At 41.4% G+C, this 1,153,433-nt stretch overlaps 1 protein-coding gene across 3 annotated transcripts; it reads right to left on the reverse strand.

Annotated features, from left to right (window-relative positions):
- Nucleotides 1-122,458: 122,458 nt before the first annotated feature.
- Nucleotides 122,459-889,404, reverse strand: LINGO2 (leucine rich repeat and Ig domain containing 2). Of its 3 annotated transcripts, XM_073345578.2 has the most exons (6): nt 888,940-889,404; nt 595,920-595,998; nt 473,307-473,381; nt 465,209-465,278; nt 361,887-362,046; nt 122,459-132,075 (listed from the first exon to the last, which is right to left on the reverse strand). In XM_073345578.2, the coding sequence occupies exon 6, from the start codon at nt 132,037-132,039 to the stop codon at nt 130,219-130,221; it is 1,821 nt and encodes a 606-aa protein (XP_073201679.1). In that variant the 5' UTR covers nt 132,040-132,075; nt 361,887-362,046; nt 465,209-465,278; nt 473,307-473,381; nt 595,920-595,998; nt 888,940-889,404; the 3' UTR covers nt 122,459-130,218. The 3 variants fall into 3 exon arrangements, with proteins under 3 accessions (XP_073201679.1, XP_073201678.1, XP_073201677.1); XM_073345577.2 differs by lacking the exon at nt 465,209-465,278; XM_073345576.2 differs by lacking the exons at nt 361,887-362,046; nt 465,209-465,278; nt 473,307-473,381; nt 595,920-595,998; nt 888,940-889,404 and adding exons at nt 139,855-139,928; nt 141,470-141,551.
- Between the last annotated feature and the right edge of the window lie 264,029 nt (nt 889,405-1,153,433).

Consider the following 1,153,433-nt stretch of genomic DNA (forward strand, 5'->3'; position numbering starts at 1 on the left):
AGAATGCTTGATAGAGATCTTGTAGGTGTTTGTCTCTGTCTGAGGGGTTGGAGCAAATAAAGTTGTATCGCAGAGCTTGGCTGTAGACAATGGATCGCGTGGTGTGATCAGGGTGAAAGCTGGAGGCATGTAGGTAGGAATAGCGGTCAGTAGGTTTCCGGTATAGGGTGGTGTTTATGTGACCATCGTTTATTAGCACTGTAGTGTCCAGGAAGTGGATCTCTTGTGTGCACTGGACCAGGCTGAGGTTGATGGTGGGATGGAAATTGTTGAAATCATGATGGAATTCCTCAAGGGCTTCTTTTCCATGGGTCCAGATGATGAAGATGTCATCAATATAGTGCAAGTAGAGTAGGGGGCGTTAGGGGACGAGAGCTGAGGAAGCGTTGTTCTAAGTCACCCATAAAAATGTTGGCATACTGTGGGGCCATGCGGGTACCCATAGCAGTGCCGCTGATTTGAAGGTATACATTGTCCCCAAATGTAAAATAGTTATGGGTAAGGACAAAGTCACAAAGTTCAGCCACCAGGTTAGCCGTGACATTATCGGGGATAGTGTTCTTGACGGCTTGTAGTCCATCTTTGTGTGGAATGTTGATTATCATACACATTGTAAGGAGAGTGATCACTTTAGATAAGCTATTACCAGCAGGAGAGTGGGGTGGGGGGAGAGAAAACCTTTTGTAGTGGTAAACACCCATTTTTTCATGGTTTGTATGTATAAGAACATCTTCTGTATTTTCCACAGTATGCATCTGATGAAGTGAGCTGTAGCTCACGAAAGCTTATGCTCAGATAAATTGGTTAGTCTCTAAGGTGCCACAAGTACTCCTTTTCACGGCTGTTACTCTGAAACTTATCTATATGTGTGATAATTTTGTTCTTTACTATAGTTTTTACCAATTTGCCTGATACTGAAATTAGGTTTACTGGCCTATATTTGCAAGGACTGACTCTGGAGTCTTTAAAATTTTGTGTTACGTTAGCTATCTCCCAGTAATCTGATACAGAGGCTGATTTAAGCAATATGCTACATACCACAGTTAGTAGTTCTGCATTTTCTGAAGGAACTCAAATATGAAGTCTTGGATGAATACCATCTGGTACTGTTTAAATTATTAGTTTGTTCTAAAATCTCTTCTATTGACCTCTCAGTCTAGGAGAGTTCTCAGATTTGTCAACTAAAAAGAATGGCCCAGGTATGGAAATCTCCCTCACATTCTCCACAGGGAAGACCAAAGCAAAGAATTCATTTAACTTAGCCATAACAACCTTGTCTTCCCTGAGCACTCCTTTAGCGAGTCACTCATCCAGTGGCCCTCACCGATAGTTTGGCAGGCTTCCTGCTTCTGATGTACTTAAAGAAAATTTGCTGTTATCTTGTGTCATTTGCTAGTTGCTCTTCAGAGTAATTTTTGGTCTACTTAATTATACTTTTACACTTGACTTGAATTTCTGTTCCTTTATTTTCTTTAGTAGGATTTGACTTCCAGTTTTTAAAAGGATGACTTTTTGCTTCAAACTGCCTCTTTTTCTCTGTTTAGCCATGGTGGCTTTTTTTTTGTCATTTTTTTTATTTGGGCTATATATTTAGTTTGGGCCTTTATTATGGTATTTTAAAATAGTTTGCATGCACTTGTGGTTATTTCACTTGTGACTGTTTCTTTTAATTCCCTTTAAGTGGCTTCTCATTTTTGTGCAGTTCCCCTTTTTGAAGCTAAATGCAACTGTGGTGGATTTGTTTGGCATTTCTTTCCATCTTCCAGTGTAAAAAACAAAACAACGTGTGTACGGGGGAAGGGGGGAAATGTGAACTCTAGACACAAAATCAAAAACATAATCCGTGTGTGTGTGGTTTTTTTTTAAGTAGTAGGATAGACAGGGTTTCCATGTGGGGGGAGGGGAATATCTATTTTCTATTGTGAGCATACAGTGAGGGGCATTTACGTCAGCTGGAAGACTCTGCAGTACACAGAATGCTTGCAGAAAAGGCAGAGATAAGACATGCTTTGATCATACCTTTTTCGTTCAGATTTTTATCTTGTTTTAGTTCCCGGACCAACTTCAATGTATTAGGCTAGTGGGTTTTGTTTTAGTTATTTGTTTTTAAACAATATCAGTTTTTACTTAGCCTAGATAGGTTTTATTTGCACTCTTCTTTTCGGAATTGTAGCAATAGGAATATGCCCCATGTTCACTTCTTCTTGGGCCCACACCCTTGGCAATACAATTAGAATGAAAGAAATTAGGGCAACACCCCTCTTTGTCCTCCTCATCAACTAATTTCTCCTTTCTAAAGTTTTGGAAATGTAACTGGGATGGATTTGTTAAGAGTTGAATTTTTTTTTACTCCCATACCTCTTAAATGTTGTGTAGTGCTGAAGATTCCAAAGCAGTCGGTGCTTAGAAATACCAATAACTGTCATTACTTCAACTCTCCCATGACAACTAATTCAGTCTTACATCAATACCTCTTCCCTGCTATCCATAATTCTCTGGTCTAGAGCAAAAAGGCAGGAAAAGTCTTCTACAAGTTCTGCAAGCACAATCTAATACATAGTTTATCTAAGAGGCTGTAGTCCTCTCTAATCGCACCATGACAACATAGACTCCTCTGGAGAAGCTCTGTTGTCTCAACCAGACACCTTTCCTTCACTACCTTTTCTCAGACGTTGTTTCATCTCTCTTGGACAGTCTACATAAGATTCCAAAACGACAGCGTAAGGAGTCCTTTTATTCATTATAAAAAAACATTATATTACTCAACCAACATGTTGCTGTAGCAGAAAATGTATGCAGCTCTGACACATGCTAATGTGCCCTGGAACTAAATTAATTTTGAGCTCTTTAGCGCTAATTAAACAGCATGTTATCACTTCTGTATATACCCAGCAAGGTGATACTATTTCAGAACACAACAAGGCAGGCATAGTTTGGGTTGGATGGTCAGGTACAACTTGGTTGGGGTTCTGGGAAATAAGGGATTCAACCGTGTCGTATTTCTTCATATGCCTATTTCCAAAGGGGCTTATGCTTGTGAGACTTTTTAAATAGGTAGAAAGAATAATTCTATTGAAATTATAATCCAATTTCAGCATTTTAGGGAAATTCCCTTGATATCTACTTTAATCTTGTAGAAACCTTTAGTGTTTGAAGTCCAACAAGAAATGAAAAATTACAATTTCAAAGCAAAATTAAAATGTTTCATTTAGAAACTTTTTCCACCACAAATTTTGAAAACAATCGGAGGTTGACATGATATATTTATATATATATATACATACACACACACACACACACACACACATATATATAGATGAGACTGCATTTTTGCCAAAAAAACTTCAGTCGAAAACATTTCAGTCAGCTTTATTACTAATTAAGTATCTGGTTTACTAAAGCTGGGCTTTTTAAATTAGCCTAAGGGGAAGTGTCTGGTCTCCAGTTTTTAATTAATTAATCACAGCTAAAAGGCACATGATAGACTTTTCTTTGGAACAGAAATCAAGAGTTGGGTGTTGGCTGAAGAGCGAAGATTGAAATGGGACCTTACATGAGCATTTCCAAACCTTCCGATAGTTGGGTTCTTTAAACTAATGATACAACATTCTAACTTCCCAGGTCCCAAATATTTTCAGTTTTCTCACCCTTACTCAGAATTTTGCCTTCAAACTTTTGCTGTGTTTTTATAAAGGGATGTTTCAAAGGAAGAGGAGATCTATTTACAATCCTAGCTCCCTTAATGACAAAGGGATCCTGTACGCTGCTGAGAGCATCCCATGAGGAGCTGAGAGTCCTCAGCTTTCACCTTCTGCGAAGGATTGACGACACCCAGCACTTTGCAGAATCCAGCCTTTGTTCCGTCTTCCTATGCTCCAAGACCAGAGTGGAAGCACAAGAAATATGCAGGCTGAACCGCAAACACTATTCCATTCTTAAGCTAAGCTAGCATTTTAAGTCTGTCCTGAGTCCCCTGTAGCAGTCATGCTTGCAACTTTGACTCCAGTAGCTTTCCGAGATCAACAGCATCTGCCTTACCTAGCTGTCAGCTATAATAGGAGCAGACAGTCTTGATTCTTAGTTGCTCCCGGTGTAATTGTCATATTGCTAAGTGTCGTCCCAGGTAGAATCTCATGGAAGGCTTAAGTGAATGAAATTCACTAACTTTAAATAGAGGACACGCACTCACTGGAGCTTTTTGTAAAGCAGATATTTTCTTTGTTGAGAAACATGTATGGACAGGCTAGCAGAGCATTCTGACGGAACAGAAAATGAGGATTCATGTCCATTATCCGTCAGAATTATTATACCCAAGGAGTGGTTTATGACACAACTGGCACCTATGTTCACAAGCATATGCAGCATGGTAACACGCTGAGCGTATCACCCCAGACTGGCCCTAGGTTGAATTATAGTAATGCCTCCAAGAACTGCTCGTTACAGTAAGCTTGTGTCAGCATTTCGGTTTTTCCATAAAACCATTTGTTTTGGGGATTATGACAACTCAACCATAAACCTTATTTTCAGCTTGAATTAGTATTATTACGACTGCTAATAATAACTTACATTTATATTGTGCCTTTCCTCCAGAAAGATCCCAAGGCACTTCACCGACCGCATAAATAGCGGAATAACTTCAGGTCCCAAATGCAGGTACTCGAAGGTGGAACAAAGCAACGGTTCTGTACCAGTAGCAATACTGGGTTTTTTTGTAAGGGTGCGGGAGGAAAAATGAACACTCTTATGGACAAGAAGCTGTGTGTAGGTATGGACTTTTTAAAATAGGCATTAACTTGAGATCCAGACTGCGCACATTAAATTCCCACCCCCCCACACACCTTAATTTCAACCTTTGACATTAATATTTTGAATTATAAACCAGAAAGTACCGCGGCTCATATTCTCAGCAAGACCAATATTACAAACAATTAGCACCCTAGTAAGAGAAATAAAAATCCACTTCTCTGAACAAGAACAAACAGAAGCAGAAATATTCCATGTCCATACAAGTCGATGTTCAGGGGAAAAACCGATAGATATACAGCAGACTAGCAATGATGGGAGGATAGGCTGGATTAACCTGAGAGAATAGAAGAACTCTTTAGGCCAAGTGGGGCCCTTAGATGTCTGCTTATAGCTCCCCATCAGACTCAGAGGCAGAATTTGGCCCTTAATGTATAATACAACTTCTGAACAGGTTACAAGAAATTACATACAATTCTATATACTTAAAGCCACTGCTTGAAAGAGCCTGAGGATAGAAAGTTTCAGACCAAAAGGTAACTGTTTTGGAAAGCTGTGAACATTTGAATATGGAGGGTTATAAAGGAAACTGTTTAACTACCTTAAATGCATCATTCACTGCCAATGAACCTGAGGGCCCAGCTGAGGGCTGGATTTTTGAGGATTTTCTCATGGAGATTCCCCCAAAGTATACTGTGGCAGGTCAGGGTCCAATTTTCGGAAAAGACATCTCCAAATATGGCGGCACCACTGGAATAAGCAGGAGGCCAGAGCCATCTTGACAGAGGTCCTGAATCACAGCAGCTCTGGCCCCTCAATAGCGCCTTACCACATTACCAGAGACACCTCACTGGCCACAGCAGTTCCTAGGACAATACAATTCTGTCCCAGCCTGACTCCAGCCTCTCCCCACACACAGACTCCACAAGGTCTGGGGAGGGGAGTGGAAGGGTAGGGCTGTGCCACAGAGGTGTGAGAGCCCTTCTTCTCCCTGGAGAAGGGAAGATCCAGTAATGGAGGACCCTCTTCACACCCCAGGTTTTTTTGGGGGGGGGGTGGGGGATATAATTTGGACCTAGTAGAATATTTTGCACTTTCTGGAGCACCTTTCAGTAAGGGATTAACACACTTTGCGAACATTGATTTATTAATCTTCTCAACAGCCAGTCAAATGAAGTAGTATTTTTGTTTCCGCTGTATAGGGGAGGAAACACAGAGGTTAAAGACACCATTTTCAGACTTGTTAGCTTAAAATTAGTCCCTAAATCTTTATTTAGGTGCTGAAATAAAAGTGATTCTCAGAAGTGCTGAGCATGGTTCTGTGACTGCACAGCACCTTTGGGGGCGTGGAAGGAGCTGGGGAGTGACAGCACCTTATTCACATGCCTAAATATGGATTCAAGTGCTGAACTTTGAGCATCCATATTTGAAAGTGACATCCTAAATGACTTTCCTAGAACCTCAGAATGAGTCAACAAGTCAGAATGAGTCAACCTCAGAAATTCCCAGCTCCCATGCCTATGCACCATCAATTATTCTATACTACCGCCTAATTTTCTGTCAGAGTCAAAACCTGACATATGGCAAGCACTTCATGTAAAGTGCTGTTCTTGTGATCCACACAGGTCCAAGACATGCATCCCATCTGGATATGGACCCACATCCAAACACACCCAAACTTGGGGCATAAACAGATCCAGAGCTGAACTTTTCATCTTGGGTCCATATCTAATTTAATCTTCCTAAAGGGGGGCATTTATTATTATTACTACTACCACCACAAAATCATCAACATCAGTCTTAAAATATACACTAAACAAAGACAGCTGGGATAACATACTTCGTTTGCACTGACAGTTACTTTTACAAATTGTCATCAGGGAAGTCCCTGAAACAGTATTTATCATAAACATAAATCATGTCGCTAAAAGAAAGAATGGTTTTTATCTACCACTTGTTCTGCAGCCATTGCAGTGTGGGACAGCGTTTGTGCTTTAACTCACATTTCTTTGCCCTGAAACTTTGTCATAATCTTACAGTTACTTCAGTATAGCTTGTGTATATTAGTTCTAATAATGAGTATCTCAGTGGTGTGGAGAATAAGTAGCATTTTATTGTAAAGAACACTCTGTTCCTGCTACTAGCAGGTAGTCTTTGCATGTAGCCTACTATTCTATACCTTTAGGAAACCCTAAATAGCTAGCCAACATAATTTTGCACAGCATCTACAATGAACAATCGTTTCTTTCAGTTACCTGCTCAGTTTTTTTCATTCCTCTCACTTTGATGGCTGAAATTTAACAAAATGGGTAACATTAAAAAACCTAATTTATACTCCATATTTACACTGGTAAGCCTCCCATTTGCAGGTCATGGAAAAAGAACACTAGACCACATGAATAACGTATACACTCACTTGCAAACAGCCAATATTTATATCTTAAGGCATTAAACTATTTAAGGATGTAAACTGTAACAAACTCACACATTGATTTCATATTTTTATTCTCTTCATGTGTAATTTGTCAAGCATTGACAATGCATTCAGAGCATTCAATGCAGAAGACACCATCCCTGCTCTAAGAAGCACCCATTGAAACTAATGTCAGAACTCCTCATGAGCTCAATACAGCTGAATAGGAGCTTAAAAATAGATCATTAAGGGCCAAATTTACAAAATATATAAAGATGCAGATGGGTGCCTGTCAAGGTTCCTTCCCCAGTCTGAACTCCAGGGTACAGATGTGGGGACCTGCATGAAAGACCCCCTAAACTTATTCTTACCAGCTTAGGTTAAACGCTGCCACCACCAAAGCGTTACACAAAGAACAGGGGAAGTGCCCACTTGGAAATGTCTCCCACCCAAAAAAATATTCCCCCAAGCACTACACCCCCTTTCCTGGGGAAGGCTTGATAAAAATCCTCACCAATTTGCATAGGTGAACACAGACCCAAACCCTTGGATCTTAAGAACAATGAAAAAGCAATCAGGTTCTTAAAAGAAGAGTTTTAATTAAAGAAAAAGTAAAAGACTCACCTCTGTAAAATCAGGACGGTAAATACCTTACAGGGTAATCAGATTCAAAGCATAGAGAATCCCTCTAGGCAAAACCTTAAGTTACAAAAAGACACAAAAACAGGAATATACATTCCATTCAGCACAACTTATTTTATCAGCCATTTAAACAAAACAGAATCTAACGCATATCTAAGTAGATTGCTTATTAACTCTTTACAGGAGTTCTGACCTGCATTCCTGCTCTGGTTCCGGCAAAAGCATCACACAGACAGAGAGACCCTTTGTTTCTCCCCTCCCTCCAGGTTTGAAAGTATCTTGTCTCCTCATTGGTCATTTTGGTTAGGTGCCAGTGAGGTTATCTTAGCTTCTTAACCCTTTACAGGTGAAAGGGTTTTTCCTCTGGCCAGGGGGGATTTAAAGGTGGTTAGCCTTCCCTTTATATTTATGACAGTGCCAAACTCCCGTTGAAAATCCATGGTTCATTTTAAACTCCCATGAGGTGCCTATCTGCATCTATAGGTGCTCAAATACCTTTGTAATTGTAAATCTGCCCCAGGTGACTAGAGGGGGGAAACCATGAAGTTTTGTTAACCCCCCTGCAACATTCTTAACACATTCAACAGTAATCAATCAATTACTAAGAAAAAGGTGAATTACTATGAAAGCCAGCCTTACAAAATTCCATTTACTCACCCCAGGCAGTGAAACTTTTGTTGGGTAAATAAAATTTATTTTTATCTATTATTAATCAGTTGTCGTGATAAAGAGCAAGTGAGACAAGTGCATTTGTGCCTGTGCTGCCAAGCTTTCATGACAGTTTTGCAAGGCTGTCTCCTAGAGAATTAGGCTCATTGAAGTCAGTAGGATACTAGTTACCATGGGTCAGATTCTACCACCCTTTTTCCTAACGAGTAATACCTCACTTTGCAGGAAGTCCCATTAAAATCAACAATGGCAGAATCCGGTCCATAGCAATTAGCATCAGATTCAGGTACTATTAAAGATCAATATTTTGACATCTCTCTCTTATGCATTTGTTTTAGAACAAAAACATGCCCCAGGCATTCATGTCTGTCATACCTCTCTCAGGGCATATTAAACAGGAAGCTGTCACCTCTTTGATCCCAAGCATTAGCCAGTCTAAATGGAGCCCTGAGGACTTTTCATACATTTGAATTTTAGTCCCCCTGTCAGCTCTGTTATAAGTTCCCTGGTCTTATGGCAATCATTATGAGTGCTGCACTGCATTCATAGCTGGGAGTACCCCTTTCCTAGCACAGAATATGTAGATGAAGCTTATTTAAAGGCAATATGAGTAAAAGCTGAAAAATTCATACCAGGATTTAAAAAACAAACAAACAGACCCCCAAATCAGCATGAAGTTTAGGGGATTTTGGATGTGTGATTTTAGTGTAGGCTCCATCTACAATTTGAAGCGACCATGCAGGAAAGCAAAGTAATATCATTCACCTAGTTGAAGTGTTATAGAGGAAACAAAATTGTACTGGAATCTACACAAGGACCATTTAAAGTTGGTGCTTAGGACAGTCTTAGGTGCCTATTTGGAAGTGGTTCTTAGAGTTTTAATTAATTATCTTCCAACCAATAGAGGGTGAAAAAGCATAACAGCTGCCCTCTCCTAGACTGAGAGCATCACCATTCCTTGAAGCCTACATTAGAGTTCCAAGGTCACAACCATACCTGTCTTGCCATACATTGCTCTATCCACTCATCCCCTAGAACAAGTCGGTCTTGCTAAGTGTTACAATGCTGTTTCTATCTGATCGCCAGCATATGGTTGGTGGTGAATCACGCTGCTATTATTTGCACATCTGTTGAGTAATATTAACTTAAAGCATTACATGCACAATTATGTTCAATTATATTAAATGAATCTATTTTACCTAATGCCAATTCTCCAGGGCTTGTGCATCTTTAGTTACAGGAAGTTTAGTGCAGGGTAGCAGATGGTACAACAAAAATTTTGTCAGCTAATAAATTTAAATATCAAGTACACACCAATAATTTCATAGCAGATATGTGCTTTAGTCAAGTGATTTCAGGTTGGTGCTTATAAGTGTCAGGGAAATTGCACCAAGTTTGGCACATTGGCTTCTAACCATTGGGTAGTGTGTGCTATGAGGCACTCTGCAGACAAGCAAGCAACATGAGGCAGGAACTTTCATTCCCTTATGTTTTCACCTGTCAGTCATTTCCAAGGTCAAGAATAAACAGAACAGATACATGCCCCCTTGCCCCTCTCTTTTGTTTAAAGCTTTCCCTTGTCTCACAATTATCACTCAACCATTTTCTCTTTGCCAGGATCTGTGTTTAGGGGGCTCTGGGACCACAGCATTCCCATTAGAACCAATTTGGAGAAGGCTTTAGTAATGCATTTTCTTTGTAAAGCCGGAGCTAGGTTGCAGTCATTCCTTTTAAGTCTTTCCCTCTTTCGGAAGCCTCCTGACTGAGCATTTGTTTAGCCTTCAGCCCATCCACAAGAATACAGAAGAGCAAATGTTTTCTATTCGACATTCAGGTCAAAGGAAAGTCTCTCACTTCCATCCCATCCTCAGTGAGAGCGGAGGCTTGGCTGGTGGTAGCATGGGAGGGGTTGCTGCTCATAACTTACTTGCACACTGATTCATTCTTTCTTTAGGACCCAATCCTGCCAGGTGCTGAGCACTCTTCTGTCAGCTCCCATTAGTGGGAGTTCAAGACACTCACCCCACCGCATAGGATCAAGCCCTTGTTTTAACATTTACTTGAAGGCTCTATCACTACTGCACCCCAGGGGATACAGTCCTCATTTTTCCTCTTAATTCAGAGGGACACTGTATTGAATACCCACTACAATGCTGATCCATTCTCTGTTTTCCTTTAAATCCATGTTCCCACACATAATACTATCAACATAAGACCAGCCAGACTGGGTCTGACCAATGGTCCATCTAGCTCAGCATCCTGTCTTCCGTCACTGGTCAATGCCCAAAGATTCAGAGGGAATGAACAGAACATCTGAAGAACGGTATCATTGAGTGATACACTCCCAGCTTCCGGCAGTCAGAATCTAGGGACAACCAGAGCACAGGGTTGCATCCCTGACCATATTGGCTGATAGCCATTGATGGACGTATCCTCCTCGAACTTACCTAATTCTTTTTTGAACCCTATTATCATTTTGGCCTTTGCAGCATCCCCTGGCAGAGTTCCACAGGTTAACTGTACATTGTGTGAAGAAATACTTCCTTTTGTTTACTTTAAATGTGCTGCCTATTAATTTCATTGGGTGATCCCTGGTTCTTATGCTAGGTGAAAGAGTAAATAACATTTCCTTATTCATTTTCTCCACACCATTCATAATTTTATAGACCTCAATAATATCCCCCCTTAGTCATCTCTTTTCCAAGCTGAAAAATTCCATTCTTTTTAATCTCTCCTCATAGGGAAGCTGTTCTATACCCCTAATCATTTTCATTGCCTTTTGTTTTACTTTTTCCAATTCTAAGAGACCTGTTTTGAGATGGGACAACCAGAACTGCATGCAGTATTCAAGGTGTGGGCGTACCAAGGATTTATATATAGGCATATTGATATTTTCTGTCTTATCTATCCCTTTCCTTATAGTTTCTAACAAACATTCTCATAACTTTGCTGCTACATATTATCTATAGGCAGGGCTGTCCCTACCCATATGCAAAGTACACAGATGCATAGGGCACCAGGAAATTTGGGGATGAAGTGGGTTCTAGCCCACGAAAGCTTATGCCCAAATAAATTTTTTAGTCTCTAAAGTGCCACAAGGACTCCTGGTTGTTTTTGCTGACACAGACTAACAGGGCTATCCCTCTGAAACCTTTCACTATGTGTGTGTGTGTGTGTGTGTGTGTGTTTCCTTTTTTACATGTCAGCTACAATACAATATGCAGTGATCCTGGGTTAGCCTTTTATAGTGCCTGCTTTCCTTCCTGGGTTCTAAGTGAGCAGGATGCTGGCTCCCGTAGAGCCCAAAGGGAAGCTATTAACAGCACTCCATCACAGGCCATGAGATAAATGCTTTACCAGCTCATCTTAGGACAAGTTAGCCCTTAATCAGGATCTGAGGAACACAAGGCTGGAGAAGAGCCACCTTCGTCCCTAGTCTGGATTTGCACCTGTTACATCTTAACTGGTCCAGAAGGTCTGGGCCACAAGTTATAGTGGGAGGGAATAGGAAAATACACCTTTTCCTAAAGTCCTGGTGGTCTCACCTCTGGAAACCTGCGATATGGGCACAGGGGAAATTGGCTCGTACGATAGCCCCCAAAAGCTTTTGGTCAAGGATCTGTCCATAGTGCTAGGAGCTCCCCAAGTAGGTCCTATTGAAGTGCCTGCCTTGGCTCAATACAGATTCTGATGGCCAGTACCAATGTCCACTAAATCTCTGTCCTCCCAACAATTTTCCTTCTCCTACTTCTATGCCCAGTCTTCCTCCTTCCAAGCTTCAGCTGTAGAAACAAACAGTACATATTTCCCAAATATCATGTTTCCCTTTCTCCTATATTGAACATAAGGCAGTTTTCTTAAAACAGAATTTCAAGTCAAGAAGCCAATAGTTTACAGCAGGTGACCAAACCTATCTCTACTGCAGATAAATCACACTTCATCTCTTCACAAAAGCATGAGTAGAAATATATATTCTTAAAGGGAAGCTGGGTTGCTGTGTGCTTCAGGAACTATAGCTAGGGACAGGGAAGCCAAATATAGTTTCAGAATAACGAGCTAGAGAGACCATTGACGCAGATTAATAACAAGTGATAAATGGCAGTGTCTTCTTCCGTCCAAAACTTCACAATCACAACTGCAGCTCACAACAGTGTGGCTAACCTGTTAAGTAATGGCAAACCCCAGGTATCTGCAGATGCCTTTTATTGCACAGTTAGAGCAATCTGATTAGGAGGAACTGTTCCCATCAGCAATAAATTGTCAGACGGTGAAACACGGCCTGGCTCTCTCAGGCCTTCATGAATGTAAACAAGTATTTGGAATCTTGTGCTGCGAGATGAATAATTAGCCACAGGAGTCATTTAAGGTCAGCTATATGTTTCTCACTAGTCGTGTTTTTGGACTATGGGACTAAGTTTCATTCCAGGTCTGGCTTCCTGACCCTAAAGGTAGGTCCCTGTGGTTCTGCTGCTGAACACACCGATTGGCACATTCTTCCCTCTGCCATGATCTCAGAGCCATCCCTTCCCAGCAGCCGTAAACTGGAAGATGGATAGTGCTAAACAGCAATTGTGGGATCCATATGGAATTTCAGAAAGGACATAGTTAGACAAAAGCGGAGAGGCTTGGTGGGAAGGGATAGAGAGGTGCTAACCAAGGTAAAGCTCAGCTCTTTGTCCAGGAGATGGAAGCACTATTTGAACTGGTGTACACACATAGGGGCATCCTTGAACCTGGTTTTCAAATTGGTATGAATCCAGTATTAGGAACGGGTGAACTCGTTTTGCCTAATTTGGAACCCACTGAAACACTGTAGGTTCAGAAGTTTAACTTGAACTCAAACTTGACTGTGTTTTTATTCCAATGAGCAGACTGGCTGAAGGAATGGAAAAGAGAAAATTGCTTATGACAGAATAGATATGATTTTATCTCCCTCTCTCACACATATTATATATATATATACATACATATATATACACACACACACACTATAGCAAGTATTTATGCCAGTGGTTCTCAAAACTTTTGTACTGGTGACCCCTTTCACATAGCAAGCCCCTAAGTGCGACCCTCCCTTATAAATTAAGAACACTTTTATAATTACTGGAGGCAAAGCGGGGTTTGGGGTGGAGGCTGACAGCTCATGACCCCCCCGTAATAGCCTCATGACTCCCTGAGGGATCCCAACCCCCAGTTTGAGAACCCCTGATTTATACCATACTATTGTAAGAGTGAGTATCTTAAATACGCAGTACAGGTTTCTGTATGGGTAGAAAACTTTGTTTTTAAATGAATCTCTGTTGGAAAAAAAAACAAAAAAGGACGTCTACAAATCAAATCCAACTTTGCAAATGCAAAAACCAGCTCAGGAGATTGTAAAAGCTGCACGGTTCCAGCAGCCCCATACAAAAAGAGACTTTGTACACCATCTTATTGCTCAATATCTCTTTGGTAACAGGTAATCATACTTAATCAGGAACTTGAATAGATTTATGCCTTGTAGCAGAATGCAGAAGAAACCCTATTGCTCCTCTGCAGCACAATGCAAATGCTGTGGGAGCAAACACACCACCTCCAATACAAAAAGCATACAGTAGAGGCTACCCAAACCAGGCTTAATTGCTTTCCTCTGTGATTCTCATTAATAAAAATTGGTTGGTCAGTCAGCTGCAGCCCAAGTAGTTGTTTCTGTTTTGTGGTATCTTTACGGATGAGCACATGTCCATTAGCTGGGTTTGCTCTGGTGCTTTGCCGTTCTCAGCTTGCAGTGAACGCTCACCACTTGTCAGATGACCATTTTTTTGTACACAAGCAGAACCCAGCCATACATTCCGGTGCCATGGATGATTCCCTGGTTTGCAAATAGGCCCTATTCCAGTCAAGACGGTACACTAGGCCTGTGAAAATAATGAAGGAACAGACAAGAAATCCAAAGCAGCTTTCCTTTCTGGTGGAAGCTTTCCTTTGACCTCCTTGGTTGTGTATCAAGAAGCCAGGGGGCTACATAACCTTGAATGTAGGTAGCAAAGAACAGGGCTACTGCCACATGTTACTGTGGGCCTGGCCCAGACGGGAGTCCAGGGCCATAAATGCCTCTGCGAGTAGGTCGGTTTAGACCATGTCAGCTGTAGTACACAGGTAGAAGCAGGATCCCTCTCGTTGCCTCTTGCATTAAGGAGAGCCAGCAAGGGGTGAGTGCAATTTTGGATATATGCGGTGCTGCTTGAGTACAAATGGGTCAGCGCAAGAGCAGAGGGGAGCACAATAGGGAATCATGGAGCTTTAGTGTTAGCAAGATTGTAGGGAACTGGCTGGTTGTGTCACTTGGATGTGTCATTTGGATCTCTTAGTAAGAATGGAAGGGGAAGACGTGGCTGAAGGAAAGGGGCATGTGAAAAAAAGAAAGAAAATAGAAAATAAAAATAAAGAGGAGGCATATGGGGAGTAAGCATCAAGGAAAAGGGTGGGAGAGAGGAAAAGAAGCTGGAAAGAGTGGGAGAAAGGGCAAGGAAATAAACTGGGGACAAATTGGAAAAATAGGTCTGAGTGGAAGGAGAAGAAAAAAATCAAGCTGGAAAGATTGCTGGTTGAAGGGAAAGAGAAAGAAGACGAAGAGACCAAGGCAGTGGGGCCTGCTTCTGTGTCTGTCTGAGGTCCTGCAAATCCCACAAGGGACACAAATTTAGATGATTTCATCTTCCCTAAGGGCCTAATTCTGTCCTGAGATGCTTGGTTGGACGCAGCTCTTCCTGAAGTCAGGAGAAGCTGTGTAGACACAGCTGAGGGTAGAACTTGGCCTTAAGTCAGAAACAAGTCACGCAGATATGCTATGGTGAAATGATCACCTTATCCTGCACAGAAGCAAACAGAATACATTGCAAACAGCAGCGAAACCAGTGATCACCTGGGTATTGCTGCAAAGGTGAACCATGCTGGAATAATCCAGCAGATGGTGCTGCTGCTCCACAACCAGCCGTTTTTGCTGTGCAGAGATAAGAAAGTTGCATTTCAAATGAATAATAAAGAGAATTATGGATGCCTGCATGAGGATCTACCAGAAAGGAGAGTGCGGCATTGTGTCAGTCAAAAACCAGCTCTCTGTGGGAAGAGCTTAGCTTGGGTGACCTTGGGATCCAAGAGATACATGACAAGAACAAAAATTAGAAGTCAAAAGAACTACATTTCCACCTACCTGTGTCAGGAAACAACTGCTTTATATGTGCATTTAAAGAAAGAACTGAGAACAGTACCTCTGGAATGCTTAGCACATGAAAGCACTTGTTTTAATTTGCTCTAAACACTCCATGAAATCACCTCTGATATTAATTTGGTTTATTATCCTCTTTTTACACCCGTAAGAGAACACTTTCCCCACCCTCCCTCCTATGGAGATTTAAAATTCCCCAGGGCAACAGCGGTTATTGTACCAGGAGATTAACTAGCAAAGAAAATTATAGCAGCACATTTCTGCTGTTAGAGTTAAGGTAGTGTCAGCATTTCCATTATAAACTTCTATTGTCAGGCAGTTTACGAGTTTGACCCAGCCATAAAAATTCACTGAAACTTGACCCACAGGGCCTCAACCTGCATTATTCCCCCTCCCAATTAAAGTTATATACATATATTCTTTAAAATGGGCCAATTATTTTATATACATACACATTATAAATAAAAAAAATGTGGCCCATTTAAAGAATTCAAAGTCAAGTTCCCACATTTCAAAGAAAAAAAGATTGAGATGTTAACATTTTAAAAGACTCATTCCTGGAGCACATGTTCAGTAAGACTTTCAAAATTAAAAAAAAAAAAGGAGTACTTGTGGCACCTTAGAGACTAACCAATTTATTTGAGCATGAGCTTTCGTGAGCTACAGCTCACTTCATCGGAACAAAATTAAAAGGTGCTAAAGCTTTGCAGTGCATTGGTTTAAGGCTCCTGCATGGCTGCTGGTTAGACAGAATGTACTCTAATAGCTTTTACAGATTTCTTGGGCATATGATCCATGCGCTAAGATAGAGCAACAGGATAGAATGCAATGGTGGTGAAGGGTTTCTTCCATCTGGCCTTCATACCTAGAGCTGTCTCCCTCTTTTTGCGTTCCAATAGACCACATGCATCATTTGACTCCTCTCTTAGAAACCACATCTTATGCAAAAGCTTTTGGGCAGAGCCTCATTTGCTGTAAGCTGATGTAGCTTCATTGACTTCCATGTATATGCCAGCTGAGGATCTGGTTTTATAGTCCTAATATACCACTGAAAGGTGATTCTACACCTCCTATATACATAAATTACATTTTAAAAATGTATCAAACAAGAAATCCATGAAGCAAAACCACTTTTCCATTCTGTTTTCCCCACAGAGCATTAGTCCCCTGGTTTTGATTTTTTGTTTTGTTCTGTTCTAATTTTAGGCTTCAATCCTGCAAACACTTAAAGTTCAGAGCGTGTGTAGCATCCCTCCACTGACTTGTGCTTAATGTTAAGTACATGTTTGGTTGTAGGATCATGACTTTAGGTTGCAAATCCCGCAATGCAGGAACCTAGGGCCATGTCTTGCAATCAGTTACATGGCCATAAATCTGGAATGACTGCAATATACATTTTCAAAATTAGTTGGCGTAATTAAACACATATCAGTCTGTAGGAACATTTACAGTTCACTGGGTAAAATCCAAACACCCAGACTCCTAATCCTGAATATAAATTTACTTATGTGGTATGCTGTAAGAGGTGTTTTCATACATATCAATATATTTGCACTTAAAATGTTGACCCTTTCTTGTTAACGGGAGTGAGAGAAAAAGGAAAAGATATTCCCAGGCAAACAAATACACACTATAAAAATATCTGAGCCTGTATCCTTAGTGAACCAAGATTGCCCGCTGAAGTCAAAGGGGCTTTTGGGTATGCAAAGAATAAGGAATTAAGGTTGTGGTACAAATTATCCAAAGCAAAGACAAAGTTCCAAGGCTGAACTCTGGTCTTCACTGCCCCCCAGTTCAGCTGGCCATTTAGCAAATATGGCACAAGACATCTCTGTGCACTGATCTTTGACTCTTTATAATAACTAACCAACAAAGCCAGCTAGGAATATGAAGGGATAGCAGATATGTGGACCAACAGACTGACACTGAACAGTGAAAGGTTATTACCACCTGAGATGACAGAAAACACAGGGTGGTATCCTGGCCCCACTGAAATCAATGACAAAACTCCCATTTATTTCAGTGGCCCTAGGAATTTACCCAGAAGGATTCCAGATACACAGCCTGATTCTCCATTCTCCCATGCTGGTTTTACACTGTGTAACTCCATCAATTTCAGTGGAGTGGCATCAGTGCCAGGCTATTGTGACAGAATGGAAAGGTCCACAGAAAGCAAAACCTCTCTTTCTGAGGTTGACTGTATGGATAGACAGCCTACTCTCACCTGTCAGGATTGGTAGGTGGGATTCTACCCCTATGTACTGCATGCACTTCTGTATATACAAATGCAGGATATTCATAACAGCATGTCTATGCAAGAGCTGGTGTGAGAGCATGACTCATTTACTGAGTCAGGTTAGAGTATACGGTTCCTGTGTTACTTGCTTCAAGCTGTGGAAGCAATCTAGCCTTGAGGGCTTGTGTGACTGGGTCTATCTGGCCTTCTCTGCCTCCTGCTGCAGGCACCAGTGCCCAGACACCCCCGGCTTAAAGGAAACCTGCTCAGGCCGGGCTAGCCATGAGCCTTAGTCCTCCAGAGGCCCAGAAGGCAATGCTGACCAACAGGAAGCTGGCAGACCAGTTCAGAAGAAGTGAACAAACTTACTTAAGGGCAGTGCTGAGTGAGCTTGGGACAGGAAAAAGCGTTCCTCAGTCATAGCCCAGGACTCCTGGCCAGATCAGAACTTTGCTTAAACTCTGTGCTTAAGCAGTTACTCTTTTTGTGTTTGGTTATTAGTTTAAAGGCACAGACAGCTAAACTTTGAGTGTGGTTATCGTTCACCATTTAAAACCGACACTGAACTCACAGCAAGGGCTATTCTGCTCCAGCCCAGCTGCCACAGCCTCTTTACAGAATCATTTAGAAAAAACAACAACAACAAAAAACAAAAACAAAGGGGTGGTGGGGGGGATTGGTTTTAAACTTTTAAAGTGATTATGCCCTGCCATAATGTTTTGATGTTTGGTAACACGCAAGAACATTTTGCAGTTTGACAAACTCAAACATAATCCCTTCTCTCCACAAAGAAGCACATGGATCATCAAAACATCAAGTATTTTCACTCCTAGAATTAGAGTGACTCTAGGACAACACAGCTGTATCAAAAGGAAACGCTATTGCAGCACTAGAGAGGTTTCTACATGCAAAGGAACCATGTCATAACATTGGTCTTAATGATGGTAAACAGGCTGGATCTTAATGGCATCAGCATCTTCAGTAACAGCCAGAGGAGCAGTGTTTGTGGGTGTCCATTCCTACAGCTCCAAAGGCACTTCAGTTCATTTTGAGCTGAAAATTTTTTTTCCAAGCAAGATATTTTTTCAACTAAATCAAAACCTTTCAAAAAAAAATGCCCATTTTGACAATTTCATTTTGGAAAAAGCCAAAATGAAGCTGTTTTGACATTTTCTGACTGGAATGTTTTGAGATTGTTTCAAAATGAATTTTCAAAACAAGATTTGTTTAAAAAAAATAACAAACATTAAAAAGGTTGAGATTGGGACAAAGTGTTTCTCTTTGATCAAATGAAAAATGTTTTGTTTGACCCAAAAGATTTTCACAAATTTGTTTGGGGGGAAATTTTTTGGTTTTGTTCCATTTTGCATTATATTTTTTTTGGGTGGAAACGGCAAAATTTCCTGTGAAATGGAAATCTAGTTCCCACCCGATTCTATTCATCTGCTCAATGCCATTTACCTAGGGTTCTCTCTCTCTTGTGATTGCCTCCTGTAAAGGAAGCCTTCATGTTTAGTCCGTTTTTTTTTTTTTTTTTGCAGAAAGATTTCAAATAAGAATGAAATTATATTAACATACAGTCATTGTGTGTTTAAATTAATGCCCTCCCATTTCTACTACTTGAGGCTCAGGATTTCATTTGTTGCTGCACATAATTAGCCTGGAAAGCAAAATGCAGCCCTTCACACTTGAGCGTCAATAGACTATTTGAAGAAAGAATAACCAGTTACAATTATGAAGTTTCAGATTTACAGATCTGTGTGTCTTCTACTTTGGAACAGATCAGTTTTGTCGAGGTATAATCAATTTCCTTAGGGTGAAGATAAGCCTTTCACTGGTGCACAAGTGCACAGTTTCAACTTCAGTCTGAGCTTTCGGAAAAGGATTAGCGCTTAATTCCCATAAAACAAATCAATCCACCACAGCAGCCCTGAGGTTCCAGTTACCAAGTTCCTCAGAGTTTCTTCTGTTTCCTCTACAGCTTTGACATCCTTGGCTTGCCTGTGTCTAGAATCCTCCAGGTGCAGGTTGCTCCCTCAGCCTCAGTCTGTGCTTTATAGACCTGGCAAGATGAGGAAAAGGATTGGTGGTTTAAAACATGTCAGCTAAAACATGTTAATTAATACATATTTAAACACCATTTAGGATCCAGAGTAGACAAAGGCAGTGATGTTTACATACGTGTTAGATAGTCATGGTCAAACATAGGACCCTCAGCAGAAATGTCCCAAGATTTTCCAAGTACCATAGAAGCAGCAACACCTGAGTGGGTCTCAAATAGAATATCTCCCAGCTTGCACTTCTCAGCTCAGACATGGACCAAGCTCTGATGGCACTGGAAGTTACCATCATGCAGGGACCTTGAATACATACAGAAAAGGTGTCCTAGAACTTTCAGTATATTTCACTGCCCAGGAGGGAACACATCCCCTGGGACCTGCACATCCATGCTCAGATAAAGCAGAACACAGTCTAACTGGACAGAAGTGGGCACACATTGGGATTTTTCTTCTTCTGGGGTTTGCTGCTGCCTGTACCTGGTAGAACCCGCAGGTAGATACAACCTACTTAGAGCTTTCCAGACTGAGGCAGCTTTACTTTGTTTAGAGAGGCTAGCACTACATACAGGAAGTTGCACTAGTTTAACTATATCAGTGCAACATCACACCTTGTGATATACTTGTACAGCTTCTACATATAGACAAGCTCTTCCAGGGACGTTTGGTAGGTTCCCCTCTTACTCTCGGGTAGATAAACAAACACCACAATCTAGGTTTGGAGGCATCTGACTCCAGATTCTCTGGAACAGGCAGGTCTCTAAAGCAGAGAGATTCTAATAGCATTGGGTTTCCCTCCATTCTATGGGCCATAACCTATACAAGGAAATGCATGTCACTTTCCTAATGTTTACCTCTCTTCTTTCATCCCATAAGCATTTCTGGACTTTGCTGTAAAACTGGCCCGCCAAATGGACAACAAGGTACTGGGCTATCGACAACTGTTATAAACACCTCTGGGTGATCAAAGGAACAGAATGACTTTTTTTTAAATGGCTCCCCTTTTGGGCCAGTGAACATTCAGGCATCCAGTGCGAATCCCAGCAAGCCTGAGCTGGAAGGAAGGTTTAATAGTTTTCTATATTTAATAGAATCCTTAGGGCCCTTAACAGATGGACTGTAGCAAAGACAGGCAGTTTTAGACACTCTTGTGACTGCAGCAATCAAGATATCATGCAAGTAAATAAGCACTTTCACTCCCAGACATCTTAGGACATGAATAACTCATTCCATAACTGTGGTAAGTATTCTTGGGGCAATGCACAAGCCAAAGCCCATTACATTGCAATGATATAGTGTTCCTTTTCAGGAGGATCTCAGGAGTTTCTTTAGGTGGTTGGATGCAGGGGGGATGTTGAGGAAGGCTTTGCTTAGATTTTGTTTATGTCAGAAAAATCTCCTCTGTGGACAATGACTTTATATCATTGAAACTGTCCATGTAGTACCATTGGACAGTCATAAAGAAGTTCAAAAGGAGCATGGTTTGGATTTTAAATGGGACCATATACCCTGGTACACTCAGAGTCTATGGAGATATAGCTGGGCTTATACAGCACCTTTCAGTGTTTTCATTTGGCACGACCTCTAAAACCTGAGATCTAAGTGTAAGATGAGATCTCGGCTGGTTTTCATCTTTGGAGGGTTGCGAAGGAACTCATGCACTGGGGACTGTAGTGCTATTTTATTGTAGGACATAGGATTTAGTCTGAACCACATCTGAAAACAGAATATAGCCTTCCAGGCACTGGTAGTGGCACTCTGGACTCCAAGGATGGGTTTACAAAAATAGGTTTAAATTTTCTTGTTTTACAATTGCAGCATGCACAGAAATAGCCAGTTAACCCTCCAAAGAGCAAGATTGAGCCATGAAGATAAACTATCTGCAATCTTTTCTGGCATAGTTTACGTTAAATATAAACATTGAACTATTTTTGCAACTAAAACTTCATGTACAATTATACAATTTGCCAGTTAAACTGGTGCATGCAACCAACTCTGCATTTGACTAAACTCGCATCTGACTTTGCAAGGTATCCCTCTAACTTACGGTTGCACATTAACAAACTGACATAATAATACTTTTACCCTTAAGGTTACAAATATACTTACTTAGGTTAGTCGATTATTAAATGAGCCCTAAAGGGCCAGATATTCACCTGATGTAAATCAGCATAGCGCCACTGAAGTCAATGGAGATATGCTGATATGCACCAGCAGTGAATCTGGCCTATATACTTTGAACTAGTGAGAGCTGCAGGAGCTTAGCTGCTATACAAATAAGGCTATTACGGAGAAGACTAAATGTGGCCTTAGAAGTTTAACTTTAGGCAGCCAGATTTGAGAGTTTTATAGCCTTTGGGCTATAAAAGCAGAAACTTGATAGTTCCTGCTTAGAAAGTTAAAAGCATATGGTTGCTGCCTCACTTAACATTTCACTGTTAAGTTCAGCTTCTCACCCCCCTTCCTCCCCCAAAAAACAGCCTCCCTCCCCCCCACGCAAAGACCCTAAGGAACATGTACATAAAATGGAGTATTATAAACACCACTCAATCTCATTTCTATATTAAGCTAACAGGATCCAACAAAGAGGTTCAAAGTCTGGGCCACGCACTTGCAACACAGCAAGATTCACATGAGATGCAAACTGCCCTAGGGGCTTCCTTTGAGACCAGAAGTTCCATCAGTCACATGACACTTTTTCATTATAAAACTGAAACAAACTGCAAACTACTTAAGAGAAGGATACCTTTCCTCAGAACTGAAGGTTTCTAAAATTAAGCCTTTCATCATACCAGTTGAATCATCTTTATGAAGGAGCCTGGACTGGCAGAGGAAGGAAAAGAATATCTGCGTAGGGCTCCATTGGGTTGAACAGAAGAGGATGGGAAAGATCTTGCAAAGAGTTGCAGGCAGGTGGTGCCCTACCAACAGGATAGGGTCCTGAGCTTGCAAGTAAGTAAATAAGCTGAACTTGGTGGGATTCCATGAGGGAACAAGGGTCTGTTCTTAAAGGAATGAGGTCTTAGGGCCTGATTTTCAGAGATGTTAGCACCTGCAGCTCCCATAAATGTCAAATGAGTGCTCAGCATCTCTGAGGATTAGGCTCTTAGGACTGCATTTTCAAAAGAATTCAGCATGTTGACCACCGAGTTCTTTTGAAAATCTGGCCCCAATATTAAGACCTTAACTTAAGATACATTCCACAAAACATAAAAGATATGCAGTGCGGCCTTGTGGACATTGCTGTTGAGACCTGAACCTTGGCATTTCTTGATATTTTTGTGATATAAACTGCGCAATCTTTCCACTGCAGTAACATCAATTTTCTCCAGGTAACATGTAATTAAAGATGCAGATGACGGTTTTCAGGACACACAGTAGTGCAGCCTTTTAGCTATTAAAATTTCATTGGCAGCTATTTTATGCTTTAAGTTAGTTAATGAGAGGTTGTGTGCAGTTACTTTCCCCCCGCCCCTGTCACGGTTCCTCCCCCACTCTGAACTCTAGGGTACAGATGTGGGGACCTGCATGAAAAACCTCCTAAGCTTATCTTTACCAGCTTAGGTCAAAACTTCCCCAAGGTACAAAATATTACCCCCGTTATCCTTGGACTGGCCGCTACCACCACCAAACTAATACTGGTTACTGGGGAAGAGCTGTTTGGACGCGTCCTTCCCCCCAAAATACTTCCCAAAACCTTGCACCCCACTTCCTGGACAAGGTTTGGTAAAAAGCCTCACCAATTTGCCTAGGTGACTACAGACCCAGACCCTTGGATCTTAAGAACAATGAACAATCCTCCCAACACTTGCACCCCCCCTTTCCTGGGAAATGTTGGATAAAAAGCCTCACCAATTTGCATAGGTGACCACAGACCCAAACCCTTGGATCTGAGAACAATGAAAAAGCATTCAGTGTTTTACAAGAAGACTTTTAATAAAAAATAGAAGTAAATAGAAATAAAGAAATCCCCCCTGTAAAATCAGGATGGTAGATATCTTACAGGGTAATTAGATTCAAAAACATAGAGAACCCCTCTAGGCAAAACCTTAAGTTACAAAAAAGATACACAGACAGAAATAGTTATTCTATTCAGCACAATTCTTTTCTCAGCCATTTAAAGAAATCATAATCTAACACATACCTAGCTAGATTACTTACTAAAAGTTCTAAGACTCCATTCCTGTTCTGTCCCTGGCCAAGACGACTACAGACAGACACAGACCCTTTGTTTCTCTCCCTCCTCCCAGCTTTTGAAAGTATCTTGTCTCCTCATTGGTCATTTTGGTCAGGTGCCAGCGAGGTTACCTTTAGCTTCTTAACCCTTTACAGGTGAGAGGAGCTTTCCCCTGGCCAGGAGGGATTTCAAAGGGGTTTACCCTTCCCTTTATATTTATGACAGCCCCCATCAGGAATAATCGAGAGCCAATGTGTGTATATTTTTTCTTCAACGGCCACTCATCTTGTTACACTCCAAAAACAAAAAACAAAACAAAAAAAAAAGGGACAGTTATTGTTTGTGGTAAAGGAAATGGAATTAATAGACAAAGTAGATTTAAAAAAAAATTCTACTTTATGAAGTTAATGTAGAGCTGTTGAAAAAATTGCCAGATTCCTTAGGGTTAGTCTTAATAAAAGATATATTCTTCTTCTGTTGGGGTTTATATTAATAATTCGGACAAATGCAGCAGCAGCAAATCCCATTTCAGCACACACACTTCAGCAATAGTTAATATTAATCTATTCAGAAGCTTTCAGCTGAAAGCAATTAACCAAGAATGGAGGACCTTCAGCTGATGCTTCTGAGATTCATCAAAACCCATAATAATAAATATTTGTATCAGTGTTGTGTTTAAACCAAGTCCATCTCTGAAATAAAGGAAAAAAAAACACACCTCTCCACACATGGAAAAGCGAGAGTTTTTACATCGATGCTCCTGGTCCTATACTACCATTCATTGCATGTAATTGGCTTCTCAATTGCATCTCTTTAAAACCCAATATATAGAGGGCTAGGCACTGAGGACAGTGTAGTGCATTCTCCAGCCAAATGTGTTTGCTTATACCCAAGTGTTATCAAGACTCCAATAATGAACTCCCTGAGATGCTTTATTAGTCCTTGATGGAAAGTAATGCACGGGATGGCTCATTTCCTGGAGCACGTCTCACTCTTAAAAGATCACTTTGTTATTTGCATTACAGGCAAGTTTAGTCAATTCAGGCCAATGGATGAAAGTAGGAATTGTGGCTGTTACCTGATTTCAGCCACAGGGATGAGGAAGAGCGTCCAGTGGTTAGGAGACTCAGATTCAATTCCTTGCTCGGTTGTGGAGTTCCTGTCTGACCTGGACCAAGTCATTTAGGCCCAGGTGCTCAAAAAAGTATTTAGTTGCCTAACTTCCATTGAAATCAATGGGAGCTACGTACTTAAATACCTTTGAGGATCTGGCCCTTTGTGAACAATGGAAATAGCAGCACTTCCCTACCTCACGAGGGTATTAGGAGGAGGACTATAGGGGGAGCTGCTCAGGTACTGTGGGCCCTATAAGTACCTTAGCATTTTAATTCAATTCACTTTGAATTCAAAAAGCAGCGCTGGTACTTGTTTCCTTGCTGTTATAAGTGGTTGTAGTTTTGCAAACCACACCACAGATCTAACAACAGTTGATAGGGCAACTCAGTTCGCCAGCTGGCTACTTAGCCCCTTAAAATGGCAGGTGGACACCAAGGAAGGAACTGGAAGAGGACAAGAAAAAGGTGTGATTTTTCATGGGGCCAGGCCTCACAGAGGAAGATGGGCGCAGGGTAAAAAAGAAACTCATGCAGCATCCTGGCAGCAAAGCAAATTAAGCAGCCACTTCCCAAGTGGCATAATGCAGACATGAGGGCCCTTTCCCAGTATGTACCTTGTTTTTGTGTAAGTTAGCTGCGGCTTCGTTTGCATCTGCATCTTTAGGCAGCTGAGTACCTTGGTGATCAGAGAGAGGGCACTGAGTTACCATCAGGGACTACACTTGCAGGGCAAGGGGAAGGGGAGCAGTGCAGATGAAACCTCCACTATCCAGGAATCAGACACCACTGGGGAAGGGTGAGGGAAAAAGGGGCAGGGTCAGTGCTTTGAGAGCCAAAAGCTGCAATAGCAGAAGCCAGAGCTGCTGCACAAGCAGGATGGGGAAAAGAATGGCCCAAAGAGGCTTGTAGCCTCTCCATCCCTGTGATGTCAGTGGAACCTGACATGGTGTCCCTTTGATCCTGGACATCATCAGTGATGTTTTCACCCCTTAGAAGGCACAAGCAGACCTCTCTTCCCCACCAGCATTCTCCTGCCACCTGAGGGATACTGCCAGCTGTCTGTTCATGCACTCAGCTTGATTGTCTGGGTATGTGAGAGAGTCAGAAAGGAGAAGGGTGGGAATTGGGAGTTTCTTTCACAGCCCTGGAAGCCCCTGGTTTCAGGCTTGCGGGGGGGAGGGAAGGAGACTTGTGCTGAGGGTGGCTGTCTGAGACAGAAGGCCTTTTGTCCTGGGAGAGGATTTTAGTTAGTTTTGTACCTGTTGTTGACTCTATCCTGTAACAAGCTTTGCATATACAACCCCATCTTCTTAATTTCCCACCCCACTCGTGTAGTTCTCACTTTTTGTGCCACATCTTCTATCAGACTATATACTCTTTAGGGCACAGCCTATGCCTTCCTATGTGTATACAGCACTGTTGTCAGCTCATCCCTTCTACCAAGGTACAATGCTCAGGCTACCCTGTCTTAGTTTCTCTAAAAGCATTTCCAGCCAACAGTGGTAGATAGCTCAGCCCACTAGCCAGGATAGTGTGAAAGTTCAATTCCCACCCCCTTCAGGGTAGTGGGCTCCCCATCCCAAAACAAACCATTTTTAGTCCCTCTGATATTATGCATCTGCTCACTCTGTGGGCTCAGACCCTATCCTTCCCTTTAGGTAGGGGACCTTGCCATAGCCTACCTTAAAACCACAAAGCAGGTTCCCTGATCCAAACAGGCCAGTGTTTAGCCTACCTTCTTTCCAGATTTCAGAGTAGCAGCCGTGTTAGTCTGTATTCGCAAAAAAGAAAAGGAGTACTTGTGGTATCTTAGAGACTAACAAATTTATTTGAGCATAAGTTTCTAACTGGTCTGCTCTCCTTCCTAACCAGCTACCTCCTTTTCATCCCCTTCCTACAGGCCTGAAACCCACTCCAGGTGTGGCAGGCAGGGCTGATTATGCTCACCACAGTTTGTTAACCCTTTCCAGTCTCTTTGAGTTTTGTACCTATCACAAGCCCCTAGCACATTTTTAGTGAGACTGTAAAATGCATAACAAAAATAACCAAACTACTCCATCTTTTCCCCTTTATTTCTACAGAGAGCAAATTGGATCGAGACACTTGTTTTACTGCTCCCTTTATACTCAGCCTGTGTAATGGGATAAAGTGTACAAATTTAGATTATTATCGTCAAAGGATGATTCCAACCCTCTTTCTGTCAGTCCTTCCCTAGTGAGCATAAAATCTCTTTGCTCTGGATCTTTCACAATGTCAGAGCAAGTTGCCATATTTGAAAACACAGTGTGTTACATGGCAGAATTGTCAAACTGTGGTTTGATTGCACATTGAAGACTTGATTCTTACTAATTGGTCGTTTGCATGCACTGTTCACCAATGTATATGCACAACTGTCATAATTGCATGCACACACAAACTAGACCTGCATTTTTGCAGCCTAACTGCATATCCGTGGTTTCAAAAACAAAAGCCATAATATTTTAGCAAAATTTTAGACTAGATCACAAGAATCTGCTAACATGATGCAGTGAATGAGATGTGTTCTTCCAAAGGAGCAGCATAATGGAATATAAAGGAGTGATAAAAGAATGTTAACCAGAAAATATTTATTCCTTAATAATTCCCAATGAACCACAAGGGTTTTCTCTATTCAAGTGAATGGATTAGGTGGAAATCCTCATTCATCATCTGAGCGAAAAGGGGTCTTCACATGGTTGATGACACACCAGGTGTACACTTCTTAACACTACTGATTCTCTTTTAGCAAGTAAATCTAGTATCAAGTATCAGTCAATCTGCTTTTTTACTCCAAGGCACTCTAGGCTGCATAACACTGTTTCTCAGTAAGATTTCTTTCACCTGTTGTGCTGATTGCCCAGCTTTGCTACATATATAATAAATATCAAGGCCCTGTTTCTCCCCTACCCTGCACCTTCACAGTCACTTGCACCTGTGTAAAATGCTGCCACATCAAACAGGTTGTGTTTTACACCAACTGTGCACACATGTGAGCAGCCACATGGTGCAGCTGGAAATGAGGCCCTAAATTTACTGCAGCAGGAGGCCAATCAGAGAGATGCAATATGGATGCAGGGGTAGCCCTCCTAGATCAGTTGATAATGTCCACATGGGCGCAAGGTGCTTACACGTAGATGAAGTTGTGCCAGGGTTCAGCCTTCAGACAGACATCAGGCGGGGGTTGCAAAAGCATATGCCAGCTAATTCTGCCCCCATTGAAATCAAGGGTAAAATTTCCATTGACTTTAACGCAAGCAGTTAGGTCAAAGTTGAGCAGTTTTGAAAATCCCACCTATACATTATAACTGATACCAGGGAATGGTGTGATGACTAAATAAGGAGACTTGGTGTAATATAAGCTAGGAGGCCCTTGCCACCAACCCATCTTTGTCCGAGCCCTGTCCGTTCCCTCAGGCAGAGCAGAATTTCAAGCACCTGTACCCTGCATTGAGTCTTTCTGAAAATGAAAGGTAGAGCAGCATGACAAGGTTCAGATCTGTGCTGCCCCCTTATGGCCCAAGATGGCATTACTCACTGTGCCACAGGGTCTCCATTGATCAGTTATGACCTCTCATGAGGTCTGATGCAGTGATGCTTTAGCCCTTCAGCCCCATCCATTAAAGACCAAAACTAAGAGAAAACCAAGAACTCAAAAGAGGGTCAACCAATAAGTCTTCCCCTGGACTCTACACTTTTACTCAAGGCCTTTCTTAAAGCAACCAGTCCTTTGATCGGTCTCTCTGGACCCACTTATCCCATCCACTGAGGGAGAGGCATAGGCACCAAGCTGTCTCATGCTACTGGCTGAAAACAAGGCTTCCCTCATTAAGGGAGAAACCGAACTCTGATTTCCTTTCAGATCAGCTGCCAACTGCTAGATTGTCTCCTCTTAACGCCCCTCTCCACACTTGATCTCTATTGCAGGTGTAACAGGGCAGGGCTAGCTGGGTCCACAGGCCTTCATTAACCCCATCCTTGCCAGTGTGGGGCCTGCCTACCCCATCACTAAGGCTAAGATTTAGTCACAGGTATTTTTAGTAAAAGTCATGGACAAGTCACGGACAATAAGCAAAAATTCACAGCCCCTGACCTGTCCATGACTTTTACTATAAATACCCCTGATTAAATATTAGCTGCTCCGAGGGTGCTTCTGCTCTGGAGGGCCCTGGGGGCCAACTGCTGGCCCCTGCTCTGTTGGCGTGGGCTGCCCCTGGGGCTGCTGCTCAGGCTGTCTCTGGGGCAGCCCCCGGGACTGCTGCTGCTTCGGTGTTCCACGGGGCCGCCTCAAGGACCGCTGCTAGGGCAGTCGTCAGAGCCACCCACACCTGCTACTACATGGGCTGTCCCTAGGGTCAGCTGCCAAGGGCCGCTCCAGCAATGGCCAGTGTGCCTGGCCCTGGGGTCAGCCGCACTGGCTGCTGCAGCTGCGGAAATCACAGAGGTTGCGGAAAGTCACGGAATCCGTGACTTCTGCGACCTCCATGACAGACTCGCAGCCTGCTCCATCACAATGAGATAAAAATGTCCTTCTGGAGTATAATGTGTAAAGAAATTAACTAGCTCCATCAATTGTGGCAAATGCTGTTGCCAACCCCAAAGGTTAAAAAACCATGAGATTTGTGAAAAGTAACTGTGGGGTTTTTTTCCTTTGTCTTCAAGTATTTGAGCCTTTGGGGTGTGCTTGCTCATGTTTTCAAGCTTTTCTCATCAGCCATGAGGGCTAGATTTAAACAATAAAATAAAATCAAAACTTCTCTTGACTCCAGCAGCTGGGGCTTTCCAAAAAACACCAAATATCATGAGACTCATGATAAAGTCAGAGTTGGCAACACTGTCATCAAAGACCCTGGATAATATTGCATAAGGGTCATGGAGTGAGATTTTTCAATTTATTAAAAATAAACATTTAATAGCCCTTCGTTGGAAGCTCTCTTGACCATCTTGCCATTCTTCTAGCATCTCACATGTGTGTGCAGCGAAGACCTGGATCTCTGTGTGCTTCCTCGGAAGGTGCAGAGTCAGCTGGGCATCACAAATTGGCATGCAGTGTCTGCTGCCTTTTTTTTTTTTTTATTAAAGGGAATGGCAGTAGGGAATACTCATGAGTCTTGCAGGGCCAAATAGGTGAGCTTTTCAAGAGGAGTTTTACTGGTATTGATTCAACTGAAACATCAGATCTCCAATTAGAATTTGTCTTGCTTCACCTAGAACAGGGGTTCTTAAATTGGGGGTCAGGACCCCTCAGGGGGTCAAGCGGTTATTACATGGGAGGGGGTCGTGACCTGTCAGCCTCCACCCCAAACCCCGCTTTGCCTCCAGCATTTATAATGGTCTTAAATATATACAAATGTGTTTTTAATTTATAAGGGAGGACGCACTCAGAGGCTTGCTATGTGAAAGGGGTCACCAGTACAAAAGTTTGAGAACCACTGACCTAGAAGCTACACCTATTTTGCATGGAAGGACTTGAGACCTGCTTGAGTTTGTATGCATTTTTGTTTCGTACATAAGCTGACGCAGCAGGCTTCACCCTGGTCTGAATTTCAAGGCTCAGCATCGTGGTCTTTGGGGCCCACATGTTATGGACTCTGTCCTGGTCCCCAGTAGGGCAGTGAGAGGTTGGGAACACTCCTACTTTGAGGCATCAGCTCAGATCACACTGTGCTGGGGAATGATGGAAGAACATGGGTAAATAGCAAAATTTGCACCCCATGATCATTAGCAAAGCCTTTACATGAAGGGGTATAGGAATATACAGCACTTCTCATCCCCGGTGTATGGTTATTATGGTACACCATTGAGCATCTTAATCACCATACTAAAGGGAATGGGATGACAATCCTGCCTACTCAGCAATGGGCAACAGGGGGTTTTCTGTACTTTATTCATGGACATATCTTTGCCCTTTAGAGAGACTGACTTTGTAACATAGTGGGCAGCAATAAAATACAAAATGCACTTTTTAGACTATGCTTCATAAGAACATCTCACAATCCTTTTCAAGATCAAAGCTATTAACGAGTGTTTGTTTTCCACAGCAGCAAATGTGATGTCACAGAGGATTATGACTTCAGCTGAGGGAAACGAGCTGCAGGAGCAGATGGACTTTTAAGAAGAAAAGACCTGAGTTTCATAAAAGTGTTCGCAGCGGGGAGTTGATAAAAATGATAACATGGGTGGCTGATGCCTTGTGTGAGTGAGTGAGAGAGAGATATAAACAGCAACACCCCTTGGAAGTAGTAGTTTTAATAGGAAACAGATAAGTATATACATGCTCCAGTTACTAGTCTTTATATGTATACATACACACACACACAAGCACAATTATTGCTCTTCCCGCTCTAGTTTCACCCCATTCCCCACCCACCTGCACATATAATTTTGGCTCAACTGGGTGCTTCCGATTTTCTGTGTTCAACCTCAGACACCTTAAAGAGGGCATGTCACTTACCCTCTGAAAATCATTCCCCTTTAAAGATGCCTCTAATTGAGTATCCAAAACTCCAGGCATCCCACATCACTTCTGACAATCCTGGCCTAAGTGTCTTCATTGTCCAAAGCCTTGGTCCAAAGCGAACTGAGAAAATGAACAAAATATTGAAATAAAATAATTTAATATTTCCATACTATTATCACTACTTCTCAGTTTTCATAGTAGAAGTCCATATAAAAATCATATTTCATAACACTTTTATGTCATCATTTCACAGTATGTCTTAGCATGTGCATAGCCACTATCATTTCATAAAAGGCAGTTAATGCCTAAGAATTTGGGTGGACACTATGCTATGAACTGATTGATTTGGATTTCATACAGATGACATGGTACTGAACAATTAAAGTGGGAAGTTTAAAATGTGGCTTCCACGAGTACTGAAGTATGTGACTTTGAAATGATCATGTGAGCCTTCATGACAGTCACATTTGATCACAATGTTCATGGAAAATTAGCACAAAATGGAGGGGCTGAAATTAATTCATTTAAAAGTTTTACCAGGTGTTTAGAATAAAGTTGGGAAACGGCTGCCAAAATCGTGCAGTTTCCTTCTGGCCCTTAATTTTCTTGTGCTACAGGTTATCAAAGCATTGAAGTCAATGGGAGGAAGCTAAGGCACCAGCAGTATAATGAGTTGACCTTTCATCACACACATGTGGTTGACTAAATTCATCTCTGCTGTGAACAGGTACAGCTTCCACTGAAGTAAATGAGAGTAGCCTGGGGCTGAATTAATCCTGCCACCATCTCACAGAGATCCCTCTAAAGCAGATCCACACATTAATCAGGATTCCCAGCTGACTGTTCAGGCATCCAACCAAGGCCACAAAGTTTCAACTTTATTATTAAAAAGGTCAGAGGAGTTTTCACAAAGAGCTTTTAATGGAATCAGAGTTACAAGCTGTGCTTTTTGGTTTAAGCAACTCATTAATGATGTGAAATGGAGCAGTGGCTCGCTGCTTTTCTTTTCCTTTCGCTGTTCTACTTTGAGGAAATTATATGGCAACAAATAAGATGACTAAGCCTTCACGAGGACAGTCCATTTTTCAGAACAGATAATTTCCATGCCTTTTAAAGAGTACCATGAAAACCCCTTGAAGATTGGAGGCACACTGCCACATAGAAAAGAGATTTCTGCTCCTGCATTAGTCAGGCATCCCAGACCCTCACCCTAGGAGCACCACTGTGCACTCTTTGTATAGCCCACCTGAGCCCTTGATCACGTAGAAAGCGTGCTCTCTCTCACACACCCCTGCTGTTGTGTGAACTGAAATCTCAGGACGCTGAAACCCAAACTGCTAAAGCTATTTTACTTAATAGTGCAGTAGCAAGCATTACAATAATGCTTCATGTTTTTATAGTGCCTTTCATTCTAAAGGTTTTTCATTAATAGATACCAGAATCACTTCACCCACTAGTGAAATGCAGCTACTTCTGGGCTGGAAAAATAGCAGCTACTGAAATACTAAACAGGAATAGAGGTAAGGAGGCTTAGAAAATTATTATATGCAATCGAAGCTGCAGCAGAAAGTTTAGAGTGGCTGAAGACAATCACCCCAAATGGAATTTTCTGGAGAACTAAGGTCAACACTCCTATTATGATGAAAAGTGGAAATATTTAAATAGTGAAAGTAAGGAACTATCTTTGCTCTCTGTTTGTACAGTACCTAGCACACTTGGTCTGGATGCTATGATAATACAAATAATAAGAGACTAAGTTATAATTATAACTTACAAAAAGAAATGCTGTTTATTCTATAGGTGGGCAAGTCTTCTGCTGTTTTTAATCACTTCTGTGATGGAATAATATTTGGCTTGCTAGCTATCTAAAAGAAAAATATGAGAAATGCATTAAGGTAGTGTGAATGCTATTGATGCATAGTAGCTAATAGCTTTGAGTTGTCTGTCACAGATGGCAGATCATAGACTATTTCATCTTCACAGCTCTCTTGAAAGTACCTCTGATGAGTAGATTCCCCATCCCTGCATAAACATAACAATTAACAAAGGCAGGTGAAATGGTGCTGTTGGAAGATAAGATATTTCTCTGCTTATAAATTATGTGTGTGAGTGTATGTGCACACGTGCATATGCCAGTATCTGAAAGTCTTTGCTTGGCTCTCCTCCAGTTTACTCCAGGAAGAAAGCATTTTACATGCAGTATACTACTTCAACGAAGCTATGGTTAAGCCATCGGAGCTGCTTCTGTTCCAAGCGGGGGTGGTTTGTGCAGGTGCAGTTTTTGGGAGTCTGTACAGTTGTAGAGTTTACATCTCTCTTTTTAAACCTAAGATTCATCAGTCTATTTGGGAAGACTCTATGTAAAAGAATAAATGGACACAAATCAGATGTCAAGAATTATAACATTCAAAAACCAGTCGGAGAACACTTCAATCTCTCTGGTCACTCGATTTCTTATCTCAAAGTGAACTATCCTTCAACAAAAAAACTTCGAAAACAGACTCCAACAAGAGACTGCTGAATTGGAATTCATTTGCAAATTGGATGCAATTAACTTAGGCTTGAATAGAGACTGGGAATGGTTGAGTCATTATAAAAAGTAACCTATTTCCCCTTGTTTATTCCTCCCCCCCCCACTGTTCCTCAGACGTTCTTGTTAAACCCTGGATTTGTGCTGGAAATGGCCCACCTTGATTATCATACACATTGTAAGGAGCGTGATCACTATAGATAAGCTATTACCAGCAGGAGAGTGGGGTGGGGGGAGAGAAAACCTTTTGTAGTGGTAAACACCCATTTTTTCATGGTTTGTATGTATAATATCTTCTGTACTTTCCACAGTACGCATCCGATGAAGTGAGCTGTAGCTCATGAAAGCTTATGCTCAGATAAATTGGTTAGTCTCTAAGGTGCCACAAGTACTCCTTTTCTTTTTGCGAATACAGACTAACACGGCTGTTACTCTGAAACCTTTGGGAAGACTGATGCACAGTTGGAGGTTTGAGTGGCAAGAAGTGAGCAGTAGTTTTGGGGATCTCCTTGCACAGATTTTCTAAGTATAGCTACTTCCCGATTTTTAAGTGCTGGATTTTTAAATGAAGGAGGCACACATTTGTGCCTCTACATTTGCACAAACAATTGTTTCAGGTGCATGGACAAATTGGGCAAATGCACAGGCAAGAAGGTCGATCACAGAATCATAGAGTGATGTCTAAATATCCAGCTGCTTGTGCAAATATCTGATTTGTGCATGCCATTACAGCAACTGCACACATAAATATAGGTATGTGCACTTTTGCACACTGAATTTGGTCTTGTTTTTAAGAATCTGACATTAACCGTAAGCCAGACTTTACCATATAATGTTAATGTCTCAGGGTTCAGACAACAGCTTTCGATTGATGGAGCACCTGTCCTTCACTAACTCGAATGTTCAATCTTCATTTTGGAGACATGACCAGCCACAAGAACTTTCAAAAGCAAAAATATAGTGATGTGCTAAGATGTTTTCACACTTCGTACGACAAACATGCTTCATGATTTCACACTGGAGGAAGTTTCTTGTGAGTTCTCACCCTATCCCATACCCTCTCAAAAGGGAACTCCAGCAACAAAAGTTTTCAGCAGGCTATTTGCCACAGCATGTACAGAACCCCAGAGTGTTTTGTTCTGTCAGTAAAAATGGTTGGAAAATAGAACAATCAATATTCATTTTGAAGACAGAGACTGCAAGAATGAGAAGTGGATGAAACTTAACTATTCTCGCCACAGCCTTACTTATCTGATGGGATGCTTTTTGGATATTGTAAGTATGTTCCAGTGCTGCAGAACAGGAAGAGTTATAGGCGTGGCATTTTGGTGGCAACGCACGGATGCTTATTCCATGCTGTCAAGTGGCTCATGAGCATGAATCCCAACCTCAGGGCAGACTGTGAAGAAGCAAGTTACAAACTCAAAACAAGTTGCAAGTTCTATACTTAGATTTCACCAACCAAGTATCAAGTGGGAACTCCTTAAAGTCTACATCAGCCTTAACATGGAGTCACAGACAGTCCCCTTGGGTACTCTGGTTTATCTTGCCACCCAGGCAAGCTTGCCTTTGTAATAGATGGTCCTTTACACCAGAAATCACAACGTTCAGGTTACGTCCAGTCCCAAAGGACCAGTCACTTACCCCAGGTCAATTGCCCCTCAGATCTTATCCCCAAAACGGTGCTTGTAGCTGATCCTATAATTAACTAAGGATTGATTGATTAAGAAAAAGAAAGGAGTTATTTACAGTGTTGAAGCAGGTAAACATACACATACACATGAGTTACAGTCTTAGGTTCCAAAAGGTTAATAGAGGCTGCTGTAATTGTCTTCTTTCATATGGTGATAATGGAAACAATGAAAGCAATGGCATGTTGAATCTGAAGGTCTCTTATCCAGTTCAGAGCAGAGGGGGTAGCGATGTGAATGGCTGTGACACCTCCAGGATGAGCATAGATTCGGCAATCGTCCATGACGTGTCTGATAGTTTGCTCCATGCCACAGTCACAGTACGGCGATTTCCTCACTTTCCATCTATGGAGTAAATATGTGCATCTTCCACAATTTAGACACAATTTAGAGCTGTCCATGTCTGCTGTGAGGCGGAGAAGCCCAGCACCTCCACAGTTGAGTCATCAATGAGATTTTTGTTTAGTATGTCGGCAGCTGCCCAGACTTCAGAGCATCTGCTGAGAATGCCCTTATCCTTCCACAAGGAGGGCTGTGGCATGAAATCAGATTTTATTGGTTTCTTGATTTTATTGGTGAGGAGGAAGGGTGTTAGGTAAAGGTGGAGCAGTAGTGTGGTATTTGCCATGATTTTTATGTATTCCCTAACTGTTGCAGTGTCTCATCAATATTTGTTGGCATAATGTTAGCCAGTACTGATTGCCACGGAAGTGGCGTTGATGTGAGGGTGCTGCTGATTATGCAAAGAGTGGCATTATTTTTGGTGTCCGCTAAAATGGCGTGTGGGCTTCTGATCCAGATTGGGGCACAGTATTTCACTGTGGAATAGAGAAGGGCCAGTGTCAATATTCAGAGTATATGGGTGTTGCTTCCCAAAGATGTTCCTGTAAGCTTCAGTATAATGTTGACCCTCCCCTTCCTTTTGGTTTGTTTGGGGTGGTGACGGAAGTGGAGTGTGTGTTCCAGGGTTATTCCCATGTACGTGGATTATGATTGTGCATCAACACTGACCCAGAGAAATTGATGTTTAAGGTCTTCTTGGCCCGGGTATTATTCAAATGGAAAGCTGAGGCCACTGTTTGAGGCATTTGACTTTAACTGCCATGCCTTGAAATAGGTTTCAGAGTTTTCAGTTCCGTTCTAGTCTCTAGAACCTCTTCTGAGGTTTCAAATGAGGAAGCCTGAGTAGCCAGCATGATGTCATCCATGTACATGTGGGAGGATGTTGATGGAATATCGCTGATGTAGAGAATGAAAAGTGCTGGAGCTAGAATGGACCCGTGTGGGAGTCCATTGTGCAGTTTTCGCGGGCTGCTGACAGCATCACCAGGATACACCATGAATCTTCAGTTGCTCAGTATTTCCGTGATGAGCCTAATGGTAGGGCAACAGGGCATGGCTACTGCAAGTTCCAGTAGAAGGCCTTTCTGCCATACTGTATCACATGTGGAATGAAGATCAATAGATGCTGTTGCAAGTTGGTGTTGGTAGATGGCTTCTATATGGTCAATGCAAGGACTTGCTCACAACAGTTTCTGCCTATTCTGAAGCTGGCTTGTTCTTTCAGGACCAGTTCCTCCAGCAATGGCTTAATTCTCCAACATACTCCCTTTAAAAGGTGTCTGAAAAGACAGCAAGAGGCTTTCTCAAGTGTGATCTGTGAGTCTGCTGCTGAGACTCCCTCAGCGAGAGGGAGTTAGATGAGAACTAGTAATTATAGAGTTATGATTGTTATAGATGACCTCCTGAGGTCCCTTCCAACCCTGATATTCTACGATTGAGGAAAACACTTCAGCAATCATAGAATATCAGGGTTGGAAGGGACCTCAGGAGCTCATCTAATCCAACCCCTTGCTCAAAGCAGGACCAATCCCCAATTTTTGCCTCAGATCCCTAAATGGCCCCCTCAAGGATTGAACTCACAACCCTAGGTTTAGCAGGCCAACGCTCAAACCGCTGAACTATCCCTAAAAGGAAAGGGAGAATCAGTGTCATCCCATAATTCAATCTGAAAAAGTCCCTCATTTCTGGCATATTTCTCTATGAATCGCATGCGGTCAAAGAATTTACAGTTTGCCACAGAACCCAGCAAAGCTGAGAGACAGCAATCAGAGGCATTGGTGAAAAATATGGCTTTGGGATCTGCTGATGAAAAGCATTATATAAGAGCTAGGCATTAGCAGTATTACCGTTAAGTTCTATTGGAGTACCTGAGTGCAAGATTGAGCCATGAAGACTCTGCATTCTGAAAGAAGCATATGTCCCCATTTACATTCTTTGTATTGCATGTGCATACAGCATATATATGGTGGTGTGGTTTAAACAAATATAAAGTAGTTCATTTTCATCTTGTTTTTCTAAACTCCTGTGAGGTTTTTTTCTACAAAATTACTCTCAGTGGTTTATATGAGACCAATTTGTAATTCTCTCTTGCTTCATGTCTGTTTTGTAACTGTAAGGAACAGTAATTAAGAAGAGAAACAGTCTAATGTTACCATAACGCACTATTATGCTGTCAGAGAGATCATAGAAACAACCATCAACCTTTAGTATTATCTACAAAGGAAATACAGTGGTGCAATATCGTTCCATTACATTTTCCCCTCTAAAACTAAAACATACAAAAATTCATTTTTTACACTAAACTTACAGGCTTTGTAGCAGCTTGCTGTGACATAGATGCTGTCATGGAGACAATTTTGCAGACAAAAAAAGGAATAGGCACCCATCAGTTTATCACTCTAAAGCGCAGAGTGGGATTTTCAAAAGCACCTACCAACTTTAAATGGGACTTGTACTCCTCAATCGCTTAAGCCCTTTTGAAAATTCTACTCTTATGCATTTTTAAAATTCCCTGAGTCTTAGAACTTTTCCCAAATAGGGATGCTTTCATGAACGGTCACTTACAGAGTAATATCTCTAAGGACCTAGGTGATGAACTCACTGAGACCCCTGTTTTGTCTGTTTGTCTGTCTCCTCCTTTCACTCCCCACACCCCCCGCCCTTCCTGCCTCAAACCGTTACTGCTCCAAATAAAATGACGGTCTAAGTAAAAAAAAAGAGATAAAGAAGACAATGCAAAGCTGCTAGAGAAGAATCAAGCTTGAAAGATGGGTCCTCAGTTTTGCTAACTGATGGATATCTGCATACTTATAAGAAATATAAGAACTCTCTTCTGGGTTATCCAACAACGGAAGAACTGGATTGGGGAAGGGAGAGATGTTGTGAGCCATTGCTGCACAGAACACCAGTAAAAAGGAAACAAGGCAGTTAAATGACATTCTCTGCATCATATGAAATACATTTTGTTTCCAAAGTGCTCTATCAATCTGGACTGGTCTATTCCCCAGCCCGTAATTATTGACTTTACACAGGAGAGCAGTGTGGAATAATTACTTTCTATCAATTGCTGCAGGAATGTTCAAAAAGGCACCAATAACAATAAAAAGAGAAGCATAAAAAGCAAACCCAGAAAAGCAGCCCTTTCAATTTATGTATTAGGTGTGGGGGTATTACTAGAGGGGTCTCTGAGTAGGTGCATGTTGATGTGTCTTTCCAATTACTTTTTGCAATAACTTTTGTTCAGGGAGATTCACAGACAGAACGAAAAACGAAACAAAATCTGTTCGAGAACCTTACTGAACCAGAAGTTCAGCTCTTCCCAAGAATTTGTTGAAGAGGCACTTCTGTAATTTCAAGGACTTCACTGGAAACATGAATACAATGGAACAAACAAAATTCAGCAGCTGAAGTGCCAGGTTACAGAATTATGGGCCTGTCTGGTACCTGCCTCATCATTTACATTTGTGCAAAGTGAAAATGCTGTCAGTTCAAAATGGCCTGGGTCAGTCCTCTAAGGGGTCAGACCCGTAAGGTGCTGAGCAATTTGACTGATCCAACAAAGCACATTCTTTATTATGGTCTAGGGCAGAGATGTGCAAACTACGGCCCGCGGGCCACATCCGGCATGCGGGACCGTCCTGCTGGGCCCCTGAGCTCCCAGCCGGGGAGGCTAGCCCCCAGCCCCTTCCTTGCTGTTGCCACACCCCTGCAGCCTCACCTCGCTGCACCACCAGCGCTCTGGCCCGCCGCTCCTGTCAGGCAGTGCAGCGGTGTGGCTGGCTCCGGCCTGGGAAGGGGGTGGGGAGTGGGGAGTGAGTTGCTTGAGCAAGTCCCTTCGTGTCTGTGCCTCAGTTTCCCCACGTATAAAATGGGGATAACAATCCTGACGTCCTTTGTAAGTGCTTTGGGATGTGCTAATGAAAAGCATTATATAAGAGCTAGGCATTAGCAGTATAACCGTTAAGTTCTATTGGAGCACCTGAGTGCAAGATTGAGCTATAAAGATGCATATGTTACATTAAAGGCAACACAGTCTAGATTTTTTCCCTTTTCTCAAGAAAACAGTAACTGGTAGAGTTCAGGGTTGCCTATTAAGAACAGGCAAAGACTGCAGCTTGCTAAGTTAAATTTTGTACATTAGATAGCTTGTTATTTTTGTTTTGTTTCTAACCATACCTGTCTTTTTCTCTTTCTTAGTGTCACTTAAATCTATGTTATTTACTGATACACTTATGCTTAGTTTCACTGTAAGCCATCTCAGTGCTGTTATATTAAAGCCTGGGTCCTCAGCTAAACTAACAGGCTGGTATTTGCACTGTCTGCTTGGAGGCAGCAGGCTTGGTAACTGCTGTGAGTGTCCAGTGATAAGGACTTGATATAACAGACACACGTCTCTGGGAATGGGGGTTGCACTGAAAGTGCAAGGTTTAGACTGCCAGAGTCTCAAAGAATTTGTTGGTGAAGCAGACAGACTGGCACGGCAAGGAGCTAACACACAATCTTTCTTGCTGAGGCAGAGAGGTAACAGTGGCTTAATCTGGGTTCCCTGAGGAGAGCATCACAAGCTATACATGTTTTCCAGAACAATGCCTTGTAGGAATTTCTGTTGCTTATACTGCATTCATGTACAAACCCTGAAATTATAGCATAGAAACATAGTGGATCAGGCCAGCACCATATACCACAGTGGCCAGCACCATATGCTTCAGAGGACAAAAAAAGAAACCCCGGTGAAGGCAGATGTGGGATAATTGGCATCATCATAACAATAGTTAGAGCCTAGCTTAAACCCTGAAACCTGAGGTTTATATGCCTTCAAAATGTTTTTTTAAAAGCATTAACTATTGGATATTCTTGCTACCCATATAAATGTCCAGTTCAAATCTTGCCCTGTCTCACCAGCACTCATTTCCCACTCTATAACATCTCAACCACTCACTCCAGGAAAATGGAAAAACTCATATAAAGACTGATTGAAAAGATTGATTCATCTCCTAAGGTAAACAATCCCAGAGGGACATGATAAGAGTACATAACCATAAATGGTGTATGGAAGGAAGATCGGGAGCTTCTGTTCTCCCTATCTCATATCACACGGACAAGAAAACATTCTATGAAATGAAAAGGTGGCAAATTCAAACTTTATCAAAGGAAACCCTTTTTCACATCATGTGCAATTAGACTGTGGAACTCGTTGTCATATGAAGATGAGAAGGCCAAGAATTTAGCAAGGTGCAAAAATGGATTGGATGTATATACGGATAACAACAACATACACTTTGGAAGGGATATTAAACATTATGCTTTGGAGTTTAAACCAATCTCCATTAGAGAACAGTATGAGATGTATGTGTGAAGCAGATAATTCCACAACTGCCTACTGAAGGGTTCTTGCAAGTTCCTCTGAAGTATCTGGTACCGGCCATTGTCAGAGCCAGGATACTGAACTAGACGGGACTGATCTTGTATGGCAATTCCTATATTCCTGTGCTGCACAATACACACATGACTCACTCCCTGTTTTCCACTGGAGCTAAACTGGCAAACAGCATAAGACAGGACCAGGGGAACCCTGGAGATAGTAACATTTCTGCTGCGGCACTCCCTCCACTCCCAAGATCTATATGAATGATAAGAGTGGTGGCAATGGAACTTCCTGTTTGTTCCACATGAGGGTGGAAATGCACCCCTACATTCCATGGAAGAATTTGTGGGAAACTTATAGGTTTTCTGAGGGTGGACCCTAGGTTATTGACTGTATTGCTGCTTTCTGTTATTTCTCATGTACACTTTATATGCCGTACGTGTTGTGAAAAGATCTATATACTGTGAGATAGAGCTTTAAAATAATTCTGTATTTTGAATTCATTGGCAAAACATACCTTCTTCTGTTGTCAGTTTAAAATAAAAATTGTGTGAGGTATGGATTAAAAAGCTTTTTAATTTTCTGAGAGCCAACACTCTGGTTTGAATGAGTATGTGCAGAGAGGCAGTAACCTAGTGATGGAATCTTAAATTCATCTCAGAATTTTTCTTCATGCCCATAGAGAGTCTTGAAAATAGGGGCAACAGGGAGAGAAAGACAGAAAACCTGAGAGAATTCCCTTCTTTGCTAAACTGGAGTTAAGGGAAAGAAATCCTAGAAGAAAATTACATTTTGGAGGTGGTTTTCTCCATCAAATATTGGAAAACCATGAAATTGAAAAGTTAATAAAGACAAAACAAAAAGAAATAAATCCCACAAGCACAGGAAAGAATATGGAAATGCTGAATTAAGGTACTCTAAATTACCATATCTCCATTTCATTACTATTTCCCCTGCAACTAATAGATGAGATAAGTTAATGCCTGCATACTTCAGGACTGAAAAAGAGCTATATACAATATGTAATCCATAGGTGTCTACGCAACCACAGGCTGGTCTCAAATTCACCCACCTTTGACAAGACAGCAGCACTGTCATCTTGCTATATATGCACCAGAACAGCATCCTCAACATTATTCAACAATTTGCCGGTTAGCATTGTCCTGGTAAAATATATGTAGCAACATTGTATGTGAAGTTATAAGATTCCCCTATATGAGGTTATTAACACATGTTCCAAACCCCTGCAGCCCTGCCCAGACACAAGCTGGCAAACAGGTTTGTCCTAAACAAAGGAATGTGTGCTTGCCTTAATTTGCATTTAAGTAGTAAATAGTAATTATGCAGCAAGGGAGAAAAAAGGAAGTTCAAACAGGTGAAAAAACCAGCCACCAATATCCTCCCACATAGCTTACTCTGAAACCTTCCACATAGACTCTTTCTCTCCTGGGTCGCAGCTGGAAATGTTCTTCAAGAGGGGGACAAACATGCCAAGGCACTGCTCCCCTCCTCCCCCGCCCATTGCATTCACTGCACCTCAAGAGACTAGGGGCTTGTCTACACTGGCAAGTTTCTGCGCAGCAAAGCAGCTTTTTGCACTCAAACTGCAGACGTGTACACACTGCCAAGCCACTTTGTGCGCAGAAACTCCTCAGTTGAAGCGCTGCAAAAAATCCACCTTGACGAGAGTCGTCAGGCTATTTGCGCAGAGGCTCCAGCGCGCTATCAACAGTGTAGACACTTGATTGCTTTCTGGGCTGTAATTGGCCTCCCAGAGCTGTCCCATAATGCTTCAAGTGACCGCTCTGCTCATTGTTTTGAACTTGGCTTGGCTGCTCTGGAGACATGCGCCTCTTCCCTTTCAAAGCACCATTTCTGACAGCCCTTGTGTGCTGATCTGCTCCAGGACACAAAGCAAACCATTAATGTGGAATGCTGGTGCTGTTGAACACAGAGGCAGGTGTGTGTGTGAGAGATTGCTGTGCAGAGAGCCCAGAGAGGGAGGTTTGAGCTGATGTTGGGATTTCCCCCTCCCCCTGCCTCAGGACTGCAAGGCCCACGAGGCATTGCAAATCCTTCCCAAAGCACCCTGTGGCCAGTTGCACAGTGGGATAGCTACCTCAATGCACTGCTCACCTTGCCCTTTCAAGAGCTGCTAATGTCGATGCGCTCCAGCCTCACAAGGAGCACCGTGTGGACACGCAACAGTGGCTTAATTCCAGTGTTTTAATAAAAGCGGTATAACTTGTGGTCCAGGAAAGGGCTGAGCAGCACAGGGCATACATTTCTGGGGGAAAGTCTGGGACTGGGAGTGTGATCATTTTTAAGGCTGATAAGAGCCAAAGTGTGGCTGGCTGGAGCACACTCAGACACAGCTGGGAGTCATTCACATGCTGGAGGCTGTTTGTGAGTAGTCTAGATTGGGGGCCCCCAGCAGCAAGGCATTTTAAAGGACACCCCAAGTTATAGGGAAAGGGTGACACAACTACTTATTAATTTGGATTGTACCATGGTTATCTCTCAGGAAGTTATAACGCATGGTGAAAATACAGGCAAATGAAGCTAAGAACAGAGATCCTTCTCCTATGGTAGATAAGTTCAATACTGAATACTTAACATCATTTTATGCAGGAGTCTCACACTCAATTTACCTGAGGGCCAGTGCCTGTCCTCAAATCCTCCCAATGGGCCAATAATGTCACTCATGCCGCCCAGAACCCGCACCCCAAAACTCCGCTCCCCACCTGCCTAAGGCTTTGGGAGGCAGTTTGGGTGCAGAAGGTGTGAGAGGTTGGGCTCTGGGAGGGAGTTTGGTGGGGGAGGGGGTCTGGGGTGCAGGCTCTGGGATGGAGTTTGGGTGCTGGGTGCAGGCTCTGGGCTGGGGTGGGGGTGCAGGCTCTGGGATGGAATTTGGGTGCTGGGGGTGTATGGGAAGAGGGTGCAGGTTCTGGGAGAGAGTTTGGGGGCTGGGGAGTGTGGGGGAGGGGGTGCAGGTCTGGGAGGGGGGTCAGGGGTGCGACGCTTATCTGGGGCTCCAAAGTCTTAATATATTCCTACAGTCCAGGAAAGGGCTGGGCAGCACAGGACATACATTTCCTGAGGCCCCAAGGCGGGGCGGGCCGGGGGGCCTCCGCGCACTGCTGCCCCCAGGCACCGCCCCCGCAGCTTCTTATTGGCTGCAGGGGCGCTTGGGGCGAGGGCTGCGCTGGTGGGGCATGGGGGGGGGGGGGGGGCTGAGGAAAGACCCGGCCCCAAAACTGCTGGAGCCCTGCGGGCCACATTGGGGAGGTTCATGGGCCGCAGATGGCCTGCGGGCCAGGAGTTTGAGACCCTTGATTTTATGCTTGAAAAGGATAAATAAGAGAAGCTGGTCAGCCACTTGGATAGCTATGAAATATCTTCTCCTTTTGGAACTTGGAATTATGAGAAGTCAGTACAACCCCAAATTTATTGCATTCATCCCATACTCATTAATCAGCCACACCCAACGTGAAACACAGCGTAATCAATTAATTTTCAGTTTCAGTGGTTTTGATGTTGATATTTAAACCAAAGCTTTAAAGAGGAACATCTAAAGTTAATGCTATGAGAGCATTTGTGTTTTGTCTGTTTTATTCTCATACTGAATTGCTTCTAAAGAGAGTTTCAATCAACTGTACCTGCCTTAAAAGGAGGAAAGACATGCACCTAGGATAAGACTGCTTGTGTTCTGTAATATGTACATTTATGCAAATACTGAATTACATGATGTACATTTTATTGCAATTTTTCATGTTTCTTATTTCTTTCCCCTTAGATTTTGCCATTTGAAATATTGGAAAGAAAAAAGTATAGAACCACTCAAGATTCCCAATTTTTAACAAATTAAAACTCAAATAAGAATTTCATTATAAATTTGAGACACACAGAGACCCATTGGAAAGCCAGAGTAAAAACCGCAATAATAGATCCCAAGCGTGTGCTTTTTCAAACAGATGCAAAATGACAATCTAAAGCTTAGTACTTAAAGCAAGCAGCACTTTGTATCCTCAGAGCCCTTCACAAACATTAATTAATGAATTAATTGTTACAACTCCTATGAGGTAAATATTGCTATCCCTAGTTTGCATGTTAGGCAGGCAGGAGAATTAAAATCAAATACTGTCTGGCAAGTTACTAAGGAACAATTGGTATTTTCATAGTCAGTTGACCTGCTCACTGTATAACTAGGGCTGGTCAAAAGTTTTCTATCAAAACTGTTCTTTAATGGCAAATAGGATTTATGACTAAATGCAATTTTTCCATAAAAAGCATCTGTTTACTATGGGGAATTTTACTTTTTCATTGAAAAACCCAAAGCCCCAAACCTGAAATATTTTAGCCAAAATAAAATATTCCAATCTGGAAATGTGCCACTATGGCTAGCAATTCTTCTGATACACCACCGCCTTTCTCCAAGAGGGCAATCCATGGTGCATCATGGGAGATACAGGCCAGGCACCCAGCCCAGACTACCAAAGAAAATAGAGCACCCGAACCAAAACTCCCAGGAGGCATTGCAGCAGCATTTGGAAATTAAAATATTTTGGGTGCTGGCTGATTTTTGGTAATTACATTTTTTCTGGAAAGAAAAAAAAATCAGTTTTCCATGAAAGATTTAGATTAAAACAATTTTTTAAAAATTGTTTCTTCAAAGTTTTCCTGTGGATCACCCTTCCCCCCACTTCCCATCATTTTTTATCCAGTTCTAGTAGCAATTGATTAAGGGACAAAAATAAAATTATTGTTGCTTTTTATTCCTGTTAGAACTGAGTGAACACAGCTATGGGAGAGTGAGCTGGAGTCTATCCTTTCTTGTGTGTCATCAGTAGAATTACTTTACAAGTTAGTTGTATTTGATATAGTAAGAATCACATAAACTTGGTGGAATGATGACAATCAGTGGGAAATGGTAATACCAGGGAACAAAATATATAGTAGTAAGGGTAGATAGTGCCACTCCCCCGACCAGCACTATGTATGAAAGAAAGGGCATAGAGTCAAATATAGTAAATCTTAAATTCATCAAACTGTTACATAGAATCTTTATGGATAGAAATTCCAAACTTGAATAATAAAAACACAGCAATAGGAATATACTACCATGCACCTGACCAGGATGGTGACTGTGAAATGCTCAGGAAGATTAGAGAGGCTACAAAAACAGAAACCCCCCAAATAATGGGGCATTTCCACTATCCCCATATTGACTAGCAACATATCACCTTAGTTCGGGATGCAGAGATAAAGTTTATAGACTCCATTAATGACTACCTTTTAGAGCAGCTAGTCCTGGAACCCATAAAGGGAGATGCTGTTTTTGATTTAGTCCTAAGTAAAGCACAGGATCTGATCCAAGAGGTGAATACAGCTGAACTGCTCAGTAATAGTGACCATAATGTAATTAAATTTAACATCCTTGTAGGAGGGAAAATACCAAAGAAATCCATGATAGTAGTTTTTAACTTCAAAAAAGGAACACCACAAGATTGCCCACCACTGGTCTAGATAATGCTTAGTCCTGCCATGAGTGCAGGGGACTGGACTAGATGACCTCTTAAGGTCCCTTCAAGTCCTATAATTCTATGATTTATTTATTTTTATTTATTTATTTTTAAGAGCCACTTTTCAGAGAGGAAATGCACTTGAAAGATTTTGCCAAATGCCACAGAGTTCAGATTGTATGAGTCAAGTGTCCCAGTTGGGATTAGAACAAGAGTTCCTGGCTCCCAAATCCTGATCTTAAACCAGTGTCTCTCTTTGCCTCAAAAGCATGTCTTTCTCACCAACAGGAGTTGATCTAATAAAAGATATTACCTCTCCCACTTGTGTCTCTAATATCCTGGGGCCGACACAGCTACAGCTACACAGCATACAAGAAAGGAGTGTCAGGTGGGGCTTACCCCACTGCCAACTTGGCAGGGTGCAGCAACTCAGGACATTCGTGATAAAGGAAGTCACTTACAAAGCACCACATTGAAAGGGCAAGAGGAGAGTGAAATCTGTCAGCACACATGTTGAGCACAGAAAATTCAGAAACACCTCCAAGCGCTTAGTTTCAGAGTAACAGCCGTGTCACAGGGCCTAATAACATCAGCCACACTATCAGAGGCTCGTTCACCTGCACATTCACCAATGTGATATATGCCATCATGTGCCAGCAATGCCCCTCTGCCATTTACATTGGTCAAACTGGACAGTCTCTACGTAAAAGAATAAATGGACACAAATCAGATGTCAAGAATTATAACATTCATAAACCAGTCGGAGAACACTTCAATCTCTCTGGTCACGCAATCACAGACATGAAGGTCGCTATCTTAAAACAAAAAAACTTCAAATCCAGACTCCAGCGAGAAACTGCTGAATTGGAATTCATTTGCAAATTGGATACTATTAATTTAGGCTTAAATAGAGACTGGGAGTGGCTAAGTCATTATGCAAGGTAGCCTATTTCCCCTTGTTTTTTCCTACACCCCCCCCCCCCCAGATGTTCTGGTTTAACTTGGATTTAAACTTGGAGAGTGGTCAGTTTGAATGAGCTATTACCAGCAGGAGAGTGAGTTTGTGTGTGTATGGGGGGGGGGGGGGTGTGAGAAAACCTGGATTTGTGCTGGAAATGGCCCACCTTGATTATCATGCACATTGTAGGGAGAGTGGTCACTTTGGATGAGCTATTACCAGCAGGATAGTGAGTTTGTGTGTGTGGTTTTTGGGAGGGGGGTGAGGGGATGAGAGAACCTGGATTTGTGCAGGAAATGGCCCAACTTGATTATCATGCACATTGTGTAGAGAGTTGTCACTTTGGATGGGCTATCACCAGCAGGAGAGTGAATTTGTGTGGGAAGTGGAGGGGGAGAAAACCTGGATTTGTGCTGGAAATGGCCCAACTTGATGATCACTTTAGATAAGCTATTACCAGCAGGACAGTGGGGTGGGAGGAGGTATTGTTTCATATTCTCTGTGTGTATATAAAGTCTGCTGCAGTTTCCACGGTATGCATCCGATGAAGTGAGCTGTAGCTCACGAAAGCTCATGCTCAAAAAAATTGGTTAGTCTCTAAGGTGCCACAAGTACTCCTTTTCTTTTTGCGAATACAGACTAACACAGCTGTTACTCTGAAGCTGTGGAGAGTACAGAAGATCTTTTTATACATACAAACCATGAAAAAATGGGTGTTTACCACTATAAAAGGTTTTCTCTCCCCCCACCCCACTCTCCTGCTGGTAATAGCTTATCTAAAGTGATCACTCTCCTTACAATGTGTATGATAATCAAGTTGGGCCATTTCCAGCACAAATCTGGGTTTTCTCCCCACCCCACAAACCCACTCTCCTGTTGGTAATAGTTTATCTAAAGTGATCACTCTCCTTACAATGTGTATGCTAATCAAGGTGGGCCATTTCCAGCACAAATCCAGGGTTTAACAAGAATGTCTGAGGGGGAGGGGGGAAGGAAAAAAACAGGGGAAATAGGTTACCTTGCATAATGACTTAACCACTCCCAGTCTCTATTCAAGCCTAAGTTAATTGTATCCAATTTGCAAATGAATTCCAATTCAACAGTCTCTCGCTGGAGTCTGGATTTAAAGTTTTTCTGTTGTAATATCGCAACTTTCATGTCTGTAATCGCGTGACCAGAGAGATTGAAGTGTTCTCCGACTAGTTTATAAATGTTATAATTCTTGACATCTGATTTGTGTCCATTTATTCTTTTACGTAGAGACTGTCCAGTTTGACCAATGTACATGGCAGAGGGGCATTGCTGGCACATGATGGCATATATCACATTGGTGGATGTGCAGGTGAACGAGCCTCTGATAGTGTGGCTGATGTGATTAGGCCCTGTGATGGTGTCCCCTGAATAGATATGTGGGCAGAGTTGACAACGGGCTTTGTTGCAAGGACAGGTTCCTGGGTTAGTGGTTCTGTTGTGTGGTATGTGGTTGCTGGTGAGTATTTGCTTCAGGTTGGGGGGGCTGTCTGTAGGCAAGGACTGGCCTGTCTCCCAAGATTTGTGAGAGTGTTGGGTCATCCTTCAGGATAGCTTGTAGATCCTTAATAATGCGTTGGAGGGGTTTTAGTTGGGGGCTGAAGGTGACGGCTAGTGGCGTTCTGTTATTTTCTTTGCTAGGCCTGTCCTGTAGTAGGTGACTTCTGGGAACTCTTAGGGCTCTATCAGTCTGTTTCTTCACTTCCGCAGGTGGATATTGTAGTTGTAAGAATGCTTGATAGAGATCCTGTAGGTGTTTGTCTCTGTCTGAGAAGTTGGAGCAAATGCGGTTGTATCGCAGAGGTTGGCTGTAGACAGTGGATCGTGTGGTGTGGTCAGGGTGAAAGCTGGAGGCATGTAGGTAGGAATAGCGGTCAGTAGGTTTCTGGTATAGGGTGGTGTTTATGTGACCATTGTTTATTAGCACTGTAGTGTCCAGGAAGTGGATCTCTTGTGTGGACTGGACCAGGCTGAGGTTGATGGTGGGATGGAAATTGTTGAAATCATGGTGGAATTCCTCAAGGGCTTCTTTTCCATGGGTCCAGATAATGAAGATGTCATCAATATAGCGCAAGTAGAGTAGGGGCGTTAGGGGACGAGAGCTGAGGAAGCGTTGTTCTAAGTCAGCCATAAAAATGCTTTCTCAGCTCTCGTCCCCCCCTCCTCAGACGTTCTTGTTAAACCCTGGATTTGTGCTGGAAATGGCCCACCTTGATTATCATACACATTGTAAGGAGACTGATCACTTTAGATAAGCTATTACTAGCAGGAGAGTGGGGTGGGGGGAGAGAAAACTTTTGTAGTGGTAAACACCCATTTTTTCATGGTTTGTGTGTATAAAAAGATCTTCTGTACTTTCCACAGTATGCATCCGATGAAGTGAGCTGTAGCTCACAAAAGCTTATGCTCAGATAAATTGGTTAGTCTCTAAGGTGCCACAAGTACTCCTTTTCTTTCTCCAAGAGCTTAGTATACTTCCTGGAAGCTCCTCTGTGCAATTAAGAGAAGGCAGCTGTGAGGCAAAGAAGGTTGATTACTTTAATAAATCTTATATTCTGCTTATTATGGTAGCAGTTAGGGGACTAACCAAGATTGCAGCTCCATTGTGCTAGACACTGTACAGAGTAATAGATCGTCTTTGCACAAAAAGCTTACAGAGATGTTACTGAATGGCGTGAATGCCTGACTGATAACAGAATATAACTGTTCATATACTCCCTTGGTTTGTGTGTGATGTCCATCACCATAGCATCTGAGCACCTCATATAATGAATTTATCCTCTGGAAGATAGGGAAATATCAGTATCCAAATTTTTCAGGTAATGTGCTGAGCTCAGAAAAAATAAATAATTTACCAGCCCCCCTCACCCTTCCTCCCCATATCAGTGTTCATGCACCAATCCAAAATAGACACAACACTTAACAAATCCACACTGAGGACGGCGCCACCTGGAGCACCCTCCTATGACCGGCCACAGCATAACAGGCATGTCTGCCTCAGTTTCCCCTCTCAGGTGACCCTATAACTTCACTTCAGGCTGTCTTGTCTCAATACCACCACTCCTCCAGGCAGGTTTATTACAACAAAGTAGTCCAAATAGTCCATGACCTGAGTCCCAAACATATCACCCATTTCTCACTCCAGTGCAAACAGTAATTAAAACTCAAGACATCTCATCCCTCAATGCCCCACATACTGGCACCTTCAACCATGCTGGAACTCTCCTCAGTCCCCTCCTTTCTTTGTATCAGGACAACCATCCTAGCTATTCCAAATGGAGTGCAAACCTGCTGTTGCCAGCAGGAACCCCACAGCTTTTTGGCTGGGAGCATTCCCTCACTTCCCCAGGCTCTCTTGTGGTTCCTCTGGGTCCAACTCTCCAGCCCCAGACATATATGGGCTTACCCACTGCCAGTGTTCCCTTGCCCTCTTCAGTCCTCAGGTCTGGTTCTCTGGCTTAGAAGCAGCAGGCAACTTCCCTCTGCTGCTTCTGCTCTCTTCTTGCCTTCAGCTTTTCCCCAGGAACCACCTTCTACTTCTTTCTGGGGCTCCTCCAGTTCCCTGGACTCAAGCAGCTCCTACCTGCTCTTGACTGAACTAGTCTGGGCTGATTCAATGGAACTTCCCCTCTATGGGTCTCTCCCTGATTCTCCACACTCTCTTAATGGCCAAATGAGAGCATCCGCTCTGTCACAGGGGAACTGGATCTACTTCATTCAGAGGGGCCAGCTACCCTGTGATACACTACATGGAGGGTATGGAAATATACACAAAGAGTTATTTTTCCTCCCCATAGTGGTGGAACAGTATTTCAGGTAAGCTATTACTCCAAAGTGGAATACCATTTGGGGATAAATTCTGTGAGAAGCAACCTTTTCAGTCCTTGGTTCAACATCCAATATGTTGTTAATTGATATTTCTCTGAATAAAATGGGTGTGTTTGAAAGGCAGCTTGTTCTTTTGCATCTACTTAATTTTCAAGTCAAACTCTAGCCTTGCCACAGAGTTTAGTTGCCCCCCCCAGTCTAACTTTTACCAGTGCTGGCAACCAGCGATTTACTGACACTCTTATCATTCAAATAGGCACAGCTCCATGATAAATGGCTAGACATCCATAAGCATGAAATATCAACACTATAATATCTAACCTAGTCTACTTCTTTGCAAAACCACTGGTGATCGATTATTTACTTTAATATGGGGTTTCCCCTCTATCCATATAATATAATATATTATAAATAATTAATAAAAAAGCAAATAATATAATTTGCTTTGCGCTACAGATAGCTAGCAAATGTACATTTTGAATTTCCTTGATGGTCAGCAATGACTTATCCGGTGAAATCTGACTTACAGTTTATCACACTGCTGAGGATTGAAAAGAAAGAAAAGATCTGTCAAGGTGATTTGATATTCTTTCACATAAGGGACTGAATCAGCCGTTTGAGAGCTCATGAGAGCTAAACTCTAGGTAATAGAGCAGCCATGGGGTTTAACTTTAAATGATCTCCAGTAACACTGCACACATACCAGTCACTTTTGTTGTGTTGTAATGGCGGAAGGAGTAAGGACCATGGTTTATGGTTACAGCAAAGGGAAGTGCTGTATTAGTAATTATCCAGAACAGCACACAGTCAGCACTACTTCTGCATGCCGCAAGACTGATAGTATTATCTCTTCAACTGTTTTCCAATACCTTTATTCCCATGGGCCATCGCTTAGGAAATTAATTATTTCAGTGGCTCTTGCAAAGCTGAAACACTGGCCTGTCTAATTAAGGTGGTAATTTGAATGTTAGCTGCATAGGTGCAGGCCTTGACCTGAGCTCCATGTGGGTGGATCCCAGAGTCCACACTCAAACTGTGTGAATAAGAGATTTTTTTGGTTCCCAGGCAATGGAAGAAATCATTTCAACCATTTTAAACCATTTTTTTATTTTAAAATAAATTTAAGTTAAAGGACATTTTGAAACAAAACGTTGTTTCTAACTGAAAGTTGAAACAATCTCATTTCAAGATTGTCAAAATGAAACATTTCGATTAAAAAAAAAAAGGGTTTTTTTGAGCTGAAACTGACACAAATCTGCAAAACTTTTGGGTGTCTCCTGTGATGCTGGTTGGCCAGGTCATGCTAGAGTGTATTCAGGTCAATTCACTTTTGTAGATCAAAATAATGGTTAGCTGTATAAGTGTGTATTGAGGTGTTTAAACTTCATGAAAACTAGTGGAATGTTACTTGTATTGTTTTCACTTATCTGTTCCTGTCATAATATAAATCCCAAATGCTTACATGGTAAATATCCTTGTAACTAAATTACCCATCAAAGAAATCTTATGAAATGCTAATGAAGGACATAATTTCAAACCAAGGGCCATTATGTATATGGACGGGGTCAAAAGTTTAAGTGCATTCCTCACTCACCATCAAAGGAAAAGCCCATGTGGCTGTCAGCTTGCTTTCTGTGTGAAGATACTATAAATATGGATTCAAAGAAAGATCCTTTATCGCTTGACTGTTTGGATTCTAACAGAACAGAATAACTGAATGAGAAGATGGAGATCCTCAGAGTTATTCTGGGTAGCCCTGAGAGACTTTTGGGAAACTGACAGGTTACCACGTCTCTGCTAACATTTGGAATTATAGACTGTGATTCACCTGTACATATCTTTTCCCTACTTTAACCTCTTAGTAACTCATTCTTTTTTCTTAGTTAATAAACCTATAGTTAGTTTACTATAGAATTGGCTGCCAGCATTATCTTTTGTTTTCTGACAGTCTGGCCTGAAATAGGTGCCCTCAGTTGTGAGCCACTCCAGACAGCGTGACATTGCCGAATCTGCATTTTTCATGGAAAAAAAAAAGTTTCTGCTAATTTTTTTGCTCAGAACAAGTCCACATGGAGTCCTGTTGTCTTCAGGGCCATCACGGGAATTTGCAACAATGATCTGTGAGTCAATCATATGACCATAAATGGAAAGTTCTCTTTGCCTTTGTATATCTGTGCTTTCATCTGCAGGGATGCTGAGAACAGCAGAGCCTTGCACTTTTCATCAATTTGCTTTGAGGAGAATGTAGCCAATTTCCCATGAGGTAATTTATCAATATTAGGGCACTTTCATTCAGAAAAAAACTGCATTAAACTCTCATTTGTGCATGGGAAGGATTTCTGTTATTAGTTAAGCAATTTTAAGACCTGCAGTGATAGCTCTTTGTCTGCAATGGCTTTAATGCAGGAATCATTGTTCATCCTCTCAGAAACGGCAGCTGCTTTGTGATCTCTAGAGCGTTCATGGCCAAATTCATCAGCCAGACTCCCTTTGACCTACTTACACCCACTCTGCTCATAAGCAAGGGAGTCCAAGTTGGCATAAAATTTACATGCTAGGGCACCCAAAAAAGATCTAACTTAAAGCAACCTTCACAATACTTTAGACCCCAATTCATCAGTTCGTCTCTGTTCAGCAAGGCACATATGCACATACTTAACTTCATACATGTACTTAAGCCATATTGACTTCAATGGAATGTCAGCACATTGGTTTGCTGAACTGGAGTCTTAAAGTACATCTTCTTCCAGATCCTTGCCATACAAGTTATACCAAGAGACTCCTGTGCTCATCAGTAGAGTAGTTGCAAGAAAGTCTAAAAAATAATGAGGAGTCTGGTGGCACTTTAGAGACTAACACATTTATTTGGGCATAAACTTTTGTGGGTAAAAAATCCACTTCTTCAAATCTGTTAGTCTTTAAGGTGCCACCAGACTCCTCGTTGTTTTTGTGGAGACAGACTAACACGGCAACCCCTCTGATACTAAGTAAGTCTAAGAGAGTCTAATTTTACAGGTGTCTTATTTACCCCATCTTAACACATCAGTTTTGAATCTGGTCTTGCATGTCTTTGCAGAGTACTATTCTAAAGACTGACATCAATAAAGGTATTTTTATTCTTATAAGTTTTGCATATAATACATCATTTTATTTTTACCTGCACTGAAATACAGCCCCAAGAAAAATCACAAAGCCATCAAGGTTGGAAAAATTATCTTTGTGGCTGATTTGATCATAGTGGAACCTGACTTAGGACCCAGTTCAGTAAGGTACCAGCACACGTGCTTTTTTGTCAGTATAACGATATCTACACTAGGAGTTTTGCTGCTGTAGAAATGATGTAAAATAATCACAAGCATAAACAGCATTGCTATACTGGCAAAAGTTTCTAATGTAGACCAGGCCACAGCTGGGACTGGCTCCTGGTTGACAAGTATACGTAGACTCTACAGCAATGCAGACTGCATTAGCGAAAGGTTGCAGTATACTTTTCCAGACGGTTTTCACAGATTGTAAAGGATACAAACAACTCCCCTTTCCTGCTGTGGCTGAATTGTATAAAACACCCCTTTCTCTATTACTACTTTTCTGAGGGGTTTTTAGCAACTGTTTTTCATGAGCAAATTAAGCTCCTTTTAATGTTTCAGGCTTTCAGCGTTATTGCATTGCTGAAAGCCTGAGGAATTAATTTTTTTAACATATTCTTTGTCCAGCCTCAGATAGTCTAACAATGTGTTAGTCACTCTTCCCAACCTTTGGGCTTTTCAGTGACATTCATTTTGTCAACATTGTGCCTAGCCCCTGTGTGGGTGTAAGTGTACAAGTGGGGGAGGTTTCAAAGATACTGTCTCTCACAGACTCTGTCCTGGGGTGCTCTATTCACTGCTGAAGCATCTCCTTCTGGCTGCATCTTCTGGGGATTAGCTGTGCTTGGCTAATGCCCCTTCCTATGGCAGCACTCCGTCATTCGCTCAGTCTCGTTATCTTGGGATTCAACTGCTCTCGCTTTGTGGCTTGGCCCTCTGGCCAGGTCACTGTAGTTTCCCCTTCCAGGGGAACGTGTGCATTAAAGTCTCTCTGGACCCACAGGCCCCTTGATGGTGCCACTTTTCCAGTGGCTGGCAGGGGGTATCCAGGCCCACCCTATGTACTGAGGTCCAGCCCAAGGACCTTGCAACAAACAGCCAAGGTCTGCACTGTCCTATCCCTTAGTGCTGTATCCCTGGGCTATTTCCTATCTTGTCTTCTCTCACCAGGACAGTGACTGCAGTTTCTCTCTCTGCAGCCCCCTTCTACTCTCAGCTACTGGGCTTTATACAGGCTTCTCCTGTTCTGGTCTAGCTGAGCATCCTCTTTAATTACACCTCATTATTCCCCAGCTCCTCCTCCAGGTGCAGCCTAGGCAACTAATTGGCCCACCTAGCCACCTTAACCCCTTCAGGCCTTGTGTGGGGTCAGGGGCACAATGCCCCCTGAAATCTCCATGTGTCCCTGCAGCCTGGGAAGGAAAGAAGCAGCAGGGCGTCTGGCTGCTGGCTAAGCTCCTCCTCCCCACACTCCTGCAGCAGCAGACTGCTGCTTCTGCTTCCCTGCTGCTGGAGTCCCACGCGTTGCCTCTGCCTTCACCCCTTGACTCACCTCAGCGGGCAGAGGTCTGCCAAGCCGGCAGCAGTGCTGGGACACCAGCAGCAGGGAAGGAGAAGCAGCAGCTGTCGGGGTGGGGGGGAGAAGGCACTCATCTGGCAGCCAGCCGCCCTGCCGCTTCCTCCCTACCCTGGCGGCAGGGACATGGAGAGTGCTCCTACCACGGGGAGCCGCTGCCTCCTCACTGCTGGGTGTCCCTGCCAGAGGCACCCTAAGAAATCGGGAGGGGGGAGGGGAAAGCGTCACGCGAACCTTTCCTCTGTGTGTATTTAACGTGCCCCTCCAAAAGTGTTCAAATTTAAATTCCTGCGCATGCCCCTGTGACGCACCCCATCACACCCCCCCTCACTCTGAGGCCAGGAATAATGACACTCAGAATCAGGGGATGCCAATCTAATGCTGCAATGACCACGAGCCTCCCCAAAGGATTCGATGGCCTTAAATTTGGGTATGTCTTCACCGCAGTCAACCCACGCTCTTAACTAGGCGTTGGTCATAAACCCTCTCCCATTCAGATACAAAACTCTCTTCCCTGAGTTAAGTGGGGCCTTCAGCCTAGGCTAGCTGATATGGCTCGGGGGTGGGGTGGGGGGAGTTAGAGCCTGGGTTCCATGTTTACTCAGGTCATGTCTACACAAGCTGCAGAAATGAGCCTCCCAGCCCGGATTGATAGACTCACCTTAGCAGGCTCACACGGGCACTCTGAAAATAGCTGTACGGATAGTGCTTTGACATCTGGTTGGAGCACAGGCTCTGAAGCCTAGGGAGGGGAGTCTGTTGACCCAGGCTGGGAGGTTCGCTTGCCTGGGCTGCACAGAGGTACCCACAGGCTGGGTAATCCATCTGCTTTGCAATAAGGCTAAATCACACTAGGCTGGTAGTCCTCCATTGCACTGCAAAGGATATGCCTCCAGAACTCCTAGCAAATGCACTGGTGAGTGCAGTGCTAGCGAGTATGAACCAACAGGGGCAGGGCTTTGCTGTGTGGCTGCTTACACCTAGGCTCCCTCGGGGGGGAGGGATAGCTCAGTAGTTTGAAGCATTGGCCTGATAAACCCAGGGTTGTGAGTTCAATCCTCGAGGGGGCCATTTAGGGATCTGGGGCAAAAATTGGGGATTGGCCCTGCTTTGAGCAGGGGGTTGGACTAGATGACCTCCTGAGGTCCCTTCCAACCCTGATATTCTATGATTCTATGAACTCGGGTGCAGATCACATGGGTTAAGTGGGCAATGAAGGCGTACCCAAACTCTTGGCACTGGCAAGCTCTGGAATGAATGCAGCACTGGGTAAGAAGGTGATACAGCAGCCACATTCCCACTACACTCCCAGAGCTCCAGGAAGCATTGTACCTGCTTTAGGGAGCTCCATACAACCCCTACATTTGGGATGAAACTTAAAGGTACATTATAGCCCTAAATATCTGCCCCCAGCCCAAGGTACTTTTGTTTTAACAAACTGGATGGAATGTATATGGCCAAACTTGGGCTGTTTTGTGACTGTTTTAACCAAAGTCAATTCGTTTTTTGCCCTCCTACCCCTCATGTGCTGATAAAAGAGAACAAATAAATTTGTTCCAGGTCTCCTCTGTCCTCAGCCAGGATAGAGAATTACAAGATATAACAGAATCCAGCGTATCTGTCAGGAAAAAAACAGGTCGAGGCAGAAATAAAGATTCCAGCAAGCACTACAAATGAATGTGAAAACTCATCAGATGCATCGTCCAAGTGCAAATTAAAAATCAGCCATCACTATTCCGAAAATCTCCCCTTCTCCCACCCACCCACCCACGCTTGAAGACTCCAAGGCAACCAGCTGCCTGTTTTGGAAAGGGATGGATGATAATGGCAGTGTGCAGAAGTGAAAAAATTTGCAGTGCTAAATTGTTGAGATATGCAACACATGCATCACCACAGGTTACCGATGGAATCAGAGGCCAGCTCTGGCGCCACTACTGAATATCAAGATTACGAATAGCCTTGGAAGTCTAGATTTCATACGAGACAAAGCCTCAGTTGCCACCACCTACACCTGGTGTAGTCCTCAGAGTATCTCTCTGCCTCATTTAGCAACTGCAGCATTGATTGGGAAGGTCAAGGGTTTTCTCTTCTTATTTGTTGATTTTGGCTCAGGTCTAGCCAAACATTTAAGCACGTTTCAGACATGTGAGTAGTCTCATTGAAGTCAATGGGAACGACTCATGTGCTGAAACTTATCCACGTGCTTAAGTACTTTACAATCAAGGTCATGTGCCCATAGAGAAAATCTCACTTAACACAAAAATACAAGAATCCAATAAAAATTTAGAAACTCAATGTGATCAAATTTCTTGCTGTTTTTTTTTTTTTTAACGGTCTGTCTCAACCTGTCAAAAATTTCCACCCTGGTTCCTTTTAGAATATTCATAGATTTGTAGATTTTTTTTTTTAAGGCCAGACAGCACCACTATGATCCTCTAGTCTGGTCTCCTCCACGGAACAGTCCATAGAACTTCACACAGGAATTCCTGCATCAATTCCAATAATTTGTGCTTGAGCAGCAGTGTATCTTGGAGAACAACATCTAACCTACATTTAAAGATTTCAAGTAATTGAGAATCCACCACGTCCCTTGGTAAGTTGTTTCAATTGTTAAATATCCTCACTGTTAAAAATTGGAAAAAAAAAAGTAGAAACTTGAGAAGTTGGTCCTCGATCAAGCCTTCTAGTGAAGACATCAATAGCCCCTGAAGGCCAAATCTAGCAATGAAAGTGCTGTTGTGTGCAAAGCAGCTCTTTCTGCCTTATCACACAAGGGAAAGGAAGTAGACTGTAAGGGAGAAAAATGCATGGTTTCAGAACCACCAACTTCCCCTGTTAAATAATTAAAGGAACAATGGTAGATATAGCTCATAGACTCAGATAAGTAACCAAAGTGTAATTGGCATAAATAGGAAGAGTATGTTATTAGCACTCGATCTCAGATAATCTATGCCCAGACAGCCTCACAATATTATCAATCAGCCCAACTATGCAAAAGGAAGACCTTCATCTCTGTCACACAACCTTCCTTGGACAGATTGTAAGTGCCTTGCAGTTAACAGGCAATCACTCAGTCTATCTCTGATCGTTATCTTGAATGCTTGATGAATAACAGAATGATTTAAGTGGTGAAAAATCCCATAGCTCATGTATCAGCTTCCACCTCTGACTCCTACAGCCATCTCTGAACTCTCAGCCTGGGTATTGAATGCTGTTCTCTTCTATATTTCTATACTCATTCTCTCCTGTAACTGTATCTCCTGCTGGTTTCTCCTAGGGCTTTGCTATTGGAGAGAGCAACAACACATCAGTTCATCATCCCACTTCAACTGATGTTGCTCTTTCTCCAGCTGCTGAAAAAGGGGGTCCAGGCTTTCCCTCTCCAAAGCCATGGACAGGTTAAGTCTTCACATCCCTTATTATGTTGCCATGTTTCTTGGAGTCACACAACCTTGCTCCTACTTGCTGAGTAATCAGCAGCATGGCTACTTTCTGATAATTAAACTAATGACTATAGAAACCCAAATACTAAAAGCTGTTTAACCTTGCAATATAGTAATAAAACAGTAAAACCTGTAGCTGCAAGCAGCTAAAATTAACCTAGAATTATAAGACAGTCTATAAAGCTTCGTGTAACTCAATTATTCTGTGACCAGAGGCAGGTAATCCATTGCTACATTTGACCTTGAATGTCCAGTTTCTCTCCCACTTGTTAGAGTAGACAACAGGGAAATTAGCTTTAAAAGAACTGGTGTGTCATATAGATAACCTTATCATTCCACAGAATTTTCTTTCCACTGCTTCTTTTGTGGAAGAAAGATACTCTGTTTTTTTCAGGAAACATGGTAATAATCAGTTGCTTTGACATAAATGCTTTATGGTAAACACTTCCCCAAAATCACTACTCTCCTGTTTTTCTGGAATATAGGACAGATGTAGCATAAGTGAAAATTTTCAAAAGTGCCCAAGTGGACTAACTTTAAAGGGGACTTCAGTGTTTTTGAAAATTTTATCCTCAGAGTTTAGCTGTGCTGATGAAATGCTTTACACAGTACTTTTTGTATGTGGTATTTAACTCTACTCGAAGTTGTCTGCATTGTAAATGCTGACAGATTGAATCACGTTAGGCCTAATTTGTTTACTTGTAATTTTCATTGGAAGCTGCCAGAGCTTTAGCACCAAAGATGATAGCATGGATGAATCCTGTATGAAGGTCTCTGTGCTGGGTTTGTATTAAGAGCTGATTCTGTGAGGTGCTGAGGATTTTTTTTAAAATTAAAATGGTTTACAGAAATGTATTTCACTCTTCAACAATACATGTAGTTTGGATTGTTATTCTTCCCATTTGTTACTACAAATGGGAGGGCAAGTTCTCTTGGGGGCAGGAAGCTGGTTGTAGCATGGTTAACCGATTCATGCAGAGTAACTTCTTGCATATCCCTGATCTTTACCCATAATGTCCTATTCTCTCAATGGAATCCAGGGCCATTATCTGGGCCCACAAGTGTCATATTTTGTCTTAGTGAATCCTGAAGGGAATTGCCTTCAACTGAATAGCCCTCTAGAACATGGACTCTTTGCATTGTACAGCATTCAGCACACTTTTGTGTTAGCACAATACAGTCATCTTTATCCAAAGAGGCTCCATCTTTATCCTTAGGAGACAAAGAAACCAACTGGTTACGTGTCCTGGCCAGTAAAATCTGAAAAGGAGACTGTGCATGAGAAAAAACCATCCTGAAGAAACACTGTATCTTGCTAGATCAAGTTTTAGACTTTTAGATGCGCGTTTTCACTTTTATTTGCTTGCACTCCCTCCACCATAATTTCTTTTATTTGGCATCACTTAATCCAGGGTATTTTGTTAATAAAAATTGTTTCACAGCAATTCAGTGCTGTGTTTGAAGGGAAGGGTATATTTACCCCAGTTAAATTAATAAACTGTAATTTACTGACTTTTTAACAGAGCAACGAACTTAATATCTTCTATGAATGTACAGTGGTAGGTGCTGCACATTGCAGAGAAAGATCTCTGAGGAGCTTGGGGGCTAGAGTTCACTCTTTGTTACCTGCTAAGCTCAGTTCGGGCTGTGAGAGCCCTAAGAAGTTTCCTGTTGAGAAAGACAGACAGGTGCAGAAGGAAGCTGACACAACAGTCTAATATCTAGCAAAACTCACGCGAGCTGAGGCAGAGAGGTAACACAATGGCTCACAGCTCTGGGTATCCCAGCAATGTGTTACAGGTATATACCTAGGTACTTCTGCAAATTCCATTATTGACCAGATTCTCAAAAGTATTTAGGCACCTAAATCAATGTAGGTTAAGCACCTAACAATGAGGATCTGGCCCTGGGTGCCCTGTACCTTTAGGCATCTAAACATCTTTACAAAAGTGGCCCATGGGGTTGTTTTGTGCCTACTGTATGGAAGCAGCTTGGATTTTGATTTTTTTTTGTTTCATAGATTTTAAGGCCAGAAGGGAACATTATGGTTATATAGAGGGTCAGACTAGATGACACAGGCTATAGAACCCCATTCAGTAGATCCAGCTTCATCGGGAGGTCACTAAGCTTTTTGTATGCACTTGCTGTTATTATGTTGTACTCCGCTCCAGTATCTGTTTTGAAATGTATGGTTTGTTCATATTTTTCCATTGTCACAAATAATTCTGCCGGAGAACCTCGCTTTGTACTTTAGTTCAGAGACCCAGCCATGAAAACCCTGTTTCTGGATTGTTATCACCACAGCTTTGTCCATCAGCTACAGTCAGGAGCATGTTTTGCTTTTGTATGTCTTCGCAGTTCGTGCTGAGCATGTCACCATTTTCCAAAATGGTGGCTTTTTTCAGTGTGCATACTGCTGCTACTCTTGTGCTGAGCACACCTTTTTATCACTTTATGATTGTCTCCATATTTATTGTAGCCAGCTCCCTTCCTACCCTCAAGCAGCAGCCACCATAACTGTCTGCACCATTAAGTCCCTCTCTAAGTCCCCTCTCCTGACCCCCAGTCTAGAGCATCAGTATAAAACTCCATCATATATCCCTCCCCAGGATGCAAGCCCACACAAATCAGAACTGACATGTTTAGCAGGACATTAGTCATGTTTTCCCCAGCACTGAATCTTAATAGCATCTGCTGCAGCTTAAGCCTATTGTTTCTTGTTCTGCTTTCATTAAGTAATGAAAACAATTGACAGAATAACTGCATTCAGGACCAACTCCTCAACTGGTATAAATCGGAAGCGCTCCCTTGACTTCAATGAAGCAAATGCCAGTTTACACGAGTGGAGGATCTGGACCAAAGTGCATGATATATTAAGAAAATACAAAGGAAAAGGAACTAGCTAGGTTCTGAAGCACAAGCCGAGTAAACCTCAGTTATCAAGTTGCTTGTTCGCTAGACCTGCATTGTGAAAAAGTCATGAAAGAGACTGTGATGCCACACATTGTTTATCCAAATGCTCTGATTAGGAGAATCATCCACTCCACACCATCCGCAAGCTATAAAGAGAAATACAACAGTGTGTCATTATAAGTAATTACATTTACTATTTTAACAATGTAATTCTTTAATGGATATGGTGTGTTAAATATTACCAACATTTAAATTTTACACAACCATATATTGGCTAACTTAATTACCTTTACAGAAGAGAAAGTATTACAGTACATGTAATAATAGACTCTTTATTTTATATTTTAAATATTCCAATGTAAAGTATAAAGTGGACCAAGTATTCAGCTTCTATTAATCTCCTTCTTTGCAGGCCCAACTTGGGTTATTTAAATATCCAATTTAACCTATTAAATATTAAGGCCTCCATCCTGCAAAGACATATACCTGTTTAACATGAGGCATGGAAGTAGTTTAATTGAATTGAAATAATCAATACACTTGAAGTTAAGCACATGCTTAAGTCTTTACAGGATTGAGGCTTAAATTGAGTACTTATGTCTAAATTACCAAAATTGTATCTGCAAATAATTGTAGGTGCAAACAATGGAGTGCAATGTTTCAAACTATAGTCTAATATGTTTAGCAAGAAGACTCTGTGAAAACAGCCATTTCACCCCCTAAACTGTCACAATAAAATAATTGAGAATTTTCTTGAGGGGCCATTTCACAGCCTCATCACTTCACTTCATACAAAACTGGCAGTTTTGGCATTGAACCACTGAATAATAGTGTCTCTTTCAAGACACAATCTGATCACTGTGAAAATGAAATTCTGTATTTGAGGATCAAAAACTGTGGTTTTTACATTGAAAATAAACCCACTTTTGAAGTAAAAATTCTATGTGAAATTGGGGTTGTTTCAGAACTCGTATTTTCAAATATTGTTGCAAATATTTTTCACGGCCCCAATTACCCATATAGCAATCAACCCAGAAAACCCACATCAATATGTGCTTAATTTTAAGCATATCTGTTCCACTCAAGTAAGTGAGGCTACTCATGGGATCACACATGGGAGGGTCTATGCGGTTGTTACAACGAGGGGGCATGGCAATATGACTTCACTTTATGAAAAAGATCCGATAACCCCAGGTTTAAAGCACATGTGTTGTTAAAACTGTAAGTGAACTGTTTCATAAACATTATTTCTTAGTTTAAAACATGTATCTTGGTGTTAATGCAAATAGAATTCAGTACATCTGTGGTGTTCTCAGGTCATTCAAAGACAAAACTGTTAATATCACAGTTTTAAGTTCATACTTTAAAGAGAATCCTATCATCGGTCACTAGAGAGGGGGGAAAACCTTTTAGGTGATTTTATCCATCCCCCTGTCATCACAGCAGGATCATTCCCGACAGTACTATTCTTGAGTGCTTTGTCTAGTTTTAAATGACTCCATCTTTCACAACTTCCCTTGAAAGACTGTTCCACAGTCTAACAGACTTCACTGTTAGATTTCCAGATTTAACCTATAATTTGTTCAGTTTCACCACACAATTACATGTAGTGCCCTCTTGGACCACCCTAAACAGGTGCTTGGTCTTTACATCCTGCTCAGCTACTTACAGTCCCCCTTTTCAAGGCCCAACATTACATTTTATGTACATCCAAACTTTTATACATCTAGACTCAATACTAGATTCTTTAATGGGAATTTGAGGGATGCTAAAACGCAGGGTGCACGGATCCTATGTTAGGAATAAATCTTTTTTTTGTTTAGCTAAGCTATAAATTAAAGATGGTTCTACCCCAGAACAGAGGATCTGACCACCTAAACTTTGGGAAAGTCCAGATTTAGCCATGATCTTCACAGCTTCAGTCTGTATCTGAAATGGGCTGAAGCAGAATATTGAATTTGAACTTCCCTGAACTCAGAGAAAATTTAGAGTCAGGATCATATACCTACACAAGGATAGCAAATCTCAGATTTAAGAGTGGTGTTTTCCATACCTCTTATCAGGATTCTGACACTTTGACCTGACTGTGCTTTTAGGGCCAATCCAGTGGTCACTGTAAATCAATGGGAGTCTTTACACTGATTTCAAAATGTTTTGGCTCCGATTCCTCAGAAATCAGTCCTTAATCCATTGTGTTGCTCTCCTTTGAACAGCTTCATTTAGGTCTCTTTTGACCAATAACACAGTCCATCTTCTACTATCGAAATAAACTTTTCTATATGACATCTGAACAGATTTTCTTCAGAAGAATAAAGAAAATCACTATTTCTGGTGTCAGAGTAACTCTAAGAAGGTAGAAAAATGCAGACCCACCCTCCACCCCTTAGAGTAATAAGATGCAGAGCTCTATTCTTTCTAAAACAGATACCCTTCCCCCCATACTCTTATAGAATTAGGGATAGTAATTTTCTCCATTTGACTAACATTTTAATTATATGCGATAAATATTCAAGACATGTACAGTTCTTTTTATTATAACCTTCTTTTCTAATGCCTACTAAACCTGGTTTTATTTAAGAGCTTTGGATCTAAGATAGTTTCTCAGTTAATTCCCTGCAGTTCATTCACAAGAAGTAATGTGAATAAGATTATACTTTTCTACCAAATAATCAAGCATGATAGATCAGAACTGAACTTTTAGCTGATTCCTTACTTAGTAATGTTCCTGATGGGAAGATAGCTGAAGTAGGCAGGTCTCTTATGAGAGAAATAGAACATTTCTTTCGTCCACAGAGGTTTGCTCTAAAAAATCTACCCTCTGGTATGCTTTAGGATATGTGCACATATGTCACTCGTGCACATAAAAGAATATGTGGAGGTATTCTGTCAAATATTAAAACTGTACAAATCTGACTCACTCTGTATACCTGAAATCTTACTGTTGGGGGATCTACCAGCTCTTATCCAGAATGACTAACTTTGCTGTTAAATTTAATAGAAAAAATATCCCCTAGCACCTCACTATTATTCATTAGTTAAAGCTCTTAAAATAATTTCCATATGAACATCAGCTGGTGATTGCCTGCCAAAACCAGTGAATAGCCTTCAAAATACCACTGTTTATCTTGATCGCTTTGTACCAGACAAATGTCTATATAGAATCAAGCATTATTCACTTAAGTTATGCAAATCAAGGCTGTAACAATGTAATAGAAAGAAATAACTTAGGCCATGCTAAATTAAACTGTTCTTCAAGAATAATTTAAGCTTGTTTTAAATGCTTTAAGCAGCCATGCATGTACTTCACCCACATGTAAATGAAGTTCAATAACGAATTGATTAGAGCGCAAAAAGTTGTGCTGTTTATTTGATTTTTTAAACTTTCTCTGGGCTTGTTAAATGTTGAAGGTTATTGCTGATGGAATTTAAGTTCTTTACTGGAAATGAGTAAATGCTGTTCTGTCTACTGAGACTGTGGACTCATGCAAGTTTACACAGCTCCATTGAAGTCAGGTAAATTATGGTATTTTGCACCAGAAAAGGATCTGGTTCTCATTCTGTATCACCTATTATTCAATCTTTGTTTCTTGGTGTAGCATAATTCCCTTTCCCATCCTGTGCAATGGTTAAATGATTTATCTGCTGAATTCTCATGGTAGCTTCCACCTTAAGAGGGGAAAAAATTCACAGGGTAGAAAGATACATGCAAACAGATACTACTTTGTTTAATGTAAATTGACCTTATTGTTTTCTTCCTTTCCACTTGAACTGTGCTGTGCAGGGGTATGTGTAAATTGTTGTGGGTATAGTTAATAGGGACACTTTTCCAAAATAAGGAAGCCATAAAGAGACTTGAAGTGCAATAAAGTCAATGCAGCTTCTTTACAGTAGGATCCTGGGGCAACAAGTTGCCAACATTAGCATGGAGCTTGTGTTGCTGCTCGAGGATTCCCTTACCGGTAACAGGGTGCAAGGTGCAACAGGGAGCATCAGCACAGCCTGAGCATGCAAATACTCCAAGTGCAACTTCAGCTTCCTCATGGTGTTTTCACCAAGTGGGAGCCAGTAAAACGAGCAAAGAGTAGACTAAATTATTTTTAAGAAAGAAGGTGGAATCAGTTGATATTTTTGTTAAAAATTCAAATCTTTTGTTTATCTCAACTGTTTCACCCTCACGTCACATTTAGGTTCTTGTTCTCTAAATAAATATCTCGCTGTTACGGTTAGCCGCTGTCCTACTTCGCATGATGGAATATTTTATTTGATTAGCCTAGGAGGGAACAGAAGCACTGCCTAGTGATGAGAACACGGTCCTATGTGTCAAGACTTCTGGGTTTTATTTCTAGTACTACCTCCCACTTGTTGTATGACCTCAGGCAAATCATGTAACCTCCATGCCTCAGTTTCTCCATGTGTAAAACTATGGTAATATTTACCTCCCTTGCCAGGGGGCTCTGAGACATAAGACTCTTCAGAGGAAGCTGACTGAAGTCAATGTGACTCATAAGAGGCTAGGGACAACATCCCTGCCCATCCTGGCTAATTGCCATTGATGGACCTATCCTCCATGAATGTATCTAGTTCTTTTTTTAACCCCGTTACAGTCTTGGCCTTCACAACATCCTCTGGCAAAGAGTTCCAAGGATTCCACAGTTCCACAACTGTGCCTTGTGTGAAGAAATACTTCCTTTTGTTTGTTTTAAATCTGCCGCCTATTAATTTCATTGGGTGACCCCTAGTTCTTGTGTTATGAGAAGGAGTAAATAACACTTCTGTATTTACTTTCTCCATACCGGTCATGATTTTATAGACCTCAATCATATCCCCCCTTAGTCATCTCTTTTCCAAGCAGAAAAGTCCCAGTCTTATTAATCTCGCCCCATATGGAAGACGTTCTATATCCCTAATAATTTTTTGTTGCCCTTTTCTGAACCTTTTCCAATTCCAATATATCTTTTTTGAGATGGGGCGACCACATCTGCACGCAGTATTCAAGATGTGGGCGTACCATGGATTTACATAGAGGCAATATGATATTTTCTGTCTTATTATCTATCCCTTTCTTAATGATTCCCAACATTCTGTTAGCTTTTTTGACTGCCGCTGCACATTGAGTGGATGTTTTCAGAGAACTATCCACAATGACTCCAATATCTCTTTCTTGAGTGGTAACAGATTAATTAGACCCCAGCATTTTGTATGTATAGTTGGGATTATGTTTTCCAATGTGCATTACTTTACATTTATCAACACTGAATTTCATCTGCCATTTTGTTGCCCAATCATCCAGTTTTGTGAGATCCTTTTGTACAGTGCTGGGCAATTTGCGGCCTGTCGGGGTAATCTGCTGTCGGGCCGCCAGATAGTTTGTTTATATTTGCATGGCTGCCCACAGCTGCCAGTGGCCGCACTTGGCTATTTCCGGGCAATGGGAGCTGTGGGAAGCGGCGGCCAGCAATTCCCTGTGGTCTGCACCGCTTCCCGCAGCTCCCATTGGCTGGGAACAGCCTACCATGGCCAGCGAGCACTGCGGGCAGCCTTGCAAAAGTAAACAAACTGTCTGGCTAAAGTAAACAAACTACTGCTTCTGTAGCTCTTTGCAGTCTGCTTGGACTTAGCTATCTTGAGTAGTTTTGTATCATCTGCAAATTTTTCCACCTCACTGTTTACCCTTTTTTTCCAAATCATTTATGAATATGTTGAATAGGAGTGGTTCCAGTACAGACCCCTGGTGGACACCCCTATTTACTTCCCTCCATTCTGAAAACTGACCATTTAGTCCTACCCTTTGTTTCCTATCTTTTAACCAGCTACCAATCGATGAGAGGACCTTCCTTCTTATCCCATGACAGCTTACTGTGCTTAAAAGCCTTTGGTGAGGGACCTTGTCAAAGGGTTTCTGAAAATCTAAATACACTATGTCCACTGGATGCCCGTTGTCCACATGCTTGTTGATCCCCTCAAAGAATGCTAGTAGATTGATGAGGCATGATTTCACTTTACAAAAACCATGTTGACTTTTCCCCAACAAATTATGTTCATCTAGGTGTCTGACAATTTTGTTCTTTACTATAGTTTCAGTCAGTTTGCCCAGTACTGAAGTTAGGCTTACCAGCCTTAATTAATAGACTTAATTGATGTTTCAAGTACTTTGAAAGCCTCCTATGAAAAGTAATACAGAAGTACAAATTTAAAGGATCAGGCTACAACAAGGATTTAACAGTATGTTATTCTGTCTTAATTTAAGAAATATTCCTGAAACATATGGTGATTGTCAAGCCTTCAGCAGCTATATGAACAAGGCTAGTAAACAACTTCTGAAGTGCTCATGAAAGAGAGATACAGTCCTGTAAACAATTGTAAGTGTGTACTATATAATTCCTAAAAGTATCACGTCAGAGTTTTGCCCTTTTATTAGGCTAGTACTAGAAATGTTTGACAAATATACTTAGCATCTTTCAAGGAGAGTTGTAAGACATCTTTGGAAATACATTCTCTATCATATAACTCATATAAACTGTTTATACATGGACAGTAGCTCTTTGCCTTTATTGCAGAGTGCCATTATTTTTATCCCATGCATTGAGCCAGTTTCAATAGCTTGTAGCTTTCTAGCAGATAGGGCTGCTCCATCTTCTTTAAATCTTGTATGCCTTGACATTGGGCCTGCTGGGAGCTTGTCCATTGAGGTTTGCAGAGCAGCCTACTGCATGTAGCCCTAAGAGTCTGAACTTTGTCAGCTGCTCTGCAAACAAATGGACAAGACTCCAACTGGAAAAAAGGGCATCACACACGCCTAGCGTTCCAAAATCACCAATCATTTGAGGCCTGTGAAGAGACTGTGGGAGGAACATCTTTATTTATTTACTTTCTTTTCAGCTTTTGGGGGCGCGTTTAATTACTTTGGTAAGGGTGGTTGGCTACTCATTTGACATCCTTAATTCCCTTACCAGTTCACCATCCTTTCTTTTAATCTAACCCTATCTTTCCCTAGAATAAAATGTTGCTTGTCCATAAACTGTTGATCCTTGATTCCCTTTAACGATAAATTAATAGCCCCTGTGACATAATTTATGCATTCTGCCACTAGGTAGAGGCACTGAGAGCACATATGGTCCCAAAGTGGGTCAGCTAGCCCCTGAGGAGGAAGAAATAAAGGTGTCTCCACCACACTTGAGGATCAGGGTTGTCCCAGGAGGGGGCTACGTTTTTCCTTTTAATCAAACTGAATAAAGTGTGCCCAGATATTTCAGAGATGGGAACCTTCTAAAGGCTTGTAATAATAGTAATGCCTCCCTCAAACCAATACTTTAGCACCTTTTGGAACAGTGGTGGGTAACCTGCGGACCACCAGGGTGAGCCGCTGGCGGGCTGCCAGACAGTTTGTTTACATTTGCACGGCCTCCCGCAGCTCCCAGTGGCCGTGGTTCACTGTTCCCGGCCAATGGGAGCTGCGGGAAGTGGCGGCCAGCAAGTCCCTGTGGCCTCGCACTGCTTCCCGCAGCTCCCAATGGCCGGGAACAGTGAACCATGGCCACGGGGAGCTACGGGAGGCCATACAAATGTAAACAAACTGTCTGGGGGCCCACCAGCAGATTACCCCGATGGGCTGTGTGCGGCCAGGTTGCCCATCACTGTTTTAGAACATTATGGGTTTAGCCTTCAGAACTTTGAGGCTGATGTTGTATTTAAGGCTTATAGAGAGGTGTAATTAAGCACAATCCCCTAGCACTGCAACAAACAAGTATGCCTCCAATCAAATTGTCATGGACTAAGGTATACGGGCCAAGTCAAAGGCTAGGGTGCCTGATGACAGTCAAGGTCCATCATGTGCAGTCAACAACCCTGAAGAGAAGGGGACTATATTAAACACACTTCATTTTGCAAATAGAGTAAATAAACCTATACTAATAAAAATAATTGAAATGGAAATATCATCCTCCATGCAGTTGTATCCCACAGGAATCCATTCAAAAATGTGCATAAAACTCCTCTGATTATACTGTAATTGTTATCTCAGTAACAGCTGCTAAGAGTTTCTAGCCAGCCTGAGTTTCCCCCTCCACCCGCCACCACGTAACTCACTCTGAACTCAGGTAAGAGAGAGAAATAATCTTCCTGCTTTCCTTCCACTCATATATTTTATATTGGACTAACCTCCACATGCTGAAGCTTGCACTATTTTCCCAAGGACTTATCTCCAGCAGCAGCATACTACCTTCATTACTAGGGAATAGAATTTAATGCAATGCTTTAAAAAAATCTAACCTTTTATGAGTAGTTTAAAGTGCCAGAAGAAACATCATTCAAAAGATATAATTTTGCAGAGAGTTAAACACTACCCACTATGATACCTTTGGAAAGAGTTTATGATTAATATTTCATATTATTTACAGTATCTTCCAAATCCTCCTTCAGAACTGAACACTTTGATATGTTGCCAACTCATCATTTTGCCTACAGTAGTTCAAAAACAATAGGCCTAATGTGCCTCAATTTTGCTGGTGTAAATCAGGAGTAACTCTACCAAAGTCAATAGAGTTAAACTCCTATAAGTATTGTTATGGCAGTGTCACCAGGTGGCACTATTACATCATCGTCCAAGTTCTTTTTCTTAGTGTGCAAGCAAGTTTTGACTCTTGGGAAGATATGCTATGTTAGTTCTGGGTTGCGTGAGATTTTTTTGTAGCGATGGAGCTTTGGGAGACATGGAGTTGTACGATTAGCAAGGAGAGTTTATTCTCTGCTTTAGGCCCTGTTTAGAGTAAATTCTTGAGGTGGGCATTCAGGGAAATGGGATTGCCCTGCAAACTACTTGACCATCTCATTTCAGGACTGGTGTAAAACAGTATACACACACTCCACGTCATTGATTTCTCCTCCACTGGGAAGCAAGCCTACAGGCCTTGGCCATCTGCTACTGCCTCTAGAGGGGTGATCCTGGTGTCAGCATAGGTGACAGTTTTAAAAAGGAGAGCCCTGGACCAGGAGCCTGATTCTTCACTTACTCTGGTGTAAGTTAATCTGTTGTAAATCAGAGTAATTGGGAGGAGAATTGCACCCAGGGATTTTCAGGTTTTAATTTATTTGCCTGTCCACTATACTTCTCTCTGGACCTTCACACAAATAAAGGAAATACTCAGTTTAATAGGGACAGTCTCCTCTGTGTGCACTGTGATGCAGAGACGCTGAAGACATCCGTGTGCACCTGCAGTTCTACCGTATTTCCAAACTAACGTTAGAACTGAATTATCTACAGGGCAATATGATATATAGTTTACTGAAAGACAGAGATACTGCATGCAAAAGTAAGGTATTTACAGTTGGGTCAATGAGGAGGATGTAGTATGGCAAATCTACTTAAATCCAAAAGTAAGTACTCATAATGAGGTCAGATGCATGTTTCATAAAGTCAAGAAAAGCATTTTTTTTGTTAGCAATTGGTGTCACCATTAGATCTCGGGGAATCCTGCCCAAGTACTTAATATAAACTACTAGTAGCTGAAACACAGTGTGTGACTGTAGAGCCAAGGAATCCACGAGCTGTACAGTCTTGCTCATACAACCAATGAAATTGATTCATGAAAATTAGCTGTAGAGTAAAGGTGGTGATTGGCTGAGTTGCCTCTGATATCATAATGGTTTAGAACTCTCAGCAAGGCAGAGATAGAGGACTTTCTGTGGCTGTACACCACATAGGTGTAATTCGTAAAGCCAAAATGGCTGAGAACTTAAAAACTGGATGGTAACAAATCCCTGTGATGATTAACCTGGTGATATTCTGAACAAAACAAAACAAACAAAAAAAGAGCTGTCAGCCAGGCTTCTAGCTGTTTCCATCACTTCACACTGACTCAGACATTCTAGGCTTCAGAGTGACAATCCTGGAATCGAAATATACAGATTTTTGGTTTTAAATATATCCATATTAAGCACATTATATGCCCATCTACTGAACTGTTTTTGCTCTCTGTTACAATAATTACTGGATAAAATTCTATGGTCAGTGTTACATAGGACATGAGACTAGATGATCCTATCGGTCCCTTCTGGTCTTAAAAATCTACAGGCCAATCATTCTAACAGTTCTGCATGCAGAGAAAGCTCATTCTTTCCCCCAAATGAGCTGCTCTCCCTTCGGCTCTCATTCTGTCAGACCTGGCTCCTACTGTACCTTTGCTGGTCAGAGATTTGCTAATATATTGGCTCAAGAGCACAGATTTCATGTTATATTTGCCTTCTCATTTGTCTTGCCCTCAAGTTGCATCTCCTCTGAGGAAAAAAATTCATGGTTCTGCTAATTACTCTGTTTGTAATATTGGACTCAGAATGGTGGTAGAATAGACTGAGTGTGTCAAGGACTATAAGACAAGATCCTGTTTGGCTTGGTTAAGTGCTACATCTATAATCATTTGCTGTTTAGAGGACAGCTACTTAGCTTAGCAAGGTTCATAAATACCATGAGCTAAAACAAGACAGTCTCCCTCTCTCCTTTAAAAAGTGTTTTCTTTATTTGCTGTTTCTAATATAGAGCAAATTCTGTGCACTTGGCCCTTGTGTTCAGGAGGAAGCCATTAATTTTAAAGATGCTTTAGAAGGGAGTGGGAAAGGGGAAGCTTCTGTATTTCCAAAGTATGTAATCTGAAGGCTCATGCCCATTTTCAGAAAACCGTGCTGCCTGTTCTCAGGAGGACCACTGGGGAGAATTGTGTTTCATTCAGACAAACTCTCCTGGGGCTACTTCATGGACACAGGTTGAATGTGCAATCCATAGGTAGAGGACAGGGATCCATGGCCCTCCTTACAACTCATCCCCTTTCATGCTGCAAGAGGGACAGAAGCAAGCAGTGCAGAGACCTGTACCATTTTTCTAAACCTGTAGCAAGAAGTCAGGCAGAAGCAACAACAGCTTTGGGGAGGATGCTCTTCTCTTTACTCCAAAATAGCGTTCCTTCTTCAGTGTTAGAAGAAAGCAGTTCTTTCTCCCTCTCTCTCTCTCACTCTCTTTTTAAAAAACAAAACAAACAAAAACATTGTTCCATGGCATTAAGGTCCATCTCTAGTTAGCAAAACCTAATTGTTTAAATAGCTCATGGGATTGACAATATGTTTTTGTTATTTCATGAATATGTTTTTCCTTGCACAAAGGCCATCATGCACTGAATGACTTTGTTTCAGGGAAAAGAGCAAAGCAAGAAAGAACAAAATGGAGACTATCCATGAGCAAATACAATGAATCTGAGTCAGTCTGTAATGGCTACTGTATAGAAACCTCTCTCCAAATTGGAGGGCCTCTCCGCCGACAGATTGAGCTTTCTTACATTTAAAGCTCCAGTATACAGGAAACTAGACCAGGACAACTTCTAATATATAGGCACATACACCACAACTGTTAGTTGAAGGCCACCTCTGCTAGGCAATTCATTTTTGTTGGCGGTTTTGGTAATTGATTGACAGGTTTAATTGTATTTTTTGTTTTTTAAATCCAAGATAGGTTTTCCACTCCTCACGTGCCCACTAGTTCACTGAACATTGTTATTGTTGTAATGGCAGCAATACACCAACTTTAATCCTTCAGAAGTGTGAAAGATTTTTTTTGCCATCATTTAGAAGGATTTAGTCAGAGCCTCAGTGCATTGAGTAGTGAGGGCAGGGTAGAGCATTTGTCCAGTGATCAAATCTGTTTCCACACTGACCGAAAGTGCATTTGAATCTTTCACATGGAGGATGGTGCAGTTTTACAAATTCACACTTACACTGAAACTATGCATCAATTTGCAATGTGGATTTTTTTCAGTCCTAAAAATGCCTGCTACATGTTTTCCAATTAGAAAGACTTTGTACACTGAAAAATCCAAGAATAAACAGTTTACTCAAACAGTTTTCTTGCTGCCAAACAAAGAAGTCTTGACTGTGTTGCTCAGAGCAAACAGAACTTACCTCATCACGACTTATCATGGAATCTGCTTGATAATTCTAACCAAAGCCAGGAGATGTCTGCTGCGAATAAACTTCTAGCTGACTAGTAATCATAAAGCATCAGTCCCAAAAGTCAATACCTAACTCACACAACCATATCCTTTTACCTCACATGTGAACAGACAGGATGACTCAGCAGAGTGGAAAAAATACAGCTGCAAAGTCAGCAGTCTGGTCTTGGGTTTGCATTTATAACAAGGAAATGAAATAGAATAGTCAGAAAATAAACTGCCCAGATTAGGGGCTCTACGACATTGGGTATAGAACTGCTTTTGCCAAAGGCTTGTACACAACTTTGACCTTGTATGACAAACAGACATTTTAGAAAACTTCTCCTGAGCATCTCTGGAAGGCAAGGGGAAAACTGAGCTGGAGTTAACTCCTTCATTGAGGTTCACTGAGTCTCCCTCTATTCTATTGTACCTCACCACTGTGGGTTGTGAAATCCTATGAACCTGGCATGACTTTTTAGCCAATTATTGTGCATCTACTGCATCCTGAATCTGATGGATGTGGTCTCATCATCATTAAATTGGACTATTAGCAAGTTAGAAAAAAACCCCCAAACCCTAGCATCTCAGAGGACCATTTTTCCACAGAACCAGGAGGCAGTCACTGTTCAGAAACCTTACAGCACAAAAGTTGTGTTTAGACAGTTACTGGATGACGAGTCAAAGTCCCCAATTGTTTGCATCTAAGGACATTTTTTTTCCTTGATGAAACCACTCTGGCATTTATCTTAGCTAAAATACAATTTTGCATCAGTAAATTCCTTTTATTGGCCTCTAATTAGGGTATCTCACAGGTTGAACTGAGGTGCTTATCATATTATGCAATCATTTCAGACTGAATTTCAGGAGTCCTCGTCTTCACATGGGAATGATTCAGGACTTGTAAGCTAGATGCAATAAATAATAAATCAAGTTCAGTTAAATGAATTATTCTTGCAGCAGATGCTGTGAAAAGCCATGCATTTGTGTGTCACTGAAGAGAAGTCAACCAGTTGGCCCTGGGGAGAATGAAGAGGTGGAAAGTGTAAGGCAGGTCCCAATGATCATTCCGGCCAAAGATTGGATCTGATCAAAGCTACAGTAAGCAGGCAATACAAATATAATATCTTACAACCAGAAGGAATATTTTTCTTTAAAATATATATTTTAGAGTAGGAGCAGTAATTTAGCAATGTAAAAATGTCATGCTTGTAAAAAAAAAGTTTGTATTGTTAGGTTTGTGAATCCTCAGGTAGCTGTCAGTTCACTACCCATAATGTATGTTTCTGAGGAGGAAAAAGGGAACTTAAGGCCAATGGAAGGTACTGGAATAATAGCCCTGAAACTGAAGGTATTTTTTAAAAAAATCCAATAAACCTATCAGGAGTGAGGAGGGTGAAGATCCATGCAGCCCCTTCTTGCCAGCTCTGTTGGTGGGTGGGTACCCCACTGGCACAGCCCACAAACTGGGGAGTAACAGCCCAGAAAAAAGTGGGCCCAAGCTAGCTAGAAGCTGCATTGATTCATCACTTGTCCTGGGGATAGAGGTAAAAGTAAGCCGGTATGGCATACCGGCAAGAGCCAGTACATCGTGCCAGACCGGACCGGCTTCCCCAGGCTGGCGATTTAAAGGGCCCAGGGATCCCTGTAGCGGCCGGAGCCCAGGGTCCTTTAAATCACCTCCGGAGCACCGCTGCCAGAGCACTGGGGTAGAGGCGGCAGGGCTCCGGTGGTGATTTAAAGGGCCCGGGGCTCCGGCTGCTGCGGGGAGCCCCGGGTCCGTTAAAGTGCCACCCAAGCCCCGCTGCCAAAGCAGTGGTGGCAGGGCTCCGTCCACGATTTAAAAGGCCCCAGCTCTGCCGCGGTAGTGGTGGCTGCAGCCCTGGGCCCTTTAAATCGCCCCGGGGCTCCCAGCCGCTTCTGCAGCTGGTAGCTCTGGGGGTGATTTAAAGGGCCTGGGTATTTAAAGGCCCCGCCTCTTCTGGTTGAGGCCACACCCCCTGCTCAGGACTCCAGCGTACCAGTAACTCCTTTAAGTTACTTTCATCCCTGCCTGGAGAGCCTCTGCCAGCAGGATTCCCACAGAACCCCAGCTGTAAACTAGAGCTGTCCTTCCCCAAGAGAAGAATGGATTTTATATCATTTTGCTATGGAGATGCTGCTTTACCACACACTGTTATATGTAGATTTGCTCCAGGAAAACTGGGCTTTACAAGTGAAATAGTTTTTTAAAATGCAGTTGTAGAAGCATGTTGCCAGCTTTTGCTATGTTAATGGAGGGAGTATGGTCCAGTCAGTAGTCAGGGCAGCAGTGTAGGAGCCAGATCCATAGTGGTTCATGTTCCTCCTCTGACACAGCCTTCCTGTGTGACCTTGGGCATGTCACCAAGGCCCAGATTCACAAAGGGACTTAGGTGTTGTGATGCTGAGCATCACGGTGCCTAACTTTTAGGTGCTTAAAAGAAACACAGGATCACCACTGTGACCCAGAAAGACTGAGTTAGGCACCAAAGTTCCCTATACAATGAATAGGGAGAGAGAGGCACCTTGGAATGTGATCCACAAAAGCCGGCATGCTAGGTAGGGAGCCACCTAGTTTAGCCAATGGGAGATGCCAACAAGAAGGGTCTGTGCTAAGCCCTGCCCCTCTCTCTAAAATAGGTGCCTATATCTGCTAGTGATCCATGAACCGGGGGATGATAGGTACTCCTCTGCCCAGCGCACATGTGGGGCACAAGCTGGGAAGCATGCTCAGTGGCCACCTAGGTCTACACAAAGCAACCAAGAGGCCTTCTCTTATAACCTTTAGCCCAGGGGTTAGAACATTCACCCAGACATGCAAGACTACTGGTTCAAGTCCCACCTCTGCCTGATGAGGGAAAAGGAGCTGAGCTGGGATTTGCTATCTAGCAGTGAGTGCCCTAACTACTGGGCTACAGAGTCATTCTAACTCTGGCCCCATAAATATTTAAATTGGAACAGTTTCAGTAGGGGAGATTGAGGGAGCCCCACATCAGAATATCCCATAGCCCAGTCAGTGGTTAGGGCATTCACTTGAGAAATGGCAAATCCCTGTTCAAATCCCTTGGGCAGAGCGGTGGACTTAAATGGAGGGTCTCCCACATCCTGCATGAATGCCCTACCCACTGAGCTACAGCTTATAAGGGAGGTCCTCCCTGCCCCAGCTACTTTGTGTGGTGTTTGGCGGCTTCTGAGCACACCTACTGGCTGAGGCCCTGCATGTGAATTAGGTGGGTGAGTGCCGGTCTTCCCCCAGCTCATGGTTCGCTCGAAGGCTCAAGGGGGAGATTATGCACCCAGATGCCTAGAGAGAGCTAGCAGGGAACACACCCAGAGTCAGGAACACAGACATCTAGGAAACTGACTGTAAAATCTTAGGTGCTGACCAAGGTGGCAGCTGGGCAGGAGTTTGGTGGATCGCTGTGGTGCCTAAAAATGGGATTTAGGCACTTACACCTGCCATTTAGGCACCTATGTACCTTTGTGGATCTTGGGCTTAGTTTCTCTTTGTCTCAATTCATCTGTTTAAAAATAATAAAAAAATAAAATAAAATAAAAAAGAGGATAAATAATACTTCCCTGCCTCACAGGGGTTTTGAGAAGACAAAAACGTTAAAGATATTGTAGGTGCTCAAATACAAGTACCTAAAATAGACACTGCAAGTCTCACAATAAATGCTGTTTTTCTTAAGGCCCCAGTTGCTGGAATTTTCTGAATATTGGAGAATCTCAGCTTTCATTAAAAAACATGGTAAGTTTCTAGCCCTTACAGTTGGAGAACAAAAAATGAAAAATAGTATTCAAGTGCCCTCTGAAGGCTTAAAAACCGCAAGACAAATAAATTTTGGATTCTTTCTACGATTTAAAAAAAACAAAAATCTCATGACTCTTAAGCCACACTGACAGTTTGAAATCTTGACTCATGATTTAAAAACAAAAAACAAAACAAAAAAGCAACCCAAAAAAGCCATTTGGGGTTCATTATTCTGGAACAAGGAGGAGAGTAGGATTTCAGTGTGGAGCCAGAGCTGAGCAGGGGACCAGAACAGATTCCCGCGGATCTAAAATCACCCCATCTCTAGCTCTAATGCAGCTGAGCATCAGATGCACTTGGCTGCCCATTTCTGGGTAGAGGTCCATTTTGTTATGGCATGTGGCCATGGCCCTATTATGCCTCTTGGTTCCATTGTTTTATACTTTTATATGGTGTCAGAAGGAGGCTTGCTTTGCTCACTGAAATGTCTGTGCTTCCCCATTGGGGAGAAGGTTGGATAGTCTGCTGTTGCGCCTGTCTGGCAGTTTTGGTAAAGGAAAAGTGCAGGGGAATAAGACCTGCCTGAATGAATATACCACTTCTTAAAATGGTTCTTCTCCATTAAAAATGGTGACTATCTAAAAATTAAACAAGAAGCCACCATACTGCCACCTGCAGGCTGTCTGTCAGGACAGGCCCGTACTCTTTGGAGCCACCAGCTGTGAACAGTAGGCTACACTGCTGAACGCTCAGAGAGCAGCTGGCTCCTCCTTTTCTGTCCTGATAGACATTATCAAGCTGCATTTCTTGTTGCTAATACAGAGGTTTTCAAACTGTGTTTCCTGTTGCAGTTATTATTAAAATGGCAGCCCCTCCCCTCTGGGATTACACAGGTGCCCCTTTCAGATCAGTGATGAGTCGGAAGAATTTTCAGGAGTTTTTAAATACTGCTTTGAAATGCCCTCTTATTTTTCATTTTATGACTAGGTCAGCATTTCTAGCCACATAAGGCAGGGCTAAGACAACTGCAGTTTTCTTTTGCTCATCTACAGTCTCTCCGTATAACCTTTGCAGGTCATGCTCAGAAGAAGAATTATATATATTGCAATAACACATAGGGGCCCCACAATCATGGAGCAGGACCCCTTTGTGCCAGGCACTGTACAAAAACATAAGAAAAAAACCCCACAGTCCTCTCCCCATGAAGAGCTTACATTCTAAACCCTGGTCTACACTACAAACATATGTTGGTATAACTACATCGCTCCAGGATGAGGAAAATCCACACCCCTGAGTGATGCAGTTATATCACTGAACTCTTGGAATAGAGAGTGCTATATTGATGGGAGGACTTCTCCCGTCGACACAGCTCCCGCTTTTCATGGGGGTGGAGTACCTACGCTGATGGGAGAAGCTTTCCCGTCAGGATACATACTGTTGCAGTACTCTAAATGTAGACAAGCCTTTAGTAATGCTTTGGTTACCTGTGAAAGGGTCCATAACCAAACATTTTGCACTAAGGGCCACATTTTTAAAGGTATTTAGGCACCCATCGGGATTATCAAAAAACCCACTCAACAACACATAGGTCCCTAATTGAAATCACTAAGAATTAGTGGAATTTCAGAAGTGCATAGATACCTAACTCCCATTGATTTCAATGAAAATTATTACCTATGCATTTTTGATTGGCACCTAATGGAATTATCTTTTGGAACTTCTTTCCTGTGGAATGTTTGAACATATCAAAATTACATTTGTTCTGAATCGGAATCAAAAGTTGAAATTTAGAGATTTTCCATGAAGCCAAAAAAAAAAAAATTCTAGAAAATTTTTGATTTGCGACCATCTACATATTTCAGTAAGGTCAAAATGTTGCGTTTTGATAGTATATTAAAATTTTAATATGTTATATTTAAAGTCAAATCAAAATGAAACACTATAGAAATAAAAATGAAATTACACTGACAAAATTAAAAGGTTTTGACTCCCCCATCAAAAAAATTAGTTGAAATTGACAAGTTCACCCAAAATGTTCTGATGTTGACAAAATAGCACTTTTCAGTGGAAAACTTTTCAACTGAAAGTTCTTGGATCAATGCTACTAAATACCTTTGAAAGTCTGCCCTCAAAGCCCTGATTTAGCAAAGAATTTAAGCATGTGATGAATTTTATACACATCTTAAATCCTGGAGCCACTTTCTTAAAACCTTTTCTGAACAGGAATACTCTTAACTTTAAGCACATGTTTATGTGCTTTATTAAATGAGGGCGCAAGATGGGACATCTAACTGCCCCTGTGCTTTAAATGCATGCCCCTGAGTCAAACACCTGCTGGCTCTACTGTAAGTGGAGCATGGGGTTAGTTGTGTGGTCAGGTTCAGGATTGAGTACACATCTGTCTGTGGGTGCTCTTGTGGTGTATCCACATTGCTATAGTCTAACCGGCTGCATGCTATCCTATACCCTACATCCGGTGCATTAACTATTATGGGGACATTGTCTGAAGGCACACATTTCGGTCAGGTGCTTAACTCACATTGACTTTTAAAGGGTTAAGTCTGTCATTTATGTCTGAAAATCTTCACCTACTTTGCAAGCCCCACTCACTCCTCATTCAAGATGAGGTATCCTCTAACTTTGGACTTTCTGTCCTTGAGTCCTCCACCATCAGTTGCAGCCGCACCTTCCTTTTCCTACACCCCTCCTTCTCCTCCTCTCTCTTCCACCACAATAAATGTGTGTGTGAGCATCTCTCTATAAGTTATGAGTATTTCCACTCTTATCTCCACCACCTTCTCTCATCCCAACCAAAGAAAATTTTCAAAGATTGTTGCTACCCCAGCAAATTGTTGAGACTGCACAAAAATGGTGATTTGTGCTACCCCTCCCCCTGAGTCACCACAGAAAATATACATTACACTGAAATCTACAGAAAGCAACATTTCACGCGTAGAAATTCACCAAAACCTCTTAATCTGAGATGTAATGGCCATCTACATGATTTTTGCGCTTCTCCATGGGATTTTTCTCAGGGGATGTTTTGTACTTCGCAGAAACTCATTGTTTACCTCTCCTGATGTGATTTTTGAAATACTGCAGCCTCTCTTGGATCTGTGTCTTCATAAGTGTCTGTGCCATTAGCAGGATATGTGGTTTTGGTGGCAAGCTGATTCTGGAAAAGTGGAGATTTTCATAATTAAAATTCATAAGTGAATAGAAACTGGCATTGAAAGGGGTTTCCCCTGCCTTCCTTCTCTTTTATATGCTGTATAATTCCAAGCCACTGATTCACATATAAACACACACCCAATGACTTCAGAACTAAGTTGGGCCTGAATCAGAGGACCAGCTCTGAGCACTCTCAAACACGCAGCTGGCTCTTACGGGCCGAATCTTGTTTTCACTGAAGTCTGTGGCAGAACCTACATTTACTTCATGAAGAGCAAGGCTCGAGTCTAGGCCTATAAAGTGGGGAAGCCAAACACGGGACCCAAGCACCCTCTCCCAAACTTCAGGAGATAGAAACTGATCTGAACTTTTATGGCTTGGTTTTATTTGAGCTCTGCTTCACTGGGAGTTCTGTATGTGGAATTACATGACGCTGGCTTTACTGCATGTATGGTCAATGTTCTCCATTAGCGACTGGCCCAGCCATGATAAAGCCTGTCATCTAGCAACCAATGGAGCTACTCTTTTAGCTCAAATGGTAGGTAGGTGCTTGTGCTTTTGGACTGGAAGGTCTCAGGTTTGTTCTCTTTGACAATCATGAAATCTGTAGGTACTACATGCAGCTGAAGTTCACTGTTGAACAATGGCAGGATGGGACTTATGGGATATGCTAAGCATGTAAATTATGATGGAAAAGCTGCAGCATTTAGAGAAAAGAAACCTGAAAACATAGCGTGACAGTGTTCACTCACCAGAGCAGCGCCTCCTGCCGGTAGTCTCGAGGATTAGCTCTCTTAGCTGGCACGCCCTCTTTCTGACCCTCGTCTCTGCTTGCAGACTTGCCTCAGTCCACGAACCGCAGCGTCCTTCATGACTCAGCCCTCTGGCCGTGCCATCATCTGTATTTTTCCCCATCTAGGGGAGAAGTATCTCCCAGTTCTATAGTCCGGCCACTTCCCCTGCGGTGAGTAAGGGGGACCCAGGCCTACCCACTACTCTGGGTCTCGGCCTAGGGGTCCTGTAGGTAGAAGGCTCTGGCTGCCTCTCCTTAACTTCTCCACCAGTGCTCGTTCAATTCCCTGGGCCATTTCCCCATGGTCCCAGCACTTTCTTTGCCCTCTTCTCAGGACCTTCAGCCAGTACGTCCCAGCAGCCAGCCAGGTGCTCCCTCTTGTGTCCCACTGTTCCTGCCAGCAACTGCTCTGTCCAAGGTGCTACCTTCCTGTAGCCCGCTAGGAACACAGTCCTCTCTCCTTGGGCTTCCTGCAGCAACTGACCCTGCTTTTCCCTGCAGCTTCCTTTTATGTGAGCCCGCTGGGCCTGGATTGGCTGCTTCATGCAGCCTCTCTCTGATTGGTTGCTCCCTGCACAGCCTCCCTAAGCTGCTTTTAACCCCTGTGAACAGATACTAACGACATTTTTTTTTCCATCTTTAGGAAAAATAATTTTTACTGAATTGCTGCCAGTTACAGTTAAACACAAGTTAATATTTTAATCAGTGTTGCTCTATTCATTCCTCCAGCACATCCAGCTCATCACTTACTGAGATTATTCTGAAGTTTTAGCACCTAGTAGACACTGTTAATTTATGGAAAGATTTCTTCCCCCCTCAACTGTAATCCTCCTTTTCTCTTATCGGTGATGGTTATTATAATGCATTTTGCATTGTCTTATTTTTAATAAGAAGTGAACACACAATCACTTATAAATGTCTTGAATCAAAACTTTTACCAAACTGCACTCCAGCAATTATGCAAATAAGTGGACTGAATGATTTTAGCATCCCCAAATTATCATACTGTATTTAAGAATAAAAAGTTATAATGAATTTTAAATATTTATGATAAGTTTTTTATCATGCAAATCAGCACAGTATCTATTTGGTGGCATTGTGTTCCCTAATCATTTTTCTTGGTATAAAGTATGCAGTTCTGACTAAGACTCTGGGCCAGATCCTCAGCAGGAGTAAATCAGTGTAGCCCACTGACTTCAATGGAGCTCTGTGGATTTATATCAGTGGAGAATCTGGCCATCTGTTTTGTATAGCTGCCTTTTCCATAAAAGCTACCACATATGAAAGCTTATGCTCAAATAAATTTGTTAGTCTCTAAGGTGCCACAAGTACTCCTTTTCTTTTTGCGGATACAGACTAACACGGCTGTTACTCTGAAACCTGTCACATACCGTGAGTAATCCTCACAGAGATCTGGACTTCACCGAATGTCTTTTCATTGAGATTCATTGTGTTTTCACTTGCATTTTGTCTGGCTTTATTCAGTGATGATTTAGAGTTCTGCAGCTCTCTAACCTATGATTTATGGACCAAATGTAGGCCTTTGCTCAGTCAGTCCCTAGAATCTGATAGCTTCTCTTCAGCCACCATGGCTCCTTACCTTAGCCTCCTCTTCCTGCACCCAGATATGGAAAATGAGTCACATGACAGGCCTCAGAAGGACTCAACTTCTTACATGCAACCACTGCACAGCAGGGACCATATCTTTAATGGTTGTGTAAAGGAATTATATGTATGGGGATACATGCAAACGTTAACTCACAATGATCAGGGACATCCATCCACTGGCTTCAATGGCATTTTGTCCAGACCCTCAGAGCCTGGCTTAACACCAAACAGCTGATCAGCCTTAAGGGAAACAGGATTGGAGCAAATACTGGAGAAGGCATTCCTTCCATGTCAGAAGCTTTCAGGTTCTGAATCCTGATAGTTGCCATATGCTATTTTGCTGGCACCTTTAATTGTTAGACATGTTCATGGCCCAATGGTGTGAACAGAGTGTGTTCCATCAAGAGTGAATGGAGCTAAAGGCTTCTATGACCAGTTTCAAAAGTTCACGTTCAGGGGTCGGTTAATAATACCTACCAATCTGAAGTGGTCTCAAGTTGCACACTCTAAATTAGTGGCCATTTTTGAAATTTCTGGCCAAACTGATTTGCCCAAGGCCACAGAGAACGTCATTGATTCATCCAGAAATAAAAGTCAGGTCTGATGATAGCACATTTGAGACTTAACCACAAGATAAACCCTTCTTCCATCCAATGAGCTCAGGCAACACAACGAGAGGGTATTTATGTTGCCTTTCCTACCCATGAGAGGCCTTCTATTTACCCAGTAAAGAAGGAGCTGGATTCCCCCCCCCCCCACACACACTTTTGGCAATTTTCCGGCCTCTCAAGATCTGTTCATAGCATGTGTTTTGGGCTCTGTCACCTTGATGCATGCGTACCAGTTCCCTGGGGCCTTCTCCTGGCATGGGCACGCCGAGTGCATGAAGGCAACGCTTCCTCTTATTCTACAAATGCATCCCGTGCATTCAAAGCAGATTTAGCTGGCAGTGGCTCTTAGTGTAACATAATAAGCAGCCTCATATGTCTACTTTCAAGTTGTTCCAGTGCCCAGAGAGCTGATAATTGCTTTTTCTCTAAGGGCCTGATTCAAAGTCTCTTGAACCCATGGAAAGTCTCTCATTGACTTGAATGGTCTTTGGATCAGGCCATAATTCTTCAGTGTTTTTCTAGGGAACACCAAGACATAAATACCCACCTGTCTTTCTCTTACCTCTGGTGTTGTGTCCATATCTAATTTACAGTGGACATTTTCTCGCCTTATCTTCATTCTCCAAGTTGATTAACAGTTCCTCCCTCTGGGAACAAAACAAGCATTGGCAGAATCATTAACAAAATGTCCCTGAAGCAGAAACTGCAAAAATCAATTAATTAGCATGAGCAAAACCCTGACCCCTGTTGATACAGCCGCAAAGGGTTCCTAAGCCCCTGACTGTTGTATAATTTGGCTCAGATGGTTGGGCCCTGCTGTTTTCTAATGCTGATGGGACCCATTCCTACACTGTGATGCAGAGCTCCTCAGAAGTGGGGCATTGAGGAGATCATGCAATGAAATCCTTATGCCTCCCTAAGTAGCCCTACTGGCAACCTGACCCCCTCTCAACCCTCACTTATTTGGCCTGTAGAGGTTCCTAGAGCTCTGTAGTGAAGCCTGGGCTAGGTGGGGAGAGGAATTTATAGACAGGGTCAGAGCAGTCATATTATGGGCCAGGGGGATTGGGCAGGGTGTTTGGGGAGCTCTCTGCTACCCCTTACCCTGAGAAGCATGGAGCTGGGGTATGGTTTCCAGCACTTGTCCAACAGCTCTGCTCTGTTGGTTGTATTCATTTTTAAAGACTAGGAATACTATATGCCCATGTATTTCATTCAGGAATTATTTTTTGGGGTGGGTGGGGCGGGGGTTGGGATTAGTGTTCCCCATTAAATTGTAGTAAATACAGTATTTTTAATGACTTTATTTGGCTTTTAATGATTTTATTTTGAGATGTTTAAAGTCACATTTTGTTTTAAATAATTTTTTAGCACTATGACTGCCATAGTGGTGTGGGGCATAGTTTATGAAGAAAATTATTGGGCCAAATCCTAAAGTCCTGATGCTGGCAAAACTCTCACTGGGTTTTTGCCTGAGTAAGGGCCTGGTGTAAACTCCACTGAAGTCAATGGAATGACTCCCATGAGCTTCGAATCTGGTCCTAACTTTGGTGTGAGTTTTTCACTCCTCTCCTGCTTGGTAATGTCTCATTTGACTGAACATGTGGACAAGATAAAGAAGACATGAAGTAAGACATTATCAGACTGTCCAGAAGAAGAAAGAGCTACACACCATTTAAGACAAGGAAATAATCTCAGTAATGTGAAAATGCTTCAACAGACTGTGCATCCCTCTCTCTAACTGAAGAAGAGCTCTGTGTAAGCTCGAAAGTTCACCAATAGAAGTTAGTCCAATAAAAGGTATTACCTCACTCACCTTGCATCTTTCTCTACACATTTTAGCATCCCTGTGCTGTAAATATGCTATAGCTAAGCATAAGGTTTCTGATCTCACGCCAATACCCACTTTTAAAGTTACACCTAACTTTCTCAGGTAAAAAGTGTGGGGCTTACATCTTAGATATTGATCTCATCCAAAAGGTGATCTTTTTTTTTTAAGTTTGAGCAAAATTGGTTCAGCCATTTCTGAGTTATGCAAGTAGAAGGAAAATAATTTTATGTAATTGGCATTTATGGGAAAGATGTATTCTTGTCTAACTCAGAAATGGCTGAACTTAGAAACTTGCATTATAGGTCTCACTGAGGACACAATGCAAGTAGTCTTTTTAAAGTTGTAACATTTACAATCATTTACAATTTACATGTACAAATGTACAATTTACATTTTGGCTTCTTGTGGGAGCTTAAAATGCATTTTGTTTTAGTTTAGTGGCATACTTATCCTAGAAGGGTAAAGATCATAGGGTCTGACCAAGATTATCTTGAGATAGGAATTCTATATTAAGGACACCTCAGTTAAGAACGCATCCTTAATGAGGGCTTAGACTTTTGTAAAGGACTCCTGTATTAAGGATGGCTCCATTTAGATGTATTTGTCAGGAATGCTTCAGTGAAGGCCTTAATTAAGAACTTCCATATTAGAATGATTCAGTTAAGGGTTCTCACATCAAGGATAGCTTGGGCCCAATTCTCAGCTGTGCCAAGGGTAAGCTTGTTGCAGCTGAGTGGAGGCAGAGAGAAAGGTGGTTCTAAACTACATTCCTCCTCCCCTAATCTTTGGCCCTCTAGAGTGAAATTTAGGTGTGTTGTAAAGGACGCTGGCTTCAGGCAGCAGTGGATGAGGCAAAATGCTATGTACTCAGCCCTGCCCCTGGAACACTCCATTCCTGCTACAGACATGCTCCCTAGATCAATCAGTGTGCTGGAGACAAATGGCTTAGAGACAGCTTAGAGACAACTACATCAGCTTTGCAAAACCCAGGGTGTTTGCACCAAACAAGGATTCTCCTGTTTCATGGCAAGACTTCGGCTGTCCTCCTAGGACAGCTTCTATCTTCTTTTTCATTATTTAAAGTAAAAACCATGTGCCACGGAATTATACATGTGAAAGCTAACATTACTGCAACATTAAGATTGAGAAATCCACAGCATAAAAGACAAGAAATTCAAAATGTCAGGCTTAATTCAGCAAAATTGCACAAATAGACTACATTCTATTGTTTTTCCCCATTTGTGAAATGTAAACTTTAATGCATTAATATTTATGCCTCTATTTTCAAGACACTATCTGTGATTTGGCACCTGCAATAAATTGTGGGCCCAAATAGGAGACGAGAAGAAAAAAAATCCAGGTAGTTAGCTGCCTAACTGCTAATGTTTTCAGTTACACCTCATATGCAGGCAGACTTTTATGGACACACATTGCACCTTTGGAAAGAGTATAGCCAAGGCCCATCTCAAAACATTGTGCCTATCTTAAACTATTGATAACTAGAGTGAGACTTGGACTACAGACCTCCTCGTAAACTACTCAGAAGGTGGGTCCAGGTGTAAAGGTGTAAGCAATTTTCCTCACCTCAGAGCAGATGGGCAGGGAAGATCCAGAAGTGAGGAAAGGTGCGGGAGGGAGAAGGGGTCACTCCACTCCCCAATGCACCTTCCAGCACAGCTAAATTGGTGCAGGAGGATGTTGTAATTTGTTGCTGCTATAGGCCAGCAGTAAATTGCTAACCCCTGCCCATGGAGAAATGAGCAATTGTGACTCACAAGTATGTTTCTGCAGTGTTGCTGTGGCCATATGGTCCTAGGATATTAGAGAGACAAAAGATGGGTGAGGTAATATCTGCTTTTGGACCAGCTTCTGTCTCTCTCACGAACAGCAAGCTACCTACTCTCTAGGGGCTTCAGGCCACAGGGCTTACAGTATAAAATTCACATTTGCTCTAGATTTACACCATGGTAATTTCAAATAGAATTTGGCCAAAAATAAGACACAGTCTCTCAGGACCCTGTCTCATTCACTGCATATCTTTGGCCATTCAATAGTGAATAAGGCAATCTGCATATTGAAATAGGCAGAGGTCCCATGGGAAAAATAGTTTATGATTATTTAGATATTGTACCATAATCTACGTATAAGGGGGCACCTAACCCTGTAGTGTAGGCCAGGCCCTAGACGCCTAAGTCCCATTTTCAGCAGTGACTTAGGCACTTAAGTCCATTAATTTTAATGAGATTTAGGTTGCTCTGTGCCTTAGTCACTTCCAAAACCAAATCTTTTAGGCCTCGCAATGGTGACTAAAAATCTAGGCCTGAATGACTTGCACAAGATCAAATAGAAAGCTTATGGCAGAGCAGGGAGTTGGGTTTTCCAAGGTCCCAGGCTAGCACCCTTCCCACTGGACCATTCTTCCCCTCTCACTCCAACTCCAGTTACTGCCACGTAACTCCATTATTTCATCTGAAAACCTTCATGGTGAGTCACTGTTAAAAGTAATTTAATTCAGTGAACCCAGTACAGGAAGTGCCAGGTCTTTTGTGCCTCCCTGATTATAGGTAGCTATGGGGAGAGGTAGAAACACATAACCATTTGGCAAAAAATACCTGCAACAAACGCAAAAGCTTCTGGCCTGGGGCTCAGATCTTTACCCATCAGTCTCTGAACATTAAGTCTAGTAGCAGATGGCACTCTATCCCTCTCAAAGACTAAGTGGCTCATTGTGCTAGCCCCAGCCAATTTTGAAAATGAAATGAATCACCTTAGCTGGGAAAGGACACTGTAAATACCAGATAATCATCATAATGTAGCTATCATGAAAATCACCTATAGCAAAAGAAAGTCACCTATAGCAAAAGAAATTGCCTTGATAGATGTTAAAACATTTGGGACTCTTTTCTATGGACAAAGCAATTAGGAATCTGCCTGAACAAATGAAATTATTGATAGGTATTTTACAGCTAAAGACAGATAGCTAGATGATTAGATTTAAGTCATGAAGTAAATTCAAGGGACTTCTCAAAATTCGTTCCTACTTTTTTGCAGCTAATGTACTTGCTCTGGGTACTCTGATAAATAAATAACATACTGCCTTGCTCTGTGATTTTTTTTTCCTGGGGCACTGGGGGAGAAAGACACATCTTTTTGATTGTTTTGTTGTTACTTTATACATCATTTTATATTTCTTTGCTTGCTCTTTGGCAAAATCTGACCATGTATTTTGTGAACTGTTAAATGCTAATGCTGTATTGCTGCTCTCTGTTGTATTCACCCCTTCAATTCATGCAGGTACTTATAGGGAAAAAAATAGATTAGAAATAAGCGATCAGAGGAAAAACACACTGCAGACACAGTTTCCCTGGGGACGAATTCTATATAACCCTTATATCAATGTACAATTTGGGAGAGGGGATATGTAGCCTTCTTCGCTCTTGTGTGGGCCATACGAAGGCCAGGCAGAATCACTGCCTTTGCATAGAGGCAGCTCTGCTTCTACTCTGCAGAGCACATACAGCACACCGAAGGGGACAGGGAAGAGGCAGGGCTTTTCCTCCTCCCTTCCCTTCTCCATAGTCCAGTAGGGCTGTGCAGCTGCATGGCGGGGAGCAAGCTATCCTGGCCAAAGTGGTGTAACAGCTGGTATGCAGTCTCTGCTCACCTGGGTGCCCTGGGAGGCATTATGCATCTCCTGGCAGACCAGACAGCAGCCACCTCCCAGTGGCCCTGCTGGATTAGTGCAGCTCTACATCACCCCTAGGCAGGACTGTGCCTGGAAATACATCTACACCAGTGGTTTTCAAACTTCTTTTCTGGAGACCCAGTTGAAGAAAATTGTTGATGCCCGCGACCAACAGAGCTGGGGATGAGGGGTTTGGGGCTTGGGAGGGGCTCAGGGCTAGGGCAGAGGGTTGGAGGGGGGTTTGGAATGAGGGGTTCAGATTGTGGGAGGGGCCTTCGGGCTGGGGCAGGGGGTTGGGGTATGGGAGGAGGTCAGGGCTCTGGGCTGGGGGTGCAGGCTTGGGGTGGGGCCAGGGATGAATGGTTTGGGGTGCAGGAAGGGGCTCTGGGTTGGGGGGGGGCCTCAGGGCTGGGGCAGGGGATTGGGGCATGGGCTTTCCTTGGGTGTCTCCTGGTCAGCTGCACAGTGGAGGTGCTGAGGCAGGCTTCCTGCCTGTCCTGGCACTGTGGACTGCGTTGCGCCCCAGAAGCGGCCAGCAGCAGGTCCAGCTCCTAGGTGGAGGGGCGCACACAGCTCTCGCCTGTGGGCACCACCCTCCAGCTCCCATTGCCAGAAACCAGCCAATGGGAGTGCAGAGCCGGTGCTCAGGGCAGTGCATGGAGCCCTGTGGCCCCCTCGCCTAGGAGCCGGACCTGCTGCTGGTCGCTTCCGGGGCGCAGCGCGGTGTCTGGACAAATAGGAACTAGCCTGCCTTAACCGGGCAGCACTGCCGATGGGACTTTTAACGGCCCGGTTGGCGGTTCTGATCAGAGCAGCTGCGACCCAGTGCCTTATGTTCCACGACCCAGTACTGGGTCGCAACCCACAGTCTGAAAACCACTGGTCTACACTACATGCTTCTTTCAGCAGCATGCAGAGTCCATACATGGGTGGGCCCCAGCACAGGAGTCACTACGATGAGTCACTGCTTAGGCGAGTAGAGGAAAGACATGCCCGAAGCCTGTTGCTACGTACCTGGGTATATGCCCTACACAGCTCTCTACACACCCAAGCAGCGGCTTCCCAGCTACGCTGCTATTTTTAGCAGTGTCGTTTCCTGCTGCCTCCCTCTGCCAGAGACTTTCCCTGACGTGTAGCTATGTACTGCAGCGAGGGGACAGCTTCCTTTTTACTGCAGCGTGTAGCTACGCCTCCCCTACATGTCACCAACACTGGTGTGTGGTGCGGACATAGCTGGAGCCCTCAATGAGCGTACTAACTCCACTCCTGCTCTCATCCTATCCAACTTTATTTGAACAAAATGTGGTTACATTAAATCAACACTTGTTTTATTTAATTGGCGTAACCTGAAATGGCCAGCTTCCCTGATGTTTCTGTATTGCCTCACCTATCGCTAACCGGCGTCACACCCAGACACTAAAGGAGACATGGCCAAAGAGCAGTTGCGTCTGTCATCAATGTAACTTTACCAAGCCCATCCCTTGAATACAGACAGGTTTCCAAAGCAAGAGTTCTGATGCGGTTATAATATTCCTTGTATTACCATAGCACGTAGGAGCCCTAGGAATGGACCAAGAGCCCATTCTACCAGGCACTATACAAACACAGAATGAAAAGACGGTCCCCGCCTCAAAGAGCTTACAATCATAGTATAGGCCAAGAAACAACAGATGGATACATGGGGAAGAACAAGAAAAGAGTGAGACGATATTTGTCAGCCTGCTAGCCTGTGGTCTCTGCATGCCAGGAGCCTAATCCTTTTTAAGATTTATTTGTAGGCAACATGGCAAAGGAGAGTTTTAAAGAGGGAATTGAAGGAGGATAAGGACGTAGTGGATATTTCAAGGCAGCTCCTCTCATGTGTGAGGGGCAGCACGGGAGAAAGCATCAAGGTGCTTTTTTGACAATTTAACAAGCAGGTGAGGGAGGCGGGAGTTGACATTTCAGCAGTGAGTGAGAGAGGATGGGTAGTTTAGGGATAGATCATGAAGGGCCCTGAAAGTGAAGACAAGGAGTTTATGTTTGATGTGACTGGGAAAAAGGAGGCGAGAGCTGTAGGAGGAGAAGGGAAGGCAAGCCAAGGGAAGGGGGGAAGTCACATTGTATTTGGTCAATTTTCTGTTGGAAGAAATTTATGAGATCTCGTGCAGAAAGAAAAGTGGAGGCAGGAGAAGGAGGGGAAAGTTTGTGGAACAAGTCAAAAGTGCAAAAAGGCAGCTGGAAAGGTGAGTGTGGAATTCAAGTAAGTTGGTGAAGTAGAGTTGTTAAGTTAAGAAGATGGCAGAAGTGAAAAAGAAGAGCATGCATTTGTAGTTGAGGAAGTCAGCATGGTCACAGGATTTCCAGTAAAGACACTCTCCAGCATGACAGCAGATGTTGGAGGTTTGCCAGAGCTGCGGGTTGGCAGAGAGCACCTTGAGACAGGAGAAAGAGGAAAAAGGGATAAGGATGGAGGAGAGTGAAGCATGGAGGGAAACAACCACCAACTCAATGGAAGAAAGGAGGAGATGGCAGGGAGAAGAGGGCTCAGAGCAGATGAGGAGTCATCAAAGCTGATGGACTAGATGTCTCCGAAAGGCTGACAGGCTGTGAAAGGCAGCTGATGAGTGATGCTGAAGCAAACCAGGGATGGTCAGAGAGGGGAAACTCAGTAACAGCGAGATTAGAGAGAGAGAAAAAAAAACAGTGCTTGGTGGAGACCAAATCAAGTAAATGGCTCTTTTGGTGAGTGAGAGAGTTGAATGAGGTCTGCAGGTCAAATGAAGATGTGAGGGCAAGTAATCATACAACTAAGAGGTCAGGCGGGTCATCAATATAGAAGTTGAAGTCACTGTGGATGAGTGTGGCAGATTGTGAGGAGAGGAGAAACAGTCAGGAGTCAAAGAAAGAAGAGTCAGATGCAGTGTTGTTCAAAAGATGAGAGAGTGGGAAGTGGGAAGAGAGAGGGGTTGGAATGGGAGAGAAGAAGCCCAACACACCTACTTCGGTCTGATCCAGGTCAGGGAATCAGAGAAGGAAAGGCTCCCTTAAGAAAGTGCTGGGTGACCAATATGCCACTGCTCTGCTCTTCCCTGTGGTCAGGCAAAGTATTCACGTGCCTGTACATGTCAAAAGATTTCCAGGCCCTCCTTCCTCATGAGCCGAAAAGACAATGAGAATAGAGGGGTGGTGCAACATAGAGACATCCAAGATCATAACAAACCCATTATCCTTGTTTCCCTTGAAGTTCTCAGCATTGCTGCAAAACCTTGTTTTGAAGGTGGCTGATAGATTGCTTTAAAAACTGCTTTGAAACTGCTGCTTTACAGGCCAGACACATCAGGAAAAATTCTCCTGCCAGCCCTGCCTGAGGTACTAGTGATACCATGATGTTCTGCTGTGCTTCCTGTGGAACATCAATAGACCCTTGCTGTTGCTGAAGTCATGCCAGTGATAAAGCGTTTTTCAAAAAGAATTTTTTAAAATTTAATTTAAGGTTATCTATCCAGCCATGACAGGGCCCCTTTAAGTGATTATGCATGAGATGAGGCAGCTTTCCAACTCAATGATCTATCAGAAATACCTGCAGTGAACCTTAAGATACACACTCACAACCTCAAAAGACCAAGATATTGTCCTAAACTGATCAAGATGCAAAACACCATTTGTATAGACTGCTCTGTAAATTGAAATCGGATATTGCTGCGCATTCATGAGTGGAGAAGCTAGACATGAGCGTATCTCATGAGGATTCAATTCCAGATAAACACAGAAAAACTTCTGATCCTTCACCATACTCCTCTCAGCCTCTCTGGTCTAGAAAACAGACTGCATAGTGGGAATTTTGGTCAGGGTAAGCTGTTTTTCATGGTATTCCTTTCCTGGAGAATTTTGGTGATTGTTTTCTGGTTCAAACGTGGAAGTGAGATGAACTGTTTAGGTTTTGCTCTTAAAATAAATGAATAAATAATGTAATCCTAGCAGAAACCCAGCATTTAATCCAAATATTCAAGATGTACAGTTCATGGTCTCGAGAGGAAACACACACAATTATAATGATACTAGCGATGGGCTCAAGCTGGTGAATTCTAGTCTGGATGTTGCAGATCCCAACATTGGAGGGAATTCAGACCTGAGATGTTACTTCAGCCCATTCTATAGTCAGGGGTCATTTTCTAAATTTGGATACTGACCCAGGTGTGGATTTTCAACACCCTCAGCGCGCATGAACATTTGCATTTCAACTGCACTATACATATATTAGGTAAATTAAGTTGATATATGAACACTAAGTATTCTTATTGCAAATACACTCAAGCCCTGTATACTATACTATATTCAGCACTCATAGTATTGGGTTTCTTGCTGACCTGAGACCTTTTATATATATATATATATATATATGAGAGAACTTTTTATAGTCAGTGGTGTCATAAGGCTCCAAAGTAAGGCTTTTACTGGAGTTACTGAACTATGTTTTCTACCCTAATCATGCATTCATGGCACACCATGTCGGGGCTTGAAAGGAGTACACTGTGAATGTGTAATAACAATTTTATTAAATTTACTAATGCTTGCCATGACCAGCTCTAACTAATGCAAGACATCATGTGGGAGATGTGCATGCAGTGTGCTCATTATTTAATAAGGAGGTTGTACAGTACACAGGGGCTGAATATGAATGAGTTTTCTAAATATAAGGAGCACACATTTTGAAATAAACCACCACCAATAATAAAAATGCAAATGACTGCAGCGAAGGATCAGGCCAGTTGATAGGGTCGGGGGAAGGATTTTGAAAGGGCAATTTGGGGATTGGGGGAGCTAGGTCCAGACTGTCAATGAGAAAGGGAGTATGACAAGAGGAAAATGAGTTTTATGGAGAGGGGAGTTTGGAATAAAAGAAGGCTCGTGGTGGAGGAAGTGACAAGGAAAGAAACATTACGGATGAAATTCACCCATGTGTAGAGAGCTAACACACAGCCTATCTGCTGCTTAAAGCCCTGTATTGAGTGCTCAGGTGGAAGCACGGCCCTCTACATGGGGTGATTTTCACTTTGTGGGAATGAGGGTAGAGATGCAGCAAAGTACACTGGACTAAGTTCTGGGATGGTATAAAATAAGCCCTCTGCAGAAGTGTCTCATGTGCAAGGGGTTGCCCATTTGAGTTGGGATTTAGTAGCGTTCAAGGGGAAAAACAAAACAGGTGTGGCACATGGCTAGTAACTGCCAGTCTCACTTAGCCACACCATTGAGGTCCTTGCCTTAGTTATAAAATATATGCCGTAGTCTTTCTACTGTCAAAGTCCAAAGCACCTGATTCTCCTCTCATTTACATGGATATAAATTGGAGCAACTCCACCGAAACCAATGGAGCTGGACGACTGTAAAAGAAATGTGAGTCAATCAGGATCAGGCAGAGTACCTTGTAACAGCAAAAAAAAAAAAAACAGCAGCAAACTGCAGTGTGTTGGGTGATTACTGTAGAATACTGCACACGGAGGAGTGCCCATTAACCTGAATCAAAGGGAGAAAAAGAGACACATGTAGGAAATGTGACAATGTTGGAAAGAAATCCATGGGATTATTTAGGTAATGAACAAGAACGTTGACCGATCACTTCTTTGCTGTGTTTATACTGGAGGAGGTTGGTGGTGTGGTGCATGGTGAGATTTAGGACACGAAAGGTCTAATGGCATACTCAGCTAGCGCTAAAGGTAGGGTATATTCTCAGGCAAAGCGAGAGACAGGGGCTCAAACAAGCTGCTTATTCTGCATGGGCATACTTCCTCCATTTCCACTACTTTACCTCCTCAAAACCCCTTCCTCTCTTAAAGAGCCAAATCTATTTAATTGTTTGACTAGGCTGCTGAACAAGGAGGAAGGAAATTGCACAAGTAGAGCTAGGCAGGAACTGGACTGTCATTTCACAGGGAATTGTGTACTTTTCTGTGAAGTGAAATTCTAAAGAAAAATAGTGTTCTATTGTCACTGCAAACCCAAAACAAAATGTTTTGCTCTCATTCTTAACGTTTTCCTTTTTATCTCCTAGAACAACATTTTTAAAATTTGAAACAAAGAGTTGTTTGAAAACTGACAGCAGAAATATTCCATTCACAAGAGGCCAAAATGGAATATTTTGTCCTTATTAAAATGCTTTTTAAAATTTTTATTTCCTAAATAAATTGGTCAAAAGTAACTTGTTTCCACAAAATGTTTCACTTTTGACAAAGATCTCCGATTTACTGCACTTTCTATGCTACCAGTCAGAGGTGGAGGAGGGGTGTCATGTTAGATATTCTAAACGATAAGGTGAAGTTCACTTTACAGCCAGGTACCACAGGGCTGGCATCTGATCTTATATATGGGTTTTACACCAGTGTAATCGATTGCTGAGGGTCACTCCCAATTTACATCTGTGAGAGATGAGGATCAGGCCGAGTATGTTGAAAGGTGTTCAGAGAGAGAGATGGCAAGAAAAACCTTGAATTTTACTGCTGCGTAGGCAGGCCATTCACCAGTTTGAAGCTAGACAGTCATCTTTTTTTGAGATTTGTCTGGTACTGAGACACAATAAGGATGTGGTTTTGTCTGATATCAGAGTGGGGACTCCATTTTGAAGAGCATGCTGTCCCGCCTCTGAATGGCGCATGAGGTCATCATGGTGGGGGTAGGGTGCTGTTCCTCAAAATGGTGTCCTGTATGCAGTGTGACCAGATACATGGTACATGTGAGGTCACACCAATGGGAGGGCCCACACCATTCCTGGAAGTAGCGGAATGTCCACTATTCTCAGGATGTGGCAGTGGCCAACCCCCCCTGCTGCTTCGTCACCGTTGCAGAATCACAGACTAGGACTGTATTTTGAGAGGGTGAGAAATGTCAGTTTACTGTGAACCTAAGAGTGTTTGCAGCAAAAAGCATTACTTTCCTATTTTAAAGTGTTCATTTAAATAGACTGTGCAGTCTATAAATGTGAGAAGTTTTTCATATGAGTACTTTCACTGAGCTTCATTGAACAAAAGGTGCAGGTTTCTTTTAACACACTTCAGTGGTTTGGACATAATTAGGGCGAAGCTATTGTATCTGGTAAGGAATGAGGTGATGACTTAGAAATAGCTTCCTGGACTGGGGGGTTTATGTAGTTGGATTTTTCACATTTTCAAAGCTCTCTTGATACCTCAGTTTCAGAATAAAAGATTTCTAAGACTAATAGAAATGTCTCCAAGCAGACATGTGACATCCATAGAAATGCATTTGTGGATGAAGAGTCCTAAAAGAGAAAACAAATACAGAAAAGCTGGTTTAACTTGGTTTAGATTGGGCACAAACTGAAATCTCTATCAGTTGGCAGCCTGTTTAAGATGATGTCTCTCATAATAAAATCTTCTGGCAGCTTCTCTCCAGTATAGATTAGAGGGCATCTACTGGGCTTAAATGGTTAATCTGGCCCTGCAAAAAAAGCCACCCAAAACAAAAACAGCTCATTAGGCAAGGAGAATAATAAATTTCTCCTATTGTTAGAACTCATGGAAAAAATTTTGAAGGAGAAAGTAGTTAAGGACATTGAGGTCAAGGGTAGATGGGACAAAATACAACATGGTTTTACAAAAGGTAGATCATGCCAAACCAACTGATCTCCTTCTTTGAGAGAGTAACATATTTTTTAGACAAAGGAAATGCAGTGGATCTAATTTACCTAGATTTCAGTAAGACGTTTGATACAGTGCCACATGGGGAATTATTAGTTCAATTGGAAAAGATGGGGATGAATATAAAAATTGAAAGATGGATAAGGAATTGGTTAAAAGGGAGACTACAGCAGTTCATACTGAAAGGTGACCTGTCAGGCTGGAGGGAGGTTAGCAGTGGAGTTCCTCAGGGATCGGTTTTGGGACCAATCTTATTTAATCTTTTTATTACTGACCTCGGCACAAAAAGTGGGAGTGTGCTAATAAAGTTTGCGGATGATACAAAGCTGGGAGGTATTGCCAATTTAGAGAAGGACCAGGATATCATACAGGAGGATCTGGATGACCTTGTAAACTGGAGTAATAGTAATAGGATGAAATTTAATAGTGAGAAGTGTAAGGTCATGCATTTAGGGATTAATAACAAGAATTTTAGTTATAAGCTGGGGACACATCAATTGGAGGAGGAGAAGGACCTTGGAGTATTGGTTGATCACAGGATGACTATGAGCCGCCAATGTGATATGGCCGTGAAAAAAGCTAATGCGGTCTTGGGATGCATCAGGCGAGGTATTTCCACTAGAGATAAGGAGGTGTTAGTACCGTTACACAAGGCACTGGTGAGACCTCACCTAGAATACTGTGTGCAGTTCTGGTCTCCCATGTTTAAGAAGGATGAATTCAAACTGGAACAGGTACAGAGAATGGCTACTAGGATGATTCGAGGAATGGAAAACCTGTATTATGAAAGGAGACTCAAGGAGCTTGGCTTGTTTAGCCTAACCAAAAGAAGGTTGAGGGGAGATATGATTGCTCTCTATAAATATGTCAGAGGGATAAATACTGGAGAGGGAGAGGAATTATTTAAGCTCAGTACCAGTGTGGACACAAGAACAAATGGATATAAACTGGCCATCGGGAAGTTTAGACTTGAAATTAGATGAAGGTTTCAAACCATCAGAGGAGTGAAGTTCTGGAATAGCCTTCCAAGGGAAGCAGTGGGGGCAAAAGACCTATCTGGCTTCAAGATTAAACTTGATAAGTTTATGGAGGAGATGGCATGATGGGATAACATGATTTTGGCAATTAATTGATCTTTAACTATTCATGGTAAATAGGCCCAATGGCTTGTGATGGGATGTTAGATGGGGTGGGATCTGAGTTACTTCAGAGAATTCTTTCCTGGGTATCTGGCTGGTGAATCTTGCCCATATGCTCAGGGTTCAGCTGATCGCCATATTTGGGGTCGGGAAGGAATTTTCCTCAAGGGCAGATTGGAAGAGGCCCTGGGGGTTTTTTCGCCTTCCTCTGTAGCATGGGGCACGGGTCACTTGCTGGAGGATTCTCTGTACCTTGAAGTCTTTAAACTATGATTTGAGGACTTCAATAGCTCAGACATAGGTGAGAGGTTTATCACAGGAGTGGGTGGGTGAGATTCTGTGACCTGCATTGTGTAGGAGGTCAGACTAGATGATCATAATGATCCCTTCTGACCTTAATATCTATGAATCTCATTTGAACATTTTTCGAGGATAATTCCTGATCCAAACTCTAAGTCCTGTCCATTGCTACTCCCACCACTAATAATAAGTACTCTTTATTTAGGCACTTACTGAAATAACACCCAACAGAATTTTCCCTTTTGTTTCCTTGACTAGTTCAAATCCCCATCCCCACCCCCATTTTTTACTTGTGTGGAAAAGAAATGCATTTAGTCATTTAAGTCCTACAGAATAAGTTACTGTAGTATGTAGAAGTGGCTCAATATTGTTGACACTTGGCGCAAGCTGTTAGCCAATATTCAGGGCCTACCTGACTTGTTTCTGTTAGGAGGAGAAATTGATGGAATAAGTAATTTCTGTGGTGTAATCCTGTTTATTTACAAAGAATGTACACAATGTCCTGTTTCCCTGAACACAGTAGGAACAAACAGGGGGAAGTTTCCTTGTTCTTAAATCGATGCCTGCTTTCCATCCAGTCCTCTTCCCCAAGGAGTTCTCATTCTGCTCACTCTCAGGGTCACACTTCCCCCATCTGTTTTTCTCACTTTCTACTTCTGACAGAGACATAGACAGCTCCACCCATCAATGCTCTAGCTCCAGCTTTTGCTACCAGTCCCAGGGAAGAACCCTCTTATTCTCCCCAACTTCTTGCTCAGGCCTTCCCACATGGTCCAATGTCTTGGGCGGTGGTTTCTATCGTTTTAGTTATCTCTAAATTAAGGGACATTTAATTGCTCCCTCATTTAACCTGAATGAAAGGACCACCAGCTTCAGATAGGTCAGTGATTGCCTATAGATCACCAATACCCTCCAGCAGCCACCAGTACTCTCCAGCAGCATAACAAATTGTTCTTTAAGGGCCTGATCCCACATCAATTTAAAGCAGTGGAAAGACTTCCATTGATTTTAGTGGGCTTTGGCTCAGCCTATACGATCTTGAAAAATGGGGCCTGTTTTCTACAACACATTTTCCCCCTCAAATAGTGGGATGATGTTGATTCACAAGATGAACTGGTGAATTCAGCAGGCAATTGTTGTCTATTGTGAATGGTCAGGCTGGTATGGCTTCATTCCAATTTCAGGCATCTTTTCTTTGTCTTTGTCCTGTGTCTATGTTGCTGTTTGCTGACATAGTCAGATGTTTGTCTTCTCCTGGATACCTGGCATTGTGGTGAACTGCAAAATGAGTGAATTATTCTAGTAAGGATTATAATTCAACATTTTGGCAAACAATTAGACACTTGTCTTCTCAACAGCTGGATCACCTGCATCTCCTTTTTACATTGTAGGCTCACTGTGCTTCAGTTAAGATAAAACTTGGCTAGGGCTCTTTGCAGCTGTTTAGATTTACACGTACACTTTAGAAAATATTGGGACAGTGAGCCACAAACACCTGATCCTCTATTCCTGTTGCCCTGCCTCACCCAAATGGTATTTTCTGATCTCCCTTTAAAACACATTCTTCAGGTGTTAAGGATCAATATTAGGGGTACATATTACCATCAACCCACAATGCAACACCCATTCTTGTCTCCAGCAGTTTATTCTCTATATCACAGAAGGTCCAAAGCACAGATGTTTGCCACTTGTCAAAACCTTAATGGTTCTGATTACATCTTTGACATAAAAGAAATGAACTAAAGGGCCAAATCTTTAGTTAGTGTAAATCTGAGTAACTTCATAGATCTGAATGGAGCTATGTTGATTTCCACCACTGGTCCAGAACATCTAAAGTGGGGGGAATTCAGGCATAGTATAAATCCAACACATGAATAGACAAATTCTTCCTCTAGGCACATATACATTATTCCACTTGAGTTCCATGAAGGTTGTAGAGATGTGTCTGAGAACAGAATTAGGCCAGTCTTATCATTCAGTACTTATACTGGCTTACTTCCAGAGAGGGAGTATGTAATGAAGCACATTTCTGTGCTTTGGCTTCTCTGAATCTCCAGTTTGGCCTCTGTTGTTTATTTATTTGTCCCCTTTACTAGTGTTTCTTTTTAAAAATTCTTTACTCTCCACCTTTCCTGGGATCCTCTGTTTCTGTACCAGCCTTCTCTCTTCCCTGGGTTCTTTTTTCCATCCTATTCTCCTCTTCCAAATTGCCAAGGTTTTCCATTACCCAACTTCCTGAATTCACTCTTCCACTGTGCCTTTTCCCTTTCCTGTTTGTCATTTGTTTCTTTTATCCAGCTTGCCTAATGATACTTCTAGCAGATGTTCAATGGTAATGCACACGTTTGCCCTACCAGTGCAGATGTTATTCAATAGCTATGTTCTGTCTTTTCTCTACAAGGACTAGGTGCTCTGAGTGTTACATTGCTGATTTTTTGTAATAGTACTGCACAGGCAAAATGTTAATCAATTAGAGCAGCAGGACTAATTAAAAGGCATGCATTATACATCTTCTCGACACATTCTTCATTATCTTAGTACTGTCTCATTACAAATTCATGTCACTAAGAATCAAAACAGGCAAACTTAAAAAAAGAACAACAACAAAAAAGAAAAAGCTATTTGCTTCTGCCATGCAGTTGGCTCTGGACCAGCGATAGAGTGGCATGTGATCTTTGTAACTGAATGAAGTACTGCTAAGAACAAGAGTTATATTAAAGGAGAGAAAATGAGCAATGTGTTTCATGGAGCTCAGCCCCACATTTGCTCAACACTTGCTTCCGTCAGGCAGCCTGAAACCTTTAGTGTGACAGTTTCAGAAGTGCTTAGCATTGGCCTTACTCTGCTCGCATTGTAGATTGAGGCTAACGTTAAGTGCATGCCCTAGGTTTCGCTACTGCAGAACAATTTCTTTGTTTTTTCCTCAGCTAAACACAAAAGTTCCTGATAATTGCTGGGGCTGTTATTCAAACAGTCTCCTATTTGTCCTGGATAATGAGAACAAACAGACCCACCCATGCAGATTTGATTTTGTCATGCACATCCGCAAAGCGAACTCACATACAATATTGTGTGGATAAAGTGATTTTTAGATTATGGGTCAAGATTTACCACCAGTTTCTACACAAGGATATCGGAGATACTAAAGTTTCTCCTGTTACTCCCACTATGGGGTAATAACCACAGTGTTTCAGACATCACCATGTGGTAAATGATAAACACTGGCTCCCATCTCACCTACATTCCAGGATGCTTTGTGTTGGTGCAAAACTGCTGTAAACCAGCAGGCCTGATGATAGTATTCCACCATTCCCACCTCCATTGTCAGTGTCTATGGACGAGTAAAAGAGGGAGAGTCTTGAACATATCGGCAGACTTTCAGATCTGACCCCAGGGGCTTGGGCAACCAGGTGTAAAATAGAGCAGTCTCCTCACAGCTGCCTGTTTTATGCCAAGGACAGCCTGGCACCCAGCAACCTTGGGACTGGGAAAGTACAAAGGTGATTTAAAGCCCCTTTTCCCCTTAGTCTCGGCTCTGCAGTAAGCACAGCTTGGCTAGAGCAGTGAACGTGGGCCACTGGTATTTTTCTTTTTAATGAAAATCAATGTACATGCATTTCTAAAGTGCCCATCATCATACCTACAAGGACAGAACCCAAAAAGTAGCAGCATAAAAATAAAAATGGATCACTGGAACCTAGCTATAAATCCTGACATCACAGGCTGGAAATATAGTTACAAAGGAAAGCAAGAAATAAACTTATTAAGACTTGCAAACACCAACTGGTAGAACTCATGAGCTGTCTTTTGTCCAAGTGATGGGAGCAAACACACAGCTATAAGGTCAGTTGCCTCCTGAGCGTCCCCTCATGGTCAGGCGTGGCTCTGCGGTACCCTACCTCAATTTCCCATTGGTCCAGCCATAAAAGAAACAGAGTTTCTCAATGTTTGGTTAAAAGGCCCACTTCTGGATGTAATTTATTCATATACACATACCATAATCTACAGAACCCTTATGATAAAACTGTTATTGCCAAAGTTACAACACAGAAGCTCTTCAAACCCATTCAAAGATCACTATTCCTGGGTTGCCCAGCTAAGAGTCATCAGCCATTCTGTCCCAGTTCCTTTTGACTCCTGTTCCAGGACCCCACTCTCCAGGCTGTCTACATGAGAGTTTCAAGACCTGCTTCTCTCCTCCGAGTCTTCTGTAGCCCCAAATCAGGTCTCCTTCAAGAGGGCTCCCCACAATATTTTACTCCCCCAGGCCTCCTCGCCTGTACATCAGATCCCTACTAAGGGGAACCTCCCTTCAGGACCAACCTTTTGTTCCTCATCTCCTCTCACAGCCCTCCACTTTGGGTCTTCTGCCAGCAGGCTCCCTGCCATGTTACACTCCTCTGGTCTGCTTGCCTATGAGTCCTAATCCTGCTCCTGGGGACTTCCCTTCAGAGATAGCACCTTGTTTCTGGGCCCACCTTACACTGACCTGGATCTCCCCTCATTACTACTGGCCTCTCCACAAGACTTCCTGAGACTTGGCAGGCTTCCACACCTCTAACCAGGCCTTCAGCAGCTTTCCTCAGCACTCACCACCAGCAGCTCACAGTTACTGCACTTCTGGGCATTTTCCCTTGGAGACTGCTCCCTTGTGTCTCTCCTCCGTTCTCAGGGAGCTCTCTCCTGCTTTTAACCTCAAGGCCCAGGAGCCTTCTCCTAAGCTCAGCTGGGAGGCAACTGAACACTCACAGGTGCACTGGCCCCTTCTCCCTCTTAAAGGTGCCAGTCACCCAGTAACAGCTCCATACCTGTCTACGTAGGTTTTTATGTAATTCATCGCTTTAGAGTCTGAGTGCTTCTACAACATTTGTACATAGGTGCTGGAACTAGGGGTGCTGGGCTGCTGCTGCACCCCCAGGCTTGAAGTGGTTTTCATTGTAAACAGAGTTTACAGTTTGGTTCAATGGCTCTCAGCACCCCCACTAAAAAAATGGTTCTCGCACCCCTGTATTCCTGTGATAGCTTAGGAGACAGACCTGTACAGCTTGGTTATATTCCCCTTCCCTCTGAATTCATATGGCTTTGCAACCTGTCACACCTGAAAGGTTTGTTTAAAATATAATTTACCTTGTAAGGCCCCCTTTGTAGAGGGAATGTTGTCACTGCAAAGCCTGTGTCAAGGTTCCTTTCCCACTCTGAACTCTAGGGTACAGATGTGGGGACCTGCATGAAAACCTCCTAAGCTTACTTTTACCAGCTTAGGTTAAAACTTCCCCAAGGTACAAACTATTTTACCCTTTGCCCTTGGGCTTCTACTGCCACCACCAAACTTTATCTGGGTTCCTGAGAAAAGGTTGTTTGGAAACATCTTTCCCCCCAAAATCCTCCCAACCCTTGCACCCCACTTCCTGGGGAAGGTTTGGTAAAAATCCTCACCAATTTGCATAGGTGACCACAGACCCAAACCCTTGGATCTTAGAACAATGAAAAAGCATTCAGTTTCCTTACAAGAAGACTTTTAATGGAAGTGAAAAAGAATACCTCTGTAAAATCAGGATGGTAAATACCTTACAGAGTAATTAGATTCAAAACATAGAGAATCCCTCTAGGCAAAACCTTAAGTTACAAAAAAGACACACAGACAGGAATATTCATTCTATTCAGCACAGCTATTTTCTCAGCCATTTAGAGAAATCATAATCTAACACAAACCTAGCTAGATTACTTACTAAGTTCTAAAACTCCATTCCTGTTCTGTCCCCAGCAAAAGCATCACACAGACAGACACAGACCCTTTGTTTCTCCCCCCCTCCAACTTTGAAAGTATCTTGTCTCCTCATTGGTCATTTTGGTCAGGTGCCAGCGAGGTTACCTTTAGCTCCTTAACCCTTTACAGGTGAGAGGATTTTTCCTCTGGCCAGGAGGGATTTTAAAGGGGTTTACCCTTCCCTTTGTATTTATGAGAGCCTGCCTGAAAGGATCCAGATACTGCCATTTGTATTTGTGGTTTTGTGAGTCACACACACATATACTTAAACAAACACATCTCACATAGGTTACTTGTCACAAAGGGGCTGCCCCAGCATGCTGCCTCGTGGCTGGAAGTGGTATTGTGGCAGCTCTGTCTCAGTTTCTCCAATGTCTTCTCTGGTTCACTCTGGCTCTGCAGCCAGTCCACATAAGAGACTCCAACCCCTTTCAGGCCCTCAGAATCTTTCACTAAAACTCCAACAGAAAATAGCAAAATAACCTACTCTTCAGTTCAGCTGGGCTCAGCTGTTAGACTCCTCCTTTGCAGGCTAGCCCCTACTCTAATAAACCAACACCAACTCCAGGGCTTCAGCCTTACCACACACAGGCTGGTACTCTCTCCTCTTACCCAGGGTTTTCAAGCAGGCTGTAGTGCCTCCATCCTGCCTCCATCTAGGTTCCTACAGGCCAGTCAGCCTCACCTCAGTCCCTGGAAAAATCATGGAGCAGGTCCTCAAGGAATCCATTTTGAAGCACTGGGAGGAGAGGAATGTGATCAGGAACAGTCAACATGGATTCACCAAGGGCGAGTCCTCCCTGGTCTACCTGATTGATGAGATAACTGGCTCTGTGGATATGTGGAAAGTGGTGGACATGATATACCTTGACTTTAGTGAAGATTTTGATACAGTCTCCCACAATATTCTTGCCAGCAAGTTAAAAAGGTATGGATTGGATGAGTGGACTATAAGGCGGCTAGAAAGCCAGCTAGATCGTCGGGCTCAACAGGTAGTGATCAACGGCTCGATGTCTAGTTGGCAGCTGGTATCAAGCAGAGTGCCCCAGGGGTGGGTCCTGGGGCTGGTTTTGTTCAACATCTTCATTAACGATCTGGATGATGGGATGGATTGCACCCTCAGCAAGTTCACGGATGACACTAAACTGTGGGGAGAGGTAGATATGCTGGAGGGTATGGATAAGGTCCAGAGTGACCTAGACAAATTGGAGGATTGGGCCAAAAGAAATCTGATGAGGTTCAACAAGGACAAATGCAGAGTCCTGCACTTAGGAAAGAAGAATCCCATGGACTGCTACAGGCTGGGGACCGACTGGCTAAGTGGCAGTTCTGCAGAAAAGGACCCAGGTATTACAGTGGACGAGAAGCTGGATATGAGTCAACAGTGTGCCTTTGTTGCCAAGGAGACTAATGACATATTGGGCTGCATTAGTAGGAGCATTGCCAGCAGATCGAGGGAAGTGATTATTCCCCTCTATTCAGCAGTGGTGAGGCCACATCTAGAGTACTGCGTCCAGTTTTGGGCCCCAAAGGATGTGGACAAATTGGAGAGAGTCCAGCAGAGGGCAACGAAAATGATAAGGTGGCTGGGGCACATGACTTATGAGGAGAGGCTGAGGGAACTGGGCTTATTTAGTCTGCAGAAAAGACAGTTACCTTTTCCGTAAATGGTGTTCTTCGAGATGCGTTGCTCATGTCTATTCCACAGTAGGTATGCATGCTCACCACGTGCACCGGTGCTGGAAATTTTTCCCCTAGCAGTACCTGTAGGGGGGAGCACCCCCGCAACCCCTGGAGTGGCGCCTGCCTGGTGCGGTATAAGGGGAGCTGCGCGCTCCCCCCACCCTCAGTTCCTTCTTGCCAGACAACTCTGACAGAGGGGAAGGAGCGTGGGATGTGGAATAGACATGAGCAACACATCTCGAAGAATACCAGTTACGGAAAAGGTAACTGTCTTTTCTTCTTCGGGTGATTGCTCATGCGTATTCCACAATAGGTGATTCCAAGCTATATCTGTTGGAGCTGGGTAGGAGTTCACAAATTCCCAGGAAGGAGGACAGCCCTGCTGAACCCGGCATCATCCCTGGTTTGGGGGACAATCGCATAGTGCGAGGTGAATGTGTGAACCGAAGTCCTCGTGGTGGCCCTACAAATGTCCTGAATGGGGAAGTGAGCCACGAAGGCAGGCGTCGAGGCCTGTGCCTGAGTCGAGAATGCCCTCACAATGGGTGGTGGGGGGACATCCGCCAGCTCATAACAGGAACGGATGCATGAAGTGATCCGACTGGAAAGCTGCCGAGTGGAAATTGGCTGGCCCCTCGCATGCTCAGCTGAGGCGACAAACAGTTGCAAGGACTTTCTAAATGGCTTGGTCCGCTTGAGGTAGAAAGCCAGAGCCCGCCGCACATCGAGGGTGGAGATGGCGCTCCTCACTGGATGCATAAGGCTTGGGGCAGAGGACCGATAGAAAAATGTCCTGACCCATGTGGTAAACGGAGACCACCTTTGGGAGGAATGTGGGGTATGGGCAGAGCTGGACCTTGTCCTTATGGAAGACAGTGTACAGCGGCTCGGAGGTCAGGGCCCTGAGCTCTGAGACTCGCCTGGCCGACGTGATTGCAACCAGGAAGGCCACCTTCCCCGAGAGGTGAGACCAGGAGCACAGGGCCAGTGGCTCAAATGGGGGCCCTGTGAGACGAGCCAACAGGTCCATTGCGGGACCAGAGGTCTAGAATACGGAAAAAGATGGTCCAAACCCTGAAGGAACCGGCCAGTCATAGCATAGGAAAATACTGTGTGCCCTTGCACCGGCAGATGGAAGGCCGATATGGCTGCCAGGTGCACCTTGACTGACAAGGGTGTCAGGCCCTGGGCCCTCAGGTGGAGGAGGTAATCAAGGATAAGTTGAATGGGGCAGTCACCGGGGAGACACCCTGGTCCGAGTGGAGGGCCATCTACTTTCGAGGAGGACACACTGAACCTGCTCTGAGAACGTCCTTTCCTCTCCACCTAACCACTGAGCAGCTATGCCGCGAGGTGAAGAGCTGCCAGGTTGGGGTGGAGGAGGCGGCCCTGGTCCTGAGAGAGCAGGTCAGGGCAGACCGGCAATGGTCACAGCAGAGCTACCGCCAGGCCTATGAGGGTCCTGTACCAATGCTGCCTGGGCCATGCCGGGGCAATCAGGAGGACCTGGGCCTTGTCTGTCTTTATCTTCTCCAGGACCCTGCTGATTAGAGGGAACGGGGGAAAGGCGCAGAGAAGCCGGCCTGACCAGGATAGGAGAAAGGCATTGGAGATAGCGCCCCTCCCCAGGCCCCCCCAGAGCAGAACCGGGGGCATCGCCAGTTCTGCTGAGTCATGAACAGGTCCACCTGGGGAGTTCCTCACCTTCAGAAGAGCCGGTGGGCCAGTTCCAGGTGGAAGGACCACTCGTGATGCGAGGAAAAGTCCCTGCTCAAGTGATCTGCCCTCTCGTTCCAGGTGCCCGGTAGGTGGAAAGCCTTCAGGTGGATGTTGTGGGCTATACAGAAGTCCCACAGCCTGAGGGCTTCGTGGCAGAGGGCAGAGGATCGGGCCCCACCCTGCCTGTTGATATAGAACTTCGAGGCCATTTTGTCTGTGAGGACCCTGACTACCTTGCCCTCCAGGTGCGAGCGGAAGGCCATACACGCCAGGTGCACTGCCCCGAGCTCTTTGATGTTTATATGTAAGGTCAGGTCTCGAGCCGACCACAGGCCTTGGGTCTGAAAGTTCCCCACATGGGCCACCCAACGCAGGTCCGACGCATCGGACACCAGCTCCAACGATGGGGCCCTGTCCCTAAATGGGACCCCTTGGAGCATGTTGTTTGGGGAGGACCACCACCATAGGGAGGTGATCACAGAGTCTGGCACGGTGAGGACCTTGTCCATCCTATCCGTGGCCTGGGAGAACTTTGAGGCCAACCAGAGCTGGAGGCAAACCCTGGCTGTTGTCACCGGGAACCTCGTGACCGAGTTGATGAGACCTTTCATCCTCCTGCATCCAGGAGTGCCCTGATAAACTCTATCCATTGGACCGGGACTAATGTGGCCTTGGTGTTGTTTACCAACAGACCCAAGGCAGTGCACATGGACAGGAGGAGCGCCACGTGATCCCTCACCTGCGACCTGGAGGTGCCCTTGACAAGCCAATCATCCAGATAGAGAAATATCTGGACCCCCGCTGTCCGAGGCAGGCCCCTACCACCGACATGCATTTTGTAAACACCCTGGGGGCAGTGGACAGACCAAATGGGAGGGCCGTGAATTGGTAATGATTCTGTCCCACAACGAAATGGAGGAAGTGCCTGTGCCCCTGAAACATGCGGATGTGGAAGTACGTGTCCTGTAGATCGAGGGCAGCGTACCAGTCCCCGGGATCCACGGAGGGGATGATGGAGGCCAGACGGAACTTGAGCTTCACCATGTACTGGTTCAGATCTCGGAGGTCCAGGATGGGCCTGAGCCCCCACTTTGGTCTTTGGGATAAGAAAATAACGGGAGTAATACCCCTTGCCCATGAACCCCTCGGGCACCGCCTCTATTGCTTCAAGACCTAGGAGCCGCCCCACCTCCTGCACAAGCAGAGCTTCGTGCAAGGGGTCCCCCAAGGGGGACAGGGGTGGGGAATGGTTGGGCGGGGAGGAAGTAAACTGGAGGGTGTAACCCCGGGAAATGGTGTTGAGGACCCATCAATCCGAGGTTAGCTGCAACCATTCCAGGAGGAAAGCATCCAACTGGTTGGAGAAGGGAAGCTTTATTGGGAATGGATCCCTGATGAGGACTGGTGGGGTGCCCCCGAGCGTCCCGTCAAAAATGCCTTTTCCTTGCCTGCTTGCCCTTGGAGGACCCAGGCTGGGGGGCAGGAAAAGACTGCTTCTGAGGGCATCTCTTATAGTGGCCTCACACTTCAGGAGGGTGGCCTGGGCAGGAGTCTGCTGCAGATTGACCTTAGGTTTTGCCGGAGCCTGGACATAGAGGCCCAGAGTCTGGAGGGTTGTGCGGGAGTCTTTCATGCCGTGCAGCCTTGTATCTGTATCCTCTGCAAACGGAGCTTTCCCGTCAAACAGGAGATCCTGCATGGAAGACTGCGCCTCGCTAGACAGCCCAGAGAGCAGGAGCCATGACGCCCATCTCATGGACACCGCGGAGGGAACTGATCGTGCGGCCATGTCCACAGCATCTGAGGCTGCCTGCAGGGACGCCTTAGCGACTGCGGCCCCTTCCTCCACTAGCACTCTGAACTCCTTCCTATCTCGCTCCTGGAGGGAGTCCTCAAACTTGGGCAGGAAGCCCTGCAGATTGAATTCGTGCCGGCCCAGGAGAGCCTGATGGTTTGCCACTTGTAACTAGAAGCTCAAAGATGAATAAACTTTCCTTCCGAAATAGTCCAGTCTCCGAGAGTCTTTGTTCTTTGGGGTCGGGAATGGCTGACCCTGCCGTTCCCTGTGGTTGACCGACTCGACCACCAGGGATTTGGGCGCCGGGTGGGTATACAAGTATTCATGCCCCTTAGTGGGTACAAAGTACTTGCGATCTGCCTTTTTAGAGATGGGGTCCAATGAGGCCAGAGTTTGCCACAGGGCATTTGAAATCTTAGCCACCCCTTCATGGAGAGGCAAGGCCACCCTACCTGGTGCCGATGGGGACAACACGTTAAACAGGGAGCCTGAGGGCTCCTCCATCTCCTCTGCCTGGAGGTAGAGGCTTGCTGCCACCCTCTTTATTGCCGTCTTGGTGGCCCTGAAATCCTCCTGCGGGACGGAGAGGGGGACGGGGCTGCAATCACCTCCTCCGGGCGGGGCGAGGAGGCCGGTGCAGTGCTCTGGGTATCGGCTAGCACCAGAGGGTCCACTACTTGGTCGGACTCTGGGCATGGTGCCAAGGACGCACGTCCCACTGCCTCCTTTCTCAGGGGTCTGGAGAGGGAGGCCGACGGTGCCGCTGAAACTCCGGCCACTGAGCGAGCTCCCACTGGGGGCTGCGCCAGAGGCCATGGTGCCCACTGGTACCATTGGGCTGGCCACGACGCTCGGTGCCACTGCACACTTGCTGTGGCCCCGGCAGGGCCGGCTGTTCGGGTTGTCTGGCCTGGCCCATTGAAGGATGGCTATGAATGGAGACCGGGCTGGCATAAGATCTGCTGCTGTCTCTGGACCGGGAGGAGTAGCGATGCCGGGATCTACGACAGCCACGGGACTGCGATCTCAACATGGAGGACTGGTTCAGGCGGAAACAGCTGCTCTGCGAATGGCCTCGACAGGCAGACCCGCGACGGCGAAATGCCAGTGATCGATGGCTGGGGCTGCGATGTCTTGGCGGAGACTTGGAGCAGGAGTCCAAGTGGGAATGGCATCGACGACCGTGCTGTGATCGACTGTGGTACCCTCTCCAAGATGAGGACCATTGGCGACACCCGCCGCAGTCCCACCAACATTCGCTCCTTGAGGACAAGCAGTGCCACGAGTCCCCGCGGAACGGAACCCAGCCAGCCAGTTTGGTCGGCATCGAGGACGATCCACCTGGACTCTGCTCCGAGCGATCGCTGGGCAGTGATTGGCGTCAGGAACGTTCCCTCGACTGAGACCGGTACCAGGCCGGAGGCGACTGCGGAGATCCCAGCGGCGGCTTGCCTCTGGAGCGCGGGGCCTACATCGGAGGCGCTCCAGGCACCGCCATGGACATAACGTCCCGGGCTGCCTGGAGGGCTTCAGGCGTGGAGGGCGTCCGGAATCCGGAGAGGCCTGTTCTGAAGGGGCCGGCCTACTCAGCTCAACGTGAGTCGGAGGCCTGGGGCCTGGTGGTGATCGAGGACTGCCCGACATGGGTCTAGCCTCTGTCCCAGACTTCCCCTGGTGCCGTTGCAAAGAGGGAGTCTTCCTGGCCCTCTTGACGTGCCCCATGGACAGGGAGCGGTGCCAACCGGTCGATGGCACTGGCGGGTCGCCGTGTACTGATGCTGCGGTGCTGGGTACCGGTTCAGAGTGGTGTGCTGAGGTTGGGGTCAGTGCTGACTCCATTAGGATGGCCCAGAGCCTAATGTCCCTTTCTCTTTTGCTCCGAGGCTTAAACGACTTGCAAATCTTGCATCTTTTGCTGATATGGGTTTCTCCCAAGCAGCGCAAACAGTCTGCTTGCGGATCACTTATTGGCATAGAACGCCTACAAGAGCCACACGACTTAAACCCCGGGGCATGGGGCATGCCCCGGCCCGGGCTCACTGACTAACTAAGCACCTAACTAACTACAGGTACCAACGCTGAACGAACGAAAAGTTCTGGGGACGAGCTACAGGAAAACTGGAGCAGAGCAGTTCTGACAAACCTTCACCGGTGGCAAGAAGGAACTGAGGGTAAAGCGAACGCACAGCGCCCCATATACCACACCATAGCAGCACCACTCCAGGAGTTGCTAGAGATGATCCCCTACGGGGTCTGCTAGGGGAAAAACTTCTGGCACTGGTGCACGTGGCGAGCATGCACACCTATTGTGGAATACACATGAGCAAGCACTCGAAGAAGAAGGGAAAACTGAGGGGGGATTTGATAACAGCCTTCAATTACCTGAAGGGAAGTTCCAAAGAGGATGGAGCTCAGCTGTTCTCAGTGGTGGCAGATGGCACAACAAGGAGCAATGGTCTCAAGTTGCAGTGGGGGAGGTCTGGGTTGGATATAAGGAAAAACTATTTCACTAGGAGGGTGGTGAAGCACTGGAATGGGTTAACTAGGGAGGTGGTGGAATTTCCAGCCTTAGAGGTTTTTAAGGCCCGGCTTGACAAAGCCCTGGCTGGGATGATTTAGTTGGTATTGGTCATGCTTTGAGCAGGGGGTTGGACTAGATGACCTCCCGAGGTCTCTTCCAACCCTGATCTTCTATGATTCTCCGAATTTACCTACTCTTCTTCCCAGCCAACCCTCGGTGCTGGCCTTTCCTCCTTTTAAGTCCAACCCTGCACAGGTTTAGCCAGGCAAGGCTGATTGGCCCCAAGCTTCCTTGCCTTTATAGGATGGGCCACCCTGTTACACCACTGAATATCCTTTGGATGGTAATAGCTGTCAGATATTTCTGGCCTAAATTGGATTAGAACTGGTGAGCTAGAGAAGAAAGACTCCATATTCCATTAAAAACCTGCTGTGCCATCCATTCCCTCTTGGTATCAGTCTCCCTAGTGAGCGCTTATTTAGGTGGGTAGACCCATAGACTTCAGTGGGATCATGCAGAGTGGGCAAGGGCTACACAATCTGGCCCTACATTTATATATGTTGCTAATTATATCATTGCCTTGCTCTACCACCAAAAACCCTTCTTAAAAGCTTTGGGCCATATCCTGAGTGGGGCTGGGCATCTACAACTCCAACTGAATTCAGTGGATTTGTAGGTTCTCATTTCCTCTCAGGATTTTGCCCTTTTTAGTTACTTTTAAAAAAATAAATACAGGCAGGACTACCAATATTAGATCTGTAAAACAAGGCAGAATTGCATTGCTGCAGATTGGAGCAGTTAAACGGAGGGCTTGCATAAACAATATGTGCTATATTGTAAAGCTTACAAAAGCACAGTGGGATGGCCAGCTTTGTCACTATTTACCATGCAGATGTTTAATTGGAAATGTAAATAATATATTAAGCTCTCAGCTTCAGAATCAGTTTCCGCCATTCACCGTATCTGTTTCTGGATCAGTGAAGGGTGAGATGAATTTCTCGAGATGAACTCCAGGACTGGTTTGCTAAACACTAGGCAAACAACCCTCTTTGCTTGTTTGAGAGTAAATACAGGGCTTCGGGAGCCCCTCCTGGGCACTGCATCTGCACATGGTCTCGATGTTCAACCAAAACCAAGGATAGAACACAGCATCCATCCAGCTCCTACTCTGGCATAGCCTACAATGGCTACCTGACGTGCTCCCAACCAGCCAGCCTGCCTTGTAATTGCTCAGTGACCCAATCTGGACCTGGACACCACAGTATTGTTCCTGATAATATATGCTGATCGCTGACTTCCATGGGACCAGGACATAGGCCATGGACCCAAAATATAATTATGTAGAATTCCTGATTCAATAGGTTAATTTAGCTACAAATAAGTAGCCTTTCAAAGTAGAAGGTGAAATACTGATTCCCACTGTCACCTTTTCCTTTGTAGTGTGGCTGGATGAATCCAGACATTAGATTGCCAAATGGCACATGTCCCTTATGTTCCATGTCAGAGCTGTTATTCCAGCCACCAGCACTCTGAAGTCACTAACTTTACCTTTTACAACTGGTCTCATGGTACATGTACATGGTGCAGCTGTGTGCAGTTCCATGTACCCATTCTTCAGGGGCAATTTTAGTACAAGCAACACTGCTTCCATAGCTGGGTGTGGATCATATAAAGCATCCTAACCCTGCCCATGCACCTGGAACTGAGTCATACACTATTGTGCAAGAGCTTTGTGCTATATGTGTGTAAACCATGGAAGTTTTAGACTAAAAAATTATCTGGCAGGCTGCTGCGTTAGCATTACAGTTACAAACGATTTAGAAGGCAATGATGTTTTCATCTTGGTATTTAACTGTGGCATAGCCTGTAGGTATGTTTGCAATCACACAGCGCCAACTCCATCCCCGGTGTAATATCAATGACCCCACTGGCATTACAACAGTGAATTACTCACATTCGGTAAAATATATATACACACACATATACCATAAGGTAAATACAGTGATGCCCTGCACTTTGAGTAGGCATTTATACCTTTGCAAAGCACTACATTACAGGTTTGGTAGTATTTTACATCCACTTCCTACAGAAGTAAATGGATACACAGTTTGAAGGGCAAAGGAGAATCAGCCCTAAGTGACTAGCACAAAGTCACAGAGAGCTTTAGTGTGCAATGAATACAGGATCAGAAGCTTGGGGAAAAACAGACACACTTAGTTTGATTACTGACAATTCCCCCTCCCCATCCACTACACTTGTCCTGATTCTGGCTAATTACAGGTAGTGCTGCTTATAGTTAAGGTTTTCACAATAAATTTCCCATGCTGGGTGTCTGCCTCAGGCCCAATGTGTGAGGAAAATTTCAGCTAAAATGGTTCAGCCATTTCTCAGAATGAGATTAGGGAACAATACATTGTTCTGCCCATATTATAAAAATTCTTACCGCTGTTTCATTGAGGAGCTGTGGTATCTCCATGCTTTGGAATATGGACTTGAAATTTGACAGAGAGGGTCACGGTGGTGTCAAGCTTGCCTTTTGTCACCTCAGGCAAATCTGTTCAAGTTACAAGGCTCTGAAAAGCTCAGATCACATATGCTTAGTAGACACTTTTAAGGGTCTGGCAGCATGTTCCAGCCCCTCACAGCTCGTACATGCAGCCCTGATTGCACATGCCTTATCCCCAGAGGGTGACTGAATATACTCCAGCCCAGAGCTCATGGCTCTGAGTAGACATTCCCTTCCATTTCTCCTCTCAGCTGCCAGGGGCTGCTGTGACACCAGGCACTGCAAATGCGAGCAGGCAGACTGTCTCTTCTGTGCTTCCAGTGCGCCCGCAGCTAGCACCCAGGCAGTGAGGGGAGTAGAAGGAATATGCCGCTTGACTGGAAATGCGAGGGAGTGGCAATAATAGCATGTGATCATGCACTAAAGACTGCAGCACAATGTACATATACTAGGGGGCTGAATTAAGGTTGCGCTGGACAACTTAATTCTGGCATTTTCTAGCTTGTGAGTGCTTGACTTTGCAACTTTTAAGTTTCTTTTCTAAAGTAGTTTTGGATGCAACCATTATAGACAGTGAGCACTACATATGTGGCTAATACTGTATTAGCCAATCACCACCACCACACTTATTACTCAAGCACCTCAAACAAAACACAGGAGAAGCTTTATTTTCATTTATTTTTTATGAAAGTATTTTATTTTTGCGTCTCAACAGATGAAATTCATAACCTTGTTTTCTGATAAGACAATTTAAACATACAAAGCAATTACAACAATGTGCCTTTCAGCTTTTTTAATTTTATTTAATCAACTGACAGTTTGGAAGGACACAGACAATAGGGCTTTAGCAGAACAATGTTACAATTAAAAATTGATTCCTATGAAAAACAATTACAATTGTTGTTGAAAAGATGGAGTAGAGGTTTGTTCTTTTGATTAGCACACACTGAATTAAAAACCATTAGTAATGAAATGAGGTGGTCTGTAGCTTTCCTTCCTGCGGAAGGAGAGAGGGAACTCATCATATTAAAACACGGTCACAGAGGAGTGTCACTTTTAGCAGATTAAAAAAAAATCTCCCAGTCAAACACATCTGTCAAGTTCAGTTGTGACTTTTCATTCATACTACAACAAAGACCACCTGCGACAGGGAGTGCTTCCCCCCGTATTCTCTCTCTCTCTCTTTTTTTTTTTTTTGCAGTAGTCTGAGTCCCCTGGGTAAATAAAATGCTTAGGTTTTTGAAGATATTGTTAAAAATAGAGATGGACCAATAGCCAAATTAATTCTGGGCAGATACCTATTTTCTGTCCAGACCTGAGAAGTGCAGTATATCCTCAACACCCATTCACTTCAGTTCTCACTGACTTGAGCTGAAGGTGTTCTTGAGTGGCAGAAGTGTACACACACACACACACAGTTGTTTTGTTCCCTTGTAGACAGCTGAAGAGGCAATTAAGGACCAGATTCTGATACTTCTACTCTTGTCAAGTAACATATTACTTCATGAATATTCCCATTGACTGTAATGAGACCACCTGAGGAGCAAGGTGCTACTCAATATGAAAAAGGATATTGGAATTTGGCCCTTGGTTTGTGTCATTCTAGCTGATTACTCCATTGCAGAATAGGATCCAAAAGACAGAAGCTGGGGAAAAGGCAGTTGCAAATGTTTGGCTCATGGCTAATTAAAACAATCTTCATGAAAAGATCAAGGCCATCTTGGCCATGGTTCACCATGGCGGCAAATACAGCAAAGAAATTGTTAGGTTAAATTTTGTAGGATAAACATTGAGATCAGGGGCCATGGCTTATTTGGAAACAGGGTACCTGTAGCTATTACAGCTTCAGATGTATTTGTGGGTCTTTTTACTTTCAAAAAACCCCGCAAAATTTGACTACATGATCAAAAACCTGTACAGCACCTCGTTTTTCAGCATTCTTGTAGAAGGAGATCAGCCAAAAGGAAAGCTTTCCAAATATATTTTCTAAGTAGTGTTCTAAATAATATTTCTAAGTAATATTCAGTTCTGAGCGCTTTCTCTCTCCCTCCCTCCCTCCCTCCCTCCTCTTTTTGTGTGCAGGTGACCATGTGTGGCTTGCATTCATTTTGGCATCTGTTCTTTACAGTCAAATGTACACATAGAATTTGTGGTGAAATCTATAGAGGGTTTAATCAAGCCCTGCAAAATAAATATATATTTTTTTAAACCAAGCATTTAACATATCTGTATAAGTGATAAAGCATTGAATTGGGGAAAAGGGAAAGGCTGGTTAATGTGTTTCTTTGACACAAAATGTCAGGTCATACTTTGCAATTCCTCTGCAAACATCATTATTCTAATTCTAAATATGGAGGAACCACTGAGTATAGAGTAGACCACTGCTACCACCCCAAGCATAATTTCTGGGAAAATTTTGTAGAGCTTGTTTTGGATTTCTGAGCATTTATCAAAGTATCTATCTAAATGTCTTTTCTTTAATGGTACCATGTGTAAAGAATTTTCACTCCTTAGTGTGCAATTAATAGAACACCCTCAGCTCCCTAGGTTTTTAACCCTTGAGCTCAGCAGAAGACTATTCCCGATTAAAGGTAGATATTGTTATCCCAATTTACATAGGAAAACTGAGGCAAAGGCACAGACTTAGTGTTAGTGCTTTGCTTAAAACTTGGAAATATCTGGTTCCCAGACCTGGGCTTATACTATTAGGCCTCAGCTCTTTCTGACAGCTAGACCATCCCAGAGAAACACAGTGCTGATCAGATTTCTTTTAGCAAAATGTGACAGCCTGCCAAATCCACTATAGCAAAGACAATCAGACTCCATGAACCCCATTAAAATTAAAGCTCTTATATAAATCAAAGGAGTGTTTTGTGTCTGTAAACTCTTTGCAGTGCAAGCCTGTTCTCTGCTCAAGAAATGAATTACCAACAGGACATTAGAACTGATGCATTGTGCAGACTTCAATCTAGTGTGGTAGCTTTGTAAGCGGAAATGTTGTTTGGTTTTAGTAAATAGCGACACTTTATATAATGGATGTAACCTATTAGTCTTTGTACATACAGCTAATAGCTCCTAGCAAAAGTAAGAGATTAAATTTACTAGCATTGTCTTCCTATAATAAATAAGTGTGCTCTATCACTGGTGCTTTTGAAAAATATAAACTGCAAAGTTATTGGAAAATAGCTCACAAAAATATAACTTCCACTTTACAAAGTGATGAAGTAAATAAGATCATCCAGCTGGTGATTACAGCCCTAACTAGCTAAATGACTCCCTTAGGTGTTAATTGCTGATCCAGGTCTTGCAACCCTGAACAGGATCCCAGTACTGAGGCAAGGTGTTAAACACCAGTGTCACATCATCTTCTATCAGAGCTTCAATTTCATTTGCTCTCTATCATCAGACTTTGTGTTTCACTAACTCATTACTGTACCATGTTTTCTCCTTAATTACTAAGGGTGAAACTGGGCCCTCCCAACACAGAGACTAAAGACTCTGGCTTTGTGTGTGGAGCTCCATGGAGCTTAAGGGAGAAGGAATTGACACCTCAATCTAGAGGCACGACAGAGGGGAGCTTGTTGCCCTCTGTGGCCAATGCATGTGGTTTCTGAATCCAGGAGAATGACCCTTGGTCAACACCCAGTGGATCCTGGAATAAGTGAGCACACATTCCGTCAGTCCAGAGAATGCAAGGGATACACAGGCCCCCCCTTGTACAGCCACTCCAATCGTGTCCCCAATATGGAAGGCTAAATACAAGGGTTATATGGTTCAAAGGATAGTGTGAGCTCTCCACACACAGGAGTATATAATCTTATGGGACCAGGGGTTATTAACAAATGTGCCGCATTCTACTCTCCCTTCCTCCCTCTCCTCTTCAAAGACTGCATTCACTTGAGATCTGACAAACCTTTTGGATGCATTTTGCCATTTAAACATGAAAGGCTTTCAACTCTCCCATACCTGTCTTCCCAGCTCACATGAAAACATGTTGAATCAAGTATCTGATAAGAGAAATAGTAGTTGATGTGGATGCAGGGGGAAAATATCACCAAGTATTTCACCCTCCCCCTTCTTTTTAAAAGTTTATTTATTTAAAGGCAATTTCAATGATTTGATAGTCATGGAGACTGAAGTCTTCTATGCATCTTGAAAGAGATTTTTAAAATCCCTAGGGCCTCCAGGCACATAGAGACCACTGATTTTCAATAAAAATTGTGCTCCTAGATATATTGGGTGCTTTTGAAAAATCTCTTGCAAAACTCCTACAGCCCAGACGGAGATAGCAGAAATCTACTTATTATGACTTGCCAATGTGTCTCATACCTCTTCTGAAGGGGTCAGCTTTATGGGAGAGAGGAGTTCATTCTCCATGCCCATTCAGTCCCTGTGCTGAAATTTTCAAGGAGGTTGCCAGTGACTTAGTGCCCGGGGTGGTGGTGATGGTGTTCTCTGTCTGGTCTGCTGCAAGATCTGGATACATCAGACAAGACCAGATGATAACTTGTGATATTGGAACAGGTTATATTTCTGGAGACAACATCAGGTAGCCCAGAAAAGGAACCATAATGGCATAAAAGAATCATAAAATTAGAGGTGGAAGAGCTCTTTCAGGACATCTTGTGCATCTTTCCAAACTGCAGCATTCTCAGCTCTTTGGGAGGAGGTGGGATGGTTCTTCTGCCATGTCATGTTGAAGCTGAATGCATCTTTGCAGACTGGCAATGGTATTCTCAGATTGAAAGGAAAAGAAAGGAAAAACAAAAATAAGCCAAATTCACCTCAGGTCTAATACCAGCTTTGGCCAATGTAGACACTGGTGGAGGTCCCTGGCATCGACACTGCCAAGGGAGGAGACTGCAGTAGCAGAAAGCAGCCAAAACCTTCCTTCTGCTGAGGAGAAGAAAGTAGCATTGCGGGGGTGGGGTCTCAAAGATGTGTGGAGATGTTGTCAGGATGACTGAGGAGAGCACTAATTCAGCACCTCCATATCACTGCTCCCATCAATGAGATTCCAATGGGTGTCCAACCTGCTGTGATGATAACACCATGCCTATCCTTCCTCAAGCTAAATCCCTCTGGGTGCAAAGAGCCCTGCTTGAGCCAGTAATGTTTTTACAGCAACAAAGCAGTTAAATCTTAGTTCAGTGACCCTGCAAATAAAAGCTCCAAAGTGAGCAAAGGGCTGTTCTGTATCTGACAGCACAGCCTGATAAAACTCTTGGCATGTAGTTCTCCTTTTCTCTAGCTCCTTCTCACTGTGCCAAGGGAAGATGAGACTTCTGACAGTCGGGATAGGCCAGGACACTACCTATGGCTCTTTCCAAGTGCTGATCATGAGAAAGACCTAAGGAGAAATCCTGGCACTATTGAAATACATGGCAAAACTTCCTCTGGCTTTACCCCTGCTGAGTAGATAAATGCTGAGCACAGCTCTTTCTGCTCTAACTTGTTTCTCCCCAGCAGACAATTTGATCCCACACAAGGGACTGTATTTTGGAAAACCTCTGTGAAGATAAGATTAAGTCTCTGGGCTGGACTGCCTCCTCCCTCCATAAAACTCCTGAGATGGGACTAAGATGGAAGAAAACTCCACAAGATTCACATCCTGGAGAGCATGGGGGTGGCAGAGCTTGCCAACCTCAGAAGGAATAGAATTTGGGATCGCTTTCAAATCCCAGTAGAGTCACCCTACCTCCTGGCAATGTGTTTCCATTGGAGTCATGGTTCTAGGGCTTCTCCTAGGACCCACCTTTAAGGAGGAGATTCCTCAGCACAGAAGGCTCCATAGAAAAGGCAATAACAGTCTGTGGCTGTCTTACCTTCCCGCTGTAATCTCTATGGGGCTGGTGTGCAGGATTCCTGCCTGCCTCTTCCCATCATGGGCTTAATTGCTGCTTGCCCTTGACGCTGCAGAGGGCACTATGTGAGGTAGGGATGGAGGGTTGAACTTTGTACATGGAAATCCCCCCTCTCCATACCTATCCTGGGGATGTGACTTGTCCATCTTGTTTTTCCCATGCCTGGGAGCTTTAAGATGTGGCTAGCTGGGAAACAGAACTCAAAAGCAATGAAGTCCTGTGCTGATGGCTGAATTATGCCATCAGCAACATAAGAATTCAGATATTTATCCTGCAGGCAGATAAATATCCTTCACTTTGTTGTCTAACATTATGTGAACCCCGACCAGTTAGCTTACTTTAGTGATTTGTGGCAGAATGCTTTTTTAAAAAAATATAGAATAATAGAAACAAATGAGAGATGGAAAAATCCTGCTAGATCATACAATCCATCTCCCTGCTCTTTCATGTTCTTGAGTGCTTTATCTGGTGAAGTTCTAAATGACACAAGAAAAAGAGTTTCCCCTACTCCCCCGGGATGACTATCCCACAGCCAGAGAACTCATAATGAGGACATCTTCCTGATATTGGGGCTGTATTGTGAAGTTCTTTATATCCCATATGCCACATCGTGGGACTTGGTCTCCCACTAGTGACTGGTGCACATTAGAGGTTAAAGGGTCTATTACACTTACCAGCTTGGGAGTTTTAGTCCTTTACCTCAAGCAGGACAGGCTCATACTTTTAGTTCAAAAGGTCATAGGTTCAAGCCCCCCAATAACCTATAGCAGATGATAGTGATAGGATCATAGTGATCCAGATAGTCCCTTCCCATTCTAAGTCCAGTCCCCTGCTATCGGAGACAACCTCGTCAAATAATCCCATTCGTAAACTTATCAAGATCCACTTTAAATGCATTATGTTGTTCGTCACACTTTTCTTAGCCTTCATTTAGAGTTTTGACTAAGGACTTCAGGACTCAATGTGAGTAGACTACAATTTTTCTTTGCTTGGTTACATTTCATTACCCCCTGGAAGAAAGCAAACAGTTATGATGGAAGTGTAAACTTTCTTCAGTTTTCTCAGTAAGTTTTACAAGTCCATGGAATTATTTATTTAGGATTGGTTATTTTGGCTATGTATGATACACACTGTGACATAAGCCCTAAGAACAAAACAAAATGAAACAAAAAATGACATTCAGGACAGTTCTCATGAGAAACAAAGCTCTTTGTCATTAGCATTAGCAATATTTTGAAACAAGCTTTCAGACAAACCCAAGTTGCCATCTGCTTCATAGATCATAACAACAGGGCTGTTTCATTTTCCATCCGTAATTATGACCATATAAATTTAAAATAAAATACAACACAACTGTTTTTCTGCTTTACCTCATCACCTTTTAAAAATCACATTTAAAAAGTTAAATCACATTTTAAAAAAATCACAAGTTTAAAAAACTAAATCAAATATAACTTATTTTTGCACACACAAACATATACATATGAACTACAGATGTTTGCAGATGGATTTCAGTATGTGTGACAATATTATAATATTTATATGCTATGGCAACCCCACCCTAAACAATGAAAGACTTGTTATCATATACTTGCATATAAGACAGTTTTAGATTGTAAATTCTTTTGGAGCAGGGGCAGTCATTTACTACATTTGTATAGTGCCTAGCACAGTGGGTGCCCCATCTTGCTGGCCGCTATTAACTACCACAATATAAATGTATTTGTTATTAAATAATAATTTGCTTTCCGAAATAATGCTGCATTATCCCATGTATAAACTTACCCCTCCCCAACAGTTAACTTGAAATTTTAGCTTAAAATTCTGGGTTTATACATGAGTTTATGTGGCAGCTGATTTGCTATTACTGCACATAGCAATGTACAGCTTGTTAGTTTGGGTCTGTTGTGTTTATTTATTTATTGCAAATCTGAATATTCATCTCCTGCTCAGCCAGCAATGGTAACTATTAAAGCAATCTGAACAGAAGGTATGCCAATGAAGTGAAAAATAAATAAAACATACATTCTGCATGTTTTTCATGCTAGCTCTCTTAGTATAGAAAACAAAGGGCCAGATTCCAATATCAGCTTTACCAATGTAAACCAGGAAGGCCACCATTATAATGATTGGAGTTACTCGTGATTTACACCAGCCTAATTGAGATAAGTCTGGCTTCAGTTCTTTTGCTCTAACACCTTTGCTCATTGGATACAGACATTTTGCCACCAGTTAGAATAAAATGTCAATTAGCAAGTTACAAGATGAAAATCTGCTCATCTGTTGTCTTCTATTTTGCAGATTAGGGACAAAGTTTTCCTTAAAAATAAAATAAAATGGAACATTTTCTTGACTATTCCAGTGCTTTTCTCATTCTGTTCATGCTATAAATAAAGATTTCTATTTCAGGCTGACATTCTATCAAAGCACCTGCTTCTAGTAAAAGGGGAAAAAATCAGAATCATTCAACCTATGGATTGCTGTCGGCATGTGATTATCTCAGTAGCAAGAAGAACTGTGCAAAACTTGGCTGGTTTCATTGGCAGGGAAAGTTAATTCAAACCTAGTTCTTGGGCGAGGTTCACACATCATAAGATTCTACTTGGAGCTCTAGGTCCCAAATACTCAATGAAACTCCTCCAAATCTGTAGTTGGGGTCAAAGTCATGTGAAGGGTGCATGTGTGAAGAGCTAGAAGAAAGACAAATGGTTGCAACCGACTGAGATTTTTATAACTGCTTAAAGGATTTGGATGCACAAGTCCTATTACATTTAATGGGAGCTGGGCATCCAAATTGCTTATATGGCTTTGAAAAATCTCACCCATTCTCCTCAGTGACTCTCCAGCAACCAGCCCAATGATCGGTTGATCTATCACATAGTTTGTTATTCCCCATGGCGGTTATTTAACTTTTAACCCAGCACCAGCAACAATTCATCTTCTCTTAACTATTGGATGAAATAAATGGCTTTTCAGTTATTTCTTTCTTAAGTCTATCTCACCACAGGCTCTCGCAGAGCAGGGGAGGACTATCCTTGAATCTTGGGGATACAGGCCATGGGATCCAGTGTTTGGCCAGATGCTGCATTACAGCAAAACAGCTGTGTGTAGTGCACTAAACTTCTTGCTACTGCCCAGGTGCTGGTTTTAGGAGATAAAGAATTAAGACCCAGAGGGAAGGATTGGAGCTGGTGACCTTTACCCACCTCACTCACTCCTCAGCTGAGCTGGTAAGAAGAGAGAGGAGGCAGCAGGAAGAGGAAGTGGAGAAGAGCCACAATTGCCACCCCATAGGCTGGAAAGACATCACAAAAGAAAGGGAGTGATACCATGGAAGGATTGGAGTAAAGAAAGAGGAAATAATTACCATTAGCAGAAAGATGGAACAAGTGGATTCACCACAGTGAGGGTTACGGGAGGAAGAGGCATGCCTTGAAGATTCCAGAGTGGAGTGCAGGACTACTGGCCTCCTCCCAATCACAATGGAAGGGGTGCTGGCAAACATGAATTCCTCAAGATGACAACAACAGATGGGGAAGCCAAGGGTAGCTGGAGGTACCCTTTTGTGAGACCTGGTGGTTGGGTTTGGAGGAGCATCCACATGTTAGACTGCTTCACTGAAACAAGCCCAAAATCTGCAGCAAATGATGGCTAAGCTCACTATGGGGGAACATATATTTGTACATAAATTGTGTGTGTTGGCATTTTCCCCAGTTAATAAGTGTTATCTGTCTTTTCAGAATATGAGCTCTTCAGGACAGAGAACACGTATATATCAGTGTATAGAGTGCCTAGCACAGCTGGTGGCTATCCTTACTAGGGCTTCTGGGTGCTCCTGTTTTATCAATAATGTGCAATAATAATGATGAGTGTTTAGAGTGTCTCCCATAACTGGATTTCTATGTAATTTCACAATGTTGAGGGTGTGATTTCATATCTTTCTGCATGGTGATGTTATCACTTGCAGATCCATGTCATGATGCAATATATGGGAAAGAAAATGTATATTTTGGGTCATGTAATAGAGGGAAATCTTTAGAGACAGCCTCAAATGCCCCCACACCTAACACACCATATTGCACCACCACCCCTCTAACAGCTCCTAATTGCCTGCCTTATTTCAATAATGGTTTCTGAAAAGATTGCCAGCTATTGACATCTGCAAGCAGAATATAGAACAAGGATAGTCTGTTCAGGAAGGCTGAGCTATCTGGATGGGAGGAAACTCGGTGAGTCCAGCTGAGTTGATGGGTGGGAGAATGTTGGCAGTGGATGTTGCCTGGCCGAAGAGTAAGGCCAGAACAAAAAATGTATTGTAGGGTGTCATAGAGCTCTCAGGGGACCAGGTAGTCTAGCGGGTAGCACACCCATATAGCCTCTCAGCAGGAAGGCCTTTCAGTCCAGTTCCTCACCAAAGGATAGGTTTAGCTTCACCTTCAGTTTGTAGCATCCTTGACCTCTTTGTATCAGAGGGGGAGTGAGACTGGAATGTGCTTATGCTCCCAGGCAGCAGGGGCAGTTGGCAGGGGAGCCTGGGCCCTCTCACCCCACTGGGCTGCGACCCAGGGCCCTGTGACAGTCAGCAGTCTCCAGCACCCTGGAGTGCCCTCAGAGTTGTCCTCCCTGGGGCACTTCCTACCATCTCTCTCTCCTCACAGCTCCAAGTCCCATATCGATAACAAAAGAACAGTCAACTAAACCTTCAGCCCTAACCGAGCTCAGCATACAGCCCTCTTCCACACAGGGATACTTCTGAGGCACCCTTGTCCAGAAGACCTCAAAGTAAGTCTGTCTTCTTCCCCTTCTGAGCTGAGTTGCTCCCTTTTAAGCTTTCGCTCCAGCTGGAGTATGCTCTGCAGGTCTGCAGAGGTGAGGCTACCTGTCCTTTAACTGCTTCGGGCCCAATGTGGGGTTTGTACACCGTATCACACAGGGTAGCTGAAAGTCTAGACATGTCAGTGTACTTGGGTGCTGGTTGCTCTTCATCCTGACCCTAGTGTCATGCTGTTCTAATATCACCTGGTGACTATTTCCTTTTGATATTGCTCCACATTCCTTTTTAATGCAGTTCTGGGGAGTCACAGTATTCATGCACACTGTAGATTACAAGGCAGGAGCACAATGTGACCTTCGCTTGTCAAAGCAGGGGGATTAGTTCGTTTGGGAGATGCAGTCTGGGTCTTACAGATTTTAGAAGTGGGGTGAGTGATGAGCCTCCTTTCTTCAGTCCCTCTGATGCATTCGCCCCCTGGGACTTCTGCTGCTCTCAACTCTTCCAACTTCTTCCTTTCAAAACCCATGGACTGCATGGCTGCAGCTCACAGTTCTGGTGCTTTAATCACCATGGGATGCCACTTGCATTTGTACGTCTGTAAGTCCTTACAACCAACTCTTTCGAGGTAGACAAAAGACAAGTAAAAGCTAGGGCTAAGGGTTCAATTTGTGCTCACTTTCATTCACTGGCAGGCCCCAGTCATGCATGGGGATACACTAGGGTAGACCCTGAGCAGCAGCAGCAGTCCCAATAAACTCAGTTTAATTCCTCTGAAACTAAACTGGCCTGCAGTCAAGGAAGCTGCTTTCACTCTCTGCTTTCAAAGGAAGGTGAGCAACTGGTCCAAATTTACATAGATTGGACGTGCATAAGGGGCAGAATAAATACTCCTCTGGTCACTGCTCCCATATGTTTGCAAACAGAGCAGCGAAGTGCTTACCTAGAGTCAGAACCTGCATTCTTTGCTCACTCAGTGAAGTCAAGGGCAGATGCCCAAGAAGTATAGGATCAGGTTTATGGGAAGCCAAAAAACAAAACGGGGATAAAATGATTGGTGCCCTATTCTGCCATCTTTACTCATGTTAAGTGGTATCTTACTCTTTGCAAAGTCCCAGTGAAATAAATGGGGCTGTCTAAAGGAGTAGTGTACTACCGAATGCACAGGAAATAGAATCAGGCCATGAGCAAACAGCGGTGTTCAGACAACAAAGCCCAGAACGTACTACCATCCTCTATCTCTTGCTGTGTGTAGTCCTATGGACTAAGTCTCGGCAAGGCCTGCATAGTTATGGATTTTACTACCCACATCATTTTTCATTTAAGTTGCCAGTTCCAGTACCAATCAGATATCCTAACAGCACAATAACTATTTCATTACTTCTGAGATACTGTTTCCAGGTGGGGTGGGGAAGAAGAGGGAAAGGGAAGGGTTCAGCAATGGGGTAGTAGTTAAACTTGAAAATACAATACATTCTAGATTAGTTTCTATGAATACAGCTCTTCCTGATTTTCCCATCACTTTCTTTTTCCTTTTTTTGTGTAATTTAAAATAAACAAACAAACAAAAAAGCCATCCACTTGGATATGTACCAACCACCTAAACCAGAATTCAGCAGCACTTTTGCTCAAAACTTTGATTTTATTGTCAGAGTTAAATCAGGTCATCATCACTACAGGGGAAATGGATTGCTAATGGATAAATGATAATTACAAGGGAAAGGCAAATGGAAATGTCTCCAATTGATAATTCAGCCATTTTTTCCCCCTCATTTATTTATTTATTTTACTATCCATATAAACGTACAATAGCGTTTCAGTGGCTCTGCTGTTTGATCAGCAAAAACAATCTCTCTGTTGTCACGTGTTTATTCAGGAATCACTTCATTTCATTAAAATTCCATAGAATTTCAAAGGACAAAAGGATTATTCCCCACCATATAAATCCCCAGTAATCTAATGTGGTGCATAAAAAAAGGGAACACCCCCTTTGTCCTCAACTACATGAAATGTAGCAATGATTTAAATGGAGATCAACCACTCAAAACAACAGGTTGAGATTTTCAATGCAGTCTAGGTCCTGATCCTGCATTCTGAATCAGGGATCTGCCTGGACAGACTGTAGCCTAGGGGAGTTAAACACCCCTCCTTATTTATAGCAACAGAAGAACTGTGTCTAAATCCCATAGCTCTGCTGTGAAAATCTCAGCAAAGAACATGGGTAACTTTTTCAAAAGTGGCTAAGTCCCAATCAGAGTCAGTCAATCTGATTCATGCTCTGAAGTGTCCATGTCAAATTTTCAAAATGAGACTTAGGCTCCCAAGTCACATAGGCACTTTTGAACAGTTTACCCTAGGTTGATTTTATGCTCATTCTAGTTAAACACATTGATTATTATTCTTACTCAAAGTTGTTCCAAATAATTTATAAATCATACATAATTGCCAACCAAACATTTAAATAAATTAATCTATGGCTCATATTTATCAGGACATTACAAGGTGGTTAAACACTACCCCCTCCCACCAAGAGTTGGAAAATACTAGTACTCTGAAATATCTTTTTGATACCAACAGTACAATGAGTTGACATTACAGTTCCAAGCCCTTTTTGCATGATCTTTAGAGGAATAAAACAAACACATATATAAAGATAACCAGTGTTCCTCTTGCCTTTTCCCCTCCACATAAACAAACAAATGAAAAAAACCCAACAGATTGCCACCTCATGCTCTGGGCCATTGTCCCTAAAAAAACCAAGACAATACAATTATTAAAATGGCAGATTGAAGTAATCTGTTAATGGAAATTAGCTTTTGTGTTTATATGTTATTTATTAATAGATGGGATGAGATTGACAGTGGCTAGAAGTTCATTATAATTGGCAGTACTTTGGCCTTTTGGAGGCTATCATGTTTTAAACATTTCTTTAGGAGCATGATCCTCTTATTATGCATGGATACCTCTGGTTTATTGGCATTGGAGAAGAGTTCATTCCTATCAACAGAGCTTTTATACATTTTAATTCACTCCCGCAAATATTAAGGTGACCATATGTTCCTAGGAGTACACAGAATGCATTACCTTCTTTCCTTTCCCCCCAGTACACATTAACATTTTAAGAATGGCTTGGAAATTAAAACCAAGGGGTGACAAAAACAGATCTCTTTTTTCAAAGTATAATTTATCTCATTTATAGGTCTGTTACGCCTAGTAGGTGGTGCTCTCCTGGGTGAGAACCAGGGCTTTGTTACAGTAAACTGGTCCAGTGTGATATCACAGATATAAAAAATATTCCATTCTGTATCAAAACTAGGCACATGCCTTTTATTTATATGAAGAGAAGATCAACAGAGCAGGACATTTGTGCCCTAAGCTATGTCTCTCTGGTCTTCTACATGAGAACAAAAGTATCTTGTGTTGTCTCATCAGTAACTACAGAGGTCTAATTTTAGGTTTGACTGTAGTTAAGGGGAGGAGTGACATCACACTTGGGTCAGTCTCGGTGGATATCTCAAAGCACAGCCTCTCATTCATATTGCTTTAAAATGTACACAGTATATATGTATATTAAAAAAAGATAAGATCAATTTCTTTGTGGTGTTGAACCAACTATAAGGTATGATGCAAGGCTTTAACAAATGAGATCTATAGATACAAATTTCACTGTAGAGTATGTTTTAGACAAATGTGTCTTTTTTAATATGTAAATCCTACACTGTAGGGTTTTTTCCCTTTCTTTTTCTTTTTTGTAGTGCTAGAAAATGTTGAACAACTGTCCATGAACATGAGCCAACCGTTCATTACTGAGATCCCCAGAATGCCAATATTTGCAATGCAAACAATTAGTACCATTTACCAACTATTTGAAAGGCCCTGACACACATGCCTCAAGGTTAGGAGGCTCTACTTTACAACTCCAAATAGTCTTTCCATTTCCACATAACCATTTGACACAGTGACAGCTGCATTAAGCTGCCTCCGCCTAGCAATTCCACATGCCAGGCTTGTTTAACTGGTTATAATGCCACAGAAAAACCACTGCTAGCAGTATACCATCAAATCATTTTCATATTGAACCTCCGTGGTCCAGCAACCTCCCCTTCAACTACAGCACCGTTGTTTTTGCGGGGGACATACTCAAGGTCAATGCTGGTTTTGTGCTTGCCTTTCCCTCGGCTCCACACAAAAAGAAGTAGGAAACAAAATAAAACAACTCCAAGGAATGTGAAACAGCCCATGGCTGTGGACACCAGTATTGTCTTAAGGTCCAGAGAGAAGGTGTTCACACTGGTTCCATTGGAACTGGTGTCATTGGAGTCTGTCATATACATAGGGGTCCTATTGGCGTAAAGGAAACGGTCCGAAGTGAATCCTTTTACCGTAAGGGAGGCTGAGTATGTGTCATTCCCAGCTGCGTTACTTGCAATACAAATGTAGAGTCCAGTGTCTTGATCTTGAGCAAATCGGATCTCCAGCATGCCATCTCCCAGCACCGTGGCTCTTCCATTTGATTTAGTTGTGATCAGCCTCCGTCGTGGCGTCACCCAGGAGATGGTGGGTTGAGGGTCCCCATCGGCATTGCACATCAGCTGCACTGTCTGTCCTTCCTCCACTACCAGGTACTGCAGTTTCTTGTCTCGTATCTTGGGCTTCTTGCAGGTGAAATAAAAGGAAAGGGCGGTGCTGTGAAAGTCTTGGAACAGCTTCTCTCTGACGCTGTCTGGGCCGGCACACATAGGCTGCTGACTACCAAACTGTAAGATAGGCTGCCTTTGTAATAGCCAAAGGAGGCGGCAATCACAAGCCAGGGGGTTATTGTTAATGCAGAGGATCTCAAGAGTTTGGGGGGAATGGAATACATTCTCTTCTAGCGTTTCTAACAGGTTTTGGGACACATTAAGTACACGCAAGAACCGGAGCCCTTGGAAAGCATGTGGTTCAATGGTACGTAACTGGGCCCCCACCATGTGCAATTCCTGCAGACGCACTAAGTCTGCAAACATGCCTGCCTCAATGGTGCTTATGGGGTTGAAGGAGAGGTTTAGGTGTGTCAGGTAAACCAGGTGTTTAAGAGCAGAATAAGGTATTGCAGACAGGTTGGTGTTGGTGACTGAGAGAGAAGTGAGGTTGAGACCATACAGGCTATTGGCAGGCATCATGTCCAGTAAAGGCCAATAGTTGATCTCCAGGTCTTTTAGGCGAAACAATCTCTTAAAGGCATACACAGGCAAAAGGTTAATGTTGAGATGTCTCAGATGCAGACTGATGAGGTTGTGAAGGTGGGAAAGGGCTTCTGTTGGTACAGCTGTTAGGTTGCATTTCTCCAGGGTGAGCTGCTCCAGGCTAAGCAGTCCACTGAAGGCCCTGTGGGATATATAAACCAAATCATTGTCCCCAACCTCAAGGGACTTTAGGTTATGCAGATCCTGAAACATGTAGTCCAGCAAAATGACAATCTTGTTTTCACTTATATCAAGCTTGGTTAAGTTTGACAACCCTGTGAATACCCCTAGCGGGACTAGCTTTAGACGGTTTCCTTTCAGTCTCAGAGAGCGCAAGTTGAAAAGATTGTTAAAGGCTCCAGGCTCTACATTGGCAACAATATTGTCACTGAGGTCTATCTCCTCGAGCAGCGGGTAGGATGTGAATTCCTCAGGGTTGACGCTCTTCAGCCGGTTCTTGCTTAGATCCAGGATTTTGGTCTCGATGGGGATACCCTCAGGGATGGAGATCAGGCGCCTCCTGTGACAGCTGACAGACTTGTTCTGCGCTGAGCACTCACAGCGGGCTGGGCAGCCTATGGTGGACCCCATGAAAACGAGCAGCACAGCCAGACCTAGGAATGGCTGCCAGCATGATATGGCCGTGTGAAGCATGACTCCACCGATGTTGTTTACTCCTCGGTCACGAGCCTGGCAGAAGAGTGAAGAAAAGGGGGAGAAGTTAAGTTAGTAGCTAAATACTGTTTTAACCAGATTTCTGGCATCCATTTCAGAGCAGTCTCATAGATTTCCATTCAAAACCACAACAAAAGCCATAGCAAATGGAGACAAAAGGAAAACATATTTCCATTACAAGTCAAGGGACATGTCTAAGAATCCGTTCATTTGGCATTCTGCCCCCAGATTTCAGATACATCATGCAGCAGTTTTTCCTACTGGATGCAGTGACGGGGATATTTTTTTCCCATTTGAGTCTCTGCATGACGGTGCTGCTGCTAAATCAGACACTCTATGCTAACAGGTCTAGCAATAAAGTGAATCACGCTTACAAAATGTATGCAGCACTGGGACTCAATGATGTGATATTAAAACTTTTGTCTTTCCTGTTTCAATATTTTAACTGTGAACCTTAAGTTGCATTCACTTCATTTGTATAGAAAAGAGAGTTTCCTAGCAAGAGAAGAATTCCTATTAGCATTTATTGTACACATTATAGTGATATACAGATTGATACACACTCTCTATATATATGGATGATGGAACTGGTGCATATATATATATATATATACACACACACACACACACCTATATGGAACTGGTGCACGATAGACAAATAATAGAACTGGTGAATCTCTGATTAGCACTTCAATTAAGAACAAATCAATTCTTGCTGAAACGTTGCTTTAGCTTCACAAAGAGGTTTTATTAATTTCTCGGCCCCATTGAGATGACAGCTATTGCAAAGGGCATTGTTTACAAAGTACCTTTTTCATTCTTAAATATGTAAGTTAATTGTGATGGGGAGAGAGGAGCAGCAGCAAAAAAAAAAATAAAAAAAGAAAGAATTGTTTTGTTTTTAATAAAACACATTCAAGATAGGGACAATAGATTGCTTGGCAGCCATAGTGTCTATTAGATTTATTTACTCCCACCTGCAGATTAAAATTGAGGGTAGCTTAACAAAGGATGCCTTCTATTACATTTAATTACTATCCCGTGAAGCTGTATTTTAAAGGGGCAGCTACCAAAAAGGTGGGTCCTTCTATCAGGTGGCTACTCAACAGAGCATCTCTATGACTTGATTCCATACAAAAAATAAGAAAACAGGTGTTCTTAATTCTCATGACAGTGAATGACTAATAACAGTTTCCAGAGCTAGGCACACTGCAAGCAGGGACAGTGCAAGCTTCCTCTCATAACTCTGTGAGTGCACCTTAGTTTTGACCTACATGGCCTCCCTATTCCACTCCAGTGCTTCTCCTAGTCAGAGAGTGATAATGTACAGCAAATTGTGTGGTGGTTTTGTGATGTTGCCTGGGGACTAGGATGAAGACCATACTTTGTTACACTACCTATAAAAGTACATTTCAACCTTGTCCTGGAAGGACAAACTGCTGAGATTCATTTAGTTTCCCCCTTCAGTAGAAGTCTTGTGAGTAAAGATTACTGGTTATGTCCAACTGTGACAAAGGTTTTCCAAGATAAACTTCACTTCATTATGAACTAAGTTAAGACTGAAAATCTATTGGCCTCTGTGATTTGGGTCTTTCCACAGAATTCTGATCAAAGGAGCTTTCAGTCACTCTGATCATTACATTTTTAACTCCGTCTGTGTGGTTAGCACTTTCGTACAGACACTTCTGGTGTGCAGGGAATTCATTTTCCATCTTATTCACCTATGTAGGAAGCATAAAGTAAATAGGTTCAGTGGAAGACAAGAACCCCCGGAGTGCTTATGTCAGTTGGCAAAAGTATGAAATGTTTCTCTGCAGACATCCATGCTACCTGGTAACTAAAACTTCTAAGAAGCATAGAAGCTGCTGTTGAGGAGAATAAAAAGTGATAAAAGGATTTCTCCACCATGTCTGAATCAAGAAAGGGAAGTGGTGTTTGTAATCACTTTTGTGTATGTGCATGCATGTGCATTGGAAAATTTGTGTGCATTAATTCATGTGTGTTTGAGATTCAGAGCTGAGGTTTAAGATGGTGTAAATTATATGTTAGGAAGTAGTAGGGGAGTCTAAAGGAGTAAAATTGATTTGATTCACATGCCAACAGCCCAGAAGAAAATGTGAATAAAAGCTGAAAGGATAGAATAGAGGGGACACTTTAAAATTCTATCTGCCCAGGCTGTTCAACCCCATTCATCACACCTTTTCCCTCCTGTTAGTTATTTTTGTGGAGACTCCCTTCCCTTCCAGCTCCTGTGTGTGCGCAAATGACACCATTTTAGGCCTAGCCTTCATTAGGAAAAAAAAGTGTGCTCTGACCTCACGTAATCTAACACATGGATAACTAGCAGGAGGAAAATCCTCAGGAAGATGAGGCAGTTTGTAGTTTTCACATGTGTTAGTGGGTTCCACTAGGCTCCCCCTTAGTGTTTACCTCAACCTGTTAACATGTGAAGGCACTACAGTTTCTCGTCTTCACTAAGATTTTATCTCGCATTGGGTACTATGTGTTAGTCAAGAGGAGGTAAGAACACACTCTTTTCCTTAGCATAAATGCACACTTAAAGTTTGACTTGATTAGGATTTAAAGGCGTGTTTTCAGAATATGCTAGCTAACATCCCTAGCAGGTTTGTCCCTAGGGTTCCATTTGAGCAGCTAGCACGTTAGAAGTGTACACTGCCTTGCCTACATTAGACAGTGTGTTAAATAATAATAATTTGTGGTCAGTCTATCTGTTAACACCAACAGTTCTTTCTCTCTTCTCTTTGGGCTCTGATATTATGTCCATTGCTGTAGGGTCTGGGTTTCTGCTCACCATTCTAGTGAAACATGAAAAGGTTATAGAATCATAGAAATGAAGGCCTTGTATGGATCTAGAGAAGTAATCAGGCCCAGCCTCGTACACTGAGGCAGAACCAAATAAACTTAGACCATAATCTGGTTGTTATAATCTAATAAAGAGAAACACGAAACAAACAAACAGTGTGAACCACAGGAAAGAGAAACAGAAGGTTGTTTTTTGTAATTACTAGTAGGCATTGCATGAATGAATCATACGGGCAGCCTTGAATGCATTAAAGCAATGGTTACAGAAATTTCAGTTTCTCATCCAATCACCCCACATCCACTGAAGTTTTCTTTGACTGTATGAATTAATATTATGCATTCAATAAGTTCTCTTCCACAAAATGACTCTTCTGCAGGTGACTATACATTTAATGGTGGCTCATTTCTCTTTACACTTCTGTGATGTTTGTTTTATTAGCTGACAAAGGACTCAGCTTTCAGATATAGTTACCTAACAGGGCATCAACATCCCAGAGCGGAATACTGAAATTGGCACTTATTTGTCTGCCTGAGTGCCAATTTAAGCATCCAAATGCCAGATCTGGATCAGCCATATTTGAATTTTGGTCTCCCATGTTTTTAGTGTTTTTTTGTTTTTATTACAGAATGACACATTTCAGGATATTATTCCTTACTGAAGAGTAAAAATTAACAAACTTCCCCTTCTTTCATTTCTCGCTCTCTGACTGTGCCTTTTAAATCCATTGTTAAGAATCAGGTTACCTTTGGCCCATATCCTGTTTCAACATATGACCTTACCCAGGGTTCAGATGACTGATTAACAATTAACAAAGCTTGTTTTAAGTCATTAGTTAATAGTTCTGTTTGATCTCACCCAAAACACTTGAGACCTCTTTTAGTTGGTATTTATTCCAGACCTTTGAAATGCAAATCACTTGTTCAAAATCCTGCAGCTTTGACTCTCAGTTCTGACTACATGTAAGTGTTTGACCAGAGTGAGTATACCTGTATTTCTTAAGTCTTTAGCGTGAAAATCAACCCAGTGCAGAAATCTTGCACAAAATCCTATGTACCACTTAACAAACTGTGTAAGATTGTTTGGGATTTGCACAGACCCTCTATACTGCAGTGAATTTCACCTTTAAATAGGAATAATTTATCTAGCCTTGATGCCTAATAGCTATTGTGCTGCTGCTCGTACTCCTCTTTGATCTGGCTATTCCTTGTCCAGTCTGACTCTACATCATTACACAGTGTCAGCATGTACCCAGAGCCAGTAAAAGACTAAAGACCAAATTCAGCCAGTGGCTAAGCATGCTTGTATTCAAAGCCATAAGTACTTGGTAGTGTTGAACCCACAGCCAAACAGGAAAATCAGGGATAACCGTGTTATAGGCAGAGCTGGCAGTGTGGCCTATAGGTAAGGTCACTAACGCTTGCTGTTGTAAGTCCCTGTTTTCAGTTGTTTCTATGTTTGATAAACTAACCATCTGGGATGACATTTTCTGTGCTGGGTGTCTGTCTCAGGCGGAATATTTTTGGATTGTTTCAACTAAAATAGATCAGCCATTTCTGAGAAGAAGATCAGGGGGAAATACATTGTTTTGCCCCGTTAAAAAGATTCTATTTTGCAGGGAAGCAGTAGCACCTCGATTCCTTGGAGAGGGGACTTGAAATTAGGCAGGGGTGTGTGTTACTGTAATGTCAAGGTCTGCCTTTTGCCATCCCCATAAGGACCTGCCCAAATTATAAGCTTCCAAAACATCTTAGTTAGCACATTCGCAGTAGAAAATTGTTGGAGTTTGACAGCTAAATTCTCTGAAGAGTCTAGCTGAACTGAGCATGCTCCATCTCTGGACTGCAGGTGTGAAGCCAGATTTTCCCTGCAATTTGTCCTCCCAGCTGTGGGACAACTGAGCACTGATGCTGACAGCAAGGGGACTGAGAGGGGAGTAGAGGTGTAGGGATTGGGGTGGAGGAGAAGGTAAGAGCGGATTGCAGGAGCCAGAGTGGGGATAATAGAGGGAGAGTGCGGACAGGAGCAGGTGGCAGGAGTGGACAAGAGCAGAGGTGGTGGGGGGTAGGAGCAGATGGGTAATTATGTAATTAAAGACTGTATCATAATGCATACATCTAAGAGGGTTGACATAAGATTGCACAGTTCTAATTCTGGCATTTCCTAACTTTGGAATGCTTGACTTTACAACCTCAACATTCTTTTAATGTAGGGTTTTTTGAATGTAATGTCTTACATAGTGCACTGGGAAAGGAAGACCTATCTTTGCTTCCTGCTCTCTCAGGCCCTGAATCAGGAAAACACTTAAGCAAGTGCTTAATTTTGGCATGTACTGAAATCTCATTATCTGGATGACTTCAGCATGTGCTTGAATACTGTCCTGAACAGGGATGCTTTCTTGAATCAGAGTTTCACTGAAGTAAGAGCAGTGGCACATGGGTACCTTTGGGTCATCATTTTTATTTCCCTCTCCCCCATCTTCCTCCATTACTCTTCTTCATTTCTGTAGGGAGTTTATCATCTTCTCCTTTCCTGGCTTCACGTACATCAGAGCTTTATAATCAATGATGCTTAAACTAAGGAAGTGGACTGTTATTTCCCATTAGAGCACTTGCTGTCTATGTAGTAATCAATATACAATCCAATAATTAATACACAAGAAGTAGCCATATGTGCTTCTATAGCATCTTTCGTCCAAGATATCAGGACATTTTACAAACAACGTATTAAGCCTTACAACATCCTACTGAAGTAGGTGAGTAGCTGTAAGAATACTGCACAAAACATTTCTCTAGCAATTCATTCAAATTTGGAAGAAAGCTTTGATTCAATTATGTTCACAATCCGATGTTCATTCTCCACAAACATTTCAGCACAAAAAGTCTGTTAGGCTGAATACCCACAAAAAGCCCAATTTCTAATGTTAAAATGATTAGTGCTGTAGTAGCAACATAATTTGAAGATTTGAATAAGGTAGTCACTTTATGGATTATTTAGGGAGGGTAGTTCATGCACAAGGGAAGCAAAGAAGAAAATGCAGAGAGAGTTTGTCGGAGAAGTGGACAAATGGGCTTTTAAGCTTGGCGTGCTTGGTAAATTGGAGGGGGACAGGAAGCAACAGAATAAGAGACAGGATTAGAAGTAGAGAGGGGGGCAGAGTCATAAAAGGGCCTCAAAAGTGAAGTAAGATTCAAAGTTTGCTCTGTGCTGATTAATTCTCTGAGTCATCCAATAAAGGGACAGAGACAATACCAAGCAATCTACCTATTTAACAGACAATGCAAGTTGCAACTATTCCCAGAAATTGTTTGCAGGCAAAGAATTATGGGCTGAAGAAATACTGAATATCCAGTGTATGTGAGAATTTCACAATCTGTTCACAGACAATTCAGAAACAGATAAAAAAAGTGAAATTCATCCAAATTATTCACTTGGCTATGTGCCAGTTCAGGGCAACTCCACCTGTATTCTCCCTCTGTGGTTCATCAAGGATACCCACTCTAGACTCCCAGCTCCTCACTGTCACCTCTCTTGGAGAGAGACCCACGTCTCTCTTTCTCCTGACCAGGGTTTATCCAGATTGCACAGTTTCCCTGCCTACTCTGTGCTATTCACAGCAAGCTAGACTGCCTAAACAGGCCAGCGTCTGTGCATTGCTTTCTCTTCAGAGGCTATAAACAGCATACTGGCCTGCAGTTATATGTTACGACACAGCTCTTTATAGGCAAGGTGAAAGCATTGCAGAGAAAACATTAAAAACAATAAAAGAATCTATGCACATGTTAAAAAGCTTACCAGAGGTCACCCCAGCTCCAGTCTCAGGCTCTGGTAGGTGTCAGACCTTCTAAACCCACAACTGGGTTTTCCCCGTGGCTACAAGTTCATAACTGTCTCAGAATAAGAACCAGAACCACCATGACTAGTTCAGTCTTTCCTTTTATACAGCATGGGGTTTTGATCGTAGGCTCATGTAACAGGTGATCAGCAAACAATGGCCCACTCTTCAGGGCATAGCTTCAAAAGACTGGGTTTTTGCATAACCAGAGATGGGGTTCCCGGCCAATGGGAGCTGGCACTTGTGGCGGGAGCAGCGGAGCTCCTGCCCTGGCCCCTGCCTCCGCTGCCTAGAAGCTGCAGAGATATGGAGCTGGGTAGAAATACCCTGCCAGCCCCGCCAACCTCCCCTCCCAATACGAGGGGGGGGTCCCAGGCCACATCCCCAGCACCCGCGGTGCCCCTGGACTGCCCCTCCCCCAGAGCCCCCCGCCCAAGTTTTAGTCAGGGCAGGTATTTTTAGTAAAAGTCATGGACAGGTCATGGGCCCGTGAATTTTTGTTTACGGCCCAAAAAGAAAAGGAATACTTGTGGCACCTTAGAGACTAACCAATTTATTTGAGCATAAGCTTTCGTGAGCTACAGCTCACTTCATCGATGAAGTGAGCTGTAGCTCACGAAAGCTTATGCTCACATAAATTGGTTAGTCTCTAAGGTGCCACAAGTACTCCTTTTCTTTTTGCGAATACAGACTAACACGGCTATTACTCTGAAACCTGTTTACGGCCCGTGACCTGTCCATGACTGTGACTAAAACGTAGCCTTACTTATAACAGGAGACTAAGCATTGTGCAAAAGTAAAGTCTACCAAAGACTGGAACATTGATAACGATGCTTATAAGTTTTTAACATTATTTATTTCAGATTATTTATTTTGTTGAAAAACTTTATTGAAGAGGTGTCCTCATCTTGACTTGAACACCACCAGGCTTGATCATAAGACCATTTGCAGCTGTCCCATGTTTCAATTAAAATTAAAATTACACACAACAGCTAAGAGTCCTTTCATTTTTCTTTCAGTATATATGTATCAGTTATTACTACTTTAGGAAGCACAGCTGGAATCACCAGGATTGTGTGAGAGTTATATATTATGTTCTCTCATAGCTGCACTAATTAACCCCATTTGAAGAAATTACCTCAAAAACCAGACCAGTAGGAGGGCTGAGCACTCTGCTTAAAATAAGGGAAGGTTGGCTTTCTGTCATCAGATCTATGTAGAAAATAAAAATAAAAAGTGAAAAATTATTCTCTTCCTCCATGAAAGAGGTGGTCCCTCTTCCCGGACATATTAGGTACAGGAAAACTTGCATTAACGCATACAATAAACAGAGGATTATATTCTCCAGAGAATTTGAATTTTGATATTTGGCATCATCTTAGGGAAGTTGGGTGGAACTCTAGGCAAGGTACTCTTGGTACCTGAGTTGTTGAAGAGGGCTGCTGCAATCTGCATCAGCTGCAGATTTTTCAGAGCTACTGCTTTTGAGGTTAATTGAATCACACTGTAATATTCCAGTTGGGCAGTGACAAATGTGTGTATGATAGAGTCTAGGTCATCAGCAGAAAGCAAGGGATGCAGATTCCTTTGTGAATGACGGAATATGTTTCTTCCATGTGAAGCTGTACGAGGGACCTGGATCTGTGAGGAGTCAAGAAACCTTGTGGACATATGGTTTTGACTGGTAGAGACAGCACTGTTTTGACAACCTTGTCAAAGTGTTTTCCTCTGCCAACCACCATAACCTCCATCTTGCTGGTGTTTAACACCAATCAGCTCTTCCTTATCTAGACACTGGGATAACTGGGTGACAGTAATGTAGCTGTCAGTTGTGAACAACACAGTGATATGCCATTGGCATACCATTGGCAACCGAGAACACTTTTCTCAGCAGCTGTGTGTAAATATTGAATAGGCCAGGGAAAACACTATGATACTCCACAGGGGATAGGTCTGGTGGTAGACATCTAAGTGTTCATCACTACCCTGTGGGCCCTCGAGGAAAGATTCTATTTCCATGCCCTGGATCCCTGTCATCTTCTTCTTCAGGTAGGATAGCTGTATCCTATGACCAATCATCAAATGCAGAGAGGTCTAAATGTATAAGTATGGATGTTTGCCCTTTAACTTGGGAAAACAAGAGACTGACCATTTGCATCCCTAATGCTGTTTCTATTCCAAATGCCAGCTGGAGGGTCTGGTCTAAGGAGAATCTAGGCAATTGGCTGTCAACAGATGTGTTTGCATGAGTGAGTTAATGTTTTCAGAAACTTTTAACCCAAATATGCCTGTAGGAAAATACATGCACATTAGGAGGGTTTCACTACTCTACCGGGGTGCATGTGTGGATTGGGACCATGTGTACTATAAGGTTTATAACCATCGCAGCTTGCAAACTGCTAAAAAACAAAATCTAAATCCTAGTATGGAGGGCAATTTTAATTCAGGGCACTGGAAGTTTTGGCAAATTAAAAATTACCTATAGTGCTAAGGAAAGAATTTTAACAGTAATGAAAGCATCTCAGTATTGAACATTGAAATGGGAGTGAGAAGGTGAATACACCTAGTGAAACTGGTAACACATGCATATGGACAATTGAATTACATGGAGAATAAAAGAAAAAAACAACAAACAATCCCATCAGTTGTGTGGGCCTTTCCCCCTCTCCCCCCACCTGGATAAGTATGTTAGCAGCTGTTCTGTTTGTAACTTGTGTTGAAATCCTGTCAGTCAAGGCAAAGAATAAACTCACCAGGGGCTCTCTGTCTTTGAACTGTCACATGCAGAGCCTACTGAGTGTGGCAAAGGAGAAAGCTGTCGAGTGTCTGTTGGGTGCTGTTTCCATACTGCTGGAGGAATTAGAGGGTATGGGAAATACGACATTAGATCTGTTTGCTGTTCAAAATACTAAGGACTAGGGTGACCAGATGTCCCGTTTTTAAAGGGACAGTCCTGTTTTTTGGAGACTTTTTCTTATATAGGCGCCTATTACCCCTCACCCACGGTCCCATTTTTGCACAGTTGCTATCTGGTAACCCTACTAAGGACCAGTACAATATAGTACATTTCTTAGTCCTTTTCAGAGTTCCCAAAAGTTCTCTGGCCCAAGAATTCTGGGCCACATTCTCTGTTAGCATAACTCCATTAAACCCAACAGTGTTAGGACAGCAGAGAATTGTGGCCTATATGATGGGGATGGCAGAGTGGGGGGAAAGAATACTTTAGCTCATCAGTCACCACCTAATAGGTTTTGCAGAAAGAGATCAGGTAATCCAAACACAATTAAAGCCACTTAATGGCTCAGATGGGAAACAAAGCCATCACTGAGGTGGCTGCGGAAAACTGGTACCCCTTGCATCTTAAAGAAAAAAAAAGAGCTCACCATAGTATATACACACAGCAGACTGAAAATGTTGGCTGCCTTGCAGATTCCTTATTAGCTAAAGGGGTTCCTAAAATATATTTAGATTCAAAACCAGCCTGCAGAAGGGCCAAGGCAGAAATACATAAATTACAACTGACATTTTGTCTGGTGCCCTAGACAAATTCTGTTAAATTTTACATTGATGTAACTCCAGGGACTTCAACAGTTATTCAAGTACTGGTATAAATAACGGAATTTGGCCCATGCTGTACAGTTTTTATATACATCTTTCATAGTGGCGGGTACAGATATATGCCCACCAGTAAGGAGGATTTTTGGAGAACATGCACTTTTTTTGTTCAGTGACATCAGACCTAGCACACCAAGGTACTCTTTGCAGAAGGCAGTCAGTCTGCTCTTTGAATTAATGTATGTTTTCTAAATGACATTTAATCATTAACAAAGGATAAAGGATACATTCACTGTGTCCTAGGCATGCTCATTATTCTAGTTATTGACATCAAAGCGGTGATTAAAGAGCCATTCCTTGATTGTGTTTGTCTGTCTTACTGTGCTAGCCTTCACTATGTATGGATTTTTGGTGTAGTTTTAAAAGGTCAAGTGAGAACTTCATTTTTTAAAATTTTTTATTTTATTGGATGAGGGTATTCTGGGTCTCTGGATATTGCAGCCGCTTGTTAGATAAATATGTACAGGAGTCCTTTTGCAGCGGGTTCTCTGTTCCAAGATCACTTATGCGCACCTGCATGCTGTCACTAAAGTCAATAGATCCTATGGGTGTTCAACTCCTGATAATGAGGATGCTCTTGTAGCATACTGTAGATGCTGTAACTACTGCACATCCTAACTCCACTAACATCCATTTTGATCTCATCCCTATAACCCACTGACTCCTTGGAAGCCTAGAACAGACCTCTAACAAAATGGAGGATATCATTTTAAGCCTTGACAAGTCAACCCATTTCATCTCAACCAAAGCGCTACATTTGAGTCCCTGGAACAGATTCTCAGCTAGTGTAAACGGGCATAGCTTCATTGACTGTGTGTTTGGGGAGAAGGGGTGGAATAGAGCTGGCTGGAAAATAGAAGGGGTTCTCGCTGTGGAAAATTTCAATGTTTTGCTGAAAAGCTGAAAAAGTCAAAGTTTTCCACAGAAAGGAGGAACTTTCTGTGAATATTATTATAGTTGAAAACCCCATTTTCTGTCAAAAAAGAGTTATAAGGGAAAATTTTCAATCAGCACTCTCTCTTTCTCCCTCTCTCTCTCACACACACACACAGAACTCTTGAAAAGAAAAGGCAAACTTTGTTTATATGATTTGTGTTAACCCTATCCCAGAATCACCACATGCATCCACGCCCTAAATAAAATTAAAGCTAATATGTGCTTCTGTATTGGTGGATTGCATTCATATGGCCTAGTTAAAAAAACCCCAAAAGGACAATATTTGATTCTGCATGGTTATTTCCATCCATAATGATGTCTCAATTATATTCCCAATTAAAAACTCATTAATATCAAAGACAGTTGTGAAAAACACTACAAACTCAGATGACAATATCTCATTCGGGATCCTACAAGTTAAGGTGGCACCAGCACTAGTAACTGGAACTCACTTGTCATTCAGAAACTGGGAGCAAGCAGCTGCATGACAATAAATATTATAATGCTCTATTGACATAACTATAGCTGGAGAATCTCTGTCATAATTCAGCCTTTCCATTAGCTCCTGAATCTGAAATCCCATGTAGGACAAACAATTACCATGTGACAAATTGGAGATATGCACTACTAGTAAAGACCCAAACTTTACTCTGAGGGAAGAAGGAGAATCGGAGCAAAGCAACAACTGGCAGTGAGTAAGGACTGAATTCATCGATGCCAGGGCCAGAAGGGACCAGTGTGATCATCTAATCTGACCTCCTGTGGAACATAGGCCATAGGACTTCCCCAAAAATAATTCCTAATTTCTTTTAGGAAAACATCCAATATTGATTTAAAAGTTGGCAGGGATAGAGAATCCATCATGACCCTTGGTAAATTGCTCCAATGGTTAATTAATCTCACTGTTAAAAAATTACACCTTTTCTCCAGTCTGAATTTGTCTAGCTTTATAGTCTTCAGATCATGCTACAACTTTTTCCATGGGATTCAAACGTTGCTGAGCTCCCCAACAACCATAGATTTCACTGGAAATGGGAAGTCTTTTTACACCAAAGAGGAGGATTTAAAAAAATAGGAAAAAAATTCTGTTGAAGCTGCACTCCAGGGCTCCGCCGGTAACAACGCCCCATGATGCACCCTACTTCCTAAGAACTGCAGACCCGGGCCATTCCTGAGCAGATAACAAATTGTGTGGTGACTAAGGCAAACTAGGAGCATGATGAGAGCATCCCACCCATTTCACCTGTGTCTTAAGGGAGAATTTAAGTCCATGTGTGAGAAGGTGAAGGGCGTCTTCTTGAAGCTAGAGGACCTCCTAGTTGCTGACAGCATTTCCTCCCCACAACTTTTGAATTCTGAAATATGCAATGTGATTTTCTCCAAAGCCATTTTTAGTAAAATATAATTCATCTAGCTTGGAAAATTCACCAAGATCTTAGGTCTTATTATCTATCCCCAATGACCAATATAGTGATCACAGGAACCAATTGTTGTTTATTTCTGTATATGAGGATGATGATAATTACTTGGTAATTGAAATTTCCTTTTCAGGCAGTGTCCCAACTTGGTCTAATTATGATTTTGCTCTCAGTCATTGAAGGGTAGTAAGGCCTACTACAGTAAATCTGGCATGGGGATTCCAAATGAAAACTCATTTTTCAAAGATATACTTCACATGTCTTTTGAGGAATGATAAACTAGGAAAAGAATTAACTGGCTAGCTGTAATTTCATTCAATGTGTACAATATATGGTACATGGGACCGGTCTTTGCAATACATTTGATAACAAGCAAAATTCCAGCATTCAAACATTGTATCAGAGTAGCAGCTGCCTTAGTCTGTATCCGCAAAAAGAACAGGAGTACTTGTGGCACCTTAGAGACCAACAAATTTATATGAGCATAAACTTTCATGGGCTTCTGTGTTTCTATGCATCTGATGAAGTGGGCTGTAGCCCACAAAAGCTTATGCTCAAATAAATTTTTTAGTCTCTAAGGTGTCACAAGTATTCCTCTTCTTTTTGAAAACATTGTATGTTACATTCGACACTAGTCGACAGGAACTTCACTAAGCAGAAGCATTAACTTTATTGGAATTATTATTCCTTAGCTTCCTGTAGGATGTGAAATTGCTAGACTGGCACCTGCTCATGGCTCAAGGGCAGGTAAATGAAGTGATGATTTAAGAGAGACATAAAAAACACCAAAGAGGAGAAATTTACTCTTCCCTTTAATGCAAAAGCAGAATTGGTACCAATGCCCCTTTTTACACAATATAATGAAGCAGTCAATCAGGATTGTGTATCTGAAAAATTCATTCTATTTTTCCAAATAGACAGTATAGTATTCATCACCTCTGACCTAAACTCATGTTCTATGTTAATGGGAAACCATAAACCTCTGGGCAACATTTCAAAAATCCCCCATGCCCAAGGTGCTCACAAAAGCCCCTGTACAGAGTCATGAATCATGGTTGATGTATTGTAGCTTACAAAACAAGATCATTCAAAACCATTATACTTGGTCTGTTTCTCACACTTGCAGCTCAGCTTCTTTGTGTGTATAAAGAATTTAAAAGAATGTATATTCAAAAAGAACAACTGTGCTGTTCCTCCCCACATCTGTTCTTTCTTAGGGGGCCAGATTTTCATTTGGCACCTTTTAGACAACTTATAGCCCCCCAGCAAATCCTCCACAAAACAATAATCCCTAGTATTTTGTGTGACAGATATAGAATACCAGTCCTTCCTCTTCCAGCACCAGGTTTTCACCCCCGAGGAAAGCCTTCTGGTGTTTCTCTTTTTGATATCACTTTGGTGCAAGCATATGAAAAATGTGCAGTAAAGCAGCTCCGAGGAAATTTTGCCAGCATTTGAAATGAAAGCCGAGTAGAAAAAAAATGAAGAGTTTTCTGCTCATTACTGAAGCAGCTGGTATGGGAATAAGGAGAGTCAGAAACAGACACCTGAAGGGCTATCAAAATACCCAATCTTACTAATTATTCTACTTTAGTAAGGAAAGAGTCCAGGTGCTGTGCAATAGTTAGCAGACTTGCACATTTTTTTGGAAAGGAAAAGGAACAAAGAGCTTCTCTTTCTGTCATTCAACCCTGCCCCCTTCCCCTCTAAAGGTGGGGAGGGGGAGTAATCTGCTGCTCAAAGGAAATCTTGCCAAAGTCAAACCAGGCTGCTGGAATATTACTTACACTCTTCCAATTGACTAGTTCACTTCTCCAGGAGATCCAGAACTGTGAGGAGAGCTGCATTTTTCTACAGTACTGTCTTTATCTCTCTCTACTCTGCAGAAAATGATTTGTTGCTTTCCTACTTTCCTGGGGTTACCATGACTCCCTGGCTAAAAGCGTCAATAGGTAAAGGAGCATAAGTTACAAAGAATAATTTTGTAGGGAGACCCATGAACTCTACTCTCTGAATAAAAGTTCCATACCAAAAAAAAAAAAAAAAGAGGCAGGCTGGGGTGGAGAGAGTTTAAAGAGTAGTTTGACTGCAGGCGGCTAATATTTTCATACTTTGTTGGTGAAATATCAAAAGCCATCATCCCTACTGTTCCTGTGTCACACTGAAGTTTGAGTTTATTGCTATCCAATATATAATTGTCAGACATTTTCAACCCAGTACAATACCTTATGGAAAACAATTGGCGCCAGAATGTGGGAAGAATGTTTGCGAGTTTCTTCCTCGCCAGCCCCCATGAATATAACTGATCAAAATATAAATAAGCACTATGAAAGCAGGCCACATTGCCACCCTGCCTCTAAGAAAGCAGACATCAAAGCAGGTCCAACCCCTTCCACATGCTTGGCTTTACTGCCAACTCACAAAACAACAAAACCACATGCCTCAGCCCAAGGCATTGCTAGGGCTTTCCCCTGCCGGAATGGTCTCTACCACCAGTTCCCTTTGCCTCTGAGATAACCCACTCTTTCTTATGCTCTTATTGGACATGCCTGAGCAAACCTACTAATTCAGCAGAAGCACCTCTCTCCATGCAGGGTTCAAGAACCTGTCAGAGGAGGTGGACTTAACAGAAAATCTTTGCATCGAAATGCCTGGAATCTATCGCCTTGTTACACAGTATGATTGTATGTTAGCGATGCAGCACACTGCATGTCCCAGATTTCAGGCTTCTGTGGGAAAGGTGAACATATTCTACTGTCATGGGGTCCACTCACTGCTAGGGCATCTCCTCCTGGTTGCTCTGGATATTAGCTCTTTCCAGGTCCTTCTGCCACTTTGCAAGTACCTCTCTCTCTGAGACTTCATGGCTTAGCCCTCCAACCAGGTCATTATAGTCCTCCCCTTCCAGGGTAACAAAGTCTTCCTGTACAAATGGTCTCAAGCAGTCTTCTCATTCACTGCTCAGATGGTGCCCCTTCTCCAGTGGCTGGTATGGCAAACAGGGCTGCCCTCTACTCTAGCTTCCAGCTCAGGGACCCTTTAATCAGCAGCCAAGGTCTGCACTTGCTGTCCTTTTTCCTAAGCCTTTTCCTACACTCTCTTCCCTAAATTTCCTTCCTTCCCTCTCTCACCTCCAGAGAATGGCAGCAGGCTCCTTCACTGCAATCCCTTCCTGCCTTATACTAGCCCCGCCAGCCTGTTTCTTCTCAGCTGAGCTCCATCATCCTTCAGGCTGCCTAATTCTGCTCAGCTGGGGCCTATCTGGTTGACTTGCCCCTTCTCAGCCTCACTAACCCCTTCTAGGCTAGTGTGGGGGTGAACACCCCACCACACTACTCCTCTGCTAGCATGTCAGTCTTTTACTTCCCTGGCTTTTACATTGCTGTTCTCTGAAAACAAGCCTGAAGACGAGGTGGCAATGAGTCCGCTCAGTTGCAGGTCCCATTCACATGGAGCCCCAAGAACCAGCCTCTGCCCCAAACACATGCATGTTGGACCCTCTGTTTCAAAGAATAGGCTTGGAGACTAGGATGCTTTGACTGAAAAACAGGGATGTGCAGTTCACTTCTGTTCTCAGAAGGAATTCATTGCCAACAATAAGGACTCTTAAGTTCTCATCCCTTTCAGGATGAATCTCCTGAAGCTTTGATGTTGCTTTGATGCAATAGCCTGAATGAGAGCCACTTGATACTGTGCTCGAGTCTATGTGGGCCTATTTTCAGGTGAAAAGTCTTGCTCCTAAATGTAATTTTTGAGGTCTGCAGTAAGCACTGAGGCCCACTGCTGTGTTTTGTTTTTCAGTATAAAATGTCTGCTCTTCTTCCCAAACAGTGAGAGTATCTTCCAGAATTTTTTCTCCCCTTTCCAGTCTACAAACAAACAAAAAGCCTTTTCCATTTCCATGGTGTGAGGATGGCAACACAGCCTGACTTGGCAAGGCATTTAATACAGGTGACTAATCCCTCTGAACTCAATGAGAAGACTCACATACTTAAAGTTAGGCATGTGCTTTAAGTAGCTTGCTGAATAGGTGACTTGGTCCCTTTTGAGGGTTTATCTATCTTTGGTGCTACTTAGAGCATTTTTGACAAAATATTTTTTCATGGGAAAATGTCGATTTGTCCAAATGGAAATATTTGATGAGAAAAAGTTGGTTCTGCTCATTGTTTTGACTTCAAAAAGTTTTAGGAAAAAAGTTTTCAAATTGTCAGAATGTTTTGATTCGACATTTTTGAAATGCTGGTTTGAAAGGACTTTTCACTTAGAAATTTAAGCTAACTGTAGTAAATAAAATAAGAAAAAAAGTTTGAAATCAAAATGAAATATTTCAATTTCCCTGATACGAAAACTTTTTGGGGGGGATTTTTGGTTTTCAAAAATCTTCAAGATATCAACTTTTCATTCCAATTTGGGTCAGGAAAATTTTTTGATATCAAAAAGTTTTGTGGGATAGGAAAAATTATTCCTATCCAAGGTCTGGAATTTAAGTGGCCTCCATCACTGAAGCATTTGGTTAACTTGTAATCATTAATGTACTTATCATCACAATACCCCTGTGTGGTAGGGTAGGGCTGTTATACCATTTTTACAGATGGGGAACCTGAGGCACAGAGTGGCTAAGTGACTTGTCCAAGGTCACACAGAAAGTCATTGTGACAGCAGAGGTTGAATGCAAGTATCCCGTGATCCCAGCTAGGGCACCAGCCATTGGATCAAAGGGAAAATGGCTACAACAGGCAAGCAGAGAATTCTGCTGTCAGAGGGGATCTTCTTGCTGGTGAAAGTGTGTGCTGGCTCAGGACTCCAATAATGCCATCCCCTTCCAGAAGCCTTGTCAGGATGAGCAGAGGCTGTACCACAGATAGGTAGGGGGCAACTCTCAGCTGAGCTCTGGCATAGAAGAGAATTGAGCCCTCTAAGTACAGAGATGCTCTTAACAGTGTTGACATCACTGGTGATTTTATCATGAGTCTCCAGATACTGGGTATTTTTCTTAAAACCCTTGCTCCTGGAGTCATGTGATTTTGGGAGAATCTCTACTTTCATAAAAAAAATAAACCCTCCATACAAACAAAAAAACACAACCATGTTTCCAGACCTCAAGTTTTCAGAGGAAAGTTTGAAAATGTGCACCCCTAATGGTTCAAACCCAGGAGGCAATTAAAAATTAACCCAACCTTTATTACTTTCCTTTTTACACCAATCCCATGATTTTTGATTCCTCAGGCATGCCGATGCACCTGAAGTATTGCAGCTATCACATTGTGGGAATGGATGGGAAATGACGATGTATTACACTGTGATTACCTGCATAAGGCTGTAGCACTATTGTGGCCTTAATGACTACTGTCAAGGCTGATTCCTGACTCTGGCACTTCGAGTGCAGAAGGGGGGGGCCTGCAAGGATTCGAAAAATTAATAGTGGCCACTCCAGGCTTGTACTAAACTCCCAAGGTCACAGCTTCTCTCTGACCTTGGATTGGTAAACGCTGCCACCACCCAAGTGCAGAACCCCTTTGAGAGCCCAGGAAGGCACACTTGGGAATTCCTTCCTGTGGGATACCCTCAAGCCCTTTCACCCCCTGCCCCATTCCAGGGAAGAGCTGAGAAAGAAAAAAAAAATAAATCAGCTGCTGCCACCAGCTAATTAAACAACATGTGCCCAGACCGCTTCAGACACAAAAATCCAATTCTGTTCTTAAAAAAACATAAATTTTATTAATAAAAACAAAGAAAGAAAATACATTTGGGAATTTAGGCATTTGCTAGATTAAAAAAAAAACAACTACAAGGATTAAGCATCAAGAATAGCTTTCTTGAGGTCCAGCTTAAAGGTTACAAGCCAAACAAAGAGCACAGAGGAATCCACAAGCCATAATGAAATAAAAGGAATAAACCTAATCGCGTCTTCCTAGACATTTCCTGATCTACTTACATATCTGGGGTTTTTAAATGAGTAGTTTCTAGGTATGATACTGATGGGTTTTCATACCTGGCCCAAGCTTCTTACAGCCTAGCTCTGCTCTGCCCTGTCCACCTCTTCCCGGAGAACAACAGCAGACAGACAAAAGGGGAGTCTTGTTTCAATTTTAAAAAGTTCTAGCCTTCTCATTGGCTCTTTTGGTCAGGTGCCCACTCCCTTCCTTTTGCCTAAGCATAGCAGTGAGACTTTTTAACCCTTTATAGGTAGAGCAATTAGAGAACAGCTAATAACAGGGATTTTACAGCTACTGGCTGGCTGGGTGTCCATAAAAAGGAACTACCCCACCTCCCCTTCATTAATCACAACTACTATGGTAGATAGCTACCTCGTAGGCAGAGAATTATCATACTTCATCATTATAAAAAGCAGGGTGCTTATCTAATATAAAAGCTTCCTATGCCTGCAAGTGATAGAAAAGAGTGGTATAGATAGTATCTCATTGTTGTGGTTCAATAACTTCCCCCACAGTTGCATTTTGTATGTTTGACACCTTTGGCAACCATTTGGATAAGGAAGACTGCATACTTCAATTACCCTGGTCTGTCCATAGAAGTGCACAAACTTGATAATGGGCATTATTTCTATTTCTGGTATCAGCGTTTCAGAGTGCCTTATCCTGCATTTTACATTCTGACAGCAGGTTTTGCCTTGATCGTGGGAACTGAATGATCCCCGAAAGGATGCTTGTGACAAGTATTCTAAACAAGAGAAAAATCAGACTTTGCAGCAGAAGACAGAGTGAGGCACAACGTAGGCTGTTTAATTAAAGGTGAAGGGAAATAAAAATAAATGAAATAATGTTCTGTAAAAAAGTTTCCAATCCAGAGTGCAGGCTACCAGGCATTTGTGGAGTTAAGTCACACACAAATATAATTTTAAGGCAAATGAAAAGGCGTTTGCTAGTTAGGACCAGTGACAGGCCCAAGTCGGTATCCCCTGTATGAATTCTTTGGGGAAAGCTCAGATGTGAAGCCCAACTTCATAACTTAGGCCTCATTCTCATGGTCCAAGTCAGAACCATGGATTTGAACAGCCCCAAACTTGGAAAGTTTGGATTCAGATCCACACCTACCTAAACCTTCCCAGATCAGGCGCAGCTGTATTACTACATGGCCTGAATTTTGGGACTCAGGTGCTGTGTTTGACTTGCGGCAGTTTTTAAAGTGCTTCATGGTAGAGAAAAGGGGCCAGATATCAATAAGAGCTCAGGGCCAGAGTTTCAAACACTCTGTACCCACAACTAGGGCCAGATTCTCCAAAAGTTCTCATCGCCCAGCAGCTCTCATTGTGATGCTCTATGCTGAGCACTTCTGAAAATCTGGTCATTGATTTTGGGGCCTGAATGGGAACTGAGCCCTTGAAAATTCAGACAATAAGGGAGATTATACATTGAGGCTGCTGGACCTGTAGTTCTCTCTAGCCCCCAGAGTAACTAACACACTCTGTGTCACTCAGGAACCTACCTGGCACTTGACACCATGTTGTAGGCAGATGCCTGCTGCCTGTGTGGTGACTCACTGACTCGACCTGGGATGGGTCAATGGCTGGGTAGCGGCATTACTGTCATCATGCAGGGTCTCCCTGAGTTTTTGCCTGAGCTAGAAGGGAATGCTATCTACACTGCACAGCTGTCAACCTCCCAAGCACCTAAAACGGTGTAGGGAATTGCCTTACCGTGCTATAGGGGTTTGCAAGGTCAACAGATGGGGAACGGAGGAACAAAGAGGCTACATGACATGCCCAAGGTCACATAGGAAGCCTGTTGTGAAGCAGAGAACTGAACTGGGTCTCCCTAGTCCCAGGTTAGCACTTCAACCCCTAGATGATCCTTCCTATCATCTATATTGGGAGGCTGAATATTTAAAATCGTGCTTTAAAAAAAAAAGTGCTTTCTCTTTGCTTCTGGGTTTTAAGCCTCTATGACAGAGGTGGGCAAACTATGGCCCTTTGGCCACATCCGGCCGGTGGGACCGTCCTGCCCAGTCCCTGAGCTCCCAGCCGGGGAGGCTAGTCCCCAGCCCCTCACCCGCTGTTCCCCCTTCCCCGCAGCCACGCGGGCAGTGCAGCTTGCACCCGCCCACCTCCCAGGCTTTTCAATAAGCCTGTCCTGCCGCTCTGTGTGGCATGGTAAGGGGGCGGGGGAAGGGGGAGGGTTGGATAAGGGGCAGGAGGTTCCAGGGGGCAGTCAGGGGACAGGGAGTGGTTGGATGGGGCAGGGGTTTTGGGGGGGGGCAGTCAGGAGACAGGGAGAAGGGGGGGTTGGATATGGGGTGGAGTCCTGGGGGGTTGGGGTCCTGGGGGGGCAGTTAGGGACAGGAGTACCGGGAGGGGGCGGTCAGGGGACAAGGAGGGGGAGGTGGATAGGTCGGGGGTCCTGTCAGGGAGTGGGGGAGTGGATAGGGGTCGGGAAGTCAGGGGACGGGGCAGTTGGATAGGGGGCGGTTAGGGGTGGGGGATCCCGGGAGGGGGTGGTCAGGGGACAAGGAGCAGGGGGTGTTGGATGGGTCGGGAGTTCTGAGGGGGGCAGATAGGGGGCGGGGCCAGACTGTTTACGGAGGCACAGCCTTCCCTACCTGGCCCTCCATACCGTTTTGCAACCCCGATGTGGCCCTCGGGCCAAAAGGCTTGCCCACCCCTGTTCTAAAGTTTGCCCTTCACTACTTAAAACCCAGATGGAATATTATTAGACCTTGCAAGCAGAAGGCAACCTTGTCGTGCTGACTGGTGCTACTTAGCTGTTCAGACCAAGTTTTTGCAATGTGTTCAGAGACAATTTATAGACATCTAAGCGTATGCATTGCATTTGATAGTTTGAGGTTTAATCAATAAAACTGACAAAGAGTCTGTAACGGAGAACTCAGAAGCTATTCTTGCATGCTACTAGCTTAATACCCTGAGGTAATATACTGCTCTTTTTTTTTTTTTTTTTTGCATGATCTGCAGCTGTTTCAGTGAAAGCTGTAACTTTTCCCTATTGTCTAAAATTCTAAATTACAGTTGCATGATATGAAATGTACAGCCAGATTTCCCTGGCAATCAACTTCTAGAAGCACAGGGATTTTAATTGAGAAACCTGTTAATTAAGATTGCATTAGAGGTCAAAATTTCACATTTCTGCTTCATGGGCTTGTTCAGGACGTCACAAACCCTGCTGAATTATAGGGTATACAATTCAACTACCTTTTCCATCAAATCTATCCTACTCAAATATGCTGCTCCAATGCCGCCAGAAACATCTCCTTCCCGATAGGGAAATAAAGATTATGAATTTAACAGGCCATGTAAGAAATTTCAATTACACTTGGGAAATCAACTATTTGATGAATTCCCCAGAAACACCCAGATGTATCTTTAGAGTCCACTCCAATAAATACATACATACTCATGCCCTCTAAACAAGAGGTGAACACATATTTCTCAGCTCCCACTCAGAACCAATTCCTGAATAGCATCTCAGTACTGCTTAAAATTAGAGCTATGCGAATAACTGACTCTTTTGTTTTACTAACAGTTCTGAAAAAATTGGAAAAAAACTTCATTTTGAGCCAACCTGAAACCAACAATTTTCAGAATTTTCTATGAATCAAAAAGTCAGAAATAGTTTTCTTTCTGGTCAAACTAAACTTTTATTTGACCCAAAACTAAACATTTTGTTTTGATTTTGGGCATTTTAAACTGTTTTGTAAAATAAAAACAAAAGGACATTTGTAAATGAAGGGCTACATCCACAAAATGGAGGAGGAGGTGCCCCCTTTATACCCAATAGCCAAGTGGTTAGGGCATTTTGGATGTGCACAGGTTCAAATCCTTACTCTGGAGCAAAGATATGAATGGAGGTCTCACTGGGCTCCCTTATGAATGCCCTAAGCCAGTCGTTCCCAGACTCGTTCTGCCACTTGTGCAGGGAAAGCCCCTGGCGGGCCGGGCCGGTTTGTTTACCTGCCGCGTCTGCAAGTTCGGCCGATCACGGCTCCCAGTGGCTGCGGTTCGCTGCTCCAGGCCAATGGGAGCTGCTGGAAGCGGCGACCAGTATGTCTCTCGGCCTGTGCTGCTTCCAGCAGCTCCCATTGGCCTGGAGCAGTGAATCGTGGCCACTGGGAGCCGCGATTGGCTGAACCTGTGGATGCAGCAGGTAAACAAACCGGCCCGGCCCACCAGGGGCTTTCCCTGCACGAGCAGCGGAACAAGTTTGGGAACCACTGCCCTAAGCAGTAGGCAATTCTAGAATAGATCGCTTTCAATCATCTCTCCCGTTGAAGCTGTTCCACTTCGTATCGATAATGAAATATTCAGTGGAGCTGTGACTAGAACCCAGGTGTTCCCCCCCCCCCGAAGTGACCTAACTACCAGGCTATAGAGCCCTTTTCTCTCTCTGGTCCAATTAATATTTAATTATATAAAGTGGAACAGCTTCAACTGGAGAGAGGTAGAGAGCATTCAAGCCTCTGCTCCAGAGTGGGGATTTGAGCCTGGGTTTCCCTCTTCCTAGGTGACTGCCATGATCACTAGGCTACTGGAGTGGGGCGAGGGGGTCATATTACTAACACAAAGAGTTTCAGTTTTTCTGAATTTTTGCTTTTTCTTTCGACTGAAACAATTCACTGACATCTACACAAATTCAGGACATGTTTTGGTCAACCTGAATCAGCATTTTCTGTGAATAAAACATTTGGCTGAAACATTTAATCCAGCTCTACTTGAAATAGCTTAACCAGGATTTTGGAAGATGTTGATGAATGAGTATTTCAATAGATAACATTGGGCCTGATTCTTGTTTGCACTATGCTCCCTCTACGCTGCTCTGGCAGAGTAAAGGGCCCTTAAAGTGGGTGTAAATGTAATTTACTGCCAGAGCAGTGTAAAGGCACTTAGCGTAAATGAGAATCAGACCCTTTTGTTCTTTAGTTCAAGTCATGGTAATTAATTTTTGTGATGCAAAATTTTTGTGATGTTATCAGACTATGCTAACTATAACCAGTTCAGGGTCTCACACAGCACTGTAAAGCCAGAAGCAAACTAAACAAGCAGAACTTGCCAATTGTAGCAATAATAGCCTCAGCGAAAGATGACAAGTAGTATATGTGTATATTGACTGTGATTACTGCGGAGAAGAATTTAACACATCTTTTAAAGCTTGACAACTAACTTTTTATTATCTTAATAAACATATAATATCCTAAAGCTAAATTCAGACACACCAAGTCCTAAAAGTTTTATAATAAACCATAATTTACTGCACAGAAATTGTGCTGTTGTGTACTGAATCCTGTACTTATTTAGGGGTGAAAAGTAGGGGAAGAACAAAATGGCATGCAATGAAAGCAAATCCCCAACAATTTGAGAAATACTGTTTTTTAAAACTGTCCTTAGGTCATTGTTAAGCAGAGCAAAACAAGCGGATACAAAGACATGTAACAGACAAGTTCACAGGTTGTAAAGTTGCAGAATACTAGACGTAGCACTACTGAGAACTGTGAGAGCTGGGAGAATTGTGGGCTTGCCAGCACCAACAAGCATGTAGGTTTGATATACAGTGGGAGATATTTGTGTATGCAGCTGAGCTGCTTTATGCTGCTAATCATTTATGTTGAGAATAATATACCTGTACATTAAGGCCGATCTATGTTATGTCACTGATTTTATGAGTGAGGGAGGAGTAATAATAAACCAGTCTCTTCTCACTTGTGAAGATGAATGTCATAACACAGACCAGCCATCATGTATTGTCTACACACAATTTTTTTTCTCTCAGTTCTTCAGAAATAAAAACTACTGGAGGGTAACATTTGTAGATCTTTTTTTAAATTGTAAACAAGTGCTTTGAATGTATAGGAATGGTAATTAATGCCATTAAACTTGTGAGTTGTCCCATATCTTCAGTGAAGTAAGACACAGTTTTACATTAAAACCAGAACAAAAACAGTCCATGGAAAGATAGTTAAGTCCAAAGCAGACTATGAAGAGTTACAAAGTGATCTCACAAAACTGGGTGACTGGGCAACAAGATGGTAGATGAAATTCAATGTTGATAAATGCAAAGTAATGCACATTGGAAAACACAATCCCACCTATATAATAAAATGATGGGGTCTAAATTAGCTGTTACCACTCAAGAAAGAGATCTTGGAGTCATTGTGGATGGTTCTCTGAAAACATCCACTCAGCGAGCATTGTTAGTCAAAAGAGCTAATCGAATGTTGGGAATCATTAGGAAAGGGATAGATAATAAGACAGAAAATATCATATTGCTTCTATACAAGTCCACCGTATGCCCACTTCTTGAACACTGTGTGCAGATCTGGTTGCCCCATCTCAAAAAAGAGCAACAAAAATGATTAGGGGTATGGAACAGCTTACATACGAGGAGAGATTAGTAAGACTGGGACTTTTCAGCTTGGAAAATATATGACTAACGGGGGATATGATAGAGGTCTATAAAATCATGACTGGTATAGAGAAAGTAAATAAGTAAGTGTTTTTTACTCTCTCTCATAATACAAGAGCTAGGGGTCACCAAATGAAATTATTAATAGGCAGGAGGTTTAAAACAAACAGATGGAACTATTTCTTCACACAACACACAGTCAAGCTGTGGAACTCCTTGCCAGAAGATTTGTGAAGGCCAAGCCTATACAGGGTTAAAAAAAGAACGAGATAAGTTCATGGAGAATAGGTCCATCAATAGCTATTAGCCAGGATGGGCAGAGATGCAAAGCCATGTTCTGAAGGATCCCTAGTCTCTGTTTGCCACAATATGGCAATGGGTGACAGGGGATGGATCACTGGATGACCACCTGTTCTGTTCATTCCCTCTGAAGCACCTGGGCTAGATGGACCATTGATCTCACCCAGTATGGCAATTCTTATGTTCTTACAAAATCTGCATACATTAGCTCAGTGGTTCTCAACCTGCGGCCCAATCAGCACACAGTTGCGGCCCATGTGACATCCTCTGGGCCATATAGGTAGTATATATATTGTGTGGATGAGGCCCACATAACAAATAGAGAGTTGCATATGTGGCCCACAATGGTAAATAGGCTGAGAACCACTACATTAGATATACAGCAGAACACTCCTATGCAGAGTGAATTTCACAAGGACTATGCATCATGCATGTCTTATGGAAGTTCTGTTTTGAGGATTTAAGTGGGAGGTAAGCAGTGCATGTGTTAATGATGGCCCTGCACTTAGGTGTACATTTCACCTACATTGAAACTGTTCTTTTTAAAAGAAAAGCTTTTTTTTATAACCAAAGATTAATTATATATAAAGATTCACTATAATTAAGTTCTACTGTGGAGAAACTTTGCTTGTCTTACTCTCATGAGTAGCCCTTTTGATTTCAATGGGACTACTCACCTCAAGAAGGTAAATGGAATTTGACCTTATATTGTAGATATGTGAGAAAACGAAATCAATCATTAGGTTTATATAGGAGAGGGAAAATTTAACACACACACAAAATTTAATGGCTTATCCATTTAATATAGACCAAAATAATAAAGCTAGTGCATGGAATTCATGTTTAAAGTGGCCTCCTACCTGCTTTTCTCTTCTCTGCAAAATAGCAGCACCAGCAGTTCGCAAACACTGAAAGGAAACCCTCAAAGTTTATAGCATGGAAATGCAGAATCCAGGAAGGAACAGGAGTGCTGTACAAAAAACCTGAAAGACAGCCTTGAAACAAAGGCACAGAGAATCTCCCTTCAAACCTAAAAAGAAAAGGAGTACTTGTGGCACCTTAGAGACTAACAAATGTATTTCAGCATAAGCTTTCGTGAGCTACAGATCACTTCATCGGATGCATTCAGTGGAAAATACAGTGGGGAGATTTATATACACAGAGAACATGAAACAATGGGTGTTACCACACACTGTAACAAGAGTGATCAGGTAAGGTGAGCTATTAACAGCAGGAGAGTGGAGGTGCGGGGGAGGAACCTTTTGCAGTGATAATCAAGGTGGGCCATTTCCAGCAGTTGACAAGAAAGTCTGAGGAACAGTGGGGGGGAAAGGGCGCAGAGGAATAAACATGGGGAAATAGTTTTAGTTTGTGTAATGACCCATCCACTCCCAATCTTTATTCAAGCCTAAGTTAATTGTATCCAGTTTGCAAATTAATTCCAATTCAGCAGTCTCTCCTTGGAGTCTGTTTTTGAAGTTTTTTTTGTTGAAGAATTGCCACTTTTAGGCAGATCTACCTATCACTACAAAAGGTTTTTTCCTCCCCGCTCTCCTGCTGGTATCACCTTACCTAATCACTCTCGTTACAGTGTGTATGGTAACACCCATTGTTTCATGTTCTCTGTGTATATAAATCTCCCCACTGTATTTTCCACTGAATGCATCTGATGAAGTGAGCTGTAGCTCACGAAAGCTTATGCTCAAAAAAATTTGTTAGTCTCTAAGGTGCCACAAGTACTCCTTTTCTTTTTAAGGATACAGACTAACACGGCTGCTACTTTGAAACCTCCAAACCTAAAAAGAAAAGGAGTACTTGTGCCACCTTAGAGACTAACAAATTTATTTGAGCATAAGTTTTCGTGAGCTACAGCTCACTTCACGAAAGCTTATGCTCAAATAAATTTGTTAGTCTCTAAGGTGCCACAAGTACTCCTTTTCTTTTTGCAGATACAGACTAACACGGCTGCTACTCTCAAACCTAAGAAGTGCATCAGGCGCATGGCATGAACAATACCCCTTACGAAGCCACTAGGTGTCTCTATTAGCCTTTTACACCTTACCTAGTGCCAAAGGCTTGCTGAGGATACAAATACACTTCATAAAACTGTCCTAAGAAAATACAGAATCAGATAACTGGGCTCCACAGCATCATTGGTCCAGTTGCGCATAACTCGCCCATATTGTCCATCATCTTTCCTCTTGCAGCCTTTCAGGGATATAGTACCTACAGGCAAGGTCAATGCTAGTCAACTGCATCATCTCCTTTTGATTAAATAAACTTCTTATGTCCCTAGCAGATGTTTAGCTTTTGGAGGCCACGTACAGAGTATGCTCAGGAAGTTAGAACACTTTCTGTGGTGTCCACCACAGCATGCATATCATGAGAATTGTAGTTTGGGTAACAGTTCCCATTCTCTTCTAAAAGTTGGCTCTCTGTCTGGACTTCATCTCCCATGATGCACTATTTTCTCCCCAGTTGGTAAGGGAAAAGGAGGCTTCATCAGAGGTGTAATCTGGGCAGAGAGCTCAGTCGATCAAGGAGAATGGAGATGAAAGGCAACCAAACTACAGCTCCCATGAGGCAAATCAAAGTATGCCAAGGTTTTGCCAAAATCTTTATGGATTTTAGCCATTCATTTGTTCAATGAAACATTGAAAATTTCTATGGAAAACAGATATTTTTTGCAAAAAGGTGTGTGTTATCAAAAACCAAATTTTCCATTTCAATGGAAAATTTTTGACCAGTCCTAGTACAGAGGCTTGGTTTTAGAATAAGAAGCCCACCAGACAGCTGAGAGACCCCATGCTGCTTTCACTTTTGCTACATGTAATGCTGCGGGTTTATTTATTTATATGAGACCTGTGTGCCTGCCTATATGCTACTTATCTTCATGTCTTTGATCTTGCGATGCGGAGAAAGCTGCAGCATGGCTGGAAGGGTTATTTAAAAAAAATTCAGTCTAATTTTTAGTTTTGGTTGAATACGTTACTTATTGTTTCTCCCTATGTCTTGGGGGCATCAGAGGTAGAGAGAGGGATGGGATTCAAAAGAGAGGAAAATACATCTGTGGAAGGGCCTTATCTTTAGACACAAGAGTCAACTGCGCACCATATTCTACCATCATCCAAGTTCTACTGAAACCATTAAAAATTGATTCATTGGACCGAGCGCCTTGTCTGTCTTCGATGGGGGTAGTAAACGTTGGTGGCATCAGAGCCATATGAAACAGTCTGCATGTGTTGATAAGCAATTATCACTGGGGTAAAGGGAGATGAGAAAGATCTGGGCCTATCAGAGGTCAAAGACAGTGAGATTTACTTCCAGTGTGGCAGTTCCTTCTGAGGAACAAGCACATGGGAGCTTAGAATTTGCTTGAAAGTATTTATCTAACAAAACAAGGAGTCTGAATGCAAACTGAAACACATTCACAAAGAAGGGACCCCTTATACTGCTCCTATTAAAGTTAATAGCAAAACTTCACTGGACTTTATTGAGGGCAGAATCAGGGCGTGGGTTTTAAAAGGTGGGATGGGGAGCGGGGGGAAGGACCCACAGAACACACGGAATAGAGGATTGTAAAAAATAGCACAATAGAGGAAAAATGGATAAGGGAAAAGCCATGAATGTGAAACAGAGTGCTTTTACAGACACTTTCAGATTGGAGTACTTTATACAGCCATTATTCAGCTAACAGCAGCAAGCTGGGGAATTTACAGAATTGTATAAAGTGATTTGGATTATAGAAAAACCATGTCAAACAGCACAAAAGCTCAACTTGGGAAACTCAGCACGATTTTTATTAGGAAGGCTAAGTCCAGTAGTAAAATGTATCTTTATTATAGGAGAGGATGATGTTAGCACATATTAATTCTATTGCTGTTTTTCATATAGCATCTTTTTCTAAAAGTATCTCAAAGATCTTTTTAGTGAGAGGTGCCATCACTCAAAATATGCCATCAATTCACTGCAAACAACATATTCTCTCTGAAATGAAAATGATCAAGGGGGAAAGCCTGCTTATGAGCTCCTGGGCTTTTCAGCAACAGTAAGAAAACGTCAGAGTCACCTTTCACATGCAAGCTTCAGAGACCTGCAGTTCTAGAAATTTGATCTGCTAAAACCTCACACCTCTGCCAGCTGAAAACATTAAACACAAACACAACTGAGGCAATGAGTGCCAGTACTAGCTAACATCTACTGTGCTAGATTGATCTAGTATTCTGCTGACAGGAGTATTGAAGATAAAAAGAATCCAGCATTTTGCAATTTGTCTTTCCAGCTTCAGTACCTAGACATGATATTGGACAAGTCCTCTTATTCTGGTTGCCTTCTCACTGATAATTACTTACAGATTATTATGCCTGGTTAACAGAATTGACTAGACTGAGATTGTAGCTAATGATTTGATATAATCCAGCTAAAATCTTTTCTTGTGCATTTTGCTTTCTGAATGTCTCTCTTGCCAGTGCAAGCAACTGCAGCTTATAAGTAAGGACAATAGAATTGAGCTTCTAGATTCAAATCTGCAAGAGCATTCGGAGCAGGTATCCCAATTGTCCATCATAATGGATGTCCTATATGCTGGGTTCAGATTTACTATAGTGCCATCTTCGACAAACTATTTTTTTTTGGTCTCATTTTTATTATTTCAGTTTATTTAGAATCATTACTTTCATGAATCATGAAAATTAGTTTGTAGAAAATGTTACTTATAAAGGAACAGCTTATGTTTCCTTCCATCTGTTTCAATGGTCCTACAAACATTCTTTTTGAGTTTTGCAGAACTCATCAGTTTTAATTTGGTCGGATCCCTTGAGTGTCATGCTAAATCAAACGTCCTTTTCAGTACAGGAAGCAACAGGATTTCCCATCTGGCCGCTGTAATTTGAGAGAATTACTAAAGCCTGGACTACACCTAAAAATTAGATAGACCTAGCTACATCGCCCAGAACTGTGAAAAGTACATTGCCCTGTGTGATGTACTTAGGTGGACTCCAGTGTAGATGCAGTTAGGTCAATGGAAGATTTCTTCCATTGACCTTCCTCTTTGAAAGGTGGATTAACTACATCAATGGAAAACCGCTTCTGTTGCTGTAGGAAGTGTCTACACTACAGTGTTCAGCTGTACAATATTTAGCTATTTTAGTAGCTACTGGAAATATTACTCCAATGCCTTTTTTTTTAAACCTTTACCTGCCTTGTTGATTTAAGTGTCCAAAAAGTACACGATCCAAAACATGAAGAACAGGAATGTGTCATTCTGCTATGACTGAAATCACAGATGTGGAGGTGTAACCTAGGCTATGTCTACACTGGCACTTCCATTGCTAAAATTTTTGTCACTCGGGGTGTGAACAAACACTCCCTGAATGACAAAAGTTTCAGCGACAAAAAGCAACGGTGTGGAGAGCGCTTCAGCGGTGGGAGCTGCGCTCCTGTTGACAAAGCTACCGCCCCCCGTTGGAGGTGGTATGATTTTCTCACTGGGAGAGCTCTCTCCCGGTGATAAAGAGCAGCCACACAGCGCACCTTACAATGGCGTGGCTGCAGCGGCACAGCCAGGCCGTTGTAAGGTGTGCTGTGTAGACATAGCCCTAGTTTTCCTCATCCCAACCATGCCAGGAGTCAAACAGAGCCAAGATATTAGCCTAGATCTTCTGAGTCCTCCAGTAAAGGAAAGAGATATCAACCACATTTATGGTATTTGACAAATACCTAACACATATTCCTCATTTAGTGAAGGGACTGTACGGTGCAGCCTGTTCAAACCTTCCCTAATCTTATCTACTGTATGTTGCCTGTTACTGGCTTCATTTTATTGTAGTAAGAGCATGCAAGAGGATACATTTCCTCCCCGTCTCAAATTTCTGTCTGATACAAGCAGCATATTCCTCCTCCTCTTATTTCCCAGTCACACATAGAGCCAGCACGGAAAAACTATTTTAACCCAGTACCCAGCAGGTTCCAATCTCATGGAGACTGTATGCATGTATCTGTGCGCGCGTCTTCTGGGGAGTGTTTTGGTATTTGTTTTGCATGTGTCCTAATCAGAGCCTTGTCCTTAGGTGCTAGGTTGGAATTCATTTTCATTTATGTACTTTTGGATCCGACAGGCCAGATCCTCAACTGGTGTGAACTGGCATATTTCTGTTGAAGTCAATGGAGGTACATGGATTTGCACAAGCTGAGGATCTGGCCCAACGCCTTTAAAGCACAACAGAACACTGAGAAACACCATGTCGTATTTGCTAAAAGAAATAATTTTACCTTGCAGGAATTCATAAGTCCAAAGGAAATACCTTCCTATCAGCATGCTTTATATTCACACAGTACATCTCATTCAATTTACAGATGGTAGCTCAGTGTCTCTGTAACCAATGTATTCATGTCAGCAATCAGATCCATGAATATTTTTGTGTTTAATAGACATAATTTCCATGAATTGCTAACAGGTGCAGTAGGAGTACATAGTATGTATGCAAAACGAAGATGAGGTGATGCCCTTCGGAATCCTGGAGGGATTTCATCAGCGCAAAACCAGTCTATTTCTTTACTTTGAGCATCCAGTGGTTCTCTACCAATTAGAAATTTCATGGCAATCTTTAACATAGCTCCAGGAGGCCACACTGGATTTTGTTTCCTGTTTCATGCTTCCTGCACGCTTTTAAAACTTTGACTATTTCAGTAGGATGGCCTGGTCAAATGGTGATTTGAAAACAAAACTGTATTTTGGCCTGATAAGCTTTTGTGAATTTGGTCATCTGCTTATAAAAGCCAGTTTTACCCAAATTAATGCAAAAGCATGCATGAGAATGCTAAGTTTGAAAGGTCAGTTCAACTTGCTTGCAATCAGTTACTGCAATTACTGGCTGATAGAGTAATTGAAAACACAATAATTTAATTGAGGCACCTGAATTTTAACTATGAAATTAAAGAACTAGTAATAAGTAATTTGGGTTAGTTTAGCTAATAGCAATGCAATTCAAGACAAAGAAGGGAACAGTCTTACAGAATAGAAGGACATCATCAATAGGTGGACAAATTACTGCTCTGATCTATACAACCACCAGACAAATGGAGATCCTAGTATCCTACACAGCCCAGATTCAACAGAGGACGATGACTTTCCAATACTGTGTGAAGAAGTGGAGACAGAAATCGCTCACGAATGGTAAGGCTAGAGGTATTGACAATATCCCAGCTGAACTGATGAAATTCAGAGGAGAAATAGTAATAGATGTACTCACCAAGATCTGCAACAAGATCTGGCAGACCGGTGATTGGACCTTCACATGGACACAGTCACTAATCATCACTCTGCCAAAGAAAGGAAACCTGCAATTCTGTCAAAATTACCAGACCATAAGCTTAATTAGCCATCCCAGCAAAGTGAGTTGAAAGTCATATTGAAGAGATTGAAGCCACAAGTGGAGAATATCATCACTGAAGAACAGGCTGGCTTTTTGTGCTGGAAGAAGTACCACAGAACAGATTTTCAATCTTTGTGTTCTTTGTGAGAAGTACTTACAACACCAGCAGGACATCTACCATGTCTTTGTTGACTTCAAGAAGACGTTTGACAGAGTATGGCACAAAGCTCCCTGGGCAACCATGAAGAAGTATAATGTTGGTCGTCAGCTTATTCTTACCATTAAACAACTGTATGCCAAGGCCAGCAATGCAGTTCTCGTCAATGGCACAATAGGAGAGTGGTTTCACACCACTGTTGGAGTCCGGCAAGGCTGCCTTCTTTCACCCACACTGTTCAACATCTACTTGGAGCACATAATGAATGATGCCCTAGAAGATCACATATGCACAGTCAGCAATGGGGGGAAACAATCCCAAATCTTCGGTTAGCTGATGACGTTGGTGGCCTGGCAGGCTGCGAAGGTGAACTTGCCAAGCTTGTGAAACAATTGGATGAAACCTCCGCAAAATACGGAATGGAAATCAGTGCAGAGAAAACCAAACTGATGACAAACAACCATGATGGGATCAGCTCACATATCACTGTCAGTGGACAAGAGCTGGAGACAGTGAAACAGTTCAAGTATTTGGTGGCAATCGTCACTGATGAAGGATCCAAGGCAGAAATTCTGGCAAGAATTACACAAACAGCAGCAGTGGCAAAGTTAAAGCCAATTTGGAGGGAAAAGAACATCTCCCTGGAATCCAAACTGAAACTGCTGCACATACCGGTCATCTCCATATTTCTGTATGTTTGTGAGACATGGACCCTTATGGCAAAACTTGAATGGAAAATACAGGTAGTAGAGATGAGATACCTCCGTAAAATCCTGGGCATCTCCTACGTCGACCACGTCACTAATGAAGAGGTCCGCAACATCATCACCCAACGCGCTAGGTCATATGAAGACCTCCTGATAAGCGTGAAGAAGCGCAAGCTGAAGTGGTACAACCATGTAACAAGACAATCTGGCCTATCCAAGATCATTCTCCAAGGGACAGTACAGGGGAAGAGAAGAAGAGGTAGACAGAGGAAGGGATGGATTGACAACATAAAAGAATGGACAGGAATGGACTTTGTGGAGACTCAAGCACTGACACAATCGTCAGGGGCGGAGACAATTGGTTGATTGCTCATCAGTGATGGTGCCCCAATGACCAATGTGGTAATGGGAGTGATGATGATAATGAATAAGTAATTCAGTCATGCAGTAAAGCTTCTGGTTCCATTAATTAGTGGTAGTTATTAGAAAGCATAACTACTATTTAATTTTTATCTCTGTATCATAAAGTGTAACCAAGATTCCTGTTTGTGGACCTGATTAATGCCCACATTAGCTATAGTGGGCTTTGGATGAGGGTTTATACAAAGCTTTTGGAGATTTTTTGAGAAGAAAGGGGCTATATGAACACAAGCTATTATTTTGCCTGTTGAACTGAGCACCCAGCTGGGAGTTCAGAGTTGTGTATTGTACATTATGCTCTCTCACATATGTATAGACTTGTGCACCCCTCTCAAAATATTTTACAAACTCGGATACAAACTTCACTGTACATAGGAATTTCTTCTCCTACCATTTAAATACAATTATCTCTTTGGTCAAATACAGCAGCTGTTTAACAGTGCACAGCAACATTATGGAATAGTTTGGGACATGATTTTAAATTGAAAAAGCAAGGAGAGATTCAAGTAGGCAGAATGTGAATAGCAAAGCTAGAATGTAGCCAGACATTAGCACTGGCATTTAGTGTTGGCATTAGCATTCCCCATTATGACAAAATATGCCATGGGATCTTTAATAGCTACAAGTTCAACATCTCATTTGAATGACAGCACCTCCTTCAACACAGTGGTCCAATATAATAGTGGGGCATGAGTTAAGTACTAACTGAGGAGAGCCATTTAATGAGTGTTCCAGTACTACTCCCTGCATCTACAGTAATTGTCAGCATTTCCCACAGATATTTGAAATTACTACCATTTCCTACTATGCTTAGGAAAAATAATAATAGTATATTAATGGCTGATACAGTTGACCTCTGACTTTTTTTTTTAAACTATGCAGTAGGTGTTTTCTGAAGGTTTCCCATCCTAGAACTGACCAAACCCAGCCATCCCTGAAGGGATGAGATATATTCTTCAAGAGTTCACTGTACAAGTCGGTGACAGGTAAGTGTCTGGTGAACTCAGCTGAATGTTTCATGTAGAACAAATGGGTTTTATTCTCCTCAAAAATGAATGAAAAAACCCTTCCAAATTTCAATAAAACTGTCAAACCATTTTCTCCGTTGACATTTTCTACGGTGTGAAAATGACCTCAGGAGACCGAGCTGAACACTGGAATCTCTTCCTCTGCCTCTGTAATCTAACCTGACAATTGCTAGATTGCAAACAGTTTGGCAGCTTTTCCCACACCCTACCACTGTATATTAGTCAGTGGAAAACTTCTAACAGCTTTTGGGAACTATTTGAGGCAAATGAAGGAGTACAAACAATGAGTTAGACCAATAATTGTACTGTGGACTAACGGTTAGAGCAGGGGAAATTGGAGTCAGGATGTTTGAGTTCTATTATTGACTTTCCTACTGATGCGCTCTTCCTTCATTTCCACAGCCGTAAAATTGGTATAATGATAATATCTACCTCACACAGATTATGTGAGGTTTAATGTATTGTTCTGTAAAAGTGCTTTGTGATCCTTGAAAGGTGTGGAAAGGGGAAGTATTGGACAGTCTTTTTTGTTCTGCGTTTATACAGTGCCAAGCACAATGGGGGTCTGGTCCCTGACTGGAGCTCCTTGGCACTTTGATAGTACAAATTAATAACAAGAAGTATAATAGATTAAATATACAATACTGTGTAAGATCACCACCAAGTGCAATGCAGCATGTACTGTAAATCAGTGACTCCATCATGAGCTGCATTCACATCACATAACTGCTCTGTATGTTTCCAGTGGGTGTCTGGGCCTCATCTGGCACTCATTGGAATCTCACTGTTTTTCACACTGTGCGTTTTGCACACAAACTTAGCAAAATAATGGGGGAAACCAATTTAAAGGCAGCTTTTCTATTTGGTGGGATAAACTTTAACACTGCTTTTGAGGCAGTGCTCCTGCCATGTAACAGAGAGCTCTATGTATATCTCTGTTTCTTCACATGGCACAGCTAATGGTTGGTTTCCCCTATTTCATCGCTATCTTGATACAATGGCTGGGCTCACATGCCTGCTGTGGCAACCTACCCTCTATGGATTTTGTGTCTCCTTTTTGTGTTTCCTTACTTTAAATAGGCAGTTAATCATGAGTTCAATTAGAGAGTCAAGGTGTCTGAGGTAATATCTCTTATTGGACCTATTTCTGCTGGAGAGGGAGAGGCAAGCTTCTGAGCCGCACAGAGCTTTTCTTCAGGTCTGGAAAAGTTACTCCCAGGGTCACCACAAAATGCAAGATGGAACAAATTGTTTAGCATAAGAAGTTAGCACATACTGTAAGGGACCATCCAAGGTAGCATGGCCAGTTAAAATATATTACCTCACCCACCTTGTCTGTCTCATATTCTGGTACCCACATGGCTACCACTACACTGCATATAATCAGCTCAGTGACGTTTATCGCTTTTATTTCCTTATCAGTGCTACAAATGGCGGATTGTAGTAATTATTTTTCAGCTGGTTAAATGGAAAGAAAAGATTTCAGGGTGCCCTGCTCGTTGCCTTTCATTATTTATGCAATTTTACTTTTTTGTCTCTTTATGCAAGCGTCATTGAGTTATGTGCGTCTTAGCTACTGCAACAAATAAAACAATTCTGAATGCCATCATCTAGGCTGGTGCTAAACAGAAGCCATTTTCACATGACCTGACCTGCTTGTTACAATGTGTTCTGGGTAGCATCCATTGATAACATGGAATATAATCTGAGCATGGTATTGATTTGTTTGTAGGAACACAAACACATAATGGAGTTATTGGAGTATTTGAAGAGTTAAATTATTCCAAAGAATGATCATTTGGAGCTGATGGAATAAATACACAAAACATAACTGATCCATTTTGATAAGAAAGAAGCTCCTTTCTACCACTAAATATATTTAAATTATAATTGTCACAATAGTCTCTGACGTAAGTACAACTCTTTGACAATGACAGGTTTCAGAGTAACAGCCGTGTTAGTCTGTATTCGCAAAAAGAAAAGGAGTACTTGTGGCACCTTAGAGACTAACCAATTTATTTGAGCATGAGCTTTCGTGAGCTACAGCTCACTTCATCGGATGCATACTGTGGAAACTGCAGAAGAGATTATATACACAGAGACCATGAAACAATACCTCCTCCCACCCCACTGTCCTGCTGGTAATAGCTTATCTAAAGTGATCATCAAGTTGGGCCATTTCCAGCACAAGTCCACGTTTCTCACTCTCCGCCCCCCCCCCAACACAAACTCACTCTCCTGCTGGTAATAGCCCATCCAAAGTGACCACTCTCTTCACAATGACAGGTTTCAGAGTAACAGCCGTGTTAGTCTGTATTCGCAAAAAGAAAAGGAGTACTTGTGGCACCTTAATGGCCCACCTGATGATCACTTTAGATAAGCTATTACCAGCAGGACAGTGGGGTGGGAGGAGGTATTGGTTCATATTCTCTGTGTATATATAAAGTCTGCTGCAGTTTCCACGATATGCATCTGATGAAGTGAGCTGTAGCTCACGAAAGCTTATGCTCTAATAAATTGGTTAGTCTCTAAGGTGCCACAAGTACTCCTTTTCTCTTCACAATGTGTATGATAATCAAGGTGGGCCATTTCCTGCACAAATCCAGGTTCGCTCACCCCCTCACCCCTGTGAGTGAGTTTGTGTGTGTATGGGGGTGGGGGGGTGAGAAAACCTGGATTTGTGCTGGAAATGGCCCACCTTGATTATCATGCACATTGTAGGGAGAGTGGTCACTTTGGATAAGCTATTAGCAGCCGGAGAGTGAGTTTGTGTGTATGGTTTTTGGAGGGGGGTGAGGGAGTGAGAGAACCTGGATTTGTGCTGGAAATGGCCCACCTTGATTATCATACACATTGTGAAGAGAGTGGTCACTTTGGATGGGCTATTACCAGCAGGAGAGTGAGTTTGTGTTGGGGGGGGGGCGGAGGGTGAGAAAACCTGGACTTTTGCTGGAAATGGCCCAACTTGATGATCACTTTAGATAAGCTATTACCAGCAGGACAGTGGGGTGGGAGGAGGTATTGTTTCATGGTCTCTGTGTGTATATAATGTCTTCTGCAGTTTCCACGGTATGCATCCGATGAAGTGAGCTGTAGCTCATGAAAGCTCATGCTCAAATAAATTGGTTAGTCTCTAGGGTGCCACAAGTACTCCTTTTCTTTGATAATGGTTGCCCCAAATCCATTAGTTGCCCCATCTCAGACTTCTATGCCAGTGCCCACAGAATGTTGGAGGGTTCCATAATTGCATGATATGTGCACAGCATTGGATCTCCTAGAGAGAGTTCGGTGGCATGCTTCGCTAACTAGCCCATTAGAAATATGTCTGCACGGAGTGAAGGGACAGTAATTAGCCAGAGTTTTCCATTGATATCGCAGTTAGTCTCCCATAGTTCTTCTTTTGTGAGACCAATACAAAAGATAGACAGGATGCAAAGTAATTGCAATTACAGTATCTTGTCAGGGCTCATTTCATTGCAGCTTTATTAAGATGGTCTTCCATTCTTTAAGAGAGATTGTAGCTACAAAACTAAGGGGATTCACGCAAACACACTGCACCAAATTCACCCCTGAAGAAACTCCAGTGGAGCAGTTGAGTTACACCAGGGGATGAATCTGGCCCATTGAATCCAGTCATAAATGTAAGATCTATGGAGTGTTAAAAATAAGGTGTGTGTAAGTGTTATTTTCACAAGGAAACAATTTACAAGAATCCCATGATACAGTGTCAGATCAAGAGGCTGCCTAACAAGGTCACACAAATATGTATTGACTGCTGTGTAGGCATCTCTCAAGAAAACTCATTAAATTAGAGATTCAGTTCAGTAACAGGCAGCAGAGAGCATTAATGAATGAGCTGGAGGAAAAAGGGGACAAACTGGGGCACCAGGAAGATGGCAGTTCTGACCAAACGGAATTGCAATATCTGACAGGCTGACTGTGAGAAGGAGGGATTGGTTTCATGCAGTTCACATTAAAAACTTGTTAACCTTGCAAGAGGGAAAGGAAATCTACATATGATGAAACACAGATTTTATTTTGCTGTGTTCATTATAAACAAAAAGAGAAGAGCCTTACTGAGAGCCATTTCAAACTACTGGCCACAATTCTTGTGAGTCTCACGTCCCCGCCCATAGCAACTTCACTTAGCAATGAAAGCTTGAAAGTGATGAAAAAAGAACAATACAATAAAGACTATGACCGCAAACTACTGGGGGGACTGAATTTTGTGTAAGTATGAAAACCAACAGACACAAAAACTCAGATCCTCAGTCAGTCCACAGAGTTGGGCTGATTTGTACCAGCTGAGGAGCTAGCCCCAAAGGCTTTTTTGTAGAATAAGCATCGCTGCTTCCTAAATATCTTGTTTTGAACATGACTTTTTTAGTGTGTTGTATATATGCTGAATTAGGACTTGGGGAAAAAAACTGAAAGAGAAAGGGAGAAAGAATGGAAGAGAAAGTAGCACACTGAAGAAGGGATGTGGCGGCGGAGATATTTGGAGAAAATAAGAAATGTCCAGAATTTTTCATCCAGATTTGGTGCCAGACCTGAACCTTAAAATAAAATAGCCCAGACTCTATTGTATATTTAGGTAACACAGTGCATCCCAAAGGAGCAGAAAAAGCATTGTGAACTTCATATGCACAGCATCACTGAGATGGCACCACCTGTGGGATGCAATAAAGGTGCAACAAATTGTACACTGCAGGCAGGGTTGGGGTGGGGGGAATTTGGGCCATGGACACTGGGAGACAATCCTTACCCTTATTTTTTAAAAAATAAAAGCTACTGGATCTGTAGGACCAGATCCTCAGGTGCATCAGAGCAGTGCATGGCACCTCTGAGGGGGAATGGAGCTAAGGAGACTTTCTTCCACTCCAACACCCAATCTTGGAGGTTGGTTCACCCTGCAGCGTAATTCAGAGCAGTCTCAGGACTACTCTACGTTGAACTGTCATGTAGCAAGCCCCAAGGAGCCATCATGCTGGTTAGGATCTTGGGAGTGCTGTGGACTCCCAGCCAAATCCCTCCTGCCTCAGGCACAACCCCTAATGTCAGAGATGGGAGTGGGGAAGATTACTGGCTAGCAAAAATGCCAGGGGACATTCCACAGAGCTCATAAAAGAGAGGATACAGTAATACTATCTCAGTCTGGGACCACCCCAGAGAAGGTTTTGTTACATGTAACTTTTTCAGATCTGGGCCTCCGATAGTTTTTCCAGCAGCTGTGGGGATTATGGGATACAAAATATAGTCAACCTTTTATTATGAAAAATATAGGCAGCAGCAGGAAATTTTGTATATTTCTCATTAAGACACTTTGCTAGAGTCACATGGGAGATCATCCAGACTCAAATCCATACAATGCCTGCTGGGATTTTAATGTTTCCTTTTATAAATGTAGGAATAAAAAAAACCTCAATAAACAAAACAGCACAGGCAGGGTAAGAAAAATTCTGCATTTTACTACTAAGGTCTGGACACGTGTTCCTGATACTGGATGATCAACCCCCTTGAGAGGAAGTTTGAGATGGATGTCTACTGAGTACTGCACATTTTCCCAAATTAGCAGAAACCACTACAGTACCCAGCCCCTGTCTAACAAGTAGAGTTGTGTTGGTGAACTGTGTTTAGTTACCTTTGGGTTTGCTTTCTCTTCACTTGATTGTGGGGGATCTAGTGGTTGTCTATTGAACAACCATTTTAAAGTACATTGGAACCTCTTAATAACAAAACCTAGCTCTTTCAGTGTGGTTTCATCCATGAATCTCAAAGCACTTTGCCAAAGGAAGTCAGTATCATACCCATTTTACAGGAAACTGAGGCACATACTGAAGTGACTTACCCTAGGTCACTCAGCGGGCCAGTGGTAGCACCGGATATTGAACCCAGGTCTCCTAAGTCCCCCTCCTATCAAAGGACAGGATGTTATTTACACTGCGTGCAAGATACCTGACACACTTGCTCTTCTTTACTTGCAACATACGCTTGCTTTTGAAAAAGCTGCATTAAGAGCAGTTTCCATTATTGCACCTGGTCTTGTCTCTTCCCTGTGGTTTTACAATCACATTTTCCTACTTTTTTAAAAATGTGTCTCCCCTGCTGAAATGTGAAACTGATTAAATGAGTAGACAGGGGGAAACAGTTAAACTGACTCTACACAAAAGGCCAGATTCAGAGTAGCCGAACAGCCCCGTTGTGCTAGCTAGACCAGCATGAAGGGGCAGGTGAAAGCCCTCCCTCCCCAGGAACCAGCTCTGCACTCTCTCAGCAAGAATCCCTAGCACAGAGGGTGTTCTGGGGTGGGAACATGCTGCAGAAGGGAGGGGTCATGTGAGCCTGCACCCCAGCTATGAGCCTCAGGGGTGACTGAAACACGGGCACGAGTTAGGGCCGCCCTGGATCCCTGGTTACTTGTGAAGTGGGAAAGTCCAAGCTGCCTTTTTGTATATTTCTGTGCTGATACCAGGGCGGGCAGAGGGTTGACTGTGCCCAAAGTGCTGTCAAATGTACAATGCACAGAGCATGAAAAAACAGACATGAAGAGCTCTATTTCTCTCATTTCTTCCTGCTACTTTGATCTTAAGCCTCATTTGTAACACAGTAGGTAAAAAAAAATTCAGATGACAGTGTCCCCCATTTCAGGTGATTAAAATATAAGCATTAGCCCAGAGCCATAAGGTAACAAAGAAGAGTGGGGAGACATATTCACTGAGTGACAGCAGGATGGGACTGATAAAGCTAGCCTGCATGCATATCAACTAAAAACACCACGGTTTCATTTTCAAGACATGGAGATATCTACCTCCTTTCTCCTGTCTCTCCATATGGTTAGCTAGCATTACATCAAGCACGTCTCATCAACATTCTGCATCATCATGATGGTATTTAGGAGAAACCACTTCCAGAGAAGCACAAGCGGTAGGATAGAGAGAAGGAGAAAGTCATGGGTGACATGAAGCCTGCAACTCTTAATTCATGGAAACACCTTTCCAATGCAGTTTGTTTCTTTGCTCTCTTTGGTGCGAAGCTTCTCCAGAGTTACTATGGATAAGCAGCACACACCAATCCACTGGAGGTGTGTGGTAGGTGATATTTTGTGATGCTACGCAGAGCCGCACAAAAACATTTGAAATTGTTTCATCCCTTTGTACAACATGAACAAGTACCAGCCCAGATTGTCTTCTCCACAAAGCCCAAAATTGTGAAGGAGAGTATCAGAGGCAGACATTGTTGTCTAGTGGCTTGAGTGAGGTATACGAGCCAGGAGCTCTTGAGTTTGAATGCCAGATTTGGGTTTAACAAATTACTTAATGTCTACTGTTCTCATCTTCCCCCATCTTGAAATAGGGATGGATAGTAATACTAGCATACCATGCAAGGGGGATTGATTCATTAATGTTTGCAAAGTGTTTGAAAACGTATAGCCCTATTGTAATGGAACGCACCCCTGTATTCATACCCTACACACTATTGTAATAATCTTTGTACTAAATATGCCTTGTGAGGTCTCATTTGAAAACTAATAATTCCCTGGTCAATACTTTCATGGTGAAATGTGTGCAGTAACATATGTAAAGTTATAAACATAACCCGAAATCATGACTGAAGTGTGTTTACCAGACAAGTCTGTGGAGTGGGTAAACCTGTTTCTCAAAGACAAAGGACAAGTTGATGCCTATAGCCAGGTGTCATCAAAACTGATGGGCCATCACCTACCAAGTCACTATTCTGTGGCAAATAAGAGGGGCAAAAACACCTCAAGTTATCACTTTCTATCCATCTCGCTCTCTGTTTCACCTAAGACGACAAAAGAAACAGCTGGTCGACTTTGGGAGCAGATCGTAGCATGAGAGTTTGGTCAGCAATATTACTGGAAACATGTGGTAAGGGACTTCACCTTGAACCAAGTCTAATTTGTTAAGTTTAGTACTAGGAAGTATCTGATCTTAGTTTTTCTTGCAGCCATTTCTGACTTTAATGCCTTATACTCACTTAAAACCTCTCTCTTTGTCGTTAAATAAACGTGTTTTATTCTTTAATTAAAACTAATCCAGTGTTGTGAATTACTTGGGGAATTTCGTTTAAGGTAGCGGACCGTTATATATCTAATATATATCTAATATATCTGGACTGTCAAGAAAAGGGCTGGATTGTGCAGAATATTTTTGGGGAAAATCCAGGACTGCAAGTATGTTGGGGGTCACCCTGTGAATGGTAACCAAGGCTTGTGGAAGGCAGAGTGTGGCTGGTGTTTGCTGACAGGCTGCTGCGGTCAGAGCTCCCGGACCATAGCTGTGGCTATACACAAACTGTATACAATACAACTGTGTGTGTGACCTGCACTCTGTTTGTGAGTGGCTCAAGTGGAAGCTACAGCAGCAAAGCATTGTGATGGATCCCAGGTGCAGGGCAAGCATGATACAGACCCTCACTGGTATGGATTGCACCCCAGAATGCCAGACCTATACAAGTGTGAGGCATATGATGATGAAGATTAAGAGTGAAGTACAGATTCTGAGCAGTGATTTAGTCTTGGACAGAGGATGGAGGAAAAAGGAGATTAATGACAGTAGAAGCTGTGACTCAATCACTGAACTGCTCACCTGCAGCCATGAGACCCCTTTATCACACCCAAAGAAAATTACAGCAAGTACAAAGTCAAACGCCTGTATGCTAGATAGACACAGCTGTGCATGCTCCATGATCACGTCATAAGAACAATAGGCCACATGCTTTGCTGAGGGCTGATTATTACTTATATTGGGATAATACTCAAAATGTGCTAAGAACTTGCCATACAAAAATGAAAATGCAGCCCCTGCTCTGAAGCCCTTGCAATCTTTAAAAAAAATAAAGGAATTGGTGGAGAAAGTCTGCAATACAACTAAGAAGGGGTCTTTTCTTTGTGCTTGCTGTCTTACAGTAAGTATGTATGCAGTGGGCATGGGGTAACATTTCCAAAAGCGCCTACATGACTTAGGAATCTACATCTCATTTTCAAATGTGACGAAAGCACTTAGGGACAAAAGTCCCATCGACTTGCAGGGGAAAACTGTGAAACAGATGGACTCATCTGACTTTCAATGAGCCTAAGGCTCCCAAGTGCCTAAATCACTTGAAAATGGGAAGTAGGCTCCTAAGCCACTTAGATAATTTTGAAAACTTTACCCCGATCTTCACCAATATAAGTCAGCATAGCTGTGTGTGACTTTATAGAGTTACTCTCTGGGGTTTGTTAATTGTGCTGGGCCCATGGTACTTGAAAGAGATCCGCTTTATGCAGTGACGCAGATCCCCAACTGCCTCTGCGTAACAGAACATGGAGTGCTGTGGATCCTTTCCCTCAGACTTCCAGTCTGGGAAACGAAACCACTTAATGGTGCAGTTCCCAATACCCATGCTCCAGCTGCAGTTCTGACCCAGCATATATACATACTTATGACTTAATAAGGCAGTGTGCTAATTGGGAGAATCTGGGATGATTTCTGATGATTCCTCTGGATTATTCTTCCTTTCCATAAAAAAGTTTGTATCTCAAGCAAATAGTAAGATACACTGAAGGAGACAGTAATGTCACCATTAAATCTATCACACCACTGAATTTTGGATGAGCACCTCCTATATCATTTAAAGACTGCAGTAGCAGCGAATAAACATTTCATAGTGGTGCTGAAGAGTGCCGTTCCCTTAAAAGCACAGCCCCCCTTGTGGAGCATTAATGAATTTCATTCAGCAGGACTGTCAGCAGCCATTGGAACATGAGTTGGCTATTGAACTCCATGAATACTCATTACATTTTAACAACTATCCTGACCATCCCGCAGAGTACCAAAGTTGAACATGAACCAAAGCCAAGGGAGGAGAATGCACTGGGCAGAGATGTCTGTGTCACTCAGGGTAAAAAAAATGGGATTTAGTGAGTTCTCAACATGCTTTTAGTTTCCTTTAACAATGGACCATGCAGATACCCCAGTAATTAAATCATTTACTTATTTGGGGTTACAGTGACTTGTAATGATCCAGACCGTGCACAATCAGCAGGCTGCACTCATTTGTTCTACTGCTTAACATCACCACTGTGAGATCATCATTGTTTATTATGGCTTAAAGGCAGTAATCACTTTACATAATGTGAGGATTTTTTTCACTCAATTACTACATGCTTTAGGCTGATGAGAACACTAATTATGCAATAATTACTTATACCTCTACAGATGATGCTCAACAATTCAGGTGACCACTTTTTAAATATATGTACTTTTTGTTGTCTGTGGTATGTTTTCATTTTATCCTTCTAAAAGGATACGAATAAAGATCTGAATTATTATCCTGTTCTTTCCCCCATGCAGAGCCTTAACTGAAATCAAAAGGAGTTTCCAGTATCAAGTTCAGAAACCCCAGAAACATTCAGAAACCATAGGAAGGAGCTCAGATAGTAAGGTGATGGAGGACAAGGTACATAGAAAGAGAGAGAGAGACAGACAGATAGACTACTGTGGGCAACCGACGTGGACACAAAAGAAATAGCGGAAACCAAAGGACACTGACTTATTTTCAAGATATACTTAAAAATAATTCCCATTCTATACACTTGAGTTACTGGCTATCAACTATACTATCTCTGGCAGCCCTTTCAGAAATTTAGTATAATAAACATTTCATACTTCAGTGCACACACTTTTCGCTTGGCTAATAGTGACTATGCGTAAATGCAGGCCTCATCATGACAGAAATATATCTGATGGCCCATTCAGCATCATTTTATTTCTTAAGCACTAAATTAGCTCATTATCAGTATCAATAACAGGTTTTGCTTCAAAGAAGCAGGCAAAGCATGAATGGGCATGAAAAGTATTTAACTGAAACTGTGATGGTCTGATTGGAAGAGGTCCAGGTTGAGGACATGAGCATAATTACCTTTCCCCAGATCTGAGAGAGGTTGGGAACACTGTGGCGACAGCTTGGTCCTAGGGGAAGGAAGACATTAGGCCAAATTCTCTGCTGGCATAAATCCAATCAAGTTATGTCATCAGGGAACATGGACTTACATCGTTATAATGCATTGTTTTTCCAGTGTCCGAATATGTGTTGGACACCTCACAAGAAACCAGTATAAAACACAGTTCTGTCGTGAAGAGCGTAACATCTAAATTCAGCACGACAAAGCAAGTGAGGATCATGAGCAGACAGGAGAAAGGAAGGATGGGGGAGGGAGGAAATACCACCACATGGTTACTCGGTGGCATGCTCACCGTTTAAAAGTTCCAATAAAATTTTTGGTGTCATTTCTTTTCTTCTTGTGTCTCTTCCTGTAGACGAATGGCAGAAGTGAGTTTTTAGGAGGGATTTGAATCCGGCAAGGAAGATGGTTGGGCAAAGAGATTTGGGAATGAGGGGGTTCTAGCATGAAGGACACCATGAAAGACCACAGATAAGACTGTGATAAGAGGAGATGAAAGAGGGTACCAAGACTGGCTTCATTGCCAGAGTGGAGCAGATAGAAGGAACATGAAAGGAGGCCAAATCACAGATGTAGGCAACATATGGTCTTGAAGGCAAGATGCACTGAGCAAAGGGGAGCCAATCGAGTAAATTTAACTAGGAATGGGGCAATGGGTTCACGTGATGGAGAGGCAGTACTTTAGATGGACTGGAGGGTGGTGAGATTAGTATCAAGGTGTCTCGTCAGGAGGAGACAGTACTAATGGAGACTTCACTTCACACTCTAGTTACTTCTCTAGCTAACTTTGGAGCAACACTGATGGGCTTTGCAGAACACTGTATTCATTCCTCTTTGGCCAGAAGCAATGTCACTTTGATACAGTGGAGCAACTGGAGAGAGAAAGAGAGAATGTACTATTTGATAGTTCAGATAAGAAGAAAGGATGACCAAATGAGTCACTTTTGGAAATATTAATATTTGGCCAGAACTGCAAGACTGAACCCTCCTTCTAGATAAGAAAATAGTGGACAAGTACCCCATTTCCTCTCCCTGGTGCCCAGGCAATGCATACCCATCTAGGGTTTTGGCCAATCTGTGATTAAAGCACTGGACTGGGTCTCAGGAGATCTGAGGTCTACTCCCAGCTCTGCCACAGTTGCACTGTGATACCGTGGGCTACCACAATCTCTCTGTGCCTCAGTTCCCAATCCGTACAATGCGAATGAAATACTACACTATCTCAGCCCTAGTGTATGGCTCTTAGATGCTACAAGAATGGGTGCCATGTAAAAACTTTCAGAGATAGTATTGGGTTAGATTAGAATTTCTGCTTTGATGCAGCTTGACTCAAATGCTGTGAATCCTGCTGCTGCTGCTGGAAGGAATTCATTTCAGGGTGCTTCTGGCCTGCAGAAGCTAAAGGGTGCAAAAAGTTTGAACAGATCAGTCAGTAATCATAGCTCAGCAAGCCCAGACATATTTGAGACTGCCCACGAAGATGGAATACCAAACCAGGGCCTCCTGGGAACTGGGGAGAAAGAGAGAAGGGGTCAGAGAGATTTGGTCCTCTGGGGAAAAGAATGGGATTTGGGGAAGGGAGGAACTAGGATCCAGATGGTCTGAGAGGTTGGAGAGAAGAGAATTGTCCATGGAGAAGCTGGGGAGAGAACGGACAAGACGACAGATGTCAGATTAGCAAGCCACAGTGTGTGTGTGGGGGGTTTCTTGGTGATCACTCTTTTATGCAACGATAATATGAAGAGAGTAATAGTTAAGTGGACTGGTTGACAGAGGGAAATTGTAGAGAGGAATGATGGAGAGACTGGAAAGGAAGCAAATGAAATACAGTTGGAATTGTTGGAGCACACTGCAGCACTGACATCAAAACCTCGGAGGCAGGTTTTCAGATACTGGAGACAGGTTTGTGTATGGACATGTGACCCAGCACTCCCATTATTGCACATGGAGAATGGGTAACTGCATGCACAAATGGGTATTTGTAAAGGCAAGGGCATTTGGATGTGCTAATGTAGGTCCATGCACTCTTTTTTTATCCTCAAGTTGGTCTCTGTAACTATTTAAACGTTGGGCATTTTTGGTAGTAAGCTAGCCCTTCACAGTTCCTGTTTCCAAAGATCCCATTAGCCAGAGACAAGGGGGGCTGGGTCTCCTCTTTGATGTTTCTGGTGCCATACTTAATAAAGACGCACAACACTCAGGGAGAGGGGTAGGGAGTTGCAAACCTAACTGGTGATAACTGCTTCAGATCTGGATCCCAGTTTGGCCAAAGCACTGAAGTCAGCTAGATCCAGATAAATACTTCAGATCTGATTAATCTTTAAAGAAGGGAAATATTTTATCCTGTTCATTCCACAACAGGACCCTGGAACCAGCTGAATATTGTTCGGGTACGAGAGGCAGTGCACTCAGAAGAAAGGGGAGCAGCGCATAGGCCAGAGGTAAACTACAAACAGAAAGCAGATGAGCTAAGAGCTCTAGATCCATGGCACACTGGCATTTAGTTACAATCCTCTCAGCCTAAAATTGACTGTGTTTGAGTCCCTTGTTAATTGATGGCATTGATTCACATTTCAGTTCCCTCAGATATTGTATGGAGCCAGTCGATTCTCATACCCCCCCGCGTCTCACCATGCCCTGCTTAGGCTCGTTGAGTGAGAGAAACAAGGCAGCTCTTCTGCAGTCCTATGCTATTTCAGGCACCGTAGAAAAGGCAATCGCCCATCATAAAAAAACCGATAGGAAGATGATATGAGGGGTTCCATTGTGAAACCATTTGGTGAAGCCATGCTTCAATGTAATCCCCTCCCCCTCCAGCCACCCCCAAATAAAATACAAGCAATCCACCCACCGTTATTGCACTAGCCAATCACAGAGAGGGAAAGGATAAATTATTCAATGTCGATTGGAGATTGAGGCTCAGGGCATAGCTGGGTACCTTTGTTATGGGCAGTGCTGACTCAGGGCTAGTCTACATTACACGGCTTTGAAGATATAGCGACACCAGCAGAGCCCCCGCAGTAGAGATGCAGCTTATGCTGGCAGAAGGAGTTTTTCTGCCAGTATAGTAACATCACCTTCCCAAATGACATTAGCTATGTTGACAGAAGCACTCTTCCGTTAGCATAGCTGCATCTACACTCAGGGTTTTGCTGGCATACCTATGTTGAGTCAGGGTATGATTTTTTTTACACCCTTGTCCGATGCAGCCATGTCAACAGTACTTTGTAATACAGAACTGGCCTCCAATGGATAGATATTATCTTTGGGAGGCAAAGCAGAGAGATGCTGCAAAGATGGTAAATGATTTAAACCGAAGACAAAGGGTTTGGCTAATATGCCCTGGTATAAACGTTCACATATTCAGCATTTGCCTCAAATCTAAACCAGTGTTAAATTCCCTAGAAAATATCATACTGTACAATGTATCCAACTGGAGTTTCTTTTGAGGATACATCATTTTTACCCCTTGCTTCATTAAAGTGCGTACAATGTTCTCTCTCTGTTCTCTAAGTACTATAGAGTGTTGAAGAGTAAAAAGCCAAGTGCCCCCATACCAGGAGTTCTTGAAAAAAATGAGAGTGATGTAAACAATACAATATGGTTTACACCTCATACAGTGTCACGTTATGCAGCCATGACCTCAGGACTATGGATCTAGGAACGTATTGACTTTTCTTCAGTTTTATGAACCATAAAGCAGGGCACATGACTATGTGTAACATGTATAACATGACTATACAGCCACTTAAACAGCTATATAATTCCCCATTTTAAAAATCCCCCAAATTGTGTATCAGAGTTTAAATGTCATTAAAAAAAATCTAGCTCTTCTAGTTGTGAAGTTAACCTTAAAAACGCGAGCGAAGTGTAACCAGCATAGGGCAGTCTGCCTGAATCTGCAGAAAGCCTGAAACAACAGCTGAGGAAGTGAATTGATTCTATTCATCCCCATAGAGTATTAACTCTGAAACTTCTGAAGAGAAAAAGCAGATGAACGCCCTCTCCCAGATGCCAAAAGCCTCAACTGCCTCTTGACTGTCAAAATTACAAGACCACATCTAATGCATTCTTAGCTGACAAAAGCCCCAGAACTCCTCCCTTTTCTGACGATTGAGACAATGCAGTTACATGTTACAATACAAGAATTTGCATATGGAAAGTTTGTGGGCAGAGTATACGAAAATGAATTCAAACCCAAATCAAATCTATAACAGCATAAGAGATTCTGCATTGATTGGATTGGACTGAGGGGACAGTGAACAGGAGAGGGTTTTGGGACAGTAAAAAAAAATAAAAATAATTCCAGGATCTCTGCTCCTGGATCAAATTGGGTCTAATGGGCCAGAGAGGATGTGCGGCCTTGATCATCATGAAAAGGATGTATGTAAAAAAAAAAAATAATCAAACCTCAGAATAAAAAAAGTTAATTTTGTCATTCTAGGCCATGTATTTGGATAGGAACGAGGGCCAAATTCTGATCTCTGTTACCAGTGTATAGTTAGAGAAGATCCACTGAGTTATATAGATTTATTCCAGATTTTAAAACAGATAACCAAGAGACTATCTTAGACTGGAATATGGAAAGGACATTTTAAGTTGGTTTAAACAAAATTAATAGACTTTAGATTCACAAATTATAATGCCAGAAGGGACCATTTTGATAATCTCTTCTGTCCTCTATCTCCATCTTCCAAATTCCAGCAAAACTGGTTAACAGATTCCATAATAGGTTCCTTATGCCAGTGTGGAATTAAGGCCTTGTCTATATACAAAGTTGCACCAGTTTAAATTGAAATTGGTTTAAAAAGCCAAGCTGTTAACCAAGGTTACGATTATTACCAGACCTGAGCAAACAATCCACAGCAGATAATTAGATCAATTGAACCTCTTTTCATCTTCAATTTTTTCCAATCAGATATACAAAAAAAAAGTGTAACTTTTTCAGCCCATTAAATTAAATGTTACAGGCAGCTAATGGTTTTGGGTTATAGCTTGATGCTTAATGAACAAATATTGGATGGTTCTTGTGACTTTGGGCCTGACCCTAAGAGGTTCTGAGCACACAGGTTTTCCACTGAAATTAATGTCACCCTGTGGTCTCCAAGGAATCCATTCACAACAATAATTCAGCAACATTTGCAATCTTCACAATTGTTATTTGCTGTGGGTATCAGTGTAGCCCCTACTAAGACTGAGCTCCCATTGCACACTGTACAAACAATATAGTAAGACACAGCCCTTTCCCCAAAGAACTTCCCCAGAAGAAATAGACAAGACAGGCAAAGGGTGGGAGAAATGAAATATTATTCCGATTTTACAAATGGGGAACTGAGGCAAAGGGAGGTTAAGTGACTAGCCCAAGATCCCACAGGGAGTCTGTGGCAGAGCCAAGAAACATGCCCAGATCTTCAAGTCCCAGTCCTGTGCTTAGCCACAAGACCATCCTTTCATTTAATCAAGTACAGTTTTGCTCTGCATACTTAATACACCCTCTGCTAAGGATTCTTGTTGGAAAATAAATGAAAAGAAATAACACAAACCTTTAATAAGTGACATGATCTATGCTCAGGACCTTTGTTTTGGCCGTAGCCAAATTCTACTTCTTTAGAAAATGGTCAGTGAATGCAACTTTTCTGCCACACTTTACTTTTCTCTCCCAGTTTGCTCTTTGGAGAGATTTGGGTAGCCCAGGTTGGAGAAGCATTAAGGGGGCTTACAGGACTTATTTAAGATGTGGCCTTTGAACCTGTGTTTTCTACCATAAAAATCAATGTGTTTCTTAAAATTCAATCAGAGGAATAATCCAAAGGGGCCTAACTCAATTAAATGGAAGGCAAGTGGGTTTTTGCTCCCGAGCTGACCATGTGGGAAAACAAACAGTGCTCTTTGTTTTATTTATTTATTTCTTTAGCCAGTACTTCCAAAGCTTTTAAGCCACTGCAGAGTAAGTCTTGAAACTCTGGCTAGAACATTAATTAATAAACAGATTTCAACAGGGGAGGAGACAGACTTGCCATTACAGACTCACTAAATCCAAATATTTATTTTATGTTGAGCAAATAAAAAGCTGTAGCCCTATACTCCGTATTATTCTGTTGATTCAGCAGTGCTGAACCACATCCTGTAATGGCAGCTTAGGAAAATGAGGCCACATTTTGTGAAGTGATCTAGCCCACCTGGGAAAAGATTCTAAATTCAATCTGTTCTTGCACTGTGTCCTCACTTTGAGCCATTCATACTGCAAAGAAAGAAAGTTCACTCACTTTCAGCTTCATGGCTGTAGACAGTAACTCCCCTGACATACTGAATACATTGGAATTTCATTGCTGAACAGCAGTGTGGGTTAAATTGTGGTCCTTAAAGTGTTCTTTAGCAGAAGAGATGCCTGTTATCTGGACAGTGTGATAGCTGCCTTTTTTTCAGTATTGTTTATCTCTACTCACTTTGTCTGTGCAATCCCATCCTACCATATTCTAAAGGTGAGATTTTCAAACGCTGTCATAAATATAAAGGGAAGGGTAAACCCCTTTGAAATCCCTCCTGGCCAGGGGAAAGCTCCTCTCACCTGTAAAGGGTTAAGAAGCTAAAGGTAACCTCGCTGGCACCTGACCAAAATGACCAATGAGGAGACAAGATACTTTCAAAAGCTGGGAGGAGGGAGAGAAACAAAGGGTCTGGGTCTGTCTGTAGTCGTCTTGGCCAGGGATAGACCAGGAATGGAGTCTTAGAACTTTTAGTAAGTAATCTAGCTAGGTATGTGTTAGATTATGATTTCTTTAAATGGCTGAGAAAAGAATTGTGCTGAATAGAATAACTATTTCTGTCTGTGTATCTTTTTTGTAACTTAAGGTTTTGCCTAGAGGAGTTCTCTATGTTTTTGAATCTAATTACCCTGTAAGATATCTACCATCCTGATTTTACAGGGGGGATTTCTTTATTTCTATTTACTTCTATTTTTTATTAAAAGTCTTCTTGTAAAAAACTGAATGCTTTTTCATTGTTCTCAGATCCAAGGGTTTGGGTCTGTGGTCACCTATGCAAATTGGTGAGGCTTTTTACCAAACCTTGTCCAGGAAGTGGGGTGCAAGGTTTTGGGAAGTATTTTGGGGGGAAGGACGCGTCCAAACAGCTCTTCCCCAGTAACCAGTATTAGTTTGGTGGTGGTAGCGGCCAGTCCAAGGATAACGGGTGTAATATTTTGTACCTTGGGGAAGTTTTGACCTAAGCTGGTAAAGATAAGCTTAGGAAGTTTTTCATGCAGGTCCCCACATCTGTACCCTAGAGTTCAGAGTGGGGGAGGAACCTTGACATGGTGGCACAGTGGTGGGATTAACCTGAAATCATTTGAGATCCAGTTGAGATTTTTTGAACTAGAAATACAGATTTTAAAAAGGAATTTTTTTTTTCTTTGGAAAGAAAGTCCAGAAAGCAGCTTTGAAACTGAAAGCAGCTTGGTTTCTCTCTGCTTTGTGGCCAAGCAGAGACAAAAGGGGATTATCTTGTGAATTGCAGGTTTTCTTTGCCTGGAGGCAGGGTACTTAACTCCTGCAGGGAAATTCACAGTCTTCCAACCCAGAGGTTTTTTTTTCTTTTCTTCCTAAAAGTAAATAGGGGGGGTGTGCTCTACCCATTTGCCTGGAGACAAAAGTGGCAGGGTTTTTTTTAGAATTTTGATTTTTTTTGTTTTGTTTTACAAGGAGCACAGGTTTGAAAAGAAATTTTTTTTTTCTTTGGGCTGGGTAAGCAGGTTTCCAAGTAGTTGGAGGTTTTTTGCTTTAATTTGGGCCCAGAGCAGAGACAAGGGAATTGTCTTTTTCTGTAGGCTGACAATCACTATCAGAGAATAGGTATTCTATTCCAGCACAGCAAAATTTTACAGCCAAGTTTTGTTTGTTTATTTCAATATTGTTTATAACCTCGGGTGTAAAGTTAGTTAAAAACAGAGAGGTTAGAATGGCCAAATCCTCAGCTCGACTACAGCTGGAATTAGCCAAATTTCAGGCTGAGGAAAAACAAAGGGAACATGAAAGACAGATAGAACTCATGCAGCTGAAGAAGGAACAAGAAAGGGAGGCAGAACAACACCAAGAGGCTGCCCACAAGAGGGAAATGGAGGCAAGGAAGCATATGGAGGAGGAGAGGGAAAAAGAGAGGAAGCATGTAGAGGAGGAGAAGGAAAAAGAGAGGAAGCATGTGGAGGAGATGGAGAGGATAAAGGCCCAGCAGAATATACCAACAAACCCTAGCAATCCTTCTCCAGGTACCACTTCCCATCCCAGAAAGTTCCCCACCTACAAGGCAGGTGATGATACTGAGGCCTTCTTAGAAAACTTCGAAAGGGCCTGCCTTGGGTACAACATCTCTACTGACCAATACATGGTAGAGCTGAGGCCGCAGCTCAGTGGACCCTTAGCTGAGGTGGCAGCTGAAATGCCTAAAGAACATATGAACAAGTATGAACTGTTTAAATCCAAGGCGAGAGTCAGAATGGGGATAACACCTGAGCAGTCTCGTCGGAGGTTCCGAGCCCTAAGGTGGAAACCAGACATGTCATTTACCCGACATGCCTACCACATTGTAAAACATTGGGATGCCTGGATATCAGGAGCAAGTGTTGAATCTCCAGTAAATTTGCCCTTCCTAATGCAAATGGAACAATTCTTAGAGGGTGTTCCTGAGGAAATAGAAAGATACATCCTAGATGGGAAACCCAAAACTGTAATTGAGGCAGGAGAGATTGGAGCCAGATGGGTGGAGGTGGCAGAGAAGAAGAAAACTGGTCGCAGTTGGAGCGGAGACCAGAAGGGACCACCCCAGACCACACCCTATTACCGGGGGCCGCCCAAAGCCCCACCTACCTCCCAAAGAACCCTCCAGACCCCTTATCGTCCCACCACCCCGTTCTCCAGCAACCCTCCTCGCCCCAGTGACCCGTCAGCTGGACGATGTTTTAAGTGTAACGAGCTGGGGCATGTAAAGGCCAACTGCCCCAAGAACCACAACAGATTACAGTTCATTGCACCGGAATCACACCAGAGGTCCACAGGCCCAGATACCTCCCAGATACCCTTGGAGCGGAGGGAAACTGTGAGTGTGGGCGGGAAGAAGGTCACCGCGTGGAGGGACACCGGAGCACAAGTGTCAGCTATCCATGCTTCCTTAGTGGACCCCAATTTAATCAACCCAGAGATCCAAGTGACGATTCAACCCTTCAAGTCCAACTCTTTCAATTTGCCTACAGCCAAGTTGCCTGTCCAGTACAAGGGCTGGTCAGGAATGTGGACTTTTGCAGTCTATGATGATTATCCCATCCCCATGCTATTGGGGGAAGACTTGGCCAATCATGTGAAGCAGGCCAAGAGGGTGGGAATGGTCACCCGCAGCCAGGCTAAACAAGCCGTGAGGCCTAGCTCTGTTCCGGAAACTTCTATCAGGACCCAGTCAGAGGTGATGGACCTGGACCCCAGGCCAATGTCTGCAACAGCAGTAGTGGATCCAGTCCCAGAGACCCAGACGGAACCAGTCCCAGGACCGGAACCAGCCGAACAACCAACACCAGACCCCGTGTCAGCACTGAATCCAGTACTTGCAACCTCAACACCAGAGGGCCCCACCGAACCTGAACTGGCAGCAGCCGATAACCCTACACAAGAGGCTCAGCCGGAGCCTGAATCCCAACATAATGCACCAGCGGAGAGCGGTTCACAGTCAACAGAAACAGCTCCATCCCCTATATCGCTTCCAGAGGGACCAAGCTTAGGTCCACAATCCCATGAGGAACTGATGTCTCCAGCATCAAGGGAACAGTTCCAGACCGAACAGGAAGCAGATGAAAGCCTCCAGAGAGCGTGGACGGCGGCACGGAGCAACCCACCGCCTCTCAGCTCTTCTAATCGATCCAGGTTTGTTGTAGAAAGAGGACTTTTATACAAGGAAACTCTTTCTGGTGGACACCAGGAAGACTGGCATCCTCAGAGACAGTTGGTAGTTCCAACTAAATACCGGGCCAAGCTCTTGAGCTTAGCCCATGATCACCCTAGTGGCCATGCTGGGGTGAACAGGACCAAAGACCGTTTGGGGGGATCATTCCACTGGGAGGGAATGGGCAAGGATGTTTCTACCTATGTCCAGTCTTGTGAGGTGTGCCAAAGAGTGGGAAAACCCCAAGACCAGGTCAAAGCCCCTCTCCAGCCACTCCCCATCATTGAAGTTCCATTTCAGCGAGTAGCTGTGGATATTCTGGGTCCTTTTCCGAAAAAGACACCCAGAGGAAAGCAGTACATACTGACTTTCATGGATTTTGCCACCCGATGGCCGGAAGCAGTAGCTCTAAGCAACACCAGGGCTAAAAGTGTGTGTCAGGCACTAGCAGACATTTTTGCCAGGGTAGGTTGGCCCTCCGACATCCTCACAGATGCAGGGACTAATTTCCTGGCAGGAACTATGAAAAACCTTTGGGAAGCTCATGGGGTAAATCACTTGGTTGCCACTCCTTACCACCATCAAACAAATGGCATGGTGGAGAAGTTTAATGGAACTTTGGGGGCCATGATACGTAAATTCGTAAATGAGCACTCCAATGATTGGGACCTAGTATTGCAGCAGTTGCTCTTTGCCTACAGAGCTGTACCACATCCCAGTTTAGGGTTTTCCCCATTTGAACTTGTATATGGCCGTGAGATTAAGGGGCCATTGCAGTTGGTGAAGCAGCAATGGGAGGGATTTACACCTTCTCCAGGAACTAACATTCTGGACTTTGTAACCAACCTACAAAACACCCTCCGAACCTCTTTAGCCCTTGCTAGAGAAAACTTACAGGATGCTCAAAAAGAGCAAAAAGCCTGGTATGATAAACATGCCAGAGAGCGTTCCTTCAAAGTAGGAGACCAGGTCATGGTCTTAAAGGCGCTCCAGGCCCATAAAATGGAAGCATCGTGGGAAGGGCCATTCACGGTCCAGGAGCGCCTGGGAGCTGTTAATTATCTCATAGCATTCCCCACCTCCAACCGAAAGCCTAAGGTGTACCATATTAATTCTCTAAAGCCCTTTTATTCCAGAGAATTAAAGGTTTGTCAGTTTACAGCCCAGGGAGGAGACGACGCTGAGTGGCCTGAAGGTGTTTACTACGAAGGGAAATGTGCTGGTGGTGTGGAAGAGGTGAACCTCTCCATGACCCTTGGGCGTATGCAGCGACAGCAGATCCAGGAGCTGTGCACTAGCTACGCGCCAACGTTCTCAGCCACCCCAGGACTGACTGAACGGGCATACCACTCCATTGACACAGGTAATGCTCACCCAATTAGGGTCCAACCTTACCGGGTGTCTCCTCAAGCTAAAACTGCTATAGAACGGGAGATCCAGGATATGTTACAGATGGGTGTAATCCGCCCCTCTGAAAGTGCATGGGCATCTCCAGTGGTTCTAGTTCCCAAACCAGATGGGGAAATACGTTTTTGCGTGGACTACCGTAAGCTAAATGCTGTAACTCGCCCAGACAACTATCCCATGCCACGCACAGATGAACTATTAGAGAAACTGGGCCGGGCCCAGTTCATCTCTACCTTGGACTTAACCAAGTACATCTCTACCTTGGACTTAACCAAGGGGTACTGGCAGGTACCGCTAGATGAATCTGCCAAGGAAAGGTCCGCCTTCATCACACATCTCGGGCTGTATGAATTTAATGTACTCCCTTTCAGGCTGCGAAATGCACCCGCCACTTTCCAAAGACTTGTAGATGGTCTCCTAGCGGGATTAGGAGAATATGCAGTCGCCTACCTTGACGATGTGGCCATATTTTCGGATTCCTGGGCAGACCACCTGGAACATCTACAAAAAGTCCTTGAGCGCATAAGGGAGGCAGGACTAACTGTTAAGGCTAAGAAGTGTCAAATAGGCCTAAACAGAGTGACTTACCTTGGACACCAGGTGGGTCAAGGAACTATCAGCCCCCTACAGGCCAAAGTGGATGCTATCCAAAAGTGGCCTGTCCCAAAGTCAAAGAAACAGGTTCAATCCTTCTTAGGCTTGGCCGGTTATTACAGACGATTTGTACCGCACTACAGCCAAATCGCTGCCCCACTGACAGACCTAACCAAAAAGAAACAGCCAAATGCTGTTCAGTGGACCGGAAAGTGTCAGAAGGCCTTTAACAAGCTTAAAGCGACACTCATGTCTGACCCTGTACTAAGGGCCCCAGACTTTGACAAACCGTTCCTAGTAACCACAGATGCATCCGAGCGTGGTGTGGGAGCAGTTTTAATGCAGAAAGGACCTGATCAAGAATTCCACCCTGTAGTGTTTCTCAGCAAAAAACTGTCTGAGAGGGAAAGCAACTGGTCAGTCACTGAAAAAGAATGTTATGCCATTGTCTACGCTCTGGAAAAGCTACGCCCATATGTTTGGGGACGGCGTTTCCACCTGCAAACCGACCATGCTGTACTAAAGTGGCTTCACACCGTCAAAGAAACTAACAAAAAACTTCTTCGGTGGAGTTTAGCTCTCCAAGATTTTGATTTCGACATCCAACACGTCTCAGGAGCTTCTAACAAAGTGGCTGATGCACTCTCCCGTGAAAGTTTCCCAGAATCAACTGGTTAAAATCGTCCTTGAGATGTGGAAAATATTGTTAGTCTTTATGTACTTGGTAGTATATTTAGAGATGCATGTGTCTTATTAACTCTGTTTTCCTAGAGCTCCAGGAAGAAATCCCAGCCAGTGTTTCACCCTAGCTGAGATTTGGGGGGCGTGTCATAAATATAAAGGGAAGGGTAAACCCCTTTGAAATCCCTCCTGGCCAGGGGAAAGCTCCTCTCACCTGTAAAGGGTTAAGAAGCTAAAGGTAACCTCGCTGGCACCTGACCAAAATGACCAATGAGGAGACAAGATACTTTCAAAAGCTGGGAGGAGGGAGAGAAACAAAGGGTCTGGGTCTGTCTGTAGTCGTCTTGGCCGGGGATAGACCAGGAATGGAGTCTTAGAACTTTTAGTAAGTAATCTAGCTAGGTATGTGTTAGATTATGATTTCTTTAAATGGCTGAGAAAAGAATTGTGCTGAATAGAATAACTATTTCTGTCTGTGTATCTTTTTTGTAACTTAAGGTTTTGCCTAGAGGAGTTCTCTATGTTTTTGAATCTAATTACCCTGTAAGATATCTACCATCCTGATTTTACAGGGGGGATTTCTTTATTTCTATTTACTTCTATTTTTTATTAAAAGTCTTCTTGTAAAAAACTGAATGCTTTTTCATTGTTCTCAGATCCAAGGGTTTGGGTCTGTGGTCACCTATGCAAATTGGTGAGGCTTTTTACCAAACCTTGTCCAGGAAGTGGGGTGCAAGGTTTTGGGAAGTATTTTGCGGGGAAGGACGCGTCCAAACAGCTCTTCCCCAGTAACCAGTATTAGTTTGGTGGTGGTAGCGGCCAGTCCAAGGATAACGGGTGTAATATTTTGTACCTTGGGGAAGTTTTGACCTAAGCTGGTAAAGATAAGCTTAGGAGGTTTTTCATGCAGGTCCCCACATCTGTACCCTAGAGTTCAGAGTGGGGGAGGAACCTTGACAAACGCATTGGCCTAACTCTGCTCCAAATGAAGACAAGGAGTTTTATTATTTACTTCAGTGACAGAACAGTCAGGTCAATGCTCAGCATTTTTGAAAATCCCACTGTCATGGGATTCGGGGTGCCATCCAGACCAGTGAGGAGTTACGTTACCACTTGCCCTGCAACCCTGAGTACTTTACCATCCCTTGCTGCTGTAGCTCCCAGTCTGGCATGATCAGAGCCAGCCTAAAAGCAAGCAGGTCACACCCTGAGAGTCTGTGTGATAGAGAGCCTTGGTTCAGCAGCTCTGACCCCAGCAGCCCCACAGGCCCACTAGGGCTTCTACCAGCCCTGGTTACAACCGTCAAGGTGACCCCAATACACTCCCAGTCCCAAATTTTCTCAAAACTGTACATCCTGAGGTGTCCAGCCCTCTTCTGGACAGTTCAGGAAAATAATAAGGTTTGTTTGCTTTTTTAAAGAGACAAAAGCACATCACAGCTTACTAACTTAACTTAAATATACCCTCCCTTGCAAACACAGCACTGAGTTGGTTTATAGCAAAAATAAAACAAATTTATTAACAATAGGACATAGGTTAAGTGACGCCAAGTAAAAGGGAACAAATTTAGAAATGGTTACAAGCAAATAAAAGTGAAAACATATCTAAAAGTGTACAACTTAATCTAAGCAGTTTTCTCACCTATATTCAGTTTCCAGAGACATAACCTCTCCTTGGGTCCATCATTCTCGCTTGCAAGAGTTCTGGCCTCTTGAGTCTGTGTAATGATGGAGGCCAAAGATGGCTTCTGTTCTTGCTTATATCTTTCAAAGTTCAAATACCATGTTTCAAGAGGTCAGATGGCCTCATGCTGTTACTCCTGTCCTGTGGGCTTCTCATCCCCCAGTATGTAAATGGGGTGTCGTTTGCTTTGATTCTACCATACTTAATTTACATAGGAGACTGCTGCTTTCTCTCCTGTCTCGGAGGGAACCTGTTTCTTCATTTGGTCACAGGCTTAAAAGCATGGTATCATTAAGTATCCATATTTCCTCATATAGTGTTAAAATTTATATATCACAATGACATAAATCACCAGTGTCATCAGCTTTTAGAAAAAAATGCACTCTGTACACTATTATAATATAGTAATATTATACACAACCAGTTGATTCAATTGCTTATCACTTGAGGTTCAGCTCCCTTGTCTTTATAGACTAGTAAAACTTTAAAATGGATTCTTCTGAAGATTACCTCTCAAAGTGAAGTTTATTCAAACTGTCAGGAAGGCCACATGGAGTCTGGTGGTGAAGGACCCTCCATGTTCTTTCTTCCCTACTGGTGTTTGCTAAAATGCAACTTGTTCTGTTTCCTGCAATCTCTCCACCTTGTTAGTTTATTTACTGCTTATATGTAAATTGATCTACACCCACATTCCTTTGTCTAAGGCATACTGTGCTTATGCATTGCTTGCCAAACACATTTTAAGAATATAATTCTAGTACATATTCAAAACTTTCTATACACACTCTGTGCATACATCACACAAGAATATTAATGATCAGTGAATTATTAGTTTACCAATTATATCTTACATGAACAGTGTGTTAGGTGTAGTGAGTAGGTGAGGACTGACAAGTTCTGCTGACAGAGTAGGGTAACCCAAAAGGGCCGCTGTCTTTTAATAAAAGTGAGAAAAGATTATAAATGGAAGAGCTATGTGTCGAGGATGTATATTCTGCCGATACAAAGACGTAATCCTAAAATCTGCACATCTTGCATGTACAAAGTTTGTAGGATAAATTGTTGTGTAAGCTGAGTCTTGAGAAAAGTGTTTTACCAGTGGCTCTTCTAAAAAGGTGTCTTAAAGATGTAACACCTGTTTGCCAAATATCATTTTTTTTTCGGATTGTGATGAAGCTCTTTGATTTCTAGTCTGAAACTGTAAAGATCTTATCTCAATCTGAATTCCCCCAAAGCTCAGGGGTGCTCACATGATGAGTTGGGTTCATCTGAAAAGTTTGGATACAGATTCCAAACTTCCTTTACGTTTGAATGTGATTGGAGCAGTTAAGCCATCTCTAGTCACACTCCCTATCCCTCTGGAAACATTTAAAACTAGCCTGGAGAAAGAACTGGAGAACAAGAAACCAGCTCTACTGGGATGGGCTGAAATGGTGGGACGGGATGAGCTGATTAAGTCTTTTTCATTTTTAGTATTTATGGTTTGTTTTTCTTTTCAGCAAAAATCTGGGAACACAGAAGCACATCAGAATGGAACATAAAAGGGGGAAATATTGAACCAAACTTTTCCAACCTCATTACAAGTTCAGCTGAGGTTTGGTTAAAAATTTGAAAGGGGGGGAGCTTTCATTCTACCAAATCCAAGCCATCCCTTCCTAATAACCAGTAAAGTGGATTTTGATTCAAGTAAAACTATTTTTACTGCAATGAGCCGATAATGGAATTACCACGTAGTAGGTGCGCCTTTCCTTTTGGGGAGTTACTACCTAACCGAGCAATGCTTAAGTTTCCACAAGCTGACATTGTAGTGTATTTGGGTAATACTGTGAAAACAAAGGCATTCAATTCAATGTGTTTTTTCATATAAGAAGTTGCAAAATGCAGTTTACAGTATTTCATTCAACTTGATATGTGCTTCATTCTCCTAACTTAGAGAGAAAGGGCACTTTGATAAGTGATAAGAAAAAAACAAACCTTCAGATACTGCCAAAGTAAAGTGCAATAGGACAGATCAGAAAATACGAAATGTCGAGTACCATGTATGGGAACTATACCTGCACTTTTTTTTTTTTGAATGACAACCAGTTGCCTCTATCAAAGTGTGATTTCAATACCATCGAGTAGAGAACTGCTTTCATGCTTCTGGATTTTGTTAGTAATGGATTCACAAATTTTGTGTATCCTAACCAGTAAGCATGACTTTGCATGCTCTGAAGTTCAAGGCTAGTTCAAATAAACCATGGTCAAATATTTGTGCAACGCTATTGGCAAGGTCTGGGTTTTATAGGTTCCTACACACTCGTTCATGTTCGCACAGATTTGCCAGATACGACAGTGGAATTTATGACTGTTTTAGAAAATACCACATGTCTTGCTGTAGGTGACCTTCCCCATGAACACTTGATTGGACTCAAAATGCACTGGCAAGTGGCAGCTGGAAAATTTCTCTGAAAAACTAGATAGAACAAAAGAGTTTGCACAAAGTTTCCATTCAACAATTGTAACAAATCATTGTTGGGTCATAAAATACCATCAGACTCTACCTGCTTTTGAGTACTTTACAGATTGAGTGAAAACTGTAACTCAGTTATAGCTGGCTGACAGTGATAAACAAAACACATTTCAGCAGGCATTTTTAACAAGTATAAAAGGATAACTTGCGCACATACAAATTCAGCCCTAGCCTCATGAACACATACCAGTATATTTCCAGTTATTGACTGTCAAGGCAGAATCCCCACTCTGCCACTTCAAGTGCAGAAGTTAGGGGCCTGCAAGGATTCTAAAAATTAATACAGGCTACTCCAGGCTTGTATTAAACTCCCAAGGTTACAGCTTTCCTCCTCTGACCTTGGCTTGGTAAATGCTGCCACCACCCAAATGCAACAAAACCCCCTTTGAACCCAGGAAGGAGCACTTGGGAATTCCTCCCTTTGGGGGTGCCCTGAAGCCCTTTCACCCTCCCCCCTCCCCGGGGAAGAGCTGAAAAGGGGAACAAAGGAAATTAGGTGTGGCTACCAGCTAATCAAAGAACATGCACAAATCTTTTAGGACACCAAAAATCCAATCCTGTTCTTAAAAAAGGTAAATTTTATTAAAAACAAAAAGAAAGAAAATACATCTGGAACTTAAGCTTTTGCTAGATTTTAAAAGAGCAATTCCGAAAATCAAGCACCCAAAATAGCTTTCTTGAGGGTTCAGCTTAAAGGTTACAAGCAAACAAAAGCATCTGGGGTTAGCACAGAGGAGTCCACAAGCCAATGAGAAATAAAAGAAATAATCCTAATCGCGTCTAGTTAACATTCTGATCTTCTTACACACTGGAGTTCAGATAAGTTCTAGGCATGGTCTGAGGACTTATAATCATACCTGGCTTAACTGCTTATAGCATGGCTGCTCTGACCCTTCAGCCCAGAGAGGACAGACAGAGGGAAAGTTTCTTTCCCAATTTTAAAAAGCTCTACCTTCCCATTGGCTCTTTTGGTCAGGTGCTCACTTTTTTTTTTTAACCCTGGGGGACTTTTTAACCCTTTACAGGTAAAGCAAGTAAAGAACAGCTACTAAGAGGGATTTTACAGCTAGCTGGCTGGCTGGGTGTCCATCAAAGAGAGCTATCCTCCCTCCCCCCTTTATTTATTACATTGACAGATCAAGTTATTTGCTAAAGTTCAAATGCTTTATGTTAAATGTCAGGGAATAGTTTTGTAAACAGACAAAGCATAAATTCCCATAATGGATTTGTGATAGGTTGGATCACAGAAACCCCCTTGGGTCTGCCAACTGATGTGCCAAGACTACTTCTGCCCCTGCTTTCCCTGCCAGCTTGGGACTTCAGAGCCCTGCCTGGCTGTGCCAGACATGCTTGCTAGCCACAAACTGCAAGCTTAATTGAAAGCAGCTTAAGAAGTGTTCCTGTCTTTAACACTCATATGCCCAAATCCCAATGGGGCCCAAACCCCAAATAAATCCATTTTACCCTGTATAAAGTTTATACAGGGTAAACTCATAAATTGTTCGCCCTCTATAACACTGATAGAGAGATGCACAGCTGTTTTCCCCCTCCAGGTATTAATGCATATTCTGGGTTAAATAATAAGTAAAAAGTGATTTTATTAAATACAGAAAGTAGGATTTAAGTGGCTCCAAATTGTAACAGACAGAGCAAAGTGAATTTTCAAGCAAAACAAAATAGAACACACAAGTCTATGCCTAATATAGTAAGAAAACTGAATATGGATAAAACCTCACCCTCAGAGGTGTTCCAGCAAGCTTCCTTTTAGAGACTAGTTTCCTTCTAGTCTGGGTCCAATCACTCACTCACACCCCCTGTGGTTACTGTCCTTTGTTCCAGTTTCTTTCAGGTATCCTTGGGGGTGGAGAGGCTCTCTCTTGAGCCATCTGAAGACCCAATGGAGGGGTCTCCCATGGACTTAGATAGACCTTCTCTTGTGGGTGGAGACCCCCTCCTCTCTCCTATGCAAAGTCCCGCTCCAAGATGGAGTTTTGGAGTCACATGGGCAAGTCACATGTCCATGTTTGACTCAGTTTTTACAGGCAGCAGCTATTGCCCACATGCTATCTTTGAATGTCTCCAGGAAGACTTCTTATGTGGATTGGAGCCTTCCAAAAGCCATTGTTCATTAAGTGTTTCTTGACTGGGCACTTAATTTGCACATTCCTTTCTCAAGAATGACCAAATGCTTTACTAAAGCTACTTAAAAATCAAGCAAGTACACAGCCAATATTCATAACTTTAAATAAAAAAATGATACATGCATACAAATAGGATGAATAGATTCAGTAGATCATAACCTTTACAGAGATATGATACATGGCATATGTAGCATAAAACATATTCCAGTTATGTCATATATACATTCATAAGCATATTTCCATAAAGCCTTATGGGGTGCACCCTCACAGGATTTACATAAAAAAACCTATCTTTGCTATTGCTAACAATACCTGTGGCTCCCATTCATTTATAAGTCTTACATTATTCATCACAACACCGTCATTCTTAGCTTCTGCATCTATCACTTAATGCAAATAAGATGTATTTTGTAATCTTCCTGGGGTTCTTTAAAAACCAGGGAAGGAATGATAAATATAACAATTTGTTTACTGTTCAACAAGAATTAGACGGCATGAATAAATCGGAACAACATCTTACCAAACAACTTCTAAAGACCATCTCCAGATTCCCAGATCATCTATAAATATACTAATGTTCAATATAGTGCGTACAATTATTACATCGACCCTATATAGTTCTTAAAACTTTTTCCCTGGACATACTTACATTCCCTTTTTTTCTTACTGTCCTTACTGCATGGGGGCACTGCTGTAAATAAGTGATAATAGACTGTTTGGGGGAGGAAGTGTCCTCCTCTTAGGCCTGGTCTACACTACGAGTTTAGGTCGAGTTTAGCAGCGTTATCTCGATTTAACCCTGCATCCGTCCACATGACAAAGCCCTTTTTTTCGACTTAAAGGGCTCTTAAAATTAATTTCTTTACTCAACCCCCGACGAGGGGATTAGTGCTGAAATCGGCCTTGCCAGGTACTGTGGACGCAATTTGACGGTATTGGCCTCCGGGAGCTATACCAGAGTGCTCAGTTGTGACTGCTCTGGACAGCGCTCTCAACTCAGATGCACTGGCCAGGTATACAGGAAAAGGCCCACAAACTTCTGAATCTCATTTCCTGTTTGGCCAGCGTTGCGAGCTCACCTGCACAGGTCACCATGCAGAGCCCATCAGCACAGGAGACCATGCAGTCCCAGAATCACCGAAGAGCTCCAGCATGGACCGAGTGGGAGGTACGGGATTTGATCGCTGCATGGGGAGACGAATCCGTGCTGGCAGAACTCTGGTCGAAAAGAAAAATGCCAAAATATTTGAAAAAATCTCCAATGGCATGAAGGACAGAGGCTATAACAGGGATGCGCAGCAATGCCGCGTGAAAATTAAGGAGCTCAGGCAAGCCTACCAAAACACCAGAGAGGCAAACGGCTGCTCCAGTTCAGAACCCCAGACATGCCACTTCAGTGATGAGCTGCATGCCATTCTAGGGGGTGCAGCCACCATTACCCCAACCCTGTGCTTTGACTCCGTCCAAGGAGCGGGAGGCAACATGGAAGCGGGTTTTGGGGGCGAGGAAGATGAGGAGGAGGAGGAGGCTGTAGATAGCTCACAGCAAGGAAGCAGAGAAACCAGTTTCCCTAACAGCCAGGATCTGTTTATCACCCTGGACCTGGACCCAGTACGCCCAAACCCACCCAAGGCAGGCTCCCGGACCCTAAAGGCAGAGAAGGGACTGCTGGTGAGCGTACCTTTGTAAATATTATACACGATTTAAAAGCAAGCGTGTTTAATGATTAATTTGTCCTCGCATTCGCGGCCAGTACAGCTACTGGAAAAGTCTGTTAATGTGTCTGGGGATGGAGTGAAAATCCTCCAGGGACATCTCCATAAAGCTCTCCTGGATATACTCCCAAAGCCTTTGCAAAAGGTTTCTGGGGAGGGCAGCCTTATTCCGTCCTCCATGGTAGAACACTTTACCACGCCAGGCCAGTAGCATGTAGTCGGGAATCATTGCAGAAAAAAGAATTGCAGCATATGGTCCTGGTGTTTGCTGGCATTCAAACAACATCTGTTCTTTATCTCTCTGTGTTACCCTCAGGACAGTGATATCATTCATGGTCACCTGGTTGAAATAGGGTGGTTTTAGTAAGCAGACATTCAGAGGTTCCCGTTCCTGCTGGGCTGTTTGCCTGTGGCTGAACAGAAATCTTCCCCGCCGTTAGCCACGCGGTGGGGGGAGGGGTGAAGCCATCATCTCAGAGAATTTTGTGTGTGTGTGTGGTGGTGGGGGTTAGTTGGGTTTCTGCTGCACGTGAACCTGGGAACCACACCCCGGCCTCTTAAATTGCCAACCCATTTTTAATGGCCAACCCAATGGCTACTTCATATGGGAAAAGAGGGCGCTGCTGTTTGAAACCATTCCCACATGTTATGAAGGTTAAAGAAGCCAAAAGACTGTGGTTTACCATGGCTGCCTGCAAGCTGAATTCTGTTGCCCAGCCCTGCATGAGTGATCTTTCACACCAAACCGGCATACCCTCAATAAGAGGCAAAATGCGACCTTGTAATGAAAGCACATGTGCAATGTAATGTTAACATCAAGGTTTACTGTGAAAGAGTGTACCCGTTGTTCTATAAATTGTGTCTTTTTAACTACCACTCTCCCTTTTTTCCCTCCACCAGCTGCATATGTTTCTCCGTTCCAGAGGCTAGCAAAGATTAGAAGGAGAAAAAAACGCACTTGCAATGAAATGTTCTCTGACCTCATGCTGTCCTCCCACACTGACAGAGCACAGCAAAATACGTGGAGGCAGACAATCTCAGAGTGCAGGAAAACACAATATGATCGTGAGGAGAGGTGGCGGGCTGAAGATGGTAGGTGGCGTCAGCTTCCTGAAAGAAGGCAGGAGTCAATGCTCAGGCTGCTGGAGGATCAAACTCATATGCTCCAGCATATGGTTGAGCTGCAGGAAAGGCAGCAGGAGCACAGACCGCCGCTACAGCCCCTGTGTAACCAACCGCCCTCCTCCTCAAGTTCCATAGCCTCCTCACCCAGATGCCCAAGAATGCGGTGGGGGGGCCTCTGGCCACCCAGCCACTCCACTCCAGAGGATTGCCCAAGTAATAGAAGGCTGGCATTCAATAAGTTTTAAAGTGCTGTGTGGCTTTGTCCTTCCCTCCTCCACCACCCCACCTGGTGCTTCCCTCCTCCACCACCCCTCCTGAGCTACCTTGGCAGTTATCCCCCTATTTGCGTGATGAATAAATAAAGAATGCATGAATGTGAAGCAACAATTGCCTCTGAAAGTGGTGATCAAAGTGGGAAGAGGAGGGTGCTTAGCTTACAGGAAAGTTGAGTGAACCTTGGGGGGGTTTCCATCAAGGAGAAACAAACAGAACTTTCACACCATAGCCTGGCCATTCCTGAAACTGTTTTTCAAAGCTTCTCTGATGTGCACTGCGCCCTTCAGTGCTCTTCTAACCGCATTGGTGTCTGGCTGCGCGTAATCAGCAGCCAGGCGATTTGCCTCAACCTCCCACCTCACCATAAACGTCTCCCCCTTACTCTCACGGATATTGTGGAGCGCACAGCAAGTAATAATAACAATGGGAATATTGGTTTCACTGAGGTCGAAACGACTCAGTAAACTGCGCCAGTGTGCTTTTAAACACCCAAATGCACATTCTACCACCATTCTGCACTTGCTCAGCCTATAGTTGAACAGCTCCTGACTACTGTCCAGGCTGCCTATGTATGGCTTCATGAGCCATGGCATTAAGGGGTAGGCTGGGTTCCCAAGGATAACTATAGGCATTTCAGCATCCCCAACGGTTATTTTCTGATCTGGAAAGTAAGTCCCTTGCTGCAGCTGTTGAAACAGACTAGAGTTCCTGAAGATGCAAGCGTCAAGTACCTTTCCCGGCCATCCCACGCTGATGTTGGTGAAACGTCCCTTGTGATCCACCAGTGCTTGAAGCACCATTGAAAAGTACCCCTTTCGGTTTATGTACTCGCTGCCTTGGTGCTCTGGTGCCAAGATAGGGATATGGGTTCCATCTATCACCCCACCACAGTTAGGAAATCCCATTGCAGCAAAGCCATCCACTATAACCTGCATATTTCCCAGAGTCACTACCCTTGATAGCAGCAGCTCAGTGATTGCGTTGGCTACTTGTATCACAGCAGCCCCCACAGTAGATTTGCCTACTCCAAATTGATTCCCGACTGACTGGTAGCTGTCTGGCGTTGCAAGCTTCCACAGGGCTATCACCACTCGCTTCTCAACTGTGAGGGCTGCTTTCATCTTGGTATTCTTGTGCTTCAGGGCAGAGCAAAGCAAGTCACAAAGTTCCATGAAAGTGCCCTTACGCATGCGAAAGTTTCACAGCCACTGGGAATCGTCCCAGACCTGCAACACTATGCGGTCCCACCAGTCTGTGCTTGTTTCACGGGCCCAGAATCAGCGTTCCATGCCATGAACCTGCCCAACTGACACCGTGATGTGCACACTGCAGGGGCTCGTACTTTGTGAAAAGTCTATGTCCACGTCCTCATCACTCTCGTCACCACGCTGCAGTCGCCTCCTCCTCGCCTGGTTTCGCTTTTCTTGCAGGTTGTGGTTCATAGAATCATAGAATATCAGGGTTGGAAGGGACCTCAGGAGGTCATCTAGTCCAACCCCTCCTCAAAGCAGGACCAATCCCCAGTTTTTGCCCCAGATCCCTAAATGACCCCCTCAAGGATTGAACTCATAACCCTGGGTTTAGCAGGCCAATGCTCAAACCACTGAGCTATCCCTCCCCCGAATGGGAGAACCATATAGGTTCTGCATATCCTGCTGGATAATGTGTGTGGTGTTTATCGTGCTCATAATTGCCACGGTGATCTGAGTGGGCACCATGTTCCCAGTGCTATGGCGTCTGCGCTGAAAAAAAGACACGAAACAATTGTCTGCCGTTGCTCTGATGGAGGGAGGGGCGACTGACAACATGGCTTACAGGGTTGGCTTACAGGGAATTAAAATCAACCAAGGGGGAGGCTTTACATCAAGGAGAAACAGAATGGCACCCTCAAGAATAGAACTCAAAACCCTGGGTTTAGCAGGTGTTGATTTCACAGAGGGAGGGAGGGAGGGTGGGGGGAGAAAATGAATACAAATGAATACAAAACAAATCTGGTCTATTTCTTGTTTTGATCCACTTCATCTATCTTTATACATCTTGCTGGCAGCAGATGGTGCAGTACGACTGCTAGCCATCGTCATTTCCTGGGTGCTCGGCAGAAGATGGTGCAGTGTGACTGCTGGCCATCATCATCTCCTGGCTGCTCATTAGAAGACGGTGCAGTACGACTGCCAGCAGGACTGAATCGCCATGAGATGAAACTCCCATGTCTTCCCAGGCGGCCCTGACTGACCTCACCGAGGTCAGCTAAAAGAGCACCCTGGAGTACGGCGACGATGGCTACCAGTCATACTGCACTGTCTGCTGACAAAAGGCAATGAGCTGCTGCTGTGTAGCAATGCAGTACCACGTCTGCCAGCACCCAGGAGACATACAGTGACGGTGAGCTGAGCGGGCTCCATGCTTGCCGTGGTATGGCGCCTGCACGGGTAACCCAGGAAAAAAGGCGCAAAACGATTCCCTGCTGTTGCTTTCATGGAGGGAGGGAGGGAGGGAAGGGAAGGGAGGGCCTGACGATATGTACCCAGAACCACCCGTGACAATGTTTTTGCCCCATCAGGCATTGGGATCTCAACCCAGAATTCAAATGGGTGACGGAGACTGCGGGAACTGTGGAATAGCTACCCACAGTGCAACGCTCTGGAAGTCGATGGTTGCCTCAGTATTGTGGATGCACTCCACCGACTAAATGCACTTAGAGCATTTGTGTGGGGATACACACAATCGATTGGATAAAAACGCTTTCTACAAAATCGACTTCTATAAATTTGACCTAATTTCATAGTGTAGACATACCCTTAGTAACAGTTTTTTTTAAAAAAAATTAATTGGGGTTTGATTAAAAAAGCATGACGTGCTTGTGTGTTAGTCAGCATAAGATAAGATGAATTATTTTGTGTCTTGGAACATTTTTAAAATCCATTTTGCTGCCTTCCTTTATAGCATTTCTCAAATATTGAAAGATAACTGTTACCCTTTTTGGAACTTCACTTCAGCTCTAATTTCCAATTTCTTTATTATCATAAAAGCAGACTGATTCATTAAAAGTTAGCAGAATTTACTCCAGCTCCCTAGCTGGATTTACATGTTGTGCAATCAACTGCCGTAGAGTTGCTTTTCCATCATGAATATAATTAATTATTTTATATGGGAGATGGAAGGGATTGGTTTGTACTGTAGCCCTGGAATAGAAAAGATAGCCTAGACTTCCAAGAGAAAAAAATCTATTTTTCCTGTTATTTACTTTATAAACATTTCTTTTTGTGACAAGATTAGTAGTCATTAATAGCAATGATCTTTTGTCAGGCTACTTCCTGCACTGAATAAAACTGTCCATTACTTCTATCTTTAACAGTACCATGCGGTGAACATTTGTTAGACTACATAGGAAGGTTTTAGGCTACTACTTCAATAAAATTCAGAGTACTCACAGTAGGATTAATGAAGTGACACAATCAATGCCCCCAGAATAATGAAAAGGAGTACTTGTGGCACCTTAGAGACTAACCAATTTATTTGAGCATGAGCTTTCGTGAGCTACAGCTCACTTCATCGGATGCATACCGTGGAAACTGCAGCAGACTTTATATATACACAGAGAATATGAAACAATACCTCCTCCCACCCCACTGTCCTGCTGGTAATAGCTTATCTAAAGTGATCATCAGGTGGGCCATTTCCAGCACAAATCCAGGTTTTCTCACCCTCCACCCCCCCACACAAATTCACTCTCCTGCTGGTGATAGCCCATCCAAAGTGACAACTCTTTACACAATGTGCATGATAATCAAGTTGGGCTATTTCCTGCACAAATCCAGTGTCCTGCTGGTAATAGCTTATCTAATCCAGAATAATGAGTTAGAGAAAAATGAAAGCCCAGTACATCTATGGGTGCATGCTTTCCCAGCTCTCCCCTCATGCCATCACCTTCTGGGAAAAATAAAGCCGAAGGAAGCATTTAAGTATGTACAAGGAGGCATTTAACCAAATTATGTTTATCTTTCAGGGGATGGCAATACTTGATATAATAATGGTCACTCCTATGGCTTGATTTTCCACCAGGGGGGCTAATGGATCAAGAACAGTTGCAAGAACACTCTTGCAAAATGCCAGCTACAATATTTAGCAGCACCCTACAGAGTAATATTACTCAGGTGTGTGTTTCTTAGTTTAAGTAAGGATCTTTAAAAACATATCCTTTTTTCGCTATACTCTGCAAGGCATGGATGAATCTCCACTGAATTCTAACATCAAATTCTGATCACATGCTTAGACAATATTATTCTTACAAAACATGTAACTGGAGCATTACACAGAGGTACACGTGAGGTCTGAGTATTGTACTGTAGGAGTATTCTAGCTGAATTCTGCAGAACCGAAAGTCCGAAGTCCAAGCAGCTTCTCTGAGGCAACCCAAGAATGCACATTTCCATGCATCTTTTAGTTAGAGTCTAATTACTTCCAAGTTTCATACTGAGCTGGAAGCTATAACAATAAGGCGTTCAATTGCTCCAAAACCTGGGTAGGGAAGGGTGTGAATACTTAATAGTCTGAGAGAGGTTGGAGTCTCAGTCTAAATGTCTTTTTGAAACTGCATGAAAGATTAAAGTGTCTATGCTGGAAATTCTCTAATGGTTATGAAAGGACATACAGGACATCTCCAGGGCAAGACACTCAGAAGCTCTTGTGAGAAGCAATGGGTAAGACTTCATATTGACATAAGAGATAATAAGGAGCCATGGTCATTTTTTGGGTAATGAAGATGTTCTTGAATTATTTTCCCTTCCTATACAAAGCGTTTTTCCTTCTGTTATAATGTGTTATAATTTAAATCTTGCTTTTATCAACCCCTTTCTTTTCGCAAAGTCTGTACACATGTATCTCACAGTGGCTCTACTAGTTTTGTAGTTATTCCTGCCTTTGTATCTACTCTTTAGTTAATAATACTGAACATCACTGAGCTTCAAGCTCCTTTTGTGTGGAGCACAGGCCTCTCAGGATCAGGTACAGCACAAAAGCTCTTTTGGGGAACATTAGGTTCCAGAAACCATTTTGAAATAATTTGTTGACTCAACTGTACAAAAGACGTTTTAGGCCCTACAAAATTACTGTAGCACATATTCCAGCATTTTAGATATATCATTCTTAAGATGTATTATTTAAGAAGATTAAAATTTAAAACAGGAAACACTGGGAAAACTTTTTGAAAGGACACATGATCCCTTTACTGGCTTTCCAGCATCCGTGGTAACCAGAAATGGGGCAGTTTAATCTCTGGCAAATTAAAGGAGATTATTGATGCTATTGTTTGGACCAGTCCATTTAAATTTAGAAGGGTGAGGTCTCAACAGTGAATGGAGAGTGTGGAAGTGTTGCTGCCACACCAGGTGTAATAAAGACACACTAACTCAATGGCCAAAGACTCCAAAAATGTCTTCTCGATAAATAAGCAAGTTCCTTCTTGTTAGGGCAAGGAATAGCTATGCAGGAAGCTAATGAAGCTTGTATGCGAAAAAATAGGATAACTTCTCTCATTAAATGTACTCCCTTCATTGCCCAGCAAAGCAGACATTTGTGGGGGAGATATACCTGCTGTTGAGATTCTCAGACTCCTTTCCTCCCATCCTGGCTATTCACTTTACACTATTTTTTTCCCTAGAGAGAAAGCAAAGGGCTTAATTCTAATTTCAGATGTATGTGGAGGGTTCTCTGACTAAAATGGAGCAGCTACACAAGCATCTGAGAGATAAATATTTAGCGTATTCCGTAAACATAAGAAACAGGCCTATTATTTTATTCTCCTGGATGCTTTAAAGGATACATTTTTTTAAAATATGTATATGATATACATGCTTAAAAAGTTGCTAGCAAGTGTCCTGCACTTACTTGCTGAATGAAGTACTTTTAATCCCCATATTAATTTGTAAAAGGAGCTTGATTTTCTTTATTTTTTTACATGTAAACAAACATTAAAAACTTCCCTTTCCTCACAGTAAATATAATTAATAATATATGGCTTTGCACTTCTAACACACCTTCTATGCAAGGATCTCAGTGTGTAGAAACTTGAATGAACTAACACCACTGTCAGGACAGAAACAGTTGAGGCACAATCAGATAAATGACTTGCTCAAATACATGCAAGAAGCCTGTGCACAGGTGGAAAGAGAAAACAGATCTCCTGAGGGCCCCCCTACCCCTAATCCTTAATACAAATAAGGTAGTGACTAAAGGTCCCAGATGAGATTGGGGCCCTATTATACAAATATCTAGCATGAAACAAATAACTAGCTTTCTAAATAGGCAAGTCACACAAATGGTGGAAGGGGAAAAATTGCCGAAGATCAGTGGTGGAGCCAGAATTAGAACTTAGGCTCTAGAGTTCCAGTCTTGTGCCCTACCCATGCTGTCCGCTTGAGCCAGAAGACCTTCCTTCCCCTCTTGGACAACTCTTAAGGCTTTCATATATTTGTTTTTGTTTGGTGCAAATGACACTGCAAAAAATAATCAATGTGGTGTGACCAAACCTAAGGGATGCTGACATTGCTTTGGCTATAAACTATAGATGATCACTCATTGGAATTTCTACCCTGTGGCAAATTCCAATGTGTAGACATGGATTTTCATCATGAATAGACACAAAAAAGTCAAAATGTCACAAGTTTTAATGGAACAAAAATGTCTGAAAAATTTTAGTTTGGAGATATTAATATTTTGTTATCGTTTGTTGAATTGAATCAAAACATTTCACTTCAGGTCAATTTGCTATTTAAGTGCATGTCCCTAAAATGTCCCTGTACCTCATGGAGTTATAGTTTAGATGCTTCATGCCCCCATTCTTCCCAATAGACTGGAGTCCTGGATGGACTACATTTCCCATGATGCACCTCAAATCATACGTTCCCGCAAGAAGCATCATGCAGCTCAGTCAGACGGACAACCATAGCAAGTCTTGTAATTCAGTCAAGAAGCCCTGAGTGTAGGGGAGAACAGAGTCATGAGACACACAAACTACGACTCTGAAGAGTCATTGTGGCACCTTAAGCAGATGATGTTTAATGTGAAACTTACTCAAAATTAAATGTTTCATTCAGCTCAACAAATGTTTCCATTAAGGTACAACCGCCTCAAAATGAAATCTTTCGTTTCAATTTTCCTGATGGAAAACAGAAAAATTACTTCAAAATTGAAATTTCATGTGGAAAAATTTTGATTTTGTGGTAACTGCATTTTCTGTTGAAAAATTATTTTATTCGAAACCAGCTCTAATATAAACCTTCTCTGAGGGGATGGGTGGCATTAGAAAAACTGGAAGGAAGTCTTTTGCAATCAGCATGCGGCATGGCATTAGGGATATTTAAAATAGAAACCGCTGTAGCCTTTACTATTCTCGGATACATGCTTGAAAAGTTCAGCCCCAGACTTCCATATGCAACAAAAGTTTTTGAACTCAAGACCTTTGGGACTAGGAAGGGAAAAATCTATTTAGATACTATGGGTATGGATGTCAATGGAAGAATCAGGATAGATGGATAATTTAATCAAATACAAACTGGTTGAAAAAATGTAGTCGGGCTTTCTGGTTTCCATGCCTCATAACACTTCCTCTTTTGCTAATTTTCTATATTAATTTTATTCCTTTTAAAAAGCCACACTTAAAGATTTCTAGGCTACATAAAGATTGTGTATTTTTTATTAAAAAAACAACAACAGCGATCTGCCCCCAACTTTGCGATCCAGCATACAACAGTTAATCGAATTGCATCAGGAGTAAATTCTGAAAGTCAAAAAGAGAAAGCCACACTTATATCTTGTCTGATCAAGTAGACATGTGATCCCTTTACTCCTGTGAAACTCACAGGATTGCTCATTATATCTACCTAATCAGAAAGCCTGATAAAAATCAGCTGATATTGCCAGGAGAATGTTGATCTGCATGAATATTCTTCTTAGGTAAGGCACCCCACTGCATAAAATTCCAACATTTTCTTGCAAATAGTAAGATAATTGAATGTGCAACAAAATTAGAGTGCACATCTTTCTTCCTTTCTTTCTGTCAATCCAGTAGGAAGCAATCTGCAGACCAGTGAAATCCCATCTTGGAAGAAATTGGCAAGTTGCCACCAGAGTGTTTAGTAAACAGAACATATGAAAAAGTCACAGACACACAATGAGAATCTGATGTGATATGTCACAGAGAGATCATCATGTGAATAGGTTTTAATGAAATGGGGGCCCGGTTCATTCACCTTTTCATTAGGAAAGGCATAGAGAGAATGTCCTGAAAAAGCTTTGGAGAACAGACATACCTTTGTTACCACTTTATGACACCTTGCTGCCTGGCACCAGTTTGTTGTAGTTCTCATGAAACATTCCATATTATATCTATCTTAATTCTGTCCCAGGTCTTCTAGAAACCTCACATCTTTAATCTATTTGATGCAGTCTCCATTTCAGACTCCCTTTAGAATCGTGAGACTATAATATCCTCTCTGCATTCACACCCTACTGCAGTAAATAATGTTTCTCATTCTTTTCCCCTCTCTGTCTTAACAAGTATCAGTAATTACATGGAGGACTATTTTGAATAAAATTGTGAAGATGGCAGTAATTAAAGAAATATTGCTGCCTGTCATTTCAATAAAGCTGTGTTAGCTAATTAAATGGTTCAGTAGCACAGAGGAAAAAAGGAGAAAAAAAAAAGGGGGGGGAGAGAAATCTAGCGTGGAAGTTTCTACAGAAACAAGCACTTTTTCTATTCTGATGAGATTTTAGCATATTCAAGGAGAGTAATGGGAATACTGTACCTGTGCACGTGCTTGAGTCTGCAACTCACAGAGGTTTGGCTAATGACGGAGCACACACCATCTCCTCCACTGCGCAAACATTACACATAGAGGACATTAGTGTATATCTTAAAGGACATTAGTGTATATATTTAAAGCTGATGTTTACCATGAGGAATCAATCGCGGAATACTCAACTTGCCTAATAAGGGAGTCACTTCCTCATACGTATGAAACCAGTTATTGGTCTGCAAGGATGTAAAATGTGCTAGCATGTGTGGACATAGATGCTTTTGTGCTAAGCCCACTGGATACATTTACTTAATGACTTGACCAGACAGACACAATAGGAAAATTGCAGACTGCTTCATATCTGGTAGGAATCACAGCATTACAAGCATAGTCTAAATGGAGTTCCTGAAATTCATCAGAGAACATACAAGAGAATTTTTGGGAAAAAGCTCAGCTTTTTGCTTGCTTAATAGCATCAGTAGAAAAAAAACCCATCTGTGCTAGTAAAATGCACAAGGGAATAAGTGTTGGTTATTACTTCACTTCCTTTTGAAATCATCTTCGCATGCTAAGCTTCAGAGATCTGCACCACTATCGTAAAGTCTGCCTTTAACAAATCTCACTATAATTTATCAAAATATACAAATTTTAATTTCTAATCAGGCACAACTTTTTGGGTTGCAATTGCTTCTTGTGGATTTTCATAGTAGGAAGGAGCATACATGGTGATCATTTGATTTCCTTATTTCATTCATTTCCCCTACTTTTATTTTAATTTAATGGAAAGAGAAGGCAAACGGTGGATACAACCTGGCTCAGATAATCACCAAAGGAACCAGCAAAAATCAGCTGCTTAGTGGAAGGACTTTCTTCAAAAAGTCAGTCGAAACTACATTGGAAATCGTCGTGGCTACTTGAGAGTGGTTGCTTAGGACAGATGGTAGCCTATTTGCAGTGCATGTCCTGAGTGTTGGTTTCAATGTCTGCAGATGTTTATATTTATAAAGCTGGGCTCTGATTCCACATGCTTTACTCAGGTAACCCTCAGCAGTCAGTAGCCATGTTGCCTGAGTAAGGCAACCACCTGTGTTCCCTCTAAGTTGCGCAGTTGGGCGGGCGCCCAGGAGAGATTAAAGTGCTCTGCACTTGATCAGCAGAGCCACGCGCATCCAGCCAGCAGTGTGTGTTCAGGTGCCCCTCCCTCCTGCTGCTTTGCCGCCGTGCAACCAGGTTAGTCCTGCAGCTGCTGCCAGTACCCTCCTACTGGCTGTGCAGAACCAGGGGGAGAAAGGAGGAGGCTGATGTCAGGGTGTCCCCTTCCCCCAACCCCTGCACCAGCAGGGGAGAGGGGACAGGGCTCAAGCCAAGCCTTCTGGTGAGTTAGTGCCTTAAAGAGACAGCACACAGTCTCTCAGAGACTTCCTCAGTAGCCAGCACATATAATCTCTCTCTCTCTCACATGCACGCACGCACACACACACAGAGTCTCTCCCCCTCCCCCCTGCCCTTGTATCCCATCTCCACTTGGAGGGGGACATGGTTCAGGAAGAGGAGGAGAGCTTTCAGTGAGTGCCTTAAAGAGACAGACAGGGGACGTCTTCTCTCAGAAATTTCCTCAGCAGCCAGCACACACACAGTCTGTGTGTGTCACACACCGCCCAACACATACTTGTATTGTTGTTGTTACTTCTTGGTACTTCCTGCAATGCACATATAGTCTCTCTAACTTTATTCTTTCAAAGTGTCAGGTTAGTCTGTATCAGCAAAAACAACGAGGAGTCCTCGTGGCATCTTAGAGACTAACAGATTTATTCGGGCATAAGCTTTCGTGGGTTAGAACCCATTTCATCAGATGCATGGAGTGGAAAATACAGAGGCAGGTATAAAAACACAGCACATGAAAAGATGGGGGTTGCCTTACCAAGTGGGGGACTCAGTGCTAATGAGCCAAATCAATTAAGGTGGAAGTGGGATATTCTCAACAGTTGACAAGAAGGGGTGAATACCAAGTGAGGAAAAATCACTTTTGTAGTGCTAATGAGGCCAAGGTAATCAAGGTGGGCCATTTCAAACACTTGACAAGAAGGTGTGAGTATCAGCAGGGGGAAATTAGTTTTTGTAGTCACCCATCCATTCCCAGTCTTTATTCAGGCCTAATTTGATGGTGTCCAGTTTGCAAATTAATTCCAGTTCTGTAGTTTCCCGTTGGAGTCTGTTCTTGAAGTTTTTTTGTTGAAGAATTGCCACTTTTAAGTCTGTTACTGAGTGTCCAGGGAGACTGAAGTGTTCTCCTACTGGTTTTTGAATGTTATAATTCTTGATGTCTGATTTGTGTCCATTTATTCTTTTGTGTAGAAACTGTCTGATTTGTCCAATCTGAGTTTTTTGACTGGTCTATGCATTTCGTAATTTTTATTTCTCTCTTAATTTAAATTTAATTCTTTGAGTAGTGAGTTCTAAAATGCCTAACCTATCCTGACTGGAGTAATTATCCCTAATGGTAACTTTTAAAAATATATCTTATATCTAGGTTTTTTTGTTTCTACTAGTGGCGCACATCCACACATTACCTTGGTGCACAGAATGAAATGTATTCCGCACATGGGTGGAAAAAATTAGAGGGAATATTGGCAACCACTGCAAGCAACAGTGGTGTGTTTCAGATATTATTATAGAAATCAGATGGCTCTAGAAACTAGGAGTCAATCTCAAAATCTGCAAAATCGTCCAGAAAGGCTACAGCTGCCACTTTGCCAAGGGACTATTTCTGGTGACCATGATCAGCTTCAGATGCGACCTTTAATCTTAATTTACCATCTTAAAAAGACAGGAGCTCAGAATCTGACACCTTTTTAACAACTGGACAAACACTACTTGACCCTCTAGTAAAGGCTCAATGCATTCCTATAAAGATTTTTTTTTTTTTTGGCTAATATTGCTGCATTCACTGTCATTACTCTAAACTGGTTTCCTGAGAGACAATGGTGGTATATATTTTCCATCACAATTAGTGAAATTTGCTACATACTAACTGTAATACATAACTGTGGTCCTTTAGGTTCGAAATGGATAACAGTTGCATAAAATGCAGAAAGCCAAACAAAACAAAACAGAAAATGCAGCATGAGGACTGTTACAATCATAATCAACTCCTGATCAGGGCTGAGGAAGGGTCCTAAGGTCACAATGCATTTTTGATTAATAAGGGCCCAGAAATGAGCTGAAGAATGAAGAAATATCCCTACAGAAGAACATGAGTGGTACAAAGGAGAACTGTGATAAATGGATGTGACTATCAGTTATTGGGACCCCATAAGTGCAATGTAATTCATATCCCTCTTTTCCCCCTTTCTGCCTCAGAACACAACATTCTCTCCTATGTAATACAACAGAAATTATTTTGTTTTAGTAAAAGGGTAAAGGTAAACTTCTTTCAGTTAACCCCTCACTCTTCCGGTCTCTGCTGTACCAGGGGCCAAATTCTCTACCCTAAGGGGTACTACTCGACAGAATTAAGGGTAGCAGAATCAGACCTTAAGCAAAGCACTCAGTACATCACATATAGCAGCTCTGTTTTACTTCTGCTTCCTCTGGACTCCCTCCTCCACCACACTCCCTCTCTCCTGTTCTCACATGGGTATTACATAAGGTTCCCCGTGTGATTTTATCACAAGTCTCACAATATTTGATATTTGATTTTAGCCTCAGTTCCTGGAGTCATGTGATTATACCAGAATCTCAGTTTTCATTTAATAATTTAAATGATGATTGTGGACAAAAGCTGGAAAATAGGAATCCTAAAGGCTCAAAACTCAGAAGGCAAATACCAGCCCTGCCCTGCCCCCACCCCACATTTACTATTTTTTAAATTGTATGATTTTTAAGCCAGTCTCATGATTTGAGAATCTGACTCAAGATTGACTATTCATGTTCTCCTGCCATATTCATTTAGCTTTAGCAGCAACAGTCTTCTTTTGTAAAAGAAAATGAATCATAGTTTCATTATTTTCTCCAAGGCGTGGGCCACTGGGTATTGGATGCACAGAAACTGTCACCCCTCAAACTCAGGTCTCTGTTTTAGTACCACAAGAATATTCCTCTCAGACTGACATACCTCCCTCATGGTTCTATGCATCATCAATTCTCCCATTAGGTCTTTGCAAATATCTTTCACTCTCTATCTTATAACAGCGGGGCAACTGCAAGATATCTGTGACTGATGTAATATTCCAACAACCTGGGATACAGTGTGCAAGGACACTGTGCACAGGATTGGGACCCACGAACTCCTGAGCTCCAGTCCTAACTCTGACCTAGTCTCTGTTTTCAGCAAGTCACTGAATGTCTCTGTTTTTAAATAGCTTCCATGCAGTTTGCAGGCATTTCACTCTTGTGACTGTTCCTGTTAATTTTCATGTAACTAGCATCCCCATTTTTGTGTAGTTCCCCTTTTTGAAGTTAAATGCTGCTGTGGTGAGTTTCTGTGGTATTTTCTCCACTACAAGGATGTGCAGAATCCCGTACTATAGTCATATAAAGAGCTGGGTCTGAACCACAGTTTGTATCCAAATGCCATTAAACCAGGACCCATATCCATATTTTGCAACCATTCTCCATCCAACTGAGCCCAAATCTTGCATCCAACCTCCTACCGGAACAGGGACTGAGAATCTCCACCCAGATTCTCGGTCCCAGTCATCCTCCTCCCCTCCCCCACAATTCCAGGCTCCTCATCTGATCTCATTCGTCTCTCATACCAGACTCCTCTTCACACAGTCAGTCCAAGTCGCCAAAAAAGTTCAGCATGAGGCAGACACCTGACACAGAGACTGGTTAAAGTTTGGCAAAATTATTGGCAATTGAAAACAAGGTTACTTGACAGTTCCCATTATAAAACCCTAACTATGGACAGCACTAGGAGCTCTGTTTCTGATTAAGAATTCCCATTTGAATTCCCTGAAACCTTGGTGGATCTTACTTCTGAAATAAATTTCAGCTCCAATTTACTCATAATTCTTCTAAAAATACAAGGATTTTTTTTTCTATATTTGTTATAAAATATGCAGTACTGCAGATTTTATTCTACTGGGCCATCCTAATTGTGACAGGTATATATTAAACAATGAAAAAGGTAAATAAAATAAGTAAACTACTTTCAGTGGTTGACACGGAGCACTTTGAATGGCAAATACACTCTGTAACTGGAGGGCGAGAATGCAGGGGAATAGCTACACCAAGTTTTGGTTCCCGTTGTGATGAGGTTATAAACAAGGTGATTTAAGAAACCAATGTATGCAGATGTAAAAGGAACGGCTGTAAATTCATTGCAAAAGATCACTCAAGTATACCGGGCCACATTATAAATAAAATGAAGAGTTCTGAAATCCATGTGAAACTGTACAGGAAGGAAGTGTACAACATGATTGTAAAATAGAAGTGATATGCTGAGACAACCATATACCGGAATGAATGCAAGATGCTGCATTCTGAATAATCTGCATTCTTGAGATCATACTCTAGAAAATAAAGAATTATAGTGATCCAGCTTTGAAAAAACAAGGGCATCCAGTAGCTGTTCTAAATCTGTCTTGCTGAACAATAGTCTCAGTCTGCCAATATTGCGTAAATGATAAAGCTACGTTTAAATCACAGATTGAAGGTGTGTAGCCGTTCATATACCTGAGGACAATGCAACAGCCAGGCTTTTCATGCTGGAGGGTGGAGTCAATCGAACACTGTCATGCAAAATTAGCAGAGAGGGAGTGCTGCTCATCTGCAGTGCTTTGAGACTATATCTCAGGGGTGGGGAATCGTTAATTCATTTCATCTGGCCCGCGGGGCTGGAGCCATGTGCGCCAGCTCACCTTGCTGTGGGGGGAACCGCATTGGCATGGGAAGTAGGGCTGCAGGGGGCCCTGACTGCCAGCCCTAGCCTCGGCCCCTTTACCCCATCCAGGTCCCCTGCTGCTGACTATAGGGTCCCTGGGCCGCGACCCGGAGTAGGGAGTGGGCCTTGTCCCCCTTTTTCCCCCCCCGCTTGCCACCGAGGGGAGTGGCAAGTGCATGGACTGCAGTTTGCCACTGATGCAAGTGGGTGGACTGAGGACCCTCAGGGCCCCTGGAAGGCGGGAGAGAACTGAGTGGGGAAAAGCCGGAGGGCTGTGTCCAGAAGAGGATGTCACGGTCCGGGGAGCGACGTGCATCCTAGGGGTGGAGGCGAGAGTGATGATGGGTGAGACACCACTAGATGAGGGCACTCTGGCAAAATGAGAGCTAATTCCCAGGATGGCCAGCAGGAGGCGCTGGAGGGGTGATTAGAACCCTGCCACATAATTATTCACTTCATATTTAAATATCTGAGACATCTCATCCAAGGCTACTCATTTTATACACATGGGCTCAGGGACTATAATTTCTGGTATATTCCGAGCAGTGCTGAGCACACGATGGCCAGCAAATAATACAAATCATGAGAATAATCATTGACTTTATGGACTCTGTGGATGTAATTTCTGTTCTTTGTTCTGGAATTGGCCTCGATACAGCTGAAACCCTAAGAATTTGAGGCATAAACACATCTGATACTTTCCAATCCCTTCCTTTTCCCTGACTCAGAACAAAAAATGACAAAACGAAATGGTTTTCAGTTAAAAGGTAAAAATGCACAGCAGCCATTGTTCTACAACCCAGGCTGGGCAGAACCTGCCACCTTTTGGGGAGTTGTGATCTCCTCTCATCTGATTCTCATTCTCCATCTTTCCTGACCACTGTGCTGATTTTCATGCTGGCAACCATGAATCCATCCAAACCTCCTCGGACCGTTTGCTGGAATCTCAGAGAACTGGCTGCCTTGGTTTTGTTCCCATCTATCAGAGTCTATTTTTTTCCAGCATGCAGCAGAGAGAGAGGATGGCCTGCTGGATAGGGAGCTAGCGCCGAGAGACCTGGGTTCTCCTCCCAACATGGACTTCCTCTATGACCCCAGGGCAGTGCCTTAAGGACAGTGTTTCAAAACCTTTTAGGCAGCTAGGCATCTAGTGGGGCTGACAAAGCACCTAACCTTCTAGGTGCTTTTGAAAATCCCACTAGGTACCTGAATACCTTTGAAAATCTGGCTGTTAGTCTGTGTGCCTCAGGGCCTCATCTGTACAAAATGGATAACAGCACTGCTGTACCTCACAGAGGGGTTGTGAGGAGGAATAGGTTAGTCCTTGTGAGGCGCTCAGATACTATGGTGATACCTATACCCACGTAAGTACCACAGGTAGAGTAGAACCTCTCTATACCACTGCTATCCCTTGCCCTGGTTTTGACCACTTCTTTTCACCTGTGCCTCCAAACCGCTCCCTTTTCTGGACTAACTTTGGCTCAGAGGGCTTGGCTGTATTTTTTTCTGAGTCCCCTGCGTTCCTTCTAAAACAACCCCTGTACCCCCATAGAGGGATTCCAATTTTGCAGGGTCATCTAAAAGAACTTCCAGATCCTTAATTTAATCACTAGCCCTTTCTTATCTTAATCACCCTGCTTCTGTTTGTAAGTGAAATACTGACTCCCTGCCCCAGAGGTAACTCCTCTGTAGAATTTACAATTCACAGTAATGCTGTTCTGTCATTAAGAGCTCCACCTGGGAGCTCTCTCACCTCCTGTATGAAACTTGGGGAGAAGGTCTCCCTGACTCCCTAAATGATGCCCCTGAAAACTGAGTCTGCAACACACAGTGGTTAACTATTCGGAATGGAGCAAGGGGAGGAAGGATGCTCTTGTGGTTAAATCCTCAACACAGAGTAAAGAGCTCTGGGTACACTTTCTGGCCCTGCACTTTTTGTGTAATTTTGAGTAAATCCCAATGTCTTTGTGCCTCAATTCACCATCTGTAAAATGGGGATACTGCTTACTGTCTACGCAAAAAGAAAAGGAGTACTTGTGGCACCTTAGAGACTAACCAATTTATTTGAGCATGAGCTTTCGTGAGCTACAGCTCACTTCATCGGATGCATGCCGTGGAAACTGCACTCTATCTACTTAGTGTATTTAGACTGTAAACTCTTTGGAGCAGAGACTGTCTCTTATTAAAAGTATGGACAACACCTATCAAAATGGGGCCTTAGATTCCACAGCTGAAATGATCTGTTAATGCATTACAAGTTAATAATTTCAGGGTAAAATTAATATGCACCAGTAATAGGTTGATAGGGTCTACCATGTAGTCCCTATGGTAAACTTATTGCAGGATAGTTACGCTTTCTAACTCTTGCTGTAGCAGGCCAGAATCTGTGTAAGATTAAAAATGAGAGATGGGCATCTCTCTCAAACCATTTTTTCCCTGTAATTTGACCCCATTTTCCCCCAAAGATGAGGCCACCTTTTTGAGGAACACTCCAAGTATTTTTCTAGTTCAAGAGAGTTAGCTAGTGGACCCAGAACACCCTGTTATCCCCTGCCAGCTTCATTCCTAAAATAATGGTACAAGTTGGTTGCACTCTATATACAGTAAAGAGAGAAACTTATTTTTCACGAGAATTTCCTTCCTCTCACCACCTCTCCCTATTTTTATTCCATTGGCCATTTTTCTCTCTGCCCCAGAACTATTTCTCCTTTCACAGTATCCCACAAGCAGAAAGGGACTCCCCATTACATTGGAAGTTACGTTCTAATTTGTGAAACCGACAATCCTGAGTAAGCGAACCCTTAATGAACATCCAGACTTCATTTCTCCCTGGGCCAGATTTTGGTGCCCTTAAATGCAAAGAATAGCAATTTACTCCTGCAGTAGAGCCACTGAAGTAAACAATGAGTACATTATTATTCAGTGTAAGGGCATTGGAATCTGGCTCTTTATAAATGGAGCCAAGTATAAGCATTAAGGATTACAAAAACTTGTAAAATCAGTTCTCCAGGGAACGTCACTGTGCTGGGATTTTGCAGTGCTCCCTGTCTTTTTTTTTTTTTTGTACCCGTCTTTTAGACTTTTCGGCCAAAGACTGTCTTTATTTGTGCCTCTTACACAGCGTTGAGCACACACAACATTTAACAAATCAATAAATCATAACTGTAACACCAGCACAGCAAACAGAAGCAGAATTGAGGCTACAGTAATCTAATGAAATCAAGAGCGAATAATGCAAGTACTGTAGTACTATTTAAACTATGCCACTGCTGTACCCCCAAATAAGCCCAGTAATAGGCCCTAAGAATGTTAAAAGGATGCTTCGATCAATAAGGTTAAATGCGATTAAGAGCTCCAAGGACACCAAGAGTGACAAAGAATGTGAATCAGGATGCAGGAGTGTTACTCAGGATGCACAACTGCACAAATATCTCATGACATCAACATTTATTCCGTGAAAGAAAATGGGCCACTGAAAGAGATCATCAGATCTGCCATTAAGACTCTGGATATATCTTGGTCATTCTGCAATTACTGTTTGTCAGCATGGAATTAGTTACTCTGATTCCACTGCTGGGCTGCACCTTATATGAATTCAGCTCAGACTTTTTTCCCGGGGTTATATACAGTACATGCTGAAGAAAATGCAGCGTCTCTCTTCATGGAATTTTTGAGCCTGAATTCCCTCCCCACCCTGGGAATTCTCCCTGAGAGCCTCCCCACCCCCAATTTGTTCTTTAATGTACTCCCTCCTTTCATAAAGGTCACATCAAGGGCCTTTTCCTGCAAAGAAGTTTGACTTTTCATTTTTGGATTTCAGCCAAAAATTGAAAACTTTTTGGTTATTTGTTTTTTCAGAGGACAGCAGACACTTTGCTTAAAAAATACTATTGTAGTCAAGATCTGACAGAAAATTTTCAACCATCTAATGACTGGAAGGGATTATTGCATAGCACTTCAAGGTGCCTCTGCAGAGCTCCTCATTTGGATGAAGGAGTCTCTCACATGGTAGCGTAAAGACTAATTAGCCAGTTATTAGGCTGGCTCCCTGCTCTCAGCTTTATAACCTAACTCAACAATGCAAACCTAAAACAAAACATTTCCTACATTATTTTCTTGACATATATATATATTTTTAAACCCCATAAATGCTCTTAGCAACATCAATGAACCTATACAACAGAATCCCAAATGTATTTATTCCTTAATACGTTAATAGTAAATACAGACTTATGGTGGTAAGTATCAGCAAAATCTGAGCAAAGAGTTTGCAGAGAATCCCAAAACCAGGCAGTCAAATCTACTCCAGAGGTTTGCTAAGGTCATGAATCTTTCCAGAGGACCTGGACCCACCTATGACACCCCACTGCAGCTATCTGAAATTTGCAGTTTTGCTGTACAATCAGGTGAAGCTAGGTGGTGTAAAACTGAGTTTTGCTTTGAGTTTTTGGATACTCAAAGCAAAACGGGGGTGGAGAGAGAACAGAATGCACAAGTGATTTCAAAGAAGTTATTTCCTGATGATGGAATTTCACTAATTCATAACTAAGCACAGGGGGGTGGGGAGAGGAGGTGGAGCCTCAGGCCCCAGTTCAGCAAAGCACTTATGCACATATTTTGCCTGGAGAGGTGCTAAATTCCATCTGTATTCAGCAAAGCACAGAGGCACACGCTTAATTCTCACTACCTTCAAACACTTGGTTAAGTATGCTGCTGAATACAGAATAAGCATGTGTTTCAATGCTTTGCTGAACTGGAGTCTCAGATACTTCTCTTTTTTCTTACTCATGTTGCCTCCTCACTAAAGACAGGCCTGCCTGCAACCCACCTCAAAAGTATAACTAATTGTTTTGGCCAGTGCAACCCAATCCCATTTAAGGATTGGCAGAGCCCACACAGAGCAGAATATTTTCACAAACATCTGTAAACTGCAGTGTCTGTGCTTAGCGCAGCTGGTGTGCCTATGTTTGAATTAAACAGCTACTGCAAGAACAATGGTTTCCTGGCATAAAAATACATATTGCTGTTATTCCTTATCTGCGTTCGTCACACAAATATTAAAAACCACACGAGCACCTATTCCGTTATTAATTATTTCTCTGAGCCTGCTCTCCTCTTCCACTCATGCGCTCCTTGATGCCTAATTTCACATACCCCCTCCCCCTTTCGCATGGATTCACTGCAATTAAACAACACAATTACACTGAGGACTGTATAGCCACAGCCCTTGAAAGTCATGTCATATCAGGTTAGACCACAGTGACAGCAATAAAGAGAAATCATAAAAAGATGTAATCATCTTACCATTCCTTTTGGCCTCCCGCCATGCTTAATATGTTGTGAAGTGAACAGCAGTTAAGTGACAGCTCTCCTGTCTTTTAAATGCCTTTCTGCTGAAGGCACAGTCATTTTCACAAGTGCTGCACCTTTAACCTTGTCAGGAAACAACCTTTATGGGAAATAAGCCTGGCTGAAAGCAGTTTAAGCTTCCGGAGCCTCATGAGGTCCTCTGTGTGCAGCTGCAAGGCCAAGTCACGAAGGGGAATATTGATGGATTGCTCTGCATTGTCTTAGTGTAGTAACCTAATAAACTTGAGAGGTAAAAGACACCACTGGTACAGAGCAACTCTATTGCTTGTAGTAACAATAGTTTCTCCTGTATGGATGGTGGAAAATTCGGGTGGTCTTGTCTACTACCAAGATCTGGGCACTACCTCATCCATTTAATTAACCACTGGGGAATCAGCTACAGAGCTGCTCTGATGACAAAGTAATGGGTCCATCAGGCACAATTAGTGCCCAAGTGAAACACTGTAGTTTGCATGAAAACTATTGAAGTAAACAGTTCCTGGTCCTGAAGGCGGCTCCCTTCCTAATTAACCCTTAGAGAACTGAACTATTAGCCGTTCTTCACCCAGACATTTCCTAATGTGCCATACTGGTTTTGCCTGCACATTAAGTCTGCCAGTAATTACAGGTGGATTTTCACATAGGTATCCATTACCTGACTGTGCTCCCGGGAACTACCTATAAACTACTGCACCTGTGAGCATGCCAAACTGCGAATACATTATTCCCAGCAGTACCACAAAGCATGATGTAATAGCATCAGGGGAGAAAAAAAGTGATCATGGTAACAGTGTTCCAGAAAATATTGCTTTGATGGGGAAGCAGCATTTCCAGGAAAGAAAAGCACAGCTGCTTTATCAGCGGAGAGGACTGGGGGAGGATAGAAAGTGACTCTGCCCATGGGTTAGGCAGTGGCAAGGAAGACAGGGCCACTGAAACATTTGGAAGTACTGGATTCGTCAGGTTTCATCAGCATCACCAGTATATGCATATACATTGCAGAAGTAGATATCTGTCCTGTCCCAACACAAGGGCACTGAAAACCTGATTGAAAAGTGCACTGAAGTCAATGGGAGCATCTCCACTCACTTCAGTGGGCTTTAGATCAGGCCACAGGAGTCTAAGAAGGGCTGTTACTTCCAGCAGCAGCATCAACTGGCTGGAGTGGATGAAGCCATAGCCCAGAATGTGAGACAGCTCCTATAGGGCTGCACTAGGGCAAACACCTGCTATGTATGAACATGCTACCCCTAACAAAGCTATTAACATTATAATGTGACTATTATTGCAATATGCAGATAATATCTTCTCTTACACAGCACTTTTCACCTGTAGCTCTCAAAATGCTTTACAAAGGAAGGTAAGTATCATTATCCCTATTTTATAGATCTGAAAAGGGAAGCAAAGAGAGGAATGACTTGCCTGAGGTCATGCAGAAGGCCACTGAAAGAGAAAAGAGAACCCAGGCCTCCTGATTCCCAGTGTCCAGTTTCCTATTCATTGCATGATGCTGATTCCCACATCCTCCTGCCCGAGGCGGGCAAAATGCCTCCAGCCACCACAGTTTGGGCAGAAATGCACCTCTTCCCCAGGAGTGCAGTTCAAGCTCTACAAGCCATAATGAAAAATAAATTGTAAGCCTAGCTACCAGCCATGTTATTTTTATTTATGAATGGGATTTGTATTACTACTACAGGAAATGATAAAATTAAGGCCAAGTTAAAAATTATAGACAGGCCCTGACTTCATTCCGCAAAATCAGAACAACTCTACCTTATTGACTCTCTTAAATAATCCGGTTCACCGTTCTCCTCTAGTGTATCCTCTAGTTGTATCTAAGATGATACCACATGAAGAACGACAGCCTTAAAGTATGACAACCTACGGCATGAAATTTGAAAGCACAGGTTGGGTTTAAAAGAGCAGAGATCTCTGCTGGTTTTCAACAATTCTGACAGGGTTTGAGATATTGGCACTTTTCCCAGACTGGTTTGACTGATTTCCAACTGTGCTGAACTTAGTGTTGAGCTACAGCAGACCAATCTGACACAACAGGTTACGTTTTCACTGATCTCCATTTTTCCCTTATATATTCTGTACATAAATTCTGTATGTTTCATCTTAATCAGAGAAAGAACTAAGTATGGGACAGAAAAATGGACTAAATGGCTCAGGGGATTGGCAACCTTTAACTCCCAGGTCACCAGGTTGGTAGTGACAAAGTTGGCCCCATCATGGCTGTTAGATGGCTGCTGTGAAATGAGTTGGTGCTCTCAGTCCAGTTTCCAGTGGAATAATATCCACACATACTGTTGGCTGTTTCAGAGGAGATTCCAGTGACTGAAAGGACACGTTTCAGAGGAACAGCCGTGTTAGTCTGTATTCGCAAAAAGAAAAGGAGTACTTGTGGCACCTTAGAGACTAACCAATTTATTTGAGCATGAGCTTTCGTGAGCTACAGCTCACTTCATCAGATGTTTACCGTGGAAACTGCAGCAGACTTTATATACACACAGAAATCATGAAACAATACCTCCTCCCACCCCACTGTCCTGCTGGTAATAGCTTATCTAAAGTGATCTCCACCCATCCATTTCCAGCACAAATCCAGGTTTTCTCACCCTCCACCCCCCCACACAAATTCACTCTCCTGCTGGTGAAAAAGGACACGGACAATTAACTACCCATCCATCCGGAGCAGTCCCTGCCTGGTCAGGGGTGAAGCACACCAGTAGAGAAGTGGGGAAATCTGTACTGCTTGTTCTTTGGACAGAGAACGCTTGTTCTTAGGTGTGTTAATTCAGTACATTTCACTACATTCAAATGAAATTAAAAAATTGTGCATTCTGAATGATGATAAAATAACAAAGGTGGTTTGAATTATGTGTGACAGAGAACATGTTTATTTACTGTTTATATCCAGACACTGTGCCATGGAAAGAGTTATTTTGTACCATAATGTCATGCAGTAAGATCAACAAGGGAATAGATTTCAACAGGGCTCCACCCTCCTCTGAAACTGTATCATGTCCTCATGCTCTCCTGGGTGTCAAGCCAGAAGCCTGGGTTGGAGGAGCAGTAAATCCTGCAATACAATCAGTCAAGTACCATAAATTAATACAAAGTTCTGTGTGTGTGTGTGTGTGCATGTGTGCCCCCTGTTTTTATATGTAGTTTAATAACATTTGTAGAGATGAAAAACCTTGCTTTCTTCTTGGAGAGACTTCTCATCCCCCTGGGCTGAGCCTCTCTTCCCCAGAGCCATTGAAAGTGATCTTTCAGATCTCATGGTGAGACCTCCATCTCCAGATCTGCCATTGAGAAAACCATTCTGGGGCTCCCTAGCATCCTTGAAATGTATGTCCAGGCCAGTCATCATGCTGTTGATACATCTTGAGCAGTAATCTGTTATTCATATTTCTTTGAATTCACCAGTCTCAGCTTGTTATTTCACTGTTCCCTAGAATTAATAGAATTTAGTGTGGTAACTTACCCTCAACTTCTGCAGTGTATGTACTAAGTAACACTCTCTTCAAAATATCTTAGGGAACAAAACAGCAACTACATCTAACCACCAGCCTTCCTCCACAGATTTAGAACAGACTACAGTTCTCTTTAGCTGTTCTAACTTACCTGCTTTATAAATAATGCTGCCCTGTGCATAATTGCTCAACAGCCCCACCCAAAAACAGAACTTGCCTCACCTCATCTTAATTTTGCTTCAGGTTGCACAATAAAAGACTAGGGGTGTGAGTTTCTTCTCACACCATGAAAATCAGGAGTACCTTCACTGAAGTCAAGGGAATCACCTTACCTGATCACTCTTGGTACAGTGTGTATGGTAAAACCCATTGTTTCATGTTCTCTGTGTATATAAAATCTCCCCACTGTATTTTCCACTGAATGCATCCGATGAAGTGAGTTGTAGCTCATGAAAGCTTATGCTTAAATGAATTTGTTAGTCTCTAAGGTGCCACAAGTACTCCTTTTCTTTTTGCAGATACAGACTAACACGGCTGCTACTCTGACACCAGTTTACGTAAGAGGAGAATCAGGCCCTAGGTTGTTAAGCACCATGTAAGGAAATTTTTGTCTATACTTAAAACTGTATCATAGTGGTGCCTGTTAATGCGGCTTTGAACTGGCCTTGACACAGAGACACACGGAAATCTCTATTGTGTTGAAAAGTGAAATTTTATCATGTAGATTACACAGAGAGCCAGGCTGGGAACAATAAAACATTATAATGAAGTTTCTCTAGAAGAGGCTCCCACAGAACAACCCAATTTTTTTTTTCCCCTGCAATCTTTCACACACACAAAAAAGGACCATGTAACATGAAGCACAAACCAAGCAACAATCAGGTATTGTAAGATCCTAGTATTGATCTTTTGCCAAGTGACAGTTCACATATGCTTCTTCCACAACAGAGATTCATGAAAAGATTATATATAGACACATTATGGCCTTACAATTTTTTGGGATGGGGAGTAGATGAAAGTTAAAAGCAGCATAACGCACAGGTCATCAGCCTTTCTCCATTATAATGATACATAGACCTTCTATAATTCCAAACCAAACGGGTTAATTTAAAAGGGGGGAAAAAGAATTTTCACTAAGTTTGGAACTTAAAAACCAAAGGTTGTTTAGGAAAAAAAAACCTAATCAAATGAATATCTCTAATCCAAGAATTTGAGAACATATTTAATGGGCTACAAGATAAAATAATGAAACACCCACTTTGTCACATAGTTAGACAATCTCCCTCTATATAAACTTTCTGGGTATAGAGAATGGAATGAATGTATGGAGTAGTTTTCCTCAGATCAACACATGCAATGCACAGCATGGCTGCAGAATGGAAGCAATTTAACAGCACAATACACAGTATGAGCTTTACCTCTGGGACCTGGACTTTCCTGCTACTGCTGTTTGATGTGACAGAGAATCCAAGTAAGAAGAAGGGATTGTCAATGGCTCCTCATTTGCCAACCTGCTGCCATCCTCTAAACGATTACAGTCAATGATGGGGTAAAGGCAAGTCTGAGACTCCTGCTCTCTGTTCACCATCATACATCCTTTAAGGGTACTGTGCCACAACTCCAATATCTAGAAAGCCTAATAGGACACATCCCTGTTATATAGTGGTATGGCTGCTATGCTCCTGTACATGCTAGTGCCTAATAATCATATGAATTGCATACCTGTGAGATCATCTCCACTGAGATACTCAGTCATTTAATATCAGAGGGTATATTTATATATTTTAAATGACTTTTCAGTTGATATCTATGTATCTTTCCACACATGGGCATATAAGGTACCTGAAAACTTAACGAATAAGCCTGGCTGAAATAATTTGTCTGGAGTACCTATTGCTGCAGCTGCTGCACTAAATTAGGCCAACAAAGTCTCTTCAGTTTGATACCTGCAAGACAGTCCGCATTAACATTGAAATGAATGCTGCAAAGGCTAACCTTAATCCCCCATTAAAAATATATGTATGAAATGGATTTAGTGCTGCTGAGGTCCAGCCTTAATATTCGGAAGCAAAGCAACGAAGGAAAAAACGTCTGCTCCTAAATTCTTTCCCTCTGGCTTTACCCAAATGTTTGCCTTGAGATTTCTGAGGACACAGTCATCCATGACCTCTTGGCTATCAGCACTTTGGTACAGCATAAAAACCGCTCAGAAAGAGGAGACATCTTTGACAGTTTGTTTATTGCTGGAGTCCTGAGGAAAGATGCATCGGTGCAGCAGAGCCTGCCAGCTATGCAAGTTAAAGGTTTGTCCATGTTTCCATTATACACTCTTATTTCAGGGGTTTATAACTCAGCCATAAAAATCACTCCAGTCAAACTCAGCACACGAGGTATAAACTATGCATTAGAATGGATTTATACCTTAGATAGCAAGGGCTGAAAATAAACAATTCGGGTCTACCAGGCCATTTCTCACTCACAACCAGGGGATTTTTTTTTCCTTTGGTCTTTTCTAACTTGTCCATATATAAAGGATGCTAATGGCTCCTTCCTTCAGAAGCATTATGGATGTGAGTATAAATAATCACCTTTGAAAATGCCCAAATACACATTTTACCTGATGGGCCATTTAATAGCCTGTTAGTGAATACAGGGAATAAACCACAAGGACTTTTTCTCCCACAAATGCTAATATAAACTGCAATCTCAAATCCTAACAAAATTTGCAATGCACAAGAATTAATATATTGATATGTATATACATTCTTAGCAATTCAGCACCTCCAGCAGTCCTCAGCACCTTGCAGGATCGAGCCCAATTTAGGTTAACACCCATACTTGCATGTTCATTATTTATTCTATGCAGCCTGGTGCTTTACAGAAGTAGGCACAGACACCATCGCTACACTAGACACCATAAAATCCAGTTTAAACATCATCGTACAGTGAAAGATCACTAGAACTGGAGAGAGAATATTGAGAATTTTGAAATCATTTCACCTATCTGTGCCTTGCTGTGTCTGTCTTATCTGGAAGAGAGACCCTCACCTTCTCAAGGCAACTAAAATCCTCTGGGAAGCTCTTTCCATTGGTCAGAGTATGTCTACATGGTCATTAGATACAAGCAGCTGGCCCGTGCCAGCTGAATTGAGCTTGTGGACTGTTTAATTGTGGTGTGGATATTCTGACCCAGGCTGCAGCCCGAGCTCTGGGATCCTCCCACTTTGCATGGTGCTGCAGCCCAAGCCTGGACATCTACATTGCAATTCAACAGCCCCGCAGCCCAAGCCAGCTGGCACAGGCTAGCCACAGGTTTTCAGTTGCAGTGCAGACATCACGACCGGCTCTGGGCACCAGCAAAGCAAGCACGTGCTTGGGGCGCCATATTTCCAGGGGCGGCCTTCCGGCCATCCTTTTCTTTCGGGGCCGTTGCGCTCTCGGAGCTGCGCCACTTAGACAGGGCGAGGGCGCAGCGCCGCCGGCCGCAGCGGGAAGGGGAAGCCCCAGCCCCGGGATGCTGAGCTGCCAGGGCCCAGCCACTCCCTGGGGAGGAGAGGGCGAGTCCTGCTGGGGAGCCAGGGCCGCGCTGCCTCATCTGCGCACTGGCTGCTGCGCTGCCTTGTGCCACCCCTTATGTCGGGGCTTCTCTGTGCGGCCGGGCGGGGGAGGCAGGAGAAGGTGACATCACTTCCTCCGCTTCCAGCGCCGCCTGCGAGCCCCAGCCCCACCTGAGCTTGGGGGGGCAAAAAACCTAGAGCCGGCCCTGGTAGACTTACTCACAGATGTAGGAGCAGGGTTCTCTCCCTTATGTAATTGGCTTCCCCTGATGGTCTGCAAGCTTCCCATCATGATGCAAGACGTTGGTTTTTTTTTAAACTGGGTTTTCTTGGGTCTAATTTTTTTTAAAAAATCATTTTCTCTTTGTCTTTATTTCTGACAAAAGGAAAGTTGTTTTGCTGTTGACGTTTCTTTTTAATATTATGCATTGTGCGTGATTTCGTGTATTAATATTTTAAAAAAATAAATAAGGCTTTTTTTTATCATAGATGGATTAAAAAAATTCAGCCGGGAGATCATACAAACTCTTTTGCATTCTGGCGTTTTACAGCTGATGAGGTAATCATTGTTTCTGGTAATTTAAATTTCTCTTTAGGATGAATAATGGTGGTTCAGAAAGGTTGTATTAACTATCTTTAGTCACGTCACAAAATGAGAATGACTTGAGTTTAACATAATTGACAGGTATCCTAAGCAACGCAAAAAAGAGATGAGATTTGTTCTCTGGTAACCTGAATTGTTTAGATTGAGTTGGATTGTGAACATAATGCCGTTCAAATTTTTATACAGCAACCTATTTCCTGATAAACTTACTCCGGCTTTACAGCTCAATTTTGATGGAGCAAAGGGCAGAATTTTGTTTAGGATAAAATGTGTCATGAAATGTGACAATTTTTTATTTCTTCCTTTTATTCAGATTCCACCTCCTGAATGTAGGACCCATCAGCGTCTCAAATAGGACCAAATGCTGTGGCTCAGATTATGCAATCTCTTCCGTGCGGGCGGATCCCTGTGCCTATGCAGAGCTCCGCTGGTTTTAATGGAGCGCCACACAGATACAGATAGCTGCTGAAGTAGAGCAGTTGGCAGGAGTGAGGCCTGAACAGACACAACTAAGGCCTGATCCTGCACTGTGGTCTTCACAGGTGGACTTCTGTGCCTGAGCAGAGCTTCACTGAAATCATTCCTTCCAAAATGTTGTTCTTTATTAGCCAGCATTAAATTCTTTTCTCTACATGTTACGAAGGCTGAGGATGGATTAGTGGAATGAATGGTGCATTGCTACACCTTGGCACACGATTGCCTTATTAGGCACCATCTACTTAAAATTAGCATGTTCAGAAACTTCAGTCAGCGCAGGGAAGGTATTCAGCTAAACGTCTCTCCCCATCCTTCATCCTGACTGAACTGTACTTGCCACATGATTCCTTACAGTATACACAGTGTTATTCTCCCGAATAAACTTGAACAGATGATTATAACAATAATTTCAGAGAAAGAGTGACATTTCTCATCTAAACACAACCAACCTTCAGAAATCATCCTAAGGATACAGTATATTGGCCATTTTTGGCTAGCTTTCCCACACAGATTGCATTCAATTTGTCATACAGGTACTGCGCTGCAGGCTGAGCATCATGAATGATTGCTACTGTTTTAAAGTTCATAAGCATTCTATGAATGATCACTAGAAACTTTTAGAATGTCCTAATGTGAGATATTAAAAATACAGAGGCTTTCATAAATAAAATCCTGTTCCCTACCACCACCCACCTCTAGCAGAGATATTAAAAGATCCTGTTCTATTTTATTCTGCAGTGTACTGCAAAACATTGCACAACCTTCTTACAGCACTGAAGGCATTTTCTGTATTACACAACCTATAGCCGTTAGTATACAGGATGCTTTTAAAAATGCATGTTGTGGACTGTGAATGATTTGAGTAAAATCCTGTGACCTGAATCTAGAGGAGTTGAACACCATCACAGCCTAGCAGCTCCCATGGTATTTAGTGGGAGCTTAGAACCTCAGGGGGGAAGGAGAAGAGAATCAGGCCACTAATTTGCATCTTCTGTAGAAGAGACTGAGAATTAGCTGAAAGGCAATATTTCTGTTTAACCTATCGGGAGAGGGTTTGTTCAGGATAGCAAATTAAAGGATTGCAGAGCTGCAAATCGATTATGAACATTATTTTAACTAGTTCTCTAAAAGGCTATTGGCAGGGAAAAGCGGAATTGCGTCCTCTTATGTAAATTAAGGCACATGTTAATATTTTACTCTATATGAAAAGCATAGAAACATAGAACTGGAAGGGGCCTTGAGAGGTCATCTAGTCGAGTCCCCTGGACTCAAGGCAGGACTAAGTATTATCTAGACCAGAGGTCTCAAACTCAATTTACGTTAGGGCCAGTGCCAGTCCTCAAATCCCCCCAGCGGGCCAATAATATCACTCATGCCATCCAGAACCCACCCCCCAAAACTCCACCCCCCCGCCTAAGGCTTTGGGAGGGAGTTTGGGTCTGTGAGGGGGTCTGGGGGTGCAGGCTCTGGGATGAGGGTGTAGGAGGAGAGGGTGGGGTTGAAGGCTCTGGGAGGGAGGAGGGGTGCAGGCTCTTGGAGGGCGTTTGCGGGTGGGAGGGGGTGCATGGGGAGGGGTGCAGGCTCTGGGAGGGAGTTTGGGGGCAGGAGGAGGTGTGTGGGAAGGGGGTGGGGGTGCAGGCTCTGGGAGGGAGTTTGGGGGCAGTAGAGGGGTGTGGGAAAGGGATGGGGGTGCAGGAAAGGGATGGGGGTGCAGAGTCTGGGAGGACAGGGGAGTTTGGGGGCTGGGATGTTTGGGGAGGGGGTGCAGGCTCAGAGAGGGAGTTTAGAAATAAAGAAGCCATTAAGCATCTCTGCCATTTCCACATTTTCTGTTATTGTCTTTCCCACCTCATTGAGTAATGGGTCTACTCAGTCCTTGGTCTTCCTCTTGCTTCTAATGTATTTGTATATGTATTTGCATCTGACAGTAGATAGATGCTTTAGTTCTAAACACACTTTTGTCCTCTTTGCAATATTTCTGTCTCCCCCCCCCCTCACTGTATGTTCCCATCTTGAAGTTATTAGGTCCCATGGAGCTAAGTAGATTTACGTCAGCCTGATGTATATTGTGGCTGTGGTGGGGGGGCTGACCCACACAGGCAGAAGAAGGTTACAGCAGCTTTGGGGAGGCTGTGCAGAACCCAGCCAATTAGAAGAGGGCTTATGGAGCCAGCCAATAGGCAGAAGTCTTAGTGGAGCAGCAAATCAGGGCCAGGCTGGCCCATTTAAGAAGGGCTGTTGAGCCGAACAAAGGCAGTCTCTCCCTGGAGGCCAGGGGAGAGAGGACTGGCTTCCCTGTCGGAGGGTAGAGAGAAACAGCACCATGGACAGAGCAGTGCTGGGCAGGGTCAGAGGAGCAAGAGGGAGCTCCAGCTGGTCCATTGCCAGACTGAGGTCCTGATAGAAGGGTGGAGAAGGTGCTAAGGCTGTGGGGAAGTGGCCCAAGGAAACAGACAGCAGAGTAGTAGGAGGGGCACTATGTGGCTGCCAGCTATAGGGTCCCTGGGCCGGGACCCGGAGTAGCGGGTGGGCCCGGGTCCCCCCATCCATTTCCCCCACACACACACACTTGCCACTGAGGGGAGGTGCCAGTTCATGGACTTCAGTTTGCCACTGAGGCGAATGGCTAGACCAGATACTGCAGTTTGCCACCGAGGCAAGTGTGTGGACTGGGGACGGTTGGGTCGCCCCGGAAGGCGGGGAGAGAACCAAGTGGGGCATACCAGAGAGCTGCGCCTGGAAGAGGATGCCACAGGCGAGAGTGACAATGGGCGAGACAACACTAGACAAGGGTGCTCTGGTGAAATGAGAGCTAATTCCCAGGACAGCGAATTGGAGGCGCCGCGGTAGCGAGTCCCGCCTCGTTATAGTGGCTCTTCTCGCATTGAGAATCTGTGGCAATTTTGCAGTTGACTTTAATGGGAAAAAGATCAGCTCCTCTATGTTGGAAAAACTTTGCTTTTAAGGAGGGCTTAAAAAAAAAAACCCAACCAGAAAGGCATGTGAACTGTTGAGTGCTGCTCTAAAGGGGTGAGGCGGGGGCACCGTTTCAGAAGTTGTTTGCTAAAAGGCATGAACTCAAGAACAGTCAGCCCCGCTAATACATTATGTTTGCTATTGAATAAAATATTTTGACATTTTTGTGGCTTAAGTGAGAGCTATACACAGGCAATTCAAACTCTAATGTATAAGCCCCTTAGGCTGGCATGAAACATACCAGCATGTCCCCCTCCAGTTACCTGTCAGGCCTGCCTGCAGCTCACCTTGCAGCAGGGTAGATCTAAGGGGCAGCAAGGTCAGCCAATGCTGACCGTCTCCCCCTCCCCAAATCTATGAGCTCGGGGTAAACAAATGGGCTGCTGGCTGGATTCAAACCCAGGTCCTGCTCCTACCCTTCCTTGTCTAAGGAACTGACTTGAGCACCCAGCAGCTGGTTTGCCAGTTGGAAGCACACTAGGACTGGGCCTAGGATACTAGACTGTCTTGAAGCCTGCACACTGGCCTGTGCCACTTCCCTGGCTTTGCCTCCAGCACTCTGCTCTGAGCTAGCAAAACACTGCATGGGGCAGATGGCCTCTGCCCAGCCCGGCTGACCCTCCCTTCCTGGGATGCACATGTCAGTGGGTGTAAAGCAGGAGAGGCTCCTCCTGGTGCTGCAACCATGGCTCAGCAGCACCTTTCCTTTTAATAAGTTGAAGTGGGGGCCCAAAGAGACAGGAGAGAGCCTGGTGGCTGGGGGAGAGAGATAACAGGGTAAAGAGAAACAGACCTGGAGAGGACTGAGAGAACTGGGACAAGGGCTCAGAGAAAGGGGTGGGAGAAAACTGGGGGAGGAAGCCATAGGGCACTAGTTCCCAAACGGTGGGTCACGACCCCAAATGGGGGTGTGCCACCAGCAGATGGGATCAGGGCGATCCCTACTGTGCAGAGGATGCCATTTAGCTCTTCAAAATTGTGTCTTCCATGCTGTTTGGGGCCCAGAAAGGAAATACTTCACTGAAATGGGCTTGTGCCGGTAAAAAGCTTGGGAACCCCTGCGTGGGAAGAGGGCGCAGGGACAAGAGGAAATATGGTGGGGAGGGACTGAGTATGGCGTCCCAAAAGACAATAGTGTGTGCAGAGGGAAGTGCAATGTGGGGAGAGGAGTGGGTGAATGGAGCGGAACAGCAAAGAGAGTGGCAGGTTTGCAAGAATGGAGGTGCCAGCATCAACTTCACCCATTGTCCCACTCTCAGGGCTGGGGAGAGGGAACAGAGATCAGGGTCAGATTTCCAATTAGGCACAGTAGGCACACGCCTAGGGATGCCTAACATTTTAAAGTGGGTTAAAAGTTTCATTTTTTATGGAAAAAACACAAAGGTTAGCTGTAGGTAGAGGGGCGCTGAAGATGCTCTGCCTAAGGGTGCCTAAGATGTAAATCCGGCACTGATTGAGATGGGGGATTTATGGAAGAAACAGAGCTCAGAGAAGCCTTATGAAAATGAGAAGGGAATAGAAGTGGAGGAGCCTGGAGTAAGAAAGATGGAAAGAAGACAGAAGATGTTTGGGGACCCTAAGGAAAGTGAAAGACAATGAATCTAAAGGAAAAGGCAAGAAAACTTAAGGGACTCAGGAAGAAAGAAAAAGATCAGGGAAGGTTTCAGAGTAGAGAGAGAAAAGGAGATGGGATGGCCAGGCAACAGGGGGAAGAAAGGAAAGAATACAGGGAGAAAATGGAGACCAAGAGAAAAGGCAGAACAGGAAACAACGGAGAGAAAACTGAAAGGAAGTTTGGGAAAGAAGGCAACAGGTGCAAAAGGAGTGAGGACGAGAAGAGAAAGAAAGGAGTTGGTGAAAAAATGAAAATGAAATGAAAGAGGAGCAAGAACTAACAACTTTGAGTGGTGAGTGAACTTCATTATATTTATTCAGGCTCCTGATTTTATTGTCTTATTGATTACAATTTATAGAAAGCCACTGGGTAAATACTACCATAAAGAACTGTAACAAGGCAGGACTTTGCCCTGAAGAGCTCACAACCTAAACAGACAAAATACAGAAAGTGAGGGTGGAAGGAATGCAGCCTGGAAACAGAGTGATTGAAGCAGTTAGATCAGACAAGGTCAGCTTTAAAGGTTGGGGATTTTTTAAAGATGGAAATATATTATTATCTGTACTGTGAGGTAAATTAAAGGATTATGAGGTGAAGCAAATGAATAGGCCAGTTGTTGCTGCCAGAACGCTAGCTTGAAAAAAAGAGGTTTTAGGATGGATTTGAAAGAGCAGAGGGAGGCTGTTTGGCATAATGGAAGGAGGAGGTTGTTCCAGACGGAGGAAGAGGTGTGAAACAAAAGTGTAGTGGGAAAAAATTTCCCGGGAGGGGGCAGTGTTATGGCCGGATGCATTTCAATCAAATGAAAAATCAACAAACAAGTCACCAAAAGGCACAGTCATAGTAAAGAGCCAGTGTGCAGAGCCTTGAAAAGTGAGGCTGGTATTTGAAATTGCGGTGGAATGGGATCAGAAGCCAGTGAGGGACTTGAGTTTGTAGAACTGTATATGACACGATCAGCTTAGAGGGCAAGGAAGATAAGGTTAGCTGTAGTGTGTTGAATGGACTAAAAAGGGAGAAGGTCAGAGATCTGATGGTTGGAAAAGATGATGTTTCATTTCTATGGCCGATGTCTCATAACCCACAATGGGTCTTGCTATTTGAGCCTCAGAGTTCATTTGCTCACAGGGCTTTTATTCTTAAATCAACCCGGCCTTTTTCATTTGCATTGAACCTACTTAGTGCTTCACCTGGGACAGCAGAAGCCTTTTAATCATCTTGAGCAACGTTCATCCCCCTAACACAACTCTGCAGTGGATGACTGCAATGGAATTATAAGAGAGAGGTGAATTTGGACTACTGCATGTTAGTATCATGGCTGAAAAGGTGTTGGATAGAAACCTGTAGCCCAGAGGAGGAAGGTAGAAATGAAGATGTCTTTTAATTTTGTCATGAAATGGGGATGAGAGATGGCGATCTGTGGAAGGGAAGAGGGTAAAATATTATTAATTTCAATATGTATTTATTAACTCTTGCCTTAAAACATAAAATGGCAGGTGAGAAGAGAGGGCAAAAATGCTCTGTCTTTTTAGTTAATATATGCATTGAATCAGGCTGAAAACAGGAATTAGAAATAAGACCCTGAAGCTGGAAGGCGAAAGTGTAAGAGTATTTTTTAAACTGTGCTGTTTCACATCATGCTCATTTCACCTTTGATGCAGTGTCAGAGCAGAAACCTCTCAAAAGCAGGAGTGAGTGTATTTTAAGGTAACGATACTTTAATCTCTTCTGAAGCTGAGGAGGTTAGCAGAGTTGCTCACCAAAGCTTGTTTAAATTCTACCAACTGTGGCTTTCTAACAAGTTTTGGAAACTGTCAAGCAACCTTCAGGAAGTGCTACAAGGCCCAGATATTCACCCAGACCTTTGCCTGAGTCAGGGTTTGCATGGAAGGCAAAGTACCATTTAGGTGCTGATCACTGTAACCCCCACTGGAGTCAATGACTGTGCGGAGCACTTAGCACTCTACTGAACCTTTCAGGTTTGGGTTCTGTGGGTCCAATTTTCCACAGCACCTAAGCAGATGCCCTTGTAATGCTAGGGCCATGATTTTTTAAATAGTAACCCGTGATTTTGGATGTCCAACTTGAAACACCTTAAAAAGCCCTGATTTTTAGAGATGGGGTGCTTATCATTTTCTGAAAATCATGACCCTTGAGGTGTCTCAAGGTGGGCATCTAGAAACTAAGGTTCAGTCACAATCACTGGTCCCTTCTGAAAATCTTGGTCTAGAGCTAGTAGGAACTACTGGATGCTGAGTTCTTTTGAAAATCAAGCCCCAAATGGCTGGTTGAAATCAGTGGGAGTTGGGCACCTAAATACCTTTTAGGAACTGGGGCTAAGTCACTTTTGAAAATTGGACTTAGGTTGTTTTTGAAATTTCTGCCCTTAAACACTAATGATGGACACTATAGGAAACCATAAAATAGATAGGTAGAATAAACATGCAAACAAAAAGTTAAAATCCTCTTTCACTTGCACCATGCTGATACAAATTAGTCCTGAAGATTGGTTGGTCATGATTAGAAGTGACATTCTTTATGCCTCTCAATTATTTATATATGTAATATATAAAGAATCCTCATATAAAGAAGGCTGCTTTGTTAGACTCAAGATAGAGTATTTTTTTTTTTGTAAATTGGGTTATAAAAATGTAAATTCTGTGTGTGTGTGTGTGTGTGTGAGTGTGAGAGTGAGAGAGAGAAACAAAGGTCAGCATCAGAGGCAGTCATACATTTTTATTATTAAAGATATGCCAGACTGATTATCATACTGTATACAATATTGCTGCTATAATTCCACAGTTTAGGCAGCTGGAGTTTGATTAAAAATGTAAATGAGTGCATTTCTTACTCAGCTAGAAGGGCACACTGCACAAATTCTAAATAGAAACGTTATACAAAAGGAGAATTTCTTAACTGTGCCCTGGTTCTGAAAATACAGGAGGAATGAGAAGCTCCTCCTCTTTTGGCAGACTGGCAAATAGGCCACAGTCAATATTTCTATCATGATGCTACCCTCCTCAATCTTCAGATTAAGGTTAGAGAGGTTGGCCTTTAATGGAATGGATGAAGATATCCGTCCTGATCCAGTAAACCACAAAAGCACTTGTGCCACTTTAAGTACGTGAGTATTCACAGTGATGTCAATAAAAGGCATGAATATGATTAAGTGCTTCTCTGAATTGGGGCCTTCATGCATAGTGTCATAGAAGGGTCCACCCAAGAAACCGTTAAACAAGTATTCAAACATTTTTCCAGCTAACTGTACTTATTCATAGATGTGCATAGGGTCAGTCACATCTTTTGTCTTCCAGCAAGCATGAGCTATCTCGTCTACCTAAGAGAAACAAGAAATATTTTCAGGTTTCAGAATAGCCGCAGTGTTAGTCTGTCTCCACAAAAAGAACAGGAGTACTTGTGGTACCTTAGAGACTAAAATTTATTTGAGCACAAGCTTTCATGGGCTACAGCCCACTTTATCGGATGCATATATACAGAGAAGGTGGAAGTTGCCATACAAACTGTAAGAGGCTAATTAATTAAGATGAGCTATTATCAGCAGGAGAAAAAAAACTTTTGTAGTGATAGTTTAGATAGTTGACAAGAAGGTGTGAGGATACTTAACATGTTAAGTATCCTCACACCTTCTTGTCAACTGTCTAAATGGGCCATCTTGATTATCACTACAGAAGTTTTTTTCTCCTGCTGATAATAGCTCATCTTAATTAATTAGCCTCTTACAGTTTGTATGGCAACTTCCACCTTCTCTGTATGTGTATATATCTTCTTACTATATGTTCCATTCTATGCGTCCAATGAAGTGGGCTGTAGCCCACGAAAGCTTATGCTCAAATAAATTTGTTAGTGTCTAAGGTGCCACAAGTACTCCTGTTCTTTTTGCAGAAATATTTCTTCCCACTTCTTATATTCCTTCGAAAACAGCAGATAACTAGTATTCTCCTTTTCTACCACAAGCTGCATTTCAAACATCTTAGCCTCATTCTTAATAAGGAAGATCTGCTCCAGAGAATTCTGGGAAGGTCTGAATATGACTTGGATGATTACAGAAGATTCTTTCCAGGACAAAATATTTATCTGACCTAAGGTCACTAGATGGAAAAGGGTCCAATGTTATGTCCCAGTCCTCAGCTGTTGACAGAGCTCAGATCCAGAGGGCTTCTTAGGGAAAATTCATGGTGAAATTATCCATGTGAAATCATGAAAATCAAAGTTTTGTAAATAAAAAAATGTGTAGTTTGCACAATAATATTTTGAGACCTCTGGGATCATGATAAAAGTAATTTTGAAAGTTTTGTATACGTCTGAAGGAAAGTCTAGCAGATCATTTTCATAGTTCAAAACACAAGCTGTTAGTTTATCTTTCTATCAGAAAGTTCAGCAAATGGCAAGCTCAGATATGGGATATTCACGTGTCTTTAGGGGCCAGTTCTATAAGGTGCTGAGTTCTCTTTGTATGGCGCTGGGCATCCTCAAATTCCATAGACTTAAATGAGATTTGAAGGTGCCCAGCACCATGCAGGTGGTGTGCTCTGCACAGCTCAGAACCAAGCATTACATCTCCAGTGAAGTAGTCTGTGGTATTCTAGTTACAGCTCCCAGTCAGGTAGGGTATCAGGACCGGAGATAGTGGCATGATCCCTGCAAATCAAAAGGGTACAAAATGATTGTCCCTTAGTAAAATAAATCAGTATCACCAGTCATCTGTCCTGCTAAATTTCTGACCTCATCTCATCTCCCCATTTCAATTTCTTTCATGGCATCTTAGCCTTCTGTTCATATATTTCATTCTGGGACAGAGACTCTCTCATTGTAAACCTTAAAACAAATTAAAGTAAAGCTATTCCAGACAATATATTTCAGGAGAAAAGCAGTCTGAATCATAATGCGTATCATCATTCTAACCAGGGGCAATTCACAAATACAACTCAACTACTCCCCTTTGGAATGCTATTATCCAAGTTTCACAGCAAATGGCTGCTGTTATGGGGATTTTTCTAACACTGACTGTGCCGATTCATCCACAGAGCAACTCGATGTACACAAAGCAATTTGGCCCCCAATCTGTATATGTTTTCCCAAAAAAGACTATTTGCTTTGTATTCTTACCACTGGAGAGAAAGAAAATAATTGTAGCCACCCATGTCCTATTTCAGACAACCAAGGGCAAATAAGGGGGCTGTCTGAAGGACCATCCTTCAGGTTTCACTATGGGGAAAACAGATCTGAGATTAATAGAAGCAAGACTTCATTGTGTGTACACAAACACAAATTTACTTTCGATGCACTGAATCTAAAGAACAATGTTCCCGTTGATGTAATACACGGAACCATAAAGCTGCCATGAGGGTGAAAACAGCTTCAGCAACTTAAACAAAAATCTAGCAATGTTTAAATAATGTTTTTCTCATGAGATTGTGGGAGCAAGGGATATAAGGTAAGAAGACTCCAAAGAGCCTTGAGACAGCTTACCTAACATGGCTGTAGTTTTGCTGTAGCTATAATAGCATGGGACATCTGATGCAATAGGCTAATGCTACGCTAGCCATCCATAAGGAAGTGCAGTGGAAAATGTACATTTTCAGTCTGGCTGCTGATTTTTCACATTCAAATTTTCAAGGCGTGTATATCAAATATAATCGGGGTGAGGATTTTCAACTCTCCTGTCAGTCACCCATGCATGCTTCCAAGTCCTTCCTGTCCTACCTTCTCAATAACGAGCACATTTCCATGAGGTGAATTATGTAAAGAAAACCCTTCTGCACTCCTGGTTACACCCCTCTCAAGACTTTATTATAAAGACTTCAAAAAGAGAGTAGTCTTGCAACCCTCAGTCTGCAGAGGAGGCTGACTGAAGTCAATCCGACTCATAAGAAGGGCCATACTGGGTCAGACCAAAGGCCCATCTAGCCCAGTATTCTGTCTTCTGACAGTGGCCAGTGCCAGATATCCCAGAGAGAATGAACTTAACAGGTAATTATCGAGTGATCCATTCCCTGTCGCCTATTCCCAGCTTCTGGCAAACAGAGGCTAGGGACCCCATCCCTGCCCATCCTGGATAATAGCAATTGATGGACTATCCTCCAAGAATTTATCTAGTTCTTTTTTGAACCCTGTTATAGTCTTGGCTTTCACAACATACTCTGGCAAAGAGTTCCACATGTTGACTGCTTGTTGTGTGAAAAAATACTTCCTTTTCTTTGTTTTAATCCTGCTGCCTATTAATTTCATTTGGTGACCTCTAATTCTTGTGTTATGAGAAGGAGTAAATAACACTTCCTTATTTACTTTTGCCACAACAGTGATGATTTTATACACCTCAATCATATGGCCCCCTAGTCATCTCTTTTCCAAGCTGAAAAGTGCCAGTCAACATAAAAATGGCCCTACTGGGTCAGACCCAAGGTCCACCTAAGCCCACTATCCTCTCTTCTGACAGTGCCAGTACCAGGTGCCCCAGAGGGAATGAACAGAACAGGTAACCATCAAGTGATTCATTCCCAGCTTCTGGCATTATTAATCTCTCCTCATACGGAAGCCGTTCCATACCCCTAATCATTTTTGTTGCCCTTTTCTGAGCCTTTTCCAATTCCAAGATAGCTTTTCTGAGATGGGGTGACCACATCTGCACACAGTATTCAAGATGTGGGAGTACCATGGATTTATATAGAGGCAATAGGATATTTTCTGTCTTATTATCTATCCCTTTCTTAATGATTCCCAACATTCTGTTCACTTTTTTGACTGCCAATGCACTGAGAGTGGATGTTTTCAGAGAACTATCCACAATGACTCCAACATCTGTTTCTTGAGTGGTAACAGCTAATTTAGACCCCATCATTTTATAAGTATAGTTGGGATTATGTTTTCCAATGTGCATTACTTTGCATTTATCAACATTGAATTTCATCTGCCATTTTGTTCCCCAGCCACATACCTTTGGGATATCATTTTGTAGCTCTTCGCAGCCTGCTTGGGATTTAATTATCTTGAGTAGTTTTGTATCATCTGCAAATTTTGCCACCTCACTATTTACCCTTTTTTCCAGATCATTTATGAATATGTTGAATAGGACTAGGCCCAGTACTGACCCCGGGGGACAACACCATTTACCTCTCACCATTCTGAAAACTAACCATTTATTCCTATCCTTTTTTCCCTGTCTTTTAATCATTAACCAATCCATGAGAGGACCTTCTCTCTTATCCCATGACAGCTAACATTGATTAAGAGCTTTAGTGAGGGACCTTGTCAAAGCTTTCTGAAAATCTAAGTACACTCTATCCATGGGATCCCCCTTGTCCACGTGTGTGTTGACCCCCTCATAGAATTCTAGTAGATTGGTGAGGCATGATTTCCCTTTACAAAAACCACGTTGACTCTTCCAAAAATTACGTTAATCTATATGTCTGACAATTTTGTTCTTTACTACAGTTTCAACCAGTTTGCCCAGTACTGAAGTCAGGCTTACTAGCCTGTAATTGCCAGGATCACCTCCAGAGACCTTTTTAAAAATTGGTGTCGCATTAGCTGTCCTCTAGTCATTTGGTAGTACAGAAGCTGATTTAAATGATAGGTTACAGACTCCTCAGGTGAATAATAAATTATAAAACCACCTAGTTCTTATATAGTGCTTTTTATCAGTAAAGCACAAATCAAGCATCATTAGCCCCATTTTACAGATAGGAAGATTGAGGCACCAACAGAAGTGACTTGCCCAGTGACAGAGTCCCTTGAGTTCCAGGCCTGTGCTCTATTCACTAGGCTAAACTGCTTAAAGGCTGTCAGAGGAAAATTAAAGTTGGAAAATTCAGTAGTGTCAACCCCAAATGTCCAAAAAATATGATTATTCAAAAAGTATCATGATGAGATTAAAATTAATAATAATGCTAGCTTTGTATTCTTTCCATTTGCCTAATGAGTCTTGAGCTACTTTAGGTTTCATGACAGGTTTCAGAGTAGCAGCCGTGTTAGTCTGTATTCGCAAAAAGAAAAGGAGTACTTGTGGCATGTAGCTCACGAAAGCTTATGCTCAAATAAATGTGTTAGTCTCTAAGGTGCCACAAGTCCTCCTTTCCTTTCTTTTTAGGTTTCATGTTTTCAAGCTTTTGTCAGCAACCATGTGGGCTACAAACTTAAAAAAAAAACCCTAAAAACCTCTGTTGATTATCATATAATCACCTGACTCCAGGAACTAAACACCAAATATTGTGAGACTCACAATGAAATCATGAGAGTGGGCAACAATGAATATCTCCCTTGTTAATATGCTGCACTGAGTTTGTTTCCTCAAAAAACCCAAAAAGGAAAATAAAGGAAAAATAAGATTAGTAGAAAGTTTTGCTTTTGAAACGCACTTGTTTAGAGAAAATATATATTTCTTATGGTTGATATGACTGTAGTGAACAGAGTGTCTCTGCACGAGTTATAAAGGTTTATAGGCTCAGCTGATGGGCCTACTAATTCTCCACAGAAAACTCCTATTAGGAATGCAGGATCAAAAGATGACTATTTAAGTAAAAACAAATTGCATCCAAATTGGATATAAGAGCGTCATAATTTTAAAATAATTAATTAATACAGGAGGTTTATTATTACTGACAGTAGTAACACCTTAAATTCCAGGGAGGCATAAGGAGCAGGGAGAAGCAATCTAACAGTCTCTAGTTTTCTAAAAGACAGCTGGAGAGTCCTGGAGCCAGGGTTGCCAGTCTTCCTGTTTTCACTGGAACGCCCACTTGAAAAGGGACCCTGGTGGCTCTGGTCGACAGTGCAGCGCATCTTCCTGTCGGTCCTAGTGCTGTGCGACTCCCGGAAGTGGCCACCAGGTCCCTGCAGCCCCAGACGCATGGGTGGCCAGGGAGGCTACATGCACTGCCCTCACTCCTAGTGTTGGATCATATTAAAGAAGTTCTGTATTAAAATCACAAATGAGTTTGATTCCCCATAGTTTAAATTCCAGGGTATTACTGATTAAGAGGTCTCTTGGTTTTTGGTACTGTTTCTCTCCCTCTATGTGTGAAACTTGCAAGCTGCTAATTGTGTTAGTACATTCTAAGACAGAGTCTTTTCTCAAAGCAATTTACACAGAGAGAGACTCAAAGCAATACTCTGTAACAACAGAAACAGCACTCAGAGACTCCCCGCCCTTTTGTTGTATTAACAATTGTGATTAAAATAGAGATAGAGGATGTATGTGGATGGATGCTTGGTGTGGATAATAACTGAATGATCAGGGAAGTGCCAGCCTAAGAATCCAGTGTCCATCGGCTGAAGAAGGCGTCAAGAGGACCCACAGAGGGCAGACTGGAATCCACCCAACAGCCTCAAGAATGGGAGAACCAAAGAACAAGATAACATCTATCAGCACGGAGCCATCAGGAATGTGCCATTTGCTGATTGATTCAGCAACAGCATGATGAAGTAATTCCTATAAAAATGGACTCTAGAAAGTGAGAACTTCGGGGTCTGATTCTGCAAACCAACTTCCAGGAGCATCAGATGAGCACCTGACAAGGTCCTGCTCCCTCCTCATGTCCAGGCCACCTGGCCAGTGGCTTGGCATGAGCAACTCTAAGGCTGGTAACTATGATAACAACCTTGCAGAACCTGTGTGTGTCTGTGTGTGTATGAATGAATGTGTGAATAAATATGAGATTGAATGGAATGTTATAGCTATAACTAACTGCTTACTATGATAACAACCTTGCAGAACCTGGGTGTGTGTTTGTAGGAATGAATGTGTGAATAAATATGAGATTGAATGGAATGTTATAGCTATAACTAGCTGCTTACTATGATTCTTTCTGTATTCACAATAAATGTGGTATTTTGCCTTTTCCCCTTTAATAAACCCTGCTGGTTTTTATTTTATTGGTATAACACTAGGGCCTGGTCCGCAGTTCCCATTGGCTGGGACCCGCACCCCGAACCCTCTGCCGCACCCCAACCACCTGCCCTAGCCCGGAGTTTCCTCCCACACCCAAACTCCCTCCTGTAGCCCGCACCCCCCTCAACCCATTGCCCCAGACCCATCCTGTACCCCAAACCCCTCAAACCCCTCATCCCTGGCCGCACCCAAGAGCCCACACTGCGAGCTGGAGCCTTCTACCCCCCCGCACTCCAACCTTCTACCCCAGCCTGGAGCCTCTTCCTTCACCCCAAACCACTCGTCCCCGGCCCCACCCCAGAGCCTGCATCCCCAGCCAGAGCCCTCCTGCCCCTCCCACCTTCCAATTCCTTGCCCCAGCCCAGTGAAAGTGAGTGAGGGTGGGGAAGAGTGAGCGGGGATGGAGCAAGCGGGGCTGGAGTAGGGGTGGGACCTTGGAGAAGGGGCAGAACAGGGGTGTTCGGTTTTGTGCGATTAGAAAATTGGCAACCCTACCTGGAGAGCCACGGTCCAGTGGAATTCCAGGCAGAATGTTCTCTAACAGCGGCTAAAGAACAGAAAAATCTAAGCCTTCTAAAACTGCATACCTCTTTGCAATAAGAAGAGATACAAAAGTAATAGATTATGCTGTTCAACTGAATCAAAAGATAGAGCGGTATAGTGAACAGAAAGTCCCACTAGTTGAAAGTGATTCACATAGCCTGTGTGTTAGTGATTATCTGCCAGCCTCTATGTACTGGGGGCACATTAATGCCTGCCACAATAATATGGGGATAACAATTTATTAATTTATTTTCTGCCTTTAGTTAGCAGTTTAGAAAGAATAGAAGGGAGTCACTTGAGTAGAAGAGGGACTTCTGAGAGCTTTCATATGGTTATCGTAGCCAGGGAAACCACTTCTTCATTTGCGCATCATGGTCGACTGCTGTAGAAATCAGGCAATAAAGAAACAGAAAGAAATCTAATTTTGTACACCAATTTCAGTGAGGAAAACCCACCTGCCCCACTGTGATTTGGAACAGTCTAGCAGCATTGCTACATTTGTTGGGGATTTCAGAAGGTGTGAAATGCAAGTACGATGCATAGGAGGAAACTTAACATTATACAAAATACTACCTTTTTCGGGGGGCAGGAGGAGGGGGAAGAGAGAACAAAGAGGCATTCTCTATGTATATGTTTATTTCTTGCCTCTCCCTGAGAAACATCTAACAGGTAGGCCAGTCAGCTGTGATTGTAAATTAGACAAATATTAATTCTATAACGCCTCCTCTGAGAAAAGCCTGCAGCTCAGCAGCACTGTCATCAGCCCGGAGTCAAATGTCCGGAGAGTTCCTGCAGCCACGACCACCTCTTCCAGCCGTACAAGGCGAGCCAGCCCCAGCCTACCCCTATTACTTTTCCAAAACTTGCCAGTTCTGCTTCAGATCAAGTTAACGCAGTATCTGCCCCACTGTGACGCTTACCCATACTCACTGTAGGAATACTGAGGTGATGATATTTACTCGTACATGACAATTGACAAATGTTTTTTCCTGAACAATTGAGCATATTTGGTACCTCAAGGACCCAAGCAGAGATCAACTAGCAAATGTACATACCCATACACTGCTGGATCTGTCAGACTGTAGCCTAAGCAGTGTGCACTGTATTTCTGGCCATACACAGTGTTAGCCCAGCTCGATAGACACTCATAAAAATTATATAAAACAAAAATACAGCTCTTCCTCTTCCCCACCCTCCAAAATCTCCTGACTCGTTTGCATGCAGCTATGCAAGTGGCTATACTTCCCTTATAAATGGTTAGAATGTGGACTGCCAGGACACTTGTTATAGCTAGGGATGGCAAGACACCACAGGAGTTACAGCAGTGGAGGAGAAGAGAAATTTACAAGAAGGTTGATGATGATTCGGCATAAATTGTCTGGGAATTCTGGTTTCTAGTTTATATCCTGCTGAAATAAACTGCATCCCACTAAGTAGACAACACATAGATCTCTAATGGAAGGTAAAACAAAAGTTCTCCTTTGCAAAACAAAGCCTATGTGAGAGTTTCTATATTTGCTCATCATCATTACTTGATTCAGACTGCGAAGAAAAATGGAAGCCTTTATTCCACAAGTTTTTGTAGCAAATGCATGAAGACATTACTTTCTTTCAGTGTTTCCACATCCTCCTTCTCCAGCGAGCAGGCTAATTGTATCATATTCAAATTCAAACACAAAGTAATTTCCAGCAATAAACTCCCCTAATCTGACTGCAAAAGGAATAAAGGAGACAGCAAAAGCCACAGTGACAGGAACAGTGATGTCCTCTTCTATTAAATAGTACAAAGAGGAAATATTTGGGAATAGTTGGGGTTTGGAAAACCTTCAGAAACTGACTTAATGTTCTGAGCAGAGGTTAATTCTACTTTTCAGTTTGGTTAATCTCACTCTTTTGCAGATGTTAAAAAGAGCTAAAGAATCAAAGGAATTGATTGCTCTTTTATGGAGAAAAAGGCAGTGAATTTGTAACCTGGATATACATGCAGTACATAACTTTCAATTAATCACAAACATATGTAAATGGCATTAACACCAGCATGTTTGTCCAAGACTGGATCAGAGCTCCTTGTGTTAAAAGCACATAGCCTATTCAGTAACTGTTCTGTCTGGGCAGTTTAAAAATCAATTTTACCTAAAACAGTGTGACTCTCTCAGACTGGCAATGCCACAATCTTAAAAATCTTCAACTCTTTTTTTTTTCCTTTTTCTGTTGGGAATATACTCCACCTCACTTCTTATTTTGTGGCAAAAATTTGTTCTCAGATCAACATGGCAGACCATGACCTGGATATTCAGAGCCTCCTACCTGTGGGGAACACCCATTTACTCTCCCTTATGTGTCAGGAAAGTAAGGCACCAAATCAGGATTCACCATGTGGAAATGAAAGCAGGATTTTGCCCTTGATGGTGAATCATCCACTCTAGTGCACTCTCCAATCCTGGTCTCATCCTCCAGCCCTGTGAATGGGAACAGTCACTCCCAGTGCCTCCTAATGGTTGGGTAGGGGGGTAGGTGGCAGGTTGCCTTCCTCCTGGGTGTTCCCCTTTCTTTACTGCAGTTCCACCCTGCAGTGGTCGGTCCTTTCAGCGACTCAGCCCTCCAGCCAGGTCACGCTTTCAAGTCCACCTCTTTCAGGGTACATACAAAAGAGTCCAATACTTTTCAGAATTCAGCGAGAGATTCAGGGTCAGGGTCTTGTGGTGAGGACCATTGTACCTTCAGGGTCTTTCTCCAACTAGATTCCCAGCCAAAGGAGAGAGGTCTGTAGATGTCCCTTTTTAGGGGTTGGCAGGAGAGCCTGGGCCCATGCTCCTTCCTGGATCACATTCTATCAGTCCACTATTTTTCCAAAGGGCAGAATAAATAACTAAAAACCCTTCTGGTCCCGTCTTTGAAGGCTTGGTCAGGTCACTATTGATAGGCAGCAAGAGCCCCTGTGGAGCTCAGAGGGCAGGCCAGGTCAGCTCACCTCCCCCTCTTCTGGTGAGCTGCTCTACTTTTGAGCTCCTCCTCTGAGCGATGCATGCTTTCCAGCTGTGGTGCAGTGGGGCTGCCTGAGCCCAGAGCAGCTGCTTAACCCTCTTCTTTACAGATGTGGTGTTTGTATCACAACCCCACTACCAGGTCATTTTTAAATTCGATAACTCCAAAACCAGCTAACTTTTCTAACATTTCTAAGATATTATAATAGATTATCAGGCTTTAGGACCCTGGATGGAGATGCAGTCCTATTCTGCTGACTCACCCAAACAACTTGACCAGGTACAGAATGTCTTATTAACTTCAACTCAGAGAGAAGAAAGGCTGAGTGTCTCTGTAAGAAGAAGGAATTCAAAGTCCTGCAGAGAAAAGCCATGGGAGCAGCCGGGGGACTCAGGAGCTAATGGTTATGTTGAACTATTTGTAAGTACAGTCCTGAGTCAGAATTTTGTGTTGGCTCTTTGAATGAGGTCACTGAAGCAGCTAAATACAAGTCAACCCAGGGATAGGGACTTGAGAAGAAATTACCTTGTTCATGTGCATTTGTCTGTATGTGATGCTTTATTTCTTATAAGTCATGTGACGGGGCAAGGGCAGATGGCTATAGAAAAGTAGTGGGAGATAGATATATTAGCTCCAGGCTAAAAAAATCCCTGGTACCAGGTTAAGTGAAATGGAAGCTTCTCCAGGTCAATTAAGACACCTGGGGCCAAGTAAGAACTTTCCAGAAGGCAGGGAGAATGCTAGGTTGATTGGGACACCTGAAGCCAATCAGGGGCTGGCTGAAACTAGTTAAAAGCCCCCCAGTCAGTCAGGTGGGGGTGCATGTCAGGAGCTGTGGGAGGAAGTTGTGCTGTTGGAGAGGCTGAGTAGTACACACCATATCAGGCACGAGGAAGGAAGCCCTGAGGTAAGGGTGAAGTGGAGCTTGAGGAAGTGAGGGCTGCTGTGGGGGAAGTAGCCCAGGGAGTTGTACATGTCATGTTTCTAAAAGGTCAGCTACCATAGCTGATACTATTAGGGTCCCTGGGCTGGAGCCCGGAGTAGAGGGTGGACCCGGGCTCCCCCCCCAACTTTGCCCCCTAATTAATCACTGAGACTGGGAGACATCAGAGACTGTGCAAGGAAGGATAACTTCTCCTCACCTCCCTTGCTGGCTTATGATGAAAATGGCTCAGTAGACTGTGACCCTTGTTTATAGAGAAAGAAGGTTTATGTGGAGGGTCACAGTGAGCCTCTGAGGCTAGCGAAATCCACCAGGAAACACGGGACCCACAGAGCCAAGGACAGAGCTTTGTCACAGTCATTAGACTTGCACATTTATAATACACTGTATTTACACAGATTGCATACTTCACCATGTGCACATTCATTATATGGAGTGATAAAATACTGCTCTAAAACTCTGTGGATAGAGCAGATACATTAATTAAACCGGCTGGCCTGAAGATGTGATGGCAGACACCTGAGTTTTGATTTGATTTTCCAGCCCCTTTGACTGGCAGAGCTCAAGCTTGCCACCAAGGTGAAAATCTCTACCTCTGGATGGAAAGAAGCCGCTTCGAGCAAGAGTGTCCCAATAGCTATCCAAGGGACTGGATAGCTAGAGAGGCAGTTATTAGCTTTCATTAGGAGCTGTAGCAAAAGTGCTGGGCAAGGGGCCAACTGCTGGAGATGGGTGGGCTAGAGGGAAACCATGGACACAATGGCAAGACATATCACTCTTCCCCTGGCTGCCCCTTCTAGCGCACACTGCATGCCCTCCTCTTTGATTCAGTGTCTCTTGACCAAGCATCCTGCGTGGCTTAAATAAACGGTACTGTACTTAACAGCAATACGATGGGGACAGAATCCTTAAAAGACGATTGTATGTTGTGTCAGAGAAGATAGCACTATGCATTATTCACACTTCAAATGCTATAGACAAGATAAAGATGAAAAAGGAATGTGTGGCATGCCAAAGACAGCTCAAATCCCATTTTCTTTATGGATTTTAACTGGTTGACTGACCAGTTTCCTACAGATCAAACCGTCTCAAATGACTTTGCGTCAGAAAGACTCGTGCTTTCCCACAGAACTTCCTCAAACTTTAGATGTGAAGAAAACAAGTCAGGTACATATTAAAAAACAAACAACCCTCCCCCACTCCCCAAACACCAAAAAAAACCAAACCCCAAAACAGAGATACTGTGATTTTAGCTTCTATAAGAGCTGAGGGAAGCTGTGGCAATGAATTTTGAAAAACCTTTCAACGGTCCAATAAGCATGAAAAGCCATTGGCTTAAAGGGAAATAAATAACACAGTCTCTTACTAAAGATCACTGTTGATCTAAGCCAGCTCTCCAGTCCTATCTAAACCGTGTATGTTTGAAAGAGACAAACACACAGAGGAAATCATGGGTGTATGTGTGCTATACATATGAAAGTCTATCTATCTATCTAGCGATATGAGAGGTATGTAGCCAGAAGTGCTATCTGAAAAAACGCCAAGACTATTGGAGAAGATGGATTTCCCCCCCACCAAGATAAAATAGCACTGTGTAAATATATACAACTGGGCAATGAAAGAAGAGATTTTTTAGAGTCTGGTTTATGAGATAGAAGAGGTTTCAGTTCCAGTTGGTTAATGTGCAGTTAGATTGCAGAGCGCTGAACTCAGGGGAAATAAGAAAAGGAGGACAGAGGAAGAAATTGAGTGACCTTCCTCTCTGTTGAGCTGGCAGAACCCATGAACCTAAATAGTGCCATTAATGAAAGGCTGAACCACTGCACAGGGCTGATCAATCACTGAGAACATCTAAATCAAATTCCAAGGGCTGAGCTCTTACATTTCCCAAATGTCTCCAATTGCCAGCAATTGCCAGTAAATGTGATCTAGCGAAAAATTGAGTACACACCAAACAGCACCTGAATGTGATCTCAGACCCTCAAAATCCATATTCAGTAGAGTTCAGTTCAATCTCAGCATACTTTAGCTAATTTGAGGTTGGACTATCATAGTCCTTACTCAGCCACTCTTACCCCCTTGCTGAGATTGCAACTCTGGCTCAGATAGGGAAAGCAAGAAATACCTGTCTAAGATTCCCTGGTGCGAGCAAATGGGTGGAGAAGGAGCCTAGAGTGCCAGGGAATGGGCAGACCCTTGGCCAAGCACGCAGGAGGAAAGTAAGCTGCTCTAGGAAAGTAACTTCTTCCTCCCCACAGCAAGAGGGATCAGGAGGAAAATCTGGAAATGATTCATAAAGTGAGTGCATTATCTTCTCTGATATCAGGGTGGTGCAGCTATACACTGCTCCTTAATCACTGCAGATCTTGCAATGGAATGAAGAAAAGGAGTACTTGTGGCACCTTAGAGACTAACCAATTTATTTAAGGTGCCACAAGTACTCCTTTTCTTTTTGCGAATACAGACTAACACGGCTGTTACTCTGAAACCTGCAATGGAATGGAAACCTTATATTAGATTGTAAAGATACAATGCTGCCCTTACAGAGGAATGCACCATAGTCTTCTTAACAAACAGAGCTAAGTTTTTTTTTTTCCAGGAATATCCATTCAAAATCAAAAGTTAATTTTGATTTAACCATGTTTGCATGTCTGTTTGCTTTTCACAAACATTCAAATGTAGTACCACTCTACTCGGTGCTGGAGTACTATGTCCAATTTTGGTCACCACTGTATAGAAAGGATGTCTAGAGAAACTCGAAAGGATCCAGAGCTGAGTGACAAAGATGATCCAAGGGACGCAATGCAAGCCATATGAGCAAAGGCTGAAGGAACTGGGTATGTTTAGTTCGGAAAAGAGGAGATTAAGGGGGAGAGGGGAGGATATGATAGTTGTCTTCAAATACTTGAAAGGCTGCCGACGAAAAGTTGTTCTCTCTTGCTACAGAGGGCAGGACAAGAAGCAATGGGGTCAAACTGCAGCATGGCAGATTTAGATTAAATCTCAGGAAAAACTTCCTAACTGTAAGCACAGTAGGACAATGGAACGAACTGCTCACAGCAATTGTGGATGCTCCTCACTGGAGATTTTCATAAAGAGGCTGGATAGCTGCTTGGATGGTTTAGACACAACAAATCCTGCATCTTGGCAGGCAGTTGGACTAGATGACCCTTGAGGTCCCTTCTAACCCTCTGGTTCTACAATGTTCCAACTTTTCTCGCACAAATAATCACAAACAAACAAAATTAATTTTAAGATGGATTACTCAAATATTGGAATTATATATGTGATTGTAAAATTCATCATTCATCACAGAAGTCATCCAGTCAGAACAGAATCAACAACATGTGACTTCTGCAGCTGAATTACAACACACATTGTAAATGTTTGCCAATAAACTTTGCATAAAAATCTGCCGACCAAGAATTATTCACTGAAGAAATCCACAAATAACTTAGAATAATGAGTAAATATGAGAATTTCATAATCTGTTTGCAGACAACAGATAAACTGACAGAAAAGCAAAACTGCTGATTAAATTATTCATTGCTAATTATTCATTCAGCTCTAATAATGTCTCGATTGCATCATTAGGGAGAAATCAAAGTGCCGTTTTAATTTGGCAAGGAGCAGGGGCGGGGGAAGGAAGGGACATTAGCTGTTTGTGCTTCTATTTTTATAGATCATGTTGTGTATTTCATTTTTGTATCCTGTCCTGAATTCTGGTGACAGGCATAATCTCAAGTCTTAAGAACATTCAGGGTCCAAATTTCCAATATAGGTGCCCAATTTGTGACTACAAAATTTTTGTACTCGTCTGTGTTATTCAACATGAACATGCTCACTGTATTAACAAAATGGATAACTGTATCACAAGGTGTTCAAAAGGCATGAGTCTGGCTCTCAAATATGAAATTGACTTAAAAATCTGGGGCTCAAGCTGAAATTCTCAGCTAAATACATGAATGTCGGAATATTGCAAGACTCAATTGAATTGAAATAGCAACTGTACCTGCAGAGTACTCATCTGCCTGGACAATGGCGTGCGTACCCATTTTCTGGTACAAAGTAGGTGCTTGTTGTAAAACATTTAGCCCTCAAAGTTTTTGTGTGTGAAATAGATAGGAAAGAATCAACCAGTATGACTGATCGGGATCTGGGGTTTGAATTCTGCAATCTTGAACCTTATATTGTGCTGTAGTCTGCCATTTATACTCCTCTTACAACAGGCTCTGCAATTTACTGCACTCCGTTTTGGCTGCACACTCTCCCCTAATAAATGTTATAGGGGATCAGTAAGCCAGCGACAGCTCTATTATTAGGGTTATGCATGCACCCGGAACAGAGTTATATGTATGCACATCGCAGCCCATCAGAAAGAGAATGTAAATGACACTCGTCCTGTCTATTTCAGGAGGGCCCAAAGAAACATGACAAACTGAGCTAGCTGGGAGCAGGAGCAGAAACATGAGAAAGTGCCTTGCTTCTTAAAGAAAAAATAATGTAAACCTCTTCAGGGCTTACCAGCTCTGCGTCACATGTTATCATTACTCCAGAAAGTGCACTGTGCGATTTTCATATTTGATTTTTTTCAGAATCATAAAGCAATTATTCTTAGCTCTCATCTCTGTCATGCCACAGAATGATGAATGCAAAACTGGGAAATGTTCTACAAGGAGATCTGATTGTTAAGCACTGTCTTACATTGTCAAGCAATGAGATGGAAGACCTACTGTAGCATACACTTCTGCTTCATCAGGGGTTCTGAGAAAAAAAGAACCCCTGCCTGCCTTTCATATTCTTTGTCCAAGAGCCAAGCAGAGTGACAACTCCAGAAAGCTTCTCTAATTTGAAATAGTTAGGCGTTGACATCCTTGATTAATAGTGCAGCAATTCAGAGGAGACTTGACAGCTAGATGACTACAAATATCCTCTCGGAGAAACAAACAGTTCATTTACAAATTACATTCATTAGTTTGTAGGCTATTCCAACTGGAGATGGCAAAATGTAACTAATGCTGAATAATTGTGGTGGAAGTACCAATAAAACATAAGTTTCCCTAAAATTACATCTTTAGAAATGAGTGCCCGCACCGCACCCCTCAGCTCCTGCCAAACTACAGGAAAGCACAAACTTGTTATAGTCTAGAGTCTGGAGATAAATTTAATGGGACCATGAGGCAAAGAATTATAAGGTGTTCCAGCAACAAACTTACTTACATGGATTATTTCATTTAAAAAGAACGCACCCATCACCAGGTCTCTGGACTTGTGTATGCAAATTAGTATTATTGCTAATTTAACCTGATGGCAGCTTAACTCTACCAAGACTAAGCATGGAGCAATCAGGGATACAGAAGTATCCCGAAATGGCAAACCCCAATTCAAAGGGCAAGCACTATTCCTGTCAGTCAGTCAGTCAAGCATTTCAAAGGCCATTAACACTGGTATTGATCTTCAGCTCAGGTCTCTCTAGATGATGCTTCTAACCAACAAATATCACTTCTATTTCACCTGCACTTGGCCCCAGACATCTCATTCTCATATACCCCAATCATGTGGCTTATTTGATCTTTCACATTCCCTCATTCCTGACCTGTATATTAATTCATAAGCTCTCATGTCAGTGACTGTGTTTCTGCCTGCAAGATGCCTGGCACACTGTGGATAAATATGGTAATACAGAAAAGAACTACTCCTAATAATGTTTTACTTGGTTGATATAAACATTGTCCCTTGAGGAGCACTATTCCTGACTGCAATTGTTCTTCTTCCAATGAGTCACTGAACCAGCTTATACTGTATCAAGGAATAAAAGTTTTAACATGTTAACTGGCTGCATCCCTGGGTCTGTATGGGTAAATCTGAGTTCACATTTTAAGTTCTAAAATTAAATTTATTTTTTTTTTAAGAATGACAAAAATGAATATTCCCCACAATATAATATACCACCCAAGAAAGCGGATGATTTCCCTCACAACACCTCCAAACAAACTTTAGGGCCTCTTTTATACAGCACCTCATAGCACAGACAGACAGGACAAGGGCCATCTTGACTGTGAGATGCTACAGAATGGGAGGAAGCTTGATGCATGGTCTTGCAGCAGCAGTTCCTGGATGCCATTTGGTCTTTGTGAAATAAGCATAGTTTCCATTCCCTAGATGTTCTGCCAAAGGACTGCTATGCCCAAAGTAATGGACTTTATACCAAATTGGGTTATACTCCAGTTCTATGCTGGTGTAACTGCTGATTTCAAATGGAGTTACGCTCGTGTAAAACGGGAGCAACAACACAGTGAAGCAAGATTAATATTTCCCATCTTCTCCTACCATCTAATCAGATATGGCTCCTGGACAGAGTGTTTAATACATTTCTTGATACTCTTTCAATCAAATGACTTTAGCTTTTGGACGGTATACTATAGGTTTCAGAACGAACAACAAAGAACTAAACTCAGCCTTCTTTTATTTCAGCAGGAAGCAAGTAAGTGCACAGCAACTAGCTGCTACCACGAAAGACTTCAGAGACTGAGCTGTTATGCTGACTGACATTGCTGCTGGTCAAAGGGGAACCTCAACATTCCTATAGTGAGCTGACAGTGCCATGTGTGCTTGATGCACAAATCCCATCCATTTCTAATAGAATTGCCAAGGGGGGTGAGGGGGAAGAGAGAGAAGAGCAGACATTATGAACACACAGAACCAACCCACACAAAACTAAACAAAGTAAAAAACCCAGTAAGGAAGGCTGATTCATTATGTCAACTCATCAGAGGTCAGAACACCACATTTGGTAAGACATTGGCTTTTTGACATTACTGAGATTGTCTAGCCAGTGATCAATGGACTTGCCTTGTGTCAGTTTTCTACAGACCTGTTCCAGAAAACTGAATTATTTCTGGTTCAGCAATGAAAAGAGAAGACAATAGAAGGGTCAGAGTGAGGAGAAGGCAGCTAGATAGTAACATGAACCAGTGATCAAATGCTAGCTTAGTAATAATGGTTCCCACTGCAAAGTCCTTATTTATGGCCATACTCTGCCACCCTTACTCAAATGGAGTAGTGCCTTACTCCTCAAGTAGTCCCATTGGACTACGCATATACTAAGTTACTACTCACACTGAGTAAAGGTGGCAGATTCTGTCCCTATGTGAGGAACAAGTAAGTTTTCTTCAGGATTGAGCCCTTTGCCATGCTTGGAAGGCAGCACATTGGATTACAGCCACTAAAGCAGGATATTTAACAAGATTTTTGTTGGTAATTAATAAATATTGTGGAGAGGAAGAGCTGAAAGAAAGATTTTTAAAAAATTTAAAATAGAGATGCTTCTGAATCCTGGAATATTAGCAGCCTTGTAGGTTGGGGGCAAATTTTGCCCTCAGTTACATATACACGGATACAACTGTGGGAAGAATTCAACTCACAGGGCAAATTCAGATCAGGTATACCCTGATCAAAACCTGTGGAATTCTCTAGGTAAAATTCAGCCATGATGTAAACAGTGATAAGTTAGATGCTGGGTCTGATCTTCATCCCCTGATATATCCCCCCTTGTGACAGAGAGGGTTCCCCTTATGAAGGCCAATCCTTGGCTTGTGTGATGGAGGACACTGGGTGAGCACCTTGTGTTTGGGTCATTCCAAGTGTGTAATGGCCCCCATAAATGAGGGCAGCTAAACCAACTAACAGGAGGGTGTAAGATTAAATACACCTCAAATCCCCTCAATTACTTTTCCTAACTGAACTCCTTTCCCTCCCGCCCCCCTTTGAAAACAAACTGGGTGCACTTTACTCTCCATTCCTATTTATCCCCTACTTTCTGACCAGCTTACACCCACTGCAAAAGTCATATAGCCATTTAAGTCACTACTGAATTTGGCCCAGAATAGGAAACATTATCCACATCTCCTTTAAACAATGTTTGCTATGTGCATGGGTTCCAATATTTGTAGTTTGGATGAATTTGGAATTAGTAACGAAGAAATTCAATAACATTTTTGTTCAGGAAAGGCAGGATTGTAATAGACACCTTGCAGGAAGAGGATCTTAACAACAAATGCATTACACATTTCTCTAGATGTGCTATTGAAAAAGGACAGTCTTTATATGTGTAGTTGAAAACGTGGCTCAATGTATAGGAAAAAGGTAATGAACACTCTGGGAGGTTAAGGCAATAAGGAGAAAGGTCAGCAGAAACATCAGTGCAAAGGAACTCTGGTCTACGGTAATAGTAATTTATAAGGAATAATTCTAGAATGCTGAAGATTTATTTCAAAACCCTTTAAATGACTTGCCCGAGATCAAGGAGTGTGACAGAACCAGGAATAGAAGAACCCTGGGATGAAATCCTGGCCCATTGAAGTCAATGTCTGAACTCCCACTGACTTCAGTGAAGTTAGGATTTCACCAGTCTCCTGACTCAGGTGTGTGCCTTAGCTAAAAGACCATCCTCCCATCCATGCTGGTGTACATGACCCCATCCATGGTACTTCAAAAGTTTGAGAGTGAAGAGGAAATACTGCAGTTAAAATATAGATTTAATATTACATTATTTAGTTTGGCAGAATTTTACTGTCTCTCTCTATTTTACTGGGCTTTGCCTCACCTTTCAAGGTCTTCTTTTCCATGTTTTTGGCAGGTGCAAACAAAACACCAAGACCCCTGTGTGACAGATATGGCAATGTCCTGCAAGATCCCTGAAAATTCTTACTGTATTAAATTTAAGTATCTTTGGAGTCCACTGTATTAAATGCAAAAGCTATGTATTACTGTGGGCCGGGATTGTATATAACCTTTCTCCGGTGGGAGGTGGGAAGTGTTATGAACTTCAAAGGACTGTATTGAACATCGTCCCAGATAAAAATGGACTTTTGGGACAAACAGCATCAAGTGGTTTGGCTGGAGAATTTCTAGCGGGAAAATACAAATTCCCCATCACCCATTATGCAAGAACCCAACTTTTTGACAGTACACCTTGAGGAGGGGACCATTGTCTGCTGATTACCTGCTCCCAGAGTCTCAAGAAGCAAAGCCCTACCTTTACAGTGGAAAGACTAACCTACTCCTGGGGGTGCTGCTAGGTCTGAGCAAAGGATGTAATGAACTTAGGCACAGAAACACTCTGTGGGATTTGAAGGATTTATGCCTGCCAGAGCCATAGTTGGAGTTGAAGGGGTGATCTCTCGTAAGGTTATTAGTATATGTATACGTTCTTTTATTATTTTAAATATATTTTTTATGTAATGCTTTCACCTTAAGAATAAATGCACTTGCTTATTAAAAGGCCTGTGGTAACTTGTAGCTGCTGGCAACTACAACTGTTCATAGCCTTTGGAGAGAAAGCAAAAGACAGACGCTGGCCTGTTTAGGCAGTCTGGCTCACTGGGAATATCACAGTATAGGCAGGGAGCCTGTGCAGCCTGGAAAACCCTTGGTGAGAAGAGAGAGGGATGTGGCTCTCTACCCAAGAGAGTTGACAGCTGAGGAACTACGAGCCTAGAGTCTGTGCCATTGGGTGGACCAGCAGGGGGAAATACATGTGCAGTTGCCCTCAACTGTGACACCTTGTTTTAAAAATGATGATAGATGTGTAAATCCTAGAAACAATGCTGTTCAATTCTGGAACACGCATCTCTTGGCAAGAGTCTTCTAGTATGTGGCATCATATTTACCTGTTCAGTTTCTAGCCAAACAATCTACCAGCCTGTGGTAGAGAAAGGTGGAGAATATATGAGAAATGGAGCTACAGAGGTAAGAATGGGACAATAGAGGCTTTGGCTTCTTATGACAGAGGATTACTATTACAATCTGTACCAAGAGTAAGTATGGACATGCAGCTTCACCTCATCTCCCCTGTTATCTGAGTATTTGTATGGGTGTATGTCTGGGAGGTAATAGTAATTTCTTAATAGGAATAAGTAATGACAGTCAATGCATTTCTATGAGTTGCTGCCCTACTCAGCAAGTTAAATTACCCAACTTGATACATGAAATACACCCAATGATTACAATAACTCCTACAAATACACAAGTGTGTCATGTCTCGTACTTAAATACAGTAGATCAGACTCTTTTTCTAACAGTGTATTCCAAGGAAAGTGGTATAGCACGACACACGCTTGGCATTGTGTGGCAGTGACCTTTGATATTCAGTGTCTCTTTGATTCCTCTGAATACACTGTGATGACTAGGAGGCATTCCACAATATGCGCCAAACTGGTGAGCTATCCCTAAAAGGAATCCAAAGGACGTAAAAGTCAAAAAGAAGATAGTAATGCCCGAGCTTCCCATAGACCTTGTTTAATGCAGACTTCAGAAGCTAATAACATTTATTATTTTATGTCTCTGTAGCCTCTGTCTGCCTCAGGAGTCCCAGAGAACTTCAACAACTAACATATATACACAGAGCTGGACTTTGGGACCCAGAAACCTTGTAGCCATAGGCCCTTCATGAAAAGTAAAGGGAAATTTTTAAAAAGTAAGAGTCTGAGCCAAAGCCTATGGAAAGCAATGGGAGTCCTTCCATGGACTTTGGATCATGCCCTTAATCCATAACACTTTTCCTTGTGAAGACAGCTTTTAAAAATAACCTGATACAAAGTGACCACCAATGTAAAAAGGAACAAGCAGCTGGGTTCTGCTGTTGCATCATGAGGCTGAGAGAGGGGAAATCAAAGATTCTCCTCCCCTTCCCCATATAAACACTGTCTGTGTAGAACAAGCCAGTTACATTTGAGTTGTACACAAAAACATCACCTCTCTGACCTACCCAAGATTCTTAGGTTGGACATGGGGATAGTGAACATAAGAACGGCCATACTGGGTCAGATCAAAGGTTCATCTAGCCCAGTATCCAGTGGCCAATGCCAGGTGCCCCAGAGGGAATGAACAGAACAGGTAATCGTCAAGTGATCCATCCCCTGTTGCCCATTCCCACCTTCTGGCAAACAGAGGCTAGGGACACCATCCCTGCCCATCCTAGCTAATAGCCATTGATGGACCTATCCTCCATGAATGTATCTAGTTCTTTTTTGAACCTGTTATAGTCTTGGCCTTCACAACATTCGCTGGCAAGGAATTCCAAAGGTGCATTGTGTGAAAATGGTATAATAATGGTGCACAGGAATTGGCTGTATTTGGGATGGGATAATAACAAAAACTGATTCACAGGCTTGCCTATTCATACCAAATTCTGGTTTGTTAAGGGCTTGATGTTGCAAGAAGCTGGGCACTTTGGCTCCAGCGAAGGACTTAAGCACATATTTAAGTCACAGGAGATGCTCAATGTTTCACAGGTTTAGGCCCTTAAAAACTGGCATATATCTTACCTGGAATGGTTAGAAAACCATGCAATCTGATCCAATTGGAACTGACTTATTTTCTCTCTTTTCTCCTATAACTGTCACATGCAACTTACTGACCTGTGCTAACTGGCACAAAGCAGGACAGCTGTTTTCCACTCCTACTCAAAAGTTCCTGGAGTCTCAAGCTTATTATTCATTTTGATTAGACTGACAATTGGTGGACAAATCGTCTTGCGGTTAGCTCATAGGATTAGGAGTCAAGAGACCTTAGTTCACTTCCTGCCTCTGCCACAGGCTGTCTGCCTCACCTTGGGTAAACTACTTCATCTCTCTGTACTTCAGTTTCCTCATCATCCGTAATAACACTTAGCATATGTCACAAGGGGATTGTGAAGCTTAATTAATGTTTGGAAAACACATTGAAAGTCAATCGATTGAAGGTGCTATAGAAGTGAATTATCATTAATTGGTCAGTCTGATAGTACATTGTAATTGTCATAACTAGAGATTCCTGGGCAAACTATTGAGGAGGCTCGTGAGGCTAGTGGAGGAAGACAGCTGTATTTGTACTCAGCGATGCTTGCAGAATGACATAAACAAGGTCAAGAACAAGGATCGCTGCTGACTAGAGTATGAGCATCATTTTGTAACTTTTGTTTTAGTAGTTTGGCATTTTGTTGATTTGTTACAATACTTTTTTTCCATCTGTAGACAGAGAATAGAACTTTTGGTCACACAATTAATGCCTTGTTGTGACTACTCCAAAATAAAGCTGTCAGTAATGTCAAATTCTCATCAGGCTAAATTTCAACTCCAAAAGTCTTAAATCAAAGTTGATTACATGTTGGCCGAAGATAGAGAGAAACTACAGGCTGCAAATATTGCATTTCCATTTCTGGACTCTTTGAAACGTTGCCTCGTATTGCAGCCTATTTATTAGAGTAAGGCCTAGAACAGAATATATATTAGTTCACTGCTAGAGAGGAATGGTACATTGTTCATAGTTTATTATCCCTGTGGGTATCATAATGACTTTCTACCTGTATTAAATCCCTATGTTTTGGTAATGAAATGCATGCTCTTGTGCCCTAATGAGCACTTGAACATAATTTATAATCAAATGTTATGAATTTGCAATTTGCAACATTTCCCATCGCAACACATAAGTACTCTTAATATATATTCCAAGTTCTAACTACCTTTATGGATGGATCAGTCACTCATCTTAATATTGGCCAAATCTTCAGCTATGGGGATAAAATGGAACCCAAACAGAAATGGGTCTCAGTCATACCCCTCAACAGGAATACACGCAAACAGTGGGAATTTGAAATAGGTCTGACAAAATCACTTCTGTAGTTTCCACACACGAGGGATTCCCCATTCCTCTTTACGTGGTAGTGGATAAAGGGCTTTGCCACTTACTTTTGGCCAGATTCTGCCACCCTAATCCTGACATTATGGATGATCTATAGTTGAAATACATTTGGATTGCTGGCTTGTCCTCCCTTGTACCCTAAAAAGGGCAGGTTTGGTTTTTTGGCATCTGAATCTTGTACTGCGGCCACAGGGTGGATAAATTGTATTTTAAATAATGGTGTTATTGGATAAAATGAGACAAAGAAAGAGATTGTGTGACTCCATAAGGATTCCAAAGCCCATAAGCATACTTCTTGTGCTGATTTCCAAATTTATCCATGGAGAGAAAGCATTAGTAGTTTGTGATATATTTCTTCAGAATTCTGCTGGACTGCATATTAGCCTTTCCCCAGTTAGGGTTACAGATACATTATCTAGAACTACAGCATGCTATCAACCTCCCTTTTGACTCCTGTCTGAGAGAAAAGAGGTTCTCAGGGTGTGTAAAATGCTACTTTCTTGATGTGAAAGTTCTCATTCTTTCCACAAGGGATGAAATCCTGGCACTATTAAAGTCAATGAGAGTACTCCGATCAATTTCAACAGGGTCGGAATTTCACCCAAGTCAGTTATTTCATTGGAGTGATGTCCACACATTAACAACATGGAAAGAGTTTCCTTCCCAGGATTTGGAATTCTAGCATGACTCTATTCTATATACATTCTAAGATTGCCCCCATCACTGCAGCATCTGAGAGCTTTCCACTAGCACATTAAGTAATGTGACTAACATCTGTCACATCTGGTTCATTCTTTCACTCATCTCCCCAATCAGCATTTTGATTCAAAATAGCTGATTATGTACAATAGTCAAAAGAAGTATGTGGTTGATTTATGACCTCTGTTTATTAAAATGAAAACACTTGTTTGACAAGACTGCAAGCTGTTGGGTTTTAATTTTAAGATTTGTTTTATCTATTGGTGCCATCATATAGTTACTAGTTCCAAGATTCAGTACAATCTTGGGATGAATGGAAAAGGGGTATAGGCAATTAGCAGGTTAGAGAACCCAAGATGAAGCACATAAGAGCCAGGTCCACAACATTCTTGTTCAAGGAGACCTGGCGATGCAACAAATTTCCAGAGGAGATAAAGTGAATCTAGCATCTAACCATATTTAGCAAACACTGCAAAACCCTCCTCTCTGTAAGGGCTGTTTCTTCATAAGTGTGACACACTTAACTCTTAACACCTACTTCCGCTCAAATGATCCCAGCCATCAATCAACAAAAAATAAATGCTGTAACAAATCAACTTAAAAATAAAAAGCTTATTAACAAAATCTAAAGCAAAACCCCTATTCCAAACAAAGTGTTAACCCTGTGAAGGGAAAAAGTGACAGAAATCCCATGAAGTCCACTAGGGACTTCTCTATGGCTAATATTTTATTATAGAATCATAGAAATGTAGGGCTGGAACGAACCTCAAGAAGCTATCTAGTACAGCTCTCCACACAGAGGCAGAACCAAGTAAACATAGACCATCCCTGACAGGAGTTTGTCCAACCTGTTCTTAAAAACCTCCAGCTATGGGGATTCTACAATTTCCGTGGGAAGCCTATTCCAGAGCTTAACTACCCTTATAGTTGGAAAGGTTTCCATAATATCTAACCTAAATCTCCCATGCTGCAGATTAAGCTCATTACTTCTTTTCCTACCTTCAATGGAAATGGAAAACAAATGATTGCAGTCCTCTTTATAACAGCCCTTAACATATTTGAAGACTTATCAGTCTTCTTGTCTCAAGACTAAACATGCCCAGTTTTTTAAACCTTTCCTAAGGTCAGTTTTTCTGTTCCTTTTGTCATGTTTGTTGCTCTCCTCTGGACTGTCTCCAGTTTGTCCCCAGCTTTCCTAAAGTGGGGCATCCAGAACTGGACACAGTACTCCAAGCTCAGGCCTTACAAGTGCTGAGTAGAGTGGGACAGTGTCTTACGTACAACACTCCTTCACCCCAGAATGATATTAGACTTTTTCACAATTGCATCACATTGTTGACTCATTCAATTTCTCTGTTATTGTTTATATTAATTGGGTTGAGTATCTGGTCACCATTAACCCTTTTAGTGAAGACTGAAGCAAAATAGGCATCAGCCTTCTTGATGTCATCAGTTATTAGCTCTCCTTCTCCATTAAGTAGAGGACCTACGCTTTCCTTCATCTCTCTCTTACTCCTAATGTATTTAAGAACCACTTTTTATTGCTTTTTTCCCACTTGCTAGGTGTGACTCATTTTGTTCCTTAGCCTTTCTTATTTGTCTCTACATACTTATGCTGGTCTTTTGTCCTCCTCCTTAGCAATTTGTCCATGTTTCATTTTTTTGTAGGATTCCTTTTTGATTTTCAGGTCAATAAAGAGCTCCTGTTGGAGCCTCTTACTACTCTTTCCAACTTTCCTTTGCATCGGAATAGTTTGCAGTTGTGTCTTTAATATTGTCTTCATGAGAAACTGCCAGCTCTTGTGAACTCCTTTTCCCCTTATATTCTCTTCTTATAGGATCTTAGCTACCAGTTCTGAGTCTGTTAAAATCTGAAATCTATCATTTCATGACCACTTTCACCCAAATTGCCTTCCACCTTCAGATTTGCTATGAATTCCTCCCTGTAGGTCAGAATCAAATGTAAAATAATTGTCCTCTTGGTTACTTCCTCCACTTTCTGAAACAAAAAGCTGTCCCCAATACATTCCAAGAATTTATTGGAAACATTTTGTTTTGCTATATTTGCTTTTCCAAGAGATATCTAGGTAGTTAAAGCCCTCCACCACCATTAACCACCAGGTCTTGTGTTATGGATATTTCTGTTATTTGTCCATTACCTACTCCTGATTTTGTGGTCCACAGTAGACCCCACCAGGATGTCATACCTGTTTTATGTTTACACAGAGACTTTCTACTAGTCTACCTCTCACCTCCTTCTGGACCACAGAGCAGGTGAATATGTTCTTGATGTATAATGCAACACCTCCTCCTTTTTGTATGCTGCCTGTCCTTCCTGAAAAAGCTATACACCTCTATACCAGCATTCCAGTCATAAGACTTATCCCAAGTCTCAGTGATGCCAATTAAGTCTGAATTTAGCTTATATTCTAATACTTCCAGATCTTCTTGTTTATTCCCCATACTGCTTGCAGTTGTGTATAGATATCTAAAATGTTGAACAGATTCTCCCAGTGATTTCCCACTTGTTGCTGTTATGACCCTATTGTAATTTTCCATGTTCCCCACAAATCTAGCCCTCTGTGAAAGTCACCTTTTATAGGGAAGGCTCTCAGATACTATGGTAATGGGCAGCAGTAAAAAACATCAAGATAGAGAGTTGTTTTCTTGTTTGCATTTTTAAAGATATAAACAATCATAAGATGTTTCTGTCTGTAATCTCTGCTGCAGCTGCCTACCCATTATTATGCATATCCTTTCTGTATTGTTAAGGATTTGAAAACACCTGGGGGCAAACCTTGATTAACATACTATTTGGGAGGTCCTTTTATGCTGCTTTTCTAACCCCAACAGAATGAAGTTCTTTAGATCAAGGATTTAATTGTCTAAGTGCTTGGTGCTGTACAATACTCAAAATTAGAGAATGCTTTTTCCCTAAAGAGGTGAAACTCAAGAAAACAAATACTGGATGTACTAGGAACATAGAGGAGAGGTTTTTTTATTTCTTTTAGCTAACTTCACCAGATAGATATTATTTATTTGAAAAAAATCAAAGATAGAACTGAAATAAAACCTTGAGAAATAAAGCTGGACATATTTATCACACAACAAAACAAAAACAATTAATGGACTAATAAAGGCTATTGCTGGTGTACCATTAAAAGCACTGATTTAGGAATTGTTGCCTCTGTTCCCAACTTTGCCTCTGTGTGACCTTGTGTTTTTCACTTACCCTATCTGTGAAATAGGGATATTACTTATATACATGTAAATGGTCTTGAAAAAAGTGCTACCTAATTATAGAGGGAGGCAGTGTAGCCTCGTGGATAAAGAACTGGTCTGGGACTCAAGACCTGGGTTATATTGCTGGCTCTGCAACTAGTCTGCTGGGTGACCTTAGTCAAGTCACTTCACACATCTGTTCCTTGGTTTCCTCATCTGTAAAATTGGGATAATGATACTAACCTCCTTTGTAAGGCAGTTTGAGATCTAATGATAAGAGCGAGGTAGTATTATTATATAAGTCTTATGATCTGGGGGACCTGACTTATGATTTTTTAATGCTTGGGTTGGCAATACTTCAGTACATTTGTATTGACCCAGGGTGACAATGCACACAGTTCAACTCTCCTCAGAATGTCTTATTCCTGATGTGATGGGGAGGAGAGGGAGTTTGAGCTATGAGATTTTATATATTAAAGACTAAATCAGCAACACTATGCAGCAAAATATTTAGACAAAATCAATCCCTTGACTAAGTGAATTATGTATATATAATATACCAAAAATCATCTCTTCGATATGCACACTGAATAGAAGATCAATATCATTAAAAGGAAGACCTCAAAGATTTAAAATTATAGACTTGGAAAATTTAATAAACTAAATTAAAATGATATTGTTGAACATCTAACATCATGCGCATATGTTAAATGGGACCTCCTAAACACCCTCCCATCACCTAATCACATCACTCTTGAAATCCTGCTAGCAATTCTGGATGAGATCCAAAACCATCACCAGAGTTTAGCATGTTTGTCTTTGTGACTTATTACTTCTACAATGATAGGGTTTGAGTCTTCTGTCACTGTGGACTAAATCAAGAGAATCAAGTTAACGGAATTACAGCAGCGTAAAGAAAACATGTTAGAGGAAATGGGCCAGATTATGTCCTCTTATATATTTTGTAAGCAAAAGGATGTGGAATATAAAAGGATTTACTTAATGTACCACCTTTGTTTATATATCTATATCTATATTGCCTATGATCAAATTTGTTTTGAATTAGAATCAACATATTTAAATATTTAAAACAGCCACTGGGATAGAGTCCCTCTCAAGAGTGAATCCAAAATGACAGAACTAATGAATAGGTCCTTGAGTGGTTTAGGTTGCATTTATGCATACCTAATCTGGTTAAGACAGATTTATTAGGCAAAGGTTGTTGTAAGTGAACCTGTGGTTTTTCCAAGTGGGAAGGAATGCCACACTGGGGACCAGCAAGGAGTCTTTTTTCTAGTACAGAGAAGCAGTAGAAGAAGGAAGGCAACAGAGGGACACTGGAAAAAACATGCAGGACAAAATTATATTCTGCACAATTTAAACCAAGAAAAAACCCATACAGAAAAAACGGTTTGCATTTGAAAACCAGGGGTTTTTGTTGTTGTTGTTCTTTGGTCTGTATTGTCCAGATAACTGGTGTCTTGTTAAATGTATCTCATATATCCTAATGCACAAAAGTGATGCCAAAATAAAAATATTACAGGATAGATTCAGCCCTATGCTTTGCGAGGAGACCTTGGAAGGCACTGAAAAGATGAGGGAGGGTGACTCAAGCACAGGGCATCTCCAGAAAGTCAGCCAGAATTTCTCCAAAGAGCTCCCTGACAACACGTAACAGACCACTGGCTACATTACTTGGGAAGAGGCTTCAGCATACTTCCCCTTCTGCATGTCCTCAACTCTGTTAGCAGGCAGAAGGGAGGGGAAACCATGCCCCTGGGCTCACTAGAGTTGGGTGACATTTTTCAACTGAAAACTTTTCTCCAGCAAAAAACAATAAAAATAAAAATGCAGATTCAGCTACACCACAATATTTTGCAAATTGGTGTGAATTTTGCCAAATGGTTTTGGTTGGAGAAACAAAAACAACTTTTCCAAAACAAATTATTTTGAAAAAAACCCCAAAACATTTTGTTTTGACATATCCTACATGAAATGTTTTGATTTTTCAGTTAAAAATGACTGTTTCAAATGTCCTTTAATTTTCTTTTAAAAATTAAAAAACACATTTTAAAAGCTCAGAGTTGAAATGTAATGTTATGTTTGACCCCACATTGTTTTCTTTCTTTGAGATTCACCAAAAAAATTCCTTTTTGGTTCAAAATTGTTGGGGGTTTTTGGTTTGGTTTTGTGTTGTTTTTTTAATTGCCAGTGAACTGAAAAATCTGGTATTCACCCAAATATAGTACTAACCACTTCAGACACTTAGTATCCATGGGATAGCTAGGAGTGAACGCTCCCTGTTTGGACTCTAGACAACCACTCAGCCAGTGGAGCTGGAACTAGGGATGCTGTGTCACCCCCTATTTTGAAGTAGTAACAACACCAAGAACATATAAAAACAATGGGGAGTCCTTGTGGCACCTTAGAGACTAACAAATTTATTTGGGCATAAGTTTCGTGGGTTAGAACCCACTTCATCGGATGCATGGAGTGAAAAATACAGGAGCAGGTATAAATACATTGGTTGGGTCATTACAAAATGACCAGTGGTTGGGTCATTACAAAACCTAAACTTAATTTCCCCAATACTAATTTCTCCCTACTGTTACTCACACCTTCTTGTCAACTGTCTGTAATGGGCCACTCTCTTATCACTTCAAAAGTTATTTTTCCTCCCTTGGTATCCTGCTGTTAAACGATTTATCTCGGTAGACTGACCTCACACTTGGTAAAGCAACCCCCATCCTTTCATATATTTATACCTGCTCCTGTATTTTCACACCATGCATTTGATGAAGTGGGTTCTAACCCACGAAAGCTTATGCCCAAATAAATTGGTTAGTCTCTAAGGTGCCACAAGGACTCCTCGTTATTTTTGCTGATACAGACTAAACACAGCTACCACTCTGAAACCTGTCACCAAGTACATAGTTTCCATCATCAGCACCTCCACTGTAATAATTGTTCCAGCACCCCTGCACTCAAAACTCCTTATGTCCCTCTTTCTCTTAAGCACAAAAGCTGGTCAGAGTCTGACATTAAGAACAATACATAACTATGTTATTCTAACACATCCTGAATTTTTTTAACAGGTGTTCTGTAGAATGACATGCTACTAGCCATATAGTACGTCACAGCTCCCAAATGGTCTGATTTATAAGAACCTTGTCCACTTGCAGAGGTGATTACCCATATTCTTTACTGATGTCCTTCCCCCTTCTCCCCAGATGCAAAAGGCACCATGCAGACCACCATGAACCACATTATTGGACTCACCCCTGAGAAGCAGTAATGTTATTTTCTCTCCTTTAAAATTAGCTTCTTGAAACAGAATCCATACATAGTTCAGTATCCCAGTGTTTTCTCCTTTTGCTTTAGAGAAACTGCTAGTTAATCTTGCAAGTTGCCATTGCCATTTACATTATTGCTGGCATAGTATTTATATGTTTAAAAAACTGAGTTAGAAACTGAACATTTGTATATGTCTTTAAGTAGCAGGAAGATCACTCTTTGATGTAAACAATGTTTCCTGTTTGTTTTGCTTTAATGAAGTGTATATCACAAACATGAAGGGAAGGGAGGAGGTACAGCCCGATTTCAACTCCATCCACAATCCTAAACCCCACCTACAATTCCCCAGTATGTTTTCTCCCACTAAAATAGCTAATGTTAACATTTAAATAATCGTCATTAGATTTCAGAGAGTTTGGAGTAAAACAAATCCTGGTCCCCTCCCAATTATTTGGTGCAAAGCAGTTATGTACCTCCTCCATTGCTCCAGCCTCTTTCTCACTCAGAAAGGCATGTTATGTTCACTTCAGTATATGTGCAAAAAGTACACAGGGCCAAAGACAGGGGAGGACTTGTATTAGACAGTGTGCTGCCCCCTTCAGACAGTGGCTGATCAGCAGGAGGTGGCACGGAGAGATAATGCTGCAAGCAGGAATTGTTTTGGGGAGGTTCTATGGCCTGTGCTATACAGGAGGTCAGTCTAGATGACCCTTTTGGCCTTCCATTCTGTGGGAGGAAAAAAACAAAAAAGTTGAAACTTGAAGTTAATTTTCAGAGTTAAAAAAATATCCAAGCAATTCTGAGCAAATCAATTTTGATTTGACTATCTCTAAAGACAAACAAGAACAGAGCAACATAAATTCAGTTTCTGAATTAAATGAGCGGCAGGTCTGATCAAATCAAGGCCATTCTATATAATGCTTTGCCTGGTTCTTATGCCATATATTCTCAATTATATATACTCTGCCTTAAAAATGAACATATGCAACAAGGTCAAGTGGAAAGGTATATCTATGTATTCATGAAGTTACTCTTAAAATTCACATTGTTCTTGCCAAACAAAGTACGAAAACCTTAATGAAAGCATCCAAACAAGTTGGCACCCGGTTTTGTTAAATCAATCTGCCTTTCACGAAGTAGTGACTGAACATATTTTTTCCCCCTTGCTCTGATACAGATGAACCTGAAAAAAAATTGCAATTGCAAAAAGGTAACAATGTTTTGATGGTGGCAGAGCTACTTCATTGCACACTGCTGAATCAAATTAGGGGCCCTGGGCTTCCTTTGCTTCTGAACATTACTTAAGAAGTTTAAAATAAAAGACATTGCATACATAAATGCACCAACAGTGAGTGGTGGAGTGCAGCTGTGTTTTACGCAAACCGACTCGGTATTTGCTTTCCCCCTCTGCTTCAAGCATCATATCCTTAATTCTCCAACCTCTACTATCATAGAATCATAGAATATCAGGGTTGGAAGGGACCTCAGGAGGTCATCTAGTCCAACCTCCTGCTCAAAAGCAGGACCCATCCCCAATTAAATCATCCCAGCCAAGGTTTTACTATGTGGAGCCACAAAGCACAATGTCACATGGAATCTCTCTCTTAAACCAAAGCCCATGGGGAGATGTTGTATCAACCAGGCAAGGTACTAACAAGCTTCAATACGACTTCATTTTCAAAGTGGAAACCTCTTTACCAAGCTGCTGCTGCACCCTCTGTAGCTTTCTCCCAGCCTCTCAACTCCTCCCCACTCCTTCCTGTTTCCTGTCCTTTCTGACTCCCAACAGCCAGTGCTCCCATTCTAATAATTACAAGCAGCATCTAAACACCACATTTCCTCCTCTCAAGAAACTCTCCCAATTAAAATAAACATTAATTGTTCTAACCACAGCAACAAATATGAAACAAGACACTATACTGTTGGCAGAAATATTACACTGAAAACACTGTAGATACTACATAACATAGTCTCTAGTCCAGACAGGTGGTCGTCTGGGTCTGACAGGCTGTCTCTCAAGCCTCGGTTCCAGTGCAATGTCTTGTTATGTTGGTACTACGGTGAAGTCATCCAATGCAGACTGGGTGTTGGCATAATCTCCTCTTGGTGCATAGGCAGGTGCAAGATAAGAAGCATTCCATACCACCCATCTGAAAGTCGATAGGTGTAAGGTCCCTTCTTCTCTATGATTTTAAGAGAAGCTGTGAATTTATGGTCCCCTTTGCGTAAAATTCCAGGTTTTTGTATTCTAATGAAGGAACCACACTCAAACTTTGGTTCCTTAGCACCCCGCCGCTTGTCTGTGAAAGCCTTAGACTTTGCTCAGTTCTGTTCAACTGTTTTTCTCACATCATCCTCGTTTGGGGCATCAGGTCGTGCCTTTAACAATCCAGCAATGTTCAGTTTAGTATTCATCTGTTTCCCATGCAGTAACTCTGCGGGTGATCTTTGCGTTATTGCATGTCATGTAGCCCGGTATGCTTGCAAGAAATCAGTTGTGAAGGGTATCCATAATCGCCCTTCCAGTTTAGTCGTTTGCAAACTCTTTCAAACTTCTGTTAAACCGTTCGATTTCTCCATTGGCTTGAGGGTAATATAGGGATGACCTTCTGTGTAAAATGTTCCTCTGTGCTAGAAAAGTTTCAACTCCAGGGAAGTATATTGACTACCATTATCTGAAACCAGTTCTTTGGAGTTACCTTCCCTGCTAAAAACTGAAGAGAGGAACTTAATTACTGTAGCAGAAGAGATATGCTATGTAAGCACTACCTCAGGCCATTTACTGAAATAGTCTATTAAAGTGATGGCATAACGGCAGTCAATTGGAGCAGGATCAAAGGGTCGTACAATGTCAATCACCACTTTTTCCCCCACACAGATTCAGGAAGAGAAACAGGCTGTAATGGAGGGGTACATGTCACTGCTGTCTTATCATGCATTTGGCAAATGACACAGGATTTGATGAGTGCTTCAGTTTGAGAGTCCATCTCTGGCCACCAATACAGATCCCGTAGTCGTTGTTTGGTTCCGACAATTCCTTGATGAATATCGTGTGCCAAGTGTTTGAGTTTTGACTGTAATTCTTCTGGAACAAGTAGCCGGTGTGTACCTCGTAGCACATAGCCATCAAACAAAGAAAGTTGATCCCGAACTCTAAAATAAGACCCAGTTTTGCTGCCAAGGTTTTTAGGGTGACTGGGCCATCTCTTTGCCAGAAAATCCCGTAGTTTTTGTTGAATTGGACACGCTGAACAAGCAGCTTGAAATTGTTCTCTTGTAACTGCAGTGAGAGTGCTTGTAATAAGCACAATCACTACATCCTCATCCTCCGGTGGACCATCTGGTGAAGGCAAAGGCAGGCGAGAAAGGCAATCAGCAACCACATTTTGGTTTCCAGGCTTATATTCATAATTGACAGAGAGTAGTCTTGCAGACCAATCGGGCAATACAGTATCCTGCTCTTCCCAGTCCTTTCGTGGTGAGCAATGTCGTCAAAGGGCTGTGGTCTGTGTGCAACTTGAACATGCGGCCCCACAGGTAAGTTCTCAATTTTTCTGTAGCCCAGACACAAGCAAGTGCTTCTTTTTCGACTGTAGAATATTTTATCTCAGCATTACTTAGTGTCCTTGAAACAAATGCAACAGTCCTCTCTGTTTTTTCCTCATGCAGTTGTGTGAGGACAGCCCCAAGTCCATAATCGGAAGCATCAGTAGTTACAATAGTGGGCAATGCAGGACTGAATAGTGCAAGTACTGGACTATGTACAATCAAGTCTTTCAATGTTTCAAAACTAGCTTGTGCATCCGTTGTCCACACTAAGGTTGAACTTCTCCATCGTAATTCCTGTAACGGTTCAATGACAGAAGCATAATTGGCCATGGATTTTGCATACCAGGAGGTAAGACCCAAGAAGGAACGTAAGGTTTGCAAATCTGTTGGAGGAGGAGCTTTTGAAATTGCCAGGATATGATCTGGATCAGGTTTTAGTCCAGCCTGTGAAATTGTATGCCCCAGAAAGGAGAGTTCAGTTTGTCTAAATTTGCATTTGGACCTATTGAGCTGGAGGCCTGCTGTGCTGATGCAGTTTAGTACAGACTGCAGGTTATTGTCATGCTCCTCAGAAGTATTTCCAAACACGATAATATCATCCAGATAGCACTGAACTCCATGTTGATTCTTCAGAATCAATGACATAATTTTTTGAAGGGCACTTGGGGCAGATGCAAGACCGTATGGAACACGTTTAAAACAAAATAGTCCCTCATGTGTAATAAATGCTGTGAGGTCTCTGCTATCTTCATGCAACATAACCTGGTGGTACACGCTCTGCAAATCAAGAATAGAAAACATCTTTGCTCCACAGAGTTCTGCAAATACTTCTTCTATGTGAGGAAGATGATGGCTGTCAATCACAACAGCTTATTTGGCTCCCTTAAGTCCACACAAAGGTGAATGCCTTCACCCTTCTTCTGTGTCACTACTGTAGGTGAAACCCATTCCGAGGAGTTGATCTCTTCAATAATGTCCTTTTGAACAAGTTCTCTAAGTTCCTCTGAAACAGCTTCCCTGACTGAAAATGGTAAACGCCGTAACTTCTGTCGCACAGGCATCACATTATTCCACATTTTAACTTTATGCAGAAACCCATAAGCACAGCCGACTTTCTCCTCAACCTGGCGTTGGGTCCCAGCTGAAACTGGTGTGTGTACCACAAGAGTGCTTTGCTGAAGATCAATTCATCCATTAACTACCCTGAGATTTAAAGCAGTCAATAAATCTCTGCCAAGGAGAGCAGTGCCTTTGTGGACAATGTAAAACTCTGCAGTTACACAGCAATCACCAAAAGTAACTATTGCTGGCAGGCAGCCATGTACTGGAATATGGTTTTTCAAATAGCACACCAAGTGAAGTTTGGGTTCAGTAAGAGGCACATCTTTAAAGAAATGCAGATAGATGGAATCAGGTAGTCTAGATACTGCTGAGTCAGTGTCCAACAGTAGCTGAACAGAGTGTGGTTTGCCTGAGGGTAACGTTTACAGTGCACTTCATCTGTTCTGGAATATGTGCAGTAGTGATTTTGTCCACGCTCAGCACAGTAACATCTGGTATTGTAACTGCATGCACCTGTTGATTGAACTGGCTACTGCGACATACTTTAGCAAAATTTCCAATCTTTTTGCAATGATTGCACTGAGCTACTTCTGCCAGACATCCTGTGTAGCTTGCAAGGTTTTGTGGGGATCCACAGCAAAAACATGCTTTTACTGTATTTTGAATTTGCCAATTCAGTGGTTTTTCATTAGTTTTCCTCTTGCAATTGTGTGTCTGCAGTGGTAGTGAACTGTTCTGCAAAGGAGTCACAGCCTGGACTGTGCCGCCTGTATCCATGCTCATTATTTTGGCTGCAGCTGTAGCTGACTCAATCTGAGTAGCAATGGTTATTGCTTTTTCTAGTGTAAGTTGAAAGCTGTAGCTCACGAAAGCTTATGCTAAAATAAATTTGTTAGTCTCTAAGGTGCCACAAGTACTCCTTTTCTTTTTGCGAATACAGATTAGAACAGCTGTTACTCTGAAACCTAGTGTAAATTGTGGCTCTAGAAGTAAGCATTCTCTTACATGAAGCGTGGTTGTTTTCTCAATGAGCTAGTCTCTAATCATCTCATCTGCCACATTCCCAAAGTCACAAATTCCAGTCAGACTCCTCGGGGAAGCAATATACTGCATTATAGTTTCCCCTGGTTTCTGCTCACTCTGGCAAAATCTGTAGTGATTAGCTATTACATTCACTTTTGGTACAAAAAATTCTTTAATGCAGTGAGTGCAGTCTCATATTTATCATCTGCAAGGGGAAAAGTGTAAAATATATGCTGCCCTTCTGCTCCAAGGCAGTGGATTAGCAGAGCATGCTTTCTTACTTCAGAAATCTCTGTAGCACTGATTGCAAGCAGATAAGTCTCAAACATATGGATCCAGGTAGTAAAAGCAATTGGAGGCGCACCTGGGCTTTGCAGAAAGGGTGCAGGTGGGTTCAGAGGCGGAAGATCCATCCTCGTTACCAAAATGTTGTTTCAACCAGGCAAGGTACTAACAAGCTTCAATAGGACTTCATTTTCAAAGTGGAAACCTCTTTACCAAGCTGCTGCTCCACCTCTGCAGCTTTCTCCCAGCCTCTCAACTCCTCCCCACTCCTTCCTGTTTCCTGTCCTTTCTGACTCCCAACAGCCAGTGCTCCCAGTTCTAATAATTACAAGCAACATCTAAACACCACAGGAGAGAACTGTGTTTTACTCATTTTGACTCTACAGGATTTTGGTGTGTTTTCACTTGTAATTGTTTTTTCTCCCTTTTAAAAACATTTCTTTCCTCTCGAGTTTTTCCCTTCATTAGAGCAGAGGGAAAGTCTCCTCTTCCAGTTCACTGCACTGATTCAGAATAGACTTCCCTCTCCAAGTTGCTGCCCCCTGCTGTAAATACAGATTTTTCTATCTAAAGGACAAGAGCATCAATCAATGAATTACAGACCAACACCATTCAATCCATTCTTACACTCAGGACACATCCTCCCCTCTGATACACTTGCTAGAACAGAGACACAAAACAAAGGAAACATGTCAATAAACAAAGCTCCTTTGTAGCACAGGCTTAAAGGCATGCCACAAGCCTGCTGAAAACTGGCTTTAAGATTATAACATCAACACCAGGCATCTGGAGTTCAGTTCTCCCAGGCCTTTGATAAACAGGCAATATAACCTCTCTCTCACTTTGGGAACTCTGCTGGGATTCTTACTTGAAGTTCTCTGAAGCCCCCCTCATACCTCAAACATAACTTGGAAGTCAAAATATTCTTCTAGCAAGCCCAGGCAATTAACTGTGCTCTGACCCTTCTGCAGAGGGTAAATCTGTTTTACAAAAAGAAAAGGAGTACTTGTGTTAGTCTCTCTGGTGCCACATTTATTTGAGCACAAGTCCTCCTTTTCTTTTTGCGGATACAGACTAACATGGCTGCTACTCTGAAACCTGTTTTACAAAGTGGACGGCAGCATCCCCTCAGTGTTTCTTTTTCTCTCTCTAGTTCGGACGAGTTGGGCACAAAGAAGCCCAAAGCCAAAGAACTTTGAAATGCTGCTTTAGGAGGGGGAACTATTCAAAAGGAAGTGCCTACTGAAGCAGGTAGTGGAAAAACTGCTTGATCTTCATTTCACACCAAGTTTCCACACGGAAACAAATTGTTTTCAAAGATTGCACCAGTGCAAAGAAATGTCAACATTGTGCTTATGTTCTTGAAATTCAGAGAACTCCCAGAAAGCTTAACGAATAAGCAAAACTATTGGCAAAACCATACTTTAAAGAGCTACACTGATACCAATATTATGCAGATTAAGCATTCAGAGATACTATATTCTGTCAAGGAACAAATTAACATCTCCAGCCTGGAGTGCGCATGGATAAACTACGTTAGAATGGCTCCAAAGACTCTGAATATGGATTTTTAAGGCCAGATTGCTCAAAATGGCTACTCAGCTACTCACATAAGAAGTTCCAATGATTTCAGACCACTCACGTCAGTAACTGCTGAGCAGCTGGAATAAAAGGCTCACAATCTGGCCCTCAGAAAGACTGCAGCTGGTTTCAAATGCTTCAAAAATTATCTAGAGTCATGTTTATATGATAGAGCCCAGTGGTTCCAAAGGGTCCCTTGGTCTTTCAAGGAATGGGGGGAGGGTCCTAACTTTGGAAATTTCTTTGGGATTGTTTAGAATAAAAAGCAGTGAAATGCAACTTATTGTTACTGCCACAAATGGCAAGGGCTCAGGTTTGCCTCTCAACCAAAAGATGCACAAAGACAACATGGAAATAACATTTAGAGACTGGATTAGCCTATAAACACTACAGGATCTAAAGTAAACACTGAAATACTGTACTTCACTAAGCCTATTTTGCCTGCAGTCCATGGAGGAGAGTTTATTCCTTATTCTTGGGCCCTCTGAGATACTGACTTGAGCAAAGGACACAGCATCAGCTTTGATTCTTAGCCATTGGTGGCTTAAGTCTGACTCAAAGCCATTTGAACATGGATTTTAGCATGCAAAACTCTGCTTTAGTGTTAAATGCAATCCCTGTCTACTGCATTTACTTAGAAAAGTCAAAGGCTATTAAGACTCATGTGTAAAACTTTTTCTTTTGCAGTGAGTTACTGCAGGACAGAAGAGGTCTAAAATAACTGCATGTACGCGTACGGCAAGAGAGGAAAATAGTCTGTTTTCTTCAGTGCCCCTTTATGCAATTATTCAAGTATTAATTCTGCAACACCTGAAGTGCATTCAATTGTCAGAAATAAAAATGCTGTAGTTTGTGATGTAAAAGTTATAGGTAACGGGCTATTCTTTCAGCAGTTTTACTACTCTGCTCTCTTTATTTCACCACCTCTTTCCTAGTAGGACAAACCCCGCAACTTCTCCATGCATGCAGAGAAGGCAGAGGTTTTGCCATAATGGGAAACTCCTCTGGAATATAATATGCTTCTGCAAAAATTACTCTAAAAAGCAATAGAATTTAATGGAGGAGAGACTTTTTTTTTTAAATACCCTATAAACTTACATTGCCTGGATATAATTCTCTATTAAATTCTATCTGTTGGTACAAAACATTCATACAGAATAATTAATATTTTCTATGAAATTGCATAGGAGTTTTCTATAAGGTCAGGGAGCCTATTCAGAGGGCCTGCACTCTCTGAATTCCTTGGACCCTAGTTCTACAGGTCTTCCCGTGAGTACTCATCCAGCATGATGTGGGGATCAAGTTAGGGACTGGTTGGGGGGAAGTGGAGGAAGGGAAAGTGGCTCCACCACCGTGTGGATGCATGGGCTATGCCCCCAGGGCTACCATATTATCCCTTCGTATTTCAATGTTTATTCTGAAGTAGAGACATGTTTTCAGATTAACCCTGTGTCACATGGCAAATGGATCCACATGGCACGTTGTAAACAAGGCAGGAATTAACATGCTCTCACAATGAAGAACTGGCTGCACGACTGGGAGCTGAAACAATAAATGTTGCATATGGCTGAAATCTATGAAAGCTATGGTGAAACATTACATTATGGTAAGGTCAGCATATTCACTTTATCCTGTGCTGACAGATCATCAGGGAAGGGTCAACGGGACTCTCTTGCCCTCTATCCACACGGGAGACCCTAATCCCATCTACTTCTAAACTGTCCCTGTCTTCACAGAATCTTTTGGGTGCCTTCATTGCATTTAATAGCATCCCTCCCTGCTAACAAGATGATCAGATAATGGTTATGGAGGCTACATATGTACATACAAAGACTCAAGAAAAAGAATAGTTTGTATTTTCATTATTACTGATTATTTGATTACTGTACTGCCCAGGAGCCCTATTTATCGACTGGGCCCTCATTGTGCTAGATGCTGTACAAACTCACCTGTCCTCAGGCACCCAAGACAACCCATTCACCACACCTCACATGGGTCTTCAGTGAGATAACCCAACTGCATACTTTCTCTTGACAAATTTTATTAGTTTATAGGGAGATATTGACCAGTTGTAAATTACTCCTTTTTGAAAGTTTATTGCTACTTTTTCTAACAGCCTTTCCTTCCTCAAAGAAGAGGACTGACAATTCTTCCCTAATAAATTTAAAGAAAGGCAGAATATACAGCATCCCATATGAAGCCACGAATGTCTCATGGATACTGTTGATTCAGTTTATAGTTGCTGTGGTTGTGATGCTTTCAGAAATAAGCTTCTTTTAACAATTACAATACATAAATAAATTTTAATATGAAAAGGGGGCTGGAAGGCACAAGAGATTGTTAATGAGCTGTAGAGTCTTTCATCTCTAGGTGGCTAGTTCAAATCCAGCCCACGTAGGTTGTGAACAGACATTGTTGTCCATTAAATGTTCTGTGGCTTACATTAAATCAATTCTGTGATTTCAGTTCAGTTTCCAGTGGACCAGATATCCACATTACAAAAGCCACCACCACAACTAGTAGTTTCAGTAGAGAAGGCAGACATTAAATTGATGTGGAGGATTAATTATCTTCTCAAGATGTGCTCCAGCCAAATCAGGGTTGTGGCATATTGCTGGAGCAGCATTAAGAACCTTGCACTGCTGTTACTTGAGCTGTATGTTCTGCTTCTAAACACAGGCTGTTTGTCTGTCACATTTCACAAGCCCTAAATTATACTATAAAAACAAAATGACAAAATAAAGAGGATGGCCCATCACAGAGAATAGTTCCATTGCTCTGGCTGTATTCTGAAGCCTCGTCTCCACTACAAAATGTATTAATTATTGATAATGGACATTAGCAACGAACGCAGCTGATCCAGGGTTGAAAACATTTAAGTCTTTTTCAGCACCAGTTCAGTTGCCTCCATTGATGACACCCGTTGTCAGCAGCGGGTACATTTCCTTCTGTAGACAAGGCAATGCAGAACTATGTTAAAGTGAAATAATCCTTTGCAGCTGAAAAAGACTAGTATTTGATAGCCCATGTGTGAATTCTCAGCTAACCATCTGAAGTTCAGCTCACTCTGAAGAATCAAGAGCAAAAAGGAACATTTTCCTCTGGAGCTCAGGAAAAGCTATTGAAAAGGCTACCTCTTTAAAACAGACATTTTCCTGAAATTCAGAACTGCGTCATTGGAAACAATGCTTCTCTCACACTTGACAAAGCATTTAGATTAGAAGATGGGTGTTTATAAGCCTGTGGTTTCATTCATATACAAGTTACCACTACATTTGGATTTTTATTTTCTATATTGACAAGGCACGGCAATTCAGTCTGGAATCCAGAGTAATTCACAGGAAGTTATTTCACTACGGGGAGTTGTTAGGACAACTAATTCAGACTGGTACTGAATTAACAGCAGACAATGTGTACTTAAGAGTCTGGAAGGTTGAAAAACTATCTTACTTGAAAAACACATTTCAAACAGGGCTGTGAATTCAACAGGCAATATCAATAGTAGATAGCCTGTTCTGTAATGGACTACATACATTTCATGATTAATAGTGGTTTTGATGAAACAATGAGATATATAAATCCAATGACTGAATTACTGCAGATCGCTTCCTGACAAACAAGGACTATGAATACACATTTGGAGGAAACCTATCAAATTCCTCAAATGCTATCTCGAGTATCAACCATTTTTTTTTCTTTAATTGACCACTCAAAAGTCAAGCTGTGTCTGGAAAGAGAATAGGTAGGGTCAGGAGATGACTCAAGTGAGCCATATGGCTGGAAGTCTGTCTGTCCCGAGGGGTTACATACAGCATCTTAATAAAACATTCCCACAAGATTACAACACTGGGTTAGTAAAGGATGAAAATATTGTGTGCTATAGTCAGGCATATATTTTTTCTTGCTTCATAACAGTAATCTTCTTGCACTATATCTTGTAAATGATTGCATTATTTATTTTTGCCAAACCTCCTTGTAGTGATCTCTCCCACTCCAGTGGGGAGGGAGGCCATTCTGCCTCGTTATATTGGGTGGTAACCTCGGGGCTCAGGTCAACTGAGCCATAAGTAGTCTATAGTTCTGGGCACATCTAACAGAGGCAAACAAATAACAATAGTCTGGTGCTCTTGCCTCCACCCTTGGGTGGGGCAGCGCACTGGGTAGCCTTTAGCTCAGGGGTCGGCAACCTTTCAGAAGTGGTGTGCCGAGTCTTCATTTATTCACTCTAATTTAAGGTTTCGTGTGCCAGTCATACATTTTAATGTTTTAGAAGGTCTCTTTCTATAAGTCTATAATATAGAACTAAACTATTGTTGTATATAAAGTAAATAAGGTTTTTAAAATGCTTAAGAAACTTCATTTAAAATTAAATTAAAATGCAGAGCCCCCCGGACTGGTGGCCAGGACCCGGGCAGTGTGAGTGCCGCTGAAAATCAGCTCACGTGCTGCCTTTGGGGCTGAAAGCTGGGGCTGACAGTAATTAACAGTCTGGGGTCCTTGCCCTTAGGGCAGGGCTGAGCTGGGAGCAGGCTTTAGCCTTAGCTTGTAGGCTCAGGCAGCCAGCAAACACACAGTCTCAGAGTCCAGGAAGGGGTGAGCACCCACACAGTCTAGGGGCTCAGGAAGGGGTGAGCACCCACCAAGTCTAGCATCCTAGCTTGACAGATGGTAGCTCCACAAAGGCCTCCTGGCCTCTGGTGGGGGTTTGGCCATCCCAGGGGTGGGATGGCATGGGTAAGAGGAATGCAGGCCCTCCCAACTCCACCGCATCCCAGCCCAGGGCCCTAACAGCAGCAGAGTGGGTCGCCACTGGGTCAGTGGGGATCCAGCCACAACACGCTGACCTGGAAGCAGCCAGCCACGTAGCCAGACCATTGTCAGCTGCCCTTGGGCTACTTCCTACCTCCTGTGGTTTGGTACCACTGGAATCCACAGGTCCTCTGGGTACACAGCAGACAGTAGTCCTGACAATTCCCCTTCTGGGTCCATCTCCTCCAGGGGCAGGATGCTGCAGGGTACAAACTTGGCTCCAAGGTGCTGCAGCAGTGTCCATCTCCTTCCCTGGCTCCCACTCAACTGAGCTGCAGAGCCCTCTCTTTATGCTTCCTGTCCCATCCCAGTACTTGCAGCAAGAGGGGGAGGGGCAGGGTTGGCTCCACCCACCAGGGGCAGTGTTGTGATCCCTCGCTCTCCACTCTGCCTTGCTACACTCCTAAATAAGTACTTTTAATGATATAATGTTACTTAGTGTAATATAATAGTGAGACCTGTCAGTTGGAGATACAAAAGGGCCATCTATCTATAGAATTTAGAATTAAGAAGACAGAAGGCTGGTATTGGTCTTGCCACCTGCATACCCTTTGGAAACTGTCAAATCTTTCTGTGGCACCATAGGAACCCCACTAATGGAGGCTGGGGCATCATGCTGGATCAGCGCATGCCTTGGTTGTGCCCCTCCCCCAGCCAGCACAGATCCATTGAGGATCCCTGGCAAAGAGGAAGTTGTGACTGATCTCTGCTGGAACCTCTGACCATTTTTTAACTCCCTGTGCCTGGGGCTACGCTAAGAGAAGTGGGCTTTACCTGAACCGATCCTATACACTGAACAAAAGAAAGATCACATTTCCCACTTTCCAGAAACCATATCTGTTAGCTTATTCTGCATGAGATGCAGGCCAATAGAAACCAAACCAAGTAACAATGCAACACTGGAAAGGATTCACAACTGCAACTAAACTCCACTCAAATGCACTTGGTGGGTGGTTCAGTAGGCAGCTGGAGGCCACTCCCTGATCCCAAACCACCTGGTATGAGATAGGGCTGCAGGGGAGCGCTGTTATTTACACCATTGGAGTAAAGTCCTTGAGGGAAGTTACTGGGAGTGTAGCAGAGCTCTAATGCACCAACTGGGGAAGCTTGCTAGGTGAGAGGGGGAAGTAAGTGACATGCTTAAAGAGGTGGTTTTACTTCCCCCCTCAAGAGCAAGAGGGGGAGCCTGGGAAGAATTGTGACTCCACATCACAATTCTTCCCTGGGGAAGAGCCTCTTACTCGGGGTTCAGAGAAGCAGCCGTGTTAGTCTGTATCCGCAAAAAGAAAAGGAGGACTTGTGGCACCTTAGAGGCTAACAAATTTATCTGAGCATAAGCTTTCGTGAGCTACAGCTCACTTCATCGGATGCATTCAGTGGAAAATACAGTGGGGAGATTTATATACATAGAGAACATGAAACAATGGGTGTTACAATACACACTGTAACGAGAGTGATCAGGTAAGGTGAGCTATTACCAGTAGGAGTGCGGGGAGGAAAAAATCTTTTGCCGTGGTAATCAAGGTGGGCCATTTCCAGCAGTTGACAAGAACGTCTGAGGAACAGTGGGGGAGTGGGGAATAAACATGGGGAAATAGTTTTACTTTGTGTAATGACCCATCCACTCCCAGTCTTTATTCAAGCCTAAGTTAATTGTATCCAGTTTGCAAATTAATTCCAATTCAGCAGTCTCTCGTTGGAGTCTGTTTTTGAAGTTTTTTTTGTTGAAGAATTGCCACTTTTAGGTCTGTAATCGAGTGACCAAAGAGACTGAAGTGTTCTCCAACTGGTTTTTGAATGCGTTGGGGCGGTTTTAGTTGCTATCAAGCATTCTTTCAACTACAAATACGCACCTGCTGAAGTGAAGAAACAGATTGACAGAGCCAGAAGTTACCTACTACAGGACAGGCCCAACAAAGGAAATAACAGAATGCCCACAGCCATCACCTTCAGCCCCCAACTAAAACCTCTTCAACACATCATCAAGGATCTACAACCTATCCTGAAGGACAACCCATCACTCTCACAGATCTTGGGAGACAGGCCAGTCCTTGCTTACAGACAGCCCCCCAACCTGAAGCAAATACTCACAAGCAACCACACATCACACAGCAGAACCACAAACCCAGGAACCTATCCTTGCAACAAAGTCCGTTGCCAACTGTGTCCACATATCTATTCAGGGGACACCATCATAGGGCCTAATCACATCAGCCACACTATCAGAGGCTTGTTCACCTGCACATCTACGAATGTGATATATGCCATCATGTGCCAGCAATGCCCCTCTGCCATGCACATTGGCCAAACTGGACAGTCTCTAGGTAACAGAATAAATGGACACAAAGCAGACATCAAGAATTGTAACATTCAAAAACCAGTCAGAGAACACTTCAATCTCTTTGGTCACTCGATTACAGACCTAAAAGTGGCATGTCTAAAACTCATGTCTGGATCAAAAGTATCTACTTAATCAGCAGCAGTTAACAAATAAACCAATTTACCTGAATGCTTTTAGTACCAAAGGTAATTGTTAAGGGTGAGAAGGCTTTTTTATGGCTGCAATTACAATTATTAGGTGGATTTTTCAACCTGCCTCTGTATCTTTTGCCAACCTATAATAGAGGAACAGAACTTTGGGTATTGCCCAATGTGTGACCCTGGTATGTGTTTCCTGTGTGCTTTGTTCAGCACAATAATCATTACATGCTGTAATCAAATCAGTTTTCTTCAATACTCTCATCTCATTATAAGAAAGAAATAGATGATGGAATAGGATTGAAAGGCAATAACCTGCAAGCCAAAGATTTTCAAAAGTGACTAGTGATTTTGGATGCCCAACATGAGAGACCAAAAAAGGCCTGATTTTCAGAAAGTACTCAACACCCATCCTTCAAAAAGCTTGGCCTAATTCTTTTTCTGCATTGAGTCTATTTCAGTGATTCTCATGCTTTCATACTGGGACTCCCCCCCCCTTTAGCAAGCTGAGCAGGGCAGTGTGGTCATGATCTTCTGGCTGAGACCTATGTCACTGCTACCCTCCCTTAGCTAGAGTGATATCTGATGTATTTGGGGAGCTGACACGAGGCCACTTAAGCCTCACAGTAAGGTTTTGCTGGGGCTGGGCTGGGGAGGGCAGAGTGCTGCGCTTACTGTATTCCACGAGGGGAGATCTCCTTGCTGACTTTGAACACAGAACATGTTTGGTGATGAGCCACAAGAAGAATGACTCCCCAGATTCAGTGCCCCAATTCCTTGTGTGAATGAGTGTGGCTGCTGTTCCATCCTGTGGGACTGTGTTGCAGCCACTCTGTTCACGGGCTGCAGGGATGAAGTCATTCCCCACACCCTCCTTAATGTCCTGAGTCACTAGGTTTGTGGGGGCTGAATTTCACTCCTTCAGAATAGCTCGCTATATTAACACTCACATTAGAAATGCTGTACACCTGCACACGGTTCTACATAAACATGTAAATTACCATGTACAACAAGCTATTAGTTCTATCCCATTGTATATAAACAGGCAATTGTTCTCTACCTATTAATTTGATTCTGTTCATTAATGTCTTTCGTTTACTTGTATTCTACATAAAAGCTCTTACACAAATCTGTGAATTGGGGCATGGGGTAAACATACAATTTATAAAAACTACATCCCTAGGAAAGACTTTCTGCTTTTTCTACAGTGCACTCTATGAATCGAAAAGGATGGTGCTCAGTTCTGTGCCATTGAAACAAATGGGTGTTTTGCCATGGACTTCAAAGGTAGCGTAGGGCTTATCACACCCACATGAACTCTAGCACAATATGGCTACCTGCATAACAAGTAAAATGACATTTTGTACATTGCAATCACAGTAGTAAGTCTTTTTATTTTTGCCTCCATCTTCCTCGATTACACAGATCCACCCTCTAGACTTCAGCTGAAAGAAGGAGTCTTTCCCAATGCATTTTTTTAAGTGAAACATTGGATCACAAAGTCAAACGGATCATGACTTGGGGGGGAAAACAGAAGTTGCATCTACACCTGCAAGCTAGTCATCCTTTAATCCAGGTAGTTGGTTTTGGGTTTTTTTGAGGGAGACAAATGAAACCGCTGTCTTCTACAATTTTTCCAAATAGTATAAGTATATGTTAGAGATAAAAGAAATAATGACTTGGAGAGTAGCTTCTCAGAATGCATTTTTAACTATGGAAAGCTGTCATTAATTCCTGACTGCTGTCAGAAGAGATGTTCTTTTTGAAAACGGCTATATTTAAGGGAATTCTAGTTTTTTCAAGTGTTTCTAGCAGCATGGCATCTAATAGAACCCCTCCCCACCACCACCACCAGATTGAAAAGACTGAGGAGTCTGATAGAAAGCCAGGAAATAATTCCACAGTCTAGATATCTTAAATTACAATAGGACCTCACTAACTCACTCTAGTGCCCGGGAGAGCTTTGCATTGCTGCTATGCTTGCTTTAAGCCAGCAAAGGCCACTTTTTTCAGTGCTGATTTGGCTGCTCTGAGTCCCGGGCCTGTAGGTCCTGGGGCTGTTCTATGCTGTCCTGGACCCTCCAACGGACTACTGCAGCAGTCAGAGATTGCCTAGAGATAGAGATGCCCCAGCCACATCCCGGTTCCCTTGGCCACATCACCAGTGCCAGATTTCAGCAGGGGCAGTAACATGGGATTCACTATAGCAACTCTGTGCCACCCAAGGATTCCTCAGTCAGGAATATTCAAGAGGTTGGTTAAGTCAGCTTTCCACTGAAATAGAACACAACATCTAGAGCGGCTTTAGGATTGAAATGTTTACCTTGCTATTGAGGACACAGGGTTTGTTTGCTGCAGGTTGGGATTAATCTTAATTGTCAGAAGAACCCTAAAACACAGTGCTTGCCTATACGATCTAACACTAGTCAGGTCTATGACACTTTTATGAGCCTATAAAACTCACTGCTGTCAACAACAAACTATATGATTATTTAAGTCCTGCTGTCAAGGTTCCTTCCCCACTCTGAACTCCAGGGTACAGATGTGGGGACCTGCATGAAAGACCCCCAAACTTATTTTTACCAGCTTAGATTAAAAGCTGCCACCACCAAAGTGTTACACAAAGAACAGGGGAAGTGCCCACTTGGAAACATCTCCACCCAAAAAATATCCCCCTAAGCCCTACACCCCCTTTCCTGGGGAAGGCTTGATAAAAATCCTCACCAATTTGCATAGGTGAACACAGACCCAAACCCTTGGATCTTAAGAATAATGAAAAAGCAATCAGTTTCTTAAAAGACAATTTTAATAGAAGAAAAAGTAAAAGAATCACCTCTGTAAAATCAGGATGGCAAATACCTTACAGGGTAATCAGATTCAAAACATAGAGAATCCCTCTAGGCAAAACCTTAAGTTACAAAAACACACAAAAACAGGAATACACATTCCGTTCAGCACAACCTATTTTATCAGCCATTTAAACAAAACAGAATCTAATGCATATCTAACTAGATTGCTTATTAACTCTTTACAGGAGTTCTGACCTGCATTCCTGCTCTGGTCCCGGCAAAGGCAACACACAGACAGAGAGAACCTTTGTATCTTCCCCTCCCACCCCCAGCTTCGAAAGTATCTTGTCTCCTGATTGGTCATTTTGGTCAGGTGCCAGCAAGGTTACCTTAGCTTCTTAACCCTTTACAGGTGAAAGGGTTTTTCCTCTGGCCAGGAGCGATTTAAAGGTGTTTACCCTTCCCTTTATAATTTATGACACCTGCTAAATCAGCATCCCTTGCTTTTCAGAAAATCAGCTGCCCAATTCTATAATTATCAGAACACTGAACCCCTTCTGGATACTCTTGCTGATTCCTATTTGGGTGTATAAATGAAGCTCAGAATGAGTGGCATGCTTGGCTATAGGTAACACCTTTCTGATGTTTTCTAGAACTGTTTGATTGCTGTAGTATGGGGAAAACATACAATACATAACAAGAATGTCTGCACAAAAGACTGTTTTTGCTTTCCCTACAGCGCACATTGCATAGGGCCAAAGGTAACTCTCAATTATACAGGGCTGCTTTTATAAGGTAATTCAAAAACAGTCATGTTAGCTTGCTATAAATAGATTTTTCCTGGAGCTGACAAGTAACTAAATCTCTCTCTCCCCATCTCTCTTTAAGGTTAGGGTCCATCCAGACTTTCCCTCAGCACAAGGAATCTGCTCATCTTGATTCCATGGCAATCTCAAGGCGCAGCTGGTCAGTGCTGCTGTACCATAACTTCTAATAGCTTTAGGTTCTCAGATGAATGTTACTGTTTCAGAAGCACTTGGCCAATCATTTTAAAGCTAAGCAGTTAGTTCAGACAAGATAGGCTGCAAGTGAGAAGTCTGGGTTCAAAACAAAAAATCAGAAAGGATTGTCTCTACTTCAGGAGCCAACTGGATTAAACTGGACACCTCAAAATGTTGAAATAAAGCTATAACACCACAAAAATATCTACTGCTTGCACAGCCTTCCCCCTGCAGTCATTGTGTCCAAACTTATCATTAAGATGCTTGGGACCTGGGGTTTACAGTTTTATTGTTTTGACGTATTTAAAGAACACATTACAAAGCAAGGATAACAGGAAAAATCAGTGGACACATTTAAAAAAAGGAAATAACCCAAAACACCCAGTATTTTGTTACATTGTTTTTGTGAACACAATGTTTACATAGTGAAACATGGACAATAGAGCACCAATACTGACATGCTCCTGGCCTCAGGGTCTCCTTAAGCATACTAGGCAAGATTCTCTAATTTATCTTGAAAAAGCTGGGTGCAGCAGAGCAGAACACCAATCTATCCCCCATTACCATAGTACCTGAGCATCTCACAATCCTTAATCTATTTGTCTGCCCAATACCCCTGTAAGGCAGGGTTACCTGACATTTTAATGATAGCCCCTTCATGATGTTACACCAGAATATACAGCTACATGCCACCTACTGCCCCACTTCTCTTGCATCTGTCATTCCTTTTCACCTTTTTGTTGCAGGGGATCCAATATGCTTTAAAAGTTATTCAAATCAAACTAATCAAATCCCTGGATCTAAAACTTTGTCTGTGGTTTTTGATTTGACATTGAATCAAAAAAACTGGAAGGGGGCTATTTTCTCGATCCAGTTTGCATGCAGCCTACATTAGCAGAGCTCTTGTGAGAACAGCAGATCGGATCGTTTTGATTATTCAAGACACTTACTACACACACTTAACAGGTACTGCTGTAGCAAGGCACACTTTACACAGCTTGAAGATGGGTTTAGTCATGTTTCCCAAAGTAGATTGATCACATGCTACAGTTATAGAATTAGGCCTTGGTTTACCTCTCGCTTGCACTATTGTAAAACAGAAGTAATTCCAGTGAAAACAGGGCTATATTGGTGTAAGTGAGAGCAGAATCAGGCTGCAAGAGCAGAAAGTGAACTGGACAGCGTGTCAATGTTCAGTATTTCACATTCAATGGGATAATGCCTTTGTAAAGAGGTACATCTTGCATTATGCATCTCTTTCTAAACCCGGCCATTTTGAGCTGAAATCCTATGAGGCCAGCTCATGAGATTTCAGCACCATCGAATCTGAACCCAGACCCTAGCTCTGGTTCAGCCTCAGACTGATACCACTGGCTTAACTGAGCCTGAAAGGCAGATTTTAGCCCTATGTATACATATGCATAAACCACAGACCAAGCTTTGTTGCAGTGCCATGGCCACAGGTTAGTCACTTAGAGCCCTGAAGTCTGTTTCCAGTCACCTCGCTGTTTGAGCAGCCTGTCTTCACTTGCTCCCAAAGCATCTAGCAGTCTTGTTACAGCACCTCCTCAGAGTCATCATGCTGACAGTTCCTCCCAGTCTAATCATAGTCAAGTTATACTCTACATAATGCTCTTGGGGTTACATCCCTATCAATCTCCTTTGTTGTTCAAAATTCCCTGCGGAGTTTCTTCCTCTACAGAAAATACAATGAAGGAAGGAAGAAGAGGGAAGTAATTTAGAGACTATATGTATTTTGCTAGGGGAAACTAAAGGGATTGTGTTCAGTGGGTATCCATATGAGTTGCTTCTGTTATGAAGAGAGCTGAAATGAAAAACCGTAGTAGACAAACAAATTGGAGGGAAATAAATGGATGTGCTAGTAGTGAATGACAGCATATTTCAGGACTCCTAAATATATCTGATGGTACTAAACTGAATGTTGTCTCCAGTCAAGATATTGCAAATATCGGCTTCATTATGCATTTGTGAAAACTACCTTGGTAATGGTTGTATGTTTTTCATCTTTTAAAACTGCAAACCAGAACTCTGCAAAATTCAGACATTTAGTTTTCCTGAATTTTGCACAAAAGTATCTGTCATCCCCAGTGTTCACTTTCACAGTTCCACAGGATTTAAGGCTGAAAAGGGCCACTAAGGTCATCTAGTTTGTCCTCTAATATCATAGACTCATAGGACTGGAAGGGACCTCAAGAGATCATCTAGTTCAGTCCCCTGCACTCATGGCAGGACTAAATATTATCTAGACCATCCCTGACAGGTGTTTGTCTAACCTGCTCTTAAAAATCTCCAATGATGGAGATTCCACAACCTCCCTAGGCAATTTATTCCAGTGCTTAATCACCCTGACAGTTAGGAAGTTTTTCCTAATGTCCAACCTAAACCGCCCTTGCTGCAATTTAAGCCCGTTGCTTCTTGTCCTATCCACTGAGGTTAATGAGAACTATTTTTTCTCCCTCCTCCTTGGAGCAAGCTTTTATGTACTTGAAAACTGTTATGTCCCGTCTCAGTCTTCTCTTCTCCAGACTAAACAAACCCAATTTTTTCAATATTCTCTCATAGGTCATGTTTTCTAGACTTTTAATCATTTTTGTTGCTCTTCTCTGGACTTTCTCCAACTTGTCCACAACTTTCCTGAAATGTGGTGCCCAGAACTGGACACAATACTCCAGCTGAGGCCTAATCAGTGCAGAGTAGAGCAGAAAATTACTTCTTCTGTCTTGCTTACACACTTCTGCTAATACATCCCAGAATGTTTTGCTTTTAGTTTTTTTGGTTATACTGTTGACTCAGACATAGCTTGTGACCCACTATGACCCCCAGAAAGCATGAGCTTTAAGTGCCTGATCCAAAAGACCCAGCTCTGTTACATCAAAGCTAGTGGCAGACATAAACCTCCAAGATCCAGCCACTAGAGGGGGACAACCGCACTGTAAAAGCATGGGTTATAGAACTATAGAATTTCATTCCACTTCATGGATCATCAGTACAATTGTGGTCGTAGGAGCGTCTGACAGAGTGCAGGGGTGGCACCTGCTCCCTGGTAAACAAGGCATTAACTTCAGCTTCTCCCTCCCCTTGCACAGGTGCTCAGGGAAGGGCTATCAAGGGCTGCTTGGCAGATAAATGGGGAGAGTCCCTTAAGGAAGGCTGAGCTTCACTGCTCAGGGGTCAAAGCAGTGGGTTAAAGCCCCAACCTGGGATGTTTGCTGCTCTTTCTGACTCGGTTGGCTCATATTTTTTTTTGTTATAAACAGTGTCCTTTGAAGACAGACCATCTTGAATTGCAAATGTGCTTTCCACAACCCTGCTAAGTCATTTCACCAGGTTACAAGTCTAAGCCTGCAAAGCTCACTTTTGCAGTAATGAAAGTAATGGGCATATACACATGAGTCAAGCATCTGGTGCTTATTTCTGATTCTACATGCTTTATTGTTCCTTAAGATGTACAAAGCAGAAAATAAGTCTGATTCTGATCTCTCTTCAGTTTAACACTGGTACCATTTCATGAAATTCAGTATTTTCCACTGGGGGAGGTGAAAGCAGAAAGAGACTTGTAGCTCTTTTTTCAGATACCAAGCTGAGTTTGCCCTTGTGGCAGCTAGACATATGTTGGTTTTGAATGTACATTGAGCAGATTCAATATAGAAATCACTGAAGGAGAATAAATATGAATGGCAATTTTCTTACTATAATCGCTCTTTAAGGAGAGGTTATTCTTAATTTTTAAAATGAAAAACCAATTCTCACACTAGGACAGAGATTCAGGCAAAGAATGTGGGAAATGGATATAGCAGCATCTCTCCGTAGCAAATGAAGTACAGAACTTTTATGCAAAGGATTTCTTTTTATGTGTGTGTGTGTGTATATATATATATATATATAGTGTGAGTAAAAGCAATGGAAAGGCAACTGGAGAAATAAGGAATGGCTGATGGACTGCAACATTGCTGCTGTTTGCGCGTGTAATCCACCGACAGTTGACAGTTATTAAAGTCGTCCTGATGTTTGCCCCAGTCCTTTCTGGGAAGTAGTGGAGAACTTGGCCTACTGAGGCTCTGTCAGAGTGATGGGTGACCTCTGGTAAGTTTTTAGCATGCATATAGGAACTTTCATTGTTTTTATATATTCTCTCTGTAATGTTTTCACCTTAAGAAAAAATATGCTTGCTTATGAAGAGCTGTGTGATAACTTGTGACTGCTGGGCATTACAGATATTCATACCCTTTGAAGAGAAAGGCAAGGGCAGAGGCTAGCTTGCTTACGCAGTCTGGGAATATCACAATGTAGGCAGGGAACAGTGCAGCCTGGAAAAACTCCAGTCAGGAGATAGTGCGATGCGGTTCTCTGCCCCAAAGAGGTGACTGCTGAGGAGCTGGGAGTCTAGAGTGGTCCTTGGTGGACCACTAGGGAGAAATACAGGTGCAATTGCCCTGAACTGTGACAATAAAGTATATAAGTTAGACCACCATTCAGACATGCTAGATCTGGGCTTGCATTAATGAAAACTCATTCTAGAAACACAATGGACAACTGGCTCCTATCATAGGCTTCTCTACTAATTCATATGTAACTTAAGGCACTTGTGAAGTGCAGTTATGGTCAGTAAAGAGATTGTGTCTTATTTAGAATTGTATCTGCTTACTTATGGGCTAAAATACATTTTTGACATTCTTTAATCCATTTACCCCTCAAGAGCCAAAACAAATTGAGGAGTGAGTTGGATTGTACTCTGGCAAAAGCATCAACATAATTGTTAACTAAGTTTCAATTCTTTGTCTTCTTCAAGTGTCATCTCTGATTTGACAACTGTTGACTGTTGCATCTTTCACAGTTGCAAAGGGAGTTGTAAAACTTCCACTCTCCTTTGGATACCAGTCCATCTGGTGATGTTTCCCCACTTAGCTGGCTGTCTTTCTTCCTGTTCTTCAATTGCCTGTGATCTTGCCCCACAGTATGAGCACTGGAATTGAATCACTTTGTGACTGGTGAACAATGTGTCTGGAGAAAGATGTTATTGTCTTATGTAGGATCTCAAATAATTGTGCTCTTTTTAAATTCATCCTTCATCATTGTCTCATTATTCATAGTTTTGGTTATCCAGCTACTTTTTAACATTCTTCTGTAACATCAGAACTTGAACACTCTGACCCATTTCTCAGTGACCTTTTTAAGTGTCCAGGTCTCACTTCTGTACAGGCTGGTTGATCAAATGTATCACTTCAGCAACCTAGTGCAGATGTGTAGTTTTAACTTTAGGCAACACGGAGTCTTTGGAAGTTGTTGAGTGCCTATTTGGAAGAGATATCCTTCCCTTGCTCCACTTATAGAACCTTTATGACTAGTGATGAACAAGATAGAAAGAACTCAACTTGACTTTCAACTTCCAGGTTGAGTTTCCAGTGTTGGCAGTTGGAAATCGCGTTTTACTGGAAAACTCAGGACATCTGATATGGATCTCCTCAAGGCACAATAAACATGGAACCCCACAAGGACTTTTTTATAGTCAGTTTCAGAAAAGAATCCCATTTCGATTGTCCAATTCTTTACTTTATTCAGAAAAACTGCTATTGAAATCAATGATTTTTTTCTGTGCAAATCTATGGAAGGGAGCATATGTTCTTCTTAGCGAACATTCTGCTTATATTAGGTAATGTTTCTTACCAACATCTATAGAGGTATTAAGTAATGCAGTGCATGGTAACAAAAAAAAACAAGGAGAAGGGCAAAAAAGGAGTAGCAACAATGTGGTTCAATATGAACCAGATGGCACTAATGCAGAAATACTTAAATGGCAACAACCAACAGCATCAAACAATACCACACAAACATTGACTACTTTTTCAAGAGATTGGTTGAGTAGGGTTTCCCACAATTCCTCATTGCAACTTTAGTAGCAGCAGTGAAGAGGAGGGAGATTGTGGTACTTTCAAACCTACATAATTCCCCAAATTATGAACTGAACCAGAGAACAAAGTTTTATATGGTGTTGCCAACAGCAGCACGAGATAGTGCAGCGACTTGGAAGAGAGCAAAGTTCTGAAAACTAAAACAACTCCCTGCCCCCAGATTATAGGAGTGAAGTTGAGAGAGAAAACATATGCAATCAAAGCTAGTGATAAGGAACAGAGGAAGAAAGGAGATGCTGGCATGTAAAGAAAGCCAACATACCTGAGACAAACTTGAACTGGAGCAGAGGGTCAAATCCCCTTGAATTCTGAAGAAGATTTGGTTGAGAGGCAAACCTCAAAGATTATATCAAACTGGAACACTGAATCTAATCTGACATTGCCCCAAATACACACACCAAAGTTATGATCTGGATCCAAACTCTGGCTTGGACCTATCCCTACAACATCTAATGGGTAACCTAGAGGTATAACCCCGCTCACTTTTCATCAAAAGGACATCAGTGTTGATAAACTGTCACTGGAGGGAAGAAGAATAGGATCATCAGCTTCAAGATACCATTTGAAAATATAAGCGTGACTATAAGGGACCAAACAACAGTGTAACGTGAAGCAGACCACATGTAGTAGGGAAAACAGAGGAAATGGAACATGCATGCTACCCTGAAAATAGGTCAAGGAAAATCATATTAACCCAAGCATAAATCTACCATACGTGACTCCTTTACATATCACGCTCATACCCGGATCCAATGGCACAACTAATAGAAGAAACATTATGATAGAGGTAACATGCAGGAACAAGGGCAATATTACATGAGCAAATTAGGCACAGGAAAGTAAAAACATGGAGAAAAGTAACACAATACAGCAGAAACCATCTTATAGCCAGTATGTTAAATCTGGGACAACTCACAATCCTCATCATTACGTTAGTGAGATACCAATGTACGATAGCAGCATGTAGTGTCATATTCAAGGAAAGGGAGTTCAGTTATTGAACAAAAAGGAAGAAACCTTTAAATGCTCCTAAGCTGTTTCAAATCAAAATACAAGAATAAGGACCAACTTGAACACACATCTCCATTGTTGTCTCCACTTTGTTTCCAGAAACATACAACTGGATTAAACGAGTGTGATAACACTTGAGTCCTTCAGATTATTTTCATAATTTCCTGGTAAAAGCAGCTGATTTAATTGCAATATTTTTGCAAAATGATGGTTGATAGTTGTTTAAAAATAAAATGCAAAAAAACTCAAGTCCCAGATCCATATCCAAAAGGAGTTCAAAAGAAGATAGATGCTTATGTGCCGACATGTACCTGCAAAATTAGTGCAAGACTGAAAATAATTATTCTTATTATACAGGAGAACCTACTGGAGGTCAGGAGATCATGTTAAGAAGGTTGAGGGAGTTTTAATTACTGTGGAAGTAAAGAATGTAGCTTTCTCCCTTATAGCTCGGTCCTGTCCTGGGCACGTGCCAAGTACATGGCAAGAAAATACCCTGAACATCTTGGAGCTGACTTTGGTCAGCGTTCCCTCCCAACACACACCTAGCACCCCTTTATCCACCTGGAGAGAGGAGTCAGTACCCTGATCCCATTCTCCTGCCAGCTCCTGAAATGCAATCCATCTCCTGTGAAAGAAACAATCTGAACCCCACACTGAGCTGACAAACCATTCCTGACATCCCCCCAGTAGCATCAACTGATCCAGAGCTCACCCTCTCTGCCATACCTTCCAAGTAGGTTGCAGAAGTCTGCTTTACGCCTCTACCAGTCTTCCTCACCAGAGAACATCACCATACATAGGACAAGCGCTGCTCATAGTGAGATATGACCACAGAAGGTTTAAAGGGATTTAAATCTCTTCATGGGGTTACCCGTCCTGGTTATAGGAGAATAATATATACTCAACAAGTGGCAGAAAGAGTTACACACACGGGAAAAAGCAAGACATCAGCATATGAGCAAATGTTAACCCTAAGGGGATGGGCATTATATCTATTATGGCATGGTTTTTGATATTTGGGGAGGGTACACCTTCCTACTACAGATGCAGCTGCCATTGTGTCCTGATACACCCTGCTCCAGAGGTGACACCCATACACAATACACTACCAAGGCAACCTTATTTTTGTTCTTTCTTGCTTTGTCAGTTTCTAAATACTAAATAAATGTTATTCTGACTACAGATATATGGTTGCTCTGCTTATGAACAAACCTGACAAGGAGAACAGTAAATAATCAGAACACATGGTGAGAAACTTAGGTCTCCTCAGGATGTAAGAAATGGTCATCATCATCATCACCATCATATTCCTATTATGTGACAAATCTCCTCCACTTCTGTCTGTTTCTGGCAAGTCTTTCAGTGGTTCCCCAGCTGTGCCCCAGGTTTTTCAGATCGGTTTCCACAGCTCTTCATCATGTTGTTTTTGGGCGGCCTTGTTTTCGCTTGCCTTCAGGTGTCCATCTTATTGCTACTCTGATGATGGAATCAGTTTCCATCCGAAGCACATGACTGATCCATCTCCAAAGCTTCCTGGTTGGTTTTGGTGTTGTATTTTGATGATTTTCAGACTGTATTTAAGCTCCTGAAGGTGTTCCTGGCTTTACTGATTTTCTTCCGGATGTCCTGGCTTGTTCCACCATCCTGACTGATGGTGCTGCCCAAGTATGTGAATGTTTCTACATTGGTGAGAACATAATCCTCTATCCATACTGGTGAGGCAATATTGAAGGTCATGATATCGATCTTATTGTGGTTGATTTTCAGTCCAATTTGCTGGCTGAATGCATTAAGTAAGAAATGGTAGAGGGGCTAAAATTTCCCATAAACATTTATTGGGCTTTCCCTCACTCTGCCACGGCAATGCCAGTGCCTGCTGAGTCAAGCCTGGGATAATGAGTCCTCCATATGCAACAACAAATCCTCAACTCAAGCAGCAGTGTAACAAACAGGCTGTTAAATTGCCACAGTAGCGGAATACATAAATGTCAACATTACTTCGGAATGATTTATTACATCCTCAGTCATTAAGATAAATAACTATGGGTTTGCAGATGGCAACTTATGAATTATTTTTCTAATTCATAGTTTGCATTTTCAGTTAGGAGGATCCAAGCTTAATACTTATGTGTTTCCATATATTTAAGTCTACGCATTTCAAAAATGATTAGGGAGCTTAGTAATAAAATGTCAGCCTTCTGCTATATGGGATAAGTGGTCTGCATTAGGGGAAGAAGGGGCATGATTGTATTCCTCCAGCTAAATTCAGAGTTGAGTCTAAATGAGTGTATCGAAGATTTAAGAGTGACTGATTCTCCACTGCCTTTCATCAGGTGTAATTGTTTTCATCTGTGCAATATATCACCAGATAAGGATGTCAGCATCCTAGACCCATTTTGTTCAGGCATAAAATACTACTCAACAGGCAGGCAGTGGAGAATCAGGCCCAGTGGTTCTAGTGGGGTCTAAATTCTGCAATTTACACCTTTAAGTCTGACATGGACTTTCTGTGTGTAACTTACACTCCCCCCCTTACACATCACCTCGGCACTTGGCCCACTGATTCTAAGACGGTCCGAGTTGGTGCAGCTCAGATAGTACAATGCCAGAAGACAGGAGTGAGTGAGCAGAGGAGCACTTTGTAAGGACTCAGAGTAGCACTGGATGAACAACTGACTTTTCAGTTCTTTGGCAATTTTGAAAAACAATGCTTCTTTTTGGACCAAAAATACATTTTTTGGAAATTTTTGGTGAATCTTGAAATAAAAAAAGGTTTTGGGTAGAATGAAAGTTTACATTTGACCTGAAATGAATCATTTCATTTGATTTTGAGCATTTTCTAAAGTTCTGTATTTCAAAAAAATAAAATGGAAATGTCAGTACAAAAGGTTCATTTGAACCAAAAAATGAAAGTGTTTCATTAAAACAAAAAGTTGAACAAAACATTTCAACATTCTAGACTTTTTAAAAATAAGCAATTTGGCAAAAGAGACATGAATTCATGAAACGTTTCAGTGTCACTGTATCTTCATTTTTTGACAAAAAAGTTTCGTTAAAAAAAATTCATCCAGTTCTACTTAGAAGGTGTTTGCGAAAACAGATCAAACACCATTTTAACTTGGATTTTCTTACACCTCCTCTACACCAACTTAGACATCCTTACTCCCCATTAAACAACAGTAAGTAGGTATAAATAGGCTGAATGGAGAGTTAGAGAGGGTGAGAATGCTAGATCCTGATTCTCTCTTACATCGGTGTAAATCAAAAGCAATTCCAGTGACTTCAGTGATGATAGTTACATTGATATAAATCTGGAACCTCTCTTTTGAAATAATGGGAGGGTCTGTGAGATCAGAATCTAGCCCAGGGATTTGCCTTACACATCACCTTTGAATTTGGCACCGTTTCCCAAATGAATCTCCATTTGAGAGATTAACTTAAAAGCACTGCATGGCATTTAAGACTGGCTAGAAACATTTTTAACTCGGTTCATTTCTCATACTTGGATATCATCTGGCAGTTTAGAGGATAGAAGATTTGGACAGGTTCATAACTCATCAAGACAATTGTTCCCATAATTGTCCAAAATTCATTTAGAAATGCACATGCAATGCCAGACATATGAAACTCTAGCAGTTATTAACATTAAAGCACTGCAAAATGTGCTTTTTGGCAATCACTATCTTGTTTTAAAATAATTGACTCAAACAGCCATTTCAATGTGATTTTTTCTTGAATCAAGGTCTAAAGCAAGACTAGATGCAAATATTTCATGTACATTAATTTACAAATATGAAATCATAAGCTCTCTCTTTTGTAAATGCTTTGCAAGTCGCACAATGCCTTTCAGAATTTTTCTCTCTCTTCTCTTTTTTAAAGTAACTTTATTACTTGTGAAAGGTGTTGGACTAACAACCCTGGAACTGAAGTGCTTTTAAGCCTTATTACAAATACAGTATGGGCAATGGCCAATATGCCTCAGCTTTGATTTTCAGGGACCCCTGTGACAGATAAAAGGGCAGTGTCTTTTCCAAGCTCATTTGCTCCTTTGCCTCTCTGCAAGTACTACCAATGAGAGTGCCAAGCAGTGTCTTTTGAGATACAGACAGTCATCCATTAGGAACCTGACTGAGTTCATCAGTTGATTCCTGTTTGGCTCTAAATAGGTCTATTTTCCTTTGAAAATCAGTGCATTTTAAATCAGTGCACTATTAAAAAAATCTCTTTTTAAACACAAAAATGAGACCTATTTCAACATTTGCAACAAAATGAACAAAAATGCTCACATTTCTTCTGTGCATATTTCACATTTCTCTAGTGTGCTCCAGTACTGCTTCATACTGGATTTGAACTAATGATGAAGAAGTGAAAGGCTCTTCACTGAATTACCAGTGCCCAAAGCTCCTACACTACAGTGTTCCTTACCTTGTAAATAACAGTGGAAAAGTCATTCACTCAGCTCTCTGAAATCAGGATGGGTCAGGATAGAAGCAGTAATTTTCTTTTCAGTATTATGGTTACTACTGTGTGCTCTAATACAGGTTATAAGCAGCCACCTTCCCTAATCATGTGTGTGTGTGTGTGTTTAATGAAGAGCATACACACACACTTCATTAAACATTCAGGGTTGCAAAGCAATGTGCAATAACTCTAAGGCTGCTTAAAGGATGGATCTTGTTCTCAATGATTTCAACTGTGTGTGATCAGGCACTAAATAATGCTGCTTCTCTGCCATAAGCACAGCAAACACATTGCACTGGACATTTCAGTCCCCTCGGCTGCAGCAAATCCACCGCAGCAACTCGTTAAAGCATCCTTACTGGATTACCTCAGGTATGTTAGGTATGACTATCACCTAGATTTGTGATTCACGGGTGAAAAGCTCTCTAGAAAAGCAAAGTATTTATTATTAATGATTATTATTACTTTCATCCTTTGTGTGAATGACCCCGGTGTTAGCAGAGATGTTCAGTAAACCATGCTAGAGCAAATAAAATTGAGTTTCCATTAGGAGACTGGTGAGAGATCCAAGTTCCTTAAGGAGCAAGAGGCTTTTCTCCTAGCCACACTTATCCAATTCTTCCCTCTCCTGAATGGTGAGCAAGGGCAAGAATTCCTTGCCAAGGGGTTTAAATTTTCGCTCTCTATTTAGATACACCATAGATTGTTAAGAATGGAGAGAATCCATGCTGGACCACAGGTTGAAATTCTGTAGTGTATCTAAATGGCCCAACTTGATGATCACTTTAGATAAGCTATTACCAGCAGGACAGTGGGGTGGGAGGAGGTATTGTTTCATGGTCTCTGTGTGTATATAATGTCTTCTGCAGTTTCCACGGTATGCATCCGATGAAGTGAGCTGTAGCTCACGAAAGCTCATGCTCAAATAAATTGGTTAGTCTCTAAGGTGCCACAAGTACTCCTTTTCTTTTTGCGAATACAGACTAACACGGCTGTTACTCTGAAACCTAAATATAGATTGGTGGCTTAAATTTATCTTTCTCTGGCAGCTGAGTGAGAAGTGGCTACCAGAAGATAGATCTGGCTATAGTCTTCTGAAAACTATTCTGAGTTCCTGTAACCCTTTAAAATAAAACACACTTCCTCATATCTAGCCTAAAACCTCTCTCTTCCTCAGTTTTGCATTATGACAGCCAACAATGCCATATCTCTGGAGACTGGGGGCATTTCCTAGGTCTTTATGTTATCCCTTAGGGGATTTAAACCCTATAGTGAAGTCACACCCTCAGTCACCATTTCTCCAAATTCTGCATGTTCAGCATCCAATTTTCCCCTCAGAAGACAGCTCCTCTAGCCCTCAGATGAGTTTTATTGCCACCCATCCCTCACCTGGTCTTCACATTATCACTGTCTTTCTTGAGGTTCATATTAGGTTGGGGCTGCTGTTAAATTATGTGCATGAATGATAAGGTTCCATTTTTATATTCTGCCCAGGAGTGCAAGATTTCAGCTAGTTTAGGCTGATCACTCTACCGTGGCTCATGAGAAGGAAAAGAGGGAAGAGAGATTTTAGCGTAACCATGCTGCAGGAGTGAGAAGATTGCTTTTGGGGAAGTATGGGGTAGAGATGTAATTGGCCTTTGTAATTTGCGCAACATGTGATGTGGAGGCCAGCAGCAGGACAAAATTTTAGTGATTTGGGGGGAAAATCCACCAAATGTACCCTTTTGTGGAAAACCACCATAGGGATGAACAAATCAAAGCTGGACCTGAGAGGAAGCACCAAGGACGAAGTCTTGCCTGTGACTTTACCGAGGCTGTCCAGTGCTATTCTGCTACTCCAGGAGGCAGTATTCCAGGGATGGGGTTGGGAAGACTACTGGGTGTGCGTAGTCCTCCTTTGATATAGAGCCCTGCTCTACAGTGGTTCCTGGCATGGCAGTGCATGGGCGAGGGGTGCAGGATGGGGACAAGTGTGGTGCTACTGGATCTAACTCTGGATGGATCCTTTAGTTTTGGTTTCTGTGGGGTCAGGAGAGGATGCATCAGTGCCATGGATGACTCCGAGGGCTGAAAGAAGCATTCCTTCCTCCTGCTTCTTGCGCATATGTCCAGCACAGAGGCAGCTACTCCAGCCACTAGTGCAATCATTTTCAGGTACCCAGTAAACAGTTTCCCCCTGAGCTGAGAGATGTTCCTCCGGATTCAGATTTTTTTTAAGTCCATTTCAGGCACACATTTTATTTATTTATATCATCACCATTTCTTACCCATCTGAGAGAGAAGGATTTCACAAAAGAAACGACTTTAGTTGGTCATATTCTCTTTGCAGTTCCAGATCTTCAGCAAGGTTTTCCTGTTTTATACTGGGAATTTAAAAGCTCACAATACACAGGCAGCAATCACTGATATGAAGCCATGGAAAAGTCATGCTGGGCTAGGAAAGATATTAGGGATGGTGATTCACCTTGCCAAGTTTAGACCAAAGGCGTCCATTAACTTCGGCTTCACTAAAAGGTCTTCTAAAGACAGACTCAGAGTTTCAGTAAGATGCCCAGCAGGATTCTGCTTTGTCCAAACTGAAGCAACTAAGTGCCACTGAAGGCACACTGGCTTAACAGGACACTAAAATAGAGATAATCAGTGCAGGCGGATAAATTCAAGTGAGGACTTGGGGCTGTGTTACTACCAAAAGGGAAGCTGGTGGTTCAGAAATAACCCATGCACATACTGAAAGGGAAATGTATGCAATGGAGTTTGGCTCAGAGCGCTTCTATCAATTATTGGAGAGAAGTGGCAGTGGAGTCTCTCACCCTCTGACGGCAATGATGGAAAATGCCCCTATAGTAGCACCTCTAAAAAACTACGAAGAATGATATCGTTCTTGTAGAAATACAACATTGTGGTTCAACACAGTCCAGGGAAGAATACTCCAGTCACAGGAAATGTAATCAGGCTTCCTTATTGTCACCTACTATCAGAAACAGTCTTTAGAATCACAGCTTAATTCAGTCATGCCCAGTTTACCTCTGTCAGATAAGAAACCGAGAGAGCTAAAGCCTGCCAATAAGCAGGATACACATTATCCACATTGCTGGGAACTAGCATGGCTACCTGGCCAAAGGAAAAACAACTGTCATGTCTACCAGCAGTGACAGAGCTTTAGACATTCCATGAATTAGGAATGATCCAATCTTTGAAGCCAGAAAATTTATACCAAGACAACTGAGATCAGAAATGACAAAATGCATTCATATGGGAGCAGAAAAGCACAACTACAGAACAAAGGATTAGCAGATTGGTATAAATGTATCACTTGCAGAAGAAGTTCTATATGTCCAGTTTGTTGTAGCACTGCATATCAAAGCCTCAGATCCCATGGTTCCTCTCCCGCCCCAGCGGCATTCTATCCCATCCATCAAGCCTTGTCATACAGGATAACAAAGACTATGCTCTTACAGTGGATTATAATACTCACTATTATGAATTGGAGAGGAAGAGACCCAGATTCCCACAGATATTAGTAAGCACAGAGGCATCTTTGCCTGGCATGAAACACTGGAGGGACTGGTCCCCAGCACAGTTTACAAGAATTCTCATAGTTATTGCTATGCACAATCAAATGGGCAAATGAAGGGAAAAATGTAAACTTTGAAACACCATCTAGTAAAAGCCAAGCACAGCAAGGAGATCCCTGCTTTTCTATGCTGGAGATAGTGATTTTGATACATACCTTCCTTTGTGAAGTGCTTGGAGATCTATGAATAAAAAACATCACATGGTTTTAATCCAAAGCTCACTGCAGTCAATGGAAAGGCTCCCACTGACTTCAATGGCCTTTCAATCAGGCCTCGTAAGAGTCAAACTTTCTATTATTTATTATTGTTTGTTCACTCCTTTGTCTGTCTGAATGAATCATTTCTTAGGTGGAGAACTTCTGCCACAGCTTATAGTCAAGCAAACTAAAACATAATATGGTGTCAAAAACAGACTATTTACTTTTGGCTCTGAGCAGCTGGTGAAATAATCACATATTTATAGATTCCTGGGCAATTTAACCACTTCACAATGGAGGCAAGAGGGTTGTTTTATTGTTATTTCCTATGGGTAGAGGGGTGGGTGAAAAAAAGAAAGTAGCTGATAGCAAATGATGCCAGAAACCACACTTGTTGATTATCTTGTAGTGCTTGTACAGCTTCATGTATTTAATCCTGTTGAGGAGGAGGAGGAGGAGAATCCAGAAAAAGGCCCTAGACTTTGACTGAGTGTTTATGTATGATAGATAAACAGTGCTCTTAAAAAAAAAAAGAATTGAAGCTAGAGTGAAAACACCATATATAGCCTTCCTGCAAACAAAAAGTTAATGGTGCAGTTTATGTCTTAGACATTGGATCATTACCTTGAGTGGGAGGTGATCTAACAGGCCTCAAGAATAAAACATATGAGAACAAATAGCAGCATTTCAGTTTCTTCTGGTGGCTATATGACAACTAATTTTGTATGCTTAATATTATTACATGTGTAAGTAGGAAGAGCAATTTTTTATGATCAGGGATGAGAAAGACCTAAAATTGTAGCACTACCAAAAATTGATGTTTGCGTTGTCGCCCTCTCTTAATGTTACCTGTCCATTCAGGCATTACTTTGGATCCTCTGCACGTATCTGTGTATTTTAGGTACTTAAAAGGCTCCCATTACAGTAATATCTGAGCACCTCACAGTCTTCAATGTATTTATCTTCACTCCACTTCTGTAAAGTAGGGAAGTATTATCAGTCCCATTTTACAGATGGGGAATGGTGGCAAAGAGAGATTAATTGACTTGCAATGGTCACACCGAAAGGCTGTGTCAGAGCAGGAACTGAAGAAGGGTCTCCTAAGTTGTAAGCTAACCACTAAGCCATCCTCCTTCTCTAAGAATGAGAATTTCCTTCAAATCATAATTTAATTCCTGTTTATATGCAACTTTGCACTGTGCACTTCGTATCTGATTTATTCTTCATATTACTAGTGGTATCCAATGTAGCATTCCAGATAACAGACCTTTAAGCACATAGGCCCTGAGTCATCAAGATACTTCATCATACCTCATTTTAAGCACAGCAAGTTAATTAAGCATGCCTAACTTTAAGCACTATAGATTTAAATGGGAATACTTATATACTTAAAGTTAGGGCTGTTTAAGCACCTTGCTGTGCTTAAAATTAGGTATACTTAAGTATCTTGCTAAATTGAGGATTTAATGCCTTTTCCGGTATAAATCCTTTTTTTAAAAACTTTGTGTTATCTCTTCTTCTTCTACATTTAAATGTCATTTGGGAACACTATTTTCTTTCTAAAAAAGAAAAGGAGGACTTGTGGCACCTTAGAGACTAACAAATTTATTTGAGCATAAGCTTTCGTGAGCTACAGCTCACTTCATTGGATGCATTCAATGGATTTCTCTTTCTAGTATTGTATAGAGACAGGCCATAATATAAGTTACAAATCTAAACAATCCTGTAGTTTGGACCCGATTGTTTCTTGCTCAGAATTTCACAGATGGATCTAACAAGAGGTTAAACCAAACTGCTCAGTCTGAGTCATTCTGGGAAAGTTGAATCCTCACCCAAACTTCAAGACTTTATTGCATCCATATACATTTACATTGTGCTTTTCCTTGCAGTGCTCTGACAACTGAAAAATGCCTTACACATAAATATAATAGAATAATAATAATAAAAGGGTCTGACTAACGTGTCTTGAGGGTTATGTGATGTCAGCTTTGTGGAGTTTCTTTTGGGGGCGGGGGGTGAACGACAACAACTTGCCATGGAGAGGGATACATTTAAAAAAATAGCACTGACAAACATACAGCAACAGAATTATCAAAGTTATTAGTCTTATTATAGTCTTAGTATCCAGCAATAAGCTGAGGATGTATTGAATTGCAACTGCCCCGAAGAGATGGAAATACTAAGGTATTCACTTCTTTACAGGATTAAATCTTTATTTTGGACAATATTTTTGCCTGCTTTCAACCAGTGAGAAAGGCAAAACCCTCCCCAAAACAAACACACAACCCCTTTTACTCCCAACATGAAAATGTAAGTGTTACAAACAAACCCACTGGGAACGAAGCATTCTGTTAAATTCAGAAGAGAGCATAGATAACTTTCAGTTTTATTTTGTATTTACTGGTGGCTTCATCACTCCATTGTTTAATTATAAAAAACAAAACAAAGCAGTTTCTTTCCCATGAGCTGGATCACATGAGAATTCTGTGTAACAATCTTACGAGTCTATGTATTGGACTTCAAATTAATTTTGAACTTTCATCCTTTATATTGCTGTGAACATACCCCATTTAGGGTCTCCCTCTATATTAACCCTCCCTAAGGTCAGTGGATGGTGTAATAAAGGTTTGACACACATAGGAAGGCTGGTAAGAGAGATTTAACTCTATTTCCTGGTCCCGGTCACCTGTCCTGGATCAGGGTTCCAAAGATCATGCCCCAGTCACTTAATGTAATCTGTCCAGGGAATCTGGGCCACTGAGGAAAATGGGGATTTTAAACTTAAAAAACAGAAACCTGTTTTCCATATTTTGTGGAAATTTTTGACTTTTTTTCATTTTCATCGAAATTTTTCATGTAACCCGTCCTTCCATTTTCTGACAAGCTCTAGTCAGTATCTTACAGGTACTCTTACAGATGGCATGGCAGGTTTTTTTTTTGTAAACAGAAGCAGCATTTTCTAGAGGATTGAGCATGAAGTTGGGGCTCAGTACTCTCCTGAGTTCTAATCACTACTGCTCATCAAATGTCCCTCAGTGGCTCTGGGCAAATCACCTAAACTTTTGGGATCTCAATCACCTAATTTGTACAATGAAGATAAAAGCACTTTTACCTTACAGAGGTGTTTTAAGGCATAGTTAGTTAATGTCTATATAGCACTTTGAAAATGTAGATTTCAGAGTAGCAGCTGTGTTAGTCTGTATTCGCAAAAAGAAAAGGAGGACTTGTGGCACCTTAGAGACTAAGCAATTTATTTGAGCATAAGCTTTCGTGAGCTACAGCTCACTTCATTGGATGCATTCAGTGGAAAATACAGTGGGGAGATTTATATACATAGAGAACATGAAACAATGAGTGTTACCATACACACTGTAACGAGAGTGATCACTTAAGATGAGCTATTACCAGCAGGAGGGGGGGGGGAGAAAACCTTTTGTAGTGATAATCAAGGGGGGCCATTTCCAGCACTTTACTGTCTGAGGAACAGTGGGGGAATAGTTTTACTTTGTGTAATGACCCATCCACTCCCAGTCTCTATTCAAGCCTAAACTAATTGTATCCAGTTTGCAAATTAATTCCAATTCAGCAGTCTCTCGTTGGAGTCTGTTTTTGAAATTTTTTTGTTGAAGAATTGCCACTTTTAGGTCTGTAATTGAGTGACCAGAGAGATTGAAGTGTTCTCCGACTGGTTTTTGAATGTTATAATTCTTGATGTCTGATTTGTGTCCATTTATTCTTTTACGTAGAGGCTGTCCAGTTTGACCAATGTTCAGGGCAGAGGGGCATTGCTGGCACATGATGGCATATATCACATTGGTAGATGTGCAGGTGAATGAGCCTCTGATAGTGTGGCTGATGTGATTAGGCCCTATGATGGTGTCCCCTGAATAGATATGTGGGCACAGTTGGCAACTGGCTTTGTTGCAAGGATAGGTTCCTGGGTTAGTGGTTCTGTTATGTGGTGTGTGATTGCTGGTGAGTATTTGCTTCAGGTTGTGGGGATGTCTGTAAGCAAGGCCAGTCCTTGCTTACAGACAGCAAATACTCACCAGCAACCACACACCACACAACAGAACCACTAACCCATGAATCTATCCTTGCAGCAAAGCCCGTTACCAGCTGTGTCCACATATCTATTCAGGGGACGCCATCATAGGACCTAATCACATCAGCCACACTATCAGAGGCTGCCGCCACACTGATACTGACAAACCATATCATTTGCTGTATTAGAAACACACAGATTAGATCTGATTATTACTACAATGCAGTGGAAAGTTAAGACAAATGTTTATTTCTGGGAATGAGTCCTTTTGTCTTGGAAGAACCCCCCTGTAGTTTGGAAGCAGAACAGTTTAATCAATCCAAGCACCAAACATACCCTTATTTATATCTGGTTATTCATACAGCTGGTAAATCAGAAACAGGATGTATTAACTTGTGATAGAATACTTATATTCCACAATTTTAAAAAATGTGTAAATATTTCACCATCCAGGATACAACTAGAAAATATACCCGAGCATTGGAAATTGCACTTAAACATTACCATACAAAACTCAAATTGGTAAATTTGCATAGTGTCTGAAATAAGCTATATTGTTCAAGTGAACATAACTCAGTCAAGGTCTTGGTCACATGTCAAGAATTCATCAAATCAAATATCTGAGACAACTGATGCATTTTTAATCAAAACGTCATTTTCTCTGAGCAGCAGCCAAAGAAATGTTTGACATAATTTATCCATGATTCTCCGCTTTTGATCTAAAATGAATTATCTGGTGAAGGTTAGAAAGCATAATATTTGAGCTTTTATTGTGATTTTAAAAAATCACATGTTAAAGGCCCAATCCTGCTGGTCTTACTCATGTGAACAGTGCTACTGGATTCATTGGGTCTCCTGACGAGTGTAGAATAAGCCAGAGTAGGCCTTAAATTTAATTTGGATTTACCTCTAAAAGTATCCTCTTTTACCAACCCTTCGAATATTAATTATTTAAATATTTCCCCAAGAAATAATTGTTATATCAATATAATGAGTCTTAAAATTCCTCCAAACATGGGAATTCATATTTTCCCATGAATGACCACAGCTCAGCTGATAGTGTCTCTTTATAGAGCAAGGCTCAGAGCTTGTCAAGGTTCCTTCCCGACTCTGAACTCTAGGGTACAGATGTGGGGACCTGCACAAAAAAACCCCTAAGCTTATTTTTAACAGCTTAGGTTAAAACTTCCCCAAGGTACAAACTATTTTACCTTTTGTCCCTGGACCTTATTGCTGCCACCACCAAGCGTCTAAGAAAAACAACAGGGAAAGAGCCCACTTGGAAACGTCTTTCCCCCCAAAATCCCCTGAAGCCCTACATCCCCTTTCCTGGGGAAGGCTTGATAAAAATCCTCGCCAATTTGCATAGGTGAACACAGACCCAAACCATTGGATCTTAAGAAGAATGAAAAAGCATTCAGACTCTTAAAAGAATAATTTTAATAGAAGAAAAAGTAAAAGAATCACCTCTGTAAAATCAGGATGGTAAATACCTTACAGGGTAATCAGATTCAAAACATAGAGAATCCCTGTAGGCAAAACCTTAAGTTACAAAAAGACACAAAAATAGGAATATCCATTCCTTTCAGCACAATTTATTTTATCAGCCATTTAAACAAAACAGAATCTAATGCATATCTAACTAGATTGCTTACTGACTTTTTACAGTTCTGACTTGCATTCCTGCTCTGGTCCCAGCGAAAAGCAACACACAGACAGAGAGAACCCTTTGTTTTCCCCCCCTTCAGCTTTGAAAGTATCTTGTCTCCTCATTGGTCATTTTGGTCAGGTGCCAGCGAGGTTGTCTTAGCTTCTTAACCCTTTACAGGTGAAAGGGTTTTTCCTCTGGCCAGGAGGGATTTTAAAGGTGGTTAGCCTTCCCTTTATATTTATGACAGAGCTCTCTTTAGCTTAACAAATCTGTTTAGCTTAACAAAAAGAAGGTTAAGGGGTGACTTGATCACAATCTCTAAGTTCCTACATGGGGAAAAAAATTGATAATAAAGGGTACATCAGTCTTGCAGACAATGGTATAACAAGATCCAAAGGTTGGAAGTTGAAGCCAGGCAAATTCAGACTAGAAATAAGGTACACATTTTTAACAGAGAGGATAATGAACCACTGGACCAATGCACCAAGGTTGGTGGCAGATTCTCCATCACTGGACATTTTAAAACTAAGACTGGATGATTTTCTAAAAGATATGGTCTAGTTCAAACAGAAATTTATTCAGGGAAATCCTATAACCTGTGTTATAGAAGTTGGACTAAATGATCACATCTGTTCCTTCTGGCCTTATAATCTATGAATCAATGATGTGTGAAGAATCAATGATGTCAGGACAGTGCCAAGTCTGGTTTTCCTTCTCTAGAGTGGGCGGGGGATGGGGGAAAGATGCTGTCAACACTGAGAAGTAACTCCCATACCCAATAGAATGGATATTTGGAAATTTTCAAGAATTCTATGGGCAGTTTAAGGCACTGATGGGGACTTGAACATTTAGGCTTAAGCCTGGTCTACACTACAAAATTAGGTCATCCTAAGCCGCTCTGTGTCGACCTAGCTGTGCTTGTGATCTGCAGTGATCTGGAAGCCGACTCAAGGAATATTTTCAACACACCACTGAACAGAGCACTGACCTACAGGAACCCTCCTACCAACACTACAAGAAGAAGAATTCTTCATGGACTCCTCCTGATGGTTGAAATGACAGACTGGACTTCTACACAGAGTGCTTTTGCAGATGTGCACAGACTGAAATTGTGAACAAACAGCATCACTTGCCCCATAACCTCATCTGTGCTGAACGCAATGCCATCCACAGCCTCAGAAACAAGTCTGAAATTATAATCGAAAGGGCTGACAAAGGAGATGCTGTAGTCATCATGAGCAGGTTGGATTATGAAGACGAGGCTGCCAGACAACTCTCCAACACCACATTCTACAGGCCACTATCCTCTGATCCCACTGAGGAGTACCAAAAGAAACTACACCATCTGCTTAAACTCCCTGCTACAGCACAGGAACAAATCGGCACAGACACACCCCTAGAGCCCCAACTAGGGGTATTCTATCTGCTACCCAAGATACATAAATATGGAAATCCTGGATGCCCCATCATCTCAGGCATTGGCACTCTTACAGCAGGATTATCTGGCTATTTGGACTCTCTCCTCAGACCCTACACTACCAGCACTCCCAGCTATCTTCGAGACACCATTGACTTCCTGAGGAAACTACAATGCATTGGTGATCTTCCTGAAAACATCATCCTGGCCACCATGGATGAAGAAGCCCTCTACACCAACATTCCACATAAAGATGGACTACAAGCTGTCAGGAACAGTATCCCTGATGTAGCCATGGCACACCTGGTGGCTGAGCTTTGTAACTTTGTCCTCACCCACAACCATTTCAGATTTGGGGACAACATATACCTTAAAGTCAGTGGCACTGCTATGGGTACCTGGATGGCCCCACAGTATGCCAACATTTTTATGGCTGACTTAGAACAAGACTTCCTCAGCTCTCGTCCCCTAGCACCCCTCCTCCATTTACTCTACATTAATGACATCTTCATCATATGGACCTACGGGAAAGAAGCCCTTGAAGAATTCCACTTGGATTTCAACAGTTTCCACCCAACCATCAACCTCAGCCTGGACCAGTCCACACAAGAGATCCACTTCCTGGACACTAAAGTGCAAATAAGTGATGGTCACATAAACACCACCCTATACCAGAAACCTACTGACCACTATACCTACCTACATGCCTCCAGCTTCCATCCAGGACACATCACAAGATCCATTGTCTACGGCGAAGCCCTAAGATAAAATCACATTTGCTCCAATCCCTCAGACAGAGACAAACACCTACAAGATCTTTATCAAGCATTCTTAAAACAACAATACCCACCTGGAGAAGATTGACAAAGTGAGAAGGGTACCCAGAAATCACCTACTACAGGACAGGCCCAACAAGGAAAATAACAGAACACCACTGGCCATCATGTACAGCCCCCAGCTAAAACCTCTCCAATGCATCATCAATGATCTACAACCTATCCTGGAAAACTATCCCCCACTCTCACAAGCCTTGGGAGGCAAGCCAATCCTCGCTTACAGACAGCCCCACAACCTGAAGCAAATACTCACCAGCAACCACACACCACAACACAGAAACACTAACCCAGGAACCAATCCCTGTAACAAACCCTGTTGCCTACTCTGTCCCCATATCGACTCTAGCGACATCATCATAGGACCCAACCACACCAGCCACACCATCAGAGGCTCATTCACTTGTGCGTATACTAATGTGATATATGCCATTATGTGCCAGCAATGCCTCTCTGCCATGTACATTGGCCAAAATGGACAGTCTCTACGTAAAAGGATAAATGGACACACATCAGACATTAGGAATGGTAATATACAAAAGCCAGTAGGAGAACACTTCCATCTCCCTGGATACTCAGTAACAGATTTAAAAGTAGCCATACTTCAGCAAAAAACTTCAAAAAGAGACTTCAAAGAGAAACTGCTGAGCTACAATTCATTTGCAAACTTAACACCATCAATTTGGACTTGAATAGGGACTGGGAGTGGCTGGCTCACTACAAAAGCAATTTTCCCTTTCTTGTCTCTTGGTATTGACACCTCCTCATCAACTACTGGGAGTGGACTACATCCACCCTGACTAAATTGGCCTTCAACATTAGTTCTCCACTTGTAACTCCCTTCTCTTCATGTGCTAATATATATTTATGCCTGTATCTGTAATTTTTACTCTATGCATCTGAAGAAGTGGGATTTTTACCCATGAAAGCTTATGCCCAAATAAATCTTTTAGACTTTAAGGTGCCACCTGACTCCTCGTTGTCTACCTCCACTAGTTCTCTGTACTGCAATTATGTCTGTTACATAGTGGTACACTACTGGGTGTGGCATCACTTGCTGGTGACAGATCTTTTCCTGATTTGTCAGGTGTGCCACATGACAGCACAAAGACAGCATATAGGTAGCTCTCTGACATCTCAGGATTTAGTGCTGGACAAGCTCAGTGTGTAAAATGTAGGTAATTGCTGTACAAGTCAAAAATACCTCGTTTACACTTATTTCTCCATGGGCTCCGTATCAGAGATGTGGTTCTTCCTTTTACAGGATAGCCTGTCTGTTTGCTGGCATTCACACCCATTTTCCAGTCACCTTTTCCTATGTATCCTTCCATCATGCAATAAAACCTACAGCCATTTCTCTCAAATAGCAGGATTTTGGTGCCTTTTATTTTGACTTCATTACAGACTTACACTGTTTAGGAGGGTGTATGTTATTCTCTTTCCCCTCAAGTAAACACACAAATAGCAACACTGAGGAACTGGCCCTTAGGACTTGTTCCTGTTGAAGTGGATGGTAAATCATCGGGTTGGAATAGGTGGAGCAGAAGTAGGTTCAGGTTGTATTGACTCACCCAGCCAGGTGAAAAGCAATGCTGTTGTAACCCTTCCACTACATTCTTTTCTGTTGAGATGAATGGGATTATTCTAGATTTACATTGATTCAACTCAGCTCAGAGTCTAAATGCTCAACACATGCGGTATACATATCAAGCAATACACAATGGGTGAAATTCACTTCTGGGCTGGGCCCTATTTTGAGGCTTCTTTGGGAGTTAAGTGGTAGATCTGAGTGAAAGTTTTCAGCTGAAGTTTTTTTTTCTGCATCACCGACATATAGCAATTTTGTGTCAGTTTCATGGAACTGTTAATGTTGAACCCTGTCACATCCCACCCCCACAAAATAAACTCCCCCAAAGCAAAAATGTTTAATTTTGACCTTTTTAATGTGAAACATTTTGATTTTTCAATTTAAAATTACTTTTTGTTTAGAAATTTCCTTTAGTTTTACTTTTAAGTTAAAAAAACACTCAAAATTAAAATGTTTTGTTCGACAAATAACCATTTTTTTCCCCGGACAACACAAATTATTTTTTCAAGTTTGCCAAATTGCTAGAGAACAGAAAAAAATTAGTTATTCACACATCTTAGACCTCATGCTGCCTTTCTCTGTCCCTCATTACATATTGTGTAGATAATGATGAGCAAAAAGTGCACTTTCAGGTACAACCCAGGTTGGCAGTCAAACAAACGAAAAACAACAAGTCACAGAAGTTTCTATCCAAAAGCACTGTTTCTGTTAAAAATCCAGCATGATCCCACAAATAACACTTCATATTTAATAAGAAGAGGTTAACATGAGTCCTTCCAGGTTCTGCTGATCTCTGCAGAGCATTCAGAATAGGTTTCCATTGAGTGACAAATTTATTCAACTCATCTTCCTTCCTATTGATTATTTTCTTCCCCAAACATTTGCAGCAGAAGTTTCTGTGCTATGTATGTAGGCTGCATTGTAAACACGAATGCACGAAAAAGTCTTACTACTGCAAAAAAAGATTCCGTTTGCTTGGGTGGTTAATCAGTCATATGTTTCTTATTCCATTCACAATATTTTCAGGAAAACTAAAGGTAGGTGTCACAGGCAGAAAAAGTCATTTTGCTTGGAAAAGGTAACAGATGTTTCCTTTTCTCTGCATTTCTAATGATTTGATCACTGTGGTATTTAGGTACCTTAATATCCTGTATGTCTATATAATGCCTTCCACACCAGGATCCCAATGCACTTAAAATATCAATTAATTTAACCTCACAGATACAGAGACTGTTCTGAGCCTCATTATTAGATGACTAAACTGAGGAAGAGAGAAATTAAGTGTGTAACTGACATGCATTCTCCCTCATGCACAGATACAAGTATCCTGCCCTTCCATTGCAAGCAGACACCTCTCCCTTCTTCCTCCTCCCCCCAGTGGCAGAGCCAGGTTTTGCAACCAGGAGTGGCAATGTCTCCTTGGTGGTGCCTCCCTATTGAATGGGTGCACTCCTCCCTCTTTGCTGCTGTTGTCACCTTCTCTTCACCCTACTGAGAGGGAGCCAAGCACCTGCAGCAGCATCCTGCCTAATTATACTTTTACATTTGACTTGCCAGAGTCTATGCTCTTTTCTATTTTCCTTACTAGGACCTCCAATTTTTAAAGGATGCCTTCTTGCCTCTAACTGCCTCTTCTTCTCTGCTGTTTACCACTGGTGGCATTTTTCAGTCCTCATTTATTTTTTTTTAAATGTGGGGCTATATATTTAGTTTGAGTCTCCACGATGGCATTTGTAATAGTCTCAATGCAGTTTGCAGGCATTTCACCCTTGTGACGGTTCCTTTTAATTTCTGTTTAACTAGCTTCCTAATTTTTGTGTAGTTCCCCTTTTTGAAGTTAATTGCTGCTGTGGGTGGTTTCTTTGGCAGTCCTTCCCCCTCTCCCAAAATGATGTTAAATGTAATTGCACTATGTTTGCTATTATCCAGCATTCCAGTTGTATTCACCTTCTGGACCAGATTCTGTGCTTTACTTAGGACTCAGATAAGAACTGCCTCTCCCCAAGTTCTATGATCCAGAAGAGATACAACAGTGGAGGTGGAAATAGAGGAAATACAGGCCTTATTTATCTTTTAAACATTATTTTACTTTATTTCTTGTTATACTTCAATATGCGTACACACACACACAGAGAATTTTATAGTATTCCATTCTCACCTGCTGGTAAGTAATTATAGCTAAAGATGCATTACAGTAATTATGGCTATAAATATCAATCTAAAATAAATCTAATCCAAATAATTTATTAAACACACAATTATTTAAAAATAACTAGCACTATCCTTAATGAATATAGTAAAAGACTGACAATATTTATTCCTTTGGCTCCTGATATTTTCTCAACTTATATTCATAGAGGTGATGTAGCTCCTCTTGAATGTGAAAAGAAAAAAAATTCTTAGGATGGCAGCACTAGAATGGAACTCAAATATTCTTTCAGCACTGGCTGAGAGAGGCTGTGGTGTGGATAGTAACATTTCCTTATGATGTGTACAGCTACTGAAAATTTTACGTGATTAACTTTCAAGAACAGCTGATAAAATAGACTACAATCTTACATAAAGCCAGATATTCTGATTACTGGCTTGCCTTTCATTTTTTAATAGGGAGAACAAGTCAATTCCAGCATGGTAATAGGAGTTAATATTCCCAGGAACTCATAGGGTGAAATCCTGATCTCATTCAATCAGTTACAAAACTCCCATTGACTTGAATGAGGCCAGAACTACACAGCTAGTTTTAAGAGTACAAGTGGTTAAAAAAAGTGGGGGGAAATTGTGAATATTGTTGAAAAAACCATGTCCTTTTCACTTTTTTAAAAAATGCCTTTTTAATGTAAAAAAAGTTATACCATTCGAAAAATAGAATTACATATTTTGAGATAGGATAGAGTACTGATTTTACCTGAGGTTAGATTAATAGATTTTAAGTGCAGAGGGAACAATGTGATCATTTAGTCTGACTCCCAACATTACAAAAGCAAATGAAACTCACCCCATAATTTCTGCATTAAGTCCATAACTCCTGTATGAGCTATAGCATATCTTTTAGAAAGATATACAGACTTGATTTAAATACTTCACATGATGGAGTACCTCTACATCCCCAGATAAGTTGTTCCAATGATTAATTATTTTGTTAAAAATTTGTCCCTCATCTCACATCAAAATTTGCCTAGCTTCTGCTTCCAACTTTTCGATCTTATGTTTTTCTAATAGATTAAGGAGTCCTCTGTTATCAGATATTTCTTCTCCGTATAGGTACTTGCAGATCAAGACCAAGTCTTTTCTTAATCTTCACTTGGATAAACTAAACATAGAGAGTTCTTAAGCATCTCACTCAAAGGCATGTTTTCCAGACTTCAAATCATTCTTGTTGCTCTATACTCAATCCTATCCAATCTGTCAATATCCTTTTGGAGGCGTGGACACCAAAACTGGACACATCTTTCCAGTATTTCCCTCACTAATGGTGTAGAGAGGAGTAACACCACTTCCCCCAATGCTACGTGACATTACCTTGCTTATACATCTGAAAATCATGTTAGCTTTCTTAGCTATAATCTTCAGCATCCCCAGAGACCTGAATCCATCTGTTCATGATTGATATACTACCAAATGAAATGTAAAAATATAATTCGGAAGGTCAAAAAATAATTTGAAGAACAGCTAGCCAGGAAGCCTGCTAAACTACTATGGTGCCACTGGATGATTGAGATTCTAAAGTAGCACTCAAGGACAATAAGGCCATTGCAGAGAAACTAAATAAATTCTTTGCATTGGTCTTCACAGCTAAGGCTGTGAGGCAGATTCCCAAACTGAGCCATTCTTTTTAGGTGACAACTCTGAAGAACTGTCCCAGATTGAGGTGTCATTAGAGGAGGTGAGTCATTAGAGGAGGAACTCAAATGTGAAATTGAAGAACTATTAACTGTAGTCTGTAACCTATCATTTAAATCAGCTTCTGTACCAAATGACTAGAAGATAGCTAATGTGATGCCAATTTTTAAAAAGGGCTCCAGAGGTGATCCCAAAAATTACAGGCCAGTAAGCTTGACTTCAGTACTGGGAAAACTATTTGAAACTGTACTAAAGAACAAAATTGTCAGACACATAGATGAACATAACTTGTTGGGGAAGAGTCAACATGGTTTTTTTAAAAGGAAATCATGCCTCACCAATCTATTGGAATTCTTTGACGGGGTCAACAAGCACGTGGACAAGGGGGATCCAGTGGATATATTGTACTTTGATTTTCAGAAATCCTTTGACAAGATCCCTCACTAAAGGCTTTTAAGCAAAGTAAGCGTTCATGGGATAAAAGGGAAGGTCCTCTTGTGGATTGGTAACTGGTTAAAAGACAGGGAAAAAAGGGTACGAATAAATGGTGAGTTTTCAGAATGGAGAGAGGTAAATAGTGGTGTTCCCCATGGGTCTGTACTGGGACCACTCCTATTCAACATATTCATAAATGATCTGGAAAAAGGGGTAAACAGTGAGGTAGCAAAATTTTCAGATGATACAAAACTACTCAAAATAGTTAAATCCCAGACATACTGCAAAGAGTTACAAAGGGATCTCACAATTTGGGTGACTGGGCAACAAAATGGCAGATGAAATTCAATGTTGATAAATGCAAAGTAATGCACATTGGAAAACATAATCCCAACTATACATATAAAGTCATGGGGTCTAAATTAGCTGTCTCCACCCAAGAGAGAGATCCTGGAGTCATTTTGGACAGTTCTCTGAAAACATCCACTCAATGTGCAGCGGCAGTCAAAAAAGCAAATAGAATGCTGGGAATCATTAAGAAAGGGATAGATAATATCATGTTGCCTCTATATAAATCCATGGTACGCCCACATCTTGAATACTGCTTGCAGATGTGGTCACCCCATCTCAAAAAAGATATATCGGAATTGGAAAAGTTTCAGAAAAGGGCAACAAAAATTATTGGGGACATGGAACGGCTTCTGTATGAGGAGAGATTAACAAGACTGGGACTTTTCAGCTTGGAAAAGAGACTACGAAGAGGGGATATGACAGAGGTTTATAAAATCAAGACTGGTGTGGAGAAAGTAAATAAGGAAGTGTTATTTACCCCTTCTCATAACACAAGAAGTAGGGGTCACCAAATAAAATTAATAGGCAGCAGGTTTAAAACAAACATAAGGAAGTATTTCTTCACACAACGCACAGTTGTGGAACTGTGGAATCTGTGGAACTCTTTGACAGATGTTGTTGTGAAGTTCAAGATGATAACAGGGTTCAAAAAAGAATTAGATAAATTCATGGAGGATAGTCCATCAATGGCTATTAGCCAAGATAGGCAGGGATGGTGTCCCTAGCCTCTGTTTGCCAGAAGCTGGGAGTGGGCGACAGGGAATGTATCAGTTGATGATTACCTGTTCTGTTAATTCCCGCTGGGGCACCTGATATTGGCCACTATCAGAAGACAGGATCCTGGGCTAGATGGACCTTTGTTCTGACCCAGTATGGCTGTTCTTATGTTCATTTATAGACCTCTTGTGCAGGTTAAGGGCCCATTGTGCAGCCCTCATACATCTTGGTAAGCACATATTAGATAAGCAAACCCACTGAAGTCAATGGAATGGCTCAATGAAGTATTCACAATAAGAATTCCACAACTGAACCTGTACAGTGAAATCCTGACCCCATTCAAGTCAATGGAAAAACTCCTACTAACTTCAACGGAGTCAGGTTTTCACCATTAATATCTAGACTACTGTAGTAGGTATACAATTACATGATGAGACCATCTGGGTGGCTGAGTGACAGAAATTGTGACTAGTGGAGTTTTTAAAAAAGGAATTGTGGAAAGAGAAACTGTTTTTCCCTTAAACCCTGATTTAGCAAAGCACTTAAACCTGTAGTTGAATGCTATGCTGGATTGGGGGTTTAGCACTGAAAAGGAAATAAAAAATATATATTTGTCTTTTTTAAATTTACTAAAATTATACTTTGTAGAGGGTGATTCTTTAGAATCTGGGAATTTTCCCTAGTGTGTCTCCCATTCCTGTTAGCATGCTAATCTGTTTATTTCACATAATAAAAAGTACAAGCAGCTTTGTATAATCCAAAATGTGTAGTACAGAATGAATTCTGGCGTGTGCTTTGACTCTCCTCTTCTGCCAGAGGAATTGTGCAGACTATCTTGGCCAAATTTTCAGAAGTGCTAAGCACCCAACATCTCCCACTCAAAATGTGGCCACAGAATCTTAGTGATAAACCTATTGAAAGAATGTTGAGTCAGAGCCCATACAGTGCGTGAATGAAAGACGAAAGGGCAGGAATCGAATTAATTCACAATACTGCCCAGTGATACCTGTAGTGAGCAGAATGTCTCCTGACATTCTTTCAGCGTAAAGTCTCAAGCTTTCCCCGCAGCAGACATCAAGAGAGTGATGATTTTTCAAGTTACTCACATTTACTTATCTCCTGTATACAAAGATGCAACAGGTACAACACGCAGCCTATAGAGGAGTGTTCATGAGGGGGAGAATGATTTTTTAAATCAATCAACACTGCTCCGATTAAGTATGCATTATATATGGCTACACTCTACAAGTCGGAAGAGAATTCTACTGTTTACACCTAGTGCTTCTCAGAGAGAACACCCTAGCTTCTTACCACCACTGCTGATACAGTAGTGTGCCATCCGATATGTTCTTTTGCACATAGCGAGAAGGCCCTGTGTAGTCCAGGGAAAATCTATTGTCCTGCCACCCAAGACTACCAACAACTTGGTCTCCGCAAGAGAAATAGAACATAAACATCGTGTAACAGTGACCTGGATGGCCCAGCCTTCTGAAAATGGAATACAGAGCTTTTGCCCGCTACTTTACTGGCAGGATTCCAGTGCAGGCTATTAGTTATCTGGTGGCTGCTTGATGGCTCACGTTAAACCAGCGCTGCAGTCTGAATTTAACTCCCACAGGACAGGGGTCCACAGTGCAAGACCCCACAGTCACAATTACTACCTTACTGCCAGCTTCATCAGGCAAGGAGGAGGTCTGGGTGGGCTTGTAGACTAACGATTTTCTCACCCTCAGAAGAGGTCTGAGCAGCTCACGTGGCTGAGACACGTTGAGCAAGCAGCATGGAGACGCTTGTGGTATAGCTGCCTGTGCTGGACGTCTTGATACATTGACAGAGAAAACTCCAGTTTCCAGATCCGTCAAACTATTTAATAGCATGAAACATGCACAAACATATCAACGATTGTTTTTTTTACCCCACAGACTGCCATCAGGGCTCTGGTCTCATTGTTAATAACCGCACTGAGAGGAGAAGCAGCTTGACAGCAATGACAGGTTTCAGAGTAGCAGCTGTATAAGTCTGTATTCGCAAAAAGAAAAGGAGGACTTGTGGCACCTTAGAGACTAACCAATTTATTTGAGCATAAGCTTTCTTGAGCTACAGCTCACTTCATCGGATGCATATTGTGGAAAGTACAGAAGATCTTTTTATACACACAAACCATGAAAAAATGGGTGTTTACCATTATAAAAGGTTTTCTCTCCCCCCACCCCACTCTCCTGCTGGTAATAGCTTATCTAAAGTGATCACTCTCCTTACAATGTGTATGATAATCAAGTTGGGCCATTTCCAGCACAAATCCAGGTTTTCTCCCCACCCCCCCATAAACCCACTCTTCTGTTGGTAATAGCTTATCTAAAGTGATCACTCTCCTTACAATGTTATGAATGTTATAATTCTTGACATCTAATTTGTGTCCACTTATTCTTTTACTTAGAGACGAGAATTATAACATTCATAAACCAGTCGGAGAACACTTCAATCTCTCTGGTCATGCGATTACAGACATGAAAGTTGCGATATTACAACAGAAAAACTTCAAAACCAGACTCCAATGAGAGACTGTTGAATTGGAATTCATTTGCAAATTGGATACAATTAACTTAGGCTTGAACAGAGACTGGGAGTGGCTAAGTCATTATGCAAGGTAACCTATTTCCCCTTGTTTTTTCCTACCCTCCCCCCCAGACGTTCTTGTTAAACCCTGGATTTGTGCTGGAAATGGCCCACCTTGATTATCATACACATTGTAAGGAGAGTGATCACTTTAGAGAAGCTATTACCAACAGGAGAGTGGGTTTGTGTATGTGGAAAAAAAAAAAAGAGCGTGGGGGAGAAAACCTGGATTTGTGCTGGAAATGGCCCAACTTGATTATCATATACATTGTAAGGAGAGTGATCACTTTAGATAAGCTATTACCAGCGGGAGAGTGAGGTGGGGGGAGAGAAAACCTTTTGTAGTGGTAAACACCCATTTTTTCACGGTTTGTGTGTATAAAAAGATCTTTTGTACTTTCCACAGTATGCATCCGATGAGGTGAGCTGTAGCTCATGAAAGCTTATGCTCAAATAAATTGGTTAGTCTGTAAGGTGCCACAAATACTCCTTTTCTTCTTGACAGCAATGCCACTGAACTTGATACTTCGTTTCACTCGAAAAAGAAGTTGCTAATGTTGTCACAAGACACAGTTGAAAAGGTGATGTGCACATTCACATGGATGAGTGGAAGGAGTATGTTAAAGATTCAGCATTTCCCTCCGAGAACAGGAAAAATCCACGTGCTTCAGCTAAATTAGCTTTCTTTTTCAATTCTGTATTGATAAAAGAACCTGCAGGAAGAGGACATAAAAGATCCAAGGCATCAAAATAAATGGCGAAAATACCAATTGGTATTGATTTTTCTGAAGTGTTAAATGTCCATTTGTAGAGAATAAAAATCTAGTTGCAAAACCTCTGCAGTAGTAAGAAAAATACAATAAAGAAAATACAGTAAAGAAAAAGATCAGCCTTAAAGGCTATTGATGGGATCTGGAGCCTTTTCAACTTTAGGTCACTCGTTTAAATTTGACTCAGGTCAGTAATGACAAAGTCAGAACTCTGGTGTTCAGCAGTCACTCGGTGCTTAAGGTACTCAGAAGAGATCTGCTTTATTCTGTATCCAATTCCAAGTTGGCATACCAAGAGCAGCCACAGCACCCAGCCCAGACCCTTTGGGTATATCTACTTTGAAACCGGGGTGTGTGATCACAGCATGTGTTGACATATGTGAGTGAGCTTTAATCTAGCTCACAGGGATACTGATAGCAATGGAGGGCAGCGTGAGCTTGTCTAGGATGCTGGGTAATTACACTGCGCTGAAGTCTGTGCTGCTGCAGCTTCGTTGCTGCAGGTATGCAAGCTAGCTAGAACAGGCTGGCTTGGGTAATTACAGCCCCCAACTGTGGTCGGGGAAGCTCGACCTTTAAAGCCTTGGCACACTCCCCAAGGCCACAACAGTCATCAAGAGCCTGGGCATGAGACTTTGATGGGCCCAGTCCAGTCTCCAGTGTCCACATCACAATTGTCACTAATCAGTTCAACCTAAGTGGGCTCTCCAGACAGATACAGAATCGAGCAGTTTGAAGAGTAAATGCTCTCACCCTTAGAGGATGAAGTTCTAGGAGAAATTTTGTTGAAGACCGTGAGCAGCGAGATGTAAGGAAACTTGTATTGCCACTGCCCTATGCTGTACTCACTGTGTACGTACAGACTTCAATCTCCAGGGCTGGCAGTGCATCAGCTTCTACCAGCCCTGAAATCATTTGAAAGAGAAAAAAAGTGGCAAAAAGGTAACTGATTTCTCAAGTGTTTAAAGAACAAAACAACTCAGTGGTGTGGAAGGTTGTGTCTTTGGAAAAGAGGGCACAAAGGCCTTGATTCAGCAAGTCACTGAAGCACACGGTTAAGTTGAAGTCAATGGGATTTCTCACATCCTTAATTCTGGGCACGTGCTAAATCAGGGTAAAAATTCTCTACAGTGAGATCAGTAACAGAGATGAGTGAACAGGGCTCCAATAAAAAATAAATAAGAGAATGTCCCAGGGTTTTATCCAAATTTCAATAAAAATCCTCTCTCAGGATCAAAAAGGGCAGTTAATTTTCTTCTCCTTGATTATTTTTTTCTAATGTTACACATCTCTGCTTCCTGCTTCCAGTAAAGCGTAGAAATGAAAGGGACAGAGTACAAATAAAGAGTGTTCTCTTGCTTAGTTTTCTGTAAGACTTTGTTTTACTGCTGTTAATTGATAAAAGCCTTTTACAAACTCAGTGAAAATTAGAAACCAGCCTGAGAAAGTTCAGATTGGGACTTCTCCAAATGTCATAGGTGCTTAGATCTGGGGTTTCGTTTTGGCCCCTCTGACAAAACTGTTGAGACGGTGAGAGACTGACTGTCTTGCCTGACTGGGAAGTAGTAATATTGGAAATGTTTCAGAAGTGCATATTTTCATGAGTTTCCCCATATAATCTCCAGACTGAAGTTACCAGCTCCTCAGCCAGTTCAGATCTGTGTAGTTCAACTGACTTTCAATGGAGCCACCTCACTTTACATGAGCAGAGGGTCTGGCAAGAGAAATTTGGAAAACTTTAGTTACATTTTCATTTGCTTATCCAAGCTGATCCCAAACTGCAATTTTTTGAAGTTCCTCCATACATAATCTGTAACCAGACAAGGAGTGAACGACAGAAAGCGAGCTACATTAAATTTGTTACAGGGTTTGAAATTGTTTATTGCTAATTTTCTGGGAAAAGCAGAACTACTACCAGTGCTATAGATTTGTTAAGTAGCTTTATAATTTACCTTATACTAGGGAAAATTCTTCAGGAGAAGAAATCCATGATTCTGAAAAACTCTTGAAATAAACAGCAAATCCAAGGCCAAAGTGGGGATCTTGGGATTTGTACAAGCAGCAGATTTAAGGATTTATGGTAAACCAAGCACCAATTAAGGTCTACAGATAGTTTAAACAGCAGGCAAATTTTATTAGCTCATGGTTTGGCCCTGCAGAGCTATATCCTATTCAAAGAGTAATCTATATTACAGCCTCAAAACGGATCTCAAAAGTTTCAAGCAAAATTCCAGGGTGAGTCATCAGGATTTCAGCCAAAGACTTTAGTAGATCATAACAATAAAGCAAAAGTGTAAGACCTAATGAAGTGACTGAACCATGGGAGCAATTTACTACCATCAGGAAATACCACAGGTTAGTTAATGGACACAGCACTCAATGTGGAGGCAGAAGACTTGGGCTTTTTTCTCAGATTTGCCACTGATTTATTGTATGATCATGTGTTTCCATTTCTTCAACTATAAATGAGGGTAACTTTGAGTTCTATGGGTACAGAATGCAATGCAATTCAGCTATGTACTCATGTATGTTCCTAACCTTAATCATGTGAATTGTCCCATTGAAGTGAATAAAATTATTCAAGTACTTAAATTAGGCACATGCTTATTATGTACCTCACCAAACTGAGGCCTAATTGTTAAGGTCACTATGGATTGTACAGTACACAGGGTATTTTTAAAACCCCACAGAAGACATTTCCTGCCCCATATTTCAGAGACATTTAGTAAATGTTGTTGGCACTAGAGCTGGGCAAAATATTTCAACCAAAATGTTATTTTTTTAGTGAAAAATGCACATTCAGTGTCCCTGAGATATTCCTCAGATTCGTGTTGGTTTTGCAAAATTATTTGTTAAGGGAACCCCTCCCCCCAAAAACAAATCAAAACGTTTCAATTTTTCTGTTCAAAAGGACTTTTTGTTTCAAAATTTCCTTCAATTTTATTTTAAGAATTAAAAATGTTTAAGAAAGCTTGAAAACAAAACAAAAGGTTTCATTCAACCCCAAACCATTATTTTCCGATATTTCAATTCATCAAAAAATGTAGAAAATGTTCACTTTTGGTTTGAGCCAAAAATATTTTTTTGATCTTTTGAAATTGCCAATGCACCAAAAGATCAGTTATTCACCTAGCTCAGGTTGGCATTCACAGGTTATTTTCTTCAGCCTCGACAGGTTATTTTCTTCAGCCTTGCAAGGTGTGACAGCATTATCTTCAGACAAAAAAGGTTATCTTCTTAAGCTCCCCCCTCCCCTGCTCATATTCCCAGCTCTGGTTAACTTCCATTCAGCTCCTTCTGTTGCAGCAACAGCAGCAGCATTAGTGTACACAGGATCCGGAAAGTTGTCAGCATTTTTAGCCCAGTGTCATCTAACTCTGTTTAGACCAGGTCTATAAGACACAATGCTTAAAATTCTGTCTACCCTCATCCTTCCATTGCTGCCACCACCAGTAAAGCTGAACAGGTATAGCATGAATAAGAAAAGTCTACTGCAGATCAGGCAAATGTGTTTTAACCCCCCACTGCCTTGTACTTTGTGCAGTCGTTTAAGCCTTGGTTCAGGAAAGCATCCCTACTCAGAAAGACCAGTTAAGCATGGGGTTAAGACCCACTGAAGTAAATGGAACCTAAGGATGTGCTTAAATGTTTTCCTGAACGAGGGCCTAACATTTGTATGGTTTGAATGCAAAAGCAGGTGTCAAATGCTACCAAATCAGAATTCCCCTGATACCAGTGTAGGCCTAAAGTCCACAAACATAGTTAGATTCCAATTCAGTTAGATTCTCCTAAATTTTTCAAGCTGCAGTGAAACTATTCAGGTTACAAGAAAACTATCCCAGATGTTGTTACAAAAAACTGCAGAAATGAGGAGTTAAAAAAAGTTAATTTTAATAAAGATGAAGGCATTTTAAAATGCAAAGAAGAGAAATATCTAATTCACTATTGAGCAGCTGAACAATACATTGGGAGGAATGCCAACCTGCACATATATATCAATCTCGCTTATGGTTTTTGAGGTTTCCCCGCCCCGCCATCCTAGTTCAACTGGCTTATCAAGAAAGGCTGTAAAATGTGCTTATCACAAATGAAGTGCAGCAAGAGTTATATAACCCAGAAAAGAAAGAGAAGAAAAAGCAGGTGGGAGAAAGTGACGATCTCTCTGAACATCTTTTCAAACGATCATGGTATGAACCAAGAAGCATCACTAAATTACTAGGCCATAAGAGATTTTCTGGACTGAAGTGGGTTGATTGAATAATCATATTCCAAGGCCTAATGGAAATAATAAACCTTCTAAAACTCATCCTTGCAAAAAAACCCAAAAAACCAAAAAACAAAAAAAAAACCACTTAGCGTTTTTATTGGAGAGATTTTTACATCAAATGCTTAATGAGATGGCAAGCATGCATGAATAATTATTTTACTTACTGTTCCCATTAAAGAAAAGATGAGTTATATTTCTTTCAGTCAGAAGGAAATTTTTTTCCGTGATCATTAACGTTAAATTGACTTTTTATTTTACATTCAAAGAAAGCAGCACTTTTAAATTGAGCTTCAAATAGGTTGAATGAATGTCTGTCTAATAAAAAACAATGATCTTTTCCCACTTGCTGGCCTTATATTTTAAAATTACTAAAAGAAACCAAAAGGTTAAAGCAGAAAAAAATTCACCTTAGCCTCCAGTAATTAATTAGGAGGCTAGTAGGAGAATATTGTTTTCTTCCAGAATTGACTAAAAACTATTTTATTTTTCTGAGGTGCCAGTACTATAGCCTGATACTCTAAGAGTATGTCTACACTGCAAAATAAAGTATGTTCTTTACTTGGGTTAGCTAACCTTCATTAGCTAACTTGGGTTAAAATAGCTGTGAAGACATGGCTTTTAACTTGGGTTAACAGCTCAAATTCAACCCCAGGCTGCCCTATAGGCATGCATTTGAGCTACTAACTTAAGTTAAAAGCTGAGATAGCAGGTCTTCACTGGTACTTGAAACTGAGTTGGCTAACTTGAGTTAAGAACACACCTCTTTGTGCAGTGTAGACATGTCCTAAAAGGCTAATGCTGTGGAGTCTGTTGCTTGGAAAAGATCTCAGGACATCTCTTAATTCTGCTCTAATGTGGCAGGGAAAGGCTGCAATTATAATGACTAGGCACATATGTGGATTTCAGTGCACAGTGAATAGCAGTTCCTCAACATGAGGGATGACAGTGTCAGTATTCAGACCCCTAGAGTTCTAGCTGGAGAAGTAGAAGGAGCAGGTCACTCTAGACCCAGTGCATCGCAATACCCTGTTAAGCATCCTCAACTCTCACTAAACTGAGTTTGAATTTAGGGCACTCAGGACCCTCCAGGAGGTACTCAGGCCCCACCAGATGGAGAATGATTTTAGTTTGCAAGTCAAAATTGCTGGTAGTGAAAACTGAAATCAACAAATTTACTTTTCAAATCTGATCATTTATTTGCTGAATGTTTGGAGCTGAACTGTCAGATGGCAGTGACTGCCCAAGAAAAGAACTGCAACCATGCAGAGAATTATATAATTTCCTAATAAGTAATATCCAGCCTCCCTCCCATTACAAGAGAATCTACTTCTGCAGCATTTGATAAACTTGGCCAAGATGAAAAAATGGAGTGATGTATGCTTATTTCAGATAAGGTTCAGAAAACACCATGGATTTTGATACTAAATGGGAAGGGCATCTTATATTTTGCAAGACCTGATAGCGTCTAGATATACTTCAAACCCCATGGGAAGGCATGCCTCTTTTCTATCATATCCATCCTCTAACTCATGTAGAAAGGGATCAACAAATCTGGCCTTCTTTGGTGAGAGAAAAACATTTTTTTTTAGCTCAGATGATAAAGCTGCACAAAGGCTGTCATTCACACACAGCTGCTATCCAGATAAACAATAGCAAGACACATTTTTATACCAACATCAGATTTTTTTTCATAAAATCAGCTTACATTTACTAGAAAAATATTAAGAGTTATTTTTCCTTTGATCCTTCCCTGAACTGCAAAAGTAACATTCTTGCCATTATCCTCTCCACTAGGAAGAGCTAGTCCAATATACGACAGCTATTGCTATATAAAATATTTAACCATATAAACTACAAGGGCCTCAGCTCCAGGGCTCTCTGTATTGGCTGTAAAATGTTGGTTTCCTATCTATTTTAGGTTCTGACATGGCCCCCAGTACTGCAGTATCCGAGTTCCTCGCAATCTGTAATGTTTTTATCTTCATAACATCCCTGTGAGGTAGAGATAGGCGATTATCCCCATTTTACAGATTGGAGACTGAAGCATAGAGACACTAAGGCCTCTAGTAATGGACCAATGGGTATTGATCCAAGATCTTTTCCTTCAGTGGTAACAGCTAATTTAGACCCTGTCATTTTATAATTATAGGTGGGATTATGTTTTACATTATTTTGTATTTATCAACACTGAATTTCATCTGCCATTTTGTGAGCTCCCTTTGTGACTCTTTGCGGTCAGCTTTGGACTTAACTATCTTCAGTGATTTTCTATTGTTTACAAACTTTGCCATCTCACTATTTACCCCTTTTTCCAGATCATTTATGAATATGTTGAACACATGAATATGTTTGGGGGAGCTTGTTATTTATCTCTCTCCATTACGAAAACTGACCATGTAGTCCTACCCTTTGTTTCCAATATATTAACCAGTTGCAGACCCATGAAAGGACCATCCCTCTTATCCCATGACTCCTTACTTTGCTTAAGAGCTTTTGGTGTGGGACCTTGTTAAAGGCTTTCTGAAAGTCTAAGTACACTATATCCACTGTATTGCCTTTGTCCACATGATTTGAGTTCCAATGTTTAAAAAAGATGTGTTTGTGTCTCTAGTATCTCTGGAGGATGCTAAACAGAAGCAACTAAAATCTGACATTTAAAAATAAGCAGGTCCAGATAACGTGCAACCAAGAGTTTTAAAAGAGCCGGATGAGGAGCTCATTGGAACGTTCATGTTGATTCTGAATAAGTATTGGAGCACTGAGGAAGTTCCAGAAGCTGCAAGAAAGAAAATGTTGTGCCATTTTTAAAAAAGGTTAAATGAGATGACCTGGGTAATTATAAGCCTATCAGCCTGACATTGATCCCAGACAAGATAATGGAGTGGCTGATATGGGATTATATTAGCCAAGAATTAAAAGAGGGTAATCTAATTAATGTAAATCATCGTGGTTTAATGGTAAATAGATCCTGTCAAACTAAACTGATGTCTTTTTATTTTAATGAGATTACAAGTTTGGTTGAAAAAGGTAATAGTGTTAATGTAATATATTTAAGACTTCTGTATGGCATTTGACTTGGTGCCGCACAACATTCTGATTAAAAAAAACTACAATGATAAAAAACTAATCTGGCACACATTAAATGGATTAAAAACTGGCTAACTGATTGGCCTCAAAATGTAACTGTAAACAGAAAAATCATCATTGAGCAGTCTGTTTTCAGTAGGGTCCCTCAGAAATCAGTTCTTGGTCCTATGCTATTTAAAATTTTTATCAGTGACATAGAAGAAAACATGAAATCATCACTGATAAAATTTGTAGATGATAAAAACTGGGGGAAGTGTAACTTATGAAGAGGACAGTTCACTGACTGATTGGGATCCGGATTACTTGATAAACTGCGTGCAAATGAATAATATACATTTTAATATGGCTAAATGTAAATATATACATCTAGGAACAAAATAACGTAGGTCATACTTACAGGATGAGGGATTTATATCCTGGGAAGCAGTAACTCTGAAAAAGATTAGCAGTGGAGGGTGGATAATCAGCTGAAAATGAGCTCTCAGTGTGACACTGTAGCCAAAAGGGCTAATGCAGTACTGGGACGCATAAGGGGAAGCTTGAGTAGGAATAGAGATGTGACCACTGCTGGAATACTGTGCCCAATTCTGGTGCCCACAATTCAACAAGGATGTAGTAAAATTGGAAAGGGTTCAGAGAAGAGCCAGGAGAATGATTCAAGGATTTGAAAATATGCCTGATAGTAATAAACTAAATAAATTGAGCTAAATCTATTCTAATCTAAATCCTTTTTTAAGATGAGATTTAAATACTTAAATCAGTTTGGTGTTGCAAGTGTCAGAACAGCAATGCCTCACTACCCTTGAAAACCTGGACCTAAGTGACTTGGCCCAAAGTCATACAGGAAGTCGGTGGCAGAGCAGAGAACTGATTCTGGGTGTCCCAAATGCTTGGCTAGCAGCCTAACTTCTGGACAATCCCTCCTCTCTTCATCACTCCACTCCTAGGAGCAGAGCTGACTCTGTCTAACTCAAATTTCATGTCAATGCCATACTTGAGAATGATTATTGGGGAACACACTTGCACACTCTTATTTACTGATAGAAGTGGGTATTCACCTATGACTCCGCTAGGGACAGTGCATGTCCTGCATCCAGAAATATATCTCTTGCTAGAAGCTTAATGCTTCTCAGACAGAGAGAAGGAACAAGCCTATTGGGCAGAAGATTTACTCTTTTCTTCCGAAGAAATGACAATTGGAAGCTTTCCCCCTAGATTTTTCCCCACAAAGGGCTGAGGCTTCTCACCACTTCCTGACACCAGGGAGGGCATTCCTCCTACAGACACTATTTTTACTGAGAGAGATCTGGATATTTAACTGGGCATGGGTTCCATATATCTCCTCTTTCTGTGTTGTGCAGGAGAATCTTGGCACCAGTGAGTCCCCATCCGAGGAGTCGGAGAGAAACTGTCCCAACATAGGGAACAATAGTGTGCGTAAAATGCTGTGTTTACTAGACTGTAGTCGCCTTTCTCTGGGCAACTCCTAGCTCTGGTTTGCAGAGCCCTTTGTGTCTTCTGAAGATGGCTGATCTTTCCACTGAATGGACTAGCTGTGGTGAACCTCCTCCATAGCTTTCTGTACTCTAGGTGACTCAGAAGGTCTCAGATACCTTGTGCAGGATAGGATCCTATAAAATAGAATTCATGGGTCCTCCCTAGTTCTCCCTTTCAGGAGACAGCTCTAAGTTATTGCCAATGCTCTATAGTAAAGGAGCTTTCAGTGCACAGACATTAACAGCCTAACTGCCACCTGTCACCACTTGTTGAATTGTTATATACAAATAGACATAGAACAGGAAAAGTGCTTCTTTTGTGGGTTAAGAAAATGACAGTGAATTATTTGTGGAGAGACTTTCCACTCTCAACTAGCTGACCTCCAATTCTAGGAGTTCAATAACTTGATATCTAGAGAATGTTTCTTCTCTGTCTCTCTAATATATCACTTATTTATCGTTAGCACTTTTATTTTCTTACTTATTGCTGAATGTTTATGTAGTGCCATGGGTGTGCACGGTGGATCACAGAACAAATAAAAAATGATGGGGCCTCCTCTATGCAAGTTTCTGTCGCATTCAGATGTAGCAAGCATGGAAAAAACAAAGGTGGCAGTGAGAATGGTGGTAATTGTGGGATGTCTGAAGAGGACAAGAGACAGAGTGAGCAAGAATGGTCTTATGATAAAGGAACTCGAGTAGACCTCAACATATTTGGGTTCAATTTTGAACTCTGCCAGACTTCCCATATTCTTGGTAAAGTCACATACATTTCTCTGTTCCTCAATTCCAAAACCTCAAAATGAGGATGACAACACTTCCCTACTTGGCTGGGTGTTGTGAAGATAAATCCATAAATACTTCAAAGGTGCTCAGATATAATAGTGACTAGCATCATGAGTTCTCAGATAGATAAAGCTGGGTGAATAAGGAAAATGTGTCTGAATATTCACTCACATTTTTAAATTAATTAGTTTGGTCCATGTTTGTGCTCCTTGTATATTTGCTCTACGCAAATTTTGTAGCAATTGAATTTTTACTAGCACAAATGATTGCAGAAGATGAACTTTAATGCTGCACGCATGAGTATTTACAGAAACCAGATTTTAGTGCCTGCAGTCTCAACCAACTAGGGAAAAGAAAATAGACCACATGACTTCTTTGACCAATCAATCACAATTAAGCAATGCAACTCAAATTTCAAATATTTGCAATCAGTTCATACACAGTTCAAAAAGATAAAATATATCTATAGAATAAATGGGGAAAAATACGTATGAAGAAACTGATTTGCTCAAACTTTCTACGAGCACAGAAAGACGCAACATTCAAACAAATTATTGGTTGGGAATTATTAGCTTAGCTCTCAATTCAACAGTAAAAGATCATGAAATATGCTTATATTATTGACGTTCAACTAGTTCCCTTTTTGAAGTAAAAGTAAATACAGATCGTGAAGGATATACTTCATACAGCTAATATACTAATGGAAAAATTAGAACTTAACACCATCAACTATGGCCAAGGAGGTCAGAGGAGAAGGTGCAAAGGTGGCCTTTATGCTGGTTGTGCCTTGGGCCAATCAATCCCCAACATAAATTTACAGCAGCTTGAAAGCTCCTCTTTGTTATGGTGGCTGCAATGGTCTCAAGGGGCTGATACAGCAGTAGGAGATCACCAGGCTGGAAGGAGGTGTTGGCCACATCACATTTTCCCCACCCACACCACCTATGTTGGCACCATGAGGATACTGACAGTCCTCCTGGGGCCTGCTACTCAGTTGTTCAGTCCAGTATCTGGCCGTAGGGGAGAATCTGAGTATAAATACCCATTAACTAACTAGAATTGAAGGAACAATAATCGATAACAGTGAGATCAGCATCAGATGGAAGGAGAATGTTGGGGAAGTGGAGGAAGGAAAAGAGAAAGGATGAGTAGTGCAGAAGATCACAGAAAATATTCTAGGGGTATGTGGTGTGCCACTGGCAAACCAGGTGCCTGGGCCTCACTTGAATACTGACAAAGCCACAAATGGAATCAGACTGGCTCACCTGCGTGTTAGAATTGTTACAATAGGTATTAGAGTTATAAAAATGTGTTTAGTGTTTAGACTTTATTATATGCTTGTAAGTTGCCGAATGCATCAGTCTCACTTACAACATCTGTATCCCATATTGTAAGATATTTGAGCACTTGCATTGTAAGCCTCTGTAACTGTGTAAATCACCAGGCAGGAGAGAGAGATTAATCAGTGTAAAATGCTGGCTTCTCACAGAAGGAGTAATTTCTTGCCCCACAAGAAAGGCCCATTGATACCAGACAAACTATTGAGGAACATCAAAGAGGACAAAAAGACTTTGATGATTGTTCTCCCACTCCCATGAAGAGGAGACATGCAAGTGAATTCCTCCCAATAGCTGAGTCTGCAACTCAAAGCAGAAGGTGGGATTGGATAAAACCCTCTACAAGGAGAAACTGTATCTTTATACTGCTTGGACTCTGAGGTATACGGATTCCTGAGCATAAACCAAAGATCCCCAGTGCTTAGCCTAGGTTAGCCCTAAAGGGCACATAGGGCTTGCTTATTCTAGAAGTTTCTATTACTTTTTGAAACTTAAGATTGAAACTCATTTGTGTGTATATAAGTTTGCCTACTTTAACCCTGTAAATAACTCTCAATTTATTTGTTTCCTTTTCCTATAAAATAAATCTTTATTTAGAGGATGGGTGCTCAGCACTTTCTGGAAAGCAGGCCCACTTAAAGCAAGTTGGGCACCGAAAAATCACTAACTAGTTTTAAATATCTTAGCAGGGCAGGGCAAAGGACCTTGAAAGTGAAGTGGAGGAGGTTGGTATTGATGTGAAAGGAGATCACAGGTCAGTTTATGGAGAGAGAAAGTGTGTGTATGTGTGTGGTGACCTGGGTGAAACAGGTGAGAAAGAAGAGTAAAGATGCCATTATTCAACTCAGCCTTCAGCTTTGAGACCTTCTTCCTCCTCCTCCACCCACATCCAGGAGCAATCACAGTTCACTGAGTAGTGAAAATGTCAGGGAGAAACTCTAGAGGAAATATGTCAGCAGAATATTTCTGAAAGCACTTTTTTTGGGTTGCTTTTCTTTAACATTTGCAGTAAAGTTGTCTTAAGAAGTCTATTGCTTTCATTTCAATATGAGGCACAGATAAGGATATGCTGCTTTTTTTGCTTCATTAAAATATCTTCCAGGAATGTTTTTTTTTTTCCAGAGGAAGAGCAGTCTGCAGAGCTTAACATCTATCTCACCAGAGAGTCTTGTTAGTGAGGTACAGAAATAAATCAGATTTCTGTATCACGAAAGCTGCGAGCTACAGCACAGAACATCTTTTTCAGACCCTCTCCCTCCTCCTGCCATCTCATCTCTCACTGACTCAACAACCACACCAAAGTTTACACAATGAATATAAATCATAACCAGGAAGAATTTCTCTTTATCCTAAAGGCTCGGAACAGAGACATGAGTGTTGTTTTATTCTTCAAACGATCTGTTGAATATTTTATAGATTAGGAAGATTAACAATTCTGTGAAGGAGACACTGAAGGGAGGCTTGGCCTTCCCTCCTTCCACATCTGTCTCCCACTCTCCTAAGTTAACTTTTACACATGTGAGTGACTGGGCAGGTCCTTTGCCAGGCCTCACCAACCAGCTCTTCAAACCCTACAGTAATGAAGTACACCACAGAATCCAGGTCATAGAGGGGATTTATACTATGGAAGAGGGCACAGGAAGCAGTTTCCCTGACCAGCATACCTATGCAGCCCTGATTTGGTTGCTTCAGGACTGCTAACGGAGTGGACCACAATACTATAGAGGATGGAGCACGAGGCATGGTCACAATTCTGCTTTCAGAGCATCAATGTGCAATTTCAGATCAATACTGGCGGAGTTCAGACTATACCCCGTGCAACAGGTGTAGCAAATACTCATCTCAGTTGCATTCATCAGCAACCGTAAGGCATTATGCTCTCTACTTCTATTGCAAAGGCATGCCATCTCCCCTTCTCCCAGGATGACTCTGGCTCACTGAACCCTACTGTAGTCCATAAAATATACTTGGCTACTTTGGGCCTGATTCTCCACTACCTACCACCTTGGGTATCATTCATGCAAAATGGATGTCAGCGGAAAAGACTGATTTAGTAGCACTTTGCCTGGGTGAAAGTGACTACAGCACAGTGACAGACCGTGGAGAATCAGGCCTATTTTCTTAAGAAAGTAACTAAAAAAAGATCTCTTTCAGAATGGTACACTCAGACCCTAGTCTTGGTGTCAGAGCCACACAAAGAATGGCAAGGGCCAACAAGGGGAGACTTGACATGAAAGGTTCTCTTTCCTTTGTTCAGACCATATGCGGTAAATACACACGCCGCATCGCTCAGCTAATGACCTTGTTTCCCCCTCACCTTCTTCCACTTCTGGCAGCGAAGACAAAAAATAGGAGAAACAACAAGTTCCCTCCCTTTAATACAGGGAAGGAGTTTAGCTCCCTGGCTTGAAAGTGGGTATAGTTAGAGACTGCTAAACACTGGGTATAGTTTAGAGACCCCAACACACATGTTTGAACTGTGCAACTTTGCTACAGAGCCAAGTCTAGAAGGACTGTCCGCTGAATTCTTGCTGAATTCAAGGGAAGGGACAAAGTCCTGGGAAGGGAACAAAGCCCATGTAAAAAGATTTGTCTGTATATGTAAAAGATGGGGCTAATAGAAGGGCTTCTCAGGCCCAACTGGATGGGACACTTGCCCAGCGCGGTCACAGATGTTTCACTAGCAATAACTGATGTAGCAGGCAGAAACAATGTGAAAGAGAATTTTACTGAACATGAATAGAGCCCAGTGTTGCATGCTGTGGGACCTGCGTTTGCCTGGTGACCGCCTGGCCCCAGCCTGCACTTCTGAGCTCCAGGTTACACACCAAACTAGGTCCCTCCTGAAACCTGTCCAACTTTCTCGAGTCCTACAACATCAGCCACCAACACAAAAGAGGAATACCTGTTTCCTCCTTGTACTTCACTGGTCTTGGACACTAACCACAGCCAATGCTGCAATGTTTGGGACACCAGAACTGCAGATAACTTTTTAAATCCAAACAACAAGTCTCTGCTAATTTTTAATTCTATTTAGTTTTTTCTATTAATGTCAGGTATTGGGGAAATGACAGCACCTTTCTAGCATTTACAAAGACAAAATTATGTGAATGACAATAGAGATCACCAAGAGCGTACCACCAACGGCTTATTACCAAAACTGTTACAGTTAATGGGAATTGGCTAAATCTCTCTTTATTACACCTTAATGAAAATTCAACCCTTATGTTAGTAAAAGTTCCCGTCCCATCAGATCATGGTCCATCTTGCCCAGTATCCTCTCTCCAACAGTGGCCCGTACTAGAGCTGCAGGGGGAGTGTACACAAGAGGGCAATTATTGAGTGATTGACTCTGTCTTCTACTCCCCATATCCAGCAGTCATAGGTTTAGGGTCGCCATGAGTACGGGGTTGCAGCCCTGATCACTTTCGCTAATAGCCATTGATGGACCTATCCCACAGGAACTTATACAGTTCTTTTTAAAACCCACTTATACTTTTGGCCATCACAGCATCCCATGGCAATGAATTCCACATGTTAGTTGCTTGTGGTACAAACATTTTTACATTGTCCTTACTGCCTATTAATTTCATTGGGTGCCCCTGGTTTTTGGGTTGCATGAAATGGTAGATAGCACTTCTCTACACACTTTTTCCACACCATTCATGATTGTATAGACCTCTCTTATATCTTCCTGTTAGGAGGTGGCTCTCGCTTCTTGTGAGTGCCCCCGTCTGAGGGCATACGCCTGCACATTCTCTCTGGCTTGCAGTGGAGTCTTCAGTGACTCAGCCCTCTGGCCAAATCACACATTGTAAGCATAAAATCAAACCCCCTCCGGGGTACAAGTCCGACAGGGGGCCTCCGTCAGTGCCCTCTGTAAGGTTCCTTTATCTGTAGCCCTATCCCTAGGCTCCATCTTCAATCTGCCCAGCACCCTGGTTTGGACTGTCTCTCAGCCCCGTCTGGGCTCTATTCAATTGCCCCTGCTCTTCAAGCAGTCCTGGCCCTGGTGTGGGGCCGCATCCCCCAGGACTTCCTCTTTGGGCCTTTCTGGCCCCAGATCTCCAGCTGGGCCACTAAAGAGTTCAGTTTTCCTTCCGGGGGTGCGTCAAAGTCCAGCCCATTTCATCAGTGGCTGATGGTGGGGGGCGGGGGGGAGGACCAGGCCTTCCCTCTACTCCGAGTCCCAGCCCAGGGACCCTAAAGATAGCAGAAGTCCACCGTTTCTCTGGCTAAGCTGCGTTGCTGCTATGATTCCTTGGGTGACTGTCCTGCAGTCCCAGCACATTCTTCACCCTTACCTCAGGGCCTTATCTGGTTGAATCCCAGGCGCCAGTCCGGAGCTGCTTCTCACTAACGCCAGTCTCTGTTCTGTAATAGCACTGGTCTGTCTGAGGTCCTATAGTTCCCTCTGCCGGACAGGTACACCATCCATGCTCCTCCAGTTCCAGCAAGGAACTGTGACTCTGGCCCTGCAACTCCTTTTATGTGAGCTTTCTGGGCCCTAATTGGCTGCTCCCTGCAGGCTCCATCTCTGGCTGCTTCCTTGCAACCACTCTAGGCTGCTTGGAGGGCTTCTCTTTTGCTCCTCTCTGGGACGGGGTGTGACAGGGCCTTATCCACCCCATCTCACATCCCGTAGTTGTCTCTTTTCTAAATTAAGCAATGAACCCTAATCATTTTAGTCTCTCCATATGGAAGCCACTCCATAAAAGATCATCAGAAACTTTTCCAGTTCCACTATATCCTTTTAGAGATGGGGTGACCAGAACTAGACACAGTATTCAAGATGTGGCTGCACCATGGATTTACACAGTGGCATTATATTTTCTGTCTTATTTTTAATCCTTTCCTAATAGTTCCTAACATGCAATTAGCCTTTTTGACCACTGCCATGCATTGAGTGGAAATTTTCTGAGGACTATCCACAGTGACACCACGATCTCTTTCTGGGTGGGAACAGCTAATTTAGAAAGTATCATTGTATGTGTAGTTAGGATTATTTTTTCCCCATGTGCATTACTTACTTACTTACTTAGATAGGTGATCACTCCCTAGCCCAGTGCCCAGTTCAGTTCCCAAGACTCAAGCCTTACAGGCAACAGCCTCCCGGGAGAAGGCTTGAGGGAGAGAAGAGATAGAAAGGGAATACCAATATCTCTATTCCCATCTGTGCATGTATAGTGCCATATGTGTCAGATAGTTGTGTGAATCCTGCAGTGAGCAACCCTATCAGAATTTACTTCCACCCTCCTGGAAAGCTGTTAAAAGAAAGCAAAAAGAGTGCTAGAAATTAGACTTTTTACTGTTCTTTAGCTGTTCAAATGCGATGTAAGAGACATCAAGTTTCACTTTTTAAAATATTGCCTAAATGACAAACCCCACTCACTATCTAGAATTGCTCCATGAATGCACCTGCCCAACAAATATTAGAGAGGAAGGGACACAAAGGGGGAATAGAGAGAATGGAGGTTGAAGAGATTACTGACAAAGAAAACACCCTGTTAGCCACAGTAAATATCCTGCCTGGCCTGCTTTGGGTCACTCGGGATTGCTCAATGCTTCATAGGATTAGCTCCTGTCTGGGTAAAAATTAACTACCCTTGGTATCTGTAATGGCATGGCTCACGAATGCCTCTTCTAGTCAATCTTTAAACAGTCCCAGACCTGGTATTGGGCCTTAGCACCAGAGCTTCCCTCCCTAGAGGCAATGGTTTTGCCTTCCTGGTCTGTTCTGGTCCCAGATCTTCAGCTGGGCCTCTTTAACAGTTCAGTCGCACCTTATGGAGGTTTATTGCTGTCTAATTGTAGGCCACCCACTACACTGGATCCCAACCCACGGACCCTAAGTATAGCAGCCATGTGCCACCCTGTCTCTTCAATGAAGCTGCTTACAGATCCCTGTGCCATTTCTCCACAGCCCCAGCCTTCACCAAAGCTTCACCCTTAGCTCAGGGCTCTTCTTTGTTCAGGCCCAGCAGCCAGCCAGGAGCTCTTTCTCACTCCCGGAGTCCTTGTCAGCACTGAGCTGTCCATGGTGCTGCAGTTCCTTTTGGCTTGCCAGGAACCACCTGCTTCTACTCTGGCTTCAGCAAGGGACTGACTGTCTCTAGCTCTGCAAAAAGAAAAGGAGTACTTGTGGCACCTTGAGACTAACAAATTTATTAGAGCATAAGCTTTCGTGAGCTACAGCTCACTTCTTTGGATGCATACAGTGGAAAATATAGTGGGGAGATTTTATATATACAGAGAACGTGAAACAATGGGTGTTACCATACAGAGTGTAACAAGAGTGACCAGGAAAGGTGAGCTATTACCAGCAGGAGAGTGGCGGGGAGGGAGTGGGGGATGACACACTTTTGTAGCGATAATCAAGGTGGGCCATTTCCAGCACTTTACAAGAACAGTAGGAGGGGAAATAAACAGGGGGAAATAGTTTTACTTTGTGTAATGACACAGCCACTCCCAGTCTTTATTCAAGCCTAAGTTAATCATATCCAGTTTGCAAATTAATTCCAATTCAGCAGTCACTCATTGGAGTCTGTTTTTGAAGTTTTTTTGTTGAAGAATTGCCACTTTTAGGTCTGTAATCGAGTTACCAAAGAGATTGAAGTGTTCACACCATACGATCCATTGTCTACAGCCAAGCTCTACGATACAACCACATTTGAGCCAACCCCTGAGACAGAGACAAACACCTACAAGATCTCTATCAAGCATTCTTACAACTACAATACCCACCTGCGGAAGTGAAGAAACAGATTGATAGAGCCAGAAGAGTACCCAGAAGTTACCTACTACAGAACAGGCCCAACAAAGGAAATAACAGAACACCCACAGCCATCACCTTCAGCCCACAACTAAAACCTCTTCAATGCATCATCAAGGATCTACAACCTATCCTGAAGGACGACCCATCACTCTCACAGATCTTGGGAGACAGGCCAGTCCTTGCTTACAGACAGTGCCCCAACCTGAAGCAAACACTCACCAGCAACCACACAACAAAATCACTAACCCAGGAACCTATCCTTGCAACAAAGCCTGTTGCCAACTGTGTCCACATATCTATTCAGGGGACCCCATCACAGGGCCTAATCACATCAGCCACACTATCGGAGGCTCATTCACCTGCACATCTACCAATGTGATATATGCCATCATGTGCCGGCAATGCCCCTTTGCCATGTACATTGGTCAAACTGGACAGTCTCTACGTAAAAGAATTAATGGGTACAAATCAGACGTCAAGAATTATAACATTCAAAAACCAGTCGGAGAACACTTCAATCTCTTTGGTCAGTCGATTACAGACATAAAAGTGGCAATTCTTCAACAAAAAAACTTCAGAAACAGACTCCAACGAGTGATTTTCACTACAAAAGGTCCCTCCTTCCCTGCTCTCCTGCTGGTAATAGCTCACCTTTCCTGGTCACTCTGGTTACAGTGTGTATGGTAACACCCATTGTTTCATGTTCTCTGTGTATATAAAATCTCCCCACCATATTTTCCACTGTATGCATCCGATGAAGTGAGCTGTAGCTTATGAAAGCTTATGCTCTAATAAATTTGTTAGTCTTAACGTGCCACAAGTACTCCTTTTCTTTTTACGGATACAGACTAACACGGCTGCTACTCTGAAATCTAGCTCTGCAGCTTCTTTTATATGGCCCTCCTGAGCCCTGATGGACTGCTCTCTGCAGCCTCTCTCACTGGTTGCTTCCCTCGCAGTCACTCTTGCCCACTTGGAGGGCCTAGCTCCACTGTTCCTTTCCTTGGATGGGTGTGGCACGACGCTGAGGCCTCCAGCAGAGGGCCTCTGAGCCTAGTCCACCCCATCACAGTATCAATCTATCAAAACACATTAAGAGTGAGAAGCCAGTCTGGGAGGGGGTTGCACTTTTAATTAGATGTTTAAGTTAGTTTTGCACTTACATGACTATTACATTTTTATTAACAGAGTTGTCTAGTGGCACATATACTGGACAGCAAGTGTTCACAGTCTGAATGGGTAGAACTATTAGATGAAAAGCTTATGTTTGTTTATATTCTGATAAGGATGGAGATGCTGTTTTTTCCCCCCAACAGGCACTCTTGCCTAAAGGCCAAAAAAAAAGATTCAAGGCAATAAATAATGCAAGAAGACATCATTCTCTCTGGAGTGGAAAAAGTGGTATAATAATATGTGGAAATAAAACATTTTGTCTTAATAACATGGATTAAAAATAAGTTTAGCAAATCAGCTCTGTATTTAGTAGCCCAAGGTGAAATGTTATCAAAAGATTTCCCTTTCCCCTATTCCAAAAAAACAGAACACAAGTCAGTATTTCTGATATTTTCCTGGGATGTCTCTGTAAATCACAACAATATGATATTTTTGTGGATAACTGCTATAGGAGAGAAAGGAAAGAGTGACTTTGTCCTTTTTAAAAGTCAAGGTTGTGGCTATCTTCATAAATAATATGACCTTCAAATTCTGTAGGGCCATATGTTCTGACATGCTGTTGCTTCAGTTCAGTTTTCAGAATGAAAGCAACGGGCATGTATCTTTAGGAATGAATTCAGACTGCTGATGGTGTGCTAAATAATTCAATCTTAAAAAATGGCAGCTATATGGGAAAGCATAAACTCACAAAAACTGGATCATTTTAATGGGGGCAGAACTCTTATAGCATTTAATAACACCCCATAAACATCACCAAGCAGATCTTTTAGGGTATGTACTTTCTGTGATATTTGGAGGTTTCTGCTACATAGAAACATTTCAGAGCTACATACAAGAACATAAGAAATGCCACATGCAAGCAGACCCAGTGGCCATCCAGTCCAGTATTCGGTCTCTGACCGTGACCAGTACCAGATGCTTCAGAGGAATGCTCAATTATGAAAAAAAATATGCCTGTCAGGTAGCTTTTCTTCTTAACCACATGTACTTAGTGTTTGGTCTGTCCCCTGAAACATGAAGATTTATAGTCTCAATTTTATGCAGCTCTTTTCTAATGTAACTGTGCATGTTCCTGTTTTCGATATATTTGCCTAATCCTGTTATTGAATACCACTAAGCTCCTGGCCTCCATGACACCTCGTGGAAATGAGTGCCACAGGTCAATGATACACTATTTAAAACATTTACAGACATTAGTATAGCTTAATTTGCTCAAATCACATCTTGGTACCTTTAACACAGTGAGCTATATGTTCTTACCTAACAAAGCAGTTTTCTTGATATATTTGTTTTGACATTTATCGTTATTTTATCTGTCTAAATTTGGCCCCATCAACAAAGGAGGGGAGACAGTGTGGTCCAATACAGAGGATGCAGGACTGAGACTCAGGACACCTGGGTTCTATTCTTGGATCTGCCATGGACCTGTGGGATGACCTTGGGCAAGTCACTTTGCCGTTCTGTATCTCTGGCAGGTGGAGTTCATCAGCCACAGCAGGCAGTCCACTGAGGAGAAGAACTCTGATTTCAAACCAAGAAATTCATTCCTGGTTAGCTGGTTTGTAAAAGTTGTGCCAATCACACACGAACTCTATGGGTCTGCGCTGCCGAACTCAGCTAACAGGATAAGGTGAAGGTGAAGGTGAAGCAAACATAGTATAAAACAGAGGAAAAAACTAGGCAAAAGAAGAACAGTGTTCTTCTGGAACATTTTATTTATGTTAATTTAACAATCCAGAGGAAATCTGTGTAATGCTCCAGTTTCTGGCAAGAGGTCTCATATATTTTATTAATTATCATTATTTTTATTATTCAGAGAAGAACAGGAAACAAAAATATCTCAGCTGAACTGAACTGATTATAGGAACATAATTACAATTGAAAGTATAAAGAAAGTTTCCATCCTATAGCTTTATCAAGCTATATTTCTTTCTCTCTCGTTTTTTAAAAACAAGAAATGAAATAGCAATATGCCAACTTAACTGTTCTGATTATATTTCTGTCTCAAGGAGAAAATAAAATGTGATTTGATTACATCCCGGGGTTTTAATAAAAATATCTTGGGGGCAAGATTCTGAGAAGCGCACTCGCATTGAATAATACTTACCTCTCAAGCAGTCCCCACTCACTTTTTTGGGTCTTCTTGAGGACTAAAATGCTACTCAATGTGAGTAAGGGTATTGGCATTTGAACCATTGGTAGGAATGAAATTTTGATTTCTTTTCAAACCTGATTGTTGTCCCATGAAGACATAATGGTGAAACTAGAAAGTTTAATGTATTATATCCCAAGGCATTTTTCAGTGTGGAATTTTAGTCAAATGACTTCACATTTCTCAAACATCTTCTCCAGTTGCATTTGTGCAACAATTTTACATTTTAACACCACTTTACTTGTTCAAAGAACCCTAAACCCTCCAGAAATAACACATTCAAGGAAGGACCCCTTCCCTGCCGATGTGATAAGCCTAAGGCAGCACATGCCACAAATACAGCACTCAATGTAGAATAAATTTAAATACATCAACATCAATATCTTTTTGCTCAAAATATGTCCCAGGGTCAGAGTTTGTGCGGAAGCTTTTTGGATTTATGTAACACTCAGCAAATGGCAAGCTATTAGTGTTTTTCTTTCAAACCACAAAACTATCCCCTGCCCCTCAAACATTTTCTCACAATCTAGTTCCCTCCTAACCTATGGCTCCACGCATGCTACAGTGTCTTGAGCAGATACACTCATTGTATCTCTCTTTCTGGTGGCATCTCCCTCTCTTTGCCAAGACCCTTTAGAAGGTTCCATTGTTGTTCCTCTGCTCTTTTGTGTATCTACCTCTTCCTTATCATTTATCTAAGCTACCACTTTTTCCAGTAATGATATTCATGTACACATATCTTTTTGATAGCTGAGTCCTCCCTGTTCCCACACTCTCTCCCTATCTTAATGTAAAATGCTGGCTTCTTATTAGCCAAGCATCTCAAAGACAGGAGTGATTCTCTTGGGCAGGAAGAGCAATCTCAAAAATTTGCCACCTGCCTTGTTACTGTTCTCTATCCATAACCTTAGTGCCATCCTGGATTCATCACCTGCCACAATCAGTCTGCCTATCAATGCCTCCTCAGCTCCTTGCTTACACCTTTCTTTTTATGGATGCAGACTAACACGGCTGCTACTCTGAAACCTTTTAAGATGTAGTCCTTCACATACAGTGATACCTACAGAGGGATTTTGCACTTCAACCTAGCTCTCAAAACTCTGCCTTTTAGCAATTTCTCAGCTATTGAGACTCAAGTTACAGATCTAAAGTTAGAGCCCCCAACAACAGGAAGCTTACTTTTCTTTTCACATGCCAGCTGGGCCTTTTTCTGAAAGTCAGATAATATAAGTTTTGCTAGCTGTCTTTTCCTTCTTGCCCATCTATGACCTCGTTACTCCTGAGCCTACTGGTGATACAGTAAAAATAAAATTCAGACTATTAGAGCTCTGTTTTAACTTGTTTTTCATTCCATAGTTCTCTCTCAAGTCTCTGGAAACTTAACTCAAGTTAATTTCACTCTCTACAGTAGGTTCCAGGGCTCAGCAAAGTAGAGCACTGCATTGTCTTCAGAATCTACATTCTCTTTACTCCATTAATATTCTGGTATGATTCTACACTTCAATAAATAATACCATTATTATAAGAATCTAGAGAAATTTTATTGGTATATAGTCCAGCAACAGAATATCTGGGTTTCTGTTTTTTCTTACTTTTCTGCATCTTTCCAGTAAAGTGTACCCTGAGACATATTAGAACACCATGATAAAAATTTGAGCCTTGTATTTACCCACTTTTAAAAAAAAAAAAAAATAATACATGAGGAAATCAAAAGAGAAAGGATTGCTGCAAACTTCCTGCATCTTCTGCAGAGACAGCCCAGGCAGTGTAATACTCCCTGGACATGGTGCAAAGACCACTGAAGTAAATGATTTCAAAGGGCTTTGGATCAGACCCTGTGATACCAAGTTAAATCCTACTCTCTACTCACACAAGTAACTCATTATAGCTAATGGTACTACTTGTGTGAGCCAGGTGATCAAAATTTGCCCCATCATCTTCCTGACAGCAAGTGAAAAGGAGATTATTATTTTAATTTCCTGCTGGCAATTTATGCCTGTTCTCAAGTTTTGCCCACCACTTATATACTTTCTTATTAAGCTTCTGTCATGGAAATAGTTTTTAATGTATTGGAAAGTATTTGATCTTCCACAAAATTCTCTTTCTGGTTCCTCTGATAAAAATTAAATCTGGGAAGCTTTAAAGACCTTTCTTTGCTTTTCTGCCATACAGATTGATACTTTTTGTAAAAAATGAGAAGTGTAAATGTGACATCATATGTTAAAAGCACACTGAGCACAGTACCTTTTTTTTTTTCTTTAGAAGATGTCATCAACTATATTGGAATGATAATCTTAGGTTGCATAGCTGCATATTCTTTACACCAACGTATTGCATCCCACATTCTACAATGTCAATAGCCTTTAAAGCGGACCAGAATATTTTTAGACATATTTTATACGGAAGCTGGTGATACTTATAAAATATGAAGAAAACAGATCAAAGAGGGCGATTTTTGAAGGTATAAATAGGAGTGAGGTGCCCAGTTCCCATTAATTTCCATTGGAATTTCCTGCCTGTGCGCCCTTTATGCCTTTGAAAATCTCCCCCGAACGGATTTGTCACTGGAATCCCACAAGAGAGTTTCTTAAGAATCAATGACACAATGGAATATAATGTGCTCTGAAGTAGCTTTAAGAGTGCTTTCTTGGGTGGGGGGGTGGGGGGATAAGTGTGTGGTTTATTTACAGAACATATGATAAAAGTATTATACTGATATCCATGTGATCATTTATCAATAATTTCAACTCTCATCAATCTTTGATTTTTATATTCACTGCTAATATATGAAAGCTTTCAGAATCTATATAACACGGCCTTAGAATACTCAGGTACCATCCACTACAGCTTTACAAATTACACACACTTTCAGCCTCACAGAATCTCATGGATTTATATGCAAAGTCACTGAAAAGCTCCAATTTTGTTACAAAGGGACTGATTGTTGCAAGTTTCTGAGTGTCTCATGCAAAGCAGCAAAACTCCTGTTGAAACTATACTGGAGTTGGTGAGGCAGAGGTCTCAAAATAAAGTTGAGAATTCTCTGTGGCTTAACAACATATCCAAAGATACCACAGTCCTAAAGGGAAGTTATTCCATGATTGTCCTTCATGGAAATTCTTCTGCCTTCCTCTAAAACACCTGATGCTTGCTGACAGAGACAGCCTACAAGGTTAAATGGGACACTGGTCTGATTGATTACGGAAATTCCTGTGTTTTTATTATCAGCTACTCATCTGCTAAACAGAAGAAAAACGAAAAATGCAAAAGGAAGCAGTGTAGATTTGGAAAACATTTCATACCAGGCTGTGCTTTGTTCTCTGATGAGCCCCTTCACCATTTTTTCTTCCTTGTGTGTTAGAAATGAAGAAAACTGCTAGAATCCTGAGCAGCAGCACATTACTGCTGATATAAAGAAGCTTCAATAGAAACTTCTTTGCTCTATCATTTAAAGAGCCCACCTAGTTTATTTGAAACCATAAATAAAACCTTAGGTAACTACCTGCACCTTTCCTTTTTTTCTTAACATGAAAATAGTAGAAATGGTGAGCGCAGCATAAAAATACCCTCTTTTAACAGTGTCTCTGATTTGAAGGCTACCATAACTTAGTTATAAGGTGGGTCATTTTGTTTATTTGGCTTTTATCAGGATGAACAAGTTCTTCACAATCTCAGTAAAGCAAAAATATGCTAATATATATGACGCTGAATTCCTGTTTTATTAGACTAAGCTTACACTGGCCTGCGGGGGCATTAAATGCCATCCAAGAAAATATCTTCCCCACAGGTTACGAAACATGTTGAGTACTCAGTGATATCACAAAGACAATCTGGGATGAAGGGTAGCATTGAACCACGGGAGCTCACAGTGAGTCAAATTCAGAAAACATTTATGAATCTACTTGTATGAATAATTCAAATTAAAGCTTTACGTGGGATTCATTGTAACTTGACCAGATTGAACAGAAATGCTTTTGCATCTTAAGATAAGTGATGGAAGTTGTAAAAATGCTGAGGGCTTTTTAGTACGTACAACACAGGAATATACTACTGTTATTTGTGTCCTGTTATGCGGTTAAGTCAAGTGTTAAATTGATCAGTCAAGTTGATTTGGCGCTCATCATAGAATCAATTTAGGTACAACAGTGAGAGACTCAGGAAGCTGTCATGATGGGTCCTGTATAAAAACCTGACTAGAACAGAATTTCTGGGAGATACTAGTGGCCTGAGCATCATCCAGACTCCAATTACTGTAGCTGGTGAGAGCAGTATTCACTAATAAAATTCTTATGCTCTCATTGTGGAAGAATTCTTGTTACTAAATATTTTAACAATCTGCTTGAGATGACCAAATCTGAACCAGAATCTTTCACAAGTTTAGGGACCCTTATCGGTAAGATATAATGTACATCAAATTACTGCCTGGTTAATGCAGTTGCAACCTCCATAGAAATCAATAGGAAAATGCATTTGCTTATTCCAGGGTTGAATTTGACCCACTGGAGCAGCTTCCCTCAAAGATGTGTTTGGACTTCAAGGTTTCAACAGGTTGTTTCTTTGCCTTGCAGCCATATTCACTAAGGAGAGGAAGGCCATGGAGCTCAAGTGCCTGTTCTTCCACAACCACACATTGACAATGAAATGGGATGATAGTGAGTTCACACTATGTGATGGGAGTGCAGAAGATTGCCTGCCAAACTCACCACCATTTTAAATGGAGACCTATGAGGCACTGAGCACCTGATGGAAAGTTCTAAATATCCTCAACTCTGACTGACTGGCTTGGAATTGAGGGCACTCTCAATTTAGCAAGAGTCAAACGTATCAAGATTTATACAAATCAGATGTTCTCTCTCTCTCTCATACACTAGGTTTTTAAAATTGGTTTCCATCCATTTTCAAACCAGCCTATTCTTTCTATTTCCAGTTCAATATCAGACACTAGCCAAAATTTAAGGAGTGGGCAGCAATTTTGACTGTCCAATTTGACATAGCGTAGGCCTGATTTTCTGAAGGATTGAGCACTCACAACTTCAGAGCAAGTCATAGGAAGGTGCAGATGATGTACACCTCTGGAAAATCAACACCCAAGTGTCTCAAGTGGGGCACTCAAAAACAGGCTCCCAAAATCATGTTTAAAATGGTGGCTTAAATGTTCATCCACACCTACTTGCTGTATAAAACAGCTACATAAGCACAAAAGCATGTGAAAAGAAATGCCAGGGAAACTAGGCTTCTTCTAGGAAGAAAGAATCATAAGAAGTAGATATATCATTGGCATATGGAGCCTTTTGCCTCTTGGTATCTGACATTTCCTCCGGTCAGCAGTGACTGAAAATTGTTACAATCAGTTGCCTGTTTGGTGGCCTACTGGAAATGAACTGGTGGCCTTGGTCAAGTTCCATATCTCATGAATTGACATCTTTAATTGCACTCTTAGCTGAGAGGCCATGCTGAATGAGCATGAGAATAAATAGTTTTTTCACCCATACAAATTATTCCTCCAGGCTAGAGGTGGGGCGCATGGGGTGAGTTATAGCGTCAGAAAATTTGCTTTATCTTTGCCTGTTCTGTGGTCAGAACATAGGACTAATCTCTCCTCACCACAACTTGTGTGATTTCCACTTAAAAAGAAAAGGAAAATGAGAGCCCATCCAGGAGGACCTGAATAAAATGAATTATCACTGTTAATTATTTGTATGACGGAAGCACCTAAACGCCTCAGCCAAGATCAAGGCCCCATTGGGCTCGATGCCGTATAGACATATAACTGACTGTCCTCATCCTGAAGAGCTTGCAATGAAAATAAACAGAATAAAGCATGGAGAAAGGAAGTATTATCTCCAGATTACGTATGAGCCCCAGAGAGATGAGGTAATTTGCCCAAGATCACACAGAGAGTCTGTGGCAGAGCCAGAAATTGACCCTGGAATTCCGAGTCACTGCCCTGTATCTTACCCACAAGACTCAGTTACAGCTGACCAGAGGATGACAATTCCAAATTGCAGCAACTTTCCAGATTCCAAAATCTGTTTGTGTTTCTCATTGGAACAAAAACAAAACTTTTCAAACAATTTTGCAAAAACAGAATAGAGGTTGAGTGGGTGGTTGGGGGCACACACTTTCCAACCAGCTCTAGACTCAGAGCTCCAAATGACGACAGGCAGGGATTTGAAACCAATTCACATTTATAAAGAACAAAGCAAACTGAGTTCCAGCCACCCAAGGACAGCATGTGTGACTAAGTAAACCCAATAACATAAACACCCAAAGTAGCAGAATGTACTTCAGCTGCTACTCACAAACCAACTATGAGCTCACAAAGGAAAGACAGAAAGACAGCTATGCCCATTTAATTTCCTTTAGTGTTCCTTTAGTGCTTTGTTTTGGATTTTTTTTTTTTTTTTGGTTAGTGTTGACAAACTAAAACATGACTGGGGCAGAGACTATTTCAAACATTTTAAGAACTTCATAATAATTATATAAGGTAAGAAAATGAAGTTACACTGATTTACCCCAGCTGGCCCAAAGGCAGCACTGGTCCTTGATGAGTATATGTTCCTTCCTGTGGCTTAGAGGCAGGTAAGCAGCATAATTTAGAGATGATGATGGTTTCCTGGTCTGGGTATGAATCATAGTCTTCATGACCTACTGATTGTTCATAGAGGAACATGACTCCATCCCCAGAGATAGCATTGGCTCAAATCCTAAGGACTGAACCTTTTCTACCCCTTCACAGCTCTAGTTACGGTACCTGAGTTCTATTACTGCTTGGCTACCACGCTGCACTGTGACTTCCACGTCCACAGAAGTGTATACCAAGAGCAACAATCCTCAGATTAGCTTTATCCAGCCAATGCCATACTCTGAAATATTTAAAGAGTAAGATCTCAAAAGGTATCATTTATTCTCAGTGAATGTTTCTACAGATGCCATCCCCTTTCACCAGAAGTGTCTGCTAAGGGGCTGGAAGAGAATTTTAACTTATCTGTTTCTATTGTTCATTGTTGATTTATGTGAACCAGTGTTGCTTTAAAAAAAAATCATTCCACTCTCTAGTCATGTTAACGCTTCTTGGAGTGGTATTTGCAGATAATGAAACTACTGGTAAGCAACCAGCATTCATTTTCAGGTGTTTTCAGCTTTTGCATATATTTGATTTCTGTGGGAATCCAGCTGTTATTTGTATACTACAGAATATCAGTCAGTACTAGATTCCCTCAGTCTAAAAAACACTGTTATACAAACAGAGGAATTAACATTCCCTATGGGACCAATGGACCTGCTAGTCTAGCAGGCTGTTTCCAACAATGGCTGGTACTAGACATTTAAAAGGAAGGTGCAAGAAAACCGGTAGTAAACAGTTTTGTTAAAACCTGCCTCTCGGGGAATTTCTACCTGAACTAGAGGAACTAGGGATTGGCTCATATCCTGTGACATGAAGATTTGTAGCCGGATATTTTATTATCTGGTCTGCAAACATAATTTTGGAGAGTGTGTATATTATAAATAAATAATCCGACTAAGCTTTTGAACTCAATGTTATTTTGTGGCAATGAGTTCCTCAGGTTAATTGTGTGTCCTATTAAAAAAAGTGTTTCCTGTTATTGGTTTCTAATTTCCTGCCTTTCAGTTTCATTCAATGTTTCCCTGAATATAGAACTAGAAGCTTTCCAGATAAGGCAACATAAATCTTTCTAATAATCTAAATTTAGCTTCCAGGACATCTCAGTCTGTGGTATCACTATGACCCACAACTACAACGTGCTATATGTTTGTAGAGATATCTCATGAAAACTACAACCTTCAATAAGATCCACTGTGTTGATTCTTTATTGGCTATACAAAGAGCAGAAGGGAGCAGAAGATACCTCAGCTGGGCATTATTGATCAAGAGACCAGTACAGAGATGGGGGCCTTATCTCCATAATACAATGGAAGTTTTCTTTAAAAAAAATACAAGTTTTGGTGCTATTTTTGGTTTGTGCCTTTTCCTTTAATTTTTGGGATTCTCTCTGCAGTGACATCATTTCTGTGAATGGTGAAGCAGCTTTGTATTGAATCCCTCCACCTCTATTACACAGGGCTGCAGAAATGCAGATCCCACTTTCCTGCCTTTGTTTTGGCAGGTCACCATACATACGCCTATACATATTGCCCCACTCTGCATCATTCTACATTAGAAGAAACGTTCTTCACCCCCCACCCCATCTACTCTCCACTGTCTTCTATGTGGAAAAGCTTCTGTGCCCAATACCATCTCCTTCTACCCCCCCCCCCCCCATACGTGGCCTGTCACTTGCTTCTGATCAGGTGCTAAAATCCTGTTCATAAGTAAATCATGTACTGAAAATGGACATCCATCACAAAGCCTAGCACCCCCTAGGATCATCTAACTCACATTGCATCTGCACTGACCCGTGCCAGTCCCTTTCTGGCACCGTTTGCACAAGAGAATCAAAACTTTCTCACCTTTAACTGGATATCAGACTGTTTCCTCCGTTCCTCATTCAACCTCCTCTGAGAACTAAGTTCAGGTTCCTTCTCTCTGAGATCCACCCCCCCTCCCCGAGCATATAGCCTAGCTTATTCATATTCACATCCAGCTCCAGGGACCTTAAATAGCCTTTACATGCATAGTGCAGAAACAAAGAGAAATATGAAATTCAATCTGGTTGCCACATAGGGCTTGTCTACACACAAATTTAGTTTGCAGCAAGCTGGGGTGTGAACCTACCCAGCACTAGCCTGCTGCACACTAACCATCCATGTGGACACTGTTGACATGCACTAACAGTTAGTGTCTTTTGATCTACCTTGCTTTGAAACGGGATGAAATTACAGCACATTTGTGAACTGGTAGTGTTCATCAGCAAGGTCCAAAGGGACAGATAGTGCTTGGCAGGCTTGGTGAGATCTAACTGTTTGTGTAGACACACCCATACCCTATTATTCAAATAGCTCACAGGTGCCATGCTTAGATTACAAAGTACATTATAAAATAATTAAAACTACGATAGAGGACATCTTTGGTTTGACACAAAGGAGAAGACTGTGCCTCTCAGATTGTTCAAGTGGGGTTCCTTATCCAGGTTTATGTCAAAGAATTCAATCTGCATGAACTACCCATCCAGATTCAGGACCTGATAAACCCACTGTAGTCAATGGAGTCATTCCTTTAACTTCATTTGGCTTTGGATCAGGCATATGAGGAAGGGGCTCCTTTGTTCTTTCAAAAGCCCAAATTACTACCCCAGGAATCCAAACTCTGTCATAACTCTCTTGCCTCTGACTGATTATATCCTCCTCCAGTTGGTACTTCCAGAATGCATTTTGATTTGAGGAGCCAACATATTCATTACACTGTACTTCTGGGAAACACAAAAGCTTCTAAACTCTATTATTTCCTATTTAATCTGAGCTATCTTTACTTTTCAAAATGTAACTCAAGTCATGTTCTGCATCACATTATACAAATTGTGAAGAATAGGAATTCTTTAGTTTTTCTCGTAAGGTCTCATTTGTTCCCACATTACATGAAATATTGCAACGGAGAAGCTCTAAATGGCGCATAACAACAACTGAGCTGTGTAAATAGTCCACATGCAAAAACAAACCAAGAAAAAGAGAGAGGCAATTGTATTGCATGCTGTTTCATATGCTGCACTAATTTCTCCTGAGCAATGACAACTGAGGTGTCTGTCATACAAGATATCTATTCATCATTGTGCTGGTGAAAACAAATTTATTGCTGCATTTGTTTTACCTAAAGAAAATGGAATAACGTACTGATAGAGTAACATATCCTGGACTGTAGAAAACCATCAGAGTTGTGAATTAGAAGCTATAGATCTAGCCCTACACTAAATAAGGATCAATAATAATCCCCCAAAACAGAAAAACCAAACAAGAGATTGCATATCTATACGATTTTCTAGCCCAGTGAGAAGAGATTTCTTGTGAAAAGAACAGTGTGATCTTATGTCAGGTTTAAATAAAAAAAAGTTTTGAACATAACTGAGCAAAATCTCAAATTCCTTATTCAGTTACTACTCTTGTAAAACTCACCTTGGAGTAGGTCTGAGTAAACATTAAGAATTTTAAGATTTAGCTAAAGTGAGTAGGGAGATTACATGACTCTGTAAAGAAAATAAATATAAATAAAATAAATGTTGGGAGCCCAAATAATGCAGTAGTATAGTAAGAAAATCAAAAAGTGAAACTGACTAGACACAAAAATGGAACAGAACAGTCTAGTTTGTCATCCAAATGAGTGAAATGCAAAAATTAAACAAACACAAAATGCTAATAAATAAACTTGAGTGGTACAGATTCATTCATTTTTAAGTTCTAATGTAATCTGATTGATGTAGCTTGATATTTATCTAAATATGTTTTTATGCTGACACTATACCTTTAAACAGACCGAGGAAAATAAGTGGCTACACATGCCATTCCTGTACTAATTGGAAATTGGACATTTTCTCTTTTCTTCCAACTAAAATATCATTGCAGTGTAACATTTAGAACTCATTTACTTAGGCCAGGTCTACTCTAAATAAGGTTTGCCAATACATCTATACAAGCATAGCTGTACCAGCAAACCTTCCTAGGGGAGACACAGCTTATACTGGCAAAAAAAAGTGATGTTTGCCAGTTTAATCGATACTGGTTTGGCAAGCAAAATAAGCTATACCCGCAAAATTATTTTTAACTGGTGTGACTTCATGTACACTAGTGCTTTTATCAGTATAGAAATGTGGAAGGGAAAAAAAATCACTCCCCTAACTAACATTGCTACACCAGCAAAAGTTTATTTGCTTTACAGACACAAAAGTTGCATACCAAAATATTTCTAACTTGAAGTGTTATTGATAAAAATTTGCATGCTTGTCTGTGATAGCTTGAAGATGTTGAGATATTGATTAAGCAAAGCATAAAGACATAAGTAAGTACTGCACAGTGCGTATAGTGTGATTAGTCCTTTGGAACTAACAGAGTAATTAATACAACTGCTACTCCTGGGAGAATTCTGTGCCAAAAATTAAAAAAATCTGCAACAAAAAAATTAAAAATTCTGTGCTAATATTTTAAAATTCTGCATATTTTATTTGTCAGAATAACACAATATAATCACACCAGTTTCAATTATTTTTGGTCATTTATTTCAAAATACCTGTCAGCAAGTATGTCTGTAACAATACAGACAAAAAAGAGTCAGGAAATGTTTTTTTTTGACAAATAGATTCCTTATTAGGCATAAAAATACAAAACTCTGAGTAATAATTAATTTAAACTACACTACAGAACTGTATATCCTGTACAGAAGCAGTGCAAAGGCTTGGGGGAGTCAGGGGTAATGGAGGAGCTGAGGACGAGGGAAGTAAATTGCTGGGAAGGAGCCTGGTTGTGAACTTGGAGGGTTGTTGGGTGTGGGTGGGAAAAGTATGGAACAGTTTTTTTGTCGGGGTGGGGAGGGATTGTTAGGGAACTTTCCCCATGCAGACCTTGGCTTACCCCTAGCCTCTCCCATTCAGTCAGGCACATCTGCCACTGTTCCCACGTGTTCCTGCACCCCCATGAGTCCTTGCATCCCCTGTCCACATTTGTCCCTCCACGCCCACTCAGACACCCCCTTATCCTGTCCCTATGTCACTCTGTACCCTCTCCCCCATCCCCGTGTCTCTGTGCCTCCCCTAATACATACCCTGTCCCTATGTGGCCCTGTCTCCCCTCTCCCGTTCCCATGTTTCTATGTGCCCCCACTCGGCAACCCTCTGTCACTATGTAGCTCTGAACTGCATCACTGTGTGGCCCTGTGCCTCCACTCCCATTCAGCCTCTGCTCCAGTCTGTCATCCTCCACTAGCTCTTATGAGCCCATCTGACCCCCTCACCACCCCATGCTGTCTGTCTCCCATAGCCCATCTCCTGACCTGACCTGACAGGTGCTGTGAAGAAGGCAGACTCTCTTCTCTAGCTGGTTGGGAGCTGCTGCTGTGTTCTATCAGTGCCCTCTGGTGGGCAAAAGGTGGAACTACAGCAACATTTCAGAAGCAGTTTTTTCAGCTCAAAATATTAAAAATATGCACGGCTTATTAATTATGCGCACACGCAGTAGCACAGAATTCCCCCAGGAGTAAACTGCCTGCTGATTAATTAGAGAACACGGTTTCAGACAACATTACTTCCAAGTACAAATGCATTAGTGAATCCGTCTCATTGATTGGAATGAGTTATGGTTTTATCTCAGGAGTGTGAAAGCTTCATAACTCAATAGAGTAGACTGCATGAGTGAGTTATGGGCAAATTGAGCACAAATGAGAGAAAATTATAATTTACTGCTAACCTGAGCATTTTCTTTTGTGGGGATTGGTGGGGGGGAAGCCTTTATTTGACTAAACTTCTGATTAACATAAACAGTTTAACACAATATGTTTTTGTCACACATATACACACAGTTAATGTGTTTCAACAATAAACTATTATTCTGCTGAGAGATCAGAGCTCACTATTGACTGAGTTTTGTTTCCAAGTGGATTTCTGTCTAAATGTGGCTTTACATGTCTATGATTTGTCATCTTAAGTTTGAAAATCTGACCTGAGCTTTAATGCTGAAACGGAGTGTGAGAAAATGTGTAGCAAGCCACAGCCATAATTAAATTTGAAGTTTTACCAAATATATTTGAAATTATGGTAAAAATGATGTGTAAAATAATGATGGACAAATATCTAGAGGTTCAGAATTGGATGAGCATTAGCCACAACCTATCTGGAGCTCTTTGGCTTCAATATCAGGATAGAAATCTTACAAGAGGTTATTTTGTGGGATTTACAGCATTTTGTGATTTCAGAAATAGAAAGCTGCAAAAATTTTACCATGAAACCTGCTGATACTTGCCTGGTAGTGACTCCAGCATGGCATTGGGGAGCACAGGCCACTGGCTGCACAGAGATGGGAGATCACTGTGCAGCTCCCCCTGGGACACAGACTTAGTGGTGAGTTCTGAATTCTGAGGGGGGTTCTGAGTTTGGGGGGCTCAGCTCAACAGGAGGGGCTGGGTATGAGGGCATCTGGATGCATAGGGGTTGGGTGGATGGGGGAGCAGCTCCCTGTACAATGATCCCTCCCCCGCAGCTGAGGAGCGATGGGTGCGGGAAGCATGGGGTGGGGCAGTTTGCAGAGCTTCCTGCAGCGGGAGGAGAAATCTGGGGGTGGGTGTGACCTGGCCCTGGATGCCATGGAAGGGAAGAGGAAGTCCCATCCTCCCCAGCCCAGCTGGGACTCGCAGCTGAGCCCAGCGCAGGAAAGGAGCCACCAGCCAGGTCTTTCCCTGCCCCACAGTGATTTACCTTTCTGCTGGCTGCTCTGGGCACCCAAAACATACTGCTTGGGAGGGTCGTATGACTGCTCTTGTGGCTTCCCTTTGCTTCCCTGTCACAAAGTCATTTTTCTGCAGGGAAGTAAAGAAATCTGCAGGGGACATAAATTCTGCACATGCACAGTGGTGCAGAATTCCCCTAGGAGTAATTAAATACATGAGTGCAGTTGCTCACATCTAACTTTGAAAAGATTGCCCCTCAGTATTCAGGTATCTTATCCAAGCCCCAAAACAAAAAAATAAAAAAAAAATGCAGTGACACTTGTTTGACAGTTTGAGTAAAATAAAAGCTGATCTAAAATGGCAGCCACGAATCAATCTAGTTCACCTAAGTACTAGCTTGAGCTCTTCAATCTCTGTGTGAATGCATCTCCCCACAGCTAATCTTCCCTCCTCCCTGAAACGAAAAGGCCCTTTACCAAATGCTTACAGTTCATGAACAGTAGAGACTGCATGTTCCTGGAACACCTTCCTTCCTTCTTCCATTCTAAAGCATTCACCATTCAAGGACAACAGGGATCAGTTTAAGCTACACAGTAAAGTAAGCACTTAGGCTGAATTTAGCTATTCTTTCACATGTTTAAATCTAGTAAAAATTAATACACTGTGTGGTTTATCTGAGAGAAGAGCATATGTCAGTTACAAAACAATTCCATAAATGTTTAGCTCCACTGTGGGAAGCAGAAGTAGAACTAATGTAATCAAAGTAGCAGAAGAATTCCCAATATGCAGTAAGAAATTGACCTGCCCACCTACTTTGCTGGAACACATCTATGCCAGAAAAACAGTAATAGGATCAGTCTTGCAACTGCATAGAATTCGTTACTATTTGTCATTATTCTTTTCTTCCAGTTTAGAATGTGGTTATTACAGTGCTGCATTCTACAACATGAATGTAGATAGGAAAGGACCGAGATTCACCTATGGGTACTCTGAAATCCCAGCAAAATATATTATTGCAAATTTTGGTCCAGAATTTCAAATAGGGGTGTGCATGTGTTTAAGTGCATTTTTATCTATACAGTCAAAAAGCCCACCCATAATAAGTACCACACAGAGCCCAGATTCTGTCCTATGCTATCAGCTTAGGGAAGGGGAGAGGAGGAAAGGGGAAGGGAGAAGCATCCAGATACTGATTATGACTCCCTGACACTCTGGACCAATCTGTGATAATCTAATTATCAGAGGGAGGAATCCAAATAATGTGCTATGTCAATACGGAACATATGCTACCCTACTCCATTAGGATTTTGGGTCATTACACACATCGAGTAGTAGAATGGCATTTTTCCCCAATCAGCATCTTTTTGATAATCTGGCAAAGAGAGAACTTTTATTCACAACATCATCTACTTTGCCTGGGATTGATAGCAGTACAATACCACTCCAGTTCAAGCACAAAGATAATCCTTTTGTTGGCAATGCCACAATGGTAGCATTTTTCCAGTCTTGTGGTACTTTTCTTTCATCCATACTTCATTACAGAGTTTTGTTAGTTGCTCCATCAGAATATTGCCTCCTGCCTTCAGTATCCCTGCTTGAATTCTGTCAACCACAGGAGCATTCCCTTATCTGAGGCATTTGATGGCTGTTTTAATTTTACTGAGTGTTACTGGTCCCTTCTTATAATTGGCATTTCTCTCTAATCTGTGAATGATCATTGGCTCGAGACAGTTTAATGTGGAAGAGAAATACTCTCTTCATCATCTGGCTTGTTCTTCATAAGTTTTCAACATCCACCCATGAGAATCCCTGATGGGCATTATCTGTGATGGTCTGATACTTCATGAGAGGTTTTTCACTACTCTACAAAACTACTTGAAGTCTCCCCCTGCACTGCTTCTTCTGCCTCTGCAGTCCTCTCTTGGATCTAGGTATTTCTATCTTTCTATCTTTATTTCTTTGTCCTTTTCTCTGTATCTTGCATCTGCCTCTAAGAATTCTGCCTATGTCTTGTACTGTTCCTTTTCTGTCTTCACAGCTTTCCTCTAGTCAATCGCTCCCCATATTCCACATATATACCATGCATCTTTCTTCCACCCTCTTCGATGGCCCACTACTTCCTCTGCTTTGTTAACTACCATCTTCTTTTAGTTAGACCATGTATCTTTCAGACTTTCACCAGCCTGGTCCTGTAAAACACTGGAATCTGATCTACGTTTCTTTGTCCCTGAACATCTTTATTGCGAGAACAATTTTTGTCTGTCTTTGTGATTTTTTTAATTTCAGTTGTAACGTTGTCACTAAAAGATAACATTCTGAGCCAACGTCATCATCTCTGTTAATGCTGACAGCCCTCAGAGAAGATTCCCATCTGCTAGATATACGCACATGGTCTATCTGGTTGACAGTCACATTGTCTGGTGATGTCTATGTGAGTTTATGAATCCTCTTGTGCTGGAAGAGCCTGCCTCCTGTCTTTAGGGTGTTTGTGCCAAAGAGAATCAAGAGCCATTCATCATTATCAGTTCAGATGCCTTCTGTTGCTGTGCCAGTGACTCTTTCCCAGCTAGCAGAGTTGTTGCTGACCTGTGCAATGAAGTTGCCTACACTGAAAAAAGCTATTACTTGGCAAAAACCTATCTTAATCCTCTTTATTGACTTTAAGAAAGTGTTAAATAGTATCCACAGAGAGAATTTGTGGAATATTGCTAAAATCTATGGGATGTCAGAGAAACTGATCAACATAATAAGGAGTTTATGATGGAAGTGGATGGGTGGTATGATCGGATACAGATCTGGGGGAGTGGTTCGATATTGTGACTGGAGTTAGACAAGGGTGCATGTGATCACAAATTAGCTTTGCATTACCAACAGGCTGGGTGATGAAGCAGGTGTGAAATGGATTAGTGGAGATGAGTTATGAGACCTTGACTTTGCTGATGACATTGCTTAAATATGATGGAGAACAAAATGATTAGCCTTATATTAGAGATAGATCAGGAAAGAGCAAAAATTGGACTGAAAATAAATGCAGACTAACCCAAGATTATGAAGATAAGAAATGGGACAACAGATGCATATGAATGTATGTGGATGGAAAAGAAACTGAAAAAGTTGAAGAGTTCCATTATCTGGGGAACGTGATGACATTTGGAAATGGCTGTGATGAAGATATCCATATGAGATTAGGAAAAGCAAACTACTTTGGGGACAATGAACAATATAGGGTCAAACAGAGATCTCCACACCAAACTAAAGGTCAGATTATACCATGCAATTGTACTGAGCATGCTACAGTATGGAGCAGAAACTTGGACAATTAGAGTGCTAACAAAAAGAGATTGTAGGCTGCCATCACAGATGGTTGAGGAAGATACTATGCTTTCATGGAAAGACAAAACAAATGACAGAAGGACATTTTAGAAAATATTATCAAAGAAAAGGTTCAGATGGCTGGGACACGTACACTGTATGGAAGATGGAAGACATGCTAAGCAAGCATTGAACTGGGTGCCCAAGGAAGGAGAGAGAACATGAGGAAAGCCACGGAAGAACGGGAAGAAGGCACTGATAGTGGATTTTGAAGGCACTGGCATTACCTGGGAGGAACTAGCAGGCGACTGTAATCAACAGAGGAACAGGACTGCCTGATGTGTCAGCAGCACAGGAAGGTGTAAGGTACGGTCTAAGAGTAGTAGCAGCTATCTCGTTTGATTTCAGTAGGACTACTTGTGAAGTAAGATAAGAGTCAATAATAGCGGTGTCAGAACATTATTGTGTCCATTAAAGAAAGATCCTAGACCTAGCAGAAATTCAGGCAGCTGAGATTTGGGCAAAGGAGTTAGAGCAAAATGAAACATTTTACAATGTTGTATCATTCTGTCTTCACTCCATACAAGCAATACCTATTCATTATTGAGACCAGTTTTTGGTGCACAGGTTGAAATTCATCCTTAATTTATCCTGTTTTACTAAGCTAGTGAAGCTGGTATGGTCTGTAAGGTCATCCCACCATCCTGAGACCTGTAACAAAGGCTCAAGGCAACATCTGCAATTCCTAGATAAGGTGAGCTGGACTAACTTAATGCATAAATTCTGAATTCCTCGGCTTAAGAGAACACACACATATTATTGTCTTTCAAGCGTCTTTAATACTGTTCTTATCTAGTTTTGTTTTGTTTTCAATCATAAAATGTTAATAAAAAACCCCTTCAGAATTCATATAATTTTTAAAATATGTATTGTATTCCATCTGACAAGACACAGAGGTTCCAAAGGACATTTTAAAAGACATTTCATTGTATAACTATATAGTAAGGCTATAGAGAGAGAGAGAGAGAGAGACATAGACACACACACACACACACAGAATTTACCCAATAGACCATGACAGCTCATCTAAAGGTGCTAAGACCTATCATTTCAAACACATATTTAGGGACTTCTTAAAATGCGTATTATTTACTTGACAGACCATGAACTATTGTGCAATTCTGGATTAGGAACTTTATAAGAAACTGATTTTTAGCTCGATATGTTCTGATGGCCAAGCATTTTCTTTTCCATTTTGTAATGGGAACAAAGATGTACCCATAGCTAAAACAACAGCATCAAGCTGCATCATACCAAACATACTCTATCAGTCTTTCATTCTCATCCGATCAAAGAAGGAAACTTTTCAAGAGGCGAGTGTAAAGTGTCTTTTTCATTACAATGGTACAATATGCTGGTCAATAAGGGATCAGGATGGGGAGGGGAACGACCCAAAACTATGGAAATCCCAAATGAAGAAAAAGATGCCATTATTCTAAAGAGCCAGGTGAACAATTCGGTATGGACAACGACCCAGACAGTTAGATGATTTTCTGATCCTCTGTTCTCTGCAAAAATTATCTTGAAATCTTGAGCTTGTCAGGCTAGAAATCCAGTCGAAATAGAATATTTTCAGCAATCCTATCACAGTGCTGGCCAGAAACAAGAAATGCAGAGGGGTTCAAAAATAAAAATAGAGAAGCTGGGAGGGCATTATCCAAACATTCTGATTTAAAGTTTGATCTGACACAGGTTCCAAAAAAACCCAGAACCTATTTGCCTATTCCCAGGTACAGACCAAAATTCAGATGGCTGTTCAGATGTCAAACACCCCCAAAGCATAGGGCTACGCAGATGCAGCACTTAGGATGCAGCCTGGTTTTTAATAGTAATTCTGGCTTTTTTTCCCATTTCAGCTAGGACATGCTTTACCCAGTCTGTTCAGAAGAACGCCTAGAGAGAAACAATCTAGGTAGCTTTTCATAGCAGCTTAATTAGTTTTATTTGTGAACATGTTGGTGAATGTATCTGACACTTTCTCTTCATGTAATGTTTCCTCCTCTGCCTGCTGAACTTGCTCAGGAGTTGAAATTTAATGATTGATGAGATGATTAAATGATGACTAGATGGATAAAGCCTGAAAGATAAAAAGCCTCATAAGAGATATAAAGTTGTGAAGAAGCTTCCCCCTTTTTAACTGACACATAAATTTCAGGAACAGGATTATGAGATTTCATTTCAAGCAAATTTGTATTGAGAGAGTATTTCAGAAGTGCAAGTACTAGGTACTGACCTGTTCTGAGCTGATATGGCCCATTCTGCAAAGATGTATCTAAAGAGGTTCTTTAAAAGCAAATAGATAAAGGGTGATAGTAGCAGTCATGAGGAATGCAGAAATCTGGTGTTTAGTTTTCTAGATAATGTAAGCACCTGCCGTATCTAGCCATCTGAACATGGTTGAATAACTTTGGCTAGTCTTTGTGATAGTTGGGTTTGCTCACCCATCCCCTGGGTGAAGCTTTCAACACTGCGCCTAGCAGCAGACTGGAGCTACAGGGGGATTTCTGATCAGTGCCTATCTATTGTAGCTCTGCCTTAATTATTTTCAGTCCAGGTGACAGCCGGCCACACTCCCCCGCCCCCCACGTTTAACAACGAATTGGGGGTGATTTGGAAGAAGACTGCTCCTGATTATCACTACAAAAGGTTTTCTTTCCCCCCTGCCCCCCGCTCTCCTGCTGGTAATAGCTCATCTTAAGTGATCACTCTCCTTACATTGTGTATGATAAACACACATTTTTTCATGTTCTGTGTCTATATATATCTCCTCACTGTATTTTCCACTGCATGCATCCGATGAAGTGAGCTGTAGCTCACGAAAGCTTATGCTCAAATAAATTGGTTAGTCTCTAAGGTGCCACTAGTACTCCTTTTCTTTTTTCAGTAAAATCAGCAATCCAGACAATGTATAGATCATGGTATGAGAGGAAGGGATTAACAGAAGATGTGGTTCATCTTTTATTTCAGGATCTTTTAAAACATGACAGTTTTAAAATATATTTTGTTTATATAGTGTAGGCAAGATAGGATTGCTAGGAGTGGAAGGCAAGTGAAAAATGGGAAAGTTTGGGAGGAGCTAGAAAGGAGGATTTGATGCATCTATTTGTAGACACAGCATATATCATATCGTACACAACGTCTTAGACTACAAATCATAGTACCACCACTGCCTGCTTCCTTCCATCTTGTCCACAAATTAAGTTTCACAAGGACTTTTCATAAAGTGGATAAAAAGCTGGGGGTTAGGAGATAAGGATTATCTAAGCATAAATGGTTCTGATTCATCAATGGATTACTCCAGTTTTAAATCAATATAACTGTATTTCAGCAGAGCTACACCACAATAAAACTGGAATAAAAGAGTTAGGCCTATGATAGCCTACTGTTCACCTAGTATAAAGTAACCTTAGGGCTACAGAAAAAGACCAGTACATGATGCCCAGAGTTTAAACAATGTGTTTTTGTTTTAACAGAAAGCACTACCATTAAACTTCCTCAATACTGTACCACACGAATTTCCGCTACAACAGTATTTATTCTCCAAACTGTAAACTGCCATCTTATTTCAGTCATTAGTTGTGTCTGTTTTCCTTCCTTCTGAGCCTGCCAAAGTAACAAAATATAACACATGCAGCACAGTTTTGGTGAAAATATTTGAAACAAATATATTCATTAAATAATTACTTCTGAATTCAGAGGACTATGAATTCAGAGGACAGAATATATGATTAGGTTTGTAATCAGGTTTACAAATATGCCTCTTGCTCTAATTATTGTTTTTTATCTCCAATGCACTGATGAACTGTAAACCGGCTGTATTCCCCTCCTCCCCCCATTCATTAGAACAAAAATAGTTCTTTTGTCAAATCTGTTAAAGTACATATATACAGCAGCACTGAGAAAATTTAACAGACTTGTAAATGGCCCCTTTTACCAGGCCATGAAAAAGACGATGACTATTATTGACTTTAACCAGTGTCAAATAAACATGGGGGTTCATGTCCCAAGGAGGACAGTCACTAGCACCAAGCAGTCTGGCAGTTTGTTCATGGTGTCAGACTAATGAGTGGTTTCTACAATCTGGCTTAGCTGCAGTCTCGCATGGGGGAGGAAAGCAAGATACAGAGAATCACTCCCCGCCCCCAAACTACTGAGATGCCTGTTGGAGACACAGCAGATGAGCTTAATTTTGGTTATATTCGGCAGTGGCTGATTGACTCTCATCACACCAGATGACATCAAATTAAGTAAATTCATTTCTATGGATAGTTCTGAGCAGCGAGATTAATTAGCCTGGCACCAAAAGGGAGACTTGCCTGAAGGTAAGGAAGGGTTCTCAAGCTCTTGAAATAAAACAACACATATCCTGGCCATTCTCAGCTTCTACAGGCCTGAGCTTTACCTTACTTCCATTGATTTCAGACTAGTGCAATGCCATTGAGTTCAGCAGAGCTCCTCCTGATTTACGCAGATGCAAGGGGAGCAGAGTCCATCCCATTGGATTTTTGTCCTTTGATTAAGTCGAAAACATTTTTCTTTTTTAAGAAAGCAAAATTTCTCAGGTAATGCATGAGCTATTTGGAAGTGAAATTGAATAATCTCTTTGTATCTGTTTGCGGAAAACAGATTTCCACAGTAAAAAACGGTTTTATGGAAAAACAAGTGCTTACCTTGTCACAATTTAAGACAGACACACACACACACACACACACACACACACACAGAGAAAATATAATGTCTAAGCACATCTTTGTATTCCTTCCTATTGTTCAGAGGTATGTGATTAAAATTGTATTGTTCTTATCTAATGTGAATCTTAAGCCTGGTCTTTGCCTTATCACACCTGGAAAATAGAAGGATTAATTTAAATGACAGACATCACTCTGAGTTAATACAGTAAAGTAGCCATATAATATAAAAAAACAAACAGGGGAGCGATATATAATGCTATGAACAACCACAGTTAATAGAAGTCCTGAAGCTGTCAACAAATTAACTGATTTCAATAGTCTTACCTGTTACACTATTAGTAAAAGTCCAGTCCTTGGCTGTCTACCATATGAAGCTCTTGGCCACTGGGTGAAGTCAAAATAGAGTATTTGATCATAATAATCCCATCCTGTCATGGACAACAGCATCTCTCACGGCACCACACTTAAACTGCTCGAAATGAACCTGTAACACAGATATTCTTTTATTTTAATTGAAAAATAGTCAACCATGTCCAAGGACCAGAGGGCATCACTACTTAATCAATAAGTGCTTCATAAAGGACTGTGTGCAAACCCATAAATGGCTCTTGATAAACATTAAGGCCAGAGACTGTGAAGCTTATGCTCCACAGAAATTGTTTTTGCTGAATATGTGTTGCTATACCATGTAGTTATCGATCTATTAAAACTGTCAGGCTTAATAATATATTTATCTTTAAAAAGTTACAGCTGTCCACCGCGACTCTGCTGCAAACACAGCTGTGGGTCCCTTCTCAGAGAGGGTCCCGTTCAACACTCTTTCCCCAGGCAAAGCTCCCATCTGAAGCCAAAAGGAATTTTATCTGAGAAAGGAGTGATGAGTCGAACTCAGTAATATTTGGGTGTTCCATGGTGGGCTTCCCAGGTGATAAACAGTACAAGACTGAATATAAACCAATATCAGGCATGTATACTTTTTGCACTAAACCTACATATAGGGGGGAAAAAAAGTACATCTAAAGGCAAAATACTCAGGGCCAGATGTTCAAGTGGTATTAACCAAACACAGAGTCAATGGAGCTATGCTGATTTACATCAGCAGAGGTTCTGGCTCTCAACATTTATGAAATGTTAAGATTGCATCATATTTTAAAATTCAAAAAAGTAAACGTTTCAGCTTCCTACAGCAACATCTACTCACTCCTGTGACACATTCTGTAAGCTGTGTGGTAGACATTTAACAAGAAAAGCCAGAATTGAAACTGTACCAGGTGTATTTACTTTGCCTTGGGTGTTCTCTATTTTGCCCCAGGTTTTTATCAGTGGAAGCCAGGCTGTGGCTCCCAGCAGCAGTAAAACTGCCTGGAGAATTTGGCTGCAATGCTCCTATTTTTGTGCAACTTCCACTTGACTAGACAGTTCAGATCTCACTGGCAATGTCCACAGAGTAGCCAGGGAATGTTAGGGCCAAGGCACCCGAAAGAGGCAGTGATTCCTTTGGGGCCCCTCAGCTTTGCCATTGAGTTTAATGCACACAGTATCAGCCCCTCATACGCCAAAAGAATCAGCCACAGAACTAAATTTTAACAATAGAAAGAGACACTTCTGCATCTAAGATTATAACTCTTATTGAGCCTCTGCTGGAATTTAAAGCTGATTTTGTCATTGTCTATGGACACTCTGGGAAGCTGGCAGTGCATTCACCACCTGCTCCCTACCCCTGGAGGTGAATGTCATCTTCTTGAATATTGCTTATATTCTATTATACAGGGCAAATGTATGTGTGTATGGGGGAGAGGTCCCCCCCCGCGCATTATATTCCAAAAAAACAAACAGATTTTTCCTCTAACTTTTAAATCATTCACCATTGGGAAGACAGTAAGTATAACAGATTTCTGCTGAAGAAGATAAAGGTTACACAGCTACAAATGAGCTAAAACACAACATAACAGAAACCTAGAGTGATCGTTAGTGTAACCAAGATAACCAAAAAGGTATTTACAAACAAAGGACAGGGCAAAAAAGAAACCCATGTAATAAAAATGTAAAGTAAACAAAAAAACCCCCACAAAACATACTTTGCCCAATGTTAAGCAGATGGTTGGTTGCATCTGATGCACGATGCACCACCAACAAAAAACAGTGGTAGATTTATTGCAGGCTTCTGGATGATTTTAGCTGAGAAGGCAGCAGTGTGCAGAGATCAAACATAGGTACTTGGATGCACCCATATTAATAATGATCAAGACTAATAGCTCTGTTCTGATCTCCTGTACTCAAGGTCAGATGAATACCTGTATTGTAAACACAGCTGGGGACTGATCCTGCACCAAGATTTTAGTGGGAATTTTGCCACTGAGTTTACTATGCACAGGATCAGCCACTAATGTGCATAAAGGATCAGAAGTGGAAGGAAATTTTAACAAAACACAGAACGAGACACCCTGGTGCATCTAAGATTACCGCTCATAATGTTCCCTAGCTATAAATGTACTACATGGAGCCTTTTCTGTAGCTAGCTATCCCGTGGTGACATTTCCACAGTGGTAGCAAGAAGGAATTAGTTAGGAATGTAACATCACACACACACACTACTCAGCATGAACAAATATGTAGCCATTTATCAATGAGTAGATCTCTCAAAAATAAAAAGGAAAACATGGTTTAATTCAATTATTGTTTGTACAGTGCATACAATGCATAACATTTTGAATATGTGCTAATTAAAAGCTACACATATGCCCAGGTGCACATGGTACTTAAGAAAGTAAGGCCAATATTTTCAACAGTAACTAGTAAATTTGGACACCTTAACATTGTTGTGATGAGCCTGAGACACCTTAAAAGGAGTATCAGAGTTGAAAAGGCAGAAGGTGATGGGATCAAGAGGATCAGTTGAACGGAGGAAGGGCAGGTAATCCAGGGACTGGAAGTTAAGAGTAGGGGAGGACACTTCTAAATCAGAGAATGGGATGAAGGAGGAGAGGATAGCTTGGGGTCCAGGCAGAATAGATGGGTGAGGCCATGGGAAGAGGAGAGCTTGCACTTGATACTGACACTTGAAAGGAGAAAAAAAAAAAGGTAGAAAAATCTTGTGCAGAAAGCAAAGTGGGGAGGAAGCTAAGAGTGCATAAGAAGACAGAGAGAGAAGAGGTGACAGAGGGAAGGCATGTAAGCCAATCAAGGGGGGAAGGCTTTTGGCAGAATTTAAGGAAGAGCAGACAAATTGAGGAGTGCAGAAAATCAGTGTGGTCTATGGATTTTCACCAGAATTGCTCAATAGCACAGGAACATGAACAGTGAAAACTGATGCAAAGGGGGAGCAATGATTGCTGATTGATGTGATGGACTAAACAGTGGGAAGTGTGGGGCAAATGAGCCAAGAGCAGAGGAGGGGATGGTATTGAACAAAGACTCCAGTGATCTGGCAGAACAAAGATGCACCAGTGCAGGTAGGTAAGAGGGATAGAGAAATCTGAGCTGCTGGACCATGACCAGAGGTCAGTAAAGAAATGTTTGATAGAGTAGGAAGATGGGGAAAGTGAGTGATAGTAAAGGACAGTAAAGTGGTAAGAAATGTAACAGGTTTACTTCAACATATTTCCTCAAGAAACAAAGTAAAGAAAAAACAGAGAGTCTACTGTCCATTACGTGCATGATGTTAGGTGTTTGTGTAGTGCACCCAGTGTTTCTACGCAATGCATTGCCAATCATGGAACAAAAATTGTGTGTTAGTATTCCAGTCACTGACACAAATTGATTATGAGACTCTGTTTAGTTTTCCAGAAAAAGGAAAAAAGCACAGGATCGAAGCTGGTTAGTACCCATTTACCTGCCATGGATTTTAGACTTGGTCCCAATGCCAAAGGTTTTGACCAGGAATGTTTTAAAAACAAGGTTCAGATCACTGCAAATGCTAGAGACAAATCAATTGTTTTATTCTTAGGATTTGATTTGGCTTGTCATCTAAGAGCTGCTCTACTGTACAGATTTGAGCTCACAACCTTTATTCTTTTTGTTAATTACATAAAATGGTCCAAAGACTGAAGCAGCTACAGCTTTCCTTCACCTCACATTGCCTTGGGGCAGATCAATGTAATCTGTTTTACAACAATATATTATTTTACTTCAGTAAAAAGGAAACTTGACTGGTCTCTCCACTCTGCCTGTACTGCTTTTAATGAAACTGTATTAGCAATGATTTTCCAAGGCACAAGCATTCGACAAAGCTGGTTTTAAAATAAGGTAGTACAACTAGGAAAGACCGAACGTGGCACTACACCTAAAATCCCCTCCTGTGCCCCCATTAAACTAGACGGGCTCAATATCTAACTTCCAGCATTTCTTCCACTTATTCACACCTCCTGTTATTTCCATCCCACTTTCTGAGAAGAAAGTACTGACAACAGAATTGAAAATATAAGCTAAGGGCTGCGTGGTACCTTTAAAAGCACAGCGCCACAGTACAGGGACACAGGGAGCTTGCAAAGGCACTGGGCCTGAAGCAGATGCAACGGGCCTGAATCTCCATAGCCCCGCGCCTTGCATAGGCACTTCCACCTGTGCAAAGCAGGAGCATCGTGCTACTGGGTAAGAGCAGTGGCATTATGCACCTACTGTGCACAAATGGAGAGGGTTGCACAAGGTTTAGTGCAATGCGGAATCCAGGCCAACATTGTCCGGAGCTTTGTGGCAGCACAGGCAAGAGCAGTTCCCAATCACATCCCTTCCCAAGGTGCAGCATGCCCTTTCCCCACGCAGCGCCCATTCTGCGGGCTGACAGAGGGCAGGCAGAGCTGTGGCCTGGTCTCTCCCTTCCTTGGAGGAGGTTAGCGCTACTGATGGCCTAAGCCTTTTGCCGATCTTGCCCTGTTTACATGCAAGGAGGAGGACTGCGTCTGGCTCTTGGCAAGGGCACAAATGCGGGAGAAGTTCCTTGCCCCCTCCCTTATTTATCCAGTTTATTATGGCAGAGCGTAGGAGCTAACCCAGAACAGGGCCCCATTGTGCCAGGCACTGTACAGACACAGAAGGAGAGACCATCCCAAAGAGCTTACAATGTAAATAGACAAGACAGGCAACACGATGGGAGAAAGGAATAATACGGACACGCAGAGCGAACCGTGCAATGATGGTAAAGGTCATGTGAGATCGGACAGCTTTTTGGTTTGGCTTGGTTATTTAAATCCTTTTGGTGGGAGAGGATTAGCTAGATGGAAAGGCAAGGGAAGAGAGGGGGCTGAAGCCCAATAGCCGATCAGCATAGGGGAGAGAATGACCAGAGCTAACACTGCAGAAAGCAGTCTGATGGCTTTGGTTTAACTACCTTCTGCAGCCAGCTGCAGTACCCGGCCAAACACAACCTGAACCACAGCAGATTTTGTAGTGTTTGCAACATGCATTCGGCCATGGATCACGACACACAGTCACCCGTAGTGGTCCTGGCCTGTACACGCACACACATACTGCCGGCAGCAGAACAGTAGGGACAATAGCCATGCAAGCTTCTTGCAACTCAGCCCTGTCCTGAAAGGACCACCTGTAGGAATGACAGGACCCAGCACCTCTTCAGTCTTTGCAGTCTCTGACCTGATGCTGACTGCCCACAAAGGTGCCAACGAGATTCAAATGTGGTGGTAGGTTTTTGTGTTGGGGACGCCGGTCTGTTGGGAAGTGGACTGAGGACACTGAACAGTCATGGAAAGAACACCCTCCCCACTACCTGGGCCACCTCTGTTGAGCAGCCACTAGTAGTGGTGGAGGGAATGTTTCATGTCATGCAGCTGCATAATGGAGGCTGGGGGTTACCAGACCCCCCAGAAGACCCACCGTGGAGTGGGAGAGAGGGGAAAGGACCCCTTAAATGGTCTTTGAAGATGTCTGGTGAGGGGAAAGGGTTAGCCAGCAACACCACCCCACCCCCCAGGACAGCAGGGCCGTACAATTAGCACCAAAGCGTTTCACTTGGTTTGGGTTTCCCTGGGAAGACTTTCCACAGCCCTTCCTGACTTGGAAGAGCTACCTCTGAGAGATGAAAGTGTAAATTCATTCAGTCCCTGGGTCTTTCTTCTGAGTCTGCCAGCTAAAGGATCCATTGTGATATGGTAGACACCTGTTTATTAGGAACTACACTTCAACTCCCAGTGCATTTAATATAAAAAGAGCTAGCACCTTTTAGGTAGCAAGAAATGTTTTTAAGGCAACAATTTTTGTGGAGCAGATAACAATATTTTGTACTTCCTTTGTAGCACTGGTTAACCAGCAAACACTATTCCCACAGAAACGCTGACAGCACAGATGACAGAAGAATGATTCACCAGCATCCTTTAATCTTATGGGTCAAAACCTTTCCTTTTGGGGGACAAACGGGAATATAAAAGCTGAACTTTATTGATTAATCAATGCTTGAGTCATTTAAAAGTAGAATTAGCAAAACACTGGAGAATGTACTATTAGGAAAAATCTTGCATTTGCAGAGGGATGAAAAGATGTCTTGAAAGGTCTTATCATTCTCTAACTTCTACAATTCTCATATGCATAAAAAAAGCTACATTTTGTTCATACTGCAGTATGCAAAAGATTGAGATAGACAGGAAGAATTAGTAAGGATCGCACAGACCAGATCTTAAGCTGGTGTAATTCAGGAATGGCTTCAGTGGGGAGCTATGCTGATTTTACGCCAACTGAGCATCTGGCCTCACAAGGTCTCGAATTTAAAACGCTGTGGAAATGTGCAAGTTTCTGTTCCCTTTTGGTTGGAAAAAACAGACAGAAACTTATTTTATTTTGCAAAAGTTAAAACCAATGCGTTGCCAGTTTTAGAATGTTCCACTTGAATTTTTTCTTCATTTTTTTAAAATCAATTCACAAAACCTCAGACCTTCCATATCCACTTTTCTGGAAGTATAAAGTTACCTGCCATCCCTGAAAAAAAGAGGGACTCATAACCAGATGACTATACTGCTATTCTATAATAAAATCATGGGTTTAGTAATAGTATAAATGGCATGTGGGTGTTGCAGGTCCCAATGCTTCATTACTAATTACACAGTTTCTACGAATCATCCATGACATTCTTTTTATGTTCATCTCATTAAAGAATCTCTGTAGGAACCCTCTTAGCTCAGTGTAAAAACAGTTGGTGTAATCCTGTCAACAGCTGGTAACGTATTGGTTGGCACACACACACACCCAAAAATAATTCCCCAACTTCAGAACCTGGCTCCTGACCTTCTGGCTAGGAGATAAGTGCTGATCCAAGAGGCAGGTCTTCTGAATCTGGTCAAACAAATGAGATTTGTCCATTGCACTGTGACAGATTCCAAAGATTAATCTTTGTTATGATTCCAAATGCAAGCAGGCCCACTCCCAAGCCTCGTGGACTAGAAATGTCCCCATAGTACATGGTTTGATAAGCGCCTAAATAATCCCCTGCAATTCCCAGAGCTGGGATCATAAAGCAAGTATTTTTTATAGCTAGCTAAATCAATAATAAATTCTGAACCATTATTTGCATGCCAATAAAATATATATTGGAGATAGAGATTGATTTTTCAGAACAGTGAAACTTTTTTTTTAGTTTTACAAGTTTTTGTTTTTTATAAATATATAATATTTATTTAAATAGAATGAAACAGCCTTGACCTAAATGGCTTGAGCTGCATTAAATTTGTACCTAGAAAAGCAAATCTGAATCTCAGTCTCTGAAATCCTTCAAAAGAATACTCCACAGAAGCCATACACTTGGAATTTAAGTACTAGAGAACTAAGCAAAACATGCCCATTTGAATACTGCATTAAGACACTTCATTCACATCAATTTAGTTTATCCTTATCTTGAAACATTTGCTTCCACAAAAAAGACTGCCAGACACATGAAAAAAATGTCATTGTATGGTAACATACTTCACATTTTGAACTAAAGTATTTCTTACCAAGTTTCTTTCCAGCATAACTATTTATATTTACATTTTGGCACTGGTTTTGAAGAGGTGTGAAGAAATATATTGATTTATAAACCAATACGCTGCAGGATAAAGTCACATCACGGATATGGTTAGAAGTGCCATGAGTAACTCAAAAACCTGTAGAAATCTGCTTGTAGCCTATCAATAGAGCAGTAACTGCACATTAGTAATGACTAAATGCCATCCTGAAGCACAAGTGACTGAAATGCTAGAGCTGAAACTGCTTATTCTTGGCAATAGAAAATAAAGGGGGGCCAAATTCAGTCCTGGTGTAATTCCACTAACTTCCATGGAACTGGGTCTACATACAGCAGGACTGAATTTGGCCCAGAGCATGCAGTATTTTGCTTTCTTTTATGGGCTACTCAAATACCTGACCCTGCAAGGTACTGAACATTCTATACCACCTCTGAAAGAACTAAACAACTTCCAGAAGGTGTTCAGCAGTTTGTATGGATGGGCTCAGAGACATTAGCAATATTTACCAACTCACCATGATAGGAGATCACAATACAAAAATGAATTATTTACTGACTTTTCACAATACAGTAGACAATTAATACCCTGGTGATTATTGTGTGTGGTTGTGCCACGTAATAATAAGGTTGGCTGATACTTCCCAGTATAAGGCCCTGCTTTCAGTTACTCATACATTTGCTAAACTTTAACCATTTGGGCTGAAATTTTCCATGCTGGGTGACTGCCTCAGGCTGAAAATTTTGAAAAGCTCCACTCAAAACATTTCAGCAGTTTCTAGGAAAAAGGCTAGGGGAAAAATACATTGTTTGCTCTTCTTAAAAAAGCCACATTAACTTTTCCCTGGGAAGCCCCTAGCTTTGAAGCAGAGATTTGAAATTTGGCAAGGAGGGAGTGGGGGAGGGCTGTGTGTCAGGGATGTGCCTTTTGCTGTTTGTGTGAAAATCCACGCACATTTGGCCAAGTTGTAAGATTTGGAATATCTTGGTTCCCACATGCTCACAGAGACTTCTTATTTCAGCAGCTAAAATCTCTGAAGATCCCATCCTCACTGAGCATGGTTCATTCCCTCATAGCTCCTAATGCTGAGTGCATCATGCATGTGCCATCCCCAGAGAGCAACCCTGCTTATTTAGCCCAGGGTTACAAAAGCAAAGCCTTGTCATTGCAGCTCCTAGCCTCTCAGGGCAGTGCTGGGGTGGGACCAGGCATGGGAACAAAGTCATCCCACTCATGCTCTGAATGACCCCCTTGTTGACTCCCAGGCAGCATGGAGGAGGAAGCTATCTGACTCACATGCACAGGGAAGAAGAGCCAGACTGGGAGTGGGGCAGAGGGAGAGAAGGTATGGACTGGGACAAGGAGCCTGTAGAGTTTGGGACTGGAGCAGGAGGGGAAGGAGAGAGACTGACTAGTGATTGGGCTGCAGACTGGGACTGGCTAGGCAAGGAGAGTGGGACAACAGCCTCCTTCATTACACAACCATGATTCAGAGCAGGTCCATGCTGTGCCCTGAATGAGGCAGAGGTCCTGTGATCATGTAATTAAAGACTGTTCTCTTAATGTTCTTTTACCACTGTCTGCATGTAATATATATTTAAGTTAATAGTACAATAAGCATTAAGAATACAACACAAAGCATTTATCTGCAGCCATTATTTCCACTGGAATAACTGTGATATTATCATCAGTTGTAAGATTTCATGATAGATATGGGGGGGGAGGGATAGCTCAGTGGTTTGAGCATTGGCCTGCTAAACCCAGGGTTGTGAGTTCAATCCTTGAGGGGGCCATTTAGGGATCTGGGGCAAAAATTGGGATTGGTCCTGCTCTGAGCAGGGGGTTGGACTAGATGACCTCCTGAGGTCCCTTCCAACCCTGATATTCTATGATATGAAGTCAAGTTGTGTCAGTGCAGGAAGCAGTTAGGAGAACCGAATCCTATTTCTGAGTCACCTCATGATTTAGGGCAAGCCACTTAAATTCTATATGCCTTAGTTTCTCCATCAGCAAAGTGAGCATAACTGCAGCTCTCTTTTAGGAGTGTTTCATGAATATTTGTACAAAACTTTGGATTGAAAGGCATGGTGGAAGCACAAAGTCCAGCAGACAAGTACTATTGTGTGTCCCAAAAAGACAACACAAATTTTATTTCTTTTCACAATCTATAAAATCAATTTGCTACATTGCCCACAATGAGAAAAATCACCCAATCTAAAGTAGTTGGCTGGGTGGTCTATAAAAACTAAATTCCCATAACTCTTCAACTGAAAACAATTAGCAGTGTAATAATGAAGGCACTGTTCTCACAATTGCGATGGATAATCATAGGGCTTGTTTTGCAACTGATGAAGAAAGATTCTGAATGGAAATGTAATCACTGATTTCCTATCAGACAGTTAGATGCCTAACAAGATAACATAATTACAACTGAATGGATTTATATCTTTAGCCGATATATAATCATGTCTGGTGTGACGACTACCAAGCAAAGAAGTAGGAACCTCTATGCAAGAGCAGATTTCTTGGTGCTACCACAGGAAGGTGTAAATTAAATTCCTGGGCTAGCCAATTCTCATGAGCCATACGAGTGAGGGAGAACAGGCATTGCCCAGGCTTCTCGTCAGGGTTCAATCACAAGATGTTTACAAGGTACAGCTGTGTCCCATCAGGAGTCCTGCAGGTAGGATCTGCTGAATTGTCCAATCCCCATCCTGGCCACGCCCTGTCCCAGTCAATAACCACCATTTTTTGAGTTCCCTTATTCTTCTCCACAACAAAGGTTTCTATCACTTTCTGCTACTTCCTTTGGTGGTATGTTATATTTCAATCCCTAACCCTTTATCTGTTCTTGTGGCTTTTAGATTGTAAGCTCTCCAAAATGGAGACCCTTTCTACTGTGTTTGCACAGTACCTACCATAATGGGGCCCCAAATCCTGAATGGTGCCATTGGATGCTACTGTAATATAAATGCATAATAAGCTGATGTAACCTTCATACCCAGTAGACTTTCTAACTTGAGATTTTTTACCAGCAGCAACTAATGTAAATGCTAGTTAAACATGGCCCCAAAAGTTCTGTATTTATATGTACAGTGGCCGGGATACAATATAGAAAATACTAGACTGGTCTTAAAGCAGATAGTTTGATATATAAACAGAACAAGTAGAAACGTAGAACAGTTGACTTTATGTGACATTGAACAAAGGCCACTAATTTTAAACGCCCAAGCTTCTGAAGAAGCTGGACCCTGCTTCACTGTTTCTGAGATGCAGTCATGTATGAAGACATAATATATCACTTTAGGCTTCCAGCTCCCGGCTGTCACCTCCCTTGGGCAGAGACCCACGTCTCACTCCCTCCTGACTGGGTCTTTTAAGGCTGCAACAGCTCTCTGTCTTACACTGTGATATCCCCAGCAAGCCAGACTGCCTAAAAAGGCCAATGTCTGCACATTGCTTTCTCTCCAAGGGCTATGACCAGTATATTTCCCACACTTATAAGTCACCACACAGTTATGTTTAAGCAAGCACTTTTATTCTTAAGATAAAAGCATTACAGGTAAAACATTTAAACAATAAAAGAACCTACACACATGCTAAAAAATGCACCAGAAGTCACCCCCAGCTCCCACCTGGGGCTCTGGTAGGTGTCAGTCCTTCAAAACCCACAACTGGGTTTTCCCCAGGGTTACAAGTTCATCCATCTTAGATCCAGAACCAGAGCACAGGCTGTGTGGATCAGCCATGTCTTAATCCAGCTCAGGCCTTTGATCTCAGCCTTCTGTAACAGGAAATCAGCGGACAATCGCCCTCTCCTCGGGATGTAGCTTCAAAATGCTTGGATTTTGCATAACTGAGTTGGGGAATTTTCATTAACTTCTCCTTAAGGATTCCCCAGGAAATCCACTTAGCACTTGTCTCAAAATTCCATACATATGTCTGGCATATTTTCAGTATATGTTTTGAACTCCCAGGTCTTATATCTGTCACATCACTTCCTTGAGAGGTTATATACAATCCCAGACCACAATAATAAATAAACTTAATACAATCAGGTCTTTCAAGAATATTTCAGGAAATTGCTATATTTGGGTCTGACAACATAAGCATAGTGAGAGGTTTTACTTTCAAACTGCAAACCCGATTGGTTGTTTTAGTTTACTCTGAACCTGATGTCACCATAGGTAACTGTCTAATGATGTCAGCTACAGTGCAACTGTATTGTCTCTCCATGGTCCACCAAGGACACCCACTTTAGGCTTCCAGCTCCCGGCTGTCACCTCCCTTGGGCAGAGACTCACGTCTCACTCCCTCCTGACTGGGGCTTTTAAGGCTGCAACTGCTCTCTGCGTTACACTGTGATATCCCCAGCAAGCCATGTCTCACGGCTATATGTTGTGATGGCGACAACAATTGCTTTGTACACGTTCAGTTTTGTCTTGAGGGAGATGTTTTTGAGTTGCCAGATGTTTTTGAGTCTTCCAAATGCAGTGTTTGCCTTCCTGATTTTTCTTATTTCTTCGGAACTAGTACCATTTTGGCTAACGGTGATTTCAAGATATGTAAAATTGTCCACCTTCTCCAGTTTCTCTTCAATTTTGATTTCTGTCCCTCTAGTCCACATTAACATTTCTTTGGATTGTACCTCAAAGCTATCTCCTCCATTACTTCTTTTACTTGCTTTGTGCATTTTTGTAGACCGTTGGCATCTTCATTGATAAGAGTGATGTCGTCAGCAAAGTCTAGATCAAATAGCCTTGAATTGTACCATTTTAGGCCATATGTATCATTGTTGAATTGTTTTAATCCATAATCGATGACTAGCATAAACAAAAAAGGAGATATAGGAATAACAGAAATAAGGATGGGGAAAATCAATAGGTTGCCAGAGCTTTGAGTTCTTGTGTTCCCATGGGCAGTTCTTGGTATAAGGAGTATATTGTAGATGTGGTCTGAGAAAACAGGATGTCGTCATGAAGTCACACCTCTGGCTGCCCCTCTGAACAGCTCATGGGGCCATAGACAACCACAGCCTACAGACTGTTCTAGTTTGTGTTGGAGATTGGCTCAGCACCCCTGCAATCGGGACAAAGCAAAGTGATTTAAAGACCCTTTTGCTCTCCTCTTCCCCAGTGCTGTACTAGGTGCAATATGGTCAGGTCCCTGAATCAGACCCAGTGTTTGTACAGTGCTTTGAATATACAAAATGCTATTTAAGTGCAAAGAGTTATTCATAGAACAGCTCATCCATTCTTTAATGCAACAAACATTCTACACTGTGTATGTCAGGAGGGAAAGCCTTAATTTATTGTAGTAACTCTCCAATATGCTTGGGAGAGACCAGTGCAATCTTTAAATACTATTCAACTGCCTATAGTAGCATCATATTTATGACAGTGGAACTAGTTAAATGGCAGCTGTTTTGCAGCTGCTGGTACATGGCCTGCAATGACTGACAGAGCAATTAGTTGTATGTAGAGTGAATAGCTCTTCTGAGACAATCAGCAGTGCACATAACCATATGCTTGTTTACATATACCAACATGGAGCAATGCTGATGCTATTGTTGCATTGCCAAACTGAAGTCTGAATAAGAGAAAGTATTACATATTCCTGCATGTATCTATGCACAAAACTGCAAAAATGAACAGAATGCGAAGGAAAAATCAGTTCTCAACAGAAATCAGCTGAACTGTCAGATTTATTAGTGCAATCCACTAGGCACAACATGTTGTGAAGAAGGAAAAACTTCAGCCAGAGGGAACACCGCATATCTGGAAGAAGCCCCATGAAAAAAAAATGTTACTTTAAAGAACAATATTACTTTAAAGAACAGGAAGTTAACTGACAGCAGTACAAGAACATACGAAGAAAAAGACAAGAAGAAGAGCCATAAATATCAGGTTGGAAACGGAAGCAGCCACATTGTAAATAACTAAATTTCAAAGCTGTCAACGAACAATGTGCATGGTAATGTACCCAAAGCAAGAATCAGTCACAGTTCATCACCATTATTATCTGATTCAAAAAACCCACAAGGCTAACATCATCTCAGGGGGTGAGGAAGTGAGAATGGCCAATCAAAAGCATAAAGTGTCAGCGAATGATGATGGCTAAAATTAAATGGTATTAAAAAAAAAAAGCAACTAATACTCAATGAAAAGGAATCCACTTACATGAGGCAGCCAAGCAGAGATAGACTCAGTATTACTGAGCCTTCTCTCTCTGGGTTGCAAGTCTCTTTTTAAGAAACACATGCATGTGCACATACTTAGGCTACTTTACAAGAAACTGAATATCATATGGTTTCTAGTGATGATGTATATATTTTTCAAGAGACAAAGATCAGAGTAGTGTAGCTATAATTAAGTTTCATTGGCTTTTTCTAGCAAGGCAAGATCAATGCATATATAAAGCCATTCATCACAACCATAAAACAAGGAAAAGGAATATCATTAGTTCACAGCTACAACCACCCTTTCCGTCCCCCAAATGCATGTGGCTCTCCAGGTATCAGTGCTGTACAAAAAACCCCTTTTTGCTTTTCAAGTGTTTTACACACACACACAGAGGAAAATTCATAAACAGCTTTCAAACTAGCTTAGTGCACGTGTCCCCATGTTCTAAAGCAAATACATGCATGTCAGATGACTTATTTTGGTTGGGACTCTCACTGTTAAAAAGAAACAGAAACATCTAGCCCCAATCACTGTCCTGGCCAGTTAGCTGAGCAGACAGATTTTAAGATAAAGATTTTCTTTTCAGAGTTGGTCTTTCATCCATAGGAGGAGACTCTATATTTTTAGTCATTTCCTCCACAAATATCGTGAACTCTGCCATCTCTCTGAGAGAATGTACAAGCTCCACTGGGAGCAAAAAGAGCTAATGGGAATGGGGAGATGAAGGCCTTATAGAACTCATAAGAAAACAGAGCCACCAGAGGTTCAGCTGAAGCCTCTTTTAAAGACCCCAGGGGCTGTGTCAGCTGCCTAAAGTGACCAAATCCCTTGGCAGGAGTTTGAATGATGCTGTGGTTATCCATTAAAGCACTGCATTGGGACTTGGGAGCCATTGTTCAATGCCCAGATCACTCACTGCAATCTTGGGTGACCTAGGGCAAGTCATTTAATTTACTTTGGGCTTCATGCACGTACAAAATCTGTTTATGATTGAGAGGTGCTCAGGCATTGTGGTGAGAGCCACAGAGACTATCAGAGAATCATACAATATCAGGGTTGGAAGAGACCTCAGGAGGTCATCTAGTCCAACCCCCTGCTCAAAGCAGGACCAACTCCAACTAAATCATCCCAGCCAGGGCTTTGTCAAGCTGGGTCTTAAAAACCTCTAAGGATGGAGATTCCACCACCTTCCTAGGTAACCTATTCTATGTAGACAGACTTCTTGTTGATCCCAGTTCACGACTGCCATGTACATATTTTAATGAGCTATATTTGAAGGTGGACAATTAAAAATACCTAATAAATACTTAGGTTTAAGGGCTTTAAACTTTATGAATGTAAATGGGAAAAAGCGTTTTCATTTATTTTTAAAAGAATTCTGAAAAAAATGAGTTGTTAAAAAGTTAGGTGTTAGTTCTATTTCTTTCTGAGAAGTTTTATTTTTCTTTAAAAATAAAGAAAAAAATTCTTTACACAAACACCTTTATGTTATTAATTATTAACATTCATTATTTCTATTAGTGTAGCGGCTACAAGCCCAAGTCACGGACCAAGACCCCACCAGATGAGGAGTTGTACAAACACAGAACAAAAAGATGGCCCCTGCCACAAAGAGCTCATCATCGACTTAAAGGTCATGCGTAGATATCTATTAAAATGTTTTTAGAATCTTCCTAGGATATGCGCAATGTGCATTAGGTGGCATGCGACCAGGATTCATTGCTGAATTTTTTCCTCTGGTTGGATCATTAGCTTCCCTGGCCTGGGACAGGTACTGACGGGGAGTGCGTGTTTTAGTAAAGAACAAAGGTCAGAACATTTGAAATTCTTCATGAAAGCTAAACATTACACTGTGTGCAATTGCTAGCCTTTCAGTTCCAAACTTAAGTTTGCCCACTCACCCTGACTTCCATCCCTATTCTAACCAGTTTTAAATTGCACCCCCTCCAACACCCATGTACACACATAAGGCAACATAGTACAATAATGGACTTGCTCAAAGCAACCACAGCAAATAGTTCATACACTGGACAAAGAAGCCAGGCTGGTTTCGACTGTAAAATTCTATACTGTTTGTGATACAGGAGGGCCAGGGAGCAGTGGGAGAGTGCTAGAGGGGAAATGTATAAGCTCAAGGCTAAGTAAGGCGTGGTTCCCTGTAGACTAGGGAAGGTGGCTGCAGGTTAAATGGAGCACCTGCAGTCAATTAAGGCCCTGTTAGGAACCTCATAAAACCCTCTGTCAGGCAGACAGAGGAGGAGGAGGAAGGACAACGGACTGGAGCTTGGAGGGGTGTTAAGAGATTTGGAAGACCTGAGAATTGGAGTAAGGGAGACCCTGCCAAGCAGGACAGGGAGACTCCCTTCCCCCCAGCAGCTAAGGACCGAGGGTAACCCCACCTAATGGGGACGAGGGTAAGAAACCCACAGGGGTTGAGAGGGGCTGGGACTCAGAGCGAGGAGCAAAGGGTGGCATTTTAGCTCCCCGCCAAGAAAAGCGCAGGACCCACCAGACTAAAATCGGCCATCTTACCACATATTATTCTCCTTTATACAAAGGAGTGAAAATTCACTTTGCTCCTAACCAGACTCCTCCTTGGACTACAATGCTTCTGCTTGCTCTCAAGAACCATTACATTGTGAATTGAATTTTAAGGTCAACTCTTAGTTGAAGCATAATATGAAAACTCCATGGCGAGGCTACATGAGGTTAGGCATTAAATACTATATATTGTCCCCTTGCCCTAAATCTTCTGGGATAAAAGGAGAAGGCTATCTCTTCTGTTGGAGCTGGGGTATGATTCTCAGCTCTCCTAGCCCTACCATGCTAAAAATAGTGTGCTTCTGCCCATGCTACTGCAGCTAAACGGCAGCGAGGTCTAGCTGTGCTGAGGATATACCCATAGGGTACAGGAGGGTTTGTCCTCCACATAGCTAGACCATGCCAAAACTCCTGCAACCCTGGAGCCACTATTTTTAGCAAACTTGCTTGATGAGAGCTAGTTTGAGTATGTCTACGCAAACTGAGAATCACATCCCCGGCTCCAAGTGTAGACAAACCCTAAGTGCAGATCATAGCTGGGAAGCATTATGAACTGGGATTTGATTTGGAGTTGGTCACTGAAATTCCAGGAGATGGAATTGCACAAGCAATCAGCAATAACAGCTCTCACTTATGGTTACAAGTTTCAGCTAACACAGACTAAATGATTAAAGTGTGCAGAGTATTTACAATGGTCTAATTAACACAGATGGGAAGAATTCGTTTCAATACTAAAAATAGGACAAAAGCACATTTTCTACCCTCTTAAATATATTTAATGAGTCAATTAATTTAAAAAATTGAATCTTTACAAAATTGCACTGTGCTTATAACATCTGTATGTCAATGGGTGTTGCAGGAGCACAAGTGAGAATGGACTTAGCCCTGGTCTACCCTAGGACTTTAGGTAGAATTTAGCAGCATTAAATTGATGTAAACCCGCACCCGTCCACACGATGAAGCCCTTTATTTCGACTTAAAGGGCTCTTAAAATCGATTTCCTTACTCCACCTCAGACAAGTGGATTAGCGCTTAAATCGGCCTTGCCAGCTCGAATTTGGGGTATTGTGGACACAATTCGACGGTATTGGCCTCCGGGAGCTATCCCAGAGTGCTCCATTGTGACCGCCCTGGACAGCACTCTCAACTCAGATGCACTGGCCAGGTAGACAGGAAAAGAACCGCGAACTTTTGAATCTCATTTCCTGTTTGGCCAGCGTGGCAAGCTGCAGGTGACCATGCAGAGCTCTTCAGCAGAGGTGACCATGATGGAGTCCCAGAATCGCAAAAGAGCTCCAGCATGGACCGAACGGGAGGTACGGGATCTGATCGCTGTATGGGGAGAGGAACCCATGCTATCAGAACTCCGTTCCAGTTTTCGAAATGACAAAACCTTTGTCAAAATCTCCCAGGGCATGAAGGACAGAGACCATAACAGGGACCCGAAGCAGTGCCGCATGAAACTGAAGGAGCTGAGGCAAGCCTACCAGAGAGGCGAACGGCCGCTCCGAGTCAGAGCCCCAAACATACCGCTTCTATGATGAGCTGTATGCCATTTTAGGGGGTTCAGTCACCACTACACCAGCCGTGTTGTTTGACTCCTTCAATGGAGATGGAGGCAATACGGAAGCAGGTTTTGGGGACGAAGAAGATGATGATGAGGTTGTAGATAGCTCACAGCAAGCAAGCGGAGAAACTGGTTTTCCCGACAGCCAGGAACTGTTTCTCACCCTGGACCTGGAGCCAGTACCCCCCGAACCCACCCAAGGCTGCCTCCTGGACCCAGCAGGCGGAGAAGGGACCTCCGGTGAGTGTACCTTTTAAAATATTATACATGGTTTAAAAGCAAGCATGTGAAAGGATTACTTTGCCCTGGCATCCGCGGCTCTCCTGGATGTACTCCCAAAGCCTTTGAAAAAGGTTTCTGGGGAGGGCAGCCTTATTGCATCCTTCATGGTAGGACACTTTACCACTCCAGGCCAGTAACACGTACTCGGGAATCATTGTACAACAAAGCATTGCAGTGTATGTTTGCTGGCGTTCAAACAACATCCGTTCTTTATCTCTCTGTGTTATCCTCAGGAGAGTGAGATATAATTCATGGTCACCTGGTTGAAATAGAGTGCTTTTCTTCAGGGGACACTCAGAGGAGCCCATTCCTGCTGGGCTGTTTGCCTGTGGCTAAACAGAAATGTTTCCCGCTGTTAGCCACAGGGAGGGGGGAGGGTTGAGGGGGTAGCCACGCGGTGGAGGGAGGCAAAATGCGACCTTGTAATGAAAGCACATATGCTATGTATGTAATGTTAACAGCAAGGTTTACCCTGAAAGAGTGTAGCCACTGTTTTATAAAATGTGTCTTTTTAAATACCGCTGTCCCTTTTTTTTTCTCCACCAGCTGTATGTGTTTCAATGATCACAGGATCTTATTCTTCCCAGAGGCTAGTGAAGCTTAGAAAGAAAAAAAAAACGCACTCGAGATGAAATGTTCTCCGAGTTCATGCTGTCCTCCCACACTGACAGAGCACAGACGAATGCGTGGAGGCAAATAATGTCAGAGTGCAGAAAAGCACAAAATGACCGGGAGGAGAGGTGGCGGGCTGAAGAGAGCAAGTGGCGGGCTGAAGACAGGGCTGAAGCTCAAATGTGGCAGCAGCGTGATGAGAGGAGGCAGGATTCAATGCTGAGGCTGCTGGAGGACCAAACCAGTATGCTCCAGTGTATGGTTGAGCTGCAGCAAAGGCAGCTGGAGCACAGACTGCCACTACATCCCCTGTGTAACCAACCGCCCTCCTCCCCAAGTTCCATAGCCTCCACACCCAGACGCACAAGAACGTGGTGGGGGGGCCACCGGCCAACTAGCCACTCTGCCACAGAGGATTGCCCAAAAAAAAGAAGGCTGGCATTCAATAAATTTTAAAGTTGTAAACTTTTAAAGTGCTCTGTGGCATTTTCCTTCCCTCCTCAACCACCCCTCCAGGGCTACCTTGGTAGTCATCCCCCTATTTGTGTGATGAATGAATAAAGAATGCATGAATGTGAAGCAACAATGACTTTATTGCCTCTGCAAGTGATGATCGAAGGGAGGAGGGGAGGGTGGTTAGCTTACAGGGAGGTAGAGTGAACAAAGGGGCGGGGGATTTCATCAGGGAGAAACAAACAGAACTTTCACACTGTAGCCTGGCCAGTCATGAAACTGGTTTTCAAAGCTTCTCTGATGCGTACCGCGCCCTCCTGTGTTCTTCTAACCGCCCTGGTGTCTGGCTGTGCGGAACCAGCAGCCAGGCGATTTGCCTCAACCTCCCACCCTGCCATAAACGTCTCCCCCTTACTCTCACAGATATTGTGGAGCACACAGCAAGCAGTAATAACAGTGGGAATATTGGTTTCGCTGAGGTCTAAGCGAGTCAGTAAACTGCGCCAGCGCGCCTTTAAACGTCCAAATGCACATTCTACCACCATTCTGCACTTGCTCAGCCTGTAGTTGAACAGCTCCTGACTACTGTCCAGGCTGCCCGTGTACGGCTTCATGAGCCATGGCATTAAGGGGTAGGCTGGGTCCCCAAGCATACATATAGGCATTTCAACGTCCCCAACAGTTATTTTCTGGTCTGGGAATAAAGCCCCTTCCTGCAGCTTTTGAAACAGACCAGAGTTCCTGAAGATGCGAGCATCATGTACCTTTCCCGGCCATCGCACATTGATGTTGGCGAAACGTCCCTTGTGATCCACCAGAGCTTGCAGCACTATTGAAAAGTACCCCTTCCGGTTTATGTACTCGGCGGCTTGGTGCTCCGGTGCCAAGATAGGGATATGGGTTCCGTCTATGGCCCCACCACAGTTAGGGAATCCCATTGCAGCAAAGCCATCCACTATGACCTGCACATTTCCCAGGGTCACTACCCTTGATATCAGCAGATCTTTGATTGCGTGGGCTACTTGCATCACAGCAGCCCCAACAGTAGATTTGCCCACTCCAAATTGATTCCCAACTGACCGGTAGCTGTCTGGCGTTGCAAGCTTCCACAGGGCTATCGCCACTTGCTTCTCAACTGTGAGGGCTGCTCTCATCTTGGTATTCATGCTCTTCAGGGCAGGGGAAAGCAAGTCACAAAGTTCCATGAAAGTGCCCTTACGCATGCGAAAGTTTCGCAGGCACTGGGAATCATCCCAGACCTGCAACACTATGCGGTCCCACCAGTCTGTGCTTGTTTCTCGAGCCCAGAATTGGCATTCCACAGCATGAACCTGCCCCATTAGCACCATGATGCATGCACTGGCAGGACCCATGCTTTCAGAGAAATCTGTGTCCATGTCCTGATCACTCACGTGACCGCGCTGACATCGCATCCTCGCCCGGTATCGCTTTGCTAGGTTCTGGTGCTGCATATACTGCTGGATAATGCGTGTGGTGTTTAATGTGCTCCTAATTGCCAAAGTGAGCTGAGCGGCCTCCATGCTTGCCTTGGTATGGCGTCCGCACAGAAAAAAGGCGCGGAACGATTGTCTGCCGTTGCTCTGACGGAGGGAGGGGCGACTGACGACACGGTTTACAGGGTTGGCTTCAGGGAGCTAAAATCAACAAAGGGGGTGGCTTTACATCAAGGAGTATTTCAGGCAGGACTTCATGGAGGGTTCCAATAAGAAATGGTGCACCTAAGTTATTGTTCTTATTGGAACAAGGAGGTTAGCCTGGCCTCTGATTGATACATGGCTAGATTTACCTCGCTGCACCTTCTCTGTGAGTGACTGCAGTGTGACCTAGAGGAAAGAGTCCCCTAGACAGGGGAGGAGGCAAATGAGTACAAAACAAATCTGGTCTATTTCTTGTTTTGATCCACTCCATCTATCTTTCACATCTTTGGCTGGCAGCAGACGGTGCAGAAGGACTGCATGCCATCCACATCTCATGGCTGCTCAGCAGAAGATGGTACAGTACGACTGCTAGCCATCCTCATCTCTTGCCTGCCCGGCAGAAGATGATGCAATAGGACTGCTAGCAATCCGTATCGCCTGCCTCTCACCATAAGACAGTTCAATAGAACTGACTGCAGGACTAAAGAGAATGACCTGGTCAAGTCACTCCAAATTTAGTCCCTGCGCCCATGTCTGCCCAGGCGCTCCCAGCCGACATGGCCAGGAGCACCTCAGACATGACAAGGACGGCTACCGGTCGTACTGTACCATCTGCTGCCAGAAGGCAATGGGTTGCTGCTACTGTGTAGCAATGTCGTACCGCGTCTGCCAGCACCCAGGAGACATAGGGTGACAGTTACCTGAGCGGGCTCCATGCTTGCCGTGGTATGGCGTCTGCACAGGTAACTCAGGAAAAAAGGCGCGAAACGATTGTCTGCCCTTGCTTTCGCGGAGGGAGGGAGGGAAGGGGGGCCTGACGATATGTACGCAGAACCACCCACGACAATGTTTTAGCCCCATCAGGCACTGGGATCTCAACCCAGAATTCCAATGGGCAGCAGAGACTGCAGGAACTGTGGGATAGCTATCCACAGTGCAACGCTCCGGAAGTCGACTCTAGCCTCGGTACTGTGGAAGCACTCCGCCGAGTTAATGCACTTAGAGCATTTTCTGTGGGGACACACACACTCGTATATATAAAACCGATTTCTAAAAAACCGACTTCTATAAATTCGACCTTATTCCGTAGTGTAGACATACCCTTAGAAATGCTAAAAAAGGAAATAAAGGAAAGAGAAAGAAGAGACTACATAGCTGCCATGAAGTGATTAAAAACAGCAGTTACAGAACATCAACTGATTAACTCAAAATAGTTTAGTGGAAGGGAATCCAAGAGTTTCTGAATATTACAATTTTGGATGTCACCTCAGAAGAAAACTCACTATTGGCCCAATACTGTGAGCTGGAGTCAGTTAGGGCCAGATTTTTTAACGTATTTAGGTGCCTATCTACATGATTTATCACCCAAATATCGTTAGAAATCTGGCCGCTAGGGTTCCCATTAATGTCACTGCAAATCATCATTCAGAAGGTTTGTAGGTTTAGTGCAGATATATGGACTTGTCCCATTTTCTGCGTGTAATAATCTTGTTCATACGTGATGATGTGTCAGCGTTCGTAATGAGAGCAATAAAAGAAGATAGGTAAATAAAATGTCCTGAAGAGAAACAATGCTATCCCTGTTGTAAATACTGTCACAGTTTGGGGCAACTGCACCTGTATTCTCGCTCCATCGATGAGCAACTCTAGGCTCCCAGCGCCTCAGTAGTCATCTCTCTTAGGGAGAGACCCATGCCTCTCTCCCTTGTGACTGGTTTTTTTCCAGGCTATACAGTTTCCTGCTTACACTGCGTTCCCCAGCAGGTCAGACTGCCTAAATAGGCCGGCTTAGCATTCACCACACAGGCTATGAACAACATAATTGCCCACCATTAAAAGTTTCCACACCACCCTTTTTGAACAAGCATATTTATTCTGAAAGTAAAAGCATTACCAAGAAAATATTAAAGACAACAACCTTAGTCTCTGACAGGTGTCAGTCCTTCGAACCCTTCCCCTTAGGAATGTCCCACTCCCTGCCTTGGATAGAAGGTCCTGTTCATTTGCTGGGTCAGAAAGCAGGCTCTGAGTCAGTTTAAACTCAGGCTATTTATCCCAAAGTCCTTTCTTTGTTCGTTGGTCTCTGGAGAATCCAGTTTAAACCTGTATATGTGAGCCTCTCCAGGTGGTGGTACTTCTTTGGGGATGTTACAACCTGAGTGAATTTGCCTAATCACCCCTGACTGTTTTTAATTCCTGGAGATGCTGGGGTCATGGAATTACATATAATCTCTGGCCCACAATGATGCATCAACTTAATACAGTATGGCCTCCCAAAGATATAGCTGGAAATTGCTGTATCTGTCACAAATTAATCACGATATAAAAACCAAGCAGCATAGGATCTGACTGCTTCTGAAGCATGTATGTGAATTAGCTAGCTTTATGTTTATGTATACTGAAATCTGCTCCTCTAGGGCTAGACTGTGCCTTGTAGGCACAGCCCTGCATTGGAGGCAGTGTAGACCAGCATGTCTCCGGGATTCCCTGGGCACAGCCAAGCATGCAAACTGCTACTCGCCTTTAAATCGAATGCAACAGCCTCCTCCTGGATGGCTGGCACATGGGGAGGCAGGCAGCTCTGCCAGCTTCCTGATCCCTTTCATGGAGCTGAGTGCCCTGCGAAGGGAGAAATTAGGGACATGTCCCTGTGCTCCTGAGTGCATGGACTCAAATTCTGCTTGGCTGTATGGATTCATTTCTGCCCAACACCACACCCCTGCATGAGGACTAGGCAGAAAACAGGCCCGAGAGAATCTTCTTAGAATACTACTAGTACATCACACAGGTATCTGCTCATCATATATTTATACTACACTCATCTCTGTGATATCTAGAAACTGAATAATTGATACTCATACTTGCCTAAAGCATGAGGCACAACTTTAAGCTTTTAGCCCCAGATGATCATAAAAAGAAACTTGGGGAAGGAGAGGTTCATCCCCAATGGCACAAAAGACAGACAGGAGCTGCAGTCCAACACTGAGTTGGTTCTATTGCCATTAACGTTAAGGCAGTTCAGAGGGACACTTGATAGACTGTTGAAAAAATAATGGACCACTATTCAATAGGCACAGCTATGCTAAGAAGATTCCCAGAAGTCTAAATTACCTCTGTCATTTCAGTGATTTGCTGTTCACGAGTACAGAAGACATTTTACAGGTCAGGCACTGCTCTAAGCTTTTTAAGAGGTGGCCTGCCAATTTATAGTTCTACTGTGGGAGGAAATGCTAGTCTTGGTGATGCAGAGCTGGATTTAAGAACAATACAGTCTTGGATTGTTTTGGTTCAATTTCAGAATCTTAAACCGCTGCTAGCCAAGGTAACTAAAGACAAAGAACGGGAAAGCAACTTTCTAAAGACATTTCAATTTGGCATAAAAAGGTGACTCTCACAGTCTGTATTTCTAGCCTTCTATCTACTGGCTTCACCAGAGCCACATACTTTCGTTATAGCAACACCACCTTTTAAAACAGGTGGGCAAACTTTTTGGCGTGAGGGTCACATTTGGGTATGGAAATTGTATGGCGGGCCATGAATGCTCACGAAATTGGGGATTGGGGTGCAGAAAGGCTCCGGCTTGGGGTGTGGGCTCTGGGGTGGGGGATGAGGGGTGGGGGGGGCAGGATGGTGCTCCGGGTTGGGACCGAGGGGTTTGGAAGGTGGGAGGGGGATCAGGGCTGGGGCAGGGTGTCGGGGGGCAGGCTCTGGGTGGCGCTTCCTTCAAGCAGGTCCCAGAAACAGCAGCATGTCCCCTCTCCAGCTCCTACATGGAGGCGCAGCCAGGCACCTCTGCGCACTGCCCTGTCTGCAGCTGCTGCCCCTGCAGCTCCCACTGGGTGCAGTTCCTGGCCAATGGGAGCTGTGGGGGCAGTGCTTGGAGTGGGGGCAGTGTGCGGAGCCCCCTGGTTGCCTCTAAACTTAGAAGCTGGAGCAGGGACATGCCGCTGCTTCCAGGAGCCATGCAGATTGGGGGCAAGCCCCTGACCCTACTCCTCAGCTAGAGTGCCAGAGCGGGGCAAGCCTCAGACCCCGAGAGCTCGAGGGCCAGATTAAAACACCTGGAGGGCCAGATGTGGCCCCGAGGCCGTAGTTTCCCCCCCCCAGTTTATGGCTATGTCAGAAGGAAAGTTTTGGTGCTTGTTTCCAGAGACTTTGGTGAGCAGAAAACTAGCCTGAATCATGGGAAAAAAGATATTAAATCAAGGATTGGGCTTATACAATAGCATGAGATAAAACAAATTGTGAGACATCATCTTGAGAGACACAGTGGTTATGCCAAGCCACAAGTAGAGCAGTAAAATTTGTCATCCTATATTTGCAATAAAAAGGAATTCTCAACCAGAGACATTTCTCCCCCTTGGCAAGGTCAACACATTAATGGTTGTCCAAGACTTACTACTGTATTTTGTAGAGAAAGCTGCAGCCAGTTCCTTTCATTATTGGCATGGAGATGTTGTAAACTAGATTTGGTATAAATGAGGATATGGGAAGCTGCCCATATTAATGAGCTTTGCTCTTGCTGCTCTTCAGTTAGCTTTCAAAGGCAAAATATAAATCCTTTAAATAGAGATCCAAAGGAAGGAATATAAATAATAAAACTAGAAATCGACCAACCTCTAAGGGATCAAAGATTCAGTTTGGATGAGCGGCAAAGATATGGGATCTTATTTTAAGATTATCTGCCCTTATCCAAATTTGTTGTGTCTGCAAAACTGGGAAGGAAACTAATACTGTCTGGGTGCTATCAGGCCAGCTACGGTTAAGAATGGCCTCTCTCATGGTTGCTGGACACATCAGCTTCCAGCCACATCCAGGAATTACAGAAGAATGGCAGTTGCATGTGGATATGTGGCAGAGGAAATGGGAGAGAAAATATTATCCACACTGACACTCAAAGACAGTTAGATTCAGGTTTGGTTTGAGTGAGGGCCAAGGTTGAGGTGAATTCCTGTTTTGCATGGAGCTCTTCAGTCCTTAAATAAACACCTAAGTATTTAGATTTTATTTGTTTATTTACATTCAGTTTTAAGTGGTTCCTTTCCTCCGTGTCTACACACTGGCCTAAACCCTCCAGTCCTAACTCAGTTTTTACTCTGAAAGCTCCCAGTGATCTCAATATGACTGACTTTTGCCTGTGTACAAATCCAGTAAGGATTTCAGCATTTGGCTCATTAACAGAGCAGAGAGAATGCAATGGGCCGTGGATCAGGCTCTTTATCAGTTTAAGACTTTGCACATATGTGATCAAGAAATATGGAACATCTTCTGTCGTGCATCAGCAACAAAGTTAGAAAAAAAAGTCTAAGTTGGTGAAAACAGAAAATACAAGCTTTTCACTGTGCTCTTTGTGTTACCATGATGGAATTAAATTGGACAATGGCAGATAGTAGCGGAATTATATTAAATCCAGCTTTTGCTGGATCTCCCTCAAATAGGCTCTGCTCTCTCTGCTTTGATGTCACCCTGATGGCCAAGTCAGTGGAGTGAACTGAGCTCACCACCATCCTTAAGAAGTCCTAACTGGACATAAACCACATTCAAAACATTTATCAATGTAATACAGGTAGCAAGTATGCCAATGAAGTTTCTGATGTCACATTGAAACACAATAGACACCACTGACTGGCATTTTGTATTCTTCAGACAGGCCAGCCACAGCTGACATAGCACTGTGTTTGTCAAGCACTGAATACAGATGGGGATGGAGTCAATAAACATCAAAGATGAAGCTTGCCAACAAAGCTTGAGGACTCCAGAGATCTTCACTTATTTCACTTGGGGCAGCTTGTGAATAACTTACTCACATCAGTTAGAAGGTAATCACAAGAGTACATGTTGACTTCAATGGGCCTACTCACATGAGCAACTGCTCACCGATGAGAATAAGAGGTATGCAAACTGACCCCTTGAAATCAGCTCCTTGAAATATTTAAATACAGATCAGCTGGCCAAATTTGGCTCTCAGTTACTCCATCTTCACACACTTCAGGTCCACTGAAGTCCAGGAAGCAAGAATAGATTTACAGTGGTGAAGCTGAGTGAAAAAATTGGCCCCAAGTATCTGTGTATATGCATACAATTCAGAGGACAGCCAAACACCAGTTTAAAAAAGAGACTGGTTTCAAACTTTGCTGTACAGAGGAGACACACTAATCTCCCACAGACTTTATTTACATTAAGCGAGTTTGGTGTTGAAGGAGACAACCCATCATTCCATTTTTAATTTATTGAAGTGAACATAAACACCGGTACGCAGCACATGTGGATAACAGTGCAGCTTTACAGTCATCGTAAATTAGGCTTGGCAGACGGTGATAAACGTGAACATGGTGATTATCAGACAAATAGCAAGCAGGATCTCAGGAAATTACAAAAGCATTTGTCGCATTTAGTTGGGCATTTAGTCAGTTTTAGTGTTTGTGAAGAGATATTGATCCTGCAACAGACTACCAGATTACCTATGAAAGCAAGGGAATCAATCCAAAGTCTGTCAGCCTACTCTGAAAGGTTCTTACTAGTGACACTTCCCTTGTGAATGCACTCAGGATATATGATCTCCTAGAAGACTATTTGGCTTGTAGTGACATGTTTTGCGCAGGGAATCAGGATTGAACTTGGAAAAATTAAGACAGATAAAGCAATAAATACACATTTCCAAACTGGATGACGTTGTTGTTTTGCTACTGTGAACTCAGATTCTACTTCTAAGATATATTGCATGAGTCAGATCCTCAGCTGACATAAATCAGCATAGATCTGTTGACTTCAATGGAACTGCTCTGATTTACACCAGCTGCCCTCATATTCTTCTACTTAAGTGTAAATTTAAGTCCTCAGTTATATAGTCAAAAAATATTTATGTTCATCCAAGAAGATATCTTCATGTGTAGGCCAGGTTTGCCAAACATACTTCAATAGGTTATTTAAAAATTTCATCCATAAAGCTAGGCATTATTGGAAATTAGAAGGTTTTCTATATACATAGTACCAGAAATACTGTAAGTACAACAAATACATCATCTTTAAAGGTTAAAAGGACCCCCCTCAAGGTCTACTGTTGTACCAGGACAAAGTATATGCCAATGAGATGTATTTTAAAGGTAGAATTCTCTTGTGTTGACCTAACTTTGCTCCCACTGAAATCCTTGGCAAAATCCCCAAGGGTATAGCACAACTCAGACAGAAGCACCACTCCCTTAACTGTTGTTGGGAGTTATCCAAATAATTCCCTTGCACATTGCTCTGAGATATGCCATGTATAAATATGCTAAAGGACAGTGGTTCTCAAACCATGACTAGTCCACAGAGAGATGGCAAGTCACATGGTTATGGCTCCTCCTCTTTGCATTTAATTGCTTGAACACATGTCTAAGGCCCAAGAAAACCTGTATCCATGTAAAAGGAAGGAGGAAGAGCCAGTTTAGCTATCCCCTTCAGGGTGCATAGGCAGTGAGGAACAGGAGCCAAAGCCAGCAACAGCTGCACCAGAGTAACTGGAGCTGTCAGTCACCAGAAGCAGAGGAGAGACGAGTTTGCAAATGGAACCAGGGCCACCAGTGGGAAAGGAGCCAAGAGCCATCAAAAATGGCCAGAACCAACAATGGGAATGGAACCTTAAGTGGAGCAGGAATGTCCATAGAAGTAAGGCAGAAGGGAGGGATGGAGATGGGCACTATGTGAAAAACAGTAAGGAGAAGGGAGGTCAAGACAGCTGAGCCGCTTTTGCCAGGGAGAAGGGGACTGCAGGACAGGAAAGCAAGTTCAGTGAGGAGGCAGAGATAATTATGTGAAGGGAAGCAGGGGTTAGGGGGACTAGGGCGGGTAAAACAGAACAAATGGGAGCGGAAGATGAAATGAAGAGCAAAAGGAGATGTGCTGATTCCCTTGCCCCACCCCCCAGAAAGGGTTAAACTCTAACTGCAGTAACACAATTAAAATACATAAGTACTTTGCTAATATCTCTTTTCCACATACACAAATATAATAGTTACCACAGGGACATGAACAGGATCAGAAGTGCTAGGTCTGGAAGGGAGGAGTTCCACAGGACAATCTCTCTATGAAGATCTACACTATGAAAGTATGAGCCAACTTTTACTATAGGGTTGTTTAAAACTGCAGTATGACCTAGTATAATTACACAGCTAGAAAGATACAGCTAAAATAAAGGTATGGATATGCTAAAACACAAGTCAATACTTCTTTGGAATCCATGAAAACAGGCAGTATATTAACCGGCAGCAAAGTTCCTCAACTCTGCAACATTCTCAGCATAGCACTAAAACAATTTCAGGTTATCAGTGATTATTGTTCTGAAAACTGCAAACAGCAAGCTAACTCGTTATCTCTGTGGTTTACTTAATCTGCTGGGAACATTTATAATGTATTACTTCCTAGGGCTATGTTCAAATAAGCATCAATACATTATAAAGAGCGAGTCCGCAAAATGAATGACCTCACCTCACCTGCTTGAAGCACTTAAATAAAACATAACATCTTATCTACATATATTACTTTAAAATATGGGCATATAATCTCACTTCAAGACAAAACCTGTCAAAAACCTTCCTGAGATTGTTTCCTCCCCCTTGACATTTTCTAACGGTACAGGCACAAAAATAAATATTGACATTTACTGGCACCCTTTCTCATTCCGTGCCATCTTGAACTTGCATCTCTAGACCAACTGCTTTCCTAGATACTCCTACATCTGTTAAAACTTCCATCAGAGAAATGCTGTCATTCAAGTAAAGCAAATGAAATACTCTGTCCTCTCTGGGATAACTCAGAGAAATCCTGCTAACTGGAGAAGATTTTCTTTTTTTTTTTTTTTTTTGAAGCTGAACATGGTGTTAAAAAATAAACAAAAAAAAAAAAAAAAAAGAGAGAGAGAGAAGCTGATGAAGGCCACACAGTTGAAACATCACACATTAACTAAAAGTCTGATAAAAGGAAACCTGGTGGCTGGTTGCTCACAGAGTCAGATCACAAAATGTATGTATAACTGGGAGCTCCAGAAAATAAAGTGACTCACATGGGTGGCGCTTGCTTTGTAGACACAGCATGGAAGAGGATCCCCACCATTCCGCTGCCAGCAATTCAACCCCTCATTGATTGTACTTGACATCCACCAAAGTTTGATAAACTAAGAATTTTCTTCATTGCCTATGTAAATGCAAAATCCTGGAGATTCACCCTCTCCATCCCATGGGGTATTTCTGATACAGTAGTTACCTGACACTTCTAATACTACAAGCTTCCAAATGATGTATCCATGTTGAATAACTATCATAATGTGTGTGCGCACACTGATGTCTCATAGGGGAATTACATTCTCTCTGTTTTTATTAAACAATTTGTCTAAAACAGCATACAATCATATATATATATATAGAGAGAGAGAGAGAGAGAGAGAAGAATGAGTCATTTCAAGCAGCCAAGGCAGAATAGGTATATTTATTACATTCTTCGATATTCTGCTGGAAAGTGCTTATGTGAAAATAGCTTCGTGGTTACAACTGGACTCGTAGGTTCTCTTGCTAGTTACTCGCTGTGTAACTTTCAGCAAATTATGTAACTTCTCTGTGACTCAGCTCATTGATCTGTAAAATAGGTGTAATACTACACACCTCATAGGTGTGTTGCAACTTAATTAATATTTCCAATGTACTTCGAGAGACTTGGACGAAAGGCACAATTCTAAGAATATCATACTGGAACTGTTTGCTAGTGTTGTGTAATAACAGAGTTTGTCAGGTTAGATTTGCACACATCAGTTCCGGGCTAAAAGTAAAGCCCCTGATTAGGGGCAGGAAGTATTCTGAGATATACAGCCTGTCATAAATATCAAGGGAAGAGTAACCACCTTTCTGTCCACAGTGCTATAAAATCCCTCCTGGCCAGAGGCAAAACCCTTTCACCTGTAAAGGGTTAAGAAGCTAAGCACCTGACCAAAATGACTAATGAGGAGACAAGATACTTTTAAAGCTGGAGGTGGGGGGGAACAAAGGGTCTGTCTGTGTGATGCTTTTGCCGGGAACAGATCAGGAATGCAGCTCAGAACTCCTGTAAAAAGTTAGTAAGAAATCTAGCTAGAAATGCGTTAGATTTCCTTTTGTTTAATGGCTGGTAAAATAGCTGTGCTGAATGGAATGTATATTCCTGTTTTTGTGTAACTTAAGGTTTTGCCTAGAGGGATTCTCTATGTTTTGAATCTGATTACCCTGTAAGGTATTTATCATCCTGATTTTTACAGAGGTGATTCTTTTACCTTTTCTTTAATTAAAATTCTTCTTTTAAGAACCGGATTGATTGATTGATTTTTCATTGTTCTTAAGATCCAAGGGTTTGGGTCTGTGTTCACCTGTACAAATTGGTGAGGATTTTTATCAAGCCTTCCCCAGCAAAGGGGATGTAGGGCTTGGGGGGATATTTTTGGGGGGAAGACGTCTCCAAGTGGGCTCTTTCCCTGTTCTTTGTTTAACACGCTGGTGGTGGCAGCATAGGGTTCAAGGACAAGGCAAAGTTTGTACCTTGAGGAAGTTTTTAACCTAAGCTGGTAAGAATAAGCTTAGGGGGCCTTTCATGCAGGTCCCCACATCTGTACCTTAGAGTTCAGAGTGGGGAAGGAACCTTGACATGGTGGGAGAGGTGGGATCATTTTGAGATTTTTTTTGAACCAGAAGCACAGCAGGATTTTAAAAGGTTTTGTAAAAGAGGATTGCAGCTGTAAATTCTGTGTCTCTGCCTGGGGGACAGAGCAGCAGGCATAAAAAAGGGATCTTTCTTTTTCAATTTGTGTTGAGTAGACAGACAGAAGTGAGTCTCTGAAGGGTGGTGTCTCTAGCGTACATCAGGAAGACGAACATGTTAGGTAACATTGGATTTACAGCAAATATAGGGAGGTTGACCAAGGTAGACTCAGCTGTGGAGGGTTGGTAAATGGGGATAGTTGATGTTTTTGGACCACAGCCCTGGTTTTCAGTTATACTAAAAATATTTTTACATCATTGTTAACACATAAAAGTGTGTTGACAGTGGGTATACTTGTAATTAATGCCCACTTTGAGGTTCTCTTACACTCCAAGTGGTGTAAAGTAAATGAATAAATGAGAATAAGGATTATGTGTTTTTAAATGCATTTTACTGAAGCAATATACAAATAATACACATTTTCAATATAAAATAACATTAATTCAATATTAAGGCTGAGAAATTAAGCAAACAGAAGGAGAGCTGATCAAAGGACAGCAATTCCATCTTGTGAAGGATTTCAAAATTTTGCTTAATTTTAAATCACCATGAAACCCCAAAATTTCAAAATTCACGGTGAAGGAAAATTCCAAATAATTTTGTATCAATCAAAATGTTTCCTTTTGATTGGATAACTTTATTTTTTAATTCAAAATTAAGATATTTCAAAATGAAAAGTGGTTTGAAAATGAAAATGCAACATGTTTTATTATATACACTAAGTCATAGTATTGTATATATAAAGTACAGTATAGTACAATTTATATGGCTTGATTCTTAATACACTGAGATTTAAAAGTCAAGCCAAGTTTGAAAACCACTGGTTCAGTTAAATTTTTAAATAAGGAAGGCTTAAATCTGAATAGCCCAGATTTTGACATGAACCCTCATTTGAGAATGGCCCAAAGGTGGATGGCTTAATGTTCTAAACTACTGTGGCTTTGGGAGATAGCATGGTTCAGAAGATAGGACACCTGGAGAGTGAGATTGGCCTATTTTCTTTTCTCAGCTCTATCAGCAACCTGTTGTGTGACCTTGTGCAAGTTACTTCACCGCTCTGTGCCTCAGTTACCCCATCTGTAAAATGGGGATAATGACTGTGCCCCTCCTTCGTAAAACAATATGAAATCTCAGAATTAAAAGCTTCATTTATGAGCTAAGCCCATTAACACTGACTCAATTTAAAAGAAGTTAAAAGTTTTATTAAAGGTTCATAGCTTTAAAAAGACTAACTCATACTTTCTTCAAAGCTAGACCTCTCCCTACCATTACCTTAAACATGAAATGCATTTAACACTGAGATACATCCAGTTCTGGTGCCCAGAATTCAAGAAGGATGGTGAGAAATTGGAAGGGATTCAGAAAAGAGCCACAAGAATGATTCAAGGATTAGAAAACATGCCTTGTAGTGATAGACTCAAGGACTTCAATCTATTTAGTTTAACAAAGAGAAGGTGACCTGATTACAGTCTATAGGTATCTAAATGGGGAACAAACAGTTAATAATGGGCTCTTCAATCTAGTAGACAAAACGGCAACATGATCCAATGGCTGGAAGCTGAATCTAGACAAATTCAGACTGGAAGTAAGGTGTAATGTTTTAAACAGTGAGAGTAATTAACGATTGGAACAATTTATCAAGGGTCACGGTGGATTCTCCATCACTGACAATTTTAAAATCAAGATTGGATGTTTTTCAAAAAGATCTTCTACAGGAATTATTTTGAGGAGGTTCTCTGGCCTGTGTTATGCAGGAGGTCAGACTAGATGATCACAATAGCCCCCTTTGGCCTAGAATCTATTAATCTATATTAAAACCAATGCTTTGAAATATGCAAACAAATAAATAGTTTATGCTTCTGTATCAACATTATCAGAGGATCTCAAATCTCTTAAAATATTAATGATTTAAATCTTCAAATATTGCTGAGAATCAGATATAATCATCCTCATTTACATATGAGGAAACTGAACCACACAGAAGTTACAGTCAACAAATTATAGGTAGACTGATACTTCAATCCACATTTTTGCTCCCTAATAAAGTAGTCTAATAATCTGTGTTGCTGAGTACCCACAGTTCTTATAGACTTCAATGGGAACTATGGGTGCCTGGCATCTCTGAAAATCAGCTCACTTATTTTAGGTGCCTGAATATGGATTTGCTACTCATGTGACTAAGGGTTGCTATACCAGTCCCTTAATAAATTCAGAATTCTGATTCATTTATAGCAGCTTTATATTTTTATTACAACTATTACATTTTGTAGCTATTCAAAGGAATTTATTGTAGTTAATTTCATAGTAACATTCTTTGAACTCTTTGAAAGAATCTAGTAAGTCCTTTTGAGTTTTGTCACTCTTTGGCATTCAGTTTTTTGGTGAGCAGCATTTTTCATCTCTCATATCTTTCTGTCTGTGAGCTGTTAATTCTTATGCCTCTTTAAAACTTCATATTTCTGCTTTTAGAGGCTTCTTTTTCAATTTTTCTATTATCCCCAAAGGGTCTTCAGTTCTCTAACACATCAGACTGTCAGTTGCTGATTATATTCAGGATCCCTATCACTATTCAACATTTGTCTAAGGCGTCTTCACGTGCTTAGATTGTTACTATCCAATTGAGATATTCACTATAAAAATAAAGTTCTAACAATGTCGTCTTCACCCTAGATAGTCATTTGCCTACTGTTGTAAATGCATTTTTAGTCTAAAAGAAGACTGGTCAATGGTCATTATATGGGCTGAATTACAGTGACTGCTATGCCTTGCCTCCCCCCCAGTGGTGCAAGTAGAATTTCTTACTGGTACGCTGCGCGCATAGGCGACTCATGGGATGGACACAAAGGGAAGGGGGCACCAGCTGAAGGGGGGGGCACATGATGCCCTACATGACTCTGCCTCACCCCCAGCCCGGGACCCTCGTGCTCTCCCCATCTCACATTACATGTTGGGGGGAAGGCTCTGTTCTCCCTCTGTGCAAACCACAACAGTGAAAGGAGCAGAACGTGGGGCCACTGGATGGCGCCATGCCAGCTGCTCCTCCGGCGGGGCTGTACAGACCCCAGACAGCAGACTCAGCTGCGTGGAAGGGCTGGGGGCGGTAGAGCTGTGCCGGAGAAGCTGACGGCATGGGGCTGCCCAGTGGCCGCACGTTCTGCTCCTGTGCCTTTCTAGTACAGTGTACCAGCAATAAATATCTTAATGGTACAACGTACCGTACCGGACCACCCTACTTACACCACTGCTCCTCCCTCTCCGCCTTTGAGATCTTTCAATCTGGTATCAGTTCCCTCCACTCTTCCGAAATTGCTCTTGATAAAATATTGGATGGTTTAGTTGGGGATTGGTCCTGCTTTGAGCAGGGGGTTGGACTAGATGACCTCCTGAGGTCCCTTCCAACCCTGATATTCTATGACATCTCCCTGGCCAAATCACAGGGTCTCTACTCAGTCCTCATCCTTCTTGATCTTGGCAGCTTTTAACCTAAGTGAACAGTCCCTATTTCTAAAAATTGTCTCCACCATTGTTTTTTGCTGTTTGGCTGTCCTCTCACAGTTCTCCCCAGACACAACTATCAGAGGCCCAATTTCTTCCAAGGTTCCCCTGCTACGATGAATGAAGAGGTAATTTCTAAATACCCCTTTTCAGGGTACAGCATAGCGACAGAATGTCAAACATCCAGCCAGATCTGCTGGGCTGAGCATGGTTGGGGTCAGAGGAGCTCTTGTCCTACCTGTTCCAGAGATGACCATCTCTGCTCAGCCCCCACTCAATACTGTGCCAGAAGCTGTGATCCAGGAAGCCACAATTCAGCCATACAAAATGGATTCTTAATCGCCTCTAAACCCTTCCGCCACTGCATTAAGGATAGTCATATTCTGTCCCTTAGCTGTTTGCAGTTAATATAAGTTTGCTTTGCAGATGTGCTTGTGTGTGCAGCCAAATGTTACTATGAGAAAAAAAAAGTTACTGTTATTGACTGGAGGTCATAAACTGGCACAGTCTTTACTTAGGCTAACTTTCCACGGAGTCTGGTAAATCTTTTCTCAGCTGTTTTAGCAGCAGATACCTATTCTGTTCCCACCCAGTGTGTTTCACCATCACTGCTCAGTTCAGTGACTCACACCTTAACTTTTCTTTTCTCCAGAGTCAGGCACTTTAAAGTCTCCTTAATTCTTAAAAAAAATAAAATTTCTACCTAAAGCACTGCAGATGTTCTTGCATTTCATCCACTGGTTTATCGGTGTGAATGCTGCAGTTAAATGTGTTAGTAATGTGGCCGTGTTTAGCCTTAAGCATAAGCAAGGCAATGAAAGCGTGGGGAGAAATAAAAGAAAGACAGATCCATCCTGCTGGCAGTGGGATTGCAGGAGAGACTACTCACAGCCAGATCCCATCATATCCAGCCGTGGAACCAGGTCAGAAGTTTTTAAAGAAAAAGCCAGATAAGTGACTTTATGTCTATGTACCCTCAGCAATTCATTGCTCAAGTCCTGCAATCCAATGGGTCCTTGCATATTATAAAATGTGTTCCAAAGAAAGTCTGCTCTATCATAATTTATCAATAAAAGTATGATGCTGAAAATATTACAGGTGATGTTTTTAGAGATGCTGCATTCCTAAAAGCTACCAAAAATCACTCACTGAATATTTTTCATGTGCTCAAATCCCAGGCTAGATAATTTATCGAATATGGTTTTACTTCTGTGAAGCCCGATCCCGCAAGTTTACGTGAACAACTTTACTCAGGCCTCGTGAAACCAATGGAGCTACTCAACTAGTGAAGTTACTCCCAGCTGTATGAGTCTGCAGGAGAACCTCATTTGTAAAGTGCTTTGAGATCGACTAATGAAAGTGCTATATATGAGCTAGCGATGATCAACATCATCATCCAGCTCATAATTTATATCATTCCTTGAACAGGAATGAGCATACAGTAAACACTGCAGACATGATTCCTTTCGACGTATCAGTATTTCCATGGCCCTTGTGAAGTAGAATAACCCTGTTTAATATCAGAGAGTTTCCATCTACAAAGGAATGCCATTCTATATGGTAGAGCCTTGCAACACAATGCAAACCTGAAAGGACTCGAGTACAAGTGTCAGTTGAGTTTGGGTCAGGGCTGAAAACAATTTGACCCCCTTGGGCTTGGGTTGGGTCATCTTTGATCACCTTTTTGTGCCCATTGGATTGGCACAGAAACAGCTGCAAGCACCACCTTGCTGTGCTGTGTGCACTGTGGAGTGAGTGTGCCAACGAGTCACAGCACCTCTCGCTCAGCAGCAGACAGTGCAGTGGCCGTCAGGAGCCACTCCCAAACCAACCCCCTGAACATGAGATGGCTGGAGACAGATTATAGGCATAGAGCATGGGGAGCGGGAAGCCCGATACGAAAGATTTTGAGCTGCACCATTTTGTTTCCAAACACAGCACTGAGAGACACTGCTTTGCCACCATTAGCTCAGAATAGGGGAAGAACTGAAATAAAATTAACTAAACTGGTAAAAATGGGGTGGCAGCGGTAGACCATAACATTAAGGTTTGTAAATTAACAATTAAGCATATATGCAAGAACTAAGGTGATGGTTTATAGTTTAAAAGTTTGGTAACTTAAATGTGCGTACAACATTGGCACACAGCAAAGAGCAGTGAATTGGTAGCTTCAAGCACTTTAATACATGGCTAATGCGTTGGTAGGCAGAGTGTGGACTGAGGTTAGGTAAAGGCCACTCCAAAAACTACAGGGAGGGTTCAGTCAGGCTTGCTCAGTAAAAAAAAAGATGTGGGTTGCCATCCCATAATAGCAAACAGCCCATCATACCAAAAACTTGTACAACACCTTTGATAGACAGCCAGACTTAGCAATTATGATTGGTCTATAAGCATGGACCAACCAGAGAGGGTCTGAAGGTGATTGGAGGATAGGTATGCTAATGATAGGATTGACAAATAAGCCATTCAGAACAGGCCAAAAACTGTATATAAGGCAGAGAGCAAGCAGGCAAAAATCAAGTCAGGAGCAGGAGATGAAGAAGAGGAACCAGGAAAAAAAGAAGAAGAAACCAAAAAGAGCAAAGGAAACAGAAGCAGCAGCAGAAGCGCTGCTGGGACAGAGCAGAAGGACCCTGACAGAACAGAGAGAGAGAAGCCTATGGAGAGTAAGCACGCTAGCTATAGTATAATATATAGAATAGAAATAGGGTAATGAATGTGTATGCTTGAAATAATAAAGATGAGTGTCTGTGGTGTGTATGTTTATGTTACTATGTATAAAGTTTACAGTTTATTAAGATTACTGTCAGTGTCCTGCATATGACTGATCACCATGTGCACAATATAATCACTTAAGCCATTCCAACTATATAACATTTCAGTAGTGGGTACTTTATCTTGTATACCTGTCCTGAGGGATTGATCTTTTAATTTAGATTTAGATTAATTGTATTATTAGAAGGTTGGTTACTCTAAATAAAGAAAATACTTTGTTTGGGAAAAGTACTGCTTGGGTATCAATCCTTTGAGCGAAGGGATATGTCCATGTCCTCCCAGGGGTGAACATATCTAGTCTGTTCTAGAGAATTTCCTGGAGGGTATAGGGAGATCCTTGGTAAACCCTGGCAATTCTACTAGGGCAGGCCCCCTCCTTTCACCTTGCAGGAACAAACATTTTGGGAATCCAAAAGTAAGCAATAAGAGAGCTTCTCTGGGATCCCTGAGTTCTTGAAGTAATACCCCCACCAGGCCAAGCCCAAGGATGGACAATGGCATTGACACAAGCTCTGGGGGAAGTGTCAGGCCTGGGTCATGTAAGTTCTGAAAACAACTGGACACTTTTGGGTTGGGTTCAGGTCAGCTGTGCTCAGCTTGGAATCGGGTCCAGATTGGGCTTTACAGTAGACCTCTACTATATGGTCGTCTTAGCGTCCTGTGTATGTGAGGCTTGGCTAAATGGTACTAACTTGTTGCTTTTAAAATCTGTTTCTTTATTGTACCAGAAAGACGCAGACGGCTGAATTGGAGCCATGCGAGCAGGAGGCCCACAATGAAATGGCTTATTTTTATAGGTATCTAGATGGCACTCATTGGCACATTATTTGAGCACCTCCCAAATGTAAATGTATCCTCACCAGCCCTGTGACATAAGGCAGTATTCTTCCCATTTTACCGATGGGGACCTGAGGCACAGGGAGTTTACTAGCCTAATTTTCAGAAGTACTGAGGACCTGTAACTCCAGTGGCATCTTCCATTGCAACTCCAATAGGCACATGACCCTCTGAAAAGCATGCACTAATGTAAACACTTAAAAGTTTTACTAATATAAGGCTAGTGGTGTGAATTTTTTAAATTACCTAAATAGTTATACTTGTACAACTCCTATTGTGAATGCTTTTAAATTGCTACATATTATTTCCCTTCCCATATAGGAATACATTACAGTGATATAAGCACTTCTATACTGGTATAACTGCATCCACACTAGGTGGCTTGTACCCCATTAACTATATCAGCATAGTTAAGATAGTACAACTTTCTAGTGTAGACAAGGCTTAAGTGACTTGCCCAAGGTTACTCCTAAAATCTGACAGACGGCACAGAATGATCTCAAATCGCCTGAATCCCAGCCCAATGCTTTAATCCCAAGGGCACCCATCCTCTCACTAATTAAGAAGCTATCAATTCTAGACAAATAAAAGTTAGTTGTCTTTGTAGTGTATAATTTGAAGAGCTTTTCCCTTTATAGAAGACTGTGTTTGTAATTCAAAATAATTATCTGTAACAACAGGTTTTGGAACCTACATAGCATCAGCTGTCTTTGATAACATACTCCAGATTGTTGATTAGAGTTCGTTTCCATACCCTCATGGAAATACTGATTACAGAATTGCTTATAAATAGACCACTCCCTGATGGAAGTTGCAATTATCATGCTGTGTAGTATAACAGTAATAGACTTTTCTCATTAAAAAAATCTAGTTATCATAGTATTTACTTGAACAGTACTAAGTATGTTGAGTGCAAGAATGAACATATTGGGCCAAATTTATTCCTGGAAAAAGTCTACTAAATTCAAACAATATGTTGGATTGTTGACAAGGATGAATTTGGCCCATTCTATTTTATATCCACTAACCACAGAGCAGAATCATTAAGGGCTTTTCTACACACAATTTTTCTATTGATTTAACTATATTGATTTGGAAACAGATATAATTACACCCATAAAATGCCCCAGCGTGGACCCCATTATATTGGTATAAAGATGTTTATATAGGTACAGCTTGCATCTCATCTTATAGAGTGTAAGCTCTTTTGGCAGGGGTTGCCTTTTTGCTATATATTTGTACAATGCCTAACACAGTGGGGCTCCGGCCTTTATATGCTACTGCAATACAAATAGGTATCATCGTGTCTGGAATACATTGAGATCATGTGAAAATTAAAAAAAATTATTAAGATTATAGGCAAAAAAAAATTCCATGTTGTATGGAGATTTTCATAAAGCTTTGGCAAAATGGTAGAAACAGGCCAAATTTCTATTGTGTGCAGTTGTGAGCCCATTGCCCAGGGGCCTTGCAGACTAAGTATTGTGCCTTCCCATACTGCAGCTGTGATAAATAAGCACAATTAAAGATTTCACTTCCTTTCTTTTAGACTGATCTAAAGACCCCGGAAGTTCCAATTCAGCATGTCTACAATAAGCAAGTCCCAAGCAAAAAGACAGATTTAACCTGTAACTAACAGACAACTTAAACTGCCACCAAGGGCTATCTTTCTCTATACTGGTGACGTAACACCCCTGTTGTACAGTGAACATGCTGAGCATACAAATAATGTAACAACATCTTCAGGCAGCTAATTAGACTGTTCCCAGATGTGTTGGTATCCTCAGTACATTTCTCATACTGCACTTGCCTTGCATATGCCTCCTGGTTTCTTTTATATACAGTGCACCACTCGGTAGACATGTTCCCTAGCCTCCCTTAACCTACATAGCAAAAGCTGTAATCTCTAAACAGATCAGCAGATTGGCTGTTGGTAGTACCTTCTTGAATGATTAATCAAAATAGGAGAGACTGGCCTTTCAGTGCTGGTTGTGTGGCTACAGTGTTATAATTATCAACCATATTAATTTAAACAAATTCCTTTAGGACAATATTCGGTGTTGTGAAAACAGCAAACATTGGCATAAAAAGCCTTTACACACACCAGAAATTTCAGTGTATCTCCACTTTATAGATAAAATAATACTCCCCAGTTTGGGGAGTCTGTAAGGTCAATACTAGTCACTGCAGACCTCAGTATTCCCATGAAAATAAATCCTGTCCTCTCTTCCCAAGCCCACATAGCTAGGCAGGGCTTGGACACTTGGTAGTAGCTGTGGGTCGGAAGGAACCAACCCCACTCCACAAACGTAATGACTTTTCTCCCAGGTTCCTGGCCAGCTTATTCTGTTGGATGAGGGAAGGGGAAGACTTACATATTCTCTATTATTTGTATTATAGAAATGGTGGTACCTAAAGGCCGCATCCAAGATGAAAGCCCTAGTGTCTGAGAAACTGTACAAACACAGAGACACAGAGTGGACTTATGGACAGAGAACTGGGTGGGACTCAGGAGATCTGGATTCTATTCCTGGCTTTCCCATTGGCCTGCTGAGTGACCTTGGGCAAGTAATTTATTTATCTATCTGCAAAATGGGGACAATCATACCTGCCTTCTTTCTCAAATGCTTTGAGATTTACTGATGAAAGGCACCATTTAAGAGATACTTATTTATTATTATTATTATTATTATTGTTATTATAATTATAGTAAGAAATGGTGCCAGTCCTGAAGAACGTGGCAATTTAAAAAGAGAAGCTGGACAAAACATGGGAGAAGAGACAGGAACAAAGTAGGGAAATGGCTTGCCCAAAGTCACACAGCAAAACCAGAAATAAAATTCATGTCCCTTGAGTCCCAATCCTGTGTCCTACTCGCTGCATTCCTCTATCTCTCAGTTCTCTGGCCCATTCCTCATTCCTCCCTGGAGAAACTCTACCATGCCCCCCACCATTGCTGCACTGGGATGTGGAGGGAAGTCCCGCAGAATCAGGCTCTGGGATGTACAACTTGCCTGACCTTTCCAAATCCTGCCTCCTCCTAACAGTACATTGCTCAATCTGGGGCCCTCAGCAGCTTTACAAGTGGATCAAGGTTTACCACTTTATTGCGCATTATAACCTACATTTTTTTAACCTGAGTATTGTGCATCCTCATTATCGAAAGTGGCACATTGTAGGTACAATGCTCAATGCTTTCCCACAATTTATGGAGCAATTACTTGATGTCCTTGTGGCATTTAAACATAATCTCTAGACAAATAATAGCTGGGTGTTCCAACAGAAATGAATGACTTACAAACTACCTTGCCTTCAAAATCCTTGACAGTACAATACAAATATAGTTTCAACAGAGGCCCAAGGATGAATGGGCCTGGAGGATGAACCCCCTCTTGCGACTATACTTGATCTAGTCAGGCAGGGCTGATACACCATGGTGTGGGGTATGGTTGCCAGGCATCCAGTTTTCAACCAGAATACCCAGTCGAAAAGGGACCCTGGCAGCTCTGGTCACCATTGCCAACTAGGCTGTTAAAAGTCTGGTTGGTGGTGCAGTGGGGAGCCGGGGCTAAGGCAGCTCCCTACCTGCCCCCGCACTGTTCCCAGAAGCAGCTGCCAGGTCCCTGCAGCCCATAGGCACTGGGGCGGCAAGGGACTGGGAGGCTCCACAAACTGCCCTCACCCCTAGTGACGGCTCCACAGCTCCCATTGGCCGTGAAAACCATGACCAATGGGAGCTGCAAGAGGTGATGCCTGTGGGCCCGAAGGCAGCACGCACCGCACAGAGCCGCACGGCCACCCATTCTGCCGCAGGGACCTGGCAGCTACTTCCTCGGAGCCATGATAAGTGTGGCCAGGACCCCGCACCCCAACCACCTGTCCCAGCCCAGAGGCCCCTCTGCACCCCAACTCCCGGTCCATCCCGGAGCCCTCTCCGCACCCCAAACCCCTGTCCCAGCCTGGAGACCCCTCCTGCACCCCAAACCCCTCATCTCCAGCCCCATCACAGAGCATGCATCCCCAGCTCAGAGCCCACATCCCCTCCCACACCCCAGCCCCCTGCCCCAGCCAGGTGAAAGTGAGCGAGTGAGTGCGGGGCAGAATGAGCAATGGAAGGAGGCGGCAATGGAGCAAGTGGGGGTCGGGGACTCAGAGAAGGGGCAGGGCGTTGGAGAAGGGGTGGGGCAGAGGTCTTTGGTTTTGTGTGATTAGAAAGTGGGAAACTCTAGCGTGGAGTCGTGCAGGGGCAGTTTGGAATTGATGTGCAAGCGTCAGTTTCCTTGGGGAAAACAACATCAAGCAAAAGGAAAGAATGAAACTGAAGATTAAACATGCATACACGCCTCTACCTGTCCCACTGCTGGAATTCCTGAATGCACCAAATAGAACATGCAAAGATGACTTTGTTTTTATAAACGCAATGCTTAACAGCAATTAAACAGGTACCGCTTAAAGATCTTTCTTGTCATTTAAGTTTCAACAAAACTAGCTTCAGCACATGCATACCCATATATGTTGCACTCAGGCTTGGCAAAAAGTGGAGGGGGCTACTGGAGAGGGCTGTTCCACTCAGTAGAAGGTTACTGGAGAAACATATACCCTTGGCCACACACAGGGTTTTGTATTTAATGCAACAGCATAATTTGATACACATTTTACTGCAGAGCATCAATAATAAAATACCGCCGCACTGGCCCTTCTGGGAACCCGAGCCTGATCCTGGTAGATAATTGCCTCGGAGAGAAATACAAACAGCCTTAGAGAGGCTGCAGTGTCTTTCTTCCAGTCAAACATGTTCGTCTGTAAAACTGCAGAGCTCCACAGAGCAAGGGCACGGTCTACCTATTTTCTTCTGACCACCTAAGGATCACCTCTTAGACAACATACGTGATAGTATCTTTGTTATCTTTCTTATCCCTCTAAAGGCAAAGGAAACACAATTCACTGATAGAGATCACAAGTTTTTGAATCTTATCGGGCTGAAGTCTGTGCTTCAGTCGGCACTGATGTGTTTATGGACAGAGATGGATCAAAAAAGTCTATCACTTGGCTCATCAAACCAAGAGGGAAAAAAAGTGTATTGTCCTGTAACAGATAACCAGAATAATGACAAAAGAAGAGCTACTTAAGGGGCAAACATAAAACACAATGAACAGTTTTAAACCTGCCATAAGCACATTTCTTTATAGAGTATTCATCCATCTACAATGAGATTCACAATACAGAAAAGAAAAATCTGCACTCAGGCTGCCTACAAATTACCGTCAGTTCTAAAACCAATACAAACAGTGGACAATTTAATAGGCTTTTTGAACAAAGCAATTATAGCTGGTCAGTCTCAATTGACATAACAGAGCTTTATGGGCTGTATGAGCATTTCTATTATAAACTTTTATTTTCAGGGGCTTAGGCAGAGTATAGAATTTGTTCAAGGCTGACTTGTTCTCTTCGATACCTATGCACGATGCAATTTTGGGGTTTGTTAAAAAATAAATGTTCACTTATTGAAAAAAGTTGCTCTGCTCTGGTTTAAATAAAATGGGAGAGAAAAAATACTTTTGTTTCTGCTGCTTTTTCTGCTCTTTTCTCAAACACACTTTTGAGCTCCCAACTGAGATCTGACAATTGATTAGTTCACTGAGTGGGGATGACTCAAAGAATCCCAGATCATCTTTGGGAAAGTTTGGATTCAGAGCCACTCTTCATGACTCAATCTCCTCTCTTAACAGGCTGGATGAGGGTACTGATTGTTGCTGGAGAACACTTGATCCTGCTCTGAACTGTGCAAGTTGAAACCATCTATACAATCAGCTCACTTTGTGCTCTCTTGCAAAGGGATTGACCACCACTGCAGTGCTTGTGCTCCTGGCTAACACTTAACCATTACAAAAAGGGCTTAGGAAGAGTGGAGCAATGGTCTTACTGGATGAAGCAGTGGGAACAATTCACTGGGAGTGTTCAGCTTTGCAGCAGCCTCGTGTAAGCCAGTGCCTGCTCCCTCATGGGGATGTGTAGTGCAAGCCAGAATCTAGTCCTGAAGTGTTACTACTAGATTATCGTCAAGTGCCGTGGTCCTTCTTGCTATAGAGAGGAAAAGAGTAGGGAAGATACGTTCCTTTCCAAAGGACCTGTGATGAATGCATGGAAAGTGTTTCACAGGTTTGCTGATGATCTTTACTATATACAAAAACGACAAGGAGTCCAGTGGCACCTTAAGGACTATTTTTTACCCACGAAAGCTTATGCTCAAATAAATCTGTTAGTCTTTAAGGTGCCACCGGACTCCTTGTTGTTTTTGTGGATACAGACTAACACGGCTACCCCCTGATACTTTACTATATACAATCCTTACTGCACATGCACTGTACAGCACACATGCCAAAGTACATATTTTCTGTACTCAACAGAACATTATGGCTCTTAAGAAACCATTATGGTCTATCAAGGGCATAACAAGCTTTTACAAACTTAAAACCCCAACCGTCTGCTTTTGTGTTTACATGATAGAATACAGTTGTGCTAATGTAGCTGTTTTGGTTTTGGCAGTTAATAATATGCTTTTTAAAGAAAGATTTGAATGTGACATACAGTACATATTTACATAATAGACATGGTAACTAATATGCCTCTTACAAACGGTTTCTATGGAACCATTACAATCTAGTTTGACATATTTCAAAAACAAATAAATTAAGGAATGTAACATATGCGCAAAGGCTATGTTAAGAATACATCAGTTCTGGGTGTAACATACCAGCAGGCTCTGCTGCAGCAGAGTACCTTTGGGAGAGGCCATTGTCAATCCCATTTACCCCTCAGTTTCATTCTAAAAATATCAGGGGTGGGGGGAGCTGCTGATGCACCCCTTTCTGCCTGTATAGCTTACACCCCGGAGAGCATGACAGTGTTGTGAAATCCTCCCCTCTGTGCTGCATGAGAGCCAGTCATTTCACAGGAATAGAGGGTGGGAAGGAGACATTAGAAACCATGGGGGCAGGAAGCAAAAAGTAGATCATGTGACCAGGATAGGTTCATCCCTGTATTGCTTTTTAAGGCTATGTCTACACTGTACACTATGCCAGGGTCTGTGGGACACGGGCTTCTGGACTAGATGTTTCCTAGCCCATTTTTAAGCATTCACACTGCATTGTAAACCTGGGTTCACAATTGTTGGACCTGGGTCTTACAGCCATGCTGACATGCACATACTGCATTACACAGACCTTCTGACTCGGATTGTTGGCTTGACCTGCATCCACGCTGCAAAATGACAGGGCTTGGACCCGAGTTGCAGCGAGACTGTGGCTCTGACCCTTCCCCCACTTCAGACAAGGTCCTATGACCCAGGTTCTGAGTACTTGCTGACCTGTGTCAGACTGAGGTGTGTGTGGATGAAAGCGGGGGTTTGGGCTTAGTGTGTAGTGTATACATTCCCTAAAGATCTCCAAACCTCAAAAAAAAAAAAAAAAAAAAAAGGCTGAAGTGATCCTAACTGAACCTCAAAGAATGGGACAAATATCAAAGCAGATGATTCTTGCTTTAAATGAACTTCTGGTAGTTGGCTCATCCTGAGTCTGAATCCTGCACTTCATTATTTCACGCTTTTACCATAGTGATATGTAATCTTAGATTATCAGAGTTGGAAGGGACCTCGGGAGATCATCTAGTTCAACTCCCTGCTCAAAGCAGGACCAATCCCCAATTATTTTTGCTCCAGATGCCTAAATGGCCCCAGCAAGGATTGAACTCACAACCCTTGGTTTAGCAGGCCAGTACTCAAACCTCTGAGCTAATATTCGTATCCATGCTTCATTTTACTCTCTGCCTATATTTTTCTGTAGGATTTCACTGAGATAGGAAATACTGTTGTAAGGGAAAGAAATTATTGTTTCATTATTCAACTGTATGCATCTAAAAGGGGAGGGGGGAAAAACAGAACAAAAACCAATCAGCAATGGAGTTCCCACCTAGCCCACTACATCAATTCACAGCTGCTGTGTTGAGGTCTCTGTACAGAGGCAGAAGGAATGCTTCATTACTGAATTAGCAGAACTAAATGTACCCAAATCCCTTTGTTCTTCTGCTCTCTATTTGGCATGAGTCAAATGCCAGATCGCTCATTATATTTGCTGAGCACAAGCAAACTGCTCACAACTGGGCATTTTACAGGTAATAGGCTTAATCTCCCCCTCGTTCTTCCTCCCCCTTTCCCTGGCTCAGTCTTTCAGCCTCCTGCAAAGGATTATATTAACATTTTTAGTGGCCTTATGAGAGAGTCAGGGAGCCAATCAATGAATTGCTTCTCTCCTTGTGGTCTTCAAGAGCAAGTGATTCAGCCTGGGTGATGTGCAGAGACATGCACTTCTGGGGAAAACTCTCTGGGTTTTTATTACTGTGCTATGGCCAAGGAAAATGTTCTGTTCACCAAATTCCTCAGTTGCAGCATACAAAGAATGGGGACTGGCAAAGCATTACAATAGAGCTTGCATACTTAAAGATCCCATCCTACAAGGTGTGAAGCACTCTCAACTGCCACTGAATTCCAAGGGAACTGAAGGTTTCAGAGTAGCAGCCCTGTTAGTCTGTATCCACAAAGAGAACAGGAGTACTTGTGGCACCTTAGAGACTAACAAATTTATTTGAGCATAAGCTTTTGTGAGCTACATCCGATGAAGTGAGCTGTAGCTCACGAAAGCTTATGCTCAAATAAATTTGTTAGTCTCTAAGGTGCCATAAGTACTCCTGTTCTTTTTAAGGGAACTGAAGGCGCTCAGCACCGTGCAGGATAGAACCCTAGCCAACTCCTGTTGGAAAAAATCAACAAGGCAAATTTCACATTAATCCTTTAATTAAATCAACTAGCCCAAGAAATGGCATTTTCCATCCTTTTTGAAGCCAAGCTCTTACAAAGACCTGACAGTCTGATTCCTATTTGCCGAGGAGGCAGCTAATGCTGCATGAAATATTGTCTACAAGGTCGCTGGGTTTGACGTTGAAACTTGGTAACAGATGCAAACTATTTGTCTAAAAATATTCAGCAGTGATCAAGGCCATATTCACTGGCATTGTTTGTTCTGTTCGAGGACAGACACCTGGAATCTCCCTTCAGAGCCTGTCAACAGACAGCTGTGAGGGATCCTCTAAGGCCACTTTCACCCAGAACATCAAGAACATTCTAACGGACAACCATACATTGTGCTTTGAGTTTTCTTAGTGTTGAAGACTGCTGCACTGGACAGCACAATATGGGAAAGAGGTGAGCAGCCCTCAGTAGTGAAAGAACAGGTTAAGGACTATTTAGAAAAGTTGGACGTGCACAAGTCCATGGGGCTGGGTCTAATGGATCCAAGGGTGCTGAAGGAGTTGGGTGATGTGATTCCAGAACTATTGGCCATTATCTTTTCAAACTTGTGGTGACTGGGGGAGGTCCAGGACGATTGGAAAAAGGCAAATATAGTGCCAGTCTTTTAAAAAGAGAAGAAGGAGAACCTAGGGAATTGCAGACTGGTCAGCCTCACCTCAGTCCCTGGAAAATCATGGAGCAGGTCCTCAAGGATTCTATTTTGAAGCACTTGGAGGAGAGGAAGGTAATCAGGAACAGTCAGCATGCATTCACCAAGGGCAAGTCATGCCTGACCAACCTGATTGCCTTCTATGATGAGATAACTGGCTCCGTGGATATGGGGAAAGCAGTGGATGTGATATATCTTGACTTTAGCAAAGCTTTCGATACAGTCTCCCACAGTATTCTTGGATTGGATGAATGGATGAGAAGGTGGATAGAAAGCTGGCTAGATTGTCAGACTCAATGCGTAGTGATCAATGGCTCAATGTCTAGTTGGCAGCCGGTATCAAGCGGAGTGCCCCAGGGGTTGGTACTAGGGCTGATTTTGTTCAACATCTTCATTAATGATCTGGACGATGGGATGGATTGCACCCTCAGCAAGTTTGCAGATGACACTAAGCTGGGGGGGGGTCGGCGGGCAGAGATAGATATGTTGAAGGGTAGGGATAGGGTCCAGAGTGACCTAGACAAACTGGAGAATTGGGCCAAAAGAAATCTGATGAGGTTGAACAAGGACAAGTGCAGAGTCCTGCCCGTAGGATAGGAGAATCCCATGCACTGCTACAGGCTGGGAACTGACTGTCTAAGCGGCAGTTTTGCAGAAAAGGACTTGGGGATTACAGTGGATGAGAATTTGGATATGAGTTAACAGTGTGCCCTTGTTGCCAAGAAGACTAACGGCATATTGGGAGCACTGCCAGCAGATCAAGGGAAGTACTTATTCCCCTCTATTTTGCACTGGTGAGGCCACATCTGGAGCATTGCGTCCAGTTTTGGGCCCCCCACTACAGGAAGGATGTGGACAAATTAGAGAAAGTCCAGCGGAGGGCAATAAAAACTATTAGGTGGCTGGGGCACATGACTTACAAGGAGAGGCTGAGGGAACTGGGCTTGTTTAGTCTGCAGAAGAGAAGAGTGAGGGGGGATTTGATAGCAGTCTTCAACTATCCAAAGGGGATGGAGCTTGGCTGTTCTCAGTGGTGGCAGAGGACAGAACGAGGAGCAATAGTCTCAAGTTGCAGTGGGGAAGGTCTCAGTTGGATATTAGGAAAAACTATTTCACTAGGAGGGTGGTGAAGCACTGGAATGGGTTACCTAGGGAGGTGGTGTAATTTCCATCCTTAGAGGTTTTTAAGGCCCGGCTTGACAAAGCCCTGGCTGGGATGATTTAGTTGGTGTTATTCCTGCTTTGAGATGACTTCCCGAGGTCTCTTCCATCCCTAACTTTCTATGATTCTAAGTGGGTGAGAAAAATTACCAGCCAGATCCTCAGCTGATAGGAATCAACATTTTTCACTGACTTCAATGTCAATTTACACCAGCTATTGATCCTGGCCAAAGTTTCTACAACTTTACTAATTAGAGCCACATTTTTAAATGATCATTCCCTTTGCGTGACAAACCTTTACAATGTTATTCACTGCATAAACAACCCTGTGGTTGAGCTTTGAACCTGTTATGTCAAGAAGAACTCAGACTGAATGAAAAGAGTGAATGTGTGTGTGTGTGTTTAATCACACTACTTTTCATATATATGACTTCTAGAATCTAAAACTTGGTTCTTAGATTCCTTGATAGGAGTTTATTTATATTCACCTCATCAGTTACATATTCACATAATTAAATAGGCTTCTTCAGATTCAGAATCAAGAACCGATATTTACATATTACATGGTAAGATTAAATGACTTGTCCAATGTGCTTTCTTGGTAAATCTGTATTCTCTCCCCATATCTGAAATGCATCAATGTTATGATACATCAACAGAAAGATGATCAATATGATTATATGATCTTTATCTTTGTGATGTCCGCGGATATGGTGACATGAAACATCTACTGTATTTTATGTAATCAGGCTAGCAGAATGTTTTGTTTTGTTTTTTTTCCAGAGTATGGGCCAGGCCCCTAACCAGCATAGTTTCATTAACTTCAATGAAACGACACTCATTTACACCAACCGAGGAGTTGAGCCTGTGTGTTTACTTGCCTGCCTTCCCACATGTCTAGAGAGATTCTGTATTAGAGACCCCCTCCAATCCTACTCTATGAGGTTTTTGCCTTCTTCCTGGATGGCACCCTAAAAACTTCAGCACTACCCTAGCAGAGCATATGGACAGTCAACACCACTCTCTGAACACTAGGGATAAAACTAAGCTAGTTAACCTGGAGCTCAGTGACAGATTTAATCTCTCCCCCCTCACCCACATTTTCTGTGATCACACTGCAATTTTCTCTTATTTGTTACTTGAAATTAATTCTCCAGATAACTTTTGTGAAGAGTTGTGTGTAGTTCTTTCACAAGCAGCTGACTGCAAATATTCAATGTTTGAAATCTGAGCCACACTGACTAGTTTGGAATGATCATCCAGGAAGTTAGTGTGCCCTGACTGGAAAAGTAACTCTTATGGAATCCAGTTCTCCGGTGCCAATACTTGATTTTACAAATTCAAAGTTTGCTTTCCACAATTATTCTCCAACCTTTGGTTTAATTTCACCACACCTTCAAACATTCCTGCTGGCAAACTTGCTTACTAGAATATACAAGGGAGAATGAAAAGGGAGGGGGAAAACACAGTGTAAGGGGCAGGTCTACATTTAAAATGCCACAACAGTGCAGCTTTACTGAAGACACTACTATGCTGATGGGAGAGCTTCTCCCATTGGCGTTGTTAATCCATCTCTGTGATTGACATAGAGCTGTCTACACCACGAGTTAGGTCAGTATAAATGCATCACTCAGGCTGTGGATTTTTCACACCCCTGAGCAACATAGTTACACCAATGTAAGTTTATAGTATGCAACTGGCCTTAACGTGTTACAAAATCATTGGAATATTATCAGAAATGATTTTGTTAATTGTAATCATTCACTTCTAGTAAGTAGTATTATCACTGTCCTGGTTTCACACAGGAAGAGCTGTGCCCAAGGACACACAGGAAGTCCATGACAGAGTTGGAAACAGAACCTAGATCGCCTAATCATGGTTAAAGTAAGGCACAATCTGAGACCCAAGCATAATTCACATGGCCCACCTCATGGCAATGGAGCAGGTTTCCGAGTTAAGATGAATAGGTCAGTTCACATTTCTTGGAGCTCTTGTCTCAGGCAGCCTGCACATTCAGATAGCCACCAGTTACATTCAGTTTACATGTTCAAACTTTTCTTTGCATCAGTGAAAGCTGAAAACATTATTTTCAAATGAATGCTGAGATGTTGATCTCAACATCTGACTTCAGGAGCTAGGACCCTAGGCACAGGCCTGTAATTTAACCTGGCCCTGCTTCTGATTCCCATTCCATAAAACCATACTTCCACTGCCTGTAAAGATTATTATTTTGGGTATTATGATATTAAATGAAATAAGCAGTCACCCTTTTGATCTGCTGAAAATGAGAATGATTCCTATGAACAGAGCACTGTTGCCTGATTTTTATATAATATATTAATTATATTGATTGCATAAGAATCCCCAATTATTATTTTGAGGGTTGACAGGCTCTTGCCCCAAGATCAGGCCCAGTAAAATTTAAATTATTGTGTAGCTGGGAACACTGATGTGCACAGTTGCAACACTGACACTATAGGAACTCTTTCATATTTACCAATATAGTTTATTAATACATTTAGCACAGTCACAAACACCCCCGCTCAGTAAGGTAACTGAGATGCTACAGAACGTACATCTGCACATCCATATACTTACACCATCCATTGTAAAAGAACCTGAAGTGTTAGACATCGTCTTCCCCATCATCACCAGTGGCCATCATTCTAGCACCTCTCAAGGACGACATCTCTCCCCCCACCAGTGGCTGGGATGCCACTTTTATAAGATGTTATACTGACGCTGTTATGTTTGATGCATATTCAGTAGGGGATTTTTCCCCTTTCCTCATTTGTATTTCCTCACCTTACCAATATTATTACTAATGTCTTTTTCCTATAGGTTAGTATATCAATGACCGCAACTTATTATCATGCACATCAATTCGTTATCATGGCCCTTTTGTGGTTAGGTATTACGTTTGTTATTTCTGTCCTAACCAGTTATTTTGGTTCTTTCCAAGTTGTGGTGTTAGGGTTGCCAACTTTCTAATCGTACAAAACTGAACACCCTTGCCCTGCCACCTGCCCTCCCCCTTCCCTGAGGCCCCACCCCCATTCACTCCATCCCCCTCACTGGCTCTCCCTCACTCACTTTCAGAAGGCTGGGGCAGGGAGTTGAGGTATGGAAGGAGGTGAGGCCTACGGATGGGGGTGTGGGCTCCAGGATGGGGCCAGAAATGAGGGGTTCAGAGAGTGGGAGGGGGCTCCAGGCTGGGGCAGGGGGGTTGGTGCAGGAAGGGATGAGGGGTCTGGCTGGCTCTGGGGTGGGATCAGGAATGAGGGGTTTGGGATGGAGGAGGGGGCTTCAGATTGGGGATGAGGGGTTTGGAGTGCAGGAGGGGGCTCAGGGCTGGGACAGGGGGTTGGAGTGCAGGCAGAGGTGCAGGCTCCGGGAGGGAGTTTGGGGTGCAGGAGGGGGCTTAGGGCTGGGACAGGGGGTTTGGGTGTGGGCTCTGGGAGAGAGTTTGGGTACCAGAGGGGGTTCCAAACAGGGACGGGGGTGTGGGCTCTGGGAGGGAGTCAGGGTGCAGGAAGGGGTTCAGACCTGGGGCAGGGGGTTGGGGTGTGGGATCTGGGAGGGAGCTAGGATGCGGGAGGGGGTACCAACCTGGGTCAGGGTGTTGGAGTGCGGAAGGGGGTTTGGGGTGTGGGCTCCGACTGGGCAGTGCTTACCTCAGGTGGCTCCTGGTTGGTAGCACATTGGGGCTGAGGCACTGCACAGAGACTCCTTGGCCACCCCTGCACCTAGGGGCTGCAGAAACATGCCAGCCACTTCCGGGAGCTGCGCAGAACCAGGGCAGGCAGGGAGCCTGCCTTAGCCCTGCTGCGCCACCGATCAGAGTTTTAGCGGCCCGGTTGACTTTTCATCCAGGCCTTCCCGTTGAAAACTGAACACCTGGCCACCCTATGTGGTGTACCTGTTAAGTTTAAAAGGGTATGAACTTAGGAAGCCCCCTATGCCAACCTCCTTCAACGCATTCTTTATGTTAAAAGTCACACCCATACATGGATCTTATGCTTTAGCTCATTACCATCTATCTAGGTAAAAGGTCCCAAACATATGTATGCTAACTTTGCCTTAGCTCAACATACAGGATGTGACCTGTGGGTCCCTTGTGTTACAGCCCAAATATACTCGAATATAAACCTACGCACCTAATAAAACAAATAATCAAACTCATATAAAAATAGGAAACTTATTAGAAAAGACATATAGGCAAGCAACCAGGCTACCCTTAGATGCATCTCATAGACCTGTTGTGTATATTAGTTCGTTGCCAGGACACGGCTGTGGTTGACTCATGTACTTGGGGTCAGAACTTCCCCTCAAACTCTATTTTCAACTCCCCAAATACTTGGGGTTTTCTGTTGGGCTGTTTATCTGTGCAAAGTTTATCTGTTCAAAGTTCATAGGCTTCAAGCCTTATGCTAACTTGCTGAAGCTAATGTCTTACAGGATACAGCCCTGTAGGTTTCTTGCATTACTGCTGAATATAATGCAAAGCAGTGAACATAATAAAGGCAAACTAGCCCACTGGGCTACAGTACACTGGAATGAAGCAATGTAGGATCCTCAAAAGGTTTAGATTGAATTGGGAAGAGCAACCAAACTTGGAAGCTTATGCCAGTTATTCAAGCCCCTATCTGCAAAATGGGCCTTAGAGTCTTGCAAAATCATGGATTTTTACATGATTTCCAGCATTTCTGCTTCCACTTATGGCTAAAAACTAAACTAAAGGGTTTCTCATAGGGAATAGGCCACCAGTATCCATTTTGGTATGAATTTTAGCTCAGATCCAACTTATTTTTCTTGTGTTGTTTCAGAAATGCTAGTTCCTATCATAACCAGAAACTCGATTTAAAACTAAACAAAATTAAACAAAAGCAGAAATCTTAACTGACTATTTCAGAACCTTAAAATAAGTTCTATATACTTTTGGTTTTAGCCCTGGGTCAAAGGTTTCAGGCATTGGGGCAGATTCTTATTTTTCCCCAATAGGTTTTCCAGTTCCGGGTTTTATTTTCAGTTCTCTTTCAGCGCTGTTTGCGGTAGAATCAGGGGACCTAAAATGTCTTTGAAATGTTTCTTCACAATGCTGCACATCTAGAGGCTGTATATTAAGGAGTATGTGTTGCAGCTGCCACATTTAGCTAAAGAGAGATAGTAAATAGACAACTTTGCTTTTCAACTTGGCTTGTTTTATTTTCTTCATCGCACTCTAAAAGCTAACATGCCCCATGCCATCACAGTTTAATCACTTGTTTTGTTGCTGAACTTCTCAACTAGCAGATTGTCGATTTCAGTCTACAAAGAAGGGGGTGGCTTCCACATCTCTTATGGAATGTTATAGCAATTGAAAATAATTACTTACAAGTTGTTTCAGGTATTATCCTTGTAGTGTACCTGGAATGTAATGAGCCAGCAATCTCAAGTGCCACTAATTGTAAAGTTACGTATGGAACAGACCATGCTGAGCAGCACTATCTGGTCCTGACCCAGGGAAGCATTTAGTAGCTGCTGAACTTTAAGCACAAGAGTAGTCCCCCGGAGGTCAGTTGGAGTATTCACATGCTTAACGCATAGCATGTCCTTAAGTGATTTGCTGGATCAGGGTTTGATGCTGAGATACCACTGTGACGAGCAATCTACAAATACTACAGATATGCACTTCATACAGAGAGTCAGACTAATCAAGGCATAGTGTTCTATGCACTATTTAAAAAATGAATCTGGATAACGTCCTGGCCTAAGCATCTACTGATCTACTATCTAACGTACACCTCAGTGAAGCAAGACACCCAGGTTTGCATTGAGGGGGATTATGTACATTCACCATGGGCCAATCTTTTGTGCGAAACACCTGTACTTCTTCAGGGATTTGTCAACATCTTGGTATTGAAGAGTTACCCCACGCCAGCAGAAATATCTGAAACACCTTGGTCATTGGTGATCCATCCCCAGAACATGCCATATGTGCTCACAGGAGAATTCGGAAGGCTCCAATAAGTAGAGTGAATACAACAGTTAAGATTTCTTTTCTCTTTTTTCCTAGAGTAGTAGTTCTAAGCTGCTTGTGTGACAGCCCTCTGTCCAGCCTTAAACAGTAGCTTTCAGTCACCGAACAACTCATGGACCCTTCCTGGTGTCGGAGGATGCTGGGTTATCCAGTTAACACTGGATATTTTGGAATTGCCTACAGTGATCAAAGATCAACCTGCTCTGGTGGTCAACTTAGAGAAAGAGGATTTTGAAGACAGTTCACTGTATTTCCTTCCAGCTTATGGGATGGAGTCAATTTGGTAGCCAACTGAAGAAAATTAGATCCCTCATGCTAGTGAAAAAAATTGTAGGAAAAGTCTGGGCATTAGGCAGGTACTAGTTTTAGTTCCTCAAACTGTCTTGCACCATGATTAGGCTTGGAAGCATTTGGTTTTCTAACCAGTAAATGGCAATTTCTCCATCCACACACAAACTGTAGAAAAAACATATTTTGACTGATAAAAAAAGATACAGACAAGCAAAGAAATAAAAATGCTGCTTGAGAAAGTTGGATTTAAGGTTATTTACTTTGTATATTTTGACATGGGATGCTGACAATTTGTGTCTTAACTGTTTTAAATCTTTTGTCTTTTTGAATCTCAACAACTACTGTCATTAACTATTGTCTGCCCCCTCCTCCCAACTGTGAAATTTTAAAATCAATATCCATAGAAATGTATGTGTGTGTGTGTGTGTGTATATAATCTGAATTCTGCTAAGCCTATCTATGATTTACACTCTGTCCACCATGGAACAGCTCTCAGCAATTCCTCTCTCTCCAGCTCATGATTTCAGTTTTGAGACCTTCTTTCCCCAACTGTTTCTTGCTTCAACTTCTTACTCTCTCTCTCCAACCAAGAGTGACAATTTATGTTTTGTCCCCAGTGGGCCCTCATCCTGTCCTGACCTCCCCCCCTTTCCTTCTCTCTCCCTCATTTCTTTGGTCCTATGAAGTTGCATTTCCTTTCAACCTAACAGATCAGGTTTCCTTTCCTGCCTTCTGAAACTTTCCATCAAACACCACTGTGTGGCTTTCCCCACAAACTCCTTGTTCTATTAGACACTCAGAAAAGAGGGCACAACTAAGAGTTCCATTTCTGTTTCAGTGGTCCAGTCAGTGTGGCCAAAGATACCACAATTTAAAAAACAAGCAGTGAAGTTTAACCAAACTCTCACATTAGAAGCTTTGAATTTTCCATTAAATAATCATGTAAGGGTTTGTTAATGCTGCTGAAAATTGCGCTCTTGCTAAAGCTTCAGGTCTGCCCCCGCAGAACTTCCTCTAGGATAGAGAAGATAAATCATTCTCTATGTCCTTTCCCTCTTCAGCCTCACTGCCCACCAGGGTGCCAGCTGATAATGGAAAGTGCTATTAAGTAATGATTACTGTTATGACAGTAGTTTTTATGATGTGGGCAGCTTTTAACTGGGAGCCTTACTGAGGTCGCTGAAGAGCTATGCAGGCTAATGACGTTCAATCACTACTGAATAAGGCCTGGATTTGAACTGTTGACCTAGATGGAAAGATTCTGTATCCCATTACTAGTTTCCTTGAGTCAGCTAGGTTGCTTTTCACAGAACACATCACAGAGTAGATGAGAGCTGTGTCACAATGCCAAATAGAGTTCAGGATCCCAACTGCCATGCAGGAACAGACCCATGAGAATCAGAATTGTTGATTCTGTCCAATTCCCCAAATTCCAAGTAGGAAAACACACCCCCTTAAAAACAGCCCTCTAGAGAAATAAACTGCACCAATTACAAGGTTTAAAAAAAAACAAAAAAACTTTAACACACAATTTTTTTGCTCTGCACAATGAAGGTAAGGAAGGAAGCATCCCTCTCCTGCTTTTGTCCTGAAGAGGATGAACAGAGCCTGGGAGGCAGGGCATCAGCAATTCAATAGATCTGTGACAGGCTACATAATTTATATTAGACACCTTTTCATAGAATCACAGAAATGTAGGGCTGGAAGGTACTGCAAAAGGTCATCTTGTCCAGCCCCCAGTGCTGAGGCAAGACCAAGTAAACCTAGATCATCCCTGACATGTGTTTGTCCAATGTGTTCTTTAAAATTTCCAATGGTGGAGATTCTACAACCTCCCGTAGAAGCCTGTTCCAGAGCTTAACTACTTATATAGTTAGAAATTTTTTTTTCTAACATCTAACTTAGATTTCCATTGCTGAAGATGAAGCCCATTACTTCTTGTCCCATCTTCAGGGACATGGAGAACAATCGGTCCCTGCCCTCTTTTTAACAGACTTTAACATATCTGAAGATTATCAGATCCCGTCTCAGCCTTCTTTTCTCAAGACTAAACACACTCAAGGGTTTTTCTTCTAAACTTTCTTCAAAAGTAAGGGTATGTCTTCACTAGCATCGTTAAAGTTAAACGTGGCTGTGTAGTCATGGCACCAGCTCTCCCAGAGCTACAAAAAACCCACCTCCTCGAGGGGAGTATCTACAAGCGCTGGGAGAACTGAAACTCGTAGCGCTCGGGGGTGTTTTTTCACACCCCTGAGCGAGAAATTTGCAGTGCTATAAAGTGGCAGTATAGACAAGGTCTAAAGTTTTCAAAACCTTTTATCATTTTTATTGATCTCCTCTGCACTCTCTGCAATTTATCCCCATCTTTCTTAAAGTGTGCCACCCAGTGTCACAAAGAAGAACAATTGCACCTGTATTTCCCCTCAGTGGTCCAGCAAAGGCACCCACGCTCAGGCTTCCTGCTCCCCTGGCCGTTGCCTGTCTTGGGTGGGGACACATGTGTCTCTCCCTAGCCAAAAGTAAGCTACCCCCAGCTCTTTCTATGCAAGAGAAAACATATTAAAAACAATAAAAGAACATGCTAACAGGCATGCTAACAAGATTGCCAGAAATGACCCCAACTCCAACATGGGCTCTGACAGGTGATTAGTTGTTCATACTCCACAAAGGGGTCTCCTCTCTTGTCACAAGTTCATAACAGCCCTAGCGCCGAACTAACCCACTCAGAAAAGTTTAGTCCCTCCTTTATACAGTTCAGGGGTCCTTGATCTGGAGTTTCCAGGAACAGGCAATTAGCAGACAATGCGTTTTTCTCCCCAGGGGATAGCTTCAAAGGGCCTCCCAAGTAACTCCTCAGAAACCCACTTCAATGTATTGTAACAAACAGTTCGTTTAAGTTCCTCACATTTCCCCAATGTTTACATTACTCAGTCTCTTAGAAATGTTACAGAGAATCCGACAATAACATATACAGAATTCCAGTTTTTAAAAAATGGACCCCAAAGGTATTAAACTTAGTTTAATAAGGTTTATGCAGGACAGTGCAGGAAATTGCATTCTGTCACACCCTGAACTGGACACAGTGCTCCAGATGAGGCCCCATCAGTCCTGAGTATAGTGGGACAGTTACCTTGCGTGTCTTACGTAAGACTTTGCTATTAATACATCCCATAATCTTTTTTGCAACTGCATCATGCTGCTGAGTCATTCCATTTGTGATCTACTCTAATCCCCAGATTCTTTTCATCCGTACTACCACCTACCCAGTTACACCCTATTTAGCAGTTGGGGATTTGAAGATTTTTTTCTTTCCTAATGTAACGCCGACAAACCCCGGTCGTTGTGGGGCAGGATCAAACCTGGAACCTCTGGAGCTTAGTGCATGAGCCTCTACCACATGAGCTAAAAGCCAACTGGATGTTAGCTAAGGCTGTAGAGCAGACCCATTTTATCTCTCTCTCTTTAAGTGGTCTCAATGCCTGTAGATGGGACAGACCACCACACCTAGGAGATGTGTGGGTTACACTAAGTGTAGCGCTTCACACTTGTCTTTATTTCATTTCATTTTGTTAATTTCAGACCAACCCTCCAATTTGTTACAAAAATTTTGAATTCTAATCCTGTCTTTCAACCCCTCCCAGATGGGTGTCATCTGCAAATTTTTATGCTCTCCACTCGATTATCCAAGTCATTAATGAAAATATTGACTAGTACCAGATCCAGGACTAACCCTGCAGTACCCCACTAGTTAATCCCTCCCAGTTTGACCAGCAAACCATTGATATCTACTCTCTGAGTATGGTCTTTCAACCAGTTGTGCACCCGCCTTATAGTAATTTAATTTACATCAATTTTCCCTAGTCTGTTTACGAGAAGACCATGAGAGATTGTGTCAAAAGCCTTACTAAAATCAAGATACATCAAATCTATGGCTTCCCCCTATCCACTAGGCCAGCAACCTGTTGCATATGGTGACAACATGGTCTGCTGTAGAGCCTGGAAAATTGTGTCTGTCGCACTTTCATGGGAATTGAAGTATTTTGCTAAAATGAATGGGAGACTGGTGAGCTGCTGCCAACACTTGCACACGTACCCACTAGTGCTTATTAGTTTGCAACATATTACACAACAAGTGTGAAAGCATGAAATGAAATCGCTGCTAGTGTGGGAGAGAAAGATGAGGGAAGAGAACATTTCTATTTTAGGAAGATAGTTAATTTCAGAGTGATCAACTGATACCCATTTCCATAAATTACACTTTACATCAAAGTGTGTTTTTCCCCCGTTTGTGTGCAATTGTCTTCCTGTGAATTTAAAAAGTTTTACAGCATTAAATGTCAATATGATGGATTTTCAGAACCCTTCCTTGAGTGGTGTTCTTTTTGGAACAGCATTCACAGGATGGAAGAACACAGTGGGGGGGGGGAATCATTCATCCTTCATAAGACTTGTCACCCTGTGCCTGACGCATGAACTCCAATCATATATTTAGTAGTATTAATAAGTCATCATTCCAAACATAAAATCCCTGCCTCAGCTTAGTATACAAATTTCCTATTAAGGAACTGGTGGTCGGATATGAGACAATTCTGCTCACTAACATTCTGACAATAAGGCAATCTGATGGGCTAACAATGCAAGAACATCTTTATGTTATGAAGGATACCACTATATTTTACAGCAGTTTAAAAATAAAGTATTGCCAAAGAGATGATCTTATTGAAACAACACTGCAAACTGGAGATCTGTTTGTGTGCTTAAATATTTCACTATATGTCAATGCCATTTTAGCATCATAACAATCAAAAGGGGATGTCAAATATTTGTGGCATATGATCAGATATTTCAATGCCAGAGTACATTTAGAACCAATCTAAATCTGATAAACAGACCAGCTACAAGTTGTTTTTTTCAAAACAAAAACTAAACAAATAAATGATTTATTTTAAAAACTTTCCCCTTCTAATTTCAGCCAACTAGAAAAGCTTGGAAAATTAGGAGTTAAAAAATTAAACTAATTATTTTGGGAGTATTCCTTGCAAAATGAGACATCCAAAAGAAACTGATCAGGTTTCATCGTCAATGTTTTCTCCTCTTGCAAAATTCTAATGTATTTTCAAAATCACTGACGATCTTGCTTCATGTAAATATAGGAAAAATCCCCCTAACAAACAATTTTCTTGGTGCTTCTCTTTGGGCTGAATCACCTTTGTCTAAACTGAAATCTATTACAGCCATCTCCACTGACTGCTAACCCCCAGAAACTGCTCTTTTCTATTGCAACTCCGTGAGTTGCCCCGGAAATCAGAGTTAAAAACTCACTGCTAGAGAATTACCTGTAAGTTGAAAAAGAAAGAAACACCTGTTGGTGTTGCTACATGTCTAGGTCTTACAGCAGCTGTAGAAATAGAGACAGTTAACTTCAGTTGTATGTATAGATAGCTGCAGACATGATAGTATACAAGTTTGAGAGTTTAAAGGGACTATCCACCTAAAGAAAGTTCAGCATGGGTAAACTCTCTGCCAGATGAAGATGGCTGCAACCTGATGCCCACCAAAATTGATCATTTTGGTAAAGCAGTTCCCTCTGCTGTGCACCTAGGCAAAGTCGGTGCGTTTATGCAAATACATTATGCTCTTGAAGTCTTTCCTCCAGCTCATCACTAGATGTCAGGGGCAAGCTCATTCAGAACATGCTTACACATGTGTATAAGTCTTCACTGGATTGAGGCTTAATATACAGAAATATAAATATACGGAATATAAACGACTCATTAATGTGCTTTCAGATCCAACCCTATTCATGACAACAATTTGGCACATTATGGTCCTAATCATGTGATCGCTTGTGCTTAACTTTACTCAGGGAGGTACACTGAATACTATGTAGTCCAAAAGCCTTTACAATGTTAAATATGATGGCTGTAAAGTTAAAATAATATTAATAAATAACAGCAAAGGCAAAGAGAAAATGGAAAAGACCTGCACAAGTTATGGTGAAATTGTTACTATACCAGAGGATTTCTGTATGATTTTTAATTTTATATAGTTTGAAGATCCCAAAGTAATGTTAATTAGAAGGCCTTTCCTTTTTCCTTTCTCTGCGAGCGGTTTGCAAGGCCAAACTGCTCAGCACATCCTGCGACAGAGAGTCTGTTCTCAGAAGAGATAAGACTTTGCAAAAAGAACTGTTCCTGGGAACAGCACACAGAGACTCCCACCCTTCTCATGTTCTTTATCTTGCTTGTTATGTATGTTGTATGGTAAGGGGGTTAAGCAGTTTTGTTACACCCTAAGAGTTGTTAAAGTCAGAAGAGATATATGTTGAAACAAAGCTGGAGAATGCAGGTGAATGGATGTTGTGTGTAAATAGAAGATGAATGGTTAGGAGTGCCAGCCTCAGAGTTTCCACTTCAGTATCGATTGGCCGAAGAATGCGCTAAGTGGAGATAACCAGATGATCCCTGGAGGGCAGACTGGAATCCACCCAACAGCCTCAAGGATGGGAGAACTGAAGAAGATAATATCTGGCAGCACAGAGCCATCAGGGATGTGCCATCTGCTGATTGATTCAGCAACAGCATGATGAAGCCACCTCCATAGACTGGCATAGGAATAAACTCCTCTAAAAACAGACCCTAAAGACTAAGGACTTTGCGTCTGGTTCTGCAATCACCCTCAAGGAGCATCGGATGAGCATCTGACAAAGACTCGGCTCCACCCTCATGCCCAGGTTACCTGGCCAATAACTTGGCATGAGCAACCTCTAGGCTGGTAACTATAACAACTTTGCAGAACCTGTATGTGTATGTGTGTGGGAGTGAATGGGATGTAGTAAATATGACTGTTTACTAGCTTTGCCTGTTTTGGTATTTTGTGAGAGTACATGGGATAGAATGTTTATGATTACTTGTTTACTGTGCCTCTTTTTGTATTCACAATAAACACAGCATTTTGTCTTATCCCCTTTGAAAAGATCCTGTTGCGTTTTATTTTATTGGTATAACAAAATCCTGGCCCCAGCAAAGTGAATGGCAGTGTTCCTTTAACTTCAGTGGGACCAGGAATTCACCCTGTAACGTTCAAAATTAAATAGAGTTCTGTGAGCTACAAAGGAGAAACACACAGATATGAGAATGGGACTGTTCTCACTTTTTATTTTAACTCATGGTCTGAAGTACATTTAATACTTAACTTCACACCACACCTATTATACTGTGTTTCTGTTAATTACACAAAATGATGTTTCTACCAGTTTTTAAAATAAATAATATTTTCCCCCTGCTTGAATTCACAGGCATGCAATACCACTCCCCCCATCAAACTAATCAAGCAAGTGAAAGAGTATTTACTTTCCCAAGAAAGATCCTACTAAATTTTTCTGGGCTTTTAAAAATTAGTCTCTTCTGTTGATTAACAGGGAATGCTCTATTTTAAAAGTATATTGTGGGAATGCAGTAGCGCAGAAGCAGAAATACCCAAGGCAAGTAAAACAGCAAGCAAGTTCATACATTTGTATAGACTGAGATTCTTCCTGAGAATGTTTTCAACTTTTTCATTTCACAGGACCTAAACTAAACACATGTGCGTGTACACACACACACACACACACACACACACACACACACACACACACACACACACACACACACACACACACTTTCTAATTCTAATCCTTCTGGCTGAAGAATATCCTTCATTCTCTGATTTACCAGCTCCAGAAAAGTAATATAGAGAAACAGCAACAGAGATGTCAATTTCCATTTAAGTATTAACTTCAAAGCTTAGCTTCAATAATTTATATGTTAACACCTTTAAGCAAACGGGTGCAGAAACACCCTGCTCAATCAACTCAAACAAAAGTTTTCAAACCTGGTATAATACTTTTCCACAGAATGGAAACTATATTTAAATTATTCTTTTTTGGGAAAAAGGACATTAAAATTTGATTTTAACATAATTTTAACCAATGAAGCCTGGGTGGTTTGAGGGGTAGGGTGGATGGGGTGATTGCTCTGTATCTTTATTAGTGATTTTCTGTGTGAGGGTAGCATGAAAAGGATCCTTCAGGATTGGGACCCCATTGTATTAAGCACTGTGCAGAAATATAGCAAGATGTAGTCCCTCCTCTGAAATGCTTCAAATCTAAATTAATGGCTTTAAAAAGAATCTTACCTCTACATCGCTTGTTTGTATTTATTCACTCTAGGTCTCCTACAACAACGTATTCATGTTGTTGCAATTGTAGTGTTTAGCTATCCACAACTTAGCCATTATATATCAGGAATTCATAATAGCACTTCAGTCTCTGGGGCTGTCAAGCCAGTATTTTTCACAAGTATTAGCCGACACAAACAAACTCCAAGGACAACCCCCACAAAGATTTCACATCAGATATGTATCTGGAAGAAATGGTAATCAAAGTATCATGATTTACAAATCCCAGTGTTGCCAGCTCCTGCTTTTATTGCGAGTTTTGTAATATTATGCTAGAACCTCAGAGTTACGAACACCAGGTTTACAAACTGACCCCAGTTAACCACTCACCTCATTTGGAACCTCAAGTACACAATTAGGCAGCAGCGGGGGGTGAAGGGGGGAAGCAAGTACACGACTGTGTTAAACATAAACTACTAAAAAAAAAAGGGGGAAAGCAGCATTTTTCTTTTGCATAGTAAAGTTTCAAAGCCGTATTAAGTCAATGTTCAGTTGTAAACTTTTGAAAGAAAACCCATGACGCTTTGTTCAGAGTTATGAACAACCTCCATTACCAAGGTGTTCATAACTCTAAGGTTCTACTCTAGTGATTTTCTTAAATCTCCTACTCCTGGAATCATATGAATATATGAAGATCTCAGTTTTCATGTTAAAAGAAAAGAGTAAGTTTCCAACCTGCATGGTTGCAGAGACAAGTTTGTAAACAGGAGCTGTATGCAGTCTAAAGACTCAGAAACAAGAAGGCAAATTAAAAAGAATGGGGAAAAAAAGAGAATCTGATTATTTTAAGCTCTTCTCATGATTTGGAGGGGGGTGACTTATAACTCTTGGGGTTGGCAATAGTGAAATCCACAGTTCTGATATATTTCAGAGATTTCTTTGTTTGCAATGTTGCCACAAATCTAAATTTTATGGAGGGAGTCTTTTAAAACCATGAAATGCTCATTTTGCAAGACAGTGATTAAAGGAGAAAAACTATGCAGACCTTGCAAGATTATTGCAAATCTCTAGCTCCTACTAACAAAACAAAACAGAAAACAAAAACCTCCTCTTTAAAGATTCCCAGTCTCTCATCAATCTCATCAGCCTTTCAAAATCTTTAGAATAACCTACCTCAGAAAACTGCCCTATTCTCAGGGACTGTAAATCTTCCCAAAGAATCAGATCAGTATTTTAATCTTGAAGTCTAGATATGCTACTGTTCAAATCGCATTTGGAAGAAGCTGTGGAAACTGTTATAAGCTCAGTAAAATATGTGGGGAAAGTTCCATAGAGCAAAAAGGTAAATTGGTCACTGTTCTGGAATAAAAAGTAAATAAACCCACAAATATTTTGCAGAAAAATCTTTTGTTTTCTTGAGATGAATAAAAATCTTCAGCAATATTATTACAACTTTCATGTTGAAATCAAATAGACAACTTGTTTTTGTGTGTTTCAATCCACTCTGAAATTTAGCAAATTTTACAGAGAATCCAATTTACAAGGGATAACTATGGTGAAAACCTTAGATGGGAACCTGCATCACAAGTGTTTAAAGTTTTCAAAGCAAGCACTGCCATAGCAGCATATTAAGAGTAAGGGTTTAAACAGCTGTAGCCCATAGGAAGTTATTTTTGTTTGTCAGGGGCACAGGAAACAAACAAACAAAAAAAAACCCCAAAACTGGTAAGAAGCAAAAGTGGAACTAGCAATTTAGTTTGATTGTTGAAGATAAGTGCAGTGTAGAATGTAAATGGAAAACGTGGAGAAAAATGACATTTTAAAGTGTTTTTCAATGTTCTTGGTTTCAACAATCACCAGGAGTACACCACCACAAATAAGGAATTATTTAAAAAAAAAAAAAAATCCTGTAATGAGCTTAACAGCACATCACTGAGGATGGGAAATAATTCCTAGCTCACATATTTAGGCCTTCTTCATATAGTGGCATCAGTTAAAAACAACATGTCAGCCTTGCATTTTCTAGCTTTTACCAGTTTGTGTAACTGCTTTGAAATAACCTAAAATAGACATGTTTACATCTAATGTTTTCATGATTATCTTATGTTGGACATGTATATTTTCCCCTGAGACTGAAAGTCTCAGAACACCATACAAATCTCCAGTTCCAGTGTATCGCAGTGGGCAGATCACCAACAAGACGACTTTGGAGGAGTAAGTCATCTTTTTAGAACCTTGATCCATAAATGTCATGATCACACTAGGTGAACAGAGTCCAAAGGGAGCATTGAACATATTTCATGTACTTCTTCCACCAAGCTTCTAATGTGCTTTTCATTACACTATTTGGGTATGTCTACACTGCAATGTAAGCCCAGGGTTCAAACTCAAGCCTAACCCCCCACTTTTGTCTACACACAAATCATGCTAACTCAGGGTACCAGGACTTCATGGGGGTGGAGGGTCCAAGCCTGAATCAAGCTAGGACTCAGGGCTCAAGACCTATTGCTTTGAAGAAGAGGCGCAGCCCCATATCCCATGGGCCAACTTTCTTTGTCCGCTGGATAGTCAAGTTTGCTCACACAGCACCGTGAACAAAGGGCTAGAGCAGTCACATATTGGAAGGACCCTAGGAAGTCTGGGATATGGGTGGTTGGATTCAGGCCCGCATAATGCATCGTAAATGTTGATGCCCCAAGTAGGGAACCAGGGTTCAAGAATTCCCAACCTGAGGTTACAAATGACTGCAGATGCTCAAGCCCTAGGTTAACAAACACAGGGTCTACTAACTTAAGTTCTATTAACCCTAGGCTTACATTACAATGTAGGGAGACCCTTAATGTCTGAACCACATGTCAAATTTGAAATCACATATAAAGTGCTAGATCTGAAGATTAAACAAACATTTATCTTATGCCTATTTAATTTTTATGCACGTATCATGTAACAGATACATGATTTACACTGGGGTAAATCAGTGTAGCTCATTTACTTCAATGAGCTATGCTAATTTACAGCAGCTGATGATTCTATATGTTTTTTTCCCTGTATACTGTTAAGATGCTCCTTTAGTACTGGTATGTGTTGCAATTTTCCATATGAATGCAGCAACCATATACCCCCAGTTTGAATAGCTTCCGCTTTATAGTATGAATCAAGACAGGAGAAAAAAGGTCACCAGAACATGACAGAACATCTGAATTGAACAAACAGTGGAAGATGCCTTCTTCAGAGCGCAGCCTCCTAAAAACTTAAAGGTGCAGTAGAGAGAAAACAAAAGTCTAACAATTACATAGCTCTACTCAGTGGATAGCCTTAGAAAGTTCCATGTTTCAAAATACTTTACTGTTCCCTGTGGAATTCTCCATTTTAAAGACAGGAGATATCTTCGGAAGTAGCAGACTCTTTGCAAAGGCAGTAATTTTTAAAACATGGTCTCTGTACGCCGCATATGCTTTTGCTTTCAGAGAGGCACTGTAGTTTCTGTGACATTCCAGAAGGCCACAGTGCACAGCACAAGTACAAGTTCTAAGCAGCCATGGATTTTATTCACTATGTATTCTGTAACATTATTACCTATGAAGCTATACACACAAGTGCAGAGAGGCATATGTTATTCCATGAGTAAATGTCAGACATGGCTTCTATGACCTCACTCATCACAGAAGTCATTAAGCCAGAGCTGACAAAAAAGCAAACAAAGTGACTCAGTTTTCCCTTGGGCCATGTATTATCTTATGTCTAGAATGCCTCAATAAAAATGAACATCTTTAAAAATGGCTATGTATCTGCCCTATTGCAGGTAATTTTAAAATGTAATATTAATATTTGAATTCTCTTGTTATTTTTGTAAATCACATAGTTCTTCCCTTCGCTTCATGGACATATGTATCTACCAATTGGAAAGACCAAACTGTGGGACAGCATCCAACCATCAAAAAGAAGAAAAAAGAGTTCTCTTTAAATGGTTCTATTTTCATTTTGATTTGACTCCGTCATGTATTTAGTGACAGACCACTGAATACTCTCTGAGCGGTAGGGTTTTCCCTCCTCCTGACCCCTCAACCTTCTTTCAGGTGCTCAGGGATGGGTGTCTCCATCCATATTTCCACTAAGTCACTTAGATACTTTTGAAAATGTTGTTTATCTTGTGTTATGAGTCAGTTCTATTTTTACTGTGCACTTGTATAACTCACTGGTTACTGAGTGTCATAAATATAAAGGGAAGGGTAAACCCCTTTGAAATCCCTCCTGGCCAGGGGAAAGCTCCTCTCACCTGTAAAGGGTTAAGAAGCTAAAGGTAACCTCGCTGGCACCTGACCAAAATGACCAATGAGGAGACAAGATACTTTCAAAAGCTGGGAGGAGGGAGAGAAACAAAGGGTCTGTGTCTGTCTGTATGCTGCGCTTGCCAGGGACAGAACAGGAATGGAGTCTTAGAACTTTTAGTAAGTAATCTAGCTAGGTATGTGTTAGATTATGATTTCTTTAAATGGCTGAGAAAAGAATTGTGCTGAATAGAATAACTATTTCTGTCTGTGTATCTTTTTTGTAACTTAAGGTTTTGCCTAGAGGGGTTCTCTATGTTTTTGAATCTAATTACCCTGTAAGATATCTACCATCCTGATTTTACAGGGGGGATTTCTTTATTTCTATTTACTTCTATTTTTTATTAAAAATCTTCTTGTAAAACACTGAATGCTTTTTCATTATTTTCAGATCCAAGGGTTTGGGTCTGTGGTCACCTATGCAAATTGGTGAGGCTTTTTATCCAACATTTCCCAGGAAAGGGGGAGTGCAAGTGTTGGGAGGATTGTTCATTGTTCTTAAGATCCAAGGGTCTGGGTCTGTAGTCACCTAGGCAAATTGGTGAGGCTTTTTACCAAACCTTGTCCAGGAAGTGGGGTGCAAGGTTTTGGGAAGTATTTTGGGGGGAAGGACGCGTCCAAACAGCTCTTCCCCAGTAACCAGTATTAGTTTGGTGGTGGTAGCGGCCAGTCCAAGGTGTAATATTTTGTACCTTGGGGAAGTTTTGACCTAAGCTGGTAAAGATAAGCTTAGGAGGTTTTTCATGCAGGTCCCCACATCTGTACCCTAGAGTTCAGAGTGGGGGAGGAACCGTGACATGGTGGCACAGTGGTGGGATTAACCTGAAATCATTTTGAGATCCAGTTGAGATTTTTTGAACTAGAAATACAGATTTTAAAAAGGAATTTTTAGGAAGTCCAGAAAGCAGCTTTGAAACTGAAAGCAGCTTGGTTTCTCTCTGCTTTGTGGCCAAGCAGAGACAAAAGGGGATTATCTTGTGAATTGCAGGTTTTCTTTGCCTGGAGGCAGGGTACTTAACTCCTGCAGGGAAATTCACAGTCTTCCAACCCAGAGGTTTCTTTTTCTTTTCTTCCTAAAAGTAAATAGGGGGGGTGTGCTCTACCCATTTGCCTGGAGACAAAAGTGGCAGGTTTTTTTTTAGGATTTTGATTTTTTTTTTGTTTTACAAGGAGCACAGGTTTGAAAGAAATTTTTTTTTTCTTTGGGCTGGGTAAGCAGGTTTCCAAGTAGTTGGAGGTTTTTTGCTTTAATTTGGGCCCAGAGCAGAGACAAGGGAATTGTCTTTTTCTGTAGGCTGACAATCACTATCAGAGAATAGGTATTCTATTCCAGCACAGCAAAATTTTACAGCCAAGTTTTGTTTGTTTATTTCTAAACCTCGGGTGTAAAGTTAGTTAAAAACAGAGAGGTTAGAATGGCCAAATCCTCGGCTCGACTACAGCTGGAATTAGCCAAATTTCAGGCTGAGGAAAAACAAAGGGAACATGAAAGACAGATAGAACTCATGCGGCTGGAGAAGGAGGTACAGGAGGCTGCCCACAAGAGGGAAATGGAGGCAAGGAAGCATGTGGAGGAGATGGAGAGGATAAAGGCCCAGCAGAATATACCAACAAACCCTAGCAATCCTTCTCCAGGTACCACTTCCTATCCCAGAAAGTTCCCCACCTACAAGGCAGGTGATGATACTGAGGCCTTCTTAGAAAACTTCGAAAGGGCCTGCCTTGAGTACAACATCTCTACTGACCAATACATGGTAGAGCTGAGGCCGCAGCTCAGTGGACCCTTAGCTGAGGTGGCAGCTGAAATGCCTAAAGAACATATGAACAAGTATGAACTGTTTAAATCCAAGGCGAGAGTCAGAATGGGGATAACACCCGAGCAGTCTCGTCGGAGGTTCCGAGCCCTAAGGTGGAAACCAGACATGTCATTTACCCGACATGCCTACCACATTGTGAAACATTGGGATGCCTGGATATCAGGAGCAAGTGTTGAATCTCCAGTAAATTTGCCCTTCCTAATGCAAATGGAACAATTCTTAGAGGGTGTTCCTGAGGAAATAGAAAGATACATCCTAGATGGGAAACCCAAAACTGTAATCGAGGCAGGAGAGATTGGAGCCAGATGGGTGGAGGTGGCAGAGAAGAAGAAAACTGGTCGCAGTTGGAGCGGAGACCAGAAGGGACCACCCCAGACCACACCCTATTACCGGGGGCCGCCCAAAGCCCCACCTACCTCCCAAAGAACCCTCCAGACCCCTTATCGTCCCACCACCCCGTTCTCCAGCAACCCACCTCGCCCCGGTGACCTGTCAGCTGGACGATGTTTTAAATGTAACGAGCTGGGGCATGTAAAGGCCAACTGCCCCAAGAACCCCAACAGATTACAGTTCATTGCACCGGAATCACACCAGAGGTCCACAGGCCCAGATACCTCCCAGATACCCTTGGAGCGGAGGGAAACTGTGAGTGTGGGCGGGAAGAAGGTCACCGCGTGGAGGGACACCGGAGCACAAGTGTCAGCTATCCATGCTTCCTTAGTGGACCCCAATTTAATCAACCCAGAGATCCAAGTGACGATTCAACCCTTCAAGTCCAACTCTTTCAATTTGCCTACAGCCAAGTTGCCTGTCCAGTACAAGGGCTGGTCAGGAATGTGGACTTTTGCAGTCTATGATGATTATCCCATCCCCATGCTGTTGGGGGAAGACTTGGCCAATCACGTGAAGCAGGCCAAGAGGGTGGGAACGGTCACCCGCAGCCAGGCTAAACAAGCCGTGGGGCCTAGCTCTGTTCCGGAAACTTCTATCAGGGCCCGGTCAGAGGTGATGGACCCGGACCCCAGGCCAATGTCTGCAACAGCAGTAGTGGATCCAGTCCCAGAGACCCAGACGGAACCAGTCCCAGAACCGGAACCAGCCAAACAACCAACACCAGACCCCGTGCCAGCACTGAATCCAGTACTTGCAACCTCAACACCAGAGGGCCCCACCGAACCTGAACTGGCAGCAGCCGATAACCCTACACAAGAGGCTCAGCCGGAGCCTGAATCCCAACATAGTGCACCAGCGGAGAGCGGTTCACAGTCAACAGAAACAGCTCCATCCCCTATATCGCTTCCAGAGGGACCAAGCCTATGTCCCCAATCCAATGAGGAACTGATGTCTCCAGCATCAAGGGAACAGTTCCAGACCGAACAGGAAGCAGATGAAAGCCTCCAGAGAGCGTGGACGGCGGCACGGAGCAACCCACCGCCTCTCAGCTCTTCTAATCGATCCAGGTTTGTTGTAGAAAGAGGACTTTTATACAAGGAAACTCTTTCTGGGGGACACCAGGAAGACTGGCATCCTCAGAGACCGTTAGTAGTTCCAACTAAATACCGGGCCAAGCTCTTGAGCTTAGCCCATGATCACCCTAGTGGCCATGCTGGGGTGAACAGGACCAAAGACCGTTTGGGGGGGTCATTCCACTGGGAGGGAATGGGCAAGGATGTTTCTACCTATGTCCAGTCTTGTGAGGTGTGCCAAAGAGTGGGAAAACCCCAAGACCAGGTCAAAGCCCCTCTCCAGCCATTCCCCATCATTGAAGTTCCATTTCAGCGAGTAGCTGTGGATATTCTGGGTCCTTTTCCGAAAAAGACACCCAGAGGAAAGCAGTACATACTGACTTTCATGGATTTTGCCACCCGATGGCCGGAAGCAGTAGCTCTAAGCAACACCAGGGCTAAAAGTGTGTGCCAGGCACTAGCAGACATTTTTGCCAGGGTAGGTTGGCCCTCCGACATCCTCACAGATGCAGGGACTAATTTCCTGGCAGGAACTATGAAAAACCTTTGGGAAGCTCATGGGGTAAATCACTTGGTTGCCACTCCTTAGCATCATCAAACAAATGGCATGGTGGAGAAGTTTAATGGAACTTTGGGGGCCATGATACGTAAATTCGTAAATGAGCACTCCAATGATTGGGACCTAGTATTGCAGCAGTTGCTCTTTGCCTACAGAGCTGTACCACATCCCAGTTTAGGGTTTTCCCCATTTGAACTTGTATATGGCCGTGAGGTTAAGGGGCCATTGCAGTTGGTGAAGCAGCAATGGGAGGGATTTACACCTTCTCCAGGAACTAACATTCTGGACTTTGTAACCAACCTACAAAACACCCTCCGAACCTCTTTAGCCCTTGCTAGAGAAAACTTACAGGATGCTCAAAAAGAGCAAAAAGCCTGGTATGATAAACATGCCAGAGAGCGTTCCTTCAAAGTAGGAGACCAGGTCATGGTCTTAAAGGCGCTCCAGGCCCATAAAATGGAAGCATCGTGGGAAGGGCCATTCGTGGTCCAGGAGCGCCTGGGAGCTGTTAATTATCTCATAGCATTCCCCACCTCCAACCGAAAGCCTAAGGTGTATCATATTAATTCTCTAAAGCCCTTTTATTCCAGAGAATTAAAGGTTTGTCAGTTTACAGCCCAGGGAGGAGACGACGCTGAGTGGCCTGAAGGTGTCTATTACGAAGGGAAATGTGGTGGTGGTGTGGAAGAGGTGAACCTCTCCATGACCCTTGGGCGTATGCAGCGACAGCAGATCCAGGAGCTGTGCACTAGCTACGCGCCAACGTTCTCAGCCACCCCAGGACTGACTGAACGGGCATACCACTCCATTGACACAGGTAATGCTCACCCAATTAGGGTCCACCCTTACCGGGTGTCTCCTCAAGCTAAAACTGCTATAGAACGGGAGATCCAGGATATGTTACAGATGGGTGTAATCCGCCCCTCTGAAAGTGCATGGGCATCTCCAGTGGTTCTAGTTCCCAAACCAGATGGGGAAATACGTTTTTGCGTGGACTACCGTAAGCTAAATGCTGTAACTCGCCCAGACAACTATCCCATGCCACGCACAGATGAACTATTAGAGAAACTGGGACGGGCCCAGTTCATCTCTACCTTGGACTTAACCAAGGGGTACTGGCAGGTACCGCTAGATGAATCTGCCAAGGAAAGGTCAGCCTTCATCACACATCTCGGGCTGTATGAATTTAATGTACTCCCTTTCGGGCTGCGAAATGCACCCGCCACTTTCCAAAGACTTGTAGATGGTCTCCTAGCGGGATTAGGAGAATATGCAGTCGCCTACCTTGACGATGTGGCCATATTTTCGGATTCCTGGGCAGACCACTGGAACATCTACAAAAAGTCCTTGAGCGCATAAGGGAGGCAGGACTAACTGTTAAGGCTAAGAAGTGTCAAATAGGCCTAAACAGAGTGACTTACCTTGGACACCAGGTGGGTCAAGGAACTATCAGCCCCCTACAGGCCAAAGTGGATGCTATCCAAAAGTGGCCTGTCCCAAAGTCAAAGAAACAGGTTCAATCCTTATTAGGCTTGGCCGGTTATTACAGACGATTTGTACCGCACTACAGCCAAATCGCTGCCCCACTGACAGACCTAACCAAAAAGAAACAGCCAAATGCTGTTCAGTGGACCGGAAAGTGTCAGAAGGCCTTTAACAAGCTTAAAGCGACACTCATGTCTGACCCTGTACTAAGGGCCCCAGACTTTGACAAACCGTTCCTAGTAACCACAGATGCATCCGAGCGTGGTGTGGGAGCAGTTTTAATGCAGAAAGGACCTGATCAAGAATTCCACCCTGTAGTGTTTCTCAGCAAAAAACTGTCTGAGAGGGAAAGCAACTGGTCAGTCACTGAAAAAGAATGTTATGCCATTGTCTACGCTCTGGAAAAGCTACGCCCATATGTTTGGGGACGGCGTTTCCACCTGCAAACCGACCATGCTGCACTAAAGTGGCTTCACACCGTCAAAGAAACTAACAAAAAACTTCTTCGGTGGAGTTTAGCTCTCCAAGATTTTGATTTCGACATCCAACACATCTCAGGAGCTTCTAACAAAGTGGCTGATGCACTCTCCCGTGAAAGTTTCCCAGAATCAACTGGTTAAAATCGTCCTTGAGATGTGGAAAATATTGTTAGTCCTTATGTACTTGGTAATATATTTAGAGATGCATGTGTCTTATTAACTCTGTTTTCCTAGAGCTCCAGGAAGAAATCCCAGCCAGTGTTTCACCCTAGCTGAGATTTGGGGGGCGTGTCATAAATATAAAGGGAAGGGTAAACCCCTTTGAAATCCCTCCTGGCCAGGGGAAAGCTCCTCTCACCTGTAAAGGGTTAAGAAGCTAAAGGTAACCTCGCTGGCACCTGACCAAAATGACCAATGAGGAGACAAGATACTTTCAAAAGCTGGGAGGAGGGAGAGAAACAAAGGGTCTGTGTCTGTCTGTATGCTGCGCTTGCCAGGGACAGAACAGGAATGGAGTCTTAGAACTTTTAGTAAGTAATCTAGCTAGGTATGTGTTAGATTATGATTTCTTTAAATGGCTGAGAAAAGAATTGTGCTGAATAGAATAACTATTTCTGTCTGTGTATCTTTTTTGTAACTTAAGGTTTTGCCTAGAGGGGTTCTCTATGTTTTTGAATCTAATTACCCTGTAAGATATCTACCATCCTGATTTTACAGGGGGGATTTCTTTATTTCTATTTACTTCTATTTTTTATTAAAAATCTTCTTGTAAAACACTGAATGCTTTTTCATTATTTTCAGATCCCAGGGTTTGGGTCTGTGGTCACCTATGCAAATTGGTGAAGCTTTTTATCCAACATTTCCCAGGAAAGGGGGAGTGCAAGTGTTGGGAGGATTGTTCATTGTTCTTAAGATCCAAGGGTCTGGGTCTGTAGTCACCTAGGCAAATTGGTGAGGCTTTTTACCAAACCTTGTCCAGGAAGTGGGGTGCAAGGTTTTGGGAAGTATTTTGGGGGGAAGGACGCGTCCAAACAGCTCTTCCCCAGTAACCAGTATTAGTTTGGTGGTGGTAGCGGCCAGTCCAAGGTGTAATATTTTGTACCTTGGGGAAGTTTTGACCTAAGCTGGTAAAGATAAGCTTAGGAGGTTTTTCATGCAGGTCCCCACATCTGTACCCTAGAGTTCAGAGTGGGGGAGGAACCGTGACACTGAGTATTCTGCATCCCCTTCTGTACCCAATCCACAGAACTATGTGATCTGTTACAATCCTCAGCTGGTATACTTGGAGCTTCAGTGCCTGATCTAACTTCCACTGAAGCCAATGGGTATCTTTCATTGACTTCAATGGGCACACGAGCTGGCTCTTACAAAACATAGTCCCTGGCCCAGAGAGTTTATAATCTAATTTAACGTGATGCACACAAGTGAGCCTAAGAAAAACTGGGCAAGGATGGACAAGAGTTATAGTAATAAATCCACTTACTCATATTCTGGTCTGTTTGTGTCTCCCTCACTCCTCAAAAGAAATAACCAATAAGCCTCCTTTCTTGTAGGTGACATGGAAGTAATGCATGTTCTGCTGAAACTAATTTATATGCTGCTGCTCATTTAAAAATTGTACTAGAGATGGGCCCTACCAGCAAACCTCACCAAAAGTGATTTCTGAATGCCGAAGGGTAGAGCATGCTAAAATTCTCAAAAGCAAATAAAAACCTACCCACAAAGCCCTTTTAGTTAAGAGAATATAAAATGAACCTGATCCTATGCTCCTAACTGAGGTTGATCTATCACCGAAGAAGTTTACCAAGTAAAGCATACAGCATTAGACCTGTCAGAGGAACTTTGCTTTCAGAAATATTTCTGAATTATTAGAGGGTGAACTTCCGCAACCCTCTTGTGCCTCCATTATATTTCTTATGACATTCAGTCTACTTGCCCTTCCATTGCATATATTTCCATTTAATCAAAAATATTAGTGCTATGTTTTAAAAGTTAAGAAATTTGACAATTATTTTAGGGTGCCTTCCGTATCCAATTAATTTTAAACTAGATTTCAAACTACAGTGCATTTATTTCAGTCTTTAATAAGCAGAGTGGGGCTCCAGTCTACCCAGAAACCTGTCGACCCTGGTCCATGAAAGTCCATGGCCTAGACTGACACAGATAACACAACTGGACTTCCCACCCACCCTTCTTTTCGAAGCCTCAGGAAGCCTCAAATCTCAATTTATCTGGGAGGTGAGGGGCTGGTAGACCGATACTGCTTGCCTACTACCAAACGGCCCCCTCACTTAGGATCTTGGGTGTGCCAGAGAAATCAAGAAACACTCCCACTCCAGTACCATCTAGCTCCTACACAAACAGTGTCAGAAAGCCCATTACTTCACTGGGGTTCCCCATCAATGTCAAGGATTATGAGGTGTCCCAGCCAGCTAAGAGTTACTAGGAACCCCACTATAGAACTGTCTGTCCCTGCGCTCTGGAGGTACTAGCTTCAGCAGCAATATTCCCTGCTCCTGCTGTTCTAAGACAGCTCTGGTGCCAAGAATCTTCTTGTTCCTGTGGGGACATCACAGCAGTGGCTTTTATCTGGTGTTCCTTCCAAAGCAGGACAACACAAAACTCATAGAATTTAGACATGGGAAGGAACAATTGAGTCAGTCCACAGGCATGAGGGTCAGTGTAGGATTGGTCCCTTCAGCATATTTTATAGCACTTTGTCCACTCTTGCTTTAATTGTCCCAAGCCGGCAATCTTTCCACACTTACTTTAGGGGGTTATTGATTCCACAGCCTTACAAACCTTACTGCCATGAACATTTTCCTGATATCTAACCTATATTTTCCTTTTATTAATTCTCTCCAGTTACTCCTGATAATAACCCCTCACATCACATTTAATAATCTCTCTCTCATTGGTGGTTACACCATTCAAGGATATTCAGAGTAATTTCTCCATGCTCCAACCTCTGCCACAGAATGGTCTTTTGGCCAAGCTCAGCATACTTAGATCTTTTACTGTTTCCTTGGAAATCAATCCCTCCTGCCCCTGGATTATTTGTATTGCTGTTATCTGAGATTCCTCTAATTTATTAATATCCATCTAGTAATACAGTGCAATGCTTTGATATGCTCTGCCCACTGCCATGGTAAGATATTTAATAGAAGTGCAGTCACTCCATGGCCATACAAAGGAGGACTATTACCTCCCTGTTCCATGATATGATCCCTTTGTATTGGTCCCATTTGCTACCATATCACTTTGTCTCATTTGCTGTCTGCTAACTGCTCCGGGTCTCCGTCAGTGTTACTAATTGTTTTTACAACTTCCCCCTTCCATGGAATATTATTGCTTTGGATTATTTCCTTCCCAGATTTGTTAGCCTCTGTTTTTACAAGTTGGATCTCACTTTGTTATTTTCTGCTTGTATTTCCAGTCCCTCTAGGTCTCTGCATTATTTCTTTGTCCTCAATACTATTTGCAATTCCACCTCATTCAGACAGTGCTATATTAATGCAATTAAATTAAATTAAATTTTATTTGTCAGTTCTTAGGGCCCTTCATCCATTTCCTCCAATAATTAAATAGAACTACTTAGGAGAGAAATATGCATAAACTAGAAAGGAAAAAGCGGAAGTCTGTTAGAGCTGTTGTTGCAGCATGATAACAGATCTGCACGCAGCATCCACACAGACACCACAGCCATCAGCTCTTCCGTACACGCACAGAATCCAGGGATAATTCACTTCTGCGAAATTCCTCTATCAGTTGAGTTTAGGGAAAATTTCTCTTAACCGTGGCAAACATAGCATGGGAAGCAGGCACAACAGAACCCAAAAAATATTAAACTGTACAAACTCAAAACTTGACAAAGTCACAATTTTTTTTGCATACAAACAGAACGATGTTAGTATGACCTCCCAAAAAAAGAGAAATTGCCAAATTTTGCACAGTCCTGAGTTTATGGCAGGTGTTCTGTAGGCGGACAGATTATATCGGGGTGGCCAGCCTGAGAAGGAGCCAGAATTTACCAATATACATTGCCAAGGAGCCACAGTAATACATCAGCAGCCCCCCACCCCTCGCCATCAGCTCCCCCATCCTGCTCCCAGCGCCTCCGACCCACCGGCAGCCCCACCGATCAGCACCTCCCCTTACCTCCCCACTCCTCCCGATCAGCTGTTTCATGGCGTGCAGGAGGCTCTGGGGGAAGGAGCGAGGGCACTGCAGGCTCTGGGAGGGGGTGGGAAGGGGTGGAGTGGGGGCAGAGCCTGTGGCAGAGCCAGGGGTTGAGCAGTGAGCACCCCTTGGAACACTGGAAAGTTGGCGCCTGTAGTCTCAGCCCCGGAGTTGGTGCCTATCCAAGGAGCCGCATATTAACTTCTGAAGAGCCGCACCTGGCTCCGGAGCCACAGGTTGGCCACCCCAGGATGAAATGGGCATAAAGGTCCCATCTGGCCTTAAAACTTATGAATCTTATATCTTCTTTGGGCTTGATCCTGTATTCACTGAAGCCAGTATTAGAACTCCCACTGACTTTTAGTGAGCAAGCCACAAAAGGGTAATATTCTCGACTTTCCATAAATTAGAATGCAGTAGCCAGCATGTGACAGTATAGGACACTATGTTCTTTCAAAACCTGAAAGCTGGAATCTTCCGAACTGCTCCCCAAAAGCCTACTTTGCTAGTTATTCATTTTTCTTGGAGTTTAATGAAAAACAAAACGGTTATAACCAACATATAAAACCATTTGGTGGCTCAATAAGTTGGCCCAGAACTAGTGATTCATCGGGGCTGCAAAAACTGTGGCTGTCAAAGCAGCAGAACAGTTTCTCCTGTTCTCCATAAAGCCCATCTTTATTAACCATCACAGAAATATCCTGTTGCTCAGAGTCAATTGTGATCCTAGCGGTTTGGGGGTGGGGAAGAGTAAATCAAACATGAACTACTTGGAACTTTTTACTTTTTCTTCAATACTCTATTTTCTTTGCTAGCCTTAATGACTTATACTTTTAGTGATGGGAATAACTCATTTCATTGTTATAAAATAGCACTGAAAGACTGCTCATGGAGTTCTTTATTTCAAATTTTACTCCAAAACTGTTTAGGAACAGTCAGAGGTAAAAGGAAAGAACAAAACCAAACACGGAATTCATGGTGGGTTTCAATTTCAATCTCTTTTTAATAATATTTTCTTCTATAAGTAGAACAAATTCTCATGGTTACAATACTGTATTTTCAACAACAGTAAGCACCATGATATGTTCACATTCGTTAACTAACTAGCATTTTTACCATCATGCATTTTTGTAAGTCATGTTGGCTCTGAGACGATCCAGTATTTCCTTAATTAAATAATCATGAAGTGATGGTACAGGCAAGGCTTTTAAATGGATTTGCATTCAGAAGACCATGACCATGATCCTGATCCTGTAAGGTGTTGATCACCCTGAGCTGAGCAAAATTTTTAAATCAAAAAGGTGTTTTAAGTTAAAAAAATTAGATTTGCATTGACTGGAACATTTTGCCAATTTGTGTTGATTTCAGTCAACTGTTTTGTTTGAAGAAAACAACCACCCCTAACAAAAATTCCCCAAAAGTCAAAGCATTTTGTTTCAACATTTCCTAAATGAGATGTTTTCATTTTTAAATTTGAAACTATTTTTTGTTTCTGAGTAACAGCCGTGTTAGTCTGTATTCACAAAAAGAAAAGGAGTACTTCTGGCACCTGAGAGACTAACCAATTTATTTGAGCATAAGCTTTCGTGAGCTACAGCTCACTTCATCGGATGCATACTGTGGAAACTGCAGAAGACATTATATACACAGAGACTGTGAAACAATACCTCCTCCCACCCCACTCTCCTGCTGGTAATAGCTTATCTAAAGTGATCACTCTCCTTACAATGTGCATGATAATCAAGTTGGGCCATTTCCAGCACAAATCCAGGTTTTCTCACCCCCCTCCCCCCCTTTTCCAAAACACACACACACAAACTCACTCTCCTGCTGGTAATAGTTCATCCAAAGTGACCACTCTCCCTACAATGTGCATGATAATCAAGGTGGGCCATTTCCAGCACAAATCCAGGTTTTCTCACCCCCCCCCATGCACACAGACTCACTCTCCTGCTGGTAATAGCTCATCCAAACTGACCACTCTCCTTACAATGTGTATGATAATCAAGGTGGGCCATTTCCAGCATAAATCCAAGTTTAACCAGAACATCTGTGGGGGTGGGGGGGGGTTAGGAAAAAACAAGGGGAAATAGGCTACCTTGCATAATGACTTAGCCACTCCCAGTCTCTATTTAAGCCTAAATTAATAGTATCCAATTTGCAAATGAATTCCAATTCAGCAGTTTCTCGCTGGAGTCTGGATTTGAAGTTTTTTTGTTTTAAGATAGCGACCTTCATGTCTGTAATTGCGTGACCAGAGAGATTGAAGTGTTCTCTGACTGGTTTATGAATGTTATAATTCTTGACATCTGATTTATGTACATTTATTCTTTTACGTAGAGACTGTCCAGTTTCACCAATGTACATGGCAGAGGGGCATTGCTGGCACATGATGGCATATCTCACATTGGTGGATGTGCAGGTGAACGAGCCTCTGATAGTGTGGCTGATGTTAATAGGCCCTGTGATGGTGTCCCCTGAATAGATATGTGGACACAGTTGGCAACGGGCTTTGTTGCAAGGATAGGTTCCTGGGTTAGTGGTTCTGTTGTGTGGTATGTGGTTGTTGGTGAGTATTTGCTTCAGGTTGGGGGGCTGTCTGTAGGCAAGGACTGGCCTGTCCCCCAAGATTTGTGAGAGTGTTGTGTCATCCTTCAGGATAGGTTGTAGATCCTTAATAATGCATTGGAGGGGTTTTAGTTGGGGGGCTGAAGGTGACGGCTACTGGCGTTCTGTTATTTTCTTTGCTAGGCCTGTCCTGTAGTAGGTGACTTCTGGGAACTCTTCTGGCTCTATCAATCTGTTTCTTCACTTCCCCCAGATGTTCTGGTTAAACTTGGATTTATGCTGGAAATGGCCCACCTTGATTATCATACACATTGTAGGGAGAGTGGTCAGTTTGGATGAGCTATTACCAGCAGGAGAGTGAGTCTGTGTGTGTGTGGGGGGGGGTGAGAAAACCTGGATTTGTGCTGGAAATGGCCCACCTTGATTATCATGCACGTTGTAGGGAGAGTGGTCACTTTGGATAAGCTATTACCAGCAGGAGAGTGAGTTTGTGTGTGTGTGTTTGGGGGCGGGGGGGGGGGTGAGAAAACCTGGATTTGTGCTGGAAATGGCCCACCTTGATTTTCATACACATTGTAAAGAGAGGTTTCAGAGGAACAGCCGTGTTAGTCTGTATTCGCAAAAAGGAAAGGAGGACTTGTGGCACCTTAGAGACTAACCAATTTATTAGAGCATAAGCTTTCGTGAGCTACAGCTCACTTCCTCAGAGAGAGTGGTCACTTTGGATGGGCTATTACCAGCAGGAGAGTGGGGTGGGAGGAGGTATTGTTTCATGGTCTCTGTGTATATAATGTCTTCTGCAGTTTGCACAGTATGCATCCGATGAAGTGAGCTGTAGCTCACGAAAGCTTATGCTCAAATAAATTGGTTAGTCTCTAAGGTGCCACAAGTACTCCTTTTCTTTTTGTTTCTAAGTTACCTTTGATTTTTTGTTAAAAATTTTAAAAGAAAAAACAAAAAACCTCAAAATCAAAATGAAAGATTCCATTCTGGGTCAAACAAAATGTTTCATTTCACTCAACACTAATTATTATGATTTATTATTAAGAATCATCAGTGAACTGAAAAATCCACTATTCATGCAGCTCTAAGCCTGACCCCAATCCAGTAAACCCCGTAAGCATATGCTTAACTTCAAGTGCATGGATATTTTCATGGACTCCAAAAGGCATTGGATCAACGGGCTTTTCTGGATTGGGATCAGAGGGGCTTAATATTTTACAGGATTGAACCCTGTGTTAACAACATACCTATGACTCACAGGGGCTAGCACTTGGAAGGCCTAGCAGCTGAACCAACTTCTCTGCTTGCCTCTGAGTCATGGTATACCAGGCAGGTTTGGTATACCTTAAAGAGATTTGGTGTACCAAAGCACTGAGTAACTGTAATATTTACAGTGCCCGAAATCACTTTAAACTGCAGGCAGGTGCCCAACATTCAGTAAATGTCAATGAGATCTGGGGACCTCACAACCTTAGACTCTTCAAAAATTGCTTGCCTTCGTGTATGCAGATCCTGGTTATTGCAAGCTATTAATTACAGTGAATTAAAAAGCTATTACTTCACTATGGGTTGAATCCAAAGCCTGTCAATGGGAGCCTTTGAAATTGGCATCAGCAGGCTTTGGATCAGGCCATGTAACAATAATGACAATTTCATTCTCCTCTGACTAAAACCCATTTCGGACACTTTCACCATGAAAATGGTGATCCACATTACATTATATTACTATTGCATGGTGAAGAAAATGTTGCCCCCAAATCTTCCATCTTCCCTAGAAGCTAGTGGAAAATAAACTGGCAAAAAAAAAAAAAATGAATAGCTGTGATGCTAACCAGGAAGACTATCCTGGGTTCCTATACTGTAGTATGCCAAGGAAACAGATGTGTAGAAAAATACGTATTCTTGACAACATGCTCAGAGGTGGCCTAGCTCTGATACATGTTCCATACATCCTAATTGTACCTTAATCCTACTTTTCACAGATTTCAAAACAGGGGACTTGTCAATTTAGAAAACCATGAAATGCAACTTTTGCTCTCATTGCTCAAGAGTGGCAACTATAATCTTTTCCAGTTCAGATTAACTGTGATTGATTTGATGGCAGTTCAAATCCACAAACAATACACGAATTCGCATACGCTAATATCATTGCAGCTTCAGAAATAATAAAGGACAGTTTAAATGCTTTCAGAACGTTAGCCTGGTCTTTATTTTCACCACATTTAGAGTCATATTAATCCTGGGTGCACAAAGAAAAATGTTGTTATGAGAGACATTTTAAGCATTAATTTGCACTTTTAAGATGCAGGGATTCTGATGCTTGTATTTAATTCAGATTAATTCCATTTCCATAATGGAACACTGCAGATAAAGGAGACTAACTTCAACTCAACTACATCTACCATTTATTATAAGCTAAATGTACTGCAGATTAATCAGCATTTCGCTGATGGAAAACTGCAGGTCTAAGCTATTTTCCTCCTCTATTATAAAAGACTGCATGGTTGACTGAAAGTTTAGCACAGGGAAAACACAGTTTTGGAACTTTATTCTTAGGAAGAGGAGTTGAATGAAGTTCAAGGGCAGAAAGTATACATCAAAACACAGTTCAACTGCTCCTGCTCTGCAGTCAAGTGGCAGTAGGTAGGTTGGGGTTTGTTTGTTTTTCTGTAAGAATGAAAGGCACCACAATATAAGGGCTGATAGGAGAAACTGAGCTGGGATATATCAACATAAAATGTGGAGAATGAGAGTCATGCTGTGAGATAATGTGCAAGAATGCTTTTCACCCGACAAGCAACTCAAACACTCACTCCCCACTGAAATGCCATTAAGGCAGCAGATGGTAAAAATACTAACAGGAAGATGTCAAAAACCGCTGCACGCAAAAATTTTTTTAAAAAAACTAAAAAAAGAAACTTAAGGATATTCTAGACTTTACCCAAAAATACAACACACGTATCAGCATATCCTGAAAGGAATTGTAATTTTGTATGAAATACAACAAGGGGGGTAGCTGGCACGCACACAAAAAAGGTTTTGCCCTTGTACTAAGACATTTCAAGCCCAGCTGCCACACACTGTGGTTGTCAATTTGGACCCCGAGTCTGACATAATGAAAGAAGAATGCAGCAGAAACAGTAAATTGTCACAGTATTGATAAGAAAAAGGTCAGCATGTAAAACGGGATACACCTTCAACATACTTTGCTGCAAGAGAGTGAGAGGGGAAAGTAAAATACAAGTGAGAAGGGAACTTAGCCCTTAAGTAACTTTACATCATTATGAGCAGGGGGAATATTCAAGCACTAAGTTTCAGGGGCAAGATTTTCCAATTTGACTGTCCAACTAGACACACCAAAAACCAACATTTAGGCAACAAAATAAGTGGCCTGATTCTAAAGGTGATGAGCAGCCAATTCCACTATTTGGTACGATCAAATATTTTTATTATTTGACTTGGGTAATGGAGTGGACAGTATGCTTATAAAAATTTGCAGAGGACACCAAGGGAAGGAGACCAAATCCCTGAGGTAAGTGGGAAAGCGAGATACCGGGAGGAAACACAGGCAAGAATGTCTGTGAGGGGAGGGCTCCTGCCTCATACTGAGAATGAGGGGCGATCAGCAGGTTATCTCAAGTGCTTATATACGAATGCACAAAGCCTTGGAAACAAGCAGGGAGAACTGGACATCCTGGTGATGTCAAGGAATTATGACGTGATTGGAATAACAGAGACTTGGTGGGATAACTCACATGACTGGAGTACTGTCATGGATGGTTATAAACTGTTCAGGAAGGACAGGCAGGGCAGAAAAGGTGGGGGAGTAGCACTGTATGTAAGGGAGCAGTATGACTGCTCAGAGCTCCGGTACGAAACTGCAGAAAAACCTGAGTGTCTCTGGATTAAGTTTAGAAGTGTGAGCAACAAGAGTGATGTAGTGGTGGGAGTCTGCTATAGACCATCGGACCAGGGGGATGAGGTGGATGAGGCTTTCTTCCGGCAGCTCGCGGAAGCTACTAGATCGCACGCCCTGGTTCTCATGGGTGACTTTAATTTTCCTGATATCTGCTGGGAGAGCAATACAGCGGTGCATAGACAATCCAGGAAGTTTTTGGAAAGTGTAGGGGACAATTTCCTGGTGCAAGCGTTGGAGGAACCAACTAGGGGCAGAGCTCTTCTTGACCTGCTGCTCACAAACCGGGAAGAATTAGTAGGGGAAGCAAAAGTGGATGGGAATCTGGGAAGCAGTGACCACGAGTTGGTTGAGTTCAGGATCCTGACACAGGGAAGAACGGTAAGCAGCAGGATATGGACCCTGGACTTCAGGAAAGCAGACTTTGACTCCCTCAGGGAACGGATGGGTAGGATCCCCTGGGGGACTAACATGAAGGGGAAAGGAATCCAGGAGAGCTGGCTGTATTTCAAGGAATCCCTGTTGAGGTTACAGGGACAAACCATCCCGATGTGTCGAAAGAATAGTAAGTATGGCAGGCGACCAGCTTGGCTTAACGGTGAAATCCTAGCAGATCTTAAGCATAAAAAAGAAGCTTACAAGAAGTGGAAGGTTGGACATATGACCAGGGAAGAGTATAAAAATATTGCTCGGGCGTGTAGGAATGAAATTAGGAGGGCCAAATCGCACCTGGAGCTGCAGCTAGCGAGAGATGTTAAGAGTAACAAGAAGGGTTTCTTCAGGTATGTTGGCAACAAGAAGAAAGCCAAGGAAAGTGTGGGCCCCTTAATGAATGAGGGAGGCAACCTAGTGACGGAGGATGTGGAAAAAGCTAATGTACTCAATGCTTTTTTTTTGCCTCTGTCTTCACGAACAAGGTCAGCTCCCAGACTGCTGTGCTGGGCATCACAACATGGGGAATAGATGGCCAGCCCTCTGTGGAGAAAGAGCTGGTTAGGGACTATTTAGAAAAACTGGACTTGCACAAGTCCATGGGGCCAGATGAGTTGCATCCGAGAGTGCTAAAGGAATTGGCGGCTGTGATTGCAGAGCCATTGGCCATTATCTTTGAAAACTCATGGCGAACGGGGAAAGTCCCGGATGACTGGAAAAAGGCTAATGTAGTGCCAATCTTTAAAAAAGGGAAGAAGGAGGATCCTGGGAACTACAGGCCAGTAAGCCTCACTTCAGTCCCCGGAAAAATCGTGGAGCAGGTCCTCAAAGAATCAATCCTGAAGCACTTACATGAGAGGAAAGTGATCAGGAACAGTCAGCATGGATTCACCAAGGGAAGGTCATGCCTGACTCATCTAATCGCCTTCTATGATGAGATTACTGGTTCTGTGGATAAAGGGAAAGCAGTGGATGTACTGTATCTTGACTTTAGCAAAGCTTTTGACACGGTCTCCCACAATATTCTTGTCAGCAAGTTAAGGAAGTATGGGCTGGATGAATGCACTATAAGGTGGGTAGAAAGTTGGCTAGATTGTCGGGCTCAACGGGTAGTGATCAATGGCTCCATGTCTAGTTGGAAGCCGGTGTCAAGTGGAGTGCCCCAGGGGTCGGTCCTGGGGCCGGTTTTGTTCAATATCTTCATAAATGATCTGGAGGATGGTGTGGATTGCACTCTCAGCAAATTTGTGGATGATACTAAACTGGGAGGAGTGGTAGATACGCTGGAGGACAGGGATAGGATACAGAGGGACCTAGACAAATTGGAGGATTGGGCCAAAAGAAATCTGATGAGGTTCAATAAGGATAAGTGCAGGGTCCTGCACTTAGGACGGAAGAACCCAATGCACAGCTACAGACTCGGGACCGAATGGCTAGGCAGCAGTTATGCGGAAAAGGACCTAGGGGTGACAGTGGACGAGAAGCTGGATATGAGCCAGCAGTGTGCCCTTGTTGCCAAGAAGGCCAATGGCATTTTGGGATGTATAAGTAGGGGCATAGCGAGCAGATCGAGGGACGTGATCGTCCCCCTCTATTCGACATTGGTGAGGCCTCATCTGGAGTACTGTGTCCAGTTTTGGGCCCCACACTACAAGAAGGATGTGGATAAATTGGAGAGAGTCCAGTGAAGGGCAACAAAAATGATTAGGGGTCTGGAACACATGACTTATGAGGAGTGGCTGAGGGAACTGGGATTGTTTAGTCTGCAGAAGAGAAGGATGAGGGGGGATTTGATAGCTGCTTTCAACTACCTGAGAGGTAGTTCCAGAGAGGATGGTTCTAGACTATTCTCAGTGGTAGAAGAGGACAGGACAAGGAGTAATGGTCTCAAGTTGCAGTGGGGGAGGTTTAGGATATATATTAGGAAAAACTTTTTTACTAGGAGGGTGGTGAAACACTGGAATGCGTTGCCTAGGGAGGTGGTAGAATCTCCTTCCTTAGAAGTTTTTAAGGTCAGGCTTGACAAAGCCCTGGCTGGGATGATTTAATTGGGTATGGGTCCTGCTTTTGAGCAGGGGGTTGGACTAGATGACCTCCTGAGGTCCCTTCCAACCCTGATATTCTATGATTCTATGATTCTAAGCTGGAAGGGGTTGAAAGCATTTTGGAGAGCAGGATTAGGATTCAAAATGATCTTGAAAAACTTGAGAATTGGTCTAAAATCAACACAATGAAAATCAATATCACTTGGGAAGTCAAAAATAATCAAACACAAATACAAAATTGGGAATAATTGTAGTACTGATTAAAATAATTTGGGGGTGAGAGTGGATTACAAATTGAATATGATTTAATAATGTGATGAACTGAGAAAAAGGCAAATATTCTTGGATGTATTAACAGGACTGTCATATGTAAAACACAGCGGGTAATTATTCTTCTCTACTCGGCACTGGTGAGGCCTCAGCTGGAGTAATGTGTCCAGATCTGGGCAACATACTTTAGGAAAGATTGTAGAGTCCAGAGGAGAGCAACAAAAATAATAAAAGGTTTAGAAAACATGACCTATGAGGAAAGGTTAATAAACCTGGGCATGTTAATTCTTGGGAAAGGACAACTGAGGAGGCACCTGATAACAGTCTTCAAATATGTTAAGGGCTGGTATAAAGAGGACAGGGAACAATTGTTCTCCATGTCCACTGAAGGCAGGACAAAAAGAAATGGGCTTAATCTGCAGCAAGGGAGATTTAGATTAGCTATTATGAAAAACTTCCTAATTATGAGGATAGTTAAGTTCTGGAATAGGTTACCAAGGAGGTTGTGCAATCCCCATCATTGGAAATTTTTAAGAACAAGTTAGACAAACAGCTGTCAGGAATGGTCGAGGGTACTTAGTACTGCTTCAACATGGGGATGGACCAGGTGACCTCCCAAGGTCCTTTCCAGCCCTACATTTCTATAATTCTTTTCTTCCCTGACAATTGTGGTTACTTAACTCTGAAAATCAGGCAACTTAATTTAGATTCCTAAATATGCATAAAAATATACCATGTAGCTCTTCCACTGTGGAAATGTTGGCCTTTGACTCTGTTCGGCTTTCAAGCACGTATTCCCTCCCCACCCCCACCATACACAACTTCTCGGCAGCAGCAACTGTGAAACGCCACACTGTGTTCTAAGAAAAGATGTGCAGCGGTCCTCTCTGAAACTCAGCATCGACCAAGAATTACCCGACAGACAGTGGTATCTGAAATGAACTATCTGTGAATATTGACTTTAGTAACAACAGAATTAGAAGATGTTAAAAGAGATCAAGATTTCCTTTTCTGTGACTTTACATATTATAAGCATAAACTTGGGCCTTCGAAACATGATAACTGATTAATCATCAGTGTGGAAAATGTACTCGTGACCAGAGGTGTGCGGAGGATGGAAGCTCCATTTCATGAAGGTTTTCAAAATTTGGCTTCATTCCAAAAGAGCAAAACCCCAAACTTATCCACAAAGGAAAGCTCGGGGGAAGGGAGAGAGATAATTTTAGGTCATTTGGAATGGTTTCATTTTGAGCAAATCTACATGGTTTGTTTCAATTTTGATTAATTTCATATTAACAAATTTTGAAACAAAAAGTTGTTTCCAATACCGAAATGTTTCATTCTGAATGTGTCAAAACTAGACATTTCAGCATTGTTGGGACTGTCTTCTGGTAAAACAGAGACTGACAAGAATTCAAGTGTCAAAATCCCACCTATATAATTAACGTACGCATACTTCTACATTGTAGGTAGTTTATACTTTTTTTTTCCCCAATAAGGAAACAACCACATGAGGAATATTTAGTAAAGAGGTTGCCCTTTACCTCAGTCTCAAGCCCCAACTCAACGCCTTAATTTCAAATCGCTTCTATCATAAGACATCTCTCTAAATTGGGCTCATTTGGAGCTCTATCACTGGTCCTGATATAGAGTAAAGTTAATGTTCCCCTGAGCAGCACACATTACAATAGTACCTCTCTAATTTCCACTTGGCTAAACCACACAGTCCCTAATTTGCATACACAAAAAATTATGATCTCTGCTCGTTTCTCGGCAAAGATATTACAGCAAGGGTGCTGGACTTAGGTCTTCATTTTTCTGATAGAACATGCTACCATATGTTCATTTGAGGACCATAAAGTGTTATCAAATAAAACTAAAAACTACACTTGTCAAAAAATAAACCAAGTTCCCTTGGGATAGAGATGTTCGCTTTCTCAAAAAAATTGTGCTTTTCTGTATTTGCATACTTCATCAAATTTGATAATAGATAAATGATCTCATGTTATTGGTATAAATTATTTTTATTTCAATTAAAAAAAAAAGCCTGCCATAGGCTCTAGGGGCCCTGTGAATTTTATAAAAGTGATAGAATATGCATAAGAATAGCCAACCAGCAAAGTACACAACTAAAGAATAAGCTGTTCAGTAATTATGTACATTCAATGTGCATATACCCCAATCCTCAGAAAACCCTGTCTCTCCCATTCCTGTCATCAACACTCACAAATGCACAAGGAATAGATTCATAGATATTAAGGTCAGAAGGGACCATTATGCTCATCTAGTCTGACCTCCTGCACAACACAGGCCACAGAATCTCACCCACCCACTCTAAAGTGGGCACTGTTGGTTAGCAAATGCTATTGCTACTCCTTGGCCTGAGCAGTTAGCTAATGTTCAGGCCTTGGTGGGTTCTTTCTGTTAGGAGGGGGAAACGGATATGAGTCAGGTATTTCTTTGGTACAATCCTGGTTATTTATGAAGAAAGCACACAGAGTCTAATATCCCTGAGTATAGTAGGAACAAATGGTTTCCTTGCTCACATTTCCAAGCCTACCTTTTCAACCACTCCTGTGCCCCAAGAAGCTTTGTCTCCTGGCTTCCTCCCAGGGCCATTTTCACCACTGTTTCCCTTGTCTGCTGCTCTTTTTTCTCTCTGGTTGCTTTTTGCAGCTCTTCTGCCTCTGCATTTCCAAGACCTGCATTTGCAGTTGGTCCAAAGGAAATCCCTCTTATTCTCCCTGAGTTAGGTTCTTCTCAGGCCTTCTCACTTGGCCAATGCTTTGGGTGGTGGCTTCTATTGTTTCAGCTATCACTACACAAAGGGATATCTATTTGCTCCTTCATATAGCCTGAATGAAAGATGTTCAGTATACCCACTGGCTATAACCTGGTCTGTAGCTGATGGCAGCCATTAACACCTTCCAGCATATAGTAAAAGTCGAAGCGTTTTGATAAATTTGCCATCTAAAATTTCAAGGAGATCAATGCATTACAGCAGAACATTTCGATTTCGTCCCATCAGCCTTTTCCAATGGAAAACTGTTCTGTTACAATTTTTTTGATCAGTTTTATGTACAAGTTATTGGCCTTCATGCAAGAATTGCTGGGTAACATTCTCTGGCCTTTGTTACACAGGAGGTCAGACTACATGATCATAATGGTCCCTACTGGCATTAAAATCTATGACTAGAAAGGTTAGGAGAGTGACAGGGATATAGGAAGCAGTAAGAGTTTAGTAGTGCTAATTCCACCCCCATGTATAGATATGCCCTAGGAATTATTTAGGAGGTTTTATGGTGTGTGTTATACAGGAGGTCAAACTAGATGATCAAAATGGTCCTTTCTGGCTTTGGAATCTATGGTGATACAAACTGTTTTCAGGGTGCGTTAAGAAAAAGATCAAGCATTATGGTACTAAAAGCCATCCTTTATGCCAATAGGAAGATTTACTATGAATTTACTATCTATAAATTATTTTAAAATACACCTAATAGAAGACTGCTTTTTCAGCCACTGGAGTCACATAAACATGGATTAACCGGGCCCCATCTCACTCAGGCCAGCACGAAAAGCCATCATGGATAGTTGCTCATGCAGAGACATTGCAGAGCCTACTTTTGGCATTTGTTTAGGTATTGAGTCCCCTTTCATGCCTGCACCTTACCTGTGTAGCCACTGCCCCATAAACCTAAACAAGCACGACTGCAGTGCAATGCATGCCTCACTACATTCTGTGTTTGTCAACTCCAGAAGCCAAATGGTCTGTAGCATCTATGTTCTGCAAGACAGCAGCCTTGTTCCAATTAAAGTAACAGACAAGCTGTGAAGGTGGAACTGGCAGAGTTTATTCTCTCCTGGAGCTAAACAGCTCTGTTTTTGTCTTGTGGGTTGCTTTTTTTTTTTAACCTCCTTATTCCTCAACTTTTTTCTTAGAAGCACCCCAGGAAATTAAACAACAGTTGGGGTTAATGTAATGTTAACTTTGTGAAATCAAGTACTCAGAGTCTTCAGTTCCAAGATGCAGATCTTTGACACCTTGTAAATTCCTTTGGACCTGTTGCAGTGGTGCAAAAACTGAGAGCTGGCTTAATGCAGCAGCTAAAGATTCTCTGATCAAACAGGGAGTCCTCACAGCCTTACCACCATCCATTACTTGCCAGGGAGTCCTCACAGACTTACCATCATCCATTACTGGGGTGGGCTAGGAGTGCGCCAGGGAGCTGTAATACAATCACCTAGCACAGCTGGGGATGAAGCCCAAGGTTCCCATTCCAATATTAACATATGGAGTGTGTGCTACTCCTTTTATTCCCCCTTGATAGACACAAATTTCAGGGTCTTATTGATGTATGCAATACATTGTTTGCAATGTTGTTGCAGCTGTGTTGGTTCCAGGATATTAAAGAGACAAGGTGGGTGCACCTTGTCTCTTTGTATACAATAGGTGCATTTAGGCACTGCATGAATGGGCAAAACTTCAGGCATATGGGTAGTGACATGGAGACTCTTCACATGAGTGAAGTTAATCACATACACAAGGCTTGGCAGGATCAGGGCTTAAAGGGCTCTTTCTGATTTTTAAGCTAGGCTAGTTTTCACAGACACTCCTTACTCTTAAGGTGGGGAGTGCTCCAAGATCTGTAATGAACATTTTAAGTGCCCAAAGTATTTTAACTACACAACAGATATTATGCAACCTGGCTGAGTTAGCAATGCAGTGAGAAACTCCAAAAGTTAATGTTTCTGATTTTTCAGTGCTTTACTTTTCCAAATTAATATTGGATGGATATTAATATCCTTAAGGATGGATATAAATACTCAGTTAAAAAGAAACTATCTATATGGAGAGAAAGAGAGAGAGACAGAAATAGACGTAGATATGCATTATACAGGCAGGTATGAGGGGAAACACAGGAAAACCAAAACTCTGAAAGGAAATAAAACCACACTGAAACTCCCCAAAGGATACACAAACACAGAACAATCTCATTAGTCTCAGTTGTGACTCCACAATGAGAAACTATGGAGCAGCAGAAATGTTGGGACCAGATGCAAAAATTAATCAGCTGAAACCATCTTCATATGCTTCAGTGATTACCATGAAGGTAATCATTTCTTTCCCCCTGTTCTTATGCAGATGAGGATGGGGAGATTTGATAACGTTTTCCCAATTCACCCATTCAGAGCATGTAAAACTACCGAGCCAATTATTATTACTATTATCAATCAATAATACCAACTAGTTTGGGAGAGGGAAGGGATACATTGTTAGAAAATATATAATGGCTTGAATCTGGTATGACACCTCTATTGCCAGTGATTTATCATCTATCATCACGTGAAAAAAGTATTAACACCATAGGTGACCAAATGTTTCTAATTTTTTCCTAATCTAATGTGTTTTCCCCCCAAATGTCCAGTCTATTTTCTATTGCACTGGGAGACTGGGCATGAATGCCATGTGAGATAAAACAGTTACAGATAAAAACAAAACATTTTGATAGTGAGAACCCCCCCGACCCACTGTTTTTTCAAAAAAAATTCCAGCAAAATTGACTGATGTTGTGAAGTGTTTCACTTTCAACGGAACCACATATGCCAGTGGAATATAATATCCCCTGTTTTTCTCTGACCAGCTGTAGTCAAAATCCTGTTACACCTGGAGACTAGATTTTGACTACAAGCAGTATTCCTAAAATAGTTTCTGGTCCCAAGGGAATTATAAATCTTTACTACTTTTTTAAAAAACAAAAACAAAACAAAAAACAGAACCCTACCTAGACAAAATGTTTCATGGTTCTTCCAAATTTGGAAGTTCTCAGGAGTAGTCACAGAAAGAAAGAAAGAAATAGAATTTGTATTTGTGTGATTCTTCTGAAGCTACTGCACTTTTGCAACTCAGTGGGGAGGTTTTACTTTCCAGTATCCTGACTCATGACTACTTTGTATATTTAAGTCCAACCTATGTGATCTGGGAGGGATCTAAATTTGCCATTGCAGCAGGGCCTCAGTGCAGGCGAATCCTGTAGCTTTTTATAGTCATAAGGATGCTCCCATTGATTTAAATGGAACTATTCATCTGACCGAGGGATGAAGGACCAGGCTGTTTTTCCATGGACAAATCTTGGTTCCAAAGCTTCATCTCTTCAAAATCCTCATGATGTTTCATTTGCAAATATGCCTGATTTGCAGAGATCAGATGCTAATCTGGATCTGCACTTCCTCAAAGACTTGTTTTGATCTGAAATTTTGGATCAGACTCAACTCTAGTTTCATTATAATGGTACAATACAAACCACTGCAAAATCAGGAAAGGAAGAGATCTACTTCAGAACAAAAAATCCTAGAAGTAGCAACCCTACCTGTGCAGTCTTGGGTTCCTGAGCCTCCATTGTCTAGAGTGATTTTTAACAAGTTACAATGAAATTATGATGCAATGTAAAATCCTCAGATGATGTAAATCAACATACCCTCATTGACGTCAAGTGAATTACACTCATTTACTCCAGATGAGGTTCTGGCCTATGCTTTGAAATGTACAAAATTTAACAAATACACAGTTACTGGAAGCAGAAAGCCTTCATCTTGTTGTCACTAACAAATTTTTACTATTATCAGTACAGGATTTCAGAGGTTGGAAATGGCCTCTGTTAACCGCTTTCTAAGGGCACTCTTTTGCCCAGAGAACCAGCTGTTATGTTGAGAGAGAATGTGTGTTCATGCACATAGGCACAGGAGAGATTGAGGCTAGGAAATAGGAACACCATACTCATCTGCAGAACATAATAGAGTAATAAATTATTCCCACTGAATATTCTAATTGTGTTAATATTTGTTTCCTCTCTGGAAAGTTGATTAGGCACATTTATTGCTGGAATTTTTTGCTGCATCTTGGTAGGCTAGACATAAATTTCATTTTCACTGCACTATTCTGACAACAGTCACATATCCTTAAAGCAGGACTTTCACACAGGAACAAACTTGAAAAGATACAAGAATAAATTCATTGGGCTAATATGCTCTGCCTCACATTATTGAAAATATCAGTATTTGCTTCACAGCTCATTTTCTGTACCTAAAATATCTATGGCCTTTTTAGTGTGCCCAACTGCAATCATCTATTATCTGCCTGATACTGCAGTGTATTCATAATCCTGTGTTTATGGCATCAGTCTGATCCCTTTAGAATAGCCATGATATAAGAAACTTGCCATTCTGAATACATGCCAGGGTCCAGTGAGAAAAGAAGATGGGTTTGCAAGAGAGAAAGCCAGTCTGCTAAGAAAAAATATGGAAAAACATAAGAAAGGTAAATGAAAGTTTATTGGAAAAAATCAAAGAAGAAAGGAACCTGACCGAGTAAGTGTAAAGAAAATACACAATAAGAAATGTCTATGTTTATATACACTCTTCGGGCAAAGGCCAGCATTCGTTATTTAGGCAATGACCCTTTGACTTCAGACTTCCCTTCTGCTGCAAATAGGAACTCTAGAAAAGTAGCTGGGTTACTCTGTTGTGGTCCCTTGAGTATGTTAAGGCTCTCAGTTTTGTCTCTTGACTCACAAAACACATTGTCAGAATAGGAAAGTTAAGGGGAGAAAAGAAATACTTTGGAGGAAGATGGAGAAATTTTATGATGCATTTTATTATGGACATTGGGTTTGGGAAAAAAAGCCATGGGTTAGGGAAACAATCAAATCTTATCCTCTTGTGTTAAATATACTAAGAGTAAAGGAAACAGAAATAACAACATCTAGTGCCGAAAATGCTACATTTTGCTACAATATCCTCCCCCAAAGTAATCTAATTATTCAGAATATTGACTTCTGAATAATTATGACCATGAGCCTGGTATTTCCCCACAAGTGAGCAAAAAAATCCTCCCTACATATGAGACAAGCTCAGAAGTACCTCATTTTCTTCCACAATACCCGAAGCCAAGCCCAATGCCAAGTCACAAAGAAGCTTACTAAAGAGTTACTTTAATTAAAAACATAAAAGGATTAATATACTGAAATACTGAATAATCACCTCAACAGGCTAATAAATTAGTCATGTTAAATTATATAGTGCAAGCTTAAATCTTCACTATTGCCAGCAATTGCTGTCAATATTGCCATTTTGCCATCGAGAAAGAGCTAATTTATGTACCAGTTCTAAGAATAAAACTTCTTTTATCAGGTATTGTAAAAAGGATCAGTATTGTGCACATATTTCACCTTCATAGTTTCCTTTTCCCTTGCACCATTTCTGATATATATATATATATAGTAAGAAGGGTTGCTGGAGGCATAAATTTTGATTAGTAACATAACTCAGCTAAGCACTCTCTTTGAAAAGAATTAGCAATCCAGGCAGGGTATCACAAAGTGCATTTCAATGAGAATACTTTACAAGGCAAATTACAAAGGAGACTATAATTACCAATTTTGAACAATGTTTTTCAGGTTTTTCTGTAGATAGGGAGAACTCTGTTGGGAAAATTGGCTCAGTGTAAATTTATGAATTGCTAAGCCTGCTTCTCTGATACATGAACAGTGAATCACCCTTTCAATCTTGGTTCACAGCACATGCACCATATGTCAGATGTCTCATGTGTGCTTATAGTTTGTGATAAAAAGGTCTCTCAGGACTTCCACTTTTTTAAAGTTGATCTGGAACAAAGACTTCTGTACCAGGAGCCAGACATTATTTCAAACCTAAGCCAAATATTCTCCCAGTAAAAGTTGATAATGGAATATCTTTTTATTTAAAAAAAACAATTGGAGGGTAATTTAATTATGAACACGTGGTTAAACAACAGCAACTGTAAAATACAGAACATGACCATCAACAAAACATGAAGTGACTGAAGAGGCAGATTAATATCCCAAAGGATGTCACCGCTCTCATGCTACTGGGCATAAGCTAATTGCTTCAGGGTTCAGGAAGAAACCCTTTACTGCCCAAATAGTGAAGTGCCCCTGGCCTTACGCTGAAGCATTGGTTATTGGTCACTGCTGGAGACAGGACACCAACGTAGATGGCTCAATGGACTGATGAAGAGCATCAGATCTTATGTTCTTATAGAGTAGAAAAGAGTCCACCAGAGAGGACTTGTAGCAGAAAAACAAAGAGCAGAGTTAAATCTTAGTCAATCTGTCCATTTTGGGAGATTCTCTGCTTCCAACACATGAGAAAATAGTGCAGCTCCATACCTGGTAAAGAGTTAATACTAGAATAGGAGGAACAAATCTGAGAATCCTGTATTCTGGGCCATTTGAAGACAAGGGCCCCAATTCAGCAAAACACATGCTTCTACTTAAACACATATGTAAGTGTTTTGCTGAATATGGATGGAGTTAATCACATGCTAAAAGTAAAGCAAGTGGTTAAGTGTTGTGCCAATTAGAGCCCAAGTACAGACATGATCACCTAAATATCTTATTGCTGTGTTGGTGATGGTCATGGGTAAACCCTGAGCCTCTGCCAAAAAGGCACTTTTTAAAGAGCAAGAAAACTTTAGCTGACCGTGAATATACATGCAAAGATAAAGTGGGGGGAAGAAGAGAGGGGTCTAAAATGAAGAGGCAGAAAATACTTCATCGTTGAAAGAGATCTTCCATGAAAACAGCTCAATAAAAATATAATTTAAAGGAGATGCACAACACTCCATACACAGCTTTAAACACCTCTTTGGCGCATAAGATTGAGACATTTGATGAACAAAGTGTATTTGTGAATTGGGGAATTTACTCAATTCAACTAGATACAGAAGAAAGTCTCATTGATCTTAAGAGGAAGCGGAGCAGCAACTGCAGATGGAACTGAGAGAGCGACAACGGAGTATCGGAACAAAAAGTTAATTGAACGGGATAGCTGAAAAGACTTACAATAGGACACAAAACCTGTGACCTCTAGGTTGTTGTCATGACTCTACTGAACACCATTAGTGGTTAAAACTAATTACAACTGAATGGTTGTTCAGTGGCATATGTAAAATGTGTCAGTTTATCCTAGTTCCGTGTCATTCATGTGCACTTCAAAAAATCCACGGTCACAAATGGGGCATCAGTTGCAACACAGACGCCAAGAATTTAACTGTATCATGTCTACTAATGACATTTCTAGGAAACCATCCTTTCAGCACTTCCTTCCCCCCAGTAGGAATGTGTGTGTGGCCTCCCTGAACTGTGCAGAAAGTAAAGTTATGGGGAAGATCTGATCTGCTGATTGTGATGGAGGAGTAAATTTTTGGGGGAAGAGAGCTTGGAAATCTGGCCTCTCTCCTATGACTGGGGTCAGACTGTGATGCTTGCTCCATGGCAGATGGTGGTCGTACTCGTGGTGAAGTGTGTGCATGTCTGTCTCTGAATGGAGAGGAGAATATATATTGTTAGATGCCTTCATTTCTCATTTCCTTGCTTTTGAGGTTGTGTGTTAAGTAGGCTATGGCGTGCAGAAGCCTTAATTTATACACACCTAAATGTATGTGTGTATGCAGCGGCAAGTCTAGATCAACTTGGCAAGAGCAAACAGGACAATACCCACTTTTGCCAAAAAAGTTGGGACGCCAGGGACTGTCCCGGCTGAAACAGGACATATGGTGACCCTAATCATCCCTCCTCTCTGTCTCCTCTCTCTTTTCTTCTCCCAAATGGTCTTCTCTTTTCCACTCCCCTCCCCTTTTGCAAGTCCCATCCTTCCTTTCTGAGCACTCATATTTTTCCTGTCTCTTTTGTACCTCCTCCACCACTCAGCCATACTGTTTGCACAGAATCTTAAAATTACATTCTCATTGCTGCTCAGCTGCCTCTTCATCACCGTTCTAAAGTGGCAGATCAGAGAGCACCTGTCCTCTCCGCACAGCACCACTGATTTACACCACTTCCTCTTCTGAAGGGATGATCCATCAAAGCCTGGAAGAGGCAGCCCTCACTTGTTAGTGCAAATACATGAAAGTTGGCAGGGAGACTAGAAAATTTGAGATATATCATAAAGTATCACATAAGTTAGAGAATCCCCTGATTTTACTTTTTGCTTAACTGTAAATCCTAGTCAGTGTGAGTTAGCACAGCTCTATTGACGAGAATGTAACTACACTGGTTTGCACCTGCAGAGAATCTGGACCAAAATTCATTCCCCAAGCCTCTACAAAATATGGAAATGATACTGATAGGTAGAGCTGAGCTAATAGCTGATTTTTTGGTTCACTGGACTTTCTGGGGAGAAAGAAAAAAAAAAAGAAGAGAGAAGCAAAACAGGCTTGCAACACACCAAATTTGAAAGTTCTGAAAAAGTCCGGCAAATCAAAGCATCCATTTCAGGTTTCACTAAACACATTGTTCAACTGAAAATGTTTTGTTTCTGGGCATTTTAAAAGAGATAGTTTCACAAAATGGTCAGACACGGAGGTCTTGGCGGTGACTGTGCCCTACCCTTCTTTATATCCAATAGCCGAGAACCACACTGAAGAAAGGATCTGAACGCAGGTCTCTCTCCTCTCAGGTTAGCACCCTAACCCCCAAGCTATAGAATCATTCCCACTTTCTCTCCACTCCTGCTGATATTTTATACAAAGGGGAACAGATTCAAGAGGAGAGATTTAGAGAGATCCAGCCCAGAAAAGTCTGTAGACTGAGGGGTGACTTGTAATCAAATCTCTGCTCCGGAGGAGGATTTGTATATGGGTCTCCCACAAACAAGGTGGGTACCCTAACCACTGGGTTAAAGTTTGTTTTGGGGGTAGCACCATCACCTCCCATTTTGTGACTCTAGCCTACTGTCAACTTCAATTGAATTTTCGAGTGAATAAACTATTTGTCTGAAAATTTTTGCCCAGCACTACTTCTGAGTATAGTGCACTGGCTTCCAGAAGAATAATGTGGTATAGTGTCAGACTAAAGGAGAAACATTCATTGAGCACTGGACAAAGACAAACCTAGTCATGAACAAAAATTCTGTGGGCTAGATTCTGATACTCCTATTTTGGAAGTTAACTTATTGATTTAAATGGGCCTGCTCTTGGAATAAAAATTGCTAGTGAACAGGCATAAGAGTATCAAATTCTGGCCCTATACATTTCGTAATGTGAATGTGACTTTGAAGAAAAGCACAGAGGTAGCACTAAGATTTTAAACAAATTCCTCTTTTTAGAGACTAGTTATTTGTAAATCCATCTCTTCCACAGTATTCTTGTCAGCAAGTTAAAGAAGTATGGGCTGGATGAATGCACTATAAGGTGGGTAGAAAGTTGGCTAGATTGTCGGGCTCAACGGGTAGTGATCAATGGCTCCATGTCTAGTTGGAAGCCGGTGTCAAGTGGAGTGCCCCAGGGGTCGGTCCTGGGGCCGGTTTTGTTCAATATCTTCATAAATGATCTGGAGGATGGTGTGGATTGCACTCTCAGCAAATTTGCGGATGATACTAAACTGGGAGGAGTGGTAGATACGCTGGAGGGCAGGGATAGGATACAGAGGGACCTAGACAAATTGGAGGATTGGGCCAAAAGAAATCTGATGAGGTTCAATAAGGATAAGTGCAGGGTCCTGCACTTAGGACGGAAGAACCCAATGCACAGCTACAGACTCGGGACCGAATGGCTAGGCAGCAGTTATGCGGAAAAGGACCTAGGGGTGACAGTGGACGAGAAGCTGGATATGAGCCAGCAGTGTGCCCTTGTTGCCAAGAAGGCCAATGGCATTTTGGGATGTATAAGTAGGAGCATAGCGAGCAGATCGAGGGACGTGATCGTCCCCCTCTATTCGACATTGGTGAGGCCTCATCTGGAGTACTGTGTCCAGTTTTGGGCCCCACACTACAAGAAGGATGTGGATAAATTGGAAAGAGTCCAGCGAAGGGCAACAAAAATGATTAGGGGTCTAGAACACAGGACTTATGAGGAGAGGCTGAGGGAACTGGGATTGTTTAGTCTGCAGAAGAGAAGAATGAGGGGGGATTTGATAGCTGCTTTCAACTACCTGAGAGGTGGATCCAGAGAGGATGGTTCTAGACTATTCTCAGTGGTGGAAGAGGACAGGACAAGGAATAATGGTCTCAAGTTGCAGTGTGGGAGGTTTAGGTTGGATATTAGGAAAAACTTTTTCACTAGGAGGGTGGTGAAACACTGGAATGCATTGCCTAGGGAGGTGGTGGAATCTCCTTCCTTAGAAGTTTTTAAGGTCAGGCTTGACAAAGCCCTGGCTGGGATGATTTAATTGGGGATTGGTCCTGCTTTTGAGCAGGGGGTTGGACTAGATGACCTCCTGAGGTCCCTTCAAACCCTGATATTCTATGATTCTATGATTCTCTTTTTTGAGTAGAGGGAGATAGAAGGGCAATGAACTAGTGACATAGGGCCAGATTCTGCAATCCCTACACATGCTGAGTGGTACTTAGATACTGTCAACTGAAAATAGGTCAGATTCTAATCTTACATTATTCTGACAGTTAAAAGGGGCACTACCAGGTCAGTGTAAAGACTTTACACTCATATTAAGGCCCCTTTTAACGGTCAGAATAGTGTAATGGGGCCTTAGTATACACAAGAGTCTGGTCCCAAGGAAGTATTTCTCTGAGTAGGCCTTCCTCAATGTGAATTGGAATGCAGAATTGTATCCATAACAGGGCAGAAAGACGTTACAGAAAAAGTAAAGACAACCAACTGTTTGGTAAATACTGATAGAACGGGGGAGAAAACAAGCAAATGGAAATTGTAGGGTTATTTCCTGCTGGAATAACACCCGGGGAATGCTCTCTAAGGGATGTGGAAATCTAAGGATATATAGAATTTGATACATTTTAACATGAAAGTGCCAGGAAAAAAAAGAAAGAAAGAAAAGGAAAGCGGTTTTCCTCAAGGAAAGCTTAATATGCAAGTAAAACTGAAATCTTGGCTACCAAACTGATAGTATGTATTTACACTAGCAGGGTAAATAGTACAGTATAGCTAATTATAGTATTTACTGATTAAGTGTTCCCAGCTCACCCTCTCTCTCTTTCATTCAGATCAGTGTGCTTAAAAACAACTGACAGGAAAAGGTTAATGACTATAAATCATAATTACAGGTGCAAATGAAATCCTTATTACATGCTGGCTGTTTCACAAATATCAACAGACGTCCAAGGTCAGGACAAAATGTAACTTATTTTTACAAGCACAAAATGAAGGAAGATAAGCATTTGAAATTGGAGAGAACTTTACATGGCAAAATAATGTCTTAAGTGGCCACTTAGAAACACATTCCTTAAATGAAAACGATATATTCCATGATCTGTTGCACAGCAGTAGTTTAAATATCATTGCATATTCTTGTCGGTACTTTGCCACATCTTTTTTAAAAATCAAATTATTTTGTTTATGCTTTCAATGGTAATTGGCCAAATTCATCTTTCTGTGATTCCAATAACTTCAGTGGCATTACACCAAGGATGAATTGGACCTACTATGTTCTGTTCATGCTTAGTTTCTTGTTTAACATTGCAGTGACAAATGGCTATTGCAAAAGCACAAATCACATCTCCACTTGGAGTAAAGTAGATTATTTAACACACTAGTCATTTCAAAACGTACATATTGATATGTAGTATGAAAGAATGGCCTTGTGGATCAGGCACCAGAGTGGGACTCAGGAAATCTGGGTCCAATTCCTATGTAAGCCACAGACTTCCTGGGGAACCATGGCAAGTCACTTGGGGCCAGATTTTCAGGTGTTAACACCCACAGCTGGGACCACACTTTCAGAAGTGCTCAGCATCTAGCTCTCATTTTGAAAACTATGTTCATTTTTTTTCAAGAAATCAGTATCCAATATGCTGAGCTGTTTTGAAAATTTGGCCAATTATTTTTCCTATGACTTAAAGTCCTTCGACTCAAAATAGCCTCGCAAGACTCAATACCTCATTTATTTCTCTGTCCTTTACTCAAATTCTATCAGGACCTTGAATGAATCTTTCTCTAGTCCCTTCTTTTTGCTATTACTTCTGTTTAAATGCAAACATTACACATCTGTGATATGGACTTGATTTTACATGCAGTTAACTGAAACTTCTTCTCCTGTAAAGGAAATCTGTGATCTCTACCAGGGTTCCTATTCTGGGAAAATACACATATTGGGCAGAAAAGTGTCTTGACCTTCAAGTCTCTGCCTTTACTTTCTTTTTAATCGTTGTTCTGACTCCATCCTGCAGCCTATTTGGATAAGGCCACTCTCAGCCTTTTGCTTTAAGGGGAGGAACCTAGCTTTTAGATCAAACAGCTACTTACTGTGTCAACCTCTCAAAAGGTCACGCAAGCTGTGCAAAATGCTTTCCTCACCATAAATGTCAATATGAACACAAACTGTCATCGGTTCAAACTTTAAAAGCTACTCCGTGTGTGTGTGTGTCGGGGGAGGGGGGGCAAACATTTCTCACCCTGCACTGTCCGCTTTTCCATATCTTACTATTCATCAGTGTATTAAATAAAACAAATACGATTAGTGAGCTGTTTCTAGACTTGACATACAGCATATGCTGTGCTGTAATTGAGCTGTGTTATGTCAAGAAACAGATCATCCGTATTATTGTTTTATTTAAATACACTAATTTATTATGGGATGGATTCTACCTTTAGGCACAGGCCAAGCAAGGGCTGGTGTGTGAACTGCACTGTGACTTGAACACCCATCTAAGTCACAGTTCCTCACCTGCTTTCTCTTTACTCCACTGGGTCTATACTGGCAGTAAATTTCAATAGAATAGCACTGGTGAGCAAGTAGGATGGAAGAAGCTGTTAAGGTTCTGATTATTCCCCACCATAGTAGTAAGGACTTCTTGAGTTCATATCCCAGATCTGACCACGACTCTTGTTTCTGACCTATGGAAAATCACTAACCTCTCTGCCTCAGATTCTCCGTCTGGTAGAAGTACGCCAAATTCTTATACAGTGGTTCACATCAGATAATCTGAAAGCAGTTTACAAAGAGAGGTCAGTATTGTGGAGTGGCTTTCAAGCCAGACAGAGCTCTTCTTCAGGTCTGGGAAACTAAACTCCCAGACCTGAAGAAGAGCTCTGTGTAAGCTCAAAAGCTTTTGTCTCTCACCAACAGAAGTTGGTCCAATAAAAAAAAAGTATTACCTCACCCACTGTGTCTCTCTAATATCATGGGACCAACACTGCTACAACAACATTGCATGTAAGAAACATGGCATAAGAGACACTAATTTATCAGCACAGCAGCACTTAGACCCAAATCACACACTGGCAAAAGTGAGAATACAAGGAACTACAAAGTAACAGGAATGTGGCCTACACACTAGCAGCAGAGACAACATTGAGCACATACCAGGAAGAACACTCACAGCATCAGACACTGTTTAGAGCCCCTGTTAAGCAGCCAATAAGGGAAAAAGAAAAGGCTTTAGAGAAAGATGTCAAAGTCTACATTGACCTTGCCCTGGCAGCAATTCCAGCATTTGGCAGATGACTTCAGGAAATTTGAGATGAACAGCTAAAGGTTGAAACATGTAAGAAACATACTGAACTTTGCCAAAGAGAGCAGATTTGGAGGAGTAACTTCCAACAGACCTTTCACCATATTGGCAGGCCCAAAATGACCTTCACATGGTCGATGGTCTGTTTCTGAAAAGCCAGTACTTCAGAAAGTGATGCTTTGTCTGTGAAGGACACCAAGGTATAAACAAGTGCAGGGCATGAGCAAAACAATCTGTATGGTGGCCAAATCTGATTTCAGACTTTAGCGGAGGACTGTGACATATGTAACAAGGAACAAAAACCCAAACCAACCAAACATAACTCTACAAAGCTACCAGTAAGGACTTGGCAGTGGGTAGCAACTGACTAGTTTTTATGGAAAAGACACACATGCATTAGTGTAACTGATGACTTCTCCAGATATATTGATTTGGCTAGCCTTCATCAGCACAGGTAAGCCAGAAACCAAAGTCAATACTTGCAAGACATGGAATTCCTGAAGTCCTCATATCAGATAATGGGCCTCAATTTACCTCTGAAACATTCCCAGTATTTGCACAAGATTTTGATTCTGAACATCGGTACCAGTAGTCCACATTATCCTGCCCTCCCAGAACAACAGGGACGTAGAGAGCAGTGCAGACATTAAAAAGCCTTCTGCAAAATTCAGTAAACCCATGAAATACACCAGTGGCATCATGGTCAATACGCTTGCACCTGGACTTTCTCCAGCGGAGCTTGTGATGGCAAGATGACCTGTGGCACCAACACAGTTTAAATATAAGTATCAGAGGGGTCGCCGTGTTAGTCTGTATCCACAGAAACAATGAGGAGTCCGGTGGCACCTTAAACACTCACAGATTTGTTTGGGCATAAGCTTTTGTGGGTAAAAAACCTACTCCATGCATCTGAAGAAGTGGGGTTTTTACCCATGAAAGCTTACGCCCAAATAAATCTGTTAGTCTTTAAGGTACCGCCGGACTCCTAGTTTAAATCTAAGTGGTCCAACCTGAAGGAATTTAGAAAACAGGATGCTGAAATAAAAACTTAGCAGCAATAAAACTTCAACGTTCAGCACAGAACATAAGTGTTACCTAAACTGACACCAGAGAACAAAGTTGGCCTCAACATCTCCCAGACATTTGGAACTGTTCTGAACATAGGGGAAACTTCTGGATCCCACCTAGTGGAAACTCTAGGAGGACTTCTCCAGAGGAACTGGATTCATCTTCAGTATTTCCCCACATAACAAAGGGGATCTGCCATGCAGGTACTCTGTGAGTAAGTGAGCCCCCTCCCACAGGCAGCCCCACATGCAAACTCAGCAGAAGTGAGAACATGCTCTGGAAGACAAATCAGACCACCTCAAAGACTTGATCTTTAGAACACTGCTCAGGACTATTTAATATATAAAGAAGGGGACATGTGGAGTGGTTATAGTTCCTGGTCTTCCACAGTCACCAAAACAGGATCAGAATGTATTGCAGGGGGGCGCTTAATAAATAACACACATTTCCAGTTGGGGAGTTCTCTAGTTACTACTTTTGGGATGGCTCTTTGTTTTGATCTCCACACACTACAATTATCCCAATTTTACAGGTGGGGAAACTGAGGTACAGAGCCATTCAGTGAGTTTCCCAAGGTCACCAAGCAGGTCTATGGCAGAGCCAGGAACAGAACAACCTAGGTCTCCTGAGTCCCAGTCTAGTGTTCTATCCACTAGGCCACACTGCTGCCCTATAAAAAGGGTATACTAATCTACCTCATAGGGGAATTCCGCCACCCTTCTTCACACATAGAACTCTACTCTTCCAGTAGTCCCAGCAACTGGGGTTGCTCACAGAGTAAGGGGCAAAAATCTGACTTTATCTGTGCTAAGTATTATAATAAATTGGTTATTGTGTATGTGTACCACTGCCCTCTACTGGATTGAATTAATACTTCTCAACTGCATGGCATCACTTCCTCCTAACAGAGTTTTTTCCTTTAGGTTGAGTTGTGTAGAGTTATAGACCTTCACTTTTGGAGCTAGACAGCATTAATGCTCACTCACTGGGAAGTTGTATGTGGCCATGATATGCAAGTTGTGATGTTCCTAGATGCCCACGGGTTTATCACAGTGTTATTCATATTTCTCAATCTTCCAAAGCCCAAATGGGGATCAGCATGTGAAAGTGTGGGAGATGATGGACACAAATATTATTCACACAGGAAATTGGAGAATCTTCTTGTTGATGTAAATAACCCTTTGGATAGTATCAGGTTCGCAATTGTCTATTTCTGACATATGTTGCTTTCAGCAATAAAAGTGCGGGTATGCCAAATAACATGTATGAGAAATGTAGGTAAGCTTTGGGATTAAAGTAAACAATGTCCCTTGGAAGACAGGACACAATGGAGAGGCACAGTGTTGTTGTTATTCATGGAAAATAAAAAAGTTTTAACAGTCAGCAAGAGAGAGAATTAAGTATTGAATACAAATGCAACCTTTTTCAAGAAAGCCTGATTTGCTAAATAGATTTTTTTGAGTGTGTGTTAAAAACCCCAAACAAACACACCTTTTCCATTTTGTTGTTGAACTCTTAAAATGATAAATTACAGCAGATTTGAGGGAAAAATAGTTATCTGAAGTACTCTAGAGCATTTTTCCATTTTATTTCAAACAGAACATTAGCACAAATATAACACTGGTATTGTGCAAATTTTCTTAAAAATTTCAGGGTTATTAAGCTCAAATGAGCAGGTTTTTGACAAAATAGTCTTTCTATAGAACATTCAAATTGTCTTCCTTCCATACTGAGCCTAGGAGTTTAAACAACGGCGCTTGTGCAATTGGGGAGACCTTATTCATATAACTAACAATGAAAATAATGTAGCATATTCAGGAAGGATATTTCTGGGCCAGTCTACAAGCTTGTCTATATTCAGTGTTGTGCCAGTTTAAACTTAATTGTGATTTAAGCCAGTGCTGCAAAAAAGATAACAAACAGGCCATGTTGATGTTCTTATTTTGGTTTAAAGCAGGTTTAAGCTACGCTTATTTTGATTCAACTTAAATAAAATAAGAACAAACAAACCAAACTCTAAAACTGAAATAAGAAGGTCTACCCAGGGTTTGAACCAGTTGAACTACACCAGTGCAAATTTGAGGGTAGACAAAGGCTACCAGTGCTACTATACAACAATAAGCAGGGACACACTCCTGAATTCAAACATTCTTTTTCCTTTGTGAAACTAATAGAAGTACCATGAAGGCCACTTATTCAGCCCTTGGAAAATGGAAATGCTTCAGTCACTCTGAAAACACACCTCCAGCAGCACTGATTGGCTCCAGAGAGTTTCCTTCAGCCAGTCAAATAAAAAAGTTAGAGTTTTGAGAGAGAGAGCGAGAGAGAGAGAGCAGCAGGTTTAAAAAACAAACAAAAGGAAGTACTTTTTCACATAAGTGCTGGAACTAGGGGTGATGCCCCATCCCCTGGCTTAATGTTGTTTCCATTATATACACGGTTTACAGTTTGGTTCAATAGGTCTTTACAGCCCCACTCTACAAATTGTTCCACCCAACATACTGTTAAGCTGTGGAATTCATTGCCAGGGGATGTAGTAAAGACCAAACTATAATGGGATTCAAAAAAGAATCGGATAAGTTCATGGAGAATAGGTCCATTAATGGCTATTAGCCAAGATGGTCAGGGATGCAACCCCATGCTCCGGTTATCTCTAGCCTCTGACTGCTAGAAGCCGGGAATGGATAACAGGGGATGGATCATTTGATGATTGCCTGCTCTGTTCATTCCCTCCAAAGCACCTGGCATTGGCCACTGTCGGAAGATAGGATACTGGGCCAGATGGACCATTGGTCTGACCCAGTCTGGCCATTCTTATATTCTTCAGTGAAAAATGGGAAACCTGCACTCACCTGAAATGAAGAGAGCCCAAGTTTGAGACATTAAATCACAGATGGAGATTGACCAGGAGTAGTCTGATTTGCAAAGTCTAGGACAGGGTGCAGGTGGAATCCAATCCCATTTTATAAAATAAAACAAAAGCTATAGGGGACACGGGCAGAGATAAATGATTTTACCTTGCCTATTTGTAAGAGCTCAAGTATGCTTCTTAGTCACAGTCCACAGAAAGGGAGCGTGCACAGTGATGCTGAACCATGCAGAAGCATTATACAAGGCACTGGTGAGTGCAGTTCTGGTCTCCCATGTTTAAGAAGGATGAATTCAAACTGGAACAGGTACAGAGAAAGGCTATTAGGATGATCCGAGGAATGGAAAACCTGTCTTATGAAAGGAGACTCAAGACGATTAGCTTGTTTAGCCTAACCAAAAGAAGGTTGAGGGGAGATATGATTGCTCTCTATAAATATATCAGAGGGATAAATACTGGAGAGGGAGAGAAATTATTTAAGATCATTACCAGTGTGGACACAAGAACAAATGGATATAAACTGGCCATCGGGAAGTTTAGACTTGAAATTAGATGAAGGTTTCTAACCATCAGAGGAGTGAAGTTCTGGAATAGCCTTCCAAGGGAAGCAGTGGGGGAAAAAGACCTATCTGGCTTTGAGATTAAACTTGATAAGTTTATGGAGGAGATGGTATGATGGGATAACATAATTTGGCAATTAATTGATCTTTAACTATTCATGGTAAATAGGCCCAATGGCCTGAGATGGGATGTTAGATGGGGTGGGATCTGAGTTACTACAGAGAATTCTTTTCTGGGTATCTGGCTGGTGAATCTTGCCCACATGCTCAGGGTTCAGCTGATCGCCATATTTGGGATCGGGAAGGAATTTTCCTCCAGGACAGATTGGAAGAGGCCCTGGGGGTTTCTCGCCTTCCTCTGTAGCATGGGGCACGGGTCATTTGCTGGAGGATTCTCTGCACCTTGAAGTCTTTAAACCATGATTTGAGGACTTCAGTAGCTCAGACATAGGTGAGAGGTTTATTGCAGGAGTGGGTGGGTGAGATTCTGTGGCCTGCGTTGTGCAGGAGGTCAGACTAGATGATCATAATGGTCCCTTCTGACCTTAATATCTATGAGTCTATGAGGCATTCTGTATATTTTTGAAATGGAGTCAGCAATACACAGAAATCCAGCTGCACCCAGACTACCTGTCTTTATTACCAACTCACTAATTAACATTGCAATTGACATTCAAATATCATATTGTTTCACAGTTTTTAAATCCATAATACTGTGAAAGAAAAATGATTTACCTTGTCCGTCTGCTATTCCTGAGATAGCATGTGTGCAGGATTTTCACTTCTGGGCCTCAACTACTTAGACTGAGACTGACACAACTTCCTTAGCTCTGATGTGTAGCTACGAGCCAGCCTGAGCCACCCCTGCCAAGTACAAATGCTCCCCCTGAATACTGCAGTTTATTCCTTTGCACAGGAGAGGCAGGTTCCAAAAGAATGAGGCAGTTCAAGATCCGCATAAAACTTAAAAAAAACCCCTCTCAAAAAAGTTAACTCCAAACTCTGGTAAAGGGGAGACACGTGGGTCTGGTAATCCTACAAGATGCTCTTTGCTGAGAAACAGAATTGAAAAGCAAGTATTTCCCCTTCTCCTAAGATACTATCTGTGCTGCATTTTCACTTCTGGGGAGTAAGAAGCTCAAGGGATATCCCCCAAACAAAAAAAACCCACCACTTGAAACAGACCCATTCAAATAATGGAAACAGGGTTTTTTAAAATCTATGTATCTGAAAGAGGATTAAAAGATGGCAGCGTTGAGGCCAGAGCTTGCGCTGAGCATCAATTCCCAGGGAGCAAGTGTCAGTTGCAGAAGATGTCACTGCTACACAGAACACTCTTACACCTGCTGACTCAGGCCAAGAGAAATGCCCCAAATCCCACAGAATCAGCTGTGAGGTAGCATCACACAACTGCACCTGATCTTCTATAAGGCCATTAAGCAAGTGCCGACTGCCAGAATCACCATCTCCCTCTCGTGCACATGAAAGAAAAAGGAGAAAGTCTGATACAGCCTCTCTCAGAGTCAGGGGAATGGGTCTGGGCCAGTGCAGGGGGTGCTGTCTTAGCCCTGGTGCTCCATCGTCTCATCTGACTCATTCAAAGCACTACAGGTTGATTTGTACAGCCCGAAAAGGAGTCTCCCTAGGTGACAGATTGGCACACCTCAGGTTTCTTCAGTCCTGGCAGTGACATGTGAGGTGTGCACAGCATCTAGTGGTTGACTCTGAGGCAGATCATGCAATGAAAATAGTATTTGGTCTATGCCATTTTTCTGCCATGCTGATGGGTTTGAAGTCACCGAATTTCCTCCTTGGATGCCACGGTTTACTTGGCTAGTAAAGCCAAGAAAACACTGAAGCAGCAAAAAGAAACACAAGACTAGCTAAACACAAGCATCAATGCAGCAAGACCATCAGAGCAAGAGCCTAGTGCCGAGAAATGTATAGAAGGTTGGACTAGAAAAAAAACTGGTTTCAGAACACTAGAGCGGGTGTCACTGCACAGAAGTGCCTAGAAGAGGCAACTAAATCTCTAAAGCAGAACATAGTGCCTGAGTGTCCGACCCACACTCCAAAATGCTGGAGACAAACCATCCAAAATGTGGCCACTTTAACAAGACCCGACTGGAAGGCAGGATGTTAAGAAAAGAGATACCCAACAAGGCATTATTTCAACAAAGCCACAGAAGGGTGGATGGGATACCGCTGCTGTGGGGGAAGCTCCTTCATCAAACACAGTCAAGAAGAAGCATAGTAGAACGTCCTGAGGACAGCATTTATACTTGGCAAGGGGTAGTATCTGAATACCAAGGGGGGGGTCCCTATTCTGAGAGCGGGTGAATCTGGTACTGATCGAGGTTTACGAGCACTGTACTGCATAGCTACATGTGGCTACCTTTGACGTTCTTGTGAATCCCTTTTAGGCCTAAAGAAATGCCACCTGAGCCTCTCGTGCTGTTCCGATGCTGTGATACCAGCTGTTTTGTCTCTCCAGATTATATAGAAATGGATTTAAATTCACTAGCTGCTACAGCCTGTCCAGAGACGACTTTAACCTTTAGAACTGCCTTATAACTTCCAAATATTGTGCCTTTCTAGCCTTGGTTTTCTGTATGGGTCTTTGGGTGCACAGTATCACAACCACTAGGTGGCCCAGTGTCCAAAGGGAGCAGGGCTACCATTCATAAATACACCTAGGCACTAGTCCCCCAGAAAGAGACAGCATCGTTTATACTGCACAACAGTCCTCCCTTCCCTAAATGGACCAGGGTGTCTGAGTTCTGGCGTCAATTATAAAATTGAATCTCTAGGAGCTAAGCCAGCAGCAGAGACAGAATACTTCTGTTTTGTTAAAAGAGAGGCCAGCTTTCATCAAGGATAAAATAGAAAGCCAACAATACGAGGGGGGAAATCTTTGTAACATCTGAGAGGTTATTGTAAACATAAGCAAGATCAATGATGGAAAAAATCACCATCAACAAAATAAATTAATCAAGACTTACCAGATTGAAACTGTGCATCACTCATGCTTCTGGTCCTCTGCTTCAGTGTTTCAAAATGTACATCTTCATGTCAACCTGATTTTAAAAAAAAGGAAAGATGACATTAAAGTCTTTAGAGGAAGTAACTTAGGTAAATAGGTCAGAAATCTTCCAGTGCATTAAAGTGACCGTTCATGTTGTTTCTTTCATTATTTTTAAATTTGTGAGGTTGAGTAGATAGCACACCTTAAGAAGTGCCCTTAAGCACTCGTCACACAGCCCAGTATAATCTGTTAAAGTTACATAAAAGGTCTCTCTAATGCTCCTCTATGAACCTATTTTATTAAATAATAGGAGAAGCTTTAGAACTCTTGTATTCTTAGACAGTAGGTGATAGGACCTGACATTTATGTATTGATGCAGATTATGAGAATAGATGCAGTCCTGGATGCTTCAATTATTTTCCAATGCCCATATGCTATTACTGCAGACGTGTATATTCTGAGGAAGGATTTCAAATACAGCTAACTCTGGTGCATTAGCAAACAACTGCGCTTTTCTTTTCGAACAACTAAATAAAGAGCATCAGAGATCTGAGGATACAAGAAGCAGAAACTGCTCACTAAGAATCTTCTGTCTTTAGGGTAGTTTTTGTAGTTTTCTCTCCTCTAATTGGAAGTAGGAACACATTAAGGGCTAAATTGATTATTTGGATGTTCTTTGGACTTTCTGAGTTGGAGGTGCTGGAAGAATTAGGGAGAGAGGATGTCTAGTGGTAAGGGCAGAAGCCTAGGACTATGGAGACCTGATTTCTATTCTCTCCTCTGCAATGGACTTTGTGTGTGACCTTGGGCAAGTCACTTTTTCTCTCTGTGCTTCAGTTCCTCATTTCTAAAGGGAGGGTAATAACACCTATCACATCTCTAAAGGGAGGGTAATAACACTTCCCTATTTCACATGGATGTTTCACATGGGAGGATACATACAGTAGAGTGTGATGTGCTCATATACCACTGTGATAGGGGCCTTTTAAATATAATAGGTCAATCAATCCAACCTGGAACATAAAACCACAAGCGGGTATCCTTTCAGCCTAAGTAAAGGGTAGCTGGCTTTCAAAGCCCAAATACTTAAAAAAATGGTTTCCTCCTTTCAATGGGTTTTGAGCTTGTTGTTGTATTTCCTGGCTGTTTTTCCCTATGCACTCAAAGGTTTGAGTTTTAGCTCCTGAATACTTTTCTCCAGCATAATACTGCATGTTGATCAACTGGACATGAATATTAATGTCACTACAGTACCGAAAGCTGCACTGCGGGAACCATTGTGTAACCTGAAGACAAGTAGAACCACATACTTCGGTGGATATTTGAGTATATTTGGGAGCCTTGGCATATACAGCCTGTTGATTAGGGTGGGTTAGGAAAATAGAATGGGTTTGTGTTCTACGTAGGAATACCAATGGCACTTCAATGTCCTCGTACTGTAACCTGTGTTACATCTAGTATATTCACCTCCCTTCATTATACTAATCACAAACTGACCTGATAGCAAAACTGCAAGAACTCTACTGCATTTATCATACCAGCCTTACTTATTTGAATGGGAGTATTTGTGGAGTAGATTGTTCCTGAAGATGAATAGAAGTGGCACTGGTGCTATATTAATCTTGCATCTGTAGGAGTGAGATTCTCCCTCCTTCCCTTATGGAAACTGGTACCTTAAATATCACTGAATTCAAATCCATCATTCACCCTGAGTAAATAATCTGGTCCAAAGCCATCTTGAGTGGCTGCCTCTCCCTGAAGCCTATAGTGTGATGCTATCACTCACACAGAGTGATAACATACGCATTCTGTAGTCCCATCCTCTTGACTTCAATGGGGCTATGTGTTCAGTAAGGTGATATGTGCTCTGATTAACCTGGGTGAAATTTTACTGATGAAACATTCCCCCCCCCAAAAAAAATAGCACTGAGCAAAAGTCACAAATTTACGTCAATTTCAGCAATCTGTTTTGTTTGAAAAAAAATCAAAACATTCTTATTTGGGGGGGCTATATTCACACGGGGATTCTCTCTGGCCCATTGACCATTTAAGTATTTATACAAAATGGAACAGAGTCAACAGGAGAGACTGAGAGAAGCCTACCCCAAAATAGCCTATAGCCTGCTAGTTAGCATGCTCATCCAAGAGGGGGATACCCCTGTTCCACTCCCTGCTCCAATGACAGTTAATTGTTTATACAAAATGGAGCAGCTTCAACAGTACAGCTTGAGAAAGACCCACCCCAGAATACCCAATATATTGGTGCTTAGGCACTCATCTAGGAGTGGGAGACTTGGGTTCAACTCCCTGCTGCAGAGCAAGGATTCAAACTTGGGGATCTCACATCCCAGGTGAGTTGCCCTAAAAACTGGGCTATTTGGGTAAAAGAGGGCTGCTGCCTCTACCACCACCTCTCCTTTGGCAAATCTAATCCTTCATTTTCTTTGCTTTTATTCAACCTATCACAATGTTCTGTCAACCTGAAATGAATTTTTTCCTGTCTTTTTCTATTTGATTAACATTTTTTAAAAACGGCTTTCAGTTTGACTTCAGTGGCCTTTATTTATTTACTTGTTGGAACTGTCAGAAAACCAAAAAAATCAGTCAGTTGGAGTCATCTATTAGGGTCACCCAGTCAGGCCCTTATTGTACTTGTTATTGGTTCTCTTGATTTTTCAATGGTTTTATTCTATTCCACGCTTTTAAAAATAGTTTCCCCTCCTCCCCACCCCAGTACATTTAAATGTTCCCTTTGGTAAAGTGCTCTCCAGCTCAGTCACGAGATAGAGGGGCAGATTTTCTCATGCACAAGAGCTATGCTTGGTGCGGGCGGAGGGGAGGAGAGGAATGTGTGTTAGGTAGCCATATTATTGGGGCCAGAAATTACTAACAGCTGCTGCTGTGCAACTTAAGTTGTGCCAATGACTTAGGGTCCTTAATTGACGATCAGTGGACGATAGGTGTAATGGAGCAGAGCTCTGCCACAACTTCTCCCTGGCTCAGCACCCACACCGGATACTGTGTTGGAGAGGTGCACATGATGGATGTTCAGCAGAGGCTCAGATGCACCAACAGGAAGTTTCTCTAAATAGAAGGAGTTTTCTACTGGCCACCTGTAGCTCCATTACAGACCCTTTATACCATTTGATTGCAGTAAAGGGGCTGTAACTGGTTTGAGACTCTTGTCCATGGTTTGGACCTTATTTGAGATATTTTCCCTAATTAATTTTAATATCCCTTTAAAAAGCATAACTTCTGAAATCTAACATTTTGGAAATAGCTTGTGCAGAATACATTAATTATAAATTACATAATCAGCCATGTATGCCCACTTGCTTTAAATTCATTCTCAACAATGTAAGTGTGTATTTTTGCCTTACTGCTATTACAATTTCAGTGCACACTTATACTCAAAGAGGGGTCAATCCTGATCTTGTAATTCTATTTTGGAAATATTTTGGACATCCTTCCATGTCTAGATACTGCTGCTTCTGTTTCTGGGTACAACAAATTATTCAGTTGAAATTTTGCCCCAGTCAAAAGCAAAAGCTATGAAGAAGAGTTATTTCTGGGCAGCTATTTTTGCATCCACCGAATCAACAATTTGGTCCTTAGCATAATTATTGATATTTATTAGGTCAATGAACAGTCTGATGTTTTTACATGAGTATCTATTTTGAATACATATCAAGTCTGGCAGAATGATTTCCAGTCTGTTTCATGAATGCCTTTGCAAATATTTTACTATCAGTATTAATCAAGGAGACTGGACGAACATATCCACATAATTCGACAGACTGCCTTATTTTAATGTTTTAGGAGGCTAGAGAACATCAGTGTTTAAAGTAATATATTTCTGTTAAAAATGACATTTTACTCACGAAACCCAGGAGGGACTCTCACAAGTTATACTACAGAGATTGGGGGCCCTAAAGGACCTTGGAATATTTTACAGAATTCTGTATAAAGTCTCTGAAGACCATGGGCCAAATTCAGTCATGAAAAATCAAAGTGAATGGAAAGGGTACATTGTGACTGCACACCTACCTGAGGGAGTAACTGACCCAACCTAACACCCACCTCCAAAATAAAACAAACTACAAATACATCCCTATACATGATCTACAGAACTTTGGTCTGAGCACACATGAGTAAGCAAGGGCTACATGCCTGCTTACTCCCTGTCTGGAGCAGGTGGCAAAAACGGATAGAACTTTGGATCCACTCCAGCTACTTGAAGGTCGCGGTAATTTAGTACTGGCCTATGCAAGCAATACATTAGCAAATTACTACACCATCATCTCTCTCTCCACCCCTCCCTGGAGCAGAAGGTGACAAATCCTAGCCTTGTACTGATCTAATTTACACATCCTTCAATCCCGTTCACCATTCAATGTATATTAACAAATACCTTTAGATTCACACCCACTTGCCAATGTGCAACTTGCACATTCCTTCTGAATTTGGCCCATTGAGATTAAGGGAATGTAATTTGGTATAACTCATCTACTGAGAACCTGGAAGAAAAGGGTATACCAGGAAAAGCAACTAACAGGTTTATGTTAATGTGAAAGGTGGTCTATTTTAATTTACACCTGCTTAACACCTTGTTGTTATTTGCTTAGACTCAACTCTGACTTTTGTGCCACATGATTTACTGTTCAAATAATTTCAGATTTTCTCTTTCTAAACTCAGAATTCAGTCAGAATATTTCAAAGTTCTTCCACAGAAAACAGACAACAAGTTTCCCATACATTTTTGTGGAAAAAAAATCACTCCATTTTCCAACTGCTTTACTTGGTATGTTTTAGAATCTTCCAACAGAAGTGCATCTAATAAAACAACATTTCTGACTGGACCCCCACACTCCCAATATTGAGCAGATTGTCTTACAAACATTTAAAAGACCAGCAATGGCAAATGTAGACTAACATGCTACTACACCATCAATGATTCTGTCGTGGAAGACAATGGAAGACTCTCCAGTGAGCATCTCTCTTAACTGGGTCTGTCCCTGACACAAAACCTTTATTTTGCATCTGCTTCCATTTGGAAGTGCATCACTCATGTGCAAGTGCCTCCCTCCCTACGCTTTTTCCCAGGAGTCCCAGTTAAATAAGTCTCTTGGGCGGCCTTCCTGATGCCCAGGTCAGAGACTGCAAAAAGGAGGAGGGAGTGAGGCTTGCTCCAGACAGCCACCAATAAAACAAGCTATCAGTAGATCAGTCCACACATGGTGAGTATCTCCTCTTGGCCCAGTCACTAGAAGGAGCCTTTATTGTTATGTGCTTGAAAGCCCTTTCCTCAGGAAGAGCTTCCTTCTCCTTACTCTCAGCTCAGTACATGACGCAAGCCAGTTTATCAGAGCTGTAATTGAGCCCAGCTGGTGCAACTCTTCCTGGGCCTACATTAGCCCTTTCCCTGCCCTCAGAATGCAAGGAGTTTATACACTAAAATACAAAGTCTCAAGGGACTGACATGATTTTTCTTCTATTCACTCAGGTTGTGTGATCCGACCCCAGAATGATGTATAAGGAAGGGGCATCTAGTGAAATTTTTAATATCCATTTTGAAAAGGAATACTTATTATTTTTGTTCTTGATGCACTCGTGTTTGGTCATTTACTCCATGAGGAGGCAATAGCTTTCCAGGACAAGGAACCGAACCGGGGATTTATTACTGGAATGCTCATGGCATCACACTAAAATGTAAAGAAGTGTCCTTCTGTAGAAAATAACTACAGGATTATTTCCCCTCTTATCAAAGCTGTCTAATAGGCATTGGTGTTTAATGAAAGCACAGCAGTAATTGAATTGCTTTTATCTAAGGCATGGGAACAATTTTAATGAAGGACCCTGGAATACAGAAGGTGGTAGTGGTGGTGGTTCTTTGTGGGGGAGAGGGAGAGAAGGTTAAGAGGAATCACATACATCTTTCCAGAGAAAATACTTGGCTATTTGCTTCTTAATGTCAATTTTTGGCCTGATGGGTGATTTATTTTACTTAGTTTAAATGACTTTTCCTCTGCTCCCTTTTTTGCTGTGTTATTTATGGATGAGTATACAACTCAGCACCTTTGTTTGCCTCCTCCCACATGCCTTCCTTATTTACATTTTATGGTATTTTAGGTATGTTTCAATGGCTAAAATGGATTCCCAGACTGTCAGATTAAAATACATAACCTAATTCTGCCATCCTTAAACAAACTTTCTTGGCAAGAAGCCCCATCAATTCTGAAGAGCTAGACTGTGACTTGACCTACATGCCCTGGTAAAGGAATAGGAATAAGGGGAGCAAGCATCCCCGCTTTGTGTGGCATATCCAGACCTTGGGTACTGGCGCTCAGGGGTGCGTGTCCACTTACCGCCACTAATCCCCAAGGTATGGGGACAGGGTGGTGTGAGAAATGTTATCCCACAGTTCAGCAGCATGTTACTTCCCCTCTCCCTCATGCAAGGGGGAATCTAAGTGCCACAATTCCTTCCCCCGGTGTGTTCCTGGGGCAACACAGCAATGCATTTCCCCTTTCTATGCTCTTTGTAGAAGAGCCATGATATGGTCCAGAGAGAACCCAGAGGAGAGAATGAGGATAACCAAAGCCAACAGTTTACAGTCTGGTAAAGGGAGGCAAAAACAGGAGCCAGTGTTATTGCTTCCAATTACTTAAATAAAACATCCTGTAACTGTCAGTCTTGCTAGTAATTCTGTAATTCTTCCATAGGAGTCATTCCAAAAGAAGTATGCAGCACCAAGTCTTGAATTTAAATATAACCATGTCTCTTGTTTTCATAATGAAGGAGAATGGGTGTGCCAATGTAGCATAGTAGAACTTAATTTTTTCTCCCTAAAATGGAAAGATACGAACACAGATCTACACTAGCCAGTTATGTTTCAGACTTCCATTTTAGTAATGCAAAGGGCATTTCTGCAAACAAGTCTCTGGTTTGGAACCAAGACATCTATACACAGCATTCTTTCCCAATGCCCGTTTTGCTCCAGTGAATTTAGGGCTCAGAAGCCGTGTCACACATTTTACTACCTCTGACAGTGATTAGACAGGTCTGAACATGTGGCTGCTTACACACAAGGACAGGTAATTTTCCACTAGGACGACACTAAGTTGCTGTGCAACAATAATTGTGGACCTCCCAAATGAGTTAACATTTTCTCCACAGAACAGATATATCACAGGCAGTAAACTTCCTCACACTGTCCACCACAAAGGTCCCTGAACTGGAAAGGCATCTTCTCAACCAAGAGGTAGCAGGCAGAGGTGGGTGAAATCTTTTAACCAAAAATGTTCACCAAAGTGTTTCAGTCAAAAAATAATAATAATAAAATAATCTGAAAGTCAAAACATTGTTTAAAATGTTGAAAGCAAACATTTTGATTTTTTAATTTGAAATAACTTTTCCTTTTTAAATGACCTTTAATTTTATTTTTTAAAAATTAAAAAAAGGAGAAAGCTCAAAATTAAAACAAAATGTTTCATTTCAGGTTGAACAAACCATTTCATTGAACCCATTTTAAATATTTTATTTACTGATTTTTTTTTAAATTACTTTCAGGTTGACCCAAAACAAAACTTGTTTGATTTTTTTTGGAACTGCCAGCCAACTGAAAACTGCATTATTTGAACAGTTCTAGTAGCTAGTTCAAGTCTCTATTTCCATTAAACACTTGGACTTTCTGTTGAGACTATCAAAGAAGGTCCCAGTTGTGATGGTGGTTTGGTGATTCAGGCACCTCCTTAGTTGGGACTAGATTGAGATGATTGATTGATTGATTTGGCCACTGAATAGCCGACTTTTGCCATTAAGAACATAAGCAGCCTGGAAAGGACTGTTGAAAGACTGAGGATTTCATTGCCAATCCTCTGATATATATATCCCCCATCCCTAGTATATATGTTAAGAGCCAGAATCTGATACCTTTACTCATTTACTACATTACTTCAGCAGTAGTTCCATTTATTTCATTATTCCAAAGTCCCATAGGAAGGCACTAATTCGGTGTGATCAAGGGTGTCGGAATCTGGTTTTAAATACATGCAGTGTAGAGACCTAGACTGTGCCTGCAGGAAAAGCAGCAATCACAAGTAGATTAACAATGAAGATAATAAGTAACCAGTTAACAAATTTTGCATACATCTGCTGCCTTTCCCGCGGGAATCTTCCCATTTACTAACAGCTGAAAATAAATAAATCTTATCTGGTTTGTCAAAATACATGCATACAATAGAGCCGGCTGCTACTGAACACAAAAAATCACTTTGATTAAATTAAATATAAATGTCCCTGTCTCAAGCAGGAAACTAAACACATGTTCTCTCTAGCTACAGCTGGTTAGTGAACAAATCCATTTATGACTCAAGTGATGATCAAGCTGAAATCAGATGCAGGGGGGGAGCGGGGTTGAAAAAACATTTTCCATAAATTATCAAATTTAGGTAGCTAGTGAATTTCTAGCAAAAGGTCATAAGGTCTGAAGGTGCTGAGCATCCGAAACTCCAATCTACTTCAAGGGGGACTAAGGGCTCTTGGTACCTGGCATGATCAAATCCATTGTTTACAAGCTCTAGTCAGATTGACAGGATTTCTCACAGGTATTGAGCTAGGTTTTTTAGCAGCAGAAATTTTATCACTTTAGAATTCAGAAATGCCTCAACCTTTTACTAGTTTTACTTTCTAATTTTAAAAAGTCAAGTACTATATCATATGACAAAGATGCTGTTAAAATATGCAATTTTGGAGCAAGCAGTTCATAGAAATGACTACTTCAGGTATCAGGGTTTTGGTACATTCATGTGGGAAAATAAAGAAACCACCTCTGAAAAGCAGACCTTTTAGAAATATCTTTTGAGAGTGACATGTGCTACCAGACCTTTAGACATCTGGATTTATTTAATATATACAAGTTTTCATTGGAATTAAGATTGTTTCTCCTTAAAACCATCATCATCCCAACAGACTACATCCCCGCACCATGAAGATGCTCCCAGAAATTCACATCTGCAGAGCAATGGACTGTCTGTTGATAAAGTGCTTTTTTGTGTACTACAGGCATTTTGGAAATAGCTTTTGGATCAAACTAAATGAGTTCCTGTATAAATAAAGAACCCGAGAAATTGCAGCAGGCACTCAGCAAGATATTGGTGTGACAGCTAGACAGATGCAGCGTGACCCACTGCAATTGATGTTTTATATTGAGTGCAGGGTCTAATAAAATGAGTTCTACCATGGAGCTTGTGTGCTCACTGAAATCTGTATTAAACCTCCAATATGAGTTTTGACTGTTGCTGTTGGAGGGGAAGGTGGGGGAAGAGAGAAACAAAAGTGTCTAGAATTGTTGTCTGAGTAATCTCTGAACTTCCAGCAACCACCTTAAACACACATTTTCTATTCTAATCAAGTTTAGAGATGAAATAGTATTTGTACTGTATATGTTGCCTGTCTCTGTAAATTATTTCACAATCCACTGAAACAAAACTTACAGCATTTCTCTTAAAAACCTCAGCTCCCTTCTGCTTATCCTGCAAGTCTAACCAAATTGGGGCTACATGAGATCTCTGCATCCCGTTTTCTAAATAAGTGCACTATTTATATCCACAGAGACATTTGTTCCTTTACTCAGGAATATGCTAAGAGAGAATTGCAAAGGCAGCAAAACTGTCTCTGTGAATTTTTGACATGGTGACCTTTGGGGTGTTCAGTGGATTGTGTGATGAGCAGGCCTTCACCTCACTTCTGCCTCTGGGGAAAAGACAGATGGAATTTCTAGAGAGAGAATTTCTCTCTCACACACTCTCTACACATTCACAATTCACATTGCCAAATAGTTCAGTGCAGGAAATAAGTCTTCCACGCATTTACAGTATATATTTTTCATCTCTGTCTCTGGCTGGTATTTCCCATGGTGGAGGATCTTATAACTGTCTACAGTATCTTTACAAGAACTCTTCTTCAGGGATGCACTTAGGCTGTTAGCTGGCTTAATCTGACCAAGTATGATTCTCTGAGCATACTCCCCAACTGATGCTAAGTTGTTACTGTCTATGTTGAAGTTGTGCTTATTTCATAAGCAGAGTAATCTGAGCAATTCATCACATTTAATTAAACTAGCTTAAAATGACATGAGATAGGGTTATAGTGTTATAGTTATAACCATGCTAGTTATATACTTATAGTAATAAGAATAGTACTTTGAACTTGAATAGAACCTTTCATCTGAGGAGCTCAAATACCCTTTCAGACATGGATTACTGTAACACGGCTTGAATGGGAATGGAAGCAACGGGAGGCTACGTTCCATACTCTTCTACCCCCTCTCCAGCTATGTAGCTGCCCTCTACTATCCCTCACAATCCTTCCTCTCATTCGGATACCTCACTCTCTTGTCACCACAATCTACCCAAACTCATCAAGTTCAAGTTTATACTTGTTTTCAAGATCTTGGCTAAATTCTGCAATGCCAGCCTCGACATGCTGTTTGTCCTTTATTCCAACAAATGTCTTCACACTTTTTCCTATGCTGCCCCTCTAACACAGGGCCTATAAGATAATGGCATAGCTACATAGGGTAACCTGGAATTGTGTATAGGACTGGAAAGTCAGACTACTTTTATTTAGGCACCAAAAATATGGATTTTGGTGCCTAAAGGCTCCATCACATAAGGAGGTGAACATTCTGGCCCTGAGCCAGCAAAACACATAAGCATGTGTGACTTTGAGCATGCAGTTGTGTGGTAGGGGACAGATAACCACACAACTGCTACCCTGGGGTTCTTACACTTTTTCTAAAGCATCTGGTACTACCCACTGTCAGAGACAGGATACTGGACTAGATGGACCTCCAGCGTGATCCCATCTGGCACTTCCTAGGTTCTTAGAAGTTGAGTCCTGTTCATTTGCTTGTGAATGATTATGTTCATAACCGCCACACGAACCACCAACACAACTGGCAACTTGGAGAGCACACACTGCAGAGAAGCCAAGGACTAAATGGCCAGGAGATTGAACTACCCTGCATGCTATTTGCTACCTAAACAGCTTCCTGTGGCAAAGAGTTCCACAGTCTCATCACACATGGTGACAAAAGGCATTTTCTTTAATCAGTTTTGAGTTTGCCACCTGTTAATTTCATTGAATTTCTCCTTGTTCTCATGTTATAAGAGAGAAGTCCTCAATCTACCTCCTCTACACCATTTATTATTTTATATATATTTTATCCCATCCCTCTTATTCATTTCCTTTCCGAGGTAAACAATCTCCGTTTTTCATCTTTCTTTGTACATGTTTTTCCATCTCCCTAATCATTCTCACAGACCTTCTCTGAACCCTTTCTAATTTCTCAGTAGAACTGAACTTACTTCAATTAAGCCACCAAACAGCTTTCATAGTAGACTTGTGGTCACTCACTAAGGCACCAGGGGCAAGAGATAAACCAGTTGGCTAGAGCTGAAAGGTTCTGTATATCATTGTCAATCATCCCCTGAGCCATCTAGTCCCCCTATTTCACAACAGACGAACTCAAATTGTAACAAAACAATTACTCCCACACTGAAACCTTGTTTGCCATGTTCCAGAGACAAATAATAAATAAAAACCCTTGAAAAATAGAAACTTTAACTATAGCGGTGCTAACAGCAATTACAGGAATAGTACTGAAGCTTCAGGTTACAGTGACCCTGAATACGTACTTACACACCCCTGTACGTGTGTGTGAAGTTTAGTCCTTGCAAACATAGGACTTTTCAATTCTGAGCTGTCAGAACATTGTACTTGTTCACCAAAATACTTTAGTGGGAGTTTATACACACGTACACATTTAAGTAGAGTGGGGAAAATACAACATTTTGGGGCGGGGTATAGAATATTAAGGGAAACATTAATGAAATCCCCATTACATTGCAGAAGGAATCCAAAGATTATCAGAAAACTTGAGAGACATTAATATATGAAATGATCATATTATATCTAATTCAGGACACTTGTGCATGACAACATTTTGGTGTTACTACTGCGTCAGTGATTCATATTATTTTCCTTTTTCCTAAGGAACCTGAAACTTGTTCAGCTAGGAAGCTGGAGGGCTAATTGGCTTCAACCTCTGAGACCATGATTTATGTTCCAAGTTCAGTAGTTAGAATCAGTATGCCAAAGAAAATGACTATATCCAAGGCTAAATTCCTGTGCTCTAAATAAAACTCCAAAGCTGAAGGAATATCTACGTATTCGAGTTGCTGATCACCCTAAAGCAGAGGCAGTACAGGAAGGGATTATACACTGCCCACAGTAGGAAGGTAGATTAGGTTAGAAATCCAAAGGCTCAGGTTCAGAGGAAGAGACTCATATAGCTGCATATAGTATGCTACCTTTCACCATGACCAGAGGAGGACCTACCATTGTGTAAACCGAGAACCCCCTCTCTCCACTCAGAAAAGATATAAAATCAGTATAAAAGAAAACTGCCTTCATTCCAATTCTATGCACCACTTCCATCTGTTAATTTAATGGAATAGCTTTTCTAGATGAAGGCTCCATGCCAGGTCAGCCGCTTTAATGCCCCACAGGTACACAGTCCAGCAAGCAACTTCAAAACAGCAATAGCATTTCAATAAACAGCTCAAATGCTATAACACACCAAGTGAAAGGCACTTTAAAAAATGCCCTTATTCAAAGAGCAAAATAAGTTACAATGCCCCAGCAAAAGTTTAGACCGAGAGTTCTCCCACTGTAATCAGTGATCCCAGGTTTCTTGCTGTTTTCCAGGGATGGGGGTTCTTCATAATCCTTGGAACACCACAACCAAGTTTGTAACACGATACATCATCTTTGCCTCCCAATCAGAGTGGTAGGAAATAAAACCATTTTAGTTCATATGGGTTTTGTGAAAATATTTTTTTGGAATGCATTTGCTTTGCATCTTGGGTTGCACTTTGAGTTTTAGATTCAAGCAATACAAAAATCTCAAAGCAATACTCTTGTGAAACTGCTGATTTCCCCCGTATTTCCCTCCGCTTCCACAGATAAATAAATAGATACAGATCTTCCGCAACACCAAAGAATCAGCTTTAATCCACCTGAGTATTTCGATGCTCAAAAAGCCTCTAAATCAGAGATCATTAATGCCACAGAAACATTTTACCTATACTCAAGCCAATTGTGAATAGAAGACTACAGTAACTTACAAAAGGGCACAAATGCTAACTGCATCACAACTCTACATTGCTGACAGTCTAAAATTCAAACCTTTGCATTATTGCTGACATCTATTTTTTAACTAAAAAGTGATTGTAGTTTGTGTTTATAGTGGACAAAATAAACCTTAAACCAAGAAATTAATTAAACAAATAAAATGTTGTAGATTGAATGGAGTTATTATTTTGATACAGTGAAACAAGGCAATAAACATAGCAGTAAAAAAAGCCTTTAATACACAAGCATAGCTTTCTAGTGCCATAAAATGTACTTTCAAGAGAGTAGCACATTATGGTTTAAGCGAAGCTCTTCATTAGATAGTGTGAGAAAATGAGGCATGAAAGGAAGATAGAAAAGCCTTCTTAATAGTTCCTGTGCAGATAATGTAGGCCAAAGACAATCAATAGCCATGCCTCATTTATTTTATGTCTTTGAACACTTGGAGGCAAAATGTTAGTGTATGCTCTTGTTGGGAACCTAAGCTTTGCATTAGTAATGAAAAAATTGATTTGCATATTATGATGTAATTTACACAAACTTCTATTCAAATGACAGGTTGTTATTGTTAACTAATATGGAAAGCAACACAACACCTATTGTTTTATTCTAGATTCATTAAAAATCACTTCATGGAGCCATCAGAAATTGTACAAATTTACTAAGTCAACAAAATGACCCAAACAATCAATATGAAGGTCCATAAACACATTATGAAATCACATTAAATGTACATTAAGAGTCACATAAAATACCCTATTAAAAAGACTCAGTTGTTACAAACTGTACAACTAGTTCTGATATCAGCAGATTGAAAAAGTATGGTTTCAAAACATTTTATTAATGGATGCTTTTAACAGAGTGCACTGACTTAATTTTTTTACTACGTCTTTAAATATTGTAGCCTGTGACAGTTCTATCACTGTCTGGCCTCAATTACATACCATCTTCAGCTATTATTAATGGAGCAAAACAGTAGCAACTATGACTATGAGCTCAGAGCAAAATGGAAGAAAAACTAATATTCAGCACAAATACTGAGGGGAAAGACACACCTATGGTAAATGTTTAATGCTGGTATTTTTTAAAAAATGAATCCAACAATATAAGTAATCAGCTTTGAACTATTTCATATGTTCTTGAAACAGAATAGTTCTGCCATATATAAATTCTGATTTCTACTAATATCAGACCCATTAGAAAAAGGCTAGCCAGTTCAATGGTCAAGTTAAACACGATATAACTCGGACTTTCATGTCCCCCTCTAGCCCCAAACTCATAAAAAGGAGCTCTGAATTGGATAGAGGGAACTGTAGGCCCAATCCTGCAAATCCTTGCCTGAAAATTCCTTACTTGTGAGAGTAACCTCCTGGACTTCAATGCTGTAACTTGCTGACCACCAGCATTACCGTAATTCCTCAAGAAAGACAATTATTGAAGTTTATTATCTTGGAAACTTACCCAGAGTGGGGTTTGGGTTTGATCTCTAATTTACAATAGGTTTAGTATTGTACAGAAAGAAAGATTAAATACAGCAGCATTTATGCTTACATACGTAAGCAACGTTCAAACACAAACGTTTAATGTTATTTTAACTTGTGCCTGATTCCATCAGGCAATCTTAGAATCAGTAAAGAAAAGCCACTGCCAGTTAGTGGAATGGCTCCTACAGCTCAAATAAATTTGTTAGTCTCTCAGGTGCCACAAGTACTCCTTTTCTTTTTACAGATACAGTGTGATGGTTGCCATTCCAGGGATTGAATCAGGGACCTTCAGAACTCAAAAGACTGAAACACTATAGCCTGAACGAAAGAATCTAACAGCCTCACATCCTCTGTGGATGAGGCACAGAGGGGGGCATGCAACACGCACCGACCAGACTATGGGATTGTATCCAATGCTTACCACAGTCTAATGCAGAGATGGAGAAATGACACCATTGTGCAAGCTGCCATTAAAATGAATTTGATGCAACTCCCTTTTTTGCCTATTAGATTTTTCAGATCTTGTCTATCTTTAAGAGACCTCATTGTCCTAAATGACCTCAATGCTCTCTCTCTGAAGGCAATGGCACCAGATAACAATATGCTCCCCATGATAGGATGTGAATGATGTTGGGAAGTATATAACAGCAATAACCAGTTCCTGTATGCTGTTGCTACAGTAAAGGAATAGAATTCATTCCCCCAGAAAACAATATTGTAATGCTACTTAATATATAGTAGTACAGTCACTCAGCAAGTATCACTGTGGTAGGACGAGCATAGGCACAGTCAAAAAGTAATAACTATCTACTTTAAATCAAACAAGCTCTGTTTGTTAAGAACAAGCTAAGCCGGTGTAGTTACCACAACTATTCTGTTTTAAGCATAAATCTTTATAAAATTCTGCTTAACAGTGTTAGTAAGGACAGGGGGGTTGGTTGAGGTAAAATGAGATGGTAGCAGCCCGAGCTGCAAGATAGAAATGTTTACAAACCATTTACAACTTACACTGCATGCACAGTACTTTTCTTGCTTAGCTTTGTCTGCTGCTTTGAGAATGCTCAAGACTTACATCCGAGAAGAACAGGGGAGAAAACTATTCCTCTGGCCACCATGTAGATCAAGAGCAGAGGGGAACAGGAACAGAAAAACATCACCGGGAGCAGTTTTTGAAACGAGAATGCAGTCTTCCTTTTGAAAGAGTGGCATAAGACAATGAATGGTAGAAAACTAAGCCAAACATGTCACTCCTTGTGCCAAGCTTCTAATGATCTTACCAACATAGGCCAGGTTAGTATAGCTCAGTGAACAACATATTTGTAACCGTGCAGTCTATCCTTGGGAATCAGAAGAGATGCCAATTGCAATGGAATTATTAAGACAGCATTCAGTTTCATATCTAAGGTGAGGGGACATTCAGCCTCACTGTCTCTCCACTCAGTGTTGATAGCAGGTGACAGTGTCTGCTACTGCCCTAACTGCTGGCTTCCTATGTTACGGTTAGCACAACTGAGTCATCACTGGCTGGTCCATAACCGGAACTATGCACAGACCCCAGCCCAAGCAACTGGGCTCCATCTTTGAAGCAAGAGGTTGAAACACCTATAGAAATTCTGCTGTTTGTAGAAAAGCTGGTCAGCTGAATTTGGGCTACGTTTGCCCCTTCTCCCCCCAACCAAAAAAAGAAACCACATCTCCTTAACCACCTCCAAATCTTTACACTGGTCTTGTGATCAAGATGGCCAGGAACCAGTGATATCTTGGGGTGGGAGGGTGGTGAAAAGCTGTTTTGCAGACCCATGCAAAAAATGCCACCCCTTCCTGTTTGTGACCTCTTCATACTGCTGAAAATGACTCCTTGCTAAGACAGAAGGGCACAAGATATTTTCCCTAAGGCTGGAAGTGAATGCTCTAATCTCCACATAGCTGTAGTACATTGTGTAATAGGTATAAGAGGACACTATATTCCAAATAAGAGCATGGAAGTGAAACTTTTCTATCACACCCTGTTTGTGCATGTACAGTGAGTAGTGAGTCTCTCTCCAACCATCTCAATGCTTCAGTTCACCTAGAGTAATCAAAGATATTAAGGTGTATCACAATTAGACATAAGATTCCCAGACCTAGTTGTACTACAGATTATCTGTCTAGGTTACTGTGATTTCCCCCCACCCCCGCGCTCTCTCTCTCACACACATGCACAGTCACATAACTAATGGTTAGAATTAAAAGCATGTTGGCTCTTGTGTGCAAATCCTAAGGTTACAAAATGTCAGGCTACACGGAGGCATGAAGTACCGTGCTGACATCCATGAATGACAGCATTAGCATCAGTTTATGTGATACATTAACACAGCTTAATCCTTTGCCACAAGCCATCAGCTCCAGTGGAAAAAAAATGACAAAGTAACACGGGCCATTAGAGAGAATTTGGAGAAATTCTCTCAAGGAGCTTATAGTTAACATGTGTCACCACTTTGACCTCACCATCTGTCTATCTCTTAGTCCTTAACATGCTAGTTTTCTGTCTGTTATTTAAATCCTGTCTAAATGGATCTCCATTCCCTCATAACACCACATATCTGACCGATCTTCAAGTCGGACGGAATACAAAGCCTTCTGTGAAGGGCATGGTTTCTAGTAATAGATAGGAATTTTGGGTAGGGTTTTCCAAAGCACTCAGCAGTGGCCTAACTCTGCTCCCACTGAAGTCCATGGGATTTTTTCTATTGATTTTAATGGAAGACGATTGAAAGCAATACTCAGCACTTTTTAAAATCCCACCATTACTATTTAGTTTGAATAAAGTTACCAGTCTCTATGGCGGCTGAACCATATCTAGGGGAGACAACACAAAATTGTCTTTATGTGAGCTTCATCTGGTTTCATTCCCTGAGGTACAGAAAGTTCTTGAACTTTGGGATAACCTGGGAGATGAACCCATGCCTACATTGGAAAATTCTATTCTGAGACATTGCTACCATTAGTGAAGGAGATTGTCAAAATTTCCCCACACAAGAATAGGCTGTCAGTAGGTCTTAAACAACTTTATACCTCTATTCCAGAAATGACTCTTGATTTTGAGAGCATTAACAGTTATCACCCTTTCTGTCTAATATCCTCTAATATCCTATATTTAGGGAGGCTTAATGAGACACTGTGGTGAAGCACTTCTGATAATACCTCCCATTCACTTGATCCCTGTCAATCTAGTTATTGTTTGGTACTAGTCTTGCTAGGTGATTGTCTTCTTTTGACAATGGACAACGTGTCCATGCTGTTTCCTTTAAACTCTGCCAGTTGCCTTTGACAATCATGGCCAAGAGATAGGATTGAAAGGTGCCAAGAACCAGGTAGGGTTAGATGGGGTTATTCTTGAATGAATCCACTATTTTCTCTCTGTGAGAACCCAGTCAGTAGTATGTGCTCATTGTTCGTCTGCTCCATGGACTCTCTCATGCAGATTACTGCAAGGTTCTATTCCAACAGCCATACTGTTTAACATTTATATGATGCCTTTACATCATGTAATGAAATGATGCAGGTTACTATGCCTTCAACATGCCGATGACACTCAGATTTACCTCACTGGACCAGGGTTGGCTTTCTGAAGGTCTACAGAATGGGGTTTGGAAGAGAGCTAGTTGACAGAGTCTGAACCCAGACAAGGTACTGTTGATAAGTTGGGGGAAAGGGGGGATAGAGGAAACAACAGACCCAGTATTCCCCCCGCCCCTTCTTCTGAGGGAGTCTACATAATGCATAGCCAGAAGGTTGCAACCTTTCCTCTCAGATATGGAAGCCTTTGTCACTTCCAGAGTGGAATGTCTTTGTTCAAGATAGCTCACACTTTTTGACCTTCCAGGTGTACAGTAAAACCCACTTTTTTGACCAGGTATCTGGGGATGGCTGCAGTGACAAGGGTGGGAATGTGAGAGGAATGGAGATTTTCATTTGTCATATTTTCTTGAGGATTCGTGGTTGTCAGATAATCTGGCGGAGGAACTGCTGGCATTGTGATTTCGTCATGATTTTTGCCGGGTAATTTCAATTGATCGCATTTGTCCTTAGATGCTGTGTACTGCATTACTGAAGCTATTGAAATCCAGATAAATATTGATGCAATGCACACTATAACTAATGACCACTGTGAAGCTTCAGCTGACGCAAACTGTTGCTGCTAACTTATTTAGTGATGCTTCCTGGAGGGAACATCCTATACCTGTGTACCTCATTCTTCACTGGCTTTCCTTTTGCATTTGGGGTGCAATTCGAGCTTTTGGTGTTGACACATAAAGTCACAATGGTTTAGGTTTTTGATACCTTAGACACCACAGGTAGTTGAAGGTCTTGACCTAACTGGCCCGATCCTACTCCCATTGTAGTACTGACAAAACTCCCATTCACTGCACCGGTGCAGGATCTGAAATATAGACACCCGTCTGGACAACTTAGCTTACACAATGAGGCTGTTGGTAGGGAACTCCACTTTGGAAATCTTTTTGCTCTACCAGAACCTGAATCTATTGACCTTCCAGATTCCAAGGGCTTCGCCCCAGATTCCAAGTGTACAATGTCATGCCCTGTCTTCTTTGGGAAGCTTTGTCATTCAAACATAAGCAAAAAAACAAACAATAAAAGTTTCTCAGCTCACCCTTTGTCCTAGGTTTCATAGCCTCTGCTCCCAGGAGTCTCTAGTGATCCTGCTCCTTGCAGCTTCCCAGTCCCAGTCACCTTTCTTCTCAACCAGTCCTTATTCAGTCCGCTCTGCTCTCAGGACAGTCTTCCTGAGCATCTAGCCCCAGGAATCCACCACAACTCTGCTCCTCTGTGGTTTCTCTCGCCGGGCAGAGCCTGTCCCAACAACTCCTCCTCTTCCTTTTCTCTGACAGCCCCAGGGGTAGTCCTACCCCCCTTTCATTGGCTCAGTTGGGCCCACCTGTTCTGACACAGGGACGCTGGGCCTGGTCTATTCACTGGGACCGGCTACTATTGCGACAAGGGTACATTGCAAAGCTTATTTCCCAGGCACCTTCTGAGGAGAGGTGTGTGGGAAGCATCTTAGCCTTGGCAGTTAGAGGATTTTAACTGACATTGTTTCACCTCAAGTTCATATAGAGAAAGCTGCTCACAAATTTTCAAAGTTTGAAATTTCAATGAAACTTTGATTAAAAAAGTGACAATTTTTGTGAAAGTTACATCCCATTTTTTGACTAGCTCCTATTTTAGAGAGAAATTGATTCACAGCTGTGCCTAGAACACTGGATAAACACATTGTTAAAAAAACTGAAATAAAATGGTTTTTAATAGATGGATGCAGGGTGTTTGTACACTACTGAGGGTGTGTGTGAATATGAACTAACCCTGCAAATGCTGGAATGTACTTGCATCAATGACTCTTCCTCATGTCTCACTGAAGAAATAAAGGTTACTTATTTCTTCCCTGTACTGAGATTTCATCTGGATTGACTGGTCATCTCCTTTCAAAGATCCCCTAAAAATGTCCTTTCTTTGGCTGGCTTCAGGATCCATTGCAAGGTCTCTGTTTGGGACATATAATAGTGATCATTTGGGGGGTTTTCTCACTGGCTTTTCTTTTTTGTAAAATTTCTCTTCCTTGCTCGATTTGGTTTGCATAGACAGTAGCTGTGGACATGCAACCCAGTACGGTGTAATTTTTGTTTACATTACAGTGTCCCAGAGACTATTTTTGAGAAAAGCGCCTATACACCTATACACAGGGCAGGGGGATTAAGTTAACATTATGTCAGTCCTAATGGACATTGACTATTTGTGGGATAATTTTGGCTCAAAGGGGATAAGTTTTAAAGCTGTTTTTACATTTTGTGGATCTTCAGGATAAGGAAGCCAGAAATAGAATCAATGATATAGTGCCATGCTTTCAAAAATAACTATCCCATTGTCTTTTCTAATTCTAGGGATCTTTAGGTATCACAGTTAGGAGTTTTAAAAGTGTTGGTTAAGGTATAAGCCATAAGCACTGGCAATCTAAAACTACTCTGCATTTGTGGAGAAAGCTATCGCTATGCAGTTGTAGTTGTTCTTTTCAATCCTGACCAATACTATTTACATTTCAGCCTGGGTTCAGAGAAACCACAGAGCTAACAGTGTTTTGTCAAGTGTCTATGCTCATCTTCTTTTGCTGATTCTGAAGAAAGTTTGTATTATGTTGGGTCTCTCTGAAGCCTCTCAGGCCGAATTCACAGACTTTTTGGATCTTTTCCACTGGCACTTGCGTAAATTCTTTGCTGAATCAGAGCCTTATATGGTAGCTCTCTTTCAAGTACCTTTTGCGGGAGTTGCTTCCCACTGAGGCTCATCTATGGTGGTCAAAACACAATGAAGTTCTTGCATGTGTCAGTGTTCTCCTTTGGAAAATGAGCACATTAAAATGGGAGGTATCTGAGGCAGCAATGGGGTTGTGCACCCTCAGATGAAGCTGTTACAAAAAAGTGTTTAGTTTGGCATCTTTGACTGCCTGGATTTTATACACAAAATACCATCCTGGCTTTGCATTTCTTATATGCCCTACCTGCCTTCTTTCATCATATCCATAGGTGTAAACCATTCTATTATGGACACCCTATTCAACTATAATAGGTTATAAAAAAATTAAGGCACTGGTCCCACTGCCTCTGTTAAATAATCTACTGTCATACCTTACTTAGTCTCTGCTCTGCCATATCAGTTTTGTGGTTAGCACTTGATTTTAATATCCTAAGGAGTTGCCAGAGTACAGCCAATAATAACGCTTTCCATTTAAATAAGGTAGCACTTTTAATCCACAGATGTCAAATCACTTTACCAAATGCATTGCTATCCTCGAGTGAGATAGTTTAGATGCTTCTGTAACTGAAATGAAGACAATATGATCCTTTTAGCCCCCTTTTCAGACTTTCCAGCAGCTTACCATTGGCTTCATTTAGGAGCAAACGCCCCTTAACATGGCTAAGATCAACTGGTGATTACGCCATAAAAACAATTCCAAGGCAAACACTTGAACTTGATAAGAAAGTTGCAACCTTATTTTATGCTAACATCATCCTCTTCAATATAGCACAGTTTCAGCAACTTAAAGAAGTGATTTAATCCCTTCACCCTGGTTATAGTCCCTCCAGAGGTATTTAAACGTATATGTCCACTGCCAGATGCTGCATGTGGAGAAACAGGAAAAAAAAATAAAGGAAAAAGTAAAACCCATCAACATTGATATTAATGCTAGACAGCTGGTAGAAGACAAGTGACCCGATAATGGCTATAAACATCCATACATTCTTAGTTAATACTACTGATTCCAAGTCTGAAAAGAAAACTACAGAATATTGTGTCTTAGTTGCTGAAGATGCCACCCAAGAACACAAATATTCATGAAAAGGAAGATTTTACTATTTGCTCGGGCAACAAAACTAAAATAAAACAGGTGAATTTCTAAGATACAACCATATTACACTTTTGATATACAAGTGCTCAGCACATTATTAAAACCTTGTTGAGAAAACAGCAATACCTAAAGCAAACTGTGGAAGTTCAAAATGTCTTCTACAATTATGGTTGGACTCTGTTCTGAAAGACTGAAAAAGAAGGCCTGATGCTTCAGTTTTTCCAATGACACTCAGGAGAGCTCTCATGAAGATTTCAGAGTAGCAGCCATGTTAGTCTGTAACCGCAAAATTTATTAGTCTCTAAGGTGCCACAAGTACTCCTTTTCTTTTCTCAAGAAGATTGCAATCCCTCATAAGTATGTTGAAATTTGAGCACAAGAAAGATGTTGATCAAAACTTAGCATGCATTTTGCACAATAATTGTATTTACAGAAAGATATTAGACTTCCAAAAAATAATTGAATGCTGTTTCAGAGTTTAGGCGGATGAGAAGTTATACTCATATCAGTCAAAATCTGGAGTGGTCTAAATAACAAAGAACTGGACACACAAGAGCAAAACCAAAAACCAATTCAAAGAAGCTGTGGAATCTACCCATGATTTAGCCCATGTGACTGATCCCAAATACAATGGTCAACATTGAGCAGGAAGAGGCTGAAATGATGCTTATGGAAGACAATGCAGAGTGCCTCCCATCTCTTGGCATTACATATTGAAGATCCAGATTTCTATCCCAAAGTGGAGCTTGAGAAGCTGGCTGTGTTAAAATTACAATATATTTCATCGAAATGGTTGAAAATTGTAGAGCTGAAGTCTCAGGCAATGGCACATTTGATATTGGAATTTTGCCCATTTTTAACAGACTTGCTAACCTGTCCAGTCAGCTTAGCATAAGTCAGGCATGTTTTCAGTATGTTCAGATTTATTTGGCCAAACCATCAGACTCTAGGTGCTGAAAATCAAAGTTGGTAAAACAAACAAACAAAACCCACTATTGGTATATAAGGGCAGCTACAAAAGAGAGGCAAGGTAACCAAGTAACAGACTGGGGATTCAGTTATTGTGCTTTGTGTTTTACCTGCAGAAATGCAAGCATTTTTATATTTGATGAGTAAATCTCCTTATGAAGTGAATCACATTCGATCAGATTCCAGTACTGTCAGTCTACAAATAGTTCTACAGAAGTCAATAGACTTCTTGCAGAGTAAGATGCTACTAGGCATGAGTAAGTATACCAGAATCTAGCCCATTGTATGTGTTTCATTTAAGGAAGATTTTGCAGTTCTTTATTTCCCCATCACTTATTTTCCTAGGAAAAACAGTGGGGTTCTTCGGGCAGGGAAAAATCACAGCTCTTCTCACTCAAGGTCACACAATATCTCAACAACAGAGAACAAAAAGTCTTCTGCCCGGACTCCCATCCCCAGTTTCTCTCCATTAGAGTACAGCAACCCAAATCCCATCACACCTGCTTCACCAGCTGTAGTCCAAACACCCATAGTGCATAGTGTTAGATTGTTCCAATGTCGTCTTAAATGTTTCCCTTAAATAAAATTTCTACCTAGCCTTAGACTTGTGCAAAACACTGCTGCTGTGATTTTAACATGCCCAAGGTGGCCTCAGTGTGTTACTTTAGTTCTGAGAGAATTACATGGGCTTCCTATTCAATACTGAATTGATTTTAAAATTGCTATATGATGACTTACAGTATAAAGCATTGCACAATTTGGAACCTCTGTATTTATTCTGTATTTATCTGGGCTATTATCTCTCTAAGAGTCTAGCTGTTGTTTGAGACCATCTGAAGTTGTCTATTTCGAAACAGTACGCATACTTTTAGCAGTTATACATGCCAATTTGGAACTCATTCCCACTGGGGTCTAGAATGCAGAGTCAGACTCATTCAAACCTAAACTTTTATCTTTTTACTCAGGCATGTTCACTGAATGAACACTTCGCACCCTTTGTATTTTGTGTAGTTAACGTAAAAACACTCTAGAAAGCTTTTGCATTAAAAGGGCTACATAAGCTTTTATTTGTACTGTGTTCTAAATCTATTGCCGATGCTAAATAGTTGAGATTAACTTCTAATACGTACCAGGGTTTGGATTATTAATAGTGAAAAGGTGTCAAATAGTCCATCTACTAAATTATTCTTGAGTCAGACTTGCAAGGATACCCATTTATATTCAAGTGCCTTATAAAACAGATTTACAAATCAGTTGCCTATAAATACATTTCATTTTTTAAGACAAGCAGCAGTGACAATGTATTAACAGAGTATACTGGAACCACTGTGCCAGAGATGCCACTTCAGGTCAGTCAGGATGATTAGGATCTGCCTGTTCCGGAATAAAAATTAAACCCACAAATGTTTATGATTAACTCCTTTGGTCTAGCCTCGCCCTTAGGATCACCCCCTAAATATGAAGGGTAAAAGCTCAAAGTGACTTTCAAGGAAACTTTTGATCCTGTGCGCCAAGGGCTTCTCTACATGAACAGCTCATGGCAAGCTGAGGTGTAAATCTACCCCACACTAGCCTGCTGCACAGACCCTGCTGCCATGCCCTAAAAGTTTCCTGGTTCGCTCTGATCGAGGCACTAGGGGACTTTTAGTGCATGGCAGCAGGGCCCATGCGAACATTTAGCACACAGTAGGCTAGTGCAGAGTAGATTAACTCCCCATTTTGCCACAAAGTATGGGCTAGTACACACTAGGGCTTACTTCAGTTAATTTAAGTCGCTCAGGGGAGTGGAAAAACCATGCCCCTGAGCGACGTAAGTTACACCAATGTAAGTACCAGTGTGGACAGCGCTATGTCAGAGGGAGAAGCTCTCCTGCTGAGATAGCTACCACTGCTCGGGGAGGTGGAGTAGCTATGCCAACGGGAAAGCTCTCTCCCATCGGCATGGAGCATCTGCACTGGAAGCACTACAGTGGTGCAACTACATCGGCACAGATGTGTCACTGTAGCTATTCTAGTGAAGACTAGCCCAAAATGTTCAAAAGTCACTTTTTGAAAAGGAAACAACGTCACTTTTGGAAATTTTACCCCTACACATTTATATCTCCTCCTCGATAAATGAGGCTTTGAACTGTTCACAAAATAAAAATCCTATTGTCTAGCACATCTAAGGAAAAACAAATTTCAAAAACTGAGTTTGCTTCTGCATCAGAACAGAGTTCTATTTCCACATTTCCATCGTTTGGGCTGTCAGAAGATGGCAGTACATAATGCATTGTTCATTTGCTGAATTTATTCATAATAGAGATCACTCTTCTCTGTGTTCTTTCATTCACATTAGCACAATTAATGCTATGTTTTAAGACTGATAACATTACCACCACATTCTATATGAACTGAACAAGAATACCCTTCATGATTTAGCTTTCTTTGTGGATATCATTAAACGTTTTCAGCATTTTTCTGGAGAGAAATGTTTCTGAAGAGTCCAAGGTCACTACAAACTGAAATGTTCAATTTGATATAAAGCTTCCATGTAACCAAAAGATTTGACTACCAACTTAAGTCCGTATTTTATTATCTAGTATTAAACATAACAAATTATCATGAAAATGATTCAGATCTCAAACTATGATAGTTGTGTCCTATAAATCAAATACTAATATCCAACATCCTCCCTTCGCACCTCACATCCTCGCCCTCCAAAACAATAAACTGCTATATAAAATTGCTATCAAAAGCAATGGAAATACAGTGAGCCAAAGAGTGATTTATAAGGGGCCTAGTTTTATCTGCTTTCCTCATATGCAGTGAACAGCAGTTGTTTAAAAATGCCCTGTTATAGCTTTCTACTGGAGATATGAAGTTAAAAATAACATGCCAAATATAAGAAAGACTGTTAGAAGTTAAACATGGTGCAAAGATTAAAAGCAGATTTTCTAAGTTGTCTTTGAGGTGGACAACACCAAGGATAATATTTGTTGCTTTGCTATAAGCCCTGTGTATGGGGTAATGCAACCTTGTTCTGCTCCAGGACCAGATCCTACTGCAGACTCCGAAGCAGCGGTTGGCAGCATTGAAACTGATGAGAAACATGTCAGCAGCTCCCTGGAGATCCCAGGGTCTGTGGCTCTGGGACAGCCCTGCCATGCAAATTGCACCAGGGCTTCCAAACTCCCAGGGCAGCTAGTTCCCCAGGCTCCAGGATTTGGGCAACCCAGGGAGTCAGCTGGGCCAGGAGTCTGGCTCAGTGGTGTTGTATCAACCAGGCAAGGTACTAACAAGCTTCAACAGAACGTTATTTTCAAAGTGGAAACCTCTTTACCAAGCTGCTGCTGCATCCTCTGTAGCTTTCTCCCAGCCTCTCAACTCCCTCCCCTTCCTGTTTCCTGTCCTTTCAGACTCCCAACACCCAGTGCTCCCAATTCTAATAATTACAAGCAACATCTAAACACCACAGGTGTTTCATCTGAAAATGTCCAACCAGCCGTAATGGCTTCCCTGGCACTGCCCTTCCCTGGTGCACTTCCCTGTACTAATTTTGGAGCTGATGGAGAGTAGGCCTGGTAGTTGTCCTGTACCCTGCCAATCCTGTGATGTCTTCTAGGATCTATGTGGAAGCTCAGTGGATTGAGGACTAAGCCCAAGAATGTTAAAATGCAGTTCTTTTCTGAAAAGTTTTGGGAAAATGTCATTGAGGGGTTCTGAGTTTACTGTGTCTCTGTTTGGGACTGGAATGTGGGTGATCGTGCCTAGAGGTCAGAGCAGGAGTCAAGCAGCCAGGAATCAGCACGGAGGGTCAGAGCCAGGTTAACTAGAGGGCGGTAAGGCAGCGGAAAGGCTAGTGGGTAAGGCAGGAGCAGGACTGGGTCCGGGATATGAACAAGGCAAGAGCAGAACTGGGAACAAGACAGGAGCAGAAGCTAAAACATCCACAGGTCAATGCTTAGAGCAGCTGTTGAACTGGTGCTGCTCTTGGGCTTAAGACCAAGCCTGCTAGCTTCTTAGCCAATGAGGCAGGCATTCTGTCAGGCAGTCCAGCGGGTGCCACACAGCTGGGTTCGTTAGGCTGCCAGGAAACTGAGTAGGCTCATCCCTGACACTCTCACATATTCCTTTGTTAAACATACTCAACTTACTATTTATGAAGATGTGCGTGTTTCATACTTATCTAACTGCCAGCCCTTCAAGCTTAGCTTGGGCTGTCCTCTTCAGAAGCACCACTACCTGTAAAAGTTCTGCAGGCCAAATTCCGCCCTCAGTTACAGCTGTGCAGTCCACTGTCTTCAAAACAAGTCCTCATTGGCACCTGTGCCACCTCATTATTATTAGTGAGGCTGCACAGGTGAAGTCAATTATCCATCTAATTTTATTTTATAATAATGAGCCATTCTGCTGGTGACACACAAGGAGGAATAGAATCTAGCCCAGTCTCTCTTAGCTGTCTTGGTTCTGCAGTGCTTATTGAAATAAAAAGTAGTAAACATTTATTTTAGCCATCAAAGTAATGGGATATGACCCCAAATACACACATGGAGCAAAGAGATAAAGCAAGTAGGTGCAGTATTACATAGTTATTTTGCAAAGTAGAGCAAACACATTAAAACAGACAGTCAGAATTAATGGAAGAAAAATGGCTATTGAGATTGGACCCCGCAGGCCATCCTTCAGCCTGAAGCAAACCTTTACAGTGCCTTAATGAACCTTTGAAAATGAAATTTAGAATGTAAGTTTAGCATAGCTTTCACCACAGTATAGCTCTGTAAAGGGCAAAGTCAGAAGATTAGAATGAAGAGGCAGAATCTGATCAAAAATAGATGCAGAAGCTGAATCTATTTATGAATCTGTTCGTAAATGAAGGATGAGGGCAATGTGATTTGACAGGACTGTGGGAAATGCTTCTTTATTTCCATCCTTTCAACATTTTTAATTTCCTAAACAAAACACATCACTATCTAACTATGTTCTGCCTAAGGGGACAGCTTAGTCACAGAGATTCTCAAAGTGCTCTGGGGATGACTAGGGGGCCTGCAGAGGCTTTCCCGACATTTCACAGAATAGTGTGAAAACTAAGAAAGGTGAGTTATAGGTTGTTCCTGAAGAGCACTCTCCCTCATGAAGCAGACCACAGAACGGAAAGCATGGAGAATGTTGTGTGTATGCCACGATCGGAGTGAAGTCAGATAAAAACATAAAATATGTTTTCTGAAAGACTGCAATGTAACACTATTTCATTTCTTAGAAATCAGTACCCAAAACAGGAAGCAGGCTGTTTCCTAAACTGGAGGATCACAACTCACCCCACCTTACTCTAGGCAGGCTATCTGCACAACTGACTCTGATTGCACGCTTCCCTAGATAGCCCCCTAACCTGGAAGCAGGAGCAGGAAACCCCTTACAAATTAAAGTTTAGTTTGTAATTTTAACAGTTTTCTATATACACCACAAAGTTTCCATGGGCTAGTGGTATAAAGCTTACCTCTGGAACATCTAGCACTCCTTCAATTCCGGGATTTAGCCCTTTGCCATTCTGAGGTTAAAAAAAAAGTATACTATGCAATGTACTGCATAGAGATTTATTGGATAAAACGGCTTCTTCTCTTCTCCATCCCATCCCCTCCTCCCCCTTTTTTTTTTTTTAAAAGGTCACCATGCCTGCTCCAATGGACACTGTAATTCTCAAGACTCCTTTGGTAACAATAAAGGTTTTCCTCTGTCATCTTGGCTAGAAGTTCACCTGCTATGGTCTGACTCTGGGTTTCTCTCCCTTCCCCCTTACATCTTTATTTAATTGCCTAAATAAGCAGCCTTATTTTCCAAAGTGCTGAGCACCAAGCAGTTCCCACTGAAGTAAGTGAGAGCTGCCAGATACTCAGCTCTTTTGAAAACCAAGTCACTTAGTTGTCTAAATATGGATTTAGGAGTCTGACGTGAGGCTCCCATATTTGCAAATCTTTGTCTATCGTCCAACATCAAGGGGAAAATAATTCAATAAAACACAGTTAACTATAAGAAAGAATTGTACACCAAGTTATCTCAAGCCTGAAGAAGCTTTAAAAAGAAGACACTTCCTCATTCGTGGTTAATTAAATGAACACTGTCATCTTAAATGTCACACTTTAGTCTGAGTTTTGTTTTTTAATCTATTACTGAAAGTAGTAATATCCAAGATGACTGTAATGGAAAGATTAGGGATAGAAAGATATTTGTATCTATTTTTCTTCATTCCATTTGCTATGTGCATTTCACACAACATTGTGTAAAGCTACCCATGTTGGCCTGGAACCAACCAAGGTTTGCTTGAAAGGTTTCTGAACTTCAGTGAACTTTTGTTTATATAAAATCTCAGCAAAACCTCACATCTGATATTCACAGTTCACCATTTTATTTCTATAATAAGCTGAAAACAAAAATGCAGAATCTAAACTCTTCTGAACTTGGGGGTTCAAAATTTCGAACTAAATCTGATCTGCTCAGAAGGAGTGTTGGATCTGGCCCACAATAGAGGTGTGAATTCAGATCTGAACCCACAGTTGGGAGGTTGGTTCATATCCCACTTTTTATCAGGTTCAGCTTAGATTGAGGTTTGAGGAGGATTCAAACACCCCTGGTAGTCTATATGCCATACAAGCACTTCTACCAGTCTGCTGCCATCTTGTCCCACCTCAGTCAGCTATTCCACGCATATTCATAGAGGGTAAAAGGCCAGAAGGGACCATTGTGATTATCTAGTCTGACCTTCTGTACAACACAGGCTACAGTATTTACATGAATTAGTTTTTGCTTCAAGTCCAATCACTAAGTGAATTAGAGCATATATTTTAGAAAAAAATCCAATATTGATTTAACAACGTCCATTGATGTAGAATCTACCACATCCCTTGATAAATTGTTCCAGTGGTTAATTACCATCACTGGAAAAATCTGCACCTCTGTTCCAGGTTATTTTGTCTAGCTTCAAATTCCAACCATTGGATCTTGTTATATGTTGCTCTGCTAGACCAAAGAGCCCTGTATTACCAAATGTCTGTTCCCTATTGTTCCATTCACAGCATATACACAGAGAAGTTAGATAAAAACACTCTAGCTGGAAAGCGGCAACACGACTATTTCTTAGGGTTCAGAACAGTAACCTAAGAGAATCCCAAAAACAGAAACACAAAGCAGGCTGCTCCCAATACAGAGAGGCACAACTCATCACACCTTGTCCGAGGCTGGCTTTTACCAGACTGGCCGCTGCTAGGCCTAGATCACACACTTCACTATAGAGCTCCCCTAGTCTGGAATCAGGACCAGAAACCAACCCTTCCCCTGACTCCACTCTTAAAAGTGATAGCTTGCAGTTCAAACACAGTCCTCAATACGTTACACACATGTTAACACTTACAGACTACGATCAAGCCTTCTCTTAGCTGTCTCTAAATTAAGCAAAATACATTGAGCTTCTTGAGTCTATAACTATGTTTTCCAGTTCTTTAATAATTCTCACGGCACTTCTCTGAATCCTCTCAATTTCTAAAAAAATCCTTTTTGAATTGTGGACACTAGAACTGGACATGGTATTCCAATAGTGATCGCACAAAGATAACGTAACCTCTCTACATCTATTTCAGGGGTGGCCAACCTGAGCCTGAGAAGGAGCCAGAATTTACTAATGTACATTGCCAGAGAGCCATAGTAACATGTCAGCAGCCCCTCCATCAGCTCCCCCCGCTCCCAGCGCCTTCTGCCCACCAGCAGCCCTGCCAATCAGCACCTCCCTCTCCCTCCCTGCACCTCCCAATCAGCTGTTTTGTGGCTTGCCAGAGGCTCTGGCAGGGGGAAGGGGGAGGAGTGAGGGCATGACAGGCTTAGGGGAGGGGGCAGGAAGGGGTGGAGTGGGGGCAGGGCCTGTGGCAGAGCTAGGGGTTGAGCAGTGAGCACCCCCCCAGCGCATTGGAAAGTTGGCGCCTGTAGCTCCAGCCCCGGAGTCGATGCCTATGCAAGGAGCCGCATATTAACTTCTGAAGAGCCGCATCTGGCTCCGGAGCCACTGGTTGGCCACCCCTGATCTATTTGGTATTCTACTGTTTATACATCCAAGGATCACATTAGCTTTTTGGCACCAGCATCCCACTGAGAGCTCATGTTCAGCTGATTATCCACCATAACCCCCACATTTTTTCTAGAGTCATTGCTTCCTAGAATAGAATCCCCCATCATGTAAGCATGGCCTACATTCTTTGTTCTTAGACAGCTGGTGCCTTAGAACATGGAGCCACTAGAGCTCCCTCACCCTTCCTCCTGAAAACACAGAGCTAGAGCAGACTTAGAACAGACTAGGGACCAGCGACTACTACCCACTTGGCTCCCATCACCAACTGGGAGTAACACTCTCATTTGTCTCCTGCCAGGCCTGGTGGGGAATGCAGGATTGTATCAAATGTGGGGGGTTCCTGTGTCTGAGAGGTCTGTAATGTGTGTAAAGTCTATTCAATGTGTGGTGTCTGCATTAGTTGGGTGTGGTTCTATGAGTGGGGCGATCTGCATTAGTGGTGTGTATGGGATGTCTATGTGTATGGGTTGTGGGGAGTGTTAGAATTAACTGTGTTAAATCACTTGTTTATCACTTGGTGTGACCTCCCCATAATCTCCCCCCCCCACACACCCAATATAGGCATATGCACACCCTTTTACACACACACACACACACACACACACACACACACACACACACAGAGTCTTGATATGATCCCCTGCTTCCTGGGCAGGAAGTGGAGTGGACAGCAGCTGCTGATTCCCCACCTGTTCTATTCACTTGATTGTTGACCAATCACTGACTGGGTCTGGATTTTCACAGCAGAGAGGAGCTTCAACAGTGGGCACAGCTTCAGCAAACAGTAACTTCCCCCCCACCAGTTGAACCTCTGGTTTTGAGTCTAACAAAATGAGGAGAGTTATGCATGGTTTCAGGGTTTACTAAAAATACTTCTGTACAGCTCTAAAATGCCACAGGAACAGTGTGAAAAAAGTACAGATCTTCATTCATGGAATTACATTAGGGCATTCAGGAGTGAATTTTTTCTGTTAATTTCTTTATTAATATATCAGCCAAGGTAAGAATTCAGCTATAATTAATATTTGGTTCATTCAGAAAAATATATGCATTAGGATGTCCGCATATGGGCATGGACTGCAAGCAAATGTGCACTTCTAGTTCAATGTACTCATTTATACATTGGGATTACATTTATTACTAGGAAATAATTACATTTTAACTCAATGAAGAATATGCACGGTACTGTAGAGAAATAAAAAAAAGACTTTGGTATTGAACATTAAGTTCAAATGCTACTAATAATACAACTTTTAAAATAACTTATCGGCAGAGCATTCGCTTGTCAAGGAGACAAATATCCAGTTTTGAAGGTGCTCAGTCTTTGCCTCATGAAAATATTTGTAGGGATGTCATATTTTCAGTCTAGCAACTTAAACAGAGTGATTCCCCCTCCCCCGCCCCCCTTACTTCTACAGATAAACGAAAAGTGTGATGTGCCACAGCTGACAAAGCACGCAGAATCACCAAGCAATACTGCATATGAATGATTAAGTTAGCTGATGAAATTATTGTACCAGAAATCTTACATGCTAAAGAATGGTAAAGAACCAAACTAACGGCAGCAGTAAGATGGAAAGCAACCATAGGAGTCATTGGCGTGCTTGTCTGGGCTATATTGATCTACACTTAGAACAGCAAAGGAGACTGAGAAAAAAGGAATGACGGGAAGAGAAGGAGCCCTTGACTCTACCATTCCTGGAACTGAGGAGCAGGAACGGTTTACACAAAGCTGCAATACATAGTGTATCCCTGGTCCTGTTGAACCACCTCGTTACACAGAGGTCAGCATAACCCAAATTGTGGGGACCAGAAGAGAACAGAGGCAGGCCAACCAGAGCACGGATATAATACTTTAGACACAACAAATCCTGCATCTTGGCAGGGGGTTAGACTAGACGACCCTTGCAGTCCCTTCTAACCCTATGGATCTATGATTCTCTGTGGACAGGCTCTGTGGACAGACAGCTTATTCAACCTGACTGCCTCTCAAACGATTCCCTTGGAGCGGGTTAGTGGGAATATTGCTGCTGCCGTCCTGCCAGGTGAATCCCCTTGTGACAAATAGGGCACAGTTTATCATCAGTCACAAGGAGGGACTGAGTTTAAGATTTCTTCTCACACATTGTTTTGCTCACAGATACTTACATCTCTAAAGCTACAAAAATACCATTGGAAACCCCAAGCATTTAAAAATCATGAGTCATGTTCCAAAAATTCATGACATTGGCTTAAAAATAATGAGAGTTTAAGGATAAACTTTGAGGATTCCTTAACTATTTGCCTTCTGGCTTTTGAATCATTGGGGTTCATGTTTTCAAGCTTCTCTCCTCAGCGGTGAGGGCTATAAACTTTTTTTTTAAATGAAAGCTAAGTTTCTGGAGCAATCATGGCACAGTAGTGTCTAAAGCTTTACGAAAAACACCAAATACCACTGCACAGATGCTGTAAATGACATCTCTATTTTGTCCCAGAAAGGCCTGAGTCTGACACAGGTTGACCCCTGTCCAGGTTTTCCCAGGACCCTTTTTGAGGTAACTGTCCTGGGAAATCTGTCAGGTTGCTCAGTACACATTGCCAGTTGTCCAATTTTATGGGCTCAGGATCATACCGTATGTCCCTTTTTTGGGCCTCAGAGACTACACCCGAGCCTGGGACTAAGTGAAGAGTGGTTCAAAGAAAAAGCGTCTGGAATCGGTTGCCCTCTCCACAAAGCCTGGAGAGATAAGAGCTGTAAGTGCTCCAATTTTTAGAGCCAGATGAGCATCTAACACGGAATGGGTTCTTCCCAGAAATGACATCCATGTGCAGGAATCACAAAAAACAAATGTGGAACTTTACTTGGTCTGTCTGGAATAATGTAAGTGATTTCAATAAAGCAGCAATTAAAAGAATCACAGAACAGCCTGACAAACACAATTAAGAGAGCCAAACAGTAGCTATTCACAGTGGATCCTTTGTGCTGCTCTTTGCATTCAAGTAAGACAACTTAGTTTATTTATTTATTACACAACACACAACAGCAGCCAGAGCCTGGTGTAGGCTGAACCCTGTTGGCCAGAGTCTCACCTTTCAAAGATGGAGGATAATCTTTTACTTCTGCAGCCACATTTTTCTATCTGTATAGAATAGCAGCTGCTCCCCACAAAGCTGGTTGTTCCAGGTGCTCAGGAATCCCTGTGGGTCTCTGGGGCAAACTCATCCTGAGAGAAAGCTCTTCCAACCAGGGATTCTCAAGCCTATTAGGAGACAGCTTCCATCTTCAGGACCTTCCCTATTCAGGGCTCCCCCTCTCAGCTGAGAGGCACTTTACCCAGGCCTTTCCTTGCTCCCCTCAGGACCAGAGAGCCGCCACTTATATTGCCTTCCAAGATAGCTCTGTCACTAGTTTTGCCCCCAAAAGGGATTACACTTGCTTGAGGGGAGACTCCTCAAAGTGTCTAGCAAAGTGTCAGTCCCTTGCTGGAAAGAGTACTAGCCCTTTCAGTATTACAATATTTAACAAATGCACATTGACAAGCAGAGTATAACAGTTATATTGAACCAGCAATCCATTTTGTACAATCACATTTTTTTCCCCTCATGGGAGAGTCTTATTTTCCTCTCAATCCGATTCATTAGTGTTCTACTGAAGTTTAAAGATATTAATAGGAAGTAATTAACACAAATTCATCATTTCACATTGTACTGTGGATGAGATTAAATGCCCATGTTCGCACAATCTGAATTTTATTGATTTTCCATGTAGCACTGTACTGCAACACTGATTATCTTAAATTTAGTCAGAATACAATTTTAGTCTACATGTAAAAAATCAAGAACAAGGTTGATTCTCCACCCTTTTATCCCTTGTATAGTCATTTACACCTGTGCACAGAGAGTGCAAAATGCTATCAGATCAGAACAGTTCAGTTTTACCAGAGGGGCCAAGCAATGAAGAATAGGTCCTATGATCTCTTACAAGAACTACAGTATAATAAAAACTATGGGCCAGATCTGCATTCTGGATTTCTGAAATCTGGCTTGACGGAATGGAAGTAGCATATAAAAAGTGTCTGAGGGGCTGCAACATATGCTGCAAAGTGCTGGAGTACATGCTGGTTATATGTTTTCCCATGCTGAGAAGGATCCTACTTATCGGATGTTGACAATATGTAGGGAATGCTGGACTGCTCTTGCGGTAGGGGAGAAACCATCTGTACTGATTGGCCTCTTATAGACACTGATACAAAACATTATTCATTGCCAAACTCACACTTCAATCTTCCTATTCAATTCTGCTGGTCTATATTTGTGAGGTGTGATATTTCTGATACGTACAATGTAAAATAATCTACCATAGATAACTCTTTGGAATGATTCATGGATATCTTCATTTGGGCCTTTCAGACAATTCCCTTCCCATTCAGCAAGCAGATTAGTGTAATTTCACATAAGGGAATGACTAAGCCCCATCTGAAGATTTGAAATGATGCCCCTCATTTCTAAGACAGAAAGGTATACAGGTCAATCATGGACTCCCTCCCAAAAACTCTCGTGAAGAAAACAGACAGAAGACTGTGTATTTCTGTCCAAGAACTGAAATGAAAGGCAGCTCTGTGTAGCTCAAAAGCTTGTCTTTTTCACCAACAGAGGTTGGGCCAATAAAAGATCTTACCTCACCCACCTTGTCTCCCCAAGAACTGTTACTTTGGAAATCTCATGGCATCCTCACAGAATTCATGATCATTCTTCTATTGGAACAAATGCTATTTTATAAAGTACCGTACAAAATCTAGTGCACCATTATTCATATTGGTTGTGCATTTTTCTCTCTCTGTTGCTGGCATGACCCCATTTATGTTTTAAATAGTTTTATTGCATATGATTACCAATAAAGAGTCATAAAATTATGGTAGATAGAACTAGTTAGTGATTAACCATGTTTAGAAGTTTGGTTAAGCATTAGAAAAGCTAAATCTTCTTGTCTGGAAATCCTGAAGTATAATTTCAGTACTTTCCTGTTTTGGCCAGACCAGAATTGTTCCTATTGTAAAACCAACCCATCTAACTACATTTCAGTTTCTCAGCTTCTGGTCCAGCAGCTAAAACTTAAGAGATGCAGAGTTGCAAAAATAAAAGATGAAATTTCTTTTAAAAACTTCATAAAATGTTCAGAACGGGATATGGTTTGAGTTTTGACAAAGATGCAGTTTAATTCTTAATTTATATGAACTGATTTTCCCATCCTTTATTGGGATGTTCTTGCTTCCCATGAAGCAAAAAGGTAGCACAAAATGAATTAGAGAATGACTCTTAGATGTCTGCTCTCCAGGGAAAATCAAAAGCTGATGTGGTAAATGTTTTAGGAAGAGGAATGATCCAGTACCAGAAGGAGATCTCTCACTAGCAAATCACATACAAGGAAAAAGAGGGGTTTCACATAAAGAGATACAGCGAGCAGATGTTGGAGGCAGTGTTCTGGTACTGATTCTCAGGTTAGGTTGAGCAGTGCTTTGGTGCAGGAACAGAGGGTAATGTGGCTTTATGTCACCTTCGCTGCTCACCAAATCTGGGGCTGGCTGAGGGCCACTGTGATCTGGCTGAGGGCTTATGTTACATCAGCCCCAGGAGTGAGTAGCATAGATTCTCTCTACACAGATCTGCCAGGTTTCTGTTCCATTTGCACTGACAACAACAGTTCTATTGGTATAAACCAGCTTGGCACTGATCATGACATAGGGCTTTGAGAGTGGTGAGATCTGGATGAAAGTTTTCACATTTCAACAGAAATTGGCAACTTATTTTGTCCACAGCTCTGCTACAGAATGAATATTTGTCTTGACATTTTTGACATTTTGCAATAGGAAAGAAATAGCTGACTGGGATCAAAAGTATTTTTTTCTTGATAAATCTCCTACCCATTCACAGGGAAATTACATGAGGCCAACCCCCCAAGCAATCACTAAAAACATTCCCCAAAGGACCTTTCACCTTCTGCTCAATGAGCCCTAATTTTCCTGTTATCTAAGAGGTCAGTCACAGTTTGTTGGTGTAGCATCCTGTGCACCACCTAGTTAGCAAGAGTTTTGTCTGAGCCCAAAGTTACGAAGTGCACAGTTTTTGGTAACCATGAGCACTGCCTTATTTGTATCAGTCCCAATCAATTTTAATGATAAAGTTATAAACTCTTCAACAAGGGACGATTCAAAATTCAATGCATCATTCACTGGCCATCAATTTGTCTCTACGGGATTATTCAAATAACTTCTATGCACCTTACATTCTGAACAGTTGGTAACTGTCAGATTTTCTATTAAGGCTCACAACATTATTTGTCCAGTATCCAATACAAGAAAGGCTGTTACCTCCTTCACATAAGTGAGGTTTGTTTACACGTGTGCAGAATAGATTCACTGACTTGCAATATGGCACACAAACCTTTAGGAGGGGGGAGTATGCATTCATCTTTCCCAGAACACTCACCCAAGGACCCAGAAGTGCCTGGAAACATGCTGAATAGTTTCTAAAATAACTGAGCCCTGCATTGTGAAATTTTCACCAGCATCTATCTGCCAGATAGAGCCACCTGTTTGAATGAGACAGTGTGTTTGCTAAATTATGTGTACTGTAGCTCATACCAATAACATTGTTGTATAATATGATGCCTATACTCTCAACCTGGCTTATTTAATAAAGACATAGGGCATGTGAATAAATCAGTCATCTTGTTTAGCTTATTCCCCAATGTTAAAAGAACAAGGTGATCTTCAGATTCTGTTTTTAGTAGGATTACACTGCTGTCTCCTTTCAGAGTAGCGGCCATCTCCTTCACATTCTTCAACAGCAACTAGCCAGCATTCACTATGAATTGCTAATTCATCTCTTAGCTGTAAAATAGTCCAGGTTCAGAGAGACTGTGACAGTAGCTGGTAAACAGTACTAGAGTTTACAAGCTTTGTCAGCTGTATGTACCTCAGTGATATCTGTGGCTCAAAGCATCTTGTGCGGTTACCACTAATTTCATGCTGTCAAGATCTGGGTTACCTAAATGAAGAAATAATGCCCATTTCAGCCAAGGCCTTCCTAACAAAGGATACACAAACTGACTATAACATTGAGCCCAAATCTCAACTAAAACAATGGAAGTTAACTTGAAAGTATTGGTTTGGCTTAGAAATACAAGCAGATTATTTACTTAACAGCTTTAGAGGCAATTTAAAATAAGTACTGGTATTCCTCTCCCTGAACTAAAGTCTGTTTTGCCCTTGAAAAGTTCCTCTGTCTTTGCTGTATCTCATCCAATCCATGAAGGAGTCTCAGCAGGTACAGCAGTCTTTGTCACCATCAAATCGCATGCATTTGCTCGAGGCCAGAATGCATAATGCACAGTTGCATTCTGGAGCACCTCTGAACCCAACCCTTGACTGCACAAGATCTGATGACATTAGATAGGACAGCAGAGGTCCCATCCGGGGATGTCAGAATATCAGTGAAGGTGGGTAAGAAGAACAGAGAGTGGATTGAGTTGATTATGGTGCGAGGCAGGGAGGAAGGGGACCAGAAAGAGGAATACAGGAGCAGTGAATGGAAAATATGTGAACTAATGGTTTAAAAATATCAGCAGTAAAACTTACTTTCCTTTTTGCTTTACCAATTTAAATCTGAGATTTTGGATACTTGTTTTTCCATTAAAAAAAGCCTGAAATATTCTACTGCATTCTTTTTTTCTTTTACTCTCCATTGTTTAAAATACCAAACTAGGTCACATTATTATTTATTATTTATACAACGCCAAAAGTGTTCTAGACACTTTCAACCTGTCAAAGTTTTTAACATAAACATCTTTGACAGACTCACCGTGACACTATTATTAAAAATACCTTACACTTAAAGCATCTTGCTAACTATGGACTCTCCAAGTGCTTTGCAGACATTGAATTAAGACTCAACATCTCTGTGATGATTTAATTAATACTCAGCATCCCTATGATGTAAGGAAGACATATGGGGATTACTTCAAACCACCACTGAAACAGTCATTCCTGAGATGAAATGCAGCAGTTGTTTATCAGTGCTCAGCAACACTACATAACAGTTTAGAACCAAAAGTGCATGACGGCAGGAGGGAATTTAAGTGAACAGAATATAAGTATGCTTCTTAGAATTTAGTCAGGTTAACCTTACTCTTGTAGAAAGTACCACAGGATCTTTCAAGTCCGAAATAGTTGCAAATCTCAGTTTAATATTTCAGCCAAAGGATGATGCATCCTCAGCAGTGCCCAATGCTACTGAAACACTTGTGCAGCACCGACAGAGGAAAAAGTGCCAAATACTAAATCACCAGCACCACTTCCTCGAGCATCTGTGTGTTTCTGATTATGTCCCATCCAAGTTCTCCCCCCAAATTAGCCTGTTTTACCTTGTGATACCCGACAGGATCACAGCACCAGATGGACAGAAAATCTTTTTTCCAATGAAGATCCACAGCAAAAACATTACAATATTTTTTTTCCAAATTGTGAGCTAAACTACACATCTTAACATGATTTTCAATCCACAGACAGCTTTGAATGAATATCTAGGGTCAGAGTTCAGTAAAGATATGGAGACTGGGGAAAGAGTTCCAGTAATTCTCATTTGAAAAAGGAAAGAGATGCTGTATGCAAATGTAAGCCACTGGTGAGTGTGTGTTACACACATCTCCTTTTGTGCCGGATACACAGAGGATATGGGTCTGGTAAAAACATAGAGAGAAAGTTCTTTAGCTTCAGCAGTAGCAGCTCATCCTTTTAGCTGTGGGTGGTCCCTGGTTCAATTCCTGTTGTGTTGGCCAAGATGGTCTCACCCAAGTCTTTCAATTTCTTTCCACATGTCAAACTTTGATAAAACAGGAAGAGCATTCTGAACATTTGCAAAGAAAAAGCATGCACCAAAGGCCACAATGTTATTGTCCATGGACTGGAAAGGAGATCTGTGTGTGAACGGAGGGCCAGCCACAGCTCCTAGGAATGGCATTTTGTTGCAGAATGTGTGCAATCATTACTTCTTGACTGAAACAGGATATACCCATGGTGAGTCTGCAAATGTGGCTGTTCACAGAGGAAGCAGGGAGCTGTAGTGGAGAAAATGACTGAAATTCAGGACGTCTGGAATCTGTTGTAGGTTCTAGTCCAGATTTGTTATTTAAGTCACTTATGACCTGATCTTTCCACACCAAAGTAAATGGCAAGACTTCCTGTAATAATAATCTGTCTCTCTTATATAGCACTTTCCCTCAGTAGATCTCAAAGTGTGATTTACAAAGGAGGTCACTATCATTATCTCCATTTTAAATATGGGGAAACTGAGAAACACAAATTGGAAATGACTTTTCCAAAGTCACCCAGTAGCAGAACCAGAACTTACGTCTCCCAAGTCTCAGTCCAGTGTTATATGCTTTAGACCACACTGCATTAACTTAAATAATTTTTGGTGCCTCAGTTTCTCCATCTTTAAACAGGAGATACTACCACCTATGCCACAGAGGTGTTTCAACAATTCATTAGTGTCTGCAAAGTGCTTTACGATCCTTAGATGGAAGTTGCTATGACAAAAGTTTTCCAAAGAACTGAGCACTCACTTCAAAACCTAAATAAGGAGACAGATCTCCAAAAGAGCTTAGCACTTTGAATTGTGAGCACTTCTGCACATCTCGCCATAACTGTTTCAATGGTAGGTATCAACTGAACATTTTTGAAAATCTGGTCCTTAAATCAGGTAACTAAATGAGTGTTGAGCTCTTCTGAAAATCTGGCTTTTAGTCAGTTGAACTATAATAGTTTATTTCTGATTACAGACTTAGATAAATCCAATCTGTACCTGCAGAAAACTATTAGTAAAGAATGATAACTTACATACTACAGAACTGCTTATTCACAGATGTCACAAATGAAAGATTATTAAAATAGTCGTCAGTTACTTCAGAGTAACAAAAACTGTGAGTATAATAATTCATGCTCTCAGCAAAGACCTGAAACGTCTTATTGCCAGTGACTTGACTCTTTTCCAGAACCTCGCTGAGATCTTACCAGATGTCTGAAAGTGGTTTGTTATTTTCAAACCTTGACTGGTGGCATTTGCAAGAGAGAGAATTTTGGCTGTTGTAATGAATGGTGAATTAAACATTTTCTATGCAGGCTAAACCAAAACCGTTAATATGGAAGATATTTACCACCCATCCCACATCTATCACCCCTTGCAATAATCCTATCAAGGTTTTTACTGAAAAACTACTTGCTACTCTCTGCAACAATTTCAATACCCAAAAGGTGCATTACAGCACCAAGATTTGTGTTTTCACATCTAGTCCTGCCAAAGGGAGTGTTGTGTTGCTCAGTCATCCCAGGAACAGCTCAGTTAAGACACTGTACATTAGAGAGACAATTCATTCCATCTTTTCCACTCGCTCTAGGAGGGAAGAAATCTGCTAATGGCTCATACCAGTAGCAGATTACTATCTTATTACCCTTTCCACTGTGCCAGCTCAGCACACTGAGGGGGAAAAGCCAAACCTCCCATTGCTTGACCTGCATGAGTGAGAGAAGTAGCAAGTCTAATGCCATAGTTCATCCGTCTATGCTAGCAGCTGGGACACGAAGAGGACATACTCCTCCCTTATGCCCTAGCATAAGATAAATGGTATTGATATTTGATTTGATATTTTCAAACTTCTGCAGGATTCATTTTATGAAGCTAAACCTCAGAAACATTTAAACATGAAGCACATTTTAAGCAGTTTTCATTTTATGAAAACAAATCATTTATGAAGACAGTATGTCTGAATATTCTATTTAAATACAGTGTTAAAAAATTCCTTCTCAGCCAAAAAGCTAGCTAGAGAAGGAATGTTTGCTAAATGGCGGGCAATAAGGCAGTTCCCTCACTAGATTTGTATCCAACTGGGTTGCCATTAGATAGTGAAAATAAAACGTCTCTTTTTTTAAGAAAAAGGGATATTTTATTTTCAACTGCATTTCATTTTTTCCTATTTTTCCTCTCTAGGCTCTTTCCAATTGTCTCTCTCCTTATTACTCCCATCTTTTGCCCAACCTGGCAATATGCCCTCTTTTAGTTCATCCATATGCTCTGATCAGTGTCCCAAGTCTTGCCTGCCAATTGCCCTTATTCTCTTCCCAAAGACCCACTTAGAATCATAGAATATCAGGGTTGGAAGGGACCTCAGGAGGTCATCTAGTCCAACCCCCTGCTCAAAGCAGGACCAATCCCCAATTTTTGGGAAACCACAGATCCCTAAATGGCCCCCTCAAGGATTGAACTCACAACCCTGGATTTAGCAGGCCAATGCTCAAACCACTGAGCTATCCCTCCCCCCCACTTCTTACTTGAAGGCCTTCCAGTGTTGATCTGCATGCCATCATTGCCCAGCATACACAGAATATCACTAAATTAATGATAGACAGAAACTATAATGAGACAAATAAGTGAAAGACAGACGGAAAAGTGATAGACACACAGCATTGAGGCAAAAAGCTTGGCAGGATTCCAAAGAAGATTAGGCATGTATCTGGATAACAAATGTCAAACAAGTAAACAAGAATGTCAGAAGGTATACCAACTTTCATGCTTTGGGGCCAGCTTCTAACTAACCGGGGTTTGGAGGGAGTTTTCCCTGGAAGGCCAATTATTCCATATCTGTCTTCCTCAGGACTTCATCCATTTTCCTCTGAAACAGTTAGCACTTTCTGCATTCATGGTGCTCCATTTAAAGAACAACCACCATAAACCATCAGGAATCCGTATCAAAGACAGTTTAATATGCAATAGGGAATCAATTGTAAGGGGTGAAAATGCTTTAAAAAACAATAGGTAGGCTCGAGGTATCTCCACAGGCTACAAAGAACAAAATCAAAAACAAAAAACCAACCACTCCCCACTCAAAAAAGCACCCCCGAACCAAGAGTTAAACTATTCATTCATTGGCCATGCAGTGTTAGAGGGATAAATTGTAGCCTTTTCAATGGACATAAATACAAATGTATCACTTTTTCCATGAATTTTTAAATTATAACATTCTCCCCAGCTATTTAAGGCTAAATTAAATAAAAGGCAATTTAACACCCCCTCCCCTAACAAAAAAAAATTAAAAATCTGGAAAATAGCACAAAGCTACAAAAAAAGCAGTCCTCCTCTCCCCCCAAAAAACTCTGCTATGGTACTAGCCACCATCCATCTTACAAAGAAGTAATTAACCTACATTCATTCCTGCAGTTTATTAGCACCAGCCATGGTTTAAGCCTTTTCAGATTTTAAACCTAAAATTTAAAAAGGCTTTTACTTTCCACATTTAATCCACAAATTTGAAGGCTGGTGCTCTCAGTTGGTCATTATGTCCCATAACCTGCAAAACAACCTTCCTGACCTTCAACTTCAGTTTTAGTTTAAAGGCTGTAAAATGATTGCAAGGTGTTTCTGCTTAGATAGAAATTTGTTTCCTACGCTCACAGTGATTTGACAGCAAGTGGGGATTGGTACTGCTAAGCTCTGCTTCTATGAAACAAGCACTCCATGACAATAAGATAGGAACCTCAGATTAAAAAATTCCAAGGAATGCAAATCTTATTAAATGAAAATTATAGTGGGTAGCATTTGACAATTACTTCCACACTGGAATAAAGGAGGTGTGTTCATACAGGGGACCTCAGCATTCTTTGATGCATGGCACGTTTGTGAATACAATAAGCACTTCTCCGTGGTGCAAGAGCTACCTGTGCGTTCCCCACTTTCTGATTAACACTAGTCACTAGTCTCTATAGCAGTCAGAGAGAGTGAGAGAGAGATAAACAGGCTTATCAAATACTCTCGTGCTGATGCATTGAATCTCTTCCCATGCACGAGAGGAACTGATGTGGATGGATGTGTGTGTGTGTGTTAATACAAGCTATTATACACACCTCTGCATTGTACATGATTATACAGCAGTAGGAATGGCTGCATAATTCCTGCTTTTTGAAAAATGACTGCAAAAATTGCTAATGGGGCTGGACTAAGGCTTAGCAGAGATGATCAAGTGGCAGCCAATGAGTCCCCAGAAAAGGCAGACGAGCAGGGGGAGGCTTTTGGAAGAAGACCAAGCCTCACAGAGTCCTTTTAAAGCAGAACTCCTTCTTTGACAGCAGAGCGTGCTCCAGCCACAGAACTCCAACAGGGCTCTTAGACGTTCTAGCAGAGTGGAGGCCAGACCAGGCAGGCAACTCACTTTAGGGGCTCTAATAAATTGATGTTTAGAGCAAAGATGTGTAAGGCTTTTTCACTGGGAAAAGATCCCACAGACCCATAAAGCCCTGAGGGAAAGGATGGGTATTTAAATTGACCAGGCTGTATTTATTTCTTCTTGAGCCCCGTGGGTAAGGATAGGTGCCTTACACCCTGAGCCCTCAGAAGGGAAACAGTAGGAGTGCCTACACTGATTGGGTTATGCCTTGAGCCCTCAGTAGGGTATTGGGGGTGCCCTAAATTGAGCGGGTAACACTACATATGATCAATATTGTAGCATATTGAATACTATTTTGATAGTTTTCTTAGTTTTTTGTTGAGTTCTCTATTCTTAGTTGTTGTGAATCATCATTTCTGTGTTGAAAGTTACTAGAGAAAGGCTCATTGCATATAATTAAAAACACCCCTTTCAGGCATAAAGGAACATTTTCCCATTTATTTTTGAAAACTAAATAAATCCATATATACCACATACGCAGTACTGAATATTGATGAGAACTCACAGAGCCTTGCTATAAATTGTATTAATATAACTTAGACCACCTCACTTGTACTCTGTCTACTGCTGCATCTCCTCCAGGACTAAATAGGACTAACATTCCACCCCCGTGCATAGTCTCAAATAGCTTACTTAAAACAAAAAACCCTGCTAGGCATAAACTAACTTCTCGCCCTCTCAGATGTGGAATTTCTCCCAAAAATTACATCTACCCAGTGCTCAGGATTATTCAATCCTATCTCAGTGATATGCCATATCTCATGATCCAGTAGAACTAAAAACAGGGGCTGGATCACTGCGTCCAAATGAGCTATACTGAATGTAGGATCTAGTGCAGGAAGGATCTAGTGCATTGCACTCTCCTAAATCCTGGGGGCAGCTGTAGACCTCTTAATCTCCCCCAAACCCCCAGGCATAATTTAGAGCAACCTCAACTACTTGATCCTATACCAACTGGCAAGGCATTCCAGCCATTCCTCTGACAAACCAGCTTCCTCCCCTCCCAGCATGCATGCCCGCCCTCTACACTGGGGAAATCCTCAGCCACCCTTTGAGATAATTTGTTTGGTGCAAAGAGGCCAGGGCAGAGGGCAACAATCAGGTTTATGAACTTCATTCCACTGGACAAGGGAGGGCAGATTCCTAGCTTTCTGCTGGGTCACACAGCACTTGTTTTTAGCCCTGAACAAATCTGAGACACTGGACTGTAAGAATGAGATATAATTATGCCTGTAAAAGTTAATTTAAAAGGCTTCCAAAAATGTATTATATATTTGTCTTTTCCTCTGAGACCTGGACGGACTTATGATAACTTAGACCCCAGTTCAGCAAAGCTCTTAAGCACACCCGTGTTTTGCTGAATATGCATAGCACATGCATCCTAACTTTGCTGAATCAATGACTAAGACATGTGACCTTATTGGTTGAGGAATAAGGGGGAAAAGCCACAAAAAAAAAAAAAAAAGGTTTTCAGAGCTATCATTTCTAAAATATATTTTTCTGCAAAATATGCAGCATGTCCAGAACATACTGTTGTGAGGTGTGATACCAAGGTTTTACTGGCAATATTTTGGCATTACCTACAAAATTTAATTGCAGCCTTTGCATTCATGGGTATTGATGTCATCCCAAATGCAAGAAAATGTTTATGGGACACCATCCTTTATATTCCCTCTCTCTCTAAATATATTGAGGGTCAGGGAGAACAGACAGACATGCATAGAATTTCAATTAAAAAAATTAAATCTGAACAGCCCTGTACTCATGAGAAACCCCACAAAACCATCCATCAAGAATGCTTGCAGGAGGAAAGCATTTTAGTCAAGAAAAATGTAAGTTTCATGCTTCCAAGGAGATATTGATTAAAACTACAGATGCCTTGACAGCATCATTTTAATAAAGCCAGCTAATTCTTCTCCCTTAGTTTTATGTTGTACCCTCAAAGCCTGTCTAATATTACAATGAGTTTTAATAGGTTTTTTCCCCCCACACATATTAATGGTGTTCCAAAACAACTAGGTAATTAGTCACGTAAATGCAATGTAGTAACTGTAAAAAGGAAAACAATTACCAACTACAATGGTTGCCTTTCCTTAAGGATGCAGTAATGATACAGAATTTGGAGGCATACGCATCCCTTTGTTCCAGAATCCATCTTATTTATTGTGTTCCACTAATACATGAAGCTATGTTGTCAAAAAACATTTTGGATGGCAGCTTTTAAAGCAAAAGTCTGGCTTTTAGATTCTAAAAAGGCTACGTGTATTTTCATTTTAATTTGTCTGCACTGGAATCTTTATTTTCAATTGTGGTTTAAATATTGTATTTTTTGATCTCGCCCTAAAATCAAATGTTCTCTCCACACATTCAGCAATGAAGAGTGGTACTTTGCAAATTTGGAGTCACCTTTGAAAAATCAGATAGTTTGGTTTATGTGACCTGTAGCTTTTTATGTTTAAAGCAACAGCAAAGACAAAAGTCTTATGCACTAAGTTTGATGGTATTCCAACCACAAACTAATAACTTGCATTTTACTGGCATGTTTTAGCCTATTACATAAATTCCAGTGGAGACCTTAATGCTAAGCATCCTAACCAGTCACCTAGGGTCCCAGCCCCACCACAAAACAGCTGATAACATTAGTGTCAGCACTGCTGATGGAATGCCCACTCTTCTGGTACCTGGTGGACCTTACTCACAACCTTTGTTCCTTCCTTATCTATTGTGACAAAGTTCCTCCTCTACCTTGGTGGGTCCTGCACTTATTGGCGGATTTTGTGCGCCTCAGAGATTCACAGTAGCCCTCAGTTTGGCCACTTTCGTGGCTCAAATCTGCTGTTCACTCAGATAACCTCATCACTGGCCAGCATGGGGAAAAGGAAGGAGAACAATCCCCACAGTCTCTGCTGGTCCCCCACCTAGTGGGTCAGGGGACAGGCCAGGAACCTTCCTCTCTGGCGGCACTCACAATCCAAGTCAACTCCTCCAGTATCAAGTAGGGAGTTGGGGGGATGGAGGGAACCTGGGCCCGCCCTCTACCCTGGGTTCCAGCCCAGGGCCCTGTGGATTGCAGCTGTCTACAGTGGCTCCTGTAACAGCTGTGGGACAGCTACAACTCCCTGGGCTACTTCCCCATGGCCTCCTCCCATCACCTTCTTTATTCTTACCACAGGATCTTCCTCCTGATGTCTGATAATGCTTGTACTTCTCAGTCTTCCAGCAGTACGCCGCCTTCTCACTCTCAGCTTCTTGTGCCTCTTGCTGCCAGCTCCTCGCATGCACACCACAAACTGAAGTGAGCTCATTTTTAAACCCAGGTGCCCTGATTAGCCTGCCTGTTTTAATTGATTCTAGCAGCTTCTTGATTGGCTGCAGGTGTTCTAATCAGCCTGTCTGCCTTAACTGTTTCCAGAAATTTCCTGATTGTTCTGGAACCTTCCCTGTTACCTTACCCAGGGAAAAGGGACCTACTTAATCTGGGGCTAATATATCTGTCTTCTATCACTCTCCTGTAGCCATCTGGCCTGACCCTGTCACACTATTCACAGCCCAATGCCATGTGCTAACAGGGTGTTCTGTCATAGATTTCTTCCTATTGGCTCCCCCATTCCTGCTTCATTTGTATCACTTCTTTCATGTCTCTTACATGCAAGCAGCCTTTGCACAGGTTTAGCACCACAGGAGAGAGCGTTTTAGTGGCTGTGGCCAAAGTCATCTCTCTTGACCACCATCAGCTGTGTCACACAATTCTTTAAATCCCTTCCCTCTTTACTCATTGTTCTGTGCATTCATGCTCCTTGTCCTTGCTCTCAAGGCCCTTGATCATGCACCTTCTGACTGCGTTTCCAACCTCAGGGGTCAACATGGGGAAAAATTAGTGGTGGAATTGTCCCAAGCGCAACCAAAACTCCGCCCACTCATGACACCATCATGCTCAGAAACTAGAGTGATGGGTAAGTGTCACCAGGATGGACACAGAGCAGGCACCTAGACTGAATAGAAGGCGACAACAAAACTGACAGATGTCACTATGATGCTGTGTTGGGGTCCCATATTGGCCTGCCTACCATGGACCCATCACTTCCTCGGAGCAAGAGTACTAAGGTGCTCCAAAGCTGCTCCAGGCAGGGAGCAAGGACTCTTCTGTCTTGGTTTCACCAAGAGCCACTTGGGGCTGCTAGTCCTGTCCTCTCCAATGGCAGCTCCTCCTGCTACTTCCCCACCTTGGCAGGGAAGGGGCTGTAGAAGCAATGTTTCTGGCTATGGTGGCGCTCCCTCTGCTGGTGGTGGGAGGTAAGGCAGTTGCCGGAACTGCCGGGGGTTTATGCCTCAGTATCAGAAAACAAAAGTTTCAATTTTTTGTGCAACTGGCTCTTATTGGTAAGCATGTCAACTGGGGCAGGGCAGAACAGTGGGTGACTCAGATAGGGGCCGGTATGGCATATGAGTACATATAAGTTTAATGTGAGCCCTGTTCAACCTCATCTCCTTCTGTGGCCCTGCCCCTTTTGTCTAAATCAATGAGATTACCCTTGAATCACCCTTTCTGGTCCTCTGACACAAGCATATCCAGGCAATCCCAGGTGCCTGGGATGTTTTCTCAATGCCTGTCCTTCTTTTCATCACCTTCTCCCCATTTAAACCCCTCCCAAAGGCTTGTTTCTGCCTGGAAGCACAAGAAGGGAACAAGTTAAATTAGGAGCATAAATCCCCTCCCCTAAGGACAGAAAAGAAAAATCACTTTTGCCCACAAAGCATCTGCAATCAGTCACGGCTTGACCTTACTTTTGTAATTTTGATGGACCCTGATCCATGTGTCATGTCCTGTTTAAATTCTAGATTGTATGATCGCTGGGGCTGGGATCTGCTGAGCTATATATTTTGTGAGGCACCTATCCTAACTGTGCACATGGTACAAATAATAAGGAATAAGAATAGAACACAGTCCCACTCACAGGTGAGGAAGGAGCTGTATGGGAGATCCTGCAGGTTCTATTTTGCATAGAGCACTATGTAAGGTCCCATGGCTGAGGCTGTATGGGAACTAATATGCAATATTGCATGGGATGGTCCAGAGCCTGTGCTGACATTGGTGAGCCACTTATTCAGACTATCTACAAGGTGGATGTTGGGCTACCTGCTCAACCTTGCTTTGATGCCAGGTTCAATACTGTGCAGACAGCAGTTTCTGGAAGGACTGCCTCGTCAGATGCCGTACTTTTTGGCACTGGCGTTGCAAGTGGGGAAGTCTTCAGCTGCCGACACAAAAACATTTATTTTCCAAAGTGTTACCTTCCAGGAGCTCCTTCAAAAAAATTAAGCTTAGCACAGATGCTTGTCCCACAAAAAAACAAACAGTGTTGTGCTTGTAAAAAGCAAACAGACCGAGAGCATTGCATTACTACCCGCATGGCTCTACCATAAACAGACCAAATGGCCTAGTTTATTTCAATATAAGTTCTTTGCAATTCACAGTAAAAAATACTATCTTTCCCCCATCTAAGGGGCACGACATTCACACAGGAATGGCATTATTAGTTGTAAGGCCATAACAGCCCATTATTTTAGGAACACTTAAACACTTACACTGAAATCTCTGCAAGCTAAAGGATATGCAGATTAATGCCTCTTATGCTCACACAGTCAGCCCCACATGTCAAATCAATGTACCTATTTATAAGTATTTCACTTTCAACACATACTGTATTGAAGTTAAATAATACCCAGTTTGCTGAGTAAATGCTACATTTGTTTTTCTATTGATTCTGCTTCCGAAGTGCCTTGAGATTACTCTGCTGAGAACAGAATATACATACCTATTATGATGATCAAAACTGACTACAGTTAAATTATATTTATCCTGATCACTTTGTGTGTGTGTGTGTGTGTGTGTTTCCCTAAATTTCTCAGCATGTTCCTGTCTTGACATATAATGGGGACTTTCAAGTTTTAACATTTTAGTTTAACTTGTGTGTTATCAAGAATGTGGCATCCAAGGCTCCCTTTTATGGCTAGTAGTTATATTCCTTGAGTCCCAACAAACCCCAGTTGAAAAGATGTGCTGACCTACATACACCTTCTGAACTTCTAAAGAAAGGTAGAACACTAAATTAAAGGTAACAAGCAAAAGGTGAATGGGGCTGAAGTCTACTATTTATCTACAGAATAGTTCCAAAGTCAGCAAGGACAGTGCAAGCCTCCCTACGCTACTCTGCATAAAGTTTTTCAGCAATGACCTGCCTGATGAAACCATCTCTAGGACTGAGTGGCTGGTTGCCTCCATACCAGCCCATTCTTTCAAAGTGACACACCAATATCCAACCCCTTGTTTTTATTAGTAGCAACATCAAAGGCTCTAACCTGGCACAGTGCAAGCAGGAAAGGGAGGGCTCAAGAGGCATGTTAGCTGAATGTAGCATGAAGGGGAGTCCTGCTGTGTCACACGCAGAATTGGACACCAACTTTACAAGATGCATCATGCAAGAAATAATCTGGGCTTTGCTTGAAGGCCACCACACAGAAAACTGACATTATTATTATGAAAAATCATTTCCAGCGAAAGCCCCTCTGAATAAACAGTGAAAAGGAAGCAGTAGATTTGGATCATTTCATAATCCTGCACTCACTAGAAACTCATTTACTTAGCTAATAAATTAATAAATAATAATAATCATCATCTCAGCACTATGGACATCCAAACTTTTATCATCGTGTACAGGATCAGAAAACGTAGCTGCTTGCTGCACATCTGCGAACTTATCCCAATGCATACACAATGGCCTTGTGCAGTGTTAGAGAAATTTGTTGCTGAGAGCCAATAATAGTAGGATAGTTTGATGCCCTGCTAAATTTACTTGAGTCATCTATGTGGGAGTGGAACTAGGGGTCTGCAAAAGTTTTCAGGAGTGGATCCCTCAATACAGTTTTATAAAACAAGAGTCTAACAATGTTACCAGTTGACTGGGGATTTCATTCAATTGAACAGGTTTAGGTCCAACCAGTACACAGCCTCAGGATTAAGTTATCTATAGTATCTACTGTACATGCTTCCATTTGCCCACATGCAACTGAATATGGAACATGTTATTACTAATGCATTAGTGACAATCCTCTTTCTCACTCAAATCACAGTACAGTGGTCACCATTAAAGTGTTAGTAATTGCCAGGACACCACAATAGTATCTGAGGTACTAGTTTTCCCCATATACTTTGGATAGGAGATGACTGTGGCAAGTGTGCAGGTTCAAAAATCTGGAGGTTATATGCAAATAACCCAAATATCCTGCTTTGCATATTTGATTAATATGTGATGCCTTATTTACATAAGTGACAGCAAAGGTCCTGACTGCCAGAAATTAAGACTGACAAGGGTACAGCTGTAACAAGCTTCTGTAACATCAGACTTGCCACATTCCCAGTTGGCTCTGGCTTCTCCATAGCTTGATATCCCTATAACTGGCAACTACAATGTTGCCAACTCTCAGGATTTTACTGAGAGTCTCACACAATTTTTGATGTCTTTCTAAAAGTCCCAACGCCAGGAATTTTTTGATCAAGAGAATTTCAGCTTTCATTTTCAATAAATAAATGAATAAATAAATAAAATAAAATAAAATAAAATAAAATTTCTAGCCCTCATGGTTATAGAGCAAGGCTTGGAATGGGTTAGCAATATTGATTAATTTTCAAGGGTTTGCAGAATCAGGTCAGAAAAAGGCCCAAGGCCCACTTAAGTCCTCCAGGTGGGACTGAAATGATGCATAAGCTTTCTGTTAATTCTCTGCACATGAGTAAATTTCACTGAAGTGGGAGAAATTTTACTGTGATACTGTTTGAAGCTGAGTTTCAACAGTTCCTAGTTATGTATAAGAAGGAGTTGCCAAGGTTACACCAATTGCCAAGAAAACGCATGAGAGAATGAGCAAAGCCCTCTGAAACCCCTTGAGAGTTTGTGCTACTTGTGGAAATCCATGTGGGATCCTTAATACTGCATGAGCAGTTAGATTTGATTTGTCACCTGTGGCACATAATTAAAGGTAACTGGTGAGTAGAGGTAACTTCACATTGCAATTTGCACTTTCACATGACTTGTGTGGCTACATGGGAGCTCTCCAGCTGTGAAAACTGCCCCATGTTTTCATCAGAGAAAGCAAAAAAACTGAACCAAGCAATAAAACTAACTTTTTTACAAACTCATGAAAAACTGGACTTAAAAAAAAAAAAGCAAGCTGATTTTTCATCTTCAGGTCAGACGAAAGACTGTTTTTATCACTTGGGATTGAAAGCTTTATCTGGAAATAAGATGCATACAACTGTACTAAACCCAAGAATAAGTTTAATCACAAAAATCTATATGACATATATTCATAAGGTGTTGAATACAAAGCATGAGGAAAAAAACCCCAACATTCTTTGCTTGCATGTGGCCTAGACAAGAGCTGCTAACTGAAGACCTGTCTTGGAGGTGTTATTTTAAAGTTTTTTGAAACCCTTAAACCAGCTCTTCAGCAGGTGTAGATCAGCTGGGCTACAATGAATTCAGTGGAGGTACCTGACTTCAGAAGCTAGATTCTTAATGGGTATAAATCCAGACAGAGGAAACAAAATGCACTTAATTTCCTCAGTGGAAAGAACATGAATTTGGAATGACCATGAAACCTGAGTCATATAAACTGGATTTTCTTAGTGAGGCTATTTTTTCCTATAAAGCTGAAATTTCTCCGGGGTCTGGATACAAACAACCCAAACCTAGCGAACTACCAGACACTCCGACTAAATGAAACACATCCAATGTGCTGATGGAGACCAAGATTCCCCAATGCTTAAGAATTGGAGACCCCAGCTGGGGTACTGTGTCCAATTTTGGGCAACCACTTCAAAAATATGTGGACAAATTGGAGAGGGTCCAAAGGAGAGCAAGAAAAATGATACGAGGTTTAGAAAAGGTGACCGATGTGAAAAGGTTGAAAGAACTGGGCATGTTTAGTTTAGAGAAGAAAAGACTGAGGGGGGCCATAGCAGTCAAATATATAAATGGTTGCTATAAAGAAGACAGTGATCAAATGTTCTCCATGTCCACCAAGGGCAGGACAAGAGGTAACTGGCTTAGTTCACAGCAAGAGAGATTTAGGAAAAAACTTTCTAATGAAAGGATAGTTAAGCACTGGAGCAGGTTGTTGAATCCCCATCACTGGAAGACTTTTTTCAGAACAGGCTAGACGAACATCAGGGATAGTATAGGTATATTTAATCCTCCAGTAGCACAAGAGGGGATGGACTAGATGGCCTGTTGAGGTCCCTTTCAGCCCAACATTTCTCTGATTCTCTAAGTGTAATTCTTTATAATATTAGCTTCTTGCTTGCCTAGCTATTTGTAGTTATATTAATCCATGGCATGTCCGAATTGAAATACATTTTAGTGTCCTTTCTCTTTCAATAACTTGCCAATAAGATCTGATATTATTCCAAAACAAAACAAACCTTGTTAAACTACAGCTAAGGATGCTAAGCATAAAATTCAAGAGATGATGCAACATTGGATACATCCCTAAAGAAAAAAAAATCCCTGCAGATCAAGAAGTATGAGAGAGACAAGCGCAGGTTCAAACCAGGGCACTCTGTGCAGTTCTCTTAGAGGGAAGCCAAAGGAGGAAAAGGTGCATGTTGTTAGTCCTGGACGGCTGGGTACCACAAAAGCTCCGACTTTGGACTCTGGATGAAGCTGGAAAGCCACATACTTCCAGCAGAGGTGGTAGTTAGAGAAGAGACTTACGAATCTTAAACAAAGATCTTACTAATCTGAAATTGCTCTGCTCAGTGTTATGTAATTATCAACATTTTACAAGGACAATAGGAGATAAAACCAAACACAAGCTGCCATCATTCATTACAACCACAATGACCCACCGACAGATACATGTCATGAAAAGTCAGTCGTATCCCTGAGGCAGGAAAGAATATGAAGGAGGTCAGACTATAGACTTTGGTTCTTATGAACATAGTGACATACATACCCTGCTGTGTCAGCAACCTAGCTATCCCTCTAGTGCCAAAAAGCAGGGATACTGTGAAAATTGCCTGCTATGAACTGGAAAACTAGTGACCAAACCTCCCATCAGATCCATTCTTTATAAGTGCTCCTTTAGGCTTCTGATGAAGAACAAGGGGAAAAAAAAAACCACCAGAAAAACTCCACTGAAAACCTGAAAATTCTTATAAGCTGTAAGGTCCAATGGAGCTATGAAAGCAAAAAGCAATGCTCTGAATCAGATCACTGTGTCACAATCCCATTCTCTTTTTTTTTTTTCTACAAGAAAATTAAGAGTGAACTTACTGCTAGATTGACTGAAGAAGATATCTCCCCACAGACTCGATACAGCCATAGCAGCAGCTGGGCAAATTTATCCTCCCCATCCAGGTACTGTACCTCAACCCGGATATGAAGAGAACACTTTAAGGGAGAAAAAATGGTTTGGTCTCCATGTCCCTTCAATCCTTGCCCTCTCTGTTGAGACTAACAATAGTGTGCCTTTGTGACCATGATTATTCTGATATAGACACCTGCTGCAAAGCTCTAGACTGAAAACACCAACTCATTTCATACACAGGCCACTGGAAAATAGGAATCTAACTCAATGCACCTTTTTTACCATGTCTGCACTAGGGAATGTTAGCCAGTCGAAATGACATGGCAGTGAAAATGGATGTCGGAGCCAGAAAACTATTTTCCATTAGAATCTTACCAGTGCTGGAACTAAAGTGTGTGTGTGTTTTACTAAAATTCCTTAGCATAGGCAACCATAAAGTGTGTGTGCACACATGCATATATACAATATGATGGGGAAATGATAGCAGGATTAAGGAAGGAGAGTATGTGAATTGAGCAACCTACAAAACAACAACAAAACAAGTTCTGAACTATAAAAATATTCTTTTGTAAACTGAGTTGAGGAGAAGAAACTCTCCGTTGACTTTATAATCTCTCCAAAGTTTGTAAACCTGGGCATTGATCCTGCATTGAAGCATGTGGGCAGACCTTTGCCCTACACCAAGCCCCACTAAAGTCCATATGGCTGTGCAGAGAAGTTCAGAGTCAGCTGCAGGATCGGGGCACTGGCAATTGAGATTTCCTTTTAAATAAGCAGTTTGTTCTACAGGTGGTTACTCTCAAGCTCTCTCATCTTCAGGCTGAAACACAGAGGGCCAGATCCTCAGCAGGTGTCAGCTGCCTCTTGATTCCACTGAACTTTTGAAGATGTGGTTATCAAAAAACCTCATGGCTGCTCCACTGTCCATTGGTATTCCAGTGGCTTCAGACAAATAGAATTTGTAAAAAGAGTGCAGGTCCCAGGCTGAATTTGTGAAGCTGAGTTTCAGAGTGATTTTTCCTCTCCTCTTTGTAACATACCATATAATCATTAATGCGTAACATCAAGTTTCTTAGTCTAATTTATTATGGGACAAAATTTTAGGGGGCTTACTTTCCTTTTAACAATAGCAGTATTTACTATATTCACAAAAGACTTTAAAATAGTTTAAATTAGGAGTAACTTTTCATATTATCAAAACAGATAAACACTCCCTGCTCCACTCTGAGCGCTAATATCAATCATGGTCTTCTCCAGGTTTCTTGGTGGATGCTAAATTAGAATTTTAAGAGATAAAGGAAACGGGACCCAATCCAGCTACTGTTAGACTCAATGACAATAATGCCACTGACTCCAATGGAAGCAGGAGCAGGCCTATGGAACAGTTCCGGAAACTCACCATGGATTACAGGGATTCTGTAGTTCAGGGTGACTGAGATGGTACTTCCAGTCTAAACCCTGATTTTCAGTCACTTATAAAATGCTCTCACAACATTACAGTTTGGACTAAAATATCTCCTGCTGGGCCTATGGGTCAAAGGTCAGGAGGAAGTTTTAATAAAATCCCTTCAAAATTTGAGTTATTTCAGGGGTGGGAGGGAGAAGGTTTATTTTCAGCTGTTAAGAAAATTGTTCAGGTGCACTTTGCTATTTTAACAGCTTATAAAAAGTGGCATCCTTTTAAAACTTCCTTTCTGACATGTATGTGGCAGTGAGTATGATGAGCAAGGCCTTCTTAAACCAACTTGATTTTGAAATAAATAAAATTAGCAGCCAGGCTCCAAATGAAGAGCAATTTTGTGGCCTTGCAAATGGCTGTATGGTTGACTCATTTGTCCAAACATTGTGGAAATCTTTTTGCACCACACAGACCCAAAGGGACGGGGGAGGAGTAGCCATTCCCCATCTCCTCAGCTTCTCTGCCTTAGGAACTCTATGGTAAGCGACCAGTTTGGGGCACCTGAGCCGCTGGAGTAGGCAGTGGCACAAGGAGCCGGAGAAGATGTAGCAGTGTCTTCAGGACTCCTGACACATGAAGCAGAGCTGCTCGGACAGTCGGGCCTCACACTACTGTTTAACTCCTAAACTACACAGGGTTCCTCTGATGAGTAACATCAGGGAAAGCTACCTCCTATGGGGATATCTTGAATCCCGCAGGAGAAGAGCACTGCCTCTATGTGGATTGGGAGCCCCGGACAAGAGCTGTCTCCTTCTTAAAGTCCCTCTTGGCCTCTTTCTCCCTCCAAGATAATGCTTTAGCTCCGTCTTCTTCGTCCAATAAGGTTTCTGAGCACTGCAGGAGAGAACCTGTGCTTTGGTGGGTTTAAGACCTCTGGACTGCCTCCTACAAGCCTCCGTTTCAGCACCTTTGTTTTGCCTGCCTCCCACTGCACACATGGTATCGAATAATTTTCTAATCTACTAACACTGCAGCCTCAGTCCCAGCTGCCACAGAATTCAGAGGAGCTCTGCTACTTTTACAGGAGGTGGAGGAGGCTCGCTGAGTAACTTAGCTTTGCTGTGTCATAAGTCACTGGGGTCTTGCTTATCCATGTAGAGAAAATGACAATAAATTATTTACTGGCTTAAAGGATATACCAGTATGAGATATTCTGCACAGTCACAGGAACAACCCTCAGGACTTGTTCCCCAGTGCAGCAGTCACCAGCTGAAACCAAGGGCTCAGAGGGTCAAATTGTGGCCTTTTAGCCCCTTTACATTGCAGCAGACCCAGGGGAACCTGTCGGGGACAGCAGGGAAGAGCAGTCACCACAGCTTCCTGAAACCAGTTTCCACTTAACTAGGAGCAACGGGACTTAGGTACATAGGAACATCTTCAATATATGTATAATAAGTAAACTGTCTGTTTTAGGAATCATTCTCATAGCCATCAGTGATTAGTAGTTATTGAATAGGGAATTTATATACCCTCTCAAGAGCTGGAACCTCTTACCCAGGATATCAATATCCTTTTTATGTGACAGCTACCTTCCTTAACAGTTAACTTGTTATCTTTGCAGTGGTTTATAAAACTTAAAAGCTCATAGTGAGAGAAATATAATTAATGACACTGCAGATGTATGTATATCCTAGGAAGAATAAATTATAAGTGCCATAGTAAATTGCAATGAATGAGACAGCAGCTGGATGCCTGAAAAGAAATGCTCTTATGGTCTAAATTTAAAACTCAATAGGTACGGTCAGATTACATGGTCACCCGTTTAGATATTGGAGACAACCTGTTGCTGAAGGCTGGTTGCTACTCTGTGATAATAATACGTGTGTGTGTGTGTAAATATATGAGATATTTACCTCTCCAACAAGTGATGGGCTAGCTGAGTCTATTCCAATTGTGTTTAGTATGTCTGAAAATAGGTAAGGCTCTCAAGGACGATAAGAGATTTACCCTTCCTCACTGTAGAGGGGATTAAGGTTATTTATCAGTGCAGGGGCTGCCAAGAGTGGATCTCCTAAACTCTGTGTGTCGCTGCAAAAGGAAAATATTCCTTTTTTCATTCCTTCCTTTTGATTCCATCAAGGCTCTATTTTAAACTTCTACTTGAGTTTAAATCCCCTTACAAAAGAGGGAAGCCAAACATACCCATTGTCTGTGTGCATTCCTCTCTCTCTCTTTATTGATTCTAATTGCTGGACAGGAAACTTCCCTTCCCTTATATTTCCTTCCACTGGCTGTAGTCTTCCAGTCTCTTGCAGCATTCTAACCCAAGCCCGTGGAAGTGCATTTGCTATCAGACATTAGAAAATTAATCCTCCTGCTGCTAAGGGTCTTAATTTGGTTTGTGTGCACACAGTACGAGGCACTTTGTAGATGAAATGAAAGGTGTTACTACAAAAACAGGACGTTGTTTTCCTTAGGAAAGGGCTAGGTCTCCGAGCACAGCCTGGGGCATTATCCACACATTTAGCTAAAAGGAAAATCCTTTAGAGTATCAGGTTCTCTTTTTTCAAACAAAGATGGTTAAATAAAACCAAAAACTTTAGTTGGATCATGCGACCAGAGTTAAAGTAGTCACATGGGGCTTCAATGCGTAACACCACCGCCAAAATAATCACAAGCCTACAGCCATACTATGAACTGTGATCCACACATGCCCTACATGTAGGGGCACCAAAAAAACAGTCATGTCCCTCTTGGCTAACACCCTCACTCTCTGAACTTTGAAAAACTACAATGAAAGCAAAATAAATAAAGTATGAAAATAAGACTTACTGACCTTGAGTAAATCTGAATGGATTGTGGGGCTCAAGAACAGTCTTCTGCATGACCTGTAGGACCATCTCCCTATTCCTCCGTTGTTCTAGTCAACTGTCATTTTCATCATAGCTGTGGCCCCTACAGCCAGAAAACTTGAGGGCCTGAGAATCCCCCCCAAAGTCTGTATCTAAATCAAAAAGCCTGAGGATAAATAGGTATGCTGCAAAAACAACAAGGAGTCCTTGTGGTAACATAGAGACTAACAAATGTATTTTTGTATAAGCTTTCATGGGTTAGAACCCACTTCGTCAGATGCATGGAGTGGAAAATACAGGAGCAGGTATAAATACATGAAAAGATGTGAATTGCCTTACCAAGTTAGGTTAGTGGTTAGGCCACACCATCAGGGGCTCGTTCACCTGCACATCTACCGATGTGATATATGCCATCATGTGCCAGCAATACCCCTCTGCCATGTACATTGCCCAAACCGGACAGTCTCTATGCAAAAGAATAAATGGACACAAATCTGACATCAGGAATTAGAACATTCAAAAACCAGTTGGAGAACACTTCAATCTCCCTGTGGAAAGTGGCAATTCTTCAACAAAAAAACCTTCAAAAAACAGACTCCAACGTGAAACTGCAGAACTGGAATTAATTTGCAAACTGGACACCATCATATTAGGCTTGAATAAAGACTGGCAGTGGTTGGGTCATTATAAAACCTAAACATAATTTCCCCAATACTAATTTCCCCCTACTGTTACTCACACCTTCTTGTCAACTGTCTGAAATGGGCCACTCTCATTACCACTTCAAAAGTTATTTTTCCTCCCTTGGTATCTTGCTGTCAATTGAATTGTATCATTAGACTAACCTCACACTTGGTAAGGCAATTCACATCTTTTCATGTATTTATACCTACTCCTGTATGTTCCACTCCATGCATCTGATGAAGTGGGTTCTAGCCCACGAAAGCTTATGCCCAAATAAATGTGTTAGTCTCTAAGGTGCCACAAGGACTCCTCGTTGTTTTTGCTGATACAGACTAACACGGCTGCCACTCTGAAACCTGTAGGTATGCTGCATTTGTCAGCTCTCAGAAGCTTGTGCCAGGTCAATACTTGAGTCAGACACCCCAGAGTAATATGCAGCCTATAACATATGCATCTTTTATGGACAAGAGTGCAGGTGATACTTGGCCACTTGCAGAACCATTTCTTTTAGTTCTTCTTGAACCTCCTTCATTCCATACACCTCTTCAACCTTTTGTCTCATCATTTTTGTCTTATTCAGAAGTGCATAATTTATGTTAAAGCAACAAGTATTTATAACGTGGACATCAAACTTAGCATCTGGTTGAAATATGACACAAAAAGTTTCAAACCTGGAAGCAATTCCTCTCCTCTCCCCTCACCAAAAATTGACTGTTTTAAAATAATACATTTGGACATACCAGAGTCTACTGGTACATTCAATAGAGGCTTCATACATTCTCTTAACATAACCTTCCACGATAAAAGAAATCATAGTGGAAGAATAAAAGAGAGCATGTGTACGTATGCAGTGTAGGCAAGGAAGGGGTAGAAAGTTTACCCCTCTCATTTCGTCAATAATAGTTCCATTTTTTCTATTTCACAGTGTAACCCGTTAAACCTATGCACACCCCATCACACACATTCCCCACTCTCCTCTCCCTGCTTTTCTCTTTTCCTCTCCACAGCTCAGTCATTTCTTTTTAAAGATGTTATTACTTTGCTTGAGAACTAGCCCAGCCCCTGCACTTGATGGCACTTCACAAGAAATGGTTTCATATACCTTCTGAAGGAAAAGTTCAAAGTAGCCCAAGCTGCCTGTGAAGCATGGAGGAGGGCAGCAGTCAGGTTGGAGGAGAGACAGAATTTCCATCTGAAGTTGGACTGCCTGAGAAATGTTGGTGGCCCAACTTAAAAGAAACCTGCTGTGTCCTTCCTCCATGCAGCTGTTGTGCTTTGTGGGTAGCCTCATCCAGCCTAACTTTCTCCAGACATATTCAGGGCAGCCCTAAATACTAGGTATTGAAAGGCCATTAAACATGGGCACTTCCAAGAAAGGTAGCCAAAGGCTTGGCAGCATTCTGCAACAAGAGAATTAAAAAGCAAAAAACAAAAAATAAAAAATTAGTACTTCTGATTGAGCTTTCTATCAAAGTAAAACTTCTGACTGAGACCTGCTGCCTCTGTGAGACTGCAGATAGCCTGGAAGAGGGGTACAGTCTGCAGATGAAGCCTGTAATTAGAACCGGTTGAAAAAAAATTGACCGAAGAGTTTGCCATCAGAAATGCTGTTTTGTTGACACAAATGTTTTGCAGGAACTTGTTGATTTTGATGAAATTTGATGGAAAATTTTCAAATCTTCAATACTGAAATGGAGTATTTTGTTTCAACATTTTTGTTTTATTTAGTTTCAACTTTCCTGTTTTGTTTCAACTTTTATATTTTAATATAATATGAATTTAATGTTTTCTATTATAATGTTCCAACATTATTGAAATGAAATATTTCAACAAGGTCATTTTGATGTTTCCAAAAAGAAATCTTTTAGAATATTTCATTCTGTGAAATATTTTGAGATTTCAACTTTTCGTCCAGATTTGGATGAAAATTCATTTTGGAATCTCATTTTCCAGCAGGACAGAAATTCCATTTCCCAACCAGGTCTACTTTTATATTTACTTTAAACAGCATACACTGACCGTTCACATATTCCCCCATTATTGGCAGAGGGAGTTAAGAACTACTTGATCTTTGTAGGGGCAGGCTCAGAAGGAGAGTGTGCAACACCTACTGCCTAAAACTTTCCTTCCCTCTTTCTGAATACATAGAAGATTTGCTTTTATTAAAAATACTCCTAATAAAATGTTTTTTCAAATGAAATGAATTTGTTCCAATTCACTGAAAATTTTAAAAAATTGTTTCACTTAGGGTCAAACAAAAGATTAAAAATGATTTTTCAGAACTTCCAGTGAAGCAAACAAACAAAAAAAATATTACACAGCTGTAGCTTTGGTACCTTTAGGCCAGTGGGGTGTTCCCCTCTGCCAGAGCAATGCTCCCCTTACAGCCAGAATTTTGAGTGTCACAAGTGGACAGGACATACTTAAGGATCTGGCTCTTGCTACTTTGAAGGAGGAGGCAGGGAGAGGAAAAATCATAAAAAGCAGGATGTAGGAGAGCGTTTGTTTAAATAACAAAGTTCCTAAGAATTGTTAGTATATGGTAAAAATAGTTTATGCATATGTGGCAACCACACTGACTTGACATACTCAAAAGAACCTGTTTCCAGTGTTATGCCTGTGTTGGATCCAGGATATTAAAGAAATAAGGTGGTTGAGGTAATATCTTTTCTTGGACCAAATTCTGTTGGTGAAAACAGACAAGCTGTCAAGCTACACAGAGCTCTATTTCAGGTCTTCTGTCATCCTCTCAAAAGAACCTGTATTTCAAAGGGTGAAAGATGCCAGTTCAAAAAATTCTGTACACTGATACTCACACAATAAATGTAACCAGCTCTAAGGAAGCATCTAGGCAACCGAGCAAATGTGTTGTTAAAAACTCTACCAGTTACTCTCCATGGGTGGTTACAGTTATGCAATTTCACATAGGTAATTTCCCCCCAGACATTTATTCTTAAATCGGAAAAAATGCCCGACCAACCAAGCAATCAAAACACACCTAAAAACTGCAAAGGGGAAAAAAAAAAGGTACCTCTTTTTTGGTGCTTATACCAACAACCAATGTGTTTTATAATATACACATATTTATGGTGTGAGCTAACATTTTCAGAAGCAACTAAGTGAAGGACTTAGGGGGCTTTGAAAGTTTTATTCTTGATCCTTTTCTCATTGAAGTCTATGGTAAAACTTCCGTGGCCTTGAGAGCTAGTGTGACCCTAAAAGAGTGAGTAGAAAGAAATTGTCTCCATGCCTTTGCATTTCGTGTTGCAATATCCCATGAGGGTTAACATCCAATTGACTGTACCGTTCATTCCTGCTTTACCATGCCTGAGTGTGATGACATGTGGAAGAAGAAGTGAATAAATCAGATGGCAACATTTGCAGCTGACAAAGTTATTTGCTAGTCAATTAGAAGGACAGCGAGGGACTTCAGGAGGGATCTAGTAAGGAGCAGAACCGCCCCCCCCACCAAAAGGTAAGTGGACAAACTGCTGAATTCAATATCGTTAAGGACAAGGTAATAACACATTGGAAGGAACAGTGTAAACTACTTGTACACACTGATGGGTTATGAATTGGTTGTTTTCCTTCAGAAAAAAAAAATCTAGTTGACATTATGAGCATGTCAGCCCTGGCCTACATGGCAAAGTTTTGCCAGCATAGCTATGTTGCCTAGGAGTGTGAAAAAATACATAACTGCGTCGGCAAAAGACCAACGTAAATGCACCGATGCTGGCAGAAGAGTGCTTTTGTCTGCATGGCTAATGTTGTTTGGGGAGGTGGTGTAGCCATGCTGGCAGATCTTCTGCCAGCTTGTACTGCATCTACACTACGGGGCTCTGCCAGCACAGCTATGTCAGCATAGCTCAAAGGCCAAGGCACTGAAATATAAACAAGTCCTCTCAGGGAAGATGTATGCTTACGTGAAGCAGCAGTCAACCTAATTAAGCAAAAGAGGCAGCTGATAAAATGAAGAGTCAACAGCTTTAAAATAGATACAAGGAAATATGTTTTCTGGCAATGTGCAATTAACCTGTGGGACTTTCACTTCAGAATATTATTGAGGGAAAAAAACTTACTAACGCCATGTCTACTCTATCACTTATATCGGCCAAACTTACGTCACTCAGGGATGTGACAAACTACACAACTGAGCAACATCAGTTTCACTGGCATAAACAGTAATGTGCACAGTGCTATGCTGGTGGGAGCTATGTTACCAGGAGAGCTTCTCCCGTCCACATAGCTACCACCACTCATTGAGGTGGTTTCATTATGTCAATGGGAGAGCGCTCTCCCATCAGTATAGAGTGGCTACATGAATGATCTTACAGCGACGCAGCCGCATTGGTACAGCTGTGCCGCTGTAAGCTCGCTAGTGTAGACATGGCCTAAGGTTGGTGAGAAGAGAGTGAAACTACAGTAAACAATATAGTTCCGTTCTGATATTTGAAGAGCAGACTCGTTCTTCCACATTTGCCTTATCCTTCAGTTTCCCACCTGTTTCAGTCTATTAGGGAAAATTTTGGAAAGAGGATTTTAAAATTTCTGCTTCAGTAAAAAGTGGTGATGTACAAATGCAGAAAAAGAAGAGGAGGAAGGGCTGGAACATTACGGCCTCCACCCCCAGAATTTAGACAAGTGCATTAGTTTTCTTGATCTTTGCTAGTGTGTTATGTATACTCTGAATACCAGGAGAGTCAGGAAAGTCCAAGCTATATACGGGCAAACGGGCTTCTTGGATTAGGCATGACTAGGAGTTATTGTTGAGGGAACCCATTTTCTGTCTTGGATCCTTAGCTGGAATGTATGGCTCTCTTCATCCAGCCTTTAACCTGCACATTGCTGGCAGTTTGCAAATCCTGCTGCAACTACATGGAAAGGAATTTACAGCATGCAGATTCCATGGTGGAAGAAGCCCTAGAAATACCATACCACAGATAGTTTTAGGAAGACGCCTTATTAAGAATTCAGCATTCTAGGATTCTAGGTGCAAATATAAATGCTCATAATTTGATGAGCAGCACGGTGATGGAGACCATATGATTTTCCAAGGTAATTTAGATACTTCATTGTGTTCTATCAACATGTGGCTGAAGATCATGCGAGTCCTGGAGACACTGCACATAATACCTCAAACATTGAAGTATCTTGAATTACTTGGTTAAAGATAAAACACACAACAACATTTGAAACACAATCTTGTTTACCTTTAGTACAATAAATATCCCAAGGAATACAATGCATGTTAACCTTACAAAGACTACAGCAGAGCAATTATGTTTGCATGCTGCAGAAGTCTAAAGGTGAACAAATGTGATGTTGAAAACAATCTTATCTTGCACTAAATATTTTTTGTTATCAACCAACACTTAATATGCTATTGGCCATAATCTAAAGATAGATATGTTCTTATTTTAGGCTTAGAATAAATGTAATGTCATTGCCTTAGTGTAAACAAGTACAGTGCTTTGAAGCAAAATAGTTACAGTAAAATTCTTTACTTAGTTGTTTTGAAGTTTATATAAAAAGCTATCTATAACAGAGCTGGGTGAAATTCTGACAATTAGTAAATTTGTTCAAAAATGCATTTTTCAGGGCACTGAAATTTTTACTAATTTGGTTCAAATTCTGTGAATAGTTTCAGCTTAACAGGGGGGAGCGTTTTTGTTTGTTTTTTGAAGGGAAATGTCAAATCAGTGTTTCATTTTTGAAACATTTATCTTGACCCAAACAATTTTTTTCCAATATTTAATTGTGGCTAAGGAAAAAAAATCAAATTAAAAACTGAAGCAAAAAATCAGTTATTCCTTCAGCATTAATTTATGGAGCATTTTGGAAAGACACAGAACAGTAAACCCATTTCAGTTAAAGACCTATCCTCTTTAATTGAACATATGTTAAAAATCATGGGCCAGATCCTCAGCTGGGGTAAACTAGCTAGCTTCCATGGAGATATGCCAATTTACACCAGTTGAGGAAGAGCTCCTTTTAATAAGGCATTGGAACTGTAGAAGAATCAATGTCCATCTAAAACCTGTAATTATTAAGTTTTGATGTCACTGGTTTTGCATCAGCATAACTCAGATAGACCAACTCATGATTTACGCCAGTATACTGTAAACGAGATTGGGTCAGGCTGAAAACATCAAGAGGAAGTTGTATGGTTTTGTAAATTTTAAACAGAAATATGAGGAAAAGAAAGTTCTTTATCTTACGGTATCTTACTGAAATACATACACTACTTTTGGGTACTTGCTTCCCGTTTGATAACAGATGAGGATTAAACTCAGCTTTAATGTTTTTGACTCTGTGAAGTACCCAATACCTGATGACCAATACCTAAACTGCTCAAAAAGTAATAGCAAATTTTTTATAGAAACAGCAGAAGCACGACACCTGCTAAACAACTAGTGGGGCCACTGAACGATCGAGATGCTAAAGAGTACTCAAGAATGATAAGGTCATTGCAGAGAAACTAAATTAATTCTTTGCATCGGTCTTCACGACTGAGGACGTGAGGGAGATTCCCAAACCTGAGCCATTCTTTTTAGGTGACAAATCTGAGGAACTGTCCCAAATTGAGGTGTCATTAGGTTTTGGAACAAATTGATAAACGAAACAGTAATAAGTCCCCAGTCAGTTTTCAGAATGGAGAAAGGTAAATAGTGGTGTCCCCCAGGGGTCTGTACTGGAACCAGTCCTATTCAACATATTCATAAATGATCTGGAAAAAAAAGGGGTAAACAGTGAGGTGACAAAATTTTCAGATGATACAAAACTACTCAAGATAGTTAAGTCCCAGGCAGGCTGAGAAGAACTACAAAAGGATCTCTCAAAACTAGGTGACTGGGCAACAAAATGGCAGATGAAATTTAGTTTTGATAAATGCAAAGTAATGCACATTGGAAAATATAATCCCAACTATACATATAAAATGATAGCTCTAAATTAGCTGTTACCACTCAAGAAAGAGATATTGGAGTGGATAGTTCTCAGAAAACATCTCCTCAATGTGCCGCGATGGTCAAAAAAGTGAAAAGAATGTTGGGAATCCATAAGAAAGGGATAGATAATAAGACAGAAAATATCATATTGCCTCTATATAAATCCATGGTATAGCCACATCTTGAATACTGCATGCAGATGTGGTCGTCCCATCTCAAAAAAGATATATTGGAATTGGAAAAGGTTCAGAAAAGGGCAACAAAAATTATTAGGGGTATGGGGTGGCTTCCGTATGAGGAGAGATTAATAAGACTAGGACTTTTCAGCTTGGAAAAGGGATAACTAAGGGGGATATGATTGAGGTCTATAAAATTATGACTGGTGTGGAGAAAGTAAATAAGGTAGTGCTGTTTACTACTTCTCATAACACAAGACCTAGAGGGCACCAAATGAAATTAATAGGCAGTAGGTTTAAAACAAACAAAAGGAAGTATTTTTTCACGACGCACAGTCAACCTGGTGAACTCTTTGCCAGAGGATGTTGTGCAAGGCCAAGCCTATAACAGGGTTCAAAAAAAGAACTAGATAAGTTCATGGAGGATAGGTCCATCAATTGGCCTAGGATGGGCAGGGATGGTGTCCCTAGCCTCTGCTTGCCAGAAGCTGGGAATGGGAGACAGGGAAAGGATCACTTGATGGTTACCTGTTCTGTTCATTCCCTCTGGGGCACTGGACATTGGCCATTGTCGGAAGACAGGATACTGGGCTAGATGGACCTTTGGTCTGACCCAGTATGGCCGTTCTTACGTTCTACTGTGTTGCATTTTCAATTCCTTTTAACTGGCAGGCACAACATAGACAAACTGCCAGCTGGGCCACATGGAGAGAAAAAAAAAACAACCACCACCTGCCTCAAACCACCCAGCCATGATCTATTGGTTGTATGTGCAACTGGCACACAAAAAAAGAAACTCAGAGAATTTAGGTTGTAACACATTACCACAAGAGGAGCATTTATTGATTTCTATTAACGTTACCCTTTGACTTTTCTGGGATGTTAAGGTTTACTAGAATAAACTTGGTCTTGTGACTTGAAGTCCTTGGGTCCTGAGGTCTTTTGTCTTTCTTTTTCCCCCTCTTTGTTTCTGACCCATTATTAACAACAGCTTATTATGGGAGGACTAGACAGTCTGGGAAATTAAACTAAGGAAAATTCTGACAATTAAGAGCAAGCGCTCAAATTTTGTGCTGTACACTCTTTATGAGGCAGAGCTACACTTAGGTGCTGAAGAGAAGCACAGAATCTAAGTTGTCACCTGAAAAAAATTCTGAAGTTTGATTGGTCACCCACGCCTATCCAATTATGGTGTAAGCAAAGACCTATCGAGTTAGAGATTGACTTTGTTCCCTCTGAGATAATTATATCTGATGGACTGTTATTCCTAACCCAGTAACTATGGAAAAGCAATGTATTATCTCTCTGCTAGAGTTCATTGCATACAACATTTATGCATGCTATGAGGGTGGACTAGCATTGGCTTTAGAAAATAACTTTATATGGTATCTTTACTAGAAAAGAAAACAAAAAAATCTTCCCAAAATTTATATTTACAGGAAACTTTCTCACATAGCAGCTTTAAAGATTTACTCATTTCACATGGGCAACAGTTTTTGCTATACTTCATTAGCTCCTAATTGTTTAGCAGTGTTGAATGTGATTGTTTTTAAGAATTTAAAAGAAAGATACTAAAAGCAGGCATTTTGTTCTGATGACTATGGCTAATGCATCTCATTACTATCAGATCTCAGTAATAGTAATTGACAGTTGAAGTGTAATGTATGCAATTCATGTTCTATTTATGTATGCACTATTTTCTGGTTGAAAAAGGAGCCAAGAGCTGATAATAATTATCATTATTTTACTTAAATTGCAAGATTCACAGCAAATTCTACAAAGAACACTTTGTACTAGAGTATGTTTCCCCTACATTTTGATCCATTATTTCCCTCTTTCCTTTTGGGAGATGGGTTTTTTCATCATTAATAATTTATTTTTGGGATTTACATTTCATTAGTATGTTATTGCTAATTCCTTTCATGTCCCATTAACCTGCTTTCATGTTACCATCTTTATATTTTTGCCTTCCTTCTGTTTTAGCCATATTTAAGGAAAGCATGACAAATTGTGGGCACTCTACTCTTTACAAGCCCATTGTGTCACTCTTTCCAATTTTGCTTTAAAATAATTATAGCCACATGAAAATGGCCTGCACACTGGCTCTTTTTACACATTATCTTCAGTATACAATGGGTCTAGGTAATTTCAAACCCATTTTAGAAATAGGATGAAGTGTGTAATAACATTTGACTGCAACATAATTTCACATATACTCAAAATGTATGAACCGTCACAAACAGAGCTGGTGGGTTGAATTAATATAGGTTGTTTAGTCATGTAGCTATTTCCTGCAGAAAAGCCAATTAGAGCAAAACCACATCATAAATTGATGCTGGCTATTCATGCCTATTTATTACCCAAGAACCATTTGGTCAAAAAGGGCTGAAGCTGTTCTGGTGACCTGAGGACTTCTAAATGTAAGCATTGAACTGCACTCAGAGCTGTTTTGGCCTGGGAGGCTCAGAGTGCTCTTGGACTTCAGCTCATTCTCTTCCAAATTTATGAACCAGCGCCAAAGTTGCTTGCATGGTTACAAAACACACAAATGACCCTCTTATCAGTTGGCCTAACTGTTCCTTGCATAAACAAGCACTGGTGAGTTCTCCTCTTCCTGTGGCTATCCTCCAGAGGCTGTTGCTCCACTTTGTTCAGTCCTGTACTTGGTTTTCCTGCTAGCTTCTCCCTGGGATTTTTAGGGGATGCCTGTTGGCTGCACTTGCCATTACAATGGGTGCTTGGAGAGCTGGTATGGAAGTTACCTTCCCTAACTTTTACAGTGACCACTAGGGCAGCACCATAGGTATCACCACCTCAAGACTGTAATGGAACTTGGCAAAACATTCCTTTTTGCAGCCACTTCTGCTGAACAGAAAACCTGTGGTCCTTAGCCTAATAGCTAAGAAACAGGTGAGGGGTTCCCTAGAATCCCGTAGCTACCATGTGTTAAGCATTATGAGTCATCACTCCTATTGCGTGATGGCCAGCGTCCGCTCACCTCCATCTCAGGAATACCCAGCCTAAGCACAGATTGTTTCTCTGCCGCAGCTCAGTGGAATTGGAAGAGGCAGCAGCCCATACCACATAGTCCCTGGGATGAAGCAGTGGAGAGACCCCCCAGTACTCCTCTTGCTGTTTCAGGATGGTGATGGAGGGGACCCACTCAGCCCCATGAGGAAAGGGCAGCCTACCAGACCCTCCCTTCTCCAAAACTATCAAAGATAAAAAGGGGATTGTAGGCTTTACAGGGTGGAAGGAGGATTTGGAGGTAAAAAGGGGCAGTTGTACGGGTTTCTCCTTGAAGGTACAAGTTTGTCAAACCCCAACATCCCCTATAGGGATTAGATTAATTACCAGTTCTTGGGGACAAAACCACAGGGTTTAGTTTCTCAAACACTCTATGGACTGCACTCAGCAGCAGACCTGATATTCCGATGACTTCCATTCACAAGTTAAGAAGAAAGAAACAAACATACAAAATGGATATTTCTGGACACTTGCAACTTTTCTCCTGTTTCTGCTTTCTGCAGATGAACAAAAAAAATGTCCCCTAATTTCAGGGTAGCATTGGGACAGCATGGCCATCTCTGGCTTTGCCAGCCCTCTGGTTCTAGCTTTCATGGTTTCTTTGCTCCACAGTGCTGCTTTATGCATGTCACAGCTTTCCCACTTACCATGATCTTCCCCAGACTAACTCTTGCGTGCTTACAAACCTCAGAGTTTCTCTTCGCTGCTCGCTTCTCTCTTTCATACACCTCTATCGCTGTGGTAACTTAGTCACCTCTACTGACCTGCTGATACCCAAATACTCTACTGACCTGCTGATACCCAAAGGGGTTTCAGTAGCACCTAGAGGTTCCAATCAGGGTTCCATAGTGCTAGGTGGATTAGATCAAGTTTCTGATTTTGATGAGTTTACAAACTAAATTATGACAAAATGCAACAAGTGGGTGCAATAAAGGGGTGGAGGTGTCAAAAGGGAAGACTGATCTAACAGTGACAGGGACACAGAATTCTGTAGGTTAGCTTTTTGCACAGTATTCAAGGTTTGAGTCAATATTTTTTTTCATATTCATCAGCAAGATAAATTAATGATAAGCAATCCCTGATGGCCACCTACTTATCCATTAACTAATGACAAAATATTAGCATATATATCTCTTGATTAATACATGACTATGTACTATGACAAAGCTCTGTCCTTGCCTCCGTGGGTCCCGCGTTTCGTGGAGGATTTTGCTAGCCTCAGAGGCTCACTGTGACCCTCCACGTAACCCTTCTCTCTCTAGAGACAAGGGTCACAGTCTACTGAGCCATTTTCATCAGAAGCCAGCAAGGGAGGTGAGGAGAAGTTATCCTTCCTTGCACAGTCTCTGTTATCTCCCAGTCTCAGTGATTAATCAGGGGGCAAAGGTTGGGGAGGGGGGAGCCCGGGCCCACCCTCTACTCCAAGCTCCAGCCCAGGGACCCTAATAGTATCAGCTATGGTAGCTGACCTTTTAGAAACATGACATGTACAATTCCCTGGGCTACTTCCCCCAAAGCAGCCCTCACTTCCTCAAGCTCCACTTCACCCTTACCTCAGGGCCTCCTTCCTTGTGCCTGATATGGTGTGTACTGCTCAGTCTCTCCAACAGCACAACTTCCTCCCACAGCTCCTGACATGCACACCCACCTGACTGACTGGGAGGCTTTTAACTAGTTTCAGCCAGCCCCTGTTTGGCTTCAGGTGTCCCAATCAACCTAGCATTCTCCCTGCCTTCTGGAAAGTTCTTAATTGGCCCCAGGTGTCTTAATTGACCTGGAGCAGCTTCCCTTTCACTTAAGCTGGTACCAGGGATTTGTTTAGCCTGGAGCTAATATATCTATCTCCCACTACTTTTCTATGGCCATCTAGCCTTGCCCCGTCACAGTACACTAGAAACATTTATAAAAAGAAAAGGAGTACTTGTGGCACCTTAGAGACTAACCAATTTATTAGAGCATAAGCTCACTCTCCTGCTGGTAATAGCTCATCCAAACTGACCACTCTTCAAGTTTAAATCCAAGTTAAACCAGAACATCTGGGGGGGGGGGGTAGGAAAAAACAAGAGGAAACAGGCTACCTTGCATAATGACTTAGCCACTCCAAGTCTCGAAGAGTGGTCAGTTTGGATGAGCTATTACCAGCAGGAGAGTGAGTTTGTGTGTGTATGGGGGTGGGGGGGATGTGAGAAAACCTGGATTTGTGCAGGAAATAGCCCAACTTGATTGTCATGCACATTGTGTAAAGAGTTGTCACTTTGGATGGGCTATCACCAGCAGGAGAGTGAATTTGTGTGGGGGGGTGGAGGGTGAGAAAACCTGGATTTGTGCTGGAAATGGCCCACCTGATGATCACTTTAGATAAGCTATTACCAGCAGGACAGTGGGGTGGGAGGAGGTATTGTTTCATATTCTCTGTGTATATATAAAGTCTGCTGCAGTTTCCACGATATGCATCTGATGAAGTGAGCTGTAGCTCACGAAAGCTTATGCTCTAATAAATTGGTTAGTCTCTAAGGTGCCACAAGTACTCCTTTTCTTTTTGCGAATACAGACTAACACGGCTGTTACTCTGAAACCTGTCACTAGAAACATTTATGTAATGGATACATGAGCATTCCTCAGGACTACATTCAGGATGGAAAGTTCCACTTTCTGTATATTCAAACAGCTATTTACAACACTAGGGTTAAGGTGCCATTCCTCACAACCAAGGATTTCTACACTGACATTTCAGTTCATTGCCTCACAGTCATAACAAAGTAGCATCACCACCAAATACTGAAGAAACATTTCAATTTTCACATGTTGTTGAACCAGCTGTTTCATGTGAAAGAACATCAGAGAAACAAAATCCATGTTATGGTTTATGGATCTACTTTGCCACTCCCCTGCATTGTCATTGATTAGAAAGATTTTTGTTTGATTTTAATACAGTATATAATATTAATTTGTTTTGAAATTGACCAAACTGCTATTTCACTTTTAAATTAAATGGATTTGAAAAGAAAAGAAAGCTGAAATATTCCTTAGACAAGTACAGAAATCTTTTATTGCTCCACTGCCAACCTCTCTCCAGCTATCAACAAAAAATATGTTTATAATTAATCAATGTTTCATATAATCTTGTAAAACATGTAGTTTACTTTCCATTTCTGTGGCATTACTATCAATCATTGGTCACTGGAATCAAATCTTTCCATTTGGGTTATAGCTGCCCTCTTTATAGTAATCCTCCTCTAAGTCTAGCTGTCTGCAAACACATATCTTAAAGTAAAGCCTTACTAAAGGGGATTTGTATGTCCAGTTTTCACTGCTGCTAAAAACATGCCTGACCATTTTTGTACCATTATTTTAATTTAATCTCTGTCGAGAATTGTGAAAACATAATTTGACTCTCTTGTAGCATTTTACATTAGCAAATTATAATTAGCATCAATGTAACATACTTCATTTTATGGGATTTCCCTGTTCCTTTTTTCAGACAAGACTCTACTCCCTTTGAAGTCAATGGGAGCTTTTTCATTGGATTTCAGTGGAAGCAGCATTGAGTCCATTTAAAGATAAATTGCAGTTTTGATATTCTTATTTACTTACACATCACAATGCTTTGCATGACTGGGGCCTAGCTGAAGAAGTAACCATTTTCAGGGCAAAGGGGTTTGATCCTGCACTAATGAAATCAATTGGGTCTTGATTCTGCAAGGCACTTAATTACATAATTGACTTTAAACTAGGTCTCTCAAACGATTAAAAATATTAATCGTGATTAATTGCACTGTTAAACAATAATAGAATACCATTTATTTAAATATTTTGGGTGTGTTTCATCTTTTTCAAATATATTGATTTCAATTACAACACAGAATACAAAGTATACAGTGCTCACTTTATATTTATTTTTGATTACAAATATTTGCACTGTAAAAAAACAAAATAAATCATATTTTTCAATTCACCTAACACAAGTACTGTAGTGCAATCTCATTTATCATGAAAGTTGAACTTAAAAATGTAGAATTATATAAAAAACAAAAAAACCCGCATTTAAAAATAATACAATGTAAAATTTTAGAGCCTGCAAGTCTACTCAGTCCTACTTCTTGTTCAAGCAATCGCTCAGACAAACACTTTTGTTTACATTTGCAGGAGGTAATGCTGCCCACTTCCTGTTTACAGTGTCACCTGAAAGTGAGAACAGGAATTCTCATGGCACTGTTGTAGCCGGCGTCGCAAGTTATTTACGTGCCAGATGTGCTAAAGATTCATATGTTCCTTCATGCTTCAACCACCATCCCAGAGCACAAGCGTCCATGCTGATGATGGGTTCTGCCCAATAACTATCCGAAGCAGCATGGACCAACGTATGTTCATTTTAATTATCTGAGTCAGCTGGCACCAGCAGAAGGTTGATTTTCTTTTTTTGGTGATTCAGGTTCTGTAGTTTCCGCATCGGAGCGTTGCTCTTTTAAGACTTCTGACAGCATGCTCCATGCCTCTTCCCTTTCAGATTTTGGAAGGTACTTCAGATCTTAAACCTTGGGTCGAGTGCTTTAGCTATCTTTAGAAATCTCACATTGGTACCTTCTTTGCATTTTGTGAAATCTGCAGTGAAAGTGTTCTTAAAATGAACAACATGCGCTGGGACATTATCTGAGACTGCTATAACATGAAACATATGGCAGAATGTGGGTAAAACAGAGCAGGGGATATACAATTCTCCCCCAAGGAGTTCAGTCACAAATTTAATTAACACATTTTTTTTTAATGAGCATCATCAGCATGGAACCATGGCCTCTGGAGTGGTGGCCGAAGCATGAAGGAGCATATGATTGTTTAGCATATCTGGCACGTAAATACCTTGCAATGCTGGCTACAAAAGTGCCATGCAAATGCCTGTTTTCACTTTCTGGTGACATTGCAAATAAGAAGAGGGCAGCATTAAATGTAAACAAACGTGTTTGTCTTAGCAATTGGCTGAACAAGAAGTAGGACTGAATGGACCTGTAGGCTGTAAAGTTTTATATTGTTTTGTTTTTAAGTGCAGTTATGTAACAAAAAAATCTACATGACAAAGAGATTGTATTACAGTACTTGTATCAGGTGAACTCAAAAATACTATTTCTTTTGTTTATCATTTTTACAGTGCAAATATTTGTAATAAAAATAATATACGCTTTGATTTCAATTACAATACAGAATACAATATGTATGAAAAAGTAGAAAAAAATCCAAAATAGCTAATAAATTTCACTTGGTATTCTATTGTTTAACAGTGCGATTAAAACTGCAATTAATCGCAATTTTTTTTAATCGTGATTAATTTTTTTGTGTTAATCGCGTGAGTTAACAGCAATAAATCAGCAGCTCTACTTTAAACATCATGTAGTCTCACTGAAGTGTCCACAGGTGCTTAAAGTCACACATGCTTAAGTGCCTTGCTGAGCTAGGACCTTAGAGTTTTGTTATCAACATCAGTGGGTGCAGAATAGGGCTAAACGTCCATTTCTTAATGCAAACCTGAATGTTTTGCCTGTTTGGATTCAAACTGAACTATACTGCAGAGGAGTCCTGTACCGCTGTACTAAAAATAGTGTGGAACTTACTGGCAATAGTATTCAAAGAATTCACGTGAGTTCTCAAACCAAATACTCATGCTAAATGCTTTGAATTGATCAATATGAATTTCTTCGAAGTACCTCATGAAATATTAATCTCCAATACAGGAAAAGGCACTTACTATTTTTTCTTAAGAGAGCCAGCTACCACCTATAGAGACAAATCCAAAGCTTCAGTGCAATGGCCAAGGTTGTCAGCAGTACTGTATCCTCTGGATTATTTTTCTATTCAACCTGAAATATCCCCCAGCTGGACAATACTCTACCAAAAACGCATCTAAGCTATGGAAAAGAAAGGAAAGACTCACTTTCCCTCCTCAGTACTTTGTGCTTCAATAACATCTTTTGCCCAAGGATTTAAAAGCCTTTTATAACCTTTCAATGCTCAAGGGGTATTATTTTTGTCCATTTTGCAGAAGAAAACGCTCATACTCAAAGAGTCCAATGGTTCCCCATGCCTCTGAAAAATAGGGCATAAATGGTTGTCCAAGGTGGTACTGGAAATCTCCAACAGGGCCAGAAAAGAACTCAGGTCTCCTGCCTCTCAGCCTTGTGTCTTAAACCATGAGACCATTCATCTACATAGTATGTGGAGTTATACTTCCTTTAATGGAGGACAAAACCAGCTTTATAAGAAAATTGGATGAGGTATGACAAAATGATTTACACTAATTCTTTCATAACTCAAGGATAGGTACAGAGTTGGCTGTTTGTCCTGTAATAGGACGTATCGGAGGTAGATACTTATGCTTGCATAGACTCCTGCTGTCTTGTGTGGGACTCCACACAGAAATAAGGGTTCATGTCTGTGAATCTCTTTAGAGGATCGAAGCAAAAACAACGGTCAGGAGATCACTTCAAGACTAATTGTGAACTGGCTAAGAAGAAAACAGATGCCTTATGCTTCACTGAAAGTTTATGTAAGAGCTATTAACAAAAGTATTCAAAATAGCACATAAATGCCATAATTAAATTGTCATGATTCATCAACAATGCAACAGAAAGCCATTTTATTAATAGGGAAATTTGTACTACAGGAGAACATGCCTGTTTTCTAGAAATGGTTTCTGTCAAGGTCTGTGGGAGCCACAGAAGAAGGAGACATAGCACAAAAAAAAAGCAAGATAACACAATAGTTATTCTCTCTGACATATACAGTATGGCACCTTTCATCAGTGAACTAGCAATGACATGCATTGTCTGCCACGTTCCTGGGCGATAAGATTGCATTGTGGCAGGCCATTCTGAGCTGTCATTTCTGGTTGGCATTGTTTCCCCTGGAAACAATAGATTCTGGTTACTGTGAAATTATGAAACATGGCACAGTGAAAAAAGAATCACACAAGGTAACGTGTGTCACCACTGTATTTACATGGATGCATTAATCCTCTATCCAAGAGGGTGAGTGTATGGTCTTCATTATAATTCTCAAAGAGATTTTCAGGAGAAGCACACTGACAAATGGCCAAAGTTGGCTCAGCACCATCCAGCGGCACAGATTTTTAAAATGGGACAGATGTGAGCCTCATATAGACTCTAAAAGGGTACAGTGCTAGTCACTTCAGAGGAAACCAGACTTTTAATGCTTTTTGTTCATATGAAGTTACAGGTATCTGCTGCAGGAAGAATTGAAACCAAGGTCTCTCAACACACAGTACCAGACTGGCTTCACAGTATCAAACACAAGAACTGCCATTAAAAAAAAGTCTAATGCCACTTGGTTGTCTTCAAAGCTGTAGCACTGACATCCTCTGAAGCTTGTGATAGCAAACACCTTCACAGTCCCACCCTTCTGATGAAAACATTGAACTATTTTGGTACACAAGAAATGGAACTGTAGAAGCAGATGGTCACTGAACAGTAGCAACATCCCAGCAAAAATAAAATTACACTCTTACGTAGATGGTAGCTCATTTAAAAACAAAAACAAAACAAAACCTCCTAACTTCCAATTACAGAATAAGCCTCAGTGCCCTCAGTGATCTAATAGAGTGGGATATGTAGAACAAACAAAACCAGCAATGATTTAATGTTTACCTGCAAAATGAATTTGCTAATGGAGAGGCAGAGGGAAAAGAAGACAGCATTACTAAAGGATAATGAGAGAAAAGTAGGCAGTGTGTGGAAGACGAAAATGCCAGAGTTAGTGACTACACTGGAAATGTGTCAGGCAATATATACTATAATTTTACTTAACTCATCTATAGCACCTCCTACAAGGGTCTTAAACCACACTACAAACATGAATGTCTTTAAATGTCACAGAAACCCGGGAGAGATGTATTATCATCCCTCTTTTACAGATGGAAAACAGAGGTTCAGAAGTCCCAATCCTGAGCATTGCTAAGCCCTTCCTGCAAACTGCTGAGCGGAATGTTGCAGCCTTGGGTAGACCATAGGCCGTGGGGGAGCAGCCTGAAAACTCTGACTCTGAAAGCATGAGACTCTACTGCATGAGATAAAAGTGCCAGCTGTTAGCCAAGGCTGTAGCAGGCTCATCAAGCTCTATCTGTGGCCCAGCCATCACTAGAGGAGAGAACAGCACCCCACTGGGCTGGTGAGGGTTACAGGAGCACTCTCAGCTCCCATTTTAGCCAATTAGTTTTTAGGGTATTCAGCAGCGTGCAGGACTGGGATACTACTCACTGGAGAGGAGATAGAGACCTCAGCATTGGGAGAATGGGGGTGGGGGGAAAGAAAAAGTTTTTGTTTTGTTATTTTATCAATATCTATATCCAGATCCTCTGGTCTAACCAAGTTGTGCTTACTGCAGGATAGTTTGTTTTACATCATTTTCGTGATTTCCCAATCCCAGGGCCTAGTTCAATCCCAGCAAAGTTTATAGCAACCTCAGGTCTGCCCATGTCTCGTTGGGGCCACTTCAGAAGCTAGGTTTCAGCAAAATGCAGTGATATGCTGGTCACACCTCTACATCAAGGTGGAAACAGGAAGAAAGTGGCACAAAGCTGCTTTGGCAGCTCAACAACATTCCCTATACACTAGGAGAATCCCAAGGTTGCTGGTTAAGGGGCAATAGCAGGGCCAAGGATATGATGTTACATTCTTAATTGAAAGATCATCCTTTTTACCTACAAGGATAGAAGGCTGAGATTTCTGTGTCACAAGAAAAAAATGGACTAGGTGTTTTGATTTTTTTCATTTTGCAATAACAGTAAAATATTTAGGATACTTTAAAGTGTAAAAAAAACATTTAGGAGAAATTATGCTTGAGTTAAAGCTGGTTCCCATTTCTAAAATTACTGATCTATGAATTTTCTAAGTTTAACAAGCCCTGTGATTAAAGCAGTTTTTATGGAGACATTTAATAAACCCAGTAAGTAAATAAGGAAAACCACCATACGGGTTTTATTGTAATATACTTTGTGGAGGAAGGTTGAACCAAAGCTTTTTCAAATGTACTTTGGTTGTACTGTGAAGTAAGTTGATACAAATACACATTTCAAGTAGGGCTGTCAATTAATCGCAGTTAACTCATGCGATTAACTCAAAAAATTAATCACGATTAATTGCAGTTTTAATTACGCTGTTAAACAATAGAAACCCAATTGAAATGTATTAAATATTTTGGATGTTTTTCTACATTTTCGTATATATTGTATTCTGCATTGTAATTGAAATTGAAGTGTATATTATTTTTATTACAAATATTTGCATTGTAAAAAATGATAAAATAGTATTTTTCAGTTCACCTCATACAAGTACTGTAGTGCAATCTCTTTGTCATGAAAGCGCAACTTACAAATGTAGATTTTTTTTTGTTACATAACTGTACTCAAAAACAAAACAATGTAAAACTTTACAGCCTACAAGTCCATCCAGTCCTACTTCTTTTTCAGCTAATCGCTAAGACAAACAAGTTTGTTTACATTTACAAGAGATAATGCAGCCCTCTTCTTATTTACAATGTCACCAGAAAGTGAGAACAGGTATTTGCATGGCACTTTTGTAGCCAGCATTGTAAGGATTTTAAGTGCCAGATATGCTAAACATTTATATGCCCCTTCATACTTCAGCCACCATTACAAAGGACATGATTCCATGCTGATGATGTTCATTAAAAAATAATGTGTTAATTAAATTTGTGACTGAACTCCTTGGGGGAGAATTGTATGTGTCCTGCTCTGCTGTTTTACCCACATTCTGCTATGTATTTCATGTTATAGCAGTCTCAGATGATGACCCAGCACATCTTGTTCATTTTAAGAACACTTTCACTGCAGATTTCACAAAACGCAAAGGTGGTACCAATGTGAGATTTCTAAAGATAGCTACAACACTCGACCCAAGGTTTAAGATCTGAAGTACCTTCCAAAATCTGAGAGGGACGAGGCATGGTTTCAGAAGACTTAAAAGAGCAACCCTCAGATGCAGAAATTACAGAACCTGAATCACCAAAACAGAAAATCAACCTTCTGCTGGTGGCATGTGACTGCTGGTGGCATGTGGGTAAGGAATGGTGTTTGTCAGAGGGTGGAGATGGATGGCAGGAGAGAGATCACTTGATCATTACCCGTTAGGTTCACTCCCTCTGGGGCACAGACAGGATACTGGGCTGGATGGACCTTTGGTCTGCCCCAGTATGGCCATTCTTATATTCTTATGTTCTTACAGTTAATAGCTTTATATAATAGACTCACATGTTTGCAATGCAAATTTTCTCCATCCGGTATTTGGTCCCTGTCCTAGGCACAAACTGAAATGTGGGATACTTTGGTAACAAAAACAACTATGTAAGCAGGTGTAACCATCCTATTTGCTGTATTATAATAACAAAACATGCAATTTGTGGCTAGAGAGAGAGTGAAATACCCTCTTGTAGTAGTTATTGTAATATCTGGTACAGGAAATACTGGGACTATATTATTCAGAATCCTTAACAGGAAGTGGGTGCACCTGTTCTTGGACAGTGAAAAAGAAATCAGAGTAGGCTTTTAGCAGCAGTCGTCAATGGCTCTGTCTTTTCCCTACACAACCCACAACTCCCACTTGTGTACAATATACCACAATTACAAGCTTGAAACTTGAGACCTTTGGCCAAACTTTGAGTATGTTCCTCCTTCCATCCTCAGAAAACAATTTATGGCATCCGATCAACCCCATGATGAAATTAATTTGTTTCTGGCAATTTTCACTTGGATTTTCTGGGTTCATTTGGACGGAAGCTCATGGGTATGAACTTGCATAAAGCAAAACATATCAGCTGTTTCAGTTAAACCACCTGGGAACTACAGCAGAGTTTTACACAGGTCTACAAATAAAGATACTATATATGAAGTCGATATGGGCTCAAACTGCCAGGTTCAGGCTCAGATCTCAACTTCCCCTTATCTTCACGGACACTCATGTTAGACACTTCAAGTCCATCTCCAATACGAATGCAAATGACAGGCATTTGTTGAGGTGGTAAAAACCCAGGGCCCAATTGTGATACCGTTTCTCATTTTGAATAGTACTTTTCAGCACAGGTAGTCCCACTGCTGTCAGAGTGACTACTTGTGGAGTATGGTCCTTACTGGATATGAGCAATGATATCACAGACTGGCCCTCTGGCTGATGCAGGTTGGTTAATGAGAAAACGCTGATTAAGAGCCTATTCTTGGTTCATGTCCTACACTGACTGCGAGCAGCTTTCTGAATAAAAGAAGTTTGGTTTAAAGGTAACATTTTACAGATCTCAGAAAAATAGATACTCAAACTCAGAACACTGGCGGGAGTTGGCTAATCTATTAGCACCAGACTAACGTGTTCCCTGTCTGCTTTAAGAAGGTAGGAGGGGCAAAGTCTAATTTGTACATGATGGCACAGATTTCACTTAGGTGTCAACATTTCTGAATGTTGAATAGGCCAGGTGGGTGGCATGAATGTTTCTTTCTGTTCCAATTTACTTTCTGCTGGGCTGGAGAGACTGTTACAGATTCTTTCCCATACTGGATAGTGCTCAGAGGCATAGCTGAGAGGAAACAGTGTGGGTTGTTGAGGTAGCTTATCCTCCAGGAAAGGTCATTTCTGCTTTCTTAATTTCATGACAAATGCAGATTCACAAAGAGCTGATTTACTGAGAAGTTTGAGATAGGGGTGAGACAAATTTCAGTACTTCAGAGCTTGCTCTCCAGAGCTTATAGTATTGATGAGCATTTCCTGATGCTGCAAGTTTAAATAAGAGGCGTGTCCATCCCTTTCCTTCCCATAGTCACATCAACAAGCCAGCAACTCATTACAAGTCTTTGATTCATTCCCCCTTCCCTCCAAGTTATGGCCCACTAAGGTCACAAGACATAGATGGTTTGGTCCTTCATTTTCATCCTTGCCTTCAAGAAAGGCTCACTTGACAAGGATGTGGTCCTGACTCTACTCCTGTATTCTAATTCTGCTGTATAATTATTGCATAGTAACTCCCCAGACCTTTAATTTACATTCCCTGATCATGAAGGATGACTGTAAGAGAAAGAAGCATGTGATACGCCACTAGTATTTAGAAGACTTCCATTTATTTTATTAAGAATTGTTTTATTTCTCAGGGAAAACTAATCAAACCAAAAAGCAAGAAAAATCCCTCTTCTTTCCTTCTTAAATTCAGTAATTTCACCAATTCAAAACAAAAATGTAAAGTGAAAGCTTCCCATTTTAAAAGTTTCCCACGTTTTATTTCACGTGCCTCCTAATTAGAACATAGCTCTTTGTAAAGGGACAATCTGGGGTCAGGCCCAAAATCCTAACTGGGAGCATATTGTACATGTTGTCTGCACAGTTCTGGAGAATTTGAAGAACATCTGCCTTAGTATCCAAAAAATATTGCTCAAGGGATTTTGAGAGGAGAAAATGAGCAAGTTCTCTGTCTCCTGAACATTCTATTATTACTGGGGAGTCAATATTCTATTAAACAGATGATCTGTGGTTATGATGCATAATGCTTCTCTATTTAAACTGTAAGCTGCTTTGGGTAGGGACTGTCTCTGTTATATGTCTTGTGACAGGGCAAGGCCAGATGGCTATAGAAAAGTAGTGGGAGATAGATGTATTAGCTCCAGGCTAAACAAATCCCTGGTACCAGGATAAGTGAAATGGCAGCTTCTCCAGGTCAATTAAGACACTGGGGGCCAATTAAGAACTTTCCAGAAGGCAGGGAGAATGCTAGGTTGATTGGGACACCTGAAGCCAAACAGGGGCTGGCTGAAACTAGTTAAAAGCCTCCCAGTCAGTCAGGTGGGTGTGCATGTCAGGAGCTGTGGGAGGAAGTTGTGCTGTTGGAGAGACTGAGCAGTACACACCATATCAGGCACAAGGAAGGAGGCCCTGTGGTAAGGGTGAAGTGGAGCTTGAGGAAGTGAGGGCTGCTGTGGGGGAAGTAGCCTAGGGAATTGTACATGTCATGTTTCTAAAAGGTCAGCTACCATAGCTGATACTATTAGGGTCCCTGGGCTGGAGCCCGGAGTAGAGGGTGGGCCTGGGCTCTTCCTGCCCTCCCCCACTTTGCCCCCTGATTAATCACTGAGACTGGGAGACAACAGAGACTGTGCAAGGAAGGACAACTTCTCCTCACCTCCCTCGCTGGCTTCTGATGAAAATGGCTCAGTAGACTGTGACCCTTGTCTCTAGAGAGAGAAGGATTATGTGGAGGGTCACAGTGAGCCTCTGAGGCTAGCAAAATCTGCCAGGAAACGCGGGACCCACAGAGGCAAGGACAGAGCTTTGTCACAGTCTGTATAGTACCAAGCACAGTGGGGCCCTGGCCTCTATGTCTACACTGCAATGTAAGTCCAAGGTTCTAACTCAGGCTCAAACTTAACTCCCCTTCCATCTACACAAAAATCACACTAATCCAGGGCTCAGACCCAGGGTCTCAGCACCCCACAGGGATGGAGTGTCAAGCCTGAGTCAAACCAGGACCCAGGGTTTCAAGCCTTATTGCTTTGCAGTGTAGATGCAGGTCACTGGACTAGAGCTCTGGGAATACTGCCAAAAAGTATTCCACAATCCACAGGTCAACTGTCTTTGTCCTCTGGAAAGTCAAGTTTAGTGGACAGTCAAGTTTTTCCATGCTGCACCACCAAAGGGATAGAGTTGACACAACTGGGGAGGGTACTAGAAAAACTGGGATATGGGTGGTTGTATTTGTCCCCACATAATGCAGCGTAGACACTGGAACACCGGAGTTCAACAATCCCTTTTCTGGGGTTAAAAATGAGTGCAGACACTCAAGCGCTAGGTTAACACACCCTGGGTCTGCAAACTCAAGTTCTACTTATTCTGAGGTCACATTGCAGTGTAGACAGACACTGTGTGCTACCACACTATAAATACAACACATACAATCCTGCAGAATGGGAGCTCAAACATAGAAAGGGAGTGTAGAGTTGCCAAAGCTCATTAGAAATGGATTGTGTACATAAACTGTCAAGTGACTGGAAAGCCATGTATGTTCACATCTTTTCTGACACCAGGGCTTGGGGAAGTCACTTAACCTCACTGCCTCAGTTTCTCCATCTTAAGAACTTGGAAAATGCTGACCTACTTCGAAGAGTGTTCTGGAGGAAAGGTTATCTAATGCAAATTAATGCATTGCACATTTGGCCTGACTGGAGAAGCTGAAGGGGATTATCTGTCAGCTATAGCTTTTCAATCTCTTGGAAATTGTGCTGGTTCATGAATGTTAACCCTCTGTGAGAGGAGTTGTTGTTGTCCAACAAAGAGAAAAAACCCCTCATCTTTCTCCAGGTACACTATTGCCCTGGACTGGAATAGCTACAAACCTCCCCCACATTGTTTCTGATTTTCAGAAAGACGATAGATTTGAAGGTCAGACCTGATGATTAATGGTCCTTTATGGCCTGAAATGCTATGAACAAAAAGAATCTACAGCTCCATTGGCTCCAGGAGGAGTTATGGGAGCTCAACATCTCTGCCTATCAGGCTAATTAATTACAGTATTTCCCTAGGTTCTAGGCACCTAGACACCAATTCTAGGCACCCTGGTACTTATTTAAGTGTCTAAGTACAGATGTATTTGCCTAATTTTAAGTACGCAAGAGCCAGTTCCTGCTCATGGAAACAGGAGTAAGTTTCTAGTAAGAAAGCTTGGCCTGTAGGTGTTTTAAAAAAATGAATTTTTGGTCAGTTACATTTTGGGAGATTCAACAGTGTCTTTTGTATAATTTGAGATTTTACTATTTCAGTTAGATGCTTTAGATGTCTGTTAATGAACTCTACTGGGGAAAAATGGAAATGTTTCATCTGGCTGACTGTCAAGATTCTAATAGTTTCCATGTTTCCCCCCTAGGTCAGCTGTAGAGTTTGGTATAAGAAACCTTAATTTAAAAAAAAAAACAAAAAACTCCCCCCAAAATGACAAAGACTGTGCACTTCCTTTCATCATTACAAAACTCATTCAGTTAGGAAAATAAAACCCAGAAGCAAAGTGAATTCCCTATAAATCTAATAATACTCCATTGTATTTAGTCCCAACCAATCTATTCACATGACACTTTCCCACACTACAGGGCTGTATTTTTATTCAGCAGTCAGCTCACTTCATTGTCTTTTTTCAGACAATTTGAAAGGATCTCTTAACTCAGCCTACATAAAGCAAACAATAAAATTCAGAAATGCAAGACAGGATTTGTAACAATTCTTTGAGCAACTGAAAATTTTATTTTAGATACAGTGTTGCCTCTTCCCTTTGTTAAGATCTGTTTCCTAGTCAGAAGACAGAAAAAGATGGGATAGTTCATTTGAGCATTACTGAATTTACTAGCACAAGGAAAACTACATTTCTAGCTGTGTGCCTAATATGGGGCCAAGCCTCATAATCCCCTCCTTGATTCCTCCTCTCATTGAAATCAACAAGCATTTTGTTGGGGGGTTTTTTCTGACTGGAATTTACTTTACTTCCCTTTCTCACTTATACTTGCTAACATATCTTAGCATCAAATCAAAAAGCCCTGAAGGAGAGGCCCATGTTCTCAGATCGAGAATAAGTGGCATTAGGAAGGGAATGTGTCATGCTTAGCAGCCTAGATAACAAAAAAAATGATTTATTAATGTGTGAGTTCCCCCCATGATGGGACAGAAGAATCAGATTTCACCCAGCAAAGACTGGGACTGTTTTGAGGGAAATAGCTAGATTTTCTTTGATTATGTTAAAGCCAAGAAGTTCTGATTCCTAAAGAATAGGAACACAAAGAGGATATTTCAGAGAAAGAGATAATTAAAGATTCATATCTCCTGGAGTTTGAACTACTTTATTGTTGGTTTTTATTAGGTTATTAGTGGGTTTGGGATTATCCTAAATAGTAACCTCTCTGTTTAGTAGTTTGACCACTGAATTTTAATTATGGACAGCCATGTGGGAGAATGTTTCTATTATATTTTCAACAGTTGGCACAGATTTATGGCTTTTCTTTTTCTGACCTTATCATAAACCTCTCACTGTCATACTGTGGATTACTAAAGTGACATTTGTGTGAATGAGACCTTTTTGTCTATTTTCAAATAGTCATGTTTAAGACACAGGGCCAAATCATTCTGCCACCGCCCCTTCCCCCCCTCCCCCGGGGAAATCCAGCAGTGTTTAATCTTGCAAAGCTTCTTCTGAGTCACTCTTGCAGGGGATATTTCTCTCCTTTGTGTGTGGGTATCACGAAATCAGCGGGGAAGTGATGTGCATCTCACGGTATTTTACAGAGGTCCACTACATTCCCATGGAGGAACAATGCCTCCTTGCTACTGCTAAAGCCCAGATTCCCACCAAGCAGCATCATACTCTGAAGAGCATACTGCTGTAATTTGTTTTTCACTCAAGGTTAGTCCAATTCCTCTTCAGTTGGGGCTGAGAGTCTGCAGTGGGATTCCACATAAGGCAGCGTGGACAGAATTGGAAAGAGCTGATGCTATGGAGAGCAGCTCTCCCCCACCTCCTCTCTCACCATCAAACACCCATCCTCTAAAATATGTAGAGTCCAATATGCATTGAGAACATGAGTAGAGGTTTCTGTCAGGTCAATAGGAGGAAAAGATTATGCTACATTAGCTCAATCCCTCCCTCCTATGAATAAAAATGTGAGCCCAGGAAGCTTGTTGTCTATAACTTAACTCTTCTATGGAGCAAAACACAGGATAGCATCAGGCCCAATCAGATTTGGATCTTTGTTTTAAAATTATTAATAGAATGGAATTACAAGCAAAATATTACGTATAAAACCCTTTGAACAGGGCATATTACATGATAAACAAAACATTAGCTGTAAAGCACAATGGAGCCCTAATTTGGTTGGCTTCTAGGCACTACCGGAAGACTGAGGTGTTTGGAAAATGGGTCTCCCCCACCCACCTCCCCTTCCCCCCAGAAACGTGAAATATTTTGATTCTGAAATGCTTGTGCAGTGCCTCAAGGGAGTTGTAGTTTGGGTCTCATTCTCCTCTGTAGTCTGGGTTTCTTAGTCAGACTACATCTCCCATGAGACACCGTGGTTTTCCCCCTTGGTGAGGGACCAAGTGTCAAGGCAATTGCATGGCTTTAGTGCATCATGGGAGATATAGTCCTTCTGTGGAGCCTCCTCTATAGAGGAGAATAGGAACATGAAGCACCCAAATTACAATGCCTATGAGGCACAGCAGCCACATTATTGAATGGAAACATTTCTGTTTTCAGACAAAAAACCCCCAAACCCTGAACACTTTTCAATTTTGGGGTGTAATTTTATTTAAAAAATCCAAATTATCCACAGAAAATAAACACTTTTCATGATACAATATGTTTAATTGAAAACCCAGTTTTCCATTAAAAAAAAAAAAGAGTTGATGGAAATTTTTTGATCAAGCCTAATGTTTAGTAATGAAATTGGGATTAACACATGGACCATAATACAGCAGCTCACAAAGATTTTACACGAAAGGTTGAAAGTTTCTCCAGCCTAAGAAGCAGCCCTCCTACTAGACAAAAGGAAGACCCAGAAACAAAATCTTTTAAAATTAAAACAAAAGATCAAATAAATCCTAAATCAGAGGCACACAATGTGTTCGAATTACCTGCAAAATCAATGAAATGCTTGTTTTTTTTCCTGGTGTACTACTAATTGGGGCAACAGAGTAGTCCTAATCTAACTAGCACTGCTAGAAGAAGAACAATTCAACTCCCTATCTTTTCATTTGTCACTAGTAACTTACATCTCCTCCCTCAAAGATTTTTTTTATTGAGACTAGAAAATCTAGTCACTTGAGCTACACCAGCTGATACTGAGGGTGAATTTGGCCATATTCACCTGGTAAAACTTCAGTCAGCTATGTACTTTTGTTAAGTCTCTATATGCAAATGATTATGTTTTATTCATATAATTGTTGTAGGTGATGGATTACCAGACCTTTGTATCTGTTTCCCCTAAGAATGCTATGAGGACATGGATTTCACTTTGTTTTATGTGAGAATGTGTTCCGGGTGTGCAAAATTTAATTAAAAATCTTAATTCAGCAGGGATTGTAACAAACGAAAAGAAGAAAGAGAAACAACTGACTGTCATTTTTATCTAAGTGACAAGGACTTGTATTGCCTTAAAGCCAGCTACCACCGTTAAAAGTAGAGAAGAAATGAGTTGAGTGTGACCATAAATGAGTGGGTGGGAAGGGGTCAGATTATCTTTGTATTTCTATTCAAATGTGGTCCTTACCACTGCACAGCTTGCTCTGCTCAGCTCAGCTGGATTGAGAGCACTAAAATGAACCTTCCTTGAACTGACAGGTGCTACTGAAGCAGGATCTGCTTTCCCTCTTGAAGTGTGATCTTGTGCAAAATATCCCCAGCTAATAGCAGAACTGCTTGAAGTCGATAGAAATTTAACTTCCAAGGAAGTGCCTGTAGTTTTAAAAAGACATTCACCTTAACTGAGAAGAATGCCCTCTATATAACTTCTCAGGGTCAAGTCCATGGGTTGACTCAGTCCCATCAGAGTGGATTGTCAAAATATGGTTTATAAAACAAGAGGAGTGGGGGAATGGAAAGAAGGGAAAAGGAAACCCTCTAAACCCATTCCAGGTTTATCTTACCTGTCTGATTTTATATTTCTCCCTGTTTCTTATAAAATGTGGTGTGATGCAACTTCAGGAGATGTAGCTAGAAACATTCAGTCCTGAAGAAGGGATTAGTTTGGCACAGCTGTCAGTTACATTATTTATTGTCTTGAGTAAATAACAAGAGATTTGTGTGATGGAAATAAATCTCTTGGTTGGCCTTTTTAAATTTTTTTTTTTTAATTCACAGCTGCTTTTGCATGCATGAATTTCAAATAATCTATGGCACCCTTGTCCCTGGAAACTACCCTGTGTTCCATATAGTTAACATACAAAATATCTTACGTTAGCATTGTGACTCAACTATGAAAATGCAGTGCAGTATATTTTGACATAAACTAGAAATCAGAAAGTTATAATGGAATTTGGGAGTGGCGGGGGAGAGTGGAAAGTGGGGACTAAAAGATGGGAGGAGGAGGAGAATTGCTTCTAAGCACCCTGAACCAAACTATTGTCTCACTAAAGTAAATGGAAAAATGCTCACTGGTTTAATTTATACCAAATTTATCCTTCTAAATATATAAGCATTAATGCAATAAATGACTCTTATTGACTTCAATGGGCTTGACATAAGGCCATTAATTCCAAGTACCTGATATTTTCAAAATTGTACCCACTATTAATCATCACTCCAGAGGTGTGCATGGTATCCTAGGAACAAACAAAAGAGAAGTCTCTGACCTCAGCAAATTACTGTCTAAATTAGCCATAACACAATAAAGAGTAAAAGGAAACAAATATGAGGGAAGGTGTATGGTAGGATTAGTGCAACAACAGTACAGAGCAGGAGATGCGTTTATTATGTGCACATCTTGTTAGGTTTTTCTTTTAAAGAAAATATTAATCTTATATACTAAAATTTGGGACCACGTACAGGATAAAGTGGAACATAATATGGCAGAAGGATTGAAGAGAGATGGACTGTTACCACACTTGGGCCCCAGTTCCAAAACTGTATTCAAGCCAGTGCAAGAGTAAAACCCCTGCAGCTCCAATTGCAGGATTGGGACTTTGGTTGCTAGACTCCAGCACTTGGTATAATATCCTAAATCCATATCATTCCACATGGCACTACTGCTGTCCTACTTCATTATGCTAAAGTTTACTTTAAAGAACAAGGATCCCTAAAAGAAAAAGAAAAAAAGCCCAATCCTACCAAGTGCTGAGCCTCCTCAGCTCCCATCAACTTCAGTGGGAGTTGAGGGTGCTCAATTCCTTGCTGACTCAGATCCTTAAACAACAGTTTTAGCAATGTGAATTCTTAGCCCAGATGGAACTATATATTCTAATAAGCTCCCCTATGGCCATAAAACTTATAAAACAGTTTCAATTTAATAACAGCAAGGCCAAACTATAATTATTTATTTGCATCAGCCAGGAATCAGGGCCCTACTGTGCAAAGTATTACATATACACACACAAAAGTTCCTTCCCAAAGAGCTTTCGGTCTAAGGAGTACCAGTAAAATATTGCATGTACAGAATCAGTTTGTCATATCCCAAGCTATTTCATCTATCTATTGATGATCATTTTTATTCTGATCGCATCCAAAGGGCCCAATCATAATTGGGGCCCCACTCTGTTTAGTTCTCTACAAATACACATAAAAAGTCCCCTCCTGCAAAGAGATTATATTCTAAATGCAATTGTAAAAAATAAGTTATTAAAGCAAAGGTTTACACTAGTTTTATTTGAATTTAGGAGAGAGTTCTCATAACTCCACATCCCTGCAAGAAAGGGAGAAAAGGAACACATGATGTACTAAAAATGTGTCCCGATTTACAGCTTCTTCAGTCACATTAAGAGTTGCGGGGGGTGTCTGTTTGAACATAATATGGTTATAAGGTTTTTTTTTAAAAAAAAACAAATAGCTTGTAAGGATTAAATGTCTTTGATAATGTTAATGATCTTTGGCAAACATAACTGTAAACCAACAAGGACTGAACCTAGAACCTTCAGCATCAGAAGCACAAGCCCCACTTGAACAAAAAGAGTAACATCCAAGTAGAAGGCTAATTCAGAAACGTATCTCCATTCAGGAAAGCACTTTAACACATGCTTAAATCTCAGTGAAGTTAAGCATGTGTTTAACTCTAAATTAAGTGCTTTCCTAAATCAGGACCATAGGCCTTGCTCTAGAATGGCACCTAAGCACGAGTAGCACCATTGAAATCAGTGTTCCAGTAGGATGGCATAATAATGGTCAGTAACATTACTAGAATAAATGATCTGCACCCTTGCAAGTATTTATTCACCAGGACTACTCCCAAGCTTAAAAAGTTAAGCACATACTTGGGTGCTATGCTTGACTGTGATTTCAGGTCAATAGGGCCAGGTACATAACACACACCAAACCAGTGTGTTACACTAATACTTCATTCATGTAAATATTTTCCACTGTAATAACAAACTGTGTCAGAGGAAACATTGGCAAGTACAGAACACATTTATTGTGGTAAAGTTAATAATGGCTACTAATCTATCCATTCATTACAGCCTCTGGGTAACTGTACTGGCTATTCTTCATAACTGAGATGTCTAATTTTTTTTCACGCTTAAAAAAACCTACTGCAATATACTGCCTCTTTTAGCTTTAGAAACACAAGGGCATGGAAAGAAAATATATAATAATTTTCCATCCCAGATTAAAGAGATTTTAGCCCAACTCCCCATTTTGCCTCTTGGATTCTTCGTAGTGCATTCTGAATTGAATTTGCACTTTTGAAAACATCAAGGTTTAAAAAGATAGAAAATAGTAAACTGACATGTTTGATAAAGAGTAAAAAGGTTAAAATCAATATTAAAGCATTATGATTCTTTATTTAAGAGTAATCAGTGTGGTTTTTTAATATGATGCTGTCTTAGTGTGGCCTAGTGACTAGAAGACTGGACTGAGACTCAGGAGAGCTGGATTCTATTCCCAGACCTGCCACCAGCCTGCTGGATGATGTTGGACAAGTCACTTCTGCTGTCTATGCTTCAGTTTCCCCATTTGTAAAACTGCGCTAATGGTACTGATCTTCTTTGGTAAAGTACTTTGAGATTTACTGATAAAGTGTTATATTAGAGCAGTGGTTCCCAAACCGGGGTTCGTGAACCCCTGGGGGTTAGCAGAACGTTACAGGAGCTTCGCCAGAAAAATTTCACTAATGGCAGCCAGAAGACCCCGGGCATTGGAGGCAGGAGGTGGGACCCGGTTGCAGGGCAGACAGCCTGAGCCCCAGGGAGAGTGGGGCCGGGCAGTTGGGGCTGGCAGCCCAAGCCCTGACCCCGTCAGCGGGGGAGCCAGCAGCCCGAACCTCAGTGCTCCGAGTGCTCCCCAGTGCTCCAAATCCAGGAAGAGCGGGGCTGGGGCAGTTGGGGCTGGCAGCCCGAGCCCCGGCAGTCAGCGGGAACTTCAGCCCGAGCTCAGTGGAGCTCAGTTGACCGGGGCAGTCAACGGGGTCCAGGAGCAGGAGCCCCATGGAGAGCAGAGGAAATTTAAACTTAAATCCCTGGAAATATTCCTTTTTAGAAGGGGGTTCACGAGATTTCACAATTTAGTGAAAGGGGTTTGCAGGCTGTTAAAGTTTGGGAACCACTGTATTAGAGCTAGACCTTAACTATTATTTCTAGGCAAAATACTGTTAAGGGAAAACCCCTGCCCACGTTACAGTTGCATGACTCAGATTTTATTCAGTTTTTCCACCCCGGCAGAAAAGAATTTTTTCATGACAACAAAAACAAATTCCACCCACCTTTACCGCTGCCCGCCCCGCTTCCCCCCTCTCGCCCGCCCCCGCTCTATGGGCTTACTCTTTGGGGGGAATGGGAGGGGAAGTAATGTCAGTAAGTATTTCATTGCAGTGGGCTTCAAGCACAAAGTGACACACCTACATTACAAACCAAAATATATAAATACACCAAAAGCTGATGTGCAAACCCCAGAAGTGTTCAAATTGAAGCTGTATCCCAAAAGAAAGACCCAGCCACCTTTAGCTACATCTGGTCCCCATCATTTATTATCAAGAAAGGTGAAGTGACATCTCTCACGGTGACAAGAGATGTCTGAGATCATCACTTAATCAATCAGCCACTAGAGCTGCCGCAAAAATGTTACCGGAATCACACAACCGTTCTGCAAAGAGGTCACGTGCACCAGAGTGCAGAGACGCGAATTCCCCAGGCCACTAACACCCTTTGGCCCATACAGCCTAGCAGCTCTAAGCTGCTGCTGCTCTTCATGTAGTGGTTATGTTTTTGAAAGGGATGAATGGATTACATTGCAAAACCAATGAACTTAGTGTAATAGTTAAGTATGCAATTATATCCGTCCTTCCTTCTGTGTTCATTAACTGGCACTACGAGAGAGACACATGAGACGTTATTCACAAACACAACGGTATTGCTTCTGTGTATTAAATTCTAACCTGGGAATTTCCAGTTTTTGTGAAAGGGACTGATTTCTCTGTTTACACGGCTAGTTGGGGGTGTTCTTCCTGCTCCTTTGGTTTAAAATCAAATTATAAATCCATTAATAAGAAATTAATAAAAGAAATAGTAAAACTGGTAATAGAACTCGTAAGTATTAGAATTAGCTCTGAATTGATGTGAAAATACAGCAAATAAAAGTATTTCTGATCCACCACGCATTATGGAGTTACACTGACTCAAAATTAGAGTAATGCAATTGTGAATCATATCCAGCAACAGAAAAAATAGCGCTCTCTTACTCAAGAGATCTACTCCCTCTGCGTCAGGAAGCTAAATCTATTTACATCTACTCACAATTCTGTTACTAGGTTTACACCTTTAACTCCATAGAATCATAGAATATCAGGACTGGAAGGGACCTCAGGAGGTCACCTAGTCCAACCCCCTGCTCAAAGCAGGACCAATCCCCAAATTTTTGCCTCAAGGATTGAGCTCACAACCCTGGGTTTAGCAGGCCAATGCTCAAACCACGGAGCTATCCCTTCCCCCAGTTTACATAAGGAACACAGTTATAAGAGAGCGATCTGGATTCTATTCTTGGCTAGGCATTTTCAGTTGGATTGTTGACCATGTTCTGGTTGCACATTTTTTACTACTGGCAATGGTGCATACGATAGAGAGAACACAGTTTTGATTTTTCAGGCTCCAGGCTGAATATGTGAAGCTGGTCATTAGAAAATGCATTCATACTTACAAACAAATGTGAAATGGAAGGGGAAAAAAGGTGCAATTTTCCAGTTGGGTGCCTAAAATTAGTTACCCAGATATCAGTTTTAGGCATCTATATATTATTAAGTTTAGGTACTGAAGTCAGCATTTAGGGACCTACAAGAGAGATTAGTCACCTAATTTTAGTCACCCCAACTTGGAAAACTGTGTCACCGACAGAAATATGGAATCTCAAAAGGCCATTTTTAAAGTCACTCTTCAGAATATGATTGTATTGTAAGTCAATTGCATTATGGGAAAAGGAAAATTTTTTGCTTACAAAGATTCCATCTAACTACAGCATGTTCTCAATACCTTTGGAAATATTTGTCTGATGGGAAAAAGGAGGGACAGGGGAATCACAAATACATAATCTACTTTCAGTCCTGACCCTGAAGTGACAAGTTATTAATCTATTCTTCATCTTTAACTTGTTCTACATCTGTAAGTACGACCTTACCTGACTTTTATTAGTGTCAGGGCTAGATTTTTTTTAACACAGTGATTATACTTGTATTTTACAATAAATAAGACAGTGAACCAGCAGAAAGTCCCCATTCTTTCCAAAGTACATACTTTCACATTGTTCCAGCCAGCCCTATCTCCTTCAATGACATTTTAAAATATGACTTATCAGTCATTGCTCAGTTACATGTAATACTTAATGCTGGGAAATACTCCAAGTGTTAGGCTTTGTCTTTACTGACACAAAGGTGGGTTTTTTGTTTGTTTGTTTGTTTTTAAAGTGAGATAGGACCACCATGAAATCCTAAGTGGAGAAAAGACACTTGAAGATTTTTTTCATTAGATACGTATACTCCTTGCCCAAGGCTGATCTTGAGTAGTTTACCTAATAGAAAAACTACAATCCTTTGTCTCCACTGTGTTTTTACAGAAATGACTGTTGTGCATTAGTTATCCTATGGCAAAAGCACACCTTTTGGCAGTGAAGTTATGGCCTTACCTTCTATTAAGTTTAAAGGATCATTTTAAGCCTGTGGTCCATTTCTGCTTTTACACCTGTTTAGGTTTTATCTGCCTTGATTCAGAAATAAAGAAGGGGAAAGCTCAAAGACAATATACATAGTATTACTCCTGGGGGAATTCTGCACCACTGCACATATGCAGAATTTATGTCCATTGCAGACTTCTTTGCTTTCCCGCAAAAAAGTGACTTTCTGAAGGGGAAACAAAGGGAAGGCACAAGAGCAGGCATGCGGCCCTCCCCAGCAATATGTTTTCAGTGCTCAGGGCAGCTGACAAAGAGGGAAATAACTGTGGGGCAGGAGGTGGGACTAGGGAAGACCAGGCTGACTCGGCTCCAACCCTGCACCAGGTTCAGCTGCTAGTCCTGGCTGGGCTGGGGAGGATGGGACTTCCTCTTCCCCTGCACAGCATCTGGGGCCGGGTCAAACCCACCTCCATATTTCTCTCCTGGCTGCAGGAATGTCTGCAAGCTCTCCTCCCTCACCCCTGCTTCCTGCACCCATTGCTCCTGAGCTGCAGGGGGAGGGTTTCCTGTACAGGGAGCTGCTCCCCCATCCACTCAACCCCATGCATCCAAACCCCCCATACTCAGACCCTCCTGCCAACCCTCAATCCCCATGAAAGGCCGCACTCCCTCTACACCTGGACCACCCCAATGAGCCACGCGCACCTGGATCCCCACCCCACCAAGCCCCAATCATCTAAACCTGGATCCCGACCCCACTGAGCCCCACTCCCGCAGCATCTGAACACCCTACTGAGCCCCCACGCCCCTGCCGAGCTCTATCCCCCCACCGCTGAGCCCCAACCACCTTCGCCTGGACCCCAGCTGCAGAGTGCCATTACCATTGCACGCAGAACCTCCCAATAAGTCCCTGCACATCCAGATCCCCCACTGAGCCACCAGCACCCAGACTGCCTCACACAGACCCCTCTCAACCCACACTTGTATCCCCACCCCCACACTAAGTCCCTCCATATTTGGATCCTGCCTTGCTGAGTCTGCCTGCTCACACAGAGAGGCAGGGCCCTGGGGTGTTTCTGGGGCAGGCCAGGTCCTTGTGCAGCCTCAGGGTTGGGTGCAGCCTCACCGCTGAGTCCGTGTCCCTGTGGGGGAACTGCACAGGCATCTCCCACCTCTGTTCAGCCAGTGGCCTGTGTTCCCCAATGCCATGCTGGACTTCCACATTTATTTGACAAATAAAATTAGCAGAATTTTGCAGAATTTTAAAATATTGTGTGCAGATTTTTAATTTTTTTGGTGCAGAATGCCCTCAGGAGTAACATAGTTACAAATTGACAGAGCCAGAAGGGTATCCAGAAGTCACCTACTACAGGACAGGCCCAACAAAGAAAGTAACAGAACACCACTAGCCATGACCTACAGCCCCCAACTAAAACCTCTCCAGAACATCACCAGGAATCTACAGCCTATCCTGAAGGATGATTCCTCACCCTCACACACCTTGGGAGACAGGCCAGTCCTCACTTACAGACAGCCCCCCAACCTGAAGCAAATATCCACCAGCAACTACACATCACACAACAAAAACACTAACCCAAGAACCGATCCCTGCAACAAACCACGTTGCCAACTCTGTCCGAATATCTATTCAAGGGACACCATCATAGGACCTAACCACATCAGCCACACCATCAGGGGCTTGTTCACCTGCACATCTACCAATGTGATATATGCCATCATGTGCCACCAATGCCCCTCTGCCATGTACATTGGCCAAATCAGACAGTCTCTACACAAACCTCACCTCTATTTGGCATTGGTGAGGCCTCATCTGGAGTACTTTGTCCAGTTTTGGGCCCCACACTACAAGAAGGATGTGGAAAAATTGAAAAGAGTCCAGCGGAGGACAACAAAAATGATCAGGGGGCTGGAGCACATGACTTATGAGGAGAAGCTGAGGGAACTGGGATTATTTAGTCTGCAGAAGAGAAGAATGAGGGAGGATTTGATAGCTGCTTTCAACTACCTGAAAAGGGGTTCCAAAGAGGATGGATCTAGGCTGTTCTCAGTGGTAGCAGATGACAGAACAAGGAGTAATGGTCTCAAGTTGCAGAGGGGGAGGTTTAGGTTGGATATTAGGAAAAACTTTTTCACTGGGAGGGTGGTGAAGCACTGGAATGGGTTACCTAAAGAGATGGTGGAATCTCCTTCCTTAGAGGTTTTTAAGGTCAGGCTTGACAAAGCCCTGGCTGGGATGATTTAGTTGGGGATTGGTCCTGCTTCGAGCAGGGGGCTGGACTAGATGACCTCCTGAGGTCCCTTCCAACCCTGATATTCTATGATTCTATGATGATTCTATTAAAAGAATAAATGGACACAAATCAGACATCAAGAATTGTAACATTCAAAAACGGCAGGAGAGCACTTCAATCTCCTTGGATACTCAATAACCGACTTAAAAGTGTCCATTCTTCAACAAAAGAACAGACTTCAATGAGAAACTACAGAACTGGAATTAAGTTGCAAATTGGACACTATCAAATTAGGCCTGAATAAAGACTGGGAGTAGCTGGGTCACTACAATAAATAATTTTCCTTCTGTTGATACTCACACCTTCTTGCCAACTGTTGGGAATAGCCACATCCACCATGATTGAATTGGCATCGTTAGCACTGACCCCCCCACTTTGTAAGGCAACTCCCATCTTTTCATGTGCTGTATATATTTATTCCTGCCTCCTGTATTTTCCACTCCATGCATCTGATGAAGTGGGTTATAGCCAACGAAAGCCTATGCGCCAATAAATTTGTTAGTCTCTAAGGTGCCACAAGGACTCATCATTTTTATAGTTAGGCTTGGAAGGATTCAATTTTTTTCAGTCAGTATCAGCAAATGTTGATTTCACTGTACACAAAAGAAACCAATGAAAAATATTTTCATCAATAATAGAAATTTACAGGCAGACAAGGTAAGAAAAAAGCTGTTTCAGAGCTTATTATGATTTGGTTTAAGATATTCACTTTGACACGTGAAATTGAAAATGAGGGTTTCAATGGTTATAAATGTTAACGGTTATATGAATTTCAACATCTACCATCATTAAATAATTATTGTCTGACCCAGCAACAATTTCCCCCAAGGTAAACATTTAAAAGTCAATTGAAAAAAATGCCTAACACTCAGTTTTGCACAACAGTGAAAATGTAATGAAAAATAAAAAATGCTTCAAAACAAACACAGATATTGTCAAAATTAGAAAAACAACAATAAAATTCTGCAAGGTCTATGGATAACAAATGCCCTGCAGCTGTGGAGCAGATCACTACATTTATAAATGTCACTCAGCTTCCCAAAATCTCCTAAAGGAAAGCCTATTACTTATGTTAAGGGCGCCAAGCTTTCCATTTACAGACATCACTATAACCTAAATGACGCAAGAGCTAGGACAGTTGTACCATGGCATTTATGAAGCTGGAACAAACAAACAAAGGTTTTTACTTTGGAGTTAACTGGGAATTCAGATTATGATTGGAAGGATAATTAATTATTTAAACTTGAGCCAACCTTTAGATGTTTGTATCTGAACTCTAAAATCTATGGAATGGTTCCTCAATTTGCAACTATTTCCAATATGAACTTTAAGGAAAAAAACAGCACACTTCATTCCCTTGTGCATAATTTATTCACCTTGTTCCCCCTTGGTGCATTTTTGCTCCTGTTTTATAAACAACATATAAAAAGAACTACCTGTATGTTAAAAGATGTTAAAAATGCAAATTCAAGCACTCAAATGTTAGGAAATAACAGATTTACAGTTGCCTGTGCAAACTAAATTCTTCCCCATTGTGCATCCTAGCTGAGCACTTAATGAGGAAGGGGACTTGTTGAAGGAGTGGTATATGCCCTTTTAATTAAAGATTGTATTATAATATATACACTCAAGGTTGCATGGGGGGCTATCAGGTTGTCATTTCTCAACTTTCTTAGTGTTTGACTACAAAACTTTCTAAAAAACTTTCTTTTAACAGTTTTTTCCCCATGTAGTTTCCTAGACATTTTTAAAGGAGTAAAAGTTTTTGTTTTGTTTTTTTTAAAAACCTTATGCACAACTGTAACAACCTAGAAGTTGAGGATGAACTATGCATTTGCTGGGAAAGAATCAGAGAAAAGATACATGTATGCATATATACACTATGTATAGAAATGGTCAACACATTTTTAACTTACTCATTCCAAATTTTCTCACAAAATGATTTCAGAGGATTTTTTATTTGTTTGTTTGTTTAATTATGAGAAAGTACCCATATTAAAAAATTATGCCCCTTCCTCCCTGGGAAAGTAGGAGTGGGAAAAGTGTAAAAAGTAAAAGTAATGCTTTCATTTTTTTAAAAGGGTCACTTTTGCTTTAAATAGTAGCACTTTTAAGTGAAGGTATTACTCTCTAAGGAAGGGTTACTCTAACATAACACTTTTCATGCTTCTTACTGTTTTCCAAATGGCCAAGGTTAGAAGACAATCAGAAAAGGTGAAACGAGGGAAAACCCCTTTGCACACTTGGATTGTCTTGATTTTGCCAGTAGAAAAACAATAGCAAAGTATGGAAGCAAGTTTTTCAACACATTTATTGTTTTTCCAATTTTCCCACAGGAAAATGTGGAATGGGGATTTCCTCCATGAGAATTTCTGCAAGAAAAATCACTATATATCAGCAGGTTCCTCTTATTTCAAATGCATAGAGTTGGAACGTTTAATTTTTATAACAGAAGCCTGGCCAGTTTCATCCAGGTAGGGAGGGATGTTGGGGTGGGCTTGGCTGGGCCCCTCCAGGCAAATGGGTTCTGAGGGAGCAATGCCCTGGCCTGCATTTGCTATCTCCTCCCTTCAGTCTTAATATTAGATCATCAACTGATATACAACATCAAAGCTCCATTGACTTCAACTGAGCTCCATTGAGGACCTAGTAATCCCTAAATAACTGCACTGTAAAAATGTTGAGATTTTGTTCCCCACAAATGCTACAACTGCCTCAGCGATAGTATCATTCTTCTCATTAATGATGTCCTCACTGTAGAATGAGGAAAAATTTAAAGTCTGTGAAATTAAGTCAGGTGTGCTGAATTAGTCAACAACCTCTAACAAGTTTTTGTATATGTTACATACACTTCCAGTTTGTCAAATTTCTCCAACTGTAGGACAGATACATAAAACTTAAATATGCTCAAAAGTAAAAATGCACAGCGTTCAAAAAGTCCAGTGAGAAGACATCCACCAAAAGCAAATTTAAATAAGCTACTTTTCCCCAGGGTACCTAGTCAGAATTCATTGCCATGCACACATCTTTTCTTAGGAAATCAGAAAAGTTCTCTTTTGGATTCACTTTAAATATTCTGATAACTGAAATATTGTCACTTTGAAATGACATTGCTGACAACAGCAATTAGAGACAGAAAGTCCAGCATTCCAACCTGAAACACAGCAATAAGGAGGTCAAAGAACTCTTTATGAATTGGTGCAGTGGACATGCTTTAGACAGAGACTGTCACTTAGTATAGCAACATCAATATAACTAAACCCATATGGGTTTTCCTTTTAAATACAATGCAATGTTGTAGGCACAGGCTATGTAAGACAAGAACATCTTGAAGATGTAAAACCCATCTTTTTGAAAGAATTATTGCTCTTTTGATTAGGGAGGTAGCTTTTGAACTTAAGTGATGCGTTGTTTTTTAAATCCTTATGGATGACAGTCAAAATGAAGGTTTACAGATATACTACAGGAATTGGCAACCATGTGTAACAATGCTATTTATTTGCTAATGGCAACCCTTGCAGAGAAAATACCAGCCTTCCATCTAAAGCTGAGATGAATGTAGAATGAACACAACTAAAAAAGAATGCCAAATCCTCAGAGGGCAGAAGCAGTCTATTCCCAAAATTATCAAGTATATGTCAAGATTAGGCCTGTTGATTAATCGCAGTTAACTCATGTGATTAACTCAAAGAAATGAATTGCAATTAATTGCAGTTTTAATCGCACTGTTAAACAGTAGAATACCAATTGAAATGCATTACATTTTTGATGTTTTTCTACATTTTTAAATATATTGATTTCAATTACAACACAGTATACAAAGTTGAGAGAGCTTACTTTATATTATTATTTTATTACAAATATTTGCACTGTAAAAATGGCAAACAAATAGTATTTTTCAGTTCACCTCATACAAGTACTGTCTTGCAATCTCTTTATCGTGTAAACGCAACTTACAAATTTAGATTTTTTTTGTTACATAACTGCACTCAAAAACAAAACAATGTAAAACTTTAGAGCCCACAAGTCCACTCAGTCCTACTTCTTGTTCAGCCAATTGCTAAGACAAACAAGTTTGTTTACATTTATGGGAGACAATGCTGCCAGCTTCTTATTTATGTCACCTGACAGTGAGAACAGGTGTTTGCATGGCACTTTTGTAGCTCGCATTGCAAGGTATTTACATGCCAGATATGCTAAACATCTGTATGCCCCTTCATGCTTCAGCCACCATTCCAGAGGACATGCTTCCATGCTGATGATGCTCGTTAAATAAATAATGCGTTAATTAAATTTGTGACTGAACTCCTTGGGGTGGAATTGTATGTCTTCTAATCTGTTTTACCCACATTCTGCCATATGTTTCATGTTATAGCAGTCTCGGATGATGACCCAGCACATGTTGTTCATTTTAAGAACACTTTCACTGCAGATTTGACAAAACACAAAGAAGGTACCAATGCGAGATTTCTAAAGATAGCTATAGCACTCGATCCAAGGTTTAAGATCTGAAGTACCTTCCAAAAATCTGAGAGGGATGAGGCATGGAGCATGCTGTCAGAAGTCTTAAAAGAGCAACACTCTGGTGTGGAAACTACCAACCACCAAAAAAGGAAAATCAACCTTTTTGCTAGTAGCATCTGACTCAGATGAGGAAAATAAACATGCGTCAGTCCACGTTGCTTTGGATGGTTATCAAGCAGAACCGGTTGTCAGCATGGATGCATGTCCTCTGGAATGGTGTTTGAAGCACGAAGAGACATACGAATCTTTAGTGCATCTGGCACAAATATCTTGCAACACCGGCTAGCACAGTGCCACGTGAATGCCTATTTTTACATTCAGGTGACACTGTAAACAAGAAGAGGGCAGCATTTGTAGGAGCAGGATTGTGTAAGTGTACTATAAGAATAGAGGTACTCATGTATGTCTTGATTTCATTTTACCAGCCACCCCATTGAACAATAGAAAGAAATGACTCTTTTGGGGCTAGGAGAGATTCTGTTTCCCATGCATTACAAATTAGGCCCTTTTAGTTCTTTGTTTTAAGATTTAGCTAGTAAGAGACAGGATCCTGTATTGTGTCTTTGTTAAATAGATTCAGGGGTCAGCAACCTATGGCACGCGTGCCAAAGAGGCACGCAAGTCAATTTTTAATGGCACGCTGCTGCCTGCGGGGTCCCAGCCACCGGCCCTGCTCAGCCCGCTGCCGAACCCAGGCCGGGACCCTGGAAGGCAGCAGCGTGCCATTAAAAATCCTGCCCTCCACAGCCTGCTCTTCTCTGCCCTTCCACGGGGGCAGGGTGAAGAAGCTTGGTCCTGCCGGCTGCTGCTGCAGGGCGGGCAAGGTCTCCCCTCCCCCACCTCTTCCCCCAGCATGCTGGGTTCCTGCCCCTCCTCCTCTCCCTCCCTGCTGCCCATCAGCTGATGGCCCTTGTGAGGGAGGGGGAGAAGCGGAGCCACAGTGCACTCGCTGCTCTGGGGAGGAGGTAGAGAAGAGGTGGGGATGGGACCTTGGGGACAGGAGGTGGAATCAGGGCATATCCCCTCCAGCCCCCTGCCTTGAGCCGCTCAGGGCAAGGGGTTGGGAGCATCCCCAGGACCCTAGGCCGCCCCCCCAGCCCTCTGCCCTGACCCCTGCACCCCCCTCACCCCCGCAGCCCTCTGCCCTTACCCCTGCAGCCCTCTGCCCTGACCCCTGCACCCCCCTCACACACTCCCAGCCCTCTGCCCTGACTCCTGCACCCCCTCACATACCCAGCCCCCCACACCCCATGCCCTGATTCTTGCACCCCCTACATTCCCACCCCCACCCTGAGCACCAAACGGGAGCTCCTGCACCCCCCGACATTCCCACCTGCACCCCTCGCACCAAATGGGAGCTGCCCAGGTAAGCGCTCCACCCCCAAACCTTCTGCCCCAACCCTGAACCCCCTCCCTCATTCTAGCTCCTGGCCAGACCCTGCACCCCAACCCCCAGCCTGCTCCTTCATCCCCAGCCCTGTGATCAGTGCACTCCCACCCTCAGCTCAGTGCAGAGAGAGAGAGGAAGAGAACGGGCTAGAGCCAGGGAGAAGGTAGGAACCCACTCTGTGTGGGCAGGGCTGGCATTCCAGACTGGCAGCGGGCTGAGCGGGGCCGGCGGACGGAACCCCAGCCCGGCAGCGGGCTGAGTGGCAGCGGGCTGAGCCGCTCAGCCCACTGCCAGTCTGGGGTCCCGGCTGCCGGCCCCGCTCAGCCTGCTGCCAGTCTTGGGTTCTGGCTACCGGCCTCTTGCCAGCCAGAGTCCCGGCCGCAGGCCCTGCTCAGCCTGCTGCCGGCCTAGGTGAACGAAACCCCAGGCTGGCAGCGGGCTGAGCGGGCTGGCGGCGTAAGATCAGCATTTTAATTTAATTTTAAATGAAGCTTCTTAAACATTTTGAAAACCTTGTTTACTTTACATACGACAATAGTTTAGTTATATAATATATAGACTTATAGAGAGAGACCGTCTAAAAAAACGTTAAAATGTATTACTGGCATGCAAAACCTTAATTTAAAGTGAATAAATGAAGACTCGGCGCACCACTTCTGAAAGGTTGCCGACCCCTGGATTAGAGGAACGTTGAAGGTCTGGGCCCCAATGTGAATTGTTTTGGTTATAAGATGTAGTCAGCTTTAATTTACAATGTCTTTTCCTTGATATAAAATACTGCTGTTTGTATTCTTAAAGGTCTCTGTGAAAGCTTGTTTGTGTGAATGAGGAATGTATGCTCCAGGAAAAGATAAGGTATGAAGGCCATTGTTATAGCCAGATGGTCAAGGAAGTAGGAGTGAAGAGACCCACTGTATTTTCCACTGAATGCATCTGATGAAGTGAGCTGTAGCTCACGAAAGCTTATGCTCAAATAAATTGGTTAGTCTCTAAGGTGCCACAATTACTCTTCTTCTTTTTGCGAATACAGACTAACACAGCTGCTACTCTGAAACCTGTCATTAAGGACATCAGAGAACCATCAACACGCAATGAAGGAAGGGCAGATTGACAACCCTGAGGTGGAGGCTGGCACCCCTAAAGGCAAGACAATTGATTAAACTGAAACCAGGACAGGATGACCCTCTCAGAGGTGTTTTGGAATGTTAACATCAAAATAAACACCAATTAAGAAGTAACCAGTCACAAACTGACAGCAAAATCCATAGACTTCAACAGAGAAAAAAGACTATAAGAACAGGGTGCTTGGCCATGGGACTTTGGGATTCGTCTTGCCACACTCCAGGAGCATCAGATCGTGACTGACAGAGCCCTGCTCCCCTCTGCGACCAATCTGGCTGGCCACTAGAGTGATCCAGACTCTGGACTGGTAACTATAAACATCAACTGGCAGGACTGTGTGCATGGAGTGTGTGTGTGTGTGTGTGTGTGTGTGATTGAAAAGCATATGCTGACTATTGTGTTCTCAATAAATGCAGCGTGCTGCCTTCTCCCCTATAAAGATCCCGTGTGCTTCTTACAAGTATAACACATTATCACCTGCAAATGTAAACAAACAGGTTTGTCCGAGTGATTGACTGAACAAAAAGTAGGACTGAGTGGACTTGTAGGTTCTAAAGCAGAGATTTTGAAACTATGGTATGTTGACCACCAGAGATCCGCGAGCTCTATTCATGTGGTCTGTGGATAGTTCCCTCTAAGGTGAGAGAATGAAGAGCCACCCATCTAATTAGTGGAGCCGCGCAGGCATGGCTCCATGTATTAGGTGCCTGGACCCTGGAGAAGATGCATATAAGGGGAGGTGGTGACCCTGGGGGAATAAGGGGTAGGTGGGAGGGGGCAGTGGGGTGAGAAGAGGGGGTAGGGGGAATTTGGAACATGCAGGGCTGCAGTGGCCAGAGAAAGAGGTGACTTTCCCCAGCTCCAGGGCTGTGGCGAGGCGGTCCTCCTTCCCAGCCTCAGCTCTGTGAATGCTGTGGTGGGGGAGAGACCCCGCTCCTTCCCAGCCCCAGCTCGACTAACCGCGATTAATTTTTTTAATTGCTTGACAGCCCTAGTCAAGATAGTTTACAGCTGCTGTGCCTTCACAATCCATGAACATTCAGTGAAAAGGTAAATTGTGACCAGATGCTTAACACAATTAATATTATCAACAAGGGGGAAGGATCACAAGCCAAAATAGGGACAGAATACGTTAATGAAGACTTAGATAAGTTAGATGCATTCAAGTTGTCAGGGCCTTATAAAATTTATCCCAGGATATTTCAGGATCTAGCTGAAGCAATCTCAGAACTGTTAGTGATTATTTTTGCAAACTCATGAAGGATGGGTGTGGTCTCAGAGGATCGGAAAAGGCCAGACATAGTACCTACCCTTCAAAAGGGGAACAAAGAGGACCCAGGGAATTATGAACCACTCAGCCTAACTTCAATATCATAGAATATCAGGGTTAGAAGGGACCTCAGGAGGTCATCTAGTCCAACCCCCTGCTCAAAGCAGGACCAATCCCCAATTTTTGCCCCAGATCGCCCCCTCAAAGATTGAACTCACAACCCTGGGTTTAGCAGGCCAATGCTCAAACCACTGAGCTATCCCTCCCCCCCAATATCTGGCAAGATACTGAAACTAATAATTAAAAAATCAATTTATAAGAACGTATAGGGTAATAGGTAAGGCCCTACTTGAATTACAAAATGATTGTTAAATAATTGCGGCTGAGTTGAGGACAAGACATGGAATATCATGGAAAAATAATAATGGACCTTTATTAATTGTGATAATTTGGAAGAGCCAGAGAAGACCTATTTGATTAACAAAAAATTGCTGGAACAATATTAAACACTCAAGTATTAGGTTATGCCTGCAATTTTTTTTTGATAACCAGACATTTTGCTGCAACTATATTATAGTAATTAATGCACAGAGATGACAGCCCGAGCCCCAGCTGCTGTCAGCTTGGATAAATGGGGTTCTACTGTAGTAATGGGGGAAAAAGTGTGTGTGGCAAATCTCAAAATGTATCAAAAATTGTATGTAAGCATGCCATGCCAAGTAAGCTAATTAAAATCAAAATTGTGATGGAAGCCTTAATATTGCGGGATCTGCAATATCACAAATTAAGCAGGGCCTTAGTAATAGGGTTCTAAGGAATAGCTAACGCAGATTTGTTAAAAATAACCTAATTTTCTTTTCTGACGGACTTACTGGCCTAGTGGAGGGGGTGGGGAAAGCTGTAGATGTGACATATTTTGATATTAGTCATGCCTTTGGCACAGTTTCACATGACAGTCTCACAAAAAAGCAACAACTAGGGACAGTGCTGGTGTTAGCCCACTGGGGAGCCGAAGCAGGAATATTTTTTGGGCCCCTGCACACATCACATACTACTGATTAATGGGTAGTGGCGGGCACTTGAGCTGCTCAGAGCCCTAAGCAATTATTTAGTCTGCTTATGCTTAGCACTGTCCCTCACTAGAGAAGTGTGCACTATAGGGTGGGTGAAAACTGGGGGTCAGTCCACACTCAAAGAGTAAAAAGAAAAGGAGTACTTCTGGGACCTTAGAGACTAACAAATTTATTTGAGCATAAGCTTTCGTGAGCTACAGCTCACTTCATTGGATGCATTCAGAGAGTAGTTATCAATGGTTCCTATTAAATTGGGAGGGTGTATCTGGGAAGTGGGGTAAACTAGTATTTTGGAGAACAAATAGGGTTAGAATTCAAAACAAACTTTACTAATTTGAGAACTGATCTGAAATCACCAAGATGAAATTCAATATAGACAAATGCAAAGTACTTCACATGAGAAGGAAAAAAAAGTCAAATGCACAGCTACAAAGTGGGGAACAACTGGCTAGGTGGTAGAACTGCTAAAAAGGATCTGCGGGTAAGAGTGGATCATCAATTGAATGAATCAACAAGGTGAAACAGCTGCAAAAAAAGCAAATATCATTCTGGGGTATATTACTAGGAGTGTCATATAAAAGACATAGGAGGTAATTGTCTAGCTCTACTCAGCACGAGTGAGGTCTCAACTGATGTACTGGGTGCCACACTTTAGGAAAGATGTGGACAATCAGGACACAGTCCAGAGGAGAGCAACAAAAATGATAAAAGGTTTAGAAAACCTGATTTATGAGGAAAGGTTTAAAAAACTGGGCATGTTTATTCTTGAGAAAAGAAAATTGAGGGAAAACCTGGTCACAGTCTTCAAATGTGTTAAAGCCTGTTATAAAGAGGATGGGGATCAATAGTTTTCCATATCCACTGAAGGTAGGACAAGAAATAATGAGCTTAATCTGCAGCAAGGGAGATTTAGGTTTCATATTAGGAAAAACTTCTAACTATAAGGATAGTTAAACTCTGGAATAAGCTTCCAAGAGTGGTTGTGGTTTTTAGGAACAAGTTAGACAAACACCTGCCAGGGATGATTTAGGTCTATTTGGTCCTCCCTCACTGTAGAGGGATGGACAAGATGACTATTCAAGGTTCCTCAGGCCTACATTTCTATAATTCTATAAATCTAATCCTGAAAAATTAAATCCTTCATTGGAAAGGTACTTTCACTGGGCTTAATTCTGCCCACACTTAAGGGCATGTCTACACATACCTACAGAGCGATCGACCGCTGAGCGCTCTCCTGTCGACTCCGCCTACGCTTCTCACTCCGGTGGAGTACCGGAGTTGATGGGAGAGCGCTCAGCAGTCAACCTACCACAGTGAAGACACTGCAGTAAGTAGCTCTAAGTATGTCGACTTCAGCTACGCTATTTTCGTAGCTGAAGTTGCATAACTTAGACTGACTTAGCTCGCCCCTCCCCTCCCCAGTGTAGACCAAGCCTAAGACAGTGCAACTCTTAATGAGGTCAGTGGGTATAGTAACCCCACAGTTTAGGATTTACATTATGCCCAGGTACCTGTTCTGTGAAAAACCATAAGTATTCAAGATTGCCTCAGAGACACATATAATTGAGCATTACACTTTCACTTGAAGAAGGAGGGGTGGTGGTTGTGCACAATCAAGTACTGGGTCTGAGAAATGTTGAATATGTTCCCCTTTGAGGAATTCGTCAGCTATTCCCTATATATAAAGAAAACTTGTCTTTCTGTTGGAAACTCTGGCTGAGGTTGAAGGAAAGAACTTACAGGAAGTTCCCTTTCATTTAGTGAACTCATTTAGCTAATTCTCTTCTATCCCCATAAATCTTCCAAGAAAGATTCTGCCATACAGTTAGCACTCTCAGTTCAAGTCCAGTTGTGACTATTTAGGGATCCAGAAAATGTGTCATTGTCACTGGCTGCAGTTCTGCTCACCATTATCTATCTGCAGCTACACAAAAAAATATTTTTGCTGACAACAGGTTTGATAAATATTTCCTCATTTTTTATTCCCAAACAATGAATACTCAATAAAATGAGCTCCTATAATTAAGTTATAATTAACTGTAATGTGGTTAAATGAAGCCAGGATATCAGCAAATGATATACTTCATGGCCTATAGAATAGGAGTAGATCTCATCCAGAATAAGGACAGAATACTCTTCAGAATACCCTTCAGAATGGCAGAGTTCAGGAAATTCACAGAAACTGAGTGATCAGATTGATCAGGCCTATTAATTAACATAATTTAAATGTCAAGTCCAAAGCTAAAGTTTCTTCTTTCCACACAGTGCTTCTCCTCTCCCTCCTTCTTAATGCCATGTTTCAGTCCCCATCTCAAAATGTCATCTCTGACTCTTTCTCCCACAACCATGCTCTATTTAAATCCTGTTGATTCTTCCATTTATATCACTACTTCATATTCTACATACCTCTACATCATACTATCCATGCCCACTTTCAAACCCTGGCCCCCTCCTCCCTGATCATCTTTCACCTGCACTGCTATAACCTATTTCTTTGGGCCTCCCTTTCACTCACTTCTCTCCTCTGGTGCATCCAACACAGCTGACAAGAACGTCTTTCTCTCCAGTCATTCCAAACATGTCAACCCCTGTCAAATCCATTCTCTGACTTGGTCTTCTCCTTCCACATCAAGTTAAAAGCACTTCATTTTATGTGTGTGTTGTGAATGTGTACAACTATAGCACTCCATAAATAAGTAATAATAAAATACCAGGTATTCAACAGCAATGGAGAAGCCATAAAGGAAATTTAGCTCTAAGATGGTCTAATGGATAAAGCAGTGGGCTAGGGCTTCTCAAGATCTGGGTTCGGCCCGTGACTCAAACAGCCACAGACTTCTTACAAGACCTGGGGCAACCCATGTAACCTATGACCCTTTGCCTCAGTTCCCCATTCTATAAGAGGCATAATACTTCCCTACTTCACAGGAGTGTTGAGGATAAATCCATTAGAATGTGAGCACTTCACATTCACTACAGAGATGAGGGTCATATGAGTACCTAGAGACAGAGAAAACTGGGGGGGGGGGGGGAAGAGGTACAATTAAAAACACAAGACTAGAAATAATTTGTGCAAGAAATCACTCCTGAAGATGTTCAGTTGTGACACATTGGGAAGATGTGAGAAAAGTTCAGCATTAACGCTGAGTGTTGGGATTAGAACTGAGTGTGCAGTAAAGTTTCTTAGCACACCACATGAAGGAAGGACACAAATCTGGCACTGTATAAAGGCAATACATGCACTTTTTAAAAAGTTTTCAAATATTGTCTTTTCTCCTTCTATATTGTCAGTTTAAAATTCTGAAACCTACTTTATGTGTAAAGTGAATTTAGCAACACCAAACGCATGCCTAATCCTGCAAAAACCTACACACATGAATCACTTACTCATTCAAGTATTCTTACTGACTTCAAAGTTACTCATGTGCATAGGTGTTTGTAGGATCCAACCCTTTGACAGCATTGTTCATCTCTTTTCCCCCACCACCTCCATAAATTAAAGATTTCATGCATGTATTCCATTTGGTGTGCCCCCAATACAAACCATGTTCAGTCACAAGGCTTATGAAAACTAGAAAAGCACCAAGGCTGGGATTTCAAAGGGGTCTACGATAATTAAATACTCAAACCTTCATGAAATCTGGCTAGCTGTCTACTTTAGGCTCCTTTGAAAATACAGCCTCAGGGTTCAGGTATGTAGTTGTGCATAGAGTCATGGCAGTTTTGCTTAGATTGTCTTTTTGAACTTTAAAGAGGTGCAAATGCTTTGTGGATTTTTTGAATTATTTATTTAATGTAATTTACATTTTTCTCTCCCCTGCTTCCCCTTCCTCTTTAAAAATTACTTCGGATATTTTCTTGGAAGAAAGCATAAGGATCATGACAATATTCGTAACTAAAAGTAATAAATAAAATGGCATAAGATCATCTGCACCTGGCTGCTTATACCCTACCCTTGTTTGTATTTCTATGGTACAATAACACTCATCAAAACCAGAAGTGACCTCATTGGAAAAGAAGCAACAGAGCTATTAGGAAAGTGGAATTGACATCCTGGGGGAAATTCCTATATTTCAACATCTGTTTTCATTCCAAAACAGGATGAAAAGTAAAAATATCTAAAAAAAAACGAATAAAAAAACTGTAGAACAAAAAGTTCCAAAAAATGTTGACATGGAAATGTCAAAATTAAAAATATTAACCATTTCATTCATTTGAAACAAAATGAATTTAGATTTTCCCCCTTAAAAAAGTCAGAAAGTTTAATCAAAATTGACATTTTTCCTGAGAAAAAATTTGATTTCAACAAAACACTATATTGTCAGGAAATGGTTTCAATAGCAAAAAAATTCTACCAAATCTAATAAGCAACAAAGGAAAATTTTAGTTCAGATTTAGGTCTTGATCAGATTTAGGTCTTGAAGTCCAGTTCTGGGCACCACACTTTGAAAAATATATGGACAAATTGGAGAAAGTCCATGGCCTACGAGAAAAGATTGAAAAAAATGGGTTTGTTTAGTTTGGAAAAGAGAAAATGAAGGATGACATGATAACCCATGTATGTAAAATGTTGTTATAAAAAGGAAGGTGATAAACTGTTCCCCTTACCCACTGAGGACATGAGAAGAAGTAATGGGCTTAAATTGCAGTAAGTAGACATTAGGAAAAACTTTCTAACTGTAAGGGTAGTTAAGCATAGGAACAAATTACCTAGGAAAGTTGTTGAATCTCTCACACTAGAAGTTTTTATGTACAGGTGAGACAAAGCCTGAGCCCCAGTGCCCAGACCTGGAGCCTGGGGCTGAAGCATGAGCCAGAGTCCCACTGTCCAGGTCTGAAGTCCAAGCCCCATTGTCTGAGGCTGAAGCCTGGCCCTTGACAAACCCCTTGAAACCTGCTCACGGACCTCCAGGGGGCCGCGGGCCTGCAGCTGAGAACCAGTGGCCTACGTGATTCACCTTAATCACCATCCCGATTTTAAACCTCGGGCCCTCCACTCCAAGAATTATTTCACTCATAACGAGCCAGTGGCAAAGTTAGGAATAGAACCCAGAAGTCATTTCCTTCCATTACCCAAGAAACAGATGTAAATTTATCATTAAGGGTCTCTCTCTCTCTATCCATTGTCCATGAGTTTTAAGTGACACTTTTATTGTTTTGTTTTGTTTTGTTTACCGGACAGAACAGCTGTATATAAAATACAGATATAAAATAATTTGGGACATTAAACTGTCATTACCTATATATATTTAAATTGAATCATCGTATCTGAGCATGCTGCTGTTATATAAAGGCCTTTTTGCCTTCAGGTATTCAGAAACAATTTTCAGGCATATAAATTCTTCTCTCAAAACCACAATAACCCACCCTTTCTATTCAGTTTTAGATTGTATTGTACATTATCTTGATAAGGTCCCCATTTAACTTTTATTATTACCTCAGCTCAAGTGTCAGGCTTAGGACACTATTCTACACAAAGTTATTCCTTTTTTTTTTTTACTGCTCATATACTTTATGGTTAATCAAATGTGGCATGGTGTTTTAACATGATGAGCTCTCCCTGTAAAACATTTGCCCCCAAAGATAGAACTGTGCGACTCTGAAAATGCAAAAATAAAAGACTTAAACAGTAAGACAGGGTGTGCAGTATCCTGTTGTGACTGATGCATGAAGGTAAGTCAAGGAAATACTTCATTATTACAGTAAGACACGCTATCTAAAATGTGTCATTATTTGTGACAGCAAATTGAAGGGTCCTGACACTGATTATGAAAGAAGAAAACAGGTTTTTGTATGTTTAGCGTATTCATCTGTTGAAAAAACCTATTAAATGGTTGTTATTAACATGTTGTGTTTAAGTAGCTGTAAGATGATTTAAGGTGCCTTCTTCCGTAGTCACTCCTAGTCTGTCATGTCAGAGGATGCCATAGCGATCAGATTTGAAACGGAGTGTTAATAATTAAAATGTTGAAGTTAACCATTTGAAAGTCAAGGAATAGCAAGGTCACATTAATTGTTTTCAAATGATAAATGCCCACACTTAAATGGCAACATCCCTGGAATCACACCTTCACATCCTTGTGAGGTCAGAGAATAGATTGGAAAGTCACACAGTTTGTGTTTATAAGTACTGCTGTTCCATCACCCCTCTTATAAGAGTAAGTGTTTCCTCATGTCACTAGCCCAAAAATGTACACCTAGAGGTTGCTATATCATCTTGGATAGTCAGTTGGAAAGTAAAGGAATATTATTCAGTAAATTAAAAATACCCCACATTACTTCTATTATTTTTTAAGTGTCAACAATGTACTCAGTGCTGCACAAGACAAAAAATACAGACAGTCTCTGTCCCAAAGAGCTTACAAGATAAAACCAAAACAGACGGGATGTACTAGAAAGGCCAGGCAGATCAATGACTGGAATTCTTTTTCTTTCTTTTGTCATAAAATATTGTTAGTTTTTTAGGGATGGTTGTCTAAGTACTAAGGCAAAAATTTCAAAAAGTGATTTTTGGGTGTCTCAGTTTTTGGACACTCAACTTGAAACAACTTAAAGAGGCCTGATTTTCAGAAGGGATATTCAGCACTTCCTGAAAATCAAGCCTTCTTTGGGTATTTCTAGGTTGGCTCCCAAAATCATTAGTCCATTTGGAAAATCTTGGACCATGCCTTTGGAGAGATTTGAGCTTCTGTAATATCATTGTGATTCCTACAAAACTTTTTCTTTTTGAAGTCTATAACCCTTTTTTGCATATTTCTAAATAGTCATTTTAACCTGATTTTCCAATTTTCCATTTCAGTTTGAAGTACAATGGATTCCAGTCTCTAAAGTACAGCAGTTATAATGATAGCCTTTACTCATTTTAGGTTAGGCTTTCTCTGCTACCATTCTGAGATAAGCTCTCCGTTCTTATTGAGAAATCTTAATCAATAGGACTACAAATCCCCTGGCTGAGATTTTTAAATAAGAAGCCAGTTTGCATAGCAGGGCTGTTAATAATGGCCAAAAAAAGTATCAGATACACATGCCTGGCAATAAAAGGGACATTTGATTTTATCCCCTAGGAACAGCACCATGGGCTTGGTTCTGCTCTGAGTTACGTGGATGTAACTCTACTGAAGTCAGTGGAGCTACTCCTGATTACAGTGGTGTAAATGAGAAGAGAATCAGGCTCGATGTGTGAGACAGCAGAGATCAGAGTTAAATGTTGCTGCATTAATGTTGCATTCATGTAGACACACTGCATGGTGTGAAAAATTAGTTCAGTCAATGCAGCCTACTCTGGTGAGCTGCAAAGGGCATAAAGCTGCACCTGTGCAGGTCACTTTTTACAGCAGTGCCGCGTGTCTAAAGTAGGGGTTTGCTCTGGTGCAGTTACAACAGCATGGCTACAATGGCAGCTAGTGCCGCAGTACAGACCACTTAACATATGTCGACATCAGCTGTACTCTTCAAAACTATTCTCCCAGTATGCTTTTGTGCTATCTCAGTAAGGACCGAATCCTGCAAACCTTTGCTCATGTGAATAGTTCCTTTCATATCTGTTCATGTGTGTGAGGACTATTCACATGACCCAGGGTTTGCAGGATTCGATCTCTGTATTGCTAGTAGACTTGGGCAAAGACTCATTTTTACAGCACTGGAATACCAGCAGTAATAAATGTTATCCTGTTCCTCACATGATTTACCACCACTCATTGCTATAAAGAAGACACCTTCATGGAGTCAGGGGCTTACACAGGCACTGTCAAGAAACTAACAGGAAATGTTAAATGAAACTGGCTAAAGAGAGTTGGAAAATGACCTCCCGCATTCCATGTGTTCTGCTGTTATGCCAGTGAGAATAGTGAGTTATCTCCAAAATTCATCTCCATTCTTTTCTTCTTTTGTTAATCTTCTGGCAGGAAATATGAGAGGGCAGGCAGAAAAAAAAACCCTGCTAGAGAACAATTTCCCAGGAAAAGCAGAAGGAGGATAGGGGAAAACGAGTGGAACTGAGTAAGGTATTTGCACCAAAACACGAATTATACAAAAAGCTCTCCTGTATTCTAGTTTCTCCTCTAACTCAAAACTCAGGACAAGTTAAGAGAGATATTTGCTAAGAGATGTGAATTTTTCACGTAAACCTGGGCCCACCTCCGAACAACACAGTGGGTTAATCAATGGCTTGGAAGAAGATTAATCTCTGATGTGCTGGTTTGCATCTTGGGCAGCCGGAAATGACCAAGTTGTTTTTTTTAATGAATTTTGATCTACTATTTGATGTTCAAAACAAACTTCAGGGTCAAGGAGATGTGAGTTCACACTGATTATTTTTTCTTTGCTTTTAAATATTTATGAAAATCCATGCAGAGTGAAACCCCAAAATTCCATGCAGCTCTAGAAATGAACAGAATCAGTTAAAAGGAAATATTTAAGCCCTCCAATTGGAGCTGGGCCTCGTTTCTCCTTCCTTCCTCATAGGCACAGTCCTACGCGGGAGATGATGTGGAGCTGGCTTACCCGAGAAGCATCACTCCAGAATGCAACTTTTTTGGGGAGAGTAACTTCCCTCCTTCTCCAGCTAGTACCAGGTTTACAATGGCACGAGTGGCACCAGGCGCACATTCAAAAGGGGACCATAATAACTACTTGGAGGCTCACAAAGGTTTCATCCAGCCCTGACCAGCGCCAAGCAGTGTGCTGGGAGTTGTAGTTTGCACATCACAGCCTTCCACTGAGAACCTTGGACCTGCGCGACCAGCTACACGACCACTCTCAGAATGCCCTGCACCATGTTGTGAGCTCCCTCAGTTGAACTGAGTGGCAGCAGAGTGGACCAAAAAAAAAAAAACGGTGCAGGGAGAGGGTTCCCGGTGCTGGGGCACTGATCCTCCACGCCGCCCTCCCTATGGGGCACAGGCTAGGCGCTCCTGGCTTGGCCCTCCCACTGCCGAGTCCTCCCACTCTCCTGGGGTGGAAGCAGTGCTGTAACTCCCAGCATGCAGCCCCTGGCGACCCTGATGCCCAGCCATGGGCTCCGGGGCACCATCTTGACCCTGCAGCTTCACCCCGGGTGTGTGTATGTGTGTCCTCGGCCACCATCGGGGTGGCGTGGGGGAGGCTGGTTGTCTGTGGCCCTCAGGGCCAGGGGAGGCGGTGACAGTTGCTCTGGCTGCTGCCCTCACCCCCTCTCTCCAGCTGAAATGCCTGGAAACTTGCCCCCGCACTCTGGGGGGAGGGGAAGAGGTAGAGCACCGTTTGGGGGGAAGGGGTAGTTGTGGGGCAAGTCTGGGTGTAGGGTTGCCAGGTGTCCGGTTTTCAACCAGAACACCCGGTCGAAAAGGGACCCTGGCAGCTCCAGTCAGCACCGCCAACCGGGCCGTTAAAAGTCCAGTCAGTGGTGCTGCAGGGCTAAGGCAGGCTAGTCCCTACCTGTCCTGGGTGGCACTGCGCTGCACCTTGGAAGTGGCCAGCAGCAGGTCCGACTCTTAAGTTGTGGGGACCACGGGGCTCCGCACACTGCCCCCGGCCCAAGCTCCGGCTGCATACTCCCAATTGGTCAGTTCCTGGCCAATGGGAGCTGGGGTGGGGCGCAGCACCTGAGGGCAGCTTGTGGAGCCTCCTGGCCCCCACACCTAGGATCCAGATCTGCTAGCTGCTTCCGGGGCATGCGCAGCACTGTGCCAGGACAGGCAGGGAGCCTGCCTGAGCCCCACAGCACTGCCAACCGGGAGCCACCTGAGCTAAGCCCACGCTCCAGCTCCTGCCCCAGCCCTGAGCCCCCCCAAACCCGGAGCACCCGCCTGCATCCCAAGCCCCTAATCCCCAGCCCCACCACAGAGCCCACACCCCCAGCCAGATCCCTTACCTCCCCCCCACACCTCAACTCCCTGCCCCAGCCCAGAGCCCCCCCCCTGCACCCTGAACCCCTCATTTCTGGCCCCACCCTGGATTCCGCAGCCACAGTTAGAGCCCTCACGCCCTCCTGCACCCCAACCCCCTACCCCAGCCCGGTGAAAGTGAGTGGGGGGGGGGAGGAGAGTGAGCACCGAGGGAGGGGGAATGGAGTGAGCGGGAGGCGGGGCCTTGGGGAAGGGGCAGGGCTAGGGTGTTCAGTTTTGTGCGACTGGAAATTTGGCAATCCTATCTGGGTGTGAAGCAGGAGCTAGCAGTGACTCTGTGGGTGGTGGGGTAGGAGAAGCGGGGTGTGAAGGTGTGGGTTGGGTATGGGGGGAGTGAGGGAGGGGAGTCTGGGTTGAAGGTGGGATTGGCTTTGTGTGGGGGGGGCAGTAGAAGGGAGGGAGGTGACAGCCCTGGGGTGAAAGTGGGGGGTGGGCAATAGCAGAGTGATTGAGGAGAGCCCTTGTGTGAAGGTGTGGGTTAATTGTGTGTGTGGGGGGGAACAGTAGGGGGATGAGGGAGGGGAGCCCAGGTGTGAAGGTTGGGGTAGGAGCTGGAGGCTGGATTGTGGTGGTAAAGTGTAAGAGAGAGTGTGTGTCTGTCTGTCTGTCTGTCTCAGTGGCCCTTTCTCCCTGCAAAAGACAGGCACCAGCAATTTTCCTCCCCATACTCCACCCCCGTAACTTTACTGTTTCACTTAAAGTCATGAGGGATGGTGAGACAAAGGGAGTAGGCTACAGAAACTAACTTTTTAAAGAGTTTTTCTAAACATTATTGAACCAAAGTAGAAAATCTAACTTTCAAAAAATGTATTTACGAAACATTATTTTGGGTGGAGGAGGGGGTGGTAGGGAGATGCAGGTGCAACTCTGTTGGCTGCTACAGCCGTGCTTAATATGGCTCATAACTGTGCTAATTAAACACAAGTGTTCAGGCCCCCAAGCAGGCTCTGTGTGTTGAAACAAAAAAGACAAAACTAACAAACAATCCCCTCCCACACAAGTAAACCAAACTGAATAATATTCTGGGTATATTGATCCTAGCCCAGTTTGTTCCATATGGGCTGAGTGGAGGTCTCAATCAAGCATGGCTTCAAATATCTTATTTTGGTTTTGAATAACTGTTTTCATCCCCATCCCCTCAGAACCGTGTTTACTATGGCACCAATGGTGCTGTAGCGCCGAACCCACACTCAGAAGGGGCCCATAATGACTACATAGGGGCCCACGAAAGGCTAATCCAGCCCTGTCCCCAGCTGCTTTCCAACTCCATTGACTGATGCCTGAGAGGAAGGAATCCATGGCTCTGCCTCTGTCAGTGGGGCATTGTGTCCCCTCCCCCACGCCCCGCCCACCACCGAGGGTAGGATCAGAGTGGCACTGCAATCTCCTAGGAACAGGGACTGGAAACCTGCCTGTCCATTACAGTGTTTCTTTCATCTTTGCCTTGACTTGTCCCAGTGCAAGCATCAGATAGAATCTGGCCCTTTCTATCTAGCTAGGAGTGCTAACCATATCATTGCTGTAAAGAGCACCATTCAGCTACACCGGGGTTCTCAAACTGGGGGTTGTGACCTCTGAGGGGGTCACAAGGTTATTACCTGGAGGGTCGCAAGCTGTTAGCCTCCACCCCAAACCCCACTTCACCTCCAGCATTTATAATAGTGTTAAATATAAAAAAAAAGTGTTTTTAATTTATAAGGGGGGGGGTCACACTCAGAGGCTTGCGTGTGAAAGGGATCACCACTACAAAAGTTTAAGAACCATTGAGCTACACTCTCACAGTGGTACATCTCTAGCATTACTGTTGCCTCCCAATTGCCCAGTACCAGGTGTACAGACTAGTTTCTCCCTCCCTTCCCCAGCGATATTTAAGCTTTCTGTCCGAAAGGGTGATTTTTTTTTTCAGTTATGCCAAGGAGCCAGTTTAGCCCTTTCTCTGTGCTGCCTGGAATGTTTGGGATATCTGCTGTGAAAATGGTGGGGAAAATGGGATTTAGTGCACTAAACTCTTGTTCGGTCTTTTTAAGCCTACCTGCACAGAACAGACTTAGCTAGATCTTACCCTTTAACTGCTCTGTTTTGGCTGGCCACACTTTTTGCATGTTACCTTCCCCTCTTTCACCCTCTGCAGATTAGCAGAGTTACACTTGCTTTGCACATTCACACAGTGTCTCAGCTGAGCAACTTAGTCTACTTTGCTGCATGCCCTGATTTTCTGACTATCTTGTGCCTAATGACTAACATATACCACTATATAAACCATTGTAGAATGCTGACTCTGGACTTCAGCATGGAAAGAAAACACTATTGTAGAAGTATGTTTCAAACAGGCCAACACCAGAAGAGCTTTCCATATCATACACCTTTATATGCAGGATTGCCTCTGATGGATCAATCAGCTCCCACTGGGCATGTCCCCAGGTGGTGCATAGGGAAATGTCCTGCAGATATGCAGGACAGCTGAGAATATTCATTAAGCAGTGGCAGACCTACTGGTGACTTCTCTCAGCAGGGCTTGGTGGGCTGCTGGTAGTGTGGCTACCTCTAAAAATGCTACGTAGGCCGTATGATGGAGTATGTCAAGGTGAATAAAGACCTCCTTAAATTAAGTATTGTCTGGGCAGGTGAGGTTGATTAGCCTTGGCAGGCAGCTCACCTTGGAGAAGGAAACTCCAATTTCAAACCTAAGGAGTCAGGCTTGGACATCTGACTTGTAAAGCTTATCCAACAGATCAGCTCATGTGCACTGATGTCCATGTCAAGCATACCCCAGAGGGCTGGGTTCCCCACAAGCAATGTACAACAGCTTTGCCTGACTGTTCTAACTAGTCATGGGATGCTAAAGCTAAAGAACTGAGTGAGTAAGCTGAGTAAGTGTGCAAGTTGCAATGTAGAAATGCTGACTGGAAGTGTGGAGCTACATGAGGTCTTAAAGAGAAGAGTAAATGTGGCATGTGCATAGGAGACATGGAAACAAAATAAGATTGCAAGGGGCCTAATGCGTGTTAGTCCAATTGAAGACAAATTGAAGGAGGCTAGGCTATCCTGGTATGTGCATATTCAAAGGAAATCTGAGAACAACGTAGGTAGAATAGCTCTGGCAACGACTGTGGGTGAAAGATGACCAAGTGGGAGACCAAAGACTTGGTATGTGAACTAGATATTAGGTGACCTTAGTGAGAACAATTTGTACCAGAGCCTGATGAATGATCATGAGTTTCAGAGGAAGGCTATAAAAGTCACCAACCCCAAACAAGGAAAGTGGCAAACAAGAAATAGTAGTATATCCAGGGCCAGACCTCCTAAAATGTGTCAAATAGGATAGAAGTACAAGTGCATGATAGTGAAGACTTTTCTGGTGTTGGTGTTCAGTGAGCTTCCATGACAGAAGCTCTGTTCACTTTGTCTGTAAAGTACTGAATGCTTACTACTTGGGGTTTGAGTCTGCTCACAGATTGGGTGATGTGTCTCACTGGTGATCCTGTAAAAACATATTAGGACTGACTGTTACTGATGCTCACATTGAAAAATACCTTATTCTTCAAAAGGTCGGATTGGTGTCAGTAGGATGATTCATGGAGTAAAGGGCTATTTAGCATAAGAGATGAGCCCTTAGTGAAGTTCAAGATAAAAACATTGGTACGCGCTCTGATACCTAAGAACGGAATGGGACATTTTCTTTGTTAACAAAGTTGATATCATGAAAAGAGACATTAAAAACCTCCCCCATGTATTTCTCTGTGAATCTAATTCTAACCTAGAGATCTAATCTTTTAGAAGATTAGGTAATTATTTATTATACAGATCCCCAAATGTGATAGCTTATGCACCTCACATTCACAGCAGGAAGAGATGTTTAGTTTAAGATAATCCTAACCTGTTAATACAAGTAACTGTTCAAGAGGCGCTTAGGGCGTCTTTCAAGGAAGAGAAGAAAAGGAGATAATTTAATCTCTTAATAGCCCCAAATTACTGGTTAAAAACTGTGTGATTATCAAATTGCAACACTATCAACCAGAATGGAAGATTCAGTGACGTGGCAGAAGATCAGAACATATTTATCATGAGACATGTTAATGCATGTCTATTGATAGCGCCCTACTGCCCACTCAAAATGGAACACCAACGTTTTTGTATTAAAATTGCATAGTGCCATATGCTGGCTTTGGATACACAGCCCCACACACGACACCCAGAAGCTAATGGAAGATCCAAATTCAACCTTTTCAAGTCAAAGGATAGTCTATACTTTTTAGCCAATTTAATGTTCTAAAACTGTTTATCTTTTTTTATAAAAACAAAAATATTTGCATGCTTTATTTTCAGCTTTCTGGCCTGCTCCTCATCAATCCCAATTTAAAATATTATTGATTCATTTAATAAATTTTCTTGGGGGAGAGGGGGTTTGCAACTGTTTTCCTGTAGGCAGAAATATGCTTTACTCATAGAAATTAAGCAAACATGAGTTGTGGATACAAAATCACTGAGGCACTTTTGAAAACGTTACCCTCATCTGGACAGTACTGTAATTGTTCTTGCCCCAATGAAGACACATATCCTTATGGAGCAAAAATTTAAGCACATGCTGAGATCTCATTGAGTCAAAAGGGACTTAAAAACATGCTTAAAGTTGAGTGCTTATCTGTTTTGCTGCAACAGGACTTTAAATATCAACTGACAATTACTTTCCTACCTCATCTCTGCTTCTTCATTCTCCTGAACACAAGCCTCCCAACAACAGGATGGCAGAAGAGGTTTTAACATCATAATCTAACTTAAACATTTCCCGGGAAGGGGGGCACCAGCCCCTTCTGGCTGCATGGCATAGGAATACCACACACCTTTTCAGCATCCCATAACCAGTGTCTAGCCACACATGAAGAACCACCACATCTGAACTTTCCCAAACGTTGTCTGTTCTTTACAGGTTCTACGAGGTGAAACAGCAGCAGTAAGAATCAAGCTCTGACTTCAGTATTTACATTAAACAGTGGAAACATCAGCCTCCACTGTAAGAGAAATGCTGCTCCTTTTTCCCATTTATAATCACCACCCACATCTCCTCGTGGCACTTCACTCACGGCAGAGAATGATTCACCTTTTCCTCTTTCTATTAGAGAACTGCAATATGTTAAATTGTACAGTCTTGGGATTCAGCTTAGTAAGTAAATGCAGAGGAGCTGGATACTCACTCTCCCGTCTTGGGAGCCAAGGGAGGCTGCTGATTCTGTTTTTCAGACAGTCCTATTTTACGTTTTAGGATATTGCTCACAGCAGCCTTCAAGTCAGGAGGCTGGAGAGATTCTCCAGCTCAACACAGAGTTTAAAAATGTGAACCAAGAACTGCCCTTGCACAGCCTCCTATTGAGCTTTTAAAATGCATAATAAAAGCTTTTAAAAACCTCTTCTCACCCTGAGTAGAATAGCTAAATTCATTGGCAGGAAGTTTGGGAATTAATGTCACTGCCTAAAGAAAGCTAATGGAACCTGAAAATAATACTGTATATCAGGGGAGGACGTTGTGTTGGTGAAGAGACTCCAAGAAAATAAATAGAATAGATGCAACTTTAGACCTTGTTGCTCAGATTTTCCCTCAAGGTGAGTAGGGAGGTTTGGGGGATACTGAGCTGGTTTTGCCATCAAAATTGTTTTTCATCAAAAGAAAAAAAAAAGCTAGTCACTAATACCACAAGAATTAAGGTATTTTTCAAAATCCAGAAAATTGGATCTTTTAAAAAAAACATTTAGCTTTTGGCATGAATAATTTTTCACTTCACTGTGTGAAATTATAATTAAAGACAGGAACCCAAAAGCTTTAGTTTTACAACGTACACAATAATAAAGAATTTGGGAAATATGAATAGAAATAAAGAGAGAGAGAGAGTAGCAAAGAGCTTGCCTAAGAATAAAAAGTACCAACAAACGTAAACCGTAATGCTATATATAATTAAATGCATTTGAAATCAATTTGTTTTCTCTACATGCATAAAAGACACGATTTTCAAAAACTTCCACTGTTGGTCCAACTACGCTCCCATTAAAGTCAATGGGTAAGCTCCCATGGACTTTAAAGGGAACTGAGTTAAGCCAATACTGTGCTTTTGAAAAAATCTTGCCCGCGCTCTTCATAAACATCCTATGTATGTAATACAGTGCATGAAAATAATCATATACCTTAACAGGAATGAAGAAGGGTTCAAAATACAGAGGGAAGATGAAACCATAGATGCATTTAAAGACAATGAAGATTTCCTTCTACTTCTATGCCTTGAAAATACCTTAATCAAATAATCTGAGACAGAATTTTAAAGTTCAGTCAGTTAAAATGGAACATTTACCTTGTAAGATTCAGACTCCATTGATAAAAGCAGGAAAGAAAACAGCTCAGTGCCAAGTCTCCCAGGTCTTGCTTACTTCCTATAAAGAAAAAGAGGGAGATCACATTAGAAATCTCACTTGCAATCAGTTTTTTAAAGTGGTGATGCTTTTAGTGAAAGATAGCTGGGTTAGAAAATGTACCTTCACAACATATTAGGCCCCTATGCAAAGAAGAAACAAAAAAAAATGAAGCAGTTTGCCAGACATGTGAACATTCCTGCTGAGGTAAATGATCTAAGAGGCTAGTGCACAAACGAAGAAGTGTGGGGTGGGGTTGTGGGGAGCAGCTACAGCACTAGAAAAAACAGCAACACTAACCAGTAAGCAAGAATAATTTTCAATTTCTGATTGGAAAAATAGAAACACTTAAGCAACCTTAACTACAGCTGTTGTGAGTTCTCCAGCTGTAATGATACACTGCATTTGTATAGCACTTTTCATCCATCTGTCTCAAAGTGTTTTTTCAAAGACAGAAAAGCATTGTTTATCCCCCATTATACAGATGGAGTAAATGAGGCAGGGAGACTTTAAGGGCCTGACCCCGGCACCCATGCCAAAGTAAAATGGGGGCCTTCCCATTTACATCAAAGGGAGAATGACAGAGGTGATTTGCTCAAGGTTGAAGACTGAGTAAATGGCAGAAGGGAAAAGAGATGCTCATGGAGTCTAAAAGTAACTTTGTACTGGAGTGTTTTTGGTTTTTTTTATTTCCAGAATGACTTTAGTGAGAATGAAGCAGTTATAGATTGTGCAATAACTCAGGTCCCTTCTAAATTGACATCTGGTTATTATTAATGTCCATCTGCCTGTAAGACTTATTTCTGTCTTGTCACACACAAAAAATATGAAATTAAGTCTCACGCAGTCTTTTTAACTCTACAGTTTTGACCAATATGTGCCCTTTGTGGCTTTCATAGATATTCAGGAAATGAGTCTGTAGAACACAAGTCTTTTACACTGCTCAGCACTCAGAACAAGCTGTTCCAAGACCCTGAAGAGGTATCTGACATATGACACATTGTCTTTCTGTAAGGCAGGCAATATATATAGAGAGAGGAAATCAGAAGTACCCATTATAATATTCTTACACACACACAAAGTTATGAATAAGTTTACAAAAAATGATAATTAAATTAAAATCAACATTAGGAGGTAGCAGTTATAACAATTGTTTTAAAGCCTGGAAATTTGAAGTTGTTAGGAGTTCCATAATCAGTTATTATTCTGATTCCATATTCTCATTCACCTAATTCATGGTGTAGTATGCAAGTTACAAACCTATGGGGTACCTCAATCAATATACATTTTGTCTTTGGAGCATGGATGCCATAGACTATACTCTTTTACTAATTATGGAATGAAGTTGTTTGGGTGATTGTATATGGAGAGATAAATATTTTTGTTGAAATAAGAGGTGGCTCTTCTGTGATGGTGATGGAGATCTCTAAAGAGCTCCGAGTCCTAATATCTTCACTAAATTTACAGTTTGGTTAAGGGTTTCAGGTCCGTGTTAGAAAAGTGGATGAGGACATTTTGTTAATGATTTTATCATTTAATTCAAGCAGGGATTAGGAGGTATAATGTATCATATGGCCTATTATTTTGAGAGGACAACACTGACAGTTCCACACTCATCTTGCTTGTCATGACTTCAATTCCCACTTCCCCCAGCAAGAGGCAACTATTACACTGAAAAATGTAGAACAGAAATGTAATGAGAGCAGTCCTCCTTGTGCAGTTTCCAATACATCCCATTCTTGATTGTACAAGTGTCCTGAGAACAGATTTGAATGGTATTTTGGCATTTCTGCCTGTGCAGAAGAAGTGCAGAAGAGGCTGAAAATGAAAAAAAAATCTGGTCTATATTGCCTAAAAAACATGGTATTCTGGTTTATATTGCCTAAGAATTCTGGAGATTTTAGTTCAATTTCAGAAGGATTCAGGAAGCAGGGTGCCAGAACAGTTGACGCCTGCCAATCCAACTGCCTCTTGTAGCAGACAAGGAAGTCAGCATGGTCTTCTATAAAGACAAGGTACCAAATATTGGACAGAAATGGGAATCCAGCTTCTTCCTAGAGGGTATTACCCTAAGGAAGGGATTTATCAGGGAGATACCTCAGGTAAACCTCAATCTCAGGGCAATTTGGATAAACTTTGCATGAACATCTAGACTTTCTGATGCTTATCTGAACCTTTTGAAATGCACCCATCACTACTAATTATCTTTTCATTAATGCTGAACCTGACATCCAGTGTTATTTTGCTGCAGGGGTATTAATCCAAAGTAAACATTGCTTGACAATACCAGTTACTGCTTAAATTATTTAACAACCTACTATACTCTTGAAATATTCCTTTTTATAATCTCTAAGCATTAGCTACACAAATAGGATTAGTTATGACAAAAAAGGGAAAAAAATCCTCATTCAGGAAGGTCTCCCATGTCAGTGACACATGCACTGAGCCAACCAGAGCCAAGAAGTTATCCAAAAAAGAAAAAAAGAAGACAACGACAACTTGAGAAGAAATTAGTCTGCTTGATCCTAAGTCTAACAATACTCTTGTATTTTCTGTACCTGAGCATAATCTTTGTGCCTCAGGCTCTTTCTGGTCCTGAAATCTGTGCGTCTGTGTTATCTGTAATTGCACATTCTTAAAGAAGAAGTGCTGTTGCTTTAGGTAACATTATTTCAGTTTATGCTAATCTCATGCAGAAGGATACAGGTGTGCCCGTCATTCAAAAGCTTTGAATAACTAATTTCCCCAATTTAAAAATAAGCTAATTCAAAATAATGAAAACTAATAAGCTAATTAATTTCAACATAACCTGAAAGCAAGCAAGATATAAAAATGTAATTGTGTAATGTAAGCATGAGTAAATCCAATAGATAATTAATTTATTAATTGTTATCACACATGTCATATAGGCAGAGACATGCAACCAAAAACAATTAGCAAATGCACACAACCAGAACCCTACAAATATGCAGAACTGCTGTGCCCAAATCCTATGCTATATGTCATGCCTGGAGACAAACTAACGAATCCAATGGCAAGTTAAAAAAAAAAATCAAACAAAAAAACCCCACATGACTTTAATAAGACACATCTCTTTTCATTAGCCTTTGAACTATAATCTCCATAAAGATTGCAAGTTACATTACCGTAAATAAAAATTAAAAACATCTTTACCATACACACCTGAGTCACTGCTTCACAAGGCAAGGAGGAGAATATGGTCCTGGTATACATGTGAATAGAAATGTTCTTATAATTTTGGTTACACCTATATACCATTATAATGGATGCATTATAAATACCAAGATAGCTAGAGAAGACAGGATTTGTTCGGTTCAAGAGCATCAACTATACATTTTGGAGGTTTTCCTATTTTGGAGGGTAAGTGCTCAACTAGGAACTAATGGGCTGTTGCTTCTTTCAGACCACCTGACTGCACACATCAGGACTCCTTACATCCTTCCAGTCCTACTAACAAGCTTCCTGGCTGCCCACCATTCTATCCCCCTCTTTTTTAGGGACTCCTTGCAACTCCCCCGCCCCTCCTCCTTCCCACTAAGAGTTATGGGAGTCCTCATTTGTCCCATCTCCCATTCCAAAGTCCCCCATGCCAGTGGTTTTGTGTACACCTTCATTCCCATTTACCCCCATTCCTTCCAATGCCAGAAGCTCTGTGTGGCTCCCTTCACCCCATACCAGCTTGTCTCAATTCCCCATCACCAAGGATTCAGTGTGCCCCTCCACTCTCCAGGGTCCCCCATTTTCCACACCATGCCAGAGGCTCCTTGGCTCCTTCCGCAACACCTTCACAAAGTACCTTTCTTTTCCCCAGACTGGAAGGGAGAGGTCAGACGTGGATGGCGGGTGTTCTCTTTTCCTCACCTGGAGCAGACTTTGAGAAGCAGGATGTTAGGAAGGAGGAAGGAAAGGAGACTTTTCTCTCTTCTCCGCCTGTGCTGGCTGGCTATCTACCCCATTGCTTCCACTAGAGAAAGCAATTATTTATCTTTTGTCATTCAGGGTGTAAACATGTTAAACTCTATTGGGAAGACGAACAGGAGTATTGTTATGCTGCAAGATGTCTGTCATAGTTTCAGGGAAACTGCATCTGTATTCCCCCTCCATGATCCACCAAAGGCATCCACTTTCGGTTACCGGCTCCCAGCCATCACCTACCCTAGGCAGAAACCTGCATCTTACTCTCCTTTGAATGGGGATTTTAAGGCTGCACAGCTCCCTGATTTACACTGGGATATCCCCAGCAAGCCCAACTGCCTAAACAGTCCAGTGCCTGAGCTTCGCTTTCTCTCCAAAGACTATGACCAATATATTGCCCTTAGTTATAAGTTACTACATAGTTCCTTCTAAGCAAGCACATTTATTCTTCAGGTAAAAGTATTATAGAGAAAACATATTAAAACAATAAAAAAAAACCTACCCACACATTAAAAAGCTTACCAGCAATCACTTCAAATTCCAACTTAGGACTCTGGTAGATTTTAGTCTTTCAAAACCCACAATTGGGCTTTCCCTGTGGTTACAAGTTCATATGTCCTAGATCCAAAAACAGAACAAAGACTGAGCAGGTCAGACATTTCTTTATACAGCTCAGACTTTTGATCCTGGTCTTCTGTCATAGGTAATCAACAGATAACCACCGTCTTCTCAGAGGGTAGCTTCAAAAGGCTGGGGGGTTTGCATAAATAGAATGTAGGGAATTTGTATTAACCTCTCCCTAGAAAATCCATTTAATTATTGTCCCCAAAGTCCATACTTGTCTAGCACATTTTCAGCATAGTCTTTTAAGCTCCCGGATTTCAAATCCGTCACATCTCTCCCTGTAGAGAGATTACATACAATCCCAGCTCACAATAATACACAAACTTAAAACAGTAAGATCCTTCAAAGAATTTGCCCTATCTCTCACAGTGTTAACAGGTGCCATCAACAGATGTCAGTGGCTCCACGTGTCCCTAATTTTCTCTCTTTTGATCTTCCAGTTGTCACACAAAATCAATAAGGTTCTGGCCATGGATGCCTAGAATATTCCCTAAAATTGTGGAACTGATCAGATGTAGCATTCATATACACAGAAATGCTATCAAGATGAGAATAAGGCCTTATAAATTTGGCCAATAAGCAATTTTAAGTAGTGGATTTTTCTCTCCTGGCACTTATTACCAGGTGTAATTTTTTCTTTCTAAAATGACCTATTTACTGTATAGCAGCTTTGAAAGGCAAGTAGAACACATGCTATTTTTTCATAAAGTAAGGCAATTTGGTTTTATCATAGTTTATAAGCATAGTACTCCAATTTCCAGGGACGTTGACACATAGCAGCAACATTTGCATTGATATTCCAATTCTGAAGGAGCCCTTACGTGTTAATGGCATTATTGTCCATCTCGTAAACATTTACTGACAATTTAACAACACATACAGGAGTCATGAGGATGCCAATACAATTACACTGACATTGTATCTGCTCTGTGATAATATTCAAGAGTATTGTACTCGGCTGCTTACTGTGTTTCATACTTCTCACCTCTCCCTCATTACAGTCCCAAATGTACCTGTCTTACACAAACCTGCTGAGATATCCCTTCTATTACTGTAAATTATTTAAACAAGAAATATTGACCCAGGAAGCTTATATTATAACATTTAAGCAAAATAACTGATTTTGCATCATTTTAAGCTCTTTGCAATATTACGTTTCTTGTCTCTCACATGTGGAATTTTTGTCCCCCATTGAGCCTTGGGAGGTTGAAATCAACACTCACCTATGCTACTCCCCTGAAACAGTGGCAATTAGATATTTAATAATTTTCAGTACCAGCAGCATTGCTTAATTACATCACCACAATCCACTTTACATCCACAGGAGTTAGCAGTAAGAAATTACAACACTCAGAGCTTCTTTGAGAAGAACATAAGAGAGGCCATACAGGGTCAGACTGATGGTCCATCTAGCCCAGTATCCTGTCGTCTGACAGCGGCCAGTGCCAGATGCTTCAGAGGGAATGAAAAGAACAGGGCAATTATTGAGTGAATCCAGCTCATTGTCCAGTTCCAGCTTCTGGCAGTCAGACCTTTAAGGACATCCAGCACATGGGATTGAATCCCTGACATTCTTGGCTAATCGCCATTAGGGGACCTGTCCTCCAGGAACTAGTTATACTTTTGGCCTTCACAACAGTCCATGACAATCAGTGCCACAGGTTGACTGTGAGTTCTGTGAAGAAGTACTTCCTTATTTTTGTTTCAAACCTGCAGCCAGTTAATTTCATTGTGTGACCCCTAGTTCTTGAGTTATGAGAAGGGATGAATAAGTCTTCTCTAGTCCCTGTCTCCAGGCCATTCATGATTTTATAGAGCTCTATCATCGTCATCTCTTCGTCATCTCTTTTCTAAGATGAACATTCCTAATTTTTTTAATCTCTCCTCACATGAAAGCTGTTCCATACCTCTCATCCTTTTTTGTTTCCCTCCTCTGTACCTTTTCCAATTCTAATAGATCTTTTTTTGAGAAGTGGCAACCAGAACTGCACACAGTGTTCAAGGTGTGGGCATACCATAGATTTATTTAGTGGCATTATGATATTTTTGTCTTATTATCTATCCCTTTCTTAATGGTTCCTAACATTCTGTTAACTTTTCTGACTGCTGCAGCTGTTTTCAGAGAATTATGCACAATGATTCCAAGATCTCCTTCTCGAGCGGTAGCTGATATTTTCACCCAATGAATTTTGTACTTATAGTTGGAATTATTTTTTCCAATGTGTATTACTTTGCATTTATCAAAATTGAATTTCATTTGCTGTTTTGTTGCACAGTCACCCATCTTAGGAAGATCCCTTTATAACTTCTTGGAGTCAGCTTTGGACTTAGCTATCTTGAATAATTTAGGATTATGTGCAAACTTTGCAACCTCACAGTTTACCCCTTTTCCCAGATCATTTATGAATATGTTGAACAGCACAGGTTCCAGTACAGATCCTTGGGGAACCCCGTTATTTATCTCTCTCCATTGTGAAAACTGACCTATTAAACTGTTACTGATCCATTGGAGGATCTTCCCTCTTAGCCCATGACTGCTTAGTTTGCTTAAGAGCCTTTGGTGAGAGACCTTTCAAAGGCTTTCTGAAAGACCAAATACACTATATTGACTGGATCACCCTTGTTCACATGTTTGCTGACACTCTCACATAATTCTAGTAGATTGGGGAGATACGATTTCCTTTTACAAAAGTTGTGCTCGTCTATTCTGAACCAATCAAATTTGAGTTTCTTTGGACATTTTCTCCCTGTCATTCTGCATTCAAATCATGAAGTTCACTTTACAGATTCCCCCCTCCTCTTTAACCAGATAAAGTGATCCAGATTCTAAAGTAAAAGAAAGATGTGTCTAAGAAGAAAGGTAACTCACCATTTTATGCTTATATTTGCATGCATGCACACAAAATTTAATTGTTTACACAATAGAAGTCTACTAGTAATGCAACTTTTAACTTCTATTAATATGAATCTAGAATTATCACTGTAGCAAAATGATTTTAATAGATGTTTTTCTCGTTCCAAAGCAAACGGTTATTTAGTTTTGCACTTGTTACAAGTGATGGAAGGCATATAATGCAGAGCTAATTAGTTTAACTAGCTGTGTTTATAGCACCAGTGATCTTTGTCTCCAGATTGGGAAATTGAGTTCCTACCACAGAGACTTGATAGGAATATAGTCTTGAGGTGAGTATCAATACATTTATTTTTTCATGCCTTTTGGCAATGTCACTTTCAGGTTAAGAACTCTAGCCAGAAATATTTTTTCGTGCATACTTTGGAGTTGGAGCAGCTAGTGAAGCAAATCAAAACACTCCTTAAACTCCAGATGCTTCATTTAATAAATTCACCCCAAAGCACATAGACTGCCATCTGAGCATATGTGATAGAAAGATAAGATCAACTTAAACTAATCTGTGTTTGATATTGTCTAGTATGCAGTGGAGAACCATTCTAAGCAGGTTTTTGTTTTGTTTTTGTTTTTAAGGAACAATGGTCTATGACATCCATACACTGTTGTATGCAATTTGGCTTTGTGATGGAGTACAAATAGCCTGTCAATAAATGAATTGCACTGACATTATTTTAAGAGCAGACTTGCTGTGAGTTGGCAATATTTTCTACTTGAACAGTAAATTAGACTTTTGGGGTGGTTTGATTGAATTCCAGTATGCTTGCGTTTGACTGATAAATACTTCATTAATGTCAACAAACTTTGATCCAGCACTGCTGAGATCATTTGAACTGGTGATTTACTTCTTCCAATTAGTACTCCCAATGGTAGATGTCCAGGGAAAACACTGAGGCTATTTAGAGCATATTATTCTAGAAAATGAACAAAAACCGCCCAAAGACATTGAACTCATTTTCTTGGGTGACTTTCACAATACTGTTTTCTTATCTTCATTAATGGATTAAAAGTCCACATTATAATTTATACAAAGCAGACGATAACCATTTCTTCCCTTATGATTGATACATGTTAATGCCACCAATATCAATACTGGAAATTCTGGACACAGAGGGTGGAATCCTGGGCCCACTGAAACCAATGGCAAAACTGCCATTGGTTTCAGTGGGGCCAGGATTTCACCCCTTATCTTAATCTTTTTTGTCATGTGTGCTTTATTACATATAAGTTCAATACACAGAACATAGGACATTCAATTCAAATTATATAATTCAGAGTAAGATTCTCAGTCTGATGAAATATCATAAACAGATTACAGTTAGGGCTGTCAAGCAATTAAAAAAATTAATCACAATTAATCATGCAATTAAAAAAAACTGATATATAATTGGACGATTAATTGCACTGTTAAACAATCATGGAATACCATTTATTTAAATATTTTAGATGTTTTCTACATTTTCAAATATATTGATTTCAATTACACACAATAAAAAGTGTACAGTGCTCACTTTATATTTATTTTTGACTACAAGTATTTGTACTGTAAAAAAAACAAAAGAAATAGTATTTTTCAATTCACCTAAGACAAATACTGTAGTGCAATCTCTTTATAAGTTGAACTTATAAATGTAGAATTATGTACAACAAAACTGCATTCAAAAATAAAACAATGTAAAATTTTAGAGCCTGCAAGTCTACTCAGTTCTACTTCTTATTCAGCCAATCACTAAGACAAACAAGTTTGCTTACATTTGCAGGAGATAATGCTTCCCACTTCTTGTTTACAGTGTCACCTGAAAGTCAAAAGAGGCATTCTCATGGCACTGTTGTAGCTGGTGTCGCAATATATTTACGGGCCAGATGTGCTAAATATTCATATGTCCCTTCATGCTTCAACCACCATTCCAGATGACATGTGTCCATGCTGATGACAGGTTCTGCTTGATAACAATCTAAAGCAGTGCAGACTGACACATGTTCATTTTCATCATTTGAGTCAGCTGCCACCAGCAGAAGGTTGATTTTCTTTTTTGGAGGTTCGGGTTCTGTAGTTTCTGCATCGGAGTGTTGCTCTTTTAAGATTTCTGAAAGTATGCTCCATACACTGTCCCTCTCAGATTTTGGAAGGCACTTCAGATTCTTAAACCTTGGGTTGGTTAGAAATCTCACATTGATTCCCTCTTTGCGATTTGTGAAATCTACAGCAAAAGTGTTCTTAAAATGAACATGTGCTGGGTCATCATCCCAGACTGCTATGACATGAAGTATATAGCAAAATGAGGGTAAAACAGAGCAGGGGACATAGAATTCTCCCCCAAGTTGTTCAGTCACAGATTTAATTAACACGTTATTTTTTTAACAAGCGTCATCAGCATGGAAGCATGTCTTCTGAAATGATGGCCGAAGCATGAAAAGCCAAACAATTGTTTAGCATATCTGGTGCATAAAATGCCAGCTACAAAAATGCTATGCAAATGCCTGTTCTCACTTTCTGGTGACATTGTAAAAAAGAAGAGGGCAGCATTATACCCTGTAAATGTAAACAAACCTGTTTTTCTTAGCAATTGGCTGAACAAGAAGTAGGACTGAGTGGACTTGTAGGCTCTGAAGTTTTACATTGTTTTGTTTTTGAGTGCAGTTATGTAACAAAAAAATCTACATTTGTAAGTTGTACTTTCATGACAAAGAGATTGCAAGACAGTACTTGTATGAGGTGAACTGAAAAATACTATTTCTTTATCATTTTTACAGTGCAAATATTTGTAATAAAAATAATATACATTTTGATATCAATTACAACACACAATACAATATATATGAAAATGTAGAAAAACATCTAAAATAGTTAATACATTTCAATTGGTGTTCTATTGTTTAACAGCGCAATTAAAACTGTGATTAATTGTGATTAATGTTTTTATTGTGATTAATTTTTTGAGTTAATTGTGTGGAGTTAACTGCAATTAATCAGCAGCCCTAATTACAGTCCATTCTCCTCTTGACTTACGTTATTAATATGAGATAGCATTGAACATCCCTCTTGTTATTCAGTAATGCTTGGTGTTATAGTGTATGGGCAAACTTGTTCTGCCTACTTTTGAACCCATTTGAATATTATGGGGAGTATTTTGGATATTCTTTCTTATATCAAGTAGCACCTCACTCCACTAATCGTTCCACTGAATGGGACTACTTGTGGAGTAAGATGCTACTTGGGGAAGTTAGACTATCAGAAACTGGTCCATGGGTCGCAAAATTCAGCTCAATCTCAGCTAGTATTGGATTCTTTACCTACTCAGGAGATTGTGAAAGCAAGAAGGGGACAGACAGCATATACATTGCATGTAGGCTGACCACTTGTGCCAGCCTAGCTTGTGGGGAGTGGTTCTATCATTAAGAAACAGAACAAGTTTCCTTTAAAGAACCACTTAGAACTGCATCAGCGGTGGGGAAGAAATTAGTTTAACATAACGGAAAAAAAAGTTTGTCAACTAGAAACCCACATTTATACACCTGCCCGTTACGGTTGCCCATTTGGGTGACAACTGTACATGCTGAATGTTTCACTTGGGCTCAGTTTTTGGTAAAATTTCAGGTAAAATCAGCCATCTTCAAAAATGAGTGAGGGAAAATAGGGTAATGTGCCAAAGTGAACAAATCCTGGTGGCCTTTACTTTGCAAAACTCTAGTGCCCCAGGTACTGGAGCAGGAGTTTGAAATTTGGCAGGGTGGTGGTCTTTCTGTAAGAGGTGTTTCTTTTATCATCACCCAGGAACATCTGCCCAAATTTGGCCAATTTATAAGCCTCTGAAAAAAATGCTATTTGCACATGCTCAGTAGAGACTTACTAGACCTTGTCAGCTACAATCCCGGATTCTGTCCACACAGAGCATGCTCCAGCTCTGGGGTTGCAGGGAACAGAGCTATACTTAACCTGCAACTGTGGCTGTGAACTGTGCTGGGTCTGGGCACTGGAACTAAGAGCAGGGACACTGTATCCCCTGTGCTATCAATGCTTCCCGTCCTGGCACCCAGGTAGTCAGAAGGAATCTGCCTCATATAAATGTAGAGACCCCCAGAACCAGACTGGGCAGAGGGAGATGAGGTAGGGACAAAGTGCCTGGGGATGGGCAAAGAGGATACTACTTCTGGGAACCAGAATGAGGGGAAGACAGGGACTGGCTGGGCAAGGAGCTGGGAAAGAGTTTGTGGGAGGAAGACTAAGATCAGATGAGGAGTTAGAGGGGACTGGGAATGGCTGAATGTCAGAAGACTGTGTGGGTAAACTGGGATAGGGAGTCTGGAGGGGTGAGACTAGGACTGGCAAGGATATTTGGACTAGGATGAGAAGCCTGAGTGGAGACTGGGACTCGGTAGGTGATGAGAACGGGACTGGGAAAAGGAGCCAAGGGTGGAGGAGACATAGGACTGGGACAGGGACAGATTGTAGGAGACAGGTTAGAAGGGGTGAAGCTTGGAGACAGTGGGCAGTTGAGTCAGTCCCTGTGGAGCGCACTCACCTCCAGAGCCTAGAATGGAACCCAAGATTCCCGAGTCAGGAAATACCCGTGAAACCAAGTGACAAAGTGTCTCATCCCCCTTTGGTACTGGTTCATATAGAGAACAACACTACAACCTACTATAGGTATCATTTACTCCATTAGCTGAAGTGGCAGAGGTCTTTCTGAGGATGTCAATGGTTCCATTTTGTCAATATATGCTGTTCCATTGTTTCCTGAAAGTTTCTTGGAGATATATTGGTTTTGTTTAAGTTTTCTTGGATTCAGGTTTCTCCTGATGAGCAAGCACCAAAAAGATTCATATGTTATATAGCCTGGTGGTTTGGGCACTGCCTGGGACGTGGGAGACCCAGCTTCAAGTCCCAGTTCTGTCTGACTCAGAAAGCCCTAACTAACTACCAGGCTATAGACAGTGAGTGTCTCTCCCCGACACAGGAGCTCAGGTTTTGATCTGAAAACTCTCATTTTGACACAATTCCATTCCTGTGAAAACTTTTCAAAGATTTGTTTTCATTTCATTGTGGAATAAAAAGAAAATTTTGAAACCTTGCAAGTTGCTGCAAAACAGAATGGGTCCCCAGCGGCTCTAGTTCCAACACTGTTGGGGACTCAGGGGCATATGAATAGGACGCCACATGATGATTTTTCTGGTTTTTTCGTTTGCTTTTTTAAGAATGTTTGGAATTGCTAAAAGAAAAAAACCTACCTCTCCCCAAAGGCGCAATTACATTAGAAGAACATTATTAAGGTGCAAAGTGCCAAGCACTCAACATTTAGGAGATGCCCGAATTAAGGTTGCCTGTACAACTTTAATTTTGATTCTCTGTGCTTATGTATTATGATACTATGTGATCACGTAATTAAAGACTAACTTTTTCACAGGAAACTAAAAATCAAATGAGAAAATATGTAAGGAAACAAGTAGATTATTATCCAGGAATCAAGTACAAAAACATTGTAACATACACAGTGCTTTACAAACATACAGCAAGATATCCTCATGCCCCAACAAGCTTCAATCAAAGGACACTGTGCAACTCACTAAGGTCAAAAGACAGACTCATTAAAATAGATCCCTAGCTGTTGTACATTGCCATAAAATTAAATGGAGCCATGACATGGTACACCCGTTGAGTGTCTGCCCCATTGATTTCAAATGCTGTTGGATCGGGTCCTAAACCAGACACTCATGACAGAGAACAACAGTAAAGGAAAGGGAGGGAGTATATTGGGAATTATTGGTGAGGAGGTGAAGAGAGGAAGGATTTGAGAGAGAGAACTTATCAGAAAAGAAGTAGAAGACTATTCCAGTCATAAAGGGAAGCTTGATGCTGACATTGGGAGAAAGAAGGGTGGTCAGAAACTCAAGAAGTTGGTAGAAACATCAGTAGTGAGACAGGGAGCAAGAACAAGTGAGAGAAGAGATTTATAGAGGAACAAGATTTACAGGACCATGTAGGAGAGACTTAAGAGTTTATATGTGCTATAGAGACAGTGAAGGGATTCAAGGTGCAGGGGTGAAATGATGGGAAAAATAGGGGAGAAGGGATAACATTAATATTGGTACCTCTGACAGAATGAAGGGGAAATAGGAGACAGATGCCAGTAAGATAAAGGCTATCAAGTTGCAGTGGGCAAATTTTATTAAAAACAAAAAACCAAACAAACAAAAACCAACCCCTCCTCCGGAAAATCAATTTGCACTGCTGAATAACTAACTTTTTTCAAACGAGGCCTCTTATTTAGGTGCCCAAATCATATAGGTTTAGGAGACTAGCTTCAAACACCCTATTTTTTAATATCTTGGCCAAAAATATTTTACCTGACATTCTGTACCAGAAACATACACAATTCAAACCTCTACCATAGGACCAATTTTTTCTGATGGTGTAAATTGGCATGGCAACACTGAAGCTAACCAATCTCCATCAAATTACACCATGAGAGAATTTTCTGAGGAACTTTTAGGGAACACAGTGCATAATCTATCACATAGCTGCAATGCAGGTAATTTTGGCAACAGAAAAAATGACTATCTAAGTCAAGACATTACTTGGTATTTGATCATAGATTAAACAAATGGATATAACTGCAAAGGGGAGAGAATAAAAGGAAGGTAAAAAAGCACATCTAATGAACATAACAAAATTACTATGATTATTTTAATGAACCTATCATAGTCAGACTTGTATATCACTAAACATGATGAAATGTATTCCATAGCACATTTAGAGTCAGGAATATTTGCATCTAAGTATAAACATCCATAATAACTCTAAATATAAAGAGCTCTATCACATAAGAATTTACCAGATGTTGACAAAATATAAAATAATCAAATCAATCCTTCATTAGCTCTTGTGACTTGAAAGCGAACTTTGGATTTTTTTTTAAAGTCATGCGTTTCTTCACATACCAAATTTAGGGTCCTGATTCAGTAAAGTACTTGAACATGTGCATAACTTTAGGTATGTGAATAGTTCCCTTAACATCCACAAGACTACACATATGCTCAAAGTTCAGAATGTATTTAAAGCACTTTGTTGACTTGGGGCTATAGTGCAGGACACTACAGTTTATGGTATCCAAAATAGACTCAAGTGTAGGTCTCGATCCTGGAACCTTCACTTAAATAAGCAATCCCTAATCACATGAACAGTCCCATTAATTTTCATGGGGCAACTCCCATGAATACTGTTATTCATTTTAGGCAGTGATACTCAGACGTCAGTGGCTCAGGAGCCAACTTAGCAATCAATATTACCCAAAAGAGCCACATTAGTGTTAAATCATCATTCAGTTTATTATAGTTTTATGTATTCATATATAGTTTTCATATATATTCTTACAGCAAAATGACTAAGTATTATCATTTTATCAACTACAATTGGTTAGTAACATAGTTAAAGCATCCTGATTGGTTAATAATTAAATTGCAGTGTTTTCATATCACGTTCTGCAAAGAGCCGCAGTAGACACATTAAAGAGCCACTTGCGGCTCTCGAGCCTCAATCTCAGTATCACTGATTTAAGGTGTTTGTTTCCGCTGCTCTTTGTCCAACCAGATCTTTGTAATATGAGAAGTTTCCTTTACTGAATGTTAATTTGAGAGTTCAGAGACAGGACTAAGTGGACACAGTGGACTGATTTTGATTCAACTGCATTTTTCCTGCAATCATGCCCAGTAGGGAATAGACTGACTACTCTAAAGTCACAGACATCCTCCCTAGTTCTAGGATAAAGAAAGCATATTCTGGGGTAGGAGGTTGAATTAACAACAGGCCTGTGGCAGCAGTGAGCCAGACGTGTTTGATGCAGATCAGGTTGGTGAGTCACTAATAATGATTGCCAATGGTGACAGGTTTATTGACCAGGGATCTTATGTTAATCAGCAGGAAACTGAGGCCCTCCTGGTCATCTAGGCTGGGTCTGGCTAAGGTAGCTGTTGCTAGTTGAATCTGATTGAATGTTGCTGCCTAGTGAGCCACACTATCTACATTTTACAACTATAAGGAGTGACCAGGCAAGCAGTTTAACTAGAAAAAAAGCATGGCTGATGGGAAAACAGCTGGAGAAAGACAGAGCAGTTCTGAACAAACATTCTGGTAGCTAGAAGGAACTGAGGGATAGGTCAAGGCTATGACTCCTTGTTAGAGCCGCGTGAAATTTACATCCCATTTTCACCCCAAATCAGAATGAAAAAAAAATTCTGTAGAACAGAAAAGCATTTTGATTTGGAAATGCTGAAATATTTCAATATATTCAACTAAGTTGAAAGACTGACATTCCCCAAATGGTAATGTTTCATTTTGGGTTGTTGAAATAACCCAGACCACTTCTGAGTCACTTCAACATTAAATTGCATGTCCATAGTGTGTTGCATTGCCTCATGGGAGCTGTAATTCAGGAGTTTGATAACCCCATTCTTCCTTATAAGCCAGGCTTCCTGGCCCAACTATATCTCCTGTAATGCACCCAGAGTCATGTTACATTCAGGATAGCCATCGCAGCTGGGTCAGCGGCACGTCCCTGTATTACATTTGGGGAATGTAGTCTTTCATGGAGCCTGTCTCCAAAGAAAGAATGGGGGCTGGAGCTACAATTCCCATAAGGCAATATGTATACAATAGGGTAATACCATTTAATACTGAAATGACTCAAAATGAAGTGTTTTGAGTAATTTCAACACACTGAAATACTCCAGTGTCACTATGCCTCAATGGCTCACAGCTGAGAATGCAAAATTCAAGATAGACCACTGAGAAATAAAGCAGACCCACCCCAAACTAGTGGTTATTTTATCATTAAGTTATACCAAGCCAGTAACAAAAGTCAACTTCTGTCTCACCACACTGGTTAACAAGAAGCCAAAATGCAGTCTCCCTAGGCATTTCAGCCCTTGGCTCAGCACCCGGCACTGGACTTTATGATGAGTGGTTACTGAAAATCAATTTAATCAAATATAGGATCCTTCTAATCCCAAAGTATCAGCCACTTAGCCAGGTCAATATATAAATCATATCTTACCCAATAATCACTAATGGCAATCCTTTAGTAACTAAAAGCTAAAGGTTTAATAATGAGAGAAAAGAAGAGAGCTATAAATGGTTAAAAGATCACATACATACAGCTGATTTTTCAGTGTTCATAGATCAGGGTCATTGCACTGATGGAATAAACTGCTAGCTTGCAGAACCCTGACTCAAATTACCCAAACATATCAGGGGTCATCAGTCCTTGTCCAAAGCTTCCTTTTTAGAAATCCAGTCCAGAAAAATGAAGCAGGAAATGAAGACAAAATGAAGATATCTCAGGGGTCCTTTTATATCCTCTTCTATGTGTATGGAATTTTACTGTCCCAGACAAAGCTCACAGCCAAGGTGCATGGGAAATTACTGGTCCAACATGGAGTCCTGGGGCAGCCATTGCCTATATTCTTTCTGAGGCATCCACAGGAAAGGCCTACTGGGTGAGATGAATTTCTTCAATGGCCCATTGCGCCCTGAGTGTCCTTAATGTGCTATCAACACATGGACATCTGGCCCTAATATAAATTTTACCGGGGGTGGGAGGGTGTTACCCAAGAATACAACATGTGTATAAGATTCAAGTACATAGCCAATATTCGTAACTTCAGATACAAAGATGATATGCATATAAACAGGATAATCGTACTCAGCAAATCATAACTTTTCCATTTACACCATACAAGACATACTTTGTATAAAATTTGTTGCAATTGTATAACTGTGACAATAGCAATGATATAAATGGTCATATTCAATCATACAGCATCACATCGGGTTTGGGTCAAACCAACCCAATGAAATATTTCATTTAAATTTTCCCTTCAAGAAAAAAAATACATCAGTGCAATCAAAGTTTCCCCATGTTTTCATTTTTTGCAGAAACTGCATTTTCTAGTGGAAAATCTTTGATGGAAAATTCCTGACCAGCTCTAGTCCTTATATAGCTGTCCCCCCCCCGTGCAAACATTCAGTACTACAAGGCAGCGTGCAAGTGGACCCACGGGCTGAAGCTTTCAAGAGGATCCTGGCAGAAATACTGAGTGTGCAGGCTATAGCCCAAGAGCATGGATGTGTGCAGGCAGTATTTGAAAAAGAATCTGTTCAAGCTTGAGAATGTTTATTTGAAAAAGATGTCAGGTCACCATGACATGCCCCTTCAAACTCCAAGAGGTAGAAGAGAATGCCACGTGAATGGACTCCTCTTCTCTCACACACTGCATATAAATACAGCAACATTGCATATGCCCCAGTAAAGCTCATTTTATTTCCAAACAGTGGCCAGTTACATTTTAATAGTAACAGCTCTGTATGGATCATGTGGACTTTGAGCACCTCGTCTATAATGATGTTCATATAAGTAAACACCTACCTGAATTTTTTTGCAGAATTAGGGCCTTTCAAACTTTTCCACGTGCATCAACAGTCTACAAAATATGAGCTGCGAAACTGTATGCATTTTTTTTCCTTTTACCATCATTTTGTATCTTCAAAGTGCCATGTCTTCTACAAATTTAATTTAGCGAGAGGGAGAGAAAATCCTCAGCCAAATAAATAAAAAGGACATGTTTATAAACATACAGAGAAAAATTCTGATCCATTTTTCTTTCTCCCATTTCAGGCACAAAGTGCCAATATTTTACAGTAGACTGTTTTATAAATGTTGACAGTTCTGTTTTTGTTAGCGTCATTATCATTTAAGAGATACAACAAAAACAACGGTATCTCTAGAAGGGAGAACTTATAAAGACCCACATCTATTGGGAGCTGAGAGCTAATAAGGTCCTTTGAGACCAGAAGTCAGTAACTGTGAACTTAAAGCTCGGTGGTCAAATGAGCAAATGCTGAAATATTTGCTTTCAATGTACTTTCATTTTACAGTGCAGAACCCTCTTACTCCTCACCAAGAGAGTTTAATGTAGAATTGTTAACTTAAAAAGGAAGCTTCAAACTGGAAGGGAACGGTGAAGAAAAAGATGTCAAGAATGAGTACAGCACAACTGCAATTACCCACTGCTATCAGGCTCAAACAGCTGAAGGATTCCTTAGTTTTGCTTCATATCTGTTTCTGCAGTAGAGAAAATAGTACAGGTGTAAATTCTAATTGGATTCTGTCTTTTATACAAGCAGAGTGGAACATTTTTTCCTCATTATATTGGGCAGTACAATAGTTAAGTTCCAACCACAAAGAACTTTTTGCCTTCACCCATTTGCAAAGATGTGTGGTCAGAGGTGAGTGTGAGCTTTGATCAGATTATAAATCTGATCTTTTTTTAAAGGATGTGATTTTAAGACAAGAGTTTAAGAGAATATATTTAATTACTATAATATCAAAAGGCAATATCAAAATAAAATGTTTATGGAGTTGAAGAAAGAGTCCATTCTTGTCCACTGAGTAAATCCCTAATTACGGACAGAAAAGTTGTATTCATCATTTGGAGTCATTATATAATTACATGATAGTCCATAATTGCAGACCTCCAGAATATGCATTCAGTTCTTCATAATAGTCTATAACTACTCCTTTGGGGCCATTGTGTAACCAAAAATTAAGAGCTGTTTATTTCCTAAGTGATATTATTGCTTGATTATCCACGTCAGCCTCATTGTGGCCTAAAGGTTGACTGAGGTCATTTTGAGACTATGGGAAAACTTGCACTAATAGTCTGAACCTCAATAAATTTCCTTCCTTTGGTGGACTGAAGTCAGTGGGGCCAAAGTCAGCGCTTTGTAACAAGTGCCAGAAGAAGCTGTTATAAGGTTTCACACTGATATAATGGATTGTGCTCCTACTTAGGCTAGCTCTGAATTTGGCCATTTGCACTACACCCACAAGAGGAAGGAAGTTACTGAGGTAGGTGGGCTATACAATGCCTCGTTCCATGACATTCAGAGTGTGTAAAATTAGGTACTTTTGCAGTTAGATATGGGGGTGTCATAAGGACCAGGTGGAGGAGAAAAAAGTGGGCAATGTCTGAAAGAAAAGGTTTTGGTAGGTGTTGTCAGAGGTGGGTTGGAGATGCAGCAATTCATTTTAGCTGCATGCTAACATGAATTGCATTGTCTGCATTAGCTGCATTGTCTCATGACCGGTGTAACACAGCTGCAATGGGTTGGTGCAAACATCAAACATCTATCCACATTCCCAGCAAATGCTGCAAGCTACCAAATTATCTTGCTTTAGTCACCCATAAAAAGTCAATGGGATTTAACCAGGTGCTTAAAATGTTGTGGGTAAATCAGGATAAGAGCTGTGCAATTTTTTTTATTAATAGGTTATTTGTTGAAAAATACAATGCATATGTGTGTTTATTACCTTTACCCCACTGATTAGGTTACTTGCCTTGGATATGGGGGAGACAGATTTGAATCAGAACTCTGGAACAGGGAGTTGAACTCAGATCTCGCCACGCAGGTAAGCATTCTAGCCATCAAGCTACAGACTATTTTGTGGGATGGGTTACTCTCAGTCTCTTCTTTTGAAGTGTTCCTCTTTGTATAAACATTTGAATATTCATAGGAGCAAGGACTTCTACGTGGGTCTCCCCTCTACCAGGTGAGTACCCTAAGCACCAGGCTATACGCTAGTCTGCTATCTATAAATACATAAATATTCATTGGGTCAAAGAGAGAAAGAGAGAGAGTGGAAACGATCTATAGTCTGGTGATTAAGGTACTCACCTGGCCGACAAAAAATGTCGATACAAATTCCTCCTCTGAATCAGGCATAGAGAAGAATTGAATAGACATTTCCTACCTCCCAGGTGAGTACCTTAATTACCAGAGTATAGATCATCCTCACTCACTCTCTCTTTGTATAAATACTTAAATATTTCCTGGGCCAAAATGGAAGAACTTCAACAGGAGAGACTGAGTGTAACCCATGTCAGAAGAGCTTGTAGCCTGATGGTTAGGATGATCACCTGGAAGGGAGAACTAAGTTCACGTTCCTGCTCTAGAGCATATGTCTTCTGATTTTCTGGTTTTGTTGTCTGAATGGAAAAAAATAATTATTTGCTCAGCTCTTCTCAGAGGATTACAGAATTGAACCCTTTGCACAGACAGTGAATGTGCATAGAGATCACATGGAAAAAGAACACCAAATTGAAATATTTGTAGCTTATATTGTGTCACAAACATTTCAAATAGAAGAACGTAGCTCAGCAGGGTTTTTTAAGTTTTTTTTGTTTTGTAGTATAGTTAAACCCTATTTTAGTACTTTTTTATTAACCAATATTTATGTTGGTTTACAAGCTGAAACTGAAAGTGCTGGAGATTTTTTATAGTGCATATTTACTTGGGAAGCTACAGACTAATGCATATTTAGGGACTGTGCTATGTCAGTATGATTTACTTAATAGTTTCCATTTGCTTACCCTTCACAAGGTTACACACAGTGCAAAAAAGTATGCAATTCCGACTAAACATTATAGGTACTCCTCTTCATTACACCACCACAGCCAAGAAAGACAACATAAACCTACTCTAAAGAAGGTATTAAGCCACCTGTTTAATGGCTGTGTAAACGAAAATAAACAGGTGTATGTGGTGGAAGTTCTGCATAGTATTTCATCAGAGAAGCTAATATTAAAACTATGTTATAGTCTGTAGAAAGTTATCTTTTACACTTTTTTTTATACAAATGCAGAGTTTTAATTTTGCCAAACTAATGCTTTACTTTACTAGGGTTAAAGGTATGCTTTTACTCTAAGAACATGTGAATCGCCACACTAGGTAACACCAATGCTCCAGCTAACCCAATATCCTGTCTTCTGACAGTGGCCAGTGCCAGACGCTTCAGAGGGAATGAAAAGAACAGGACAACTATTGACTGGCTCCATCCCCTATTGTCCAGTCCCAGCTTCTGGCAGTCAGATGTTTAGGGACACCGGGAGCATGGGATTGCATCCCTGACCATCTTGGCTAATAACCATTGAGGGATTGATCCTCCATGAACTTATCAAATTCTTTTTTGAACCGAGTTATACTTTTTGCCTTCACAACATCCCCGGCAATGAATTTGACAGGTTGACTCTGGATTGGGTGAAGAAGTACTTCCTTATTTTTGTCTTAAACCTGATGCCTCTTAATTTCATTGGGTGACCCCTGGCTCTTATATTATGTGAAGGAGTAAAATAACATTTCCCTAGTCACTTTCTTCACACCATTCATGATTTAATAGACTTCTATCAAATCCTTCATTAGCCATCTTTTTTTTTAAATCTGAACACCGTTAGTTCAAGTCTAGTCTTTTTAATTTCTCCTCATATGGAAGCTGCTTCATACCTCCAATCATTTTTATTTCCCTTCTCTGTACCTTTTCCAATTCTAATGGATCTGTAAAACTAGCTAAAACGAACCAATTCCTAACAACAGGAGGGTATACATACAGATGAATGACGGAAGCACTTATGATAACTGGTTGTCAGAGTGATCTTAGACCATCACTGGCAATAAGAAGAAACTGAGGTGGTTCTATATCAGCATGCAGTGGGACATGAGGTGACAGAGCGCTCATGCCGTCCAGATGGGTACCACTTAGGGGAAAAGTTCTCTAATAACTGCGTGGGGCAAGCATGCACCTACAGTGGAAAAGACATGTGCAAGCACTTGAAGAAGAACTGTTCTTTTAAGAGGCTCTGGAAAGAGCTAGTTGCAACCGGTGGTTATGTTTTGCAGAAGCCCATTAATACAAGGCTGATCATTTAGAATTCAGAAACTGAATGGAGCAGCCTCTGTCAGATTAAGCAATTCCTGAGCACACCCCACAAATGTAAAGATCCACTCAGAGTCTAGCTGCAGGACCAGGGTAAACCAGTGAACTGTTTAGGCTACATGTACACTAACACTTTTGTCGGTATAACTTATGTTGCTCTGGGGTGTGAAAAAACAGCCCCTGAGTGATATAATTTACACCGAGATAGCTACTGCCACGCTTTGGGGGGTAGTTTATGTTGACGGGAGAGCTCTCTCCTGTCGGCATAGAGCAGCTGCACGGGAGATCTTACAGCGGCACACCTGTATTGGTACAGCCTTGGTACTTCTTACACGATGCTGAGCACTGTCCCCCCTCCTTGACTTCAGCAGGATCAGAAACGCAGATTTGTGACAACAGTATCCTTCTACAGTTGGTAAAAGACACAGTAATCCCATTTGTGTTCTAAAGCTGATAGGAGCACACATATTCGTTGCAATGCCATGGGATACTACTGTAAGAATGACCACATTTCTCAGCCCAGGTTATAAATGTAGTTTCAGAAGCTACAGTGTGACTAGAAAGCCTACCAATATATTTATCAGCATATACACAACTCCCATTTCAAGGCAGGAGAAAACATAGTAACCATTTGAATCTGTTCATTTAGTATGTACAAAGGTTAAAATATAATAGATGGGTCTGCTGATTTCTGTGAACTTTTAATTTTACTGCTCTGTTATTTTCCATAATTAATTTGCAGCTGAATGGGGTCTCTAACAGGACATGCAAATCAGAACCTTCATGTGGTGAAGAAGTCCAGTGATGACTGAAGGCCACAATATGCCAGAATAAAGCAGCTTGCTGAAAACATTTTCATGTGAAGTAAAAATAGATTTAAAAAAAATCTTGCCCAAATTCCCCGTGTGTGTAGAACAGGGCTCAAAGTCTCATAAGAAAAGGGCCTCACGTGGACATTTCTGTGGCTTCAAATCAAGCTGTTAACACCACCAAAACAGCCTCTTGCAATATATTATGGAATGTGTGTATTGGGTCCTGCTAGAAAGACTCCTATTTAGTTCAATGGGGTTTGGCTTGGGCCCATATGTATATTGTGGCAAAGTAACTGCAGGTATGAACTAATACAACTCTCATTTAAGCATAATGTTGACTTCACAGTCCCTGGATAAGCTGCCCCCACTAAGATTTTTTTTGAGTCCCCCGCAGCCCTTTCAGGTGGCACACTCATGGCTCTACTTCTCTTTGGGGTGGGATCCTGCCTTCCAACCATTCTCTGACCAGGCCACTGGGTTAACCGCACTGGTTGCCAATCATGTTATTTAGCAGTCCCAAAGGATTTGGCACCTGCACAAGTTTCCGTCCAGGAGCCCAAGGGCAGTGGTAGTATGCAGTGACAGAGAAGCAGCTTCTCCAAAATGGTTTATTTAGAGAAGTGGACTTAAATTAACAAAGAGATGCACATGCATGCTGTTTCATCCATGCAGAGCATTCCCTCAATCCACAAGGTAGGTCTGACTTAGACATGATGTCCCCCACCCCATTCTCCCTGGGGACCAAGTTATAGCCTGCTTGCTGCAGTTTCTGACCCTCAGTCAGCCTCAGAGTATGCTAACCACTCCCCCAACCTCTGTGGGACAGACCTTTTAACCAGATCAGTGCATTTTGATCTCCAGATTCTCAGCATTAGCAAACAGCCCCAGGGCCAGACCTGGACCTGCGGAGTCCCTCTTCATAACCATGAACCTGACTATTGTTTGAGGGAATGCTCCTAATGTAGGACATGGTTTTATCTTTCCCAGCTGCTTTCTTTTAACCATCCCTTTTGGTCTAACTTTAAGCATTCTGGCAGGGTAACATCACACAGATACACTAAGTGTGATATAGTATTAAAAAACACGACAAATATTTCCCAGTTCTCTCCATTTTATGCTTGGTGTTTTGTTGCAAGAGTTTTAGGATATCACACATCCCCTCTCTAGGGGCAGATTCTGTTCCGCTCCCCCACCCCCGGCAACCCCATAAATAGCTTTGTGATCCAGAGTTACTAGGAATATCGTCCCATTTGCATTCCAAGAACATCTGTGATATCTTGGTGGCACTTTTAGTTTATCTCACTCTCAGATTAAATCCAGAATTGCACAAGTACTTTCTTCAGGAGTCCCATTGCTGGATAGAAATAATATACTCTCCAGATTGTCGAACTGGTGAATTTTAATGCCACTAAACTCCTGGCATCACCTGGCCTATTTTAGAACAATATTCATTTTAGCAGTTTGCTGTGGAAAGATTTTATGTTCAGTTTTTTTCTTCTTCTATTTTTTCCCCAACTTTTATAAATTTGCTTCTAATAAGCCCTGCTTGAAACTTTATAAAGAACATCATTGTTTCAGTGAATCATAGTTCACCTTATGAAACTTTTTCTGTGTACAAATTTAATTTCAGCAGTGCTTTTTTGTTGATGTTGGGGGTGGACAAGGGGAGAAGTTATTTTACTTCTTTCAGGTTTTGTAGTTTTGTGTTGACATTACACAATTTCTGAAGTCATTTTCCCCATAGAATCTACCAACATATTGCTGTGGAAATCTTTAAATTATTCCAGTGTCCATAAGGGGGGGTCACATGAGTTTTCTGCTTTGTCTTATATGAGGTTAATTCACAATGGCTCTTTGCCAGTGTTGTGAAAAGCGATTCTTACTTGTACTTGTTAGCTAAAAGAGACCAGTTCTCATCTGTTATATCAGCTTTAAACTTGTGTAACTCAGTTGACTTCAATAGAGTTACACTGGTGTAAAAGTGGTGTCACAGAGTGAAGGATCAAGCCCTAGATATTTAATTTATTTTTCTGGACTTTTCATGTGAATAGGTGGCCATGTGTTAACATCTACTTCTTGCCCTCCTATTCACAGTAGTAGCTGAGTATTACATAAACAGCCATCTATCCTCACAAGGATTTTGAGAGCTAGATAAGTATAGTTATTCTCCTTTTACAGATGCATAATTGAGGCATGGAGAAATTAAGGACATATTTTCACAAAAGCTGAACATTAGTGTCACAATTGGAGCTACAGGCTACTGAGCTGTTTTGAAAATCTAGCCCCATCTGACTAGTCCAAAGTCAAACAGGGAGTCTGTGAAAAAGCCTGGAACTGAAACAAGATCTGTGTCTCAGGCCAGTTCTTAAACTACAAAATCATCTGTATTACTGGATTTTTATTTTAGCTATAAATCATTCCCAGCCACCATGGTGCTTAGGGTGCCATAAAACAAAACAAAAATAAATAACTAAAGTAAACATTATTTCTCCCTCTGAGTTTTAACTTGAAATATTTTAGTATCTGAAATTGTGTCCATTTAAGTCAGTAACAAAGTTCACGTTGACATCAGTAGTGCAGGATCAGGGCCTTTAAGATTATTTGATTATAGAGTAGTTTTAAAATATATCTTTCTATGCTTTCTTTCATCTTTTTTTTGTGAGTTGGAAGGTAATCTCTTTGGAATGCAGAGACTGTCTTATTATGCATTTTGTGAAGTGTTGTGTGCATTCACCATGGTCTATAAATACTGATAATAAAAAAGGGTTTATTTTTACTAATGAAAGTGGTTGCAGACAGAACCAGAGTTCAAATGAGAATATAGTGCCCTTGTAAATTCTACTAGGAACACAGTGCAGAGCTGTGGTGCGCCCTCACTCTTCTAAATTAAAAAAACTATTGAGAAGCTAGAAAAGTTGCATAGAAGTAAAATCAGCATAACAGAGGGAATTATGATAGACTCAAGGCACAGTTCTACTCTGAAAAAGGACTATCAAATGGTATGCTATGTTTACATGTTTACTGTGTCTGAGTGAGTCCACATCGTTTAGTTCATCAGTAGACTATTTTTTTCTAATTTATAGATTAAGGCCATGATGTTGGTTTAACTAAGTCAGTCAGGGTGTAGAAAATTCACACCCCTGAGTGGCATAGTTAAGTCAACCTAAGTCCCTATGTAGATAGCATTAGATGGATGGACGAATTCTTCCATTGACCTAGCTACTGCCTCTCAGGGAGGTGAATTACCTAAGTGTATGGAAGAATCACTCCCATCAACATAGGTAGTGTCTACACTGAAGCGCTACAGTGACACAGCTGTGGCATTTTAAATGTAAACAAAAATGTTCACATGTAGATCAGCTGACCGTCATCTTGAGTTATGTGCTACCCAGCGGACCAATTGAGTGTTTCATGACCTTCATAAACATCACCAGCCCCACAAGAGAGAAATTTGCCTCGTACCTACTCGATTTCCTCACCAAAAATGGGATTTACATCAGCCTTTGTCGTGGCCACAGCTATGACAATGCAAGTAATATGAGTGGCAAATATTCAGGGATTCAGGCAAAGACAAAAGAGTGCAATGCTTTGGTTGACTAAATAACGTGTGCGGCATGCTCACTCACCTTTGTGGGTCAGACTGCCATGGATTGTTGTGTTGAAGCAGTTTCTTTTTCTGGATTTGTCCAAGAATTGTACAATTTTTTCTTTGCACCAACTAGTCATTGGATGATTCTTAGAGATTCACTACCAAAGGGATACCCAGTGCCCAAATCACTCCCAGGAACACAGTGGAGTGCCAATGCTGAAGCTGTGAATGCAGTTGTTCTGGGATACTACAACATCCTTGAAGTGCTAGAGAGCATCAAGGATGGTGAATCTCAAAAATCAGCAACAAGAAAAGATGTGAAGATCCTGAGTGATGCAATGCGCACTTTGGAAACCGGTATTTTGTGTGAGGTCTGGAATGATATACTTCAGCCATTCAGCAGGTGCAGTCTAAGCTTGCAAAGTGCTCAAATTGACCTTCCACTGCTGTAAGCCTAATGAGGAGTCTTGGAACTGTTTGTCAACAAATGCGGGATAGTTTTGAGAAGTATGAAATTCAGGGGGCTTCAAGGACTGCTAACTATGAGTATAATCAGCCAAACGCCGCAAAAGACAGACGACATGCAATGATGCAACTGCCCACTTGTTCAGCGACAAGGAAGCCTTCAGAGTTAATACCTTCATCATAATCATCGACAAACTGAAGAGTTCATTCGAACATCAGATCGAGGCTTATGAAAATATTGACAAAACCTTTAGTGTACTGACAAATTTTTTGCCCAACATTTCAAGTTCTGAAGTCAGTGAAGGTATCAAATGTCTGTGTCAGAAGTACCCAGATGATCTCCCAGTAGATATTACTAAAGAATTTCTTCAGTTTGTTGAATTCACATCACTCTCACATATAGAGAGAAAAGATGACAAAAGCAAATCTATTTGGATGTACCAAATTATCACTGAATCCAATGTGACAGAATATTTCCCAAATTTTGAAACTTCCTGATGGCTGTATTGTCACTAATAATCACTAACTGTAGAGGAGAACATTCTTTCCCTCTTCTAACAAGGGTCAAAAATGTCCTGGATCCACCATGAATCAAGAGCATCTCAGTGCTTTGTCCTTCTTGAGCATTGAGAATGAAATCATCAGGTCTTTGAATTACGATGACATCATTCATGACTTTGCCACAACTAAACCTAGGAAAAAATATTTTTTTGTTTCAAGAACTGAATGTAGTGAAAGTAGAATAAACTTGTTAATTTTACATAAATAAATAATATGTAAATATGTATGTAGATAAATATTTGATGACTTCATAATTTTTTGCAATATGTAATTCATACTTAGGGCCTTCCCTCCCATTAGCCTTAGGGGCCTCATATCCTAAATCTGGCCCTGCTAGTACTCCCGCTTATATAGTAGTGGGGCTCATGTTAATCTCCTTACTAGAACACCCTGGCAGATGGCCTTTCATTGTGCTTAAACAGCTGTCCCAATTGTATTGCATGGGAGTGGACGACATGCAGCACCTTGTTGAGCAGCAATTTTCCATGGTCAAGCTCAAAACGATTTACCTACATTCACCAAAAAAGTGAAGGAGAGTCTAGAATGGAACCTAGAAATTCTGCCTCTCAGGCCTCTGCTCTAGCCACTATTCAGCACTCTAAATCCTATAGCGTAAAGGATCATTCTCATGCCATCTGCTGATGCAGGGCCTAAGTGTCTCTTGAGAAACATCACCACCCATGGAAAACTGAAGGTGCTCAGCAGTTCTCTAGAGTCATTCAGTGCCTGTCACAATCAAATCCACACAGACTTGTTTTGTAAGTTGCTACCAAGCAATGCCTGCTATACCAACCATCTGTGTAAAATCCCCATTCTCACACCTACCCAACTAAAGTGCATGTTGTGAGATATTAGTTCCCACCAAGAATCTCTGAAGTTATTATAAAATGGCTCATTTTAGAAAAAAAATATTTTAGTTGATATTAAAAACAATCATAATATTTTGCAGTGGTTCTCAAGATAACAAGTCATGAACTCTGCAAGCCTATTGTCAGCTAGTGACAACCCTGATAGTCCTCCAAAATGTCAGAATCAAATTTGTCACAACATTTTGGAATTGTAATTTAGTCATAACACTTGAGTCTCCAGCTTGGTTATAAATTGAGAATCTATTCTTCAGGAGGTTTATACAAGGATACTCTGTATATGTTAATTTTAGGATATTGCAAGAATGAAGTGAGCGGACTGCAAGTACTTCAGCCCTTCCAAGGGCTCTGAATTCCTTTTCACTCACCCAGTGCCGAACTCATTGGTAGTAGACGCAGTCAACCAAAAGACCAAACACCAATTTCCCCACTCCACCCCATCCAACAAAGACAGTAAGCGATTAGATCTGCTCGGACGTAAAGTATACACATCTTCTATGTTACAATTTCACATTGGTGGGGAGGGATAGCTCAGTGGTTTGAGCATTGGCCTGCTAAATCCAGGGTTATGAGTTCAATCCTTGAGGGGGCCATTTAGGGATCTGGGGCAAAAATTGGGGATTGGTCCTGCTTTGAGCAGAGGGTTGGATTAGATGACCTCCTGAGGTCCCTTCCAACTCTGATATTCTATGATTGCTAATGAAGATCCTTTAGTTGAATTATAAAATCCCTAAAAGAATGCATATCTAATTGTAATTCCTTCACATGAACATCTTTTTATATAAATATTCCATTCAAACACCCCAAAAAAACCAATACAATTTTAACTTAAGAACATAAGAACAGCCAGACTGTGTCAGACCAAAGGTCCGTCTAGCCCAGTATCCCGTCTTCTGACAGTGCCAGGTGCCCCAGAGGGAATGAACAGAACAGGTAATCATTGAGTGATCTGTCTCCCATTCCCAGCTTCTGGCAAACAGAGGCTAGGGACACCATCCCTCCCCATCCTGGCTAATAGCCATTGATAGACCTATCCTCCATGAATTTATCTAGCTCTTTTTTGAACCCTGTTATAGTCTTGGCCATCACATCATCCTCTGGCAAGGAGTTCCAGACTGACTGACTGCGTTGTGTGAAAAAAAAATACTCCCTTTTGTTTGTTTTAAACTTGCTGCCTATTAATTTCATTTGGTGATCCCTAGTTCTTGTGTTACGAGGAGGAGTAAATGACACTTCCTTATTCACTTTCTCTACAACAGTCTTGATTTTATAGACCTCAGTCACATCCCCCCTTAGTCATCTTTTTTTCCCAAGCTGAAAAGTCCCAGTTGTATTAATATCTCCTCATATGGCAGATGCTCCATATCCCTAATAATTTTTGTTGCCCATATCTTCCAAAACAGACTGCTAGAGAGGATATTTCAAATACAGCAACTCAATAGACTATTAGCAATTGTGAGACAGGATCAAGAAGTTGAGAACTACAAGATTATTCTCACAGAAATTTGACATCATCAGAGGATTATAATTCAACAATTGTGCAGTGTTATCAATTGTAAATAGCTACACACCATCCATCATTCTCTAGTAAGAGTAGGAATTCTCTAATATTTACTCATCCATCCTCCTGTGCACAATCTGTTTCCTAAAGTCCAGACCACTACCAGGCTTTAAAAGCTACAGTAATATTATAGGCTGAGGGCTCCAGCCCACCCAGCTGTTTCAATGATATGCAGGGAAACATGTTCTGAGGATGCTTGTATACTTTCTTTTTGGTGCTCACCCATGCCGGCGTCAGTCTGTCAGCAGGCACAGAGAGGGAGCTCTGTCCGTCCCCCTGCTCCTACCCCATTTGGGAGTTTTGCACTCCGGCAGCGCTAGAATTCTCTTGTATCAGCAGTCAGTGAGTGATTATACTCCAACGGAGCGGGCCAGTGCCACACTTATACACTACTGAAGTCCCAGCTAAGCCCTTGAAACATGTCTTAAGTAGAACTTCAGGGTGCTGGCCCTCTGCAGGGTGAATTTCACTCAGAGCACAAGAACTATGAACATAGTTGCCACAAAAGCTGGCCAGGAATCCTCAGTCAAAATGTTTTTGACAGAAAAATGTGGTTTCCACAAAAATAAAATTTTCCAAAGGAAAAATGGCAACAAAATGTTTCATTCTGGGTCAGTTTCTCAGTTAATCTCCAAATGTGAGACACTGCTTTGTCTCATTTTCTTCTATGGGCTGGGCTTCCCAGCTGGACTACATCCCCCATGATGCCCCATCACAGTGCGTGCCTGCACACAGTCAGCAACAATCTGTCCATGGCACTGTTATTTTCTTGGAGAAAGGAAAATATTTTGTTTTCTCCGAGAGGTCCTGACCTCCTTGCCCTAGGCACTGTACACTCATATGAAATATTAATAAAATAATAAAGTATATTTGACTGAAAGAGCTTACCATACCTCAATGGACATGTAAAGTATGATAGAAATAAAAATATTAGTAATTCCACTTGTCTTTAATGTAATCAGCCAGATTTTTCCAATGCTCTTTTGAGCTGTACTCACTTTCCCTAACTCTTGTATATCAAATCCAAGTCAGAAACAAGAACAACATTCATGAATTGATTTCAGACTCCAAGATTATAATTTTTTTCTCCAAAGGAAGGGAAACCTCTACTTTATGAGATAAAGTGTGTGTTATTTTTAAATTTGTCTGGTTTTAATTTGCATGGACTGTTTCCCTGTATGAAATTACAAAAGATCACAAAAGCTCATTTTCAGAAGCTGCATTTTCAGCTCTTTGCAATTGCTCCTTTTTATGCTGCTGCCCCAGAACCAATGATCTTGAATTATTAATGCCTACTTTAAGTATTGTAAACTTATTCTCAGGAAGGTGTTTCAATGAAACAACAAATTATAGGCTTAGAAGTCAATATTTTTTTTAAAGGAAAGTTAGAGAGATGGGGAAAGTGCAATTTTAATAAAAATGACAAAAAAGAATTGTGTGCATTAAATGTTTGCTTTTAATACCATGACAAAGAGCTTGCATATTTTACTTCCTACTCCAAGCCCAAGCGTCATATAATATGTAACGATAGCTTAGAAAACAAATAGGCATAGAATATTGTTAATTTATCTTCATTAAAAAAGCCTGCATTTGTGTTGCTAGGTGCGTGAGTGGAGATTTAAATATGATTTTATTTATAGATGCACAAAACTGTAGGCAAATTACTCATCAAAAAGTGATTCCAAAGGAAACACAAGAACTCATCAACAGACTCCGTGCTAGACCCCAGAGGTAGCTCTACTGCTACCAAGAATATGGCCGGGGTAGCATACTTCAGCTAGAAAATATTCAACACTTATTTGCAATCAGGAAAGAATGAAAATATAACTATATATTTGACTTGCATGAGATTTACTGTTTTTAAATCCTCAGAATAGTCTATAATTAGTACCTACCCTAAAGGAAGTAATTTTGAATTTATTGACAACAAAAACATTGGAGAAAATAATTAGCTCAAGTTTCTTGAACAAGAGTCTTTCACCAGACCACCACTGTGAAGCTACTTGAAATATGTATCATGCCAGCTCCATTTCCCATCAAAAATGCAATTCAGGAAAACTATTTTACTTCTCCAGAGTTATTCCTGTCACGCTTTAGAGAATACCAAACTAAAATTCTGCATCTTCAGTTAGGCCGTAATCCGGCAAAGCAACTGAGCACGCAAACAGTCCTATTGACTTCAGTGAAACTATTCACATGCTGTAAATTAAGCATGTGCTAAAGGTCCAGATGTTTAAAGATATCGAGGTGTTGCTGTGCTATTTAGGCACTTTGCAGACAAAATTCCATTGACATTTGATGGGATTTAGGCTCCTAATTGCTTAATCCCCTTTTGAATAATAGATTTAGCCTTGTCTACCCTAAAAGGCTATAATGCTGCCGTTCTCCCATTACCATAGGTAATCCACCTCCCCAGAAATGGTAGATAAGATGACAGAAGGATTCTTCCCTCGACCTAGCACTGTTTAAAATGGGGGTTAGGTCATCTTAACTATGCTCTCAAGAGTGTGGATTTTTCATACCCTTGAGTGATGTAATTAAACCAACTTAATTTTCTAGTATTAATTTTCCAGGCCTTAGATTCCTAAGTCAGTTAAATGCTGCAACCCTGAACAAAGAAATTCCTAAATATATTTCAAAGAAACCAAGAAACACTTGACAAGAATAGTAGAAGGAAATATTTTCTTTTCATATATTACTACTTCCTGTACAGAATGATGCGGACCCATGAGTAGGAAGAAGAACATAGGAGCAAAATTGAATAAAAGTACTTGGCAGTTTCATTGCAACGTTCATCTTAGGATTTCAAATTGCTTCATACATATCAATGAATTAAACCCCCAGAATACTGTGTGAGGTGACTGAATATTACACAGACCCATTTAGAGATCAACAAACTGAGGTACAGTGACAACGAACAGAGAGCAATGCGTGCTTTTGAAGGAGAGAAGCAGAGAGACTGAATGGACATCAAAGAAAAGTCTGGGAGCTTCTGACATGCAATGTGGCTGGGGAGTAGATGGAGCAATGGGAGAAAGTGAAAGAAAGAATGTTTCTGAAGATTAAGGAAAGAAATGCCAGATTCTGTCAGACTGGTGTTAAATCTTGACATACCCACGGAGGTCAGTAGTGTTATTCAGGATTTTCACCACTGTAGCGGAGATCTGAATCAGGCTCCTTATCTAATAATTAGAGAACAAAGGGGAAGACAGGAAATAGAGAGACAGGAAACCTGAAAGTACAAGAACTGCAAACACACTTCAAAAACCTATAGAAATATTCTACCACCAAAGCATTATTGATTACAGTACAGAGACCACATACAGTCATGCCTATTTATTTCCCCTTCTGCCAGCTGGCTTTGTTCTATTTATGTCCAAGAATAAGGTCTATGGACTCTCTGACATGCTATGGAAAATGCATTAACAGATGAGGAGTCTCAAATCCTGTAAACAAATGAGTTGGAAGTGCATAGGTGAATAAATAAATAAAAGTAACAAAGTAACTTTGTCTGCATTTATTTATTCACCCTGAAAGTAACAAAGTAACTTTGTCTGCATTTATTTATTCACCCTGTAATAAAAACAGCTAACATTCTATAGGCAGGACAGTTTGGGGTGACATATTGCACTGAAGTTAGCAGTTTAAATACTCTTCAAGATGTGTCCAAACAGAGGTGAAAGGACAAAAGAACAGCAGTTTCTTTACAAAACCTTAGTGGTCAGTCCAATGGAGTGTAAAGTAAAATCAGATTGTTGGAGCTAGCAGACCACTTTACTAATAGTTAACAGCTAATTGCACTCAAAGCTATTTTCCAGCATCAAACTCCCATTTCTTTACATAGTCTTCCTTTTTATTTTCAGTTCTATTTTATGCTAAAACCAACAAATTAAAACATGCCATAAAAAGGTATCTAGTGTAGACTGGGAGCCAGGACTCCTAAGTTCCACTCCTGACCCTGCAATGGACTCCATGAACAAACACGGTGGGCACTTATGCCAGCCCAGAACCTTTGTGCTGCACTTTACCAGCCTGTAAAATGGGATAATACTTTACTTACCTATCTCATAGAAGCATGTCAGGCTTATCTAGCATTTGTACAGTGTTTCAAGAATCTCTGCTGAAAGACATTAATAATCTATGACGTACTGTTCTCATGGCCCCACTTTATTTAAACACAGACTGCTAGAATGCACTCACTTTCTCACAGGAGGCAGACAAATGATTTAGGCCATTTTTCTGCCTGGGAGCATTTTCACCTGTTAGTGTAGTTTGTTATTTATTTGCAACTGATCCGAAAACAAGACCAATAATCTGAAATACAGTGGTTACATAGCTGAGGATAATGGTACAAATGTGTTATAATGATTTTTCCACTTAAGTTTCCACTACAGGCCTTAGAGGCTTCAGCAAAATGTACTGCAGAAAGTAAAGATTCTGATTTTTGTTTATAAGCGATGCAACTATTGGTCTGTGTTTTCTTTTGGCCTCCCTTACCCATACAGATAGTTTTTGCAGTGTTGGAACTCAGCTTTCAGTTTCCAAGCTAAAATGATCGACGGGTGTTCTATGATTCTGAAGCCTCAAAAGGAAGTCAGTGTTGAAAGAGGTCCAGCTTCTAGTAAACTGTATTTCAAATCAATAAGCAGAAGTGGGTAACCCGAGCTGAAATGCTAGATTGGAAGCAGGATGGAAGACTGCCTCACATCTCTCTACACCAAACCTTGTACTGGAAGCTGACGGGCTCTTCAGAGAGTCCCAAGAAGTCTGCTTGGCTAAAAGCTGTAGGCCATAATGCTGAGTTCATGGAGGACAAAAGGGACTATGTGGAGCCAGATGGGAATGGGGAAGGATGTAGCAGAAGCAAAATGGTAGGGAAGTCTCCCAATTCCATCATCAAGCTGTACAGCCTTGGAGATATGACATCAATGAGTCTACTGTGGAGTCAGGTACCACTCATTGTGATGAAGGAATATGCAGCTTGGTATTAAAGGACATTGCAAAATGTACCAATTTTCAAAAAAAAGTTTCATTTTGGCTTTTTTGGTCAAAATTCAAAACACTGACAGACAATATCAACATTTCAATTTTTGAAATGTTTTGAGCAGCTTTATTGAACGTGGACAAAACCATAAAGATATAAACTGATTTCTGCAAATACCAGTTCAATAGCCAAAGGTATATGATGTCACACGTTGTGGTCAAGTGGAAAGTATTTAAGTGCCCACTTGGACTGTGGAGTCATATATACACACACGTTTATAAACATTCAAATGTGCCTGCATCCTTGAAGAGTTAGAAGAAGTAAGTGTTGTGACAGAATGACAATATCCTATAATTTCTTGAACAAATCTTACGGAATTAAGATAAAGTTTATTGAATTAAGCCTCATTGAATTAGGATTAATATCTTTGGGGTGTACTGTATTAAAATTCAGTTGTGTGTGTGTAGTTATGGCATTGTATGTACTTTCTCTAGTAGGGAAGGGATGAATGTTAATGAAAATCTCTGTTACCAGCCTTTGAAGTTACCCCGTGGGGAGATATGCATATACTGGGTTCAAACTGGATTCTCCAGAGACCAACAGACATAGAAAAGACTTCTGGATAAGAGCCTTAGTTTTAAGCTTACTTAGGCCCTTCTTCCTGATCCAGAAAATGGGCAGGACCCCTAGTCCACAGAGGGCCACAATCCTTAGGGGAGGATTGGAAGAAGTTGGCCTACTGAGGCATCATAAAACTGTGTGCTTGTTCTGAGATGAAGCTCTGGTGAACTTGTAACCACAAAAAAAACAACAACCACTCTAGCATGCATGTAGGTTCTTTTATTGTTTTAATGTGGTTTCTCTGCAGTCCTTTTACCTTAAGAATAAAGTAGGTTGCTTAGAAAGAGCAGTATGATAACAGAGGGATTGCAACAGATATAAGTTATCCGTTTCCGATGAGAAAGCAATCAGATCTGTTTAGGCAGATTGTCTGTGCTGGGAAATAGACAGTGAAGGCAGGAAACTGTTCAGCCTGGCACTACCTCAGTCAGAAGGGAGTGAGATGCAGGCAATGGCTGGGGAGCTGGAAGCCTGAGAGTGGGTTCCCTTGCTGGATCACTGAGAGGAAATACTTTTGTAGTTGCCCTGAACTGTGAAAACTTTTACTAAGCTTGTGGGATGAGGGGAGGTGGGTGGAGTAAGATTTCAAATAGAATACAAAATTAATCTATTTCAGCCTAAAATTTCATTTTTAAATGCAGCAACACTTCAAATAAAACAATTCTTGTGAAAGGAAAATAATCCTAGAGTGTATTTGTGATTATTAATGGAAAGGAAACCACTCTTTCAAGAAAGAAAGAGAACTTTGAATGCACATCTGGATGATTCCCAGCAGATTCTAATCCATGTGGCAAGTTTTGACTGAATAATAAAGCTGGCCTGAAAATGATTAGTGTTTTTCAGTGATGCATTTTGAAAGAGAGAAAAAAAGTGTTTAGAATTTTTTTCCACAGAAAAAAATTGGGTTTTGAAAAATACAAAAAAAATATATATTTTTTTAAAAATCAACTTTTCATCAAAAAACCTGGAAAATTTTTGCTAGAAACAAAAATTTTCCTGGGAAAAAACCTTTCATTCTAAAAATATGCTATATTTTGTTTTAAAATTATTTTTGAAGAAGAAAAATTTCCACTAGCTCTACAGCATAAAGAATGTAAAACCCAGACAAAAACCTTCAAACTGTCTATAGATCTTGGCAGAGGAAAAGAGGGAGGTGAAGGATGATGTTTACCATAGATAGCACCTCACATGCTGTAGGGAGGCCAGGGGTCAAAGGGCAAGTTAAATATCTGTCACAGCAGTGGACAGTTCTAGTCCAACAGCTCTACCTTATATAAGCCTCCATTATTACAAATTCTGCCCTTAAAACATTGGTGTAGCTTACTGATAATTCTTGTTTTAAAAGAATTATCAGTAAGCTACACCAATGTTTTAAGGGCAGAATCTGAAACTACACTGCCTCTTGATATAAACATGGATCACTGAAATGCTGTTCTCACTAATGAGATGCTCTAGGTCATGTTATCTTGCTTCTTCTCATCACTCTTACAGACCAAGTATTGTAAACGTCATTAAACAATATATATATATATTGATCCCACACACCTCCTGGGTGTGGTGATCTGTCCCATCCAGTGGCACCGAGAGCACTTAGAGAGATATTAATGAGTCTGCTCTACAGCCTTAGCTAAGGGCCATATGGCTTTTAGCTCATGCAGTAGAGGCTCATGCATTAAGCTCCAGAGATCCCAGCTTGAATCCCACCCATCAACGACCGGGGTCTGTCAGCATTACATATATATTCTGGAAAATTCTCAGAGCACAGAAGATAGCCAAAGAGATAGTTACAGTCAGCAACCCACAGCCAAAGAATCATATGCAACACAACAGCCTAGAGTCTTATGGACAGCTTGGGTTTTAATATATCATCACCAAATCATTGTGGGGCAACCCTATTCAGGCAAAAATCAGTCTGTCTCAAGAGTTCTGGAGCCTTAAAATTCTTCTGAACCTACAGGAGATTTCAAACCCATTGAATTACTTGGACTTCCTGAAGAGAAACAGAAGGATGTGCCTTTCCTTCACAAGACCTGGAACTTTAAGACTCCAGGACTGTGTTTCAGTGGAAGATGAGATATATGGCAGAAGGGACATTTGCATATTTGAAAATAAGAGTCAGCTGTGGGTATTACTTTTCCAGCATATGAGAGCAGAGGGCAGGAAAATAGTGTCTCTTATTTAAAGAGAAGGAAACCATGAGGACAAATTCATCCCTGCTGTAATTCAGTCAAGCCAGTAAGTTTAATAGAGAAGAGCAAGACAAATTAGGCCTGATCGATACTCAGATTTGATAACTATGTTGGTTGATTGAGGGGTTTTTGGTTTGTTTTTACTGAAACAGCTATACTATACAAAGCACTAATGTGTACACAGTTATACTGGTATAAAAGGTGCCTTGTACTAGTATATCTTATTCACCTTCCCATATCTGAATCTACAGTAGAGAGTTTTGTCAGCCTAACTATGCCAGTCAAGGAGGTGTTGTTACTACGCAAACAGATGAACTCCTGTCAGCATAGACTGCATGCATGCATACTGGCAGGCTCTGCTGGAATGATTATTCCAGCAAAGCTTTTGTGGTGTAGACAAGGCCGGAATAAGCTATAAGAACTTTTATACCAATAAAACTGCATCCACATGAGGGGGAACTGAACTCTTCAAACATATTGGAATAGTTAAAGCAGAACAACTTTTGCATGTGGACAAGGTCTGATAAAACACTACGAGGTAGGAAGGAGATGCAATGTGATAAAGGGAATATTGGAATAACAGTAAAGTTGACCATGAATGTTGGGTTCCAACCACAAATCTTCGAGTCAAACGTCGCCAAATTTTGGATCTATGGTAATTAAATAAGACTCACGTTTAGTGGCAAGGAAGATATAAATATGGTGAACATTTACAGAAATATATACATTAATTGGGAATCCTGAGGCAGGTTTTGGGATGTGACATATTTGTGTAGGCTTCCAAGAACTCTACACAAAAAGAAAAGGATGATGTTTAGGGGACACATGGTGTATAAGAGGGGGGGACTTTATAGACTCTAATTATTTTGTACTTCCTGCCACATATTTACTCTTCTATTGAAACAAGGAGTCTATTTAACAAAGTAATACATTGGAGATCAGATTCAGGCTAAGATTCAGGGTCACATTCCAGGTCTGAAACATCAAGCTCTACTGACACTATGGACACATATGAACCTCAAAATAGGTTAATAGTTTTTAAGGCCAGAAGGGACTATTGTAGTCCGATCTACTTCACACAGGCCACAGAATTTCCACCAGTAATTCCTGCATTAAGTCCAATAACTTCTGGTTCAAGTACCACCTTGAAAAAGATCCTGAACCATAAAGCCCTAGCCAGAGCTAGATCATGCAGCTATTATTGGGAGCATTTGTAAAATTAATAATAAATAACTCAAATCTGCCAACCTTACATTGAGTAGTATTTATGTGAAAAGCTTATTTACTTAAACGATGGTATTTGCATAGTAAAGCAGTACTCGCTCTAAGAAAGGTGGCAGAAACAAGGCACAAATTAATCATTATAATATTTGTATAGCACCTTTCATCCTATACAATCTCAAAGCATATTACAAAACAAACTTGGCATACAAATTACGGCACATTTTTGAGGTTGCTGGTAGCAACCGTTATGGCTTCAACAGAACGATGCTTTCAGAGACTGAATCTGTACTTTACTGAACAATCCAACTGTGAAAGCAGAGGGCAGAAGAGTTCTGTCAGAAGTGCCCTTCATTTAGGGGTGAATGTGGAGCTAAGAAGAATTACAGTGTCCACCTACAATTTTGACAGAGATGTCACTGACAACCAGCTCTGTTTAGAAGAAGCTCTGATGTGATCACAGGACAAGTAGTTATGTTTACAGGCACTCTTCCATCCACCCCCGCCCCAATTCAACCTCTTAAATAGCAAAACTCCCACTGGCTTCAAAGGGTCTAGGATTTTGCTCTTTGGGAAATTGTTTCATTTTGAAGTGGTAGCTTTGAAAGAGGGATTTTTAACCATTTCTGTTATGCATGTTAAACATGGGTGTTATTGTATACATAAAGAAAGTTAGTGACCAGTGGTACTTAAGCCCTGATAGGCAAGCATTAAAGAACACATTTAACTTTCAGCATGTGCTTGTTTAAGTTCACCCCTATTAAGCAAAGCACCTAAGCACATTGCTAAAGTTAAGTGGTTTGACGTATTGTTTTAAAGAGGACATGTGGGGAACACAAAAAACAAACATAGGAACAACTTTTGAAGTTATTTTCCTGCAACCTTACTTGCTCTGATGAGTTGCTACAGATAAGGGGCCTTACTCTGTAAATGGAGTGCATTTATTCAAGTCCTGGATGATTTTTGTGTGTGTGTGTGTCAGATTTATCTCATTTGACAGCAGGTCCCTATATAGTTACTGGCATCTTGCTACATATTAGAGCTATCATGAATGTCAAGTTTTGATGGGCACCATGAGGGCCTCTTTTCTGTCGTCTGCAGTCCACATGGGGTGTGATATGCCTGACTGTGGCACAGAGGCTTTCTCCACACAAAGATGAATTGCTTCAGCTCCTGCCTGTTATAGGATAGTTGAACGTGACTGCTCCATTTGATTTCTAATTTATGTGTATAAGTATGCAGCACTTAAGCTAAATTGTGTTCTTTTTTTTTCCTGTACGCATATGTGTGCGTGTGTTTTATTATTTATACACATACATACATACATATATATACACACACACATATAGAATTAGCATGCAGGTAATGGATGGACCTCTGATGGGGACATGAATGGGGAAGCAGCGGTGAAACATTACGCATTTGAGTACATTGTAGTGTTACTATTATCTAGCAGTTGGCCAACTTAGAACGGAAATTTTCTGGTACCTCCTAGTCTGTGGATTTCTATGTGCTTCCAAGGTATCTCACCACCTCAGTACTCCTAACTATACCTGTCATCAATAAGATAACGTAGTTAGGCTACTTAGCAAAAACAATGCCCTCAAAAACCCTATTACAATTAATCAGTTCCCGCTGATATGAAATAAATTGAAAATTAAGAGAGCTTATGGCAGTGCCAAAAAGCTGTTCTTCTCATTTAAAAAGGTCAGCCCCAAATAATAGTAGCAGCAACAGGTTTGCATGGAGACAAAAGTAGTTTTTGCTGGAAGGAAGTATTTAGAAATATTGCCAGGAAAATATTGACTTTTATGCCCATTTCCAAGGCACATTGTTTTCGTGGGCCCCAACCCTGCATTGGGATCCACCAGTTCAGACTCCGGCATGGAGTTTGAGGGTCTTTCTACACAGTCTGGGGCAGTAGCCTCCTAGAGAGAGCTGACAGACTTGGGTTAGCACTCTGAGCAATGTAACTAGATAGATCTATTTTTTAAGTGTAGACCAAGCCTTAGTATTCATACAAGGCTTTCATCAGTGGAAGGCACTATAGAAGTGCCGAGTATTATAACTATGGTAAGGAAGGAAAAACCCTATGGCTTCACTAAATTTGTGAAACCAATAAAAATGGTGTGGTGAGAGAGAAAGGTGAATGTCCAGTTGCCTTCCTTTGTAGGGAGGCATGCTGCATAAAACTAGAAGAGATTGATTGCATTTTTGTAGTAATCTCCATAGGATTTTGGGAAAAAACAAACAGAACAAAAAATAGCACTAAGTATGCAAAAACATAATAAAGAGTCCCACTGAAACCTCCCAACCTGCTACAATATTATCCTAAATCTATTATTCCATTTCTGCCCTGCAGAACAATATTCTCTAGTGTGTTGCAAGAGAAAAAAGATCAGTATTAAAGCAAATCAAGGGAAGACTCTTTTCTTACTGCCTCCAATTTTGTTTCAGAGTGATTATCTTGCATCTATTTCTACTGCGCTGCTGCTATTTCTTTGGATTCTACAGGCAATAACATCTCCTCCTGTCCTACATGAGTTTTCAGTCCAAACAGGCATGCGTGATGCACACAGGCACTCATGCTTCCATTTTATTAGTAGTAAGGGCCCTATTCTGATTTAATTTATTTACATGTATGTATCACATATTTTCTATAAGATTTAGTAACCCAACTATTCCATTCTGTGCTACAGTTATGGGAAATATTATGCCCTTAAAGTGAAACCATTGACTTCTGCCATTTCACCTGGGCAGTTTCCAGTGTTTCTCCATTAAATGGGAACTAAGCTTGCACATTACAGCAATTGAGAGGGCGAAAACCAAAAGGTTAAAGAGTGGATTGCCAGCTTGCTGAGAGGCATTGTGATAAGCTGCTTAGCCCATGAGGTAACAAATTCTGCAACTTTGATTGCCTGGAGTAGTTCCTTACTCTGACTAGCCCATTGATTTCATTGGTACTCCTCTTAGAGGATTTTATACTGTTCACTATAAATAAGGGTATCAGAATCTGGCCCATGTTCAGCAAAGGAGCTCTTGCGCACCCACTCACAAGCCCTGCTGCTGAGTCCGGACTCTCCTGGTTGAGAGTACACTGGTAGAAAACTACATCAAGTCTGCAAAATATTGGCAAAATTCAATCAAAAATTTACCAAATACAGCTAGATTAATTCATTTTAACCCTACTTCCAATGGCATTATTGCATTCAGGATCAAGCCTTTAAATTTCATATTAAAACCCTATTTTCTTAATTTCGCTGATGGAGGGAGAAAGAAAAGGATGGTTTCAGAGGATGTTTATTTTTGTTATCACAAAGAGAAATTTTGTACTCTTCTCTGTCTTGGACCACCTGAGAATAATGCACGATTACAGCTACAGTATCCTTTTGACAAAAGCACAGAGCTCCAGGATTGCAAGCTATTCCTGTTAATCCTCTTCCTCCAGCAGAATCCATATGGATTAACAGCCCAGGAGTATTGCATCAGCCTTTCAGATACAGCTGTTGGAAATCTGATACAACTGCGTGGGATAGCAGTCAATCTACTGCAACAAAATATGCTTGCTGTGGATAGCCTCAATTTACCCGACTATGCAGGGTCTTTCTTCTGGAGTAATATTGCTGTCATGTCTTTCTTCTGGAGTAATACATTTTTCTTCCTAGGTTTTTCACGGAAAGCATCTTATTAACTCTAAAAGTTGGAAAGAATACCTTCCTTGTCTTCCCTGGCGTGTGGCCTTTGGAATAGAAAAGTTTCCAATTTTGATCTCTCCTACTGATTGAAAAGTTCTCTTCTAGTTAGTTTGGATCCAGTGTTCTGGTAAACACTCAGCTGTAATATATCTAATGACTCATCACTTTCCATAGCCCTTTTAATACAGGAATGATTTACTTGAAAGAGGTAAGAATCATTTCCTTGTATATACTTTATCATCTCTCATCCAAAAGAACCAAGGAGGAGATGGAGGCCAGGAGCCCCTAGATGGCATCACCCTACTAGCCCATGTGCTCAATGCCTGGTGCAGGGAGCAAGATGCAAAGGGAGCCACAGACAGACAGGCTTTTAGAGGAAGTGGAAAAGGCCTGTACCTAGTATGGTTCTGATCCCACATTCCCTTTGTACCTCTTTGAAGGAAGTGCGAGTTTTGCCTGAATGAAGACTGAAAAATGGAGCCTTAAACTAGTTCCCTCCCTACGGAAATACGGGCACCTCTTGGGTGAAATACTGCATGGATTAACCATTCACAGCAGCATTTCATGACAGCTGAGAAAAGAAATCAAAATGCTCAACAAAACATTATTTTTATTAATACATTCATCTCTCTCTCATACCCCACCCCCAGATTTATTGTCAATGTTTTGCTCAGACTTTCTCACACAATCTATGAGCAAAGAGTCAGGCTAGGGAATAAGTGCTGAATGGAACAATTATCCAGCACAGGGATCAGGAACAAATATTTGGTGTTTATTGTGCAAAGACCATTGAAAGCATTGGCTCAGTGCACAGCAGCCATGAAAAGACAGACAAGATACGGGGTTGGATTAGCAGAGACTGAAAACAAAAGATGAAAGGTGATACTGTGACTATAAAAGGCATTTATTTGCCCACCTCACAGGAAGGACATTGTTAGCTAGAAGAAGGTGAAAAATAAAGCAACAGAAATTATGCCAGGTCCAAAGAATTTAAATTAGGTGAGGTGAAGAGTGAGATTATTCTCTCCTGAAAAGAGAAGTCTGAAATGACTACTAAGAAAAGCTGAGAGAGGTACCTTTTGCAGTGGAAGTTGATATAACAAACAGGGACTGCACAGCTAAAAAACAAGAAACTGAAGCAGAACTACTTCCACAAAGGGTAACAAAAATGCCTCGTATGGACAAAATCCTTAATCCTTCCTACCTTTAATCATCTCACCAATAAATTGCTGCACTCTCCCTTATTTTAATGGCCATGTTTCCAAAATTGCTCAGGGCCAGATTTTCAAGTGATCAGCACCTACATCTGGGTTCATATTTTTTTAAAAAAAAAAATCTTTCCCCATTCAGGAACCCGGATAAGGGCCAGATTTTCAAAATAGTTCAGCATTTAGTATGCTGAAACTCTGGCTCTCAGTGTTTCCTCCACAATTTGTCTTTATGGGCCAGATTTAGTTTTAGAAGAGGATAAAGAAGCTTGAGGACTTTGAACACATACACACCTTTATTTAGGCACACAATTAATATACCTGTGTGTATAAAATATAAGCCTATTTCTGAATAAACGTTTGCTTTTCCATATGGCTAACTTTCTGGAACAACTGCAGTAATGTGAACATTCTGCATGCGGAGTCTGAACCTCTAAAAATAACTGGCCAGGTGAGTCTAATTTAGTTTAGACTGTGAGCTCTTTGCAGCGGAGGAGGTCTTTCTGTAAAGTCCCATGTAAAGTGATCCACACATGATTTAATATTTTTAAAATCAATGCAGTTGCCGTGGTTTACAAAGAACGTATGAAGTACATTTTGTGTTTTGGTGCTGCGGAGTGCCTAGTATGAGATAGCTGGTGCTGCCAGTTGCTACCCAAGATAAATAATCACTGCCACCAACTTCTGAACTTGATCCACAGCACATTAGTGTCAGTGAGAGTCTTTCCATTGCCTTCAATGGGATTTGCATGAGACTCTCTATGTTTAAGCATATGTTGGCATCACCAGGAGAGATACAGCCTGGCTGGCTTGCATGATATATAAAAAAAAATAACTTGAGTGGATAAAAGTTTTATTTTCCTCATATATGAAGACCAGATACTTTCAGTCAGAATGACATTTTAAACTGAGAGAAAAACCAAATGAAGAAAAGCAAGTTTTCCATGAGAGAACACATGGTGCAGCATGTGTGTCCTCTGACAAGCTGCACTGTCTGAGATTAACATAAAATAGCTGTCTGTCACTGAGGAAAGCAGAGCCCTTAGAGATTTAAAGGCTCAATATGCAAAAATCCTGAAAGTCAGTTAGATACATAACTAAATATGTCAAAGGGAAGAGAGATCAAACGTTACCAAATATGAATGGAAAAAAATTGCTAGATGAAGTAATGCTACTGCCAAACTTCAAGGAAGATGTTGTAGGAAGGAGGTAGTCAGGAACCAGGCAGGTCCTGGAACTAACAGAAGTGTCATGGGACTGACTAGAGGCTGGGTGTCCTACAGATTTGGCCCACCTACCTAGCTGGATTAAATACTCCGGCAGAGGTGAAGTGGAGGGGAATGGGCAATGCTGGATCACTGTCTGGCAGTGAAAAATAGGCAGGGGCGAAACAATTTCCTGTGAGACTCTTTCTTCGGGCTACGTGATGGGTTGGATCACAGAAACCCCCTTGGGCCTGCCAACTACTTCTGCCCCTGCCATCCTTACCAGCTTGGGACTCCAGAACCCTGCCTGGCTGTGCCAGACACGCTTGCTGGCCACAAACACAGACCCAGGTCTGAACAACGTCCCACAAACTGCAAGCTTAATTGAAAGCAGCTTAGGAAGTGTTCCTGTCATTAACACTCAGATGCTCAACTCCCAGTGGGGTCCAAACCCCAAATAAATCCATTTTACCCTGTATAAAGCTTATACAGAGTAAACTCATAAATTCTTCTTCCTCTATAACGCTGATAGAGAGATATGCACAGCTGTTTGCCCCTCCAGGTATTAATACATACTCTGGGTTAATTAATAAGTAAAAAGTGATTTTATTAAATAGAGAAAGTAGGATTTAAGTGGTTCCAAGTAGTAACAGACAGAACATAGTGAATTACCAAGCAAAATAAAATAGAACCACAAGTCTATGCCTAATACAGTAAGAAAACTGAATACAGATAAAACCTCACCCTCAGTGGTGTTCCAGTAAGATTCCTTTTAAAGACTAGTCTCCTTTTAGTCTGGGTCCAGCAATCACTCACACCCCTGTGGTTACTGTGCTTTGTTCCAGTTTCTTTCAGGTATCCTGGGGGGTGGAGAGGCTATCTCTTGAGCCAGCTGAAGACAAAATGGAGGGGTCTCCCATGGGCTTAAATAGACTCACTCTTGTGGGTGGAGACCCACTCCTCTTTCCTATGCAAAGTCCAGCTCCAAGGTGGAGTTTTGGAGTCACATGGGCAAGTCACATGTCTATGCATGACTCAGGTTTTACAGGCAGCAGCCATTGCCCACATGCTATCTTAAATGTCTCCAGGAAGACTTCTTATATGGATTGGAGCCTTCCAAGATCCATTGTTCATTAAGTGTTTCTTGATTGGGCACTTAATTTGCACATTCCTTTCTCAGGAAGCTGACCAAATGCTTTACTAAGGCTACTTAAAAACAAGCAAGTACACAGCCAATATTCATAACTTCGAATACAAAAATGATACATGCATACAAATAACATGAATAGATTCAGTAGATCATAACCTTGACAGAGACATGTTACATGGCATATGTAGCATAAAACATATTCCAGTTATGTCATATATACATTCATAAGCATATTTCCATAAAGCCTTATGGGGTGCACCCTCACAGGATAGTTGGGTTATTAAAAGCCCTCATTATACATGGAACTTCAAAGGCTACAGAAAAAAAAGAGAAATTGTCAAAAGCAAAAGAAAGAATGGGGAGGATGGAGAGATTGCTGAATTCAGGACAGATATTAGACCCTCTCCTTGTACAGCAACCTTACTGGAGCACAGGAGAGATAAGTTACACACCCTCCTTTACAACCAGTTGTCCCAGAGAGAATTTAAGACAATGTTGCTGGGATGGAGATGGAACCAAATACTCCAAGTAAAACTGTACTGCCAATGTATCCTCATGGATAAAGCTGATAAATTTCCTTATTTATCTTTCTTAATTTTCTTAAGCATTATAGGCTGCATTTCTGCATACTCTGGCTTTTGAATGAGATCTTCAATGGACATAAAAAACTACATACATTTTTACTGTTCCAACTCGTACATGTTCATAAAATATATCTGACATTTGTAGCCATTCTTTGAGTCTACAGCCACTAAGAAATCCCTGTGTCATACTTAGCTACGTGACACCTCAAATTAAAATGGTTTTGTTTCTGATAAGATGCATTATTTACTCCTACTATAAAAATAATTTATCTTCCTGTGTAGACTAGGGAATTTTATATACAACAGTACCAGTCACTTTCCTCCTTGCCAGCTCCCCACTCATGGGTAGGTGTCCCTGGCTGGAGAAATCCAAGGAGTCTAGCAGGTCACTGTTGCTAGGCTGCTCTGGGGGGTCCACTGTCTAACCCAGCTGGAGTGAGGTCAGCTTTAATTGCTGGATAGGTAGACCTGCGCCAGACTCCCTTAATTGGGCTGCTGTTTCTCTTTCTCGCTCTCTGTGACTTCAATCCAAGCTGCCTAAGCCTGCCACTGTTCCGTGCCATCTGTCCCCTTAAGTGCTGCCACTTCTGAGCTGTCTATCCCTCAGAGCTGCTGCTGCATTGCAGATGCCATCACTCTGCACTGTTAAGCAGTCACAGCACAGCTTTTAGGCAGGGATCAGTGGTATGTAGGATCCTCACCATCAACAAGGAGGACTAGCTTTGTCCCAGCTTCTTACCCAACTGTGCCTGGCAGCAGTCTCACTTAGGCACATTCAAGATGGATGCCTTATCCTTAAATCTCCCAACAAGGTCAATTGCATTTTATAGCCTCCAAACTCAACATTTTACTGTGCTTTAGCCAACAAGACCCGAACTGCCATGTAACCAAAATGCCAGTGATACCGGGCACATTCAGTCAATTCTCCTTGCTCTCCAACAGGAGCCACTGCCCATCTTCAGTTCTCTTGCAGCTCTGGGCTGCTCTTGTTCTATTTCACCTACAGGTAACAGCACTGAACTCCCTTCTCTCATGCTTCAGGCCACAGGGCTTACACCAACTAAAATACGAATTAGGCTTCCACCCGTCTGAGATATATGTTACTTATCATAAATTTGCACAGAGGTGTATGAGAATATGTGTATGTCAGAGTTTATTTCCAGCAAATTTACTAGTCTAATGCAACTAACGTCAGCTGAGTTAATTAAAATGATACCTCAGTCCTCATAGACTCTTCTCCTCTCCAAATTATTGCACTAGTCTTGCTTGCAATTATTTCTCTGATCAGCATTAGCAGTGGCCATATCATTATCCAAGGAAACACAAAAAAGATTAATGAAACTGAATAAAATAAATGGAGCTGTAATTCAGGAGGACAAGCTAAACATTGTCACTAAGCACAAACTGCCAGAACTAGCAGACTGTAGCTCATATCTCATCAAGCCATGACAGTAAACATTTATCAGATGTAGGAAAGTAATATGACAACAGTAAAATGAACTCTTCCTCCTATACTCAGGATAAGTATTCTGACTAGTCTTCTCTAATTAACTGTAAATAACAAAGGCGGTTGTTGCTATTGACAGTAATTATATCCTAGCTATCATTTCAAAATGCAGAATGTGCTTAAAATGTCTGGATAGATAGGTAGTTACATGAATAAACAGATGAACAGCTAATAAACCTTGCTGTAAGGTTGACATAACTGCCCAAGAACCTAATGCTAATAGTGATCTTTCAACACGCATAAGAAGAGGCAGTAAATTTGAAGCCATTATCATGCTGGCCAGCTTCCTTCCTGATCTCTGTGCAAGGTGAAGGAGTTCCTCATTCAGAAGGTGGCAGTAACAACTGTTGGAATATAAGATCAGTACCTAGTTTGGGCCATAACAATAATAGCTATTACCACTGGCAGAGCTTTGCAATAAAAGGGTGTTCAGGACTCTGTTAAGCTGCTATTGTGGCTTCCTAACTAGATCCACAGATGTAGTTATGCATAAGCAATTGCTTTAAATACAAGAGGATAGCAACTTAAGAGAAACTGGACCTTGCCATATAATATCTGATTCACTACAGCATTACTCGTCACATTAGAGTAATTCCACTAATGTAAACGGACTTCAGTTTTATGCCAGCATAACACAGTTGATTTCAGTGACGTTACTGATGAGTAAAATTGGAGTAACACAGGAGTCAATCAAGGCCTATAAGAAATATAAAAGTCATGCAAATTCTACACTAACTAGTAAATGGACGGTATATTTTTATCATACTACTTAACCCTTTCTCCACTGTCTACATAACATCATGTCAAATTTTCGGATAATCAACACACAGTCATGAGAAAAAAAAAATTTGTGCCACCCAGCCAGCTGAGACAGAGATTTAGCAGGTATTGGGACATGAGCGGTTGAGACAATATTTGCTGTATTGAAATTCCTCTGTTTTTTATGGCTCAGTTATCGGAGGGAAAGATAAAAAGAGGAGCCAAACGCCACAGCGAGTAACAGCAGGATCATTGCAGGTGGAGACAGACGCATTGGCAGAGCTAATGCTAACCCTCCACAGTACCAATGGCAGTCGAGAGTTCTATTACGCCCTAGCAGGCTAGGGCATTGACTACATCTATGTTAAAATGAAAAAAAAAAGAATTATATCAACAGAGGAAATGTAGTTATCCTGGAGCATAGAGCAGCAGCAAAACGCTTTCCTTAAAATACAGATATCTCTATTCTATTTATGCACACACCCCTATTACTCTGAGCCCAGTTCTATGAGCTCAGAGAGTAACCTACAAAGTTTTGAGCCCCCCCTGCTCTGAGCACCTTGTAGGAGGTGCAGAGTACCCTGAAGCATACTAGTAGCTAGCAGTCCTTGGCTACACTGGGTTTTTAAGCCATCCACCAGCACTGGAGCAAATCCCCTGGTTGCACACACTTTACATCACTGCAGCACAATATGTATTATTCTGGTTTCAAAACTGAGTCGGAGTTCCAATTGTTGGGGACACTGGGGCATGGCCACTAGGTAACTCGAGGGGATGGAAGACCACGAGTGTCAATGAAGCCCCCTCGCACTAGGCCCAGGTGTCCTTGCCTCCCCCCCCCCCCCCGCCTGGAGGCACTCGCAGCAGCTCTGCGTACTAGGCCCAAGTGTCCTTGGCCCCCCCGCCTGGAGGTACACACAGCAGTTATGCTGAGAATTTGCAACAGTATGTTGCAGAGTCAGACTGCCTGAAACTAAGCAAGGCCACACAGGGCAGATATGGAAGAACAATGCTGAATAAAGCAGCTTTATGTATAGTTTAACAAATGATACAGAGAACCAGGGAGCTAGCTGGGAACTGGATTGGCTGGCTATATGGATACTTAGGGCAGCTTGCTATTGGATAAGTATGCTGGGAAAAAGGATGTATAAAAGCCTGTGTAACTTCCTGCTCTGTGTACAGGATTTGAGATTCAAATCTCCCTGTACCTTTTTGAAGCTTCAAATAAATTTTTCTGCTTCTCCACCCCGTTGTGATTATTGGGTGTAGCACACCGGGTAGTGAACCAACTCAAGCTGTTGTTCAGCCTCTTGGCACTGGGTGCCGGCAACACAATGGTACACCTGCATAAATTGCATCTACACCGGTGCACTTGCACTAAAAACCCAGCATGACATGGCCTAAGACTGTTCAATCAGTTGCTAGCGCTGTAGCAATGAAGATTGCAAATCATTTGTTTCAGCCAAGCAACTCTTTTAAAAAGCTTAAATGCTATATATATATAAAAAAAAACATTTATTTAGTGATTTTTAAATAACTATATAATCAAGATGCACTTTTAAAAAACTTAGTCTTGTGTAGAAGTTATATTTTTAGAAGTGTTCTTAAGAATACTTTGGTTCACACACAGCACTGACTCAAGCAAGAAGATAAGACATCCTTAAAGGATTAGGTAAGACATTTCTAACTGTGAGAAGTTCTCAGAGTGCAATTTAAATGGCTTCTTCATAGAAATCTTGTATGCACAAAGTCATACAAACCCTCAACCGAGTAATGCTAAACAAGTAATGCCAATTATGACAATTGTTTTTGTCTGTTAAAGAAAACATTCCCTCATAACTATTATAGTTTTAAAATACCAAATTTTCTTTAAAAGTTACGGTAATGCAGCATTAAGTTGTACTGTTAAAATATAATAAAAAGTCAAGAAACAGAGAAGTAAGGTTCCTTCAGCAACATTAACTTGGCCATTTTCACACATCCACATGAGAAAAGTTATGCAGGTTCCTACATTTTTATAGGACAGGGGTCTTGATATGTATTTTAATACACTAAGGTTTTGGTTGTGAAATGTATAACATAAAATAAACAGGATGTACAAGGTGGCTAAATTAACTTGTCTGTTGAAACTTAAAAATTTTGAATTTCCTGAGGGGTGATTATGCTTTAACAGTGCAACCTCCTCGTAAAAGCTTTAATAGAATATCCATGACAAGAAAAATTTAAGAGAAGATTTGTGTGGCAGTTCATCAAGCTCAGAGGCCCTTTAACACACCATGCCGTGCTTGGGATATCTGTAATATCAATTAGTAACACATTTCAGATCTTGCTGCATCAGCTGTAGTAGAATTTAACTCTTCTGACAAAGAAGAGCCCAAGGGAGGAGATTATATTCCACTATTGAGCTAAAATATGTTGTGGGATCAGAAGATTCCCTGGCAGGGCTATGTTACTATAACAAAATCCCAAAGTAAAATAGCATCACAACTCTGATTCTGTTCCTGACCAGGGAATGCACTGAAGTCCTTATACAAGCAAAAGGAGAAAAGGGAAACATTCCTGGTTTGAATGCATTTATGTTGTCGTGTTATTTTTTTAAATAAACTATATCATCATGTATTTATGTTTGGTGGCTCTTCCGAAGACCTCAATGAAAAGGCTAAACTATTGTTTCAAACCTCACTGTATTCTCATCCAGGTCTAATGTTACTTCTGTTCCATTTAATGTAGTATTTTCCAGTAGAACTGGAAAGAAAAATTAGCTATTGTACAATCATGACTCAGAAAAAGATATTTTCCCTGCAAAGGTTATTGGCAACCATTACTAAATATGTGATTGAGTTTGCCCACTGAAGGAGAATTAAGCTTTTTTTTTTAAATTGCACTTAGAAATTTAATGCAACTCAACACCACAGATACTCTAATGATTTTTATCCTTATATGTAGACCTAAACAGTAGTGTCAGAGCCTGGCAGACATTATCATCAAAAACATGATGTAGGGAATTTCCTCTGTTTTGTGAATTTTCTTAGGGTGAGATACATAAGTTTAAGACTGAGCGGGAGGGGGGGAGGGGGGAATTTCAAAAAAGAGTGTAAATGGGGCAGTCAGCAAGGTGTAAAGGTGGACAGGAATTCTCCAGTGTGAAGCAGCTCAAGTCACAGCTATTTGAAAGGGGATTAATCAGCATCTGAACCATGTTAAGAAATTGAGTGGCAGCAGAAGTGTAGTGGGCCCAGCTGCTTACTACTGGTTAGCAAGGGAAGGGAAAGCAGATCTGCCAGCTGTCCTCTCTGAAAAGCAAAGAGTGCTGTACTCATCAGCGCTTATGCTCTGTGGACTTTGCATAGTGCCCTTTGAATATCCTCCCTCCTGAGCCTGCAAGCTGCCATGTGTCTCCTGCTGTTCATCATCCAGTAATTTCCCTCTCTTTCACTCCTCACTTTCCAAATATCCTCCTGCTGGTGATGTCTGTCCTTGTCCCTTTGTAGGCAGCCTGTCATTTAACAAGCAATGAAATGTAATGACTCCTTCACTCTGTTGCGGTAAATGGCGAAGGAGAGAGAGAGAGAGAGAGAGTGTGTGTGTGTGTGTGTGTGAGAGAGAGAGAGAGAGAGAGAGAGAGCCTCCTTAACATACATGACTTATTTAGCTTGCATCCAGCTCTTTGTCATTTTTCTGACTCCAAGATGGTTTAAATTTTGTTCAGGAGGAATTTGCAATTCATTTGATGTTAAGCAAATTTATTTGTAACATCTCCTCCCCACCCTGCCCGCCCCCCCCCCCAAAAAAATTAAATGTGTGCTTGGGACAGTGTGGGCTGTAATCCCAGCCTGAAATGCAAAACTCAACCTTAACTGTGGAGCTGCAACCAGAGCCATGAACAACATTAGACTAGAGCCAGGTCTTCCTTTTGATGGGCAATGCTCATGATTTTATTTATAAATGTAAGAATCAAAATCAACACAGGGCATTAATAATAATTAGATCTTGGAGAAATGATGTATGATTGCTACAGGGATGGAGCTTTTCTTTCAGAAGTTATGGCATACCCCAATAAAATGTTTTCTTCCTGAGTTTCCCCAGGGGAGTTATTTCTTAGGTGCATAGCCTACGAGATATCCATGCAAATATGTTTTCTTTCTTTCTTCTTTTTGAAGATCCCATCTCTGGCCAGAAGTGGGCATATAGGAAGCATAAATTTGTATTTAATATGGATATATTAAACATGGATATATGAATAAATAATTGCTATATAATCATATTTTGATGGTTCACCAGAGAGTATGCAATAGTTTGCCAATGCTTTGTCTTATTTCTAACAGCTATCACAGTCATCTCTTCATCTACTGCAGCCATGTTAAATTGTTATCAAAATTTTAACAGCCCAGGAATAAAATTCAATTACTGTGCTCTTTGCCACAATAACAGAGAATAACAACAACTAAGTAGTTTATTTGCCCGCCAAAACCATTTACATCACGCAAGCTGACATTTGTGAGGCTGTCTACCAGGTGAGAACTTTGGTCTGAATGTGTGTTGCATCTCCTCCGACAATCAAAGGTGAAATTGGGAGAGGGGTGCATTTCCTGGAACCATTTTCTTGGTTCTCAGCTAGCAAGCAAGCAAGTTCTTGAAGTAGTTGTTCATCTTTCAGACAAGGGACACTTCTGTTCAGTCCAGTACCAGAGTTTGAGTTTACTATTTTCAGGATCAGTGTACCACTGTTTGAAGGAACTGGAGGACCAAAATTTGTCTCAAGTAACAATGTGGACACTGCAAGAGCAGCACGATTGCAATGCTAACTTGATGTGAAGGGACAAGTAACATGTGCTGGCACAACAAACAACCTGAAAGGAGGCAGTTCTCTGATGGGCTTCGTAAGGGCTCATTAAAAACAGTTAGTAGGTATGAAATATTCTCTCTCTGGAGAGCTGACAACATACCCCCTTTGGGTAAAGAGAAGGTCTGTACCTTCATTTTGGACTTTCCTCTTGCTCCTTTCCAATGTGCTGTATTCTATAACACTCTGCTGTTAGATTGCTCCAAGTCAGCAGTTTTCTTACTGAATGAGGAATTATTTAACCACCATAACATGTACATAAATAATATTGGCCATTATCATATTGTTAATGTAGGTAAAAGAATTCTTAGCTTTCTGTATCTGGGAAATATGTTGTGTAACGAGCATATGGAGGTAACGTTTCTATCCCACCCACAAGAAATCCACTGCTGTTAATACTGTTAGAGGAATGTCAGCATACACCGCACTGTGCACCAGGAAGATTATGTCAAAACAAATAAGAAGCCCTTGCCTTGGAGATCTGACAGTCTAAAGGCATAACATAGCACAGTACTATAATGAACAAGCATTGCATGCTAAACAGGTCTTGTAGCCAAATTACTTCTCTCTGGGGGTAACCCTGTATCACATACAATATACTAATAATGTATTCATATGACAATGTGATTAGGCAACTAGTGACAGTAGCTCTGTTTGAACAATGAAACAGAAGTGAAGATAGTCTAATTTTTCTTTTTTCTCTTCTTCAATAAGAAGGTACTTATTAATTCTCTCTCATGATAGGTCTAAGTTTCGTGACATAATCTAAGTGGTTGCTTTAAATAACACCTTAAATCAGAAAAGCATTTGACATGTGCTGTAGTCCCATCAATGCTTGCCTAAATGCTCTGCTGAACGGACAGACACCAAAACACAGAGGCAAAGTTCAATTGGAGTTAAGTGCTTTACTGAAAGGAAGCCTAAAACTGGATTTTGAAAGTCAAAAGGAGTGAAATAATTTCTATTAGGATAAAAGAAACCCATTGACAACATGCAAGTTAAGGAGATGGACAGAAAGAAGGTGTTAGAAATAGAGATGCAGGCCTTTCTGTCTTTTGCAATATCGTTGTAGTGATTGCAGTTTCTGCAGAAACTGATGAAGTCTTGGGTGGATGTGTGACAATGTACATAGTTCCAGGAAGTGGATTAATCAGGGTTCAGTTTTAAAATGAAGTGGTATTAGTACAGTGAGCAAAACTAAGGTTGTTTAAAAGATTTTTTCTTCATATTGAATTGATCTGAATCAAAATAAAAACATTTCACATTTTTGTTTTGTTCTCCCCCTGCCCCAGCGCACATTTTTCCTTTTTTGGAGGGGAATCGCCCCCCCGCCTGCCCACAATCCACCTTTGAATTGAAAATTCTCATATTGATTCAGTTTTTGATTAGCCCTATTTAAAAAAATGGAGTTTTAAAATTAACTTCACTCAAAGCACTCAAATGCTACTTTTTATGATGCCATCTATGAACAATGAGTGGTTTGTTAATAGGAGGACAACAACTTCCATACCTCAGTTCCCAATGGGTTGACGTTAGCATGGGTCACTGACAGTATAATAGTAATTTTTTCATTTTGGGCAATTCCTGGTTTCCACTACCATAAGCATGAAATTGAAAGCAAAATGTCTCTCTTTTTTTGTCTCCAGCCTCTATATCTGAAGATGGGTAAAATGATTGCTCTCTACTTGTGGCAGTTTGTCTGGCGTACCATATGGAGGAGAGCTGAACTAGAAGTAATTGCCAAGAAAAGACTCAGATGAAAACACCTTGTAGATAAGGTAAGTATTCTCTATTTCGTCAAGCTGAATGCTGGGCACACAGACCAAGAAACAACAATAATATTGCAACCCACAGAGAAGAAAAGGAGTACTTGTGGCACCTTAGAGACTAACCAATTTATTTGAGCATGAGTTTTCGTGAGCTACAGTGAGCTGTAGCTCACGAAAACTCATGCTCAAATAAATTGGTTAGTCTCTAAGGTGCCACAAGTACTCCTTTTCTTTTTGCGAATACAGACTAACACGGCTGTTACTCTGAAACCCACAGAGAGTTATTCAAGTTTAGACAGTTTCTTCTGCTACCTTTTCTCTTGTTCATAGAAACTAGAATTTGGTTAAAACAAACAAACTCACTCCTGAACTGAGCATATGTTGCAGTGGACACTTCACCAGCCAGACATCGCTTTTCATAAGACCCATTGTAGTAGCTATTAGTAAATTATTTCCAGTGTTCCCCATCCAGGCAGATGTTATACATCATATTATTCCCCCTATGCTCCAGGGCTGTATTTTTTTAAAGTTAAAATGAAGACAATCATTGCTATCATATGTGCAAAAGTAGCCTTGGAAAAGGTTAAGATTTTAAAGGAATTATTTTAAGCATTCAAGTTTTGAGTCTCAGGAGTATTTGTACTTGAAATCAAAGCCTATTTGCACTGTAATTTGAAAAGCTTACAATTGTTGCAAAATGAGGAATTTTTGCATTTCAGTGAGCCTTGAGGTGTGATATCCAGGTTCCACTAAAGTGTGTGCACAATTCATAAATTCACCATGAAAACTTGCTGTTGTGTCCCATCAATTAAAATATGAGGAACTGAGCAACACAAGTTTCTGCAGAGCTTTTTTCCTCCTGATCCCTTTTTGAAGTGCACAAAGAATATATTTGCTGACAGGTTCAGGCAGAATATGCAAATGGTAATATTAAATGTGTACAGGATTGTCCTCAGTGCCCTTGGAACTGCAGATATACACACCCCCGCTTCTGTTCTCTGGAACAAAAGCTGTAGACATCTCTCCAGTTTATCCTGCTGACAGCTTGCCTCTATAACAGTGACACACTGTTCCCTCAATAATGTACTATAGCAATCAAAAATGTACTAACCCGGAACCTAAAGGATTAAAACATTATGACAGCGGGTCTGATTCAAGACCCACTGAAGTCAGTGGAAAGAATCCCAGCCTCAGGGTACAGAGGCCCTAACCAAACTCCAGCCATTAGGGCATGAAGTCCCTGCTTGGATCTCCTGCAAAGCAACAGCTTCATTCACTCTACTTTTTCTTTCCTTTTTCAAGTATTCCTCTCCCACCCCCAGGTCTTTTTCCGAGCACAGAAACAAAGTATAGACAAATCTTAAAAAGTAAATATTTGCGTGATCCACAAAGTTATGCTGCTAGCTCAAGAGTTATCAAAGATATCCTATATTTTAGGGGCACATATACCACCCTCCCTGTGGTAGGTTCTACACCCTTCTATTGCACAGCCATACCATTCCCCTTTATCTGGTAAGAATGCATGTTCTTTGTCTCTTTTGCCCCCTTCGCGTACCCGCTTTCTACATCTCATTCTCCCCATTTCGCAGGATACCCACCATAAAACACCACCCTTCTCCCCACAATGCTCCAATATCCCTTTCTCCAGGACCCTCCTCCTCAATCATTTAAGACTTCCTCTCCCCCAATTCCTGTCCCTATACGTCAAGAACTCTCACACTGTCCCCCATAAAACCGGCCTCAAACTTCACTGTTACCTATACTCATCTCTGAAGAGTTCTTAGAGCTGCTGTGGCCACAGCCTCTTGCAAATCTTTAGGCTTCTGCCCCTTCTTCTTCTATGCACGTAACACATGTGCTCACAAGCATCTGCCTTGAGCTCATCCTCTGCTCAAGTGCCTCAGTGTTGGAAGCTGGATTCTTCAGTGACAACTAAGTAGAGGAACAGTAGTAGCCCAGGTTTACCCACATTTCCAAAAGGCTTGCCGGTATCCAACAGATCTCTCTTAAGGCTGCCGCCCCATTCATTTGTGAAATTCTATGGCCTCTGGTGATTCCTCCCTCCACACACACACAATCACAGACATGACAAGAAGATGGTGTAAGAACTAGCATGAACAACAGAGCAATACATTCAAGTACATTAAGTGATAGATAAACAAAAGAATTGAAGAGAACCCTACAAGAAGTCAACTTGAGAGGAGAGAGAATAAGCCGACTGGCATATTGTTGGCTAGCCAGGTGTGTGAGTGTCCCTCTGGATGGTAAGATTTAAACTTAAGGTTGCTGTGACAGGGTAAACTACACATCTGGATCCTGCAATGAGGAGGTGGGTGACTGGAGAATCCTGGAGCCGGGTCAGAAAATGGTAGAACTCCAGGATTTTCAAACCCAGTCCTCCCCCTTGCCCTTCTCAAAACCCAGCTGGGTAACATAGTTGCCAAGACAAACCAAATAAGTAAATATGTAGCAGTGATAATCATAGCTGGAATTGCAGAGATTGGTTCACAGTGGGGCCTGCAGTAAGGTGGGAATAAGGTGTACAATTTCCTTAGGGTATCGGACAACTTTCCAAGCAGGACATATTCAAGGCCTAACAACCTTGACAGTGTCCCTTATTACTGGAAATTACTGGAGTACATCTTCATGCCATTTGTCACAACAATGTATTCAGTGGAATGACTGATAAGATTGTATCTATTCAGAAATAGAACCATTGCCATCATACTGCAGTGGATGAATGCTAAAAAGCAACAGCAAATTGACCATATCAAATGGGCTAACCTGACTTTTTGACCAGCGTGTATCATCCAGGATTCTGTATCACGTTATTAAGAGATACACTAAAAACACTTTTGCCTGCAGAATTCAGATGCATACCAGACAAGATGGATTTGCAGAATAAAAGCTTTTATTATACAGAAAAGAAAAAGATGTACAGGGGGCTGCTAGGAAAAACCAAGGGTGAATGTGACTCCTTCAAAATTGTTGCTACGGCTTTTAACAGCACACAGTGGTTTGTAGTTGGTTTAAGTTTCTATGGGGAAAAAAACCCATATGCTGCCAAACCATCTATTAAATACTAAATTATCACTTTCTTTTCACAGATGAAACTCCCACTAAATTCAATGGAAGCCATACATATGTCTGATGGGAGAAGTTTCTTAGACATTGTATTTACTAAAAAGTAGTTAACTAATAAATTTAAGTATTTATCTAGTCCTGGTCTACTCACAAAGTTGAACAGTTTAACTAAAGGTTCTGTTTTTAAACTGATTTAATTAAACTGGCATGACTGTGTAAACACACAAATCAATATGAACCTGGTTTCCATTGTATTAGCTTCCACCAGTAAATCTGCACCAACTGCAAGCTGAACTGATGCAACCAGTTTTAAACCCATAAAAGTGTTTCCACATAAGGGCTTGCTCTCGTTAACTAAATTATTTTAACTGATATAAATTGCACTTGTGCAAATTGTGTGTGTAGATATGCCTTAAATTAAACCAGTGCACTTTTTTCTATTATAGGCAAAATCTTATGCTAAAAGGTATCTCCAGAGTTAATTTTTTCTGCTACACCCAAATTCTCTAATTATTCCCCCCAATAATTTTATTCTTTTGAACAAACAATTCACAGATCCAGAAACTAAGAGAACACTATATTTACAGTGTCTTTTATTATATTTACTTTTCCCTATAGTGTGCCTAGTAGTGGTGCAGCTAATAAATACAAGTTGCTGCTGAAAGAAGATATACTATGTTTATATAACGTATAAATATACAGTGTGTTAGCTATATTTGCTGTACCTGTATTATAGCTTGCAAAGTGTTCCCCCCCCCCCAGTGATAAGGATTATAAGCAATGAGTCAATCATGTAGTTTTAGAAACAGTCACCATATTCCTGAAAATTTGATTTTTATTTAATTGACAGTTGCTATTTTCTAGATTTACCAATATACTCTATCTAGCACACTCAATGTCTACATCTTCTTGCTTACTACAATACGCTGAAGTAATAAATTGTGTTTTAACACACAAAACAAAACACATTTTAAAATACAATTGCAGTATGTAGTGGTCTTATTTCCTTTCATTATTATGGTCCCAATTCAGCAAAGCATTGAAGTACCTAATTAGCTTAAAGCATATACTTAAATTTCATTGAAGTCAACTGCACTAACATTAACCATATGCGTAAGCTTAAAGTTTAAATATTTTGTTGATACAAGACCTGATTCAGCATTTATATATGAGAAAGAGTTTAATTCTATTTCCCATTTTGATCTGCTTTATTTCTCCTGAAAGAATCAAAATTAAAATAAAAAGTTCAAGAAAGGCTTATCTGATCATGAAAAATGATGTACAGAAACGAAATGTCATGAGTTTAGATACATTTAATGTTACTCTTTATTTATGGCCCGTTGATTTATCAGACATTTAGAATGATAGGTTTGCGAGATCTCAGGTCGTCACAGTGGGTCTAAATCATGCATTCCACAGGAAAATCCAGCAGAAGGGCAGAAAAATGTGAACAGATTTAGCCACCTCCAGGAAGTAGCCAAGCACTCACAGTCCCTCAAAAGCCACAGATGTCTTAAGAGCTGCCAGGAAACCCCCCAAAACACAGAGCACCCAATTGTTTTCAACCACTGTTGGGGCCCCCACTCACATATCACATGGCTACCAGGAGTGGCTGCCCCAGAAATCTCTTTCAGAGCATGGTGTAGTGTGGGTGTGGTGTGAGTGAGAGAGAGAGAGAGAGAGAGAACAGGATCAGCATTGTCTTGTGCTGGAGAATTCCTCCTAGTTTATTTGGGGGATCATTAGAGAATTGTTATCCCCTAGCTCTTCTTCCTCACTCAGACCCAGATGCAAAATCACCTTCAGCAGAGTCAGCTGGAGAGGCAGATATTGAAACTTAGGCTAACCCCTAATTTCTTCAGAAGAAAATTGCCCCATTTGTCTGAATCTCTCCTTCCCTGTCTGATATTTTTAATAATGTACTACATTTTTGCCCAGTGTCTCTAATGTTGATACTGAAGATAAAAGATCAGGAACGGACCTAAATGAGTTTTCATTTGTTAGAAGAAATTAAGTCACTTTTGCAAATAAAATATTAAAGATGAATATGTCTTTACACACACATCCTCCTACACTCCCAGTTAGTGTATGGTACATGACAGATCAAAAACCTAAAAGACATAATAGGTAAAATATCTGTGCATCTCCTCCTTCATAACATCCTGGATACATGTTCAAAACTCCAAAGTTTTGGCTGAAAATTGGGTATAATGTTCTAGGGACCTATTATTTTCCCCATGGATCATAGAATCATAGAATATCAGGGTTGGAAGGGAACTCAGGAGGTCATCTAGTCCAACCCCCTGCTCAAAGCAGGACGAATCCCTGACTAAATCATCCCAGCCAGGGCTTTGTCAAGCCTGACCTTAAAAACTTCTAAGGAAGGAGATTCCACCACCTCCCTAGGTAACGCATTCCAGTGTTTCACCACCCTCCTAGTGAAAAAGTTTTTTCCTAATATCCAACCTAAACCTCCCCCACTGCAACTTGAGACCATTACTCCTTGTTCTGTCATCAGCTACCACTGAGAACAGTCTAGAGCCATCCTCTTTGGAACCCACTTTCAGGTAGTTGAAAGAAGCTATCAAATCGCCCCTCATTCTTCTCTTCCGCAAACTAAACAATCCCAGTTCCCTCAGCCTCTCCTCATAAGTCATGTGTTCCAGTCCCCTAATCATTTTTGTTGCCCTCCACTAGATGTTTTCCAATTTTTCCACATCCTTCTTGTAGTGTGGGGCCCAAAACTGGACACAGTACTCCAGATGAGGCCTCACCAACGTCGAATAGAGGGGAACGATCACATCCCTCGATCTGCTGGCAATGCACCTACCTATACATCCTAAAATGCCATTGGCCTTCTTGGCAACAAGGGCACACTGTTGACTCATATCCAGCTTCTCGTCCACTATAACCCCTACGTCTTTTTCTGCAGAACTGCTGCCGAGCCATTCGGTCCCTAGTCTGTAGCGGTGCATGGGATTCTTCCGTCCTAAGTGCAGGACTCTACATTTGTCCTTGTTGAACCTCATCAGATTTCTTTTGGCCCAATCCTCCAATTTGTCTAGGTCCCTCTGTATCCTATCCCTACCCTCCCGCATACCTACCTCTCCTCCCAGTTTAGTGTCATCTGCAAACTTGCTGAGGGTGCAATCCACACCATCCTCCAGATCATTTATGAAGATATTGAACAAAACCGGCCCGAGGACCGACCACTTGATTCCGGCTGCCTACTAGGCATGGAGCCATTGATCACTACCCGTTGAGCCCAACAATCGAGCCAACTTTCTATCCACCTTACAGTCCATTCATTCAGCCCATACTTCTTTAACTTGCTGGCAAGAATCCATGATCAGATACCTGCACAGCACATAGTTTAGAAGAACAAACAGCACACATCTGGACTCTTTCCTTTTCCCTAAATACCTTAATTTTTGTTACTGTAAATTATGGTTTGCCATCAAATTGTATACACTAATGTTTCTTTAGGTCTGTGAAAGGTGTAATATATGCTAATCTATGAATGGATAAGGATGAAATTGTGCTTGGGGTCATGGGAGAAGGCATGTGCCATCCTCATCTAGTAAAGCAGTGTTGGCTGCACACAATTCTGTATCATCTTTGGCAGGAATGAGGACCAAGAGCTGTTCCACAATAAAATGGATGGAATTTATCTCTGCTTCCATTAACTGTAACAGTGATATAATTACACATTTACCCACTTGTTTTAAAGGGATTTGAAATTTTCATTACTCTTCACCCCACAGGCAACAATGCGTCCGGCCAAGAGGACCAGATGGGAGCGGAACAGGCCACAAAACCCACATCACTGAAATGGGTATCATAAAGATAATAACTCAGCAGCACTCATTTTCAAATATTTCCAACAAAATAAATTCTGCTCACCATATGTCCCTCGCTACAATGTGCAATTCAATGCTTGAGTCTTAATTATTGTTCTAAAATGTGGCAGCCTCATTTCCCGTTCACTGATAACCTAATGCATTTGCTGGTGAATTAACAGAACCTTTGACATTGATGCTATTTCCATATTAAGTGAATTAATTCTGTTAACTCGCTACAATTCCATAACAATATTTCCTAATAAGGAAATAAATGTAGTTATGCATAAATAAATAAATAATTAAAAGTAAAGAGTACAGGGCTTGTTGTATTATTTAGGTGGAATATATAGGTCCCAAAAGTCAAACGTGTTAACAAAAACAACACTGAACAGTTTTGAACAAGTTATGGGTTTGGTCTATAAAGACCTCAGGCTGCTTAGTATCATGGTGCACACACTATTAAGAATTATTTTTAAACTTTTATTAAAGATACAGAAAAGAAGGAAAATTTAGTAAAGAATTTGTAATGTAAGAAAGATTTTCATTCTAACAACATCCTGTGTTCCTTTTAGCCACATCTCTACTCACGGCAGCTACAATGCACGAAACACAAAAACAAAAAAAACATCATCATTGAACTGGGGGAGGGGTGAGCCTAGTTAGAAGGCTTTTCAGATAGTGCAGATTGCTGTAAGCTCATGGTGAGACAAACCCTTTTGCTTTTAAGTTCACTTAGCTTGTTAAATTACGTATTAGCTTGCATTTTATTCTTATTTTCTTTTGTAACCAATCCTGACTTTTATGCATCATCACTTGTAATCATTTAATATCTATCTTTCTATAGTTAAACTTATCTTATTGTTTTATTCTAACCAGTGTGTTTGGATTAAAGTATGTGTGAAACGCCATTTGGAATAACAAGGCTTGTTTATTATCATTTTCCTTTGATTGAATGACAGACTTTCTAGAGCTTGTTACTGTTCAGAAGGATACTGAGCAGTACAAGACACAAATTTCTGGGGGGGTCAAGACCGTGACTAGGAATTTGCAGACGTTACCCTGTATGTAATTCATGAGTGACTGGTCAAAGTACGTGTGTATTTAGTTGGGAGCGATTTTGCATGCTGAAGGCTGCGTGAGCAGGCCAGGAGCAGATCTTCGGACAGTAAAGAAGTGTAAAAAGCACCCCAGCCTAGAGAGTTGAGGGGACACAGCTGTTCAAAGGGCCAGATTGTACCCTGTATACGGTCACGGATATCTCTCTTGATCAGGATGATGAAGGCCCACCAGCGTCATGGTAGATCCTGGGATCCCAGAAGATGATGGGGGAGGCATCCATGATGATGGAACTCACTCCTTTCTATTCTACTGTTCTTAGGGAGTCAACAAGTGCATTGTCTGTTCCTATCCACTCACTACCCCAGTCTTTTTTTTATTTTTTTTTTTAAAGTATGGCAAGAAGGACTGATGGGTGGAATAGACCATACCCTCATTATTTTGTTCAAGAATTGGTTTAATTTCAGACACTCCAATTTTGGTCCATTGATTTCCAGTCCCACACTTTTCTTGTTTACCTGGCATGATCTTAACACCATTCATGAATGATATAAGTAGGCCTTTTCATTTAGACTAATTCAGTCAGTCTCCCCTTTACATCTTTTTTCCCATCAACAGTGTTATAAGTTATGGTGAGAGCTTATAAACTTTTATCCACTTTCCCACATTTGAGCTCACAATTAGAGTAATTTGTAGGCCCAGTTATCACAACAGGTCTTGATTCCACAAAATGTGATGCACAATTGTGAGAATAAGGTACTGTGCTCCAGTACATATATGCGTATGGGATAAATGAAGGAGGGGGAGGGGAGATAGCTCCCTTTTATGGACACCCAGCCAGCCAGTAGCTATAAAATCTCTCTTAGTACTGTTCTCTAATTGCTCTACCTGTAAAGAGTTAACAAGTCTCACTGCTACGCATAGGTAAAAGGAAGTGAACGGGCACCTGGCCAAAAGAGCAAATGGGAAGGCTAAAACTTTTTAAAATTGAAAGAAGACTCCCCTTTTGTCTATCTGTGGTTGTTCTCCCGGGGAGAGGCAGACAGTGCAGTTGTGCTGAGAGAAGCTTCGGCAGGGTACAAAAACTCATCAATATCATACCTAGAAACTACTCATTTAAAACCCCAGATATGTAAGTAGACCAGGAAATGTCTAGGAAGATGTGGTTAGGTTTATTCCTTTTATTTCTTTATGGTTTGTGGATTCCTCTGTGCTAACCCCAGGTGCTTTTGTTTTGCTTGTAACCTTAAAGCTGGACCTCAAGAAGCTATTCTTAATGCTTGTATTTTTGTTTTTTTTTTAAATCTACCAGTAGCCTGAGTTCCCAGATGTATTTTCTTTCTTTCTTTTTTAATTAATAAAATTTTCCTTTAAGAATAGAATTGGATTTTTGTGTCTTAAGAGGTTTGTGCACATTGTTTAATTAGTTGGTGGCAACAGCTGATTTCCTCCCCCGCCCCGCCTTTCTCAGCACTTCCCCGCAGGGTGAGTGAAAGGGCTTGAGGGTACCCCCCACAGGAAGGAATTCCCACATGCGCCTTCTTGGGCTCTCAAAGGGGTTCTGCACTTGGGTGGTGGCAGCATACATACATCCCCTCAGCAAGAATAAACATCAGCCAGCTCAATGAAAATTTAGTCTGAACATCTCTAAAGGAAATTATGTCAGGTCCTTGTTTATAATATATTTAACTTGATGAATATGCTGAAAATGCTTTCCTAAGGTTCTGAGAGATAAAGATAACAAACATATAATCAAAGGCATGTACAAACCAAATAGGTATCTATTTTACTCTAGAAAATAAATAATACTATTCAAAAATAATCATGTTTTTAATATACAGAGAAGACAAATAGTTTTGTTTGAAATTCAGCAGCTAACAAAGAATATGGGAACTGCTGGCTTAGCGAGGATAACCAATGAGGTGTTGAAATAAGTTCTGGGTTTTCTCAACGTGATTTGTAAAGCTATTAACCTCTCACAGTGCTCATGAATTTATTATACCTACATGCAACATTCTCCAGTAATTTGTCTTTAGATGCATTTAGACAAAATAAGGAAATCATGCTTTATCTAGCACAATGTGGTGATGTATAGTTTAGAGAGCTCGGTCAAGGTAAGAGGGGACACAAAGTAATTAAAAGGTTCAAAATAATTGCCAGCCTGGGCCACTTGAAAACATTTTTTAGCCCACAGTTATGAAAACTCCTGAATTCTCAAGAGTCCACTTTAAAATAAAGAAGTTGAGCTGTGTTCTCCTTGCTATTCGGGGATAACAGATACTCACTATTAAAACTCTACCTTGAAATAAGTGTGAAAGCAAGTACTGCATCCAGGTCCTTATTGATCCTTTTATTAGGATATGGCTAAACAGTGAGCAAGGGGTGTCATTCCCAGTTCATGTACACATACTAACATTAGCTTTCATTGGGCTAGGTAGAGTATAAATAGTAGTGTACCCATGGTAGCACGGGCAGTTGGAGCAATACAAACCCACCTGAAACCAGTAGGTATGTACTTGGCATGGCTAAGCCAAGCCACTTCTGCCCATGCTACTGCGGTTACACTGCTAAGTAAGGTGAAGTACAGGGGAAGCTGAAAGTCAGCATCATATGGATTCTTTTTTTTTTCCCCCAGGAAAGAGAGTCAATGTATTTTTTTTTAAACACAAATGAAAGTTTGGTCTTATTTCATGTCTAAAGAGTATTTATTTATCTTAAATATCTATATGATAATTACTGTTAGCTAGAGCTGGCCAAGTTTTTAATATCCATTTAAAATATTTTTTAAACTTTGCTTTCCAAGTTTTGACCAGCTTATAACTGCTTAAAAAATTCCCCACAGAAATTAAAGTTATCAAAAATGGATTGCCAAACGTGAAAATTCAAGACATTTCTTCTAGCTCTACCAATACCCCAATAGGAAATTACTGTCATCCTCTCTGGATGTTTAAGTTTTAAATTTGTTCCATATTTAGATTGACAATTGCACTTGATTACATATCTAACCCTGCAAGCCAATAAAATGTATATTTCATGGGTGTGATCAAATCCACAAGTGAGTAGATTGTATTAGTCTTTTCCTGCACTGTACTACCTGACTCTATGCTACTCAACACAAACAAAGCCCTGTTTTCTCAGTATGGACATAATAGTCCACCTGTGTACAGCAACGTGTGGGATTGATTGGAGCCTTAAATTCTATAGTGATAGATGCGTTGGAAGAGATGGGGACTAAGGACTTGCTCTTGTGAAAGGGAATTGGGATTACTGGAATGAGCTGGGAAGCCATTCTAGCAGCAGTCAAGAAGCATGAAAGCGCCCATAAAAGCACTTTTGGGATGAGGACGGAGGTAGATGGAGGTAGAAAGGGAGCAGAAAAGCCCGCGTAGGGCATGGATCCAGGAGTCCCACCCATGAGTTATATAACACCATTCTGTTAAAGAAGGCACATTTTGAGGTAAGGGGTTGTTATTTTATCTCAGGATTCAGCTGATTTGCACAAACCATCCAAGCTTCAGTCTCAGATTTCTCAAGCTGAATCAGTCTGCTTGTTTCACTGCAATATCATGTCAGGAGACGTCTCACAGACATGAGACAAAGAACTGCCCTTATGAAATATCCTTTGGCCTAGGTGCTCGCCATGAGATCATGAGTTCTAGTCTCCCTGGTTATATTTTTGTGCACTTAAGACCTTATTACTGACAAAGATGTCTTCTCTCAAGCCTAGAATTAATTTCCTCTGCTTATTATAGGCTAGGCATTTCAGTTCCCCATCAAACCCAAACACACGTATATTGGTACTTGTATCGCTCACTGCCATTTATTTTTCATCTTTTGCCTCAGGGAGTCATTTACAGATACAGATTAATTTAACCTTTAAATAATCAACAGTAACTAGATACAAACCCCTCAATAATTAGTCATGCTCTTAAGCATACAAGTGAAAGTGACTTATTTGAACCTATCAACCTGTATGACAACCTAGTCTGTCAGGAAGCTTTACTTTTATGAAAAGCAACAATTTTATCCAGTCAGAAAACCATTAGAATGGTAAAATTATTTAGTCGTCATAAAGCTCCTCAACCATGTACTCTCTAATTATTTAGAAATTGTATAAGGCTGTCTGAAAGAGGAAGCAATTTCTCTCAGTTATTTATTGACGAATACTTGCCATTTGTTTAATAACTTGCAATTATATATGCAGATGTATGTAGAATGTTGTTAATACAATTCAGATAAATGTAGATGGGGTCTACTCAGTATTGAATATGTTTTGCTAAGCATATTTTCATTTTTTTTGCCTGTCAAAATCAAAGATTTTTTTTTAATTTTTCTTAAAGGCAAATCCGAATCAGTGATACCAAGCAATACACACAAAAACAAATTTTTGAAGAGTTTGCATTGAGTACATCTAATGTAGATGAAAAATGCCCAGTTGGAGAATAAAAGCCCCAGAGCAGCCACAAAAAAAGTGTACAGCAATAGAACAAGTTAATGCATGTGCATCTTGAATCCTGCCAAACAGGGATCAAGTCCAGGAGTAAGTCCCCATGTAAAATCCTTTAGTTGAGCTTGGTAGAAAAGTAAGGTGCCAATGAGTCCCAGCTGTGATTATGATTTCCCCAGTCTATTTAGGAATAGAACTAAGCCCACCACCTATTTCATAGAAGACACAAAAATAATATAATTTGGTTCTGACTTAAGTTGGAAAAGTCTGGGGAGGGGACAGATTAATGAAGCCAAAGTTCCACCGATAGTTTCTGTCAAGAAAAACACAAGGAAGATTTCAAACAGTCTACATACAATCCACATTTCTCATGGTGTAACCTTGAATAATCCCAGAGTGTGTTTTTTTTAAACAGCCATGACCTTTTGTTAAAAGAGTAAATACAGCATGAAAGAATCTGAAATATGTATTATGTAGTGTTCGAATCAATTCCAGAACCAATTTCAGTCACCTGGAGTAATACTTCATTTAGAAATTCTTTAAAAGCATGAAAACTGAACTACATAGAGTCATGCATAATTAGGGAATTTGTGAAAATGTATATTACAATATGTACTTTTTAGAGTGGTAAAGCAGCCACACCAACTTATCACAAATCCGTACAGACAGTACCTTTTTACTTGGAAGTACAATGGCAAACGACAGACCAAAAGAGCTCATACAAGAGCCCTTTAAGTCTGTCCGTTAAATTCAGTTGTTTATATGTATAAGAAAAAGGTATGTTATTTATGCAACAGCCTGGGAAAGCTTCTTCAGATCTGTTATGCAGTTATATAAATCAAACCACTTGCAATTCACAGTTTGCCCCCTACCCGCACCCACAAATATTTGTGGCAAAACTTGAGTTGATCAATAGCTCTTGCAACTTTTTCAGTTACATGAGAACCTTACTTGTTTTTATTTATTAATTTATATACTAAATTATTTATTTTTAAATACTGCAAGTAATTTAGGACAAATCAGAAGATGAATTAGATGAACAATTTAAATAATGCTCAAGGGGGAAAAATATTCATTATAACTAAGACCTTAAAACTAATGTCACAAGCAAGACTTCTGTTGTGTGCAGTACTGATGCAGAGCATGTTCTTCTCTGCATGTTCAAATATCTGTGTTCCTTCAGTGTGTAAATGTGTGTTATATTTCTCTTTTTCATAGTTTATCCAGATATTTTGTTACCTATTCTGTTTTAGTAAAGTATTTACTATATTGCTTGATTTCATGATACAATTTTATTCCATTCCTCCTCCTCTTTTTTTTTTTTGTTTGTATTGTCGGGGCATCCAGAGGCCTTTATCAAGATTGAAAATCATTGTGCCGGTCAGTTTAACATATAAAAAAGACCTGGTCTCTGCCACAATTTAAAATAGACATTATTTGGTGATTTTAGTCTAATTTTACATTTACACCAATTTGAATGCATAAATAAAGACAATCTGCATTAGGTGGTCCAAAACTAAAACCTGGAATCTAAACCTCTCTGAATTTCAGGGAGAAAAGGGACAGATTTGATTCTTTTGATTCAAATCCAGATGTAGAGAATTTTCATTATGGATTAGATCCAAAACTAGAAGGAAACCAACTTTCCAGTTCTCATGGGATTAGCTGATTTTACAGGATGTCCACCATTTGAGTATGAAATGATAAACTTGAGATTTCAGAGTCATCGAATCCAAATTCCACCATAAATAAGATTCTATCTAGAACTGTAATGAATGAGAGTAATGAATTACTCTCAACTTAATTCATATAAGAACTCCCTTTCCTATGTCTGTCTCTACTATCTGGCAAATGCAATCCTCTTGTGATCTCTAGGCACTGAGAAAGGAGAGAGAGAGAGAGAAATTAAGTCGACTAAATAAAATAGGTTTATACTAGTCTGAGCCACCATGATAATTTCTGTGGTCACATTTTCCTAGGTTTTTTTTTTAAATGTTCTTTTCTCCCCTCTAGCGTGAAAGATCCAGACTGGGGAAGCTGACTAAAATTATATAGAGGAACATGAAACTGACTAAAAACAAAATACACTACATAAAAATAAAGAACATTTTCCCACTTCTAATCTTTTCCAGTTATAGTAATTTTAGGTGTTACTTGTAACAAGAATAAGAAAATATTCTCACAAGTGTAATTTATACGTTGGCAGCATCCATTTAAATTCTGTGTGACAAGATTTGGCCTTCAGTGCGGGTGTAAGAGGGAGGATGACTGGATTGCCCAGTTGTATGGGTTTTTTTCTCAAAAGCATTCCACTCTGCATTAGTGAGAAGGTCCATGCTAGACGATCCCAGTATAGGATCAGGGCTTAAGAACAAAAGAGGGGCGGGGAGGGAAGAAGGAAGAATAGTAGTAAATTAAAAGCATCTTGATGAATGGCAAAGTTAAGATGTCACCTTGCTAGTGGCGTTAAGTTTTGTATTTTAATATCGCATGCACATTTGCTGTTCATTAATGAAATAAGGTGAGGTTATATGTTACTTGAGAAAGTACTGATATGTCTTTTGGTGGACTTAATGGGGAAGCCTGAGATCTCTCTGATTAGAGTTACAGCCTTATGGGACAACACTGAAGACAAGAATGCATTAATGATAAAACCATTCCCCAGAAGTGTAACTATGTATTTGTATCCCTCTCAAATCTTGGTTCATACAAATTTGATTTGAAAGGGATTTCTGAGTGTGATTTTCTAAGGTGCTCACTATTGGCCAAGCTCTCATTAACTTCAAAGAAAATATTGATAATCCAATACTGAGAACTTTTGGAAAGTTCAACTTCCTTGAGTTCCTTGTAATGGGGAGACAATACCATACAACTTCAGCAGTGTTTTATATTTTTGGCATCTTTATAATAGGTTGCTATTGAATGTCTCATGCTTTTACTGGTACCTATCTAGTTAGGACTTTCATCATTGCACTGACATAACTCACCTTTCATGATAATGTAGCCTGTTTATATATTAATTATATCATATTATAGTTTGTCTTTTTACTCAGTAGTTAATTCCCCTCTGCTGCCTGGATGTGAAGGGAGAAAATGGAAACAAGGATAGAATAGAGTGCAAAAAACAAAACCTGTTAGAAAATTCTTAGAAAAACAGAGAGGAATTTAGACAATTCTGGGGAGTGTTTCATGTCCCTGCCTGCAACATAATAGAACAGAATGTAATGTAAAAATAGTTACTAAGGGACTGTTATTACTGATTCAATTAAAGTAAATAATGAATTCAGGTAGAAATTCTACAGTTAGATGTTGCATTACTGATTCCAGTAAAAATGTTAAACCAAATCCAATTTATGGATTTTTTTTTATCATGATCAGAATATTTTAAGTGCTATAAATGGGAAGAAATGGTTGGCACTGAGCATTACAGTTTGGAAGGGATGCTGAACACCATGGGGACCATTTTAATGAGACCAAAAAAATTATTCTGCACATCAGATTCCTCTTATCCTAGTTTCTATCTTTGCATTCTGTTCCTTTTTTGTCTTCTTATTTATTATCTTTTCTTGTATTTATGTTCCCAACAGGGATGAAGTGCCAACAGCTACCTTCACTACAGATTTGCTGGAGCACTGCAAGAAGAAAAGGGCTGCCCCATATGTGGATTGGTTGGCATGCTCATATTTAAGACACACAAGCTACTAATCCTCTTCTCAAGCAGTCATTTCCACATTCTCTCTTCTCTGTTTTTCCAGTTTGTTCTTGGAATCCCTACTTGTGTTCCCCCTTAATCCTTTTGGAATGAGGATTTAAATGAGTTGGAGGGGTGGGAGAGAGCAAATATAGTTACCTGCAGTGATAACTGAACAAATAGAATATTGCAAGAGTCCACAAAAAACCTTTGTTCAGTCCAAAATTTAGTCCAAACCCTGCTCATCTTACTCACACAATTAACTAGTCCTATTAACTCCAGTCGGATCATAAAAATGAGTAAGGTGAGCAGAATCTGGTCAGAAGGGGTCCATGTTGGGCCCAGGATGAAACATTTTTGCAGCAGGGCATTATTCAGTTTATGATTTGGTGACTCTATATACTCTCTAAATCCCATATTGCTTTGGAAATGTTGTGTGCTGCAAAAATGATCTCATCTCTGCTCAGGAGTCATTCAGTCATTTAATATTTTTTTCTTAAAGAAGTTCACATACTTAATTTTTATATAGGTTTACAAGGTAAAGAGTCTTGAATTAGCCAGGGTAGATTTATGACCAAATTTAAAAACCTATGGTGTTTAAACTGCACCCCCCCCCCCATATGAATGTGCAGAATACAAGAAAGAGAAACAAACAAGTGACATGTAAAATGTGTAACTTTCAGCTGTCTTGAACTGAACAATAGCACTTCCCACAAGGAGACAGGCAGCTGCTATGGGGGGGTCACAAACAGGGACAGGCCTGTTACAGTCAGCACAGGGCTTAAAAACCAGAGGCAGGGGCATGAAATTGACAGCAAGTTGTACAGGCCTCTGCTTCCTCTTAGGGCTTGTCTTCACTACTGGGGTAAGTCAACCTAAATTACGCTACACCAGCTACGTGAATAACGTAGCTGGGATCAATGTAGCTGAGGTCGACTTATCTCGGTGTCTTCACTGCACTGTGTCAATGTGAGACTCTCTCCGGTTGACTTCCCTTACTTTTCTGGGAGAGGTGAAGTACCGGGTTTCAACCGGAGAGCGCTCTGCCGTCGATTTAGTGGGTCTTCATAGAAGCGTCCATCTCACCAGTAGCGAAGACAAGCCCTCAAGGTAAAATCAGCCCTATAACGAGCAATGCTTTTTATTAAATTCAGTCTTATTATATCTTTTAAAATTTAATTACCTCTTGAACTGATGATGTATTATAGTTATCTGTAATAGCACCTTTTGAAAAAAAATGACTAATAGTTTTAATTCAAAAGGTGCTAATTAGAGGCAATGAAGGGAAGTGAAGGGAAAATGATACCATTTACTAGTTAACTGCAACATTTAAAGATCCACTGTCCCATTCTTTGAGCCTATTTAAGCCTATTAAAAATGGCTAAGAAACCACAGTTTATTCAAGCAATGCAGAAATTATCAAGATTTTGTGGATTTCAAGGGTAAATTTTTTCAGAATTCTTCATTTAAAAAAGAATTTGCATTTGGTTTGTATGAAGGGGGAATGCTGGGTTAGGTTTTAAGTCACAATGCTGCCAATATCTTCTTTTTGAAATCAGAATTTAACGGATATTATTCAGGGCAAGACTACAAAGTTATAAAACATAAACTTGCAACTTAATGTGAGTCACACACACATGCTCCCATCAACCGACTAAGATCTCAATCCTGCTCTCAGAGCACTTAGAGTTTTGACACCACAGCGAGAGCCAGATCAGGCCTCAGATTTTAATTCTGGAGCTATTTCCTCCCCTCCCCCTTTCTACTGAGTGATTTTACCTGAATTGGCTCTGATTTGTACAATGTAAGACTCTGTGACCATATATCTAACAGACACCATGGGCTGTCAGCAGGAATAGAACCAGGGAGTTTCAACACAAGACCCACCCCTGGACCTAAAGAGTAAGTCCATTAACTGAGTATGCAGCTCTTACCGTTCACCTGCACCAGCCATTGGAAGGAAACATGGTCATAAACACTTAACCAGTATACAACAATGGAAATCATGAGGCTGTACTGGAAGATGGATGCTTTATCAAATTAAATTAAGCAACAAATACCTTGGAAAGACCACCATCATAGGTAGGGTAGCTAACTCTGACCGAAGCTATTCCAGGAGATTTTTTCCCCACAACATAATATAATGGCATTTTCTTAAAATCTCCCAGATTGCTTTCAATACTCACCAGGAGATCAACACTGATTCTGGGAGACTCCAGGCCAATCCTGGAGGGTTGGCAACCCTAATCATAGCATCTTTCAAACTGAATCAGATTAGTGGTCCATCTAGTACAGTATCCTTTCTGTAACGCAGCTCGTGCTCAACACTTCAAAGGAAGGTGCAATAGCCGTGTGTAGAGAGACTAACTTGCCCTCAGGGAAATTCTCTTTCAAAGACTCAGATGATTTCAGAACAGTAGAACAACTTAAAGGACAATTGAAAAATAGGGCACAAATCACCTATTTAATAAAACATAGATAAACTCACTAAGTTAACTACTTTTGTTGTTTAGACAAAAACTATGCCACTGTTGACATCTGCTACATTTTCATTTTTGTTCAGTTGCTATTATAGACTCGATTTTTCAAAGATTTTCATCTCGTTTTAGATGTGAATACTGGTATGAGCAAAAGCATATATCCTGTACACGGTACATGCGATTTTCTTGCGACTTTCACAGATAATTAGTTGCACATTCGCGAAGGACCAGATTTTGATACCCTCTTGCACATACTTAGTTCCACAAATAGTCCCCCAGTTTCCAGGGGGACTGCTTGTGGAGTAAATTCATGTTCAGTGTGAATCAATCCGGCCCTTAGCTAGCAGCTTTGAACGTGTCTAATGGAAGGCAAGAGGATATGAAAACCCATGTGCCATCATGTTTTGTCATGCATAACTACTGTATGAGCGGAGTAAAATCAGCATGTTGAACAAAACCAAACCCAAACAAACAAAACAGCGCTTACAATTAAAAATTAAACATTTACTAAATCAGCACACCATGGTATCAGAGATGTCACATCTACCTTTAGGTAAATGTTTATGAGCTACATTAAATCTTTACACCTTGAGCAAAAAAAAGGTTTCAATTTGTCCAACTTTAGCATATTCCTAAGTTCAGGTCTGTTTTGGAGGATAGATTTTATGGATTCTGCTCATATATCCAAGAATGACGTTTTAAACCGTATCTTCTTTTAATTTTACGAAGTGAAATGAGTTTCATATCTTGGGATGATTCATCATTTGAAGGTTGTGCCATATAGATGGGTCAATTTAATACTCTTAAAAATGATAGGATATTATCACTCCTTATTAAAATAATTCTTGGATGGCTATTGTAGCGATATCTCAAAAGTGAAACAAACGTTGCGAGTAGTTCATTTAAGTTTTATTTAAGCTAGCATCTCTATGCGAACATTTTCTTCAATAAGCCTGTTGCTTTAAATGTTCAAACACCTAAGAAATGTAGGGCTGGAAGGGACCTTGAGAGGTCATCAAGGCTTCCTTGCTGCAGACTAAGTCCATTACTTCTGGTCCTACCTTCAGTGACCATGGAGAACAATTGATCCTCATCCCTTTTATAACAGATCTTAATGTATTTGAAGACTTATCAGGTCCCCTTTGGTTCTTCTTTTCTGAAGACTTAACATGCCCAGTTTTTTAACCTGACCTCACAGGTCAGGTTTCCTAAAGATTTTAACATTTTTTAAAGTCTTCTCTGGATTCTCTCCAGTTTGTCCTCATCTTTTCTAAAGTGTGGTGTCCAGAACTGGATACAGTACTCCAGCTGAGCCCTCACCAGTGCTGGAGTAGTGTGGGGCAATTGCCTCTCATGTTTTACATATGATACTCCCATTCATAGAATCATAGAAGATTAGGGTTGGAAAAGACCTCAGGAGGTCATCTAGTCCAACCCCAACTAAATCTTAATAAACTCCAGAATATTAGATTTTTTGCAGCAGCGTCATGTTGTTGACTCTCATTCAATTTGTTATCCACTATAACTCCGAGATCCTTTTCAGAAGTATTTCCACCTAGTTATTCCCCATTTGTAGCTGTGCATTTGATTTTTCCTTCCTAAGTGGAAAACTTTCTACTTATCTTTACTGAATTTCATCTTGTTGATTTCAGACCAATCCTCCAATTTGTGAAGGTTGTTTAGAATTCTAATCCTGTCCTCCAAAGTGTATGCAACTCCTCCTAGCTTGGCATCATCTGCAGATTCTAGAAGCATAGTCTCTATTTCATTATCCAGGTCATTAATGAAAATATTGACTAGTACCAAACCCAGGACTGAACCCTGCAGGACCCCGCTAGGTACACCCTCACTGTTTGACAGCGAATCATTAATAACTACTCTGAGTAGTTATGCACCAATTAATAGTAATTTCAACCAGTTATTCACCAATTAATAGTAATTTCATCTAGACCACATTTCCCTAGTTTGCTTATAAGAATGTTATATGGGATTGTACCAAAAGCCTTACTAAATCTAGATAGATCATATCTAATGTTACAGAAGGCAAAGATCTAAAAATCAGAGAGAAGTCTGTTATAAGAGATTGCTTGGAGATCCAAATGGTCTTTTCTTAGGGCTAGATTGTGTCTCCATGGTTCCATGGTGATAACATGTGGATAAATGCTCACCCTTGGAATCATGGGTACAGCAAGGTGAAGTTTTTTCCATCTAAATTTTTTTTTTCCACTGAAGAATGCAGTCTCAAGAATGAAACATTTCACAAATTCATACTGAATTTGCTGAATTATTTTGATTGAAAATTTCAGAAAAATATATGAAATGTTCTGTTTCTATATTTTGATAATGGTTTCCTTTTTTTCTATTCTTGATGACTGGGTTTCAAAATGTGCTTCCATTTATTAAGAAATTTTTAAAACCTGAAAAATGACCTGAAAAAAAAATGATAGAAACAAAAAATCTGTTATTAGCACAGATCATCTGAAGGGTTCACAAACTGCCCCTAAATCTATGTTTTTATTTGTGTGAAGTCCAGATTGAATGGAACCAGCCTGTGCACTTTTTTCTTGACAAGTCATACTTGTGCAACTATAATTAGCACTCCACTCACCCTTTACTTCTCAGTGAAGCTCTGAATATTTTCTGTAGGACAAACAATGCTCTGCATATACTCTCAAGTTCATTTCTTAAAAATGCTTGGGCACCATCAGTTTTATGATTAGCAATATATTCATGCATTCATCTGTGCAAATCATTAGTTTTACACAAGCCACAAACACCTAGTATCTTGAATTTTAGTCCTCGGTTTTCCAAGTCATGGCTGTATATCTGGACAAATTCAGAATGCACAACATCCATGCAATCCAAAATGGTATGAGGAGGGGGAAGAGAAGAATTAAGACAGAGGAATAGTGTCAGAGCCCCACTTTTAAAGCCAGGCCCACTAGATCCTTAGGTGACATCCTTAGCCACGACTCCACAGTGATGCACTGAACTGTTGCCCTGACTGTAGACAATAATATAACTTATTATCCATTTATTGTGAGAGGTTATGATTAATCAATCTATTATATTACATATATTCATTGTATGTCAATAAGAGTTAATTTGTAGGATTATAAAAGTTTAAGATTGATCAGTATTTAGAGGAACCAAGTATTTGACATGAGTAAGAGAAGCTGAAGTGCAAGAACCTGTAGATTGAGGCCTGCAAGACTTTAGCTTAGCTATTTTAGGTCTTGGAGACAAGAAATGATTACATAAATGACTGGAAAATAACCTGATTCCCTAAGATTATGGGAAAAGAGGTACCAATTGATAAGACTGCAAAAAATTACCCAGATTAACATTAGATGTAAAAGCGCATCTATCGCTGACATGTGTCTTAACCACAGGGTACATGTTGTGCGTCAATGCTAATGAGAATAAATCATACAATCGTAGGACTGGAAGGGATCTCGAGAGGTTATCTAGTCCAGTCCCCTGGACGCACGGCAGGACTAAGTACTATCTAGACCATCCCTGACAGGTGTTTGTCTAACCTGCTCTTAAAAATCTCCAATGATGGAGATTCCACAACATCCGTAAGCAATTTATTCCAGTGCTTAACCACTCTGACAGGAAGTTTTTCCTAATGTCCATCCTAAACCTCCCTCATTGCAATTTAAGCCCATTGTCCTATCCTCAGAGGTTAAGAAAAACAATTGCTCTCCCTCCTCCTTGTAACAACCTTTTACGTACTTGAAAGCTGTTATGTCCCCCTCAGTCTTCTCTTTTCCAGAGAAAACAAACCCATTTTTTTCCAATCTTCCCTCACAGGTCATGTTTTCTAGACCTTTAAGCATTTTTGTTGCTCTTCTCTGGATTCTCTCCAATTTGAGCTGGACACAATACTCCAGTTGAGGCCTAATCAGCACAGAGTAGAGTGGAAGAATTACTTCTCGTGTCTTGCTTACAACACTCCTGCTAATATATCCCAGAATGATGTTCACTTTTTTTGCAACAGCGTTATACTGGTGTCTCATATTTAGCTTGTGGTCCACTATGATCCCCAGATCCCTTTCCGCAGTACTCCTTCCTAGGCAGTCATTTCCCATTTTGTATGAGAAATTACACAGCCTATAGAAAATTGGGGTCCCTTAAGCTTCCAGGGAACACAGACCAATAAGAGAAAAGAGGGCTGACATTTAATGGACATGCGCAGAAGGTAGGTATAGACAGAATCACATTATAAAAAGGGGATGCCCAGAATGGGAAAATTGAGCTCCCTATAGGAGTTTCCAGCAGGAGCCATCCCTCTACTGATGATCAAGCCATGAGAGACCCATCAGACCCTAACACTATTGTTAAGGATGGGAGTCTAACTATATTTATAACTTGTGCATAGGTCTGTATAGAATTTCTATATGCTTGGGTAATCATAACTAATTGTAACTTTAATAAAACTTGTAAAACAGACAAGACCTTGTACTTGTGAATGTATGAGTGGTCACCAGCCTTGGTCCTTATGTATTCCTAGAGATTCTAAATTTGAAGCAAGTAGCAAAGGTGACTTTTGCTCTGTTAAGCTTGAAACTGTAGCTGCCAGAGCCGAACCCATGGTAGTGTAATACCACATTATAAAATTCACTTTAAATAAAATAAAAGGCTACATGACCAACAGTCTTAGTGCTGATGCTGATAAGCCACAGAAGCCATGGCCAATGCCCATGACTGGATGGGCAGGCAAAACTCTCATTGGGTACATGGACTCTATAAAGGCCCCAACAGGAAGAGGAAGCTGTGTGAGCAATAGACCCCTGGAGATGTTTGGTGGTTGGAAGTGGTCATGAAAACCATCTCTCTGATAGTTTGCTTTCAATGTAGAATCTGGATTTGAATCTTTTCTGCTCTCAGGGCTCAGTGAAATATTAGAAATTCAAAATTTTGGCACCATCCCACTCCAGCCATTTCTAGTGTTAGGTGAAACATACATTTCAATATTTGTCTAGGGCAGGAAAACAGAGCCGGTACTATATCTGTTGGGATACACAGTCTAAGGATGGTAGGCAAATAATATTATCTAATTCAACGTATTTCAGATGCTTGGAAAATTGAAAAAAAACCTGTCCAACACCACACCATATTTTAAAGGACTGAGCAGGCATGAAGTGAGCAGTGAAAGTCTGCCTCTCTGGTCCTACAGTTTTGCTTAACCAGTTATATCCTATGCCTTTAATGTTTAGGTGAAGGTATTTAGTTACACACACACCTCTCAGTTCTTTACATGCAAGCCATTTGCATTTCTAAGAAATCTATTTGTTTACATTGTCTTCTGAGTACTCTGTATGGTAATATAGAAAGTACTTTGCATCATATAATATTGTTAAACTGAAACCATATACAACATATGTATGTATGTTGAGAAGAATTTGTGTTTAAGAGAAGCGTCAAAATTAGGGTTGCCAGGTGTCCGGTTGATGGGGCTGGCAGGCTCCGTACCTGGCTCCACAAAGCTTCCTAGAAGCAGCAACATGTGGTTGCCTAGGTGGAGGCTCAGCCAGGGAGGCTCTGCAAGCTGCCCCTGCTCTGAGCCCCGGCTCCACAGATCCCATTGGCTGTGAACCGCAGCCAATGGGAGTTGTGGGGGAGGCACTTGCAGGCAGAGGCTGCGGGCAGAGGCTCCAGACCACAACTCTGTCTAGGAGCCGAGAGCCATGCTGCCACTTGCTGGGAGCTCCTGCCCCAGGTAAGCACCGCCTAGAGACTGCACCCCTCACCCCTTCTTGCACCCCAAACCCCTGCCCAGCCCAGAGCCCCCTCCTGTACCCTGATTCCCTCATTTCTGGCCCCACCCTGGAGCTTATGCCCACAGCCCATACCCCAAGCCCCTGCCTCAGCCCAGAGCCACCTCCCACATGCCAAACCCCTCGACTCCACCCCCCAGCACGGAGCACCCTCCTGTACCCCAAACCCCTCATCTCTGGCCCACCCCAGAGCCCGCACCCCCAGCTAGAGCCCTCATCCCCTCCCACATCCCAATCCCCTGCCCCAGCCCAGTGAAAATGAGCGAGCGAGTGAGGGTGGGGGAGAGTGAGTGACAGAGAGGGGGGATGGATTGATCGGGGGCGGGGCCTTGGAGAAGGGGCAAGGCAGGGGGTGGGGCAAGGGTGTTCAGTTTTGTGTGATTAAGAAGTTGGCAGCCCTACTCAAAATATGTTTCTTGGTTATAAACACAAGCTTTTAAGCTTACCGATCACCAAATAGCTCACATTTTACATAAGTCATATTCTACAACATAATACAATTTATTATGGATGATTGATAATAGGACTACTAATAATATTCCCAAACTGCTACATCTGAAATTATAGATTTGTTTCATTCCTTGGGAATAAAACAATTGTTATAGCCTGCCATATTAATCATTGTGCAGCTCTTATATATATCTATATGGGGTCAGCCTATAGCTCCCAGAATAGGATCATGTCAAGTGATTTTGAATGCACATTCAAATATGGAGATGCTTTGGAATTCGAAATATAGGTTGCTTTACTGTCAAAAGCCAGTGTCTTGAAAGGATAGGAAAGATGTAGTTGTGGTTTTATTTGTTTAAAGCCCTTCCCTCCCCCCGAAGGCTAATTATGAATTGTGTGTTTGAAACCTCTAGCCTGCTTACTAGCATCAGAATGGAAAGTTTGTATTACACTTTGCTCGATTTCTACCTTTGCAAGATCATAATTTGAATAATGAATGTTATTCATTAATAGTGTCCACTTGGATTTTACCCAATGAGTCTTGAAAGATCTGTTTCTACTAATCTTCTCCATTATTGGCATCTTAGAAAGAAACTGGAGTGAATCAAAGCCATTCATGCTACATTTATTAAGTTTTGGTAATCATAAGTTTGCTTATTTATGGATTTCAGTCATCTTCAGTTATCTGATAACAGTCCTTGCTCACACAAAATCTGAAACAAATCAATTTAATTGTGAGACACACACATAGTTGACAGCTAATTTACATTGAAAAGCAGTGATGCTGTAATTGCATTCTAAGTGATTTTTATACCAAAGTATTCAGCTCTAAACAAACTGATGCTAGTAGTTCAATATACCATGAGAGTAGAAAAGCCAAGGTCACTAAATTGCACTGACTTTCTATAGTCAGAAGCCAGATAATTGTAGGATCAAGGCTTCACAAAAGATAGCAGGCATTCGGGGTCAGACTTTCAAGAAAGATAAACACTGAAAAACTCTCATTTAGCTATTTAAATTTCATTCAGGTATCTAAATGTGAGCAGAGCTCTTTCACAAACTCTGGCTTTTACGCCATAGGAGTGGTTCTGTCATTGTTAGGAGAAACTGAGTGGATAAAATTTCAATGTTTTCTTTCCTGGTCTATAGGTATTCAGTCTAGTTCCTGTTACTGCTTTGAGGAGGGATGGATATTAAAGAGCAAAACATGTTTATTAATTACCTGGATGTAGGAATAGAGAGGATACTGATCAAATTTGCAGATGACACAAAGGTAAGGGGGCTTGCAAACACTTTGCAAGATAGAGATAAAATTAAAAATTATCTTGATAAACTGGAAACTGGGCTATAGATTACATAATTAAATTCAACAAAGACAAGTGTAAGGTGCTATACTTGGGGAAGAAAAAACAAGTGCACAGGGACAGAATGGGGGATAACTGGCTTGGCAGCAGCATTGCTGAGAAAAATCTGGGAGTTCTGGTGGATGGCAACCTCAACATGAGTCAACACTGAGATGCTGTTGCAAAAAAAGCAAATGCAATTTTAAGGTTGCACTAACAGAAGCATAGCGTGCAAGTCATGGAAGGTGATACTACTGCTCTACTCAGCACTGGTTAAGCCTTGGGTCCAGTTTTGGTCACCAATGTATAGAAAGGATGTAGAGAAACTGGAATGGATTTTGAGGCTAGCAAAAAAGATGATCAAAGGGTTGGAATGTAAGCCATATGAGCAAAGGGTGAAGGAGATGGGTATGTTTAATTTGGAAAAAAGGAGATTAAGAGGGGTACACGATAGCAGTCTACAAATACTTAAAAGGCTGATATAAAAAAGATGGAGAAAAGTTGTTCTCTCTTGCCACAGAGGACCAGATAAGAGGCAATGAGTTCAACCTACAGTATAGCAGATTTAGATTAAATCTGAGGGAAAATGTCCTAACTGTAAGAACAGTATGACAATAGAACAAACTGCCTAAGGAGGTCATGGAAACTCCTACACTGTGGGTTTTCAAAAGGAGGCTGGATAGTCATCTGTCTTGGATGGTTTACACACAACAAATCCTGCATCTTGGCAGGAGGTTAGACTAGATGACTCCTGTGGTTCCTTTCAACCATATGGTTCTAAAAGCAGCAACATTTGTCTCTCTCAGATCTCCTGAAAACAGCTGTGTTCAAAACGGTTTCCCTCACAAGATGTTGTCCAGCTCCTGAAAGACATTCTTTGTCTTAACTCCTTCTCCCCAAGCACATTTAAAATCCTCTCAAGACCATAAGCCAAGACACTCAGTCACCACTCCAGGTATCTGACTTAAATGTCAGTCACAGACACATTTTACAACCCATGCCAAACCATCTGGACTTGTCTAGCAAGCCAAAAATCTGTTTCTGGATGGCAGGGAAGAAGGGACAAGACAGGATTTCTGGGCCAGATTATGAAGCTCTTACACATTTTGGTCATCCACACTCCTTTGTGCCCCAAACCTCCCCGCACCCCCCAATGAACTTTTGCTACCTCTTTTCTTATGATCTAGAAAAATAAAGTCTGAATTTATTCATACTTCTTGGAAAGTTTTATTTCTATTCAATGCTGAGGAACTAGACTCATTATTTCTGATAAAATATGACGTTTAACAAGCCATGTCCATAGAATCAAGTTTCTTGAAATGAAAGGCTATTATGAACAACAAAGCATGTATACAAAATACATTGTGTTGCTCCCTGATGCTAAATTGAGTAACAAGTGCCTGAGATGTGGAAGCAAAAATTTCAGTCCTTTTTACATCCAAGAGCTGAGAGACCAAGTCTTGAAATTGAATCTAACCTCCTCTGTCCAGGGAATTAAAATGCTAGGAAATTTAATTCTGGTTGATCTCAGATAGAATTGTTGGGTGCTAATTGAAGATTGATCCCCATGTTCTGTGCCAAAGTGAATTAACAGAAGCAACATACCTGAGTTAATAATAGAAAGTTTAATAATCTCAACACAAACCCCACCAAGTGCTGTCAACAGACAATGTTATGCAGACTTATCAATGGAGTAGGACTGTAACCCTGGTTCCTAAGCTCCAGAACCAACATTCCTATTGTGAAGGGTTCCCCCCCGACCGGATGCCTGGGGTACCATTGAACTCTCTGATTCACCAGCCTGGGTTTCCTCTCACACTGTGTTGCTGTGACAAGCTGCAGATCACTCCCAGTCCTGCACTCTCACCAGCATTCACACAGGCAGGAACACATCCAACTCAGTTGCATGCAGGCTGCATGAACCAGCAATAGAGAGGCTACAGCCAAAATAACCAGCCTAAGAACGCAGAGCTGTACCGTCCTACCCTGATCAAAACCCCGATCAGTATGAATGTATTACTCAGTTCGCCCCTCCCTTGATGTGGAGAGGAATATGCAACAAGCCTGTGTTAACCAAGCTGAGATTTCCCCCCAGACACTTCATTCAAAGGCACACTGGTTTAGATAAAGCAAAAAAAAAAAAAAGTTCATTAACTACAAAAGATAGATTTTAAATGATTATAAGTGATAGCAAACAGATCAAAGCAGATTACCTAGCTAATAAGCAAAATGCAAACAAAGCCTAACATACTAGATAAATTACTAATTCATAGCCAATCTCTCAGCCTGAGTGGTGATACAAGCAGTCCACCAAGTTTCCTTACACAAGATAGAAATCTCTTGGCCTGGGACCAGCACTTCTCCCAGTTCAGTCTTTGTTCCTCAGGTGTTTCCAGTTCTCCTCTTTTAGGAGGAGTGAGGCCATTAGATGATGTCACACCCCACCTTATATAGCTTTAACATATAGCGGGAACCCTTTGTTCCAAAGACCAGTTCCTAGCCCAGTTTATGGAAAATTACAGGTACCCAAAATTGAGTTTGGTATCATGTGGTCTGGGCACATGTCCTTACTGAGTCATAGAAGTCATTATAAACTGGCTGAAAAGTTTACAGAAAGGCTAAACTCTTCCATAGCCCATTGTCTTTGCCGATAGGGCATCAACACTGACTAGCTTCTTCATTGTTGTGCCTGAAAGGCTAGCTGCACGTTTTACTCAGAGTAAGCCCACTTGAAATACAGAAACATAGTTAATATTCATAACTTCAGATACAAAAATGATACATGCACACAAATAAGATGGTCATATTCAGCAAATCATAGCTTTTCCAATGACTCCTCACATGGCTCATCTTGTACAAATTGCATGATAATTATGTCATAATACTATAATCTTGCAAATATGAAGAATATGAGGTGCAGTGGCACAGCTATCACTTGAGCTAAACCAAACCTCCATTAGTTACTATCTTTAGTCGGTAATGCTCTGTGGGCCTGATGTTCTGAATTGCTAAATGGGAGTGGAGGGCACAGACCAACTTTCAGGAATGGGTGTTTTTTAGCCAGGAAAGAATGCCAACATATGCACGACCAGTAAAATCATAACCTCTTAGATACCTCAAGAGAGAAGCCCAAGCAGTGAAGGGCTCGAGGGTTTTGATTCAGGTCTAGCTAGTTATAACCCATCTGCTTGCATATTGTGCCTCACATCAACGCATCTGTGGAGTCTCCATAAAATGTGTGTGTACTGCCATATTTCTGTGTTAACAAGCACAATGTATTTCAAGATCTCTTGACTATTATCCTGCATGAATACATACTTTATTTGGTGGATGAGAAAATAACTGTCAAAAAAATAAACTTGCTCATCCATTCACACCATAAAATATGTAAAATATACTAAATATAGAACTCATGACTTAGCCTTTTGTTCTACATTAAAAAACACTTCCTAGCATGACCTCTCATGGCCTTTCATGAATAGCTGCTTTTTATAAGCATTTAAAAACAAACAAACTTTTGTGATTAACCATACAGGTGTCACAACATTCTAATTTATCTCTTTATGGTTAGATTCTGCCACCCTTACTGTAATTGGGTAGTACTTTACTTCAAGAGCAGTCATGTTAATTTCAGTACGATCACTTGCAGAAGAAGGGCACAATTGCGCAACTTAACTAAACCCAAGTTTCTGCCAGAAGTTTAATTACATCCTTCTTATGTTGGTTAGGAATATTGCTCTGGAAAACTTCCAAGATGAAATATGTTTATCTAGTCTGAGCCTAAGATGAGACGGTTATGTTTCTTTAAAAAAGACTTTTCTATGCAAAGCTGTTGATATACAAGGAAAAACAAAAAACAAAACCCCACCACACACTGCACACACACACAGTGTGTGTGGGTTTGAGTTTTTCTATATTCCACCCATTCCAAAAGCAATTTTGTTATATAAAAGAATTTGCTAGGCCATTAAACCAGATCCTGGATTAATTTCCTTGCAAAGTTTTTCATAAAGAGAAAGATTTTTTTATTTTTTATATATTTTAAAAAGACTGCAAAATTGAAATATAGTTTTCATAGTCTAAACCTTGATACACTATGTTGTTTGTAATATGTGCAGTTTCTCTTCAATGCAAGTGTGGCATTCAATAGATTAATAACTTAAGCATTACTCTGCGCACACATTTGTTTGTTAAATCATAACAAGTAGTTTAGTGTTTCTTAGCTGTGACTAAATTTGAGCATCTTCCTCCTTTAAGAGTCCCTTTAACAATTCTGGAGAGAATGAATGTGTGGGTGAGAAAGAGGAAGGACAGGAGGGGTAAACCAAAGAAAAGTAGTAATGTGTGAGAAATGGACTTACTGGAAATGAGGAGGAAAATGGAAAATGAGCAAAGGAGATGGAGGAAGAAAGGGGCAAAAAGATGGGAAGTTGCAAAAATAATGAAGTCTGCTGTGTGATGGATTAGAATAATAGAATATCAGGGTTGGAAGGGACCTCAGGAGGTCATTTAATCCAACCCCCTGCTCAAAGCAGGACCAATCCCCAACTAAATCATCCCACCCAGGGCTTTGTCAAGCCTGACCTTAAAAACCTCTATGGAAGGAGATTCCACAACCTCCCTCGGTAACCCATTCCAGTGCTTCACCACCCTCCTCATGAAAAAGTTTTTCCTAATATCCAACCTAAACCTCTCCCACAGCAACTTGAGACCATTACTCCTTGTTCTGTCATCAGCTACCACTGAGAACAGTCTAGATCCATCCTCTCTGGAACTCCCTTTCAGGTAGTTGAAAGCAGCTATCAAATCGCCCCTCATTCTTCTCTTCCGCAGAATAAACATGCCCAGTTCCCTCAGCTTCTCCTCATAAGTCATGTGTTCCAGTCCCCTAATCATTTTTGTTGCCCTCCGCTGGACATTTTCCAATTTTTCCACATCCTTCTTATAGTGTGGGGCCCAAAACTGGACACAGTACTCCAGATGAGGCCTCACCAATGTCGAATGGAGGGGAACGATCACGTCCCTGCATCTGCTAGCAATGCCCCTTCGTATACATCTCAAAATGCCATTGGCCTTCTTGGCAACAAGGGCACACTGTTGACTCATATCCAGCTTCTCGTCCACTTGTAACCCCTAGGTCCTTTTCTGCAGAACTGCTGCCTAGCCACTCAGTCCCTAGTCTGTAACGGTGCTTGGGATTCTTCCATCCTAAGTGCAGGACTCTGCACTTGCCCTTGTTCACCCTCATCAGATTTATTTTGGCCCAATCCTCTAGGTCCCTCTGTACCCTATCCTTACTCTCTAGCATATCTACCACTCCTCCCAGTTTAGTGTCATCTGCAAACTTGCTGAGGGTGCAATCCACGTCATCCTCCAGATCATTAATGAAGATATTGAACAAAACTGTCCCCAGAACTGACCCTTGGGGCACTCCACTTGATACCGGCTGCCAACTAGACATGAGGCAATTGATCACTACCATTGAGCCTGATGATCTAGCCAACTTTCTATCCACCTTATAGCCCATTCATCCAGCCCATACTCTTAACTTGCTGGCAAGAATACTGTGGGAGACTGTATCAAAAACTTTGCTAAAGTCAAGGAATAACACGTCCACTGCTTTCCCCTCATCCACAGAGCCAGTTATCTCATCATAGAAGGCAATTATGTGAGTCAGGCATGACTTGCCCTTGTTGAATCTATGCTGACTGTTTCTGATCACTTTCCTCTACTCTAAGTGCTTCAGAATTGGTTCCTTGAGGACCTGGCTCTTTGATTTTTCCAGGGACTGAGGTAAGGCTGACTGGCCTGTAGTTCCCTAGATCCTCCTTCTTCCCTTTTTTAAAGATGGGCACTACATTACCCTTTTTCTAGTCATCCGGGACCTCCCCCAATCACCATGAGTTTTCAAAGATAATGGCCAATGGCTCTGCAATCACATCCGCCAACTTCTTTAGCACTCTCGGATGCAGCGCATCCGGCCCCATGGACTTGTGCTTGTCCAGCTTTTCTAAATAGTCCTGAACCACTTCTTTCTCCACAGAGGGCTGGTCACCTCCTCCCCATGCTGTGCTGCCCAGTGCAGTAGTCTGGAAGCTGATCTTGTTTGTGAAGACAGAGGGGAAAAAAGCATTGAGTACATTAGCTTTTTCCACATCCTCTGTCACTAGGTTGCCTCCCCAATTCAGTAAGGGGCCCACGCTTCCCTTGACCTTCTTCTTGTTGCTAACATACCTGAAGAAACCCTTCTTGTTACTTTTAACATCCCTTGCTATCTAAATTATTTAATATAATTAAGGTGGCAAAAGTTGTTTGAAAGGAAATACCAGCTGCCCCTTTGGGAGTATCAGCTCTACCTTTGGTCTGCCAAAGGTGTCCTTCAAACTTTTTACAGTCCTGTAAAAAGCCTTCATAAAAGTGGAAAACATAATATTTTGATCCAGAAACCTGGCAGGTGATGTGTATAACTAACTGCAAAATATAATGGTTTAAAATAAAACTCTCAGCATGAGCAAATGGAGACCTCGGGTTAAAATGAGAATAAGGATGGTGATGTGACTAAGGTGATGGAGTAGGACTTTGAGGGACCAGAATTCAGTTCCCAGCTCTGCCACAGACTTCCTTTGAGACCTTGGGAAAGTCACTTAATTTCTTTGTGCCTGAGTTGCTCATGTGTAAAGTGACAATAATGCTGCCTTTCTCCTACCTGTTATCATGTCTGTTCAGTTTGTAAGTTCCCCAGGACAAGAGCCATTTTAAATGTATGGGTTTATACTGCCTAACAAAATGGGGTCCTGATCTCTATAGGGGCCTTAGGACTACTGTAATAAAGGTATGCAAATCTACATATAGCATGTATCTTGAACTGAAGGAGAGTTGCATGTGAAATTCCTGTACTATTGGATATGGAATCAAACAGGCATGCATGCATTACGTTGTTAATTCCTACATGTGTGTATGGATAGCTCTTATAAGCATTATCAAAAGTAGAATAGAATGAACTGGGCAAGCAAATGTCATGGATCTTTTATAATTTCAGCAAAAAACAATCTGTTTGATTAGAAATGAACATACATAAACTAACTAAATTGTCCCTATTAGGCATTTCATTAAGAGGCTTAGACAGAAGAGGTTTTATTAGATATTGTTGGGCATGGATTTGGGAAAACATATTTATCCTCTTACTCAAGAAGTATATTGTGGAATGTTAAATGGCAACATTTGACATTCATCTTCACAAGAAGATCAAGGACTGGTCCTCCACAACTAAAGTCAGTGTGACTTTTGCCATTGACTTCAGTATTTCCAATCTCAAACCCAAAGTGCATTAGTGGTCTAGGTTAAAATTTAATAGGGAAGTTAGGCTTTGTTCAATTGATTTCTACCTTTTCTAGACTGATTTTTTTTGCATATTGCATTGAAGGACTGAATCAATTTCCAGTTTCATTTGCTGTGTTGTCTCTTGTACTGGTTTCCTTTGGTAACTCAGCAAAAATACAAAGTGATGTCAGAATTTATAATAAGTAAATAATTATTGTTATCAGATTACTTAGCATTATACAAAACCTAAAACAAGACTCTGCCCTTGAGCCTAAAATTTAAGGACCCAATCTTGCTCATTGGAGTTCTGCCATTTGATTAACTTCAAACACAGCAGGATTAGACCTTAAAAATGTGAGCACTTGGATATCAACAAGATGGATAACCAGGTATTTAGAAAATCCATTTTCAGAGTGGCACAGATACTTTTTCACTTCTGAAATTTGTTGAGCCTCCAGTGAAGAGTAATTTCAAATCAGATTTGCATGAAGAAATGAATTCTGTGAAGATTTCCAGCTTTCAATCTGCTGTAGTCCTTAAAGATTGCAGGCACACTCATGTCTAAATGAATAGTTGCTATAGGAACCCCAAGTTCAGAGGTTATAAAGCACTCCAATGTTAGTGCGTGTCTCAAGAACGATGTCACTCAGGGTTACCAATGCTGTACAGTCACAAAGTTCCCAGTATCCTGTTTTGATCTCTTACAAACAGAGAACTGCATAACAATTTATTTTGAAATAAACTTGCATGAAAAATAGTTGATAACTACTTGTAAATATGACAGCCAGTAACAGCTACTGTGCTTGTACAGCATAATTAGATGCAGTTTCTCTGTGGAACTGACTTGATCAAGCCATGGTAGGTACTTGATATGGCCACCATTACCACAGTATCTCAGCACCTCACAAACATTCATGTATTTATCCTCACTGCATGTCTGTCTGTGAGGTAGGGCAATGCTAATATCCCCATTGTACGGATGAGGAAATGAAGCATAGAGAGGCCAAGTGACTTGCCAAAGTCACAGAGCAGGGGACTGAACACATCTCCAGGGTTCAAGGCTAGCACCCTTACCACTGGACCATCCTTTCTCTCTCTGGATATTGACACCGTTCGCATGGAGCTCAGCTCAGGTCCATGGAGACCTCCTGTGCAGTAGTACATGGGAGGTATGGGTGGGCAGATGAAGACCATGCAAGGAGTAAAAGTGGGATAATGCGAGACTTCGATGTGCTTGCGTAGAGCCTCACTGGTTGCCGGTGCAGAACAACTATTAGATTGCTGGTTTAAGCCGACACTTGAGGTATTTTTATGCTGGCCTTTCCCCTCCCTTTTAAATTAAAGCCCTCCCAGCAAGCTGTCTGGGCATAAGCATGGGACCATATCCTGATGCTGCATATGAAAGCACATAAAGGCTTAAACCAATGGCAGCAATGAGTCTCCCCTTTCCAGACATACACATTACGAATGTCCTATATGTATAAGGGAACATGCCACCCACTCCTCCCTATTACACACTATGGTGATATCTCCATTGACATCCACTCACTTTTCCCCCTTGAGTTGTTATCCCATACATCAAATGTCTTTGAAATAGATAGGTGTGGGATTTATTTTCCTCTTTTACAGAGCATACAAGTGTACAAGCTGCCATTATTTATAATGGCAAAAAATATGTAACCCATAAACCCATCAATGCAAGAATATCCTGATCCTGGTTCACCAAAAAATGCCTTATAAGGTATCAAAGGAAAGCCGTTATGAATATCAACGTAAAATGTATGAACTACTAACTACTACTTGAGGAATTGTGTGTGTATACTGGAAATATATTCCTATAGTTTGTATCAAGGTGTTAATCCACAGGAGAAGTGAAAAACTGATTTCCTGTCATACCAGAGATGTTTATCCATCTGTCTGTTGAAATGAAAACTGAGTATAGTCTCTTTCAGAATCACCAATTTGAGCTAAAGGCAGATGAAGGACTTTGAGCTTTAACAGAAATAGAAGAACAGCAGGGGGGAAGAGCCTTATCTGGGGTGCACTGTAAAGGCTTACTGGACTATAACTGGGGGATAAGGAAAACACCCTGTTACTCCTGCACCTAGGAAGTAAACAAACCACATGCCGCATGTTTACATTTAGGAAAACAGGATCTCAGCCAGACTTGGTTGAAAACGCTGCTGAAGACATTTGGGTGAGATAAACTCATTGGATGTTAACCTGTTTTAAATTTAGTCTTTAGAAAGCATGTTATAATTTTGTTTTATATATAACCTGTAGTTTCCATTATCCTTGCTCACTATCTCTTGAATCTTGAGCCTTTGATAATAAACTTAATGTTGTTTTCACTATAAATCAGTACTGTGGTAAAATCCACAGATCTGATCCTGAGCTGAATCATTCAAACTGGGATGTACAATGTTTCCTTGGGGACAGCAGACCTGGTGGTGTTGTGAGTGTTCAGTGGATATGGGCTGGACACTACCGATGAACTTTTCCAAGGGTCTCAGGGACTGGAGTACACCTATTGTTAACCTGCAAAGCAAGGCAAGGGCTAGTATAGCTCACAGGATATTGTTTTGATAGCTAACAGACAGGAAATAAAAGAAAGTCTCTCTCTCAGGGCTTGGGTACACTTACAGGTGGGTCGACGCATGCTCATCGATGCATCTCAGCTGTCAATTTAACGTGTCTAGTGAAGACCCTCTACATTTACCGATGTGGGGTTTACTGATGAGTAGAAGTCACACAGGGGTTGAATGATATTAGCTGAGGACTACCAATGAGCTGATACTATTTTCTGGGGGGCGGGGGCGGGGGTGGAGAAAGAGAAAATATCTTGTGCTTTGGAATCTAATATTTTATTGTAAAAGCATTAAAAGGTGTGATTTATAGGCCTCGTTAACTGTAACAGGGTGCTCTGTGTAACTATAAACCAGGCCACACGCACAAGGGCCTGCGGATTTACAAAGATAACCTTAAAAATATCATCTGAGAATAACCAAAGCAGTGATGTCTGATAACAGATTTAAGCAATAAGTCCAGGGAAGATTAAACTATTGCTATTTATCACAGTGGCATATTAAAAGATTGTGGTTAGATTTCAGAGTTAAGTGTGACTATTTTTAATTATTTCACAGATTATCTCAGCACAAAAGACAGAAGAGTGACAATCAGGTATCGTAAATGGGTGAAATCTGAGTTGTGTGTGCAATATGACAGACCACTACCACTTCCCCAGTCCAACCCCTGAAGATAGGAGGGACTGCCAGAAGAAAAGGGGTTTAGAGAAGATGGATCTGAAAGAGGAACTATTGTTTGGTGAGAATGGGGAAACTATGGTAGGTGAAAGGGGAAACAACTGAAGACGTGAAGGAATGAAAGGACAAAAGCAGCACTAGGAATAGACAGTATTAGGAGTGGAGAGAATGGAAGGGAAAGATGGGAAGTTAGAGCAGGGATGCATGGCAGAAGCGGAGTTTGAGTTAGATGTAGTAAGGCCTTTGTTATGCAGGAAATCAGGCTAGATATCACAACAGTTCCTTCTGGCCTTAACACCTCTGAATCTAAGACACACGCGGCCAAGTGAGGGAAAACCTGGAAAGTTTATAACCTCATGCCAAATCCCAGTATTGCTGATCTCTTCACATTCTTTTCCACCACTGCCAGTTAACAGGCTACATGTGTCTAAGTAGAACTTTCTCCTTCAAAGCCATACTACAACTAGTAGATTCCACTAGTGATTCAAGAAACACTCAATTATGACCTCACTCTGAACAATCTGGAAGGAGGACACACCATATTCGCAAAGCAGAAAGTTTCTTCTCAGGCAAAAGTACTTTGACAAATTTTCAAAAGTGATAAGTGACTTTGAATGCCCAACTTGAGACACTTTAAAGGGGGCTGATTTTCATTTCAGAAAGTGCAGAGCACCAGCCTTCTGAAAATCTTATTGCTAAGTGATGTTTCAAAAGGGGCACAATAAAAAGGAACACCCAGAAATCACGAGTGACTTTTAAAAACACAGCTCTTTCAGACAAGTTGGAGCTGGACAGAACCATTTTCTACCAAAAATCCTTCTGGATGGAAAATCGGTTTAAAGAGGAAAAAAAAAGCTATGGAAAGATGCTTTTCTTTTACTTTTGGCTGGAAAACGAAATACCAGATTTTTTTTTTCCTTTTACAGCTGAAAACTTTTGTTCTTTCAGTGAAAATTCAACATTTTCTGTTGGAAATGTTGAAGAAAACAAGATGGGTTTTTTCTTTTTCTCTTTCCATTGAAAATTTCTATAGGGGAAAGCAACATTTTGAACCAGTTCTAATGCCACATAATAATGAAGACACTATGAAATGTTGTATGTTACATACGACTTGAATTGGGTTTTGGGAGGTGTATATATGTGCATATGTCATGAATACACAAACTGTATATATTTTAATATTATCATTAATTTAATCATACCATTTTGAAGAAAACTAACCATAGCTATTGACTGTAATAACCATGTCTCAGTCTGCCCAAGAGTAATATTGATAGTTCTATTAAAAGACATTCATCCTGAAATGTATTCTCTGCATTCTTTTCCTGCAGGTATTACACATGAGAAAAAGCAACTACTCTGACCACATTCAGAGGTGTCAGACATTTCTCATCTTTGGTCACTACTTAATGTAATCTGTCTTTGCGGCACATAATACAATATAGATTTTCATCATTTTAAGAACTTTTAATACTGGTGAAGATAAAATAAAACACCTTGCTCAATTACTTTAGCTGCAGTAATTTCAGTCCCCAGAGTCCCAATTGTAAGGGCATGTTCCCAATCTATCTCAATCATTGATGCAATTTGCCCCGTACAGTAAATGGAGAATGGAAGATTCTACCGCATTTAGGTCATTGAAAAGCTGGGACAGTCTAACGTGATCTCAAATGTCTTCATATAACCGACACAAAGGCTTCAAAAATGATTGCCGTTCCCTTGAATAAAAGATTACATGTGAAAAAATTAAATTATAAAATATTTAAACATTTTATGCAAATACAGATAATTCAGAGGGGAAATAATTATAAGGCTGAGTAAACTGGGTAGGAGGCCTGTACTTCAGAAATCTCAGAATTTCATATTAAAGTAAGTACAGCTTAAGTGAGAAGAATATTAATTGTCCATATTCCAAAACTGGGCAATCTAACGTGTCAACTAAAAGGAAATTATTCATATTTCCATTTTTTTCCAGCTATAGTAGGGAAGAAGAGTAAAGCAAAACCTGATGTTGATGTATAGGGGGAGAAAATACACCCGTAGGCTTGTGAGGGCCCTCTCAGGATCCCTAATATTTAGCGGCTGCAGCTACGGCAGCTATTCAGTGCAGTGTTTCCACAGCATTTTTTTTTAAAATGTAGACCACTGTTCCATGGGCAGCCTTTTGAGAGCCATTGATCCAATATGTTCTCTGCTGCATAGAATACAGAATTATTTCTCCTTTCTAATAAAAGATATGACAGCTAGGTTTCATTCTTTCTCCCCTCCCCAAGTCAATCTCCTAAAGAGAAGATCAAGACAGTATAGAAATAGAGAATGAGCCAGAAATAACAATACCTTGAATGAGCATGTTGTGTGCCCATCTGCACAGCACAGGCCTCCTTCAAAAAAATCACACAGGCTATATATCATGTGGGCCAGACCTTTCTCCATAGATTTCAATAGAAGATTTTTGCCATTGACTTCTAGGAAGTTTAACTCTATATGTCTATCATGTTTTGGTTGAGGACCATTTTAAAAAGATAATGGCGAGGCTAGCCACAGAATTTGGAGCAAGGGTGTGAGTTCCCCCAGAGTCCCAAGGATTTTATCCAGGCCCATCTCAGATCATACTGTTTTCACTCTTTCTATACTCCAAAAAAGTCAGGCCACAATGGTGCATAAAATGTGCAGTTAGCCAACGGTTCCATTTATCATAATTAGATTGGTCTTATTTGATAGTTTTGTCTCTTTGATGTTATTTTAAGGAGGGTTTTTATAGACAGGAGCTGCTCGTGCCCCATTACTCATCCGGATGGCTACACTGTAAATCTAAGAGCATAAAATGCAAATGGTACATTTATTTTAATGAAGACAACACAACTAATATAGATAGCAAGCCAGCTGATGAATTGATTGGGTGTTGAGTGTTACTAGTACTTGGTCTAATATTAAAGAGGACTCTTTGCTTTTGAGTGTTACTGATCTAACAACATGGAGAGTCAGATTTTCATAATTCAGATGTCTTTCTTCTCCCTGATTTCTGTTTAACACATTGTTAATAGACATCATCTTGTAAGATGCAGTGATTTCACTGTTGCCGAATGCTTAAGATAGGATATGCCTGCAGTCTGCATATTCAATTAAAACAAATGGCGTGTATAAACTAAGATGCTGTGTAGGCTCTTGATAATGGACCTAAATAAGAGAAGCCTGAAAGTTAGAAGAGTCAGCACCTTGCCTTTCATCTTCCTGTCTTCAAAGGTACTAACATCTCCAGGGATACATTTTGATGCAGGTGAGTTGTTCCACATTTTCTGTCAATTTAGTCTTTTCTTGTTGAGTAACTGCACTATCTCAAAAGATGACAAGGGAAGGAAATAAAGCAGAAGCTGCTGAGCAGTATTTCTACAGGTGCCAAGTAAACAGTTATTCCAGACCTGGAAGATAATACAATGAGAATATTAAACAAAAGATCAAGTTTCTTTAGAAAACCAAAATATATGAATAGCAAGGGATCCCTCCTAAAAGGAAAGGAAGGTTTGCTCATGCTTGTCTACTGTATGCCAAGATACATGAAGCAGACACAGCAGCAGCACCAAAGATGATTGAGTAGGTGAGTATGGAATAATGCAGGCATTGTATCACAAATAGAAAGGGGTGCAGAAAAAAAAATCCAAAGCTGAAGGATTGTCACAAGATTGAACAAGATCTACAGTAATAAAAGTTTGGCCATGTTGCAAGGAAATAAAATTAAGTGACACTTATAATGAATGGAGAATAAATACAGAAAAGACTAAAGGGAAGAAGGAAATCTAGAAAATGGAAAATATTGGTATAAAAGTTTTCTATGTCCTGATTATTGAAACTTAGGAATTCAGAATTTCAGACACACACTTGGCCAAAAAAAGTATGCATTGTGACTATATCCATATCCCCCAACTTTTGAACATCACTTGTCTTTTTAGACTGCAGGCTTTTGAGAACAGATTCTACCTTCCTATGTGTTATACCTCAATTTTGCCTGTATAGTCCCCATTGCATCCAGAGGCATTCCACAGACCTAAATAAGGGCACAGCTTTGCCTGCAGCTGAAACTTACTTAACATTTGCATTCACAATGGACAAACAGGAACAGAATCCAATTAATTCTTTTAGCTGTATGAGCCCTGCTGTGCTATCAGGAGTGAAGTGTTGTAAAACATTACCCCCCAGCCATCACATATAATCAAATAAAGTACTTTCAGTAAACCCACAAACTTATTTGTTGATAAAGGTGCCTTTTTACATTGCCCTTTTTGAGAGTTGTTGCCATTGTTGTAAGGACCTGGCTCTGGGCAGCCTTTCTGCACCAGTCAGTTACCAAGTTATCGTCACGAGATCAGTAGAAGAGTCACAGTCGAACCCAGTCAGGATACCAGGAAGTCCGGGTCTGGTACCCTACAGTCTGTAACCTGGAAGTAGTAGATTTGGGTGTTGAACCAGGTCAGGATACCAGATAGGGTCAGACACCAAGTTACAGGCAATGGGCAACTAGCAGAATTGGGGACCAACCAGGGTCAGAAGCTGGTGTCCAGGGTCCACAGCAAGGCAAGGTTTGAAGCAGAAGCAAACAGTGACAGCTCCCCATGATGGCTTCCTGGTTTATATACGAGGATGTGCCAATTAGGGGCTGCTGGGAGTTTTTCCAATTTGTAAAAGATAAGGAAATTAGGTAAGGAGAGATGAAGTGACTTGCCTCATGTCACATAGAAAGGCTGTGGCAGAGTTGGGAACTGAACCCAGATATGAGGAATCCTAACCCATTGCTTTACCTACATGACCTTCCAATCATCCTGCCTTTCTAAAAATAAGACAAAACAAAAACAAAACAAACAAACAAACAAAAAAAAACAAAAAAAACAAAGGAAAAAGCACCCCAACAACTACCACACCAGATGCAAGAAGTGAGAGCCCCACAATACTTTTCTGGCTGGATTTTGAGATGCATCTAATATTAGATGGAAACAGTGAAATCAAGCCTTCACTGATTTCTAGGGACAGACCTTGCAACAACACTGAGTTTTCAAGGGTGAGGGGGGACTGCCCAGTTTTGTGGAAAAATCACAGTATGAAAAAAACAATTTTTCTGGAATAGAAATAAGTAATGTTATAATTGCAGCTGATCTTCATGAGGTCTAGTGGCAATTGTAAAGCTTTAATCAGGGATCCAAGAGGAGAGCTCTTAGGTAATGCAATACTCAGATTATAGCATTACATTTAAAAGTTCTCATCTTCTGAATTTTAATAGTTTCCACCAAAGATACAGCATCTAATCTTCATTGCTTTTCAAAATGATTACTCACCTACATATTGTACTTAACAAGTCTGAGGTGAGAAATGACCTACCTAAGAGTGTCCATGCAAAGCATATATTGTCCCTTGGGTGTCTGACTTGAGAGGATAGAAGATAATGTGGATGGTTCCCTGCATCACCTTGTGTTCTAACATCACTGACCATACTCTAAGCAATAATCAAGTGCTGCCACCTTCTGTATCAATACACTCTGCAAGTCTGATGCATACAATAAGTCAATTCCACTTTCTGTACTCCATTTCTTTTAACAAGAAATTCAAATGGATGGATATTTCTGTATTGAAAGAGAGATAACTGGAAACTACTAAATGTTATTTATTGAATAGTCACCAGATCAAAGATTTAGCCTAAGTTACTATGTAGGGAAAATTGCTTCCAAATGCAGCATTATGATGTAGCCGGTACATAGTTTTTCCTAAATAGGGTGATATTTAAAATGGATGCACAATTTTACATTGTCTGAGAGCCCATCGAAAGACTAGTTTAGCCTCTCTATCCCAATATGCCAGTTAGTTATTAGAGCTCGCTGAAAATTCTCAGATGAAACAGTTTTCTATCAGAAAATGCTGATTTGATTAAATCAAAATGCTTTGTGGGAACATATTGGGGTTCTGGGTCCATGATTAGAGTTCTTTGGTGCTATGATAATACAAACAGATAGTCATTTGTAAATGTATTTACCCATGTTTCATGTTCCGTCATCAAGACTGCCTGCAACTCTAAATGTATTTTTTGAAAATGTGGTTGTCTTTGTCAATAATTAATCAGTTTCTTCCAGATCAAAATTATTTAGTGAAGTAAGAGGAACAATGGACGTGTCTTTTTATATATATTTTTAAAATAATATGAGAACACCGTAATAAGTGTATTTAAGCAGAACATTTACATTTTACCAAATTCTCCTTGTCGGTCAACTTAATTACCAAAACTCCTATACATATCATGGTTTTTTACATCAACATAAGGATGTACCCAGGCAGCACACTAAGTGACCTGTTCACATATAAAGAATGGTCCAAAAGTTTATCCTGGAGATCCCTCTCTGTGTTAGCACCTATGAAGTATGTTAGGTGCTTCATCATTTTCATCACCGTTTAAAAGATGTTAGCCCACTGCAATGACTTCCCATTCATTAATATGAATAATATCACACAAATGTAATTAAAAGTCAAAAAGGTTGAGAACTTATATTGGACAGAAACAGACTGCGAATCCCAGTGATGATTGAACCTGGGGATATTCTGAACTAAAAGAGCTCTCAGACATGCTTGTAGCGGTTTCCATTGCTTCACACTGATTCAACAGACATTCTAGGCTCCAGAGTGACAATCCTGGAATCTTACTGTGTAAATACTTAGGAGATTTCTGACTGAAAAGTCAAAGGTGCACAGGGGCCGTAGAGTTAACTTGACATTTTGCTAATGCCAAACAGATAATAATTCATATTAGAGGAGTGCTCAGATATTACAGTGATGGTCACAGGATCAGTATCTACAGAGAATAATCTATGTAGTATGATTGACACCTGATGTGTTTAGGTAACTCGGGCTAACAGTGTCACTCTATGCTCCCTCCCCCGCTTACTGTGATTAGACCTATACACTGTTGAGTTAATGGACCTTGTCATCAAGCTCAGGCACACAAGTCTTGTGCTTTCAGATCTAGAGTCTAATCCCCACAGGCAAGCCATCCAAATGTGTCGCTACATTTGGAATGGAGCCAACAGAAGTTTTCTTCAGCTTTATCGCTCTAGAAACCTGGATCTCCCACTGACAAGACACAGGTCTCTACCACTTGATCCCAAAAGTCTAGTGGTTACCATTTATTCTTTTTTCCAGGGCAGCTATTTGAGAATAGCAGTCACACCTTAGTGAGCCTAATTTCAACCAGCAGGTGACAACGGTACACAGACACACATTGAAAACAATGCACTGAGGATAAAAATACCATGGGGGTTTTGGTTCAGCATTTTAAGATTTTGGCCACGTGATTGCATGAATGAAAATTATAACAGGTAAATTATGGGCCCCATTCTTATATCACACCTATTTCACAATGGTTAAACTCCATTGGCCAGAGAGCTACTCCTCATTAACACTGATAAAAAATATGGAGCAGAGTGTTTTATGGTGATCTTTTGGTCTAAAGACTATTATTTATATTACAACAGCACTTAAAGGTCTAATCTGATATCAGGGCCCCATTGTGCTAGGTACTGTACATAAACATAGTAAGAGACAGTTGCACAAATACACACGGTAAGCAAAGCATAGGAGAAAGGACTCTTATGGATGGGAAATCAAGGCACAGTGAGATTAATTGATCAGAAGTCTGTAGCAGAGTCAGAAATTCAACCCAGTCCTCTCAATTCCCAGTCCTGTACCCTACTCATAAGACCATCCCTTCTCTCCAATATCTTGAGATATATGTATAGTACTGAATATTTTTCATGCACACAATACTAAATAAAATGGAATTTTATTTATGACAGGGGAGCAAAAGTTGATGTTTTAATACTACCAAGAAACCAGGATTTCTCTTTTGTTTCAATCTTAAATTAGTTTTCAACTGGTTCAGATTTAAGAATATTGTCATTTCGCCTACAGACACACATTGCCTGTCATTTTTTCAATGATTTTGAAAAAAATACTGCAGCACATGCAACAATACAGTTTCAAAGAAAATGACAGCAACAGACAATTGAAAACAGCACTTATAAAAAATTAGGCACACTAATATAATAAGTCTACATCTGTTAATTTTCAGTTTGTATGTGTCCCAGCAGACAGCTCACATTGTCTTGCTTCTATTTAGCTACTTGTTTTGTTGCTTGTGCAAGCAGTTTTATACTTCTGCACAGCAAGCTACGTTCTCTTTTGTCTAGTCTCATAAATTACAAAAGCTTTATTCTCAGGGGATTGAGAGATAGACTTGCACACCCTCCGTAATTCTCCTTTGTGTTATACTTCATTAAAGAGATGGGGGAAAATCGTAACATGTTCTTTATTAAGAATATAGAGCTCTTTTTTCAATGGTGAGGAAACAAACTTGGGGGAAAAAAAGAAGATTATGGTATCTTATAATTTTCAGATATTTTTGGCTTAGATGAAGACATACAGAGTTGATTACAGGCACCCTAAACTCTATGCAATATAAATAGATAGAAACAGTAACCAATAACAAAAATATGTTCAATTTACTTAAAATAAGATTGGAATTTTACAAAATACTATTTGTACATCTAATCTAAAATTGTTTCAATTCCATCAGTGTTTGTGTGAAGGAGGATTCACCTGGAAATGAACTGAAGCAGTATTAATAATATATCTATTGCACAGTGAAGAGATTCATCTCCATAACTAGGCTTTTCATTTAAAATTGAATGTGCTCAATTTTCTAGGTGGTCTGAAGGTTACATTGAATTTGATCTCACCGCCGTATTGTATCAGTGCTCTAAACTTTATCCTTCATAAACAGAAAACTTTTTAAAGTCTCTGTAGACACATTAGGAGATCTGTTTAAAACTCCATTTCACAAACTATAAACTTGTATGTTGAGAGAAAAAAAAGCAGTAGACACCCAGTATGATGAAGTGCAAATCTGATGCCATAGACCTGGGTGGGATTTTTTTTTTTTAAATATCTGATCAGAGATATGCAGTAGCTTTGTGATAAGGACACTCACCTGGGATGAGAGTGACCCAGGTTCAAGTTTCGGATTCAGAGCATGGACTTGATTTCGGGTCTCCCACAGCGTAGACGAGTACCAGTGGTGCAATGCGGTGGTACAGTACAGTACGCCGTACCAATAAGATATTTATCGCCGGTACGGAGTACCGGAAAGACACAGGAGGAGCCCACCCCCAGCCCTTCCACGCAGCTGTCCTCTGAGTCCTCTTGCCCAGGGGTCTGTACAGCAGAAGTCTCTGGCGCAGTGGAAGGAAGGCAGAGCCTCGCCCCCCAGGTAACATGGTATGGACATGGATCATGGGGAGGGGACGGGGAGAGGGCAGGGAGGAGTCACGTGTGGTGGGGTCGTGTGGGAAGGTCACGTGCCTCCACTTTGTGTCCCTCACCTGAGTGCAGCGTACCGGCAAGAAATGATTTCTACTTGTACCACTGGCAAGCGCCCTAACCATTGGGCTATTGGCAATTTCAGAGTGAGCTTCTCTCTCAGATTTCAAGGCCTCAGTTTTGTCCCAGTGAGGAACAAAACCAAATGCCCAAACCTTGAAATTATTCTTTAAATGGAATTCTTGTTTTCCAGAATGCTGTAGCTCCTAGATCTGCTGTATGGTTTTCACTATTCATTTCTCTGTGCTTGTTCCCACTTCCACAGAGGCTGGTGTTATGAACTGGGATGGACAGTTTTTTACTATGCATTTGTACAATGCTAAGCTTAATGGTTTGCTGAAATTGTTGGGGGCCTCTATCTGCCACTGTAATTCAAAGAATAATAAACTAATTAAAATCTATGTACATCATGTAAGAAATAATTTCTGCAGCAATATTATTAGGCTAGCTCCATCTTCTAAATTAGGGGCAATGACTGCATTCTGTGATAACAAGGACACGACTCATCAACTGCAATGTTTATTTAGCATGATATGGTGATTTCTCTAAGTAGGAAATCTCCATAATTTATATCAGTGGTCCAAATAGCAAGGTTACTTATACAAAACAAAGAAAATATTTGCCTAGAAAAATAACTTATTACTCATTCTGTTACCAATGGAAGCAGTTTTTCAAATCTGTAAATATATATTTTAAATGCCATGGATTGAACAAATGGAAGAGTATAACATTATAGACTTCAAAAGCAGCAAAGAGTCCTGTGGCACCTTATGGACTAACAGACTTATTGGAGCATAAGCTTTCATGGGTGAATATCCACTTCTTCAGACGCATATAGTGGAAATTTCCAGAGGCAGGTATAAATATGCAAGCAAGTATCAGGCTAGGGATAACGAGGTTAGTTCTATCAGGGAGGATAAGGCCCTCTTCTAGCAGTTGAGGTGTGAACACCAAGGGAGGAGAAACTGCTTTTGTAGTTGGCGAGCCAGTCACAATCTTTGCTTAATCCTGAGCTGATGGTGTTATATTTGCAAATGAACTGAAGCTCAGCCGTTTCTCTTTGAAGTCTGGTCCTGAAGTTTTTTTGCTGCAGGATGGCTACCTCGAAACTACGATACCCGCACGAGGAAATAAGGAAACAAATCAACAGAGCCAGATGTGTACCCAGAAGCCTCCCGCTACGAGACAAGCCCAAGAAAGAAACCAAACAGAACTCCCCTGGCCATCACATACAGTCCTCAGCTAAAACCTCTCCAATGCATCATCAGTGATCTACAACCCATGGACAATGATCCCTCACTTTCACAGGCCTTGGGAGGCAGGCCAGTCCTCGCCCACAGACAACCCGCCAACCTGAAGCATATTCTCACCAGCAACGACACACCACACCATAGTAACTCTAACTCGGAGACCAATCCATGCAACAAACCTCAATGCCATCTCTGCCCACATATCTACACCAGCAACACCATCACAGGACCTAACCAGATCAGCCACACCATCAGCGGTTCATTCACCTGCATGTCCACCAATGTAATATACACCATTATATGCCAGCAATGTCCCTCTGCTGTGTACACTGGCCAAACTGGACAGTCCCTACATAAAAGGATAAATGGACACAAATCAGATATTAGGAATGGCAATATTCAAAAACCTGTAGAACACTTCAATCTCCCTGGACACACAATAGCAGATTTAAAGGTAGCCATCCTGCAGCAAAAAAACTTCAGGACCAGACTTCAGAGAGTTCAAAAAGAAACTGCCAAGCTTCAGTACATTTGCAAATTTGACACCATCAGCTCAGGATTAAACAAAAACTGTGAATGGCTCGCCAACTACAAAAGAAGCTTATCCTCCCTTGGTGTTCACACCTCAACTGCTAGAAGAGAGCCTCATCCTCCCTGATTGAACTAACCTTGTTATCCCTAGCCTGATTAATTTTCTTTTTTAGGAATTTTTCGATTGGCTAGGTGTCCTGATGAAATGGTAGCTTAAGCAGATGCATAACTAACCATGTGAGTAGTTTCAGAGTAACAGCCGTGTTAGTCTGTATTCGCAAAAAGAAAAGGAGTACTTGTGGCACCTTAGAGACTAACCAATTTATTTGAGCATAAGCTTTCATGAGCTACAGCTCACTTCATCGGATGCATACTATGGAAAGTGTAGAAGATCTTATTATATACACACAAAGCATGAAAAAATAGGGGGGAGGGAGGAGGTATTTTTTCATGCTTTGTGTGAATATAATAAGATCTTCTACACTTTCCATAGTATGCATCCGATGAAGTGAGCTGTAGCTCATGAAAGCTTATGCTCAAATAAATTGGTTAGTCTCTAAGGTGCCACAGGTACTCCTTTTCTTCATGTGAGTAGTGTTAATGGTTTCAGTGGGGCTATGCAGTGCTTGAAATTACACATGCTCTGTACATTGCTGCGCCTGGGCCTATATGAGAACTCTATGCTAGAGAGCTTGGAAAACTATGTTCTTAACATCAACAGTTGGAACCACCTAGTGTTGACAGCAACTGTGTAAAGTATTTGTAAAAAAGATAATTTTGCTCCAAGAAATGGCTAGTCTAAACCACAGCCTCTTGTTATTCCTCTATCTGGCAACCCAGGTTTTGTTTGATTTGTTGCAGTAGCTCTTCCCTGATGGGGCTGGTACTTCCTGGGGTCCATGTCTTTGGTAAGTATTGCTGCACTTGTGAAATAGTGCTGTTAGCGTGCAGTATAATATTTCAGTAGTCATCTCAGTTGATTATTAAAAAGGACAAGACTCGAGACAATCACGAGAGCTCTGCTGCAAAAATAAGTGAAGACTAAGGGAGTGCGGTCCCTTACTACAGCTATTTCAGTATTTCCTAAGGAAGCAAAGCCTATTTTGATATTAAAATGGGGAATTTCTCTTATTTTAAATATTTCATATAAATTAGCCCTTTCTACAATTCCCATAAACTAATGATATATATGAATTATAATGCAGCTGGGTCAGATCTACTTTAAGATAGTAGCAATTATCCAATTAAGTGTTGGCTTATTATTATGCACATTATGGTAGAATTTGGAGACCTCAGCCAATACTGGCGCCCTTTGGTGCTAAGATCTGTGCACATACATTAAGAGACAGTCCCAACCCCAAAGAGCTTACAACCAAAACAGACAAGATAAAAGAAGCATGTTTATCAACCGTTGGGGGCTGCTCTAACTTACAGCCTGCACAGCTTCCTGTGGGATGCTGCAGCCATTCCCCATCGCCTTCTGACACGTACTCTCCCGTCCATGTTTCCAGCGCATCCTTTTATTAGAGGCTGCAAGGCAGGTCAGCAAAGGGCTGAATATACTGGCCCTAAGTGCTCTCTTCCTGGGAGTCCTATCCACGCTCTTTATACCACTGGAATCAGGGCCGGATTAATGCTGGGGCTTTAGGGGCTGCAGTCCAGGGCCTCGGGCTAAGGGGGCCCCTGCACAAATAAATCCATAATTATATACAATTCAGCGGTCACCAACCCGTCCATTGTGCTCGACTGGTCGATCCTGGAGCCTCTGCCAGTTGACTGCGATCTCCGAGCCGCTAAAAGTCCAGCGGTGCAGTGGGGCTCAGGCAGGCTGCCTGCATGTCATGGCCTCACACCACTCCCGGAAGCGGCCAGCTGCTGGCACGTCTCTGAGTGTCCCTGGTGCATGGGAGGCAGCGCTGCATGCCAATGGGAGCTGCAGGGGTGGCACTTGCGGGTGCAGGCAATGCATGGAGACACGCTCTCCCGCTCCCCTCAAGGGCACACAGAGACATGCCAGCAGCCGGCCACTTCCAGGAGCGGCATGGGGCTATGGCAGGCATACCTAAGCCCTGCTGCGTTGCCAGCCGGGAGCCACCTGTGGTAAGTGCCTCCTGGCTGGAGCCTCCACCTCACACCCCCTCCTGCACCCAAAACCCCTGCTCCAGGTCAGAATCCCCTCCTGCACCAAACTCCCTTCTAGAATGCGCATCCCTCACTCTCTCCTGCACCCCAACACTCTGCCCCAGCCTGGAGCCCCCTCCTGCACCCAAACTCCCTCCCAGAAAGAAACCAATAGAACAGCTGTTCTAAGGTAAGAAGTAGGCTATTTTTAATTAACTTAACTGTATTTTATATTTTAAGACTGAAATGTATCCATAGAACAGCTTTATGTTAATTAAAAGGCAAGTTTAGTATAGCGTTAATAGCCTCGATGTCATAATTTTGATCATTTTGTTTTAAATTAGGAAAAAGACTTGTATACAGGGGCACCACAAAATCTAATAGCCCTGGGCCCACAGGAGAGTTTATCTGGCCCTGACTGGAATGGACAGATGGGGGTTGCAGCCCTAGGTCAGCTCTTCCAACATCCATCTCAGTCAATGTTTCTCTCTCCTGGGGTATTGCCGAAGCAATCCTTTAGCTCCAGACTTTTAAATCAGCTTTCCTACCTAAAAAACAACAAAAACTCACTTCATCTTCAATGTTTCCTAGAATTCTTAACAATTCATGTTACTGTAAAAGTAGCTTCTCCTTGCATTCAAACAACATCTCTCCCAAACACTTCCAACATCTGACAAACCAAGTTACATGGAAATTAGAAACAGGCCCAAACCAAAAGGCCAGAACACAACACGACACCCTGGAACTTTGAAGAATTCCAAATCTAGAGCGCTAATACACTTAAGAAAGCTTAGGTTTTTGCAGTTTCATCTCAAGTCTTGCGCTGTGTCACATATTTCATAATGATACTAAGAATAATTGTTTAAGAAAGTAGCTTGAGCATTTACCCTACAGTACTTTTCAAATGGTCTTTAAAAGCTAAATAGCGTACTGCAGCATTTGCAGAATTCCTTACGTATAGGGAATATTATAGTAACATCTAGTTATTAAAGGCCAAATTGAATAGTTTTCAACTTCATGAAAGAAAAAGTTTGAGGCAATCATTTTGAAACTCTGAAGAGGAAACCATGTAAATTGGCTTCCTTGACACTAAGTCTGTAGTTACACAAAGGCACTTCAAAATACTCTGATATGAATCTGTTTTCTATTCAACTGACAAACTTCAACAGATGTTTGTTTTAGGAATATTTTCTGACTAAAAAGTAGGGTGTAAAAATTGTACGCGTTTCAACTGTTAGCCTCAATTTTATTCGCATATGGTACTATATTATTAATTACAATAAGCTCAGAATAAATAGGAGTTGTCCACAAATTCAATATTTTGAAAGTGGTCAATATTTTAAATATTTGAAAAGTAAATTGTTCCACCAACAATAGAATTGACCACTAGTCAACACATATGAATACATATACTGTTTCAATATAATTACCTGAAAAAGTAAAAGTTTAGTGATGGCAAATATTTGAGGAGGGAATTGCATTTAGTTGGAGCTAAAGTTATTTGGTTGGCATGTAACTGAAGGTTTCAGAAGTCTCATGCACAATTAAGTCAAGAGGTCTCCTTATACTGGTTCCACTCTCCCAGACCAATGCAGATATATTATTAGAAATACAGTTTCTAAGGACATCGCGTAGTGTTCAAAATATGGGGCAACTGCATAGAAAAGGGTAAATGGTTGCAGAAAAATGTGCAAGGTCAGATTTGATTAGTTTCTATTTATTGCTCATATATACAGAAGATTTTGAAACCTCATGGTCCAAGAAGAGGTAGAGCATACTAAATCCTGCTGAGTCTCAAGAAGTCCGCAGCCAAATTCCACTGATCACATGGAGGTGACTGATTCCCCTGGCAGCTCCTATAGAAGTCATGCTCCTGTTGAATTCCCAGAGTGTATGAGTCCTCCAGAGATAATGCAGGACTGAGCACAAGTTAACTACTACACTAATCGGTACTAGTTGTGTCTGCCCTTTGTGGGGAACCTACAGATTTTAGAATTTAATCCCTTCAGGAGAGTGATAGAAATTATTCTAAAAGCAGTTTACAAGCCCTGACTGAAAGTTTGTTTCATCAGTTTCTTCAGATTTGGTCATCATGAATATTGCCACATTTGAAGAGTGGCTGGTTTAATTGAACTTTAATGATAGGTTCTCCCAAAGCATTCAACATCAGTTTAACTCACCTCTCACTGAGTTCAGTCAGAACAGAGTTAGGCCAGTTTGGGTCAAATCACTCAAAATGGACTCTGCAACCAACCCTAGAAATAGCAGTAATTAACTGGATGGTTACATCTGAAGCAAAATATGATCTGGAGGACAGTCAACATCTAATAATTGTATCTTCTTCCTCTTTCTATATACATAAAATATATGTATAAAAAATTAAAATAGAAGTTTTAGCTTGTTAAACTTACACATTCTTAAGCTAAAGAAGCAAAGAAAAGGTAAAGGGATGACTTGATCCAGTTTATAAATACCTACACAAGGAATAAATATTTAACAGTGGGCTCTTCAGTCAAGTAGAGAAAAGTATCACATGATCCAATGGCTGTAACTGAAGCTAGACAAATTATTCAAACTGGAAATAAGTGTAAAATTTTAACAGTGAGAGTATTAACTACTGGTACAATTTACCAAGCATCATGATGGATTCTCCACCACAGACAATTTTTAAATCAAGACTGGATGTTTTTCTAAAAGGTGTGTTAATTGCGGGAAGTTCGATGGCCTGGGTTATATAGGAGGTCAAGACTAAATGATCACAGCGGTCTCTTCTGGCCTAGGAATCTATAGGGAAAAATAAAATAAATAAAAAAACCTCAGTGGTTTTCTTCAAGGCTCTTGCTGATTTATGGTTTCAAAGCCTAATCGAGTTTTTATTTCATCTGGCCCTATAAAAGACATTTAACTAAATTAGATTAGCAGCTGACACCATAATACATAGTAGTGCCTACGTGACCAGTGGCTCAGATAATCATGTAGATCTGCGGACAGACATTCCATTAGCAGCAGATTGTCCCTATTTAACTGGAAGCTGTGGAATAGCCAAGGCTCCTGCTGCTTGCAAAGCTTTATTTGACTACACAGTGCCAATTTCATAGGCTGCTCTCTTCAGGGCTCGGACAGGTACCTAGAGAGTTCTGCAATTAATTTTATTATGCACTTTCTGCCTGAAATGCTCTTGAAACTATGAAAAGTTGTCTAATGTATCTAGAAGAGAGAAAAAAGGCTATGGAGGAAAAAAACTAATTTGGTAATGGAGCTCACTTGGAGGCATGGAGTGGCAAAGTACTTCTGAAAGTACTCAAGCTAGTCATTAGCAGCATTTGAGCTACGAGGATCTTAGAATTTGTGACCAGTGTTAGAGTAGGCAGATTGTCTTGACACATTCTTAGGAATCTGCAATGACCAGTAGTTCCATTTACATTCTGAGCTACAGGTTTAATTATACCAAGTATTTTCCATCTCTCCAACATGCAAAGGGACAAGTTACATTTTTATTTCTATTTCACTGATTATAAGATATGTCTTAGTCCAACTTAATGTGGACACCCACCCACCTACCCTCTCTCCGCATTTATGTGGGCACACAGTTGTGTAGCAGCACTTCATAGTTATCAAATGCAATGTGTTTAATTATCTCAAGACACTTTTTCAAAGCAAAAACAAGTTTTAATTAACATTGTAGTTCAAATCACAGTGCAAAGCGGCACTGGTTTCTGACACATTCTCGTGTCCCAGTGGTCTTAGACAAGGATTTTAAAACCTATCATTTTACCACAAACATTAGGCGACCAGTCAGCTGGCATCCTCTTAAAATGGGTTTGTGTAAGTAATTTTATTTAAGACACCCACACACAAATGTGAATGAATTTCAAACTTCTGCATAATAATTTCCTTTTTGAGTTTCAGAGTAACAGCCGTGTTAGTCTGTATTCGCAAAAAGAAAAGGAGTACTTGTGGCACCTTAGAGACTAATCAATTTATTTGAGCATAAGTGAGCTGTAGCTCACGAAAGCTTATGCTCAAATAAATTGGTTAGTCTCTAAGGTGCCACAAGTACCCCTTTTCTTTTTGAGTTAGTTATAACTGTAAACCTTTCCCCCCAGATTTATTCCTCGTTTCCCTTAGGTGTTGCTCAGCAATTGCGGGGAAAAAAAATTGATAATAGAGGGAGAACCTGATGATTTAACAGAACACAGAAATCATCATACTGTATCAGAGTCCATCTAGTCCAGTATCCGATCTCTGACAATGGCAAGCATCAGCAGATTTCGGGTGCTACAAGAAATCAGTATCAGGTGATTATTAGCTAGCCTACTCTTGGAGTTTCCTCCCAATCACCAATAGTTAGATGTTTGCGTACATTCTGAAGCGTGAGAAATTATATCCCCTCCCAAACCACTGTAATATCTACTATTGTACCTCTGAATATTCTTATTCATAGACCAACTTCTCTTCTTGTATCAGATACAACACCAAGAAGCCATCTAATCTCCGCTTAACTCTCCCTCCCCCCACCCCAACAAGACCGCCTTTAAGGTCTGGGAGCCCAGGTTGGGAGGGTACTGTCTCCAGGGTGATCAACAGTTCCTGGCTGTCAGGGAGAATGGTTTCTCTGCTTGCCTGGTGTGCGTGATCTTCAAACTCCTCCTCCTCCTCGTCCCCAAAATCCTTATCCCTGTTGCATGAGACTCCCTTGCAGGAGTCCACGAACAGGGGTGGGATAGTTGTAGGGGCACCCCCTAGAATTGAATGCAGCTCATCATAGAAGTTGCATGTCTGGGGGTCTGACCCCAAGCGGGTGTTTGCCTCTCTGGTTTCTTGGCAGGCTTGCCTGAGCTCCTTAAGTTTCACATGGCACTGCTGCAGGTCCCTGTTATAGCCTCTGTCCTTCATGCCCTTGGAGATTTTTTTCAAACATGTTGGCATTTCGTCTTTTGGAACAGTAGTTCTGATAGCATGGATTCTTCTCCCCATACAGATCCAGATCCAGTACCTCCCGTTCGGTCCATGCTCTTTTCCAATTCTGGGACTGCGTGGTCACCTCTGCTGATGAGATCTGCATGGTCACCTGTGCTGATCAGCTTGCCACACTGGCCAAACAGGAAATGAAATTCAAAAGTTCACGGGGCTTTTCCTATCTACCTGGGCAGTGCATCTGAGTTGAGAGTGCTGTCCAGAGCGGTCACAATGGAGCACTCTGGGATAGCTCCCGGAGGCCAATACCATCGAATTGCATCCACACTACCCCAAATTTGACCGGGTGATGTTGATTTCAGCGCTAATCCCCTCGTCGGGGAGGAGTACGGAAATCAATTTTAAGAGCCCATTAAGTCGACAAAAATGGCTTCGTTGTGTGGACGGGTGCAGGGTTAAATCAATCTAACACTGCTAAATTTGACCTAAACTCGTAGTGTAGACCAGGGCTAAGTCATTGTAAGAGCTTGAGTTGGTGCACACTTGCTGGTGGGGCAGCAAGAAAGGTGGTATCAGGAAAAAAACCCCACCAACAAGAGCTTGTAAGATAAAATGGGAGGTTGCTTAACTATTCTTATTTTATACCCTCCTGCTACAACGCTGCCATTTGCTATATTCATGGCATATACAAGAGAAGTTAGATTAAAAACATATATTCCTGAAGGAATGTTGAAGCATTCCTTTATATCTTAGAATTCAGAGCGATAAACAAGAACCACAAAAGAGAGAGACAAAAGCAGGCTGCTGCCAAAAACAGAGCGGCACAACTCACTCCATTCTGACTCTCTGAAGTCTGATAGCTGTTGCTAGGCCCAAATCACTCACTTCCCTACAGAGTCCCATAGCCTGCAAGCAGGATCAGGAATCCCACCCCTGAAATTTAAAGTGACAGCCTACAATTTTAACAGAGTTTTCAATACACCATACCTTTCTGCCCCCCAAAACACAAGAAGTTATTACAACTTACATTAACTTATAGCAGATTACTCTTTACCTGTTACCTCATTATATTACCTCCAAATTTGGTCCCGTGTTCCTGGTGTGACCAGATGTCCCAATTTTATAGGGACCGTCCTAATATTCAGGGCTTTTTCTTATATAGGTGCCTATTATTTCCCTCCCTCCCCCCTGTCCTGATTTTTCACACTTGCTGTCCGGTCACCCTACGTGTTCCCAGTGTATGCATTGTTCACCAGGAAAAAAAAAAAAAGGAACAACATGTCCACAGCCTCACTGCCCTTTGGATTCAGATATTATGGATATGGGGACCAGATAAGGAGAAGGATTTATTTATTTTTAAGTGGTCCTGCCCCCAGTACACCCCTTGCCACCCAAAAAAGATTTTTTTTTTTGGAAACAGCTTTCAAACAGGATGACTTAAGTTGTATCACAATTGTGTCCATGTTCAAAAGTGTTACGAACTGTGTTATAATCACATTTAGAGACAGTACTAGGGTGAAGACTGGAGCCAAAGTTGAGCAGATAGCTTTAGCAAAGTGCTGTCTGCAACGGAGCACACCACCATTCTAGTTAGTATATTTGTGCTTGACAGGTGTTTAGAACATGGATATTCCTTCCTTAAACTGCTTGCTTCCAAGGTTTAAACATTACTGGTGTGCACTAGAACAAGGACCACATACACAGGGATTTTTGGAACAACTGTTGGGAGTGCATTTTTTTCTCCTCTTAGTAAGTTACAAAGCCCACATATAGCTGAGGGATTCTGCCACAGAATCTGTTTCTAAACTGCCTTGTAAAAATAAGGCCCTTGAGCAAAGACACCTCTCAGATAACGGATTCATTTTCACTTCTAAAGAGCTCATTAGGCAAGACTTTTACCATGCAGGTTGACATCAAGGTGCAGCATGTTTCAAACAGAGAAGCAGCATACAGCCACAGTGTTAAAGAGGCAGAAAGATCAATATGAAAATAAAGAAGCATTTCTAAAAACTTGCATCTGAGCCTACACTGTTCTTAATTATTTGCATCATTCAGATACATATACATTAATGTTTGTAGGAGCAAATGACTGGGTAAAATTGTGTTTTTTTAAATTTTACTGCTACATGATGAATGCAGCTTCGTGTCACTGCAATGTTATATACACATCAAACATATTTTACACCTTTTAGCTTTTAACATTGATCCAAGCAATTCAAGGGAGTCTAAAGTCTTTTTGATCTTACCATAAGCAAAGTGAATTTTGTTTTCATTTCACTGCTTCAGTCAGGAGATGTGCTTATAGTCCAGGGAGCAGAGTTCTACATCTTGACACAATCTCCAAAGGATTACCATTAGGAAACAAAGAAATCTTGAGAACTGAGGCTAAGCGCTTTAGCTTTTCCCTCACTTCTAGTTCCTTACCATGCCCCTATCCTTTGCCTTCTTTGCCCCACTACTTATGTGTACACTATGCAGTTGTATTCATTGATACTCCCAGCTGTTCCATTAGTTCTTAGTATTCCAGTGATGTTAAAGTAGGGCAACCTAGTGACAGAGGATGTGGAAAAAGCTAATGTACTCAATGCTTTTTCTGCCTCTGTCTTCACGAACAAGGTCAGCTCCCAGACTACTGCACTGGGCAGCACAGCATGGGGAGGAGGTGACCAGCCCTCTGTGGAGAAAGAAGTGGTTCGGGACTGTCAAGGTTCCTCCCCCACTCTGAACTCTAGGGTACAGATGTGGGGACCTGCATGAAAAACCTCCTAAGCTTATCTTTACCAGCTTAGGTCAAAACTTCCCCAAGGTACAAAATATTACCCCTTGGACAGGCCGCTACCACCACCAAACTAATACTGGTTACTGGGGAAGAGCTGTTTGGACGCGTCCTTCCCCCCAAAATACTTCCCAAAACCCTGCACCCCACTTCCTGGACAAGGTTTGGTAAAAAGCCTCACCAATTTGCCTAGGTGACTACAGACCCAGACCCTTGGATCTTAAGAACAATGAACAATCCTCCCCACACTTGTACCCCCCCTTTCCTGGGAAATGTTGGATAAAAAGCCTCACCAATTTGCATAGGTGACCACAAACCCAAACCCTTGGATCTGAGAACAATGAAAAAGCATTCAGTGTTTTACAAGAAGACTTTTAATAAAAAATAGAAGTAAATAGAAATAAAGAAATCCCCCCTGTAAAATCAGGATGGTATATATCTTACAGGGTAATTAGATTCAAAAACATAGAGAACCCCTCTAGGCAAAACCTTAAGTTACAAAAAAGATACACAGACAGAAATAGTTATTCTATTCAGCACAATTCTTTTCTCAGCCATTTAAAGAAATCATAATCTAACACATACCTAGCTAGATTACTTACTAAAAGTTCTAAGACTCCATTCCTGTTCTGTCCCCGGCCAAGACGACTACAGACAGACACACAAACCCTTTGTTTCTCTCCCTCCTCCCAGCTTTTGAAAGTATCTTGTCTCCTCATTGGTCATTTTGGTCAGGTGCCAGCGAGGTTACCTTTAGCTTCTTAACCCTTTACAGGTGAGAGGAGCTTCCCCTGGCCAGGAGGGATTTCAAAGGGGTTTACCCTTCCCTTTATATTTATGACACGCCCCCCAAATCTCAGCTAGGGTGAAACACTGGCTGGGATTTCTTCCTGGAGCTCTAGGAAAACAGAGTTAATAAGACACATGCATCTCTAAATATACTACCAAGTACATAAAGACTAACAATATTTTCCACATCTCAAGGACAATTTTAACCAGTTGATTCTGGGAAACTTTCACGGGAGAGTGCATCAGCCACTTTGTTAGAAGCTCCTGAGATGTGTTGGATGTCGAAATCAAAATCTTGGAGAGCTAAACTCCACCGAAGAAGTTTTTTGTTAGTTTCTTTGACGGTGTGAAGCCACTTTAGTGCAGCATGGTCGGTTTGCAGGTGGAAACGCCGTCCCCAAACATATGGGCGTAGCTTTTCCAGAGCGTAGACAATGGCATAACATTCTTTTTCAGTGACTGACCAGTTGCTTTCCCTCTCAGACAGTTTTTTGCTGAGAAACACTACAGGGTGGAATTCTTGATCAGGTCCTTTCTGCATTAAAACTGCTCCCACACCACGCTCGGATGCATCTGTGGTTACTAGGAACGGTTTGTCAAAGTCTGGGGCCCTTAGTACAGGGTCAGACATGAGTGTCGCTTTAAGCTTGTTAAAGGCCTTCTGACACTTTCCGGTCCACTGAACAGCATTTGGCTGTTTCTTTTTGGTTAGGTCTGTCAGTGGGGCAGCGATTTGGCTGTAGTGCGGTACAAATCGTCTGTAATAACCGGCCAAGCCTAAGAAGGATTGAACCTGTTTCTTTGACTTTGGGACAGGCCACTTTTGGATAGCATCCACTTTGGCCTGTAGGGGGCTGATAGTTCCTTGACCCACCTGGTGTCCAAGGTAAGTCACTCTGTTTAGGCCTATTTGACACTTCTTAGCCTTAACAGTTAGTCCTGCCTCCCTTATGCGCTCAAGGACTTTTTGTAGATGTTCCAGGTGGTCTGCCCAGGAATCCGAAAATATGGCCACATCGTCAAGGTAGGCGACTCCATATTCTCCTAATCCCGCTAGGAGACCATCTACAAGTCTTTGGAAAGTGGCGGGTGCATTTCGCAGCCCGAAAGGGAGTACATTAAATTCATACAGCCCGAGATGTGTGATGAAGGCTGACCTTTCCTTGGCAGATTCATCTAGCGGTACCTGCCAGTACCCCTTGGTTAAGTCCAAGGTAGAGATGAACTGGGCCCGTCCCAGTTTCTCTAATAGTTCATCAGTGCGTGGCATTGGATAGTTGTCTGGGCGAGTTACAGCATTTAGCTTACGGTAGTCCACGCAAAAACGTATTTCCCCATCTGGTTTGGGAACTAGAACCACTGGAGATGCCCATGCACTTTCAGAGGGGCGGATTACACCCATTTGTAACATATCCTGGATCTCCCGTTCTATAGCAGTTTTAGCTTGAGGAGACACCCGGTAAGGTTGGACCCTAATTGGGTGAGCATTACCTGTGTCAATGGAGTGGTATGCCCGTTCAGTCAGTCCTGGGGTGGCTGAGAACGTTGGCGCGTAGCTAGTGCACAGCTCCTGGATCTGCTGTCGCTGCATACGCCCAAGGGTCATGGAGAGGTTCACCTCTTCCACACCACCAGCACATTTCCCTTCGTAGTAGACACCTTCAGGCCACTCAGCGTCGTCTCCTCCCTGGGCTGTAAACTGACAAACCTTTAATTCTCTGGAATAAAAGGGCTTTAGAGAATTAATATGATACACCTTAGGCTTTCGGTTGGAGGTGGGGAATGCTATGAGATAATTAACAGCTCCCAGGCGCTCCTGGACCACGAATGGCCCTTCCCACGATGCTTCCATTTTATGGGCCTGGAGCGCCTTTAAGACCATGACCTGGTCTCCTACTTTGAAGGAACGCTCTCTGGCATGTTTATCATACCAGGCTTTTTGCTCTTTTTGAGCATCCTGTAAGTTTTCTCTAGCAAGGGCTAAAGAGGTTCGGAGGGTGTTTTGTAGGTTGGTTACAAAGTCCAGAATGTTAGTTCCTGGAGAAGGTGTAAATCCCTCCCATTGCTGCTTCACCAACTGCAATGGCCCCTTAACCTCACGGCCATATACAAGTTCAAATGGAGAAAACCCTAAACTGGGATGTGGTACAGCTCTGTAGGCAAAGAGCAACTGCTGCAATACTAGGTCCCAATCATTGGAGTGCTCATTTACGAATTTACGTATCATGGCCCCCAAAGTTCCATTAAACTTCTCCACCATGCCATTTGTTTGATGATGGTAAGGAGTGGCAACCAAGTGATTTACCCCATGAGCTTCCCAAAGGTTTTTCATAGTTCCTGCCAGGAAATTAGTCCCTGCATCTGTGAGGATGTCGGAGGGCCAACCTACCCTGGCAAAAATGTCTGCTAGTGCCTGGCACACACTTTTAGCCCTGGTGTTGCTTAGAGCTACTGCTTCCGGCCATCGGGTGGCAAAATCCATGAAAGTCAGTATGTACTGCTTTCCTCTGGGTGTCTTTTTCGGAAAAGGACCCAGAATATCCACAGCTACTCGCTGAAATGGAACTTCAATGATGGGGAGTGGCTGGAGAGGAGCTTTGACCTGGTCTTGGGGTTTTCCCACTCTTTGGCACACCTCACAAGACTGGACATAGGTAGAAACATCCTTGCCCATTCCCTCCCAGTGGAATGACCCCCCCAAACGGTCTTTGGTCCTGTTCACCCCAGCATGGCCACTAGGGTGATCATGGGCTAAGCTCAAGAGCTTGGCCCGGTATTTAGTTGGAACTACCAACTGTCTCTGAGGATGCCAGTCTTCCTGGTGTCCCCCAGAAAGAGTTTCCTTGTATAAAAGTCCTCTTTCTACAACAAACCTGGATCGATTAGAAGAGCTGAGAGGCGGTGGGTTGCTCCGTGCCGCCGTCCAAGCTCTCTGGAGGCTTTCATCTGCTTCCTGTTCGGTCTGGAACTGTTCCCTTGATGCTGGAGACATCAGTTCCTCATGGGATTGTGGACCTAGGCTTGGTCCCTCTGGAAGCGATATAGGGGATGGAGCTGTTTCTGTTGACTGTGAACCGCTCTCCGCTGGTGTACTATGTTGGGATTCAGGCTCCGGCTGAGCCTCTTGTGTAGGGTTATCGGCTGCTGCCAGTTCAGGTTCGGTGGGGCCCTCTGGTGTTGAGGTTGCAAGTACTGGATTCAGTGCTGACACGGGGTCTGGTGTTGGTTGTTCGGCTGGTTCCGGTTCTGGGACTGGTTCCGTCTGGGTTTCTGGGACTGGATCCACTACTGCTGTTGCAGACATTGGCCTGGGGTCCAGGTCCATCACCTCTGACTGGGTCCTGATAGAAGTTTCCGGAACAGAGCTAGGCCTCACGGCTTGTTTAGCCTGGTTGCGGGTGACCATTCCCACCCTCTTGGCCTGCTTCACATGATTGGCCAAGTCTTCCCCCAACAGCATGGGGATGGGATAATCATCATAGACTGCAAAAGTCCACATTCCTGACCAGCCCTTGTACTGGACAGGCAACTTGGCTGTAGGCAAATTGAAAGAGTTGGACTTGAAGGGTTGAATCGTCACTTGGATCTCTGGGTTGATTAAATTGGGGTCCACTAAGGAAGCATGGATAGCTGACACTTGCGCTCCGGTGTCCCTCCACGCGGTGACCTTCTTCCCGCCCACACTCACAGTTTCCCTCCGCTCCAAGGGTATCTGGGAGGTATCTGGGCCTGTGGACCTCTGGTGTGATTCCGGTGCAATGAACTGTAATCTGTTGGGGTTCTTGGGGCAGTTGGCCTTTACATGCCCCAGCTCGTTACACTTAAAACATCGTCCAGCTGACGGGTCACTGGGGCGAGGAGGGTTGCTGGAGAACGGGGTGGTGGGACGATAAGGGGTCTGGAGGGTTCTTTGGGAGGTAGGTGGGGCTTTGGGCGGCCCCCGGTAATAGGGTGTGGTCTGGGGTGGTCCCTTCTGGTCTCCGCTCCAACTGCGACCAGTTTTCTTCTTCTCTGCCACCTCCACCCATCTGGCTCCAATCTCTCCTGCCTCCATTACAGTTTTGGGTTTCCCATCTAGGATGTATCTTTCTATTTCCTCAGGAACACCCTCTAAGAATTGTTCCATTTGCATTAGGAATGGCAAATTTACTGGAGATTCAACACTTGCTCCTGATATCCAGGCATCCCAATGTTTTACAATGTGGTAGGCATGTTGGGTAAATGACATGTCTGGTTTCCACCTTAGGGCTCTGAACCTCCGACGAGACTGCTCGGGTGTTATCCCCATTCTGACTCTCGCCTTGGATTTAAACAGTTCATACTTGTTCATGTGTTCTTTAGGCATTTCAGCTGCCACCTCAGCTAAGGGTCCACTGAGCTGCGGCCTCAGCTCTACCATGTATTGGTCAGTAGAGATGTTGTACCCAAGGCAGGCCCTTTCGAAGTTTTCTAAGAAGGCCTCAGTATCATCACCTGCCTTGTAGGTGGGGAACTTTCTGGGATGGGAAGTGGTACCTGGAGAAGGATTGCTAGGGTTTGTTGGTATATTCTGCTGGGCCTTTATCCTCTCCATCTCCTCCACATGCTTCCTCTCTTTTTCCCTCTCCTCCTCCACATGCTTCCTTGCCTCCATTTCCCTCTTGTGGGCAGCCTCTTGGTGTTGTTCTGCCTCCCTTTCTTGTTCCTTCTTCAGCTGCATGAGTTCTATCTGTCTTTCATGTTCCCTTTGTTTTTCCTCAGCCTGAAATTTGGCTAATTCCAGCTGTAGTCGAGCTGAGGATTTGGCCATTCTAACCTCTCTGTTTTTAACTAACTTTACACCCGAGGTTTAGAAATAAACAAACAAAACTTGGCTGTAAAATTTTGCTGTGCTGGAATAGAATACCTATTCTCTGATAGTGATTGTCAGCCTACAGAAAAAGACAATTCCCTTGTCTCTGCTCTGGGCCCAAATTAAAGCAAAAAACCTCCAACTACTTGGAAACCTGCTTACCCAGCCCAAAGAAGAAAAAAATTTCTTTTCAAACCTGTGCTCCTTGTAAAACAAAAAAAAAAAAAAATCAAAATCCTAAAAAAAAACCCTGCCACTTTTGTCTCCAGGCAAATGGGTAGAGCACACACCCCCTATTTACTTTTAGGAAGAAAAGAAAAAAAAAAAAACCTCTGGGTTGGAAGACTGTGAATTTCCCTGCAGGAGTTAAGTACCCTGCCTCCAGGCAAGAAAACCTGCAATTCACAAGATAATCCCCTTTTGTCTCTGCTTGGCCACAAAGCAGAGAGAAACCAAGCTGCTTTCAGTTTCAAAGCTGCCTTCTGGACTTCCTAAAAATTCCTTTTTAAAATCTGTATTTCTAGTTCAAAAAATCTCAACTGGATCTCAAAATGATTTCAGGTTAATCCCACCGCTGCCACCATGTCAAGGTTCCTCCCCCACTCTGAACTCTAGGGTACAGATGTGGGGACCTGCATGAAAAACCTCCTAAGCTTATCTTTACCAGCTTAGGTCAAAACTTCCCCAAGGTACAAAATATTACCCCTTGGACAGGCCGCTACCACCACCAAACTAATACTGGTTACTGGGGAAGAGCTGTTTGGACGCGTCCTTCCCCCCAAAATACTTCCCAAAACCCTGCACCCCACTTCCTGGACAAGGTTTGGTAAAAAGCCTCACCAATTTGCCTAGGTGACTACAGACCCAGACCCTTGGATCTTAAGAACAATGAACAATCCTCCCCACACTTGTACCCCCCCTTTCCTGGGAAATGTTGGATAAAAAGCCTCACCAATTTGCATAGGTGACCACAAACCCAAACCCTTGGATCTGAGAACAATGAAAAAGCATTCAGTGTTTTACAAGAAGACTTTTAATAAAAAATAGAAGTAAATAGAAATAAAGAAATCCCCCCTGTAAAATCAGGATGGTATATATCTTACAGGGTAATTAGATTCAAAAACATAGAGAACCCCTCTAGGCAAAACCTTAAGTTACAAAAAAGATACACAGACAGAAATAGTTATTCTATTCAGCACAATTCTTTTCTCAGCCATTTAAAGAAATCATAATCTAACACATACCTAGCTAGATTACTTACTAAAAGTTCTAAGACTCCATTCCTGTTCTGTCCCCGGCCAAGACGACTACAGACAGACACACAAACCCTTTGTTTCTCTCCCTCCTCCCAGCTTTTGAAAGTATCTTGTCTCCTCATTGGTCATTTTGGTCAGGTGCCAGCGAGGTTACCTTTAGCTTCTTAACCCTTTACAGGTGAGAGGAGCTTCCCCTGGCCAGGAGGGATTTCAAAGGGGTTTACCCTTCCCTTTATATTTATGACAGGGACTATTTAGAAAAGCTGGACGAGCACAAGTCCATGGGGCCAAATGCGCTGCATCCGAGAGTGCTAAAGGAGTTGGCGGATGTGATTGCAGAGCCATTGGCCATTATCTTTGAAAACTCATGGCGATCGGGGGAAGTCCTGGATGACTGGAAAAAGTCTAACGTAGTGCCCATCTTTTAAAAAGGGAAGGAGGAGGATCCTGGGAACTACAGGCCAGTCAGCCTCACCTCAGTCCCTGGAAAAATCATGGAGCAGGTCTTCAAGGAATCAATTCGGAAGCACTTAGAGGAGAAGAAAGTGATCAGGAACAGTCAGCATGGATTCACCAAGCACAAGTCATGCCTGACTAATCTAATTGCCTTCTATGACGAGATAACTGGCTCTGTGGATGAGGGGAAAGCAGTGGACGTGTTGTTCCTTGACTTTAGCAAAGCTTTTGACACGGTCTCCCACAGTATTCTTGCCAGCAAGTTAAAAGAGTATGGGCTGGATGAATGGACTATAAGGTGGATAGAAAGTTGGCTAGATTGTCGGGCTCAACGGGTAGCAATCAATGGCTCCATGTCTAGTTGGCAGCCGGTGTCAAGTGGAGTGCCCCAAGGGTCGCTCCTGGGTCCAGTTTTGTTCAATATCTTCATAAATGATCTGGAGGATGGTGTGGATTGCACCCTCAGCAAGTTTGCAGATGACACTAAACTGGGAGAAGAGGTAGATATGCTGGAGGGTAGGGATAGGATACAGAGGGACCTAGACAAATTAGAGGATTGGACCAAAAGAAATCTGATGAGGTTCAATGCAGAGTCCTGCACTTAGGACGGAAGAACCCCATGCACTGCTACAGACTAGGGACCGAATGGTTCGGCAGCAGTTCTGCAGAAAAGGACCTAGGGGTTACAAGTGGACGAGAAGCTGGATATGTGTCAACAGTGTGCCCTTGTTGCCAAGAAGGCCAATGGCATTTTGGGATGTATAAGTCGGGGCATTGCCAGCAGATGGAGGGACGTGATCGTCCCCCTCTATTTGACATTGGTGAGGACTCATCTGGAGTACTGTGTCCAGTTTTGGACCCCACACTACAAGAAGGATGTGGAAAAATTGGAAAACGTCCAGCGGAGGGCAACAAAAATGATTAGGGGACTGGAACACATGACTTATGAGGAGAGGCTAAGGGAACTGGGATTGTTTAGTCTGCAGAAGAGAAGAATGAGGGGGGATTTGATAGCTGCTTTCAACTACCTGAAAGGGGGTTCCAAAGAGGATGGATCTAGACTGTTCTCAGTGGTAGCTGATGACAGAACAAGGAGTAATGGTCTCAAGTTGCAGTGGGGGAGATTTAGGTTGGATATTAGGAAAAACTTTTTTACTAGGAGGGTGGTGAAACACTGGAATGCATGACCTAGGGAGGGGGTGGAATCTCCTTCCTTAGATATTTTTAAGGTCAGGCTTGACAAAGCCCTGGCTGGGATGATTTAGTTGGGGATTGGTCCTGCTTTGAGCAGGGGATTGGACTAGATGACCTCCTAAGGTCCCTTCCAACCCTGATATTCTATGATTCTAAGTAGAAACACACACCCACAAAGTGCATGGTAGCAGACATGCTTAGTACACTTGAAGTTGCACAAGCATTTTCATTCTAATACCCAGTTATCATTTGCTTACACCTTTCACCTGCCAGGCTGTGATATACTTGCTTGATCTAGGCCTTAAAGTGAATTCTTTTTGGAGCATTTGAACAAAACCAGTTCCAACATATAAGATTGTACATCCAAACCTCAAACATTTCTGCCCTTGTGCATATCCATTAGGATATTCTCTAATTACATATTATTCACCCTATAATAATATTTTTCGAATATATTAGAGACAAAACATTATAGACTGCTACATGTGTGTATGTCAAATCAAACAACCCATTCTTTTTAAACTACGACTTAAGGTTACGGAAGGGAAATATCTATTAATACAAATTGAAATGACAAGGAAATACCCAGTAAAGGCAAAGTCAATGTTATGTAACCCACCTATTGTGTATTCCTATTATTCCACACACCTTTACAGCATATCACATCTATGGCATCACACTAACATAGGTACTGGAACTAAGGGTACTTGGGGTGCTGCCGCACCCCCTGGCTTGAAGTGGATTCCATTAAATACATGGTTTACAGTTTGGTTCAATGGCTCTCAGTACCTCCCCACTATACAGATTGTTCCAACACCCTTGTACACTTACACAAATACATGGTTGTGGTTAAGACTGCATGTTTGTGGAGTGTGAGGCTGTGGGTCTGATATGTTGTGACTGCTGCATGGAGCAGTAGGAATGTTGAGGAAGTAGTTAATATAGGTGGATTACAGAAAACAGATTTTGCCTTCACTGGCCATTTCCTTGTTATTTTAGAGTTTTTATTAGTGGCCATTCTCTGTCAATGACCTTAACTCTTGTTAAACAGAGCAGGGTTTTTTGTGTGTTTCAATTTACATAAAAGATTCAGTGTAAACAATGAACTGGTGGCCAGGTAAGAAGATAAGGTGTGATTTTTGTATGTAGAACAATATGGTAAATTTCTCCACTTGTGAGGATAAGCAGTACTTTAATTAATCAGATGCTTCTAGAAAAAATACAATGGTTATGCCATTGTGAAGCAACAGAAAAATCTTGCAGGAGGAAATCAGTTTTTCCAGTGGTCTCATCACTATCAACACTTGAGCTGATTTTTTATACATTTTTTCTCCTCTTTTCTGATTTTTTTCTTTTTTCGTTTCAAAATTTCATCAAACTTTGGTGGAAAAAAAGTCAGCCAGCTCTCTCCAACACTCCTGCAGGGCTGTCGACATAATGGTATAGGAAAACCCAAAATTATAAGATTTATTTTAATCAAATTGGAAACACCTTTCTTCCAAAATGATCAGAGGGTTAAATATTTTCACTTACTATAGACCATGTTCTATGTGTCCACAAGTCAGGACACAAATCAATTGTCAGATTAAAGGCTCCACATTCCAATTCTGATTCTCAGTCTTACAATTTCCCTCTTCAAGCCCCCAGCTACACATTGGACCCAAGGATCTTTTTCCCTGTAGATACACCTTAACTTTCTTTTGGATCGACGTGTTTCTGTCCAATTTACACTCATTGTTTTTTTAAAGATTCATTCACCCTACTTATTCCTAAAAAAAAGCAGAACTCAGCACTAAGCTACATTAGCAATCCATTAGCTCTGGTACTTCAATGATCTAAAGGTTTTGGTAACGGACAGCATAGTTCCTCCTCATTAAGTCTGTCTAGTTCTTTAGTATATACAGAAATGATTAAACTGTCCATCTATTTGGCCAATAAATGTATACAGTGAATAAAAATCTATGACATGATCCCACATGGATCCATATACTTAATATTTGTCCATGTTTAAGTTTGTGTCCGTGAGCCTACTCTTTTGTTGATTTATGCACTTTGGCCAGTTCCATTCCACTCTGCCAAAGGTTCAATGTTGCCATTACTGGAGCCATTTTATTGTACCCATAAGAGCATTCCAAACCAAAGAGGATAGAATTTAGATGAATGGTTCCGAATTTAGAGCTTTGATAAATATGCATGCATATTGGAAAAAGTTCTTCTACAAATCAGTCCTTCAGAAGACCATGAATATAACACACCAAGAAGGCACTTTTTAATCTTTGCTTGCTCAATGTTTCACTCATGGCTTTTTACACACGAACACTTTCATGTCACTCCTCTCTCTTCAGCAACATGGCCACTCATGAAGAGAACACAAGCTTTTGTTTCTAATGCACAGCAGTCTTTGTTCTCAGCATTTCTATCATATCACTCACGTGTAGCCTTCAAAAGCACAAAAGCAAAGTTGATGCATTTGATTAGCGCAAAAGCAATTACTGCAAATACATTTGGCCAATATGAACATTCCGATTAAAATTTCTTTAAAAAAACTGAAAAAAATTCATAACATTAAAAATGCATCATTCTCTCTTCACAATCCAAATGTGCTGGGGGGGGGGGGGGAAATCTCATTTGGCTTGTACTTTTTGGTGCATGACTAAGGAGAAAAACTTTGTGGAAATGGCTGAAAAGTGAATAACTGTGCAAGGATTTTTTAAAAGTAAATAATGTATTAAATAACCTAGGAAGAAATGTTTCTACGTGATTGGACAAGTACAGTATCAATTAACTAGATTCAGGAATAGTTTATTCCCCTTGTAGATGAAAATCAATTTCTGTTTTGAATTCATATCATGTAAGGTACAATATCAGCACTTCAGTGATAAAAATTAATATAATACAATATCTGCATGCTTAAGTGGCTGATAACACAAGGCCTGATACTGTATTGCATACAGCACAGAATTCTGCCACCTCCCACACGCCTACAGACCCAATGAAGACAGTCAGGTTGAAGGGTTGTAAGTTAAGGTAGGATTTACTACATTACGTTCATTCGGATTCTGTCCTTGGCTCTTTCCCTCCTTTAGACTCATCCTCTGAGTGACTCCATTGACTCCCCCAGATTTCAGTTATTGCCTTTGTGTACGTATGAGCCTAGCATATACAGCTGGTGGGGTTTTTTTTGACAAAATATTTTCCAATAGAAAAATGCCATATTGTGAAAACATAAATGGTTTATGAAAATATAATGGGCTTGCTCAAATTTGATCAGGAAGGTTCCTCAGGTCCAGGATACAAGAAAGGAGTTAGGGTGCTCAACTGGGATCTGGGAAAACTTATGTTCAAGTTCTTGCTCTAATCAGTAGGCTATTGGCTATTCCAGCATGGATGGGGGTTCTCTCGTTTTCTCCCCTCAATATATTGAAAGTTCTTGTTTTCATTCCACACTGGGACAAGAAGAAATTTCAAAACCTCAAAGTTTTTAACAAAATGGAATTGTTGTTTGCCAGCCAGCCCTACTAATCTATAGCACCCAAACTCTTTCCCTCCTTCACAGTCCCTTTCAGATATCCCCTCTCCATTTCCTTAATGTTTGAATATGAAGTTCTCATTTTCCCCTCTTAAAACTGGCTTCCTTTACATCCCCACCCAATTTCTCCAATTTGGAATATCTGTTCAAAATCTGACTCTCATTGGACAAGAAAACAGTTGTCCACCTACCTCTAGTACTGTGCTGTATGTACTAGTGTTGTAAATAAGGTAGAATTGATAGAATTTAGATTAACATTGCCTCTTATTTACAAAAAAAAAAAAATCTCCAATCCATGACATCCCATTCACTGCCTACTGCCTTTTGTTCAAGCTCTCCTGGTTTTGATAGAATAGTACTGTAGTTCCTATTTTGTAGATCCTTCTCCCCTTATCTGTACCTGTATGACTGCATGAAAGAAAAGACTCTCGACCCTTGTTTATATTGACACATGCACACTACAAAGCTAGCTACAGTCAACCTTTTAAAATTTCACTCTGCTAGCCAGGCTTTCGTGGAATGAGGAGCACTGCTACTGTCATGGTTGAACAGTGCGAGTATCAACACAACACCAGACACACTCTCATCAGCCAAAACAGCAGGCAGCACAAAATCCAACAAGCTGCTGCTCAAATGAGGGGTGTGAGATTGAGAAGTGCAGTGCCGAAAAGCAGAACAAGAATGAGCAAGCTGCTGTTAACTGGCCGCACAGCAAAAACAGAATAATAATGGGAAATAGTCCCTGTATGCTAATTTTTTTTAAATAAAAATTTTTAAAATTTAAGAATATAGCAAACCTCCAGCTCTCCCCCACACATGTACAGTGACTATTTTCAGCTGCAGAATACATATCACCCTACCTCACCTTTCCTCGGGTTACCTGCCACTTTGTCATAAAGTTTCTAGGTAACAGTCAGTTCTACTCAACATTATTCTATCCACTTCTTCGAAGATGCTTTCCCGTATGCTTTCCTAGATAACTGCAACACAGTTTTAAACCAGACACTATGATTATTAAAGTAGGTTTTTCTCATTCTTTTGTCTTCACAGGATTGACAGAAATTAAAAAAGCTAAATCTTGGACTGTGGATCACAGATTCCAGACCAGTAAAAGACATTCATGTAGAGCCTGATCCAAAGCCTTCTGAAATCATACCACATTCCATACTGCTGGAATCTGATTTTGCTCTTAAGTAAACATTTGTACATTTTGTTCACCTCTCCTGATAACTTTCCACAAACACACATTATCATGCACTAATCTCCATTCAGCATTTGCCAATGGCCATGTTGACCAGTTTCCCTCTTTATATAGAGTAGGAAAAGTAACTGATTACTGTGTGTGGTATCTGTGGGCAGTTGTTGACTACTTACTCACTGTAAATGGTATTTAGCCATTTCCAGACTAACAACAAAAATGTGTGCTGATGAATACATTAGGATCTTTGCTTCTCAATATGTCAGTGATAAATGCATCGTCTGAACTAATTCATGCTTTCATCAGGCAATGAGTGAATACAGTAACTGCCATTTAGTAACAACCATAACGTGCCAAAAATAAAGTGCTGGCTAAGTGCTATTCAGAAACTAGAAGAACTCATAAAAGGCAATGTGATGCATGGGACAGACTATAGAACCTGTTGATAGGAGTCCTGGGCTTTATAATAATTCCTACCACACACTCACAGCCTAAGCCGAAGCAACTTAATTTTTTACTGGTAGCACCCAGAGGCCTCAAACAAGATCAGAATTCTAATCTGCCAGGGACAAAAACACATATGAAGAGATTACAATCTAAATAGACAAAACAGAGAGAGGAAGTATTATCATCAACCTCATTTTGCAGCACAGAGAGATTACGAGACTTGTCCAAGGTCAAAAAGGAAGCCCGTGGAAGAGCTCTGAATAGAATGCAACTATTCCGAATCACAGTTCAGTGACTTTACCGCAAGAACATCCTGCTCTCCTCACATTTCAAAATGTTTTACCTCATTTCCTCAGCTGTAAAATGAGGATAATGAAATATAGCTTGCCTTTGTACAAATGCTAATCTCATGGGTAAAAAATGTTAGGAATAATGACAAGAATTCGGTTTTGACTATTACATTTTGTTAACTGTGCCAAATTCTGCATATAGTTGCACCTATATACAGCTCCACTGAATTCTGTGAGATTGCATCAGACCAGAACATGGCTTTTCCTTCCCCCCCCCCTCCCCCACCACCACACTTCTCTTTTTAAAAACCCTGAAGACATTCATAATTCTTAGTAAATTATGTTTACTAAATTGAATTGGTCAGGATTAAGGAGATGAAAAGAGGTTATTGCTTGCCTTTTTATTTTGCTAACAACATTTGAGCATGTAGTAGGCTCAAACACAGCAATCTAATCAAGAGTAAAATATTGAAGATTTGTGCTTGTTCAAATTGATTTATGTTTAGGTAAATGAATTTTCCATTTTTTCTGATGACATCTGACCTTCAGTTATATAATTGGGTGGTGACATTTCTTTAAATTAAATCAAATTACATTTAACATTTTTAGGGTAATTGTGCTGCTGTTCCATTACAAAAACCATCAAGCAATCATTGGCGAGGGTGGGACTGTTATGTTGTTTTAGCCCTATAAGTGCCTGCCAGAAAGCGCAAATCAAAAGGCAAAGGCTAGATTTTCTCCCCATTGTGTGCATATCCAATTGACAGCTTCTCAAACAGTATATTTTTTTTAATCCTTCCAAAACATAAGTACTCATTTATTTATTTATACTTTCATGCACAAAAGGGTTCTGACCCAGTAAAGACATATGTGGATTAAAAAAAAAAACAAACACGATTTTTGTGAGTAGTCCCATTTACTTCAAAATGGGACTACTCAACTGAGTGAAGTTACATACATGCATAACTCTTTGCAGATTGGGGCCTTATGCCATAACAGTTTATCTGAGCGTTCATAAAGGTTTCCATATAACAGTGTTGTTGTAGCCATGTTGGTTCCAGATTATTGGAAAGACAAGGTGGGTGAGGGAATACATTTTATTGCACCAATTTCTGGCGGCAAGCAAGAAAAGCTTTAGAGCTACACCAGCTTGAACAAGAGCTCTTTGTAGCTTGAAAGCTTCTCTCTTTCACCACCAGAAGCTGGGCCAATAAACCCACCTCATCTTTCTATGTAACAGCTCAATCCAGATCCCATTGAAGTCAATAGCAAACTCCCATTTTCCCCCATTATCCATGGTTTGGGACAAGGTTCTGCATGAAGTCCTTGCTAAACACTGTCAGAAAACGAGACATGAAGGGGCAGTCCTAGTGGTTGGAGCAGTGGCAGTCATGCCTAGTAGTGATACAGTGGCAGCCCTGCGAGGAACTGGAGCCAAAAGGTCAGTGATGGAGTCAAGAACAGGTTTGGAACAAAACAAGAGTATGGCTCAAGCAGGACTGGGAACAAGGCTGGAGTCAGAGGAAGGCTGGAGCAGCCTAAGGCCTGTGGAGTCTGTCACAAATATCAGGCCAGGGAGAGTTCCAAACCATGAACTGATGTTGGCAGACTAAGCTTGTCTGGGTACAATCAATGTTATTTCCAAATGAGGTCAGATGCACAAATGTTATTGGATGGTCCCAATGAATGGTCAGCTAGGCCACATCTTCCCCAGTCCACTAGGGACATGAGTCATCCACAGAGGAGCTTAGAATCCTGCTCCTGAACCATAATGTGGGGTGGAGTTATCCACATTATCCCTTCAACAAGAAAACATTGAATACTGGATGTATTTCATTGGTACAGAGTAACTGGAGCTTGAAGGCTACTGGGAGAGATGATATAACCCAAAAAGACCACAGAGGTGTGGTCAGATTTACATTTCTCAGGTTTCCCATACAGACTGTTTGCTCAGAGACATTCAAGTATTAACTGGACATGCTATTCATGCAGGCTTTGGTTCTTTGGAAAAAGAAGAAAGTCATCTAGGTAGATTATAAAGTGGTCCAGAACATTCCTGAAGATATTAACCAAATGCTGGAATGTGGTGGGGACATTTCAGAGTCCAAAAGACATAACAAGGTACTCAAAATATCCATACTGAGTACAAAAGGCTGTTTTCCATGAATTGCCCTCTTGGACATGGACTGGTATAGTCACCATGTAGGTAGAGCTTAATGAAAATTTTAGCCTAGCTGACTCTCTCCAGTAGTTCATTTTTCAATGGCAAGGGATATTGATTCTTGATAGCGATATTGTTCAGAGCTTGATAATTTATGCAAAGGCACAAATTACCATTCCGTGTTTCTAGACAAAGAGGAGTGTGACCCTGGGGGGGGGGGGGTGAGGGGAGAGGAAAGGGAGGAATAGGCAGCAGGAAATGTAGAAGAATAGGTAAAATATTTGCTAGATTTTCATCAAGGTATTCTCGTTGGGCTCTGAGATCAGGTTCTGATAAAGAATAAATTTGCCCCAAGAAAATGTTGGCCCCTTGCTGGAGCTCTATGATGCAGGCATAAGGCCCACGAGGGGTGCATGGCATCAGCATTTTTTTAAATCTAATATGACTGCAATTTCCTTCTATTTTTCAGAAATTGGTGACTGACCCTCACTTGGAGCCTGCCACGTTCAGAAAATGGTGGCCTTACCCAGATTGCATAACACAATCATACTGGACTCACACTTCCTGGGCCCTCCAGGAAATTCTCAGATCATGGATGGAGAGCCAGGGGATGTCAAACATAATTGAGAAGTAGGATGAATCAAAATGAGGTTAAACAGCAAGGTTTCTTGGTGGTCTTAGCTTACAGCTTGGAGGGATGAAGTCTCAGATGACTGGACCAGAGGACAGCAGGCTGCCACAGATTGCCTCCATCAGATCGAGGGTGAGTTTCCTTTGTACCAACAGTTTAGCAAATCCAGTGTCCATAAAATTACTAGAGGCTCTGGAATCTCAGCAGAAACTGAGTGAAGCTCACTTCAACAGGACCTGAAGACAGGGCCTGAAACTGGAGTTTGATATGGAGATAGAATTGGCCATTTGCTGGTGGCAGTTACGATGCAGTTGTTCTGTCCAGCTTTAACCTTTATAATGAGGTTGAACACACCCATCTTCCTGGACGAGCCGTAGAACAAGACTTGAGGGGACAGCTGGTGGCAAAACAGCCTCTTTTCCCGCAGTACCGGCAGAGTTCATACAGACAATGATATTCCTTCTCTCAAGCTGAGAAGTGCCTTTGTGTCATGTCTACCTGTGTGGGTTCAGCTCTAGCAATTGCCTAGTGGGGTGGGAGTAATAGGACAGGGGCCAGGTGTATGCCTTTTTCCTTTTCTGGTATTGCTCAAATAGTCAATTCAGACACACAACTCAATGCTGGGGTGCAATGCAATGCCTCTGTCACGCTGTCTGCAGCGGCTCACAAATGTGAGTGCCAACCTCAGGGCAGACTGTTACAAACCAAGGCACAAACCCCAACCTGATTGTGAGTTCTGTACTTAGATTTCACCAATCAAGCATCAAGTGTGAACTCCTCAAGTGCTATAACAACCTTAGAATGGAGTCACCGACAGTCCCCTTGGGTACGCTGGTCTATCTTGCCATCTTGGCAAACTTACTTTTGTGATAGATGGTCCCTTACACTAAGAATCACAGCAATATTCAGATTACTCCCAGTTCCAAAGGACCAGTCAGTTATCCCAGATCAGTTGTACCTCAGATCTCACACCAAAGACAACGCTTGTACGCCATCCTATAATAAACGAACTAAAGATTTATTAACTAAGAAAACACAGAGTAATTTACAAGGTTAAATCAGGTAAAAATACACACACATGAGTTACAGTCTTTGGTTCCCAGAAAGTAATAGAAACTGTTGTAATACACAAGCTTTCTATGTCCTCCAGAGCTAACCCCAGCCAAGCAGCACAGGGATCCCCTGCTCTACTTACAAATATTGCCCTCTCCAAATTCCAAGCAGCATAAATGATACAAGTTCCTTCTGCTCCGGGATTTTTATTCCTTTCCCCGAGAGTTCAGACTGCTGGGACTCGTGTTTGCGTACATCTCCTGTAAGGGGGCTCCTAAGGGGGTCCTCGGGAAGCAGCCTTATTGCTACTTTCCACCATGCCTGCACCAAGGCGATCCTCTCTGGGTGGGGAACTAAAGCTTTTAGGGCCCCTTTACATCACATTGGCCCTTTTTCAAGGTGGAAAGAGGCAAAAGGCAAGGGTAAGTGAAATCCAAGGGCCAATCTCAACCCCACTGAAGTCAATGGGAATTTTGCCAGTGACCTTGGTGGGGCTAGGATTTCACGCAAGTGTTCTATTCCCAGCTCTTCATGAAGAGATCGTGTGCAATCTATTCGTCACCTTATGCGTACAGCATGGAAGAAGGTGGTTAGTTGTCCGCTTCCTGGGGTAGAGATGAGAAGCTCTGGTCAGTAATAAGGGTTGTGAAATGTACAGAAATATAAAAACCCCAGTTTGTAGAAGAGGCAATGACAGAAACAATGGTTTCCTTGATCCCAGCCTAGGGCACTTTCCTCACAGCCAAAGGGTATTCTGTGGACTGGTGTGACAGGGCTGCCAAATGTGTAAGGATCCTGAGAGGTGAGTGACGCTTGGAAAGTCTGTCTTACAGTCCATTTGTTGTCCCTCTAGGTGGGATTCTACAAATTCTTTACTCATGTGGATAATTCCTTTGGGTTCAATTGCTTCTCTGGGCTGCCACATATATTGTGAGTGCAGTACCATTTTTCACTTACATCTCTGTGCAAACAGAATAATGAAGGTCATATTGGAAACATGATAATCTGTACAGAGTTTAGAAATATAGATTAGGAACACTATTGCGGAAAAGTTTAATATGTTTGAGCAGAGTAAGAGTAACATCTTTAGTTGCTATCATGCAGAGACTCAGATTTCAGGAACACATTTTTCTGAACGGTGAACTACAAAGAGGATAAAATTGGTCTCAGGATACAGATGTCAGCTCTCTCTGACTCTGAAGCAAGCATGAAGTACAAGCCACGTAGCAGCTTTGGACTTCCTCAGAGAGGTATCCCACTGGGATAAACGGTGCTACAGTGAATTGTCAACAAAAACGAAAAGCCACAGGACTAGCATGATACACGTCAAACAGTACCACTCATACACTATGCTTTATGCCATGTCCTTTGCTCATCCCCATCTTTTGTACTTTTTATTTTTCATCTTTTCATCTATATGTGGTAGGTGATAAGATATTTGCTTCAAGGAACCTCTATTTTTACAAATCTGTAAAGTGTCCGTGAATATTTTGCCATTACATAAAGAATAAATGACTTCCTGATTCCATTATGATCAGATATGATGGTGTTGGTGGATTTACAAATAAATAAACAGAGTCCTAAATGCGAGATTCTAATCAGGTTCAGCTGTCTGTAAGACACAAAATATTCCCCATATTCTGAGAAACCAGATTATGATCTTTAAAAATAGAGTCATATACATAGTAATAATATCAGCTGCTGTACTGACATTTCAGTGTAACAATAGAGTTGACATTTTAAGCAAAGTACCTTCTTTTAAGTCATAAGTTCAGATGATAAACCAGGCACAGATCATAAACTAAACTGGGCAGGGAAGGTCCATTTGCATTCTTGACTTTCATAGACAGAATGTTTGTATAAGCTGAAACTAGACATTTGGCTAAACAAAGTTAAAGGACATTGTTTAAATTAGAATATAAAATCAACACTTTACAAGAAATTTAAAATACTTACATTTAAGGCTGTACAGACTATGTTCAAAAAATACCATACCAAAACCTTTAAGAATTTATTAAGAGTTTATTACACTAACCTATAAATCTCTAGACTGGTGGTTAAATTAAATTTAGGGAGCGTTCAACACCTCCAGCAAACATCCCTTTACCTGTAACTTACCTCCAATAGGGTCAAAGTGAGGGGGATATGTTAACTATTATTAATTGGCAGGCAATTATTAGCTCTACATGGGCAGTTCATTTTATTATACTGTAACCGTTGATTATATTTTACAAATTAAGAGTTTAATTTATGTGATAGCACTAGAGTCCTGGATGGACACTTCTATTGGCTATATATTGGAACAAGTCTGCATGAATGCAATTAATGAATGAGAAATGAAATCCAGGACTCAGACTTATCCCAAGGCATTTTTCTCAGAGTATTTCTACACTGTAATTAAAAACTCTCAGCTGGCCTGTGCTGGCAGACTCAGGCTAAGGGACTGTAACTGTAGTGAAGGTGTTTGGGTTGAGGCTGGAGCTCAGACTCAAGGACCCTGCAAACTGGGAGGGTCCCAGAGCTTGGGTTGCAGCCCCTCAGCCTGAGCCCCACGAGCCCAAGTCAGCTGGCAAAGGCCAATTGCAGTGTAGACATACCTCCTGAGGACTCTCTTTCCCCTCCTCCATTTATAAATACTTGTCTATGACATGAAAGTAAATCTAAGCACAGCTCCTTCTCAGAAGTACAGGTATTCAAGTAAGTTCTTAGGTCATACTCCAGTGGATCAGGCAGAGAGGACATCTGAATCAACATTTACCTCCCACGTGAGTGCCTCTATTAGAGAGAGAGAGAGAGAGAGTCATTTTCACTCACTCTCTTTGACCCAATGAATACTTTCATTTTTATACAAAAAGGAATGGCTTCAGCAGGAGAAACTGAAAGCAACCCATCACACAATAATCTAATGATGTTCACCTGGAAGGAGCTGGGGGAGGGGAGTGGAGAGAATCTGAGTTCAAGTCCTTGCCGCAGAGTGGGGATTCAAACCTGGATTTTCCACATCCCAGGTGATTGCCCCAATCACTGGGCTAAAGGTTATAAGGGACAAATGCACAGAGAATTTTCTGAAGCTGGCCCTTTTTTAAAAGGGAACATTTCATAGGACCTGAAAAAGGCTTATCTGATTTGCTGACAAATTCCAAACTTTTCTGGAAACAAATTTTTTTATTATTATTTTTTGGTTTGCTGTCTGAACTGGAAAAATCAATTATTTACCAAGCTTTTTATATGAGTACTAATGCAGCATGGTGACACTCAGCACCACAACAGAAGAAAGATATATGGAGAATCCCGTTTCCAACAACTTAAATGCCAAAATAGGCCAATGGCAGGGAAAACATGGAGAGAAAGGGAGAAAACGAATGAGAAAGAAGAGACTTGTCTCCTGAAGCCAAATGTTAAATTTTACATAACCAGTCACCAAGTGGGTCATAGGTACACGCTACAGTACATCAGAGCTTTGGCAAATCACGTGTGGTGTCTTACCTGATGCTTTAGAGGAAGATGAAGCCAAATCTATAATTTAACCAACCAACGTATGGGGAGATGTTTCCTACCTGAACATGGTATATTATTAACTTACACACAGAAACTAGAGGTTCGATTACCCTTATCAGTTCCTGAGATAACATAGCTGCAAAAACTAGTGCACATATTATTTAGTTTTTCCTAAACGGAATCCAGCCAAAATATTTGTCTCCAGGGTGAGCATCAGAGAATTCCACATACTCCTTTTAGGGTGAAGTTTTCAAGAGTGCTCAGCATTGTCCTAACTCTATTCCCATTCAAGTCAGTGGGAGTGTCACTCCATTTTATCACACTCTTAAATACTATTAGTGTTTTATTTAACTATATATAAAATATATGCTCAATAAACTGGGGAAAGCAAGTGAGATCTCTAATCCAAACCACACTCAGCTATCAACAGTTAGGAATGGCTAGGTTTAACTTCTGCCCTCAGATGCAGATGTTCAACTCCCATTGTAGCAAAAGGCAGATACTGGCCACCTCTGGCAATCTTATTTTGGGTGTTTAATGGGGTAAAGCTGAGTAAACAATTCATAATGAATAACTTACTTGACAAATTTAGCCTCTCTCTTCAGCCCTACCCCCACTGAATGATAAGCAAATTAGGATTTCTCAAGCATATTCAATTTATTTTGCAGAGCTTCTCTCTCTCTCCGAATTTTCCATCATGCTGTTCATCATACTATCCAATTTACTGTACGGACTGATTGTGAACAGTTTAAACAACTATCTCGTATTCAATATTTGAAATTTGAGGTGTGTTGTTTAGTGGTGACTGTCAGAAACAATACGTTATGACTTACCGCCCACCACTGGGTGAACAAATCTTGGAACTGAATCAAATAATTTAGTTTGGGGTCAGTTCAATATGAAATTTGTTTCTGCCTGAGATACTGCAGTGCCTCATGAAAGTTTAGCTTAGGGGGCCTCAGGGCTCCATTCTTCTCTATGGGCCACGCTCTCTGGATAGACTACTACTCCCTGCCTCTTATACAATGATTCATTGCAGCAGTTCAGCAAGAGGCAAGGCTGTAGTGAATCAGGGGAGACAGACCAGCCAGGGAGCCTAGGAACCTGAACTACACTTGCCACAAGGCACTGTGGCAGCTTGAATGGATCCAGTTCAATGTCAAAGCAACCTGAAGAAATTCAATTGACATTTTTGACACTTTCCATTCTGTGAAAAATATTGCTATTTCGACATTTCATCCTGATTCAGGAAGAAAACACAAATGTTGACATATCTGAATTTCCTGTGGGATTTCTCAACCGGGTGTAAGCTCAATTTAGGACATGTCTACACAGCCACATGCTCCCTACCACCAGCTGAGGGTCTTTTTATCCTATACTTGCCACAAATGGGGGAAAAGTGTTTTCTAAAATGAGGCGTCAATTATTCTGAAGTTGTGAAGAACTACACAGGAACTCCAACAAGTTCTACATTTTAATACTTCAGTTCAACATCAACCAAGAAGTCATACACATTAGACACCTCTTCTTTTTGCTTTTCTTTTTTATATACACAACTCTTTTATAATGAGCTTCCCTCTCTACGGAAAGCAAACGATCTAACTTCTAAATTAAATAAAGACAAGTGCAAATTACTTCACTTAGGAAGGAAAAAAATCAAATGCACAACTACAAAATGTGGAATAATTGGCTAGGTGGAAATACTGCTAGAAAAAGATCTGGGGGTTATAGTGGATCACAAACTGAATCCGAGTCAACAATGTGATGCATCTGCAAAAAAGGCCAATACTCCTGGGTGTATCAACAGGTGTGTCATATGGGAGGCACTTGTGCCATTCAACTCAGCACAGGTGGTCCAGTTCTTGGTGTCACACTTTAGGAAAGATGTGGACAAATTGGAGAGAGTCCAGCGAAGAGCAACAAAGATGTTATAAGGTTTAGAAAACCTGATATAAGAAAAGGTTGAAAAATGGGCACAGTCTTGAGAAAAGATGACTGAGGTGGGACTTGATAACAGTCTTCAAATATGCTAATGATTGTTATAAAGAGGACTGTGATTAATAGTCCTACCTGTGAAGGTAGGACAAAAATGAATAGGCTTAATCCTCAGCAAGGGAGATGTAGATTAGACATTAGGAAAACCCCTTCGTAACTATAAGGGTAGGTAAACTGGATTAGGCTTCCAAAAGAAGCTGTGGAATCTCCACAAGTGGAAGTTTTCACAAACAGGTTGGACAAACACCTGTCAGGGATGATCTAAGGTTAACTTGGGCCTGCTACACCGTAGGGGGCTGGACAATGTCGACTTCTTGAGGTCCCTGCCAACCTAACAGTTATATGATTGTGTAAAAGTTAAATGTTCCTACTGATTCATAGAACAGATCAAGGGCACTCCAAGGAGCATTTAATACCAACCTTCACTTTCTCCTAAGCGCAGCCATCCAATTAGTCCAACTTTATGGCCTGATCCCACAAATGACTGCATGTGGGCAAACCCCTTTGGTATCATAGAGCCCCAATGACTTCAGTGGCTTCCTGCCCCAAAGAACGTGCAAACTTAGCTTAAGACAAGACAGAATAGGTGTATGAAAAACAGAGGGGAGGATGGTATAGCTGTAGAAGGAGCATGTCGTTCCTTAGACTATCGTACACACAGTTTAGAGGCTTGGTCATCTATGGTAAGAATAATCAGTGGTGGTAGTTTCACCAACAGCCCTGCTTATCAGTTTTAGGTTAGTGACTCCTGTGCAACCCCACTGAAGGTGACAAATGTGCACAGATGTAACTGAGGATGTACTTAGGCCTGCAGAACCTTTATTACTGATGATAGTGAAAGGAGGAAAGAACCCAACATGATTCTTGGAATTTAAGATTAAGCTGCAGGGTTGGCTGCTAACAAAAGATACATTTTACTATAAATTAATCACACTCAATATATAAAACACTGGGACCCACGATGGAACCCCATCATGCCATTTTTACAATAATTTCCAGTGTGGCCAATGCAAATTGGTACGATAGGTATAAGGTTTTTAAGAAGGCTCTTTAGTTGACATTGGTTCACAAGCATCGCAGGTTTAGTCTGAGAGGAATCGGCAAGACCGGTTCAGACATCTAGAGAGAAGGAAACTTTCAAAAGCACTAAAAGGAAGTAGGAGCACAAGTCCCATTGAAAGTTGCTCTTACCTATGCTAAACAAAACAAGATAACAGCCATTTTCCAAATCTACTTCCAGATATCCACTTTCTTTGATTCGCACAGCAAACCACAAGGCCCAAGAATCATATGGGAGCAGAGAGCCTAAATCAAGAGCACATGTTTCAAAGTATGTACCATATTTCCTGTATGACTGCCCACTGGAACAGAAACTCCAGACTAAGTGAAGATGCTAGATCAGCTGCTTCTTCCTGGAGTCACGCTGATCTATAATCATGAAGGTAGCTTTGTGGAGGCAGATTCATGAATGAGGGCAACCTGGCTAGTTGTTATTCTATCAGACTAGGAATCAGTCCACATGAGTCTAAAGAGAGCAAGAAGATTGTAAAAGAGAGAGTGAATCCTTGTTTCATTGCCTGAAGTAGATGTGAAAAAAAATGAAACGGAATGCAATCTGACAGAATGTTATTTTATATTTCGTTCAGCTTTCCTTTCACACAGAGAAGCAAGCAACACTGGCAGAATATGTTATATTACTCTTAAATTTCTGAGTTCTGCCCACCTATATCATGCAGTTTTGCTTTACTGCTTTTTATTCCCCTCAGCAATAAAGTTGGCAAATTAGTCTGAGTTGCCCTTGGGACCCTGAAAAAAATATTGTGGAACTCATAAGACTCCCCCTTCCCTATATGGGCTAAAATGTATTTGTAGAACTGTTTGATGCACACTCCCCCACCCCCAGGAGGCCCATTCTGTCCTCAGTTGCACCTTTACATCACCACTGATGGGGTTACATGAGAGTATCCAATGGCTGAACTTCGCACACAGTGTTTAAAAATCAGTCAACACAAAATCATACAGAATACAATATATCTTTTTAAGCCAATAAAGGTAAGATGCAAGAATGATCAGGGCTGCCCTAGGGACATCAATTTCACACACTCCTTTAAAAAAATGAAAGTGTCTCCAAAGCAAAATTTTTTTACTTTAGGCTGCCTTTCTCTTCACTTAGTCACAGCATCTCTCAGTTATGCATAATTTCCCTATAAGCTGTATATTATCTATTGTCCATGGAACTTACACTGACTTATACTGAATTACATGGAAAGGAGCAGCATTCAAGAACAGCATTTTGAGCCTAATGCCTAAAATTAATTAAAGCTGGTCAGAAATTTGCGATTTCCAAAATGTTTCCCATTATGAATCTGGACAAATTGGGAATTTTTTTGTGAACAAAGGGAAAGACAGTCTCTCCAGAATAGCCAATATCCCAGCGGTTAGGACATTCACTGGGATGTGGGAGACCCAAATTCAAGTCTCTGCTCTGAAATCTGGGTTGCCCACATCCAGGTAACTACTGGGCTATTGGCTATTGGGCGGGTCAGTTTCTCGGGACCTGAGAAACCTTCTCAAAGAAAGTTTAATCAAAACAGATATGTTTTCGCAAGAAGTTTTTGTTCAATGAATCAGTATTTTCTCACAGAACCATTTCATCCAACTATTCCAAACTACTTCTATTAAGTAATCAACATCCATGTATGTCTAAACACAAAAAAGCACACCTTGTCAATATATGACTTTTCAGAAACATTTATATTGGAGTAGATTAACAAATCTGTTCCTGACTTTCCCACCCAAAACTATGGTGGTTATTCAAATTTTCAAAAACATACATTGTACATATAAATAGTGAAATTACTGAGGCTGTAGCTAAATTATTAAGTTCAACCTCACCAGGAAAGAGACTATGTAAATTTAAAAAGTGGTGTAGGCCTTTATGAAATAAAGAAATGATTTATGGAAATATATGTGCAAAGTAATCTGGATTTCTTATTACAGAATTGAGATGTCCTCACTATATATCAGTTAGTTTAATCGTATTTATTGTTATTTAGCTGACATCCGTTCCTTTTTTAAGCTGTCTGCTGTAGGTTGGTCTGCCATCCCAAAGCAATACATTAAATCCCTCTCATGTGTACTTGTGTAGAAGTAAATCAATAATTCCATTTACCATTGTCTCAGAGTATTTTATACCAAAGATACCCATGAGAGACTAACAGTAGGTGCAGAATAATTGGGAATTTATAACCTATTAAACAGAAAGCATTCCAAAATTAAATCTCACTTTCCTTTTCTTGAGTAGTTTTCACAAAGGGAGAGGTGAAGATTTTTAACAGAAACATGGAAGGTCATCTGTTTTTAGGTTATTTATAATTTCAAGTACTAAATGACCTGAAATTTACAGAGCACTGAAATTCTGTGGTAATGCTTAGATAATGCTAGTACATAAATTCTCTCTTTTTCTGATCTAGTAACTCGAAGTATGTTGTTGCTGTCACTTGTACAATGCTTGCTTATAGTCATTTATATACAAGTATCAGAGTAGGAGCCCTGTTAGTCTGTATTCGCAAAAAGAAAAGGAGTACTTGTGGCACCTTAGAGACTAACCAATTTATTTGAGCATAAGCTTTCGTGAGCTCCAGCTCACTTCATCGGATACCTAAATAAATTGGTTTTATAAATAAATAAATTGGTTTGTCTCTAAGGTGACACTAGTACTCCTTTTTTTTTTGTATATACAAGTAGTGGCACTGAAGTCAGTGGAACTACTTGCAAAAGTGAGTCCTCCCTAACATGAGTAATGGTTGCACACTTGAATCTGAAGGTCAATGTACAATTGTTGCTTTATCCAACAGTTTTACAGTTACAGTAGTTATGCAGCACACTCCAAAGCACTAGGGAAACAGCTAGTTAAAACTCAGTATCTTGTTAATACTGGTAAATAAGTATTCTCTAATTTACAGTTGGAGGGACTAAGAGGTCAAATAACTTGCCCAACATCACAAAGTCAGTGGCAGAAGAGGGATTTGAACATAGAAGATCCTGACTCCCATTTTCCTGCTTTAATCACTGCACTCAGCCTAGAAACAACTTATTAAAAGGATGCCTTCAGAATAGTTTGACTAGGTTTTTTTAGTATATAGTTTATACAGTGAGGCCAAAATACAACTTAAGGGGACATAACAGTACACAAATATTTGCAAGGTGTAAACCCAGAGGAGAGGAGTTGTTTAGCTGGATACATGGCAATATCACTAGGAGTAATGAGATGAAGTTAATACAAGGAAAACTTAAGATGAATATCAGGAAAAGCTTTCTGATGGTGAGATGTACTAGCCTGGGTAATGGTTTCCCAAAAGAAGAAAAAACCCTGTTGCTTGGGACACAAACCTAGATTAGGCAAAAAACAAAGTTTGCTTGATATTAGAGAGACAAGATAGGTGAGATAATATCTTTTAGTGGACAAATTCCTTTTGGTGACAGAGACAAGCTTTCGAGCCCAATCCTCCAGGGGGAGGGGTGATTTAACCCACATTTAAGCCAGTGAATGATTGAGCCCTAAAACAGGAACTATTACTTATAATCTCCATATACAATGTCAAGCCCTGATCCTGCAACTGGTTGTGTGGGAAGACCCCTGTACTCAGTGGGGCTTCACACAGCTACGTAGGATTGCCAACTCTGGTTGCATGTATTCCTAGAGGCTTCATCGCATGACAGAGATTAATATTTTAATTAAAAGTTAATTCCTGGGGATTCCAATACAATCCTGGATCTGTGTGAGTGCAGCTAATTGCAGGTTCAGGGCCTGATAGATCTCAAACAGACCTGCACATTATGGTCTATAAACTTGGTACTATTACTGAGTGATCATCAGTGTTTACTAGTTAAACAAGAAGGGGAAATTCCTGACATCACTGTATTCAAAATAAAAGGTTACTCTTAAAAAAGTTTCTCAACAAATATTTACGTTCGCTGCATTTCTACCCGCCCCCCCCCCCCCCCCCCCCCGCACCCAATTTGGAGGAAAAAAAATGTACAGCATTTTTAGTAAAATTGAGGTAAATTCTGTATCAGGTGCCACACAGCACTACTGTAGCTAGACATGGAATAAAAGCTATAGGGATAACATGATTTGCAATGTTGTTGTAGCCGTGTTAGTCCCAGGATATTAGAGAGACAAGGCAGGAGAGGTAATATCTTCCATCAACAGAAATTGGTCCAATGAAAGATATTGCCTCACTCACCTTGTCTCTATAAGGAAAATGACATTTTTCCAAAGACAAATTTTAATTAATTTTGAAAGTCCTTGAAAACACACTTACAAACACAGAGTTGTGCATTAATAAAGTCTCCATAAGGACCCAGGATTTGCCCCATCTCAGGAAAGATGGATTGATTTTTATTGGATTTAGCTGAAAGTTAACTTAGAAGGGAAAACTAATTTTACAACTATTTCTTTAGAACAAGCCACAGAATAATTTCATCTGTTTGAGTTCTTTACAACCTGATATGTATAATTCTCAAAAGGACTGGCATGTCAAAAGTGGACGTAAAGGAGAATAAAAAGGCACTGCCTTAATAACACCAAGATTTAGTCATATTAAAAGGTCAAAATCCTGCCAATACATCATCCCAGGGGCAAATGACCTGTGGTCTGCAACCTTTACTAGTATTTGAGCTAACTCTCTTTTTCAGATGTGAAGTAACAATTTAACATATCTTGACAATACACCCCCATGTTTTTTTTTAAACGTATCCAATTTACACATAAATCCCTAGCCATATCAGAGGCACTAACGCATTCTTTCAGTTTTATTCTGTGATAAGAAAATGAAACCCTAAAAGGTTACTGTGGTAGGTTCATGTCAGTAGACACAGTTAAGAAAGAGCAAGTTTCAGCTGAGTTTTAGGGACAAAGGTTATATATTACTTACAAACATAGATGGACACAGATACATCAATGGAAAGAATTCCTTGCTCTAACTTGGTTATCATGGTTTTCTGGCACTACATCCTAGCAACTAAAGACTGGCACAAAAGATATTGCAAACAAGATGTATTAACACATCCCTGCCATGCTATGCAGTTTAAAAGGCAACAATTTAATGACTAATGTAAACTTTTTACATTAAAATAAGACATGTGAGTAAAGTTTCAGAAGTGCTGAGCTTTAATAAAAGTATTTAAAGCTACTGTTCTGCTTTAAACTGTAGCACTGAGAAGATACTTATATTACAAGCCAGGGGTGCTCAACTTTTTTTTCTTTCTGAGGCCCCCGCAAACAGGCTATAAAAACCTCCATGGCCCAGCTGTGCCACAATAACTGGTTTTCGGCATATAAAAGCGAGGGCACATATTTGTGAGTAGCAAGCTGGGCAATTGCCCAGGGCCCCATGCCACAGGGGGAACCGTGAAGCTAAGTTGCTCAGGCTTCTGCTTTGGCCCCAGGTGACAGGGCTCGGGGCCCAAGGCTTCAGCCCCAATGCAGTGGGACTCCAGCTTTCTGCCCTGGGCCCCAGCAAGTCTAACATTAGTCCTGCTTGGTGGACCCCCTGAAACCTGCTGGCGGCCCCCCAGGAGGCCCCAGAGCCCTGGTCAAGAACCACTGTTAGAAGCAAAATGAATTATCTAGAGAGCCAGTATTTATTCTTGTGACTAAAGAGGATGTAATGGTCCATAAATCCTCATTAGCATAGAATAGAAGAAAAACCTGCTGGACTCATTGGCAGATGGCTCATATAGCTCAATGACAAGTTATTAAACATTATTCGTAATTACTTTTCAATTCAGGGAGAATTGCTATAGAGGAATGGTAATGCTCTGCATTTATACAGTGCCTTCCATCAGAGGATCTCAAAGCAGTTAAAAGGTGGATAAGTACTATTTATCCTCTATTACAGAAGCAGAAGCTGAACACAGGATATTTGAGTGCTTTGGCCAAAGTAAAACAGTGACAGAGACCAAAACATGATCAAAACCAAGAAAGGGGTGGGGGGTTCCTTTTCAGGGATCTGAATAGATGAAAATTCATAAGGTTTCAGATTTGAGGTTTAGCTTTGGCCCAACTCCAGTTTATGGTTTCACATCTTGACTTGACACCCACAAGAGTAGGTGAAAAAAGGATAAGGCCCCACCAAATGTGATACTGAAGGCACAATAAGAGATTGGAGAACCAAGACAGGTTAGAGTCCTGAGGGCCAAGGGAGAACAAAATTTTGAGAAGTGTATGATGGATGATATCCATGCTAGCCAAGCAGTCAAGGAGGAGGAAGAGGGAGTAGATGCCCTGGAATTTGGCCATGAAAAAGGCCATTTAAGATTCTGGTGTGGGCAATTTCACTGAAATGGAGAGTGTGAAAGCTGAACTAGAGAGCTTCCAGGATGGAGGCGGAGAACAGGAACTCAAGGCAGTAGAATTAGATGGTATTCAATGAATTTTGAAGTGGAGAGAACTGGACAATATTTGGAGAAGCAGGTAGCAGCAGGGGTGGAAGATCAAGGGAAACCAAAGAATGTTTCTCTGTGAAAGAAAGAAACTTGAGGACAGAGAAGTTGAGGAGAAGAGTGAGAGGGGAAGCAAGAATAGAGGTGAATGATGTTAGGAGAGGTGCAGGAGAGGTGCAAGAAGATTTCATCACACACAAAAAATAAGAAAGAGTGCGTTGTTTTTGCTGCCTCACTGGTACATTTTAACAGATTTTTGCAATCCTGGTCTATCATGCAATATTTTGCACATAAAGCAAAAGTCACATTGGCTTTTTCCAAATCAAACTGCAGACATCAGTAAATTGCTACCATCACTGCTTTCCAAGAGTTAAGTTTTATTCAAGCAGCCTTCCTAATATATACCCATCTCTAAGCACACTTCAGAGATAACTCTGAGCTCATTCATAATGCTTCACTTTACTAAAAAATAGGTGTGTAAATGTTTGGGTCAGATAAAAGGTAGGATTTTAGGTAAGGTAACAAATAAGTGGTGAGATTGTAGCTGCTCATGGTATGCTAACAGAACAAATGCAACAATCTACCTCCCAGCATTTTAAGTGGCTAAAGCAGGATGGGTCTTGTCCTGGAGGTTGGAATGGGGTGGTGGCAGAGCAAACTTTCCCCCTACTCATCCTGCAGCTGCAGCTCCTGTCCCTCACAGGGGGCAGCCTGGCCAAATTTAAGTGACTGGCACTGTTACCCTGTGGTCCAAGAGCCATGGCACAACACCCGGAATAGGGAAGTCAAGCCTGGCCAGCCCTGTGGGATGGGAATCGCTTCCAAACCCTGTGTCCCAGTTGAAAGCATCAAAGCAGGAGAGTATGGAAAAACTCTTGCTTCTCCCAGATGAAAACCCGCCCCCTTGGTTTACTCTACTTCCCTGTAAACCAACTGCCCTCCCCTCCCACCTTCGATCACTGCTTGCAGTGGCAATAAAGTCATTGTTGTTTCAAATTCATGCATTCTTTCTCAATTTGTCACAGAAATAGGGGGATAACTGCCAAGGTAGCCCGGGAGGGGTGGGAAGGAGGCAAGCACCGGGTGTGGTGAGGGAGCAGAGGAGGACAAGGCCACACTGCACTTCAAAACTTATTGAATGCCAGCTTTCTATTGCTTGGGCAGTCCTCTGGGGTGGAGTGGTTGGGTGCACGGAGGGCCCCTCCCCCCCGCGTTCTTGGGCATCTGGGTGAGGAGGCTATGGAACTTGGGGAGGAGGGCGGCTGGTTACACAGGGGCTGCAATGGCGGTCTGTGCCTTTCCTGCACCTCAACTATACGCCGGAGCATATCACTTTGAGCCTCCAGTAGCCTCAGCATTGCATCCTGCCTCCTCTCATCACGCTGCCGCCACCTCTCCTGTTGCTCCAGCCATCTGTCCTCGCGTTCATTTTGTGTTTTCCTGGATTCTGCCATTGTCTGCCTCCATGCATTCTTCTGGGATCTTTCAATGAGGGAGGACTGCATGAGCTCAGAGAACATTTCATCGTGAGTGTGGGTTTTTTCCCCCCACTTTCTTATCTGCGCTAGCCTCTGGGATGGAGATGGTAGTGGCTGCATTGAAACCTTTGCAGCTGCTGGAGGAAAAAAACGGAGAGTAGTATTTAAAAAGACACATTGGCCATTTAAAAGGAGGGGCTGATGTTTTCGGGTTAACGTGCAGCACAACTAAACCCCCCACACACCCAATTCTCTGGGATGATCATTTCACCCCTCCCCATGTGGCTAACAGCAGGGATGATTTCTTTTCAGCCACAGGCAAACAGCCCAGCAGGAACGGCCACCTCTGAATGTCCCCTTAATAAAATCCCCCTCTTTCAACCAGGTGACCATGAATGATATCACTCTCCTGAGGATAACACAGAGAGATAAAGAACAGATGTTGCTTGAATGCCAACAAACACTGGGACCATACGCTGCCATGATTTCTTATGCAATGATTCCAGACTACGTGCTACTGGCCTGCCATGGTAAAGTGTTCTACCATGGAGGATAAGGCAATAAGGCTGCCTCCCCAGAAACCTTTTGCAAAGGCTTTGGGAGTACCTCCAGGAGAGCTTCATTGAGATGTCCCTGGAGGATTTCCACCCCATCCCCAGACACGTTAACAGACTTTTCCAGTAACTGTACTGGCCGTGAATGCGTCCCAAGTCTTCAGGGCAAATTAATCATTAAACATGCTTGCTTTTAAACCGTGTATTATATTTACAAAGGTACACTCACCAGAGGTGCCTTCTCCGCCTTCAAGGTCCGGGAGCCTGGGTTGGGAGGGTACTGTCTCCAGGGTGATCAACAGTTCCTGGCTGTCGGGGAGAATGGTTTCTCTGCTTCCTGGTGTGCGCTATCACCTTTCTCATCCCCAAAATCCCTTTTATAGCCTCTGTCCTTCATGCACTTGGAGATTTTTTTCAAATATTTTGGCATTTTGTCTTTTGGAACAGAGTTCTGATAGCATGGATTCTTCTCCCCATACAGCGATCAGATCCAGTATCTCCCGTTCGGTCCATGCTGGAGCTCTTCTGGGACTGCATGGTCACCTCTGCTAATGAGATCTGCACAGTCACCTGTGCTGATCAGCTTGCCATTCTGGCCGAACAGGAAATGAAATTCAGAAGTTTGCGGGCCTTTTCCTGTCTACCTGGCCAGTGCATCCGAGTTGAGAGTGCTGTCCAGAGCGGTCACAATGGAGCATTCTGGGATAGCTCCCGGAGGCTAATACTGTCAAATTGCGTCCACACTACCCCAAATGCGTCCCGGAGATGTGGATTTAAGCGCTAATCCCCTCGTCAGGGAGGAGTACAGAAATCAATTTTAAGAGCCCATTAAGTCGACAAAAATGGCTTCGTTGTGTGGACAGGTACAGGGTTAAATCAATCTAACACTGCTAAATTCGACCTAAACTCGTAGTGTAGACCCGGGCTAGGAGTAAGTGACTGGTCCTTTGGGCCTGGAAGTAACCTGAATATTAGTTGCTTTACACCAAAAAAATCACAACATCTATGTCGGTGGCAAGACAGACTGGAATACCCAAGGGTACTGTCTGTGACTCCATGGTAAGACTGTTCTAGTATTTAGGAGTTAACACTTGTTACTGGGTTGGTGAAATCTAATTATAGAACATACAACCACTTTTGGGTAGTTGCCTTGTTTCTTGAGAGTCTGTCCTGAGGTTGGCACACACAGCTGTGAATCACTCCTGACAAGGTGTTGATTCAAAGCCACTCCTTTCTATGGAAATCTTTCAACTGAAATTGATGGGCTCTGGATCAGGATAATAGTCCCTTAAAGGCATAATATTTATTATGGGTGGAATGAATAGATACAGTAGTTCATTTAATCTAACAAAGCAATTGGATGCTGCAGACTACTGATAAATGCATTATTTGTAATCAGTGTATCTTTCAGAACTGGAAAACCCTATCACCTCTGAGAACAGAAGACTTACACAAGAGTTTGAGCAATTTGGTTGTACTAGGAAGAATTGCTTATTGAAACAAGTTTCAGAGTAACAGCCGTGTTAGTCTGTATTCGCAAAAAGGAAAGGAGTACTTGTGGCACCTGAGAGACTAACCAATTTATTTGAGCATAAGCTTTCGTGAGCTACAGCTCACTTCATCGGATGCATACTGTGGAAACTGCAGAAGACATTATATACACAGAGACCATGAAACAATACCTCCTCCCACCCCACTCTCCTGCTGGTAATAGCTTATCTAAAGTGATCACTCTCCTTACAATGTGTATGATAATCAAGTTGGGCCATTTCCAGCACAAATCCAGGTTTTCTCACTCCCACCCCCTTCCAAAAACCACACACACAAACTCACTCTCCTGCTGGAAATGACCCACCTTGATTATCATACACATTGTAAAGAGAGTGGTCACTTTGGATGGGCTATTAGCAGCAGGAGAGTGAGTTTGTGTGTGTGTGGGGGGGGCGGAGGGTGAGAAAACCTGAATTTATGCTGGAAATGGCCCAACTTGATTATCATACACATTGTAAGGAGAGTGATCACTTTAGATAAGCTATTACCAGCAGGAGAGTGGGGTGGGAGGAGGTATTGTTTCATGGTCTCTGTGTATATAATGTCTTCTGCAGTTTCCACAGTATGCATCCGATGAAGTGAGCTGTAGCTCACGAAAGCTTATGCTCAAATAAATTGGTTAGTCTTTAAGGTGCCACAAGTACTCCTTTCCTTTTATTGAAACAAGGAAGCAAGACTGCAAGGCTTCGATAACATTTAGACTATTTTAGCCCACTACATCTGAGTTTGAGTACACATCAGGTTTTGTACATTATTCCCATCCTTTTTTCTTAGTGTTTAACCTTTCACCATATTTCTGATATCTAATTTAGTGTGAGAGAGGACCAATATATACACATGCACACTGAGAAATCTCATCCTCCTTGAAGTAAAGAGGATTTTTTCTATTAACTTCAGTGAAGCAGGATATCATCCACAATCTTATCATGAAGGTTCCTACAGTGCTTCAGAAAGCTTTACACTGAAGGCATTGAAATGAAGATACTTTTGGTTGTCAGTGAGTGTCAACTAGCATGCACCACACAGTGTGATGGCCACCATGCTGGTTTTGACTGGGAATGGAACCAGACACCTCCAGAGCTAAAAGCAGGAGTCTTTACAGGTTGCCAATATGACAAACTCCCATCTTCCATGGCTTGGACACATCAGGGGAAAGTATAGCATGTACTAAACAGGAAAATGGTGGAAAATGGTAGAGGATACAAGCACAATCCCCCACTTGACTGAAAATAGCTTCTCCTTCTGTACCATGTACAGCCTTGACCTTGTGATTTCATCTCTCATTTTGGAAGAATATGCACACAGTTTAAAGTAGCTGAAATATATCTTTTAATGTCTAACAGTAAACGTCCCTGGGTTGAGACATTGTAAGCATGGAGCAAGTTTTTATATATGTATTGATTTTGAAATCCTCAAAAGAAAGGGTTATTGTAAAGACGGTAATACAATCTTAACTAAAGCAGTTCTACAGCACCTATTAATTTAACATAAATGTTGGTATCCACAGAGAATGCCACAAGACAGACAGACTTTCTATAACCCCATTTTGGATAAGAATATTTAGCAAATACTTGAGCTTTGGAATTGTATAATTCTGATTTCAAACTGAAATGATACATCTTGAAGAAAATTAACAGACTTTTTCATGGTACAATCTTTACTATTTTACACCTTGATTTAGTTACACAGTGGTCTCTGGTTTATATAAACAAATCCATGTAGAGTATACACAACATATCTTCCCAAAAATCAGTATTTTTAGTCACTCTAAAAGCTGCACAATTATGAATAGCATTGAAATGCATGCACTGCTAACAAGTGTTGTCCAAAGATTTTTTTGTAGAAGTACCAGCCATATTATGAAGTAGGCATTTCCATTCAAGCCACAAGCGTAGTGTGAGCAACTAGCTGTCCAGTTTCACTGATGTACACAGAACTTTCACAGGCCTTGGAAGGCAAGCCAATCCTCGCCCACAGACAACCCGCCAACCTGAAGCATATTCTCACCAGCAACGACACACCGCGCCATAATAACTCTAACTAGGGAACCAATCCATGCAACAAACCTCGATGCCAACTCTGCCCACATATCTACACCAGCGACACCATCACAGGACCTAACCAGATCAGCCGCACCATCACCGGTTCATTCACCTGCACGTCCACTAATATATGCCATCATGTGCCAGCAATGCCCCTGTGCTATGTACATCGGCCAAACTGGACAGTCCCTACACAAAAGGATAAATGGACACAAATCAGATATTAGGAATGGCAATATACAAAAACCTGTAGAACACTTCAATCTCCCAGGACATACAATAGCAGATTTAAAGGTAGCCATCCTGCAGCAAAAAAACTTCAGGACCAGACTTCAAGGAGAAACTGCATTGGCACCCTGACAGCAGGATTGTCTGGCTATGTAGACTCCCTCCTCAGGCCCTACGCTACCAGCACTCCCAGCTACCTTCGAGACACCACTGACTTCCTGAGGAAACTACAATCCATCGGTGATCTTCCTGATAACACCATCCTGGCCACTATGGATGTAGAAGCCCTCTACACCAACATTCCACACAAAGATGGACTACAAGCCGTCAAGAACACTATCCCCGATAATGTCACGGCTAACCTGGTGGCTGAACTTTGTGACTTTGTCCTTACCCATAACTACTTCACATTTGGGGACAATGTATACCTTCAGATCAGCGGCACTGCTATGGGTACCCGCATGGCCCCACAGTATGCCAACATTTTTATGGCTGATTTAGAACAACGCTTCCTCAGCTCTCGTCCCCTAAAGCCCCTACTCTACTTGCGCTATATTGATGACATCTTCATCATCTGGACCCATGGAAAAGAAGCCCTTGAGGAATTCCACCATGATTTCAACAATTTCCATCCCACCACCAACCTCAGCCTGGTCCAGTCCACACAAGAGATCCACTTCCTGGACACTACAGTGCTAATAAACAATGGTCACATAAACACCACCCTATACCGGAAACCTACTGACCGCTATTCCTACCTGCATGCCTCCAGCTTTCACCCTGACCACACCACACGATCCATCGTCTACAGCCAAGCTCTGCGATACAACCGCATTTGCTCCAACCCCTCAGACAGAGACAAACACCTACAAGATCTCTGTCAAGCTTTCTTACAACTACAATACCCACCTGCAGAAGTAAAGAAACAGATTGATAGAGCCAGAAGAGTTCCCAGAAGTTACCTACTACAGGACAGGCCTAACAAAGAAAATAACAGAACGCCACTAGCCGTCACCTTCAGCCCCCAACTAAAACCCCTCCAACGCATTATTAAGGATCTACAACCTATCCTAAAGGATGACCCAACACTCTCACAAATCTTGGGAGACAGGCCAGTCCTTGCCTACAGACAGCCCCGCAACCTGAAGCAAATACTCACCAACAACCACATACCACACAACAGAACCAATAACCCAGGAACTTATCCTTGCAACAAAGCCCGTTGCCAACTGTGCCCACATATCTATTCAGGGGACACCATCACAGGGCCTAATAACATCAGCCACACTATCAGAGGCTCGTTCACCTGCACATCCACCAATGTGATATATGCCATCATGTGCCAGCAATGCCCCTCTGCCATGTACATTGGTCAAACTGGACAGTCTCTACGTAAAAGAATAAATGGACACAAATCAGATGTCAAGAATTATAACATTCATAAACCAGTCGGAGAACACTTCAATCTCTCTGGTCACGCGATCACAGACATGAAGGTCGCTATCTTAAAACAAAAAAACTTCAAATCCAGACTCCAGCGAGAAACTGCTGAATTGGAATTCATTTGCAAATTGGATACTATTAATTTAGGCTTAAATAGAGACTTGGAGTGGCTAAGTCATTATGCAAGGTAGCCTGTTTCCTCTTGTTTTTTCCTACCCCCCCCCCAGATGTTCTGGTTTAACTTGGATTTTAACTTGAAGAGTGGTCAGTTTGGATGAGCTATTACCAGCAGGAGAGTGAGTTTGTGTGTGTATGGGGGTGGGGGGGATGTGAGAACCTGGATTTATGCAGGAAATAGCCCAGCTTAATTGTCATGCACATTGTGTAAAGAGTTATCACTTTGGATGGGCTATCACCAGCAGGAGAGTGAATTTGTGTGGGGGGGTGGGGGGTGAGAAAACCTGGATTTGTGCTGGAAATCACTTTAGATAAGCTATTACCAGCAGGACAGTGGGGTGGGAATAGGTATTGTTTCATATTCTCTGTGTATATATAAAGCCTGCTGCAGTTTCCACGATATGCATCTGAAGAAGTGAGCTGTAGCTCACGAAAGCTTATGCTCTAATAAATTGGTTAGTCTCTAAGGTGCCACAAGTCCTCCTTTTCTTTTTGCTGAGCTTCAGTTCATTTGCAAATTTGACACCATCAGCTCAGGATTAAACAAAGACTGTGAATGGCTCGCCAACTACAAAAGCCGTTTCTCCTCCCTTGATGTTCACACCTCAACTGCTAGAAGAGGGCTTCATCCTCCCTGATTGAACTAACCTCGTTATCCCTAGCCAGATACTTGCTTGCATATTTATACCTACCTGGAAATTTCCACTACATGCATCGGACAAAGTGGGTATTCACCCACGAAAGCTTGTGCTCCAATACGTCTGTTTGTCTATAAGGTGCCACAGGACTCTTTGCCGCTTTTAAGAAAGTTATTAACTTTTATTCTGAGATCAGCTATAGAACCTTTATTCTCCTTCCTCCATGCTTATGAGCGGTACACTCAGACACAGATGTCGACCATGATGTCTAAGGAGCCTTCCTTTTCAAGAGTCGCTTGGGGCCTTTTGCAGCATAATGAAGGGAAATTCGTAGGGAAAGCAAAATTTGCTCCAGCCATTCCCCTCCAAAAGAAATAGATCACCAGCAAATCAATCTAGCCCCATCAAGTGCCTCATGCTCCTGAGCCTCATCTTGGACAGCCATTTCCTCAAGGCTCTCAGGAAAAGCCTTACTACCCTACCCTCTGGAAGCCAACCCTACTTCTGTCGGAGCTTGTAATTGAGCCCAGCTGGACCACATCCTTCCTGGACCTGCATTAATCCTTTTATCTTTCCTACAGATGCATGGAAATGATACACAGCCTCACTCAGCATTCCATGCTGATTTTCACACTTCCTTTCCTGTCTATGGCATGGGAGGAGGGGGAAAAGAAAAATCTGTAGGCCCTGCAGGGAGAGTAATATTACAGAAAAACCGAGAAATGCAAAAGTTATTGATCTTTCAACAGCACTGACTTGGCCATATTGCCTATATATAAACATCATTTTCTGTTACTGTTTTTCTTCTTAAATATGGACCAGCAGATACATGTGATGTGTCTTTGGGAACAAATTAATGTTGCTGTGGGAACTTGCAGTGTAGACATTTTAATAATAATTTCAATGAAGTTTATTTTTTTCCCTATCTTTATAAGGCATTTAGAAGACTGCGAAAGACAGGAATTATGTGGATAAATTATATTAAATGCAACACCCCCCTTCTCCTTAAACCCTTTCTTTTCTGAGCCTTGTATGCATTGAAAACAAATGCATAGTCTGGAATAAAGAATACAGGAATGTCTACACTGCAACTTGCATAATGCAACTGTTTCCAATTGAATGGAGATTAGATTTAGATTCCTGCTTACACTGGAGTGATGTAATCACATGTCCATAGTCTCCAATCTTGATTGCAGAGGGTGTGGATACAGACGTTTCCCTGCCTAAATCTACATAGTTGTCAATCCAGGATTCAGTCACTAGCTACTAACATAATGAAATAAAAATGTTACCCTGAGACTATTTTAATCTGCATTTCTTTCCTTCATAATTGTCTCTGATGCACAAAGAGGACAATTCTATGCTTTGATACCAACAACCATGTGCAATGACCAGGGCATGGGTTATTAAAGTTCAAACCAAGGACCCTCAGATCCATAGCCTAGATCACCAAACCACTTTGGAGAAGTAACTCTGGTAGCTATAGCAGGCTGCTCTCCACTCTGTGGACTAGCTGTTAGAAGAACAAAGGACCACATAATGCACAAGTGAGTGCTGTGTGGACATGCTAGAAAAACTATCAAAAGGCCACCAGGGAAGAAGAATGATGGAAGTTAGTTATGGTGTATGGTGGAAATTGAAATACATAAACAGAATAAAAGACAGGCAATTAAAATGCATATCCTGCTAAAAATCATTGTCCAACGGTTTTTTTTTTAGAACTACCAAGCATATTATGGTAGGCATTTCCATCCAATAGTTCTAATTATTATAACTACTGTAATCAACTAATTTACACCCCCGCAAAAAAAGAGACTTCAGTTCACAATCACAGAAGGATAAGCATTGTAGAGACTTGCATTTGTGATTTGATCATATATTAGCTGTAAAACCACCCAACTGAATATATCTCTATTTTGCCCCTTGGAAGTTACAACTATAACTACAATTATGTGTGTGTTTTGTACTTAATTTTGTTGGGGTATTTATTGTTCCAAATTCCTCAGAGGTATAAGTATAGCTATCATCATATAAAAAACAAAAGCAACAATGTTTTAAATAAATCTTAGCCAACGTATTTATATCATTCTATATATGTGTTTTGTTACAGTGAAAGATACATGGTCTTAAATATATATCTCCTTCATTTCTCCAAAGATATATAGATATATATAGATATAGATAGATCCTGTTCCTAATCCCACTGATATGAATGGCAAAACTAGATATAGAACTGTGTCATCAAAACTCTGTCCATCTGCCTAAAACGTTTAAGTCCTAGAAGAAACAGAGGATGACAACAAAGCACAAATTTTAAAAAGGTCACACAGCAGCCATTTAAGACTTTTTTCTGATGGCTTATTTCCAAGTTTAACGGTTCTACGTGCAACCATTTCCAATGCATAGAATCAACTTCAATGGATTCTGAAGAGGGGAATGCGTGAGCTGTGAACAGGGCTTGGATTGCTTGAACAAAAGCGGCAAAGTACTGAAAACAAACTGGGTAGACATTTATTTATTTGCATAGTCTGGCCTTAGCAAACTCAGAAACTCTCCTGGTTCCTTCCAATGATCTGAGTGCTAAAATCAGTGTCCTAGCGGTGGAAGCATATGCCTGGGAGTATCTAGCACTTGGGTACTGATAACTGGATACTCATCGTCTACATCAGTGTTGGGCCGCACGCGGTTCGTCAGGGTAAGCCGCAAGACAGCGTTTACATTGACCATCTGCAGGCACGTCCATCTGCAGCTCACCATTCCCGGCCAATGGGAGCTACGGGAAACAGCGCAGGCCGCAGGTTGCCCACCACTGGTCTACGTATCGTCTATATTGACAAACACAAAGCTTCAGTTCACATTAGTTGAAGTTGCTCTCATCAATAAATTAAACCATGAAACATTAGGAAATACAAAGTTAAGGATTAAAGTACTCTCAAGTTAGGAAATGCCAGAGTGAATATGGTCCATGAAATTTTAATTCATCCCCCTGATGCATATGCATTAGAAAACAATATTTTATTACAAGATTTAAAACAAAAACAAAACAAACCACACAGGACTCCTGCCCCATTCAGTGCACCAGAGGGATCTCCTCTGGGGATGAACCAGGATCATACAGTGAAAGAGGCTTTTATCTCTAGGATCTCTATTTCCTTTGTTGCAGAAGTTGGGGGGTGTATAGTGAATGAAGCAGGAGGCTGCAGGAAGAGGAAAAGATGGTCTCATGGTTACAGCAGTTGAATGCCACCCTGGAGACTTGGATTTACCCTGTTTTTGCCACCAAGTTCCTATATAATACTGGGCAAGTCACTTACACCAAACATTTCACAAGTAGTCACTTTTTCCTGTAATCAAAAACTTAATCAAAACCATAGTATAGTCTATCATTATAATTATTCCATAAGGAACAGAAACTGCCCCACATTTCTGCATTCAGATTACAGCTAGCCTGGGTCCTCCCACAGTAACATCCACCCTGGAATTCCACAAGTAACACCAACGAAATATTCTGTTCTACCTGCAAAGTGAGTCTGTTCACAGCCACAGTGAAGAACTGAAGCATTAAAAAAAGTTTTGCTTCTAATACCGCCAAAAGAGCTGATGTAAAGAGTGGCACTAAGAAAGTCATGTGCAGTACACAACGAGTCTTACAGGAGCTACAAAACACAGGACCTATGCTACATACTCTCGAGTGCCACAAACTGATATCTTAACAGTCTACGCACACACCGATACAACACTCTCTCTTAACAAGCATGGAAATGTATCTCATAGTGCTTCGGCACTCCAGAACGTTATCTTTGTTGGCCAATACCAATGATATCAACTGTGGACGTGCTGGTATAGACTGGTCTCAGGTATTTTCGGTGGCGTCTCAAAGGGTTCAGAAGAAGCAGCATCTGAAACTGCATGGTATATTGCACGAGATGTGCAGGGAAGGGAGGAAAAAGCTACAAGAAACAACAGGATTAACATAGCACCAGATTTGATGGCACCAAGGAATGAAACAAACAGAACTGCTGTTTATTTTGTTCCACATCTCCTGCCTCTTCTTTAAACCCATCTGTTCGTTTTTCAAAATAATTACTCTTCCAAAATAACACAGGATTTCTGTCAGCTGCGGACATTTTAAAATTCTGACACTTGGCACTTTCTGTTGATTTTCCCTGTATGAAATATGTAAAACTTTATGTTTTTACCGACTGTACTAGAAAAAACTTCAGTGACACTAAACGGAGACAAGCAGTAATATAAAGCTCAGTATCAGTACCATCAGTTAACACACCGTAGCATTAGGGTTACCTGACGGAATAAGGTGACACCACATTGGGACTGATATTTCTCACTGACCTGCAGCTTGTGCTGCCATTCACACAGTGCTGCCAATTCCAAATATTAAAAAAAAAATGAAAAATCGTTAGTCAGCCCTTCAAAAAACTTGAAATTATTTTAAATCTCATAATTTTTAAACCAATTTGTGGGTCTTTCCATTTGCCTTTTGAGTCATTAGAGTACACTTGGGTGACATTTTCAATTTTCCTTTGCAAACCTGAGGGGTAGAAACTTTTTAAATCACATGATTCTAGATGCTAGCACTTTCAGTAAAGATGTGATATTGTGAAAAAATAGTGAGAATGGGCAACACAGTTTACATCTGTGCAAAGTGGGGATAAATCACTGATCTGACAGCTAAATATTCAGTGTACTGGGCAATGCAGGCCTGTTTTCTTGAAATCCAGTAATCCTTTAATATAGCCAGAGTCCTCACATAAAAGTGTCTGTCTGCCCTAGGGCTATCTCCAGGCACCAAGAATATTTTTCTGTTCACTCTTCATGCCCTTTCTAACCCACTCTGCAACATTCCTGAGGGAAAACACCATCACAGGATAATAAAAAATATCTTCTCTATGTGTACAATTACATATGGTGTCCATTTTTACCCAGGCTTTTGGTGCAATAAGAGCTGGTATTTACAGCATAGCAAGGTACGGTATGGATAACGGGGATAGTCTGATGTGATATCTGCGGATGGCAAGCTTTTATATCTAGCTCTTTCAACAGCTGCATTTTTTCTTGCCATTGTATTTTCAAACCTATGCAAGATGCACCTTGGGTTGAGGAAAGATGCTTTCTTCCCCCACCATCATCATAAATGTAACCCTTCTACCTGTCAGAGTCAGCAGCAACAATAATGGGGTTGAGTATCTAGGGATTCTTTTTCAACTTTACAACATAAAACCGGCTTGAGCCCCCACCCAGTGACCTGCGACAATTACACACCACCTCCTGGGCGCCTGTAAGAGGCAATACTTCCCCTCTCACAAGCACAGAGTCTGAGGGCAGGTCTACACTTCGGGGCTAAGTCAACCTAAGTTACTCAATTCCAGTTACTTGAATAATGTAGTTGGAGTCGACATACCTCAGGTCAACTTATTGCAGTGTCGACACTGCGCTGGGTCACCGGGAGAAACTCCTGACTTAACTTATGCTTCTCTTTCTGATGGAGTACCGGAGTCAACAGGAGAGTGATCGGTAGTCGACTTAGTGGGTCTTCACTAGACCCATTAAATTACCCCCGGTGGATCGATCGCTTTGCTTTGATCCCCGGTAAGTGGAGACAAGCCTTGAGTGTAGCCAAAAAAACCCCTTATAATAAAAGGAGGGAAGTAACTCGGAATTAATTGGGAGAAACACTGCAAACAGGGCTCAAACATAAACCATGAGCAAAAGGCCCACCCCCAAGTAAGTTGGGCAGTGTCCTTTTCGCCTCAGGTTCTTAAGTCCAGCAATCCAAAAGTGCCTTTAACGTGCCCTTCCCTTCTCTGCACCCCACTCACAGTTGCTTTCCTTGGACAGTGTAGATCCAGAGTTCAGAGGTGCATCTGCAGAGTTCAACTCCCTGAGCTCCTCTGCTCAGGCACTCACTCACTGCCCCTCTCTGTGGGGCTCTGCTCTGGCCCTCTCCATCAGCCACCCTGTTGGCCACTCGCTGAGATGTCTTCAGTGCCTAACACTTAACACAGGGCTCAGTGATTCCAGCAGTTAGTGGGAGAGCCTCGAAGACACTGTCCCAAAGCAGGTCTAATACTTAGATCTAGGTATCAGTAATTTCAGCTCTGCAGCATGTAACAAGATACTCACTTGAGCCTAAATAAGCTCTGTTATTACACAGTGGAGAGAGGCCCTTATGCAGAGCCCACACCACCAGGTACAACTACCTGTCCCCACCCTGTCTCAACTCACTGGGGTTTGGAACCCATATCCCCTGCCTACTGAGTGCCATTCAGTTGAGGATGAGTCCCTCTGTTGGGGTATGCCAACTACAGTTCTGCTGCCCTGGTTTCAAAATCCTTTATTACTGCTGCCCCAGTAACAAGGAAACTGTTACTGGGGATCCAACACAGCCCAAAGCAATCATCTGGCCAAACAATCCCATCATGCTGAGCATGTAGGCAGAGTGGGTGTGCTCAGGCAAACGAGATCAGCTCCTGAAATCCTCTTCCACAGGTCATCACTAGATGTCAGCAGAGAGCTCATTCAGACTCTGCTGACACAGAAATCAAAACAACTGAACAGCATATACGTGCCTCATGTTTTTTGAAAAGGTAACATCACTGGTTTTATGGTATCTTATTATTGATATAATAAGATTATTTTCTCAAATCCCGACCATTTTTTTCTGCAAAACATGGCACCACACAACCACAAGGAGTAGCCTTACTGTCTTATCATGAGATTCAACTGAAAGCCTTATTTTAAGATCTGCCTGCACAAATACATTTGTCAGTTGCACCCTGATGCTCACTGAATTCTGTAGAACCACCCAGAGGACACAAGTGCTACAGGAAAGAGAGACCCCTCTTCTGAAAATACCCTGCTAATGGTTCCTGAGGTAAAACTATGACTAAGGAAAGGAAAAGGTCTTTTGATATTTCATGTATTATTTTAGTAGATGTATTTGTGCATGCAGTTGATTATTGTATCATAATGAAAGAGTACAATGGGTAGTGTTAAAGGTTAAAGCAATTGTTCTCAAAGCCAGTCTGCCGCTTGTTCAGGGAAAGCCGCTGGCAGGTCGCACCGGTTTGTTTACCTGCCGCGTCCGCAGGTTCGGCCGATCGTGGCTCCCACTGGCCACGGTTTGCCAATCCAGGCCAATGAGGGCTGCGAGAAGCGGCATGGCCAAGGGACATGCTGGCTGCCCTTCCTGCAGCCCCCACTGGCCTGGAGCAGCGAACCGCAGCCAGTGGGAGCCACGATCAGCTGAACCTGCAGACACGGCAGGTAAACAAACCGGTCCGGCCTGCCAGGGGCTTTCCCTGAAAAAGCGGCGGACCGGCTTTGAGAACCACTGGGTTAAAGGATGCACGTACAATTCTAATGCTGCCATTGCCTGACCTTTGAGTGCTTAACAGTAGTAACAACCCCTGAATTTTTTATTTAATTATATAGAGAGGCTAAGTACAGAATTTATTAGGAAGTTTGATATATGCAAACACCAGTATCTTAATTTCTGTTTTGCTTGACTGCATCTTGAATAGAAATAAAAGACATTAAAACAAATTATCATTTCACGATGTTTAATTGACTATAATTATTTCAGCAATCTGTTTTATTGAACAACGTTAATCTTTAAACTACATTGTCTCTCTCTCTCTCTGAAATGAATTACTTATGATACATTGGTAAAGAGAATAGTCTCGGGGTAAAGGAAAATGCTATTGAATTTTATTATTGGGACCAATTGTTCAGCCCTTTTTCATGTTAGCAGTCTCACTGGCTTCATATGAGTAATGGCTCAAACTGCAGCCTCAAATGTTTTGCTTAGGTCCCATTTTATCAATTTCTGGTGGCTTACAATAAGCAAAAAGTGTATACATAAGCAAATCTCCTGTTAGCTTATTAAAACCATGCCCTAGCACATCCCTATAAACCCTACCACAGTACGGTATAAGCTTGTCAATTTGCCTCCTCCTGTTATGCGGATTTGCAGAGACATATGCGCTGGAGCAACAGTAAATCCACTTTGATGAAAAGCTGGTTTCTTTCCAGCAAATTGTGATTCTAACTTTGTTGTAAATCTCATTTCTACCACTTGGCTGCTGCCTTTAGCTGTATTGAACCTGTCTGCTGGTAAAATGGAAGACCTCCCTCCTTATTGAAATCACAAAATGACTCATATAGTGAACCAAAAGTGTGTGTAATTTTCAGTAAAAGACCACCAGCTACTGTGCCCCAATGGCCAATCTGTATTATCACCGCTGAAAGGTGCGAAGAGCTTTGTTTCACTCGCTGAAATTGTTCCTTAAATATTAATAACAGGCTCACCTTAATAAAAAAAAACCCTCAAACTGCAGATCCTTTGCTTCTCTGGGTAAAATAAATAGAAGAGTGAGTTTGCCCAAACATTTCAACAAATTAGTTTAAGACTGGTACATGTAATCTTATGGTTTTCTTAGAAGTAACATTACTAAAACAACCTTTAAATCTTTAGTTGCCTACAATTCCACCTCCTGTCGTTACACCGCAAGTTTCTTATAGACACATCAAAAAGTACAGCTGGTTGAAATTTTTATCGGAAATATTTGTTTCTATAGCAGAGCCTTTTTTTAAAATGAAAAACGAAAAAAACGTGTGAGCACTCTTTGCGGTTTTTCCTCAGCCTCATTTCTATTCCCTCACTTGTTTCTTCCCTTTTCATATTAGTCACTGAAAAGAAGGGGGGGGGGGGAGGAACTGAAAACTTTTGGTTTGCAATACTAAAACAAAATCGAACTTTTTTTTTAAATTTTGTTGTTGAAAATCAGAAATTGTCAACAAAATTTTACTTTATAAATGGAAACATTTTCAAAAGAGATCTTCAATGATCTAAAAATCAAGAGAGAGTCCTAAAAAAAAGTAGAAACTAGGTCAAATTAAAAAGGATGAATATAAACAAACACTACACGTATGCAGGGAGAAAATTAGAAAGGCCAAGGCACAAAAATCAAACTAACTGGAGACAAAGGGTAACAAGAAAATTTTCTACAACTACATTAGAAGAAAGAGAAAGACTGAGGCCCCATTACTCAATCAGGGGGTGGGAGGCATGGAAATAACAGAAAATATGGAAATGGCAGAAGTGCTTAATGTTCCAGTTTTCACCAAGAAGGTTGGTGGTGATTGGACATCTAACATAGTGAATGTTAGTGAAAATGATGTAGGATCAGAGGCTATAACAGGAAAAGATCAAAGTTAAAAATTACTTAGACAAATTAGATGTCTTCAAGTCACCAGGGCCTGATGAAATGCTTCCTAGAATACTGAAGGAGCTGCCTGAGGAGATATCTGAGCCATCAGCGATTATTTTTGAAAAGTCATGGAAGATGGGAGAGATTCCAGAAGACTGGAAAAGGGCAAATGTAGTTCCAATCTACAAAAAAGGGAAATAAGGACAACCCGGGGAATTACAGACGAGACATCTTAACTTCTGTACCTGGAAAGATAATAAAGCAAATAATTAAGCAGTTTGCAAACATCTAGAAGATAAGGTGATAAGTTACAGTCAGCATGGATTTGTCAAGAACTAACCATGCCAAACCAACCTGATGGCTTTTCCTGACAGGGTAACACGCCTTGCACATGGGGGCGGGGGAGCAGTAGTACATCTTGATTTAGTAAAGCTTTTGATACTGTCTCACATGACCATCTCATAAACAAACTAGGGACATGCAAGAGTAGTTATCAGTGATTCACAGTCATGCAGGGATCAGTTCTGGGTCCAGTTCTGTTCAATATTTTCAGCAATGATTTAGATAATGGTATAGAGAGTACTGTTATAACCTATAAAGTTTGTGGATGATACCAAGCTGGGAGGGGTTGCAAGTGTTGTGGAGGATTGGATTATAATTCAAAATGATCAGGACAAACTGAAGTAAATCGGATGAAATTCAATAAGGACAAATGCCAAGTACTTCATTTAGGAAGGAACAATCAGTCGCACACATACAAAATGGGAAATGACTGCCTAGGAAGGAGTACTGAGGACAGGGATCTGGGGGTCATAGTGGACCACAAGCTAAATATGAGTCAACAATGTAACACTGTTGCAAAGAAAGAGAACATCATTCTGGGATATATTAGCAGGAGTGTTATAAGCAAGACACGAGAAGTAATTCTTCCGCTCTCCTCCACGCTGATTAGGCCTCAACTGTAGTGTTGTGTCCAGTTCTGGGTGCCACATTTCAGAAAGGATGTGGACAAATTGGAGAGAGTCCAGACAAGAGCAACAAAAATGATTAAAGGTCTAGAATACTTGACCCATGAAGGAAGATAGAAAAAATTGGGTTTGTTTAATCTGAGAAAGAGAAGACTGAAAGGGGACACGATAACAGTTTTCAAGCACATAAAAGGTTGTTACAAGGAGGAGAGAGAAGAATTGTTCTTCTTAACCTCTGAGGCTAGGTCAAGAAGCAATGGGCTTAAATTGTGTTAAAAATAGTAGCACAGCATGGGGAGCGACAAGCTGCAGCATGGACTAGCTGCTCCGAGAACATACTCACAGGGTCTAGTCGGGTTTGTACCAGGGGTAGCTAGCTTGTGCTGCCACTCACTGTGCTGCCATGGCTACATTACTATTCAGTGTACTAGCTCAATGAGAGAGATACCAGGGAGTACGTCTATGCAAGATGGGAATGTTACATTGCACGTGTAGACATAGCCCAAAGGTGCCTAAATTTGGGCACCCAAAATTTGAGGTAAGCAAAACTTACTGGTCACTCATACCATGCAACATTAATGTGGCTTTATGTGCCAAATTGACTCCTGATGTAAACCCACTAAAGTGAATGGAGTTACACCAGGATGTGTTTATCCCTCTTTCTGTTCCACAAATAGGCTCAAACACATGTATCCACAGCAAAGTTTTGGGTCCATCCCTCCCCACCTTTTTTTTAAAAAAAAAAAAAACCAACAACATTGCCTTGTGTCCATATACCTGTAACCTGTCTATCCCTACCCCAATTGACCAAAATCTCACGTGTACTAAGGCTGATGGTTTCCTTGTGATGTGACCTCAGCACAAAGATTTTGTAGGGCGTTCATCATTGCAACTTGTTGTTTCTTTGCTCTGGAACTGGTGGACTTGGAGAGCTCACAGCCTTTGCCAGCACAGCTCGTAAGCTCCACAGACATTTCTGTGTAAACTTGGAGCCCGATGAGGAGAAAAGTTGACTCTAGCCACACTGCACGCAAGGGTCAGGGAAAACTGCAAAATCTGTGCAGAAGGAAACACCGGAAATACTCTTCCCTCCACATATCCCTGAGAGCACACATCCTCCCAAAAGCAGAGTGGGCAGGAGACAGCCACTTATGGGGTGGAGAAGGCTGCCTCGTCTTGTATACCGTGGAGCTGAGGGGAGGATGCTGTCTCGGGGGTTGGACTAGATGACCTTCTGGGGTCCCTTCCAACCCTGATATTCTATGATTCTATGATTCCTTGAATCAAATCCTTCCCTTAATTTCACGGGGGCACAGTCTTCAACTTGAGGCTGTGCCTCAGTAGCATAATTTAGCTCTTCACTAGTCAAACGTTACCTCACACACTTGCTACACATCTAGTTCATCATCTTCTGCCTTGTTTTCCATTGTTCATTTACATGCTATCTACTCCTCTCTTCTTATCTACTTCTGTTGCTTGTTAAAGAGATAAGAACTTTAGAAAAAATGATTCACTTGCTGTATAATATGATTCACATTTTAGTTTTAGCTCGTTCCCTCTGTTCCTGCTACTTCATTCTTTTTGTCCGAGAGATGTTTGGCTTCTTTTTTTTTGCCAGGGCTGGTGATTGGGCCTTTAAAATGACACTGCAGTTTTCTAACAATACCCCTGATCCCAACAGGTGCTTAGTGTTCTCAAATCCCACTCAAGCCAGCAGGAAATGAGGGTGTTCATCATCTTGCAGGATTGTGCCCAACATGAGTACACAGACATAACCAAAGCCCTACCGCTCCTATGTTTCCCACAGAAAGCTTTTAAGACTTGAATCTTACCTTTGTGTAAGAATTACTGGCTTTGTACCTCTCTGACCTGGAACCTTGTCATTCCCTTCACACAGACCATTTACTGCTACTCACTGACCAAAAGCACTTAAGACTTCACACCTCTAACTTTCACCTACACAGAGCCAGCAGCTGCTATGACTATTCCAGATGTACAGTATTAAAGTAAGTCATGAGGATTTAAGTATTCATGACACACTGACGTGCTAATGCTGCCACCGTCCACCCAAGAGATCCACTTCCTGGACACTCCAGTGCTAATAAGAGATAGCCATATAAACACCACCCTATACCGGAAACCTACTGACTGCTATATTTACCTGCATGCCTCCAGCTTTCATCCAGACCACATCACATGATCCATTGTCTACAGCCAAGCTCTACGATACAACTACATTTGCTCCAACCCCTCAGACAGAGACAAACGCCTACAAGATCTCGATCAAGCATTCTTACAACTACAATACCCACCTGCTGAAGTGAAGAAACAGATTGACAGAGCCAGAAGAGTACCCAGAAGTCACCTACTACAGGACAGACCCAACAAGGAAAGTAACAGAACACCACTGGCCATCATGTACAGCCCCCAGCTAAAACCTCTCCAGCACATTGTCAGCGATCTACAACCTATCCTGGAAAATGATCCCTCACTCTCACAGACCTTGGGAGGCAGGCCAGTCCTTGCTTACAGACAGCCCCCCAACCTGAAGCAAATACTCACCAGCAATTACACATCACACAACAAAAACACTAACCCAAGAACCAATCCCTGCAACAAACCCCGTTGCCAACACTGTCTGCATATCTATTCAAGGGACACCATCATAGGACCTAACTACATTAGCCACAACATTGGGGCTCGTTCACCTGCACATCTACTAATGTGATATATGCCATCATGTGCCAGCAATGCCCCTCTGCAATATACATTGGTCAAACTGGACAGTCTCTACGTAAAGAATAAATGGACACAAATCAAACATCAAGAATTATAATACTCAAAAACCAGTAGAAGTGCACTTCAATTTCCCTGGTCACTCAATAACAGACTTAAAAGTGGCCATTCTTCAACAAAAAACCTTCAAAAACAGACTTTAATGAGAAACTGCAGAACTGGAATTTGCAAACTTGACACCATCAAATTAGGCCTGAATAAAGACTGGGAGTGGCTGGGCACTACAAAAAGTAATTTTCCCTCTGCTGATACTCACACCTTGTCAGCTGTTGGGAATGGACAACATCCACCCTGACTGAATTGGCCTCATTAGCACTACAAAAAGTAATTTTCCCTCTCTCGGTATTCACCCCTTCTTGCTAACTGTTGGGAATAGGCCACTTCCATCTTGATTGAATTGACCTCATTAACACTGATGCCCCACTTGGTAAGGCAATTCCCATCTTTTCATGTGCTGTAATATATATATATACTTGCCTATTGTATTGTTCACTCCATGCATCTGATGAAGTGCATTTTAGCACACAAAAGCTTATGACTAAATACACTTGTTAGTCTCTAAGATACCACAAGGACTCCTCGTTGTTTTTGCTGATACAGACTAACACGGCTAACCTTCTGAAACTATTGAACATGGCTCTTAAATTATACTTTGCTATGCCATGGAGCAGAACTACGTTGTTTTGTCCAATTTCCAATTATTACCCTTAAAAACTTTCCAGTTGCGTTAGAAGATCCCACATTATCTTAAAGTCAGAATAGACAGACTATTGCAACCAGTGAGTTTAGAGAGATGTAGGTTATCATTATTTGTATTACAGTAGCTCCCAGAGGCCCCAACTCAGATGGTCACTAAAGCGGGGGGAAATTTTCAGACAAAACTCTCCCTCCCACACACACGCTTAAAAATGTAGATTGGGTTGGCCAACATACATCACAAATGTGTGTCAAATTTGCTGAACTGTTTCAGCCAAAAAGAGCCCAGGTTTTCATGTTTATTATTTTTTTTTAATTCAAAATGCCCTTTCATGTAGAATATTACTTCAGTTTTATTTTTTAAATACTTAAAAATTCTAAAACAAAATTAAACGTATTTTGGGCTGAAGTAAACAATTTTTTCTCCTGATTTGGCCAGAGAAACAAAAAAATCAATAGTTTGCACAATTTCAGATTGTGACTCCCGTCATGGTAAGTGCTGAAAGAAACAGTTCCTGCCATGGAGGGTTTATAATCTAATTAAACAAAGGTTTGCAGAATTTACAAGATGGCAATGTTTCAAGTTGCCTTTGGCACTATAGTTTCGCTGCAACTTATGAAATTAAGTTGTCTCCTATCTGGTTTAAAGTTAAAGTTAATTTGAACTCCTGAATCCAAATAATTTGTGATTACCTGCCTGTTGATGTTATTTGTATACAAAGCAGACAGAAGACAACTTAATTTTTATCAAGTACAACAAGTTGACAGAGCGGACAGATGTAGGAAAACATGATTGTTCATTAAATTGAACAAACATGTTATAGAATTTAGGCGCATCTACTCATGTTGGGTCAAAAAGGGTATTTTTTCATTTGGTTTAACCAAATAATTTCATTTATAGAAGAAAGCATCTTTCAAAACCACTGCTGAAACTCAATAATCAGTAGAAAGGGATAGAGTGGAATACTGACTGGTATTATTTCTATTGCAGTAGCACCAAGGAACCCCATTGCTCTATGTACTGTACAAACACAAATATTATATATATATATATACACACACACACACACACACACACACACACAGAGAGAGTTTAGCGGTAATCTAAACAGGGCACCAATTCCACCAGAATAAAAGGAAACTTCTGTTTCCCCCAATCGTCCCTTCAGTTTAAAAATACTGTCCTTTATTTACAAATTCATCAAATATGCAGCCATGATTTGATTGCACATATAAAAATAATATCATGGTAACCTAAAACAGGAATGAGGAAAAGGATACAGAGGTGTCTCCAGAGGCCTGAACAGAACCAATGCATTTTAATAGGTCTAGTATGGAGGAAGAGGGACATTCCCAAACAATATTTTGGAAGACTATTCAGAATTAGTGGTATTGTTGAGCGGTAATACTTGGGACATGTTGGCTCCAGTCTTTAAAAATAGCTACATATTTTTGGATGACTAGACTTCAGAGCTAGGTTAGTGAAATTTAAGACATTGTATGCATGCCTGTCGTACTGATACAATAGTAAAGCATCCCAACTCAGGACTATACACTCTAGTTGAAAGGTACCAATCCTAATAAAAAACTTAAAATATTCATAGATTTCAAGACCAGAAGAGACCATTATGACCACCTAAGTTTTACTTCTTCGAGAACACAAAACACAGAACTTCCCCAAAATAATTCCTAGTTCATATATTTTAAAAAAAACCCATTTAATCTTGATTGAAAAAATTGTCAGTGATGGAGATTCCACCATGACCCTTGGTAAATTGTTCTAATGGTTAACTCTCACCATTAAAAAGTTGCACCTTATTTCCAGTCTAGCTTCAACTTTTAGCTATTGGATCTTGTAATGATATAACATATAAAGTAATTGATCTTCATATAGCGTAACGAACTATGCCACTGTGCAGAATCATCTGCTGCAGAGGGGGACTGTGTGACAACTTGTTACAGCTTCAGGCTCCCTGATTCTTATGGCACCCTGAGCCCTGGCGTTGGTTAGAGACGCTTGGGGTTGTACTATCTTATACCAGTTGTGACTGTATACAGTTGAGCATAGCTGGAGCAAAGCAGACTTCAGCCACACCCTCTGCCTGCCCTGACATGGCCCCCTCAAAACAACCACATGCCACAGCCTGGTAGGATGAGTGGTGCAGTGGCTAATGATATATTTTCTGCTAGCTCCCCATGCTGGGGGATTTCTTAGGTGGTCACATCCATCTTTTTAGCAATCCCTTTGCACTGCACTGCCAGGGCTGAGCTGAGTATCTGGCCCACTGTTGCTAACAAATATTCATGTCCATCAGATACATTGCATTTGTTTTGCAGTCGAGAGAACGTTTAAATCTCAAACTTTCTATAATCATGGCTACTGAGAATGAGGGCCTTAAATCTGGTTGAGATTTGTTGCGGGAATTTTTGATTCAGATTCGTTTTCAGCAGCACACCTTTCTTAGACGCCTAATACCAGCCTTCGGCAGTCATCAGGGATGAATTGAGATAAGCAATTATACTGCCTATCATGAAACAACGAAGCATATACCTCCACATATGCCACTGCCTCCATGATTGACATTTTTTTTGTTTGTTCCATGATCTACTTGAGCGCAAAGTAAGTAGAATTCAAATAAAATTATAGAAGTTAGAAATAGAAAAGATGTCTTACCAAATCTTCCTGCTCCCGATGTGCTACATAGTCCCGTTAGAGGAGGCATCTGATACTTAGTTGACACAACATTTCATTTTAGCCAAAAGATTTAAAAAAGAAAAAGAAAAAGAACCTTTAATTTCAGCTGAGGTTTTAACCAGTTGCAGATATACCTCATATTGGGTCTGATTTTTCTAGCTTTGACTATTGCAAAGCATGAAGAGAATTGATACTTTTTCAGCGTTTGCAGTTAGAAAGCAAAATGACCATCCCAAGAAAAACTGACAAAAAGAGCTGCTGGATGCTGTCTTTTTTGCATATTCACCAGGCAGAGTCTCCAGAACTGGACTGAGCACCCAATTCAGGAAAGCACTAACTCAAGTGCTTGACTCTGGTGGACTTATTACTTTCAGAAGGTAGCAAGTGCTTAAGTGCCTTCCCAAAACAGGTGGTACTTTCCTGAATGAGAAAACAGAATCCTCTGCTCCCAATCAGCTGCCCCAACAGGTTGTCTGTGTGTGTCTTTCAATTTTAATTGATTTAGAAATCTTTGCTGTATTTTAATTGTTATACTGTTCAAAACTCCTGATTGAGTTTTTTTTAAAAGAGAAGATAAACTTTAGAAGGGGCAAATTAAAACTGGGAGGGAATAAGTACATGAAGTCTCCAGGGTGAAAAGAATAATACTGACAGTGTGGATGGTAGGCTTGAGAGCAGGAATTCTCAACATCTGTTCACTGGGGCAAGAAGAGGCGTTGGTGATTTTGTAGGTGGCACTATTCCCTGTGAGTCAGCACTGAACCAGTGCCCAGGCTGATAGCACTATGGATGTATGAATTTTGCAAAGTGTTTTCGGATCATTTTAGATGGAAGGTGCTAAACAACATAAAATATTGGAGGACTACATATAATTACGCCAAGTAGACATAATTATCCAAAATATATATAGAATATAAAATTTTTAAGAAATTTGCACAGAAAAGACTATAGGAAGACATTTTGCAAGCACAGTAGCTTTTTAAGGGAATGTTTTCTTTTCAAACTATCAATATTGGATGTATTTGTCCCAATGTTCATTTCAGAACTCATGTTCTTTTCAAGTTAATATAGTCTGGAGATCCCCAAAGACACCTCTTCAAACAATTATGATGGAAATGAGCCTTGTACTTGTTCCAATATGCATGAGGTAAGTAATTAAAAACACAGCTTATATATTCTTAGGGATGAACCAGCCTAGGATTTCTCAATCTACTCTAATTCCAGGAAAAAAAGATTCCCTATGTATTTTACCCATACAGTTCTACTTGTCATATCAAAGGCCCCTAATACTACCAAGTTTTAAACACATGCTTAACTTTAACTAGGAGAGTATGCCAATCGACTTCAAATGGCACTACTGACATACTTACAGTTAAGCATGAAAGTTTGCAGGGTCAAGGTTTTAATCATGACAGCCATTAAAAAAACAACAACCTGAGATGAAATGTACGAGCAACAATAGCTTCTGATGCTCTTCATGGCTACACAAGGAATTACAGAGGCACGCATGATGTTTGTGTTTTTCTGGGACATGTGTCATTGTGTAAGTACCATGCATGAAATCCGGGCTCCACTGAAGTCAATGGGAGTTTTTCCTATTACCTGTCAGCCATGATTCATGTACTACAAGAAAACAGGTCTTGCTCCTGATGCAAACAACTACCATTACTCTCATTCTAAGTAGTATTTGCTCACATGAGCAGCCTCCCTAAAGCCAACGGGAATCATGTGAATAAGTGGTATTGGAGAAACAAAGTGGGTGAGGTACTATCTTGTAAGAACTGGCACAGTATGAGAGTTAAATTGGGTTGCTAAATACTTTACCCCATCAATTTACATTTTACTTTAGCTTAAAGAGATATATCCTTCAGTGTAATGAAGATATACCACAGTTTTATAGTCAACTTTAAAGCATATATTATTAAAATGATATATTTTCATTTTTTACTGAACTGTTGTATCAGTCCACACGAATTCATAAGCAGATGGTGTATAAAAGTTACAGCATAAGCGCAAAATATGATAATTATAGAAAGAATAATCTTCTGTGGTTATGACTGACAACAGCTTCTAATTTTCACCCTGATTTGAAGCCATGTTCAATTTAGTGTGCCACATCCTACCACAACATGGAGATTCTTCTTCCTCCCCATCAAACTTTGGGGTAAAGGGTCCCATTTTCAAAAGATCCTAACTGACTTAGGAGCCCAAGACCCTTTGCTCCATGCTTTGGGGGCCCCCGCGCTTCAGTGTGTGTCTGTCGTGCTGGGCCAGGTGCTGACTTTTCGAACTGCTGAGGGGAGAGGGGGGTTGACCCCCCCTGGCTCTGCCCCAGGCCCCACCCTTACTCCACCTCTTACTGTCCCGCTCCATGCCTACCCCATCCCTTCCCTGCCCAGTTCCACCCCCTCCCCCAAGTGTACCACATCCTTACTCCTCCCCACTCCCTCCCAGCCTCTCTGCATGCTCCAAATCAGCGAAGGAAGGGGGGGAGGCGCTGATCCACGGGGCCATGGGTGGTCAGGAGGTGCTGGGGGTGGGCAGGAGCTGATAGGGGGTTTGCCGGTGGGTTCTCAGCACTCACCATTTTTTCCCCTGTGGACCACCCATGGAGTCAGCGCTTATAGGCTGCCTCAGGGGGTGTGGGGTTAGGGTGAGGAGGGGTCCTAGGCCAGCCTGTGGGAGGTGGGGTTAGGGGTGCCCGGGGGGCCCATACAGGCTGATTTGTCCTGATTTCTAGGGATGGCCCTGACTCCCAATGAGATTTATACTGCCAAGTGCCTACTTTTGGCAACTGGATGAAGGTGCTTTAAAAAACAAATTTTACTTAAAGGTATTGCATACAAAGTTTTTAGTGACAGAAATTTTAAAAAATTCTTCTAATTTTTTATTTATTTTATTTTTGGTTCTCTCTGTTGCAAGTCTGCTGCTTGCCAGGGGCTAAGATTCGTGATGTGATGGAGAGACTGCCGAGACTCATCAAGCCCTCGGATCGCTACCCCTTCCTGCTTCTCCACGTGGGCACCAATGATACTGCCAAGAATGACCTTGAGCGGATCACTGCGGACTATGTGGCTCTAGGAAGAAGAATAAAGGAGTTGGAGGCGCAAGTGGTGTTCTCGTCCATCCTCCCCGTGGAAGGAAAAGGCCTAGGTAGGGAGCGTCGAATCGTGGAAGTCAACGAATGGCTACGCAGATGGTGTCGGAGAGAAGGCTTTGGTTTCTTTGACCATGGGATGGTGTTCCATGAAGGAGGAGTGCTGGGTAGAGACGGGCTCCATCTTACGAAGAGAGGGAAGAGCATCTTTGCCAGCAGGCTGGCTAACCTAGTGAGGAGGGCTTTAAACTAGGTTCACCGGGGGAAGGAGACCAAAGCCCTGAGGTAAGTGGGAAAGCGGGATACCGGGAGGAAGCACAGGCAGGAATGTCTGTGAGGGGAGGGCTCCTGCCTCATACTGGCAATGAGGGGCGATCAACAGGTTATCTCAAGTGCTTATATACAAATGCACAAAGCCTTGGAAACAAGCAGGGAGAACTGGAGGTCCTGGTGATGTCAAGGAACTATGACGTGATCGGAATAACAGAGACTTGGTGGGATAACTCATATGACTGGAGTACTGTCATGGATGGTTATAAACTGTTCAGGAAGGACAGGCAGGGCAGAAAAGGTGGGGGAGTAGCACTGTATGTAAGGGAGCAGTATGACTGCTCAGAGCTCCGGTACGAAACTGCAGAAAAACCTGAGTGTCTCTGGATTAAGTTTAGAAGTGTGTGCAACAAGAGTGATGTAGTGGTGGGAGTCTGCTATAGACCACCGGACCAGGGGGATGAGGTGGATGAGGCTTTCTTCCGGCAGCTCACGGAAGCTACTAGATCGCATGCCCTGATTCTCATGGGTGACTTTAATTTTCCTGATATCTGCTGGGAGAGCAATACAGCGGTGCATAGACAATCCAGGAAGTTTTTGGAAAGCGTAGGGGACAATTTCCTGGCGAAAGTGCTAGAGGAGCCAACTAGGGGGGGTGCTTTTCTTGACCTGCTGCTCACAAACCGGGTAGAATTAGTGGGGGAAGCAAAAGTGGATGGGAATCTGGGAGGCAGTGACCATGAGTTGGTTGAGTTCAGGATCCTGACGCAGGGAACAAAGGTAAGCAGCAGGATACGGACCCTGGACTTCAGGAAAGCAGACTTCGACTCCCTCAGGGAACGGATGGCCAGGATCCCCTGGGGGACTAACTTGAAGGGGAAAGGAGTCCAGGAGAGCTGGCTGTATTTCAAGGAATCCCTGTTGAGGTTACAGGGACAAACCATCCCGATGAGTCCAAAGAATAGTAAATATGGCAGGCGACCAACTTGGCTTAATGGTGAAATCCTAGCGGATCTTAAACATAAAAAAGAAGCTTACAAGAAGTGGAAGGTTGGACATATGACCAGGGAAGAGTATAAAAATATTGCTCGGGCATGTAGGAATGTTATCAGGAGGGCCAAATCGCACCTGGAGCTGCAGCTAGCCAGAGATGTCAAGAGTAACAAGAAGGGTTTCTTCAGGTATGTTGGCAACAAGAAGAAAGCCAAGGAATGTGTGGGCCCCTTACTGAATGAGGGAGGCAACCTAGTGACAGAGGATGTGGAAAAAGCTAATGTACTCAATGCTTTTTTTGCCTCTGTTTTCACTAACAAGGTCAGCTCCCAGACTGCTGCGCTGGGCATCACAAAATGCGGAAGAGATGGCCAGCCCTCTGTGGAGATAGAGGCGGTTAGGGACTATTTAGAAAAGCTGGACGTGCACAAGTCCATGGGGCCGGACGAGTTGCATCCGAGAGTGCTGAAGGAATTGGCGGCTGTGATTGCAGAGCCACTGGCCATTATCTTTGAAAACTCGTGGCGAACCGGGGAAGTCCCGGATGACTGGAAAAAGGCTAATGTAGTGCCAATCTTTAAAAAAGGGAAGAAGGAAGATCCTGGGAACTACAGGCCAGTCAGCCTCACCTCAGTCCCTGGAAAAATCATGGAGCAGGTCCTCAAAGAATCAATCCTGAAGCACTTACATGAGAGGAAAGTGATCAGGAACAGCCAGCATGGATTCACCAAGGGAAGGTCATGCCTGACTAATCTAATCGCCTTTTATGATGAGATTACTGGTTCTGTGGATGAAGGGAAAGCAGTGGATGTATTGTTTCTTGACTTTAGCAAAGCTTTTGACACGGTCTCCCACAGTATTCTTGTCAGCAAGTTAAGGAAGTATGGGCTGGATGAATGCACTATAAGGTGGGTAGAAAGCTGGCTAAATTGTCGGGCTCAACGGGTAGTGATCAATGGCTCCATGTCTAGTTGGCAGCCGGTATCAAGTGGAGTGCCCCAAGGGTCGGTCCTGGGGCCGGTTTTATTCAATATCTTCATAAATGATCTGGAGGATGGTGTGGATTGCACTCTCAGCAAATTTGCGGATGATACTAAACTGGGAGGAGTGGTAGATACGCTGGAGGGGAGGGATAGGATACAGAAGGACCTAGACCAATTGGAAGATTGGGCCAAAAGGAATCTGATGAGGTTCAATAAGGATAAGTGCAGGGTCCTGCACTTAGGACGGAAGAACCCAATGCACAGCTACAGACTAGGGACCGAATGGCTAGGCAGCAGTTCTGCAGAAAAGGACCTAGGGGTGACAGTGGACGAGAAGCTGGATATGAGTCAGCAGTGTGCCCTTGTTGCCAAGAAGGCCAATGGCATTTTGGGATGTATAAGCGAGCAGATCGAGGGACGTGATCGTTCCCCTCTATTCGACATTGGTGAGGCCTCATCTGGAGTACTGTGTCCAGTTTTGGGCCCCACACTTCAAGAAGGATGTGGATAAATTGGAGAGAGTCCAGCGAAAGGCAACAAAAATGATTAGGGGACTGGAACACATGAGTTATGAGGAGAGGCTGAGGGAGCTGGGATTGTTTAGCCTGCAGAAGAGAAGAATGAGGGGGGATTTGATAGCTGCTTTCAACTACCTGAAAGGGGGTTCCAAAGAGGATGGCTCTAGACTGTTCTCAATGGTAGCAGATGACAGAACGAGGAGTAATGGTCTCAAGTTGCAGTGGGGGAGGTTTAGATTGGATATTAGGAAAAACTTTTTCACTAAGAGGGTGGTGAAACACTGGAATGCGTTACCTAGGGAGGTGGTAGAATCTCCTTCCTTAGAGGTTTTTAAGGTCAGGCTTGACAAAGCCCTGGCTGGGATGATTTAACTGGGAATTGGTCCTGCTTTGAGCAGGGGGTTGGACTAGATGACCTTCTGGGGTCCCTTCCAACCCTGATATTCTATGATTCTATGATTCTATTCATTTATCTCCAGACTCAGTAATGCTTTGACCTTCTCCCCCGATGTCTTGGAATTTAGCTCAAATTAAAAATACTTATATTCCTAATAACCCCCAATCCTGTGTGCCTGTGATATTCAGAAAATGAGTGCTTAAAATTAGCTTCCTAGATTCTTGCTTAGGTGCCTACATAAGAGGTATCATTTTAAAAAGTGATGTGTTTCCAGCAGTTCCAATTTAAGTAAATGGGAGTTGAAGGTGTTCATCACCACCACTCAGGCAGTAAACTAGCACCTACAGGACTTGATCTTAACAGAATATAAATGTGGGTTATTCCACACCCATGGAAACTAAAATCAGAAAAGAGGTGAGAAAAAATAATTGGATCTGAATATTCTTTAAACAGCAATGATAATAATCATAGGTATTTCACACATGGATCACTCCACATCATTTGCAGACTTCCCACCTCCTCTGAATGCTATGCATCCGCTGAAGTGAGCTGTAGCACACGAAAGCTTATGCTTAAATAAATTTGTTAGTCTCTGAGGTGCCACAAGTCCTCCTTTTCTTCCTGTAATGTTTTGTATTCCTCGTCCAGTTTGCCAGTTTCACCATAATTTAATCCATGATTTTTAAATAAGACTTTCTTCCAAGCTGTAATAGTTAGAGCAGCTATATGCTGATAGGGAGCTCTAGGATTCATGAATACAGGATACATTTCCCGTGTGTTGTAGCTGCTTGTTTTGAGTTAATTTACTGACTCAATTTTCCCACCATTATGCTGAGTAGCAGTTACTCAAAGTCCCAGTGAAGTCCATGGGACTGCTTGTGTGAGTAGGTGTTACACAGTGAAAATACAGGTTGCAGAATTTGGTATTTAGATAGAACTGAGTAACTACAGGCATCAGAAGTAGGATTTGTGCAGGAATGGGATTTTCGTTCTGCAATAATTTCAAGATTTTGAAAAAAATAGGTCAAAATTGGAACAAAAACCTGCTACGTCTCAATATTTTTTAAGGAAGAAAAGGCTAGAAAATTCCACTTCAGGAGAACGGAAACCATTTTTTTTTTAGCTTGCTATCTGCCCACCTGGTAGGTAGGCTATATGACTGCCCACCTTCTAAGTAGATTGCCTGGCTGCTGGGCTGCTTGCCAAGTAGGCAGCTGGGGAACTGAGCGGCCTGGGGAGCTGGCCAACCCAGGAATATGGAAGCCCCATTTCCATGGCAGCCCACCAGACTGGGAGCTGGGGAGCCAGTTATCTTGGAGAATGAGTATAGGGCCATTTTGCCAGCCCACCTGCCTGGTTTCCTTCAAAACTTGAGACAGGATCAACGTGCGCCCACAGAATGCTTCATTTCCATTGGATCCGTTTTCTGACGGAATACTTTTCCGCCAGACCATTTTCAGCCCAGCTGTAGTCAGATGCTATGGTATAGCAGCAGCTAGGACAGCAGCACATTCTAAATAAAAGGTCTCGGAGAATCACCTAGGTAAGTTCCTTTACAATTTTCATTCTCATCTTTTGGTAACGAAACACCCATGTCACGAATCTATCCTCGGCAGGGAGCCTCTTTAAGGAGCTACATGTGGAGTGCAAGCACCCATCCCAGCAGGCTTCTGTGGCACAGGTCAGTCTAGTGGGGCTGGTGCTTAGCTTTCAGGCTGAGGCCTTCTGGCTGCTTCTTCCCCTCTCGGGATCCCAAGTGAGCCAAACCAAACTGTCCACAGTCAGCAAATGAGGTTAAATAAAAGCATGAAAAAAAAAAAAATAAAACAAAACTCGTAGGCACCTTTAGTTGGGATACTGGCCTCTCCTATTTCAGAGGGCCTTGGAAATATCCAAGTCCAACACAGAGTTCATTGGATCTCCAGTGCAAGTCCCAGTCTCTTTCCCCTTCTTAAACCAGGGGATCTGTGTACCCCTTCTGCAAGAGCAGAGGCTACCTTGGCTGTCAGACCTTTATTTGGGAGCTGGGGGGCTCATCACCCTCTTCCCTGCCCAGGGTTGCATCCATCTGTGTGTGTGTGTGTGTGTGTGTTTTGACACAGTAGCCTCATTGTACAAGGCTACAACCACCACTTTCTTCATTCATTTTCAGCCAAGGGTTTTTTTCCCCCCCCTTCAAATCCTTTCACGCAGGCAAGCATCCTTAAGGAAACGCAGCAAGAGGCATTATTACATTTTTCTGACATTCTCACCATTCCCAACAGGGAAAAAAATCTTTGATTCCATGCCAATTCCATTTTGCTTTCCATAGAATAGTTTTTGCCATTCCTTTGGAAGCTCTTTCATGATCACACTCACATTCTTGTGTACTTAAGGGTATCATAATATCCATTTTCATGTTTTAGAGCATTTTTTTTCCACTGCTTTGTCAGCCTTCTCATTTCCAGGTATTCCACTATGCACTGGAATCCATGTCATTGTTAAACAGATACCTACTTGCACTATTTCTGTAGTTAGGAAATGTTATTTCTACTTTACAGTCCCTGTTCTGATCATACTGTTGACAAGGAATCAGATAAAATTACAGCTGCAGCTGGTCACATCTCTCTGACCCAGGTAAGTGCCAACATTATCCCCACTAGTTCAGCTGTCAGAATGGTCACATAGCCTTTTGGACTTCTGGATTCCAACAGTAGGAACTCAGAAGGCTGCTCCACTCTACCAGTGCTGCCATCTTTTGATCCATCTATATAGACTTGGCAAAGCTGGCTCCAATTTTCATAAATTTTAAATTCAGATCTTTCAGTGGCCATGTGTGGATTTTATCCTTCCCTTGTTTTGTTCCCCATACCATTCCAAATTCACCAATGGAGGAAAATAACTGTCCAGCTGTACTTTGATTTCCCAAGGCTAAATAATTTTTGTTCTCTCAATTTTTCTTTGTTACCTATCTCCTTTACCCCTTTTTTGACCCTGATAGTCAGAGGCAATCCATACCATTTTGTCTACTAATCTCCCAGCAATCCTCCTAAATCTGTTGTGTATTTCTGTTTTCAAGAATCCCTTTTACCTTTGTCCAAAAAGTTAGATCTAATAGTTTCATCCTTAGATTTATAGTGCTTCTCCAGTGGCTATTTGCAGCACACATTCTGGTGTTATCAGTTTGCCGCCTTCCAATTGCACAGCTTGGCCCTGGAGCACTTCTAAGTTTCTACAGGCTGGTCTACACTACACAGTAGGTCGACATAAGGCAGCTTACGTCAACCTAATTATCTCAGTGTCCACACTACAGCCTTCCTCCTGCTGATGTAAATGCCCTACTACACCGAAATAACTCCACCTCCATGAGAGTTGAAAGGCTTATGTCTGTTTAGTTATAGTGATGCAGTGTCTGTGTAGACACTGCGTCCCTTACATTGGCTGTCTTGTCAATTCACGGCAGAAAAATCCCTTACTCACCAAAACATTTGCCCTTTTATTCCAATTTTGGCTAGTTTATATATGAGGCCCTCCATAGCATGTCATATGCTTTTTCAGTGTCCAAGATGACTTAACGTTTTTAGTCTTTATGCTTTTTTGTATTTTCATTTCTAGACACACTATATGGTCAGCCATTCATCTTCCTTTTCTGAAACCACTTTGTACCTCAGTTATATTTTTCTCCAAGTATTCCACTAGTCTTACATTTATCTTTTTCCCATGATTTTCCCCATACATGATGTGAGCTCAAAGTGTTGTCAGTGTTGATGGGAACTTTTCTACTAGCCTGAACAATGACCATGTAACCAACATATATGCACCTGAGATTTGGTGTTTTGGCAAGTTCCAAGTTTTTGCACAATTGAACTGCTGGGAACCAGTAGGTCCTTGAGATGTCACATGCACATTGGGAGCACATCACAGGAAATGATGCTGGCACAAAGGAAACCAATTTTCTATATAATTCACATAAAACACATTATTTACTCTTAAAAGTAATGCATTACATTTGCCTGAAAACAAACAGGAATAACATAAGCATCACTAACAGGAAGGTCTGTTTATTGGATTGTATATAGTTAGAGAGATAAGAAGATTTATTGTACGACTTAGTCCCTCTCGCTGTGAAGGGAGAATATATTCTCCCAACAGACTGTATTCTTTAATTGATATCACACTTTATCTTAACCCTGGAAAGTTTGCAAGCCTAGTGGCACATGAAATCCTCCTAGCATTCCCAGTTTTCATTTATTCTGTGGATAGTTTTGGATTTTTTTGGTGCCTCCTCAGATTTCTTCTTTTTTTTTTTTAAACCTGTGACTGAGTCATCACAGCCATCATCCATTTTAAAAACCTTTTACCAGACTGGTAAACGGTACCATGCTCCAGCAGGTTCAGATAATGTGCAAAAAATAGCACCTATGTAAACCTTCCACCTTGCATTGCTTTTTACACCGTTTCCTTCAATTTAATTGGTAATGGAATAATGAAAAAAGGACAAAAAGATGCTGAAAAGTGAACTACAGACTGAAACAGTTTTTAACTTGAGGTTCAGTTAACTCTGGACATGCAACGTGTGCCCAGATTTTCAAGGTTCATATACCGTGCTTTTTGAATGCCAGTTGTATCGTCATAGGAGTCAAACCTTCCCCCACTATAATGAGAATAGCTGGGCAGTGCACAGAGCAACAAGCTTTCTCCTTGGATAGGTGAAATAGGGACTCTGCCCCACCAACCCAGAGAAGTCATGCAGTTTCATTTTAAGTGGCGGCTTCTACGAGAAGAGGGAGCTCAGGTTCAGCACGAGCAAGCGGGTGAGGGGAACTCGCTTATTCCACCATCTCACGAAAGGCATTTGGCAATGGGACCCAAGCAAACGGGAAGCATAATCCATCCAAAGAAAATAGCAACCCAAAGTGGAATGAAATGTTTACAATTCTGTTTCATTATCAGTTCCTGCCACAGTAGATTATCGGTGTGGCTTTAGAGTTCCCAGTAGAATAATAATGAAATCAAGGCCATATCTTCCACACATTACCACTGACAATTAAAGATCAATAAATATGAACCAACCTCCACTGAACATCCTCAGCACAGACAGTGCCGTGGAAAACAAGCACTATGCAAATGCTCCTTCGGCTATTATGACAAAGGTTTGCTATTTCTCTTCCTAAGGAAAAACAGTCCCCAGCATCACGGGCATGCAACTGTGGTTTATAGAAGACGGATCCCACACTACAAAGCATCCCAGAATGCCTTACAGAGAGAGGCAGTGTAGGTTAGAGTAGACGGCTTTACAGAATTTGATGTTGAAATATGGTAATGAAGTCGTGTAGTCCAAAAGGAGGGATAAGGGTAGAAAAAGCTTGAGTGAAGGAAAAAACCAAGCTGAAAATAAAAAGCAATAGTGCTGTAAATAATTGTTCTTAAGATCAAAGACAAGCCTACAGATTTTGAGAAGACAGAAAAACATGCCTTTGGGTGGAGGGGAGGGGCAGGGCAGTTGTTCCAAGGACACCTGATTCTCTCTGGTCCCATTCGGCACAACTCCCAGCACCACAAGCGATACCCCCCCGCCTCTGACAGCCCCAGTTCCAAACCAGTCAGTCATTTCCCTTCTCCCATCACATACTGTTCTCAGTTTCATGCAGCAGCGCCATGGTCCCACTTTAGGATTTGGCCCTGTGAGCAGAGCACACCCTTCCAGCCAAACTGGGGTGAACTGCCAATGCTGCTGTATCTCTGGGATAGCGTCCCCGCTTAACAACCCATCCTGGAACACAGCTTAGTGTCAGGGCTAACTACCAAACCGAGAAAACACATCAGCCTTTTGAACAAAATAAAACGTTAGCGTGCAAGCTGAATGACTGTACAAGCTGTCCACGGAACAGACTGAGGAAGAGGTGCCATAGAGATAAGAGCTAAATAACTCTCAGCACGTTAGGTGTGATAGCAGCAATCTGGCGATAATTTATTGCTGCACTCTGAATCCCCAGAATATATCCAAGGCAACGAATCAGAGATTGAATAAATCAGTGGTTGTCCTGGACAAGAAATGAAACACGCTGTTGGGGTTCCAGAAATGGAAAGGAAAAAAAATACCCACAACAACTGCATCCCTCTGCTCTAAAGTGTCCTGATCTGATGATCATCCCGAATCTCAAAAGCATCTTTCACTTTTATTTACATCAAACACCCCTTATAAAAAGAACCATAGTATTTCATTTTAGCATAATGATCTAAAATACAACAGCGGACAATAGGGATACTGCAGTGGCTTTTCGAATGACTGGAGAATGCTGTAGTACTTACATGTAAAACAATGTCTTCCAGAGATAGTGTAAAGTTTTGTTCGTTTTACCCCGGCACATATCTGCCTTTTTATTTGCTTGGTGCCTACAGTGTGTTAGTATATCCACATGGAAGCATACATAACAATGAGCTAATGTTGGAATAAAAGAAAAAACCACCAAGACCCACTTTCCCCATCCTGACTGTTTAACCATGTTTGCCAAAACAATTTTAAAACCACATCAGCCAGCATGGTTTAAATGCCACTCTCCCCAGAACGTATATTTCTTCCAGCTCCTCTGGTTTTAATGCCAGACAGAACAAACAATACTTTTTTTTTTTGTATTACTTTTGCTGCCTGTCTCTAGCTCATCTACATCCCCTTTATTGCGAAGGGTACAGAAACAGAACATAAACTGACATGTAAGAAGCGTAAGTGGTCTCATAAGTGCAGTGAGCCAGTTTCTGCAGTTCTGACTCTCTCTTCTCTCACTGGTGACATCAATAGCTATTTCTGTTCTCACATCAGTGTAAATTGGAGTAATTCCATTGAACTCCAGAAAGTTAAAACAGGGTAAAATCAATGTGAGAGGAGAATCAGATCCTGCATCTGCTAACACTGGTGTAAAGCCAATGGAATTATTTCAGTAGAATTATTCTGGCTTTTCACCACGTTGCTGAAAGAAGAATTTGGCCCAATCAATCTGCCACAGAGGAAGATTACTACTCCTCGATCACCTTCTCTGGACTTGCACATCTATTCTAATCAATCCCCTACCCCATCATCACGATTTGCCCCTCAAAAAGGCAGATTAACTAACCAAGATGGAATGATTCTTTTTCAGGTATGAAAAGCTGCTTGCATGCCACGGAAGATTCGTCTGCCAGCATAGAGCACTAGTTACTTGGAGTTCAGAGGAATACATCAGAGAATAGATAAAATGCAGTTAATGGATCTCAGGAAAGAGTGCTGCTAAATGCAGATGTGTTCTGTGTGTCACATCACTCATTTTTCAGTCACCAGTCTACCAGATCAGTCACCTGTCTGCACGAATTTAATTACCACATACTTCCACACAGGATGCATGGGTCAACACAAGGCCCTTTTCATAAGGGTTGGTTTTATTCCAGAGAGAAACAATGCAGCACAAATGCACTTTCTTCAGTCACACAACCTCTCTCATAGGGATCCTTCCCAATGACTGTTCAGCCCAAACCCTAGATCCACTCTCGAGAGCTACTTCCTTCTCCATTATGTCTGAGTTGGATAATAAGCTACTTGCAATATGAATTCAGTAAAGCCAGCCAATATTTCCCTGCAGGAAACAGGGTGTCTTTTGCTGTGACACACTGCCAGTCTATTTCACTATGGTATGCAGTTACTATTGGTAGTTTGATGGTACTTAGAAGATAACTGGTGAATAATCTGTTGCAATTCTTTCTATTTTTCGTATCTCCAATGAATATGTTGTAGTAGAATAAAGCATATTTTGTTGATTTTATTAAATTCACATATGGGGAGAGTACATTTCACTTGACGTGTGGGAAGCTACCAGCAGAAGAAAATGAAAAAACAAAGATTGCAAAGATTTATTTATAACCAAATTGCTTTTACCTGAGAGGAGTATAAAAGGTAATACTTTTATGTTCCCATAAAAATGAATTGTTTCTTGACAGAATGTGTGCAAACGACAGCTCATTTTATTACTAGAAAGCTATAATACACCAAGTGTACACTACATTATGAGAGAAACAGAAGGCTGACAGATGATTCAAGCCATCTGATTAGCTAAAATACAGTAGATCAATTCTCTAGAAAGGCCTTGTATAAAACCATTGAAACAATCACATTTCAAAATATCCAGACATATGGGGTTTTTAACTCCCCATTTTCAGTTTAGAGCATAACCAGAGCTAATTTGGTGCAAAGCCTTCAAAGGAGCCCCAGATGCTACTCCTCCCAGTCTAACAATCTCCAGGGTTTCCCACTGGTGCCGCTTAATATTTTCCAACCCCTTTGCCCCTCCAATGTTCTATTGTGAATTTTTCAGTCTCTGTCATTTTGGAAGCTTCCGTGCTGAATAGCTTTTGTGCTGTCATGCTGGGAATCAGGTATGACATTCATTATCAAGCAATGAAGCCACAATATTATGGAGTTAACATTCTTTCTTTTGGCTCTAAATTTTCAGTTGAAATGCTTCCCTATCATTGAACTGGGCCCTGCTATTTGGAACAATTGTTCTCCAACACAGGAGAGCCAAAAAAAACATCCAAAGTTGCAAGGATGGCCACGAGCATCTGAACCTCTGCCAGCCTCCAAAGCAGTTCTACAGCTACCAGACCCGCCAAGCATACAGCTACACACACAAGCCCAAAATGAGGTCTGCCAGAAGACCCATATGTCACTGCTGAGAAACACATTTAAGAGCTTCATATCTAAACATTACAGTTGTCAGTACACTTCTTGAACTATCACAAGCACTGGCTTTAAACAGGGAATCATTCAGAGCAGGAAAACAAAGTTTAGTTTTTTAAAAAAAAAACACAACAAGAGATGGCGGCAGAGGACAGGAAGTTAGAGAGAGGAGAGAAATATTGGAATCACATTAAAAAAAGTCTTTGCTTTACATTATTATATAAATTAGATATATGTTTTTATGTCACTGTGTCTGAATATATCAGATAAGAATATGTATAAACTGCAGATACTTAGTTGTTTCGTCTCAAAGTTTTACTCATAGCGTGTCTCTCATAGTAACATATTATGTCAACAAGATATAATATACTCCTAATAGAGAGTAGTATACATTTATATATTCTACCGTAGTCAGCACTTAGTACAAGGGCAATTTTGATTTGCTAGGCCAAAAATCTCTTGGCACTACTGGCATATTCTTAGGGAAAAATTATTTTGTTTGCTTATACATATATATTTACTTTATCTTATACACAGAAATCCTACATTAAATTAACATTACTAATGTTGCAAAGCCAAGCAGTAAAAAGTCGGGAAATGCCAGAGTGAAGCTTGTCTATGCAACTTTAATTCAGCCCCCTTGTGCCCATACATTATAATACGGTCTTATTACATAATAAACTATTTTTCCACAAGGACTCCTGATTCATTCAGTGCATGGGTTGGTGCTCAATTAATGTGACGCTCGTCAATATTTTGTTCTCCTTATTTTTCAGTGTGTAGCCCCAGGCCTAGTTTTCTGCACACTGTTCAAATCCTGCCATGATGACAGGATGATTAACTTTCTCCTGGACTTTTCTACAGCCCTCATCACCATAGTGTCTGGGTGCTTTGCAAACATGAATGAATTTATCTTCACAAAACGGTTCTGAAGTGAACAGGTGGTATTACCCCCATTATATACATGGGGAGTTAAGTTAAAAGTACCCACTAATTTTACATGCTGCATCTGGAGTTTCCTAGGGTGTGATTTTTCATTCTATTTATGCATTATACAGTATCTTTATATGTTGAAGCACAGCTCCCACTAACTTCAACTGCAGCAGTGAGTGCTCAGTCCTTCTGCAAATCATTCATCAGGGTCTCAAGTTACGCACCTAGAAAATGAGCACACAGTTAGTCACTAACTACGAAAAGTTTGGTTTAAGCACCTTACTAGCATCACATACGAATTCAGTGAAAGGCAGGGATAGAATTAAGTTCTCTAGGGCAGCATTCAACAGCCTTAGACCTGAGACCATCTTTTCTCTTCATGCAGTCCTCTCCCCTAACCACTATACACTTTTCCAATATCTGGATACACATGATGCAGGAGTCCCATAGACAACAGCTTCCTTGACTAAACTTGTTCATCCCCATAACAAGTCCATCCTGTGCACTGAATAATGTCCTTTTAATACAGTTGTATGTATGTGTGTGTATATACGATTTTTACTAGGTTTTTAAAAGCAAATGGGAAAAAAAAAATTCCAGCATGTGGCACCAAACTGATACCCACATGAGTCATCCACTCCATTCTCTGAGTGGACCAATACCTGAGGGAGACGGATACTCTGTCAGTGAGTTTCACAGATATTTGTTGACAGCAAACAAATGGTGTGATTCAGGAATCACAGGTTCTATTCCAGGCTCTGGCAGACTTCTGTCCATTTCCCCCCAGGAATGATGCCTTCTGCCTGTCCTCTCCAAGTTGTCCTTGTCCCAGTCCTCTCTATTCCCCACCCCGGCTTCTCATTCCAATCCCAGTCTCCATGCCCAGCCATGCCCAGTTTCCCCCCATGACAGAAGTGGAGCTGACATGTAACTAGATTATGAATACTGCAAGAATTGCTTTGTATAAATCAGTGAATATTGATTTGTAATAACTGGATGTATCCTGCATTGATCAGGTCACTGAGGGGAAGTTATTCTCTATAATGTTGTAAGACTTTCCTGTGTCAATATATTGATCCAACTTGTATTGGGGATAGTTATCTCCAGTATGCTAGGAACTCGAGGTCAAAAGAGTCAAAAAGCCTCTCTAAGGGGGAGAACAGATGGATTGCCCAGATAGGGTCTGTGGAAAAATCTGAAGGAACTGGACTTGCCAGATCCAAGGAATGGTAAGCTGTGGGGAAGACCCAGATACATGTGCAGTATGTTCTATAGTTTTTAAGGTATGTTTTCTCTGAAATGCTTTTGACCTAAGCGAGTGATACTTTGCTTTAAGGAGCCTGTTTGGGACTAATCAGTCATTACCCTGGGTGGAACAGAAGCATAGAGTCTGAGCTGAAATCAGACCTGTTAGGGCGATCACAGTTGATACACAGGGAACTTCCACCCATCGCCTGGTATGAGGGTGGGAGAAATGTGTATTTCCACCCCCAGAAAGAGGTGATGGGCTAAAGCCCAAGATCTAGATTGTGTATGTACTAAAGGCCAGATGTAAGAGGTGCAGTTAGCTGATTAACAGTGACACCTCCCAATCTCCTTGCCAAGCCAGTGCCAGTTCCCCCAAACTCCTCATTCAATCTCTCCTCCCCACTAGCTTCCAGTCCCAATCTCACTCCCAAGACTCCCTGTCCAGTTTCAGCATCACCCTCTTCCCCACCCAGTTCTTTTCCCCCGTCTCCTTGCCAACCAGTCCCAGTGTCCCCACCACCAGCTTCCTGCCCCAGTTTCCTTCTTACAATCTACTCCCCCCTCTGCCTGCAGGTCCAGTTTTTGTCCCCTCTGCGTTCAAATCAGGAAGCTGCTTCTCCCATGGTGCTCTCAGTTCAGGTGCCTGGACCTGGTCCCTGCCCAGAGCTGCAATTGCAGGGGAATTCATCTCTAGGATAGAGTATGCTTGGTGTGCATGGAATCTTTGGGGGAATTTGGCTGCTAAAACCTAACAAATCTGTGAGCATGTGTGAACTGCATTTTTCCTAAGGCTTATAACTTGGTTAAATTTGGACAGATTTTTTTTATGGGGTCAGCAAAAGACCCATACCTGACACAAAGGCCACCCGCTACCAGATATCAAGTCCTTGCTCCAGAGCCTATGGGCTCTAGAAAGCAAGACAGATCTCCACTGAGTTGACAGCCTAGGCATGCAAAGCCACCAGTTTTCACACTGTGAAAATGGTTCTTTAAAATTTGCCCAAGAATGACACTTTGCTATTCTTATCAGGAAGCAAAGTGAAAAGTTCTCTCCCTCCCTCCTAATATCTATATAGAAATAGATATAACTGTAGATACCATAATCTTAGGCTGTATTTGTAGACGTAAAGGAAGAGATTGGAAAAACAAATATTTTTCTAATTTTTTTCCAGGAAGTTTATTTTGCGCAGTAGATAGTATGTTAGGTCTATTCAGTTTCACTATCGCTGACTTCCCCCCATTGTTTCTGTGGATCATACATATAGCAAAAAGGGAAGAGGAAGATAAGAAGATGAGGTTCCAACAATTGCAAACACCTGCAGAGGGACTGAAGAGCAGCTGAAGTCCTGAAATTACTTTTAACTCGTATTTTAAAGCTGGCTAGATATCAAGATCATGGTGTCCTCTGAATTTTTGTGAATCTGATCCAGACGGGAGTTTGACACTGACAGGAAAACATTACTGTTTTCATGGTGATAACTGCATTCCATGACAATACAGGTGTCTGCTGTATTATGTCATTTAAAAATACCACTGTTTTAAATCATGTGGATCTGTCAGCCAACCTATATGGAAGCTACTCTCTTTTGCTCATAGGATCAAGCAACTACAGTGGTAATATCTGGAAAAGATTTTTCTCAGTTTTTATAGTTTCTTTCCCTTATACAATGTATGCTTTAAAACTTCCTTCCTTCAAACATCACTGTCAGGGCACACCTTCCTGTGTCCTAGAAACATTTCAAATTTGACCTTTTTTCCCCATTATTTGATTCCTGCAATATGGTTAACAAGTGAAGGTCCTAATCTTGCAAACACCTAATCGTGTTTGCGTGACTTTATTCATGCACTGTTTGCAGGATAAAGGCTATAGTGTTCATCAAAAACTAGGAAATGTGCAATGTTTGAGGCACGAGTGCAGCATAAGTATAATCTCTCTCATTCATTTAGGGTTTTATACTGTCACCCATCCCTGTAGTATCTGAGAGCCTTCCATATAAGACCAATAACAATAATGGACTTCATGGAGTCTCTTCGTGTCACAGGTAAAACAATCTGTGTAGGGTAGGGTTTTAAAGTGTTTACTACAGGATCTTTCCTGCAGTTAAGTGGGCTTCAACATTAATATTAATCTTGCGCTATAAATTATCTATTTTAGGTCACAAAACTTATTAGCCAAACTTTAAATTTTGATCAACTAAGGTTACAGTGCAGTAAACTGATGATCTGGCTGGACCCCTATTCCTGTGTACAATTGCAGTGAACTCAGCAGAGCTCCTCATGAGGACAGGGCTCCACGCCCGTGGATCAAGGCTTATGAGTATGATCAGCTAGAAAGGCACAACTACACCTTTGTTTTAGGTCACATTTCCTTGTTTACAGCCAACTTTGTTGTGTGTTGTAAGCCACAAAGGGTATGTTCATACTGCAAACAAACAGTCGCAGCTGGCCCATGTCAGCTGACTTGGGCCTGGAGGGCTCAGGCTGTGAGGCTATTTAACTGGGGTAGAGAGAAAGTTGGAGCCCAGGCTCCTGGACCTCATGAGGGAGGGGCCCAGGTGTTGGATCATATTAAAGAAGTTCTGTATTAAAATCACAAATGAGTTTGATTCCCCAGAGTTTAAATTCCAGGGTATTACTAATTAAGAGGTCTCTTGGTTTTTGGTACTGTTTCTCTCCCTCTATGTGTGAAACTTGCAAGCTGCTAATTGTGTTAGTACATTCTAAGACAGAGTCTGTTCTCAAAGCAATTCACAGAGAGAGAGACTCAAAGCAATACTCTAACAACAGAAACAGCAACCAGAGACTCCCCACCCTTTTGTTGTATTAACAATTGTGATTAAAATAGAGATAGAGGATGTATGTGGATGGATGCTTGGTGTGGATAATAACTGAATGATCAGGGAGGTGCCAGCCTAAGAATCCAGTGTCCATCGGCTGAAGAAGGCGTCAAGTGGAAATAATCAGAGGATCCCCCCCGGTGGGCAGACTGGAATCCACCCAACAGCCTCAAGGATGGGAGAACCAAAGAACAAGATAACATCTTGGAGCCGTCAGGAATGTGCTATCTGCTGATTGATTCAGCAACAGCATGATGAAGCAATTCCCATAGACTGGCATAGGAAGAAATTCCTATAAAAATAGACTCTAAAAAGTGAGAACTTTGGGGTCTGATTCTGCAAACCAACTTCCAGGAGCATCAGATGAGCATCTGACAAGGCCCTGCTCCCTCCTCATGTCCAGGCCACCTGGCCAGTGACTTGGCATGAGCAACTCTAAGGCTGGTAACTATGATAACAACCTTGCAGAACCTGTGTGTGTGTTTGTATGAATGAATGTGAGAATAAATATGAGATTGAATGGAATGTTATAGCTATAACTAACTGCTTACTATGATTCTTTCTGTATTCACAATAAATGTGGTATTTTGCCTTTTTCCCTTTAATAAGATCCTGCTGGTTTTTATTTTATTGGTACAACATTTTGGTGGAGAATTGCGAAAGGGGGAATATTGGTAAAAAACCTCAGTTATTGTAAATATTGGTGTGCACACCGCCAGCTCTAGTGAGCTAGGCATTTCTATTAGGTTAACCAGACCTGCTGGCCTCCGAGAAGGTAGCAGGAGACCTGCTGGCCTCCGAGAAGGTAGCAGGAGACCTGCTGGCCTCCGAGAAGGTAGCAGGAAAAACAGATTAAACCAGACCTGCTGGCCTCCGAGAAGGTAGCAGGAGACCTGCTGGCCTCCGAGAAGGTAGTAGGGAAAACTGATTAAACCAGACCTGCTGGCCTCCGAGAAGGTAGCAGGAAAAACAGATTAAACCAGACCTGCTGGCCTCCGAGAAGGTAGCAGGGGACCTGCTGGCCTCCGAGAAGGTAGCAGGGAAGAACAGGTTAACCGGACCTGCTGGCCTCCGAGAAGGTAGCAGGGAGAAACAGGTTAACCAGACCTGCTGGCCTCCGAGAAGGTAGCAGGGAGAAATAGGTTAACTGGACCTGCTGGCCTCTGGGAAGGTAGCAGGGGACCTGCTGGCCTCCGGGAAGGTAGCAGGGGAAAAACGCATAGATTAAGCTATGATTTCAGAATCTAGGCTGTGTCACTTGCTAAGTAATACCAGCAGTGACAAAGAGATTGAAATATCCATGTTAAGATGTTTAAAAGAAAACAGGGTAAGCCAGTACTAGAGGGAGGAATGGAGTCAGAAGGAACTCCAACCTCACCTTTTGTTAAAGAAATTACACCTTTTAAACAAATCCTTCAAAAATTTGGGCACAGTCCTTGGACTAAACAAGCCCTAGCTGATGTCTGCACTATTTCGGACCTAGAGGATAGATTGGCTCAGTATATCCTCATATACAAACCTTCTAGTGCTGCCAAAAGAGATGCAGCAGCAATTTGGTTGTTGTGGGAGGCATATAAGGATTCTTCCCTCCGCTTGTCTTCATGTAAAGAGGAAAAGGAACAAATGGAAAAGGGAGCAGACAATTGGAAGGTGCTGGCTACAAATATCCAAAGCCAGCTGAAAATAGTGAAAGAGGCACTCCAGGAATACAAAAAGAGTGAAAAAGTTAACTCTGCAGAGGCTGGAGGGAATTAAGCCGTTAAACTTTGTATTTCACCCAAACAACTTTTAACCAAAAATGTTAAAAAGGAAAAGTGTTAGAGCATTCTTGGTTTCTTTGCAGCCATTCTGAAAGAAAAATGGGCCCTTTTCCAAAGGAATGTCTGTAAATTAGCCAGGCAAAAATAAACTATCTGATTAAAATCATTTGACTGGACAATTTAGTCAAATTTGCTAAAAGAACATAAGAGGGTTCTATTGGAACTTAACTGCCTCAAATGTATAAAGGGAATGTAAGATGTAAAAAACAGAGCAGTGTGGAAGGGATGTTAAGGAAAAGAAAATGTGTATGTATCTGTCTGTGTGTGTGTAAATATGTAAAGTTCTAAGGACCAGTTAGTTTTGTTTTTGTTAATGCCACTAAAAATCCATTTGACTCTTTAATTCAAAGTTGCAAAACTGACAGACCTTTTTGCTAGACACAGGTAATTAGTGTTGTTTGGCTTTGGGATTTGGCATTTAACCCTTAAAAGGTAACTCAATGCTTTACAAAATTTAAAATGTTTTTAAGTTGTGGCTGCAGCAGGGCAGTCAAAATCAGGAGAATATAAAAAAAAAATTTTGGATTCTTTTTGTTTGTTTTTTTGTTTGTTTGTTTTTGTAACAAAATAGCAGATGAGAGTTGTAGTAAAAAAAAAAATTAAAAAAAGACAGTGCCTCTCTGAAGCAACAGCAGGGGTGAGGTGCACAAAACAAAAAGAAGCAATGTTAGAAACACTGAGTCTTAAAATGGCTCTGAGTAATCAGACTGTCACTTTGATAAAGGTACATGAAAACTCTGTAAGCAAAAAAAAGAAATAGTGACACCTTATGTAAAAATGGATCTGGATAATGTTATAGAAGTTAAACTATGGAAGGAATGTGCATTTGCCCCAGAACATGTGCAGGGTATATTGTAGAAGGGGCAAAAGAAATGCAAACATACCATGTTACTTAATTAAAATGCTATTAGGGCTCCAAAGGGAGCCACAATAGGTTGGGTTTTCTTTTTCAGATTGCTGTGTGTTTTGGAAGCAGAAGTTAAAAGTAATCAAAACTCTGGTGAAAGTTGATTGTGTCCCTTTTAAGATAGACTCTCTGAGCTGCTGATGGCTTTAAATCCAAAAGCAGGAAGTTTCTGTGAAAATGCAAATTACCTAAATGATGAAGGAAAGAACTAGCAGCACAAAGGAGCTGCAGATAAAGGACATACCTGGTCAGCAAACAAATTGTCTAAATAAAAGGCATGGGATAACAAGATAATTTTAATAAATTTAATGATAATAAGTATCCCTGTAACAACGTATAGTGTGTATGATTTTTGGAAAAATCCTTTAAGGTCGTATGGTAATGATGCTTCTCAGTTATTACCTGTAAATAAAACTTAAAGCTTAACACAGCAGGAAAAACATTATAAACTTGGTCTGCTGTATAAGAAGGAAAACTCAGGGATTTAATGACTAAACAGTGGGATAATTTCCCCATAACCCTTAGAAGATAAAAGCCTTTGAAACCTGGCCTGCCTATAGAACAAAAACAGGAAAATATGGGGGCAATTTCTCTGTTTTGCCTGCAATCAGCAAGGGTATTTGTAAAAGAAATATTTTAAGCAATAATCTGCCACCCCAAAAGGGGTAGAAACATGTTCTTTTTGTCTTTCAGAAAATCAGGAAAAGCTGCCAGCTGAAAAGCAACCCAATACCACGAATCTACTGTCACAATAGAAATTGTGTTCTGTGTTCTATGTTTTGTCTTGTGTTTTGTGTTGTTGCTAGCACTGTTGTGTGTTTAAAAAAAAAAAAAATACTGAAGACCTGCAGGAACTTAAAAATAAATTAAGCTTTCTGTCCCAGCTACAGGACAGCCTGATACAAAAACAAGTACATGCCAAAGTAGACTTGGTCCAAATTGGTCTGGGTAACCTAAAAGGCCAATGGAATCTTTAGTAATGGCTTAATACTACCACATGGCTTATCCATAAGAAAAAAAAAATATTAGAAATAGGAAACTACACAGGCATAGCTATGGGATGCACTGAAATGCAGATACTTGCACTAGCTACTTTGGAACACAAAATGTTCTGGGTCATATTGGGAAATATTAAGGGTTTGATGCATTTGTTAAAAAAGAAAGAGATAATTGTTTGACACTTATCAATATGAATGGATGCAATATGTTTCCAGTATTGTAAACCAGACTTGTTAATGGGAGAAATTGTTGTCAAAATTGCACACCAACAGTCCCTGGAGGCAAAGGTATTGAAGGTTAACCCACTCCCCATATTACACATGGGATCCTTTTGGCTACCCTGGACCTTGAGCCAGTGGGCTGGGGAGGGAGGGAAGCTATTGGACACTAGAGGTTGTACCGAATGGACTCCTCAAAAGTGGGTGTGCCTCACCTTGCCTGTTGCCCCAGAACCTTGTAGTAAAGATACATCACTAGGATCATGTATGTGGCATGAATTGGAATCACAAACTCAAATTGCCTCACAGTACTTTCTCTTGAATAGGCTACATAGAAAGTGACACTGACGATTATAAATCTTAGTGTCAAAAGGGGGATTATGTTGGATCATATTAAAGAAGTTCTGTATTAAAATCACAAATGAGTTTGATTCCCCAGAGTTTAAATTCCAGGGTATTACTAATTAAGAGGTCTCTTGGTTTTTGGTACTGTTTCTCTCCCTCTATGTGTGAAACTTGCAAGCTGCTAATTGTGTTAGTACATTCTAAGACAGAGTCTGTTCTCAAAGCAATTCACAGAGAGAGAGACTCAAAGCAATACTCTAACAACAGAAACAGCACCCAGAGACTCCCCACCCTTTTGTTGTATTAACAATTGTGATTAAAATAGAGATAGAGGATGTATGTGGATGGATGCTTGGTGTGGATAATAACTGAATGATCAGGGAGGTGCCAGCCTAAGAATCCAGTGTCCATCGGCTGAAGAAGGCGTCAAGTGGAAATAATCAGAGGATCCCCCCCGGTGGGCAGACTGGAATCCACCCAACAGCCTCAAGGATGGGAGAACCAAAGAACAAGATAACATCTTGGAGCCGTCAGGAATGTGCTATCTGCTGATTGATTCAGCAACAGCATGATGAAGCAATTCCCATAGACTGGCATAGGAAGAAATTCCTATAAAAATAGACTCTAAAAAGTGAGAACTTTGGGGTCTGATTCTGCAAACCAACTTCCAGGAGCATCAGATGAGCATCTGACAAGGCCCTGCTCCCTCCTCATGTCCAGGCCACCTGGCCAGTGACTTGGCATGAGCAACTCTAAGGCTGGTAACTATGATAACAACCTTGCAGAACCTGTGTGTGTGTGTGTGTGTGTGTGTGTGTGTGTGTATGAATGAATGTGAGAATAAATATGAGATTGAATGGAATGTTATAGCTATAACTAACTGCTTACTATGATTCTTTCTGTATTCACAATAAATGTGGTATTTTGCCTTTTTCCCTTTAATAAGATCCTGCTGGTTTTTATTTTATTGGTACAACACAGGCTCCAGCATGAGTCCTTACATCTACATTGCAATTAAACTGCCCTGCAGCTTGAGCCCAAGTCAGTTGATGCAGGTCAGCTGTGTGCGCTTAATTCAGTATAGACATACCCAGATATACAAATGCTTATACTCTACATATGGCTACAGATATTCATTCTCAGCAGCATTCAGAAGATTTTTCATAATATTTTGCAGATGCGTTTCTAGAAACTTATTAGCAAGGGTTCCTTGTGTTCACATCCTACATACATTAAACATTTTGTTTGAACTCTGTAGCAATTACTCTTTAATATAAATATTCACATTGCTTAATGGAACTGAATTAAGTCCTGTCTAGTGACTGATTTTAGCACTGTGGTTTCCCAGCAATTTGCTGGTGTTGTGTTTGCATTGAAAGGTCTAACATTTTTCCATCTTCAGAGTTTTGTTCATTTAAATGTATAATCTTAATATTACATTAACCTACTTCCCTGAAGTTAATGTCTTTTTGTTTGTTTCTTTAAAAGAGGAAGAAAGAAACTCCCTGTGCTTAATAGCATGTTTAAATACGTTAGCACTTAAATGGTCCCAACTAGACTTCAGCGTTTGCACCTCATAGTGGTAAATGGCTTGAGGGAAGGGTAAATCCCTACCTTTATTGCTGCAAGACTGGGTTAACAGGACATCAGCACACTGATTTACATAGTGATGGCAGGATCTTCTTGTTGATAAAAACAGTGTGTGTGTGTGCTTGTGCGGGCGGGGCGAAGGAGGATGGCATCTTAGAATTTGCTGAAAAATGTGTGCAGAAATGGCAGCAAGATGCTAATACTGACGAAGTCATTTTTTCTTCACACATTATTTCATCGGTTACACAATCCCCTAGTCTGAAGGTCTATAGAACACAGGCCACAGAAAGTCAACCAGTAATTCTTGTGGTGAAGGGAATTATGCTTCCCTAACATTTCTAATGTTAGTTTCATTTTTGGATGATTTTGCTGTATATATTGCAACAAGACATTTGCAAGCTCCCTTAGGCAAAGATCCCAGCAGTCCTCCTTAATTCCTTCTGTCTTTCTCCCCCACCAAAAGCTGGATAAATATGCACTTCTCCCAGACTCCAAGTGAACTCATAAAGCAGGGGCATGGAAGAAGTTCATTAGGTTTTACTAAAATCTTGAGAAGCCTATTCTGTATATATACTCATACATAAAAATTTACTTTTATATTTTTAATGCACCACCGAAAGCACTTGCAGACAAGTCCTTCCTCCTGGTGGTTTAGCCATATGCAGATGCCTCAAGCCAAGATTTTTGAAAAACAGGACTCTGAAGTTAGCTTTGTAAATAAGTGGCTTGATTTTCAGAGTGCTGCTGAGCATCCAATAACTCCTCACTGACATTTGAAAGTCAGGGCACTTATTTATTTAGGTGCCTAGATATGGATTTGGTTGCCTAACTTTAGCCTCCTAATTTTTTATTTTTTTTTTAAAAACATTGGCCCCAACCATTTTTCAAGTACTTATGAGGGAAAAAATATAGTCTTAACTTTAAAAATGTATTTTCCTACCCCACTTCACCAGCAACATGGTGGACAGGATTTTATTCAAAGTTAAGAACAGAACCAAACCAAACCAAAACCAACAGCATCCTAAGCACGCACATTGAGTCGAAGCAGGAAACATTTGACCAGAAAGAGAATATTTGAAAAATGTCATAAGAATACAAACACCCGGTAGTTATAATAAAAAAATGTTTACTATTGCTATAAAATAGAAATTAATAGAAACAGATACTTAAAGTATATATCAGTCAATATATAAAATATTATTTTAAAATTGCATACTTAAAATATACTAAAATACAATAACTATTCTGCCAACATAAGATATAAAGCAAAGGGACCCCCAGGGCTGCTGAACCTGGCCCTCCACCATCAGAAGGATACCCACACTCAAATTTGTCCAGCTCACAACTCCTCTCGAGAGGCTGTTCTATACACTCATCCCTTTGATGGTTAGAAACCTTTTTCTTATTTTCAGCCTGAATTTGTTATTGTCCAGTTCATACCTATTTGTTCTTGTGCTTTGTCCTTTAGTGTAAATAACTCTTCCATTCTTAACTCTTCTTCCCTGGTATTTATACCCTGATGTATTTGTAGAGAATAATCGCATCCCTTCCTCACTCTAATTTTTGCATGACTAAATAAGTCAAGCTTTTCCAGTCTGCTCTTATAAGATAGGCCCTCCTTGCCCCATATCATCCAAGTAGGTCATCTCTGCACATGTTCCAGCTTGGATTCCTCTTTCTTGAACATGGGTAATGAGAATTGTACACAATATTACAAATGAGGTCTTACCAGTACCTTGCACAATAGTATTAATAGTTCTCTATTTCTGCTGAAAATGCCTCGCCTGATACATCCTAGGACCGCATTTGTCTTTTTTTTACAACTTCTTCACATTAAGCTCAAAAGATTTTTGTCATATACAATTGTATGTGAAACATTTATTTTGAAAATCAGTGGATCAGATCCAAACACACTGAACATCTAACTGCTGACAGAATATGAATTTTATGGCCTAAGCCCATCTGTGCTCATGGGATTTTATCTAATGATTCTTTTGGTGCCTGGCTGCAACGTGCTGCAGCAAATGTGATTGCAGCTACAAAAGAAAAACTATCATACTCTTAATTGAGCAAACAAAGAGCTGTTGGTGACACCAATTAATAAATGTCACTAGACAATTTTACCAACTGTGGACTATGAAAGCAAAAAGAAAAGGAGGACTTGTGGCACCTTAGAGACTACCCAATTTATTTGAGCATGAGCTTTCGTGAGCTACAGCTCACTTCATCGGTTGCATACTGTGGAAACTGCAGAAGAGATTATATACACAGAGACCATGAAACAATACCTCCTCCCACTCCACTCTCCCGCTGGTAATAGCTTATCTAAGGTGATTACTCTCCTTACAATGTGCATGATAATCAAGTTGGGCCATTTCCAGCACAAATCCAGGTTTTCTCATCCTCCGCCCCCCTCACACACAAACTCACTCTCCTGCTGGTGAGAAAACCTGGATTTTTGCTGGAAATGGCCCAACTTGATTATCACACACATTGTAAGGAGAGTGATCACTTTAGATAAGCTATTACCAGCAGGAGAGTGGGGTGGGAGGAGGTATTGTTTCATGGTCTCTGTGTATATAATGTCTTCTGCAGTTTCCACAGCATGCATCCGATGAAGTGAGCTGTAGCTCACGAAAGCTTATGCTCATATAAATTGGTTAGTCTCTAAGGTGCCACAAGTACTCCTTTTCTTTTTGCGAATACAGACTAACACGGCTGTTCCTCTGAAACCTATGAAAGCAAATACATTATCTAATTGATGGTGTGCAGGACAGAGTGCACACACCCTATGCAGTAGTTGGCAGAGAAAGCCTTAAACCCCTCTTCCCAAGAAGCTGAAATTCTATAACTGCATGCCCCCAAAGCAGGCACTTCCTGGGCTCAAGCCAAGATGGAAGTAAGGCTGCCACATTGGAAATAACTTTTAGAGCAGTAGCCGTGTTATTCTGTATCAGCAAAAAGAACGAGGAGTCCTTGCCAGGCAACTCTCCAACACCACATTCTACAGGCCACTATCCTCTGATCCCACTGAGGAGTGCCAAAAGAAACTACACCATCTGCTCAAGAAACTTCCTGCTACAGCACAGAAACAAATCTACAGACACACCCCCAGAGCCCCAACCAGGGGTATTCTATCTGCTACCCAAGATCCATAAACCTGGAAACCCCATCATCTCAGGCATTGACACACTTACAGCAGAATTATCTGGCTATTTGGACTCTTTCCTCAGTCCTTACGCTGCCAGCACTCCTAGCTATCTTCGAGACACCACCGACTTCCTGAGGAAACTAAAATGCATTGGTCATCTTCCTGAAAACACCATCCTGGCCATCATGGATGTAGAAGTTCTTTACACCAATATTCCACATGAGGATGGACTACAAGCTGTCAGGAACAGTATCCCCGATGAGGCCACAGCACTCCTGATGGCTGAGCTTTGTGACTTTGTCCTAAACCCACAACCATTTCAGATTTGGGGACAACTTATACCTTCAAGTCAGCGGCACTGCTATGGGTACCCGCATGGCCCCACAGTATGCCAACATCTTTATGGATGACTTAGAACAACACTTCCTCAGCTCTTGTCCCCTAGTGCCCCTCCTCTACTTGCGCTACATTAATGACGTCTTCATCATATGGACCCAAGGAAGGAGGCTCTTGAAGAATTCCACTTGGATTTCAACAATTTCTACCCCACCATCAACCTCAGCCTAGACCAATACACACAAGAGATCCATTTCCTGGACACTACAGTGCAAATAAGTGATGATCACATAAACACCACCCTATACCAGAAGCCTACTGACCCGCTATACTTACCTACATGCCTCCAGCTTTCATCCAGACCACATCACACGATTCATTGTCTACAGCCAAGGCCTAAGATACAGCCGAATTTGCTACAATCCCTCAGACCGAGACAAACACCTACAAGATCTCTATCAAGCATTCTTAAAACTACAATACCCACCTCAGGAAATGAGGAAAAAGATTGACAGAGTGAAATCGGTACCCAGAAGTCACCTACTACAGGACAGACCCAACAAGGAAAATAACAGAACACCACTGGCCATCATGTACAGCCCCCAGCTAAAACCTCTCCAGCACATTATCAATGATCTACAACCTATCCTGGAAAACGATCCCTCACTCTCACAGACCTTGGGAGGCAGGCCAGTCCTCGCTTACAGACAGCCCCCCAACCTGAAGCAAATACTCACCAGCAACTACACACCACGCCACAGAAACACTAACCCAGGAACCAATCCCTGTAGCAAACCTCATTGCCTACTCTGTCCCCATATCTACTCTAGCAACACCATCACAGGACCCAACCACATCAGCCACACCATCAGGGACTCATTCACCTGCACGTCTACTAATGTTATATATGCCATCATGTGCCAGCAATGCCCCTCTGCCATGTACATTGGCCAAACCGGACAGTCCCTACGTAAAAGAATAAATGGACACAAATCGAACATCAGGAATTAGAACCTTCAAAAGCCAGTAGGAGAACACTTCAATCTCCCTGGACAGTCTATAACAGATTTAAAAGTTGCTATACTTGAGCAAAAAAACTTCAGAAACAGACTTCAAAGAGAAACAGCAGAACTAAAATTCATTTGCAACTTTAACACCATTAATTTGTGCTTGAATAGGGACTGGGTGTGGCTGACTCATTACAAAAGCAGCTTTACCTCTCCTGGAATTGACACCTCCTAATCTAATATTGGGAGTGGACTACATCCACCCTGATCAAATTGGCCCTGTCAACACTGGTTCTCCACTTGTGAGGTAACTCCCTTCTCTTCATGTGTCATTATATAATGCCTGCATCTGTAATTTTCACTCCATGCATCTGAAGAAGTGGTTTTTTACCCACGAAAGCTTATGCCCAAATAAATTCTTTAGTCTCTAAGGACTTGGTTACACTTGCACAATAAAGCCTCCTAGAGTGCTCTACCTTTCTCCCCGTCCACACTGGCAAGGCACGTAGAGCGCTCTAACTCCCTGGCTGGAGCGCTCCTGGTACTCCACCTCTACGAGAGGAGTAACGGCTGTTGCATATTGGGTGAGATGCTGCAGCTCCAGTGTAAATGAGGAGTTACGTTACAGCACTCTGATTTACCTCTGGAAATGTCCCTAATCCCATGGACTGAAGTGGCCTCTCTTGTCTTGGTTGTGAACTCGGGAGGAATGCGGAAGTGGCCCTTTCAAAGCTCCATTTCGGAGTGCCGGCTGCTTATCTGGTCCGAGAAAAAAAAAACCAAACAGCTAATGTTTGCTTTGAGTGAGTGAGAGAGAGGCGGGGAGGGAGGGGGGTCTGAACTTACAAGACAGCGTGCTGAGACACTCTCAGCAGCCCAAAAACCCACTCTCTCCCCCCCCACATACACACAACACACTCCACCCCACCCTCTCCCCATTTGAAAAGCACGTTGCAGCCACTTGAACGCTGGGATAGCTGCCCATAATGCACCGCTCCCAACGAGGCTGCAAGTGCTGCGAATGTGGCCACGCCAGTGCGCTTTCAGCTGTCAGTGTGGACAGACTGCAGCGCTTTCCCTAGTGTGCACTCCGAAGGCTGGTTTAACTCAAAGCACTTTAGAACTGCAAGTGTAGCCAAGCCCTTAGGTGCCACAAGGGCTCCTCATTATTTTTACATTGGAAATAAGGCTCTCAGTTGTAGGAAATAGGGCCACGCTCAGGCTCAAGAGCCTGATGCTGCAACACACTCAGAGCCTCCTGAGCAATGCATAGTGCCCTCAGCTCTTTTAGGCACCCAAGACTATGAGATGAATAATCATGTGCTATGACTGACATGCTGTGATAACACTGCTCTGAGTCTCTAATTGTGGGAAATGGGAAAACTTTGTTTCTTCCCAACTCTCTGATAAGAAAGGGAAGGTCAAAGGGGGTAACACAGTGGCCATCATTTTAAAAATCAACCAACATTTCCCATATAGTGATATGAGATGCCACAGTTTTTTGGGTTATTGGGTTTTTTTTTTTTTTTTTTTGGGGGGTGGGGTGGGGAGGATTTGTAAGAGAAAATAAGGTAGAAGAGACCATAGACCATGGTGTAGTAACTCTTGGTAAAATATTGACCTTGTAAATGGTAGCCAAGAAAGGGAGAAGGAGGTGGAGGAGGGGGAGGACATGCTGGGGAAAAGAGTTGATGAGGGTGATAGTAATGTGAGAAGACAGAAATACGTAATATGAGATACATGGATCATTTGATTAGAGAAGGGTGATCTCCTTAATTTCTGCTCATTCTGCTTTTCCATTAACAATTATCTAGAAGAACTAGAATAGAGAGTGCCCTACCAGTTCTTGTAATGCGCATATCATGAAGTGCAGGGTAACTTCTTTGTGATAAAATGGACAGATGGGTCTGTCATCTGTGTTTATCTTCCAATTTAATAGGAAAAAATCTTGCAACATAATGCATCATAGTTCTTACTTTTAATAAATGTATGGTAATAATCAGAGGACAATACCTTTTTTGAAGTTACTTTAAAGGACAGAGGAAAGGCATAACTGTTAATAGTGACATATTTTGAACCCACTCCCCACAAAAAAAAATAAAATAAAATATAAACCCTGGCAGAAATGCAGGGGCATGTGACACCCCCATTCCCCCCCCCCCAAAGGTCACCTCTGTTAAAGGAAATACTTTTATGTTTAAATTAACCTGAAGAGAATGGGTTCAAGTTCATTATTATATATCAGTCTGCAATGAAATACAATTGAGCTTGTCTGTCTAGTTTATGATTGCATACAAAAATTCCTCAGGATGATTAATGGCTGTAATAACTGTTTAACTGAAAAAATCATTATAGGGAAAAAAGACTAAATAAAATCCAGAGCTTCACGCTTAAAGAGTTAGCTCTTTTCTTGCAATAGAATTTAGGATTTTTTTCTGAGATGTGAAGTACAGATTCATAATTAAATGTTTTATAATCTAGTAATTATATATCAAATTACAGCATCATTTTAAAAATAATTCTCATGAATTCTCTCTCATGTAACTTTAATATACAAGAGATTGTAAACAACCAAACAAAATTAAAGCACAAAGATGTGATTAGATCCAAAGGTTTCATTCTTCTTTCACTTAGACCAGTTTTACATCAGTGTGACTCATTTCCATGTAATTATAATACTTGTGATTAAGACTCTGGCCTAGAATGCATTGTATTCAGTAAAGCATTTACACACATGGACGTGAGAAGTGTAACTGACTTCAGTCAGCACTGGATCAGGTTGTTAGTCTCACACCACCTTAAATATGACCTCTGAAATTGGGCCCAGATTTTTAAAAGATAGTTATGTGTTGCTCTACCCAAGTTACTTAGATAGCTAAGGCCCATTTCAAAAGTGATATAGGAGACTAAATCCCCATTGACTCATTTTAAAAAGGGATAGAAGTATTTAAGAGCCAAAATCCCACATACAGTCAATGTGATTTAGGCTCTTAAGTGCTTCAATCCCTTTTGAAAATGATATATAGACTCCCACATATCAGGTGCATTGGGACACTGAGTAAACAATACCTAATAGTTTTAAAAATCTGGGTCTTAGCCTTGCAATGCTGAGTGGAGCAACACAAAAATACCTTAAAAAATCTGGACTTCTTTTGCTCTGGTCTGGTCAGCTCTCCCAAAACCTAAATTTGCCAAACTCGCCACATTGTCAGGAGAGATTCCTAATAAAATTACTAGTTGAAGAAAAAACACAGACTCCTCCACATTAGAGAAATTTGTTCCAATGGAACTACGCTGATCCCAATGGAATGACGTTGATTTATACCAGCTAAGGTGCTAGTATTCTTGAAGCAAGAGAGAGACAAGGATGTTTTCTGCTGTAAGTTATAATAGGAAAACTTATTTTCTCTCTCTTTGGTGGAAGAGGAATAAAGAAAGCATTGACAGTAAGATAATCTCTACAAAATGTAATGGACACTAATCTGTAGAGGATATGCCTTGAAGTCATTTTTTTTCCTGGGGAAAAAATGGTTAATTATGACTTTCCACCTTAAATATCCAGCAGAGCAATCCCCTGCATTTGGTGCAGATGGAAAAAGGTCTCATATCATATATCAGAGTTTGACTGACTGCTAGTAAATGAGGTAAAAAAAAGTCATTCTGAAAAGAATGAGGATTGATATGACAAAGAAATCCTATTTCTTTGCATCAAGCTTGGAAAAAGTGTTCTTTCTGCTGAATCCAGAGCAATCAGAAGCAAAGATGTCCTTAAATTCATGAGGGAAAAAAAGTCTTTAATAGTAAACCAGCATATCTAATCGAAAAGAACTGAAAAAAAGAAAAGATATATTACGAAAAATATAGTCATAAAAATACGTGGTTATACTCCTCTTGATTAACCTAAATAAGTGCTTTGTATCTGCATCTAAAGAAGAGCGAAACCACAATAGCAATTGAAAGATAAAAGAAAATAAGTATAATGGAACAGGTCTGTAACTGCCAAGTATCAGAGGTTGCCTGAAAGGCCCACCCTGCTAGCAGGTGATGGTTTTGTTGGGAAGTGTTAAATGTGTTTTACTGACTCACTGAAACAGATAGACCATTACCTCTCTTATATAGAAGATAAATAGGGATGGCTCTTTAGACAGAGAGGACATAGGGTGTGGGTTGAGCAATTGTGAGAGGAAACCATGGACCAGCCATGCCTAGGGAAAAGCTTGGGCTGGATTCTGTGCATCATTTAAGTCCTTTTTGTCCATCAAGCAAAAGGATTACAATGGCCTACTGTTCTGACAGGAAACACTGATTTGCTAATTTGATCTCTGCATCCCAAGAGATGTTACATGCCATTCTTGTTTTTAAACAAACAAAAATGGCCTTCTAGCAACACAAAAGCAATAATGACCTTTTAGGTAAGTTAATATGACAAACACCCTAGAAATTACTCTCATTTTTATAAACATAAATTGCATGAAATATCTATTCATTTTTCATGGAGAAAAAAGGTGATGAAAAACAGTTTTCACAGTTATACTTTTAGGGCCTGGTTATAAGAAGTTCTGAGTAGTGTCGGTGCTCATCTACTTTAACGAGTGTTCTTCAGGAGGGCTAGCAGGCTCACAGAACACACCATGATCTGGCCAGAGACATCTTCAGTTTGATGAAAACCAGAAATGAGGAAAACAACACTGCATCATAAAATAAATGTGTGAGCACATTTGTGCTGTGCATGAAGAACCCTGTTCTGTCCAAGTATCAAGGGGCTGGCTTGAATCAGCCTCATTGACTGTCTTTAAAAGTTAAATGAATCCTGGAGGAATATACAATGGTATTTTAGTCTCAACACAGAAGGTCAAGCCATGGTAGTAAACTGATTGAGCTTATATTACATAAATGCCTAATTCATCCCTGCTGTCACTCCACTGAAGTCACTGAAATTACACCAGGGTCAATGTACCTCTCCTTTTCAAGCTTATTGGACAAGTTGGATTTGCAGCCTCAGAAGAATTTCAAATATTCCCTTATGAAACAAAAGAAAAAGTGTCTAAGTGAAATATGTTCTCTTCTAGTGACAGATCCTATGCTGTTGTACATTGACTAACTGTTTCTGCAGTGGAGCTATACTAATTTACAGCAGCTGAGAATCTGGCTCTAAACAATTCACTCAGGCTGGAGGAATGAAGGACTAAACATCTTTTGCTGCACGCTTAGTGTCTGATCCTCAAAAGGTGCTGAATGTCCTCAATTTCTCTTGATATCTGTGAGAGCGAAGGACACTTGGCAACTCTCAGGATTCAACCTTTACAGCCGAATTTTTGCTCCGTGATATCATTGAGGGCTGATCCTGTATTCCGTGGGTTTTGGTGCATAAGGAATACAGAACCAGGCCCCAGGTAGGCAAGAGGCGCAGGGGAAAGGGACTCACCAGAATTTATGCTGGTTAATACAGGTGGTAGCATTTCAGATAATAAGAAAACCTGAACCATAAATTTGGGGTCAGAGGAGATGTGAATCTGATGCAGAATGCCCTCCGCTCCCTGAGTGATCTTACAAGAGAGTATGTATCTAATTACCTTTCTGAGCTTCCAACACCCTCTACCCATTTCACCCTTTTAGGTCAAATAAAAAATGGCTTTGCAGGCTGTGTGTCAGAGTGGTACGGTGGAATGCTCCTTGCCATGACTTCAAAAAGGTTACACCTTTACTCTACTTTAAGTATGTATTTTTCCTTAAGCATGTGGTATGACAAATTATTTATGGTGGGTTTAAATAATACAGAGAGACCTAGGATTATATTCTGGCCAATTTTCACTGGAGTTAAACCATTCTGTATTTGACATGTCAGGTGTCTAAAAACCTGATACTTCACAAATACCAGAGAAATTTAAAAAAAAAAAACCTAGGGGTGCGTCTGTGTCATATTTAGCATTTGAATCTTGAGTATTTATTCATATTTTGCATTGGAGGCTTGGGAGCAATTAGGTGTTTCATTACACATCTTCATCTAGCCACAAGAAGAGGACAAAGGGCCATGCTTTGTTGGCATGGGGGACATGTTTGCTTCAGGCAGGGAAGCTTATTTGATGCTCCAGAGGTCCACAGAAATTTAAATTGTTATATGCATCTGGGGGACTGAGGAGCTCTGGAGCAAGAACAAAGCCTGAGCCTCTATTGGCTGAGCTACAGGACTAGCTGTGGTTTAGCCTCTTCATGGTGTTCAGAAGCCCTACTGGGTTACGATTGCATCTTCTGATGCCCTTCGGTTTGGTAGTAAGCAGAATGTCTGATGGGTTGTGTCATTCTATGTCCTCTATTTTTGTGCCAGCATACCTACTAAACTATCATTATACTATGCTCACCGCTAACAAAACTGACCTTCATCAGTGTCAGTGAATGAAAGTTCACACTGAAAACAGTAACTTTAACCTAAACAGCTATTTGCATAAAACATGTTGCAATTTAAAAAGTGGCATTATGTCAGTTACATTATTTAAAAGAGGGCTCCAGAGGTGATCCTGGCAATCACAAGCAGGTAAGCCTAACTTCCGTACCAGGCAAATTGATAGAAGAAAACAATATTAAAGAACAGGACTATCAGACACAAACATGATTTGTTGGGGAAGTGTTTTTTGTAAAGGGAAATCATGCTTCTCCAATCTATTAGAATTCTTTGAGGGTGTCAATAAGCATGTGCAAAAAAAGAGTGACCCAGTTGATACAGCGTACTTGGATTTTCAGAAAGCCTTTGACAGGGTCCCACACCAAAAGCTCTGAAGGAAACTAAGTAGTCATGGGATAACAGAGAGGGTCCTCTCAAGAATCAGTAACTGTTTTAAAAAGATAGGAAACAAAGGGTAAGAATCAATTGTCAGTTTTCACAATAGAAAATGATGAAGAGCAGAATTCCCCACAAGGATCTGTACTGGGACCTGTGCTTTAAATATATTCATTAACAATCTGGAAAAGGGAGAGAACAATGAAGTGGCAAACTTTTTTGACGATAAAGTTATCCAAGATGTCAGTCGGAACTCAGTGTTACTGGAGGAATCTCAATAAAAGGCGTGACGGGCTGACAAAATGGCAAATGAAATTCAAACCTCATAAGTGCAAAGTACTGCACACTGCATTATAATCCCAACTATACTTATAAAAGTTAGCTGTTCCCACTCAACAAAGAGAACTTGGAGACACTGTGGATATTTCTCTGAAAAACTGCTGTTCGATGTGCAGGAGCAACAGTCAAAAAGGCTAACAGTATCTTAGGAACTTTTAGGAAAGGAATAGAAAAGAAGACAGAAAAAATATGCCGCTGAATACTGTGTCCAGTTCTGGTCACCCCATATAAAAAAAGATATACTGGAATTGGAAAAGGTTCAAAGAAGGGCAACTAAGATGATCCAGGGTATGGAACAGCTTCCATATGAGGAGAGATTTAAAAGATTGGGATTGTTCATCATAGAAAGAGATAACTAAGGGGGACTATGATAGAGATCTATAAAATCATGAATGGTATCTAAAAATGAATAGAGAAGTGTTATTTACCTTTTTGCACACACACAAAAAAGCCAGGGTCACCTGACGAAATTGATAGGCAGCTTGTCTGTGTTAAATCTGAGGAAGTACTTCTTCACACTACACTGAATAACCTGTGGAATTCATTACCGTGAGATCTTGTGAAGACCAAAAGTATAACTAGGTCCAAAAAAGAATGAGGTAAGATCATGGAGTATATGTCCAGCAATGGCTATTAATAAGGCTGCGAGTTTGTCACAGATTCCGTGACTTTCCGTGACTTCTGTAGCGGCTGGTGCAGTTGACCCCATAGCTGCCTGAGCAGCTCAGGCAGCCTCTAGGCCAGGTGAACTGGCCGCTGCTGGGGCTCTCTCAGGCCACCGCGATCCCCCCAACAGCAGCAGGTGTTTGGGTTTGGAAAGGGGCTCAGGGCTAGGGGTTGGGGTGCAGGAGGGGGTGAGGGCTCTGGGTGGCACTTACCTTGGGGGACTCCCTGGAAGCAGCAACATGCCTCAGCTCCTAGGTGGAAGCGGCGTGCAGCCTTCGCTCGCAGGCACCGCCCCTACAGCACCCATTGGCCACAATTCCTGGTCAATGGGAGCTATAGAGCTGGTGCTTGGGGCAGTATGCAGAGCTGCTTGGCCACTCCTCTGCCTAGGAGAGAGGGAGGGTGATGTCGCCGCTTCCGACAAGGTGTGGAGCCAGGTAGGGAGCCTGTCAGCCCTGCCACCCCCCCACACACACACACACAATTTAGTCAGGGGTATATAGTAAAGTCATGGACAGGTCAAAGGTTGTGAATTTTTATTCACTGTCAGTGACCTGTCCATAACTTTTACTAAAATACTCGTGACTAAAACATAGCCTTAGCTATTAGCCAAGATGGTAAGGGACGTAACCCCATGCTCAGGGTGTCCCTAAACCTCTGAATTCCAGATGCTGGAACTGAACAACAGGGGATGGATTACTCATAATTGTCCTGTTCTGTTCATTCCCTCTGAAGAATCTGCATCAGCCACTTTCAAAAAAACAGGATACTGGGATCAATGGACCATTGTTCTGATCCAATACGTCAGTTCTTACATGTTTAAACGTTCTTCCAATCTACTCATAGCAGGGAATCCACCACATTTAATATTTCAGACCCTAGAGTATTTTATTTAAAAAAAAAAAGAGACATTTTAGTCACAACATCACTAAAAACATGGTGTAACTAACCATATTTTTTCCATCCAACTGCCATACAAATTCAAGCAATTCATAAAGTATAAGAAGCATGTGCTATTCATCTTCCAATTAACAACACAGATTTTCTATAGGCCATTTCCATTCTGATTAAAGAGGATATCCTTGCACAATCTTCACTATATTGACACTACTGCACCTTTATAATACAGTAGTATTAAACTAGCCTCGATGAAAACATGCTTCTATATGGAGTTTGACTTCAGGCTGATGCTACTTGAACTCTTATGACACACTCTTAGGTTACACTAGAGGGAGGGCAGGACAGATACCTGAAAGCTACTTTGGTGGCTAGTGTCCATTTCTGTATGCCATGGGACTGGGATTCAAATTAAGACTGGTTCATTTAGATATTCGAGTATAGTAGTCGCAACAGAAGTTTTAGGTTGACTGAAAGCTTCATTTTCTTCTGCAATCATTTAAATTGTTCACTTCTACTTAAGTCCACAAACTTCCACATGAAAGGGAATTGATGCTGTCATTCTCAGCCACCATTATGCTTTGGTAACATTCACCTTCTCTTATCTTACACCTTCCTCACATCTAAATATAGGTGATCAATGATTTACTGGATTGAGCATGAAGTTCTATTCCCAATCTGGCTGTATGACCTTGGACAAATTACTTAAAAGTCTAAATTTTGGAAAGTGAGTGCCTATGTTTTTCACACAGATCCACAGCTGTATGCAATGTAGTTCTAGCCATACCAGTCCCAGGATATTAGAGAGACAAGGTGAGTGAGGGAATATCTTTTATTGGACCAGTTTCTCAAAGGAAACCTGCACAACACTTTCAAAACATGAGCTTAAATTCATAACTTTCCTAGACACTAAAAATCAAGGACTTTATATACACACTGGATTTATGGCTTATTACAACAATCTGTAACCAATCTATCCCCCATTTTTGTCCTGTGGGAATGGGCCATTACACCTTGAATGGTCTCTTTGAATATGTGCTAACTACTTGTTCAATCTTGTATTTAGCTTGTATTTAGCTGTGACACCGAGTACTTTTCCTATACCTGAACATGACCTCTGTGAGGCTCAAAAGCTGGTCTCTCATCAACAGAAGTTGGTCCAATAAAATATATTACCTCACCCACCATGTCTCTTTAAGATCCATAGTTGAGCACTTAAACACAAGTGGCCTCAATTTCAGAAGTATGGAACATCTGGAGTTAATATAGATTTAGGTGCCTGATTTTTGCCACGCAAGTCTTCCACATTAGCTGACAGAATGAGAATAGGAAGGATGAACTGTTTCAATAAAGCCCATTGGAGACAGGCTATGGATTGCCTGCTGAAATGGCATTAGCAAATCTACTACTCCTTTATCAAAACCCACCTCTCAATAACCATAATGTGAAAAACTATTTCCTTCTTACACAACTGAGGCAACATAGAAACAGGGTTGAATTCCATTGAATTCCATTCATCTGTCCTCCATAAGGTGGCACTAGGTAAATATATCCCAAAGCTGATCTGCATGGACATTTTTAAACTAAGGGTTGGGGGAAAACCAACAGGTGTGGAGGAGCACACGGTTTGGACAGATATATCTCTGAGGGGAGGATTTATTAAAGGGGATACTCTATAACTTAGTAAAGAGGAGAGGATAGAAGTAAATAAAGTACAGGTAAGAACTGAAGAGACAGCATCAAATAAAAACAGTCCCATTCAATCACATCACATGAACTAAACTAAATATTGACAAATTTTACAAGTGCTTATAAACACAGGGAAGAAGTCTGAATACTAAGATGGATGAATTTGAGTGCCTGGGTATTAAATGAGGATATTGATATAATAGGCATCACAAAAACCTTGATGGCATGATGACCAATGGGACATTGTAATTACCAGGTACAGAATATATAGGGATGACAGAGTAGGTCATGCTGGGTGGGGGAGTGGCACTACATGTGAAAGAAAGCATAGAATCAAATATAGTTAAAATCTTACATGAACCACACAGTACCATAAAACCTCTATGGACAGAAATTCCATGCCTGAATAATAAGAGCATATCCATAGGAGTATATTTCAACCCTCAGCAGAAGAGGCAAAATAACAGCAAAGTCTGCCAAACAAACATCAATGGGGCCACTAGACAACCGAGGTACAAAGAGAGCATGCAAGGAAGACAAAGCCATTGCGGAGAAGTTAAATGAATTCTTTGCATTGGTCTACATTGCAGAGGGCATCAGAAGATTCTCACACCTGACCATTCTTTGTCGGTCACAAATCCGAGGAACTATTCTAGACTGAGGTATTAGTAGAGATGGTTTTGGAACAAATTGATAAGTTAAATGTTAATAAATCACCAGGATAGGATGGTATTCATCCAAAAGTTCTGAAAGAACTCAAATGTGAAATCACAGATCTATTAACTGTGGTACGTAACCTATCACTTAAATCAGCTCCTGTACCAGATGACTGGCTGAGAACTAACATTATGCTGATTTCTAAGAAAGGCTCCAGAGGCAATCCAAACAATTGCAAGCCAATAAGCCTGACTTCAGTATCAGGCAAACTGTCTGAAACTACAGTAAAGAACAAAAATGAACCTGATATGTTGAGGGAAGAATCAACACAGTGTTTGTAAAGGAAAGTCATGCCTAACCAATGTATTAGAATTATTTGAGGGTGTCAACAACCATGTGGAAAAGGGTGATCCAGTTGACACAGTGTACTTGGATTTTCAGAAAGCGTTTGACAAGGCACCTTACACCAAAGGCCCTTAAGAAAACTAAATAGTCATGGGATAAGAGGGAAGGTCCTCTCAAGGATCAGTTCAAAGATAGGAATCAAAGGGTACAAATAAATAGTCAGTTTTCACAATGGAGAGAGGTAAATAGCTGGGTCCCCCAGCTATCAGGTACATAATTGAAAGCAGGGTACTTTCTTAGGTTTTTCATTGATGCTCTGTCTGTTCTGGATAGTGGAAAAAACAATGCAGCTATTGAAATGCCCAACGTAATTCTGCTCTATGGAAAGAAAAGTGTAAGTACCTGTTCAGCTTTTGAAAATATATTTGTTGAATATGTTGTATATCATGTTTGGTATACGGAAATATGAGTGTCATTTATGTTAGATGGCTCACCCCAATAGCTTATTTTGACAGGGGGCAGATCACTCGATGGTTACCTGCTCTGTTCATTCCCTCTGAAGCACCTGGCATTGGCCACTGTCGGAAGACAGGATACTGGGCTAGATGGACCTTTGGTCTGACACAGTATTGCTGTTCTTATGAAATTTAAAAAACAAACAGGGAATGGCATTTTAATTCCACTTACAAATAACATACATTTTTGTATACTTATTTACACTTTAAGAGTGTAAACCAAATAGAACAGAACTACCTGCAAACAGAGATAGGGTAGAGGCTTTTCAGTAGGGATCAGGTCTATATACAATATTTGTACTCTTTTTAAGCATTTTGTACTCTCCGTTACACAAATACACCTCTCAGATAAACAATCCAACTCTATGTAGCAAGACAAATTGCACCAGAGTACACAATACATTTACACTGACTACTGCAGGCACTGCTAAAAACTTGCCTAAAAGGTTTAATACGCCAATAGTTAATGAAGTGTCCAAATAGCTGAACCTTCTTTGAACTCAGCATGCGTGTAGCTATGAACAGACTCAGGGAATGAAAACCAAATCCTGACCTTCTAATGAGAAGATATACAATAGAAAAATTGGGGGAGCATCACTAGATTTTACTAACACAATTTCTATTGCCTACAAGCCACTTCATTATTCATTTCAGTTGGTGTGACAATAGGACAGTAGTTCCCCTGCACCCTGTAGCCTGGCCAATAGTCAAGTGCTCCTGCTTACCTTTATGCATGGTCTAAACCGGATGCATCACATCTCATCTTGTATTGACCTATTGTATTGACTTTCTCGTCTGGCTCCAGCACCAGGTGCTTACAGCTCAGCAACTGGACACAGCATTATCCAAAGCACAATTGTGTTTCTACAGAAAGACCCAGGTTCCAATGGATAAATGATATATTATTGCATGACGGATCAACTCTGGACAAACTATATTGAAAATGGCACATCTCACAGTATAGTCAAACCTATGACAGACTTGGACAGGTCAGAAATGCTGAGGCTGGCTGAAAGACCAACAACCTACAACCAGATTTCACCAAGTTAAATCAAATCAGGCACCTTAAAGCCGAAGTTCTGTATATCGTCAGAAAGGCTTCTTATACAGTACTTGCAGGGTCACAGCTAGTTTTCATTCGGGGGGGGCTGCTGGCACCTACTGCAGTTCTACCCAGAGTGGCAGATTCTCAGGAATTTTAATAAAGGTGAAGGTAATCCCCCCGCAACTGACACAGGTTTATTTCCACAACTCCTTCCAAATACTGAAGTAAGTTTTGACTTAAGTACATAAGAAAACTGTCAGTATCAGGATATATAATTGTTTCCTTCCAGCAACAGAAAGGGAGTTACCCTCACAAACCTGTTTATCATGGTACAGGTCTAGGAGGTATCTTCATACCCCTTAATACCTGGAATGTAGGTACCCAGAACACGAAAAATAAGTATCCATTGTGAGTCAGGGTGCATGGTGGGTTCAGAACAAAGACAAGGGGTACATCTTGGTACCAGGAAAAAAAAAAGATAAAAAGCTAACTAGTTTCCACAGTATGCAACCGATGAAGTGAGCTGTAGCTCACGAAAGCTTATGCTCAAATAAATTGGTTAGTCTCTAAGGTGCCACAAGTACTCCTTTTCTTTTTGCGAATACAGACTAACACGGCTGTTACTCTGAAACCTAGTTAAATGTAGTTTCAAATGATGTATTTGGTACCTTTTACTGGTAAACAGGTAGGGTATAAAAGGGTAGCTTTAGAGATATAACTTTGAGGAGCACACCTTCCGCATAAGGTGAATGTAACATTGCTCAAGGGGACTGTTCTTCAGAGACTGGTAACACGGAATCTTTTTCTTGTACCATATTAATAAACCTGACTGACATTATTAAATATACTCAAAGACCAAGTAACTAAAGAACAATAGTGTGGTTGAGCAATTGACTATACAATGCATTAAGAAAAGACAGTTTAACTATGATGGAGGAGTATTGGAAATGAAGCATATTGGAAAAAACCAAGAGCCTGACCCAGGAAATTGACTTCAATGTGCTTAAAGTTAAGTGTGTGTATATATTTGAAAGATTGGGGCCTATAATGTTATTCTAAACGTTTTCACTTAAGCGAATGTGAAAAATGTCAAAGCACTGTTATCCTGAAGATACAGAAATGTGCATCTCCATAAGTTGGTATAAAATCAGTTTGATGGGGAAAATCAAACAAGCCATAAGTTAAGTAATGAGATATGTCTGATCAGATCAGAATGAGAGAAAGCTTAACGTACTATTTTATTCCTACCGTACAATACAGATGACAACTATTTTTTTTAATTACCTACTGAGTTTTTAAATTTGAATTTCAGATTTGAAAATTCAGAAGTGCCACAAATATGCAGGTAGAGTGGATCCCTCAGAGTTAGGTTTTAACAATATCATCTGTCCTGAATGAGGGCCAATGCATAGGCGTGTGACCCCTGGAACACGCAAGGGAGGGAATTTTGACTATTTCCCTTCCTGGTCCAACCCTATCTTGCACTAAAGGGGAAATGATTTGCTACTGATTTATACCTGCAGATATATATTTATTTTCCCTTATATACTCATTCCATAAGATTTCTCTCTCTCTCTCTCTCACACACACACACCCTCCTCCCCGTAACCTCCTTTCATTCAATAGCAAACATACTTAAATAGTGGGTAGCCATGTTAGTCTGCATCCACAAAAACAACAAGGAGGGAGAAAAAATATGAGCTGTGCAGAGTGCCCTGAAGGCCACCAAATTCCAACTGTTTTGGTCCAGAGCAAAGGAAGTTCCAAAGTTGGTGGATCCCCATAGAAAACATCCTGCCACTGCTCCCTCTTTTACATGAGTGAGGCCCCAGCTCAGGTACCTCTGCTGATCCCAAATGTGGCAGTATGTCATGGGGAGAAAGATGAACTCCTCGATAAGTCAGTCTAGTAGAACATTACTTCCAGTGGTGCAAGTAAGCCGGTCCGGTACGCTGTACCATTAAGATTTTATTGCTGGTACGCTGTACCAGAAAGACAATTCGGTATCTGCTGAACACTGCAAAGCTCTCCCGGGAACCACAGTGGCGAAAGGAGCAGAAGTGGGGTTCTCCAAAGGGGCTGTACTGCCCCCAGCCCTTCCACAAGCTGCGTCTCCCATCTGGGGTCCATACAGCTCTGCTGGAGGACAGCACTGGGGGCAGTACAGCCGCCCTGGGGCAGCTGCTGGTGTGGGGCCGCTCCACGTCCTGCTTCTCTCACCACTGTGGTTCCCGGGAGGAGCCCTGTGGCACAGCGGATACAGATTTCTATCCGCAAATATCGGCATCCGCAGGTATAAATTTGTATCCATGAAGGGCTCCAGTCATGGAACATTTTTTGTGAGGGGGAGGGCTCAGTTGGTTGGTACTGTACCAGTAAAAGTTAAAATCTACTTGCACCACCGATTGCTCCCCCCTTGATACGCACTCAGCTCTGTCAGCCCCCGTGCACTGGGAGGAGAAAGAGAAGGAACTAAGGCAGTAACCATTTCCTCATCCCTACCCAGTCATTTCTCCTCCACTTGCATGAGTGGGCACGTACTGCGACCCACAACACGGGTAGCCTTCCTAGGGGAGTATAGGGGATGACATAAATACAAGTAACATTCCTGCCCTTAATTCATGGCCTCCCACAGTTCTGTTTTATTTACATATACTGATTTACATATATGTACCAACTTATGTGCATGCAACAACAAGCTGATGAATATTTAACCAACACATCAATGTGAAAGCACAACAGGGTCTTTATATTAATTGCCTTTAGATACAGTCTTCAGTATTGCCAATTCCAAGCACTCAAAAAAATACTGAGTCAGGCCCTCAAATCATGAGATTCTACAAGCTATTGGGTTCCTTTAATTTGCCTACTGGTTTCGGAACCTTTAGGACACACACCGTTCTTGAAACTCCCCTACCTATTTTGATCTATTTGAACAAATGCATATAGGCGGATGATATGGCTTTATTGTTTGCTCCTTCTCCTCTGACCCTACTGCTGACTGAAAAGAATTAATCAGTACATTGCTGTTGGCAATACTGGTCAATACTTCTTACAGATAAGGAAAGTTTCATTTTATCATTCTCAAAGTCTGCCTAATGTTGTGGGGAAATTATGAGAATTGGCACTGACAAATTTGATAACTGACACATTCTCAGGTAATTACATTATCATAATGCGTACACAAAAAGGGACTGAGTTAATGCTGGTCCCTTAACTGTTATTTCCTCATTTTTGACTGTTTAGTGCATCTTTTTATATAAAATGTATATACACAGTTTTTATTACATAATGTAGGTCATAAAGAGTTTTGATATTTGTAAAAGGCATTGTGTAGGATAAAAAGTTCACTATTATTTATCTAGATAGTCAATACCCTATGTGCAAGGGGTTAACAGTCTCAGTCAAAATCTTTATGGATGCCTAATAACAAACACCATCACAAAGGGTAATATAGCTGGCATCACTTCTGATATTGCCAAGGATTGCTTGGGTATGGAGGCCAAACAATAATCCTTTGGCCCTCTTGGGAAAGTACCTCTATAATAGCACACTGGCAGGAGAATACTATGGTACGGATTTCCACTGGCACATCGTGTGCTGTTCCCTTTGTCTGGAAAAAACAGAAACCATTTGTAGCTCAGGCTATCCAACCCCAGCACCTTTCATGAAAATTAAATGCTGTTTCAAAGCAGAAAAGAGAAAAGAAAAACCAAGGATACAGCACTCTGGGGCAGAGAAAGCGAGAACATGTAGCAGGGGAATTCCTGGGATAAATGCCTTGAGATAGGCCTGTAAAGTGACAGAACCTTATGCTGCAGAACACTTTTAGTAATTCCTCCTGCCCTATTTGTCTGAATACCTTTTAAATAAACCTATTACTTGAAATATTGATGGCCTCTACCAATACATCCAGGGCCACCATTAAAAAAATTACAACAGCTAGACCTCCTTAGGAGAATTGTATTTCCTCTTGGGAGGAAATGTTTCCTTCTCACACAGCTAGCTTAGGAAGCAATGAAAGTAATGAAGCAAAGCACTACAGTTTGCATTCCAAGTGTTTAAAAGACTCAGTTAGACCCATTCCCCAAAAGTAATATATGAATGTCAAACTCCTTATTCCTAGAATGGGAAACAGGCTCAGCCCTCAAAGCAGATGGATGTCAGATGACTGGATGGTACAGTTGGCCAGTGACATTCCCCACTGGTCGCTGACCCAGAGAAGTTTTACTGTTCAGTGGGACAGCTGGTATAAGCCTAATGCTGACAGGATTCCTGTGGGTTTGCATGCATGTGCTGGGGTGGAGAAAAAGAAAAGCCACAGAGGCTAGTTAAAAAGAGAAGCAGAGGTCAGAATCTGGCTCAGAGTTTGGTAACGGTAACTAGTGGCAAAATTATCAGCAAAACAGCATCGATCATTTCAGTAAACTTAATTCAGCTTAATTGGGATTCAGCTTAATTGTTTTTGGCTGCTCTTATTGGACTGACAGCCATAGCAATTACGTGACAACTATCTCTTTGCCATGTGTAAGTAACATGAAAGAACAGAATAATTGTTTTCTCCTTTTTTTTTAGAAATTCAACACTTTTAGGAACTCAATCTATCTTGCTTTCCTTTATTTTTGACAGCTTTCTTAAAGTGACTAGGTATGAAGAGGGATGACGGGCATGATGCCAAAAAAATCTGCATCTGGGCTAACAACTTTATGCAAACTTTAAGTGCGTTAAGAAGTGCATTAAAAGTGGGTTTTGGTTTTTTGAAGGAATCATGTACTGGTACTTAGCTATAGCACTGAGTGCTTCCCATCCCACTCCCTAAGAATTTCCATGCATTTTGGAATAGCATATTTTAATAATCATTCCTATTATTGTCTAGTGGTGCTCTGAAACAAACGATAAGAGATTACTGTCTTCTGAAGAAAAACTCATGGGCCTAGTTTCTGTGCTTACATTGAGGTGTAAATCCACAGTAATACCACTCAACACATTGAAGCTACACCAGCTTAAGTAGGAGCAGAACCAGGCCCATGGATTTTTCTGAGTCATTATGCAGTTTTGGGACATGGCCCTCAAACCTCTCAGCTGTCCTTACATCTGGGGATAAGTCCCCTCCTCCTCACTTCCCAGCACTCCACTTCCCAGTCCTCCTCGGCAATTCAGCTTCCTCAGGAGATATGCTCCCAGTGCCCCCCAGTACCCTGTACACCTCTCTCAAAGGGATGTGCTGATATGGTCAATATCAGTTTTCAAGGGAAATCCCACACTATTGCTGCAGATTAGCAGGGGAATAATGCCATGTGATAGGATGAATATAGGGGTGCAGACTTTTTACAAGACCATGATAAATTTTGTCCTGGTAAGATATGTGGATCAACATTGTATATAAAGTTATAAGAGTCTACTGTGTAACACTGCTGTAACATGCTCCAAGTTTAGAAAAGCAGGCACAAACCAGTTCCTCAGAAACAAAAGTCAAACCAACACCTTAGCCAGATGTCAACAAAGGGGATTACCACCTAGTTAAACGACCATTCTTCGGCAGGAGGAAGGGTGTAAGCAAGAACTTTACATATTGACAATAGAAAAACTGGAGGTTCCCATGTAAACAGATGGCTGTCACTTGAACCCCAGCTGAAGATATTCCTCTCTCTCTGCTTATGGCATCAGCAGCGCCTGGAAGAACACTGAACTGAGGGAGAGATCCTAACCCAGAGGATCCGAGCCAGACAAGACTGCAAAGAGCAGGTGGAGAGAAAAACCTTTTCTTTGAATCCAGTGAGCTTGCTAAGTTAGGTATTAGTTTGTGTTTTATCTTTTTATTTTCTTTCTGAACAATTCTGATTTCTATGCCTCATTACTTGTAATCAATTAAAATCTATCCTTTTGTAGTTAATAAACTTGTTTGTTATATCTCAGTTAGTGTGTTTGGATTGAAGTGTTTAGGAACCTCCACTTGAGATAAGGTTTGTGCATAGTATTTTCCACTGATGAAAGGACAGACTTTATATGAGTTTGCATTGTCCTGAAGAGAGCTGGGCAGTACAAGATGCACATTTCTGAGGGAAGGTCTGGGACTGGGAGTGTCGCCCTGTATGTAATTCATGAGTGGCTGGCCAGAGCATCCATGTAATTCAGCTAGGAATAATTTTTCATGCTAGAGGCTGTGTAAGAACTGGACAGGAGTGGTTGTTCTCACAGCAAAGCAGAGTAAAAGGCACCCTAGACTGGAGAATTGAGGGGAGACAGATGTTCAACAGTCCAGATCGTACCTTGGCGAATGTCACGGCTATGTAGACTGGTCATCATTCAGCTCCAAACCTCCTACCTGGTTTTGCCTGAAACTTGTGCAGCTCAGACAAAGGGGCTTCCAATAATACTAAAGCTCCTCTCCCACCACATGTGCTTTCTGACTCATTTTCGTCAGTATTTGCCTGCTCTTCACCCCCTCCTCATCTGAAAGTACAATAGGAGATGATTTGGCCCACAGTCTGGGAATAGAATTGGTACCGTTCTTGGCAAACAAGTCTCTCACTGTAACACGTAATGTCCTCTGAGTACATTTTATAATGCAAAATTTTATATTATGGGCTTTATTTTAGCTTTTGGAGGAGATGAAGCTACCATCATTGCCTCGATAATGTATGCTGTAAACATTTTGAATCATTGCTAAGACACTGCTACATATTAGCTGATGACTTGGATATAGGTTCTTCTGTTGGTTTTCACCCTGATGTCAACCCTGTCTCTAATAGCTGCTAACCGGCCAGCCTTCCCAGAAAAAGAAAAAAGTATTCCATAGATATTTGCTACTAAAGAAATTATAGCCATGCCATCAACAATATTACATATATATTTAAATAGGATACCACATTAACTAGGATTGCTTGAAAACCTTCCACTGAAACTGTTTTTTGATGAAAAATTAGGTTAACTAAATGAATCTTATTGCAAAAAGCAACTCATGACCACCACAATATTTGACTTCATTGACAAACTGAACACCAAAAAAACCAAAGTTTTGTCTGAAAAAAATAAAAATAAAGTTCTGCTGAAAACTGAAAAACTAATTCAGAAATGCCATCATGGTATCTCTAGAGAGCAGTAGTTCATATACCTCCTACACCCATTCTCTTCAATGGACCTGATTCCCTAGCCAAACTACATCTTTCATGCGGCACTGCGGCACCTTTGCCACAGGGAGACCATGGTATACTGTGGGAGATGTAATCCAGTCAGGGACTCTAGTCCATAGAGGAGAAGGGCATGAGGGATCAGAATGAAAATTCCCACAAACTTGCCGCACAAGTTTCAGGCAAAACCAGGTGACATTTCTAAAATCAAAATGTTTGGTTTTCAGACAAGTTTTTGGCTGAACATTTTTGGGTTTGGACAAAAGGTTTTGGTTTTCAATTTGTTGCAAGATGGCTGAAATATTCTGCTGGGGGGGGGGGGGACCCGAAACAAAAACAAAACACCTACACCTTCCCAGTCCCCCTCCTCCGCACACTACTTTCCACACAGCTCTAGTGATAAATTGGGGTGTTTTCTGGAAACTAGATTATACAGTCAGATCAGGATAATCTAGTTACATTCACTAAAACACAAGACTCTTAGGTAGAGAGCAAAATTAATTTTAAGCAGATGACCCATCATCAGCTCATCCAAAAGAACTAAGATATACTTCTTTCTTTGACTAGGGTATTTCAGCAGGCTGCAAACTCAGTCTTGGGTCATTTATTTGCCCCTTGTTTTGAAATTCTGTGTAATATATTTTGTTGCAAGAGTAGTTTGGTTAGGCAATGTAGGCTATTGCAAGAATTATTTAGGCAGATAATTAAAATAAAACTACAGAAATTAGGTAAAGGTTTACCATCTCCCTTCTTTTGAATAGTAGAGTGGGGACAAAAGTAGCTGAATTTAACTATTATTCTGTATAGACCTATAATTTTATTCTAAATAGACCTATAGTCTGTGGCTTTCATTCTGGAGTATTTAGAGTAACAGCTATGTTAGTCTGTATTTGCAAAAAGAAAAGGAGTACTTGTGGCACCTTAGAGACTAACCAATTTATTTGAGCATAAGCTTTCGTGAGATATACCTTAGAGACTAATCAATTTATTTGAGCATATTTAGTTTCTTCAAATTTTAGTACATAAATTTTGAACATTCACAATACTGAATACAGCTATCAAGTAGGGATTATATGTATAACCAGACTAGATTTGATTTGTGTCTAAAACCAACTCCCTGAAATGGTTTAGAATTGTTTGGTTGCTGACTCCTGTGTAGCTGAAAGAGTCAGCAGGCCATCATTTCTATGCACTGTCTGCTCAGTCTAATTAAAATTAGCGAACCTTTACCTGTTTTCTACAAGGCCTCTATTTTTAATCTGTGGAGAGGAAAAGAAATAAAAGCCATTTATGTGGTTCCTTGCTGGTCAAAGTAACCATGCCAAAGTTGGCCAAGTTCTCAAAGCTGGGATTTCTCAAAGGGCTGTTAAATTGGACAAGAAGAGGTGCCAAAACCCGTGAAAACATCACAAATGTTGTGATTTGGGGGCTAACTTTGGTGGCTGCTCACTATTTTATGAACAGCCACAGGCAGCTCAGGAATAAAAATACCGGTTGAAAAAAACTGAATTATGGATTTTGATGGAAAGGGGACACTTTCTGCATAAAAATTCATCCCATGTGTCTATTCATCCCATGTGTCCAATTGGTTCTACTCAATACGTTTGTGAGAGTCACCCTGCAGTGGGCATTCACAGAGCCAGCTGCTGCCTGCCGCTCCTTGTATCCCCTGTGAGCTCTGGATGGGACAGCACTCTGGAGCAGGCACAGCAGTCACCCCTTCCTTCCCTCCCATTGCGGCAGCTCCAGTCTCCCACCACTCCTCCCTTCCCCGAGCCCTGTTACATCCCAGGCAAGGCACTAACTGAGCAAAGAGGGGATCCCAGCCAGGAAGCTATCCCATCATCATTCTATACTATAGTAGTGACTGGCAGACTGAATCACACCATGAGTCCATCCAGTCCAGTATCCCATTTCCAACGGTGACCCGTGTCGTTGCTTCGTAAGAACATAAGAGCGGTCATACTGGGCCACACCAAAAGGTCCACCTAGCCCAGTATCCTGTCTTCCAATGGTGGCCCATGGCAGGTGTTTCAGAGGGAATGTACAGAACAGATAATCATCAAGTAATCCACCCCGTCGCCCATTCCCAGCTTCCCAGGAAGGTGCAAGAAACCCTGCATAGGCAGTTATGGAATATAGTTTCCCACTGGGCAGGTTATCTACACTTTGAGCTGGGGGGCTGATTCCCAGCTCAAGGAAACGTGCGCTCATCGAGCTAGAGTGCGAAGAACAGAAGGTAGCTGCTAGCAGGGCTCTCCTCAGAGCAGGCAGGCTATTCTGCGGGCTGTGCTGTCACAACTACCCTACTTTTTAGCACTCTAGCTCGATCCGTTCTAACGTGGGTATGTCTCCTGAAGCTGGGAACCGTATACCCAGCTCCAAGTGGAGACATATCCTCACTGGATGGCTTACGCTCTCTAGCAGGAGTTGTTATATCAGACCCAAGTGCTTACCACAATATACAAAAAGAACAGGAGTACTTGTGGCACCTTAGAGACTAACCAATTTATTTGAGCATAAGCTTTCGTGAGCTACAGCTCACTTCATCATACAATAACTAAAGATGTAGATGTTTCCCATTGTGTCTTTAACTCTACTTTTAGTAAGTGATAATGTGGTGATATAAACCTCTCAAAATTGCAGAATTGCACAAAATGGAAATATATATTCCGCATTCAGTCTGTGTTCTATGGTTCATCTCTTTGTTAATTAAGCATTTCTATTCCAATTAGCTTACTGCAAAATTTGTCATTTTTGTACTATTTTTTATTCACTCTTATTTCTCAGCATTGAAGTGTCCTTCAGAGTGATATTGCCATCATTTTCAGCTTCATTAAATTATTTTTATAGATTGTAATTGCTTATATACAGGTGTAAATCAAGACAAATCTCTTTGAAGTGAGAACATTACAACAGAATTAGTAGTATTGTCTGAGTATTATGACCAAATTAAAAGCCCGAAGATCTCAATTTCTCCTACTCGTTAGCAGTCATTTCTATGGTCTGAAAGTCTCTTATAATTCAGTAAGTAACTCCAGTGATCAGAGTAAATTCATTGTCTGTGAAACATCAAGGATGTCTTTGTGCATAATTAGTATTTTGGTCTGGATATAATAAGAACACATCACATTCTATATTCTGCACAAATCTATAGTAAAAATCCTGCCTTTACTGATTGAAGCTGTACAGTATGGAATACAACAATATGCAGAGTCCAAGCAAAGTCCAGCCAGAGCAGAGTATAGTAGCTCAGGGTGATGCTAAACAAACCTAACTGTTGCTCTGATGTTCATGTATTAACTGGGTGGGGGATCTGGGCACATCAAAAAGCATGCTTTCTTGGTGCCACGGGGATCGATCATGCAGCACAGGGCACTCTGGCATTGATCTATTAAAACATTTAAGCATATCCTTAACGTATGCACGTGCATAGCATTATTTATTCCAATGGATCCTGTGACATTCTATACCTTGGGGAAGCATACTGTAACCTCCATATTCCTCATTTTCATATATCATAATCTTACTTATAAAGCATGCCTTGTAAGGTATGAGGGGAAAGATTATGATCTGCTGAAAGTCATTTCTCGATCCATAGATGTGTATCATTAATGTATATGAAGTTATGAAAATTGTGTTGTACGGTGGTCACTAAAACATGCTCCAAGTTGTGGAATCAGCCAGGTATTAGCTCCCCAGAGGCAACAGCAAGGAAAGTTGATGCCCCGCCCAGGCATTGGTTAACAACCCTTGTCCAGCAAGGGAGCTACAATGCAATGACTCACCTGCGTGAGGCCACGCGAGGGGAATTGCTTAACCTTGCTTGGAGAGACTCAGCAATGCCCCCCAGACATACCTGGACTTGTGTTCTATGAGCACATGGACTGAGGGTATAACACAGACAGAGTGGACACATACTGGGCCCTTCTCCTGCCCCCACCTATGCTGAAAGGAACCAAGACACTGAGAAGAAGACAAGACTCCACCTCAGGAGATTGTTCCTTAAACCTGGGCCAAACCTGTATATTAAGAACTGCAAAATCCAGTGGGGTGAGAAAAACTGCTTAATCCAGATGTTGCCCAGTCTAATGGGGTTGAGAGCTTAGATTGCATGCTTATACATTCTATTTTGGTAACCACTCTGACTTGTTATGTTTTGACTTATAACAACTTAAAATCTATCTTTATAGTTAATAAATCTGTTTGATTGTTCTACCTGAAACAGTGCATTTGGTTTGAAGCATATCAGAGACTCTCCTTGGGATAACAAGTTTGGTACATATCAATTTCTTTTTGTTAAAATGATGAACTTATATAAGCTTGCAGCATCCAGTGGGCATAACTGGACACTGCAAGATGGAGGTTCCTAGGGTTGCCTCTGGGACCGGAGATATTGGCTAGTGTCATTCGCTTGCAGGTGGCTAGGGGCTGCTTACATGCCAGAAGGCTGTGCGTGAACAGCCCAGGAATGGGGGTTCTCACAGCAGAGCAGGGTAAGGCTGACTCCCAGAATCAAGTTTTGGAGTGACCTAGCAGATCACAGGTGCAGATAACACCAGAGGGTAACATCACAGATCTACTCACTCAAAGTTAAGCATGCACGCAAGTGCTTTGCTGAATCAAAGACAAAAAACACAGCCTTGAAAACTGGGCACCCTCTGCTGAAATGTCAGGCAGAATTCCTGTTGTGTTGCTGAGCAGATGTGTGAGAAGAGGGGGCAAGTATCTCCCTGTATTCTCTTTACTCCCCCTATGTAGCCACACAAAATGGACAGAATATGGGTGAAAATCCTCTCGCTCTGCAAAAGGCCAACATGAGGTCAATGCATGTAAGGTCTGATGAGAGATTAAGTGATTAATAGACTTTGTGCTGTGCATCCATACAGGGTGTCAAATATAAAGGGAAAGCTAACCACCTTTAAATCCCTCTTGGCCAGAGGAAAAACCCTTTCACCTATAAAGGGTTAAGAAGCTAAGATAACCTCACTGGCACCTGTCCAAAATGACCAATGAGGAGACAAGATACTTTCAAAGCTGTAGAGGGCAGGGGAGACAAAGGATCTCTCTGTCTGTGTGATGCTTTTCGCCGGGACCAGAGCAGGAATGCAGGTCAGAACTCCTGTAAAGAGTTAGTAAGCAATCTAGTTAGATATGTGTTAGATTCTATTTTGTTTAAATGGCTGATAAAATAAGTTGTGCTGAATGGAATGTATATTCCTGTTTTTGTGTCTTTTTGTAACTTAAGGTTTTGCCTATAGGGATTCTCTAAGCTTTGAATCTGATTACCCTGTAAGGTATTTACCATCCTGATTTTACAGAGGTGATTCTTTTACTTTAATTAAAATTCTTCTTTTAAGAACCTGATTGCTTTTTCATTGTTCTTAAGATCCAAGGGTTTTGGTCTGTGTTCACCTATGCAAATTGGTGAGGATTTTTAATCAAGCCTTCCCCAGGAAAGGGGGTGTAGGGCTTGGGGGGATATTTTGGGGGGGGGGAGACGTCTCTAATTGGGCACTTCCCCTGTTATTTTTGTAGACACTTTGGTGGTGGCAGCTTTTAACCTAAGCTGGTAAGAATAAGCTTAGGGGGTCTTTCATGCAGGTGCCCACATCTGTACCCTAGAGTTCAGAGTGGGGAAGGAACCTTGACATAGGGATAAATATCACACTTTATTTCTTGAATATTCACTACTTGGTGACAACTTTTTTTAGTTCAAGTTTAGTGAATGTCTCTAATTCCTTTCTGCTAACCTACCACTGAACGTTTCCAATAGCAAAATCTATTACAGTGAAGAAATAGAATGTGGTCTCTCAGTATTTAGTTCCACTCTGTCTCCAGAAGTCAGGTTTTCAGTGTTGATTCAAGTTATTTACACCGATTGGGAAATAATCTATTTGTGGAAATACAGGTAACCATTCAATTTTTGTGTTTGCAAATCATTCCAAAGAGGTCTGAAATATTACTGTAACACATGTTACAAAGAAAGGAGGTGAAATTATTTGGCTGACAGTAGTTTTGGATGATGCAGCCCGGGCAATTTCTTCCGGGTTTTCAGCCCTGATTTGCTCCATTTTGAAACCTATCATACTTCAGCATGAGATTGCCAATGTGCTTGTAAGCACTTCTTGGAGGTCAGGAATACAATACACAAATAATATTGTGGTTTGAATTATAAAGGCAGGCAAAACCATCACCAGCACTTCCTTTTTGACCCTTTATTAGTTTTCATAGAATAAACAGAAATAATTCAAATATTGGAAGTATTTCTAATGTTTCCAGGCTAGCTATCCACTAGAAAACAAGATGTGCACTCAGTTAGCAACACTGTCATTATGTGAAGGGGACACTGTACCCATACATATCATTTCTATCCAAGTCTGATTTATTACACCTGTGTTGGTTAACATTAGGTATTTTCAGACTGCACAGGGGTTGTAAGAAATAAGGTTATACAACCACGAAATAATATCCTGCAATTTGTAATTGAAAAATGCTTTCTGATAATGGTTTCAAATGCTTAATAGAAAATAGTAAACCTGTGAATACTGCGAATACCTCTTGGTTCAAAAGTATTGCCATCTCTCACAAATCTTGAAATATTGTGTGTTGTTCTTATAAGTTCCAGCTGCTACAATCAAGTGATTTCACAAGTATATCAGATTTCATTTAAAAATGAATAAGTTCTTAGCCAGATACTACATTAATGTACACTAGGGAACTTTTTAGTGAGCACCTGTAGGATCACACAGGCCAGTTAGCAGGCAACATTCTAGAGTGCATTAGAATTCATTCCCAAACTAGTGAGGATTAAGGCATTGTGTATACAAGTCCTTTGTAAGGAGATATGTTTAGTGATTACAGGAAAGCAAATAAAACATGCAATTTAGGAATGTGTAACAAGCCTTATCAAGCCATCACAAAGTAGCCAAACGTGTAGGTATATTTTCTGTGTTTATATGTTCTTAAACTAATAATGGCGGTTTATATAAAATTCTTCTAATGAAAAATTTTCACACCAATGAAAATGTTGTGTGCCAGGAATCTACTGGGTTTTTTTTGTTGTTGTTGAATTAAAATGACACTCCTGGCTTTGTCATGGCAAGAAAGTACTTTGTGCAGTGCAAACAACCAGCTTTAGCTAGAAGTGAAATACAAGGATTTAGACTGTTCAACAGTCACTGTCCCTCCCATAATGGTCAGATCACCCCATTCAGGTTGAACCAGTGACAAATTCCACTGGATTGGGCTAATACCAAGGAAGTCTGATATCTCCTGGTTGCAGAACCATCCCAGGTGTTTTCTGTTGGCTGGGAGGAGTTTGGCAGGATAGGCTGCAAGTCCAGCTCCCAAACCTCACAGATCCTGGAGTCCACCTTCCAAACTTTAATATTTGCTCCAGGTTTGTAGAGCTCCCTATTCCTATTCCAATGACTACAGTGGTTAAATATTTTAAAGTTTATTTTAAAATTAAATATTTTAAACCCAGATTTACCAAAACTGGTGCCTAAATTCTTTTTTTTTTTTTTTTTTTTTTTACTGAAAGAAATGAAGGGCCATTTAAAAATATTATGGAATTTACATCATTAATTATGGTCAAGTAAAAATAAATAAAAGAAATTCAATTCCTGAAGGCCCTGATCTGCAAAGACTATACAGACCTTGAACCTACAAGCAGCCTCCACTGATGTCATCGGGGCTGCGGGAGAATACATTAGTCGGACCAGGCAGTGTTCACTGCAGGAATTCGGCCTTAGTTTCAAATACAGAAGCTTTAAAAGAAATTCAAGATTCCTTCCCCTTAGATAAGGAAATTAAAGATTCATTTTTATCCAGTTTTGAATTATTATGACTTGCTACAGTGGCATATTGATTTCTTTTTAAGTCATATTTCTAATTAGTGTGTATTTAATTAGGTAACAAACTATATTCACATATTGGCAGTGTTTTTTTCTATGTTTTCTTTGGCAGGTAATGATTTAAAAGGTATACAATGAAAGTGTCTTATGAGATAAATAAGATCTTTTATCCCTGGAACTGTGTAACCTCTGTATTTCTTTGAGTACTGTAGTAATGGAAATCAATATAGGCACTCATAATGAAAACCTGACTCATGCAATTAGGCTCACTGGCTTAAGTGGGACTTGGATTGTAAACTTTGGGGCTGGGACTGTCTGCTCTATGTTTGCAATGCCTAGCAGAATGGTGTGCCAATCTTGTTTGGTCCTTAGGCAGTCTGGCTGTGGCACATGGCACGCATGCTCACCTGCATTTGGAATGCATATAGGGACCATCATTTGAAGAATGAATAAATAATATTCAAGAGAAAATGCTCTCCAGTGTGCAAATTGATTGTGCGTTCTGGACATAAGAATCTCTCCGGGTGTGCAGAAAGTTCATGAAGGAGCTATCGTTAAATTAAATTCTAAGAAGTTATAACCTAGTTTTTTGGAGGCCACAGATGAATCAAGCTGTGTTCTGGACCTCTGAAAATTCAAAAGAGTTGCTGAGTTTTGAAACTTCTGTCAAGTTGTTTTAGCATCAGGACTTCAAAAAGGAACAAAGCATATTGGGTTAAACATTCTTCTAAATATTAAAAAGATTTCATATTTCATTCAGGTTTCCTCCCACATCTTGGAATCCTATTAACAGAGCACCTGACATGTTTTCCCTTTAGAAATGTGAGTCAACCCCCACCAGTTCCTGGGCATGTCAGTTTCTGAAACTGAATAGCAAGATCTGACATTTATTAGAAAGTCCTGGATCTTTCCTGTTCAGATGTTTCATCATCTGTCAAAATTTGACTATGAGACCCCAAGGAGGCTGCTAAGTTTGTTATCCACTGTCTAAAATACTTTATACACAGAATCAAAATCTCTTGCACTAATAAATTTTAAACATACATCTGTTTCTTTTTGGGAGATAGAAAGGAACCTAAAAATTACTGAAGATTTCTACTAAGAAAGTTTTATATTATAGTGTGGTGGTGGTGGGAAGATGTTTGTTTTTTGTTTGTTTCTTTCGAAAGTAAAATATGCTAGTGAGAAAAAGGTGTGGTATATTTATGGAGGAGAAGATGCTGATTAATTTACTGTTGCCCTTCACTTGTGTGGTTATTTATACCTGTTCAATGCAAATAACACTACCAGATCAGAATGCTAACATTTCAAACCCACTTTGCACTGATACAAAATGACCACACAACAGAGCTGACAACTCCAAAAAATTGGGGGGGGGGGGGGGGCGGGAAGGGGATTGGTTCAGGTTGAACCAGTGACAAAATTTTCAAAATCTTATTTCAAATGTTTTTCAACATTTAAAGTTATTTTTAAAATTAAAAATTAAATAAAATTACTTTGGTTTGAAATTTAAAGTGAAAAATTGAAACATTAATTTCAAAAGCCTAGAAAACAAGTTGTTGGTGTGCTTCCCTCCCCCAACACCACAAAATCAACATGAATTTGTGAAACATTTCAGTGTCATCGAATCTGCCTTTTTGCCCCCCAATACTTTTTTTGTGGTTAAAAAAAGTTTCACCCAATTCTACTAAGTAAGCTGCAGGGCAATAGCATACTGGGGCCTTAGAGCTCTTGTAGTGGAATGGTCACCCTGATCCGGCCCAGAAGGGGTTAAAACAGCCCTGGGAGAGGGCTGCCCGGGAGGGAGCCAATAGTAAAGGCAGCCCTGGAGAGGGCTGTGACTGGGAAAAGCCAGGCTGATTGGGGGGAAGCGGCCACAGCTGGGGCCACAGCTGGTCCTATCAGAGGGCTGAGGGCCAGTAGCTATAAGAGTCTCACTATAGCCCTGGAATGGGAAGGGCTACCTGCCAGGGAGCAAGGTACCTGAGGTGGAGCAGTGCTGGGGAAGGGCAGAGGGAGCTGGGGAGCTCCAGCCTAGTAAAACCCCAGGCTGCAGGCCTTGCTAAAAGCCAGAAAAGATACTAGGGCTACAAAGGTGTAGCCTGGGAATAGGCAGAGACAGCTGGTCCTAACCCCTTGCCAATGATGAGTGGCCGTTACAGACTGCAATCCGCCCCAGAGAGTGGGGGCTAGATGATGACTGCCAGTAGCCACTGAGGCAAGGTGGGTTTAGAGAGTTGGGGGTTCCCCTGGGAGGGGAGACCTGGAGTGTGGGGGCACTGCCAGGGGGCAGCACCTCAAGGTAAAGGGTCACGGAGATCTGGGAGGGATGCAGGGGACCTGAGGCAGGTGAGCCACTGGCCTATAGAGGGTGCTCCGGGCTGAAATCTAGCTAATTCCCAGGATAACCAGCAGGAAGTGCCGCACTGGTAAATCTCGCCTCACTACAGCCCTACATTTTAGGCAAACAGTAATTGCTGTAAATCCCCTATTTAGATGATTAACATGCTGTAAGAGATTTAAGATAAATGCTTTTGAATTAAAATATAAAAACTGTTTGGGACATTAAGGGACAAATCCCACCCCTTCTTCTATAGGTTCAGTAAGCCCCCTTGGCTGCAGAACTGATGTTGTTCTGCTGTATGAAGTGAGGAGCAAAAAATGGGACAGATAGCTCCAGTGTGTCATGGAACCCAGCTCCAGGGTACATCGGGTCTGGGCTGGGGGAGGTAGCAGTTAATGCACTGCTATGCTTCCATTGAAGAAAGGTTCTTGGGCTGCAAAGGCAACTTGAGGCTGGTACAGGCATGTCACAACACAACCATCTCTTGAGCACACACAGCAATGAGAGTGCTCATTTCATATTGACTTTATCAGTCTCTCTCTTTTAAGCTGGGCATCAATAGTCTATTATACAGATAATGTGCTTTGTGCTGATTATTGATTACCGAGGGAATTGATGTGCTGTGGTAAATAAGTTTTAGGCCTGTGGAAAATATTCCTATTATGCATGCCCCAGGGCTTTGTGTGTTTTGAAATGAATAAACTAAACTTAATTTGTCCTAAATATACAGTGCAGTATCTCAAAGAGCTTTGAGAACAATGTTTTAATGTCAGGTGTGTCCAGTACAGCCTGAAATATTTCAGGCTTCTTACACATGTACTTTACAGTATGATGTTACACTATATAATTACACACTATATCATGAGATGTCATGAACTGTAACATGACATTTCACTGAAGAACAGGATGTGAAATCCGTCTCTAACTGTTATAGTCTGTACACTGTATTCTAGTCCACTGAAAAAAGAATAATATGGGTACTAGGGGAAAGTTGTGTTATGTATTGCATAGAGAGGACCAAAGTTATGTGAGATCTGAAGTTTTTGATCTACTGTATTACAAAATTCACTGTGAAAGGAATACAAACACAACGGTGTGAATATTTGATAGAAAGGCATGAGGTCTGAAGAATGAGAAGGAACTGTTAAAAGGATAATATATCAGCAGATCAGTTTAACAAAATCAGGTGATTTGCTATAACCCATTATTAACTGGTTCAATGGCATACTCTGACCTGGTTTGGGGAGTTAGTTTATTGATACAGGTGATGGGGTATATAAACCACACTCTGGAGTGCAAGGGGTTAAGGAGCAGCTCTGGACTCAAGCAGCCATGCCCAGACATATCTGTAAAGCCTGAACAAGCTGGAGGCAAGGATCTAAAAAGGAGCACAGAGCAGCTCCCAGGGTGGTAGTGAAAGACAGTTGCTTTAAGGGAAAAGTACTTCCTCAAGCCTCACAACACAGACCTGTTCAATCCAATAAAGGAGAGACCAGCAACTAAGCATGCAGGTCAGAGACTAGATTGAAGTGAGTTGGTCCACGAAGCTAAAGGAGACCGGGGCTGGAAAGGATCTGGAAGGAGGGCAACTGCTTAGCACCCCCAAGGTGCTGAGTGGTGCTACCCACCATTCAGCCCACTGGAGAGGGCAGGCCTGGGCTACCCTAATGGAAGGACACTACAACAACAAAAGCTTTCACCTAGGGTGAGATGCCAGCTAGAGGAGACCTTGACTGTTCAGTCCCTCTGCAAAATCCCTGTGATAAAGGGGAGGTCTGGAAACCCTGGGGGTGGGAGTGTTGAAGGACAGAACTGTGTTTCAACGGGGAGACCACATGCTAACCATTGGGCTGTACTCTTGGTGGTCATTCACCTTCTACAATACCATATGCAACTGCTTCTGGAAAAGGATTGCTTTGGCATCTTAGGGGGCAGGAGGAAAACAAAAAACACACAACAAAAGGTGACCGTATACAAGCTCTGCTAGAATAGTGGAGTGTAGAAGCATCACTGAGCAATTGTCATCACTGAAAAATTGGATTAGATATCCACACAGAGGGATATTCCTCTAGGATTTATACAGTTAGGATGATCTCTCAAAAGGGCAGACTTCAAAATAATGAGAAAAATGGTGAAGAGCAGACTGAAGGGCAAAATAAAACAAACACACAGACTCAGCCTTGAGGCTAAACATGGAAGGTGTTAAGAGGCCCAGAAGGTTTGTATACTTCTGACCAAAAAAATAAAAGTTAAAATGGAGAGTAACACAAGACTGAAACATGCACGTGTAACGGGGCTAAAAAAAGCAACTCTTAAGAAGTGGGAAATCTTGACAGAACAACAAAGAACATGAGCAACTTGGGTCAAGGTACAAAGAAGAAGAGGTCCAAGACTGAATTAGCATGGATGAGGACAGAACCGTCATTTCTTCCCTAGAGTGCTGTGCTAAGGTCCCAGCTGAAGTGCAGAGAGGTGCAGTACAGGGGAGAGCCACCAGCTATGCTATGCCTGTTCTGTGACTAGTAATGGACTTCAGTCTTCAAGATTATGAAGACAGCACTTTTCACTAACAGATGCCCTTAGAAAAATCTGGGGGGGTGGGGGTGGGGTGTACCTCTGTAGGTGGCAGAAATTCAGTCAGGCAGAAAGCAAAGTTTCCTGCTCCCAGAAAGTGTCAGAATGAGATTAATTTAGGAACCATAAACTGTTTCTCATTATATGGGTTGCCTTTTCCAGATTACTGCAAGTTATACTTAATGTTATCACTGCTGCAGGAGGGTAAAAGTCATCATAAGAAAAAAGGGACCTCCCTCCCCATTTGTGGTGTGCCCCCCCTCTTTTTTTTTACTACACACACTAGGATCACAATGAGAGAATGTGTCTGACTGCACTGTACTGGACAGCTGGAATTCAAGGCTTACACTTAATGCAACTTCTTTCCCACAAAAGCTGTATCTATTTATAGTCCACAGAGGAACTATATTATAAGCTCCGAGGCCACGAAAGTCATACTACTAGACAATTGGCAATTATCTGTTTTCCATTATGCCATTAAACTTGTGTCTTTGTGTGTTTGGCTAGTACACAAATAGAATACACATTTCCCCCCCCGCTCATTCTGTACAGCATATTTCAACTATCTCTGAAAACGTCTTAATAAGCCATTTCCTTTTTGAATTCCAGTCAAGGCTATCAAGTCACCCTGGACTATAGTCCTTGAGAAGGTCTCAGCCACACGTTTCCTCCAGAGGCAAACGCAGGTTATCAAATTGAAGATTTTTATAGTCACAGTAAAAGGATTTTTCGCCCCCTCCATAAAACTATTCAAGCTTTTAGGATAAAGATAGACACAGACTATTTGGGTGCTACTTTACATTTAAAATTACTTAATTCCTGGGCTGCAATCGGAATTTCCAAGTGAGAGACCGTTATCCAAGGATGGATGGCTGCACCTTTCCCCTTTTTATAATCTTCATTTACCAATGGCTGGTTCCAAGCATCCAGCTTTACCCAAATCCAGACATAAGTCTAATCTATTGAAGTGTGCCTCTAGTTCTCACAAAAATGACTTCAGAATGTAAGATAAATCAGGTCATCTTTAAGCATGTCAAAGTATTCTATAGTCATAGACAAGGAAACCAAAATAAATATTCAGGAAAAACAAATACCTTAAGTAATCTTTCTGTGGCACATATATAGCCCTCAACCACAGTATCTGGGCACTTTACATGTGTTTATCTTTACTCCCCTTTTTACAGAGCTAAGGCACAAAGACAGACTAAGGCCCATATCTTCGAAGTATTTAGGGCACTTAATTGTCTGGCTATACCAAAAGGAGGACAGAAGATATTTGACATGGGTTTAATCAGGTCACAGCTTTATTATTAGAGGTCTGGGACTACCTGGCAGATAAGTGTACAGTGCAGCTAACCCCATGTTTATTCCGTAATTAGCAGGGGGCTTTTACCAGCTTCCCCTCTTTCCACCCAGATCCCTACAGCAAATCCATTGCTGGGATCTTACCATCCACCACCCTTGTAGGAGGGTTAAGGTGGGCTATCAGAATGGGGGTTGGCTCGCTGCCGTACCACTCATAGGAGTCCCCAGCCACCCCCCATTTGTTCCTTTAGTGAACACCTCTTTTTAAGTCCTTTTCCAAGCCATTTATCTGGTCACTGTATATCTTTCTTGTGGAGTACCTTCACTGGACATCTGCCACATTAGCTTGGCTGCCTACCCCATAAACCTAGTCCGGTTCCCAGACATCTTTTACTGTCCCCCTGCTTTTATACTGACCAAAACAAATGGGCTCCAAAGCTTTACATGGGAGCCCCATCCTCCCTCAATAATTTGGTGCCCCAGGATGCCCAAATTGCTGAGCCTTTTATGACCCCAAGGGATTCCATCGCCCCCCGTTAGAATCTGTCAAGCCTTGTCCAGCTAGGTGGCGCTCCACAGCTTTCAGCCAGACCCTGTGTGAATGAACATCTGACAACATGGCTCTGCATCAAGTCCCTTCTCATTCTGGGCAGTAATTTAACTCCTGACAGGCTCCCTCAGTGCACAGCAGTGGCATGAGCTGGTCCAATAATACGCTTCTCCTTCCATTCCAACACTGCCCTGCCCCATCACTGGACCCCAGTTGCTAAACCTTAAGGCCACTAGCAAGTCCATCTATATGCATAAGAAAAACGATCCTATGCCCACAGATCCACACTATTGCCTCCAAGGCCGATCTGCCAACATCTGGAATGGAATCATAGCACATTAATGGCAACTGACCATCTGAGGTTGCACACCATATTGTATGTTTCCGAATACCAATGCCCAGTTGTAAAAATTGCCTGTACCCCACTGCACCACTGCTATTGTGGTCCTTGATTGCAAATGACTGAGAACCAAATTTCATAGTGCAGAGCCAAGCTCCCAGCCTTTCCAGAAGATAGTAAATGCTGCCCAGTCTCCTTGATCAGTCATTCAAATCTATTGCCTAAAATTAACTGTTGTTTTTAAACCTTGATTTCCTGGATCATTTTGTTACATTTTCACAAACCAGTGATATCCTTTTTAGATATAGCTAGGCAATCAGAAGAATAACTAGTGTCTCAAATAGAGCCTAACTGAAAATAGATATATGTATCCAAACTAAGGAGTTTAGTCTGGTAAATTATGAAAAACAGTAAAGAAAAAAATATGTTGACAAAAATTATTCTGGAAGGGAAAATGCAAGTTGTATACATTACATGAGTGTACACAGCAGTGGCTGGTTCACAAAATAAGTACTGGGACTTCAGGTAGCAAGGTGCACCCCTTTCCTCTTCTCATCCTGCAGGTGGGTTGCACTTTCAAAGTGAAAACCTGAGACACTGGGGCCGGGAAGTATCACATGTGAGTAGCAGATAAAGAATGCTGGTGGGGAAGCAAGTACGTGTCTTTTCCTCCCCTCTCCCTTTTAGGGTATGCCAGGAGGGTGTACGTGGGGCACATTGCGTAGAGCACAGCACATGGGTATGCTTTACAAAGGACACACCCACCTGGTGCGCTTTGCCATGCCATATAGACTCACCCTCAATCTGGTTCTTACAGTCCGACCCCATCCTGTTCAAACAAGTTTTGGTGCTCTCTATGCAAACAGGCTCTGCTTTCTGGAGGTTGTGGGGGAAGGCACGTTTTCCCACCTCTCCTGGGAGCACTCAAAGATTGGATCACAGTCAAAGACAAACACATTAATCCAGACTACCCTTGGTACCCTTAGTTATATTTCAGGATGTTCCTGTGAAAGGGAACTACCACTAAACTCTAATCTCATTTCTCATCTCTTGGTGGCAGCAAGATGTGCCCTTCTCTCCACCTCTTTCCTTTGATTGGCAAAGTAAGAGAGAAGTGGACAGGACACACGGCCCTTCAGATTTAGTAGCATTTTACACTCACTGTGCAGTGGAGATGGAAAAATCCACAAGACGCAGGACACTGGAGAATCAGGCCCAGATAATCTAGCCTACTGCATTCTACGGTTTAGTGTCTCTTCCATGTTTTCTTCGTTGTGTTGCTCTATTTATTTATTTACCAGAAGAGCAACCAAATCAAAACAGAAGAAGAAAAAGAAAAAGGTTTCTTGTTCTTCTCAATCGCTGCATGAATGCAGGACCTCTCTTGTAATATCCGAGATAATCAGGTTTATTTTCTTACTACATCCCCTTTTGGGTAAGTTAATGGCTAGATCCATTTTCAGTCTAGTTGCAAGCATATTAGCCTCTTGCTTGCTATCAAATCAGTGGTATTCACACAGCTAAAACTCTGACCTATATCATGTCATATCATATCTCACTGATTTATATGCAGACCATGGTCATTTCTTTAGACGAAGATTTGCCTAAGAATATTTATTAACTACAGATTGTAAAAAATAAAATAAGTAAAAGATTATCTAAAAAATTCCTAAGCCATCATTGCCAAACTGCCTGACAGTATGGTATGGGTAGCTTTTCTGAAGGAAAACTTCCTGGAGGTCCAGCTCATTACTAAACGCACAGCCCCCATTAGGTCTTTACCCACTATAAACATCCATTTTATATCTCATTCAAATGAGTGAGGTTTGAAGAGGTGTCTCTTTTCTCTCACTGGCAGTAATCCATTAACCTGGAGGTGGAAGATTCATTGCCATTAAAATTAATAACGTAAGACTGTCCACCTAATAGCTTTAATCTTTGCAGTTCTCCACACAGATCATAAAACATGAGCAATGAGCCCATCATTCTCTTTTTGAAAACTGCCACGGTTTAGTCTCAGTCCTGAAAAGTAGAAAGCAGCAACAACCATGTTGTTCCTGCTTTATTAATCTCATCCATGGGCCCAATTCTGCAAAGGAATCCATAAAGCATACCCTTACCCCTCATACGGAACCGCATTCAGGGTGATTACATGCAGACCTAATAAGTTTGAACTTGTCTGGATCCTGTTACAGGATCAGGCCCCATTCTTGTATTTTGGACACAGAATATAAACAGACGTGATACAGCACACTTTTACTCCTTTGCCTCAGCGGATTCTAGTGATTCGTATTCCTGAGTGAGTGATAAGAAGGCACAGTATAACATATGCTCGACAACTGTGGAAATCCTCCTCTACCTATCTCAAAACTGCCGCATTACCATCCTGAAGACTGAATACATTTTTAAAACAAGGAAAATATATTAAAATCTGAAAAGGGGAAATTCAAGACTTCAGCTGTTACTCGTGAACTAAAACGGCACTACCCTTCGGAGGAGTTGTTCACCTGCACTCTGCATGTCTCTTCATATAACTTAAAGAAAAAGAAAAAAAAAGTGTTCATTTTCCAAAATAAAAATCAGTATTTTCTCATTCTCTTGCTTGGAAACAGCAAGGGGCCCTCTTCAGACACCAAACTAAGCTCAGTTTGCAAGGCACAAATCAAGTGTAACAGAAGTCACCTGTTTCTAAACATACACCGTACAGAAGTAGTTGCTACATGCTGCCATGCCTGGATGGTCACTCATTTTTTTCCAAATTCAACCACAATCAACCTGTATTACTTAGGCACTCATAGTTTAAGACACATGCCCAGCGCTCACCCAAGGGGGTGGGGGAGAAATATGCTAGGGGTGGAGGGGTAGCAAGTTACTGCATATTATGGGGTTTCTTGTACCATCCTATGAAACATCTGAAACTAGCAAAGCTTGAAAATGTTGTCACCATCTTCATGTGCTTGAATTTGAATGCCCCTTCCCCTCCCCACTTTGTCTGTTTGAGGCTAGATTGTAAGCCCTTCGCAGCAGGGATTGTCTCTTTTACAGCATCCAGCACAATGGGGGCCTAACCATGCTACCATGATATAAATGCTTATTTACTACTTCTACTGGTCTGATACTGACCATTGTCCGACAGAGGATACTAGAGTAGATGGACTACTGGTCTGATCCAATATGGGAATTTCTTTGTTCATGTAGGAGCTTTTCCTCTCAGTGAGTTAACAAGCCTTTTGAAGAACTACATACCAGCTCCATGAGTAAAAGTTATAACTCACCAGACATGGCATGACAGAAAGAAGTTTTCCTGTGTCTCCCAATCATGACAATGTTTTAGAATCCCAAAACTGTATACTTTTAAAATGAGGGGTGGCAGGCAAACAATACAGTCACTAATGTTAAACTTCAGGGTCTAACTTTAGGCACTTAAGTCCCTGTTTAGGAGCAGGATGATTTCACAAGTACCAGACAGCCCCCTGTAACTCCCTCTGAAATTAGTACTCAACATCTGCAAAATAATGCCAAAAAATACTTAAATAGGGACATAACTGCTTCAGTTCAAGCCCCCAACTGTAAGATTCTGTTGCAATGTTATTATCGGCAATCTCTAGTTATTTACATGTATGTTTTACATTCACTGAAAAATAATTAGCTGTTATATCTATCATCTCTGTCTGGTAAGCCCATATAAAGTTATCATCAGAAACAGGAAAATAAAATTGTATTATCAGAATTACAAAAATTGATTTCCCTCAGATTTAAAAAGTATGATAAAATCATAAATCAGATAAAAAGGCACACATTCAGAAGATTTTAAATAATTAGAGTACAAATTCCTCTCAAACCTACAATATCAAAAGTAATTGCTAAAACTTCCTTACAAAATGTAATTATACACAGCATAGTGTGTGTCTTCAGACTGTACAAAAATACTAATGTCTGTGAAAACTATGGAGGCCTTCACATAAATCAAAACTCCAAATGAATTGTGTTTAAAAGTCAAATCATATTCCAAAGCCAGCAACAGCATTAAGAGCCCATATCAAAATTAGAGAAATGTATTAATCTTTTGAAAACATGATTAAAGTAAACAAGTGCTTTATATTCTGAGATGTTTAAAGTTAATTGTTGTGCAATTGGCAATACTTTGATGTTTTGGTAGTAGGTTGGAGCAGACAGGATTGTCCTTTGGATCGATTATATTCTATTAGTTAATTAGAAATTTTTCTCCTTCCAATGCATATAAATTTTTAATATACTGCATGAGTACAGCTTTCAAAAGTGTGGCTTAACTCTGTTCCCATTCAGAGAAACATTGGCACCAACAAGAGAGGAGTTAGGCCAGCACTGAGCATTTTTGAAGATTCCATTATCTGTGGTTTATGTAATATTTATAGTGTGGCCACATATGTCCAAACACCACAATCATTATTAAACATGGGACTTTCAACCCCCAAAAGGCAGGCCTCTAACCCTTAGCTAAAGGAAAACTAGCAGGTTATTATAATCACTGGGATCAGCCACGGGAGGGGGACACAGACTCTCAACCGTGTATCACAATTTATGATACCAAAAGAGAAATTATGACATCAAATTATGTTTCAGGCACCGCAATGGCTGGCACACTTTAAAAGAAATTGTAAATTGACAGGTACAATGTACTAAGTCCAAACCCTTATGCAACTGCACAGTACAACTTTGTTTCAAAATAAGCAATCTTTGGCTCATCAGCTACTGATGCCCAGGATGTACTTTCATGCACTCATTGCCTCAGCACTGCCCACTACTGCAATTCTATTGTGAATCTCATGATATTTGGTGTTTCTCTCTTAAAGTCCCAGTTCCCAGAGTTAGGTGATTACCTGAAAATATCTCTTTCCCGCTCTCTACATTTTTATCCCTCAAATTTGTGGAGAAAAACTTGAAAACAAAGCAAGTCAACCCTAAAGGCTCAGAAACCAGAAGAGAACTCAATTTTTTAAAACAAACAAAAATCTCATTGTTTTTGGAGCCTTGACTACACTTTTTCCACCCTTGAGGTTGGTGATACTTTTTGACCGTATTTTGAGGACCTTCACTGGGAAATATGTAGATTTATGTACCAAGCCAAGTTTTATCACAGAATAGTGTCCCGATATGCACAGTGATTACCCCTACTTTCCACAGCAAGCTATTTTCCTTTACAGACACGACGAACCTCTTTTGATGGCAGCATGAACTGATATATTATATCTGATAAGCCATCTACTTTTGGCCTAAGTAGGCATGGCTTCTTTGCCACATTGACAGAGTACATTTTTCAGTATTTGTACACTGAATATCTTAGCCTTGATTTGGAAAAGAATAACTTTACTCAGGTGAGTAGACACATTGAAGTCAATTGGACTAATCCATGAACAAAGTTAAGCATGTGCATAGACCCAAGCCAGCAAACATTTATTATCTGAGTCTTTAAAGTTAAGTGTTGCATATACAATGGCAGGATTAGGCAGTAAAAGAGCAAAATAGATTATCAACCTAATAATCCTAAGCATTATTGTTTGATAGGATATTACTTAAAAACAATATATGAAGAGAAAAGAAACAAAGCACTGTGTCTAAGTCATTTACCAGTTAGTTGTGTTTCCCTGAAATGGTAACATTTTCATCCTGGTATTTATTTGAAATAAGCATAAAAGTGTGATGGTCCTCTGATGACCATCTAGATCAATACCTTCAGTGTTACATTTTTGGTAAATGGAAGGGTTATAGAGAGGTTAACAGGTTTGCACTGTTTCATGAATGCTTTAGATTTTCTGCATTGCCTTACTGCTTTCAAAAGTGTGCTTTCAAATATTTAGGGGCTCTCAATTTCTCCCCCTCCCCTTTCTTTATGCATGACTCAGATAATAGGTATACAGGTGTAAAAATAAAGGACAGCTTTTAATAAGGACTGCTTTTTATTTCTTTAGCACTATACACTGAACAATGTAAATGTGTTCATTCTGAAAAATACAATATAGAATTAACATTGCCAGTGTAGCAGCATTCAAAGTCAAAATCTGACATCCATTCTTTAATTACCTGAAGGGTCATGGGAAGTGGTCTTTAATAATATGTAACACAAGAGACAGGGTATGAGACTCTCCAAAAACCATAAAAAGAACAGGAGTATTTGTGGCACCTTAGAGATTAACAAATTTATTAGAGCATAAGCTGTCATGGGCTACAGCCCACTTCATTGGATGTATAGAATGGAACATATAGAAAGAAGATTTTATATATATACACATACATACATATACATATACACATACATACATATACATATACATATACACACACACACACACACACACAGAGAGAGAAATTGGAAGTTTCCATACAAGCTGTGAGAGGCTAATTAGTTAAGATGAGCTATTATCATATCAGCAGGAGAAAAAAAACTTTAGTGATAATCAAGATGGTCCATTTAGACAGTTGACAAGAAGGTGTGAGGATACTTAAGGAAATAGATTCAATATGTGTAATGACACAGCCATTCCCAGTCTCTATTCAAACCCAAGTTAATGGTATCTAGTTTGCATATTAATTCAAGCTCAGCAGTTTTTCCTTGGAGTCTGTTTTTGAAGCTTTTCTGTTGCAAAATTGCCACCCTTCAACCTCTCTGGCCACTCAGTAAAAGATTTAAGTTCTCCTACTGCTTTTTGAATGTTATGATTCCTGATGTCAGATGTCCTGATGTGTCCATTTATTCTTTTGCATAGACACTGTCCGGTTTGGCCAATGTACATGGCAGAGGGGCACATGATGGCATATATCACATTGGTAGATGTGCAAGTGAACGAGCTCCTGATGGCGTGGCTAATGCGATTAGGTTCTATGATGGTGTCACTTGAATAAATATGTGGACAGAGTGGGCATCAGGCTTTGTTGCAAGAATAGGTTCCTGGGTTAGTGTTTTTGTTGTGTGGTGTGTGGTTGCTGGTGAGTATTTGCTTCAGGTTGGGGGGCTGTCTGTAAGCGAGGACAAAGACCGTCTTCTATGGTGTATATGTACGGTGCCCAGTACCATAGGGCCCCAATCATAACTGAAGCATCTGGAGCACTAATCCTCAACTGCAATGTTGATCAAATAGCCAGCAGTTCAGCAAAAAAAGTACCATAACCCTTATACTTTAATTCCTGAAATAATTTTTAAGGTTAGAGAAATCTCTCAGCCTGGCCTGATTTGTCAATAGCATCAGATCCAGTATGTAATCCTGCCCCATCCCCATCCCTTCAAACAGCTAATCCTTTACAGATGTCATCTCTTTCAAAATATGTGCCCAGTCACGAGTCTGAAAATAGTGTGTTTAAAGTTCTATCTTCGCTATTATTTCCACATTCATTCTAGTATGAGAATTCTATAAACACTTCCCTACAAATATCTAGTTTCATTTTAATCACTCACTTCAGGGAATGTTTTCCAAAAGCATTCTACAAAATTAACTGGAACAGATAATACATTGCTAGCAAGCAGGCACCAAGAGAATTCTTATAGTGCATCGTCCTACTTGATTTTCCTATTGCCTGATCTTCTTCCATGTTGCAAACTTTAATGAGAAATTTGGTGTGTACAGCACTCTCAGGACCTATTTCTCATTTGCACCACTTCTGCAATATAAAAGTGGATGTAAGTATAATTTATACCTGAAGGGCCTAATGTAAATGAAAATCTGACCCTCAGTATTTTTTTATGTTTTTAATTTCAATGTACATCTTTCTTACCACGTTTGAAATCCCGTAATTTTTTTTAGGTATTCCATCTGGCAATTTGGGGAAGACACTATTTCAGATTTACCTATACAAATATTGCTGATGGCCTATTCTAGCTTATCTCCTCTAAACTTCATTGTGGAGAATTAATTCAATGTGGCAATGAATGCTTCTTTCAGGCCCCTCTGTTCTTTAGTACTGTAAAGACAGATGACATGCTTGGTGCTGGATGTAGAAAAAAGGAAAACCCAAATCCTTCACAATACACCGAAAAGTAGAAGAGGAGACACAATGGGAAGTCCGGACGGAAACATCAGAATTTTGTTCTAAAATATCTAATTTGGTTTATAAATGTTTAGTCTATGAGTGAGGCCTGGAATTGGCTGCCAGAGATGTAACATTATTTTGAAATAATCTACATTTCTACTCTTTGGTACTGTACCGCCAATTCAGCGCTCGCTCATACCAGCATAACTCTACTGACTTCAGTGGAGTTACTTTTTAATACCAGTGTGAAAGTGAGGAGTATCAGGCCCGATATCCTCATTTTCTCAGTCAACCTTTTTTATGCTAGTTTTTATTGTAATCCATGTGCACTTGTCGGATAGTTCTTGTGCTTAAGATTCCATCAGGAAATGCCCAATTTGTGCGAATTAAAAAACATATGCCTTCAATCTTCCATGCCCTGCCCCCCATACTTGTCAAATAGATGAGGTATTTAGGGCTCATTCATGCCTCCTCGGTTCTGTCATCTCCTAGAACTCTTTAAAAGAGGATCAACGGGGGGAAAACAATCTAACCTTGTAAATATTAACAAACTCATGCAAATAATGCCATTGTAATACCTCCACAAGCATGGATTATTTCTGGGAAAGGTCTTCACGGTCAAGTATAAATCAGTAGGAAGAAGTCATCACTCAGTGCATTTTTGGCATGTTATATTTCACCATCTGAATCATTTGTAATATGCTTAGAACAAAAGGGAACAAGAGGAAAAAAACATCACATGCCACTCATGTGTCTCTTGTTTTCTTCTTGTCAGACTGGTTCATTTCTTAATGTTCCATAATTTCAATTATGCTTCCACATAATTTACATGAAGTAAAGAGGATGTTCTAGCAGCTGTTGTGCAGAGCAATAAATCATTCTAAGAAGCCCTTATGTGTAATTATAACTTCATATTGTTCCGATGTCATCCATCTCTCGGTCATGCATTCTGATTGTCACAGTCACACATTGTTGTGATCCAGGTGTAGAGTTAGAAGTCTCTCTGCCCAATTACCTTCTCCATTATCAGATACTCAAATTTAGATATGGGGAAAAATGAGAGTGAGAAATCTCTTGAAACAGATCCACACCACTGTGATAGCTCTATAATTCTACAATATAAATGACAAGTCTTGTTTTAGTTTTCCTTCACAGTTTTGTTTTTTTAAACAAAGCTGTTTTTAAATCAGTCATGCAACTTTGCGGGACAAAAAGAAATAAGATAAAGTGATATAACTTAGACTGCAAGAACGGCAATTAAGAGTGCAAAAACAACAAAAAAAACCCATAGCTAGAAATGTGTGGGAAGGCAGTAAGGGCTGGGGATGGAAGTAGAAATATTATTTCCTTGCAAACATTGTCAAGTCTGAACAAGTGCATTGACATGGGTCTTCTGAAGTTTTGTAGACATTGGTCAAGGTTTGTGGATTTGAGCAGAATCCAATCCCTCGACTTCTAGTAGATTGTGGAGCGGGGAGGAACTTCGCCGGTTTTGTTCAATAATCTTCATAAATGATCTGGAGGATGGTGTGGATTGGACCCTCAGCAAGTTTGCAGGTGACACTGAACTGGGAGGAGAGGTAGATACGCTGGAGGGTATAGGATACAGAGGGACCTAGACAAATTGGAGGATTGGGCCAAAAGAAATCTGATGAGGTTCAACAAGGACAAGTGCAGATTCCTGCACTTAGGACAGAAGAATCCAATGCACCGCTACAGACTAGGGACCGAATGGCTAGGCAGAAGAGGACCTAGGGGTTACAGTGGACGAGAGGCTGGATATGAGTCACCAGTGTGCCCTTGTTGCCAAGAAGGCCAGTGGCATTTTGGGATGTATAAGTAGGGCCATTGCCAGCAGATCAAGGGACGTGATCGTTCACCTCTATTCGACATTGGTGAGGCCTCATCTGGAGTAGTGTGTCCAGTTTTGGGCCCCACACTACAAGAAGGATGTGGAAAAATTGGAAAGAGTCCAACCGAGGGCAAAAAAATGATTAGGGGACTGGAACACATGAGTTATGAGGAGAGGCTGAGGGAACTGGGGATGTTCAGTCTACAGAAGAGAAGAATGAGGTGGGATTTGATAGCTGCTTTCAACTACCTGAAAGTGGGTTCCAAAGAGGATGGCTCTAGACTGTTCTCAGTGGTAGCAGATGACAGAACGAGGAGTAATGGTCTCAAGTTGCAGTGAGGGAGATTTAGGTTGGATATTAGGAAAAACTTTTTCACTAGGTGGGTGGTGAAACACTGGAATGCGTTACCTAGGGAGGTGGTGGAATCTCCTTCCTTAGAAGTTTTTAAGGTCAGGCTTGACAAAGCCCTGGCTGGGATGATTTAATTGGGGATCGGTCCTTCTTTGAGCGGGGGTTGGACTAGATGACCTCCTGAGGTCCCTTCCAACCCTGATATTCTATGATTCTAGGATACCTTAAATAACCTATTCACACACCCGTACTTCTGACACAAAGTAATGTCTACTTCTGTAGAGCGTTACCTGAAGTACCCAATTTCCCAGCACTAGTCCTAATTCCATCACCCAGCAAAGATGGATGAATTACACTCAGTAAATAAATCATTTGATTAATCTTGTTTCTTTTTCTGTTTGCGATTGTTTGAACACTTTTCCTTTTTTTGGAGGATAATTCTTGGTTTTTAAGACTGTGATATCCCCCTCTATTGCATAGACAAATACTAAGGTCTAAGAATAAAAGAAAACATATTGGCAACCAAAGCAAAACAATCAGAACATTTGACATTACATAAAAGAAATCCTAGGAAATGTTTATTTTTTAAAAATCCTGTAACAAGTTACTGTTCTAATATGATGAAAGAGAGAGTGGAAAGAAAAGTTACAGATTGAAGTTCACCTGAGCAAAGGGCTGGAACCTACCTACCACTTCCACAGCTGCATGAAGCCCTCATCATACGCTTTAAGTGCTGCAAGGACTTTGTGGAGGCCTGCACATGGGTAAATTTCACCCATGCTGCCTACTGGAGAAGCACAAAACTAGAGAGAGTTTTGATGCCTTGCTGTATTTGCCAATAAATATACGGATTAATCCTGCGGCTGAAAAAAATCATTAGTGAGCTAATGGTCATCGTGAGGAAAAAGGATCTCAAGTATTAGCTTAAAAGCCTACTCAATGGAAAGATGAGTCTCCTTATAATTATCTGCTTTGGAATATTCCTGCTTAAAGATCATTTGAAAGGTTTGTCATCCCTCCTTCTTTCCACCTGAGTAGAAAGGAAAGAACTATATTTAAGTGAAAATATGCTCCTTTTCATAGAAAGCAAGCATCTCAGATTGCAGGAAATAGCTTGCACTGCTATCTCCAGGATGTAAAAGAGCATAAAAAAGAAATCTGCATGGCTTCAGTGATTCTTACTTTTACACTTGCCTGATACACAATTAAAACTACTACTAAATGGAGACTGAGGTATCAATTTTAATATTAAGAATTAATTCGTTTAGTTCCTGTCTCACAGCCTGCTTTCCAGAATGGGATTGAGTGTCACAATTTAGAAACTACAATTTTTTAAACAGTCCCACCATTTAAGTGTGGTTTCACCAGTTTAATATCTTTGTAAATTGTCTCTGTAAATACACACTGTAATGGCATATTATGCCACAGAGCTATCTCAAAACAGGGCTGCACAATGCTACTCCTCACCATGACAGGTTAATTATGAAAGCAGTCAGAGACTTCGGAATTAGCCAATTGTCCTTGGCGGATTGGCAGCAGAAAATAAGTTCTCTGCACCTCAGAATATACTAATTAAAAAACAGTGTTTCAATTTTATGTTCATGGTTAACAACAGGCAGTGTTTCGCTGAATGCACTGTACATTCAACAATATTGTTGTGGGGCTTTTTTTGTTATGTTACCTTTTCTATTCATAATACAGCCATCAATCTAAAGAAAGCTTTAGGCAAAAAAGAGGAGATAAAATAATTGGCTTTCATTTAAGCTCGCGGTCTCTCACAGCTTTCTCAATCTGAAACAGCAGGTAAAAGGTAGTTTTCTTTAAGATTACATTTTATTTTTGCATGTTGACTGGGAATCGCTAAATAAAATAGCAAATTCTGATATGTTGTTGCATTCCATTAAATCTCTCTTTGGTAACATCAAAGGGTGAAGCACTTCAGAGAGTCATTTGTATCCTTGGTAAATAACATTTCTAAAGTAAAATAACAGTTCATTTAAAATAATGCTTGGTCTTCACCATGTTGGGCATTTTTTCCGAACAAGTTTAATACAGGCAAGAAACATTACAGCTATCAAATTAGTATCCATCAAAGAAACAAAATAAAAAAGTCAATTTATAAGCACTACATGCTAGTATGTCAGTTTTTCAGTCAACATAGGTACACAACAGGGTTGTATGCCTGGGGCAAAAAGCACAGGTTCTGAAAAACATTTAAGGGCATGCTTAATATTATTCAGGTGACGATAACCAATATCAACCAACCTTCACCTGAGTAAAGTTAAGCACTTGTTTTCAGGATCATGTATATCCTGATTCCTGGAGAATGTTATAGGGTTTATCACGGGCCAGAGTGTGACACCTCTGTCACAATAAGCATTTAGACTCATTGGCTCCAATGAGATTATTATGGGTAAATACTCGCCCATGAACTAGTGTTGAACAATCTGGCCTAAATTGGTTATTTTCTTTATTCAATTATTTTTGTGAATTTCTGTACTGACTGCTTTTGGTTGCTGGTAGCTGAACCATAGATCTCTTACATGAAACTTGGTAAGTACAAAAAGAAAAGGAGTACTTGTGGCACCTTAGAGACTAACCAATTTATTTGAGCATGAGCTTTCGTGAGCTACAGCTCACTTCATCAGATGTTTACCGTGGAAACTGCAGCAGACTTTATATACACACAGAAATCATGAAACAATACCTCCTCCCACCCCACTGTCCTGCTGGTAATAGCTTATCTAAAGTGATCAACAGGTGGGCCATTTCCAGCACAAATCCAGGTTCTCTCACCCTCCACCCCCCCCCCCCCCACAAATTTACTCTCCTGTTGGTGCTAGCCCATCCAAAGTGACAACTCTTTACATAATCAAGTCGGGCTATTTCCTGCATAGATCAAGGTTTTCTCACATCCCCCCCACCCCCATACACACACAAACTCACTCTCCTGCTGGTAATAGCTCATCTAAACTGACCATTCTCCAGGTTTAAATCCAAGTTAAACCAGAACATCTGGGGGGGGGGGGGTAGGAAAAAACAAGAGGAAACAGGCTACCTTGCATAATGACTTAGCCACTCCCAGTCTCTATTTAAGCCTAAATTAATAGTATCCAATTTGCAAATGAATTCCAATTCAGCAGTTTCTCGCTGGAGTCTGGATTTGAAGTTTTTTTGTTTTAAGATAGCGACCTTCATGTCTGTGATTGCGTGACCAGAGAGATTGAAGTGTTCTCCGACTGGTTTATGAATGTTATAATTCTTGACATCTGATTTGTGTCCATTTATTCTTTTACGTAGAGACTGTCCAGTTTGACCAATGTACATGGCAGAGGGGCATTGCTGGCACATGATGGCATAGATCACATTGGTGGATGTGCAGGTGAACGAGCCTCTGATAGTGTGGCTGATGTTATTAGGCCCTGTGATGGTGTCCCCTGAATAGATATGTGGGCACAATTGGCAACGGGCTTTGTTGCAAGGATAAGTTCCTGGGTTAGTGGTTCTGTTGTGTGGTATGTGGTTGTTGGTGAGTATTTGCTTCAGGTTACGGGGCTGTCTGTAGGCAAGGACTGGCCTGTCTCCCAAGACTTGTGAGAGTGTTGGGTCATCCTTTAGGATAGGTTGTAGATCCTTAATAATGCGTTGGAGGGGTTTTAGTTGGGGGCTGAAGGTGACGGCTAGTGGCGTTCTGTTATTTTCTTTGTTAGGCCTGTCCTGTAGTAGGTAACTTCTGGGAACTCTTCTGGCTCTATCAATCTGTTTCTTTACTTCTGCAGGTGGGTATTGTAGTTGTAAGAAAGCTTGACAGAGATCTTGTAGGTGTTTGTCTCTGTCTGAGGGGTTGGAGCAAATGCGGTTGTATCGCAGAGCTTGGCTGTAGACGATGGATCGTGTGGTGTGGTCAGGGTGAAAGCTGGAGGCATGCAGGTAGGAATAGCGGTCAGTAGGTTTACGGTATAGGGTGGTGTTTATGTGGCCATTGTTTATTAGCACTGTAGTGTCCAGGAAGTGGATCTCTTGTGTGGACTGGACCAGGCTGAGGTTGGTGGTGGGATGGAAATTGTTGAAATCATGGTGGAATTCCTCAAGGGCTTCTTTTCCATGGGTCCAGATGATGAAGATGTCATCAATATAGCGCAAGTAGAGTAGGGGCTTTAGGGGACGAGAGCTGAGGAAGCGTTGTTCTAAATCAGCCATAAAAATGTTGGCATACTGTGGGGCCATGCGGGTACCCATAGCAGTGCCGCTGATCTGAAGGTATACATTGTCCCCAAATGTGAAATAGTTACGGGTAAGGACAAAGTCACAAAGTTCAGCCACCAGGTTAGCCGTGACATTATCGGGGATAGTGTTCTTGACGGCTTGTAGTCCATCTTTGTGTGGAATGTTGGTGTAGAGGGCTTCTACATCCATAGTAGCCAGGATGGTGTTATCAGGAAGATCACCGATGGATTGAAGTTTCCTCAGGAAGTCAGTGGTGTCTCGAAGGTAGCTGGGAGTGCTGGTAGCGTAGGGCCTGAGGAGGGAGTCTACATAGCCAGACAATCCTGCTGTCAGGGTGCCAATGCCTGAGATGATGGGGCGCCCAGGATTTCCAGGTTTTGCCATGTACATTGGTCAAACTGGACAGTCTCTACGTAAAAGAATAAATGGACACAAATCAGATGTCAAGAATTATAACATTCATAAACCAGTCGGAGAACACTTCAATCTCTCTGGTCACGCAATCACAGACATGAAGGTCGCTATCTTAAAACAAAAAAACTTCAAATCCAGACTCCAGCGAGAAACTGCTGAATTGGAATTCATTTGCAAATTGGATACTATTAATTTAGGCTTAAATAGAGACTGGGAGTGGCTAAGTCATTATGCAAGGTAGCCTGTTTCCTCTTGTTTTTTCCTACCCCCCCCCCCCCAGATGTTCTGGTTTAACTTGGATTTAAACCTGGAGAATGGTCAGTTTAGATGAGCTATTACCAGCAGGAGAGTGAGTTTGTGTGTGTATGGGGGTGGGGGGGATGTGAGAAAACCTTGATCTATGCAGGAAATAGCCCGACTTGATTATGTAAAGAGTTGTCACTTTGGATGGGCTAGCACCAACAGGAGAGTAAATTTGTGGGGGGGGGGGGGGGTGGAGGGTGAGAAAACCTGGATTTGTGCTGGAAATGGCCCACCTGTTGATCACTTTAGATAAGCTATTACCAGCAGGACAGTGGGGTGGGAGGAGGTATTGTTTCATGATTTCTGTGTGTATATAAAGTCTGCTGCAGTTTCCACGGTAAACATCTGATGAAGTGAGCTGTAGCTCACGAAAGCTCATGCTCAAATAAATTGGTTAGTCTCTAAGGTGCCACAAGTACTCCTTTTCTTTTTGCGAATACAGACTAACACGGCTGTTCCTCTGAAACTTGGTAAGTACAGTTGTCCAACTAGGTGAAGGTGGACCAGTCTTTAATAAAATGACCCACTATTTCAGCAAGGAAATATTATTACTTGTCTTGGACATTATTTGCTCCATAACTCTCAAAACATTTTGTCTGGGTGATGTAGGAGGCAGAAAGGAGATGGCTTAGATTGGTAATAAGCGTCTCATTCTAAAAGACTCTGCTGGTGACAGTCCCGCCAAATCCAATATACTAAAGCTTCTTCAGCAAAAAATTAACCTTTAAAAAGTTATACAAATTTGAAAAAAAAAAGTTTATTCAAAGAAATGTCATTGATGGACTTAAAATAGCATCGAGTGCCAGAAAACAGCCACATACTATGGTGTTTAAACAAAGATCATAGGTAAAATTACCATCCCTACTCCAGGTGCTATTTTCCAGGTAAAAGGTCTGTAGTAGCTTAAAGTAGCCCTAGTACCATATGGGGCAGGATTCCCTCAGCAAAAGCTGAAAGCTGCCTTCTAAGGATCTCCTCTCAAGCTCTAGAATAGAGGCCATGCTGGTGGTGGGGCTGGGAGCAGGAAGAACATATCGGGGTTGGGTCTCAACACATATTGTTGCAAGGAGATTCCAACTAGCGTTGCAGCCCTTAGAGCAGCCTGGGGAAGCTGCTGTTAGAGAGGACTAAATTATGCTGAGGGCCTCTCCAGCCTTCACAGCAGACCAAGATCAGGAGAACTCAAAGATGATTAAAACCATTTTAGCCCAGTTCTTCTGGGCTGTGAATTCTGTGCTGTAGCACTTAAAGGTGCAGTAGAGAATCTCACTCAAAGAGCCAATGCTGAGAAAATGAGATTCAGATAGTCAAATTCATATATTCAGCACACCTGATCTTGGTAGTGGAATGTTGGTATTTAAATCCAGTCATTGATAGTGTAGAACTTTGGTCTGCATAGTACATCAGAATATGCTTGTTCTAGGGCTTGATCCTGCATTTCAGTGGTTCAGGATCGTGTGTTGGATTGGCAGGGGGCAGAAGCAGTAATAGGGTTCAAAGAAAGAAGCCACCGTATATATTTCAAACAATTGGCATTTTGAGACCTTTTGCCATGAAAGGTGACACATAAATCTCTTAAAAATCAATGGTAACTTAATAAAGTGCCAATTTTGGACTAAGAAAATGATCCAACTGGATTAAAAAAAAACAACGTGCTCCTTCACCCACCCTCCTATAAAAGCAATGGTATGTCCCAATTCTCCTCTCCCCCACCCCGTGCCATATTAATAGTGCGGAGAGGAGATATAGCATTAGATTTACAATAAAGACAGAGCATGCTCTGTTATGAAACACAAAACCACACATTTACTACAAAACTAGAAGCAAAACTTCCTCTTCTCATTGATGGTGCTTTGATGTCACCACATACATAGATGCGGAAGCAGGTAAGTACAAGGTACAAATGAAATTTAAAATTTCCTGTCTAATGTTCTTTGGAATAGAAATATTTCAATATATTTACAGAAAGTTCATAGGTGCTGGAACTAGGGGTGCTACTGCACCCCCTGGCTTGAAGGGTTTATAGTTTGATTCAATGGCTCTCAGCACCCCCATTATACAAATTGCTCTAGCACCCCCAGAAAAGTTGTAATCACTATTAAACAAATTTATGCAATAGGTTTTCCATTTAACCTGTAAACAGATGCTGTGTATTCCTGTGGTTTGCACCACTGCTGGGCTGAGACAGGATGTATATTATATTCCACCATCCACCACTCCAAAAATAAATTAATGCCAAGATACAAACTCACTCAAACACTGATTTATAGTAGAAACACTGACAGCCCCTTAAATTAGATGATCTTGAACAGGAGTGCTATAATGCTTACATGAAAGAGAATAATTAATAATCAAGCAGGTTTAAGAGAAATGCAGTTAATTATTAGACAGCCTGTTCAGTTTTTAGAGTCTGAACTAATTATATTTCAGTCTTCAGCTACATTACTGAAACAGGTTTGGTAGGATGCTGGAAATCCAACATAGCATGTAAATATTAATATTCTTGAAGTCAGTGGGGCTCTGTGTGGGTACAGAGATCTTTGTGGATCTGATTGCAGGACAGAGGACAGTGACTAAGATCTTTGGGGCAGGGACTGCATTTACTTACAAACCCATGCAGCCACCTAGTTCAGTGGACCCCTGATCACAACTGGGACCTCTGGACGTTACTGCGATACAAATATTATTATTTATTATTAATAATAGTGAGAACTTGTTGCTGATTTTAAAGACATTGTCATCATGTTTATAGAATTAGATTTATTTTACCCACTGGGTTATTTGTAAACATGGTATTATCTGCAATCTGAGAACATCACACAAAAACCCAAAACACTTTGGCATTGGGGGTAACAAAACATTTCAATATACCGCATCTGCTGAGGATCTCAAAGGGTTTAACTAAAGTTAAGTTCCACGTTACTATAAGATAAGGCAATATCTCCATTTTGCTGATGGGGAAACTAAGGCACAGAGGGGGTTAACAGCCTGGTTTTCAGAGGTGTTGAGTTTCAGAGGTTCTCACTAACAGTGAGAGCAATAGGTTCTTGTCCCCTCTGAAAAAAAAAATCAGACCATAAGTTACTTGACCAAGGTGATTATAAAAGAAGTCAGTGGGGATGGCTGGGAACAGACCACAGTGTGCCTAGTCAGCTCCTCAATCTCTGCATTAGGCTCCACTCCCATTTAAGAACATACGTATTGGTTTCCCCCACCCCGCGTAAAGAGCTAACTATCATGAAGGGTTTTTTTTTCCCTTCAGGCAAGGCAAGGAGGGAAGGATAAAGTAAAAAAAGATGGAAGCAGTAATATATTTTCACAGCAACACTGCCAGAAACCACAGTTGAGTTGGTAGTTTTATCTCGCTCTCATTTCCAATTCAGCAAAAAAAGATGCAAAGATGTTGACTAATGACCTGAAACGCAGCGGGTGACTGCATAAACCAAAAACCTTTTCAATTCCAATTTTAAAAGTTCTAAGGTATCTTTAGGTCAGGAGTATCAAAATTTCGTTTTAACATGAAATAATACCTGTATCATAGCAAAATATGATCTTTGGCAGGAATAAAAATATCAAAGGATAACTTAGATAAACGTCATGCTAAGCCCTTTCTGAACAGGCACACTACTAAATACTGCCACTTAAAACCGAGCTAAAGGAAAAAATCTTAAATTCTGAGATAAGATATTCTAGTTTGATTTGCTCAGACACTTTTTAGGGGATTGTAGTTATTTTAAGAGTAAATATTTACCTTTCCCGTCCCATTTTGCTTCAGTGCCTGTCAGTGTTTATTTTCCTCCCCTCAAAAAAAAAAAATGACGAAAGTCATTCCAAGAATGCAAAGAGAAGATGCATTCAGTTCAGACTGTGTCTGCGAAATGATCACTGTCCTCAATGGCAATTAGCTGCACAAAATGAAGACTATACCCAACTAGGAGCAGGTATATTCACGTGCATGGAAGCTTTGCCATTGCCTTTAATGGGAGCACATCTGTGGAGTGTAAGGGTGAAATTCACCTCTGTGCAGAGGGCCAACACTAGCACTGATTGGGAAATGTATTTCGTTTCCTGAGAGAAAATCTTGAATGGAAAAAAAAAAACCCTTAAAATGTTATAGAAATTTTTGCTGAACTTTTGGGATTTTCACTGACAAGCTCCAAGCCCTGCCATTTTTCAGTCTTAGGTTTTTGGTTTTTCAATTTAAAAAAAAAAAAATCCACAAAAAATTTAGACAAAAATGAACTTTTTTAGTTTCTCAGCTCTCATTTGTCAACAACCCCCGTGTGCTCTCCCCCCCCCCTTTTGTTTTGGTCAAAAATGCTTAGTGAAAATTTCTCAACCAGCTCTAGCTAGCACAAGGCCTGGGTATAGTTAAGGCCCACTTAAGTCCTATGGCCCAGATCCTCAAAAATACTTAGGTGCGTAACTGCCATTTAAACCAGTAGAAGACACTTAAATACCTTTAAGGATCCGGGTCTATGCGCTTACTCTCTGCAGAGAATTGAATTTTAGCCTAGGTGAAATAGAACCCTGCTTTTTATCACTCATCTGTTCAAATTACAAGGCTATATGTCATGAAACTAGTGTATTTTGACACTTCAAATCTGTCAAGTGCTCGTGGAGTTACGAGTTATGTGTCTGCTCTCTTAATAAACCAACCTCACAAGGAAATCTCAAAATGACCTGGTTAATCATTACTATTAAATATTTGTACTGCAGTAGCATTAGAAGCCACAATGACCCCCTGTACACAAAGAGAACAAAAAGATGGTCTCTGTCCCCAGGAGCTTACAGTCTAAATTGTCAGTGTGAAATTCTCATCATCGAGAATATTCTCCAACCAAACTGTCCACTGGAATGCAAGAAAAGACCTCCCAACACACAAACCTGTTTTTTCCCCAAATGCATTTTTTGTAGGTCATAGCTTCAAAATTAGACACTGAGCTTGTGCTTTCAAAATATGAGTATTTGTGCTTAAACAGCTAATTTTGTACAAATATATATAGTTCTTTCTGTACTGTTATAGTATTTTTAATTACGCCCAAAATGTTTTTGCTTTTACCTTCAGATTATAGATTACGCAACATAAGCAGAAGTACTTTTTCCAGGTGGGTAAATGTGTCTAAGTGCCAATTTATGTATGCACGTAACCATTTTGCATACAAAAATTTACACTTTACATGCACAAAAAACCTGGTTGTGCATGCATCTCTCTTATGGAAACAATTCAGGCATCTGATTTTGATGATTTATCCCGATGGGGCAAGGAAGCAAACAATAAAAAAAATCATTTGTGCAAAATGGCATATTTTTAGCTCCTCATAATCCCAGTGACCGTGACAGCCATTTCTGACAGAAGATTGTGTTCTTACCAAGAAACAAAAGCCAATAGTTGCCCTATTAAATTGTACATAAAACCCTTTTGATGTTTTATTTTGTCACTATTTGCTGTACTCTTTTATGATGGGTGCTGTTAGTGATCTGAAAACCAGGCCACTTGTCTAAATATGAATTTAGACGACTATCTTTAGGCACAAAAAATTGCAAATGTTGGCATCAGATTTTAAAAGCTGAGTATTCTAACAGAAGGAGAAATGGTGTCAGAAGAAGGAAAGGAAGTTACCATCCTTAGAGAGAGAGACAGAGACAGAGGGAGGGAGAGAGGATACTTTTCTAAGGATACTGCTAAACCAGGTATTAAGGATGATTTTAATCCTTGACTTGTAAAATCGCTTCCAACGAATTTTTCTTGGGATTTTTTTTCCATCTTTGCAACACACTAGATTATATTTCAAAATATCCACAAAATATCCAGAAGTATGACAGGTCTCTGCATAATGACTTGAGCCCTCCCCCATTATTATTTGTATTTCAGTAGCATCTAGATGCCCCTCTCAGTGTCAATTCAGACACTGCAGAAGATCCCCACATAGTGAACTGGAACTGAAACCAGTGACTCCAAAAAATTTAGTCTTGCTGTTTAGATCGCAGTTTAGGGATAAGGGGTGAAATCCCGGCCACACGGAAGCCAAAGGCAAAACACCTTTACTTCAATGGAACCAGAATTTCACCCAAGTCATCCATTAGTAGTTACACACATACCAATGCTATTTTAAAGCATTTTAGAATAGCTAGACGCTAGACTAAAATAGTTCATTATTTTGGTTTAGTGCTTAATATACATTTTTAAATTTGTGGTTATAGCAAGGAATGTTCAGCAAAATGTGTGTGGAAACATTTACGGCACGTTAATGGAAGCCATTTTAAAACCTCTATCTTGTGAGTTTTAAAGACACTAAACATGATTACAAAAGCCTAATGTCATAACAGGTTCCCTGCCCCTCCCCCTAATCAAAATCCTTTTAGCTATATGAGCAAGAAATGGCTCAATCCCACTTGCAAGAGCAGAGACTACAGAAATGAGTAACGGATGCAGGATCAGGTACAAGGAAGACAGGAAGTTTCTCATTGTTGTTGCCTGATGTTTGTGTAAAATGGTTGTCAGCATAAGACTTTCCATTTTTAAATTCCTGAAACTTACTCAATAAAATCAGTTTCTAAACAAATTAAATATCACAGGAATATTTTCATGAGTTGGATCAAATTTAAGTAGTAAATAATTTTCGGATACTCTTACTATTCTGTTATAAGAGTCTGAATGCCATTAAAAATAGTAATGGATTTTAAAAGACAACTGGCACAGAGCCTTCCATCATAACATATTACACAATATTTACAGTTGTATCCCAAAGAGTAGTTATGAGTTAGAGAAAATTTGCAAGTACCAAAAGTCATGGGGAACTCTTGTACACACCTATTTTCTTCATAACTATAATTAGCAAAGTGTTTATGGTGCCGAGGTGGGCCCTTCAAAAGTGCTTCAGTGACTTAGGAGCCTGGGTCCCATTAAACGTCATTGGGATTTGTGCTTTTGAATTACTTAGGTACTTTGGAAAATTCTAAAGACTATTACAGATTTCTGTTGGGAGTAACTCTTAGAAATCGATTGATGAAGCTCAGAAAGAGTGTATTATTCTGAGTAGGTCTGTGGACCTTGCATAGAGCCACTGTTTCATCTGCTGGGCCAGATTCAGGGGTATACTGCTTCGTGCGGCTCTGGTGATACAAAGCAGCCACAAACCTGGCCTCAAGGACCGGGTAAACTGGAGATATGGCTACTTTGCTTTCCCAAAGTGTTTTAAAACTTCCAGGGATACTAGAGAAACTAGCCCACCTTTTCTAAAGTCAGGAAATGACAATCCTATTTCTCAGAATGAAAGTGCGGTTTTACGAACAATGCATCAGCCTCTTCTAAAGTTTGCACATGGTCATTAAAATGGCTATAAGACCACCACCTTCTTATTCAACAGATCCATTCCCAGTTTGCATTCCCTATCCAGTCTCCTTACTTTACCGACAAGTTTTTTAAACATTTTTGTTTACCCTTATTAGCTCTGCAAATCTTCTACAGCTCAGTGCAGCTGGGGTTGGGAGACAAACACATAGGTTAGAGAGTCACCACTCTAGGGCATCTGGCTACAGTTTGGCACCTGGTGCAAGTTAAAACAGTCTCAGAACCATTCTAACTTGGCCATATAAGGGACCCCAAGGGGCTAATACACTGGATGAGATTGTCAGACCACACTGCTCTTCTGACATACCCTCACCCATTCCCTATAACCTGTAAAAGGAAGCTTTCTAGACCCTTTGCACTACTATAGGACGACCACAAAGAGGCTGGATTAGTAGTATGGCTCGCTGTATTTAGGCAGGTCAATGTACAGTATTTTATTGTGATGCAGTCCTATATTTGGCTTGCAAGAAGGCACAATCTGTAAAGCTAGCTAGGTGTACAGTTAGTTCCAGATGTTCCAGTATCTGTACCGAACACATCTTAGGGTCCAAGGGTGTAGGTTTTATACATACACACTCACCCCCTTTTATTTATTTGTTCAATACCTTGCCAGCTTTTATATATTGGCACACACTTTGTAATAATTCCCAGCAGCATATGGGTAATAAGCCTTTGAAAATTTCACTTTCCATTACATTGGCATGATATTTTGTGGAGAGAAAAATTGTCTAAATCTATTAAAATTAAATCTGCTCAAAATTTTTCTAGTTTTCAAAATTTCAAGCAATATTTTGATGACAACTTGTCACCATTTTTGACCACTGATTTCTGTGCTCAATATAAGTCTCACTCATGTTAGTCCATAATTAATTTAATCTAGTTTCCTTCTAGATAATATTGGAATCTCTAACACATTTATCTTCTAATTTAGATATTGGTTTGAGGGGAAGTGTTGATAGACAGCTGTCAGTCTCTTTCTTGGAGCAGGTGGAGAATGAGATGGGGAGGAGAACAGTTCAGAAGACATACATATTTTTAAGTCGCTCCCAAAAAAATATCTTATGTAATATCACATAGCTGGATGTATTGTTAACAGGTGTTTGATTATTGCCATTTATGATCAGCTTACTCGAAAGTAAAGAATTTCCCCTGTTTTCAAAATACACCATTAATTAAAAACAAAACATGTCCAGGTAGGATTTCCCCAGTCTTCTCAGGTAATTTGCGGTCTCTCTGAGAATCTCCATGTTAACATGCTGCCATCCAGATGGATGGCTCATCAGTAATCCCTTTGAATGCAAGGACTTCATTCCAAGTATTCCAAATTAATTTTTTTAAAGATTATTTTAAGTGTTAGTGCTTATAGAAGTGAGAGACTAGCTAGAACTCCAAAGTAAGTGGACAAGTTGTAAGACCCTTTCTTTCTTTCCCACTTGGTTTGGCAACGGCTACTGGGGAGGCTCCAACAGGATAGTGCCTTTAAAAAAGAAAAAAAAAAAAAGCCAAGTCTACCATCATTACTTAGCTCTTATTCAGACAAATATACCACAGCTATTCACAATTTTTTTGTTTAGATCATGAAAACGCCCCTTTAATAATGCAGTAGGAAGAGAGCCTGAGACATAAGCCGTTGTAGTAGAGGCCTGTTATGAGGCAGGACCTGCTCACAGAACTTGGTAAGAACAGGGTTGATATTGCAGAAATACACATTTTTAAGAAGTGCTAGTCACAGAGTACGTATGCAAACACATTCCAATATTAAGGATGGTGCAAAAACTTTTCCCAAGGATAACAGGAACATATTGACACCTCCTAAAAGATAAGGTCATGGCAACTGTGGTGTGGCGGGGGAAGGGAGCGTAAGACATAATGGAGCATACAGACCTATGAAAAGCCTAGTGGACAACTGACCCCTTGCCTGATAGTTTTAAATCAGGAGCATCACTTGCTAAATAAGACCAAGGCAGAGCAATGAAACACAAATGGTATGGCAAGGAGAGCCAACATATAAAGCAAGGTAAAAGGAGAAGTTATTCTGAAACAGCTGAATAAGAACAGTTAACATACTAAGACTTCTGTGCACAAAGGAGGATGGGAAACCAAACTAAAGAACTAGAAGTGAAATATGATCTAGTGACACTCTTGAAGCTTGCAGTTCCAAGATTCTTAAAATGTCAAGTCAGCATGGATGAATAGTAAAGTCAATAGGCCCAATTCTGCTCAGATGTACCCATTTACATTAGTGTCAATCAAACAGGAACAACTGCACTGAAGTTATATCACTGCAGAATGACACCTGCTGATCTGGTGTCAGACAGGAAAGGGAGGTTGGGCGAGGCGTAAGGAGAAGGCTGATGAGAGTTTCCTAGGAATGGGCGTCAAACTCTGTACTGGAACAGGAGAGGGAAGAGGTTCATGGTCTCTTCTGGCAGAGTCCACTGGCTTCAGCTGAGTTATTCCAAATTTATTCTGGTGTCAGAAAGAGGAGAATTAGGACATTTATTTCATTTTAATTGAAAAATGAAAGATTTTTTTTTTTTTAAAAAAGCCAGAGGCTTCTAAACTGGTAGAAGACAAATACTATGAAAACTCAAAAAAAGCAAAAGATTAGTGTCGAGATCCTTTCACATACAATAAAAAGCTTTTTTCTTATATACACTAAAGCAAAGAAAGGAGATAGACAATATTACACATGAAGTAGAAATTAGAGTTGCATAACACTAAAAATAGCTTAATTTCATTCATAATTCAAAAGCATTAAAGAGTATAAGGGGTACTCTAAAACATGCTTTAATAAGCGTTTCAGGCTGTAAATTGGTTTAATTGAAGGACTGCAAGTAAACACTTAATTCCCCCTCAAATATGTTTAGGAAAAAAACCCTAAAAAAAAACAGAAAAAGCTTTTTAACCGTCTACATCCACCACAGAAGCTTTTATGGCAACAGGAGCAAGATATTACATTTAGTAATAATAGTACTTAATACTCTTAGTTCTGGGAAATAATGCCAAGTAGCTAGAAATGCTCATGTTAAGCTGTCTTCTCTGTTGAGACAGCTGTACACTTTACCTCATGTCTGGTGAAATGTATTTATGTGCAAGAGAACAGAAACAAAGAAGTGCATATCTACATTTAGAGAGGTGCGCATGTGCGTATTTTGGAGTGAAAATAGCTGTACAATATTGCTGTATTATAGTGCCTTTTCCAATTCAAAATTGTTTTACAGAACTATACTGCATGTCACTTCACCGGTCATCGTATTGATGGGTGAACATTTCTCTACATGTTTTGATCAGCTCTAATGAAGAACAATTTTTAGAGACAGAAAATGGAGAAGAATCTTATAAAAAAGGAGGTCAGTTATCAGTAATTCTCCATGTTCACTGAGGGAAGTACAAAAAGCAATGAGCTTAATCAACAGCAAGAGAGATCCAGGTTAGATATTAGGACAGTTCTAATTATAAAGGGTTGTTAAGTAGGGGAGTGGTTATCACAGGAGATTGCAGAATTCCCATCACTGGAGGTTTTTAAGTACAGCTTAGAAACACACCTGCCAGGGACGGTCTACGAATTTACCCCAACTGGGAGCTCAGATATAAGAAGTGAGTGAAAGTTCATAAAAATGTCACAAATAATCTATAACTACAACAGTTAATAGGAAAAGCTGAAAAGGGGAGACAGACACTGAATCAATCCAAACAAAAAAGACTTAAAATGATAAAACTCAAGAATGGTGTTAAAATCATGCCTGGCAAACAAGAAAAGCATGGGACCAGAAATCAATGAACCAAAACTGGTGTGTCAGAAATCAGGCCTAAATTGGTCAAGAAAACAACAAGGGAATGAACAGTTCTGCCCAGCAATCCCATCTGGACACCTTAGGCGTGGGGGCGGAGAATTTGGCTGTATGACAACAACTGCTGTCGGGAAGACTGGACCGGAAGGAACAAGGTTCATCATCATGGCTGCCACACCCATCTGCTGTGACCCTGGGATCCACCACGACACTGTTGGGCCTGCATCGTCCTGAGCCTGAGAGGTGTCTTGATCACACCAGGCCAAACAAGGACCCAGATGAGATTAGCCTAAGCCAGTGGAGGCAGCAAATACTGAACACCATCTGGGATGTAAAACTTGGTCTCCCTCCCTGTTCTGTGCTTCTCTCTTTTTCCCCCTTCTGTTTAAAGAAGACCAGGCTTTGCTAACCAAGACTATATATTTCGCAACATTGTTGTGAGCCTGTGAGCAGAGAGACAACAAAAACAGTGCTCTAAACAGCCCAATGCAGGTATAAATTTGCCCGATCTCAGAGTGGCTGATAAGACCGCGAGCCACATCTGTGTTTCTACAGCAGTGAAGTTGCAAGTAAGAGTTAACACCTACTCAAGCAGAGCAGGTGCAGGGACTAGAGTGGTGGGGATTTTTTTCCCCTCTTCCTCTCCTTGGAGGCTGAGGATGGAGAGGGCCTTCAGTGGTCATGGATGAAACAGCTCAAGAATATTAGTAAGAACCCTTAGCTCTTATCTGTTGTGAGATATTTGGGATGAGTGACCGTATTTAAAAACCAATCTACTGGTGATAGCTCAATGGTAATCATATTATAATAGAGCCCTGTCTTGACAGATGCACACAACTTAGTGGTGATCTGGTTAGATTTCCCAAGATTAGCAAGGTCAGTGTGATCACAGCCAGTATTTGGATCAAAAAACTCCAAGTCAAAATTAGGGGGATGCAGAAAGTGGCAGTTTTGCCCCCTCTGTCACTGAGGTGTGGTACTGTGATTTAAACCATGGAGTAAGGAATCAGGAAGCCACGTTCTAAAGGTTGTCTGAAGCTTATCTCAAAGCTTCTCTCCTCAGACACAATGGAATTTTCTACCATAAGGGTAAAGCTAGTGTGTACAGGAGAGAGCTTTTTTAAAGCCTGGTCTGAGACTGGAACGAACCTGCCACAGAAACTGAGGACCATCACAAACCTCACCAAGTGCTAGGCCCATTTCTTTGGCCTTGTCTTCTAACATGAACACACAGTAATTTATATCTGCTGTTGTCAAATACTGATTGGGGGTATGTATGTAAAATAAAGATATTTTAAAAAACCATCAAGACGAAAACACTCCACTCATATGCTTCTCCCCTGGGAAGGGAATGAGAGAACACACACATGGCAGATGTTCATGTGGTTGAATGGAGTGTTGGCCACTTATGATTTCTAAATATAAAAAAAACCCTCATCTCTAAAGATGTTCTCACTGTTTTAATATCTCTTTTCCACACTTTGAAAATCTCCCCCATAATATTCACAAAGTGCCTAAGGAGTTTTAGGAGCTCATGTCCTAATTAAAGGTCATGGGACATGTGCTCCTAAAATCCCTTAGGCTTTTTTTGAAGATCTCCCCCGAGTCATTATGTTGTTGATACTTCATCTGGGGGCTCCAAAATCCTAAAACTGATACACATGACTGTGTATTGTTACAGGGTGGCATTGGAGTATCAGTGTCCTGTGCCCAGGGAAGAAATAACTTGCATTTTGTGTTTATTGGAAAATGGAGGTAATATGAATCTTTTTATGCCTGTGTGTTGATAAGAAAAGCACACCAGCATCTGAAGCACCGTGGCTTTGGTACGTGACATTCATTGATTGTTAACTTAACATAAATTGGCCACTTGCAAGTTATTCTTGTTAGAATTTCAAATAAGTACCATGCTTACTTAGTTTTGCCATTTTTTTTCCAGGATGCATCGTCTGAAATGCAAGAAACTGCAACTGCAGCATTCCCCCTCACCTCAGTTATTTTAATAGATTCCCCAACAGGTCACTACAACTTCTCCATTTTTCATGGCTCACTGCAGGCATGAGTGCAGAGAGCTATCCATTTTAAGATTTCTGACTCCAGGCCAGGACTTAGAAAGTGTGTTAGACTTTGGGGTATCACAAACTGTATTTCTCAGTCTTCAATCTAAAGAGCAAGGGAGCTATAGAGTGTGTGTGTGTCCAGCATCCTAAATAAATAATCCTGTGTGTTTATTACAACGGATTCATGTCTCTTTTCTATCTTGGAAAACAGAAACATGGCTTTTGCCACAAATTCTTCCTGGGCAGCAGCCCAGGCTCTAACTTGAACTCTGTATATGCAAGTGCTAGGACTTGTCAGCATGGTTAGTACAGCTTGTCAGTTATAGAAGGCAAACAACATATTAAACCAAACATCAGCAAGAACTGATAGGTTCTGGGTACCACTACCACTCACACTGAATGGGCGGAAACAGCTGATGGGGCAACTGATGAGGATAGAAATTTTAAACAGTTCATTATTTTAAATAGGGAGAATGTTATAGGCCAGGTCCCCGGCTGATGAAATCAGCATGGCTCCATATAGGTCACAGGAACTATGCTAATTTACACCCACTGACCCTAGTTTTGTAAGCAACTCACAAACTGCTAAAATAGTTGTTCCAAAATCAGTATTGTTTCTTCCCATCCATAAAAAGAAACTTATGACTGTCTGCATTTGACAGTCGAGGAGTATCAAACAAATAGCCAGTAAAATTATGTTTTAGTCTTTATACTACCCTCATACTGTCAGCACTAATCTTCTTTAAGAGGGAATAACCACCTCCTACCCCCACATAAAGTGCCAACTGAATTTAAGTAAATACTTTCAAGTGCATTTAAATAAATACTACATGAAGACAGAATTTCTGAGCCGTCTAATTTCTGCAATACATTTCCAAGTCAATCTCAACATCTACTTGCACACAGCACAATACTGCTTAAAGCAAACACAGATTATAAGTGAACAGGTCCATTTTAGCCTCTATGCAACAGAAAACAGTGGTTGGTATCTAAACAGTAATGCATTTTTGTAACATGATGAACTTTCTGTGTAATTATTAGTTTTCATTCTGTCCATCTTGTATTAGTTTTTGCTCTTGAAAAATTCCTAACGTCCAATTTTGTCCTTTTTTCTTTCATTGGCATAGGTTTGGTCTTCCTTTACAGATGTGATCTGCTGCTTACTTTGCTGTAGTTCTGACAGAGGTGGACAAAATATCCAACTATGTTCCACACAAGCACTAGTCATTGAGATTTCAATGGAACCATATTCTGTCAGAATATACGCTTCTGACTAAATCAAAACACTTTGCAAAATTGGGTTGATTTGACTGGAATTTTGTTTTGGAAGGAAACCAGACTGTCTGAAAAGTGAACATTTCTGGAACAAAAAGTTCTGATTTTTCATTTTGAAATGACTGTTTCAATTTATTTATTTTGAGTTATCACATCACAAATTAAGTCAAAATTTAAATGAAACATTTTGATTCACGTACAACAGTTTCTTCACAATTTTCCTGTGTAAGGTTTTGAAATGTTTAGTTTCTGTTCCAATTCAGAACAAAGCCAAAATTTCAAAATCCTTTGCACAATGGAACTTCTATCCTCCACTCTCCCCCAGTATGGGGTGTCTTTGACCCCCTCTGGTGGCTGATCCAAAGGGGAAGTTGACAAGTGTGCTACAACTACAGTCAATTAATTCAAGCCAAAAGAGGCTCATGCTTTTCACACTGAAAGTCCCAATTTCAAACTCCACACTCAGCCCAAGCAAGAGCAGTTGCATGTGCATTTCCCCTTTAGAACAGACTTTGATCCCCATTCATTTGCCCAATCAGCCACATAGTGATTGGAGAGCTGTTTCTATCACATAGGTGGCTGAGATTTTTTCCCCCTCCCCGCAACTATCTTACTGAAGATCACGTCAGAAATTGGCCTCTATTTTAAACACCCTCACATCAGCTACTTAGATATCCAACTAGCCTAAATTGTAGGTACAAATGATTGTAGGCCTTATCTCCAGATAAGTTGAAACAATGGCATTGACTTATAGGGGAGTTACACCAGTTTACTCCTGCTGAGAATCTGGTCCAGGGCCTATAATTACGTTCCTTCAGTTCACATGTGTACAGCTGGCAACTCAGTGCTGGTAGGGATGATAGTTTATCCCTACATCCAGGCCATTTCAACTTGCCACATTTTGTATTCTTTTAAAAAACAAAGCCTTTCTACAGACCCTAACTGTTCAATATTTTCTATCCCTGGGGGGAGGGGAGAGGACGCGGTTAAGCTTTACTTTTGTAACATATTTGGGTTTTGCCTTTTAAATCTTCCAGTTGAAATGCTTGGGATGAAACAAACAGAAAAACCAAAGTGATTATACAAATGGTCAAATACATACAGTTGATTCTCTCTTTAATTTTACATTGTGAAAAAATGAAAAGCTCCAGACTTCGCTTTGGCTGTCTACTGAATTAAAACCTGTGGAATTTGCCAAAGGATGTTGTGAAGGCCAAAATTATAATTGGCTCAAAAAAGAATTGGTAAGTTCATGGAGGATAGGTCCATCAATGGCTATTATCCAGAATGGTCAGGGACACAACCCCATATTCCAGATGTCCCTAAACCTCCAACTGTCAGAAGCTAGAACTGGACAACAGGGAATAATCGCCCTATTCTGTTCATTCCCTCTAAAGTATCTGGCATTGGCCACTGTCAGACAGGATACTGGGCTAGACTGACAATTGGTCTGACCAAGTGTAGCCATTTTTGTGTATTTTCTTAAAAAGGTATATTTGATACAGACCAGGAGACAGGCTTCCAAGGGAGCCTATGGCTGATAGCCAATTTATTACAGCCTTTTTGTGGTTCTTCTTGCATAGGGGTGTCCAACGTGTAGCTGTTGAAGCTCTAAATTGTTGCTCTTGAATTTTTTTTTTTTTAAAGGTACTCTAGGTTACTACCAGGTAGTAGATATTCTAGGTTACTACTAGGCTCTCACCCCCGCCCCCCGACAGTTTAAGCAAACTAACATATCAAGGGTGTGTGTGCGCGTGTGTGTGCGCACGCGCGTTTTAACTAGATTTGGAATCAAGCTTTATCAGAATAAAGTTGTCAAGGTTCCTCCCCCACTCTGAACTCTAGGGTACAGATGTGGGGACCTGCATGAAAAACCTCCTAAGCTTATCTTTACCAGCTTAGGTCAAATCTTCCCCAAGGTACAAAATATTACACCCTTTGTCCTTGGACTGGCCGCTACCACCACCAAACTAATACTGGTTACTGGGGAAGAGCTGTTTGGATGGGTCTTTCCCCGCAAAATACTTCCCAAAACCTTGCACCCCACTTCCTGGACAAGGTTTGGTAAAAAAGCCTCACCAATTTGCCTAGGTGACTACAGACCCAGACCCTTGGATCTTAAGAACAATGAACAATCCTCCCAACACTTGCACCCCCCCTTTCCTGGGAAATGTTGGATAAAAAGCCTCACCAATTTGCATAGGTGACCACAGACCCAAACCCTTGGATCGGAGAACAATGAAAAAGCATTCAGTTTTCTTACAAGACGACTTTTAATAAAAATAGAAGTAAATAGAAATAAAGAAATCCCCCCTGTAAAATCAGAATGGTAGATATCTTACAGGGTAATTAGATTCAAAAACAGAGAACCCCTCTAGACAAAACCTTAAGTTACAAAAAAGATCCACAGACAGAAATAGTTATTCTATTCAGCACAATTCTTTTCTCAGCCATTTAAAGAAATCATAATCTAACACATACCTAGCTAGATTACTTACTAAAAGTTCTAAGACTCCATTCCTGGTCTATCCCTGGCAGAAACCAGCATATAGACAGACACACAGACCCTCTGTTTCTCTCCCTCCTCCCAGCTTTTGAAAGTATCTTGTCTCCTCATTGGTCATTTTGGTCAGGTGCCAGCGAGGTTACCTTTAGCTTCTTAACCCTTTACAGGTGAGAGGAGCTTTCCCCTGGGCAGGAGGGATTTCAAAGGGGTTTACCCTTCCCTTTGTATTTATGACAAAAGTAATTTGACCTTCTAGTCTATTTCTTGTATTTAGGTCATATCCTGTACATTAAGACAATACTACCGAAGAGTGCCCTTATCAGGGACCAGTACTGGAATCCCTGCACTTCACAGGTGACAACCCATTCCTAGTATAAACAGATTATACTCTGGCAAAAAAACAAACAAAAAAACAAACAAAAAACAATCCTTCAACACTCAGTAGGCAAAGGAAGGTGGGACAGATCAGTAATGTCTTTATAGAGCTTAGAGGCTCCACCCAAGATCTGTGTCTCATTGCATTACGTCGCTGAAAAAGTATACAGTATATTGTATATCTCTGCATAAAAACATTGTAAGCACTTTTGGGTTAAGACTCTTACTATCTGAATAGCTAAGACAAACAAAAGGAGAAGAAAGGAAGTATTATCCCAGTTTTACAGGTGGAGAAATAAGGCACAGGTTGCATTCAGTGAGTAGCTCAAGGTACCAGAAGAGCAGAGAATGGAATTCCAAATCCCAGTCCAGGGCCTTAAACCCAAGGCCATTCTTAGGCTGTTGATGATAGCAATAAATGACAATGTCATTTACTTTACATTACTAGAAATCCCACCTGAATGAATTATTTCAGGTGCCTCTTATCATACATATCTTGACTTACTGAACAATATCGACAAATGTATATCCTGGTTCTGATAGTTTCATTCACGACTTCATACCCAGTTCTAAATTTTTCTGTTCTGTAGGGCAATAAAACTGTCTTCTTTCAGTTTCGGAAGGCAGTGTGGAAGTATAAAATCTCTAGGGACGTGTCTGCTTAATAATTAGTGTCTTGTCTGACAGCAGGGGAAGGTCCTTGAAATGCTGTGGGATAAGTATGTCATTGGTGCTAATTCCCTTGTTGCACAGGTACCAGCTCCTTGTTAGAGAGATTTAATAAGTGTCTGATACCAGTTTCTTTTACAATGTTCTGGAATAAGGAATTTCACATCTGCAACTGCAGATTATAGGGATAGAGCACATTGGTGAGCTGAGTAATAGGTTGGACATGCAGAGAATTGGCAATCACCACAACTTGGCTCTTTTTTTTTTTTTTTTTTTAATAAAAGACACCTCCCCAACACACACATCTCAGTAAACACGAGGTTATTGGCTAAGTATCTGAGGCACGTATTACACACACAGAACTATGTTAAAAGAACTTTATTAAGATTGTGAAGTCAAATCCTGAAGAGTTGGGAATCATCAGGAAATACACACTATTCAAACAATGCTCTGAAGATGACTAAATTTCCTCATGGTGCTCATCATCACTATAGTATCTGAGTACTCCACAAACATTAGTGAATTTATTTTCACAACACCCCTGTGAGGTGAGGGGTATTACTATCCCCATTTTACACATGGTGAACTGAGGCACAGAGAGATTAAGACCAAAACGAATATCCACTAGTTTTAGGTGCCCAATTTGACATACCTAGAGCCTGATATTTCAGAGTAGTGAGCATTATATAGCACTTTATATGTTCAAAGCACAGCTCCCATGGATTTCACTTGCAGCTGTGAGTGCACAAGACTTCTGCAGATCAGATCACATCACAGGATATCAAGGTCAAGTAACCAAAAGATGAGGAACACACAATTAGCAACCACCAATGAAACATCTAGCGATTTGCCCAGCAACACATAGGAACTTTGGGATGGCAGCAGTCTTCATCCCTACCCCATCTCCCTCCTGACTTCACCAGTTCCCAGTTTCAGTCTTTATCCCCAGGCTTCTAGTCCCAATATACTCCCTCAAGCCCTCCCCTCCAGGTCCAGTTGTTGTCCATTCTGCATTTGAATCAGCTAGCTTCCTCCTCCTTCCCACTGCATGGGTGCCATCAGTGGGAGCAATTCGAACATGAGAAAGACTCCCCATTCTCAGTTCCAGTGCCCAGCCAGCAGCAGTTATTGCAATTCCAGGGAAATACTGATTCTATCCGGGGGCTGAGCAATCAGGGAACTTATCTGCTAAAATCTAGAGTCTCTACGGAGCCCGTGGGAACTGTGATTTGTCGAAGACTTAGAACTTGGCCAAATTTGGGTAGATTTTCAAAGGTACAGCAAAAGGCCTGCCACAGAGGCCAACCGATCCCCACACACATATACACACAAATTTCAAGTCCCTGTTCCAAAGCACAGATCTTCTGAAAGAAGAGGGCAACAGAGTAGGGTGGGTTTGTTTTTGTTTTTTTTTAAACCCAGGGAAGAAGAGCTCTATTTTTCCTAGCCTCATTCATGAAAAACAGCTGAACTATTTTGACTGAAATTTTCCACAAACATTCAGTCAGAGGCAGATACTCAGCATGGAAAATTTTGGCTTAAATGCTTACAGTTTGTCTTCAGTTGCTCATAACTTTGCCAGTTTTATAATGTGATGTGTCAGTAATAGTAGGTGGTACTAACAATCCAACCTATAAATTATATTTCCAATTAAATTATTTGGTTTTTAGAAGTGCTGAAGGTCAATGAAATCTGTAGGCGCCTAGCTCCTATGAGAATAAAACCAGTATAGAGAACATACCCAACGGGCAGAAAATAAGAACAGTAATCAAGAAAATACACTTCTATTTCATACATCTAAGGAATCCTTAAAGCAACATTGACAAAAAGTGATCTACAGTCTTATTTCCCTGTAAAACTAAGAAGTGTTTATGCAGGGAATTCCCTTCAGTTTTGACTTTTGTTTGCTCATATTTGGAGCTAACCTGAAAGAGCTGGATTCTGAATACTACAGGTCAGATTCTTAGCTGGTGTAAATTAGCATTTCTCCATGGACATCAATGGAGGTGAATGGAGCTAGGCCACTTCAAAACAAATGATGGATCTAGCCCATTTATTTTTTGTCTCCTTTGGGCACAAATGACAGTCAGTCACCTTTGCCAGCTGGCATGCTTCATACTGAATCAAAAACTGTTGAACAAAAAAGAGTGAAATTCTACTGGCACAACAGTTTTCTGAATCAACACCGATTGCAGAGGTCTGTGGCACAGACAGAAGAGTTTTCCAAGATCAGCATTTTGTAAAAAGCACTACATTTGACCTTTCTATTTGATGAGAGTATTGAAAAATAAAAATTGAAGCCCAGGAAAGAAACAAATGTCTAAAACAAGAGGCTGAATATGTGTTTTCTCACAACGTTCACGGCAGAACATTAGGAATCCTACAATACTGATCAGTTAAGTTTAATTTTGTATTAGTGAAGGATTACTACATAATAGTGTATACTTCCCTTGAAAATAATGCCATAAAAGAGTGCATTTTGACCTACAAGAAATTTCCAACAATTAGATAGTCTAAGCAGAGAAAGGAATAACCTGCAGCCAGAGAAGTCTGTAGAGATCAGGGAGTGAAGTCTAAGCAGATCTAGAAATGGGAGCTGCATGATACGAGAGAAAAATCAGTGATTTGAAGATTGAAGAAGAGGGTGAACAGCTAGAAAAACTGCACTGTCCTGTAACTAGCTATTCTTGAACACTAAATGTCCCCTTTTCTTTTGCATCAGTGATGTGACCCAAAGCCCACTGAAGTCAATGGAGAGACTCAGATTGATTTAATGAGAGCAGATCCTTAGCTAACAATGTAAATGACTATTTTAATCAGCAGAGGATATGCCTCAATGGCCTTTGTATCAGACCCTCCAGCTCCAATTCAGTGAAGCAATTAAGCACGTGTTTAAGTCAACTGCTGAATTGGGGCCTTGATTCTCAAATCCTTGCTGAGAAGAATTTGCCCCTTGGGTTTGGAGGTTAAATTATCTTTTGCTAGTTATGTTACAGCTTCCAGTCCTAAGTGTGCCTCCCTCTCGTTCCAGGAATTCACTAAGAAATGACTGAATACATTGAACTCTGCAGGTAGTGGGTTGGAGAATTTTACCTGTTTTTAATACATGAAAGTTGATTAAAGCACATTCATATGACATGTGGGTTTATGCTATTTAGTAAGCATAAACTCATCAGGAATGAGCTTTAAGATATGGTGCAACTCATACTCCATAGGCCATCAAACATCTGCAGGCAATTTCCCAAATCTGCCTATAGTTTGCACCAAGCTATTTGCCCTGTTACAGTGGTCACCACTGAAATATTTTCTTTTAGCCTAATTAACATGATCCTGCAGGATTTTCTGTCCTTGGGAAATATATCTTACATTCTCTATAATATCACAAAAACCTTACCTGCAAACAGCATTTGTTGTTTTAACAGCAACTGCTCCACACACAATAATTTTATATTACTTACCACATATAGATCTTCTAAGCATGTCATATACTAACATTTTAAAATGTAATTAATTACATGCACTCTGCCTCCAACAAATTACGACTGTAAAACTGTCAGTTTGCCCCCCTGGCCCCAGGAACAAATGCTTTAGTATCAAACAAGTACAGCTAGTCACCTTTTTTTATTTTAATTTTGGTATTTTTGATGGAATTTTTTGACAAAGACATTAAAAATCCGTTGTGGAAGATATTCACCGTTTCCCAAACAAACAGCTTAAGAAACAACCTAGATCAGTATCTAAAACCAATTAAACAAAAAATAAATACTAAATAAATCAAAAACAGTGAACCAAGTTCTCAGGAGGGGAGGCAAGGCAAGCCTTATAGCCTCAACATCTTGGCCTCTTGCTTTAGAATTCACCGATCTTGGCGATGAGAAGGCCCTCAAAGGAGAGGGGCCTGTCAGCAGCTTCAGAGAGTTTTACCCCAGCAGCTGAGTGCAAGAGAGTGTCACAACTATACTCAGCTGCCACAATGGAGTATGGGGTACACGAGAGAGAGTTTTAAATTTGTAGCAGAAAGGGAGGCCAGAAAGAGAATTGGAGAAAAGATTTTTGGCAGAATCTCTACAGTCAAGCAGAGAAGCTTTTAGGGATAACCATGTTTTCCCTAAGCTAGTTAAGTTCTTTGTTGAGTGTTGGAAAGCAACTCTTTCTGTAATTCCTTACCATTGACACATAATAGAGATGGTCTCTTGGATAACTGGGTCACAGTCCATTCACTTGCTTTACAGATTTTTTGAGAACTGGCATGACATGCTCACAGAGGCCTACTCAGCTCAAGAGCAGGCATCAACATTCTGCCCCAGTCAGATCTTCTGTATAGTTTTCAATGGCAGTCCTGAACAAAAAGCACACTGTTGTGAGCTTTTAAGAGGGGTGCACGACTACTGTTCCTCAGAGTACAGCAGTGGCAAACGCCTAGCTAAATTGTGCACTACTTTAGCAGAAGGGTGACGTACAACCTCAACAACTCTTGCAGAGGATTCCTCAGCCTCCTTCCTTAGCTTCACTTCGATCTATATCATCTATCGCTCAGGTTTAATTTGGATGTAATGATGAAAAGGACATAGAGCAAAACATCAGCAGCATGCTAATGAGAATACAACCAGAAGTATCCCACCATTTTTTCAGAAGCCTCATGTTAAACTGAACATGAGCAATGAGATGGAACTCTGCAGAACCCAATACAGGACATCCCTTGGGAAGGACCAGAAATTGCCCATCAGTGCTCTCCGAAAAAAATATTTTCTTCCAGCCCACACTAAAGCAAATCATGATTGTCAGTGATAGGTTTGCAGATTATTTCAAAAAACGTAATTTTACAATTATTTTATCTGGTTACCGTTGTATAATGAAACATGGAGCGTCAAGCTTAGTAAGTAATATAAATACAATTATTACTTTACATTTCAACTTATCCTTTAAAAAGGAAAGCACAAAGTCTATGTTGGCAGATTAATTCATTAACAACATCAGTAAATATATTCTCTCAAAGAATTATAGTTTTGCCTTCTAAAAATATGCCCTGTAAAGCTATGGCTAAAAGAACATTGTCTTTCTGTGCCAGCCTCCAGTGGTGATAGGGACATAGAAAAAGAGATAAAGAGGTGCTTTGGAGAACTAATAGAGACTAGTAGCTATATGCTCTCATAACAATTAGTTAATATCTCAACTGCTAGCAAAAGGTTTTCCTTTTATAAATCAGACTGATCTTTATATTACCGCCGATATATTCATATTGCACAACTTTAATTTGCGCTCTAAACCAGATTGTAAAATTCCTTGTCCTTCAAGTAAGGGCCAAAATATCATGCATCATTTCATCCAGTACTGTAATTCCAAAGGGTCGAATTTAAAGGATATTCCATCTAAATCTGATGGAATTTAGCACAGGTATTTTTCAAAAATACCATTTTCAAATGAAAGACTTTAAAAGACTACCTCACTCCTTAATGATTCAAGATGCCACAGCAGGGTAATCCTTATTGCCGGCAATTACTGCCACCTGCCCTAGAGATTAACCCAAAGGGTATCACAATGTCAATATCACACAGTGAGCTGATGTAACAGAACCTCAGCCAATTCCTGGTAGAAGGAAGCCTTCTAACATTTCCAGTCTACAGGGTGAAAAGACACTCCAGAGACTTTGCTTTTACTGGAAAACACAAACCAATTCCATTTATGTGCAGCTATTAGACAACTGTTCTAGAATTCTTCACACAAACCAGGTACCAGCCAGGGTTGGAGAACTCAATGTGCCGAGTGCCACTATATTAAAACAAAAAAAAATAAAACACTCAACTGGGGGGGGGGGAACAAATCAAAAACATTAAGAGCTGTAAGTCTCTGCCCTCTGTAGAAAGCACTGCACAGCAGGAGCATTGTGTCTGAAGGCCAGCACATCAGACTTTGAAAGTATGCAGTATGGAAACCATGGCAATCCCCCTTTTCCCCATTTTGGAAGGTCATTGCCATGGACAACCCTAGTGCTGCATAGTCCTTGTGCTCCGAGTCTGCTTGGCCCCTCTCTTCAAGGCACAGGGATGAAGGAAGACTTCTTGTATCCTTCTGCTCACCCGCTACGTGCTGGGCACAATCTTGTGCAGTTCTTTTGCGTGATTCACTTAACTAGGCTTAAGACTCATGCAGGCTAGAATTGCAAGCTGGTAAACTCACAATATTGTTGCCCCTCTGCCAAGCCCTAGGAGATGCTTCGGTCTTTCAGGTCAGCTTCCTATTGAAGGGGAAGTCAGTGACATACAAACAGAGTGTGTTCTTTGTGCAACTTGTTTATTTTACACTGTATGGACCAGTCCTGAAACAGAGATGGTGAGATACAGTCTGAACGCATTCTCCCCTTCATTAGTCTCAGCCCAGACAGGAATGCCTGTTTCCCAAGGAACCACCCTGACTCTACAGAGTTAGAAGTAGAGCAAACTCCCTTGCTGTTTGCCACAGCTCCCACAAAAAGATTCTTAATCAGAAAACAAAGAAGCATTTATTCAAAGAGAGCTCACATGTTAAGAAAAGCAACATGTAAACTAGAATATATTTTAAAAAAAAATAAAAACAGTGCCATCTAGTGACTCCCACCATAAAAATACAAAGATTTCATAGTGCATCTTGATCTTCATGCCCATCTTACATTTGGAAACAAAACATTTGCGTTTAGTAACAAGTTGTGAGCAGAATCACTGCAATAGTGTTTATACCTCATATATACAGTGTTTAGGAATAGTTGAGCATTCACATTAGGGGAGAAGCTTTCAAATGCAGCAGATTTAATGGAATACATCATACTTACCTTCCATTATTAAGCTACATAGTAATTACTGAACAGCTTTGGGAGTTAATTTTCCCATGTCCTGAAGAAACAAGTAGAAAAAGAAGGATTCTAGTCCATAGTACTGCATTTGTGACATCAGAAAGTCTAATGTTAAACATAGCATTGTAATACTGCAGGAGAAAGCAAAAGGAAACAATGGAGCTAACCGATTACTCTCCTCTGTTAGCAGCAGCTACAAGAAAACCTCCCTGCTGGTATGCTAACACAGTGTCTAGTGTTTTGTAAGGAAATTAGACAAAGGAATTGTGTACTTACCAAAGCACAAGTGCAGCAAACATGAGAAAGTGACTAGTCCACAAAATGTCTTGTGTGTACAAACAGTTTGTTTGCACTTGTTGTGAAAATCTTTTTTTTTTTTTTTTTTAAAAAGCCATTGGACTATGGAAGAAAAGTAATAGGTGAGAATTGTTGTCCACTTGAAGTAATTCCGAGATTTTACCCTAAAACAGTAAATTACAGAGGTCTGAGTTTCAAAAAGGGGTGTGTGTGTGTGTGTGTGTGTGTGTTAAAAAATATTCAGATACAATTGTGCACCTAATTTGCCTGCACTGTTTTGGCAGTTGTGCTTGAAATTTATTATAAGTCAATAATACGTCAATTTCCTAGCTGGGTAACTGCTTATTTGCATGTGCAAATACACAGCTATAGGGCAAAAACTTCAAAAAGGCCTAAGCTATTTAAGAACCTCTTATCTTTCAATGGATCTTAGGTTCTCAAGTCAGTTAGCACTTTTTAAATTTGTGGGGTTTTTTAAATTGGCGTACTTTAACGTAGGGCTGTTAAGGGGTTAAAAAAATTAATCGTGATTATTCACTTGATTAAATAATTGTGATTAATTGTGCTGCAAAATAATAATCGAATACCATTTATTTAAATATTTTTGGATGTTTTTCATCATTTTCAAATATATCAATTTCAATTACAACACAGAACACAAAGTGTATAGTGCTCATTTTATATTTTTATAACAAATATTTTCACTGTAAATAACAAAAAGAAATAGTATATTCCAATTCACTTGAGTACTGTAGTGCAATCTCTTTATCATGAAAGTTGAACTTACAAATGTAGAATTATGTACAAAAATAACCTGCATTCGAAAAGAAAACAATGTAAAACTTTACAGCCTACAAGTCCAATCAGTCCTACTTCTTGTTCAGACAGTCACTCAGACAGACAAGTTTGTTTACACTTGAAGATAATGCTGCCTGCTTCTTGTTTACAATGTCACCTGAAAGTGAGAACAGGCATTTGCATGGCACTGTTGTAGCTGGCATCGTAAGATATTTACATGCCAGTTGCATTGAAAATTGATATGTCCCTTGATGCTTCAGCCACCATTCCAGAGGACATGCATCCATGCTGATGACGGGTTCTGCTCAATAACAATCCAAAGCAAAGCAGTGTGGACTGATGTATGTGGATTTCCTTTTTTGGTGGTTTGGGTTCTGTAGTTTCTGCATCAGAGTGTTGCTCTTTTAAGACTTCTAAAAGTATGCTCCACATCTCAGCCCTCTCGGATTTTGGATGGCACATCCGATTCTTAAATCTTGGGTCAAGTGCTGTAGCTATTTCTAGAAATTTCACATTGGTATCTTCTTTGTATTTTGTCAAATTTGCAGTGAAAGTGTTTTTAAAACGAACATGTGCTGGGTCATCATCCGAGACTGCTATAACATGAAATGTATGACAGAATGCAGGTAAAACAGAGCAGGAAGCATACAATTCTCCCCTAAAGAGTTCAGTCACACATTTAATTAATGCATTATTTTCAAACAAGTGTCATCATCATGGAAGCATGCCCTCTAGAACGATGGCTGAAGCATGAAGAGGCATATGAATCTTTAGTGCATCTGGCACGTAAATATCTTGCGACCCCAGCTATAACAGTGCTATGTGATACCTGTTCTCACTTTCAGGTAACATTGTTATTAATAAGTGGGCAACATTATCTCCCATATAGGTAAACAAACTTGTTTCTCTTAGCAATTGACTGAACAAAAAGCAGGACTGAGTAGACTTGTAGGCTGTGAAGTTTTACATTGCTTTGAGTGCAGTTGCACTTTCATGATAAAGAGATTACACTACAGTACTTGTAGGAGGTGAATAGAAAAATACTATTTCTTTTATCATTTTTACAATGCAAATATTTGTAATCAAAATATAAAGTGAGCACTGTACACTTTGTGTTCTATGTTGTGATTGAAATCTGTATTTGAAAATGTAGAAAAGCACCCCGAATATTTAATAAGTTTCAGTTTGTATTCTATTGTTTAACAGTATGATTAATCACGATTAATTTTTTTGAGTTAATCGCCATTAATTGACAGCCCTATTTTAAAGCACAATGAAGGCACACAGTTGTGTTCATTTTGAATGTAAACTTCATCAGAGGACCTTAATATGTTTTACAACATACTAAATATCTGGTAAACTACTGTGCTTTCTCAATCAAACAACCTGTGCAAAACCATGAAATGTACTAACTTTCCAGGAGCCAGATGGCAATGTCTGATTTGCATATGTAAATTTCATACAATGTATACAGTGTTTGTTTGGTTTTTGAAAGTCTTTTACATGCACTGTATCCATCACTTTAAAAAGCACACCGCAAAATAAAACATACTTTGAGGGCTATGGGAAAAGGAAGATAGAGGAGAAAGCTCTTCAAAATTGACTTTTGGGTATCTGGCTTTATCTGTGAGGGAGCCACATGCATTATGGAATGCAGGTTGTAGTCTGCTAGGTGATGGCAATCTCTGATATGTTCCTATTTATTTGTGTGCAACCTGTTTGCCTTATAAGTGCTTCCAATGAGGTGCACACAAATCTAGTTATTTGTCTTAGGTATTTTTGCAGCACCCAGCACCACAGCATCTAATAACCCTCATACATAATTCCAGACAGGTGTCACTTGGCAGGTATTTGCAAAAATGTAATGTTTCTTTCATGAAACTTTGATCAGAGCCTTGTCTCAGTCAATAGCCAAACTTTTGCCTCATATTTGGGATTAGCTGAAAAGGAGATTATAAATAACTGATTTTTAAAAAAGAAGTCTATCAGTTGAATCCCAAAGTTTCCTGATCCACTTAAAAATAGAAACAAAACAAAAAACCTACCATTTGTACAAACATACTATGCAACATACCTCGCTAGCTGTGCCATAACTTAATTTATATACTGCTTTCTACTTTCCTCCTACCCCCTGTGCTTGAAGAGAATGAAAATGGACAATGACTCAGCTAAAAGTGGAGGGGTTCAGACACATACCAGTTATTTGCCTACCCTTATCTACAACTAATGAACTGAAACACAGTAGATTTCCACTTTTCCAAGTCGTCTGTAAAATGTAGCATCCCCCACCAATATGTGCTAACCAACCAACCATAACAGTTTAAGAAAACACAAATATGGCATTAATAAGATCCCTGTTGTAGATCACTTCCCAGTCCCATGCTAATAAAATATTTTGTCACTTGCCATGCCCCATTTGCCATTTATTAAGATGCTAAGATTTCCAAAGCAAGCACCTTGTATTCTTATTCATCTTTGAAGTGCTAACTACCCTTTGGGTGCTATGTAAATACATACAATTAAAATAATAATGCACAGTCTCAGTATATCCCAAATGCTAGCTGAAATAAACTGCACGCAATAGCTTAATTTCACTCATAGTTAATAGGCTGCTGTTTGTTATCATGTAAATGACACATTTTTCAGTGAGGTGTCACATGTCACTGTGAGGAACACTGAGTTAGGAACACAAAGCAGATCTGTGATGCTCTCTAGGGGCTTCGAGTCTGTGCACCAAATCACGAGATCTCACTCACCTATATGTAAATTTTCTGCATCTTGGATTAACATAGAAAAGGTTAAGTGGATCCAGTGGGCGAAGGCTGCCTTCCCTGCACAAGGATTGTGGAAGGGCAATGTTTAGAGGCAAGAATAGAAGCCACAGATGAGACGGTGTTGCATTCTTGGGATCTGCCTGTGAGTTGAAGGCGTGGTGTGTAATCCTCCAACTCCTGTTAAATTCCCTGTATGAAGCCTATTTACTCATAGCAAGTAAGGAAAGCTGAATTCATTATGGATGAATAACTCAAGAGAAGTGAATAAATCAAATGACTTTATTGTGCATTTTACATGAATAAAGACTTCAGAATAGGGCTGTAAAGGTTTAATTCTGATAGCATTTGCCTACATAATTTCAAATACTTAGCAGTATGCGTAATTCAACAGCCATCACTGTGCTAGGCTCTATTTTCAGATAACTCATCTCAAGAACTGACATAACTGCGTGAGCTACAAAAAAAGAGAAAGGGTCAATACTAGAAATGTTCTAGTTATGTTTACAGCATTCTCTATACAGCAGTAGAAAAACAGAACCTTATCAGATTGTGACTGGTGCAAGTAACAGCTACAGGCTCTCAAACAAGATAATCAAGTTAGCTATAGAGACAGGGACAGATCCTAACCCTCCATCCAGGCTCCTTTGGGCAAAGCTGCCTTAAAGCCAGTTTAACTGGCTGCATAGCATTCTCCCCACTGTTGGGGAGAATCCTTGGGAAGTTCAGAACCAGTGTAGGGAGCATGTCGGAGAAGGATTACGGGCTAAAGGAGTACAGTGGAGTACTGCAACAGTCTGGCTGGGATTGCGCTAAAGCATGCTGGTGTGTTGGCAGTGTGGAAAGAAACATGAGACAATTCACAATATTAAGAGCCCTTCCGAGATCTTTTGAAGTCTTCATCTCAAAAAATAATTTAGAAATTCAACAGCTAAAATGTTTTCTGATGAAACAAATCTAAAATTTTAAATGTACTTGTGAGTTATGGAAGTCCTCAAATCACGATTTAAAGACTTCAAGTTACAGAGACTCCACCATTTACACTAATTTAAACCTGCAAGTGACCAGTGCCTCATGCTGCAGAGGAAGGTGAAAAAACCCCAGGCTCTCTGCTAATCTGACCCAGGGGAAATTCCTTCTTGACCCCAAATGCGGCAGTCAGTTGGATGTGAAGCACTTTGGCAAGACCCACTAGCTACACACCTGGGAAAGAATCCTTTGTAGGAACACAGAGCCCTCCCCATCTAGTGTCCCATCACCAGCCTTTGTGGGAATATTTGCTACTAGCAGTCATAGATCGGCTACATGCCACTGGAGTCTGTCTCATCACACCATCTCCTCCATAAATGTATCAAGCTCAGTTGTGAAGCCAGTTAGGTTTTCTGCCCCCACTGCTCCCCTTCAAAGGCTGTTCCAGAACTTCGCTCCTCTGATGGTTAGAAACCTTTACTAAGTTCAAGCCTAAACTTGTGATGGCCAATTTATATCCACACGTTCTTGTGTCCGCACTGGTGCTTAATGTAAATAACTGCTCTCCATGCCTAGTATTTGCTCTCTGTAAATATATCAGAGGATAATCATATCTTCCCCCCAGCCTTCTTTTGGTTATGCTAAACTAGTCACCTCTCATGAAGTAGGTTTTCCATTTCTCTTATCCTCATAGCCCTTCTCTGCACCTGTTCCAGTTTCCTCTTACTTAAATGTGGGTCACCAGAACTGCACACAGTATTCCAGATGAGGTCTCACCAGTGCCTTGTATAACAGTACTAACGCTTCCCATCTCTACTGGAAATGCCTTGCCTGATGCATTCTAGGATTGCATCAGTTTTTTTCACAGCTGCATCACATTGGCAGCTGAGTCATGTGATCAATGACTCTGGGTCTTTTTTCTCCTCTGTCGCTTCCAATGGATACATCCCAAGCTTATAGCAAAAGTCCTTGTTGCGAGTCCTTAAGTGCATGGTCTTGCACTATTAAATTAAATTTCATCACATTTCTATTACTCCAGTTTTCAAGGTCATCCAGATCTTGTATGATAGTCCAGTCCTCCTCCATATTGGCAATACCTCCCAACTTTGTGTCACCCACAAAATTTTATGAGTACACTCCCACTTTATGTGCTGAGGTCATTAATAAAAATGCTAAATAAGACTGGTCCCAAGACTGATCCCTGAGGGACTCCACTAGTAACCTCCCTCCAGCCTGACAGTTCACGTTACAATATGACCAATTGTAGTCTCCTCTTTAATCCACTTTTCAATTCTCATATTAATCTCCATCTTCTAATAATTTCCTATGTTGGAACTCTATCAAATGCCTTACTTGGATCCAGGTAGATTAGATCTACTGCATTTCCTTTGCCTGAAAAATCAGTTATCTTCATAAAGAAAGAGTTCAGGTTAGTCGAGCATCATCTATCTTTTGTAAAACCATGTTGTCTTTTATCCCAATTACTGTTTACCTCTATGTCCTTAACCACTTTTTCAAAATTTGTTCAAAGTCCTTACTTACAACTGAGGTCAAACTAATAGGCCTGAGGCTTCACAGACCACTGTCCCCGTCCCCCCCGCACCTCCTTTCTTTACAAAACAAAGAGTTTAAGTTGAACTATTATTAGTAGCACTTTCCCTACAATCTATATCTGGAAAGGTAAAGTCTCCCATAATCACACAATTCCCAGTAATATTTATTTCATTAAAAGCATTAGAGGTCTCTATCCATATCCAGATCAGATCCTGTAGCATACCACAAGAACCATCCCAGGGGAGCCTCTGGTAACGGTCTTCCCCAAAGTGATTTTGGCCCAAAACACTGTTTTGTCCATTCCATTATTTTTAGTTTCTTCACTGTCTACCTCATCATTAATAAACAATGCTACTCCACCACCTTTATCTGGTCTTTGTCTTTCCTGTACAGCACATACAGTTCAATATCTGTACTCCAGTCATGACTACTATTCCACAAGGTTTCGATTATCCCTATAATATCTGGTTTCACTTCCCTGCATCAGTAGCTCTAGTTCCTCCATTTTGTTACCCAGGTGCCTTGCACTGGTCTACAAACATATTAGTTGCTTCTGCCCCAGACTGCAGCCTTCTGGCATTTCAACCATTCTGCCTCTCCTCCTCCTCTCAGTACTTGTGGTATGGGACAATGGTGACTTGGGCCTCTGGCTGGGTCACACTATATTTCCACCCCTTCCAGCGTATTAGTGTCCCACACAAATAATGTCTGATAAAATTATGGCAACAAACATCTTCCACCTCACCTCAATCTTACTCTTCTTCCATGGCCCACGGGACTTCCCCTGGGAGTCCCTCATCAAAAACAGAGTAAGCACCTTCTGCCCCTCCCAGGCTTGAGCTTTTAGTCAATCTTAGGTTCTCGCCAGTTCTCTTGTCTAGTACAGAACCCCTAGCACAGGGCTTCATCCCTGGAATCCTGCCCTTCTTTCAAGGCCCACCACAGGAGCCAACTCTGCTTCTGTAGCTTCTCTCTCAGTTCTCACTCTGCCTGGTTCCTGTCAGGGTCTTCCTACAGAGCAGGAACTCCGAACTACCTCTCTCCTGGTGTCCCCCTTTCAGCTATATGGAACTTTTAATTCCTCCAAATCTGAAGCACCCACCACGTGTAACATGGTGAGGCTAACAGAGCTATCAGGCTCTACTTAACCTCTTGTTGGCCAGTGTGGGATTTATACACTCCATAGCAATCTCCCTCTAGTTGGAAGTCCTTCCCTTAATTATCTACTAATTTGGAATGACCCTCTCTTTTCTACCTTTGTATGTTTTGAGGAGAGTGGACAGAAACCGATAAGCAATTCAAAGAGCAGAAGTGCAGCTGAAATAATCTCAAACATTCCCAATAAAAAGGCTCAAATGATTTACTCTAGTTTTCAGCTCTAGAACTGTTGTAACATATCTTCCCATTGTATTCCCTGCTGAAAGATACGCAGCGTGAGGACTTTCTTACAACCTACAAAGTAAAATGCCTTGAAGCACTTTATAACCAGAGCAGAAGATAAAACCATTGGCGTTCACAAACCAGTATTCCAGAATCCCAGCCATGGAACACAATGAAGAGAAGAAGGCTGCTGGCAAACGAGCATTGGAATCCATTACTATATAGAGTATCATCATTTAGAGGACTGATCCCTTGGGATTCGCCACTATTAAGCTTCCCCGTGCCCCATCTCCAATTATGGAAGGAAAAACAAAACAAAAACAAAAAAAACCACACACACCATTTCCCCCTACTCTGCTTCCTTGGCCTTAAGCATTTATTAATCCTTGACAGCATGTCCCCAGTGCTTACCAAGTTTCCCAATAGCCTCAGGAGAGCCTATGAGGCCAGTTAATAAAGCACTTAAGCATGTGCTTAAATTTAAATAAACACTCTGCTCCCATTTAAGGCAATGGGATTTAAACAGTGCTTAAATGCTTTCATCAATCGGGAAGAGGGGATGCTAGCATTAAATATTTGAAAGTTCAGTTTATGTCAACTGGTTCACTTTTATGAATAGTATTGTGATATTTTTCAAAGTCCAAACAGGCTAGAGGCATGATTAACCACATTCAGAAGCATGGGTGGCCAGTGACTCGGCTGTTGGGAGAGGCTAGCCCCCACTTCTCCCATTTTGCCTGAGGCCCCACCGCGCCGCACCCCACCCCACCCCGTCTTCCCACCCATCCCCCGCAGGAGCCCAGAGCACCCCCACCGTGGCCCCCAGCCCTGGTGCCCCAGGTGGCACAGCTGCAGCACCCTCAGCCGCAGGCAGCTGGGAAGCGCAGTCCAAGCGCCAGCCTGGCAGCACGACCCCAGTGCCAGCAGGCCTAGGCCCTGCAGCAGGTTGGCCAGCCCAGTCAGACTGGGCCAGGGCAGAGCACGGGGATCTGCAGAAGACTGTCTTTGGAGCAGAGCATGGGTGGCTCCATGCCAGGCTGTTTGGAGAGGCACAGCTTCCCTCAGCCTATGATAGCTGCTGCCCATGTTCAGAAGCTTTACAAAATTTTCCCCCTCGTCTTCATCTAAATGCTCCTGTCATATGCTCATCTGATGCACTGTAAATTTTCCCTAATGATTTTTTAATTCAGTTATTTACAAGGTGCTGAAATAAAATATACTCATTGGTAGTTCCTAGCCTCAACCTTAGCAGCTTTTTAACAGATGGATACTCTGTTGGCCACCCTGAGGACTCGTCATCATCATTTTTAATGATGAATTACAGATTTTTATTAGTAGCTCAGCTATTTTGTTCTTCACTTCCTTTGGAATTTTTGGATGAAAGCCATTCAGTCTGTATGATTTATTGCAATTTAATTTCTCCAGTTGTTACATCGCTATCTCTTCACTACCTGTACAGAGCAATTCCAGGATAATTATTTCCCCATCATCCTGCATGGAGAAAACTCTGACAAAGATATTTTAGCTTCTCTGCAATGTACTTATCTCCTTTATAGCCTGGTTGTTTAGCAGATCCACTGAGCTTCATTCTCAGTTACACTGAGGTCCCTTTGCCTTGCTCTGGTAAAGGACCTTAATGCAAATGAAAATCAGGCCCATTGATTCTCTGTAGGTGGACTACTTTTACTCTCCTTAGTGAATGTTTTGCTCACTTTATACACTCAGATTCCCTCATAACTTGTCTAATACCATTTTCACTGCCAAAGCTAAATAGGACTAAGAATGCAAAATTTGAGGCTGAAAAGGATTTTTCTGAATGTAGAGGATGGGGATAGAGAAGGAAAGGACAAAATCTCTCTTAGATACTATGGTAAAACCTTCATCAGTCAGAACCATGGCTCTCTAAGAAGGCAATCAAAGTTATCATAACCTTCACCTATTACTATATAGAGTGAGTTTAACTTTTTCCTTTTGTCTCTAGTGAATTTATCTATCTGATCTAAGCACTCCTCATTACTTTCCAATTTCCCCCTTCCCCTAGCATTAACAGTCGCAACAAATGAATTCTTTTTGTTTATTAAAAGTTGAAAGCTATCACTTCTATTCTAAAAAAATTACAACCCTCCTCCCCATACCATCTTTTCATTTACAGATGGAGGATGGTTAATTGCTCTAGTCTGGCTGGCTGTGTGTGGAGTTAAGTATTTCCAAAGAATTGCTAACAGAGAACTTTGAATTAAATCTTGTTCCTAAAGATTGCTGTAGTCAATCTTCCTGCAGTTCCTTGCATCATTGGGAGACAAGTACCACAACCACAGAATCAGTTCCAGCTCTCAGAATAATTTTCCTCCATATCTCATGAGGTTTGACATCCCCATCCTTTTAGGCAAATTACCTTGAGGCACCCATATCCACCACACATCTAATACTACAATCCTTACCTATACATCTTATTTAGTACATCAAAAGTGGCTCCCCTTCTCTCAAAAGTGCTTGTACAGTACATGAGGAAAAACACATCCTTTTCCACATATATTGGAAGACCAGTACCACATGTGAAGATGTCCCTCTTCTCCTCATTGGTCTCTTTGTGTCATGACACTAGCTTCCTAATGGCACCTATTTATGAAGTATTCTGATGAGCATCATCTGTAGAAGTTTATTAACCTTGGACACATGTGTTGTTTTTTTAATCCAGGCTTTAAAAGTCTCACATTCCTTGCACAAATATATCCATCCCCCACACACCTACAGATATACCTAAGACACATCGGAAGCAGTTTTATATTCTCCACTCTTTGCAATAAACTGGGTACAAGCTGGATACTCTCACGGACTTCACTGCTGCAGCCACCATCCCCTGTCCATCGGATTCCACCTTGGGGACTGGTTTCTTACATCACCTTATTCAACACACCAAAACCACCAAGCTCACCAATTTTCAACTCTGTTTATATGCTCAGCTCTTACTCAGATGCCAGCTCTTACTCAGATGCCGTGAATAGATTTAAAGCAGAAAGTCAAAAATTAGGAAAAAAACAATAACTGACCTAGAAAAGAAATTAGGGATTTTTTTATTAATCTAAAAGTGCTTAAATAAATCTGTCAAAAGCATATTAATTTCTTAGGGCCATATTCTGGTACATAAGCATTGCCATACTGAATCAGACCCAAGATCCATCTAGTGCAGTATCCTGCCCAACAGTGGCCGGTACCAGATGCTTCAAAGGAAGGTGTATGAACTCCGCGATAGGCAGAAAAAGAGTAATCTCCACCCCCACCCCCTTCCCCCACCCCACAGGTCTCATCATTGTCTCCAGTAACTAGAGATTGGCTTAAGACTTGAAGTATGGAGGTTTAATGTCCTTCCAAGTTTGTTGTGATCAATTATGACAACTCTGGTCTCGGACCAATATAAATCTGGAGTGACTCTAGTAGAGTCGGTGATATTCCAAATGTAATGGGAGCAGAATTAGGTCTGTAATTTAGAAATAATTCTTAACTGTAAGCCAAAGCCTGTGCATTCACAGAGTTTTCACTTTCCCCTATTGTGTTATAGCCTTACAGCAAGTGAGGTCCCTGAAAGAATGACTGTAAGCAGCTTCAGCTAGAACAAATTACCAAAAGTCTGATGATGACAACAACATTTTTGAAGGAGAATGACAGTAAAGTGAATACTTGAATTACAAATCTCTGCCCCTTCCCAACATGGATGATTGGGAAATAACTAACCGAAAGCCATGAGCGATGGTCTAAAATCCTAAAACATCCCTCCCACCCCCATAATGTTAAAGAAAGGTGAATTTTCAAAACAAATCACTGTGCCTTCAAAAATTCAGATCAATCTGTAAGGTTCTCTTGATAGTAATACTGTATGTTCTTGTAAGAGGAAAACATAGCCTCTAAGTTAGTTATGACATGTTTATAGACAAATGGCTCTCCAAATCTAATGGAGACTACATACAACCACTGAAGTCAGAAGACCACCAATGTGCCCACACCTTTCCCATCAGATGGGCACAAAAGCAAGCATGAATATACAAAAGCTAAATACAGCCACTGCAAAAGCTTCTTTTAAAAATGCCACCAGCTTCAACGTTTCAAAACTCGTGTTCAAAACACATTGAGCTAAATCCTCAACAGGGGCAAATCAGGGTAGCTCCACCGACCTTGATGGAGCTACACTATTTACACCAGATGAGGGTCTAGCCCTTTATTTTCCCAACCAAAAATATCCCTCTTCCCTCAAATAGATCATCACCCTCCCTTCCATTCACAAGCAGATTCCCCCAAACCCCAATCCTCCTTCATGAACATGCTTCCTAAATCTATAATAAAGCAGACATGCATTAGATAATTGTTTTAACACAGCATGTATCAGAAAGCGACAAGGAATAGAGAGCAGGTCACTGGGATCCAAAGAAGACAGGGCCTGATGAGAGAGAGATGGCGGTTCAGCAGGAGCAATAGAATCTCTTCCCCCCTACCCCACCCCATGCTTCCCTGTTAAAACTAAATAGTATGTTTTACTCCAAACAAATCAGCAGCAGGGGGCTGGGGAGCTGCTATACTTCACTTCCATGTTCAAGTCAGGGGATGAGGCAAGGGTATCCTTGAAAGAGAGGGGGGAAAGCCTGGGGACAGGAGTCGCTCCTTCTCCTTTTCCCACTGGATTCAGCATAAGGCCCTTAGAGCACCCCATTGTCCACCTCTTGACGAAGGCTTTGTAAAGGGAGGTCCAGGGAGGGTTGAAGGCAATATTTAGGGGAGAGAAAAATCGCCTTTCATTGCCATAACCACATATTAGTGGCTAAACTCAAAACAGCTAGACATTCCCAAAGGAAGAAAGCCTAGCCAAGTTCTCCATTGCTTGTCTCTGCTTTATGTGAAACATTCTCATCACTGCCCCAATGACAGTTATTTACATTACTGTAACTGTGGTTCTTGCAGAGTCAAGGAAGAACTAAAGCCTTTCTGTTTTGCAGAAGGTGGAAATTCTGGAAAGCGGAGGACAACCGTAGCAGTGCTAAGTTTTTCCTGGTTGGGATTCACTCTTGGATCAGCCTGAAGAAAGCAAGGTCCATCTCCCAGAATTGGCCACCATGTATTTCTATCCCACCAGGGACTTCATCAAGTCTCTAATTCAAAATGTGTCAGAATAACCGCAACTCTAAACACCATTCACTATGAAGTTATCCCATTTCATCAGGAATAAGAGAAAGGGGAAAGTACAATAGGGGAATGATATAATAGGAACAAAGTAATTAGCAGCTAGAATGGAGGAAGATGCAGCAGGCAGATGCATAATGGCAGACGAAGGAAGGTCATCCCATCAAAACATAAAAGGGCCATCAATGAGCACAAGAACATTGGGAAACATTCCTGTGTGTGTGGTCCCACAATGAAGATTCAGTCATGACAGGGCAGTCAGAGAAGGCAGCTGCTAGGGAAAGGGCTGAAGTGAATTTCTACTTTTTTTCCTGAGAGGCAGGGATTTGGGACCTGAACTACCAACGACTGTACTCAATGTGAGCCTCTGCATGGACTTCAACGGGCATTAGATTGGACTTTTGCGTGCGATGCATTCCAAGGTTTTCAAAGCTGCAGCCTGGTGTGTTTGAAATAATTCTGTCTGTTTTCCTTTGCTATTATATTTATATAACCAAAACTGAGCAATTTCTTGGACACCAGCTTCGTTATGTGCTTTAAGCATACCATGGACTATCTAGCCTCCTCAGTATGTTAGCTTCATTTGTGATGACTAAGTTTAAGAGAAATTAGATAATGTTTTATAGTACGCTTATGATTCTGCTACGACCCCTTTGAAATATTTCAAACCCAGATATATTCAGCTGGAAGATGATTAAAAAAAACCCCAAAGCTCAGAAGTTGTAATTTTTAAAAACAACTTATATAGAGAGTTGGCTTGTTTGTTTAAAAAGCATTTAACGTAAACTTATTTACTTCCTTGCTACATAGAAGCAATACAGTTTGTATACTAATTATGCCTCTTCATGTTGGCTGTAAGACATACATCTTGCAGTTAATCATAGTAACATTATATTAAAATGAGATTGAACAAAAGGATTTGTGGTCTTCACAGTCTAATTTAGACTATTTCAAATTCATTAGTGTGGCTACAAAAGAGAAAAGTTAGTGTTTTTACATACATTTCTGTTACACCATGCATTTGGTTGAGTTTGAGAGCAAAAGAGTCTCCCTTTAGATAACTGAATATTATGTTACATCAATTCTATAACTGAAAAGTAATTTACTTTCTTTCCTAGGAACCAGGCAATAAACAAGTGATATGGAAAAACTAGATACTCATCTTATTCAGTCATTCATTTTTACTAGGGAAAATATAATTTCACTTTATTAATATAATGTCACCTGAAGTCTGGGGAATATATGCCACTTAATGTCTCTTGCATCCTACAATAAAAGGCTATTTTTCCTGTATATTAAGGAACAAGTATTTACAACAAAAAGCAACTAAAGCTTCATTCACAATAAGAACGAACAAAATAATTTACCTTATATAATAAATATATCTACATTTCAATGTGGTATTTATATTTTTGTAAAATAGTGGTCTTAAAAAAAAAGTCACTCAGTAAATCCCTTCCCAGTGTAAGGCCTATTAATCAAATAATTGTTTGGACCCACAACAACTTTTATAAAAATTACTACAATGAAATAGCTAACAGCACATCCATATGTGAATGAAACCCTCTGCAATATACAGATAGTGACGTCTATTTTAAGCATCAAAGGGAATTAAAGATTAGCCCTTTCATCAAATAGTCACACGAGATTATTTCAAATGCTGTTTCCTGAAAGAAACAAAACACACACACACACACACTCACTCCACCAACAGAAATTGGGTCACTGAAATGTCACTATACAGCACTACTTACAGTTTGGTCTTCTATGTCTTTTTTACATATTGACTGAATAGCTAAGAAAATAGGAGTATCCTCAGGGATCAGAATGCATATCAAGTTGTATACAACCTAAATTAGTTTTTTTTTTTTAATTTGAAAACTACAAAGCATAGCTCTTTAAAAAGAACTTTAACACACAGAAAGAATGTATTATTATGAATAAAATCATCATGTGACTTTTATGTTGCATGAAACAAATCTTGAGAAGTGTCTATAGCATTAACCATTTTAGCTTCATTTGTTCTGAAGTTCACCACATTTATTTTAATAGATTTTAAGTAGTCATTTGTCTAACTGGTTCTTCCAGAAAAAGTGTGTACTTGTTTCTAATTCAGAAGAAGTACACACAAATAATAAAACCCCAAAGATTTATTCCAAATAGCTGACCTGAAAAAAGTATTGGAAAATAAATAGTTAAAACAGTTACCATACCGTTTAGAATAGAAAACCAATCCATTAGAATTCATAATTAGATACAGGCTTCAATAAAAATCAGTCTACTAATGACATAGGAATGTCAATCCATGATTAATTAGCAGTTATAAAAGATACACCAATTTTTTAAATGTCCTGAATATACATACTGTATCTGAACTGATAAAGTGTGTTGAGAAATATACTTTATTTAATGTGATCTGCTAAAAACCCACTAAATTACAATTAGTGTCATAACACAAATGGCCTGTTGGGAAGAGAACTGTGTTATCAATGGAGTTTTAACAATGTGTGTCATTGCACTGAAACAGATCCACTTCATTTGCCCAAATCTGATTTTTTTTTTTAAATGTTACCAACAAAGTTGCAAGATATTGCACCTGCTCACTGACGACTAGTTGATCACACAACATATGGCCGGATACCAAGCCTACTGAAATCAATGGGCTTTGGCTCAGTCTTCTAGATAGCCTCATGGAATAAAAATCAAGAGGCCATGGTCAAAAACAAATGTTCTACTCGCACACATTGTCAATGAATAGCAACATTCATTAGATTTTTAGGTCCACACATAACCACCAGATGCCATGTTTCTAAAACAACCAAAAAAATTAAAAGTTTTACAAAGTACCAACGTGCACAGAGTTGAATTTCTAAAATGTATCATCATGTATTTCCCGCCCCCCCCCTTTATCTTTTGATTTTAGAAGAGGAGAATAATTTCACAAACTATGAAAATCAAAATTAATCTGCTCTTAAGTCTTCACTGTATCACATTAAAGTGTACAGTATTATTCATAACTACATGTTACCATTATGAATTTAGAGTTTACAGATAGCTATCTGTCACTGACAAGCTTCTCCAGTACTTTGTATTTCATCACCTCCTCTTCCTACTGCACAGGAAAACATTTCCACCTAGAGCCCTTTTATAGAATGTCTAGGAAAAAAATGCAGCACATATCGGTTATCATAACACACAGCTCATATCAAAACACACAGCTCACATGTGGCCCTATCACAGATTGTTATGTCTTCTTGGTTGTTAGTCTTAATCAGTGACCAGATCTCAAAGAAGTTAAATATAGTGTTCAATGTTCTCTGTTCATCTTATATTAGAGACGTAACAGACCTGCAGAGTTTAGCCAATTTCAGAATGTTTAGCTTTTAAATAAGTAAGAAATTGAGAAGGTTGAGAATCATTTCTGAATTAATATTTAATGACCAGAAAGAGTCAGAACATTCATAGATATATCACCTACACATACTCTCTATCAGAATAGACCATGCAGCAGCCACTCACTTACAGGGATGCCCACTCCTGGAATGGGTGTTATCTCTAATAGAACCCTGTGTTTTGATTTTGGGGAGCAGTCAGTTCCTTTTAAATTGTCTAACTGCTTTGGCATATGAACTTTGCAAAATATTTACTTCCTTCTGCTGTAACTTTGCTATGGTGTTTTTTGTCTGTGCACGATCATTGAGTGTCTTCACTTCTAGGGCACATAACATACAGTTACCACATAATGGTTACCCTGTTAGAAATATTTCACACTGTGGTTCTCTCCATCTGTTGAACACAGTTGTACAAAGCAGGGTGAGGCTTAGGAACGCGTGTGTGTGTTTTTTACAAGTCCTGGTTTACTTTTCTCAATGATAAATGACTAAGTTATTTCATGTGTGTAGCTTGGTATTGTAGTTTCAACCTAATGAACCATGCACATCTTTTTAGTTTTCATGTCAAAGCCATGAACCTCTAATGTACCTCCCTCTTTTGCTGGCAAGCCTCCCAATTTACAATGATATGTATTTTGGAAAGATTTGACCTTTTACTATTAAAAAAAAGTGAAAAAAAATTATTTTTGACATGGCAAGGATTTGGAATAGTATGTCAAATCTGACAGTCACGTATGATAATGGTGAGAGCACACTGATTCCTCTATCCTGTCCTTTAGAAAGTTGGGAAAGAAATGTTTAAGATCATCTGATGTGTATTATTACTCCAGACAGTATTTCCCAAATGTTGACATTTAAACTTTGCACTCAGCAAGACTAAATTGATGGTATAATGGCCCCTGGGTTGGTTATTTGCTTGTCTTATTAACATCCTGTTTCATGAAAGCTCTCAGCTCCAGCACTTCTATTTGGAGAGGTCCTCCTTAAAATACCACCCCTGCAAAATCTGCAGTGTTGTGTCAGATCACCACCGGCACTCAGAAGTAATTAAACATGCAGACTCTGAAGGGCTCATTTCCCATCATACTTGGCACAGGTGTGGCAGCCCCTTTATGCCAGTTAAAAATCTTTTTTTTTTAAAATAAAATAAAAAAACCACCACCACACACCTGCATCAGATCAAAGCCCAACCGGGGACTTGCTCCTGCTCTCATTGAAATAGGAACGGAAGCCAGCTCCATTTGCCTTGGTTATCGCTACAGGGTTTTGCCCTTCTCCTTTAACTCCTTTCCGCCTCCTCACCGCCAGCACCCCAGTGGGTGGGGGTTACCCGTTCACATTCCTGCACCGTCCACCAGCCTCCAGGATGGAGCGCCTCGGTGTTTTGGGGAAGAATACCTGGCAGTGGAGGTTTCCTCAGGCCCAGTTACAACCCACGACCCCACCTCCCCTCTCTCACCTGCAGTCATCTGCATCCTGCCAGGCAAAGGGCAGCACAGGACAATCCCTCCTGTGGGCCCCACAGAAGCCAAGACCTGGGGAAACGTATAGACGTGGAGGAGGGGTGAGGGGGAATGGGATAGGAAGGGAGAAGGGCGGGCGGGGGGCAGGGAATGAAGCCTCAGCCCGGACTATGCTGCCCAGGAGGCAGAGCAGAGGTTTGAGCCGCTCTCCCGGGCAGTGGCAGGGTCCCACGTGCGGAGCGGGGCGGGAGGCAGCGTCTCCGAGGTTCCGGCGAGCGGGGACCGCCCGGTGGGGGCCCCGCCGCGCCGTCCCCGCCCCAGCAGGGGCCGGTGGCGGCCCGACCCTGGTGCGCCCCGCAGCGCCTCGGTCGGTTCCTCTCCCCGCGGCCACAGCGCTCCCCAAGCGCCTCTAGCGGCGGAAGGGAGCAGAGCGAGCCGGGCAAGGCTCCGGGGCTGAATCCCTCGGACAGCTCCCGCCGGCGCCGGCTGCCGGGCGGATGGGTGTAGGGGGCAAGCCTTGTGCGCTGTGGGCTCTCACCCTTCCCCACCACCCTGCCCTTTGCAGGTCTGCTCGACGCGCATGGCTGCCTAAGGGCAATAAGGAGACGGGGCTTCGCTGCCAGCCACACATGCCGAGAGCCAAATAAATGGGGGTGGCGGAAACCCTGCTATTAAGATTGCACCGCCGTCATTAAGCACCCAAAAGTGCAACGCCAAGCCACTTCTCCATCCCTCGTCGCCACCTGCAACATCCTTTGACAATAACGTTGATTGCAAGAGCAGAGAGGAATCTGCCAACAGCCAGGGAGCGGATGAGAGCGGGGAGGGGCGATTTCATTTGATTGCATTTATTCCCCCCCCCCCAGTTATTTCTTCTCTAAATGGCAGAAAAAGACCCCAACGGTGTCGTTCCCCCCCTCCTCCCCTTCCTTCACCTACCTTGAGGCTGTCCTAATTAGCCTTCATGTCCTTAAAACAAACGAGGTGGGACGCAGTGGCAGGCAGACCGCCGACTTGCTTCCGAGTCCACAGTTCCCCTCCTCGGGTGAAAGGAAACAGGACCAAAACCAGCGGAGAAACCTTGGCAGGTCCGCGTGCTACCAGGGCTGCGCCAACCCGCAGCACGGACGGGTCCCGCTCGCCTCCTTTACAACTTGGCTTGCATTTAAAATTCGCTTCTTTCCCCTTCACAGAAAATCAAGAGCAACTGGCTAGATCAGACAGGACCGAATGGGGAGCGGCGGGGGGGGGGGAGAACCACCCCCAGCCTTGCTTTCTCCTCTTCTTTAATTGAGGATTCGCTCTTCCTTCCCCATCGCTCAGCCCCAGGCGAGGGGCTCTCCCAATGCCCTTTCAGGGGAGCCCTTACAAGGAGGAAACTTTCAGCAAGAGCAGAAGCAGCGCCAGCCCTAGGGTGAGGCTGGGAGGGGTGTGGGGGGGGGGGCGTGAGACCCAGGGCGAGCTGCTCCTTCCAGGGCTGTAACGCGCACACCTGCAAGTCCCGCAGCAGCAAGAAAAAAAGCAGGGAGGGCGGGGGGGGGATAAATGAAAAAATAAGATAAACGCACCCCACACACACACACACACACAAAAGCAAGCCAGCGACCAAGGACTCGGCGGGAATGACCAGACCCTGCAACAAGGCACCTGAAGTCCTTCCCCCCGCGAGCCCCACTGGCTTCTCTCAGGCTGCTGCCTGGTCTGGCAATTACCGCCCGCTACGCTCGAGGAAGGCAGGCGGCTATTAACCCCTTCCGCCCCACCCTACCCTACCCTACCCTACCCACTTCTGCGGAAAGGAGCCGCGGCGCCGGCTGCGGCCGCTGCTTCTCCTCCTGCCGCGGGTGCACTTTGCATTGAAGTCCAAGGCAGCCCCGCAACCCTTAGAATAGCGGCGCCCAAGCATCCCCCAGCTTCGCCTCCCGCAGGTTCTCCCCCTTTAGAGGCTGCTCAAAGGAGATCCGCCTCTGCCTTCGCCCACGCTGCCGGGTAAAGTCGGCTGGGACGGGTGTGTGGCCAGCCGCCTGCCCGCTTCTAACTTTTGGCATGCGGGTCTATAGCGGGTTAGACGGTAGCGGGTGGAACGCTCAGCGGGTAAAGAGGAGGGGTGAGGCGAGGGAAAAGACCCAGCCACTTTCGCAGCCATTTCCGAGCTGTGCGCGGGGCAGAGGTGCCGGCTGCAGGGCAGCTCCGGGCTCGCACCTCCCTGAGTTTATCCTCCCCTCCCGGCCGCCACGGCTCGGGCGCTGCTGCGGGTAAAACTTCTGGTGACTATTGCACTGGGGGGGGGGGGGGGGGCGTGTGGACAGTGCGTGTCCTCGCACGGGGATGGCCCGAGCGCTGGCAGCTGAAGGGAGGTCAATGCCTTTAGCTAGCAGACCCACCCGCCAGGCTCCCCTACTTCCTTCCTTGGGAGCCGCGGGGGGGCTTTCCCAGCCCGCTCGCGTTCACTTGCCCTGCAGGTAGTTGCCAGCGCCGCTGCTCAGAGGGATGGGAGAGGCCGATCGCGGCCCTCGAGCCCTGGGTCCACCTCCGCCGCGAAGTCCGAGGAGCGCAGGCCGGGGCCGCTGTGGAAGCGAGGGGAGGAGGGTAAAGAACATCGTTCCTTCCTCAGGCGGCAATGAACGTGTTAAGGGAAGCCGCCAGGGAGAGGAGCTGCAGCGGGGCAAGCTGGCGGAGAGCTGCTCGGCTTGCGCGGGGAGGATGCTGCCACGGGCATGAAGTCAAGCCTGCAGCGAGGGGAAAGGTGGGTGGGTGGGGGTGGGCAAAAAACAAAACAAGCGGCGCTTGCAGGAAGCGAAACCGCTGCTGATTGCGTTGGTTCCCTCTCTGAGCTCCAGTTAATTCGCAGGGCAGGGAATGATGTGCGCAAGATATGACGCCAGCGTCTCTTTCCAACATCACCCAGAAAATTTTGGGCAAAGACACGGGCAAAAGCAGTCGCCAGCCACTGATGAGCGAGTGAATGCTGTCCGATATAGCCTCCAACACGCCAGGGGAAATCTGAAACGGTCTCCGGCACAGCTCGGAAAGGAAGAAGCAAGTTTCTTTGCGGTGTCTTAAAATCCTGCTCGTGAAGAGCTAGAGCGAAGACGTGGAAGTTGACTTTTTCCAAGGTCCAGCACTGGACCCAGCTCATTCTACCCATCCAGGGTTCATCTAAGTGTCCTTAACCTGACTCTGATCATTTTTAAACAGCCCTACCCCATCTCAATTTTGCATAGGGGGATGCTTGCTTGCAAAAATTGTTTAATAATAAGTTGTTTGCAAATCACTCCACCTAGAAAACTGTAAATCAGATTACATTTTAAGATTTCCACTGCCGTCTACACGCAGAGGACCATTTTGAGCCCTGGGAACAGTTACCACATCCTTATTCTGTGCTGTGGAGTGGACTGGGACATCGTCCCTTATATCATCCAAGATCCAGCAGCTCCCGCTTGCCCCTGATGCTTGTGACAAACAAAGGCACGCGCAGGGGGATTCTTATTTGCAAGACCGTTTAACTTCTCTTATTTGATTTGCACGACTAGAATCATGTGTTTCTGCCACTTCCTCTTGGGCAGATTCTAGCGTCCTAACTTGCAATATCCATTTACTTAAAAATTTCTCTAAAGAGAACTAGAGCAATGTTATTCCTTCATGAGGATAACTAAGCAACTGCTGTTCTTGGACGTGAACACTTAATTATATGATGCATGTTTAGGGCTGCGTATCTAGCATTTTTACAGCCATTTTGAGGAAAGATTCAACCATTTGTGAAATTGACAGGTTTCCCTTTGTCACGGAGTGTGGAGGGAGGCAGGGTCCTACACCCCTCTTTCTGGGATTCACCCAGACTCTCAGCCAGCCAGTAAAATGGAAGGTTTATTGGACGATAGGAACACAGTGCCAAACAGAGTGTGTAGGTACAACGGGGATCCCTCAGTCAAGTCCTTCTAGGGGGCAGAGAGCTTAGACCCCAGCCTTGGGGTTCCCTGTGTTTCACCACCCAGCTCCCAAACCGAAAACAAAAACCCCTCCTGCAGGTTCTCTCACACTCCCCCCAGCTCATCCTCTAGCCTTTGTCCAGTTTCCAAGGCAAAGGTGTCAGCTCTCCCACCCCCGCCCCTGGCTCATGTTACAGCCTCAAGTATCTTCCTTCAGGGGAAGTCTTCACTCCCCAATGCACAGTCCTAGTGAACCTCCTTGGCAACACTCCCAGGTCAAATCTGCCCCACGCCCTGCTGAATTACACCCTTTGAAACCACTGGAACTTTACATGCGAAGTAAAACAATCAGCAAAATTGGCAAACTCGCTTTAGGAAAGAGGCATGTTTCAGGAATTTTCTGCTCAGTAACAGGAAGACCGATTTACTGTACATCCTTAATTATTCAACTACTGGATATGTTTAAATAAAGGTTAACTGCACTCCCCTTTACTTCGGAATTTAAAAAAAAAATCAGTACACCTCTTCTTCTCTTCCCCCCCCCCCACACTTTAAAGACCAATCACTACACCTCATGGTCCCTTTGATATAGTATTTCATGGCTGCCTACAGCTCTGAAAGTTGGATGAAGGGTGCAGCTGAGTCTTTCAGCTTCCAAAACACCTGTACAATATGCTTCTCTGAAAAGCAACACTAGGGATTTTTTTTTAAATACATTATATAAATCAGTTTAGTTAAACCAGTGAAAGCAATGCATGACAGTTAAGTCAGTCAGTTTACAAGGGTTTATATCTACTTAGCTTCAGGTGCCAGTTATACAAGTTAAAAAGGAAGATGGTCATGAGAAAAATGTTTATTCCTGTTCAGAAACCAAATGGTTGTTTTTGGTGAAAAAACCTACTGTACAATTGTGAGCTATAGTTTCCTTTGCAAGCAGAGATAAATAGTAGTTCTTTTTTCTTGTAGTGAAAAGTTTTTGCAAGGTAAGTAGTAATTGTCAATTAGTAAGGGCAGCTTCAGTGAGAGGAAACATTTCCTTTCTGTTCAACAGAAGCTCTTCCTTCAGCTGCTATAGTCAACACCACTTGTCAGTACTGTATCTGAGGTGTCCTGTGTCTCAACCTTTGGATGTGAGTGTAACATACTGTAGCTTGGGGGAAGTGTCTTGCAACTCCCATATTCCTCATCTGTATAGAAGTGTGATATTGCATATAAAGCATGCCATATGAGGTATCAGGGAAAAGGTTATGATCCGCTGAAAAAAATCACTGCTCTATCTAAAAGAAAAGGAGTACTTGTGGCACCTTAGAGACTAACCAATTTATTAGAGCATAAGCTTTCGTGAGCTACAGCTCACTTCATCAGATGCATATCGTGGAAACTGCAGCAGACTTTTTATATACACAGAGAATATGAACCAATACCTCCTCCCACCCCACTGTCCTGCTGGTAATAGCTTATCTAAAGTGATCATCAGGTGGGGACACCATCACAGGGCCTAATAACATCAGCCACACTATCAGAGGCTCGTTCACCTGCACATCCACCAATGTGAGATATGCCATCATGTGCCAGCAATGCCCCTCTGCCATGTACATTGGTCAAACTGGACAGTCTCTACGTAAAAGAATAAATGGACACAAATCAGATGTCAAGAATTATAACATTCATAAACCAGTCGGAGAACACTTCAATCTCTCTGGTCATGCAATCACAGACATGAAGGTCGCTATCTTAAAACAAAAAAACTTCAAATCCAGACTCCAGCGAGAAACTGCTGAATTGGAATTCATTTGCAAATTGGATACTATTAATTTAGGCTTAAATAGAGACTGGGAGTGGCTAAGTCATTATGCAAGGTAGCCTGTTTCCTCTTGTTTTTTCCTACCCCCCCCCCCCAGATGTTCTGGTTTAACTTCGATTTAAACTTGAAGAGTGGTCAGTTTGGATGAGCTATTACCAGCAGGAGAGTGAGTTTGTGTGTGTATGGGGGTGGGGGGGGGATGTGAGAAAACCTGGATTTGTGCAGGAAATAGCCCAACTTGATTGTCATGCACATTGTGTAAAGAGTTGTCACTTTGGATGGGCTATCACCAGCAGGAGAGTGAATTTGTGTGTGGGGGGGTGGAGGGTGAGAAAACCTGGATTTGTGCTGGAAATGGCCCACCTGATGATCACTTTAGATAAGCTATTACCAGCAGGACAGTGGGGTGGGAGGAGGTATTGGTTCATATTCTCTGTGTATATATAAAGTCTGCTGCAGTTTCCACGATATGCATCTGATGAAGTGAGCTGTAGCTCACGAAAGCTTATGCTCTAATAAATTGGTTAGTCTCTAAGGTGCCACAAGTACTCCTTTTCTTTTTGCGAATACAGACTAACACGGCTGTTCCTCTGAAACCTGCTCTAAGTATGTATATCTTTAATGCATATGAAGTTATGAGATTGTGTTGTATGGTTGTCACTAAAACATGTAAGTTAGGGAATCAGGCAGATTAGTTTCCCAGAAGCAACAGAAATGAAAGAAACCAATGCCCAGGTAGGGTGTCAAAACACCCCATCAGTAGCCATTGGCCAGCAAGGGAGCTACAATTCAATGACTCACCTGCATAAGGCTACATCAGGGGAATTGCTCAACCTTGTTTGGAGACTCAGCAATGCCCCCCACCCCCAGACATGCCTGGACTTGTGCATTCCCCCTGCACATGGGACTGAGGGTATAAAACAGAGCAGGCCCCTGTTTGCCTTTCTCCTGCACCCACCTCATGCTGCAAGCAACAAGGACACTGAGCAGACTTAAAGCAGAGGAGGCTGGCCAGATTTCAATGGTGAAATCTTTGTGCTATGAACTGCAGTATCCAGTCATGTGAGGAAAACTGGTTAGTCTTGTTGTTTCCCAATCTAATAGGGTTGAGAGTTTAGATTGCATACATATATTTTATTTCTTTTGATAACTGACTTCCCCCCATCACTTAAAAACCTCTCTTTTGTAGTCAATAAATTTGTTTTAGTGTTTATCTTTACCAGTGAGTTTGTATGTAGTGTGGGGCACAGCTGCTCAGGTTTTGCAAAGGCTGGTATATATCCACTTTCCATTGATGAAGTGGTGAACTAATTCATAAATCTGCATTAGTCATCTTGAGCAGTGTAAGATGGCATATTCCTGAGGTGGAAGACTGAGCTGGTGCCTCTCTCTATGTGGTTCATGAGTGGCTCTGGGAACATTCATGCAATCTAGCTGGGTGTGGGGGCTTCATGTGCTGTTGTGCTGAGCGATCAGCAGCAAACCCCTCCAGGAACTGTGGTCACAAGCAAGGCATTGTGAGAGACAGCCCAGGCTGAAGAGTTCAGGGGACATAGCATTCCCATAGTCTATGGCCTCACTGGGACTAAGGTTTCCAGCACAACCAACAATCTTTGGAAGGTGATAACCAAGTAAACAAAGGCCTGGCTTTAACTCTAGCTTCAGCTGTCTTTACTGTAATCTATAAAGAAAACAAGTAATCCAAAAAGCAAATGTCTATACACTTTGTTCAAAGAACAGTTTTTAAATGTCTTGGAATTTGAGGCAAAAGGGGACGACCCATTAATAAAAATCCTGAAGACCCATCTTGCAAACTCTGCAAAAGAAAAAAAAAAGCCATGAATCCTAGATTACCAGGGTTGGAAGGGACCTCAGGAGGTCATCTAGTCCAACCCCCTGCTCAAAGTACGGCCAATCCCCAACTAAATCATCCCAGCCAGGGCTTTGACAAGCCTGACCTTAAAAATATTTAAGGAAAGAGATTCCACCACCTCCCTAGGTAATGCATTCCAGTACTTCACCACCCTCCCAGTGAAAGTTTTTCCCTAATATACAACCTAAACCTCCCACACTGCAACTTGAGACCATTCCTCCTTGTTCTGTCGTCAGCTACCACCGAGAACAGTCTAGATCCATCTTCTTTGGAACCCCCTTTCAGGTAGTTGAAAGCATCTATCAAATCCCCCCTCATTCTTCTCTTCTGCAAACTAAACAATCCTAGTTCCCTCAGCCTCTCCTCATAAGTCATGTGCTCCAGTCCCCTAATCATTTTTGTTGCCCTCTGCTGGACTCTCTCCAATTTTTCCACATCCTTCTCGTAGTGTGGGGCCCAAAACTGGACACAGTACCCCAGATGAGGCCTCACCAATGCTGGAGAGGGGAATGATCATGTTCCCTCAATCTGCTGGCAATGCCCCTATATATACACACACACACACACATCCCAAAATGGTATTGGCCTTCTTGGCAACAAGGGCCCACTGACTCAAATGAATGGTGGTTGGTAGATTATTACTTGCAAAAAGGAAGGTTTTTCTTGGCCTCCTAAATCTTGTGGGCCTACATTTACAAGAGTGACTTAGAAATTTAGGAACCACAAGTTTTGGCTATCTGATTTGAGCTGCTTTAATGGGTCCTGATGTTCAAAGAGTGCTGAACATGCATCTTCTGAAATTAAGGCCCCTTTCCTGGTATAACAAGTTGAGCACCCAAAATCATTAGTCAGTTTAGAAAATTATGGGCACAGTTCTTAAGTTTGTAACTTTAAAGGAGGTGCCTAATAAAAGTTGTGGCAGTTTTAGTCCAGGCCTAGTAACAGCGAGATTACTGTTTTAAAAGGATTGCCCTGATGTTTTCAGACTGGGTGGAAATTGAGGACTGGATAGGGGTGTGTACAATTTGCCAGTAAAATAATTTTTCTGCAGCTTTACAGACAGCAAGACAAAGTACTCCTAGTCCCAAGAAGTACACTGACAACAAGATAAATGGACGCCTCTTCTCAAGGCTGCCACCTCATGAATGTTCCTCTAAGTGGGAGATAAAGCAACATAACAATAGATAGCACTGGGTAACTCAGTCTAAAACAGAAATAGAGTTATAACTAAGGCTATTATTTTGCCCAACAGGGTTTATTCTCTAAAGGAAACAAGAGGTACAATTGAGATTAAAAATAAACCTTTAAACTTCGCATTAACAGAGATTTGCAACTTCTGGTTTGGTTTTGTTTAAGAGTTAACCAAAGAAAACTGAATAATTTGTCTCAGAAAAGCTGAAGCTTGCTTTACAACTCTGATCAACCAACACCTATAGATAACGAATAAGATTGCTTCATATATATATTTTTCCACAGATCACGAGATGTTTTTGCAGTGCAGTACAACGTGTTGAAACTTGAAATGTTTTGATTTCTTTATCAGTAGATGTTTGGCTTTCAAAAGAGGTGGGGAATTTGAACAGCTGGAGCGTGATCATTACTGAAATTATTCATGCAGGTCTTGATGTAAAACCCATTGAAGTCAAAGGGATTCTTTCCATTCACTCCAATGGGCTTTGGATCAGCCATTTGACAATTTTGAAAGAGCCCATCAGGCTTAAGTGGAGGATTCCTTTAATTCAGTTTCATTGCATCAATATACATATTGAAAGCAAAGTTCATTATGAGGAAACCCCCCCCAGACAGAGAGTTTACATTGAAACTATGGAAGTGTAGCTCCTTATAGAAATATAGGAGGTCCTATTTTGCATTTATCTTGTATCATTAAAAACATACAAACCCTTCCCACAGGCCACATAGGTGAAAATATCTTAATCTGACAAACAATGACCCTAAGCCACAAATTTATCTACATTCCACCAGAGGCGCGAACATAGATGCTAGAATCTGGTCCTTCCTAGAGAGCACTCAGTTGCTATAAGTGGCAGATACATTTCATATGAAATGTATCTGCAAGAAAGTGAACCTAACAAACATTTTTAAATTAGCGTTTTCAGGGCTTGACTTACCACTGTATTTCTCCAATTGTATGCAGAATAACTCCACTGAAATCAATAGAGTCACTCCAGTGTACAAATGGAATAAGTTGCAAGTTATGCCTTAAGTTTTTCCAGTTACTGTTTTCTCCCCTATGATTGCAGCTTGTTTGCACTATCCTAAAAATCACAATATGTAAATCACTATGGTGATTCACAAGTTGATATCATTTACAGCTGATTTTGGAACACAATGTTGTTAGGCTTCTTATCATGCCTAAAATAATTATTTTTATAGGCTTTTAAGGGATCAACAGGTATATCCCCCACAAGTAATAGCCTTACCCATTATTTTGAAGAGTGGGTAAGAAACAGTATGACTGATAGTGGAGGGAAAATAGGATGGAGGTTTGAGATGGGCACCGGGAGTCAAAACTTGGAGTGTTTCCATTGGACTCAATGCTTTTATTTCCATTCTCTGCTGACTTGCTGCAAGACCTTGGAAAAAAATCATGGGTTAACTTCTCTGGGCCTTGGTTTACCAACCTGTAAAATGGGGAATATCCCAACTATCTCACAAGTAAGGGAGACGAAGCTTATACATACACTTGCAGCCTTCTCAAAGACACTCACTTGTAGTCAGAAGAAATCATTTCAGTAATTAAAAAACACTATGACAAAAAAACAATTAATGGATCTTCACTGATGGCTTATTACCTGAAATTATATTCAATTTATGGTATTTTACAGTTCTGTTAAGTTAGACATGATCTATACAATATACTCTTTCCAACTTAGAATGTACTCTATTGAAATCCATGGCAAAGGCTTTGTGCTAAACTATTCATATGAAAGCATCTGCATTGAGGTCTTCCACAGAGACACAAAAGGATCGTGAAGTATGCTGAAGGCCAAAAATCGTGCATCACATGGCAATGGAGGACACAGTATGTGGATTTCACCAATTATTTCTGGGTGGCAACACCCCACAACTACCAAACTACTTGAGTTACAGAATCCATATCTGGTGAATCCCTGTGATGAAATAATCAGAATCAATCAATCAAATTTGACAAGTCACTATCATCTCCTGGTAGTATCAAAGAGAAAAAAGTTTTGTTTTTGCAGTTCCTTAAGTAGAAGCCAGAGGGTGTTACTAGGGCTGATAAGAGATTAATGACATCATATCCCTGCCCCTATGCTGCGTCCATATTTCCAGCTATTGCTCTGGAAACATTAGCCCATCTGTTCACATACACCACAGTTTTTTGGACACAAGTTTGATGAAAAACAGCAGCTGAAAAGTGCATCAAACATGCATCTGCCAATAGTGATAAACACAATAATACATTTAGACAATGAGGGTCTGTAGCATCAAATGTTGATGGCCACACTGGACACCTGAAGTAAAGCCATACAAATAACTCCACATGGTTATTACTGATCTGCTGCAGCCAAGTTAATTGTGGGTGACCATGTGGCCACAAGCAGTCCACGGTGAGGTAGTGTCCTCCTGACATCAAGTCCAATCTTCAGGGCTTGATATGCAGGGACTATCTTCAAGGTAGGCTATATGCTCTGATTTACCCACATTCTGCCAAATATTTCATGTTATAGCAGTCTGATGATGACCCAGCACATGTTCATTTTAAGAACACTTTCACTGCAAATTTGACAAAATCCAAAGATACCAATGTGAAATATCTAAAGATAGCTACAGCACTCAACCCAAGATTTAAGACTCTGAAGTGCCTTCCAAAAAAATCTGAGAGGCATCAGGTGTGGAGTATGCTTTCAGAAGTCTTGGAAGAGCAACAATCCGATGTGGAAACTACAGAACCTGAACCATCCAAAATCTCAACCGTCTGCTGTCAGCATCTGACTCGGATGATGAAAATTTACATGCATCCACCCGCTCTGCTTTGGATCATTGTCAAAGCAAACCCATCAGCATGGACGCATGTCTTCTGGAATGGAGGTTGACGCATGAAAGGACATATGAATCTTTAGCGCATCTGGCATGTAAATATCTTGCGACGCCAGCTACAACAGTGCCTTGTAAACACCTGTTCTCACTGTCAGATGAGATTATGAACAGGAAGCGGGCAGCATTGTCTGAGCAATTGGCTGAACAAGAAATAGGACTCACTGGACTTGTAGGCGCTAATGTTTTACATCATTTTGGTTTTGAGTGCAGGTTATTTTTGTACATAATTCTACATTTGTAAATTCAACTTTAATGACAAAGATTGCACTACAGTACTTGTATGAGGTGAACTGAAAAATACTATGATTTTTTCAGTGCAAATATTTGCAATAAATACAAAATGAACACTGTACACTTGGTATTCTGTGTTGTAATTGAAATAAATATTTTTGAAAATGTAGAAGACATCCACAAATATTTATATAAATAGTATTCTATTACTAACAGCACAATCAAATCAAGATTAAAAAACTAATCACTTGACAGCCCTAATCCTTATTTTTTTTAAAATAATGTATGCCTGTAGCCTCCTAGTGCCTTGTTTAAACATCTATTTATGTTTAGAAGATTTCAGACATATTAGAAGTCCACAGGTCTGATGTACAAAAGTACTTTTGTACATAATTTCACCTTTTTTTGGTTCTCAACTATACAGGTTCTTCATGGCTGAGGCTGCTAAACCAATTCCCTTTAGTTTGTCTGGCTCGCTGCACCTATTTGATGACCACTGCTATCGAGATAGATGAAGTCATCTACTAGCGCCTCAGTTTGTCCAGCAGCACAGATGTCTTGTACAAAGAGTTTTTGCGCCAAACACTTTGTATTTTTGTTTTTGCCCAAGAAACCTTAGCCCAAGGGTGGCTGTCACATGCTGGAAGCTCCCTAGTGAGTCTATAAAGGTCATTTGCATTCAAGCTGAAGAGGATGATATCATCCACATAATCCAGGTTGGTGAAAAGTTGGACAGCTATACCAGTATTTGAGGAGTCATCACTCATGGATGCCATTGGGACTATGGTGTTCAGTCTAAAGAGTGTACCCCATTTTATTTGATTCCCCTTGATTCATGCTCTCTCATTAGGGCAGGAGAGATGGAGTGTTTCGGTGATATCAGCCCTTTTCCCAGAATCGCTTCTGCATAAAGCAAACAATTCATACAGGTCATAGCTCATTCACCACCATTTGGAGAATATTTCTTCCTTCTCCACTAGGTCTCCCAGTAGCCTTCACTTATAGCCCTGGCCCCACAAAGTGTGTGTGCGGGCGCACCTAATCTTAATTAGATTTAAAATTAAGAGCTTTGTCCCAATTTGCAGAGCTTACCAACATTATTTCTGAATAATAATAATAAGACTTCAAAAGTTCCTTAATGTGTCTGAGCTCTGGGTGATGAAAAACAAAGAACTGCTAGAGCATTTTTGGGAATGAGCACACCATGCCTTTGGATAAATGTAATATGTTACAATACCAGAGAGTGCAGAGATGACATTTCTAACCAAAGTGTCTTCCAAGATGCCTCACAACATCGATTTGATCTTCAATTTGAACAAAAACAGAAGACACATTTCTGAATTATCCCAGTGCAAAGAAAAGATCTGAAAGATCTTACTTGGTACAAGCATTATTTTGAATTTAAATTGATTTATAAATTGCTACTGGAAGCCACCATTTAGTGGTTAGATCACTCATTGTCAAGACTTCATGTCCAACTTCCTAAGAAAATTGGCCTTTGGGAGCTGACTGCACAAGGAAGTAAAAATTATCCTCACACGTAATTGCTGTCTACCTTGAACTTCCCCCACGAGAAGCACACCTGGTTCTATAGATAATGTATACAATACACACCCTCTCATTTCCCTATTACCTCTTATGCTGTATAGATTAATGGATGATTTCTCAGCTAGGTCATATGACATGTATTTACTATACAAGTTTGGACTTAGTGTTCAATAAGACATAAGTTAACCTACAGTGGAGAGGGTCAATTTCATGTTTTATAAGGTAATGAAGCACTCTCTCAAAGAGTGATGAAAGGCAATCGATAATACTGAGTGTGGACTACAGAAGATCAGCTTTTTAGGTCTACATATCTAAATTACATTTGAAAATAGGATTTAAGTGCTTTTGAAAACATTACCTTAAGTGACTTGCCCAGCACTCTACAGGAACCTTTAGGCAGAGCAGGAAATTGAACCTGGATCTTTTGAGTCTCATGGAAGCACATTAGTTACTGGACCATCCTCCCTCCAGGCTGAACATGGAGGGAAAGGAAAATTTCTTTGTACATGTGTCCTTAGGTAAATGTTGAAATATGGCGGGGGGGGGGGGGGGGAGAGAAATGAGAAGCCAGTATAAAACAGCACAAGGACACCTACATTAAATACAAGTGTAAGTTAACAAATTTGGCTGTATAACAGGATGATACACATGAGCACGCGCGTGTGTTCAGTCAACAATTGAAGCTAATAGACAACCCAAGACAATGCAGGAAAACAAAAACCAAGGGATGGAAAAAAGATATAATTCTGTAGTAGTGTCTCAGTTCACAATTCTTTCATTTTGTAACCATTATATACACATTATATTCTGTCAGTAGGCTCTGCTGTTTAAGATACTTGGAACTGGATATCAAAACTTTAAAGCAGGGTTAAATAGGATTGAGAGACTTGCAAAGAAGGAACCTAATTCTCAACTCAAAAGCACAGTCAGAAGTGGAGTAACAGCTTGGGCCACCAGTTTACAGCCAAGGAAAATGCAAGTTCATCCCCCATGAGTAATGCTTCAGACAGACTGGAAGAGGCCAATGCAAGATCAGAAGGAGTTTGATTATAGATGTCCATTAGTTAGGACTGACTTTCAAGTACAATTTAATTAAATACTAGTACTGAGAGAGAGAGACATGAGGAGATCTTAGCACTATAGTGATATCAAGTCCATAGGTCCTATGCATTATCAGAGGACCATGCAGCCTGAACTATCATACAGGAGTCAATTTCACTTACAGAATGATATTAAAAACAGCAAGTCGGTCTTCAGAAGTAGATTACTGTGACATGGTACCCCAAAGTATGCTTGCACCCTAGTATTTACCATGGTGATATGATTAGGATGTTTTGTACAAAGTATGCCTTGTGAGTTATCATTCTAAAAATCTTTATCTGTTGAACATTAATATCCTGTTGGATTTTAGGTGCTGTCATTGTATGGGAAATTATGAAGTTTGCTATGTGTGTTACTGAAATATGTTGTGAGGTTGGGAACACCCACAACCAGCCTTTCGGGCACAACGATGGATCAGCCAGACACTGGCAATGGTCTATTAAGGGGAATACACACAGGACCACCCCAAGAACTGTGTACAATGGAGACTTGAGGGAGAGCACATAGACAATGGAGACTACTTGACTCACATCATAGCAAGAGACCTTTCCAGCAAGTTGGAAGAACCTATCAAGGAGGGGGAAGTGACATTTGTCCACACTCCCATCACAACTCAACACCTGGAAACACATCTAGAGAACAAGGACTTGGAACAGGGGAGGTAGTCCCAGGCTGAAAAGAGGAATCCCAGCCAGTGTATGAAAGAATGATACCATCAAGTGAGACACTGCTTGATTCAAATCCTGTCTAGTTCATAGAACTCAGGTTGCAATTTTACTTTTATTTATTTCTTAAGTAAACAACTTTGATCACTTAAAAATCTACCTCTTTGTAGTTGATAAATCTGTTTCAGATTTACCTAAAACACAGTGTCGTGCTTGGGGAATCTGCTCAGAAACAAGAGCTTACAATTGTCAGGCTTCTGACCAGGGCAGACAACTCTGGGGTCCAAGGCAAGAGAACAGTGGGAAATTGGCTGGAGCCTCTCCATTGTTGGTTCATGAGTGGCTGGCAAAAGCCTTCATGTAATTCAGTTGGGTGTCCCCCTGCCTGTGGATGTCTGTACAAGTGCAGTAGCTGGAGGGGTTTGCAGCTTGCTACAGCCTCACAGTATGAGAGGGAGCCCAGGTTGCTAAAACTGCACGCTCAGCAGTACCCCAGTTCCAGGTTGCACCCTGGGAAACACATCACCATTACCACATTTGTTATGCTCACTTTTCCTGGATTTACATAATTTTCAGTTTTAGTTAGGTACTGGAGACTGGCTATGTGGATTTGAGAGAAACATGTCTGGAAGGTGGGTGCAGGTAATGATCCATTTGTCCTTTTCCAGACCGATAGAAAGAGGGACAGTACAGTGGGAATCCAGTTACTCATTTAAAGGGTCTTGTACTGAAATAACTGAATGTTATAACACTGATTGAGAGAACTGTGATCCAGCTCTTCAAAGATATTTAGATGCTCAACTGCCATTGAACTCAGTGCTAGGTACTTAAATACCTCAGAGGATCCGTCCCTCCGTGCTTCTAATGTGGGCTCAGTACTTCATCTATGCCCAGTGTTCTAGAGGAAAAACTCCCCTTCTTCCCCCTACGTCGTGCCAGTATTGTACTGCTATTGGAGGCCAGGATATTCCTGTGACTCAGGACATTGTGAATCTTGTGACATCCACAGAGGTTTTGAAATGATCCTCAGATATGAGGCTTGCATCAAGTCTGACAATTACACTATTTCCTACAAAGCACACAGGCCATGAAAGACATGGCATCTAATAGACTGCAACCCACCCACTCACCAAGCACTTTGTTTCACAGGAATGAAATAGTGCAGGGCTGTGTCAGCATCAATAATGCTCACATGAGACAGAAATGACACATGCATTCATATTGACAAGTCCATGGTTGGGGAAAGAGAGTCTTCCTTTACCCTAAGTGAGTTACCACTCAATGACACTGACTAATGTAGTCTAATGAGTCGATTTTCAATTTTCCCAGTCTCCTCAATAGGATATGGTTGCAAGTCCTTATGAATGATGTCAGCCGAAAGCAAGCCACAACTTTGTTGTTGTTGGACACCTACATTGTGGTTGTTGACAAAGAACCTCACCTGCATCAAACAAATAAGGTTTTTTCAGAGCACCCGTGGAAAAAAAATGAAGTGTCTCATAGATCAGTACATTTTGGGCCTTTGATCTCATTTCCAGCATAACGTGGCCAAGTGATATTTGTGACAGATCTACAAATTCATCATGATCAGGTGTTTGAATTTCAATATCTGACACTGTCAAATAGAAAGGGAAGGGTAAACACCTTTAAAATCCCTCTGGCCAGAGGAAAAACCCTTTCACCTGTAAAGGGTTAAGAAGCTAGGATAATCTCACTGGCACCTGACCAAAATGACCAATGAGGAGACAAGATACTTTCAAAGCTGGGGGCGGGAGGAAGAGAGAGAAACAGATACTGTGTGATGCTTTTGCTCGGAACAGAAAAGGAATGGAGTCTTAGAACTTAGTAAGTAATCTAGCTAGATATGCGTTAGATTCTGTTTTGTTTAAATGGCTGAGAAAATAAGTTGCGCTGAATGGAATGGATATTCTTGTTTGTGTCTTTTTGTAACTTAAGGTTTTGCCTAGAGGGATTCTCTATGTTTTGAATCTGATTACCCTGTAAGGTATTTACCATCCTGATTTTACAGAGGTGATTCTTTTAGTTTTTTTCTTCAGTTCAAATTCTTTTAAGAACCTGATTGCTTTTTCATTGTTCTTGAGATCCAAGGATTTTGGTCTGTGTTCACCTATGTAAATTGGTGAGGACTTTTATCAAGCTTTCCCCAGGAAAGGGGGTGTAGGGTTTGGGGAGGATTTTTTTGGGGAAAGACGTTTCCAAGTGGGCTCTTTCCTGGTTATATATCTGTTAGACACTTGGTGGTGGCAGCAAAAAAGTCCAAGAGCAAAAAGGTAAAATAGTTTGTACCTTGGGGAAGTTTTAACCTAAGCGGGTAAAAATAAGCTTAGGGGGTTTTCATGCAGGTCCCCACATCTGTACCCTAGAGTTCAGAGTGGGGAAGGAACCTTGACACCCAGAGGTAGGTTGGATAAAATAACGGTAAACAGATGCGATAAGCTACAGTATTCAAGCTATTGATACTTCTAAAAGAATAGGAGTGTACATAATGGAAAAAGGCATTTTTGTTCATACAGTTTACATTAAGTAGGAAACTCAGAGGTCAGTAAAAAGACTAAAGTATAAAGGTTGAGAAACACTGATATTGCTGCTGAGACAAAACAAGTTAGAGAAAATGTGATCATTTAAAAATCTCATCTATGTAAAGACTATTAAATGTGTGGAAATGGTCTAGTATTTGAGCCCAAACAATTTTCTGATACTGTTTTACTAGAACTGCAAAATACAAATGGTATTGAACTTGGCATGGACTTCATTCAAGAGATAGTACTGAAATCATTGATATGCGGCAGAAGAAAATCTATTAACACATTGAAGATAATGGTGAATAGATTCTACTAATTGATGAGTCATATTTAAGGTAAAGAATGAGCTGTTTTGATAACTAGACTAGCTGAAGTGATAAACAGAGAAGCCTACTGCTGTATACATTTAGATCTAATTAAATTTGAGAGGTAATTCAATACTTCAGCAACTACTTGAATACTCTAGTGTTATTGATTTCATGACCCATACAAGAAAGAAAATCATGTCCTATTCATGAATACAGCTAATGTTATACTCCATTACACTTGGCTGAACAAACAGATGTTTCTCAAGGTCTATAGATGTACCGAAACATAATTTGTGCTTTCTAAATCAAAGTTAGTAGTTGATGAATTAGTATTGAAAACTATTGTAGTCAAGTCACTTGAATGGATAAAATTGTATTTGGTTTACAATCTCTGCGCTAAATCTACACCAGTTCTGGATGTAGACTGATAAACAAAACACCTCAGGAATTGATATTTTACACTCACGATGGATGCAATGAGCAGCAGCAACAGATGATCATTTCATAGGGCACTGTACAGTGGATTCTTAAAACAAATTGTTAAAAGAATTTCTGCTGGACCATGCAACTATGTATGCCACTTTGTAAGCCAACGTTAAGTTCAGAAATGCTTAAGTGAAAAGCTACATCTATCATTTATGTTGACAACTCATTCATCACTTTTACATTTATTGAGAAAATGAAAGAGTGGCCTGGAAAAAAACAAAAAAAACCACATGAGCAGTGAAGTAACTTCACCACTCATGAGTACTGCAGCCCTCAAGCTCAAAAAGCATAAAGTTCAACAGAACAGCATACCAGTACAGCAGGTGTTCTCTTCACCTAGACCCATATATGGATTAAATTTTCCCGAACGGGACTAGTGATTTGAGGCTCCTCAGTTTGGGAGGATGGCCTTGAGACACCTTAAAGAGACCTTATTTACACCAGGTGCTGAACACCAGCCCTCTGAAAACATTATGCCCTGTTGAAAGTTGTCTTTTGGGCACCCAACTTGAGACAAGTCACCAAAGATCACTAGTCAATTGTCGAACATTGACATAATATGTGGTGGGAATTGTGTCACAGGAAATACATGGCATGGCCCACAAGTTTTATCTCACACTACCCACAGGTGTCAGCATTGTGAGTTATGCAAATTGTCCCACGCACATGATGCCAAAATCTTAATTTCACAACACATCATCATTAGGCATTCTATACATCAGAGGGTCTCAAACTGTGGTCTACGAGCTCCATTGCGGTGGTCCGCGGATAGTTCCCTCCAAGGTGTGTGCCTGGGTGGCCGCACACAAAAAAAATGAAGGTCCACCCACCTAATTAGGGGAGCTGCGCAGATGCGGCTCCACTAATTAGGTGCCTGGACATTACACGCACACGTAAGGTGAGGTGGTGGCCTTTGAGGGTGTGGGGGGGAATAGAGAGTAGGTGGAATGGGGATAGTGGAGTGAGAAGAGGGGGTGGGGGAAACTTGGGATGTGCAGGGCTATAGGTGGCCAGAGAAAGAGGTGACTTCCCCCAGCTCCAGGGCTAGAGCTGCTGGGGAGAGATGCCCCTCCTTCCCAGTCTCAGATTGGGGTGGCCACAGCAGGGGAGAGAGGGCACATCCATCACATTAGAAAGGTATGACTACTGATATTAAAACAAAAAAATTGTTTAATATAGTGCTTTTATCCAAAGTGCTTTACAATAGTTAGCTAACAGCACAAACATTGGAAAGATGATTAAGTGGTCCGCCGAGACCCTCGGTAATTTTCAAGCAGCCCTCAAAAAAGTTTGAGAGCGAACCACTGCTGCAAATGTGATGTATGTTACAGGCAAAATAAACTATTGGGGAATTTTTAAATAATTCCATTGAGACTATTTCTTGTCTCTCCACCCGTTAAACCAGTTTTACAAGGAAGAATGATTAGAACTAGACTTTTAAAAAAAAGGAAGCAGAGATTAACTTTTACTTATCCACTTGTTCTAAATGTAGAGGGGCAGGACAGAAGTACTGATCACAAGGGACCCAACTGGTCTTACCACACTGAAAAAAACAACCTGTTGTGATCAAACTGTGGTCCTGCTTTGAGTAGGGGGTTGGACTAGATGACTTCCTGAGTTCTCTTCCAACTGCAATCTGTCATTCTAAGACAAACGGAGGCATGACTATAACCTTCACGGAGAAGAATAAGCAAAACCTAGCTACCTACAGCAATGGAGACAAACATTTAAAAAACCCACATTCATGTTCTAATCAAATCAGATTTCATGTCAGTCAATGTTTATTCTATTTTTTTAGAAAAATCATTTACTTTAAATTGCCACTAGTTTAGCAAGATATGGCCACTGTATTTCTGAAGTATGGATTGTGTTACAGTCCCTTCTCACCTCCAAAAGTAGAGGCCTATTCCTGAAATCAAAAGGTGAAAATATGGCTCTCTGCTATGGTGGAGTGCATGAAAATATTGAAGTCTGCTGGGTAGGAATGGGTTTCTGATACATGCATTTTCCCCAGGGGGGCTACTGAAATAATCTGTCTGATGATTCTGGCTGACAGATCTCTCAGGAAGGACACACTGAATGGTAGAAGGCAGCCCTATTTATTACTGTGCTGTAGATCTAGAGTCACAAGCAGTTCAATATTCAACAGGAATATCTGAGAATACAGTTAATTTAACCAATTAAAAGAGTTTTGAATCATGATCTGTAGGCTTAAGAACTAACGTTTTTTCCCCCCCCTTACAACTTCAATTCAGCTTGCTGACTTACTGTTACAAAGCCTGACCATTTTACAGTACTACTGCACAAAATCCTACTGTCCTTAGGCTAACTTCCCACTGAACTTTAATGAGAGTTCTGCCTGAGTAGCGAGTGCAGGTTCTGGCCTTCATAAAACTTAATGAATTTGAAAACTTGTTAAGACCCCAGTCCTGCAAAATGATCTGCCTGGCAAAATAGTCTCAGTGACTAATTGACTTCAGTGAGACTGTGTGCCTTCATACCAATGCAGACAGGCAGACCCCTTTGCAATGTCAGATTCCTAAAGACATCCTTATTTTGGATCACATTTGAAAGGGTTTTCTCCATAGCCAAAAGAGAAAAATTGAATCAATCCACCCTGCTGTTAGCAAACAGGAGTACAACTAAAGTCCAGATTCCATTAACCGTATACACAGCAAATACCCAAACTTATATTGAGAGATTCCTTCTGTACAGCAAATCCTGATGCAGATTCCCCACTCTTCTCACAAATGACTACTTTAATGGCTAGCTCTAGCCTCCCCTTTAAATAGCTTTTAGGTCAGCCATTATTACATAAACAGTAACTGAGATGTGAAAAACCACAGTAAGCCTACTGTGAAGGTCAGATCAAAGGACGAGCTCCTTTAATCTAACCGCTGAATTTCTTTCAGACAAACTGCAGCTTTCCTGTTATAGTATTCTCCATGCATTATGTTCAAATAAAAGGATGGTTATACTTCTGTAACTGGCTGGATATTGCCTTTGCAGAACAATGTTTTGGGATCATTTACTCCCATGCTACCAGCACAGAACCACCTAGAAAACTGTTGCCAGTGGCACTGTTCACAATCCATCTTGCAGATCCAGAAGTTCTGTAAGAGGTTTCTATGAGGGGCTGAAATTCAAATTGCCCATAGCTCCTTCTCTCTATTCAAAGTGTCCTTCTCAGGTTTTGAGGACCTGGAGAAGAGAGGAAATTAAGTATATACTACTTCTGCAGATACATAAGTCATTGCCAGTTACAGTTAACTGTTCTTTCACTGTTAAATGTCTGGGCAGATCCCCACTTTTGGTGGACCAGCAGTCATTAAAAACTTCCTGGCAGAGGACTGAAGAACATTATAGCAGAGGTAGTAGCAGAGCCTATACTTAAGGCTGCTCAGCACTAAGTCCCTGTATTTATTTGCTTATAACTTCACCAGACTAATAGCTTGGGCTGAAAATTTCCATGCTGGGTGTCTGCCTCAGGCAGATCAGTTGAAAAGTTTCACACACACAAAAATAGTATGACCTGTTTCAAGGCAAACACTCAAGTTCTCATTTTCTGAAATCTTAGTGTCCTGTTTAATCATTTAAAAAAAAAAAAACACCCACAAAAACATTCAAGAACTGTTTCTGGGTGGAGAAGAGGGGGATCATGTGCCAGTGGCACAGATATAAGAGGGAAAAAAAAAGAGAAAAGGAACTAGGGTCTTAATGGCCAACAAGGAGGGAGTTGCAACCCGCAGAAGTGGGGGTTTAGCACTGAAGCTGGTTCTGGATTCCAGATTCAGAAAGGACAAATACAGAGACAGTAAAGATTGAGCACAAATTCCAGAGTTCAGTGATCACCAGGCAATCTAGAAGCAGGTAGCTCTTAGAAAAAGGAACCTAAATGTTTCTACAGCCCTCTGTCCATATGAAAGATGGCCTGGAGACAGCATAGGAGCCTAGCATTCTAAATAGTTGAACTAGGTATAGATTCAGATTCCAAGGCCAGAAGGGATTACTGTATTCACCTCATCTCACCTCCTGTGAGAAATTGGCCATAGGACTTCCCCCAAATAATTCCTTTTTAACTACATCTTTTAAAAATCCAATCTTGATTTAAAAATAATTGGAGATGGAGAACTGACCAGAACACTTGACAAATTGTTTCAATGGTTAATTGCCCTCATGGTTAAAAAAATTACACCTTATTTCCAGTATGAATTTGTCTAGCTTCAACTTCCAGACACTGGATCTTGTTTATCTATCATCTTTGTTAGATGGAAGAGCCCAAATATTTGTCTCTGAAGTAGGTACTTAGAGACTGATCATGTCATCCCTTAACCTTCTCTTTGTAAAGATGAATGTGTGTCTCTAGGGTATGAGCTCATGGTGAGCTAAAAAATAGCTAATTCCCTTTTGCCATCAGTTATTTCCTCAGCTGAAGGTTTACTATGAGTAGTGTTGAACAAAACACTAAATAGCTGCTTCGCATACTTGAAAAAATATTCATCTTTGAACAGGTTATAGCTGTAACCTTAGCTTAGTATCAGGCCCAAAGGCTGTTAGAGGCACTGGTTTGTTTTAACAGGACTGAACACAATCTAATCTATTTAGGGAAGAGGGGGAAAAGCCACCACTCCGAGGCTGGTTCCCACTCTCACTCTGAGCTTGGAGGCCTGCTCCGCACTAGAAAATTAGGTCAGCATAACTAAGTCACCCAGGGAGATGAAAAATCCACACTAAGCAGTGTAGTCAAGCCAATCTAAGCCCCTGTATATAAGCAGCACTAAGTTGGAAGAAGATTTTTTCTAATCAACCTAGCTACTACCTCCTAGGGAGGTGAATTGCCTATGCCAATTGGAGGACCCATCCCATCAGCTTTGGTACAGTCTACACAAATTGCTGCTGTAGCATTTTAGAGAAGCTTTGACTCTGGGTTCAGCTAGCCCTGTTCCCGCCCTTGTACTTCCTTTCTGTGCCTTTCAATTAGTCCTCAGCCTATGAGGAAATTCATCCTTTAGCTCACCTAGCCTGCTATCCTAGTTAATTAACTTCAATTTCCCATCTAACTGGTGGCAGAGTGATCAGAGTGCAGGTTCACTTGTTAACTCCCTGCATTCCATCACAGGACAGTTGTCTTTGCACTACTCAGTCTTTGGGTACGCCTAATCCATTCATTGTGGTGGTATCCCAAAACATAGTTCAAAGCTGGTCAGATTTTTCCACTAAAATCCCTAGTATTCAGTGGTTTGTAACTGGGCTATTTCAAACCTCACTGGGCTGTAACTTGGCAGCTACTGCTGTCATTCCCAGAAGTACCAACTCCTAACATGGTTCAGGGCTTAGTTGTATTGTGTTGGTTTTCAATTAAGATTTGCTGTTATGTTCCCTGCTGATGAATTCTCACCTACTACAGTGCTGTGCCTGAACTTCAGCAATCAACTCCAGACAATTACACACATTTCAAAATAGCAAGAGCCCTTGTTCAAAAATTTTTTTGAAAAAAAGCTGTTTTACAATTTTAATCTGTTATTTGTCACTGAAGACAGCCAGTTAACTGGAAGTGACCAAAAAGGAAGAACATGGAAATCCATACTTCTCAAACTGAAGCATAAATGCTATTGTAAACACAGTTATCCTCCTGTGTTGTGGAAAACACAGGAAGTTTGCACATTTTAATAGAAGAGAGTATGAAAGTTACCTTTATTTTATTTAAATACTGCACAAGTATATAGCTCTGTAATACCTACCTGGTAAGCTACCACCACATTAAATAAAAATATTCTATATAACAAGCAAGTTAACTAGAGCCCTTTGCATATTATTCATTGATCATCCATATCAGGTTCCTCTTTGAGGTTGCTACTGCACAAAACATAATTTCAGAAGGCCAGAAGGGACCAATCACTGTGATCGTGCAGTCTGACTTCCTACATAACAGGCCAGAAGACTTCCTCAAAATAGTTTAGAGCATATCTTGCTTTTAAATTGCTAGCAATTTAGAATCCACCATGACGCTTACCAAATTGTTCCATTGGTTAATTACTCTCATTAAAAATGTATACCTTATTTCCTATCTGATTTTGTCTGCTACAACTTCCAGCCATTGGATTGGTCTAGACCTTTCTTTGCTAGATTGAAAGCTTATTGAATATCCATTTGCCTATAACAGTCACCCTTTAACCTTTTATTAAAATAACTAGATTGAGTTCAATGAGTCCATCACTATAAGGCAGGTGTTCTAATCCTTTAATCATGCTTGTGGCTCTTCTCTGAACCCTCTCCAATTTACCAACATCGTTTTTGAATTGTTGGCACCAAAACTGGACATAGTACTCCAGCAGTTGTCACAGCACTGTCAAATACCCCTGAATTCTGTGCCCCCTGATGGGGGAGGAGGTGCCCCTGCTAGTTACGTGCTTTTGGTTAGTCAGCGTGGTGGCATCTCTGGCCTTTGCACACACCCCCCCACCCCCGATGTGACATGCAAGTTTGAAGTACACTGTGTAACCAGTTAGGGAAGTGACCATTTTCTGAAGAATTGGGAGGATATGTTAGCATCTGAGCTACGCAAGTGAGTGCATTATCTCCTAATGTGTGATATGTGTCACTACCATACTTTGAGCCATTTGATAGCAAGAATATTCAACACCAGAGTAAGGACAGATTTAAAAAAAAACAAACTAGTATTTAAGGGAATGTAACATTTTCAGAAAGTTGGGGATGTTGTGATGAAAAATTGCCTAACACAATTATGCCCATAGGCCTAAACTCTGACCTCACTGAGGAATTCAAGAGGGCAATGGCCAAACATACAGGGAGAGATCCTTTGCCACAGAAAAGGGGATGCAGATGGTCTGCTGCTGTAACATCAGCCCAAAGGGCAGAGAAGGATATGAAGTTCTAATGCCCCTTCTCTATTGTGTAAGCAGAGGATGACTGGCTGTGGTGGATCTGCCAGCCCAGCCCACAGAGAGCCATTATTGGTGACCATACTGAAGCCCCTCAAGAGCCATTAAGGCTACTTGCATGGGCTCCTGCTGTCACTTTGGGTGTGGGGGACACCATAATGGTGCTGCTGTGTCAGAACTCCTCCATACATGAGGGTCACCTGCAGAGGGCTGGATTTTCTTAGGTCCTGAGCACCCAAAACTATCTGGAGCTGATGGGAACTCTGGTGCTCGTCACCTATGACAAAAGTTAGGCAAGAGACCAACTGTACACCTATTATGTGGTTACCACTAGCAGGGCAACCTAATTGTCTTCTCATCCCAAAGCATCTTTACAGACACCCATTGGGTTCCCTGCATGTGCTCAGACCAGGTAAGCTGTGCCACCACTCTATTACTGCAGCTACCCTGCTGTTTCTACCTACATGAAGTTGAGAGTTAGCACGAGAATGTGTACTTGATCTGGGAATCACACCTAGCTTGTAGTATAAACATAGCCTAGATTTCAGATGTAAAGATTTCTTATGGGAGTGCCATGCACAGCCTGCTGGCCTTCTAAAAACAGGATGGAACCACTGATACCAAGTCCACTTGCTAATGTGCTTTGACTACTCAGATCTGAAATAAAAGAAAACTTGCCTTATAAGTCTAAGTGAGCTCTGCCCCAGTTTGAAATCAGAGTTTCTCTTCTCTCATATACAGTTGGTTCAGGGCTCCTTATTCTGTTCTATTAGGTGCAACCCTTCTGAGTTTCCTGAGAACAGGCTACCCCCCATCCACCATTGTATTCTAACCTGTTTGAGTAGACAATTATCTTTTTAGCTTATAGTAATACTAGTTGCGAACTCCTAAATTTAGTTGGCATATTTCTGCATGTAAGCAGTGATGAAACCATTCTGGGATAGATTTTCAAATGCCAAACAGCAATGGATGGTTTCTAAAGTGTGCAATTCCACATTTAGGTGTGCAAAACTGTAGGTACAAACTTCATTTTCACTAGATACTTGGTTCTCTTCTGAAAAGAATTTCAAGTTTCTGCCTGTGCCATGTTGTGTTCTGTCTTCAAGGCTGAAATTCAATTGTGTGCATAGGAAGGCACTAGATCCACCCATCACTTCAGTGACACACTGATCTTTCACCTTTGTAAAGATGACAGGTATATTTTACCTTAAGTTCACACTCTTAAAAGGTACTCTGAAAAAACCCTCTGCTCTTTAAGGAGTAACATTCCATGGTCTTAAGTGTTTTGACCTAGTATGGACTGGAGGAATAGGAATGGAGCACAGATTAAGGAACAAACTTGCAGTAAGGACTGCAGAGACCATCCTAGATAACATAGTAAAGGACTACATCTCTCTGACTAAACCAAAGTATTATTGCCAAAAAAGGTTATATATGTAAGCAGAGTCAGGATGAGCTCTATCCTGAGATGTGGTGGCGAGTCATGGTGGGTTGTGGAAAAAACTTCAGGGGCTGATCGCATAGGCACACCCACACCCACCCTGCCTAGATGGTCACTTTGGCTGCTGTAGGAGCCCCAGTTTCTCTGTTATTGGGGCAGAAATAAACTATTCTCCTGATTATGTGAATCAAGGACAGTGGAACAGTACTTGGCCTTTTCTTATGATGGAGGGACTCGCCATCAACTAAGCAGCACTTGCTAGGCAAGGGTCATGCATTCCAAAACCCAGTGAATGGAGAGGCTGGGGACAGGTATTAATACTTGGTGGCATGGGCCCCCTGGTGAGGGCCTTACATGCTAATTGCACTTCCTTCTCTCTCCACTGTGGAATATCAGAGCTAATTTTGATTCCATTAGGAGTCTAGTTACAGGCTGCTGAGCTGAATTCACTTTGGGCTAATGGTGCCCCAGCACTGAGGCTCCCCTACTACAAGCTGAAATCACAAAAGAGCTAAACTTACTAAGAACTGAAATCACTGAGTGTTGTGTTAAGTAGTGGGGGAGCCTGAAGATATATGGTGGAACAGTTTGTGGGACAGCTGGCAGAGCAGAGCAGCTCTTGGAGCAGAGTAGTTTGTGAGATGCCTGGAGGAGCTCATGGGGTGGGGCTGGCAGAGTGGAGCCCCTTGGAGAGGTGGGGCAATCAGCTCTGGACCAGGTAAGGTGCCCCTTAACACCCCTCCCCCTCCATCTCCACCCAGGTTGGGAGGTAAAACTCTGCAGATAAACTTTTGAACTCTGGGGCTGCCCTGACTAGGGACAGAGACTTTGGGTTGCTGGACTCAAGGGAAAGGATGCACCCCCAATTTGCTTGGGGTGGGTTTTTTGCTCATGGGTTGTGTTATGAATCCTGGTGGTGGTGTTTCCAACATAATGCCGCATTGTTTTTTCTGTTATTAAAAGGCTTTTTGCTACACTCCAACTCTGTGCTTGAGAGGGGAAGTATTGCCTCTTGGAGGCACCCAGCAGGGGTGGTGTATATTTGTCCCAGGTCACTGGGTGGCGGGCTTGAGGCAGTTTTGCATTGTTATTGGAATGGAAGCCCTAGATACTGAACCCCACCCTTGTTGCTGCCGCCAACTCTGATGGGCAGAAGGGTTACATATAAAACAATGTGCTTGACAAGTCATTTTGGCGATTTTCTCAAGAAAAGAAAGTCACTGTATTTGAATTAGCTATCCTTATGTTTCAGTTGTATCAGAAGTCAGTAATACAGTACATAGTTTGTGATAAACAATTCAGTGGAAAAAAGAATCAAGAAAACCCACAGGGAGCAAGTAGATAAAAGAAACTTAAATGTCACAAGCAGAGAAATTATTTCATTTTATGTAGCATGTGGCTCAATAAGGTTACTCCAGGTTTTACTTGATTTTAAAGTCCCAAATGTCATGGAAAAAGAAAATATGTAGACCAACATTAATATAGGCTTAATAGAAGATATAGTGTGTAGGATCTTAATAGTCTAAATGCCCTAATGTTCATAATCTATTAGAAATTAGCCAGTTAAGGCATTTGTTTGCCTATTTTAAGCAAAATTGTAAGGGTTCTTCCTCCAATTACACCTGCCCTTCTCAAGAAGTCATGACCAGGGAATTCTGGTGAATTTATACTTGTGCATTAAAATTTCCTTGAATACATTTAAATCTTTCAATGGATGCGCCTTTTAGTGCATTGTTTTGATATCTAACCATTACAGTATTAATTCCTCCCATTGTTTGATTCAGTGAACAGTACCTGATCTGAGTTGTAAAAACTTTGCCTAGTGTAAACTGAGCAATATCAGTCTGAAGATGGGATACTTACCATTCCAGCCTCCAGTATACAGCTGAACCTCAGTTTCCCCAATGCCCTGCTATGCCCACCACACAACTAGAGTTCCAAAATGGAGCCTTCCCTCCTGCTGCCTGGATTACCACAAAATACAGCCTTGTACTGGCAGAGAAATGTACTCCTAATTTCACCTGCCAATGGCTTCCAAAGCTCTATCAGAGAGATCTGGAAATAATCCTTCATCTCAGGCTTCATGACACCACTTTATGAAGTGCTGTTCAAGACATTTATAAAATTTTAAAGGACAGAAAGAACAGGTATGATAATCTATTCTGGGTTCTTCCATAACATGGGCCAAAGAATTTCACTAGGATTCCTGTGTCAAGCCCATAACTTCTGGTTAAGCTAGAGTTAGAGACAAAGTCTTGTTTCTTCCCTTGTACCAGGGCTTGCAGCAGTCTTTGCATGCTGGATTTACAGGTGGTCAGTTCTGTTCCAGCAGATCCCTGCCCCTTCTCACCAACTCCTTGCCACCCTGCCTCAGCCATCCATTTGGCTCAAACAAGCCCTACCCACTCCCCTTGCTTGTGAGGACATTGCAGCAGCTGTCTGTGTGCTACCCAGGTGCCACTTATTCACAGATCCCCCTCTTTACTGAGAAAAGAGTTGAGTCTTCACACCCTGCTTGCTCTCCTATGAGGTTTTGCTCTCAGGTCACAAGCTTCCAATATGAGGTAGCACCCCAGAGTGCCTGACCTTAAAGGGTCAGAGAATGTTCACCAGGAGCACTTACCGACGTTGAGCTCGGTTGCATTGGGTCCTAATTTGGCAGTGTAACTCCTATTAGATTGACTGGAAAAGCTCACTGAATTTAATGGGAATTGGATCAGGACTATAGAAGATATTATATAGATTTCCGTAGTAGATAAGTAGAATTACCTAGAATGTAATTTGCAACACTTCCTGTAAGCATAACATATAGTTATACTGAAGCAGTAAAGTATACCCTTCAGGGTGTATTTGAACTGTATGATGCATAGTAAATTCTCTTCACAAATTACTGCTGTAAATGTTACCAGTTCTTTTATTGGCAAAACACTTTCTCCCTGTGCAAGTATTTATACTTTATTTTGCAGATTAACACTTGCCTCTACCTCTGATGTAAATTCATGTTATGAACTGATATTTCTGCAATAGTCCTACATCCTTTTGCCATTTAAAAATGTATATAGAAATCCTTAAAGGAACAAGATTTTTTTTTGATATACAGAAATGCAGCACAAATGAAATACAAAAAACAATAGGCTCAGATTATCAGATGGTGTTAAACTAAAGTGAAGCTACATTGATTTACACCAACTGAGAAATGGGCCTATGAAATTCAGCACTTAGTAAATTTTTTTTTAAAAAATGCTGTATCCTGCCCCCACCACACAAAGACACTTTTAACCACTGTTAGGGTCCAAGATATTTTATGCACTTTAGCCCAGATCGTGGACATCTGAACAGGTTCTCTGAATCCTGGGACTGGCTAATCATTGGGACATTCCCCAGCATAAATTAGAGGAGACTCATGGCTGCCCTCATTTATCTGAGCTGTTAACACCCCTGGACCCCCAACAGCCTGACTGGACCTGGGATGGGGGCAATCAAGACACAAGGGGAACCTAGACCCCACCCTGCCCCCTAGCCAGGCCATCAGTTACAGGAGCTCTACATCACCAGGTCAGTCTCCTATCAGAGGACCCATGAAGTTGGCTTTGTGGCTACTTTCTACCACCAGAGAGGGCACAAAGCAGTCAGGGTGTGGAAGAGGCCCTGGCCCTCTACCTCTGTTTAAACTGAAATAGCAGCACTTCCTTTCCTAGTACCCAACAGCTGTTGCAATATGCTAATTGAGGTGGTGTTGGTGTCATCCATATTTTGTGTTCACACAAGATTAACAAAGCAGGGTGCATGGGTATTAAATACATTCTTCTCCCCCCCTGCCCACACACAGAGCTGAGAAGTTGCCCCACAAAGTGTCTTTGCAGTGATGTTCTAATATCTAGGATTCATCTAGCCAGCTGCAGCTCTGAAGTTCTCAGGGCAGATAAGGGCACATTTGACAAACACCTTTTCATGTACAGATAGAGTATTCCAGTGGGAAGTGTGGGTTATGGGGTAATTGAAATGCAATGAATGTCACAAATCACTGAAGGCCAGTGGTATTACTTTGTTAGCTCTACAACAGCAGAAGAGCTACTGTTATGCTCTCCACCTCAGCTATTTATACACAGTAGCATAAAGCATGTCATTCTATCTAGGTGTTCTTCCCCTTATCCAAGAAGGAGTCTCTCAAAAAAAAAAAAAAACTCCACACACAAAACAGCATGGCTCTGATCTACCAGTAAGGTCAAGGGAATGAAAACTTGGTACTCCTGAAACCACACAGCATGCCAGTGTCAAATCACTGAGGCCTAAATTGTCAAGAGTGTCCATTAATCTTGGATGCTTCAGATTCTGAATTTGAACCACCTAGGGCCTGATTTACAGAGCTGCTGCTGTCAAAAGTGATCAACAGTTGTCAAAGAAAGCCGGGGATGGGGGGTGAGAAAAAGGAAGCTCTAGAGGTCTTTCAACCTGAGCACCCAAAGATGGAGTCACTGAAGAGTCACAGCCACTTTTGAAAACGAATGCATTAACCCCATTGTATGTAACTCACTGTAAGAGAATAGTAATGTACCCACAGGGGTGATGGGAAGATCAACTTAATGACATGAAAGGACTCTGAATGTGTAAAGCATTCATTGTTATTCTTTCCCCATATTTATTCCTTCATTGTTGTAAAGAGGAAACAAAAGCAAAGATTAGGTCCTATTCTCATGAAGATTAACCTCTGGAAGCTTGGGGCAACCATGACAGCAGTTCATAAAGAGTTATCTACTGGGATGCAGATGGGGAGCAGAATCTGATGGGGCTAGGTAGATGGCTGATGGAAGGGAAAGCTGCTCTTTGTGGGGAATAGAGCATGAAATTGTGAGGACGCTGCTATTTGGTGAGAGAAGTTTTAGTATTTTACAAAGAAGGATTCTGTTTGGCTAAGGACCTCTTGTTTTGGAAGAGCTGGCTCTCTCAGGATACCTTGTGGTCTCAGTAGGGGAGCTGTTACTTCTCGTGATTTGTGGGTATATGCAGCATTTTGGGAAAGAACTGCTCATTTGTGAGGGAGGAACTATGCTTCTGGCAGTATTTGTGTTGACTTCTCATGACTCCTGTTTCCATGTGGGTACAAAGAGCCTCCTTACATCCTTCCCCATACAGTCTATTCTACATCCAAGCCTGCTTGCATACACCTCCTGTGACTGGTTTCCTTATGGCAGCTGCATTATTAGATATATTTTACCCAGCTACTTTCCCTTGATTAATCCAGTTAGTTGATCCAGCAATAGTATACCGTCATGCCTGAAGCAGTCCAAGTTTTAGTGGATGCACTGCACTTCAGCTTTTCCTGTTTGTCATGACTTAATTTGTGCATTTCACCTCCTCTTCCCCTCCCCATCAGAATTTTATTGAAAACATCTGAGAACTTTCTCAGTTGCTAGAATTTTTAAAGTATTTTTATAAAAAAAAAGTGTTAGAAACGTGGTGGTTGTGTCCAGGAATTAGGCAGTTTGGGGAGGAAATTATTAAAGAGATTAATCTTATGACAAAATGCCAGCTTCAGGGAGATCCCACGACCTGCTCTCTTAATGCTCTAGGGGAGGATTGGCATTTTAAAACAGAACCACTAATTGCTTTTTCCTTTTATTAGCAACTAGATTCAGTATTGCACACTATCAGAAAAATGTGACTGCTCTTCCCATAGAATTGTGGTTAAGTAAAGATATGAAAGCCTTTGCATTACAAGAACCAGTCATACAAGTACATACACAAGACAAACACCAAAAAGAGGATGTTATTAGAAAGGTCATCTCCCCTTCTAGCCTACTCAGTGGAGGTGGGATTCCCCAGCTGGCAAACCAGAACCTTTAACCAGGTTCTCTGAATGTTAAACTACATGTTTAGGAACAGGTTATCAACATGTTACTGTGACCACTCTGCCTTAATTTAAAATTAAAAATGAGCTGTAATTGAATATTTTGAGCATGCACATTTTATCTTTTTTGATCTGTGTGCACTCTGATCCTGAAAGATTTTAAAGGTATTTAGGTGTCTAATGCCTAAAGCCTAGAGAATCTGGGTGTAAGGGGCAGAATTTTACAAGAGCTTACCACCTACGATTGGAGCCAGAATTTTAAAATTCAGCTCCTGTTGAGAAGTGGCCAGATTTTTAAAAAGATTAGTTGTGGTAGGGTCTGATTTTTTTTTTTTTTTAAAATCTGTTTCTTTCAGTGGGGACTGCTGGATGTTGAAAATCTGGCCTTTATTTAGGTGCCTAAATGGGAGTGGAGAAACTTTTTGTGGGGGTGGAAATCTAGCTCTAAAATTGTGGGTGCTAAGCACTTTAAAAATGTGGTCATAAGTGGGTTCCTTAAGCCTGAGCAGAAGACACAGTCCAAATTCACATGCTCAAATTTGCACAGCTTCCCATCTTTCAAATTCTTTGATCTTAATCACTTCAGCACCAGGGACACTATTAACTGCATTCTCAGAGGACTGTTGTGCTGAACTCACTGTTTGGAGATAGAGCTCCCCCATTCATGGAAAAAAAAACAACACACAAATGAAGCTTAGGAGCTGAGTCCACATTCTAAGGGAGAGAGAAAAAAAAAGTCAGATAAAAGTAGCTGGCTCAAACTCAGCCAAGAGAGGTGATAGGAGTAGGAAGGGAAAAATACTGTCACTAAGTAACTGAAGCTATGACTCATTGAAGCTACAGGGTTGCCAACCCTCCAGGATTAATCTTTAATTAAAGATTGTCATGATGAAACCTCCAGGAATAAATCCAACCAAAATTGGCAACCCTACATATGCCCTAGACATTTTAAAGCAGCAGGTTTTGCTTTTACCAGATACATAAGAACAAAATGTATCCTAATGGACAGTATCTGTTTCACATTATGCAGATTATGGCCAAAATTCTGCATAAGGATACATGTACTACCCAAATCACTTCAATAGAGTTGGAGGAGTTAAAAGCAGAACTTGGCTCACTGTGTTCAATATGTATTACAGCTGTACATTTACTGAAGTGTCTAAAATGTTCCCAACATGATCAATGCAAAAAAAATGAAAATAAAGAACTGACACTAAACACTACTTTACTTTAAAAAAAAAAAAAGAGTTAGCTGAAGAACCAGACAGATTTTAAAAGGGATAATAGCTCTATCAACCTCTAGTTGTGAAATAATGGAAAGTGAAACTAAGTGACAGAGAGGGAGAGGAAAAAAAGTAAATTCAGAACTCCTGTTCATTAACCTTTAGCAAGGCGACTAAGTAGGTGGCATTCCAGTCTACTTTTATCAAAGGTCAGCCAGACAGGATATTGTCCCAACTTCCCCTTCCTGGGCTTTGCTTTTATATTTAGACTAAATCTAAATAAGACTAAAAGTACCCAAACTCTGAACACACTGCCCATAGTTTAAAATTACAAAAACAAATGCTTCAAACACATGTGCAGAACTTCCTCATGCATTTGGCACTGTATTCTCCCAGTGGTCTCTGTCTTCGATGGGAGTATTTCAAGCTTTTACATTTTTTGGGTGGTATTCAAAGGACCCATCTGGTGCAGCTGTCAGAATGAGTCAGCAAAACAACTCTTAATTCTGCATCTAATGTCCTGTCACAGGGATCTCTATGTTCAAATTGCATCTTGCTTAGCCTGACCTTTAAAACAGTTTAATATGTATAATCTTTATACTGAGGTTTTTTTAAAAAAAAGGACCTGTTTGATTATATCCCTTGTCCTTCCAGAGCAGGATCCTTCAGGACACACATTAAAAGGATAAATGCCAAAAGAAAGCTGAACTGTTTTTTCTAATGTTGACTATTTTCATGTGTGAAATATTCACTCAGATACAACACTTCAGGAGTGCCAGAGGACTGAGTGCTCCCCTAAGGAATAAGACAGAACCTTTCATATGATTTGCTACTTTGTGGTGGCACAAAATAAAACATCCTTTAGCTTGTTTAGGTTGAAAGTTGTAATATTGAAATTTATTACTGCAAATTTTTAACCACAAGAGAGATAGTATTTTTAAGTGCTCTGCACAACTGTACCAAAGGAGCTTGGGGCAAGGTACAACCTAAAAATGAAAACAGTGGCACTTGCTTTGGAAATTCACAGCTTTTGCATGTCTCCCACTCAGTTCTACCCACATGAGTTATGAAGCTCATGTACAGGCAAACTCAATTAACCTGCAGCAATCAGTACAGTGAGCCTTGAAGACAACACTAAAGTTGAGACCTATGCTTTGTCAGCTGACTAATGGGGCCATCTTAGGAGGGGAAGAGGAGGCGAGATGCACAAATTAAGTCACTGGTTCAGCTCCAGTCATCATTGTATTAGCCACATATACTAGTTTCTCCACAGACTATTTTCTTGGCCTTTAAGAATACATTGTTGCTAAGTGCATCTTGTTCTATTTATGTATGGTGAAAAAAAGTCAGAAATGAGCATGGCAACTCTGAAACCTACTGTTATGGTTACAGGGTTACCTATACCTCTGACCCTTTCTCTTGTGACTGTCTCTCCCCACCCCCCAGATTTCAGACCACATGCCTTCACTGTCCTTAAAGAAGAATACCAGGATTCTCACTCTTAGATTTGGTCCTGGACTACAGTACCTTGTGGATCAACCATGCTTACCCAGCAGGTCAGATAAGGTTTGAGAGCTGCAGTTCTTCCCTTTGGGAGCTTATGACTAGTGAATTACAGTGACCAAAAACAGCCTTCTTAAGCTAAAGAATTGTTTCATCTTTTAAATCTTTTGCTCTTGTGTTAAGACAACAGGAGGTCTACATGCATATTTTACCTAGAGTTCTGTCTTAGGTCTGGGTCTCAGTCTAGACCCAGACCAACTAGAGCATCAAAGCTAAAGGCCTTCATGTTGTCTTTCAAATGTTTTGCAACAACCTCCTTGCCCTTGTTTGTTGAAGGATGCCTTCTCTCAGGTTTGTGTGTTGCCTTCCTGTTTGTTTTTCCAGCAACTGTTCCCATTATTAAACTAAACCAACATTCATACAGTAAATATCCCTTACAAGAGTCAAATATACAGAACAAAGCATTCAAAAAATGTCATGCCTACATCACATTAAAGTCATTTACCAGTGTTTTTAACAGGACAAGGAAAGCAAGTGCGAAAAATCAAAGGGGCACTCTACCATTCTTACTCATGTTGGATAGTACATTACCTCAAGAAGTTTCATCAATTTCATTTGGACTGCTCATAGGTTAAAGTACTACTCATGGTGAGCAAGGGTAGTAGAATCTGGCCAAGAGGTTTATTTTTGCATATGACAGATATTAGATAGTTAGCTGTATTTTTTCCTTTGTTGGAAATAAGGATCTTGCTACTCAAAATGAATTCTTACGATGTCTAAGTCCAATAATAAAAAAAAAAGAGTGGCGAGTCTGAAATGGAAATAGTTCAGAAAGTTGCTGCCAGCTAGGAAGATCCTGAGGATAAAACAGTGCTAATATAGTTACAAGAGAATAATGGACAAGCTAGATGTTTCGATCAAGTATGTAACCACTTAAAGTTAATTTGAACTATTTGGGGTGCTGTCTCCCTGGCATGGCAAGTTAACCTGCAGTTTAGTTTTGGACTTTTAAAGGGAAAAAACCCCTAGATAAATCCAAACCTTGTTGGGGAATTAAGAAAAAGAATGATCTGAATCCATTTTCCAATTGTAAAGTTTACTAGGAAAGGAGACAACCATCATGTCTTTGGACTATCAGATCAGAGGAAAGGAATGTTCCAACCAGCTTCTTTGGAAAGCAAATCCTATGGATGTTGCATTTGATGTTAAAAATGCAAATATGCTACATTGGGTACAAGGTCCACAAACTACTGTATGTGGGAAAAAATATGTATATTATGAAACTGGTAGGCATTGGGTTTTAGAAAGAAGGGGAAATTCTGTACAAAAAAAATCCCAAAGCAGTACAAGAGGATATCTTGCTCTTAAAGGAAGTATTTTAGGAAAGGAATTGAATTCACATTTCTATTCTGACCTAAATGTAGAAGAACAAGATATTCAATTACTGAAGACTAGGGTACCTAAACATTGGTGTCAATGAAGCTAGTGTGCAACAGCTGAGAATCTGGTCTATAATTTTTTCATCCTCTAGCAAGATTTAGAATCAAGCAAATCAGGTGTGTCTTCTGTTGGCTTACAATGTTTTAGATTTGCAAGCTGGATCTGGGTTTCTTAAAAAAGCCCCCTCCCCCCAAACCTATGACACTTATTTAGGCCATTTCCCATCTATGGGTCATTTTCAATTTTAAAAAGCAGATTTGCCTCTGGGAGGAAAGATATAATGGTTAAAATGGTTTATTGTGTTATCATTTACACCAGGTTTTTCCTTAATGCTTTGCAGACAAATGAAAATGACAGCCCTTCCATTGATAGGAGTTTTCTTGTTTGTGTTCTTACACACATTTGCATTCAACTGCTCCAATGAGAAGTGGGATCATAAGGTCACAAGAACCAATACAAGCAATATGATATTTTATTGTTATTTATACTGCATCACAGATGTACAAAGATTTACTGTAGTAAAAGATTTTATATAACACACAAAAGGTTCCCTGACCTAGAGAGCTTATTCCCTAAACCTCACTAGAACTGTATACACAAGAGACTAGACATAATTCATGTAGATTTAGGATCTCATACAAAGAAATAGCTACCTGAATTTTTTCCCTAGCTGATCTCCCTGCTATGCAGCAACTGCTGTGTCTTCAAAGGCATTTGGTAATGAATCACTGTACCCAGATATTCCAGTCCTACATCTGCCAATAGATACCAGTGAAGAGAAAGGAAATCATTCCTTAGAATCAATAGCCCCCAATTCTGAGTGATTAACTTCCTGCAGTACCATCTATAGAATAGCATTGCACACGAAGCTGACCAAATTCCAACATCTCAATATCAACTAACTGGCTTTGATTTGTTATTTATTGAAAGGGGAAAGTAGACTATACTGATAAAACACTAACAATTTGTCAAGTGCTTTTAGCTTCTGCTATTCTCATGACCAATCTCCTGGATTGTAAAAAGGGGTAACGTGGGAAAAACAGGTAGGAGTAATAAGAAAAAAAAATAAATTGGATGCTTAAGAGCTTCTGCTTAGACAGAAAGTGTTATCTGTTAGAGAAAGTGTCCTGGATTAGTGACTTCATAACAATCTACAAGTAAGGGAAGAGATTTGATAGTAGAGGCTCTTTAATCTACAAGGGGGAAAAAAGGTAGAAGATCACAATAGTTAAAAGCTGAAACCTAGACAATTCAGACTAGAAATAAGTTTCACATTAAGTGAACATAATCAACTTGCCTCGAGATATGGTGGATTCACCATCACTTGAAGTCTAAGTCAAGACTGGAGGTCTTTCCAAAACATCTGCTAAAGCGCAAACAGAAGTTACAGCCTTAATCCAGAAGTTAAGGCGGTGACGTTTTATACCCTGTGTTATGCAGGAGGTCAGCCTAGAGGATTGTAATAAGCTCTTCTGGTCTTAAATTCTATTTCCAGTTCTGTCAGTCACTTGCTGCCTGACTGTAGTCAAGTTACTTAGCCACTCTTTGCCTCAGTCTCCCTTCTGCACTAGTGAGACAATACCCACCTTTGAAAAAGTGCTTTGAGGTCCTCAGATGAAAGACAGCCAGTAGGATTCAGTTTTATTGTGGACCCTCAATATCTGAACATGATTGGGTGTATCTAGCTGAGCATTGGGTGGCCTCTCACTTTCTAGTTTCTCTTGTATTTCCTACTTCAAGATTTTCCCCCCCTCTCCTAGGGAAAAAGGATACCTTTACCTGTAGAAAATTATGTCAAACAAAGTGTGTCCTAGACATTTGGAAGCACCTCAACAAGTTTTATTTATTATGTTGGCCCCCACCTCCCACCAGGGGCCAGTTAAATGGAGTAACTGAAGAGTTATGTTAATACAGAAGAGGCAGCTTCTTGACACAGTCAGGCCACAAGTTAGAGGCATCAACCCAAACCTAAGGCAAAGCTCTTGGAAAGGAAGGGACAGAAAAGTCAGAGAATGTGCATGAGTGCGCCCATGCCATTGTCTCTTAATTAGACACAAAATATCATTGTCAGGTGGTTTACCCCTTTGTAAGAGTAGTTTTGTTTCCCCCTCCCCATCATGAGGAAGGGATACACCATCCCATGTGACTATAGGTCTCAGTTCTGCCACTTTTGTACTGAATAGCACCTTGCTGCATGAATAGACCCATTGAAATAAGTATTACACAACGGGTGAAACCCTGGCTCTACGGAAGTCAAAAGCAAGACATCCACTGACTTCCGTGGAGCCAGGGTTTCACACAACACAGGTAAGGGTGATCAACTCATGACCTAAGGCTGCATGGTTAAAAGATTCAAATCAGGACAGGAGCATAGTAAGCTTGCATGTGCCACCTTTTGTTGTCTGTCAAAACGCACTTCCATATTTCTAATAGTTCTCAGCTTTCTATTCCAGCCACTTGAATTCTAGAGAGGTTTAAAAAAAGCAGGGTGTGTGTTGGGGGCAGGGTGAGAAATAGTTACAAAATTTTTCTCCTCTACAGATTAAGAAATGGCTAAATCATTTTTACTAATATTTTTAAAAAACAGTCATCTTTGGGCAGAGTCCAAGGCTGGAAAATTTTCCATCAGGTTTGAGTATAGCAGAGTCAATAATTGCTTTTTTGGGTTTGGGGGGGAGGAGAGAATAAAGCCACTGGAAGAACTCAGTTTGTTTTGAAGAAAACAAAACTCCACACATACCACAGATATTTGCCCTCCAAACTCACTTGCCAGAAAAGAAAATAGACCCTGAAAGTTTCATTCGGGTTGAACAGAGCATTTTGAATCACTGTTTCTAAAAGTGTTTCAGAACAAAATGTTGAAATGGTTTGTTTCAAAAAAGTCCGAAGAAAGCATTTTAACATCTCCAGTGGTTTCTTCATTTTTGTTTTTGGCCAAGCTATTCAAATTCACAAATAGTTTTGGTGCCCCCCCCAAAATGCATTTTGGGGGGGTGTGAGGAGAATCACCCAGATCTACTTATGGGCATCAGAAGAGATGTTACTGTTCCTGCAGATTACTGGAAGAAGAGATGGTAAACATTTGGTAAGCCTGCCATATACTTTAAAGATAGAAAAGTTTAAAAAACTAACTCCATTCAAAGGAACATGAAAATACTAGTAGGAAGGTAAATGACCAGAGACTTTTTAAAGTTTTCCAAGACGAAACAATATCAGGTGTTATAGAATTACCTCTTTTCATATTCTGTCTGTGTCCATCAGAACAAGCAAGCAAACAAATTAAATTGCTATCTTGTTAAGTAGTTTGACCACTGCAAAACTATTTGTCTGAGTGACACTTATTATTAACTAACATCTTTTTCCTGTCACAGACCTGAAAGTCAGTTTTATATCTCCCATCTTTTCTGTAAATAACTTTGGATCTGATGTCTTGACACTGGGATTTTTATTAGACTCTTTCAAATAAGAAGAAGAAACAAGAACTCGTGCAGATTGTATGAGCATTCTACTAGTTGCAAATCCTTTGGCATAAACATTTATAAGATAATAGTAAAGCTACTTCGTAGGTCCCAAGCCCAAAGTGGACAAGGCTGAGTCCTGCTAGTTGCCACATTTTCATATTTGAGTAATAAGCACCCTTTATTGAACAAGTGGCAGTTTCTTTCTAGCTGCACATAATTTACCAGGAAATAACCATTAGGTAACAGAAAATTGTTTATACCACATTCACATGAGGTTTTGCCATCTGTTCAGCTGAGCCTGTTATTCTGTTGGCTAGAGCCCCAGGGTAGGTGTATCCCCATTTTGGTGCATAGAGCCCTTTTGGCAGTGGAACCGGTGCAGTCGTGCTGTTCAGAGCGGGGGTCTGTATATATCAGGGTATACATGTCACCTGCAAGACATTAAGTACTCCTCTGTGACAACTCCCTCCATGGCAGCACACCAGCAGTAGGCTGGGAAGAGTTGGAGGTGTAGGCAGTGGATCCTCTACTATATTGATCCTGCTATCCTTTTTAGGGGAAGGTGCTTATAGATTGTAGAAACTGCTTCAGCCCACTGACATACTGAGGAAAGAGATGCAAGAGAAAAATCTTGCTCCACTGAAGCCAGTGGGAGTTTTGCAGTTGACTTCAGTGGGGCCAGGATTTCATCAGCAATCTTAACATAGCATGCAATAATGTGACAGTCATTCGTATTAGGCATTAATGATCATTAGGATGGTTGCCCAAACTGAGAAGGTTTAAGGACTATTGTACATCGAACACTAAAAACTACTCTAATGCCCAGGTCACAAGTAGTTGTTAATTTTAAAGTGGGAACTGCCGAGATTTTATTAAATGTTTTCTATAAGTTTGAGTTCTTTTAAAAGGGGGGAAAAAATGGACTGTAGAAATAGGTGTGGTTTGCTTTTTATAAGCCTGATCCAAAGGCCATTAAAAAAGTACCCCCATTGACTTTAGTGGGTTTTGAATCAAGCTGTACATGCTGCAGATGACTGGCTGCAAACCAGCTGTGTTGTACATCTGCAATGAGCCACCAGCTTGGGATGCAATTAAGGTTGAGACCAAAAACTAAAGATTCACAGACCTTCTGGTTCCTCCTCACCTCTCTCATGAGGAAGGTCACTAAGAGCAAGAAAGACACTCCAGCCTTTAGGTCCTGAATCTATCATCAGATTCAGGCATGTATGCCCATGTGCCAACCTAATGAAATCAATGGGTATCTACACAGACAAGGGTCTGCCTGCATAGATTCAACTGCAAGACTGTGGTCACAGTTGGACCATTCTCCATGGATTGGTTCCATTCCTAATCCATTCTCTGGGAGCAGGATCTCTTTGGGTAACTTGTCTGGGAGTTCCACAAGCAAGCTTTGAACTACACTCCAGTGATATTATCCAAAAGATATCATCTAACTGGCATTATATACCAAGTTACCAAATAGTAACTTGAGTGCATAGATACTGAGTGCTTTGGAGCCTTTGTTGTTATAGAACCCTACACGTATCACCCAGGATGATTGCAATATTTGGTCATAAAATTTTGGGAGGAGGGGAATACTGTATAATTCTGAGTTATTTCCCCCAATTGAAAAAATGGGGCTTTTTGGCAAACTGTCATAATATAGCAGTTTTTATGATAGAAAATTGCAAACCGCCTCCCTCTATTCCAAAATTGGATATGTTGTAATATTAAAAACAAAGCTTAGTCAAAATCAAAATTTTAATATTTAGTTTTATAATCCCTGCTATCAATTTTAATTACCATTATGCTAATTTACCCTCAAAATGGACTTTTTTGCAAAAGAAGTCCAAAAATAAACCCTCAAACTTTCCTGTTTTCATTTCCTCTCCTCCATATCCCAGAGACTACTCAAAATGGGAAATCCTCAGATTTCCAAGTTGTCTATTTTCATTGCAAATATTGTGCCCAGTCCAGGCATTGGGCAGCAATTTCATTGGTGCACATCACATTCAGCTATAAATTGTCATGCTTTGTCTCAGTGCAGTCACCTTATTTTCTCATTCTGTTGAGAGACTAAAACTGTAACAAAGCTTTGTCTCCTACATATAGGCCAGGGGAAAACTATGAAAGAGGAAATTGGCCACAGCCATTGCTCACTCACCCAGGCTCCATGGTATTATTGAAACTGTGACCACTGTCTGAAAAGTGCCTACCTTATATAAAAACGGCACTTTCCTGATTCAGTGATTCTGCCCCACTGTATATTCAAGATCAGTCGTCATGTAGAATGAAAGTAATTCACATGGCAAGTACACAGTAAATCATTTGTACAATGTACTCCCTGTTTAAAAATGAAACCGTGATAATTGGCTGTCATGTGTGAACTAAAGTTTGTATCTAAGTTAGTTTTGTAGTTAAGCACTTCAGCCTTTCAATTACACCTGTGGTGCTGGTTGAAAAGAGAACCCATGGATGTGCTTCTTGATTTAAGTGTTGATCCTTTAGTGGAGGACCCCTGAGGGGGATCCTTTTAAGGCCTATCTGGCTTCAAGATTAAACTCGATAAGTTCATGGAGGAGATGGTACGATGGGATAACATGATTTTGGCAATTAACTGATCTTTAACTATTCATGGTAAATAGGCCCAATGGCCTGTGATGGGATGTTAGATGGGGGTGGGATCTGAGTTACTACAGAGAATTCTTTCCTGTGTGTCTGGCTGGTGAATCTTGCCCACATGCTCAGGGTTCAGCTGATTGCCATATTTGGGGTTGGGAAGGAATTTTCCTCCAGGGCAGACCGGAAGAGGCCCTGGGGGGTTTTTGCCTTCCTCTGTGGCATGGGGCACAGGTCACTTGCTGGAGGATTCTCTGCACCTTGAAGTCTTTAAACCATGATTTGAGGATTTCGATAGCTCAGACATAGGTGAGAGGTTTATTGCAGGAGTGGGTGGGTGATTCTGTGACCTGCGTTGTGCAGGAGGTCAGACTAGATGATCATAATGGTCCCTTCTGACCTTAATATCTATGATTAAGTCTTGTCAATGAAGTCAGTATAGATATATTCAAAAAAGATCACCAAGGTATATTACACACAAATAGCTTAGATTATAGAAGTGTGCAATCATTGAAGACTGTACTGTAAAATGCAAATGTGAAAAGCTAAGTTTACAACTTTAGCTTTGGATGTATTCTGAGTTTGGAATGCCCACCCATACAATTTTAATATTCCACATCCTGTTTCTGTTAACAAAAATCCAAGGGAGATCATAAAAAACCTAAATCCTACATTGTGAATTATTTGGCTAGTATAACTAGTGTGCCCTGTCCCATACCCCTTATGAGGTCTGCCAGAGGAGGCTCCTGTCTTTTGTACCTTAGGAATGGTAGAAAGTTTGACTTACTGTTAACACACTCCCTTGTGGCTGGACATAGCACCTCCTGCTGATAGCTGCTCTGGCCCTGCTATGGTCTCATGCTGCAGTGAGGTCATTTTAAAGTCTCTCCACTTCCAAGGAGAGCAAGAAGTCCAATAAACTAAAAAACAAAACAACTTCAGCCTACCCAGGCTCACTCCTGGGCTCAGCAGGGCTGTCCTCCCTCTGTTGCATAGACCACCACCTTCTAGGGCTCTCTCTCTGGAGAGACAGTTCCAAACTCAATATTTCTTTTCCTTCTCATCACCTTTCCCAATGGCTTGTAGAGGAACACAGACCTTCCTTCTCCTCTGCATATCAGTCCAGGGACCCTGTGGTGAGCAGCTAAGGTCTGCTCCCTCAGGCTCCTTCCTAGATTTCTTTCTAACTTTGTCAGTTCAAACCCTTTCCCACAGCACCTCCCTGGGCTTACTATACAGCTGCCTGGCTAGACCTATGCTTTACTCCATAACCATCAAAAAAGGGTAGTGGGGGGAGAAGAGGAAAAGACTGCAGAGTTCTTCTCTCCCTGCAATCTCCTTTTCCTCTCAGATTCCTCTTTATGATCACCTCCCAGCTGAGTTTCATCTTCAACTGGGCCTGACCCAGCCTCCCAGTGCAAGCAAGTGTTTTAATTGATTTCTCTAGCTCCTATTAACCTTTTGAGAGGGAGGACTATATACCCTTCTTCTCCCCATCACAGGAACACTGACATTCCATCCATAGTTTAATATGCTTTTAGTCTGTGATAAACCACTGAGTCCCAGGAGTGTAAATATTTCCAAAGAAGTGGGGGACTGTCAATCTTCTCCTTTGCTTTCCCATTTAAGTACACTTGCTCATATCCAGTATCAAGGAAGCAACACCACTTAGCATGCAAAGTATTTTAAGTGCACTAGCTGAAAAGGTTTATACTTGGGTCCTGAAAAATCATACCAAGTAAGTTGATATATCAGCACCATTTTCAATCTGCATCATTTGAAATGTTGGTGTATGGGGGGGGAGAAGATGGGGATATTGTTTATAGTCCAAGGCTATGCTCCCCTATCAAACTGCAGAGAGGGGGTATCATGTACCAGGTATGGACTGGTACAGAGCTTCCACCCCAGAGATACACAGAAGAAAAATACCCAACACTTGGTGCTATATTATCCATTCAAAAACTTGAAAACCCAAAACACTGCTCCTCGAAAGTATTTTTGATGAGTCCTGGAGTTAAGTCATCTCTGGCAGGAGTGATTTAGCACTATTTACAGAGAGAGAGATATTTTCAGAGGCAGAGAAATCACCTAGATAAGCCTTTCTATTTAGTTGTGGGATTTCAACAAGAGGCTCTTGGGAGTTCCCCCTATAATAATCATTTCTTTTCACTATGAGAACCCTAGGGGACTGTGCAACTTTTGTGGTACAAGTATATTGTGCGGTCAGGAGCCTGGTCTCTGCTGCAGTGCATCCTCACTAAATTCTTCAACTGCGCAGCTACATTAAAGAAGCTTCTATGCAATGTAACATTATTGGATGGCTATTTGCATGCCAGAAAAGTGAAACCATGGAATGTTAAGTGACTCAACTAGGAAACTTATGAAATCTTAACAAGCGTGAGTGCAATACCTGCAGCTGCTCTCAAATTTCAAGGGATGTCACTCCTTTTACTTTAACAATTGCCTTCCAAACAAGGTTGGTGGATCCTCTTTTATTGTTGAAAATGATTCTTTACTTCTGATATAAAACAGACTATAAGAGGGAGTTATTTATATTAAACTGAGCATGTTACGTTATCACAAATAATTCTCATGTCCCTCATTTTGGGTTTGTCACACATTGCATTTCACATTTGAACATTGGCAGGTTAAAAAGTGTGGTACACACTATAACCCTTTGCATTGTTCATACTTAATTCACTGCCAGATATTTTCACGATTTCTGTTAGCATACAACTACCCGGGACAATGTGCTGGATTCCATTCTGGCTATGCATCATCGGAATCATCACTTAAAAGTGTTAATATCTTTGTTACTGATAATGTTTGAGTCAGAAAGACGATCAGTTTTACTTGTAGTCTTAATATGGGGATGGACTAGATATTAAGACAATTGTGGGACCCCATGAGGTCACTTTTACTGAGTCACCTATCAGAGAAGTCACACATTTTGCACCACCAAGTAGAGGTTGTCCCCGCCTTCTCTACTGAAGAAAATGCTAAAAACAACGTTTAACTTAGCACTAACTCTAATGTGAGATGTTGCATTCAGAGGTGTCAATGGCAGCAACTGATTAAAATAGTCTTTTTACTTAGCTGTTACTTGTCAGAATCTTATTGAGTCAGTATTGAGGAGACGACAAGATTAGAGACCCTGGTTCAAGATTAGAGGTCTTGATTTTCCACTATCTTGCACTTTGTGCAGTCACTTCCACCTAATTTGCACTACCTTAGTGCAGGTGTAATAGTACCCGAGCATAATGGATGCATTTTATACCCAATTTTCAATGTTTTCAAAGGTGTGAGCGAGCAATGAAGATCCAAAGTAGTGGAAAAGGTGGAGTAAGTTTCTATTTTTTATGACCCTTTTATAGTCTCTCAGGTGTATGTTTCTTACTAGACAGGGGTTTGTCATAAAACCACCATTATATTTTGCATTAGATGACTCTTATTGCCAGCCTCAGATTTAGTACAACACATGAAGGCAAACAAACAATTGAATATTGACAAAATGCTTATATACACACACACACTTGCTAGAAATCTAAACACGAAGATGAGTGAACTAGAGTGCCTGACTTTGAATGAGGATATTGATACAATAGGTATCACAGAAACTTGGTGGAATGAGGATAATCAATGTGACATGATAATAACAGGTATAAAATATACAAGAATGACAGAGTAGGTTGCACTGGTGGGGGAATAGCATCACATGTGAAAGAAAGCACAGAATCAAAGGTAAAAATCTTACATGAAACAAATTGTACCATATAATCTCTCTAGAAAGAAATTCCATGCGTGAATTATAAGAGTACAACAGCAAGGAATGCACTACTGACCACCTGACCAGGATGGTTGCAATGTTTGCTAAATGCTAAGGGAGGCTACAAAAGTATTAAGCACAACAATAATGGACAATTTCAACTATCCTCATTTTGACTGGGTAAATATCACCTCAGGGCACAATGCAGAGATAAAATTGCTAGACACCATAAGTGACTGCTTCTTGGAGTATCTAGTCCTGCAACTCAGAAAGGGAGAGGCAATTCTTGATGTAGTCCTGAGCAGAGTACAGGATCTTCTCCAAGAGATAATTATAGCTGAACAGCTCAGTAATAGTGACCATAACATAATTAAATTTAGCTTGTAGGGGGAAATTAAAAAACAAAACACCCTCATAGCAATGAGGTGACTCACCAGTGCAGCACCTCCTGTTGGTCATCCTGGGAATTAGCTCTCCAGAGCACCCTCTGCAGGCCAGTGACTCACTTGCCACTGACCCTCATGTGCCTCCCAGACCCCAGTGCCCCTTTACCTTGGGGTGCTGCCCCCTGCAGTCTCTGGGTCTCCCCTCCCCAGGGAGACCCCTCCCTCTATCCCCACCTTGCCTCAGTGGCTACTGCCAGTCACCATCTAGCCCCCACTCACTGGGGCAGACTGCAGTCTGTAAACAACTCATCACGAGCAAGGAGGATTTGGACCTGCTGCCTTTGTCTAACCTTGGGCTGCCCCTCTGCAACCCCAGTACCTGCTTTGGGCCTGCAGGTTCTCCAGGCTGGAGCTCCTCAGGCCTTTCCCCAGCCCTATTCAACTCCCAAACAGCTAAGCCCTTCTCTCAACAACTAAACCACTCACAGCCCTTTTATAGGACTAGCTGTGGCCTGATTGGGGCATGGCTCCAGCTGCAGCTGCTTCCCCAATCAGCCTAGCCTATTGGCTCCCAGGGGAAGCCCTTTCCTAGGGCTGTTTGAACTCCTTCAGGACCGGAATGGGTGACCATCCCGCTACACCCCCCACCCCATCACACTAACATTGAAGTTTAAGCAGGGGAACTACACAAAAATTAGGATGCTTGTTAGAAATTAAAAGAAGCTGTCGCCAGGATTAAATGCCTGAAAGGAGCATGGGGACAATTTAAAAACACCATAATAGAAGCTTCAGCCTAAATGTATACCCCAAATCAGAAAAGACAATAAAGAAGTCCAAAAGAATGCCACCAACGCTAAACAGCAGACCAATGAAGGTCCTCAGAGGCAGAAAGGCATCCTTTAACATTTGAAAGTCATATCCAAGTGAGGATAACAGGAAGGTTCACAAACTCTGGCAGGTTAAGTATGGAAGTATAAGGCAAGCCAAAAAAGAATTTGAGAAGCAAATTGCTACACATGAAAAAAACAATGAGATTTTTTTTTATTTTTAATGTACATCAGCAGCAGGAAGCCTGCCAAACAGGCAATGAGGCCACGAGGTGACCAAGGTATTAAAGGAGCACTGAAGGAAGACAAGGCCACAGAAGAGAAAACAAATGAATTCTTTGCATCAGTCTTCACTGCAGAGGCTGTGGGGAAGACACTTCATATTTGTCACCCAAAAAGGATAGCTCTGTTGTGTGTACTGTCCCACACTGACATGTCAAGAGAAGCAGTTTTAGATCACACTGATAAATTAAACAGTCACCAGGGCCAGACGGAATTCACCCAAGAGTTCTGAAGGAACTCAAATATGAAATTGCTGAACTGCTAATTGTTGTATATAACCTATTGCTGAAACAAGCCTCTGTACTAGATGATTCTGGCAATTACAGGCCAGTAAGCCTAACTTCAGTATTGGGCAAACTGGTAGAAACTATAGTAGAGAACAGAATTATCAGACACTGAGATAAACACGATATGTTGGGGAAGAGTCAACACAGCTTTTGTAAAGGGAAGTTAGGCCTCACCAATCATAATGCCACTATGTAAATTCATGGTGCACCCACACCTTGAATACTGTGTCCATTTCTGATTGACCCATTTCAAAAAACAAATAGTGGAACTCGAAAAGGTTCCATAAAGGGCAACAAAGATTATCAGGGTATGGAACGGCTTCTATATGGAGAGACGAAAAAGATTAGGGCTGTCACCTTAGAATAGTGGTGACTAAGGGAGGGCGGGGAGGATAAGAAAAGAGGTCTATAAAATCCTGAATGGTGTGGAAAAGTGTTATGTACTTTTTTCCACAGTACAAAAACCTGGAGTCACCTGAAGAAACTAATAGGTGGCAGGTTTAATACAAACACAGGAAGTACTTTTTTTTTTTCACATAGTTAACTAGTGGAACTCATTGCCATAGGATGGACAAAGGTATATCATAACAGAACTAGATAAATTCATGGAGAATAGGTCCATCAATGGCTATGGTCAGGGATGTAACCCCTTGCTTGTGGTGACCCTAAATGTCTGACTGTCAGGAGGGAAAGAGAGGGCTGGAGCACTCCAAGTGCCCTGTGGTGTACCCTCCCTCCTGAATCTCTGGCAATGGCCAATGTTGGAAGGCAGGATACTGGGCCAGATGGACCATTGGTATGACTCAGTATGGCCGTTCTTATTTATTTTATTAATTTAGATATAAATAATAGTTAAATATGTCGATTCAAGGCTCTAAGTGCCTTGATTTTGACAGAAAATGTAGAAACACCAACCATCATGTGAGCCCGTCGCTGAATGACCTGCAGTGCTTCATGGGAGTCATATGACTACATTGCCTTATGAGAGACATAGTCTGCCCAGGGAACCCAGGCCACAGGGGACAATGGAGGCACAAAACACCGAGAACTACATCTCCCAGGAATTATTATGATGCTACCAGGAAAAGTAGTTTAATGTTGAACTGATTCAAAATAAGGCATTTTGACATTTCTGAATTAAGAAATTTCTGAAATTTTCATTCTGCAGAAAATTCTAATATTTTAGCTGTTCAGCCCAATGTGAGATGAAAAAAAAAAAGTCAAAATATCAGAATTTCCCACCAGACAGAAATTCCAGTTTTCACTCACCTCTACTCACCAGAAACCCCACATATGCTCGGGCGTATCCTGGTTCAAGACAAGCCTTTTTTTTTTCCCCCAGTGAATGGTAGACTAGAAAGGATATATTAGAAATTATGAATATTACTTCAGTACTGTGTCATGGACTAGGTCCACATTGTGCTAGATGCTGTATAAACACAGAACAAAAAGACAGTCCCTGTTCCACACAGTTTGAGGTATAAGACAAGAGAGAGACGCTGGCTATAGACAGACAAACACCAGGAAAGCAATGGGACAATATAAGTGAGTATGACAGACAGTGGTTTCAGCACATGAACTGCCTGCTGGGGTTTTTTTGTTTGGTTTTTTTTTTGGCAGGCTGCATAGAAAAGGACATGTGGTACTAAAATGTCTTCTGGTTTGCATTTAACTTCCAGTAACGCCTTTTTAAAAAGAACGTTGTTACAATAATGTTTGCAACATAGTTTGATGGCTTCGCGCCAAATTCTGCTATGAGTTACATTGATGTGAATTGGTGTTGACTCCAGATTTCTTTTGGTGTAACAGAGCAGCATTTGACACTGTTATCCAAAGCAATAACATTGTGTGCTGAAATTAATCTTAAAGCAAGCTGATTTTAGCTGCTAAATGTTTTATAAATACGAGAAAGGATCAGCGGGTAGATATTTTTTTTTTTTTGTTAAAAATAAGCAAGCACTAAGACAAATTCAAAGGGGTCAGAGAATTCCCCCCTTCTCTCCTGCATTAGAAATACTATTTGTGGTGCAACAATATGGAAAGATTCTTTCTTTAATACTTGCCAAACCAAAACTGTTCCAAATCAGCACGATGCCACAAGACATGAAATACATTAATAATTGGAGGGCAAGTTTGGCAAATTCTTATACCCTGGTGGAGCACTCCTAAGTTAATCACAGAATCATAGAATATCAGGGCTGGACGGGACCTCAGGAGGTCATCTAGTCCAACCCCCGGCTCAAAGCAGGACCAATCCCCAACTAAATCATCCCAGCCAGGGCTTTGTCAAGCCTGACCTTAAAAACGTCTAAGGAAGGAGATTCCACCACCTCCCTAGGTGACGCATTCCAGTGTTTCACCACCATCCTAGTGAAAAAGTTTTTCCTAATACATATGTATGTTAGAGTATTTTAATGTGAATGATTTTTTAAAAAAAATTGTGTTGTTTACAAACTCACTGGAATGCCAGGATTGTTTTACTGCACCCTGTCCCTTTAAGGATTGGAGTTCTACCAAGAGGTCAAAGGGGACACACTCATGAATATGAGTAGGGTGTGGTCCGTGGAGAGATGGTGTGCTCCTAAAAGGCTCGCCAGTAGTGACATTTGTGCAAACTGTGTTTTTTTAAGAGTCTAGGTTTAATAAAAGTCCAGTTTTACCAAACTAGAGTAAGGACATAAGAAACTGGTCCTAGGAAATCTTACAAATTTCTGCGGAACACATTATTTATCTGACAAATGAAGGGCTAGACTGTGTCACCGTTATTCATGTGTCATAGTATCTCACTCTTCAAATAGTCCCACTGAAATTAGAAGTTACTGTTGGCCAGCACCAAGAAGGCACAAGAAGCTTTACTACTCTTTGTGCCTCTGAAGAGGAATCCTGTTGGGAGCTTAATCATTGCTTCCTCCTGTTGAGGGTCTAGGTATCTGAAGAAGAATGGAGTAAGTGTCAGGCCATGGCTCCACTGGTTCTCTACCCACAACAGATAGCTCAGCTAGCTATTATGGCGGGGGCAGCATGTTTCACATTCTTCAAGAGTGGTGCAGCAAGCACGTTGTTGTATGGTGAGATCCTGGGGGAAATTCTGGCTGTCAGCTGGAATTCCTATTCCTCCTGTATTTTCCAACTGCTGCATAGCCCTTCTCTACTGCCTGATGGTGCAGAAGGCAGAGTTTACCCCTGTAAAGTTAGCATTTCTTGCCTTACTCATCTTTTCTGAAAATAAGTTTATATGCCATATAATATATTACAGTAGGAATATCCTTCTTGAACTTTATCTGCATATATATATATATATATATATATATATATTAGGGCTGTCGATTAATCACAGTTAACTCCCAGGATTAACTAAAAAAAAATTAATCACGATTAATCGCACTGTTAATACCAATCAAAATGTATTAAATATTTTGGATGTTTTTCTACATTTTCAAATTGATTTAAACATAAGGACATAAGAATGGCCATACTGGGTCAGACCAAAGGTCCATCCAGCCCAGTATCCTGTGTGGTGACAGTGGCCTATGCCAGGTGCCCCAGAGGGAGTGAACCTAACAGGTAATGCTCAAGTGATCTCTCTCCTGCCATCCATCTCCACCATCTGACAAACAGAGGCTAGGGACACCATTCCTTACCCAACCTGGCTAATAGCCGTTAATGGACTTAACCTCCATGAATTTATCTAGTTCGCTTTTAAACCCTGTTATAGTCCTAGCCTTCACAACCTCCTCAGGCAAGAAGTTCCACAGGTTGACTGTGAGGTGTGTGAAGAAGAACTTCCTTTTATTTGGTTTAAACCTGCTGCCCATTCATTTCATTTGGTGGCCCCTAGTTCTTATATTATGGGAACAAGTAAATAACTTTTCCTTATTCACTTTCTCCACACCACTCATGATTTTATATACCTCTATCCTATCCGCCCTTAGTTTCCTCTTTTCCAAGCTGAAAAGTCCTAGTCTCTTTAATCTCTCCTGATATGGGACCCGTTCCAAACCCCTAACCATTTTAGTTGCCCTTTTCTGAACCTTTTCTAATGCCAGTATATCTTTTTTTGAGATGAGAGGACCACATCTGTATGTAGTATTCAAGATGTGGGCATACCATGGATTTATATAAGGGCAATAAGATATTCTCTGTCTTATTCTCCATCTCTTTTTTAATGATTCCTAACATCCTGTTTCTTTTTTTGACTGCTGCTGCACACCACATGGATGTCTTCAGAGAACCAGCCACGATGACTCCAAGATCTCTTTCCTGATTAGTTGTAGCTAAACTAGCCCCCATCATATTGTATGTATAGTTGGGGTTATTTTTTCCAATGTGCATTACTTTACATTTATCCACATTAAATTTCATTTGCCATTTTGTTGCCCAGTCACTTAGTTTTGTGAGATCCTTTTGAAGTTCTTCAAAGTCTGCTTTGGTCTTAACTATCTTGAGCAGTTTAGTATCGTCTGCAAACTTTGCCACCTCGCTGTTTACCCCTTTCTCCAGATCGTTTATGAATAAGTTGAATAGGATTGGTCCTAGGACTGACCCTTGGGGAACACCACTAGTTATCCTCTCCATTCTGAAAATTTACCATTTATTCCTACCCTTTGTTCCCTGTCTTTTAACCGGTTCTCAATCCATGAAAGGATCTTCCCTCTTACCCCATGACAACTTAATTTATGTAAGAGCCTTTGGTGAGTGACCTTGTCAAAGGCTTTCTGGAAACCTAAGTACACTATGTCCACTGGATCTCCCTTGTCCACATGTTTGTTGACCCCTTCAAAGAACTCTGATAGATTAGTAAGACATGATTTCCCTTTACAGAAACCATGCTGACTTTTGCCCACCAATTTATGTTCTTCTATGTGTCTGACAATTTTACTCTTTACTATTGTTTCAACTAATTTGCCCAGTACTGACGTTAGACTTATCAGTCTGTAATTGCTGGGATCACCTCTAGAGCCCTTTTTAAATATTGGCATTACATTAGCTATCTTCCAGTCATTGGGTACAGTAGCTGATTTAAAGGACAGGTTACAAACCATAGTTAATAGTTCCGCAATTTCACATTTGAGTTCTTTCAGAACTCTTGGGTGAATGCCATCTGGTGCCGGTGATTTGTTACTGTTAAGTTTCTCAATTAATTCCAAAACCTCCTCTAGTGACACTTCAATCTGTGACAATTCCGCAGATTTGTCACCTACAAAGGATGGCTCAGGTTTGGGAATCTCCCTAACATCCTCAGCCGTGAAGACTGAAGCAAAGAATTCATTTAATTTCTCCGCAATGACTTTATCAGCTTTAAGCGCTCCTTTTTTATCTCGATCGTCCAGGGGCCCCACTGGTTGTTTAGCAGGCTTCCTGCTTCTGATGTACTTAAAAAACATTTTGTTATTACCTTTTGAGTTTTTAGCTAGCTATTCTTCAAACTCCTTTTTGGCTTTTCTTATTACATCTTTCCAGTTAATTTGACAGTGTTTATGCTCCTTTCTATTTATCTCACTAGGATTTGACTTCCACTTTTTAAAAGATGCCTTTTTATCTCTCACTGCTTCTTTTACATGGTTCTTCAGTCACGGTGGCTCTTTTTTAGTTCTTTTACTGTGCTTTTTAATTTGGGGTATACATTTAAGTTGGGCCTCTCTTATGGTGTCTTTGAAAAGTGTCCATGCAGCTTGCAGAGATTCATTCTAGTCACGGTATCTTTTAATTTCTGTTTAACTAACCTCATTTTTGCATAGTTCCCCTTTCTGAAATTAAATGCCACATTGTTGGGCTGCTGAGGTGTTCTTCCCACCACAGGAATGCTAAATGTTATTATATTATGGTCACTATTTCCAAGCAGTCCTGTTATAGTTACCTCTTGGACCAAATCCTGTGCTCCACTCAGGACTAGATCGAGAGTTGCCTCTCCCCTTATGGGTTCCTGTACCAGCTGCTGCAAGAAGCAGTCATTTAAAGTATCGACAGATTTTGTCTCTGCATTTCATCCTGCGGTAACATGTACGCAGTCAATATGGGGATAATTGAAATCCCGCACTATTATTGAGTTCTTTATTTTGATAGCCTCTCTAATCTCCCTTAGCATTTCATCGTCACTATCACTGTCCTGGTCAGGTGGTTGATAGTAGATCCCTACTGTTATATTCTTATTAGAGCATGGAATTACTATCCATAGAGATTCTATGGAATATGTGGATTCATTTAAGATTTTTACTTCATTTGAGTCTATATTTTCTTTCAGATATAGTGCCATTCCTCCCCCCCTCCTCCGCATGACCTGTTCTGTCCTTCTGATATATTTTGTACCCCAGAATGATTGTGTCCCATTGATTGTCCTCACTCCGCCAGGTTTCTGTGATGCCTATTATATCAATATCCTCCTTTAACACGAGGGACTCTAGTTCACCCATCTTATTATTTAGACTTCTAGCATTTGTGTACAAGCACTTTAAAAACTTGTCACTGTTTATTTGTCTGCCCTTTTCTGATGTGTCAGATTCTTTTTTATGTGAATGTTTCTCATCTGATCTGGCCCATACTTTATCCTCTTCCATCCTCTCCTCCTGACTAAAACCTAGAGAATCTCTATCAATAGATTCTTCTCTAAGAGAAGTCTCTGTCCGATCCATGTGTGCCTCTGCAGCAATCAGCTTTCCCCATCTCTTAGTTTAAAAACTACTCTGCAACCTTTTTAATGTTAAGTGCCAGCAGTCTGGATCCACTTTGGTTTAGGTGGAGCCCATCCTTCCTGGATAGGCTCCCCCTATCGCATAAGTTTCCCCAGTTCCGAATAAATCTAAACCCCTCCTCTCTACACCATCATCTCATCCACTCAGCATACAAAGTGCACACTGCTCACTTATTATTTTTGATTACAAATATTTGCACTGTATAAATGCTAAACAAAATAATAGTATTTTTCAATACACCTCATACAAGTACTGTAGTGCAGTCTCTTTATCGTGAAAGTGTAACTTACAAATATACATTATTTTGTTACATAACCACTCTAAAAAAAACACCCAGTGTCAAACTTCAGAGCCTGTAACTCCACTCAGTCCTACTTCTTCTTCAGCCAATCGCTAAGATAAACAAGTTTGTTTTCATTTATGGGAGATAATGCTGACTGCTTCTTATTCACAATGTCATCTGAAAATGAGAACAGGTGTTCACGTGGCACCTTGGTAGCCAGCATTGCAAGATATTTACATGACAGATATGCTGAACATTTGTATGCCCCATATGCTTTGGCCACCATTCCGGAGGACATGCTTCCATGCTGACGAGGCTTGTTAAGAAAATGATGTGTTAATTAAATTTGTGACTGAATTTTTTGGGGGAGAATTCTATGTCTCCTGTTATGTTTTACCTGCATTCTGCCATATATTTCATGTTATAGCAGTCTCGGACGGTGACCTAGCACATTTTGATTTTAAGAACACTTTCACAGCAGATTTGACAAAACGCAAAGAAGGTACCAATGTGAGATTTCTAAAAATAGCTGCAGCACTTGACCCAAGATTTAAGAATCTGCAGTGCTACCCAAAATCTGAGAGGGATGAGGTGTGGAGCATGCTTTCAGAAGTCTCAAAAGAGCAACACTCAGATGTGGAAACTACAGAACCCAATCCACCAAAAGAGAAAACCAGTCTTCTGCTGGTGTCATCTTATTCAGATAATGAAAATGAACAAGTGTCGGTCCGCTCTGCTTTGGATCATTATCAAGCAGAACCTGTCATCAGCATGGATGCATGTCCTCTGGAATGGTGGTTGAAGCATCAAGGTACATATGTATCTTTAGCGCATCTGGCACGTAAATATCTTGCGACACCGGCTACAACAGTGTCATGCAAACTCCCATTCTCATTTTCAGGTGACATTGTAAACAAGAAGCAGGCAGCATTATCTCCTGCAAATTGTCACCTAATTTGTTTGTCTGAGCCATTGGCTGAAGTAGGACTGAGTGGACTTGTAGGCTTTAAAGTTTTACATTATTTAATTTTTGAATGCAGTTTTTTTTGTACATAAATCTACATTTGTAAGTTTTGTTTTTTACAGTGCAAATATTTGTAATAAAAATATAAAGTGATCACTGTACACTTTGTATTTTGTGTTGAATTTGAAATCAACGTCTGAAAATGTAGAAAACATCCAAAATATTTAAATAAATGTATTCTATTATTAACAGTGCAATTAATTGTGATTAATTTTTTTAATCATGTGATTAATCATGGCAATTTTTTTAATAGCTTGAAAGCCCCAGTAAACCCAACCCCCAACCCCCCCCACACACGAAAGGTAAGGAAACCCCTTTCAACATAAGTAATAGAATTGTGATCAAAATCTATTTTGCACTGAATCTTGAAAAAAATATATGAAATTTCACATATTTCAGTAAGAAGATTTTTTTTGGGGGGGGGAACTCATGGAAATTTTATTTTGCGGTAACATTTTGGCAAATAGTTTTTGAATAGCCATGATGGTAGCATCACATGTGTATGTTAAATTGCAAAGAGTGCCATTTCCAAGCCTTTGTAGACATTCAAGGACATATTTTATTTATTTGTTTTATTTAGCGTGTGTTTCTAGGGTGCCCACAACCCTACCTGCTGAGACTCACATACATTAATAGATTAATTCTAGCACTCCCATGAAGCAGAAAAAAGTATTACTATCATCCTCACATTACAAATGGGGAACTGAGGCACCAAGAAATTAACTGACTTGTTCAAGGTCACAGAGAAGTCTGTGGTAGAATCAAGAACAGAATCTAGTTCTCTTGAGTCTTAGTCTAGTGCTTTAATCACAAGACCATCAGCCCTCTCTTTATTTTGGCCATGTAAACTGATTTGTGAATAAAAAGCTGATTGAGGGAAAACTTATAGCAACATATCAACAGTCACATGTTGGAAACTTTATTTAGAAAGCCATTTCTCTTCAGCTCACAGACCATCTGGTGTATGTAGGCTTCAGTGGCACTTTACAGGATATCACACTTTCAGGTTTGCAGCCCTTGATCCTGTCCGATTTCACAGCTGGTTGATCCATCTGCTTAAATGACAAACACCGATAATTATATAAAGTTTTCACAACTCTAAAAATGACATCAATAGGTGAATAAACAAATGGAATAAGATTTTCTGAATGTTTATAATATACAAAGGAAACCCACACACTAAGGCCACAATTCTGACTTCACTGGGACTCTGTCTCGGCATGGGGGCTGCTCATGTGGTTCTCTTTGCAGGCTCAGGGCCTCACATATAGATGTAGAAAGCAGACACACCTCATTTTATGTCTATAACTTGACTCCTAACCTGGAGAAAATACATGACTGCCACCTCTACAGATTTTGATTTAAATGGGTCATTTGTTTCATTAATTTATATGGGCAAAGCATTTTTCACAGCCTCTGTACTTTACTGCATCAGTAGAAGTATATGCTACCACAAGCTCTACTAATTATTACCTGAGACAAGTGTTTTCTCCCCTTTTAAAATAAGGATGCAATTGCTCTGAATTGCCCCATTTGTTAAAAAAACAACTGGCCATGAGCTGAACGTTAAGCACATTAGTAATCCTGTCAATTTCAGATGGAATTAAAATAAAACATATCTATAATGGTTTGCTGGACTGGTTGGATTATTTTAATATAAAGTTTTAAATGCTTCAGACAACTCTAGATTTTTATTATATACTTCATGTATTCAATATGTGAGAAAATCTATTTAATCTTAAGTTCATCCTGATCCCAGCAAACAGCTTGAGTAAACAGCTGAGAAAAAGATCCCAAGCTAACATACCCACCTCCAACAGTACTTTCTTCCATACACAGTAGCAGTTGCACGTGGTTGGTATGACAGAGTAGATTGGACAGTGGAGGGAAAGTAAATGATGAATGGATGCATAAGAGTTGCTGGATGTGGGAAAGAGATACACTGTAGATTTGAGGGAAAAGAATGAGTGTGTGGAATGAGTGTGTGGAAAAGGATGGATGAGTGATGAGTGTGTATGTGGGGAGAGAGGACATATGTGGTATGAAAATGAGTGGACATATATGGGGGATGAGTGATGGATGGGGAAATAGGGCTTTACTGAGTAGAAAACACAGATCAAAGAGGAAGGTACAGACAGAAATACTGAGATCGAAAGGGTGCAAGAGATGGATAAGATGGAAGGAGAGCAATTGGCGATGACACAATACAAGAGAGTGAGTAAAGATAGGAGAGAATGCATAACAGGAAAGAAAAGACAAAAGGAAATGCGAGCAAAAAATCTCTGAAAGAGAGACGAATAGGTACTATAGAAAGATAGAAAATGTGGATTGAATGGAAAAAAGAGAACAAAAACAACAGAGACCTATGAATTATGTTTAAATAAAAGAGATCAATTAATTTTAAAGGTGAAACCAAATATGCACACAGGGCTATGAACCACACTTTGTTCTTTGTGACAAGACACATGAAGAGCAGTACTTTTGCCTCTGAAATGTATCAGATTGCGCTATCACAAGTTTCCACATATAGAGACACAGGATAAGAGAAAAAGCACCTTATTCAGAAAGTTTCTTTGATCATTTTCCGAGCAATCTTTTATTAAAAAAAAAAAAGTCAGAAATATCATCCTGCTTAGTGTTTTCTCACAGCACTTGTGATTTACATAGGTGTTAAAACCTTAGCCAATTTATGTTCACAATCTGCTTCTTGGTTTGCAGTTGAGATCTAGAATGTGGTATCATTTACAGGAAAGGGGAAAAAAATCCAGGAAATAATATAAACTAAATTAAACTTTCCTTAATGTCCTTAAGTAGTAGCTCCTTATTTCCTTAAAATAAAATAATACCTAACAAGAGAGAGGGACTTATTGTACCTAGCTGATAAGGGGGCCTAGAGCCCTGAAAGGGCTTCAGGAAATGTAGATATTAGTTATACCAGAACCTCTGGCACTAGCAATATTGATGGTAAGGCCAGAGGTTTTTGCTCAGAGAGAGCGTTGACCTCATGGGTTCAAGAATCAGCTGAAGGATGAAGAGTGTTCCAACTGCGTCAATAGTTTCACCAAGGACAAGGGGTATGAATCCAAGCCAACAATGAGGACTTCATGGCCTCCTCAGAAGACCAGGTACAATCTGGCAATGTTGCCTAGCATATATCCATAGTTGCCATTCCCCTACAACTGTCCTTAACAAATAAATAGCCTTCAGAGCTTGTCAGATAATGGGATATTTTTCCCCATGGAAATTTCTGATTTTTCAGAAAAAGAAAAATAATCAAAAGTTGAAAAATGTACACTGAAAATTCTTAACTCAAAGTTGAACATTTGGATTTAAAAATGTTACAGTGGGGTCTCACAGGAGCTGTAGTTTGTATGGCCCTATTGTCCTCTGTGGGCTGGGTTCCCAGGCCAGACTACACCTTGTTTGATGCACCATGGATTCCCCTTTTGCTGAGGCCATGGCCCTGGTATGAGTCCCTTGCCATGGTATGTCATCGGAGATGTAGTCCTGCTGAGTAACCTGGGCAATGGCGGGCATGAGGAAACAAACTACAACTCTCATGAGGCACTATGATGGCATTTCCAAATTAAAAATATCAGTTTTTGTATGTTCAGTTTGAGGAAAAGTTGAAAGATTATGTGGAAAGCAGAAAATTTCTTCATCCAAAACTAAATTTTCCATCAAAAAACAGTTTAGATGGAAAATATTTGACCAGCCTCACTAGGGAGTTCTCATGCTAAGGTCTGTTAGAGAATCTTGAGTAGGTAGTACACTGGCAGAGGGCAAACCAAGCCATGACTCACATCAGGCCTGACACACTCATTGTCCCAACACACTATTGTCATCATCTGTATCTCAAAAGTGTCATGTAAAGTATCATATACAAACTGGTATCATGCTGGTCCTGAAAATTATTGCATGATGTATGTACAAAGAGTTTTAAAGGCGTGCTGGAAATCTGTAATTAAAATGTGTTTGGCAGGCAGCACAAAAAGCCTACCCTGCCTTTGAGAAAGGAATGCATATGTACTTGTGTGACCAGACTGATCACAGAGGACAATGAAAAGTACATTTTCATGTAAGGTCAACAAAGCCATCACGTTAGCAAGTGGGGGAGATTACTGCTTTATGATCATGATGGAGGAATGGAGTCTGCAGAGATTATTGCTTTATGATCATGATGGAGGAATGGAATCTGCACACCCAGGAAGCCTTCCTGGCTCTTGAAACAGAGACAATGAACTCTGGCGTAATATAAGGAGCAAAGAGACATTCAAGTCATCCGTCACCTGAGAGAACCAAGAAGAACAGTGCTTTGTATTTATGAAAGATTGGTTCTCCTGCCAAAACAGACTGGAACATGCTGACAACTTGATGTGAATAAGAAACTATGCTAAACAAAGCTACATCTTTCTAGAATTAAGTTCTAGACACTAGCAAAAGGGCTATTTTTGTTTTGTTGATAACCTTTTCATATCTCTTTCATTCTTGCTTGAAATCACTTGAATCTATTTTCTGTGTTAATAAACGTATTCTTAGTGTTACTACAAAGCATTTCAGTGCTGTATATTCAGGTGAAATGTATAACCCCTGCTGAGATAACAAGTGGTTGTGTGTACTGACTCTTTGGAGGCAGTGAAGTTGGTGTTACCTCTGTGAGTGTCCAGTAGGAGGAACTGGAAAATGCAGGAGAGATGATTTCGAGGAGGCTTGGTACCCAATGTGTTGTTGGGGTCATCTGCAAGGCGTAAGTGGAGCGGTGAAGTCAGGATGAGACCATTGTGTTGTGAGCACATTGCTGGTGTCAGCACTCTGAACCAAATCTGCCCAGTATAGGGAAACCCATGGACACAAGGCAGATAGTGACAGAACCCCATATTGATGTTTTGAGGGTTCACCCAGATCACAGTAATATCTTTACGGAGTAAGTTCCTTATAATCTAAACGGTCCAGTCATGCTCCCGCTTAAATAGCAAAATTCAAGTGGGATCAGGATAAAACTATACCAAACTAGTATGAAAGTCACCATTTGAATGAATGGGACTGCATTTGGGATTCAATAGCTATTGACTCTGTAGCCATTATAGTATTATAATCCACAGATGCTGCAGTGGTATTTCATTGTAACTGCTTTGGGATCAGGTTCCCCTTTAATGATCCTTTAAAAATTACTCTTCACTTTTTGAAACATGGTTTTGTAAAGGCTCAAGTGTTCAGATAAATATGCTAATTATTTTATCTCTTGCTTTAGGAATGATGTAGTTTTGGAACACTGCCAAACGCATTCTTGTCACACCAGATAGCTAGTTTTGCCTCAGCCACCGAACAAGAATATCTCAGCACAATCAGAGTTCTCAGAGACAAGTTGCAAGTCATCTTAAGATTCCAATATTAAATCTCTGGTGCACTTTTTATGTGACCTTTGGCTCAAAAAAACCAGCACAAAATGATTCCAAAATAGAGGTGACTGCCGTTCTTTAACTGTAGCTTTAAGAACTAGAATTGCAATAGATTCTTTAGGGAAAAAATTATATCAAAAGAAAGTCTTTAAATATAGCTCTCTCTGGTGACTGTGCTGCAGTTTAATGGATTTCATTTAGAAAGTAGTGAATATTTTTCTCTCCCTTTATTCTTGTAGAGCTCTCAAAAATGTTCTAGGGTCTTTAAAGGCATGCATGACAAGAATCTGCCCCAGAGAGCTTGAAACTGCATACACAGGTATGTAACATCAAGGAAACTATTCAAATGAGCAGTCACACACATGGCCTCATCTAGGCAAAAAGTTGCGCCCAACAAGAGACATGGAGATTTTATTTTACAGGAAGTAGTTGAAATTTTATAACACATCTGAGATCACCAAACAGAAGCACAACCAATAATGAATTAACCCTTAGCAATACCACTGGGGAGGTAGGTCTCAAATTCTCAAAGGAATTTTGGTGCCTAAGTCCACCGCTAACATTCTTGAAACCAGCACTTAGCGGTTGCCGCACCCCAAAAGTGCCTACATTTCCATCCAAAAGCATTTGCAAAGCCACTGAAGCAGTGACCGCCAACCCATAGCTAACAAGTTACTTGAAGTCCTAGTTGAAGCTGAAGCCCCAGGGGACCTAAAGTGGAATTTTCTAACTAGACATTTCCCCCAGCTATCTCGGTGGAGGGGGGACTCATACCTTAGGCATGCCTAAGAACTGATACCTGTCAGATCCCACTGCAGGAGGGCCAGATGCAGGCTACCAAGAGGTGACAGAGCAGCAGAATACCCTCACAAAAGACAGCCAGGGACGAGAAGGTTGGGAATGTTGAGGGAAGAATGTTGATGCAACTGTATAATAATTCCCTTGCCAATCTGCTAGCAGACAATTTAAAGGGATGCAATCCATTTGTAACAAATTATATCTTTTTACATTGATTTGTTTAAAAGCATTCATAGTTTCACTAATAGTTTAGATTTTGGCAAAGACTAAAATTTTAGTAAACACAAACCAAAATATGCACACACTTCCTGTGCTTGGTTAATTAAGCATTAGATGGTGAAAAATTACAGTTGGAAAAATGCATTTTGTATGTTTAAAAAAATGATCCACTTGTGAGATATTTTTGCTTTCAGATTATTGTGTAAGACATGCAAATGAGTTATTTAATATACAGTAGCTAATTGAAAAATTAACTGAGTTCTATTGACGTTGAGGAAGGGATTAGCCTATAAGCAATACAGGCAGAATTTCTTTACACAAAGTGTAATTAAATTAGAACTTTAAAAGATAAAAACTCTAAAAAAGTGAAGTTTTTTCGGCAAAAGCTCAACTGAGCACAAACCCGCTACTCTTATCGCCATTAGGTATTTTGCAGTGATGGCCAAATACTACACAGTTGCTTTCAAGTAAGCAGTTGATGTGGAACTGAATTGGAAAATAATTATATACTTTTATTGTCCATTTCATGTAGCAATGGAGAAAAAGTTCTAGTGAGAGAATAATTGCAGACTGAAATCTAACCCCTGGAACAGGAGTGCAAGATGGAGGACTTGAGAGTGCACTTGTTAGCTCACTGCTAAATACTCACAGGACACCTCTCATGCCCATGGCTAGAACTTGCTCTGTGCTGTATTTGGGACCTTATAGCAGTTGATGGCATCACTCCAATTTCAGGTATCATAGGGGAAACATCTTTATTATAAGTTTGTGCAATGCCTAGCACAATGGGACCGAGACTGCTAGATACTATTGCAATATAAATATTATTTATTGTCTGTATTGTGGTAGAGTCTATGAGCACCAGTTGTTGACCAAGACCCTGTGGTGAGAGGCACTGCACATCTAAAGAAGAAAAAGACGGTCTCTTCCCCAAAGAGCTTACAATCTAGGCCTATACTTTAGTTTTGACTGGTAAAGGAGAAATGAAATGAATGCATTACATGTAAAAGAAAAATGAAATGTATTTGTCATATTTAAATCTATGTGCATTTGATTAATCATTTAGGACTTTAAATCATTTTTAAAGAAAATCTTTTTTGGCTGTCTTTCACATGACTGCTGCTTACTTTGCATCACTCCACTAACACATAGTTTAACTTTCACCTTGCAGGAATATTCAAAGTGTGTTGTTCCTAAAAGAGTCCCTCAAGAGAAGTTGTGGTCTATACCATACGTGTTAAATATAGCAACAGAATGGTTAGATGCTGAGGGCTTCCAATACATCTTTCATTTACAAAAGTGTAAATCAGCAGTAGTGCCATTGAACCAAAGAGTCAAAATAGTCCCTAAAAAGAAAAGGAGGACTTGTGGCACCTTAGAGACTAAACAATTTATTTGAGCATAAGCTTTCGTGAGCTACAGCTCACTTCATCCCTGTGTTTTTAAGGTGCAGATCTCTCAGGCTTTTAAAAAATATATGAAATACTTTAATTAAAAAAACCCCAAAAAACAACCCCCCCCCCCGTTTAATGGGGGCCAATTTCACTAAGTTGAAAACAATTGTGAGCCAAATAAACTAGGAAGAAGAATTTAGTCAGAAAAATGTAAATGATAATCAGGAATCATGTAATAATATCTTTCTAGATATCGAGAAAGTCATAGTCCTACAAATGAGGAAGGCTGTGCTGATTTAAAAAAAAAACAACCCACAACAATCTGGTTTAGTGGGACGTGAAGGCAGCTATAAAAATATATATATAACAAATTAAACAAAGGGAAAGCTGATAGTAATGAATATACATTAAAATTTTGGGAAGGGAAGCAAAGGGAAACAAGGAGCTATCATTGAGAGACAGAGTTCAGGACAATAAGGACTTTTAAAAATATGTTAGGAACAAAAAGAATCCTGACAATAGTATCGGTCCATTACTATATGGAAATGGTAGAAGTATCATTAATAATGCAGAAAAGGCAGAAATATTCAATAAATATTTCTGTTCTGTATGTGGGGAAAACAGATGATGTAGTCTCATCACATAATGTATATAATACTCTTCCCATCCCACTAGTATCTCTGGAGCATGTTAAACAGAAGCTACTCAAGTTAGACATTTTAAAATCAGCAGGTCCAGATAACTTGCAGCCAAGAGTTTTAAAGGAGTTGGCTAAGGAGCTTGCTGGACAATTAATGTTGATTTTCAATAAGTCTTGGAGCACTGGGAAAGTTCCAGAAGACTGGAAGAAAGTTAACATTGTGTCAATTTTTAAACAACAAAATAATCTGGATAGTTATAGGCCTGGGCAAGAGAATGGAGAAGCTGATATGGAACTCAATTAATAAAGAATTAAAGGAGGGTAATGTAATTAATGAAAATCAGCATGGGTTTATGTAAGATAGAGCCTGTCAAATTTACTTTTTTTTTTTTAAATGAGATTAAATATTTGGTAGATAAAAGGTAATAGTGTTGACGTAATAGACTTCTGTAAGGAGTTTGACTTGGTATTGCATGACATTTTGATTTAAAAATATATAAAATTAACATTGTACACATTACATGGATTAAAAATTGGTTAACTGGTAGGTCTCAAAATGTAACTGTAAATGAGGAATCATTATTGAGTGGGTCTGTTTCCAGTGAGGACCTGCCGGGGTCAATTCTTGGCTGTAGGCTAGTTAACATTTTTATCAATGATCTGGAAGAAAACTGATAAAGTTTGCAGATGACCCAACATTTGGGGACTGGTAAACAGTCACGATTCAGAGTGATCTGGATCACTTGGTAAACTGGGCACAAGCAAACAATATGCATTTCAGGACTGCTAAATGTAAATGTCTACGTCGAGGAGCAAAGAATGTAGGCCATCTTTACAGGATGAGGGACTGTTTCCTGGGAAGCAGTTACTCTGAAAAAGATTTGGGGGTTGTGGTGGATAATCAGCTGCTCTAGAAATTATTGGGTGGAAATTGTGTTATATGGGAAGTCAGACAAGAGAATCACATTGTTTCTTTATGGTCTTGGGATCCATACAATATATGCGCCAAAGTTTTAATTTTAATTTTAAAAAGGCAAACATCCTAATAAAAATTCTGATAAAAATCTAAGGTTTGCCAGATAAAGTACCTTTGCTTCATTAATCCTTTGGCTAAATGATTTCTTTTCACAGGGACTAAATCTCTATGTTTAGTCTGTGTGAAGAAGGAACAGTCCACGACATAGAATATTGTTGCCTTTATGGAGGATTTGTTTACCAGCTTACTGAAAGAATCCTCTCTGCAGCCTGGAGAGAGGATTCTTTCAGTAAGCTGGAACAGTCTTCTGTTGGCCTTTAACCTTTTTGTTTGTTTGGACAAGTATTCATTAGATAATTTCCCTTAACGATCGATAGGTTTGGCAGAATTCATTAAAAAAACAAAACAAAACCCAACAATGTTTATTGTAGGCATCTTTTTCATTTTAATAATTTAAATTGTCAGCATTTCAGGAAATTGTCAGGGAGTCAGGGAATAGGGGCTCTGACAATAATTAGTAGATGCTGAGATTCAAAAAGTTAAAGCTTTACAACCATTAAAACACAAATTGTCAATATCACATGCCAAATATACCAAATACATATCCTTAAATCAAACTCTAATAAGTTCTCAAGCAGCTTGTCTTTCTCTGCTTATCAGTAAATTTTGATGATTAGCAATGGAAATATTTTTTTGCCTGTGTGGGTTCAGTGAAATCAGGGTTTTTTTTCCCCTGACAATTACCAATAAAAATCTAATCCTTTCAAGTCTAACTATAGGTTTATCCTTTTTCTACAAGGAAACAAGTCCAGGTAGCTACCTCAGCAAAAGGCTCAAAGTTCCATTCCTTGCTCTACTGGAAATCCAAGCAATCCCTAGTTTTTACTGTAGGTAAAATTTAGTTTACTACAATAATTCCTTTAATTTTTAATCATACTATTTATCCCAATGAAAAACTACATAAACTAGCATTTCCCTCCTTAAATCCCACATCTGTGCAGAAGTTCAGAAGGAAACAAGGAAAATTTGGATAAAATGAGCCAAACAGGAGATGTGTTCTGAAAACAGTTTAAGAGATTATGACTGACAGCCTCATGGACTAAACTCGTAGCATCAGTACTCTGGGAAGGCCAGTCTTCCAGCCCAAGATAGACTGTGTCTCAGGAAAACAAGCAAGATCAGCCTAGTTTATCCCATATGCTGTGGCAACTTCTTTAAAGACACCTGAGTCAAAGCCATACAAGTTTCAGCTGTCTGAACACTGAGTAGGAAGCAATTAAAATGATTACCTGAACTAGCAAATGCAAGCTGGGCCTTTATTTCTTTTCATTTCCTCCAGCAAAACACATACAGGTAAATTATCCTTGTGTATTGAAGAATTGCCAGGAAACTCACTCACAACCACTTATTTCTCGGAAGACTGACTGTGGCTATGAGGATAAATCTCAGGAAAAATCCTTCTGTGCTATTTTGATTTTGCCATTTTTTGTTACCCTCATCTGCCACAGAAACAGTCAGTGTTTTAAGCAACAAGGGTGAATCCTCTGGTAGCTTGTGGCCTGGTCCAAACCCATAGGAGTCAATAGAACAACTCCATTGACATCCATGGGCTTTGAATTAGACCCTTAATTGGAATTTGAAACCATTTTGTAGATTTGTAATCAGAGACCCAAGGAGGTGAAACTGCTTTCATCAATTGCCAATTCCCATCCTGACACTGGCAGTATCTGCTGTCTTGTGAGTTGATAAGGCTCAAACAATCTGTTGGAAATATTATACTATTAACTCTGCAACCTTATGGCTTAGCAGGTTTTATGATGGCTTTATAGGTAACTGGTTTTGGAAGAAAGCAAACTGTTTACCCTATTCATGGAAGTACTTCTAAAATCTTGTTTAGTATTAAACATGCTAATTTTATGGACATTTTAGTTATAAAACAGAATAATGACTGAAAAAGTTAGTTTGGTCAACATTAACTTAAGTGTATATTCATCTAAGAATTCAAATGATATCAATTATGTTTTCTCTGTTGAAAAAAAACCCTTAAATCTGTTATGCAAAAGTCTTGCCAGCGGTGATGTGACATTTTAACAAATGTTTGAATGGATTTTGTAACAAAGTAACAACTAGTCTAATAAGTATATAATAAATCTGATTTGTAAATTCTTGCACAAATTGAAATCATTATGGATTTTGCTAGCCAAGTGTCTTATTCATAAAAGTGGATTGTACTATGGCTGTCTGCGCTATACCAAGGGACATTGGTAGCTACATTGGTAGCTACATAACCTCTTCTTGACGTTTTCAACAATAGAATAGGTGCCTTGCTTAAAAAAAATATCCTTTATTTTATCTTTATAAGTGAGCATATTGAAAATAATTTTGAATCCGTTTTATCAGCCTAACGAATCAAAATGGAATTATTTTCCTGTGGCTTTTCATGGCCTTAATTTCTGGCAGATTGATTGAAGATGGGCTGCAATGTTTGATGGGAGGGCACACTCTCTTCCAACATCTTCTATCTGATGTTCTAGTTGAGACCTTTATTAAATCATGGTACTTGCCTGCCTGCTCAGCGTCTCTGGCACAGGATAAATACAACCTTTCTGGGAAATAAACTATATTTTAGAGCATGTTTTGCAGCAAGGAATTTAACTATTTTCCCCTTTCTAAGTAGTTCTATTTATAAAACCTCTCTGATTTTTTAAATCAATATCTGTTCGGTTAATTGGTCACATGACCAAAATTAGACTTGTGCTCTTGTGAGAGGCTGACAGTACACAATGGAAGACAGTGAGCCATACCTACCGTCTCACTGACATCGTATGGAGACTTCAGCACACAAAGATGACTTTTTTGCAGAAGTCCTTATGCCCAAAAGTGTCTGAAATATGGCTTTAAAAGGCAGCCCATGTAAAGCAGTGCATGGAGGTGCAATGAGCCAGCAGGAGCTCCCCTTGGCTTTGTGCATGACTTGAGAGCTGAGGCACCAGGAGTGCTGAGTATGGCCACTGCTGCATCATTTGAAAAATATAACATTTGCTGTTTGCTATGTACCATCTGCTGGCCGGTGCTGGAGAAGGTGGGATCTAGGGCTCTTTCTCTGTAGTGTAGCCCGTGCCACCATCAAAGCTAGAAACCCCAGATCCTTGCTCTCTGAATGCACGTAAGAACAAATATTGTGTGTAACCCTTCTCAAGGGAGCAAACAGGAGGTGAAGCTTTGTGCAAATTCTCCCTTTGTTGTGTACCCAAATCAGCTGTAACCTGGTCCAAAGGCATCAGTGCAGTAAGTAATCGAACAGGAGAATAAAATCAAGCATGACTGTCTCCAGGGGCAATAGTATTTTTTAAAATGACCATATACATCATTCAGTCAGTTGAGCGTAATGCCTCTGACTTTAGGTAATCTCAGGCAATAGATCTACCCTGAGCAAAATTCTATCACTATGGTCATTGCACCCTTTCACTATTTGCATGTCTGACACTTGGTCATTGTTTACTTACACCAAATACCCTTCAGAATGTATCAATCCATGTTTGTACTTACATATGTTTTCATATTCCCTACAAATGACAGTAAGTTCCTAAGTAAGCATAATCCTAAAAATCAATGGAGTAGAAATATTGACAATTAATTTTGAGGGACAGGTGAATGGTAGTGATTTGAGGTGTAAAACTACAATCTTGGATTTACTTTTCTGTCTTATTTAGTGGTGGGAAATTATAGGGTTCTGATAGTAGGATAGCCCAGAATTTAGACTGCCTCACTCATAAGGGTGATTTGGGTTCAAGTGTGGGGGAAAAGTATGTTAACCATTGTTAAGTCACTCCCAGCCTTTACTAGCCTCACTCTGTCAACTTTTGACTGATGTCGGAGGAGAGGTAGAATATTGCCTGGTATAGTCAGAAGCACCATAGGGATATCCTGATTAGACACAATGGGAATGATCCTCAGCAGAAAGGCTGTTCAATGGCAGCCTGACATAATGTTTCACACGTCAGCAGCTACGGAGCCACTCTGTAGAGAGGGAGCTGGATGCTTACAGATAAGCAGGTTCCCCAATGACTGAAGCTAGGGGAACACTTTAATTACACACACAACTTATGAGCTACCAGCAGGCAAGACAAATTGCATGCTGATGGGGGTAACAATTCTGGACTACCCAACTGAGCTGCTACAATGGAAATTTACAAATACACAATGTTGCCTACAACTAGATGGTAAAGGCCTCCTCTGGGATAGGAACTTCCTAACCTGCCATATGTCTTGTGATCTCTCTTCTGAGTTCCCGTCTTATCAGGCTGTCTGTGTAGTTATTTTTTTGCAGCTTTAGACTAGCAACATCTAGTATATCATGTCAGAGACAAACACTTCCATATAACATAGCTTATAAAAAGCTGTTGAAAGGGGAAAAGAGGCCATATCTATCTATGCAGGTTTTCCTCACATGTTTTGATATATTTTATTGCTTTGAAATATAGGCTTTAAAAAGGATATCAAGCCTGCACAAAATAGGGCCCTCTTGCCCACAACTGCAGCCTATTTGCTAGCTGGGGAGAGGAAAGCCTTCAAACAGGTTGAGCGATCTCCCTCTGATAGCTAATTTATTTGCTTGGTCTTTTGATGGAGACATTTGGGAGTTGGGCTTTTCTGGCTGCATCTCAGTCTCACAATACAGCAAATAGCACAGGACAGCAGTGATTGCAAAACATGGTCAGCATGATCTCTGTGTAATATGTAGGCAGGAGTTTTTCATTTCATGTGTCACCCACAACTTACTTCTGGGATTTTCACTCATCAATAGATTTTACCAAGTTAATAAGAGGGACTTAGGTTGTTTCTCAAAGTACTGTAGTGTTTAGGATCAGTTATTGTATGCTCTCTGATTTTATTTTTTACCCTTACTCACATTAAGTAGACCCACTGAAGTCAGTAGAAGCAAGACTGAGGTCAACAGGTACTACTCAGGATGAGTAATGGTGGCAAAATCTGGTCTGAGTAAATAAATAATTAAAATAATGTTTTTCTTTGAGAGTTCTTTAATATTCCACTTGCAAGCATGGTACCAGTTGACTGGATGGTCATATACCATCAAGGCTGATGGAAGCAGAGTCCCATGCATTCTGTGATTCTCCGGCATCTACTTCTTGTTGTAGAATTGTGTTGTAAAGCTGAAGCTTTCGTTGAAAAGGAAAACAAAAATCTTTCTAGCCTTCAGAGTTGTGAAGAAAGCCTTAAAAAATGTGATACAAATGTAAACCAATGTAAGTAGTTTCTTGGAGTTTTCAGATAGCCTGAGGTAAGAGGTCTAGGACAGTTCTGTCATATTCATTTCATGGATTTGTTAAATCTGAAACCTAATGCTGACAATTAAAAATGTCGTTGATTTCCCCCCCCCCTCTGCTGTTCACTTTATCACTAATATCTATTTAATGTGCTTACCCTTATAAATAGCTTTCAATACCTGCCTGGATCTCAAAAATTTGAACTTTCAAGCCTTCCAACTCCCCCTGCCCCACTAACAACTTTGGTGATGCACTGAAAATACTAAAATCTGCAGCTAATAAAAAATGGACAATGTAGGGACAACCACCATACCTCATGCAATAGAAGCCAAAGGTGTTCTATTTAATTGGAAGACACATAATTCCAAGTCTGGCACTCCAAATACCACAGGATCCAGGCCTTTGCTGCAGAATTTAGGCCAGTTTGCTATGAAGTATATTGGGCTTTACCAACCTAGATACAGCTCTTTAGATTGCATTTATATTTGCCCCAGCTTTACTGTGGAGCATACATCTAATCATTCACCTGCCGGTCCCAAACACAGCATGCCAGTCAATTAATGTTGTTTGGGGAAAAAGGATTCATGGGTAAGTAAGTTTATATCACATTTTGTATATTTTCTTTCTACCTATTCTTCTTGTTTTATCATTGTGGGTTTGTTTCTCCATCCCAGAGAATGCTGGTGACTTCTCTGGAGTTCATCCTATTTAATAAAGGGATATTCCTAATTCTACTGTACTGTGTCTGGTAATGACTGTGTGAAACCTAACTGGATTAATACTATCTGAATAATGGAGGGTGATGAATGAGTGTGCCAATGAAATAATATCTTCCAAACTAATCTAAAGCTCTTTGTTATGATTTGCTGTTTCATTCTGGATACTATTTTTATTTAATGTGACTATTATTAATAGTTCACTTGCTGTCCTAAACACTATCTTCATTAGATAATTATGTCTCTTGCACCTTGCTTGTTCCTTTTGCTGGATTTAGCTGAGCCTCAACTTGTCATTGTAACTTGAGTCTTAAAGCTATTTGCTGCAACTTTACTATTGATGGCCCTACTAAACTTGTTTCTACTCTTGTTTCAAGGTTCAGTCTATGTGTCTTGTTCAATTTTGAACTGGATCAAATTCTTTGATGAAGATGAGTATTGAACCAGCTCTTACCATGAAAGATGTTTAGATGAAGCTGCTGAACAGCTGCTTGTGACTTTCTGGTGAGATCTTGGCTATACATCTAGCAGACACTTTGTCAACACATAAACAATTAGCTCAGTCAGCGGCTGGGCTGCTCATTTCTCAAATATAATCACTTCAGATTAGAATAGATTAAAATTGACCTTTATTTCCAGCACATATGCCTTCCAAGTCCATAGGATCTAAGAGTAGCCCCATTGAATTAGATAGAGTGTATATGGGTGCAGACATTATGCATCATAAATGCCCCTCAGTTAGACTACTGACTGCTTTAAATTTCTTGGTGAATCAGGGACATGTGTTTAATTATTCAATAGGAATAATCCTGTCCCTGTCTTGCTTCCAAGAATGTTGTGACTTGGTTGAGTTTGGGAATGGTTTGTAGTGTAGTTTATTTTAGTCTTTGCTGTTATTTAGGCTGAGATTTTCAAAAGGGGGGCTGTGGGCAGAAGGGTGCCTAAAAGCGATGGGGTACCCCCACCACCTGTGGCAATTAGGAGTTCCAGGCCACTGTGAGTGGTGGGAGTACCCCATGGTGGGGGGACCCTGAAGCTACAAGCTGCTGTGGGCAGCAGGGCAGAACTCAGAACTGGCATGGGTGTCAGGGGGACCCTGCAGTTTCCTGACACCATGAGCGGTGGGGGCGGGCTCTGAGGCCATGCTTAGAGGCATCTAAAGTATAAATCCAGTCCTGATCAGACACACAAAGAGCATATGTAAATGAGTAAGGTGTCACTTTTACATAGTCACTTTTCAGAGAACAAAATGCAATTTAAGATGAAAAAATTGGCAGAGCAAAACAGTCCTTGCATTCCTATTATGCTGCCCAAGATCATGTGAACCTGTCCCAGCCAATAACTGATCATTTGAATAGAAGAGCATAAGAATGGCCATATTGGGTCAGACCAATGATTCAAGTAGTCCAGTATCCTGTCTTCCAAGAATGGCCAATGCCATATGCTTCAAAGGGAATGAACAGAAGAGGGCAATCATCAAGTGATCCATCCCATCGTCCAGTCCAAGCAACTGACATTCAAAGCAAAAAAGAAAGAAAAAAAATATACACACACGCTCGAAAGGGATTCATACAAAATTATTTGTACATGCTCCTGCTTCAGCCAAACATGTTTGATAATTCAAGAGGTGAGAGGGCCTCACCTACAAGCAGTGCTGCCCCGAGGATTCAGGGGGCCTGGGGCAAAGCAATTTCAGGGGCCCCTTCCATTAAAAAAAAAAGTTAGTTTTGCCACCTCAAGCAGCGAAGAAAAAAAAAAAGGAAGAAAGTAAAAGAAAAACCCAAATGGTGCCGCCGAAGAAAGAACAGGACAGGAGGACCCGCTGCTGCATTGCCGCAGAAGACTGAAGCGGAGCGATTGAGCTGCCAAATTGTCCCCGCCCTGTCTGCGGGGCCCGCGGCAAATTGCCCCACTTGTGCCCCCCCTCGGGCGGCCCTGCCTGCATGACCTTTTTTTCTGTTTGTGTTGACAACTGGAGTTGTGTATTAGCACTTTTGAAAATCAGGCCCACAGACCTTAACAGAAGTTAGTGGGAGAGAGAGAGAGAGAGAGAGAGGAGGGAAAAGAACACCCATGATGCTACTGATAGCACCGGTTCCAAGCAGAACTCCATGAATGGCCTGAACTGAATTTCTCTCAGGTATAAGTACTATAAAAATGCATAACGGACTCAGTGTTCACGATCATTTCAATAAAAATATCAGTAAAATAATTTTTGTTGGTAGTTGAATTCTTTGCTGGAATATACTGCAGCTACTGATTCCTCACTAAGTCATTCCTACAGTATATGAATTGCCTTGCCAGTGATTTTACAACACAAAACTGCTCTCCCCTCATTTTGGTGCTATAGTTTATGGAATAAGTAAAACAAAATATTAGTTTACTATAGTAGGTCAGAATTCATAGCCCTTCAACTTGACATGAGGAGAGAAAACTATGAAAAATCTGTGAAGTAGCATGTTTTAGTTTCTTCTTTAGTGTATGTTTACATTTAACAATAAAGCTTCTGTTGTATTAACCGACATGACTTTATTTCTCCTTGGAATAAAATATTCATCCATACATGTAAAAAAAAAAAAAAAAGGAACTTATTCTTGTCTGGTGCTTTTAATGGTGGCATAAAAAAATCCGCTTTTGTGGATTTATGCCAATGAGTAGCATGTAAATAGTGGATGCCACCTTGGCTTATTAAACTGTTCTTAGTATTTCATTTTCCTGGAATATAGCTACTCAACTTTAGAATGCACGAAATATAAACAGGAATGAAATCATTACTTTTAAATGCGCAGATACAGTATTTAATTAGAACTATTATTTAGGCAACACCAGAAAGTTAGATTACTCCAGCCATGGAGCATCGGAGAACAGTTGCTAGTGTATTTTCATATCTGCACTGCTTCTACCCTCTATACTAAATAAATTGTAATGGCACACTCATTACCTACCCTTGTGAATACACCAGGGGCTAGAATTCATTCTTTATTTGCTTAATGTTAGTTTCTGGTAGGTAATATTTTTCTGCCTGATCAAGAATCCTCTCTCGGTTACCACTAAAATTGGGAACATATCTACTGACCTAAAAGGTATGTAAATCTCTGTGATCCATGTTCCCACTGCTTAACAGAAACAATGATAATACTTCCATAGAGGCTTTCATTCAAGGACCAGAAACATCAATGAGTTAGGTTTTAATACCCCTTTGAGGTAGAGAAGCACTGGGAAACCGAAAAAAGTTGAGGACTTGATCCAAAACTTACTGAAGTCAATGTGAGCCATTCCACTGACTTCAGTGGTTGGAACACCCCTAAGTGAGTTGCCTAAGGTCACATATTCTGGGGCAAAGCTACATCTCTTGGCTCCCAGTCTTGTGCCATATAAGAAGAGATAGGAGGGATGGAATGCTGATCGGTACCTAGCAAAATGATAAGGAATTCTGGATATTATTGTAATAAAAATATTAAATAAAACCTATAATACATTTTTCCTAGGCTCCAACTCTTTGCAGTTAACTACACTATCTTCCTGTTGGGAGTTTATGATGTAACTTGTCAAACTACATAAAAGGGAACTGAGAAGATAAAGATCACAGTAGGACACTTGGAGAACATTATAGAATTAAAAGGACAGAACTAAAAAGGCAATAGAACATTAAAAAGTTACCACCAATTAAGTCACACTCTGAAATACATCCTTGTAGATATTCATGTGGTCAGATTTTATATATATATACATACACATACACAGAGAGAGACATTGTTGTACTGGTTTACTGGATCTGAGCAGTAGCATTGCAGTTTTCTGCCTGACAGTGAGTGACCGACACCAGATTCTTGAGAGAAAACTACAAGAAGCTTTGTAGTGGGCAGTTATGGAACACACTATCCACAGGTCAAGTGTCTTCCTAACCCGTGTCAGTTAGTGATTGGCTTATGCCTGAAAGCATAAGGGTTTCCTCATTGTTATAATAAATCCTATCTAATGTAACTATGGATGTTCCAAATCTCTCACGTACACACATGGCACAATATGCAATCATGAGTTTAAGAATGTCACAGATGCTTGGGATTTCTGTAAACTGATCAAATAGGGACATGTTGACTGTGGTTTTACATTAAGGACTAATTATTTGCCATATATTGCAATGCACTAATCAAACAAAAGTACACTTTTTTTTTTAAAAAAAAGGCAATTGGGGAGGAATCGGAGAAAGAAAAAGTTTTGTTTAAAGAAGTCAAAAAGTTGATAAGCAACAGCATTTGATTCCAATGAAAATATAAATAGGTCAAAAGAGGTTATTTTAATGTTAAGCTTTGTTCTTCTTCTCCTCATCAGGCTACAGAAGTGATCACTTTGTTAGTTACATGTAGAATATTCATACACTAAAGAGTTAGTATTGTTGTATTGCTGATTCCTGACTCACAGGTAGGTAGACAGGACTTGCCACACCCAGTATCTATCAGCAATGGAGAAGCAAGTAAGTGTGTGTTCACACATTGTCATTCCTGAGTTGTGTAATGAAAATACATTTAAATACTTGCAAGTAATGACTGTGGTAGGTTACCTACCATGCTAGCTCTTTATTCAGTAATGACAGGAATGAGTTACCATGGACATTTCTAATGAGGTACGTTTCCAAACTGAATGATTTCTTCTCTCTCTCATTTTTATATGACAAAAGCCTGACTGATGGTCAGTTTTAGAACATTACACATGATTTAGAGCAACTTTAAGCTTAGAAAACTAGAAAGCAAAAAGTAGCCTTCTGCTAGCAATCTTCCATTTATTGACTGATGGAGTTTGCCCAAGTATAAGTAGTATTAATTTAAAAACATACAACTGGTTATAGCTGCATGTTTTATTTCTCTAACATGGACTAAAAGTTATCATAATGTTCTACAAATTTAACTTTGTTTCAAATGTATCAGCCTTGCGACTGTAAGTCCAGTAATGAGTAGGGACCAGAAAAACAAAGCCTGCTAAAGTCGTAATTGCATGGGTGTCATGAAGGCAGGATACTTTGTCTCTTCATTAGTACTAAGGAGTTTGGTTTATTTGATCCTTCCAAATAGCTTACAACAATTATAGATAAGCAGAGTGGGAAATTATTGCCATCTGCTTCCTGTACTAGTTCTAATTAACATCTTACATTTTACACAGCACCTTTTATCAAATTTAGCAAGCCAATATAGTGTACAAACTATATATAGGGATTATTTCACCAGTAACTGCGGGGCAACAGATGTTTAATGGCACTAAATCATCACTAGGCAATACCTACTGGTATAGAAAATTTTTAAAAAAAGTTATATACTACCTTTGAGAAAGGTTAAACAAACAAACAACATTTTACTTAATTTTCTATGATAAAAGGCAAATGTTTTCCCCAAAAGGCTGCATTATGTCTATCTTTTAAAAATCAATTGAAGTCTGTAAATATCTCAGGTCTTTCTTCTCCTCAATTTGACTCATGACAAAACTCTATGTCACAATATAAGCCAATTTATATTTTCATGAGCGAAGATCCACAGACCTTTTCCTCAACCATAAACCTATTCCCTTAGCACAATGGTTAGATGAAATTTTAGTACTGGATACATTCTCTGAGGTATGCGAGCCTCTGACAACTTGTTTACATGAGAAAATTTAAACTTGACTTTTAGGAATTGAGTTAGGGACATGAAACTGACCTTGATTGACTGGTCAGCATAGAGAATGGTCAGATTCAGAATCACATCAGCTAACCATGGCTAAACTCTACCTAGACCAGAATTTAACCATAATTTGACACAATTTTTGTTTTGTTTTTAAAAAGAACATTTTCTATTGAATGGGATTTCAAGGGAAATTCAGTTTTGGGAGAAATGTAACAGAATTTTTTGTCTGCTCACCTGGAAGGCTCTTGTTAAATGTATTTACTGTGTACTAGTCAAGCTGTCATTTTGATTTTCCTGGGGGAAATCTCTCTTTCCCCCCTTCAAAACTCTGTGTTGTTCAAAGGGTATTTTTTGGTCAGAAAATCATTCCCATGGAAAAAAGTCCTAGCAACTCCAGTAGTAAGGTTATTGTTAAAATAATTACTTCCTATTTAATAACTATCTGCAATCAGGATACAGCTGAAACAGTAGTCTGACACTGCAATATGTAAATCTATTTACTCTCAGACTCTGGAGTGCTAGTTTTCATCTGGTACAAGCATAAAAGTCACTAAAGCAACATTTAACATATATATTTTTCTCATCTGTCCCACATTCGGTAGGAGAGTATCACTTGCTAACAGCCACTGACTGTGAGCCATTTATTTGACTTACATAACAGCATATTCCCACTGAACTAAAATACTCATAAAAACAAATGCTAAAAAGGACACTATTTTTAGCTATAATTATTTGCTGCTTTGAATATGCTGTGGAGAAGAGTCAAACGTAAGTGGAAAGAGTGAGCCACATAGGAAAGAGAAAGGGGGAACAAAGCAACCTCCCTTAATTATTTTTATTATGGTAACATCCACAGGCACAACTTCGATTAGAGTCCCATTGCGTTAGGCACTGTACCAGCATGTAAGAAGAGAGAGTCCTTGCTCAAGGATCTTAATATTTAAAGAAATGAGACAAAATGTGGAAGGAAGGATATATTATTCCCATTATACAGGTAACAAACATAGGAACAGAGATTAAAGGACTCACCCAAGATCACACAAGCAGGGATTGAAGATAGATTTCCTCACTCAGTCCAGTGTCTTAACCACAAGACTATCCTTTCTCAGATGTTTAGGCCCACATATTTAAAGATATTTAGGCATTGGTGTGCTCAGTGTTTTAATACCCATTTGATTTAAGCGCCAAAACTTATTTTCAAAAGGGATTTAGGTACACAGAAGCCAAAATCCCATTGACAGTTGATGTGATTTAGGTTCCTAAATCCCTTTTGAAAATAAGATGTAGGCATTGCAATGCTGAGTGCAGCAATGTGTAATTACTTTTATAACTCTGACTCTCATAGCACTGTCAACCCAAATATCTGAACCCCTCAGATAATCTTAAAAAGAAAATATATTCTGAATCCATGATGTAAAGGAACATCCACACAATTCCTAATAAATTTAGTTCACTAACAAAATCTTACACAACACATCAGCTGCTTCTGCAGCAGATGTACTAGTTCAAGATTCACAGAGATAGGACTCTAATTAATCAGATAGCATACCTGCCAACATCCTCAGAATAACAACAAATAGTTTCTGATTCACATACTTCTGTGTACATTTACATACATTCAGATGTGTTTGCACAAATTGTCATTGCTAGGTCTAGAGATTCAGAGAAAGGTGTGTGGAGCAATTTCTGTTTTCTTTCTTCCCCTCAGCATCAGTAATTTGTTCCAACCTCTGCACCTGAAATCCAGCTTCATCACAAAAACAATCCCCAGCTGAATTCATGGCAAAACAAAACAAAAACCAAACACCTGACTCGTCGACCAGCCCAATCCGCTTAATTGCAAACACCCTTTAAGTTCCTAAAACAATTTAACCCAAAACAGTCGTCACTGCAAAAAAACAAAACAAAAAAAAAACAACCCCACATTTCCCCCCTCTTTCCCTTTAGAAACTTGGAAAGAGGGCAGCACAAGCATATCCTCACACACCTTGCTTCCCAAAGCACAGCAACACTGGGAGCTAGAGTTGGAGCTGCACTGCTGATAGGAGCAGTTGCTTCCCAGCTGCCCCTCATCACAGAACTGAGAGAGAGGAAATAGGGTAGGGAGTACAAGCTGCTCCATCTGCTGAGGGACCCGATAGTTCATCAGCAAATACAGCCTCTCTGATTGGATGCTTCTCCCTGGGAGGCAGGGGAATGAGGAAGGGTGGCCAATCAGGTGGGGATTTCCCCCAGAAGAGGGCTTTTCCTTACAGACTGGTAAGAGGGTCTGAAAAATTGCAGTCTGTGAGGCAAACCTGTCATTTTGGCAAGTCCATGTGTGAGTGAAGTGTTGGCACTAGAATTGTAAGGCGAGCTGCTAAGAAACATTGGCAGGAGCCTCAGACAGATTCCTGCAAGTACTGTAATCAAGTTATCTGGGATGGTTTGGCAGCTGGAGGTGAGGAAGGTCAGGGTGTGTTTAGCATTTCTGGAGGGTTGGGAGTGTCTGAAGAGCAGTCTGTCATTTGAGCAAGGAGGGAATTGGATTGCTTGTCACTGGGTGGCTGTGGCAATTTGAGTCACCAGGTCATCTTTCAAGACCACAGAGGGAGCCAAGGAGGTTCTGGCAATGAAGCAGTTGATAGGAAGTTATAAGTGTTCAGAATGTTCCAAGCCCTGTATGGCTGCAGGTTTGGCATATACCTGCTCAGAGAGAGCTAGCTTTAGGGAAGAAGAATTTTACCCCAGAACTATACACTCCAAGAAGTCACTTTGGGGAAAATGCACATCTATGGACACTGACCTGACATACATGGTGTGGGAAAGTGCCTGAATAAATTTTGTACTCATAAGAGCCATCACCTCAATTATGGGAAAATGAAGGATGCACAGATGGAAAAGTGAGGCAGAGAGAAATTAAGTGACTTGCCAAAGATCACACAGAAAATCTAAAGTAGAGGCAGGAATTGATGGAATCTTTGTCCAGTGTCTTGATCACAAAACAAACTTTTTCAATAGAACAAAACATTGTGACATCTGCTGTTTCTTGATTTCACCAACGAGCTACAAAAGCTACGGTAATTTCCTGAAACATTAACAAACCATTCACTGAATGAACTATTACATAAGGGGAAGAAGTTAAATCATGGTAATGGGAGCTCTGTTACCTCCCTCTCTCCACCCTCGGAGCACAGAATTAAAATGAGAAGGTTGTTGGGAAAGCCCACACCTTTAGCATATAAGATGACAACTGAGGACAGGCATCCTTTTTGTTACATAATTCACCCACTGGAACCCCTGACATACACCCTAATTATTATTATGGCTGGAACTGGTAACCATGCCTAAGGTGAAGGTTGTCTAAAATTTTCCATGATCAGACCCTGTTTTTCAGTTATTAATAACCTCGCTAAACTTTAAATAGTTTGGCAGATATTTCCCATAACAGGTATTTGCATAACATTACATTTATTTTATTTTTTAATGTTTTAGCTAAAACAGTTCAATTATTTCCAACAGCAAGGTCAGAGACAAATATGTTGGTTTCCCAATGTTAAAAATGTTACTATCTTTTTTAGAGAAAAATTCTAGCACCTATATGCTTTGCAACCGGGATGTGAAATTTGGTGGGGGTGCGATCCCTCAGTGCCCAGGAAATGGCTTTAGCCATATCTATGAATATCAACCTAGATTTGATCAAGTTATATGCCTCCTGAATATGGTCATTTGCACATTTGCCATAGCAGTTTGTAAGAAGGAGAGTGGAATTACTGGAAGGTTCCACTGTCAGTGAGCATGCTCCAACCCCACAGAACAAGCTTCACTCCCACAGAGCTTCCTAAGCATGGTCAAGTCCAGGGCTGAGCAGAATTTTTCCTGCAATTGCTTCACTGAACAGTTAGGAACTGCTATGCTGCTCGTTAACTGGACTGAGCACAAAGAAACGTTCTATCTTGTGTTGTCAGTGATCTCACTTCTGGCACCCAAGTGGCATGGAAGAGAAGAAAGAAGCATATACATTATGATAGTTTGTAGTCACATGTTCATGTATAATCGACTCAACTCAAGGTCTGTGTGATTTGGTGTGGACAGGATATGTATTCAGTGCATCCTCAGTTTTGAGTAGTGTTAATAAACACACAGGTGAAAGACTGACCTGATGGTTGTGAGAGTGATCAATTCTAGGGTATTTTTAATGCATTTCAATAGCAAATTAAAAAGAAGCTCTTCAGAAATTTTTTTCTGGAACAAAACAAAAATCAAATTAGAACAGTATAGTAACACAATGACAGTTTATTTTGGAAAGGAAGGAGGCCCCTGTTAACTTGCTATGCTCTTTTCCCTTCCAGCCTGTTTTTCCATTCACCTCAGTTTACTTCTGGTTTGCTTGGTTCTGACATATGACTAAACAAAATTGCCAAGGGCACATAGATGATGGATGATACAATGATGACAGACTTATTTCATTCCAATTCTAAATTTTTGTAAATAGGACATTTTTCTTTCTAAGTTCAGCATTGCACATGCATCAAAATAAAAAAAGTTAACTTGATGTGGCTGTGAAATAAGAACAGGGGAGTGGGTGGGGAGGATGCTGGACTACAGTTTGCATCCACAATTGGAATCTAAGAGCCATCATCCCACACTTACTGCCCAGAGGCATTGGCATGTGCTTTTACTTTCTGGTGTGTTTCATGGCAATGTTAATTACTAGTGCCTTTGTCCACCTTGGTCAGAATGAAAAGGAAACCACAGCAGAAGTGTCACAAATTTGAAATTGAAGTCAGAGTGGGGAATAGATTGCTGGAAATAAGTGGCAGTGGGGCAGCAAAGCACAGCAGAACCGACAGCTATTAATGAATGTGGAGTGACAGCTAAAGAAATGAAGCCCCATTTTTCCTAGTGCATGGTAGCTAAAGAAAGCCAGAGGGTTCCCTAGCTATTCTGTTAGGCCTGACGGGGTGCTATCTGTACTTGCAGATTAAGACAAAGATGCTTTAAACAGGACAGAAAGGATTTTTCATTCCCCATGTGCTATTTAGGAGTGGGCCACGCCACTTCATGTCTCTCCTCCTGACCCCAAAGATCTCTAGGACTGAAGCACCAGTAACTGCCCACTATTTCCTAAGAGTTAAAGATGGAGGGGGGAGGGGTAGCTGTCAACTGGCCCTTGAACACCTAGAGGCAAATTATCTGCTGGTGTAGATTAGTGTAGCTCCAAGTCAATGGCACTGTTGCAATTTATACCAGCAGACAATTCGGTCTTAAGGGCATAAGCCACTGGACTCAGGATCCTGTTAGGAAAAGAGATCAACTGGATCCCCTGGAAACACCACAAATAAGGAGGGTGGTTCCTAGGGTTTGCTGGAGAAGGCTGCATGAGGCAACCTGGGTGCAGCTGTGAAGGAGGGGAGAGACATCCCCTTGAGTTCACAATCTCAAGCCTGCATGTGAATATTAAATGGGTGATTTGATGCTAACCACTTGCAAACTAAGCTGCAGGGTTAAGTTCCCAGACCATGATGGTGACTCTCACTCAATAGGGTTTGCATAACTCCAACACCAGCTGCAATCGTCCTCTTTTCTGCCATGAGTACTGACAATGACACTGAGATTTTAAACACTGATCCTAACAAGTGATTTTCCCCATTGCTATTTAAGAGGAAATTTCAACAAGTATTGGGAAGATGGAACTGCTGTGCTGTCTCAGACTCCTGTGTCATCTCACAGCGATTTCACTCTTACTCAAGAAGCAGACACAATTCTTACTGAGTTTCCAGTGTTGGAAAATGTTATTATCTGGGCAGTTATTACAGGCCAAACCTTGCAGTTCTTATTCAGGCAAAAATGAAGTCAACAAGGACCACGGGATTTGGGCCTAACTGTAGAATGTGTACGTTTCACCCCCGTGCCCCTAAGTGAGTCTTCAGCAACAGGTATGGAACCTCAGTTCCTAAAGCACGAACCTCTACATCCCAACCTAAAAGACCCAAGACTGTAAGCAGGCTCATTAACTTCTAACTCTGGTCCAGTCACCACAAGAGGGAGACAGTGCACCACCGTAAGTGTCACATTTATTTAGTTTCCCCTCAGAAAAGTGATTTCAACAAAACTACCTAAATGATTTTTTATTTATAATACAGCCTTAGTTCTACTAGTTCTAAATATTATATAAGCAGGCACACAGGGAAGTAGATAAGGCAGCTTTGTATTCCACACAGATATATGGCCTATTGATCAGACACTGTACTGCATATCCCTGCTTCTCACTGATTCATTCCAAGTGTCACTAAACACGATAATAACTGCCCTTAAAGTAACTGGTGATTAGCTTAATCCTCATCTGACCTGTTCTAAAGATACTAGAATACATGATTTTTGTCAGAGGGACTGAAATAGGAATGACCATTAGGACAAAATATTTTCAGAGACATTATGGATGGTGATTACAAGTACAATTTTCAGAAGCTCCTAACTAACTTAGTAGCTTACATTCTCCTGACTTTCAATGGGATTTAGGCTTCTAAGTCATTTAGGTACTTTTAAAAATATCTATAAGCTTCTAAGTACTTTTGAAATTGGGACTTGGGCTCCTACGGTTTTGAAAATTTTACCCTTTTATATCTCCCCTCTTTGTATAGGGTCCCCAATTGATAGCTGGTGGATATCTGGAGAGTGGATGCCAAGAGCCTTACAGTAGGTAGATTAAATTTCTTCCTGTGCCCCAGAATATCATTTTCAGTTACTCAGAGCATGATCCCTTAAATTGTGCAATTATTAATTTGTAATATTTGTATTGCAGTGGCACCCACTGGCCCCACTATCCTGGCAGTTTTACAATCACATAAAAAGTGCTTACAGTCTAAGTCGTTCAAGCACTTGGACAGCATGGTTGGAAAGAAGAAACGGATATCAGATGTTGTTATAAGGCAGAATAGCAACCTACTCTACTTACATATGACAGCACCTTATCAGACGGGAGTAGATTATGCATGAATACCATTTTAAAGAAAAAACTTTTTTTTTTGCAACCACCTGTGTTATTTCTGGTCCAGAGAAATGTAATGGAGTAGAAATCGTTACGTCTATTTCTCAATCCACATGAAATTCTAACGAGTACTTTGCTTCAGCCACTTTGGCACAGGGTTATACTGATTGGAAAGTTGCTTGGGCAGCATCAAGGTTGTCAAAATGCTGTTTTCTTCCAGGATAAGTGCATGAATCAAAATAAGCATTTGGCTATAGAAGCAATTTGATCACAAGAATACTTGATCTTTTGAAAATGAGTGAAACAACGGAACAGGAATTTTAACATTAAGGGTCAAACTACTAAAGGGCCATTTCTGTGTGCGTGTCCCACCCAAGCTGTGTGCATAGCTGTGGTAAAACAGCACATAATGGTAGGCACACATTCAGACCGCCATCTTGGAACTTTAGCCCTGAACTTTGCAACACTTCTATTTCCTCATTTCTAGGCCTCACAGCTCCCCAGTAGTTCAAGACATGACAGTATATTAATTCTGGATGTTCAAGACATACGTAGGCTGGAAAATCTGCTTGCTAGGCAGGAATGAGCAGCTCTTTGAAGAAGGGCTGGCACTTCCAGAGTGTCTTTTTCAGTCAGTCCTCTCATTCTCTCACAGCAGCAGTTCCCTTCTTCCAGACTTCAAACTGAATACCTCAGCCTTTGGGGAAATCTTTCATATATGGTTTCAAAACCAGCACTAGCAATCAGTTCCTGCAATGCAGCACAGTGTTGTCTAGATTAACACCTGATAGATACTGCAGGCTAGCCGGGTAAAAGATGCGTGACAGGAAATCAGACAATCTAGCCTTACTTCTCTAGATGAATTCTGAATAACTGAATTCCACAAACAGCCATTTTCTGAGCAAGGGGTTCTCAACCTTTTCCACATTTTCCCCCCACTCCCAAATAACCTCCTTCTTCCTTTTATGATCTGTTCTCCTTGTCTTGCTCTAATTACTTATCTGCTCTGGGCAAGTAACAAGATCATTTCCCTAGGTGTTCCATGAGCTCTAGCCTGAACCTATTCTCCTGAACCCATTTCCTCACTGGGATAAGAGAAAAGGCATGAGGAGGATTTATCCATTCTGGGCCTTCACTGCAATGCCTACTTCACTCGGTCTCTCTGCTCTAATCTCATATGGGCTGAATTAACAGGCATGTTGAGCATATTGTGCAGGGCTGGACAGATCCTTTCCCATGTTCCTTTTGGAGGTTATAAACATGTTGTTAAGGGTTGTGTGTTCTCCATGACCCATGAATGAGTTATGTGTACTCCATGACAGGCTATAAAAATCCCACCAACACTCATCTTTCCCACCTTCCTGGGAAACAATTTGCAAATTACATGATTACAATACAACACACATTTTAACAATAAATTTAGACAAGATGATACTAAAATGCACTAACAAACCCAGTGCACCGTTATACAGTACGTCTCTTTCAAACACATGTAGAGTTTACATTCAGATAATGCAAATAAGGCCAGATTCTGATACCCTAGCTCACAAAGAATAGTATCTCACTCCACAAGAAGTTATACTGAGGAGCTGAGTTCAACAGGATTCCTTGCAGAATCCTTGTACCCAAGGGTATCAGAATGTAGCCTAAATCACTACATATCCAAAATAAGGCTTTGACATTAAAAATAATTTCACCATTATGATCTCCTGCAGTCAGAACTGTTCAATAAGACTTAGTTTACATTTGCATGCATGTCTTAAACAGTAGGTATGAAACTCATCCTTGATGGTTAGCTAGCTAAAGTAAAATAGATCAAGAGACTTAATAGTTATGTTTGGAATAATACTGAATTGAAGCAATAGGTAAATTGTATTCCAAAAGTTCCAACTCTTCTACAAGATATAGACTACATACCTGATTTTAGAAAATGTTAAAGGCAGTTTTTCTTTAAAAATGTAATGAACATATGCCAAATGCACTCTGGGACCTATTTTATTTTTTTCCTAATGGTTCTGCCTTTTAACTGACTTTGCATACTCATGAGACCTGTTGTTAAGTTTGGCAAATGTGTGCTTAGTATTTTGAGGGAAGAAAAAAGGGGCAATATGATTTCAATACTTTTTTGTTCAATTCGCATACTTTTTATTAAGTCTAAGTTACATTTTCCCCTAATGGCCTGTGCTTCTATTCGGAATATGGATTTCATGTTTTGAAACTAAGAGAAAAAATTCAGAAACTTTATCCATATCCTTGAGCACAATGAGCTTTATTTCACATCTTAACTATTTCAGACCAGATCCTCACCTCTGCTTTGGCCACGTACAAGAACTGAAGAGGTGTAAAGGTGTTCTAGAAACCACATTGCAGCTAGGGGAGCATTCCCTAGCACAGGCACTGTGGAAGACACCCATTGAGCTACCCTCTAATGACCCACTCATAAGCCCTGGCATAGAGGACATATAGCGCAGGCCTTGAAGCACAAGGGGCATGTCTAGGGCGGGCCACAGTATGCAGTGATGCAGTCTATATGGAGGCAGGAGATGCTGCCATAATGTAGAAAGCTGCCCATAACAGTTTAAGTTGCACTAGGGTCCTTGCCAGTCACTGAAACAGCCCAGAATCTTAGAGGTACAGCACAGAATTGCACCCTGTAAATTTGTCACAGACCTTAAATTGAGAACAGTCTTTTTTTGGGGGAAAAAAAAAAAAGCTCAGCCCCTATTCCTCTGTGTCTGTTTATAGGATGCAAAATATTTCATACCCAGGAATGTCTAGAGCTGATGTACAATATGGCAATAAAAATATAAACTGGCTGGTGTCTTCCCTTCGATCAGCCCTTTCAAGGTACAATAAAAAGTCTTCATGGCATTAGAATGGAACTCAAGGTGTTGTGGAAAGTTGAGTGAATCACATATTTAGTCAGGAAACTGTCTGCCATTCATACTGAAATCAGAGACAGATTTCAAACCCAAATGTTTATCAAGATTATACCTACCTTCAATAATGGACAACTTGGGCTCCCTGCATGATTGTGATTGTTGGTTCCCATGATTATCAAGAGAAGAAGCAGAACCAGAGGGAGCAGAGAAGACAAGAAAACAATCAATGGTGCAGTGTGCCAGCTGCCAGTGAAAGAAAAGGCAGAATGAGGCTAGGAATGATACAACACCTGCAAGTTTCATTTTATAAAGAGTAAATGAGAGGGGCCAAGACTGATCCTTTGAGAACAGAGGACTGATTGCTAACATGCCTTTGTGAAATACTGCACAAAGCTTTCAGGACACAGTTTATACCCCGAATGTGATGCATATTATAATCAAGTGTAAAAGAGTTGAAAGAAAAATGTTTACTACTTTATCATCAAGAAACCCCAAAACAAAAAGGTACTTTAGGACAAAACTATCATTCTGGATCTGCAGACTAGATTTGACTCCAACACCTCCTGCCCCCCTTCTGATTGTCTATGTATATTGGGACTGCAGAATACTGGTAAAAATTCTATTATGAATATCCTAGAGGAGAATTTTAGTTTAAATTCGCTACAATGTGGTACTTTTTTATAGACATCCAAACAGGCATCTAGCCAGCAAAGGGAATGCAAGTTAGTGAGCACATGGGTTGTACCTTCATCCTTCCTTCCTTTATGGCTCAGTGAGAGGAGGGTCCTGAAACTACTGCAGCGGGGAATCCTGAAACTTTTCTTTTGTAACATGGGATCACGGTATGGGAAAGTTGAGAGCCATTGAGCCTACAATGAACCCAAAGGGGACAATACCTCCCAGCAAACATTAGAGGCTCAGTGGGATTTTATTACTTTAGAGTCTCTTTAAAAATGTTTGACATTAAGTTCACTGGCAGAACAAAATATACTGCCCGAGGGAAAACACAACAATATAGCTATGCTTTGGAGGTGATGAAATGTTAGTGTTACAAATTAAGATGAATAAGTGAAATACAATGGTATATTAAAAGATATATGTTCAAGTCAAGCACTTGAATGCATTTTAAATTTGGGCTGTAAGTCAATTCCATGAAATTATTGTTTAAAAAATATATAAGACAAAGCAAGTGAAAAAAATCTATTAACGATTTGCAGCTTTGGAAACTTCCAGCCATAAACTATAGTATCTAATTACTTAGTCTGCTTTTTTTTTCAAAGCAGTACCAAAATCATAATCAGTATAAAAGAATCATTAGTTGGACACTCTAATAACTATGGTGTTTTGAGTCTTTTGAAAGCTAAATTGCAGGTAAAATGATGAACTATATGATTTGGATTCAGGTAGTACAAGGGCATTCCACATGAAGCAAAGGGGGGAAACTATACTTTTCAGCTGACCTCCTGTAGCTGACTTACACTAGTCAAAAGCAAAGCAACTCCATTTAAAGTTGCTTTCATTTTTTGTACTTTACACTTGATTAATCAAAAGAATTTTTGAAAGTACAAACGTTTCTACCTGCTGATCAATGGGACCTAATACACTTGCTGCATGCAAAAAGCATGCAAGCTGCTCATTTACATTTCAGCAAGGGAATGAAGAGGAGACCCTCAGGGGGAACAGAGTGGTGCCTTGTGAATGACTGATTTATTTGGCTCAGATCAGCATGTACATAGATTATTGTGCATGTTTATGTGCATTTGTGGGGAAGCACATGGAGTAAGGACAGGGTCTGAAAGTGCACAACAATGCACAAAAGTGCAATGAGATGTTAAAAACGTCCACTGAGTATTTCAGAAGTTGGCATGTTATAAAGTTTTTGCTAACCTAAGAAAAATGATAAATGCTAAATACACCAGGATTTCACTAGGGATGAGTCAACTGGTTTGGATAAAGAATGAGAACCTGAACCGTGCCCGAAAGTTCTTAATGAACTCAAAATATATTTGGCATTGAAAAATATTCTCCTTTTATTTTAACTTTTCCAGTGCACTTCCTGATTTCATGAGGCCCCCAAAGCAGAAGCCCATCCTGTGAGTACCTAGAAACTCCACACATCACAAAGCTGCACTTCATGGCTACACAGAACATTGCCATGACAATAGAGAGAGAATGCAGAAGCTCCAGCTAAAAAATAAATAACTAAAAAATCATATACCCTACCACTTGAACTAAGGGAGAATCTTCAGGTATTAATGGGAGTATCATATGATACAAGAGGTAATTGTCCCACTCTACTCAGCGATGGTGAGAACTTAGCGGGCATAGTGTGTCCAATTCTGGGTGCCACACTTTAGGAAAGATGTCAACAAACTGGAGAATCAAGAGGAGAGCAACAAAAATGACAAAAGTTTTGGGAAACCTGACCTATGAGGAGAGGTTTAAGAAAAAAAGAAAAGGGCCATGTTCAGTTCTGGAAAAAGATGACTGAGAGAGGCCCTGTCAAGGTTCCTCCCCTACTCTGAATGCTTGGGTACAGATGTGGGGACCTGCCTGAAAAACCTCCTAAGCTTCTCTTTACCAGCTTAGGTCAAAACTTCCCCAAGGTACAAAATATTCCACCCTTTGTCCTTGGATTGGCCGCTACCACCACCAAACAAATACTGGTTACTGGGGAAGAGCTGTTTGGACACGTCTTTCCCCCCAAAATACTTCCCAAATCCTTGCACCCCACTTTCTGGACAAGGTTTGGTAAAAAGCCTCACCAATTTGCCTAGGTGACTACAGACCGAGACCCTTGGATCTTAAGAACAATGAACAATCCTCCCAACACTTGCACACCCTCCCCCCTTTCATGGGAAATGTTGGATAAAAAGCCTCACCAATTTGCATAGGTGACCACAGACCCAAACCCTTGGATCTGAGAACAATGAAAAAGCATTCAGTTTTCTTACAAGAAGACTTTTAATAGAAATAGAAGTAAATAGAAATAAAGAAATCCCCCCTGTAAAATCACGATGGTAGATACCTTACAGGCTAATTAGATTCAAAACATAGAGAACCCCTCTAGGCAAAACCTTAAGTTACAAAAAAGATACACAGACAAAAGTAGTTATTCTATTCAGCACAATTCTTTTCTCAGCCATTTAAAGAAATCATAATCTAACACATAGCTAGCTAGATTACTTACTAAAAGTTCTAAGACTCCATTCCTGGTCTATCCCCGGCAGAAACCAGCATATAGACAGACACACAGATCCTTTGTTTCTCTCCCTTCTCCCAGCTTTTGAAAGTATCTTGTCTCCTCATTGGTCATTTTGGTCAGGTGCCAGTGAGGTTACCTTTAGCTTCTTAACCCTTTACAGGTGAGAGGATTTTTTTCTCTGGCCAGGCGGGATTTTAAAGGGGTTTACCCTTCCCTTTATATTTATGACAGGCCCCAATAACTGTCTTCCAATATGTTAAGGGCCATTACAAAGAGAATTTTGATCAGTTTTTCTCCACGTCCATTGTAGTAGTGGACTTAATCTACAGCAAGGGAGATTTAGGATAACTGTTAGGAGGGGAAAAAAAAGCAAAAAAAAAACAAACCCACCCACCTTCAAAACTATAAGGGTATTTCAGCTTTGTAACAGGCATCCAAGGGAGATTGTGAAAGCCACATCATTGGAGGTTTATAAGAACAGATCGACAAACACCTGTCAGGGATGGTCTATGTTTACTTGGTCCTGCCTCAGCACAGGAGGCTGGACTTGATGACCTCTTGAAGTCCCTACCAGCTCTACATTTCTATGATTAGCAGCTTATGACATGCAGTTCCAGCTCCATCCAGTAGAAGGCAGTGGTGCATATTCACATTAGCCACTTCATTAATATTACTTATTTGTGTTACAGATAAGTAAACAGAGGCCACAACCAAAATCAGGTCCCCTTTGTGCTCAGCACTGTACAGACACACAAGATTTAGTCCCTGTCCTGAAGAGTTTATAATCCGTAACTGACAAGACAAACAGAGTGAGAAGGAAAATAGATATACAGAGGAGTGAAGTAGAATGCTGGACACTCAAAGCCAGAAATGGATCCCAGATCTCCTGACTCCCCATCCTGTGCCCTATCCACTGGAAAATGTTGCTCCTCAACAATATTCTTTAAAGTTCATTTTGCTACACCCTGAGAAAGTCTGTTCTTACACTATTTCCCAGCTAGAGACAATCTGGGGGTACTGGAAATCTCATAAGAAATCCTGTCTCATTTGGTCTATAAAGCATTGAACACATTTTGGGGCACTGTAACAGGGTCAGCACCAGCTTTTCGCAAGTGTCCCCTTTCTTTGGTCAGTGTGCCTGCAATCACAGTCTTCTCATGGGGCAGTGCCCACCTCTCTCAGACAGCCCCCTTCGGTTGGGTGTGACCTCCAGCTAATGAGCGGATCTCTTTCGAAAATCTGAGGCCCTTGTGGGTGCTGAGAGCTTCAGAAAATCTGACCCCATGTAAACAGCCATGACCACAAACTAGGTACAGTACAGGTACTGACAATGCAAGGTTCCTGTCAAGGTTCCTTCCCCACTCTGAACTCTAGGGTGCAGATGTGGGGACCTGCATGAAAACCTCCTAAGCTTACTTTTACCAGCTTAGGTTAAAACTTCCCCAAGGTACAAACTATTTTACCCTTTGCCCTTGGACTTCCACTGCCACCACCAAACGTTTATCTGGGTTTATTTTTATTAAGAAAGCGTTTTTTGGAAACATCTTTCCCCCAAAAATCCTCCCAACCCTTGCACCCTACTTCCTGGGGAAGGTTAGGTAAAAATCCTCACCAATTTGCATAGGTGACCACAGACCCAAACCCTTGGATCTTAAGAACAATGAAAAAGCATTCAGTTTCTGAAAAGAAGGATTTTAATAGAAGTAAAAAGTAAAAAAGAATCACCTCTGTAAAATCAGGATGGTAACTACCTTACAGGGTAATTAGATTCAAAACATAGAGAATCCCTCTAGGCAAAACCTTAAGTTACAAAAAGACACACAGACAGGAATATCCATTCTATTCAGCACAGCTTAATTTCTCAGCCATTTATAGAAATCATAATCTAACGCATATCTAGCTATATTACTTACTAAATTCTAAGACTCCATTCCTGTTCTGTCCCCGGCAAAAGCATCACACAGACAGACTCTTTGTCTCTCCCTCCCTCCAGCTTTTTAAAGAATCTTGTCTCCTCATTGGTCATTTTGTTCAGGTGCCAGCAAGGTTATCCTAGCTTCTTAACCCTTTACAGGTGAGAGGATTTTTCCTCTGGCCAGGAGGGATTTTAAAGGTGTTTACCCTTCCCTTTATATTTATGACAGTTCCTAACACTACCTCATCTCAATTTGCTTCAATGCTAATCGAGAGTGACTTCAGCGAGAGATGAGCAAGGTTAGTTCTCTCTCTGTAACTATCCAAGTACTGGACTTCTGTGTGGAGACTACCAATAAGGTTGTCACTTGATGTAGTTCTGTGATATGGATATTCATACACTAGGAACTGGGCTAAAAGTATTATTACATTTCATATAGATCCCACAACTTCCAGCATATGTGATATTTGATCATTTCTGTCCCAGGGCTGGAAAGTAACCAGTCCCAATCCCCTAAACCATACAATCCCCCTACAGTGATTGCTATGAAGTTTGTAAATCACAGTAACAAGGAACGGGTGGAAGGCAAGAACAGGGACTTGGAAGGGTGAGAGGGAATGAAAAAAGATAGTTGGACAAATACAATGGAAGAAGTTTATTTAAATTATAGACTACATTGTATTAACAGAAGGAAATCATCATTTTCTTTGAGGGAAAGCTCATCTTTAGCCTTCCTTCCCTGTAATCGACACATATAGTAGATCTCTCTTCACGTAATCCTGCCTATGAATAAAACATGTCTACCGCCTGACAGCTTTGAGGGGAGGGACTGTGCATTGTGTATTACACAAGGAATATTAGACCTTTGCCTATTTTATATCCACCCATCCCTGAGCTTCACAATACCATGTATCAACTCATTTCTTGTCTGTCATTTCTATCTTCCGCCAGATATAGGTAGAAGACCTTCTTGAATAGTTACATTGCAGACCTACACTGGCAAAAATAGCAACAACAAAGAAATCTTTTCTAAATCCCATATGACTACTTTACAAAAAAAAGCCCACCTTATACATTGCAAAGTATTATTCCTGTACTCACTGATACTGCAGAACGTGAAGACAGACTAACCTACTTTTCGCACAGCTATACCACATGATTGCACGGATCAGTGTAGATTTTTTTCCCCCTTGAGTATGTAGCATTTGATGCATTTACCAGGAGGGTTTATTAAAATTCACGAAATTAGGGAAAGTAGCTCTGGATTCTATCTGTGCTTGAAACTAGATGTATAAACTCCTGTGGAGATTTATGCAAAAGCACCGTGTATCCTGCAATGCTGTCTGTGAATCATCTCTTTCATGTTCACTTGGAGGTTTGAATTTTACCAAGTGAACATCCCACCTTCCCTTTTTCACCACAATGGGATCCACCCTCTCTCCACAAAGCCCCAGCATGTCTCAACTCTCCTCTATGGGTCTTCCAGCTGGGAGTTGGGGAGCAGCTGTGACTCTGCCTGGGTCTCCAAATTACATTTTAAGATCACAAACACCCTTGGTTCCAGATGTCAGCTTCTCCATATTTTCCACGAGAGGTGTACAGCAAGAGCAAAAACCATGCTGCTGCCCACTTACTGCAGGTCCCTTGCTATATAGCATGACTCATGAAGCACATGCCATTGCCAGTGTAGGCAACAATAACAATCTGCAACCTCTACTATAGAATGGGGCAGTCTAGGGGTTGGGACAGGAGGGAATATTCTGTTTGCTACCTTTGCTCTACCACACCTAGTGGAAACTATAGTAGATTCCATTAGCTTCCTTCAGCTGATCTCTGAAGATTTCTATTGTACTCTTTGGGGACCTGATTCCACTAGGGTACTTATGCAAGTATCTTAAACACAAGAGTAGACCCATTGAAGTCAAACGAACTATTCACATGTCTAACATGAGGCATGTGCTTATGTATTTGAGAGGAATCAAGGCCTGTTTTAGTAGAGGACCAGTAGGCTGGGAAACCAAGATTAATAGCTATTCTAAAAATCACACATCATGCAAAACAGGTATGAAAAAGCACAAAGAGGAAAGCAGGAAGCTGCTGTCACTGTGTGTGTCGGGGAGAGAATTAAGGTTGTTTGAATGCCTTAACTTTGATCTTGGCTTCAAATGTTTAGTGTCTTGTATGCTTTTTTATTTTTTAATATTAACATTATAAATATAAATCTTGTTTTGTTTTTTTTAAACAGGCCTTTTTGTGATACTTACTTTAATTTTCCCATTTTTTTCAAGTCACTAATATGTACATTCATAATTAACTCCAGTTTAACACAGTTTTTGTAAAGGATTATTTTTGTATTTGTTCATGATCTCTTTTTTCCACCACGGTCTTTCTAATGCAAGCGTTGTTGCTTTGACCTTTTCAGTATTCTTCTGTACATTTGGTTGACTACTCTGCCCTCCCCTACGTGCTCAAACAGGAATGTAGGAGAAAGATCTGTACCCACTCATCTGAAGGTCACCGTGGTGTTGTGTTAAAAGCCCTGGAGAGTAGCAGGGAATGTGTGGAATATGATGAGATTCCTTTAGGAGATTGAAATGATAACTAGTATAATTTTCAAAATGTATTGGGCAAGTAAAGGTGATAACTGTGTCCCTGCACTTTCATGAAAAAGGTAAGTTGTTTCTTGTTAGAGAAGGGAATAGGAACAACTAGTCATAGGTGCTATTTCTGAACCTACAACTGACTTGGTCTGTGACATCAGACAATCACTCAACCTTGCTATTCCTCAGTTTCCCCATCTGTAAAACCGGCATAATCTTTACCTACCATTGAAAAGTTTAATGCATTAATATTAATTCTAGATAGCACATAGTGTGACAAAGCTCTGTCCTTGTCTCTGTGGGTCCCACATTTCCTGGCAGATTTTCCTAGCCTCAGAGGCTCACTGTGACGAGCCTCCACGAGCCTCCTTCCCCCCCCCCCCGCCCCACTCCTCCCCATAGAGTTGGGTAACTTGGGACCCCAGGCAATATGCTCATCACAGACCATCAGTGTTGCCATGCCACCATGTGCCGTATATGGAACTGGAATGGTTAGAGGGATAAGAACCACCTGGTGACCCTTGCATTCTTTTCCTTATTCTGCTGCATCCACTGGAGGGGTGCATGGTCCGTCACAAGAGTAAATTGTCGGCCTAAGAGGTAATAATGCAGTGTCTCCATAGGCCATTTGACAGCAAGGCATTCTCTCTCGACTACTGCATATTTCTGTTCTCTTGGGAGAAGCTTTCTGCTTAGGTAGAGGATCGGGTGTTCCTCTTCTCCCACCATTTGCGACAGAACCGACCCCAACCCCACCTTGGAAGTGTCTGTTTGTAAAATAAATTCCTTATTAAAATCCAGGGCTATGAGCATTGGCCTTACAGAGGGCTGTCCAAAGGTCTGTGAATGCCCCCTCTGCTGCGTCAGTCCACTTTACCATGTCTTGACCTCGGGCCTTCACCAGGTCCATTAGGGGACTTGCCCTAGTGGCGAAGTGGGGAATAAAACATTGGTAGGAGCCTACCACACCTAGGAAAGAGCGACTTGCTTCTTTCGGGTTGGCCGGGGCCAGTTTTGAATTGCCTCTAGCTTATTTGTTTGGGGCTTCACTATGCCCCTTCGCACAATATATCCCAGGTACCTAGCCTCTGCTAGTCCTATGGAGCATTTAGCGGGATTAGCAGTGAGGTCAGCCCACCTGAAGGTGCGCAGTACTGCCTCAACTTTCTCCAAGTGGGTTCCCCAGTCTGGCATATGGATGACGACATCATCTAGGTATGCCACTGCATAACTACTATGGGGGCGCAGCAGCTTATCCATGAGGTGCTGGAGTGTGGCTGGACCCCCATGTAGCCCAAAAGGGAGGACGGTGTACTAGAATAGCACGTCCGGGGGTGGAGAACACTGTCTTTTCTTTAGCTTCTTTGGTCAGAGGAATCTGTCAGTACTCTTTTGTCAGATCCAGTGTAGTCAAGAATCAGGCACTACCCAGTCGGTCAACCAGTTCGTCAATGCGTGGTATGGGGTATGCATCAAACTGGGATATTTCATTCAGTCAGCGAAAGTCATGACAGAATCTCATGGTACCATCAGGTTTAGGCACTAGAACAATTGGACTGGACCACTGACTGTAAGATTCTTCAATAACCCCTAATTCTAACATTTTCTTTACTTCAGCCTTGATTTCTTCTCTTTTGGCTCCTGGGATTCGGTAGGGTCTCAATGTTACCTTGGCTCCATGGATCGTGTGGATATGGTGATAGGTCTCAGTCGTCCGCCCTGATTTTGTAGGGAACACATCTCGGTTGTGATTAATTATGTCAGCTGCCTTGATCTTTTGGATTGGCGTCAAGTCAGATGATATCCTCACTTTCTCGTGTAAGTTATCCTCTTGAGGAAGGGTCTCCTGTGTTACTAAGCTTGTCTCTCGATCGTGCCAAGGTTTTAGAAAATTGATGTGGTAAATTTGCTCCGGTTTCTGGTGGCCTGGCTGCCGCACCTTATAGTTCACCTCTCCCACGGCTTCGATTACTTTGTAGGGTCCCTGCCACTGGGTCATCAGTTTACTTTCTGCTGTGGGCACCAGTACCATCACCCAATCCCCTGGTTGGAACCGTTGAAGCTTCGCTTCGTGGTTATAATGGGTTCGTTGGGTCTCCTGTGCTCTCTCCAAGTGTTCCCATACAATGGGCATAACTCGGGCTATCCGATGTCTCATCTGCAGTACATGCTCAACTATGTTCCTTCCGGGATTTGGCTCCTCTTCCCAGACTTCTCTGGCTATATCCAATATGCCCTGGGGGTGGCGCCCATATAGTAGTTCGAATGGAGAGAAACCTGTGGAGGCTTGCGGAACCTCCTGGATGGCGAACATGAGGTAAGGCAATAGGGTATCCCAAGCTTTCCCATCCCGGCTCACCACTTTCCTGATCATGGCCTTGAGGGTCCTATTGAACCTTTCCACAAGGCCATCTGTTTGTGGGTGGTATACAGAGGTCTGTAGGTCTTGTACATGGAGCAACGAACAGAGATCTTTCATCAACTTGGACATGAAAGGTGTCCCTTGATCAGTCAATATCTCCTTGGGTAGCCCAACCCAGGCAAAGATCTGTACTAGCTCCTTAGCTATTGTCTTGGAAGCTGTGTTGCGTAGGGGAACAGCTTCCAGGTATCGGGTTGCGTAGTCCAACAAGTACAACAAGCACATGTTGGTGACCCCTGTTAGGATATAGATATTCAGACCTTTCTGTAAAGGCCTATACTCTAAGAATTTAGGTGTATTCTTATCACTGAGCTAGTTCTAGAGGTATAAAAGAAAGAATCAAAATCACTGTCTGACGGTGTAAGGGCCTTCTCTCACTGTGACAGTCTGAGGCCCTGTTCTTTGGGGTAAGCCGCAGAGGCAGCCATAAGCTGGGAAGCGAACGGTCACATCTTCACACTCCAAACTAGTCACATTGAAATAAGGTGCTATTGGGCTGTTAGGAATACAATCCTGTCCTGATAATGCCTATCACCTCCAGAGAAAGGGAAGTGCCTAGAAAATGCAAAAGGAAACTTAGTTTGATAGCATCCTATCTGGCAAGAACTCAATACCTGGAATCTGAAATCCTCTGAAATATTGTTCTATCATTTTAGTCCCCATTTCCCTATTGTTTGTCTGTATAATCTCTGTCTGGTTCTGTGATTGTTTCTGTCTGCTGTATAATTAATTTTTCTGGGTGTAAGCTAATTAAGGTGGTGGGATATAATTGGTTAAATAATTATATTACAATATGTTAGGATTGGTTAGTTAAATTTCAGGAAAATGATTGGTTAAGGTATAGCTAAGCAGAACTCAAGTTATACTGTATAGCCTGCAGTCAATCAGGAAGTAGGGCGGGGGGGAAGAATGGGAACGGGGATGGGGAAATTGGAATCATGTTTTTCTAGGGGGGGAATGGGAACAGGGACACAGGTAAGGCTCTGTGGTGTCAGAGCTGGGAAGGGGAACACTAAGGAAGGAAACTGGAATCATGTTTGCTGGAAGTTCACCCCAATAAACATCGAATTGTTTGCACCTTTGGACTTCGGGTATTGTTGCTCTCTGTTCATGCGAGAAGGACCAAGAAAGTAAGTGGGTGAAGGAATAAGCCCCCTAACAGCCCCGGGCTGTCTTCTCTAGGGGCCCTACCAGATCCATGGCTATCCATTCGAAAGGAACCTCTATTATTGGAAGAGGTATCAAAGGAACCCTCAAGTGCAGGCGAGGGCTATGTAACTGACACTCTGGACAAGAGGTGCAGTATCGCCGGACATCTTCATATACTCCTGGCCAGAAGAACCTCCGCAGGATCCATGCCTGGGTTTTCTCTACCCCTAGGTGTCCTCCAAACAGGTGACTGTGGGCAAGACTCAATATGGCTTTTTGATGTTTTCGTGGCACCAGAAGTTGTTGTATCTCTTGCTCCTGCATTTGCACCACGCGGTACAGGAGATCTTTCTTCACTATAAAGTAAGGTCCAGGACCCCAGACCTTCCCATCCACTGGTATCCCATCGATCTCGGCCACCTCTTTCCTGGCGTTATCATATCTGGGGTCCTCCGCCTGGTCCCGCCTGAAAGTCTCTCTCCCAAGACTAACCTGCCCAAGGTCCCAGGGGTCAGCTTCTGCTTCTTCCAACGGCTCGCCGCCATTATGGCTGGGGGCAGCCTCTGGCTCACCTTCTGTGGTGGAAGTTTCTCTGTTGGCTGCTCGCGTCCATCTGCCTACTAGGGAGGTCTTCTGGCCCTGGGACAGGATCTGGGTTCCCAAGGCCTTTGCGGCCTTCCTTTCCTTTTGTTGTCTTCCGGGTCTTTTGAGGGCTGAGAACAGATCCTCAGAAATCTGAGCGAACATCAGGGGTTGACATTCCTGCGGTGACGAGTCGCTGTCCTTAGGGTCCCCACCTCCCTCCAGCCTCGCTGGGGGGAGTAAATTATCAAACCCTGGATAGTCCCTCCCAATGACTACAGGATATGGGAGTTTAGGAACTATGCCCACGGTCACCTCAAATGCGGTTCCCCTGAACCTCTATCTCCACCAGGATGGTGGGGTAATGGCTCACGGCCCCATGCACGCATGTCACTGCTATGCATTTGGCTTGTAGCAGCTGACTACTTTTTACCAACTTACCAGATATCAGGGTGATAGCGCTCCCAGAGTCCACAAGCGCTGTAGTCTCTGCTCCATTTATCCTCACTGGCCTGGTGTAATTATGCAGGGCGAATGCGACCCCCGCGAGGTGGATAAGGGAGCATGGGACCTCCCAATTCTCCAACTTACATTGCATAGGCTCCTCGGTGCTGGGACACTGTGCTGCTACGTGTCCCCACTCCCCACATGCATAACATCTATAATTGCTTTTAATCACTTCCCTATCCCGGGGGATAGGGGATTTAGTCTCAGGGTTTCCCCCCCTTCTTCCACCTAGGACTCCCCGGGGGTTTGGTTGCCCAACCTTCCAGGGTTGGGGTCAGGTGCTTGCTTCGAAACGGGCCTTCCTTGGGTAGTCAAGTCAGTTCTCTGGCTGTCATCCATCTTTCTACCAGCATGATCATCTCATCGTAGGTGGACGGATCATTCTGACCTACTCATTTGCAGAGATCTGGAGGCAGTTCCCGCATGTAATGGTCCATGACCAGGGTCTCCAAAATCTCCTCCAGGCTGCACACCTTGGGCTGTAACCACTTCCGCGCGAGGTGTATGAGGTCAAATAGCTGGGACCTCGGGGGTTTGTTCTCCTGGTATTTCCATTCATGGAACCTCTGTGCCCTTACCACTGCCATCACCCCTGATCATGCTAGGATCTCTGCCTTCAGACGGGTATAGTCAGTGGCATTCATGGCAGGCAAGTCAAAGTAGGCCTTCTGGGTCTCTCCACACAAAAAAGGTGTGAGAATGCTGGCCCACTGCTCCTGGGGCCATGCCTCACGCTGAGCAGTCCTTCCAAAGGAGAGGAGATATGCCTTTATGTCATCTCCTGACATGATCTTTGGCAAACAACCAGTGGCCCTCAGGGTTTGCATCCTGTCGGACCTCCGGGCCTGAGTGGTGAGGATCTTCAGCTGGTCCACCACCTCTCTCAAGAGGGCACGATCTTGGGTCACCTGGCTCATCAATAATTGATTGGTTTCCTGCTGTAGCTGCATAGACTCCTGTTGCACCATAGCCTGAACCCAGGTGGCCTCCTGCTGGGCTGCCATGGCTTGTACCAGAGCTCTTACCACCTCCTCCATTGTGGTACAAAGCAAACAAACAAACCAAAAAGAAAAAAAATCCAAAACCCCAGTGCACTTTTTTTTTAAAACTTCTTTCTTCCACCACACTGTGAACGACATCCCATTGCTAACACCAGTGGTGACAAAGCTCTGTCCTTGTCTCTGTGGGTCCCACATTTCCTGGTGGATTTTGCTAGCCTCAGAGGCTCACTGTGACCCTCCACATAACCCTTCTCTCTCTAGAAACAAGGGTCACAGTCGACTGAGCCATTTTCCTCATAAGCCAGCGAGGGAGGTGAGGAGAAGTTGTCCTTCCTTGCATAGTCTCTGTTGTCTCCCAGTCTCAGTGATTAATCGGGGAAGGGGGCAAAGAGGGGAGCCTGGGCCCGCCCTCTACTCCAGGCTCCAGCCCAGGGATCCTAATAGTATCAACGATGGTAGCTGACCTTTTAGAAACATGACACGTACAATTCCCTGGGCTACTTCCCCACAGCAGCCCTCACTTCCTCAAGCTCCACTTCACCCTTACCTCAGGGCTTCCTTCCTTGTGCCTGATATGGTGTGTACTGCTCAGTCTCTCCAACAGCACAACTTCCTCCCACAGCTCCTGACATCCGCCCCCACCTGACTGACTGGGAGGCTGTTAACTAGTTTCAGCCAGCCCCTGATTGGCTTCAGGTGTTCCAATCAACCTAGCATTCTCCCTGCCTTCTGGAAAGTTCTTAATTGGGCCCAAGTGTCTTAACTGACCTGGAACAGCTGCCATTTAACTTATCGTGGTACCAGGGATTTGTTTAGCCTGGAGCTAATATATCTATCTCCCACTACTTTTCTATAGCCATCTGACCTTGCCCCGTCACAATAGGTATTTTTCCCCTTCACAAAAGATCTTTGTGGACATCCTCAACACAGAGTTCTTTGCTTATCTCTGAATTAGATACCAAGTACTTATTAGGAGGTGCTTCTTAACCTACAGTATGGAAGGGATCATCATTTTGATTTTCATATTCTCTATTTTGTGTTTAAAAATGACTTAAGCTTAAAAAATTCCCTATGTTTACAAGGTACAATTTAAAAAGTAAGTCAATTCTCCACTAAGTAGCATTTAAAACTTGGAATGCATCTTTCCAGGCTACCAGCCAGGTAAATTTGAATTCTATGGAATCAGCAACAGCAGGATCAAAAACATCATGTATACATTCATTTCTCCTTAGATACAATGGTACTAAGCCGCTATAATACTTCATTAGTCATATTTTACTACTTCCCTGTGTGTACCAGTTTGCAAAATAAGACAAGTGCTAGCATATCATTAAACCAGTGTATGGCTTCTCAGGTGACTTTGAGCTGCAGAGGAGTTATTCATAGCATTCCTCTCCCCTTTGTCTACAACTCTCCCTTGTTAGGGCAGTACACCAGTACATTCTCTTTTGGCTTGGAGTACCAATCTTTACACTAAGTCTTGTGTCCTGGGGTGAATCCCTCTGACATCCCTGTATAGGCTACATGGACCCTGAGTCTAGTCATGTAGGGGTAGGGGGGTGCACATGCATTTGGGCAATGAAGCGGGGGGGAGGGGGGGTTAGAAGGCTCTACTCCCTCAACACACACACTGGCCAGTGCAACTGAGCTGCTGCAACTGGTGTCATAATCTGCTGCTAGGGAATTGAGCCTCAGAGTGGTGTCTGAGGCACAATGACATCGGGGTCTATTCCTGACAGTGTTGCAGCTCATACACACCCGTTGTTCACAGCTGTGACGAAACTCAGTGTGGCACTAATTTTGTCTAACCTCTTTCTTACAAGCATACTGGAGTTCAGTGACAATGGATCCTGTCCAAATTATCATAGAATCATAGAATATTAGGGTTGGAAGGGACTTCAGGAGGTCATCTAGTCCAATCCCCTGCTCAAAGCAGGACCAATCCCCAACTAAATCATCCCAGCCAGGGCTTTGTCAAGCCTGACCTTAAAAATATCTAACGAAGGAGATTCCACCACCTCCCTAGGTAATGCATTCCAGTGTTTCACCACGCTCCTAGTGAAAAAGTTTTTCCTAATATCCAACCTAAACCTCCCCCACTGCAACTTGAGACCATTACTTCTTGCTCTGTCATCAGCTACCACTGAGAACAATCTAGATCCATCCTCTTTGGAACTCCCTTTCAGGTAGTTGAAAGCAGCTATCAAATCCCCCCTCATTCTTCTCTTCCGCAGACTAAACAATCCCAGTTCCCTCAGCCTCTCCTCATAAGTCATGTGTTCCAGTCCCCTAATCATTTTTGTTGCCCTCTGCTGGACTCTTTCCAATTTTTCCACATCCTTCTTGTAGTGTGGGGCCCAAAACTGGACACAGTACTCCAAATGAGGCCTCACCAATGTCGAACAGAGGGGAACGATCATGTCCCTCGATCTGCTGGCAATGCCCCTATATATACATCCCAAAATGCCATTGGCCTTCTTGGCAACAAGGGCACATTGTTGACTCATATCCAGCTTCTCGTCCACTTGTAACCCCTAGGTCCTTTTCTGCAGAACTGCTGCCGAACCATTCGGTCCCTAGTCTGTAGCGGTGCATGGGATTCTTCTGTCCTAAGTGCAGGACTCTGCATTGAACATCATCAGATTTCTTTTGGCCCAGTCCTCTAATTTGTCTAGGGCCCTCTGTATCCTATCTCTACCCTCCAGCGTATCTACGTCTCCTCCCAGGTTAGTGTCATCTGCAAACTTGCTGAGGGTGCAATCCACACCATCCTCCAGATCATTTATGAAGATATTGAACAAAACCGGCCCGAGGACCGACCCTTGGGGCACTCCACTTGATACCGGCTGCCAGCTAGACATGGAGCCATTGATCACTACCCATTGAGCCCGACAATCTAGCCAACTTTCTATCCACCATATAGTCCATTCATCCAGCCCATATTTCTTTAACTTGCTGGCAAGAATTCTGTGGGAGACCGTGTCAAAAGCTTTGCTAAAGTCAAGGAACAACACATCTACCACTTTCCCCTCATCCACAGAGCCAGTTATCTCATCACAGAAGGCAATTAGATTAGTCAGGCATGACTTGCCCTTGGTGAATCCATGCTGACTGTTCCTGATCACTTTCCTCTCCTCTAAGTGCTTCAGAATTGATTCCTTGAGGACCTGCTCTATGATTTTTCCAGAGACTGAGGTGAGGCTGACTGGCCTGTAGTTCCCAGGATCCTCCTTCTTCCCTTTTTAAAGATGGGCACTACATTAGCTTTTTTCCAGTCGTCCGGGACTTCCCCCGATCACCATGAGTTTTCAAAGATAATGGCTGATGGTTCTGCAATCACATCCGTCAACTCCTTTAGCACTCTCGGATGCAGCGCATCCGGCCTCATGGACTTGTGCTCGTCCAGCTTTTCTAAATAGTCCCGAACCACTTCTTTCTCCACAGAGGGCTGGTCACCTCCTCCCCATGCTGTGCTGCCCAGTGCAGCAGTCTGGGAGCTGACCTTGTTCGTGAAGAAAGAGGCAAAAAAAGCACTGAGTACATTAGCTTTTTCCACATCCTCTGTCACTAGGTTGCCTCCCTCATTCAGTAAGGGGCCCACACTTTCCTTGACTTTTTTCTTTTTGCTAACATACCTGAAGAAACCCTTCTGGTCACTCTTAACATCTTTTGTTAGCTGCAACTCCAGGTGTGATTTGGCCTTCCTGATTTCACTCCTGCATGCCCGAGCAATATTTTTTTACTCTTCCCTGGTCATTTGTCCAGTCTTCCACTTCTTGTAAGCTTCTTTTTTGTGTTTAAGATCAGCAAGGATTTCACTGTGAAGCCAAGCTGGTCGCCTGCCATATTTACTATTCTTTTTACACATCGGGATGGTTTATCCCTGTAACCTCAATAAGGATTCTTTAAAATACAGCCAGCTCTCCTGGACTCCTTTCCCCCTCATGGTATTCTCTCAGGGGATCCTGCCCATCAGTTCCCTGAGGGAGTCAGTCTGCTTTTCTGAAGTCCAGGGACCGTATTCTGCTGCTCTCCTTTCTTCCCTGTGTCAGGATCCTGAACTCGACCATCTCATGGTCACTGCCTCCCAGGTTTCCATCCACTTTTGCTTCCCCGACTAATTCTTCCCGGTTTGTGAGCAGCAGGTCAAGAAGAGCTCTGCCCCTAGTTGGTTCCTCCAATGCTTGCACCAGGAAATTGTCCCCTACAATTTCCAAAAACTTCCTGGATTGTCTGTGCACCGCTGTATTGCTCTCCCAGCAGATATCAGGGTGATTGAAGTCTCCCATGAGAACAAGGGCCTGCGATCTAGTAACTTCCATGAGTTGCCGGAAGAAAGCCTCGTCCACCTCATCCCCTTGGTCTGGTGGTCTATAGCAGACTCCCACTATGACATCACCCTTGTTGCTCATACTTCTAAACTTAATCCAGAGACACTCAGGTTTTTCTCCAGTTTCATACTTGAGCTCTGAGCAGTCATACTGCTCCCTTACATACAGTGCAACTCCCCCACCTTTTGTGTATAGGCACTTGAGATAACTTGCTGATCATCCCTGTTTCTCAGCATGAGGCAGGAGCCTTGCCCTCTCGTGCGCTCCTGCTCGTGCTTCCTCCCGGTATCCCACTTCCCCACTTACCTCAGGGCTTTGGTCTCCTTCCCCCAGTGAACCTAGTTTAAAGCCCTCCTCACTAGGCTAGCCAGCCTGCTTGTGAAGATGCTCTTCCCTCTCTTCATTTGGTGGAGCCCGTCTCTGGCTAGCACTCCTCCTTCTTGAAACACCATCCGATGGTCAAAGAATCCAAAGCCTTCTGTCCAACACCACCTGCATAGCCATTCGTTGACTTCCACGATTCCTTAGTAAACGTCCTGTCACTACAAAACTCTACAACATTTCAAGATTTATTTAGTAGTTGTTAGTGCAAATAGCTTTCCAAAAAGCGATGTTGTCAAATATTTCTAAAAATAAACAAAATACATCATATATTTTTCTCATTTGACTGTGAATGTTATGCCTCGTTTAGTATCAGTTCTGGGAATCTATCCAGCCTCACAGATCTCTCTCTCTACACTGCTATGTTGGTGACTTCCGTTCATTTCACAGTAACTTTCCATACTTAATCTTATGGTCTTTTATTTTCTTATTTGTGCCAGTCATGAAGGATGGACTCTTTCAACTGGTTGATATGTACCCATGTGGTCTTAAGCTGTGTGTAGCACCTCCTTGAAGCAGATGTAGATAAAACAGGCTTCACAGGTGCCTGGGGTTTGAGCCGATTGCGCCCTTCCTGGCTGGGTTGGGAACTTGTCCCACCACACCATACCTTTGCACTGTCCTTAGCATTCTCCAGGCAATTTTCTACCTAAGTTTCAAAGTCAACAGAAGGACCCAGGAAGTGAAATTTCTACATTCTCTTCCAACCATCTGTAAAATCTTTCTATATTGCACCAATCTGGGATATTTGATCCTTTGTTAGTGTACTTTCAGACAGTAAAAACTCTTTGCCCTCTACTTTAAACAAGAAACTCTGTGACATTATATGAAAGATATAATTTATGAATACAAGGAGAATTAACTCTATATATTCACTCTGTCAAAACATTCACTGTGTGCTTTTTCCACAATGCAGGCAGATGGAACAAAATAATGCTAGATTAATTTTTGTAAGAGCCTAAATTCAGACGGATGTTCTTTGTCAATCAGGCCTATAACTGGAACCTTAGTGCAGAAGATGTTCCAGTCCCATTATTTCTTGACTACAGGCCTGAACTGCTGCAGTACAATTTGCCTTCTTTTGACCACAGTTTTAGAAGAAATTTGTTAGACTGATGTTAGGCTAATGTGATCTAAAACCACACATTAAAATCCTAATCCAGAGAGAGCCTAGAATCCAATTTTTAATTAATTCATGTTAATTGGCAATCATTTAACTCAGGTTGAAACAGCAGCACAAACTCTAGACTAGAAATACCCATAGGTCTTCTCTTGACTAGGAATAAGGTCAAGTCTAGATATGGCTTCGGTAATGTGAGAGTGTGAAGACAAATGAACCTTAACCACTTTTTCTAATCAAGACAAGGGCATAGTCAAAAGCTGGGTCTATCCAGAGATATCTTCACTACAGAGCATGTGAAGATCATGTAGGAAGCCGATCCCAAGATATTAAGTGCCTTTTAAAAACCCATAGAGTTTACCTCAACCAGCTATCACATAATATAAAATATTTTGTCTTCCCACGTTAGGCTTGTAAAACAGGTTATTTAAAACATGTTCTAACAATGGGAAAAAAAGCAAAAGCAAAACACAAACACACTTTTTATCTTAATCTAGATAAGGCCATAATCACTCAAGGTTCAGGGTCTGATGGAGAGATAAGGGATCTCTCGGTAGTTGTTACTGTAAAGGACTTCCTTCCTTTGTCTGTTATATATACACAGATATACAGTGCCAGTAGATGGTGCTCAAGAATATGTAGCTTAGTTCCCAAGTTTTGTAGGACCGGTAAAATGGCTTCCTCTTAGCAGCTCTTTATATCATCTCTTAACTGTAATTGCCCCCATCTGATGCCCCGGAGAGGAGGTACAAAGTGCAGAGGACCACCTCAAGGACCAGTTGAACTGATACAACTATGATGGCTGTGCTCTCTAGCTACATTAAAACTAAATTGGTTAAAATCCAACCAATAAGGGCAGAGACACCCACAAGATTTACTTAGAGCTCATACAACTGTAATGATATTAGGAATGCTTATGAAAGATTAGTAGCACTTTTGTTCATGGACACATTGTGTTTCAGCAGTGTTCCAGGTGCTTAAACCAGTTCTTGAAAACACCAACATTTTCTAATGTAAATGGCCCTGTAGATGTTTTTGCCTTTAAATTAAAAAAAAAAAAAAGGCAAAAGAAGTTACCTGGAAACACATTGGAAAACAGAGGGAATGCAGTATTACTGCAGCCCCTGGGCACCATTGTAAACCTAGATACAGACATTTTATGTGTATTTTATATACCAAGTGTATTAACTCTGATAGCCAATTAAAAAAACATATTTTCCACTGCAGCTGCCATGCCATGACTAATACTTTCTTAAAGAAACATATTCTGCAATTCATTTCCAGGCTATATTGTCTTTAGCTGTCAAAGCTCAGTAATTTAATAAATTATTGGTTCCATTCTCACATTGACCCAGATGTTTGCTAGATTGTTTGCTCCTTTATGCTTCTTCCCCACCCCAAGTAATTATGTACAGGTACAACTAATCGGAAAGAGTAACAAAACTCCACCAAGTAGAGTAGTCAAGGTAACAATGAAACTTCCATTCAGAAAGGATTTTATGCTTTGAAGCAGCATTCCAATGCACTCAGTAATACTTGTTGTAGAAATAATACATAAATGAAAGCCAAATATAGACAAAATAAACTAGACATATTTGAATATTTGCATTAACTATCACCTATTCCATGTTAGAAAAGAAAAAAAAAAAGAGGTGGGGAATTATTTTGGATCAAACAGGTGTTTGGGTAGTTGGAATTAGACTGCCAGAACATCAAGATCCACTTTCATTTAGTCTGACATCCCAGCTCAACAAGAGATGAACAAGCATGGTCAAATCTTGGCATCATCCCAACACTGGTTGATATGGTAACCAGGTAGAGAGATAACAGTGTGTGATGTGCTTGTTATATCTGCACTGTATTATTATTGCTATAGCATTGTGATTATTATAAATAGAAGCATTTATAAGGGAGTATTTCTTGACATGCGGGGCATGAACCAAAAAATGGAAGATGTGAGATGTTGCCTGTTGGATGACACCCCATGAATGTGGAAACAAACAAATGAAATGGGTGCTAGGATCCAGAAGGAGTAAGGGAATGGAGAAACTTGTGCCCTTCCTACTTCTGTTGCTCCATTCCCACACTGCTTTTGCTCTTGCTACAGAACTATTGCAGTACTCTGCCTGCACCATACTCTATTAATGAGAAAGGCACCATTTCAGGTTGCCATGGTGTTGATGGCCACTAGATCATTACATCAGATCATTAATGATTTGTTGCATTCCAATAGCACCTCAGGATCCATTTGTGCTAGACATTGTTCATACACAGTGAGAGACAGTCTCCAGTTCAAGGAGATTACATTCTAAACGGACAAGACAAAGGCACGGAGAAAGGAAGTTCTGTCGTGTCCATTTCACAGATAGGGAACTGCGGCACAGAGAGATTAAGTGACTTGCCCAATGGTACACAGGAAGTCTGCGACAGAGCAGAGAACTGAACCAGAATATCCTGGGTCCAGTCCTGTGCCTTAACCATAATCCCACCCTTCCTCACTTACCTTGCAGCAGCACTTTCTGTGGTAGCAGAGCACAATGCAGGTGGTGGGAGGAAAAAAACATCACAGTGGTACATATGTAGGTGGCATTTTTTTTTGCCTGAACAGATCCTTGGGCCCAGAATTCTGATGACAGACCAAGTGAGTCATCTACTCAGTCTGAGCTCAGTGATGATAATGGTGAATACGAGCCCGAAGAGAACAAAGAAAACTTTGGAACAATTCAAAGGAATTTCACAGATCAAATAATTTCCCAAGGAAAATCTCTTAAAAATACATTAAAGCCAGTTTCCCTTCCTAACCTGAATTGTTTATATCTTATAGTATGCAAGAAATAATAAGCATCAAGTGTACATGTCTTCTTGCCTGTACAGATCTCAGAGGGTTAGACACATTAGTAATTCTTTCTAACCACGTCATGCTCAGCCTGGATAGTTCTTCTTCCTCTTCCTTTCCCTCTCCCCCATTTTCTCGAGGGAGTGATAAACCAAACTTTTCACACATCTATATAAATGCCAGGGCTCACGTAGCATCTTTTTGTTGCTGGTAGAGTTTCTCTCAGCTGTTCTCTAGCTGTATAGAGTGAGCATAATGAATTATCCAGTCTGCTGGAAAGGCTCTGATTAACAGCTTTAAATGTTTCTGCTGATTTGCTTAAGTCACATACTCCAGATTTTTAGACCTTTCCCCAAGTTAGTCAATCACAAAAATATTTATAGTTCTAAAAGAGCTATGTATGGTATAAAAACAAACCAGCCCATTTGAAGAGATGACCCCTGATCCAGTCCTATACTTCCCAATGTCCTGGTACTATACTGGACACCCTGCTTCCTGCCAGCTGTTTCTCTCTCAGCAGCCAACTACATCCCTTTGCCAAGCTGAGCATAGCTCGATAAGCAGAAAACAGGTCACAGAGCAGGGGTATGCTAGGCAGTTGCGAGAAGAGCAGCCTATACTTGGAGAGGAGAGTAGGGTTAGTTCTGCATTGGAGAAAGGGAGATGGAGAGACCAGAAGGAGGAACAAGCTACAGGATAGGGAGAGAACAGAAGTCGTCATGGGATCAGGGGTAGAAAGGTGAGAAGGAAAAGCCAAGGGGGGGCACAGAAGTATGTGGACAAAGGGAGCACAGAAAGATTCCTGGAGAGGGTGGAGAGCATAGCAGGAGGCATGAGGACTGTACCAGAAACAATGGAGGGGGGAATAGCAGGAGCCATCTGGTGCCATTTCAGAAAGGTAGGGAGCAGCATGTTCTCCTAGGGAAAATTTTCAAATAAGCCTGGTGTCTGCTGAAAGGCCGTATATACTCTCTGGTGAATTTTAAGTTATTTGTTGCTGCTCTTTCCTCTCCATTTTCTTAGAATCAAGTAATCTACAATTTCCTGCATGCATACAGGACCCTTTAAATGGTAGGCATTTAGCAGACCCCAGGTGATTTGGAGACATGTTCCTGGCAAAAATTCTTTTCACATTAGCCCTCATGGATTCCCTGGGAAGTAGCTGCAAAATGAGCTGTGGGCCACCATTTTTATTACATTAGCATAACTCCACTGTCTTCAAGGGCATTGTCCCTGACTTACACGGCTGTTACAGGAAAATCATCACCACTGGTTTTTATTCAAGGAAGTTTGCCCACCCTCATTGCCACCCCCACTCCCACACCTCCATTAGTGAAGGCATATGTTCTACCAGTTGAAAGAAAAAGGATTCTTCAGCTTTATCTCTAAAGGAGCAGATTAGAGATCTAAAGACAGAGTCCATGTAATTGAATCTGCAGATCGGTCTTGTTGAAGGATGGAATTAGAACCCAATATATCTCCCATCAAAGTCACTGCAAAACTTTCTGTGAAGGTCAATGAGAGCTGTATTGGGTAGTAAGTAGAGGAGCTGTGCTGGAATCAGAAGTTCTGTTTTGTAGGAAATGTTGTGATTCTGATATTTGTTTTTGTCACAGATCAGAACAAAAACAAAGATTTTCTAAGGCGCCTGGGAAAATAATCATTTCAGGTCAATTAAAACATTTTGTTTTGATTTTGATTGTTTTATTTTATATTACATTACAATTTATATTTGCAGTGTTGTTGTAGCTGTGTTGGATATGAGAGTGACAAGGTATGTGATCTAATTTCTTTTATTGGACCAACTTCTGTTGGTGAGGGAGACAAGCTTTCGAGCGACACAGACTCCTTCTTCAGGTCTAGGAAAGGTAATCACTGTGTCCACACCTAATTACAAGGCAGAACAGATTGTTAAAACTAAGGAGTTAACACATGTTGCAAGAGACCACTGAAGATGAAATGGGCCCACTGGACCTTGAATGATCTCTTGCAACATGTGTTAACTCCTTATGCTTAACAATCTGTTCCACCTGGTATTTAGCTGTGGCATTCTGATAATAATTTATAATATACTATAAAATAAAATAAATTTCTGAATGAAAAGTCAGAACATTTCATTCCAATAAGATGAAAATGCTCAAGTTTGGGTTTTTTATATTGAAATTTCATCAAAAACCAACACGTTCCCATGGAATGCTCCATTTTGATTAATCAACATTTTCCAACAGAAAAATGCTTTGTAGGAAAATTTTCGATCTGTTCCACTGTTTGGGGACTTCTGTATGTGTTGTTCCTTCATGGCTGATTTAGCTCTGCAGTGCACACAGTAGAAAGACTTCATTTTTTTTTTAGAAAGGTAAGCTGATCTAACGTGAACATACAGAGAGTCAAATCCTCATCTGATATTAATCGGCATAATTCCAATGAAGTCAACGTAGCACTTGGACTTACCCCAGAAGAGGATCTGCCACACAGAGAAGAGCTGTTCAGTACATACATACTTTTCTGACCACAGAAGCAATCACCTGCCCTCTAAGAAATTGGCTAAAATAAAATACAAGCATCAACGCTATGAAAGTCATCCCCACGGGAAGTAAATAATGAATATTAATCTTTTTTCAGTATGACTAACAGATGGTGTGGCATCATGTGTTAAAAAACAAACCATGAATATTATTGTTATTTTCCCATCACTTGTGGAAACTCTAACCCTAAAAAGAAATGTTTTTACTTTATTCTCTTTTGTTAAAGTTGTTCCTTCTCCCCACAAAAAGAATATGGGGAACTGGCTGTCTATATTTTCTACTGAAAATACTGAAAGTGAGAAAAAAAACCTCAGCATCACTTTTTCAATTCCAGTCACTAATTTTAGCAAGCGAATCAGTTTGCAATTTTTCCAAAATGAGAAAATTGCAATTGGACATTCCCTAATATTACAGCTGGTTGAACATTTTCTGTCAACACTGTTTTCCAGGAGAAAATTGTGCTTTCAACTAAACGACATTTTTCACTAAATGTCTGCTTCTGCTGCAGAAAATTTTGATATTTCACCAAAAAACAAACAAATAAAAAACCACACACGAAAGCTCAAAAAACATTTTTACCCCCAAAACAGAAAATTTGGATTCAAAACTGTACTGCAGTGTCTCATGGGAACTGTAGTTTGGATGCTCTATGCTCCCATTCTCCTCTACTTGTTGGGCTTTCTGTCTGGACTACATTTTCCATGAAGCACCATGCCTAGGAATTCATATGTTACAGCCCCTCACCTCACCAAGAGAGGAGGAAGAGGTGCATCATGAGAGATGGCTAGAGAGCCAGGTATGTAGAAGAGAATGAGGCATAAGGCACCAGAACTACAACTCCCATGAGGCATTGCAGAACCATTTTGAATAAAAATATCTGCTCTTGGATAAAATATTTTTAATATGTATTTTACTAAAATATCAAAATTTTCCCAGGGAAAAATTATCTTCTGACCAACTCTACATAGTATATATGAAAAAATGCATGTATAAGTGGCCCCAGGGCTTGTCTGTAAAGAAGTATGCATTGTACAACTCCCACAGATCTGAGTTTAGGCATAAAACACTGCTGGGTAGCTATCTACAAATGATAGACGAGTATGAATGTAAGAGCAATGTCCAAAATTTTAAGGACAGTTATCTTGCAAAATAAGCTAATTTATTAATACTACCGCTACTACCATCTTGAAATCATATAATATCTCTAGAAATCTCAATATATTTGGCAAACATTAAAGAATTAAGCCTCAAGACACTGCTGTGAGGAAAGAATCTCCAATTTACAAATAGGGAAATGAAGAGAGAGAGATTAAATGATTTACCCAAAGGCACATAGGGACGAGAATGTCAATCTCCTGACTCCCAATCCACTTCCTTAACCTCAAGACAATCCTTCCTCTTTAAAACCAAATGCCAATTTGGTGTAACTTTAAATTTAAATAAAGAAAGGAGCAGTATCACCTGGTAATAATTGGAGGGACCTGCGATATGCTATCACCTTCTTCCAGACTCTAATACATTTGCTATCCCTGAATTGGCAGCAACTCTCAGCACTGTGCTCAAACAATATTATTAGGCACCTGAAATATGCTAAAGGGACTAAATCACTCTTTTTTTTTTTCTAGGCCCAGATCTTGACCTGCCAATTCCTCAGTGCAAAATTCAGCCAGAGATGTGAGAGTTGGCTGGTTTCATGATGCAGAAACACCATTGGTGGCTCAAGGGCAGAACCCTTTTCATGTAAGTACTATGTGGTGACAACCAACTCCTACCCCTACCCCAGGGATGCAATCTTGGCTCCCTTGGGCTCTGGAAAAAGAAGTTGAGAGGCTCTGTGTACATGCAATGGAAGGTGGGGTAAATTTTCCAATCAGTGACAACCTTAAAGCAAGCACCTGCCTCAGGGCATTGCTGTAGATCTCCAGAACACACCTGTTAGCTGGGAAATACAATGGGGTCCTACTGGGTCAAAGATCTCCCCTTCTTGCAATCAGAAAGCAGAGAGGAAAAAGACCTTCACCTAATCCCTCAAAAGGAAGATTAAACAGGAGTGAAACCTAAAGTTTCCAGGGCACTAGACTTCCAATTTGGGATTATGGCTTAGTTAGAGATTTACATGGTTACCTCAACTTTTTAGGTATCACCTGTAGGTATAGGGGGATAGTTAATTTCTATAACACTTCAGTCCTCAGCATAGCACTCTGCTGGGTGCCAAAAAATGGCAGATGAACAGCGTACAAGTCACATGCAGTTTACTCTGGGAAGCTTTTTATTAACATATCCCTGTCCCCAGAGGTGATCTCCAGCATCAACTATTTGCTATAGCTATGAAGTGCTGAAGTAAGGGTAGCCATTAGGAGTAGTTTATTACTCTTCTTGTATTTTAATCTCAGCAAAAAAATAAGTAATTCAATGAAGAAATGTTGTTTCAGCCAAAAAATAAAATCCCCCACCCCGCCAGTTTAATTTTGATCCTGTAATTTGCTGAAATGAAAATTACACTCCCCCAGAAGAGAGAGCGGCTTTTTCTCCCCAAGTGATAGTTGTTTATTTTTCTACAGCTAGAAATAAATAAATAAAATTAAATGAAATGTAAGAGAGTCAATAAAAAGCCCAAGCAGTGCATTGCATCCAAGCATAGAGGAAAGGAGAAATACCAAGTGGGCCTAGTCCATCTTGTTGGTGATACAGTGTAACAATCCACTTGGGGGAGCTACTGGGTTATTCATTGCCCAATGGATAATGGAATGTCAAGTAATTAATTAAGGGGAAGTAGCTTGCTTGCAACCTGGCTTACACTGGAAATTAGCCCTGATTCCAGCAATCTGTGACCTCCTTCTGATATAGCTGCACAGGTGCATATCCCAAGTGTGGACCAGGGAAGTTACTCTTTGCTCCAATGGAGTTTACCCAGGTTTGGGGATAAGCTCAGCTGATGCAAATTGTGGCTTTCCTTGTCTGGAGAACATTTGAATTCACAGTGGTGCATATTTTGATGCTCCCAGGCGTACCCTGAGGCACATCGCTACCACCTGTCCATAGCTTGCGGAAGCCTTGTCTGTGCCTGCCAGGGGTCAGCTCCCTGACATCACCAGCCACATTCAACACAAGCACCCGCCTCTCAGCCTATGCAGACTCCACCATCCCTTTGTAGGTTACACTCTAACACCCTAGTCCTCCGAGCATCTCTGTGGTGTCCAGCCCCAGTCTTACTCCCAGAATTACCAGATCCTCTGTTCCTAAATGAACAGTACACCAAAGCTTATGAGTTATGCACTGGATCACTCACACCTCCACTTAACACACAGCTCTTAGATGTGTTTGTAGAGAAAACAAGCATAGATTCATTTTACAAAGAACAGGGTTTCACATGATAGCAAACAAATATTGAAAATAAAGGGTTACATATAAAATAAAATCATAACACACATTTTAGAGCTAAACATAACTAATAAGATCCCCTCTCCTCTAATAAGCTATTGCTTACCCAAAGTCCTTCTTACAGCGTTTTTCAACCAGGATATCTGAGATCCTCCTCTCATAAGACCAAACCCACTGTCAGTTTGTCTCCACAAACAGAGGATGCCAGGGCATCGATGTGTACCTCGAGCTATATTAGACCAGTCATTTGTTCTTTGCTGGTAAACAGCTTCCCCCTCATCACTGTTCCCATCTTCCTGTTAATTTCTTCACCTTAAATCCCCACAGTCATGTTTGACTCTGTATGCAAATATACTGCCATTGTGAGACACACAATATATGCAATGCTGTGGCCACTTCACCTTGAATGGTCACTTGAAATGTGTGTTAACTCCTTATGCTAAACAATCTGTTGCACCTCATATTTAGCTGTGACACTGAAAACATTTCCTAGACCTGACCAACAGCTCTGTGTAGCTCAGAAGCTTGTGTCTCTCTCTCCAACAGAAGTTGGTCCAATAAAAAGTATTACCTCACCCACAATACACAATAGTCAGCCAGAGAAATAAGTGTCTCCCACCTTGTGTCTGGTGGAACCTATCTTAAGGCATTGCCCTTAACATCAAGGCATTAAGAACATATTTTCCAAATTCTGCAAACACTTAAGCATGTGCATAACTCTACTCACAAGAATACTCCAATTTAAGTTAAGATCAATAGAACTATTCAATGGGTGAGTGGGTAAGGTTTGGTGTTGACATACATATGTGGGTGTGTATGTGTAGATCCATCTATTTCCTATTTCTGTGTGTGTGTACTCCTGGCTCACCATGAGCATTTTGACAGGAAGTACCAAGCAGTAATAACAACAACAACAACACAAGTGTGTGTGTGTGTGTGTGTGATATATATATATATATACACACACACTGCACACAGAAATCAGAAATAGATATATAAAATATATCTTTGTGTACATATGTATATATTCTATTTTTCCTCCCCCCCATTGTGTCCCTCTACATTTGTTTTCCACTCTGCTTGCTCTGTGCCCTCTCTTCACAATAATTTTTCAGCTGCTCTCCCCCTCAACCCAAGTCTTACCTATATTTAAAGCAAAGCCAATAACATTTGAGTCCAAATCTTTGAACCTCTGATGTGTGAGTGAACTCGTAATTAGGCAACAATGAGTTCACCTTTTCTTCCCCTAGTTTCTCCCACTGCCTTTATAACAGTGATGGGCCACATACTTCCCCTCTTCCTCACTCTGGAGGTGAGTCAAGGTCTGGCCAATGTGGCCTTAATTCATGGAAGGATTAAGAGGGTCCCTGATACCTCATATGTCCCCTAAAGACTAAAGAAGTCCCTTTGTACCGCACTGGGTGGTTTAGTCTATGCAGGATTTTAGGGATTATAGCCAGCCAGAGTGGGAGCATCCTGGCATTAGCTAGTCAATGTTCCATGCTCTACTTTTGAACCCCGAGGATTTCGCACCAAAGTGGAGCTGCTCTGTGGAATCAGAGAGGGCAGGGAGAGCAGGAGAACATGGCTCCCTAATTTGTTCTTAGACTCAGCATAGACTTCAAAGATCACTTTGCCCCCCTACATGAACTGAGGACAAATTTTTCCAGAAAGGGAAAATGAGGTCAGAAAGCATTGCAGACAAGCTGCCTCTTCTTGCCATTTCCTGGAGACTGACAGAGTGGGAAGTGGCTTTCCTCACAAATCTTTTGGTTCTTCATGATCAGCTGGCCATATCCCATCCTCCTCCATATTGCCGCACACCCAAAGGCCAAGGAGGTAATGCAGCGGGTTCTGTGTGGCAGCAGTTCTACACTTGACATTTCCTTTCCACAGGAAAAAATGTGGAAGGGAAATGTCAAAACTTAATTTGGCCATACCCTCAGGTCTCTATTTCTGCAGCAAGTCTGTTGTTCACAGGAAAAGAGAGAAATGCAGTATTTGGTGCTATATAGTAGCTCACATTTCATCCTCCCTTAGGATATTTTATTTAGTCCATTAAACATTTCCAGTTTTGTTCTGGGCCACTGCAGCAACAAAAAGCCGTCTATTACATCACTTCCTTTCTTTTGTGGACTTAACTATTACCTCTATCAAGAAAGCATTCAGCAGTGAAACAAGGTAAAGAGAAAACATTCTCAATTACTTAAAACTGACAGACTTGAAAGGCTGCCCACAGTTAGGGCTACAGTGGAATCCTTTTATAAGAAGGATCAGTTTCGGCAACCCCAATCAAAGTGACCGCTACATCCAGATCTACAGAGCAGTGAAATTCTTAAATCATGCATAGAAAGAGAACCTCTGTCATGCAGGGACAGCCTGAGTTCTATTATTCATTTTAATGCCATTGCAGAACAATCTGGTCCATCTTAGTACTGGCTCTAAATAGCACTCCCCACAAGACAGAGCTATAGCAGACAAAATGCATTTAGGGTAGGTTGACCAGATGTCCCGATTTTACAGGGACAGTCCCGATTTTGGGGTCTTTTTCTTTTATAGGCTCCTATTACCCCCCACCCCTTCTCGATTTTTCACGTTTGCTGTCTGGTCACCCTAATTCACAGAGGTGTTAAATGCTCATCTATACAATTTCTGTAAGGTTAAACTGTGTATTTTTGTCTCGTAAAGAGAACCATGTGCGCTTACTGCAATGCATAAATATTAATTACTTGCAGACAGTAAGGCATCAAGCTAAAAACAATTTCAGGGTCATGCATTAAGGAGGCACCCTAGTTGAAGCCATGTTCAGGTTTTACCTTTTAATGTGGAGGTAGATACACTATTCAAACATACATTATTCTTAAACGTAGTCTTTCAAGCCAGAGGACAAGCATTAATTTTCAAAATCTTCTTGGTAAAGGTCTAAAATAAGTGTTTATATATATATATATATATGTGTGTGTGTGTGTGTTTGCACAACTTGGCCATAATTTGCATATACATGCATATAATCACCCACTTATTCCAGCCTAGGTTGTTTTTTTTGGAAGTGGGGAAGGGTGCATACCACAGGCTTCCCTTTAGCTAGAAATACCTATGCTTTAAAGTGAATCATACTTGGAACACTAGAGAAAATAACAGTAGTTTAAAAGGCAAGAAAGTAAAGATATTGTGACCCTAAACAGAGTTTGCAAACCAATCTCACTCCAGAACTCATCAATCCCTAACTGTGCACTAAAATCTTATCTTTTAGTAAACAGCATTGTAGTGTAAAGTACTAAGTTGGATAATTCTGTGCAGGGGAGTGTTGGGGCTTCCATCATGAGTATAGGAGCTATCTGTGGTCAGTTGTATTTTGCAACAGAGTACTGATATTTGTCATTTTGACGTACAGTATGTTGCTATTGAACCTTAATCAGCATCTTCACATCTTGGTATGTCGTAATGATGTGGGGAAAAAAGCCCATTCCAGTCCACCAATATATTTTGATAAAAAAGACTTTAATAAAAGAAAACAGTAGGCTTGATCAGGGCCATCCTTATGGGGCCCTACGCAATATTATTAAACTGGTGCCCCTATGCTCCACTGAAGGTGGTGCCCAGCTGGCACCGCTGACCCCAGTGTGTCGAGGGGGCACAGCCCCCACCCCTGCCCGCGGACCCCCAGAACCCTCCCCATTGCTGACACACACGCCGAGCTTCATAGGCAGCAAACACTGCAGCAGTTGCTCAAGGCAGGCTTTGAGCGGTCACATGGGGGCTGCATCTTGCCAGAGCCCACAGCCCTCCTGCAGCCCCTCACCACTCCTGGCTCACCACGAGCATTTTGACAGGAAGTACCAAGCAGTAATAACAACAACAGTAATACGAGTGTGTGTGTGTGAGACAGAGAGCCAGTGCATGTGAGAGAGACTGTGTGTTGGCGGACTGTGTGACAGTGTGTGTGTTGGCGAGTGTGAGACTGTGTGTGTGTGTGTGAGACAATCTGTATTGGGGGACTGTTACTTGTGAGAGGCAGAGTGTATGTGGGTGTGAGAGCCAGTCTGTGTGTTAGGGAAGTGTAAGAGACACTGTCACTTTAAGTCCCCCCCTCCTTCACACCCCCTCGCCCCCACTGACTCAAGAGGAAGTTTCACTCCTCCTGTCTTGGCCCCAGCCCCCACCAGAGACCAAGCGGCCCAGGCAGGCAGCGTCCAGGGAGAGACTCCGCTCTGGGTGGCAGTAGGCCATGCCGCCCCGCCACGCCACCAGTGGCCAGCCACGCTGCTCTGGGCTCACCAGGGCTGGGGCCGCAGAGCTGGAGGCTGGAGCCCTCAGGTGGCCGGCTGAGGAGTGCAGGAGGGAGGGGTAGGGGCTGGGGCTGGGGAGAAGCCCGCCGGCTCAGCACAGGGGAGGGGCTGGAGAAGAGAGAATTCCACCCATGGCCAGCAAGGGGAATGGAGCCCCAAATTTTCTGGTGCCCTAGGCAGCCACATATGCTGCATATGCCTAGGGATGGCCCTGGGCTTGATTCTCCACAGTCTTGCGCATTGTGCAATCATTTACAGTTCTGTAAACACTCACAAATCAGAATGGGGGTGTTTAATATGCACTTTGCACAGCTGTAAATGAAGGTGCAAAGCTGTGGAGAATCAAGACCAGTAGTCCAAAAGATTCTTAGATAATAGTACAGTTAGTCTGCATTTGTGATTTCCTTCAACTTTGTTTCAGCTGCACATTTGGCATGGTAATTATTTAAGAGCTGCATGGCTCACAACAGACTGACTGGCAACCCTCCCACGAAGTGTCTTGTCTTTCAAATATAATGCAACTTTCAACCCCGTTTTCTTGGGGGCATGCCAAAAACCAGGCAATTACTGCTATTGTTCACATTTGACAGAGGCTGAAATAAAAGGGAAAAAATGAAAAGGGAATGATTTGATATACATTTTTTTCAAAAATCAGGTATTGCACTGATTAAGAGATAAATGGCAAAATAAATTTCAAATAATAGCAAAGGGAAATCCATACGGTGCATACAATCAATATCAATGATATTCCTCGCGCTGCTTTTGTTCAAATTAGGCATCAGTTCAGAAAAGTATCCCTCTTGAGGACTTCACTTAAATACATGCCTAAAGTTAAGAATGTGCTTAAATTGTGTTCTGAATAGGAATGTATTGAAGCACATACTTAAGTCATTTCCTGTCTCAGAGCCTTACAATATATTCCTCTCAGGGCAGAGACCTGAGGCCCTACTCTCCTCTCATGTATACTAACTGAAGTAAATCCTGAGAGTGGCTACTCAGGCTATTTGTAACAGGCATACAATTTGACCCCTGCTCTTGTTACAGTCTTTAAAGCACTAGGGTACTTATGACAAGAAATAACAGTGTATTCAGTATTACTGTTATTTATTATTTAGTTTGGGGCAGTTATTAAGATGTCCTAGCTCAGTGGTCCCCAAACTGTCGGTCACCCCTAAGGTTGCCAACTTTCTAATTGCAGAAAACTGAACACTCTTGCCCTGCCCTTTCCCTGAGGTCCCGCCCCTTCTCTGAGGCCCCACCTCCACTCACTCCATCCTCCCCTCCCTCAGTCGCTCACTCTCCCCCGCCCTCGCTCATTTTCACTGGGCTCAGGCATAGGGTTGGGGTGTGGGAGGGATGAAGGCTCTGGGGTGGGGATGAGGGGCTTTTGGGTGCAGGAGGGGGCTCTGGGCTGGAGCAGGGGCACAGGAAAGGGTTCCGGGTGTGGGCCCTGCGCGACACTGACCTCAGGCGGCTCCCAGGAAGTGGCAACATGTCCCTCCGGCTCCTAGGTGGAGGGGTGGCCAGAGGGGCTCTGTGTGCTGCCCCTGTCTGCAGGTGCCACTCCTGCAGTTCGCAGTGGCCAATGATCCACAGCTCTTGCCCTGCCTGTGGCCCCTGCCTCCTGGGTGTGGGGCTGTGGGGGTGGACCGTGTAAGGGGGGGTGCAACTGAAAAAGCTTGTGGACCACTGTTCCTTTCCTAACTAATGGGAAGACATGGTCCCTGCTCTGACATGTTTACAATTTACCAGCTCTCTCTTTCTGGCACTCTGCTTTTCTGCTAAGAAGTTATGGTGTAAGGGGAGAATTTTCATGTGTTGAAGGACATTCTCCTTTACAGATCACCTATAAAATCTGAAATGGGCATATAAACCTATCTCCAAACCTCTCCACCACACGCCACAACACCTTCACCAAGGTAATGTATCACTCATCCATCTAAGAGTTAGATACATAGTAACTTCAGTAGTTCTCTTCAATTCCTGTTAACAGAACTGTACATTATAGCAATTGATATACCAAATAAGCAGTACTTTCTCAGGCTTGCCCTAACCAGCTCCTGCATAGAGGAGGCACAATCTACCTCCCCTTTGTCCCTTTACCAGTCCTAATCTGGCCCAAAATTTTACTGTCTTGCACTGCATAGAAAGCTGTACAGCGTAAGGTCATGAAATTCACTCCCTCCTTCAATATGGAGGAAGATATGCACAGCTTTTGGCCCCCCAGTTATGAATTGCACAAACTGGGTTTTAGGAAACAAAGCAAGTTTATTAGCTACAAAGAATAAAATGTAAGTGATTATAAGGGATAGCAAACAGACCAAGCAGATTATTGAGTAAATAAAACGAAACACACAAACTACACTAATACACTAAATTAACTGGTTAATAATAGCAAATTCTCACCCTAAATGTTGTTTTATGCAGGTTGCAGAGTTTCTTGAAGGTAAATTGCACTGCTTGCAGATTAAATCTCCAGGTATTCCTTTCACACACTAGACCTTTCTCACCTGGGCTCAGCCCTGCCCCCCACCTTAGTTCCTTTGTTTCTTCCAGTGTTCCTTCTTGAGTAGAGAGGCAGTGGAGAAGAACCTTGACTACCTCACTTTCCTGCCTTAAATAGGATTTATATATGGTGGGAAGCCTTTGTCTCTCAGTGTGATTTTCTCCTCCCGCCCAGTGGAAAAATACGAGAAGTCCAAGATGGAATCCAGTGCCAGGTGACATGATCACATGACCCTGCAGTGTCAAAGCAACATCCCCAGAAGTTTCTCAGGAAGGTGGGAGATTAACATCTTCAGAGTTCTATTGTTTTCCCAAATGGCCCATCGAGGCTGATTGCCTACTGTCTGCTGGGTGTTCCCCAAATGTAAACACAGTTGCAATTGTTACATAGTCAATATTCCTAACTTCAGATACAGAAATGATACATGCATACAAATAGGATAATCACATTCAGTAAATCACAACCTTTCCAATGATATCTCACATGACCTATCTTGCATAAATCATACCTTAATTATGCCATATTCATATCATAAGCATATCTTTATGACGAAGATGGGGGCGTAGTGTCACACATCTCCTGCTTCCTATTATAATAGGAAGGATTTTTTAAAAAGCCAAAGTTTATGGTGTTGTTTTAGGGATTAAGACATAAAGATTAAGAGATAAGAGATATCCTGCCCTCGGGTATGAGAACCCAGTTCCCAATGAGTTTTATGGAATAGCTGAGGTAGAATTTAGCTTTTAGGTTTTTATTTCTTAAATAATCTCTCTTGTTTGCAACTTTAAAAAATCTGCATGTCAGGGTCATCCTTTGTACATGTTTCTAGCCATTACTCAGCCACCAAGCTGGTGCTACTCAAAGTTTTGTGGCTAATGAGGCTTAGAAAGAACTCTAAACTATTAATTGGATAGCAAGTGTCTAGCTTTCTGCCCAAACCTACTCTGCCTCTCTCTATTCCTGTAAAAAGCTTACAATGCCTTCAGAGAAGAGTAAAACTGTTGCCATTTTTCTTTGGCAAGCAAACTAAAAACAAAATAGCAAGAGTCCTAATGCAGTAACAAGTCCTAGTATTACTCCTGCTTCAAAGAACTACTTACAATGTCCAGATTGGCAGGGGCGTTCTCTAGCCACTTTCATCCAACTCAAAGCTGCAGGTTCACAAATAGGAGCTGCTCCTGCTGCAACAATAAATATGGAAGCAACAATAAAGCTTCATCCACCTGTCTTTTGCATATGTTATTCGAAGCTGAGGTCTTAAAGAATTCCATCTTAAGGATGGAAAACAGTTTTTGTGCCCCATATGGGAACAAGACTGCCTATGGCTTATCAACTGGCCATGACTGTGTCTTTCAAATCAACAGTAGCCTAATAAAAAAGCCTAGGGCTGAGATTTTCAAAGTATTCTAGAGGATTTAGACCATTATTTTCCATTCACTTTAATGGAAGTTATTTGTCTACATCCCCTAGACTGCTTTGACAATGTGTTTACATTCAGAATTGTGTTCTTAAATGTGAACCAAGTTAAACAGAATTACAACTGTACAAAAAAGTAATACTCATACCTATTTAGTATATTTGATTTAGAAAAGGAAGGATTTAGGAAAGTCATTCAAGGCAAATAAATATTAATTTTATTAATCTGGAAAGATGACGGGAGAAATGCGCTTATGCCCACTAAAATAGATTTTTAAAATACACATGATGTCTACATTACCTAATTTCGGCAGTAATTTTGTAATCATTTCACAAAAAATATGGGAAGTACTTTTTAAAAAAATCATATAACTCTCACAGTTAACTAATGTTTTGTATTCACCGAGGAATGAGAGATGATCTGTTCTAATAAGCCTGTAAAATGCATCCAAGCATCTGTAAACCCACTAAAATACCCCCATAAAGAAAATCTACCATCTTTTAGGAACCATATAAAACTTTAGACAATGTCTCTTTCCAGAAAAAAAATCATGAAACAGAAGCACTATAGACATATTTTTACATTGCTTTTTCCTGCAGAGGAAATCATCACCACAAAACAGCTGAAAAAGGGCTTGTCATTTTGGAATTCTAATCAAATAGTGTCAGATGGAAGTTTTCTTAAACTCAGATTTTTTATTTTCCAAGAGTTTAGGTAAACACAATTACTTAAACTAAACAAGCACACTTAGGCTCCAGTCCTGCAGGGGTTTACACAGTTCAGTAGTTCCATTGGCTTTGATGGTGTATTCGTGTAAAGTTAAATACTTAAGTCTTTGCAGGGCATTAAGCCTCACTCCTACAAATTGATTTATATGGCCAGCTCCACTTACCTCAAAGGTAGAGCTGGTCAGAAAGTAGTCTTTTTCCCACTAAAAATTTTGACCCAAAAACCTCTGCAACCAACCAACGCCCACCTCCACAAAAACACCAAAATATTTTAATCAATTTTTTTCATAGAAAACTGACTTTTCGGAGAAAGATCAAAAACTAAAATATTTTGATTTGGCAGTGCTGCTATGGTGACACATGGGTGCCTTTTGCTTCCATTTTCCTCTGTAAGCCAGGATCCTTGTTTGGACTACATCTCCCATGTGGTCAGGAGGTGGTTTAATCATGCAAGTCTTCGCTTTGGTGTATCATGGGAGATGTAGTCTGGCTGGGGACTCTGGCTCATAGAGGATATACTGAACAACAACTTCCACGAGGCACCCATAAGCGATCCAAATCAACATGTTTTAATTTTTTGCTCAGATATTTCATTTTTGGTTCATTTGCGGTGGGGTTGGCAATATATATATATATATTGCAGAAAGCAGACACCTTTTGCAAAATAGTTCATTTAGTCAAAAACTCAGATATCGAATAAAAAACAGTTTTGATGCAAAATTTTCTACCAGCCCTACTCAGGAACTCAACAATCTCTTGCTTCCCACCCAAACACACAATATGCTGAATGCTTTGCTGGTGCCCATATGTGAACACTAATTATTTTTTGTTGTTGAAGTTGTAACTAGGGTTTTGCATTATATTGTGAGGCAGCTAACTGATGTGTCGTATGTTTCCTTATCTGCTGCAAGCAGGCGGGACTTCCCTGTAAACATGTGGACTCTGGCACTGTTAGTGGGAATTTGATGTGTGGGCTTTTAGTTAAGGTTCAAATGTAGAGTGATAAGATCTCTCATTTTTAAAGGGAAAATCCCGTATTAAAGCCCTTCTGCAGGTGTCCTGACTTTTTCTTAAAGACCGGTAAATTGTCCCATGTTTTCTAACTCCCCATCCCCAATTAGTAATGGCAGGTCCTGCTGCTAGCCGCCCACCCACCAGCAGTGAGTGGGGGCAACTAGTCTCTGACAATGGGGGTGGGTGTACAAGGCTGGTGGCGGGGTGAAGATGCAGCACGCAGAGCCAGCTGCTCCCCCTGCTGGTCCATCAGCATAGCCTATGCTGTGTGCCAGTTCTCGGCCAGCAGGGCCCCACACCCCCATCCCGTTTCCGGCTGGTACTGCGAAACTGCGAGCTGCGGTGGTTGGTGAGTGAGGGCAGGCACGAGGCCAGTTACCTGTCACCTCTTCTGCTCACCCATCAACCCTTCGCCAGGTCATCTCTCCCCACCCCACAGCTGGAAGCAACTCCTGTCCCTTCCCTCCTGCACAGTGCCAAAATGTGGCTGCTGGCCTCATTCTCGTGTGAACCCTTGCAAAAATCTGGGGAGGGGGGACATGTGACCCTGCATGCCCCCCCTCCACGTGTTGACTCGGGAAGACATGGGGTCAGGTATCAGGAGAGACGGGTCTGTCCCAGGGGCCTTGCCAGGCATGGAGGGAGGAGAGTGCCTGGCAGGAACGGTTGGTCGGTCAACACCCACCTCCACTGTGTGAGAAGTGTACAAGAGTGTGTATGTGTGTCACCTCTCCCTGTGTGAATCCTAAAGCCTTACAGATAAGAAGGTAAATAAAAAGTTTCTTTTAACAGGGGCTCAGTCAACTTGATGTTAATTTGAACATTTGTACTGCATAGTTCTGATTGATTGCCATAGAGCTTGCTTGAATACAAGTAATTTTACCAGGTGTCCTGTATTCAGCATAGGGAAATATGGTCACTGTGTTCAAATGTGTCTCATAACGTGGCATGTCCTTATATTTTAGGAATTTACATGGGTTGGGGGTGGGGATGGTTCACTTAACCCACCTTAATCCCTTTTAAATACGTTTTAGTGTGTGGAATTACTACTTAATTAATCTAACTATGTGACTTGAGTGAGTACAGTGTAAACACAATAGAATTAATGTAAGTAATTGCTAAAAATACACCCATAAAGTATGAAGCCAAAGGGATAATCATAATAAAATAGTTCCTTAAAGTAGTGAACTTTCTGGTTATATGCAGAACTGGTATTTAGTTATTAAAATACATATTCAAAATGCATAATCACATAGTGTAATTACACTTCCACTGTATTGTAAAGTGCAACCAAAATTTTCATACGAAATATCACATGTTCACTGGAGCACAACAGTACCATTAGAATTGCAACCACACATATACACTGTATGTTAGATGCCTATTATATTCTGCCCCTTTTCCATGTGGTTTGGATGGGCAGAAGACTGGGGACTTCGGAATCTTGGCTCTGCCATTAACGCACTCCATAACATGGGGCAAGTTATATTTGTGCCTCAGTTTCCCCATATGTAAAATGGAATTAATAAGTATTAATAGTGTTTTGAAATTTATGACTGTTAAAAGTGTTCCATGAGGCTGATCAAATTTTTCAATATCAAAGTGATTTTTCCTCACGTTTCATAGAAATTTCAAATTTAAGCAAAAAAAACCCCCAATCAAAATATTTATGAATTTTATGTGCTTTTCTTCCCAAACAGCTATAGACTTATGTACATTTAAATTAATAGTATTATATAACCCTTCTGCCAGGTGGAGCCAGCAGCTACCAGGGCTGGGTTCAGTAATAGGGGTTTCTTTACAACAGTAGAACACAGAACTGGCTCGAGCCCTGACCCAGGAACCTGGGAAAATTACACACCACCCCTGGGCACCTCTGAGAGGCAATACTTCCCCACCAGAGTGGGTAGAGAAGTGCCTTCTGCCTTATGTTATTGAGTTCCACAAGCAAAAGTTCATTTTCTGTGCCTCTCTCTGCTCCCTCACCGTAACCCACTCACAGTGGTTGTCCTTAGTCAGTGAGGACCCAGAATTCAGAGGTACAGCTGCGTCAGGTCACCTCCCACCTGGGGAAGACACCTTGCTTTCTCCGCCATCTAAGTGCTTGCTCTGGCTGGCTGCCCTGCCAGCCACAGTTTCTCTCCACTGGCTGCCTTGCCAGCCGCTCATTCTGCTCCTCTTGCCACCTCGCCAGCCACCATTCCACTCGCCAGTCACCTTCTGCCACCTGCCTCTCTGCTGTGACCTCTGCAGTTAGTCTCTTGAGGTTTCACCCAGCTCTCAGTGATTTTCTGCTCTTAGGCTGGGCAGAAACGCTGTCCCCCCACAAGTGATTGTCAGCTCTTTTGAGCACTTAAAATAACGAAAGGCTGCTTGTGGAGCCTATTTAGCTCAGTCTTTGGACAGTGGGGAGGAACAACTTAAAGCAGACGAGGGACCCTTAGGAAGAGTCCACTTCTCCTCGCTGGGATATCTGTCCCCACCTCTCTTACTTTCACAGGGTCTGATATTCGAGCCCTTGGCTTAACAAGGTCCTTTCAGCTGAGGGTGACTCCCTCATTTGGGATCAGTTAAGCACAGTTCTGTTCCCCTTTATTCATACAATAAAGACAACATTGATAACATTTCACTACCCCTGCGTTCAGTACTAAAAAGTGATTTGTAACCCAACACCTGCCAAAATTGATCACTTTGTGCTACACCGCTCTATCTGCTGGATATCTGGGCAGAGTAGATGTGTTCATGTAAATACAGTTTGTTCCTGAAGTCTCTCCCCCTCTCAGCTAGAAGTCAGGGGAGAACTCATTCAGACCCTGCTTACAATTATTAATTTAAAAGTAGAAAATTTTCTCCAAAACACAACACAGATAAGAACAAACAAAATCATGTTTACAAATAACTTGAAATGATTAAAACAAACCAATAAAACTATTTATTTCTTCCCTATTGTGCTCTTACTTGAATTAAGAGAAATGGTTCAGATTCATTTTCAGGTCAACATTTTAGGTGGCATTAGCAATTTCTACATTCACTGTATTATTAAGGAAGAACATTTATCATCATACCACTGGAATACGTGATATTAAAAATAATAAGTGTATGCTGCAATTTCCAAGTTATTTAATTTTGGGGGGTATAGTTTAGATTTTATACTTTGTCATAGTAAATGAGAAGATTAATCATTTGCTAATCATTTTATTTCTATGATGGGCTCAGACATACAATGACCTAAATTCACCCTCTGTCTCGCTTTGTTTGGAACAATGTATGTTTCAGTGGAATTGGATTTATTAGCATAATAAATCATACATGTGATCAATGAAAGAAAATCCTATCTGTTAAGCAATTTTCTGTTTTGCTTTTTAAAGGAAGTGGCAGAATGCAAAAAATCCCTTTAATCTTGATACTGTGCTAACAAAAGCCTTGCCGAGCAAGATATTTGCTGCTGCATGTACAGAGCTGCTAATGGTTAAGCTTAGGTACATCTTCAGATTACTTCCTACTCTGGGTGATAATATATCAGTGTCTCTTGAACACTGTGCTGTACTTAAGCATATGGACATTTGATTGTTCCCCATTACAGCAGGTACAATACATTTTGTTTTTGTACTTAGAAGCTTAAATGACCCCCCCTTTCTTTTCTGCATCCACTGAGAAGAAGTCAACACATTTAGGTAAATGCTTTTGTTACAAGGGGACTTGGCAGGAGGGGCTGAGAAAGGAGATTTAATAATTTAGATGTTGAGAAGAGAAACCCCTGTTTGACCAGTGTATTATTCCAGCAGATGAAAAGGATACATTTTTGGATGAAGCTTTGGTCAGAAAGCTGAGGTACAGGTCAAATTATTAGTTTTTGGCCAGTACAGAATACAGTAAGGCCTTGGTCCTGCAAAACATTTAACTTTGCACAAATGCATAGCTCATTAAATTCAACGAGACTACATGTTGCACAAAGTTAAGCACATGTGTAATTGTTTGCAGGATCACTACCTACATAGTCTTAAAAAAAGACTGCATGGTTTCATTCTTATTTTTCCCCAATTTAAATAGCCCTCAAGAAAGAAAGTGGAGCAGCCAATGCCGATAAACTAAATGCAAAGAATAGCCAACTTCTTTTCAGGAAGGACAGGAAGAGTCTTAGAGGTAATTAATTAATATTTACCATGGTGAAAAAGTCCTATTCTATGTCATTGTTATGAAGCAAATAGGGTTCTGTAGAGATTTAATAGAGTTTTATAAAAAATGATTCCCTATTAAATTATCTGTCTTTTCAGAGTCATGTCCCTTCTATATGTTGTTTAATTTTTGTTTTTAAACCAACCTATAGAACTACTGTTGCTGCACTGCTGAGCTACGATAGAAGTTAGTGCCTTGCAGGTCAACTTTTCATTGGTAGAGAAATCAGCAGTGCAGAGTCTGGGTATACTGTGGCAACTTGTTTTATTTACACACCTACAGCAGCTCTGGAACAAGGGTGGTCACAAAAACCACACATAGGCAATCTTAGCCTAAACGTCAGCAACGAATTCCAGGAAGCAACCCTGTCTCAAGAACTGACTTCAGTTAGAGAGTAAGGATGAGAGCAAACTCACTCAGCTGCTTACCACAGGTCCCCTAAAGAAAAAATCACTCCCACTCAGCATGTCTTCCAAGACTTGCTCACGCAGTTTAAAATATATATGGAAAGGTTTTATAATTTAGCTTCCTCTCTGCTGTTTTCTACAGCAAAGGGATGCCTCTCAGGTCCTCTACTGGAGATCAACAGCTCCAACTCCTTTCCAGTCCCCCATCACCATTATAAAGAAAGTGAGCTGATCTTTCCCTCCCAGCATGCCTTACTGCAGTTGTCCTCAGTACCCAGTTGTCCCCTTCCAGAGTACTTTGGTGCTGAGCAGGGACCAGGAGCAGTGGTATGCTGGATTCCTCACATACTTTAAAGAGCTTGTACATCCTACTCTAGTATACAGTTCATCATCATCATCTTAATTGCATTTTTATTTATAGTGAACTGATGCCCAAAGTACTTATGGCAATTAACACCACATGACAGGAAATATAATCCAAAACCATCAGGACCAAACAAACCACTCAATGTGGCAGAAAAACAATAAGACAGATTCTCTAGCTACAGCAATGATGCAAAGGAGCCATTATCTAGCTGCAGACGCTCAGAGAATTCCCATGGTCAGGGGAACTCCCTCCTGAGCGTTTGCACCACAACTGGACCCTATGTCTATACATTTAGTGTCCGACACTGTGCCTCTCCCAGCATACAGGGCATGTCCAGGGCACCATCATCAAACCCTAGAATTAGTAAAAAAGAAAGTTGAAATCCTGGCACATTCAGGTAAAACTGTACACTCAGATGTTTCACCAAAAATGTTGTCAGTTCTTTTCAGTTTTGTATGCATGTTTTCTTAAAAACAAAAAACAAAAAAGCCCTTCAACATTCCACACAGTGCTAATGGTGGTCACACTAATCTGGTGCTGCTGGAATGATAGTTCCATTAAAATAGAGCAAGAAATAATGTAATGCGTTTCTGGCAGCAAAACCCTACAGCCCTGAAAGCAGGTTCCAAAACATTGATTTTTTTCCAAATGTATTTTTTATTGAACCTGGCCCTCTAATTGAAATTCTGAACAGATTCTTAGATAATTACCTCCAAAAATAGAGAAATCTATACTCTCTCTGGTTCCATGTTCTAAGGCCCTGATCCTATCAAAATTCCCTTTGGATGCACTGAGTGCAGGATTGGGTCCCTAAGCAAGAGAAGTAATGTCTTCTGAGTAAGACTTGCTTTTGAACATCTTTATTAATGTCACTTCTAAATGTAACTGGCTTACAGTTAAGAGTGACTTGATGATATGTTTCTTGTGCCAGCTAATGGGGAAATCAGGCCCTTTGCAGTTGCAGGAGGAATGAATTTGGCCCAATTTCTCTTCAAGCAAATGTTTCCTATAGTTTGTCTTGTATAGGATTTTATTTAGTAGGTAGAAGATTTGGGGTATGTCTACACTGCAATATAAGCCCAGAATTAAAAAAACTCAAATTAGCAGATTCAGGATTTGTTAACCTAGCACCTGAGCATCTGCACTTATCTTTGAAAACTCATGGTGATTGGGGAAGTCCTGGATGACTGGAAAAAGGCTAATGTAGTCCCATCTTTAAAAAAGGGAAGGAGGAGGATCCTGGGAACTACAGGCCAGTCAGCCTCACCTCAGTCCCTGGAAAAATCATGGAGCAAGTCCTCAAGGAATCAATTTGGAAGCACTTAGAGGAGAGGAAAGCGATCAGGAACAGTCAGCACTGATTCACCAAGGGCAAGTCATGCCTGACTAATCTAATTGCCTTCTATGAGGAGATAACTGGCTTTGTGGATGAGGGGAAAGCGGTGGACGTGTTGTTCCTTGACTTTAGCAAAGCTTTTGACACGGTCTCCCACAGTATTCTTGCCAGCAAGTTAAAAGAGTATGGGCTGGATGAATGGACTATAAGGTGGATAGAAAGTTGGCTAGATTGTCGAGCTCAACGGGTAGTGTTCAATGGCTCCATGTCTAGTTGGCAGCTGGTATCAAGTGGAGTGCCCCAAGGGTCAGTCCTCGGGCCGGTTTTGTTCCATATCTTCATAAATGATCTGGAGGATGGTGTGGATTGCACCCTCAGCAAGTTTGCAGATGACACTGGGAGGAGAGGTAGATATGCTGGAGGGTAGGGATAGGATACAGAGGGCCCTAGACAAATTAGAGGACTGGGCCAAAAGAAATCTGATGAGGTTCAACAAGGACAAGTGCAGAGTCCTGCACTTAGGACGGAAGAATCCCATGCACCGCTACAGACTAGGGACCAAATGGCTCGGCAACAGTTCTGCAGAAAAGGACCTAGGGGTTACAGTGGACGAGAGTCAACAGTGTGCCCTTGTTGCCAATAAGGCCAATGGCATTTTGGGATGTATAAGTAGGGGGATTGCCAGCAGATCAAGGGATGTGATCGTTCCCCTCTATTCGACATTGGTGAGGCCTCATCTGGAGTACTGTGTCCAGTTTTGGGCCCCACACTACAAGAAGGATGTGGAAAAATTGGAAAACATCCAGCGGAGGGCAACAAAAATGATTAGGGGACTGGAACATATGAGTTATGAGGAGAGGCTGAGGGAACTGGGGATGTTTAGTCTGCGGAAGAGAAGAATGAGGGGGGATTTGATAGCTGCTTTCAACTACCTGAAAGGGGGTTCCAAAGAGGATGCATCTAGACTGTTCTCAGTGGAAGCAGATGACAGAACAAGGAGTAATGGTCTCAAAGTGCAGTGGGGGGAGGTTTAGTTTGGATATTAGGAAAAACTTTTTCATGAGGAGAGTGGTGAAACACTGGAATGCGTTACCTAGGGAGGTGGTGGAATCTCCTTCGTTAGATATTTTTAAGGTCAGACTTGACAATGATTCAGTTGGGGATTTGTCCTGCTTTGAACAGGGGGTTGGACTAGATGACCCCCTGAGGTCCCTTCCAACCCTGATATTCTATGATTCATTGTAACCCCAGGTTAGGAATCCTTGAACCCTGGTCCCAACCTGGGGCTCCTGTGTCTATTCTGCATTATGCAGACCTGAGTCCGACCACTCATACCCCAGACATCTTTGTGCCCTCCCAAAATATGGCTGCTTTAGCCCTTTGTTCATGGTGCAGTGTGGGAAAACTTGGCAGTCCATCAAACTTGACTGTCCAGAGGACAAAATGTCAGACTGGGATACTTTTGGTGGAGTACCAGAGCACAAGTCCCATGGGGCTGTGTCTACATTGCAAAGCAACAGGGCTTGAACCCTGAGCCTGGGTTAGCGCAATGTATGTATGTAGATAGAAGGTGGGTTAGGCTTGAGTCTGAGTTCAAACCTTGGGCTTACACTGCAGTACAGATATACCCTTAGACCTTAAAAAAAACAAAAACAAAAAAAAAACAGGGGTTGTTGAATGCAGAAGCTCTCTTTGATTTCGTAAAGAAAGAGTAAGGAGCAAGATCTCAGGCTGCGGAGAACTAGTGAAAAGGCATACAAAATAAAGATAAGGAGTACTTGTGGCACCTTAAAGACTAACCAATTTATTTGAGCATAAGCTTTCGTGAGCTACAGCTCACTTCATCGGATGCAACTGTATAAATAAATACAGTTAAATAAATAAAGATAAGAGAAAGAGGATAGTGAAAGGAAGTATGCAAGAGTTTATAATGGTTAGTCATCCTGTTATCTGGTCTGTCTGTTGTAACCACCTTTTGTATCTCATCTTATTCTTAGACTGTAAGCTATTAGGACAGAGACAATTTATTTTGTTACATGTGTGCACAGCACCTCGCACAATGGGGCTGGGACCTCAGGGCACTACTGCAATACAAATGATAATATTAACAGTTGGCAACCCTTTATTCAAAGTAAAAAGAAAGTCACAATTCCCCTTTATGTTTACTAAAAGAATAAAAAATGAGTCGACGATGAGAATGATCAGCCCATGTAATACAGCAAATGTATCGGACCACACAAACATTGATGTTTTAGCTGCCACAAAGTTATTCTGGAAGTTTAACTTTCCTTGCTTTAGAATTGCAATGAAATTTTCAATGCCTCATGACTTCTACCTCTTGGGGTCATGCCCAACAGTTAAGAAACATAGTTGTAAGGTAATGGGTGCCCCGAAATCCCACTGGAGTTAATGGGAGGCAAGAACGCTCTGTACATTGCTGAGTTAGGTTCTGTTTCTTAAATGAAGCATTCAAGTAATTACATGGTGTCCTGGGGTTTTAAATGCACCACAAAAATACTGCCCCAAAAGGCTGAGAGTAAATTCAATGGACCCTCCCACCATTAATTGTTTCTTAATCTTAACAATCATACATTCTTAGAGGACATGCACTTCCCACAGACATGATATATACACATATTGCAAGCACTTCTACCCATACTCACAGTGGAAGACTATGTCAGATTTATTGTTCTATTTGCAGCTACTGTAGCTTCAGGAGGAGATTCCCCCTCCACCCCCACAACAAATATATTTTTTTTGTGGCAGCAAAATATTGAGTTACAAGAGCCCCTCTCTTTGGTCATATAGTTTCAGAGTAAGAACAATGGCTGCATTTCCTGCCTGCAAGGCTTATGCTTAAAATCTTCAAATTGGAAACTTAAAAAGGAAAAAAAAAAAGTCACAAGCAGCGATGCAGATTTAAAAGACACTTACATTTTCCAGCAGGCATCTGCAGTGAGAATTGGCCTGGAAAGCTCATGAGAACATGCTCGCTCATAAGTATTTCCTGTTTCTGGCTGAGCCAGACATTGTACAGAACTAGATTTTCTTGCCAATAAACTTGTATCCTAGGCCAGAAACAAGAAATGCAGAATAGTTTTAAAATGAAAATTAAATTTAAAATACATGTTCAAATATTTTCATACCTTAAGCATTTGATTCAAGATTTAGCCAATAGTTCTGATCCATTCATTCATATTTTAGCCTAAGTGGCTTCCTCCTCCCTAGCTGTTGTCGCTGACTACAAGGAAATGATCTGTATTATAAAATGCTTACCAACATAAGTAGTAGTGCAACACAACTTCACTAGCCATGGATCACCTATTACAACCATATTTGCAGATACTGGAATCCCTGGTAATCTGCCACTGTGCCCATTGATTTAACGGAATTGCAGCGATGCAAAACTTGTTACACTGTTCACCGATATAAAATGGCAGACTGTAAAAGGAAAATTTGAAAGTAATGGTACATTGGTTCTCACCAATATCTTTGGCAGCGACTATAATGATGAGAGTTAACTATGACATAAACACTTAGCAGCAGTATCAAAGCAAGTACAGATGAGCACATCTTATTGTATAGCCAGTGAATATAAATTAGTCAATATCATTGCTGCTAATCATTTTCTGCTCTGGCATTGCTTCTTCTACTATAGGATAGAGAAATACAAGCAAACACAGAGATATAGGAAAGTCTACATAAATATATTCACCAGGGGGATATAGATTCTAAGGAAGATTTATCATCTTCTATCCATACTGTGTCTGAACAATAAGGGATGGCCTGTGTGTCCTTACTGCTAACTTGTGGCATTATTAATTCACTAGGTATTCCCCGTAATAATGTTAATTATGATGAACTAATGCAGTGTTAATGTAGAAAATCACTGAAATTTAACAATTAAATAACATGCCATTATCTTCACATATTACTTTTACATCCTAATTAATTCATATCAGTGAACAAAGTCACAAGTCTTGCATTAATAGCCTGAGTCAGTGTCTCTGGAAGTCAATGAGAGTCTTTCCACTGACTTCCAAAAACATTGCATCAGGTCCAAAGATAATCCTGTGCAATGAGGACACAAAGTACTTTGGCATACAGACCCTTGAACTCATCCAAGTTTAACCTGGATACTGTAAGCAAATGGACATAAAAGGAAACTAAAAAGCAGTATTCTGTTCTCTTTCATTTCCTCTTTGCATGTTACTGATATTTCTAGGCTCCCACCCAACTTCTTAGCAGGCAAGAAAAGGAGGAAAAGTATCAGGGACATCAGAAGTCAGAAAACAAGTTGAAAGGACTATAGCATCAGCAATGGCAAATTTATTTGCAGGGTTGGGTGTGTGTGTGTGTGTTTACTCTTACAGTACAATGACTAATGAGTACTGAACATCCCTATTGCAAGAGGGCCAGTCTTTCAGAGTATTTGATGACTAATATTAACAGATCTGAGATTTTCAAGATGCAAGGAGGAGGGGAAAAATCTAGCAGACAATATACCTCGCTGGTGGCGCAAGATCAGCAGAGGTGTTATCATGTAATCTTAAAATTCCCAGCAACCCCCTCCTGGCTAGCATTGAAAGATAGTAAAATTCCCATAAAGCTTTGCAAAAAAGTAATGCTAAGCACTATAATACAGAATTACTAGCAGACAGAAGTTAGACTGCTCATATCGTGAAAATCAATGACCTTTTTATGACCTGTCTTTGCAGCCTGCTTAAGGGGTTTTTTTGTGTTTGTGATTAGCTCCAACTAGTGGAGTAACAAATTATGAAGTGAGCTGTAGCTCACGAAAGCTCATGCTCAAATAAATTGGTTAGTCTCTAAGGTGCCACTAATACTCCTTTTCTTTTTGCGAATACAGACTAACAGGACTGCTACTCTGAAACCAAATTATAATGTAGTAATACAAACCACAAGAAAGGATTAACATTTAAAAAACTGTTGAAGGAGAAACAATATTAATTGTGGGTAAGGGTGGCTAGTGTAGACATAGCTCCAAAGTCCAAACCCATGTTTACAACACTTTCATGGTTGCTTTCTGCAAATGTTTAAAATGCTCAAGCTACTCGAACACATATACTTGAGGGTTTTTTCACTCAAACGCTCAACTATTTGCCAAACCCAAATCTTGAATTGGGTATTTGATAGTAAAATCCACAGTTTACACTATTACTTATAAAACCACCACAGTGTGAATCACAACTGTTGATATATTTTAAAATGATTGCAGTAGTTCATATCTCTAACTTATGCAACTCTTAGATAATTTGTTACATAAGTTTCAGCACAGATGTCAGAGTGTATACTCTATTATACATCAGAACGTTGGTTTAAGACAGCCTCCAACTTCTGTTACTCAATCAGAAAGTTTATCTACATCTTTTGTTAGTTCTGGGAAGGAGGCTGTCTTCTCAGATATCACTAGATTTTATTAAAGACAATAATTCACTAACATCTTCCTTCGTGGCAGTCAGTCCTATCTTTCTCCGTTGTACCATGCTTTGTTTACAAGGGGAACATTGGCCCAAGGAGAACCTCACAGTGGTTTGAGTCTTCTCTTTGGAAGCTTGCAATTAGGTGTTAATATCAGACCTGTGCTTCAGTGCAAGCAACAGGATTTGAGGATCTCCAGACACTTGTCAATTGAGGTTTTGGAATCGCTAAGCCACTTATACTGACACATGTAAAGACCGCTTCAGTGGAGTTCTAGTGTTCAGTAGATGTCTTGCTAGCATGATGTAACTGGACTCCTTCTCTGCCATGATGTAGGTTTAGTATGTTACAAAATAGAGAAAAAGAAAGGAAGAAAGAGAAATGCGAGGGAAAACCTGTAAAGGTTCATGCCTTTTTCAGCACTCTGCAACCCTGCTGGTGGAATCTCCATGATGGGAGGGTGGGGGGGTGGAGTTGTGATGTTTTGGGGACCACAGTAAAGAGCTCTGTCACTGCTGGTCTTGTACCCTTGGGTAACTTTGTGCTATGCAGGTTTCATTCAGATCCCTGATAACAGTAACCTGCCCACTAGCACAAGGTCTCATTGTGACTCTCATGAGCTTAGTTACGCCTTGCAAGGTGACTCCAACAACCCTTCCAGTTCTGAATCTCCCCAAATCCATCCACTCCAAGTTCTTAACTATCAGGCACTGGACTTTTCCTCTCTGGTTCTTCACCCCTGAAGGCATGTACCCAGCCCCCAGCATACTTTGGCCCACATGCTCCACACCGTTCGCACCACAGGCACCTGCCTGGAGCAAAAATAAACCAAAAAATGAATAGAAAACCCACAGATTCACTGAGGAACTAGTAAGGAAAAGCAAACGTATACAAGTTACACAGAAAATAAACAAACATGCAACCTCAGGCTTTACACTTCCAAAATTAGATAAAATCCCTTTTCAAAAACAGGCTACCTATTGTCTCTGAACTGTTTCCCAGCACACTCTCTGCCATAAAGGGGATGCCACTTTTCCTGGACAGCACCCACCCAGTGACTCCCCCTCAGTTTCTGGATGGGCTTCAGTTGAAACCCGTCCTTTTTAAAAAGGGATCCTTTCCCCCCACTCTCTCTGACTATGGTGACTCATGGTTATGCAGATTAATACTTTCTGACTAGAATTTCCCCACTGTCTTCCCATTAACTCTAATGGGCCATCATTTATCTTTTTCTGGTTTGTAGAAGAAACTTCTAGGAGGTTGGAGCTAGTCTTTTTTGGTTAGGGAAAGAGATCTTCTCTGACTGCCCACTGCCCCGCTGAGAGATGAAGCTGAATGTTGCAGCACAAATTATGAGCACAATTTAATAAATTTATAATGACAGTCTGTATGCATACCTTGTAACTACAAAGTTTAGAACATTCCAAGCTTACATAAAATACCTTACTCTATATACTTTTATAGTCCAATAACATTGTATATAATTGTATACCCCAATGACATTGTATACAATTAGTTAATTTAGCTGCTTATCCTTTGAGGGTCAACCTCCATGTTCTCCCTTTCAGGTGTCTGGACCCTGATTATCACAGGAGAAAGGGTAATGCTTCTGTCCTATCTCTTCTGTCATATTACACTAAAGTGTATTTGCTGTTCAGTGAATGACTCCAAAATTTTGTTAACTGTTTGCATAGGGAGGAATTAGTCAGCTGAATTATTGATTGAGAATTATTTGCCCTGTTCATGACACACAAATCAGTTTTTAGCGTGCAAAAAAAGCAATTAAAATAAAATAATCAGCAAGAGGCAAGTCACACCAATTGAATAATTATAACAAAAATGAAAAGTTTTTTTTTTCTTCCCAGGTTCTTAATCTGCCTGGCCCCTTCCAAGATGGATTGCCTACTACGATGGGGTGTTCACCCCACACAGTCAAGGAACGGGTTAAAAGCAGCCTTGGTTGCCCTCTGTGCAGCCCCCAATCAGAGAAGCTGCATGAAGCAACCAATCAGGCCTACATACAAGGGGGCTGCAGGGCAGAGCAGGAGCAGTTGTGTTCCTAGCAGGCTGCAGGAAATTGCAACCTTGGACAGAGCAGTTACTGGCAGGGACCAGGGGTGTGAGGAGCTCCTAGCTGGCTGCTGGGACTTATGGGGTGGAGGCCCTAGGAAGAGAGTGAAGAAGGTGCTGGGGCCACAGGGAAGTGGCCCAGGGAATTAAAGCAGCACGGGTGCAGCAGTTAAGGAGAGGCAGCTGGAGACTGCTAGCTACAGGTTCCCTGGGCCATGAACCAGAGTAGTGGGTGAGCCCAGGTTTTCCTGCCCCACCACCACCAGTGGGGAAATGGCTGAACTATAGAACTGGGAGATACTTCCCCCCAGAAGGATGAAAACACGGATGGCGGCTTGGCCAGAGGGCTGAGTCAGGAAAAGAACACTGCATTTCCTGGGCTGAGATGGGTCTGCAGGCAGAAAAGTTGGTGGGAGAGGCACCACCATGAGAGGGCACGCCCACTAGGAGAGGTAATCCGAGACAGCCAGCAGGAGGTGCCGCTCTGGTGGGTGAATCCCATCACACCTATTCAAAACCTTTTTTGCTGGTGTATGGAAGAACACAAACAAGCCCCCAGCATTCCAACGTGCTGGCTTATTTTCCCCTTTTTTTGGGGAGAAAAAAAGGGTTTTCTCCAGCTTTCTCTGAATCTCCCTATTCTGGATAAGGGTGCTCTCTGCCAGTAAGAGCAATAGGGATTTTCGTACACCACCTCCCTGAGACCACTTCCTCTACCTCACTGACCATGTCCCCTGCCACATAGATCTCATTCCTGGAATGGGGTAATACTGGTTCAGAATAATTTCCTTCTGTGACAGAGTGCTGAAAGATAGCAAGTGAGCCAGAATTCTGATCACGAAGGCACCAGTCAGGTCCCTCTGACAAGGCTGACCGGGGATGTGCAACCTAATTGACTGATCAGATTGGGAAGTTGGATGAACCAATTAGTCCACCAGCCTTAAGAGACAGGAAGGAAGTCCAGGATGGGGGGAGGAAGGGAGAGAGGATCTGGGCTCACTGAGCCCAGTGTGTTCAGAGATTTCAAGAAAGGGAGACCCTGTTCCTCTTAGTCCCTGTGAGCAAAAAAAAGGGGCTAAAGGCAGAGAAGCACTGTAAATAATTTGCTGCACAAGACTGTATTAATGTTGGCCATGGGAATTGTCATAAATATAAAGGGAAGGGTAAACCCCTTTGAAATCCCTCCTGGCCAGGGGAAAGCTCCTCTCACCTGTAAAGGGTTAAGAAGCTAAAGGTAACCTCGCTGGCACCTGACCAAAATGACCAATGAGGAGACAAGATACTTTCAAAAGCTGGGAGGAGGGAGAGAAACAAAGGGTCTGTGTGTCTGTCTATAGTCTGTCTTTGTCGGGGATAGACCAGGAATGGAGCCTTAGAACTTTTAGTAAGTAATCTAACTAGGTACGTGTTAGATTATGATTTCTTTAAATGGCTGAGAAAAGAACTGTGCTGAATAGAATACCTATTTCTGTCTGTGTATCTTTTTTGTAACTTAAGGTTTTGCCTAGAGGGGTTCTCTATGTTTTTGAATCTAATTACCCTGTAAGATATCTACCATCCTGATTTTACAGGGGGAATTTCTTTATTTCTATTTACTTCTATTTTTATTAAAAGTCTTCTTGTAAGAAAACTGAATGCTTTTTCATTGTTCTCAGATCCAAGGGTTTGGGTCTGTGGTCACCTATGCAAATTGGTGAGGCTTTTTACCAAACCTTGTCCAGGAAGTGGGGTGCAAGGTTTTGGGAAGTATTTTGGGGGGAAGGACGCGTCCAAACAGCTCTTCCCCAGTAACCAGTATTAGTTTGGTGGTGGTAGCGGCCAATCCAAGGACAACGGGTGGAATATTTTGTACCTTGGGGAAGTTTTGACCTAAGCTGGTAAAGATAAGCTTAGGAGGTTTTTCATGCAGGTCCCCACATCTGTACCCTAGAGTTCTGAGTGGGGGAGGAACCTTGACAGGAACGTAATGAAGCGGCCACTTACTGGACAGAATCTGAGAGGTTTCTGAGGTATCAGAGGATGGGGATGGATCTTGCCCCATTACACCTTCCTAAAACCTTAAAGAATCAGTATTCCCCACTTCAGGCTGCTTTTATAGCTACTGTGGTGATGAGTGCAGACTATTTCGACTAGATAAATACAACTGCAAGCCACACAAATAACCTTCTGTGATCACCCAACTTCCAGTGCAATTAAACTATTGCATACCATGACACCATATCATGCAATTAGAAGCAACGCTTAGCTGGTAATTATCCTGCGTTGCTTCTGGTGCATGATAAATATCACAGAACTCAGCTACCTTAAAATACTTTATTTTAGAGGAAATTTAGTATGGGGGGGGAGTGAAGGAGAGAGATGGGGGTGAGGGGAAAAGTTTCCCCAATAATGGATACCCATGAACAGTGAAAGTGTCCAAATGGACATCATGCTTGTAAATACATTAATCCCAAGGTGTTTTATCTGAACATACACCTACACAGAAGGTGAGATTGATGCCATTTTGGTTCATGGCTCAGTGCTGCAGATGACTGATTATGCTAGAGGTTGTGATTATGACATCCAAGCTGAAGAGCTAGGGGTAGGAGGGAGGGAAGGAAGGAAGAAAGAAAACTACAAGTATCAGCACCCCGTTGCCTGACACCTTTGCATAAGACAGTGAAAAATGCTCCCAGTAATCAGTGAAGTACAGACAGAGTGGCTGATTAAATTTCTTAGGCTTTTTTCAATCAGAAATCCTTCAGCGGGGGAGGAAATGATCCTGATTTCCTATGGCCCTTCTGCAATGATGCCTGTTCACATATAACCTACCCTGACTTCATCTTGCTGGAGGCACAATTTGGAGTGACATGCAGCAGCAGCAGGTCCAGAATCACAGGTGAGATTAATGAGATTGTTCTGCAGGGCTCACATTGCTTCTTGAGGTTTCCTTTTGATTTGTTCCAGTCTACAGGGCCATTCCTCTGTTTCTCATATGCCTGGATGAATTTTCTGGAAACATGCTAACTGCAGAGTTGACAGTCTGCTTCATGAACTCAGATATACTATTATCTCTATCACAGGCAACTCCTAGCTTGAATGTTGTTTCTTTTTCCATTGTAGTTTTAATCCCTGCACCACAAAAGGTGAAGGCCCCACTTCTGCCAGCAGCATACATTATCCTCATTCTTGGATTCTCTCCAAATGCTTAAAACTCTTTTTTTCCTTCTTCCCCGTATTTTTTTATGTCTTCCTGTGAAGTTAGCACTTTGCCATCTGCTGCCTTGATGACACTGCAGTAGGGAATGAGTGCTTTGGATGAGGTTTTCTGAACCATGAGGAAAAGCATGTCTGCAGTCCCCTTCCTTGCTGTGCCACTTTAAATACACTGTGTTCTTTCTGCTGATGTATTACCGCCTATCTTCAATCACTAACTTGTGTCTCTTTCAATTCAGACCCTTGCATTTTAAGATCTATTCATATCATTATCCTTTCTCTACCAAGTCTATTGGCTCATATTCTCTTTACACATCAATGCTACTCTGCATTGTGTCTTTATCACATTTGTTGGGTCCAGGATGACATCTTTGTCTTCTGATAATTGTTCATTAAGTTTTGGATATACGAAGTGACTTCTGATTATTAATTATTGTTATTATTCTGCCCACCTCCTTGGGTTCAATTCCCTGCTCTTCCACAGATGTCCTTTGTGACCTTGAGCAAGTCACTTAATCTCCCTGTGCCTCAGTTCTCTAGCTGTAAAATGGGGATAAAAGTACACTGATTGCCTAGGACTGTTGTGAGGATACATTAAAGATTATGAGGGGCTTAGATACTATCATAGTAAGGGACATATTAACGCCCTTGAAAGATAGCTTTATGCTGGTGAAACACACTGATTTCAATAGTTATACTGATACGACAGAGTGGAGATTCAGGCTCTTGAATTTTACAAAAAAAGATACTATAATATGTAAGTACTATCAACTATCTAACAATAAACTAAAATACATCTGACAGTATTATTGGGAGCCATGATAGTGATTCTATAGTTAAGGTTGAAAATCATGTTCATCATTTAACTATCTCACCTGCCAGCCTTCTAAGACAGTTCCTTCTAGCCTGCAATATTTCCTAGTTAGTCTGAGGACAGAGGAGAATTGGTTGAAAGTCTAAATTATATCTTGTGTTCTGTGTATGAGTTTTGGGTCTTGCAAAGTTAGTGAGCTTTCCTTTCCAAAACCTAATGTCACCATTGCTTGCTCACTTCTAGCTCAGAAATAAATTGGTCTATGAATTTCAAAATTCTCTTATTCACTATATGCCAATGAAAACTCATCCAATTTTATGAATCCTGAACACCAATTTTTAAAGCTATCAAAAGACCAATTTTTAATGTGGAGAGAACCCGGAAGGCTCTTACTGGATGTTGCAAGTATGATCAGGCATCTAGTGAACATTGTTACCCCCTCTGACCTGATCAGTTAGTCAAATTCAGAGTGTTATGAATTGTTTGAGTTTGGAGGAGAAATAGATGATGGAATCAAGTATTTTCTTTGTAATCTTACTTGCAGAGATTAGAGAGAGAGTCCCGTTTCCCTGAACGCAGTAGATCAAGCAGCGGGAGACAGTACCTTCACTCGCTGTTCCACACCTGCCTTTCCAGCCAGCACTCTGTACCCCGAAGATTTCACTCTTAGCTCTCTTTCTGGGCCACGTTACCAGTGCTTCTGTTCCCGTCTACTTAGCTTTCTCACTCCTTCTGTCTCCCTGTCCTGCTTGTTGCTCACAGGCACCCATCCCACCCAAAACAATATGCAGTCAAGCCCCTGCCCACACAGTTCAAATTCCTAAGTGGCCTTTGGTGCCTTTGTTTTGTCTGGAGATAGGGCCCTGCATTTGGGGTGGAGGCTGCCTAACGGTTTCAGCCACTGGATTACAATGGCTTCTTTGCATTTATGAATGTAGTTACACCCAATTCACAACAAGGTTTAACCCAACCTATGGCCACATCTACACTTAAAATGCTACACGGGCACAGGACAGTGCTGCCACTTAGTGCTTGAGTGTCAAAACTTATAACAGCAATGGGAGGGGTTCTCCCATAGTTGTAGGTTATCCACCTTTCCAAGAGGCAATAGCTAGCTCTATGAAAGAATTCTTTGGTAGACCGAAAGCTGTCTACACAGGGAGTGAGGTCAGCTTCATTATATATATATCTCACGGGTGTGGATTTCACAGCCATCCGGGGTGTGGATTTTTCACACCCATGAGAGACTTAGCTGGGTCAAAGTATTTTCAGTGACCAGCCCTAAAACATTATGTCAGCCCCATTCCAGGTATAGTGGACTTGATTCTAATCTCTTTTATTAACTATAAAGCAGGAGTAACGCATTGGGAAAGCTGATTAGAAAAATGTCAGGACAAGAAAAAAAAAGTGTGATTTTCTTTTGAAAGTTTTTCATCAAAAGCTAGATTCTTTAAAAAAAAAAGTTAACCCTTGTGTGACGGTCTGGCACTGCAACGCCTCGCCACTCTTAAGTTCCCATGCCCGTTCCTTTAAGGGCATCCCAATGTGGCCCAATGGCCAGTTTCCCCATGCTAGCCCCTTGGTCGGGGTAGTGGGACCTAACGGTCTGAGTCCATATGGGCAGTACAGCCCAACGACCAGAGGCCATAGCCTTCTCCCTCTCAGGTGTATCCCAATGCCCAGAGCAGTAGGGGGACTGGGGCCCACCCTTTCCACCGGGTCCCGACCAGGGCTTGCCTATTGGTGGGGATCCGCCCACAACACGCCGAGGGTCGGTGCAGCTTTAACTCTGCTTGTCTCTAAAGTTCCCCTGGGTCACTTCCTACCCTCAGTGTCGTGTTCTCCACTCCAGAGGGGGTCCTCCATCCATCCCCTCCTGTTGAGACCTCCGTCTGGGCGGCCGGCTGCATCCCACTTGGCTGGCCCCTGGAGCGTTGGCTGTCCCTCCTCAGGAGCTGGAGATGTGCCGCCTCCTCCTCCGGTGGTCAGCCCAGACTGAGCACCTCTGCAGCCTTTTATACGTAGTCTCCAGTTGGAGCATGCCCAGCAGGGCTTTTGGGGCGGGGCTTTCTTCTGCCAGGAAGGAAGGGTTAACCCCTGCGGTACCAGTGTCAGCAGGGGTGAAAGTAAGTTAGAGGATTTACCGGAAAGCCGGAGTCCTGAGCAGGGGGCATGGCCTCGACCAGAAGAGGCAGGGCCTTAAATCCCCAGGCCCTTAAATCAAGATTTAAAGGGCCCGGGGCTCCAGCTGCAGTAGTGGCGGCTGGGAGCCCGGAGCTCTTTGAATCACCCCCGAGCTACCAGCTGCAGAGGCAGCTGGGAGCCCCGGAGCTGGGGGGTGATTTAAAGGGCCCAGGGCTCCAGCTGCCGCTACCACAGTGGAATCCCGGGCCCTTTCAATCACTGAGCTACCCCGGGACTCTGGCAGAGCTTTAAAAGGGCTTGAGGCTCCTCTGTGGTAGCGGCTGCCGGAGCCCCGAGCCCTTTAAATCCCCACCTGAGCCCTGCTGCCCGAGCCATGGGGTAGCGGCAATGGAGCTCTGGCAGGGAATTAAAGGGCCCCGGAGCTCCAGCTGCCACTACTGCCCCGGCCCTTTAAATCCCTTCCGGAGCCCCACCGCCGCTACCCCAGGGCTTTGGCAGCAGGGCTCCGGCAGGGATTTAAAGACCCGGGGCAGTAGCGGTGGCTGGAGCTCCAGGGCCCTTTAAATCCCCACCGGAGCCCTGCCTGCCAGGGCTTTAAATTGCCGTCTGGGAAAGCTGGTCCGGTACGGCGCACCGGCTCTTACCAGTATGCTGTACCAGGGCGTACCGGCTTACTTTCACCTCTGAGTGCGGGACCACTCTGCCCAGTCACACCTTGGTTAAAAAAATATCATGAAAAATATTTAATTTTTTTCCCACGGATATTTCAAAAATGTGAACACATTGGACCTATTGTGTTGAACAGTGTTATAATATTATAGAAGCCGGTCCCTCTGAGTGTCACCAGAGCCTTTATAAAAACTTTGCTGGCATCCTGCTGAATATTATAAACTGGTGTAGGATGTGTGTGTGTTGAACTTTGTAAATGTCACCAACATGTCAGCGGTGTTCATAAGAAATGACAGACATTATCCTCAGGCACATAGAAAACATTATAAATGTCAGTGGCATATCGGCCATGTTTCTTAGCACTATTACCGTAGACAAAAGAACTCTTCATGGTTATAAATGCTGCTGATAAAGTAATATTAATTTCAAGGGCTTGCCTTCACTGCAGTGTGTGATTCCTCTCAAATTAACTCCTCTCGAGTTCGCCTCCCATTGGCGCAATGGGATGCGCAGGGTGACAGGTACTCAGTGCTAGCACAGAGTCCCCACTTCGTTGCTTTCTCAAGCATCAGCAGCACTTGAGTTTCCACTCACACCACCTGACAAGTCAGCTCACAAAAGTTCAAAGCCCAACTTAAAACCAAGCTAAAATTGAGCTGTGGGAGCCCAGGAGTCAGGTTACCGGCAACACTTCAATGATGTAGGTCAAGCTAATACTGCAGTGAAAACAAGCCCGAAGTGGTTTGAGCCCTTCATTATACCACTCACTGCCCTTGTACGTAGAGGAGAATTGCTGGTGACTATCATTGTCAATGGTATACTGGCAGCACCTTTAAGCATCCAGTAATTATAGCCTTGCCAGTACGTGCAACTCTGGCTATCCTGGACAAATGAACTCTTGGAAGTACTGATAAGGTGTCCTCGATTTCTGTAAGCGGTATGAGTCAAATCACTGACAGAAGGACCATCCATATAGTTTTGGTGGCTATCCATATGCTAGGGGTGTTTGTAGGTGGTGTGAACCATTAGCAGCCCTGCAGGCTTTCCAGCATTATTGGCAGCTGCTGTGGACTTTTAAGAATGTTACTCACTCAGTTGTTACAAGCACCAGTGATCTCCCAGTGTGGCAGCTAAAGGCTGTGAACCCTGATGTATATTACTCAAGAGTTACAAGGTCTACCACTTTGCAGCTGTTCATTGTGACAGCCACAAACCATGAAGTGTGTCATGAAAGATGGTTATTAGTGGAGCTTGCAACCTTCATAGACTCTGAAAGTAATGAATAATAAAGCCATAAACCCAGAATTATTGGGTTACAACAAGCTGCACCAGGGTAACGTTCTCTGCTGCCCTTTAAGCTAGTATCTGCTCTGAGATCAGTACAACACTTCTAACTTTTGGGAAACTCCATGAGCTTCCAAATGGTGCTTTTAATATCCACGAAGATTGGGAGATTACCTTCCATGCTCATGGAAGCTGGGCTCATGACTACTTAAGTCATATGGGGCTTGATAGGGAACAGTTAAAATCTACTTCCCTACCCATATTTTTTCCTTCACTGAAGTGTGCCCAACCAGGCTATTCCACCTTATATTCCAAGCACAGAAATGCTTCTATTATTTTAAAAATCTCTCTCTCTCTAGCTTCCCAATCTAGTACCAGCAAGTGGAATCATCCAGAGAACACATTACCTCTCTAACTCCCCAACCAACTGCCCAGCTGAGAAGGAAAAATAGAAATTCTGATGAATAAATAATACAAAAGAAGATTAGCCATCTCCAAGCAGGAAACTATTTTATTATACAAAACAGAAATGTAGGCGTACAGCAAAAGCATGATCCCAGTGTGAGAGAAATGTGACTCTGAAAGCCAATCTTTATGCCACCTGGCAAAGGGAGCACTCAACACACTGTTGTCAGAATATTTAGCCAAACAGTGTCTTGTAAGGTCTCATAGGTAAACTGGTTACACTCTGGTCATGAAAACCACCAGAAAAAGAAATGGCAGGCAGAAATCAACACAAAAGCTGAGAGAGAGTAGGCACATGCACACCCAAAAGGAGGCACTCAGCGCTCAACACTTGATGTGAGTGGCCCCTACTACAAAGTCATTAATACAAATTGTCAATCTCACATTTCAAAATATACAAAGTAAATATCCTAAAATTGTACCTGTTTACACTACTTATTCTCTAATCCATTTGTAACCAGCCTAATGTCAAAATCCAGTGAGTTAGGCTTTTGACTCAGGGAGCATTTTTTTCTCTCTTTGCCCATCTATATATTTTGATTATTATTGATGGGAATACTTCTTGTCTGTGTGCATATGTGTATTCAATGAAATGAACATTTACCTATTTAAAAAACCAAATCCTTCCAAGCCTAACTATTATCTAATCTGTTAGGGAAAGGGCACTAATTAGGAGCTGCATTCCTGTATTTGTAGAAAGATAATAAAAGGTCAGGAAGGGGTGGTTCTTGTGAAATGGTCATGGAGAATAAGATGTAAAAGGTACCATAGTAATATCTGGCTTTGAAGAAGAATTTGGACAGGTTTGATTCTGCAACTTAAATTTCTGTTTCTGTTGCAGTTTGTAGGCATCAGGTGTTGATGGAAAATTTTCTGCCTGACTGAGGCATAAAATTTGGTGCTATATCATTATGTTGAAATGGGATTTTTTAAAATAATGTTTTAAAAGGAGTTATACATGCGGCCTTAATTCTAAGATTTTTTTCCTTGGGAATTTGCTTTGAAGAGAAATGTACATAGTAATCATGTTAGCGTATGTGTGCCAGTCTTTATAAACTCTCTCTGAAGTCAGTGGCGTTTTAAACTAATGTCAGTGCTATGATTCAGGGCTTATAATATACCTGATGTAATTCCTATGGTGAAAATAGAGCCAATTGAAATTTAGAAATTCTGTTCCATTAAATTAATTTTATTTCTTTAATTAAAAAAAAGCAAAAGTTACCACAAAATTAAATTTAAAAAAATCACTTTGATCAATACATGATCGCAATTTTGACTTTTAAAATAAAAATATAAATTTAAATATTAAAAAGTAAAGGTTAGTAATTAAACTATAAAATAAAAATGGTGACTGGTATTGTAATTGGTAAGTATTCTGGCCATTGATAGTTTAGTTGGGAGAATATAAAAAAAAAAGTAATGAAAAGTCCTACTGAAACATCATATTACAATAAGGTCTGAATTGAACATTTTGACTTTAACAAAACAATTCATTTTGGGGTCATATTGTTTCTTTAAAACAATACATTCATGTCAAATTTTTCTTTCGAATTGGTATATCTGTAAGTGAAGAACTTTTCTCCATCAAATGTTCCATGATCCATTACAACTGGGTTACTGCTCCTCATCTTGCAAGTACAGAGGGTCATCTTCATCTACTACTATAAAACTTCTCTTCAGTGTTGTGATGCACTACCAACTGGTGAGATTGTGTGTGCTCACTGGCACTTACTAACTAATGTGTCATCTCCACTCAAAGCTGGAGAGGACCAAGTTGAATAGAATGTTGAGAAGAAATCAGAGAGGTAGGTTGGGACAGACTTCTGTCAGACCTTTAAGGTAGGTACAAGGAGGTAAATGGCATGGAAAATTTTGGGCAGTACAATAATTCCAGAAATATATGCTGAGTTACTGTTGTTAGTACATAATAGTAAGGAACTGGGGAATCCACACAAAAGCCAGGCTTCTCCTGACACCAAGATGTGATTAAAAAGTCAATGCAGAATTTGAAATGCCAAAAGAAAACCAAACAAAGCCAATGATGGCAGCAAGAAAAATAATACAACATGTTTAGATTTGTAAAACTATTCAAGGATAACCCAGAATGACTGAAGTGAGATACAACACAACTGAAGTCAATGGAAAGACTCCCATTGACTTCTGTGGCCTTTGGATCAGGCACTTCCAACAAAGGGATAAATCAAGGATGGGATCAATCAAGGAAACCAAAAGTCATACAATAGCATTATTAATGAAAGGAGGCATGATCTACACATATACAGGAGTGGAAGCAGGAACGCCAGCATTCTAATGTCAGCTCTGCTACTGATTGTCTTTGTGGCTTAGGCAAGTCATTTAACTGCTTCAATTTCCTCATCTGTGAAATGGGGATTACTGTACTTCAATCACAGGGCTGAACTACTGAAAAACATTATTTTTTAAAGCCAAAGAAGTAGGGGCTCCAGTGGTCACCATCCCTTGGAAATGTATAGACGTCAGGTATGTTTGCATTTCATTTTGTGGTTGCCCGATGCTTGGTATTAATGATAGAAATCTCCCTCTGTGAAAACAATAGTGCTCTGTTTAAGGGTGCACAATGAAGTTTGGATAAAACCAGAAACTGAAGTTCATGCTAAATTGAACCTTCTTTTCCATTTAAAAAAAAAAAAAAAAAAGGATCAACCCTCACTTATCCGCAGTTCCCAGGTTTTGTGCTACTAGGAGCAGCAAGTACGAGAAAGCTCATGATAAAGCCTGTTTCCACCAGATTTCAAAGTTCATTTTATATCCCCATACCCTGGATTAATGTAAACAACCAAATTTCTCCCTGGTGTTACTCAGATGAATTGAGTCGGGGGAGAATTTAATATTTAGGTCCTAATCAAACTCCAATTTTTTTTCTTATTTCAGCCATAGTCAACGTTGTCTCAAGAAGAACAAACATGTAAGGGTAGGGGCCACCTTTGGAACATTTAAAAAAAAAGAAAGAAAGAAAAAGTTCAGCAATTTGTTTTTATCCGATTGGCAATAAAATGCCATGGCCGGCCTTCAAGTCATTCATCTCCAAGTAAGGAATGTTTTTCTCTTGGCAGTGAGGGCGGGAGTGGCAGAGGGGAGGGTGAAGATCTTTAGTGCATGCAGGTACGGTCTTATGAGACTGATTCATACAGGTCTCTCTTTCATTAACTCAGAGACTACTTTAGCTCAATAAAAGTAATACCTTAGTCTGTGTATTTAAAAAATATTGTGCATTACTTTTATTATACAAAGGTTAATCAAATGTCATGGCTCAGGGCACACTGATCACCACAAGGATCAGGAAGGGTTTCCCCCACATCTTCGGGTATGTCGACACGGTAGCTCCTAGCATGAGTCTGTCTGCCCATGCCAGCAAGGCTCTAGCTAGCATGCTAAACACAGGAGTGTGGACTCTGTGGCTCAGGCTGAAGCTTGGGCTTTCCAGCCTAAGGGGTCAGGGTGGACTTGAGAGCCTGACCTGCACCCTGAGCCATAATATCACACTGCTTTTTTGTGGGGGTGGGAGAAGCGTGGATAGGCAGACTTGTGCTAGTGGGCTAGAGCCAACTTCCAGCTGCAGTTTAGGCATACCATTTATGTATAGCATTGCTAGTTACATTGTTTTCATCCTCCTACAGTCAGATATTCGCCACAGGTGTCACAACCTCAGGGGTTCCCCTGGGGAAGGCAGATCAGCACTGCATGTTGCTAATGCTGTTGCAAGCATCGCAAAGCATTTTGGGGAGGGTCAAAGGTGTGAGTGAAGAGTCAAAGATTCTTTTACGGGCTGCAAGAGGCCAAAGGGAGATGAAGAAGAGAGCAGAGAACAGGCTAACTCAACATTTCAGCTAGCTCAGTCAGAAGATAAGACGCTGGCCCCAGCAGCCCAAGGACACTGCTCACAGCCAAGAAAGACAGGGGTTTGAGGCTTTCCCAAGCAGCCGTGAGAAAGAAAAACCCAACTGCACAGACCTGCAAGGCAGCGAGGCCAGCAAAGAAGAAAACAAGGTCTAAGACTGCAGAGATTTAAAACACTGGCGAGACAGCAAGAGGGGGAGCCAAGCCTTGCATCTCTGGAGACAGGGTGTTTTGAGAAAACTGAATACACCATGGAAAGCCGGTTTGGACTGGTACAGAGGGCACCAGGAGCAGAGGTCCCTGAATGAAGCACACCCTCCTTCCCCCTGCACGGGAGCCTGGGACTTAAAACCCTCCTGAGAGCTGGAGCAACTTGGAGATCATAGTGGATCCTCAGATGACCTGGGCCCAGGACAGCACTCCTGTCCACACTTTCCCCCCGCTTCTTCTATTACACCCAGGCTTGGCCAGTTTTGGGTAGGGCGTATGAGTATATGAAAATGCATTAGGGCTTGGGGCACTAACGCTTTCTTTCTTCCCCTGAGTGACGTGGGGGCATTCCCAGCATGCTCTGATGTTATTATTTTATCAATAAAGCTTTAAAATTTAGACACTTGGTGTGTTATGTTATCTCCTCCCTTAACGATCCCATGGCCTCAGACTGATCACCTGATGCTTCAGGCAGATTGGTAACAAAAATCTGCCACACAGGCAGAGGCAAGTCAGGCTTGATAGACCAGTAATAGTATTATTAATGAAGTATCAAACTGTATTATCTGCTGTTCCTATTACCAATCACCGACACTTTTTCAGGGTGCCCAGGCTTGTGAGTCACCTTGTAACCTGCCTGCCTTCAGCGAGAGAGAGAGAGAGAGACACACACTGACTTGCTTGTGCTTAACTGGGTGTCAGCTACCTGACACGATCAGCCTGTTACAATCTTCTCTCAGCTAGGTCAGCCCTTACTTGGCTTTGCAGGTTAACAATAGGTGCACCCCAATCCCTGAATCCACTTTGAAGTGTTCCCCTGTAGAACCCAACCTCTGTAATGGGACACTCAGAAATTACAAAGATAAACTGTCCCCAAAGGAACAGTACACACACTAGTCTGTTTGATTCAACTGAGCATCTCAACTCCAATTTAATAACACAGCACTGATATTTATATTGAAATTTTATCATGAAAACAATTGTAAGATTATTATCAAAGACTAAAATTTAAGAGATAGCGAGTAAGGACACCAAGGGGGAACAGAAATGCTTATCTATAGAACAAGTATAACATGCTTCTTAGAGTCTAAACTTTAAGAGGCTAAAATAATAGTATTTAGTGCTGCCTCAGTGCAGGGGACTGGATTAGATGACCTATCAAGGTCTCTTCCTGTCCTATATTTCTGCGAGTTGATGAAAATCCTTCTATATGGTAGTTTGTCACCTGAAGAAATCTTCCAGCATCATCAACCAGCATAGCTGGGATTCCCCTTTCATGAATGAAAAAAGTGCTGTCCTTTTTGCTTCCTCAGTGAAGGATAAATATGTATCAATTTGCCTTCTTAGAACCCATGTTTTGTTGTTTTTTCCCCTCAGAGTCAGGATGACTCAGTGGCTTATTCCTGTCACATACAAACAGGTTTCCATTGTGCTGGCTTACAATGCTTATGTTACATCTGAACATATATCCTCTGTCTGGTCAAAACCTGCTTGACAATCCTGCTTTGACACAGGCTTTAAAACATTTCCCAGTATACATACACAACTCCTTAAATATCATCTGTACACACATCTCACAAAGATTATGAAGATCAGTAGGACACATGCTTTTATTAAATAACTTACTTGACCCTCTTTGGATAAATACTACACTCAGTGCATTGCTTTCATAGTATCAGGCTTGTCAGGGGCTAATGTTACAGAACAGAGAACCCTTTACCAGCTGGCATTGAGATGTTCTTATGGTCACACTCTTATCTTCTGTATGAAAACAGGACCAGATCATTAGCTGAAGTAAATATGCATAGGTCTGTTGAAGTTAATGGGGTTGCATTAATTTACACCATCTTAGGATATGACCCTCCATTTTTATATTTAAAGTATGTCCATTTAACATTTCAGATCAACATGGAGCATAACAATGTTAACTTCAGCAAAGCTTTGTTTGGAATAAATGCTTGAGGGAGGAGAGCTTAAATACTTGACACTGGATGTAGTCACTAGGCAGGCCATAACTTTTCATTTCAGGAGCCAGCAGGTATAAGTAAGGTGTCCCCTTATAAATAACAGTGTTTTGTTCTAATTTTAGAAGGACATAAATGTCATGTTATTTGACCTTTTCTGCTGAAAAAAGGCTCAAGGTAGCGACAGCAGCAATTTCATACATCTTTGCTCTGATTATCATTTTGAAGGTGTAATTGCTGGAAGTAGTACAGGCAGGGGAACCTGCTGGCTTAGGAGGGCTATAGAGCTAATCAGAGTAACCAAGTATTCTTCACCTGCTCCTTGATTTCCGTTGCAGGACTCCACAGATACAGATAACGGGGGTATTCCTGTCAGTCTGCCAGATGGAGTCCAAACAGTAGAAATATTTGGGCTCTAGTTCCTCCCTCATTCAGGCTCCCAGTTTCCACAAACATCCTGTGGCGAAAATAAAATTGTAGTTAGCCTGCGGTCTATCACTTCAGGGACACTCGCGGATAGGACATGTGGGGTGTCTGTAATGGAATTGTAATGCACAGAAGCCACATAGCAAATAAGAACATTTTGTTTAATCTCTGATGTTTTTGCCACCTGCACAGAATGAGCCTCATAAGCCACATTCCAAAAATCTCGCGTAAAAACGAGTAGTGCCTGGAGTGCTGTTCTAACTTGTACTGGAGCTAGACAGCGAATCGGGGGGTATAACCACCTGTAACCCTCCTTGCACTCTATTGCATCCAGCAGATACATGGCAAAACAGAGCATTGGGGCCACAGAGTCTAAACGTTTCCTGGCATATCTGGAAAGAAACAATGATCCCCTCACAAGTCTGACTCAGCTTCCCCTCGGTTTAGGTGTGCTACTTCTGTGCTATTTGTCAACGAAGATGGGTCTGTGACCATGGTGTCCCAGAAGAAGGAAGGCTGGGGGGTAGAGCTCAGAATTCCAGTATACTGAGATGCTACGTCATTTGTCTGCTGGACCACCTGGCTTGAATCAAATTTCAGGGAAGCAACCCCTCCCTTAAACACTGGCCTCTGTCATCATATGGAATCAGGAGTTTTAGCTTTGTTTAGAAATTTCTTGACTGACAAGAAGATCTGGGCAAGCAGTTACAGATTCTTATTTGCCACCCAGAGAGAATGTAATAAATTGTTGAAAGGAACAGGAGCGAACCTGAGTCAATGTAATCAGGTACTGGCAGAGGACAGACTCACATCAGTAATACACAGACCTGGACAGAGATCTGTCAATTAACTAGAACCTATAATTCTCCAAGCTGTCTGATAAAGAACCCAATCTGGGAAATGTTGAACAAATGGACCACAATCACCAAGACTCATCTCCTTCTTATTCCTAAGTGAAGGACGGGAAAGGGAAAGAGACTGGATATTGTGACAAATGGAAATACAGAGGGTCATAAAATAACTGCCGTGTAATATCCATTTCTTGCTGCAATGTTTTTTGTCACAATAGCCTGTCTCTGCACACAATGATATTGGGTCGCAATGATGCAACTTCACAAAATAAGTGTAGCAACACTGCTGAGATGTTGAATTATGATTATTATGTCTCTCTAACTGACCTCAATAGATAATGAAGTTTGCTGTCAAGATCTTCAAAAACAGAATACTACTGATACTTAGGTAGATAAGATGATGCGGGAGGAGAAGTTGGATTTACATATTGGTAAGGAACATGATTGTATATTGTGTTATGGAGTGGTATGGATACACAAACTGAAATGCTCTTACTGTCCTCAGGTACCTACAACTCCCATCCAAGTCAAGGGGAGCTGTTTGAGAACAGTTTTTGACCCTACAATATTTGAAAGATGTTTAAAAATGGGGGTAACAAGAAATGCCCCCCTCACACACACACACTTTCAGTATTTTTTAAAAAAATATAATACAATATTGTGATTTTCAATAAAAGTTTCTGAAGATGAGTAAAACCTCGATAAAATGTAATTTACAAATTCTCAGTAAGTGGCTCTTTATTAATAATAATGTTTTTTGAGAATACGATGGCACACAAAGCCTTCACATGGGCTATACAATCAAAGAACCCTGGGAAAGCAAAAAACTACAAAATAAAGTAATTAGTGCATTCATGTAAATAAATCAAAGTAAAAACATTTCTAGCTTTCTCCAAGTGTAAACCTTGATGTAAAACAAAGTCACCACAAGAAGCAATTTTGAACAGCATATACAGCAAGTATATTAGACCTTGTGTTCTCCCTTCCTGTGGGGAAACCTGTGGGAGGATGGAAAAACTCATGAGGACGTGATGTGTTTAAAGTGGGAATTCTAGCTGCATACTTCCCTCAAGGATCAGGGATTTAAGGCTTTGTGGCTCAGGAATCCTGCAGAGATGGAGTGTCATGGGGCTCACTCACCACTCACTCCTGCTGGCCATCACAGGGATTAGCCTTGGTAGCTGGTGAGGACTCTCCTGGTGGTGCCTCACTCCTCATGGTCACCGCCTGCAGACCTGCCTCAGTCCAAGTACTGCAGCATCCTTTTCTTGACTTGGCCCTTTGGTAGTGTCACTCTATTTTCCCCCTTCCAGGGGGGAGGTGTCTCAGTTCTAGAGTCCAGCCACTTCCCCAGTGGAGAATGGGGGGGACCTGAGCCTACCCACTACTCGGGTCCCAGCCCAGGAACCTGCTAGCTAGCAGCCTCCTGCTGCCTCTCTTTAACCTCTATCTCTCCATTGCTGTCTCCCCCTGGGCAACTTCCCCATGGCCCTAGCACCTTCTTCAGCCTTCCTCAGACATGCAACTATCCACTCCCAGCAGCCAGTCAGGAGCAACTCTTGTTCCCCTGGTCCCTGCCAGCCGATGCTCTGTCCAAGTTTCCACAGGTGTCAGCCTACTAGAGACACAGTGCTCACCCCTTGAGTTCCCAGAAGCAACTGGCCACTTTTGGCTCAGCAGCTCTTTTTATATGGGCCTGCTGGGCCTTGATTGGCTGCTTCTTGGTCTCTTGGATTGGCTGCTCCCTTAGCAGCCTCCCCAGGCTGCTTTTAACCTTTTCTCTGCCAGTGTGTGGTGGATGCCCCATCACACAGAGGAATGGAAGTCATGTTCAGACCCATACTATCTTGTCTCCAGGCCTTTGTGCCTCTTTTTGTACTCCCAGACTTTAGGCATTCTGGGCAGTGAAATGCCTAAATGAAATGAATGGGCAATGAATGACTCTCAGCCTTTGACGCTCTAAGGACCTTTGTGCTCCTCACCCAGCACCTACTCTCTAAGCTCCCTGTAAGGTAGGTGTATGCTCAGAGGTGAAACAAATATCTTTTTCATAGCAAATCTCTGCTCTGGTATTGTCATAAATATAAAGGGAAGAGTAAACCCCTTTAAAATCCCTCCTGGCCAGAGGAAAAATCCTCTCACCTGTAAAGGGTTAAGAAGCTAAAGGTAACCTCGCTGGCACCTGACCAAAATGACCAATGAGGAGACAAGATACTTTCAAAAGCTGGGAGGAGGGAGAGAAACAAAGGGTCGTGTCTGTCGGTATGCTGCTTTTGCCGGGGATAGACCAGGAATGGAGTCTTAGAACTTTAGTAAGTAATCTAGCTAGGTACGTGTTAGATTATGATTTCTTTAAATGGCTGAGAAAAGAATTGTGCTGAATAGAATGACTATTTCTGTCTGTGTGTCTTTTTTGTAACTTAAGGTTTTGCCTAGAGGGATTCTCTACGTTTTGAATCTAATTACCCTGTAAGGTATCTACCATCCTGATTTTACAGGGGTGATTCCTTTACTTCTTTTTACTTCTCTTTCTATTAAAAGTCTTCTTGTAAGAAAACTGAATGCTTTTTCATTGTTCTCAGATCCAAGGGTTTGGGTCTGTGGTCACCTATGCAAATTGGTGAGGATTTTTACCAAACCTTTCCCAGGAAGTGGGGTGCAAGGGTTGGGAGGATTTTGGGAGGAAAGACGTGTCCAATCTACGTTTCCCAGTAAACCCAGTTAGATTTTGGTGGTGGCAGTGGATATTCCAAGGACAAAGGATACAATTAATTTGTACCTTGGGGAAGTTTTAACCTAAGCTGGTAAAAGTAAGCTTAGGAGGTTTTCATGCAGGTCCCCACATCTGTACCCGAGAGTTCAGAGTGGGGGAGGAACCTTGACAGGTATCCAGTGGTTTCTAAGGGTATCATGCTGCTAGTAATCTCTCTCTCTCCCACTGCAATTCTAACAAATCAGGGCAGAGAGATTCAGGGGCAAAGGAGGGGCAGGTTGGGTTGCTGAGAGCCCATCATGTTTCCACCACTTCCTTTTTTTTCCCCACTGCTTTGTATTTTTTGGGGGGGTAGGGGGGAATCCACTCTGTATTCCCGTCACTCATTTTTTTCTGCATCCCAAACTTCTGCAGTCACATCTTTGTAAATAAACTCTCCCAGGTCAAAAAGTAGGGGTGTCAGAAGTGTAGAGTGCATCCGATGAAGTGAGCTGTAGCTCACGGAAGCTTATGCTCAAATAAATTTGTTAGTTTCTAAGATGCCACAAGTACTCCTTTTCTTTTTGCGAATACAGACTAACACGGCTGCTACTCTGAAACCTGAGAAGAGTAGAGGTGAATCCAAACACCAAAATATTTCAGTCCCCTTTGTAACTAACCCTGATCCCTAATCAGCCCCACATTAAAAAATATTGATTATTAGCACTGCATTAATTCACATTTGTGTACTCATGTAGTCTTCAATGGAGAATGCTGAAGAAAAAGAGTTTCCCGCAGGTATTATCCTCCCACCGAACTCCAACCCCAACCCCACTCCCACTGCCAAAATTCCAGATGGTCCTCCTCAGAATTGCATTGAGCAGCATGCTATGGAACTCTCAGTCCATGCTGGGTTGTTCCAGGTTTAAATTCTCTCTTCTCTCCCCTCATGTTAAAAGAAGAAAGAATATGAACCAAATTGTAATATTTGGGTGAGTTTTCTCCTGGATTATATTTGGCTTTTACTTTATAGCCTTTTGTCCTTTTAGAAAACACTGGGAATTTTATGGGTGGCTCTGATAAGTGACAAATGGGAGCATTTTTACATGTGCCAACCAGAAGATATGTAGTAACATTGATAGACTGAAACAAATGATGTGGCTGGTAGTTAAGAGGGGCTTTAAGAAGCCCAAAACACAAATGTGTATTTCTTCCTTTGTACTGCTTGTCTGATGTTATCTTCATTGTCATTTGTAATAAGACCAGAGTAAAGATCTTGGAAGGCAAGCCAGCCACTTATTTGTTCTTGAAGCTTTGCTGCTATGCGATCATTATTAAGCCCTGAGCTGTTAAATGCAATGTCTGCTTGAAAGTGGCTGTGAGGAGCAAAGAAAAATGCTTCTTAGAATAACAGAGAGTTGTAATAGGGCACATGCAAAGCTACGTTCCTCATGTCCATTCCTGGTTATGTGACTACTGAGGGAGGAGTTCTCCCATTGGTTGCGTGCATGCACAATTCCCATTGAATTGAATGGAAGACACACGTGCAGAGTGTAGTTGAAGGGACAGGGAACAGACTGGGACTCAGACCTAGATCCTAATTTAGGCAGTTCCAGTGCTGCATAATCATTGGCAAGTCTCTTCACCTCTGCTGCCCCTCTTATCCATCGTCTGTCTTGCCCATTGCCGTCATCAGCTCTTTGTGGCAGGGACTGCATTTTACTGTGCGTTCTGCAGCATCGAACACAATGGGGGCCAACTTCAGTTAGAGTCCACAGACACTCCTGTAAAATAAATAAAACATACATAGGCAGAAGTTGGATTTGGCCATATAATTTCACAGACTCAAAGCTGTTTGTATGGACAGGGACATGTTGTCCAGCTATATCACCGTGCGAGAGAGTTTCACGTTGGTACATCAAACTATAGCTGCTACTAGAGATACCCTCAGGTTATGTCGACACAGCAAAGAAAATCCTGCTGCTGGCCCATGCTAGCTGACTCAGGCTTCTGAGGTTTGGGCTGTGTGGTTGTTTCATTGCAGTATAAATTTCTAGGCTCAGGCTAGGGCCCAGGTTTTTGGACTTCTGCGAGGTGAGAAGGTCCCAGAGCTCAGGCTGCAGCCCTAGCCTGGAAGTCTACAAAACAATGAGTCCCACACCCTGAGCCCCGCAAGCCCAAGTTGGCTGCCACCCCAGGTTTTTCTTTGCTGTGTAGTCATTCCTTTATAAATTTTGGGGGGGTATTTGACAAATTTAGCTTTGTTCTAGTTTGTAAATTGTCTGAGCAATTTACATTGTTTTCGCATTTTGAAGTTATTTCTCAAATAATTTTTGGTCTGTAAGTTGTTCCTCAGCTGTCCGTTATGGTATCTAATATCTAACACTGGATCTCTTGATTAATTTTAGTTCAACAGCCAGCTGGATTTGGTGCAGAGAAATTAAGTTTGGATTCAATCCTGCAGACCTTACTCACACAATACGAACAATCAATTTAAATTTCCAGTGAGTAAGAGTTACCAGACCGGTCACTTTACCTGAACTTGTTTGAACTTATTTCCATCTCAATTAGGGACCGAAGGAAAGATCACAAGAATATGTTCTCTTATGTAGTATCTGGCACTTCTTTGGTCTGCCCAGGTTGGAAATACCCCCAAGAGAGATTTTTCAGTTGTATTTCAGTAACTCCATTTCTGGCCATAACCATAAAGTAGCAAGGTACACAGAAACAGAAGTTTTAAAATACCAGAAGGAGAAAAAGTTAACTGCAGCTTTTGAAACTTAATATTGATTTGAATTTGCAATAAGTGTTCAGATTGTTTTTTCATGTACTCAGACAGCCCTTCCTAATCATAGTGCCAAACCATGTCAGAAGCATTTTGGCCCATCATTGTGTATTAGTTACTATGGAAGGGACTCCGTATCTACAAACAATCTTTAAAATGCATTTGCACTTAACCCCCATGAACATTAGCGCTGTTACATGTCAAGATGACCCTACACCTTATAATCTTTGAAGCCACTGGATAATTAGTGGAACCTTGCATTCCACTCTAGGGCAGCTCTTGAGAGTTAAGGTTTTTTTTCAGTAGCATAAATGTTAAGTTAGTGCTTTAAAAAGTTAAAAAGACATTTATGCATATCGGTAAGTTGTCAACCAAACCAATATTCAGCACCTAATTTTCCACATTTAAATTGTACTACTTAAATTACTAATCTGACGCTCCACATTCTTTCCTCTATCGCTCAATTCTTTAAATAAAATTTAAAATGCTATTATGGAAGCTAGTTCACAGTCCCATTCTTTCCCTTCAGTGTCTCTTATTGACTTGTAGAGTTTGCATAACTATTTCACCCACCTACACAGATCATGTTCAGAATGAAAATCAACATGCGGTAAATGTTAAGGCTTTTTTTTTTTTGGTCTGTTTGTTTTGTTTTTAAATCCACTGTGTAATTATGTATCACTGATCACATACTTTTAAGCCACACATTTGCACATGCACTCACAAATTTTGCATAGTTCAGGGGACAGAACCAGTCGGAAAGGGGAAAGTTAAATATTTAAGACAACCCTGAAAAATTAAAAGTATTCTTATATATTAAATAGTAGGCGATTCCTCCCCTACTCCCATCAGAAAATATATCACCTTAAATAGATACTAAGATTAAAATGGTCATTAATATTGATCCCCCAAAAAGCTGAACTCAATTTTGCAAACCAAATTTTGAAGGAAATATGGGTTTTGGATCTTTGCTGCAGGTCTCATAGCCACAGAGGATATGTATTTTGTATTATATACACAAGCTATTTTGTAGACTGCAGTAATATTTACAGTACTCTAATAATTGTGAAATAATAAACTCCTCCATGTCAATGGGTTTCAAGAGACACGCTAAGTGAGGTAAACTAGCCCAGAGTTTGTGCCCAGTTTTTACTCAAGTTGTCATTTAACTTGAGCTGACACAGTAGTGATGGTAAATGCTAGTTTAGACACAAACATTTGATGACTGTCTAGACTAGTCCTTACAATTGCTAGTCAAATTGTGGTAACTGGCAATAAAATCAATTAAAAATCAGTGAAGCCAGGATCACAAACTCTGTTCTAGATAAATCAACTCCCAGTTTAGCTTGAGGATCAAATGGAGACCATGCAGTTGAGCTCTTCACAATGCGGAGAAGAGAGAGGAACTTTGTTTTCATTATAGCTGAGAACTGACCACGTTACTTATCCTTGGGGCTAAATTTTCAGAGGTGCTAACTTCCAAGAACTTCAGCTGGAGTTGTGGGTAATTAGCATCTGTGAAAAATCAGATCTTTGATGTCTCACGGGTGGTATCCACAAACCATGGCACCCAAAAGGAACAGACCCTTGAAAATGTTGATCTCAGTTTCCTGGAGAACATCTATTAAATATGAGTGGCAGTTAAATTAAAAACTAATACACACACACACACACTCAAAAATACACACACACACACACACACACACCAAGATTGGTATGTGAAGGGGTTCTCAAAATTTTAAAAATTCTGGCACTTCTCAGGAAGTATCTGAAATAAAGTTCATTTTAGAAGTTGCCTATACAGGGCCTGACTGTACCACCCTTACTCCTGTTGAGCAGTATCTTATTTTGTGACTAGGTCTATTTGTTTCACTAGAGCTACTTGTATTATTCAGCATGTGTATTAGAGTCTGACCTATAGTTACTGAACTGGTTCAATTAAAAGTAGATGTTTAGCTTTTTTTTTCAGAACTCCCCAAATCTTATCTCTTATGATTTTGAAATTAAAGCTGAATTGTTTATAGGTCATTTATATATCATAGCACCAGTTGGCCAAAAATGGGCATCACAAACTTGCAAGAAAAAAAAATAGAAATAATTATACAAGAGATCATTTAAAAAAAATGGTGCAATTTATCAGAGTAATCACCATTAGCATAACGTCATAATAATCAATTCATTTTGCCTGGAAAGATTGTTTAGTAATTCAAAAAGCTGTCACCGTTTTATATATTAGGCAGTGAAAGAGCACAGGTTTTCATTGAGCGTAATTACATAATAAATGTGATACAAACCAGTCAGCTTCTTATAAAGTCAATAGATTGTACATTATCAAGCATGTTTCAGCTGTTTCCCCCGCCCCCCCATTTGGGGCACAATTATTAGATGAAACCTTATTACTTTGTATCTCTACCTATAAGGCAATGAAAATCTTGCTAAAAGACATTTGTTTACATGAGTAATATTTTAATTCTACAATTTGTTTACATGAGTAATATTTTAATTCTACAAATGTTATATCAAACTGGGATGTGTGTTTTTGGCCTGGCACTTCCTGTTTTTCTGAAAGATAAAAATCTGATGCTCCAAAAACTGGATTTCAAGTTAGGTTTATTGGCCACTGAAGAACATTCAAAGAATGGATTTCATTTTTGTTCAGGTTTATTGTTTGCTAAAATGCAAAATTGAACTGTATCCTTTAGAAAAAAAACTGTACAGGTATTTGTAACACACCTATCACTGCAGTTTCTGGTTAAGTGACCTTCATGGGAGCTACAGGACTTAAATGCTCTAAATGGAAGACTCTGAAGGGATATCCAGGGTTATTCTAGCATTAGTTTAGCGTGAATCCAAGGCTCTGTAGTTGAGGGTCCCAAAGGATATGCTTCAGAGTAGCAGCCGTGTTCGTCTGTATCCACAAAAAGAACAGGAGTACTTGTGGCACCTTAGAGACTCACAAATTTATTTGAGCATAAGCTTTTGTGGGCTAAGCTGTTCTTGCAGGGAGCTTACAATAACGGTGAAACATGTTTTCTTTGGTGTGACTTTATTCTACGCTCGCTAGACCTATAAGCTTCTTTACAACCAAACTATCTCCATTCTAACAACCATATGGGCACCTCAGCTTGCTGTGGTACAAACAGCAATCAATGCAACATGCACCGCTCTTCAGTGTTCTAAACCCGTGTTCCTCCTTACACCAAGAGAAGCCCATTTGTTGATTTTTGCCTGGCCTTCCGTTGTGCCAGAAGTCAGTTATGTAATGAATGACCTTTTCATCATACAGTAACAATGAGACAAGACCATGAATGTACACGTAATAGGATGAAAGGATACCAAACAATAATGGAGGCAAAATTATGGATACCTGAACAAGACAATCAGAATCACAAACTACACTCTGCAAATCAGCCTCTATGTACTGTAAGGCGTTAGCTACATTGCTGTAAAACAGCAGAACGTTTCCTTTCCACTAACTGGGATTACACCTCACTTTTTCGATCAGCGTATATTGCTTACCCACGTTTTTAAAAAAATATAAATGGCTTCTTCATGGTAGAGGTAGTCAAAATTTAACAATTGCTTCCCACATCCCTGCCCCAAGCTTTGAACTCTATGACTTGGTCTCATCTTGAATCCTAGATTTCTCATGGTTTAAAAAGGTGTTAAAATCTCATATTAAACCACCACCTACGCCATAAAATCATATATGCCATGATTAAACCTTAAATCGTTAAGTTCTATTTTGACAGAGCATGACCCATTTCTAGGATCACTGGTCTTTGTATAAAATGTATCTGTTTTCCTTTCATTTAGAGAAGAAAACTAGATGCGAACTTCTCCAAGAAGTATATTTCAGGGTTAGCCATGTGCCAAGTAGTTAACCATCTGACAAAAAGCTCATGATAAATCATGTTTGTATTAGCCACTAGAAGATTTGATCTTTTTCAACAGTTCTTGTGGTGCTGCTATAAAGAAATCATGAGGCTTATTTACCATACTTACAAACACATTTATTGATAAGACTTGGGGGGTGGGGGAATCACAGCTGTTTCATGTACCATAACAGCAAACAATCTTGGGTTGAAGCTGGAAGAGAGCATGATTTAGTGACAGTTGGGAGGATAAAAAGGCAGAGCACTCACTTCTGTATGCCCTGGTCTACACTAGGACTTTAGGTCGAATTTAGCAGCGTTAAATCGATTTAAACCTGCACCCGTCCACACAATGAAGCCCTTTATTTCGACTTAAAGGGCTCTTAAAATCGATTTCCTTACTCCACCCCTGACAAGTGGATTAGCGCTTAAATCGACGTTGCCGGCTCGAATTTGGGGTACTGTGGACACAATTCGATGGAATTGGCCTCCTGGAGCTATCCCAGAGTGCTCCATTCTGACCGCTCTGGACAGCACTCTCAACTCAGATGCACTGGCCAGGTAGACAGGAAAAGAACCGCGAACTTTTGAATCTCATTTCCTGTTTGGCCAGCGTGGCAAGCTGCAGGTGACCATGCAGAGCTCATCAGCACAGGTGACCATGATGGAGTCCCAGAATCGCAAAAGAGCTCCAGCATGGACCGAACGGGAGGTACGGGATCTGATCGCTGTATGGGGAGAGGAATCCGTGCTATCAGAACTCCGTTCCAGTTTTCGAAATGCCAAAACCTTTGTGAAAATCTCCCAGGGCATGAAGGACAGAGGCCATAACAGGGACCCGAAGCAGTGCCACGTGAAACTGAAGGAGCTGAGGCAAGCCTACCAGAAAACCAGAGAGGCGAACAGCCACTCTGGGTCAGAGCCCCAAACATGCCGCTTCTATGATGAGCTGCATGCCATTTTAGGGGGTTCAGCCACCACTACCCCAGCCGTGTTGTTTGACTCCTTCAATGGAGATGGAGGCAATACGGAAGTAGGTTTTGGGGATGAAGAAGATGATGATGATGAGGAGGTTGTAGATAGCTCACAGCAAGCAAGCGGAGAAACCGGTTTTCCCGACAGCCAGGAACTGTTTCTCACCCTAGACCTGGAGCCAGTACCCCCCGAACCCACCCAAGGCTGCCTCCTGGACCCAGCAGGCGGAGAAGGGACCTCTGGTGAGTGTACCTTTTAAAATGCTATACATGGTTTAAAAGCAAGCATGTGAAAGGATTACTTTGCCCTGGCATTTGCGGTTCTCCTAGATGTAGTCCTAAAGCCTTTGCAAAAGGTTTCTGGGGAGGGCAGCCTTATTTCGTCCTTCATGGTAGGACACTTTACCACTCCAGGCCAGTAACACGTACTCGGGAATCACTGTAGAACAAAGCATTGCAGTGTATGTTTGCTGGCATTCAACCAAAATCCATTCTTTATCTCTCTGTGTTATCCTCAGGAGAGTGAGATATAATTCATGGTCACCTGGTTGAAATAGAGTGCTTTCCTTCAGGGGACACTCAGAGGAGCCCATTCCTGCTGGGCTGTTTGCCTGTGGCTAAACATAAATGTTCCCCGCTGTCAGCCACAGGGAGGGGGGAAGGTTGAGGGGGTAGTCACGCGGTGGGAGGAGGCAAAATGCAACCTTGTAACGAAAGCACATGTGCTATGTATGTAATGTTAACAGCAAGGTTTACCCTGAAAGAGTGTAGCGACTGTTTTATAAAATGTGTCTTTTTAAATACCGCTGTCCCTTTTTTTTCTCCACCAGCTGCATGTGTTTCAATGATCACAGGATCTTCTCCTTCCCAGAGGCTAGTGAAGCTTAGAAAGAAAAAAAAAAATGCACTCGCGATGAAATGTTCTCCGAGCTCATGCTGTCCTCCCACACTGACAGAGCACAGACGAATGCGTGGAGGCAAATAATGTCAGAGTGCAGGAAAGCACAAAATGACCGGGAGGAGAGGTGGAGGGCTGAAGAGAGTAAGTGGCGGGCTGAAGACAGGGCTGAAGCTCAAATGTGGCAGCAGCGTGATGAGAGGAGGCAGGATTCAATGCTGAGGCTGCTGGAGGACCAAACCAGTATGCTCCAGTGTATGGTTGAGCTGCAGCAAAGGCAGCTGGAGCACAGACTGCCACTGCTGCCCCTCTGTAACCAACCGCCCTCCTCCCCAAGTTCCATAGCCTCCACACCCAGACGCCCAAGAACGCGGTGGGGGGGCCTCCGGCCAACCAGCCACTCCACCACAGAGGATTGCCCCCAAAAAAGAAGGCTGTCATTCAATAAATTTTAAAGTTGTAAACTTTTAAAGTGCTGTGCTTAAAGTGCTGTGTGGCATTTTCCTTCCCTCCTCCACCACCCCTCCTGGGCTACCTTGGTAGTCATCTCCCTATTTGTGTGATGAATGAATAACGAATGCATGACTGTGAAGCAGCAATGACTTTATTGCCTCTGCAAGCAATGATTAAAGGGAGGAGGGGAGGGTGGTTAGCTTACAGGGAAGTAGAGTGAACCAAGGGGCGGGGGGTTTCATCAAGGAGAAACAAACAGAACTTTCACACCGTAGCCTGGCCAGTCATGAAACTGGTTTTCAAAGCTTCTCTGATGCGTACCGCGCCCTCCTGTGCTCTTCTAACCGCCCTGGTGTCTGGCTGCGCGTAACCAGCAGCTAGGCGATTTGCCTCAACCTCCCACCCCGCCATAAACGTCTCCCCCTTACTCTCACAGATATTGTGGAGCACACAGCAAGCAGTAATAACAGTGGGAATATTGGTTTCACTGAGGTCTAAGCGAGTCAGTAAACTGCGCCAGCGCGCCTTTGAACGTCCAAATGCACATTCTACCACCATTCTGCACTTGCTCAGCCTGTAGTTGAACAGCTCCTGACTACTGTCCAGGCTGTCTGTGTACGGCTTCATGAGCCATGGCATTAAGGGGTAGGCTGGGTCCCCAAGGATACATATAGGCATTTCAACATCCCCAACAGTTATTTTCTGGTCTGGGAATAAAGTCCCTTCCTGCAGCTTTTGAAACAGGCCAGAGTTCCTGAAGATGCGAGCATCATGCACCTTTCCCGGCCATCCCACGTTGATGTTGGTGAAACGTCCCTTGTGATCCACCAGAGCTTGCAGCACTATCGAAAAGTACCCCTTGCGGTTTATGTACTCGGCGGCTTGGTGCTCCGGTGCCAAGATAGGGATATGGGTTCCGTCTATAGCCCCACCACAGTTAGGGAATCCCATTGCAGCAAAGCCATCCACTATGACCTGCACATTTCCCAGGGTCACTACCCTTGATATCAGCAGATCTTTGATTGCGTGAGCTACTTGCATCACAGCAGCCCCCACAGTAGATTTGCCCACTCCAAATTGATTCCCAACTGACCGGTAGCTGTCTGGCGTTGCAAGCTTCCACAGGGCTATCGCCACTCGCTTCTCAACTGTGAGGGCTGCTCTCATCTTGGTATTCATGCGCTTCAGGGCAGGGGAAAGCAAGTCACAAAGTTCCATGAAAGTGCCCCTACGCATGCGAAAGTTTCGCAGCCACTGGGAATCGTCCCAGACCTGCAACACTATGCGGTCCCACCAGTCTGTGCTTGTTTCCCGAGCCCAGAATCGGCGTTCCACAGCATGAACCTGCCCCATTAGCACCATGATGCATGCATTGTCAGGGCCCATGCTTTCAGAGAAATCTGTGTCCATGTCCTGATCACTCACGGGACCGCGCTGACGTCGCCTCCTCGCCCGGTATCGCGTTGCCATGTTCTGGTGCTGCATATACTGCTGGATAATGCGTGTGGTGGTTAATGTGCTCCTAATTGCCAAAGTGAGCTGAGCGGCCTCCATGCTTGCCTTGGTATGGCGTCCGCACAGAAAAAAGGTGCGGAACGATTGTCTGCCGTTGCTCTGACGGAGGGAGGGGAGACTGACGACACGGCTTACAGAGTTGGCTTCAGGGAGCTAAAATCAACAAAGGGTGTGCCTGTACATCAAGGAGTATTTCAGGCAGGACTGCACGGAGGGTTCCAATAAGAAATGGTGCACCTAAGTTATCGTTGTTATTGGAACAAGGAGGTTAGCCTGGCCTCTGATTGATACATGGCTAGATTTACCTCGCTGCACCTTCTCTGTGAGTGACTGCAGTGTGATCTAGACAGGGGAGGAGGCAAATGAGTACAAAACAAATCTGGTCTATTTCTTGTTCTGACCCACTCCATCTATCTTTTACATCTTTGGCTGGCAGCAGACGGTGCAGAAGGACTGCATGCCATCCACATCTCATGGCCGCTCGGCAGAAGATGGTACAGTACGACTGCTAGCAATCCTCATCTCTTGCCTGCCTGGCAGAAGATGGTACAGTACGACTGCTAGCAGTCCGTATCGCCTGCCCGCTCACCATAAGACTGTTCAATAGGACTGCAGGACTAAAGAGAATGACCTGCTCAAGTCACTCCAAATTTAGTCCCTGCGCCCATGTCTGCCCAGGCGCTCCCAGCCGACGTGGCCAGGAGCACCTCGGACACGACGAGGACGACTACCAGTCGTATTGCACCGTCTGCTGCCAGAAGGCAATGGGTTGCTGCTACTGTGCAGCAAAGCCGTACCACGTCTGCCAGCACCCAGGAGACATAGGGTGACGGTTACCTGAGCGGGCTCCATGCTTGCCGTGGTATGGCGTCTGCACAGGTAACTCATGAAAAAAGGCGCAAAATGATTGTCTGCCCTTGCTTTCACGGAGGGAGGAAGGGAACGGGGGCCTGACGACACGTACCCAGAACCACCTGCGACAATGTTTTAGCCCCATCAGAGTGCTCCATTGTGACTGCTCTGGACAGCACTCTCAGATGCCCGATTGTTTGCCATTGCTCTGACGCTGGGAGGGGCGCTTACAGGGTTGGCTTCAGGGAGCTAAAAATCAACAAAGGGGGTGGCTTTACATCAAGGAGTATTTCAGGCAGGACTTCACGGAGGGTTCCAATAAGAAATGGTGCACCTAAGTTATTGTCCTTATTGGAACAAGAAGGTTAGCCTGGCCTCTGATTGATACATGGCTAGATTTACCTCGCTGCACCTTCGCTGTAAGTGACTGCAGTGTGATCTAGAAGAATGAGTCCCCTAGACAGGGGAGGGGGGGAAGCAAATGAGTACAAAACAAATCTGGTCTATTTCTTGTTTTGATCCACTCCATCTATCTTTTACATCTTTGGCTGGCAGCAGACGGTGCAGAAGGACTGCATGCCATCCACATCTCATGGCTGCTCGGCAGAAGATGGTACAGTACGACTGCTAGCAGTCTGTATCGCCTGCCCGCTCACCATAAGACGGTTCAATAGGACTGACTGCAGGACTAAAGAGAATGACCTGCTCAAGTCACTCCAAATTTAGTCCCTGCGCCCATGTCTGCCCAGGCGCTCCTGATCGACCTCACATAGGCGACCAGGAGCACCTCAGACATGACGATGACGGCTACCAGTCGTACTGTACCATCTGCTGCCACAAGGCAAGGGGTTGCTGCTACTGTGTAGCAATGCCGTACCGCATCTGCCAGCACCCAGGAGACATAGGGTGACGGTTACCTGAGCGGGCTCCATGCTTGCCGTGGTATGGCGTCTGCACAGGTAACTCAGGAAAAAAGGCGCGAAATGATTGTCTGCCCTTGCTTTCACGGGGGGAGGGAGTGAACGGGGGCCTGACGATATGTACCCAGAACCACCCACGACAATGTTTTAGCCCCATCAGGCATTGGGATCTCAACCCAGAATTCCAATGGGCAGCAGAGACTGCGGGAACTGTGGGATAGCTACCCACAGTGCAACACTCCGGAAGTCGACTCTAGCCTCGGTACTGTGGAAGCGCTCCGCCGAGTTAATGCACTTAATGCACTTAGAGCATTTTCTGTGGGGACACACACACTCGAATATATAAAACCGATTTCTAAAAAACCGACTTCTATAAATTCGACCTAATTTCGTAGTGTAGACATAGCCTATAACACTCAGAAAATCCCATAGCTGCGGTTATGTTAGGGTAGCCATATCCTGCTGTTGAACCAGTTGCTTTTTGATTAAAATAGGGACAGATGCTTCCCTTCTTCAGAAGAAAAGGAATAGCAAACCCTTTTCATGGAGTTGGAACTTCATGCTCCCCTCAAAGGGAAGAGGGCTTGGGCTAACATTTTCCAAGCATCTAAAGAACAGCAGCCTGCTGAGCACATGCAACTGCCCTGACTCCAATGGGAGGTTTAGAATTTTACTCTTTGTTTACAACACACACACAAATTCAACAGGGAAAGCAGAGCACAAGCAAGTGGATCTTCAGTCATCCAGGGCATGACATTTCCTTCCACACTATTCTCTGAGGAGTCCATGCTCTATTAAAGCAACACTCTTCCCACAACAGTGTACCCCCACCCCCTTTGCTTCAGTGGCATCATTCTTAATCTATGTTATGTGTGAGAACAAGGCCCTCCATGTGTAACATGGATCTAGTACTATTTAGCCAAGATTGTAAAACACCTGGAGATCCTGGGATAAAAGGTGCTGTATAAATACAAGGTATTAGTACAGCAACAGTAGCAAATTGTGCTAAACTGCATCAGCACATGTGACCATTGATTTCAATTATCGTTACCAGTGGGTGAAAAACTGTCTTCAAAGGCAATAGACAATATGTGGATTTGTGGCTTTCTGCTTATATACAGATACTGTAACCATGGCCAGAGCAGTGAACGGTTTGTTGCTAGTTGAGTAGCACATTGAAGTCACAGGCCAAATTCTGCCCTGAATTACATCCCATACAAACAGTGAGATCCCTTGTGGTGAATTATGGAAGAATTCAGCCCAGGGTGTTTTGTTCATATCAAGAAGAAGTGGTGATCTCTTAAGACGAGGGAAATAAAATGCCCTTCTTCCAAGAATTGGCTGAAAGGAAAATAAAGATTTTTTTTTTGTATAATATATCAACATAGACAGATGCGGTGGCACAAATAAGAAATAAATGTGTATTATCTGCATTGTTCACAGTACAGAGGACTGCCTAATCTACCAGCAGTAAATGATAGGGCCAAATCCTGTGCATACTACTCACTTAAGCAGTCATGTTGAGTCAATTCCACTTACATTAGTCAGAATCTAGAGCAACTCTGGATTTACACCATTATTATAGAACAGAATTTCATCAGCTGACTAATGGTGAATGGGCAGAACAAAAATCAAATGCAATCACTAGTAATTTGTATTGTACTATATAAAGCAGTTGGGTATATTTTAATTTAAAACATGTATACAGTTATGCCATACCAATATTTTGCTTTTGTTGATGTAACAAAGGAGTGTTTCCAGTATCCTTTGCAAGAAACATTAGCTATGAGTCATTTTTACACATCAGAAGATAGTAGACACAGTGCAATACCACCTGCCACAAAGAACATATGGGATAAGGCCACTTTTGAGGTCAATATTAGACAGCCAGATTGTTCTTGAGATTGTAGATGACTGAACTAAGGGAGACCGCATCTTTGACAAAGCACTCCAATCAGATAGCAAGTCAGAAAACTATGAGTTAATGTGTAGATAACCATTTTGCCCTAATAGTTCAACGAGTAGAAAAGGGAGTCTGCTGGTGATCACCACCTTGCAATGAGACAAGAAATAAATGTAGAAATGTAGTGGAGTCTTTTAGAAGATAGACATTATATGTCTATGTTATTGAACATACAATTCCTTTAAGAAGTCATTGGGCCTGAAATTCTACTGGCTTGCAGTCATTTACCCTTGGGCAAAAGGAGTGTAAAAAAAGCCACCATTCAGATTTACATCCATAGGAATGAAACTTAAATTAGCAAAGTTCAAGTTAAAATAGAAGCAAACTGGTCTCAGTGCAAGCTACCTGGTGGATGCAAGCTAACTTCAGAACCATCCCAGAGGAGGTCATTACTGGTAGTCCAGTTCCCCCATATCCAGAGGGCAGCTTTCCTCTAGATGTTCCTTAGCTGCCAGTTGGCAGTCTTTTCCAACTTTGGGGAACCTGGACTTTAACTAAAAAAAAGTGAACAGTGGAGGTCAGCTATACTCATTCAGAACAACTCCAAGGTAATGAAATGAAACTTCAATTGCCTTGGATTCTGGTTATTAAGTCTATACGATAATACTCAGTGCACAGTGATTGCTTGAAACCTTTCAGAAATTTGCACTGATGTTTTATTCCAGGGTGAAGATGCACATTTAATTAATTCTGGTTTCCCCATGAGATATTTTGGCATGCATCTTCCCTTCACATGGTGCTCTGGTACATTTTCAGAGCATGTATTTGTCTGTTCAATGCATCTACCATTGCTATGTATAAGATATTAAAGTTATAAATACTCAGTACACACTGAAATATGGAACACTAGCCAATTTGCCGATCGGTGCTGTAGCCTATAACTAAAAAGCTGCCAAATCAGATTAATAAAATAATTAAAGTTTGATAAGTTAATTTTCCCCCAGAGTCTTTATTTTGTCATCAGGTAATTTCCACTTTAAGCACAATACCCCTGCTGTCATTGGTGACATTTTCCAGTTTTCAAAATCCTCATGCTGGATAAAGTCACTGTTATTGTTAATACAGTACAAAAGCTTAAGTCACTACTTCACACTCTTTCAGGTTGCTCAACCCAGTGTATTCTTGCTAATGCTGTATTCTGCATTCAAATCATGAATGTGTGCTCTTCACAAGAAAACAAAACTGCATAGATCAAGAGCTCCATAGAACTGGACATAGCCATAACTAGCAAGCTGTCCGAGAAGATGGATCAACCTGAATTCAAGTGGCCTTGTTTTCAAACCAAAGAGGAAAGTGATAAAAATAAATAAATACAAATGAGAAAAGTAAAATAGCAGTGGAATCAAGTACTCTTCCCTCAGATTTATTTTGGATAGAGAGAACTCAGAGTCTGTTATATTTCTTACAGTTTAAACTGTCACACACACACTACTCAGGTCTAACTGGTTTAGTTTATTCATATTTCCAATTTATGGATAAATTATGACTGAGAGCAATTTAGGAAGGGAACATCTCGTGCACCTCAACAGCAGCGCGGGGAGGCATGAAGCCTGTGGAAGTCAATGCCTATAGGGGTGCCTCTTGACCATAAACAGCAACAGAATGTCTTGCTAAAGATACAGGAAAGATGTAACCTGCTCTAGCTCATCTGTCCCACTGTGCGTAACTGCTAGCACTTGGCTGTGAGCAGAGGCTTGGAAAACCCATCCTTCCTCAGCTCTGATATTTGCCTTCAGGTGCCAATTAGTACAGTGGGCAGCACTAGATTATCCTTGCCATTAGTCAGTGCTCCTAACCCATGATGGCTGCCTCCAGAGCAGGTTTGCTGAGAAGGTAGGGGCGGGCTCTTCCAATAATGCCCTCTACCTCCTCAAGAGCACCAGTGTGAAGCCAGCTATAAATTGGCCCTTAGATACCAGGTCCTCAGCTTGTGTAAACTGGCATAGCTGGGTTGAAATCAATGGACTTACCCCAATATACACAAGCTGACAATTAGCCCCCTAACGTTTGGATGACACAAGAGAGAATTTTTGCAACTGGCAATTAAGCTTTCAATACATTAGACTTAATTCTCTCCCTCAGTAAGTGCATAATGCTCTCATTGTTAAAGAGTCCCACGCAAATGCACTGACTAAATCAATATTCTAAAAGGATATATTCTCCAGACAGAGGAGGCTAAATTTTCAAAGAAAGGCAGCTGACATATTGCAGAAAATGGGTAAATCGTGAATGCAGTTGGCAGAATAAGTGCATTCATGCCAACCTGAACATTTTCAACAGGTAAGGAGTTGAGAACACAAGATCTAGCGTGTGCCTAAACAAGACACTCCAATAAGTAGTCGGGCCTGGTAAAAGGCCATGTGTTTCAAGTGTGAGTGCATTTTCAGCCAATTGAGAAGCACAATGTGGTAGATCATGTTAAAATACTCACGAATTATTGAAGAGTGCTTTGTGATGTTTTACTCCACATTCCCGATAAATCAAATTACTGAAAGGATGTATTTGGTTGGGAACATATTTGATGATTATTTTGCTTTCTTCCTTTTGTACTTAAAATGTGCAAGTGTCTAACACAACACTCCCCCGCCCCAACTAATCATTGAAGAATATGTGAAACAAAAGTGAAGTAAAAATCAAATCTAGTAAACAGTTGTGATAAAAACATTTCATTTACTTACACATATAATATTCAGTCAGATAACTTAATCACTTATTGGAAAGCGAACCCCAATTCAATTTATATCTCAGAGTGCAACTCATGAAAAGGCTGCCAAATCTTTCTAAATACATCCCACTGATCTTATACAGTCTCATCTTACAATATTGTGACAAAATAAGTGTAGCTTGCCTGATATGAATTTTACCTGTTGTATAAATATTACCAGTGATTTGAACACTTCAGTTTATAAATAATTATGCATTGGAACATAAGTTGTTCTGCTGGTTTGCAGTACCTGAAAAAAAAGCCATTTTCCTTTGCCTGGAAATGAAGAAATCAATACTCCAATAAGTATCTATGCACAGATTCCAAGACATCACTCTACTCACTGTGCAATCACAAATATCACTGTTAGATCAAAATATTGGCTGGCAGTGGAGAACACCCATTGTTAAATAGACAGGGGGAAAACCCAAGAATTTAGCATAAAGCAGTATATATAGAGAGGGCACAATGCTTTATGAAGGCTAAGGTGATAGCCACATTGGTTGGATAGCATGAAATGAATTGTATTATCCTGTATTCATTCAGAATAACATCCTTCCAACAACAGTGTACGGAGCCAGATGCATTTACCAGGCCAAATCCAGGTCCCACCGAAGTCAATGGGATTATTGCCACTGGCTTCAATAGGAGTAGGATTTAACAGTTCTTGATAGATGAAAGGATTATACCTAGAGGATTTTCTCCAACACAGGAGAATGCGGCCTGCTAGAGTCACAGGTTTAGGTCTCAGACTAGACCAGACTCAAAAAGATGTATAGATTATACCCCTAATTACTAAGAAGGGCTTGCTTGTATTTAAAGCTTCTTACCCTGTTTTAGAGTGCAAGTTCTCCATTTCGCCTCCTGAGACATGATCTTTGAAAAGCAGGGTTGCCCCGCTGATGATGGGACAACATCTGCATATTATGTAGAACTGTGCTATCTTTTCACACCCTCACATCTATAACTCTGGTCCTTTGTGAGGAGTCCCTTTTATCACCAAAGTTTTTCCTGTGTTGCTGTCCCACATGTTCTTTTCTGTCCATCAAAAGTTGTTCCCTATTCCAGAGTTCAACCAAGAGTGTTTAGCTTTTCCTCTGAAATAGCAAGAAGTTGTTTTTGCCTACAAACTCCCATTCCTTTATTTTTAACACATGTTCCAGGACCCAGAGCCATCTGTCTTCCAGTTTGTTTAGAAGACATGAAGGTATCATCAGGCTTTTTTTTTTTTTTTTTGCTTTTTTTTTACCAGTTGCTTGCTTGTTTATCTGTATTTCAAAAACGCAGGCAGTTGTGGCATCCACTCACAGAGCTGTTCCAATAATGACTCTTCTCAAAGGTTGTGCCACTACACTTACTCCAGCTGCAAAACAGGAGTTTAAATTGCCCAGTTTTAACATTTCTTGTATTTCTCATAGTGTCCACTGTTATTTGTCAACTCAGAGGTAGAACATTCTTTCAGAAACCCTTTTAACATCTTAGATAGTTTTTCTAACTGTAATATTAGCTTTGAGACTCAGCCAACTCCTTAACATTCTCATTAATATTCCTATTTTGGGGTTGTCCTGAATGGGAAATCAGAGGGTTTCTCTTTCTAAACCTGCCTCCCACTAGTTACTGTAGAAGCCCCAAGGTGTTTCTTGAGCAATCTAGTATGAAGAAGAAGAAAGAACGTACCTTAGAGGGAGAGGCAGGCAGGCAGGCAGGCTGGCTGAGATTCAATGCTGACTTAGAAGTCTGAGCTTGCCAAACTCAAACCTCCTCACTCGCCTGAATGGGATCAATAGCTCCCAAGTGCCTACAGACCAGACACCTGGGATTGAGTTGTATTCATTCAGTGAGCCAAACCTTGAAGTGTTTTCACATGTGAGTCTGCATTTGCTATTCATTTTAATCAGTCTCAAAAAGCCTATTATTTACTCAAAGGAAGAGAAGAATGAAGCTGCTGCAAACAGTAGGAAAGATCATGTATGTTAGTGAGCAAGAGGATGTGTTATCAATATGCAATCGTGAACATTTTCACACATAGTTGCCTCTTATTGCAACTTGATTTTCAAAACTGCAGTCTGATTGGTTGGACCTTTCTGACGATGGCACTTTTTTCAATCATCAAAAGTCCCTACAGACCACAGGAGTGACCTCCCTAGCTTCCGCCTCACATCATCTCATGTAAAGAATAGATCATTTATACATTTGCTGAAAAGGGAAAAAGATGTGAGAGAAAGGAAATGGGTATTCCCTACAACCCACATTTTTACAATCAGGTCTCATGGACGAACTGTGCAAGACATGATAAATAAGGACAAGATGGTCCCTACTCCCAAGGAATTTACAATCTAAGAGGACAAAATTCTACCCTGAAATACATGGCATGCATTTTACTGATAAAGGTTTCAGTTCTCATCACAGCTGGCCAATGGGTGTTGTGCATGTATTTGCAAGGGCAGAATTTGGCTCACTCTTTTTATGCTGTCCTCCTTAGGAATTGCTACTTATTTCCCACTTCTCCTTGTCCCACCAGCTTCAGTTTTAAGTCTACCTTGGTGTTTAAGTTTCAATCTAAAAAAAAAAAAAATTAAGGATAATGATGTTCCAGTTGTTTTAAGTGTGAATCCAAAAAAACCATCATGTCAGCAGAACCTGCCATCTCAGAACAACTGAGCACACAGGCAAATGGTACATCAAAGAAAGGGACTGTGAATGAACAATTGCTCCTATAAGCAGAACCTTTGTTACCACATTTGCCCGTTACTTTGAGGTATGCTCATTTATTAGGGTTACTTTTCTGGGGTGGGTTCTGTAATTCTAGCAATGTACTGCTTGAGTCACTTGTGTTGTCATACCGAACTCTACTTCTCCCTGCTGCAAGTTCCCTCCCAGTGGAGTTATCCCGCAGGACCTAGGTTCCCCAGGGCTGGGTTCTTCCAGCTCCAGAATCAGAAGAACACACACACTAACAGAGCACATTTGAGAGGACCGGGTTAATCAGCACTCCCAAGCTGACCCCTTATATGTCCCTGGACTCAGCAGGCTGGGCCGAGCAGCACTTCCAAGCTGCCACCCTCCTATGCCACAGGTTCAGCATGTCCCTATCCCCACTTTCATGTTACAATTGTTCTGGTAATAACCCAGTTGATGAGCAAACCCCACAGGATTTTTGGGTGCTGCAGGGATCTTGAGCTTAGGTACAAGGAACGTTGTTGGAGAGTGAATGAGAAAGCCAAGAAACACCAATGGGGGGGGAGGGGGAGGAAGAGAAGCAACCAGCTTAACCATGGAAGTTATTTATTGCCTGGTATTAACCATAGGGGAGCCAAACAAACAAAACAGTTATAATATTAAATCTAACTTAAATTTGTTTATAAAAGTCAGGTTTAGAAAACTATAACTGATCACACAAGTCTGGGTCAGAAGGCTATACTGAGAGAAAGAGAGAGAGCTGGGTTCTCACCACTCAGTGAAGCTTGAATCAATCGGGGGTCCCAGTGATGGTGGTAGCTGGGGGTCTGGTGTGCTGGAGACAGGCAGAGCTCCCAGCATGATCAGTCAGGAGAAGATGAAGTCCCAATGGAACTGATACTGATTTTGGATCCAGGCATCTGAACACTTACCTGAGCATGGGTCGGGGTTTCTGTAGGGAAACAACAACGGTTCAAGGGAGAACACTAGATTTGTATATGGGTAAACTGATGGCTCAAGGGAGTATACCAAAGTTGTTTTGTTCAGGCTAGACAATAGGAATTGATCATTCCTGGTTACGGGTGGTGTTCCTTGGAGGGAGCTCACAATGCAATTAGGGAGCATCACTATTTTGGATACCGACAAAGGATTTATTACTAGAATTGGTCTAATAACCACTGAGCTGGCTGTATTCAGGCATGGGTTCTGTCATAAATATAAAGGGAAGGGTAAACCCCTTTGAAATCCCTCCTGGCCAGGGGAAAGCTCCTCTCACCTGTAAAGGGTTAAGAAGCTAAAGGTTACCTCAGCTGGCACCTGACCAAAATGACCAATGAGGAGACAAGATACTTTCAAAAGCTGGGAGGAGGGAGAGAAACAAAGGGTCTGTGTCTGTCTGTATGCTGGTTTCTGCCAGGGATAGACCAGGAATGGAGTCTTAGAACTTTTAGTAAGTAATCTAGCTAGGTATGTGTTAGATTATGATTTCTTTAAATGGCTGAGAAAAGAATTGTGCTGAATAGAATAACTATTTCTGTCTATGTATCTTTTTTGTAACTTAAGGTTTTGCCTAGAGGGGTTCTCTATGTTTTGGAATCTAATTACCCTGTAAGATATCTACCATCCTGATTTTACAGGGGGGATTTCTTTATTTCTATTTACTTCTATTTTTTATTAAAAGTCTTCTTGTAAAACACTGAATGCTTTTTCATTGTTCTCAGATCCAAGGGTTTGGGTCTGTGGTCACCTATGCAAATTGGTGAGGCTTTTTACCAAACCTTGTCCAGGAAGTGGGGTGCAAGGTTTTGGGAAGTATTTTGGGGGGAAGGACGCGTCCAAACAGCTCTTCCCCAGTAACCAGTGTTCGTTTGGTGGTGGTAGCGGCCAGTCCAAGGATAACGGGGGTAATATTTTGTACCTTGGGGAAGTTTTGACCTAAGCTGGTAAAGATAAGCTTAGGAGGTTTTTCATGCAGGTCCCCACATCTGTACCCTAGAGTTCAGAGTGGGGGAGGAACCTTGACAGGTTCAATAACATCTGGAGCAGAGATCCCCCATCATGCAGTGCTTCCCTGTTTTTCTGGTCCCAGAGTTCCATGCATTCTTGCCTTGGAATCTCTGTTCTCCATTCTGCATGCTAATAGAGATGCCTCCCTATCCCATCTTTGATGCAAATGAGTCTCGGGGAGTTTCCTTAATCCTGTCACCCTTGGGGTTTAGGTGCCACCGCCTTTTCATTCCTGTTTGTAAGTCTTTCTTCTGATAGGTTTTGGTTCAAGCAGAAGCGGGGGCGGATGGGGAGGTGTTTTTTGAGTTAGACAGGCTGGGTACTGCGCCCTGGTTCCCCAAGAACACAGAGCTGATAGGTAACACCTTTGTAATAAGAAAAGTAAAAGTTGAAAACCTCTTGGATGTCAGTGAAAAACTGGTTGATGTAACCAGACAAAGATAGAAAAAGGTTCCATAGTAAGGGTACAAGAAGCCTCACTAGGAAAGGGCAAAAACAACAATAACAAAAACTAAAAATATTTTAAAAGTAACCAGCACCAAAAAACAGTCTTTAAAACATTGCAGAAAAGTCATCTCTATTAGATTTTTCTTCCACACATGGAGCTCTTTTCTCTTAAAAACAAAAACAAACATTGCAAATCAGCCCACACATGCTGGAAAAAGATTTCAGAAATATTTTAAAAAGTTTTCAAAGATTTATAATCAAAATGAAAAAAATGGGAGATGATAACTCTCAACCTTTGATAATTTTACCCAATATGCTACAGTGTTATGCTAAAGACAACAGAATTCACTTGGCAGAATTACCAGGAAAGTCTGCCTTTTTAAAATAAATATAGGCAAAGTAAACTTCTCACAAGGATGTTTTCCAGATTGTGGTTTGCAAATATGCTCATATACAGAGATGGCTGAAGTTTTTCCAAAGACTTATCATCAGAAACTGGCTCCCCAGCCCCTCCAAAAGAGTAATAAAAATGTCAGCCTTTGTTTGTTTTTTTCCCATACCTTTATGTTCATTTTTTAATCCAAAAAGTTTGTATTTAATTTGTGTTTAGCAAAAAGAGGTTTTCAGCAAAAAAATTGCCATTTTGATAAAGTTTTAAAATATTTTTAAAAGATTTAAAAATAAAAATGAGTCTGCGTCCAACACTTTGAAATGAAATGAAAACAACCTGGCAAAATTAGTTTTTTGTTGATTTACTAGTCCTACTCAAATAGCATTATACACAGACAGCTCATCTACATGGTGATTTGGTGTCTGCAAGCAAGCCAAGGTTTGACTATACAGCAGCTTGTCACACACTAACTCATTGTACAGACACTGCTTCCGCTCCTTTCCTGGTGACAGCTTTATCTTTCCCCTTGCTCCTCTTAATCTCTCTTCCCATTTTTGTCAAGTATCAGAGGGGTAGCCATGTTAGTCTGGAACTGTGAAAGCGGCAAAGAGTCCTATCTATAAGATGCCACAGGACTCTTTGCAGCTACCCATTTTTGTATCCTCTATCTTTTCACTAATTCCTTCTCCTTCACATCTTTCCTTAACCCTTACCTGTAACACTATCTATTTCTCCCAGCGCCCCATCTCCTCTCTGTTCCCTGTTTATTCTCCCATCCTCTTTCCAGAACCCTTTCCCTCTAGCTTCCTGCATCCACCACTTCTCCACAAGACCTTCCTTCCCATGTTTTCTTTACTCTTTTTTCCTCTTGCCCTCAGCCCTTACTGGAACCTCTCTCTCTCACCCTCTTTCCCATACTCTTACAGTCTCAGCAGTCCCTTCATTCATCCAGCTTTTGCCCCACATCTATCCTTAGCTTCCTGGCCCCTGCAGTCCTCTGTCTGCAATCAAGTCCCCTGTCCTCCCATTCCTTTGCTACTAAAATCAGTTCTGTTCCCCTCCAACCCACCTGCTGTTACAAGAACATTCTTTACATGCAGCTCTTGATACCAGCAAGGGATTTTTTTCTCTCCATGCAAACAGGAGGCTCTCAAACTCAACAGCTGGGAGCAACTTCCCAGAGTAGGGATGAGTGCTTATGTGTTGAGAGGAAAGCAATCCTACAATAAACATTTCTCTGCCTGGGCCTGCACAGAGTCAACAGTTTGCCTATCCTGTTTCCCTTGCTAGGTCCTTGGGGTGCTCCTTGCCCAGCAAAAGGAGCATCCCAAGCAGTTCTCCCACCTGCCTCAAGGAGTCAGCTAGTAGCCTGTGGTGCATTGCTGAGCAGCTTCAACAAGGGCAAGACAGAGTGGGTGCAGGAGTGTGTTTGTCCTGTTCCTGCAGGCAGCATCTACAGAATGTTCCAGAGGCCATGAGGTAAATAAAGAGCTTGCTGTGGAGAGTCAGTGGCGGTCTAGGTCGCTGGTGCAAATCAGCCCTGCAACAGCAGTAAATAAAAATTCTTACAACTGGGGGCTGTTTGCTGGTTTATGTGAAATGAATTGGTAATCTCAGTCTAATGCCACTTTGTTAGGGGTGGGGTGGGAGGATCCCCCCCTCATCAAATAGTGCCTCCTCCCCTCCCCCTTCATCTCAAGAGAAGGAATTTGAAGCTGTTTCACTTTTTATAAATCCTTAATGAGCAGTTGGAGTAGGGACTTGAATCTCCCACATCCTAGGTGAGGGCTCTTAACACCTTGAGTGCAGTTCTCACTCTCCTTCCTGGCCTAATGACTATCCAATGTCATTATGAAGGATATGTAGTTTCACTATGAAAGACAATGAACAGAGTGGGCCATGAAACAACAACAGCAACCCACAAATCACAAGAATGACTCTGCAGCCTGGGGGTTAGTGCCCTGAGCTATACTGTTGCTGACCCCATGTTCCAGTCCCTGCCCCAATAACTGTTTAATTCTTTATAAAGAAGTGGAATAGCATAAAGAAGAGAGATTGATAAAGGTTCCCCCAAATAGCCCAGTGGCTATGATGAGCCCCACACCCCCATGCTGCAGGAGACTCAGATATCTTTTCCACATTAGGCAATGGGAGGAAACTGAGCCCAAGTCTCCCACGTCCCAGGTGAATGTGCACTAGATTAAAAGTTATAAGGTGACTTTGCGCCTCAGCTGGCCATTTTGTCAATCTAGTCCTCCTTTGCTCTTATTAAAAGTGACCAAAACCTAAAAGAAGAATTTTGCATTGGGTCAAAATCAAACATGTTGCTTTGACCCAACTCAACATTTTTTCCAACTTTTTGATTAGCCATACATAAATAAATACATAAATAAGCTTCCATTTTTTTTGCCTGAAACCAACGTTTTTTGATATTTCAGAGTTGCCAGTGAACTGAAAAATTCATTATTCACCCAGTTCTAGTCAGGATTTTGTTTCAGAAATTCTACTGTTATCAGTGGCTTCTTTGTTAGATTGAGATAGGCAACTGACTGTATAGCTATGGAGATTGAGCTACCATCTCAGCCCTAGAAGTGACCCATCAAGGCTATGACCAAGTCATCCTGGAGAAGGCTTGGTTTGACAAAACCTTTACTGCCACTGTACAAACTGTTCAGGTTCTGTGGCTACCTACAAGTCTGAAGTGACGAGGCACTTTTATCAATACAAAACACATAGGTCATATTTCAAAGTAACAGGAAAAAACTGAATAGTTACATTGGTCCTACAGAAAGTAGGACTTTGGCGAAGGTTCTAGAAGGGTCTGTCAGAGATGTCACAGGAATCTGGGGAGAGCGTTCTGGGGTTTTAATGGGAGCTAGAGAGAATGAAATTGTCAAACAACAAGGAGCCTCCAACTCAGGATCAGAAATAAGGGAAACTGTTGCCAGAAGTGCATAGAAAAGTGCACTCGCTCAGGCCTGAATTTTCTTGACCCTAAAGGTAGGCTGGTGTCAATTTGTTACTAATAATTATTTAGGCATACGGGGAATGGTATGGAAAGGTTTAGGTATTTCCTTGGAATTTTATGGACCTTTTTTTATTATATAAGAGGGTTAATTTCACGGATGGCAACTCTGTTTCCCTGTTGTACATAGACATACTTTCAGAATCTATATAAGCCTATGTGCAAATTGCTAAATTGAGAGGAAACCTCAGAAGCCAACTCACATCTGCTGCCTTTATTATATAGAGCACCACATGTGATTATGAAGGTATATGCATGGAATGGGTAACCATGTGTTCTTCATCCCTGCCTTATTTTAAAATTCCTATTGCAAACACTGTTGACTCATACTGTACATATGGTATTACACTGACTAATCCTGTAACCATAAATTTTAAAGTTTGAATGGTTCTATTCTAATAAAGCATAAGCTATAATCTTGTCTGACAGGCACCAGATGCAATTGCAATATTTAACAGTACACAGAACCCATCATTTATTAATTTTGGTTTCAGTTTTGCTAGCCAGGTAAGTACATAGAATAAAATTGTACTTCCCTGTATATCTCAGTAGTCAGACAACACGTAAATAGACAAAAGTAGAGAGCAATACAGGTGATCAATATATTATGCAGTAATACAGAACATGCCATCACAAAGTCAGCTTTTGCCAACATAGTTATCATACAGAACTAATCTTGATATCACATTTTTTCCTATACTGAAAATAAGGAATAAATGCGATAGCAGTATGGCATCTGTTGGTAAATGTTGACTTTTAAATGGCAGCTCTTCTGAATCACGATAGTTTTATGGCTGTTGTCATCTATAGGTAGTGCTTCAGTTGGCGGGGGGGGCTGCTAGTGAAATGATTTTTGCCTATTGTCAGTTCTGTTTTCCTCCCTCCCCCTTAACTTCCTTCAACAGTGAACACCACAGGCTATTTACACTTTACATCGGACATTCCGTGAAATGGAGCGGCCACGAGAAACCATCTGCATCAGTTAAGCCCTGCAGTGCCCCTGCCGGGCCAAGGGGAGCATGTTGCAAGCAGAACAGTTGTGCAGCAGGGAGTCTTTGTGTGGAGAGGAATTACACTTACCTATAACCCTACCATAAAACCAAAAAGCCTTGAGAATCAATAGTTGATGATATTAGTGTTACTGTGGCTCCTGGAGAGAACTACGGCCTTTCATAGGCTGCTCCTTGACGTGCCCTCTTTATTTCTATCGGGGATGGAGAGGGGAATACTGAAATCAGGATGACAGCACCACGACTGTTACCCGGGGTTATCTGAACCAAAGCTATGGTAACTATTCTCTGTTTTCCAGGCAGTGTCAGGAAATAAATCAGGCTGGGGGAGGGGAGACCGCACCTCTATCTGATAAATGGTTGGTACACACGAGTGATTCCACTCAAAAAAAATCTTTGTTTTTCTTGAGTACAAAGCACACATCTAAAACAGCAACAGTCTCAGAGTACACAAAAATAGTTACCCAAAGTCTGAGGTGGCACTGAGGGACAACAGCAGGGTTTTGGTGGCCAGCTTTTCTCCTAGCCACTGGGGAATTAGGTGTCCATCTCTTGGCTCATAGAAAATCTCTTGAACTTCTCCAAAGTAAAGTCTCTATCTAAACTCTCTTATAGATAAGTTAAAATAAAGCAACAACTCGTAACTGCTAGTAGTGGGCTAACTGTTTCCCTAGCAGCAGAAAAGAATTTGTAATCTTTACTTATCAGCAAAGCAACTCCTCAGCAAAAAAAACCTTAGAATCACACAGACTCAAGGTTAGCTATCCTTGTCAGTAATATTGCAGCTACAGCGGTTGGCCTAAGCAAGGCCAGATTCTTTCTCACTATGTGGCGTCCTTGCTTCCAGCTCATGGGGGGAGGGGGGAGGTCGGGGTCGGGTGGGGGGAGGGTAACTGCACAAGATGGCTGTGAGTTATATAAATCCAATTCTCTCACAACACAACCACTACATAATTTCCCCTCACCAACAATGCAGATGTCATCTATTTGACCAATCATTTAGATTTCAATCACCAGTCCATCCACTTTGCATATAGCCTGCGTTAACACACAGTATAATTGGCCAACAAATTTTATAACCAAAACCCATGCAGGATCATCCTGAAGTAAGTTTATGGCATTTGTCTTTTTGTCTGACTTCAAGATGCGCATTGCCTGGTGACAATAGCAAGAATACCATACCTCAGTGCTTTGAAGCAAATGTAAGTGACAACACTCTTTACTTGACGTTCCATCATATTGTGACACTCCATCCTTAGTAATTGTCTGCTTACCATTAAACAGTGAGTTCAAAATCATTTATTTCTGAAATCTTTATTAAAATCCAGCACTGAGTCAAACACACTGTTCACATTCAATAACTACATGTTTCAGACTAAAACACTTGTGAAAGAGAATAACCTGTGATTCCATTCTGAAAAAACCAGCCTCCTACTACTTGGATCCTAAATAAGCCAAAAACATTTATAATCCCACATAGTCGTCAACTATGAGGTAGAGACGAGTAATTTACATTTCTGTTTCCATGCAAGCAAAATCATTCATCTCTCTTCACATTTTGATTACTTCACTTTGTTTTAAAAAGCATGCTTCTAAAACCACAGGACTGGGTTTTCACTTGCCTACAAAAGCACTTCAAACCCCAACAGCATGGAGTTGTAGACTGCACTCATCATAGAAAAGGAAGATGATTCTCAATTCATTATTCCTTCTTTCCATTAATTTTCTTGCTATCATTGGCAATCACACTAACTGCATGAGTTCTCTTCACCAGTTATTGCTTTGGTCTGACCCAGTGTGGCTGTTCTTATGTTCTAATTTTTTTCCAGTTTGGCCACTGAACCAAAAAACTCAGTTATTTGCACAGGTCTAGAGGAGAACGAGTCACAGAAGCAACACTTTCCTGACTTCTGCCATCCAATTATAGACACAGTACTTAAATTGCACCCTTTCCTCTTTCCTTCTTCTTACATGCTAGGTGACACTGTATGCCAGTCTTCTTGCTGATATAGAGGTTGATCAGAAGGAGTGAAGTCATGGCCCCATTTAAGTCAACAGGAGTTTTGCAACTGATATCAGTGGAACCAGGATTTCACTGTGCATGTCACAGGTAACACCACGATCCAAGTTTCATACCTTTATTCCTGAAATTGTCATCTAAAACTTCAGCTGAAGACCGAAGAAATCATATGGGCAATTTTTTCAACCATCAGCATTAATACAGATTGAAGAAACAAGATAACACACCAAAGATTCTGGCCACACAGCTTTAGCAACCAAACTTTATTAAAAAGTTAGTATTAGCATCCCCAGTGATGTTACTACCAGCAAGCCTTCCCAATGCCATATTCCACACTGGACATCTGGCCATGAAAACACCTCATTCCTGGAAAGGGATGCCTTCCTCCTTTGCAGCTCATCATTGGGGATAAAACTGTGGCCAAATTCCATTCCTCATGTGAAGAGTTTGGGCATTGACAAGGGTGCTTCAATTCATGCTTGCTCGTGCAGTCCAGTATGCCTGTCCTAATCCTCAGTTCATTCAGTCCCAAGACTATTCAGAAATTGGAGCAGTTAAAAAGCCTTAGATAATAAACCATTGCTGACAATGGGATATGGGACACCAATAAATGCACCCACAGCCTTGAAATTGCTGGGTACATCTGTCTCCCCAACCTGAGAATCTGGGTGGGAAGGGCTCCAGCTCAAAGACCTCAGGATGTCTCTTTCCTTGGTGATCTTCCCAAAGCTCCAATTTGAGCGAAAATTGGCAAGACATATTATTAGCTCTCTCTTTAACAACCCCCAAACAATCATTTTTACAAAGAACTTGTGTTGTTGCTGTTCATTTCACTGAATTCTACCTTCTACCATCTCTTAATCAGGCAATGGTATTTTTGTTCTTTTCCTTAAACAGGCAGCATCAATTCCCTTATTCTTTAAATCTCACCCAGAGCACCTGCAGCCATAACTGATAATACGGTGCTACATGTACGTTATAAAGGAAGGTAAGTTATGGGTATGATTATACCTATTATGCAGGTGGGGAGCAGAGAGATTAAGTGATTTGCCCAAGGTTCTCTCTCTCTCTTTCTGTTAGAAAAGAGCATATCCACATATGTGAAACTAGCAAATCTCTATTTGTTCTGCCAAATATTTTGCTATATATTGCGGAGGGAAAATAGCTCCTGAGACAGCAGTTGCATTTAATGGCATAAATCCTGCCTTGTGTGTCATCTGGAGTACATTGAACTTGAAGTACTCTCCAAGTCTGCAAATAAAAGGTTTGTGTGGTTGTTGTTTTAATCAGCTCATTTCCAAAGCGGATATTGGACGCAAAAACTAATGTATGCAGTCATGACAGAGCCCTCTCTGTTCTTTAGCAGATCATTTGATAATGCAAACATTACCCACATGGAAAGTAGCATCTGTTAAACATGGGAAACAGTTTCAATTAGTTTCTTCATATACATGTCTAGACTCTAGTTGACAGGGAAGGTGAAAGAAATTCTTAACTAATGGAAAAGTAAAATAAGCCCACACAGAATGGACAAGAGGAGTGAAATAATTTTACAGTCCTGTTCAATTACAGGTGGAATGTCATCAGCATTTGGCGGGCAGGGCAGTTGTACAAGCAATTCCCCAAAGCCATGCTTTTGAGTCACAACGTAAGTTAGGCTTTGATGCCATCTCCACTGGACACAGACTGACGTGTTTAATTATCACTTCAGTGACGAAGTAATGGGGGAGGCAAGAGTGTCCCTTTTTCTGGTTTTCTTTACAGACCATAAGGCAGACTATTTAGCTGGTTTAAGTCAGCATAGTTCAATAGAGTTTGCCAATTTACCCCAGCTGAGGAGGAGGTCGTATTTGAGCAGGAAGATGGAAGAAACTAATTTATATCTTCATCTCTGGAAAGACTGATCATAGGAATCATAGGCCACACTACATTAGTGGTCCATCTTGTCCCGTGTCCTGTGATAAACAATGGTCAGTACCAGAAGCTTCATGCAATATACATGAAACCTTGCTGTAGCTAATTATGGGATATCCTGCCTCTGGAAAAAAGGTTCTGCTTAATGTCCAATAGTTAGAGGTTGGCTTGTGCTCTGAAGCATGAGGATTTATCTCCTTTCTTAAATTGTTTATTTTTAATATTTACTATTTTAACACCTAACTTTCTTGTTATCAATATAAAAAATGTCAAATTCCTTTTAAAATTTCCTTAGATCTTGGCCTCAAGAGCCTATTGTGGAAATGAGTTCCAGAGGCTAATTGTATGAACAAGTATTTTCTATTCTTAGATGGCATGTTAAAATCTATGTTAAAAACTATCAATTTCATTCGATCAAGAGAGGGTGGATAGAAGTTCCTAATTTTCCTTCTCTATACCATCTATGATTTTGTATCTTTTCAAAATGTCCTCTTTTATTCATTTCCCCTCTAAAATAAACAGTCCCGATCTTTGCAATCTGCTTTCATTTGAAGATTTTTCCATATAAGAACATAAGAATGGCCATACTGGGTCAGACCAAAGGTCCATCAAGCTCAGTATCCTGTCCTCTGACAGTGGCCAATAGGAGGTGCCCCAAAGGGAATAAACTGACAGGTTATCGTCAAGTGATCCATGCCCTGTCACCCAATCCCAGCTTCTGGCAAACAGATGCTAGGGACACCATTCCTGCCCATCCTGGCTAATAGCCATTGACAGACCTATCTTCTATGAATCTATCTAGCTCCCTTTTGAACCCCATTAGTATTGGCCTTCACAGCACCCTCTGGCAAGGAGTTCCAGAGGTTGACAGTGTGTTGTGTGAAAACAAAATACTTCATTGTGTTTGTTTTAAACCTGCTGCCTATTATCCTTAATCATAATCTTATGCAGTCTCTGAATCCCTCCTCCCCTTAATTTGGCTATTTCCTTTTTGAGAGGGATTACCTAGGACTAAACTCAGTATTCTAAGTGAGAGCATAACGTTGTCTGTTTCGTAAAACTGGGAAAGCAAGGACAAAAGCAGGTGCTATAAAACTATGGTATAGGTGCTGAGATAGCAAAGAATAATATCCCTCAAGGTCACAGGAAAAGCAAGGGGTTAAAGTGTCCAGGTGAACAATGAGGCAGAGATTTTCAAAGGTTTTTAGGTGTGTACTTTTGAAAATCCCTGTGGGCACCTAGCTGAATACCTAAACGCCTTTAAAAATTTGGCCCCAAGGCAGCCTTAATTCTGCTCCACCATGAAAAATTAGTTAAAATAAAATAGAAAAATCTAACAAGTTTTAAAAACGAGTAATTTAATCTGGGCCCACAGAAACTTAACTGTATTCATTATAAAATAGCATAGTAATTGCATGGAATCACTGTAGGACAGAGTTAAGGTTACCTCTGTACCTTAACATGTTTGGGAGTTTCTTTTTAAGTGTTCTGGATTTGTAATGCTTCTTCTGAAGTTAATTACAATGTCAGTGCAACTTTTTTTTTTTTAATCCTCAAATAACTTGTATTCCCAGACTTAATTCCATTTTAAGTTTTTTTTGTTTGTTTGTTTTTTGGTGGGTGGAGGAATGAGTGTGTGTGCACACACCTGGGAATTATATTATCTGAAATTTTGCTCTTTAAGTACGTAATGAAGATAAGGAAGGAGAAGCTTACTATTAGGAATTGATACTCTTCTGAAGATTAATTGAGACACTGAACTGCATACAACTGCAAATTCAGAATGTCCTAATGATGCTAAAGATGTGAGATTAATTACTCCCACATATTAATTTTTAATGAAGAATAACAATTGTGTTGACATGCTAATTATTATAGCAATTCAGGTCCCTGCAAGATAATAACAGTCATAATGTACTTGTCAATCAAAGTGTAACTCTTATAAGACTTTTGTTCTTGAATACCCCAACATTTTTTTTTTGTCATTTAAACTAGATGGTCTCCTTGATCTTGGATTTCAAATGAAATCCTTCAAAGTTAGGAGGCATTCGGACCCAGTTTTTGTTTGGGCTAATTAACAACATTACCTACCTGAAAAATTTGGAGCCAGATTCCAGTTCCAAACCCTTGCAAAGTTCAGGAGTATTTGCATCCAGGGTGTTGTTTCAAGCAGTTTAAAGAAAGAGCCCAACGTTAGCTGTGGGAGTGATGTAGAAGCTACTATGCTCGAGAATTCCAACTCTAGTGTGGTGCTGTACTTATGGTTGGTTTAGAGCCACATGTGTGGCTGTTGTGGCCAAATGAATCAATAATGGCTGGTCAGTTATAAATATTTCCCCCCCTTTTCCTTTCAGTAAAAAGACTGGGTATTTAACAAATGTATTAACACATAGAAGGCCACAAGACAAATTGGGTGTGGGGTTTTTGGTATCTTCTACCCACAGTGTAGTCTGCCCCTACAGGAGAAGGTTAAAAGAAAGTGTTAAAAAAATTTCACGTCTGATCCTACTCGATTCAACTCCATGGCAAAACTTCTGTGGTTTTCAGTGGGAACATGATAAGGCCCCACAGACAATCTCGCCAATTAAATCATCTCTATTTTATATTCTGTCTCTAGCATCATCTTAATTTGATACTCATACTTAATGAAACAGATGGAGATGTGCAAAAAAAAATTCCCGAGAAAGACGAAAACACTTTTTTTTCTTAGAACCAAATGAAAGAAACCTACCTCTTCATTTATTACCAAAAAACCCGACAACCAAGCAACGAACCACTTCTTCCACTTACCACATCACTTGGCTCATGGACTCGGGGGGAGGGGAAAGAGGAAGAAAAGAAATGTACGTCATAGCCCAGAAGGGGTTTGAAGGGCAGAGGCTAAATTCCTCTTGCTCTGCCAAGTTTTCAAGGTCTGATGTGTCTTTTTTTGCCAGCTGTGCTTAGATCAAAGAGGGGGACAGCGCTAAGAATGACAGAAACTCTTTAAAAAACATATCTCCAACATTACTGCGAGTGACTGAGTTGGCCGCTGTTCTTTTTCCTTAGAAGTTTAAAGGAGCATCTAATTTATGTTGGGAGAGTCTTTTTCTTAAAATGCTTGTGTCTGGTCAACTCTGGGTGTAACCGGTAAAACTCAGAAGTGAAGCAGGGAATAAAACAAGGGATGGCAAGAATTTTGCCACGGCATGTATTGCCACCTTCAAAGCTTCTTTCAGTATGAATTATTTTTTCATATCAGTATATATTTCTTCATTCCCCCCACACTCACTTTCTAGATGCCTAAATTTCTTTATCTTCCTGGTAAAGGCAAATTTTAGAAAGAAGTTCACTATCTCAGCCATTTTTGACAACAGTTTCATGTCCTTATGCTTATTTATGGTCTTATCTCTAGTGCTTCTTTTGCTCACTTCATTTTTGAAAAGTCTTTTTAATCTCTGTAAGCCTGTTGGCAACAATACTTTTATATGCTCCTTATTCTTTCCCCCATCTAGGCATCAACCATAAGTAACAGAGTACTCACTTGATTATCTCCCCTCTTTTCCATTCAAACAGCCCTACCCATCCCCAAATGCTGGCCTTTGAACATTTCCTTGTAAAACCATATTAGCTTCTTGCCATGTAACACCTAAAATTTGACAAACATGCCAGCTATGTGGTTGACTGGCAGTGAAATTAGAATGTATTAAAAGAGTTCAATTGAACCAGCTTGTTTATGCAATTCCTACTTTACAGATAAATTACAGAGTGAGAAAAACAAAGTTGTCAAAGTCACTTCCTTTCTCTTAAGGCACTTAGCCCTTCCGGACTTGCATTCCACACCTCAAAAAGACACTGTATTTTAGGGACTCAGTAGTTAGAGCTTCATCCTATTCATTCTCCCTTTAAAGAGAATATTTTAATGTTCAACCACTGCTGGCCTCACTCGCTTACTGTCTTAACTCTTACTGCCAAATACTGTCCAGCTGTGTTCCGAGGTGCTGTGCACCCCCAGCTCTAATTGAAGACTGTGGGAGTGGCAGGCTCCTGAAACCTGTTTAAAAAAATGTAGTGTGATAACCATACATTCCCCACACCCTAAAATCCTACACACATCCTACACACCCCACATCCTCTACCACTAGCAGGCAGCCATCTTCCAAAAGGTGTGAGGAATGCCTAAGGACAAAGAGGTTTCTTCTTCCAAATGGCATGTCTTGTGCAGATGGAGTGAGACTAGCTAATGGAAGTTGGATGTGGAATTCCCACATACCTTTGAAGAGTGACCTTCCAGCAAGGAGGTGATTTTTTAAATTTTTAAATGGCTATAAGAGGTGTCCCTTTCTAATAGTATTTAGATACCAGCGATGCGATTTGCACAGTTATCTATTTATTGGTATTTAGAGGGTATTTCTCACCACAGTGTGTATGCACTACATGCTTACTGTCTTGCCTCCATTATAGGGATAAATAGTCTCTGCCAAAGTGAAAACAATAAGAAGTCCTTGTGGCACCTTAGAGACTAACACATTTATTTGGGCATAAGCTTTTGTGGGCTAAAAAACACTTCATGAGATGCATGGAGTGAAACATACAGTAGGGAGGTAAAAATACACAGCATATGAAAAGAGGGAGTTGCCTTACCAAGTGGGGGGTTAGTGCTAACGAGCCAATTCAATTAAGGTGGAAGTGGGCTATTCTCAAGCGTTGACAAGAAAGCAGTATATCTGGAAAGGAAGTGATTGCCCTTGAGGCAGGGAAAGAAACTTAACTCTCCCATCAGTTTTGTGGCAGAATTTTATTCGGAGCTGTCTAGAGAGTGTTCACACCCAGCACGTTCCTGTTCCCGAGGTCTTTTTGGCTCTACCGATTTCTTCTTATAGGTATTTCTCTGGGAGGGGGTGATCCACATCACAATAATTATAGAATTGGCCACAAGAGGCAAAAAGGAATGACAAAAGACACATTTACGCTTTCTATGTATGTGATTTCAGGGAACAATAAATACTATTTCTTTGATCTGTCACCTAGTGAAGTTTCTCTTTGAGGGGAGGAGGAGGCAAACAAAGACTGTTTTGTTATTTTTTAAAACCCTTCTAAAGATGAAGTTTTCCTCAGAAGCATTTTTAGCTAACTTCTGGCTTCCAAGAATTAAACATGATCTGGTCATATAATAATGATGAATAAATTTGCTAATCATAGGAACTCTTTATCTCCTCAAGAAAGACCTTCCAAAGTATCTACAGTAACCTCGCAAAAAAAAAAAAGTTAAATAAGGAGGGAGGACATCCAATAAAAGTGAATCGTATTTATTATTTTAATTACTAATGTATTTGGAGGACTGTTTACACAAGTTGGCTATCATTCGTATTGACTTTACGTCTTGTAATTTGTCAGTGAATATGGACATATTGTACTGATGTTAAATATGAAAAATATATACAAGGTTTTTTTTTTTAAAATGGAGCAAAAAATTGGAAATAGTATGAGGTAGTCTCACAATAGGAAGGGCGAGCTCCAGGATTTCATTGTATAGGCACAAAAATAATAGAAAATAGGTCTTGCCTAACATTAGCTGAAGAAATAACCACTAGGCTATTTGACCTGTACTTTAAACTGATAACTGCATGATCAGAAGGCTAACGTGGCTGAGGTTTTAAAGAGTGACAGCACCCACGTGAAAAACAGAAGACGAGACAGATATGAAGGGCATCATCAAAACAGACAGTGATGCATGGAATGGAATGTTTCATTACTAGGGGCAAAGGCCAAAATTCTAATATTAATGTTATCCACTGCCATATGAATTACAGTGATTCATAGGCTCAGAGGGGGATCTGGTGACACCTGATATTAGGCAAAGAGACAAAAATATTATGAGAGCCAGTTTATATCATTGGGATCTCTGATCTTTGCAGTGCCCAGACTCAAGGAAAGACAGTAGGGGCAATGCTTATCAAACCAATCCTGAGGAGCTGCCACTGCATAAGTGGTTGTGTGCCTTGTAATGGAACATGTCAATTTATGTAAGGAGTCTACAGATTTGTTGTGACATGGCAGTCTGTGAAATCAAATTCACTTACTTCGAAGATGCCATTGGTTTGCGTGTTTAACATAATGTTTGCATAAGTAGTGTACCTTTCCAAGAGATTTACATTGATTTGTGTAGCTCAGATTAAGTAGATTTTGAATTAGTCTGGTTGATTTTCTTTTCTAAGTGCATGCCATACACCTGGTGAGGTTGATACATTGCCTTGACCTCACTTCAGTACCTGCCACATTTTCTTCTCAGAAATACTAGAGCTACTTTTTGCTTCTGCCACCAAGAGTTATTCCTGAATGCCCCAAGGGAGCAGAGAACATTCTTTCTCCTCTGCCTCATTTTCCCCAATATGGCTCAAGCCAAATGCTCTTAACTACATGAATGGTATGTCTATACTACCTGCTGGATCAACAGGCAGCGATCGATCCAGCGGGGGTCGATTTTATCGCATCTAGTCTAGATGTGATAAATCGACCCAAGTGCTCTCCCGTCGACTTCTGTACTCCAGCGCCGTGAGAGGAGCAGGCAGAGTTGATGGGGGAGCGGCAGCAGTCAATTCACCATAGTGAAGACACCGTGGTGAGTAGGTCTAAGTACGTCGACTTCAGCTACTTTATTCACGTAGCTAAAGTTGCGTAACTCAGATCGATCCCCCTCGCCCAGTGTAGACCAGGCCAAAGTTTAATCTTTCAGGGAAGCAGAACTAAAACTATGTGGATTTTGTAACTAATCATAGGAAACCCAACTTGAAATCTGAAAGTTATGTCTGTGTCTGAACAGTCATCATGTGTGTTACACAATGAACATTTTCATTTTACTTTGAGAAATTACAAATTTTACTAAATTTGCTGCTATTATTTGGACCTTTTTTGTCCTTGAAAACAAGCAATTTATAAAACAAGAATGGGTTGCAAATTGTATAGACAGATTAAGTAGAACAAAACCAAACTCCCTACCTCCTGGTGTACTGCAAAGCAAAAGTAAACAGTTTACTGTCATGTACAAGAGACCATGACCTATCAATGTTGACTTCTTGTGGTGTACCTAAGTATTGTAGCACTGGAAATCCATTGTTTTGTTAAATTTTAAATTGCTGCTGTAACATCTTGCCTATTAGACTTTTACCGTTTTTTGTCTGGTCCCTAGCCTTTGACCTATCTGGTTTGGGAGGCCCTACCAGGAATAAAAATTTCTGCCAGTATAGGCACGCATGGTTGGTGGAACACACAAGCCTTTCTACCCTGTCAAAGTACAATGCCCAGGGAAGGTATATGTACAAAAGGGCTGAATTAAGGTTGCATAGGCAGTGTTAAGTGTGGCATTTCCTTACTTTTGATTGTTTGGCTCTGCAATCTTAATGTACTTTTACATTATTATTATTTTTTTAATGTCACAACTACAGTGGTATCTCCCATTATAATAAATGACTGAAAGCAAGATGTTGAAATTTGGCATAGAAATAGACAGTCGTGAGAAATGTATTTGAATGTTCTAGTGAACATTGGCTTGGAGTTGACCATATTATCATGGGCGGCGGGTGGAGCTCCCTCTTGGGAGGCTAGCCCCCAGCTCCGCCCCTTCCACCTATACCCTCCCCACAGCCAGCCAAAGCCCAGAGACCCCTGCCCTCCATCTGCCCAGAGAAGCCCCAGGCCAGCTGCAGCCTGGGGTGCCAGGAGGAGACCCAGCTGGGCTGGCCAAAGCCCTGAGCCTCTCCCACACCCCCAGGAGCCCTGGCTGGGCTGGCCAAAGCCCTGAGCCGAGCCCCGCCTGGAGGAGCCCGGGGCTTGCCGCAGCTGCGCCTCCCCTTCCCGGACCCAACCCCGCCCAGGAGAAAAGCATCTGTAGAAGATGCTTTTGATATGCCCCATGCAGGTTCCATGGCAGCTGAGGAGGTGGCATGTGCCTCCCCAGCTGCCCCAGAACCTGCATGAGGCAAAATAAAAGCAAAAACTTCACCACTAAAGCCTGCAATGGCAGAGCCTCCCCTGGCCTACTATACCCACCACCCATGCATATTATGGTTCATCGGGGTTAGGGGGCAGGGCAGAATCACATTTTGTGCATGCACAGTATAGTTTGAGCAGTGTTTTCAGCAATAATAAATCTAGACTGATACATCTGGACAGATTTATTATTGATGGTCCTATTGTTCTTGTTACACCGTTCTACACATGAAGATTTGATAAGCAGCAGGTTTAAAACAAGCATAAAAAGTACTACTTCACACAATGCATGGTTAACCTGCAAAACTCATTGCCGGGGATGTTGTGCAGGCCAATAGTATAACGGTGTTCAAAAAGAGTTAGCTAAGCTCATGGAGGATAGGTCCATCAATGGCTATTAGCAAAGATGGTCAGGGATGCAACCCCATGCTCTGGGTTTTTCTAAATCTGACTGCCAGAAGCCAGGACTGGACAACAGGGCGTGGATCACTCTAGAATTACTCTGTTCATTCCTTCTGAAGCATCTGGCAGTGGCCACCTGTTAGATGACAGTATATTGGGCTAGATAGATCATTGGTCTGACCCAGTATGGCCATTCTTATGTTGCTCACCAACCTGCAGGACATACTGCTTTGAAAGGATATACATACATACATACATACATAACAGTTTGTTTGTCAAATTGCAGCTTCACTCCCCCATAGGCTTTTGTTTTTACATTTGCTCTACTCAATTAGAAAAGGAGTACTTGTGGCACCTTAGAGACTAACCAATTTATTAGAGCATAAGCTTTCGTGAGCTACAGCTCACTTCCTCAGATGCATATCGTGGAAACTGCAGCAGGCTTTATATATACACAGAGAATATGAAACAATACCTACTCCCACCCCACTGTCCTGCTGGTAATAGCTTATCTAAAGTGATCATCAGGTGGGCCATTTCCAGCACAAATCCAGGTTTTCTCACCCTCCACCCCCCCACACAAATTCACTCTCCTGCTGGTGATAGCCCATCCAAAGTGACAACTCTTTACACAATGTGCATGACAATCAAGTTGGGCTATTTCCTGCACAAATCCAGGTTTTCTCACATCCCTCCCACCCCCATACACACACAAACTCACTCTCCTGCTGGTAATAGCTCATCCAAACTGACCACTCTTCAAGTTTAAATCCAAGTTAAACCAGAACATCTGGGGGGGGGGGGTAGGAAAAAACAAGAGGAAACAGGCTACCTTGCATAATGACTTGCAACAAAGCCCGTTGCCAATTGTGCCCACATATCTATTCAGGGGACACCATCACAGGGCCTAATAACATCAGCCACACTATCAGAGGCTTGTTCACCTGCACATCCACCAATGTGATATATGCCATCATGTGCCAGCAATGCCCCTCTGCCATATACATTGGTCAAACTGGACAGTCTCTACGTAAAAGAATAAATGGACACAAATCAGATGTCAAGAATTATAACATTCATAAACCAGTCGGAGAACACTTCAATCTCTCTGGTCACGCAATCACAGACATGAAGGTCGCTATCTTAAAACAAAAAAACTTCAAATCCAGACTCCAGCGAGAAACTGCTGAATTGGAATTCATTTGCAAATTGGATACTATTAATTTAGGCTTAAATAGAGACTGGGAGTGGCTAAGTCATTATGCAAGGTAGCCTGTTTCCTCTTGTTTTTTCCCACCCCCACCCCTCCAGATGTTGAATATTCTAGGATGCATTTCATCAGGCCCTGGCAAATTGAAGACATCTAGTTTGTCTAATTTTAACTTGTTCTTTTCCTATTTTAGCCTCATAGCCTCTCTCATTTTTACTACTGTTCACCATGTTAGACACTGGATTGCTACTAAACTTGTTGGTGAAAACTGAAACAAAAAAAATGTAATTTAGCACAGCTGCCCTTTCCACATTTTCTGTTATTGTTCCTCCCCTCTTCCCAACTCAGTAATGGACCAACCCTGTCCTTGGTCTTCCTCTTGCTTCTAATGTATTTCTAGAATGTTTTCTTGTTATCCTTTGTCTCTAGCTAATTTAATCTCATTTTGTGCCTTGTCCTTTCTAAATTTGTCCATACAGGAGTGTGTTGTTCATCCTTTGTAATATGACCTAGTTTCCACTTTTTGTAGGACACTTGAGTTTCAGATAATTGAAGATCTCCTGGTTAAGCCAGGGTTGTCTCTTGCCATACTTCCTACCTTTCATTGGCAGTGCCCTTAATAATGTCTCTGAGAAGATGCCAACTCTCTCGAACTATTTTTCAAGAGCAATACAGCTTTTTTCAACACAGCACTTCTGTTAAAAAATAAAATAAAATCAAGAGCGTATAGGAGATGTGCAAATATTATAAATTATTTGTATTGCAATAGTATCTAGAAGCTCCAGTTAGGGATCCAGGCTGCATTGTGTTATGTGCTGTATAAACACACAACAAAAGACAGTTCCTGCCCCAAAGAGCATACAATTTAAGGTCCTGATTCAGCAAGGTACTTAACCAAATACTTTAAATATAAGTATGTGAGTAGTCCCATTGCATTCAGTGGGAATACTCACAGTGTATGTTATTAAAGCACAACTGTATTTTACTGTGTGCATGTTCAATACAAGCAGAATGGGGTCCTCATCTTGGCTGGGACCTACATATCCTACTATAGTATACATAATAAAGCATTAAATCTGCTTAAATTCCATGTTCTATAATATGCTAAAATAACCATTAAAGAAGAATTTGTGTGCTATCATTCTTAAATTTGCTTTGAAAAAAATAAAAGTAATTCCAAAATTTCTTACTAATGGCCACTACATGGTGATTAAAAATATATATATAAACCAGATATACTTTGTGCATGGTTGTCCTGTATGAATGAATAATAAAACTGAATTAATGCACAAGCATATATATTTCACAATAATAGTTTGGCAAGTGTACACTTATTTTACCATTCCATTTGTGTAATCTTTGTAAATTACAAAACATCTGTTTTCATGGAAGCCATTGCTTATTCAAAGCAATATAGTTTGTGTACTCTCTACAGTATTTGAAAACCAGTTTATTTTTATATCAAGCAATTCTGTTCACACCTAACCATCTGCTATCGCTTTATATAAACCGTACACTTCTCGCAATATCTAATCTAAACCATTAAGCATCATTCACACAAGCCAGTGTGTTTCATGTTTTACTCTATTGAAGATAGAGGCTAAAGAACCATGCACTTGAATCAGTAAAGGTCATGAAAAGCCAACATTAAGAGTATATTTGATTTTTGCACCCCGTTTGTTTTGTATGTATAGTCCTTTCTTCTGAACATATGCCTATTAACCAAAAATACCTATTCCAAATACACCCACAACTTAACTTTAGTGCCATCTTTATTCCTAGTAATGAAAGTAATAAATCATGATGTACTTTCCAGCTTTTACATTCTATCTAGAAAATTCACCATTTTAGCTGTAAGCTAGAAAGCAAGAGATAGCAAAGGTTACTCCTTTCATTATTGCTCATATGCAACAGACCTCACATACCTCCTTAATTATCATTCTAGGCTCCTATATTGGTGCCCATCAGGTGGGATCCAAGAATTCTAGGAGTCCTGGTCATGTGCTTTGCAAGGAAAAGCTGGGTGTGTACTGGAGGACACAAAAAAGGAGGAGGTTCTCCAGCTGCAGCTCATGAGTATTTTCTATATTACCCATTGTACCTTAAACCCTGTGTCTGATTTTTGACTTAATGAAGCAACTTAAAAAGATGGTGGAGAAAAGTCATAATTAAACTAGGGAAGGCAGAGCCACTAGAGGAATTTCAAATAGATTTCTTAAAGCCTTCTCAAGACAAGGAGAGTGAAATTTCATTACCCCACTGAAAAGGGCACTCATAATATCTTCTAGCTCGGCAATCAGCTTCTTGAGGGAACATATCTGTTTCAATGAAAGTTTAGTGAAGAAAGGTTTCACGGGTCTAGGACAGAACTGTTTGAGAGGCCTCAAAATAGTCCAGTACTTAGGACACTCACCTGGGACAGGGGATATCCAGGTTCAAGTCCCTACCCTCAACCAATTGGCCTCCCAATTTGTAGGTGAATGCCTGAGGTATTGGGTATTCTACGGTGGGAAGAGGTCTCTTCCTCCAAACTTCAAGAAATCTGTTTCATCCTGATGCAGAATGGGAAAACTTTCATAGGATGGGAAAGCAGTTTCCTGCACTCCTCATAACTCAAACTTGAAGAATTTAACTTTCACCTCAGCATCCACCTGAAGAAAGCAGATGGGACCTCTGGTCATCTCATCCATAAGATAAACTAAGACTGAAATGGCCCTTCAGTGATGAGCATTAGTGTCCACATCAGACATGACCGCAAATCATATATGCTCCACCACCTTTTGATCCAGAGACAGTAGTGAGCCCAATTATATTGTGAGAGTACCCATGGGTTAATTTGCATAGCATTTTTCCCCTTCATGCAGATATCTAACCCGATCATTCTATCTAGAAGTGGAACTGAATCTGGATATGTTCTTTTCTGAAATCAGGATAAAAGGCTAGGATACAGATCTGAATCTATCTACTCTGTGTTGGATCCAACCTTAATACAATAGCTAAGGTTTGAAGATGGGATATTGGTATTTTAGAAGCTGCCCTGCCCTTGGGTCCAACCATCATCTCAGCCCACCTAGGTTCTCTCCCTCCCCCCACAAGACACACCTCATTCACTCACCATTAGAAATCATCATTATGTTTTTTACTCCCTTTCAACACTTTCTGATGTTGGGGCATTTGACTGCTCCACTCCACTAGCAGCTGTGAGGAGAGACATGGATGGTGGGGCTACCATTGCCCCATTCCCAAGCAGATGGGTGGGAAATAAGACATAGCTAGCCTCGTGCTTGCTGCTGCATGTGGGGGTGACATTTTGGGGATCACCCAGACCAGTAAGGGGTTCTGTCAATGCCTGCCTTGTAACTTTTGGTGCCTTTATGCTGTGCAGGTTCAGTACAGACCCGTGACAGCAGTAGCCTATCTACAAGCACAAGATCTCACTCTGGCTTCCAGCAGCTAGCTTACTTCTTTTATGGTGATCCCAACAGCCCTTCCAGTCCTGAGTCTCCCTAAGTCCAACCACACAGAGTTCTGAACTACCAGCCACTTGGACTTCTCCCCCTCGTTCATCACCCCCCAAAGTCATGAAACCAGTCCCGCAGATACCAGCTTATTTTGACATACGTGCACCCCACACAGTTTGCACCACAGAGATGTGTTTGGGGTAAAAATAAGCAAAAAGGCTTATTTAACGGAAAAAAACACACATTCAATAGAAATAGTAAGGGAAAGCAAACACCTAATTTACATAGACTATAAACATAAAGATGCCACCTCAGGCATTACACTTTACTCCTGAAAGAATTCTGTGCCACTGCTCATGTGCAGAATTTATGTCCCCCACAGATTTCTTTGTTTCCCTGTAGAAAAATGACTTTCTGATGGGGAAGCAAAAGGAAGCCACAAAAGCAGCCATGCGACCCTCCCCAGCAGTATGTTTTGGGTTCCCAGGGCAGCCTGCAGAGAAATAAATAACCGTGGGGTGGGGGGTCAGGACTGGGGAAGACTCTGCTGGTGGCTCATACCCTGCACTGTGCTCAGCTGATAGTCCTGGCTGGGTGTGGGAAGACGGGACTTCCTCTTCCCCTGAAAAGCATCTGGGGCCAGGTCAGACCCACCCCCAGATTTTTTTCCCCAGCTGTAGAAAGCTCTGCAACCCCCCACCCACAATTCCTGCACCCATTGCTCCTCAGCTGCAGGGGAAGGCATCGCTATACAGGGAGCTTCTTCCCAATCTGTCCAACCCCTGTGCATCCAGACCTCCTCACACCCAGACCCTCCCGCAAAGCCTCACATCTCCCTTGCACCCAGAACACACCTGACAAGCCCCACTCCCCTTGCACTACCCTGATGAGCCACCCCCACCCAGATTCCCACCCCACCCCACCAAGTCCCAACCAGCTGCACCTGGATCCCAACCCCACTGAGCCCCCACATCCAGACCCTGCTGCTGAGCTCTATCCCCCCACATTCAAACCTCCCCCCACTGCACCCCAACCACCTTCACCTGGACCTCCCCTGCAAAGTCCCATTACCCTTTACCCCTGAGCCTCCCCAACAAGCCCCTGTGCATGCAGATCCCCCCAGCCAGATCCCTCACTGAGCTACGTTCACCCAGACTGCCCCACACAGAACCCTCTCACCCCACACCTGGATCCCCCCCACACTTAGTTCCTGCCTTGCTGAGCCTCCCTGCCCACACCTGGTGCATCTAGCTTGGAGGGGCAGGGCTCTGGGGTTTTTCTGGGGCAAGCCCAAACCCTGTGTTGTGTCAGGGTTGGGTGCAGCCACACTGCTGAGTCTGTGTCCTGGGAGTGGGGAGCTTCACAGTGATCTCCCACCTCTCTGCAGCCAGTGGCCAGTGCTCCTCAATGCCATGCTGGAGCCTCCCTCTTTATTTGACAAATACAATTTGCACAATTTTAAAGTGTGTGCAGAATTTTAAATTTTTTGGCACTGTATGCCCTCAGGAGTAACACTTATAATTAGATAAAATTCCTGTGCTAATACAAATTACCCATTGCCTTTGAACAGTTTCCCAAAGTCCCCTCTGGCCATTGGGCAAATCGAGTGTTTCATGGATAGCCCCTGCCAAGTGAGTGTCTCTCAGCTTCTAGACAGCAAATTTGAGAAACAAGCTTCTCTTTTTAAAGGCTTTTTTTCCATTTTTTCTTGGTCTGTGATGACTCATGTTTAGTCAGCGTGTGGAAATCCCCTCTGTACTTGTGAAATGGGATGTCTCATTGATTTTCCATTAACTCTAATAGTCCACCATTGTCTCTTCCTGGCTGGATAACAGGTTGGCACTTGGAATTGGTTTAATGTAAACACCTGGGTTGGGAGACCTAGCTGAAATTGTAGTTCAGGTAGATTCACAGCCCAGTCTGCATCACTATCTCATATTGACCATCAAGTTCGGAACATTACAAGCTTTCATATAAGACCTTACTCAATATACTTTTCTAGTACAACAATATATAGACAGTGGGTTCAACCGCTCATTTTTGGTGTTTAAATTTGGTCTCCTTTTGGGGTGTGTAGAACCTGATTGTCACAGTGTGGAGTTTAGACTCTGGTATCCCATAGAATTAGGGTTGTGGTATTAGTTGGGGGGGGGGGCAATATTCAGCTAATAATCCCCAGGAGCCCCCTCCAGGAAGGTCTGTATAGAGAATGGGGTCAGGAGCAAAGAAAAGTACTATGAAGGGGAGAGACAGTTTGGTATAACCAAACTCATATGAATTGCTGTAAGGGATTTAGATAAGCCTCTGAACTCTCAATTCTAATTTTGGTGGTTTCAGGATCTCTGAATGCCACCTCCACAAGCCATTTCTGTTTCTTTTAGAAACATCAGAATGGAAATCTGAAAAGGTTATTTTCCAAGGAACAGTGTCTTTATTTTTGTGAAAAGAAAAGAAGTACTTGTGGCACCTTAGAGACTAATCAATTTATTTGAGCATAAGCTTTTGTGAGCTACAGCTCACTTCATCGGATGCATACTGCACTTTCCACAGTATACATCCGATGAAGTGAGCTGTAGCTCATGAAAGCTTATGCTCAAATAAATTGGTTAGTCTCTAAGGTGCCACAAGTACTCCTGTTCTTTTTGTGAATACAGACTAACACGGCTGTTACTCTGAAACTTTTGTGGTTTCATTTTTCCTCTTTTCAGATTAGGATGGTGTGAATTGATGTGACTTAATTGAGAAAGGAAAACTCTATGCAAATTTGCTCAGTCTGTCGGAGACCTTGTAAAGATTTATAAGTTCACAAGTGACTATGAATAATTGGTGCTATGCTTATACCTTGATAGCATTTTTATGTTATAACCTAATGGCTAGCTTCTACTTATTTGAGTTAAGAAGCTGCTCCTCACTTGCTATAGTCCAAGCTCATTTTCATATAACAATTTAAATGTTTAACTTTCTTCCTTGTTTTAATTCTAGCTGCCTTTGTGCATTAGTGGAGATAATAGGCTTAGGGCCAGATTCTACCACTCTAATTAACTCAGAGTAGCCTCTTACTCCATGAGAAGGAGTATTTACTTCGGGAGATTGTTTAGAGAATGGTTCTGCTCAGCACAAATAGCTGTGAGAAAATTAAACCCTTCATGTTTGAGTAAATCTGATGAAAGTACTACTCCTTTGGATTTTTCCCCCCACTACTGAAATACAGTAAGTGATTACTACAGTATACATTCTTTGGGTGGAATTTGCAAGACGGACTCAATAGAATTTGCAAAGCTTTCATCTGAAATTTGCTTTATAGAGTCAGTTTCTTAATGGACTTTAAAAAAAACAATCAAACAGCCACTATCTGGCATAAGTTAAAAACTCTGTTTGAATGTTATTACTAATGCAACTACATCTTTCTCTACAAAAACAACAAGGAGACCAGTGGCACCTTTCTCTACAGTCACCCTAGCCTCCCTTACACAGTTTATATGTCTGTTCACCTGCTGCATATTGTCCCAGGTGGCGTGCTCTCTGCAGCAGGGACTTCTTGACCTCAACCAGTGGTTATGGGTTTCACGTGGGAATAAGTGGGATATGCACAAGGTCAGATTAGCTGATCATTATGGTCTAGTGCCTTCTGACCTTAAACATCTACCTATCTTGTGTGTTTTTCTTCACTCAGGTTCCAGTTCCTGTGTGAGGTCGTTAGCTGCTACCACTCTAGAAGTAACAATAGCAATAATTAGTTCCAAATGAAACTGCCACACTAAAACAATTTTACATGAATTGCTTTTGAGCCCTTAGATGGCAATAACATTTGGTTGCTGGAGAGTGATTCTGAGGTGGAAGTAGAGTACCATAACTCAAGTCATGTGTTCTCTAGCTGTGGTTCTATTGACTTGCTGTCGGGCTTTGGGCAAGTCAGTTAACTTCTTTGTGCCTCAGTCTCTCACACTAAAAACTTGTTCACAGTGGTGTTCAGGGGCTTAAGTTGTTCATATTTCCAAGGCATTTTGCAACCCAAAGCTGTAACGTACTATAGAAGTACAAAGCATAATTGATGTTAGCCCTGGTCTACATTACTAGGTTAGGTTGAATTTAGCTGCAATTTGATAAGAAATACCTCTACACAACCAATCCCGTTCCGTCGACCTAAAGGACTCTTAAAATTGACTGCTGTACTCCTCCCCAGCGAGGGGAGTAATGCTAAAATTGACCTTGCTGGGTTGAATTTGGGGCAGTGCAGATGCAATTTGATGGTATTGGCCTCCGGGAGCTGTCCCAGAGTACTCCAATGTGACTGTTCTGGACAGCACTTTCAACTCTGATGCACTAGCCAGGTAGACAGGAAAATCCCTGGAAAATTTTAAATTTCATTTCCTGCTTGGTCAGTGTGGCAAGCTCAGCAGCACAGGTGACCATGCAGTCCCAGAATTGCAAATGTGCTCCAGCATGGACTGAACGGGAGACACTGGATCTGATTGCTGTATGGGGAGAAGAATCTGTGCAGGCCAAACTCCGATCAAAAAGAAGAAATGCTAATATATATGCCAAAAATGCACAGGGCATGGTGGGGAGAGGCTACAACAGGGACACACAGCAGTGTTGCATGAAAGCTAAGGAGATCAGGTAAGCCTACCAAAAGACAAAGGATGCAAACGGTCACTCTGGGTCAGAACCCCATAGATGTTGCTTCTGTGATCAGCTGCATGGCATTCAAGGGGGGGAACCCTACCACTACCCCACCACTGTTGGTGGACACCTGCCGGGGGGAGTCTCATGCAAAAAGGAGAAGGATTTTGTGGATGAGGAAGAGGTGGAGGTGAATGCGCAACATGCAAGCAGAGAATCCGTTCTTTCCAGCAGCCGGGACCTTTTCATCACCCTGGAGCCAATGCCCTCCCAAGGTGGGTTCCCAGACCCTGAAGCCAGAAAAAGCACCTCTGGTGAGTGCACATTTGTAACTACAGTACAAGTTTTAAAAAGCAATTATGTTTAATGTTTGATTTGCCCTGAAGCATTGGGATGAATTCACAGCCAGTACAGATACTGGAGAAGTCTGTTAACATGTCTGGGGGTGGAACAAGAATCCTCCAGGGACATCTCCATGAAGCTTTCCTGGAGGTACTCTGAAAACCTTTGTAGAAGGTTTCTGGGGAGGGCTGCCTTATTTTGTGCTCCCACAGCAGGACACTTTAGCATGCCAAGCCCGTAGCAAGTAGTCTAGAATCATTGCAGCACAAAGCATGGCAGCAAATGATCCTGGGTTTTGGTCACATTCAAGCAATATTCAGTCTATGTCTTTCTGTGTTAGCCTCAGGAGTGTGATATCATTCAGGGTCACCTGGTTGAAAGAGGGGAATTTTTGAAAGGGAATAGTAAAAGGACCCCGTTCATGCTGGGCTAAAAGGGATCATCGCTGATAATAGCCACGTGGGGGTGGGGAGGTTTGAAGGGATCATCCCAGAGAATAGCCACGGGGTGGGTTTGGGGGAAGGGGTGTGCTGCACATCCACCTGAAACCTGCAGCCCCTCCTTTTAAATGGTAACCCTAACCATGCTTGCTATGGGAAAGGAGGATGCTGCAGTTTGAAACCATTCTAACATGTTATGAAGGTGGAAGAAGCCAACCGCGCTTACCCTTTGGCTTATCATGGCTGCCTGGAAACCGAATTCTGTTGCCCAGCCATGTGTCACCATACCAGCAGGCGCTCAATATACAAGGCAAAATGCGACCTTGTACCTAAAGCACATGTGCTGTCTGCTATGAATTGCTTGATTCACTGTGAAAGAGTCTCCCTTTTGTTCTCAGAAATGTATCATCTTAAATTTTACTCTCCATTTTTATCCTCCCGCAGGTGCAAATGTTTCTATGCTCCCCCTATCATCTCCGGCCCTGAGGTTATCGCAGATTAGAAGGCAAAAAACACCCGCATTCGTGCTGACATGTTTTCTGAGCTCATGCAGTCCTCCCACACTGATAGGGCATAGCTGAATGCGTGGAGGCATTCAGTGTTAGAGGCCAGGAAAGCATTAAGTGAGCACGATGAGAAGAGGCAGCATGCAATGCTGAGGCTCATGGGGGAGCAAACGGATACGCTCAGGCATCTGGTGGAGCTGCATGGAAGGCAACAAGAGCCCAGACCGTCACTGCATAACTGCCTGCCCTCCTCCCCAAGTTCCATATCCTCCTCACCCAGATGCTCAAGAAGGCGGGGGGGGTGGGGCGGAGGAGGCTCCAGGCACCCAGCCACTCCACTCCAGAGGATGGCCCAAGCAACAGAAGACTGGTCATTCAAACAAACAGTTTTGTTTTGTAGTGTGGATTCAATAAGCAATGTGGCCTTGTCCTTCCCTCCTTCCCCAACCTACCCGGGCTGCCTTGTCAGTTCTCATTTTTTTTTAAATAAAGAATGCGTGGTTCAAAACAATAGTGACTTTATTTCCTTTGCCAGCTGTGATCGGGGGGGGGGGGGGGTGAAGAGGGTGATTGGCTTACAGGGAATTAAAAAATCAACAAAGGGGGTGGGTTTGCATCAAGGAGAAACACACACACACACACACACACCCTGCTGCACTGTAGCCTGGCCAGTCATGAAACTGGTTTTCAAAGCCTCTCTGATGCGCAGCATGCTTAGCTGTGCTCTTCCAATCACCCTGGTGTCTAGCTGCTCAAAATCAGCCACCAGGCAACTTGCCTCAACCTCCCACCCTGCCATAAACGTCTCCCCCTTACTCTCACAGATAATGTGGAGCACACAGCAAGCAGAAACAACAATGGGAATATTGGTTGCACTGAGGTCTAACCTAGTTAGGAAACAGTGCCAGCGAGCTTTTAAACGTCCAAAGGCACATTTTACCACCATTCTGCAGTTGATCAGCCTATAGTTGAACTGTTCCTTACTACTGTCCAGGCTCCCTGTGTACGGCTTCATGAGCACAGGAGCTAGGAGTAGGCTGGGTTCCCAAGGATAACTACTGACATTTCAACATCCCCAGTGGTAATTTTCTGGTCTGGGAAGTAAGTCACTTCTTGCAGCTGCTCAAACAACCTGAAGTTCCTAAAGATGCAAGCGTCATACACCTTTCCCGGTCATCCCACGCTGATGTCGGTGAAACGTCCCTTGTGATCCACCAGTGCTTGCAGCACCATTGAGAAAAGTACCCTTTGTGGTTTACATACTGGTTGAGGTGCCAAGATGGGGATATGTGTTCCGTCTCTCACCCTTGCACAGTTAGGGAACCCCATTGCAGCAAAGCCATCTATTATGACCTGCACATTTTCCAGAGTCACTACCTTTGTTAGCAGAAGGTCAGCGATTGCATTGGCTACTTGGATCACAGCAGCCTCCACAGTAGATTTGCCCACTCCAAATTCATTCCCAACTGACCGGTAGCTCTCTGGCATTGCAAACTTCCACAGTGCTATCACCACTCACTTCTCAACTGTCAGGGCAGCTCTCATCTTGGTATTCCTGCGCTTTGGGATGGGGGAAAGCAACTCAAAGTTCCAGGAAAGTGGCCTTATGCATGCAAAAGTTCCGCAGCCGCTGGGATTCATCCCATACCTGCAACATTATGCAGTCCCACCAGTTTGTGCTTGTTTGCCGGGCCCAGAATCAGCGTTCCACTGTATCAACCTGCCCCACTGCTGCCATGGTGTCCCAATTTCCACAGCCCGTGCTTTCAGGAACATCTGTGTCCATGTCCTCCTCACAATCGTCCTCGTGCTGGCAGCTCCAACACATACTTCAGGATAATGCGCAAGGTGTTTACAGTGCTCTCAACAGCAGCGGTGAGCTGAACAGGCTCCATGCTTGCCATGCTATGGCATCTGCATGGGTAACCTAGGAAAAAAAGGCGTGAAACGATTGTCTGCAGTTGCTTTCATGGAGGGAGGGGAGACTGATGACATGTACCCCAAACCACTTGTGACAATGTTTTTGCCCCTTCAGGCATTGGGAGCTTAACCCAGAATTCCAATGGGCAGCGGAGACTGCAGGGACTGTGGGATAGCTACCCACAGTGCATCGCTCCATGAGTCGATGCTAGCCACGGTATTGAGGACTCACTCCGCTGACATAATGAGCTTAGTGGGGACAGACACAATTGACTGTATAAAATCGCTTTCTAAAGATTGACTTCCATAAAATCAACCTACTTTCGTCATGTAGACATACTCTTAGGTATAATTGCTGACACCCCTTCCTGGTCAGTTAGCTGTGCTTTAGCTGAAGTTACCAACATTCAGGCTTTCCAATTGCTTGATGAGGAGGGGTGGGGCTTTAGCTATTTTGGACAATATTAGAAAGTTCCAGGCACTGATTTTAAGTGTGGCGCCATCATGCAGGTTACTGGAATGGTCTTTTTGCAAGATATCTGTCACTGGGTCCACTCACCAGTAGGGGTGCCTCCTACTGGCCACTCTGGGGATTAGCTCCTTCCAGCTGCTGCACTTCCCTCTGGCGGTCTCTCCACCCATTGTCCTCTCTCACTCCAGGAGCTGCAGTTTCCTCTTTGTGACTTGACCCTCTGATCAGCAGCCAAGGTCTGTACATCCTATGCCTTGTTGCTTTTTCCCTGAGCTTTCTCCTACCTTTTTGACCCTGCCCCCTCTAGGTTTGCCAGTTGCACAACTCTCTCCTTCCAGGGAGTAACTATAGGCTACTTGCCTCTGTACCTCCCTCGGCCATATCTCCCTTCTCCCAGAGAGTGACTGTAGACTGCTTCCCTGCAGCCCCCAGTTGTTCTGGGCTTTATACAGGCTCCTTCTGTTCCCATCCAGCTAAGCCTCATCTAATTAACCCCCATCACAGTTTCATTGGTCATTTTCACCTCACAGCAGAAAAACTCTGCTGTTTCAGCTACAAAGACAACTCACCAGATTGTAACAGGTAGTTGACTTCAGTGTCAACACCTTCACATCGTGAACATAATGTGCCCACCGTGGAGGTTATTCCAACACTACTGGACAAAAGTGAAGTGTGGGTGCTGAGGAAGGTTGAAGAACACTGGACTGACATTTTCAGTTCTCATCAGGTTCATCAGCTACTCTGTATCAACTGGGAGGAAAAGATCAGAAAGGAGGCTATTTGAAGCTGAACCCAGCAATTGCCTCCATCAGCACTAGTTCAGTTTTAGCAGCTTTCTTGGTATGGACATATTATGAGAATGGAAGACCAATGTATTCTGAAGCAGGTGTACCAAGAAATGCTGCTACACAACCGGCAATTGAGCAGGTGCCTAAAGCTTTGGAAGCATAATCAGATTGCCAGTGATAGACAAACTGAATATAGGGCCAGACTACCTCAAGGACCTAGCCAGAGAGTGATCTGGGGGGCACTCGAGCTTCAGAGAGACCATATCCCTTTGGAATTTGCCTTGATGATGGCTGATACAGGCCACGTTTAAATTATTGAGGTAAAATCATAATGGGCTCTGTCTCAGAACCATCCTGTCCCATAATGAGAATTAGTATTGTTTCAATTCACTGTAGATTATTCATAAGTAAAGAACTGAGGAGTTATGTTAGATTCAAACATTTATGTTACGCTTTGGATTAATCCATGAGAATTTCCTACATAAAAAGGGAAGAGGGATGTCCTACAGTGTATAATTTTTTGGACAAAAAGGAGTGCACAGGATGCTGCGCTGCAGAACACAAAGCCAGATTCTGATCAACAGCCGAACTGTGCACAGCACAGGGTTTCAGGGTGTGAGAACAAGATGCCAGTGTGCCACCTGTCTCTCTCCTGGACTCTTAAATGCACTCGAGGATGATAGGGGACACAGAAGGATGGGGAGTGAGGAGAGCTATTGCTCTTCCCCTCACTTTGCCAGCCAATGGAACTCACTTGCCCAAGGGGCAAATAAGCTGTAGTAAGTTACATTCCCACAGAAGCAAAGGGTAACCAGGGAAGGACTCGTCATACGGAATACCAATTCCTTTTTTGGGCTCCTACAGACTATACACAGTGCTGAGTCTAAAAGGTTTGATTCTATCCCGTGGGTGCTTGATATAACATGTTTACTTAGCATTCCAATTGCAGCAACATACTCCGTTATTTCAAATACCGCAGCGTAGTAACTATTGGTAGAGGATGATTTTTTTAAAAAAAAAACTAAACTACAAGAATGAACTGTCCACATACTTTCACACATTGCTTTGTTAAATCAGTGGAGGCGCAGTCAGATACCTAGCAATATTTTCAACATCATTGCCTGCTGAGCCAAGTTTATTCCTACCAAATGCTGGCCTGTGGAAAAAAAAGTTTCAAAACTGACTGTGCAGTCAATGAGGGAGGGGAAAATAGAAAAATGCTGCACCAGGGGGGAAAAAAAAAAGTTGCCTACTGAATTCTCTTGCAGATAGTGACTAAATACATAATTTAAGGAAAACAGTGAGAGATGATTCTGTGTACATGTTAGGAGTTCAGCCTGAATCAGTTAGCAGCCAGCAACAACAAAACAGGTTTGACATTTTTTAATAATATATCGTAGCTTAGATGAAGGGCCTTTCAAATATGCTCCACTGCATAACAAGTTGAGAAGCCTGTGACAAACCAAGTCAATAGAACCTTCGACAGAGGAGTCAATGTGATCCTCAGTATCTCTGGCAGAAATGTCATTCAAAATTGATGATGAGATTTCTGACCAAGTGCTATTTTAGGGTAGCCTTCATGATTCTGTCTGATACTACATGGTGTGACTTTTGGCCTGTCTCACAGGCATCACAAACGCCAGCGAAAGAATTAGCTTCTCACTTTGATGTGTGGAAATTAACATAATGAAACTGTAGTAAAATATAGAAGACATTTTAGAAAATCCTCTGTAAAGTACACTGAACTAACCATTAATCTTACTACTTTAACTGCTGCTGAAATACAGGGGATAAGAGCCTTTTAAAAAACAAACAAACAAACCCACCCTTTTCCCCTCACCACAGATGGAAGACTCTTTAAAGATTTTTATGTTTGAAATTATTTTGGAACCTTTATTAAGGGGGAAAAAAACTACCACAAATGCCATGCAAAAAACATTAAGACAGAATGGTGAAACCTATTGGCTTTTTGCTAGACAATTAATCAGACTGCTGTAAGAAAAGTTTTTCCATTAATAAGAGTACGTTACTTCTATTCATATAAAAATTTACACAAGAAAATAATAATTTGAGCTACATATAATGGAAAGGGCTGTCATAACCAGGTGGTATTCACTTGTATGAATGTAAGTTTGCATCCAAGCAAGCCCCTCTCCCCCGCCCCAACTTTGCATGCATGTGAGGGAATTAGTTTTACACATGCAAATTGTGTCACTGGATCACAGACTGCAAACAAGGACTGGCAGACACTAGTTCAACCCTTGTCTGTGTGTTTGGTTTCCTTCCCCATCCCTTATCTTTTTTTTGTCTGCGTAGGCTTTGATCATATGGTTGACAATGTGTGGGTGATCTGCCTGTATAGAGCCCCTCTGAAGTCAACAGGAGTATGTGCAAGCAAAGGCAGTTACCCTCACATTGTACTCCAGATTGAAGGCCCTAGATAATAAAAACGCAGAGGCAGGGAAGGGTCTAATTATATGGCCCTTGAGCACATACCACACTTTTAAGCCCTGTAAAATAAATAGTGATTCCCTTTTTCAGTTGCTTGTAGTTTTGACAAACTAGCTCTTTTGGATTGCTTCAGTTCTTGAATTTTGCATTACCTGACCTCAGGCAAAGGAAGATTTTTGGGACAGTTTCAGCAAAACTGGTTCAGCCTTTTTGTGCTCTCACTACGCAAAAGTATATTCTTGTCAGAAACTTGACTCCCAGTCCCATGCCTAAACCATTCAATTACAGTGTCTCCTGTCAAAAGATTTAGTCTCACTGGATTAGGTTTATCCCTACAGTAACTCAACTGAAGCACCTTGGTTTCCCCTTCGGTAATACAAGAATAATGTAATCTGTCAGAGTTTCAGGGTAACTGCACTTGTATTCCCCATCCATGATCCCTCAAGGGCACCTTCTTAAAGGATTCCAGGTCCCAGCCATCACTTCTTCTGGGCCGTGACCCACATCTCACTCTCTGCTGACTGTGGGTTTTAATGCTGCACAGCTCCCTAGCTCCCTGATTTACACTCTGGTACCCCACCAAGCAAGACTGCCTAAAACAGGGATCTCAAACTCAAAATTACCACGAGGGCCACAGGAGGACTAGTACATTGGCCTGAGGGCCGCATCACTGACACCTTTTCATATAAAGATACAACCCCGCCCTCCCCACTGCTGCCCCCACTCACACTCCACCCCTTCCATGAGGCCCCGCCCCTGCCCCGCCTCTTCCCCATCCATATTCCAATCCCTTCTCCAAATCCCCACCCCTGCCCCACCTCTTCTCTGCCTCCTCCCCTGAGCACGTGGCTCCCTGCTCCTCCCCCTCCCTCCTGGAAAGTGCTAAGCGCCACCAAACAGCTGTTTGGCCGCAGGAAGTGCCTGGAGATAGGCAGAGGAGTGGGGACGTGACACGCTGGGGGGAGGAAGAGGGGGTGGTGGGGGAGGGGAGCTTGGCGGCCGCAGGAAATAACTCTGGGGTTTGTGTGGGTGTGGGGGGGAGCTTGGCGGGCTGCAGCAAATAACTCCATGGGCCGCGTGTTTGAGACCCCTGGCCTAAAAGGCCAGTTTCTATGTTTTGCCTTCATGCTGATATCTATTACTAGCATATTGCCCGCAGTTATAAGTTACCACACAGCTCATTCTAAGCAAGCATATTTAAGATAAAATTAGTACTGAGAACATATAACAATGAAAAAACATACATGCAGTGCTAAAAGCTTACCAGAGGTTACCCCCAACTCCAGCCTAGGGCTCTGATAGTCCTTCAAAACCCACAACTTGGTTTTTCCCCCCGAGTACAACTTCACCCATCTTAGATCCAGAACTAGAATGAAGGCTGAGCAGATCAATTGTTTTGTTATACAGCTCAGGAGAGTTATCTTGACCTTCTGTATGGGTAACCAGCGGACAAATCACCCTCTTCAAAATGCTGTGTTTTTGCATAACTGGAGTTGGGGAATTTGCATTAATCTCTCCCTAGAGATTCCCCAGGAAAAGCACTTAAGACTTGTGGTTCCCCCACAAAAAAAAAAAATCCATGTGTGTCTGGCAGATTTTTTTTTTTTTTAAAAATATGGTCATCAGAACTCCCAGGTCTCACATCTGTGACATCTCCCCCCACAGAAAGACTCCATGTAATCCCAGCCCACAAAAATACATAATCCTAATACAAGAAGGTCTTTCAAGGTTATTACACGAAATTTTCATTTTGTCACACCACCTTCCTCATAGATGTACTGCACCAGTGTCCCCCTTGCTTAAAAATAATCACCACAAAACAGTGGGTCAGCTTTGTTTATTCGGGGAAATATATAGGTATGAGAATTCATCTCAGTCACATGCATCAATTTTCAGATTGATGACAGTATGGACCTGATTTTAATAATCAGGTCTTTGAATTTATAAATGTACAAATTGGTTAACCAACTATTGTTTTATTTGTATTAAAAGAGCATCCAGAGGCTCCTCTCAGAATCACCACCTCATCATTCTAGGTGTTTTACTCAGAGACACCCCCGCCACCAAGACATTATTGGACACACAAATGACCAGTTGTGTATTTAACAGACCATTTACTGGTTTATGTGCCCAATGGTTACTTGCTTGTGTGTATTACGCCTCTGCACATGTTATTTTGCACAGCTGAGTTTAGAAATTGGGGCCTTATGTTTGAGCACACCTGCTGGTTCAGCTTTTGGGGAGGAAACTTGGATGGGTAGAAATGAGGTTCTCTGTTGAAACAGTAGACACCAGCCTGTCACATTACACACCTCCCGTTGCATGAATGACTGACCAGCTCCTTTATCCCTCCTAATTTCATGGCTTTGACAAGTCAAGTCCAAAATGTAGTTTTTGGCATAGGATTGCTGAGGAAAATTGGACTCAGGGAAGTTAAGAGACTTATCGCCGATTATAAGGGCAGGGGAAAGGAGATCTCTCAGGTATCACTGTAGGGCAGTAGTTAACATTAGTCAGTATTTTCCACAGGTTATTCCAGTGGAAAATCCAAAGCCAATAGAGCTCCATAGAAACATTTCAATTTACTTCAGTGGGCTTTGGATCAGGTCCATAATTGCAAAACAATATTGATATATTAAATATTACACTTCCCTTAAATTGGATTAAGCCTGAAGTATGCAATGTTATAGAAGAAATTCCAGTTAGTATCTTCTTCCAAACAAAAAACTTCATTCCAAAAGTACAGCTCAGGTTGCTAAACAAAATCATTACTTAGCACACATCATTTACATAACACAAGCACTTAAACAAGAAAATGAATAGTTAAGGACATCAAGTCTCACTCTGTTATGTGTCACACCCGTGGCCATATCGGGCCACCTGTTTTTAAGTTGAAATCAGTGTAGAGATCTGCTTAAAAACAGGTGGCACAATATGGCCCATTTTTCTTGTCAAGTATAAAGAAATGTGTAAATCACAAAACAGTGTTTGACCTATCCTTTATTGGGGTTATTAATATTTCATTTGTGTTATCTTTTCCGGGATATCTAATATTTCCTTTAAAGGGATACTATTTCCCATTAAATAGTATCAATTAGTAGGTGACCATTATAAGTGCTGTCTCTTAGCAATATTAAAGGTGTATAAGGGAATACAGGAAGAATATAACATGTTTTAAAGCTAACCCAGGCATGTTTGGAGGTAGATGATTAAAATATCCGCCATGCTCCAATGTGTTCTGGTGCTCTGTGAATAGAAGAACTGGTAAAAAGATTTAGAATTTTAAAACTGGGGATGTTTCCCCCTTTTTGAGCCTGTATTGCAGCCATAAGGGAGAGGGGAAAGGAAACGAAAGTGTTTAAAGATCAGTTTTTTCTAATCTAGCCTTGCAAATATTAAGATTCCTTAAACATAATCATATGATATGCAATAGGTTTATTTCATGGTCATTACAGGGCAGATTTAAGTTTGTTTGGATGCCTGAAGTGTACATTTCTTGCTATAGCGTGTTTGTATTTCTTTTAAGTGTAACCTTAACTTTGAATCTCCTGGATTTGTAACACTAGGGTTTAGAAATAATTAGAACATCCATGCCATGTTTCTTTTACTCTTCAGTTAACAACAGATAACTCTCAACTTTAACATTGTTATTGTCTACTTGGAATAAAAATGTGAGGGGCTTACAGAGCCATTAGTGCTGTGAAGAGAGTACAATACAACCTCCCTCCAAATCTTTGGCAACAAACACAGGCTGAGCAGAGAGACCGAGTTGAGACAGAAAATACTCCATTGCTGGAATTGCTAAACTGTGGTCTACAAAAATTTTTTTGTGGACTGAGGTGAACTAGCTGGCCATGCAGTGCTGGCTCCTCCCTGCTTCCAGCATCTGCTATAAGCATCCAGTCTCTTCATTGCAGAGAAAAGCCAGGAGACTGCTAAAAGCAGCAGGGCCAGATGTAGAGGGGAGCACCTAGTAATCTGTACAACAGAAGAGGATACAGAGCAGAGAAAACAGAAGCCGCCCTTGGAGACCCAAGCTAGAGCTGCCAGCCACTAGTAACAGGAATCCCCAGAGCATAAGGCCACCAGGAAGTACGTGCATGGGAGTGGGTGGAGAAGAGGACTAGGTGGCTGGGCAGCATATCCAGAGGAGAAGGGAAATACAGAACATGAAAATGTGCAGAGGTAGAGGACCAAGACAGAGTGATACAGATACACATGAAAGACAGAGGAAGATGGGTGGGGGGGAGGGGTGAGAGTGTGAGAGTGAGAATGTTGAGCAAAGCTAGGCAGCGGGTAAAATTGTCCAAAAGTGCCTACATGCCTTCCCATTGACTTTTAAATGAGACTTAGGTGCTTTAGAAGATCTTACTTAGTGCGATCAGCACCCCCTCCAAAGGAACAAGAAACACTTATCACAAAAATACATGCACACTTCCCTAGTGTTACAATTACAGCAGCTGCCATATAGAAAAGTAACAGGTGTTGTGTGATTGTGAGTGGAAGGCAGATGGTCTGTGTCACTGTAAATAAGAAGTTCCTAAAACCTGTCTCTAAGATGTGGTCCAACCCATGAAATAATACAAGATACCCCACTCTGTAAGGTGCAGTATTCTCTTCAGATTGAGTCACTCATTTACCCTCAGTTCCCTCCTGCGAAGTTTAAAAAAAAAGAGTCAATGATCAAGCCTTTCTGTGGGGAGAGAAGCCAGACTTTCTGCAAATAAATAAAGCTTGATGATTATAGACATTAGCTTGAAGTGATAACTCAATTAAGCAGAGCTCCTTCCATGAATTTTTCTCACATATATGAACACAATATAGAACATCTGCACTAATATGAATAGCACGCAGATCACTTCCGTCTGCTCATGGTACTTACTTTATTCTATCTGCTTGCAAATAAACCCGATAAAAATGCCCAGCTGAACTTCTTGCATAAAAAAGTCAGAGTATCTCTTGGTTGCCTATGCCAATGAATGGTTTTTTTCTTTAGACAATCTGCTTCTTATGAAGAAGCTATTTCAAAAGCAGAAACTTCCACATAGGACACACTGCACTCCTACTGTGGAGGAAACTTCTGTTTTTGTCATCCATTCTGAGTCAGTCATCGTATTATTTGTAATGCTCTTCTATTTCATTAAACAATCTTTGAAGCCAACACCAGAAACAATATTAAGAGAATTTAACCGGAAATTACAGAAATGTTTTACTGAAAGCCTGATATTTTGAGAACTATTTAGGAGTAAGTTTTTGGTGAAATGTATGGACATTTCATGAAGTGGAAAAAAAATCATAATTGCCAATTTTTCTCAAAATTCAATTTGAGAAGAGGCCACGTTTTGTCAAAAAGTCATGGAAAATTTTTGATCAGCTCTCTTCAACATGGCCTTATGGCCTCATTAAGATGACAGATCAGTCTAGTGTCAAAGGCATAATTTTCCCCTTCAGTGACAGAACTGAAGAGAACAGTACGTTGGAGAAGACATTAGTACTTTTGTAGACAATCCACCACGGTGAATTTTAACACAATAATTTCCTTAGACAATCCCATGGTGGTTGGCCTGAACTAAAGAAGAGTGCTGCGGCTTACTAATAAATTACTACATTAGCTCAGCTGGTATGAGTATTTGGTGTTGATATTACAGGTTCCATTTCCACTAATGACCATGAAGCTTGCCCATATGGAGTCACAAATACATTGTACAAGGCTTGTTTATAGAGCCATAGCTATTTGAAGACTACTTACGAGTAAAACATCACTCTTCCCTTCCAATGTCAATTTTGGACTGCAACACAAATAGGTGGCTAAGCTACCCAATCAATACATCACATAGTTCTGTTACTGTGTACTACTAAGTACATAGAAGAAGTGTCTAGAACAATTGCAATACACATGCAGTTCTCCTTTTCCTGCCAGGCTTATTAGCCAGTATTAGCCTTCAGAGATTTTTAAAAGAAATCTCTCAAACGTAAACACACAAACGTGTGTAAGTATTTACAGGTTCAGGTTTATTCCAGAGGACAAACCCTTTCAGCCTCAGCAGCAGTGTTTTTTCTGCAACCACAGAAGGCATGAGAGAGATTGGAGATCTAGCTATTGCACTTTAAATTATAACATGTTTTGGATTCCAAGTCCACCAGCAAAGAATTGAACTGGGGGCCTTCATTCTCCGGTATTCACAAAACGGTAAAACATTTAGTGGTACCCTTTTAACTTGATAAAGGAACCAGATCACAATGCCTTTACTCTTCTTACTCAATTCTAATAGCAGAAAACCCTTTAACTATAGCAGTAGTGTATTATCTATACTAGTATAGCAGGTTCTGTATACATTTCCCAAAACAGGTTATTAACAAAACAATTTGTTTGAGTTTACACTCTATACAATAATTCATAGATTCCAATGACAGAGGGGACAACTGTGATTATCTAGTCTGACCTCCCATATAAACACAGGCCTTATGGAACTTCCCCCAAATAATTCCTAGAGCATAACTTTCAGAAAAACATCCACTCATGATTTAGAAATGGTCAGTGATGGAAAATCCACCACAATGCTTGGTAAATTGTTCCAGTGGTTAATTATTCTCGATACTGTCAAAAATGTATGCCTTCTTTCCAGTCTGAATTTGTCTAGCTTCAACTTCCAGCCATTGGCTTGTGTTATACCTTTCTCTGCTAGACTGAAGAGCCATTTTTAAATATCTGTTCCCCATGTAGCTATTTCTAGGTTATAATCAAGTCACCCCTTAACCTTTTCTTTATTAAGCTAAATAGATAGAGAGGTAGACATTGAGCTCTAAGACGTGTTCCAATCCTCTAATCATTGTTGTGGCTCTGAAACCTTTCCAATTTATCTATATCCTTCTGGTGTCCACAATTCAAGAACTGTGTACAGTATTCCAGCAGCATTCATACCAGTGCCAAATATAATGGTAAAAACCTCTACTCCTGCTTGAAATTCCCATTTATACATCCCAAGATTGCATTAGCTTTTTTGGCCACAGCAACATATTGGGAGCTCATATTCAGCTCAACTTATTCACCATGGCCCCCAAATCTTTTTCACACGATGGAGTCCCCCATCCTGTAGAGATAGCCTATTATTTGTTCCTAGATGTATAGTAACCTACTCAGTTACACTAAACGCCTCAGTCTTTTTAAAAATATAAGCATAATCTAACAAAAAATTGGGGTTAATTCTTGCTGCTTCACTGAGATTTAGTTTTTCCTTATTTCTTGAGGCACTGAAAGCATTGAATAGTTGTGATTTGTGAAAGAATGACAACTTGAAAAAGGAACGGAAGAATTTAATTTAACTGGTTAAATTCTATCGTAACTTCTGTTTATCCCCACTGGCTTAAAAACGTTACAAACATATTTCCACCTATCAAAGATGAAGAACGGGAGGGAGAACAAACATCAGGCAACCAAGGAATGCTTTTTTCCAGAAGAGTTCAAGTACTTCTCGAAGCTGAAAGGACTGAAGACTTTTCCTTATTTAATCACAACACTTCACTTTTAGTATATTAAGCCTCATAACAGCCTTGAGAGGTAGGTGAATTACTATTTCACTCATTTTACAGTGAAGAAACAAAAGGTTAAGTTACTTTGCTGAAGTCAGACAGTGATTCAGAATTTAAGTCAGGGACGGGAGCCAGTGGTGAAATCCTGGCCCCGCTGGAGTCAATGGCAAAACTCCCACTGATGTCCTGGGTGCCAGGACTTCACCACAACAATCCCCCTGACAACATATTTCCTCTCTTGGAGGCTTTAAGTGCCCTGTAATTTCTATTGCACCTCTCTTGGAGGCTTTAAGTGCCCTGTAATTTCTATTGCATATATAGCAATATGCACAAGAAGCTGTATTGACCACCAGGTCATTAACAGAAAGATATAAAGGACAAGTTTTTCAGTTAAAGTTCTGTTTCTGAAATTAGACAAATACATTTTGTGTTTGGCTTTTCTTCAGGGAAACTGAATTTCTCATCACTCAACACATGAAAATGGAGGTCCCTTAATGTGGCTAAGAAGATTAAACTTTTTAACAATTAGGGCAATAAATCATTGGAACAGATTACCAAGAAAGCAATACACTAATCAGCGGTGTAATATAAATGTCTTTCAAAAATACATCCTACTTCATAGGTTGAGTTGGATAGAGTTCACTTCTACAGTAGAAAAAGAATTCCCTCATTCACAGTGCAAGAATTACTGGATGAGATTCTATGGCTTGTGTTATGCAGGTGGTTAGACTAGATGATTGTAGTGATCCTTTCTGGCCTTAAGTTTTTAAATCTCTTAATTTTTGCATTTGTGGATGGGTGATGGAAGCAAAGAATTAAAAAAACCTCACTTATCTATCAACAAAGTGCCTTTGTGAAAGTCATCTCTCTTTAGTGTCTAAAATTTGAAAAAAAAATGTAAAGTTAGGCAGTAAGCACCAGCTGGTAAGAACCATACACAATTTTAGATCCTGACTAAGATGGTCTAGGAGTCTTACCTGCTGGTGATTTTTATTTCTTTGCAGAACAATGTACACAGACTGAAATATTGTTTTGAGCAGTTTGATTACACCATTTTTTGTTATGTGATTTAATGTGAGCCAGCAAGGTGAAATAAATGTAGAGATAAAACCTAATTCTACATTATTCACTTTTTAGACAAAAAAGTGAAATGATTTTCATGAGGACATTTCCATGACAGATCATAATAGTTTTTTAATTCTTTGTTCTGGGAATGCATGTTCCATTTGCTAGAATGCGGCTATTATAACATCGTATGCTCTATAACTTCTGGGAGCAGCCAAAATCTAAAATCCATTTGCTGGCCAATGGAGTGACTTATATTTATTATTGAAGTAATTTCTCTTCAGCCCTCTACTTTTTTTTTTTACAAAAGTTAGAGCTTTACAAATTCCAGTGCCTCAGACTTTTCCCATATCAGCTAGGCCAATCCTTTCTTACCATCTTAGAACGGAAGAACAGCATTATTCCGTAGTCTCTCCTTAGCATGTTTCATATGCAATAATATGTTCTCTTGGTATTACAAGTATGTACAGAACCTAACACGATGGGGTCTGATTCATAATAGGGTTAGGAAAGAAAAAGATTAGGATACTACTATACACACCAGCATAACAAAAGGTATTCTATCAATTGGAGAAGGAATATTATACGTCAGTTGTAGCATGGAATTGAGAATTAGGAGTGGAAGGTTCTATGCCTGGCTCTTACTCTTACTCATTGTTTTGCGTCAGACTGTTCATTTTTCTCTGCTTCAGATTTCCCATCTGCAAACATTAGTACTATATTACAGTTAAACAATTTGAGTCTTCAAAACTTTTATCAAGGGCATGTGTCATTAAATGAAAGCCTGTGGGCCAGAGCTTGTCCAAAACTCATTATAAAGACCTGATTATTTGACCCTGAATATACCTCAGTCAAGGATGTATTTGCTAAGGACTCTCTCAGTTAAGGCTACATGAGTAAAAAGGCTCTTTGTGTAAGAAAGGGGACTCAGAAAGGCTGCTCATGAGTTAAAATATCCAAACACTTATTAGCAAAGAAAAAAAAACAAACTTCAGTGTCACCTGAAGAAACATTTGTAGTTCCCCTTATGAACTAAGTTGGGGTTGGTCCTGGTCCTGCTTTGAGCAGGGGATTAAGATGACCTTCTCAGGTCTCTTCCAACCCTAATCTTTTAGGGGAAGCACATTCACAGTGTGAGTGCCTGGAGTGGCTCAAGACCATAAGTGCCTACCTCAGGGCAGACTGTCAGAAAACAAGGCAAAAACTTCAATCGGGTGATATGTTCTTTAATTAGATTTCACCAACCCAGTGACAAATGTTAACTCCTGGATCACCGTTAACAGTCTTACCATGGAGTCACAGTCCTCTTAGACTCTCCTGTCTATCTTGAAATCCAGGAAAGCTGGACATAGTGATAAATGGTCACAATCACAAAATATTCAGGTTGCTTCTAGTCCCAAGAGACCATTCACTTACCCCAGATCAACTGGCACCAAAGAAAGTGCCTGTAGCCAATCCTGTAATAAACTAAAAGTTTTATTAACTGGGGTGGGTGGGGGTGGGAGTTATATAAAGGTTAAAGCAAGCAAAAATTGCAACTCATTTGTATTCATACCTTACTCCTAAAAGTGATAGGGTTATAGTGATTTGTCAATTCAAAATGTCTTTCATGGCAGACCAGGGGTAACCCCTGGAGATTTCTGACTTCAGTTGAGTGTTTTTGACCCTGTGAGAGTTCAAACAACAACGAGATGGAAAGTTTTCCTGTGACTTATATTTCCTTCACTCAGCCTCCAAGTCCATAAGACTAGCTTCCTTGCACATAGCATTTCTAAAGCGGGACAGGGCCATTTACCAATCCTTTGTATTGGCAATGTTCCTTCATGGCCCATCTGACTTTGATAGTTCTTCTGGATGGACAGGAGGAAACACACTCCTCCAATCTGAGTTCACATGTTTAGAGCAAACATTTTCAAAGTTATAAAGCAAAGTTTACTTATTTCCTGACAGCATGGAATACAGACATTACAAATAAGGCTGTATGTAGCTGCACAAATTAAACATTTTATAACACATTCTTATAACACTAATACTTATTTTGAACAACACTAACTGTCACGGGATCTACCCACTGCAGGTGGCATATCCTTTTGGCCCCTCTTGGAATTAGCTCTTTCCAGCTCCGAGGCCCCCTGGTACCACTCACTGCACACCCTGCTGCCACTTTCTGCAACTCAGTGTGCTCCCTTTCCACAGCTTTGCCTTCCAGCCAGGTTCCCATGTGTGTTTCCCTCTGCCAGGGAATGAAAGTCTTTCCTTACTGGCAGTCTTCCCATTCACTGCACATATGGTGCCACTTCCCCAGTGGCTGGTAGGGGAAGCTAGGCCCACCCTCTACTCCAGATTCCAGCTCAGGGAGCCTCTAATTAGCAGTTGAGTTCTGTTCCATACTGGACCTTACTGCATTTCCCTGAGCATTACCTCACCTTCTGGCTCTCCCCTTTCTCTGAGTTTGCCAGCCTCAGAACTCCCTCTTCTCAGCGATAGAACCTTCCACTCCTAATTCTCAATTCCATGCTACAATTGACATATAATATTTGCTTTTGTAGCCCCCCAAACACTCCTCCTTTCTTGCAGGAAGTGACTTCAGCCTACTTCCCTACAGGATCTCTCTATTAACAGCTCCCTAGCTTTATAGAAACTCCACTTGTTCCCACTTAGGTGATCTTCCCCTAATCAGGGCTTTCCTCTCAGGCTTAATTCATCCATCTTGCAGCCTAATCAGTTTGTTGGCCCATCTGGCCTCCATTAAACTCTTTGGAACAAATGTGGGGTGAACACCCCAGCACACTAACACATAAGTGAACTTGTCTGATCTCCAGCTATGAGTTTGTCAGTTCTTAGCTCATGCCTGCAGCCTTGGTAAGAGCTGGCACCTGGCTTTCCAGCATCACATTGGCCTCTTAAACTGCACGAGAACTTTGTCCTCCTGACCCTGTTATAGATGCCTACTTAGGCTTTTAAAGTCAAATGGAACACAGGATCCCAGGTTCCTGGGAAATATTGCCTGTCCACCCTTCAATTTTCCCTAGCTGAGCCAGCTGCATCTTCTCAGGCATCAGGGTTTTTGGATAGGAGAAAAGGGGGGTGGGTAGATGAGCTTGAATGAAATGAAACAAAAACAACCCAAAACCTACATGCATTAAAGGGATTGGGTTTTTTCTACGCTGAGGGTGGAATGGAGAAACAGATGATGTGATTTAAAGAGAAAGCAGAAGGCATTTATGCATACCAGGAAAGGTTCCCTTCCCTGAGCAGACAGCATTACCATTAAAAAAAGATCATCACAAGTGTCTTGGAGAGGTAGGAAAATAGAGCTTTCTCAAGCTCCAGTTAAATACCAAACAAGAATACCCATTATTCCTATGCTGACTGCCCTGCTGCACAGACACGTCAGGAAATATTTTTTGGAAAATAAAATCCCACTAAGGAATCAAATGCAGACCTGCTGAAAGCAGGCACTGATCCATTTGCTTCGATCATTAACTAATAATCCTCACACCACCTCTACTCCTTTTCATATCAAACATAGGAGATACTGAGAACAAGGCCAACATTTTCAAGTTGTGTGCCTACAGCTAAAACCCTCAATCCATATTTAGGAACGGGGGAGGGAAAGAAAAGGCCCCATTTTCAGAAGCTCTAGGCACCTCCTGCTTCCATTGACACCAGTGTGAACTATGTATGCTTAGTACTTCTGAAAATGAGGCCACAATGATGGATGCCCAAATATAGATTTAGACAAACAACCAAGTTTAAAAGTTTGGCCTTAAGCAACTTGCCCACGACAATTAAGGCTTGATCTCACAGTGAGCCCTGTGCAGGAAAATCTTCATTGAAGCCAATGTAGTCCGGCACAGGAGCAGGATTGGAACCATTGGAAGAACTCTCGAATTGTTGTCTCTCAGACCCCTAGATCAGACCTTTTCTGATCACACCCTTTTACAGACAAATCTGGCACCGATAGGAAAGGAATGGTTTTAATATCAATATAATCCAATTTTCAGAGTTATGTGAATTCATGTTGTATGTTTTGGGGAAGGTGCCTGAGGACCAAGAGTCAGAGAAGCACAGTAAATGGCTTTATATTTCTTTTAAAAAAGACGGCTATCAGAAAAAAGTATTCCATACCATGCAATTCTTATTTGATAACAGAGTGAAGATGCTTGTGTAAAGTAGAGGTGAATGAAAATTGGGATTTCCATCCCACAGGAAATTCTGATATTTTAACATTTGTTTTCATCTTGATTTGGGATGAAAAGTCAAAATTTGGATTTTTTTATGGAACAAAAATTGGTGAAAAGTTTCATTTCAGATGTTTTGACATGTCTGAATCAAACTGTTTGGTTTCTGAGCCAGTTTAACATTAAGCTGCGTCTAGGTATGGTGCCCTCCATCCTCCCATATGGGCTGCCACCCATTCAGAGGTGAAACTGTAGTGCACGATGGGAAATGTAGTCCTTCCAAAGATTCTGACACACAGGAGAGAACAGGGTAATGATGCACCTAAACTACAACTCCAGTAAGGCACTGCTGCGCTATAGGTAGATGCAGCTTAATGACAAACAGACTCAAAGTAAAACATTTTGGGTCAGTTAAGCACATTGAAATGCTGTGATGAATTAACTATGAACTAAATATTTTATTTAGATTTTGCCAATGGAAAAGAGAAAACAATTAGCAAAATTGAAATTTTCCACTGGAAAATTTTGATTTTGCATAAACTGTGTTTTCCATCCTCCCTCTCCGCAAAAAATGATGGAAAATTCCTGGCCAACTCTAGTGCAAAGATATTCTAGAACAATTTTCTGAAAAGTGTCATTTTCCATCTATAATCATTAACGTCTTATATTTTAATTTTGAGAAAGAATGATTTCCATCAAGTATTAGAATATTTTAAAATTGGGATGAATTATACCGAATTTTTGAACAACTGCTGTCTTTAAAGGACAGTGTATTCCAAACAGGTATTGTAAATTGGGGCGGTTTACTTTGGAAAAAATACTTTGATGCTTGGGATTCTGAATATTGAACATATAAAGGTTATCTAAAATTGCCTAACGTACATTTACGAGGAGAATCTTTATTACTGACAGAGCTTCAAGGGAAAAAAAACCCCTCTCTTTCCTTTCTATTCCAAATTCAAAGTAGTAAAACTTGCATTGTTAAGGATAAAGATTTATATAAAAAGATCTTTGAGGAGGTCAGGTTTAAATACCAGAACAACCAATGGGGAATTTAAATTATGGCAAAACACTAATTATGGAGATTCATGGTTAGCAGATATAAATGAGGAAGATAATAAACAACTTGTTTACCATGAAACAAATGTTATTGATAATCGATGGTGGAAAAAGTTACACCCAAGCCCCATTGAAATCAATTGAAGCTAATATGCAAACCTTTGAATACTTGAGTATTGCTTTCATAAACACTTGTGGAAAGTAAGTTTTAAACTAGTCTTCTGAAGTATTCATACCAGAAGTGGAATATTGTATATGGAATGGGACATTGCACGGGAAGACAATTTTCTAAATCCAATGTCAGAGCCTTGGCAGAGGCAATTAAACAAGGCAGGCAATATGTGACTGACTGTGTCCTTCACTGCTAGAACCATGTATCACATTTACTTTGTCAATTATTGTGATGCCAGTAGCATATTTACAGATCAGCAAATGCAATAACACACTTGATATATTTAATATGGTATGTGATATTGCTCAATACTCCAGGGAGCAGAAGTCCCAACCCCCTCACGAAAGGACTGTTAGACAGGCAATTAGATTAGCCAGACAAGGATCTGGTCAAAATCTTTCCTACCAGGATGGCACGTGCACATGAAAATTACTTTGTATCAACATGACAATGCAAAATTAAATATAAATGATGTCCATGCTGCGTTTGCTCTTTGGACAAAACTAAATCCAGCACATTCATGAGCATTTAAATGTACTAAACATTTTTTTTAAATGAACACACTCTCTACAAGCTTTTTAGTATTGCTGAATCAGACCCTAAGTTATCAGCCAAAACATAAATTGAAGAAAGCTGCTCTAAGGTGATACACTGTGTGCGTTGTGTGTTTTCAGTTATACTCAACTCCCTTTCACAGTGTTCTCAGAAGTTGCTTTTCATGTCTGGGTGGCTCATACACTTTGGAGTTGCTTCCATTTTTTTTCATCATTTATGCTGGAAGCTCATTCTGTTTTGCAAATCTAAAAATTATTTAAACCAAGTATCTCAAAAGTTTGGTTTATTTTAATAGTGTTATAGCTACAAATGCCATACATTTACCATGGAATGGAAAGAAATGGGGAAAGGTTTTCTTTCTGCAAAAACAGATATTGGTTCTTCAGAGATTTAAAGTTATCTGTCCCATCACCTCTCTTTGCTGAAGTTTACAGATTTATTCCTTCTAGGTTTGATTTGTTGCTGCTGGCAGAAATGACAGGATGTTCCAAAATAAAACACACTAAACATTACATCACCAGGCCAAATTCTGCTCTGAGTTACATTGCGTGTAGTTCTGCAGTCAATAGAGCTACTCAGGATTTGTGCTAGAATAACTTACTCAGAACAGAATCAAGCTCACATATTAGACTTTAAACTCTTCGGGGAAGGGACCATGTTTTCCGGTGTGTTTATATAACACCTAGCACATTGGGGTCCAATCCTAAATGGGGGGTCTGCATGCAATCACAATATGTAATAGTCAATAATATTAATATATACTTGTACAGTTGTAACTAAGTGGAAAGTTTGCCCCACATACTGCAGTGAAAAATTTTTCAGGGTTTTCAGAGATTTATTTTCATATGCTGATTTTCTGCCTGTTCATAATCTGATCATAAATATATGTATTAATTGCATGTTTTGATGTTTCAGAGTAGCAGCCATGTTAGTCTGTATCCACAAAAAGAAAAGGAGTACTTGTGGCACCTTAGAGACTAACCAATTTATTTATAAGCTTTCATGAGCTACAGCTTACTTCATCAGATGCAACATGTGTGTCCCAACATGTGATCGATGCAATTGGCTTTGGAGATGAGATAGTTTCAGGACTTTCACCTACAGAAAGAATCACCTAACAGTTGCCAACAGTTGCCTACCAGCTTACACTTAAGTGTTATTAAGAAGAAATGTCAAAGCGAGTAACCCTAATGGCTCTAGTCAGCTGTCCTTGGAGAGCACCCAAACCAGTCTGAACAAAATATCTGAACATCATATAGAAACAGGATGATCAGGGCTTGCTATAAGTTGGTTCTGTTCTTTTCCTGATGCTTAAGAAGAAAGCCTATATAATTTAGCTTGTAGTGAAGTATAAGATTAGATTAGACTCTACATGCATATAGGCAGGTTGTTGTTTTAAAATCTTCCACCCGCCCACTCCTTTGTTCTAGCTGCTATAAAATTACTTTGTTTTAAGGAGCCTGTTGGTCAAAATCCCTGGTCACAGGTTCCCCAAAGGGAGGAAATGTAAGTATCCTAAACCAGGTCAAGAGCCGCAGGATGAGAAACTGTTGGCATACATGCGATAATGTTCCTGGGTCCCAGTCTAGAGTGAAAGAAGCATGAGGTTCCACTCTGAGACAGGCCAGGTCAAGAAGCCCACCACCTGTAGGGATCTGCTCTCAGGGGCCAGAGGCTAGGCCTATAACCATGACATTCACCATTTTAAATCTTGCCTCAGCTCCCTAAGAAAAGAAAAAGCCCCCTGTGCTTGGGTGTGTATTAAAACGTGTATAACTTTGTGTGTGTGTGGCGGGGGAGGTGTTAAAGCAAAGAGAAAATGAAGGAAAGATTCTCTCTCCCTGTTTTCTGGCACCATGGTGTTGCAGCACAACAGAGAAGTAATCTTCACTATGTGTCTGATCCAAAGTCAACTGAAGTCAATGGAGGGGATTCCATGTCAACCTCCTCCACGCAGCATAAATGAGGTGCAGGGTGACAATCCATTGCAGAACGCCCTGGTGCAAGGGGTAATGGTGACTAAATGATGGTGTGCCTGGCCCATTGCAAGGGATAAGGACATAACACCTTTGAGGTGACATGTATCTTTAGGGCGTTCCTGCATTCCCCTGACAGCATCTGTGAACAGCCCTTGCATGATGGGGGACATGGTGCGGGGGAAAGGCTCTTTGTAAACTTCCTCTGCCATTGCAGGCCCCAGTTTAGCAGATAACACCATTTTTCCTTTCATACTTCCACACAGAATGAGGGCTTGATTCTGTGCAACACTTGCATTGGCTTCAGTGTTGCAAGATGAGGCTTTCAGTAAGGGGACGCAAGTCACTAGTTTTGCTTAACAAACTTAGTAGAAGTGCTGATCTAATAAGGAACAGGAAAGTATTAACACAGCCATTTAAAAACTCGGCATGCTGAGGCGGTAAGTGATCAACTTGCTTTGTGTCCTCTCCTAGTCATTAATTACATATTTGGTGTTGGAGAACCATGGTAGGGACAGTGAATTGCAGCAGGGTTTCTCACTCGAACGGATTCCCTTTGCCTTAACAAAAGATGCACACTTACTGATCTTTACATATAAGTAGCTTTTCCAGGTTACTTTTTTTTAATCCTGATTTTACTTCACATAATTAACTTAATTTGTTAATCATCTGAGATTGATTTTTTAATCAAATACTCCTCTTCCACTCCTTGGTCTCTCAACCCTGGTAAACGCACATTCTTTACCCTATCCCTGCCCACCTTCCCGCATGGAAGCAAAAAAGATCCACAGAAAGAAAGAACAAATGATACATTGTGTGAAAGTTAAGAGTAATTGAAAATAAAAAGGACATATGACTAAGAAACCAACATTGATCGGCATTTGTTTGCACACCACTTCAGTCTCTCAGTGTTCCAGAGTGTTTTTCATTTCCCCACTTTTGGAAGAATTAATACTAATTACATTTAGCTCTGAAACAGATGAATTAGAAACATGATGAAAACAAGCTGAAACACATCCAGGAACAAATGGTAGTTTGATCCTAATTATACCATTCTTTATCAGAAGATACATATACTGAATTAAAGTAGTTAACCAGCATAGTGTTTCCCAAAATGCTAAGCATATTTACTGTGGCTTTGAGTCTTGTGTTAGTGAAACAACAACAAAAAAATCATTTTTGTGACTATGGGGAAGTACTATTGCTGCCAAACTCTTTCGACTAATGTTCATTAAAGGCTTATCAGCCCATGTAATCTTCTTTATATGCTCCTGGACCATTTTTGGAATTGTTTCTTCCTGAAATAACATTTTAATTTCCTTAACAATAAGAAGCCATTAGAAGTTTTTATGAACTTAATGAATACTTCAGCAATCATGTCCACAAAGCACACTTGGAAATAAAAAAAATAACTTCCCCTTACATGCCTGTTTCTGAAAGTTCTCTCTTATTACTGCCCAAGAGCTTGCTCTTTTAAATCATTTGGTAGGTTTGTAGCACAGAATGGATACGTCAAAATAATTATTCTACTATAGTACAAGTGAGATTTTGGACAGGATGGAAAAGCATCTCATCTTCAAAGCACAAGTATCATTTTTCTGTGAATCATATAAGATAGAGACAGAAAAGAGCGATTAGATTATTTGGGCTTGATCAGATGACTTCCATGGACTTAAATGGGCTTTGGACCAGGAAGCTAGTCCTTCCTTGCCTCTGAAGAAATTTTCTTTTGCAATATATTTTTCTACTGTTTGCTCCAGTCTAGTGACTTGGGTGAAGTCTATTATTTCTCTTTGAAGACTATTCCACATTCATCTCATGGTAAGGTAGTGCTGAAGGAAGTCTAAATGGATACTTAATAGAGCTGTTTCAACCCCTTAGGGTTCATCAAGTTTATGAGCTAAAATAAACATACTTTGCATTACTATAGTGCCTTTAATCAGAGGCTCTCAAAGCAATTTACAAATATTAATTAATCCTTGGAACACCCCTGTGAATTGGATAAATATCATAAATTTCATTTAACAGAAACTGAGAAAGGTTAAGTGGCATAAGCAAGGTATCCTTCTTAGGACTGATTTAATCTTAAAAAATAGATCAACCTAGCTACGTAACTGGGGGATGTGAAAAATGTCATGCGCTGGGTGCCATGGTTAGGTTGACATAACCCCTGATGTACACACAGCTAGGTCAACAGAAAAATTACTGTGTTGAAATAGTTACCACCTCTCAGAGAGGTGGATTGACTACATACCTAGAAAACCCCTTTTGTTGATGTGGGAGGCATCCGCACTAGTGTGCTACAGAGGCACGGCTGCACAGATGCAACTGTGCTGCCGTAGGGGGATTTAGACACAACCTAAATCAGTGGCAGGGCCCACAATAGAACCAAGAGCTCTTGAGTACCAATTCAGTGCTCTAACCACCAAAACCTCAATTTCCCCTATCTGCAGTTTGCTTCACAGGGCCTGGAAACAAATGACTGCAGGTTCACTTAGACATTCAGTCAGTGAACTTGACATTCTAAAGCAGAGGTGCTCAAACTGTGGTCCGTGGACCACTGATGGTCCACAAGCTCCATTCAGGTGGCCCGTGGATAGTTCCCTCTAAGGTGCGCACCTGGGCGGCCACACGGGAGAGAATGAAGGCCCACCCACCTAATTAGTGGAGCTGCACAGGCATGGCTCCAATTAGATGCCTGGACCCTGGAGAAGACACACATGTAAGGTGAGGTGGTGGCCTTTGGAGGATAGGGGGTAGGTGGGAGAGTGGGGTGAGAAGATGGGGTGGGGGGAATTTGGGACGTGCAGGGCTGCGGTGGCCAGAGAAAGAGGTGACTTTGGGATGTGCAGGGCTGCGGCTGCCAGGAAGAGATGGCCCTCCTTCCCAGCCCCAGCTCAGGGGCTGCTGTGGCAGGCGAGAGAGGGCACATACATCACATTAGAAAGGTAAGACGACTGATATTAAAATGAGTTGTGTGCTTTTATTTATAGAAAAAAATGTTAATTATTATTAAGGTTTTTTTATATGGTGCTTTTATCCAAAGAGCTTTACAATAGTTAGCTAACGGTACAAACAACAGTTGGAAAGACCATTAAGTTGTCCACCGAGATACCTCAGCAATTTTCAAGTGGTCCATGAAAAAAAAAAGTTTGAGAACCACTGTTCTAAAGCATGCCTCCCAACCATTGCTTTCTTTTCTAACCCCCTACCCAAGAGCTTCTTACTACAGTGGGTTGGTTTCTTTTTTCAAATAAGTTTCTAATTTGAAAAAAAATGGCACAATATGGATGTCCTGACCCCTTCACGGTGTGCTTGAAGCCCCCACACTTAGGTCTCAGGCTTCTTGACATCACCTTTCCTGGGGCGGAGTCCTGCAAGTCTCTTCCTCTACTCCAGGGATTTAGGCTGAAATGCCTCTTGCAAATCACTGTGATTATCCAGCAGGTCGGAGCACCTGCGGTTCTACTCTCTTTAGGACTGGGGTTTTCAAACATTGCCATAGAGCCTTCACGAGCTATGAAAAAAATTACTGCGCCTCCCTATAGTTTACTAAAACAATATGACAAACTGAAAATCCTGTATGTTGCAAAAAATGAATACAAAGGTAGAGATTTGATCAATTATAGATCAGTATGAGTTTCAAAAATATTAAATTTAAGTTCAAAAACAGTACAAATGGAAGCAGCTAAAATAACACTTCACAAACATTTTAGGAAACATGACCCAAAACAATGATATATTAAGTCAGTATAATATCCACCAATCCTATCTTATCAGTGGGAGGGGTGTGTTTGTTTCCTCACTGTACAAAATAGTGGCATTCAGGGTTTCAGTGTAGAAAGGAATAGAAGTAAGTCATCTTCAATAGAAAGCCAGGAGCGATACTTTTTTTTGATTGGAGTTAATCCTGAGAAGCCTGACTGGCCACAGTTCGCCCTCCAGGCCAATGGGGGCTGTGGGAAGTGGCGTGGGCCAAGGGACATGCTATGCCACCCTTCCCGCAGCCCCCATTGGCCTTGAGCAGCGAACCGCAGCCAGTGGGAGCCACGATCAGCCGAACCTGCGAAGGCGGCAGGTAAACAAACCGGTCCGGCGCACCAGGGGCTTTCCCTGAACAAGCCACAGACTGGCTTTGAAAACCACTGCTTTACCACCCCAGTGTGTTAACGCACGGATCTCAGATCCCACTGATAACCAAAGGTCTATGACTGGCATTTGTGAAAATTTGTGCTGCAGTTCCTCGTCACTTGACAGGTCAATAAGGCTTCCTTCTTTTTAGGACAGCATATTTGTAGGGTTTGCCAGTAACTTTCCACTTGTACAGCAAGACATACATGAACTTCCTCACACAATTCAGAGTCTTGTGAGCACCGTAGCCCTGGACAGCCACAAACTTCTGCACGTAACAACTGTGTGCAGTTTGCCCCCATCTCTTTGCATAAAATGGCAAAAATCCTTGAATTCACCAGGTGTGACTTTGTACAGTTTCTAATTTTTACTGCAACTGAAAGAACATTGCTCAGATCCTCTGGCATCTGTTTAGCAGCCACTGACTGTCTCTAGATCATAAAATGATTCCAGATTGCTATAGGGGACGTGTCTTGTACCCTTGCGATAAGCCCTCTATGCCATCCCGTCATAGACCATGCTCCATCACTGCAAATTCCAAAACAATGTCCCCGAGCAAGGCCTGTGTCTTGGACAACATTTTTAATACCTTAAAAAGCTCTCTACCAGTTGCTTGTGTCGGAAATGGACAGCAAAGCAGCAATTCCTCTTTTAATTCTGTTGCTGTACCAAAACGAATATACACCTGTAGCTCTGCAGCATTTGATATATCGGTAAACTCATCTGTCTGAATTGAATAATATGGGCTCTGATGAACGTTTTCCAGGAGCTGCTCTTTTACATCAGTGGCCATCTTCGCAATACGGCATGAAACTGTGTCATTAGAAAGTGGGATCACGTCTAACAGCGATGCTGCTTTCTCTCCTCTCATCACTGTGCCCATATGCTGGATATAGGAATTAAACTGTACAATGATGCTAATTATTGGGTCAAAGGAAACACCAAAGCATTAAGACAATTGAGCGATCATACATATAGGAAAGCTAACATGTAAAATGTTTATCAGATGACAGCAACAGGATCAAGATTTAAGCCAGGAATAAGGTTGACAAAATATAAAATACTCTTTTCTGGAAACAAACATGGACAGCTACACACATCTGCTATTTCTTGCCATGTGAAATAATTACAAGACTTGGCTTGTGTCATCAGACCTTGCTGCTGTCAATTATTATGCTCAGTACAGTGTTGAAAAACCTTCTAAACTGAGAATTTGTGGTAAGTAAACAACAAAAGGTTAGGAAGTTCAGCTTGGATAAGCATGCGGCATTTATCCATATTGTGTGAGCCTTTGTCGGGGATGGGAGGGAAAGCAAAGAGACCCCTCACCTTGTGCTTGTCCCATAATACTGATGTGGTAAATTGGTTTCCTCCTGTCCTCTAGCAGCAACAGCAGTTGTCAAGGAATGATTGCCTGACATTTCTATTTATCATTTCTGTTCCAGAATTTTTTTGAAGCCCCTGTCCCCAACCCATAGCAGTAGTCTTTGGGAAGGGGCCAGAATCTGCTCTGAGGTTCTTCCCAACTCCACCACTTTTCAGGGATGAAGCCTCTACACCCTTTGGACAAGATATGGGCCACTGCAGTCTCTAAAAGTGTAACAAGTCCTTGCCCCTCACATGGCTGCCTGGGGCAGAGTATGAAAAGAAGGGGAAGGTAGGTCAAAGGGGACCTAAGGCTCGCATTCATGCCAGCTCTCATTGGCTAAGCTGTGCAACCACAGCTGCCCTGCTATTTATACAGGTGCTCAAGCACATGCACATAAGCAGGGCCACTATAGCCCTCATTCACAGTGTAGACGTAGCCGGAGAGAAAAGGTGTGTTCTGTTCCCGTCTGGCTGGCTAAAAAAGGAGAATGCTTATGGGAAATATTGCATAGTGTTTCCCAACTGATTTACTGGGCTTTCTGTCAACCATGAAACAAGCCCTTAAGAAAGGACCTTAAAAGATTAATGGCTGAAGGTTTATTTCCCTTATCTGACTCATGAAAGATCCCACTATTTCCATAGCTCAGATGTATGACTTATTGGCCATAGTTCTAGGTCCACTACTGACCCTTTCAAATTCCACGTGAAAGGTGAGGCTTTCTAGGAGCATCATGCAGTATGAAACATTATTAACACCAATAACATGAGCAGCAGCATCCAGAGGATACTATTAAATGGAGTAAAAGTAATTGATAAAGCGTTGGTGCCCATTTAAGGGGATAACTCAAAGCTGTAAAGTAGGATTATGCTTTCTGCTGAGTTTGCCCTCATTGCTCATACAGACTGAGATTGTGGATATTGCCTTCCTTGTAAACATTACCCCTTTTGGCCATTAGCCAAAATTTGAAGTCTAGGTTTCAATTAGGAGGAGAAATTGATATTGGAGTCAGATATTTCTTTGATGCAATCGTCTTTATTTACAAACCATGTGTCGTCAGATGTTTGGCTACATCTGTGTGTTCTCTCTGCATGCTGCACTGGCTCTGGCCAGAGAGCCCATATAGCAGGCTCCGATCGAACTGCCCCAATAAGACCACAAGACTTGGTTTAGTAGCGAAGGCGTCCGGCCAGGTTTATTGTCGATGAAGCACGGTAATGGCACCTGGCAGACTCTACAAGGATACTAAGACATGTATGCATGTGACAATGGACGCACCTCAGTCAGTGGCGGGACTTTCCACTGTTCCCTAGGCTGGCCAAAGAAACTCCCTCTGAGATACATCTTTACATACTAATGCAAACAAATTACATATTGCCCCTGATGTAGCAGGCTGCCACCCTCTGACATAGTAGGGTGCCACCCATTACCTTGTATATGTTGGTTTGATCAAAACATCTCTATCCATCATGCTGTCATCCTGACCTTATCTTTAGGATGGGTCAGTTTGTTTCTATTATCTTTGGGGAATGTGCTGGTGTAGAGGTGTTCTGGTGCCACCTTTCTGGAATGTGTTTGCATATATCTTCTTGTGTGCCTAGAACTACTTAGGAATGTGTGTTTCTGCAATATCAGTCCTATTCTTGCCAGATTCTGTGAGCAGGGACTGCATCTTGCTCACAACTTAACTTTGCTTTATATCAGCAAAGTTTTGATTGCTTTAGCCCAGGCTTCAGGCCTCATACCAGGCCTCTGATCCATGGGCTTATGTTTCAGGCCCTCTTCTTACTACACCATGTACAAAGTCCTATTTCTCTGAACACAGAATGAATCAAAAATCAGGAGACATATCTTTCCTCACAGTTCCAAGACCCTTTCTAGCCAGCACTTAGCTCTAAAGCTCTCTTTCTTGGGGCCACATTCCCAGTGCTTGCTCTGGCTGCATCCTTGGCTTTCTGCTGATTCTCTCCTAGGTTCTCTGCTATTTCTCCTTTCTGTCACAGTGACAGACACATACAACGTCATCAGACAATACTCAAAAAATCTCTGTTCATATGTACTTGTGTTTTGGGTGGAGGCGGCTATTGTTCCTTAGAGGTGCTTAATTGTTTCTTTGATTTATCAAGACTGAAGAGGGGTGCCTACATCCAGCAGTTTCAGCAAGGTTTAATCCGATCCATAACCGCAATGAGAACACATAGCAGTGGTGGACATAATTGAAAATAAATGAGGTTGGGTCATGTTTTTTGCTGCACTGAGATCCACTTAGCAATAGACTTTATGTTTGGGCCTGCTGTTATCTTTTGGTAATGTGCTCTAACTTATGAAATCTAGCTACATTACCTCAGGAACCATATGCCAGATGCAAGCTGACTGAACAGAGTTGTGTGCTGCTTAGATAGGGCTCCCTCCTCCTCCCAACATACGGCACAAAGGAACCGAGAGAGAATCTGGCTCATATTTTCACAGTATTGTTATGATTCATCTCATTTGTTTATTCATTTAAAATTGAAGGAGACAGTTTTTAACAGTATAATTTGTTGGAAAATTAGATAGATAATTTTTTCCAAATCCCAAATATGACTTTTCCTTATTTTAGCAACATGTGATTCATTTGGGTGAATGTCATCTTCAGTAGATACAGTAATTTGCTTTACAATGAATGTCTCATGATCTACTTTGATTTTTAAGTAAAGGATACCTACTTTCTTTAGTATAAGTTTACAGTTTATCCAAAAAAAGCTGATGCTTCTTTCTCAACTGACATATGAAATTTTCAAATCGTTGAAATCATTTGTTACATTCAGTGACATGTTTACCAGAAACTTTTAAAGGGCAAAATATTGAGTGCATACCATATCCAAGGGAGTGCATTCATCTTTGTGCATTTTATTTTTCCCAGTAGACTAAAAATTCATCTGTTTTTATCAACCTAATTCAATTTTAATTGTATTCTATTGTGGGTTTGAATTTAGTTTGACTGTGTCTTTTGATTTATTACTGATGAACAAACCAAAGTACTTTAAATCATCAGGAGTGAATCTGAATTGCCACTTCTCAAAACAGGCTTTGAATCAACCTCTGACAGTCAGTAAGCTTCCTGTTTATTTATTTTATAATTAAACAATATTCCAGATTTCTTAATGAATAGCAATACTGCTGGAACTGTTTTATTTTTCAGTTTCAGAATGAATAGAAGAGTGTCATCAACTAAAGCACATGATTTCTCTATACAGTAGTAATTTTCACCTATGTTGTCACCTGAAATTAGAAAAAAAATCTCAATGGCTTCACTGCATTGTTTTAGGATAACACTGGGCACCCTCTACAGCCAAGGATAAAAGATTTCAGGTATATTTATGATATAGAAGTAAAGCATATGTATTTAATTAATGTTGTAACACAGGCCTCAGACCAACCAAGGCCTCAGGCCTAAAGAAAGACTTGACAGATCCAATTAACAAGTAAGTGACTCTAGAATTTAAGTTGTCACAAGATAGCAATGACAGTATATAACAAGATGTCATAAGAGAGAATACTGAGTTAAGGAACTGTTGCAAAACTGCTGATACTTAGGAAATATACCGGTATATTATAATGTACCAGTTAAAGCCGGTTAGTATATTTTCAGGATTTTTTGCTGTCATTGGGTGCCCACAATGTTCTAACCACAAGTTGTGATGGTGATTGAGTAGCATAAATGTTAGTGAGTATAAGGAGAACTAACAAGTTAACCTATAAAAAAGGAGCATCCAAAATTTAGTGACGTGTGGAAGTATAGAAAAAGAAAAAGGGATGAAACTGCCATAAATATGTATGAACCCCAGCGGGCATCAATTTAGCACATTATAAAACCTGTATCCCAGCCTGAATGCCTTGGGAGATGCCAAGGTGACATTCACTGGTGATGATGACCATGATGAGGAAGATAATGACACTCCAGGGTTCCACAGCAAAATATGTGAGCAATGCTCATCAAAGGGCTAAACACTTTGCACTAACTGTATATCTGCTGAGATATTGGTGGGATTGTTTATCTGCTCCATGGATTTGTTAATAAAGGGACTGGTGATCATTGCAATTGTTTCTCATGTGCTTCTTGGGTCTCTCAGTCTAATGATACTGGTGGTAATCTTCCTGATGCTACAGCAACTCAGGAGACCACACCATTAGTGACGTCTGTGGTCTAAGGTTAATCAATCTACCAATCCATCAATTAGTCTACACCCCAGGAAGTTCTGGTAGACCGAAAAAATAATCTCTGTCCTAATCCCCTTTTACAGGCAAAAAGATCTCTCTGGACCTGGTCAAATCTCTAATTGTTGGAAATTTAAAGGCACCAGATGTTTACCCAAAATAACTAGAGGGGATAGAGGACTTCTTGATGTGTGTCCCTTTTAAGATCTAAAAGCTATTATCCCATTTGTAGATATACTCACTATGCTTTGGCGTACAGAGGCATTGTCCAATCACGGAAAAAAGTATCCACTTCCATCTGTAAAATATGCAGTAGAAAATTCCAACCAACATTACCAAACATTTTTTTTGTTGGCATCTGGGGAGACCAGCTCAGATTTTTAAAGATATATAGCTGCTGAACCCCTTGGGAGTTAGACACCTAAATATCTGTACAAATCTAGCCCACAGTAACTAAAGGCTTTATTTTATCCTCACATAAAATATCAACTCCCTTGCATCCTCCAGTATCATCTACTTTCCATATAGCCCATTTGCTTAGGAAGGTTTATATTTGAGTGGACCATTTCCAGTCCTCTCATTAAATTCCTATTATTTTGCAGTCTACTCTTAATAAAATTATTGGCTGCTAAATTGAGTAACACGTATATTTTCCTAGATTTAAGAATTTTACAATATTGTAGTAATATTTGTTTAACTGCTTGTTGGAAAAGTTTTTTACCTATTTCTTTAGCAAATAGGCATTTACTCTAATGAAAACCCTTGTGATGCAGGCCTTTTGCTACTTTTCATGGACAGAACCACATTTGTTATTTCTTATTCTGTTATGTTCAATGAGAACCTTTTTTTGTGGTTTCATTAACATGGACATTCTATTTAACAAACAAAAAATAATCTCTTGATGTATGATTTATCCCTTTATTTGTGATCCTTATGATGAATGGTGGTGGTGACTTTTTTATTATACTTTTACCAACATTTGTCTAGAGAACATGTAAAATTATCTTATCTTAAAGGAAGGTTTTCATTTAATCCAATTTTCATATCTACATTGGGTTTTCCTTAAGGGTTTGTCAAGGTTCCTTCCCCACTCTGAACTCTAAGGTACGGATGTGGGGACCTGCATGAAAACCCCCTAAGCTTATTTTTACCAGCTTAGGTTAAAACTTCTCAAAAGGTACAAACTATTTTAGCTTTTGCCCTTGGACTTTTTTTGCTGCCACCACCAAGCGTCTAACAGATATATAACCGGGAAAGAGCCTGCTTGGAAACGTCTTTCCCCCCCCCCAAATCCTCCCCAAACCCTACACCCCCTTTCCTGGGGAAGGCTTGATAAAAATCCTCACCAATTGCATAGGTGAACACAGACCCAAACCCTTGGATCTTAAGAACAATGAAAAAAGCAATCAGGTTCTTAAAAAAAGAATTTTAATAGAAGAAAAAGTAAAAGAATCACCTCTGTAAAATCAGGATGGTAAATACCTTACAGGGTAATCAGATTCAATCACAGAGAATCCCTCTAGGCAAAACCTTAAGTTACAAAAAGACACAAAAACAGGAATATACATTCCATTCAGCACAGCTTATTTTATCAGCCATTTAAACAAAACAGAATCTAACGCATATCTAGCTAGATTACTTACTAAGTTCTAAGACTCCTTTCCTTTTCTGTTCCCGGCAAAAGCATCACACAGACAGAGAGAACCTTTGTTTCTCCCATCCCTCCTGCTTTGAAAGTATCTTGTCTCCTCATTGGTCATTTTGGTCAGGTGCCAGCGAGGTTATCCTAGCTTCTTAACCCTTTACCGGTGAAAGGGTTTTTCCTCTGGCCAGAGGGATTTTAAAAATGTTTACCTTTCCCTTTATATTTATGACAGGGTTTATTTCAACATTTGATCTGAACCCTTTTAAAACAATGGCCTCCTTGTGAAAAATCATTTGACTTCTGTCCATTTCTGTATAAAGTGGGTCATGAGATGAGAGGTAGATGGTTTCAATTTTCTAGAAATATACTGTTTGTGACAGGTTTGTTATCGGTTGCTTCACATACTATATACTGCACTTAATTATGGTATTTTTATTACAACAGATTAAGAGCACTATATCAATGGCTCATTATGCTTGACATCACTTTTCCCCATCGCTATTGTTTATTATATCTAGAATTTTGTGAATTCTGCTTGTTTGGGCTTGCAAACACCAGTCGGTTAAATTTGCAGTGGTTTGAACTGCCTGGATTTCGCTTGGAGGCTTGCTAGAATCTTGGGATTCAGGTAAACTCAAGTGGATATTCTCAAAACTCCCCAGTTATCACATAGTTTACAAAATCCAAGCATTTAGAAAATAGGAAATTAGTATTTAAGTACATCATAAATCATTCACTGCCTACATAAAAGCTAACCACAAACACAGTAGCTGTATTATTCTATTATGACACAATACATTATATTATGCACACTCTTTTGCTTTTTCTCAGTCTGCAAGAGCAGACTAGATACTGTTTTAAATGTAGGAAGGATGCCATTTCTAAACAAGCCTGAACATTTGAACTTGTTCTCCTCTTGTATTCACACTGGCATCTACAGATTCCAAGTCCCGAAGGGACCATTGTGATCATCTAGTCTCACCTCCTATATAAAACAGGCCATAGAACTTCTAGAAATAATTTATAGAGCATATCTTTTTTTTAAAAAAATCCAGTCTTGATTTTAAAATGGTTGGTGGTAGAGAATTCATCACTACCCTTGGCAGGTTGTTCCAATGGTTAATACTCTCACTGTTAAAAATGCGTACTTTATGTCCACTCTGAATTTGTCTAGCTTCAGCTTCCACCCATTGCATTGTGTGATGCCTTTCTCTGCTAGATTGAAAGCCCAGTATTAAATATGTGTTCCCCATCTAGGTATTTAGAGATTAATCAAGTCACCCCTTAATCTTCTTTTTTTAGCTGAATAGATTAAGCTCCTTGAGTCCATTCTTATAAGGCATGTTTTCTAATCCTTTAATCATTTTTGTTTAATTTAATCTCTTCTCTGAACCTCTCCAATTTATCAACATCCTTCTTGAATTGTAGACAACAGAACTGAACAAAGTATTCCAGCAGTGGCCACACCTGATATTAGTATGTTTATGTATCCAAGGATCACATTAGCCCTTTTGGCCACATCATCACACTGGGAGTGGATGTTTCGCTGATTATCCACCACGACCCCCACATCTTTTTCAGAGGCGTTGCTTCCCAGGATTCAGGCCCCCATCCTGTAAGCACGGCCTACATTGTTTGTTCCTAAATGCATGCATTTATATGTAGCCATATGTCAAGGTTCCTCCCCCACTCTGAACTCTAGGGTACAGATGTGGGGACCTGCATGAAAACCTCCTAAGCTTACTTTTACCAGCTTAGGTTAAAACTTCCCCAAGGTACAAATTAATTTTATCCTTTGTCCTTGGAATATCCAACTCTAACTGGATGTACTGGGAAACGTAGTTTGGACACGTCTTTCCCCCCAAAATCCTCCCAACCCTTGCACCCCACTTCCTGGGAAAGGTTTGGTAAAAATCCTCACTAATTTGCATAGGTGACCACAGACCCAAACCCTTGGATCTGAGAACAATGAAAAAGCATTCAGTTTTCTTACAAGAAGACTTTTAATAGAAATAGAAGTAAAGGAATCACCCCTGTAAAATCACGATGGTAGATACCTTACAGGGTAATTAGATTCAAAACATAGAGAATCCCTCTAGGCAAAACCTTAAGTTACAAAAAAGACACACAGCCAGAAATAGTCATTCTATTCAGCACAGTTCTTTTCTCAGCCATGTAAAGAAATCATAATCTAACACATACCTAGCTAGATTACTTACTAAAAGTTCTAAGACTCCATTCCTGTTCTATCCCCGGCAAAAGCAGCATACAGACACAGACCCTTTGTTTCTCTCCCTCCTCCCAGCTTTTGAAAGTATCTTGTCTCCTCATTGGTCATTTTGGTCAGGTGCCAGCGAGGTTATCTTTAGCTTCTTAACCCTTTACAGGTGAGAGGATTTTTTTACCCTTCTCTTTATATTTATGACCATATAAAAACACATTTAGTTTGCTTGCACCCAGTTTACCAAACAATCCATATTGCTCCATATTAGTGATTTGTCCTCTTCCTTATTTACCACTCCCCTAATTTTTGTGTCAACTGCAAACTTTATCATGAGGATTTTGTGTTTGCTTCCAGGTCATTAATAAAATGTTAACTGGTAGAAGGGCAAGAACCAATCCCTGCCAGACACCACTAGAAAGACATCTGTTCAATGATAATTCTCCATTTACAATTAACTTGTTAACCAGCTTTTAATCCATTTAATTAATGCCATATTAATTGTAGATCTTTCAAGATTTTTAATCAAGATGCCACACAATACCCACTCAACTGCCTTGCAAAAGTCTATGTATATTATATCATCACTATTACCTTTATCAACTAAAGTTATATAGGTTGTACAGGATATTGCTATTTTATATGAGTTATGAAAATGGTTTATTTTACATTATTTTCTTGGTATATTCAGGATGTACTGTTACATGCAACATTTACACAATATTGCTGTTTAACAAATAATAAATTAGTAACAATATTTTAGCTTAAAAAAAGATTTGATTAAATACCAATGAAATGAACTGGAAGGCTGTTTGTAAGTCTAAAGTCTCCTTGTATCTCTCTCTCTCTATCTTCCTGTGACCAAGACTTACCAAGTTAGGTGCCCTCTTCCAATGTTAAGTGTGAAACTAGCAAATAATAAGAGTGACACTGTTTTGAATGGGAGGCAGAAACATCTTGTGGGCTGGAGGTTGTGGAAATCTCTCCCTCAAGATTTAAGCTTCACTACAAACCTTACCACCTACAAAACAAAATACAAGACTCATCTCTTCCCTGTAAAGATAATATGTAATTTACAATGAATAAAAACTCATCTGTAAGTGCAGGGAAAGAGAACCTGTGTCTAGACTACCTAGTGAAATAATAAAATTCCATGAGGCACTTGAATATTATGGTAAAGAATGTGGAATAAATACCTGTCAGGTAATCTTACACTAGGATAAGAATAATATCTCCTGGAGGCTCTAGGAGGAATGTGCTCATGGCAGGCCTACTGTCAAGGTTCCTTTCCCACTCTGAACTCTAGGGTACAGATGTGGGGACCTGCATGAAAAACCCCCTAAGCTTATTTTTACCAGCTTAGGTTAAAACTTCCCCAAGGTACAAACTATTTTACCTTTTGCCCCTGGACTTTATTGCTGCCACCACCAAGTATCTAACAAATATATAACAGGGAAAGAGCCCACTTGGAAACATCTTTCCCCCCAAAGTCCTCCCAAACCCTACACCCCCTTTCCTGGGGAAGGCTTGATAAAAATCCTCACCAATTTGCATAGGTGAACACAGACCCAAATCCTTGGATCTCAAGAACAATGAAAAAGCAATCAGGTTCTTAAAAGAAGAATTTTAATAGAAGAGAACGTAAAAGAATCACCTCTGTAAAATCAGGATTGTAAATACCTTACAGGGTAATCAGATTCAAAACATACAGAAACCCTCTAGGGAAAATCTTAAGTTACAAAAAGACACAAAAACAGGAATATCCATTCCATTCAGCACAACTTATTTTATCAGCTATTTAAACAAAACAAAACTCTAACGCATATCTAACTAGATTGCTTATTAGCCATTTACAAGAGTTCTGACCTGCATTCCTGCTCTTGTTCCAGCAAAAGCAACACACAGACCGAGAGAGCCTTTATTTCTCCCCCGCCTCCAGCTTTGAAAGAATCTCGTCTCCTCATTGGTCATTCTGGTCAAGTGCCAGCGAGGTTATCCTAGCTTTTTAACCCTTTACAGGTGAAAGGGTTTTTCCTCTGGCCAGGAGGGATTTAAAGGTGGTTAGCCTTCCCTTTATATTTATGACACCGACCTAAACTTTTTTTTTTTTGAGCAGTGAAGCCTGGCTTCATCCCTGTTCAACTCTCCAAGTACGCTGTGAGGTGCGCGAGAGCACTGGGGACATGGCTACATCCTCATAGCCATTCAGTTCTAGTGACACCCACTTCTTGCAGCTTGTCCTTGGGGAGTGCAGACACACTGTGGCTGCCTCCTCAATGGGACCAATCAAGGTAAAACGTATTCCTCACCAACACAATCGCCCTGGGGCAGCAGTAATATGAGCCATAGTTATCAAATCAAAACAAATATTTACATTAGTTCATTGGTTTTATTATATTGGGCCAGCTGCTCAGCTGAGTTTACACTGAGCTGAGCAGAGAAGGAGCTGGGGGAAAAGAAGCTACCTTGTTGCTGGCCTGGGGACTAAAACAGCACTGGGTTCAACTTAGACCAACTCTTAGACCACTTTAAGTTGAACTGGCTGCAGAAGTCCTACAGAACTGCACTGCAAAGGAGTCACAGCCAAGATTAAGCCTTTGGACCTCTTTGCTCCAATAAAATAATGTAGCTGGTACACAGTTTTCAACATTTATACTATAAATGGAAAACTTGGCAGAAATTAAGTAGATAATGAAGTTTCTGTGGCTAGGATAATTGAACAGCCCAAATGCAGAATGGTAAACTATGGCACTATAAAGTTAACAGACTTACCTGCTAAAGGTTCTTGAGTTAGACTTTGACAAAACCTCGAATAATGCCTCTGTGTCCCAGTTTCCTCTAACCAGTAGACTACAGCTATTGTACACTGTCAAGGTTCCTCCCCCACTCTGAACTCTAGGGTACAGATGTGGGGACCTGCATGAAAAACCTCCTAAGCTTATCTTTACCAGCTTAGGTCAAAACTTCCCCAAAGTACAAAATATTACACCCGTTATCCTTGGACTGGCCGCTACCGCCACCAAACTAATACTGGTTACTGGGGAAGAGCTGTTTGGACGCGTCCTTCCCCCCAAAATACTTCCCAAAACCTTGCACCCCACTTCCTGGACAAGGTTTGGTAAAAAGCCTCACCAATTTGCCTAGGTGACTACAGACCCAGACCCTTGGATCTTAAGAACAATGAACAATCCTCCCAACACTTGCACCCCCCCTTTCCTGGGAAATGTTGGATAAAAAGCCTCACCAATTTGCATAGGTGACCACAGACCCAAACCCTTGGATCTGAGAACAATGAAAAAGCATTCAGTGTTTTACAAGAAGACTTTTAATAAAAAATAGAAGTAAATAGAAATAAAGAAATCCCCCCTGTAAAATCAGGATGGTAGATATCTTACAGGGTAATTAGATTCAAAAACATAGAGAACCCCTCTAGGCAAAACCTTAAGTTACAAAAAAGATACACAGACAGAAATAGTTATTCTATTCAGCACAATTCTTTTCTCAGCCATTTAAAGAAATCATAATCTAACACATACCTAGCTAGATTACTTACTAAAAGTTCTAAGGCTCCATTCCTGGTCTATCCCTGGCAGAAACCAGCATACAGACAGACACAGACCCTTTGTTTCTCTCCCTCCTCCCAGCTTTTGAAAGTATCTTGTCTCCTCATTGGTCATTTTGGTCAGGTGCCAGCGAGGTTACCTTTAGCTTCTTAACCCTTTACAGGTGAGAGGAGCTTGCCCCTGGCCAGGAGGGATTTCAAAGGGGTTTACCCTTCCCTTTATATTTATGACATACACTAAGAAGGAAAAGCTGATAATGGAAATTAGAAATTCCATAATCCCTATTTTGTATGTCTAGTTAGATCAAACTAATATTTAAGGCAGAAAGATATATCTGAATCTCTATAGAAAATGTTACAGATTAGTTAAATGAATCATAGAACATTAGGGTTGGAAGGGACCTCAGGAGGTCATCTAGTCCAACCCCCTACTCAAAGCAGGATAAACACCAACTAAATCACCCCAGCCAGGGCTTTGTCAAGCCAGGTCTTAAAAACCTCTGAGGATGGAGATTCCACCATCTTCCTAGGTAACCCATTCCAGTGCTTCTCCATCCTCCTAGTGAAATAGTGTTTCCTAATATCCAACCTAGACCTCCCGCATTGCAACTTGAGCATTACTCCTTGTTCTGCCATCTGCCACCACTGAGAAGAGCCGAGCTCCATCCTTTTTGGAACCCCCCTTCTGGTGGTTGAAGGCTGCTACCAAATCCCCTCCTCACTCCTCTCTTCTGCAGACTAAATAAGCCCAGTTCCCTCAGCGTCTCCTCATAAGTCATGTGCCCCAGCCCCCTAATCATTTTGGTTGCTCTCTGTTGGACTCTAATTTGTCCAAATCCTTTCTGTAGTGGGGGGCCCAAAACTGGATTCAGTACTCCAGATTTCGCCTCACCAGTGCTGAATAGAGGGGAATACTCACTTCCCTCGATCTGCTGGCAATGATCCTACTAATGCAGCCCAATATACCATTAGCCTTCTTGACTTCAAGGGCACACTGTTGACTCGTATCCAACTTCTCGTCCACTGTAATCCATAGGTCCTTTTCTGAAGAACTGCCACTTAGCCAGTCAGTCCCCAGCTGTAGCAGTGGATGGGATTCTTCCATCCTAAGGGCAGGACTCTGCACTTGTCCTTCTTGAACCTCATCAGATTTCTTTTGGCCCAGTCCTCCAATTTGTCGAAGTCACTCTGGACCCAATCCCTATCTTCCAGCGTATCTACCTCTCCTCGCACAGCTTAGTGTCATCCGTGAACTTCTTCAGAATTCAGTCCATCCCATCCTCCAGATCATTAATGAAGATGTTGAACAAAACTGGCTCCAGGACTGACCCTTGGGGCACTCCGCTTGATACTGGCTGCCAACAAGACATCAAGCCGCTGATCACTACCCATTGAGCCCAATGATCTAGCCAAATTTCTATCCACCTTATAGTCCATTCATCCAATACATACTTTAACTTGCTAGCAAGAATACTGTAGGAGACCGTATCAAAAGCTTTGCTAAAGTCAAGGTATATCACATACATTAGTTTCCCAATATCCACAGAGCCAGCTATCTCATCATAGAAGGCAATCAGGTTGGTCAGGCATGACATGCCCTTGGTGAATCCATTTTGACTGTTCCTGATCACCTTCCTCTTCTCTGAGTGCTTCAAAATGAATTCTTTTCGGATCTGCTCCAAGATTTTTCCAGAGACAGGGGTGAGGCTGTCTGTAGTTCCCTGGATTCTCCTTCTTCCCTTTTTAAAAGATGGATACTATATTTGCCTTTTTCTAATCGTCCAGGACCTCTCCTGATCACCACAGCCAAGTAGCTTAAGCCAACCGTCCTTAACCTGTCCTTTCACCATTGAGAGCTGCTCACCTCCTCCCCATATTGTGTTGCCCAATGCAGCAGTCTGGGAGCTGACCTGGTCTGTGAAGAGAGAGGAAAAAAACCATTGAGTACTTCAGCTTTTTCCGAATCATCTATTGCTAGGTTGCCTCCCCCATTCAGTAAAGGTTCCACACTTTCCCTGACATTTTTCTTGTTGCTAACATATCTGTAGAAATCCTTCTTGTTACTCTTCACATCCCTTGCTTGCTGCAACTCCAATTGTACTTTGGCCTTCCTGATTACACCACTGCATGTTCGAGCAATATTTTTATACTCCTCTCTAGTCATTGGTCCAAGTTTCCACTTCTTGTAAACTTCCTTTTTCTGTTTATGCTCAGCGAAGATTTCTCTATTAAGCCAAGCTGGTCACCTGCTATATTTGCTATTCTTTCTGCACATTGGGATGGTTTGTTCCTGCGCCCTCAAGAAGGCTTCTTTAAAATACAGTCAGCTCTCCTGGACTTCTTTCCCCCTTATATTAGCCTCTTAGGGGATCCTGCCCATCAGTTCCCTAAGGGAGTCAAAGTTTGCTTTTCTGAAGTCTATGGTCCATATTCTGCTGCTCTCCTTTCTTCCTTTTGTCCGGATCCTGAACTGGACCATCTCATGATCACTGCTGCCCAGTTTGCCACCCACTTCTACTTCCCCTACCAATACTTTCCTGTTTGTGAGTAGCAGGTCAAGAAGAGCACCGCCTATAGTTGGTTAGCACTTGTACCAGGAAGTTGTCCCCAACACTCTCCAAAAACTTCCTGGATTGTCTGTGCACTGCTGTATTGCTCTCCCAGCAGATGTCAGGGTGACTGAATTCCCCTATGAGAACCAGGGCCTGTGAACTGGAAACTTCTGTTAGTTGTCTGAAGAAAGCCTCATCTACCTCATCCTCCTGGTCAGGTGGTCTATAGCAGACACCCACCACAGGATTACCCTTGTTACTCTCACCTCTAAACTTAACCCAAAGACTCTCAGCAGACTTTTCTCCAGTTTCATACTGGAGCTCTGAGCAATCATACTGCTTTCTTACATACAGTGCAACTCCTCCACCTTTTCTCCCCTGCCTGTCCTTCCTGAACAGTTTAAACCCATCCACGATAGTGCTTCAGTCATGTGAGTTACCCCACCAAGTCTCTGTTATTCCAATCACATCATAGTTCCTTGACTGTGCCAGGACTTCCAATTCTTCCTGCTTGTTTCCCAAGCTTCTTGAGTTCATGTACAGGCACCTAATATAACTACCCGATTGCCCCACTTTCTCAGTATGAATCATGAGGCCTCCCCTGTTGCAACCTCCTCCTTGTGTTTCCTCCCGGTATCCCACTTCCCCACTTATCTCTGGGCTTAGGTCACCGTCCCCTGGTGAACCTAGTTTAAATCCCTCCTCACTTGGTTAGCAAGCCTGCCTGCGAAGATGCTCTTCCCTCTCTTCGTTAGGTGGATCCCATCTCTTCTTAGCAATCCATCTTCCTGGAAGAACATCCCATGGTTGAAGAATCCAAAGCCCTCTCTCTGACATCACCTGCGCAACCACGCATTTACTTCCACAATACAACGGTCCCTACCTGGGCCTTTTCTTCAACAGAGGAAGGACAAGAACATAACTTGCACCTCAAACTCCTTTATCCTTCTTCCCGGAGCCACATAGTCTCAAGGTCATTCGTGGCAGTATCATTGGTGCCCACGTGGAGAAGTAGGAACGGTTAGCAGTCCAAGGGCTTGATCAGTCTTGGGAGACACTCCGTCACTTTCTGACTTCTAGCTCCAGGCAAGCAGCACACTTCGAGTTTCCCAGTCTGGATGGCGGATGGAGGACTCCGTCCCCCTTAGGAGGGAGTCCCTGACCACCACCTCCCGTCTCCTCCTCTTGGGAGTGGTGGTCGTGGAACCCGCACCCCTAGGAGAATGCATCCCATGCCTTCCAGTCCTTCTCATCCGTTCCCTCAGGTGGCTCTTCCAAACCATTCTCCGCAGTAGTACCTTTGCAGAAATATCTGAAAACAGTTTCTTACCTCTATCTGCATTGGGGGTACATGGGTTCTCCTCTTTCTGCTAATTTTCTTCCCTGCTCTTCATTTCCTTCTCTGATTCCTCAGCATGCTGTGCCTGCAGTACCAAATGCTCACTTTATCCAGAAAGTCTTCGTTTTCTCTGATGCAACACAGGGGTTGATAGTTGGGTCTCTAGTCCTTGAACCTTCTCTTCCAATATGGAGACCAGCTTGCACTTCATACAGACAAAGTCGGGTCTATCCTCTGGGAGAAAGACAAACATGGCACATCCCGTGCAGGTCACAACAGCTGATCGCTCACTATCCATATTGTCTTTCTTCTAAGAGCCTCTTCAGACATTGTATTTACTGCTCTCAGAAGCCTGAAAGGCAAAAACTCTGTGGGAACTCCCTGCAGGCGAACTCCCAGGCAAACTCTCTCTGCTACTCTGAAATCTCTCTGTTTGCTTCCCTTCTGTTCGCAGCAGTTTGCAGTGAGTTCCTTTTTTAAAAGCATGCTTTTCATTATCATATTTGCAGGTCTGGATGTGAAATGACAGAGCTATTATTGGTAGCACTGGTTTTTATCTTCTGAAGGACATTTGAACTAAAGCCATGCAAAACTTTTGTAACAAATTCTGAAACCAAGCCTTGCTGGGCTTCAGGTCTTGTTACAAATGAGTTGTACGAAAACTAAGACTCATTGAGGCCTTGCTTTTTGGGGGGAGAAAGGGAGGGTGGGGGCTCTGACAAGGTCTACACATCAGTTTTTGTAACATTATGATCTATTTCCTTCCATCATAAAAATGTTGCAGCATTAACAGGAAATTAAAGTATATTAAAAAGTTGTCAATCTGAGGGTATGTTTAAACTTAAACAGCTACAGTGGCACAGCTGCAGTTACACCACTGTAGCCCTTCAGTGTTGACACTGCCTATGCTAATGGAAGAGGTTCTCCCAGTGGCATAGGTAATCCACCTCTCCTGTAGATCTAGCACTGTCTACACTGGGACTCAGGTCGGCCTAGCTAAGTCTCTCAGGGGTGTGGATTTTTTACACCTCTGAGATACACAGCTATATGGATATAAATTCCTAGTCTTAAATTTTCAGCTCTGTAAAGCAAATAGGTTTTTCTTCCAAGCATAATCTTGAAGAATTTTTTAGTAGGCATGAGGCTTTCTAGGTTTATACCGGTTTAGTCCTCAGAAGAATAGAATAAGAAAAGGCTCTCATTAAATATACCACATTCCTTCAGGTCTCATTCAATTTTTTTAAAAATCTAATATGCAATATAGTATTTAAGAATATTCATCTGAATAAGGACAATGGATTTGATTTGACATTCACTATCCTTTTTATTTTCTGTGAACATCTGTACAAAATGACTTTTTGTTTGGAAGAGCATTCAAGGAAGGCAAAAGTCTTCTGACTTTTCATGCAAATGTGTTTGTGGCCTGGTCTACAGCTAAAACTCAGGTAGACTTAGCTATGGCACTCAATGCCTCGGAGCAATGTAGTGATGCCAACTAGCAGTGTAGACACAGCTAGGTTGATGGAAAAAGGCTTCCTTTGATCTAGCTACCATTGGTGGAGTTTGTACAGTGAAAGAACACCACCTTCTGTTGCTGTTGTCTGTGTCTACACTACTGAGTTATAGCGCAATAGGTACGGCACTGTAGGTATCCCATTGTTGCGCCTGCAGTGTGGACAGGCCTGTGTAAAAGTTCGTGCTCAGTATCCACACAACCATCATGACATCTTTTTGACTTCCCTATTGCTGTTGATCAGGGGTGAAAGTAAGATAAAATACTTAACAGTATGGGAGCCCGGTTCTGGGCCCCTGGAAGGGGCAGGGCCTTGGGCAGAAGGGGCGGGATTTGGTGGGGGGTCAGCTTCCCCCAGTCAGCCCTTCCATGCTGCCTGGCCCATGCCACCCAGGGCTCCAGCGGCGATTTAAAATCGCTGGACCCCAGGACAACTGCCCCTTTTGCCCCCCTCCATCAGCGGCCCTGGTGATGGGGAGGGGGAGCAAAAGGGGCAACGACGTTAAAATGCTGTCACGGCAGCGCTTTAACGTGGGTGGTGTATGGGCTGGTACTGGCAGCCACTTCTTACCGGTACCGGCCCACTTTCACCTCTGCTGTTGATATAAGTTTGAGTTATCCAATGCAGCAGCAGAAACAATGCAATATAACTTCTTGTGACCACACATGAATAAAAAACAAAATCAAGCAGGCAGTTTTGTAAACACCATAGAGGCTAAAATTTGTTTGCATAAAGGATTCTGTTAAAACTGTTATGACTAAAGAGTATCAATCACCAAAAGCAGGAGTATCAGCAGAATATTCATGAATAGAAGAAAGGCCTAAATTCATAAGCAGAAATGTTGCTGACAGCCAACAGGTGATGTAAGTAACACAGTGTCTACACAGACACTGTCACCCTAACTATATCGGTCTAAGTGCTATGCCTCTCACAGAGGTGAAGCTATTAGGTTGGTGTAGTGGGCGACTTACACTTATGGGAGCAACATTGTAGTGTAGACACTTACATAGATAGGGCAGCTCATATTGACCTATGTCCACCTAACTATGCAGTATAGACCAAGCCTGAGAAAGAGATAGCTGTATCCTTTCTTCTCAGCCACCAATCTAAGAGCTCAAAAGACAATGGGTCTAGGTCTCATTTACACCAAGGGCTCTTTACATTTACATCCAATGTAAGAGGGGCTTACTATAAGCAAGAATAAGGGCCTATGAAACAAATGTCACCAGAGATGTGTCCAAACAAGAAAATTTTGATTCCGATCTAAATTTACCAGAACTTAAAGTTTGAAAATAGTTGGGAAAGGTCAGTATCCAATTCTTATTATAGCTAAAATCCTGAGATTCTCCTGCAGCTGTCACTTTGTCCTAATTCAGGCAAACACCTTTTAAATGCTTTGGGAGTTAGCTGAGAAATGGCTACATAATTATCACATAATCTGTATGGTAAGCAAAACAGAACAAAAAACAACCAAACAAAAGCAGCCAAATAAAATAAAATCCTAACCTCTTAAATAAATAGCTAAATAAATCAATGAATGTGGTGAACTATATTTGAAAACAAAGTTTGTCATTCCAATAGGCATTTGAGGGCCTACTGTAAATGGCCAGCACTCTTGCTAAAGAAAGGACATAATGTGTTATGTCTCCGCTTCCTTGATATATTGGGAGCCCAGACGGAGGGAAAGCGAGCAAGCTTTCACCTCTCTTTAATGTGGCACTTGTTTCACAATCATCAGAGGAACTCTAATTTTCATTTATCAATTAAATATTTAAAAAGACTGTCTTACTGGCATGATAAAATGGACTGGAAACTTGGTTACAGTCTGTTGTACTTTTCGTTTATTGAGCCAGGATCATACATGCTGTTCTGCTCTTAGCTAGATGATCACCACCACCTATGCCACATGTAATGATGCCCTTTCCCTTTCCCAGTATGCTTTCCAAAGTTCAATTTAGTTTTTGCTCCCTACATTTTAAGTATTTTGAGTTTAAAATTTTGTATTTTATTTATTTTTACTGTTTGCTCCTTCTGATTGCTAAGACAAACAGCGCTGCCTACTCAGGCAGTCTTTCCTGATCTGAACTTGTGTGTGAATGTGACACAAACGAAATGTGAATGAGCTCTGCCTGGTTCTCTTATTTTTTTCCTTTCTAAATCCCTGCTACATCCTATCCACCCACTTAACCCATAGAGCAGAAAGAAAACAAGCCCCTCTCTTGCTCGCATTCGTTGTTCGTTCTTGTTTCATTTACACCCCTTTTGTCACCTTTCTTTAGCACGACTGGAGTACTGGGGAGAGGCAGCAGACTCAATTAGGGGCTTCAGCGGAGAAGCAACAGTTCCCTGGCAACCAAGGACATGTGATCCCAGTTACATATAAAATCCTGAGCAGGTGAGCAGAACTGTCTAAAGGAGGTATAAGGACAACCTGGGCAGGATTTTGAAAGCAGAGGGATGGTCTTATGTTTATGGCATGAGCTTGAGATTTGGGAAAGCCAGGTTCAATTCCCTGTTCTGCCACAGACTTCCTGGGTGACCTGGGGCAAATCACTGAGCTACCTACAGACCGCAGCTTGGAATGTGTTTCCCAGCATGGGGAGACAGACACCTGCTATATCTGCTTAAGCTAGAACACTAAAAATAGCAGCATAGTCAGGGTGATCACGGATGACGGCTTGGGCCAGCTGCCTGACTACATACCCCAGGGGTGCAGGCTGGTTTGTACGCAGGCAGCTAGCCCAAGCTGGGGCCCATGCTGCCCTGGTGAGACTGCTATTTCTAGCATGCTAGCTCACACAGAGCTAGCACCTGGCTGTGTACCTGCACTGGAAAGCACATTCCCAGCTGCAGTGCAGACATACCCTGAGTTTCTCTGTGCCTCAACTCCCTGTCTGTAAAAATAAATTTAAAAAAGAGATAATTCTTCCCTGTGTCATAGGGGTGTAGTCTGACTAAATGCATTACAGATTGTGAGGTTCTCACATCCTACGACAAACTGACAGAACCATCTCTGTAGCCAGTGCAAAATATGTCCTCTCCTCAAACCTTTGAGAAACTAGCAAAGCCCTGCTTGAGGAATATAAAGTGGTTTTCATAGATTTTAAAGCCAGAAGGGACCATTATGTTGCGATTGTCTAGTCTGACCTCCTGATTTGGATTTTTTTCTAAAAAATTAGACTATAGTATAAACAGGAATTAATTCACGTAAATCCTATGTCTTGTGTTATGCAGAATGTCAGAGTAGATGACTGCCCTCCCTGGTCCCTTCTGGCTTTATAACCTATAACACTGGCCACAGAACCTCACCCAGTAATTTCTGCTTCAAACTCATAACTTCTGTTTGAGCTACAGCATATCTTTTAGAAAGATGTCTCAATTTAAAGACCTCAGTGATAGAGAGTCTACAGCATCCGTGGGTAAGTTGTCCCAGTTGTTAATTACTCTCACTGTTAAAAACTTTGCACTAATCATTTCCGGTCTGAATTTCTCTCGCTTCAGCTTCCAGCTATTCGCAGAAAGAAGTCACAATTAGATACAACTTAAAGAGCATTTGTCTCCTAAATCTATTGAGGCATCTCTCCGTTTTCAAAAGCATTGAACACACAAAAAGGTGCTATTGAGGTCAAAGGTCCCAATACAGATTTAGGAGCTTAATTTTAGGATTCTATTTTTCAAAAAATTTGGTGTAAAATATTGTGAACTTAAGTACGGTTTCCATTGGAGTCACTGGCAAAACTTCCATTCGCTTCAAAGGGAGCCTGGTTTTGTGTGCGTTGGGCACTGAACAACCCTTTGTGCCCTCAAAAATCACCCTATTAGTCTGATATTTTCTGGATTTGATAGTCACTTTACCTTGTGAGTTTCATTGCAGCAGCCAGTGTCAAAGGAACTGGAAACGTTGAATGCCTCTAAATAAAATAAGAGGATAGCAGGCAAACATGACATCTGTCACTTGCTGTTTGAATACCTCCATGAACTATAAAGATGAATCAAAAGAGAAAAAATGCTAAGGATTCACTCTCAGTAATCAATGACAACACATCACATAACTGATCCTTACAATATCTTGCAGGGCCACTGACAGAGCACTGGATTTGCTGAATAACATTCTTCCTCAAAAGAAAAAAAAGGAAGTGATTTTATTTTAGGATCAGTACGTATAGGGGAAGCTATACTCCCTACACACACTACTAATCTGCTGCTACAAGTGAAGCCACACATTTCCTTCCTTGCTTCCATGATGGACAGCAGAGCAGCTGGCTGCAGGAGCAGATTTATGTACAGGGCTTCATAATGACCACCAGTCCAAGCTTCTCTTTTCTGGTCCCTTGAGTCAGCTTTGGGTGGCACTAAAGGATAGGTCCATCCTGGCAGCATCTAGCCTTGGGAAGAGCAGAGAAATGGGGAGAGGGAAACAGGGCTCCCAGAAAGAAAGACTGAATGGGGGGCGGGGAGGAGACAAGTCAGCAAACATAAAAAGCAATCAGTGAATATAAGAAAAATACCACAAACTAGGAAAATGACTAGGAGGGGAAAGAGAAACGTAAAAGGAGAAATGATAGAGAAAAGTAACAGAAAAAAGGAGAGATGATAGCAGCTGTGTCAGCATATGAAACAAAGCAATTTGTGTTACCCATCCACTAACCTGTTCAAGGACGGCACCAATAAAGAGATCGTAGACCACATCAGTGAAGAGAAACCCCTGTTTTTCTTCTGTCTTTGACCCACAGTGTGACTGAACTTTTGTTCTTTTGGCACCTTAATTAGTAAATAATAGCTCCTTGGTAAGGTGAATTTGTTTCTTTTTAGGCTATTGAAATATTTGGTGAAGATTTGGAAGTTTCATTGTTTCCAATGATTTACACATTATGAATGGTAAAATTCACTCACTTCATATCTCCTGCTGGCAGACTCCGGAATATTGGTCATTATCTTCCTTACTGGTGCCATCATCACCCAGGATTGTCTTCCTGGTGTCTCCCTGTGTGTCTTCCTCCCAGCACACAACTGGGCAATGTATTGCAGCCTCTCCTCCATGATGTGCCATTCAGAATTCCTCAGTGATTTCATTTGAAATGAAAGGAGTTTCCATCTCAGGAAGCTCATTTATAGTTCCACTGACATTCATTCCCATAGACACTGGTGGAGCTTTAGGAGTTTATTTTTTTGATGATCGTACTTGCTGTATTTTGATGCCTTTATTTTATTTTGTCTTTCTTAGTGAATGTTTGGACCTTCTAATCTTAAGAGTAACCTGTCCAAATCCTCTCTCTTGTCAGCTGACTTTAGGATACAGTGTGCTGACAAACAAACACACAAATACTACTTCTAGACTAGGATTTCAAGATTGTTCAATTTGAGCCTAAATCTGCTTGTAGTCCGTTGCGGGGAGTGGCTCCTCCTCCTCCGGGTCTGCGGGCAGCCAATCCGCTCCACTACGTCTCCGGGGGTCGCTTGACATGGGGAATCAGCGGGGCGATGGGAGACATGAGCTCGGGCCTATAGTCAGGGATGAGCAATAAACACAGTTATGGAGCCCCAGCCCCTGGTTGGGGTGGTGCAGCAAAGAGGCTTGTGCTCAGGCCTGTACTTAGGCTGGGCAGCAAACAGTTAATGAGCCCAGGATCTAGTTCAGTCACTCAGCTCCAACCTGCACTCAGATGGGGCTGCAAACCAAGTCAGTTAACTCAAGCTCTCCTTCAGCCAACTTGAAGGAGGGGGAGACTGCCACTCAGTGCTTGGGTGACAGGGGAGACGCAGGCCCTCCCACTCCGCGTCAGTGGGGATCCAAGCCACAACACGCTGACTCACCCTCTGCCAGTGTTGCAGCCAGACAGGGGTCTACTACCTCTAGGTCACTTCCACACTCCCCCTCAAAGGGTACCTGCTGGTCCAGTGAGGTAAGGTGATCAGTGGGGGCCTCAGTTGCCAGCAGAAGCTCTGCCAGGGATGGCCAGCTGGTGGTCCAGGCCAGCTGTCTGTCTCCTGTGGGGTCAGGTCATCCAGGAGTCCAGGTGGTCCGGGCCAGTCATCTGCACTCTGCAGGCCTGCTGCCATCTCCCAGTGCGAGTGCTCAGTGGACGCATCTGTCCTCTCCAGTGGCTGGGGCCCTACTGAGCTTCCAGATCCCGCCTTTATACTTCTGGCCCCACCCCTTGGCTTCCGGGGGTGGAGCTAGGGGGTAGAGTTCCACCCACAAGGGGGTGGAGCCACCCTCTTCCTCTGTGTCTGAGGAGGAACAGTCCACCTCACTACACTGCTCCCACTAAAAACTGGCCAACACTGAAAATCCCAGCCTAAGGTCCTGATACAAACTTTCAATCGACTTCAATGGGCTTTAGGTCAACTCTTAAATGCCTTTCTTGTTTGCCATTCACTGTACATAGAATTGGAGCTGCTTTTTGGTTTTATTTTTCTATTTAAAATTTTGTTAAATTACTAAGCGTATGTCCACACTACAGGTACTATACCGGCATAATTACGACACCATAGCAATGCTGGCATAACCCAGCATATTTGTAGCAACAACATTTTGCCTTGACAAATCGTTGTATGTCTACCACATACTTTTCCTTTTAAATCTGGTAGAATTCCTTTTGGTATTAAAAAGGCAAATATAGAGAAGTGCTTTTGCTGTGGCATTTCCCAGTGTCATGACATTTTGCACAAATAATTCATTTAATAATTCACCCCTTTCTAGTTCATCTGAAGTGCTACTGAAAGACCATCTTCTTTTCCCACAACTCTGACCCTACTCTTCCGCTTTCTTGAATCTCTCCATGACTTCCCTCTTTTTTTGTAAACACTAAATTCAATCTTCTCACCACTCTGCAGCTCTACTTCTACCTTCATCTCCACACTCATTTTCTAATCTGTCTAGACCTATTCTCTCTTGACCTCTCCCTTATTCCCTACCAACTTTCACACTTTCCTAATGTGCTTAAAACAGCTTCTCAGCTAACTTTTGTCATGCTCCCTCTCAAAACACTTCCAACAGCCCACCAGGTCTGTATCAGGTCAGGTCAGTTGCTGTATCAGGATGAGGACTATCTCAGTTAATATTGAAAGAGAGTATTTGTCAGCATCCATTTTGAGTTCTTGAATGAATTTGCCTTGACTATTTGTGCCCCTCCTGTAATCGCTTTCCATGAGTGAAAAGCTAACAAGTTCACTGGCAGATATTGATGAAAATTCACAGAAATCAAAGTTCACATTTGTAATTATGAGTTTTCACAGTGCTATGTTCATCCAATATGACTTCCAGTATGTGACCACTCCAAAACAGTCTGAGGCCTGGTCTACACTTAAAAGTTTTGCCAGCATAACTGTGTTAATTAAGAGTATAAAAAAAAATCTCACCCATAATTGACACAGTTATACCAGCAAAAAGTCATGTTGCCAATATAGGTTATTTTATTCAGGGAACTAGTTTAAGCTATGCTGGCAAAATAATTCTTTTTCTTGCATAAACTGCAGTACCACTAGGAGAGATTGTCAGCTATACTGTATAGTTGTACTGGTAAACTCTTTTTACTGTTGACAAGGCCTGAATTTTGAAGTGTGAATACTGAATACTGGCAACAATACTTCCACTTTGTGGGCAATCCATGAAGTAAAATATCTTCTACAAAGCATTTGATGAATAATTTCTAGCAATTAACAAATTTGTTGAAGGCTTGATGAGTTCATGAAATGAAAAAAAGGGCAAATTTCAATCTAAGTAATTCATCCAGCTCTAAAAAGGACAGCATGTCTATTCTGTATTGCACACACTCACCTGTTTAACCCAGAAGTGCTCTTGGGTTATTCGTCTGGCACTCTTCTCCTACTGTGTGCAGTCCTGTGTGTTGCGTGTCTAAATTAATGCCTTGAGATTGTCAAAAAAACAGGCTCAACTGAAATTACTTAATCTAAGATTATTAATCAGATTAGTATAACACTATACAGAATACAGAAACAAATAGATACATTACCACCCTTTGTTGTCAAACTAAGGGCTGTCTTTCCTGAATCTGGAAAGGACATGCAGTGTTCATTCCCCCAGCCTAAATTTTCATATCATTATACAGGGTTTCAGAGAAAGGAAATCTAGTTGCCAAGAATATTCTCCCAGAAACGTATGTTGTGATGTCATTTCTACACAGTCTCAGTTTACTTGACTCATGTGAGAAAGCATAATTATTTACAGCTGAGAGGACTAACAATTCTTCAAGTTAATATTTTTCAGTGGGTCTTTTTTATCCCACAATCATTCTTTCCTACTGGGGAAATCAACATGAAACATCTGCTATAACAATAATCTTTTATTAGTTTCCCTAGTTTCTATATGCTTATGTTAGCATTATATATCTAAAGTAGATGGTTTTGAAGAATATCTAGAGTTTTATAGACTTGAAGGCACCCTAGAGTTAATAAATACAGCATAATGAATAAAATTCCTGAATAGGGTTACCTATTGGTTAAGACCAATTTTCTAGGCCTTAGAATTCAGACAGACATACTCTTTATTGAAGATAAAAATTCTAAAGAAGAGTTAATATATATATACACATATATATATATATATATATATATATATATATATATATAAATGAGTTAAATATGCAGAAAGAAAAAAAAGATATTACTATTTACTAAAAGGTACTAACATGTGCGTGCTTATAAAAGGTATAAGCAACAGTAGATATTGTGACAAAGTTCCTCCTCTGCGTTGGTGGGTCCTGCGCTTATTGGCAGATTCTCTCACCTCAGAGGTTCACGGCAGCCCTCAGTTTGGCCACTTTTGTGGCTCAAATCTGCCTTTCACTCAGTTAGCCTCATCGCTGGCCAGCATGGGGAAAGGAAGAAGAACAATCCCCTCAGTCTCTGCTGATCCACCTAGTGGATTGGGGAACAGGCCAGAGGCCTTCCCTTCTGGTGGAACCCACAGTCCAGTTCAACTCTTCTGGTGTCAAGTAGGGAGTTGGGGGGATGGAGGGATGGGGGGAACCTGGGCCCGCACTCTACTCCAGGTTCCAGCCAAGGGCCCTGTGGATTGCAGCTGTCTACAGTGGCTCCTGTAACAGCTGCGTGACAGCTACAAGTCCCTGAGCTATTTCCCCATGGCCTCCTCCCAACACCTTCTTTATTCTCACCACAGGACCTTCTTCCTGAAGTCTGATAATACTTGTACTCCTCAGTCTTCCAACAGCACGTCCTCTCACTCCAGCTTCTTGCACCTCTTGCTCCCAGCTCCTCGCATGCACCACAAACTGAAGCGAGCTCCTTTTTAAACCCAGGTGCCATGATTAGACTGCCTTAATTTATTCTAGCAGCTTCTTGATTGGCTGTAGGTGTTCTAATCAGCCTGTCTGCCTTAATTGTTTCCAGAAAGTTCCTGATTGTTCTGGAACCTTCCCTGTTACCTTACCCAGGGAAAAGGGACCTACTTAACCAGGGGCTAATATATCTGCCTTCTATCACTCTCCTGTAGCCATCTGGCCTGACCCTGTCACATTATGCATAATAAAGGATCATAACCTGCAGTTCTTCTAGGGAGCATTTACTGAGGACTTAGCCCATAATTAGTTATGATCAAGCATTTGTGTGTGAGAGTTTATAAACAAATTGTAAGTTCTGCACTATTTCCTACATACACTCAATTTGACGTAATGTCAACTGCTTTCTGAGAATCCAAAAGTACTTTTACAAAACAGATTGTCATTCTTCAAAAAGGAAGAGGTTCTGCGTGTGATTAACAGAAAAGAACAAATTCTGTTAGTACAATAGCTTTTGAATGATGGGCTGGTAGTTAGTAACTACAAATAGATTAGAGATTCATTTGACAAACAGAGCATTATGTTCCTTCTGTGATCATTATAACACTGAAAATGTCTTCTTATATATCTAGACAATTAGACAAACTAAACTGTCTTCGCAAAAAGAAAAGGAGTACTTGTGGCACCTTAGAGACTAACCAATTTATTTGAGCATGAGCTTTCATGAGCTACAGCTCACTTCATCGGAGCTGAAGCTCATGCTCAAATAAATTGGTTAGTCTCTAAGGTGCCACAAGTACTCCTTTTCTTTTTGCGAATACAGACTAACACGGCTGTTACTCTGTAAACTGTCTTTGACAGATATTAACAAATAACTGCTTTGTTAAAATCTCATATGCTGTTATGATTTAACTTGGACTTTTATTACATTTCTTTCCACTGCATTACCAGAAATAGTTGGCTAGCTTTTATCAATCCTCTTTGAGATTCCCTAAACAAAATTAGTCACATGCAAGAAATTAATTTTCTTCAAAGTTTTATCTGCAGAAATAAAGTTTCAAAAAAAGTGGAATCAAGTTTTTGTCTATGAACCCATAAGACAAAAAGTTTCCAGGCCAGTTCAACGCCTCTCAATTGTGCTAGAACTCATATCAACTATTAACATGAATATTCACCCTGGCATATTGGAATTTTCATTGCTCAAAGCTCAATCCTCAGTTGCGTCTACTATCCACTGTATATAACTGAAGTAGGGTAGCTTCAAGGGAACTGTGAATGGCTCCCCAACCCTGGGGCTTTGCTGGGGCCTAATTCAATCCTCACCACACTTCAAAGAATCTCTATAATGGTACAAAACTATTTCTGGCTCGCAATGCCCCCAAACTGGCAGTAAATTTCATAGAATCATAGAATATCAGGGTTGGAAGGGACCTCAGGAGGTCCTCTAGTCCAACCCCCTGCTCAAAGCAGGACTAATCCCCAACTAAATCATTCCAGCCAGGCCTTTGTCAAGCCTGACCTTAAAAACGTCTAAGAAAGGAGATTCCACCACCTCCCTAGGTAATGTATTCCAGTACTTCACCACTCTCCTAGTGAAAAAGTTTTTCCTAATATCCAACCTAAACCTCCACCACTGCAACTTGAGACCATTACTCCTCTTTCTGTCATCTGCTACCACTGAAAATAGTCTAGATCCATCCATCCTCTTTCAGGTAGTTGAAAGCAGCTATCAAATCCCCCCTCATTCTTCTCTTCCACAGACTAAACAATCCCAGTTCCCTCAGCCTCTCCTCATAAGTCATGTGTTCCAGTCCCCTCATCATTTTTGTTGCCCTCCGCTGGACGTTTTCCAATTTTTTCACATCCTTCTTGTTGTGTGGGGCCCAAAACTGGACACAGTACTCACCAATGTCGAATAGAGGGGAACAATCATGTCCTTCGATCTGCTGGCAATGCCACTACTTATACATCCCAAAATACCATTGGCCTTCTTGGCAACAAGGGCACACTGTTGACTCATATCCAGCTTCTCATCCACTGTAAACCCTAGGTCCTTTTCTGCAGAACTGCTGCCTAGCCATTCGGTCCCTAGTCTGTAGCAGTGCATGGGATTCTTCCATCGTAAGTGCAGGACTCTGCACTTGTCCTTGTTGAACCTCATCAGATTTCTTTTGGCCCAATCCTCTAATTTATTTAGGTCCCTCTGTATCCTATCCCTACCCTCTAGTGTATCTACCTCTCCTCCCAGTTTAGTGTCATCTGCAAACTTGCTGAGGGTGCAAGCCTTGCCATCCTCCAGATTATTAATAAAGATATTGAACAAAACTGACCCCAGGACCGTATCCACTTGATACCGACTGCCAACTAGACATGGAGCCATTGATCACTATCCGTTGAGCCCGACAATGTAGCTAGCTTTCTATCCACCTTATAGTCCATTCATCCAGCCCATACTTCTTTAACTTGCTGGCAAGAACACTGTGGGAGACCGTGTCAAAAGCTTTGCTAAAGTCAAGGAATAACATGTCCATTGCTTTCCCCTAATCCACAGAGCCAGTTATCTCATCATCGAAGGCAATTAGATTAGTCAGGCATGACTTGCCCTTGGTGAATCCATGCTGACTGTTCCTGATCACTTTCCTCTCCTCTAAGTGCTTCAGAATTGATTCCTTGGGGACCTGCTTCATGATTCATCTCGGGACTGAGGTGAGGCTGAGTGGCCTGTAGTTCCCTGGATCTTCCTCCTTCCCTTTTTTAAAGATGGGCAATACATTAGCCCTTTTCTAGTTGTCCGGGACCTCCCCCGATCGCCATGAGTTTTCAAAGATAATGGCCAATGGCTCTGCAATCACATCCACCAACTCCTTTAGCACTCTCGGATGCAGCGCATCCGGCCCCATGGACTTGTGCTCGTCCAGCTTTTCTTAATAGTCCCGAACCACTTCTTTCTCCACAGGGGGCTGGGGTCACCTCCTCCCCATGCTGTTCTGCCCAGTGCAGTAGTTTGGGAGCTGACCTTGTTCGTGAAGAGAGAGGCAAAAAAAGCACTGAGTACATTAGCTTTTTCCACATCCTCTGTCACTAGGTTGCCTCCCTCATTCAGTAAGGGGCCCACACTTCCCTTGACCTTCTTCTTGTTGCTAACATACCTGAAGAAACCCTTCTTGTTACTTTTAACGTCTCATGAGGTCTGTTACAGAATGTACAGCTCGCCTTGTCTTGCAACAACTGGCTGCAGTATATACATTATCACAGAGATAACAATTCAGCTCCAATATGGACATGCCAGGAATGGAGAATACTCCTGCTTGATTAATTTTTTTTAAAAGGTGCTGTGTTCCAACAGAGAACTAAGTATAGCTTTTAGTCAACACAATCAGTTTCCCCAGTAAAAGTCATTTGGAAATGACTGAAAAAAGGATTAATTCTGAATTTTTCTTTGACTGGGAAGACTGATCCTTGGCAGCTTTTCCCTTTTCCTGCTCGATACAAATGGAAGTCCTTTGTTACACTGTTTTAGAAATGCTAAGGCTATTGACTGTGGCAGTGGTGATGTATGTTGTTTTGCACATGAATCGCTGTACATCAACTATTCATAATCCTGCTAGAAAGCACTAATTAGCCGCACTGGTTATTATTTTACAGATTAATGGAGAAATCAAACTAAGTTTTAGGGAAGGATTCATTTAAAGCATACCTAGCTCTGTTGAATTGGAACTCCAGGGCAAAGCTATCAGAAAGGAAAATTCAGGAGTTCCTTTCTAAAGATTTGTCATATCTAAAATTCATATAGTTGTTGGAAACCTAGGGTATTTCATTGTGTTGGAAAATGCAGAAAAATTACTCTGAAGCTGAGATGTAGTCTGTGTGCCTTTTTAACAGCACCTGTGTAAAGCTCTGCTCATTGAATTAATTGCTGTCTGTTAGTGGTTGCCAGGCACAAGAGGGCTCAAATAAACTTATGGGACAATCCTATTTATCGGAAGTATTTCAGGGAAATCCTGAAATGCATGTGTGTAAAGTGAGTTCAGAGTGGAAACCATTGCATCAGAATAGGAAACAATTACAAGCATTAATAGCACGTGTAGCTCAACTTTTCAATTAAGTTGGTTCAAGGCAGCTCACAATGCTGTGGGCATAGACTCAACCTAATGCCTGCATGCATTGCACAAAATTCACTGCTCTTTTAAGCTGCTGAAACTCCACTGACTTCTATTCTGTGTGTGTGAATGTGCACGTTTGTCTCATTGCAGCCAGGATTCAAATCAGGTTTCTCATGGTACAAATGTCACAATGGGATTTAA

This window comes from Lepidochelys kempii, chromosome 5 (genome assembly GCF_965140285.1).
Source record: "Lepidochelys kempii isolate rLepKem1 chromosome 5, rLepKem1.hap1, whole genome shotgun sequence".
Taxonomy (NCBI): domain Eukaryota; kingdom Metazoa; phylum Chordata; order Testudines; family Cheloniidae; genus Lepidochelys; species Lepidochelys kempii.

What these genes read in the sequence shown, in the direction of transcription:
- LINGO2 (XM_073345576.2), bottom strand. Translation starts at nt 139,923, where the DNA reads ATGACAGAAAGCCAACCTTCCCTTATTTTAAGCAGAGTGCTCAGCCCT. An exon ending in CTACTGGTCTGGTTTTTGAG is followed by an intron (nt 132,076 to 139,854) that starts GTAATTTCTTCA and finishes CTCTTCTGCCAG; the next exon opens with GCTCGTGACCGAGGAGTAAA.